Genomic DNA, 1153433 nt, shown 5'->3' on the forward strand with positions numbered 1-1153433 from the left:
TTTAGAACACTGGTTTGAAAAAAAAAATTATTCCAAAGGCCCAGTCAGAGCTTTACAAGTTTTCTCCCAGAGTAACTTACGCTGTGCCTACGTGACACAAGTTGCCTGTCTCGCAAAACAGAGGCAGTTCTGTCCAGTTAAACCTGCTGACAAGAGACGCCGTGAGCCCTCTGCTGAAACTGGTAGTTTTTAGTGGTTCATGCAACACGGAGCTTGACCCCATAGACGCAATACAGTAGTTGATATCTTGGAGGAACACTCTGCGGACCACATTCTGGCTCTGGATTATCCAGAGGCCACTGGCATGGGCCTCTATTGGCTGCCATATTCTCTGGATCTCAACACTTGCGACTCCTTTTTGTGGGGCTGTATTAAAGATAAAGTGTACAGCAATAACCCCAAAACCATTGCTGAGCTGAAAAGAGCCATTGAGGATGTCATCGACACCATCAATATTCCGTCACTTCAGCAAGTCGTGCAGAATTTTGCTATTCGTCTACGCCACATTGTCGCCAATGATGGCAGGCACATCGAACATGTCATAACCTAAATCCGAATATCTATAGTGGGGTTTACATGTTGAATAAAGTGAGTGCACGCCGTAGTTTGTAAGTAATTTACTTTTTTTCATATATTCAATAATATTATCACCATGTATATCGACTACTGCACTTCCTCGACGCCGCCTCTGGATATTTACCACATTTTTGTGACCTGTTGACGAATTTTGGCTGTGAACTGGTTTCCACACAGGGTGCAAGCTATGCAAGTCATAATCTTTCTCCCGTTCCCCGCCTTGTGCTTTGAGTTTCCTCGTGAATTGCCTTATTTGTGACCACAATAAACTCTGGGCTAGTGCCCATGCTGAACTCCCTTCCTCTGGAATCGGCGAGAACTTCGTTAATTTTGATGTTTCGAGAAAGGTTGTTTGGTTCCAAAAGCACCAGTGTCTTACGGTGCCAAAATTAGAAAAACAGTCAGCTACCAGCTAAAACTATGGTCTCTAGTTTCGTTTGGGTTCATACTGTGCAATACTCATAGCATACCTGAAAAGCGGTAGAACCATTACTGCTATCTGAAATTCATTTTCCGATCGTCTGAAACGTCAGCCGTATGAAAAATCATCAGGGCAACGTAGACTTCCTTACTCCAGTATCACAGCGGAAAAATTGGTTTCTCATGAATTATATTCTCCACATTAGCACCATTTTCCACCTTCCTGTTTCCAAACTTAGAAATTTAACTTAACTAGGAAGGTTCTTGCATGAAATGACAAATTTATCATTGCTGTTAATGAATATTTGTAATTTGATGAACTTACTTTTCATAGAAAATGAAAAAGTTGTAAATTCGCTGGACTGTATCTCTAGCAATGGGTAGAAACATTGAGGTTTTTTATTTAGATGATGTTTACTTACATTAGGCACACTTGTTAAGCGATCATCGTTTGTATTGGCGCAGCCTATGGAGTATTCAAATGACCCTGGTAAATTAAAGTCCCGTTAGTAAAGTACTAAAGTGCTGCGTAGCATTTAGCGCGGAAGAACGAAGTACTGAATTCATTTTTTCAGTACTTCATGCCCACAGAAGGAAGGACGAAGTTAGTTGGATTTTTATATACGGATGAAGGGTACGCATACATTGCTCCTCCAGCGGTGAGTTAGTCATTGAACCGGTAACTTTGTGCCCTGTCGTAAGGAGAGGAACTGGTTTAATTGAATAGCTTTTACGGCTCTCAAAGGGGCCTTTCATCTCCTCGCGCGAGACCTAAATTGGGAGCCTGCCGCACCACACCGAAGCGCTGGCGCAAAAGTACTCCAGAAGAGTGACGTCACTACAGCTTCCTCCAATTAGCGCTGCGCTGCCCGCACGCACTGCCACTTGCTTCCCTCTTTCTCCCCCTTTTTCTCTGTCTATGTCTCCCCCTCCCCCCCCCCTCTCTCTCTCTCTCACACACACACACACACACACACAAACACACACACACTGTCCCTCCCTCCCTTCTCTCTCTCTTTCTTTCTTTCTCTTTATTTTTCGTTGTCTGTCATCAACATTTCGACAGAGCTTTCCTCTTGAGGAATCGTCCCTTGGTCTCCCCCAAGCTACCCCCTCCCCACACTGTTGAGTGTTCACTGACTCGGCCTCTTCGTACCCCACAACCTGGAACATCCTGTCTGTAATGAATGTACACGAGCAAGGGGTTCTCCACAAAGACTAACGTATTTCTAGCCCATGAACAGACAAATGGAGAAAAAATCGCTTGGTACTTATCTCTAAATGGTGGAGAACTTTACAGCTTCTTGCTTGCAAACGTATTCATTAATCTCAAGAACCAACACAGCCGAAAACTTTCAGTCTGGTGTATGTCGAGGTCCATTTCCGTAAGCACTGTAAGAAGTTGTAAAATACATTTCTGACGATACATTTGGGTTCTCTAATTTGGCGACTGGTACCGGTGGAGTATTACTTTCTGCGCCAACACCGTACTGATCACCATCAGAGAAATTTAAAGTCGATTCGACTATACGACGTCTGCTCAAAATATTCCGGAACTTTATTCACAAAATTTTCCTACGCTCATCTTTTACTTATTGTGCAAGGCCTCCTTCGAAATACTGTCCTCCACAATTGATACACAGCTCCCAATGCCGTTTCCATTCCAGAAGCAGTCTTGGTACGCCTCTTGCTGGATGGCGCGAAGCGCCGTCTGCGAATTTTATTTTATCTCGTCTATATTGCAAATCTTTCAACACCCGCCAGGGTAGCCGAGAGCGTTAACGCGCTGCTTCCTGGACTCGGGTAGGCGCGCCGGCCACGGATCGAATCCGGCCAGCCTGGTTGTGGTTTTTAGGCGGTTTTCTACATCCCGCTAGGTGAATACAGGTTTGGTCCCCATGTTCCGCCTCAGTTACGCGGCTCGCAGACATCTGAATACTTTCACACTATTCCATGGATTACACTTGATGCAGACAGTTGGGGTACACTGATTCCGTCCCGGGGGGTACAGGGTGGCGGCAGGAAGGGCATCCGGCCACCCCTTAAAACATTAACGTGCCAAATCCGATTAACGATGGCTGACACTCCGTAACTGTGGGACAAGGCTCAAGCGACAGATAGATAGAAATTGCAAATTTTTCGACGGGTTTTTCATCTTTGGAACTAAGAAAAAGTCCATAGGGGCCAGGTCTCGAGAGCGCAGGGGATGAGGCAACACAGTGATTTCATTTTTGTGCAATAGACACACACCAACAGGGATGAATGCGCTTGTGCGTTATGTGATGCAAAAGCCATGGATTGTCTCGCCACATTTCAGGCCACTTTCTTCTCACACTTTCTCGCAGGCAAAGAACACGTCCCGATTGCGCCATCGATTAACAGTTTGCCCCTGTGGCACAAACACATGATGAACTAGTCCTTCAAAGTCAAAGAAAACTATCAGCAAGGCTTTAACGTTTGACCTGACCTGACTTGCAGAACCTTTCCAGATCCACTGTGAAGACTGAGTCTTGGTCTCAACATCGTAATCGTAGACCCACGTCTCATCACCAGTTATGATTCTCTTAAGGAACACCTCGATCTCATTTACACGACCCAAAAGCTCTTCACAGGCTGCGAGCTGAAGGTCTCTCTGGTCGTGACTCATGAGCCGTGGGACTAACTTGGTGGCAACGCTATGCATTCCAAGATGCTGTTTCAGTATTTCATGACATGATCCAACTGAAATATTCTTCTGCGATCTATCGCACAGTCAGTTTCGATTAACATGTACAATTTCATTGACATTCCTGGCGTGTGCGTCGTCGGTAGACGTCGAAAGGTGTCCTGAACGATGGTCATCCTTAACTTCCATCCGGCCATTTTTAAACTGTGTGAACTATTCGTAATGCCGAGTACGGCTTGAGCGCTCTTCACCATAGGCTTCCTGCATCGCTTGCTATGTCTCTGTAAAGGTTTCCTTGAGTTTCACGTAAAATTTAACGCAGACGCGTTGCTCCTCTAACTATACCATCTCGGAACCCACAAATTGTGCGACGCAACGGTCTACCAAATACAGCACTGAACAATAACTGAGGGACACACATTAAACACAGGCGTGTGCAGGGATGCCAACAACATGTTTGGTCCAACACGCCAATGGCGCGAAATTACGAATGTCCCGGAATTTTTTGAACAGTTTTCGTATTGTTCCTTTTCTTCACATTACGAGAACTTACTTCTCAGTTGCTAGCTTCGCTTTCTTAACTGTATTCAGGACGACGTCATTATACTAGCACACAAGCAGTTGACATGTATACAATGTTGTTGTCATTGTTGTTGTTGTTGTTGTGTTCTTCAGCTGTTCGGCTGGTAGACGATATCGGCGCCGGGGATGACATAAAGTATGAATGGAAGCAGGTGATCCTCACGTGTCCTGATGCCTTCAATTACTACCACGGGCCCCGTGGAAGCGGAAGTTAATGTACTCCACAGGAAAATACTGCCCTGCACCTGTGGAATGGTTCATATATAGACCAGTCGCTTGCCTAGATAACGATCAGCGCGAAGTGGCCGCGCGGTTCGAGGTGCCACATCACAGATTGCGCGGCCCTTGTCGCCAGAGGTTTGAGTTGTCCCTCGGGCATGTATGTGTGTGTGGTGTTCTTAGCATAAGTTCGTTTAAGTGCAAGTCTAGGAACCCATGACCTCAGCAATTTGGTCCCTTAGGAATTCACACACATTTCAACTTTTTTTTTTGCCTAGATGACGCCCTCGCCCTGGTGTAGCAAGAAACGTCATCCATCCGGCCAGACGACTCTTATGCAATGACCCACGGTACAATGTCGGCATTTCTCTGCCAATTACAACAGTAATTAACGATGTCGATAGGTCAAGATGGAAAGACGTAGAGGGTAGTCCACTGAAGAACCCCATGTTTAACAATATGCGCTAAATGGTGTGCTGCGAAACACTTGTGTCTATACTACCATTCTATTCTGTGATGACGCGTGGATGTACACCAACTTACTCGGATTCTGTGGCTGTGTACTGACTTGAGCTGTTTGCGACGTGTGTAAATTTGTGCCGGAGCGGAGTTCGAACGCGGATTTCCCGCTTATCGCGAGAGGTCGCCTTCACCACTCCGGCTGTCTGACCACGCCCCCAGAATGGATCCAGACCACCATGTGTCACGTATTCACATCGCTATATATCCCTTTTATAATCTATTGTATTACTGTCTGTATTTTCAGTTTGCGTCTTAATTGTTGGCTCAACCATATTTTATATGCATGGAAGTTCAATAAATCCGTGATTTCCATTTAGACATACGAGGGTCACTCCAAAAGAAAGGCACACTATTTTTTTTCTAAAATCCATTTTTTATTCTACATGTTTGAAAGTTTTACAGTGTGTAGATACATCCTTTAGGAACAATATTTTCATTTCTCCACATAATTTCCATCCCTCTCAACTGACTTACGCCATCTTGAAACCAGCGCCTGTATACCCACACGGTAAAATTCTGGACCAACCTGTTGGAGCCACTGTTTGGCAGCGTGCACAAGGGAGTCATCATCTTCAAACCTTGTTCCACGAAGAGAGTCTTTCAGTTTCCCAAAGAGATGATAGTCACATTGAGCTAGGTCAGGACTGTAAGGCGGGTGTTTCAGTGTTGTCCATCCGAGTTTTGTGATCGCTTCCATGGTTTTTTGACTGACATGTGACTGTGCATTGTCGTACAACAGCGAAACATCCTGCTTTTGCCGGTGTGGTCGAAGTTGTGGTTGAAGTATCTTCAGTGTCGTCACATATGCATCAGAATTTATGGTGGTTCCAGTTGCAATGATGTCCACAAGCAAGAGCCCTTCAGAATCGAAAAACACCGTAACCATAACTTTTCCAGCAGAAGGTGTGGTTTTGAATTTTTTTTTTCTTGGGTAAATTTACATGATGCCACTCTATTGATTGCCTCTTCGTCTCTGGTGAAAAATGATGGAGTCATGTTTCATCACCTGTCACAATTCTTCCAAGAAATTCATGTCCACCATTCTCGTACTGTTCCAAAAGTACGCTGAATACCGTTTTTCTTGTTTGTTTGTGAGCCACTGTAACATCCTGGGAACCCACCTGGTACAAACCTTTTTTAACGCCAACACTTTCAGTATTCTGCAAACACTTCCTTCCCCTATCCCAATGTAGCGTGACAATTCCTTCACTGTGATGTGTCTGTCAGCAGTCACCTATTCGTTAACTCTCTGCACATTGTCTGGAGTGTGTGCAGTACGAGGCCTGCCGCTGCGAGGACAATCCTCAATATTGCCGTGCCCGCTTTCATCACGTAGCCTGCTTTCCCACCAACTAACTGTACTGCGATCGACAGCAGCATCTCCATACACCTTTTTCAGCATCTTGTGGATGTTTCCCACTGTCTCGTTTTCACAGCACAGGACTTCTATGACAGCACGTTGCTTCTGACGAACGTCATGTAGGAGCCATCTTGAAGACGTGCTGTCACGGTGCCACTCACGGGAACAGGTTGAACTAAGTTTGAAAACAAGCGGGAAGGATGTATCTACACACTGCAAAACTTTCACACATGTAGAAGGAAAACTGTATTTTTACAAAAAATTTGTGCATTTACTTTGGAGTAACCCTCGTACCTCCACAGCTAAACGCAATTCCTCTGTACTCTACTTTCCATAACGCCTCCCTATTGCCATAATGTAAAACAAAATAAATTTTTAATTAAGCGTATAAGAAAATTCAACACGTCTTTTGAAAGCCTTATGTCGGACTAATAGTGCCAAACGCTTTTTTAAAGCTCACTTTACAACCAATCTCGGTACAATATTGGAAACTTATATCGGTACATTATAGGCAGTATATAAACGATTTGCAACGAATACATACTCATGAGTACCTGAAAAGTAAGATTATTTCATTTACATTCGCTCTCCAATATAACATCACGCTAGCACTTACTTTATAACACTAATTTGCTTCAGCATCTGTGTAACAACTTACATAAAACTACAACAATGTTGATGATGAGACCTGAGTTTCTCCTGGCGTATACAACTTTCAAATAACTTCCGGGAATTCAGCCAGGTAACACTTTCAGCGACCGCCGATATTTCGGCGGGAGAACACCCCGCCATTTTCAAGGCAAACTGCAACGGACAGGCGCCGTACATGCAAATTTAATACCTCGGTTCTCGGACCGAAGCAGGAAAGATAACACACACACACACACACACTGAACACTAGTGCCACCAAAGATGACCAAAGTCAGAGCTATCGATAGTGAGACTATGAATTCGCAGATGAGGCAGCATTGACTCTGTTCCTCTGTTTTTTGACAAGGGAGAGAGCCGGATTCCAAACAGAGTTTAAACAGAAACCTCCATCCCTGTTAACGAGGTTGCTCGCTAATTTAATCTCAACTGCCTCCCGAATCACACTGTCCCAATAGCTGGACGTGCATGCCAATATCTCGGTGTTATTATATAACATGGGGTGACCAGTATCCAAGCAATGTTCGGCAATAGCAGATCTATTTGGCTGCTGTAATCGTGTGTGCCGTTTATGCTCAGTACATCTGTCCTCCACGGTCCTGATAGTTTGACCAATATATGCCATGCCGCAGCTACAAGGGACACGATATACACCCGCCTTACGCAGTCCAAGATCATCCTTAACGGAACTCAAAAGTGCTCTAATTTTAGATGGAGGTCGGAAAACACATTTCACATCGTATTTCCGTAAAATACGACCGATCTTATTGGACGTGTTTCCTACGTAAGGCAAGAAAGCAGTACACTTAGGTGTTGACTCAGAATTATCATCAATCACCTGATGTACAGTTGGTTGATAGCGCAACGCACGTTCAATCCGTTTATCACTGTAACCATTTTGACGAAATGTAACCTCAAGATGGGACAGCTCAGCTGGCAAAGTCTCAGCGTCAGAAACGACATGTGCCCTGTGTACCAAGGTACGAAGTACCCCTTCACGCTGAGCCGAGTGGTGACAACTATTAGCTTGTAAGTACAAGTCGGTGTGAGTACGTTTCCTGTAGACTGCATGTCCCAATGATCCATCATCCTTCCTCCTAACCAACACGTCGAGAAAGGGAAGGCAACCATCCTCTTCCACCTCCATCGTAAAACGAATGTTCGGGTGGATCGAGTTCAGATCTTCTAGAAAGACATTCAAATTCTCCCTACCGTGAGGCCAAACAACGAAGGTATCGTCAACGTATCTATAGAAACAGGCGGGTTTTAAAGGCGCCGACTCCAATGCACGTTCCTCGAAGTCTTCCATAAACAAATTTGCGATCACAGGAGACAACGGACTACCCATCGCAACTCCATCTGTCTGCTCGTAATACTGGTCATTAAATAAAAAGTAAGTGGATGTCAACACATGCCTAAAGAGATTAGTTAAATCAGCACCAAACCTGGCTTCAATTAACCGCAACGAATCAGACAGAGGAACACGAGTGAAGAGAGAAACCACATCGAAACTCACTAAAATATCAGAGTCATCCAGCCTCAGTCCCTCCAAACGACGTAAAAAATCTGCTGAGTTCCTGATATGATGTTCACACCGTCCTACTTGTGGACTCAACAGAGAAGCAAGATGCTTGGATACACGATATGTCGGGGCGCCGATGTTACTCACTATAGGACGGAAAGGAACCCCTTCCTTATGAACTTTTGGAAGGCCATATAACCTAGGGGGAACCGCACTATAGGTGTTAAGCCTCTTGATTGTGTCCTGCGACAAACCACTTTTCTTCAGGAGGCTGTTGGTCTTTCTCTCAACACTTTTCGTGGGGTCAGCATCGATTCTGCGATACGTTGAATCAGATAGTAAACGTTGCATTTTTTGTACATAATCATGTTTATTTAAAACAACGGTGGCATTGCCCTTGTCAGCAGGTAAAATAACAATACTGGGATCAACTTTGAGAGAGCGTAAAGCAGCCCTCTCTGCTGCTGTTACATTACTCTTGGGTGGACGAGCCCTAGTCAAAACACGGCATGCCTCCCTCCTAACTTCCTCTGCAGCGTCAGGAGGTAGTTTGCAAACTGCCTGTTCAATTGAACTAATAAAATCAACTACCGGCAAATTCTTCGGAGTGGGTGCAAAATTTAAACCCTTCCCTAGCACGGATAAGGTTGCGTCGTCAAAAGATTTCTCTGTGAGATTTATCACAGAACGTCGAGATATAACATCCGACTCCGCGCGATGAAAACGTTCAAACTTTGCCAAATGCCGGGCAGTAACGGAGTTGTACTCCCAGTCAGCTTGGGTCCATGAGGCACCGTCCAACCAATCCCAAGTGAAATCAGACACTTCAGATGCAACCATTAAATGAAAACGATACAATTCTTTGGAAACAGAATCCAAACGTCGACGAGTAAAACGAATCCTTTCGCGAACAAGAGCCAAGCCAGCACGTTGCTTAATTCGATTGGCGGCAGGAGAATTAATATGGTGCACAACCTTAGCAAATGTTGGGACATGATTTTCATCACGACACCTCAATAAAAACGACAAAGCACATTGCAGTCTAACTCGACAGCTACGAAGTTTATCCAACTTACGTAAACACCGATACATTTCCTCCCCGTAGAGGTAAACAATGTGAGACCTGAGTTTCTCCTGGCGTATACAACTTTCAAATAACTTCCGGGAATTCAGCCAGGTAACACTTTCAGCGACCGCCGATATTTCGGCGGGAGAACACCCCGCCATTTTCAAGGCAAACTGCAACGGACAGGCGCCGTACATGCAAATTTAATACCTCGGTTCTCGGACCGAAGCAGGAAAGATAACACACACACTAATCTCTTTAGGCATGTGTTGACATCCACTTACTTTTTATTTAATGACCAGTATTACGAGCAGACAGATGGAGTTGCGATGGGTAGTCCGTTGTCTCCTGTGATCGCAAATTTGTTTATGGAAGACTTCGAGGAACGTGCATTGGAGTCGGCGCCTTTAAAACCCGCTTGTTTCTATAGATACGTTGACGATACCTTCGTTGTTTGGCCTCACGGTAGGGAGAATTTGAATGTCTTTCTAGAAGATCTGAACTCGATCCACCCGAACATTCGTTTTACGATGGAGGTGGAAGAGGATGGTTGCCTTCCCTTTCTCGACGTGTTGGTTAGGAGGAAGGATGATGGATCATTGGGACATGCAGTCTACAGGAAACGTACTCACACCGACTTGTACTTACAAGCTAATAGTTGTCACCACTCGGCTCAGCGTGAAGGGGTACTTCGTACCTTGGTACACAGGGCACATGTCGTTTCTGACGCTGAGACTTTGCCAGCTGAGCTGTCCCATCTTGAGGTTACATTTCGTCAAAATGGTTACAGTGATAAACAGATTGAACGTGCGTTGCGCTATCAACCAACTGTACATCAGGTGATTGATGATAATTCTGAGTCAACACCTAAGTGTACTGCTTTCTTGCCTTACGTAGGAAACACGTCCAATAAGATCGGTCGTATTTTACGGAAATACGATGTGAAATGTGTTTTCCGACCTCCATCTAAAATTAGAGCACTTTTGAGTTCCGTTAAGGATGATCTTGGACTGCGTAAGGCGGGTGTATATCGTGTCCCTTGTAGCTGCGGCATGGCATATATTGGTCAAACTATCAGGACCGTGGAGGACAGATGTACTGAGCATAAACGGCACACACGATTACAGCAGCCAAATAGATCTGCTATTGCCGAACATTGCTTGGATACTGGTCACCCCATGTTATATAATAACACCGAGATATTGGCATGCACGTCCAGCTATTGGGACAGTGTGATTCGGGAGGCAGTTGAGATTAAATTAGCGAGCAACCTCGTTAACAGGGATGGAGGTTTCTGTTTAAACTCTGTTTGGAATCCGGCTCTCTCCCTTGTCAAAAAACAGAGGAACAGAGTCAATGCTGCCTCATCTGCGAATTCATAGTCTTACTATCGATAGCTCTGACTTTGGTCATCTTTGGTGGCACTAGTGTTCAGTGTGTGTGTGTGTGTGTGTGTTATCTTTCCTGCTTCGGTCCGAGAACCGAGGTATTAAATTTGCATGTACGGCGCCTGTCCGTTGCAGTTTGCCTTGAAAATGGCGGGGTGTTCTCCCGCCGAAATATCGGCGGTCGCTGAAAGTGTTACCTGGCTGAATTCCCGGAAGTTATTTGAATGTTGATGATGCCTTCGTACGATCTGTTCGAACCACAGAACTCGTAGCTGGCTATATGGCTACAAGAACCATGAACGTCATGCTGACCTTAATAAATGTCAGATAATACAAGAGGAATGAATTTTATACTAGTCGTACAAATTAGGAGCCCGTACAACACTGGAAACTCTCCTGTAATACCTACATATATGAAATCGGTAGTAAGTTCAGCCCTTGTGATCTGTTCATCTAGGACACTTCAATCTGCAGCTTTCTTTTGTCATTTATTTCTGCACTACATCACTTTAGAGGAGGGACGAATGGGAAATCGTTTTAGAGATACTCCCCGCAAACGGGGATATCCATTGATACAAGTGACTTTGACAAAGGGCAGACTGTTATGTAACGCTGATCGGGAACGAGTATCTCGGAAACAGTGAAGCTGCTAGGCTGTTTGTGTGCTACTCTCGTGACCATCTGTGGAAGTGATTGAAGGACGATGGAAGCGTGAAGAGGCGAAAAAGGTGTTGTACATCAATGACGGTTGTAATAACTGTGTTTATACGATATCTGTATGTTCACAATACAGCTTCTGTCAGAAATGCATGCATATATGACATGTCTGGATGAACAGCCAGTTTCACTGACGATTACGCCTGTGGTAAACATTATGAAACAGATATGCATTTTACGGTTATACATTGACGTCAGCAGTTTGCCAGACATGAAAAGTTGTGCCCGACCGGGACTCGAACTTAGATTTTCAACGTATTGCGAGCGGTTGTCTTAACCACTTCGGCTATGCGAGCACGCCTCCAGGATTGATCCAATTTTCCTTATGTCACCCAGTCACGAACTTTACGCTCACACATTTCGTGATAAATGCGCAGGGAGACAAATAGTAAATCGTCGTTTTTGCCCATCGAGGCATGTGTACATCATTGAAGTTATAATGTCTGTGCTATATAGTGTCTGTCTCTGCACAATTGAGTGTACAGAGCTGTGATCGTCAGTGACAATGTATGTCCCTTCAGACATGCACCAAAACGCAGCATCATGCCTGCCACTGGGAAGGGGAAACAGCCTCTGGACTTCACTTGAGAAACATGTATTGTGGAAAACTTTCCAGTATCGATATTGCAAACCAATAGACTAACTGGTTCAGGATATCAATTACCTCGCAAGACCTAACAAAATAAGGCCAAAATAAGGCCAGACGGCCGAGTGAAAAATTACGAACGAAGACTCTCTCCCCTAGCTTAGCTTCAAACTCCGGACCTCCCTGGTTGTAGCGGCGCACCTGCCTCTCATGAACAGCACTCACGTTTCGGCATGCTGTCCTCCAACTCTTCTCAATCAAGCCAGTTGTCACCTTTTCAGGAAGCAAGTCATTAAAGTCCACAAGTTGGCTAAAGATAAATTAAGACGTTGACTAAGTATTAAGGCAGCAAGGGTAGTCTCAAGAGTCTCGTGATGGGCGGAACCGAACGCTCAGTTCAAGCAAGGGACGGAGCAGTCGCGCCGTTGTCATATTCGAGACTGAAATATAATAAGTGCAGCTTTTCAGTTTCTGTTAACTCTTTTGGGGAAGTGCGGCTGTGGATTGTATGGTATTGTGGTGGTGAGCGTTATATCATTATCAAAACAGAATTTCTTAAACTACTGGTAGAGGAAGGCAGATTTATTGTCACTAACAATGATCTTTGAAGGCCCAAATACAGCAAAAATGCCCGACAGTTGGCGAACAGTGGCCTTAGCAGTGACACCTCTACTTGGTATCAACCAAACGAAGTGGGAGCTTGCATCAACAGCAACCAAGATGCAGAGGCACCCATCACCAATGCGTGCCAAGTGGCTGACATACTCAATAAAAAGCTTATTCATTGGGAATTCGTCCCTCGATGATTTCAGTGTTTTCAGAGATCCACTGCAGGTACTGAAATTGGGCTTAGCACCTTTACGTTCATGACACTTTCCCACCAAACGTGTAACATCCTTGTATAAGGTAGGCCAAGTGAGAAAGTCTCTAACCTTTCTTAGGGTATGCCTAGTCCAAGGAACACTGTTTTGAAAGTGATTAAAACTAGCCGGCACCAAGTCTCTTGGAACTTCACGCTTCACCTGATAGCACGATATACCTCTTTGTACGGTATACACAGGAGGAGCCCTCAAAATTTTCTGCTTAATGTTGCTCACAAGGGAACCTCCTCATCGCACCCCCCTCAGATTTAGTTATAAGTTGGCACAGTGGATAGGCCTTGAAAAACTGAACACAGATCAATCGAGAAAACAGGAAGAAGTTGTGTGGAACTATGAAAACAATAAGCAAAATATGCAAACTGAGTAGTTCATGTGCAACATAGGCAACATCAAGGAAAGTGTGTGATCAGTAACGCCGTGGTCCCGTAGTTAGCGTGAGCAGCTGCGGAACGAGAGGTCCTTGGTTCAAGTCTTCCCTCAAGTGAAAAATTTAATTTTTTATTTTCAGACAATTATTATCTGTCGTTCCGTCCGCCCGATGCGAGGTAGCTGCGCCCTAGTATGGCGACGCTACACATAAAGAAACATCGAAACACACTTTTTTGGTAGTGATTATCACATTCACAAGAAAACCTAAATCGGGCAAGGTAGAAGAATCTTTTTACCCATTCGCCAAGTGTACAAGTTAGGTGGGTCGATAACATATTCCTGTCATGTGACGCACATGCCGTCACCAGTGTCGTATAGATTATATCAGACGTGTTTTCCTGTGGAGGAATCGGTTGACCTATGACCTTGCGATCAAATGTTTTCGGTTCCCATTGGAGAGGCACGTCCTTTCGTCTACTAACTGCACGGTTTTGCGGTGCGGTCGCAAAACACACACTAAACTTATTACAGTGAACAGAGACGTCAATGAACGAACGGACAGATCATAACTTTGCGAAAATAAAGAAAGTAAACTTTTCACTCGAGGGACGACTTGAACCAAGGACCTCTCGTTCCTTAGCTGCTCACGCTAACCACGGGACCACGGCACTCCTATCCTGGATGTTGCCTATCTTGCGCATGGGCTACTAAGTTTGTATATTTTCCTTATTTTTTTCATAGTTCAACACAACTTCTTCCTGTTTTCTCGATTGATCTGTGTTCAGTTTTTCAAGGCTTATCCACTGTGCCAATTAATTATAACTAAATCTGACGGGGGTGCGATGGGGAGGTTCCCTTGTCAGAATATAGTCCTGCTCTTGCCTCTGCTTCACCCCATCGACTTCTGTTAAAACTCGGGCGAACAGACCGGGTTCTTCAGCTCCAGGTATGTTTTTGTAACTGGTACCTTCTTGTTCAAACATTCGACTAAATACATCTGCGACCAAGTTTACCAACCCTTGATATATATCTTCGTAAAACCGAATGTTGAAATGTGCATGGTCCATCGGGTAATCTGGGCAGTTCTCCTGGGCCTAGCCGACGCCAGCTCGAGGCCTGATTGTCTGTTTCGAGACAAAACTCACGGTGCTCGAGATAAAATTCAAAGTTTTCCAGCCAAACATTACCACTAGGACCTCACACTCAAGCATAGAATACTTCTGCTCTGTGGCCAAGAGCATAAGCAATGGTTCGACGCTCGTCCTAGTTTTTCTGAAGAAGAACAATAGCAATCCTGGAATGTGAGGTATCGGTCTGGGCAATAGAGTCAGGTGCCACAAGGTCCGGAGGATAAGCCAAAGCCTCAAATGCCGACAGCTATAATTCTCCCCATTCAAATGCGTGATCATTCATACGCAGCTGATTCAAGGAAGCCGAAAACTGCGTAAATTTGGGAACGAAATTGCTAAGAAAGTTCCCCTTCCTTATGAATCAGGCTACTCCCTTGGGTGAGGAAACATTTTTAGTGGCTTAGTACGCTAATGATCTACAAGAAAGGCAGCAATTGTGTCGAGATGTAAAAGGAATTTAATGCGCTCTTTAACTATATTAACTTTGACTGCTTAATGCTAAGCCCGCCATCACGCAGCGGTTGAGAACGTCCTTACGATGATGCAACTGCTGTTCAAAGGTGCCCCTGTAGACGATCACATCATCTAAATAATAATAGACATCCATTACATCATCCAAAAGTCTAGAAAGGACCTCTGCACCTATTGATAGGCAGAATAGAACGCGGCTAAATTGAAATAAATTCCAATGAGTACAAAATCCCACAATCTGTTCGAATCCACAGTCAGCGGTATTTGATCGTGGACTTGGTTGAGGTCCAACACAGAAAAAATGCGAGCATAAGAAAACCACATAAAACAGTCCAGCAATTTAGGTAAGGGGACTGACTTAAGAACAACCTTTTTATTTAAAACCCAATGGTTGATGCCTAGTCTATACCCTAATCCCTGGTTCTTGGAAACTCAAAAACATGGGTGAAGCATAGGAAGAGGAAGAGGAGTTCTAACAGAAGTCGCTGGGTTGAAGCAGAGGCCAGAGCAGGATTGTATTCTGAGCAAGATCAAGCAGAACATTTTGAGGGCTCCTCCTGTATATACCGTACCGTATATGTGCTACCAGGTGAAGCATGAAGTTCCCAGAGACTTGGAGCATCCTGGAGTATCTGCTGAATGAGCTGCCGCAAGATCTTCAATTTAGGGGGCGACAGTCGATAAGGAGTCAGACGCACTGGAATGTCATCGGTAAGACGAATCCTACATTTTATGCTATCAGTGACGGTCAGTCTATCGGTTAATATATAAGGGATGGTTGCATTTGTTGTATTTCATTCCCAGTCACGCCACAGGTGGGTCTGCTCCATCCCGTGCTTGAACTTGGCTTTACTTCCATCCATCATGAGACCCTTGAGACCACCCCTGCTGCCTTAATACTTGATCACAGTCTTAATTCACCTTTAGCCAAATTGTGGCCTGTTAATGACTTGCTTCCTGAAAAGGTGGCACGTGGCTTCTTTAAGAAGAATTGGAGGACAGCACGCCGAAACATGGGTGCTGCTGATCAGATTTAGGCACTCAACCAGGGACGTCGGGTGTTTAAAGCTAATCTGGGGGAGGAAATTTTCGTCCGTAATTTTGCGCTGCGCGGTGTGGGCAAGGCTCCTATTTCCGATAAATTATCTCCTCGTTTTGTTGGGCCTTAAGAGGTAACTGAGATCCTGAACCAGTTAGCCTATTGGTGAGCAATATCGATATCGGGAAGGTGTCCACGGTACATGTTTCCCAAGTGAAGCCCAGAGAATAAGTCATCCTTTCCCAGTCACAGGCGTGTTGTTGCGTTTTTGCCACATGTTTGGAGGAACATACACTGTCATTGACGATCACACATATGTATACTGAATTGTGAAGAGACAGCCAGTGTGTAAGCACAGTCATTATAACTTCAATGATGTACACATGCCTCGATGAGCTAAATTGACGATTTACTATTTGGCTCCCTGCGCAGTAACCACGACTTGTGCCAGCGTAAGGTTTGTGGCCAGGTGACACAAGGAAAATTGGATCAGTCCTGGAGGCGTGCTCGGATAGCCGAAATGGTTAAGACAACCGCTCGCAATACGTAAAAAATCTAGGTTCAAGTCCCGGTCGGGCACAAATTTTCATGTCTGGCAAACTGCTGACGTCAATGTATAATCGCAAAATGCGTATCTGTTTCACAATGTTTACTACAGGCGCAACCGTCAGTGAAACTGGCTGTTCCTCCAGACATTTCACATATTCATGCATGTCTGACCGACGCTGTATTGTGAAGAGACAGACGCTGCATAAACACAGTCTTGTAACTGTCGATGATGCACAACACTTTTCGCCTCTTCGCGCTTTCTTCATCCTTCAGCCACTTCCACAGAAGCTCACGAGAGTAGCACACAAACAGCCTAGCAGCTTCGCTGTGTCCGAGATGCTCGTTCCCGATCACCGTGACATAACAGTCTGCCTTCTGTCAGAGTCACTTGTGTCAGTGGATATCCCAGTTTGCGACGCATGTCACTAAGATATTCTCCATTCGTCTCTGCTCCATATATATCCGTTCTTAGTACTAGTGCATCAGAGGATGTAAAGTGACGTACTGCGGAAAAAAGAGAAAAGGAAGGTAAACACTCATGTCTCCTACACGACCAAATTACTAGGGCTGAAATTATTACCGAGTACAAATATTGTGCGCCTAGTATAAAGTTCGTTCCTCGGGTGGTATCTGACATTTACACTACTGGCCATTAAAATTGCTACACCAAGAAGAAATGCAGATGATATACGGATATTCACTAGACAAATATATTATGCTAGAACTGACATGTGATTACATTTTCACACAGTTTGGGTGCATAGATCCTAAGAAACCAGTACCCAGAACAACCACCTCTGACCGTAACAACGGCCTTGATACGCCTGGGCACTGAGACAAACAGAGCTTGGATGGCGTGTACAGGTACAGCTGCTCATGCACCTACAACACGATACCACAGTTCATCAAGAGTAGTGACTGGCGTATTGTGACGAGACAGTTGCTCGGCCACCATTGACCAGACGTTTTCAGTTGCTGAGAGATCTAGAGAATGTGCTGGCCAGGGCAGCAGTCGAACATTTTCTGTATCCAGAAAGGCCCGTACAGGACCTGCAACATGCGGTCGTGCATTATCCTGCTGAAATATAGGGTTTCGCAGGGTTCGAATGAAGGGTAGAGCCACGGGCCGTAACACATCTGAAATGTAACGTCCACTGTTCTAAGTGCCGTCAATGCATACAAGAGGTGACCGAGACGTGTAACCAATGGCTCCCCATACCATCACGCCGGGTGATACGCCATTATGGCGATGACGAATACACGCTTCCAATGTGCGTTCACCGCGATGTCGCCAAACACGGATGCGACCATCATTATGCTGTAAACAGAACCTGGATTCATCTGCAAAAATGACGTTTTGCCATTCGTGCACCCAGGTTCGTCGTTGAGTACACTATCACAGGCGCTCCTGTCTGTGATGCAGTACCAAGGGTAACCGCAGCGCCGGCCTGAGTGGCCGAGCGGTTCTAGGCGCTACAGTCTGGAACCGCGCGACCGCTACGGTCGCAGGTTCGAATCCTGCCTCGGGTATGGGTGTGTGTGATGTCCTTAGGTTAATTAGGTTTAAGTAGTTCAAAGTTCTAGAGGACTGATGACCTTAGAAGTTAAGTCCCATAGTGCTCAGAGCCATTTGAACCATTTGTAACCGCAGCCATGGTCTCCGAGCTGATAGTCCATGCTGCTGCAAACGTCGTCGAACTGTTTGTTCAGATGGTTGTTGTCTTGCAAACATCTCCATCTGTTGACTCAGGGATCGAGACGTGGCTGCACGATCCGTTACAGCCATGCGGATAAGATGCCTGTCATCTCGAATGCTAGTGGTAAGAGGCAGTTGGGATCCAGCACGGCGTTCCGTGTTACCCTCCTGAACCACCCGACTCCGTATTCTGCTAACAGTCATTGGATCTCGACCAACGCGAGCAGCAATGTCGCTATACGTTAATCCGCAATCGCGATAGGCTACAATCCGATCTTTATCAAAGTCGGATACGCGATGGTACGCATTTCTCCTCCTTACACGAGGCATCACAACAACGTTCCACCGGGCAACGCCGGTCAACTGCTGTTTGTGTATGAGAAATCGGTTGGAAACTTTCCTCATGTCAGCACGTTGTAGTTGTTGCCACCGGCGCCAACTTTGTATGAATACTCTGAAAAGCTAATAATCTTCGTATCGGTTAAATTTCGCGTCTGTAGCACGTCATGTTCGTGGTGTAGCAATTTTAATGGCCAGTAGTGTATTAAGGTCAGCGTGAACTCCATGGTTGTTGTTGCCTTGTAGTCAGGTCTGAGTTCTGTGGTTTTTGGAACAGATCGTACGAAGAAAGCGTTGATTTTGTTGTATTTTTATGTAACTTGTTACACATATGCTGAAGCAAATTAGTCATACAGGGTGTTTCAAAAATGACCGGTATATTTGAAACGGCAATAAAAACTAAACGAGCAGCGATAGAAATACACCGTTTGTTGCATTATGCTTGGGACAACAGTACATTTTCAGGCGGACAAACTTTCGAATTTACAGTTGTTTCAGTTTTCAACAACAGATGGCGCTGCAAGTGATGTGAAAGATATAGAAGACAACGCAGTCTGTGGGTGCTCCATTCTGTACGTCGTCTTTCTGCTGTAAGCGTGTGCTGTTCACAACGTGCAAGTGTGCTGTAGACAACATGGTTTATTCCTTAGAACAGAGGATTTTTCTGGTGTTGGAATTCCACCACCTAGAACACAGTGTTGTTGCAACAAGACGAAGTTTTCAACGGAGGTTTAATGTAACCAAAGGACCGAAAAGCGATACAATAATTGATCTGTTTGAAAAATTTCAACGGACTGGGAACGTGACGGATGAACGTGCTGGAAAGGTAGGGCGACCGCATACGGCAACCACAGAGGGCAACGCGCAGCTAGTGCAGCAGGTGATCCAACAGCGGCCTCGGGTTTCCGTTCGCCGTGTTGCAGCTGCGGTCCAAATGACGCCAACGTCCACGTATCGTCTCATGCGCCAGAGTTTACACCTCTATCCATACAAAATTCAAACGCGGCAACCCCTCAGCGCCGCTACCATTGCTGCACGAGAGACATTCGCTAACGATATAGTGCACAGGATTGATGACGGCGATATGCATGTGGGCAGCATTTGGTTTACTGACGAAGCTGATTTTTACCTGGACGGCTTCGTCAATAAACAGAACTGGCGCATATGGGGAACCGAAAAGCCCTATGTTGCAGTCTCATCGTCCCTGCATCCTCAAAAAGTACTGGTCTGGGCCGCCATTTCTTCCAAAGGAATCATTGGCCCATTTTTCAGATCCGAAACGATTACTGCATCACGCTATCTGGACATTCTTCGTGAATTTGTGGCGGTACAAACTGCCTTAGACGACACTGCGAACACCTCGTGGTTTATGCAAGATGGTGCCCGGCCACATCGCACGGCCGACGTCTTTAATTTCCTGAATGAATATTTCGATGATCGTGTGATTGCTTTGGGCTATCCGAAACATACAGGTTGCGGCGTGGATTGGCCAGACATGAACCCCTGTGACTTCTTTCTGTGGGGACACTTGAAAGACCAGGTGTACCGCCAGAATCCAGAAACAATTGAACAGCTGAAGCAGTACATCTCATCTGCATGTGAAGCCATTCCGCCAGACACGTTGTCAAAGGTTTCGGGTAATTTCATTCAGAGACTACGCCATATTATTGCTACGCATGGTGGATATGTGGAAAATATCGTACTATAGAGTTTCCCAGACCGCAGCGCCATCTGTTGTTGAAAATTGTAACTACTGTAATTTCGAAAGTTTGTCTGCCTGAAAATGTACTGTTGTCCCAAGCATATTGCAACAAACGGTGCATTTCTATCGCTGCTCGTTTAGTTTTTATTGCCGTTTCAAATATACCGGTCATTTTTGAAACACCCTGTATAAAGTAAGTGCCAATATAATGTTATATTGGAAAGTGAATGTAAATAAAATAATCTTACTTTTCAGACAGTCACGAATCTGTATTCATTGCAAAATGTCTAGAGGAAATGAACAAAGAGAGAACATAGGTACTGCTTACAATGAAAGTTAAGTCAGAAACTTACTGGTAATATTTTGGAATGAATTTAAAAAAAAATTCGCCATGCATGTGGAATGGGCTAGTCCCTACTTGGTTAGGGGAAGGGAACTTTTGTAGAGCCTTTGTACGGTTCTGATCTATATGGATACCCCCAGCTGAGACCAGATCTATAAGGAATGTAATTTGATCTTGAGCGAAATTAATCTTGGACGACTTAACAGTAAGCCTGGCACCGCGAAAGTGGCGGAGAACATCCTCAAGACGATGTAAGTGCTGTTCGAAGGTGGCCCTATAGAGGACCCCATCATCCAAATAACGATAGACACGGATCGTCCAAGACATTATCCAAAAGTCTAGGAGGAACTGCTGCGTCTGTTCAGAGGCAGAGTGGAACACAGTTACATTCAAATAAATTACAATCAGTGCGAAAAGCCATAATCTGTTCCGAATCTTCGGTTAGTGGTATTTGATGGTAGGCTTTATAAGGTCCAGCACAAAAAAGAAGTGTACACCAGAAGACCACGGAAAAGGAGTCGTGCAATTCAGGTAAGGCGACTGACTCAAGAACAACCTCTCCACTTAATACCCATTAGTTGATGACTAGTCCATACCTCAACCCTGGTTCTTGGATACCAAACAGATGAGCGAAGCGTAGGGAGAGGCAGAAGGGATAATAGCACCATCCCGGAGCATCTGCTCAATGAGCTGCCGCAAGATCTTCATTTTAGGGGGGCAACAGTCGATAAGAAGACTGACGCACCGAAATGTCGTCGGTATGGCGAATCCTACATTTGATGCTATTAGTGACAGCGAGTCTCTCGGTTAATACATCAGGGAATGTATGAAGGACATGTAACAAGCTCTGAGCCTGAGTATCCACAAGATGGTCCACTTGAAATTTACAATCTCGGCTCATGACAGCATTAACCCCTCTTACCTACATGCTCTGGCGCAGCTTAAACTGTCACTGACGGCATAAGGTAAAGGAAAACTCTCTGTTCACATAATTCAGAAACACCAGTACGGTGAAGCTAATCACACCCCAAAATGATTTTCACACATCACTATCTAGTGACCATAAAGCGGAAAGGCCTTTGAAAGACCCTGTACAGGAATATCCATCTTGCAACAGTTGATGTGCCAGTTGCAAGCTGGGAAATTTGCAAATATTACGATTCTGGAGGTACCAATCACAATCCATCAATTAAAGATTACTCTCAGAATCGATTAAGGTTCATAATGGTTCGTGGTTGAGTTCGGCACAGGCAAAAGGTAAAAAGGAATTATTAATTGCCCTGATGAGTTTACAAGCTTTAATAGACGGTCTAACCCTCGAAACGCATACTTTCCTGTGGCGTCAGGTGATCGGACTTGACTTACATGCCACTGGACATTGGTTCACAAAATTACCAGAATCCCCACAAGGGAGACAGCGTTTCATTTTAACATCCTTATCGTTTCTGGTGTCGGGCACGTTGTTGGACTCAACAAAAACACCCGTTATGCTTTCCCATCATTCGTCAGCAAAACGAACATAATCAATTTTCCATACCAGTGTATCAGATTTGGCAAAGGTGGCTAGATTCTCACAGAACATTACACATGAACTATTGCCTTTTTCAATGCTTTCCGAGATGTTCTCAATAGCTTCCTGCTCACTCACACCTATCTCTAAGGCACTAATAGCAATCCGTATTGTATCAGTATATCCCTGGAGAGTTTCATTCTGACCCTGAACGCGCCGAAAATGTTAACTAGCTCGTTTTTAATCCGAGGAGAAACTTTATTCCTAATTCTTAAATTTTACACGGTTGCTCGTCTACGGAAGACTTTCACAGTATCAGATTCCAACTGCCCCCTGGTCAGGGGACATAGCAATCGCAAAATCAGAAGGTGAACCGTTCCCAATGCTTCAGGCTGTTTTTCTAACCAAACTGACAGCCACAGAACTTCCACTGTTTGCGTTAAGTCTTCAACGTCTAGCACCTTCAAACTCTGCAGCAAGCACATAATGGGATTAGACAACTTAGCAAAAGGTCTGGATACAAGTTTCCCTCCGCCGTGTCAAAAGAAAGGACTAGCAGAACCTGATAGGGGAGTGGGGTCACGTTTTTCAACCCCAATGGCTTCCTCCTGCCACTGCACAGCATTAAGACGTAATTGTTATTGTATTTGTAACTGGAGCAGAAAAAAATGGAGGTGACATATGTGCTCTACTGGTACTTCAACGAATGCATTAGCATATCAGTATTTTGTGTTCGTCGTTTTATAGTTGTTTAGTTTTCAAATATTGACATTGTGTTATTGTTCTCTGCTTAACAGGTCCTGCTGATGACGGTATTGTGCCGCCGAAACTAGTCATGTGATGGAATGAAGATGTTCTCAAGATAGAGCTGTGGTGGTACTTTTTCTCATATACATGGTGGTCCATTCATAGTGACTGGGCCAAATATTTCACGAAATAAGCAGCAATCGAAAAAACTACAAAGAACGAAACTCGTCTAGCTTGAAGGGGGAAACCAGATGACGCTATGGTTGGTCCGCTAGATGGCGCTGCCATAGGCCAAACGGATATCAACTGCGTTTTTTAAAATAGGAACCCCCTTTTTTAATACCTATTCGTGTAGAACGTAAAGAAATATGAATGTTTTAGTTGGACCACTTTTTTCGCTTTGTGATAGATGGCGCTGTAATAGTTACAAACATATAAGTACGTGGTAACATTCCGCCAGTGCGGACGGTATTTGCTTCGTGATACATTACCCGTGTTAAAATGGACCATTTACCAATTGCGGAAAAGGTCGATATCGTGTTGATGTATGGCTATTGTGATCAAAATGCCCAACGGGCGTGTGCTATGTATGCTGCTCGGTATCCTGGACGACATCATCCAAGTGTCCGGACCGTTCGACGGATAGTTACGTTATTTAAGGAAACAGGAAGTGTTCAGCCACATGTGAAACGTCAACCACGACCTGAAACAAATGATAATGCCCAAGTAGGTGTTTTAGCTGCTGTCGCGGCTAATCCGCACATCAGTAGCAGACAAATTGCGCGAGAATCGGGAATCTCAAAAACGTTGGTGTTGAGAATGCTACATCAACATCGATACGATATTTCTGTGCACCAGGAATTGCATGGCAACGACTTTGAACGTCGTGTACAGTTCTGCCACCTCTTCATCTCAGAGTAGCACTTGCAACCTACGTCCTCAATTATTTGCTTGACGTATTCCAATCTCTGTCTTCCTCTACAGTTTTTGCCCTCTACAACTCCCTCTAGTACCATGGAAGTCATTCCCTCATGTCTTAGCAGATGTCCTATCATCCCGTTCCTTCTCCTTATCAGTGTTTTCCACATATTCCTTTCCTCTCAGATTCTGCGTAGAACCTCCTCATTCCTTACCTTATCAGTCCACCTAATTTTCAACATTCGTCTGTAGCACCACATCTCAAATGCTTCGATTCTCTTCTGTTCCGGTTTTCCCACAGTCCATGTTTCACTACCATACAATGCTGTACTCCAGACGTACATCCTCAGAAATTTCTTCCTCAAATTAAGGCCGATATTTGATATTAGTAAACCGGCATAATATGCATTATTGGGCAACGGAAAATCCACGATGGCTGTGACAAGTGGAACATCAGCGACCTTGGCGGGTTAATGTATGGTGCGGCATTATGTGAGGAAGGATAATTGGCCCCCATTTTATCGATGGCATTCTAAATGGTGCAATGTATGCTGATTTCCTATGTAATGTTCTACCGATGTTACTACAAGATGTTTCACTGCATGACAGAGTGGCGATGTACTTTCAACATGATGGATGTTGTAACATTATGTGATTGCCTTATCATTTTAAATCATTCACTAATCGAGCAGTCGCTCGGCAACAGCTACAGCTAGCAAATAATGTTGCGAGAATGTAAAAGGTGAACGACCTGTGACGTAACTTGTTTATTGTCGAAGCGCCGTCAGAGATGCAGTGAGTTATTGACTTTGAAAACCGCGGCGCGAAAAACGGACAGAAGAAGAACACTTTTACACATTTTTTTTTTGATGTACGAGATATTCTCGATGAACAGTTACTCATTCTTCTCTTGTCTCTTGTAACTCGTGTCGGACGCGCATGTCTTGCCGCCGTATTATTATCGTTAAAAATAATATTGTTTTAGTGTAAAGTAAATGTGTAATACTAAAAGTGCCTAGCAGTAGATTTATTGTGCGACGTGTATGTGAAAACGTCGAAGGAATTGTTTTCATTACGAGAAGTGCCAGCCAAAACGGCATCCATGTTAAATCCTTCATTGCAGTGTAAGTTCGTCTATTAATTGCCATAAATTCAGACTTAAATGGAACTGGTGTATGGACTATTTATTTAATATAGAATCTATGTCTCACTCCTTCATGAAGTTATTTAATTTTCTTTATGTTTCTGCCAAATAGAGAGTTCACAGTCACGAATTCTTTCGTCGAGTTCGGACGGAAGTTGCATGCGGCGAAATATTTTCTCCGCGCCATATTCTACTGGTAAATGCATGATAAACTACGGTCCCTTAGGAAATTCATGTTGAGCTATCCAAAAATAATTATATTTTAAATAGGCATTTACTCTCCTCTGCAATGCAACTTCCGACTGATCAGACGATCAAACAAGAAACAGCCGCACACGGTCGGCGTTCGCAAATATGTTTCCACCGCTGATTATAGCTATATGTTACAGCACAAAAGTAAACATATTGTTATAATTAGCGACTACGAACGGGGACATTTATAACTGTATGTTTATGTATACACATTACGTAAATATATCGTTATAATTGGCGCCTGAACAGGGACCTGAATTAAAAAAAAAAAAAGTCAAAGGAATAAAAATTTATATAAGATACACATTGTGGGAATATTCATAAAGAATTGTAGCTAATCTTGTGCTTTTTATTTGTTACATGGCATCAAACACCGTCCAATAAAATTTCCATTGAGCACAAGAAACGAGATATTCAGAGTAAATTACGGAAGAGAGATTATTTTTTTGGAACCGAATTTGTGCGAAAATCTAGTTGCAACGCCCAAGGCAGTCATCAGCAACGTAAGTTAAAATTTCGTTAGCCGTAGCCAAGCTTCCTTAATTTCAGCCAACATTAATCAATTTGTGACGATCTTTAGTATTTGCAGTAAAATTTACTTTGAATTCAGTAGATTGCATTTAGTAGATTAGTAATTTCTTCAAGTATTGTTTAAATTCCATTGTTGTGTATTGCATATCATTTGTTTTTAAATGTCCGCTGCCTGTTCACGGAGTTGACCAGCCTTAGTTTTCATTTGTTTTGAACAGTGTGCAGCCATACTTTCTTTACGGTCCAGAATAGTCTCTTGTTCTCGTGACGTGCATCTCCCGACATTCCGATCTTGTGACGTAGCAGGGACAACTGACTCGCAACCGATAAGTTACATCTCTGTCGTCAGCTGACGGCCGTAGCTCAAACGATCTTCATTGACTTGTTGTTGTTGTTGTTGTCTTCAGTCCTGAGACTGGTTTGATGCAGCTCTCCATGCTACTCTATCCTGTGCAAGCTTCTTCATCTCCCAGTACCTACTGCAACCTACATCCTTCTGAATCTGCTTAGTGTATTCATCTCTTGGTCTCCCCCTACGATTTTTACCCTCCACGCTGCCTTCCAATACTAAATTGGTGATCCCTTGATGCCTCAGAACATGTCCTACCAACCGATCCCTTGACTTACTGTTTGTAAATAAGTGAGCTATGGCAGACGATAAAATGTCATCGCTAGATTCAAATGAACAGAATGATACGAGTGAGGTGTCGCGTCGCTTACGGTCCCGCAGGGTAATTAGTAGGGCTGAGACACCAATCGAAACAATTGTAGAAAGTGAAGTGGGAAAACTTACGGACTTTAGTGCCTCACACCATAATGTTACTGATACTGAACTAGACAATGCCAGCATAGTTTTTGCCACTAGTAGTCATAGCCATATACCGGTTACGAGGGAGACAGGTGAAAGCAATTCAGGGGTAGTGACAGACGATGTATTCAAATAGCTACTGAGTCAAATAAGTCAAATGATGCAGGACGGAAATCGGCAATTGAAAGAGGAAAATCGCCAAATGGTGAATTCCATTAAAAATGATTTGAAAGACGAAAATAGACAAATGTTAGTCTCGCTTGAAGATAAACTGTCTACAGTAAGCGAAGAAATAAAAACTGTTAGAGAAAACGTAGCCAAAGAAGTAGCAAAGCAAGTTAAGGATGCTGTTTCTCAAATGCGAATTTTCGAACTGAATGACACTTTAGCTACCATGCAAAGCGAGACAGCTGACATCCGCAACGAAACCAAGAATCTTGACTCAACCGTAACCACGGTTAATCACAGATTAGACAGAGTAACTACGCAGGTAGAAAAACTAACCGAGGGAATGTCAAACTTGACTCTGGAAACGGAAACGAAAGTAAAGGAGAGGCTAGATAGTCATGAGAGAGAATTTAGAGAAAAGTATGAGAACTGGATTGCTGGAAAGGACAAATTTGTCGAAGATAAGATTAACAAAGACCTAGTAGAGACTGTAAAAGCAACCACTCTTGGTATCTTGTCAGCTCCTGGAAGCTCCGGAGATACCGTAATGTCTGAACTCGCTAGCATTAGGCGTACCCTTCGGCAAGAATTACCAAATTGGAAGCAAGAGGTAACGGAACAGCTAAATAACCTGAAGGCACAAGTGAGTAGTAGTTCCCGAATACAGAGACCGAATTATCCTAACTCTTTAGCCTCAGAGGAAGAACATGAATTATTTCAGCAATTCCGAATACCTGTTGCATCTAATGAACACACTTCACCACCACATATTCCAGTTAGTCACCGAAACCAAGAATCTGACTCAGTAGTAAAAATGATGAAGGAAGAAAGCATGATAAAGCATCGAGTTTTTCAAACCTTTAACCCGGAAAAACGAAATATCCACCCAATTGTTTTTCTTCGTGGATTCTCTGGCATTTTTCCAAATTCGTGGACTGATAGACAGCGTATCCAATTTGTTACCGGATATATAGGTGGCGAATCCGCAATATGGGGAACCGAAATGGTTGATAAGTGTCGAACATATGAGGAGTTTGAGCACTGTTTCCTCAGCAAATTTTGGAGCGAAGGTGTTCAGAAGCGCCTTCGTAAAGAAGTCTATAATGCAGAACAATTTGACCCCAGGAATAGTAGCCTGAGAAAGTACTTCGAAAAATATCTTGGCAAAATCAGGCATTGGGATAACCCTATCAATAGTAAAGATGTAATTATGATTCTCAAGTCTAAATTACCCATTTCGATTCGTGAAAAGCTGATAGCCATACCAGATGATGATCCAGATACCTTTCTGTCGATATTAGATTCCCTAGACCTGATCTATGAGGACATGAGAGCTAACAAACCGCGGAATACTCCGCACAATTCTTGGCCACAACATTACGGGAGTAACGGCTATGAAAAGCCAGGGAACGGTTACAAAAATAGTAACGATTGGCAAAACGGAAATAAAGGCAATGGGTATCCGCACAAAAGGAATAGACATAATCAACACAACCGATTAAATCCCGTGTATAACACGACTGGTAACCAGTACGGCAATCAATCGTACAAGCAGAAGTTTGGAAACGGTTTCAGTCAAAAAGGTTGGCAACAGCAGAGCGGATCGCAGTGGAATGCACCGTACTCGCGCAGCCAACACTCAGATTACGGGCAGCAACAAACAGCTGATAACGCCCACACATACCAACACACCTCCGCGCCTAGTAAAAATCAAGCGCAGGGAATGTACAGAAACACACAGTTTAACGGCAAACCACAGTGTGAAGGTGGATTTCACAGTAACAATTCCGGAAATCATAATAGTAATAAAAATCATCAGACCCCGCGAAGGCATTACAATCCCCCTGTATTTTTCGCAAGCGCGGAAGACAGTAACATGTATTGGACACCAGAACAAACGCAGGAACATTTTGACACACGGTTTGTGCATAACAGTAATTTTGTTCCTCAGTGTCCTCACAATGTCAGATTGGTCTAACTTTCTAATGATGAAGGCCAATCAAAGCCACACAAACAGGAAAACTAAGTTCAGCATCTGAAAGCTCCCTAAGTGATGCTGTGAGACAGAATGGGGGCGACCACTTCGACGGAGAGACTAACCATGACGTACTTGTACTGAGATACAATGACGGGATTGACATGCGACAAGAATTATTACAAGAGAAAGAGACGACTGACGGTGATGAACCGATAGATGACCAAGTGCAAGCTATGACAAAACTTCCTATAGCCGGAATTTTGACGACTGTAATCCTAGATACAGGTGCAAATATTAATGCTATGTCCTTATGTTTCTATAAGCAAATTAGTACGTTAATTAAAATTCCAACATTACCCGTCCAAGGATGTTCAATAACAGGAGCCATCGGCTCCCAGACACAAAAGGTCAGTATACAAGCTTGGGTACCACTGGAGATTCAATCAATACCCATAAAATGTATTTTCCTCGTTGTCAAGAATTTGGCAGTGCCAGTCTCTTGGGAATGGATTTTCTACGACGATATAGAGCCCGAATAAATCTTTATATAGGCATTTGCACACTGTTAGTACAGCAAACAGAAGTTGCACTGGAGTTAGTGAAAGAAAGAGTAAAAAACTTTGGCACTTGTAATAGCATTAGATTACAAAGGATAGGCAGAAAACCTCCTTGTCGTAATCATTTCAATTTGTTTTATGGTAACTGTGATACATTTAATGATACAATAACAGTCAGTGACTTACCCTCTCAGCAGGAAATAACCAATAAGACTACAGAATCAACAAAGTTATCCGAACCTCAGCGACAGGAATTATTTAGTTTGTTGTCACACTATATCAACGTGTTTTCAAAACGACCCGGTATTATAAAAGACTATGAATATACTATGGAAGTGGTGCCGCACCAAACTTTCTGTCGCACGACATATCCCATACCGTATGCAAGAAGGGAAGCAGTTCGTAATGAAATTAAGAAAATGTTGAACTGGAAAGTCATAGAGTATTCTAATTCACCATATAGTAACCCCTTGTTGACGATTTTGAAACAGGATAACACCGTACGACTCGTACTTGACGCACGAAACATAAATAAAATTGTTGTGCCAGTACGAACGAGACCTGAAGCGATTGAAGAACACCTCCAGAGATTTTATGGAATTAAATATTTGAGTAGCATAGATTTGAAAATGTCATTTTGGCAAGTAAGACTAAATCCTAACTCACGGAAATATACGGCATTTATCTTCGCCGGCAGATCTTATCAATTTCAGGTCATGCCTTTTGGATTGAATGTTAGTTCTGGAGTATTCATCTCTGCCTTAGATCATGTTCTTGGTCCAGATCTTATTGATGAAGTCACTCTCTACGTTGATGATCTTTTAATTGCCACTAAAACCTGGGAAGGCCACGTTGAACTAATACAGAAAGTGTTTCAGCGATTCCTGGAATACGGAGTCACTGCCAACTTGCAAAAGTCACACTTTGGCCGAGCCGAAATCAAATTCTTAGGACACGTCATTTCATCTGACGGAATCCGTCCTGATCCGGCTAAGCTAAGTGCAATTAAAAATTTTCCTATCCCATCTTCAAAACGACAACTTAAAGGTTATCTTGGACTCGCTTCATTCTTCAGAAGATTTTTACCAAAGCAGGTAATGAACAACCCTGATTTATAGAAATTGTTAAAGAAAAATACTCAGTGGAATTGGACTGACGACTGTCAAAAGGCATTCCTCGATATCAAAGAAGCTTTGTTAAATAGCAACATTCTATATCATCCAGATATGGATAAGGAATTTTGTGTGTCATCTGACGCAAGTTTTCAGGGATTAGGCGCATGTCTCTTCCAGATCCATGAAACAAATGGAAAACCAGACATCAGAGTAATTAGTTTTGCTAGTAGGGTTCTTACAGACACTGAACGATCCTATTCTGTTACTGAGTTGGAAGCTCTTGCAGTAGTTTGGGCTTTCAAGAGATTCAACTACTACATCAATGGCAAGAAAATCAAAGTCTATTCTGATCATCAGGCTCTTAGTTTTCTTCTGACGTGTAAACTCTTACATCCTCGCTTAACGAGGTGGTGTCTTTTCTTACAGGAATATAACTTCGAAATAATCTACATAAAAGGCAAAGATAACATTATTGTGGATGCTCTATCTCGCATGCCTGAAGGCTCTTGGGACAGTACTGAACTTTTGGAACAAATGTCAAATTACAGAATTCTTTTGATGAAGGATCCAATACATCAGAAATATTTTCTTGATCTTTGTAACCAGATTGTCCAATTGCAAGAAACTGATCCAAAATGGAGAGGTGTGAAACAGATCCTCGAAACTAATCCTACCCATAGCATGTGGAAATATTACAAATTTCATAATCAAGTTCTTTTCCACCGAACATCACTGTCATCAGAAAATTGGCTAGTATGCATTCCGCAGGAATATGTAGAACACTTACTCTGGTATACACATATTTCGTGGGGACACTTTGGTCCAGAAAAGTGTAAGCGTAAAATAGCAAAGTACTGCTACATCCCTAACCTTCATAGCAGAATTCACAAGCTGTTGAAACACTGTATCATTTGTCAAAAGGCAAAACCTTTTAATCTTTCGAATATACTGCCTTTGAATCCTATTATCACAGAGAAACCTAGACAAATCCTAGGCATAGATTTGGCAGGACCCCTCCCACGAGGCCGTGGAGGACTAAGGTACCTTGTAGCTGTCATTGATCTATTTACCAAACATTTGAGATTGTACGCTATGAGATCTGCAAATACTCAACTAATCATCAATCGTTTAGAACGTGACTACTTTCCTACATTCGGAAAACCTGAATCAGTTCTCTCAGACAATGGGTCTAACTTTGTCTGCAAAAGATGGAGACTTTTCCTTGCTAGTCATCAAATTAGGCAAATCCTTATCTCCAAGTTTAGACCGCAGTCGAACCCGACTGAGCGGGTGTTCAAGGAGTTTAATCGTTTTATTCGTACTTATATACCAAATCAGCAGACTCGCTGGGTTGACTTTGTGTCACCTTTCGAGGAAATTGTGAATAATCTACCACACCTGTTACTGGTTTCACTCCGAGTGAGTTGATGTCTTCAGACCAAGAGAAAAATGAATGGGTCAATTCAATTCCTAAGTGTAACAACACAATTGCTAGTTTAGACGCCAGAATAAGACAAGCTCTAACAACGTTGACCACCCAAGCCAATTTACGCAAGAAGGCGTATGACAAACATATTAATAAGGTGTTAACTTATAAAGTAGGCGAAAAGGTCTTGCTAAAAACACACTTTAAACCATCGTTGCTCTTACACAAAAATCGAAAATGGCAAAGTCTTTTTGAGGGACCTTACGAGATCCTTCGTATACCGCATACAGGTTGTTATCTGATTTCTGATCCCGCAAATGGAAAAATAAAAGGGTTATACCATCATTCTGATCTTAAAAAATATCATGCTACAGAATAAGTCAAAAGGAAAGCTATATAATGGCAAGAGAAAGTTAGCCGCTAGTGACTAAGTGACAACTGATCTGACTTTGTAAAAAAAAAGAAATGCTTAGAATAAATTACACGATAGTGAGTCTATGTTGCTATACAGCAGAGAATTTAAAATATGTTATCTTGAGCCATAATTGAAGTACAGACAAGCTGGTAAATAATAATAAAAAAATCCTGTTTAACAAAGAAAGTGATCAACTCCAAGAACTCTAGTTTTAAGATTTAGTTTTAAGGAGATAATATTTAAGAGAGAGAAATGAAATATAAAGCGAAGGATGTGCCTAACAAGCCGGCTTCTGCGATATGAAATGCTAAAGAAGTGAAAATAAACATAGTACGTAAGAATTATTTTTTTTAGTTCAAGGAGCAATGATCGAGAAATGAAATTTACTTTCGTCAAGGACAAGGGTCGCTTGACAATTATTGGTTCCTGATCCCACTAAAAAGGAAAACAAGTAACTAGTTTTAAGTCAGCTATGTCTAGATTAAGTTCTAATGTACATAAAAATCTGGAACAGGTTCATCTCTGCAATAAAATAACGTAATGATCACGAAGCATGTGAGTTACTTGTAAGTACCACCATCACCACGAAAGCGCTATCCTTCAGCTAGATAAACAAAGTAGCATTAATTGTAATTAAAATACGCAGGTCAGATACATTCAAAGCCATAAGTGAAATAAATACCAAGTATACGTAAGTGGCAAGGACAAAGCAATGACTTAAGGTCATATATAGAGGTCAATGCAGTGTAGCGCAAGCAGGCGTCAAGGTGAGAATAAAATGACAATGAAACCGCCGGCAAAAAAAAGCAGCTAGTTTGTAATTGGAGCGCGTACGTAGACGTACGGCGCAAAGGAAAATTAATTTCTAAGTCATAAGGAACAAGGAGTTGTTTGCTAGATTTCTTCTTCTATGTACTATTATATCTATGTCTTTCTTCTGAATTTGTGTAAATATCCTAACCCGCATAAACCCGTCCCGTAGACTTGACGTCACAGATTGAGAAATGCGGTTGACGTGGAAGGCTGGTTTGGCATACGATTTTCAAAAGGAAACGCGTGAACGAAATCGGGAAAAGCTAGTTTTGAAATGTCTTTATTTTTCCTTTTAAAGTCAATCCGAGACGCAAACCGATATCGCGATAAGGAATTTGAATATTTTCTTGAATGGTGTTCTGTTCTCATGTGAGAGGGCGATCAAATGTGACTGATTGATCCTCACGTCTAGTAAAAGGGAAATTTTTGTTGAAATGACAGTGATGACTTTAATGAATCTAATAAATAAAAAGAACGATTCAAACGAATTAAAATAATAATAATAATAATTGCTAACAGATCGGAGAAACTATTGTATTGTGACTGTGAACTAAAAGCATAATTAGTCTTAGAGAAAGATGATGAACAATGTAAAGCGAAATGTTAAAGATAGTTACCAACAAAGTAACAGAAACTGAAATGGACATGATAATCAAAGCTCTGAATTAGCAAGCTTCAAAGTGAGACAAACTATTTGATTATAAACTGTAAAAAAATTGTGTACATAGTAGTGTGTAAGTGAAGGCTTAAAATGGTGTGGAAGTCTGCCACAGACACGAAGCAATGCATCGTTGTTATAAGTAAGTGATAATTTCATTCACGATGAAGATAAAAAGTGTTAAACGTGCAGATAGGCCGACGGACAATGATAGTCCGGTTGTGTAACCGAAGGCGGTGATGTGATTACATGCAGTGCATCGGAAACCAAGTGTGTTAGCTGCTTTGCAAAGTGCGAGCGCTAGCCTACCTTAAAATCTTCAAAATCGGCTGGAAAATGTGGAGACAGGGATGGTTTCAGCACCAGCTCAGCAAACCACAAAATACCACAACACCATCGACGCAACTTGTTCACTGAACCGTGCGCGGAAAAGCTGAAATACCGCGTGGAGGCTAGTGAGCGCCTCGAGTTGCGATTCAGCTTTAACAATCAGCCTGTGCCAACGTCCATCGACGCAACAAACGCGTTAAATTGAAAGTGATGTACTAGCACAGCATTCCCGCTGCAGTTCGACGAACCGGACTTTCCATGAAAGACGCTCCTAAAATAAAAGACTCTTATATGAGTTCACAACATATCACATACTATGCTAATGTTATATCCCGTGAATGAAATGCGAACAGCCAAACCAAACGCGAATAGTGACAAAGTCAAATTCCTATGAATCCCAAGTCCTAAAATTAGATTTAAGCTTAGATTTTTGGCTAATGGGTATTTATATTTTTTTATTACATGTAACGTGTGTACGTAACGTGCGAGTGAGACTCGCCCGCCAGAGCTGATCAAAAGTTTTCTACTCGGAGACCGTAAAGTAGCGATCCAACTTCTCAAGGGATAAGCTTCACCTGGAGAAGAATCAAATTTTAACTTACCTGTCAAATACACAAGCAATGAAAGCGTAAAAAATCATGACAACTAGTGAGCAATTGAAAATGGACACGTGTGAGAAATTCCATGTGTGAGAATTATATGTGTATAAAAATGGACACGTGTGAGAAATTCCATGTGTGAGAATTATATGTGTATAAAAATGGACACGTGTAAGAAATTCCATGTGTGAGAATTATGTGTGTATAAAAAGATGAATCCTACGTGTTTTCTTTCAGGAGCAAAGAGCCTATGAGCTCTGGACAATAACTTGAGGCCACAAAGATGGTCGTTATGAACTCTGTAAAAAAAAAAGGACTGTAATGAGTATAATGTATAATGTCCATTGTAAACTTCGTAGATTTACAGTCTTAGTTTTTTTTAATTTTTTGTGTATATTTACCTTAAGAACTGTCTTTGTCTATGAATGAGAGATCACCATATTTGTGTAATCCTAATAATCAAATGACAGGAATACTGTGTTTGATCAATATAAATCTGTAAAGTACTCAATCCCATAATGTTAACGGCGACATGTGAATCATGGTAATCTCCTTGATTTCCAAGATTCCCATGAAAGGCAATGTAACATTATATGATTGCCTTATCATTTTAAATCATTCACTAATCGAGCAGTCGCTCGGCAACAGCTACAGCTAGCAAATAATGTTGCGAGAATGTAAAAGGTGAACGACCTGTGACGTAACTTGTTTATTGTCGAAGCGCCGTCAGAGATGCAGTGAGTTATTGACTTTGAAAACCGCGGCGCGAAAAACGGACAGAAGAAGAACACTTTTACACATTTTTTTTTTTTTATGTACGAGATATTCTCGATGAACAGTTACTCATTCTTCTCTTGTCTCTTGTAACTCGTGTCGGACGCGCATGTCTTGCCGCAGTATTATTATCGTTAAAAATAATATTGTTTTAGTGTAAAGTAAATGTGTAATACTAAAAGTGCCTAGCAGTAGATTTATTGTGCGACGTGTATGTGAAAACGTCGAAGGAATTGTTTTCATTACGAGAAGTGCCAGCCAAAACGGCATCCATGTTAAATCCTTCATTGCAGTGTAAGTTCGTCTATTAATTGCCATAAATTCAGACTTAAATGGAACTGGTGTATGGACTATTTATTTAATATAGAATCTATGTCTCACTCCTTCATGAAGTTATTTAATTTTCGTTATGTTTCTGCCAAATAGAGAGTTCACAGTCACGAATTCTTTCGTCGAGTTCGGACGGAAGTTGCATGCGGCGAAATATTTTCTCCGCGTCATATTCTACTGGTAAATGCATGATAAACTACGGTCCCTTAGGAAATTCATGTTGAGCTATCCAAAAATAATTATATTTTAAATAGGCATTTACTCTCCTCTGCAATGCAACTTCCGACTGATCAGACGATCAAACAAGAAACAGCCGCACACGGTCGGCGTTCGCAAATATGTTTCCACCGCTGATTATAGCTATATGTTACAGCACAAAAGTAAACATATTGTTATAATTAGCGACTACGAACGGGGACATTTATAACTGTATGTTTATGTATACACATTACGTAAATATATCGTTATTATGTCCGGCACATAGCTCGCGTGCGGTTGAAGCGGTATTGAGTAGCATATTTCATGACAGTTGGTTTGGTCGTCGAAGCACCATACCATGGCCCCTCACGTTCATCGGATCTGACGTCCCCGGATTTCTTTCTGTGGGGAAAGTTGAAGGATATTTGCTATTGTGATCCACCGACAACGCCTGACAACATACGTCAGCACATTGTCAATGCATGTGCGAACATTACGCAAGGCGAACTACTCGCTGTTGAGAGGAATATCGTTACACGTATTGCCAAATGCATTGAGATTGACGGACATCATTTTGAGCATTTATTGCTTTAATGTGGTATTTACAGGTAATCACGCTGTAAAAGCATGCGTTCTCAGAAATGATAAGTTCACAAAGGTACATGTATCACATTGAAACAACCGAAATAAAATGTTCAAACGTACCTACGTTCTGTATTTTAATTGAAAAACCTACCTGTTACCAACTGTTCGTCTAAACTTATGAGCCATATGTTTGTGACTATTACAGCGCCATCTATCACAAAGCGAAAAAAAGTGGTTCAACTAAAACATTCATGTGTCTTTACGTACTATACGAATATGTAATAAAATAATGGGGGTTCCTGTTTTAAAAAACGCAGTTGATATCCGTTTGACCTACGGCAGTGCCATCTAGCAGGCCAACCATAGTGCCGTCTGGTTTCCCCTTCGAGTTAGACAAGTTTCGTTCTTTGTAGTTTTTTCGTTTGACGCTTATTTCGTGAGATATTTGGCCCGGTCACGATCAATGGACCACCCTGTATATCATCAGCTGAGGTCCCTCGTCCATGCTGTAAGATGGACATCCGTTAAATATAGCTCCGTGGCCTGATTCAAGAGGTGTTCTGATAGAATGCAATCCTCTTTACTAATCTGTAACTGTTTCAAACCGCAGAACCTATTTAGCAGTGCTTGGATCCTGTTCACCAGAGTTCGCGAATTACTACTCACGCTTGTAAGAGCACGAGAACATTAAGACAAGGCAGGAGTTACCTCGCCAATTCGCCCCGAAGTTAATTGCAATGATCTGTTCAAAATATTCCGTAACCGCACGGTAAGCTTCGCCACTGTACCATCATTTGGTTGCGTTCGTATTCGCAGTTCATAAATTAACTGTTGCCTGAGACCAGTTCCAAGGTCTGCACTTTGCTCCAACATAATGACAGAGAGAATCGCAAGGACTTAACATTCAAACCGAATCATTTACACTAGCGCTACAAGACAACGGTGAATGATGTTGACACTGGCCATAAAAACAGATCATAGGTTACGTCTAATGTTCTCTGAGAAGCCAGCCGCCTTTGCCCAATTGGACAGACGTTATTTGTAACGCTTGTCTGTGTTGAGTCCGCATCTCCGTTGAGGAGACCCTGGTCATTTTGTGAACCAATGTCCAGTGGAATGTAGATGAAGTCCGAACACCTGACACCAGAGGAGAATAGGCGTTTCGAGGGTATAACCGCCTACTGAAGCTTGTAGTAGTATCAGGGCATCTGTTAATTCCTTTTTGCCTTTTGCTTGTCCCGAGCTCAACCATAAACCGGTATGCGCCTTAGTCGATTCCGGCAGCAATCTTTCATTGATGGATTGTGATTGGTACCTTCATAATCGTAATATTTGCATATTTCCCACACTGAAACCGTTCCGGCAGGCATGTCGTACTGCCAGGGGGCAGCTGTTGCCTCTTGTTGGGTGTTTTCAATGTAGTCGTTTCTATATAGGGTTTTCTTTGCCATATTCACTTTGTGGTCACTAGACAATTATGTGGGAAAATTATTTTGTGTTGTGATTGGATTCCGAATACTGGTCTAATTTTGACGAGAGAGTTTTCCTTTATGTTTTGTCTTCAGCGACAATTTAAGTTGTGGCAGTGCATGTCGATAACAGGGTTTAATGCGGTCGTGAGCCGAGATTGTAAATTTCATCTTGTGGATGCTGAGGCACAGACTTTCTTACGCGTTTTTGATTAATTCCCTGATGTATTAACCGACTGGGCGTGACTAATAGGATCAAATATAGGAATAGTCTCAGCGATGACATTCTGGTGCGTCAGTCTTCTTATCGACTGTCGCCCCCTAAAATGAAGACCTTGCTGCAGCTCATTGAGCAGTTGCTCAGGGATTGTGTTATTAGGTCTTCTACTTCTCCCTACGCCTCACTCATCTTTTTGCCACTGAAGAGCCAGCCATCGGGGTATCGATCAATCGATAATGATGGTGATGATGATGATGATGATGTTTGGTTTGTGGGACGCTCAACTGCGCCGTTATCAGCGCATGTACAAATTCCCAACCTTTGCTCAGTCTAATCTCGCCACTGTCATGAATGATGATGAAATGATGATGTTCTTGAGTCAGTCCCTTTACCTGACTTACCACTGTTTCACGTGGTTTCCTGGTGGTCCCTTCCTTTCTGTGTTGGACCCTAATAAAGCCAACCGTCGAACAGCGTTGACCAAGGATTCGAAATAGACTACAGCATTTTGTACAGATTGGAATTCATTTGATTTTAACAGTGTTGCTTTCAGCCTCCCATCAGGGGCAGCGGTCCTTTCTAGACATTTGGATAATATCTTGGATGATTCAAGTTTACATCTGTCAATAATTATTTAGATGACGTGATCGTCTATAGTGCCACATACGAAGAGCACTTAAATCATCTTGAGGACGTTCTCCAGCACTTTCGCAATGACGGGCTTACCGTCCAGCATTCAAACATTAATTTAGCTGAACAGAAAATTTCCTTCCTTGGATAGCTCATCTAAGCTGGAGGTATACGCATAGATCGGTATTGTACTAAGGCTCTACAAAAGTTGCCTCCCCCTAAAAGGAAGAAGGGAGCAGCCTGTTTCACAGGGATGGTGATTTTATTTTAAGAAATTCGTTCCCAAATATGTCCAGTCAACAGCTCCTTGAATTACATTATAGACAGTGTTGACATTTATCTTTGTTGATTTCCTATAAACGATTTGCAACGAACAAAGATTCATGACTATCTGAAAAGAAAGATTAGTTCATTTACATTCACTCTTAAATACAACATTATGTTAGCACTTACTTTATAACACTAATTTTCTTCACCACATATGTAACCTGATACATAAAAATTGCAACAAAATCAATGCTGTTTTCGTGGGATCTGTTCCTCAAACCCAAGAACCCATAGCTGACTACATGAACACAAGAATCATGGAGTTCCCGTGGGCCTTAATAGATGTCAGATGATACAAGAAGAGCGAATTTTATACTGGTCGCACAAATTAGGAGCCCGTACAATACAGGAAACTCTCCCCTAATTATATCTAAGTGTCACAATATATGGAACCGGTAGTAGGTTCAGCACTAGTGATCTGGTCATCTAGGACACTTCAATCTGCAGCTTTCTTTTATCATTTTTTCTGCAGTACATCGCTTTATAACAGTTGACGCAGTAAAACTAAGGATGGGATCTAATCAGAGCAGGAACGAATGAGGAATCGTTTTAGCGACACACGCTGCAAACGGGGATATCCACAGACGCAAGTGACTTTGACAAAAGGCAGACTGTTATGTCACGGTGATCGACAACAGGCATCTGGGAAACAGTGAAGCTGCTAGTCTGTTTGTGTGCTACTCTCGTGAGCATCTGTGGAAGTGTTTGAAGGACTATGGAAGTGCGAAGAGGTTTAAAGGTGTTGTACATCATTGACGGTTACAATGACTTTGTTTATACAATATCTGCATGTTCACAATACAGCGTCGGTCAGGCATGCATGTTTTGTATCCAGCCTGGAAGGCGACACGTGTGTCTGCTCCTGTTATCTGTAACATAAGCCGAATGAAGGAAGTGAGTAGGAGCAGGTGAGGTAAGGCAATTCAGTACTGCAAATACAGTTAAAGCACCTTTACTAGTGTATAAACACATGCAAACATATTACATAACTTTAGGTGATGAGTACGTAGGTGCTACGTTGTAGACCTGTAGTAACTGGTACACCGTCTCAATAGCAAACTCAGCTAAAGCGGAGTTTCTCGACCGTCTGCTCTTGCTGAACTGGGGAGAAAGTAGAGCGGCGCTCGTTGAGCTCCACAGCGTGGCTAGAGGGCGCTGTGGTCGGCGTAGTTCGTCCGCTCTCGTAGTGTTAACCTACTAGATGGTACCTGCGCTGTGGCATCGTAACTATCGATACCACAGCATGCATGCATACATGAAATGTCTGGAGGAACAGGCAGTCTCCAATTCTCCTGAATCAGGCCAGGTATCACTTTTTCAGGAAGCAACTGATTAACAGACCACAAGTTGTGGTCTGAGTTAAGACAGTGGCCAAACATTAAGGCAGCAGGTTTGGTCTCAAGGATCTCATGATGGGCAGAAGTAACGCCCAGTTCAACCACAGGATGGGGCAGTCCCATTAGTGATGTGATCGAGAATGAAATATAACTAGTGCAACCATCAAGTTTTGGTTACCCTTTTTGGTGAAGGACGACTGGGGGTAGTATGGTATCGTGGTGGACAGACTTATCTCATTATCAGAATAGAATTTCTTAAACTGCTCAGAGAGAAACGCAGGTGGATTGTCACCAACAAAGACGTGAGGCGACTCAAATACAGCAAAAATGCCTGACAGGTGGTGAATAGTTAAGTCAGCAGTGACATTTCTGCTGGGTAGTCAGCCAAACGAACTGAGAGAACGCATCAGTGGCGTCGAAGATGTAGTGGTTCTCACCACTAGTGCACTGCAAGGGGCCGACATAGTCAATAAAATAATCTATCCACAAGGAATTCGCCCCTAGAAGTTTGCAATGATTGCAAAAGCCCACTGGAAGTACTGAAATTGGGCTTGGCCGTTTTACATTCATGACATTATCCCACCAGACATCTAATATCCTAGTATAAGGTATGCCAAGTGAGAAAGTCTCTAACCTTACTCAGGGTATGCCTGATCCCAAGATGTCCCCAACAACACTGTTTCGAAAGTAATGAAAACTGTAAGTCCCTGGGAACACAAATCTTCCGAGCGGTTCTAGGCGCTACAGTCGGGAACCGCGCTGCTGACACGTTCGCAGGTTCGAATCTTGCCTCGGGCATGGATGTGTGTGATGCCCTTAGGTTAGTTAGGTTTAAGCAGTTCTAAGTCTAGGGGACTGATGATCTCAGATGTTAAGTCCCATATTGCTTAGAGCCATTTGAATCATTTGAACCTCTCTGAGGGAGGAATAATGCTCAACGCTATGCACACACTCTAAGGCGTGAGGTACTAGCAAATAGCTCTCGACATTTACGAATACTATCCCACCACTACTCGTTCTAGTTGGGACCTAACCCAACAGCTAAAGGTGCGTCAGACACGCATCTGGGGTGCGAACACACTCCCAAATCCCTCGATAAACCAACACGCGTACAACGCATCTCAGGCGTAGCCAAACAAAGCAGCAGAGCAAAACACCAAAGACGCTCCCAACGAGCACAAAGACGACCAAGCTTCGGCACGAAAAACAACCCGGTTGTTCACAACCTGGAGCAGACAGCCATCTTCTCCCATGTGACAGACAACCCGAATCACAGAAACATGGAGCACAGTTCCAAGCGGTCTACCACATGTATATTATTATTAATACCATTCCATAGAGTTTGAAACACATCCATTACTCTCTTTTATCAACGTAATATGATAAATACGCAAGCATGCAGATCGCACGTCAGGGTATGGTTGTTATGAACTCTGATTTCTCTCACTGTCACTAGAAGGCAACCGCACATTCCTAGCCTGATGGGGCCCACATCGGAACACTACTAGGCATATAGTTTAATGTGACACATTTTTTGTTTTTGAGCTGCCTGACTTGTAAACAACAACGTACCAAGCTACCTACGCTCAAGTCGGAAGCGGAATGATAGCGGACACAAACCCAAAGGCACTACAATAAATAACACACGTTTATTTAAACCATAATTACAATAATCCAAAAGCTGTATCAGCATACAGGATTCGCTGGTTTACACAATTCGGAACATTTTTATATTACACTGGTGTAAACAGTAGAATGGACGGCGTATTTTTTGTAACTCATTGCGGATTCCTTTTCAGCTGCCTTCATAAATACACTGACAACCGTACGTACAGTCGTGCTCAAAAGTATCCGAACGACCTGAATTGCATTTCGCCTGATTCGCATACAACCCTCATAACGCAGCTGTCTAGCAGGACCTCTAATCGCTCCTCGGTACAGTCGTTTGACTATTGAGAATGGTTCCAACAAATCACCTCTAGAAAACACTGCTCTGTATCGCAATAACTCAAGATGTACAGTAATACCACGATACTACAAATATCAGGGAACAACTTATCACATATAAGACTGTCCTAAAGGCTTGTAAGCACACATTTATCACAATAAATGGAATACCTGAAATGTTACCACTCTCATTATTACATCAGATAGGTAATGCACGTAGTACGTTTGTCGTATTCATGATTTCCTCTTCAAAGTAACATACCGTACTTATTATTTAACACAAAATTACATTAAAAATTTAAGTTATTCACGAGCTGCTAGTTGAGAATATTTGTGAACTTCAAATGACACGACGAACCGTCTCTTACTGCATATGGATTCAAACCCAGGTCATGCAGACTAAACAAAGATTTCGTGACAGTCGGAAACTAGCAGTCACTTCTGGCTAGGCATACAGAGAGGGATATACCTCGATTTTAGACAGTTTCAGTTAGGAAATGTCGACTTTAAATTACATAACGTAAACATTTTTAACGGTCGCGAATTCCTACCCAGCATCTATTGTCCGTGTTCACGAACTACGAGAGATGTTAAATATTGCTTCTTCACAAGTAACTTACTTGAAATGCCGAGAGGTAAAGCTTTGTGTTGGACAGGGATTCGAACCCAGAACCTAATCGGGTTGTTATCGAAGCACAATCAACTGTGACATATCGGATTTTCTCGGCAGTAGCAAGTAGTTTTAACTAAAATGACGAGACGAAACATTAATTTTTTCCTTTCCAGGACTCCAACCCGGCACTTATCGCTGTTCTATTCTATAGAAAAGAAACGTTAAATATGGATTTGTTACACCAGCAGCGACATGTGAGCATGTTCGAACTAGAAATAATATGACGAAGAGTTCAGTGCTGACTGGGAATCGAACACCAACACATATCGTTCCTAACTACACACAAAGAGACGTCAGCTACGGAATTTTTCTCCTCCAGCAGTTCGGAATAACATCCTTGAACTTACAGTGATCTCGCAAATAGTTCTGTGTCTCACTGGAAGTCAAAAACGACAGATATCGTTGACATCGAATGAAAATACATTAAAAATCAGAATTATTATCGATAAGCAGATAGGTGTCCTCATGCTACAGCTTGATAATGCATAATGAAAACTTTAGTGCCAGGCCAGGATTCGAATCCATTCACTCGCAATATGTGGAGATGATGAGGAATCTGCAGTTTTGAACAAACAACAAATTGTAGTCGAGCTGTATTGTCACGAAGGGATCAAGTTCCGCGGAAAGGGCGGTCTGGTTGCATTCCCAGTTCAGAACCAATTTCATCGACATACAGAAGCTCAAATAAAAGATGGAATAAGTGTCCTGTGACCCTACATAGCGTTTGTTTCGTCACTAGAAATAAATAACTAGTATAAGAAAGGTTACTGGTGACAGAGTTTCTACATGTCGCCACTCCTGACTTTATTGTGATTCAACCTAATGTCTGCTTCGTAGAGAAGGAATATCATGTTTAATGTGAATTTCAGACCACAATGCCACTATACCTTCTTCACTTGGCGTAGCCAGAAGAGAATAGAATCTTTCTCTCCGCTGCGCAACACTGGATAAGAATTCTGACACACAGGCTCCCTCTAGTGGTTTGCAGCACGTTCAGTACATTCATTTACTTGGTTGTCCGAATCGCCATGAACTGGATGCCTCGGCTACCCAGTGCATACATTCGACTCTATTTTGTAATCACTGAAATAGAATCACGCAACTGCTACCTACACAAAACTGCCGACAGTGCAGTATGCAGAAATTTAAATAGGAAGTGTTCCTTTCCACTTGAGCTACTATATCGTGCTATCTGTTTGTTGAAAACGTCGTGCAGTGCAAGAGAAAAGCTGTAACTGTCTGTCTCTCAGAAGTCTACATCCGACTTTACGCATTATCACACAACACTGTGGAAGGCGGAAGATCTGGAGGAATTGTTGTTGAATTGTGGAGCTGCTTGTAGCTATGATTCAGCTACTAGTGAAACGGTAAGCGTAGTGCACCGCAAACAAAACTTCGCGAGTTTAAATACATTCACTGCTACGTTGTTTAAAACGCAATTCTGCTGTCTACTGATGTTATCAACCTAATGGAACATGGAACATAATTCCCTTCACTAGTCAACCCAAAGTAGTCACATGTGGGAAAAAGGGCCAACTACTGCGACGTTTTGTTCTTTTCAGGTTTAATAGACTGCCAGGCAGCAGATGCATCTCGAAACTTTTGTAATATGTATGGGGAGAGCGCATCGTGCCAAAATACGTCAGAAAAGTATTTTCTACATTAGCTGTCGTGTGGTAGCGGCATTTTATTCTGCTTCAAACCTTGTTTGACAGCTTTAACTCAGAAGAAGTTTTCTACATGCATGTAATCAATAAACGGCATGTGCATTAACAGACTGTTATAGAAAACATCAGAGAATTCGCATATATCGTTGATGATTAATTTCTCTCTCATGTCTACTATTGTTTAAACAACACTAAAACAAACCCTACGAAAATTATGCACTGTATTACAAGAAATGAAATAAAACTATCCATGATAACCTTAGCGCGAAAGTCTATTTTAATAAAGCTGAGTATTTGTACACAAGCGTGCTTCTATCGGACCGAATTAGTAAAATACTACTCACTTAGATTTCGATTGGGTCTGTCTTTAATTGCTATGCTGTGTCATATTCGAGAGACATGCAAACGTATCATCTCATAAAGAAAGTTACGTATTTCTAGAAACCCAAAATTTGCTTGTCAGCAACGGAAAGAGGCATTATTTGCTGTGCAGCATTGTAAGTTTTTCACCATTGCACTATGAGCCGAAAGTATTTTCTTGCGTTTTCAATATCGATGTTTGATCTGACTGCTTGTAGCTCTTTCACAGAAGGGATAAAAACGTTACCACATAGCTATCACAGAGGTATGTATTTGTTATTCCTAATACAAGGCTAATAGCGGCTAGAACTCGTAAATCGCTATTTAAATGACAGGATTAGCTGCGATTTCCACGTGCAACGTCTTTCCTGGGCTGAAAACCATATATTTACAATCTTTTGTTTCTCCTCAAGCGATAATAACTCAGATTATTCAATGGAAATGACAGGAAAAATCAGGTGAACTTTGAGGCTTAATTCCGTACACACGAGGAAGTAACTCGTCGATCACAGAGTTGCCAAACATACTTTGCCTTATTGCCAAATCTCAGTTACAGTACCAGCAGGAAGAAGACGAACCGACTTGTTTCTACAGAGGGCTGGGAAGTGACCACAGCAGGCATCTGAAAGACGCGGCTGTCACGGCCTGGAAAACGTAATGCGTCTGATTCACATCCCTGTAACTAGGTTTAGGGACTGGAGCATAGTTATTAATAATACTCAGAACTGACTGTAAACTAAGCATCATAAATCAGTGACTCTCATAGTTTTTTTTATATTTCTTGCGGAAGTGTACTCAAAACTAAGAAACTCGTTCATGGACGTTTTCGTGCCTGGCCGATAGTCGAGCACAACAAACAAATAAAAATAAAAAACACTGTTTGTATGTGAGTGTGTGTGTGTGTGTGTGTGTGGTTTTTTTTTTTTTTTTTTTTTTTTGAGAATAGAGATAGAGAGAGAGAGAGAGAGAGAGAGAAGGAGAGAGGGAGAGATATAAATATAAAAAAAGAATGAGAGAGAGAGTAAATAATTGTTGAAAAGAAATTGCATCATGGTATGTAAAGAAATCTTTCATTAAAATGACACGTTCCACAGCATTACGAAATTTCATATTCATGATCTATGGAACAAATGTTAATCGAATCACATTAATCTAATCTAATTATATTGGTGACTAGCCATGAAGAGTCATGAATTAACGAAATTTTCGTCAATATCAGTAACCAGATCTAAATGGTTCAAATGGCTCTGAGCACTATGGGACTTAACATCTGTTGTCGTCCCCTAGAACTACTTAACTAACCTGAGGACATCACACACATCCATGCCCGAGGCAGGATTCGAACCTGCGACCGTAGCGGTCACGCGGTTCCAGACCGAAGCGCCTAGAGCCGCACGGCCACACGGAACCAGACGTAAACTTGAAAATAAAAGACCACAGTTTTTGTAATAAACCAGGGTTCCTATCAAGACCCTTTCGTCCCTGTTAACTTACCAAGAAAAAAGTCTGATATACCTCCATTCAGAAGTAACAAAGTGTGCATGCATTTAAAGATGAAGCGCATGATGTGAAGTTCTGTGACGGAGATACGAACCCAACACGTAATCGGATTGTTAACTAAGTAAAATGAAATGTTACGTATCGGTTTTTCTTACCAGCTGCTAGGTGTTTGAATCTAAAATAAGGATACAAATTTTTGTGCCTGAGCGACAATCGAACCGCACACCTACCGTCCTTCGTTATCATTCACAAAAGTAACTTAAGTATCAATTGGTTACTCATCAACAGTAAGATGTGTGCATGTTTGACCAGAAATAACGACACCTATTGCGAATGTTGGCAACACATGAACATACATTAAAAATGCATGTTAATTTTCACTAGCAGGCCGGTGTGCACGTGATAGGGCTTGAAATGAAATTATGAATATTTTTGTACTGGATCAGTATTCGGACCCACATATTTAACATACCTACCTTTGGAGGAGACCTAGAGAAGACTGCAGTCTTGGGAAAAGGAACGAAATGATTGAACTATACTGTTCCGAGAGATTCAGATATTCGAGAGAGGACATACGAATTCTAATCACAGTCCAGCACCAAATTATTCAACGTCTGTAGTTCAGTCAAGTACAAGAAAAATAAGAGCCCTGTTCCTTTAAATGGCTATCGGTTCATCAAATAAAATAAAACTTCCTAATGTAAGTAAGTTTACGCTGGCGACAGTATTTCCGTTTACCATTGCTTCTGCCTATGTCATTTCCCAACGTAAACCGGCTCTGCCTAGTTGGTAATGAAGGAACGTGATGTTTAATGCGGATTCTGAATTATAACGTCTTTCTCTTGAGGTTACCAGAGGTAAAGTAAATCTATTTGTGCCTCTTAAAAGTAAATGTCTCGACCCACGCATTGCACCTGGGATAATTCGTTCCACCAGACCACTGTGGCCACATTTCCCAGCCCCAGGAGTGTGCTGTAACGGATCATATGCTTAGCTTACAAAATCAGTCACGGTGGAAAAAATGCGAGTCTATTAAATGGTTAAGTAGAAGCAAGATTCTGACGTGGAGATTATGCTATTCTCATGTCAGCAGGATATAAAGACTCTTCTAGGCATTATAGCCCTATTTTTCTTTTAATTTTTTAAGGAAAGCATCAAGAAGCGCGAGTAACAAGCAAGTAGGCACATAATCTGTTTACAGTTATTTTAATCGGGTTATATAATGCAAAAATACACCTTTGAAGTGTATTATTGCGTAATTTCAATTATTGATAGTCTATTCGTGAGCTTGCGCCCATTCAGTGGGATGAAACCTATCACAGAAGCAAGCAAAACAAATATTTCTTGCACCATGCGCAATACACAAGCGAAATCTCGCTGCACTGACGTATTGTCTGATATATTGCTCGGAAAACATATCCGATTCAAGTTGCTAAATACAGCACTATCAGATATCAATGTGGATGCATACCAAGTGTATAAAAGTATATCTCGAAATACACAGAAAGGCACAAAGGTATATTCCACCGAAACATAGCCATGAACAAGATTGTAACTGTGGCCGACAACATCGTCGTATACCACCTTGACATCCCAAACGGTGACAGTGCTCGGCCGGTTACTTACTTTTACTGGTATCAAAGCTACAGCATGAGAACACAAAAATATTAATAACCCATAGATCATTAAATTTGGAACCCAGTGCTTTAATAAGCACCGTCCTGTTGGAGGTGTTATGCCGTTGCTTTCCTCTGACGTTTGAATTGACTTACCTAGTCAGATAATAGGGGAACCTACAGTTTAACGTGAATTTCGGACCACAGTGCAACTTAGCATTTTTCACATCAACAAACACTGCCCGAGGGGAAATATGTGTAAAATGGGAGATGAAATTCTTTTGGCCTGACCAGGGATTCAACCCGAGACCTTTGTGTTCGTAGTCTTGCTCCTTACCACTTTGCCATCACTTAACGGATGGAACCTTGTAACCTCCCCAAAAAAATTTAAATGACTATATTATATAGAAATGGGAGCCAAATGAAACCTTCCCACAAAATGTTGACCGGACAATAATTTGAATGTTAACAAGAATACAACCTAACGTAATCCCCCAGCAAATAAATTCAATGACAATGACCATTAAACAAAATTCGCAATCTGACTCTGTGTAAGCTTCCGCAAAATAATGAAAAACAATTCAGTACTAATGAAACTTCAGTGATAATGATAATTCAATTAAACCGAAATATCGGTCTTTGGCCCTGTACAAAAATCAGAATTAAATTCTTACCTCATTGTAACTGCTAGTCACATTTCTGCTCTTATTCTTGCGCACAGCTTGGAGGAACTGCATTGCAAATAATAATATTCCCTTTTTTTTTTTAATTTAACTGGGACTTTTGTTTAAGGGAAGTGGAACTTCAATTAAATAAATTTTTTTTTGTAAAATTGCTTTTGAAATCAAAATTATTATTGGGGCACTTGTTGGAAATTAATTACAATAAATAAACTTTACATTATCTGATGATTACCTTAATTAACAATATACCTCATTCAGCATCTTGACCAGTGTTGCCCACAGACTGCTCTGCATGACCACTACTAGCGTACTCCACGACGACTACCACTGAACTGCTCTCAACGACTACTAACAGAGTACTGCTCGCAACTAGACAGAGCTACAGACTCGCAACGACTGACTGACAGACTGAGAACCGCTCGCAACACTCGCGCGGTCAAGCGCATACTCTCTGGTCACAGATGCTACAATGCCTCGCCATCGCTGCTATGTTACATACGTGTTTCATAACCCTCCACTGGGGGGGCAAAAATTTGGCAGCGATGGTGAGTCATTTGGACTTGCCAAGCGCGGCAAAATTTTTCTTTAATTAACAAACTTCTACAACTTACAGAATATTTAGATGTAGTACATGAATTAAATGTTGTGCACACGCACTAAGTACAAAATATATCAGACAAAGACAAAATGTGAGTACAAAACATAGTAGCAAATCAGAAAAATGTATATACAAATTATTTGACAGATAAAGTGCACAGGCACTGAAAAAAATTCTTTAGCATATTCAGAACAAATAAACAGACTGGCAAAAAATATTATGTTGACAAGTGACATGAGTGCACATGCACTGCAGTTGAGAACATATCAGTAAATGATGAAATGTATATACAATTAGTAACAAATGACATAAGTGCATATGCATTGAAGTATTGAATATACAGAATAGTACAAATCATATTGAAAAATGAGAAAAATGCACAGGCACTGAAGTTCAGTAGAAAACATATTAACACACAACATAAGTGCACATGCACTGTAGTTCAGAACATATCATTAAAATAAAATACTAAAGAAAAATGTATATACAATATAAAAGACAAGAGTGCACATACTGTACTTGAGAACAAATCGAAAAAATGTCTTAGGTATTTTTGCAATAAATAAACATAATGGCAAAAATCATATCGACAAGTGACATAACTGTACTCGTACTGGAGTTCAGCGAATCAAAAAAAATGTATAGTCATGAACATAAATAATGTTAGCAAAAAATTATTTTCACTATGTGACAAGAATTAGGATAGGAAAGGGAAGGAATGCATCATGGTTGTAGCACTTTAGATTGCACACAGCTGTTTTGAAAGTCCATATCTTTCCACAGAAGTACAACACCAAGTGACACAATTTGCAGTTCTTTTCCCATCAGAATTCGTCAGTGTAGCCAAGACACTGAACTCTCGTAGTAATATTTCATGTTCTCATTTTGGCAGTACATTAGGTACACCAAACAGTGGGACCATAATAACGTCTTCATCGCTCATGGTGGTGGACAGCATGTCGTGTCAACACCACGCTTTTACAAGGCACACCAACGTAGAAGTAGTGCAAACCCAAAGGTAGTGCTCCATGATCACTAGGATAGACAGGACAAATGGACATTGCAGTAATTCAGGGTAGTTAGCTCATGAGGTGAAGGACATTAAGTCACATAATATTGACAATTACAGTTTTCATTTGGGGCATTCATAGCCTAGTGATTGAACATTTCTGTACCAAGTATGTAGTATTACAGAAAAATGTTCATAAATTGTTTTACATAGAATCAGTATCCTTCTTTTCCTAGTTACAAAGCATTATTAAATAATCGCATTCTTTTTCAGTTACAAAGTATGGCATAGTTAATTAATTATTTGTCATTCCAATATAGTATTAATTATTAGCCTTTTCCTAATTACAAAGCATTATTAAACAATCACATTCTTTCCCAATTATAAAGCATAATTAATCATTTGTCATTTCAATATAGTAAGAATCATATTCTTTTCCAGTTACAAAGTATCAACATTGAAAACAAGAGCTAATTAATGGCATAATTAATAACATAATTCATTGATTGACATTAATTATTGGCACTCAGTGGCCATCAAGTATTGAATTGAATAAAACATTGTTCATCATTCAGTATTATTCAGATCATTACGAAATAATAACAATTCATTGAGTGACATTCAGATCATTACGAAGTCATTATTAAAAATCAGCTAATTACAGTCATAGCATTAATAATCATACACATTATAAGTAGTCTCATTACAATAAACAGTGGCAGTTATTAGCCAGTTACAAAGCATTATTTTATACATATATTTTTTTTTGTATCTTTACGAAGTCATTACTGAAGTGACATACTATTCAGAGTTGATCAGTATTATTCAGAACTTTCTCCAACTGGTATCACTATTTGGGAGTGGTAATACATTTTTTTGTTAGCAATGCATTGCGTTTGGTAATTATAAGAGAAAGCAAGAAGAGAAGAAAAAGAAAAAAATTGGTTCTGGGTCGTCACTGTAAATGAAAAAAATGAGTAACGTCATTCGTCATGAGTCAGCTGTAGCAAGGTTATGAAACAAGGCAGTATATGTGATCACATTTATAAATAATAGATACAAATGGGTAAAAAAAAATAAATGCAAGTACTAGAACAGGTATAATAAGTAATAGGTTTAGTACGTATCATGAAAAACTTCTCCTGGAAAAAATACAAAATGGATTATTGACCTGAAAGAAGAAACGCACACTATGCTGAAAAGTAGTGAACTTCGAATTAACAAGTAGTGAAATGTGTATAAAATGTGTTCCATAGCTGTCCTTTCCAAAACTTTCCGTCATCCTACTATGCAATATAATACCTGCTGTCAAAACAAACTGCAACAACTACTTAAATAACTACATAGCATAAACACATAACTTCAACATTATCCTCATCTGTAAAGAAAAAACTTCATTATTCATCACTTCATTATCCATATTATCATAACTTCATTATTATCATCACCTGTAAAGAAAAAACTTCATTATTCATAATAGCATATTCTTCATCATTATTCATCAGTATTCATTATCATCTGCAAAAATATCACTTCATTACTCATTATACAACTATTCCTTATCTCTAACATATTTCATCACTAAAACTAAGATGTGTAGTTCTGTCTGACAGCCTGCATCAATCGCCTCGTATTCTGAAAGAAAAAATTAGTTAAGACTGCTATTCTGCGATGTGTATTGTATATTCTTGTTAATTCTGATCCATTTACTCTTCTTCATAAGGTTTTTGTATCCTCTTTCGTCTATTCCGTAGTTGAAATTCCCATTTCCGTTTAATTTATTTCATTTACGTATCATTTCTTTCTGAAATTGATGAACAAAGATTAATGTCTTGCATTTACATCATATACTCACTAAATAATTACTGATTAACGGTAACATAATTAAGCATACAGCATAACATGACAGAAAACGTAATATGTCGAAAGCACAGACAGTGTTCAAAGGCAAAAATGTACACAGAATATCACAATGCAGCAGCAAAAAAAAGTAAAGTAGTCATGATGTTGAGATTTCATAAGGCAAAAATGTCAAAGTCAACTGGTGTGTGTTATATCTTAACTATTTCATAATGCATACTAACAAAACAGAAAAACAATCATACATACAAAAAAATGGCAAATATGCACGGTCTGAGGTGTATAACGACAAGAAAAGCGACCTGCTAACCTTACCTTGCCGGGCACTTGCCAAAAAAAAATACGATAATCATCAGTAGGTAATCATATAAATATAATTGCATAAATGGTCATAAAATGTGTAAATTCATCTGGAAAAATATGCACGGTCTTATGTGTAACGACAAGAAGAGCGACCTGCTAACCTTACCTTGCCGGGCACTTGCCAAGAAAAAATACGATAATCATCAGTAAGTATTCATGAGAGTATAATTGCATACATGATCATAAAATTAGCAAATGGCATTATAGCTTGTTAAATCATAAAGTGATTTCATTCAATAAACGGTTTAATGTTTGAGATATGGTGGTTGCCTTTCGATTTTCTGGTTCTCAAAGTTTCGACGTGTACAACATTGGGGTGAGGGATGCTGCGAATCCGATATGGACCTGCGTATAGAAGTTCGAATTTACTGCACTTACCTTTTATTCTGCTGGATAAATGGTGTGTACGTACTAATATCTTCTGTCCAACGTGAAAGTCTCGACGTGTACAAACCTGTTTTTGCTGTCTTCTCCGGCGCTCTGCGGCACGTTTGATGTTGTTCAGCGCAATGTCAATTATTTCGTGGTGTCGTAAGCGACGAGATGTGGGAAAATTTACAAATTCTTTAATTTTGTTTGGTGGTTCAACATTTTTCAGTATAACAGACGGAGATAGCATAGTGGATTCATTTGGAATGGAATTAATTACATCTTGGAATGAGAGTATGTGTGTATCCCAATCAATATGTCTTTTGTGGCAGTATATTCGGCACAGCTTACCAATTTCTTTCATTAACCGTTCACAGGGGTTCGAAGAAGCGTGGTATTTGGATATATAGATCGGAGAAATGTTTCTGGCTCGTAACATGCGTGTCCATATGCTACTACGAAATTGAGATCCATTGTCGGAAATTACTTTCATCACATGCCCTACATGAAATAGAAAATGTTTTACAAATGCTTTTGAAACAGTTTTAGCAGTAGCTTTGCGTAACGGAGTGAAAGTAACAAATTTTGAAGTGAGCTCAACAGCGACAAAGATGTAGCAAAAACCTCTGTTAGTTCTCGGAATCGGACCAAAAATATCTACTGCGGCCATGTGTCTTAATTTAACAGGTACAATGGGATATAAAGGAGGAATATGTGAAGTGGTGTCTGATTTAGCTTTCTGGCAAATTTTACAAGACGCTAAAACTCGTCGTATACGTTTCTCCATGTTGTTAAAATAACAGTTCTGTCTCAGTATAAGAAAACATTTTCGTGCTCCGTAATGTGCGTAACTTAAATGAGTGTACCAGATCAATTTGTTAACAAGTTCGTCAGGGATGCATAATAACCAATTGTTGCTGTCAGGATGAGAGCGGCGAAACAGAATGTCATTGCGTACAGTGTAATGGTTTCTAATCGTAACATTATTCTTATCTTGCCAAAGGTGTTTAATTTCTTTCCACACATTGTCTTTATTCTGCTCATTTGCTATGTCCTGTAATGACGACGAAATAAAATTTTCAAATGCTACTTGCTGAATGTACATGACACTGAAATTTGTTTTGCAGAAGTTGGTTGCTACGTCTTGCTGATTGTTGCAAAGAGAACGGGATAATGCGTCTGCTATAACATTTTGCGTACCGGGAATGTGAACTATTGTAAAATTAAATTCCTGTAAATATAGTTTCCATCTACTTAATCTGTCGTGCGTGAATTTGGCCGAAAGTAAAAATTGTATCGCTCTGTGGTCTGTGTAGACTGTGGTATGTCTGCCATAAAGAAAGTGCCGAAATCTCGTAAAAGCCCAAACAACACATAATGTTTCAAGTTCAGTAACGGAATAATTTCGTTCAGCAGGTGATAGAATGCGGCTTGCAAATGCGATGTTTTTAATTACTGTAGAACCATCTTCTTCAATTTCCTGAAAAATATGTACGCCTAAAGCTGTGTTGGAACTGTCGGTGGCAATGGAAAAATTTTTGGTAAGATCTGGGTGCGATAAAAGTGGTGCATCCAACAAAGCATATTTCAAATAACATTTTCGTGGACAAGATTCTGTGTGTCAAAAGTATTGCTTACGTTACTGGAATATGCAACCTGTGCTGTATTTAATCAAATTCTATCTGACGTGTTACTATTTTCAGGGGGACACTGTGGAATTTTGACTATTTGAACTATTCTGTTATTTCTTCCTGACGTATTACGCTATGTATGACACCTACTGTCTGGTTCATTCATGAAAATATGTTGTTGCTGGTACGACCGACTGTTATTAAACGTATGTTGAAAATTGTGCTCATTAATTTTACGTCTGTCGTGATAGTCACTTCTATACGGCGCATTGCTATAGGAATTAAAATACTGTGTTTTCTGTACGTAGTTATTTCATTGCTGCCGTGCGTTACTATTTGTTGTAGCTGGGACTATACGTGCACGCGGCGAAACATTAAAGCTTGGTTGACCTGTAGACTGCATTGTTGGTTAGGAATGCTAAGCGGCTGACTTTCATGCTGTTGTGGTGAAAAATGTCTATTGTTACCAAAATGCGTTTACTGTTACTGATAATTTTACACATACTGATGATTAAAATTTTGTCAGTTATTAAAATTACGCTGGTAGTTGTGGAGTGCCTAATAAAAATTGTCACTTTCGGTATAACTTGTCAAATCCGGTTTTTCTTTACATATTCTTAATTCTAAATAGGGCAATAGTTAAAGAGCGGTTTTGATAGATATAAAGGATAGTAGAAGAGAAGGCAGCAGTGCAGAAAACTAAAGATGAAACAGCACTACTACAGCTCGGGGCCCTATGCTCGCTACGGCACATATTCATTAAAGTGTAATGAATCCCCTGAGGTCAATTATGCACTGCAAATAAATTTTAGCTTTTGCGTTACACGCAATGGCGGTAAAATTCCAAAATCAAATTGCTGTATTCTTGCTAATTCAAGTTTCCTCATTACAGGCAATGCTGATAAAAATGCAATAGCAAATTGTCGCATCAGGTTCAAAACTCGTTTCCGCATTACAGGCAATGGCGGTGAAAGTACAAAAATAGATTGTCGCATACAGTTCAAAGCGTGTACCTGTACGCTGTCATTATTAAATTCTTTACATTTTCTGGCGGATAAAAATTGCTCGTAATCTACGTTCTCGTCATTGAATTTGAAAACACGTTCGGGTTTGTGTGTGAATCTGTTTGTCTGTGTCATTACGGATTTCAAGTTGCGTAGCTTTTCAGATTTTAAGTCGCGTAGCTTTTCGGTTTTTAATTCGCGTAGTCTCTGTAAATTGCTCGCATTATACGCGCTGTGTAAGTCTGACAAATGTTCGCAACGTGGCGGATTCTGTGACGTATTGGTGACTGAAATAGTTTTTAGTTCTGTTACTTTAACATCTTCGTCAATTTGGTTGATCTGTCGTGCAAATTTCTCGTTAACTTCCGTATTCGGAGTGTGTGAAACTTCCACTGACTCTAAATTAATTTCGTCGCGAATCTGTACTGCGTTTTTACGGCATTGTTCAGTGACTGCATTAATCTTGTCTTTATGTGATTCTGTTGTACCTACGCGTGTGCTACTCACTTCTTGTGCAACAGTGCCAACTTCTTTATTACTGTTTTTAGCACAAGCCTCAGTATCCTCACGTAATTGTTCTTTAATGTCCTGGCATTGCACGGTAACAGCTGTATTCTGTTCATTAACTTGTATGTTCTGTTCGTTAAGGTTGTCTAGTTTTTCGCTCGTCAGTTTGAAACTCTCATCAATCGTTTCGCTAAGTTGTTTGAAATAGTTGTCGAAACTTTCATTCTGTCGTCTGATCTGTTCACTAAGTTTGTCTTGTTTTTCGTTCTGGTGTTTGACCTGTTCACTAAGTTCTTTGAAATTTTCTCTAAATTGTTTATTATATTCACTCTGTTGTTTGGAATTGTTATCAAGTTTTTCATTAAACTGCTTAGTCATTTGTAGCAACAATGCCATAATTGGATTCGACCCAAAGTCAGCATTTCTATTCTCAGCACTGTTTAGTGGTGTACCTGCAATTGTCGCGCATTGTGTGACCATTTGGTCATTCTGTAATTTACCAAAAGGATTATCAGTTGGATGTACACTGTCAGACACTATTTCGGAATTAAACAGATCAGTCGTACTTTCAGTACACTGTCCATTTTCATTCGAAAAATTTGTTTGTATGTTACTTGAATTTTCCAAACCGGTTGTGTTAAGCTGGGTAGCGCTCATTACAATAGAGCGTCCAGCGTCATCAATTGTCGTCAAGTTAACAGAAGACACAATCGAGTTCGTTCGTTCATCATTAAGACAAAAGTCATCATTAGTGGTTGTAATGCATTGATTGTTAGTGAACGCAGGATTGTCATCATTACACTGCGTGTCACATGTCCTATCGGTAAAGTCGTTTGAGCCGGTAATTTCGTTCGTAATACTTCGCGATACACTATTCACAGTCTTTCGCGGCATTTTGACAATAGTCACAAATATTCACAAAACAATAAGCACAAATGCAAAAGCAACACACAAATACAACAGAGCAACGAATTGCCGTTGACCTGTAGAAAAAAAGTCACAAGTTAATAAAAGCGTTGCGCCAAATCCTAATTATATCTAAGCAAATAAGAGCAGATATCTGACTGTTGTTCAAAAGACTCTCAACGAAATACGATCCTGGCAGGGTCGCCAAGTGTAACCTCCCCAAAAAAATTTAAATGACTATATTATATAGAAATGGGAGCCAAATGAAACCTTCCCACAAAATGTTGACCGGACAATAATTTGAATGTTAACAAGAATACAACCTAACGTAATCCCCCAGCAAATAAATTCAATGACAATGACCATTAAACAAAATTCGCAATCTGACTCTGTGTAAGCTTCCGCAAAATAATGAAAAACAATTCAGTACTAATGAAACTTCAGTGATAATGATAATTCAATTAAACCGAAATATCGGTCTTTGGCCCTGTACAAAAATCAGAATTAAATTCTTACCTCATTGTAACTGCTAGTCACATTTCTGCTCTTATTCTTGCGCACAGCTTGGAGGAACTGCATTGCAAATAATAATATTCCCTTTTTTTTTTTAATTTAACTGGGACTTTTGTTTAAGGGAAGTGGAACTTCAATTAAATAAATTTTTTTTTGTAAAATTGCTTTTGAAATCAAAATTATTATTGGGGCACTTGTTGGAAATTAATTACAATAAATAAACTTTACATTATCTGATGATTACCTTAATTAACAATATACCTCATTCAGCATCTTGACCAGTGTTGCCCACAGACTGCTCTGCATGACCACTACTAGCGTACTCCACGACGACTACCACTGAACTGCTCTCAACGACTACTAACAGAGTACTGCTCGCAACTAGACAGAGCTACAGACTCGCAACGACTGACTGACAGACTGAGAACCGCTCGCAACACTCGCGCGGTCAAGCGCATACTCTCTGGTCACAGATGCTACAATGCCTCGCCATCGCTGCTATGTTACATACGTGTTTCAACCTGTAATGTACTAATAAAATGTTTCATTTGTAGACGCTCTTTTGGTGTACAGCATTGAAAATACCATTGTCCGTCCTCAGCTTTGGCCTCGATTATTTCAAAAGCTAGGGAGTGTCTAGCAGAAAGCTAGAATGTCCATGCAATATTTGATCAAAATCGGTAGCGCACATGTCAGACCCTCTCCTTGTGAGACTTACTTACAAATCGGAAGTTTTTGGAGACTGTTTCCCCCTGCTCTCCACAACGAGCGTTTTAAGTGACATACAGGAATGTATGCAATACCTTGAATACACTGAACGCCACAGTTTACTTATGTCTTCTGTACTAAAACATGTTCATTTCTTTGAAGTAATAGTTATGACAAAAACATATTTATGTTTAACCTGAATTTTGCTAAACGGATATAAATTGTCAAGTAACACAGCTCCTTAAAGTAGTTATATCATGGTTAAAGGTCTTGTTTTTTAAGACATATGTGTTAAAATCAACAGCTGCGTATTTCAAACTAGTGATTTGGGCAGATATACCCATAAACTGAACCCACCTATCTGTTATAATTGGATCGTCTGCAACAGCATTGATTTAATGATATTGCTCTAAACAGTCCAGTGAAATCGTGAATATAATCTGTGTGTCAGAATGTTGAAAGCCTGAGATTTTGAATGGATTTGACTTCGGTGCACGTGCGAGTGCTCTGCGTCCTGTGTGGCACTTCGTTTCCTGTTGCCCTGTCGGTCGGTTCTTCCTTCTGCCAAGGCGACATGTCACAGCTCAGTGAGTTTGATAAAGGTCGTATCCTTGCGCTTTATGAAGACGGGTGCTGTATCAGTGCCATTTCCCGTGTTCTGGGATACAGCAAATCCACTATTCATCTCTGGGTGAAGGGGATGGAAGATGAAGGGCACGTAAACCGTCGTCGTCGCTATGGACGCCCACGGAGGATGAAGACAAGAGTGTATTCCGCTGCAATTATAAGGACCCTTTCAGGAGCAGCAGAGAAATTAAAAACATCCTGCAGCTAACAGTAAGCAGGTCGAACATACGTCGTCAGCTCAACGAGGAAGGAAAGTATGGACGGAAATTGGCTGTTAAGGAAATGCTGAAAGAGCAACATAGAGCTGCCAGTTTAAATTTCTCAAACGGTTCAAATGGCTCTGAGCACTATGGGACTTAACTTCTGAGGTCATCAGTCCCCTAGAACTTAGAACTACTTCAACCTAAATAACCTAAGGACATCACACACATCCATGCCCGAGGCAGGATTCGAACCTGCGACCGTAGCGGTCTCGCGGTTAAATTTCTCACTGGCCTGCAGAAGGATGCCCCTTTCGTACTGGGACCGAGTTATATTTACCGACGGGAAGGTATATTCAACTGCTCCAAATAGCTCTGTCTTTGTGTATCGGCCACGTGGAACCAGATACGACCGTAAATATGTCCAGCAGAGCCAAAGGTGTGGCCGGGCGTCTGTCATAGTTTGGGGCTGGATATCAGCAAATGGTTGCGGCATGCTGTGATAACTTGAGCGTCCGCTTTGTAGTGATTATTACTGCAAAATACTGGAAGAAATCATGCTTCCTTCTGTTTGTCAGCGATTTCCTGGAGGAAGAATCATATTCCATCATGACTGTTCCCCAATCCATACAGCCAATCGTGTAAGAGACTGGTTTCAGATGAAAGGAGACAATGACCTGTTGGAATGGCCTCCAAAAGCTGCTGACCTCAATCCCACAGAGCACGTGTGGGCAGAGATGGAAAAAATTATTAAGAGCAAAAGACCTGCACCAACATCCAAGGCAGAGTTGTCGGAAGCAGTTCACTCTGCGTGGAAAGAGATGTCACAGAGTGACACATTCATCAGAAAGTTTGTTGCCTCTGTTCCCCGGCGATTAAAGGCAGTCGTAGAAGAGGATGGGAACTGGACGTGGTACTGAGTCTACTGTGTTAATAGGAAGAAGACTTTGTTTAAAGCACATATTGTTTAATTTCAGCTTAACTTCTCTTCAGCGATTTTGATGCTGTGAACAAAAGGAAAATTTCTACTATTTCAATTTTGTTAGAAAAATCTTAATGTAAAATACATCGCAAATATTTGCATAATACGACGAAGATGTTTATTTTAATAAAGAATCTGTTTTTTCTCATAAGACGCATAATGGCAATGAAGATTGAGGCACCAAAGAGAGGCTATGTACGTTGTTTAATTTTTCTCCTTTTCTGTTTATGCCAACTTGAAGGCATTACATTCAATTCAGTTACAATCTTGTTCATGGCTACTTTTCAGTGCAATATCTCTTTGTGCCTTTCTGTGTATTTCAAGATATACTTTTATACACTTGGTATGCATCCACATTGATATCTGTATTTAGCAACTTGAATCGGATATGTTGTCCGAGCAATATATCAGACAATACGTGAGTGCAGCGAGATTGCGTTTGGGTATTGCGCATGGTGCAAGAAATATTTGTGTTTTTCTTGCTTCTGTGATTGCATGCATGTAGAAAACTTGTTCTGAGTTAAAACTGTCAAACAAGGTTTGAAGCAGAATAAAATGCCGCTACCACACGACAGCTAATGTAGAAAATACTTCTCTGACGTATTTTGGCACGATGCGCTCTCCCCATACATAATACAAAGGTTTCGAGATGCATCTGCTGCCTGGCAGTCTATTAAACCTGAAAAGAACAAAACGTCGCAGTAGTTGGCCCTTTCTCCCACATGCGACTTCTTTGGGTTGACTAGTGAAGGGAATTATGTTCAGTATTCCATTAGGTTGATAACTTCAGTAGACAGCAGAATTACGTTTTAAACAACGTAGCAGTGGATGTATTTAAACTCGCGACGTTTTGTCTGCGGTGCACTACACTTACCGTTTCACTAGTAGCTGAATCATAGTTACAGCAGCTCCAGAAGTCAACAACAATTCCTCCAGATCTTCCGCATTCCACAGTGTTGTGAGATAATGCGTAAGGTCGGATGTAGACTTCTGAGAGACAGACAGTTACAGATTTTCTTTTGCACTGCACGACGTTTTCAACAAACAGATAGCACAATATAGTAGCTCAAGTGGAAAGGAACACTTCCTAGTTAAATTTCTGCATACTACACTGTCGGCAGTTTTGTGTAGGTGGCAGTTACGCGATTTTATTTTTGTGATTACAAAATAGAGTCAAATGTATGCACTGGGTAGCCGAGGCAGCCAGTTCATGGCGATTCACACAACCAAGTAAATGAATGTACTGAACGTGCTGCAAACCACTAGAGGGAGCCTGTGTGTCAGAATTCTCATCCAGTGTTGCGCAGCGGCATTACAATAGAAAAAGGAGCCGCAGAGAAAAGAATCTGGTGGTCTGTTGGATTGCTGATAGATTAATGTACTCATGGTCTGGGTTCGATTCCAGCTTCTGCCGATGATGTTTGATAGGGAGAGACAGATTCTATTCTCTTCTGGCTACGCCAAGTGAAGAAGGTATAATGGCATTGTGGTCTGAAATTCACGTTAAATATGATATTCCTCATCTACGAAGCAGACATTAGGTTGAATCACAATAAAGTCAGGAGTGGCGACATGTAGAAACTCTATCACGAGTAACCTTTCTTATTCTAGTTATTTATTTCTAGTGACGAAACAAACGCTATGTAGGGTCACAGGACACTTATTCCATATTTTATTTGAGCTTCTGTATGTCGATAAAATTGGTTCTGAACTGGGAATGCAACCAGACCGCCCTTAACGCGGAATTTGATCCCTTCGTGCATGGGTTCGAATCCTGACCTGGCACTAAAGTTTTCATTATGCATTATCAAGCTCTAGCATGAGAACACCTATCTGCTGGTCGATAATAAATCTGATTTTTAATGTATTTTCATTCGTTGTCAACGATATCTGTCGTTTTTTACTTCCAGTGAGACACAGAACTATTTGCGAGATCACTGTAAGTTCAAGGATGTTATTCCGAACTGCTGGTGGAGAAAAATTCCGTAGCTGACGTCTCCTTGTTTGTAGTTAAGAACAATATGTGTTGGGGTTCGATTCCCAGTCAGCCCTGAACTCTTCGTCATATTATTTCTAGTTCAAACATGCTCACATGTCGCTGCTGGTGTAACAAACCCATATTTAACGTTCATTTTCTATGGAATATAACAGCGATAGGTGCCGGGAAGAGTCCTGGAAAGGAAAAAATTAATGTTTGGTCTCGTCATTTCAGTTAAAACATCTTGCTACTGTCGAGATAATCCGATATGTCACAGTTGATTGTGCTTCGATAACAACCCGATTAGGTTCTGGGTTCGAATCCCTGTCCAACACAAAGATTTACCTCACGGCATTTCAAGTAAGGTACTTGTGAAGAAGCAATATTTAACATCTCTCGTAGTTCGTGAACACGGACAATAGATGCTGGGTAGGAATTCGCGACCGTTAAAAATGTTTACGTTATGTAATTTAAAGTTGACATTTCCTAACCAAAACTGTCTAAAATCGAGGTATATCCCTCTCTGTATGCCTAGTCAGAAGTGACTGTTAGTTTCCGACTGTCACGAAATCTTTGTTTAGTCTGCATGAACTGGGTTTGAATCCATACGCAGAAAGAGAAGGTTCGTCGCGTCATTTGAAGTTCATAAATATTCTCAACTAGCAGCTCGTGAATAACTTAAATTTTTAATGTAATTTTGTGTTAAATAATAAGTACGGTATGTTACTTTGAAGAGAAAGTCATGAATACGACAATTGTACTACGTCCATTACCTATCTGACGTAATAATGAGTGTGGTAAGATTTCAGGTATGCCATTTATTGTGATAAATGTGTGCTTACAAGCCTTAAGGACAGTCTTATCTGTGATAAGTTGTTCCCTGATATTTATAGTATCGCGGTATTACTGTACATCTTGATTTATTGCGATACAGAGCAGTGTTTTCTAGAGGTGATTTGTTGGAACCATTTTCAATAGTCAAACGACTGTACCGAGGAGTGATTAGAGGACCTGCTAAACATCAGCGTTATGAGAGTTGTATGCGAATCAGGCGAAATGCAATTTAGGTCGTTCGGATACTTTTGTGCACGACTGTACCTCCTCCATTTTCGGTGGAGATACCCGTACTTTGGGCGCGCGGGATTAGCCTTGCGGTCTGAGGCGCTGCAGTCATGGACTGTGCGGCTGGTCCTGGCGGAGGTTCGAGTCCTACCTCGGGCATGGGTGTGTGTGTTTGTCCTTGGGATAATTTAGGTTAGGTAGTGTGTAAGCTTAGGGACTGATGACCTTAGCAGTTAAGTCCCATAAGATTTCACACACATTTGAACATTTGAACCCGTACTGTGTTTGTATAAAAGGAGTGAAATCACTGAGACGGATGCGGTATTAGATCATTTTAGTAACTTTTGAGAACCTTAGGGAATTGTTCAAGAAGTGAGAGTACTTTGTCAGGTTTCTGTTTACTGAAATGGCTCAAGTGCAATCTTCTGGCAACACGACTCACAACGTGAAACGTCCGTCGGAGGGTATGCTGACAAAAGGGAACCTTTACCCCTTCTCTGGATTTAAAAGAATAATGTTTTTCAGAGTAGTACAACATACGTCCTATCTCAATTAGAAAGTCACACCCTAATAGCACCTTAGCTGTTAACCCTTTAACCACGAAAAACTGGAGAAGACACGAAAACTGACCAGCCTTAACCTTCAAGCGTCACTGACCACTATGGATAGCGAACTACCATTGGCAGTAAAACATCTCTTCTGCAACTGGGTTAATGGCTCAAACCCTAACACGCTACGAAACCGAAAGTAGTGCCCACTGTGTGATAAGGATATCGAGCTTCCAGAGTCAACCAACTTGCAGACTGGTTCGTAATCTCAAAAGCGACACACAAAGATTAAGATATCTTCGCGTAAATTATGCACATTCTGATCACTTAGTAGTGGTGGTTTGCTATCCCCCTGTCCCCACCAAACCGACCGATGACGTCACTTGTTCCTGAAGGACTCCCGCGATAGTTGACAACTGTGGACTTTGTGGCTGGGCTGACTGCATTGAAAAGAGACAACTTCTCGAAACCAGTTTCGTACAGTAGTTAGTGATTGCTCACACCTATCCCCTTTCAATGATACTTTATGCTCTTGGTCCGCGAACCCATTGTTCTCAACTTCTGAAACCATTTCATGTATATCAACGAACGAATTCGATCCATCACACAACACTATATAGGGCCCATCCTGCGGGCGCATTCCTTCGAGGACAATTTGTGCCACCTCACTCTCTGATATTTGAACAGATAAAGCTACACCGGCAACCTGAACACTTTCGACGTAACCACACAGCCCTCCTTGCATTCGAAAAACATGTTGAGTGCTCATGTCTTCTCTCACGCAGACGCCCATCTGATCCTGTCAATTCTGTTACGGAAACCTCCTACCGAAATTCCATTCTCAGCAGCTTCAGCCAATAACTTATTACGAAGTCCTGCAGCCACATGATACAATCTTCTAATCTAACAATTAACAAAAGGACTTCCACGATTTCTCTACTATCTTCGAAGATCAAAGTTTTATACTCAATGATAAACGACAGTAGCGGATTTGGAAGTTTAGCAAAACACTGCCAAAAACTTAATTTTCTGACCGGCAATTTGCAAATCCACACGTTGGCTTACCTGCAGAATATCTGATTCCGTTTCGTCTTGCCGGTTCAGTAAGCCCTATTCTGTGCTGTAGTGAACATAAATCACTTTCCAAATGCTGAATCTGCGGACGACAGTTGACTTCTGTATTAACTCAAACTGTTATAATAGTGGACTCAATATGCCTGAACACAGAACACCTGTGACCACGACGAAGCGACTTGCTCTAAAATTTGAATACAGTCTTTTCAAAACAGCCTAGAACACGCAGTCAAACATTCCTGACCTCCCCCACTGTGTGTACGGAGACGTCAACCAGATGATCCAAGAGGCTACGCAACAACCACTGGGACATTTCGGGAACAGTACCTTCAAAGGTGGCTTCCTGAATCTGTACTTCGTAGACAAGCTTTCTTCAAATAGGATACCAACAATAGAGCACGAGGTCCAGGCTCCATTATGAAACATAAAATTAAAAACCAGTGCCTCCACTTACGCTGATCTGAGCCTATGGCTGCTCCCAGCGCAAACAAATTTACGTCTTCTCCCGAGTTTTCTGACTTGTAAACAACGGACTGAAGCGCCTAGAACCGCTCGGTCACAACGGCCGGCTGTAAACAACAAATACGAGGGTAAGACAGCTATTATCCGCAAGTGAGTTATATTTTTATTTATTTTCGTAGTACTGACGTTTTATGTTGATGACGCATTCTTTGTTTATTTGTTGTTATATCTTAGCAATTTTCAAGCTGCTTGGTTAGTTTCGTTATCGCTGCCGTTCTCATCATGGCTGCCCCGCTGTCTATTTGCACCAAAGAAGAGCAACGTTCAATGATCCGTTCCTTGTGGTCGGAAGGCGTATTAGGGGTCGAAATTCGTCGAAGACTTTCGGTACAGCACGGGAACACTGTTTTGCCAAAACGGAGTGTCTACGAATGGATTGAAAACTTCAGAAATGGTCGGACAAGTGTTACGCACGATGAAGGAACCGGACGACCGTTTACCGCCACAAATAAAGAAACCATTGAACGTACACGTGAAATAATTCTCTTAGACAGACGATTAACTATTGACGAAGTGGCACATCGCCTGCAAGTTAGTCACGGTTCTGTCTACGAAATCATCCACAACAGACTTGGGTTTCATGAAGTTTGTGCAAGATGGGTCCCAAAACAACTCACAGAGTTGCATAAACAAACGCGCTTGGGCATCTGCAAAAAACATTTGGATCGCTTGGGTAACGAAGGGGACAACTTCTTAGACAGGATCTTTGTAGGTGACGAACCTTGGATCCATCATTACGAGCCGGAGAGTAAACGGCAGAGTATGGAATGGAAACATACAAATTCGCCGTGCAAGAAAAAGTTCAAGACGCAACCGTCCGCAGGAAAACTGATACTTACGGTTTTTTGGGACGCACAAGGTCCAGTACTGGGAAATTATGGAGAAAGTGGCACAACAATAAACGGTGTACGTTACAGTGAGATGCTTACTGCCTGCAATTCGAAGCAAACGCCGAGGATTGCTGTCAAAAGGTGTTGCGTTGTTGCACGACAATGCCTGTCCGCATACTGCTACCCACACTGCTGAAACGCTTCAGAAACTCAAATTCGAAGAACTGGATCATCCCCCAGGTAGTCCCGATCTTGCCCTTCTGACTATAACTTGTTTGGTCCACTCAAACAGGCATTAATGGGCCGTAGATTTGCCTCGGACGAAGCAGTGGAAGAAGCGGTGCTTTGCTGGCTCGCAGTTCAACCGAAAACCTTTTATGAGGGCATCAGAAAGCTTGTATAACGATGGACCAAGTGCGGTGAAACGCAAGGAGACAACGTCGAAATATGATGTTTTTGTAAGTTTCCTATTTGATTACAATAAAATTTATAACTATTTTACGGATAATAGACTTACTCTCGTAACAAAGCTACCTACGCACGATTCGGACGTGAAAGGATCGTGGATACGAACCCAGAGGCAGCACAATAGATAACACACATTCATTGAAACCATAATGACAATAATCCAAAATCTTCAACATCATACATTATGTGCTGGTTCACACAATTAAGGACAAATTTATGTTACACTAATGTAAACGATGGCGTGGCTTTCACAACAGAATGGTGCCTTTTGGCCTCCCTCTCACCTGCCTTGAAAAATCCATAACAAATGTTACGGCTTCTGCACCACTTGTTAGCAGCAGACACAGTGGCTGCGCCAAAGGCTGAGACGGCGCGGAGTTTTACAATTATTCAATGAACTTTCTTTACAATTTCTCCCTCGTCGTCGCTGCCCAGCCCTGCGGATCCCTCCACCTGGCTGCTGCTGTGTAGATTCTCCGACAATGAGCGCAACGCGCGCCGCTGTTCGCACTCTGGAGCCTCAGGCCACCAGTGCTCCGCTGAAGCCAGGATGCCCTGTGGTTGAGATGAACTCGTCGCCGCTCGGCGCCCCAGTACGGGCATGCCCACAGAGCCGCGTCGCCGTGAGGTCAGCTGCCGACGCCTGCTGCACCGGCAGCTGAGAAGCCGTCAGTCGTGATGTCCGCGGGGTCCCATCATGGACGGACCACGCGACGTGGGGCTGGGTTGCCGTGAAGTGTAGGTGTCAGTCCCCGGCGGCACCTCTGACCGAGACCGCGCTGCGGCCGGTCCTGCTGGAAGTTCTCGCTGTAGTTAGTCAGCCATGGTGCCAACTCGGGCCGACCTCCAGAGCTGAAGTTGACATCTGGCGGCGAACGGATGGTTCCTGCGAGCTGGAACAGACTTCTGGAATCGTCACCTACGAAGATTGAACATTCGGACACGGACCACGTCCGTCCTCAGATCCGAACTGCTTCCTAATGGCTTCTGTCTGTTGCTGCCTGCACATCACTGTTTATATCCGGCAGGAGGACGTTTTTTATCCTCGGTGGTAGCTTTTTGTTATTACTCCCACAGTATATTGCAGCGTAACTTAGCGTACTGGCCCCCTTACTCAGCACTGTCCAGGCATCGCTTGGCGCTCGGTCTGTGTGCGTCCTTGCGTCAGCCGGTTGGTAGACTGCTGCTGTCAGCAAGGCTATCTGTGCCTGCCTGCTTCGCAACGCCTCGGTCCCCAGCATGTCTCTGTTTTGCCATTCTCCACTGCATGAAGCAACGCTTACTACATATTTTGGGTTCCAATTATGCCGAAGAATTCTGCCCCTGAAACTTACTTCCAGTTTTACGTTCTCCAACCGATTATTTAAGGATTTCAAACCTCTTGAAGAATGGAAAGGTCGGTGGGAAGCAGTGACACATGTGCGCCTGGATAATATCTTCTCAGGTGCTAAACAAGTGGACTCGACCTACCACGCAAGATCTTGACTAGTCTCAACAGAATCCGTACCGGCCATGGCCGATGCAGGGATGCTCTCTGTAAGTGGAAGAAGCTGCCTAATCCAGCCTGTGACTGCGGGGCTCCAAAATAGACTGTTCACCACGTTGTCAGTGAATGCAGGATTCGAGCCTATCACGGTGCTGAAGAGGACTTCCTGCTAGCAACTCCAGATGCAGTGCGCTGGATTGAAGGACTGGATATTCGGTTGTAAAGACAAACATAAGTTTCTTGTGTGTCAATATGTACATATGTATATGTAATTTAATTTTATGATATATCAATATTAGCCATACGCTAAATAATAATAAAAATATATTCCAGTTGCCAGGATGGTTCTATTAACCTTTACAACTGGGTAATCCAAGCCTTTGGGCGTAGTATATTTCCACTACCCCGATAGTTTTGGAAGTCCTGCACTGACATATGATATTTGTAGTTGAATGCCACCTCCTCTCTTCTGCTCGATCTCATTTCCACCATATTATGCATAACCTCACGACGCAAGTGGTTGCGACTTTCTCATGCCTTACTTTCGTAGTTAATGTGCGTATCACACCTTCTGAGTAGGACAGAGTCGTCTGACATGCCGCTCTCTAAGTTAAGTCTTTTGAGCTCGTAACGTGCTGATTTGCTTGTGACACACACGTGCAGATGGACCTATCACGCACTCTACCGTACCCACCGATTCTATTATTTCGGATCCCCATCCTTTCATTCTCATTTCCTACACCACCTGTTTCAGGCGGTCGTTGCTCTCTTTGAACATTTTGCTAGCTTGGTCTTCCACAGGTTTCACTCGACCCGTCAGTTTGTTACTTATTTCTGTTTTCTGTATTTATCTCGCCTATTCTCTTTGTATTCTTCGACATTTCTTCCCAAGTTTTCGCTACTATGTTTTCGCGCTGAGCTCGCAGTGTGGCCAGATCTCTCGTATTTCGAATCGCTACGTTCCTCGTTAGAGTTGCATGGTTCTTGGCTACGAGTGCCAATTTCTTGATTCAGATTGCATGTATCCTGCCTACTTCCATATCCTTCATAGCTTCAGTGGCTGCGTATTTCGCCTCAGCCGACATCTTTCTAATGTCTATCATCTACTCTTTCATTTCATTCGGGTATCATGTCAACCTCTTTTCTAAGTCATTAATTTCTATCTGCCTCCTCTTTGCCGACTCCTGCGTCCTCTCTTCCATGTGCTTCAGGAATTCTAGGATGGTGTCCTTCTAACTATTTTTTTTTCGTTGTAAATTCTGATTTTGAGGCATGTGACGGCTCTGTGGAAGCATAGTTCAGTGTTGTGACGCACCTATTGTAATCCATTACTGGATTGTTTTGTGTTGTTACTACCGCATCAATGTGTTAAAAATAGGCTAAATCCTCATCTCCGCTTACATAATTCGTTTCATGTAATTCCCTGTAGTCGAGTGCCCCTGTCTCCATATTGTCTACGCTTGTCCTTGACTTTTCTGTGGGATGCATCTTCGTCTTTATTCTGATTATATCCCACTTCATTAAAACGTTCGCTCTTATCCTCCGCCGGTCGCTGCGGCCGAGCGTTTATAGGCGCTTCAGTACGGGACCGCGCTGCTGCTACGGTCGCAGGTTCGAATCCTACCTCCGGCATGGATGTGTGTGATGTCCTTAGGTTAGTTAGGTTTAAGTAGATCTAAGTCTAGGGGACTGATGACCTCAGATGTTAAGTTCCATAGTGCTTAGAGCCATCTGAACCAGTTTTTTCTTATTCCCCCCAATACTAATCTTCCTTGCTTTGCTTCTAGTATTATTCACTTGGCTAGCTAACATATCAATACTTAATGGAAATGAGTTCCTAAACTAGCCCTAAAGGATATACACACATAATCAGCTTTTCCGAGAACTGTACTGAGCTGATAGCAGCAATATTATATCAAACAGACGTCGAACAGAATTCACAGAACCAGATAATGAAAGCTGAAATAAATGCATATGTTAGATATAAGTTTCCATCAATCGTACATAAGCTACCAGAAATGTAAAAGAAGCGTGGAAACATGGAAAATGTGACAAAAGTTTTATGTGACTGACAATCAGAATACTGTGATTTTTATTCTGGTACTGGTCCCCCAGTTCATACATGACTATGCAGCAAAATCTTCCTAAAAAGTCCAAATCCCCGGCTGTGTCATCAGTTTGTAAAAGATGCCAGTGGATTTTGTAATGTGGGCAGTTATCTGATATTTCTTTGTTTCCTGGAATGACTCTCGACACAGAACTTAAGAAATGCTACTGAAGCCTGTGCATAGTGGATTGTCTGACCGCTTATTAATGTCATCGTAGTAATGAAATCTAACAAGGGAAGTATCCTTTCCGACAGGTCGAAACCTGCCTTGATTTTTTTAATTCAGGAACTATACACCGAAAGAACCACAATGTCACAGTTTTAGCTGGCATGACACATTGCTATATTTTTTCTTTAATGATCAAATTCGCCGAATCCGTAGCTCGACAGACGGGTGGGCTAATATACACCCCAGCGACACCACCGTCTGACAAGTTTTCACAGTCACTATTCGCTCGAATCGGCAAATCATTTAATATCCATAATAAGTAGCAACAGAGTTTGCAGAATCGAAAGGGTTAACACTGGAGATAAAATTAAATTCATTTTCTTTGTGATTTTTTGCCGTAGGCTTGCTAATAGCACCTGTCTTTGTGCTGGTTTCATAGTTGCACAGAAATATTGGAACTAACAAACAAAAATTTGAACGTTGTATGCGATCGAAATCACCTACTTCTCCCGGGGACATACATATGTGTTATTTATTAGTTAATTTCTTAATTCCAATCATGGCGACATTTCTTTAGAAATTGTGGTAGCATTAGAAGAAACAGGAAATAACAATTCCGTGAATTCTGGTCCCAACGATGACTGTTTTCCTAAGTGAGGTCCAGGACAGAAATAGAGTACCTTCCAAGCCCAAAGAAAATATTTACAATAATAGCTTTCAATGAAAAGGGAAACGAAAGAAGAAGAAAACGCTTAAACTTAAGCAGTGTGCAAAGGTGGTTTCGTTGTGTAAAATCTAAACATGATTTGTATAAATCGAAGAAAGATTAATACGAAGGACGAAATATGAGCCAAAATGACATCCGCGAAAGTGTGAAAGCCGCTACTCGAAACATTTATAACTGATCTTGAGAGTTGCAACATTATGGAAATGGTATCGGTAGATTCAGTAAAACTTTCTAGTTCATCTTTACATCTTTACAATGTGTTTAAACTGTTCACACAATATTTCGATAGATAATACTTGTGCACACTCTGTAAGTTCTATAGACAAGAAATATAGGATGGATTTTACACATATCGAAAATTGTCTTCAATATAGACTTACAACCAAATTTGCAACCACACACAAAAAGTATATTATATGTGAAGAAACCTCTAAGCACTGACATCATAGAAATAGCCATGTTAATTTCAATAACGAACCAAAGAGGAAAATTACAAGTTGTACAATACTGTTAAATTATTAATTAAATCATCTTTTAGAAATTTATGTCCCATCCGAAGACTTAGGAGACAGGTACATTGAAATGCTTCCCCGTTTTTGTCAGTTCTATCCCAAATAGAAAATAGCTAAATTTGAAATATGGAAATCCCTTCGTAATTTTGAATTAAAAAGCATAATTGATTCACAAAACTGTTCCCACCAACATTACTTTTATAATTCGTAAATCCTGATATGGAATGTAAAACCTATCTGTAGAAAATCTCAAAACTGTAAAACACCTGCTTGATAATCAGAGCGGAAAACACGCTGAACTCAAATTAAGTATGCCATTCTCAACACAATATAAACATCATATTCTGGTAAATAATTACCAGTAGTTACTGTAACCATTACTCTCAACCTGTAAGTTTCGCATTTTTCTAGTTTTTGTAGTAGTATTAACCTGTGTCAAAAGCTTCGAAACAAAATCCAGAATAATAACTCCAGTCTGAAACTGGAGCCTTCACGAGGTCTTTGACGTCTCGAGAGAGACGACGCACGTGGTTCTCATGGATGGCAGCAAGGGGACGTGTTTTGAAGATCGCTCTAAAACCTGTTTTCATCACTAATACATGTAAATATTGTAACCACTATGAAAGTGTTACCAGAATTTGGAAGTAAACTATCTGGTGCAAAATGACATCATGGCCAAGACTTTTATTTAAAGACAATCGTCAGACCTCTTACCAGAACACAAGAAGCAGTAGCAGCAGCAGCAGCAGCCTGAGAGACATTGGCGAAAACTTCAACAACGCCAAAAAATTAGTTAAAAATTCAGGTACGCCTTCCTGACTTTGTCCAAATTTAAATACTTAGAGCAGAAAACGAATACTGGAATCTGGTCATACCCAAAAGATATTAGGACAAGGGAATAAGTGACGTCAGAGAGTCAATACACCGTTACCGACGGAGAACTATGGGACTGGGCGCACTCAGCTGCAATTGTGATGAACTTTACACTGCTTTCGAGACATCTTCGACCTGATTAAATAGATTCGGGAAATTATGCGGAAAAAGAAGGTGCAAAATTGCGAAATCTACCTCAAGTAAACGTGTAGAGGAAATGTCATCGACAGGTAATATTACAGAGAAATTCGCAACTGAATTGAAGACGAAGCGTCTTGTTATCCCCTGAAATCTGAGTATAAAGCCAGTCAATGAGGTTGCGCGCAAACTGCATTTTATTATTTCGAGCGTAAAATAGACAGAGACGCTTGTGCAGTCGGTGATTGCTATGACACAGTCGTATACGACAGTGCCATTGATAAGTAATAGTGGAGTACTGTTTCCGCAACTTTATCACTGTGTTCGGGAACATCAACCCAAATGAGAACAAAAAATTAATAATGGACTGTTTACTCGCAGAAGTCTTGTAATCGACGTAGCAAATTCTTGAAAGACAGGAGAGAATAATTTTCAGCGTTACTCCCGAGACGTCTCCTTATCGTTTGCAGAGAATAATTCATGTCTTTTTTTGGACTCTCGGCCTGGACTTAACGACACAGATGTCTTGAGGACGACGACAAAATTACTTAATATAATTCGGAATCCACCCGCAACTTATATTATGATTCAGCCTCTTGATAAAAAATTTTCAAAAGTGTAAAACATTTTTGAGATGACTGCCGGACAATATAATTTTCGTTACCTCTTTGTCATTTCAGGTTTATCAACGGAGTGGGATTGTTAAACTTCAGTCATTTCTGCATTGCCAGTTTCCATCTCCACATTTTACTAATTTGATCAAGTACGCCTGGTACGCAAGCACAATGTCCAGAACAACGGCTATGGCCATTTCTTGCTGCATTCCTGTGATATCTAATTCAAACTAGCAGTTACTGTGAAGAGCCTGAATGCATTAATTTTTCTTTTATCGAGGGTGTCTGGTGTGAGAAAATGTTTGTTTTCGTCATCCGATAGAAACTTCGAATTTTTATAACGATCACAGGAAGAAACTATTAACTGCATCTTCGTCAGTAAAATGTACTTATTCAAAAAATTATCATAAGAACTGTGCTCCAGGAATTGTTATAAAATATTTAATGTCAACAAATGGGAGACCCAATTAATGGAAGTCGTCTGTAATGTAACGTCAACACTAACAATATTTTCCTCCTTCTGCTAGTCACTTCTATCTGAACAATTTAGCTGTCGATATGAACTGCAAGTTATTCAAAACATTAATGAAGTGAGACATTTATGCTATGGTTTAAATGTAAGTGTTTTAAATTTGACGACACTTCGGCGACTTGCGCGTCGTTGGGGATGTAATGATAATGATTAGGGCAACACAACAAGCAGTGCCTGAGCGGAGAAAATCTCCGACCCAGCCGGGAATCGAACCCGGACTCTAAGGATCGACATTCTGTCGCGCTGACCACTTTTTTTCTTTTTTTAAGTCTCAGTTTGTTCGCCTTTGTTCGTTGAATATGCTCGGGCCGGAAATCGTAAGACATCCGTTTAAGTTCGTTGCTGATCGATTAACTCAGTTTTTTTATTACAGAGGGCAGCTAACACTCTGACCGAACACGCTGAGCTACCGTGCCAGCGTCCACTCAGCTATGCAATTTTTTTTTTTTTTGGATCATCAGTCTTCTGACTGGTTTGATGCTGTCCGCCACGAATTCCTCTCCTGTGCTAACATCTTCATCTCAGAGTAGCACTTGCAACCTACGTCCTCAATTATTTGCTGGATGTATTCCAATCTTTGTCTTCCTCTACAGTTTTTGCCTTCTACAGCTCCCTCTAGTACCATGGAAGTCATTCCCTCATGTCTTAACAGACCTTGTTTCCTCTATAAGATAACATTGTTATCCCAAGAACATACTACAGAAAATCAAACTGACCACATCGCAGTATCCAGGAAGTTCAGGAGGAGCCTGGAAGATGTGCGAAATAGAAGAGGAGCAGACGCACGTTGCGACCGCCATCTTGTTACTACCAGTTTCCGAATGAAGATCGTGGCTCCCAGAAAGGAAGCAAGGAACAGAAGATTCGGCGTAGGTAAAGTGAAAGATACACAGATAGCTGAGGGGTTCCAGCTGGAACTCCAGAATAGATTCCAGGCGCTGGAACTGGGGATGACTGAGGATAAGGACATGGAGGAAATGTGGACAGAAGTTAAGAATACTTTTATGAAAGTAAGTGAGAGACAATTTGGCTTCAAAAATCGCTTGCGGGGAGACTGGATGTCGGAACATACCTGGAGGAAGCTCACCCATAGGAAGGAGGCCAAGGGAAGAGTAATCCAGAGCAGGAGCAGGTAACAAAAAGTTCAGGCACAAGCCGGTTATAGAGCAGCAGATAAGTAAATGAAAAGGAGTGTGAGAAGAGACCGCAGAAGATGGATGGATGAACAGGCTGATAGAGCAGAACAGGCAGCACGGAGGGGGGATGTGAAAGAACTATTGATATCACTAAGATGCTCTCAAAGAAAAGCTTCCAGAGGAACCGACCAGTAAGGAATAAGAAAGGGGAGATACTAACTACACATGAAGAACAATCACGTATGCGGTAGGAATACTTTAAAAAAGTTCTAAATAAAGACCTTGGCGGTGAGTCAGAAGAACAAGAACAGACGGAATACAATGATCCTAGTCCCAGCGTTGGTGTAAATGCACCCACGAAAGCGCTGAAGTAGATCAAGAATGGGAAGGTACTAGGGCCACATAATATAACATCAGAGATGCTGAAAACAACTTGGACACCACTGTCGAGCTATTGTACATCCTCTTAAAGAAGATATGGAGACAGGAGAAACTGCCAACAGATTGGAAACGAGGTATTACCGTGAAAATACCCAAAAAAGGAGATGTTACTAACTGCAACAACTGGCGGGGCATTACCCTATTGTCAGTATCGAGCAAGGTACTTTCGAGGATCATTTTAATCTGCGTTAAGGATTCTGCGGAAACACAACTGAGGAGAGAGTGGGCGAATTTTAGAAAACATCGAAGCTCTGTGGACCTTATCAATACTCCCAGAATTATTCTGGAACAAAGTGCGGAGTGGCAACACACCCTCTACCTTACCTTCATCGACTTTGAAAAGGCTATCGACTCTGTCAATCGAAGAGTCATGTGGGATGCACTAGCAAAATGTGGCATTCCAACGAAGATTATTAACATCATCAAAGAAATGCATGAAGACTATGAATTGCAAGTACTACATAATGGAGAACTAACAGAGCTTTTCCAAGTTAATTCGGGAGTACGACAAGGGTGTATTCTTTCGCCAACACTATGTCTTTCGGTGTTGGACCATGTGATGAAGAGAGTGACGGGGGGACGGAAGAGAGGCGTGGAATGGGGGATGCGCGAAAGGCTCGAAGATCTAGATTTCGCAGACGATATCTGCTTAATGGCACAACGATATCGACAAATCGAAGAGAAACTGGCCAGGTTACAGAGAGAGGCAGAAGTTGCAGGCCTCAAGATAAATGTTCGCAAAAACCAAAGAAATGCGGATGAATTCGACCATCACTAATAGGCTGTCCATTAACGGAGAGGACGTAGAACAGGTCCAATCTTTCCTCTATGTCGGAAGTATAGTCTCACTGCAGGAGGCGCTGAGGAGGATTTCTGTAGCTGCATCCGTAAAGCAAATGGTGCGTTTGTACAACTGTACCCTGTTTCGAGAAATAAGAACCACTCAAAGAAGACGAAACTCTGGCTTTTCAGTAACAATGCGAAGGCTGTTCTGTTGCATGGTTGCGAAACTTGGATGGTGACTAACCACATCAGAAACGAGCTCCAAGTTTTTATTAACCGCTGTCTCTGGAGTGTTTTAAATGTGAGATGCCCAGTTATAATGACAAACGTAGATCTTTGGAGGGAGACAAATCAACAACCACTCAATATACAAATCAAGGAAAGAAAATGGAACTGGATTGGGCTTACATTGAGGAAACCAGATGGAGCTGTTGAAAGGATGGCGTTGCGCTGGAACCCTCAAGGAGTTAGAAAACGTGGTCGTTCCAAACAGACCTGCAAAAGGACGATCGAGAGAGAAGCTGCAGAGGATGGGAAAATCTGGAGTGAAATGAAGAGACTCGCTAGAAGTCGTTCCAGGTGGAGGAATTTCGTCACGGCTCTATGTTCCAGAGAGAACGACAGGAACTAAGTGAAGTCAAGTAATTTCGCAGATGTGCTATCATCGTGTCTCTTTTGCTTATCAGTTTTTTCCCCATATTCCTTCGATTCTGCACTGAACCTCCTCAGTCCACACAATTTTCAACATTCGTCTGTAGCACCACATGTCAGATGCTTCGATTCTCTTCTGTTCCGGTTTTTCCATAGTCCATGTTTCACTACCGTACAATGCTGAACTATCAGAAATTTCTTCCTCAAATTAAGCTCGTTATTTGATATTAGTACACTTCTCTTGGGCAGGAATACCCTTTTTTCCATTGCGAGTCTGATTTTGATATCCTTCTTGCTCCGTCCGTCACTCGTTATTTTACTGCCTAAAATTCTTCAACTTCATCTACCTCTTGACCACCGATCCTGATATTAAGTTTCTCGCTATTTTCATTTCTACTACTTCTCATTACCTTCGTCTTTCTTCGATTTACTCTCAATCCATACTCTGTACTCATTAGAGTGTTCATTCCATTCAGCAGATCATGTAATTCTTCTTCACTTTCAATCAGGATAGCAATGTCATCAGCGGATTGTATCATTGAGATCCTTTCACCTTGAATTTTAATTCCACTCCCGAACCTTCCTTTTATTTCCATCATTGCTTCGTCGATTTATAGACTGAACAGTAGTAGCGAAAGACTACATCCCTGTCTTACATCCTTTTTAATACGAGCACTTCGTTCTTGGTCATCCACTCATATTATTCCCTCTTTGCTGTTGTACATATTGGATATGACCTGTCTCTCCCTCTAGCTTACCCCTATTTTTCTCAGAATTTCGAACATCTTGCACCATTTTACACTGTCGAACGCTTCTTCCAGCTCGACAAATCCTATGAACATGTCTTGATTTTTCTTTAGTCTTGCTTCCATTATTAACTGTAACCTCCCCGCAAAAATAAAAGAAAATATTTAAATGAGAATAGACATCGTACTAAGTGTAACCTTCCCGTAAAAATATGAAAATGAAAAGAATTGAATAGTATTGCAGATAGTGCCAAATGTTAGCTTCCCACAGTAATAAAACTCAATGATAGTAAAAATGTGCAAAAATGTTAAGTCCCCACAAAATTAACGTTAAGGTGAACCTGATAAATTTTATAAGGGCAGCTGTGCTGACCTTAGGCCCTGTGCAATATTTAATCTGATAAATTGATTCAGGGAGGAAAAGCATAGGAAATATTGTATCAATTGTAATGATTCTTTTCTTAAAAACGATTGCTTTGAGAACGAAATTTTTATTGGGGCATTTCTTGAACAAATTAATTATAATTACCATACATTATTAGCTGAGCGCAACGCTGCTTCATTACCTTTAATAACAATATACCTCGTCCCGAATCGTGACCAGAGATAGACGCAGAGTACGCCGCTGACCCATGTCGACGTCCGCTCAGTACAACCGTCCACTCGCAACAACTACTCGCGACTCTCTGCATGCAACAGAACTCTCGCGCGGTTAAGCGCAGACTAGCAACGATAAATAACTCTCTGGTCAGAGATTCTGTCATGCCTTGCCATCGCTGCTACTGAATACATACGTGTTTCATAACCCTCCACTAGGGGGAGGGGGGGGGGCAAAAATTTGGCAGATATGGTGAGTCATTTGGACTTGACATGAGCAAAAAATTTTTTTCTTAACTAATTAACTTTACAATCACAGAATATTCAGATGTAGATCATGAAGTAAATGTGGTGCACATGCACCGAGTACAAAATATACACTCCTGGAAATGGAAAAAAGAACACATTGACACCGGTGTGTCAGACCCACCATACTTGCTCCGGACACTGAGAGAGGGCTGTACAAGCAATGATCACACGCACGGCACAGCGGACACACCAGGAACCGCGGTGTTGGCCGTCGAATGGCGCTAGCTGCGCAGCATTTGTGCACCGCCGCCGTCAGTGTCAGCCAGTTTGCCGTGGCATACGGAGCTCCATCGCAGTCTTTAACACTGGTAGCATGCCGCGACAGCGTGGACGTGAACCGTATGTGCAGTTGACGGACTTTGAGCGAGGGCGTATAGTGGGCATGCGGGAGGCCGGGTGGACGTACCGCCGAATTGCTCAACACGTGGGGCGTGAGGTCTCCACAGTACATCGATGTTGTCGCCAGTGGTCGGCGGAAGGTGCACGTGCCCGTCGACCTGGGACCGGACCGCAGCGACGCACGGATGCACGCCAAGACCGTAGGATCCTACGCAGTGCCGTAGGGGACCGCACCGCCACTTCCCAGCAAATTAGGGACACTGTTGCTCCTGGGGTATCGGCGAGGACCATTCGCAACCGTCTCCATGAAGCTGGGCTACGGTCCCGCACACCGTTAGGCCGTCTTCCGCTCACGCCCCAACATCGTGCAGCCCGCCTCCAGTGGTGTCGCGACAGGCGTGAATGGAGGGACGAATGGAGACGTGTCGTCTTCAGCGATGAGAGTCGCTTCTGCCTTGGTGCCAATGATGGTCGTATGCGTGTTTGGCGCCGTGCAGGTGAGCGCCACAATCAGGACTGCATACGACCGAGGCACACAGGGCCAACACCCGGCATCATGGTGTGGGGAGCGATCTCCTACACTGGCCGTACACCACTGGTGATCGTCGAGGGGACACTGAATAGTGCACGGTACATCCAAACCGTCATCGAACCCATCGTTCTACCATTCCTAGACCGGCAAGGGAACTTGCTATTCCAACAGGACAATGTACGTCCGCATGTATCCCGTGCCACCCAACGTGCTCTAGAAGGTGTAAGTCAACTACCCTGGCCAGCAAGATCTCCGGATCTGTCCCCCATTGAGCATGTTTGGGACTGGATGAAGCGTCGTCTCACGCGGTCTGCACGTCCAGCACGAACGCTGGTCCAACTGAGGTGCCAGGTGGAAATGGCATGGCAAGCCGTTCCACAGGACTATATCCAGCATCTCTACGATCATCTCCATGGGAGAATAGCAGCCTGCATTGCTGCGAAAGGTGGATATACACTGTACTAGTGCCGACATTGTGCATGCTCTGTTGCCTGTGTCTATGTGCCTGTGGTTCTGTCAGTGTGATCATCTGATGTATCTGACCCCAGGAATGTGTCAATAAAGTTTCCCCTTCCTGGGACAATGAATTCACGGTGTTCTTATTTCAATTTCCAGGAGTGTATATACAATGAGTACAAAACAAATGACATAAGTGCACACGCACTGAAAAATTCTTTAGTATTTTCACAACAAATAAACATAATGGCAAAAAATCATGTTGACAAGTGACATAAGTGCACATGCACTGCAGTTCAGAACATATCAGCAAATCAAAATGTACATACAATGAGTAGTAATTATGTTAGAAAAATGACAAAAGTGCACACGCACTGACAACTCTTTAGCATTTTCACAACAAATAAACATAATGGCAAAAAAAAAATCATGTTGACAAGTAACATAAGTGCACATACACTGCAGTTCGAAAAAAAATGTATAGGCCATGAATACAAATGATGTTAGCAAAAATGATTTTCACTATGTTAGAAGAATTAGGATAGGAAAAGGAAGGATTGCATCATGGTTGTAGCACTTTATGTTGCACGCAGCTGCACTGAAAGTCCATATCTTTCCACAGAAGTACAACACCAAGTGAGACAATCTGAAGTTCTTTTCCCGGAAGTGTTTATCAGCGTAGCCAAGACACTGAAATGTTGTAGTAATATTCCATGTTGTCATTTTGGCAGTACATTAGGTTCACCAAACAGTGGGACCATAATAACATCTCCATCGCTTACAGTGGTGGACAGCATGTCGTGTCAACACCACGTTCTTGTAAGGTACACCAACGTAGAATTAGTGCAAAAACCAAACATAGTGCTCCATGATCAAGAGGATATACAGGACAAATGGATATTACAGTAATTCAGGGTAGTTAGGTGAGAAAGTGAAGGACATTAAGTCACATACTAGTCTTCATTGGGAATTACATTAGTAGTTTGCGGCATTCATAGCCCAGTTATTGAACATTTCTGTACCATGTATGTACTATTACAGAAAAATGTTCATTAATTGATTTACAGACAACATTGTCATTGGTCATTTCAATACCGTAATCAGTAGCGTTCGTTTCCCAGTTACAAAGCATAATCAGTAGCATTCATTTCCTTGTTACACAGCATGATTAGTAGCATTCATTTACTAGTTACAAAGCATTATTAATCATTGGTCATTTAAATACAGTAATCATCTCAATACAGCAATCAGTAGCATTCTTTTCCCAGTTACAAAGCATAATTAGTAGCATTCATTTCCTTGTTACAAAGCATAATTAGTAGCGTTCATTTCCTAGTTACAAAGCATTATTAATCATTGGTCATTTAAATACAGTAATCATCTCAATACAGTAATCAGTAGCATTATTTTCCCAGTTACAAAGCATAATTAGTAGCATTCATTTCCTTGTTACAAAGCATAATTAGTAGCATTCATTTCCTTGTTACAAAGCATAATTAGTAGCATTCTTTTCCTAGTTACAAAGCATTATTAATCATTGGTCATTTAAATACAGTAATCATCTCAATACAGTAATCAGTAGCATTCTTTTCCCAGTTACAAAGCATAATCAGTAGCATTCATTTCCTTGTTACAAAGCATAATTAGTAGCGTTCATTTCCTAGTTACAAAGCATTATTAATCATTAGTCATTTAAATACCGTAATCAGTAGTATTCATTATTCAAGTGACATATTATTCATAGCTGATCAGCATTACTCAGAACTCTCTTAAACTGGTATCATTATTTGGGACTGGTAATACATTTTTTTGTTAGCAATGCATTGCTTTGGGTAATTATTGGGGAAAGCAAGGGAAAAAAATTTGCTTCTGGGTTGTTGCTGTAAATGAAAATGTGTAACGTCATTCGTCATGAGTCAGCTGTAGCAAGGTTATGAAACAAGGCAGTACATGTCATCACATTTATAAATGATAGACACAACTGGGTAAAAAAGAAATGCAAGTACTAGTACAGGTTTAATAAGTAACAGGTTTAGTAAGTATCATGAAAAGCTTCTCCTGGAAAAAATACAAAATGGATTATTGAGCTGAAAGAAGAAACGCATATTATGCTGAAAAGTAGTGAACTTCGAATTAACAGCTAGTGAAATGTGTATAAAAGATGTGTTCCATAGCTATCCCTTCCAAAACCTTCAGTCATCCTACTAAGCAATAAAATACCTACTGTCAAAACGAACTGCAACAAATACTTAAATAACTACATAGTACAAATACATAACTTCAACATTATCCTCATCTGTAAAGAAAAAAAGCTTCATTATCCATCACTCATTATCATAACTCCATTATTATCATCACCTGTAAAGAAAAACTTCATTATCCATAGTAGCATATTCTTCATCATTATTCATCAGCATTCATTATCATCTGCAAAAAAGATCACTTCATTACTCATTACATAACTATTCCTTATCTCTAACATATTTCATCACTAAAACTAAGATGTGTAGTTCTGTCTGACAGCCTGCATCAATCGCCTTGTATTCTGAAAGAAAAAATTAGTTAGACTGCTATTCTACGATGTATATAGTATATTCTTGTTAATGCTTGTTAATTCTGATCCATTTACTCTTCCTCATAAGGTTTTTGCATCTTCTTTCGTCTATTCCGTAGGTGAAATTCCATTTCTGTTTAATTTATTTCCTTTACATGTTATTTCTTTCTGAAAATGATGAACAAAGATTAATGTCTTGGATTTAATTCATATACTCACTAAATAATGACTGGTATATGATAACATAATTAAGCATACAGCATAACATGACAGAAAACGTAACATGTGAAAAACATAGATAGTGTTCAGAGGCAAAAATGTACACAGAATATCATAATGCAGCAGCAAAAATGTAAAAATAGTCACGATGTTGAAATATCTTAAAGCAAAAATGTCAAAGCCAACTGGTGTTTGCTATGTCTTAGCTATTTCATAATGCATACAAACAAAACAGGAAAACAATCATACATACAAAAAAATGGAAAATATGCACGGTCTAAGGTGTATAACGACAAGAAAAGCGACCTGCTAACCTTACCTCGCCGGGCACTTGCCAAGAAAAAAAAAAAAAAAAAAACACAGTCATCAGTAGGTAATCGCATAAATATAATTGCATAAATGGTCATAAAATGTGTAAATTCATCTGGAAAAATATGCACGGTCTGATGTGTAGCGACAAGAAGAGCGACCTGCTTGCCTTACCTTGCCGAGCATTTGCCAAGAAAAAATACGACAATCATCAGTAATTAGTCATGTGAATATAATTGCATAAGTGATCATAAAAATTAGTAAATGGCATCATAGCATGTTAAATCATAAAGTGTCTTCATTCAATAAAGGGTTTAATATTGGAGACATGGTGGTTGCCTTTACTTTTTCTGGTTCTCAGAGTTTCGACGTGTACAACATTGGGGTGAGGAATGCTGCGAATCCGATATGGACCTGCGTATAGAAGTTCAAATTTACGGCACTTACCTTTTATTCTGCTGGATAATAGTGTGTCCGTACTAATATCTTCTGTCCAATGTGAAAGTCACGGCGTATACAAACCTGTTTTTGCTGTATTCTCCGGCGTTCTGCGGCACGTTTGATGTTGTTCAGCGCAATTTTAATTATTTCATGGTGTCGTAGTCGACGAGATGTAGGAAAGTTTACTAATTCTGTAATTTTGTTAGGTGGTTCAACATTTTTCAGTATAACAGACGGAGATAGCATAGTAGATTCATTTGGAATGGAATTAATTACATCTTGGAATGAGAATATGTATGTGTCTCAACCAATATGTCTTTTGTGGCAGTATATTCTACACAGTTTACCAATTTCTTTCATTAATCGTTCACAGGGGTTCGAAGAAGCATGGTACTTCGATATATAGATCGGAGAAATGTTTCTAGCTCGTAACATACGTGTCCATATAGCAGAACGAAATTGTGATCCATTGTCAGAAATTACTTTCAACACATGCCCTACATGAAATAAGAAATGCTTTACAAATGCTTTCGAAACGGTTTTAGCAGTAGCTTTGCGTAACGGAGTGAAGGTAACAAATTTTGAAGTGAGTTCAACAGCGACAAAGATGTAGCAAAAACCTCTATTAGTTCTGGGAATCAGGCCAAAAATGTCTACAGTGGCCATGTGTCTCAATTTAACAGGTACAGTGGGATATAATGGAGGAACATGTGAAGTGGTGTCTGACTTAGCTTTCTGGCAAATTTTACATGACGCTAAAACTCGTCGAATACGCTTCTCCATGTTGGCAAAATAACAGTTCTGTCTCAGTATAAGAAAACATTTTCTAGCTCCGTAATGTGAGTAACTTAAATGAGTATACCAGATTAATTTGTTAACCAGTTCGTCAGGAATACATAATAACCAATTGTTGCTGTCTGGATGAGAGCGGCGAAACAGAATGTTATTGCGTACAATGTAATGGTTTCTAATGGTAACATTATTCTTATCTTGCCAAAGCTGTTTAATTTCTTTCCACACGTTGTCTTTACTCTGCTCTTGTGCTATGTCCTGTAATGACGGCGAAATGAAATTTTCAAATGCCATTTTTTGAATGTACATGACGCTGAAATTTGCTTTGCAGAAGTTTGTTGTGACGTCTTGCTGATTGTTATTGAGAGAACGAGATAGTGCGTCTGGCATAACATTTTGTGTTCCGGGAATGTGAACAATTGTAAAATTAAATTCCTGTAAATATAGCTTCCATCTGCTTAATCTGTCGTGAGTGAATTTAGCTGAAAGTAAAAATTGTATCGCTCTGTGGTCTGTGTAGACGGTGGTATGTCTTCCATAAAGAAAGTGCCGAAATCTCGTGAAAGCCCAAACAACACATAATGTTTCCAGTTCTGTGACAGAATAATTACGTTCAGCAGGTGATAAAATGCGACTTGCAAATGCGATGTTTTTAATTACTGTACAATCATCTTCTTCAATTTCCTGAAAAATATGTACGCCTAAAGCGGTGTTTGAACTATCGGTGGCAATGGAAAAATTTCTGGTAAGGTCTGGGTGCGATAAAAGTGGAGCATTCAACAAAGCATGTTTCAGGTGCACAAATTCAGAATGTGCTTGCTTATCCCAGGACCAAATAGTGTTTTTACCTGTCAATTGACATAATCTAGGTGTGTCTAAAGCAGTGTGACGAATAAATTTACGAAAAAAGTTAATTAAACCCAAAAAGCTCCGTAGTTGTTTTTTCGTTGTAGGAACAGTAATGTCACGTAAAGCTTGAAGTTTTTCAGGATCAGGCGCAATGCCTTCTGCTGAAATTACGTGTCCAAGAAATTTTATAGAAGTTTTACCAAAATGCGATTTACTGAGGTTAACTGTGAGTCCTTGTGCATGAAAAGCTTGTAATCACATTGTGTTCAGACCAGTTAGCTTCTGCAATAAGAATGTCGTCTACGTACGTTGTGATTCTGTCTTTAAGTTCTGTCGGAAGTATTGTGTTCAAACCGCGAATAAAGGCTGCAGAAGAAATTGTTAAGATGAACGGTAATTTACGAAATTGATAACAGTCGCCAAAACAAAGAAAAGCTGTATACTCTCTGCAATTCATATGAAGCTGAATTTGCCAAAATCCCGATTTTAGATCTAATGTAGAATAAATAGCAGTACCGTGAAATTTCTGTAGTAGTTCTTCTAGTGTCTGTGGTCGATCTGTTTCATTAATAATAATGTCATTAATGTGACGCGAATCAAGTACAAGGCGAAGTGAGCCATCCTTTTTCTTAACAATATGTAGCGGGTTTATGTACGGACTAACTGCCGGTTCTATAATTCCTTGGTCGAGCATATCTTGCAACTCTTTTTTAACTTGTTCTCTGTGGATATATGGAATGGGATAATGCATTGCTTTAAATGTATCATGCTGTTTGACTTGAAATTCATACATAAAACCGGACATAGTACCAGGAATGTTGTCGAAAACTGGAGCTTGCTGTAAAAGAATTTTGTGTAGTTGCGTGCGTTCGTCGTCTGTATTTGCACTGCTTTGTTTGACTTTAGCAGAAATCATCTGTATTACGTAATAGTCGGCTTCGTCTGGAGTATTATAGTTATGTACGTACGTATCTGTGAACAATGTGGAATTACAGTCTATGCTACGTGATGCGGAAATGACCTCTGTACGATAAATTGTTTGTTCTTCTGCAGATAATGAGTGCTGAAATTCTAAAGCCAATTGTACGTTTTCATCCTTTAACATTAAATAGGAATTTTGAAAGTCAATAATGGCGTCGTGTTGTACCAGAAAATTAGTACCTAAAATAACGTCTGTTGTCAATAAAGGAACAACCCAAAAATTTGAGTGAAATGTGTGACCTGCAATATAAAATGATAAATGTGTCTGTAATTTAACGTCTACTCCTTTACTCGATACTGCTCCTTTTACTTTCGTTTTGCCTAGTGGTAATGTAGGATAGGTATTCTCTTTATTACACTCGTTGAAAGTTTCTTCATTAATAACTGACATAGGTGAGCCGGAATCAATTACTGCTGAAAATTTCGATGAACCAATTTTAATTTCGATGACGGGGTGTGAAATAGTTTTTTGAACAACTGGTCTTTCCTGTAAAAGAGTGTCTCGGATGTCGTCAAAAGTAATAACATTTTCATGAATAACATTCTGCGTGTGCTGTGCTTGTGTTATTGGAAGATGCGACTTGTACAGTATCTAGTCAGATTCTATCTGACGTGTTATTATTTTCTGGATGATGTTGTGGCATTTCTACTATTTGAACTGTTCTATTATTTCTTCCAGACGTATTACGCTCTGGATGATACCTACTGTCGGGTTCATTCATAAGAATATGTTCTTGCGGATGATTTTGCTGTTGGTAAGACCGACTGTTATTAGATGTACGCTGAAAATTGTCCTCATTATTTTTACATCTGGCGTAATAGTCATTCCTATACGGTGCATTGCGATAGGAATTGAAATACTGTGTTTTCTGTACGTAGTTGTTCCCTTGCTGCCGTGCGTTACTATTTGTTGTACCAGGGACTATACGTCCACGCGGCGAAATATTAAAGTTAGGTTGACCTTGTGCATTACATTGTTGGTTAGTATCATGCTGTTTGACTTGAAATTCATACATAAAACCGGACATAGTACCAGGAATGTTGTCGAAAACTGGAGCTTGCTGTAAAAGAATTTTGTGTAGTTGCGTGCGTTCGTCGTCTGTATATGCACTTTTTCATAAACTATAGACCTGTCTTGTGCTCAGTTGCTAGTTCAATCTTACACTGTTTCAGGATTCTGTCACAATTTGTTTTTCAACTCCTTTATAATATTAGTGACACTCCTTGAGAATGTTAGTGATATTCTGCTGAGTAGCAAGTGGTATGCTGAGTGTAGCTGGCTTGCTTTCATTACACATCCTTCTTTGACAAATTAATTACATTAATTTTACTTTAATATGAATTAATTAAAGTAACTTTCTTTTAATTTTTAATTATTTTCATTTTAATTTAAATTAATTAAAGTAATTTTAATTTAATATTTAATTGATTTCATTTTAAATAGAATTAATTTTAATTAAGAAAATTTTCACAAACTGCACTCAATGTACCCTCCACTGCTGCTATATAAGAATCCACAACAATTTTGAGTGCACTAGAATTAATTTTAAAAAATAATTTGAGACCCACAGTCAAACTAAAGTTAAAAGAAGCACTTGACTTTACTCTTATCTGTAATTAAACTTTAGAAATTTTTATCAACTCTGATTCTAGCTACTAAGTGGGCCCATTCAGTGTGTTTGGATACAAGTTCGTTAACTCTACCCAATATCCTGCAAACTAAAAATATCAGAACAAATAAGTAATATATATATATTTAAACCTATAATTCTAGATCATGATCTTCATTATAGTAAAGTTTCTTCATTGCTTTGTATCTCAGTTCACAATTCCCTCCATGAAAGAACTGAAAATCCCAACTGTTAATTTATTGCAAATATCATCTGGTAAAATAATTTTAAATTCTTTATTCACTTCCAAGCACATCTCCTCTCCATTTCAGTAATCAAATATTCACAACTAGTAACATTATATAAAACATTTATCTGTACCTCACAAATTTTTTTAAAGAATTAGTATTCTTAGCACTGCTGAGTCACTTCAGTAAGGCTTCCATTTATGTAGAATAAATATTTATTAATAAAACTTAAAATCCATGTGATACTGTAACATAATTTTCAAGAACTATTCGTTTATCATACTGAAATGTGAATTCCTTCTTAACTGTTTCGTTTATTAAATTTTTAGTATTTACATTTCTAGTTATTTGGTTGTACTTTTCTTTCCCTTCATCCTCAATTAATCTTAGATTCACCACTCAGCTTTTGAATATTCTTACAGTTGAAAGGGAATACCTTTATTTTCATCTCTGTATTTATGTTATTTTTTCACAAAATAATAACTTATAGGTCCAGTTGAAGCCCAGTCTGTAATACAATTATTTCTTAATTCATCAACCCACGCACCTGCCCCACAGTATCTTCACAATTATTGGTATGTACTACACTGACTGTATCAAAATATGCAACAGCTTTGTCTAGCTTGCCTAACATATCAAGTAACCTGAGTCTTGCATTTGATGTGGTGAAAGCTCCAATGAATGTATAATTTCCTATATTATAATCCTTGAAATTGTACATCATCTGAGCCATACTCTCATTAATATCTTAGCAACAGATCGTTTTCTTAGGTTTAGTTTTATTCTCTTTAGATCTAAATAAACAACTATTTTTGCTTTTACATATTTTATATACACCTTATTACTTTCAGACTTATAGGGGCTGGTTTCTAATTTTATTTTCATAAGTTCTTTTATGTAATTTTTAAACAAATTTTAATGTTGCTTTTAATTCTGAAATTCCACCTTTGTAAGTAACTAAAATGTTATGTCCTTTTTCTATAACTTTATTTACTTCACTAGTTGTCAAGTTCCAGTGAAACCATTTTAAGCATCATTGTGATTACTTTCATTTATTCTTTCTTCTACATATTTTACACACAAAAGGAACAACAGTTTTTCACTTTTATCAGTCTTCATGCACATAAGTAAAAGAGAAAGATACAGTCCTCTAGATACCACTAGAGCTTTGAAGCCCATAGCATCTTTTAGAATTACATCTTGGCATACATATTTTTGTTGCATGACCTACATGATAATAATCATAATATTGTAGTGCTGGAGACAGACTACACATATTGATGTATTTTTGTGTGTTTTAACACCATCTGCTGTACCTCTAAATTTTATTGTGATTGTATGGCCATCATAACAAGTAGCTCTTTGACAACTTCAGGTAACTGTTTTCATTTCTTAAGTTTTTTATACACTGCTGAGTTAATCCAATTACATTCCTACATCTATATTAAATTATGTCCTGAATTTCATATTCATCTACTTCTTGTTAACATCTTTCGATATAAATCATTCATTTATTCTCGATTTTTGTTTTAACCATTTCAGTTTTAAAATATTTTTTACAATCATACCAAACAGAGCTATGGTGTTGGCAAACAGTATTCGTTTCTTTATCACAGCCATTTACTTTAGCTCCAGCTATAATTACACTCCTGGAAATTGAAATAAGAACACCGTGAATTCATTGTCCCAGGAAGGGGAAACTTTATTGACACATTCCTGGGGTCAGATACATCACATGATCACACTGACAGAACCACAGGCACATAGACACAGGCAACAGAGCATGCACAATGTCGGCACTAGTACAGTGTATATCCACCTTTTGCAGTAATGCAGGCTGCTATTCTCCCATGGAGACGATCGTAGAGATGCTGGATGTAGTCCTGTGGAACGGCTTGCCATGCCATTTCCACCTGGCGCCTCAGTTGGACCAGCGTTCGTGCTGGACGTGCAGACCGCGTGAGACGACGCTTCATCCAGTCCAAAACATGCTCAATGGGGGACAGATCCGGAGATCTTGCTGGCCAGGGTAGTTGACTTACACCTTCTAGAGCACGTTGGGTGGCACGGGATACATGCGGACGTGCATTGTCCTGTTGGAACAGCAAGTTCCCTTGCCGGTCTAGGAATGGTAGAACGATGAGTTCGATGACGGTTTGGATGTACCGTGCACTATTCAGTGTCCCCTCGACGATCACCAGTGGTGTACGGCCAGTGTAGGAGATCGCTCCCCACACCATGATGCCGGGTGTTGGCCCTGTGTGCCTCGGTCGTATGCAGTCCTGATTGTGGCGCTCACCTGCACGGCGCCAAACACGCATACGACCATCATTGGCACCAAGGCAGAAGCGACTCTCATCGCTGAAGACGACACGTCTCCATTCGTCCCTCCATTCACGCCTGTCGCGACACCACTGGAGGCGGGCTGCACGATGTTGGGGCGTGAGCGGAAGACGGCCCAACGGTGTGCGGGACCGTAGCCCAGCTTCATGGAGACGGTTGCGAATGGTCCTCGCCGATACCCCAGGAGCAACAGTGTCCCTAATTTGCTGGGAAGTGGCGGTGCGGTCCCCTACGGCACTGCGTAGGATCCTACGGTCTTGGCGTGCATCCGTGCGTCGCTGCGGTCCGGTCCTAGGTCGACGGGCACGTGCACCTTCCGCCGACCACTGGCGACAACATCGATGTACTGTGGAGACCTCACGCCCCACGTGTTGAGCAATTCGGCGGTACGTCCACCCGGCCTCCCACATGCGCACTATATGCCGTCGCTCAAAGTCCGTCAACTGCACATACGGTTCACGTCCACGCTGTCGCGGCATGCTACCAGTGTTAAAGACTGCGATGGAGCTCCGTATGCCACGGCAAACTGGCTGAGACTGACGGCGGCGGTGCACAAATGCTGCGCAGCTAGCGCCATTCGACGGCCAACACCGCGGTTCCTGGTGTGTCCGCTGTGCCGTGCGTGTGATCATTGCTTGTACAGCCCTCTCGCAGTGTCCGGAGCAAGTATGGTGGGTCTGACACACCGGTGTCAATGTGTTCTTTTTTCCATTTCCAGGAGTGTACATCCTTGCCATTAAGAGTATGATGAATATTTTTATATTTAAACTATTGAACCATAATTTTAAACTGTTTAACCATAATTTTCCTTTTGTTCTGTATCCAATACAGCACTTCTTCTATTAGGTAAATTTTTAGATCTGTATATGGTCTTTTAAACTCCAGCAACTGTTAAATAACAGAATGGGTATATTTTAGCTATTTCTAGGAATTGTTTTCTTGGTTCTAAACAACCTCTTCTTAATATATGTACATCAGAATTACAGAATTCATTAATTTCTTTCTTCATATTGAACAAGTAATTTATTTAATTTTTGGGATACACCATTTGAGAAATATTTTCCTATCTTCCTGCTTCATGGTATGAACAAATAATATTCGTTACTAGGAAAGGGTCCTATGTAATTATCATTTTCTTGTGTAGTGAATAAATGTGGCAAGTAAACTTTCTTTAATTTTTTCAAATCAAAATATCTGGAAATTTGCTAAGTTCTCTGTGTTAAAAATTGTTGCTATCTATAATTCTTAGTCCTAATCGTTTCATTTCCAATAACGTTAAGCTAGGTCCTGTGTAGATACTATTTACCCTTATTGTATTTTCAACACAGTACTTTAGAATCAATTGTGAATCATAATCATCAGCTTAATGAGCTTTAAATATATATTCATTATGTTCAGTAAATATCAGCCACCTACAGGACTCATCATTTATTTGAATTTATAAACAGTGTGACCATTAAAATTATGAACTATTATGACATTTGGAATATGTATTCTTGTTTGTTATTGAGCTTCAGAATAAAAAAACATACATTTTTAGTACAGGTACAAGGAATTTTTCTTATGAATTCTTCTCTATAGCACTTAACTGTTTTTCTGTAACTATATTACTGCATTTGGAACATTCAAAAATATAATAACTTCTACATTCTCCATCAACACAACAACCATTTTACTTCATTTTTGACACCTTTTACTAACTCTTCTTGGTAATTCTTTTCTACAGCACTTAAACTGTTTTCCTGAACTATATTACTGCATTTGGAACATTCAAAAGCTTATTAACTTCTATATTCTTCATTAACATAAAAACCATTTTAATACATTTTTTACAGCTTGTACTATATATTATTCAATAAATTTTCTTTCACATAACCACCTTTTTGTATTTTGTATTGCATGTAATACTAATGATTTTGTAATTTCTACTTCCAGTTTGCAGTTTCTACATATTTCAAATCACAAATATGTTCTTTAGGTCTCGAGCAAATCCTTTCACATTCTTCACATTTATAAGCTAAATAAAAATTTCTTGGTGATAGTTTAAACATTCTTCATTATAACATAATAAATACTGTGTTGACAGTATATCCAATTTTAAATGGTATTGTGTTCTGTACCATTGTATAATATGCAGATTTTTCTCTCTGTTTTGCATTTATATTCGTTCATGTTGTTACATGTACTGTTACATTTGTCACAAAAATATGATGATACTATTCTGCTGATATACTGTTAATTATATCAAAATGGTTGTGACTTCTATGCAGACATAATTTTATTGTTTCCTCAGGACTATGACAGATAACTGAATTGAAATTTTCAGTACATACGACATTTATTTGAATATCCAAGAGTTAGTCAACATTTTTAATACAGTCTATAGTAAATCCTACCTGGTTACATTATATCATGGTTATGCCCTTTATCATTTGTATTTGTGTCCTGCTCTAATTTTCTTAATTACACCAGTAGTTAGTTCTCCACCTAAGATAAAATCTGTGTGATATGTTAATGCAACTGTTATTGCTCTAGGACACCACAGGTTATAATTACTATTAATGCTAGTAATGCATAATTTAGTCTCTTTATCATCAACTAAATCTATTACTTTTTTATGTTTGCTATTACTTGGAACTGCCAACATTTGAATATTAAATGTAATATTAGATATATCAATTGACTCATCAAATGTTAATATATCTCTGATTTTATTGCACAAAGCTTGAACAGATTGTTTAGTATTATTTGAAGCTTTATATCCACTAGAAATTGGATAAAATATTTTGGGATTTCCTGTTGCTATATTCAGCTTGTCTCCTTCTCTGAAGTTAATACTATTTTTAGCTGCTTGTAGCATAGGATTAAGTGCTTCCCCTTTAATAACCTACTTTTCCACTAAAAGAATAAGTTTACTAATATTAGCATTGTCAAAGACAATTTTTTGGGTTAGCAGAAGAGCCAACACCGTGTCACAAATGGAGGCCGAAATGCACGCGTTTTAGCTCACGCAGGCTGGCGTGAGGAGGGAAGAACTATACTGACGAGAGGTCTGGAACATGACAAGGAATGAGAATTCAGAAAGCGGACGTAATTAGTTTGATACTTAACTTTAATCCATCAATGATGTACGTCGCTCTTGACAGTATATGATTCACAATATTATCTGTTCAGAATACATTCTTGAAAATAGTACTTATAGTAACTGAATATGGCGCCTTGCTAGGACGTAGCAAATGACGTAGCTGAAAGCTATGTTAAACTGTCGTCTCTGCAAATGAGAGCGTATGTAGACAGTGAACCATCACTAGCAAAGTCGGCTGTACAACTGGGGCGAGTGCTAGAGAGTCTCTCTAGACTAGACCTGCCGTGTGGCGGCGCTCGGTCTGCAATCACTGATAGTGGCGATACGCGGGTCCGACGTATACTAACGGACCGCGGTCGATTTAAAGGCTACCACCTAGCAAGATTGGTGTCTGGCGGTGACACCGCATTCCTCCCCCGCAAATTGGCGGACGGTTGTGGTATAAGGCCTCCACCGGCCGTGGAGAGGACCCCATTATGACGTATGCGACGAGGTGGGGAGCCTAACAACAGGCGAGGCTGAGCCACCCGCACCCTGCCATTCGGACCAAGGAGAGCTAGGGAATGCTGGAAAACCTACTCCAGGGTGCACGCCAACATGCGGTGTATGCGCCCGTAGAGAGACAGGAGGGGCCGAAGGGTCGGCCTCCATCGGGCCGGGGCAACCCAACGGGCGAAGACGACATATGGTCCGGAGCGGGCAATAGTTCCATGTTGGAGGACAACTGGTCCCGGGGAGCTTTCGGCGGCGCGTGACCCAGGGGGGCGCCCAGCGGCTGCAGTGTCGCTAACACCTGGGGCTGAGGCGAGCCATTAGATGGGTCCCCGGGGCGCTGACCGGACGGCACTGTCACTGAAAGCAGACTGGGAGTGGCACATCCCGTGCGACAATAGACGCGCAGCTGGTTGAGATGCTGGCGCACCTCACTAGAGGCCCCCAAAACCAGATACATAGCACGTCCGAGCCAGCAAAGAATGCGCCCTTCGAGCCAACGCCATGAATCTCGATAGTGGCGGTAGTAGACAACGTCGCCTGGAGCAAAAGCAGATGTCTGCCGCTGCACAGGAACCGGTGCGGCGGATGTAGCAAAGACATCAAGGTTCGATGATGGCGACCGTGGAGCAACTCAGCCGGCGAGCTACCATCTTGGGGCTGAGAGCGATACGAGGACAAAAAGAGCAATAATGCGTCCTCCCGAAAATGCAACTCTTTCAACTTCAACATCTGTGACTTGAAAGTCCTGACCAATCGTTCAGCGGCACCGTCTGACTGTGGCGAAAACGGCGCGGACGTCAGATGTTGAAAACCATTGTCCTTGCAGAATGACTGAAATTCTGCAGATATGAATTATGGGGCATTGTCGGAAACAATAGTCTGTGGAAGACCTTCAATGTAAAAGATAGCAGATAACGCTTGGATGGTGGCATATGATGACGTGTAAGACAGCCGGACAACAAAAGGAAAATTACTGCATGAATCTATCATAACCAACCATCGAGCATTCCAGAATGGATTAGCAAAATCGATGTGGAAGCGTTGCCAAGGGAAAGTGGCTTTTGCCTTGCAAAGAATTACCATGGTGGTGCTGATTGTTGTTTGGCACACACCATGCAAGAAGAGCACATATTCGTAATCGCGGCATCGATTCCGAACCAAGTACAGTGCTGACGAGCAAGTTGTTTCGTTCTCACTATACCCCAATGTCCTTGGTGGAGAAGCTTTAAGACAGAGGACTGTAACGAACGTGGGACCACGACTCTGATCATTGTCAGAACGCAACAGCAAAACACCACTTCGAACAAAAAGTCTCTCCTTGTGAGCAAAAAATCGGCGAACCAACGGGTCCCCGATCCGTGACTTTGACAAGGGCCATTGCGTAGCAACAAAACGCAGAACGGTAGCAAGGACATGGTCGGCAGTTGTGGCTGTAGCTACACTACGAAAATCAATCGGAAACGAATCGACCACGTCATCGGTTTCCGAATCAATGAACATGCAAGCAAGTTTGGAGGAATCGAATGCCCTATCCTCAGCAACAGTCAAACGGGCAACGCATCGGCAGTTCCGTGCTTAGCAGTGGACCAATACAAGATATTGTAGCAGTACTGCGAAGGGAAAATAAACCAGCGAATGAATTTTGTAACACGAAATACAAGAGCCAATGCTTCCTTCTCGATCTGTGAATAATTGCTTTGCGCAGACGAGAGCAATTTGGATGCAAAGGCAATAGGGCGATCGTGCGAGCTATCTTTGTGCGCAAGCACAGCACCGATCCCGAAATCCGATGCATCCACCATCAACAAAAGGGGCTTCCGTGGATCGAATGGCGTAAGGTAAGTATTGGAAAGCAACGCCGATTTCAACCGGCGAAAGGTGCGTTTGCATTCCGTCGTCCAGACGAACGGAACACATTTACGGTTTAAGCGATGAAGCGGAGCTGAAATGGAAGAAGCATGCGGCACATATATGTGATAATAGCTTATTTTTCCCAGCACACTCTGTGGATGCTTCAAATTCTGCAGCGAAGGCAAGTCTTGTATGGCACGGAGGTGCGTGGGACTGGGATGGATGCCTTGGGCATTGAGGACATGTCCCAGGTATGGCAAGTCACTAGCAAAAAACACACATTTGTCCTTCTGTAAGCGAAGACCATTTTGTCGCAAGACCTGAAGTAATGTTCTGAGATTGGCTAAATGTTCTTCTTCTGTCTTCCCGGAGATCACAATATTGTCCAGATAGTTTGCTGCAATAGGGACCGACGCACAAACAGTTTGTAGATATTGCTGAAACAATGCAGGGGCGCATGCACACCCGAATGGCAGTCGTGTGGATTGATACAAACCAAGATGAGTGTTAACCACCAAAATGCGCTGGGATTCTTTGTCCACCGGTATTTGCAAGTACGCATCTGCGAGGTCCAATTTAGAAAAATATTTGCCCGGGCCCAGTGTGTCAAAAAGATATTCCGGAAGAGTAAAGGAAAAGTTGCAAATACTGGTTGTGGATTCACTGTTGCCTTGAAGCCCACACAAAGTATCAATTTTCCCAAAGGTTTTGGCAAAATTACTAAGGGTGGTGCCTAGAGAGAAGCCTGCACATGTTCAATTACACCTTGTGATTCCAAATCGTGTAATGTTTTGGCGACCTCATCACGCAATGCGTGGTGAACATTGCGCACGCTGAAAAATTTCGGTTGCGCGTTTAATTCCAGTTCCAAATGCGCTTTATAGTTCTTAGTAGAACTGAGGTGCGGTGCAAAAATGTCTGCAAATTCTTCACATAGACGAGAAACACTGTCTGAAGGCACAGTCCGGTTCACTGATAGGACCTGATTTACTATAGACAAGTTAAACAACTGAAATGAATCTGAACCAAAGAAGTTCACTGCAGAAGAAGAACGAAGGACGTAAAATGACACAAGTTTTGTTTGTCCTTTGTATGTTGCAAGAAGGCTGCATTGTTCTAACACAGGGATCTCTTGACCTGAATAGCTAGTTAACTTAACATTTGCGGCATGCAACGGAGGTGTGCCCAGCAGTTTGTAAGTGTCTTGATTGATCAGTGAAACTGCAGCTCCGGTGTCGAGCTGGAATAGTATCACATTGCCATTAATGTCCAAGTCTACAAAACGTTTATTGTCCTGCTGACGACAAGAGCGACTGTCTCGTGCAACGTGAACTGACACTGGTACAAAATCATTTGCGACTTGATGGGAGTTCTGGCATTGTCGACGCACAGTATTTGTGGGATGAACACAGTCACTGTTAGAGAGAGTGGCACTGGGCAGAGTAGAATGAATGACATGAATTTCCATGGGCAAAGTTCCACGAGCCTGAGTATCCATGGTTGGATTACGATTCCGGCGCGAAGTAAAGGGTTAGCGCCCGAAAACCTCAAACCACACACACACACACACACACACACACACACACACACACACGAAGTAAAGGGCCTGGAATGGTTTTGAGTTTACAATCTGAGCTTTTTCTGGCAAACACTCTGAACATGTCCTTTTTTTAGTACAGTAAAAGCAAATAGCTTGGTGTGACGGGCAATTCTCATGCGAATGTTTAATAGCGCACCGCGGGCATGATTTGAGCACTGCATTTTCTTGCCGGCGCGGCACACGTGGCTGAGAGAGCCTGGGGGCAGCGACGCGGTCGGGCACGAGGGCTGTTTCTGTTCCGCGCAGCTCGCCGGGTGGGCCGGTTAACCTGACACACGGCTGGCGCAGTTTCAAATGATTCCTGAGCAAAGTCAAGTGTGTCCTGCCGATCCAATATGTCCATCACTTGTTGAAGGGAGGGATTGACTAGTTTCAAAATCTGTTCCCTGATACGAATATCAGAAACGTTCTGTGCAATTGCATCACGTGCCATAGTATCTGAAGATGGGAGTCCACACTGACACTCAAAAGCACAATCCCTAGGTTGCAACCCGCTCCCAATTAGTCTGACCTGCCGTATGTTTTTTACGAAAGAATGTATACCGTTTCGCAACTACATTGACTGATGGTTTGAAATATGCATCTAATGCAGACAAAATTTCGTCGTAGGACAGAGTTGCTACGTCGCGTGGGGGAAATAATTTGACTATCACACGGTAGGTTTGCACTCTGAAGGACGACAAAAGTAAAGGCTACCGCTCGTTACCTTGAATTCTGTAGGCGGCGAGATGGAATCCAAATTGGCGTGACCACTCCGTCCAGCTTTCCAGTGCAACATCAAAAGTTCGGAAGGTCGGTGCAACTGCGTGTTGTGGCTGCATTAGCGGTGGAGCGGCGGCTGTCGCATCGTTTTGCATTGCACGTTGACCCTGGACGAGCTGTCCAAGGGCATCCACTAACGCATGCGCCTGCTGATTTTGTAAGCGATAAAATTCGGACAGTACATGTGGAGATTGTGGCGAAGCCATGACACAATGATTTCAGGGCAGTATAGATAAGAACACCGTTTTTACTCGCCGCCAATGTTGGGTTGGCAGAAGAGCCAACACCGTGTTAGAACTGGAGGCCGAAATGCACACATTTTAGCTCACACAGGCTGGCGTGAAGAGGGAAGAACTATACTGACGTGAGGTCTGGAACATGACAAGGAATGAGAATTCAGAAAGCGGACGTAATTAGTTTCATACTTAACTTTAATCCATTAATGATGAACGTCGCTCTTGACGGTACATGTGTTATAACTGGGAAACAATATGGGAAAATATTCACTGCCGGAACCTGCCAACGTATGTCAGGTCGACCTGGCACTTTGCTGCCAAAATTACGACGAACTCTAACTTCACTATATTGGATTGTCAGAGTCACCGTCGTGTACATTATGTAATATACCAGATACCGAAGAGCATAGATTGTTGTGTGACAAGGTACAAGACATATGGCTCTACATAAGACAAAAGATAGCATCAGCAGAACCACGTTCAACGCCGTTACGTCTGCTGAATTTTTAAATCTTGACAGTATACCTTACCGTAAAACAAAATGTAACGCAATCAACTGATTGAAAGGCCAAACGTTGCATTACATCCTAAGAAAAGAATCAAGCAATAGGGAGGACTTCGGAGTATATCTTACAACTCAGCATCGTAAGTTGATGTGTGTTAAAAAATACAAAGAAAATTTCGCAATTTTTTAAACTAAAACAATACTGTAAACAATAGAAGCGAGTAATTTACACTAACAACAAAACATTTCGTATATGACACGAATTACTTTTGGTTAAAGTTTCTACTTCACGTAGAAGTAGGAGGTTTTGAAACAGCAAGTAAACATAGAAGCTCATCGGTATAGACCAGTTAAGTCCATCTGTATACAGGGTGTATCATAATTAATGGCGTAAACGCATACAGTTGAAAATACACGATACTAGAAGCAAAAACGTCTTAGTAAACATAGGGTCGAAAATGCCTACCTTAGGAGTCACGAGCAATTTTTCGTCTTCTATATTACGAAACAAATCTCTTCTACTGCAAGTTCTTTGCTTTCCATATTTTTTGAACTGGTAGTATGGACCAAAACAAGAAAAAAATCCCAGTAAAGATGTGCTCTAAAATGTATTCCTTAAGAGCTATGAGCACTTCTTCATCTTTGCTACTTTGAAATACAACTCTAGTAATGATCAAGTGCTCGTAACTTTTAAGGTATGCGTTCTAGAGCACATGTTTGCTGGACACTTTTTTTTCTTATTTTGGTCCATACTACCACTTCCGAAAACATGGAAAGCAAAGAACCTGCAGTAGAAGAGATTTGTTTCACAATATCGAAGATGAAAAATGGCTCGTAGCTCATGAGGTATGCATTTTCGACCCTATGTTTACTGAGATTTTTTTTGCTTCTGGTATCGTGTACTTTCAACTGTATTCGTTTACGCCATTAATTATAATACACACTGTATATTACTTTGTTTTGAGGAAAGTATACAACAATGATGAAAGTGGCGAATACCTTTTATTTAGTTCTTTCTTTCTTTCTTTTGCTTTAGACATGAAGAAAACTTTATGTTAATTGTTAGTCAAATCAAGCAACAGAGGCCTACGTTACTTTGTTACCTTTCTGAAGAAGAAAATTTTACATATAAGCAATAATGAGTTTGCTTCTTTCCTTTTTTACACACACTGAGAAAGAAATTAATAGATGCTGTTACGTTTCCATAATAATTATGTAAATGCCTTCTCAATGGAATTTATATTTATTTTATTCAAACAAAACGCAACAAAAGGGGCATACTTACTTTACCGTTCAGAGGAAGCGCGTTTCTACATTATTAAGTTAAAGTCTCTCTTTAAAGGCGTAGAACCTGGGCCGAGAAGGCAAAAGTTGGCTAGTGTAAAGGACAGGTTGAAGGGGAGCAATGAGACAAAAAAAAAATTTAAAAAGTGGTAATCGCCGCGCATTCTAACCTTATAGTCGCGTGTTCGCGTCCGACCGTAACTCTCTTTTTTTTAACCATATTTCGGCCCTCGTCTAAAGTTATGAGTCTGATTGAACATCGAAGATAATTCGCTTTACATTTTACCCACCAATAATAACAAATACTTCCAGAAACAATTCCGCAGGACAGCTCGTGGCTGCGCCGCGATCGTAACAGCTTACGCTCGAGCGTTTCCTCGCGCTGCAGCGGCTACCGGCCACCGGCCAGACGCCACCCGCCGCCTGAAATCTGGCGCCGCCCAGGTGAACGCGGCGCGACGCTGTCAGTGTATGTATCAGCTGTCACTTTCGAATTTGAAGTTCTAGTTATCATCTTGCAGTTAATCATTGGATTTTGCATACTTGAAAATCATGAACTACGGTTAAGCGTTATAAAATTGGGTTGCAAGTGGGAACAGGCGTAACATCTGCAACACAGTATTTACTTTTGGTATAATAGACGGGTGAATGCCAAGGAGGCAGCTCGAAAGATTTAAACTGTGTGTGGAGCGAGTGCTTTTAGGGAAAAAAAAGGCACAAAAAGATAGTCTTGTTTCAACAAAGACCGTTCTGGCGTGAATGATTTTCCACATTAAGGAAGTTTCAACTACTGATATAAGTGATTGATTACCATTTAACCATCACTGCGACATTTGCTTTCAACAGGCAAGGCTCAGAAGTCTAATTCAAAACAACAAAAATCAACCGAGTGACTGTTATTGCAGTTTTGCTTTAACGTCATCAGGTCGCTCATTGAGCGTTCCTATGCAATATCTTGGTGTTATCTAATAATTCTTTGAGGGCAGAGAACAGGGTTCCATTGCAGAGAGCTGTGTATTCAACTGTTCCACTGTCCGCCATCTTGTTTCTACAAGTGGTAAACAGTGAAGCACTAGCAGTGGCAGCTCAATAGACAGAACTTCACAGTGAAGAAGATGAGGAAAAAAGAAAACGTAAGTGAAACATAATGTGAATACACACAGACACACACACACACACACACACACACACACACACACAAAACGTTCCACATAAAATTAATTACTTTCAGGCGTAGCCATAACAGTTTCCAAATCGTAATTTTTGCTTAAATATTTTGTCTACATTAAGTTGTATATGGTTGCAGATGACAAACTGTGAAAGAAAACAGACACTTAAAAAATATAATACAGCAGGAAAACCACACTATGTGGTAAAAAGGTATGAATACATAATTTTAAGTGTTATTCAAACATCTGTATTTACAATTCAAAAACCAATATTTAAAGTATGCAATCAGTAAAGAGCATTCTTTATGTTTAACAGCCATAACATAAAAGCTCAGTGATGATGCTGCAACCGCAGTTAAACTGTTCTGGATAAAAAACAAAACTGTGATTTGCTAAAGGCGGACACCACCCAAAAACATATGTATTGTTAAAGCAAACACGGACAAAAGGGCTTCAAACTCAAGATGATTATAAAGTACAGATTAATATGGAATGCTCCTTTTATATAAATCAGCAGTTATCAACAGTAAACAACTGTTTGCGGATGACTCTAGACTGCACGGGGAAAATGTCGTCGTTGAGTGTGTGGAGTAGGGTGTAGGATGCCTTAGACAAAATTACTAATTGGTGCAATGTATGGCAGATCTGTAAATGTACGAGGGGCGTTTTTCATGAAATCAGGGTGGTTTTATGTACGATTGCAATACACCATATTATTTTCCACTCTTTTGGCTACGAAAGCCTATTTCTCAACATAAAACCCGTTCAATGGGACGGACTTACTGCGCGGCCCGTCCCGCTAGAGATTCAAGTCCTCCCTCGGGCATGGGCGTGTGTTTTGTTCTTAGTAAAGGTTAGTTTAAGTTAGTTTAAGTAGTGTGTAAATCTAGGGACCGATGACCTAAGCAGTTTGGTCCCTCAGGAATTCACACACATTTGAACATTTCTTCGGGCTTACGTCACATTAACGGCAGGGCCTGTTTGTCTGCGTGGTACCAATCTACAGGTCGAGGTCTCTCTGTATCAGTAACGTCTCCATCAACCACATACAGCCCCCCATAGGGTGCATCCTTCACTGGGCCAAATAGATGGGAGTTAGAAGGCAGGAGAACCCCGCAGTCTCTCACCTTTTGTAGCACAACTGGTGGACGAGTGTGTCAACACTACTAACAGAGACTTTCGGTTGGGCAGTGAGGTGTTTGATTGTGGTCCGTCCATCACCTGGAATGAGAGTGTCCGCACGTTCCAACACCGCAGGAGTCACAGGTGTGTGCGGCCAACCGGCGAACGGGAGATCCGACAGGTTTGCGCAACCTTGTTGCGATGATGACAGACATTACCCAACGATTCACTGTGCTTTCACAACCAGGTCACTATAGACATTCAGTAAGTGCCTAAGAGTATCTGCGATGCTCTAATTTTCTGCCAAAAGAAAGTTGTGCCTGGAATGCACTTTGTTACAGATGACACTGTGAAGGCTGCATCTCAACTTCACAAAACTAAAGGGGCTGAAGTGGGAATATTCCACGATGTCCACAAGAAATTCTGCATTGTTTTTTTTTTCGCATTCGGGAGGACGACGGTTCAATCCCGCGTCCGGCCATCCTGATTTAGGTTTTCCGTGATTTTCCTAAATCGCTCCAGGCAAATGCCGGGATGGTACTTTGAAAGGGCACGGCCGACTTCCTTCTCCGTCCTTCCCTAATCCGATGAGACTGATGACCTCGCTGTCTGGTCTCCTCCCCCAAAAAACCCAATCTGTGTTTTTTCAACCGAAACTGACAGAGAAATAAATGTATTGTACTACTTATTGAATGTCCCTTTTAGAAAAATGTAAGTTAGTGTAAATAAGTGGGAAAATCAATCCGTGATGTTCCAATATAGTATTTGTGGAGAGCCGCATGACCCAGCCACATCGACTAAATATCTAGGCATAACGTTGCCAAGCTCTATGAAATGGAGCGAGGACCTAAGATTGATATTAAGGGACGCAGATTGTCGCCTTCGGTTTATTGGGAGAATTCTGGCGTAGCACATCTATAAAAGAGCGAGCTTATAGGACACTTGTGTTATATGAGGTTACCTTGTGTTGTTGGGATTTATGCAATACTGTTGTGACGTGGCCTGGTTAGTTGTGTAAAACTTTTCTTAGTGAAGTATAGTACTTCTTACGGAGGAACCTCGTAAAGAAAGAAGACCGCCTGCGTCTGCACTTACATCTACGCAGAGCGTACGGTGGGTAGCGGAGAGTACATTGTACCACCATTTGTCACTTCCTAACTTGTTTCGCTCGCAAACAGAGCGACGGAAAAACAACTGTCCGTATGCCTCCGTATCTACATCTACATCGATACTCTGCAAATCACAATTAAGCGCCTGGCAGAGGGTTCATCGAACTACCTTCACAATTCTCTATTATTCCAATCTCATATAGCGCAGGGAAAGAATGAACACCTATATCTTTCCGTACGAGCTCTGATTTCCTTTATTTTATCTTGGTGATCGTTTCTCCCTATGTAGGTCGGTGTCAACAAAATATTTTCGTATTCAGAGGAGAAAGTTGGTGAGTGGAATTTCGTGAGAAGATTCCGTCGCAACGAAAAACGCCTTTCTTTTAATGATTTCCAGCCCAAATCTTCTATCATTTCTGTGACACTCTCTCCCATATTTAGCGATAATACAAAACGTGGTGCCTTTCTTTGAACTTTTTCGATGTACTCCGTCAGTCCTATCTGGTAAGGATCCCACGCCGCTCAGCAGTATTCTAAAAGAGGCCGAACAAGCGTAGTGTAGGCAGTCTCCTTAGTAGGTCTGTTACATTTTCTAAGTGTCCTGCCAGTAAAACGCAGCCTTTGGTTAGCCTTCCTTCCAATTTAAGTTGTTCGTTATTGTAATACCTAAACATTTCGTTGAATTTACGGCTTTTAGATTAGACTGATTTATCGTGAAACCGAAGTTTAACGAGTTCCTTTTAGCACTCATGTCGATGACCGCACTTTTCGTTATTTGGGGTCAACTGCCACTTTTCGCACCATGCAGATAATTTTTCTGAATCGTTTTGCAGTTTGTTTTGATCTTCTGATAACTTTATTAGTCGATAAACGACACCGTCATCTACAGACAACCGAAGACGGCTGCTCAGATTGTCTCCCAAATCTTTTATATAGATAAGGAACAGCAAAGGGCCTATAACACTACCTTGGGGAACGCCAGAAATCACTTCTGTTTTACTCGATGACTTTCTGTCAAATATTACCAACTGAGACCTCTCTGACAGGAAATCGCAAACCCAGTCACATAACCGAGACGAGATTCCATAAGCACGCAATTCCACAACGAGCCGCTTGTGTGGTACAGTGTCAAAAGCCTTCCGGAAATCCAGAAATACGGAATCGATCTGAAATCCCTTGTCAGTACCACTCAACACTTTATGTGATTAAAGAGCTAGTTGTGTTTCACAGGAACGATATTTTCTAAACCCATATTGACTGTCTGTCAATAGACCGATTTCTTCGAGATAATTCATAATGTTCGAACACAATATATGTTCTAAAATCCTGCTGCATATCGACATTAACGATATGGCCTGTAATCTAGTGGATTACTCCTACTACCTTTCTTGAACATTGGTATGACTTGTGCAACTTTCCAGTCTTTGGGTACGGATCTTTCGTCGAGCGAACGGTTGTATATGATGGTTAAGTATGGAGCTAATCCATCAGCATACTCGGAAAGGAACCTAACTGGTATACAGTCTGGACCAGAAGACTAGCTTTTAATAAGTGATTTGAGTTGCTTCTCTACTTCGAGGATATTTACTTCTACGTTACTTATATTGGCAGGTGTTTTCGATTCGAATTCTGGAATATTTACTTCGTCTTCTTTTGTGAGCCCTAATTTCTCGTATCTTACCTTTGTGGTCCGTACGCGCAATGTATGTCGCGGCAGTAAAATCGTCCGGAAATCAGCTCCATAAGGCGATTCTCAGAATTTTCTCAATAGTGTTGCTGTAGAAGAACATCGCCTTCCCTCCAGGTGTTCCCATCTGAATGCACGAAACAGCTCGGTAACACTTGCTCGAGCCTAACAGTAACAAATCTAGCAGCCCGCCTCTGAATTGCTTCGATATCGTCCTTCAATCCGACCAGGTACGGATCCCACACACTCGAGCAGTACTCAAAAACAAATCGCACCAGCGTCCTATATGCGGTCTCCTTTAGAGATGGACCACATTTTTCTAAACTTTTCCCACTTATACCGCTTTGCAACGTCACGCCCAGATATTTTATCGACTTAACAGTGTCAAGAAGGACACTAGTAATATCGTAACGGAACGTAACACGTTTCATCTTCCTGCTCATCCACATTGACTTACGTGTTCCACATTTAGGGCTAGCTGCTTTCATCACACCAACTGAAAATTTTGTGTAAGTCGTCTTGTATCTTCCTATAGTCACTCAAATTCGACACTCACCGTGCACTACGGCATTATCAACAAACAACCGCAGATTGCTGCCCACCGTGTCCGCCAAATGATTATGTATATAGTGGACAACATTGGTCCTATCACACTTCACTGGGTCACTCCTGACGATACCCATGTCTCTGATGAACACTCGCCGACGAGTACTACATACTGGGTTCTATTACGTAAGAAGCCTTCGAGACATTCAAATAACAACGAAATTATACCATATGCTCGTACCTTTGTTAACAGCCTGCAATGGGCACCGTGTCAAATGCTTTCCGGAAATTTAAAAATATTGAATCTGCCTGTTGCCTTTCATCCATATTTCTCAGTATATCAAGTGAGAAAAGGGTAAGCAGAATTACGCACGAGCGATGCTTTGTAAAATCATGCTAATTCGTGCACATAAGATCCTCAGTCTCAAGAAAGTTAATTATGAACTGATAATATGTTGAAGCATTCTGCAGCAAACAGAGGTTAGGGATATTGATCTGTAATTTTGCGGTTCTGTTCTTTTACCTTTCGTATATACTGGCGTCACCACTGCTTTTCTTTAGTCGCTTGGCACTTTGCGCAGGGCGAGAGATTCACGATAAATGCAAGTTAGGCATTCGAATTCTTCAGTTGTTTCTCTACGCCAGCTACGTCGTCCGTATGGGAGTCTGTCCGGTGGTGAAATGACGTTATGTTTTTACGATTCTCCTGTATGAATGTTTTCTTGAAGGTGAAATTTAAAACTTCAGTTTTCGTTTTGCTGCCTTCAACTGCCACACCAGACTCGTTAACAAGGGATTGAATGGAAGTCGCAGACCCGCTTAGCGATTTAAAGTACGACGAGAATTTTCTTTGGTTCTCTGATAGATCTTTTGCTAAGGTGTGACAATGATAGTTGTTTGTATGTCTCGTGCATAGGTCTTTTCACAGATGCACAAATCTCTTAACCTTCGCTTGTCGTCATTTGTACGTTCCCTTTTGAACCGAGTAATTAAACAATGGTGGGTCTTTTCCATCCTTTATCCACTTACTAGGTGCGTAATTCCTCAGACTACGAATTACGATCTCCTTAAACTTTGCCCATAATTCCTCTACATCCATATTACTGGAGCAATGGATGCCATTTCACTATCTACACTATGTGATCAAAAATATACGGACACGTGGCTGAAAATGACTTAAAAGTTCGTGGCGTGCTCCATCAGTAATGCTGGAATTCAATATGGTGTTGGCCTACCCTTAGACTTGTGACAGCTTCCACTGTCGCAGCCATACGTTCAGTCAGGTGCTGGAAAATTTTTTGGGGAATGGCAGCCCATTCTCCACGGAGTGCTGCACTGAGGAGAGGTATCGATGTCGGTCGGTGAGGCCTGGCACGAAGTCGGCATTCCAAAACATCCGAGAGGTGTTCTGTAGGATTGAGGTCAAGACTCTGTGCAGGCCAGTCCATTACAGGGATGTTATTGTAGTGTAACCACTCCGCCACAGACAGTGCATTATGAACAGGAGCTCGATCGTGTTGCAAGATGCAACCGCCATCCCGGAATTGCTCTTCAACAGTGAGAGGCAAGAAGGTGCTTAAAAGATCAATGTAGGCCTGTGCTGTGATAGTTCCACGCAAAACAACAAGGAGGGCCAGCCCCCTCCATGAAAAACACGACCACACCATAACACCACAACCTCCGAATTTTACTGTTGGCACTATACACGCTGGCAGATGACGGTCACCGGGTATTCGCCGTAACCACACCCTGCCATCGGATCTCCACATCGTGTACCGTGATTCGTCACTCCACACAACGTTTTTTCACTGTTCAGTCGTCCAATGTTTACGCTCCTTATACCAAGCGAGGCGTCGTTTGGCATTTACCGGCGTGATGTTTGGCTTACGAGCAGCCACTCGATCATGAAATCCAAGTTTCCTCGTCTCCTGCCTAACTGTCATAGTACTTGCAGTGGATCCTGATGCAGTTTGGAATTCCTGTGAGATGAGCTGGATAGATGTCTGCCTATTACACATTATGAGCCTCCTCATCTGTACGAGGTATCTGTCAGTCAACAGACGAAGTCGGCTTGTACGCTTTTGTGCTGTACGTGTCCCTTCATGTTTCCACTTTACTATTACATCGGAAACAGTGGACGTAAAGATGTTTAGGAGTGTGGAAATCTCGCGTACAGATGTATGACCAAAGTGACCACGTTCAAAGTCTGTGAGTTTTGCGGTGCGCCCCATTCTGCTCTCTCACGATGTTTAATGACTACTGTTGCTATGGAGTACCTGGCAGTAGTTGGCAGCACAATGCACCTAATATGAAAAACGCATGTTTTTGGGGGTGTCCGGATACTTTTGATCACATAGTGTATGTGAGATGTTAATAACTGCTTGTCTGCTCCAGCTAGCAGAAGCGCTCTCCTAGCCTTCTTCACTGATTTATAAAATTGCGTCATCGTAGTTACAATAATGACATCATGATCGAAAATCCCCGTTCCTAAACTGTAACTGTCGATAAGGTCCGGCCTGTTTGTTGCTACAACGTCTAAGATACTTCCACTGGATGTGGGCTGCCAAGCTAGCTGCTCAAGACAATTTCCAGAAAACGTGTTGGAAAGTACATCACATGACTATCTTTCTGTACCTCCGCAATGAATCCATAGACATCCCATTCTATACTCGGCACGTTAAAGTCGCGTCCACCTACTATTACATGATCTGGGTATTTACGCGCTATTGACCGTAGACTTTCTTTGAATGACTCTAGAACTGTCACAGCAGAATCGAGTGGCCTGTAAAAAGATCCAACAATTTACTTGGTTTCACCGGCACGTTTTATTCGCAGCCAGAGGACTTCACTGTCACACTCAACTTCCACCTCAATAGATGCAATATTTTTCCCAATGGCAAAGAACGCTCCCCCTCTATTGTCTCTAATCTAACTTTCCGATATACGTTCTACGACTCACTAAATAAATCGGAGCTTTCCACTTGGGGTTTCCCAAGAATAGTTTGGGAGCGAGAGCTTTCCTGGAGGTCAGTAAATTCGGGAACTTTATTACGAATACTTCGAAAGTTTACGGATAAAATTGTGACAGTCGAAGTGTCTTTATTCCGAACGCCATTTGACTTGTCTCGCTACATATCGACTGACGAGTGTTCATCAGGGCATGACAAAGTACTGCCTAGCCTAAAAACCCTTATGTGCACTCCACAAGTACTCTGCTACTCGAGTAGCTGCTTCCTTTGTGTAGTGCACCCCTGACCTATCAAGGGGAATCATACAAATCCATACAGGCTAACGCTGGTCTAGAAACATGCAGTCAAGACTGTCACAGAGTCAACAAAGCCTTTGGTTGAGACCCTTCCCTCGGCTCCAAACAAAAGGACCCCGATCAACTCTGTGAACCATGCTGCACATTGCGAACTCCGCTCGCACCCCGCGCGCGAGGCCAGCATTCTTCACCACCACCGCCGCCGCCGCCGTCGCCTATGCCAACTACTTGTACGAAGACAGGATCGCCTCAGAGCCCATGTGACCGGTGTCGTTCGTACCGACGTGAGCCACTACATGCAGACGACTGCACCCCGCACGCTCGATAGCCACAGGCAAGGCCGCCTCCACATCTCGGATGAGGTCACCCGGCAGACATACGAAGTGCACATTGGCTTTCCTTCCAGCCCTGAACGCTATATGCCTAACACTGGAGCTCCCAATAACTAGCAAACACCTCCCTCGTGTGCCTGCTAGGACCCTGCTGAAGGAGAGCTGTCCAAACACATGGTGAGCGGGAGAGGCCAGACGACTGGTCTCCACGTTGTCCCTCCACCTGAGCGACGCGAACGCCTTACCATCCGCCACTCACCCTACTGTGAGGGCGGATTCACCGCGTCCGGTGCACTAGGAGGCAGAGCCCTTAGGCAAACAAGTGACGACCGAGGTGTCCTGTGCGACACTCCAGATTCTCCACCACCGCTATACCCCGAGGTAGAGCCTGAAGGTGACTGACGGTAGCCAAAAGCTGCGTCTGCACACAGCATGCACCACAGCATGCACACATCCTAGGCATCCTAGCAAGACTAAATGAAGAAGTAAGCTATAAAAGCATGCAGAATCCAAGATATTCAACTTGCTGCCCACCTGATGTGTCACCAATGGACGCTGATGTGCTAATGAGCAACTATTGCACTATGCACTACACACTATGGAAAGAATGAATTTACTCTTAAACAAACGCGAGAAACACACACGAAATTTAATAAATACACTAAGTGGTAGACACAAAGAAAGATAAATATTTAACTAGCCGCTCTATAGATGTGTATCCGCTGATAGCTGAAGTCTATGTTTAATTGTCCTTTTTGTTAAGTTACTACACGCCGCATATGGAATATCACCAGTATGTAGTTATCACAGACCCACAGGTAAGCAAATTATAGTTCGACAGTAACATTAAACGCGCAGTGTGTTAATTCTCGTTGTCTTGGTTGCAAGAATAGAAGTCTCTGATCGAATAATGTTACGTGACCGCTTTCCGCATTTTACTTAAAGGGTTCCCGCACTGTCACTGATATTTAGAGTTTAAAATTCTACTACGTTTTACTGCATGAAAAAATACATTAAGTTTCCCAGTTAAAAATATCCTAATACTTCCAGTCTTCTGTTTCATATGCCACCCTAAAGCCAGAGCAGTGTTAAGCCAGCAAAAAATGAATATTGCAGAGTCATCTGCAGGTGACTGCTTGTTATGAGAGAATAGTACGAAGTCCCTTTTCACACATAAACTTTTCACTTTAAAAGGATCCACACTAAAAGACAAGTCGTCTAGAGAAGACGAACGGTAATGAATAAGAACAAGACTGCTCTAAGTTATGGCTTATATGTTTCAGTAATAGTACAGAGCTTACACAAAATCACACAACATTCTTTGTGCTTTAAATAACATTATTCTTGTTGCTATTAATATCATTTTTGTACCTCCTATCATGCCAACTCATCAAATATTTATGTTTTTTGGTTGGAATAACATGTAAAAGATTTCTGTGATGCGTATATTTACTTGTTCCGTTAGGGAGGTTTATAAGTTTGGTTACCGTGACCCATTTTGAGTACTGCCTTAGTAGCGAGATTGAATATTGTAATCCCCAAATCCTCGAAAAAATATACCTATTCAAAAAAGCGGATAAAAATTCACTCGACGCCTTCCTGAGAGACAATCTCCACTCATACCAAATTAATAATATAAGTGTAGACTATATGTGGCTTAAATTCAAAGAAATAGTATCGGCAGCAATTGAGATATTTATAGCAAATAAATGAACAAACGACGGAGCTGATCCTCTTTGGTACACAAACGGTTTAGAACACTGTTGCAGGAACAACGAAACAAACATGCCAAATTTAACAGACGCAAAATCCCTAGGATTGTCGATCTTTTACAGAAGCTCGCCGGCCGAAGTGGCCGTGCGGTTAAAGGCGCTGCAGTCTGGAATCGCAAGACCGCTACGGTCGCAGGTTCGAATCCTGCCTCGGGCATGGATGTTTGTGATGTCCTTAGGTTAGTTAGGTTTAACTAGTTCTAAGTTCTAGGGGACTAATGACCTCAGCAGTTGAGTCCCATAGTGCTCAGAGCCATTTGAACCATTTTGAACAGAAGCTCGAAATTTAGCACGGACTTCAATGCGAGATGTTTATAACAGTTTCCACAACGAAACTTTGTCTCGAAACCTGACAGAAAATCGAAACAGATTCTGGCCGTACGTGAAGTATGTTAGCGGCAAGAAACAATCAATGCTTTCTCTGCGCGATAGCGATGGAGGTACTATCGAAAACAGTGCTGCCAAAACAGTGTTATTAAACACAGACTTCCGAAATGCCTTCACAAAAGAAGACGAAGTAAATATTCTAGAATTCGAATCAAGAACAGCTGCCATCTTGAGTAACATAGAAGTAAATATCCTCGGAGTAGTGAAGCAACTTAAATCACTTAAAAAAAAAAGGCAGTCTTCTGGTCCAAACTGTATACCAACTAGGTTCCTGTCGGAGTATGCTGATGCATTAGCTCCATACTTAACAATCATATACAACCGTTCGCTCGACGAAAGATCCGTACCAAAAGACTGGAAAGTTGCACAAGTCATACCAATGTTCAAGAAAGGTAGTAGGAGTAATCCACTAGATTACAGGCCATATCGTTAATGTCGATATGCAGCAGGATTTTAGAACATATATTGTGTTCGAACATTATGAATTATCTCGAAGAAATCGGTCTATTGACAGACAGTCAATATGGGTTTAGACAATATCGTTCCTGTGAAACACAACTAGCTCTTTAATCACATAAAGTGTTGAGTGGTACTGACAAGGGATTTCAGATCGATTCCGTATTTCTGGATTTCCGGAAGGCTTTTGGCACTGTACCACACAAGCGGCTCGTAGTGAAATTGCGTGCTTATAGAATATCGTCTCAGTTATGTGACTGGATTTGTGATTTCCTGTCAGAGAAGTCACAGGTCGTAGTAACTGACGGAAAGTCATCGAGTAAAACAGAAGTAATTTCAGGCTTTCTCCAAGGTGGTGTTATAGGCCCTTTGCTGTTTCTTATCTATATAAAAGATTTGGGAGACAATCTGAGCAGCCGTCTTCGATTGCTTGCAGATGACGCTGTCGTTTATCGACTAACAAAGTCATTAGAAGAGCAAAACAAACTGCAAAACAATTTAGAAAAAATATCTGAATGGTGCGGAAAGAGGCAGTTGACCCTGAATAACGAAAAGTGTGAGGTATTCCACACGAGTGCTAAAAGGAACTCGTTGAACTTCCGTTACACGATAAATCGGTCTAATCTAAAAGCCGTAAATTCAACTAAATATTTAGGTATTACAATTACGAACAAGTTAAATTGGAAGGAACATATAGAAAATGTTGTGGGGATGGCTAGCAAACGTCTGCGTTTTATTGGCAGGATACTTAGAAAATGTAACAGACCTACTAAGGAGACTGCCTACACTACGCTTGTCCGTCGTATTTTAGAATACTGCTGCTCGGTGTGGGATCCTTACCATATAGAACTGACGGAGTACATCGAAAAAGTTCAAAGAAGGGCAGCACGTTTTGTATTATCGCGAAATATGGGAAGGAGTGACACAGAAATGATACAGGATTTGGGATGAACATCATTAAAAGAAAGGCGTTTTTCGTTGCGACGGAATCTTCTCACGAAATTTCAACCACGATCTTTCTCCTCTGAATGGGAAAATATTTTTTTGACACCGACCTACATAGGGAGGAACGATCACCACGATAAAATAAGGGAAATCAGAGTTCGTGCGGAAAGATATAGGTGTTCATTCTTTTCGCGTGATATACCTCTGCCAGGAACTTAAATGTGATTTGCAGAGTATCCATGTAGATATAGATGTAGATGTATTTGGTATCCCACTAGGTCGGATTAAAGAAAGACATCGAAGAAACTGAGAGGCATGCTGTTAGTTACCGATAGGTTCACTGAACACGCAACTATTAGGGAGATGCTTCGTGTATCGAAGTCGGAATACCTGGATGGGTGACGATGTTATTTTGCAAAACGCCACTCATGAAATGTAGAGAACCAGCATGTGCGGCTGAATACAGAACGATTTACTGGCAGCATCATTTATCTTGCTCGATGACCTCGGAGACAAGAAATAGAAATCACGGCTTGTATAGAAGTATATAGGCAGTCTTTCCTCTCCCTCTCCATTTTCACATTGAGCAGGAAACGGACTGACTAGCAGTGGAACAAGGCACCCCTCTACATGCATCGTATGATTGCTCGCGGGGTTTGCCTTTGATGTAGATTAGCGAAATACAGATGTAAGTGTGGAAACGGGGCCGGAAATTCTCCAGAGGGGAGACCCTGGTATAGGTGTGGAGCGGCTGGGTTTGCGGAGGCTGTGGTTTGCAACCAGACGTCCTTGAGGTATCTGTTTCGTCTCGGCGCCTGGTAAGTGGCAGGTCGAAGCCCTGCTGTGGAGTGGGGATCCACGTGACCGCTTCAAGCAGTCACACGCCACAGAGACACACCCCACCTGCTGTGGCGACGATGGCTATAGTAAAGTTCAATTCACTCCTCACTAACGATACTCATTTTGGCGCGGGTAGTAACCACCGTTGTTGTCGATGGCCTTAACGCGTCAGGTTAAAATACTGGTAGCAGAAGAGCATTTTATAATCATAACGTGGCAGGAAAGGACAGTTGGATTGAGACTGGGTATACATTGAGATCGTAGGATACCTCCTGATGTTGTTGTTATAGTCTTCAGTCCTGAGACTGGTTTGATGAAGCTCTCCATGCTGCTCTATCTTGTGCAAGCTGCTTCATCTCCTAGTACCTACTACAACCTACATGCTTCTTAATCTGCTTAGTGTATTCATCTCTTGGTCTCCCTCTACGACTGTTACCCTCCACGCTGCCCTCCAGGACTAAATTGGTGATCCATTGATGCCTCAGAACGTGCCCTACCAACCGATCCCTTCTTTTAGTCAAGTTGTGGCACAAACTCCTCTTCTCCCCAATTCTATTCAATACCTCCTCATTAGTTATGTGATCTACCCATCTAATCGTCAGCATTCTTCTGTAGCACCACATTTCGAAAGCATCTAATCTCTTCTTGTCTAAACTATTTATCGTCAATGTTTTACTTCCATACATGGCGACACTCCATACAAATACTTTCAGAAACGACTTCAAGACACTTCAATCTATACTCGATGTTAACAAATTTCTCTTCTTCAGAAACGCTTTCCTTGCCATTGCCAGTCTACATTTTATATCCTCTCTACTTCGACCATCATCAATTATTTTGTTCCCCAAGTAGCAGAACTTCTTTACTACTTTAAGTGTCTCATTTCCTAATCAAATTCCTTCAACATCACCTGACTTAATTCGACCACATTCCATATACGCAACGTTGAAGTGTTATGCAAGAACAGCGCCAGAACCACAAATGAAAAATGACCTTGATAAGTACACTTACAGCTACGTACGTACCACCACACCAGAGAAAATCGTCGCGAATGTAACCACCTACCTCCTATATCCAGGTAAAGGTTTCTCGTAAAAATATTTTACCCTTAAAACCATGCTACAATATCAAAGCACGTCATTACTGGCTATGTGAGTGCAGAAACGTTCCCTGTAGATCATAGGCTCAAGGCGCAATACGTCGCTATCACCTTCGATGACGCTGGTTAGTGTCAGGCCGTTGAGGCAGAAATTGTTCTGACCAGGACATGCAGCCACGAGCTCTTTCACAGAAATATTTCTCTAATGTGTAATTATTTACTATGAGGAGAGTTCAAAAAGAAATGATCCTGAGTCTGGAATGCACAAACCGGTGACAGGAGGGTAATATCGTGGCGTGTGTAACGAGGTGTGGTTCCGACGAGAGCGTGGAACTTCACAGCCTATCTCCAGAGGGCACAAGTGCACGTCACGTGGCTATACAGAGCTAGCAGCAGCATGCATCAATGGTCCAACGCTGCCAGTCACATTGCAAACAGTGACATGGAGGCACCAACAGAAGAGCAAAGAGGTGTTGTTCGTTTTCTGATAGCGGAAGGAGTAGAAGGAGCGGACATTCATCGACGAATGTCACACAGCAAGCGTCAAGGCGTGGCACAAGCGCTTCAGGGAAGGACGGCTGTAGTTAGCCGATGATGCACGGTCTGGAGCACCACACTGCATTACTAATGGCGTCGTCCAGCTGGTGGATGCACTCATTACTCAGGACTGTGGAGTGACATTGAAAGCCATAGCCGCCGTGGTCGGACTGAGCGTCGGAAGTGATCACACCATTTGGAAAGAACGACTGTACATGTGCAAAGTGTGTGCCCAATGGGTGCCCCACAGTCTTCAACCACACCAGGAAGCAAGTCGAACGGCCCACTGTCTTGCTCATCTCCAGCGCTATGCTCGGGAGGGGGAATGCGTTCCTGGCGCGAGAGGTGGCTGGAGATGAGTCATGGTGTCATCACTTCGAACCACAATCAAAGCGACAAAGTCACCAATGGAAGCATCCAGGGTCACCACCACCCAAAATAGGCCAAGACCATCCACACGAGTGCAGGAAAGGTTATGCTGACGCTCTTCTTTGACCAAGATGGCCCCCTTCTGATTCACTTCCTGCAGCACAGGACAACAGTGAATGCTCAGCGTTCCTCACAAACCTGACCACCCTTCGCCAAGCGATCAAATCAAAACGACCAGGCAGTCTCACCCGTGGGGTCATTCTGCTCCACAACAATGCAAAGCATCACACGGCCAACATAGTCGCGGCACTCCTGAAGAAATTCAAATGGGAGATTATCGGCCACCCTCCATACATCCCGGACCTCTCCCTGTAATTACGCCATTTTTCGTCTCCTTAAAAAGTCTCTGAGGGGCAAACGATTCACGTCAGATGACGACGTCCAGCTGTACGTGCGGAACTGGTTAACATTGCAGCCCAGGGAATTTTATGAGACAGCCATTCACCTCCTTGTGTCAGTGGGACAAGTGTCTCAACAGCCAGGGTCAATACGTCTAACATACAGGTATTGGTTTCCGTAGTTAAGCCTTTGGCTCGTTTCTTTTTAAACGCCCCTTATAGAAGTCTGAGAAACGGAACAGGAGAGGGTAGACCTTTGACAAGAGGTTTTGAATCTATGATACCGTCAGCATTTTTGCATCATGAGTGAGTATATATTGAGAATTACTTTATTTGCAAGTAGATGATTAGAAGAATCAAGGACCTTTGTGCTGAACAAGGTATAAGAACGAGATTGAATATGTTGCAGTGGGAAAAGATAGTTTTTGAGGTAATGTGTCCTCATTCTTCAGTGTTTTATGAGTACTTAGATGCTATTAAGGGATTTGCGAATCACTTCAAGGGTAAGGAACGTAAGAGATTTTTTGTCAGGCTATATGCAACACTAGAGATTTACAAAGAGAAAGCTGAAGAAGAAACTGAAATGTTGCCGAAGAGAGTGGTGTCAGTTCATATGATAATTTTTTGTTAGTAATCACATAGGCGTGAGGTCGTATTAGGTTGGTGCTGGGTTCAATGGAGACTAATATAGTTATTTTGACCGAAACTGGTAACTTTTGACATTAGATGAGTTGTTGCAAGTCTTTCAAGGTATTAAGGTTCTGTGTCCAGTTGATCTAAGAGAAAGCTACTGGCATATTGAACTGCATCCTCCAGTTAGGAATTTCATCGCACTCTTAAGTTATGGCTGTTATTATCAGTTTTGTGGGTTACTTTTGTGTTGAATGTCAGTTTACCTGCATTTATCAGAGGTCCTAATAGCATAGTTCCACTATATTTGGGAGAGATGTTGACCAAATATGCTGATGACATGTTAATTTCAGAGGAAATTTGGGAGGAAGATAATGAGATTTTGAATAGTTTTAATTATTTTCAATGAGTTTAGTGTATAGTCCAAGTAGAATGCCATGGGCATTAGATGTGAGAACGGCAGGGCAAGCGTGGGGAGAGTGGTAGTGGTGGGGGTTATGGGCAGGTGTTGTAGAGGAAATGTCGAGACCTAGAGGGGAAGTGCCATTCTAGACTAAAGCATAATCTCACGTTTTTTGTAAATATTAGGTGGGACCCCTCCACCCCTACACTTGCATGGTGGCCATTCAAAAAGATCTATTGTCACCTCAGTTCCGTTCGTATCTAAAAAGAATTCGGCCGAAAATGCAGCGATTTACTTTCGCCTGGCTTGTTAACCATTTCAAGGTTACAGAGAAGCGTCATGAGTGCCGAATTTTGAATAAAACGTACGCATTTCTCTGGCTGACATTCTAAAATTTTCTTCTTCTGCCAAAACACAGTGAAGTTTATGCTGTTTAACCTCATTATCATGCTGTGCAGACACAATTGTGATTTATTACTTTTATTGAGTGAGGAACTGAAGAAAATTAAGGTCAACAGCATAAGAAAAAGCATATCTTCAGTACAAAGAAACGAAACCCATAGCACTTCTCGTTTCACCAGCTATTGATGGGCCTTAAAAACCACCTTCTTCCATCGACAAAGTCTGTATTTAGTAGAATGACACGCTAGATAATGAAGTTTTACATAATAATGATATGATAAAATACTCTACTCCTTGTGTGCCATCACTTGCCAAAATATCATTTAGATGTGTGAAACTGTCAATGAAATATGAGGAATGTGGTCGATATTTCACTCTGTGTTTATTGTTGGCGCTGTACGGACGCAAATGAGTGTTCTATGTCAGATCAATTTTCTCAAGATTGGTGATGGATAGATACCTCTACCAAAGTCTAAAAAAATCAAATGGCTCTGACCACTATGGGACTTAACGTCTGAGGTCAGCAGTCCCCTAGAACTTAGAACTACTTAAACCTAACTAAGCTAAGGACATCACACACATCCATGCCCGAGGCAGGATTCGAACTTACCACCGTAGCGGTCGCGCGGTTCCAGACTGTAGCATCTAGAACCGCCGGCCACCCCGGCCGGCCCGAATTCTAAAGATAAATTCAATATGTTAGCTATATTTCACATGCGACAGCATAAAATGCAATATGCACCAAAAGCAAAATCATAGCGACCTCTATTTTTCATTGTAAATTTTTCAGAATTTTGCAGTGTCTTACTTCCGCATAAATATCACAATAACTATAACCATTAACGGATGATGGGCGTAATTAACCTGACATATAAGGCTATAAGTAAATCACAACTGAAATATTTTTACCGAGTACTTTCTGTAAAATCGTTTGAGAAAGATTGCAGGCTGTGTGCCTCGATTCTCTCATCGTCGACTGGCCAAAACGTGGAAAACACTTGTTGGCCTCCCCTACCGAACAAACGAATGAACTCACCCAGGGCTTTGGACGGAAACTGGTCAGTGCACATCAGCCACGCGTGTCCCGTGTGGACTGTAACTGTTAATTTGGAAAAATCAGAATTTGGATACATTCTGAATGTGTCATGGATTTCACCTGATCCAGATAAAATAATGCAATTTCTTGGACACATTGTGACTGTGTTAGGCAGTTTACCTCGTTCAGATGAAACAGATTAAATCAGAGACGTTTCTCGTCCTAAGGTGAGCATATGTGTTCATTTTTGGTGTTGATCTGTTTTTACGAAACATTATTTAATTTGACAATTCTGGCTACGCCATACTTCGGTTCATTGACTCCTTGGAATGGGATGCCCAGTCGCAGACAGAATTTGAGAGTATAGAACACTTCCCTTTATAGGCTCCAATTCCTTCTCATCCTTACTTACGTGAGGTTTTGTAACTAAGCTCAGACACCTGCAAGATGGGTTTCCATGCTGAGTTATTCCAGAAATTTGAAGTAGATGGAGTGGTGAAGCACCATGCTGTTGCTTTTGCAAGCTGCGTGATCACAAAGTGCAAACCCAACTATTCTATGACTGACCTTAAGGCTCTTGACATTGTATGGGTCTTTCAGAAATTTAGGTGTTCCTTATTTGGCCATATGGCCAAGGTTCATACTGACCAAAGATCACTGTACTTTGAATGAGCGCAAAACTGAGTGGTCACTTAGCTAGGCAGGCGCTGTATCTTACAGAGATCGGTTTCACTATCGTACACATTTGTTGTCAGGAAAACAATGATGTCAACGAAAAATATTTCAACAGCGTATAATTACAGAATGTTGCATTTTTGGAAAAGATTGTTTAGGGACAAGACAAGGAACCGTCATGGAAGGAAGTAAGGTGAGGTGAAGTGATCACAATAACCGTTGTCGACTGACAACTTTACTTGATTAGAAATAATATCCTGTTCAAGAAGAGAGATGCAGACGATTCACAGTGTGCTGTTTGTATTCCTGGTGAGCTATTCAATAAGTTAATTTGGCAAACTGATTGATTGATACACATTTCGGGATGGAAGTGATTTCAAAAGCTTCATGAAATGTGTTATTTTTTAATATTCGGGAAAGCATTTGCGATTAGCTTCCTGCAAGCATTGTCGCAAAGTAAAGCTGCCAAAGGTGTCTCATCATGCAACTTTATTTCCCATTATTCCGTCAAGAATAAAAGAGCTTGTCTTTCCTAAGAACCAATCAGTGATATGCGCATGTTTTTGTTTTAGTTGTGAAGTTCCAAATTTGTGTTACCCACAGTACTGAAGACAGCTGCTAGTCAGTGTGTCATACACACAATCTTTATCCATTTCCAGTATAGAGTCAGACATGTGAAGAAGGTGCTATCGGGAAAAGGCCCACAATTTAGATCGAAACTTTGGAAATGTGCTTCAAATTGTCCAAAGATTAAAAACATTTCTATCTCGCTATTTCATACATTGTCCAGTCCTTCTGAATGTGTAATGAAAGAACTAGGGCAACTATATAGATTTTACTGTGAAAGATGTCACATGCTTGTGGGACTCTTACATTCAGCAATTTAAGAAAATCATCCGTGAGATGACAAATGATTCAACATTTCCACCACTAATTCAGGTAGTGTCGAATTGGCTTGCACAGGGAAAAATTCCAGAGATAGTGCCATTTCCAATAAGTACCAAGTTGTGACATAATGTTGTACTGAGACTAGCTTTAACGAATATCAGGTAGGCTGCTGACTGATGACAGAGAATTGATAATCGCTGAAGGTTATCAAAGTCAATTGTTGTCGAACAACAGATGTAAATAATATCATGTAAATTGCCCACCAAGTGTCATCCATTAATATATGAGTTTATCACTGTATATCGAGGACCCTAGAGAGAGAGAGAGAGAGAGAGAGAGAGAGAGAGAGAGAGATGTTTTGCATTCAAACACCGTAGAGGTGGAGATCCTCAGGAACAGAAAATGCTAAGTGGTCCATCGCATTTCCACTGTAAAAGTTGTTAAATGGTAAAATGTGTAGAGCAATATTTCAACTCGAGTAGAGTGTATCTGAACCGTGATAACGTGTTTATGGTAATGCAATGTTGTTTATTTTTTATGTGCTTGATATTTTATAGGTACTTCGCGAATGGCAGTTACGCTCTGTGTCGTCCAGTTGGGAGTGATGATGCAGATGAAAACGAAAGGAAAGATATGCTAGAGAAGAGTGGGCAACAAGACAATTTAATAGATATATCTGAGAAAAATATGACGTAGGCAGTGGAGAATAGGACCAGGCCAATGAGTGCAAAATTGAATGCAGCATAGGTATTTGTAAATAGGTGATAATGAAACGAAGAGAAATTGGTTATGTTTGAGAGGTACTTTGACATGATTATTGAATCCTGCCCAGTGCATCTTTCTATCTGTTTGTTATTAATGTCTCTGCACAGGAAGTGTCATCTGGTAATTTCACATTGACTTGCATGCTTATTGATCTAGTATTTATCTGTAAGTGTTGACATTTCTTGAAAATGTAACAGAGTTTTCTATATGAATGATAGCAGTGATGCATAACTGTCATGTATTTTCTGTAGTATAGAACTTGCAGTTTGTTGTCATTAGTTGTAGAAAATGTACTGGGGTGTAGAGTCAGTGATTAGCAATAGATACGGCAAGATATACAATGAGGGAATTGCAGCACTACTGAGCTCTGCAGAAGGAGTGCACTTAGTAAGTACACAGTAATGTATGCACGTAATCATTTTAAAAGAAAGCATAACAAAATTTATTGAGAGATGTGAATAATGATGAAGCAACTAGGATTTAAGCAAGATTCTATGCATAGTTGTGTTGCAACATTATTCTACTAGAGCACTCTAGAAATGGTAGTACCAATATGATTATACGTTGACCTGCAGAACTTGAGAGAAGCAAGAGAAATAATTCTGGTACTAGACCCAAGCCAAATGCTAGACCATTAATGCTAGGCTCATTAATGTATTGAGAACAAATGGGCTCCATGTGAGTACCATACCAAAACATATGGTCGTCAGTAGCCAGCTCTACCAAGATGAGTCGCCCTATACTGAGTGATACCATTCCATCCTCCATTCTATTGCCGTGAAAAGCTATTTCCTTACAATCAGAAACAATGTGTACTTTGCAGCTCACCCTCTGGCCCTCCATGTGTTGAAAAACTATGATGAATTATTGCAGAAAGTATGACACTCCCCTCAATACCTAATGCATTGAATGAACTGTTACCATTATGAATAGTCACAATCGATTAATATTCTGTGATGCAAACCTTCTCATTTTTCATGAATATTTTTGTACATACGAATATCATTCATTGCTTAATCTAAATCTGTGGTCTTGTTGAACTTACTAAACTGCGTCATACTCTATTAAAACTGCTGACTGTCCACCAGTGTCTCATACCTCATTGAAGGTATTTCTTTAATTGACTATAATTTCGAAAACCTTTCTCTACACACGTGTAACTGGTAGTGGGATCATTAAGAATGTAGGGAACAAAAAATAATTAGGAAACCCCTTTCCCGATTTGTTCTGCCACAAACCACATGTGTCACCACACATTGAGCAGCCACGATTTTTACAATGAGGTTACCTACACCTAACAACTCCGAGCAAAGTCTGGCAAGAACAATCAGCTTGAAAGACAGAGAACGAATGTTCCTTCCACGATAGGCTGTTTTAAATCTTTTCCTAGTAGCATACAAGAGTCCGTAATTTTTTTGTCTTTCGTTTTTTGGATTTTAATTTAATGCAAGAAACATGTCACTCTTACCATTTCGTGAAAGTACTTAAAACTTCCCCCAGCGAGAGTGTACATGATGTCCAACACAAAGTATTAGAAATTCGCTGTGAATTTTGGTTTGGTGTCACCAATAGGTAGTTATGTTGATTCCTAATAGACGAATTCCTTTACCGACCTCTAAGTTCTGGGTGAAATATCAATTTCTTTTATCAGTTATCCAGCATCTCCAAAACATTTCCGTAATTGCTAATCACTCCGCCGATTTCTTAAAATGTTTTCCAGTCTTTTTCATCTTATTTATTACTTTCTGAATGGAGACTTTGATCCCTTATACAACGTGCTAGATGACCCATTGCTAACCAGTCTTCTTTTTTATGGTAATCTGAGATTACCTTAATTCGTTGAAGTCGAATGCCACGATGGATGCTTTGCAAGGCATCATCGACGCATGTATTTCCCCTCCCTTTCCTAGTGCGAGTTTGTTCTCCATCTGTAATGATATCGTTGCCGCTTTTCCTTCTTTTCTCCTCCTACACAACTGGTTAGTCAAAATGGTTCAAATGGCTCTGAGCACTATGGGACTCAACATCTGTGGTCATAAGTCCCCTAGAACTTAGAACTACTTAAACCTAACTAACCTAAGGACATCACACACATCCATGCCCGAGGCAGGATTCGAACCTGCGACCGTAGCAGTCGCGCGGTTCCTGACTGAGCGCCTAGAACCGCTAGACCACCGCGGCCGGCACAACTGGTTAGTCACGTTGGTTTTAACTGGGTGTAAACGATAACTGTTTATAATGTACCACAGTGGTGTAGGTGAACTCGAGAAGAACAAACTAACGAAAGACACTTGCTACCTTTAAACCTGGAAACAGTCTCAAACTGGCCTATAGAAGCCGCATAAGCTACAGTGCAAGCGTGTCGCGTGAGTGCATTTCTTTTCCTCGCAAAAATCGTGCGTGAATGTTTAAAACCTCTTATCCTTTCATACGTACCAGCTGTCAAAGAATAGGGATAGATTTTATAATTAGAGTCCCACACGGAAAACCTTAATTGTGACATACCAGATTAAGGTACTGGCGGTCGAATAGTATTTAGGCTATGCATGGCTCTGTTCACAAAATATGGCTCCACGTTGTCATCGGCTCTAGCCTTGTAAGACTGCTTGAATGCAAATTAGCGAAGATAGCTAAAATCACAGATAATGATCCTCTGGTCAAATAGCTAAAGTACTGAGAAGTTAGGCGAAATTTTAAATAAACACAAATTGTATGGATATTTATAAATAACAATAATGGATTATTACCTGCGGATATAGAGTACACCATAACTCGATTTCGAATAAAGAATATCTAGATATACAAGAAAGAATATCTAGATATGGTGGTCGTACAGTAATTCAGTTTAAAGGATACAATTTGATAAGTATTCAGTTGCAGTTAAGAATGTGTTAATCGGAGTGGTAGTGGGCTCCCTACAAATCAATAATTTCACCAAATAACAGTACCGTGGTTTTAACTAGACACAAATAATCGCGGAAAAGCAAGTAAATCACTTGAGAGTTGCTCGAAGCATGTCATACGATGCTTGCTCACAGTTAACGTTAATACTAGCTACTGTGTCAAAGTCCCATTAGCATCGGTATTTTACCGATTACGAACAAATTTTAAAGTATTCACAACTACTAGCCGTTCATACCTCACCAACTTCTTTGCAACATAATTCTATACTCTATTACGTCTCGACATATACTTCACTGTATCACTCCTCCACACCAAATCCTCTCTCTGTTCCCCCTCGACACGAACTGCAGTTGTGCCACCTCTCCAAACCAAGAGTTTCAACTCTCTACCTCTCCCAGAAATCCCATCTTCCTCCCAAGAGCCACTCCATGAATCCTCACCGCTCGCGCCGATAAGAAACACTCTCTTCCCCCTCAAATAGCATCATTTATTATAATCTATCAAATAGCCCACCATTTGCATAGTAATAAAGTTGCAGTTTAAATGTATGGGTGAAATTAAAGAACATTTTATCTCATTTCTGCAGAGACCAAACATGTTAATGTACATAAAAAAGCAAAGACATAATCAATTAAATATGTTACAGTGCATATACACTTATAATAAATGATAAATAATACATGTTGAAAAATATGAAATGTAAGTGTGGCGTGTTAAGCTGGTGCCCCAGTTCACACAATACCTATTTATGGTATTAAATCACACAGATAATTTAATCTTCTTAAGTTCATTAACAAGCAGTTAATAACTGAGATACGTTATTAGATATGGATGGATCTCAGAATTGTTGTACTGTTTCCATTTGTTGTTTGCCTGTGTGGGATATATGATCTGACACACTTATGTAGTAAATGGGTATAAACGTAATAATTCAACAAATAAAATATGTGTCAATGTTTGACTCTAAGAGAAGGTAGCTGAAGTCCTGAGCTATCATCCAATACCTTGGTTATATAGATAGCAAAAAGCGTTCGGCAGTTATTAATTTGTAGTCACTTGTAAGTACATTTGTTAAGTGTCAGCCGGCCGGTGTGGCCGTGCGGTTCTAAGCGCGTCAGTTTGGAACCGCGTGACCGCTACGGTCGCAGGTTTGAATCCTGCCTCGGGCATGGATGTGTGAGATGTCCTTAGGTTAGATAGGTTTAAGTAGTTCTAAGTTCTAGGGGACTGATGACCTCAGTAGTTAAGTCCCATAGTGCTCAGAGCCATTTGAACCATTTTTTTTGTTAAGTGTCTTCAACTAACTCCTATAATTTTTATATTTGTAATATGAAAGTCTTAATAAATGTGACTCAATGCCACAAGCAACCCGATATTTTGGAATTTGTCCTACTGTTAAACATCGAATTATGATGCAATTATGAAGTATTTCAATTTGGTCACGTTTCATCCTGGAGCAAAAGCCGCCATTTCACTGGAGAAGCGTGGTATCCCAGGATGAATGTTCGTCACTTTGCGCCTTCTACTGGGGGAAAAGCCTAGAATTGTCCTCAGTTGGCTGGTCCTTTGTCGACCCACGTGGCCCATCCGGAAAGCCCTTGCAGCCGAACCCCAATCTCATGATAGATTTTAAAATTTCTCACTTGTCGACTTCCCGAGCATATGTGTTAAGATATACCTTGCACTTACGAAATGTAAAATAGACGTTTGTTTAAATTTTACCGCCGGCCGAAGTGGCCGTGCGGTTAAAGGCGCTGCAGTCTGGAACCGCAAGACCGCTACGGTCGCAGGTTCGAATCCAGCCTCGGGCATGGATGTTTGTGATGTCCTTAGGTTAGTTAGGTTTAACTAGTTCTAAGTTCTAGGGGACTAATGACCTCAGCAGTTGAGTCCCATAGTGCTCAGAGCCATTTGAACCATTTTTAAATTTTACCTCGTAGCATTGTGAATTTTCACAGCATAAAAATTAACAGTTATATCGCATCAATTGACTGTCCTTCCTATAACGTAACCTACCCTATCAAGTTGCTCCGTCAATCGTATCTTTACCTCCATATATCTTCAAAAGGCAACTACTGCATTTGATGAATTACGACAGACCTCACGGACGCTCTAGTACTTACGTCAACAATACCAAAAAATGCTTGTGATTGCGGTCATTTTCTCTATTTGACTAGCAATGAGCGTGCAATCAGCAATAGCTTAAATGTACTTCACTGCAAGGCACCGACCAGTCACACTGACCACCTACTAAATTTGACGTCAGTGTGTAATAACCATTTACAGACGGCTGGTGGCAGCACTAGCAGGTGCGGGTATATAAAGCGCCTCAGGGGGAAATTGATGTCGCACTGCGATAGTGGAGCAATTTATCTGACCTCCGAAAGAGTATGATCATGGGCTTCTGGGCCAAGAGTGAAAGCATTTGCTAAATGGCCGAGTTTTTAAACGTTGCTCATGCCTGTGTGGTTAAAGTGAACTGCACCTGGAAAAATGGCGTCATCCAAAACCGGGACCGAGGCAAGAGTGGTGTACCACACCCCACACATAACAGGGACGGAGGACAGCTATGTGGATGCGAACAGGCGAACAGACGTGCAAATGCTGAGCATCTGACCTCCCAGATGAACCAAGGGGCTACCAGCAGTGCCTACTCAGGCATCGTTCAGTTAATGTTGCCGCGTAGGGGCCTTAGCAGCGGGCGCCTGCTTCATGCACCCCTGCTAACTGGTGCTTTTCGGCGACGAAGGCTGGCATCTGCGCGCAAGTACAGCATCTGAATGTCCACTGAGCTGCGACAGGCGACCGTTTTAGGAGAAAAACGATTTCGTCTCCGTCGGTCTCATCGATCTTGCCTTGTAGACCGTGAAACATGTGAAAGCAGAGGGGTCCAAGTCAGAGGCGAGAGCATTCTGATTTGTGAAATGTTTTCATTGTCTTCCCTGGGTGGTATCGTCCCTATGGAAGAAAAAAATTTATAAGCAGATACTATAATTGTGGGGACCATGTCCACCCCTCCATGCAGTTTGTTCCTTCTCGGCATGATGACATCTACCACCAGGACAATCGAACGTATCACATAGCTCAATGTGTACGTGCGTGGTTCAGGGAGCACCAGGAATGGTTTACCGTTCTCCACTGGCCACCAAATTCCCCGGATTTAAACCCAATCGAGAATGTGTGGGACATCTCGATCGGGCTCTTCGGTATCCTCAACCAAGAAACTCCGGGCAGCTGGCTAGGCCCTGGAATCAGCATGACACCACACCGCTGGCGGTACCTTCAAATAACCAAACTGACTGTCCTCTTGCACGTCTGGCGATGAATGGGTTGTTATTTTGGCTTTTACAGGAAGTCACATTAATGTGATTGGACAGCATATTATGATCGATAGCGTTGCTTAAGACTTTTCCCACACTCTCTGCATGTGAGCTACATGGAAGCGATCGGCGGCTGTGTGGGCTGGTACTTACTTTCTTCTTTTATTTTTTGTAGTTCGTAATTTTATTAGCATGAACTTGTGCCATCTGCAGCATCACGTCACTGCAGTTTGATCACCTGTAGCTGTTTTCCTTTGATCTTCATTTAGTCTGTTATACCTCGAGTTAATACACTTCTTCGAATTTACAATGTGGGAGATGGATAGTGACTTTCTTCGTTTTCTGCAACTGCAGAGGGAATGGCCCTTTTTCATAAACAGATAGCTGTAGTGATCGACGGAGTTGAGGGGCTTTCCCTGAGCTGCAGCCACGTTTGGGTACCTGAAGAGACGGCTGTGGCATTTTTGGTTCCATTGGAGTCGCCTAGGAAAGGTGATACATCTGAAAGTTAATACATGCTCGACATGAACAGGTCCCCAACACCCATGTGGCCGTGATGATGGGTTCGCGATTACCTGAGCGGCGGGTTGCAAATATGGGCAAGTGTAGTAAGGCAGTCCTCGCGTGACCTAGCAACAGATATGAGACGTTTCCTACTGTTGAGGGCGTATATACACATCTGAACTAGCATGGGTTCCCTCTTCTGACGGTTCCCTGGTGTTATTATTGGGTTGGGTTGGGTTGTTTTGGGGAAGGAGACCACACAGCGAGGTCATCGGTCTCATCGGATTAGGGAAGGATGGGGAAGGAAGACGGCCGTGCCCTTTCAGAGGAACCATCCCGGCATTTGCCTGGAGTGATTTAGGGAAATCACGGAAAACCTAAATCAGGATGACCGGACGAGGGATTGAACCGTCGTCCTCCCGAATGCGAGTCCAGTGTCTAACCACTGCGCCACCTCGCTCGGTGTTATTATTGGGTGTTACTGACATAGTACTGGGTGCGTCGTAGTCTAGTGGGGCCATGTGTCTGTGGTAGCTGAGTGGCGGCAGTAGTCATACAATTGTTTCCTCCTGATTCGGGGGGGAAAGTAAACGAAAAGGTAACATAATTTGTTGATATCTTATAGAATTTTGCCCGAAATTACACGCTTATCCACCGACTCTGCCTCCCTACCAACCCCCCCTTCCCCCACCTCTTTCTCCGTCCCAAACATCGGTGCTCTGTGCAGCAGGTTATTTCTCCTATATGGAAGAGACCTCTCTGTTTAACATCGTTGATCTGGTGGACCAACGAGTCAGAGCATGATTGCTGATCTTAGAAGTGTATACCAGAGTCACTCTGACGGATCTTTTTCTTCTTTCTTCTCGTTCCTGCGCATACGCCACTGCACATACATAGCTCGCTGACACCAACGTAAATTCAGCATTGAGTGAGACATAGTAGACGACGGACGTTCACAATTGTGAGGCACTGTTGTCTAATTAATTTGACAGAAATATCTTTTAAGGGTTACTGTGATCCTAGAGTGCAGATTGTGTAACCATTTAGTCGCTGAATGTGAAGTTCGCCGCACGGGATTAGCCTAGCGGTCTTAGGCGCTGCAGTCATGGGCTGTGTGGCTCGTCCCGGCGGAGGTTCGAGTCCTCCCTCTGACATGTGTGTGTGTGTTTGTCCTTAGGATAATTTAGGTTAAGCAGTGTGTAATCTTAGGGACTGATGACCTTAGCAGTTAAGTCCCATAAGATTTCACACACATTTGAACATTTGTGAAGTTCATTTATGAGAAAATGGCACGTAAAAAAGAGATATTTTACTAACAGAAGATCCTATACAGGAAGCACTGTCAGAACAACCCAATTGTGGAAGAGATGGAAGTCACTCTCGTGATGGAAGTGATTCTGAAGCTGATGATACTGCAGCGTTTATGAACAATGGCGAAGTGCATCAGACTGCCGACTGACGAAGAAAATCCAGTCGTCACAGTGAGAGTGGCTATTGCTGGAACACAGTTGTCCATAATAGTTCAGGCCTACCATTTGCCGATAACATTGTAGTCCATATTCCAAAAATGTGGAAATAATGAATGAACGCATTTATGAATAACTGAGAATACCTCAACGTTTCGTGTAATATGTGCAGTTCATTAAATCAATATCATCAACATCTAACTGAACTGCAAATAAAGTCTTTAGATCGGGATCATGTTCGGGTTTCTTCCCTGAAAAGTTTCCATGACTGTTTTTACTTAGTCTCGAATTTCAGATTTGTTGATAATAATACCGACTGAAAAAGTACATGAGAGAGGTAAAATAAAATGAGTTCAGTAAGTCAGAGCACAATTTCATTACAAAATATTATATTTTCAAGCATTTCACCTCCAAATCATTAAGGGTTACTGCGACCCTGGTGCGTACTTCGTGCGACAATTTACAATATGTACAATACTAGAGTTAAAGCTTTTTTCCCACTTCAGTAGACAAGTTGTTCTTCAGTTTGAAGTGTGTAAGACAAAATGGGAGACTGGACCGTAACTGAGGGCGCCTATTGTCCCTGAACGTATGACGGCGGGGCGATGAGTCTCCAGCTCCAGTAGGGACGCCCTCTGCCAAACTCGGCGGCGTCCTGCAGAGACTCCGGCAGCCTATGCAGCGCAGTTTCCGGCAGGAACGACACCGACAGCGCTCCCAGCAGGTGCATCGCTGACAAGATGGCGAACGGCAGCCTACGGTCCACCGAGCCTCCCTGTAACAGATGGTGCACGACATGAGACATAGGACGGTGGAGCATGGAAAATACAGAAATAAATAACGAAGAACAACATTTGGAGATGAAAATGACATTATACGACACGTGATGTGTTAGGACAAAAATTATCGTTTAGGTCGCTATTCACATCTGGCATTTTGAAACCACTTCACTGTATCATGTAGCTGTCAACGCTACTGACACAGCCAGAAAGAAATTTTCACCCTGCAGCGGTATGGGAGCTGCTGTAGAACTTCACGGCTGACTAGAACTCTGTGCCTGACCGAGACTCGAATCTGGCAGCCTCGCGTTTTGCGAGCGAGTGCTCTAACAGCTGAGCCACCCGAGACGAGGCACTGGCGGAGGCTAACCTGAGGGGTTGGATCGTGAGGCGTGTTCTGGTAGGTGAGTTGGTGGAGCACTTGCCTACAAAACATAGGGGTCCCAGGCTGGAATCCCAACGTGGCACAAACTGTTAATCTACCAGGAAGTTTCTATATTAAAGTCTTCTTACTGGCTATTTCAATGTAGTTCGAGCTACACTCCTGAAAATTGAAATAAGAACACCGTGAATTCATTGTCCCAAGAAGGGGAAACTTTATTGACACATTCCTGGGGTCAGATACATCACATGATCACACTGACAGAACCACAGGCACATAGACACAGGCAACAGAGCATGCACAATGTCGGCACTAGTACAATGTATATCCACCTTTCGCAGCAATGCAGGCTGCTATTCTCCCATGTAGACGATCGTAGAGATGCTGGATGTAGTCCTGTGGAACGGCTTGCCATGCCATTTCCACCTGGCGCCTCAGTTGGACCAGCGTTCGTGCTGGACGTGCAGACTGCGTGAGACGACGCTTCATCCAGTCCCAAACATGCTCAATGGGGGACAGATCCGGAGATCTTGCTGGCCAGGGTAGTTGACTTACACCTTCTAGAGCACGTTGGGTGGCACGGGATACATGCGGACGTGCATTGTCCTGTTGGAACAGCAAGTTCCCTTGTCGGTCTAGGAATGGTAGAACGATGGGTTCGATGACGGTTTGGATGTACCGTGCACTATTCAGTGTCCCCTCGACGATCACCAGTGGTGTACGGCCAGTGTAGGAGATCGCTCCCCACACCATGATGCCGGGTGTTGGTCCTGTGTGCCTCGGTCGTATGCAGTCCTGATTGTGGCGCTCACCTGCACGGCGCCAAACACGCATACGACCATCATTGGCACCAAGGCAGAAGCGACTCTCATCGCTGAAGACGACACGTCTCCATTCGTCCCTCCATTGACGCCTGTCGCGACACCACTGGAGGCGGGCTGCACGATGTTAGGGCGTGAGCGGAAGACGGCCCAACGGTGTGCGGGACCGTAGCCCAGCTTCATGGAGACGGTTGCGAATGGTCCTCGCCGATACCCCAGGAGCAACAGTGTCCCTAATTTGCTGGGAAGTGGCGGTGCGGTCCCCTACGGCACTGCGTAGGATCCTACGGTCTTGGCGTGCATCCGTGCGTCGCTGCGGTCCGGTCCTAGGTCGACGGGCACGTGCACCTTCCGCCGACCACTGGCGACAACATCGAAGTACTGTGGAGACCTCACGCCCCACGTGTTGAGCAATTCGGCGGTACCTCCAGTCGGCCTCCCGCATGCCCTCTATACGCCCTCGCTCAAAGTCCGTCAACTGCACATACGGTTCACGTCCACGCTGTCGCGGCATGCTACCAGTGTTAAAGACTGCGATGGAGCTCCGTATGCCACGGCAAACTGGCTGACACTGACGGCGGCGGTGCACAAATGCTGCGCAGCTAGCGCCATTCGACGGCCAACACCGCGGTTCCTGGTGTGTCCGCTGTGCCGTGCGTGTGATCATTGCTTGTACAGCCCTCTCGCAGTGTCCGGAGCAAGTATGGTGGGTCTGACACACCGGTGTCAATGTGTTCTTTTTTCCATTTCCAGGAGTGTAGTTTCAGCACAGTCATAACCGGATGGATATCAATGTTCACGTGATTGAAAAATGGTATAGGTGTTAGAAAGTGAGAAGTGTTAGAAACACTTACGATTTCCAATTTCACAGTAGACTAGCACCACCAAATTTCTCTGCACTCTCCACACAACAAAGCAGCTTGTTACAATACGGTATTTCATTCCTGAGGAAGTAGCATTAGCTGCATTTCCGCCAAATACATCAGCTCTGAACAATGAAAGCTTGTGTGCACGTGTAAGCTTAACATACAAAAAAAAGAGAGGAATGAGTAGACGGAGATATTATTTTCGTGGTTCAGACCAGACACCATACGATATATCCTTGATTGAGAGAGACAAGTTGCAGTGAAAAACGGATCAAAAAATTGATAACACTGATGATTCCCCTCCCTTAGATAAGTGTACCTACCACCTGTTCGAGGAAGGTAGCTACATTCTCTTCTCAGTGATATCAGTAAAATTCGAACTCCGTTTTTTTGTATGAAGGGAAAAAACTTCTACAAGTCATGTGCTGTACGATGATATTCAGCCTTGGAAATGATTACATCAGAAAGGCGATCAAAGTGCCATGTTCAGTCACTGAAAAGCAAAGACAACTATTAGAAAGCTTTAAACAGAAAAACACTTTTTCGTTAAGTTTTTTAAAGGAGCATTCTAAAATACACTGCTATTCAGTAAAACAGCAACACCTTGGAGGACCCTTGCAACAAACACAAATCGATCAAGAAGTGTGCTAAATTCTTGGATATGCAAATGATTAGCATTTCAGTGCAAAATAGTGTATATGAGTAGCGCTATCTATATTCTGTATATAGAGAAAGATTACCCAACGGATTTCTTATTAAGACACAGCATGTGAATGGTTATTGTGTTCGTGCAAAGAGGTTGTCCATCTGCACCTGTCTATATGACAGCAGCGGAACAACAATGTTTCTGCTCGCATTGGTCGGGGTCTTACAATTGTCACGCGAATATCTCATTTATGTGTTCAGCAGGACCATGCACAACGCTGTGCAGGATCTCAATAGCCCACGCGACTAGCGCCTGAGAGGACAGAAGTGTTGTTCACTCAGAGGTGCAGCATCGTACAGCCACATCATATATCTTAAGTCAGGAACTTTGTTTGGAACTAGTCAGGTATCCACATGGACAGTGCAGTGACATGTGAAGTGCCGCATATTCTCAGCACTGCGACCATTGTAGCAGCTTCCCTTGAAGCATCAGCACAGACGTGCCAGCAGAGATGCACTCAGTGATGACATTGGACGCAGAAGCGGTTTAATGTCGTTTTCTCAGACAAGTCCCAGTTCTGTGAATAGCTTGTTGGACACATCCATGTGTTGAGGTTCCAAGGAAAATGAACATTGCTAGACTGATTTCACCAATGTCGTGAGAGGTGTTATTTTGTGGACTGTCATGGGGTGCACAACTTGATCACCCCTGGTTAACTTACCGGGTACTACGGACAGCAGGGGCATAATTAGGTCGTATGTTAGGTTGGTGGGAGTGCTCTGTCATAGAGGACAAGATAACACAAGATAGCTTACTGACTGTCCTGTCCTGTCCTGAACTAGCCTCAAACAGGAGGTGGTCGACAGCATCCCTGTCCAGCACATTTTCCAGAATGAACTCGATATTATCTGGTGGTGGGTTGGCGAGAGCCTGGCATGCCACGACACTCAAAGCACTACCTCTTGTTTCAGTTCGTTATTTTCTGGGGGTTGTGAGCGATTACAAGTTTCCAGTAGCTTTGGAAATACGTGTAAACTTGGCTGGAAGTGCCTAGGTGCCCTGATTCTCATATACTGGATGGATATAACCTAGGTAATTTGCACGCCGTGTGTTACGCTACTTCATGTACACAGCTTCTAACAGTAATACTCCTCTTACTGCGTCGAACTTTAACATAATGCTATGGCGTAAAGCCAAGCGCTGGCACGCCATTTGGAAACGAGAGAGCAGAGAGGGTTGTGAAGAAGACGTCAGCCAACTGCACGCTGACCGACCCCTCTCCAGGGCGACAAAAGCTACAAAAGTGGCCTCTACGCAAAGAGAACATAAGCGCCACGCTGACAAGCCGTGGCCCACTTCTACAGCAGCATCAAGATTAGGCACTTCAACACCAGCGACTTAGGAATTGTACGGGGTGTTCAAAATGTCTCTCTGTCGTACCGTATGATTGTTAGCCGCGCGTACCGTATGATTGTTCGCCTGCCTGAGTTACTTCCCTTCTACTGGACTCTCCCAACATTCCACTGCTTCGCTTATCTCAGCCAGCGTCAGCAGTATCGTTGGTGTGTGTCGTTACGTGTTGACGTGAACGTTTAAGGTTTAAGTTTAGCTCGCGTTTCAGTGTCACTGCTTGCTGACGTTTTTGGTGATCGCATAATTTCACAGGGACATTGGCCTCCACGACCGCCTGACCTAACACGATCTGACTTTTTCTTCTGGGGTGCAGCGAAAGCAACTGTCTCTAAAAACCGTCCGAAATCCATCGATGAACTGAAAACTACAATATCCACTTTCTTTGCTTCTGTTACAGAAGAAATGTTACAGCTTGTGTTTGGAAACATCATTAGACGCATTGAATTGTGTATTCAGCGACAGGAGGGGAGGGGGGACACTTTCAACATTTAATGTGAAAATTTCTAAGTAAAAATGAATATTCAATAAATTAATAACTTGTATTTCACTGAGTTTTATTTCGGTATATTCACTGCGGCATATGGAACGCGCGGCTAACAATCATACGGCACTGCGGAGAGACTGTTTGAACACCCCGTATATACTGAACGACATTGTTTATTTTGTCTGTCGCCCTTTTTTTTCGACACATCTGGTCAACACCAAGTTAAGTACTGTAATCATTTCATTTTGTAATGTTATTCATTAATACGATTTGCTTGAATTGTTGTCCAGCGAACCGAGAAAGCAGTTTTCATAGGCACCGCCATATTTGACGAGTAAGCAGGATTTAACACATAATATTGTACCCCATAACTAGCAGATTATGACAGCATTTTCTTTTAAATTCGGTCAGTAACTATATGAAACATCTCAACTGGAGTAACAGAGCACGTTACGTTAGTATTAAGTGCACCTGGCACCTTAACATGTGGACAGCGTCTAGTCTTTCTGCGCCGGCCGGTGTGGCCGAGCGGTTCTAGGCGCTTCAGTCTGGAACCGCGCGACCGCTACGGTCGCATGTTCGGATCCTGCCTCGGGCATGGATGTGTGTTATGTCCTTAGGTTAGTTATGTTGAAGTAGTTCTAAGTTCTAGGGGACTGATGACCTTAGATGTTAAGTCCCTTAGTGCTCAGAGCCAATAGTCTTTCTGCTGTTTCACGCTACCACAGGAACACCCAGAGCTGAAAATACCTTCTGCGTTTACTTATTTTCCCTTGCACAGTCCGTTTAGTTTCTAACTTTACCAGTTGAGTGATTACATTCGACTGTTGTGAATTTGTCCCCGCTATTACCAGAACTCTTACAGAGTGATGAAATGGTAGTCCCTACTTAACTTGTAGATGGGCAGTGCTGAAACAAGAGAGGATGATCAGTCACCTGGGTGAGCGTCTATTTTTACGTGGCTCAGATGAATGGTCACAGGGACCAACTCTCTCCGCCGCACACAGACTGGATGCTCTCAGGCAGAGGACCTGCAAGTTACTGCTTCACAGGGCTTCGTAAGGTAAGGACGCTTTCGATTAAGCTTTCCTCTGGTATTATGAACAAATATATTTTGTTGTTTTAATTTGACGTTTTAGATAGATTATTCACTTACTTGCTTATTTGTTTATCTTGAGGATGTTAGGGAAATGTTTAAAGGTGCTTTATTATTCCTAACTTTCTTGCGTAAAATCACGTGTTGATTGTAGCTTTGAGTTGTCTGCTTTATGGTTCAAATGGCTCTGAGCACTATGAGACTTAACATCTGAGGTCATCAGTCCCCTAGATTTAGAACTACTTAAACCTAACTAACCTAAGGACATCACACACACCCATGCCCAAGGAAGGATGCGAAACTGCGACCGTAGCAGACGCACGGTTCCGGACTGAAGCGCCTAGAACCGCTTGGCCATAGCGGCCGGCTCCGCTTCATGTTATTAAGGAATCCATTAAACTTGTGCTCTCAGGAGTACAATGTTAAAGTATCATTGCAAGACCTCTCTTTCTTCCCTTTTCTGTCATCTTTTCTCTGCCTCTTGCATAAATTGAATGATGGATTCTAATTGTGAACTTCCAGTAACGCCCCAGAACTAGACGCTTGCGACTAAACTGCTCTATGGCACATTGCCTGCGAAATCGGACTGTTACTTTCCCTGACTTTTCGGTTTTAAACAACATGCTTTACCTGCCACCTCGGCATCGTTTTCACTTTCATTTCCTCAATGAACTGAACCCTCATCAGGGGAGTGTTCTGCATTTTACATTTGCGCCCTGTTTAGAGAGTGATTTAAATGAACTTCATCCACCCTCCTACCTCGTTCTGCATCAATGACTGGCTTGTGTTCCATTTTGGACGACAACGGTGTGCAAACTTTCTCACACACACACGAGCTTCGCTTCTCGTAAACATTCAAATCAATTGCTGCTTCCGCAAGCTTCCGACTCAAATGCATCACGCGCCACAACTATAGTCAGTCCTTTTCCAAATAATGCAGATTTATGCCCAAGCCAATGAAATAAAACCTACTCTAAAATGTCTTACACATCCCTATAAACAAATATGCACCACATAAACTTGCACAATGCTATTACCAGCGGCGCAACATCGGGCAAGAAATGACGCAGAAGTTACAGACAAGACACAATTAAAAGCAAAATAGATGACACAAACAGTACATGCACTGAAATAAAATGACTGCAGCATACTACAAATAGCTGAGATACAACGCAAAGCGTCAAACGCGAGTCTAAATAGTCTAACTTTGAAGAAAAGGAAAACACGCACCTGTTCCACAAGATTACTAATTTTGTACGATTGCATTCTGAATTGCTGGTGTAGCCATGTATCACCAAAACAAAATAAAAACAGTGAATCCCTGCGGGAGTATGAATGAGAACAGTGGCGTTTTTAAGTTTACGAAAATAATGACAAGTTTTTCTACATCCTTATACAATTTACAAAAAATAAAATGACAGACATAAATCAGGAAAGGAGTGGTGCTTGATTGGCCAATCATTCATTGGGGTGGAAACTATACAAGTTCTCCCATGAACGCAATGAGGCTTCGTTTACATGAATCCACTCTGAGGCCAAATTCTATACAAATGGAGTCAACTACGACCAGGTATACCACGAACTACTGTTCACGGAACGTAGGGAGCTGTGAATATCGTTTAACAGCTGTTCGCCAGTACAGCGATACTTTACCCTTTCACCTTGATTCAGACGCCAACAGAAAAGTGCGCGCTCTGGGCGAAGAACGGTGCGCGGCGGCAGCTGTAATGTTCTGACGCGTCCACCTAAATTTGCAAACTAGGCTGACTGGCGTTCTCATTATTTTAACGCGGAAAACTTCCCTATCAGAGCTCTGAAATCCAGGCAGACTGCAGTGTGAGATGCACCCGTTCGCTTCTCTGGCCAGCCAATTTGACTCTCAGGCACGATGGCGCGTGCTGGAATTGTCGAACGTCAGATGACCGACTAAGGACGAATAAGGTCACCCTCGTGATACACGATATGTCTGAGATGATATGCAGTTTCACTGTCGGTTCAGTTGGGAACTGCCACTGGCTCTTAGTCCACCACAAGTTGCAGAACACAAGTCTCACCCACTAGGAAAAGACCTGAAGTTCTCCACCAGGGGCGGACCAGAAGACGAAGACACCCAAGAATCATAAATACCTTCCACCAAGCCTCGTACAGGAGATGAATTAGCTGGAAAAACTCGCCTCCACGTTGTACAAACAAATCGAACTGTCATCCACTCATTGAGTCTCCCCTATTGATTGTTCTGCTGTCCTTGTGGCCAATACAGACGCAGTACCAGGGTTCCCACACTGGGAGAGGAAGCCTCTGCTTTGCATATCCTGTCTCAAAAAAAGAAGATTTCAGAATAGGGAGGCGTCGTTCTCACAGTAAGCATGGCCATGATTGGGTAGAAAAGGTGTACCTAAATGGAACCGCAGTCCCTCACTTACGAAGAGATCTAATCTTTCCAGGCGGACCATTTCCACCTTCTGAAGGAAGACTGTTAAGATTTCCAGACAGTCGTGCCTGTGTAACATATGTACAGGGTGGTCCATTGATGGCGACCGGGCCAAATATCTCACAAAATAAGCGTCAAACGAAAAAACTACAAAGAACGAAACTTGTCTAACTTGAAGGGAGAAACAAGATGGCGCTATGGTTGGCCCGCTAGATGGCGCTTCCATAGGTCAAACGGATAACAACTGCGTTTTTTAAAATAGGAAACCCCATCTTTTATTACATATTCGTGTAGTACGTAAAGAAATATGAATGTTTTAGTTGGACCACTTTTTTCGCTTTGTGATAGATGGCGCTGTAATATTCACAAACATATGGCTCACAATTTTAGACGAACAGTTGGTAACAGGTAGGTTTCTTAAATTAAAATACAGAACGTAGGTACGTTTGAACATTTTATTTCGATTGTTCCAATGTGATACATGTACCTTTGTGAACTTATCATTTCTGAGAACGCATGCTGTTACAGCGTGATTATCTGTAAATACCACATTAATGCAATAAATGCCCAAAATGATGTCCGTCAACCTCAATGCATTTGGCAATACGAGTAACGACATTCCTCTCAACAGCGAGGAGTGCGCCTTCTCTAATGTTCGCACATGCACTGACAACGCTCTGACGCAAGTTGTCAGGCGTTGTCGGTGGATCACGATAGCAAATATCCTTCAAGCTTCCCCACAGAAAGAAATCCGGGGACTTCACATCCGGTGAACGTACGGGCATTGGTATGGTGCTTCGACGACCAATCCACCTGTCATGAAATATGCTACTCAATACCGCTTCAACCGCACGCGAGCTATGTGCCGGACATCCATCATGTTAGAAGTACATCGCCATTCTGTCATGCTGTGAAACATCTTGTAGTAACATCGGTAAACATTACGTAGGAAATAAGCATACATTGCACCATTTAGATTGCCATCGATAAAATGGGGGTCCATCATTCTTCCTCCCATAATGCCGCACCATACATTAACGCGCCAAGGTCGCTGATGTTCCACTTGTCGCAGCCATCGTGGATTTTCCGTTGACCAATAGTGCATATTATGCCGGTTTACGTTTCCGCTGTTGGTGAATGACGCTTCGTCGCTAAATAGAACGCGTGCAAAAAATCTGTCATCGACCCGTAATGTCTATTGTGCCCAGTACAGTACTGTACACGACATTCAAAGTCGTCGCCATGCAATTTCTGGTGCACAGAAATATGGTACGAGTGCAATCGATGTTGATGTAGCATTCTCATCACCGACGTTTTTGAGATTCCTGATTCTCACGCAGTTTGTCTGCTATTGATGTGCGGATTAGCCGCGATAGCAGCTAAAACACCTAGTTGGGCATCATCATTTGTTGCAGGTCGTGGCTGACGTTTCACATGTGGCTGAAGACTTCCTATTTCTTAAATAACGTAACTATCCGGCGAACGTTCCGGACACTTGGATGATGTCGTCCACTATACCGAGCAGCACACATAGCACACGCCCGTTGGGCATTTTGATCACAATAGCCATACATCAACACGATATCGACCTTTTCCGCAATTGTTAAACGGTCCATTTCAACACGGGTAATGTATCACGAAGCAAATACCGACCGCACTGGCGGAATGTTACGTGATACCAGGTACTTATACGTTTGTGACTATTACAGCGCCATCTATCACAAAGCGAAAAAAGTGATATTTCTTTACATACGACACGAATATGTAATAAAAATGGTGGTTCCTATTGAAGAAAAACGCAGTTGACATCCGTTTGACCTATGGAAGCGCCATCTAGCGGGCCAAGCATAGCGCCATCTGGTTTCCCCCTTCAAGCTAGACGAGTTTCGATCTTCGTAGTTTTTTCGTTTGATGCTTATTTCGTGAGATATTTGGTCCAGTCACGATCAAGGTACCACCCTGTATATACACTCCTGGAAATGGAAAAAAGAACACATTGACACCGGTGTGTCAGACCCACCATACTTGCTCCGGACACTGCGAGAGGGCTGTACAAGCAATGATCACACGCACGGCACAGCGGACACACCAGGAACCGCGGTGTTGGCCGTCGAATGGCGCTAGCTGCGCAGCATTTGTGCACCGCCGCCGTCAGTGTCAGCCAGTTTGCCGTGGCATACGGAGCTCCATCGCAGTCTTTAACACTGGTAGCATGCCGCGACAGCGTGGACGTGAACCGTATGTGCAGTTGACGGACTTTGAGCGAGGGCGTATAGTGGGCATGCGGGAGGCCGGGTGGACGTACCGCCGAATTGCTCAACACGTGGGGCGTGAGGTCTCCACAGTACATCGATGTTGTCGCCAGTGGTCGGCGGAAGGTGCACGTGCCCGTCGACCTGGGACCGGACCGCAGCGACGCACGGATGCACGCCAAGACCGTAGGATCCTACGCAGTGCCGTAGGGGACCGCACCGCCACTTCCCAGCAAATTAGGGACACTGTTGCTCCTGGGGTATCGGCGAGGACCATTCGCAACCGTCTCCATGAAGCTGGGCTACGGTTCCGCACACCGTTAGGCCGTCTTCCGCTCACGCCCCAACATCGTGCAGCCCGCCTCCAGTGGTGTCGCGACAGGCGTGAATGGAGGGACGTGTCGTCTTCAGCGATGAGAGTCGCTTCTGCCTTAGTGCCAATGATGGTCGTATGCGTGTTTGGCGCCGTGCAGGTGAGCGCCACAATCAGGACTGCATACGACTGAGGCACACAGGGCCAACACCCGGCATCATGGTGTGGGGAGCGGTCTCCTACACTGGTCGTACACCACTGGTGATCGTCGAGGGGACACTGAATAGTGCACGGTACATCCAAACCGTCATCGAACCCATCGTTCTACCATTCCTAGACCGGCAAGGGAACTTGCTGTTCCAACAGGACAATGCACGTCCGCATGTATCCCGTGCCACCCAACGTGCTCTAGAAGGTGTAAGTCAACTACCCTGGCCAGCAAGATCTCCGGATCTGTCCCCCATTGAGCATGTTTGGGACTGGATGAAGCGTCGTCTCACGCGGTCTGCACGTCCAGCACGAAAGCTGGTCCAACTGAGGCGCCAGGTGGAAATGGCATGGCAAGCCGTTCCACAGGACTACATCCAGCATCTCTACGATCGTCTCCATGGGAGAATAGCAGCCTGCATTGCTGCGAAAGGTGGATATACACTGTACTAGTGCCGACATTGTGCATGCTCTGTTGCCTGTGTCTATGTGCTTGTGGTTCTGTCAGTGTGATCATGTGATGTATCTGACCCCAGGAATGTGTCAATAAAGTTTCCCCTTCCTGGGACAATTAATTCACGGTGTTCTTATTTCAATTTCCAGGAGTGTATTATTTTTGTCGCTCTCTAAAAGAACCTGGCGACTTCCTGGTGTCAGGAGAGTTACAGTCTTGCCTGCACTAAACATGTGCACCAGACGCTCTGATCGTATCGTCCCAGCTTCTAACCTGACAATGCTTGTAGTTTTATAACCGCCCCACCGTTTGTGCTAAACCTCAGATTACAGCAGTCTCCCTTAAATGGCTTCCTCACCCGCTTTCCACCATTGGCTGCCTTCACGACGGAATGTTACCTGGCCCAGGTAAAACGTTTTGCAAACTGGCGCTCTCCTCCTCTTACCCTAAGTGGGAACAATGTCGCGGGACACAACATTCGTGCCCCATAATCCATCTTTCTCCCTGTTATGCATCGTCACCACTACCACCCCTCTAGTGCAAGCCCTCTACAGGCTACACATGCAGTTATAAGAACATTCTGCTCAAAATGTCCGCATGTAAACAGTTCGTAACCCACACATACCAAACGTAGTATTGGAAAAGATGGAGATGATGACCTAAAATATGACTGTTAATCTCACCGACAGAGTCATTTAAGTGAGAGAGTGGCTTGCCACGTTTCGTCATGAGCAGGTGTATTTGTGGTGTGTTATTCATGAGTAGTGTGTTCTACCTAGTGTGGTTTCACAGAGTTTGATGGAGCTGTCTTTGTGACAGAATGACGAAAGACTGGTCCTCAGTCGATCATGTGGCCACCATTTAACGGTTATTGATCTGTGACCCAGCACAATTACGGATCTTGAAGTGCTGAGTGTAATGAATACTAGCATGGCTATCGAATATTTATTTGTTTCATGCATTTTGAATCAACTGGATTTAGCGTAAATTGTTGCCTCCAGTCAGTCATGTGACCTTCACTTAAACATTTTTGATCAATGTGATAGATCAAATGACGGGAGTAAAACTTCTAATTATAACGAAAACTCACATGTATGTGAAATTTCTGTTGGTTACAGGGATATCGAATTTACCAGACTTCACCTAAAACCTGGCATTCAGCGAATCACATGGCCTTTGCCTGAAAATTCTTCATCTGTAGCATAGCTCAATACATAGAACTAAAATCCGCGAAAGTAAAGAATAATTTTGTGCAGTTCGAATTTCTGGTTAATTCAGGGCCCTTAATCTACTGGAGGTAGCACGAATTTCGGCCCAAAACTGGCTTAGCCGGCCGAGATGGCCGAGCGGTTCTAGGCGCTACAGTCTGGAACCGCGCGACCGCTACGGTCGCAGGTTCGAATCCTGCCTCGCGCATGCATGTGAGTGATGTCCTAGGGTTAGTTAGGTTTAAGTAGTTCTAAGTTCTAGGGGACTGATGACCTCAGAAGTTAAGTCCCATAGTGCTCAAAGCCATTTGAACCAATGATTATTGCGAATACAACAGCTACATATATATTTGGGAAATTTCTTTTAGATACCGACTTCTACATATTTCTAAACGGTCGCAGACAAGCTTCATCTCACCAGACACATGCTCCCCTCACCCAACTCCTCCACTCACACTCCGAGTCCCAGTAAGCTAGTGCGTGGCAGAAGTGATGTTGGGATCACGCATGTTTCAGTACATGAGTAAGTGACGATTCTCCATCGCCATTTCCTTTATGCCTTTGCCATCCTAAAACATCGTATTGTGTTTGACAATAATGAAATATCGGGAATACATTAGTCTACGGGGCATTTTTGAGTGATTAACACTGCAGGATCACAGGTTAACGCACACGCGAGGCAGCTCATTCAAACGTGAAATGCTGATGCATTAACGACCGTTGTAACCGCCAGAATGTTGTATGCAAAGGACATGCATTATGTTTTACAGGTGCCAGATTTCAGCCTGTGGGATAGTGCTCTATGCCTGTTGCACTTGTTCTGTGTCGCATAACTCCTTCTTCGTGTTTCCATTTTTTTTCTTTCAGTGTATTTCATAAACTACGGATCATTAATGGGTATTAGTAGAACACTGTTCTTCCGTGTGTGAATATATGGTGGAATTCCTGTCATGTTTTGTGGTTGAAGCAGCTCATTTAGTGCTTAATAGATCTGCCGGTTATTTATCGCATTATAGTAATCTATAATCTGTCTCACAAATCTATATTACACTACTGGCCATTAAAATTGCTACACCAAGCAGAAATGCAGATGATAAACGGGTATTCATTGGACAAATATATTATACTAGAACTGACATGTGATTACATTTTCACGCACTTTGGGTGCATAGATCCTGAGAAATCAGTACCCAGAACAACCACCTCTGGCCGTAATAAAGGCCTTGATACGCTTGGGCATTGAGTCAAACTGAACTTGGATAGCGTGTACAGGTACAGCTGTCCATGCAGCTTCACCATAGTTCATCAAGAGTGGTGACTGGCCTAAAGTGATGAGACAGTTGCTCGGCCACCATTTACCAGACGTTTTCAATTGGTGAGAGATCTGGAGAATGTGCTGGCCAGGGAAGCAGTCGAACATTTTCTGTATCCAGAAAGGCCCGTACAGGACCTGCAACATGCGGTCGTGCATTATCCTGCTGAAATGTAGGGTTTCGCAGGGATCGAATGAAGGGTAGAGCCACGACTCGTAACACACCTGAAATGTAACGTGCACTGTTCAAAGTGCCGTCAATGCGAACAAGAGGTGACGGAGACGTGTAACCAATGGCACCCCATGCCATCACGCCGGGTGATACGCCAGTATGGCGATGACAAATACACGCTTCCAAAGTGCGTTCACCGCGATGTCGGCAAACACGGATGCGAGCATCATGATGCTGTAAACAGAACCTGGATTCATCCGAAAAAATGCCGTTTTGCCATTCGTGCACCCAGGTTCGTCGTTGAGTACACCATCTCAGGCGCTCCTGTCTCTGATGCAGCGTCAAGGGTAACCGCAGCCATGGTCTCCGAGTTGAAGGTCCATGGTGCTGCAAACGTCATCGAACTGTTCGTGCAGATGGTTGTTGTCTTGCAGACGTCCCAATCTGTTGACTCAGGGATCGAGACGTGGCTGCAAGATCCGTTACAGCCATGCGGATAAGATGCCTGTCATCTCGACTGCTAGTGATACGAGGACGTAGGGATCCAGCACGGCGTTCCGTATTACCCTCCTGAACCCATCGGTCATTGGATCTCGACCAACGCGAGCATCAATGTCGCGATACGATAAACCGCAATCGCGATAGGCTACAATGCGACCTTTACCAAAGGCGGAAACGTGATGGTACGCATTTCTCCTCCTTACATGAGGCATCACAACAACGTTTCACCAGGCAACACTAGTCAACTGCTGTTTGTGTATGAGAAAGCGACTGGAAACTTTACTCATGTCAGCGCGTTGAAGGTGTCGCTACCGGCGCCAACCTTGTGTGAATGCTCTGAAAAGCTAATCGTTTGCATATCACAGAATCTTGTTCCTGTCGGTTAAATTTCGCGTCTGTAGCACGTCATCTTCGTGGTGTAGCAATTTTAATGGCCAGTAGTGTATTAACCCGCCTAGTCCAATGTCACAGATAACTAACGCTCATCACCGTTACAGCGTGAATTTAAAGCAAACCTGATTTGCATCCTCGTAGCGGCACTATTAACGCCACTATTCTGAAACTAGTGCGAAATGTGAATTGACATCATCTACAGATGCAGAAACAGAAACCAAAGTTCATCTGTGTCTCATAACTCCTTGGTGTTGCGATTTTTTTTTCTGTCAGTGCATTTCGTAAACTACAGTTCATTAACGGGTATTAGTAGAACACTGTTCTTTCGTTGTGTGAATATATGGTAGAATTCCTGTCCCGTTTTGTGGTCAAAGAAGCTCATTTAGTGCTTAATAGATCTGCCGGTTATTTATCGCATTATAGTAATCTATAATCCGTCTCCAAAATCGATATTATTTGACACCTAAAGTAAAAATAAAAAACTGAAATTTAGATACATCATGAGTTAAGGAAAGAGTGGTTTTGTAACGAGAAATTTAACAATCAAACTTTGCATTACATTGCTCATGACGTCAGCTTGTATACTCCGACATACCTAACACACATACAGAACGCATTAATGCTAGTTATCCGAAGGATATAAAACGAAGAAAATATCTTCTTACTTGTTGGACGAATTCTTCTGTCTCTAGGTAGCTTACCCGATGGGCAATCAAAGCTGGGAATGTGATGTGCACGAACGAAATTTGATCGACCCCATGTGGTGCTAACTCACGACATAAGACAACGACAATTAAAAGTTTTCACTCAATCACCTTTCATGTGGCGACGGCGCCAGTATAGTTCTTACTTGGAAAGCTTCCGGTTAACGGTTGAGTGGTAGGATTTGTAGCAGCAATTTACCCTTCAGTTTCAGAAATCGTACATTACTGTTTGTTCGGTATAGCCTAACAGATTTACTTCGATGTTTGAGAAATGTACTGGTAGATGTTTTTGTACTTTTGGGGTTTTTGTTTGCTTTCGTTTCGGTGCCTAGAGGGTACACATATAATATGTAGTGGAAATGAGCATTTGGGGTCATTGGCCGCCTTGGTGCAGGTCTTGTTACATTCGACGCCACATTGGGCGACCTGCGCTCCCGATGGGGATGAAATGATGATGAAGAAAACACAACACCGAGTCCCTGAGCGGAGAAAATCCCCGACCTCGCCGGGAATCGAACCCGGGCCCGTAGGACGGCAATCCGTCACGCTGACCACTTTTTTTTTTTTTAAGAGTGTTCAGTTATGAATAGGTGGAGACAAGGCGGGCAGGGGACGGAACCCGAGGCCTGGCCGCGATGTCTCCGCCCTCCCGTCTCTGAACCACTCCCTCAAAGTAGCTTTTTGATTTAATTTTGTTTTATTTTATTATTTTTATTATGATTTTTTTACCAGGAACAGGGTAAATGAACAAAAGATCTTTATTGGTACAGACTTAAATACAACAGAAATTCCATCCTTCCGGCGAAAATAACACAAGACATTATACTCGTACAAGAAGAGCAATTTTTTTTATGTACAAGGTGTAGGAAAAAAAAGAATAATAACACTAATGTAAGATAAGAGGTGTGAAGCAATGTACAGTGGAGCGAGGGAAAAACCAGTGTTTTCTGGTATAGTGCATAAAAGAAAGGAGGCGCGTGTCCATGCGCCTACTCCACTGTGGGTTACAATATAGAAAGTAGCGCGGGGGGTCTCAGATGTGAGCAGAGGGGGGGAGGGGCGGGAGTGCTGTCGGCGTGTGGCACCATCCAACTGAGCGGGGTTGACGTAAAGATCGCATGTAGGTAAATGGCGAAGAAGGGGCGGTAGCGCGGTCGGTGTTCGACTTCACTGTGGGCGGTTCGTAAGTACTGCCAGAAATCATTATACATTGTAACCTCCCCCTCACTTACCGACCTTAATGACAGTGAAAAATGAAACCGCGTGTACCTAATGGGAGTTTTGGAAAAGCAATCGTCACCGAAGTTAACCTGTCGGTAAAGAGGGAGGAAAGGGTTACATCTAAATGAAAGGAAAAGTGCTAATGAAACTGGTGGAAATTAATTTTGAAAAGGGGTAAAGTTAATGAAGAAAGTAAATGTGCAGCCGTTACGTTAACAATTAACTAGCGGTAATTAGGTATTTGAGATTTGGGGGAAATCACGGTCGCCAGTCCTAAGGACAATTACTATAGTAACTGAAAAAGAAAGGTTATTACACATATAATTAGCACTAGAAGCGTGGCAACTGAAGGTTGACACGCGTAGTGTGAAAACTGAAAGTTTGTCAGAAGTAATAAATTTCGCTACACCCTGACTTAATTTAGCAAAAGAATTAATAAAACCGGGAAATCGAAAGTTAATTTAGTGACTGAAGTTAGTAGTGAGCTTTCTTTCTGAAGCACATCGAAATTCAGTAAAATACGGTTAGTCTTGGACTACCTCAACAATCATTTCAAAAGCTACTTGAATCTACACAATTTAGAAAGAAGAGATTTAACTTTGAACTTGAATTAAATGATTCTGAACAATTAACAATAGTAAAATTTAGTACGTACCAAGCTGAGCTGCAGTCACAGGCAAGCTAAAATACGGTAACAAAGCTCGCACTCTTAATTCGTGCTTGTGTAATCTGAATATTGTAGCCAGCTATTAATGCCATAATTGAACTTTGAAATTAAAGCAGTGAAAACGAGTTAGCTATATTACTTTAATGCTGGCGTTTGAATTTCAACGACACTCGGGTTCATTTCGGAAAAGGAAGGGACTCTGCTTGGTAATGCAATTGGGACAATGAGCAACAAAAGTTCATGCTAAGTTGCTGTAATTATAGTGACGAAAATGGAACAGTTTGAAAAGCTGAGGTCTGCCATACAGTTCTAAAACTTTACGTGCGTCCAGTCTTCCTCGTCGGTTGATTGAAGGTTTGAAGCCGTCGGTCGAGGAGGTGGCGACAGTCACTCATTGTCGGCCGTCGCTGTTGCAGAAGCTGGATGTTGGCGCGCCTTCTTCTCGACACGGTCACCAGACGAAACGGGCTCTTGATGTGCGCTAGTTAATGTTTCCCGTCCGCGACACCATGTCAGAAACTATCATCGCAAGTCGATCGCAATTACATGCTGCCAAACCCCGAAAGCGCGGCAACTCGCGGGAGCGTCACACAACACACCTGCTCCACTCGCTACTCCAGCCAGACTCCTTCTGCTCAGCCCGCGCTCCACGCGGCAGAGTTAACACTACCAAAGATCCTACACACTTTGATTCTTCACACGACCTATCGACGTAATCGTTCGATAGCAGTTTTCCCTAGGCAAGACCCAGCGTAAAAATACAAATAATATTTACGAAACAAACCAGTTATACATCGACATAAATGCATAAATATACAAATAGTAGAACAATTACAATATACAAAGAGACAGAAATGTCATATCTTGAGGTAACAAAGCAAGGAAAGAAAATAATAGCACAATAGATGGAAATAGGAGGATATGCATTTCCGGCGTTACACGTGCCCCACATTGTCTGAGGATGTTTGTGTAACGTAAACAGACTCAGAAAATGTCCCAAAAAAGAAACAGCGGAAATGCATATGCTCAAAACATCAAAAAAATTTAGCATTCGTCTAATTAACCATAAACCAATTTTTAGACAATAATAATTGAGTGGAGACACTCCTAATCTTATTGCACTCTGTCATCTTGCACAAAATAAAACAGGTTGACAACATATCAAAATTCATAGAAAACATAGAAAATGGTTTAGCTATTCCAAAATCATTAAAATTCGTAACACTATAAGAAATGGAATACTATTTGCAAAATTGATCAGAGTACATGGTCATAAAAAACAGGTATATCAAAATACGCAAACTAATAATTAATTACATAGAATACACATTTTTATGTAACCTTTTCATAATTAATATTCTCGTCATGTCCAATTAACGCTAAACAAGAAAGTAATATACAGCAGATAAAATAAAACATAAATATTGACAGCAGAATTCTTTCACATCAGCTGTCCGGGAAGAAAAACAACTCCACCTTCCGTACTCGCAAGTACAAAGGATGCCGACAGCGGCACAAGAGCCGACAGCGGCACAAGAGCCGACAGCGGCTTCGCCTCGCAAGTATTGTTGCGCCCGCCTGTGCGGCACGCTTGATCTCACTCGCCCTTGTAACGGCGTTTCCAGAACGTCCGTTTCACTGAATTCTTTCGGAAAAACTCACTCCCGAGTAATCTCAAGGAGTCCATAAACACTATCACAGCGGATAACTCAACACTGTCCATCATGACACGCATGTACTAGCCTGAAACTTAAAACAGCGTCTAAGTACATCGCAATGACTAATAAAAACACACATTCATGAAATATTACAGCAAGTTACAATGTCATATTTACATTCCTTAATCTACTGTGACTCAGCTGAAAAATTAAACTAGCAGCTTGGATTTTTCAGATGATTACTAATCAGTTACTCTTAAATCATTTAGTCAAAATTAATTACTTATTAATTACAACTTCTTTAATGACCTCTAGGTCAGGCAAAAGCATCGTAACATGGCACATCCTTAAATCTTACACTCTATATTTACATACTGTACAAGTTACCCATTGTGTGGTATTAATCGATCCTAGGTTGGTACAATTTCAAGTCTACAATATTCCGTATACCTAATCGTTTTCCAGAGCTTGGATACTCTAAGCAATAAGCATTTGTGTGAGGTATACCAATGACTTTATATGGTCCATTATAAACAAACTTAAATTTAGAGATTTCATTGTCTATCTCGCTCGATTTCTCATGAGCTTTTACAAGTACTAAGTCTCCGATTGCAAACTTAGCAAAACGCGTTTTAGCGTCATGACGACGTATGCGAGCATCGGCTTTTAGCTTCATTACTTCTCGCAAACGATCTTTTTTCACACCAATACTAATGTCAATCCGTGGAGGGAATTTGATTATCTCTTCCACTAAACTTTTACTTCTGTCCTCCAACAGGATTTCCTCTGGAGAATATCCCGTCGATTCATGTCTCAAGGTGTTCATAATTCTCTCAAATACTGCTACATATTTGCCCCATGCCCTATGATTGTGATGGCAATAGGTACGGCAAAGTCGGCCTAGCTCGCGCATATACCTCTCAGTGGGATTTCCAGCCGGACAGTAAGCTGAAATATGGATCACTTTGACCCCATTACTTTCCATACCTTCATTCCACAACTTAGAAGTAAATTGTGCCCCATTGTCTGATAGAATCGCCTTGGGCTTACCAATATGAACAAAATAATCGTTCACAAGCTTGCTATAGACCGCTTTGGCCGTAGCTTTCCTAATCGGGTATAGTTTGATGAACTTGGAAAAAGCTTCTAGCACTACTAAAATGTAGGCAAAGTTTCCTGATGACTTGGGCAAAGGTCCGTACAAGTCCACGCACAGTAATTCAAAGGTGTCGTTAGGCCCTATACTTTGCATAGGACCACGACTCGTACAGTTGGTAACCTTCACCTTCTGACGTAAATCGCAAGTTTTCACTCTGTCAGTAACGCGTTTTAACATGTTGTTAAAATGCACTACTTCACTCAGCTTTTCCGTACATTTCTTAGGTCCACAGTGACCATACGCCAAATGGTAGTAGTCTATTATTTCCGTGACGTATTTGGTGGGCCAGCATACCCGCCAAATATTACTATCTTCACCCTTACGTATGTACAAGATATGATCGTATATCTTGTAATACTTTCTTAATTTCTCTCCTTCTGGACTCCTTTCGTCATATCGGGTTTTCACCATATTTAAACAACCGTCCTCGTTCTGATGACGACGTAGATTCTTACAGATGTCCACTACTAATTTACGTCCCTCAACTTCTTTAAAATAGTATAATTTGACCACTCCATCTGACTCATCTTTCAATACATCTTGATTAGACTCGGGCAACCGCGACAGCGCATCCGCTACGCAATTGTCGGTCCCTTTTACGTAACAGATGTCATAGTTAAATTGCTGTAAATACAGCGACCACCTAGTCAGTCTTTCGTGAAGTAGTTTACAATCCTTCAGATAAGTGAGTGCCTTATGGTCCGTATGAATAATCACCTTACGGTCCCATAGGTAACCTTTGAACTTCTTGAATCCCCACACGATAGCGAGACACTCTTTCTCAGAAATCGTGTAGTTTCGCTCACTTTTTGATAAAGTTCGACTCGCGAACGCTATCGTCCGGTGTTCCTTGTCCTCTCCTTCACCAACTTCTTGGAACAGTTCTACCCCCACCCCGTAATTCGACGAATCCGTTCCCAGATGGAAGGGTAGCGATAAATCAGGATGAAATAGTATGTTAGATCTTAACAACTCGTCTTTTAATCTCTCGAAAGCGGCCTGACACCCGTCAGTCCACACAAACGGAACGTTTTTGCGTAAGAGGTTATTCAAATTTTCATCATTAAACACTTGTCCTTTTACAAATTTGCGGTAAAATCCTGTTAACCCTAGAAAACTTTTTAACTGTTTCCTAGACTTGGGTGGAGGACAATTCCTTATTGCCTCTAGTTTCTCTGGATCCTTCGTAATACCAGCAGTGGTAATTACATGCCCTAAAAATTTCAGTTCCTGCTTCACAAATTCGCATTTCTTTAGTTTTAGAGTCATTCCGCCACGGCGCAATGCTCTAAAAACTTCATCTAACAGGTCACAATGGTCATGCCAAGTGGCATTGGCCAACAATAGGTCGTCAACATATATAGTTAATCTTGAACTCAAAGCTGGTCCTAGCACTTTATCTAGGGCCCTGATGAATACGGACACAGATATATTAAGTCCAAACGGCAGTACTCTATACTGATAACACCTGCCCGCAAACAAGAAGGCGGTGTATGGCCTAGATTCTTCTTCGAGTTCTATTTGCCAGTAACTAGCCGTCAGATCGAGGCTAGTCATGAACTTAACGTCATGAAAACGTTGCAAAATCTCCTCCATACTTTCTGGTCTGTCTGTTTCGCGTTGAACGACCCTATTCAACGTGCGTGCGTCAATCACAATACGCACACTACCATCCCGTTTTGCTACAATGACCAAACCGTTATTGTATGGACTCGTACTTCTTTCAATCACTCCCCATTTGATCATCTTATCTATCTCCCGTTGCACTGCTTCCTTTTTGGACAGCGGTATAGCATACGGTCTCACGAAGAATGGTTCGTGAGGAATTACATGCAACTTGCATTTATATCCTTCCACAAGTCCCGGTTTGTCTGAAAATACACTCTTATTCCTCATTATTACTTCATACAGACCTCGTCTTTGTTCGTGTGTTACGTTTGGCACACCGTCTACAATACTTTCCAATTCACTTTCTACACTATTGTCAATTCCGAGATTCCTCACATTACAGTAGTTCAAATTCATACCTACGTCAATAGCATCCGGCCAGTTAACAATGTGTATAGGCTGGTATTGCCTATGCACACCGTCTCCTGCCTCGTCAAAACTAACTACTATTGTTTTATCTTGTGACGTACATGTCAAAGTTTTGCTTTCGCAGTTAATCACTGCACGGTACTTTAATAGCCAATCTAACCCAATAATTACTTCCGTAGTTAAGTCTGGCACGACGACAAACTCTTGTTCAAATCCTGCCCCACATATCTCGAAGTTGACAAAAATCTGTTTTGTGACCGGTTTACTGGCCTTCCCAGTAGCACCGATAATTTTCACTCCTGTTACTGGCATAACTACGATGCCAGGTCTGTCTTTCAGTAACTCAAATATTTTCCCAGATACAGCACTCAATTCTGCACCGGTGTCAATCAACACGTTTAGTTGTAGGTCGTGCATATTAACAGCCACTACTATCTGTCTACACTTGTCCTCGACTGTATCTTTATTTTCCCACAGTAAATCCTCGTCTATATCCAGGTCATTCCAGAAAAAACCATCCGGCTTTGATCCTAAATCCGGCTTATCTGGCGGCCTTTTCAGCCTCTGTTCACATACAGTTTTAATTTCAACACGTTTGTCCTGAGGCTTAGTCTGTAGCTTCGCCTCCAATACCGAAACCTTTTCCTGTAACTCGTCAACTAGTGAGTGTTGCTTTGCTATCAATTCATTAATCGTCACCTTCGTTGATTCCACTTTGGTCAGATTAATCTCATCCGCCAATCTACCTGGAGGAATGTGTCCAGTAGTATCTGCAATTACTTCCTCTGGATCTGCGCAACCCCCACTGCTATCGTCCGACCGTATAACGTCAGCCCTAACCTCATACACGCTGTAATCTATGTGCTTTTCTACCAATCGTGTCCGGCTGCCACTAAAATTCTCGTAATCTTTCTCCTTAATACTTTCACAATGTTTAAACTGGAGGTTTGCGTCGGATGGGTCGGCTACTTCTACCACTACAACTTTCGGTAAGGTCTGCCGGTTAGGGCCAGAACTTTCCGTTACTACTTCAACATCCAACCCTTGCGGGACGAAACACGACGAATCTTGCTCGTGCTCCCCATTAACATCAACTATTTCTGGTAAAGTCTGCCGGTTAGGGCCAGAACTTTCTATCACTTCACAAACACTATCTTCCTGCGGGACGAGACGCGGCAAATCCTGCACGCGCTCCCCATAAACACTTCCCCCATACAGACCCCTATAATCTCTTAGTTCGTCGTATAAGCGACCGAACTGCCTTAACCAGACCTCATCCCTCTCTGCATCCCCTCGCTCGATGACGGACGTGTTATCCGACATCTGATCTTCTCTCAACAATTGCGAATCATTCTTAAACTCAATCTCCAGTTCCGCTGTGGGTATTACAGCTGCCACTTTATAATCGATTTCCGGAACACTACTTAAATTGTTCTCACTGACAGTGAATGTACTACCTACTGCCGTGTATACAGCTGATCTACTACTTGTGGGCGCACACCTTTCTCCTAACACTGGCACACACTCCCGCCGTTGATTATTCCACACGGAATTTTCATAATGACGATACCTGGGTTTTCTCCTGTTATTGGGCCGCCAAAATTTCTCCACGCCCGCTCGGCCCCTCACCGGCGCGGCTAATGGTTTCCCTGTCTCGTCCCAGCAGATACGCTCCCCGGATGCTGCTGAGGCGGCTGATCACACCCTCTGGCGTTATTACTATTCTGTGAAGCCCGTATCACGTTAGTATGATACTGGTTTCTGTCATTCCTGTTATTATTTGCATTGTACCGATTGTTATTACGGTCCGAACCATTATTGTTATTGCTGCGGTATGCATTATTCCCATGGTTATCGTTGTTATGGTTGGGGTGGTACCCGTTGTTGTTACCACGGCCTCTACCACTGTCGCGATTATTGCGCCAATTGTCCTCGTCCTCAACTCTTTCCAGGAAATCATTGATTGTCCTGTAATTGCTTCCTACGTAGCGTTTTGTATCATCTGGAAGCTTCTTGTAGAGTTCCCAGACTATTTCGGATTCCGTGCGGCGATCACGCAAATATTCCAACTTGCGGATCCAGCCCTCACAAAACTCCCTCATCGAACCGCGCGAATTCGCATCGAAAGGCCTCGATACGACAAATTCGCGCCAGACACTTTGCTGTTTTTGCTCTGACCAGTATTCAGCCAGAAACAAATTTTTAAACTCGTCAAAAGTCAGGTTCGTAATGTTGAGGTTTAAGCCCCAACGCTTGGCATCACCAGCCAGCACATCAATAACCGCATTAATTTTTCTCTCATTAGTCCATGATCTGGGTAAAACTCTTTCACAATTTTTAATGAAATCCGTCGCATGTATACCGCCTTTTTTCAAGGGGTCGAACCGCTCCTCTTTCGTCATCAATTCCGAACTATGTGCACAGATTGGCACATAGCTCTGTTTTTCGTCAAGTTTCTTTTCTAATTACGACACTCTCGTAATTACTTGCCAAGTGGTTGTCGCAAGCGTTTCCACTTCCCTCTTTTTCTCTTCGCAGGTATTAGCCTGCTCCCTCACTTTAGTGTCTACTTCGGACACTAAAGCCTTTAAAGTTTCCACCTTCTGTTGATCCTCTTTTTTCACTAATTGAATTTGTTCCGTCACCTTATTCTCGATGATCGGAGCAACTGCTTCTCCTACACTTTTCTCGATTCTGCTAATTTCGGAATCAAAACGAGTATTTATGCTCGCAATTTCCGCCTGAACGCCTATCATTTCGTGTTTAAGATTACCGATTTCGGTATTAATTACAACAATATCTTCTTTGATTTTATCAACTTTTGTATTAACAACTCCAACATTGTTGTTAACAACATTAATAGCTTTGTTCTGATTGTCTAGCTTTCGTTAAATTTTTTCAGACTGAGCTTCTTGCTTGGCAGACTGAGCTTCTTGCTTGGCAGACAGAGCTATAATTTCTGCCGATTGACTCTTGATTTCATTAATCAAAACATTCAATAAATCAGTTAAATTCCCGGAGACTACCGGTTTTACTTCCGTAGCTGGTTCCTCTATATATGTTCCCCCGTATTCATCATCAAGGGGTACAGATTTGATTTTCGCTTCCGATTCCGAAACATTTTCTAAAGTTTGGAATTCCATTTCTGCTCTTTGTTGCGTTTCGGCGGTCGCGTCTTTCATGCTAGCCGCCTGCCCCTGAACAATGGGAACCGCCGTGCGCATTTCCCACTGTTCGACCGATTGTTCCGTATCCAAGTCTACCAAATTTTGGTAATTGTTGCCTTCACTCATTTTAATAATTTTCAATATAAATGACAAATCTCAAATATAATTAGGATTACTCCCACTACTTATTCTCGCTGACGTAACGGCCTGTACGTAACCAGTACTTCGTTACGAGATTTGCACAATGCAAAATTCGTGTCCAGAACAACCTCAAATCCGAAGATTGTCCTGTCACCAGGTCGCCACGTGTAACCTCCCCCTCACTTACCGATCTTAATGACAGTGAAAAATGAAACCGCGTGTACCTAATGGGAGTTTTGGAAAAGCAATCGTCACCGAAGTTAACCTGTCGGTAAAGAGGGAGGAAAGGGTTACATCTAAATGAAAGGAAAAGTGCTAATGAAACTGGTGGAAATTAATTTTGAAAAGGGGTAAAGTTAATGAAGAAAGTAAATGTGCAGCCGTTACGTTAACAATTAACTAGCGGTAATTAGGTATTTGAGATTTGGGGGAAATCACGGTCGCCAGTCCTAAGGACAATTACTATAGTAACTGAAAAAGAAAGGTTATTACACATATAATTAGCACTAGAAGCGTGGCAACTGAAGGTTGACACGCGTAGTGTGAAAACTGAAAGTTTGTCAGAAGTAATAAATTTCGCTACACCCTGACTTAATTTAGCAAAAGAATTAATAAAACCGGGAAATCGAAAGTTAATTTAGTGACTGAAGTTAGTAGTGAGCTTTCTTTCTGAAGCACATCGAAATTCAGTAAAATACGGTTAGTCTTGGACTACCTCAACAATCATTTCAAAAGCTACTTGAATCTACGCAATTTAGAAAGAAGAGATTTAACTTTGAACTTGAATTAAATGATTCTGAACAATTAACAATAGTAAAATTTAGTACGTACCAAGCTGAGCTGCAGTCACAGGCAAGCTAAAATACGGTAACAAAGCTCGCACTCTTAATTCGTGCTTGTGTAATCTGAATATTGTAGCCAGCTATTAATGCCATAATTGAACTTTGAAATTAAAGCAGTGAAAACGAGTTAGCTATATTACTTTAATGCTGGCGTTTGAATTTCAACGACACTCGGGTTCATTTCGGAAAAGGAAGGGACTCTGCTTGGTAATGCAATTGGGACAATGAGCAACAAAAGTTCATGCTAAGTTGCTGTAATTATAGTGACGAAAATGGAACAGTTTGAAAAGCTGAGGTCTGCCATACAGTTCTAAAACTTTACGTGCGTCCAGTCTTCCTCGTCGGTTGATTGAAGGTTTGAAGCCGTCGGTCGAGGAGGTGGCGACAGTCACTCATTGTCGGCCGTCGCTGTTGCAGAAGCTGGATGTTGGCGCGCCTTCTTCTCGACACGGTCACCAGACGAAACGGGCTCTTGATGTGCGCTAGTTAATGTTTCCCGTCCGCGACACCATGTCAGAAACTATCATCGCAAGTCGATCGCAATTACATGCTGCCAAACCCCGAAAGCGCGGCAACTCGCGGGAGCGTCACACAACACACCTGCTCCACTCGCTACTCCAGCCAGACTCCTTCTGCTCAGCCCGCGCTCCACGCGGCAGAGTTAACACTACCAAAGATCCTACACACTTTGATTCTTCACACGACCTATCGACGTAATCGTTCGATAGCAAATTTCCCTAGGCAAGACCCAGCGTAAAAATACAAATAATATTTACGAAACAAACCAGTTATACATCGACATAAATGCATAAATATACAAATAGTAAAACAATTACAATGTACAAAGAGACAGAAATGTCATATCTTGAGGTAACAAAGCAAGGAAAGAAAATAATAGCACAATAGATGGAAATAGGAGGATATGCATTTCCGGCGTTACAACATGCAGGTGATCGTCCATACCTTTACCCATACAATCGCATGATTTTTGGTAGCGGGGAAATAAGTATTCTCAGGGTGGATAGAAGTCCACGGGTCAATCGAGTCCGGCGGAACGCGGAGGTAGCAGGCAACGAACTGTCGGGCAAGTTTCCAGACGTCACTGGTGGCAGCACAAGTCAGTTGATGGACATCGTCATCCAAGAGGTGGCAAATGGAACAAAGTGGAGAGTCCTTTAGTCCGATGGCGTTAAGACGATGATTTGTGGCGAATTTTTCATTTGCGACTTGGTACCATGTTGCCCGGACGTTTGAGGGAAGAAAAAGCTGGTGGATGTGAAGCCAAACCGTGGGCCACCGCGTGGACGGACGTCTCAGTTCGATATTGTTGCTGGATATGGAACGAACGAGTGGGGTGTAAAAATCTTTAGGTCGAGGAGAGCGCGTGGTCGGTAAGTGTGTGTGAGCATAACTGAAGTCGACGATGAAATCAGAAATGTGCGTCAGATGGCGCTTGATGTGTCCGGCTGGTACTGGTGGTGTTATGGTCGCGGACACAAGAATTTCCAGCAATCTGCGCGTAAGGGAGGTGCCCCCGTGCCACTGCTTGTGCATGGTGGACATGTACAAGGACGCCGCGCGGAGTCGCACATTGACAAGGCCGAGGCCCCCCTCTCGCGGGGGAAGGGTGAGCGTGTCGTAGCGGACCTTAAAGAGCGTACCAGCCGTAAGGAAGTATCCGAAGGCTGCCTGGAGGCTGCGTCCAATAGTTGATGGCAGCGGGAGGACCTGTGCAATGTAGACCATTCTGGACGCCACATGTTGACTGAGGTATTGGACACGTTGTAAAGAATGGAGTCGTCGGAGAAGATTTTGTCGCACCGTCGTGCGGATAGTTTGGAGTGCACGCCGAAAATTGATGGCAGCGGAGCGGCGCACGGTGGAGGTGAAAATGATACCAAGGTATCGTAGTTTTTGTACACACGGGAGAGGTGCTAAGTCGTCGTGTGAGAGGCCGCGTCCAATGGGCATCGCCGCGGATTTAGCCACATTCATGTTACTGCCCGCTGCAGTGGCGTACGTGTGTTTCACTCCGTGAGCGGATCAAGAGGAGGAGGTCGTCCGCATACGCACGACATCGAAAACTGTGCTGTCGCAAAGTGAGACCAGAAAGGTGGCTCGTTAGACTCCCGATGAGAGGCTCCAGGCTTATGGCATAGAGTAGGGTCGAAAGTGGGAAGCCTTGCCGTACGGAACGCCGGATCGCCACTGGTCCCGCCACACGGCTGTTAACCTGAATGTCCGCAGCTCGTGGTCGTGCGGTAGCGTTCTCGCTTCCCGCGCCCAGGTTCCCGGGTTCGATTCCCGGCGGAGTCAGGGATTTTCTCTGCCTCGTGATGACTGGGTGTGGTGTGTTGTCCTTAGGTTAGTTAGGTTTAAGTAGTTCTAAGGTCTAGGGGACTGATGACCATAGATGTTAAGTCTCATAGTGCTCAGAGCCGTTAACCTGAATCACCGATTCGGCGGTGCCGTACTGGCGCCGGATCACGCCGATAAAGGCTGGTGGAAAACCCATGCGGTTCATCACTGAGAACAGAAAAAGGTGCCGCACTTTGTCGAATGCGCTGTCAAAATCAATGGCAACCACTGCGGCGCGGAGTCTGCACGCCGCTGCCAGTACAATTAAATCGGGACATTCTCCTGTGGCCGTTTGTATATTAACTGAGCCGCCCGGAGTTGTCTGTTCCGGGGATAGAATGCTAGGCAGGACCTTGCGGCATCGCATTGCCAGTAGGTATGTAAAAATTTTACAGTCTGCGTTAACCAGAGTCAGGGGATGGTAATGTGCTGTCGTCAAACCTGGTGTCGGTTTGTGGATGGGTATTATAATTCCCGTGACAAAGGACGGCGTTACGGCGTTCCCCATCGTCAGCAGTTCATGAAACATCGTTGTCCACCGTGACGCCATTAGTGTGAAGAAAGCGCGATAAAATTCTATCGGCAATCCGTCGACACCAGGTGACTTATTCAGAGCACCTTTTTTGTTTGCATCGTGGATTGCTTCACGCGTAATGGGCTCCATCAGCTCGTCCGCTTCGTCGCTGGTGAGGGCGCGAGTTACGTGTGGTAACACAGACTCCTCAGCGTGGTTGTTGGTAGTCTCGTCCTGGTACATTGTGCGGTAGTGGTCGACAAAGGCACTGACGATTTCGGCCTGGCAAGTGACGTGCTGGCCGCGACATGTGGTGATCTCGGTGATGAGTTGTTGTCGTCGATGTTTCATATCGGAGGCGATATGGTGCATGGTTGGATATTCTTGTTCCGCCGAATCTTGACATCGGGTTCGCACCATAGCCCCCTGCAGTCTACGGCGTGTCAAAGTTACAATTTGCGCCTTAATCCTGCTGCGTTCCCTCTGGGTGTCGGGGGTGGGCGGTTGGGCGTCCAGGTCGCGGAGAACGGCGTAGAAATAGTCGGTAGTGTGCCGGCGCCACATAGCAACTCCCTTTCCATACTGAATCAAAGTATTCGAATGGCAGGTTTGGCACATTCCAGCCACCAGGTCAAGGTCGTGCAGTATTTAGGTAAGCGACGTTCACAGGAGGCCCATGTCTCGGTAACACGTTGAAGACATTCGGGATCATGAAGATGGGAGGTGTTTAGCTTCCACGGTGCACGACTACGCCAGACCACTTGGTTGGGGAAGAGAATGTTGCAGATGTAGGCACAGTGGTCCGAAAAGGCCAGGGGACAAAGTTCTGCACCTTGGACTGCAGGTGTGAGTTCCCGAGAGACGTAAATTCTATCAAGGCGGCTCGCGGAGTGACTCGTCTGGTAAGTATGTCCAGACGCGTCGCCGTGCCGAACTTCCCCAATGTCGCGGAGCAACAGATCTCGGACGACAAAACGCGGTTCTTGACAGGTGTTGTAGTGGGGCACTTGATTTTTAGGGTGCAAGACATAATTAAAATCACCCCCAAGCAAGTAATGGTCGCAGCGTCCAAGAAACAAAGGAGCGATTTCTTCTGAATAGAAGAGTGTCCTGTCGCGTCTGCGGGTGGAGCCTGACGGAGCGTAAATGTTGATGATACGCGTCCCCATGACGGTGACGGCCATGCCTCTGGCAGATGGAAGGTATGTGATATCGGCCACTGGAATGCCTTCTCTGGCGTAGATGGCTACGCCGCGTCCCAGGTGGTCACCAGGAGAAGGATAAGTGATATACCCCGCGACATCTGGAAGTGTGGTCAAGTGCACTTCCTGTAGCAGTGCGATATCGACGTCCGACGCCCATATCATCTCTCGCAGCTGTTGAAGTTTCACGGGTGAGCTAATGGTGTTAGTGTTGATCGTCGCTATTCGGTAGGTTTGGAGCCGTACCCCGCCATGGAGGGGAACTCCACCGGTGGAGGATGAAGAGGGGCGAGGCAACGGCGAGACGTGCCGTACGCCACCTGACGGCGTTATCAGCGGCGTAACGATGCTTCCGTCTGCGGTAACTCTGTCCCCAGCGTCTGGTCCGGGTCCTCATCGACGTCCTCACTCCACACCATTGAAGGCGCTGTCGTTGTGATGGTCGTACGTTCCACTTCGGTCGTAGGGGTGGAGGACGTCTCGGCGGCAGTCGCTACGGTGGAGACCATTGGTTCAGGAACACCTGAGCGAGCCAGTAGAGTAGGCATCGACACAGCCACAGTCGGCGTCATGTTGTCATCATTCGTATCGTCGTGTAGGTTCTCCGAGGCCTCGTCGGGTCGGACGGCCTCTGGAGCATCAGGGGGAGGTGATCCGTCTCGTTCCGAGACCGTACGGCGCCTCCTCTTCCGCCTCTTAGGTGATCGTTGTTTGCGGGTTCGTCCCTCCGTGTCAAAAGACGGAAGGGAGTCGCGTCGCTCTGAGAGGAAGGCCGTCGCGGGAACGCCAAATGAAGGGGCGTCCATATGTTCAGGCGGGTGGGTGTTGGAAGTCGTCGCTGTTGGTAGTGGCGCCGGAGTAGCGTCAGGTTTTGAGCGCGACGTGTCTGCCCCGGCGGTTTCCGAAGCAGCTGGAATGGTCACCGGTACGTGGTCCGATGGGCGGCGGCCGGTGGGAGGAGAAGAGAGCGCCGATGCGTAGGTGATCGGTAAAACCGTCGTCGGAGCCGGAGGTGCCACGGTAGCGGCTGGCAATTGGGTGATTCGTCGATGAAGACACTCAGATCTGAGATGGCCTTCTATGCCGCACCCGGAACAGGTCTTGGGTTGGCCGTCGTATATGACAACCGCGCGGCACCCGCTAATTTGCAGGTAAGATGGCACGTGGCGATGGAGGTCGATGGTGATCTGCCGTACACCGTTAAGAACGGGGTACGTTTGGAATTGTGCCCAGTGTTCGGCAATGTGGCCATCTACAGTGCCATAGGGGCGGAAAGCCGCGATAACGTCTTCCGCCGGAAGCTCGAACGGGAGTTCGAAAACTCGTATGGTGCGCATTCCTAAGCCGGCATGGTCGACAGTGACCGCTCCGACATTGCCGTCGGCGTGGCAAAAGCGTAATCCATGGTTGGTGTCACGAAGTATTCTTTCACATACCGCGTCATTGATGACTTTGACGTACCCCGTACTGCTTAATATGGACAAATGGGTGCCCAAGATGTCGGAAGCTTGGATCTTACAAGGGAACCTCCCCATCGCACCCCCCTCAGATTTAGTTCTAAGTTGGCACAGTGGATAGTCCTCGAAAAACTGAACACAGATCAATCGAGAAAACAGGAAGAAGTTGTGTGGAACTATGAAAAAAATAAGCAAAATATACACACTGAGTACTCCATGCGCATCATAAGCAACTTCATGGACAGCGTAAGCTGAGGAGCGCCGTGGTCCCGTGGTTAGCGTGAGCAGCTGCGGAATGAGAGGTCCTAGGTTCAAGTCTTCCCTCGAGTGAAAAATTTACTTTTGTTTCGCAAAGTTATGATCTGTCCGTTCGTTCATTGACGTCTCTGTTCACTGTAATAAGTTTAGTGTCTGTGTTTTGCGACCGCACCGCAAAACCGTGCGATTAGTAGACGAAAGGACGTGCCTCTCCAATGGGAACCGATACCATTTGATAGCAAGGTCATAAGTCAACCGATTCCTCCACAGGAAAACACGTCTGATATATTTTATACGACACTGGTGACGGCATGTGCGTCACATAATTGTCTGAAAATAAAAAACTAAAATTTTCACTCCAGGGAAGATCAGAACCAAGGACCTTTCGTTCTGTAGCTGCTCACGCTAACCACGGGACCACGGCGCTCCTGAGTCTACGCTTTCCATGAAGTGGCTTATGATTCCCATGGACTACTCAGTTTGTATATTTTGCTAATTTTTTTCATACTTCCACACAACTTCTTCCTGATTTCTCGATTGATCTGTGTTCAGTTTTTCAAGGCCTATCCACTGTGCTAACTTATAACTAAATCTGAGGGGGGTGCGATGGGGAGGTTCCCTTGTTAGCAACGTCGCGTAGGAAGCGTTCCTTTCCAAGGCCTTCGGTCATGTGTATTCTTTGCAGAAGTTGAATCGTAGTGTTGCTTTTCGAAAACCGTTGGCCATGGTTCTAGTGCACGTAAGCGACACGTAAGTGAAGGCTGCTGAAATGTACGAGCGCGCGCTCCCCGCAGGCGGAAACAACAACACGTCCGCAATGCAAGGCGGCGAAAGCCGGACTGCCATTCAGCTATCGGGGCGGACATAATATGTGACAATCAACGTGCGTGTTAAATAGATAGAAGGTTTTTGCATTTTCTGAATGTAGTAAAAACGAGAAGCGTTTTCTCTTAGAGTGAAATCTGTGCAGTTAATCGCGCAGTACAGCTTTCGCAAAGATGGTAGGAACGACTGTGACATCTTGTGATGACTGTCGAATAACTGTGTCTGTGTACCGATAGTGACTCAGACCATTGGCAGCCCTTTGCTACAAGTGACAGCTAATAAGTGCACTCACTCCTGAGGTTCAAACAACACCAAGTACAAATAAATCAGCGCAGCCGTGAGGCTCTGCTGCACCTGCAGTGAACGAGTGGTGGTTACATCTCAAGTTACCACCTTGCTTGTAGCCCTTCAGTAAGATCATGAAAGAATTAAGGAATCAGTTAAGTTATGCCAGGTTTATCACTCGTAGCATCATAGACCTCGGATGTCTACTTAAAGACTTCCAAAATATCATAAATGAGCTACATCACAGATCCATAGAATTAGCTCCCGTATTAGTTTTGAAATATAAGTTATTTGCCAACAGAAGTTGGGGATTGGTCAGTTTTCTACCTGGTAAAGAGAGAAGGCAATAGGTCGTTGTTCAACTTGCGACTGAAACTGTTCTCAAAGAGTCGGAGAAGGGAAGATTACGAAATAAAGGTTCGGTTTCGAAAAAGGAACTATGAGTCAGACAAAAGGTTTCATTGAGAATACACTGACTGTCATAGACACAGAAATTTGTATTTCATAAGTTTTCCATGAAAGAAGGTTGTATACGTGGAAGAGGCCTGAAGACACTAGAAGGTTTCAGATAGATTATGTACTAGTAATACCGAGTTTTAGGAACTTGGTTTTAAATTGTAAGACATTTCCTGCGGCAGATGTAGACTCTGACCACAATTTATTGAATAAACTGTAGATTAAAACTGAAGAAACTGCCAAAAGGTAGGAATTGGAGGAGATGGGACCTGGATAAGGTGAAAGAACCAGAAGTTGTAGAGAGACCATTAGGGAACGGTTGACAAGAATGGGGGAAAGAAACGCAGTAGAAGACGAATGGGTAGCTTTGAGAGATGTAGTGAAGGCAGCAAAGAATCAAGTAGGTAAAAATATGAGGGCTAGTAAAAATTCTTGGGCAACAGAAGAGATAATGAACTTAATTGATGAAGAAGAAAATATAAAAATGCGGTAATGAAGCAGGCGAAAAGGAATACAAACGCCTCAAAAATGAGATCGACAGGAACTGCAAAATGGCTAAGTATGGATGGGTAGAGGACAAATGTAAGGATTTAGAGGCATATATCACTAGGGGTAAGATAGATACTGCCTACAGGAAAATTAAAGAGATCTTTGTAGAAAAGAGAACCGCCTATGTGAATATCAAGAGCTCAGATGTTAAACCAGTCCTAAGCAAAGAAGGGAAAGCAGAAAGGTGGAAGGAGTATATAGAGGGTATATTCAGGGTCGATGTACTTGAGGGCAATATTATGGAAATGGAAGAGGACGTATATTAAGATGAAATGGCAGATATGATACTGCGAGAAGAATTTGACAGAGTTGTGGATGAGCTGAGTCGAAACAAGGTCCCGGGAGTAGACAACAGTCCATTAGAACTACTGACGGCCTTGGGAGAGCCAGGCCTGACAGATCTCTACCATCTGGTGAGCAAGATGTATGAGAAAGGTGAAATATCCTCAGACTTCAACAAAAATACAATAAATGCAAACCCAAAGAAAGCAGGTGTCAACAGGTGGGAAAATTACCGAACTATCACTTTAATAAGTCACGGATGCAAAATACTAACACGAATTCTTTACAAACGAATGGAAAAACTGGTAGAAGCCGACCTCAGGGAAGATCAGTTTCGATTCCGTAGAAATGTTGAAACACGCGAGGCAATAATAACCCTATCACTTATCTTACAAGATAGTTTAAGGAGAGGCAAACCTACGTTTCTGACATTTGTAGAGTTAGAAAAAGCTTTTAACAATGTTGATTGGAATACTCTCTTTCAAATTCTAAAGGTGACGGGTATAAAATACAGGGAGTGAAAGGCTATTTACAATTTGTACAGAAACCAGATGGCAGTTGAGGGGCATGAAAGAGAAGAGGTGATTGAGGAGGAAGTGAGACGGGGTTGTATCCTATCCCTGATGTTATTCAATCTGTATACTGAGCAAGCAATGTAGGAAATAAAAGAAAAAATTAGAGTATGAATTAAAATCCATGCAGGAGAAATGAGAATTTTGAGGTTTTCTGACGACAGAGAAAGCAAAGGAGCAACTGAACAGAGTGGACAGTGTCTTGAAAGGAGGATATAAGATGAGAATCAACAAAAGCAAAACGAAGATAATGAAATGTAGTTGAATTAAATCCGAGACTGCTGAGGGAATTAGATTATTAAAAGAGACACTTAAAGCAGTAAATGAGTTTGCTATTTGGGGAGCAAAATAACTTATGATGGTTCAACTCGAGAGGATATTAAATGTAGAATGTCTGTGGCAATGAAAGCGTCTCTGAAGAATAGAAATTTGTTATCATCGAGTATAGATTTAAGTGACAGGAAGTCTTTTGTGAAAGTATTTGTATGGAGAGTAGCTCCGTATGGAAGTGAAACATGGACGATTAACAGTGTAGACAAGAAGAGAATAGAAGCTTTCGAAATGTGGTGCTGCAGCAGAATGCTGAACATTAGATAGGTAAATCACGTAACTAATGAGGAGGTAATGAACAGAATTGGGGATAAGAGAAATTTGTGGCACAGCTTAACTGGTAGGACATGTTCTGAGGCGTCAAGTGATACCAATTTAGAACTGCAGAGAAGCGTGGAACATAAAAATCGTAGAGGGAGACCAAGAAATGAATACACTAAGCAGATTCAGAAAGATGTAGGTTCCAGTAGTTATTCGGAGATGAAGAAGTTTGCACAGTATAGAGTAGCATGGAGAACTGCATCAAACTAGGCTTCGGACTGAAGTCTACAGCAGACGTTTTTCAGAATCTATATGCAGGATAGTGCATCAGACTCCTGTGTAGTTAGAAAGTCTACAGTTCAAACGTTCCAAGGGAGTGCACCATGTGTCAAATGTAAAAGTTTCCATGGCATAAACGAAAGTTGATTATAGGATATAAAGTTTCTTCATCATAAATCTGTATCGTGTGTATGTTTGCTTGTGTGCTTAACTATCCTTATGTCAAGATAATAGCCTATCGGCTTCTCCCTAGCATTATACCTGAGCATGTGTGTCACCATTGGCTAAATATTTCCTGGTTAAATTGTAGTGGGCCTAGATCTCACGATTTTAAAATAATATGGAGTACAATCCGGACGTAATCTCTTACAAAGACAACAAGTATGGTCGAATTTAAGTATTGTGTTTTGGAAGACTGCTAGATGATATGAACGCCTTTTTACGCAGCATCGTGTCTCTCAGAAAATCTCAGATTTCGTAGTCACTCAACGTTTTGACATCAATGAATCAGAGGAAATAAGAAATATTATATGTCAACTTATAGAAATGTGTGGCTGTAATGAGATGAATGTTGGATACAAGGAAGTGCCTTGTTCATGTTAATGTAGGAAGCGAGACTGTATGGAAGTTTTATTTGTCAGCCACTAAGGAAAGGATCACTACTTTTACGCTATGCATACACTGAGAGAGACGCAGCCTGAAAGAAGGATTAAAGTGCAACTAATTTGTACACAGTGAAATGCCAAAAGAAGATTTTGTTGTTGCTGAAGATTAATAGTGTACTGTTATTTTTTTACGCTTTTTTGTGATGGGATCCTTAATACTCGATGACAACCGAGATATATTATTGAGGAGTGTAATGTGAATAACGATGGCAATTCTGACTGGGAGAAAGAATTTTCGTAAAAATTATGTCCAAATGAGAATAACACTCGTACTAATGAGAGACCAACTAAAGAAAAAGTTCATGATATAGATCGACTACAGCCCTCGTGTGAGGTAATCAGTGCCATCTGTGAAATTAGGCAGACAAGGAGAAGAGGCAGGGACGACTGTTAAAAGTGGATTAAATAATATCTACATGAGAGGCCATGTCCTTGTATGGTTGTGCTGTGCCCGTGTGTTACTGTTTACTTTATAGGTGTTTTTCCAGCTATAGGTTTTCTGTGAAGAAAAGTGGGATTCTTGCTCATTGGCCAATGAAGATTAAAAAAATGTATTGAAGATGTGTGTACAGTTACTAGTCCCTACGAAACAGCAACAGTAACTGAGAAGGGGAAATCTGAAAATAGCAGATTGTCCACAACAACCAGTGTTTTGTGACAAAGTAGCCTGAGATAGACTAACCTGCTGCAAGTTGTCCTGGCACAGATATTTTCCTGTGGATCTGTGGTCTGTGTGAATGCTGACAGTAGTGAGAAGGGGGATGCACATATCTGCTATAGTGATGTAGTTTGAAGAAAATATACTTGGAGTAGTTACGTAGCTTCAAGGAAATGGTAGTAGCAGGAACTAGTCCCTTCTACTTCACCTCACCTCATCCCAGTTACTTATAGATAGGACTTTTTATTGTGTTGTGTAATATACCTTCTTGTCAATAGTGCCAAGAGTACCTCACTGTCATAATCATCATATTTTTTCTTAAAATTATTTTTAAAATGAAGATAATGCATTTAAAGCTTTACAACTGTTTGTCAATTATTATATTTTGGTCCCAGAGGGGATGAATCTATGCAATCCTGTCTACATTTTGAATTTCTGTTATTAAAGCTAGTTTTCTGACAGCTACTTGTGCCAGTCCATTGTGAATTCTTTTCATGTTTACTAGGAGAAATGGCTGGGTGTTATGATGTACTTATATCTGTTCTTAGTAACCTGTATGCGCAGATTAGATTAGATCAGATTAGATTAGATGTACTTTTCGTTCGAATTGACCCATGGTGAGGAGAAATTTGGAAATTTGTGGTAAGGTCATATTGGACAAAACTGCTGAGGTCGTCGGTCCCTAAGCCTACACACTGCTTAATCTAACTTAAACTAACTTACGCTATGGACAACACACACACCCATGCCAGAGGGAGGACTCGAACCTCCGATGGGGGGAGCAGCACGAACCGTGACAAGGCGCCCAAGACCACGCGGCTACCCCGCGCGGCATAGTGAGGACATCCTCAAGGTCGTCGACCATCTCAGAAAGCAAGCATACAGAGCAAATATTTACAAAATACGCCCAGAAATGGTAATGTACGTTCCACATACTCGAAATGAAATTCCGTTCTTGATGTGGAGTCGGTTAGAAAACATATCTTAAGCCTAATTTCATTTAAAATGTTCAACACTCTTAGGTGCATATGATAATTCTTGAGAATTTGTAGTCACTCATCATCAAATAAAAAAAAACATTTTACAGCACTTGTTTACAATGATCACATCACACCACAAAATTGGGACCGATGTCAGATTGTAAGCAATATTCAATTGTGTGATAATATTAATAACATACATGCTCAATAGCATCAACAAAAGCAAAACGAGGATAATGGAATGTAGTCGAATTAAGTCAAGTGATGCTGAGGGAATTAGATTGGGAAATGAGACACTTAAAGTAGTAAAGGAGTTTTGCTATTTCTGGAGCAAAATAACTGATGATGGTCGAAGTAGAGAGGATGGCAATGTAGACTGGCAATGGCAAGGAAAGCGTTTCTGAAGAAGAGAAATTTGTTAACATCAAGTATAGATTTAAGTGTCAGGAAGTCATTTCTGAGAGTATTTGTATGGAGTGTAGCCATGTATGGAAGTGAAACATGGACGATAAATAGTTTGGACAAGAAGAGAATAGAAGCATTCGAAATGTGGCGCTACAGAAGAATGCTGAAGATTAGATGGGTGGATCACATAACTAATGAGGAAGTATTGAGTAGGATTGGGGAGAAGAGAAGTTTGTGGCACAACTTGACCAGAAGAAGGGATCCGTTGGTAGGACATGTTCTGAGGCATCAAGGGATCACCAATTTAGTATTGGAGGGCAGCGTGGAGGGTAAAAATCGTAGAGGGAGACCAAGAGATGAATACACTTAGCAGATTCAGAAGGATGTAGGGTGCAGTAGGTACTGGGAGATGAAGAAGCTTGCACAGGATAGAGTAGCATGGAGAGCTGCATCAAACCAGTCTCAGGACTGAAGACCACAACAACAACAATGCTCAATAGGTTCTGCTAAGAAATTCATCAATGGACAAGAAGAAATTCGCTACCATTAAATCCTTTAGACTCTTCTCAAACTGAATTTCGTTATTAGTGATTTATGGTTGATGGCATGTTATTGAAAATGTATACTGCGGAATGGTGGACACCTTTCAGAACCAAGTAGGTGACTTTAAATCATTGTGAAAGCTATTCTTATTTCTAGTGTTGATTCCATGAACAGAGCTGTAGATTTGGGAAAAAAAGATATATTTTAATGACGAATTTCGTTAAGGAATAAATATATTGGGAAGCCTTAAATAGCCCTCTACAGCTCATTCTTGAGTTCACACCACAAATAATTCATATTCCACATTTTTGGGCTCGGAAATCTTTACCTTTGCTTCATGAGTTACTCCAGAAAATTGTTCCGCATGACATTATGGAATGAAAGTAAGCATAGTACGCTAGCGTTTTTTTTTTTTAATTTTTACATCACTTGTGTCTCACAAAATTCACACAGCACATAGATATTTGTTTAGGCGCTTCAACAGTTCTCTGGTATGCTCCTCCCAGTTAAATCTGTTATTAAGATGTAATGCTAAGAATTTAACACACAATCCTTGTACGCCCTACGCCATATTGCAGGTGACAGTACTTCAGGTAACGTTAAGCTCGGCAGTCTGAGAGGTGCCATTGGACAGGATTACACCATGTGCCGGCTCTGGTATTCACGCTGCCCTTGCTCTCATTTAGATCATCAGTACAAATGGCGCAGCCTACACATTCTCTTCATAGTAAACTACACTAAACAGCGACACTTAAAACTTGGACGACATTCTTTTGACAGGGGATGACACCAATGGTCACTCAACTTGTCCCGAAGGTTCGCCAAGGTGACAACATCTCCTCTCATCAGCCCAGGTAAAAATAGTTTTTGCATGATCTGCAGGATAAGCAAAGACCATTACAAAGAATTATTCTGGGAAAGGGTGCCGGAGATTTTCTACTCTGGAATTAACATAGAGTAATTCTACTAATATTCTTCGCCACATTTATTGGTCATGGTTGTAATTTTGATTTAGTATATATTTTTACTAATTTTTCTTAGAAAAATCGTAAATGTTAAAGTAACTTACATTTAAATATATAATCGTATCTGTAAGTATGTGCTTTGGTGTTGCACCTTTACATAAACTCAACGTAAATTTTGTGGTTACTGTAAACTAAGTATTACGCCCACTAGGAAACGACTGTGTATCTGTGTAATTGAAACGCAGATACCTGAAAGTGAAGCTATGGTCTACGTCACAGAAATTCGTTAAGGGAGGATCGTTATATACATTGTACGAAGAAGAATCTTTATGAGTCAAGTTCCGGAATCCGATAAGTCGAGCTGAAGGCAAATGGTTCAAATGGCTCTGAGCACTATGGAACTTAACTGCTGAGGTCATCAGTCGCCTAAAACTTAGAACTACTTACACGTAACTAACCTAAGGACATCACAGACATCGATGCCCGAGGCAGGATTCGAACCTGGGACCGTAGCGGTCGCGCAGTTCCAGACTGGAACGCCTAGAACCGCACGGCCACTCCGGCTGTCGAGCTGAAGGAAAGAGAGATACAATCATGTGAAGAAGTTACATTGTTACAGTTTTAGAGGATCATCAGAAGCAACGAAGTGTTTGGTAACTATTCCGTCTTGAAGAAATGTAGTGTCAAAATCTATGTTGAACATCAAGTATACAAAATATCCGCAAGCAGTGCATACGGCTCAAGAAGAGAGGATGTTGTTATATTTACGGAAGAAGAAGCGAAAGTAATTTTCTGAGCAAGATTTAAAGAAGCAACAGGAAGCAACAGGAATCAACAGTCGTGTAATGGTGGAAAGCAGATGTGACGTGGTTTCGTAGAACCCAGTAAGAAACTGGCCTTCGACTTGAATCTGTCTAGCAGAAGATAAGCACACTGGATTGTCGTTGGAGTACGTTAAGTGGACTTTCATGCTTCAGTGAGATAAAATTGTTATATACATGTGTTGTCTTTATCTGAATCAGCCAATATTATACGGACTTACTTTATTAACAAACAATTTTTATCTGTTTAACTTTGTAGTGTAGAAGTGTAGCACATTTGAGTGAAAGTTTAAATATAAAGCACACATTGCTCGATCATATAAATCTGTTATGCCAGCGCGTTCTTCTCTACATCTAGATCTACATCTACATGAATACTCTGCAATTCACAATTAAATGCGTGACAGAGGATTTATAGAACCACCTTCAAGCTACTTGTTTACCGTTCCACTCTCGAACAGGAAAAATGAACACTTAAATCTTTCTCTGCGAGCTCTGACTTCTCTTACACACATACGATGTTTGTTTTACTCATAGATCACATTTAAATCGCAGCTGCAATTTTCTATAAAGTGTTTGTGGCATTTCATGTAATCAAATTGATTTTTAGAGCAGTAGGTTACAGAAAAATATTTTTTACGTAATTCACAAGGGCTGAATCGAGAACTGGCGCTGTATTGTCAGCAGCCTAGTCTAACGACACCTTGACAGTCGAAAATCACAGCAATCACCTTCCACTGTCAGCATTTACGACTATCTCTGGTAGAAAAGCGTCGAATCACATTTTTGACTCCACGCTGAAAACATCTACAGCATGGCGTGTGTACGAGAACGTAATAATATGCACCATTTAGTATTTGAGTGCAGTTTATGATTTACAACGTATTAGAAGAGTACTGAACAATCAGAAATTACATATTAAATCCAAACTCTTTTGTATTTCAAAAACTATAGGAATATGTTCACGCTGTCAGTGCTCAGCACATTTGTAACTGAGTACACGGCAATAGTGGCTTTTCTTGAAGTTATTTTCCTTACTGTTTTAGTGCGATTACAATTATTTGCCCTCAAGATGGTTTGTAAAGTTTTAGCAGGGTCATTACAGATGGAGCTCTTGTAACGTCACGTTAGAGAATTCATAGTTTTACTTGATTTTATACATTGTCCAGTATTCAATACTAACTCCAACATTTACTCAAGAAATTAGTACTATTGTACTTCACTACGCAGTATTTGTGCGCCTCTGTATAGTGTGACTGTGTGAGTGTTTGAGTACAAATGCTAGATGCATCAGTACGTAAAGAATTGAGAGAGTGCTCTGACAGTAAAGTTATCTATCAGTGCAGATATTTAGCAGTTCAATAACGCAAAGAGAATTTATCGCAGTATTTTGTGTGAGTGAATGTGTGTGTGTGTGTGTGTGTGTGTGTGTGTGTGTGTGTGTGTGTGTGTGTATGTGTGTGTGTGTGAGAGAGAGAGAGAGAGAGTCAGATTAAGAATAAAGCACATTTGTCATCGGGCCAGTGAGACACTGCAACGAGTTACTGCAGAACACACAGTTGTTTAATTTCTGTTTATTTTGATAAAACGGCATCAAGTATAAAAAGAGTCGTTTCAGTCACTGAAGATCAAGTTGTGCTAAAGTTGAAAGAAGCAGAATTAGGAGTTGATAAACACATGATTAGAATTGTTTTAAAAACATGAGATTCACTGTAATGAAGCAAACACTCAAAATATCACCATCAGTGACTGGATGGTTCAGCCCGTATTCGAAATTGGGGCATGTAAGTAAATAACGGGTGAAGCGCCAAAAAATGAAAATTTGAGTTGTAGGTGAAATTCCGCTGTGATCGCCAAGGCCAATGATACACATTCTGACACAAGCACGAGAACAGCGGGAAACAATGCTTACAGCTGCCACAAAACGACATTCGTGTCTAACACTGTCGACGTTCAAATAATGAGTCTTGTGCCAAGCCTCTGGTAATGCCTTAGCGTACACTATTGTGAATTGATGAGCGTTGCAACAATAGGGCAACGCTGAAGTAATTATTACAGAAATAGCACAGAATATTTCAAAAAGTAAAGGAAAATTCCACCAAAATGGAGGAAGAGAGATGAAGGTAGAGCTCAAAGTGAAAGAAAGAAACTACGCAGCGAAGGGAACGAATGCACTCTTCCTTCATTCAGGCAGGCACTGTAAAATGTACTACTTATTGAAGCTCTCAAATTACAACTTTTGCATTCGTGTTGGTGATAATCAAACCGGTAACATGTTTCTCTGGCATGTGGCCGTACGTGGCAAGGATGGGAATGCAACTGCTTCCTGTGTGCACCAAACTTTTACATCGAAATTTACTTCTAAAAAGAAACTAATAACATGAACTGACTGCTGCTGTGGGGAGAACAAAAATACGACGATGTTTGTGTGGCTTTACCTAACAGTAAAGGGTTAGCTTACGGAAATAGTACACTTTTATGTTATGCGATCGTGATTTTGAGAAATGAAAGAGACTAACGGTGCGTGAAGCTACGAAAGATTTAGCTCCCCTCTCACTGAACCTACGCGCACGACACCACAAACCTATGTTTACGACTTTAAGTCAGCTGCCGAAAAATATAAAAGTTCACCAGTGCGCATATTTCAATAGCACAGTGGATCAGACTGGCAACTGAACGCCTAGGGACTCTGTATTCATCAACTCTCAATGAAACTGAAGAGTTCAAGGACAATTACACCTTGAAGATGTATGTGAAGCCTTCCGATTATCAGAATATGCAGCTGGAAACACTGCCTTATGAACCTAGGTTTTCTGAAGGATAGAGAAGGGATTTAGCTAAAATGATTGCATTTGTCAGAGAGGAGAACATTCTGAACTGACTGCTAATTGCTATGAGGGCACTTGTATCATTATTTAAGTTAAAGCCGTTGCATACAGAATATTTTATTATCTTCAAATTTTATATCATTTTGTTCTTACCGTAGAATAACAACACGTATATGAAAAGAAACCTGTACTGTTTTTATGTTGTACCGTGATCTCCAACTTTTATATTGCTTTTGTACAACTGCTATACATAACCACAACAATATGCTAATTGTCGGACCGCCTTCCAAAACTAATTTCAGCCACAAGTATTTCCATCTTCAGTGGGTTCTTTAATTCTAAAACGTGCGGAGATAGCATATACAAAAGTATATTTAAAAAACAAACAGTGAACATGTAGTAATCTTTTACAACGTTTTGTACCTATGCTATTGCTGCATATTTCAGAATTAAGGATGCCACTATAGATGGCGATATTTGTTGTCAAAACTAGTTTAGGAATAAATAAATAAATAATAAAATTTTTTGCATCAAGGCTGAGCCAAATTTCCCATATTGTTGTTTTTGTATGGAAAGACGGACCGATGGAGGAGCTGCAAGATTAAATTGCTGCTATAAACATTTTGCTAATTATCTCTAAACCAGATTTTTGGCGCTTAAACTAGTATTTAGTTACAGGCCACAGTTGCTTTCACGGGTTCAATATAATTTTCAGTAGAAGCTGAGCACATTGTTACGGAGTACCTGAAAGACGATGTACGGAGCAAGAGACATGCAAACAGCAGCAACCGTGCACTCTACGCTGGCGGTGATCTGTCGCAGACACGTGGGGTGCACCTCGATGCTCTGAAGGTTGATGACAGCTGAACCAGCCGACGACCAGAACTGCATGGCCATCACTACCACTGCCATGGCGACACTCGGAACACCAACTGCAAGGTCAAAACACATGGGCTGTATGGCTGAAACAGATTTGTTAGAACCATATTTGTAACCACACAAGAGTAAAGGAAATCGAGTGATTTTTCCAGTGCCTTCTAATGAACTGTCCTGTTAAGGTACAAATGATAAAAGTCTTTTGGATTTCACGTTGTCAGGAACTAAGCATTACCACAGTCATTAGGGTGGTGCTGTACCATCAGCCCTGTTGCCGTTGTGAATAAGCCTGTTGAATGCTGAAGGCGACGGAATCGGGGAAAGTTACAGAATTATGTTTTCTGCATGTTCTGAAGCCCACCTACGTAGTTGAATGTGTGTGAAATCTTATGGGACGTAACTGCTAACGTCATCAGTCCCTAAGCTTATACACTACTTAAGCTAAATTATCCTAAGGACAAACACACACACTCATGCCCGAGGGAGGACTCGAACCTCCGCCGGGACCAGCCGCACAGTCCATGCTACGTAGTTGAATGATTGACGTGGCTGCCTCCAATGCAGCGTCTAGAGTCTGCCAATTATGCTATGAAGACGGTTCCGAGGCGTCTCCCGTGACCTCAAATGAAAGTCTCCTGCAGTCCTCGACTTATCGTGGAACATTTCGAAATTTATCCGCAAGTATCGCGTCACCTAGGCAAAGGTCCCCAGTTCAAGTCTCGGTCCGGCACACAGTTTTAATCTGCCAGGAAGTTTCATATCAGCGCACACTCCGCTGCAGAGAGAAAATCTCATTCTGGGTCTCGAAATTCATTTTCTGTGCCCGTATAAAAATTTCAGGTCCCACTCTTCTTGCAGGACCAGTCCTTCTGTTAATATCGTCACGATTGGCTCAGTTCATGATTTCTGCGTGCCACTCCCTGCCAGTCTGCCAAGAGCATCTGTCCCTTTCTTTTCTCCTCTCATTTCACAACCTTCCTTTTCGCTTTCGTCTCCAACGTGCTGTTGGAGCGTCTCACATTGCGTCTACTAGAAAACTAGAATTCCTTATCAGGGTATCCGGTAGACGGCGGAAGAATTTTGTTGACGCCATTCGTTACTCTCAGCATGTCACATTATGCCGTTTACCGGTAAGTGCACGCAAACAGATTTATGCATGACTAAGGGGAACTCAGTCTATGACTAGCTGGCATAACGAACTAGATCCGGAGATCTTCCTGTGATTCCACTTAGGCCAGTAGGGAAATGCTAATGCTAATGTAAGCTACCCCTTCGCAGGATGTAGGATTCTTGCCCAAGCTTTACAATCTAAACAATTGTATTACCTCTTCCATTGAAACAAAACTGTAGCGTTTTTTGCTTCAGTTGGTTGTAAATCACTGTAGCACTCATCATTCACAAGAGATGGCAGGTAGCCTGAAAAACGTGCAAACCAACAGGGTAACAATGGCTAAACAAGTCTTTGTGAGATGACACTAGGGGATGTCATCGACAGTTACTGTTTTATGTATCACAAGTATCACAAGAAACAGACAATACAAAAATTGTTCGGAAGTGGCCGAAACGACATGGTTATAGTGGAAACAAACGATTTTATCCTGGATCAAGAATTTTTATGACAGTTAGTACCTCTCAGCATACACTTCCTGACAAAAAATGAAGAAACAATTGGACATGTTTAGATGTGAATACAACTTTGTACACTTGCTCACCATTGGTCTGTATGCAAATGGTTAGTGTTGCAATGTTCTGTGACTGGTAGAATGGCCACTGTTCTGCATTAGTATAGTTTACGTTTAGTGTTGTTATCAGGTGTGCTGTGATATATGAGGGGACTCAAGTACGTCAGATGTTGAGTGACCACTGTGAATAACATCGAGACGCTGCATATTTGTATGAGACTGCGTTATCACATGAGTGACCTCACTGTGGGCCTCCATTTGACCAGCTCGTCGAATTGTGTGGTATCAAGATTTGTGGGACATACGCCTTTCAATTCAGGCCGACCGACCGAATCTGCCGTGTAGGTGGTCTAGGGAATTATGATCCCATCACAACACACCCAGCTGCATTAATAGTAGCGTCATGATTGGGAAACATGTATTGCTGACGAATATTCTCGCATTTTTTACAGTAGTGAATCGTGGTACTGCACTGCATTCAATAACCGTCGACGACGGGTCTGAAGCGACTTGGGAGGAGGTTCCATTCTTTCCATGTTTCGGAAAGGCACAACGGTGTTGCTCCTGGCGTCATAGTCTGGGGAACCTTTCGGTACGAGGTGCATTCAAGTTCTAATGCCTTCGATTTTTTTTCTCCGGACTGGAAAGAGATAGAATCATGCACATTGTTTTAAAATGAGGCCGCGTTCATTGTCAATACGTCCCAGAGATGGCAGTACCGTACGGCATATGGAATTTTACAGCCACCGGCGAGAATGAGAACTGTTTTAAATACTTAAAATGGCGACGTTTTCCTTACTTGAACAGCGTGCAATCATTCGTTTTCTGAATTTGCGTGTGTGAAACCAATTGAAATTCATCGACAGTTGAAGGAGACATGTGGTGATGGAGTTATGGATGTGTCATAAGTGCATTCGTGGGTGCGACAGTTTAATGAAGGCAGAACATCGTGTGACAACAAACCGAAACAACCTCGGTCTCGCACAAGTCGGTCTGACGACATGATCGAGAAAGAGTAGAGAACTGTTTTGGGGGATCGCCGAATGACTGTTGAACAGATCGCCTCCAGAGTTGGCATTTCTGTGGGTTCTGTGCACACCATCCTGCATGACGACCTGAAAATGCGAAAAGTGTCATCCAAGTAGGTGCCACGAATGCTGACAGATGGCCACACGGCTGCCCGTGTGGCATGTTGCCAAGCAATGTTGGCGCGCAACGACAGCATGAATGGGACTTTCTTTTCGTCGGTTGTGACAATGGATGACACGTGGATGCCATTTTTAAATCCAGAAATAAAGCGCCAGTCAGCTCAATGGAAGCACACAGATTCACCGCGACCAAAAAAATTTCGGGTAACCGCCAGTGCTGAAAAAATGATGGTGTCCATGTTCTGGGACAGCGAGGGCGTAATCCTTACCCATTGCGTTCCAAAGGGCACTACGGTAACAGGTGCATCCCACGAAAATGTTTTGAAGAACAAATTCCTTCCTGCACTGCAACAAAAACGTCCGGGAAGGGCTGCGCGCGTGCTGTTTCACCAAGACAACGCACCCACACATCGAGCTAACGTTACGCAACAGTTTCTTCGTGATAACAACTTTGAAGTGATTCCTCATGCTCCCTACTCACCTGACCTGGCTCCTAGTGACTTTTGGCTTTTGCCAACAATGAAAGACACTCTCCGTGGCCGCACATTCACCAGCCGTGCTGCTATTGCCTCAGCGATTTTTCAGTGGTCAAAACAGACTCCTAAAGAAGCCTTCGCCACTGCCATGGAATCATGGCGTCAGCGTTGTGAAAAATGTGTACGTCTGCAAGGCGATTACATCGAGAAGTAACGCCAGTTTCATCGATTTCGGGTGAGTAGTTAATTAGAAAAAAAATCGGAGGCCTTAGAACTTGAATGCACCTCGTATAACCTCAGGTCACGACTGGCAGAGATTGAGGGAGCACTGGCATATGCCCTGAAAACCCAAATGTTACCTCTCATCTGACGGTATAATGATGCTTTTTTTCAACACAATGTTCTTACACATGTGGCACATGTCTATATGAACTCTCCGAATGATGCTGAGGTGCTCCTGTGGCCAGCTAGATCGTCAGATCTGTCCCAGATGTAACATGTGTGGGAGCAGCTCGATCATAAATTCGATTCCGGTGGCAATATCTGGCATATCAAGGACAAGGTAACAACACTGGTGGGCCAGCTAGCCACAGGAAAGGATACAACGGATTTATGTAACTCTTCCCAAAAAAATCACTGCATGCACCCTGGAGGGAAGAGGTGCAACAGCATACCGATAAGTGGGTTCATATAGCCAACTTCTCTGTAAATTTGACTGGGTTCTGTAATTGCTGAAACAACATCACATACCCTCTCAACCCATGAGTTTTCATTGTGTTTCCTCATCCACTTCTGAGTGCTTCACTTCGTTTGTCGGGCAGTGGAGATCGACTGTTGCCAAATAGTCTGACTCGATTGACACAATAATTTTAGTCGCAGTACAGATGTTTGAAATCTCCAGTCCTTGGCAGGTGGAGGAGGGCGCCAGCAGGCAAGTGTGAGAGGTGTGTGAGCGCTCTCACGGGCTGTGTTGTTTACCTGTGAGCAGTACGGCAGAGAGTGCACCCAGGAGGCCGACCAGCGCCAGACACGCGACGCTGGACCACCGGCGCCCGAAGTGGGTCCCACAGTAGTGCTGCAGCAGCACAGACGCCGCCTGCGCCACGGCCTGAGCAGACACCGCCACCAGCGGGTTCACGCTGATGATGCCCACGCTCAGTACCAGTGCTAACATCGTCATCCAGCACAGGGACCTGTCAACATATGGGACGCTTCTGTATCCTCTCAGAAAGGTCGTACTTTAGAACAGACACGAACTCAGCTTCTACACCAAAGTCAGCAATTAGCAGCAGCAGCATTTAAACCAGACTGAATCAGATCGTCATTATCAAACATCTGGGCCCATCTGTGACGCAGCTGTATTTACCGCTGTAGGCTCACGAATCCCTGCCCACACCTGGGCTCCCGGAAGCTTGGACAACTCCACACTTTGCCACCATCTTTGGAGCACAACACGATGGACCAGCCACCCATCTCCCTCCCATCCCCCTGAGGTGTCAATGGAGGACCTCTTCAGTTCGGATCACTGCAACACATTGCAGTCAGATGTTACACACAGCTACCACCACTGGGCTGTCCATACTTCAGTCATGGAGTAAGAACCTCCTGTCAACACAGCACCAGTGGCAGCAGGGTTCATGTTCAGCAGCCAGAGGCTGACGCACCGGAGACACTGTGATGTGGTAATCACGTCGCCTGCCATTGTTGCTCGCAGTTTCCTAGACCCCTGATTGTAAACGAACAGCAATAAATAAGTTGTAACCGCAGCTGGACCTTCTTCTGCTGTACATCGCATCATTCTACAGCAGAGAGTCCCTGTCCACAACCAGCCATCTTCTAAATAAAATTGTAACCGATGGTGCATAAGCCAGCCACCCTTCGGACCGTAACGACTGGTGTCAGAAGCAGTGCTGAGGATGAGGATGGATGACAACAGGAAGGCAGCACCTGGACCCATGTTGGTGCAATCTGACACAGAAATGCAGGTAAATTCCGAAATTATAGCTGTTTTGGGCCTGTGTGGTCGTTTCCCTAACGTTTCTCTTTCCTTTTTATTTTAATTTTGAGTAACTGGTATACTAGTATTTATTATTAAACATTCAATATTGCTCAAGACGTTTAAGCTCAGAGTGCGATTCAGCAGTTGAGAGATGAAGTAGCTCAGGTGCAGATGGAATTGGGACAGTTAACGGAGGGAAGGAGGAAACCATCCTTTCTGAGGCACCTAGCTTTGACGCTGACAGCGCTTCATTGGTCATCTCACTGTCTCGTAAATTAGAAGACAATGTCTTTGTGACATCTTGGATATTCGGGAATCCAGCCAGATGTTTGCGTCGTTCTCGCACGATATTTCAACAGCGTGCCTCGCTGTCTTCTTCAGGTGCTACCTGAGACTGGTCCTTGGATCGATCGAGTCCAGTATTTATTCCTGGAAGGAGCTGGGCGTTCCCTAATCGGTCCGCACCGAGGCGAGTGTTCCGTCAGTGGTCCGCGCCCGCCAGACTCGGCGCCGAGCCAATGGGCTCCAAATCCCCGCCAATCGCGTAATCACCTGGATGCTCATGTAACTCAGCACTTTGGTGCTGTGAGGATTCAGCCGTCACCACGTCCACTGAGGGGTCAACAGAGGACTTCTTCCCTCTGAACGCTGGAACGTGACACCACTAGGAGTACATACAGGTACCACTATCAGACCACCCAAGCTTTGACCGATGAATACGAGCAGTAGTGTCAGTGGAGTGTATGATCAATAACCAGAGCCTGATAAACAGGGTATGCCCCAATGGAGTATCTACTTTGCCCGTCATCAATCACTTGCAGTTTCCAGGATGCACGACTGGAAACAAACAACAATAAAAAATGTATATAGTTGCAGACTGAAGTGATGAATGAAAATCTGAACTAAGGCCCAGATTCGAACCCAGTTCTCCTCCTCGCTAAGAATATGCGCTAACCGCTATGCCACCGTGGCACAATGGCTTTGCACAACTGCTCGTGCTACTCCAGACGCCTCCCTCCTCAGTCTAAATTCCCACCGATGCCACAGCCAACTTGGTATTCCCTCTACACTTGAACAGCATTACAGAGGCTCTGCATCTGTATTCCAGTAGTACCCCAGCATTGGGCTACCTTGCTGGCTAAGCTGTTTGGCAAGCACGAAAATAAGCAGTAGAAATTTTCGCCTTGTGGAGGTGGGCATTACCTTGCTAGAATCTAAGCCCAGAATGGATTGCTCGCAAGGGCCACAAAACAGGGAGTAGACTTTCGTCAACGTTCCACTGTGCTGTAATGATGCCGGGGTTGAAAGGAAAGGGGTCCTGCTACGAAATCAAACGGCACCCCAGACCATCACTCCTGGTTGTCGGACTGTATGGGGTGACAATCAGGTTGGTATCCCAGCAGTGTCCAAGATGTCTCCAGTCACGGCTTCGGCCTAGAATCTTTTTGACTGAACTAGAACTGTCTTCAGTGATCACCTTCACTTCGAACTGAGCCCAGATGGCCAGCGAAGATGTGTATGGAGGCACCCCAGAGAGCAGATGGATACCACCAACCTGATTGTCGCCCATCATATGGCCCAACAACAGGAGTGATGGTCTAGACTGCCATTTCTTTTCATAGGAGGAGCCCTTTGGTTATCGTCCATGGCACCTTTATAGCACAGAGTTATGTCGACCATATTGTACCTCCCATTTTGTTGTCCTTCATGGCAAGCCATCCTGAGCTTCCACTTTAGCCAGACAATGCTCACCCACACAAGGCGAGAGTTTTTACTGCTTCCCTTGGTTGTTGACAAGTGCCAGCAAGGTGACCTGATCTCCACCACAGCTGAGAACGTTTCGAGCAATTTTGGCATGGCCCTCTAACCAGTTCGAGATTTTGACAATCTAATGCACCAGTTGGACAGAATTTGGCACAGTGAACTCAGGAGCACATCCAGCTAACTATCGATGTCAAACCGGTTCATGAATGACTGCACAACAGGTCGAATCACCAGACTAACGCACAAAATTGTCGGTTAGGGTGCGTGGGGCAACCTCGGTACTGTTCCTGCAGTCATACGAAATCGCACCCCAGGTCATATATTCAGGTGTAGGTCCCGTGTGTCTAGAACGCAGACAGGTTGGCTGCAGTTCCTGAACTGGCCTCCTTCTGACCAACACACGGCCATCACTGTTACCGAGGCAGAACAGGCTTTCATCAGAAAACATAACAGACCTTCACCCTGTCCTCCAAGGAGCTCTCGCTTGATACCACTGAAGTAGTAAATAGCACTCCGTCTTCAGGCCACAAGTGGCCCATCGGGATCATCCGACCGCCGTGTCATCCTCAGTTGAGGATGCGGATAGGAAGGGCATGAGGTCAGCACACCGCTCTCCCAGTCGTTATGATGGCTTTCTTTGACCGGGGCCGCCACTATTCGGTCAAGTAGCTCATCAATTTGCATCACGAGGCTGAGCGCACCCCGAAAAACGGCAACAGCGCATGGCGGATGGATGGTCACCCATCCAAGTGCCGGCCACGCCCGAAAGCGCTTAACTTTGGTGATCTCACGTGAAGCGGTGTATCCACCGCGGCGAGGCCGAAGTAGCAGATGGCGGTGGTTTAGGGCCAGTGGAATGCACGCTACAGGGCATCTGGCATGGAACTGTCATTGAATTAACCGATTTGTAAGGTTCGTTGTGTCACTGTGGTGCCAACTACTGCTCATACAGCTGCTGCAGATGCAGTACAATTCGCCAGCGCCATACGCTGAACGTGATGGTTTCTCTCTCGGTGGTGTTAAGTGGCCGTCCGGAATCACATCATCGTGTGACCGTACAAGTGCCAGCAATAATGTGCAGTGGCTGAATTCCTAGCAGGACCATTCAGCTTCTCATAGCCATATTACACGACTTGCTTCAAATTCAGTGAGGATTTGACAATGCGGTCTTTGTCGTTTTAAAGGCATTCTTGACTAACAACTACTCACTACGTCCAATCTCAAAGATAAGTAGCTAGCGCTCACGACCGTTGCATCGTGTAATTAAAACAAACCTGATTTTCATTCTCATAGTTGACACTTCTAGGGCCACTCTGAAGTGACTGGCTCGAAATTTGAATAGACATCATCTTTCAGATGTAGAAATACGCCTACTGGCTTTCGTTTATGTCGCACAACACTTTCTTGGTGTTGTGATAATTTTTTCCGTCAGTGGATATTTGGAATTGCGTTAAATGTTTGCGTAGTGTTTATCACATTTCATTGTGATTTCTGTGTTTAAGGTTTTCTCTTTATCTGCAACGAATGCGATGACGAAATCGATATATCGCACTCGACAAAGCCCGCCGCGCGGGATTAGCCGAGCGGTCTGAGGTGCAGGAGTCATGGACTGTGCGGCTCGTCCCGGCGAAGGTTCGAGCCTCGCTCGGGCATGGGTGGGTGTGTTTGTCCTTAGGATAATTTAGGTTAAGTAGTCTGTAAGCTTAGGGACTGATAACCTTAGCAGTTAAGTCCCATAGGATTTCACACACATTTGAACATTTTTGAACAAAGCCCAATAATTATGTTCACACGTTCACCTCTTTCGTGGAGCGGCCTTATCTATACAGTTTGGTGCACACAGAATGACGTGTTGCATAGTCATACAGCTCGCTTTACTTCCGCCAAGTGGTCGGCCGAACGTTTATATGACTGTCATTTCCAGATTTTGCCTCTACGTTGGGTAAGGCAACTTGATCTCTTGAATCGCGGTATGGACACAACTAGGTAACAATTCATTATGAGGCTGTTGGAAGTGTGAACTGATTAACTTATTCGTTAAGATCCTATAGCTTTTAGCCTAATTTATTGTTGTGTTTCACTGCAGGCGACCTCATGATATTGTAACGTACGAAAAAGGTCGTGACAGAAGAAATGTGTTCCAGTTCATTTGTGGAAGTTTTCGTTAATCGTTAATATTGCGATACATTGCGGTATCAGAATGTATTACATCTTTTATTCTAACACTGGCAGCTCAAAGAGGTAATTCACATTTGTGGCAAAGAACACAGCTAATGTGGCTTTATGAAAGTAACGATAACATTACGAAGAACTATATGTTAAACACTCACACTTCACATGATCCAAAGAAAAAGACTGGATGAGAGATACACGCGAACGACTCGTGGCAATGATGTTCAATCGCTGTCACATTCTGCACTGGGAAATAATAAGGAGTGACCAGTAAAGCAATCGAATTGAGCAAGTACGCTTGTCGAGAGTTACAATTTTACCTCGACAAGTGCTGCGGTCTTATGACTATAGCTGTGACTGACCTCGTATGCGGATTATGGATTTGTAAGTTAACTGCTGTAGAAAAGTTCCCAATTTTGTACCGCTGTGTCGACCGGACAAGACACAGCCAGGGCAGAAGTACCACAGGCGCAAAGAGCGAGCAGGTGCCAGCGCCATAGAGAGTCGCCACTTGTACAAATTCCACCAGCGCCACGGGCGGCGCTTAGGATGAAGACATCGACTTCGCCTCGGCCAATTGCCGGCCGAGTACAATCCGCCAATGACCAGCCGACAACGGACAGAAGCCTATTCGGAAGACAGAAGAGCAGCTCTCGCCGACTTTGTTACAGATCATCTTCTAGGGCTGGCTTAGACACGGAACGTCGTATAGTGAATGAACTCTTAAGAAGTGAAGAGACAGTTGCTGTAAATTGCGTTAGCTGTGTGCTGTGAAGTTTACCCACGATTATTTTCACTTAGTCATTGAGGGCCTTTTTTGTCTTATCTTATATGCAGTGTTCGAGACTTAATCATTCAACAAGTCACAAAGATAAGTAAATCTTTTAACTCATTTGTGTGGCTTTGTTACTAATTTGTTGGAGTGTTGTAGAACCTTCGTTCTCCTACCCTGTTACGTGACCCTGAGGCATAGCTGTATTACAGTGGCAGGGAGAAATTCTCTTAGTGGTGTACTGCGCCCCAAGCCGTTTCACGAACCCACAAACTCACCCTCCACAGCAGTAGCGACGAGGCTTTACAAAACGGGCGACGAGGGTTTACAAAAGATACCTCCCATCGCACCCAACGGCTTATTTGCATCATGAGAAACGAAACAGTGTGGAAGAATCTCTGGCTTCAGCCACGTAAGTTAACTGTGTCTGAGTGGAGAACCAAAATGTCTAAACTGGTGTCCTACACTGACATACCAAACAACTGTGCCCAACAAAACAAGCGCTTAGAACACATCAGAATTCCTCTATTTTAATTAAACACGTGTCTAGAATAACTGATGACCGTCAAGGATAAGCCAGATATTAATGTTGTTGCTATTGTGCTCGAACTTAATCAAGAAGACGTAGTTAATTACATTAACTGAAATTCATGATCTTATAGGTTTTAAATGTAAAATGTTACTGTACGTCATCCAGGGCTGTGCTGATACAAAATGGCGCACGATAGTTAGGGCAGACGTATGGGAAACAATCGGCAACTAAACTGAAAAGTTCATAAAAAGATAAACTGTTTGGAAAACAGAAACTGAGCTTAAAGAAATGACCACTACCATGTATGTGACTGCTGAACTTTATTTACTCGAGAGCACAGAGTCAATGAAAACAGTAGAAATAAATCAGCAAACATAAAATGTTCACGGTTGAGCTGGTAATCTTCGCCAAACTTCTAGCAATGCAATTAAGCCGAAAGACGGAATTTTTAACACGAATAATGTATAACTTTTACAAGAGCTTTTCGATCCGAACTCACGACTGAAATTGCGACAACACGCGTCTTCATCGTTGCTAGGTAACAAAAATTACTCAGGCTTTTATACTCTGCCTGTTGGTTCTTTTTCTTCCAACCGTTCTAAACATAGAAAGTCATTCACTGGGTCAATGACTTTATTGCTGCTTTTACTGTTTTCTTCTTCGTATTTACTTCAGAATTATTTTAGTTTTATTATGGTTTCAAACCTACTTTCAAATTCAGTTTCCTTCATTCTTTGTTACCCCAAGAGATGCCCCCTTCAGATGTCGTTTCATACAACTCGAAGTTCTACCTTTTCTTTCAGAAACCATGCGCGAGATTTTCCTGTTCTCTCGCTTGCTACGTGCAACGTGTGAGGCCTACAGAAAGAATTGAACGTCCTATTTGTAGGAATATTTTGTGTAAATAAATTTTGTACCTTATTTATGGATCATATGTTGAAAACAATAGACTGGCTGAGTGAGATTAAGATATGTGAACACAAAATAAGCAGTCTTGCATATGCGGATGACTTAGTTGTGATGGCAGATTCGATTGAAAGTTTGCAAAGTAATATTTCAGAGCTAGATCAGAAATGTAAGGACTATGGTATGAAGATTAGCATCTCCAAAACGAAAGTAATGTCAGTGGGAAAGAAATATAAACGGATTGAGTGCCAAATAGGAGGAACAAAGTTAGAACAGGTGGACGGTTTCAAGTACTTAGGATGCATATTCTCACAGGATGGCAACATAGTGAAAGAACTGGAAGCGAGGTGTAGCAAAGCTAATGCAGTGAGCGATCAGCTACAATCTACTCTCTTCTGCAAGAAGGAAGTCAGTACCAAGACTAAGTTATCTGTGCACCGTTCAGTCTTTCGACCAACTTTGTTGTATGGGAGCGAAAGCTGGGTGGATTCAGGTTACCTTATCAACAAGGCTGAGGTTACGGATATGAAAGTAGCTAGGATGATTGCAGGTACTAGTAGATGGGAACAATGGCAGGAAGGTGTCCACAATGAGGAAATCAAAGAAAAACTGGGAATGAACTCTATAGATGTAGCTGTCAGGGCGAACAGGCTTAGATGGTGGGGTCATGTTACACGCATGGGAGAAGCAAGGTTACCCAAGAGACTCATGGATTCAGCAGTAGATGGTAAGAGGAGACGGGGCAGACCGAGGAGAAGGTACCTGGATTCGGTTAAGAATGATTTTGAAGTAATAGGTTTAACATCAGAAGAGGCACCAATGTTAGCACTGAATAGGGGATCATGGAGGAACTGTATAAGGGGCGCTATGCTCCAGACTGAACGCTGAAAGGCATAATCAGTCTTAAATGATGATGATGATGATGATAAATTTTGTACCAGGATACGTTTTCGTTGGAGGCCGTAGTTTTCGAGTTGTTCAAGTGAAACGCACGAAAGAGACCTTGAAACGCACCTCCATTCCCACATTTCGTCCCCAACTTTCAGGATTTCTAGTATGTTGTGCATGGCACTCCCTCTAACTACTGTACAAAAATATGCGACTGCAGGAATTATTTCCCAAATTTTACCTTCTTTGGTCTTCACTGATCGGCCTTATCACGTCACCGCCTTAGTCGAGCACATTGTAAAACTGGCGTTTGTGTAAATTTTACCTAACACTTTTGTGAATTTTCACTGCATAAACTAAACAATTACATCGTTGTCAGGGTTAAGTTTACGTCTGCTCTCCCCGCCCTCCAGGGTTTCATGCCCTAAATCTACATCTACTACATCTACATTTATACTCCGCAAGCCACCCAACGGTGTGTGACGGAGGGCTCTTTACGTGCCACTGTTTCTACCTCCCTTTCCTGTTCCGGTCGCGTATGGTTCGCGGGAAGAACAACTGCGAAAGCCTCTCTAATTTTACATTCTTGATCTCCTCGGGAGGTATAAGTAGAGGGAACAATATATTCGATACCTCATCCAGAAACGCACCCCCTCGAAACCTGGACAACAAGCTACACCGCGACGCAGAGCGCCTCTCTTCCAGAGTCTGCCACTTGAGGTTGCTAAACACCTCCGTAACGCTATTACGCTTACCAAATAATCCTGTGACGAAACGCGCCGCTCTTCTTTGGATCTTCTCTATCTCTTCTGTCAACCCGACCTGGTATGGACCCCACACTGATGAGCAATACTCAAGTATAGGTCGAACGAGTGTTTTGTAAGCCACCTACTTTGTTGATGGACTACATTTTCTAAGGACTCTCCCAATGAATCTCAATCTGGCACTCGCCTTACCAACAATTAATTTTATACGATCATTCCACTTCAAATCGTTCCGTAAGCATACTACCAGATATTTTACAGAAGTAACTGTTAGCAGTGTTTGTTCCACTATCATATAATCATACAATAGAGTATCCTTGTTTCTATGTATTCGCAATACATTACATTAGTCTATGTTACGGGTCAGTTGCCACTCCCCGCACCAAGTGCCTATCCACTGCAGATCTTCTTGCACTTCGCTGCAATTTTCTAATGGTGTAACTTGTCTGTATACTACAGCATCATCCGCAAAAAGCCGCATGGAACTTCCGACACTATCTACCAGATCCTCTTGAAATAATATTTCCACATATAATACCACACTTTTACTTGTTGTGATAGAATCGCAGGTGGTGGTACGCTGCTTGGTTCCAACGTTGTAGGTAACTGTCTAGAAATGGTTCCAGTTATCTCCATTATAAGTGAATACCACGTGTCACAGGAAGATGGACTTGTGATGTAGCTTCGTACTCTGGAAACATAATCCACCATTGTGTATAGGAGAGGAAGTTACAATGAAGGACACCTTTAAAACGTGGCACCTCCAGGTACTGTGGCCCATGATTGGTTGGATAGTTCTTATGATACACTTCAGTTGAGGAAGAATCGCAGCTTTGCGATGTAGCTTTGACAACGTGTACCAGTTGACACGAAAGCTGTAGATTTCATTTTCTTATGTTTATGAAAACATGTGAGTTTTACAGCAACTCGTGCTCACCTGGCCATGGCGAGCAGGAGGGTGTTCTTGAAGAGGTTCCAGCTGGAGAAGATGCCCAGGTAGCCGACGCGGTCCCGCTTGGCCTTGGCCACGCGGTGCAGCACCTCCAGGGTGAACGGCGGCAGGCTGGAGCCGTTGGTGGCCGCGATCCGCCGCAGCACGCCCAGCGCCTCCTCCTCGCGCCCCCTGCACGTCAGCCAGCGCGGCGACTCGGGGAACCATCTGCAGGAAACCACCTGTCTCGCAAAATTTTACGTTATAAACAGAGCAGGAAGACTCGTAGGATTGAAGTTCACGTTTTTCCGGAATTTTTTTCATTCGAGAAGGAGTACTTTGTTAGTTGAAAAAGTTAGAGTTGGTGTTATGCTGAGACTTTTCTGCAGTGTACTGTGTTGTCCAATCCCATACAAAGAAAGAATCTTTTAGTATGTATAATTATGCACCCCTCTACCATCCTCCACACCTACAAATCCTTAATCCGTCCCATCCTCTGTTATGCCAGATCCGCCTGGATGTCCACCCCCCCCCCCCCTCAAATTCTATAAGTCCCTCCAGATCCTTGAGCGCCACGCACTCCGCTGTATACTCCTCCCATCCCCCACGCGGATGCCGGCCGGTGTGGCCGTGCGGTTCTAGGCGCTTCGGTCTGGAACTGCGTGACCGCTACAGTCGCAGGTTCGAATCCTGCCTCGGGCATGGATGTGTGCGCTGTCCTTAGGTTACTTAGGTTTAAGTAGTTATAAGTTGTAGGGGACTGATGACCTCAGATGTTAAGTCCCATAGTGCTCAGAGCCATTTGAACCCATGCGGATCCTCTACAACCTCATTCCTTTCCCCCATCTGCTCCTATTCCTGGAACATATCCGCATACTCTACACCTCCCGCCGCCTCGATCCCCCTCACCCCCTGGTTGCTCGTCTTCTCTCCAATCCCCACCCTCTGCCACGTCTTTACTGTTGTGTCCCCCCTACCCTCCATCTCTACACCATTCATCTCCTTTCCCATGGTGACTTCCGTCAATTCACCCTCGCAGATAATGCCCTCTGCCCCTCCATATATCCCTCCTATCAACTCTGATTCCCACCCCCCCTCCTTTCCCCTGTTCTGTCCCCGGGCTCCCCCCCTTCCGTCCTGCTTTCTCCCCACCTCCCCTCTTCCCCCCCAAGTCCTTTTGTATACCTCTCCTCTGCCATTCCCCACTCCCTGTCACGTCTGCCCAGGACCCACCCCCCTCTTATGGGTCCTTGTCATCCATCGGCTCCTTTTCCCCTCCCCCCCCACTTCGTTCTTTCCTCTCTTTCCCCCCCTTTCCTTTACCATCATCTGTCCAGGTTCCCACCAACTGCCCCCGGCTCTGGTATACCGTATTCGTGCCAATTTTTTAGTGCAATGTTCAAGTGAATGGTCAGTGTTGTTCGTCTTTCCAAAGTTTTGCAAAATTAAACCATGCTGTCACGAGGTGTGAATTTTATATCTCTTGCGAACAGAAACCAGACTGTCGCCGTGTTTTTTTAATTGTCTGTCTATTCTTTTACCTGTCTGCTTCATATATATTTGATCAGCATCATCAACCCTTTGTTCTATGTTTTAAGTTCCACGATTTTCCGCCATTTTACCATTTAAGGCATCGATGTTTTCTTTCTGCTTCTTTCTGCTTTCATTATTTATTATCTTCCTCTTTCTAAAACAAATTCTGTAGGCTGAAGAGCGGCGTACTAAGCTGGTGCCTGCCCGCCCCCTTCGCGAGGAACCGAAACTCAATAAAGAAAAAAAAAGTTCTAGTATACTTAATTTCGATTACAATGATAGTAATCAAGAGCATGTTTCACAGTTAACTGACAAGATGATAAATTTAACTGGCAAACTTATACATTAATGTCAATTTTCCTCAGCCATCTGGACCCATCGATGTGTTGCCAGATAAGGAACCATCGGTTCGATGGGCGAATCACATGACGGTGTAAATTAGTAAGGTCTGGAACCAATAGGTTCAAATTTCAGCTGCAAAAATCCCGTCGTGTGTGTGAAAGCTCTATTCCGGTGGTCGTGGTCTTGGTGCCATGACAGGTTACCGAGCTGTAACGCCTGGAAATATAGCCACCCTGTCGGCCAACTCTGCAGGAGCTGTAATCATCCCCATCCTCAGTAATGTTGGCTATAGGCACTACGTTCTCGCAGAGTACACACAGTGCTGTGCTGTTTCTGTGTTCATAAAACCATGGAGGGACGCCCTCCAGCCCTAGCCCCCCTCCCACTCTGCTGCAGACCTCTGAAGGTACTTCTTCAAGTGGTTCAAATGACTCTGACCACTGTGGGACTTAACATCTGAGGTCATCAGTTCCCTAGAACTTAGAACTACTTAGACCGAACTAACCTAAGGACACCACACATATCCGTGCCCGAGGCAGAATTCGAACCTGCGACCAGAGCGGTCTACATCTACATCTACATCCACACTCCGCAAGCCACCTGACAGTGTGTGGCGGAGGGTACCTTGAATACCTCTATCGGTTCTCCCTTCTATTCCAGTTTCGTATTGTTCGTGGAAAGAAGGATTGTCGGTATGCCTCTGTGTGGGCTCTAATCTCTCTGATTTTATCCTCATGGTCCCTTCACAGATATACGTAGGAGGGAGCAATATACTGCTTGACTCCTCGGTGAAGGTATGTTCTCGAAGCTTTAACGGAAGCCCGTACTGAGCTACTGAGCGTCTCTCCTGCAGAGTCTTCCACTGGAATTTATCTATCACCTCCGTAACGCTTTCGCGATTACTAAATGATCCTGTAACGAAGCGCGCTGCTCGCCGTTGGATCTTCTCTATCTCTTCTACCAACCCTATCTGGTACGGATCCCACACTGCTGGGCAGTATTCAAGCAGTGGGGGAACAAGCGTACTGTAACTTACTTCCTTTGTTTTCGGATTGCATTTCCTTAGGATTCTTCCAATGAATCTCAGTCGGGCATCTGCCTTACCGACGATCAACTTTATATGATCATTCCATTTTAAATCACTCCTAATGCGTACTCCCAGGTAACTTATGGAATAAGGGATGTTTCTTTCTATGTATTCGCAGCACATTACACTTGTCGACATTGAGATTCAATTGCCTTTCCCTGCACCATGCGTCAATTTGCTGCAGATCCTCCTGCATTTCAGTACAATTTTCCATTGTTACAACCTCTCGATATACCACAGCACCATCCGCAAAAAGCCGCAGGGAACTCCCGATGTCATCCACAAGGTCATTTATGTATATTGTGAATAGCAACGGTCCCACGATACTCCCCTGCGAAACACTCGAAATCACTCTTACTTCGGAAGACTTCTCTCCATTGAGAATGACATGCTGCGTTCTGTTATCTAGGAACTCTTCAATCAAACAATTGGTCTGATAGTCCATATGCTCTTACTTTATTCATTAAACGACTGTGGGGAACTGTATCGAACGCCTTGCGGAAGTCAAGAAACACGGCATCTACCTGGGAACCTGTGTCTATGATCCTCTGAGTCTCGTGGACGAACAGCGCGACCTGGGTTTCACACGATCGTCTTTTTCGAAACCCGTGCTGATTCCTACAGAGTAGATTTCTAGTCTCCAGAAAAGTCGTTATACTCGAACATAATACGTGTTCCAAAATTCTACAACTGATCGACGTTAGAGATATAGGTCTATAGTTCTGCACATCTGTTCGACGTCCCTTCTTGAAAACGGGGATGACCTGTGCTCTTTTCCAATCCTTTGGAACGCTACGCTCTTCTAGAGCGGTCGCGCGGTTCCAGACTGAAGCGCGGTGCTTCTTCCGTAAACATGGAATGTGTCTTGCTTAAACTTGGATCAATAGCTGTGAGACTGTATTGCGATACTCGGCTTCATTCCAGGATTCTTCACTGCTTTTGCTGCGAGATGCCAGTGTCACGTGTCCTCCATTACTGACATAAGTATCTTCACGCTCTCCCCGTTTGCATACCAAACAGGCTCTCTCTTGTTGAACTCTTAATAGTTTCTCTCGTTTCACTGGACGATGTGTTTTTTTTTTTTTTTTTAAACGCTCTGAACACTACGGGGCTTGACATCTGTGGTCATCAGTCCCCTAGAACTTAGAACTACCTAAACCTAACTAACCTAAGGACATCACACACATCCGTGCCCGAGGCAGGATTCGAACCTGCGACCGTAGCGGTCACGCGGTTCCAGACTGAAGCGCCTAGAACCGCACGGCCATACCGGCCGGCATAGAATCGCTGTTTTTCTCTAAATAGATAAATAGTTTAGTGGCCAGTGTAGGCAGCAAACTGCGGTGCTTTGCTAGTGATGCTGCGGTGTATGGGAATGTGTCCAAGCTGAGTTGCTGCAGGAGGACAGCAGATGACTTTCACAAGATTTCTGGTTGGTATAATGAAGGACAGCTAGCTCTAAATACAGGTGTAGTTAAGATGAGTAGGAGAAACAATCCCGTGATGTTAGAATATAGCATTAGTAGCGTGCAGATTAACAAAATCACGTCGTTTAAACTCAGGGGCGTAACGTTGCAAAGAAATATGAAATACTAGCTGACCCGGCGAACTCTGTTCCGCCTTAATCTCTGCTCTGATCACGACTTTGTAGTCATTATTTGGCATGCGCTCTAAAGCACCAGCCGGCGGGAGTGGCCGAGCGGTTCTGGGCGCTACAGTTTGGAACCGCGCGACCGCTACGGTCGCAGGTTCGAATCCTGCCTCGGGCATGGATGTGTGTGATGTCCTTAGGTTAGTTAGCTTTAAGTAGTTCTAAGTTCTAGGGGACTGATGACCATAGATGTTAAGTCCCATAGTGCTGAGAGCCATTTGAAGCCATTTGATTTGTATCCTTCTTGCATTACGGCTTTGTCGAGAAATATTCGATCGTCTTGGTCGCGGCATTGTTAATGGCGATTCAAAGAAAATACAAATTATTTCTTCAAATTTTTAATTAATGATCTATACTGATACTTAACCATAGACGTTTAGCTGTCATTTCCGTTTTGTTATTCCATGTCAGGTGTGTTTTTGTTATACCACGTTTTATGGTGACGTTTAGCTGGCATTTGCGTTTTGTTATTCCATGAAAGATGCGTTTTTGTTATACCACGTTTTATAGCGGTCGAGCGGGATAAAAAGTATCCTATGTCCGTCTCCTGGTTCTAAGATACCTCTCTACTAATTTTCAGCCAAATCGGTCCAGCCGTTCTTGACTTATAAATAGTGTAACTAACACGACTTTCTTTTATATATATAGACAACGTCTATGTGGGGATTGTGATACTGAAGCCGAATGGTGAACTTGATTTTTCTGGGAGAATTTTGAGAAAGTGTAGCTCATTTGTAAATGAGTTCGCACGTCGAATAATAGTCAATCTCTTATTCAGTACAGCTGGAATGTTTGGATTCCACACGAGGTTGGATTAAAGAAAGACATTGAACCAGTTCAGAGGTGGGTTGCTAGATTTCTTATCGGTAGCTTCAAACACCACACAGGTATTATGGACATGCTTCAGGATCGCAAGTGGAAATCTCTGGAGGGAAGGTGACGATCTTTTCAAGGAACACTACTGAGAAAATTTAGAGACCTGGAAATTGAAGCTGACTGCAGAACGATTGTGCTGTCGCTAACATACATCTCATGTTAGAAGCACGGAGGTAAGATATGAGAAATTGGTGCTCATATGGAGACATATAGGTCATTTTTCCCTCGCTCTGTTTGCCAGTGGAACAGGAAAGGCAATGACTATTAGCGCAATAGGGTACCACCTGCCACGCGCCGTATGATGGCTTGTGGAGTCTGTACAATATGTAGATGTAGTAGATGTAATCCAAATTGGTGTCCTTCATTGGCGTCTGCTCAGTATCTTGTTGATTTCTTAGGCAGTTATATAGCTGGTGTCTGTGTGTGTGTGCCGATCAGTCGGGTGCAGGCAGATTGGTGTGTTGGTCGGAGTCCTCAAACACACTGGGTCAAGTCCAGCCACAGATTGGGACGGAGCTGAAGGCTGCTGCCGAAAATCGCTACCGATGGTCGAGCTGTAAGGAGATGTTGACGAAATTTAGTATGCAGTACCGCGGTCGTCAGTGTGCACTGCTGGCGGACGATGCTGGAGTCTCTTGTGGAGCATGCTGGAGACTGGCACATGCACAGAGGGATGGGTATGTCGCTGTTGTCCTCTGGCGTTTTTGCAGTGGGACGTGCTGCTGCTCTCATACTGAGGAGCGTGTACGAGGAGAGTTGTGATTTTCGAATGTGTCTGGCTGCTTGGAGGACCCGTGGGGTACGGTAACCTGCTGGCTGCGTATGTGTTATGTAATGGCAGGTTGCCAGGCGAGTGCTTACACAGCTTCTCCACCTTTATTGAGATGGTGAAGCCAGCTAGCCAGAGGCCACAAGGAGAAAAACAGCGAAACAGTGAAACTTCCAAGAATGGAGAACAGGAGGTGTAAGGAAGTCCGCAAGGTCATAGGACACGACCGCAATGGGTGCACAGTGGGGGGCGAGAGGTGGCGGGGGGGGGCGGGGGGGGGGGGCGACGACTAGACAGAGGCGGCACCAGGCAGGGCCGCACATTAGGCGCAATGTGTGCCTTGGAGCCATCTGTCAGACGAGAATGTAAATGTGTGAGTTGAGAATGACCCACACACAGAAAACATGGGGCCCAGGAAGGTGTGGCGGAATCAAGGATAGGGGAGGGGGGGAGGGTAAGCATCAGGTAGAAAGAAAGGCAGAATGATGAAAAATGTGGGAGGAGGTCAAATGCTTATGTTAGCACTGTTCGATAATAGCAGAGTGTTGTCACCATAAGACGGAGAGAGGAAGGCAATGGGATGGGAGGATGCTAAGGGCTCAAAAAGTGAAGGAGAAAGTCTGGAGGAGATGGGAGCATCCAACGGGCTGGCGGTGGACCACATTGTATATGTAGATGTATACCTTGTACAAACACTGTAAACTGACTCGTTCCATTCATTTCAATAAAAGAAACGTTAAAAATGATCTATGGAACATATTACTAACTACCTAAATAACTAAACACAGTGTTAGTCCATCTCAGTAGGAAACTGAAAGACAATGAGAACAGTGTTCATTGTTGCCAGATTTTCTCCTCCCCCTCCCCACTCCCTCTCATCCTTCACCATCCACTCATATACACACTGCCCCTCCACCTTACCCTCCCCCTCACTCCCACCACCCCACTCCCCTCACCTCACCCTTCCCCCACTGCTCCATACTCCTACTTCACTCCCACTACCATGCCCCCCTCCCCCATCCCTTCTCTCCCTCTAACCCTATGACATCATTGATAATGTCATGGATAGTTACCAGATTGCAGCCACACCTCTGATATTGACTGATTGCCCTATTGCAAAGTTATGGTAAACTGAAGAATGGTAGGAAATTCAAGCAGTGCTAGTGTGCTACAGGGTTTTACCCAGGCCAATGATACAACTGTGGAAGTTGGGTATTATACTAAGTATAAATTGGCCTGAAATTTTAAAAAATTCGGTGAGACATTGGTCTGTTAGCGTGAAATTCAAGGGCAGTCTGTAGGACATGAGAACCCAACGTGACGATCCGAGGTAGTGACCTGGATATATTAGGACACTCTCTACGATGCCCCAATCAAAGATGGTGACCAGGGGACACTAGGACGTTCACTATGATGTCATAATCTAAGAAGGAAATCCAAGATGGTGAACAGGGGATCTGAGAACAAATCCAAGATGGTTTGTCTAGGGAAAGGAGGACAGCCTTTATGGTTGGAAGATCACTTGTTCCAAGTTTAAAATGGTGCAGGAATTCACAAAATCATCGGTTTTCCCCATTCTTTACAATTCACTTGTGCTATTATTAAACAATTCTACCAACCCCCTCCATTCCCAACGTTGCAACTTGTAAGTTTGAAACTCAAGAGCTGACCTGTTCTATCTTTAAAACTGAATAGCCCATATTTGGTTGTGAAACACTTGTCACCATCATATGTAGTGATACAGTTGTTCATTTGCACCATTATTATTGAAAGAAAGAACGCAAAGTGGAGAGTTTCTTCGACACTCAGAAATTTCACCACCAGGGCACAAACGGCGTAAAGCCAAATGCTGTTAGTGCCACACGAAGCTGGGTGGAGCTGCGCTACCCTCTCTCCACACTTTGAGTTTCCAGTAAATCCAACATTGGCACCTGTCGTCATGCCACCAGCATTGTCTAGTGCACCTGATACAAGGAGCAGATACGAAGTCAGCACGTTAAATTCATTTCAGGCACAGAGTTACCACTATCACTAACGTCTGCACCACTCAAGCATTGGTATAGTGCAGCTATCAAAGTGGTGTTTTTCTCAATAACTTTGCAGCTGACTACTAAACCTCCAGATGTCAAACACTCAGGTCGGTACCAAACGTCGTGTGTCGATAGAGTATCAACGAAAACACCGATTATTTCGTGCTGTGTGCTGTAGTCCAGTAGAAGATGTGTAAATGGTAATTAAAAGTAACACCAGAACTCCAGAATATAGGCAAACAGCATCTGTAAGGTCCTAATGTGAAGATCTCTGGTTGCCAGTATGGTAGCTCAGCATGTTCGGTCAGAGGGTTAGCTGCTTTGTGCGCTAAAATAAAAATGAGTGACTGGATCAAAGATGAACCATGAACAGGCGTCATGGGACGTGCGCCCCGACCAGAAACAACGACCAATAACGAAGAAAACGTGATCAAAAAAGAAGGCAGCTGAGCTGGTAGAGGGTCAGATCGTTGTACTAAAGGTCACGAGGTCGAAACCCACTGATGGCGAATTCTTTTTTTAAAGACTACGCGTGAAATTGTAGTACGCGAGAACATTTTTCTGCCTTGTGAAAGGACGTTTCATAGTTCGTAGTAATGTTGTTTTGGCAGTCTGCCTTCGCTACATTAATTGAAAGTAGCAGTCCTATAGAGTACATTGTGTAGATAGGTGTGGTGTTATCTATACAAATGTACACTACAGGTTTACTACTTTCAATTAATGAAGCGAAAGCAGACTGCCAAAAGAATATAACTACAAACTCCGAAACGTCCTTTTACGTGGCAGGAAAATGGTCTCCCATATAACAGTTTCACGCGTAATGTTTTAAATAAAATTACGATTAGCGCGTCTGGAACTCGGGATCTTTAGCGCAACAATCTGACGCGCTACTGAGTCACCTACCAGAGAGTACGTCACAGATATGGTTTGCCTATACTCTGTAGTATTGGCGTTACTTTTAATAACCGTTTACGCATCTTCTACTGGACGACAGCACACAGCACGAACTAAATCGGTGTTTTGGTTGACAATGTATCGTCACACATCTAAGTGTCTGACATCTGTAGATTTGGGTGTGAGTGCAAGTGACAGTAAACACATTGTTGTAGGTATGTCCGCAGACCATGAGTTCATTGTTGTGGTAATTTCTGTAAGTCCACAATTTCATGATATGAAGTTAGTGCTTTCAGACCATGAATGGTACCAATCATGTCAGAATTCAGCGCAAATAACTGCAAAGCTCAATGATGAAAGTTCGATGTTCAAATGCATACGTTGTTACTGGATTGTAATACAAAATGTGTTGGAACTACCCAAGAACAGTGAAAATATACAACAACGATAATACCACATAGTCCATCCACTAAAATGAATCTACAGTCACGAACATGATGTGTGCTAGCTCAGCCATCCAGTGTGCAGTGTATGATCGTCTTGGGAGCTGGGAATATCTTTTGGAAATGTATGGCATGCGTTTACAAATATGACAATTCAGAAATTTCAGTGGAGGCCTTTGCAACTAATTTCGATGTATGTTGTGCCTCAGTATGCAGCTGCATTAGCAACATCATTACCTGGCATTGCTAGAGAAGTGTGTGCATTTTTATATATATGGTATTCGTATACTTTTAATTGTTGGCTCAAATTTAAAAAGAGAAAACATCGTCTTTCTAAGCTGTGTTTCATATCATAAAAACTTTAAATTATTGAATAAATTCTCCAGATGATATAACAAAAGTATATTTGACATCCAGAGTGATTTACATATCCAGTAAGAGCCGACCATGTAACATTAACGTATAGGCAGGAGCATGTAGTAGAAGTGCTATGTAAGTACATACGAATAGTTGTCCATGTACAACATACATTTATACCTGGTAGACAAGTTCTTGATGTAAGGAGCCGTGAATTTACAGTCCAGGTATTGCTGTATCAAAGAGACATAGAACATTTTTACATGACATAAGTCTTGATAGTTCAGCTGTTGCAATGTCATAGAGTAATGGAGCATTGGCAGCTGTAACAAAATACCTCATGTTACACTAAAATTATTACAAACTGTCCCATTTTACAGAAAAAGCTGTAACAAATTGGCTTTCATTATTTATAAATGTTGTACAGCTTTACATAGTGAACTCTCAAAACTAAGTACCTCAGACAGGTGTAGAAGTAAAAGACTACACAGAACCCACAGAGTGACTTTACGGTCCAAGTCGTCACTATGTCGAAAGGACTTAATACATCTTAAATGAGATAAAACTTATACAACAACTCAACTGATGCAGCGTCATAAAGAGAGAGAGGGTTAACAGTTCAATCATTTTGTGGCTGTTGTTGGACTTAGTCGTTCATTATTAGAAGTATGAAACATACAAAATGTCTGTGTGAGTGAGAGGTCACGATCAAGGAAACTTTATGCAGCTACAGTGGAATCGTTCTTTGACTACATAAACTACATTTATTACTGGAAAATACTATGCATTATATTTCATGTGCCAAATTTGACTCATATCAATACCATCAGCAACCTTTTCATTTTGTGTCACACAGTATCGATGATGGAACGTACTGAAATGTGCTATTAAGCAATGATTACCATTTCTCAAAAAGAGGCAATACATATCATTCATAACGTGTGGTGGCCAGCATCTTCTGAGCAGTGAAGTTTCACTCATGGTTCTGTTCTGAGTAGACATAGGGGCAGCCAGTTGTGGGCTGTCCACCTGCATCTCATCAAGAGGCCATTCTCACCAGAGAATCTCGTTTCAGGTACGTGAGCAGAGTTATTCCGCCTGTAAATGGCTTATGCACCTAGTTTATTGGTTTCCACTCTTGTAAAAATGTCATTCTTTTTTAATCACGTACACCGCTCAGACACAACGTAATGACCACCTACCTAGTAGCCGGTATGTCCACCTTTGGCACGGATAACAGTAGCGACTCAGCGCGATTTGGAAGCAAAGACGACTTGGTCGGTCACTGGTGTGAGTTGACACCGCATCTACACACACAGGTCACCTAATTATCTTAACTCCGTGGAGGTGGCGATGACCTCTGATGACACATTCAATCTCATCCCAGACGTGTTTGATCCGGTTTGGATCTGACGAGTTGGGGGGTCAGCACACCAATTGCAACTCGCCACTGTGTACCTCGAACCACCCCATCACACTCCTGAGCTCGTGACACGGCCCATTCCCTTGTTGAAAAATGTCAGTGCCATCCGGAAACATGATCGTCATGAAGGGATGTAGGTGGTCTGCAATCAGTGTGTGATACTTCCTTGTCCGCCATGGTGCCTTGCACGAGCTCCACTGGACCCATGGATGCCCACGTGAACGTTCCCCAGAGCATAATGGAGTCACTGCCAGCTTGTCTCTGTCCAGCAGTACAGGTGTCAAGGAGCTGTTCCCCTGGAAGACTACAGATTCGCGCCCTCCCGTCGGCATGATGAAGATGTGGTTTCATCAGACCATGCAACGCCCTGCCACTGCGCCAACGTTCAGTGCCAATGGTTGCGTGCCAATTTCAATAGTAGTTCCCAATGTTGTGGTGTTTACATTGGCATATGCACGGGCCATTGGCCGCGAAGGCCCATCGTTATATGTGTTCAGACACTCTTGTACCCTGCCCAGGAGTTAAAATCTGATGTTAGTTCCGCTACAGATCGCCGCCTTTCCTGCTTTTCAAGTCTGCCCAGCCTGTGACATCCAACGTCGATAGTGAGGGACGGCCGCCCAACCTCACGATGTCCGGTTGGCTTCACCACTTGACGAAGACACTCATCGCAGTACTCCTTGAACATCTGACAAGTCGTGCAGTTTCCGAAATGCTCGTGCCGAGTCTCTGGGACATCACATTCTGCCTTCGGTCAAACTCAGATATATTGCGCTCCTTCCCCATTCTACACGTGGACAGAACGCAGACTGATACTATGCGGGCAGGTTTGTGCCTGACTAACAGTCATTCCACCTCAGGCGATGCTCCTATCGCCTGGACGTGTTTATATCAATAGTAGGTCGGTAGTCATAATGTTCTGACCGATCATGTGTATTTGTCATGCTGTTGAGGGCTATAACTCGACTTGTAAATAAGAAATAGTGTGTTTCATTCTCCATTTTCGGTTGTAGGTGGCTGCAGCACATAGGAAAGACGAGTTTATAGAATAACAAGCAATTACCATAATTTTCATCATAGGTTTCATCAACCCCATATATAATTTTTTATGGATTTAAAGAACCTCCTCTTTCCACGGTTTCTCACCCACTGCACAAGACTTCCCCCAGGATGCCAGATGCGCATCTCCCTTTTTCATAGATTGCCCGGCGCGCCAAATGGCATCGTGGTTTGAGGCGCCATGTCACGGACTGCGCAGTCCCTCCCGCCAGAGGTTCAAGTCCTCCCTCTGGCATGGGTGTCTGTGTTGTTCTTAGCATAAGTTAGTTTAAGTAGTGTGAAACCCTAGGGACCGACAACCTCAGCAGCTTGGTCCCTTAGGAATTCACACACACACACACATACTTGCCCCTGCAGAATTTACGTGTGGGTTATAGTTCCTTTTTAAACTGGGAAGAATTTTCAGTTTCCCTTACAGTTTCAATGTGCGGTAACGCACAAGTGTGCTTCTCGCATTTAAAATTCTCTGCTCCTCCTACCATTTTAACTTATGTCACATGGGCTGCGACTGCAGAGCCATTACAAACAGTTTCACAACATGGTAGGCATTTCAATTGGCAGTACGAAATTCAAATGGCTCTGAGCAATATGGAACTTAACATCTGAGGCCATCAGTCCCCTAGAACTTAGAACTACTTAAACCTAACTAACCTAAGGACATCACACATATCCATGCCCGAGGCAGGATTTGAACCTGCGACCGTAGCGGTCGCGCGGTTCCAGACTGAAGCGCCTTGAACCGTCGGCCACACAGGCCGGCAATTTGCAGTACGCATTGTACAGTATTTCCAGTGCGACCAGGTGGCTTTTGCTAGGGGCAGTGTCAGGATAACTCTGGCGTTGGTCCATCCCAGGCTGACAAGGCACTCAAGATTCATGGTACATGGCTATATGCAGCTTACGGCCTGGTGGTGAACTTTGCAAGTATGGCAGAGGGCCCTCCCCGGTGTTGTATTCGCTCAAATAACAAAGGTGCAAGTGAATAAATATCCCACTGGACATTACGACGGGCGTTTGAAAAGTGCGCGCAAAAATAAAAACTACTTCGTGTTTGTGGTAAACCTTTTTTATATTTCAACATAGTCTCCTTTTAGACTTATACACTTCGTCCAACGCTGTTCTAATTTGTTGATCCCTTCCGAATAATAGGAATCGTCCAAGTCTGCAAAATAGCTATTAGTTGCTGCAATAACCTCCTCGTTTGAATAAAATCTTGGTCCCGCCAGCCAGTTCTTCAAATTGGGGAACAGATAGTAGTTCGAGGGAGAATAGGGTGATGTGAAACGAGTTGGAATCCTATTTCCATTAATTTTGCGACCACAACCGCTGAGGTGTGTGCTGGTGCATTGTGGTGATGGAAAAGGACTGTTTTGCGGTCCAATCGCCAGAATTTTGGAGGAGTGGGGGAGGAATTGTTTAAGCATAGTACAAGCGTATCATGTGCAAGAGTGAACATTACCATCATCAGAGTGGGGAAAACCGATGATTTATCGAATGTCCGGCCATTTTCAGATTAGATTAAGGAATCCTACAACCATCAGGTCGTCCTCATTTCCATATGTCCACCATATTAGATGTAAGTGACATGGCGTCTATGTAGACTGTCCTCATATCTCCAGGTCACTATCTGGGGTCGCCGTCTTGGATTGTAATATCATACCTACTGTCCTCGTATCCGCAGACCGTCATCTTAGATCACAATCTTGTATTCTCAAGCCATAGAGACTGCTCTTGTATCCTCAGTTCGTCAGCTTACATTGCTTTCTTGGATTCTGACGTCATACAGACGTTTTGGTTTAGAATGTTACGATATATCGGCGAGGGGCTTTAAATTTCTATGAGCACTGTAAACGTGTACCTCCAAACAAACATAATATTTACCATGTAACTTTGATTTACCATGGACTCTACCTCCGAAAATGACATATAAAATTCAAAATCCATCCCAACATATACATTCTGAACACATGTTAAAAACACTCTCGATGACATAGTGTATACTTTTCACACAGGGAGAAACAACACTTGTACAAGAAAACCCGAAGGCACCCAATATGAGATGCCAGCCCAGAATTCATAAGACCGCCATTCCCATGAGGTTAATTGTAAGTGATTGTGTACCTCCTACAAACCTACTAACAGTGCAGATGCAATCTCTGTTCATTCAGTATTATTCATCTGAAAATTGTAGGACAAGAAAAATTGCTATTTAGCTAAAAACACAACAGATAATAAAGAAATTATGTACAACAATGTTGCTTTGCTTCTATTTAGGAAAACTGTACATTATCATTACATTAACATCCCTGTTAACAAGGTCATTAAACTAACTGAAGAAAACCTGATGAAACACAAGCAGCTTCCTCAGGAACATGTGGATGAAACAATAACATTGTTACAGTTAATAATACAACAAAACTGTTTTGAATTCAATTAGGAGTACTACGGTCAAAGGTGTTTACCTATGGGTTTATCTATTTCCGGGACACTAGCCAACATCTTCATGAATCATACCGAAAAAGTAGTATTTGAAATTCTGTTAACAAAGAGAGGTTACAATGTCATCTACTGATACAACTAGATGGATGACATAATATACACTGAAGAGCCTAAGGAACTGGTACACTTACCTAATACAGTGTAGGGCCACCGCGAACACGCAGAAGTGCCCCAACACAGCGTGGCATGGACTCAATTAATGTCTGGAGTACTGCTGAAGAGAAATGACACCATGGGAGTAGGGCTATCCATAAATCCGTAAGAGTACGATAGGGTGGAGATCTCTTCTGAACAGCACGTGGCAATGCATCCCAAATACGATCAATAATGTTCATGTCTATGGAATTAGGTGGCCAGCGAAAGTGTTTAAACTCAAAAGAGTGTTTCTGGAGCTACTCTGAGGCAATTCTGGACGTGTGGGGTGTCGCCTTGTCCTGTTGGAATTGCCTAGTCCGTCGGTATGCGGAATGCACTATGGACATGAGTGGATGCAGGTGATCAGACAGGATGCTAACATACGTGTCACTTGTCAGAGTCGTATCACTCCAACTGCACACGTCCCACACCGTTAAATGGACTCTGTCAGCTTGAACAGTCCCCTGCTGGCATGCAGGTACCATGGATTTATGATGTTGTCTACATACCCATACACGTCCATCCGCTTGATACAATTAGAAACGAGACTCTTCCGACCAGGCAACAAGTTTGCAGTCATCAACAGTCCAATGTCGGTATTCACTGGCCCAGGCGAGACGTAAAGCTTTGTGTTGTGCAGTCATCAAGAGTACAGGACTTTGGCTCAGAAAGCCCATATCGATTATGTTTCTTTGAATGATTCGGACGCTGACACGTACTGATGACCTAGCATTGAAATCTGTAGCAATTTGCGGAAGGGTTGCACTTCTTTCACGCTGAACGATTCTCTTCAGTCGGCGTTGCCCCCTCTCTTGCAGCATCTTTTTCCAGCCGCAGTGACGTCGGAGATTTGATGTTTTACTGGCTTCCGATATTCACAATACACTCGTGGAATGACCGTACGGGAAAATCCCCACTACATCGGTATCTCGGAGATGCTGTGTCCCATCGCTCGTGCACCGACTTTAACACCACGTTCAAAGTCACATAAATCTTGATAACCTGCCATTACAACAGCAGTAACCAATCTAACAATTGCGCCACTTCTTCTTCTTTTTCATTGTATTTAAATACCCCATTGGGGCGGGCTGGCAGCAGCACATGAGCTTCTCTTCAGCCGAAAGACGTAGAACATACAATAGAAGAATTTAAAAATAACATAAGGGAGGAAATATGGTGGACATAGATATAAAAAAGGGGGAACATTATGGAAGACAATGGACAAAAAGGGGCGACTGTAAAACAGAGATAAAAACCATAAAAAAGTAGCACACACAAAAAAAACATACACTGGGACAATTAAAACAACACAAGGCGAAGTATGACCGGCGCATAAAAGTATCGACGGTCAATGTACAGTGGAACAGCACCAAAAACTACACTGACATAGCACACTGATGTTGTTGTTGTTGTTGTTGTTGTTGTTGTGGTCTTCAGTCCTGAGACTGGTTTGATGCAGATCTCCATGCTACTCTATCCTGTGCAAGCTTCTTCATCTCCCAGTACTTACTGCAACCTACATCCTTCTGAATCTGGTTAGTGTATTCATCTCTTGGTCTCCCTCTACGATTTTTACCCTCCACGCTGCCCTCCAATGCTACATATGTGATCCCTTGATGCCTCAGAACATGTCCTACCAACCGGTCCCTTCTTTTTATCAAGTTGTGCCACAAACTCCTCTTCTCTCCAATTCTATTCAATACCTCCTCATTAGTTATGTGATCTACCCATCTAATCGTCAGCATTCTTCGGTAGCACCACATTTCGAAAGCTTCGATTCTCTTCTTGTCCAAACTACGAGGACTATCCACAAAGTACATAACTTTTTGGAATTAAAAATAAATAAAGAACTGAAATTTTTTAAAATTATATACAGATGAAAGCCACACATAAATACTACTTTTCTACATAGTTGCCATTTAAATTAAGGCACTTATCGTAGCGAAGGAGGAGCTTGGAAATTCCTTCGTCTTCTTGAAGATGAGCGTCATCATCAAAACGCTGCATAGCCAACCACTTCTTCATTGCTGGGAATAAGTGGAAGTCGCTCGGTGCCAGGTCGGGACTGTCCGGCGGATGAGGAAACAACTCCCACTTAAAAGATTCGAGAACTTCACGAGTGGCATTTGCCATGTGGGCCCGGGCGTTGTCGTGAATCAGCAAGATCTTTGAGCCCATCTTTCCCCTGCGCTTGATTTGTATTGCTCTTCTGAGGTTGTGCAGAGTTTGGCAATACCTTTGAGAGTTTATTGTAGTGCCTCTTTCCAGGAAACCCACAAAAATCACACCTTTTCTGTCCCAAAAGACAGTCCCCATCACCTTCCTTGCCGACATTGTCTGCATGCATTTCTTGGGTATTGGGGGGGTTATGTGCCCCCACTGCATTGACTGCAATTTTGTCTCGCAGTTCACATGCTTTACCCATGTTTCGTCACCAGCAACGATGCAATCGAGTAATGAGTCGCCATCTTTCTCGTAAGCGTCCAAAAACGTTAAGGCTGCAGCCAATCGCTGATTTTTGTGAATCTCTGTCAAGATTTTTGGTATCCATCTTGCACAAAACTTGCAACCAAGCTTTCCGGTAATAATTTCGTGCAACAAACTTCGTGAAATTTGTCGAAAACTCATAGAGAGTTCCGTTATTGTGAAATTACGGATTTAACGGACCGCGTCATCGGCTTTTTCCACAAGTTCGGCAGTCACTATGTTGGGTCTTCCACTTCGCACTTCCTCGTGAACGTTAGTTCGCCCATTTTTAAATTTTATGACCCATTGACGCACTCCAACTTCAGTGATTACGTTGTCCCCATACACTTTACAAAACTACCGATAGATTTCTATCGGTGTACAGTTTCTTGCAGTCAAAAACCTTATTCCAGCACGGACTTCACACTTCGCGGCATTTTCAATTAACGCTGACATTTCAAACTGTCACAGTAACTCAACAGAGTACAGCACGAACCTCTCACTAGCACGGTAGGATGTCGACTGAGCGGCGGAATGCCATGAAACCAAGATGGCCGCGCTAGGCCCGCCCCTAACGGACACAAACAAAAACGTAATGTATTTTGTGGATAGCCGTCGTATTTATCGTCCATGTTTCACTTCCATACATGGCTACACTCCATACAAATACTTTCAGAAACGACTTCCTGACATTTAAATATATACTCGATGTTAACAAATTCCTCTTCTTCAGAAACGCTTTCCTTGCCATTGCCAGTCTACATTTTATATCCTCTCTACTTCGACCATCATCAGTTATTTTGCTCCCCAAATAGAAAAACTCCTTTACTACTTTAAGTGTCTCATTACCTAATCTAATTTCCTCTGCAACATCCGACTTAATTGGACTACATTCCATTATTTCCCTTTTGCTTTTGTTGATGTTCATCTTATATCCTCTTTTCAAGACACTGTCCATTCCGTTCATCTGCTCTTCCAAGTCCTTTGCTGTCTGATATAATTACAATGTCATCGGCGAACCTCAAAGTTTTTATTTCTTCTCCATGGATTTTAATACCTACTCCGAATTTTTCTTTTGTTTCCTTTACTGCTTGCTCAATATACAGATTGAATAACATTGGGGAGAGGCTACAACCCTGTCACACTCCCTTCCCAACCACTGCTTCCCTTTAAGGCCCCTCAACTCTTATAACTGCCATCTGGTTTCTGTACAAATCGTAAATAGCATTTCGCTCCCTGTATTTTACCCCTGCCACCTTCAGAATTTGAAAGAGAGGATTCCAGTCAACATTGTCAATAGCTTTATCTAAGTCTACAAATGCTAGAAACGTAGGTTTGCCTTTCCTTAATCTTTATTCTAAGATAAGTCGTAAGGTCAGTATTGCCTCATGAGTGCCAACATTTCTACGGAATCCAAACTGATCTTCAGCGAGGTCGGTTTCTACCAGTTTTTCCATTCCTCTGTAAAGAATTCGCGTTAGTATTTTGCAGCTGTGACTTATTAAATTGATAGTTCGGTAATTTTCACATGTGTCAACACCTGCTTTCTTTGGGATGGGAATTATTATACTCTTCTTGAAGTCTGAGGGTATTTCGCCTGTCTCATTCATCTTGCTCACCAGATGGTAGAGTTTTGTCAGGACTGGCTCTCCCAAGGACGTCAGTAGTTCTAATGGAATGTTGTCTACTCCCGGGGCCTTGTTTCGACTCAGGTCTTTCAGTGCTCTGTCAAACTCTTCACGCAGTATCGTATATCCCATTTCATCTTCATCTACATCCTCTTCCATTTTCATAATATTGTCCTCAAGTACATCACACTTGTATAGACCCTCTATATACTCCTTCCACCTTTCTGTTTTCCCTTCTTTGCTTAGAGCTGGGTTTCCATCTGAGCTCTTTATATTCATACAAGTGGCTCTATTTTCTCCAAAGGTCTCTTTAATTTTCCTGTAGGCAGTGTCTATCTTACCCCTAGTGAGATAAGCCTCTACATCCTTACATTTGTCCTCTAGCCATCCCTGCTTAGCCATTTTGCACTTCCTGTCGATCTCATTTTTGAGACATTTGTATTCCTTTTTGCCTGCTTCATTTACTGCATTTTTATATTTTCTCCTTTCATAAATTCTATATTTCTTGTGTTACCCAAGGATTTCTACTAGCCTTCGTCGTTTTACCTACTTGATCCACTGCTGCCTTCACTACTTCATCCCTCAGAGCTACCCATTCTCTTTCTACTGTATTTCTTTCCCCCAATCCTGTCAATTGTTCCGTTATGCTCTCCCTGAAACTCTATACAACCTCTGATTTAGTCAGTTTATCCAGGTCCAATCTCCTTAAATTCCCACTTTTTTGCAGTTTCTTCAGTTTTAATCTACAGTTCATAACCAATAGATTGTGGTCAGAGTCCACATCTGCCCCTGGAAATGTCTTACAATTTAAAACCTGGTTTCTAAATCTCTGCCTTACCATTATATTATCTATCTGATACCTTCTAGTATCTCAAGGATTCTTCCATGTATACAACATTCTTTTATGATTCTTGAACCAAGTGTTAGCTATGATTAAGTTATGCTCTGTGCAAAACTCTACCAGGCGGCTTCCTCTTTCATTTCTTAGCCCCAATCCTATTTCACCTACTATGTTTCCTTCTCTCCCTTTTCCTACTCTCGAATTCCAGTCACCCATGACTATTAAATTTTCGTCTCCCTGCACTACCTGAATAATTTCTTTTAGCTCATCATACACTTCTTCAATTTCACACTGATGACGAAGAGAGAAATGGAGGATCTGCTGGGCGCAATAAGATGTGGGTGAAGGGAAGTAGTGAGGGAGGGTAAGAGAGTGGTGGAGACGGGCGGGAGAGCTCCCCGAAGAGGGCGGAGGAGGGAAGGATTTGGGGGAGGGGAAAGAGATGAGGGTGACTGAGGGGGGGGAGGAGGAAAATCCGTTCTGGGAGAAGGAGGGGAGAGGAAAAGGGGGCTCTGGTAAGGGGGGGAACAAGGTGTGGTTAGTTGGAATGAAGGGTATATGTCGTGGCAAAGTTCAACATGCGGGAGGGGAGGTGCTGGAAATTGCCCTGATGAAGGAAATGGAGGGTGTGGAGGTGGAGAGAGGAAATGATACAGCGATACAACTGTGCCAGACACTTGTTGTCTTATATAGGCGTTGCTGAGCGCAGCGCCGTTTTCTGTCTGTTTACATATCTCTGTATTTGAATATGTATGTCTATACCAGTTTCGTTGGCGTTTCAATGCCTATACTAGGTTAGGCTCATGACACATTGCAGCATATATGTAAGTAGTATGCACAACAACATAAAGTTTGTAGTAGAGGAAGAAAAAGAAAACAAAATCAAGATTCTGGATGTAACCACGAGAAATGACAATCACAACCATGACAGGACAACAGACACAATAAATAAAGTAACCTCAAGCCACCCAGAGAATCACAATTAGATGTCAGTTACATTTTAAAGAGACCCAATGAAATTCCCCTACACACATACGATTACCAAAAGGAGGTAGAAACTGTAAACCACATGCAAAGTAAGATAAGGTAAACTTAACAAAAGAACAAAGTTACAAAAGAAGACACACAGGCCAGTCGCCGTAGCCGATCGGTTATAGGCGCTTCAGTCCAGAACTATTCGGCTGCTACGGCTGCAGGTCCGAGTTCTGCCTCAGGCGTGGATGTATGTGATGTCCTTAGGTTAGTTAGGTTTAAGTAGTTCTACGTCTAGGGGACTGATGACCTCAGATGTTAAGTCCCACAGTGCCTAGAGCCATTTGAACCATTTGAGACACACAGCTAACATAGATGCATGGTCAAGTCACGTTAGTGTGACCACTACCTACGTTCGATGTCAATGTCAACTACTCACAGATAGCAGGTGCCAGCACGAGTAGTGAAGGGTACATGAAGCAAGTCTGGAGGACGTAGAAAACAGTGCAGTAGTTCTCATAATGGGGAAACGGAGATATTTATCTAACCTCAGAAAGTGCGTGATCACTGGTTTTTGGGACAAGGATGGAAGTCCTTCAGAAATAGCTAAGTTTGTAAACTGTTTTCCTGCTGCCATCAGCAAATTATAGTGTTAACTGTGTGCAAATTGTTTAACTATTCCGTCGTTTGGCACGCATATATTTCCCTAAGCTCACATTGGTTTGCAGCACTTCACATTTCTTAAGGTGAAATACGACGCAGTCTAGTGATACTACTGTTTGTTTGTACACTCCTGGCTAAACTCGCTAACCTGGCACAGTAGAATCTGTGGTGCACCACATGCCATAGATGACAGGGATAAATGGCAGCTGCAGAGATGTGTACATGCGAATGGACACGAAGCAGCTGAGCAACTGGCCGACGACCAGATGAACCAAGGAATTATCAACAGTGCGTCCTCAACGACAGTTGAGTTAAGATTACTGCATATGGGTTTTGCAGCAGGCATCTTGTTCATGCACCCATGCTGACTGCCCACTGGCGATGAGGACTGGATTTTGCACGCCGCTACCACAACCGTATGTCCCTGAGTGGCGACAGGTGGCCTCTTCAGACGAATCATATTTAATGCTCCGTCGGCGTGAAACGTCTGGAAGCAAACATCCTGCAACGATCGTCTAAAGTGTCCAAGTTGGAGAAGGGAGTGTTGTGGTCTGGTCAGTGTTGTTGTGGCATTCCTTGGGTGATCTCGTCATTCTGCGAGGCACAACGGATCAACCAGACTATGCATCTATCTTTGGAGACAATGTCCACGCCTACATTCAGTTCGTTTTTTCTCAGCACATTGGCCTCTACCAGGAGGACAACACATGCGTGGCTGGAAGAGCCGCAGGATGAGTCGGACATACTTCTCTGGGCATCAAACTCTCCGGATTTACACATAATCAAGAATCTGTGGACCCAGCTCGATAGGGCTATTCGTGCCATGGATCCTCAGCCGAGATACACAGCGCTTCTGGCCACAGCACTTGTGTCAGCGTGGCTCCACATCCCTGTCGGTACCTTCCAGAGCCCTCTCCCTCCACGTCTCGCAGCAGTCAGTGCTGCAAAAGGTATATATCCAGGTTTTGAATGGTGTTATTACCAAACTGAGTAAAGACAGTATGTTGTTGTTGTTGTTGTGGTCTTCAGTCCTGAGACTGGTCTGATGCAGCTCTCCATGCTACTCTATCCTGTGCAAGCTGCTTCATCTCCCAGTACCTACTGCATCCTACATCCTTCTGAATCTGCTTAGTGCATTCATCTCTTGGTCTCCCTCTACGATTTTTACCCTCCACGCTGCCCTCCAATACTAAATTGGTGATCCATTTATGCCTCAGAACATGTCCTACCAACCGATCCCTTCTTCTTGTCAAGTTGTGCCACAAACTCCTCTTCTCCCCAATTCTATCCAATACCTCCTCATTAGTTATGTGATATACCCATCTAACCTTCAGCATTCGTCTGTAGCACCACATTTCGAAAGCATCTATTCTCTTCTTGTCCAAAATATTTATTGTCCATGATTCACTTCCATACATGGCTACACTCCATACAAATACTTTCAGGAACGACTTCCAGACGTAAACGATGGTAAAAATAATACAAGCAGCAAAGTTACGAGGAAACGACAGTCAATGAACAAGCACAACACTCACATACAATATACGTAACATATTCAAGAAACAGGACATAAACATTGGCTACAAAACGAATAATTCAGTACAGAATCAGATCTGAAAATTAAAACGAAATCATGATAGATCGCAGCAATCTGGTATCTACGAGCTACTGAGACGAATTCTACATTGGAATGTCTGGCACGACGCTGGACACAAGGTGTAAAGAACATCTCAGGGGCACGAAAATGCAGTACAAGCGACTCATAACAGAAATAAGGTATGAGCATCTCAAAAATCAGTAAAAACTGACATCTGTTCATTTTTCAAGAAAGCTGACATACACACAAAACATTGATTCACAATTAGCAGCTACTTAGTGACCAGATAAATATGGGAAAGCAGACAATAAACAGAATAACTGAACATATGACATAAAGAAAAGGCTAAACTTCCATTCTCTGTCTCTCTCTCTCTCTCTCTCTCTCTCTCTCTCTCTCTGTCCCTCCCAACCTCTCCTATATTTCGCCTCTGCATACACCCACTTTCCTCCGCTAAATTACCAATTTAGTCTTCATTCCCTTATATAGCATTCACTGTATTTAGTTATCTTGGCCAATTACCCCTCCTCCAGCACGCCAAACTCTGCTCAGTTTCGTTTCTGAACTCCCGTACTGCTCCTTCATTTCATTTACTCATAAAATAAATACACAGTGCCTTAATAAAACGAAATTGTAAACATATGAGAAACCACAGTCGAAGAAAAGTTTTAGATCGAGCGAAAACCAAAGTTTGCAGCTAAATAGGCAACACTGTACACAGAGAGTTACGTGTAGCCATGAGTATACAGACAGTAGTACTGCTATACTGTCTCGTTTTTCACGTCGAAAAATATGAAGTGTTGCACACCAATGTGAGATTACGCTAAAATATAAGTGCTAAACGAGATAGTACTTCAAAAAATTTGCACAAGTATGACAGTTTCTACCGTAAACGAGAATCGGACATAAAATCCCGCAAGTAAAATCACACCATGATATATTTTATAACGAAGTGGTTTTTAGATTTAGAAAGGAAAGAAAATTATAAATATGTTACATTCCACACCACTGACTAACTTTTGTATCAATAAAACGAAACCTTTACGGTGATATAAATATTGTATAATGCAGGACTAGTATGGGGTATATGTGCTCATCCAGGGTAGGTGTGTTTGCCAAAATAGGTAAGGTAAAAAACCTAGCGGCATTTATTTCATTATATGGGTGCACGATGTGGCCCCAAGGGAAAAAGCCATCCATTTAGAGTGGGCCATTACGGCCAAATACCCGAATGGAGCATAGCAGAGCAGGAGGAGGACGTTTTAACGGATCTGAATCCTACAGTCGAGAAGTCGAAGCACAGAGCAATGCTTCCCAAGTGAGCCTTTCCTTCGCTTCCATTGGTCGAGGGTTGCGAGTAATGCTAGCCAACAGCCCTTACTGCGAGAACCGGGCTTAGCCCAGCACCTGGCGCCAGAACGGTAAACCGGCTGCGAGAGCGGTCTCACCACAAGCAGTAGAATTCAAGCACAGGAATTACTAAAGAATAGACATTTTGCTTAATAGATCGTATTCCCTCCAAACCGGTGGCGACCTACGGATCATATACCTCGTTGTAGTTCCACAGACGGATTTTAAATATGTATTTCAAATATATTTGTATAAGTTGATAAACCCGGCATCGCCTGTGTTTCCGTTTTACCAGTTTTCTGTTAGAAACGGAAACAAATGGTGAACTGTGTTTGCAGTGTAATGTCGAAAACTTTCATTTCTATGTATTTGGGAAAAAACTTGAAAGTATGATACAGTCGTACAAAGAAATACGCATAATGTACGAACGTGTACGTACAGCTGTTTCGCATGTGTACAATACGATTTTGTAAGCGTCTCTATGGCAACGTCCCTTCATAGCTCTATACGAAGATATTGTTTCCCCTACAGCCGTTTGCGCTTCGCATTTAAAAGTTGTCAAAAGCGTGACTCGACTCGACTGAAGGAGTATCTTACTTGTAAAGAATAAATGTACACTACTGGCCATTACAATTGCTACACCAAGAAGAAATGCAGATGATAAACGGATATTCACTAGACAAATATATTATGCTAGAACTGACATGTGATTACATTTTCACACAGTTTGGGTGCATAGATCCTGAGAAATCAGTACCCAGAACAACCACCTCTGGCCGTAACAACGGCCTTGATACGCCTAGGCACTGAGACAAACAGAGCTTGGATGGCGTGTACAGGTACAGCTGCTCATGCATCTACAACACGATACCACAGTTCATCAAGAGTAGTGACTGGCGTATTGTGACGAGACAGTTGCTCGGCCACCATTGACCAGACGTTTTCAGTTGGTGAGAGATCTAGAGAATGTGCTGGCCAGGGCAGCAGTCGAACATTTTCTGTATCCAGAAAGGCCCGCACGGGACCTGCAAAACACGGTCGTGCATTATCCTGCTGAAATATAGGGTTTCGCAGGGTTCGAATGAAGGGTAGAGCCACGGGCCGTAACACATCTGAAATGTAACGTCCACTGTTCAAAGTGCCGTCAATGAGAACAAGAGGCGACCGAGACGTATAACCAATGGTACCTCATACCATCACGCCGGGTGGTATGACAGTCTGCCGATGACAAATACACGCTTCCAATGTGCGTTCACCGCGATATCGCCAAACACGGATGCAACTATCATGATACTGTAAACAGAACCTGGATTCATCCGAAAAAATGACGTTAATGCCATTCGTGCACCCAGGTTCGTCGTTGAGTACACAATCGCAGGCGCTCCTGTCTGTGGTGCAGCGTCAAGGATAATCGCAGCTATAGCCTCCGAGCTATAGTCCATGCGGCTGCAAACGTCGTCGAGCTGTTCGTGCAGATGGTTGTTGTCTTGAAAACGTCCCCATCTGTTGACTCAGGGATCGAGACGTGGCTGCACGATCCGTTACAGCCATGCGGATAAGATGCCTGTCATCTCGACTGCTAGTGATACGAGGCCGTTGAGATCCAGCACGGCGTTCCGTATTACCCTCCTGAACCCACCGATTCCATATTCTGCTAGCAGTAATTGGATCTCGACCAACTCGAGCAGCAATGTCGCGATACGATAAACCGCAATCGCGATAGGCTACAATCAGACCTTTATCAAAGTCGGAAACGTGACGGTACGCATTTCTCCACCTTACACGTGGCATCACAACAACGTTTCACCAGGCAACGCCGGTCAACTGCTGTTTATGTATGAGAAATCGGTTGGAAAATTTCCTCATGTCAGCACGTTGTATGTGTCGCCACCGGTGCCAATCTTGTGACAATGCTCTGAAAAGCTAATCATTTGTATATCACACCATCTTCTTCCTGTCGGTTAGATTTCGCGTCTGTAGCACGTCATCTTAGTGGTGTAGCAATTTTAATGATCAGTAGTGTATTAATACTCCGTGAATGATGCGACATTTTCACACATCTCATTGTTTATGAAGTCATAACTCTTGAACTGCAGTAGGTAGGTGGCTGCTATTGCGAGAGCAACTGTTGCCTGACAATAACGGATATGTGTATCAAGTATGTTTGATATTGGTCCTGTGATTCAGGAAGAGACATTGAACATACATACGGAGACACACTCACACACATGCCCACATATAGCCATTTTTGTAATACACTGAGGTGAGAAAAGTTGTCGGATAGCGATATGCAGATACGCAGATGGTAGTAGCATCGCGTACTCCAGGTACAGTACAAAAGGGCGACGCACTGGTGGAGCTGTCATCTGCACTCACGTGATTCATGTGAAAAGGTATCCAATGAGGTTACGGACGCACGACGTGAACGTGGGGTGGAAGTTGGAGCTGGAAGCATGGTAGATGCAGTTTCGGAAATCGTTTGGAAATTCAATAATCCGAGATCCACAGTGTTAAAGATGTGTCAGAATACCTAATTTCGGGCATTATTTCTCACCACGTAAAACACAGATCCGATGGCATTCTCTTAACGAACTAGAGTAGCGGCGTCTGAGTACGATTTTCAGTGTTAACAGACCAACAGCTCCGCACGAAATAACTACAGAAATCAATGTGGACGTACGACGAATGTATCCGTTAGCACAGTGCGGCGAAATTTGCCGTTAAAGGTCTTTGGCAGCAGACGACCGACGCGAGTACCTGTGCTAACAGCGCGACATCGCCTGGAGCGCCTCTCCTGGGCTCGTGACCATATCGGTGGAACCCAAGACAACTGGAAAATCGTAGTCTGGTCAGATGAATCCCGATTGCAGCTATTAAGAGCTGATGGTAGGGTTCAAGCGTGGCGCAGACCCCACGAAACCACGGACCCAGGTTGTCAGCAAGGCACTCTGCAAGCTCCACAGTGTTATGGGCTGTGTTTACATCCAGTGGACTGGGTCCTCTGGTCCAACTGAACCGACCAATGACTGAAAATGGTTACCTGCGGCTGCCTGGAGACTATCTGCAGCCATTCATGAACTACATGTTGCCAAACAATGGTACACCATATCACAGGCTCACAATCGCAAAGATTAACACAGTGGACTCGCTTTCGGGAGGTTGACGGTTCAAACCCGCGTCTGGCCATCCTGATTCAGGTTTTCCGTGATTTCCCTAAATCGCGCCGGTCGATGTGGCCGTGCACTTCTAGGCGCTTCAGTCTGGAACCGCGTGACCGCTATGGTCGCAGGTTCGTATCCTGCCTCGGGCATGGATGTGTGTGATATCCTTAGGTTAGTTAGGTTTGAGTAGTTCTACGTTCTAGGGGACTGATGACCACAGATGTTAAGTCCCATAGTGCTCAGAGCCGTTTAGAACCTAAATCGCTTCAGTCAAATGCCGCGATGGTTTCTTTGGAACGGCACGGCCGATTTCCTTCGCCATCCTTCCGTAATGTGTCTGTAATGACCCCGTTGTCGATGCGGCGTTTACCAGCAATGATATCCTTCTAGGCCAAAATCGTTCGCGATTCGTTTCAAGAACATTCTAGACGATGCGAGCTAATGATTTGGCCACCCATATCGCCCCACGTGAATCCCAGCGATCATTTATGGGACATATTCGAGAGGTCAGTTTGTGCACGAAATCCTGCAGCGGGCGAGATTTTCGCAATTATCGACGGCAATGGAAACAGCACGGGTCAATACTTTTGCAAAGGTCTTCCAACAGCGAGTAGCTGAGTGTGTGCCACGTCGAGATGCTGCACTACGCCGGGCAAGAGGATATCCGATGCGATATTAGGAGGTTTTCAGCAACTTTTGCCACTTCAGTGTATACTGAACAGCATATACTGAGACGTCCGCTGACCAGAACAGATAGTAGGGTTGTGGAAAGGGCCAAGGGTTGAAGTCAGTTTTTGCTTCTAATTGTCGTTTATTGTAATTTAGCAACTCTTTCATGGATGAAGGCCTCCAACAAGAAATCTTAACAAGATGATAATCCAATTAAGATAGCAATAAAATAATTCAAAAAACATCATACGCAAAGTGCAATACAAATGGCTGAGCGCCACAATTAATTTCCAAAATTTTAGAATATATTACCATAGACCTTTAAAGGCAGAAGGCCAACAAGAAACCTTAATCAAAAATACAATTAAGATAGCAATAAAATAATTTAAAATCCAAAAGGCAACATATGCAAGGTGCAACACAAATGCCTGAGGGCCACAATTAAATTTCAAAACTTCAGAATACTGGGTTATTACAAATGATTGAAGCGATTTCACAGCTCTACAATAACTTTATTATTTGAGATATTTTCACAATGCTTTGCACACACATACAAAAACTCAAAAAGTTTTTTTAGGCATTCACAAATGTTCGATATGTGCCCCTTTAGTGATTCGGCAGACATCAAGCCGATAATCAAGTTCCTCCCACACTTGGCGCAGCATGTCCCCATCAATGAGTTCGAAAGCATCGTTGATGCGAGCTCGCAGTTCTGGCACGTTTCTTGGTAGAGGAGGTTTAAACACTGAATCTTTCACATAACCCCACAGAAAGAAATCGCATGGGGTTAAGTCGGGAGAGCGTGGAGGCCATGACATGAATTGCTGGTCATGATCTCCACCACGACCGATCCATCGGTTTCCCAATCTCCTGTTTAAGAAATGCCGAACATCATGATGGAAGTGTGGTGGAGCACCATCCTGTTGAAAAATGAAGTCGGCGCTGTCGGTCTCCAGTTGTGGCATGAGCCAATTTTCCAGCATGTCCAGATACACGTGTCCTGTAACGTTTTTTTCGCAGAAGAAAAATGGGCCGTAAACTTTAAACCGTGAGATTGCACAAAACACGTTAACTTTTGGTGAATTGCGAATTCGCTGCACGAATGCGTGAGGATTCTCTACCGCCCAGATTCGCACATTGTGTCTGTTCACCATGTTGCTTCATCACTGAAAACAAGTTTCGCACTGAACGCATCCTCTTCCATGAGTTGTTGCAACCGCGCCGAAAATTCAAAGCGTTTGACTTTGTCATCGGGTGTCAGGGCTTGTAGCAATTGTAAACGGTAAGGCTTCTGCTTTAGCCTTTACGGTAAGATTTTTCAAACCGTCGGCTGTGGTACGTTTAGCTCCATGCTTGCTTTATTTGTCGACTTCCGCGGGCTACGCGTGAAACTTGCCCGCACGCGTTCAACCGTTTCTTCACTCACTGCAGGCCGACCCGTTGATTTCACCTTACAGAGGCATCCAGAAGCTTTAAACTGCGCATACCATCGCCGAATGGAGTTAGCAGTTGGTGGATCTTTGTTGAACTTCGTCTTGAAGTGTCGTTGCACTGTTATGACTGACTGATGTGAGTGCATTTCAAGCACGACATACGCTTTCTGGGCTCATGTCGCCATTTTGTCTCACTGCGCTCTCGAGCGCTCTGGCGGCAGAAACCTGAAGTGCGGCTTCAGCCGAACAAAACTTTATGAGTTTTTCTACGTATCTGTAGTGTGTCGTGACCATATGTCAATGAATGGAGCTACAGTGAATTTATGAAATCGCTTCAATCATTTGTAATAGCCCTGTATATTACCATAGACCTTTAAAGGCAGAAGGCCAGCATTTTTAATAACAAGAGATCTTAAAAATCAACAAGATAAAAAATCCGATTAAGGTAGCAATAAAATAATTTAAAGAAACAACATATGCAAGGTGCAATACCAATGGCTGAGGGCCACAATCAAACTTCAAAATTTCAAAATATATTACCATAATCTTTAAAGGCAGAAGGCCACAGTGTTTAAGCTTGAAAGGTAAATTTAAAATTAATTTTGCAAAATTTTAAGAAACAAACAATAACCATAAGCCCAAAATTTAAAATAGCTGACAAGAGATAGTTAAAAGCAGGTAACACTCAGAAGGCCCCCAGGGATGTCGGTCTAACCTCGTTGGCTTAGGTGAGACAGGTGGTGAGCCCAGCTATACTTGATCCGTCGGAACCCAGCTAGGGTGCAGCCACGGACCGACCGACACAAAAACTTGCTTCCTGTCTATCAGTACATGAGAACCCCAACCGGCAATGTTACAAACGCGAAGTACGTATTAGCTGCCAAAATTGCACACCATGTTGGACAGCGACAATAGGGAGGAAAGGACGCTGCCGGAAATTACGTTAGTGGCCAGAGCAGGTAACCGGAACACTAACGGCCACTAGGCAGAAAATTCCGTTGGAACACTTGAATTTGAAACACAGTAATAGCTAACTCGCTCAAAAGAACACTGCCTGAATTTACGTCAGTGCCCAGGGCAGGTAACCAGAACACTAACGGCCACAAGACAGAAAATTCCATGGTGCACTCAGATCGTAGTCTACCAAAATAGTTCATTGCTCCAGAGAGCAGCTAAATCTCAGCAGCAGAACCACTCAGAGCTACTCACCGGAAAACATGCCCAACAGCGAACCACCGAAGCGAACCACCGCAACATGAACAGACGTGGCTTGGGTTGTTGAAACCACTACTCAACTTTGACGTCCTGGGTCGGTGAACCACGAAGCACGTAGCGATCGGACAGCTCCACACACGCTCCAACACTGCACAGGGGCTGCCAGCGGCCCCAGCCGACAGCACCACGCGGAGAACTTCCCTCGTTCGCAAAAACCGACCGACTCCCTCCAGACCCCCTTGCCGGAAACTGTATGCACCAAACCAAAGATGGTACATGGCGCAAATATCGATACTCATCACTACTACCACAGGCAGAGGGAAGCAGAACCACGATGTAACCGCGACAAGGGGGAAACCAAACACAGATAGACAGCGAACGTCACGAAAACGCATAGTTGGGAGAGAGCACGGCTGATTTACCTTACGGGTACAGAAGCGACAGTTGTAACAGTTTCTTTCCTCGATATCTAGGTAAATACGCGTTTGCAGACCCATAACGGCTGATGAAAAATGCTCAGCTGCCAATTATCTACTGATCCCGTCGTTTTTTAATCCACTTCGCATCATGAAGTGCTATTTTTCTCAAAATCTGAGAATGCTGAACGAAAATATATTACCGTCTTCGTCTGTACACAAATAACTTGTCTTACAGTAGACGAATTGGTCGGCCGTGTCTGGTTACATTACTCGATTTACAGTGGTATCCTCGATTTGTTTTTTACTGCGTTCGTTGTTTCTCATAACGCCCATTTTTAAAGTTGTTGCAGTGAAGTAGGAAATTCATAGCAGATTACACAATACGAAGACATTATTTATGATGATAAGCTCACCGGTCAAGGTACTGGTCACCCTGCAGAAATCATCACAAGCATAATCAAATACCGTATAATTCCGCCCCTGGACTTGATAACCGCCTTTATTCGGTTTGGATACGTGTTCACAAGTTTGTGCAGGTACGTCGCAGCCGACTTAAGCCACTCGCCGGGGATCTGAGGACACAGTTCCAATAAACTGCAGAGATGCGCAGATGCAGGTTTAGAATTGATCCATTTATTTCTGCACGCCTCAAAAAGTATAGTAAAAGAACAAGAGCAATCGCAGCCATGTCTGACCTCGACTGGCTCAATGTATTTCTATACTTCTTTGTGTCAAAAGGGCCGGGTCGGGGACAAATATGGATTAGAGGAACCAGTAAACGATTACCTAATACAACTGAAATTATACGATGGCAAAATTGCCTCGAAGGATACAAAGCAATATTGGAAAGGGAAGCTAGTGGATCTACTTATAACATCGAACAAAAACAGTCCACTAATGAGACATGTAAACAACCTCATTCGCGACGCCAATTCATCATTACAGGCAAAGGGTGCAACCCTACAAGTATCACGAAGAAGATTCTTTCCCTATTGGTGCAGTACAACTGCATTCCGCTGGAAAATATAACTAATGCTATTCCAATAACTCATGGTTATTTTTTAAATTTAATTGATCCTAAATTTAGAAGGTTTTTTGACATGGGTTTATAGTTGTACAAAAAGACTGTAAATGATTTGGATTTGAAAGGTATTGAAACTTTACTGTGTTCCTCATCAGAAACAAATATGTTTTATGCAACATGTAACACTGTGTGGGATTATTATTATACTCTTGGTGATTCTATTTCATGGCTCAATAGGTTACTTCTTTTCCAGTGTGAAAATGACAGTGATAAAGCAACGGAATTATTGACAAATCTTGTTTCATGGTTCAATAAAGAAGGGCTATACTGTAGAAAAAAAATGGTTCAAATGGCTCTGAGTACTATGGGACTCAACTGCTGAGGTCATTAGTCCCCTAGAACTTAGAACTAGTTAAACCTAACTAACCTAAGGACATCACAAACATCCATGCCCAAGGCAGGATTCGAACCTGCGACCGTAGCGGTCTTGCGGTTCCAGACTGCAGCGCCTTTAACCGCACGGCCACTTCGGCCGGCCTACTGTAGAAATGATGACATATTTTGTAAAAGTAAAAGACTCAATACTTTATGTGTAATTGGACCTCCAAATAGTGGAAAGAACTGGTTTTTCGATTGTTTAATAAGTTTGGCACTAAATGTAGGTCACATAGGCTGTTGTAATAACAAGACAAATCAGTTCGCGTTACAAGATGCAGTAAATAGGAGAATTATAGTCGGCAATGAGATATCCATTGAAGACGGTGCATTAGAAGACTTTAAGAAAATATGTGAGGGTATAGCTTGTAATATTCGTGTCAAATATAAAGGGGACGCCATTTTGAGAACAACACCTGTATTATTAATTTCTAACAATCTACCTATTGTTTGTTCACATCCTGACTTTAATGACATACGTGTAAAAACAATCTGGTGGAAGAAATTTGATGATTTGAAGGATGTATCAAAAAAACCCTATCCATTGGCATTTTTTAATTTACTTCAAAAGTATGGTGTGGAATATTAATGAACAAAATGAAGCATAATCTACCTATACACAATGTACAGTAAAATGTGTATTTCCATTTATGTACCAATCAAAAAACATGACAAAATATATGTACAATGTTTTTATTAACAAAATAAAAGGTGTACAAATAATGACAATGCTTGACAATAAATATTATACAATATTAACTCTGTTTCATTCCATATTGACCTTTATAAATAGATGATTCCTCATTCCTTTTTACATTAGACATATAAATCATATCTGATATTTGAACATTTGATACAGTTGCTCTAGGGTAATGTGTCTCTAGACCATCTGCATACACTGAACATTCAGCAATAACTTCAAATAACATTTGACTATCAGTATATTTTGTAACATCACTATTTAAACTGCTTGTACTTAAAGCATATGTAGGATTAAAGCCTACATGAATGCTCGGTTGAACATTTGTATCATGAAGTCTAATATTGTACCCGGCAGAAGCAATATCAGCTTTTTCTATTAAATTATTATATCCAGATGCGTCTGCATTTGTGACTGGAGTAACAGCTCCTACTAATTGTTCTTCCACTCTTGCCGGTTCAAAAGGGGTTAAAGAAAAACTATCACATGACATAAAAGGATTACAGTGCTTATCAGCATTAATATTATACCTTTGAATTACATTTTGAGCAGTACTTGTAATAGGAAAAATATCAACATTAGCTACTTTTGGAATTTTGAGAAAACCTAATGTTGGTGTATAAGTATAGTCAACAATAACGCTTCCTGTTCGTGCATGTGCATCTACTTCAGAAACACAAGAATGTACACATTTCCAACCCCAATTATGTAAACCCTTATCTTTTGAGCTAGAAACACATGCATAATAATATTTCAAATTAATGGGTTGTCCAAATTGATGTGCAGGCACTTTAGTAAGAAACTCTGCTTCATCATTTCTGTAACCATACCATGACTTCCAAATGGAATCAAACTTTCGTTTATGATCTATGGCGGTTGTTTCCATAGGTGCATTTGTTGTAAATGCTGTAGGTTTTACATTAATACCCGGTATTTTCAAATTAATCCCTACACTTGTAATCATATTCTTATTTTGATTTAATGTTGCAAGTTCTGTATCACTTGAATTAGTGGGAAAAGCAATTCTAGGATTTCGTGCAATTACTTTTACAGAACAATGAATAATTCTACTACCATCAGGCAATAAATCGAATTCAGAAGGTGTCCTATACAAAAATGGCCTATCAACGGGAATTTCTGCCAAAGGAGTAACCATGCATACTACCTTTTCATGTTCAATCACTTTATATGCTAAACAATATGTGAAAAATCTATGTACTTTGCGATATCTTGTAATATTACCAGTATCTAATATAGAAGGAGCAGGTAACGGATCAACACGGGTATTGGGAGAATGACCCAGAACGTTAGCAGATGGTGTTCCAGTCCCTGGTAACGTTTTTTTTTTCTTAGATCCACCAGATTGACCTGCTGCAGCCTGTCGTTTACCCGACTCTACCTGCATTGGCGAACTCATACCTTCGTCACTGTCAGAATATGGCACTAAACGTTGTGGTTGAGGATGTTGTTGTGTTTCTTCTGGTCCTTGTTCGTCTTCGTCTTCTTCGCTGTCTGATACCTCGTGGTCCACGTGAAGTTCGTCTACAGAACTTGTTCCAGTGGCTGAACTAGATGTTGATGGACGGTCGTGATCTATAGGCAAACCACGGCAAACACGAGACATTAGCCATTGTTCATAGGCATAGCGTTTCTGGCCTTCACGCATGAACTCCCAATTAGACAGTTCCCACGGTGGAATATCACAATTCTGAAGGCAAGAAACGTTAAAATCAAACAACGAATATCAAAAATATATGATACACACCAAAATTATATCTACATACCTGTTTTTTCGGCATTTGGTTGTTTCGGGTACAAAGTTTTTCCAATACGTTGTTCAACAGCTGTCTTCAATTTCAGGCCGTATTTTCCCACAAATGAATGCCAATTTCGTGTATGACTCCAGTCAATTGCGAAATCAATTATAGCTTTGGCATCCAACTGTTGAACTCGTTGTCTAAACTCTTCCTCTGTAAATGGTCGTTCCCTTGCTTCCTTTAGCAGATTGTCGTATCCAACGTCATGCTCTTTAGCAATGGCATCTGCTCCACTGCGCGGCGCGTCTATATTTATAGGATTTCCCGGTCGTACTTAATCACTACCAGGTAAAGTATATCCTTTGTTCTGTACACGTTCAACTACTTTTTTAACGCCGTAAGCAGCACCTGCGGCGGCAGCGGTTGTCGCGCCAGCCGCTATCGCTGTCTGCCCTGAACTTGTAATACCAGCTGTGCTAATTGCGGCCCCCTCCGTGACACTCTCAGATAACAAGGGCACTGTTTCGCTAGTAGTTTCTATATGTGCATTCTGGTGACCTCTGCCACGATTTCGTGGTCTATTTGGGCGGCGCAGTCGCACTCCAAGATTACTTTCTTCTGGCCTTGTTTCTGGCACCCGTTCAAATTCAACTGTTTCGCCACTCGTATCCAAATCGTCGTATGCTGGATTCTCTCCATACCGTATACGATTAGCAGCATCCTCTCTTTGCACTGTTCGAATATCATTACTGCTACGACAATTATTAACATTTGTTAGTGGAATTCTTTCCGCCATTTCAATGTCTTCCTCTGGTCCCGGATATAAAACACCTCCGTCGTATTATATAGAGCCATGGTTGCCCGTGCTTAAATACTGATTTACCCAAGACATTTTGCTGACTAAAATAAATAAATCATTGCCACCTTTTATATACATTACGTTATCGAACAGCACGTGGCGGGGAACCTTTTGCTGGCGTGGGTGCTTGCCGAGATAGTGTCTGAAAGACAACTATCGACAACTATCTTGCAGGGACAGCCATGGCCGCCACGGCGACCTTGGGACCCAGTGACCCGGCGGCCTGGGTCCCAAGGTCGCCGTGGCGGCCATGGCTGTCCCTGCAAGATAGTTGTCTTTCAGACACTATCTCGGCAAGCACCCACGCCAGCAAAAAGTTGAAGTCAGGCAAAGCTGTTATCTTTGCAGGCATTAGCGCCGCGACTTGTATATAAGGGACACGAAATCGGTGTACTGCACAATGTCTTCGACTGATATACAACCAGTTTCAACTACATCAAGGGATTGTACATTGGAAGAATTGTTTGTAAGTACACTACGGAACAATGGCTTCATTATACAATTTCTGTAGAATGATTGTGATTGGACACTTAGAGAATGCATATACTGTGGCATTCAAGTCGGATGATGTTGCACGTCAGTCGAGAAGTAATATAGTGAGAAGTGGGGATGGTGTTCATAAAACCAGTCACATATTCCTCAAATCCTTTGAACTTTTTGTTGTTGTAAATACATAACATTTGTACTGTCGTCTTGGTGTGGTTGTGTGACCGACTCCAAATGTCCATTGTATGCAATTCCCGTTGCTATGTTCTCTCGCTAACAGGTGCGGGTGGACATTTATTCACTGACTGCAGCGATTCCTGTCGGATTGGGAAGCGGTTTTGATTCACAAGCCGTGATTCGCGTCTCCGGTGTCTCCAGTCCAGATATTTTTCCGGTCACAGTTCGTATGTCGTGTTTCATCGCCACATATGCTAAACTTCTCCCTCTAGTCACGTCAACAGTTCGCAGCGGAACTCGAGTCCCTTTTTGCCACTCAGTAACGTCCTTACTTTCATTCGCATTTATGTCCAATGTCCGCTAGAAACATAAATGTCCCACTGGATGTTATTTCGCTGAGCTCACGCTGAGGTAGTGAGCGCACAGTTTAGCGCATGACTCGATCGCTGCGCCATCTGTAAAGAGTTAAGGATCCTACTGTGCGTGCGCAGAGGGGTGACAACTTTTTTGTCCAGTGAGCTTATCACACCTACGTGAGCCGATGACACGACTACCTAAAACTTTTGTGGGTTTTGTTATTGTTCTGAGTTGTGTATGGGTTTATCGATCTCTGTATAGTCCAGTTTCGGAGGTGGGTAACACCACTATTTGGTGGCAACTTGAATCTAGCACTGTAGCAAAAAGTTGAAGTCAGGCAAAGCTGTTATCTTTGCGTGATATTCACAACTGTGGCTAATTCCATGACTAATAAATCCGCTCCATTTGCACTAGACGAATCCTTTATTTGGATGAAATAATTGACACGACCCAGCTTTCAGGATACAAATTCCATCTTCAGGCTGTAACGTCACAATAGGTTTCGTTACATTGTTAAAATCAATGTTATGTTGCTATCAGCTGATACACATTATCAGCGTGAATTCAATTACTTTACATAATTAATGAACAGCGAAATAATCTCAGCCCCAAAATTACATGCATGTAGAAACAATTGTGGACCAAAGTCTTTTATTCTCATTACAATATGCACATCCTGTGTCCCTGTTTGCGTTTTCCCACCTCTCCTTAAAGTACGGGGTCAGGTGTGAATATTTTGAGTGTGGTAGCAGACAAACCAGAGATGTAGTGGGTCTCAGAATCTTAACATAGTCAGTGGAAGGCAAAGAGCAGGAACAGGATGGTTAGACCAGAGGTGCAAAGTCTAAAAAAAGCGTTTTCCTACCAGAGGTTGGTCATGGGCCTCCCCCACCACCTCGCATTGCTCGGGAGAAAGAGCCGCGCAACGGTTACGAGGAGTTTTTTGGGAGACAGGTGAGCGACCAGACGTTCCTTCAGAACGCTGCGTCGAAATCAGGACAAAGGTATTTGAATGTTTAAATATGTTTAATGTTAACAATTTATTTATCAGAGGCTTTTTCGCGATTGATTAATTAAGAACAATTTATTAATTTTTGTTCAATTTATCCGATATAAGAATAATCTTCTCCGTTCGAGATTTCCGTTACGACCCGCCACGTGATGCATAGTTTCAAACTGCATCCGCCGAGAAAGCTAATAGAGGGAGTTGTAGCCAGTTTTTGCGATTGCTGAACATTTATGCTAACGTGTATCGATGTTTAACAACTTATTGAAAAATTAGTGACGAGTGTAGCTTTTCTAAGATGAATTGTTTCGTATTCAAGCACTTCGCGCTGGAGATACCAGCCACGAGTCCTGCTCGCTGCCAGCCACTGTACATAGAAAATCTGCATAGAGAAATAGTTATGATATTTGCATTTCAGTGATAACTTAGTGCACGTGCATGTATCAGCATAGTAGTAGTGACCACTTGCTCTCCAAGATTTTCCTCCCCCCCCCCCCCCCCCAGCCAGCATCTCGTGGTCGTGCAGTAGCGCTCTCGCTTCCCACGCCCGGGTTTCCGGGTTCGATTCGCGGCGGGGTCAGGGATTTTCTCTGCCTCGTGATGGCTGGGTGTTGTGTGCTGTCCTTAGGTTAGTTAGGTTTAAGTAGTTCTAAGTTCTAGGGGACTGATGACCATACATGTTAAGTCCCATAGTGCTCAGAGCCATTTGAACCATCCCCCCACAGGACGATGCAAATCAAAGGCAACACGGCTTGTAATTCAAAGGAGAAATAATCTATGTGCATAGTTAAATAATCTTTGTCCATAGTTAAATGAAAATTCAAAGCAGAACTAGGAAATGTGTATTCAAAAGATTGTTAAGAAGTAACTTCGTAAATTTGTCTAATGTAGGTGAAAATAAAATTAACTTTGTTTTTCGAAGTAATTTCCGTTCTAGGCTTGCTCATTTAAACCATACCTAAGAAAAGAGAATCATGTCAGTGACGCCACCACTTTAATAAAATTATTGGCACAAGACTAGATTCGTGCAGGATGTAGTTTTCTCTGACCATCGCCAAAATTACAATTGCGTTATCCGTTGCGACTTCAAATTCAATCGATAAGATTGTATTCTGAACTATGATGGGCCTAAACATCAATTCTAAAGCGGGCAGAATGGTCAGGGAAGGTTACGCTGCCGAGAGAGAAAAAGTGTGCATAAGATCCTTCCCCACAGCAGGCTTATATAAAAATGAATAAAAGTAATCCCTGCTGATAAAATTAAGCAAACTCCCTTCTCAGCCTGCCACAGACAGGGAGAATTAACGACATTTACGATCTAAATACCAGTCGTTGGGACCTTGCAAGACGCTACAAAAAAGGAACAAGGAAAACTAAGAGGCAGCCTTCATCAAGTTAATTAACATTAAAGTAACCCATACAAATATGCAAATCAAGTTACACCTTGACTGCATACGAAAAAGTCGCAGTAGTCATGTAACAAAATCAGGAAATATTAAGTAGCATGCGAGAACCCGCGCAGGTGAGGCGTGAGAAAGTTCTCTCAGTCAACCAGTACCACACTGGGTAAACGGACCCTAACTGAAACATGATATGAATGGAACAGGAAATAATAACACAGTGCCAGAGTAACGTAACCTATGAACCAACAGTGAACGACAACACATGTGGTTTGGGCTTAAGAAGTGAACGTGAAGGCAATAGAAGCCATAGAATACCAATTTGTGAACCTCAAAAGTAGGTCACCACCATAAGTGCCCAGTCCGGCGCATACCGTGGAAGCCCAGCACGACCGGCCAGCAGGCAATGCGACTCCTGGGAGAGTGGCCGCCAACGGAACTAATGGCAGTGGTAGGAGGGAAGCCTGGAGATCGTGGAGGTTGCGTGGCATTTCAGATGTATGGCGTCGGACACTGTTTCCAAAACTCGGTTCCAGTTTTCTTTTAATAGGTTGCACGTAATATATTGTTCCTCAGCTTAGAACCAAATAAAAGAGTTGTCAAGTACAACTGGAGCAGAAATATTCGTCAAGAAAAATAACAAAGTATAAGTACACTCACGCTCATAAATTAAGGATAATGCTCATACATGGTCAAACAACGCTCTGGTGGCCGGTTGGCGGGTTTAAATCACCTCGGGGTATGACCATGCGGTGCATTTGACCTGCGGTAGTCGCACGGTGACGCTGGCAGCACTCCACATACGCAAAGGTGTGCTGGTGCATGCCAGAATACGGTGCAGCGAGTAAGTGTGCAGACGTTTTCAGACGTGCTAATGGCGACTGTGTGCAGCCACTGGAACAGTTGTCTCCAGACACACAGTCTACAGACGACTGAACAGACATGGTTTATTCTCCTGGAGACCTGCAAGATGCATTCCACTGACCCCTGGTCGCAGGAGAGCCCATAAAGCCTAGTGTCAAGAACACAGTACATGGTCATTGGGACAATGGTCCCAGGTTATGTTCACAGACGAGTCCAGGTATAGTCTGAACAGTGATTCTCGCCGGGTTTTCATCTTACATGAACCAGGAACAAGATACCAACGCCTTAATGTCCTTGAAACGGACCTGTATGGAGGTCGTGGTTTGATGGTGTGGGGTGGAATTATGGACTGATGCACATACACCCTTGCATTTCTTTGACAGAGGAACTGTAATGGGTCAGGTGTATTGGGCGTCATTTTGCGCCTGTATGTCCACCTTTTCAGGCGTGCAGTGGGTCCCACCTTCCCCCTGATGGATGATAATGCACAGCCCCACCGAGCTGCCCTCGTGGAGGAGTACTCTGAAACAGAAGATATCAGGCGAATGGAGTGGCCTGCCTGTTCTCCAGACCTGAACCCCATCGAGCGCGTCTGAGATGCTTTCGGTCGACGTATCGCTGCACGTCTTCAAACCCCTACGACACTTCAGGAGCTCCGATAGGCACTGGTGTATGAATGGGGGGCTATACCCCAGCAGCTGCTCGACCACCTGATCCAGAGTATGCTAACCCGTTGTGCGGCCTGTGTACGTGTGCATGCTGATCATATCCCATACTGATGTCGGGGTACATACGCAGGAAACAGTGGCGTTTTGTAGAACATGTGTTTCAGGACGGGTTTTCTCAACTTATCACCAATACCGTGGAATTACAGATCTGTGTCGTGTGCGTTCCCTAAGTGCCTATGCTATCAATGTCAGTTTTGTGTAGTGTCACGTTGTGTGGCATCACATTCTGCAATTATCCTTAATTTATGAGCATGAGTGTACTTTACAACGTACTTTATCTGCAACACACGGAAGCCAGGGGGGAATAAAACAAGTCCTTACGCAATAATGCATTTAAACTTTCGAAAAGTAAAGCCTTATTATGACGCAAAAGCCAGTTCTATTGTAAAACCCGCAACGAATTTTGATTCCAGCGCTGTTATGTGTTATACATTGATTAAGAAAGTCTCCGGCAGTCCAAAATAATTTACCAAAATCTGAATCCAAGTCAGATCATTCTGAAGTCTTGCTAGTACGGACAACTGTACCACATTCTGCAGTGGAAGTTTCCAGGAATCTGAGAATTTAATTTTTCAGAATCTTTAGGAGTCTGATAATCGGAATCAGAAGATATGACGAAACAACGAGTGAACCATGCCAGTAATGTGAATCTCGTGCCTGGAATATTTGTATGATTACAGTCCATAACGTCATGACTTAGAGTGAACCTAAACTTGTAATGACTGGAAAGCTAGATTATCTTCAATGTTTCTTCTATACTGCTGAGAAGCTCTAGCCACAAAATTCTGGGTTCGTTTTGATCTAAGGGAGGTTTCAATATACACTGCCTGTTCAAAGATATCTGGACGCACCCATATAACGCAAATTGACCACTAGATACCACAAGAGCTGGACTCGCCATGAAGAACTGAGGTGGATGGTTCAAACGGCTCTGAGCCCTATGGGAACATCTGAGGTCATCAGTCCCCTAGGACTTAGAACTACTTAAACCAACTAACCTCAGGACATCACACACATCCATTCCCGAGGAAGGATTCGTACCTGCGACCGTAGCGGTCGCGCGGTTCCAGACTGAAGCGCCTAGAACCGTTCGGCCACACTGGCCGGCTGAACTGAGGTGGAAAGTACAGTGCAGTTGACAGAGAAACAGCAGACCTAACAGCAGAATGTATCAATCAGGAGAGCTCATTGACTTCGAACATAAACTAGCCATTGGATGCCACCTGAGTGAGGAACCCATCAGGGACATTTCAACTTACATAAAGTTGCTCCAGACGGCTGTCAGTAATGCGATTCTGAATTGGAGACCTGAAGCAACAACTACAGCTAAACCAAGTCGAGTCAGACCTCATATACTGACGGGGAGGGACTGCCAATCATTGCTGACGGTGGCTGCAAAACAACGCATGAAGTGAGCAGAAGGAATCACTCGTGACTTCCAAACAGCTACCAGCAGGCCGGGTAACGCTATGATTATGCAAGGTGTTACAAAACAGAGATGTACAAAACAGATCGATGATCCTATTTTGTTAGCTTTTGTACTTCCAAAGGAAAGAAATGTAGTAGGTGAATACGGAATGGGGGTAAGGAATGAAAGAGGATATCGCCTGGTAGAATTTTGCACAGAGCATAACCTTAATCATAGCTAACACTTGGTTCAAGAATCGTAAAAGAAGGCTGTATACATGGAAGAAGCCTGGAGACACTGACAGGTTTCAGATAGATTATATAATGGTCAGACAGAGATTTAGGAACCAGGATTTAAATTGTAAGACTTTTTCAGGGGCAGATGTGGACTCTGACCACAATCTATTGGTTATGAACTGTAGATTAAAACTAAAGAAACTGCAAAAACGTGGGAATTTAAGGAGATAGGACCTGGATAAACTGACAGAACCGGAGATTGTAGAGAGTTTGAGGGAGAGCATAAGGGAACGACTGACAAGAATGGGGGAGGGGGGGGGGGAAATACAGTATAAGAAGACTTAGTAGATTTGAGAGATGAAATAGTGAAGACAGCAGAGGATCAAGTAGGTAAAAATACGAGGGCTAGAAGAAATCCTTGGGTAACAGAAGCGATACTGAATTTAATTGATGAAATGAGAAAATACAAAAATGCAATAAATGAAGCACGCAAAAAGGAATACAAACGTCTCAAAAATGACATCGACAGTAAGGGCAAAATGGCTAAGCAGGGATGGCTAGAGGACAAATGTCAGGATGTAGAGGCGTATTTCACTAGGGTTAAGATGGATACTGACTACACGAAAATTAAAGAGACCTTTGGGGAAAAGAGAACCACTTGCATGAATATCAAGAGCTCAGATGGAAACCCAGTTCTAAGCAAACAAGGGAAAGCAGAAAGGTGAAAGGAGGGTCTATACAAGAGCGATGTTCTTGAGGACAGTATTATGGAAATGGAAGAGAATGTAGATGAAGATGAAATTGGAGATATGATACTGCGTGAACAGTTTGACAGACCACTGAAAGATCTAAGTCGAAACAAGGCCCCGGGAGTAGACAGCATCCCATTTCAACTACTGATAGCCTTGGAAGAGCCAGCCCTGACAAAACTCTACCATCTGGTCAGCAAGATGTATGAGACAGGCGAAATACCCTCAGACTTCAAGAAGAATATAATAATTCCAATCACAAAGAAAGCAGGTGTTGACACATGTGAAAATTAACGAACTACCAGTTTAATAAGCCACGGCAGGGAAATACTAACACGAATTCTTTACAGACGAATGGAAAAACTGGTAGAAGCCGACCTTGGGGAAGATCAGTTTGGATTCTGTAGAAATGTTGGAACACATGAGGCAATACTGACCCTACGACTGATCTTAGAAAATAGATTAAGGTAAGGCAAACCTACGTTTCTAGCATTTGTAGACTTTGAGAAAGCTATTGACAATGTTGACTGGAATACTCTGTTTCAAATTCTAAAGGTGGCAGGGGTAAAATACAGGGAGCGAAAGGCTATTTACAATTTGTACAGGAACCAGATGGCAGTTATAAGAGTCGAGGGGCATGAAATGGAAGCAGTGGTTGGGATGGTAGTAAGACAGGGTTGTAGCCCATCCCCGATGTTATTCAAACTGTATATTGAGCAAGCACTAAAGGAAACAAAAGAAAAATTCAGAGTAGGAATCAAAATCTATGGAGAAGAAATAAAAACTCTGAGGTTCGCTGATGACATTGTAATTCTGTCAGACACAGCAGAGGACTTGGAAGAGCCGTTGAACGGAGTTGACAGTGTCTTCAATGGAGGATATGAGATGAACATCAACAGAAGCGAAACGAGAATAATGGAATGTAGTCGAATTGATGCTGAGGGAATTAAAATAGTAAAGGAGACACTTAAAGTCGTAAAGGAGTTTTGCTATTTGGGGAGCAATATAACTGATGATGGTCGAAGTAGAGAGGATATAAAATGTAGACTGGCAATGGCAAGAAAAGCGTTTCTGAAGAATAGAAATTTGTTAACATCGACTATAGATTTAATTGTCAGGAAGTCGTTTCTGAAAGTATTTGTATGGGGTATAGCAAAGTATGGAAGTGAAACGTGGACGATAAATGGCTTAGACATGAAGAGAATAGTAGCTTTCGAAATGTGGTTCTACAGAAGAATGCTGAAGATTATATGGGTAGATCGCGTAAATAATGAGGAGGTACTGAATAGAATTCGAGAGAAGAGAAATTTGTGGCGCTACTTGACTAGAAGGAGGGATCGGTTTGTAGGGCATATTCTGTGGCTTCAAGGGATCACCAATTTAATATTGGAGGGCAGCGTGGAGGGTAAAAATCGTAGAGAGAGACCAAGAGATGAATACACTAAGCAGATTCAGAAGGATGTAGGTTGCAGTAGGTACTGGGAGATGAAGAAGCTTGCACAGGATAGAATAGCATGGAGAGCTGCATCGAACCAGTCTCTGGACTGAAGACCACAACAACAGCAATGCATTCGGAGGATTGGACCACCCGATACGTAAACATGGTTTATAGACAATAACATTCCTGATATTGACTGGGCTCTCCTTGTGCCGTAGCTGAACCCAATAGAACACCTTTGGGATCACTTAGAAGGTCAACTTCGCTGCAGACACCCGTGTGCTACATTACTACTTTCACTGCTTTCGGTCCTTGAGGAGGAATGGGCTGCCATACCTTCACAGACATTTAAACAGCATATTTAAAGTGTTCACAGCACAGTTCAGGCTGCGACAAAGGCGTTCTGTGGAACACCCCGATATTAATGTCCAGTAATATTGAAACCACTCTAGTCTTTTAGCCAGCTGTAGGTAACGTATTTTAATCTGCCTTTATTATTTTTTAGTAATAAAATGAAATATTTAAGTTCAATAGTATTTAAATACAATGTAGTCTGTAAGAGTAGTAAGTAAAGGAATAAAAGAATGAAGTGTCGTAATTTGTTGCAGTCTATATAGGCCACTACACGACATTATTAGCTCACTTCTTTTTCTCGCATACTTAACTTTTTGCTCGCTCTTGTTGCTAATATATGGTTATTTATTTGATTTCAGGCATTTTAATTGAGATTTCAGTGAAAGTGTGATACATCCGTGCTGTGTAAAGATAATATTGAAAATACAACAAAATTTATTTTAAACAGTGTAAGTTCTTTAACCAAAGATATCCCTTTGTCAAGTCGGCAATAATTTCATCTTGCGAAATAATTACTTCAGAAAGTTGAAACTATGGGCAGAGAGAAATATTAATTAACTGAATGATTCCTATCGATGTCGCGGGGTCCAAACGATACATATCGAACATGCGATCGTAAATCCATCGTGCGACTCTGGTGACGGGCGTTAAGATCAATTTTTTGTGATCGTCATTTTTATCTGTTGTCCGTTTTTCCCGTAGTTGCTCTAAATTACATACCTCCATGAATTATTTTTGAGTTGTTAGGGAATCCCAGACGATCTATGTCGTTTGTGAGTGGAATGTCTCGTGTTCTTGACGTTTCTTCGGCGGAGTCTCTCACACGGAAAAACCTAATTCCATGTTTATCTAGCGAAGAAAATTGTTCGACTTTTTGCAGCAAATATGGAGTACCACCGGACGAGAAAAGAAGGGACTAAATAGACTGTGGTGGTTCGAAGCGTGTAAAACTTCGTAAGCACAGTTTCGATGCTGAAATAGCGTTTACAGTTTCACTGCGGACAACGCGGAAAACGAACGAGTATCAGGAAGAATACTTGGTTCGACTCTTCCAAATTATCCATCCAGACCACCATAATGGACTTTCACATGATTACAACACCGACGATGAGTAAGGTAAGTCATCTCCTTTGCAATTACAAGTATTTTTGTAACGCTCTTCTTTTGTCGTTGCTGTAGCGACCACCGTAAACATACCCATAACGCCCGCCATTAGAGACGCATGATTGATTTAAGATCGCAAGTTCGATATGTATCGTTTGGACCCCGCGACTTCGATATTCATTCATTCTTGGAAATTACCGATCATTAATGAGAATTCATTCAGAAGTAACTTTCTACTAAATAGGCCGAAAAGTTTAAAAAATGATTGTAATCAGAATTTTTAGTGTGAACATTTCGATACGAACCACAAAGATATTAATAGCGACAGCTGTATGTTTACTTTAAAGTTCAGTACGAAGCAGATAATAAAATCTATGGTAATAGTTTCCGTTAGCTAGCCAGAACTTTTTTTGACAACTAATTAAATCATATTTCTGGTCCTTGTATGTTAGAAAAGACTAGGAAGTTTAACATCATAAAATTATTTAACTGAAACGTAATGCAGGCCATCTTAAATAACCGACGCAGTCCGTTGTATGGCGTGTGAATAAACGGTGCATTGGTTGCGCATCACACGCACTCCATATTAAGAATGTTAAAACAATACACAATTGAGCCGTGTGCGGCTCGTGTTCGTGCTGTTTATTACTTGACGTCTTGTCTTTGCGGTACTGCCTTCCCGTTTCTTGTTCGATTTACTGGCGTCACTAAGTTGCTGGCTTGCTTGCCCGTGAGTGGCAGCAGCAGCACTTATCGATAAGAGCACTGTCGTTCTATCTTTGTAGCGACTGCTAGTATTTCTGGGTCATCGTATATCGGGAGTTGAGCTGGGACGGAGCAGCAGTGAGGTCGAGACAGCCATGTCTCGCTCGACCATTGGTGACACACATGAATTGAGTGCGGAAGACCTTGGTTGGTCGTTCGGTCGGTTGTCTCATTGGACGACGTGTATTTGTTCGCCGACCGCTTCTGTGTTCTCTCGGTCACTGGTTTTAGTATTGTTCGAGTTGTTTGTGGAAGTGTTTGATGGAACCGTGTGTGGCTTGTGTTGCTTTGACTGAGCAGCTATTTTAATGCTGTCTGCATACTGCAGGCAGTCAGACGGTTGGGACGGAGCAGCGAGGATGTCACGCGGCGCAAGGGCAGGCTGGGACAGCTGACGGCGTGCATGCACTGTGGGACCGTGAGGTGCTAGCTGCGTGCGGTTCTAGGCGCTGCAGTCCGGAACCGCAGGACTGCTACAGTCGCAGGTTCGAATCCTGCCTCGGGCATGGATGTGTGAGATGTCCTTAGGTTAGTTAGGTTTAAGTAGTTCTAAGTTCTAGGGGACTGATGACCTAAGATGTTACGTCCCATAGTGCTCAGAGCCATTTGAACCATTTGATTTTGCTAGCTGCGAGAGCGACAATTTTCATTGGACACTGTACCTGGACGCTGAAGTTGAGTGATCAGCTATCCTGTAACGAAACCTCAGCTATTGTGATATCTCTTCGTTCATTTTTGGGTTGTTGCTCCCTGGGCCATTTGGGCTAGCAGCAATGTACGATGTGTTGGAGTCAGCGAAATCTTGCAGCCGTCTTCCTATATTGTGATTAATTACTAAATTGACTGTTACTTGCCAGTGAAGTGCACCAGCGGTATTTTCTGCCTTGTGGCCATTAACGCCGCAGTTACCTGCCATGGTAGTTTGCATAGTTTTCCGGCAGTGTGCCTTTCCTCTTCGTGTTGATGCTGTCCAGGAGGCATGTAGTTCGACAGCCTTTTAAGTTGTTTGGTTCATATTTTGGTTAGAGTGATATTGTTCCCTTGGCTGTTTTTTTTGACGCCAATTTCTGAAGTTTTAGAGCTGTTCATATCCTAGTCCTCAGCCGATATTTTCCATCGTTCTGCTGTTGGTCGGACGGAAGGGAATTGTTTAACTTGTTGGTTGGCGCTTGGGCCATCTCTAGTTTTGGACGGCCATCCGATTATTTAACTTCTACTCTCGGCTGTCTCTCTCATCTCACCTTACGTTTGAGCTACCTTCTCAGGCCGACACTTGCAACACTTCTGAGCACCACTTGTTCTGTTTGTTTTAGATTGTGATTTTCATTTTAGTTTGAAGTACTGTGCGAGGCCTTTGTCCATGTATTAATTCAGTTTTTTTAATTTTACGTAAAGGCCCTCAGCCGTGTTAAATTAAAATTTGGATATTGATTTTATTTAAAAAAATTTTCTTAAAAATTTGTTCTATCTGAAATTGTTTGTAACCCAGGCCCTAAGACGTTAGTCGTTCAACGTGTTATGTTTGGCCTTCAGCCGAGGATTTACGTGAACCCCTTTTATAAGGCCTTCAGCTGTGTGTATTCTTCAAAGGAAAAACTTTTTATAAGAAGGAAGGTTTTTATTTTAAATTGTTTGTCTGACTTAGACTCGAACTCGGGACCTTTGCCTTTCGCGGGCAAGTGCTCTACCAACTGAGCTACCGAAGCACGACTCACGCCCGGTCTCACAGCTTTACTTCTGCCAGTACCTCGTCTCCTACCTTCCAAACTTTACAGAAGCTCTCCTGCGAACCTTGCAGAACTAGCACTCCTGAAAGAAAGGATATTGCGGAGACATGGCTTAGCCACAGCCTGGGGGATGTTTCCAGAATGAGATTTTCACTCTGCAGCGGAGTGTGCTCTTGCCCGCGAAAGGCAAAGGTCCCGAGTTCGAGTCTCGGTCGGGCACACAGTTTTAATCTGCCAGGAAGTTTCTTATCAGCGCATACTCCGCTGCAGAGTGAAAATCTCATTCTGGAAACATCCCCCAGGCTGTGGCTAAGCCATGTCTCCGCAATATCCTTTCTTTCAGGAGTGCTAGTTCTGCAAGGTTCGCAGGAGAGCTTCTGTAAAGTTTGGAAGGTAGGAGACGAGGTACTGGCAGAAGTAAAGCTGTGAGTACCGGGCGTGAGTCGTGCTTCGGTAGCTCAGTTGGTAGAGCACTTGCCCGCGAAAGGCAAAGGTCCCGAGTTCGAGTCTCGGTCGGGCACACAGTTTTAATCTGCCAGGAAGTTTCTTATCAGCGCACACTCCGCTGCAGAGTGAAAATCTCATTCTGGTTTGTCTGACTTGTTTTTCAGGCCTTCAGCAGTTGTTTCAAATTTCTTTGTGGCCTTCAGGCGTGCAATAAGTTAATATTTCTTTAATTAGGCTTTTGGCCATTCTGTTGTAACTTTAAAAAGAAACTTCTTGGTTAGAAAAAAATGTTTATTAATGTGTTTTAATTATAGTTGTACTTCAGATGTGTAGTGTAGGCCTTCAGCCGCTAATTGTTTTCGATTGCATTTTTTTTATTTTTACCTTCTATTTTTAATAGCTTTTGGTTTATAAGCCAGGCCTTGAGCCATTCTTGCTTTTGGTGTGGTGTTGGGCCTTCAGCCCAGAAAGCATCTCAAGTTTTCTTTAACTAGGCCTTCAGCCGTGTTGTCTAATTTTGATCTTTTAAAACAATGTATATACAAGTGGTTCTTAGAAAAATAAAGTTGTATGTTTGATTGTGCAACTCACATTAACTGTTTACAGCCCCATCCACAATCATAACCTTATCCTGTGCGCTCTCTGAGTACCTACCAACCAGGTTTCAATAACAATGAACTATGTTGCTTGGGGCCAGGTTGTGTATCTTGCTAATGCCTAAAAATGATCAGAAATATTTACAAAATAGCACTGTCGTTACAAAGTAAAACAATAGCAGGATTTTTTTGGTCGCAGTGACGCATCCAGATCTCAGCACCCGGCGTCATACTACAAAAAGGACCACGAAAACCCCAAGAAATAAATTACAAGACTTACTGCGAAGTAGGACAAGTCAAGACAAGACGGAACCGGTTTCAGTATGTCTCCGGATACTTTAAATCAGATAGCGTGTGAAACCCCATTGGGAGAGATGTGCACGTCGGCGACATTTCGGCGGTCATGAATGATAACGGCTCGTCAACGATTTCGATGTCACGCCACAACACGTGGCCACCGACATCAGCATGAAAAAGGGTGCTCGACGTTCCTTCAGAGATGCACCTCTATACATTGTCCACAAAAAAGGGTTACAGAAGAGGAAGTACCATTTATTACACGCACATAGGAAGAGACATCGCTATTGAATAGCGATTGATATCTCTGCAACAACAAGTACGTCTGACATTACTTACGTTTTCAACTTACTCGTATTATTAAATTTCAAATCGCATATCAGCAGGGCTTCGTATATACCCATCATCTTACCTGCAGAAGAGTAGTAATATAAGGCAGCACAGTACTGCAAAAAGCAAGGCGTGCTTCCAGCTGGGAAACATCTGAACACAGAAGCAGGCGGACACCAATCCTATAGGTAGACCAAGCCATGCCATGCAATTGATACAAGAGCGGTTTCTGATATCCGTCAATTCCGTCCCTGAAATATCAAAATCAGCATCTTATTTAATTACTAAATTTAAAAGTCACGCTTTTTTATTTTAAGTTATTTCACGTCATACACTTCTATATTACCGTGTACACTAACATTTACAAATAAAATGCAACACTTAGCATAACAACAAACAAATGAATAATACTGAGTCCACATACAGCTTAAGGTGACATAACATATACTTTAAATTTATAGAGAAAAATATTATACAACCAAAACCAGAGTTCGATCAGATTAACATATAATGAAGAGATCATATAAATTGCCTCGGAGAAATTTCATATTACCAACAAAGCACAAACATAAAAACGGCTTTAGAGAACATAAAGCAGCTGACAGGGACCTTGTGCGTGTTGTTATTATAATGCGATTACAGGCAAATTTCTACGCACTCATCTCACATGTCACAACATGAAACTGCGTGTTTTCAAAGTGATGAAAGTTGTGCTCTTATTATTCGAAGTAGTCAGTTGACATACTGAAATTGGTTCAGGTGGCTAGGGACATATGTTTTGCGACATATTTTCTTACTTGTGGCGAAATTGTTTAGAGTGTGTCTACAAATCTAAACTAGCAGTATCCAGGGTGTTTTTTTTATTTTTTATTTTTTTTACCTGTGGCTACGATCTTTATGCGTGAGTTCCACGATGCGCTGTAGTTTGGAGGTAAGCGGCTCCCTACAGCTAACAGAGTTAAGTTAGTTCAAAGGAAACCAAGGATACAGAATAAGACAGAACCTGCTTCAGGTTGAGCATACCCTTAGCCGTATGTGATTTTGTTAGGGTGCCATTTTGTGCTGCTGCAGATTTTAGTGTACTGTACAATCCTTGGTTTCCCCTTCAGCCAAATTAGCTAGTCAACAAAAGTATATTATTAATTTACGTATTTTGTGTATGATGTGTGTTGTGGCGTAGCAAGACAGCCACGCCACGGAAGTAGCCGAAAGGCACGCGTTTAGCAGGCAAGTTATAGGTCTGTAACAGGATACGTAATGAATGTTATCAAGAAAAGTACGTAGCTTCTGGAATCCTTAACTTTATTCCATCCTTGGTACATCGCTATTGACGATATAAGTGAGACTCCATAGATACATGCAATGTTACTAATGGCGCCTTGCCAGGTCGTAGCCATGGATTTAGCTGAAGGCTATTCTAACTATCTGCTCGGCAAATGAGCAATGCTTCGTCCGTGTAGTCGCTAGCAAAGTCGTCCGTACAACTGGGGCGAGTGCTATCCCGTATCTCGAGACCTGCCTTGTGGTGGCGCTCGGTCTGCGATCACACAGTGGCGACACGCGGGTCCGACATGTACTAATGGACCGCGGCCGATTTAAAACTACCACCTAGCAAGTGTGGTGTCTGGCGGTGACACCACAATGTGTGTACTAAAATGTTATTTTTTTCGTGTAAAGAAATATTAAATTATGGAATGTAAAAATAACTCAGCACTAATAGGGACTAAACACAGCAGTTCTAAGGTATGAAAGAATGATGATTCTTCAGTGTATGACGGACGTTACTTATGCAACATTCTTGTAATTTTGTTATGTGAAGTCTTAAGTATTCGTCTCCGAATAACTGCTGCAACTTACATCCTTGTGAATCTCCTTAAATCTTCTTACTATATTCTTCTCTTGGTCTCCCTCTACAATTTTTACCTCCCACACGTCCCTCCGATACTAAATTGGTGATCCCTTGATGTCTCATAATGTGTCCTGTCAGCTAATCTTTTCGTCTAATCAAGTTCCGTCATAAATTTTTTTCTCTCTATTTCGATTCAGCACTTCTTCATTGGCTACGTGATCTGATCATCTGTCCTTCATCATTCTTCTGTAACACCACCTTTCAAAACCCTCTGTTCTGATCTAAACTGTTTATTGTCCACGTTTCACTTCCATTCATAGCTGCATTCCACACAAATACTTCCAGAAAAGACTTCCTAACACTTGAACGCATATTCGACGTTAAAAATGTCTCTTCTTCAGAAAGCTTGCCGTTGACAGTCTAGATTTTTTAACCCCTACTTCTGCCATCATCCGTCATTTTTCTGCCACATAACGAAACCCGTAAATAAGTGTCTCGTTTCCTAATCTAATTCCCCGAGTATCACCTGATTTAATTCGACTGTATTCCATTATCCTTGCCATTCTTTTGTTGATATTAATCCTATATCCTCCTCGTCAGTTCCGTTCAATTCCTCTTGCAAATCCTTTGCTGTCTCTAATAGAATTACAATATCATCGGCACACTTCAAAGTTGTTATTTCTACTCCCTGAAATTTAATTCCTACAGCAAATTTTTCGTTGGTTTACTTTACTGATTGCTCATTGTACAGACTGAATAACATCGGCGATGGGCTACAGCCCTGTCTCACTTCCTTCTCAACCATTACTTCCTTTTCATGCACCTCGTCTATTATAATTGCCGTCTGCCGGCCTGGGTGGCCAAGCGGTTCTAGGCGCTACAGTCAGGAACTGCGCGACTGCTACGGTCCCAGGTTCGAATCCTGCTTCGGGCATGGATGTGTGTGATGTCCTTAGGTTAGTTAGGTTTAAGTACTTCTAAGTTCTAGGGGACTGATGACCTCAGATGTTAAGTACCATAGTGCTCAGAGCCATTTCAACTGCCGTCTAGTTTCTGTACAAGTTGTAAACAGCCTTTCACTTCCTGTATTTTACCCCTGCTACCTTCAGAAATTTAGAGCATTGTCAAAAGGTTTATTCAAATCTACAAATGCTACAAATGTAGTTCACCTTTCGTTAAGCTGTCTTCTAACTAGTACAGTTAATATTGCCTCGTGTATTCGTATAAGAGAGAGAGAGAGAGTTCGAAGGCTAACTAATGTTAAAGACATTCAGTGGAGAGTTACATGAAACTTAGTTTTATGAGGCTTTTAAAGTAGATTTATCTAGAAAACATTATTAAAAACTTTTTCTAAGTGACTGCATAAACGTCACAAAGTAAGTGACAAACGGATGTTAGTCATTCATTGCCATTATTAATATAAAGGCGATGAATTTGCGAAACGACTAGTTATCGACGCCTTCAGTCCTTACTGAGAAGAGAGTCAGTTTCGTTAAAAAATGTATCAAATCTTTGTTCCGAATGGTGAACTTCTAAAATCAAACTTAAGGTCGCTCAGCTTGGAGTGAGGAATATATGGTGTTCCAGGTATTAGCTAAATGCACCATCCTTAGTTCCTGCTTGACCAACACACCAGGCAGGCACTAAAGTGTATTATTTAATTACGTCCTATGCGTATAACGTTTGTACTAAAATGTTGTTTTCTTTGTTCGTTTCATGTCGCACAGGTAAGACACTGACAATGCGAACCAATGGTGTTTAACCAACGCAATAACTGCCAGTGCTTGTGACTAAACAAAAGGGAAGTAAAAGCTTATGATGGTGAGAACAATGGGCCATCATTACCAGATCGTCTCTCCGCATTCTTATAAAATGTATGTATAAACTGATTTGTGTGTTATGTATTACATCACAAGAGGTCTTGAACTTGTAAAAATCACTGTGTATGATATCAACATCACGGTATAGAATGATGGATTGAGATCCGTAAACCAGTTCATTTTAGAGTAAGAGGGGCGCATATCAGCCGAACAGCTTGTTCAACTTGTCGCTCAGTATAGGGAAAGACAACGGCAAATAACAATCATTTTGAGCACCTCTGTGCCACGTGTCGTCACAGCCTTAACTTTGTTGTGTGTTGCTTACTTTCTGATCAGGCGGAGAGCTAATTCCAAAAGGGAACCAAGGGTAGTACAAGTCCCAGTGCATTGGATACCGAGGGCGTGAGGTGAGTAGGTAAGGGGTTGATCGGGCAGCGGTCGTCCAGTACGGAATTTTTACGTTTTGTTTCATATAATGTGTTTTAAGGGCACTAGGTCACATTTAAGTTTTCTAGTAGTAAGGAAATATGAAATAGGTGCTGACCCAGACAAGTTAACAGCTAGTTAAGGGTCGACCCAGGGACTGGGTCTTTCCAAAAAGGGAAATAATGTAGCGGCACCACAGTTTAAGATAGGAAAGTTAGATTCAGTGCAACATTTCTGAGCACAAGTTACAGCCAGGTGCGGGCCACATTGCAGTAAGTTACACTGAACAGCGGTTGCAAAGTAAGGAGTCGTCGAACCACTGAAAAGAGTAAACGCAGCAGTTTGCATGGCATAACTACAGGCAGAAGGGACCCACTGGGGCAACCCAATTGTGGTGCATATGTGACTTGGAGCGGCACATTAGCAAAACAGAGGTGCACAGCCACATACAAATGGGTGTCGTTTTCCAATGAGATTCATTCAAGTGTGGCAGCTCTACTGGATGGCGAGGCATGTCGCACCACCGGTTAGACGCAGCAACAGATGGAGTGCCAGTGTCCCAGTCCACGGCAGATCATTATTTCGACCGTCTGAGGCCGACGTGGCGTCCACAGCCAGCCAGTGGTGCACCACTGTTTGGCTCGGTACCGCAGGCAGTCGTCTCAGCCAGCAACAAATTCCGGAGACATCCCGAGATGAGGGTCACAGATTCGGACGCCGGATCATGGGCGCTTGCTGCCGTGATCTCAGCTATGCCAGTTACAAAGAAGCAACAGCAGGAATGGCCTACGGCTCCCGGCAGAGCAGCACGGAGACATCGAGGATGGTGGGCGCTGAGTCAGCTGCTGGTGCACACATCCTGACATCATCAGAACTCAGCGGGCCAGTCAAGGCCGGCACGACACAGCATTGTATTGCACAGACTGCTGGGGTGCTTCCTCAGCATTGCGGGGCCCAGTGACGCAGACGGAGGTGAACGAGGACACTGTAGTTTGAAACAGTAAATCATTTGGGAAAGTTCTCACCGAATTTTAATACGGCACCTCCTGGCACCCACCCACTACATTTGATGTCTTCCTGCTACATTTGGTCATCCTGATACATTCTGTGGCAGAAGTCGCCATTGCACTACACTTTTATAAATGTGTCGCAGATCTGTTCCCCTCTGTGTTCAAAAATGGTTCAAATGGCTCTGAGCACTATGCAACTTAACTTCTGAGGTCATCAGCCGCCTAGAACTTAGAACTAATTAAACCTAACTACCCTAAGGACATCACACACATCCATGCCCGAGGCAGGATTCGAACCTGCGACCGTAGCAGTCGCGCGGTTCCAGACAGCAGCACCTAGAAACGCACTGCCACTCTGGCCGGCTCCCCTCTGTGTTTTATTGTTTATTTCTTTGTAGTAGATGCTTTTTTCCTGTATGAACTGTCTCTGGGTTTCGTACTGTTTTTGTTGTTGATTCATACCCTGCATTGTAGAATCATCTTTTACTTCTTTAGGTTTTGTGCTGTCGCATTCTACCAAGAACTACCCAGTTTCTATCGATAAATCCTGATAACTTGCAGTATAATGTCACTCCTATAACCGTCTGTGATCTTGCTTCTGTCTTATACCACATAGTTTTGAATTTTCTCTGAAAACTTTTTTCCTGATTTTTCGCAGGTCTGTGTCACATGTTCTCTTCTGTGGTATTTACTGTCCGCTTATTGGCAGAAATTTCTTGCTCTTTCGTCCTCCCTCCTCCTCCTATTTGGTGATTTATGTTCCTTACATAGAACACACTCTGTGGTATCGTTAGAGTGCTCATTGCTTTCTAATGGCAGGAGACGCCTCTCCATAATTCGTTCTTCAAACTCTTCTTTGTTAGGGGGATTTGATATGTGTAACATTCATCTCTCTTCCCCGTGTGTTTTTACATCTGTATTTACATGGCACACACACTGCCACTTGTTTGTTTTTAATGCTGTATTTTCTGATCTGGCCTTTTTACTCACTATGTCCACAAATTACTAATTGTTTATCACAATGTTTTATGTTCTGCCAGATGACCAAGGTGTTGGTGTTCAAAACACCTCCTCGCTACTAGAAAGTCTTTTACTGAAGCCGAATGAAATCCAAGACATACTTTTTGTCGCTTCACGAGTGCTGTTTTAACCTGAAGGCTCTCATTTCAGTAACTTGATGGACCACTTTTCTTCCCACTGGTTCTGTCCTGAATCGGACTGTAAAGCCGTTTCCGAAGGTTTCCTTGAGCAGTTCATCTTCAGGGTTCCTCAAGTGTATTGTGTCTTTCGGTGCATTTGTGCATTTGCATTTGCATTTGTGTCCACTGGGATGTGGTACACAATCATTAAAGGTCTCTTAATCTTAGGCTATTCACAAATCAGTTTCTCTTGCACCCTTTTGTTGTTGATTATCTTTTTCGTGACCCTTCATGTAGCAATTTCGAAGACGATTACATTATCGGTTTGCTTGACCTTCTTCATACAAATTTTCTCTTTGGTCTGGTTCATTACGTTCGTCAGCTTTTGTTGCACTTTCTTTGCCTCTTCATTTGTTCTTGACTTTATCAGCAAAATATTTTGTTCGATTGCTTGCTCTGTGGTGATTTCAGCTGCAGGAGCTGTTTTGCTTGCACCTCTACTGGGTCGCTCGGTTAGTACCACACATCTGCATGTTTTCTCTAGTTTCGTGAATATTCTCTCGTTTTATTTTTGTAGTTGTTCCGAACTGCACTGCCAGTTAATAAAGCCTGATTTATAGCGCATTGCGATATTTTTGCCAGTAATTCCACTTTTAGTTCGCTTGTTCTTGGGCTGTGTCATCTTTTGCCCAGAAAATTCATTTTCAATAAATACCATCATGTCTTCATACAGATGCTTCATATTGACTGTAGCGTTTCTCCTTTCGGCGTTATTATTTGTTTTATCCTCGTCAACTGCCACCGTTACCTTACGTGTAGTCGTGCTGACTGCATCTGTTTGCCCATTTGATGTCGAGTGCAGTGCAAGGCCTCTCCACATTAAGAAAGTGGGGCTGGCCACTGGAGTCTTAAGCGAAGCACACGTCCTGACTCGCCCGGAAAGTGTTCCATTAGGTTCAGGTATGGACTATGGACAGGCCAGTCCATTCCAGGAATGTTATTGTCCACAAACGATTGCCTCATAGATGCTGCTTTGTGACAGGGTGCGTTGTCGTGCTAATCCAAACAAATAACGTCTCCTAAGTGGCCCTGTACCGTGCGCAGTACACGGTGCTGTTAAATGAGTTGATATGCTTCCGAATTTAGCGTTGTTTTCTTAAGGGGAGCTGGAGGTGCCTATGCTGCCCATGTTAAAATCACTAAGTTTGAGGAACATTTATGAATAAACTACCAAATAGAAAAAATTGAATTTTTTTTTACACATAGAGTGGTTTAGTATTGCAGTTATGACAGAGAGATTTTGGAGTATCTTTTCTAGTTTCCTTCCAATTATTTCTTGTATTAATGACCCAAATTTTTTTTACAAATAATTGCTTTATAATTAAACTGAAATGAAACTACTGAACATATTGCCAAATGCCTGTGTTACACTGTAAGTTTGATCACTAGGAGAGCTGTATAAAAATTTCATCTCTCTAGCTTGAGTGGATTTTGAGAAAATGTTCCTTATATTCGAAAAATTCTAATTTACGAGAAATGGCTATCAAAGTTTCTCAATACATTCCTGCACTATAGGACGGAATATCAGGGTCTTCTTCTTCATCCTCCAAAAGCTTCCTCTTCTGTCTTCTTTTCTGGCCTGTTGTTCCATCATACTTCATATGCCTTTCTATTCTTTCTGCTCCTCTTATCCTTTCTCTGTCAATATTTCTTAGTGCTCATACAGTGTTCACCGCAGCTGTAAATCCTAATGCCTTCAGAACTTCACACTTCACACTGTTCCCTTGGTTGTAGGTTGCTATTGCATCATAAATGCCAAAGTGCAGCGTTTTTATGCTTACAAACACCCTTTTAGGAGTCACTTTCCAAATCAAATTGTTTACGCTCTCATTAGGATTCTGCATCTTTCCGTGTAGACATTTGTGTAACAATTCTGGCTGTGCTAAGTCATGAAAAATATCATAACTGTCACTAACATATTCATGAAATCTGTCACTTCCACCAGTCAGCTTCTTGCTAGAAGATGTCACAGGGCTATGGCCGGGCATGTGTTGCTTAGCAGAAGAACGCACTGTTTCAGTAATTGTAGTATCGCAACTTGGTATTAGTGTTAATTTTCTTTTACCTACTTTCTTCCTCTTCTTATATACACGGTTACTAAAACGTGGCATCGTAACCAGAACAACGCTTTACACAAGAAGTATAATACTACCAACAACAGGCGCAACACTGAACTAATTCGAAACGGTAAACAGCAAAGAGACGATGTTCCGCGCTCTTAGCGCTTCATTTGTCACAGAAAACAATGTAGCCAACCCTGCACACTCGCTGTATGCGTAACATAAGGCGCTGTATGCGTAACAGGCCGAGAAAATCCCAAGCAGTTCGCCAGGAAGTGACGAGAGGGTGTTAGATGCATTCAGCGCCCGCCCATTTCCTCTGCAGGCGTGGGGGAAAATGGTAATAACTTCACTTCCAGGGCGAGTAGAACAATAATTCAAAGTTTACATTAAAGAGGAATGTTTCAATTAATTTTCGGTAGCAAAAAAAAATCGTAATTTTTCGGATTTGACCACCTCCGGCTCCCCTTAAGCGCAGGAAAAGCAGTAGACAGTAATTACTAAAAACATTGCCATATCATAACACCAACTGCAGGGTACTTTACTGTTGACACTACACATGATCTTAGGTAACGTTCAGTAGGTTTTTGCCGAACGCAAACCCCTCCACTATATTGCCACAGGGTATCACGTGATTCATCACTCTAAACAATTCGTCTCCAATCACCGACTGTCCAGCGGCGTCGCTCTATACGCGGCCTAGAGCATTGCTTAGCACTTACAAGGGGAGGCGACGACGTTTGGGACGCGGATTTACCGCAAACGTCGTACACTCGTAGTACTTTACGAGGACAACAAAATGTGTAAGCAGTAGCGCGTACTTCTCAAGCGTTATTGAGAAAATCGCAAGATAATTTCGGTCGTCAAACACACATCTGTGAGTGGCCATTTTTATCATGAAGGGGCGGCAGCCGAGTGGTTAGCGTTGAAGCTCTGTAATCACTGCATCGCTGGTTCGAGTCCCGTTCCTCAGTTTCTTTATTTTCAACACAGTCATTTTCTTTACTATTTATATTACAATTGATATAATGGGAAGAATACGTGTAATCGGATGATCTTTTATTAAATTTACAATGTTATTTGGCAGTCTACAAATTTTTAATATCACAAATAATATAACAGTCATAACTATCGTCTGGTAAACTACCAAACGCATAAAGTGAAACTGAAAATGCATGCTTGTCCGTGATTTGAGAAATCCCTTATACCTGGAAGGAGCCCGAAACGACTTGTTACCTCCAAGTTTTGACAGGCACAGACGGCTTAATCGTCTCTTTCGACATTACGAGTACAAGTTGCAGAATGGTATTTTTCGTACAAACATGTAAAGTTAAACGGCACCAGCTGCATTGAATAAATGCTATGTTTCCGCATACGCAAGGTCTTTTGAGATTTTCCGTAGAAAAATAAACCTCGTTAACATTTTCAAAAACCTCTTTCAGCCGATAATTTTGAAGAAAGCCATGCATAACGCAGTATTTCCTCAAATATCGGCGCTGATAATTCGTCATGCAGTATCGAGTGTATTTTAATAGCGTCTTCAAGAGAAGCACTTTCTCATTCTCTTTCGGTGAAATACGAATAATTTTGAAGACACGGACAAGCATACAATTTCAGTATCACTTTATGCGTTTCATCGTTTACTAGTCGAAAGTTATGAATATTATATTATTTGTGATAATAAAAATTTGTAGACTGCCAGATAAGATTGTAAATTTAACAAAAGTTCATCAGTTTACACGTATTTTTCCCATTATATCAACTGTAATATAAATAGTTAAGAAAATGACTGTGTTGAAAATAAAAAAGAAAGCTGACGAACGGGACTCGATCCATCGATGCAATGATTACGGGGCTTGGACGCTAACCACTTTTATTTTCTAACCACATTTTTTTATTTCACAGAAACAGTAACAAAAATGGCTACAATGAAATGACATAAATAAGGTGACAGATAATTACAGCATTCGAAGAATGAGTCTTTAGCAGTAGCACAATTTAGCTCATTCACTGTCATCTTCAACTGGTGGCGGTTCAGCACGCACATTGTCTTCTTCTGCAGCCGGTTCCTCATCATTATTTCCCAGACCCAAATTAATCATTCAGTAAATCCTTGACGTGTGTTCCTTCCAGGGTAAATTACGTGGACAGAAGAGCAGTCGCGAACAGCGACATCGCAAAGTCCTTCACTGCCTTGTTATTTTTGTCAGTTCCAGGCTTCTAAACGCATCCATAGGGAGTTCAAGATCTCCCTCTATATCAGACACCAGATGTTCGTGGTCATATTCTAGCATCTGCTGTACTATTGATTTATTTTGTATGGGTGACTTACAGGTGAGGTCACGGTCGGGAACGTGACCCAACCCATTCCTTCTCTACTAGGAATCCAGTTCCTAACCAATACCCATTCTGTTGAAGACAATTCGGAGCATGTTACCATATTTCTTATTGTGATTCTTATATTTAACTATTTTCTCGAATTCATTTTCCATATACATCTTGTATTCAATATGTTCATCGCTGCCAATATTGTTAAAAACATAACTTGTATATTTGCTCATTAACCAAATCACTGCATTATTTTTTGACTGAGGGTGGTCTAAAGAAAATGTTAGTCGGTACATTGTTTGCTGAAGTTCTTGTTATTTGAGCAGTTTTCTCCCTAGTCCACCTCCAGTTGGTAATCCGATTTCCACATGTGTAACGATGAGGCACACTATCAACGAGGTGGCGTTTTCTGCAGAGGTTAGTGTCACTTAACCGATGGCAAAGGGACGCTCATTAATGCTGATGATGTTATTGACTACCTTGTACCACGCTGTTCTCACATCAGAGAAAGAACATCACTAATGATGTTTTTCCAGACCACATTCCATGCTATTCCAGCATATTTAGTTTCTATGTTATTTTTCCTTTCATGTTTCCATCTTTCAGCTAAAATCGCCTTTGCTGTAACGTTTTTGGAGTTTAAAAGCTTTTTGCTGAGATAACTTCGTTCAAGGTAATACTCCCTAATGTGTTTTAGCTTAAAACTTATTTTTTGTATATTTATCGGCGGCTCTACACTTTCTGGCCTGACAATATCGTATAGTTTTGCTGTAATGCACACTGGATCATTACACATTATGCTCCATGTTCGTTTGACATACAATGCCATCGCTTTAGACTTGATATCGGTTAGACCCATTCCTCCATTGCTTGGATCCAAAACTGCTGTCTTCACTGGCACTCGAAACAATTCCCCTTTCCACAATAACTTTGCTAAGGTGGACATGATCGTCTTCGCCACCATTGATGGAATGGGGAGAACCTGTGCTATGTAGTAGACCTTGGATAAAATATGTGTTGATAAACAGTATCCTCTGGAACTGGTCTATGCTACGTTGACACTTTTCAATCAAAGCTCCCTTGATTTTTCTTGCCACCTCCTGCCAATTTATTGCTATCATTTTTAAAAGGTGAGTTGTCAATGCCATTCCAAGAGCTTTGTGTTCATTAACATGGTTCGCCCACTCAATGGGCAAGTTAGCAAGCCGCTTTATATTTAGAAATTTACTTTTGTTTTTATTTACCCTCGCAACCGATGCGGAACAGTATTTTGCAAGTACCATCTCTAGCTGTGTCACATCTGTTTGGTCTCTGATGATTACGCCTACATCGACGGCTACCGCCGCTTCATGGTAAAAATGGGCACTCACAGGTATATATTGGACGACTGAAATTATCTTGCGATTTTCTCAATAACGCTTGAGGAGTACTCGCTACTGCTTACACATTTTGTTGTCCTCGTGGAGTACTACGAGTGTACGAAGTTTAGAGTAAATCCACGTTCCAAACGTTGTGGCCTCCCCGTGTTAGTACAGATGTGTGTGGCTTCGGAAAAGCAGCTCGACCACTACATTGCATTCTATTTTACACCCTACGGAGAGTAATTGTGTTAGTGGGACTGCTGGCAGCACTTTGGGACTGAAGAATGATTCTTTGCACTGATTTCATTCGGTTTTCTGACAACCACCCTCCGCAATGTTCGAAGGTACCTTCCCATCAGTACGTGTGGTCTGATACGTATCGTCTGCCTACCACATGCTTTAGCTCTAGCTGTGGCTTCGCGACTGCGGTTCACATCCAGATAGCCAACAGTCGACTCGCAGCTGTAGGAGGGTTGGCATGTCCCCGATGGATTTGTTATTCAGGTGACATCCGACAGCTAGTCCACGTTCATAGTCACTGAGCTCTCGTGACGCACCCAGTTGCTGTTCATGCATCTCTACTACTTATACACTCCTTTTATACTGGCGGGGCCCGCCTCTGGTGACATCTAGTAGTCAATTCCGCATTACGTAGGGGTGTCTGGATACTTTTCATCATGTAATGTATATCACGAGGCATCATGGTGACACGATTCCGTCTGTATGTATGTCCTAAGGGTTTCGTTTTGTACCGAAAATTGTAGTTTAGGTAATATTTTGGATATCAAGCAGAAATATAAAGCTTCTATAGCATCTGATAGCTGGAAACATCTCTGGTTGGATGTCACACGGAAAAGTAAAGCTTCAATAGCAACTGAGTAACAGTGGGCAGCCGTCCGCTGTGGCCGAGTCGATTATAGGCGCTTGAATCCGGAACCGTGCTCCTGCTACGGTCGCAGCTTCGAATCCTCCCTCGGGCATGGATGTATGTGATGTCCTTAGGTTCAAATGGCTCTGAGCACTATGGTACTTAACATTTCAGGTCATCAGTCCCCTAGAACTTAGAACTAATTAAACCTAACTAACCTAAGGACATCACACACATCCATGCCCGAGACAGGATTACAGCCTGCGACCGTAGCGGTCGCGCGGTTCCAGACTGAAGCGCCTAGAACCGCTCGGCCAAACTGGCCGGCGATCACGACTTCAACTTCACATCACCACACAGAGACAAAATACCACTAAATATATCTGTGCCTTACCTTACAACATAAACTAATTAGCCACTTTCAGTGTGTATGTTTGTGCGTGCTACATATCCAGCTCAACTAGTTTTCGTATTACTAAGGATACTTGACTTTTGGACTGGACGTGGTTAAGATTTCGTAAAACCGTAATAAAAATATGGAGTGAGCAACAGTGGCCGCTCGAATTGTCGTAGACATGCCGACCATCACCCTTTATTTTAGAAAAATTTATTTACGTTACAAATCGAGCTCTTCGAGCAGTGTTTGCAGATAAATAAAATTGTCACAAAATGTGTATCTACTTCTACCTTTATATGAACCGCTGAGAACCAGAGTGGTCTAAGACAAATAAAATTAGTTCTGAGTTACACCACGCAGTTTACGCATAATGCACGGAAATTTGGTGCGGTGTAACGATAACTCGCAATTGAGCCACTTGAGATCTCCAAACATATTCTTCCTCTCACGCCATAGTGAAGTGCGTTCGTGGGAACAGTGGTATAACTGAAGCGGCGAGGCCACATGGTCTTGTTGTTGTGTATTTTTTTGCGTGTTTATTTCCGCTCTAAAATCGAAAAGGCATTGTAACAGTGCCACTAACTATCAGCAATGTTTTCTTTGTTTAGATCTGTAATGTCCAGTTGCTATTAAAGTAGAAATTGTATTTATAAGGGAAGTTTGCACTCCATGTTGAAGTCTAGGTTAAAACCCACACTAGTCACGCAGTGATGTCTCACATTAAATGCATAAACCATAATACACATCTGTCTCAACAATGACACCGAGGCAAAAAAGGAAAGACATGGTGACATTCCTCCCGTACATCCGTCCGGTGCAACCAACTGACAACTGCAAGTTCGGCTCAGGAATCTGAACCTGGACATGTTGACGTTTTCGCAGAGGAAGATGGTGTATACGGTGAAACAGAATAAACAGGATACATTGCTGAGCTATTAGACAGACTCAGTAGGTAACATTCTGGTGGTTAAGAACAATAATGCAATTATTTTAACCGAATTTCTGAGAGAGAAGTGCATAATGGGAGCAAAAAGTGCAAACTCACATTAATTGTATGACATCATATTTATGTTTCATAAATAAATCGCAGTTACGGAGATTAAAACACAGCGTATTCCTTCTCAGGTATTCAGCTCCATCGTAACGTGCGAAAAATTGAATTCTACCACTTTGGCTTTCAGCGACTCATATCATATCTGCATTTGCGAATAGGTGCGGTGTGCATTGGTGACAATGAAAACTTGTGTCGTGCCGGTACTCGAACGCGGATCTCTCACTTTAAGCTGGCGGTCGCCTCGACCGTCTGGGCCACATGAGCGTTGTCCCCAATGCACAATGGAGACATAGTTTAGTCATATTCGCAAATGCGAATATGGTTCCACATTTCGTACTGCTGACCACCGCTGCAGTGTGAGTTGCACCAGACACGCATGCATATTGAAGGACACTGCAACACATTAGAACAACACATGCACGGCAGTTTAGTACTTGTACCTTTATCACTGCGTGAAGAGTTTGACAGAGCACTGAAAGACCTCAGTCGAAACAAGGCCCCCGGAGTAGACAACATTCCATTGGAACTACTGACGGCCTTGGGAGAGCCAGTCCTGACAAAACTCTACCATCTGGTGAGCAAGATGTATGAGACAGGCGAAATACCCTCAGACTTCAAGAAGAATATAATAATTCCAATCCCAAAGAAAGCAGGTGTTGACAGATGTGAAAATTACCGAACAATCAGTTTAATAAGCCACAGCTGCAAAATACTAACACGAATTCTTTACAGACAAATGGAAAAACTAGTAGAAGCCAACCTCGGGGAAGATCAGTTTGGATTCCGTGGAAATACTGGAACACGTGAGGCAATACTGACCTTACGACTTATCTTAGAAGAAAGATTAAGGAAAGGCAAACCTACGTTTCTAGCATTTGTAGACTTAGAGAAAGCTTTTGACAATGTTGACTGGAATACTCTCTTTCAAATTCTAAAGGTGGCAGGGGTAAAATACAGGGAGCGAAAGGCTATTTACAGTTTGTACAGAAACCAGATGGCAGTTATAAGAGTCGAGGGACATGAAAGGGAAGCAGCGGTGGGGAAGGGAGTAAGACAGGGTTGTAGCCTCTCCCCGATGTTATTCAATCTGTATATTGAGCAAGCAGTAAAGGAAACAAAAATAAATTTCGGAGTAGGTATCAAAATCCATGGAGAAGAAATTAAAACATTGAGGTTCGCCGATGACATTGTAATTCTGTCAGAGACAACAAAGGACTTGGAAGAGCAGTTGAACGGAATGGATGGTATCTTGAAGGGAGGATATAAGATGAACATCAACAAAAGCAAAACGAGGATAATGGAATGTAGTGGAGTTAAGTCGGGTGATGCTGAGGGAATTAGATTAGGAAATGAGACACTTAAAGTAGTAAAGGAGTTTTGCTATTTGGGGAGCAAAATAACTGATGATGGTCGAAGTAGAGAGGATATAAAATGTAGACTGGCAATGGCAAGGAAAGCGTTTCTGAAGAAGAGAAATTTGTTAACATCGAGTATAGATTTAAGTGTCAGGAAGTCATTTCTGAAAGTATTTGTATGGAGTGTAGCCATGTATGGAAGTGAAACATGGACAGTAAATAGTTTGGACAAGAAGAGAATAGAATCTTTCGAAATGTGGTGCTACAGAAGAATGCTGAAGATTAGATGGGTAGATCACATAAATAATGAGGAAGTATTGAATAGGATTGGGGAGAAGAGAAGTTTGTGGCACAACTTGACCAGAAGAAGGGATCGGTTGGTAGGACATGTTCTGAGGCATCAAGGGATCACCAATTTAGTATTGGGGGGCAGCGTGGAGGGTAAAAATCGTCGGGGGAGACCAAGAGATGAATACACTAAGCAGATTCTGAAGGATGTAGGTTGCAGTTGGTACTGGGAGATGAAGAAGCTTGCACAGGATAGAGTAGCATGGAGAGCTGCATCAAACCAGTCTCAGGACTGAAGACCACAACAACAACAACCTTTATCACGAGTGAAACAATATGTTACCTTACAACTGTTATCATTATGATGGAAACAGCCTATTTGATGGCTTACATTGATGATTCTGCCAGAAACAAAACCAAAGACAAGCGTGAACAATGCGCTGTTGTAGCCTGATATCGAAGAGTCTGGTCCGCATTGAACGGTTTCATCAACAGAACGTACCAGTGATTGAACATTTCGCGCTACAATTATCTGGGCTGGTGTGAAGGTACTTTTCTTACAGTGCAGGTGCAAGGCAGTTGCAATAAGGGCTGATTGTGTTACAGATTAATTTACGTCCACACACTCGCCAGAAGCGATGATCTGTGTCTGAAGATTTTTATGTAGTGCTGGGACTCACCTTGCGTGCAAGCACGACTGGGACCGTAACATCAGAAACGAAAGAAGAATCAAAACGGTAGAAGTTTTGACAAAGAGTGGATGGTAACACTGGATATCGCGGGAAAAAGTAAAGACAGAATAATGAAATTAAACAAGTGGACTATTGTTCATTATTAGAGATAGATCAAACATGGAGCAGAAATATCAGTGATCTGTACAGTACACATAAAAACGAATGTAAGAAGCGAGAGTGAAGAAAACCACTCACACCGACCGGTATCTCAAAGGTACCAGCTACCATCACCCAAAGCAGAAACGCTCTATACTGAGTACAATGGTACACTGTGCGGAGCTCGTATCAAGAGCTGGTAACCAGTGAAACGAGCTCAACCAGGTACGCAACGTATTGAAGGAGAACGGCTGCATTAACCGACAGATTTGCAAAGCCATCTTTCTGGAGAAACATTAGCAAGAAGACACCTGAAAGGCAGTGAAAAATCTTTGGTTTTTGCCGTTCTGTAGCTCAGTAACAGGAAATAGTAACCGGTTCCCTAAAGGCGCATAAAATCGTTTCGGTCTTCGGGGCTCCAGCCAAAAATTCGACAGCTCATGAGTCCTCTGAAACACAATGTAAGCCTTCCAACGCAAGGCGTGTATACAATGCCGTCTAGTTGTGGGCACACTTACGTCGGATACACTGTGCGTACCACTAAACAGCGCCTTGTGGAACACGAGAGGGCTACCGCCTGCGGTATCCCGAGAAATCACAGACAGCAGGAAACAGAAGATGTACACTGAATTGCATTCGACAAGACATCTGACATTAAACGGATCAGTAGTTTCTGGAGTAGCGTCATAAAAGACTGACAACACCCTTAATAAACATTCAGCTCTGCAGCTGAACACAGCTTGGAACACAGCCACTGGAAGGCTCAGGCGGGCTCGCAACGATAAAATTACCAAATAAGGCACCGCAGTGAGTAGCAGTGTTTTCGCAGAAGGTAGCTTGGCCACATAAGGGCAGCAGCAGCATGCACTCGACAGTCAGTGCCTCGCCAACTACACTCATGCTCATAAATTAAGGATAATTGCAGAATGCGGTGCCACACAACGTGGCACTAGACAAAACTGGCGCTAATAGCATAGGCACATATGGAACACACACGACACAGATCTGTAAGTCCACGGTATTGGTGATAAGTTGAGAAAACCGCTTGGAAACACGTGTGCTACAAAACGCCACTGTTTCCTGCGCATGTACCCCCACATCAATATGGGATATGATCACAGTGCTCAAGTACACAGGCCGCACAACAGGTTGATATACTCTGGATCAGGTAGTCGAGCAGCTGCTGGGGTATAGCCTCCCATTCTTGCACCAGTGTCTGTCAGAGCTCCTGCAGAGTCCTAGGGGTTTTAAGACGTGTAGCAATAGGTCGACCAAGAGGGGGTTTAGGTGTGGAGAACAGGCAGGCCGCTCCATTCGCCTGATATCTTCCGTTCCGATGTACTCCTGCACGGTGGCAGCTCGGTGGCGCCGTGCGTTATCATTCATCAGGAGGTAGGTGGGACCCACTGCACGCACCACTGAAAAGGCGGACATACTGGTGCAAAATGACGTCCCAATACACCTGACCTCTTACAGTTCCTCTGTCAAAGACATGCAGGGGTGTATGTGCATCGATCATAACCCATCACACACCATCAAACCACGACCTCCATATAGGTCCGTTTCAAGGACATTAAGGGGTTGGTATCTGGTTCCTGGTTCACGCCAGATGAAAACCCGGCGGGAATCACTGTTCAGACTATACCTGGACGTCCGTGAACATAACCTGGGACCACTGTTCCAGTGACCAAGTACTCTGTTCTTGACACCAGGCTTTACGGTCCCTCCTGTGACCAGGGGTCAGGGGAATGCACCTTACAGGTCTCCGGGCGAATAAACAATGTCTGTTCAGTCGTCTGTAGACTGTGTGTCTGGAGACAGCTGTACCGGTGGCTGCGGTAAGGTCCCGAGCAAGGCTACCTGCAGTACTGCGTGGACGTCTGTGGGCACTGAAGGTGAAATATCGGTCTTCTTGTGGTGTTGTACACTGTGGACGTCCGTACTGTAGCGCCTGGACACCTTTCCTGTCTGCTGGAATAGTTGCCATAATCTTGAGATCACACTTTGTGGCAAACAGAGGACCCGTGATACGACCTGCTGTGTTTGATCAGTCTCCAGTCGCCCTAGTACTCTAACCCTCATAACGTCATCAATATGTGCTCTTCGAGCCATTTTCAACACACCATTAACACGTCTGAACAAAAACTTCCTGGCAGATTAAAACTGTGTGCCCGACCGAGACTCGAACTGGCAGAAGTAAAGCTGTGAGTACCGGGCGTGAGTCGTGCTTCGGTAGCTCAGTTGGTAGAGCACTTGCCCGCGAAAGGCAAAGGCCCCGAGTTCGAGTCTCGGTCGGGCACACAGTTTTAATCTGCCAGGAAGTTTCATATCAGCGCACACTACGCTGCAGAGTGAAAATCTCATTCTGGACGTCTGAACAAGTCTGCACAGTTACTCGCTGTACCGGACTCTGAAATGCACCAACATACCTCTGCGTATGTGGACTGCTGCCAGCGTCACCGAGCGCCGACCGCAGGTCAAATGAACCGGCATGGTCATACCCCGAGGTCATTTAAACCCGCAAACCGCCCACCAGAGCGTTGTTTCACCATGTATCAGCATTATCCTTAATTTATGAGCATGAGTGTAATTCTTGGCTCAAAGCTCCTGGACATATGTCCACGTGACCCGGATGCAAGCTCGAGAAAAGTTATCAAGCAAGAAAAGAGTAAAGAGACAGGAGAAGCCCTCTGTCGGAGTAGTTACCCGTTCTTTCCATGACAAATACTTTTAAGGTTTTCTAAACTTCGCTCTCGCGATGCTGCAACACATTGCTTCCCCCTACTCACCTACAGATACCGCCGACTCCAGCATGACGCCTCCAGCACCCCCCACCAGCGACTCCGCCACGACAAACAGCGGGAGCAGAGACGGAGAGAACAGCATCACCACCCTGCTGACGACGTGCATCACCACGCAGGCCAACTGCAGCGGGCGACGTCCGTACCTGCAACCAGCGTATATCCGCTTGCTTCACAAATGTAACATTTCCCAGATTTTTTTCTGTAAAATGTGTCAAGACACAAAGGAATTGAAGACATTAGCTGCCATCCTCGCCGTAATTATACACTACTGGTCATTAAAATTGCTACACCAAGAAGAAATGCAGATGATAAACGAGTATTCATACTAGAACTGCCATGTGATTATATTTTCACGCAATTTGGGTGCATTGATCCTGAGAAATCAGTACCCAGAACAACTACCTCTGGATGTAATAACGGTCTTGATAATCCTGGGCATTGATTCAAACACAGCTTGGATGGCGTGTACAGGTACAACTGCCCATGCAGCTTCAACACGACACCACAGTTCATCAGGAGTAGTGACTGGCGTATTGTGACGAGCCAGTTGCTCGGCCACCATTGACCAAACGTTTTCAATTGGTGAGAGATCTGGAGAATGTGCTGGCCAGGGCAGCAGTCGAACATTTTCTGTATCCAGAAAGGTCCGTACAGGACCTGGAACATGCGGCCGTGCATTATCCTGCTGAAGTTTACGGTTTCGCACGGATCGCATGAAGGGTAGAGCCATGGGTCGTAACACATCTGAAATGTAACGTCCATTGTTCAAAGTGCCGTCAATAAGAACAAGAGGTGACCGAGAAGTGAAACCAGTGGCATCCCAGACCATCACGCCGGGTGATACGCCAGTATGGCGATGACGAAGACACGCTTCCAATGTGCGTTCACCACGATGTCGTCAAACACGGATGCGACCATCATGATGCTGTAAAAAGAACCTGGATTCATCCGAAAAGATGACGTTTTGCCATTCGCACACCCAGGTTCGTCGTTGAGCACACCGTCGCAGGCGTTCCTGTCTGTAATGCAACGTCAAGGGTAACCGCAGCCATGGTCTCCGAGCTGATAGTCCATCCTGCTGCAAACGTCGTCGAACTTTTTGTGCAGATGGTTATTGTCTTGCAAACGTCCCCATCTGTTAACTCAGGGATCGAGACGTGGCTGCACGATCCGTTACAGCCATGCGGATAAGGTGCCTGTCATCTCGACTGCTAGTGATACGCGGCTGTTCGGATCCAGCACGGCGTTCCGTATTACCGTCCTGAACCCACCGATTCCATACTCTGCTAACAGTCATTGGATCTCGACCAACGCGAGCAGCAATGTCGCGATACGATAATCCGCAATCGCGATAGGCTACAATCCGACCTTTATCAAAGTCGGAAACGTGATGGTACGCATTTTTCCTCCTTACAGGAGACATCACAACAAAGTTTCACCAGGCAACGCCGGTCAACTGCTGTTTGTGTATGAGAAATCGGTTGGAAACTTTCCTCATGTCAGAACGTTGTATGTGTCGCCACCGGCGCCAACCTTGTGTGAATGCTCTGAAAAGCTAATCATTTGCATATCACAGCACATTATTCCTGTCGGTTAAATTTCGCGTCTGTAGCACGTCATCTTCGTTCGTGTGGCAATTTTAATGGCCAGTGGTGTATATCTGGTGTCGCGTCTTTCGGTTATTTTGATCCTGCAGCCATTATGAATCAAGACACAAAGGAATTAGACATTAGCTGTCAGGAAGAATTCATTTAAATGAATGGGAAAAGTTGAAAATTTGTGCCTGACCAGGATTAGAACCTCTGTCTCTTACTTAATTTTTTTTATTATTAAACGCGAAGTTTTGGATCCGGTGGGGTGCGAACTAGGAACACACCACACGCTGCTACCTTACAGTTCTTGGACAATATTAATTTTTTTTTCTTTTTTTGCTTGTAACGGCAAGAAAGAACGGACACAGGGGCAACTTAAGGCTGGGTGGAGACAAGGCGGGCCGTGGCCTAACCACGATGCCTCCCCCCACCTTTCTCCCCCCCTACTGTCACTGCGCTGGACTATCACATAGTACCGCCCTTTTTCTTATTTATCTTTTATTTTTATTTATCTGAAATTACTTGCTACTCTAAAAAGGAAGGAACATGGTGGGACAAAATCTTACATGGCTTCCACCACTTAAAAAGAAAAAAAGTGTATCAATTTTAGTCTTACCGTGCAACAACTTATTTTTCCATTACTTAAACAACAAAAAGTCTAACAGAGCCACAAAAATTAAATAAACTGTGGAAAGATACATCCTGAAGGGGACGGTAATGAGAATTCCACGACGACCGGTTAACTCACGTCTTTTTTTGTCAATTTTACCAAAAACAAGGTAACAGGAATGAAACATTCCAATAGTAAAGGATTTCTACACATCATCCAACTCCTTGACGACTAAAGACGAGATACAGCATATTCGCAAAAAGTGGACGACAGTGTGGCAACCTATCCCTTGGGCAGAAACCATATACTGGAAAAAGGCACAAGGTTCCGGGTCATAACCGCTCCCCATCACGTAATGAACATAGAGCCCGATATGCTACACAACTGTATTGTTCTCTGTTCTGGGGAACAAGTTTGAATCGGGACGCAGGAGAATGTCAGTGGAGATTGTCGCTTCCGTCCTCCTGGCAAGAAATGCCAACTGTCGGCGGAGCCAACTGCAATAACTGTGTTCACATGCGACCAAGCGGTGACATAAATGTATTTTTTTCATGGCAACAACTGCATCAGTCCAATACGAAAAAGTCAAACGTTGATGGAGACAGGGTTATGAACGACTTGGTACCACGATAACACAGGGGTAGGCTGACACTGGATCAAACAACCTCCCATTCTGTGTCTGGTGATGGGGACTCCACAGAGGAAACGTGATTTGGAAACGTACAGCGGTATACTAGCATTTTTACAGAGAGATCAGGTTGGGTTCAAATGGCTCTGAGCACTATAGGACTCAACAGGTGAGATCATCAGTCCCTTAGAACTACTTAAACCTAACTAACATAAGGTCATCACACACATCTATGCCCTAGGCAGGATTCGAACCTGCGACCGTAGCGGTCGCGCGGTTCCAGACTGAAGCGCCTAGAACCGCTCAATCCTGAAGTAACTGACATAAAAAAAAGTTCACGAATATGCCTTAATTTATTATTTATCCTACCAACATCTATTGGCGGGGTTAAGCTCTTGGGTCGGAGACAGGCAAAAAGGCGAGCTATAAGTCACTGGGGGACGCAAAGACACTTTAAAGTAGTGCGCCGAAGAAGTAAATCAGAAGCCTTATCCTGAACACATCAGGGAGGCCAAAATCTCCCTCCAACAGGGGTCGCGCCATAGCCGGATAGCGCACTAGAAAAATAGGGTTTCACCAGATAAACGTGCTAGATAATCGATGTAACTTTCGGGACATCATCGCAGGAAAGGCACAAATTTGGGCAACAAAATAAGATTTGCACAACACGTAAGTTTCCAAGGACTGAAAGTTATGAAGTAACGAGAGAGAGCGACGCGAGTGATTAAGGATCGCTCGTTGAATCCAGTCCGTGACGGATGTCCAGTTTAACCCACCAATCTTCATCGGACAACAATCGATAACAATACCCAACGATCGATGGCGGGCGACCGCAAAAGCCCATGGAATCTCAACCGCGTCAGATCCCCGCACACTGAGTAATCAGTGTCTCCGGTCGTTAAGCTGTGCATCCTACAGTCTTTGAGCATCGGTATGTCGTCATGAGTAGGAAGAAGCACCATAAAGCCAACGGCGCACGCGCGAACGATAAACGTTTCGCCCGATAACGACCTGCCATCCAGTCGAGCAGCTATGGGCCTCAGAAGAAGCGTGAGTAACGAAATAGATAGCGGACTACACCTCGACACACTTCTATGGGGGGAGGGGGGGGGGGCGGGAAGACCACCGTTCACATCAGTAGACGCCTGAAAGCCAGTAACTAGAGACGTGAACATCCTCCGTGCAGCATCATTAAAACCAACAGCTGTCAACACTCGCTACAGAAAAACTTGACTAACCCCGTCACTCGCACGATTAAAATCAATGGAAAGTAGACCTCCCGTTAAAATGACAGAGGAGGCAGTCGAGATCACGACATTCAGCAAGCGAGTACGACCCAGAAGACAGCTTTGATAACGCGCGACCACGCCAGCGAGCAAAATCGACTGACGGCTGTTTATCTCCAGTGCGACTATTTTATGACTAAAATTCAGTAGCGTCCCGTCTTTTTGGTAATTAAAACAATTCTTCCGATCTTAATGGAGGGTGGGATGTAGACCCCTTGCACCATTTCATACACCATATACGTTATCGTATCTCCTATTAGAGGCCAAATCCGAACATAAAATTCTTCGGGAAGAACATTCAAACCCGGCAATGTGCGGGAAGGAGAGTGAATTGCAATGTCATGAACGTAATCACGGTGAAAACTGCCAAAAACTCCTCATGGAGAGTTGGCGTAACAACACTATCAAGGAGGAAGTAAAATCAGCAGGCCATATTCCGTCATATTCCACTCCAGCGTAGAGATCGGAAGAATACTGAGAGAGTTCACGCATTATATCTGGTTGGGATGACCACTCGCTACCACCTACAGAACGAATGGTACTGAGACACTTCCTTGGAGGTAACGTTCGAAGCCCAATTAGATCATACACAGACGCCAATTCATACTGGAGAACCGAACGTGGCTGGGATGGCAAACGAAGACCATCTAATTGCAGTATTTTGAGTTACGGGAGTTTCGCCGTCAGGTAATGACATTCATAACTCTCAGTGGGACGTCTCGAGCATAGTCATAAAGATCGCGAAGGACAGCATAATAAAATTCCCGAGAGTTCCTCATTTCACCCGCTTTAACGTTGCTAAATCGCATGAGTGCAGTGCAAAGCCGAGGTGTGGCAGTGGCAGCCCACCATTCCATAAGCGAAGGATACCGCACTTGCAAACGGCTTGCTCGCCCCGCACATGGCAGCGATGACGTCATCCAGAGAGGGGACCGCCAGAGATAACATATTTTGCTGCCAAATATGGCGAGAAAGATGTACCCGCTGCGTGAAGTGGTTAAGAGTCATTGAAACAACACAGTGAAGTCGGCAGGAATTATTTCAACTGACAAATGCTGAATACGTAGTGAAGCAGCCAAATGAAAGTGGTCCAGTCAACTGCTAGAAGTAGCTGTACAGTATGTAAACTACACTAAAGTCGGATATTTTCAGATCTATGTTTCTCGTAGACCCAACGAATTTTTACGTTGTTCACAAATTGCAACACCTTCTAGGATTTTCACACCAATTAGTGCCATATAATCATAGTCTTTTCCAAATGTACGTCCGACCGAAAAGTTTTTCTGGAGTCCAACACCTGGATTCTTCACTACGTGGTTGCAGTACAAATAAGTAATATTATAGTTAGTTATCCACATCCTGTGTATTACAATTGTTCATTATAAAGATTTATAAAATGTTTGTAACTTCTGTCCTGCTGTTTTACACTGAATATGCTAAACATTCAGTAATGCTATTTTCAACTTTTATAGTATTTAACATGGACTTCTGGTCAATAAGTTGTCCTCAACTAAAGTACGTTTGTACTTCCAAGATGTAGTTCTCATTTTAATGAACAACAGGTCACATATTTCTTTTCACTTAAAACTGTGTTGTTAAATACTGTTATGTACATAACCAATATGTATTGATATATTAGATAATTCATCTGTAACTCGATATCTACATTCGAGCTAATGTGTTTAAGTGTGTACATATGCAAGTACGTATTTTGTTTAGCAATCACTTTAATTGATTATGAGCAGAATTTTTCTATATGCTTTGCAAAATGTGCACTCAATGGTTGAGTCCCTAATGCCTTTACCTTAAGGTTTACATTGTTTAAATAATGTTACTCATCGCTACCACTACTATATACATGTGTTGTCAATATTCCTTTAAGCCCAATTTGAGTACATGGTTGGTTACACTGTTGTTATTTATTCCCTCCCCTTCATTATGATACTAGCACTACTGATATACTAAGCTTCTAGTTACGCACTGTAAAGTAACTTCATTAACATACGAAGATTTCCATTAAATATAGTCGATATGTGACAGTAATTGTTTCACTACTATAACTTGGATGCATATGAACACTGAGTGACATTTCAACCCATTTAAGAGCACCGTATTGTAGCTTGTTTTAATGTTATAGGTGCGATTTCCATTACGTTTATGATATAATTGACGTTTGTTTATACACTCATGCATTTCATTACGTATATGCAATGAATATGATACTGTTTAACATTAGGGCTATAAAATGTTTCCTACCTCGCATTTTAACATCTATGTTATCTTATGCCTGGAGATAGAAACTTCGTTTTCTGTTTACATGTGAAACTATACCTAATATGTTCACCAAAGATAGTCTAGTCCTCTACATTACCAAGTAACATGTCATCGAGATATTTTTATACCATACTACAAAAATTTTCTTTTAAAGATCTTTGATGAACTTATCAACATTTTTTATAAAGTAAAATTTACGGTTCGGATCTTCTCTTCAATACTGCTCTGTGTACATTTAGTATTTGTGTGTTTGCTTCAAAAGTCCTGTGTCATAAATTTACATTGATGGCATGCACTACAGATTTTTAGTAATGACTAATGCAATATGGTGGCTTCAACCATTTTAACCCTGTAAGTATTTATGTTATTTTGCACTTCTTTGTAAAGAACAGTTAACATTTTCTGAATACTACATACAATTATTTGTATCTTTTTGTAGTATCCATTAATATGGTCCAAGACTGAACCTGGAAGATATTTGGGTTTAATATAAAAGTTTCTGATAGTTCAATTATGTATTTTATACAAAATTATGTAAGTTGAACGATGCACACAACAGTTACTGGATCAACAATACTTTTGTTGTTTACTACTTAACACTAAAATTCCATCGTCTTGTGTACAACAAAAAAACTGACTGATATCGTCTCCCATACCAGTTTTGTCATTAATGTAAAGTTCTGCACCTGAATTGCAAATGGGTGACCAAGGATCCCGTGAACAGTTCCCATGCTGTGTCACCGAAATTTTCGTTCCATGACAACGCTGGAGGAGAAGGGGGGAGGGGGTAATAGGGGGGGGGGGGAGACTACCTCAATCGGTAAAACGTTCTTCTTTCTTTTACTCCAGATGGCAGAATTTTAGCGTTCAGAAATCAGTCGTGTAGGCAATAAAAATATTTTTGATTCAGCAGCTGTTGTGCGGCTACTGAAATTTACAAAATACAATTGTGGCTGCTCCACAAGAATTCGAAGAAAAAGTATAGTCAGAGAGTTAAATTTCAGCACTGGCTAGGAAGAAATAACGCGACACCCTGGGGCCCTGTTCTCGCCATGCACGCACTCATAAAACATTTGCGAGACATCTGGGGCGATTTTTCAGATAAGACCTGCTTCAGCCTGACCTCACGGAATCATCTTCTCCTTTGTAGGAAGTCGTTTTCCTTCAAGTAAAGGTTCCTCCATACACGTAAACTGCATTTCATGGACGTACTGTGCATTATTCCTACCGCCACATGGTTGCATGAAGAGCTGGTGACCACTTCTGCTGGTTCTAGAATGAGATTTTCACTCTGCAGCAGAGTGTGCGCTGATATGAAACTTCCTGGCAGATTAAAACTGTGTGCCGGAGCGAGACTCGAACTCGGGCCCTTTGCCTTTTGCGGGCAAGTGCTCTACCAACTGAGCTACCCATGCATGACTCACGCCCCGTCCTCACAGCTTTACTTCTGCCAGTACCTCGTCTCCTACCTTCCAAACTTTACGAGTACAGAAGCTCTCCTGCGATCGTTGCAGAACTATCACTCCTGAAAGAAAGGAAATTGTGGAGACATGGATTAACCACAGCCTAGGGGACGTTTCCAGAATGAGATTTTCACTCAAGGACATCCACCCAGGCTGTGGCAAAGCCATGTCTCCACAATATCCTTTCTTTCAGGAGTGCTAGTTCTGCAAGGTTCGCAGGAGAGCTTCTGTAAAGTTTGGAAGGTAGGAGATGAGGTACTGGCTTAAGTAAAGCTGTGAGGACAGGGCGTGAGTCGTGCTTGGGTAGTTCAGTGGGTAGAGCACTTGCCCCCGGAAGGCAAAGGTCCAGAGTTCGAGTCTCGGTCCGGCACACAGTTTTAATCTGCCAGGAATTTTCACTTCTGCTGGTTGTTTGTGAGCTTTCAACTCAGCGAATGCCAGCTCTCCAAATGGGTCACTGCTCCCCTCAGTCATATGTAGCGCTCTGGTGTACTGGCGACTGCAGTGCCACTACCCATTCTTGTACTGACAGACAGAGATTGTTCATATCCTTTAACACCAAATGGTAACAGAAAATACAAAGGTAATAAGAACAGAAAGATTTTTTAAATTACATGTCACCCATGTAGCCTAACAGCAGTCCCAGGACTGCTCCAATGTTCTGTGGATAGAACATGACGTCACTGACGATGTGCATGTCGTCGCAGACCCAGTTCATCTCTGACGGCACCGTCTGAGTGTACCACGTGTCGTCGTACTCCCAGCCGTGCTGGCAGGGCACCTCGGAAGCACCGTCCAGGGCGCTTCCGTTGTACATCAGGCACTTGCTGAATGTCCCTCCTTCCCTGTGTAACATACGTAGAACCTCATTATTAATGCATTTTACAACATAATCTGAAAACTATAGCACTGGATACAACTAGTAAGCTAGGACAAAATCCAGAAACCGTTTGAGAAATTTGGTTTGCACACTGTGTAACATACGTAGAACCTCATTATTAATGCATTTTACAACATAATCTGAAAACTATAGCACTGGATACAACTAGTAATCTAGGACAAAATCCAGAAACCGTTTGAGAAATTTGGTTTGCACACTGTTGTATTGCCTGTCAAAAAACTAGAATCAGCCACAGGACACCAGAGAGAATGATCGTTTACTGATGCTCGCCGCTCCCCTGTGTTTCGTGAGGTGCACTGGATTCATTCCACAGCTGTTTTCTACTGATAGGACTAGAGTGTAACGAACCTCTTTCGGAAGACACCAGTCAGTCCTACTATGTGGACTAAACAGTGAAAGACTTTATGTGGAAATGACAGTTACGATTTAAACTACTAGTACGTTAAATTTGCCTAATTTTCTGACAAAGTGAAGCACCAAGCATGTTGATGAGGTACTCCCATGGCCAACGAGATACCCAATCTCCGCCTGACAGAACACACGTTGGGCAAGCTTGGATGTCAACTCTGCCCTCGTGCCAGAATCCAGGAGATAAATGGTTCAAATGGCTCTGAGCACTATGGGACTTAACTTCTGAGGTCATCAGTCCCCTAGAACTTAGAACTACTTAAACCTAACTAACCTAAGGACATCACATCCATCCATCCCCAAGGCAGGCCAGGAGATAGAGGACGAGTTACAACACATGTTGGTCAGCTTGCTTCGGATACAACGGCAGTAGAACCAATGCATGCATCCAGGACTGAGTGCGCGCAACGCCATACTGCTAATTGGGTTAACACTTCCAGGATTTTTGAAAATTTGACTCGGTTTTTTAGTCACTGCAGTAAGTTCACAAAGCCCTCAACTCATGAATTTTCAATTCGTTTCCTCGTTCCTTTTCGTTGCTTCACTTCTTTTGTGAGGCTCTGAGTGAGAAATGAAGAAGTGGTCTGTGATGGAAAATAAATATTTTTCTACAGGATTAAAACATAATTGAAATGGTGTAAATCCACATTGTTTCATTCATGAATCTATTGCTGCTTTAATATGTTGTTATTTACTTTGCACAAATATGGTCTTAATGTACAAGTTCGTAGAACTGTAAGCGAATGATAATGTGAATGAGCCGTGGCGCGGCTCTCGGGCGCAAGACGCTATCGATTACTCCTCTGGTCGAGGTTGGCACTATGTGCGATCGCGAGCGCCTCCTGTCGGAGCGGGTCCTAACGAGGGAGTGAGGGCGAGTACGGGGGTCTGGGGCGGACAGCAGGGGACAACGGACATTGCAGCCGCACTCTGAGGCCACAAGAGAAGAGTTGTTGTGCACGGCCGAGAAGGGAGCGTTGAGCAAGGCGGCAGTCAGCATCGCTTTCCGGGGGACAGAGAGTTGCGGCAGTCCAGCGAGCAGACACCAGCTCCGGGAGCAGTGCTCCGGTTTGTCGACGTTATGTGGGACGTATTTTGGCGCAGTATAGTTTGCTTGGTACGCATCTGCTGCACCCTTTATGCCCACGTGTGTTGTTCTGTCCGTATGTGCATTGAAAAGGTTACGCTCCGGCTGGAACAGTGGCTTGTGCTTTACGTTCATGCACCCTGACTCATTTGTTTTGCTGCAGGCAGCTGTAATTTCAGAGATTTTTTTTCGTCGCGATTACCTTAGCCCGGTGGTGCCTAGTATCCGAGAACAAGACAGCTAACGTGTGACCTGTTGTTTTGGGCTTTGGAGTCCTGTTTGGGCAACCTAGTTATCACGCACACAAATGTATTGCTGCCGAGTGAGGTTAGTCCTAATCTTGTGGAACTGAGCTTTCAGTGACTGGCTCGTCTGCAAATTAATTAGTTTAACCTTTGTGGTGTGTTGTTTTTTTGCTTTCAATGGTGAATTTCTTGTCATTCATTTGTGTATGTTTCGCCGTTAATGATAACTGTGAGTAAGATAGCAAGGTCTTGAAGGGCTTGCGTATCCTGACAGTAATTTGGCAGCTGTTTAATTTGATTTCTTGTTTATCGGTTTGGTGAAAACTTATGCCAAGTTTACTAATTTCCGCCTGTGGTCCGGAAGTTGGTTTGAAGGTAAATCCGTTGGTAAATCTTTACTGCACCTAACTGTTAACTGATCTTGCGTTGAACAAATGCCATTATTAAATCGTTTCTTGTGTGCTATAAATTGTATTACCATAGACAAGGAGACAGGGCACATCCTGTGGTCGAGGGGTAGGCACGGTTGCTGCTTTGCGCGTGGCGTCTTGTCGCTCGCTATCATTTCCCGCGTTAGTACGGGCGGCGGGAGATTTGTTTGCTCGCGGTTGTGTGGCCGCTAGTCAGCTGTGCCTGCTCCCGCTTCAGGGTGTGCCGTGTTTCGTAAGGCGTACGCCGACTTTCAGTCACTGTTACTCCTGTGTTGCAGTCGGTCGCTTACCGAAACGTTAGTCTGTTTTAGCACGGTGGCCACTGGGCCGTGGCGATGTCGGTTGATGACCAGCGTTGGGGCGGTCGTCCGCTCTGAGTGGCTTCGGCCGCTTGGACTTGGCAGTTACCATCTGGTTAAACAGATCAGGTTTGTTTATTTGCTGTAAATTCCTAAGTAGTTTGTGAGAAAAGTAGTAACTAAGCTTTTCATGATTTTACACAATTCAAGCATTTTGGTAAGGCATTTTCCTATCTGTTTTATTTAAATGAGAATTCTTTATTGGGGTTATTCACCTGTTGAAGCTTAACATAAAATTTGTAACTCAGCTTTCATGATTTTACTTAATTTAAGCGTTCTTGTAAAGCAGTCCTTTATCTACGTTTTATTGATTGCTAATTCATTATTGGGGATATTCACTGGTTGAAGGTTAACATATGTTTGTAACCAAGTTTATGTCCCTGCTTAATTGAGATTTGTTAAGAGCCTTTATTGCTGGAAGATCATTAAAGCTTGGGTGGTTGTAATTGTGAATACTGTTGTCTATGTTGTGGGCTACCCTTCCACTTCCACAGCCAAGCTGTCCTATCTACCGGTACAATGAAGACCGTAAGGGAATGACACTGTGTCAAATGTGCTAAATGTGGTAGTCCTTACTCAAAGGCGGGGAGTAATGTTGTTCGGTAATTTGCCTTCAAAACAATTACCGGTATACAAATTCATTGCCTTTCAAAACACCACCAACTCTCTCCTGAACCAGAAATGAAACGTGGAAACACATTTTAAAATGTTTAATTTCTAATGTATTTTCAAAAATAGGAAATTACACATACAGAAATATTTGGGGTTTTTAACGATACGTCAGTGAGATCGAGTGAATACCATTACCATTTTGGTTCATGTGGTGGATCGGAGCCTGTGATCTGGAGCAAAAGGTTGGAATCAAACAACAAGAGGAGTGCACAATGGACGTGGAGGCGAGAATCAAATTGGAACACAAATAGGTCTGTTACATTTACTGATCTGTTTCCAACTGAAGGCGTTCCTCTAATTTCTGCACACACACACACACACACACACACACACACACACACACACACACACACACACACACACACACACAAATAGGGCATATCATTGATAATTCATACTGTTCTTTGACCAATAGGAGACATATTTCAAGTGACTGAAAACCAGTGCAGGGCCAACGGCCTTGCCGCAATGGTAATACCTTTTCCCGTCAGATCACTGAAGATAAGCACTGCCTAGTGCTGTTCGCAAGCGGGGTGCACGCAGCCCTTGTGAGGCAAACTGAGGTGCTACTCGGTTGAGAAGTAGCGGCTCTGGTCTCGTAAACTAACAAACCGGCCGGGAAAGCAGATATCACCAATATCATTTTTTCATTGTTTAGCAGGGGTCAACTCAAAACAAATAGCGCTCATCTCGCCTTTCATGCCAGTGTCGACAAAAAGTGTCGGTTTTTGTTTCCCATTACAAACAAAATGATACTTAAAGCGTAATTTCAAGTACCCATTCTATAGAGCTGATCCAGGTTAGTATGAGGGTAATTGCCCATGAGGGGTAAATGAAATTTTCTAAAACGATTCGATTCTGTTTCAGTCATGAAACTAAATCATTTTCAAAAGTTTTTGAAGTTCGTGGTAAGGTCTTACGGAACGAAACTGCTGAGGCCATCGGCCCCTAGGCTTACGCACTAGTTTATCTAACTTAAACTAACTTACACGCACACATCAATGCCCTGGGGAGGACTCGAACCTCCGACGGGGGGAGCCGCGCAGACCGTGACAAGGTGCCTCAGAATGCGCGGCTACCTCGCGTGAACATTTGCAAAATATTGTTACTATTATCACAATTTTGTAAGAATGTAATACTGACTATATAAATTATCAATAATTATTGTTTCTCAATTAGCTGCATTAATACGGTGGAGGGTACAGGTTCCTCACATAGACCAATACACACATACGTTGCGCTCTGTCCCGTACATCGCTGATGATAAAAGCGAGACATACACGTAACAAATGCTAATTATCTGAAGAAAACGTCTTCTCGAAGCTATAGATAGGACCTGCAGTAGTTCAGAAACTGCACCATTACTCTCTTCCAAAGACATAAAAGAAATAATTGACAGGATATAACAGCAGTAATTCCACAATCGCTGTTATTATTGCTATTATTATTATTGGTATTACAACTACACTACTGGCCATTAAAATTGCTACAACAAGAAAAAATGCATATGATAAACGGATATTCATTGGAAAAATGTATTAAATTAGAACTGACATGTGATTACATTGTCATGCGATTTGGGTGAATAGATCCTGAGAAATCAGTACCCAGAACAACCACCTCCGGCCGTAATAAAGGTCTTGATACGCCTGGGCATTGAGTCAAACAGAGCTTGGATGGTGTGTAGAAGTACAGCTGCCCATGCAGCTTCAACACGATAACACAGTTCATCAAGAGTACTGACTAGCGTATTGTGACGAGCCAGTTGCTCGGCCACCATTGACCAGACGTTTTCAGTTGGTGAGAGATCTAGAGAATGTGCTGGCCAGGGCAGAAGTCGAACATTTTCTGTATCCAGCAAGGCCCGTACAGGACCTGATACATGCGGTCGTGCATTATCCTATTGAAGTGTAAGGTTTCGCAGGGATCGAATGAAGGGTAGAGCTACGGGGCGTAATACATCTGAAATGTAACGTAACCGTTCAAAGTGCCGTCAATGTGAACAAGAGGTGACAGAGACGAGTAACCAATGGCACCCCCTACCATCACGCCGGATGATACGCCAGTATGGCGATGACGAATACACGCTTCCAAAGTGCGTTCACCGCGATGTCGCCAAACACGGATGTGACCATCATGCTCCTGTAAACAGAACCTGGATTCATCCGAAAAAATTACGTTTTGCCATTGGTGCAGCCAGGTTCGTCGTTGAGTACACCATCGCAGGCATGGTCTCCGAGCTCATAGTCCATTCTGCTGCAAACGTCGTCGAACTGTTCGTGCAGATGGTTGTCTTGCAAACGTTACTATCTGTTGACTCAGAGATCGAGACGTGACTGCACGATCCGTTACAGCCATGCCGATAAAATGCCTGCCATCTCGACTGCTAGTGATACGAGGCCGTTGGGATCCAGCACGCTGTTCCGTATTACCCTCCTGAACCCACCGATTCCATATTCTGCTAACAGTCATTGGATCTCGACCAAGGCGAGCAGCAATGTCGCGATACGATAAACCGCAATCGCGATAGGCTACAATCCGACCTTTATCAAAGTCGGAAACGTGATGATACGCATTTCTCCTCCTTACACGAGGTTTCACAACGTGTCACTAGGCAACGCCGGTCAACTCATGTCAGCACGTTGTAGGTGTCGCCACCGGCGCTAACCTTGTGTGAATGCTCTGAAAAGCTAATGATTTGCATATCGTAGAATCTTCTTCCTGTCGGTTAAATTTTGCTTCTGTAGCACGTCATCTTCGTAGTGTAGGAATTTTAATGGCCAGCGCATTACTGTTAGTGTCTGAAGTCCGATGCAAATCATTAACAGTCTGAAGTCTTCCAATTTCCGACCATTCAGAAGTAGGAGCGCAGCAATCAATCGAACAGTAACAACAGTGCACACATTTTAACTTGGTTGATTTGAAATGGATCTGCAGTGTTCACGTCAAGGAATTGTACAATGGACAGTAATAATGCCAGGGAATTGTGCCTTGTTACAAGTGTCTGCCCTCACTGCAGATAGTTAGCTTTCGTATCTGAGAGGGAGGTGTGGGTAACACTTGCCATGCACCACGAACTCCTTCGTCATTCATTCTAACATCTTCCCTTCCCTCTCTAGTCTCCCCCCCCCCCTATTCACACACACACACACACACACACACACACACACACACAAACCAAGTATCATTCATCTTTCGTCATTTTGAAAATAAATGTGTTTCAAGAAAAGTCTTTCACTCTACAGTTTAGTTAGGTGCTAAAGATGGTAATGTGGAGGAATGGCGGCGGTAACAAACGGCAGGGCAGGGCAGGGGGTGGGAGGGGGTGAGGGCGGGGTACTAGCTATTGTCTGATTGCACTTGGCGGTAGTGGTCTAGAAAAGGTTGGGAAGCACTGGTCTAGTGCTAAATTTTTATTGATATTTATTAACGAGGTTAGTAAAACACAAACAATAACCGGTACTACAGCACCGACTGAGCACCACTGCATGATTGGCAGGAGCAGTCAGCACACGCCAAGCCAGTCCTGCCACTGCTCGAGTAATGGTTATTCTTCAAGTTTTACTGACCCTTTTAAATACATATACATAAAACAAATATTGAACTAGACGAATCAGGGACCCCCTTATCGAATGAGTGCGTAAAATTACGCTAATAAATCATTTTCTTTCTGAAGGGGAAACAACCGATACTTTCCGTCGAGACTGGGCATCGCATGAAAGACGTGATGAGGGGTACTGACTCCAGCTACGCACTGCAGAAACGACAGTGCAGAAACATCTGACGAAACACCAGAGAAAATGTGCCTGACAGCTGTTAGGAGGGACGCATTGTATACACTAGGTGATCAAAAGTATCCGGACACCTGGCTGAATATGACTTACAAGTTCGTGGCGCCCTCCATCGGTAATTCTGGAATTCAATATGGTGTTGGCCCAGATGACAGCTTCCACTCTCGCAGGAATACGTTCAATCAGATGCTGGAAGGTTTCTTGAGGAATGGCAGCCCATTCTTCACGGAGTGCTGCACTGAGGAGAGGCATCGACGTCAGTGCACTGGCACGAAGTCGGCGTACCAAAACATCCCAAGGGTGTTCTATAGGATTCAGGTCAGGACTCTGTTCAGGCCAGTCCATTACAGGAATGTTACTGTCATGTAACCACTCCGTCACAGCCGTACATTATGAACAGGTGCTCGATCGTGCTGAAAGATGCAATCGCCATCCCCGAATTGCTCTAACACTGTGGGGAGCGAGAAGGTGCTTAAAACGTCAATGTAGGCCTGTGCTGTGATAGTGCCACGCAAAACAGGGGGTGCTAGCCCCTTCCATGAGAAACACGACCACACCATAACACCACCGCCTCCGAATTTTACTGTTGGTACTACACACGCTGGCAGATGACGTTCACCGGGAATTCGCCATACCCGCACCCTGCCATCGGATCGCCACTTTGTGTGACATGATTTGTAACTCCACACAACGTTTTTCCAGTGTTCAGTACTCCAATGTTTACGCTCCTTACACCAAGCGATGCGTCGTTTGGCCCTTACCGGCGTGATGTGTGGCTTATGAGCAGCCGCTCGACCATGAAATGCAGGTTTTCTCACCTCCCACCTGACTGTCATAGTACGTGCAGTGGATCCTGATGCAGTTTGGAATTTCTGTGTGGCGGTCTGGATAGATGTCTGCCTATTACGCATTATGATCGTCTTCAGTTGTCGGCGGTCTCTGTCAGTCAACAGACGAGGTCGGCCTGTACACTTTTGTGCTGTACGTGTCCCTTGACGTTTCCACTTGCCTATCACGTCTGAAACAGTGGACGTAGGTATTTTTAGGAGTGTAGAAATCTCGCTTACAGACGTACGACACAAGTGACACCCAACCACCTGACCACGCTCGAGTTCCGTGAGTTCTGAGGAGCGCCCAATTCTGCTCTCTCAGCATGTCCAATGACTACTGAGGTCGCTGATATGGAGTACCTGGCAGTAGGTGGCAGCACAATGGACCTAATATGGAAAACGTACGTTTTTGGGGGTGTCTGGATACTTTTGATCATATGGTGTACATGCCAATGTAGGACTTAATGTTTCTGATTCTGTCATCTCTGCAAAAATTCTGTTTCCAACGTAATTTCTATAGATATTTGTTAGTATCTGTGAGAGTGTGCTTTGCACTGGGAATTTTGCAATTTGCGGCACACCTCGTTCTGTCCCGCGCAGCCAGCCATTGCTCCTGAAGTAATGCGTCAAAAGGAGGCACTGCTGGAGCCAGTCAGAAGTTGCACTGAGACAAACGAATGAGTTCTTGGCAGAGCCAAATTTAAGATCCTCGAGAAGCTGATGTACTGCCTGAGTGAATTTCCTGCTGATAGGTGCTCCCTGATCGTTTTAAGACTGACACGGTGCACTGTGTTTTGTGCTAGTGGTGCCTTGGGTGTGCTTGCCAGCAACAGCATTCTGCGTGGTAGCTGATGTAACGTGCAGCGTGCAGGTGTGCAGTCAGTGAGAGAAGTTAACTTTCTTAAACTACACGCTGTCAACTCAACCAATTTTATTTGGTCGAGAATGCTTTTGTTTAGACTACACAGCGGGGTTAAATCAGTTGTTGGCACAATTGTGCAAAGAATTCATCTTCGTATTTGTTCTAAGCGAATGTTCAATTGAACAGATAGTTTAAAGAAGAAACCAAGTGCAGGAAAATAGATTTTGGTTTGTTTTGTTTTACCAAAACTGTGTTAGCGTATAGGCGCACATTGTGAGCTATAAGTGAGATATAAAAACGGAGGAACAAAACCCACTCATCTGCCGGCTTAATCAGACTTGGAAAATACTCTTCAGTTTGAAGAACGGAACGTATTGCAGTTTCGAATTCGTTCACCCTCTGCGCTGGTGGTCCTACCTGCTGTTCAGTTGCTTAATACATCGCGTTTTCAGTGCATAACGGTATTGTTTTGTGTTTAATCTGGAACGTCTGAGTTTACATATCCGTCATAAAAGCAAATGAATGACAGTTATTGATGTAGTAGCTAAGCTACGTGTTTCAGAATCGTGTTTGTTTGGAGTTTCTAATGCGATGCCATGGTTTTTGTTGTAGGCCACATTTCCTGACTAAGTATGTAGCATGCTGCTGTTGCAAATAAACAATATGAACCCTGAGATTAAAGAACTTCATATTCTCAGTGGCATCTGATAAGGTCAAAACTGTAACACCACTTCAGTGCGCTTTCTCCTTGCATTCGTCGCTACTGGTCGATTCACAAAAATGTGATACGTTAGTACCTCCCAAAGCGAGGGCACTTCTTTCTTCGAGGTAATCGCAATTTTGGGATTGCGGAAAGGAAAATCAAACGACTACACAGAATTTAAATACCACCATAATACACTTATGTAATTCAATTCACAAGGAAAATAAGATGTAATATTACTCAAATCTCTGAAGAAAATACATTGGATTTCAACAATCAGTGGCCTTAATTCCACAAATAATCAACCAAGTTCCTGTAAAAGTCCCCATTTTCGATTTACAAGTTCAGGCAGTTACAATATTCCTTCCGCAGGGGTTAATTAACTGTATCTGCGTTGTCTGATATTTTGGTGAAAAATATTTTCTTTGCCCCAAGAGAACAATGCAGGATGCCCCACATTCCATCAGAACCGTGTGCAGTGAAAAAATCCCGATACAGGGTATGAAGGTACAACATGAACCCAAGATAGTTACATACATTCCATATGAGAACTGGCCACTTTGCGAGGCGGTGTTGATGTGACCAACTACAGCTACTGCGAGGGCAGAGAAAATGAAGCCCATTGATGGTCTTCAGAATAAATTTCATAGATAAGGCTTTCAAAGCCTGTGAGAAGTATAGATGTTTCTTGCATACGTCGTATTTTTTTAAATGATTTGTGAAAATGTAACTGATTCTGATGTTGTAATATGAAGTTTCAGTGCCGGCCGAAGTGGCCGTGCGGTTAAAGGCGCTGCAGTCTGGAACCGCAAGACCGCTACGGTCGCAGGTTCGAATCCTGCCTCGGGCATGGATGTTTGTGATGTCCTTAGGTTAGTTAGGTTTAACTAGTTCTAAGTTCTAGGGGACTAATGACCTAAGCAGTTGAGTCCCATAGTGCTCAGAGCCATTTGAACCATTTGAAGTTTCCGTGATTAATTCATAATCAGTTTGAAGAAGGGAACAAATTCTCGGTTTTTGATATTGTGACTCCTCCTTCAGAACAATTCATCGTCCTAAGGTTCTGATATAGGAGTCTAATGTAAAGAATCTCATGTAACTGTTTGGTTAAGACAAAATTAGAATTAAGAACAGGCGAAAGTTTTTTTTTGTATTTACTCACAAAACGATATTTTTGATTAGTTCCCTTCTTCAAACTACAGAATCAATTGTGTGTGTTAATATATTAGATTGTTTAAGATATTTGTGTCGGTATTTTGGTGTAGTGTGTGGGTAGCTTGTGTGGTCGCTGTCTAGTGGAAGTAGTAGCAGTAGACCAATGTGTATTTATATGTTATTTACCTCATCCTAGATAAATCTAAGACTTGACTAGTATTCTTATGTTTAATTGCAGAAGTTGTCTCCATTGTCATTAATTGTTATGGCTGAGGTCCATGCTCTGTAAATTGTGAATTTTAGTGCACGATTACGTATCTAATGGAAAAGGCTCGATTTTAATTCTGTCGATTGTGTGAAAGATATTGGCTGCACTGAATGGTTTGAGCCCTGCTCAGGGACTTCTAGGAGCTACAGAAGGATATATTAATTTACTGAAAGTGTAACAGCATACTGTTGCTCACATGTATTTTATGTTTAATAATTTAATACTTAAATTCATTTACATGGCTTGTAAGTAGGCTTTTAGGTTTTCTTATTGGTTACGCCACGTAGCGCTCTGTATGAAAAATCACTGGCTGTGCTGTGCGCAGTCTGTGGGTAGTTTGCATTGTTGTCTGCCATTGTAGTGTTGGGCAGCTGGATGTGAACAGCGCGTAGCGTTGCACAGTTGGAAGTGAGCCGCCAGCAGTGGTGGATGTGGGGAGAGAAATGGCGGAGATTTGAAATTTGTAAGACTGGATGGCATATATATTATGATTATTAAGGTAAATACATTGTTTGTTCTCTATTAAAATCTTTCATTTGCTAACTATGCCTATCAGTAGTTAGTGCCTTCCGTAGTTTGAATCTTTTATTTAGCTGGCAGTAGTGGCGCTCGCCGTATTGCAGTAGTTAGAGTAACGAAGATTTTTGTGAGGTAAGTGATTTGTGAAAGGTATAGGTTAATGTTACTCAGGGCCATTCTTTTGTAGGGATTTTTGAAAGTCAGTTGTGTGTCAATTTAAGCACAGTCTTGTATAAATGTTCAAAGGGGACGTTTCATATGTCGACCCTTAGCCGAGGATACCTCACTGGAATCTTCTGATTTTTTCTTGTAGTTTGTGTAATTAGTGTAGATTTTGTTTATTGCTAGTGTGTAATTGTAGAGAGAATCTCCTTTGTAGTTGCAGTCTTTCATTGTTGTACAGTAACAGTTGTGGCATGCAGGTAGATTTGCACCAAGTATTTCGCAGCTGCGCTTGCAATTAACTAGATATTATTTTCAGTGCTATGTTAATGTGTTCCCCTATTTTTGCTCTTTAAATTGTGTTTTTCTGTGTTGTCGTGTGAAATATTGTGACAATAATGGCGTGTGAAAAACGTAACACTAGGCTCCAAAGTAAACTGAGAAATAATAGTGACGACGAGCATAGCTTATCAACACCACTGTGTAATGAATTAACAGACATTCGAAGTAGTAATTTGGTGATTGTGCATAGGGAAATGGAGCGGGCGGCAAACAATGGCGTAGGCAGTGAAACAATTAGTGAACAGGGAAGCATTATCGATCGATCGCTTGGCAACAGCTCGTCTCAGGAATCCGAAATGACAGGACACAATTTTGCAAATACTGTAGATTCAGGTTTTGTGTCCTCACCGTTTTCTCAAATAAGTCAAGACACATTTTCTACTTGTCAATGTGAATGTTGCCGGTGCAAATGCACTGCCGAAAAGCGTAGAGGAACAGATTCCAGACACTAATGCATTGTTATTACAGCTAATGTAACAAATGGAGCAAAATCAGAGACAAACACAGCAAAGGCTTCAAAAGTTAGGCACAATGGAACAAAATCAGAGACAAACACAGCAAAAGCTTCAAAAGTTACACAATGGAACAACACCAGAGACAAACACAGCAACAGTTAGACACAATCGAACAAAATCTACAAAAGTTAGACACAATGGAACAAAAGCTTCAAAAGTTAGACTCAGTGGAACATAAGCTTGAACAAACACGTGAAGATTTAACTACTGAGTTACATAACATGGAAGCGAAATGTCAAAAAGTCTGTAATGATGTAAAAACACAAATTTCTGAGCATTTTCAACCTATTTTTTCGTGGCATGAAAATGCATTACAGAATCACGAAGCAGCCATAAAAGAACTCCAAACTATTGTTCATGAAAATCAAGACACCTTGCAAGCTAAAATTGACTCAGTTGCATCTGCCGATTCGGTTACGCAACTTGGAAAATCTCAAGAAAACTTAAAGGACACAGTAGATACGATTTCAACACAAATGGACACTCTGAAACTTGGTTCAGAAAAACACACTGAGGAAATAAGTACACTATCGGAGAAAGTAGCTGAACTTTCGGATCAGTTCACTAACTTATCTGCAAAGGTAGATGATGATCTGAATGACACACGACCTGTAGCCATCACTGACACAGAAGAGTGCGAACAAATTAGGAAATTCAAACAAAATCAGAATCAAATTAATACGCAACACCAAAGAGAAATCCGGGAAGTACAAGATCAGCTGACACAGATAATACAAGAATTACGTATTTCAGAGGCCACTCGCGCTCCAATACGGGAAGAGGGACATAGAAATATGGAACAGCCACAAAATAATAACTCAGGGCACTTCAGAAATTATGAAAGAAATTGGCAAGGTACACCGAATTTTGAGATGGAACCGCCGACACGACGTAACAATGACCCATATGCTACTCGCCGACACGATGATTTTGACTATAAGCTGTTCATTACTACACGTAAATTTAAAACATTTAAGAATTCTGGCAACGACATTCATCCACAAGCGTGGCTCCATCAATTCTCTCATTGTTTCCCTCCTAACTGGTCATTGGAGCACAGGTTAGAATTTATATGTGGCTACTTAGAGAATGAACCAGCTGTAAGAATGCGATCGGTCATTCACGACTGTCACAGTGAAGGAGAATTTCACCATGCGTTCCTCTCAGCATATTGGTCTCAAGCTACACAAGACCGAGTAAAACATAGCATCATAATGATGAAACATTTCGAACAATCTGAATTTTCCAGTCTTGTGAAATATTTTGAAGACATGTTGCACAAGAATCAGTACCTGTCAAACCCATACAGCCCCTCAGAACTCATCCACATTTGCTCAATCAAACTGCCTGAACATTTACGACATATTTTAGCAGGGCGTTGCAAAGACGACATTGAAGCTTTTCAGGGACTCTTACAACGATTAGAAATTGACATAGACAGTCGCGGGATGCGAAAACAGGAAAACAATCACTACAGGTCACATCCGTCACAATTCCGTGATGACGGAAACAATAACTGGACACGACAAGCCTATTCTTACAACGTAAATCGTGACCAAAACAGACACCATCCGTATGACAACCACTGGCAGAGTAATAGTTACAGAGAAAGATCGCATTTCTGTAGTAATGAATATGACAGAGACAATCATAGAAACAGACAATTTGGCAACCAGAACTATTATTATCACGAGAGACAGAATAACGTCAGATGCAATGGTCCAGTGTGCAGTTAAGATTCAGGGAGAAATTCTCCACCACGTGACCGACAAGAAAGAAACTATGGAATCTACCGACATGACGACAGACGATATGATCGTAACGACAGACCTGAATTGCATCAGAACTGGCGGGATTCAAACTGAGCAGAGCCCTCTCGGCAAGGCGAATTTGTAGAAGTTAGGTCTCCTAATCCCAATAACGACGCGCGCCAACAAAGAAACAGACAATGACTCGCACCGCAGGCAGCCACTTGGGCCCGCTGGCTCAGGGAAAAATAACATTGACGCTAACCTTGAGCAAAATTCCAGTATTCTTTACGGACGAATACCGCATGATAATTGCATTCAAGTTGAATCTCTGCGCACTAGAGAGTAAAGGTTTACACCACATTTCTCATGTAAAACCGTTTATTGAAAGATAATCTGCTTTTTAACTTTGTCTTTGCTATAACACGTTTCACTTCACATTTCTAGTATGCATTGTCAGACTTAGAAACTGTTACCATGCAACAATGTTTGAAGTTAAATATCCAGTCAAGAACCAAGAGAACTTATTTAAACAGAAATTACGAATGCATTGTTATTGCGAACAGATGACAGTGTTATTGTGTGTGTACATTCTTGCTTGTTAGTTGCACGATTACGTAGCGACTATAAGGCTCACATACTTAGAACATTTACCAGTACTGCTAATGAGATTTTAATGCAACATTTTGGTTTACTTGAAAATACATTCTGAATTAAAGTACTTTCTGAGAGATACCAGATGACACAGTGGTTAGTTTATGTGACAGCTACACGATTATATCACGACGTTACTAATGAGTGACAATTTACAATGTTGCTTTTGCGGTGTATCTGTTTTATATCTGCACAATTTTTCTGAATTCTTCTGTAAAGTAAAACATGTTTTAGTAGTAACTTTTGTGGTATAGCTACAAGGGGACAGCCTTTTCCGTAGCACAACAATACGTTACAGCACAGTACTTTAATCATCACAACAATAACCGTAATAACTAAGATATCTATACGCAAAGCATTTCACTTTTGTTGATCATGAGGTAAGTACATTGGCTTCTGCAGAACTTAGCTTTCGGAGGACGATAACTATGACACTTCCACAGAGATTATCTTACAACAAGACGCACAGTTTAGCGCTACAGTACACGTATTTGAGTGATTAATTTTGTACTTAAAACATTTATTTTTAAAGATATTTGAAGTACAACGATACAAAGGTTTTCCGTGATACAGTTCATTCCATTGCTGTAATCTGTAACACCTGAGGGTATAATTACATTAATCCTCAGGGGGGTACATGCTTACTTTGTGTATCATGTGTTTGGCAAGCACAAGCAGCCCTAGCTAATATGGTATTTGCTTATACAACTTTACACATCGGTACCATATTCCTCTAACACATAAATTATACAGCTATCTGATCATTTAACTGAGAGAGAGAAACATTTACTTTACTACATAAGTGACAGATGTTTACGTAATTACACAGTTGGATAACTTCACACTTATGAAATTGTATTTGTCCGTACTTCGTGAACTGTTCATATTTTTTTTTCCGAACCATTGTGATATTATGAGAGCTTTGAATGATATATTTGGTATGAGATCACGATTTTTAAAGTACGTTTGAGGTAGAAGACACTACTGAAATGAGCAGAGAATTTTCTTTAGGTTTTGAAATTATTGCAGAAAGCTACGACGTTTTTGAGATTTGACTAAGGTGTTATGATGTTATTTTTACGGTGACGATGTGTATTATGCTGTTGAGGTATGTTTATGATCAATAAGCTGATGCTATATGAGTTATTTGAGTATGCTACATATCTGTTATGATGAAATATTGAAGTGTCGACGAATAAGGTAAGGAATAATGAGTTGTGGTTAGGGACTCTGGTTTGTGAAAAAGGATGTTGAAAACCAGGAATCTCACTCTAAGAGTTATGAAATGTGTGTAAATGCGTGAATGTATCACAATGCCGGCGAAAATTTTTTGGACACTGTTATATTCATAAGATTTTGTTTCTACACATTTGCAATGCAAATTCTCGACCCGTGAAATTTTGTATATGAGACTGTCAATGTAGCGGAAACTGCTGTTGTAAATATTTCCGTAAGAAAGTTAAGTGACCACCTGCGCGGAATGTGTCATGGGCACCCAGCTGCGTCAGATGCCTGGAGAAAAAGCCATTAGTGTGTGCGTTTTCAGAGGCACAGGTAGAAAAAAAAAAAAGGGAGGCCCTTATCCTCGCTATTGACATTCCTTTGTAGAAAGCATCGCAAATACGACATGCTCAAACTTGAAAACATATGATTATACTGTGGAGATATTAATTTATGATATTTACTAAAATGCCTAATGAAATGATGAGAAACATTTCACGGCTATTGTCTTGCTAGTTGAGAGAAATGCCATATAGCTTGCTTTATGTATTTATTTACTCATTTTGTTTAGCATTTTGCTGCAGCAGCATTGGTTAAAATAAAATTTAATAGATGTACTAATATAAATATTTTATGCCTACAGATCCAGTAAATAATTTTATGATCTATTCAAAAAAACGAAGGAGCATAAAAAGAAGTTTCCCTTCACAGGAATTGCATACGGAGTTTTCTTTTCAACTACTTGGTAATTTATTTTGTAGAATAATTTGTGGTGCACCACTTAATTTACATAGACATTAAGATGTGAATATACATTTCCCTTGTCTGCATTATTGTCTTTAGTGTAATGTTTTTTTCTGCTTGAGCTATGTCATGTTTAGATATAAGTTATTACATATGCTGCTGCTGTGTGCCAGGTATAGTGCTACTAAATTTCACTTTGTATTACTCTGTTAAGGTAGTTTTACTACTGATTTATTTTTCTTGTTTGCTGCACAGTGCCTTATATTAGATGTAATATTGCAATTGCTTTGCCAATTTGGATTTTTTGTCATACACTGTTTGTATTAATTGTTTTGTGCTGCTGCATTGCCTCGTCCCTTAGTTTAGCATCTGAGCTCAGTAGATTTAAGTTAGCTTAAGAGGGGGTATCCTATAAGAGAATGAGTTGCGATGAATTTGAAGAAATGCACTGAGAGGTTATATGAGAAAAATACAGAAAGCATGCTTGGATAGGATTTTTTTTGGCTGGAGCAAATATCGAAATAAGAGGAATGATCTATGGAATGAAGTTTTGGGTTGGACTGCAGTACCAAATGTTACACTGAAAACAAACCCTGTCCTTTCCTTTTGTGTTATCCCACTATGTGTTTGTGTACCCTTGTGTATTTGTTTTCTTCCTGTCTCTGTGTAGTTACATAGAATTTTTTCTTCTTTTAATACTAAGCTACATTCACTATGATGAGGAATACAGTTATCCTCAAATATAATTTGCATTAATAATATGTTATTTACTTTGTAAAGATGTTAGACTTCATTAATTCTGTTTCGTTTTAATGCTCACGTGTAAAGTTGATGTTTCAAAAGTTATTCTGATCTTTTATGTATTTACTTATGTCATAATTCCTGTAACATTGATGTATATCTTTATTTCTATTCTGTTGTAAAGCCTGTACTAGAAATATTATCTGCACTGTTATGTTCTTTAATGATGTATTTTGTACCTTTGTAATTGTATTCTTATGTTATAAAATTGTAATTGACACCAGTTCATCAAATTAAGTAACTTGTAAGTTACATTTCACTGCACATGTTTCTGTTGGTCATAGTATATGGACAATATGTGAGAAGTAGGGACTGTTAGTGTTTGCACGTGTGTTAATAATTCTGCAAGGGACTGGATAACAGCATTGCTGGTTCTAAGGACAATTCCAAAAACTTTGTGAGTGCACAAGTGGTGGTTATGGACTTGCTATATTTTCCGCAAGACTCTTCGATGGTGAATGTGCACCTGCACAGTCGCAACAGATGGCTGCTGGCTGCCTCTATAAGGACTACAGTGGGTCTGCATCTTTGATGACCCACCAATACCATTATTTCTACATGGACTACAGTGGGTCTGCAAACTGTTCAAATGGTTCAAATGGCTCTGAGCACTATGGGACTTAACATCTGAGGTCATCAGTCCCCTAGAACTTAGAATTACTTAAACCTAAGTAACCTAAGGACATCACACACATCCATGCCCGAGGCAGGATTCGAACCTGCGACCGTAGCAGTCGCGCAGTTCCAGACTGCAGCGCCTAAACCATGTGGCCACCGCGGTCGGCAGTGGGTCTGGGCCCACCAATACCATTATTTCTACAAGGACTGCAGTGGGCCTGCACCTCAGGTGGCCCACCAATACCATACTCTCTACCAGGACTACAGTGGGTCTGCTCTGTGATGACCTACCGACCAATATTCTTCAAAACGTCGAATGACTCTACTGTGGGTTTGCTCTGTTGTGGCCCATTACCTGTCAGCATGTCAAGAGTCAGCACTGTCTTTCTGTTGGAAGGACATCACTACTTCTTCAAGACTCCATGGAAATCCACTACTTCCGTGTGCATTTTCTTTTACTGCTCAGACTTTGAGAAAAACACTGCAATTTTACAGTGATGAACAATCTGGACTGTCTTTATGGACTGTGAGAAAATTTTAGCTTTTGACCAACATTGTATCAATAAGTGTGTGCATTTGATATCTTTGTTATTGTAATTATGAAAAATTTTATCAAATCATTATTGGCCACTGCCCAACACAATTTGTAAAATTTTTTGTGGGGAGCATAGGGGCTACGTAAGTAGGCTTTTAGGTTTTCTTATTGGTTACGCCACATAGAGCTATGAATGAAAAATCACTGGCTGTGCTGTGATGGCATATATATTATGATTATATTATGATTATTAAGGTAAATACATTGTTTGATCTCTATTAAAATCTTTCATTTGCTAACTATGCCTATCAGTAGTTAGTGCCTTCCGTAGTTTGAATCTTTTATTTAGCTGGCAGTAGTGGCGCTCGCCGTATTGCAGTAGTTCGAGTAACGGAGATTTTTGTGAGGTAAGTGATTTGTGAAAGGTATAGGTTAATGTTAGTCAGGGCCATTCTTTTGTAGCGATTTTTGAAAGTCAGATTGCGTTGCGCTAAAAAATATTGTGTGTCAATTTAAGCACAGTCTTGTATAAATGTTCAAAGGGGCGTTTCAGGCTGCACAACCACCAGGCCGACCCAATTCCAGCTACGTTCTACACAAGTTTCCATTCCACTGTAAGCATATGATTTGTCATATTGACTGTTCTTTTGCTCTGTGGTTAAATTCATGATTCATATTAGTTGATCTGTAGCGGTATTTTGGATTTGTGGGATTTCTGGGATTGTGAGCTGTTCTATTCCGATCTGTTTATCAATTATTTTATGTTGATGCGAAGGAACTTTATATACTTCATTTTTCTACGCTATTTAATACTGATAAAAGTGTTAATGTGTGAACTTTTCCATGTAGCAGGTGGCAGCATTCTTGAAACTGTTAACTGATCTCATGGGGGTATTTTCTTTATGTACTTTGTGCCTGGCTTCTCTGCTGACGACTTTTTTTCTTTTTGTGAGTAAATTTTTGACGGCCAATAGTTCGACCAACTTTAATTCTTCAACAATATTTTTTCTTATATGATTCGTATTTGTTTCATTCATATATTACTGTAAATCCGTGATCATTACAGTGTAAATCCTGCCTGTTTTGTAATTATGACTTACCCTCCCTAATCCCTTCCTATAGTTTTGTTTCTCTAATGTGCTTGCCTGTTACTTTTCTGTATGTTTCTCTCAGTTTTCTTGTTTTTGATTAAATCGTTTACTCATTTTACTATCAGTTCGATTATTAGTCTGTTACTGATACTGCATTTTTCCTCCTGATCCTAAAATATAACTAACGTTTGCATTTATTTTGTTACTGTTAACTTTATATTTAAGAAATTTGTCTGTGTCAGTTATATTTCCAATTCACTCAGTTGCATTTCAGTGATATTTATTATTCTTGAGTAAAATTTGTGTGGAAAGTTTTAACTGTGTGTGTGTGTGTGTGTGTGTGTGTGTGTGTGTGTGTGTGTGTGTGTGTGTGTGCGCGTGTGTAAGACAGAGAGTGAGAGAGAAGGGAGATGCAGGAAGGGGGATAGAGAGACAGACAGACAGACACACAGACAGAAATAGAGAGAGAGAGAGGAAGAGGGACAGAGGGAGGTGAAGAGAGAAATGTAAGAAGTACACGTGCAGATAGTATAGTTTTTCGTTTAGTTCAAGTTCTTTCGCACACTGTCGCCTAATTTCAGTACAGAATGGCCAGCCTATTTCAGATATTAAGGAAATTTCATGCAAAATTTTATATTTTATTTTTCTTTGAGTCTTCCAAGTTCTCAAATGGCTGTGAGCACTATGGGACTTAACAGCTTAGGTCATCAGTCCCCTAGAACTTAGAACTATTTAAACCTAACTAACCTAAGGACATCACACACATCCATGCCTGAGGCAGGATTCGAACCTGCGACCGTAGCAGTCGCGCAGCTCCAACTGAAGCGCATAGAACTGCTCGGTCACACCGGCCGGCTCAAGTTAAACTGAATTATAATTTCAACTATGCCTATCTGCCACTCAAACTTGTTCCTCAGGACAGAAGCAATTCATTTAAGAGGAAGCTACTAAAGTCAACATCACACGACCCACAACGGCGTCTCTGCACGATAAACCAGCGTACCCATGCCACCGTTTAGCCAATGGGGGACATGAATATGGGGGTCATGTCTGTGGTTGCTGGAGTCTTGATGGGAAAAGCACAGCTGCAAATCTCTCTTGTGATACTGACTTCGGAAAGAACAGACCACTCCTGCCGTCCACACATCGTCCTGCTCACCAGGACCAGCCACCACTCTCACAAAACTAAACCAACACCTGTCCCGCAACCTACTTAGTTCATCTCTTTGTCCAGACACCTAGACTGGTAATCAACCTTTATCTGTGCCCCAAGAGAAGCCTTTCCCATATTCTGAGAACCAAGACTACAGATCAAGTATTCTTCATTTAAATCTCTTATTTCCGCACCTGCCTTCTGATTCTCCTGTTCTGCATCCTGCAAATCTGGTGTCAGAATCAGAATTTCACCCATTTTTCAGTATGGCGGATGACCATGAAATTTTGGTTCAAATTCTAAACTTTGTGGCCAGTTATAGTTGTTGCTGTTACTCTGTGCAAGCCAGGAGTTTAGTGGTCATGTCTTTCTGTGTAGGCTGAGATGCACCTCGTTAGCGCGTTCGAGTATGCCTGGGGTAGAGTCTAACTTGCAGCCACACTGCTGTGTGTGAGCTGAGCACAAGCCCGTCACCTACTGTCATCGTGGAAGTGAGCTGCTTGCCAGTGCATCCACTGGAGGGCAGAGCGCATCAGTGCACTGTGACTGATGGTTACGGCATGCTGCTGGCCAGAGGAATGCCCCATTGGCTGCAGGTCAACCACCAGCACTCCTCAACACCTGCCTGCCTGCTTGACATGCTGGTCCCACCGTGGCAAGCTGCTCATCAGGGCATGGCTTAGCTGCCAGCCACAGTGCTGCCAGCATCGTGGTCTCCTCGCCATGGCGACCTCCAGCCATGTGGCCCATCTGCTCTAGCTGTCTGTGCCGTAGACCACGCTGTCTCAAGCCACTCACACGTGTGCCCGTTTGACGCTACCAACCTCATGCCATGCCCCCTCCATCGCCACCATCGCACTTTGCTCGCCATGGTTGCACCAGCCCTCTGAAATCTGAATCCATGCAGCCCATCTGCTATAGTTGTCTTTGCTGTGGACCATGCTGCTTGATGCCACTTACTCATGTGCCCCATTTCACGCCACCAACCTTATTCTGTAGCTGGACCATCACCATCATCAGGCCACCTTTGTCATGGCTACACCAGGCTGCAGCAACCTGTAGCAAAGCGGCTCATCTGCTGTATATGCCCCTGCTGCAGATCATGTTGCTTACTGCCACTTAGTCACATACTCCACTAGCCTCATTCCGTTACCAACCTGTCGACAAAATGATGCTAGCCTCGCGATGGCCACACCAGCCCACTGTAACCTGTAGCCATGCGACTCATATACTGCAGCCCTTTGTGCCGCCCTTGTAGCAGCACTTTCAACTTGCCATCATCCTGCAGACGCTGTGTGCTTGTCGCTCTATCAGCCACTTGTTACCAGGAATCCTGGTGCCCAGTTGTATGGTGCACAGCGCTGACCTCCATGAGGACCACCTGAAAACTATATGTCAAAGCAGCCTGCCAAGAGCTGTTCTGCCTGAGGATCCTGGCAACGACCTCTGTGTCATTTTCCGCTTCAATTCTTTTCCTGTTAGCTACGTCAGGTCCACACAACCCACATACACATTGCTGCCATTAACCATCACACAAAGTGCGTCACACTGGCCAGTGCCATGACTAGGTGAGCACCCTTGAACATTGATTAACGAAAGCAATTGGGGACTCTCAGACCTTGGAACTATAGTTTTAATTGGACACTGTTAAACCTATTGTGGTCAGTTTGTTTATGGAGGACTGTGAGGAACGCGCATTGGAGTCAGCGACCTTGAAACCTGCGTGTTTTTCAGATATGTAGACGATACTTTTGTTGTTTGGCCTTATGGTAGTGAGAATTTAAACCGGTTTTTGCAACACCTGAATTCAATCCACCCAAATATTCAGTTCACTATGGAGGTGGAAAAGAATGGATGCCTTCCCTTCCTTGATGTGTTGGTCAGAAGGAAGACTGATGGTACGTTGGCACGTTCTGTTTATAGGAAACCTATTCACACTGACTTGTATCTGCGAGCTGATAGTTGTCACCATCCAACTCAATGTGAAGGAGTACTTCGTACCTTGGTTCACAGGGCCCAAGGTATCTCAGACTCTGATAGTTTGGCAGCTGAGCTATCACATCTCGAAGTCACGTTTCGTCAGAATGGTTATAGTGAGAGGCACATCAAACGTGCGTTGCGCTATCAGCCTTCTATGCAACGGGTGAGTGACGATAGCAACGAAGTGGCACCTAAGTCTACGGCCTTTTTGCATTAAGCAGGAAGCATTTCCAACAGGATTGGCCGTATTTTGCGGAAATATGATGTGAAATGTGTTTTTCGACCACTAAGATTAAGGCCCTTTCGGCGTCCGTAAAAGATGATCTTGGTTTACGTAAGGCTGGTGTCTATCGTATTCCTTGCAGTTGTGGCATGTCATATATTGATCAGACAATCGGGACGTTGCAAGACCGGTGTATTGAACATAAGGGTCACACACGCTCACAACACCCGAGCAAATCCGCTATTGCAGAACATTGCCTTGACACCAGTCATCCTATGAAATACGACACGGAGATTCTGGCTTGCACGTCCAGCTATTGGGATAGTGTTATTAAGGAAGCTGTTGAAATCAATCAAGCATCCTTATAAACAGAGATGGTGGATTTTCTTTAAATGCTACTTGGAATCCGGCTCTCTCTCATCAAAACAATAGAGGGATACAATTAGTGCAACCTGACCTGTAGATTTATAGTCACTATCGATATTTCTGATGTTGGTTGTCTTTGGCTGTGTCTTGACTCTGCTGTTACTTGTTCTGTGTGTGGTATCTTCCTTGTTTCTCCTCTATGAACCGAGGTATAAAATTCCCTTGCACATTGCTTCCTCCTTGCAGTTGTGCCTTGAGAATGGCAGGGTGTGCTCCTATCGAAATATGGGCGGTGGTCGACGACGTCACCTGGCAGTAAACACGTAAGTTATTTGAGTGTTAAACTAGAATTTTTCATCTCCACTTTCAATTACAATTCTTACAAGAAACCCTCTGAACGCTAGATCACAAAAAGCCAATAATGTTTTTACAGCATTTTGTACCTCATACAGAGTCTTCCATGCAACCAAAATATAGCCATCTAATGGACCAGGTGGCGGGACTGGAAGCATCCACTGGTGAGCACAGCATGAGGTTACGGGGCGTATTTGAACTGCTTAGTTGACGAGTAATTCACAATCGCGCTACTGTGCTAGTGGTGTTAATACAGAACAGAGCAATGGGGACGACACACAAAGCAAATATTCCATTGTATCTACAACAGAAGTTATCGACATTTCGTCAGAGAGGAACACAACGAATTTCACAGCCTGAGCAGGAAGAGGCTTATGAAAATTAGCGCTTCTGCGAGATGAGTCAGCGGTTTGTGTCGTGTCGTATACGCTCGCCTGTGTGGACAATGTACATGAGGAGTACAGTGATGAAGGTACATGCTTAACATGAAATGATAATTAAATCAAGACGTTAAAGTGTCGACAGGCGTTGATATACATGAACGGGGACAGTTGAAAATGTGTGCCCCGACCGGGACTCGAACCCTGGATCTTCTGCTTACATGGCAGACGCCCTGTCCATCTGAGCCACCGAGGGCACGGAGAATAGTGCGACTGCAGGGATTAACCCCTCCATGCTTCCCGTGAGACCCACATTCCCAACTTAATGTCCACACACTACATTCGTAGTGCACCTGCCCACTACACTCATTACTCGTGGCAGACAATCTTACCGAGTCCCGTAAGAGTTCGGGCAATGCGTGTGCATCCAGCACACAAGAAGGTAAACGACCTGTTAGCCTTAACTATATGAAGATGGTATCTGTCGTTTCGGACGTGTCCGAAAGAACAGATACGATCTTCATATACATGATTAACAAGTGAAAGTGATACTGAAACAGGTATCGAGCGATGTAGTTAATCATCCCTTGGACAGAGAGCCACAAATCCCGTCTATAGTGAAACGCAATAAAGGACAATCGTTGTCCAACGAATGCCGGGTACTAAAACATATTTACATATTTGAAAAATCATCCACAGCATATTAAAAACAATTATGAATAGATTTCGAGTAAGCTTGCAGCAGTAGAACCGGGTAGTGTGTAAGAAAAACAACGGATATTCAAAAGAGGACAAGGCGCACTTGTTACAAAAACAAAAACAGATATTTGAGCGTTTCAAGGATGCTCGACGAAATTTACAAAATATGCCTGACGGTAACATACTAGGTTATCCATACCAAATTTCCGTGGACTTATATTACAGTGATTTTAAGGGAAGCAGTGGTTCGCTGCGTAACTTCAAATTGTGCCGCGCAACTGGAAGACGTAATATGACGGAATTTCAAACAAAGAATCAACTTGACGATGTGGAATCGGCCCAGAAATTTATAGATGAGGTAAACAAACATCATACTTCATTCAGTAAGGAATTTTTTCCCAGTTTCGACAAATCGGGATTTGAAGAGGAAATGCATTTGAAAGGAACCCTGGAAATTAGAGGCACCAAGGGAGTCGTATCAATATCAACGAACATCAAGGCCTTGCATTTTGTATACAATTTTTGTGTCCGTTAATGTGGATGATAAATTGGCTGGAAAGTTATTTACTGTGCTTCGAGAATTTGAGGTGCTCTGGCACATACGATTCCTCCTCATGTGGGTGATCTTGGAAGGGCAGTAGTGAATATTTACGTCACAGCAAGCAAGAGTGGGAAAATGGGCTTAAGGAAAATACATCTACTGTATGAGTACTACTTTTGGGCCATAGCTGATCAAAATAACTTGCTTCTGCTTGATTCTTGGTCTCTGTATAAGAATCATACTTCTTTAAGGCATACTATCACTCCTGAAAAGTGCGTGACATTGCAGATCACACCACCTGGAACAACATGACAAATTCAGCCTCTGGATGTTTGTTTTTTTCCGTGCCTGAACCACATATTATCGCACTATGTCTAACTATGCATTAAAGTTTAGCCAGTTTCACATAAGCTGTAAGGCAGACAGTTTCGCATTCGATTACATACCATTACATTCCATCAGTTCTCATCACCCCGTAACACCAGTATGATTCTATATGCATTCCTTAAAAGTGGATACCCTTCTGAACGTCGTCCATGGTTTGTAACTCCCAAGCAGTCCGGTTCGATCTTGATGATGTGAACATTTGTGATCGTGGAACGCCATTTTCCATTCTGTGTTCATGGTGCAAGTTAATGATTTGTTCTGACAATTTCTTGAATGTCGACGGTGTCCTTTTTGTGAAGTGTAATACATCCCATAGAAGGTTGATCTCTGCAACTTCTGGAGAGTAATTTTATGTGATCCTCCTGTTGTACACGGTGAGTCATTAGCTGCCACTATTTGTCACGTCATAATTATTGACATAAGACTTTCAAATTAGTCTTACCAAAGATTTAACCTGCGACCTCGCACTAAAGGGGTTCTTGTTAGAGAAAATTAAAGTGTGACCAAAAAAAAAAAAAAAACCAGGTGCAACAGGTACGAGATAACAGAAAACAGACTGTTACGTAACTTTATTTTATGGTATCAATGAAGGCAATGAGTAAGTCGTGACACTTTCATTAGGAAGCGGTTGTTTCTGCCTCGTTAGCGATCGTTATTTCATAGGTAGAACAGTTTATTTGGTAGCTGTGAAATTTTAATTCGTTGCTTTGGTCACATTGTTGCGCGCATTTGGTGTGTAAGACAGTGGGATAGACACCCGTGAACTGCATCGGTTGTAGATTCTTAAGCGTTGCTTTTTTTAATTAATTTTGATATCTACTAGTCATGTTAGTAATATTTTTAGATGGCTGAGGTGTGGAATATGACGAAAAAAAAGAAAGGTGACACCTGTGGACAGAATTAGCTGTGTACGTACGTCTGCTTAATTTCGCCTTCCAAGATGTATATTGGGTAGAGTTTTCAGGTAATCTACAGTACCTTGTAGCTGGCAAGATGTAGCTTAATGGCGGCAGAGAGTCCGAGCTGACCGTGCATTCTCTTCTGTTAAACTTCTGTGTCATGAGCAGCACTATCACTTTAAGCTTTCCTGTCAGAATCATTACTGCCAATTGGTGCCCTCATGAATGTAGGTTGCTGCCCCAAAAGACGCGAGGATTCGAAGAGTTGTGTTTCCCTTATTTACCCACCACACTACACCTACTGCAGACTCGAAACATTGGCGCCCCGATGTTTTAAATAATGGCAGACATTTCACAGTTCGTATAGAAATTAATAGTAGACAGATGAATCATGATACCGCAAGAAGAAACATGTACATTACTATTATTTGAACGACGATTATGATGCTGTAATCAGATTTCCACTATCCTTATTAGTTTAAAGATTAGTATCTGACGATGAATTATACAAGTAACACCCAGCAACGAATTTCCAAAATGTAAACGCTTCATCCGATTTTGTCGATCGCCATATCTTTAGAAAGCTATTAGTGTAAACCTAATTTGGTATTAATTTCAGGCATGTAACTTGAATAGTACATGAGTTAATGGAGGTCAAAGCAGCCGATTATTATCGAAAGCGTCAGGCCATAAGTACTCCACAGTTACACGAAAAAACAGTAGCAGCATGCTTATAAATATATTTATTCATCTATGTCTTTGTTTATAACCGATCTATACTATTCATGAAGAAATTGGTTAAATATTTACTGTGTTTTAGAAAGCACAGAGACATTAGGCTCTTGGCTTACCTTTTGCTTCTTTTCTTTTGATATATGTTTATTTAATTGTTTATGTATTTAATAATGTGTGTCAGGGCGTGTTTGTGGTCCAGCCATAGGAATATTTATTTAATTTCAAGTTTTTTAAATGTAAATCCAGTATTTGGTATATGTTTCATTATGATTGTGACTGTCCGTTGGCATGAAGACATGGCGCGAGGACGCTAGCAAATTAGAGCGGTCGTGAATCGGGAGACTGGATGGAAGCGAATTTCCGGAGAGGACACGGGGCGGTTGTGGACAGTACGGGACAGAACACACGGGAGTGAGTGCTGGATGCGGACAGTACAGCGCGACGGACGAACAGTCGGCGGAAAGACTTGGACAGCGGAGCAGTTTGCGCGTGGTCGCGGCACATACAGAAACTTCGCAGTGTCGACTTGTGCACTTGTGAGAATTCCGTGGCTTCTACAGTGAAGACGTAGTGTGCGTTTTGAAGTGAATGTCTCGCGAGTTGTGTTGTTGTTCATAACTAATTACGCCCTGTAGGAATCTATTGTTTCCCTGTTATTCAACTTATATTTTATTTAACTGCTGGACCATCGACACCAGTAAGTGCTTCGCAGAAATATACCACATTCTCAAAAGTACTTCTACTATCGTACTCATCATTTAAAGTCGTTAGATAGTACATGCAGATTTTATTTAATTGCAATCTTTCATTTATAAATTTATATGTTACTTTCATAATTCGCAACTGCCGAGTGATAGAAACCTTTGACCATTCGATTCATGTGTGCATTCTTATCGTATACTGTAGACTCAGCAGTATTTCGCCTGTAATGCGGCAACTACGTATCCCAGCCCATAGACAACGAAACGAGCCAAAACTTTAAAGATTTCAACGTTGAGTCGGAGGGTGAGTAGTTGTTTGAAAGCCTGCAATCGTTTACGCGAAAATGGTGTTTGGTAAAGGGAACCATTACCGAAAAATTTCTAAAAACGTCAGTTGATGATAGTTCGTTTATTGTATCCACTGTTTCTTGAGCATTATTTGCAATAACAGATGCTGCTTTCTCTCGAAAGTCCTAATAGTAAATAATAATATTTCACCATTCTAGGCTCCACAGGAAAAACCAACAAAATGAGAATAAGAACTCATATTCGCCAGAAAACGACAGTTACAGTTTTTCCAATGTAGAACATTACCCACTATCGTCTACACAACAAAAAACTTGTAACACAACGTTTGGCGATGAAATTTTGTTTTTGTGATCACAGTGGAACATAATATCCAGTACACCTAAAATCTAAAGGAATTAAAAGCTATATTAGCCAGTCCATAACGTCAGGTGTATTTTTCTTGTGCACAACGTACTGTATTATCATTACCGCCCATCCATCCCTCCCAAAATGGTGCTTGGTAAGATTAGATTGGATTTACTTTCATTCCAATTGATCTGTAGAGAGGAGGTTCTCCAGGATGTGGAACATGTCAGAAAAACAACAATATAGTGCTCAGAGCCTTTTGAAAAACAATACATGACAAATATTTACAACTAAAACAAATAAGCTAATGTACCATTCCACGGGTCCCAAGTGGAATGATCGTCATTTTTTAATGAACAATACATGAAAGTCATTTTACAAATACTAATGCACTGAAATTAAAATAAAAAGTTTTTTATTTATTTATAAGGTAATAAAATGCAATATAACAAATATAAATCTTATTTACAATGAACACATTAATGCACTGAAATGGTGCAGAAGTTAGATTGTACTTAAACACACACACACACACACACACACACACACACACACACACACACACACACACACACATTTACAATGAACACATTCCATGAATTGAGCTGTGGGTTTGAAAAAATGATATATTTTTAATGACAAATTTCATTAAGGAATAAATATATTGAGAATCAGTAGCTAGTATTACTAGTTCCCTAAACATGCTTCTACAGGATGTTCTTGAGTTAACACCAAATATATCTCTTACTGCACGTTTTTGTGCCCAGAAAACTTCAGCTTGGCTTGATGAATTACCCCAAAATATAATCCCATATGATATTATGGAATGAAAGTAAGCATAGTATGCCAGCTTTTTCATTTTTATCTCCCCTATCTCTGACAAAATTTGCATTGCGAACAGAGATTTGTTAAGACACTTCAGCAGTTGAATTTATTATCAAGCTGTAATACCAAGAATTTAACACTGTCCACTTCTTCTATCTTCTTGACATCGTATCTTAGACATATACTCGTGGGACACCCCTTACAAGTTCTGAACTGCATGTAGTGTGTTTTTTCAAAGTTTAGTGACAAAGAATTCGCTAGGAACCAGTGATTAATGTCCACAAATATTTTATTAGCTGATCTTTCTAAGACTACGCTTGATTTGCTATTTATTGCAATGTTTGTATCATCAGCAAACAAAATGAACTTGGCATCTGGTAATGTTACTGATGAAAGGTCATTGATATACACAAGAAAAAGTAAGGGCCCTAAAATGGAGCCTTGTGGGACCCCACATGTAATTGGTTCCCAGTTGGATGATGCCTGATAGCTTGATACATGTCTCTTTCCTAAAAACACCCTTTGTTTCCTGCCAGAGATATAAGATTTGAACCATTTTGCAGGATTTCCTGTTATACTATAATACTCTAATTTACTTAAAAGGATATTGTGATTTACACAGTCAAATGCCTTTGACAGATCACAAAATATACCAGTTGCCTGCAATTTTTTGTCTAATGAATTAAGTACATTTTCACCTTAAGTGTAGATAGCCTTGTCAATATCAGAACCTTTTAGAAATCCAAACTGTGACTTTGACAGTATGTTATCTGAGATAAGATGGTTATAAAGCTGACTGTACATTACTTTTCAAAAATTTTTGAGAATGCTGGCAACAGTGAAATTGGACGGAAATTTGATGCTATTTCTTTATCTCCCTTCTTAAACAGTGGCTTAACTTCAGCATATTTCAGGCATTCAGGAAATATTCCACTGATAAATGACTGCTTACACAGATAGCTTAATATGTTACATAGCTCAGAATCACATTCTTTAATTAACTTTGTTGATATTTCATCATACCCACTAGATGTTTTTGATTTTAAAGATTTTATGATGGACATTATTTCTGTTGGGGTAGTGAGGGTCAAATTCATATTATGGAAGTTGCTTGAAATTTCTGGTCTGAGGTATTCCATAGCAGCATCTACCAAACCTGACAGCCCCATCTTTTCGGTAACAGTTATAAAATGTTTATTAAAAAGTTCTGCAACACTATACATATCTGTCACGAATGTATGATTTACTCTTAATGCTATTTGTTCCTCTTCATGTTTCGTTCTACCGGTCTCCTCCTTCACTATATCCCATATTGTCTTTATTTTGTTATCTGATATGACTATCTTTTCCTTGTAATATATTTGCTTTGACATCCGTATTACAGTCTTTAATATTTTGCAGTATTTCTTGTAATGTGGGATAGCATCAACATCGGAACTGTTTCGGATTGACAGATACAGTTTTCTTTTTGTTTTACAAGATACCCCTATTCCTGGAGTAATCCATGGCTTTTTTCTAGACTTTGCTCTAACCTTGGTAAGTTTTGGGGGAAAACAATGTTCGAATAAGGTAAGCCAAGGTGAACCGTTCCCGAAAAACTTTTACAAATTTCAGGTGATGAGACTTCGTTTTTTGTACCCACCAAACCTTGAACATTATTTGGAATGACAGATGCAGCCCCAACATCGGATCATCAAAATTCAGCTCCTTTTACTTAGAATAGAGTGGTTTAAGAACTCAAAATTATAGTTCACAGCAAGTGAGCAAAAATGTTTTTAAGTTCTGCTTACAAATACTTTCAAATATAGCTAAACAAAAATAAGTTATTGATTTTGCTGTGGAACTAGCTCTAACTTCATGTCTTTTTTCTGTAAAACTTACAATTACGAGATAAAGGTCACTAGAAAATTGCGAATGTTCAATAGACAAATTTTAATGCACAAACTACTCGCAACAGCCTTATCGAAATCAGAAAATACATCAAATTAAGCCAATAATACCTTTTCAAATTCTTTATGTAATTATGTTTCACCATTTTAGGGCCTCAGAGTACAGCAAATGGACTAACATTAGGAATGGTGCAGATATGTTCGACGCCATGCATACATTATGCAATTGCTAACACTACTGGACGAGAATAATGTTAAGTACCTCCCATTGCAATGGGCTTTTCGAAAGAAGGGGTGTGTGACTTAAGAAGGAGTCGAGGAATGTAACTGAGCAGAAAAATACTGAGCTGTGGTGGAGAGACGCATGTGCATTGGTTTAGAAGCTCTCTGAGTGACCCATTCCCAAGAAAATGGGAGGTATAGCTTAAGGATGAGTTAAGAAATGTGGTTGGACAGGTATATGCTGAGCTGTTATTGGGAGAGCTAAATATGTGTGAGGCTTAGAAACCCTCTCGTTGACCTGTTTCCAAAAAGGGGGGTGTGGTTTGCAAAGGGAGCATAGTATAATAAGGGAGGAGGAGAGGGTGTGGGTAGGAGAATGGGGCATGGCTTATGAGGGGCGTTGCTTAGGAGGGGGGCAGGATATGATGACGTAATGCATTTGTCTCTCCATGTAGACGACCTGACAGGAAAGGTCAAATCTGATTGGAAGTCACTATTGCATTCCTACTGATATATATCTGTTATTGATTTAAGAGATCGCATTTTCTCAGCTTCTGTTAAATAAAAATCACATGGACTATATCTAAATATATATCTTACTTGGGGATAGTGGCGCTCTTCCACTCATCAAGAGTTAAGTTGGTGAACTCTCTGCCAGGGACGTGACACCAGTGATCAGGAGTTTGCATAGCGAAATTGTACATTTGCACGCTCATCACATTGACGATTGTGCCAAAGCAAATGAAAACAGTGTTTAATCTCTTCTGGAACTTTCCTCTAGAACCAATGACATCCATGATGTCCTCGAAAGCTGGTAAAACCTCTCGATCCTGATGGTATTCATTGGTCTGGTTGACAGTCTGTAACCGAAGAAGGTGTTATTCATTACACAAATCACTGGCCAATTTACCTATTTGTTCAATAATCGAGGGTGGGTATAACATAGACACAACTTAATTTATTCTGCCTAAAATCGTCTGTAAACAGGTAAAAATGTGACAAAATTTCATGTATTAACATGCATTTATGATAAAGATAAGAATGAATTACAAGAAACTGAAATATGTGAGTTACATAGTGATCTTGTTGAATAGTCTGTAATTATATGAAAAGTATTATACATTTAGCTACACGCATCTAGAGAATGTCAAACCGAAGCAATTGCTACGGAGCATGAACTGTACAATCTGCCCATTGTTGTGTGGCAAGTGAAAACATTTGCTCATATGCATCCAAGTCAGAAGGAATATTACATCTTACTTCCGATGGTCACGGGAACTGCAGTACCGTATTTGTACACTGACACCGAGCAAACGACTTTCAGTTAAAATGCCTGTTCTGTATGGGAATATATGTAATGGATGTAAAAGTGGCAGTTGTAGACACTTGGCTGACGACATATGGAAGTTTTAGTCTGACCGTGAAGCGTGTTTGGATAGCCTAATAATAAAGGGACCGTTCACGATAACCGAAAAATCTGCTTTCGAGCCACTCCATTATACACCGGATGGTTGTCCATATTCACAACTGTGAATACATTTCATGTATTTCATAACAGCTGTATTTGCCACAGTGCCCGTGCCTTTGGAAATGCAATATCGTCGTGACGTACCAGATGGATCCTCTCCATCTGTTACGTTTTTATAGCCCCCTAAATAACAAACTTTTTTATTTTCATGTTATTTCCAATTTATTTATCCGTTGACATGCAATAACTATAGTATAACCTCACGCTTCTATTTAGACTTAATTTCACTTAAATTAATTATTCAGATCCTCATTTAAAGTGTTTTGATTACATTTTTGTAATTGGGTTTCATTAGGACATTGTTAATTAAAAGTTACAGTTAATTCCAGTTAGTATTATCCTACGAGCGAATAATTATATTTGAGAAACGTGACCTAAACCAGCTGAAAGATTAGCATTCTCAAGTTCCAGTAAATACTTTAAATTATGTACAATTTATTATCTCCATATAAATTAACTTGAAAGCTCATAGCAAGTACTATTTTACAGAGCAGATGTTGTAATAACTACTGTTAGATTCCGGACGTCAGCTATACGGATTGATCAGGAACAATGCGCAAAGCTTTTAAGAATCTTGCAGGGTTGGTGGTGCTGAGTAACAATTGGCAAGAAAAGAATTCGTTCCCCATTTCCGAGTTGATTAGCATTGAAGTTAGCCAACCAGGCCGTTGCGCCAACAAATTCATGTGACCTGCATTAAACGGTGTTGCAAAACATGTCCTTCGTTTGGTTTCTTGTAGCCGAATAAGGGAGCGATACAAGAATTGCACTTTTAATGGTAATGAGGATCGAATCCGAGCCAAAGGTTGAGAATTCTCCTGTTCTGTCGTCTACGCCTTGAGAACAGTTGACGCTAATTGTGTCTGGTCGGCCACTTTAATTTGCGTGCGCAGCGGCCTGATTGGCTAACTTCAGTGCTAATTGACTTGGCACACCATAGAGAATTTTTTATTTCTTTCTCAGCACAGCGTACCCTGCAACACGCTTACAGGTTCTTCACACTGTTTCTGACCACACTGCATAGTTTTGTTGCCTTAATTTCGCACTACTATATGACCTACAGCATTGATTACTTAATGCACTAATTAATGATTTCATGAAATTTACCTTAATTGGCAATATGGCACTCACATATGTAACCGAGGAGATTCACAGATAGAAGAAAAATAGTGTCGTTTTGTAGGGGACATCCTGAGACATCAAGGTATCACCAATTTAGTACTGGAGGAAAACGTGCGGGTAAAGATCGTAGAGGGAGACCAGGAGATGAATACAGTAAGAAGATTCAGAAGGATTTTGAAGAGGCTTGGACAGGATAGAGTATCACGGAGAGCTGCATTAAACCAGTATTTGGACTGAAGACCAAAAGAACAACATAGTTTTCAAAGTAACGGTTTTCTCTTACACCAGTCTGCAAGCACTGGGACGTTACTCAGAATTGCCAGTCGATAGTTTAAAAGTACTCGAGTAATGTCTACGTTCGAGTGCAACCTCACTGTTGGTTCACCCCACAGTCATGTGCATTCTGTACGCAACAATAAGCGCACATCTAACTGCGGAACTCAGAAATTGTAATACCTTTTTAATAGAGCCGTGATGTGATCAATAAGTACCGTGAACTAAACTACTGTTGGACTCAGCGATATATATGATGGGCCCACTTAAATGAACCATAGGAGTGTAATTGTCTGTAACAGTAACTGTAATAAGAGAGAAGTGTAATATTCTCGTCTAAACAATCTAACATTCAACTTCATTACTGGACAGTGACTGTTATCAATGTCGGTTGTGTCCTGGATAACTGTACTAACAATTTTTGGTAGCGTAACAAACTGCTCACCCTACTTAGTAACTGAACTTCACGTGAAATTCATTGTAGTCACCCTACTTAGTAACTGAACTTCACATGGAATACATCGTATATGTTATCTAAAGTTTGAATGGCACATCCTCGAATAAACACCATCTCACAATACTCTAAACATCCAGCTTCAAGGTGATGAAAATTTTTGCTCCCTAGGAGAGACGCAAGCTCTAAGTAATAGAATTACTAGTGTGTTGGTCTTGACAGACAACCATAACTATTACTTCTGCTCATCAGTAGGATATTTAGCGTCTTGTGTCCTGTGTTGTATCTATTACAGAGGTTCAAGTGAGCCTTATTCTATTTGCCATCCGCAAATCCCATAGAAGCTATGGGCGATCATACATGTATTATTTATGGCGAAATGTGTAATTCGCCGATCCAGCTTAATAACTATCTCGAACTTTGCTTAATATACTTTCTTGAATCATTCAAGCATAATTTATTGTATCCTACATGCCACGTAAAATCATTGGTTCAGCTGTTGTGTGTTCATTTTAACCCATAGCTACTGTGAATGCTGAGAAAACCACCATTAGTATGGAGGAATCTCTCACACCTCCTTTTTATTTTTTATGTATAAAACCTCTGTTTTGGTGAATATATATTTTCATGACCTTTCTGTCGTTTGTTACACTTCTTGGAAACAAATTTTATGTAAATTTGCGTTTTTTAACCAAGCAGAATTTAAAACACTTTGAATACTAGAACACATCAAAATTGGCATCTTATTTTAATTTTATGTATTACTAAAATAACAACACATCGTTACCTCTCTATTCACCCGCCAATTATCATCAGGGAGATAGTATTACACATTCGCAACATAACTGAACTGAAAAACGCATTTCAATTATGACAAATTGTATTTGGAATCATTTGGAGTTTACTAATATCATTTCAACCTTAGGGCGATTATTCCACCACATAATACTGCCAAGGCTGAAATTATGCCAATTTTATTTTAAAAATCAAGAATAAAGTAATTACCTTCCGTATTCTTCTGAGGAACTGAACTGGATTGTAATTGCTTTCAGCCTGCATGCGTTTCATACAGAACCTCCATAATTCTTTAAGCAAACCGGAACACCAAAATGTTGACGCGGATATCTCGTTTTTACGTCAAACAAGGACAACAAAGGGTTGATGTTTTTCATTTCTCAAAAAAAAAAAAAATTCTGTATTTCAGGCTCATATCTCCATAACAATAAGTTTTCTCCGAGACTTCCGGAATTTTTTGAAGACGAGGTAGCTGCAAGAGGATATTGCGATGCCTTGTTCTTATATTAGTTAGCGAGTTGTGTTTTCTCCATCGAAAATATATTTGTGTTCTTACCGAAGAAGTACGCTTCTCAGTCATCACCACGTATCACTTCTTCATGACCTTCAGTTTCCTTCTCCAAATTAGTACGCGATCACTAAATACTAGAAATCAGGGTCATTATCACTTTCATCAAACTCCTCATCTGACAATTCACTGAGGCGTTCTTGAATACACACATCCTTGTTTCATCGAAAACGCTATGTAGAAGATTAGCTTTTCTCACCATGGAGAAACTGTAACCTTCGACAAAAACAGGCACCCGAACACTATGGCACATCTATGAGTCCTCTCAAGGCCTAAAAATAAGAAACAAATCGCAGCAACAATGCCAGATTTCTAGGATGTGTCACTTGCCATCCAATCGGAAAGTACACATAAGAGTGTACTTCACCTCACAGGGATGTGTGAAGTATCACAAGACAAAAAACTGTAGCGATCTAAGAGACCATCCATACTAGTTAAGGGTGTGACCTGCTGACAGTCTGCCCTCGCTCTCTATTGCCAATGCAGATCATAGTAGAGGAACAATATGTTGACTGTTGAAGACAGCTGAAGGACTTCACCTCCAATTAACATATACTCTCTGGCAGTGGCACCTAGCCAGTTAGGACGTGTTCCACTTGTACTGTAGTTTCCAAAGGACTAACTTTTCTAACGTATCATTGTAAGGTGCCGTGCTCTCCTGACCTTCATTTCTTGTATATTCCGACCTCACCATCGTATTCTGCGTATCAAGACGTTTCATTCGAGCCCAAACTCGATAGGGTAGAGTCAGTGTTACATATTTCCATTTAATCAATATGCAAATCTAATAAATAAATCGCAAGTGCTCTCTGAGATTAAAAAGTCGACGCTGGCGTACACAAACATTCAAGACACGACGGCCACAGGGTTTTTTTTTCGGCGGAAGCAACTAGCCCGCTGGAAAGTGTGTAGAAGGGTGCGTTAGCACGCAACTGTGCCAGCCAGTCGACCGCCCAGGGACCAAAACAGTTCTTTACCAGAGAAAAGGGATAAAGCCCCTGCACCTGTGCATCTAGTGTCAAAAGTGATATCCCCTTACCCTTACATCCAAAAGACTGCCCGTTATGTTTGGTGGCAACATCTGCAACAAGTTACGTCTCTGTACCTAGCTGGACTGGTGGGAGACGCCACCAAGCCATAGCCCATACAGTAAAGATGTAGCCCGAATAACAGAGTCGTCAAAGGAAGATCGCTGGCTCTCAGCAGCGCTGTTGCCAGCTTTGAATTGAACTACGAACAGCTGCAAGAGAATGATATATATATTCGTTTTGAGAACTGCAACAACACTTAGGCGTTGGCATAGAGACAGACACTGAGCTGACAGAAGTCTTGAGACACCTTCTAATCTCCTAGTATCTTGTCAGGCTCCTTTAGTCCAGTGTAGTGCAGCAGCTGGACGTGGCATGGACTCAACAAGTTGTTGGAAGTCACCTGCAGAAACAGTGAGCCATGCTGCGTCTATAGCCATCTATAACTGCGAAGGTGTTGAAGGTGAAGAATTTTGCGCACGAACTGACATTACGATTACATTGCACAGATGTTCGATTGGAATTGGGTTGAAATATCGGACCGACTAAATCTTTCCTCAAGGAATAGTGATCCATAAAAATTCTATAGTTCTTTTGGTACATGACGTCCATGAGTGGCTGCAAACGGCCTCCAAGTAGCCTAACATACCGAGGATCCAGCCCATTCCGTGCAAACTCAGCCCACACCATTATGTAGCCACCACCAGGTTGCACAGTGCCTTGTTGATGTCAACTTGGCTCCATGGCTTCGTGAGGTCTGCACCACAATTGAAATCTACCGTCAGATTGAAACGCCTTACGTTATTTGATTTACAAACAGCTGAGTAAAACTGAACGTACTCAGACATTTCTCTCTTTAGTTATTATGATCGTCACTAAACTGACACTCAATTTTTTTTAGCGCAACGCAGTCTGACTTTCAATAATCCCTACAAAAGAATGGTCCTGACTAACAATAACCTATACCTTTCATGAATCACTTACCTCACAAAAATCTTAGTTACTCTAACTACTGCAATACACCGAGCGCCAATACTGCCAGCTAAATAAAAGATTCCAACTACTGAAGGCACTAGCTACTGATAGGCATAGTGAGCAAATGAAAGATTTTGATAGAGAACAAACTGTGTAATTACCTTAATAGTGTTCAAAAGTCGTCATATATATATATATATGTATATATGTTCATGACATCCAATCTTACAAATTTCCTTTTTCTGATGGGCACCCGTCCACATCGTCCGCTCCCAAAACTCAGCCATCTCTCTCCCCACATCCACCACTGCGGCGGTTCACCTCCAACTGCCCAACGCTACGTGCTGTTGACATCCAACTGCCCAACACTACACAAGCGAATATTCCAACAATGAGTCCAACCAGCCACAGACTGCACACAGCACAGTCAGTGATTTTCATACAGAGCGCTACGTGGCGTTACCAACATACAAACCTAAACAGCCCACTTACAAGCTCTTACCAACTCAAAAGCGGACTCATATGACCAGGCCACGGTTCTCCAGCAGTCTAGGCCACAACGGAGGCCCTGCAGGTGATGTCATGCGGTTAGAAAGAGCATTCGAGTCGGTCGTCTCCTGCCATAGTCCATTAACATCAAATTTTACCGCACTGTCCTAACGGATACAGTCTGCTTTCTGCAGTTATTTCACTCAGTGTTGACAACTCTACGCAAACGTCGCTGCCCTCAATCGTTAAATGGAGGCCGTCGGCCACTGCTTTGTCCATGGTGAGAAGTAATCCCTCAGATTTGGCCTTCTTGGCTAACTCTTGACACTGTCGATTCGGAAATATTAAATTCCCTAACTATTTCCAAAATGGAATGTCCCATACGTCTAGCTCCAGCTATCATTTCGCGTTCAAAGTCTGTCAGTTTCCGTCGTGAGGGCACAATCACACCGGTAATATTTTCACAGTCATCACCTGAGTACAGTTAACAGTTCCACAGATGTACTGTCCTTTTATACCTTGGGTATGCAACACTACCGTCATCTGTATACACTTTTATTTAATCGTATGGCTACGGCCACCTGTCGGGCAGACCGTTAGCCAGGTGCCGGTCTTTAAGTGTGACGCCACTTCGGCGACCTGCAGTCGATGAGGATGATAGGATGGTAATGAGGCAGCACAACACCCAGTCCCTGGGCAGACAGAATTCCACGACCTGACCGGGAACCGAACCCGGGCCCAGAGGATTGACAATCCGTCACGCTGACTATTCAGCTACTGGGGGCGGACATCTGTATACACTGATCAGCCAGAACATTATAACTACCTACCTAAAAGCTGGTACATCCGCCACTGGCATGGATAACAGTGGCGACGCATAATGCGTGGTAACAACGAGGCCTTGGAAGGAAGCTGGAGGGAGTTGCCACCACATCTGCACACACAAGTCACCTAATCCCCATAAATTATGGCGAGGGGGCGTTGAACTCTGTCACATTCAGTCACATCCCAGATGTGTTCGATCGGGTTCAGATCTGGCGTGCAGGGTGGCAAGCACATCAATTGGAACTCGTCACTCTGCTCCTCGAACCACTCTATCACAGTCCTGGCCTTTTGACATGGCGCATTATCTTGATGAAAGGTGCCACTGCCGTCGGGAAACATGCAGCTGCTGCAGTACTGGAAAAGTATGTTCCGTGTTACTAATCAGACAGTGCCATAATAAGCACAAGTAATAAAATATTCCGGGATACTATACCGTGTTCGAAAGGATTTTCCTTCAAACCCAACGTTTCGCCCCCATTTGCGGAGGAGATTTTGAAAGGGCATCGTACCTACTTTTCTTGAAAGTCCGATTCACACCGTGGCTCGCTACTGACTGCAGCAAAATTCCACTTCCGCGCAGTGGCGTGACGTCACGTGTTTTGAATGAGCGACCGCAACTGGCCGTTGTCAACTGGCATCGTGCGCTGCTGCTAACACCTCAGGGTGTATGACTGGTACACCTCTTCTTCAGCACCAGAATCCACATGTCATTCAGTTTCATGCCCTCCTCCTTCCTGTTGAAACTGCTGGGGTGTTTCACAATCTCTATGGCCTCCCTGTATAATCTTCCATTGTATCTGCTTGTGGCTACCAGTACTTGAGTCCTACCAAAGCGAATGTGGTGGTCTCCTGGCTGCAAAGCATGTTTCGCAGTAGCTGATCTGTCAATCTCCCCTCTTCTGCAGCCGCCCTTGTGCTCACTAGCCGCTTTGCGACCGTTCTTTTCATAGTATCCGCGTACATCTCCCCACAACTACACAGAATCCTCTAAATTCATGCTTCTTCCAGCAGTTGGCGAGCATCCTTGGACAATTTTAGGGGACCTTGTATCTTCCGAATGGGCTTGTATGTCACCGCGATCTTCCGCTTCTTCAAGTTCTCCCTATGCTGTCAGTAACATCCTCAATTAAAGGCAGGAAAACTTTCAATTTCACCGGCTCTTGTGCATCGCTACGGTTTTGACGCAGTGATCTTAAAGTTCTTTTCACCTCAGCGAACGAATAACAATTCTTGTGCAATGCACTGATGAAATGTTTTAATTTTGTGTCAAGCAGCTCTGGTTTGCAGATTTTGCTTGCTCTACCTGCCAACGTTTATATGATGTCTCGCTATTATAATAATTCCAATCCCAAAGAAAGCAGGTGTTGACAGATGTGAAAATTACCGAACTATCAGTTTAATAAGTCACAGCTGCAAAATACTAACGCGAATTCTTTACAGACGAATGGAAAAACTGGTAGAAGCCGACCTCGGGGAAGATCAGTTTGGATTCCGTAGAAATGTTGGAACACGTGAGGCAATACTGACCTTACGACTTATCTTAGAAGAAAGATTAAGAAAAGGCAAACCTACGTTTCTAGCATTTGTAGACTTAGAGAAAGCTTTTGACAATGTTAACTGGAATACTCTCTTTCAAATTCTGAAGGTGGCAGGGGTAAAATACAGGGAGCGAAAGGCTATTTACAGTTTGTACAGAAACCAGATGGCAGTTATAAGAGTCGAGGGGCATGAAAGGGAAGCAGTGGTTGGGAAAGGAGTAAGACAGGGTTGTAGCCTCTCCCCGATGTCATTCAATCTGTATATTGAGCAAGCAGTAAAGGAAACAAAAGAAAAATTCGGAGTAGGTATTAAAATTCATGGAGAAGAAGTAAAAACTTTGAGGTTCGCCGATGACATTGTAATTCTGTCAGAGACAGCAAAGGACTTGGAAGAGCAGTTGAACGGAATGGACAGTGTCTTGAAAGGAGGATATAAGATGAACATCAACAAAAGCAAAACGAGGATAATGGAATGTAGTCAAATTAAGTCGGGTGATGCTGAGGGAATTAGATTAGGAAATGAGACACTTAAAGTAGTAAAGGAGTTTTGCTATTTAGGGAGTAAAATAACCGATGATGGTCGAAGTAGAGAGGATATAAAATGTAGACTGGCAATGGCAAGGAAAGCGTTTCTGAAGAAGAGAAATTTGTTAACATCGAGTATAGATTTAAGTGTCAGGAAGTCGTTTCTGAAAGTATTTGTATGGAGTGTAGCCATGTATGGAAGTGAAACATGGACGATAACTAGTTTGGACAAGAAGAGAATAGAAGCTTTCGAAATGTGGTGCTACAGAAGAATGCTGAAGATAAGGTGGGTAGATCACGTAACTAATGAGGAGGTATTGAATAGGATTGGGGAGAAGAGAAGTTTGTGGCACAACTTGACTAGAAGAAGGGATCGGTTGGTAGGACATGTTTTGAGGCATCAAGGGATCACAAATTTAGCATTGGAGGGCAGTGTGGAGGGTAAAGATCGTAGAGGGAGACCAAGAGATGAATACACTAAGCAGATTCAGAAGGATGTAGGTTGCAGTAGATACTGGGAGATGAAGAAGCTTGCACAGGATAGAATAGCATGGAGAGCTGCATCAAACCAGTCTCAGGACTGAAGACCACAACAACAACACCTGCCAACGTTTATATGATGTCTCGCTATTGTTTTGGATGGTGGTTCAAATCCAGGTGTAGGTAATGAGCTGTGTGCATCTGATTTCGGTAAACCGTGTTGCCCAACCTACCATCTTTCTTGACAACTAGCACATCCAGAAAATTCAATCCTCCTCCTGCCATCTTCCTCTTCCATGGTAGACAGAATATTCGGATTGATCCCGTTGAGACTATTGTGAAAACGATCCAGTTCCTCCCTGCCATGCCACCACAAAACAAATGAATTACCCACATACCGGAACCAGATATTCGATTTCTTGTTCGCCTTTAACAGTACCTGCTCCTCGAATTTTTCCATGAAGAAGTTTGCTGTAACTGTTCGTAAGGGGCTCCCCATAGCGACACTATCCTTCTATTCAAAGAACTCATCACTCCATTTGAAATACAGGGTTGTGCAGCAATATTTAAATAGTTTCGCAGCGTCGAGAGGAAAAATCTGATTCAGGTGTTGCAAAACTTCATTGGGCGAAACCGTAGTGAATAGCGAAACCACATCAAAACTAATATATCCTCCAAATGTACCACTGTGCCGTTTAATTTGATACAGTGCCGAATTCTTGATATACGAATCGAATCGGCCCAAATTGTTGAGAACTTTTCAATCGAATAGGTAAGCGAACCAAACGCGCTCACTATAGGCCTTGGAGAAACATGTTCTTTGTGCACTTCCTGCAATCCTTAAACACTTGGTAGTAGCGCAATTGACCTGAACAGACTTTTCTGAAAGCTCTATTCTAGACTTGCTTTATCAACCTCGTAAATATTCTAAGAGTGTTGTCAGTGGGGTCTTCATTCAGTTTCTTACATATTTCCTTGTAAGACGTCCACATTTTCGGTTCAAATGGTCCAAATGGCGCTGAACACTATGGGACTTAACTTCTGAGGTCATCAGTCTCCTAGAACTTAGAACTTAGAACGCAGTTGATAACATTTTCACATATAGAGATATAGTTTTATTAATTACATATTCAATGTTTAAGTATTAATTGATTTATTGAGAGAAAAAGTAATTAAACTTGCTTATTGATTATAACTTGATTCTTGAGAGCTTTGGTAAATTAAATGTAGTATGGAAGAGGGAGAGATCGTGTTATCATTTTAGGTTAAATCCCAAACTGGTCATTAATATCAATTTATGTATTCTTGGAATGTCACAGTAGCCCGTCTGATTACTTTGATGTAGAGCCAGAATTAACAGCTACGTGGAATGTCTGTTTACCACCCTGGGCTTGAGAAGACAGTCAGAACGTTATACTTTGTAGCATTCAAAATTAACAAATACAGCGACACATTACAATATGTCAGTACCTTGCCAGGATAATGAATTAACAGTATTCTGATAGCGTCCCAGGATTTTCAATTAACAGCATTCTGCTAGACGGGATAGAAAACAAATAGATAAAGAGGTAGACAAAAGCTAACACAAACTGGAGAAAATTAATTTTAACATCAAATGTGACTCACCTGAGTAGTTAAGTAAATAAGTTGTACATAAGTGTAGATAAGAGTGTATTTTGGTATGTTTATTGCTGGCGCAAAAATATTGTTGTATTGGGTTGTGTTGAGTTCTGTCTGAACTCCAAGAGCAGAAAAGATTGAGTTTAGAACTATGTGAATGATATTATGGGGTAGAGTCAAATCTTACAATCTGATGTTAACGTGTAGTCAAGTTCATAAAATTCAAGAACAACAACGCGTAGAAGAACGATCGAAAATGACAGACAACAATAGGTCAAGACAAAGCGAAATAATGGTCAACCTTGATAGGATCGAGTTGGACACGCAACATCGATGTGAACAACCCAAAACAGAGTACGTGGCAATACCAAATGAGACTGAAAATGCAACGCATGGCGTTCAATCAGATCAAAGTAATTGGCATGAGAATAGTGTTGCACATGATTCAGATCAGTAGACAGCAATTTACAGTATGTAGAACTGAACGTGATAATAATAAATCAGTTTTACAGTCATATGAAAGAACGAGTATTAGTGCACATACAGTGTGTTCGGAAGAGAGGGAAACGGTGATAAGAAAAGCGAGATGGGGAACGGTTGCATCACACGGCAACAGGTGAGAATGATGTAAGTGTAGAAAATGCTTACATATTTGTTATGTTCCAGCGTTTACTACAAACATCTCCAGAAACTAATAAAGGGCAAAAAGAATTTGCAGAGTGCTAAGAAGGACGTATAACACAGGGGCTGAAAGAAACTAATAGAGAAATACAGAAAACGCTTGATAATATACAAGGACAATTAGATCAAATCCGAACTGAAGCGTAAGAAGCACAAGTCACGCTTCAAACGCTTATGACAGAGCACGCGCAAATGAGAACAGATATCGACACTGTACAAGCAGATCTGAATACGTTACGTGAAGATACCAACAAAGTGTCAAGAAGGTAAAACAACAGGTCGAAGCTTTTGCCATCAGAGCGTCGACGAAAGGGAAACATGTCATTGCTGAGACGATGTCTCATAAAAGAACAACTAAAGCTGCATTTCGGAAATTCGATGCTCGTACAGTAAAGATACAAGAGAAAAACGAACATCAACTTCAAAGGCTCAGGTCGGAAATTTTGCCTTCAATTGAAAGTCGAGGAGACGCAGAAAGCGTTAGTGGGGAGTCGCAAACGACGACAGAATCCACGATAATATCAGTAGATACTACTGTGAAGACGGCAAAGTCAACAGTCACCACTAACGCAACAGAAAACGAACGTGAAAGTACGTGTGACACACGACAGAAAGGCACATGTGAATGTCATTCTGAAAACACAAACAGAGATCGGGAAATTAATTCAAAACAGCACATTCCAGAACAGTACAGTAAGAGTAGGGAACAATGTGGTTTACAGCAAGGTTACATACGTCAAACATAGATCGTGACGTACGCAGACCAAGCAATAGCACCATATTACGCAACACCACAACCAGTACCACGAGTACCGACAGGTTACTGCATGGTATCTCACGAGCCAGAATTACTTTCTAGACAAGATACAGAGCCGGTAGCAGCGGGTGTTATGCATGCATATTTCGCAAAGAAACCTGCAAGTGATTCTGAAGCACAAATGTTACACAACGAGCAGCCAAATTACACATGTCTGTGGAGATTTGATGCAAACCTAGGGCAGAATTTGAGTTTCCAAAACACAGAAGGTACATAGCAGAACGAAGTACAAAACGTTGATGGTAATCACTTTCTTACATTGCGCAAATATCAACACTATAAGGAAGATACAAACAGTCTGCACCCTCGCACGTTCATAGATCAATTCAAAGTAGGGATACCAACACACTGTCCTGTGAAACATAAATTAGATTTCATTTGTGCACACATGGACGGAAATACAGCGGAAACTATGAAAATGATAGCGGAGACTTGTGATTCGTATGAATCGTTTCGTGCAGCCTTTATTGCCAGATATTGTTCACCGGAAGCACAAATGAGAATAAGGTATGGCCTATTGCAAAATGTCTCACTTGAAAACTCGCGAGAGAAAACCTCAGTCAAATTATTCGAGAATATGGTTAAACGAAATCAACATTTAGACAGTCCAATCCAAATATGCAAGACGAAATTACCTATAAGATATCAACATGCATTGATAGGACGTTGGGGTAACAATGTTGAAACATTCAAAGGTATTTTTCGAGAGGTCGAACTCATGCACGAAAACGACGCTCAAAGACGTCTCGACTCAGGACAGAATAACTTTGAAAGGACAAGTAATAAGAATGACAGTACTGGCAGTAATGGTGGACAGGTAATGGGCTTGAATTCTGGGAGAAATGGCAATAATTACGTAGGTGGGAACAGTGTAAACACGTGACTACAACGTAACGTACATGGCCTTAATAATAATAATAGTTGGAACAGGACAAACAGGGATGATAATCAGAATGGCAACTGGAGAACGCGGGGAAAATCGATATCCTGATTTCAATCAGCGATCGCCAGCTCTATGGAGAGAAAGCAGATGAGAGGTTGGCGATGGAACGCAGCCACAACCAAACACGTCAGGAAATTACAGGAGAAATGAACCGCAGAGGGAGGTGGAATTACGACCATCAAATCCAGGGAAATGTACAGAATGACGAACATCCGGTATAGCAGGGGTTCGAGCAGATGATATACCTTCTGTAGAGACGGACAACACCGTAAACGTAGCGATAAATAGGATAAGATACGATGGTCGGGAATCGAAACTGGAAATAGGGACGAGAAGGTTCGTCAGAAGTATCAGCACCCATATTTCAGATATGAAGGAAGTCACAATTGAAGTGTTCGGACGAGATAGAATGGACAGATACGGACGACGAGAACGAACTCCTAGTTTTACCTATTCAAGAAATAAATGACAATGAGGAAGCGTTGAGGTGTATGGCTCAAATATTTGATTCTGAACAGACAAAAGACGATTCTGCGCAGGATGATATACATCCTAATGTAAGTCAGAATACACTTGATCAAGACGACAGGAGTAACCCACCAAATACATAGGTCCGAGAGAAAAAAGAGAAGTACAGGCATGTCCACCTAACCTAAAGGCCGACCGCGGTGGTCTAGCGGTTCTGGCGCTGCAGTCCGGAACCGCGGGACTGCTACGGTCGCAGGTTCGAATCCTGCTCGAGCATGGGTGTGTGTGATGTCCTTAGGTTAGTTAGATTTAAGTAGTTCTAAGTTCTAGGGGACTTATGACCTAAGATGTTGAGTCCCATAGTGCTCAGAGCTATTTGAACCTAACCTAAAGCTTAACACATTGCAAGATTTTCTAAGATCCTTCCATGGCACTTTAGAAGACAAATAGAAAGAGTCGGAAGCGCTATGAATACAGCAAATCGAACAGAATAGAGACGAACAAGTAGATCACAGAAAGTCCAATAATAGGGCACACATTTCGACTAGGGCGGAAAATGCATCAGACCGGGAAGTATGTGAACAGGCCGATAAATCAATCGTATATAATTGTGGTACATATAAAGACATAGTACGGCAATATCACCAAGACTGTGTCATCATCAAGCCAAATACAGAAAACAGTGTCACCATTAAAGACGATTTACCTACAAAGATGAATCTGCAACCTTCAGTGGCAGACAGCAAACATGAGGACGAATTATTGACTAAGCGTGCGAGTACAGACACATCTAATATAGAATTTAATGAAACCATAGAATCTAAGCGAGAGGTACTGTCACAGGTAAAGAACGGTTGTCATGTCTTAAAATCCAAATTAAACACGATCACGCGAATGTGTGACGAACAAACACATTTAAAAGAGAGAGCAAGGTGTCAGAATGAGATTTTAAAATCGCGATTGGCTAAGGTAGCAGCTGATCTGAAAGTAGCAAAAATACAGTTAAACGAATTGCAAACGGGAAATACTTCTCCCCAAATAGTTGAACAGGCACAAATAAATAGATTAAATTACGATGTAATTGAGGATACATTAATGGAGGAAGTTAAAGATGATAGCATTTTGGAAATACGTCCGATACTGCGTGTAACAGTAAAAGGTATTGGCGTTAACGCGATTATAGGTTGCTGAAGTGATTTAACGGCAATATCGTAGATGTTATTTATACGATGTAATAGCGACAATGAGTTGTTGGAGTTTAAAACACGCAAGGTTAAAGTACATGGTCTAATTATAGGACGTTCATCGAACGTCACAAGGCAGAGAAGACTTACATTTGACTGCCAGGGTCATATAAATGAAACCAACATCGGCATTGTACCGAAAATGTCAGTCGATATGATTATCGGAGCTGATTTTCTTAGTCAACAGCAAGCGGTATTAGATATGGGCAGAGGATGTCTCACTTTAGGAGAAATTAGAGTTTGAAGACAACATGAGACATGAAGAAATCTGCGGAAACTACACACAGTTACAGATGCAAGTAGAAGGACATATGGCGGTCAGGATAATCCGCAATATCTAAGGATAAGTGAATCAGAGCCTATGGATGTAGAAATACTTGAAGAAATTCACACAGAGATCGAAAAAAAATACAAAGTATAGAGGGGTTAACAGATCAACAAAGGTGTGATTTAGATGGAATAGTACGCAAGTATGCTATTGTATTTGAACCGAAACCGAAGCAATCAAGAATTTTCAATACAGATTCGAGATTAAAGACAACGAACCGTTTAGAGTAGCCCCATATAACATTCCATTAAGTTAACGACGAGCTGTATTCTTAGAATTAAACAAGATGGAACAGGAGGGTGTTATTGAACAGGTACCGTCAATGTATAACAGCCCGTTATGTGTTGTAGAAAAGAAGGATGCAACAATACGTTTAGTGCTAGATTCCAGACGAATTAACACAATCATAACTCCAGAAACAGATCATCCCAAGAGACTAGAAGATTTACTACGAAAAGTTCGTAATGTAAACGTATTCTCATCGCTCGATTTACGAATAGTTTTTGGCAAATTGAACTAGCGCGAGAATGTAGGATGTATACTGCAATCACTGCCTTTGGTAGGTGTTATGGATTTAAAAGACTCCCTTTCGGATTAAACATTTCATCCGCAGCTTTTAGTCAAGGTTTAGGAAGTATTTTACCTAAGGAGTTAAAGGAACCATTGACATGTTATGTAGATGACATTATCATAGCTGAGTCATCATGCGAGAAACACAGTGAAGTTCTGGATACATTACTGCAAACACTTCAAGAACATGGGGTAGCAGTAAATTTGGAAAAGTCCACATTTGGAACACAACAGATAAACTTTCTGGGACATGTCATATCTTCACAGGGAATAAAACCGAATCCAGATAAATTAGAAGCAATAAGAAATTTTGTAACACCATATAATAGGAAAACAGAGGCTTTTTGGAACTAGTGTAAGTAGGCTGTTTATGTTTTCTTATTGGCAACGTTACGTAGCGCTCTATATGAAAATCACTGGCTGTGCTGTGTGCAGTCTGTGGCTAGTTTGCATTGTTGTCTGCCATTGTATTGTTGGGCAGCTGGATGTTAACAGCACATAGCGTTGGGCAGTTAGAGGTGAGCCGCCAGCAGTGGTGGATGTGAGGAGAGAGATGGCGGAGTTTTGAAATTACATATATTATGACTTTTGATGATATTAAGGTAAATACAGTGTTTGTTCTCTATTAAAATCTTTCATTTGCTAACTATCCCTATCAGTAGTTAGTGCCTTCCGTAGTTTGAATCTTTTATTTAGCTGGCAGTAGTGGTGCTCGCTGTATTGCAGTAGTTCGAGTAATGAAGATTTTTGTGAGGTAAGTGATTTCTGAAAGGTATAGTTTAATGTTACTCAGGGCCATTCTTTTGCAGGGATCTTTGATAGTCAGATTGCGTTGCGCTAAATAATATTGTGTGTCAGGTTAAGCACAGTCTTGTATAAATTGTTCAAAGGGGACGTTTCACTAGTAACATTTTTTAAAAGGTTTATTTACATAGATACTCTACCTACACCACAGTTATGCAGTTTAACTGGTAAAAACACCCCATGGATACGGGATGAAACAAGAGTTTCAGAAATTAAAAAAGGCGCTAGCGGAAGCACCAATTCTGTCACACCCAGATCTTACCCAAGATTTCTGTATAGCAACAGACAGCGCCAAGACTGGTTTAGCAGTAGTATTATTTCAACATTGCGAACAAGATGGCCAGACTGTACATAAGACGATTGCATCTGCAAGTCGTGTCTTATCAGAAAGCGAGAGGAACTATTCCATTACAGAGTTGGAAGCTTTAGTGGTCGTCTGGGATTTCCGAAAATTTCGATATTTCCTATTTGGAAGGAAAACTATTGTATACACGGATCATAAAGCTCTCGAATATTTACTAACAGCAAAGTTGATACATGGTAGGCTATCCAGGTGGATTTTAATCTTACAAGAATATGATTTCTGTGTGAAACACATATCAGGACCGGCAAACAGCATAGCAGATTTTCTTTCACGATGTCCAAATGGCGCAACACCAGGTAAGTTCGGTGCAGATCAAGACCAAGTTGGACCATATTATATAAGAGGAGTGCCTTTTGAGAATTACATTCCAACAGCCTTTTTAAATATTGCACACGAACAAAACAAAGATCCAGAAGTATTGGGGGTCAAGCATAAATGGAGGGACAAGAACTCGGTCGACATTCGTCAGCATTACCTGCTGAACAATGATGTGTTGTTTCACAGACGAGACCCAGGCACTAGTTTGTGGATAGTATGAATTCCTGATGAATTAATAAATCATTTAAGTAATGGACACGTTGGGGCAAAGAAATGTTTCATGAAACTCAAAGAGACAGCACATTTCCTCAATATGGAAAGATGAATTCGTCAAGTACTTAAAGGATGTAAAGATTGCCACCGAGCCAAAAACGTGACTTATGACCTTTAGTACCGAAAAAATTAAAAAAATTGGCAGCAACAGATTTAATGGGACCATTACCAAGAATAAGGAATGGGAACACACTTATTTTCGTGACTATATAATTAGCATCAAAATATATCACGTTGACCCCTCTGAAACGTGCAACAGGTATTATAATTAGTAAAGCACTACAGTGTGATTTCCTTAAAGAAGTGGGACATGTACAAAGGTTAATTTTAGACAATGGGCCACAACATACGTCAAAACCACGGTTAGTAACTTTGAAAACACACAAAATTAAACCCATATTCATATCCCACTAAAGACAAAGCGCTAATAGTGCCGGATGGACAATGAAAGATATTGGAACATGGTATCAGTTGTACTGTAGCTCACGACACATGACATGGGATGCAAATTTACACCAGTTACGAAATATCGTTAATGAAATCTCACACAGTACTACGCATTTACCGCAAATCACAGTACTCAAGAACAAAAGACATGCGGATAGGGTAAGAGAAGTGGAACTGTTCCCCCCATCCAGAAAACCATCACACCAACAGATCATAAAAATAGCATTGGAAAACATTACACTAGCAGCTGAAAAATGGAAGCTTAGAGCGGACGGAGGTGCATCCACACGAAAATTCTCGGTGGGACGGTTGGTTCTTGTTAGAACACATGTGTTATCAGATAAAGGGAAACAGGCCTTCCACAAATTTTATCCCGTATATAAAGGAACTATGGTAATTAATAAAATAGTTCATGCCAATGCAGTGGAATTGGTAAACCCATGAACTGGAAAGACTATAGGCTTACATCATCTCAGCCATCTTAAAGTTTATAATGAATAAAATGTTTTACAATAATTACATGATAAATAGCCAAAAGAATAATCAATAGACCACACATAATATAGGAGAATGACTTTTATGTTACAGGTTGCAGCGAGATATCTTGAAGCAGACAGATGAACGAAAAAAAAGTAACTATTCATCTCTAAATCTCATCACACTAATTAATTGAAATAGTAGAGTAGATCAAAAGGAATAATAAACTGGTAACTAATAGCATGACAAACTAACACATTAATCCATGTATGTCACCCATCATATTCATATATGAAGTGAAGAAAACATACGACACAAAATACAGACATATAAATGATAAACGTATTAAACTAAAAAAGTATTTAAATATCGAATATATATTCATTAGTGTTATTCATGTACATGTTCATACATTCAAAAATTCAATAACAAATTCTGCATAACTGTTTGATGTAAAGTTAATATATATTGTATTATCTGTGTAATTATTTATTGTTAAAACTATTGTAAATTCATGTAAAAGAATTTCAAAGGGTGAAGAGGTGAGGAAGGAGCACGCCATGTCATCACCAACGTCTGGGGAAAGCAAGGCACCACCAAATTGTTGTTAAAAAAAAATCCAGAGTCTACGGGAAGCTACGGGTCTGAGTGAGAACGATTGCACAACATGGCATATCAATAAACCAGGAACCAAGGGAAAGAATTAGCTGACTCACGCCTCACATTAGGGTGGATAATGCGCCAGGTGGACAACGAGCCAGATGTTAAGGAATGTGTCTTATGCTTCACCACCGCTTTACCACAAAGATCGGGGAAATATAACCATTAAGACATCTGGAACACCTGCCGAAGGCATGCAAACCTCATTAGCGGCAATAATAGCGACAGGAAACAAGCTCACAATATCATTATGACCACGTGGAAAAGAATATACAGAATATTTCTCTTAATGACCTAAGAGACACGTGTATATCTGAAAGCAGATTTATCACTTCCATGATATAGTCAAACTTAGTATCTCATAACAACTGGTAATCCTTTCAAATAATTTTTTTCAAATAATTTCTCTAAACAGCAAATCCTATTCCTACACCCGAGAAGCACAAGTTCCAAGACAGAAGACATAAAGAAGCATCAAGCAAAGAGAAGAGAGGTCCTAAGATGAGGACAGAAGACAGAAGATTCCTTTTTTTTCAATCCCTTACCTCAACACTGGTACCATATTTGTCTGATTCACTACAAGTAATAGTCAACAAACAGTAACAAATAAGTTATTCAACAGAACAGCGGTCACATCTGTGAGCAGAGCACATATTTGGGGCAATATACAGTACTCAATCATCAAGTCGTTACATTCGACGTCCTCGATGGCAACCATACCAGAAAATGAGCACGGACAATTAAGTCATCGCCTTATGACAGTACCTTGGCAAAATCGACCACGTGTTAGCAGTCATATTCAATCACTCAGAACTGTAGACATCGCTGAACTTCAGTTACGGCAGAGTCTACAACCATTGACCAACATCAGCAACCACTAATCAGCAACGTCGAGAAGAAAACCAGCAGAAAGTGAAATTGTACTGAGAAAAAGTGATGCATGTAGCAAAGTCACGGTAAAACAGTAGAAAAAGGAAAAAGAAAAGACACTCATTCAAACAAACACATATAAAATTTTACATGACAGTTGACTTGTACCCCGCAAATTTGTAATTTCCTTGTAATGTTGTAAATTCATTGTAATGTAATTGAAGAATGTACCCTGTTTTTATGTTATGTAGTTCACATGTAAAGTTGTTTCATTTAATCTGAATCAACAGATTTTATATGTTTATATTTCATATGTAAAGTCCAGTCATTTAATTACTGGTATATTGCAGATACAGAAACAATATTTGTAAAGACAAATAATGATTGCATTAATGTAATGAGAACTGAATCAGAGTAATAGATATATACGGGTTGAGGCTACAGATATTAGGAACAACAAAATGTTTCCATAACTTCAAGTCATCCTTGTAATCAATTTCATGAGTGGTTGATAAATGTGGAATGGCTGTAATTATAACTGACAAAGGACAATATCAGAGTGCATGAAACATTTTAAAATACATTAACAACAAAAGAGAGAAGTTGTAGGATAAATCAGGACTCTTATAAGGACTGTGAAGACAAGATCATCAAGAGAATATAACACGTAAAGTCAGGATTCAAATTAGAAATTCAAAACTAAAAATAAGATTATCGAGAATAGGTTAGACCACTAGATGGACAATGGAAAATTAATTGATATTATAATTTTGCACTGCAATTACCAATGCCTCGCAGCAGTACAAAATGAAGTCAGAAGGAACGGCATGTCTAAGGTGTCCACATTTTTATGCCTTTCATAAGCTGCATAATGACGATACCGAAAAAATCCCCAGCAAATAACAATATTATGGACAACAGGAAATAATTAGAGCTATCTCATGTACGGCATAACGAACGATTTACCCTTTTAACGACAGGGGCATGAGTAATATAACAAAGTGAATGCAGCTTGGAGACCGACAGGGCAGGTGGCTAATGACACTGGAATGACTCAATTAGCTTTCACAAAAGAAAGCCCAGGTGCACAGAAGAAAGAAATAAGGGAAAATAAATACAATACCAATCAGAATGAACACGGCCAGGACGCAAGTAAGTGGCCAGATTGCGTTAATGGGTGGAGACCCGGGCAAGAGAAATAAGAATTTACTTTTAACATGGGAGCGGTCGGCTGAAGCCAGACGCGTGACGAAGTAGAGTCAAGGTGGGGATGATAACGTCATATAAAAGCACTTTGAGAACTGAATTAAGACACAGAGAGAGCAGGGGTTGACGTCTAGAGGTGGGCCACACACCTGCGTGTCGTAAAGGCGCGACTCCAAAGAGTCAGTGAGGACGACACACTTCACGTATCGTGGCAACAAACGTAAAGCGTTAGTTAAACATTCCTGCAGAAATCTTTTCTGACTGAATTTTGCGCAAATCGATTCAACCCAGAGTGAGTGTGCAATTACCATTAATTTCGACTAGTGAAATTTGAATGTTCCACGGGACACATAGCGTTTGAGACTGATTACTTTCGGTCAAGGCGAGAGTAGGGAATTAGCGATTTCAGATCCAGCACGGAGACAACGCCGCCGCAGTTGCCATTTGGTAATGTACGAAGCGCTTTTGGCGAAATTAAATGTTGAGTCCAGTTTTGCGAGAGTTGCATACTCCAACATATGTACGCTATGAACAGAGAAATTCTAGAGCTAATTACTAACCTACCCTCCAGTACGTACATGAGAATAGATTGAATAAAGTCATCCTCCCCCAACTTAGTTCATTGAGCAGCTATCACTTTGGTGTAATTTCCCTGCTAAAGATTTACTTGTTTCAATTGATAACATTTTCACATATAGATATATAGGTTGATTAATTACATATTCAATGTTTAAATATTAATCGATTTATTGAGAAAGGAAGTAATTAAACTTGCTTATTGATTATAACTTGATTCTTGAGAGCTTTGGTAAATTAAATGTAATGTAGAAGAGGGAGATATTGTGTTTTCATTTTAGGTTAAATCCCAAACTTATCATTAATATCAATTTATTTATTCTTGGAACGTCACAGTAGCATTTTTCATTACTTTGAGATAGCTATGTGAAATGTCTGTTTATCACCCTGGGCTTGAGAAGACAGTCAGAACGTTATCCTGGGCCAGATTCAAAATTAACAAATACAACGACACATTACATCCTGATCCAATAAGCCAGTAATATTACTATCATAGTCACATTCAAAACAACCATTGCGTTTCCCTTGTCAACAGGACAATTTACTCGTTTGTTGAAGTCTACCAGATGCGATAATACTAGTATTGGGGTTGCTGGAAGGGAAATAACATCCTCCGAAAGACTTTTTTGATGACAGACGTGCTATTAACTAAAAATTAGTCTCTTTGAGAGGGTTTTACATTACATTAGGAATACTGGTGTATTTTTTTTGTAGCGTGTAGCGGGGTTCTATAGATTTGATTTATTAAGCAATGATAGATGGCGCTGTTTTCTACAGAGATGTAGCGCTTATCTAATACAGAATTTTGTACGATGGAAATTAGTGACGTTTTAAGTAGTGATTTTTTGAGTTTTTCTATTGTTTGTGAGCGATTAGCTTAACTATAGGTTACGTTTATGCTCATTTTGCCTCATCGTTTTAACACAATACTGGATTAAATGCGTAGTTAGGCAATTTACACTGTCTATCCAAAAAGTTCTGAGAGTGATTTTATGTGACTGGATCTCCGATTTCCTGTCAGAGACGTCACAGTTCGTAGTAATTGACGGAAAGTTATCGAGTAAAACAGAAGTGATTTCAGGCGTTCCTCAAGGTAGTGTTATAGGACCTTTGCTGTTCCTTATCTATATAAACGATTTGGGAGACAATCTGAGCAGCCGCCTTTGGTTGTTTGCAGATGACGCTGTCGTTTATCGACTAATAAAGTCATCAGAAGATCAAAACAAACTGCAAAACGATTTACAAAAAATATCTGAATGGTGAGAAAAGTGGCAGCTGACACTAAATAACGAAAAATGTGAGGTCATCCACATGAGTGCTAAAAGGAACTCGTTGAACTTCAGTTACACGATAAATCAGTCTAATCTAAAAGCCGTAAATTTAACTAAATACATAAGTATTTGTGGTGTTGTGCGTACTGTAAGACCTTCGGTACACACACCATCAGATTATTTGACTTGTCGCTCTAACGAAGTAGGCGAGTGCCAGCAATATGTCTCGTGGTCTTATCGTGGCATGTTTATCTTCTGCCGTTAGGTCAGACGATAGAAATGCCACTTACATGCTTAGAGTAGCAGATTGACAGTGACCAACTTTAAACAGAAATTGATTAATTTTCACACACATTTATTAAAATAATAACAATCATAAACCTTACTTAACTTGATTCTGGATACTATTTACAGTTGACAATCTCAAGTTCCTTTGGTCTTGGTACGTTAATCTTATTCTCACATGGCTATGTACAGGAATATGGTAATCTTATTAGGCGCAGACTGAAACTCGACTATAGACTAATGCAGATTGGTGCAGACTTGTGTAGCCTGATTAATCGGAGGTCTGTACACTCGTTATAATACCTTGCGCGTTCAGGTATCAATGCACGAGTGTGATCTGTGAGGAGAAAAGGTTCTAAGTTAGCAGCAATCTCATTGGCTGAATTACATATTAATAGGCGGATCGGCGGAAGCAGAATTTGGTCCATCTCTAAGACAGCGCCATCTCGTAGTGCGGAGACGAACGAACGCTGCGCCTGCGCTGTTGTGCTTAGCGGGGCGTGCTCTAGTGGGAAAGTTGTGTACGCGCTGTCTGCACGGAACTATGTACACAACAGTATTACAATTACGAACAACTTTAATTGGAAGGAACACATACAAAATGTTGTGGGGAAGATTAACCAAAGACTGCGTTTTATTTCCAAGACACTTAGAAAATGTAACCGACCTACTAAGGAGACTGCCTACACTACGCTTGTCTGTCCTCTTTTAGAATACTGCTGCGGATTCCGGAACCCTTACCAGGTGGGATTGACGGAGAACATCGAAAAAGTTCAAAGATAGGCAGCACGTTTTGTATTACCGCGAAATATGGAGAGAGAGTGTCACAGAAACGATGCAGGATATTGGCTAGGAATCATTAAAAGAAACGCGTTTTTCGTTGCAACTGAATCTTCTCACGAAATTCCAGTTACCAGCTTTCTCCTCCGAATGTAAAAATATTTTGTTGACACAGACCTACATAGGGCGGAACGATCACCACGATAAAATAAGGGAAATCAGCGCTTGTACGGAAAGATATAGGTGTTCATCCTTTCCACACGCTATACGAGATTGGAATAATAGAGAATTGTGAAGGTGGTTCGATGAACCCTCTGCCAGGCACTTAAATGTGATTTGCAGAGTATCCATGTAGATCTAGATGTAGATGTAGATGTAGTGACGTGTGTCAAAATGCCTGGACAGTTTACTTATCAAGGACTCTAAATTCTATTTCAAGTTGCCCCTCGTTTGCGACTACTATTTGCAAATCTCCAAAATTAAGTATTGCCAGTTGCTTTCTAGAAATAAAACTGGTAATGTTATTTGTTTGAAATTGTTAAATAGCATTAGGAGAACGCTGCATCCCGTAGGCACCCTATTAGCGACGAGTGGGCAAGACCTCACACTTCATAGTCACCTGCACCTCTGTTACTCGTTGCAATGGTTTCTGTTTTCATCAGAACGAATGTAATTACGTTGTTGCGCTGAGAAATTGATTTAGGTTAGGTTAGGTTAGGTTGGGTTAGGTTAGGTTACCATTGTGTTGGAGTGGTGACCATCTCGTCGACCCACTCATCGGCCATATCTCTCCTCAGAGCGGACCATAATGTGGCTGGGTTGAGTGGTTGCCTGACGCTGTTTTATTGTCCTCTTCCTTTCCCACATTACTAACCTTTTCTACAATTTCTCACACAAATCTGATTCTCTTCGATACTACTGGATGAATGTAGATTGAAGCGTTAAATGCCAAATGGTTCCCTGCCTCTTTGTCCTATGTTATGTTAGAGCTGTAGCCACCTTTAATATTGTAGACTACTAGTTTATGACAGTGAGAATATTTTCTCTCACTCCCCAAACTATGGAACGATGGGAAATTTTATATAATTACCCCCACATGTAGACGTAATAATGACGATCTAATCATTTGTTTTCTTCCTACCTGTTTCTCTGTATTGTACCAATGCCAATAACTCTGAGAGACTGAAACACTTACTGTCTCCTGAAAGTGGAATACGCAACATTGCGTCAGTCACTGGATGAAAAAAAGGCTTTTATGAAAGTAAAGTTATCATGAACCACAATGAAATACTCAGTATTAGTAGCTTAATGACAAATGATGATTAAATGTCCCCAGTGATCACTCCCAATCCCCAGATATAAAAAGTTTATCCTCTTGCCTACCTCTTTCTCAATCATGAAGGTAATTACCGTGCAACACCCCTCCTCCAACCCTTATGTTAGCTTGTATTCTTTAGGGTGGGGCACAAATTATTTGAAAAATAAAGAAGTTTCATTAGCAGATTTGTGGTTTGTAAATCAGCCTCCCATATATTTCAGTAAGTATTTATTAAGATTCCAATAGTTCTTTGTATCAGAACACTGGTGTGGAGATTAACTGCTTTTAACGAGAACGCTTAATAGCTTCTATTAATTTAATTTGATTAGATCTACTGCGTTTCTTAAGAAAAACCGCATTTTAAAGTATAGTACTGTATAATAATATTATTCAGGCCTGTTTCTATAATTAACAATGGATCCGGCCAGACTAGTGGTGATTTTTGGGCTGGACCTCACCTTAAGAGCACATGGATTCATAAATATATACACTCCTGGAAATTGAAATAAGAACACCGTGAATTCATTGTCCCAGGAAGGGGAAACTTTATTGACACATTCCTGGGGTCAGATACATCACATGATCACACTGACAGAACCACAGGCACATAGACACAGGCAACAGAGCATGCACAATGTCGGCACTAGTACAGTGTATATCCACCTTTCGCAGCAATGCAGGCTGCTATTCTCCCATGGAGACGATCGTAGAGATGCTGGATGTAGTCCTGTGGAACGGCTTGCCATGCCATTTCCACCTGGCGCCTCAGTTGGACCAGCGTTCGTGCTGGACGTGCAGACCGCGTGAGACGACGCTTCATCCAGTCCCAAACATGCTCAATGGGGGACAGATCCGGAGATCTTGCTGGCCAGGGTAGTTGACTTACACCTTCTAGAGCACATTGGGTGGCACGGGATACATGCGGACGTGCATTGTCCTGTTGGAACAGCAAGTTCCCTTGCCGGTCTAGGAATGGTAGAACGATGGGTTCGATGACGGTTTGGATGTACCGTGCACTATTCAGTGTCCCCTCGACGATCACCAGTGGTGTACAGCCAGTGTAGGAGATCGCTCCCCACACCATGATGCCGGGTGTTGGCCCTGTGTGCCTCGGTCGTATGCAGTCCTGACTGTGGCGCTCACCTGCGTGGCGCCAAACACGCATACGACCATCATTGGCACCAAGGCAGAAGCGACTCTCATCGCTGAAGACGACACGTCTCCATTCGTCCCTCCATTCACGCCTGTCGCGACACCACTGGAGGCGGGCTGCACGATGTTGGGGCGTGAGCGGAAGACGGCCTAACGGTGTGCGGGACCGTAGCCCAGCTTCATGGAGACTGTTGCGAATGGTCCTCGTCGATACCCCAGGAGCAACAGTGTCCCTAATTTGCTGGGAAGTGGCGGTGCGGTCCCCTACGGCACTGCGTAGGATCCTGCGGTCTTGGCGTGCATCCGTGCGTCGCTGCGGTCCGGTCCCAGGTCGACGGGCACGTGCACCATCCGCCGACCACTGGCGACAACATCGATGTACTGTGGAGACCTCACGCCCCACGTGTTGAGCAATTCGGCAGTACGTCCACCCGGCCTCCCGCATGCCCACTATACGCCCTCGCTCAAAGTCCGTCAACTGCACATACGGTTCACGTCCACGCTGTCGCGGCATGCTACCAGTGTTAAAGACTGCGATGGAGCTCCGTATGCCACGGCAAACTGGCTGACACTGACGGCGGCGGTGCACAAATGCTGCGCAGCTAGCGCCATTCGACGGCCAACACCGCGGTTCCTGGTGTGTCCGCTGTGCCGTGCGTGTGATCATTGCTTGTACAGCCCTCTCGCAGTGTCCGGAGCAAGTATGGTGGGTCTGACACACCGGTGTCAATGTGTTCTTTTTTCCATATCCAGGAGTGTATTATGTGCTTTTCAAAATAACAGTTTAATCTTCCGCCCGTCTATAAATAGACGTCATCCAAAATAGTCATTTGGAAGGTACTTGAGTAATTTCTATTTTCAAGTGCACTCCACAATTATGTAAATTCTCTGCACAAAAATATGCACACCAGTAATGGCAAAATTGAATGTAATTATTTTCAAGTGATATCTGTAATTTCAAGTAATTCACTTTTTTAGGTGAACTGTGATGTGATCAACAGGTACCGTGAACTACCAGTGTCATCGGACTGAACTACTGTTGGACACATTGATCTGTACAATGGGATCACTTAAACGGTTCACTGGTGTGCAGTTGTCCTAACAGAGACTGTGTTAAGTGAGAAGTGGGATATTTTCGTATAAACAGAAAATTGTTTGTAGCACAATCGAACACTCAACTTCAGCACTGGACAGTCACTCTTAATCAATGTGGGCTGTGTCCAGGGTAGTTGCACAAATAATTTTTGGTAGTGTAACGAACTGGTCACCCTATTTAATAAGTGAACTTTCCGTGGAATAAAACGTATGACTTATTATTATCTAAAATACTGTGTTGAGCATATTTTAGCAAACACCACCCTGCACTCGTTTAAACTTTGATATGATCAAGGTTGCTGCTACCAAGGAGAGGCCATATAGGTCAGTTCCGCCCCAGACCCTAAGTAATAGAATTACTGGTGTATTGGTCTTGACGAATAACTATAATCTTTGCTTCTGCTCCACATCAGGGCGTTAATGGTCTTGTGTATTGAATAGTATTTATTACAGAGGTTCAGTTGAACCATATTTCCTTTGCACTATGTCAGAATAACTGCCGTTGTCATCTGTAAATCCCAGAAAAACTACTAACGATCACACATGTAATAGAGGGTTGGAATTTAAATAGTGGCAACTATTTATTCACAACCGATACAAATGAGTTACATGTTTGCACCTGCCACTGTCCTCCAGAGTAGTCACCAGCGTGGTGTAGAACCCGTTGCCAGCGATGTGGAAGGCGTAGTATACCATTACCAGAGCCTGTTCTGTTGAATGGAGCGGTCTACTGCCTGTCGAGTCTCTGGAACAGTTCTGAAGCGAATGCCACGAAGTGGTTCCTTCATCTTCGGAATCAAATCATAGTGACAAGGACTTAAGTCCGGAGAGTATGGTGGATGGTACAGTACTTCCCAGTCCCATCGACCGAACAGAGCAGCCAAAGCTTGCGCTGTATATGCCCACACATTGTCGTGTAAAATACTGGGTAGGTTGTGCAGAAATTGTCGCCGCATCTTTCGCAAAGTTGGTCGCAGGTAATGCTCCGAAAACGAACAGTAATATTGTGCATTGATGGTCTGCCGTGGAGGAACGTAATGCGTTAGGTTAACATCATCACAGTCGTACACGAGAATCACCATAACTTTCACCATGCTGGGGCTCTGACGCACTTTCGACTTTCGCGGCGACCCATAATGACGCCGTTCGTTGGACTGGCGCCTCAGTTTTGACTCGTTCGATGTGGCCCATCTCTCATCCAGTGTTACGACAAGGCATAAAATAGCCTCTCCTTTTAGCTCATAGTCCTCCAAGTGCGTCTGAGCAGCTTCGAAACGCAACCATTTCTGCATTTCCGACAAGTCATGCGGAACCCAACGTGATACAATTTTTCGCATGCCCAGGCATTCCTTCAGGATGTGAAGTCGTATGAGATAATCCGGTTTCGTGGACGAGCTCACGAACAGTATGGCGTCGGTCACTGTCCACTAGTGCCGCAACAGCATGCATTTCTTCTTCAGAGACTCTAGGACGACCTGACCGATGCATGCCTACCACAGTTCGCCGACCTTCGTTGAAAGCTTTTACCCAACGTGCCACTGTTCTGTACGGCAATGCCGATTCCCCGCACGCCTCTTGAAGATTTTGATGACACTGTCGTGCTGTACGACCTCTGACACATTCAATCTTGATCCAACTACGTTGTTCCTGTTTCGAAAACATTGCGACACCGTTACGTTAGACCGCTCGCTCACGAGTGAGTGTGTTTCCCTCGACTGCGCACGCCAGTGACGTGGTACGGGCGAGTCCATTTGCTCGCAGGTAAGGTAGGTATGTTAACAACGTGTGCTAGCAGCGACAATAGTAGATTCCATTGCATAGTGTCTCTACAGCAGTGTTGCCACTGTTTAAGTTCCTACCTACGTATTTATGGCCCAATGTACAGTTCGCGCAGTCAGTTTAATAATTATTTCGCGTTTTTCAAATGTAATTCATTTTGTCCTACATGCCACGTAGGAGTGTCGCTTCAGCAGAGGTACGTTTCTGTGAAACTTGATCTGCAGATAATAATGTGACAAGGATCACATGTTGACTACTAGCTACAGCCGAAGGACGTCAGCTGCAAGTCACACACCCCACCAGGCACTGCCATCCAGCTGGTCAGGACGTTTTTCATTCCTGACTCCTTTGTGGATTGTAGCTCCGAAACGGCTTACATTTCTAACGCGTTCCCTCTCGGCCACAAGACGTTGTACCTCTATAGGGAATAACGATCTTTCAGTTCATAAAAACCATCATCTTATGATTTAATAATCCCTAAAGATGCCCACACCTCTGCTATCCAGATAAGGCTCCTCTGCACCTGGACATCTAGTGTCAAAAGTGGTATACCCTACCTTTAGACCTAAGAGACGGGCCACGAGTTATATCTTTCTACCTAGTTGGGCCAGGAAGGGACACTCCACTTGGGAGCCATCATGCCGTAGTCCGCCTGTAGTACAATCGATAAATAAAGACCGCTGGCATCTGCCAATGCTATTGCTAGCTTCCAGCTGAACTACGAACGGCTGCTGGCGAAAAATGTTTATTCTTGTGTTTGGAACCGCAGCAACACTTAGTCGTTGCCATAGAGACACACACTGAGATGACAGAAGTCATGGAATAACTGCTGATATCGTGTCGAACCTCCTTCAGCACGGCGGAGCTTGCCGTGGCATGGACTCAACATGTCGTTGAAAGTCCCATGCAGAAATATTGAGTCATGCTGCCTGTTCAATATATTCGTCCATAATTGCGAAAGTGTCGCCAATCCAGGATTGTGTACATGAACCTCTAGATTATGTCCCATAAATTTTCGATGGGATTCACGTCGAGCGATCTCAGTGGCCAAATCACTCACTCGAAATGTCCAGAATTGTTCTTCAAACAAATTGTGAACAATTGTGGCCCAGTGATATAACACATAGTCACTCAAAAACATTCCATCATTGTTGGCGAACATGAAGTTCATGAATGGCGGAAAATGGTCTCTGAACCGCGCACGGCTCGCGTTTATCCCATATATTGTTTGTCATCTTCTATTACGGTACTGCCGCCTCGTTTTCTTGTTCCATTTGCTGGCATCAATAACTTCCTGCCTTTGTTGCCTGTCAGAGGCAGCAGCAGCGCGTATCGATAAGTGCACTGTCATACCATCTCTGGAGCGGCCGATAGTGTTTCCAGGTCACCGTGTGTCTGGCAGTCAGTTCGGGACGGACCAGCAGTGCAGTCGGGACGCAGCAGCTGTGAAGTCGGGGGACGGGGCGCCGGTGAGGCGCCGACAGCCAGTGCTCGCCGACCGCTGGAGACATACATGAACTGTCCGACGGAGGGAGATTGGAGCTGGACGACCGTTGGTTGGTCGTACGGTTGGTCGTCTCATCGGCCAAGGTATACTTTCTCCTTTCACCGTTTCCGGGCCTGAAGGCTTGTTGGTTGGTGTGGAGCAGCGACGAAGTCTCCGTGGCGCGTGTCTGGTCGGCGCCGCTGGCTGTGTCCACGCGCGGTCGGAGTTTGTGGGGCTGTTCCCATTGCTACGAGGCCCGTGGCTCACTGATCCCGGATACGAAAGTAAAGTCTTTACTTAATCTACCAGCCAGCCCCAACTGTTCACATTCTCTCTTTGGAATTTCGTTGTGGGCTGTTGGGACGTCCTATCGCTTGGCGAGCATTAGTGTTTGAATTGCAGCCCGACCCTCAGAACTTCTGAGCGCCCTTGCGTGTACTGCCTTTTTTTAATTTGTTCTTGCTGTTTGTACTTGAATGGCTTGTAGCCGACTTTTTTTAAAAAGTTAAGGTTTTTTTTCATTTTTTTTTCGGTCTTCAGTCTACTGGCTGGTTTGATGTGGCCCGCCACGAATTCCTTTCCTGTGCTAACCTCTTCATCTCAGAGTAGCACTTGCAACCTACGTCCTCAATTATTTGCTTGACGTATTCCAATCTCTGTCTTCCTCTACAGTTTTTGCCCTCTACCGCTCCCTCTAGTACCATGGAAGTCATTCCCTCATGTCTTAGCAGATGTCCTATCATCCTGTCCCTTCTCCTTATCAGTGTTTTCCACATATTCCTTTCCTCTCCGATTCTGTGTTGAACCTCCTCATTCCTTACCTTATCAGTCCACCTAATTTTAAACATTCGTCTATAGCACCACATCTGAAATGCTTCGATTGTCTTCTGTTCCGGTTTTCCCACAGTACATGTTTCACTACCATACAATGCTGTACTCCAGACGTACATCCTCAGAAATTTCTTCCTCAAATTAAGGCCGGTATTTGATATTAGTAGACTTCTCTTGGCCAGAAATGCCTTTTTTTGCCATAGCGAGTCTGCTTTTGATGTCCTCCTTGCTCCGTCCGTCATTGGTTATTATACTGCCTAGGTAGCAGAATTCCTTAGCTTCATTGACTTCGTGACCATCAACCCTGATGTTAAGTTTCTCGCTGTTCTCATTTCTACTACTTCTCATTACCTTCGTCTTTCTCCGATTTACTCTCAAACCATACTGTGTACTCATTAGACTGTTCATTCCGTTCAGCAGATCATTTAATTCTTCTTCACTTTCACTCAGGATAGCAATGTCATCAGCGAATCGTATCATTGATATCCTTTCACCTTGTATTTTAATTCCACTCCTGCAGCTTTCTTTTATTTCCATCATTGCTTCCTCGATGTATAGATTGAAGAGTAGGGGCGAAAGGCTACAACCTTGTCTTACACCCTTCTTAATACGAGCACTTCGTTCTTGATCGTCCACTCTTATTATTCCCTGTTGGTTGTTGTACATATTGTATATGACCCGTCTCTCCCTATAACTTACCCCTACTTTTTTCAGAATCTCGAACAGCTTGCACCATTTTATATTGTCGAACGCTTTTTCCAGGTCGACAAATCCTATGAAAGTGTCTTGATTTTTCTTTAGCCTTGCTTCCATTATTAGCCGTAACGTCAGAATTGCCTCTCTCGTCCCTTTACTTTTCCTAAAGCCAAACTGATCGTCACCTAGCGCATTCTCAATTTTCTTTTCCATTCTTCTGTATGTTATTATTGTAAGCAGCTTCGATGCATGAGCTGATGATTGTGCGATAATTCTCGCACTTGTCAGCTCTTGCCGTCTTCGGAATTGTGTGGATGATGCTTTTAAGGTTGTTTTGCCCTTAAGGTGTAAGATTCCTTAGACCTTCAGCCTAATTTAAAGAACTGTTTCACGTAAGACTTTTGGCATTTTAAAGGCTTTAATGCTGTTGAATTTTAAGTGTTGGACCTTCAGCCAGTTTCGAGTTTGAGTTGTTTTGCTCTTAAGGACTTCAGCCTAGTTCAAAGAATTGTTTCACGTAAGGCCTTTGTTATGTTTAAAAAAAATATTTTTATGGAGTTTTAATTGTTAGGCCTTCAGCTGATCTGAATTTAACTTGTTTACTGTTGAAGTGTCTGATACTTTGGGCCTTCAGCCTAACTAAAGAACTATTTAAAGATTAGACTTTACCTTTAAAATTTTGGTTGAACTGTTTTACGTAACGCCTTTGTTTTTTTTTTATTTTTTTATTTAATGTTGTTTAGCCTTAAGTGTTAGGCTTTCAGCCGATTTTGAATTCAGATTGTTTGCCCTGAAAATCTCAGATTCTTTGGGCCTTCAGCTTAAATAAAGAACTGTTGTAAGGTAAGGCTTGCCTTTTAAATTTGTGATTGTGCTTGCGGTTTAAGTGATTGACTTTCAGCCGTTTTTAAATTAAAGTGGCTTTCAGCTGGTAATTAAGTCCCAAAGATTAAAGCTGAGTGTTAAAAAAAAATTCTTTTGGGCTCTTGTAGTGTTTGATCAAATAATTAAGTTGTATGTCGAGTGTAACTGTCAGCCCCTTATTTTGTCATCTTTCCTCGATTTAAACTACCTGTCCTGTCCTACGGGTTCAGCAGGGCGTCTCAGTCTCCAGGTAGTGTAACGTAACCAGTACTCAGTCCATTCCAAGTAAACACAGATCACACCATTATGGAGCCATCATTAGCTAGCACATTCCCTTGTCAACAACTGGGATCCATAGCGTCTTGGCGTCTGCGGCACGTTCGAACGCTACCATCAGCTCTTACCAACTGAAATCGGAACTCATCTGACCAGGCCACTGTTTTCTGATCGTCTAGGATCGATCTTATATGGTGACGAGCCCAGGAGAGATGCTGTAGGCGTTGTCGTGCTGTTAGCAAAGGCACTCGCGTCGGTCGTCTGTTGCCACAGCCCATTGACGTCAGATTTCGCTGCACTGTCCTAACGATTGGTCTCATATTGATATCTGGGTTGTTTCATGCAGAGTTGCTTGTCTATTAGCACTGAGAACTCTACGCGAATGCCACTGCCCTGAGTCGTTAAGTGAAGGCTGTCGGCCACTGCGTTGTCCGTGGTGAGAGGAAATGCCTGAAATTTAGCGTTGTCGCCGCACAAGAGACTCTGTGCATCTGTGAATATTGAATTCCATGACGATTTCCGAAATGGAATGTCGCATGCGTCTAGTTCCAACAACCACTCCGCGCTCAAAGAAGAAACTAACATAATAATGAAATAAGGGAAATCAACGCTTGCACGGAAAGATATAGCTGTTCGTTTTTTCCGCACTCTGTTCGAGGGTGGAATAGTAGAGAATTATTGTGAAGTTGGTTCGATGAATCATCTTCCAGGCACTTAAGTGTGATTTGCAGAGTACCCATGTAGACTTAACTGTAGAACGTGGATGTCTGTTAATTCCCGTCGTGCGGTGATAATCGCATCGGAAACATATTTGCACGTATCACCTGAGCACAAATGACAGCTGCAACCTTGCACTGCCCTCCTATATCTTGTGAACGCAATAGTGTCGCCATCTGTACATGTGAAAATCGCTGTCCCATGACTTTCTACACCACAGTGTACACAAAATCGGTTTACGTGATTGGTCAAAACAGACACGTCATGCAGCAACTCTGGGGGCTTCCCTCACCAAGCCCACAACTGAGTGAATTGATACACTTTGAAAAAATATTTCATAAGAATGGATATACCAAATATCAGATTGAGAGAGCTCTGCAAGCGCAAAAACCAGACCAACCGAAAGAAAAGCAAGAAGAAAGAGATGTAAAGCCAATAGTTTTTCTATCGTATGTAGGAAATATTTCTTCTAAAACTGCAAGAGTGTATATGATCTTTGTTCCATGGGCCAAGACTGCAGCTCTCCTGAGATCTTTGAATGGTGATCTGCCTTTAGGAAAGGTTGGGGTGTACACGAAATTCTTTGTGTGTATTGTACACAACACATAGGAAAAACAAGAACGTTGCATTGTACATCAATGATTAACCCACCTGCTACAGCCCAATAAATATTCAGCTGCTGAAGATTGTATTTTCACTGGCTATTCAAACGATTACGGACAAGTTAACACACTGAACTCATCCTACTGAGGTACAGTGGTCAAGGAAGCACTGCGGATTCCTTGTTTCTGAACCAGCATTGTTTTACACTTAGTCGAATAAAGGTTTGCCTGTAACTGATGCCCTAGTATTTGTCAACATTTTATCTCTGACGCGTAAGCGTTTACTCCAGAGTGTAAAGTGATTTAAAAACCCTGCAGGTGACTCCAATTAAGTATGGCTGAAATATTATCAGCTGAAATATCGGAACAAGAAATAAGAGTATCTCGGATGCGTCCTGAAGAAGATGTAATATTCGATCCGTTAGGAAAACATCAAAAACAAAAGATAAATCAACTTTATTTCATTTGATACTTGCTGGCGTTTAAAGAATTGTTACTATGGAAGGCAGTGATAGTTCAGTGGTTGCGAAGGAACATGATGTACTACATAGCAGTGTATGTAGAAGTCAAACTAATACTCTAGAACTAAGACATGGAGGGGAATCAGAAAGTAATGATGCTCCTGTTGCACATATATAGCAATTATCTCCTATTAAAATAAATGTCGTGTAAATAGGGCCTCCCGTGGGGAAGAGCGTTCACTGGGTGCAAGTCTCTCGATTTGACGCCACCTCGGCGACTTCCGTGTCGATGGGGATGAAATTATGATGATTAGGACCACACAACACCCAGTCCCTGAGCGGAGAAAATCTCCGACCCAACCGGGAATCGAACTCGGGCCCTGAAAAATGACATTCTGTCGTGCTGACCACTTTTTTTCCGTTGCGTTTGGTCTGGGCGGACGTCACAAGACATCCGTTCACGTTTATCGTTGATTCCTTTACTCAGTTTATTTATTAGAGGGCGAGCAGCCGTCTGACCGAACACGCTGAGGTACCGTGCCGGCATCCACTCAGCTACCAGGGGCGGACTTTATCTCCTATTGACAAGGGACAAAATTAAGTACACATAAACCAGCATTAATTAACGAGGAATGACACCAGGTCGCTCGAAGGGATGACAATTGAAAAGATGAATGCCGGAGGCGGCAGTAACATCAAACACCTTCTCCGAATTTTAACCAGGAGTCACTTCCCGCTATACAAGTAAACATTTAACCTAGCACAAGGAAGGAACCTAAAAGAGAAAATTCAAATAAAACCCCCAGAAGATTATAAAGGACAGGGAACCCCAACTATTTAAATGTAGAAGAATTAGCTCTCCCGAAATGCAGTGTAAACGCTAAGGCTACACTTACGAGGCCACCAAAATTGGTTACAAAAGGTATTATACATTTGCTCCTTTTCTTTAAAAGAAAAACAAGGCTGCTTAACTCCTGCTGGACGTCTGGTATGGCTCGTGTGGATACACCATGCAGGAACCCAAGCTAGGCGGTCGCAAGGCACGGCGAGCAAAATCAGGAGAGCAGACAGGCAGCCGGCCAACACATATCCTCCATCCTGAACCGGCAGACCGCGTACAACCAACTCCACATATACGTGGTTGCTTCCCACCTCGTACCTCGCGGCACCTCAGCAGGTCGCCCGAGCAAACCGTCAACTGCCACAAGGCAAGCAAGGATAAGAAACATCGAAGGATCGATAATGGACATCCAAGAGACTGGCGCCCCAGTAACGAGGGCCACGGCTCAGATAGTGTCATCCAGCGACGTCATTATGACGTAAGAACTTTTCGGTTTATTCAGGATGATTTCACAGTGCCGTGATGCAGCGCTGCTAACGTCAAAACTTATTAATCTCGATATGCAGTCAGTCTTTAATGGAAGGTCACATTAAAACTTGGAATTTTGTTATTGGAAAGAATTTTTTCTATTGGGAACTTAAACGAGATTTTTTCTGTTGGAAGGTTACACTAAATGTGAATATTATAATTATTTTTTCTGTTCGGAGGTTACACAATGTGGTAAGTTTGTCGCGGACATCTGGACTCTGAAATGAGAACGACGACGCATGGACGCCTGCTGCAACTTATTTCAAATGTAAAACGAGGACGGTTCTTTTCTGGAGAAAACCATCAGTGACTAGACTTAGTGTTATCTATAACAACTAATCACAAAACGACAAAGTGCAGAAATTCACATGAGGGGCCAACGCTCTGACGACAAAGTCGACATTCAGGCCAATGCAACACGCAAGCGGGACATAATGCGAAAAAAGACCTAAGAGTTATACTGACGTAGTAAGAGACCGTGTAGAACAGCTGAAGCACTGGAACCAACCTCTCAACTTTAATCCAGTCTCGAAACATTTTAGGCTGATGCGGTATTTAGTGGCCTGATTTAGGTGTTCAGCAACAGTTGCAGTACTCTCCGTGGGCATACTGTACTTAGGTGTTGCAACCAGTTTTTAGGGCTGTGGGCAGGAAGGCCTATGGTTATATTTCTGTAGGATTGGCGCCCATCACACATTCCGACATATTGGCTACGCCTCTCCTCAGACGGGATCATGTTCTGGGTGTGTGGGTGGGATACTTGTCTCTGAAGCTTTTTTATGGTCCTCTCGTTCCCACATTCCTGACTTTTTCACTTTCTTACACCATTCTGATTCTCTTCAATACAACTGACAGAACTCAGATTTTCCCATGGAGCAGCGTTTAATGCCGAAGAGTGGTTGTTGGTTTTCCCAGTATGCTTCTCGATCTGCAGTTCAATTCCACACCTCCTTATCCTACGTATATTGCAGCAATCGACATATTTAATATCGAGATTCCTACTTTATGACACTGGGAATATTTCCTTCCAGTTATACTACATTTAAATTAACTGTGTTATTCGTATGAAAACCTATTTCCGCAATTGATTTTCGAAGTATGTATGCAATTCTATCAGAGATTTCCTCAAAATATGTCATGCTGGAAAATTTTATGGACTTAGTCTCTTGTGCACACCTAATTATGCCGATCTAATCACTGTGTTTCCGACCTATCTGTTTGTTTGTATCGTACTAGTGTCAATATATCTAAAGGTTTGAAGCACTTGCTAGTTTCTAAAAGTGGAATATGCAGCATTTCGTCAATAATTGCATGTAAAAGGTTTTTATGAACGAAAAACTAACATGACCCACTATGAAGTTCGTAGTAGTACTGGACGATGGTAAATGATGAACGTATGCTGCCAATGATTATTCTTAAACCTCAGATATATGAAGTTAACCGCTTGTCTACCTCATTTTCAGTCGCGGAAGTAAATAACAATGCAAACTACTAAAAATACGTTTTCATCTCTCCCATCAAATGTTCAAAAGTGTGTGAAATCCTATAGGACTTAACTGCTAAGGTTATCAGTTCCTAAGTTTACACACTACTTATCCTAAATTATCCTAAGGACAAACACACACACCCATACCCGAGGGAGGACTCGAACCTCCGCCGGGACCAGCCGCACAGTCCATGACTGCAGCGCCTAAGACCGCTTGGTTAATCCCGCGCGGCTCCCTCCCATCAATGAGCATAATTGTATAATCGGCGTAGTGGCAACAAAATAAAATCATACCATAATATTCGAAGAATTACTTCAGGGAGAAAAATACTTAAATGCGACCCTGGCTCTGAAGTGCTTCTTCAAATATTACAATCTTCAGATCGCCACTGATGAGAATGTCTGTAATATACAAAATCATACTTTTTTAAGTGAGGGCTATAAATAAAATACTATTCTTTAAAAATGTGTTACCCAGTGCCCCAGCTAAATATCACCCCTCATCGAACCTTTATGAGCCGGTCGGTGTGGCCGTGCGGTTAAAGGCGCTTCAGTCTGGAACCGCGTGACCGCTACGGTCGCAGGTTCGAATCCTGCCTCGGGCATGGATGTGTGTGATGTCCTTAGGTTAGTTAGGTTTAAGTAGTTCTAAGTTCTAGGGGACTGACGACCACAGATGTTAAGTCCCATAGTGCTCAGAGCCACTTGAACCATTTTTTTGAACCTTTCTTGTTTGTTTGTATACCTTAGTGTGGGACACAAAGTATCTGAAAGAAAAAATTATCTGAAAAAATTCAGTTACTTCCTTATACTTCAGTAAGTTTTTCTTATGATTTCAATAGCTCCTTCTTTGGGAACATTGCTATAGAGACTAACTACTTCTAACGAGAAGACTTAATATTTTCACTTAGTTTGATAAGATCTTCTGCGTTTTGTAAGAAATATTTCCTTTGAAAATGTAGGAACGTACAGTTATCTTATTCCATTTAAGAACCGTACAGATTACTGGGTCTGAATCTATAATTAACGACTGGTCTGGTCAGACTAATTGTTATATTTGGGCTGGACCTTAATTGAAGAGCGCATTTATTCATAACTATGTATGTATTCACCACTCATTGTACCAGGAAAGCATCCACCCATGTTTTACAATCTCAGTCTACCCCCATCCATTCTGTCTTACAATGGTTCCTCCCACCACTTTTTTGAAAGTATGGATTTCCCTACTTAATGTATTTTGCTCACATATTTACGATTTTCGTTTTTCACTGATTGCGTATAGCTTCTACATGTTACAAATATTATAACTGTGGTGTCACCGCCAGACACCACACTTGCTAGGTGGTAGCTTTTAAATCGGCCGCGGTCCGCTAGTATACGACGGACCCGCGTGTCGCCACTGTCAGTGATTGCAGACCGAGCGCCACACGGCAGGTCTAGAGAGACGTCCGAGCACTCGTCCCAGTTGTACAGCCGACTTTGCTAGCGAAGCTACACTGACAAATACGCTCTCATTTGCCGAGACGATAGTTAGCATAGCCTTCAGCTACGTCATTTGCTACGACCTAGCAAGGCGCCATTACCAGTGTATATTGAGATTGCACTTATGTATCACAAGAGCGATGTACAACAATTATGGATTAAAGTTAAGTATTCCAGCAACTACGTTCTTTTCTTACTAGACTCAACTACTTTACTGTTCCAGACCTCACGCCAGTCTGCGTGAGCTTAACGCGTGCTTTTCGGCATCCTCGCATAGTGACTTGGCTGTCTTGCCAAGTCACAACAATAACGATTTATACCTGTTCTCGATTTCACTAATTAAGTCATTCTTCTCCATTTTTGTATATATAGACATTTTAGGACTGTGCAATTGTGTATAGTAGTCTGTATTCACATTCACAATATAAGTACAATAGGTACAGCTTGTAAGCAAAATATTAGGATCACTTTACGGCGACAGTTAGTGGTAATTTATATACACTATGTGATCAAGAGTATCCGGGCACATAGCTGAAAATGACTTACAAGTTCGTGGCGTCCTCCATCTGCAATGCTGGAACAATGCTGGAATTCAATAGCGTTGGTCGATTATTAGCCTTGACGACAGCTTCTACTCTCGCAGGCATACGCTGAATGGTTTCTTGGAGAATGGCAACCTATTCTTCATGGAGTGTTGCAATTAGGAGAGGTATCTATGGCGGTCGGTGAGGCTTGGCACGAAGTAGGCGTTTCGAAACGTCACCAAGGTGTTCTATAGGATTCAGGTCAGGACTCTGTGCAGGCCAGTCAATTACAGGGATGTTACTATCGTGTAACCACCCCGCCACAGGCCGTGCATTATGAATAGGTGCTCGATCGTGTTGGAAGATGCAACCGCCATCCTGGAATTGCTCTTCAATAGTGGGTAGCAAGAAGGTGCTTAAAACATCAATGTAGGCCTGTGCTGTGATAGCGCCACGCAAAACAACGAGGGGTGCAAGCCCCCTCCATGAAAAACACGACCACACCATAACAACACCGCCGCCGAATTTTACTGTTGGCACTGCACACGCTCGCAGATGACGTTCACTGGGCATTCGCCATACCCGCACCCTGCCATGGGATCGCCACATTTTGTACCGTGCTTCGCCACTCCACACAACATTTTTCCACTGTTCAATCGTCCAATGTTTACGCTCCTTACACCAAGCGAGGCGTCGTTTGACATTTACCGATTTGATGTGTGGCTTATGAGAAGCTGCTCGACCATGAAATCCAAGTATTCTCAACTAAAGGCTAACTGTCATAGTACTTGCAGTGGATCCTGATGCAGTTTTGAATTCCTGTATTTGGATTTCCAGGATAGATGACTGCCTATTACAGATTACGAGCCACTTCAAATGTCGGCGGTCTCTGACAGTCAACAGACGGGGTCGGCCTATACAGTTTTGTGCTGTACGTGTCCCTTCACGTTCCCACTTCACTATCACGTCGGATACAGAGGACCTAGGGATTTTTAGGACTGTGGAAATCTCGCGTACAGACGTATGAAATAAGTGACACCCAATCACCTGACCACGTTAGAATTCCGTGAGTTCCGCGGAGCGCCACAATCTGTTCTCTCACGATGTCTAATGACTACTAAGGGCCGGCCGCTGTGGTCGAGCGGTTCTAGGCGCTCCAGTCCGGACCCGCGCTGCTGCTGCGGTCGCAGGTTCGAATCCTGTCTCTGACATGGATGTATGTGATGTCCTTAGGTTAGTTAGGTTTAAGTAGTTCTAAGTCTAGTGGACTGATGACCTCAGATGATAACTCCCATAGTGCTTAGAGCCATTTGAACCATTTTTTGACTACTGAGGTCGCTGATCGGAGTAGCCTTGCAGTGGGTGGCAGCACAATGCACCTAATATGAAAAACGTATGTTTTTGGAGGTGTCCGGATACTTTTCATCACTTAGTGTTCCTACAGACTAACATATTTAGATTTATACGATATTTTTTCGTAGTTGTGGGGTAAAGGTGTAACATATTTAACACAATCAGGTCATGGGCTATTCCGTACTGTTATGACACTCAATTTCGCAAGCAAGTCATTCGTTCCTCTGCTAGAGAGAAACTCTGCTAGTTTTCAAACGTTATCCTCATGTAGACCGTGTAACGGATTACGATGACTTCTTCCATATTACATAGTTTTAGGAAGTCAAATTAAACACCTTTCAGCCGTCAAATTTCAACCTTATTTATTTAGCAAGCAGTTTCAGCGCTTTACTACACTATCTTCAGGCCCTGCACTGACGTGTAGGAAGAATCTACTTTGGTTGTGATCAAAACAGGGGCAAGCAACACTGGTATTAGTAGATATTTGCTATAGTGATCACTTCAACCATCACGTACCTGCAGGTGGTGACTGATGTGATCACTATAGCAAATACCTTCTGCGGGTTGTTCAGAGTAATAGACTCATCCTACCAGGGGACTCTAATGGGTGCCTGGAGAAGATGCACACACCTACTACGTTTTGATTCAGCCATTGACCAAGAAGGATAATGGACTTCTAAAATATGTACAGTCCAGGTACTACAATGGCCTAGAAGGATCCTTGAAGTGATGTCCACTACCGCTGGTTCTGACATAGCCTTTGACCATAAAGCATAATCTATTAAAATAACAAGAGTGCTCCTACTAGTGGACTGCAGTAAGTTGCTCGAGACAACGCTCACTCTAATTTCGTTCTGAAGCAGCCATCCGGCAAGAAGCAGTGGGCTATAAAACGACTACAGACCATCATCTAGTGGACTTTAGTAGCTGTCTTCAGAATATGCTCACTTCCATTACTTTTTTTTTATGCAGCCATCAGCCAAGAAGTATAATGCCCCATTGGAATGACTTAGAGTCCTGCACTGGTGAACTCTAGCAGGTGTCTTGAAACGATGTTCAGTTCTACTATGTTCTGACGTAACCGTGTTTCTAGTAGAATAATGGGCTATTGGAATGACTAGAGTAACTCCACTAGTGCACAGTACTGGGGACCTTGGGAAGATGGTTATTCCTAGTACGTTCTGAAGTAACCACCTGTACCGGTGCAGTTTGGTTCTTTACACAAGAATGTCCTATTCACGTTCCATTGGCCTTCTCATGCAACACACGTTTTCCCTGAAGAAAACTATCGATGCTGGTAATCTAGAGAAGCTGTAGTTGAGACTGGCCGCACTAAACGTATTTACTGGACGCAAAAAATTGTTTTCTAGTTCCATTTTGTACTAACTAGTAAATGAGAGAAAGTAATCGAATAAAAGTTTCAATATACTGTCCCATCTAGGACACCATTTCAACTGCCAAATCCAAATTAATTTTTAGTTAACATTACGACATTCGAAAGTAGATACACATTCACTCTCAATAACGATCTGGATATACAGCATAACCTATTACTGTAAAAGTACACCCCCCCCCCCATCGGAGGTTCGAGTCCTCCCTCTGACATGGGTATTTGTGTTATCCTTACCGTAAGTTAGTTTGAGTTAGATTAAGTAGTGTGTAAGCCTAGCGACCGATGACCTCAGGATTTACGTCTCATAGGAACTTACCACAAATAGAAAAACACATACTGTCTGTCTGTGAATTGCACGCTCGCTCAATATTGTACAGAGCGTTCATTTCAAACTACCAGTTCTAGGTTACTGTGATGTGGTCGGAAAAATGAGGTCACTTGTTAATAGTGGAAGTGTTATGTGGCAGAAGATATAGTCATCAGCTACAGAGGATTGAGAATCAGATACAAAACCTTCTGTGAAATACACTAGCAGCCATCGTATGTTGACTTCATAAAATTTATGTTACCAGCAACACTCACGAACTTTCAGAAAGGTCATAAATTTACATCATACTTCACAAGATGCACACATTTGAGGGGATCAGATTAAATTTATTCAGAAGGCGAAAGACGACCATTTATACTACCAAACTACAAAAACAGTGCATACCGCACGGGTGACCTTGCAGGATGCCTATTTATCAGTTTTCCAGGGTAACTAAAGTTACAGTATTTCATGTAATTATTCACCAAATAGAAAAATGTAAAACACTGTCGTAGTCTACTCAGTAAGAGGTTCAACCTTACGCTGAAGGTTTTTACACAATAAGTCAAGTATTAAAGCTAGAAATTGTCTACAAATCTTGAGGCAGGACACGCATACTCCCTAGACTATATTCATCCAGCATTTGAGATTGAGAGCACTTATCGACTTCCAACAAACAATAAATACAATTTCAAACCTTTTCGAAACTGTTTTGTCGACCCCTGCCCCTCCCTCGCACCCTACCACAAAATAATGAAAGGAAAAATTGTAATCGCCTACTACTGATCATATAGTAAAACTTCAACATGAGTCACCATTGACTGTATCTGCAAAACTACATCACTGTACTACACGTAGTTCAGAACGTGTCACTTCATAAACAAGAAGACGCGAGGAAAACGGAGCAGAAATTGCTCACATTACACTCATTCATTCTTTGATAATGATAGTCATTTGCCACTGCTAACAGACTTTCGATATAATTTAAAACCTTTTCTATATATTTTGATTGTTTGTCGGTGAATACACTGTAATTAATACAATCCAACATAATTAGGGTTTTGAATATTCAACCACAAACGTTTTACATGAATGGCGTCACATTTTTAACACATTAACAATGCAAGGGAGTTAGATTCTTCGAAGAATTTGGAAGTAGGGGTTTACCGGTGATAAAGCTAAAGCATCGACGTGAGGTTAGTATAAGGCAGATCCTTCCTAAAATTTCCCATATAATAATGCAAAATGAAGAAAGAAAACTATTTTGGCCGTACCCGAAAAGCAATGGAATCGTCTTCGTGAGCAAGGTTTCGCATCGCTGCAGTTCCGCGTATGGCCGTGCAGTGACTGGTTCGGTGCGCGACACACCGTTCATACTTTTCTAGCTGTAATACACCATCCACGCGGGTGTTAGTCGTAGAAGGACAGATAGTATATCGCATTTTATCGCTCGTATTTCAAGAAAATGCGAGTACACCATTCCGTTTACTATTATGCCACTGTACTTCCCTATACTTATCTGCACGTCCACTTGTTTTCTTACAGTTACGTCTCCTGAAATATGTAAATATTCATGTCACACAAGGCGCGCTATCGCAGGAAATGATTCATTGCCGGGAACTGTTAACAGTCGAGAAATCGACACACGTCTCCGTGCACAGTGTATCATTCCCCCACAACCGAATGGCATCACGCTCTTGAACTTATAAGTGTATACATAGAAGGTCTAGTATATAAAAGATTCTCTTCCAAAATTGCGGACGAAAGTATACAAATTGTTGCCTAGTAGAGAACTTTCTCCATCCAAACGAATTATAGAGCAATTTAGTGAAAAAGCGCAGTTACAGGTAACATAGTGCGAAAGAAAAATTAGATAATTTTTATAGTCCGAGAAAGGATGCCAGTCCAGTAGAAGAACAGAACAGATTAAACAATCTTTATACGCATGATGATGTTACGTGCAGCGCACAGTGAGCGATATTTATTTGAAAATCTAAAAATGTTTGCTAATTATTTTAAAATACTAATATAGCAACTTGATTCATACCGAAATGTTTCAGATCTATAAGACGCAAGGTCTCCAAATTATCACCGGAAACATAGTGTCTCACAGTAACATCAACTCATAGATTTTTGTTATTATGCACTTTAAACGAAATCATAGATGTTAACCTTTGGATCGCAGTTACGTTTTTGATACGTGGAACTTCCCAATGTTGAAACAGACATAAAATCTTAATATTCAGAAAAATGAGTTAAATAATTTAATTTACTTTAGCTATCATTAATGCACTGTTGAAGAATCGTTAATTACATCCACATCAGTTTGTCTCCGTCTTCGTTTCTCTTTATCTAGTTTCGGGCCAGACTGTGATACCTATAGTAATTTTTCTTCTATAACTTTTGTCCAGTCTAGATTCCACCTCCTTATACTGGTCTTGATCGAGTCAGTCCATCTCGCTCATTGTGTCACTCTTGCCCTCAAACTTTGCCTCCATAATTCATTTTGCTAATCTCTCTATTTCCCCTACTCTTCTAAGTTCTGTCATTCAACTTCTCTGTTCCAAGTTCCTTCCTAACATCATTTCTCATTCTTTCACTCCCCGTTAGTAGTAGGGAGAAGACAGTGTCAGCGAAGTTTCAAAACCAAAGTGCTGTCAAATTTCTAAGCAAATTAATGAAATTGATCAATTAACTAGGTTCATTCCCACCCACCCCACATACGCCCACCCACACCCACACCCACACCGAAATGACATCATGTTTTTACCTTAGCCTGCATATGGCTACCCTGTCCCTCACCCCTCACCCCTTCCATCACCTACACTATTGGCAGAAATTTAGAATTTTGTCGGGAATTTCGAATTTTTGCAAGAATTTCGAATTTTGGTGGGAATTTCTTTGTCCCAGGAATGCGCTGAGATCCCACCACACAACCCTCCCGGGAATTGGCGGGAAATGTGCCGTTTCCTGTACTCGAACCATGTCCTTCTGGATGGAAAGCCCAAGTGCACCCCCTCCATCACTTGGAAACTGGCCAGATGCAGGAGAGGAAGGTTAGATTAGTGTGTTTATTTGTTTTGGTTGGGAAACTGAAGTAAAGATCAGTCCCAAATATGTAATTAATCATAAATATCAGTCCTAATTACACAAATATATGCATAGCGCTACACAAGAACTGCCTAAAGTGCAATACAGTTCAGAAATTGATGATACCAAACAACTGGTGTTAGCCTGCTGGGAAAAACTTCACAGTACCACTCGTAACTAGTGGCAGATGCACACAAACTCTACCCTTTTTTGTTTCCTTTTTGGGGAAATATTTTCAACTCGTGAGATACTGGTGTTGGACCTAAAGGAGTGTAACCTGTAAAAATACAGCTGAGGACTGTATCTGTCACTGTTTTATGTCAGAGTTCGCTACAGACGCCTCACGCTGCAGTCCAGGTAACTGACGCCAAAACACGCTACCCCAACTGACGGAAAATGCTTCAGTGTTCTAATTACATATTGAAACTGTCGTGAAAAAACCAGCACTCGTAATGAATGGGTCATAATGTAACACATGTACTGGGGATAATCGTCAACCCAGAAGACTGCAGATGGGTGACAGCTGAATGTGTGTTTTCCTTGAGGTACAATCACAAACTGCCGAAATTAGAGGTCCTCTTACCTTCCTTCAATGCTCCCCTTCCCTCCGGCCCTCCTTGCACATACGGTGGAGAGACAGACTTTTCAAACAGTCAACTGCTAGCCCACACACCTCGCGATTTTTCTACCGCCCTTCCGCCAGTAAAGAGCTCGCCATGGTCACTGACCGCTTTGAGGTAATGGTCCTTCACCAACACAAAAGCATTTATAGTCAGCCAAACAACAGGAGATAAATGCAACTTGTTTGTTCGTCTAAAAGATACCAGCACACACCCTCCCTCTCCTCCCCCCCTCCTGACAGAAGAACGGCTGCATGAAGCAACCATGCACCACCCTGGCAAGTGGCCAATATTTTGAGGGGGAAACACTACACTTTAACAACTGTATTCGACGTCAACATAGCTCCTATAATCGAGCATCTATTAAAAAGGTAAACATGTCCTCTTTCCACAAAATAGGCGCAGCCCCTTTGCTTTTAGTTTTGCGAGCAAAATCGGTATAGCTATTACTTCAACTGCAGGATACAATTCGCATCTCATCCAACGAAGTGCACTGCTACCGATTACAGATGACCAAAATTCTTAGGTCGAGCTATACATCTCCTTTATACGTCCACCCTGCATAAAACTGGGAAAAAAAGCTCTCACTACTTTGATGCGAAAAATATCGATCACCTTAGAAAATCCTCGTTATTTCTAAAGCGTCATCATAGTAAAGAAAAAGCGAGGATTTAAGCTTCGAAGAAAACACATCTATGTTAAGCAATTTCTTTCAGTTTGATGGACAAATTACACGGCCTGAGAGTGTCTTTCGCGTTCAAATCAGTATCCATAAATAAACAGTCATGCACATGTGTATCACAGACATTTCAGACACGTGAAATAACATTACATAATACAATTTTTCACACCATTTAATCACATCTTGAAAAAAAAAAAACACACACACACACACACAATTATTTTACGTTTGACAACAACGAACAATAATTCAAGAGGGCATTCCTGTTTTGTACATGTTGACAGGTTCTGTTTTACCAATACAATGCCGTATCACAATGGCGTTTACAAAACAAATCATGAGAGACTGTCTTATAACAGAACTTCCTATAAGACTTTACTGCATCTCTTTCTTCCAATACATCGAAATGAAATACTGTCAGCATGCTTACATTTGACAGTTTTGATCCAGAACTTACCTCTACCGATATGTGTGTAAAGTTTCTATCATATTGCAGATTATTGCGATCTAGTTTTGCAAGTAATTTGATCATCACAGCCTGCTTCACACAAGTTTCTCACATGTCGGGAAGAAACACTATCATTTCTAGGTTCCACAATGAGGTAAAACTCAAGTGGTGTCTACATTATAACTAGAGGTTATGAAGTATGAAATGACATTGTACTTGCGGTAATACCTACTTTTAAACATGCAGTGGTGACAATGATAATAAAAACAGTAATGATCCCATGAGGACAGATACAGCCCATTTCTATTAGTTTTATGAGCAAAATCGGTGTATTTTGGAGAGAACTATCTACATTCAAACTTTAACCAGCTGCACTGCCCCTTGTAATAGGACCTCTTATAAGATATTACTGCATCTATCTCTTCCAATATACTGAAAAACAAATACTGTCTGTGTGTTGACATCGAGCATATTACATATACATGTGCAAGTCACCAATGGTCGAAGTTGCTTGCACAGATGTGCGTAAATTTTTATCAATGGTACTGGAAAAGTACCTTATCCAACAGACCATCAATCACAAGAGAGGGTTCTTGTATTGTTCGGTCATAATCAGTTTAAAACATTGTTTTTTTCAGCTCTAATGCATCCATGCAGTGTTGACTACAGCTCTGTACTTCACATTACACATTGTTTTTCTACCATGACTTCGAGGACAGTGTCAGGAGCGAAACTGGCATTAACACATTTTGATACATTGGCTCTCACAGAAAGTTGAGCATTGCATCGTGTAAACTATGCAGCTTCCACAACACACAGATTTGTAGAAATGAAACACAGACATGACATTTCTCACTGACAAGAATGTGGAAGACTTTGCAACATTTGGAAACTGGAAGAGTCTGCGGCATTGTAGAGTGTTTCTAACAGCTATCTGAAGGTAGTGGATGTCTCAGCGTTCTGTTTTGAAAATCATTGCCGGCCGCTGAGGCCGAGCGGTTCTAGGCGCTTCAGTCTGGAACCGCGCGACCGCTACGATCGCAAGTTCGAATCCTGCCTCAGGCTTGGCAGTGTATGATGTCCTTAGGCTAGTTAGGTTTAAGTAGTTCTAAGTTCTAGGGGACTGATGACCCCAGATGTTAAGTCCCATAGTGCTCAGAGCCATTTGAACCTTTTTTAAGAGTTTTGTTTTCTAATTTTAAAGTGATTAATTATCAGTGTTGACCATTTCCGAAAGGTGCCGTTCACAACATGAGTGAGGTAGTAGAAAAATAGGTACTATTATCTTATTGATGGAAAGAAAGAACATGTGAGTCTGCATCATTTAGGAATGCCTGCAAACAACTGTTTGAAGATGATGACCTGTGCATTTAATCTCATGCTCCACAGCGACAAGTAGCAGATATCTACTTTTCTGCCAAGGCTCTCTATGTCTCAACCATGTTGATGCCTGTCTATCATTATGTGGTAATCAACAGCATACCAGCAGACAGATGGGATGAGAAAGACACCGTTGATATGGGATGATGTACTGTATTACACACTGCAGTTGATAGTGTGATCAATTTAAGAATTTTACCAGTTGCTCCTAAATTTCAACTCCAGCCAGTGACATGGCAGAATGCTTCCCAAATTCTGCATCATTGTTAAATCACCGCTCAACTGCCATTCAAGTAGCATATACCAAATTGCGACTGTGTAGTATCTCCATTCGGCCATATACATCAAAGTGTATCAGATAGTGTATTATACTGACACAATTATCTACTTATTTACAGTACATCAATCATAGTGCACAATTTATGATTAAAACTGGCTATCTTTCCCTCTATGGATTGGCGTCACAGTGTATTCTCGCATTCGAAGGATAAAATTGGAGATTGACAGATCCATCCCACATTAGACTTGACCAAACCGCCCTGTAACATCGATCTTACTCACGGCATCCATCCAAATGGACAAGATATCTCCAGATCCGTGCGTGCCAATGAGGGTAGCACCTTCTATCGCTGTATAATAGACGTAGGAGTGCTGCAGTGATAGACAGTTAAGAATAAACACATGGTTTACACATGATGGAGATCCAGATGGACGGAATTTGAAACATTTCACGTGAATCAATCGTGCTATCAATTCTGAAGAATTATTCCACTGTCTGCAGTCAGTACTAGGAAGGCACCAGCATAAGAGAAATTATGATAGAGCATTAACAGACACTCCTACAGCTACACGGTTCTGCACTTAAAAATGCTACAATGTTTAAACCATATGGGTTCTGAAATATTAGTCGTGCAGAAAGCAACGCTCTTAATACTCTAATGCATGATATATGAGTCCAGCATCAGACATAAAACCACACCGCAAGTGCCCTAACCAAATCACTACAGTGACAAATTTCAAAACAATAAAACTCTTTTCTTCTACACTATTTTGTTGTCCTAGGAAGACATTGTTAGTCCATATCTGCTGCTCGAGCTGTTTACAAACAAGGTAGAAGAAAGTCAGGAGACTGGTGTTCTGTCTCTTAGGAAATTAGTGGATTTTATACGTATTTTTAAAATGTAAATGTACATACCATCAATCACACTTCCCATGTCAGTCATGTTTATCATTGGTAGTAGCAGTATTGGTTTTGATGGATGCAGCTATGTCTCACTAGGAACAGAGTGAGGAAAAACGGACATGAATATTTCTAATAGCTGATACATTGAGGTACCACCCACGCCTTGCTGCACAAAAGTGCAGACAAACAAGTGGCAGTTTCTTATGTTGGAGTGAGCATCACAATCAGTAGTCAAAGGATATGTACCAGTCATATTGTTGTCTACAGTAACATGACCACAGCTCTGGTAACATTCCTCTTGCACAAAGAAGTCCTGGTCTGATATTAACTAGTTTTGCTCATGTGTAGGACAATATGGCAATTTCGTTCTATCACCATGTCTCTCGATTACACCCCCCCCCCCAACCCCCATACTATTAAAGGCGATACATATGACATTGTTCCACTGTCCTACAGGACCCTCTGGGGATGGCTTAAGTCTGGTAACGCACTGCTTCTTTTCCTTTATACTTATGGAATAACATTATGTGTGAGAATCAGCTGTAATTCGGAAATGCCTGTATCTATATTCGCCTTCATGTGTGAGAACACAGTTATGGATTAGGATAGACATGTTTTGCATGCTTTATTATGATACATCTATGTAATACTTCGTTGAAGTATGCATTACCAAAACCCACGTTGTTTATAGGGGGAGGGCAGGGTTAAAAGAGAATACAATCAGAGCATAGTTCTTAAGCTTTTCTCAGTCTTGAGTGTCCTGGTATCCCCAATCCACATCATTCCCCGCATTTTGTGGTACTTTTTTCTAGTTTTGTTTATTCTTAGTCAATTTAGGTAATTTTACAAATCTTTTCACGATTTTACATATTTTGTCGTATTTCCCTCAATTTTAGGTAATTTACAATTTGTCGTAAAAATTTCAGGTTTTCCTCGATTTTTACCGATTTCATGTCATTTTTCCATGTTTTTTTGATGTCTTCCCAATGTATGTGTTCACATTTTCTGCACGCATTGTTTGATTTTATATAAGGACATTTGCGTGTCCTATACACCAGCCTACTTAAAAATCCTAAGTATTCCCCTCCTCCCGATGATCTGCAAGTATGCATTTTGGATGGGAAGATCATGAAAAGTACAGTAACACTCGCATCGTACATAGATGAGGCTCAGTCGGTGGTGCAGATTGAAAATTTGTAGTCTAGGAACAAATCTATGTACTGTTATGATACATAAGAGAGCTTGTGTGCAGGCACATTGTAAGTAGGCTGTTTATGTTTTCTTATTGGCAACGTTACGTAGCGCTCTGATGAAAATCACTGGCTGTGCTGTGTGCAGTCTGTAGCTAGTTTGCATTGTTGTCTGCCATTGTAGTGTTGGGCAGCGGCAGCTGGATGTAACAATGCGTAGCGTTGCGCAGTTGGAGGTGAGCCGCCAGCAGTGGTGGATGTGGGGAGAGAGATGGCGGAGTTTTGTAATTTGCCATGAACTGCTATATATATTATGACTATTAAGGTAAATACATTGTTTGTTCTCTATTAATATCTTTCATTTGCTAACTATCCCTATCAGTAGTTAGTGCCTTCTGTAGTTTGAATCTTTTATTTAGCTGGCAATAGTGGCGCTCGCTGTATTGCAGTAGTTCGAGTAATGAAGATTTTTGTGAGGTAAGTTATTTGTGAAAGGTATAGTTTAATGTTAGTCAGGGCCATTCTTTTGTAGGGATTTTTGAAAGTCACATTGCGTTGTGTGTCAGGTTAAGCACAGTCGTGTATAAATTGTTCTAAGGGGACGTTTCATATGTCGACCCTTAGCCAGGATACCTCACTGGAATCTTCTGATTTTTTCTTGTAGTTTGTGTATTTAGTGTAGCTTTTGTTTATTGCTAGCGCGTAATTATACAGAGAATGTCCTTGGTAGTTGTGGTTTTTCATTGTTGCACAGTAAAACAGTTGTGACATGCATGTAGATTTGCACCAAGTATTTCGCAGCTGCAATTAACTAGATATTATTTTCAGTTCTATCTTAATGTGTTTTCTTATTTTTGCTCTTAAAATTGTACTTTTCTATGTTGTCGTGTGAAATATTGTGACAATAATGGCGTGTGAAAAACGTAATACTAGGCTCCAAAGTAATCTGAGAAATGACAGTGAAGACGAAAGCAGTGTGTTAGCGCCACCGAGTAATGAATTAACTAATGTTGAAAGTAGTAATTTGGTAATTGTACATAGGGAAATGGAGCGGGCTGCAAACAATGGTGTAGACAGTGAAACAATTAGTCAACAGGGAAGCATTATCGATCGATCGGTCGGCAACAGCTCCCCTCAGGAATCCGAAATGACAGAACACAATATTGCAAATACTGTAGACTTAGGTTTTGGGTCCTCACCGTTTTCTCAAATGAGTCAAGACACATTTTCCGCTTGTCCAAATGTGAATGTTGCCGGTGCAAATTCTCTGCCGAAAAGCACTGAGGAACATGTTTCAGACACCAGTGCACTGTTATTACAGTTAATGCAACAAATGGGACAAAGGCTACAAAAGTTAGACACAACGCTTGAACAAAATCAGAAACAAATGGGACAAAATCTTCAAAAGTTAGACACAATGGAACAACACCAGAGACAAACACAGCAAAAGTTAGACACAATGGAACAAAATCTTCAAAAGTTAGACACAATGGAACAAAATTTCAAAAGTTAGACACCACACTTGAACAAACACGTGAAGATTTAACCACTGAGTTACGTAACATCGAATCGAAATGTCAAAAAGTCTGTAATGACGTAAAAACACAAATTTGTGAGCATTTCCAACCTATTTTTTCGTGGCATGAAAATGCATTACAGAATCACGAAGCAGCCATAAAAGAACTGCAAACTATTGTTCATGAAAATCATGAGACCTTGCAAGCTAAAATTGACTCAGTTGCATCTACCGATTCGGTTACGCAACTTGCAAAAACTCAGGAAAATTTAAAGGACACAGTAGATACCCTGAAAATTGGTTCAGAAAGACACATGGAGGAAATAAGTACACTATCGGAGAAAGTAGCCGAACTTTCGGATCAGGTCACTAACTTATCTACAAAGGTAGATGATGATCTGAATGACACAAGACCCGTAGCCTTCACTGACACAGAAGAGTATGAACAAATAAGAAAATTCAAACAAAATCAAAATCAAATCAATACACAGTACAAAAGAGAAATCCGGGAAGTACAAGATCAGTTGACGCAGGTGATACAAGAATTACATATTTCAGAGGACACTCGCGCTCCAACACGGGAAGAGGAACTTAGAAATACGGAAAAGCCACAAAATAATAACACAGGGCATTTCGGTAATTATGAAAGGAATTGGCAAGGTGGACCGAATTTTGAGATGTATAATATAATAAAATAATGGAATAGATGATAATAAAATACGTGGCTTTTTAAAATGTATTGAATTAATGAGATTAATTTTTCGGCATGAATGACAAGCACAATAAGCTGAGCTATGCCTGGAAATAAGTTCGTATTAGTTCATATTATTTTGCAGGGCAAAGTAGTTTCTTTCTCCGCTGTAGATTTGTGCTTACCATTCTTTATAATGCTACGTTTGGTCGCCGTGTTCACCTTTGAAGTCTTGACCGTGTTCCCATTAAGCTTATCGGATCTTCGTAATTTTCCAAAGTACACAGGTGGGCTTCAGTTCTTGTAATTATTGTACTATTTGAAATAACAACTCACACGACCTTTCTGTTAATAAAACAATACTGTATTTTTCTAAACGGTGCACATATGAAATACATACTCCTCACTTATTCATAGCGACCCCAAAATGGCGGTCTACAATTACTCGCTAAAAATGGCGTGCTTCTCACTCGTTCACTAGCTGAGCGCGAATCCTTCCTTCCTCCTACTGGTACCAGAAAAATCCTCTGTTTTTTAACAACTAAAAGTCAAAAAATACATGACGGTAGGCATAGGCTCTATGATGGGCTACCGCTTCATCTTGTCTCTTTGCCTTTAAAGAAGACGAAAACATAAAGGAAATGCAAAAGGTTTATCACAAATGCCCCCCTACTGTATGCTGTCGGAAATACGTCTCTTTATTTAGGGAGACAGTATACAGTAGCCTTATTAACCTTGGGGCTAATAGTTCAGTGACTTGGTGCACGTCAATGTAGTTTTAATACCCTTATGCTACTACAAGTATATCTACAAAGCTCATTTTCTCGGCCATTACAAATTCATACATACAAATACATTCACATATACTCATATCACGTAATTACATTCACATATATTCATATTACATATCGCACGTCCATGGCGTGCTAACGTCGTAGTCTCTTATTTCTCCTTACATTTGTTAAGCAGTGTTACCAGGAGGAAAATGTTACATTTCTTAAATTGTCCTTTCACTATATTTTAATAATTGTTTTTCTCCTTGGCTTTTGGTTCATTAGCCATTCTGAGAAGCATGGCCAGCAGCAGCTCATTGTTTAACGCGCCCGACTCAGTGACGCAAGCGCCACATGAGCAGGCACTGCCCGCGCCCACACTGTAATGTCGCTCCAGGCTCGTGAAGTTGGTGTTGTATTTGCCCTCCAGTACGGAGACTGGATACGACGGATTCAGCTCCAACGCTCAACCCGAAGAACACCAATACCTCATCTCGCGCCTGGGCGAGGTTTTCGGCCAGTGACATTGAAGGTAAGAGCCGCACTGCAGGATACGTCATTATCTTCTGTCGTGCATTATAGTTCAGCGGTTCTCACACCTCAACTCGTGGTTATACGGATTTCCTCTGATATCTCCGTCGCACACGCATCACACTCTCTGTATTCACTTTGCTAGACTGTAGCGTTTACTCATATTACGGCTGAGCCGTTATTTTCAATATTATTAGGCCTTAATATTTTTGTATCTCTTCACACGTGCGAGTATTTTACTCGATCGTCGCGTTGCACTTCATATACATACATAAGTTGTTCTTCTTCAAGTATAAATTCTCACATAAAATTGATAATAGTGCATACATAGACACAAACATGGACAATAATAGAGTTGACACATAAATTTACAATTCACATTCACATTTCATATACGGACTCCATGACACGCACCCTCTTACACACTAATATGTAAATCAGGAGGTATCTTTCATTTATTCTGAATATTGGCATTTTCTATTCTTGATGATGATGATGATGATGTTGGGTTTGTGGGGCGCTCAACTGCGTGGTTATCAGCGCCCGGACAATTACCCAATCTTTGCTCAGTCCAATTTCGCCACTTTCCTGGATGATGATGAAATGATGAGGACAACACAAACACCCAGTCATCTCGAGGCAGGTGAAAATCCCTGACCCCGCCGGGAATCGAACCCGGGACCCCGTGGTCGGGAAGCGAGAACGCTACCGCGAGGCCACTTTCTATTCTTGTCTTGCAGGACCGATCTCCTACGCGTTTTTACGTCCACAACTACACATAGAAAAGAAGAAAAGAGTACATACATACATTTTACATAGACATCGACATTAACAATAATATAGTTGGCAAATAAATGTCCAATTCACAATCACATTTTGTACATGGACTCTATGTTAAGCAGCATCTGACACAGCAATAAGTAAATCAGAAGGAATCTTGCAATTGTTCTGAATGTTTGCTCTTTCTTGATATTGTCTTGCAGGACCGACCTCCTGCGCGTTTTTACATCCACAACTACAATACAAAATACTACATACATATTTTCATAGACATCGACATTGACAATGGTAAAGTTCACACATAAATGTACAAGTCACATTCACATTTCCTATATGGGTTCCATGTTAGGCATCATCCATCTTACACACTAATAAGTAAATTAGAAGGAATCTCTCATTTGTTCTGAATTTTTGCTTTTCTCTTGACTTGCAGGCCTAACCTCCTGCGCGTTTTTATCATCACAAATACACACAGAAAATACGTTCCAGCACTACTCACTACATGGAAAACAGGATCGCTAAGGTCTGCTTCAGAGATCAAGCTACTTCTAGGATTGCTATTTGTAGTGCGTCGTTAGTGTACTTATTCTAGCCTTGACATTTGATAAATCTTCATAGTATGTATAATATTTACAAGTGCTCATTTGTGAGCGAGTGGGGGGGGGGGCGATGTTTTATCCCTTGACAACCCTGACTTCATCACTGCTTGTTAATCGTCGTAATATTCCACATTCGTGAACACATATTTCAAGCCATATTTCTGCCTTATTGATTCGACGACATGTACATGTTTACTTTTGTGACGTGTGACCGATACTTTTACCGTATTATTGTCATGTGTAGCTCCACTCATAATTCATTATCGCTAAATAAGAACGCGCATGTGCTAAAATAATGCTTTCGCTCCTGCGTGCGTCAAGAACTCAGTGTAGAAAATATTGTTTCACTGCATTTTGTGTTCATTCCTCATACGAATGGTGTATCATATTTTCATTTATAGTAACCTTATAGTTTCTCGCGCTGTAACTGTTAGTCGCTAAGGAAATAGTTTTCATACTAGGTTGTTTTACATTCTAATGTCTGTGTAGCAATCACTGTGCTGTGGTGTGTTTTAAATGTTATCATGTACCATTGCTACTATCGACTTCACTGTTTCTTCTATACTCCTCACTGCTTCTTCGTGATGTTCGTTTTCATAATTACTTACCGTACATGCATCATCGTACTTTGCTTTCCACACTCATACAACCATTCATCCTAAGACTTAAAACTATATAGTGTATTCTTTCTTACATCAGCTTCGTGGCCCTTTCCTAGGTACCCTGGTAATATTAATCTTCATATTCATCGCCGTATACCCATATAATTATTCATTAAAATGTTCCACATAAATCGCCGTTTATACTCGTGTACCACCTACAGGGTTCTTACACTAGAACCACCGCCCTATTTATTTCTTCCCACAAATATAAATAAACTCGTATTACTCTAATACACTTTCGTTCTCTTCCTAGATTCACTCCATGCACGGTACGTCACCACAAACGTAGATTAACTAATTAATACATTCTATCGAATCTAATAAAACCTTTCACTCTCTCTACTTCAAAATATTATCCAGCAGTGAAATTTCATTTATTTCTCCACATCGCTTTTGTAAACATACAGTACTTACCTCAGTTCTTTTGTTTTAAGTTCATGTAATTATGTTGTGTGCGTATTGGTTGGTTTTTGTATTTACTTAGCTTATCTCCCGCGTGTTGTTCAATTCATGTTTACAGCTTTATTTTGCTGCTTATACTATAAGGTATCGTGTAATTAATAGCAACTAACATAGGTGAGTTCTGTAATAAGAAATTTGTGGATATGTATTACTTATAATGTTGTCTGTAGAGAAGTGTGGTTCTATAAGTGCACAACTGCTCCTCTCGCTAAATATCGTACGATATATAATTTTATAGTTTACGTCTCAGTCACACGCATTTTTCTATGTTTATATGTCATTCTACCTTTCACATCGTCGCTCACTTATGTGTTGTATGTAAGTCGCTTAGTTCTTAAGTTATGTGCTAATCGCGTTCTTTCAAGTGTACATGTTGTTACTTCCCTTTTCAACTTGTCTTAGTCCTGTTGTATATAGTCGGATAGGTCATTTCCTGTATATATTCTCTTCTACTTCGAATACTTATACTTATTTTTAGCTATGTACATTCAATAGAATTGTTGAGTTCACAAATTTAGCGTATTATACTCCCCTTATAGCTTACTTGCGTCAATGCGCTCATTTTCTTAAAGCTGCATATGCTTAAACTAATGATTTACTCTTAACATTAATGCTCTTTACAGTATAGTCACCGACTTAGGAATAAATGTCTCTGTTCGTTTAGTTTGTGTTGCTCATCTACGTCAGAGTAACTACCTGATAGGTACTCTATTTCCTATTGCTCCTATTTTGTCCAGCTGGTTGGGCGGTGTGGATGCCGATTCGCTTAAATTCTAGAATGGTTTCCGTCGCGGTGCGCAGTGTGTCTTTGCGCATCGTACAGGGGACACTGAACTCAACCTTGCTTTTTGCCTACTTGGCCCCTACAATCAGCTGTTAAGCCGCTTCGTATATAATTGTTGAAGTACGCTCTGCTTTAAGCGCGGCAGCACGGCTCAGTATACCTCATCGCTCATGCCTCTCGCTTAAAGCTCGCGCGCTGTGAATTAAGTCTTAAGAAAGTACAATATCAAAATACAAGGAAAGTTTATTTTCACTAGGCTGCATCTCACTCTCTGCATGTTAGGTAGTAAAAGAAAATTGAACATTCCTTATTGATTAAGCAGGATAGTAGAAGAGGGAGAGGGTACCGGAAATATAAATATTGTACCCCCTAGCTGGAGAGGAACCGAGCGCCAGTCGGTTTATTCGTCAAAGAGCGACAAACCTCCTACCTTCTTGCGTTTTACTGATGCAACAGATAAGAACAGAATGAGATTTGAATTTTCATTTAATAAATTTCCGCAAATCTTTATGTGGATACATGCCTTTTATTTTACCATTTTTTATATTTCCTATCAAGTAGCACCCCGGATGTGGCTTGTCAACAATGATATACGGACCAACATATAACAATTGCCATTTTCTATTCAATGCCTTTAATTTCGATGATTTCGGATGCGTTCTTAGTAGTACCTCCTGTCCAATCTGAAATTCTGTTACGTTTTTCAATTTCCTGTCGTAAATTCCTTTCCTTATTTGAGCTTGCTCTTCCAATGTTATTAGCGCTCGCCGTACTTTCTCATCTAAGACTACGTCTTTGTGCCGTAATTTAGGTATCGGTTTTGCCCATTCATCTAGCTCCACCTTTTCAAACATTAGTTCGGCCGGTGTGTGCCCTGTGGATGCGTGTGGTAGGTGATTTACTATGTGCTGAAACGGACCCAGGTATTCTATCCATTTCCTTTGGTTCTGTGGTATATATGTGCGGATAAACCTATTAAATTCACGGAAGCACCGTTCGACGGGACTTGCTTCCTGGTGGAACTTGGATACTAAAATATGACGTATGTTTTGTGATTTTAAAAATGATTTCCATTGGTCACATGTAAAATTTGAGGCGTTATCAGTTAAGACTGCTTGTGGTTTCCCGATGCGTGGTATGTAGTCTTCCAGAATTCGCCTTATAATTGGCCCTGACCTAACTGTTTTGACTTCGTACAGCTGGAGATACTTGCTAAAAACATCATACAGGGCTACGATGTATTTAACTCCGCCGCGGGCTTGGGGATAAGGTCCTGCGGCGTCAATAGATACAAGATCTCATGGTTGCTTTGGTATTATTGGGTTTAGTGCGTTAAGACATGTCCTATTCTGATGCTTGACCTTTTGACACACCGCACAGCGTCTGATTACTTGCTCTATACGTCGCCTCTTATTAGGGAAATAACAATACGTAGAAATTTTGGCGGCACACTTTAGCACTCCATAGTGCCCCCATGTGCGGTGTGTATGTTAAATTATGTTTTCCACGTATTTCTGAGGTATGCACACACACCACTTATCCATTCGTCGATCTCTTCTGTGAAAGAGGACGCCATTATGTATAATGTAATACTGCTCTAAACGTACGTGTGTTCTAGCCTGCAATTTTTTCCTTACCTTGCTCCATCTCGGGTCTTCTTCCTGTAAACGTTGCATGTTTTTGCACATTTTAATATAATATGGTTTAAAAGTTCCATCATTTATTAAAAGGACCTTGAAGTCTGATGTTTGTTCCTCTAACTCGTGGAAATCGGTAAGACCTTGAGGTAACCGTGATAGTGCATCTGCCAAAACATTCTGTTCTCCTTTTATGTACACTATCTCAAAATCAAACTCTTGGACATACATGCACCACCTCGCTATTCTCTTATGTAACAACTTGCACGTCAGAAGAAAGGACAAGGCTTGATGATCACAGTAAACTTTGGTTTACGAAACGCCCAAACTACTGCTAACGCTTCTAGCTCAGTTACGTAATAAGATCTTTCACATTCTGTGAGGGTTCTACTGGCAAAACTGATTACATTGACTTCTTCCTTACCATCCTTTGTTATTATTTGAAACAGGCACGCTCCGAGCCCCTGATAACTAGCATCGGTGCTTAAACAAAAATCCAATTCCATATTTGGGTGTTTCAGGATAGGCGCGTTAATCAGCGCCTGCTTAATCTGCTGAAAATCATTTTCATATTCTTTAGTCCACAACCAACTGTGGTTTTTACGCAGTAAGTTTAATAGTGAACTACTGTTCAACAATTGTTGTGGCAGGAACTTCCTGAGAAACGAGGCCATTCCTAGAAAACCTTTTAATTGTTTCTTAGTATAGGGTGTTGGGAAATTCCGTATCGCATCTAGTTTACTGGGGTCAGGTAGAATTCCTACTGGTGAAATAATATGCCCTAAGAATTTTAATTTTTCCTTTCCGAATTCAGACTTTTTAAAGTTAACTGTGACATTGTATTCATCAAATTTTTGAAAAATCCTTTCCAAAATACTTACAAGTTCATCCCATGTTTGAGTTGCAATTAATAGATCATCAACGTAGAGTGTAACCTGGCTAAGCAGTTCCGGTCCAAGTACCCTGTCTAATGCATCAATAAATACACCAGCGCTCACATTTAAACCGAAAGGCAGCACCCTAAATTGGTAGCTCCTCCCGGCATTTATGAAAGCTGTGTACTTTCTACTCTCTTCATGTAATAAAATTTGCCAATACGAAGCTTTCAAATCAAGGGATGTTAAATACTTAACGCAATGAAACTTTAATAACTGCTCTTCTAGATTCTCTGGCCTTGTTCTTACAGGAACGATGATTTTGTTTATTTCCCTCGCGTCTAACACCAACCGCACCGTTCCGTCAGTTTTACCAACTGCGAGAATCGGACTGCAGTAAGGTGAGTGCGATGTTTCAATAACCCTCCACCTAATCATACGCTCTATTTCTTTTCTTACTGCCTCTTTCTTTGCCCAAGGGGTGCCATATGACGTTCTACAATATGTTTCATGCGGGTATACTTCCATTTTATACTCATATCCCTTAATAACACTAGGTTGTATACGAAAAATGTTATGATATTTGAAGAGTAATTTTGTCATTTCACTTCGCTGTTCATTGTTAAGACAAGTGGATTTACTTATTTTAATGTCTACTATTTGCTCATCGAGGATCTCCCTACCAGAGTCATCAAGTTCCATGTCCTTTGCCATTAAGGATTGAGGGTAGACAAATTTAACATTAATGTCTGGTATCGGCCTAACCTGATTTGTCATTGTAGTTCTTGTTAAGTCCATAGTCAGTGTGCGCTCCCCTACATGAAATTGGCATTCCCCGCTGCCGATATCTATTTTTATCCCATATCTCCTGAACACCTCCATACCAAGTATACAGTTCACTATAAGTTTGTCTACCAACAAGAAAGTACACTGCAAAATTACGCCACATATGCTAATGGGTATGCTGGCCTGTAATTTTATAACTTTAGATTTACTTCCCATCGCCGTTACGATCTTACAGTTCTCTACAGGTAGTGTGGGAACATTTACTTCCCTCGCTATCTCTTTGAACAAGCTAGTAGACATTAGGCTTGTCGACGCGCCAGTATCCAAAACAACTAGTACATCTATGTTTCCCACCTTTACCTTTATTGTTGCTTGAATAATTTCACTTACCTTGCGTGTTGTTTCTTTCTCTTCGATAAACAAGTCTTCTTTCATTTCTGCGTCCTTATCATACCTTAAAAACAGATTCCGGATATGCTGTATGTGTAGGTTTGTTTCAGTGTCTGCTTCCTCCTTTCCGTTCCTGTTCGCTTTAGTGTTTAAGTCGCTCATATTAGAACTGTGGCACACTGACAGTTCATACCTTCTTCCTCTAGTCACGCTCGATTATTATTTCCTGGGGCCGGTAAAGGTATTGTTTCATTTTCTGCCGTCACTTCTACTATGTTTACCGTCTGTTCGCGTGCTCGCCAGTTCGTGTCCCGGTTGTTTCGATTTGACTGTACGGGCTGCCTGTTATCTCTCGGATCCCTGTGTTGCATATTCCGTTCCTGGTAATTTGCATTTCCTTGTCGCCTATTGTCGAAGTTTCCCCTCGAATTTCTATTGTCTCTGCCATTACCGTACCTATGGGGCTGATATTTAGTTTCGTACGACCCTCGGTCACTCTGTGGCTGATGGGTAGACCGATTGTACGGTTTTCCGTCGTGGCGCGGCGGTCCATACGGATGCCATTCATTCATACGCACACGACCATTGCCGTTACCGTAGTTCTTCCCGTTTGGGTTGTGCCCATTGCCGTTACGATAACTAGGCGTGGCTTGCCCATCCTCATGAATCAGATCTATTGAGTCGAGCACTGAAAGAAAATACTCGAGATCATATTCGGGAACAGTTATTAATTTTTCCCTAACATTTGCAGGTAACTTGTTCTTTAAGATTTTCAGTACATCGACATGAGATATCGGATTATTCCAGTAACGGGTCTTGTTTAGGTATTTTTCAAAATAGCTTCTTAGCCCCCCGAATTTTGAATGATATGGTACTGGGTTAAATACCTCTCGTCTTAACCTCTCCTGGATAGCTGTTGACCAGTATTTATCTAAAAATGCATTCTCAAACTGCTCATATGTCTCGCAAAGTTCTGACATCTCCGTAGCCCACAAAAGGGCATCACCCTCGGTGTGTCCTACTACATATTTAATCTTTTGAGCTTCTGTACAAGTCCTGGGCAGTACATTTCTAAAGGCTCGGACAGACACTACTGGGTGCGTTCGCTTTTTCTCATTTGAGAATACGGGAAACTGTCGATGTTTTATTAAGCTCTCATCCATTAACAACGCTGTCCAGCACGGCGGAACAGCATTTCCCTGCGGTGATGGTATATTTGATTCAGCAAAGTTTTGCCCGCTGCTCGCGTCGCGCGTTGACATGCGGTCGCGCGGCATGGGTTGGGCATTGTTGTCCGCGCCACTGATTCCTCCCACTGGCGGATGGCTGTTTATCGCTCCGCTTACCGCCCCAGGCGATGATATTACCGTACTTTGTTTGTTAACTATTTCGTCTCTTAACCGTTGTTCTAACTGCCTGATATCATGTTCTACGCGTTTTAAGATTTCTTCTTCCTTGTCCCCCATTACTTCCTTTACCGCTTCCACATAGGTACGCTGTTCACGTACGCATTTTTCTGCGAACGTTGTATTGTCGTCCTTTGCATTGCTCTTTACCGATTCATAAAGGTGCACAATGTCTGAGTTGATCCTCTTGTGTTCTAACTTGAGTAATCCTACCTCCAATGTGATTTTTTTCTACATTTTCAGGCAGGTCGTCACAGAAAGAATGTAGTTTCGCTACTTCTGATTGTACATTGTCTAAGTTGACCTGCGTATTCTTTTGCATTGCCTGTAAATTCTCTTGGGTTTCTCTAATTCCGGATAGCTCCTGTCGATACGTGTGTGTTAGTGTTTCAAATTTTTCGCCCATTATGCCTTTTAATTTCTCACCCATATCGTGAACCGAAATTTGTACTTGTTCATTAATTTTCCTATCCGCCTCCGTGGAGATTTGTGAAATTTGCTGTGTGAACTTCGTGTCCAGACTATTGAGTTCCGTGCGCAAATTTTTTACGTCGTCTGAAATGTGTGTCATGTTTGTATTAACCTTCTCGATCTCGGACTTTACTGTGGTCATGTCTGCTTGTATCGTTTGTAAACTTGACATTTTAGTCTCTAAGCCCGACATTTTTGTATTTATGTCTGCTTTCATTGCATTCATGCTTGTTTGTATGGATTCTGTTAAGGCTCGAAATAAGGCTTGCATATCTTCCGTATTCACTTCCGGCCTACGCCTGTCAGCATCTGCGTCCGTACTACGCGTACTGCTCTCATTTAAAATATTCTCTTGCCTCGAGGTGCCATTAGTTATGTCTACTGTAATTAACGTATTGCTTGTAATTAAATGTTCTGTATTCACGGGCGTCGAATGCAACAATGGCATGTCGCGCCCAGCATCCAAATAATCACCGCTAAACGGTTCCAAACCACTCATTGTTGCATTTTGCAAATGAACATCCACTACATTGGCATTATGATTTTGGAATGACATTTCCTTATTGTTTTGACCCTCCATTATAGAAATCCTTATACCACTGCAGTTATCAAAATAAAAATTTTCTTTTTTAAGATTTTACTTCCGCGCTACTTCTCACGCGAAAAAATGCAGATACAGTTGTATGTAATTGTAGTCTCAACCGTTCTTCAATCAATATATTTTCCGTACTAATAAAGAAATGTCATTATCTCCACTTGACTACAATAGCGTTAATATCTGAAGCTTTAGGTTCTGGAATTTAGGAAATAGGTGGATGGATTTTCTAATAGGTCTACTGGGAACGCATTCTCTATATGCATTGCGCGGTCCTACCTGATTGTTGCCTTGTAAATGGTACTTCCTCTATTGTGCTTTGTTGTGTGCTCTTGGTATTGTCGCCTTTTTCCTTCTAATTTATTTATTATTTCCTTTTGATAGTATTTCTTCAGTATCACATCACCGTCTCCTCACATCATCAGCGTACATGGAACATAAAGAAATTGTTAACATACCTGTATATTCATTTTCCTAACAATACTAGTACTCACAGTTTTGCCCACTGCGTATCGTGACTGTCACCTGTCGCCACTTTATAATAGAATAAAATAATGGAATAGATGATAATAAAATACGTGGCTTTTTAAAATGTATTGAATTAATGAGATTAATTTTTCGGCATGAATGACAAGCACAATAAGCTGAGCTATGCCTGGAAATAAGTTCGTATTAGTTCATATTATTTTGCAGGGCAAAGTAGTTTCTTTCTCCGCTGTAGATTTGTGCTTACCATTCTTTATAATGCTACGTTTGGTCGCCGTGTTCACCTTTGAAGTCTTGACCGTGTTCCCATTAAGCTTATCGGATCTTCGTAATTTTCCAAAGTACACAGGTGGGCTTCAGTTCTTGTAATTATTGTACTATTTGAAATAACAACTCACACGACCTTTCTGTTAATAAAACAATACTGTATTTTTCTAAATGGTGCACATATGAAATACATACTCCTCACTTATTCATAGCGACCCCAAAATGGCGGTCTACAATTACTCGCTAAAAATGGCGTGCTTCTCACTCGTTCACTATCTGAGCGCGAATCCTTCCTTCCTCCTACTGGTACCAGAAAAATCCTCTGTTTTTTAACAACTGAAAGTCAAAAAATACATGACGGTAGGCATAGGCTCTATGATGGGCTACCGCTTCATCTTGTCTCTTTGCCTTTAAAGAAGACGAAAACATAAAGGAAATGCAAAAGGTTTATCACAGATGGAACCGCCGACACGACGTAACAATGACCGATATGCTACTCGCCGACACAATGACTTGGACTACAAGCTGTTCATTACTACACGTAAATTCAAAACGTTTAAGAAATCCGGCAACGACATTCATCCACAAGCGTGGCTCCATCAATTCTCTCATTGTTTTCCTCCCAACTGGTCATTGGAGCACAGGTTAGAATTTATGTGTGGCTTCTTAGACAATGAACCAGCTGTAAGAATGCGATCGGTCATTCACGATTGCCACAGTGGAGGAGAATTTTACCATGCCTTCCTCTCAGCATATTGGTCACAAGCTACACAAGACCAAGTAAAACATAGCATCATGATGATGAAACACTTTGAACAATCTGAATTTTCCAGTCTTGTCAAATATTTTGAAGACATGTTGCACAAGAATCAGTACCTGTCAAACCCATACAGCCCCTCAGAACTCATCTGCATTTGCTTAATCAAACTGCCTGAACATTTACGGCATATTATTTTGGCAGGACGTTGCAAAGACGACATTGAAGCTTTTCAGGGACTCTTACAAGAATTAGAAATTGACACAGACAGTCGCGGGATGCGAAAACACGAAAACAATCACTACAGGTCACATCCGTCACAATTCCGTGACGACAGAAACAATAAATGGCCACGACAAACCTATTCTTACAACGTAAATCGTTACCAAAACAGACACCACCCATATGACAACCACTGGCAGAGTAATAGTTACAGGGAAAGATCACCTTTCCGCAGTAATGACTATCACAGAGACAATCAGAGAAACAGACAATATGGGAACCAAAACAATTATTATCAAGGGAGACAGAAAAACTTCAGACGCAACAGTCCACCGTGCAGTGATAATTCAGGGAGAAATTCTCCACCACTTAACTGACAAGAAAGAAACTATGGAATCTACCGACATGACGACAGACGATATAATCATAACGACAGACCTGAATTTCATCAGAACTGGCGGGATTTAAACAGAGATGGGCCCTCTTGGCAAGGCGAATTTGTAGATGTTAGGTCTCCTAATCCCAGTAATGGCATGCGCCAACAAAGAAACAGACAATGACTCGCACTGCAGGCAGCCACCTGCGCCCGCCGGCTCAGGGAAAAATAACATTGACGCTAACCTTGAGAAAAATTCCAGTATTCTTTACCGACGTATACCACATGATAATTGCGTTAAAGTTGAAACTCTGCATACTAGGAAGAGCAAAGGGCTACACCACATTTCACATGTAAAACCGTTTATTGAAAGATAATCTGCTTTTTAACTTTGTCTTTGCCATAAAACGTTTCACTTCACATTACTAGTATGCTCTAGAAACTGTTACCATGCAACAATGTTTGAAGTTAAATATCCAGTCAAGAACCAAGAGAACTTATTTAAACAGAAATTACGAATGCATTGTTATTGTGAACAGACGACACAGTGTTATTGTTTGTGTACATTCTTGCTTGTTAGTTGCACGATTACGTAACGACTATAAGGCTCACATACTTAGAACATATACTGGTACTGCTAATGAGATTTTAATGCAACATTTTGGTTTACTTGAAAATACATTCTGAATTAAAGTACTTTCTGTGAGATACCAGATGACACAGTGGTTAGTTTATGTGACAGCTACACGATTTTATCACGACGCTACTAATGAGTGAAAATTTACAATGTTGCTTTTGCAGTGTATCTGTTTTATATCTGCACAGTTTTTCTGAATTCTTCTGGAAAGTAAAACATATTTTAGTAGTAACTTTTGTGGTACAGCTACAATGAGACAGCCTTTTCCGTAGCACAACAATACGTTACAGCACAGTACTTTCTTCATCACGGCAATAAGCGTAATGACTGGGATATCTATACGCAAAGCATTTCACTTTTGTTTATCATGAGGTCGGTACATTGACTTCTGCAGAGCTTGGCTTTTGGAGGACGATAACTGCGACACTTCCACAGAGATTGTCTTACAACAAGACGCACAGTTTGGCGCTACAGGACACGTATTTGACTGATTGGTTTTGTACTTAAAACATTTATTTTTAAAGATTTTTGAATTACAAAGAAAGTTTTCCGTGATACATTTCATTCCATTGCTGTAATCTGTAACACCTAAGGGTATAATTACAATAATCCTCAGGGGGGTACATGCTTACTTTGTGTACCATGTGTTTGGCAAGCACAAGGAGCCCTAGCTAATATGGTATTTGCTTATACAACTTTACACATCGGTACCATATTCCGCTAACACATAAATTACACAGCTATCTGATCATTTAACTGCGAGATAAACATGTTTTTTACTACGTCAGTGACACATGTTTACGTAATTACACCGTTGGATAACTTCACACTTACGAAATTGTATTTTGTCTGTACTGTGTGAACTGTTCATATTTTTTCGGAACCATTGTGATACTATGAGTGCTTTGAATGATGTATTTGGTATGGGATCACGATTTTTAAAGTACGTTTGAGGCAGATGACACTTTTGACATGAGGAGAGAATTTTTTTAATTATTGGAGGAAGCTACGACGATTGTGAGAGTTGACTGAGGTGTTATGATGTTATTTTTACGACGACGATGTGTATTATGCTGTTGACATATGTTTATGTCAATAAGATGATGCTACCATATATGAGGCATGTGATTACGTGTTTATATGTATATGAATAATGAATAGAAGTTAGGGACTCTTGTCTTGTGAAAAAGGATGTTGGAAACCAAGAATCGTACTTTAAGAGTTATGAAATGTGTGTAAATGCGTGAATGTATCACAATGCCAGCGAAAATTTTTTGGACACTGTTATATTCATAAGATTTTGTTTCTACACATTTGCAACACAAATTCTTGACCTGTGAAATATTTTTATATGAGACTGTCACTGTAGCGGACACTGCTGTCGTAAACATTTCCATAAGAAAGTTAAGTGACCACCTGCACGTGCGTCGTCGGCACACAGCTGTGTCAGACACCTGGAGAACAAGCCATTAGGTTGTGCCTTTCCGGAAGCACAGGTAGAAAAAAAAAAGGGAGGCCATTATCCTCGCTATTGACATTTCCTTGTTGAAAGCATACTGTGGAGCTCGTAATTTATGATATTTACTGAAATGCCTAATGAAATGACGAGAAATATTTTTACATCTGCACACCTGATTATGACAAGCTTCTTTCTACGAGAGTTGAGAGAATTTCTACTAACTTATGAAATGTCACATGACTATTGAATGATATTTTTATGCTTTGGTTTGTGTGATTGCTTATTTCATTTGATATCTGGTTTCCAGCTGTGTTGCAGCATTGCTTTTATAAAATAAAATGCATTTGCTAATGTGAACAATTTCTGTCAACAGATCTGTTAAATAATAATTTCGTAATCCACATTCTTTAAAAAAAGGAGCACTTGGAAAGGAAAGAACAATAAGAAGGGACTAGTAACAGTAACTGGACACATAATTTTCTTTTCAAGTACATGGTAATATTTTTTTTACAGTAAGTTGTTGTGGTGCACCACTTTAATTACATAGACACTAAGATGACCACTTTAATTACATAGACATTAAGATGACCACTTTAATTACATAGATATTAAGATGTGAATATACATTTCCCTTATCTGCATTGTTGTTTTTACTGTAATATTTTTTCTGCTTGAGCTATGTCATGTTTAGGTATAAGTTTCTGCTGTTTGCCAGGCATAGTGTTACTGAATTTGACTTTGTGTTACTCTTCTAAGCTAATTTTTATTGTTTGCTGCATATTGCCTTATATTAGTTGTAGTATTGCAATTGCTTTGCTAATTTTTTAATGCTGCTTGCTTCACAAATCTGCATTTTTTTTCATTGCTGTTTATATTAATTGTTTTATGTGATACTGCATTGCCTCGTCCCTTGGTATATATATCTGAGCTCAGTAGATTTAAGTTAGCTTAAGAGGGGTAGACTATATAAGAAACTAACTATGATGACATGGAAGAAATGTATTGAGAAGCTATATGAAAATGGTTTGGGCAAAAAAAAAAAAGGATACTGTACAGTGGAGAAAAACTATTTTTAACAGAGGATGTGGACAGAATACAGAAAGCAGGCTTAAATAGGACTTTTGGGAATAATGATGAACGAAGGGAGATCTCCATGCAAAATACTGCAGTAAAACAAACCCTGTCCTTTCCTTTTGTGTCATCCCTCTATATGTTTGTGTACCCTTGTGTATTTGTGTTTTTCCTGTCTTTATGTGTTTAGCTGATGAGAGCTATGTTGTAGAATTTTTCTAATACTATGTTATTTACTTTGTAAAGATGTTTAGACATTATGTATTCTGTTTTGTTTTAATGCTCATGTGTGAAGTTGATGTTTCAAAAGTTTTTCTGATCTTTTATGTATGTAATCTTGTCATATTTCCTGTAACACTGATGTATAAGTTTGTTTCTATTATTTTGTAAAGCCTGTATTACTACAAATGTTATCTGTATTGTTATGTTTTTAATGATGTATTTTGTACCTTTGTAATTCTATTCTCATGTTATAATATTGTAATTGACATCAGTTCATCAAATTAAGTAACTTGTAAGTTACATTTCACTGCACACATTTCTGCTGGTCATAGTATATGGACAATATGTGAGAAGTAGGGACTGTTAGTGTTTGCACATGTGTTAATAATTCAGCAAGGGACTGGATAACAGCATTGCTGGTTCTAAGGACAATTCCAAAAACTTTGTGCGTGCACAAGTGGTGGTTTATGGACTTGCTATATTCTCCGCAAGACTCTTCGATGGTGATTGTGCACCTGCACAGTCGCAGCAGATGGCTGCTGGCAATCTCTACAAGGACTACGGTCTACACCTTTGCTGACTCACCAGTTCCATTATTTCTACAAGGACTGCAGTGGGTCTGCACCTCTGGTGGCCCACCAATACCACAATCTCTACCAGGACTACAGTGGGTCTACTCTGTAATGACCTACCTACCAATATTCTTCAAAACTTCGACTGACTCTGCTGTGGGTTTGCTCTGTTGTGGCCCATTACCTGTCTGCATGTCAAGAGTCAGCACTGTCTTTCCATTGGATGGACAACACTACTTCTTCAAGACTGCATGGAAATCCACTACTTCTGTGTGCAATTTCTTTTACTAATGAGACTTTGTGGAAAACAAAAACTGTAATTACTATTATGATGAATGATCAGGACTATCTTTATGGACTGTGAGAAAAGTTTAGCTTTTGACCAACATTGTATTAATAAGTGTGTGCATTTGATATCTTTCTTACTGTAATTATGAAAAAAAATTTCAAATCTGTATTGGCCACTGCCCAAAAAAATTTGTAAAAATTTTTTTGTGGGGAGCGTGGGGGCTATGTAAGTAGGCTGTTTATGTTTTCTTATTGGCAACGTTACGTAGCGCTCTGATGAAAATCACTGGCTGTGCTGTGTGCAGTCTGTAGCTAGTTTCCATTGTTGTCTGCCATTGTAGTGTTGGGCAGCGGCAGCTGGATGTGAACAATGCGTAGCGTTGCGCAGTTGGAGGTGAGCCGCCAGCAGTGGTGGATGTGGGGAGAGAGATGGCGGAGTTTTGTAATTTGCCATGAACTGCTATATATATATTATGACTATTAAGGTAAATACATTGTTTGTTCTCTATTAATATCTTTCATTTGCTAACCATCCCTATCAGTAGTTAGTGCCTTCTGTAGTTTGAATCTTTTATTTAGCTGGCAATAGTGGCGCTCGCTGTATTGCAGTAGTTCGAGTAATGAAGATTTTTGTGAGGTAAGTTATTTGTGAAAAGTATAGTTTAATGTTAGTCAGGGCCATTCTTTTGTAGGGATTTTTGAAAGTCAGATTGCGTTGTGTGTCAGGTTAAGCACAGTCGTGTATAAATTGTTCAAAGGGGACGTTTCAACATGTAGCGATGCACTTGATGCAAACTCACAGTCTGGCACACCTCTACACATTCATCAGTTATCCAACTCTATGGTGTGGAGATCTACAACAGGCAGTTGACATTTATATATTTATTTATTTGCACGTCAACTTCCGTAGGAGTTTATTTTCTACAAGCCATGAACTTACGTCATGTACTACACTATTTGAAACCAAGATAATGTTGGACATAACACCCATTACTACCAAGCTAGTGTCATCAGCCAACAGAAATATTTTAGAGGTATCTGTAATGCTACAGGGCATACCCATTTAAACAAATAAGGAAGAGAAGTGGCCCCAGCACTGATCCCTGGGGTACCCCCTATTTGAGCGTACCCCACTGAGACCCCACATCACAGCCATTCTCAACACTGTGAATAATGACATTTTCCTGTATGTTGTTAAAGTAAGAGGTGAACCAATTGTGAGCTACTCCCCATATTCCATAATGGTCCAACTTCAGGAGCAATATTTTGTGATCAACACAATCAAACACCTTAGTTAAATCCAAAAATATAAAATATGCCTAGCATTCTAAACCTTTTATTTAACCCATCCAGTACCTCACACACAAAAGTGAATATAGAATTTTCAGTCATTTAACGACTTCTAAAGCCGAACTGTACATTTGATAGCAAATTGTGTGATACAAAACGATCAATTATCCTTACATAAACAGCCTTTTCAATAACTTTAGCAAACACTGATGGCATAGAAATAGGTCTAAATCTGTGTACATTATCCCTTTCTCCCTTTTTACAAACCAGCATTACTACTGAGTCCTTTAATCGTTTACTACTCACCAGTCCTAAAGGAAAAATTACAAATATGACTAAATACGGGCCTGACATGTCCAGCACAATACTTTAATATTGTAATAGGCGCTCCATCATATGCATTGGAGTCCTTAGTCTTCAATGATTTAATTATTTACCTAATTTCCCCCTTGTCTGTATCACAGAGGAGTATTTCAGACATCAGTCTTGGAAAGATATTTGCCAAGGGAGCTATATGATTCCCTGCAGTAACAGAATTTTTATATAATTCACCAGCAATGTTCCGAAAACGACTGTTAAATACTTTACATATATCTGATTTATCAGTAAGAGAAATATTTTTAGTAGAAACTAACTTTATATCATCAACCTTTTGCTGCTGACCAGACATTTCCCTCACAACTGACCACATGGTTTTAATTTTATGCTGTGAATTAGCTGTTCGCTTTGCATACTGCTTACTCTTTGCCTCCCTAAACATGGAAACATGATGTCCTCTGAAGGTGATTCCTTAGTTAAAGGGACTTCCTTTAGGCAGCTGACTTCAATCTAAAAAAGCTGCAGCTCTAACATCAACTACTACAGGAATCTTTCCATGAGTGATCCCACCACAACCCACTACACTGTCACCTGTAAGCATTGCCAGCCGTCCCTTTCCATACCTATTGAGGTGCAGGCCATGCCTAGTGAAACCCGATCTACTGATAGACTGAGCTGGCACCACTGTAATGTGACCCATGCCCCCTGCCATCAGTGCCTTCTCGAATCCCATGTTGACAGGCTTGTGAGCCGCATTAAGATGTGTACAGTGTCGATTTCCGCTGCTGCTCTGATATCTTTCTCCCATAAGTATATGCTCTTATTGGGTACCAGATGAGCTGCAGTACTTTTGTTTACATTTTTCAGCCCTGAAATGTCAGAACAACCATCTCAGGACATCTAAAAATTGTATATTTTGTAATCCTAATAATAGGTTATTAGTTAGCTGATAGTGTGTCGATGGCACTTAGCATCCTGGAACATGAGAGTTTCCCCTCCCCATACCTACAGAGCGTGCACCCCTGGCAACAGAAAATTAATGTGTTTTTTCGGAAATGTGACTAAATGGCGTGAAAGATTGCATTCTATAATGTTATTCCACATGTCTGAAATGTTTGTAATAGATATGTGTATATTTGATTATTCACAGACACTAATTTCCATACGAGAGATGCTCTTAGGTCGTGTAAGTTGTCGGTCAAGCTGAAAGAAATTGCTTAACACAGATGTTTTTCCTTTAGAGTTTAAATTCTCGTTTTTTCTTTACTCCATCAACAGTTTTGGAGTAACGAGGTTATTCTGTAGTTATCGTAGTTTTCATAACAGAATACTGGAAGTTTTTTTCCCAATTTTAAGCAGGTGGACATGTTTAAATATTCAAATGGGTGTGAATTCCTAAGGGACCAAACTGCTGAGGTCATCGGTCCCTAGACGTACACACTACTTAAACTAACTTATGCTAAGAACAGCACACCCACCCATGCCCGAGGGAGGACTCGAACCTCTGGCAGTAGGGGCCGCAAAGCCTGTGACATGGAGCCTCCGATCGGCGCAGGGTATACATGTATCAGAGGTGTATAGCCTGACCTATGAATTTTAGTCACCTGCAATCGACGATGGTGCACTAATAAACTAAAAGAAAGTGGACTGCATCTATGATCCTCGAAAGAGGACATACTTTCCTTTTTAATATATGCTCGATTATAGGAGATACCGTTGATATTAAATACAACTGTTACAGTGCACTGTGTCGCCCTCAGAACGGTGGGCGTATGTGGCGGCAGTTATGGTTGCTCCTGGTAACTGTGTTTCTGTTTTGGTCGGGTGGGGGGGGGGAGTGTGTGGGGTGGGGCTCTGCTGGTCCTTCCAGACATACAAACAAGTTGCAGTTGGGGACCCCCTTCCTTTATCTCCTACTGTTTAGCTGACTATAAATCTTTTGTGTTGGTGAAGGATCATTACCTCAAGGCAGTCAATGACCATGGCGAGCTCGTCCACTGGCGGAAAGGCGGTAGGCTACAAGAAAACAGCGAGGTGCATGGCGGTAGCAGTCCACTATTTCAAAAAGTCTGTGTCTCCACCTATGTGGAAGGAGGAGGGAGGGAGGGAGTGATGGGGAGGAATGAGGGAAGGTAAGAGGGCCTCTAATTTGTGGGCGAGGGATGAGGGAAGGTAAGAGGGTCTCTAATTTGGGCAGTTTATGATTGTACCTCAAGGAGCACACACATTCAGCTGCCACCCATCTGCAGTCTTCTGAGATGACAATTATCCCCAATAGATGTGTTACATTAAGATCTGTTCATTATGAGTGCTGGCTTTTTTCACGACAGTTTTGATGTGTAATTAGAGCAGTGAAGCATTTTCCATCAATTGTGGTAGCGTGTTTTGGCTTCAGTTACCTGGGCTGCAGTGTGAGGTGTCAGTAGCGGACTGTGACGTAAAACAGTGACAGATACAGTCCCCAGCTGTGTGCTTACAGGTAATACACTTATTGAACTTTTCTCTGCCCAACAGCAGCATCTCATGAGTTGAATACATTTCCTACCAAAAAAATAACTGGTAGTACCTCCCACTCTAGCCTTTATTTCCCACCAACTTGTAGTTGAAGAGCAGAGTTTGAGTGCATCTGCCACTAGTTTCTAGTGGTATTGTGAAATTTTTTCCCAGCAGGCTAACACCAGTTGTATGGCATCATCAATTTCTGAGCTGTATTCCGATTTTAGACAGCACTTGCGTAGCACTATGTACATATTTGTGTAATTAGTACTGATCTTCATGATTAATTACACAATTAGGAATGATCTTCACTTCAGTTTTTCAACCAAAATAAATAAAATACACTAACCTAACCTTCCTCTCCTGTGTCTGGACAGTTTCCATTTTTAATTTCCCATCAATTCACAGGTTCAGGTGTGGGGCTGGACGTCAGCACAGCTCTGGGACAAAGATATTCCCACCAAAATTCTAAATTCTCGCGAAAATTCGTAATTTCTTCCAATACTGTAGGTGTGGAACAGGGGGGATGGTGGATGGGAGCTACAGTCTGGAACTGCGCGACCGCTACTGTCACAGGTTCGAATCCTGCCACGGGCATGGATGTGTGTGATGTCCTTAGGTTAGTTAGGTTTAAGTAGTTCTAAGTTCTAGGGGACTGATGATCTCAGCAGTTAAGTCCCATAGTGCTTAGAGCCATTTGAACGATTTTTTGGTGGACGGGGGTTGTGGATGGGGGTGGGGTGGGTTGAAGGCCATTAACTGATCAATTTCATTAAATTGCTTATCAATTTGATATCAATATTGTGCTGATGCCGCCATATCTCTACTACTCACTTTTTCCTTAAAATACTTCTTATGAATTTTGTTTCACTATCTGAGATTCCACTGCCGCTCTCCTCTTCTCGTTGTCCAGGTCTTCACTGTATATGTCAATATGGGTGTGAAGCAGGTCCTACGCAGGCTAAGACCTTCCCACATTGGGATCACAGATTACTTATTATTTAAAAATAAAAGCAACTTTATTACCTTATTTTACACCGAGCGAGGTGGCGCAGTGGTTAGACACTGGACTCGCATTCGGGAGGACGACGGTTCAATCCCGCGTCCGGCCATCCTGATTTAGGTTTTCCGTGATTTCCCTAAATCACTCCAGGCAAATGCCGGGATGGTTCCTCTGAAAGGGCACGGCCGTCTTCCTTCCCCATCCTTCCCTAATCCGATGAGACCGATGACCTCGCTGTCTGGTCTCCTTCCCCAAAACAACCCAACCTTATTTTACAATTTAATTACAACAAATTTTTATAAAATTAGTGAGCAACACTTTTGTATTACTATGACCTGTTTTTCAGTGTACTAAGGAAATAACTCATTCATGTATGACGTTATTATTTCAATAAGGAACCGGGCTTAGTATCATAGTTTATCGTAGTTATCACATAGGTCTATAATAAAAATAGGAAACGACTACATTTTAAAGAGAATCAGTTATTGTTATCAAAAAGTTTAGCACTGAAACACTTGGCGACTCTTGTACGTCTTGAATGTAAACGATGTTAAATTATACACTTGTTGTTGAAGTACATACTTTGTGGTCGTCTGGCATCGACAGTGGTACAACTTCTAAATTTAATGAGAGTTGACTCATGGTTGGCCCATAGCCAGTCTGAGGCTCGAGATGTTAGCCTTTTTCCAACCAAATAAAGCTATATGCACCGAAAATGCGTTTGGTTTGCTAACTGTGCGAGCAGCGCTGTGTGTCCACTTGCATCGCTGACTGAACAAGGACTTACGCTTCCTTACACTGCGTAATGCTTCTTTCCACAAATACTGCTCACACAGTCTACCACCTCCTGTTGTCTGCATTGCTAACTATGCAGTCTCCTCCCTTGTCCTGTTTAACGAAATTATGCCATTCACCACGTCATACATAACAGTCGTTCGAGTAAACTGGAAATAAAGCTTTGTAACCAAAATGTTTGCGTCTGAATGTGTAAATTCTCACATACGATCGGCTGAACCACAATGAATCTATCGCAAAACTTAGCTAAAACGAGATGGAAAGATGCACTTTTACTCCCAGAAGCGACCAAACTCCCTTCCACTCAACTTCCAGTGAATATTGCGTGTTAATTTTTATGCAATGTGACAGACATAGGTGTAAGCCTAACACAGCTTAAGTGATCACTACTTGTTAAAAATAGAAAAAAGAAAAAGGTGTATTTATTGCACTAGGAAAAGTACACTAATTAATTATCCAAGATTGGGTCTCGTAATTTAGAAGTACAGATGTATTTACTATTGAAAGAGATCCGTTAGATCGTTTTCATAACAATTAAACTTGCTTTGTTTTATTATTGTCTCTTGCTACTTGTTAATGACAGTGGCTGACCCCGAGAAAGGACAAGAGTCGGCGTGATTCTTTATCTTTCTGCTCCGTCAAAAGAGTATCAACGTTACTTCTGTTTTTCCCAGCATCATTCTGAATGAGTGATATAATGGATGGAACGTATCTTCTAGTCGGTGGAGGATTTGTTTTCTGGTAACTCAGCCTTGCGAGTCTTTGAGATTCTAGTGTCTGGACAGAGAGGTTACGTGTATCAGCACAAAAGGTGTGGTGATGAGGGTCATCCCCACTATGTTGGCAAGGCTGTGATGAGCCTCTTTGGAGCAATCGTTTTCCCCCACCACTGCTCTGTACTCGTAGATAATGGAAGAATGTTTGAAATGGCTCTCTGGCAGACGACTGTAGATAAGACAGACATGTTTTCTATTCACTCTGTAGTAGATACAAGGAACGTATTTGTATGTACTGAATGTTCGTTAGGAGTGTTGATATTCTGAGCAACCATTATTCAATACAGCTTCAGAGTGTTAATTGAAGACTCAGTTGTAGAAATGCATGTGATTTTGTAGATAAACGACTTTCGCAATTTTTGGCGGCAATGCTTTGCGTTCAGGCCAAGTAGGCAATGGTTCAAATGGCTCTAAGCACTATGGGACTTAACATCTGAGGTCATCAGTCCCCTAGACTTAGAACTACTTAAAGGTAACTAACCTAAGGACATCACACACATCCATGTCCGAAGCAGGATTCTAACATGTAAGAGTAGCAGCAGCGCGGTTCCGGACTGAAGCGTCTAGAAACGCTCGGGCACAGCGGCCGGCTATATAGGGATTGCTCAAGAGTGTTGCAACTCAAGTGATATAGAAAGTAAATTGCACGACGTACGTCGTCGCTTTTGAATGCTACCATAAATCGTATAGGAACTGCAGTCTAGGAACAACTGAAGACATGCGCGAAAAAACGGGCTAACCGTCAAACGTAAAAACTTAGAGATAAGTGTTGCCATGTGTTGCTGGGTATGGGAACTACGAAATGTGGCATTGGTCACACCACTAGGTTATTTAGGGGTGAGACCAACGTCAGTTTTGATGGCTCGCGTACCCAGCAACAGGTGACAACACTTACCTGTAAGGTTTTACATTTGACGGTTAGATCGTTTTCCCGCGCATGTCTTCAATCCATGGCAACAATAATTTTTCCTAGTAAATCATGGAGATGCCATATATGCTTTTAATTAGTTGAGTGCAGTTCTTGGTAAAAATACAGGCTATGAAACAATTTGTAAAATTGCAAAACATCTGGCAGGGGGAAAGTCCAAAGTGCAAGAAGACCTCACAGAGAAGAGCCTCTCTCATGTACTGCTGGCATCCTGTGACGTAGAGAGGTCTTTTTCACTCCACAAACCCATATTCACGGACAATCGATGAAGTTTCGCTGCAGGAAACCTCAAGATGACATTTGTCAGTATCGCAACAGCAGCATTGGAAAATAGAGTGAGTTTCTAATATAAGATATTCTTTATTTCTTCTCCCATTAAGATTTAGGTTAAAACAGTAGAATACTTTTCTACAGTAATTGATTACAAATTATTAAATTGTTATGAACGGATGACAATATTTATTAGTCACGCCATTTGTGTTATGCTTATCGTTAATGAACATTTTACAAATTTTTAGTGTATAGTTTTTCTTCGTGTGTATTAAATGTTCATTGAGATTTGCCTTTTGTCAGTTAATAAAGATTTTAGTACTCTCAGGCTAGTGTCTTACGCACGTTCCACCCAATCACTATCCTCGTTTGTCAGTCTGAATCATTAAAAGATATCTGCATTAGATCATGTCACTGTACAGTAACGGTTGGCCCTGATTAGGGTTAGTAAAAAAAGACGTTAGAAGTGGACTATCTCTAGTTACTTGAACATATTAGTAAAGTCGTTATCCGTTGCTAACCAGTAAACTAAATTATCCACCTTCTTAACGTGATTAGCATGTCCTTTCTCTTCTCCCGACGACTTTCAGTTATTTTATGAACTTACACGAACCCTACCCTATACCGTGATCAAACCGCCACGTAGCAGTTCTGTAATTGCCTGGGGACTGGGCGGTTCATTAGGTGGTGGTGTTACGTCAAGATCAGGGAAGACCGTGACTCCTCGGGCATGGGTGAGGAGTAGCTCGATGGAAAGTGGACTGTTCGGCGCCCAAGACTACTAATGAATCATCAAGCATTTATTGTTGCTATGATAAGTCATCTTCATTCACAGTCACCAGCAACAGGAGCAGGGAGGAGGGTGCTAGGCACAGTGGACTGTGCTGACACCCACCACGCTTACCTGCTGCAGCTATGGTGGCGCGTATTCAGCATCCTGCGACGCCATGGCAGTTTGGGCACACCTTAGTTGGTATTGTTCACGCTGACTCAGGCGTTGGCAGCTTGTGACACTGGGTTCCCAGGGGACTCTCACGACATCGTACACGGTGCTCCATTAAAGGAAGAAGTTCAGAGACGGGTTGCCAGATTCGTTATCAGTAGATTCGAACAACACATAAGTGTTGCGGAGATGTTTCGGGATCTCAAGTGGGAATTCCTGGAGGGAAGCCGACGTTCTTTTTGAGAACCACTACTGAGAAAATTTAGAGAACCAGCATTTGAAGCCAACTGTAGAACGATTCTACTGCTCCCAACACACACTGCGCGTAAGGACCACAAAGAGAAGATTCGAGAAATTAGAACTTATACGGAGGCATACCTGCAGTAGTTTTTCCCTCGCTCTGTTTGCAAGTAGATCAGGGAAGGAAACAGCTAGTAGTCATACAGGGTACCCTCCAACCACATACCGTATTGTGGCTTGTGGAGGCTCTATGTACATGTAGAGTAAGGACAGGAAGAATTATTATACCCTGTTGGAGTGTGCACAGTTGAAAGACAGAAAGTACACTACTGGTCATTAAAATTGCTACACCACGAAGATGACGTGCTACAGACGCGAAATTTAACCGACAGGAAGAAGATGGTGTGATACGCAAATGATTAGCTTTTCAGAGCATTCACACAACGTTGGCGCCGGTGGCGACACCTACAACGTGCTCACATGACGAAAGTTTCCAACCGATTTCTCACACTCAAACGGAAGTTGACCGGCGTTGCCTGGTGAAACGTTGTTGTGATGCCTCGTGTAAGGTGGAGAAATGCGTACCATCACATTTCCGACTTTGATAAAGGTCGGATTGTAGCCTATCAGTGAGTCAAAACATAGGGACGTTTGCAAGACAACAACCATCTGCACAAACAGTTCGAAGACATTTGCAGCAGCACGGACTATCAGTTCGAGGACCCTTGACGCTGCATCACAGTCAGGAGCGCCTGCGATGGCGTACTCAACGACGAACCTGGGTGCACCAATGGCAAAACGTCATTTTTTCGGATGAATCCAGGTTCTGTTTACAGCATCATAATGGTCGCATCTGTGTTTGGTGACATCGCGGTGAACGCGCATTGGAAGCGTGTATTCGTCATCGCCATACTGGCGTATCACCCGGCGTGATGGTATGGGGTGCCATTGGTTACACGTCTCGGTCACCTCTTGTTCTCATTGACAGCGCTTTGAACAGTGGACGTTACATTTCAGATGTGTTACGACCCTTGGCTCTACCATTCATTCGATCCCTGCGAAACTCTACATTTCAGCAGGATAATGCGCGACCGCTTGTTGCAGGTCCTGTACGGGCCTTTCTGGATACAGAAAGTGTTAGACTGCTGCCCTGGCCTGCACATTCTCCAGATCTCTCACCAATTGAAAGCGTCTGGTCAATGGTGGCCAAGCAACTGGCTCGTCACAATACGCCAGTCACTACTCTTGATGAACTGCGGTATCGTGTTGAAGCTGCATGGGCAGTTGTACCTGTACACGGCATCCAAGCTCTGTTTCACCCAATGGCCAGGCGTGTCAAGGCCGTTATTACGGCCAAAGGTGGTTGTTCTGGGTACTGATTTCTCAGGATCTATGCACGGATACTGCGTGAAAATGTAATCACATGTCAGTTCTAGTATAATATATTTGTCCAATGAATATCCGTTTATCATCTGCATTTCTTATTGGTGTAGCAATTTTAATGGCCAGTAGCGTACTTATGGCTTGGTGTTTGCCTTCTTTCCATTTTTGCTATTGTTATGACGCTTAATGACATGGAATGAAAGTGAATGCATAGTGTGCCTCATCATATAATTGCACTGGGTAATTACCTATGATGACTGTTGCCTTAGGTTTTGTGTATTGACTGTGCTGCAATTACGTGGAGAGCAACGCAATTCTCAGAGTTCTACCTGAGGGCCAAGGTAGGCGGAAGTGGCTAGCCGTAGGTAGAATGTCAGGGAGCGCATGGTGGTTCATGACTGCTTTCACATTACTGGAGTTCACACAAGGGCGAGGGGGAGACGCCGCAGGGAGTCACCGAGCGACCTGCAGTGGCCTGCTGTTCTCCCCACCGCTGGCCGGAGAAGGTTTTACGACTTTCTGGCCTCTGGCACGATGGGCAGACATCCTCGAAGTTGTTCCCTAACAGAAGAGCAATTTTTTCGGCATCTGCAGGTATCTGTGGGCTAAATGACCGAGAACCTTTTCTACGATTGAGGCGTATCCATTAGTATAACAAAACGTTCTTTTCCGAATCTGAAATAGTCCAGCGCTGCTAGCTGTCCGACCGTCTGTCGCGGATGCATCCAGTGACTTCATGTGCACATTAAAAAAATAATGAAGTCCGTGACTGGGAATGAGACACTGATATCAGAGACGTAGCAGTGGCATCAGTAACATTTAGTGCCAACCGTTTCTACTGGGGGAGTGTCTTTTGCCCGTTTCCTGGAGAGAAACAGTGTGGCTAGTTTTGATTACACAGTTGATGCAGAGAAACCTTGCCACGTGCAGTAGGTAGGACGAGTTTCAGAGGTGCTCCATAAGGAGTAACTTTTCTTGGTAGTGAGGATTTTAAAGGGAGATCGAGAAGATTCATTTCAGATGAGCAGGAGAGCAGAGTAAGTTTGGGGACGATCTGGTGTACGCCAATTCATTCCACAACTCTGAGGTTAGGAGTTCATTCGGAGAGAGCGTTGTGGATGAATCACAGAGTTGGGTTTGTGCATGGCAATTGACTCGGAGTATAGTGGTCAAAGGTGCAAACTTACAGGTTCTTTGCACCACTGAGAACGGGGTTCACCCAGGATGGGCACCTATCTACGTTGAACATCTTTGCGGTACCAGCACTTAGGGATTTTTCTGTGTTGACAAACTGCCTGTTTGCTTCTGTCTTGTCTGATGATCTTACTGACGTTACGCCAGTACGAGTGGCTGGCATTTTCAAAGCTTCACCCACCATTGCCGGTGGTGAACTGGACCCGAGTCCAGTCGCAGTCGCAGACTATATGTGCCTGGCGCGCCAACGTCCGAGGGCTTCTCCGCGGTCATTTCCGGTGCGGTTCTCCTCTTGCTACCTCCGACGGTCGTTCGCTGCAGTACGGGAAGCCAGGATCCGTTTACATTAAGGCTTTCCTCTTTCTTGTTCAAACTGTTTCAGTGTTTGTGTATTTCTACAGCTTCTCTGAACAAGCGGGTGTGATAGTGCTTCTCTACAGCCAGAACTTCCGTGTCGGTGAATTTTATTATATGGTCGGTCTCACTCAGCGCGTGCTCTGCCACGGCCAATTTATCCACCTGCGCCAACCTGCAATGTCGCTTATGTTCTTTGATCCTGTTGTCATTTCGATGTAAACTTTTGCTCATGTGCATGGTAAGAGGTATATTCCTGACATTGCAAGTGGGTCCCTTTTATCGTTTGCCGATCTAAGACATTCTTTGATCTTCCTTGTCGGTTTGAAAATTGTCTTTACGTCGTGTTTGTGCAATATACGGCCGATTCTGTCACTCTGGGAATGTATGGCAGAAAGGCCGAACCCGACATTTATTTTCCTGATTTCTTACTTCGCCGAGTGTTTGGCTCTATTACACATCTAATATAATTTGTGGAGTACCCATTGCTCCTCAGAACACTTTCCAGGTGTTGCATTTCGCGTTTGAGGTGCAGGGGCTCACATATTCGTCCTGCTCGCGTTACGAGCGTATGAATCAAGCCCTTTTTTCTGGCTCAGGTGGTGGTTTGATATATTGTGCAGGTATCGGTCGGTGTGTGTCGGTTTTCGGTACACGCTATGTCCCAGGTTTTCGCCGTCCCCTGTGACCAGCACGTTTAGAAAGGGCAGTTTTTTACCCTTTTCTACTTCCGTGGTAAATTTTATGTTGGTGTGGAGGCTATTCAAGAGTCTTAGGAAGTCACCGAGCTGTTCCTCACCATGGCTCCACACAACGAAAGTGTCATCGACGTACCTGTACCACACCTTAGGTTTACAAGTCGCCGAGTCCAGTGCCTGTACTTCGAAATGGTGCAGAAATTGGCCACCACAGGACTAAGAAGACTACCCATGGCAACGCCTTCCAGACATGCATGGAACAGCTTTGTGATGTCTTGCGGGAAAATGGAACCGATGTGCTCCAGAGCGTCGCTGAGTGGCACTTTCGTAAACAAAGAAACAATATCAAAGCTGACCAGGATGTCGTTTGGTGCAAGTTTCAGTTTCCTAAGCTTCTCAATGAAACGTCCTGAGTCCTTTATGTATGTGTCGGTCTTCCCCATGTGCGTCTGGAGCAGAGAGGCCAAGTGTTTTGGCAGTTTATACGTCGGTGAGCCAGGAGCACCAACAATCGACCTTAGTGGAACGTTGTTCTTATGGACCTTAGGTAATCCATACAGCCGAGGTGGTAGGACTTCTTTGTTGCGCAGGTTTATCTGTATGTCCACCGGCAGAGAAGACGCCTTGATTAACCGATTCGTATTCCGTGTGATACACTGCGTCGGAACTGCGCTTCGTTTTCGGTACGTCGGCGGATCTAATAGGTCTCGAATTTTTTGGCAATAATTTTCGGTCTTCATTACCACGGTCGCATTCCCCTTATCGGCAGGCAGTACCAATATACTCTTGTCGGCGTTAAGATGCTTAATAGCTTGCAGCTCTTCTTTCTTCAGATTGCAAGCTGGTGGTTTATCTCGGCGCAGAATCCTGGCTGTTTCAGTGCGTCTTTCTTCTGCCCTTTCACAAGGAAGGGTCGAAATGGCCGCTTCGGTGTAAGCAATAATGTCCTCCATAGGTTTTGTTCTCGGGATGATAGCGAAATTCCCTCCTTTTTGAAGAACAGACACTTCCTCTTTGGTCAATTGTCGTTCAGTGAGGTTGACCACTGTGTGTGACATTTCGGGAATCACCTCGTCAGTCTGCTTCCGGCACCTTTCAAACTTTTTCTTCTGTAGCTCAGTGCAACGTTCGAGTTCGTTCTGCATGCTCCTGTGAGTGATGCTGTCGATCTTGTCAAAGTCCTCTCGATGCATTCTGCTACTTAGTTGATAGAAAATGTCCATAAGGTCCTGATCCGTTCTTGCCAAGTCTCTCTGTGTTCTATGAATTCGCCCACGAAGAAAAGCTCGTTCCATTCTGTCGTAGGTACGATGTGCTTCGGCGGTGGTGAATAAGCGCTTACATTTCAAGAACTTGGGAGTAGCATCTTCATCTCTGCACCGCGAAGCCACCCGGGGTGGCCGAGCGGTTCTAGGAGCTACAGTCTGGGACCGCGCGGCCGCTACGGTCGCAGGTTCGAATCCTGCCTCGGGCATGGATGTGTGTGATGTCCTTAGGTTAGTTAGGTTTAAGTAGTTCTAGGGGACTGATGACCTCAGAAGTTAAGTCTCATATTGCTCAGAGCCATTTGAACCACTTTTTGCACCGCGAAGGGAAGGCGAGAGAGGGCATCAATCGCGCTTTCTTCTTCCGTCGTCGGATCCCCGATCCGTGACTTTGACAAGGGCCATTGAGTAGCAACGAAACGCAGAACGGTAGCCAGGACAGGGTCGGCAGCTGTGGCTGTAGCTACACGACGAAAATCAATCGGAAACGATTCGACCACGTCATCGGTTTCCGAATCAATGAACATGCAAGCAAGTTCGGAGGAATCGAATGCTCTATCCTCAGCAACAGACAAACGGGACAACGCATCGGCGTTTCCGTGCTTATCAGTGGACCGATACAAGATATCGTAGCGGAACTGCGAGAGGAAAAGAGACCAGCGAATGAATTTCTGCGCTGTACGTGGAGGTACAGGCTTGGTCGGATGCAAAAGCGATGTCAAAGGTTGGTGGTATGTGATGATGGTAAAGTGACGACCATACAAGAAATCATGAAACTTTGTAACACCAAATACGAGAGCCAATGCTTCTTTCTCGATCTGTGAATAATTTCGTTGCGCAGACGAGAGCAATTTGGACGCAAAGGCAATAAGGCGATCTTGCGAACCATCTTTGTGCACAAGCACAGCACCGATCCAGAAATCCGATGCATCCACCATCAACAAAAGGGGATTCCGGGGATCGAATGGCTTAAGGCAAGTATTGGAAAGCAACGCCGATTTCAACTGGCGAAAGGCGCGTTCGCATTCCGTCGTCCAGACGAACGGAACACCCTTACGGCGTCAGCGATGAAGCGGAGCTGCAATGGAAGAGGCGTGGCGCACATATTTATGGTAATAGTTAATTTTGCCCAGCACACTCTGTAGCTGCTTCAAATTCTGCGGCGAAGGCAAGTCTTGTATGGCACGGAGGTGCTGTGGACTGGGATGTATGCCTTGGGCATTAAGTACATGTCCCAGATATGGCAAATCATGAGCAAAAAACACACATTTGTCCTTCCGCAAGCGAAGACCATTTTGTCGCAAGACCTGAAATAATGTTCTGAGATTGGCTAAATGTTCTTCTTCCGTCTTTCCGGAGATCACAATATCGTCCAGACAGTTTGCTGCAGTAGGAACCGACGCACAAATAGTTTGTAGATATTGCTGAAACAATGCAGGGGCGGATGCACACCCGAATGGCAGTCGTTTGAATCGATACAAACCAAGATGCGTGTTAACCACCAAAACGCGCTGGGATTCTTCGTCCACTGGTATTTGCAAGTACGCATCTGCTAGGTCCAACCCGGGCACAGTTTGTAAAAAATATCTTCCGGGCGGGGTAAAGGAAAAGTTGCAGTCACTAGTTGTGGATTCAATGTTGCCTTGAAGTCCACACAAAGTCTCAATTTTCCGGAAGGTTTTTCCAAAATTATTAAAGGTGACGCCCAGAGAGAAGCCTGCACACGTTCAATTACACCTTGTGATTCCAAATCGTGTAATGTTTTTGCGACCTCATCACGCAATGCATGGGGAACATTGCGCGCTCTGAAAAATTTTGGTTGCGCGTTAATGTCAGTTCCAAATGTTCTTTATAGTTCTTAGCGCAACCAAATCCCGGTGCAAAAATGTCTGCAAATTCTTCACATAGACGAGAAACACTGGCTGAAGGCACAGTCTGGTTCACTGATAGGACCTGATTTACTATAGACAAGTTAAACAACTGAAATAAATCGAAACCAAACAAGTTCACTGCAGCAGAAGAACGAAGTACGTAAAATGACACAAGTTTTGTTTGTCCCTTGTATGTTGAAAGAAGGCTACACTGTCCTAAAACTGGGAGCTCGTGACCTAAATAACTACTTAACATTTGCGACACGCAATGGAGGGGTGCCCAGCTGTTTGTACGTGTCATGATTGATCAGAGAAACTGCAGCTCCGGTATCGAGCTGGAATGATATCACTTTGCCGTTAATGTCCAAGTCCACATAAAGTTTATTGTCCTGCTGACGACAAGAGCGACTGTCTCGTGCAACGTGAATTGACACTCTTACAGAATCACTTGCGACTTGACGGGATTTCCGGCGATGTCGCCACACACAATTTGTGGGACGAACACAGGCACTGTTAGAGAAATTGGCACTGGGTGGAGTGGCATGAACGATATGAATTTCCATGGGCGAAGTGTCGTGGGCCGGAGTATCCTTGGTTTGATTCCGATTCCGGCGCGAAGCAAAGGGCTTAGAATGGTTTTGAGCTTCTGATCGGAGCTTTTTCTGGCAAATACTTTGAACATGTCCTTTTTTATTACAGAAAAAGCAAATAGCCTGACGTGACGGGCAATTCTCACGCGAATGTCTAGTAGCACACTGCGGGCATGATTTCACTGCATTTGCTTGCCGGCGCAGGACACGTAGCTGAGAGCCAGGCAGCTTTGGCGTGGCCGGGCGCGAGGACTGTTTACTGGTCCATGCAGCTCGCCCAGCCGGCCGGTTAACCTGACACACGGGTGGCGAAGTTTCAAATGATTCTTGAGCAAAGTCAAGTGTGTCCTGCCGATCCAATATGTCCATCACTTGTTGAAGGGAGGGATTGACTAGTTTCAAAATCTGTTCCCGTATACGAACATCAGAAACGTACTGTGCAATTGCATCACGCACCATAGTATCTGAATAAGGGACTCCACATTCACACTCAAAAGCACAATCCCTAGTAAGGCCTTGCAAGGTTGCAACCCACTCCCGATTAGTCTGACCTGCTGTACGTTTTTTACGAAAGAAGGTATACCTTTTCGCAACTACATTGACTGATTCTTTGAAATATGCATCTAATGTAGGCAAAATTTCGTCGTAGGACAGAGTTGCTACGTCGTGTTGTGGAAGCAATTTGACTATCACATGGTACGTGGACACTCCGACAGAACATAATAAGAAAGGCTGCCGCTCGTTACCTTGAATTCTGTAGGCGGCGAGATGGAATCCAAATTGGCGTGACCACACCGTCCAACTTTCCAGTGCAATATCAAAAGGACGAAAAGGTGGTGCAACTGCGTGTTGTGGCTGTGTGAGCGGTGGAGCGGCGGCTGCCGCATCGTTTTGCATTGCACATTGATCCTGGACAAGCTGTGCAAGGGCATCCAGTAAGGCCTGCGTCTGCTGGTTCTGTAAGCGATAAAATTCGGACAGTACATCTGGAGATTGTGGCGAAGCCATTAGACAAGTAAATCAGGGCAGTATAGTTACGAACGCGAGTTGGCCTCGTCGCCAACTGTTGTGGACTGGCAAGACAGCCAATCCACTAGGAGGAAGCCGAAAGGCACGCGTTTAAGCTCACGCAGGCTGGCATAGGTCTGGAACAGGACAATGTAATTATAATAGCAAATAACGTACGTAGCTGCTGGAATACTTAACTTTAATCCATAATGGGTGAACATTGCTCTTGACGGTACATGTTTTACAGCATCAATAGTAACTGGTAATGGCGCCTTGCTAGGTTGTAGCAAATGACATAGCTGAAGGCTATGCTAACTATCGTCTTGGCAATTGAGAGCGTAATTTGTCAGTGAACCATCGCTAGCAAGTCGGCTGTACAACTGGGGCGAGTGCTAGGAAGTGTCTCTAGACCTGCCGTGTGGCGGCGCTCGGTCTGCAATCACTGATAGTGGCGACACGCGGGTCCGACGTATACTAACGGACCGCGGCCGATTTAAAGGCTACCACCTAGCAAGTGTGGTGTCTGGCGGTGACACCACAGAAACCATGGGTAACAGATGAATTACTTCAGTTGATCGATGAAAGGAGGAAGTACACAAATGTTCCGGGAAACTCAGAAATACAGAAAGACAGGTCGCTGAAGAATGAAATAAATAGGAAGTGCTAAAACGAAATGGCTGCATGAAAAATGTGAAGAAATCGGAAAAAAATTATTGTCGGTAGGACTGACTCAGCATACAGGAAAGTCAAAACAACCTTCGGTGACATTAAAAGCAAGAGTGGTAAGTACAACGGGAATTCCACTGTTAAATGCAGAGGAAAGAACGGATAGGTGGAAAGAATACATTGAACGCCTCTATGAGGGGGAAGATTTGTCTGATGTGATAGAAGAAGAAACAGGAGTCGATTTAGAAGAGACAGGGGACCCGGTATTAGAATCAGAATTTAAAAGTGCTTTGGAGGACTTAAAAGATCAAATAAGGCAGAAGGGATGGATAACATTCCATTAGAATTTCTAAAATAGTTGGGAAAGTAGTAACAAAACGACTATTCACGTTGGTGTGTAGAAGGTATGAGTCTGGCGACATACCATCTGACTTTCGGAAAAACATCATCTACACAATTCCGAAGACGGCAAGAGCTGACAAGATTAACAGTTCATGCATCCAAGTAGCTGACAAGAATAATAAACAGAAGAATGGAAAATGAAATTGAGGATGCGCTAGACGTCGGTCAGTTCGGCTTTAGGAGAGGTAAAAGGCACGAGGGAGGCAATTCTGACGTTGTGGTTATGAAACACGTATGTATTCAGTATCAGCGATGGCGAGGCATGACAGAATCTCTGACCAGAGAGTTATTTATCGTTGCTAGTCTGCGCTTAACCGCGCGAGAGTTCAGTTGCATACAGAGAGTCGCGGGTAGTTGTTGCGAGTGGACGGTTGTACTGAGCGGACGTCGACATGGGTCAGCGGCGTACTCTGCGTCCATCTCTGGTCACTATTCAGGACGAGGTATATTGTTATTAAAGGTAATGAAGCAGCGTTGCGCTCAGCTAATAATGTATGGTAATTGTAATTAATATGTTCAAGAAATGCCCCAATAATAATTTCGTTTTCAAAGCAATCGTTTTTAAGAAAAGAATCATTACAATTGAAACAATATTTCCTATGCTTTTCCTCCCTGAATCAATTTATCAGATTTAATATTGCACAGGGCCTAAGGTCAGCGCAGCTGCCCTTATAAAATTTATTGCAATGAGCACTGCCCAGCATAACACAACCGTTCTGCTAAATTCACGTGACGAACAGACAAATTTTTCTATTGAAAATGAACAGGATACTCAAAGTAGGGCGGATTTATTTAATTCCGAAATAGTGACTGACAGTGTACATTCGACTGGCAAACCTTTTTGTAAATTACAGAATGACCAAATGGTCACACAAAACGTGACAATTGCAGGTACGCAATCAAACAGCACAGATAATAGAGCCGGTAATATTGACTTTGAACAAATTATGGCAAGGTTGCTGCAATAACAATTTAGTGAAAATAACAAACAATTTAAAGAAGATTTCAAACGACTTATTGAACAGGTCAGACAACAGAATGAAAAACAAGACAAACTTAGTGAAAAATTAGACAATAATTCCAGACAGCTTAGTGAACAGATCAAACAGCTTAATGAAAAACATGACAGCCTTAATGAAAAATTAGACAACAATTCCAGACAGCTTAGCGAGCAGATTACAGCCGTTGCCGCGCAGTGTCATGATACTAAGGAACAATTACGCGAGGAAATTGAGGCTTGTGCTAGGAAAAGTAACGATGAAATTAGGTCTGTTGCTCAAGAATTAAGGGATATGCAAACAACTGCAACAGAATCACTCAGAGAGGAAATTAGCGCAGTCGGTAAACAATGCTCTGAAAAGGCAACACAATTACGCGACGAGTTTAAATTAATGACAGCAGAACTTTCGCGCACAATGGACGCAAAGATAGAGGCGAAATTCGAACAACAGAACACTCAAATTGACGAGCGCTTTAATCATCACCTACAAAACACTGATACGCGTTTCTGCAAATTTATACAGGATCAAAATAAAGTAAAACGTCAAGTCATGGAAACAATCACTGCACAGAGACAAGAAGATAAACGTAAAATGTTTGCGAAGGCAAAAACATATGTAGACAACAATATTGCTACAGTAACGGACAAAATTAATACCATCGAACAGTTGAACACCGAATTACGTGATGAGATTTTTGACAAATCAAAAACAGATACACATTCAGTAGATTTTCAAACAGTGACCGACAGACTCGAACAATTAGAACTAACACAGGATTCCGATGTCGTCAAAGCTGACGTTAAAAAATTGAACGAAACCACACGTAAATTACAAAAACAGATTAATGCTTCTGACACTAAGAACGATGAGCAGGTAAAAATACTGACTGAAAAATATGATGAATTGGCCAGTCGTATTGACGTTATTGAAAGTAATAATGACAGCAAATCAGACGATATTTCACCGATTTCATTTAATCAAACACCTGAATTTCAAAATCTACAACAGACAATCAATGAGATCGTTTCATCTAATAATACCTTACGTAGAAAATTGTCATGTTTACAGCAAGAAGTAACAGAGATACAAAATGTTTCAGGGTTTAACACATCACAGCAGACGCCACTTAGTGAACATTTGTCAGACTCACGCAGCGCGTATAACTTTGGTAATCTACAGAGAGTACGGGACTTAGATTCAGAACAGACACAGACAAATAGATTCTCTTACAATACATAACCTGTTCCGTTATACAGGGACGATAATTTCGATTACAAACATTTACTATCAGTGAGAAAATTTAAAGTATTTAAAAATGACAGAACACAGATTCACCCACTGGATTGGATGCAACAGTTTAGATTTGCTTTTCCACCGACTTGGCCTGTAACGCACAAACTTGAATTTATTTGCAGTTTTTTGGAAGGCGAACCGGCAACTCGTATGAGACCGATCGCGAGGCAATGCTACTCGGTAGAAGAATTTCAGAATGCTTTTCTGTCAGCGTACTGGTCGAAGACGACACAGCGCGGAATTAAAGATTAATTAATCAGTTTACCAAAATATGAGAACTAAAATTTTTCTACTGTCACGCAATTTTTTGAGCACATGGTCCAACAAAACCAGTACCTAAGTGAACCTTACAGTGAATCTGCACTTATTCAATTATGTATCTCTAAATTACCACGATCATTAAGAGTGTCGCTTCTAACGGGACAGCAAAAGGAAAACATTTCGGCATTCAGAGATCTGTTACAGCTTCTGGAAGTACAGCAATCGGATTATTCCTTTATAAACAAAAATTTTTCATATAACAACCAAGGCCAACAAACTTACAATAATTACGGTCAACCACTTAATTTCAATAGCAAAGGTAACAGACGCTTTAGGAACGACAACCACCAGAACTTTAATAGCAGACAAAATTTTGATTACCAGTATCGAGAGAATTATCAGCAAGAAGAACCACATTTTAGTAACAATAGAGGTTTTTCACAACAACAGCAACAAAACCAGCCGGTTTTCTGATAAAGTCAAACAAAGCAGTGCATTCTCAGTATAAAAATGAATGTGCAACTTCTTCATTTATATTGTTGTAAAACCCACAGCAACTCCCGTTACACCAGCTATCGATGATCCTTATGTATGGAAGTTAAAAATGTAGATATGGAACTTCTACATATTAATCGTATGGCACACTGTTCTCCTATTTTCCAAAATCTTGTTTCGATATCTCAGCGCATTTATGAGATACAAGCGATTTGTGAATATTTCATTCCGGCTTTTTCGCTGGCACATCCGTACGTGGCAGAGTGCTCTTTGTATACATTTCATTTTTTGAGACTGGAGGCAGATACCGATATCCTTCGGAGTTTAAAGAATGATTCAATATGTAATTTACATTTCATACGCAGCATATAACAACATATAACATAGCATGCACAAGACGCAGAACTTTAAGAATTTCCTGCAGTAGTTTACCTACTATCGAAATATCACAATAACTATGACCATTAACGATATGATAGGCAGTTCTAGATGAAACTGACGAAATAAGCTATAAGATGCGTGAGAATCCGAGTCTATTACCGAATAGTTTCTTTAAAATCGTTGGAGAAACATCGGTCGGCGAGCCTGACAGGTACAGCTCCGAGTAACCTGGCATTATTCTATGGTTACCTGCTGAAGCACCGAGACCACACTGGCAACTACGCTTCCCTCCACTTGCTCCGCACTGAACTGTTAAAACTCGCAACATGTTTTAAACGCACTAAGTCGAACACATGCCCTTGCTTCCCATAGATAGAATCTTCCAAACGAGTGTGAGGTCACAAAAAAGTCTACTTTTGGAAATTCGTGTGTTATTATACTTAGTAACAATAGACTGCGTGGGAAAATTTCGTTCATTCTAATTTCACGCCACATTTCCACATAGTATTACACACATTCTAGCGTCAGCGTGATATAAAATTTTATAAGACGAGAATGGAAGAGTAATTTCTTTTTGACGTCACGTCGAAGCTGAAACCATTAGACACGGGGCCAAACTCCGACTGGGGACAAATGAAGAACTAAATCCTCGGATCCCTTTCTAGATCTACATCTGTATCTACACAGCTACTCCACAAGCCACGTACGGCGTGTGGCGGAGGGTACTGATATTCATTTCCTTTCCTGTTCCACTTACAAACAGAGCAGGGAAAAACGATTATCTATATGCCTCAGTATGAGCCCTAATTTCTCATATCTTACCTTTGTGTCCTTACGCGCAGTGTTTGTTGGAGGCAACAGCATCTTTATGCAGTCAGCTTCAATTGCTGATCCTCTAAATTTTCTCAGTAGTGTTTCTCCTAAGAAACGTTGCCTTCCCACCAGAGATTGCCATTTCAGCTTCCAACGCATATTCGTAACGCTTACGTGTAGTCCGAACCTATCGGTAACAAATCAAGCAGCCTTCCTCCGAACTGCTTCTACACTACTGGCCATTAAAATTGCTACACCACGAAGACGACGTGCTACAGACGCGAAATTTAACCGACAGGAAGAAGATTCTGTGATGTGCAAATAATTAGCTTTTCAGAGCATTCACAGAAGGCTGGCACCGGTGGCGACACCTACAACGTGCTGATATGAGGAAAGTTTCCAACCGATTTCTCACACACAAACAGCAGTTGACCGGCGTTGCTTGGTGAAACGTTGTTGTGATGCCTCGTGTAAGGAGGAGAAATGCGTACCATCACGTTTCCGATTGTGATAAAGGTCGCGTTGTAGCCTATCGCGATTACAGTTTATCGTATCGTGACATTGCTGATCACGTTGGTCGAGATCCCACGACTGTTAGCAGAATATTGAATCGGTGGGTTCAGGAGGGTAATACGGAACGCCGTGCTGGATCCCAATGGCCTCGTATCACTAACAGTCGAGATGACAGGAATCTTATCCGCGTGGCTGCAACGGATCTTGCAGCCACGTCTCGATCCTTGAGTCAACAGATGGGGACGTTTGCAAGACAACAATCATCTGCACGAACAGTTCGACGACGTTTGCAGCAGCATGGACTACCAGCCCGGAGACCATGGCTGCGGTTACCCTTCACGCTGCATCACAGACAGAAGCGCCTGCGATAGTGTACTCAACGACGAACCTGGGAGCACGAATGGCAAACCGTCATTTTTTCGGATGAATCCAGGTTCTGTTTACAGCATCATGATGGTCGCATCCGTGTTTGGCGATATCGCGATGTACGCACATTGGAAGCATCTATTCGTCATCGCCATACTGGCGTATCACCCGGCGTGATGGTATAGGGTGCCATTGGTTACACGTCTCGGTCATTTACATTTCAGATGTGTTACGACCCGTGGCTCTGCCCTTCATTCTATCCCTGCGAAACCGTACATTTCAGCAGGATAATGCGTGACCGCATCTTGCAGGTGATGTACGGGCCTTTCTGGATACAGAAAATGTTCGACTGCTGCCCTGGTCAGCACATTCTCCAGATCTCTCACCAATTGAAAACGTCTGGTCAATGGTGGCCGAGCAACTGTCTCGTCACAATACGCCAGTCACTATTGTTGATGAACTGTGGTATCGTGTTGAAGCTGCATGGGCAGCTGTACCTGTACACGGCATCCAAGCTCTGTTTGAATCAATGCCCAGGCGAATCAAGGTTGTTATATGGCCAGAGGTGGTTGTTCTGGGTATTGATTTCTCAGGATCTATGCACCCAAATTGCGTGAAAATGTAATCACACGTCAGTTCTAGTATAATATATGTGTCCGATGAATACTCATTTATCATCTGCATTTCTTCTTGGTGCAGCTATTTTAATGGCCAGTAGTGTACGTCTTCCCTTAATCTGGTCTGGTACGGATCCCAACCACTCGAGCAGTACTCAAGAAATCGTTGCACCAGCACGCTGTATGCGGTCTCCTTTACAGATGGACCACGCTAAGCCAGAAGTCTCCAACAAACCGAAGTTGACGATTCGTCTTTCCTACCACAGCAATGTTACTGCCAGATATTTAAACGACTTGATTGTATCAACCAGGACGCTAGTGTGGTGTCACCGCCAGACACCACACTTGCTAGGTGGTAGCCTTTAAATCGGCCGCGGTCCGTTAGTATACGTCGGACCCGCGTGTCGCCACTGTCAGTGATTTCAGACCGAGCACCGCCACACGGCAGGTCTAGAGCGTCTTCCTAGCACTCGCCCCAGTTGTACAGCCGACTTGCTAGCGATGGTTCACTGACAAATTACGCTCTCATTTGCCGAGACGATAGTTAGCATAGCCTTCAGCTATGTCATTTGCTACGACCTAGCAAGGTGCCATTATCATTTGCTATTTATCTTGTGATGCATGTACCGTCAGACCGATGTTCACCAATTATGGATTAAAGTTAAGTATTCCATCAGCTACGTACTTTATTTGCTAGTCTCAATCCCTTTAACTGTTCCAGACCTCACGCCAGCCTGCGTGAGCTTAAACGCGTGCCTTTCGGCTTCCTCATAGTGGCTTGGCTGTCTTGCCAAGCCACAACAGCTAGTAACACTGTAACCGAACATTACAGGTTTGTTCTTCATATTTCCACATTTAGAGGTAGCTGCCATTCATCACACCAACTAGAAATTTTCTGTAAATCGCCTTGTATCTTACCACAGTCGCTCAACTTCGACACCTTACTGTGTACCGCAGAACCATCAGCAAATAACCGCAGATGGCTGCCCACCCTGTCAGCCAAATTATCTACTTATGTAGAGAACAACAGCGGTCCTATCACACTTGAATGGGTCACTCCTGACGATACCCTTGTCTCTGATGAACACTCGCCGTCGAGGACGACATATTGGGTTCTATTACTTAAGAATTATTCGATCCAATCACATATCCGCGGACCTAATCCATGTGCTCGTACCTTCGTGAACAGCCTGCAATGTAGCCCCTATCAGACGGTTTCCGGAAAGCTAGAAATATGGAATCTGCCTATTGCCGTTCGTCCATAGTTCTCAGTATATCATGTGTCAGAAGGGCAAGCTGAGTTTCGCACGAGCGATTCTTTCTAAAACCGTGCTTATTCGTGGATATAAGCTTCCCGCTCTCAAGAAAATTTTCTATAATCGAATTGAGAATATGTTCAAGTATTCTGCAGAAAACCGAAGATAGGTATGCTGTTCTGTAATTTTGCGGGTCCGTCCTTTTACCCTTCTCAGATGTAGAAGTCACCTGCGCTTCTCCCCGCTGCATATTCACTCACAGAGACTTTCCCTGCATCGATACATAATCCATTTTACTTACCAAAAGATATAAACACTGTTATAATGTGATACATTGATCAGCCAGAACGTTATAACTACCCGCCAAATACTCCATACGTCTGCCACTGTAACAGATAACAGCGGCGACACGTCATGGTATGGAAGGAATGAGGCCTTGATAGCCCGCTAAAGGGACCTGGCTTCACATCTGCACACAATTCATATGGTTAAAGTGATGTTTATAGTAATTGATTTACGCTGAAATATTTCATTTGATGCAATTCTTATGATATACACTCCTGGAAATTGAAATAAGAACACCGTGAATTCATTGTCCCAGGAAGGGGAAACTTTATTGACACATTCCTGGGGTCAGATACATCACATGATCACACTGACAGAACCACAGGCACATAGACAAAGGCAACAGAGCATGCACAATGTCGGCACTAGTACAGTGTATATCCACCTTTCGCAGCAACGCAGGCTGCTATTCTCCCATGGAGACGATCGTAGAGATGCTGGATGTAGTCCTGTGGAACGGCGTGCCATGCCATTTCCACCTGGCGCCTCAGTTGGACCAGCGTTCGTGCTGGACGTGCAGACCGCGTGAGACGACGCTTCATCCAGTCCCAAACATGCTCAATGGGGGACAGATCCGGAGATCTTGCTGGCCAGGGTAGTTGACGTACACCTTCTAGAGCACGTTGGGTGGCACGGGATACATGCGGACGTGCATTGTCCTGTTGGAACAGCAAGTTCCCTTGCCGGTCTAGGAATGGTAGAACGATGGGTTCGATGACGGTTTGGATGTACCGTGCAGTATTCAGTGTCCCCTCGACGATCACCAGTGGTGTGCGCCCAGTGTAGGAGATCGCTCCCCACACCATGATGCCGGGTGTTGGCCCTGTGTGCCTCGGTCGTATGCAGTCCTGATTGTGGCGCTCACCTGCACGGCGCCAAACACGCATACGACCATCATTGGCACCAAGGCAGAAGCGACTCTCATCGCTGAAGACGACACGTCTCCATTCGTCCCTCCATTCACGCCTGTCGCGACACCACTGGAGGCGGGCTGCACGATGTTGGGGCGTGAGCGGAAGACGGCCTAACGGTGTGCGGGACCGTAGCCCAGCTTCATGGAGACGGTTGCGAATGGTCCTCGCCGATACCCCAGGAGCAACAGTGTCCCTAATTTGCTGGGAAGTGGCGGTGCGATCCCCTACGGCACTGCGTAGGATCCTACGGTCTTGGCGTGCATCCGTGCGTCGCTGCGGTCCGGTCCCAGGTCGACGGGCACGTGCACCTTCCGCCGACCACTGGCGACAACATCGATGTACTGTGGAGACTTCACGCCCCACGTGTTGAGCAATTCGGCGGTACGTCCACCCGGCCTCCCGCATGCCCACTATACGCCCTCGCTCAAAGTCCGTCAACTGCACATACGGTTCACGTCCACGCTGTCGCGGCATGCTACCAGTGTTAAAGACTGCGATGGAGCTCCGTATGCCACGGCAAACTGGCTGACACTGACGGCGGCGGTGCACAAATTCTGCGCAGCTAGCGCCATTCGACGGCCAACACCGCGGTTCCTGGTGTGTCCGCTGTGCCGTGCGTGTGATCATTGCTTGTACAGCCCTCTCGCAGTGTCCGGAGCAACTATGGTGTGTCTGACACACCGGTGTCAATGTGTTCTTTTTTCCATTTCCAGGAGTGTAGATAAATAGAACTAATATACCACCATGAAATGTTAAGAGTAGAATATATGACAATCAATAACTTTCCGTTATTGTTCCTGTTATTAACCCAACAAGGAAGGTTGAAAGATAATGAAGAGTATTATTGATATTGGGTTTCTTAATTTAATTCCCATATATTCAAACGCGGTGGGTAGGGGGGGGGGGGGGGGAGAGGCTGGGCGGTTAGCTATGAAGTCACGTTCAGTACCATCCCATATGTGTTCCATCCGGTTCAGATGTGGCGAGTTAGGGGTCCAGCACATCAATTGGAACTCGCCACTGTATTCCTTGAACCACTCCATCACTTTCCTGACCTTGTGCATGGCGCATTATCTTGTAGAATAATGCCACTGCTGTTGGGAAACATGTTCGTCGTACACGGGTGTACGTGGTCTTAGTCGTCATGGTGCCTTGCATGAGCTGCACTGGACCCATGGATACCCACCTGAATGTTCCTGACGCCAAAATGGAGGCGCCGCCAGCTTGTCTCCGTCCCATAGTATAGGTGTCAAGGGGTTGTTACCCGGGAAAACACCGAGCGAGGTGGCGCAGTGGTTAGCACACTGGACTCGCATTCGGGAGGACGACGGTTCAATCGCGTCTCCAGCCATCCTGATTTAGGTTTTCCGTGATTTCCCTAAATCGTTTAAGGCAAATGCCGGGATGGTTCCTTTGAAAGGGCACGGCCGATTTCCTTCCCAATCCTTCCCTATTCCGAGCTTGCGCTCCGTCTCTAATGACCTCGTTGTCGACGGGACGTTAAACACTAACCACCACCACCACCACCCGGGAAAACGACGGATTCACCCCCTCCCATTGGCATGATGACGAAGGTATCGGGATTCGTCAGACCATGCAACGCTCTGCCACTGCGGTAATGTCCAGTGCTGATGGTCGCGTGCCCATTTCAGTCGTAGTTACCGATGTTGCGATGTTAACATTGGCACATGCATGGATCGTCAGGTGCGGAGACCCAGCCTTGTGAGTGTTCGGTGCGCTGTGTATTCAGACACACTTGTGCTATGCCCAGCATTAATGTCCGATGTTTGTTCCGCCACAGTGCGCCAGCTGTTCCGTTTTACCAGTCTGCCCAACCTACGAGTCAAGTGGTTCAAATGGCTCTTAACTGGGACTTAACATCTACAAATAATTCAATACCTTTTTTTGCTGACAGTACAGGTAATGTAACTGATGATGATAAACAGAAGGCCGAAATTCTAAACCTAGCTTTCAAAAACTTGTTTACGGTAGGCGACTGCAGCACCATTCCCGCTTTCAGTTATCGAACAAACGAAAGGATGGCTGACATAGTGTTTAGTGTATCTGAGATTGTAAAACAGTTAAGATCGTTAGACGCCAGGAAGGCATCTAGCCCAGACGGTATCCCGTAAGATGTTATGTTGACTATGCTACAATAAAGTACCATTCTTATCCATCATCTATCAGAGATCACTGGAACAGCGGAAAGTTCCACGAGACTGGAAGAAGGCCCAGGTCATAGCAATCTGTAAAAAGGGTAGAAAACCGGATGCGTAGAATTACCGGCGAATTTCACTGACATCGATTTGGTGTAGAATCATGGAACATATTTTGTGTTCAGTCATAATAACCTTTCTAGACTCTCAGAAAATCATCTGCAGAAACCAGCACGGTTTTAGGAAACAGCGGTCATGCGAGACACAGCTGGCCCTCTTTGTGCATGATATACAAGAGGCTGTAGATACCGACTCCCAGGTTGATGCCACATTTCTCCACTTTCGAAAGGCGTTCGATACAGTTCCGCACTGTCGCTTGCTACAAAAAGTCCGCGCTCACGGTCTATCCGATGACGTATGCGGTTGGATAGAAAGTTTTCTGTCAGACAGGGAGCAGTATGTCGTCCTGAACGGGGTGACTTCGGCAGAAACAAGTTTGACTTCAGGTGTGCCCCAGGACAGCGTAATAGGTCCTCTGCTTTTTACGATTTGCATAACGATCTGGTTGATGGTACTGACAGCGGTCTGAGACTGTTTGCCGATGATGCTGTAGTCTACAGGAAAGTAGTATCACACGAAAGTTGTGAACAAATAAATGAGGATTTGCAGAAAATAAATGCGTGGTGTAATGAGTGGCAGCTATCTCTCAGTATTAGTAAGTGTAACTTACTGCCTATAACAAGGCGAAGATGTCCATCAATGTACGAGTACAAAATAAATGCCCAGTCTTTGGGAGAGGTAACATCGGTCAAGTATCTCGGTGTGACTATTCGAAATGATCTCAAATGGAATGATAAGATTACACAAGTAACGGGTAAGGCAAACTGTAGATTGCGGTTTATTGGTAGAATCTTGAAGCGATGCAGTCCTTCAACAAAGGAAATAGCTTACAATACGTTAGTTCGTCCAGTCTTTGCGTAATGTTCGTCTGTATGGGACCCTTAGTAGTTGAGTCTGATTCAAGAGATTGAAAAGGTCCAAATAAGAGCGCTAAGATTCGTGACTGGTACACTTAGCCATCGCGAGAGCGTTACAGATCTCATAGGAAGTTGGAAGTTGGACACACTTGCAGATAGACGGCGCGCTAAAGAGAAGGGGCTGCTCACTAAACTCCGAAATCCGATCTTCACCGAGGAGAGCATATATTATTACCACCAACTTTCAAATCGCGCAATGATCACCATTCAAAGATAAGGGAAATTAGATCTCGTACTGAGGCTTTCAGACAGTCGTTTTTTTCTCGCGCGATCCGCGAGTGTAACTGAGAGGGGGGGGGGGGAGGGGAATATTACTTTGGCGCGAATTTGCCCTCCGCCAAACACCGCTCGGTGAAGATGTAGAAGTAGATGAGGTCATCAGTCCCCTAGAATTAGAACTTGGTTTAAACTACAGCTAATATACAGGAAAGTTACTGTAGGGCTAGTTTGTTTTCTGAAGTCAAGGTTAGGCCTGCTAAATTCTTCGGGCTTGCTACATGTTCCAATGAAAACAGAATTTCATTTTTCTTTGTGATGAGTTTAGAATCGTGTCTTGCCGTGGATACCAATATCGACGAATCCCTCATACATCCATGATCATACGTAGTGTTCAACCACTCTGTCTCTCAGTAACATGTTTTTGAACATTCTAAAATTCGTTATAAGTCATGGTACCATATGTAACGTCTGACATTGTGGGTTTCTATACAGTAACGTCTGTTCAATACAGGGTGTTACAAAAAGGTACGGTCAACCTTTCAGGAAATATTCCTCACACACAAAGAAAGAAAATATGTTATGTGGTCATGTGTCCGGAAACGCTTACTTTCCATGTTAGAGCTCATTTTATCACTTCTCTTCAAATCACATTAATCATGGAATGGAAACACACAGCAACGGAACGTACCAGCGTGACTTCAAACACTTTGTTACAGGAAATGTTCAAAATGCCCTCCGTTAGCGAGGATACATGCATCCACCCTCCTTCGCATGGAATCCCTGATGCGCTGATGCAGCCCTGGAGAATGGCGTATTGTATCACAGCCGTCCACAATAAGAGCACGAAGAGTCTCTACATTTGGTAGCGGGGTTGCGTAGACAAGAGCTTTCAAATGCCCCCATAAATGAAAGTCAAGAGGGTCGAGGTTAGGAGAGCGTGGAGGCCATAGAATTGGTCCGCCTCTACCAATCCATCGGTCACCGAATCTGTTGTTGAGAAGCGTACGAACACTTTGACTGAAATGTGCAGGAGCTCCATCGTGCATGAACCACATGTTGTGTCGTACTTGTAAAGGCACATGTTCTAGCAGCACATGTAGAGTATCCCGTATGAAATCATGATAACATGCTGCACTGAGCGTAGGTGGAAGAACATGGGGCCCAATCAAGACATCACCAACAATGCCTGCCCAAACGTTCAGAGAAAATCTGTGTTGATGACGTGATGGCACAATTGCGTGCGGATTCTCGTCAGCCCACACATGTTGATTGTGAAAATTTACAATTTGATCACGTTGGAATGAAGCCTCGTCCGTAAAGAGAACATCTGCACTGAAATGAGTATTGACACATTGTTGGATGAACCATTCGCAGAAGCGTACCCGTGGAGGCCAATCAGCTGCTGATAGTGCCTGCACACGCTGTACATGGTACGGAAACAACTGGTTCTCTCGTAGCACTCTCGATACAGTGACATGGTCAACGTTACCTTGTACAGCAGCAACTTCTCTGACGCTGACGTTAGGGTTATCGTCAACTGCACGAAGAATTGCCTCGTCCATTGCAGGTGTCCTTGTCGTTCTAGGTCTTCCCCAGTCGCGAGTCATAGGCTGGAATGTTCCGTGCTCCCTAAGACGCCGATCAATTTCTTCGAACGACTTCCTGTCGGGACACCTTCGTTCTGGAAATCTGTCTCGATACAAACGTACCGCGCCACGGCTATTGCCCCGTGCTGATCCATACATAAAATGGGCATCTGCCAACTCCGCATTTGTAAACATTGCACCGACTGCAAAACCACGTTCGTGACTAACCTGTTGATGCTACGTACTGATGTGCTTGATGCTAGTACTGTAGAGCAATGAGTCGCATGTCAACACAAGCACCGAAGTCAACCTTACCTTCCTTCAATTGGGCCAACTGGCGGTGAATCGAGGAAGTACAGTACATACTGACGAAACTAAAATGAGCTCTAACATGGAAATTAAGCGTTTCCGGACATATGTCAACATAACATCTTTTCTTTATTTGTGTGTGAGGAATGTTTCCTGAATGTTTGGCCGTACCTTTTTGTAACACCCTGTATATGGAACCGTGACCGTTGTAGTACAACAGTGATGAGAATCCACATTCTTCTGTTTATTGTGTATAAACCTCTTTTGTCTGCACTTGTAACTTCGTAGCTATGCACGTTCGCGACTTACACCGGTATATCTTATTTTCTGTCCTATTTAACGGTTCCACTCTGAACAAATAATATCTTCACATAGTAGCGGCACATGTTCCTCTCATGTTTTACGTACTATTTCATTATTTGTGCCGAATTTGCTTGCTGAATGCAGTTCCACCGGCTGTTCTACTTGTAGAACAGTTCTCTCAATAAGTCTGTCGAAGACTAAAATTCAGAGGTTAACATTTTGGGAATGTAATTCAAATTTCACATGCATCCATGCTTGCACAGGCTGCATAGATGTACACACTGCACGAATATTTGATTCTAAGACTAATCTCTTTACACTAAGAGCCTATTAGCTATTCCAAATCTGCTTTCTTACTATTAATTAATACGCTACTTCTGAAACATCTGAAGAAATTTGTCGTTGCGCCTGTGGAAGTTAATCATTACGGGATATTTTTCGAGCAGATAGCGTTATCACACAGACTTTGTGAAAAATGACAGTAAAATCAGTTAAATAGATGTTTCACAAATTTAGTCGAACATTCATGCTAAAAGCTGAAGAAAGCGGTTAGCTTTCAAAATATTTACCAGATACCCACAGTCTTAAAAACTTAAAGTAATCACTACCATTAATGAAATCTGAATTAATGTTCTCTGCTGAAAATTATTCTAGCACAAGTTTTCCATCGCCATTTAACGATTTTTTGATATCTATTTATGGGGATAATCATCATTCTGAGTGTCCTTTGTTATTAAAAAAATAATTTTAAATGTCTTATATTGAGGAGTGCAAAAACTGTACACGTAAACTTTAATGAGTTGTGGCATGTTTCCATTGTCATTATGTGTTATCTGAGTCACAGTAATTAATGTACTAATTATGGTACTAGCAGGAACTGCGTTTCCTTAAACCAACGTAATTTATTTTTTAATCAGACATAGAAATTTTCATTTTTGCCTTGTACTCGTGGCAATTTACAAAATAGTATAATATACCTAATATCCAGGGCACAGCTACTGGGTGGTGGCAGGGTCAGTTGATTCCAGATATCAATCCCCAGCATTTATTACAATACAGAGTAAGTTAGCATAACGTAGTCTGTCTGGAGGGGAGCGGGGATAGGGGTGGGATGGAGACAAAACACGTTTAAGTATTTAAAATTTGGTCTTGCGTGGAGCACATATGAAGCGAAATGCCCCGAAATAACAGGCTTGGGGATGGAGTATATTTTAGATCTCTTCTCTTGGTAATTGAAGCGGCGAGAAAAGCATGTTAGTATGCAACAGCTGGGCAGTCTACCGTATCTACCCTGTAAGCGGATTACAAAATCTAGTTGACGTTAAACAGATTAAACGTTGAAAACTTCTGACGGAAAAGCAAATAATGACGCGGAAAACAGTGCAGTCGTTGTCGTAATGCGGAAACGGAGCGATACATCTGACGTCCGAAAGGGCATGGTCATTCTGTATTACAATGTGCTTACTTACTAATAACTTAGTCTAAAAGAAAAATGGATTAGGTAAGGATAACAATTGTTTATGTACATAAGGTCTTATTCTCTTAGGAATGCTTAGTTCTCATATTTATCTATTTTTCTGGTTTTATTTGGTTCCACACGTTTTCGTCATTACTCGGCCTGGTCAGTAAATTCGGTAGCAATTGTCAAAATCGAGCTTGAGATTCTTCCGATTAGTGTCTTTATAATTTCACAAGGTACATGAGTGCTTAATTCATTGCTTTATCATATTTTATTTCGAATGCATTTCAAACACATTTGGCATCCGCGCTCGTTGTGCAAAGAAAAATTGATTGTTGAGCGCTCAGCGTACACAGTGTTACGTCCGCTGGTCACAATCACGTGATAATAACTTGACAGTTCCACAACGCTAGCAGCAGTATTCTGCGAGAAGCAGAGCGTTTGGTATCCAATAGCCGTGGTGTGAGTTTTTACACAGTTTTTCATCGACCCTGGATTACGGAAGCAGCCAGATGCGGCGACTCCCGCAGCTGTTTCGAAGAATGTGTCCGTGGAAAGGCGTACAGTGCCGTTTGTGGTAAGTACAACACTTATTCACTTTCACTCTTCGGCTTTCTACATCGTGGTTTCGTGGTACAAGTACTTATAACATTACTTCACACGCGGTATTTCACACGTGTCCTTGGAGGTATCACCTTTTCAGTTCACACGTTATTGTTAATTCGTGTTCACATTTATTTGGTCGTCATGTTAAGGTTCACACGCACCACTTTTATACGCGTCCATTAATTACTTGTCTATAGTCGGTTCACACGCAGCAGCATATACGTGTCCATTTATTACTGACTGCATTATTACTACAAAGTACAGTTAACATTTAGTATACAGTTCATGTATAAAAATTATTTACAAAGAAATATTTAGTCTTTGTGACTACAAGGCCTGACGAAAAGCGTGCTTCTTGTTCGTAGTTTGTGCTTGTAAGGCACTTTAGGTTTACACTTTGTTCGAAATGTTGTTATTCTTTTCTTTTTACAATTGTTATTCTTTTCTCAAGTTCAGCTCTTTTATTTTCTCTCTATTACGTCGTTAGTTTGAAGACATAGCCAATGTGGCTTCGATTACGTGATGAACAGTTCGTGTTCAAACTACCATTAGGGAAATTGGGAAGCTTGGTGTTCCCTGTCGTGCAATTGCACATAACAAATCTTAATTGAAATCGCAATTTGCGGAGAATAAGCATAGCCCGTCGACAACCAATGTGTCACGACTATCCATTCGTATAGCCTGTATGTATCAAACATGCAACCAGCTCGTAAAATTCACTTCTCTACTGGATAAGGTAGGATGGTAAGGATACTGGTTAGAGGAAAACACAAAAGACTTTTCTGGAGAAAAGAGATTTGAAGACACAGTGTTAATGACGTATGATATGATGAGCTTAACATGAAATATTATCACCTTAGTTTTTCATGACAAATAGTATAATTAAATCGATACAGTAGTTTCAGTGTCGTCTGATCCAGCTCTCTAAACAATTATCTATGCATATCTAAAATTACTTAAACCAGGCATTAGCAGTGAACTGTGTCTGTTAACTATCTTCTGTTCCATGTATCGTAAAATTGGTTTTCTAAAAAAAAATCGTCGTATCTCGAGGACTTCAAATAGATATTTCTAGTACTAAATTAGTTTATTTATAAATGGTCGTAAAATTGTTATGAGCGTATACGGTTTTCTCCATATTATAATAAAATAATTGAGTTGTGCACTTCTTTCCTGCTACCTGGATCGTTATTGACTTACTTGATTCTTATATGCTAAGCTGCTGCTCTTTGCCTGCTGCGTTTCATAGGTGGTCTCATAAAATTTGTTGTCACACACTCCTTATGCATAACATAACATTTACCTCATTAGAGTAAGCGACCTTAATAATTTTTTTTATTTTTTACCTACGAGCAATCATTCTGGTCTGAATGATCATTTTAATTTATTTCATTCAAGAGGAGAGAGCTTTGCTACACTTGAAACTAGTAGTAGCAGGTGGCACTTAGCACGTCTCTACTATAATATTTATTTGTCAGCTCTTTCGGCTGTGGCCGTTCATGGCTCAATTAACTTAAAACTAACTTACATCTAAGGCAAATCTTGCTCTCCTACAATAAATGTGTTTTACTTCAGGTGCTCATATAAATTACTTATCTTGTTGTGGCAGGTCGACAGCGTGTTAGTCCTGTGCATTACTCTTACATACGTCGGTACTTCACACGTAGTATGACAATTTATAGTGTGGTTGACTCGGTATTTCTTCAAGTCTGCGTGATGAAACAATCCTTTTATTCGTCCAGATACAGGGTCAGCTAATAGATAGCAACCAGTGTGCGGCTTTCTTAATATAATATATGGTCCTTCATACAAGTGCTGCCACTTGCGATTCTTATGATGAATCAAAGATGGTTTGAAGTGTGTCTTTAGTAGCACTCGTTCATTTATACGATACGATAAGACTTTACTAATGCGTTTGTCATGCGCCATTTTTCTTAGGTTGGCATGAGTGGTTAAAGATATGAGAGATTGTCTTAACTTGTCGTCTAATGTTACTTCAGGGTGTTGTAATTTTGGGATGGGGGCTACCCATTTATTTCTTTCTAGTCGTTTAGAGACTAGTTCTGATGGTGTGAAACCAGTTGATGTGTGAGGTAAATTATTAACAATCTCTTCAAAGGGTGTGACGAAATCAATCCACCGTGTCTGCTGGTTTGGAATATACATTCGTATAAAACAATTGAACTCTTTGAATACTCCATCTGAGGGAGTACTTTGCGGTCGGTGCCGGGATATCAAAATTTGTCTGATGTTGGTTGAAAGGAAATTTCTCCATCGTTTCCCCACGAATGTTGATGCGTTATCAGATAACATGGCTTCAGGCTTGCCAAAACGAGGAAAATAGTCTTTCTCAGTATGTCTAATTAGTGGAAGTATATTACATGACTTCATTGCATAGAGTCTCACGTATTTGGTAAAAAGATCTAACAATACGACCAGATACTTCACACCTCCTCTTCCCTGAGGAAGTGCTCCTGCATAATCCAAACTGACGATTTGGTTTGGTCATTCTGTACGTATTGGGTTTAAAGGTAAGGCATTTGACAAGTTGAAAGGTTTCGCCTTTTGGCAAATGGAACAATTTCTTAATAATTGGTGCACCTTCTTGTGAAGATTAGGTACATAGCAGTATGTTGAAATCTTGCGTTTGCATTTTTCTGGGCCATAGTGACCCCAGGAGAGGTGAGTGTACCAAATGAGATGTTCAACGTAATACAGACACACCACCTTCCTGTCAACAGAGAAGTTCGGTGAAACAAAACTCCATTGTGTACTTTATAAAATTTTGACAACGAGTGATCAGGCTAGTTTTCAAGAATCTGCTTCATTTCTAGCCAATTGCGATCCGTGTCTTGAAGAGTATTCATTTGATGGCAAAGACGCAAAAAGCAACTCCGATGTAGAGGACCTTTCATAAGAAGAATTTTGTGATGATAAATCTGTTCTATTAATTCAGTAGGCTCCGGCAATCCTTCCGGCATACGTGACAATGCATCAGCAATAATGTTACTCTTTCCCTTTCCGTAAATAATTTCAAAATTATACTCTTGTAGAGATAAACACCATCGAGTAAGCCGAGAATGATACAGTTTGCAAGAGAGTAAGAAGCTCAGTGCTTGATGATCTGAGTATGATTTTGTGACCATAAATATAGTAATTAAAGCGGCGAAAAGCCCACACATCTGCTAATCCCTCTAATTCGGTTACCGAATATGATCTCTCACATTCGGTGAAGACCCGATTGGCAAAACTGCTTATTTTGACTTCCTCCTGCCCATCAGTTTTGTCTATTTGAAATAAACATGAACATAATCCTTGCAACGATGCATTGCAAGAAATGCAGAAATCTAAACTCATATTTGGATGACTTAAAATGTTACTCTTTAGAAGAGCATCTTTGATCTTGTCAAAGGCTTTTTGGCACTCAGAAGTCCACATCCAGTGGACGTTTTTCTTGAGCAAATTTAACAATGCGGGATTGTTCATTGATTGATTCGGAATGAAGCGACGGAAGAATGAAGCTAATCCAATGAAACCTTTTAGTGGAAGGCACAGGGAAATTTTCTATTGCCTTTAACTTGCTGGGATCAGGTGAGATTCCTTCTGAAGAAATTATATGTCCTAAAAACTTGACTTCTTTCTTGGCAAATTTGGATTTTTGTAAATTTGCGGTAACACGAAAATCAGAGAATCTTTGAAAGATCTTTTGTAGGAGAGTTAAATGTTCTTCCCAGGAAGTCGTTGCTATCAGTAAATCACCAACATAGACGGTGACTTGGTCAAGTAACTATGGTCCTAGCACATGATCAAGTGCTGCAATAAAAACACCAGAACTAATGTTGAGACCGAAAGGTACTACACGAAAATGATAGGATCTGCCGGCAAAGATAAAGGCTGTGTACTTCCTCGATGATGATGATAGTTTCACCTGCCAATAGCTACTTCGGAGGTCTATTGAGGATAAGAACCTCACACTATGGACTTTTTGTAGTTGTTTGTCCATTGGTTCTGGTCTTGTGCATACTGGAATGATGATTTGATTAATATTACTTGCGTCCAAGACAAGTCTGACGCTTCCATCGTGTTTGAAAACAGGTTACAACGGGCAACTGTAGGGAGAGTCGGACGGGTCTATGATTTTCCACTTAAGCATTTTACGTATTTCTTGTTTGACGGCTTCTTTACGGGACTGCGGAACTGAATAGGTTGTTTTGCAAAAAGTATCATGGGGTTTCACTCTCATGTTAAATTCATAGTCTGCTATGATACCTGGTTTTCTGGAAAAAATGTTCACAAATGTTGATAATAGGTCATGTAGTTCATACTTCTGTCTGTCGTCGAGTCCGTCTGTTAACACAATTTTTATGCGTAACTCGTCGGCAGTTGGTAATAAGTCAGGGTCATTGTTGACGTCACTGAACTCGTCAACCGCACGGTGGTAATGTTGCCTGTCAGAAGGTCTACGTATTTTCACTTTACGTTACAGTTTAGTTATCCTGACTTTGGTTCTCATTAGATGTATGACCAGTGTCCTATCATCTAGTCTTAATGTGCACTTACCTTCAGCTAAATCAATGATGGCACGATTTCTTCGTAGAAAGTCCATTCCTAACAAGCATGGCACTGATAGGTTCTTTACTACTAAAAATGTACACTGTGTACAGTCGGATTTAAATTGTATTGTTGCTTGTACTTGCAAGCTAACCTTCTGTACTAGGGAGCCTACTGCTCCGGATACAGTACATCCTTGTATAGGAAGTGAAGGAAATTTTGTTACAGAGCACACCTTTTTATATACACACATAGACATAGCATTAATATTTGCACCTGTGTCGATGATGGCCATGATTGGTATATCATAGATGTGAATCAGAGTTGACGCTTGTACTTGGTTTTCCCAAAGGTCGTTGTTTTCGTAGGTGTTCTTTTCGTCTAATAGTTCGTCCTGTAAGTCTCTGTCGTCTTCGTATCTAATTACGTTGATATGTCTTTTAATGAAGTTGCCCCCCATTGGTTCCGCAGCTTCCCCGTGGAGGCCTAAAGAAGCTGCTAATGGTTTTCCGACTTGGGTGAAGCTGAAATGTCAGTTATTTTTACTTGACTAGTATTTTGCGACATACCAGGTCGAAAATTTGCGTTCGTATCCCATACGACTTGTGCATCTCTTGATTGCGTGTTATTTGACATCGCGTTTGGTGCTTGGTTCGCCTGTGTGTAGAAAATAGTCGGATTTCCTTGGCTATTATGACCGGCGGTGTCAGGAAAAGCATGCGACGAATTGTCCTGACTATTGTTCCTGAACTGTTGGTTGGGTTGGTCAGAAAATGTCGCATTTTTCGGCTGTGAAAAATTCATTTGGTGAGAGGGAGTGAAGTGACTCGGCTGACTGTACTGTTGTGGTCTGTTATAATTGTTCCATTACTTTCCCTTGTGACGATTTCCATTATTCGCCTTGTTGTTCTGGTACTGGTAATTACCGTTGTGATTTATCGGTGAATTACCGTATTGTTGCTGTGTGTTTTGATAAATCGGATTGTATCTACTCTGGTGTGGATATTTGTTATATTGATTTGCATTACGGCGGTTGAAGCTGTTATGATTGCCGGAAGGCTGAGCGTTTGGTTGTCCCGTGTTATGTTGGTACGACATTCCATTGACGCCATTTGTTATGTACTGCTGCGGAGCGGGCGGTCCATTATTATAATTATTCCGCGCGCTCGCACGCACATCCTCATAGATCATATCCAAATTGTCAAGAACAGAAAGAAAGGCTTCTAGGTCTTCTTCACTCACATTAACTAGTTTTTCTCTTATTGACACAGGTAGTTTTGACTTTAAGATCATGATTACATCTTTGGTTGAAATGGGCGTGTCCCAAGACTGAATTTTACGTAGATATTTTTCAAAATAACGTCTCAAACCTCCTCCATTGGTTTTGAAAGGTTCGGCGTTGTAAACCTCCTTTCGGAATCTTTGTTGTATACCTGAACTCCAGAATTTATTCAAAAAATGCTTTTCAAAATCTGCATAGGTGCGACATTTGCTTATTATTTCTGTACCCCAAATTGATCCTTCACCGTGCACATTGCCTAAGATGAACAGTATCCGCTGCCTGTCGTTCCATGATTCTGGAAAAGCACCTGTGAATGAGTTTAAAAAATACCATGGGATGTATATTTCGTTTTTCAGGTATAAAAGGCCGAAAAACTGTGTTTTAGCACACTCTCGTCTCGCATTAGATCAACGAGTGTTAGTTGATCGGCATGACTACGTGACGTGGAAGTTTCGTCACGCGTATTATTTACTGTTGGTGAGAATTGTACCTGACACTCGGGATATTGACGATTATCGTGTTCTGGCGGTAGCGAATACTCACTTTGATTGTCACCTTGCAATTCCGTAACTTGTCGTTTCAGTGGATCTATATCATTGCTTAGCTGACGTTTCCATTCCGGAAGATCGTGGCTAAATGCTCGTCTGATTTCACCTAATTCACTGGTTAAAGTGTCACCAGAAGTACCGGGAGCGGTTAAGATTACTGCTGTAGCAGATTTAACCGTACCCTTTAGTTCAGCGTGTACCTTGCTGACAATGTACTGTTCTTTGGATTGCATCCACTCTTCAAATTCCCTATTAAGTGTATTGATTATACCGGTGTTGACATCTGCGATCTTTTTGTCAATATTGACATCGGACATTTGCTCAGCAAGGTCTTCAACTCGCTCGCCAACGTGGTTGACACCTTCTGTCAATTGGCTTACTCTCTTTGAAACATCACTGTAATGTTTCAAAGAGTCACTCGCAGTTGATCTAAACACATCTATTTGGGCCTGCATATCTGTGAACTTGCTACCAATATTGGTCTCGGCGGATACCACCATCGAAAGAACACTATAAATTTTTGCGTGTACGCTTGCGTTTAGCTCGGTTGCGTAAGCAGTGGTAATGGCTTTAAATTTTTCTTCCATGGGGTCATTCGAATTTTTGATTTGTCCTTGGATGTCGGTAATAACAGAATTTATAATGTTCATTCGCACTTAAGTGTCCTCTATCCTTGATTCTAAACTGTTGAACCTGCTGTCACTTCGATTTACTAAATGACTGATTTGCGTTTCAAGATTGTCACTTTGGTTTGTTAACTGTCCCATTCGAGTGTCAAGATTACCCATGTGAACTTCAATATTATCACTCTCGTTTGTAAGCTGTGCCATGTTTGCTTCAAAACTGGTTTTCATATCAGCAAACAATTTTAGTATATCTGACAGCGAGCATTCACGTGACTGCGACGCGGTCTGTGGCGCCGACAGCTCACGTGTCGCTTCGTCGTCTGTTGTTCCCTCACTACGAGATTCAGGTTTGTTTACACCCGCGCGCGGTCTAAGTTGCCTTGGTCGCTCATCAGCCATCGTAAACTTAAAGTAGTTACACTGCACGAGCTAGAAAAGATATTTTTTTTTACTTATGATTTTCACTTGTCAGGTGCGCCAAGGATATCGCGTCCTGATTTCTCAGATATTGCTTGCGCGTTATAAACAATTGAAACTCTGACACACGAAACGCCAATATGGCAACGGGAGTGATAAAATAAATGAAAACACTTATAGAGCACTGAAACTGGCACAGATAGCGGCCATTGTGATTCACTAAAATGCACAACAATGGAAATTCTTGCTAACTATTTCTAACTGTTGTAAGCGAAATGATGTGATAGAGGCGGATCTAATAGCAAAAGGAAACAGAAATTTGGAAATTAAATTGCTTGAGGGAAAGGAAAAAAGCGTATAGAGTGAATGTCACGAGCCGACTGAATGCTCGGTACGCAAAGCTACAAACGTAATGAAAAATCGTACTCACATTAGTTGTCTTGCTCGCTGCTATTTATTGCTGTTGTGGATTCTTACTGCGATTTTCTGCATATGAGTCCTTTTTTTTATCACTGGTTTTGACTTCCAATTTTCTCCAGATGGTAGCATGAAAATAAAAAGAACAAGTTAGTTTTTTAGTCAAGTCACTGTTCGGGCGCCACATCTAGCGTTAAAAGGTTTTTGCTTTTCACAATTAACCAAATATAACATTGATGATGATAATTTATGGCAATGTTTGCCGACAAGATAAAGAATGAAACCTTTAACACTAGATTGCGTACTCACGGCAGTTCTCCTTGGCCGTTTTTTGGTACGACTTGGAAAGAGAGAAAAATTAATGAATGATCGCCGATGCGTCGGTTCTCGATTGTGTTCAGGAGACGTACAGATTGATTGCGCGAAAATAGTTTCTCAAATGACCTCTTAACCCGGATTGCTTTCACGCAATCAGACTCATCAATGAAATTACCTAAGGGACCTATTTGAATAATAAAAAAAATTGGAAATGAATACAAAACAGTGAAAGTTTGTAAAAAAAAGTTGTAAGATCGGAAATTGAGCACATTAATGGTCTCCCAAATACAATCGTGACTCCGCGATAAAGAGCGAACCTGTAACAAACTTCATTTAAACATAAACATTATTTATGGTTAATTTAAAGAAAAGAATAAGCATAGATTTTCCGTATAGTGAAGCATCAATATATTCTCAAAGAACAAAGGAGTTAAACTATAAACATTATCAAATTTACAATGAATTCAAAACTTACATTTTTATGTTTTTCTCATACATGGAGCAGTCCAACAATCGCTGCTTTTGTATGTGTGATATTTTGTAAAAATTAGATGTCCTGGCGTGCGCGTAAGTATTTTTCATCGTCACAAGGTTTACAAAAGCGTTTTTTTTCTTTTGCTGATAACGTGGTTTTTTACACTAAATGAAATATAACTTGTAGCGGTGCTACACAACACGTCTTAACAAGTCGGCGACCAAACATCAATGGTAATGAAGTACATGTTAACATATCGGCGACCAGAAGTACAACTAACAATAAAGACTCTAGGATTTTCCTAACAAATGATAAATTGTTCTTTCTTCTGTTTCGCAGCTTCTTGCTATCAAGCGCAGCGGCAATGATTTTAAATATTTGCGCCCAGCGAGTCATAGTGTTTAAAAGTACCTTTTAAACGCTGGCTGCGCGTCTTGGTATAAGCGCACGTTATAAACAGATTTCGTTTCTTTACTCCCGAGTTGTCATGCTTAGTATCATTACTAACTACAGCTCGATGGCTGTCCTTTTCTCACATGCTAAATGTCTGAAATCCAATAATATCACAACCTTTCCTCTCCAGTTTTGCACACAACTCTACTCTACTCTGTAATTCCACCTAATTTTCAACATTCGTCTGTAGCAGCACATCTGAAATGCTTCGATTCTCTTCCGGTTTTTCCACAGTTCATGTTTCACTACCATAGAATGCTGTGCTGCAAAGGTACATTTTCAGAGATTTCTTCCAAAATTAAGGCCTATGTTAGATACTAGTAAACTTCTGTTGGCCAGAAATGCCCTTTTTTCCAGTGTTAGTCTGCTTTTGATGTTCTCCTTGCTCCGTCCGTTATTGGCTATTTTGCAGCCTAGGTAGCCAGTTGTTAAATTTCTCGCTGTTCTCATTTCTGATACTTCTCGTTACATTCATCTTTACTCTCTGTCCTTATTCTGTACTAAGTACAATCGGCAGATCGTATAATTGCCTATCACTTTCACTCAGGATAGCAATGTCATCAGCGAATCTTATCCTTGATATCCTTGTACCTTGAATTTTAATTCCACTCCTGAACCTTTCTTTTATATCCAGAATTGCTTCTTCGACGTACAGATTGAACAGTAGGGGTGAAAGACTACATCCTAGTCTTGAACCTTTTTTAATCTGAGCACTTCATTCTTCCTCTTCCAGTGTTATTGTTCCCTCTTGGTTCTTGTACATATTGTATATTAGCTGTCTTTCTTTATGGCTTATCGCTATTTTTTTTTCAGAATTTCAATCAACTTGCCTTATATTAAATTGTCGAGCGCTTTTTCCAGGTCAACAAATCCTATGAACGTGTCTTGATCTTTCTTTAGTCTTGCTTCCATTATCAGCCGCAACGTGAGAGTTGCCTCCTGGTGCCTTTACATTTCCTAAAGCCCAACTTATTGTCATCTAACACATCCTCAATGGTCTTTTCGATTCTTATGTGTTTTATTCTTGTCAGCAACTTGGATGCATGAGCTGTTAAGCTGATTGTGCAGTAATTCTCGCACATGTCAGCTGAATGGCTACAGATGATTTTTTCATATGAATCTCGTTTTATGCTCCATCGGACAGATGGCCGTTGGCGTGTATGACGTGAAATACCGTGCAACAGTTGTCGGAAGAGTCCAGGCCGGAGCAGGGATCACTATGTTCGGCAGAATGGTTTCGTGGCGTTTCTGAATGATCTCGTCATTGTTGAATGCACGGTTGATCAACACAATCTGCCTGTGTCCTGGGGAGTCCATATCTACGCCCACATGCAGTTTGTTTTTCCTCGACATACGGTCTCAGGTTCGAATCCTACCTAGGGCATGGATGTGTGTGATGTCCTTAGGTTAGTTACGTTTCAGTAGTTCTAAGTTCTAGGAGACTGATGACCACAGATGTTAAGTCCCATATTACTCAGAGTCATTTGAACCATTTTCCTCGACACGTTGGCATCTACTAGCGTACTAGCGAGACTATACAACGTGTCACACGGCTCGCAGTGTACATGCGTGATTCGAAGACTATCAGAATAGTTTCACTGTACTCACCTGGTCACCAAACTCCCCATATTTAAATTCAATCGAGAATCAGTGAGACCGGTGATACGTCTAGATACGACTCCGACAGGTCACACGTACGTAAGCATCCTGTCTATTCACCTGCGTCCGTTCATGTCCATTGTGCATTCCGACGAACTTGGGTAATTCCAGCAGGACAATGCGACACCCTACATGTCTAGAACTGCTACAGAGTGGCTCCAGGAACACTCTTCTGAGTCTAAACACTTCCGCTGGCCACCAAACTCCTCAGACGTGAACATTATTGACCAAGTCTGGAATGCCTTGCAACGTGCTGTTCAGGAGAGATCTCCACTCCCCCGTACTCTTACGGATTTATGGACAGCCCTGCAGGATTCAGGATTTCAATTCCCTCCAGCATACTTCTGACACTAGTCGAGTCCGTGACACGTCGTTTTGCGGCACTTCTGCGTGCTCGCGGGTGCCTACACGATACTAGGCAGGTGTACCAGTTTCTTTGGCTCCTTGGTGCACATGCCAAATCAGTGATCAACACACAAGGATTTTTTACACAAGAGACATGAAATACATTAAATGTAGTAATAATAATAAATCTACGTAAAAAGTGACATATTTGGTAATATATTGAGGTGAAAATTACTGTACAAAGAATTTCGGTCGTACTCTTAATGTACTGATTGTGACAAGTAAATATGTGACCACAAGTACAACGAATATGCGTTAAACATGATGGTAAGAGTGTGTGTGCATGAATGTAAATTCATAGGCTTGCACACGCAGCTGATCCTGTAGGGCCCATCTATCATTATTTTGTAGCAGTGCACATCAATGCATCTACAATACTTTATACTTAATCATAATCACCGCCACTGCCCCCCCTGCGGGTCCGGGGATTAGAATGGGCCCGAGGTATTCCTGCCTGTCGTAAGAGGCGACTAAAAGGAGTCCATCCCCTCACGGGGGTAGTTAGCGCCTGCGTCCGGAGACGGACGGTTCCTCGACCTATTATTGTGGTCTTTTTGGTTTTTCACTTCTCGTTTCTTCCTTCCTTTTGTTGGTTCCTTTCTTTGCTCTTCTCCACCTCACTGTCTTCCTTACTCTTTCCCTTGACTTCTCCTTGCCTTCTCATTGCCTTCTTCTCCTTGCCTTCTCATAGCCTTCTTCTCCTTGCCTTCTCATTGCCTTCTTCTCCTTGCCTTTTCATTGCCTTCTTCTCCTTGCCTTCTCATTGCCTTCTTCTCCTTGCCTTCTCTGGTCTCCGCCTCGGCGTTTGAGACAGTCTGTCCTCTTTCTCCCTCTCTTCTTTTTCCTCTTCTTCCTTCCTCCCTGTGCGTGCCTGAAGGCCGACCCACGCGTTCGCACGCGTAGCCGGTGACGGGGTAACGCGTAAGTCCCCGCCCCGGGTAGACATGTAAGGCACGCGCGTACCCCCTGGTAAAGGCCAGGCCCGGGGAGGGGTGATTGCCTGAGCTGATACCTTCTGACCATGCCAATTGGTCCCTCCGTCTGTTTTTCGGGAGGTGTGACCTGAGGTGTAAACATTCACCTAAGGCGGGAGTGCCCTCTGAGAGGGTCCCCACAAGGAAGGAGCGCGCCATCGGAGACGCTGGCAATCATGGGGGATTCCTCCGCAATGGATTCTACTCCATCTCTCTCGACTTCTGCCCAAAAACGGAAACGTGACCAGCCAACAGTGACAAAAGTACTAACGCCTGCCCCACAGTTCCTCGTCGTTTCTCGATCTGAGGACGGAAAGGATATTTCCTCTGTCAACCCTTTCGTTATCCAGAAGGGCGTAGATGCCATAGCCGGATCTGTCAAATCTTGTACCAGGTTGCGTAACGGTACCTTATTACTAGAAACTGAGAGTGCCTTTCAGGCACAAAAACTGCTTCGGGCCACACTCCTGTACACGTTCCCTGTCCGGGTGGAGGCCCACCGAACTTTGAATTCGTCTCGTGGTGTAGTCTATACTAGCTCCCTCGACGGATTGACTGACGAGGAGCTTCAATCTTTCCTCGCTGAGCAGGGCGTGACGGCTGTCCATAGGGTCATGAAAAAGGTAAACAATGACCTTGTACCGACCCGGACACTTTTCTTGACCTTCGATAGTGTTAAACTGCCATCGCGCATCAAGGCGGGCTACGAGGTTATTTCTGTTCGCCCCTATGTCCCGACACCTACGCGCTGCTACCAGTGTCAGCGTTTCAATCACACTCGACAGTCTTGTTCCAATGCGGCTAAATGTGTCACTTGTGGCAGGGATGCCCATGAGGGTGACTGTCCACCTCCGTCTCCTCGTTGTGTGAACTGTCAGGGTGACCATGCCGCATCCTCCCGCGACTGTCCTGTCTATAAGGAAGAACGCTGTATCCAAGAAATTCGGGTCAAAGAGAAAGTGTCCACCTCGGCAGCTCGCAAGCTATTGGCTAGTAGGAAGCCCACGCTGCTCCCAGCGGGGAAATACAGTACTGTCCTCACCTCTCCTCGGGCTACCAGGGAGGTAGCAACCCAGACATGCGATCTGACCTTCAGCACCACGGTCGTCCGTTCGGCCAGTGCTAAGATCGCGCGGTCGACGCCTCCTCTTCCTCCCATCACCCCACAGACACCAGCCCCTTCATCAGCTTCTGCTAAGACGAAGACCCCGAAGTCAGATGCACGGGCCTTCAAGAAGGAACCATCCCGTGCAGACTTCCTACGTACATCGACCTCCCAGCCTTCGACCTGTACTTCCACCAAACGTCCTTCCAAAAAGGCTTATAGGAAGCACAGTTCTCCTTCTCCGCCACGGCGCATTTCTTCTCCTGCGCCACCCAGCGGTTGCCGCCCCAGGCCGTCATCCGTTTCGCCTGGCCGCACCGCTGGTAGGCGTACATCTGGCCGTTCACCGGCGGAGGAAGCTCCCCCTCCCGGCCATCCTCCCGAGATGGCCGATGAACCTATCGACCCAATGGACGATGACTGTCCGCCTACTGATAGCAGCGGCAGTGCTCGCTCGAAGCCAGGCCCTCAGCGGCCTTCGAGGTGACCCCTTCTTTCATCTTCCTTTTCTTACGATGGCACTTATTCACTGGAATATTCGCAGCATTCGCTCCAACCGAGAGGACTTGAAGTTGCTGCTCCGCTTGCACCGTCCGCTCGTCGTAGCCCTCCAGGAAACGAAGCTACGCCTATGCGATCAAATTGCCTTGGCACACTACACCTCTGTGCGTTTTGACCTACCCCCTGTGGTAGGTATCCTAGCTCATGGAGGGGTTATGTTGCTGGTCCGGGATGATATTTACTACGATCCCATCCCGTTGCACACCGGCCTGCAGGCAGTTGCCATCCGCATTACTCTCCCCACTTTTACGTTTTCCTTTTGTACCGTTTACACTCCATCGTCATCTGCCGTTACCAGGGCAGACATGATGCAACTTATTGCTCAGCTACCTGCACCATTTTTGTTAACTGGCGACTTCAATGCCCACCATCCCCTTTGGGACTCTCCAGCATTCTGCCCGAGGGGCTCCTTGTTAGCAGACCTTTTCAACCAGCTCAATCTTGTCTGCCTCAATACTGGCGCCCCTACTTTTCTTTCGGACACATCTCACACCTATTCCCATTTAGACCTCTCTATATGTACTCCCCAACTTGCACGCCGGTTTGAGTGGTATGCACTTTCTGATACATATTCGAGCGACCACTTCCCGTGTGTTATCCATCTCCTGCAGCATACCCCCTCTCCGTGCTCCTCTAGTTGGACCATCTCCAAGGCAGACTGGGGGCTCTTCTCTTCTAGGGCGACCTTTCAGGATCAAACCTTCCCAAGCTGCGATCGTCAGGTCGCACACCTCACGGAAGTCATTCTCGCTGCTGCTGAATATTCCATCCCTCACCCTACTTCTTCTCCACGTCGCGTACCGGTCCCCTGGTGGTCCGCAGCATGTAGAGACGCTTTACGTGCTCGTCGACGTGCTTTACGCACCTTTAAACGCCACCCTGCAGTGGCGAATTGTATCAATTATAAACGATTACGTGCTCAGTGTCGTCGTATTATTAAAGAAAGCAAGAAAGCCAGCTGAGCTGCTTTCACAAGCACCTTCAACAGTTTTACTCCTCCTTCTGTTGTCTGGGGTAGCCTGCGCCGGCTATCTGGCACTAAGGTCCACTCACCAGTTTCTGGCTTGAAGGTCGCGAATGACATCCTTGTGGCCCCTGAGGCTGTCTCCAATGCCTTCGGCCGCTTTTTCGCAGAGGTTTCGAGCTCCGCTCATTACCACCCTGCCTTCCTCCCCCGCAAACAGGCAGAGGAGGCTAGGCCACCTATCTTCCGCTCCTCGAATTGTGAAAGTTATAATGCCCCATTCACCATGCGGGAACTCGAAAACGCACTTGGCCGATCACGGTCCTCCGCTCCAGGGCCTGATTCTATTCATATTCAGATGCTGAAGAACCTTTCTCCTGCGGGTAAAGGTTTTCTTCTTCGTACATACAATCGCATCTGGATTGAGGGACATGTTCCCGCATGCTGGCGCGAGTCTATTGTTGTCCTGATTCCTAAGCCGGGGAAGGACAAGCACTTGCCTTCCAGTTATCGACCTATCTCGCTTACCAGCTGTGTCTGTAAAGTGATGGAGCGAATGGTTAACTCTCGGTTGGTTTGGCTGCTCGAGTCTCGACGCCTACTTACCAATGTACAATGTGGATTTCGTAGGCGCCGCTCTGCTGTTGACCATCTGGTTACCTTGTCGACCTTCATTATGAATAACTTCTTGCGGAAGCGCCCGACCGCGGCTGTGTTCTTTGATTTGGAAAAGGCTTAAGACACCTGTTGGAGGGCGGGCATTCTCCGCACCATGTATACATGGGGCCTTCGCGGTCGCCTCCCTCTTTTTATTCGTTCTTTTTTAATGGATCGACAGTTCAGGGTACGTGTGGGTTCTGTCCTGTCAGACACCTTTCGCCAGGAGAATGGGGTGCCACAGGGCTCAGTTTTGAGCGTCGCTCTCTTCGCCATCGCGATCAATCCAATAATGGATTGCCTCCCAGCTGATGTATCAGGCTCCCTTTTCGTGGACGATTTTACCATCTATTGCAGCGTGCAGTGTACACGTGTCCTGGAGCGCTGTCTTCAGCGTTCTCTTGACCGTCTTTACTCCTGGAGTGTCGCCAATGGCTTCCGTTTTTCTGCCGAGAAGACGGTCTGTATTAACTTCTGGCGCTACAAAGAGTTTCTCCCACCGTCCTTACGACTCGGTCCCGTTGCTCTCCCAATCGTGGAGACAACCAAATTTTTAGGCCTTACATTTGACAGGAAACTTAGCTGGTCTCCACATGTGTCATATTTGGCCGCCCGTTGTACCCGTTCTTTAAATGTCCTCCGTGTTCTCAGTGGTATGTCGTGGGGAGCGGATCGAACCGTCCTACTTCGTCTATATCGGTCGATCGTCCGCTCCAAGCTGGATTATGGGAGCTTCGTATACTCCTCTGCACGGCCATCCATCTTACGCCGCCTCAACTCCATACAACATCGGGGTTTACGACTTGCGATCGGAGCATTTTATACTAGTCCCGTAGAGAGTCTTCATGCTGACGCTGGCGAATTGCCACTCACCTACCGGCGCGATATACTGCTTTGTCGGTATGCCTGTCGGCTACTGTCAATGCCCGACCATCCGTCTTATCGTTCCTTTTTTGACGACTCTCTTGACCGTCAATACGGGTTGTATGTCTCTGCCCTGTTACCCCCTGGAGTTCGCTTTCGTCGCCTCCTTCAACACCTTAATTTTTCACTCCCTGCAACCTTTCGAGTGGGCGAGAGCCACACGCCACCTTGGCTCCAGGCTCAGGTCCGCGTTCACCTTGACCTCAGCTCGCTCCCAAAAGAGGTTACCCTCGGTTCGGTCTACCACTCCCGTTTTTTGGAACTTCGTTCGAAGTTCATCAACATGACTTTCATTTATACAGATGGCTCTAAGACCAATGACGGGGTCGGGTGTTCCTTTATTGTCAATGCACAAGGTTTCAAATACCGGCTCAATGGCTATTGTTCGGTCTTCACAGCTGAGCTCTTTGCCCTCTACCACGCTGTTCTTTACATCTGCCGCCACCGACATTCTGCTTATGTCATCTGCTCCGACTCCCTGAGCGCCATCCAGAGCCTCAGTGATCCGTACCCGGTTCACCCTTTCGTACACCGGATCCAACGCTCTCTTCAGCAGCTGGTGGACGTCGGTTCTCCGGTTAGCTTTATGTGGGTTCCTGGCCATGTCGGTATCCCTGGGAACGAAGCTGCAGATGCCGCGGCCAAGGCTGCGGTCCTCCAGCCTCGGACATCTTCTTGTTGTCCCCCTTCGTCCGATTTTTGCAGGGTCATTTGTCGGCGCATTTTATCGCTGTGGCATGCCGATTGGGCTGCACTTACAGACAACAAGCTTCGGGCCTTAAAACCTCTTCCCGTGGCTTGGACGTCCTCCTCACGCCCTTTTCTGTCTTTTATCGTGTTTTCCCTTTTAGTTGTTGTTGTCAACTTGTGCCTCGCGGTGCATTCTTAGAGTAGTCAGGGCGCTAATGACCATTGAAGTTGTGCGCCCTGAAAGCACAAAAAAAACCGCCACTGCAAAAAAAGACTAACATTATCCTTTACCAGGGAACTAAACATGGCTCAATATACGAGGGTAAGTCAATTGTTATCCGCGAAGTAGTTATAAAATTTCATTTTAATCAAATAGGAAACTTACGAGAACATCATTTTTCGATATAGTCTCCTTGCGTTTCAACGCACTTTGTCCATCGTTGTACAAGCTTCCTGATGCCCTCGGTTGAGCTGCGAACCAGGAATGCATCGCTTCTATCACTGCCTTGTCCGTGGCTAATCGTCGGCCCCTTCATGCATATATGAGTGGACCAAACAAGTGACAGTCAGAAGGGTCAAAATCGGGACTATATGGAGGATGATCCAGGACTTCGAATTGGAGTTTCTGTAGTGTTCCAGCAGTGTGGGCACCAGTATGCGGACGGCCATTGTCGGGCAACAACAAACGCCTTTTGACAGCAATCCTCGGCGTTTGCTTCGAATTGCAGGCTTTAGCCTGGCAGTAAGCTTCTCACTGTGACGTACACTGTTCATTACTGTACTCCTTTTCCCATAATGTTCCTTGTGCGTCCCAAAAAACCGTAAACACCAGTTTTCCTGCGGACTTGAACTGTTTCTTTCACGGCGAATTTGGATGTTTCCATTCCGTACCCTGTCGTTTACTCTCCGGCTCGTAATGTTGGATCCATGTTTCGTCACTATTAATGATTCTGTCTAAGAAGTTGTCCCCTTCGTTACCATAGCGATCCAAATCATTTTTCAGATGTCCAAGTGCGTTTGTTTACGCAAATGTGTGAGTTGTTTTGGGACCCATCTTGCACAAACTTCATGAAACCCAAGTCTGTTGTGGATGATTTCGTAGGCAGAAGTGGACTGTCCGGTGCCCAAGACTACTAATGAATCATCAAGCATTTATTGTTCCTATGTCAAATCATCTTCGTTCAGTCGCCAGCAACAGGAGCAGGTAGGAGGGCGCTAGGCACAGTGGAATGTGCTGACACCCACACGCTTACCTGTTGCAGCTATGGTGGTGCGTATTCAGCATCCTGCGACGCCATGGCAGTTTGGGCGCACTTTAGTTGGTATTGTCCACGTTGACTCAGGCGTTGGCAGCTTGTGACACTGGGTTACCAGGGGACTCCCACAACATCGTACACTGTGCTCGATTAAAGGAAGAAGTTCAGAGTCGGGTTGCCAGATTTGTTATCAGTAGATTCGAACAACACATAAGTGTTGCGGACATGCTTGGGGATCTCAAGTTGGAATTCCTGGAGGGAAGCCGACGTTCTTTTCGAGAAACACTACAGAGAAAATTTAGAGGATCAGCACTTGAAGGTGACCGTCGAACGATTCTACTGCTCCCATCATACACTGCGTGTAAGGACCACAAGGATAAGATTCAAGAAATTAGAACTTACAGGGAGGCATACCTGCGGTTGTTTTTCCCTCGCTCCGTTTGCAAGTAGATTAGGGAAGGAAACGGCTAGTAGTCATACAGGGTACCCTCCAACCACATACCGTATTGTGGCTTGCGGAGGCTCTATGTACATGTAGAGTTAGGACAGGAAGAATTATTATACCCTGTTGGAGTGTGCACAGTTGAAAGACAGAAAGTACACTACTGGTCATTAAAATTGCTACACCACGAAGCTGACGTGCTACAGACGCGAAATTTAACCGACAGGAAGAAGATGCTGTGATATGCAAATGATTAGCTTTTCAGAGCATTCACACAACGTTGGCGCCGGTGGCGACACCTACAACGTGCTGACATGAGGAAAGTTTCCAACCGATATAGATACAAAAACAGCAGTTGACCGGCGTTGCCTGGTGAAACGTTGTTGTGATGCCTTGTGTAAGGAGGAGAAATGCGTACCATCACGTTTCCGACTTTGATAAAGGTCGGATTGTAGCCTGAGTCAACAGGAAGTCACTGGATGCATCCGCGACAGACTGTCGGACAGGTAGCAGTGCAGGATTATTTCCGATACGGAGAAGAACGTTTTGTTATGCTAATGGATACGCCTCAGTCGTAGATACCTGCAGGTGCCGACAAAATTGCTCTTCTGACAGGGAACAACTTCCAGGTTGTCTGCCTATCGTGCTAGAGGCCAGAAAGACGTAAACCTTCTCCGGCCAGCGGTGGGGAGAACAGCAGGCCAATGCAGGTCGCTCGGTGATTCCCTGCGTCGCCTCCCACTGGCCCTTGTGTGAACTCCAGTAATATGAAAGCAGTCATGAACCACCATGCGCTCCCTGGCATTCTACCTACGGCCAGCCACTTCCGCCTACCTTGGCCCTCAGGTACAACTCTGAGAATTGCGTTGCTCTCCAAATAATTGCAGCACAGACAAAACACAAAACCTTAGTCAACAGAAGGCAACAGTCATCATAGGTAATTACCCAGTGCAATTATACGATGAGGCACACTATGCATTCACTTTCATTCCATGTCATTAAACGTCATAACAATAGCAAAAATGGAAAGGAGGCAAGACCCAAGCCATAAGTACGCTACTGGACATTAAAATAGCTGCACCAAGAAGAAATGTAGATGATAAACAAGTATTCATTGGACAAATATATTATACTAGAACTGACATGTGATTACATTTTCACGCAGTTTCCGTGCATAGATCCTGAGAAATCAGTACCCAAAACAACCACCTCTGGCCATAACAACGGCCTTGACACGCTTGGGCAATGAGTCAAACAGAGCTTGGATGCTGCGTACAGGTACAACTGCCCATGCAGCTTCAACACGATACCGCAGTTCATCAATAGTAGTGACTGGCGTATTGTGACAAGCCAGTTGCTTGGCCACCATTGACCAGACGTTTTCAATTGGTGAGAGATCTGGAGAATGTGCTGGCCAGGGCAGCGGTCGAACATTTTCTGTATCCAGAAAGGCCCGTACAAGACCTGCTACAAGCGGTCGTGCATTATCCTGCTGAAATGTAGGGTTTCGCAGGGATCGAATGAATGGTAGAGCCAAGGGTCGTAATACATCTGAAATGTAACGTCCACTGTTCAAAGCGCCGTCAATGAGAACAAGAGGTGACCGAGACGTGTAACCATCACACCGGGTGATACGCCAGTATGGCGATGACGAATACACACTTCCAATGCGCGTTCACCGCGATGTCACCAAACACGGATGCGACCATTCTGATGCTGTAAACAGAACCTGGATTCATCCGAAAAAGTGACGTTTTGCCATTGGTGCACCCAGGTTCGTCGATGAGTACGCCATCGCAGGCGCTCCTGACTGTGATGCAGAGTCAAGGGTCCTCGAACTGATAGTCCGTGCTGCTGCAAATGTCGTCGAACTGTTTGTGCAGATGGTTGTTGTCTTGCAAACGTCCCTATCTTTTGACTCACTGATAGGCTACAATCCGACCTTTATCAAAGTCAGAAATGTGATGGTACCCATACCTCCTCCTTACACGAGGCATCACAACAACGTTTCACCAGGCCACGCCGGTCAACTTCTGTTTGAGTATGAGAAATGGGTTGGAAACTTTCCTCATGTCAGCACGTTGTAGGTGTCGCCACCGGCGCCAACCTTGTGTGAATGCTCTGAAAAGCTAATCATTTGCATATCACAGCATCTTCTTCCTGTCGGTTAAATTTCGCGTCTGTAGCACGTCAGCTTCGTGGTTTAACAGTTTTAATGACCAGTAGTGTACATTCTGTCTTTCAACTGTGCACACTCCAACAGGGTATAATAATTCTTCCTGTCCTAACTCTACATGTACATAGAGCCTCCGCAAGCCACAATACGGTATGTGGTTGGAGGGTACCCTGTATGACTACTAGCCGTTTCCTTCCCTAATCTACTTGCAAACGGAGCGAGGGAAAAACAACCGCAGGTATGCCTCCCTGTAAGTTCTAATTTCTTGAATCTTATCCTTGTGGTCCTTACACGCAGTGTATGATGGGAGCAGTAGAATCGTTCGACGGTCACCTTCAAATGCTGATCCTCTAAATTTTCTCTGTAGTGTTTCTCGAAAAGAACGTCGGCTTCCCTCCAGGAATTCCAACTTGAGATCACGAAGCATCTCCGCAACACTTACGTGTTGTTCGAATCTACTAATAACAAATCTGGCAACCCGTCTCAGAACTTCTGCCTTTAATGGAGCACCGTGTACGATGTCGTGAGAGTCCCCTGGTAACCCAGTGTCACAAGCTGCCAACGCCTGAGTCAGCGTGAACAATACCAACTACGGTGCGCCCAAACTGCCATGGCGTCGCAGGACGCTGAATACGCGCCGCCATAGCTTCAGCAGGTAAACGTGTGGGTGTCAGCACATTCCACTGCGCCTAGCGCCCTCCTACCTGCTCCTGTTGCTGGCGACTGTGAATGAAGATAACTTAACATAGCAACAATAAATGCTTGATGATTCATTAGTAGTCTTGGGCGCCGGACAGTCCACTTCCCACCGAGGTACTGCTCACCCATGCCCGAGGAGTTACTGTCTTAACTGATCCTGACCTAACACCGGCACCTAATGAACCGCCCATTCCCCGGGAAATTACAGAACTGCTACGTGGCGGTTTGATCAAGGTTTAGGGTAGGGTTCGTGTAAGTTCATAAAATAACTAAAAGTCGTCGGGAGAAGAGAAAGGACATGCTAATCACGTTAAGTAGGTGGATAATTTAGTTTACTGGTTAGCAACGGATAACGACTTTATTAATAGTTCAAGTAACCAGAGATAGTCCACTTCTAACGTCTTTTTTTACTAACCCTAATCACGGCAATCCGTTACTGTACAGTGACATGGTCTAATGCAGATATCTTTTAATGATTCAGACTGACAAACGAGGATAGTGATTGGGTGGGACGTGCGTAAGACACTAGCCTGAGATTACTAAAATCTTTATTAACTGACAAAAGGCAAATCTCAATGAACATCTAATACACACGAAGAAAAACTATACACTAAAAATTTGTAAAATGTGCATTAACGATAAGCATAACACAAATGGCGTGACTAATAAATATTGTCATCCGTTCATAACAATTTAATAATTTGTAATCAATTACTGTAGAAAAGTATTCTACTGTTTTAACCTAAATCTGAACGGGAGAACAAATAAAGAATATCTTATATTAGAAACTCACTCTATTCTCCAACGCTGCTGTTGCAATACTGACAAATGTCATCTTGAGGTTTCCTGCAGCGAAACTTCATCGATTGTCCGTGAATATGGGTTTGTGGAATGAAAAAGAATGCTACAAGCGGTCGTGCATTATCCTGCTGAAATGTAGGGTTTCGCAGGGATCGAATGAATGGTAGAGCCAAGGGTCGTAATACATCTGAAATGTAACGTCCACTGGTCAAAGCGCCGTCAATGAGAACAAGAGGTGACCGAGTCGTGTAACCATCACACCGGGTGATACGCCAGTATGGCGATGACGAATACACACTTCCAATGCGCGTTCACCGCGATGTCACCAAACACGGATGCGACCATTCTGATGCTGTAAACAGAACCTGGATTCATCCGAAAAAGTGACGTTTTGCCATTGGTGCACCCAGGTTCGTCGATGAGTACGCCATCGCAGGCGCTCCTGACTGTGATGCAGAGTCAAGGGTCCTCGAACTGATAGTCCGTGCTGCTGCAAATGTCGTCGAACTGTTTGTGCAGATGGTTGTTGTCTTGCAAACGTCCCTATCTTTTGACTCACTGATAGGCTACAATCCGACCTTTATCAAAGTCAGAAATGTGATGGTACCCAAACCTCCTCCTTACACGAGGCATCACAACAACGTTTCACCAGGCCACACCGGTCAACTTCTGTTTGAGTATGAGAAATGGGTTGGAAACTTTCCTCATGTCAGCACGTTGTAGGTGTCGCCACCGGCGCCAACCTTGTGTGAATGCTCTGAAAAGCTAATCATTTGCATATCACAGCATCTTCTTCCTGTCGGTTAAATTTCGCGTCTGTAGCACGTCAGCTTCGTGGTGTAACAGTTTTAATGACCAGTAGTGTACATTCTGTCTTTCAACTGTGCACACTCCAACAGGGTATAATAATTCTTCCTGTCCTAACTCTACATGTACATAGAGCCTCCGCAAGCCACAATACGGTATGTGGTTGGAGGGTACCCTGTATGACTACTAGCCGTTTCCTTCCCTAATCTACTTGCAAACGGAGCGAGGGAAAAACAACCGCAGGTATGCCTCCCTGTAAGTTCTAATTTCTTGAATCTTATCCTTGTGGTCCTTACACGCAGTGTATGATGGGAGCAGTAGAATCGTTCGACGGTCACCTTCAAATGCTGATCCTCTAAATTTTCTCTGTAGTGTTTCTCGAAAAGAACGTCGGCTTCCCTCCAGGAATTCCAACTTGAGATCACGAAGCATCTCCGCAACACTTACGTGTCGTTCGAATCTACTAATAACAAATCTGGCAACCCGTCTCAGAACTTCTGCCTTTAATGGAGCACCGTGTACGATGTCGTGAGAGTCCCCTGGTAACCCAGTGTCACAAGCTGCCAACGCCTGAGTCAGCGTGAACAATACCAACTACGGTGCGCCCAAACTGCCATGGCGTCGCAGGACGCTGAATACGCGCCGCCATAGCTTCAGCAGGTAAACGTGTGGGTGTCAGCACATTCCACTGCGCCTAGCGCCCTCCTACCTGCTCCTGTTGCTGGCGACTGTGAATGAAGATAACTTAACATAGCAACAATAAATGCTTGATGATTCATTAGTAGTCTTGGGCGCCGGACAGTCCACTTCCCACCGAGGTACTGCTCACCCATGCCCGAGGAGTTACTGTCTTAACTGATCCTGACCTAACACCGGCACCTAATGAACCGCCCATTCCCCGGGAAATTACAGAACTGCTACGTGGCGGTTTGATCAAGGTTTAGGGTAGGGTTCGTGTAAGTTCATAAAATAACTAAAAGTCGTCGGGAGAAGAGAAAGGACATGCTAATCACGTTAAGTAGGTGGATAATTTAGTTTACTGGTTAGCAACGGATAACGACTTTATTAATAGTTCAAGTAACCAGAGATAGTCCACTTCTAACGTCTTTTTTTACTAACCCTAATCACGGCAATCCGTTACTGTACAGTGACATGATCTAATGCAGATATCTTTTAATGATTCAGACTGACAAACGAGGATAGTGATTGGGTGGGACGTGCGTAAGACACTAGCCTGAGATTACTAAAATCTTTATTAACTGACAAAAGGCAAATCTCAATGAACATCTAATACACACGAAGAAAAACTATACACTAAAAATTTGTAAAATGTGCATTAACGATAAGCATAACACAAATGGCGTGACTAATAAATATTGTCATCCGTTCATAACAATTTAATAATTTGTAATCAATTACTGTAGAAAAGTATTCTACTGTTTTAACCTAAATCTTAACGGGAGAACAAATAAAGAATATCTTATATTAGAAACTCACTCTATTCTCCAATGCTGCTGTTGCAATACTGACAAATGTCATCTTGAGGTTTCCTGCAGCGAAACTTCATCGATTGTCCGTGAATATGGGTTTGTGGAATGAAAAAGACCTCTCTACGTCACAGGATGCCAGCAGTGCATGAGAGAGGCTCTTCTCTGTTAGGTCTTCTTGCACTTTGGACTTTCCCCCTGCCAGATGTTTTGCAATTTTACAAATTGTTTCATAGCCTGTATTTTTACCGAGAACTGCACTCAACTAATTAAAAGCGTATATCGCATCTCCATGATTTACTAGGAAAAATTATTGTTGCCACGGATTGAAGACATGCGCGGGAAACGATCTAATACTCAAATGTAAAACCTTAGAGATAAGTGTTATCACCTGTTGCTGGGTACGGGAGCTATCAGAACTGACGTTGGTCTCACCCCTAAATAACCTAGTGTGATATTTGGGGGTGAGACCAATGTCACTTTTCATAGTTCCCATACGCTGCAACAGATGGCAACATTTATCTCTAAGCTTTTACATTTGACAGTTTGCCCGTTTTTTCGCGCATGTCTTCAGTTGTTCCTAGACTGCAGTTCCTATACGATTTATGGCAGCATTCAAAAGCGACTACGTACGTCGTGCAATTTACTTTCTATATCACTTGAGTTGCAACACTCTTGAGCAATCCCTATATAGCCGGCCGCTGTGCCCGAGCGTTTCTAGACGCTTCAGTCCGGAACCGCGCTGCTGCTACTGTTACATGTTAGAATCCTGCTTCGGACATGGATGTGTGTGATGTCCTTAGGTTAGTTACCTTTAAGTAGTTCTAAGTCTAGGGGACTGATGACCTCAGATGTTAAGTCCCATAGTGCTTAGAGCCATTTGAACGATTGCCTCCTTGGCCTGAACACAAAGCATTGCCGCCAAAAATTGCGAAAGTCGTTTATCTACAAAATCACATGCATTTCCACAACTGAGTCTTCAATTAACACTCTGAAGCTGTATTGAATAATGGTTGCTCAGAATATCAACATCCTAACGAACATTCAGTACATACAAATACGTTCCTTGTATCTACTACAGGGTGAGTAGAAAACATGTCTGTCTTATCTAGAGTCGTCTGCCAGAGAGCCATTTCAAACATTCTTCCATTTTCTACGGGTACAGAGCAGTCGTGGGGGAAAACGACCGCTCCAAAGAGGCTCATCACACCCTTGCCAACATAGTGGGGATGACCCTCATCACTACACCTTTTGTGCTGATACACGTAACCTCTCTGTCCACACACTAGTATCTCAAAGACTCGCAAGACTGAGTTGGCAGGAAACAAATCCTCCACCGACCAGAAGATATGTTCCACCCATTATATCACTCATTCAGAATGATACAAAGGACTGCAAAAGACAGGAATAAGGCTGATACTCTTGACGGAGGAGAAAAATAAAGAAACATGGCGACTCTTGTCCTTTCTCGAGGTCAGCCACTGTCATCAACAAGTAGCAAGAGACAATAATAGAACAAGGCTAGATGAATTGTTATGAAAGCGATTTAACGGATTTCTTTCAATAGTAAACACATCTGTACTTCTAAATTACGAGACCCAATCTTGGATAATTAATTAGTGTAACTTTTCCTAGTGCAATAAATAAACCTTATTCTTTTTTCTATTTTTAACAAGTAGTGATCATTTTAGCTGTGTTAGGCTTACACGAATTTCTGTCACATTGCATAAAAATTAACACGCAATATTCACTGGAAGTTGAGTGGAATGGGGTTTGGTCGCTTCTGGGAGTAAAAGTGCATCTTTCCATCTCGTTTTAGCTAAGTTTTGCGATAGATTCATTGTGGTTCAGCCGATCGTATGTGAGAATTTACACATTCAGACGCAAACATTTGGGTTACAAAGCTTTATTTCCAGTTTACTCGAACGACTGTTATGTATGACGTGGTGAATGGCATAATTTCGTTAAACAGGACAAGGGAGAGGACTGCATAGTTAGCAATGCAGACAACAGGAGATGGTGGACTGTGTGAGCAGTATTTGTGGAATGAAGCATTACGCAGTGTAAGGAAGCGTAAGTCCTTGTTCAGTCAGCGATGCAAGTGGACACACAGTAATGCTCGCACAGTTAGCAAACCAAGCACATTATCGGCACATATAGCGTTATTTGGATGGCGAGCGGCTAACATCGTGAGTCTCTGACTGGCTATGGGCCAACTATGAGTAAACTCTCATTAAATTTAGAAGTTGTACCACTGTCGATGTCAGACGACCACAAAGTATGTACTTCAACAACAAGTGTACAATTTAATATCGTTTACATTCAAGACGTACAAGAGTCGCCAAGTGTTTCAGTGCTAAACTTTTTGATAACAATAACTGATTCTCTTTAAAATGTAGTCGTTTCCTATTTTTATTATAGACCTATGTGATAACTACGATAAACTATGATACTAAGCCCGGTTTCTTATTGAAATAATAAGGTCATACATGAATGAGTTCTTTGCTTAGTACACTGAAAAACAGGTCATAGTAATACAAAAGTGTTGCTCACTAATTTTATAAAAATGAGTTGTAATTAAATTGTAAACTAAGGTAATAAAGTTGCTTTTATTTTTAAATAATAAGTGATCTCTGTTCCCAATGTGGGAAGGTCTTAGCCTGTGTAGGACATGCTTTACACCCATATTGACATATACAATGAAGACCTGGACAACGACAAGAGGAGAGGAGCAGTGGAATCTCAGATAGTGAAATGATAATCATAAGAAGTATTTTAAGGGAAAAGTGAGTAGTAGAGATAGGGCGGTATCAGGACAAAATTGATATCAAATTGATATGCAATTTAATGAAACTGATCAGTTAATGGCCCTCAACCCACCCCACCCCCATCCACAACCCCCGTCCACCAAAAAATCGTTCAAATGGGACTTAACCGCTGAGGTCATCAGTCCCCTACAACTTAGAACTACTTAAACCTAACTAACCTAAGGACATCACACACATCCATGCCCGAGGCAGGATTCGAACCTGCGACAGTAGCGGTAGCGCAGTTCCAGACTGTTGCGCCTAGAACCGCTCGGCCACGCCGGCCGGCTCCCATCCACCATCCCCACTGTTCCACACCTACAGTATTGGAAGAAATTACGAATTTCCGCGAGAATTTAGAATTTTGGTGGGAATATCTTTGTCCCAGAGCTGTGCTGACGTCCAGCCCCACACCTGAACCTGTGAATTGATGGGAAATTAAAAATGGAAACTGTCCAGACACAGGAGAGGAAGGTTAGGTTAGTGTATTTTATTTTGGTTGGAAAACTGAAGTGAAGATCATTCCTAATTGTGTAATTAATCATTAAGATCAGTACTAATTACACAAATATGTACATAGTGCTACGCAAGTGCTGTCTAAAATCGGAATACAGCTCAGAAATTGATGATGCCATACAACTGGTGTTAGCCTGCTGGGAAAAAATTTCACAATACCACTCGAAACTAGTGGCAGATGCACTCAAACTCTGCCCTTCGACTACAAGCTGCTGGGAAATAAAGGCTAGAGTGGGAGGTACTAACATTTTTTTGGTAGGAAATGTGTTCAACTCATGAGGTGCAGCTGTTGGGCAGAGAAAAGGTCAATAAGTGTATTACCTGTAAGCACACAGCTGAGGATTGTATCTGTCACTGTTTTATGTCACAGTCCACTACTGACACCTCACACTGCAGCCCAGGTAACTGAAGCCAAAACACACTACCACAATTGATGGAAAATGCTTCACTGCTCTAATTACACATCAAAACTGTTGTGAAAAAAGCCAGCACTCATAATGAACAGATCTTAATGTAACACATCTATTGGGGATAATTGTCATCTCAGAAGACTGCAGATGGGTGGCAGATGAATGTGTGTGCTCCTTGAGGTACAATCATAAACTGCCAAAATTAGAGACCCTCTTACCTTCCTTCATCCCTCGCTCACAAATTAGAGGCCCTCTTACCTTCCCTCATTCCTCCCTATCACTCCCTCCCTCCCTCCTCCTTCCACATAGGTGGAGACACAGACTTTTTGAAATAGTGAACTGCTACCGCCATGCACCTCGCTGTTTTCCTGCAGCCTACCGCCTTTCCGCCAGTGGACGAGCTCGCCATGGTCATTGACTGCATTGAGGTAATGATCCTTCACCAACACAAAAGATTTATAGTCAGCTAAACAGTAGGAGATAAAGGAAGGGCTGCCCCAACTGCAACTTATTTGTTAGTCTGGAAGGACCAGCAGAGCCCCACCCCACACACTCCCCCCCCCACCCCCCACCTGACAAAACAGAAACACAGGAGCAACCATAACTGCCCCCACATGTGCCCATCGTTCTGAGGGCGACACAGTGCACTGTAACAGTTGTATTTAATATCACCGGTATCTCCTATAATCGAGCATCTATTAAAAAGGAAAGTATGTCCTCTTTCCAGGATCATAGATGCAGTCCACTTTCTTTTAGTTTATTAGTGCACCATCGTCGATTGCAGATGACCAAAATTCATAGGTCAGGCTATACACCTCTGATACATGTATACCCTGCGCCGGGCAGAGGCTCCATGTCACGGGCTGTGTGGCCCCTACTGCCAGAGGTTCGAGTCCTCCCTCGGGCATGGGTGGGTGTGCTGTTAGCTTAAGTAGTGTGTAAGTCTAGGGACCGATGACCTCAGCAGTTTGGTCCCTTAGGAATTCACACCCATTTGAATATTTAAACATGTCCACCCTGCTTAAAATTGGGAAAAAAAACTTCCAGTATATTGTTATGAAAACTATGATCACTACAGAATAACCTCGTTACTCCAAAACTGTTGATGGAGTAAAGAGAAAACGAGAATTTAACCTCTAAAGGAAAAACATCTATGTTAAGTAATTTCTTTCAGCTTGACAACTTACACGACCTAAGAGCATCTCACGTATGGAAATTAGTGTCTGTGAATAAACCATTATGCACATATCTATTACAAACGTTTCAGACATGTGAAATAACATTATAGAATGCAATCTTTCACGCCATTTAGTCACATGTCCGAAAAAACACATTAATTTTCTGTTGCCAGGGGTGCGTGCTCTGTAGGTATGGAGAGGGGAAACTCTCATGTTCCAGGATGCTAAGTGCCATCGACACACTATCAGTTAACTAATAACCTATTATTAGGATTGCAAAACATACAATTTTTAGATGTCCTGAGATGGTTGTGCTGACATTTCAGGGCTGGAAGATGTAAACAAAAGTACTGCAGCTCATCTGGTACCCAATAAGAGCATATACTTATGGGATAAAGATATCAGAGCAGCAGCCGAAATCGACACTGTACACATCTTAATGAGGCTGACAAGCCTGTTAACATGGGATTCGAGAATACACTGATGGCAGAGGGCATGGGTCACATTGCAGTGGTGCCAGCTCAGTCTATCAGTAGATCGGGTTTCACTAGGCATGGCCTGCACCTCAATAGGTATGGAAAGGGACGGCTGGCAATGCTTATAGGTGACAGTGTAGTGGGTTGTGGTGTGATCACTCGTGGAAAGATTCCTGTAGTAGTTGATGTTAGAGCTGCAGCTTTTTTAGATTGAAGTCAGCTGCCTAAAGGAAGTCCCTTTAACTAAGGAATCACCTTCAGAGGACTTCGTTTCCATGTTTAGGGAGGCAAAGAGTAAACAGTATGCAAAGCGAATAGCTAATTCACAGCATAAAATCAAAACCATGTGGTCAGTTGCGAGGGAAGTGTCTGGTCAGCAGCAAAAGGTTGATGATGATATAAAGTTAGTTTCTAGTAAAAATATTTTATTACTGATAAATCAGATATATGTAAAGTATTTAACAGTCATTTTCGGAACATTGCTGGTGAATTAAATAAAAATTCTGTTACTACAGGGAATCATATAGCTCCCTTGGCAAATATCTTTCGAAGACTGATGTCTGAAATACTCCTCTGTGATACAGACAAGGGGGAGATTAGGTAAATAATTAAATCACTGAAGACTAAGGACTCCAATGGATATGATGGACACGCCTAGCAGAATATTAAAGTATTGTGCTGGACTTGTCAGGTCCGTATTTAGTCATATTTGTAATTTTGCCTTTAGGACTGGTGAGTAGTAAGCGATTAAAGTACTCAGTAGTAATGCCGGTTTGTAAAAAGGGAGAAAGGGATAATGTACACAGATTTAGACCTATTCCTATGCCGTCAGTGTTTGCTAAAGTTATTGAAAAGGCTGTTTATGTAAGGATAATTCATCGTTTTGTATCACATAATTTGCTATCAAATGTACAGTTCGGCTTTAGAGGTCGTCTAATGACTGAAAATTCTATATTCACTTTTGTGTGTGAGGTACTGGATGGGTTAAATAAAAGGTTTAGAATGCTAGGCATATTTTATATTTTTGGATTTAACTAAGGTGTTTGATTGTGTTGATCACAAAATATTGCTCCTGAAGTTGGACCATTATGGAATATGAGGAGTAGCTCACAATTGGTTCATCTCTTACTTTGACAACATACAGGAAAATGTCATTATTCACAGTGTTGAGAATGGCTCTAATGTGGGGTCTCAGTGGGGAATGCTCAAATGGGAGGTGCCCAGGGATCAGTGCGGGGGCCACTTCTCTTCCTTATTTGTTTAAATGGGTATGCCCTGTAGCATTACAGATACCTCTAAAATATTTCTGTTGGCTGATGACACTAGCTTCGTAGTAAAGGGTGTTATGTCCAACATTATCTTGGTTTCAAACAGTGCAGTACATGACGTAAGTTCATGGATTGTAGAAAATAAACTCCTACGGAACTTGACATGCAAATAAATAAATAAATAAATGTCAACCGCCTGTTATAGATCTCTACACTGTTGAGTTGGATAACTGATGAATGTGTAGAGGTGTGCCAGACTGTGAGTTTGCATCAAGTGCATCGCTACATCAGCCTGCACACAAGCTCTCTTATGTATCATAACAGTACATAGATTTGTTCCTAGACTACAAATTTTCAATCTGCACCACCGACTGGGCCTCATCTATGTATGATGCGAGTGTCACTGTACTTTTCATGATCTTCCCATCCAAAATGCATACTTGCAGATCATCGGGAGGAGGGGAATTCTTAGGATTTTTAAGTAGGCTGGTGTATAGGACAAATGTCCTTATATAAAATACAACAACGCATGCAGAAAATGTGAACACATACATTGGGCAAATATCAAAATACATGGAAAAATGACGTGAAATCGGTAAAAATCGAGGAAAACCTGGAATATTTACGACAAATTGATTGTAAATTACCTAAAATGGAGGGAAATACGACAAAATATGTAAAATCGTAAAAAGACTTGTAAAATTACCTAAATTGACTAAGAATAAACAAAATTAGAAAAAAGTACCACAAAATGCGGGGAATGATGTGAGTTCGGGGTACCAGGACACTCAAGACTGTGAAAAGCTTAAGAACTCTGCTCTGACTCTATTCTCTTTTAACCCTGCCCCTTCCCCTGTAAACAACGTGGGTTTTGGTAATGCATACTTCAACAAAGTATTACATAGATGTATCATAATAAAGCATGCTAAACATGTCTATCCTAATCCATAACTGTGTTCACATACATGAAGTCGAATATAGATACAGGCATTACCGAATTACAGCTGATTCTCACACATAATGTTATTCCATAAGTATAAAGGAAAAGAATCAGTGCAGTTATCAGACTTCAGCCATCCCCAGAGGGTCCTGTAGGGCAGTGGAACAATGTCATATGTATCACCTTTAATAGTATGGGGGCTGGGGGGGGGTGTAATCGAGAGACATGGTGTTAGAACGAAATTCCCATATTGTCCTACACATGAGCAAAACTAGTTAATATCAAACCAGGACTTCTTTGTGCAAGAGGAATGTTACCAGAGCTGTGGTCATGTTACTGTAAACAACAATAAGACTGGTACATATCCTTTGACTACTGATTGTGATGCTTACTCCATCATAAGAAGCTGCTACTTGTTTGTCTGCACTTTTGTGCAGCAAGGCGTGGGTGATACCTCAATGTATCAGCTATTAGAAATATTCATGTCCGTTTTTCCCCACTCTGTTCCTAGTGAGACATAGCTGCATCCATCAAAACCAATAATGCTACTACTAATGATAAACATGACTGACATGGGAAGTGTGATTGATGGTACGTACATTTACATTTTAAAAATACGTATAAAATCCACTAATTTCCTAAGAGACAGATCACCGGTCTCCTGACTTCCTTCTACCTTGTTTATAAACAGCTCGAGCAGCAGATATGGACTAACAATGTCTTCCTAGGACAACTAAATAGTGTAGAAGAAAACAGTTTTATTGTTTTGAAATTTGTCACTGTAGTGATCGGGTTAGGGCACTTGAGGTGTGCTTTATGTCTGATGCTGGACTCATCTATCATGCATTAGAGTATTAAGAGCGTTGCTTTCTGCACGACTAATATTTCAGAACCCATATGGTTTAAACATTGTAGCATTTTTAAGTGCAGAACCGTATAACTGTAGGAGTGTCTGTTAATGCTCTGTCATAATTCCTCTTATGCTGGTGCCTTCCTAGTACTGACTGCAGACAGTGGAATAATTCTTCAGAATTGATAGCACGATTGATTCACGTGAAATGTTTCAAATCGCGTCCATGTGGATCTCCATCATGTGTAAACCATGTGTTTATTCTTAACTGTCTATCACTGCAGCTCTCCTACGTTTATTATACAGCGATAGGAGGTGCTACCCTCATTGACACGCACGCATCTGGAGATATCTTGTGCATTTGGATGGATGCCGTGAGTAAGATCGATGTTACAGGGCGGTTTGGTCAATTCTAATGTGGAATGGATCCGTCAATCTCCAATTTTATCCTTCAAATGCGTAATACTCTGTGACACCCATCCATAGATGGAAAGATGGCCAGTTTTAATCATAAATTGTGCACTATGATTGATGTACTGTAAATAAGTAGATAATTGTGTCAGTATAATACACTATCTGATACACTTTGATGTATATGGCCGAATGGAGATACTACACAGTCGCAATTTGGTATCTGCTACTAGAATAGTAGTGGAACGGTGATTTAACAATGATGCAGAATTTGGGAAGCATTCTGCCATGTCATTGGCTGGAGTTGAAATTTAGGAGCAATTGGTAAAATTCTTAAATTGATCACACTATCAACTGCAGTGTGTAATACAGTACATCATCCCATATCAACGGTGCCTTTCTCATCCCATCTGTCTGCTGGTATGCTGTTGATTACCACATAATGATAGACAGGCATCAACATGGTTGAGACATAGAGAGCCTTGGCAGAAAAGTAGATATCTGCTACTTGTCGCTGTGGAGCATGAGATTAAATGCACAGGTCATCATCTTCAAACAGTTGTTTGCAGGCATTCCTAAATGATGCAGACTCACATGTTTTTTCTTTCCATCAATAAGGTAATAGTACCTATTTTTCTCTACCTCACTCATGGTGTGAACGGCACCTTCCGGAAATGGTCAACACTGAAATATTAATCACTTTAAAATTAGAAAACAAAACTGTTAAAAAGGTTCAAATGGCTCTGAGCACTATGGGACTTAACATCTGGGGTCATCAGTCCTAGACCTTAGAACAACTTAAACCTAAGTAACCTAAGGACATCATACACAGCCAAGCATGGGGCAGGATTCGAACTCGCGATCGTAGCGGTCGCGCGGTTCCATACTGAAGCACCTAGAACCGCTCGGCCACAGCGGTCGGCAATGATTTTCAAAACAGAACGCTGAGACATCCACTATCCCATCACTGTGGAAAATGAGATTAACTGTACAGGTCATCACCTTCATATAGCTGTTAGAAACACTCTACAATGCCGCAGACTCTTCCAGTTTCCATATGTTGCAAAGTCTTCCACATTCTTGTCAGTGAGAAATGTCATGTCTGTGTTTCATTTCTACAAGTCTGTGAGTTGTGGAAGCTGCATAGTTTACACGATGCAATGCTCAACTTTCTGTGAGAGCCAATGTATCAAAATGTGTTAATGCCAGTTTCGCTCCTGACACTGTCCTCGAAGTCATGGTAGAAAAACAATGTGTAAAGTGAAGTACAGAGCTGTATCCAACACTGCATGGATGCATTAGAGCTGAAAAAACAATGTTTTGAACTGATTATGACCGAACAATACAAGAACCCTCTCTTGTGATTGATGGTCTGTTGGATAAGGTCCTTTTCCAGTATCATTGATAAAAATTTATGCACATCTGTGCAAGCAACTTCGACCATTGGTAACATGCACATGTACATGTAATATGATCGATGTCAACACACAGACAGTATTTGTTTTTCAGTATACTGGAAGAGATAGATGCAGTAATATCTTATAAGAGGTCCTATTACAAGGGGCAGTGCAGCTGGTTAAAGTTTGAATGTAGATAGTTCTCTCCAAAATACACCGATTTTGCTCATAAAACTAATAGAAATGGACTGTATCTGTCTTCATGGGATCATTACTGTTTTTATTATCATTGTCACCACTGCATGTTTAAAAGTAGGCATTACCGCAAGTACTATGTCATTTCATACTTCATAACCTCTAATTATAAATTAGACACCACTTGAGTTATACCTCATTGTGGAACCTAGAAATGATAGTGTTTCTTCCCGACATGTGAGAAACTTGTGTGAAGCAGGCTGTGACGATCAAATTACTTGCAAAACTAGAACGCAAGAATCTGCTGTATTATAGAAACTTTACACACATATCGGTAGAGGTACGTTCTGGATCAAAACTGTCAAATGTAAGCATGCTGACAGTATTTGATTTCGATGTATTGGAAGAAAGAGATACAGTAAAGTCTTATAGGAGGTTCTATTATAAGACAGTCTCTCATGATTTGTTTTGTAAACGCCACTGTGATACGGCATTGCATTGCTAAAACAGAACCTGTCAATATGTACAAAACAGGAATGCCCTTCTGAATTATTGTTTGTTGTTGTCAAACGTAAAATAATTGTGTGTGTGTGTTTTTTTTTCAATACGTGATTAAATGGTGTGAAGAATTATATTCTGTAATGTTATTTCACGTGTCTGAAATGTCTGTGATACACATGAGCATGACTGTTTATTTATGGACACTGATTTGAACGCGAAAGACACTCTCAGGCCGTGTAATTTGTCCATCAAACTGAAAGATATTGCTTAACATAGATGTGTTTTCCTCGGAGCTTAAATTCTCGCTTTTTCTTTGCTCTGATGACGCTTTAGAAATAACGATGATATTCTATGGTGATCGATATTTTTCGCATCAAAGTAGTGAAAGCTTTTTTTCCCAGTTTTATGCAGGATGGACATATACAGGAGATGTATAGCTCGACCTAAGAATTTTGGTCATCTGTAATCGGTAGCAGTGCACTTCGTTGGATGAGATGCGAATTGTATCCTGCAGTTGAAGTAATAGCTACACCGATTTTGCTCGCAAAACTAAAAGCAAAGGGGCTGCGCCTATTTTGTGGAAAGAGGACATGTTTACCTTTTTAATAGATGCTCGATTATAGGAGCTATGTTGACGTCAAATACAGTTGTTACAGTGTAGTGTTTCCCCCTCAAAATATTGGCCACTTGCCAGGGTGGTGCATGGTTGCTTCATGCAGCCGTTCTTCTGTCAGGGGGGGGGGGGGGGAGGGAGGGTGTGTGCTGGTGGGCCGTCATTTATCTCCTGTTGTTTGGCTGACTATAAATGCTTTTGTGTTGGTGAAGGACCATTACCTCAAAGCGGTCAGTGACAATGGCGAGCTCTTTACTGGCGGAAGGACGGTAGAAAAATCGCGAGGTGTGTGGGCTAGCAGTTGACTGTTTGAAAAGTCTGTCTCTCCACCATATGTGCAAGGAGGGTGAGAGGGATGGGGAGTGACGAAGGAAGGTAAGAGGACCTCTAATTTCGGCAGTTAGTGATTGTACCTCAAGGAAAACATACATTCAGCTGCCACCCATCTGCAGTCTTTTGGGTTGACGATTATCCCCAGTACATGTGTTACATTATGACCCATTCACTACGAGTGCTGGTTTTTTCACGACAGTTTCGATATGTAATTAGAACACTGAAGCATTTTCCGTCAGTTGCAGTAGCGTTTTTTGGCGTCAGTTACCTGGACTGCAGCGTGAGGCGTCTGTATTGAACTCTGACATAAAACAGTGACAGATACAGTCCTCAGCTGTATTTTTACAGGTTACACTCCTTTATGTCCAACACCAGTATCTTACGAGTTGAAAATATTTCCCCAAAAAGAAAACAAAAAAGGGTAGAGTTTGAGTGCATCTGCCACTAATTTCGAGTGGTACTGTGAAGTTTTTCCCAGCAGGCTAACACCAGTTGTATGGTATCATCAATTTCTGAACTGTATTGCACTTTAGGCAGTTCTTGTGTAGCGCTATGCATATATTTGTGTAATTAGGACTGATATTTATGATTAATTACATATTTGGGACTGATCTTTACTTCAGTTTCTCAACCAAAACAAATAAACACACTAAACTAACCTTCCTCTCCTGCATCTGGACAGTTTCCAAGTGATGGAGGGGGTGCACTTGGGTTTTCCATCCAGAAGGACATGGTTCGAGTACAGGAAACGGCACATTTCCCGCCAATTCCCAGGAGGGTGGTGTGGTGGGATCTCAGCGCATTCCTGGGACAAAGAAATTCCCACCAAAATTCGAAATTCTTGCAAAAATTCGAAATTCCCGACAAAATTCTAAATTTCTGCCAATAATGTAGGTGATGGAAGGGGTGAGGGGTGAGGGACAGGGTAGCCATATGCAGGCTAAGGTAAAAACATGATGTCATTTGGGTGTGGGTGTGGGTGGGCGTATTTGGGGTGGGTGGGAATGAACCTAGTTAATTGATCAATTTCATTAATTTGCTTAGAAATTTGACAGCAATTTGATTTTGAAACATCGCTGACACTGTCATCTCCCTACTACTAACGTGGAGTGAAAGAGTGAGAAATGAAGATCTTAGGAAGGAACTTGGAACAGAGAAGTTGAATGACAGAACTTAGACGAGTAGGGGAAATAGAGAGATTAGCAAAATGAATTATGGAGGCCAAGTTTGAGGGCAAGAGTGACACAATGAGCGAGATGTACTGACTCGATCAAGACCAGTATAAGGAGGTGGAATCTAGACTGAAACAAAAGTTAGAGAAGAGAAAGTACCATAGATAACGCAGTCTGGCCCGAAACTAGACAAAGAGAAACGGAGACGGAGACAAACTCATGTGGATGTAATTAACGATTCTTCAACAGTGCATTATTGATAGCTAAAGTAAATTAAATTATTTTACTCATTTTTCTGAATATTAAGATTTTAGGTCTGTTACAACATTGGGAAGTTCCACGTATCAAAAACGTAACTGCGATCCAAAGGTTAACATCTATGATTTCGTTTAAAGTGCATAATAACAAAATTCTATGAGTTGATGTTGCTGTGAGACACTATGTTTCCGTTGATAATTTGGAGACCTTGCGTCTTATAGATCTGAAATATTTCGGTACGAATCAAGTTGCTATTTTAGTATTTTAAAATCAATAGCAAACATTTTTAGATTTTCAAGTAAATATCGTTCACTGTGCACTGCACGTAACATCGTCATGCGTATAAAGATTCTTTAATCTGTTCTGTTCTTCTACTAGAATGGCATCCTTTCTCGGACAATAAAAATTATCTAATTTTTCTTTCGCACTATGTTACTTGTGACTGCGCTTTTTCACTAAATTGCTCTATAATTCGTTTGGAAGGAGAAAGTTCTCTACTAGGCAACAATTTGTATACTTTCGTCCGCAATTTTGGAAGAGAATCTTTTATATACTAGACCTTCTATGTATACACTTACAAGTTCAAGAGCGTAATGCCATTCGGTTGTGGGGGGATGATACACCGTGCACGGAGACGTGTGTCGATTTCTCTACTGTTGACAGTTCCCGACGATAGATCATTTCCTGCGATAGCGCGCGTTGTGTGATATGAGTATTTACATATTTCTGGAGATGTTACTGTAAGAAAACAAGTGGACGTGCAGATAAGTATATGGAAGTACAATGACATAATAGTAAGCGGTGTGGTGTACTCGCATTTTCTTGAAATACGAGTGACAAAATACGATATACTATCTGTCCTACGACTAACACCCACGTGGATGGTGTATTACAGCTAGAAAAGTATGAACGGTGTGTCGCGCACCGAACCAGTGTCTGCACGGCCATACGCGGAACTGCAGCGATGCGAAACCTTGCTCACGAAGACGATTCCATTGCTTCTCAGGTACGGCCAAAATAGTTTACTTTCTTCATTTTGCATTATTATATGGGATATTTTAGGAAGGATCTGCCTTATACTAACTTCACGTCGATGCTTTAGCTTTATCACCAGTAAACCCCTACTTCCAAATTTTTCGAAGAATCTAACTCCCTTGAATTGTTAATGTGTTAAAAATGTGACGCCATTCATGTAAAACGTTTGTGGTTGAAGATTCAAAACCCTAATTATGTTGGATTGTATTAATTACAGTATATTCACCGACAGACAATGAAAATATATAGAAAAGGTTTGAAATTATATCGAAAGTCTGTTAGCAGTGGCAAATGACTCATTATCAAAAAATGAATGAGTGTAGTGAGAGTAATTTCTGCTCCGTTTTCCTCGCGTCCTCTTGTTTATGAAGGGACGCGTTCAGAATTACATGTAGTACATTGTTGTAGTTTTGCAGGTACATTCAGTGGTGACTCATGTTGAAGTTTTACTACATGATCAGTAGTAGGCGATTGCAATTTTCCCTTTCATTAATTTGTGGTAGGGTGCGAGGGAAGGGCAGGGGTCGACAAAACAGTTTCGAAAATGTTTGAAATTGTATTTATTGTTTGTTGGAAGTCGCTAAGTCCTCTCAATCTCAAATGCTGGATGAATATAGTCTAGGGAGTATGCGTGTCCTGCCTCAAGATTTGTAGACAATTTCTAGCTTTAATACTTGACTTATTGTGTAAAAACCTTCAGCGTAAGATTAAACCTCTTACTGAGTAGACTACGACAGTGTTTTAAATTTTTCTATTTGGTGAATAATTACATGAAATACTGTAACTTTAGTTACCCTGGAAAACTGATAAATAGGCATCCTGCAAGGACACCCGTGCGGTATGCACTGTTTTTGTAGTTTGGTAGTATAAATGGTCGTCTTTCGCCTTCTGAATAAATTTAATCTGATCCCCTCAAATGAGTGCATCTTGTGAAGTATGATGTAAATTTACGCCCTTTCTGAAAGTTCGTGAGTGTTGCTGGTAACATAAATTTTATGAAGTCAACTGATACGATGGCTGCTAGTGTATTTCACAGAAGGTTTTGTATGTGATTCTCGTTCCTCTGTAGCTGATGACTATATCTTCTGACACATAACACTTCCACTATTAACAAGTAACCTCACTTTTCCGACCACATCACAGTAACCTAGAACTGATAGTTTGAAATAAATGCTCTGTACAATACTGAGCGAGCGTGCAATTCACAGACAGTCAGTATGTGTTTTTCTATTTGTGGTAAGTTCCTATGGGACGTAACTCCTGAGCTCATCGGTCGCTAGGCTCTAACTTAAACTAAATTACGCTAAAGATAACACAAAGCCCCATTCCAGAGGGAGGATTAGAACCTCCGATGGGGGGGGGGGGGGTGTACTTTTACAGTAATAGGTTATGTACCCAGATGGCTATTGAGAGTGAATGTGTATCTACTTTCGAATGTCGTAATGTTAACTAAAAATTAATTTGGATTTGGCAGTTGAAATGGTGTCCTAGATGGGACAGTAAATTCAAACTTTTATTCGATTACTTTCTCTCATTTACTAGTTAGTACAAAATGGAACTAGAAAACTATTTTTTGCGTCCAGTAAATACGTTTAGTGCGGCCAGCCTTAACTACAGCTTCTCTAGATTACCAGCATCGATAGTTTTCTTCAGGAAAAACGTGTGTTGCATGAGAAGACCAGTGGAACGTGAATAGGACATTCTTGTGTAAAGAACCAAACTGCACCGGTACAGGTGGTTACTTCAGAACGTACTAGGAATGACCATCTTCCCAAGGTCCCCAGTACTGTGCACTAGTGGAGTTACTCTAGTCATTCTAATAGCCCATTATTCTACTAGAAAGACGGTTACGTCAGAACATAGTAGAACCGAACATCGTTTCAAGACACCTGCTAGAGTTCACCAGTGCAGGACTCTAAGTCATTCCAATAGGGCATTATACTTCTTGGCTCATGGCTGCATAAAAAAAAAGTAATGGAAGTGAGCATATTCTGAAGACAGCTACTAAAGTCCACTAGATGATGGTCTGTAGTCGTTTTATAGCCCACTGCTTCTTGCCGGATGGCTGCTTCACAACGAAATTAGAGTGAGCGTTGTCTCGAGCAACTTACTGCAGTCCACTAGTAGGAGCACTCGTGTTATTTTAATAGATTATGCTTTATGGTCAAAGGCTATCTCAGAACCAGCGGTAGTGGACATCACCTCAAGGATCCTTCTAGGCCATTGTAGTACCTGGACTGTACATATTTTAGAAGTCCATTATCCTTCTTGGTCAATGGCTGAATCAAAACGTAGTAGGTGTGTGCATCTTCTCCAGGCACCCATTAGAGTCCCCTGGTAGGATGAGTCTATTACTCTGAACAACCCGCAGAAGGTATTTTCTATAGTGATCACATCAGTCACCACCTGCAGGTACGTGATGGTTGAAGTGATCACTATAGCAAATATCTACTAATACCAGTGCTGCTTGCCCCTGCCAACCAAAGTAGATTCTTCCTACATGTCAGTGCAGGGCGCTGAAGATAGTGCAGTAAAGCGCTGAAACTGGTTACCAAATAAATAAGGTTGAAATTTGACGGCTGAAAGGTGTTTAATCTGACTTCCTAAAACTATGTAATATGAAAGAAGTCACCGTAATCCGTTACACCGTCTACATGAGGATAATGTTTGAAAACTAGCAGAGTTTCTCTCTAGCAGAGGAACGAATGACTTGCTTGCGAAATTTAGTGTCATAACAGTACGGAATAGCCCATGACATGATTGTGTTAAATATGTTACATCTTTACCCTACGACTACGAAAATATATCGTATAAATTTAAATATGTTAGTCTGTAGGAGCACTAAGTGATGAAAAGTATCCGGACACCTCCAAAAACATACGTTTTTCATATTAGGTGCATTGTGCTGCCACCCACTGCCAACTACTCCGATCAGCGACCTCAGTAGTCAAAAAATGGTTCAAATGGCTCTAAGCACTATGGGAGTTAACATCTGAGGTCATCAGTCCCCTAGACGTAGAACTACTAAAACCCAACTAACCTAAGGACATCACATGCATCCATGTCAGAGACAGGATTCGAACCTGCGACCGCAGCAGCAGCTCGGTTCCGGACTGAAGCGCCTAGAACCGCTCGACCACAGCGGCCGGCCCTTAGTAGTCATTAGACATCGTGAGAGAGCAGATTGTGGCGCTCCGCGGAACTCACGGAATTCTAACGTGGTCAGGTGATTGGGTGTCACTTGTTTCATACGTCTGTACGCGAGATTTCCACAGTCCTAAAAATCCCTAGGTCCACTGTATCCGACGTGATAGTGAAGTGGGAACGTGAAGGGGCACGTACAGCACGAAAGTGTACATGCCGACCTTGTCTGTTGACTGTCAGAGACCGCCGACATTTGAAGTGGCTCGTAATCTGTAATAGTCAGTCATCTATCTAGGAAATCCAAATACAGGAATTCAAAACTGCATCAGGATCCACTGCAAGTACAATGACAGTTAGGCGTTAGGTGAGAATACTTGGATTTTATGGTCGAGCAGCTTCTCATAAGCCACACATCAAGTCGGTAAATGTCAAACGACGCCTCGCTTGGTGTAAGGAGCGTAAACATTGGACGATTGAACAGTGGAAAAACGTTGTGTGGAGTGGCAAAGCACGGTACAAAATGTGGCGATCCCATGGCATTGTGCGGGTATGGCGAATGCCCGGTGAACGTCATCTGCGAGCATGTGCAGTGCCAACAGTAAAATTCGGCGGCAGTGGTGTTATGGTGTGATCGTGTTTTTCATGGAGGGGGCTTGCACCACTTGTAGTTTTGCGTGGCGCTATCACAGCACAGGCCTACATTGATGTTTTAAGCACCTTCTTGCTACCCACTATTGAAGAGAAATTCCAGGATGGTTGCATCTTCCAACACGATCGAGCCCTATTCATAATGCACGGCCTGTGGCGGGGTGGTTACACGACAGTAACATCCCTGTAATTGACTGGCCTGCACAGAGTCCTGACCTGAATCCTATAGAACACCTTGGTGATGTTTCGGAACGCCTACTTCGTGCCAGGCCTCACCGACCGCCATAGATACCTCTCCTCAGTGCAGCACTTCATGAAGAATAGGCTGCCATTCTCCAAGAAACCATTCAGCGTATGCCTGCGTATGCCTGCGAGAGTAGAAGCTGTCGTCAAGGCTAATAATCGACCAACGCTATTGAATTCCAGCATTACAGATAGAAGACGCCACGAACTTGTAAGTCATTTTCAGCCATGAGTCCGGATACTCTTGATCACATAGTGTACATAGAAAACCACTAACTGTCGCCGTAAAGTGATCCTAATATTTTGCTTACAAGCTGTACCTATTGTACTTATATTGTGAATGTGAATACAGACTACTATACACAACTGCACAGTCCTAAAATTTCTATATATACAAAAATGGAGAAGAATGACCTAATTAGTGAAATCGAGAACAGGTATAAATCGTTATAATATTTGTAACATGTAGAAGCTATACGCAATCAGTGGAAAACGAAAATCGTAAATATGTGAGCAAAATACATTAAGTAGGGAACTCCATACTTTCAAAAAAGTGGTGGGAGGAACCATTGTAAGACAGAATGAATGGGGGTAGATTGAGATTGTAAAACATGGGTGGATGCTTTCCTGGTACAATGAGTGGTGAATACATACATAGTTATGAATAAATGCGCTCTTCAATTAAGGTCCAGCCCAAATATAACAATTAGTCTGACCAGACCAGTCGTTAATTATAGAGTCAGACCCGGTAATCTGAACGGTTCTTAAATGGAATAAGATAACTGTACGTTCCTACATTTTCAAACGAAATATTTCTTACAAAACGCAGAAGATCTTATCAAACTAAGTGAAAATATTAAGTCTTCTCGTTAGAAGTGGTTAGTCTCTATAGCAATGTTCCCAAAGAAGGAGCTATTGAAATCATAAGGAAGTAACTGAATTTCTTCAGATAATTTTTTCCTTTCAGATACTTTGTTTCTATACCTTAGTGTGGGACACAAACATAAAGGTTGGATGATGGGTGATATTTAGCTGGGGCACTGGGTAACACATTTTTAAAGAATAGTTTTATATTTATAGCCCTCACTTAAAAAGTATGATTTTGTACGTATATTACAGACATTCTCATCAGGGGCGACCTGCAGATTGTAATACTTGAAGAAGCACTTCAGAGCCAAGGTCGCATTTAAATATTTTTCTCTCCGAAGTAATTCTTCGAATATTATGGTATGATTATACAATTATGCTCATTGATGGGAGAAACCGCGCGGGATTAGCCAAGCGGTCTTAGGCGCTGCAGTCATGGACTGTGCGGCTGGTCCCGGCGGCGGTTCGGGTCCTCCCTCGGGCATGGGTGTGTGTGTTTGTCCTTAGGATAATTTAGGATAAGTAGTGTGTAAACTTAGGGACTGATAACCTTAGCAGTTACGTCCTATAGGATTTCACACACATTTGGACATTTGATGGGAGAGATGAAAACGTATTTTTAGTAGTTTGCATTGTTATTTACTTCCACGACTGAAAATGAGGTAGACAAGCGGTTAACTTCATATGTCTGAGGTTTAAGAATAATAATTGCCAGCATACGTTCATTTACCATCATCCAGTACCACTACGAACTTCATAGCGGGTCATGTTGATTTTTTGTTAATAAAAACCTATTACATGCAATTATTGACGAAATGCTGCATATTCTACTTTTGGAAACTAGCAAGTGCTTCAAACCTTTAGATATATTGACACTAGTACGATACAAACAAACAGATAGGTCTGAAAGACAGTGATTAGATCGGCATAATTAGGTGTGGACAAGAGACTAAGTCCATAAAATTTTCCAGCATGACATATTTTGAGGAAATCTCTGATAGAATTGCACACATACTTCGAAAAACAATTGTGGAAATAGGTTTTCATACGAATAACATAGTTAATTTAAAAGTAGAAAATATTCTCAGTGTCATAAAGTAGGAATCTCGATATTAAATATGTCGATTGCTGCAATATACGTAGGATAAATAGGTGTGGAAGTGAACTGCAGATCGAGAAGCACACTGGGAAAACCAATAACCACTCTTCGGCATTAAACGCTGCTCTATGGGAAAATCTGAGTTCTGTCAGTTGTATTTAAGAGACTCAGAATGGTGTAAGAAAGTGAAAAAGTCAGGAATGTGGGAACGAGAGGACCATAAAAAAGCTTCAGAGACAAGTATCCCACCCACACATCCAGAACATGATCCCTTCTGAGGAAAGGCGTAGCCTATATGTCGGAATGTGTGATGGGCGCCAATCCTACAGAAATATAACCATAGGCCTTCCTGCCCACAGCCCTAAAAACTGGTTGCAACACCTAAGTACAGTATGCCCACGGAGAGTACTGCAGCTGTTGCTGAACACCTAAATCAGGCCACTAAATACCGCATCAGCCTAAAATGTTTCGAGACTGGATTAAAGTTGAGAGGTTGGTTCCAGTGCTTCAGGTGTTCTACACGGTCTCTTACTACGTCAGTATAACTCTTAGGCCTTTTTTCGCATTATGTCCCGCTTGCGTGTTGCATTGGCCTGAATGTCGACTTTGTCGTCAGAGCGTTGGCCCCTCATGTGAATTTCTGCACTTTGTCGTTTTGTGATTAGTTGTTATAGATAACACTAAGTCTAGTCACTGATGGTTTTCTCCAGAAAAGAACCGTCCTCGTTTTACGTTTGATATAAGTTGCAGCAGGCGTCCATGCGTCGTCGTTTTTATTTCAGAGTCCAGATGTCCGCGACGAACTTACCACATAGTGTAACCTCCGAACAGAAAAAATAATTATAGTATTCACATTTAATGTAACCTTCCAACAGAAATAACCTCGTTTAAGTTCCCAATAGAAAAATTTCGTTCCAATAACAAAATTTCAAGTTTTAATGTGACCTTCCATTAAAGACTGACTGCATATCGAGATTAATAAGTTTTGACGTTAGCAGCGCTGCATCACGGCACTGTGAAATCATCCTGAATAAACTGAAAAGTTCTTACGTCATAATGACGTCGCTGGATAACACTATCTGAGCCGTGGCCCTCGTTACTGGGGCGCCAGTCTCTTGGATGTCCATTATCGATCCTTCGATGTTTCTTATCCTTGCTTGCCTTGTGGCAGTTGACGGTTTGCTCGGGCGACCTGCTGAGATGCCGCGAGGTACGAGGTGGGAAGCAACCACGTATATGTGGAGTTGGTTGTACGCGGTCTGCCGGTTCAGGATGGAGGATATGTGCTGGCTGGCTGCCTGTCTGCTCTCCTGATTTTGCTCGCCGTGCCTTGCGACCGCCTAGCTTGGGTTGCTGCCTGGTGTATCCTCACGAGCCATACCGGACGTCCAGTAGAAGTAAAGCAGCCTTGTTTTTCTTTTAAAGAAAAGGAGCAAATGTATAAGACCGTTTGTAACCAATTTTGGTGGCCTCGTAAGTGTGGCCTTAGCGTTTATACTGCACTTGGGGAGAGCTAATTCTTCTACATTTAAATAGTTGGGGTTCCCTGACCTTTATAATCTACTGGGGGTTTTATTTGAATTTTCTCTTTTGAGTTCCTTCCTTTCGCTTGATTAAATGTTTACTTGTATAGCGGGAAGTACCTCCTGGTTAAAACTCGGAGAAGGTGTTCGTTGTTACTGCCGCCTCCGGCATTCGTCTTTTCAATTGTCATCCCTTCGAGCGACCTGCTGTCATTCTTCGTTAATTAATGCTGGTATATGTGTACCTGTGGTCTAGGGGTAGCGTCTTTGGTCCCGGGTTCGATTCCCGCCACTGCCTAAATTTTGATAAATAGTCAGCATTGGCGGCCGAAGACTTCCGGCATAAGAAGTCAGCCTCATTCTACCAACGGCCTTGTCAAAGAGGGCGGAGGAGCGGATAGAGGTTCAGGGCACTCTCTTGTCCTATGGGTGGGAAATGGCCCGTAAAGGCGGAAGAATCAGCAATGATCAACGACATGAAGATGCAGAAGGCAATGGAAACCACTGCATTAAAGACACGTAACGTGTATCCACAGGACATGTGGCCTGTAATTGAAGAAGTGTCATGATGATCTCTCCATTGGCAAAAGATTCCGGAATAGTCCCCCATTCGGATCTCCGGGAGGGGACTGCCAAGGGGGAGGTTACCATGAGAAAAAGATTGAATAATCAACGAACGGATAACGTTCTACGAGTCGGGGCGTCGAATGTCAGAAGCTTGAACGTGGTAGGGAAACTAGAAAATCTGAAAAGGGAAATGCAAAGGCTCAATCTAGATATAGTAGGGGTCAGTGAAGTGAAGTGGAAGGAAGACAAGGATTTCTGGTCAGATGTGTATCGGGTAATATCAACAGCCGCAGAAAATGGTATAACAGGTGTAGGATTCGTTATGAAAAGGAAGGTAGGGCAGAGGGTGTGTTACTGTGAACAGTTCAGTGACCAGGTTGTTCTAATCAGAATCGACAGTAGACCAACACCGACAACGATAGTTCAGGTATACATGCCGACATCACAAGCTGGAGATGGACACATAGACAAAGTGTATGAGGATATTGAAAGGGTAATGCAGTATGTAAAGGGGGACGAAAATCTAATAGTCATGGGCGACTGGAATTTATTTTTTTTTGGTGGGGTTTATGGGCGCTCAACTACTGAGGTCATTAGCGCCCAGTCATTGTTGTTAGAGCACATGGAATCTAGTAAAACTCAAGGGGAGGGGGGGGACACCAGAAAGACCTGACAAAGATGCAGATAAAATAATTAAAATGGTTAGATGTCTTTGGACAAGCCAGTCAAAGTTATAAAACGCAGAACACGAGCAGCTGCCCGAGCGTCATCAGCTAAAATATCTGGTAAAGTAGATGGCAGGGACAGGACAACACGAGATTGACTAAAGCGGGGACACGACAATAAAACATGGCGCACTGTTAATGCCTGACCACAAGGGCACTGCGGGGCTGGGTCACCGGAGAGCAGGTAGCGGTGGCTAAACTGGCAATGCCCAATCCGCAACCTGGTCAGAAGGACCTCCTCTCGCCGAGATGGTCGGGAGGAGGTTGTCCAAGCAGTAGGGAGCGGTTTTACTGCCCGGAGCTTGTTTCCTTGGAGGGATGACCAAGCATCCCACCACAACGACACAAGCCTCTTACAGACAACCCCACGAACGTCAAATGACGGGACACAATGGGAGGCTGGCCGAGGCAGGAGGACTGCAGCCTTGGCTGCAGCATCCGCAGCCTCATTCCCAGGCACTCCTACATGGCTGGGAACCCACAGAAAGCTGACAGGAGAACCATTATCAGCGAAAGAATGGAGGGACTGCTGTATCCGTTGAATCAAGGGATGGACCGGATAGGGAGCTCCAAGGCTCTGAAGAGCACTGAGTGAGTCAGAGCAGAGTACATACGATGAATGGCGGTGGCGGCGGGCATACTGAACGGCCTGATGGAGAGCAAAAAGCTCGGCCGTAAAGCTGGAACATTGGTCGAGGAGCCGGTATTTAAAGGTGGCGGCCCCGACGACAAAGGCGCAGCCGACACCATCGTCAGTTTTGGAGCCATCGGTGTAAATAAGGGTGTGACCGGCAAGTCGAGCACGAAGTTCGACAAACAGTGAGCAATACACTGCAGCCGGAGTACTCTCCTTCGGGAGTGAGCTGAGGTCGAGATAAATATGAACCCGAGCCTGGAGCCAAGGTGGTGTCGGGCTCTCACCCTCTCTGAAGTTGGTAGGGAGGGCAAAATCCAATTGTCGAAGCAGGCAACGGAAGCGGACTCCAGAGGGCAGCAGGGCAGACACATACAACCCGTACAGACGGTCGAGAGAATCGGCGAAGAAGGACTGATAAGAGGGGTGGTCGGGCATTGACAACAGCCAGCAGGCATACCGACACAGCAGTACGTCGCGCCGGTAGGTCAATAGTAATTCGGCAGCTTCAGCATAAAGACTCTCGACAGGACTAGTGTAGAAGGCTCCGGTCGCAAGACGTAACCCCCGATGGTGGATGGAGTTGAGACTTTTCTGGAGACTAGAAATCTACTCTGTAGGAATCAGCATGGGTTTCGAAAAAGACGGTCATGTGAAACCCAGCTCGCGCTATTCGTCCACGAGACTCAGAGGGCCATCGACACGGGTTCACAGGTAGATGCCGTGTTTCTTGACTTCCGCAAGGCGTTCGATACAGTTCCCCACAGTCGTTTATTGAACAAAGTAAGAGCATATGGACTATCAGACCAATTGTGTGATTGGATTGAGGAGTTCCTAGATAACAGGACGCAGCATGTTATTCTCAATGGAGAGAAGTCTTCCGAAGTAAGAGTAATTTCAGGTGTGCCGCCGGGGAGTGTCATAGGACCGTTGCTATTCACAATATACATAAATGACCTGGTGGATGACATCGGAAGTTCACTGAGGCTTTTTGCAGATGATGCTGTGGTGTATCGAGAGGTTGTAACAATGGAAAATTGTACTGAAATGCAGGAGGATCTGCAGCGAATTGACGCATGGTGCAGGGAATGGCAACTGAATCTCAATGTAGACAAGTGTAATGTGCTGCGAATACACAGAAAGATAGATCCTTTATCATTTAGCTACAAAATAGCAGGTCAGCAACTGGAAGCAGTTAATACCATAAATTATCTGGGAGTACGCATTAGGAGTGATTTAAAATGGAATGATCATATAATGTTGATTGTCGGTAAAGCAGATGCCAGACTGAGATTCATTGGAAGAATCCTAAGGAAATGCAATCCGAAAACAAAGGAAGTAGGTTACAGTACGCTTGTTCGCCCACTGCTTGAATACTGCTCAGCAGTGTGGGATCCGTACCAGATAGGGTTGATACAAGACATAGAGAAGATCCAACGGAGAGCAGCGCACTTCGTTACAGGATCATTTAGTAATCGCGAAAGCGTTACGGAGATGATAGATAAACTCCAGTGGAAGACTCTGCAGGAGAGACGCTCAGTAGCTCGGTACGGGCTTTTGTCAAAGTTTCGAGAACATACCTTCACCGAAGAGTCAAGCAGTATATTGCTCCCTCCTACGTATATCTCGCGAAGAGACAATGAGGATAAAATCAGAGAGATTAGAGCCCACACAGAGAAATACCGACAATCCTTCTTTCCACGAACAATACGAGACTGGAATAGAAGGGAGAACCGATAGAGGTACTGAAGGTACCCTCCGCCACACACCGTCAGGTGGCTTGCGGAGTATGGATGTAGATGTAGATGTAGATGGCCGAGCAGACGAGTAGACGAAGCTCCCATAATCCAGCTTTGATCGGACTATGGACCGATACAAGCGAAGCAGGACAGTGCGATCCGCTCCCCAAGATGAACCGCTAAGAACTCTGAGGACATTAAGGGAACGTGTACAACGGGCCACCAAATAAGAGACATGCGGAGACCAACACAGTTTCCTGTCCAACGTGAGCCCTAGAAACTTAGTTGTTTCCACAAATGGGAGAACAACGGGACCAAGATGTAAGGATGACGGAAGGAACGCTTTATGTCGCCAAAAGTTGATACAAACCGTCTTCACTTCAGAGAACCGGAAGCCATTTGCCACACTCCATGAGTATAAGCTGTCTAGACAACGCTGAAGGCAGCGCTCCAGGAGGCATGTTCTCTGGGCACTGCAGTAGATCGCGAAGTCATCGACAAAGAGAGAGCCTGAGACATTAGGTGGAATGCAATCCATAATTGGATCGATCGTGATGGCGAAAAGGGCTACACTCAAGGCGGAGCCCTGAGGCACTCCGTTCTCCTGGAGGAAGACGTCGGACAATATGGAACCCACACGTACCCTAAACTTTCGATCCGTTAAAAAGGAATCAATAAAAAGGGGCAGGCGACCGCGTAGGCCCCACCTGTGCATAGTGCGGAGGATACCTCCTCTCCAACAGGTATCATAAGCCTTCTCCAAATCGAAGAACACGGCTACCGTTTGGCGCCTTCGCAAAAAGTTGTTCATGATGAATGTCGACAAGATCACAAGGTGGTGAACAGCGGAGCGGCGGCGACGAAAGCCGCATTGGACATTGGTAAGTAGCCGTCGAGATTCAAGAATCCAAACTAACCGAGCATGAACCATGCGCTCCATCACCTTACTGACACAGCTTGTAAGAGAAATGGGGCGGTAACTAGAAGGAAGGTGTCTATCCTTCCCGGGTTTGAGTACAGGAACAACGACGGCGTCACGCCAACGCATGGGGACCAGACCTTCGGTCCAGACGTGATTGTAGGTACGAAGAAGGAAGCTTTTGCCAGCCGGAGAAAGGTGTGCCAGCATCTGAACGTGAATGGCATCTGGCCCCGGAGCAGAGGACCGGAACAGTGTAAGCGCACGTTCGAGTTCCCGCATAGTAAAGGGGACATTATAAGTTTCCAGATTCAGTGAGTGGAAGGAAGGTCGCCGAGCCTCTTCTGCCTCTTTCCTGGGAAGGAAGGCAGGGTGGTAATGGGCGGAGCTTGAAACCGCCGCGAAAAACCGGCCGAAGGCGTTGGAGACAGCCACAGGATCAACGAGGACCTCATTACCTGAGGTCAGGCCAGGTACCGAGGAGTGGGCCTTAATGCCCGACAGCCGGCGCAGGCCGCCCCATACGACAGGAGAGGGAGTAAAACTGTTAAAGGAGCTGGTGAAAGAGGCCCAACAAGCTTTTTTGCTGTCTTTGATGACTCTACGGCATTGCGCTCGGAGTCGTTTGTATCCAATACAATTCGCCAACGTAGGATGGCGGCGAAAGGTGCGTAAAGCACGTCGTCGAGCACGGATAGCGTCTCTACAAGCCTCGTTCCACCAGGGGACGGAAACGCGACGTGAAGAAGAGGTAGTACGAGGAATGGAACGTTTGGCAGCATTGATGATAACAGCCGTGAGGTATTCGACCTGACTGTCACAACTGAGAAAATCGTGGTCCGGAAAGGTCGCCAGGGAGGAGTAAAGTCCCCAGTCAGCTTTCGGTATGTTCCAGCTCGAAGGACGTGGGGATGGGGTGTGGTGTAGGAGACGAACGACACAGGGGAAGTGGTCGCTCGAATAGGTGTTAGAAAGGACATACCACTCGAACTGACGGGCAAGAGTGGTAGAACGGATCGAGAGGTCCAAGTGGGAGTAGGTATGAGTAGAGTCCGAGAGGAAAGTCGGGGCGCCAGTATTGAGGCAGACAAGATTGAGATGGTTGAAGACATCCGCCAAGAGTGAGCCTCTTTGATGGGATGCAGGAGAGCCCCAAAGGGGATGATGGGCATTGAAGTCGCCAAACAATAAAAACGGCGGGGGAAGCTGAAAGATCAGGTGCATCATGTCAGCCTGACTAACAGCAGATGACGATGGAGTGTAGATGGTACAAACTGAAAAAGTAAAAGCAGAAAGAGTAATACGGACAGCTATTGCTTGGAGTGGGGTGGTCAATTGGATGGGACGGTAATAGACATCGCCCCGAACGAGCAACATGACCAAACCATGAGCTGGGGTACCGTCCACAGGGGTGAGGTCATACCACTCCAAGGTATAGTGGGTAAAGGCAATACGGTCAGTCGGGCGCAACTTGGTTTCCTGGAGACCAAGGATGAGCGGACAGTGCAGGCGGAGGAGCAGTTGTAATTCCTCCCGATTAGATCGAATACCTCTTATGTTCCAATGTAACAAGGCCATCGCTAGCCAAAAAAGAGGGGGAACGAGACGGGGGAAGAGCTGGTCACCTCGACGGCCGCGGAGGGCCAGGTTTCGAGGGAACAACGCTACAACCGGCGGGAGGCGGATACTGTTCCATCGAGTCGTCACCAGCTGCGGCCGCTGTCCCTGGTTGTGTAGGAGGGGCAGCATCATTTGCCGACGAGAGGCCAGCTTAGCGCCTGGCAGCAGAGCGTCCCGGCGAAACTGAGGACGGCCGGGAGCAGTGACTCACGGATGGAGCGTCAGACGAAACGCACCGGGGTGGAGAGGGGGATAGAGACTTCTTCTTGGAGGCCTTCTTGGAAGTCCGAGGAGGCACAGGGATGGTGGGCTGGACCCAAAGAAGGTCCTCACGCTCGGGGTCCGTTTTGGAACGCCGGACCTCGGAAGCTGGGGTCCGGAACGTTTCCCCGATGGACGCCTGAGAAGAGGATCGCTTCTCAGGCGGCGGGGGGCGGAGGAGGAGGAGGAAGGGTGGCCCCTGGGACAGAGGGGTTGGGGGCCACAGGGGAGGAGGATTTGGAAGGGAGGGATTTGGGAGGCGGAGGCAGAGACCCCGGATGGGGCGAGGAGGCGGAGGGGGGATAGGATAGGGGTGAGGAGACTGCGGAAGGAGTGGACACAACTGAGGCAAACGAAGTGGTCAACGGCACGGGATGGAGGCGGTCATACTTCTTCCTGGCCTCAGAATAAGAGAGCTGAACCAAAGTTTTGAGTTCTTGTATCTTCTTCTCCTTCTGATATGCGGGGCAGTCTGAGGATCTAGGTGAGTGGATGCCAGGGCAATTAACGCACCGAGGTGGTGGGGTGCATGTATGTTCCTCACGAAGAGGACGTCCACAATCGCCACAAAGGGGCTCAGCCTCACACCGTGACGACATGTGCCCAATGTGCAAACACCGAAAACAGCGCATAGGAGGCGGGACGTAAGGTCGCACATCGCACCGGTAGCAGATCACCTTTACCTTCTCCAGGAGAACGTCCCCCTCGAAGGCGAGGATAAAGGCCCCGGTGTCGATGCGACGGTCTTTGGGGCCGCGCTGGACATGTCGGACGAAATGCACGCCTCGGCGCTCCAGGTTGGCCCTGAGCTCCTCATCAGATTGCAGCAGGAGGTCCCGATGAAAAATAACCCCCTGCGTCCTATTTAGTACCAGATGCGGGACAATGGACACTGGGATGTCCCCTAGGCGGTCGCATGCCTGGAGCGCCGCCCACTATGTGGCGGAGGTGGTCTTTATAAGAACGGACCCCGAACGCATCTTACTGAGAGCCTCGATTTCCCAGAAGATGTCCTCAATGTGCTGAACAAAGAACATGGGCTTGGAGGTGGCGAACGTCCTGCTATCGGTTCGAGAACAGACCAAATAGCGGGGGAAGTACTTCGCCCCAAGCCGGCGGGCCTGTCCCTCCTCCCAGGGAGTGGCCAAGGGGGAAGGGCAGGAGCGACCTGATACGTGTTGACGTTTCATCTGCGAAACGTCCGCCCCGATACCACCCACTCCGACCAAGGGCACTCCCCACGGGCGCCACCCAGCCTCAGCAAGGGCCACGTTGCAGGATGACCGTTGCCAGGAGTCCTGATGCCCCAAGGGGACGGGCATCTACTCCTTGGCCGACGTGGGGAGGGTGCAGCTCAGGTATCGGCAGTACGATCCCTGTGTTGTCAGGGGGCTACAACCTAGAGGGTACATGACGACCCCACCACAACGGGCTGGCTACCGTGCTTGATTTCTGGTGCCATTGAAAGTCCATCATGATCGTAGGTGCAGATGGGGACGCACTATGTGCGTAACTTGTACAACCCATCAGGCGTTTAGGCCCAATTTGAGGGATAGTGGGTATGGTTACAACGCCGGTACAATGCTGAGTGCCAAGGTCTTAGTGCACTGAGGACCAGTGGTACACCATGTAAGGTGTCCTTCCCCAAAAGGCTCGTACTTCTGTAGAATTTTGAAAAATGGAGGTCAAACCCCAAGGGGGACCATCACATGGAAGGCCGAAACGGTTGAAACTCCTTTTAGTTTCCTCTTACAACAGGCAGGAATACCTCGGGCCTATTCTTACCCCGGACCCGCAGGGGGTGCGACTGGAATGCAGTTGTAGGGGAAGGAGTAGAAGAAAAGGTTACACGAGAATATGGGCTTGGGACAAGGAATGAAAGAGGAGAAAGACTAATTGAGTTCTGTGACAAGTTTCAGCTAGTAATAGCGAATACCCTGTTCAAGAATCACAAGAGGAGGAGGTATACTTGGAAAAGGCCGGGAGATACGGGAAGATTTCAATTAGATTACATCATGGTCAGACAGAGATTCCGAAATCAGATACTGGATTGTAAGGCGTACCCAGGAGCAGATGTAGACTCAGATCACAATATAGTAGTGATGAAGAGTAAGCTGAAGTTCAAGACATTAGTCAGGAAGAATCAATGCGCAAAGAAGTGGGATACGGAAGTACTAAGGAATGACGAGATACGTTTGAAGTTCTCTAACGCTATAGATACAGCAATAAGGAATAGCGCAGTAGGCAGTACAGTTGAAGAAGAATGGACATTTCTAAAAAGGGCCATCACAGAAGTTGGGAAGGAAAACATAGGTACAAAGAAGGTAGCTGCGAAGAAACCATGGGTAACAGATGAAATACTTCAGTTGATTGATCAAAGGATGAAGTACGAACATGTTCCGGGAAAACCAGGAATACAGAAATACAAGTCGCTGAGGAATGAAATAAATAGGAAGCGCAGGGAAGCTAAGACGAAATGGCTGCAGGAAAAATGAGAAGACATCGAAAAAGATATGATTGTCAGAAGGACAGACTCAGCATACAGGAAAGTCAAAACAACCTTAGGTGACATTAAAAGCAACGGTGGTAACATTAGGAGTGCAACGGGAATTCCACTGTTAAATGCAGAGGAGAGAGCAGATAGGTGGAAAGAATACATTGAAAGCCTCTATGAGGGTGAAGATTTGTCTGATGTGATAGAAGAAGAAACAGGAGTCGATTTAGAAGAGATAGGGGATCCAGTATTAGGATCGGAATTTAAGAGAGCTTTGGAGGAATTACGGTCAAATAAGGCAGAAGGGATAGATAACATTCCACCAGAATTTCTGAAATCATTGGGGGAAGTCGCAACAAAACGACTATTCACGTTGGTGTGTAGAATATATGAGTCTGGCGATATACCATCTGACTTTCGGAAAAGCATCATCCACACAATTCCGAAGACGGCAACAGCTGACAAGTGCGAGAATTATCGCACAATCAGCTTAACAGCTCATGTATCGAAGCTGCTTACAAGAATAATATACAGAAGAATGAAAAAGAAAATTGAGAATGCGCTAGGTGACGATCAGTTTGGCTTTAGGCAAAGTAAAGGAACGAGAGAGGCACTTCTGACGTTACGGCTAATAATGGAAGCAAGGCTAAAGAAAAATGAACACACTTTCATAGGATTTGTCGACCTGGAAAAAGCGTTCGACAATATAAAAATGGTGCAAGCTGTTCGAGATTCTGAAAAAAGTAGGGGTAAGCTGTAGGTAGAGACGGGTCATATACAATATGTACAACAACCAAGAGGGAATAATAAGAGTGGACGATCAAGAACGAAGTGCTCGTATTAAGAAGGGTGTAAGACAAGGCTGTAGCCTTTCGCCCCTACTCTTCAATCTGTACATCGAGGAAGCAATGATGGAAATAAAAGAAAGGTTCAGGAATGGAATTAAAATACAAGGTGAAAGGATATCAATGATACGATTCGCTGATGACATTGCTATACTGAGTGAAAGTGAAGAAGAATTAAATGATCTGCTGAACGGAATGAACAGTCTAATGAGTACACAGTATGGTTTGAGAGTAAATCGGAGAAAGACGAAGGTAATGAGAAGTAGTAGAAATGAGAACAGCGAGAAACTTAACATCAGGATTGATGATCACGAAGTCAATGAAGTTACCTAGGCAGTAAAATAACCAATGACGGACGGAGCAAGGATGACATCAAAAGCCGACTCGCTATGGCAAAAAAGGCATTTCTGGCCAAGAGAAGTCTACTAATATCAAATACCGGCCTTAATTTGAGGAAGAAATTTCTGAGGATGTACGTCTGGAGTACAGCATTGTATGGTGGTGAAACATGGACTGTGGGAAAACCGGAACAGAAGAGAATCGAAGCATTTGAGATGTGGTGCTATAGACGAATGTTGAAAATTAGGTGGACTGATAAGGAATGAGGAGGTTCTACGCAGAATCGGAGAGGAAAGGAATATGTGGAAAACACTGAGAAGGAGAAGGGACAGGATTATAGGACATCTGCTAAGACATGAGGGAATGACTTCCATGGTACTAGATGGAGCTGTAGAGGGCAAAAACTGTAGAGGAAGACAGAGATTGGAATACGTCAAGCAAATAATTGAGGACGTAGGTTGCAAGTGCTACTCTGAGATGAAGAGGTTAGCACAGGAAAGGAATTTGTGGCGGGCCGCATCAAACCAGTCAGTAGACTGATGACAAAAAAAAATTAAAAAATGTGTACTTAATTTTGAATTGGTCATTTGAATTAATATTTTGTAGCGCAGTATAGCACTAAGGCAACGTCATTGTATACCACCTTGATCCCCGGTCTAGTACCTTAATTTTCAGTGGCACACGTTAGCTCCACTACCGGTTTTACTTAATTTGCTCCCTTCAAAATCTTGTCTTGTGTAAGTTTGCTCCATGTGTGTCTGGGAACACAGAGATGAGCTTTAGTGTGACTTCAGTACTAGTCAGTTAATGGAATCATCATTTTCGCTTGGCTTCCAGTGAAGAGTTTGAGTTTAGCGTAGTGTGTTTGATTTGTTATTCATTTTCTTCTTCTTTCGTTTCACCCTCTTTGGGGTACGCTGGATCAATCATTTCTTTGTGCGTTGTTCTTTTCTTAGGGCCCAGTATTTCTTCATTCTTTCTGATCTTCTTCTCCTCTCTTCTTCCGAGATGAAAGATTTGGACTTTTGTGTGGATTTGTCTTGGAACCTTATGTTTTCATCTTTAGTAATTAATTTAGCAGTTCGATCAATAAGTGAATTTTCTGAAATATTTAATTCCACTAGGTCTTTCTCAGTTTCTTTAAACCAGTTGGGCTTCGTTTTTCGGTTACGGAAGAAGTCAAAGATTTGTTTAGTTAATCTGTTGGAATTAATTCTGAGAAGATGACCATAAAAATTTATTCTCCTTTTTCGCATAGAATCTGAAAGTTTTTCAATTTTCTTGTAGAGAGTTTCATTTTTAATGTATATAATCTTATTGTCTTGAAATTTTGGCCCAACGATTTTTCTTAAAATTTTTCTTTCCTTTATCTCAAGTTTCTCCATTTGGCCTTTGAAATTCATGTTAAGTGTTTCTGCTGCATACAGTGCTTCTGGCTTAATCACTGTCTTGTAATGTGTAATTTTGGACCCCCATGAAAGGGATTTTTTGTTGTATGTATTTTTTGTTAGTTGTAAGGCCAATTCAAGTTTATTTTTTCTGGATTCCATTGCTTTGCTTTCCCCAGCATTCCAAGTAATCCATTCTCCGAGATATTTGAATTCTTTTACTATTTCAATCTTCTGTTCTTGAACTTTGAGGTATTTACATGAGTGCTTGATGTTTGTCAATATCTTAGTTTTTTCAGAGGAGATGTGAAGACCAATTTTAGCTGCTTGTTTCTTTAGTTCAAGGATTTGCTCCCGTGCTTCTTCCATTGTTTCAGCAAACAGGGTCATATCATCTGCAAAAGCAATGCAATTTACTTTAAGGTTCTTCTTTTTGCAACCCAGTCTTATACCACTCTTAATATTTGTGTTCCATTCTCTGACTACTTTCTCAAGAGCACAATTGAACAGCAACGGTGAGAGCCCATCGCCCTGGCGCACTCCCGTTTTTATTTCAAAGGGTTCCGATAGTTCGCCCATAAATTTAACTTTCGAAAATGTATTCGTAAGGGTCGCTTTTATAATATTAGTTGTTTTCTTATCCAAACCCATTTCTTCCAGGACTGATAACAAAGATTCTCTATCAATCGAATCATATGCTTTTTTGAAATCAATGAAGGAGATTACGTATGTCTTTGCCCTTGATTTTTGGTAAGCCATGATGTTTTTGAGGTTTAGTATTTGTTCCGAACATGATCTACCCTTTCTGAAACCTCCCTGGTATTCCCCGATTTGCGGATCCAATTGCGGCTCTGCCCTGTTCAAAAGGACTTTAGAAAGAATCTTGTACGTTATATCCAGCAGTGATATTCCTCTGTAATTGTTGGGGTCTGTCTTCAAACCTTTCTTGTGGATAGGGTGGATGAGAGCTGTTCTCCATTCTGCGGGGATCTCTTCTTCTTTCCAGATTTGATCGAAAACACACTTTAGGGATGTAACTGCATTTTTGTCAGCCTTTTTCCATTGTTCGGCCACTATTTGATTTTCTCCGGACGCCTTGTTGTTTTTAAGTTCTGAGATGACCTTCTGTAGTTCTTCAGTCGTCGGTGGTTCTGAATCCGGCTTCTCACGGTTGTTTGGAATGGATTCAAATTTTTCAAGGATGGGTTCACAATTCAAGAGTTTCTCAAAGTAGCCTGCTAGTATTTTGCAGTTTTCCGTGTTGTTATGAGCGATGGTCCCATTTACATCTCGAAATTGGACGGTGGGTGCTTTGTATCTTGATAATCTTTGTTTGAAAGTTCTGTAAAAGCCCCTTGTGTTGTTTTTAGCAAATTCTTCATCAATTTGGAGGAGAGTTTTGTTTTCATGTGTCTTCTTAATCCTTTTTATATTTTTATCTACCAGTTTTCTAACTGTAGTGAAATTCAGTCTACTTTCTTCTGTTTTCTGTGATTGCCAATTTTGCCATGCCTGTTTTCTCGTTTCAATGAGGGCATCACATTCCAGCGACCACCAGGCATGTTTTTTACTTTTTTTTGTTAGGTGCTATCCGTTCAGCTGTAGTAATGAGGTTTTCCTTGATATCCCCCCAGCTTTGTGTCTGAATGGTTTCTGTTGCTTTTGTGAATTCATGTGATTTTAATATCTTTTCTGTGCTATACTTCCGACCCTTAATTTGTTTCATGCTGCGTTTCCTGTTTGGAATGACTTTGAACTTAATTTTAGAAAGGTAATGGTCTGAATCCAAGTTTGCACCTCTGAGTACCCTAACGTTCATGATTTCTTTGCTAGAAATCTTCTTAATTGCCACATGATCAAGTTGAAATTCCCCAAGGCTAGGATTTGGGGATACCCATGTTTTTTGTCTACGTGGTAGTTTTTTGAAAGCTGTGGATTTAAGAATTAAATTGTGTGCTTGGCAAAGTTCTATTAGTCTCACACCATTTCTGTTTGTTCTCTTGTGTGCAGGATAGTTTCCAACTATTTTCTTATATCTTTTTTCTTTACCAATCTGTGCATTAAAATCTCCAAGAAGAATGATGATGTTTTTATCTGGAATTTTCTGAATAATGTCATCTAGATGATTCCAAAAGGCCTCCACTTTTTCTTTGTTTTTCCTGTTATCCTCGTTTATAGGGGCATGTGCATTGATAATTGTGTAGATTTTGTTTGTGCTTGTGAATGTAAGACTTGAGATTCTTTCTGATTGGGAATCAAAGCCAACTATTGAGTTCAAGATTTGTTTGTTGATTATAAAGGCTGTACCAAGATGTGGTACATTTTTCATTACTCTCGGTCCCACTTTCCCTTTGTATATCCTAAAACCTTCGGAATCGAAGGTATCTGTATCCATGTATCGTGTTTCTTGAATGGCTGTTATGAGTATGTTGTGGTTCTTTAGCGTATCTGTTAGATGTTTTAGTTTTCCGGTTTTCAACAATGAGTTTGCATTGAAAGTTGCTAGGTACGTTGATTGCCTATATTGAAATTTGGATGAGATTCCAAGACACTCCGACTTGTCTTTGTGCAATGTTGCAGACTCCCCAGAATCCGAATGTCTGCTGACGTACTGGCGTACGGTGGATCGTCCACCTGGGGTAAAATAGTTTACATCACACACTTCCATGATTGATGAAAGTTATTTTGGGTGTGGCCCAAAGGCCACAAAATGTACAACCAAGATTGTGAGTCCTGGAGGTAGTTCTTCCGCTCTCTGCGCCGTTGGGAATCTGAACTTCCTCTTCCGCCTTTGAGACCGTTGACCAGGTTTCACCTAGTAACCCTAGGCAGGGGCCCTTACAGGGTGCTACCATCCGGAGCCAGATGGACCCAGGTTTTTTTTTAACGAGGTGTTACTCCTCCCCCTCCTCCTTCCTCATCACTTGCGAAAAGAGGCCCCGGACTTGGGACCGGCAGTGGTGGAGTTTGTTATTCATTTAATTACTGTAAGTTCGTTTATTTAATGGAGAGCAAGACATTTAAAGACTCTTGGTATTAACTCCCCTAGTTGTTGGGTGTTGCTAATTCGTTCCTAATGGCCTACTACTTATTCAATGGCAAGGCTGTTGATTAGTTGGTTACTATGAGTACAAATTCACGCTATTTATTTGTTGCCGAAATTGTTAAAGTGTCTGTGTCGTGATTTTATCACTAACTACGTGTTTGAGCTAAATTGACATAAACCTTACATTGCCTACTTAAAATTTGTTGCCAGCAGAAACCCTTGAGAGAACAAAGTTCTGTCACTGCTTATGTTAACCTTTACTGGGAGCAATATTTCATGTAGTCAAATTTTGTCTTGAAATGTGTATTTCTCTGATGTAATAAACGAGTGATAAAAGAAAAAAAGCAAAAAAAAAAAATTATGAATCGTGTTACAAACCTGACACAATAGGAAGGACCAGGCCCCTTTGCTTTTTTCTTTTATCTTCGTTTATTACATCAGAGAAATACAACAGTCTCTAAATGTCTTGCTCCCCATTAAATAAACAAACTTACAGTAATTAAATGAATAACAAATCAAACGCACTACGCTCCACTCAAACTATTCAGTGGAAGCCAAGCCTAAATGATGATTCCATTAGCTGACTAGCACTGAAGTCACACTAAAGCTCATCTCTGTGTTCCCAGACACACATGGGGCAAACTTACGCAAGACAAGATTTTGAAGGGAGCGCATCAGTAAAACCGGTAATGGAGCTAACGTGTGCCACTGAAAATTAAGGTACTAGACCACGGCACAAGGTGGTATACAATGAGGTTGCCTCAGTGCTATACTGCGCTCCAAAATATTAATTCAAATGGCCAATTCAAAATTAAGTACACATAAACCTGCATTAATTAACGAGGAATGACACCAGGTCGCTCGAAGGGATGACAATTGAAAAGATGAATGCCGGAGGCGGCAGTAACATCAAACAACTTCACCGAGTTTTAACCAGGAGTCACTTCCTGCTACACAAGTAAACATTTAACGAAGCACAAGGAAGGAACCCCAAAGAGAAAACTCAAATAAAACCCCCAAAAGATTATAAAGGACAGGGAACCCCAACTATTTAAATATAGAAGTAGCTCTCCCCAAATGCAGTGTAAACGCTAAGGCCACACTTACGAGGCCACCAAAATTGGTTACAAGAGCTCTTATACGTTTGCTCCTTTTCTTTAAAAGAAACACAAGGCTGCTTAACTTCTACTGGACGTCCGGTATGGCTCGTGTAGGATACACCAGGCAGCAACCCAAGCTAGGCGGTCGCAAGGCACGGCGAGCAAAATCAGGAGAGCAGACAGGCAGCCGGCCAGCACATATCCTCCATCCTGCACCGGCAGACCGCGTACAACCAACTCCAGATATACGTGGTTGCTTCCCACCTTGCACCTCGCGGCGTCTCAGCAGGTCCCCCGAGCAAACCGTCAAATGCTGCTCGTTCCGTGAATGCCGGAAACAACAAGGTAAGCAAGGATAAGAAACATCGAAGGATCGTTAATGGACATCCAAGAGACTGGCGTGCCAGTAACTAGCGCCACGGCTCACTATCTATATATCTGCTCCTATACGAAATTTTTAGCACAGCCCAGTGCAATGCTGGCCACTAGATTTTCATTGTAGGAAAACAACTGAGTACGCACAAGAAAATTATAAAAATCTTTAAACTCTGGCTAAAGTTTTCTTCAGAACAAAAGTTATTATTGAAATATTTCTGCAAGGAATTACATGGTACTGTAACATTACAGTCGTGGTTAAATCAGTTGTGGCAATTAACATATGCACACGGCAACAAAGAACAATAATATTTCTTTTTTTACCTTGTACTACATCGCTCAGTCACTGTCATCGTTCTGCACGACCAGCCCAACACAAGTCAATCGCTGGACTGCCTGTCCCAACTCCATAACTCAAGTGCTCTGTGCGAGCTACAAAACACGACTGCTCTCTGTGAGTTACAAAACTGGACTTACTGCCAACACTGCTCTGACCTGCGCTTCTATTGTAGCATAGATATTCCACATCGCAAGCAGCGCGTGAGCAATCCATCGAAATTACATCTGCTCAAGTGCGCTAGCGAATAGTAATGAACCTCTAATGAACCCCTTACAATACCTTTGTCTTCTTCAGACTATTTTCAAAAACATCTTGCACACTTGTTTCAGAAATGTTGCTGCGTAGCGATTTGTGACCCAGTAACGCTGACATACTACAGCAACAGATCGACTTTTCAACTCTCCAAGTTCGCAAGTGACCTGGCCGGATCTGTTGTTCGCCATTGATAGTTCAAGCTACTACCGTAGTTACTGCGCCACGTCGCTTGTACTCCAGGAATAATATCAGTCTCTGAACTTTTTGGACACACAGTGTAAATTACCTAATCAGCCACAGATTTAGCCCATTATTATATTAAATAGATAAAGCAAAATGAGCATAAACTTAACCTGTAATTAAGCTGACCACCCACAAACAGTATACAAACCTAACGTATTACAACTCAAGACCGTACCAGTTTTCTTCGTACAAAATTCTATACCTGATTAACGCTACAACTCTGAAGAAAACTGTAAAAACAGTTACCATCTATGGTTGCTTAATAAATCAAACCTATAAAACGCTGCTATGCAAAACATTGTCAGCTGACTAACGCAAATGTTATTTAATAGCACGGCTTTCAACGCGGTAGATATCCAGAGGATGTTCTTTTCCTCCAGAATCGACAATACTGTCATTTTCATCACTTGTGGACTTTCCCAAACGAGCAAAATTTCAGTCATTTACGAATAAAAGGTATTCCCTGCACGGAGGGCAAATATACTAGGACTACGACAATAATTTCGACAGTCTTCCCTACACTACGTCAGTATTGAAGTGTTAAATAATTCATCATTAAAATGGGGTACATGAGACAGAAATTTACTAATTAGCGTCCAGATATTTGATAGTGTTCATGTCTCTGTAGAAAGGAAGACAATTTGAAGGCCAACTAGTTAAAAATGTATATCGCTGTCTTGCTATACAACGCAGAGGACAACATGTTTAAATCATATCGTAAGGAAATGAAACTTCTGCGCTACAGGAAAAACAGTGAAAGTGAGATATGACACCGCATGCCTCTCCGTTATTTTAGAAGTCGTCAGGAAACTGTCATTGACCCTCCTGTCTGTATTATTCCACTTGTCTTCTTACAAACATACAAATATACATTTTCTTGATGTTTTCTTGGCGGATCGAATGTTCCATTGTCTTTCGGATGTTCATCCGGGATATTATTAGTTCTTGTTCCGATATTACGTTTGCAGCTATTACCGAGGTGAGTCGATTGCTAGATTTTTAAATACTTTGCAGTAAAGGCGCATGGTGCCGCCACGGTAGCTCAGCGTGTTCGGTCAGAGAGGCGCTGGCCCTCAGTAATAAAGAAACTGAGTATAGTAGTCAACGATCAACTTGAACGGATGTCCTATGACGTCCGACCAGACCAAACGCAACGAACAAAATATAAAAAAGAAAGCTGTGTGGTAAGGTGCTTGTCTCCTATTCACTGCGCCCGGGTTCGATGGCCAGCCCGGTTGCAGATTTTTTTCCTCTCGTGGGCAGGGTGTTGTGTTGTCCTCACCATCATTTCATCCCCATCGTCGGTCGCAAGTCGTTCAATGTGGCGTCTACTGATATAAGACTTGAACTTGGCGGCCGAACTCGAATGGGACCTTCCGGTCAACAATGCCATACGATAATTTCATTTGTTTTTTCACCTGCGCTGTTACATCTCTCTCGTTAAAAGCTTAAAGGCTCAATACTGGCCCCACTGTATATCCGGAGTTTACGCCACACTAGTGTGTAAAAGATTTGTTAATCTTGGAAGCGACGCACCTTGGTAATGGCTGTAAGGTTGTCAGCCGAAATATCGGAACAAGAATTAATAATATCCCGGATGCACACCTGAAAAATAATGGAATAACTACATCGTGCTTGATAAACTTTCACTTTATCTTTCCAGCAGGGGTGTGACGGTCTGGGGCCCCCTGTCTACCTGTCTCTTGGAATTTACTCACAATGAGCACTTTTCATCTCGAATGCTCGGAACTGCACGAAACCATGCTTGAAATAACACTATCATAATAAAAACAGCAGCGGTCTCCCATGCAAAACGTTGCATTTTACCACTAGTGACGTTTTAGTAGAGAGAAACAAAGTGAGAATATATCAGTCCTAGAGGAAGGAAACTGTACGTAATTCAATAACACCAGTGAATCACTAGATTTTCAAAGAACAGTGCCAAAAACTCACTGCTTAAACTGATTATAATGGCGCAAACCACAAATATCCTACACACTTGATCCTGCTTATGTTAGTCCTCTCAGTGCAGATGCGGGATTTCGATGAAGTGGTTAACACAACGCGGAAGAGAACTACGTGCACACCTCAGTAAAGCAATGTTTTTACGTTCGAAATCACTTTCGCATTCAAGAAGTGCAATATCAAAAGCCACACTACTTGCACCGTCAAATAATAATATGGGTATGTCAGTGTCATAACCTGCCTTTCGCAAAGGATATTGCAACATTGCAACATACCCGTATAATGGTCGCAGAAAATGTATTATAAATTACAGAGTGAAGTTTGACGATGGAATAACGATCAAGTACCTTCATTTGTAGTTTGACACAAAATGAGTTGTTCTTCTGATATAGAGCTTATATTGCCGAAAAAAGTAAGCATAAAGGGGTTGGCAATATTTTGTTGTTTTCGGAGGTAGTATCTTCAACGTAACATCTTTGTTTGGAAAACTTGCATCTCGAAGGCTACGACCTGTACGACCTGACCAGGAATGACACAGCAGTAGGCTCTTTTCACTTGTTACATGTTTGCCAAGGAATGAGAAAACGTTTCATGTGCTCTTAAGCCTTTTTTTCGAAATATTAGGGCCGAAAGTGTCTTGCGTCTCTTGGAAACAGATGCATAACTTGGTTGTTAGTCTACCTGCCAATGACAAAACCACATAAATCCTGTACCTTTGGGTAGAGATACAAGCAGTCTGCAACATACTAGCTGTAGTTTTCTCTCCTCTGCGAGACAGTGTTAATGATGCTGACACTTCGTAACGGAACCGAATCTTTTCACTGTTCCAAACATTTCCTTTCTCTACACCCTTCTAAGTCAGAAATGTGTTCACGTCCTCTACAAACCGTTGTTTGTGCCTTCTGACGTATACTATTATCGTCTTATGTATCACTACGTGTGACGAATGTAGCAACTTGCCTAGATGAAACGCCATGTTCATCGTTAAGATTGTCGATAAAAGAAATCGCAGCGTTGAAATTGTCCAAGTCAACCAATTTAGGCGCTTCTAGTGCACACATTTGCACAGGCTAATAGTGAAATGTGGATCCATACGAGTTTCCTCTGTCAAATTGCGGTATTACTTACTCTTTTATTGTTTGTAATTGCGACAGTCTGTTTCCTTTGAGACGAGTCCCTGCTCGCCTTTTGCTGCCGTTTGTGCTCAGGTGATCCGTGCAAATTTGTTTCCGATGCGATTATCACCGCACGACGGGAATTAACGGACATCCACGTTCTACAGTTAAGTCTACATGGGTACTCTGCAAATCACACTTAAGTGCCCGGAAGATGATTCATCGGACCAACTTCACAATAATTCTCTACTATTCCACCATCGAACAGAGTGCGGAAAAAACGAACAGATATATCTTTCCGTGCGAGCGTTGATTTCCCTTATTTTCTTCTTTGAGCGCGGAATCGTCGTTCGAACTAGACGCATGCGACATTGCATTTCGGAAACCGTTATGGAATTCAATATTCACAGATGCACAGAGTCTCTTGTGCGGCGACAACGCTAAATTTCAGGCATTTCCTCTCACCGCGGACAACGCAGTGGCCGACAGCCTTCACTTAACGACTCAGGGCAGTGGCATTCGCGTAGAGTTCTCAGTGCTAATAGACAAGCAACTCTGCATGAAACAACCCAGAAATCAATATGAGACCAATCGTTAGGACAGTGCAGCGAAATATGACGTCACTGGGCTATGGCAACAGACGACCGGCGCGAGTGCCTTTGCTAACAGCACGACAACGCCTACAACACCTCTCCTGGGATCGTGACCTTACGGGATCGATCCTAGACGACTGGAAAACAGTGGCCTGGTCAGATGAGTTCCAATTTCAGTTGATAAGAGCTGATGGCAGGGTTCGAATGTGCCGCAGACACCAAGACGCTATGGATCCCAGTTGTTGACAAGGGAATGTGCTAGCTAATGATGGCTCCATAATGGTGTGATCTGTGTTTACTTGGAATGGACTGAGTACTGGTTACGTTACACTACCTGGAGACTGAGACGCCCTGCTAAACCCGTAGGACAGGACAGGCAGTTTAAATCGAGGAAAGGTGCCAAAATAAGGGGCTGACAGTTACACTCGACATACAACTTAATTATTTGATCAAACGTTACAAGAGCCCAAAAGAAACTTTTTTAAACTCACAGCTTTAATCTTTGGGACTTAATTACCAGCTGAGAGCCACTTTAATTTAAAAACGGCTGAAAGCCAATAATTTAAACCGCAAGCATAATCAGAAATTTAAAAGGCAAGCATTACCTTACAACAGTTTCTTATTTAAGCTGAAGGCCCAAAGAATCAGACACTTCAAGAGTAAACTAGTTAAATTCAGATCAGCTGAAGGCCTAACACTTAAAACTCCATAAAATTATTTTTTTTAAATGACAAAGGCCTTACGAGAAACAATTCTTTGAACAAGGCTGAAGTCCTTAAGAGCAAAACAACTCAAACTCGATACTGGCTTAAGGTCCAACACTTAAAATTCAACAACATTGAAGCCTTTAATATGCCAAAAGTCTTACGTGAAACAGTTCTTTAAATTAGGCTGAAGGTCTATGGAATCTTACACCTTAAGGGCAAAACAACCTTAAAAGCATCATCCACACAATTCCGAAGACGGCAACAGCTAACAAATGCGAGAATTATCGCACAATCAGCTTATCAGCTCATGCATCGAAGCTACTTACAAGAATAATATACAGAAGCATGGACAAGAAAATTGAGAATGCGCTAGGTGACGATCAGTTTGGCTTTAGGAAAAGTAAAGGAACGAGAGAGGCACTTCTGACGTTACGGCTAATAATGGAAGCAAGGCTAAAGAAAAATGAACACACTTTCATAGGATTTGTCGACCTGGAAAAAGCGTTCGACAATATAAAAATGGTGCAAGCTGTTCGAGATTCTGAAAAAAGTAGGGGTAAGCTGTAGGTAGAGACGGGTCATATACAATATGTACAACAACCAAGAGGGAATAATAAGAGTGGACGATCAAGAACGAAGTGCTCGTATTAAGAAGGGTGTAAGACAAGGCTGTAGCCTTTTTCCCCTACTCTTCAATCTGTACATCGAGGAAGCAATGATGGAAATAAAAGAAAGGTTCAGGAGTGGAATTAAAATACAAGGTGAAAGGATATCAATGATACGATTCGCTGATGACATTGCTATACTGAGTGAAAGTGAAGAAGAATTAAATGATCGACTGAACGGAATGAACAGTCTAATGAGTACACAGTATGGTTTGAGAGTAAATCGGAGAAAGACGAAGGTAATGAGAAGTAGTAGAAATGAGAACAGCGAGAAACTTAACATCAGGGTTGATGGTCACGAAGTCAATGAAGTTAAGGAATTCTGCTACCTAGGCAGTAAAATAACTAATGACGGACGGAACAAGGAGGACATCAAAAGCAGACTCGCTATGGCAAAAAAGGCATTTCTGGCCAAGAGAAGTTTACTAATATCAAATACCGGCCTTAATTTGAGGAAGAAATTTCTGAGGATGTACGTCTGGAGTACAGCATTGTATGGTAGTGAAACATGGACTGTGGGAAAACCAGGACAGAAGAGAATTGAAGCATTTGAGATGTGGTGCTACAGACGAATGTTGGTAAGGAATGAGGAGGTTCTACGCAGAATCGGAGAGGAAAGGAATATGTGGAAAACACCGATAAGGAGACGGGACAGAATGATAGGACTTTTGCTAAGACATGAGGGAATGACTTCCATGGTACTAGAGGGAGCGGTAGAGGGCAAAAACTGTAGAGGAAGACAGAGATTGGAATACGTCAAGCAAATAATTGAGGACGTAGGTAGCAAGTGCTACTCTGAGATGAAGAGGTTAGCACAGGAAAGGAATTCGTGGTGGGCTGCATCAAACCAGTCAGTAGACTGATGACTGATTTAATTTTTTTAAAAAGTCGGCTAGAAGCCATGCAAGTAGAAACAGCAAGAACAAATAAAAAAAAAGGCATTACACGCAAGGCGCTCAGAAGTTCTGAGGGTCGGGCTGCAATTCAAACACTAACGTTCGCTTAAGTGAGACAGACAGTCGGCCCAGCCATTGTTGATCCGACGACAACCCGACAGTCAACAGACCAAGCGATAGGATGTCCTAACAGCCCACAACGAAATTCCAAAGAGAGAATGTGAACAGTTGGGGCTGGCTGGTAGATTAAGTAAAGACTTTACCTTCGTATCCGGGATCAGTGAGCCACGGGCCTCGTAGCAATGGGAACAGCCCCACAAATCCGACCGCGCGTGGACACAGCCAGCGGCGCCGACCAGACACGCGCCACTGAGACTTCGTCGCTGCTCCACACCAACCAACCAGCCTTCAGGCCCGGAAACGGTGAAAGGAGAAAGTATACCTTGGCCGATGAGACGACCAACCGAACGACCAACCAACGGTCGTCCAGCTCCAATCTCCTTCCGTCGGACAGTTCATGTATGTCGCCAGCGGTCGGCGAGCACTGGCTGTCGGCGCCTCACCGGCGCTCCGTCCCCCGACTTCACTGCTGCTGCGTCCCGACTGCACTGCTGGTCCATCCCGAACTTAGTGCCAGACACACGGCGACCTGGAAACACTATCGGTCGCTCCAGAGATGGTATGACAGTGCACTTATCGATACGCGCTGCTGCTGCCTCTGACAGGCAAGAAAGGCAGGAAGTTAGTGACGCCAGCAAATGGAATAAGAAAACGAGGCGGCTGTACCGTAATAGAAGATGACAAACAATTAATGGGATAAACGCGAGCCGTGCACTGCTCAGAGACCATTTGCCGCCATTCACGAACTTCATGTTCCACAACAACGATGGAATGTTTTTGAGTAACTATGCGCTGTATCACTGGGCCACAACTGTTCGCAATTTGTTCGAAGAACATTCAGGACATTTCGAGTGAATGATTTGGCCACCTATATCGCCCGACGTGAATCGCATCGAATGTTTATTGGACATAAACTGCAGGCTCATGTACAAAATCCTGCACCGGCAACACTTTCACAATTATGGACGGATATATTGCACAGGCAGCGTGACTCAATATTTCTGCATGGGACTTTCAACGACATGTTGAGTCCATGCCACGGCAAGCTACGCCGCGCTAAAGGAGTTTCGACACGATATCAGGAGGTATTCCATGACTTCTGTTATCTCAGTGTATGTTTCTATGGCAACGCCTAAGTGTTGCTGCGGTTCCAAGCACAAGAATAAACATTTTTCGCCAGCAGCCATTCGTAGTTCAGCTGGAAGCTAGTAATAGCGTTGGCAGATGCCAGCGATCTTTATTTATCGATTGTACTACAAGCTGACTACGGCATGATGGCTGCCGAGTGGTATGTCTCTTGCCGGGCCAACTAAGTAGAGAGATGCAACTCGTGGCACATGTTGGCACAAAACATAACGGCCAGTCTCTTACGTCTAAAGGTAGGGTATACCACTTTTGACACTAGATGTCCAGGTGCAGAGGGGCCTGATCTGGATAGCAGAGGTGTGGGTATCTTTAGGGAGTAGTAAATGATAAGATATAGGTTTATATGAAGAAAAAGATCGTTATCCCCTATAGAGGTACAGATAGGCGCGCCCAAGTCGGATTACAAGCTCATCAGCCAGTCTTGGTGTGGCCGAGAGGGGACACCTTAGAAATGTAAGTCGGTTCGGAGCTACAATCCTTAAAGGAGTCAGGAATGAAAAACGTCTTAACCAGCTGGATGCCAGTGCCTGGTAGGGTGTGTGACTTTGCGGCTGACGTCCTTCGGCTATAGCTAGTAGTCAACATGTGATCCTTGTCACATTATTGTTATCTGCGTCTGCCCTCGGTAGCTGAGTGGACACCGGCACGGTAGCTCAGCGTGTTCGGTCAGAGAGCCGGTTGGCCTCTGTAATAAAAAAACTGAGTGCAAGGATCAACCACCGACCTTGAACAGGATGTCTTGCGACGTCCGCAACGACCAAACACAACGAACAATAACGAACAAAATGCAAAAAAAAGAAGAAAAACTTAAGTGTCGCATGTTCGCGTCCAACTGTAACTAAAAAAAACAAAAAGTGGTCAGCGTGACAAAATGTCAAACCTAAGGACCCGGGTTCGATTCCCAGCTGGGTTGGAGATTTTCTCCGCTCAGGGACCGGGTGTTGTGTTGTCCTCATCATCATCATTTCATCCCCATCGACGCGCAAGTCGCCGAATGGCGTCAAATCGAAAGACTTGCACCCCGACGAGAGGCCCTAGTCACATGACTCTTTTTTTTCATTTTATCTTTTTTTTTTTTTATAATCTGTAGATCAAGTTTCACAGAAACGTACCTCTGCTGAAGCGACACTCTTACTTGGCATGTAGGTCAAAATGAATTACATTTGAAAAACACGAAATAATTATTAAACTGACTGCGCGAACTGTACATTGGGCCAAAAATACGTAGTTTGGAACTCAAACAGTGGCAACACAGCTGTGGAAACACTGCGCAATGGAATCTACTATTGTCGCAGCAAGCACACGTTGATGACATACCTACCTTACATCCGAGCATAGGGACTCGCCTGTCCCACGTCACCGGAGTGCGCAAAATCGAGGGAAACAGCCACTTGTGAGCGAGCGGTCTAACGTAACGGTGTCGCAATGTTTTCGAAACAGGAACAACGGAGTTGGATCAAGATTGCATGTACCAAAGGTCGTACAGCACTACAGTGTCATCAAAATCTTCAAGAGGCTTGCGGGGAATCGGCATTGCCGTACAGAACAGTCGCACGTTGTGTAAAAGCTTTCAACGAAGGTCGGCGAACTGTGGTAGACATGCATCGGTCAGGTCGTCCTAGAGTCTCTGAAGAAGAAGTACATGCTGTTGCGGCCCTAGTGGACAGTGACCGACGCCATACTATTCGTGAGCTCGTCCACGAAACCGGATTAGCTCATACGACTGTGCTTCACATCCTGAAGGAATGCCTGGACATGCGAAAAACTGCATCACGGTGGGTTCCGCATGACTTGTCGGAATTGCAGAAATGGTTGCGTTACGACGCTGCTCAGACGCACTTGGAGCACTATGAGCTAAAAGGAGAGGCTATTTTATGCCTTGTCGTAACACTGGATGAGACATGGACCACATCGAACGAGTCAAAACTGAGGGGCCAGTCCAACGAACGGCGTCATTATGGGTCGCCGCGAAAGTCGAAAGTGCGTCAGAGCCCCAGCATGGTGAAAGTTATGGTGATTCTCGTGTACGACTGTGATGATGTTAACCTAACGCATCACGTTCCTCCGCGGCAGACCATCAATGCACAATATTACTGTTCGTTTTCGGAGCATCACCTGCGACCAACTTTGCGAAAGATGCGGCGACAATTTCTGCACAACCTACCCATTATTTTACACGACAATGTGTGGGCATATACAGCGCAAGCTTTGGCTGCTCTGTTCGGTCGACGGGACTGGGAAGTACTGTACCATCCACCATAGTCTCCGGACTTAAGTCCTTGTCACTATGATTTGATTCCGAAGATGAAGGAACCACTTCGTGGCATTCGCTTCAGAACTGTTCCAGAGATTCGACAGGCAGTAGACCGCTCCATTCAACAGAACAGGCTCTGGTAATGGTATACTACGCCTTCCACATCGCTGGCAACGGGTTCTACACCACGCTGGTGACTACTCTGGAGGACAGTGGCAGGTGCAAACATGTAACTCATTTGTATCGGTTGTGAATAAATAGTTGCCATTATTTAAGTTCCAACACTCTATTACATGTGTGATCATTAGTAGTTTTTATAGGATTTACAGATGACAACAGCAGCTATTCTGACATAGTGCAAAGGAAATATGGTTCAACTGAACCTCTTTAATAAATACTATTCAATACACAAGTGCATTAACGTCCTGATGCGGAGCAGAAGCAAAGGAAGAAGCAAGACCAATACACCAGTAATTCTATTACTTAGGGTCTGGGGCGGAACTGACCTATGTGGCCTCTCCTTGGTAGCAGCAACCTTGATCATATCAAAGTTTAAACGAGTGCAGGGTGGTGTTTGCTAAAATATATGCCCAACACCATATTTTAGATAATAATAAGTCATACATTTTATTCCATGGAAAGTTCACTTATTAAATAGGGTGACCAGTTCGTTACACTACCAAAAATTATTTGTGCAACTACCCTGGAAACAGCCCACATTGATTAAGAGTGACTGTCCAGTACTGAAGTTGAGTGTTCGATTGTGCTACAGACAATTTTCTGTTTATACGAAAATATCCCACTTCTCACTTAACACAGTCTTAACACAGTCTCTGTTAAGACAACTGCACACCAGTGAATCGTTTAAGTGATCCCATTGTACAGATCAATGTGTCCAACAGTAGTTCAGTCCGATGACACTGGTAGTTCACGGTACCTGTTGATCACATCACAGTTCACCTAAAAAAGTGAATTACTTGAAATTACAGATATCACTTGAAAATAATTACATTGAATTTTGCCATTACTGGTGTGCATATTTTTGTGCAGAGAATTTACGTAGGTGTGGAGTGCACTTGAAGATAGAAATTACTCAAGTACCTTCCAAATGACTATTTGGTATGACGTCTATTTATAGATTGGCGGAAGATTAAACTGTTATTTTGAAAAGCACATAATAGTTTAGAATTTGTCTACGTTGGAATTTATTCTTTTTGATGAATTACAACTACCAACAGAACTCTGGATTAAAACAAATGTTACTGGTTACAAATTCATAAGAATAAATTGTGAATCCCCTCATTTACATATGCGAGTGCCACACTGCCAGTTACAGTGAATTTCATGAAATTATTAGTTATGATATTAACTAATCAGTGCTGTGGGTCATACTGTGCTGAAAAATTATGGTAACAAAAATGGAGAAGAATAACTTAAATAGTGAAACAGAAAACAGATATATTTCGCTATAACAGTTGTAGAATGTTGAAGGATATGTAATCAGTGAAAAACCAAAATCGTAAATTTATAATTAAAGTAAGTTTAGTAGTGAAGACAATACTTTCAAAAAAGTACTTATAAAATTGTGTATCTGGACTGTAAGAGGAACTATTGTTTGGGGTGAATGAATAGGGGGAGGGGGAGGTTGTAGAAAAGGATTTAGAAAACTGGGTACACTAAGCGAGTGGTGAGTACATATATAGTTATGAATCCATGTGCTCTTAAGGTGAGGTCCAGCCCAAAAATCACCACTAGTCTGGCCAGATCAATTGTTAATTATACATACAGGCCTGAATAATAATATTATACAGTACTATACGTTAAAACGCGGTTTTTCTTAAGAAACGCAGTTGATCTAATCAAATTAAATTAATAGAAAATATTAAGCGTTCTCGTTAAAAGCAGTTAATCTCCACACCAGCGTTCTGATACAAGGAACTATTGGAATCTTAAGAAATACTTACTGAAATATATGGGAGACTGATTTACAAACGACAAATCAGCTAATGAAACTTCTTCAGATAATTTATTTTTCAAATAATTTGTGCCCCACCCTAAAGAACACAAGCTAACATAAGGGTTGGAGGAGGGGTGTTGCACGGTAATTTACCTTCATGATTGAGAAAGAGGTAGGCAAGAGGATAAACTTTTTATATCTGGGGATCGGGAGTGATCACTGGGGACATTTAATCATCATTTGTCATTAAGCTACTGATACTGAGTATTTCATTGTGGGTTATGATAACTTTTCTTTCATAAAAGCCTTTTTTTCCTCCAGTGACTGACGCAATGTTGCGTATTCCACTTTCAGGAGACAGTAAGTGGTTCAGACTCTCAGATTCATTGGCACTGGTACAATACAGAGAAACAGGTAGGAAGAAAACAAATGATTAGATCGTCATTATTAGGTCTACATGTGGGGGTAAATATATAAAATTTCCCATCATTCCATACTTTGGGGAGACCTCTCATGGAATTACATAGATATTTCGAAAATCAGTTGTGAAAATAGGTTTTCATACAAATACACAGTTGATTTAAAACTGAGAGAAAATATTCTCACTGTCATAAACTAGGAGTCTACAATATTAAAGGTGGCTACAGCTCTAACATAACATAGGACAAAGAGGCAGGGAACCATTTGGCATTTAACGCTTCTCTAAGGGAAAAATCTACATTCATCCAGTAGTATCGAAGAGAATCAGATTTGTGTGAGAAATTGTAGAAAAGGTTAGTAATGTGGGAAAGGAAGAGGACAACAAAACAGCGTCAGGCAACCACTCAACCCAGCCACATTATGGTCCCCTCTGAGGAGAGATGTGGCCGATGAGTGGGTCGACGAGATGGTCGCCACTTCAACACAATGGTAACCATCGGCCTTCCTGTCCGCAGACCTCAAAACTCGCTCCAACCAGCACATAGAGTGTCAGTAGCTAAGTCTGGAGTGGGTAAATAAGGCGTGTCGTTGGTGTGCTGTGGACTAGGCTACTGCACTGAATGCCAGCATACCTCCTCGGAGAAGATATCGTCGTTCAAGACATACAGTGTATAGGTCTATGGACAATACTGAACTACCAGATCCGGTCATATGAAGAAAATATACCTGTTAAATCTGTAGCTTCGTATGAGATACTTGGTGGTCCATTGATAGTGAATTGAATTTTGGCTCTAAATAAATGATACTTTGTTTTCATACCTTACTGAATTTTTGGTTTTGGTAGTTTGGCTAGATGTAAAAAGTGTTTTTTGTGGCAGTATTTGCGATGTTCATTCTACTGAGTGGAAGCGTCTGTTAAGTAGAAAATGGAGGAGCAGAAAGAAAGAGGGATTTCTCGTGTGCTAAGTGGGTTGAGTTTACAAACAACTCCAACAATATGAACTTTGACAGCAGGACGAATAGGACACTAAAGGGCAACTTAGATTAGGTGGCAAAGAGTATCTATAATCCACAAAGTCTGTAGATATTTAAAACATGTCGTAGGCAATGGTTGTGAAGTTTTAGCATTTACTCGTATATTCACGCTCATTATGAAAGATTTATGTAAGATAGACACATGCCATAGCGGTGGTATCAAGAAATGCAGTGATTTGTTATCAAAAAGACAACAATTGTAAAGGAAAAACCCTTGTTAATGTACAGACTATTTGTGGCATTGGTTTAAGAACTATCCAGCATGTGCATCATGAGGGAAAATGTCCAACTTTCGATTCTCCCAGGAAAACTATTAAATAACACAGCGGTTTAACCAAACTAAACAACTTTGATGAAGACGTTCGGCAGACACATATAGATATCAGTTTGGTTTCCCTGGGGAACTGTTGTGCTCAGTGATTGTACAACGATTTGAAAACCAAGGTAGGTAATTACAGCAGTCTGTCATGTAGTAACCTGGTTTTAATGCAAAACTATAGTTTCGTTACAAGGCTTTTAAAATATTTTTAAATTCAAATAATATACATGTACATTGTTCACATAATGGTGTGACTCAAATAACCTAAAACAATTTCTCAGCGAAAAAAACGTAATTACATTCGTTATGATGAAAATAGAAACCATTGCAACGAGTAACAGAGGGGCAGGTGACTATAATGTGTGAGGTCTTCCCCACTCGTCGCTAATAGGGTGCCTACGGGATGCAGCGTTCTCCGAATTCTATTTAACAATTTCAAACAAATAACATTAGCAGTTTTATTTCTAGAAAGCAACTGACAATACTTAATTTTGGAGATTTACAAATAGTAGTCGCAAACGAAGGGCAACTTGAAATAGAATTTAGAGTCCTTGATAAGTAAACTGTCCAGGCATTTTGACACACGTCACTACATCTACAACTACATCTAGACCTACATGGATACTCTGCAAATCACATTTAAGTGCCTGGCAGAGGGTTCATAGAATCACCTTCACAATTCTCTATTATTCCAATTTGGTATAGCGTGCGGAAAGGATGAACACCTATATCTTTCTGTACAAGCGCTGATTTCCCTTATTTTATCGTGGTGATCGTTCCGCCCTATGTAGGTCGGTGTCAACAAAATATTTTTACATACTGAGGAGAAAGCTGGTGATTGGAATTTCGTGAGAAGATTCAGTCGCAACGAAAAACGTGTTTCTTTTAATGATTTCCAGCCACTATCCTGTATCGTTTCTATGACACTCTCTCCCATATTTCGCGGTAATACAAAACGTGCTGCCTATCTTTGAACTTTTTCGATGTTCCCCGTCAATCCCACCTGGTAAGGGTTCCGGACTCCGCAGCAGTATTCTAAAAGAGGACAGACAAGCGTAGTGTAGGCAGTCTCCTTAGTAGGTCGGTTACATTTTCTAAGTGTCTTGGAAATAAAACGCAGTCTTTGGTTAATCTTCCCCGCAACATTTTCTATGTGTTCCTTCCAATTTAAGTTGTTCGTAATTGTAATACTGTTGTGTACATAGTTCCGTGCAGACAGCGCGTACACAACTTTCCCACTAGAGCACGCCCCGCTAAGCACAACAGCGCAGGCGCAGCGCTCGTTCATCTCCGCACTACGAGATGGCGCTGTCTTAGAGATGGACCAAATTCTGCTTCCGCCGATCTGCCTATTAATATGTAATGCAGCCAATGAGATAGCTGCTAACTTAGAACCTTTTCTCCTCACGGATCACACTCGCGCATTGATACCTGAACGCGCGAGGTATTATAACGAGTGTACAGACCTCTGATTTATCAGGCTACACCAGTCTGCATAAGGCTATAGTCAAGTTTCAGTCTGCGCCTAATAAGATTACCATATTCCTGTACATAGCCGTGTACAAGACCAAAGGAACTTGACATTGTCAATTGTAAATAGTATCCAGAATCAAGTTAAGTAAGGTTTATGACTGTTATTATTTTAATAAATGTGTGTGAAAATTAATCAAGTTCAGTTTAAAGTTGGTCACTGTCAATCTGCTACTCTAAGCATGCAAGTGGCATTTCTATCGTCCGACCTAACAGCAGAAGATAAACACGCCACGATAAGACCACGAGACATATTGCTGGCACTCGCCTACTTCGTTAGAGCGACAAGTCAAATAATCTGATGGTGTGTGTACCAAAGGTCTTACAGTACGCACACCACAAATGCCTAGGTATTTAGTTGAATTTACGGCTTTTAGATTAGACTGATTTATCGTGTAACTGAAGTTCAACAAGTATTTTTAGCACTCATGTGGATGACCTCACATATTTCGTTATTTAGGTTCAACTGCCACTTTGCTCATCATTCAGATATTTTTTGTTTTTTTTTATGTTTGTTTTGATCTTCTGATGACTTTATTAGTCGATCAACGACAGCGTCATCTGCAAACAACCAAAGACGGCTGCTCAGATTGTCTCCCAAATCGTTTATATAGATAAGGAACAGCAAAGGTCCTATAACACTACCTTGAGTAACGCCTGAAATCACTTCTGTTTTACTCGATAACTTTCCACCAATTACTACGAACTGTGACCTTTCTGACAGGAAATCGGAGGTCCAGTCACATAACTGAGATGATATTCCATTAGCACGCAATTTTACTACGAGCCACTTGTGTGGTACAGTGTCAAAGGCCTTCCGGAAATCCAAAAATACGGAATCGATCTGAAATCCCTTGTTAACAGCACTCAGCACTTCATGTGAATAAAGAGCTAGTTGCGTTTCACACGAACGATGTTTTCGAAAGCCATGTTGACTGTGTGTCAATAGACCGTTTTCTCCGAGGTAATTCATAATGTTGGAACACAATATATGTTCTAAAATCCTGCTGCATATTGACGTTAACGATATGGGCCTGTAATTTAGTGGATTACTCCTACTACCTTTCTTGAATATTGGTGTTACCTGAGCAACTTTCCACTCTTTGGGTACGGATCTTTCGTCGAGCGAACGCTTGTATATGATTATTAAGCATGGAGCTAATGCATCAGCATACTCCGAAAGGAACCTAATCGGTATACAGTCTGGACCAGAAGACTTGCTTTTATTAAGTGATTTGAGTTGCTTCACTACTCTGAGAATATTTACTTCTACGTTACTCCTGTTGGCAGCTGTTCTCGATTCGAATTCTGGAATATTTACTTCGTCTTCTTTCACTATTATTCAACGTCCACGATCCGGCGCCGGTATGCGCGCCGGGGCTAGAACGATCGGCGTTTATATTCGCTTCTTCCAGGTGTCAGCCTTGGCGCAGCACAGTCCAGTTCCGCGCACCGTTGGCCGCCGTTTCCTCACCGCCTTCTCTGCTTTTGCGTTCCGCATCCTTGTTCCGGCGCTTATTGTTATGCCAGAACATACAGTGCCTGTGATTGACGGTCTGGCAACAGTGCACTAACAGCCACCCATCAGTACGTCTGAGCAGAGCTACAGTTCAAGATGCTACCATACTTACTGCACTGATGTTCCTTATATGATAAGAATAAAATCACTCTCAGGACTTTTTGGATAGCCAGTGTAAATTGCCTAACTACGCATTTAACCCAGTATTGTGTTAAGACTATGAGGCAAAATGAGCATAAACGTAACCTATAGTTAAGCTAATCGCTCACAAACAATACAAAAACTCAACATATCACTACTTAAAACGGCACTGATTTCCATTGCACAAAATTCTGTATTAGATTAGCGCTACATCTCTGTAGAAAACAGCGCCATCTATCATTGCTTAATAAATCAAATCCATAGAACCCCGCCAAACGCTACAAAAAAAAAAAAAAAAAAAAACACTAGTATTCCTAATGTAAAACCCTCTCAAAGAGACAAATTTTTAGTTAATAGCACGTCTGTCATCAAAGAAGTCTTTCGGAGGATGTTATTTCTCTTCCAGCAACCCCAATACTAGTATTATCGCATCTGGTAGACTTCAACAAACGAGTAAATTGTCCTGTTGACAAGGCAAACGCAACGATTGTTTTGAATGTGACTATGATAGTAATATTACTGGCTTATTGGATCAGGATGTAATGTGTCGTTGTATTTGTTAATTTTGAATATGGCCCAGGATAACGTTCTGACTGTCTTCTCAAGCCCAGGGTGACAAACAGACATTTCACATAGCTATCTCAAAGTAATGAAAATGCTACTGTGACGTTCCAAGAATAAATAAATTGATATTAATGATAAGTTTGGGATTCAACCTAAAATGATAACACAATATCTCCCTCTACTATATTACATTTAATTTACCAAAGCTCTCAAGAATCAAGTTATAATCAATAACCAAGTTTAATTACTTCCTTTCTCAATAAAATTAATATTTAAACATTGGATATGTAATTAATCAACCCATATATCTATATGTGAAAATGTTATCAATTGAAACAAGTAAATCTTTAGCAGGGAAATTACACCTAAGGCATAGCTGTACAATGAACTAAGTTGGGGGAGGATGACTTTATTCAATCTATTCTCATGTACGTACTGGAGGGTAGGTTAGTAATTAGCTCTAGAATTTCTCAATTCATAGCGTACATACGTTGGAGTATGCAACTCTCGCAAAACTGGACTCAACAATTAATTTCGCCAAAAGTGCTTCATACATTACCAAACGCCAAGTGCGGCGGCGTTGTCTCCGTGCTGGATCTGAAATCGCTAACTCCCTACTCTGGCCTTGACCGAAAGCAATAAGTCTCAAACGCTATGTGTTCCATGGAACATTCAAATTTCACTAGTCGAAATTAATGGTAATTGCACACTCGCTGTGCGTTGAATCGATTTGCGCAAAATTCAGTCAGAAAAGATTTCCGCAGGAATGTTTAACTATCGCTTTACGTTTGTTGCCATGATACGTGAAGTGTGTCGTCCTCACTGACTCTTTAGAGTTGCGCCTTTACCACACGCAGGTGTGTGACTCTACTTCGTCACGCGTCTGGCTTCAGCCGACCTCTCCCACGTTAAAAGTAAATTGTTATTTCTCTTGCCCGGGTCTCCACTCATTAATGCAATCTGGCCACTTACATGCGTCCTGGCTGTGTTTATTCTGATAGGTATTATATTTATTTTCCCTTATTTCTTTCTTCTGTGCACCTGGGCTTTCTTTTGTTAAAGCTAATTGAGTCATTCCAGTGTCATTAGCCATATGCCCTGTTGGTCTCCAAGCTGCATTCACTTTGTTATATTACTCATGCCCCTGTCGTTAAAAGGGTAAATCGTTTGTTATGCCGTACATGAGAAGGCTCTAATTATTTCCTGTTGTCAATAATATTGTTATATGCTGGGGATTTTTTCGGTATCGTCGTTATGCAGCTTATGAAAGGCACAAAAATGTGGACACCTTAGACATGCCGTTCCTTCCGACTTCATTTTGTACTGCTGTGAGGCATTGGTAATTGCAGTGCAAAATTATAATATCAATTAATTTTCCATTGTCCATCTAGTGGTCTAACCTATTCTCAATAATCTTATTTTTGGTCTTGAATTTCTAATTTGAATCCTGACTTTACGTGTTATATTCTCTTGATGATCTTGTCTTTACAGTCTTTATAAGAGTCCTGATTTATCCTACAACTTCCCTCTTTTGTTGTTAATGTATTTTAAAATGTTTCATTCACTCTGATATTGCCCTTTGTCAGTAATAATTACAGTCATTCCACATTTATCAAACACTCATGAGATGTATTATAAGGATGACTTGAAGTTATGGAAACGTTTTGTTGTTCCTAATATCTGTAGCCTCAACCTGTATATATCTATTACTCTGATTCAGTTCTCATTACATTAATGCAATCATTATTTGTCTTTACAAATATTGTTTCTATATCTGCAATATACCAGTAATTAAATGACTGGACTTTACATATGAAATGTAAACATATAAAATCTGATAATTCAGATTAAATGAAACAACTTTACATGTGAACTACATAACATAAAAACAGGGTACATTCTTCAATTACGTTACAATGAAATTACAACATTACAAGGAAATTACAAATTTGTGGGGCTACAAGTCAACTGTCATGTAAACTTTTATGTGTGTTTGTTTGAATGAGTGTTTTTTCTTTTTCCTTTTTCTACTGTTTTACCGTGACGACTTTGCTACATGCATCACTTTTTCTCAGTGCACTTTCACTTTCTGCTGGTTTTCTTCTCGACGTTGCTGATTAGTGGTTGCTGATGTTGGTCGATGGTTGTAGATTCTGCCGTAACTGAAGTTCAGCGATGTCTACAGTTCTGAGTGATTGAATATGACTGCTAATACATGGTCGATTTTACCAAGGTACTGTCATAAGGCGATGACATAATTGTCCATTCTCATTTCCTGGTATGTTTGCCATCGGGGATGTCGACTGTAACTACTTGATGATTGAGTACTGTATATTGCCCCAAATGTGTGCTCTGCTCACAGATTTGACCGCTGTTCTGTTGAATAACTTATTTGTTACTGTTTGTTGACTATTACTTATAGTGAATCAGACAAATCTGGTACCAGTGTTGAGGTAAGGGATTGAAAAAAAAAAAGGAATCTTCTGTCTTCTGTCCTCATCTTAGGACCTCTCTTCTCTTTGCTTGGTGCTTCTTTATGTCTTCTGTCTTGGAACTTGTGCTTCTCGGGCGTAGGAATAGGATTTGCTGTTTAGAGAAATTATTTTAAAAAAATTATTTCAAAGGATTACCAGTTGTTATTATGAAATTTGACTATATCACGGAAGTGATAAATCTGCTTTCAGATATACACATGTCTCTTAGGTCATTAAGAGAAATATTCTGTACATACTTTTCCACGTGGTCATAATGATATTTTGAGCTTGTTTCCGGTCACTATTATTGCCGCTAATGAGGTTTACATGCCTTTGTCGCAGGTGTTCCAGATGGCTTAATGGCTATATTTCCCCAATCTTTGCGGTAAAGGGGTGGTGAAGTGTGAGACACATTCCTTAACATCTGGCTCGTTGTCCACCTGGCGCATTATCCGCCCTAATGTGAGGTGTGAGTCAGCTAATTCTTTCCCTTGGTTCCTGGCTTATTGATATGCCATGTTGTGCAATCATTCTCCCTCAGACCCGTAGTTTCCTGTAGACTCTGGATTTTTTTAACATCAATTTAGTGGTGCCTTGCTTTCCCCAGACGTTGGTGATGACATGGCGTGCTTCTTCCTGACCTCTTGACCCTTTACAATTTTTTTACATAAATTTACAACAGTTTTAACAATAAATAATTACATAGATAATACAATATATATGAACTTTACATTAAACAGTTATGCAGAATTTGTTATTGAATTTTTGAATGTATGAACATGTACATGAATAACACTAATGAATATATATTCGATATTTAAATACTTTTTTTGGTTTAATACATTTATCATTTATATGTCTGTATTTTGTGTTGTACATTTTCTTCACTTCATATATGAATATGATGTGTAACATATACGGATTAATGTGTTAGTTTGTCATGCTATTAGTTACCAGTTTATTATTCCTTTTGATCTACTCTACTATTTCAATTAATTAGTGTGATGAGATTTAGAGATGAATAGTTACTTTTTTTTGGTTCATCTGTCTGCTTCAAGATATCTCGCTGCAACCTGTAACATAACAGTCATTCTCCTATATTATGTGTGGTCTTTTGATTATTCTTTTGGCTATTTATCATGTAATTATTGTAAAACATTTTATTCATTATAAACTTTAAGATGGCTGAGATGATGTAAGCCTATAGTCTTTCCAGTTCATGGGTTTACCAATTCCACTGCACTGGCACGAACTATTTTATTAATTACCATAGTTCCTTTATATACAGGATAAAATTTGTGGAAGGCCTGTTTCCCTTTATCTGATAACAGATACGTTCTAACAGGAACAAACCGTCCCACCGAGAATTTTCGTGTGGATGCACCTCCATCCGCTCTAAGCTTCCATTTTTCAGCTGCTCGTGTAATGTTTCCCAGTGCTATTTTTATGAGCTGTTGGTATAAGAGATGGGGCCCCTCCACGCCCGCACCAACGTGGTGACCAAACCAAAAGTTCTACTGTCACCTCCGTAAACATGTTAGTTATCTAGTGGGTGGATCACAGGATGCTGGGGTGTGATGTTGTCCGTGCGTCTGGGTAAGGCTACGCATTAACACGGTCCATCAGGTGATAGATAGTGGACGAAACGCGAGTGACGGTAGCGATTTGAAGAGCAGAGGGAAAAAAGTGCCATGGCTCGTGCCGTGGGAAAAAAACCTCTGCGACAGTGGGATGGGTAGTAAGAGCAGTAGTGGCTTACTAGCTGCGATAGTTCATGCAAGGTTGGATTTGTTAGTATAGGTATCATGCATCATTACCGTGACAGGCGATGGCGATGTGTCCCAGTTGCTGCGGCTGCTACTTTCCTGGAACAATCAATATCGTTATACAGTAGTGGGAGATCGGCCATAGATCATCTCACTGTGTGGGGGATGTGTGGAGCTTGTTTGCATGCAGTGTACGGTACGGCTTCCCTGTATGGTGCCAGTTATTCGGCAGTGTATTTCAGCTGGATATCCAGTAAATGCGTCTGATTAACAGGGGCTCGCCTGTGCCGTTATGTTTGCGTAAGCTTGGCCATAGATGTTATGTCCTTGCAAGTATGTCTTTTGGTCTTTTATGTTTCCATCTATGGTTGTGGTCGTAGTTCCCCAGATTCAGAATAAACGGGTTCTGCGAATGTCTGGAGTTTCTGTATAGTCTTGTGGTGAGTTTGTGGATTACCTCCGTGAGAGTCTCAAGTCGGTATTCCCAGTGAAGGTCCGCGATGCGTGTGTATCGTGGAGCATTGCTTATGATTTTGAGTACCTTGTTTTGTATGAGCTGCAGACGGCGCAGGCGTGTAGGCGCAGCGTATCCCCAGACGGGAGCTGCGTACGTCATCAGGGGTCGGATAAGTGTCATGTACATGGACCTCGACACCCTTCTGTTCAGTGTGCTACGCCTGTTGAGCATAGGATAAAGCTGTTTGAGCCTCGCGCTAGCTCGGTTGGTCATGTGTTGTATGTGGTCCCCCCAGAGTAATTTCCGGTCCAGCCAGACACCGAGGTATTTGACTTTCTCGCGGAAACGTATTGGGCGTGCATGTAGAGTTATTGGTCTGCAGTAGCGGTGTTTGCGCAGTTGCTTCGGTCTTCTCGTGAACAGAACGGCTTCGCACTTGTCGACGTTTACTCTAACACGCCATTTCTCCAACCAAGGCTCAGCCACTCTGAGTGCAGTCTGTAGGCGTGATGTAATATTTGATGGTTTCCAATCTTGCGCAAGGATGGCTGTGTCATCCGCGTAGATTGCCATCATTGTGTTGTGTGTGGTTGGGAGATCGTTTATGTAGAGGTTAAACAGTAGGGGCCCTAGGATGCTTCCCTGGGGTACTCCCGCGTGTATACCATGTCGTGTTGACTGTTTTCCCTGCACGTCAGTGTTGAAACTCCTGTCTGTGAGGTATGAGTGTATTAGACGCAGCAGCCCGTCGGGGAATCCCGCGTCGCTGAGTTTGCGGATGAGGCCGTTGTGCCATAGACGGTCGAAAGCCTTTTTCGATGTCCAGGAACACTGCCCCTGTAGCTTTGTTTATGTTGAAGCCATGTGTTATGTGTTCAACGACCCGTAGGAGTTGTTGTGTTGTGGAGTGGTGATTTCTGAAGCCGAATTGCTCCGGTCTCAGGATGTCATTTGTTATGCAGTGCCTAGTGATGCGTTTGAGAATCACCTTCTCAACAATCTTACTGAGCGAGCTCAGAAGGCTGATGGGTCGGTAATTTTGTGGGAGGCTGTGGTCTTTCCCCGGCTTCCTGAACATCAGGACCTTGGCCGTCTTCCAAAAGGCGGGGAAATGTTGGTGTTTTAGTATGGCATTCGTTATGTGTGTTAGGTATTCAGTTGCTTTATCCGTGAACTCCTGGAGGACACGGTTTTGAATGCCATCATGACCAGGGGCTTTCCTAGCAGCGGAATGCATTATGGCCCAGGAGACTTAGGCTGTGCTAGCATGTCGAATGTCGTCGCGCGATGGTTGGGCTAGAATGCGTGTAACCTCTTGGTCAGTAGCAAGTGTGAACGCTGGATCTGATGGTACCAGGTTCGGTGTGAATGACGCTGCGAGTGTTCGGGCCATTAGTTCTGCTTTCTCTTCCGCTGAGTATGCAGGTCCGTCGGGCCCTTGAAGTGTTGGCGTGTATATTTTCTCCCTGGTGAAGTGTCGGGCTAGTTGCCACACGCCAGGTCGTGTGGTGTCCAGCCCTTCGAGTGTGTGGTTCCACTGTTGTGTTCTGTGTGTTTGTATTTTATCGTGTATGATGCCCTGTAGTCTGTTAATGTGCCGTTTGAAGTACGGACGCCTGGTGCGCTGCCATTGTCTCCTGAGGCGATTCCTCATCGAGATTAGGCCCAGGATTTCCTGGGGCAGGGCCGAACTGCGTTGTTGTGAGGTGCGATCAGGTATGGTGCCTGCCATTGCGTCCTGGACGGCGTTAGTGAGGGTTTCTACTGCCTCGTCGATTTGTGCTGTTTCATTAATTTCGTGTATAGGTGGGATGTGGCTATCGAGCGTTTGCTTGAACCTAGTCCAATCCGCACGCCCGTAGTCCAACATCTTACGTTGTTCCATGTGCTGCAGTATTTCCTCAATGTATAGTATTACAGGTTGGTGGTTTGAGGGCAGATCGTTTTCAACGGAAACGTTGAGTGTCGATGTAATGCCCTTGATGAGGGCCATGTCTATCACGTCTGGCCTGTGTCCCCTCTGATAGGGAATGTGCGTCGGTTCAGTCGGCGCTAGTATGATGTAGTTTCTGCCAAGTGAATGTTCGTACAGTTTTTTGCCGTTGGGATTTCGTATGCGTGAATTCCATTCTGGGTGTTTTGCGTTCAGATCTCCAGCGACTATTACTCGCGGTGAAATGTTGAGTAGTGTGCTGATATCGCGTGTTGAAATGCCTACAGGGCTGTTGTATACCGATATCAGTGTGGTGTAGGCTCCGTTGAACTTGACTCTGACGGCCGTAGCCTCGATTTTTTCCAGTTCAGGGAGCTCTATGTTTGTGTGCTCAATGTCTTTGTGTATGACGATTGCAGTTCCACCTGCCACGGCGCCGCCCGGTCGGTCGGTACGATAGACACAGTAGCCAGGAAAGTTTAATTGTTTGTGCGGTTTGAGTTTAGTCTCGCTCAGTAGCGCGACAAGGATTCCCTTGCGCTCCATAAACGCGGCAAATTCTGCCCTTTTGTTGTGGATCGAGTCTGCATTCCAGAACAGGATCCGTGATAGTGTGTGCGGGTCTGCGTTATGGGCCGGGTGTGGCGTATTATTCATGTAAGCTGTTGGTGTGATGGTTTTCTGGATGGGGGGGAACAGTTCCACTTCTCTTACCCTATCCACATGTCTTTTGTTCTTGAGTACTGTGATTAGCGGTAAACGCGTAGTACTGTGTGAGATTTCATTAACGATATTTCGTAACAGGTGTAAATTTGCATCCCATGTCATGTGTCGTGAGCTACAGTACAACCGATACCATGTTCCAACATCTCTCATTGTCCATCCGGCACTATTAGCGCTTTGTTTGTAGTGGGATATGAATATGGGTTTAATTTTGTGTCTTTTCAAAGTTGCTAACCATGGTTTTGACCTATGTTGTGGCCCATTGTCTGAAATTAATCTTTGTACATGTCCCACTTCTTTAAGGAAATCACACTGTAGTGCCTTACTGATAGTAATACCTGTTGCACGTTTCAGAGGGGTCAACGTGATATATTTTGATGCTAATTCTATAGTCACGAAAATAAGTGTGTTCCCATTCCTTATTCTTGCTAATGGTCCCATGAAATCTGTTGCTGCCAATTTTTTTTAATTTTTTCGGTACTATAGGTCATAATGTCACGTGTTTGGCTCGGTGGCAATCTTTACATCTTCTAAGTACTTGACGAATCCATCTTTCCATATTGAGGAAATGTGCTGTCTCTCTGAGTTTCATGAAACATTTCTTTGCCCCAACGTGTCCATTACTTAAATGATTTATTAATTCATCAGGAAATCATACCATCCACAAACTGCCTGGGTCTCGTCTGTGGAACAACACATCATTGTTCAGCAGCTAATGCTGACGAATGTCGACCGAGTTCTTGTCCCTCCATTTATGCTTGACCCCCAATACTTCTGGATCTTTGTTTTGTTCGTGAGCAATATTTAAGAAGGCTGTTGGAATGTAATTCTCAAAAAGCACTCCTCATATATAATATGGTCCAACTTGGTCTTGATCTGCACCGAACTTACCTGGTGTTGCACCATTTGGACATCGTGAAAGAAAATCTGCTATCCTGTTTGCCGGTCCTGATTTGTGTTTCACACAGAAATCATATTCTTGTAAGATTAAAATCCACCTGGATAGCCTACCATGAATCAACTTTGCTGTTAGTAAATACTCGAGAGCTTTATGATCCGTGTATACAATAGTTTTCCATCCAAATAGGAAATATCGAAATTTTCAGAAATCCCAGACGACCACTAAAGCTTCCAACTCTGTAATGGATTAGTTCCTCTCGCTTTGTGATAAGACACGACTTGCAGATGCAATGGTTTTATGTTCAGTCTGGCCATCTTGTTCGCAATGTTGAAATAATACTACTGCTAAACCAGTCTTGGCGCTGTCTGTTGCCATACAGAAATCTTGGGTAAGATCTGGGTGTGACAGAATTGGTGCTTCCGCTAGCGCCTTTTTTAATTTCTGAAACTCTTGTTCTGCAGTTTCATCCCGTATCCATGGAATGTTTTTACCAGTTAAACAGCATAACCGTGGTGTAGCTAAAGTATCTATGCAAATAAACCTTTTCAAAAATGTTACTAGTTCCAAAAAGCCTCTGTCTTCCTATTATATGGTGTTACAAAACTTCTTATTGCTTCTAATTTATCTGGATTCGGTTTTATTCCCTGTGAAGATATGACATGTCCCAGAAAGTTTATCTGTTGTGTTCCAAATGTGGACTTTTCCAAATTTACTGCTACCCCATGTTCTTGAAGTGTTTGCAGTAATGTATCCAGAACTTCACTGTGTTTCTCGCATGATGACTCAGCTATGAGAATGTGATCTACATAACATGTCAATGGTTCCTTTAACTCCTTAGGTAAAATACTTCCTAAACCTTGACTAAAAGCTGCGGATGAAATGTTTAACCCGAAAGGGAGTCTTTTAAATCTATAACACCTACCAAAAGCAGTGAATGCAGTATACTTCCTACATTCTCGCGCTAGTTCAATTTGCCAAAAACTATTCGTAAATCGAGCGATGAGAATACGTTTACATTACGAACTTTTCGTAGTAAATCTTCTAGTCTCTTGGGATGATCTGTTTCTGGAGTCATGATTGTGTTAATTTGTCTGGAATCTAGCACTAAACGTATTGTTGCATCCTTCTTTTCTACAACACATAACGGGCTGTTATACAATGACGGTACTTGTTCAATAACACCCTCTTGTTCCATCTTGTTTAATTCTAAGAATACAGCTCGTCGTTAACTCAATGGAATGTTATATGGGGCTACTCTAAACGGTTCGTTGTCTTTAATCTCGAATCTGTATTGAAAATTCTTGATTGCTTCGGTTTTGGTTCAAATACAATAGCATACTTGCGTACTATTCCATCTAAATCACACCTTTGTTGATCTGTTAACCCCTCTATACTTTGTATTTTTTTTCGATCTCTGTGTGAATTTCTTCAAGTATTTCTACATCCATAGGCTCTGATTCACTTATTCTTAGATATTGCGGATTATCCTGACCGCCATATGTCCTTCTACTTGCATCTGTAACTCTGTGTAGTTTCCGCAGATTTCTTCATGTCTCATGTTGTCTTCAAACTTTAATTTCTCCTAAAGTGAGACAGCCTCTGCCCATATCTAATACCGCTTGCTGTTGACTAAGAAAATCAGCTCCGATAATCATATCGACTGACATTTTCAGTACAATGCCGATGTTGTTTTCATTTATATGACCCTGGCAGTCAAATGTAAGTCTTCTCTGCCTTGTGACGTTCGATGAACTTCCTATAATTAGACCAAGTACTTTAACCTTGCGTGTTTTAAACTCTAACAACTCACTGTCGCTATTACATCGATTAAACAACGTCTCCGATATTGCCGTTAACTCACTTCAGCTACCTATAATCGCGTTAACGCCAATACCTTTTACTGTTACACGCAGTATCGGACGTATTTCCCAAATTCTATCATCTTTAACTTCCTCCATTAATGTATCCTCAATTACATCGTAATTCAATCTATTTATTTGTGCCTGTTCAACTATTTGGGGAGAAGTATTTCCCGTTTGCAATTCGTTTAACTGTATTTTTGCTACTTTCAGATCAGCTGCTACCTTAGCCAATCTCGATTTTAAAATCTCATTCTGACACCTTGCTCTCTCTTTTAAACGTGTTTGTTCGTCACACATTCGCGTGATCGTGTTTAATATGGATTATAAGACATGACAACCGTTCTTTACCTGTGACAGTACCTCTCGCTTAGATTCTATGGTTTCATAAATTCTATATTAGATGTGTCTGTACTCGCACCCTTAGTCAATAATTCGTCCTCATGTTTTCTGTCTGCCACTGAAGGTTGCAGATTCATCTTTGTAGATAAATCGTCTTTAATGGTGACGCTGTTTTCTGTATTTGGCTTGATGATGACACAGTCTTGGTGATATTGCCGTACTATGTCTTTATAAGTACCACAATTATATACGATTGATTTATCGGCCTGTTCAGATACTTCGCGGTCTGATGCATTTTCCGCCCTAGTCAAAATATGTGCCCTATTATTGGACCTTCTATGATCTACTTGTTCGTCTCTATTCTGTTCGATTTGCTGTATTCATAGCACTTCCGACTCTTTCTGTTTGTCTTCTAAAGTGCCATGGAAGGATCTTAGAAAATCTTGCAACGTGTCAAGCTTTAGGTTAGGTGGACATGCCTGTACTTCTCTTTTTTTCTCCCGGATCTACGTATTTGGTGAGTTACTCCTGTCGTCTTGATCAAGTATATTCTTACATTAGGATGTATATCATCCTGCGCAGAATCGTCTTTTGTCTGTTCACAATCAAATATTTGAGCCATATACCTCAACGCTTCCTCATTGTCGTTTATTTCTTGAATAGGTAAAACTAGGAGTTCGTTCTCGTCGTCCGTATCTGTCCATTCTATCTCGTCCGAACACTTCAATTGTGACTTCCTTCCTATCTGAAATATGGGTGCTGATACTTCTGATGAACCTTCTCGTCCGTATTTCCAGTTTCGATTCCTGACCATCCTATCTTATTCTATTTATCGATACATTTACTGTGTTGTCCGTCTCTGCAGAAGGTATATCTTCTGCTCGAACCCGTGCTATACCGGATGTTCGTCATTCTGTACATTTCCCTGGATTTGATGGTCGTAATTCCACCTCCCTCTGCGGTTCATTTCTCCTGTAATTTCCTGACGTGTTTGGTTGTGGCTGCGTTCCATCACCAACCCCTCATCTGCTTTCTCTCCATAGAGCTGGCGATCGCCGATTGAAATCAGGATGTCGGTTTTCCCCGCGTTCTCCAGTTGCCATTCTGATTATCATCCCTGTTTGTCCTGTTCCAACTATTATTATTATTAAGACCATATACGTTACGTTGTGGTCACGTGTTTACACTGTTCCCATCTACGTAATTATTGCCATTTCTCCCAGAATTCAAGCCCCTGTCCACCATTACTGCCAGTACTGTCATTCTTATTACTTGTCCTTTCAAAGTTATTCTGTCCTGAGTCGAGACGTCTTTGAGCGTCGTTTTCATACATGAATTCGACCTCTCGAAAAATACCTTTGAATGTTTCAACATTGTTACCCTCACGTCCTATCAATGCATCAATGCCTGTTGATATCTTATAGGTAATTTCGTCTTACATATTTGGATTCGACTGTCTAAATATTGATTTCGTTTAGCCATATTCTCGAATAATTTGACTGAGGTTTTCTCTCGCGAGTTTTCAAGTGAGACATTTTGCAATAGGCCATACTTTATTCTCGTTAGTGCCTCCGGTGACCATTATCTAGCAATAAAGGCTGCTCGAAACGATTCATACGAATCACAAGTCTCCGCTATCTTTTGCATAGTTTCCGCTGTATTTCCGTCCATGTGTGCACAAACGAAATCTAATTTATGTTTCACAGGACAGTGTGTGGGTGTCCCTACTTTGAATTGATCTATGAACGTGCGAGGGTGGAGACTGTTTGTGTCTTTCTTATAGTGCTGATATTTGCACACTGTAAGAAAGTGATTACCATCAAAATTTCGTAATTCGTTCTGCGATGTAGCTTCCGTGTTTTGGAAACTCAAATTCTGCCCTAGTTTTGCATCAAATCTCCTCATACGTGTGTAATTTGGTTGCTCATTGAGTGACATTTGTGCTGCAGAATCACTTGCAGGTTTCTTTTCGCAATATGCATGCATAACGCCCGCTGCTACCGGCTCTGTATCTTGTCTAGAAAGCAATTCTGGCTCGTGAGATACCGTACAGTATCCTGTCGGTAATCGTGGTACTGGTTGTGGTATTGCGTAATGTGGTGCTATCGCTTGGTCTGCGTATGTCACGCTTTGTGTTTGACGTATGTAACCTTGCTGTAAACCACGTTGTTCCCTACTGTTACTGTACTGTTCTGGAATACGCTGTTTTGAATTAATTTCCCGATCTGTTTGTGTTTTCAGAATGACATTCACATGTGCCTTTCCGTCGTGTGTCACACGTACTTCCGCGTTCGTTTTCTGTCGCGTTAGCGGCGACTGTTCCCTGAGCCTCTGAAGTTGATGTTCGTTTTTCTCTTGTATCTTTACTATACGAGCATCGAATTTCCGTGATGCAGCTTAAGTTGTTCTTTTATGAGACATCGTCTCAGCAATGACACGTTTCCCTTTCGTCGACGCTCTGATGGCAAAAGCTTCGACCTGTTGTTTTACCTTCTTGACACTTTGTTGGTATCTTAACGTAACGTATTCACATCTGCTTGTACAGTGTCGATATCTGTTCTCATTTGCGCGTGCCCTGTCATAAGCGTTTGAAGCGAGACTTGTGCTTCTTGAGCTTCAGTTCGGATTTGATCTAATTGTCCTATATTATCAAGCGTTTTCTGTATTTCTCTATTAGTTTCTTTCAGCCCCTGTGTTATACGTCCTTCTTAACACCCTGCTAATTCTTTTTGCCCATTATTAGTTTCTGGAGATGTCTGTAGTAAACGCTGGAACATAACAAATATGTTAGCATTTTCTACACTTACATCATTCTGAATTGTTGCCGTGTGATGCAACCGTTCCCCATCTTGCTTTTCGTAACACCGTTTCCCTCTCTTCCGAACACAGTGTATGTGCACTAACACTCGTTCTTTCATATGATTGTAAAACTGTCTGATTCATTATAATCATGTTCAGTTCTACATACTGTAAATTGCTGTCTACCGATTCTCCATCTGAATCATGTGCAACACTATTCCCATGCCCATTACTTTGATCTGATTGAACGCCATGGGTTGCATTTTCAGTCTCATTTGGTATTGCCACGTACTCTGTTTCGGGTTGTTCACGTGGCTGCTGCGTGTCCAACTCGATCCTATCAAGGTTGGCCATTATTTCGATCTGTCTTGACCTGTTGTTGTCTGTTATTTTCGATCGTTCTTCTACGCGTTGTTGTTCTTGAATTTTATGAACTTGACTACACGTTAACATCAGATTGTAAGATTTGACTCTACCCCATAATATAATTCACATAGTTCTAAACTCAATCTTTTCTGCTCTTGGAGTTCAGACAGATCTCAACACAACCCAATACAACAATATTTTTGCGCCAGCAACAAACATACCAAAATACCCTCTTATCTACGCTTATGTACTACTTATTTACTTAACTACTCAGGTGAGTCACATTTGATGTTAAAATTAATTTTCTCCAGTTTGCGTTAGCTTTTGTCTACCTCTCTACTATCAGTTTGCTATCTTGTCTAGCAGAATGCTTTTAATTCAAAATCCTGACACTCTATCAGAATGCTGTTAATTCAGTATCCTTGCAGGGCAAAGCCATTTTGTAACGTGTTGTTGTATTTGTTAATTTTGAATGTGGCAAAGGATAACGTTCTGACTGTCTTCTCAAGCCCAGGGTGATAAACAGACATTCCACGTAGCTATTAATTCTGGCTCTATATCAAAGTAATCAGACGCGCTACTGTAACATTCCAAGAATACATAAATTGATATTAATGACTAGTTTGGGATTTAACCTAAAATGATAACACAATCTCTCCCTCTTCCATACTACATTTAATTTACCAAAGCTCTCAAAAATCAACTTATAATCAATAAGCAAGTTTAATTACTTTTTCTCTCAATAAATCAATTAATACTTAAACATTGAATATGTAATTAATAAAACTATATCTCTATATGTGAAAATGTTATCAACTGAATTCTAAGATCTAGGGGACTGATGACCTCAGAAGTTAAATCCCATAGTGTTCCGGGCAATTTGAAGCATTTGAACCGAAAATGTGGACATCTTAGAAGGAAATATATAGGAAACTGAATAAAGACCCCACTGACAAATCTCTTAGAATATTTACGAGGTTGATAAAGAAGTCTAGAATAGAGCTTTCCGAAAAGTATGTTCAGGTCAATTGCGCTACTACCAAGAGTTTAAGGATTGCAGAAAGTGCACAAAGAACATGTTTCTCCAAGGCCTATAGTGAGTGCGTTTGGTTCGCTAGCCTATTCGATTGCCAAGTTCTCAACAATTTGGGCCGATTGGATTCGTATATCAAGAATTCGGCACACTGTATCAAATTAAACGGCACAGTGGTACATTTGAAGGATATATTAGTTTTGATGTGGCTTCGCTCTTCACTACGGTTTCGCCCAATGAAGTGTTGCAACACCTGAATCAGATTTTTCCTCTCGACGCTGCGAAACTATTTAAATATTGCCGCACAACCCTGTATTTCAAATGGAGCGATGATTTCTTTGAGTAGAAGGATAGTGTCGCTATGGGGAGCCCCTTACGAACAGTTACAGCAAACTTCTTCATGGAAAAATTCGAGGAGCGGGTACTGTTAAAGGCGAACAAGAAATCGAATATCTGGTTCCGGTATGTGGGTAATTCATTTGTTTTGTGGTGGCATGGCAGGGAGGAACTGGATCGTTTTCACAATAGTCTCAATGGGATCAATCCGAATATTCTGTCTACCATGGAGGAGGAAGATGGCAGGAGGAGGATTGAATTTTCTGGATGTGCTAGTTGTCAAGAAAGAAGATGGTAGGTTGGGCAACACGGATTACCGAAATCAGGTGCACACAGCTCATTACCTACACCGGGATTTGAACCACCATCCAAAACAATAGCGAGACATCATATAAACGTTGGCAGGTAGTGCAAGCAAAATCTGCAAACTAGAGCTGCTTGACACAAAATTAAAACATTTCATCAGTGCATTGCTCAAGAATTGTTATTCGTTCGCTGAGGTGAAAAGAACTTTAAGATCACTGCATCAAAATCGTAGCGATGCACAAGAGCCGGTGAAATCTAAAGTTTTCCTGCCTTTAATTGAGGACGTTACTGATAGCATAGGGAGAACTTGAAAAAGCGGAAGATCGCGATGACATACAAGCCCATTCGGAAGGTCCCTTAAAATTGTCCAAGGATGCTCGCCAACTGCTGGAAGAAGCATGAATTTAGAAGATTCTGTGTAGTTGTGGGGAGATGTACGCGGATACTACGAAAAGAACGGTCGCAAAGCGGCTAGTGAGCACAAGGGCGGCTGCAGAAAAGGGGAGATTGACAGATCAGGTACTGCGAAACATGCCTTGCAGCCGGGATACCACCACATTCGCTTTGGTAGGACTCAAGTACTGGCAGCCACAAGCAGATGCAATGGAAGATTATACAGGGAGGCCATAGAGATTGTGAAACACCCCAGCAGTTCAGCAGGAAGGAGGAGGGCATGAAACTGAATGACATGTGGGTTCTGGTGCTGAAGAAGAGGTGTACCAGTCATCCACCATGAGGTGTTAGCAGCAGCGCACGATGCCAGTTGACAACGGCCAGTTGCGGTCGCTCATTCAACACGTGACGTCACGCCACTGCGCGGAAGTGGAATTTTTCTGTAGTCAGTAGCGAGCCACGGTGTGAATCGGACTTTCAAGACAAGTAGGTACGATGCCCCTTCAAAATCTCCTCCGCAAATGGGGGCGAAACGTTGGGTTTGAAGGAAAATCCTTTCGAACACGGTATAGTAGCCCGGAATATTTTATTATTTGTGCTTATTATGGCACTGTCTGATTAGTAACACGGAACATACTTTTCCAGTACTGCAGCAGCTGCATGTTTCCCGACGGCAGTGGCACCTTTCATCAAGATAATGCGCCATGTCAAAAGGCCAGGACTGTGATAGAGTGGTTCGAGGAGCAGAGTGACGAGTTCCAATTGATATGCTTGCCACCCTGCACGCCAGATCTGATCCCGATCGAACACATCTGGGATGTGACTGAATGTGACATCAGAGTTCAACGCCCCCTCGCCATAATTTATGGGGATTAGGTGACTTGTGTGTGCAGATGTGGTGGCAACTCCCTCCAGCTTCCTTCCAAGGCCTCATTGCTACCACGCATGATGCGTCGCCGCTGTTATCCATGCCAGTGGCGGATGTACCAGTTTTTAGGTAGGTAGTTATAATGTTCTGGCTGATCAGTGTATACAGATGTCCGCCCCCAGTAGCTGAATGGTCAGCGTGACGTATTGTCAATCCTCTGGGCCCGGGTTCGGTTCCCGGTCGGGTCGTGGAATTCTGTCTGCCCAGGGACTGGGTGTTGTGCTGCCTCACAACCATCCTACCATCCTCATCGACTGCAGGTCGCCGAAGTGGCGTCACACTTAAAGACCGGCACCTGGCTAACGGTCTGCCCGACGGGTGGCCGTAGCCATACGATTAAATAAAAGTGTATACAGATGATAGTAGTGTTGCATACACAAGGTATAAAAGGACAGTGCATCTGTGGAACTGTTAACTGTACTCAGGTGATGACTGTGAAAATATTACCGGTGTGATTGTGCCCTCACGACGGAAACTGACAGACTTTGAACTCGAAGTGATAGCTGGAGCTAGACGTATGGGACATTCCATTTTGGAAATAGTTAGGGAATTTAATATTTCCGAATCGACAGTGTCAAGAGTTAGCCAAGAAGGCCAAATCTGAGGGATTACTTCTCACGGCCTCCATTTAACGATTGACGGCAGCGACGTTTGCGTAGAGTTGTCAACACTGAGTGAAATAACTGCAGAAAGCAGACTGTATCCGTTAGGACAGTGCGGTAAAATTTGATGTTAATGGACTATGGCAGGAGACGACCGACTCGAATGCTCTTTCTAACCGCATGACATCACCTGCAGGGCCTCGGTTGTGGCCTAGACTGCTGGAGAACCGTGGCCTGGTCATATGAGTCCGCATTTGAGTTGGTAAGAGCTTGTAAGTGGGCTGTTTAGGTTTGTATGTTGGTAACGCCACGTAGCGCTCTGTATGAAAATCACTGACTGTGCTGTGTGCAGTCTGTGGCTGGTTGGACTCATTGTTGGAATATTCGCTTGTGTAGTGTTGGGCAGTTGGATGTCAACAGCACGTAGAGTTGGGCAGTTGGAGGTGAATCGCCGCAGTGGTGGTTGTGGGGAGAGAGATGGCTGAGTTTTGGGAGCGGACGATGTGGACGGGTGCCCATCAGAAAAAGGAAATTTGTAAGATTGGATGTCATGAACACACACATATATATATATATATATGACGTCTTTTGAACACTATTAAGGTAAATACACTGTTTGTTCTCTATCAAAATCTTTCATTTGCTCACTATGCCTATCAGTAGCTAGTGCCTTCAGTAGTTGGAATCTTTTATTTAGCTGGCAGTATTGGCGCTCGGTGTATTGCAGTAGTTAGAGTAACTAAGATTTTTGTGAGGTAAGTGATTCATGAAAGGTATAGGTTATTGTTAGTCAGGACCATTCTTTTGTAGGGATTATTGAAAGTCAGACTGTGTTGCGCTAAAAAAAATTTAGTGTCAGTTTAGTGACGATCAGAATAACTAAAGAGAGAAATGTCTGAGTACGTTCAGTTTTACTCAGCTGTTTGTAAATCAAATAACGTAAGGCGTTTCAATCTGACGGTAGATTTCAATTGTGGTGCAGACCTCACGAAGCCATGGAGCCAAGTTGACATCAACAAGGCATTGTGCAAGCTGGTGGTGGCTACATAATGGTGTGGGCTGAGTTTGCACGGAATGGGCTGGATCCTCGGTATGTTAGGCTACTTGGAGGCCGTTTGCAGCCACTTATGGACGTCATGTACCAAAAGAACTATAGAATTTTTATGGATCACTATTCCTTGAGGAAAGATTTAGTCGGTCCGATATTTCAACCCAATTCCAATCGAACATCTGTGCAATGTAATCGAAATGTCAGTTCGTGCGCAAAATTCTTCACCTTCAACACCTTCGCAGTTATGGATAGCTATAGACGCAGCATGGCTCACTGTTTCTGCAGGTGTCTTCCAACAACTTGTTGAGTCCATGCCACGTCCAGCTGCTGCACTACACCGGACTAAAGGAGGCCTGACAAGATACTAGGAGATTAGAAGGTGTCTCAAGACTTCAGTCAGCTCAGTGTCTGTCTCTATGCCAACGCCTAAGTGTTGTTGCAGTTCTCAAAACTAATATATATATCATTCTCTTGCAGCTGTTCGTAGTTCAATTCAAAGCTGGCAACAGCGCTGCTGAGAGCCAGCGATCTTCCTTTGACGACTCTGCTATTCGGGCTACAACTTTACTGTATGGGCTATGGCTTGGTGGCGTCTCCCACCAGTCCAGCTAGGTACAGAGACGTAACTTGTTGCAGATGTTGCCACCAAACATAACAGGCAGTCTTTCAGATGTAAGGGTAAGGGGATATCACTTTTGACACTAGATGCACAGGTGCAGGGGCTTTATCCCTTTCCTCTGGCAAAGAACTGTTTTGGTCCCTGGGTGGTCGACCGGCCTGCACAGCTGCGTGCTAACGCACCCTCCTACAGACTTTCCAGCGGGCTGGTTGCCTCCGCCGAAAAAAGACTCCTGTGGCCGTCGTGTCTTGAATGTTTGTGTACGCCAGCGTCGACTTTTTAATCTCAGAGAGAAATTGCGATTTATTTATTAGATTTGCATATTGATTAAATGGAAATATGTAAAACTGACTCTACCCTATCAAGTTTGGGCTCGAATGAAACGTCTTTATACGCAGAATACGATGGTGAGGTCGGAATATATAAGAAATGAAGGTCAGGAGAGCACGGCACCTTACAATGATACGTTAGAAAAGTTAGTCCTTTGGAAACTACAGTACAAGTGGAACACGTCCTAACTGGCTACGTGCCACTGCCAGAGAGTGTATGTTAATTGGAGGTGAAGCCCTTCAGCTGTCTTCAACAGTCAACACATCGTACCTCTACTATTATCTGCATTGGCTATAGAGAGCGAGGGCAGACTGTCAGCAGGTCACACCCTTATCTAGTATGCATGGTCTCTTAGATCGCTACAGTTTTTTGTCTTGTGGTACTTCACACATCCCTGTGGGGTGAAGTACACTCTTATGTGTACTTTCCGATTGGATGGCAAGTGACACGTGCTAGAAATCTGGCATTGTTGCTGCGATTTGTTTCTTATTTTTAGGCCTTGAGAGTGCCATAGTGTTTGCATGCCGTTTTTCTGTCGAACGTTACAGTTTCTCCATGATGAGAAAAGCTAATCTTCTACATAGCGTTTTCGATGAAGGAGGGATGTGTGTATTCAAGAACGCCTCAGTGAATTCTCAGATGAGGAGTTTGATGAAAGTGATAATGACCCTGATTACTAGTATTTAGTGATCGTGTACTAATATGGAGAAGGAAACTGAAGGTCATGAAGAAGTGATACGTGGTGATGATGTAGTGTAACGACGTATAGATTTGTTTATAAATGATTTTCGTTTGGACATATGACCATGTGCAGACTTCGTCACCTACGTCAGTTACAACCCACTTCAAAATGATTTGTATTCTTTTTAAACTGTCATAGAATGGTTCTTGAATGTAACTGTAAAACATCAGTTGAGTCGTATGCAAAGAATTACATCACTTGGGCCAATTGGTTGTCGTAAACTTTTTCGATTTAAATTTCGTTTGTTTCTCCTCAGAAATTATATTGACACACGTTATCTTGATTTAATCGATATCAGAATCACACATTGAATAAACCTTTGAGATTCAAAGTTTCGATGAACGCTGTCAGAATTCAATAATCTTGTCAAATATATTATTAATCCGTTCACATAATTCTTCATGAATAAATCCTCAGAACACGTGTTTCAACTTTAGTAGCATACACTATTTTATTAGCTTCCTACACATACAGATGTGAACTTTACCGTTGACAAACTAGGACTGACTTTTCAATAAGATTAAGCTCTATATGACGTCATTGTTGTACAAAAAGAGTACAAAAAAATTAATTTTTAATTTTTTTTTAGAAGCACGACGCAAAAACTCGGTTCCAGGATCTTCTGTTGCTCCTTGTCTGTCGACCCGCGACGTATAGCAGCCAGTAATTTCCTCTCTGGTCGCGGCAGCGAAGATGCTGTCTCCGTTCGTTGCGCCGCCCTCTCCGTACATGAAACATAAAAAAATACAAAACTTTTAGATAATTCACAGCTATTACAAATATTAAGAAAAATACATAAACAAGACTAAATTAAACTTATATTCACCTGCAAACTGGGCTGACACTGGCGGATGGGTGACGCTTAATTTCGTCCCGCTACAATGACTGAGAAGCGTACTTCTTCGGTAAGAACACAAATATGTTTTCGATGGAGAAAACAGAACTCGCTAACTGATATAAGAACAAGGCATCGCAATATTGTCTTGCAGCTACCTCGTCTTCAAAAAATTCCGGAAGTCTCGGAGAAAACTTGCTGTTATGGAGATATGAGCCTGAAAAACAGAAATATTTTATTTTTTTTGGAAAACGAAAAACATCAACGGTTTCTTGCCCTTGTTTGACGTAAAAACGAGATATCCGCGTCAACATTGTGGTGTTCCGGTTTGCTTGAAGAATTATGGAGGTTCTGTATGAAACGCATGCAGACTGAAAGCAATTACAATCCAGTTCAGTTCCTCTGTAGAATACGGAGGGTAATTACTTTATTCTTGATTTTTAAAATAAAAATTTGGCATAATTTCAGCCTTGGTAGTATTATGTGGTGGAATAATCGTCGTAAGGTTGAAATGATATTTTTATTCCAAATACAATTTGTCATAATTGAAATGCGTTTTTCAGTACAGTTATGTTGCGAATGTGTAATACTATCTCCCTGATGATAATTGGCGGGTGAATAGAGAGGTAACGATGTGTTGTTATTTTAGTAATACATAAGATTAAAATAAGATGCCAATTTTGATGTGTTCTAGTATTCAAAGTGTTTTAAATTCTGCTTGTTTAAAAAACGCAAATTTTCATAAAATTTGTTTCCAAGAAGTGTAAAAAACGACAAAAAGGTCATGAAAATATATATTCACCAAAACAGAGGTTTTATACATAAAAAATAAAAAGGCAGTGTGAGAGATCCCTCCATACTAATGGTGGTCTTGTCAGCTTTCACAGTAGCTATGGGTTAAAATGAATACACAACAGCTGAACCAATGATTTTATGTGGCATGTAGGACACAATAAATTATGCTTGAATGATTCAAGAAAGTATATTAAGCAAAGTTCGAGATAGTTATTAAGCTGGATCGGCGAATTACACATTTGGCCATAAATAATACATGTATGATCGCCCGTAGCTTCTATGGCATTTGCGGATGGCAAATAGAATATGGCTCAGTTGAACCTCTGTAATAAATGCCACACAATACACAAGACGCTAAATATCCTACTGAGGAGCAGAAGTAATAGTTATGGTTATCTGTCAAGGCCAACACACCAGTAATTCTATTACTTAGAGCTTGCGTTTCTCCTAGGGAGCAAAAATTTTCATCACCTTGAAGCTGCATGTTTAAAGTATTGCGAGATGGTGTTTATTCGAGGATGTGCCATTCAAACTTTAGATAACATATACGATGTATTCCATGTGAAGTTCAGTTACTAAGTAGGGTGACTAAAATGAATTTCACGTGAAGTTCAGTTACTAAGTAGGGTGAGCAGTTTGTTACGCTACCAAAAATTGTTTGTACGGTTATCCAGGACACAACCGACATTGATAACAGTCACTGTCCAGTAATGAAGTTGAATGTTAGATTGTTTAGACGAGAATATTACATTTCTCTATTATTACAGTTCCTGTTAAAGACAATTACACTTCTATGGTTCATTTAAGTGGGCCCATCATATATATCGCTGAGTCCAACAGTAGTTTAGTTCACGGTACTTATTGATCACATCACGGCTCTATTAAAAAGTGCATTAATGTAGATTACAGATTTCACCTGAAAATAATGACGTATTACAATTTCTGAGTTCCGCAGTTAGATGTGCGCTTATTGTTGCGTACAGAATGCACATGACTGTGGGGTGAACCAACACTGAGGTTGCACTCGAACGTAGACATTACTGGAGTTCATTTAAACTATCGACTGGCAATTCTGAGTAACGTCCCAGTGCTTACAGACTGGCTTGAGAGAAAACCGTTATTTTGAAAACTATGTTGTTCTTTTGGTCTTCAGTCCAAATACTGGTTTAATGCAGCTCTCCGTGCTACTCTATCCTGTCCAAGCCTCTTCAAAATCCTTCTGAATCTTCTTACTGTATTCATCTCCTGGTCTCCCTCTACGATCTTTACCCCACGCTTTCCTCCAGTACTAAATTGGTGATCCCTTGATGTCTCAGGATATCCCCTACAAAACGACACTATTTTTCTTCTATCTGTGAATCTCCTCGGTTACATATGTGAGTGCCATATTGTCAATTAAGGTAAATTTCATGAAATCATTAATTAGTGCATTAACTAATCAATGCTGTAGGTCATATAGTAGTGCGAAATTAAGGCAACAAAACTATGCAGTGTGGTCAGAAACAGTGTGAAGAACCTGTAAGCGTGTTGCAGGGTAGGATGTGCTGAGAAAGAAATAAAAAATTCTCTATGGAGTGCCAAGTTAATTAGCACTGAAGTTTGCCAATCAGGCTGCTGCGAACGCAAACTAAAGTGGCCGACCAGACACAATTAGTGTCAACTGTTCTCAAGGCATAGACGACAGTACAGGAGAATTCTCAGCCTTTGGATCGGACTCGATCCTCATTACCATCAAAAGTGCAATTCTCGTATCGCTCCCTTATTCGGCTACAAGAAAGTAACGAAGGACATGTTTTGTAACACCGTTTAATGCAGGTCACATGAATTTGTTGGCGCAACGGCCTGGTTGGCTAACTTCAATGCTAATCAACTCGGAAACGGGGAGCGTATCGAATTCTTTTCTTGACAATTGTTACTTAGCCCCACCTACCCTGCAATATTCTTACAAGCTTTGCGCATTGTTCCTGATCAATCCGTATAGCTGACGTTCGGAATCTAACAGTAGTTATTACAACACCTGCTCTGTAAAATAGTACTTGCTATGAGCTTTCAAGTTAATTTCTATGGAGTTAATAAATTGTACATAATTTAATGTATTTACTGGAACTTGAGAATGCTAATCTTTTCAGTGGTTTAGGTCACCTTTCTCAAATATAATTACTCGCTCGTAGGATTTGGCATGTAACGAACTGTAATACTAACTGGAATTAATTGTAACTTTTAATTAACAATGTCCTAATGAAGCCCAATTACAAAAATGTAATCAAAACACTTTAAATGAGGATCTGAATAATTAATTTAAGTGAAATTAAGTCTAAATAGAAGCGTGAGGTTTTAATATAGTTATTGCGTGTCAACGGATAAATAAATTGAAAATTACATGAAAATAAAAGTTAGTTATTTAAGGGGCTGGAAAAACGTAACAGATGGAGAAGATCCATCTGGTACATCACGACGATATTGCATTTCCAAAGGCACGGACACTGTGGCAAATACAGCTGTTATGAAATACATGAAATGTATTCACAGTTGTGAATATGGACAACCATCCGGTGTATAATGTAGTGGCTCGAAAGCAGATTTTTCGGTTACTGCGAATGGTCCCTTTATTATTAGGCTATCCAAACACGCTTCACGGTCAGACTAAAACTTCCATATGTCGTCAGTCAAGTGTCTACAACTGCCACTTTTACGTCCATTACGTATATTCCCATACAGAACAGGCATTTTAACTGAAAGTCGTTTGCTTGGTGTCAGTGTACAAATACGGAACTGCAGTACCCGTGATCATCGGAAGTAAGATGCAAAATTCCTTCTGACTTGGATGCATATGAGCAAACGTTTTCACTTGCCCCGCAACAATGCGTAGATTGTACAATTCATGCTCCGTAGCAATTGCTTCGGTTTGACATTCTCTAGATGCATGTCGCTAAATGTATAATACTTTTAATACCGTTACAGAGTATTCAACAAGATCACTATGTAACTCACATATTTCAGTCTCTTGTAATTCATTCTTATCTTTATCATAAATGCATGTTAATACATGAAATTTTGTCACATTTTTACCTGATTACAGACGACTTTAGGCAGAATAAATTAAGTTGTGTCTATGTTATACCCACCCTCGATTATTGAACAGACAGGTAAATTGGCCAGTGATTTGTGCAATGAATAACACCTTCTTCGGTTACAGACTGTCAACCAGACCAATGGATACCATCAGGATCGAGAGGATGTACCAGCTTTCGAGGACATCATGGATGTCATTGGATCTAGAGGAAAGTTCCAGAAGAGATTAAGCACTGTTTTCATTTGCTATGGCACAATCGTCAATGTGCTGAGCTCGCAAACGTACCATTTCGTTATGCAAACTCCTGATCACTGGTGTCACGTCCCTGGGAGAGAGTTCACCAACTTAACTCTTGATGAGTGGAAGAGCGCCACTATCCCCAAGTAAGATATATATTTAGATATAGTCCATGTGATTTTTATTTAGCATAAGCTGAGAAAATGCGATCTCTTAAATCTAAGGGTTTCTAAGCCTCACACATATTTAGCTCTCCCAATAACAGCTCAGCATATACCTGTCCAACCACATTTCTTAACTCATCCATAAGCTACACCTCCCATTTTCTTGGGAATGGGTCACTCAGAGAGCTTCTAAACCAATGCACATGCACCTCTCCACCACAGCTCAGTATTTTTCTGCTCAGTTGTATTCCTAGACTCCTTCCTATGTCACACACCCCTTCTTTCGAAAAGCCCATTGCGATGGGAGGTACTTAACATTATTCTCGTCCAGTAGTGTTAGCAATTGCATAATGTATGCATGGCGTCGAACATATCTGCACCATTGCTAATGTTAGTCCATTTGCTTTACTCTGAGGCCCTAAAATGGTGAAACATAGTTACATAAAGAATTTCAAAAGGTATTATTGGCTTAATTTGTGCTTAGTTTGTGCATTAAAATTTGTCTATTGAACATTCGCAATTTTCTAGTGACCTTTCTCTCGTAATTTGAAGTTTTACAGAAAACAGACATGAAGTTACAGCTAGTTCCACAGCAAAATCAATAACTTATTTTTGTTTACCTATATTTGAAAGTATTTGTAAGCGCAACTTAAAAACATTTTTGCTCACTAACTATGTAATATAATTTCGAGTTCTTAAACCACTATTCTAAGTAAAAGGAGCTGAATTTTGATGATGCGATGTGGGGGCTGCATCTGTCATTCCAAATAATGTTCAAGGTATGGTGGGTACAAAAAACGAAGTCTCATCACCTGAAATTTGTAAAAGTTTTTCGGGAACGGTACACCTTGGCTTACCTTATTCGAACACTGTTTTCCCACAAAACTTACCAAAGTTAGAGCAAAGTCTACAAAAAAGCCATGGTTTACTCGAGGTATAGGGTATCTTGTAAAAAAAAAAAAAGAAAAGTGTATCTGTCAATCCGAAACAGTTCTGATGTTGATGCTATAGCACATTACAAGAAATACTGCAAAATATTAAAGACTGTAATACCGATGTCAAAGTAAATATATTACAAGAAAAAGATAGTCATATCAGATAACAAAATAAAGACAATATGGGATATAGTGAAGGAGGAGACCGGTAGAACCAGACATGAAGAGGAACAAATAGCATTAAGAGTAAATGATACATTGGTGACAGTTGTGTATAGTGTTGCAGAACTTTTTAATAAACATTTTATAGTTGTTACCGAAAAGATGGGGTTGTCAGGTTCGGTAGATGCTGCTATGGAATACCTCAGACCAGAAATTTCAAGCAACTTCCATAATATGAATTTGACCCTCACTACCCCAACAGAAATAATCTCAATCATAAAATCCTTAAAATCAAAAACATCTAGTGGTATGAAGAAATATCAACAAAGTTAATTAAAGAATGTGATTCTGAGCTACATAACATATTAAGCTATCTGTGTAACTAGTCATTTATCAGTGGAATATTTCCTGAATGGCTGAAATATGCTGAAGTTAAGCCACTGTTTAAGAAGGGAGATAAAGAAATAGCATCAAACATCCGTCCAATTTCACTGTTTGCCAGCATTCTCAAATATTTTCGAAACAGCAATGTACAGTCGACTTTATAACCATCTTATCTCAGATAACATACTGTCAAAGTCACAGTTTGGATTTCTGTAAGGTTCTGATATTGAGAATGCTATCTACACTTACAGTGAAAATGTGCTTAATTCATTAGACAAAAAATTGCAGGCAACTGGTATATTTTGTGATCTGTCAAAGGCATTTGACTGTGTAAATCACAATATCCTTTTAAGTAAATCAAAGTATTGTAGTATAACAGGAAATGCTGCAAAATGGTTCAAATCTTATATCTCTGGCAGGAAACAAAGGGTGTTATTAGGAAAGAGACATGTATCAAGCTATCAGGCATCATCCAACTGGGAACTAATTACATGTGTGGTCCCACAAGGCTCCATTTTAGGGCCCTTACTTTTTCTTGTGTATATCAATGACCTTTCATCAGTAACATTACCAGATGCCAAGTTCGTTTTGTTTGCTGATGATACAAACATTGCAATAAATATCAAATCAAGCATAGTCTTAGAAAGATCAGCTAATAAAATATTTGGGACATTAATCACTGGTTCCTAGCCAATTCTTTGTCACTAAACTTTGAAAAAACACATTACATACAGTTGAGAACTTGTAATTGGTGTCCCACGAGTATGTGTCTAACATACGATGAGAAGAAGATAGAAGTGGACAGTGTTAAATTCTTGGTATTACAGCTTGATAATAAATTCAACTGCTCAAGTTTCTTAACAAATCTCTGTTCGCAATGCAAATTTTGTCAGAGATAGGGGAGATAAAAATGAAAAAGCTGGCATACTATGCTTACTTTCATTCCATAATGTCATATGGGATTATTTTTTGGGGTAATTCATCAAGCCAAGCTGAAGTTTTCCAGGCACAAAAACGTGCAGTAAGAGTTGTATGTGGTGTGAACTCAAGAACATCCTGCAGAAGCCTGTTTAGGGAACTAGGGATACTAACTACTGCTTCTCAATATATTTATTCCTTAATGAAATTTGTCATTAAAACTATATCACTTTTTCAAATCAACAGCTCAATTCATGGAATCAATACTAGAAATAAGAATAATCTTCACAAGGATTTAAAGTCACTTAGTCTTGTACAAAAAGGTGTGCATTATTCAGGAACACACATTTTCAACAACTTGCCAGCAGTCATAAAAAGCTTAACAACCAATGAAATTCAGTTTGAGAGAAGCCTAAAGGATTTATTGGTGGACAACTCCTTCTACTCCATTGATGAATTTCTCAGTAAAACCAACTGATTTGTATATATATATATATATATATATATATACACTCCTGGAAATGGAAAAAAGAACACATTGACACCGGTGTGTCAGACCCACCATACTTGCTCCGGACACTGCGAGAGGGCTGTACAAGCAATGATCACACGCACGGCACAGCGGACACACCAGGAACCGCGGTGTTGGCCGTCGAATGGCGCTAGCTGCGCAGCATTTGTGCACCGCCGACGTGGCATACGGAGCTCCATCGCAGTCTTTAACACTGGTAGCATGCCGCGACAGCGTGGACGTGAACCGCATGTGCAGTTGACGGACTTTGAGCGAGGGGGTATAGTGGGCATGCGGGAGGCCGGGTGGACGTACCGCCGAATTGCTCAACACGTGGGGCGTGAGGGCTCCACAGTACATCGATGTTGTCGCCAGTGGTCGGCGGAAGGTGCACGTGCCCGTCGACCTGGGACCGGACCGCAGCGACGCACGGATGCACGCCAAGACCGTAGGATCCTACGCAGTGCCATAGGGGACCGCACCACCACTTCCCAGCAAATTAGGGACACTGTTGCTCCTGGGGTATCGGCGAGGACCATTCGCAACCGTCTCCATGAAGCTGGGCTACGGTTCCGCACACCGTTAGGCCGTCTTCCGCTCACGCCCCAACATCGTGCAGCCCGCCTCCAGTGGTGTCGCGACAGGCGTGAATGGAGGGACGAATGGAGACGTGTCGTCTTCAGCGCTGAGAGTCGCTTCTGCCTTGGTGCCAATGATGGTCGTATGCGTGTTTGGCGCCGTGCAGGTGAGCGCCACAATCAGGACTGCATACGACCGAGGCACACAGGGCCAACACCCGGCATGATGGTGTGGGGAGCGATCCCCTACACTGACCGTACACCACTGGTGATCGTCGAGGGGACACTGAATAGTGCACGGTACATCCAAACCGTCATCGAACCCATCGTTCTACCATTCCTAGACCGGCAAGGGAACTTGCTGTTCCAACAGGACAATGCACGTCCGCATGTATCCCGTGCCACCCAACGTGCTCTAGAAGGTGTAAGTCAACTACCCTGGCCAGCAAGATCTCCGGATCTGTCCCCCATTGAGCATGTTTGGGACTGGATGAAGCGTCGTCTCACGCGGTCTGCACGTCCAGCACGAACGCTGGTCCAACTGAGGCGCCAGGTGGAAATGGCATGGCAAGCCGTTCCACAGGACTACATCCAGCATCTCTACGATCGTCTCCATGGGAGAATAGCAGCCTGCATTGCTGCGAAAGGTGGATATACACTGTACTAGTGCCGACATTGTGCATCCTCTTTTGCCTGTGTCTATGTGCCTGTGGTTCTGTCAGTGTGATCATGTGATGTATCTGACCCCAGGAATGTGTCAATAAAGTTTCCCCTTCCTGGGACAATGAATTCACGGTGTTCTTATTTCAATTTCCAGGAGTGTTTATATATATATATATATATATATATATATATATATATATATATATATAATGAAAGTAAATCTAATCTAATCTTACCAAACACCATTTTGGGAGGGGTGGATGGGCGTTAATGATAATACAGTACGTTGTGCACAAGAAAAATACACCTGACGTTATAGACCGGCTAATATAGCTTTTAATTCCTTTAGATTTTAGGTGTACTGGATATTATGTTCCACTGCGATCACAAAAACAAAATTTCATCGCCTAACGTTGTGTTAGAAGTTATTTGTTGTGAAGATGATAGTGTGTAGTGTTCTACATTGGAAAAACTGTAACTGTCGTTTTCTGGCGAATATGAGTTCTTATTCCCATTTTGTTGGTTTTTCCTGTGGAGCCTAGAAAGGTGAAACATTATTATTTACTATTAGGAGTTTCGAGAGAAAGTAGCATCTGTTATTGCAAATAATGCTCAAGAAACAGTGGATACAATAAACGAACTATCATCAACTGACCTTTTTAGAAATTTTTCGGTAATGGTTCCCTTTACCAAACACCATTTTCGGATAAACGATTGCAGGCTTTCAAACAACTACGTTCCCTCCGACTCAATGTTGAAATCTTTAAAGTTTGGGCTGGTTTCGTTGTCAAGGGGCTGGGATACGTAGTTGCCGCATTACAGGCCAAATACTGCTGAGTCTACAGTATACGATAAGAATGCACATATGAATCGAATGGTGAAAGGTTTCTATCACTCGGCAGTTGCGAATTATGAAAGTAACATATAAATTTATAAATGAAAGATTGCAGTTAAATAAAATTTGCGGGTACTATCTTAACGACTTTAAATGATGAGTACGATAGTAGAAGTACTTTTGAGAATGTGGTATATTTCTGCAAAACACTTATTGGTGTGGATGGCCCAGCAATTAAATAAAATATAAGTTGAATAACAGAGAAACAATAGATTCCTACAGGGCGTAATTATTTATGAACAACAACACAACTCGCGAGACATTCACTTCTAAACGCACACTACGTCTTCACTGTTGAAGCCACGGAATTCTCACAAGTGCACAAGTCGACACTGCGAAGTTTCTGTATCTGCCGCGACCACGCGCAAACTGCTCCGCTGTCCAAGTCTTTCCGCCGACTGTGCGTCCGTCGCGCTGAACTGTCCGCATCCAGCACTCACTCCCGTGTGTTCTGTGCCGTACTGTCCACAACCGCCCCTTGTCCTCTCCGGAAACTCGCTTCCATCCAGTCTCCCGATTCACGACCACTCTAATTGGCTAGCGTCCTCGGGCCATGTCTTCATGCCAACGCAGTCACAATCATAATGAAACATATACCAAATACTGGATTTTAATTTAAATAACTTGAAATTAAATAAATATTCCTACGGCTGGACCATAAACACGCTCTAACTCATTATTAAATACATAAACAATTAAATAAACATATACCAAAAGAAAAGAAGCAAAAGGTAGGCCAAGAGCCTAATGACTCTGTGCTTTCTAAAACACAGTAAATATTTAACCAATTTCTTCATGAATAGTGTATATCGGGTATAAACAAAGACATAGATGTATAAATATATTTATAAGCATGCTGCTACTGTTTTTTCGTGTAACTGGAGTACTTAGGGCCTGACGCGATCGATAATAATCGGCTGCCTTGACCTCCAATAACTCGTGTACTATTCAAGTTACATGCCTGTAGTTCATACCAATTTAGGTTTACACTAATAGCCTTCTAAAGATATGGCGATCGACAAAATCGGATGAAGCGCTTACATTTTGGAAATTCGTTGCTGGGTGTTACTTGTGTAATTCATCGTCAGATACTAATCTTTAAACTAATAAAGATACTGGAAATCTGATTACAGCATCATAATCGTCGTTCAAATAATAGTAATGTACATGTTTCTTCTTGAGGTATCATGATTCATCTGTCTACTATTAATTTCTATACGAACTGTGAAATGCCTGCCATTATTTAAAATATCGGGGCGCCAATGTTTCGAGTCTGCAGTAGGTGTAGAGTGGTGGGTAAATAAGGGAAACAACTCTTCGAATCCTTACGTCTTTTGGGGCAGCAACTTACATTCATGAGGGGCACCAATTGGCAGTAATGGTTCTGACAGGAAAGCTTTAAGTGATAGTGCTGCTCATGACACAGAAGTGTAACAGAAGAGAATGCACGGTCAGCTCGGACTCTCTGCCGCCATTAAGCTACATCTTGCCAGCTACAAGGTACTGTAGATTACCTGAAAACTCTACCCAATATACGTCTTGGAAGGCAAAATTAAACAGACGTACGTACACAGATAATTCTGTCCACAGGCGTTGCCTTTCTTATTTTTCATCATATTCCACACCTCAGCCATCTAAAAATATAACTAACATGACTAGCAGATATCAAAATTAAAGAAAGCAACGCTTAAGAATCTACAACAGATGCAGTTACACTGTCTTACACACCAAATACGCGCAACAATGTGACCAAAGCAACGAATTAAAATTTCACAGCTACCAAATAAACTGTTATACCTATGAAATAACGATCGCTAACGAGTCAGAAAAAACCGCATCCTAATGAAAGTGTCACGACTTACTCATTGCCGACATTGATTCCATAAAATAAAGTTACGTACCAGTCTGTTTTCTGTTATCTCCTACCTGCTGCACCCTTTTTTTTTTTGTCACACTTTAAATTTCTCTAACAAGAACCCCCATAGTGCGAGGTCGCATGTTAAATCTTTGGTAAGACTAATTTGAAAGTCTTGTGTTAATAATTATGACGTGAAAAATAGTGGCAGCTAATGACTCACCATGTACATCAGGAGGATCACATAAAATTACTGTCCAGAAGTTGCAGAGATAAACCTTCTATGGGATGTATTACACTTCACAAAAAGGACATCGTCGACATTCAAGAAATTGTCAGAACAAACCATCAACTTGCACATGAACAGAGAATGGAAAATGGCGTTCCACGGAGATCACAAAGTTTCACATCATCAAGATCGAACCGGACTGCTTAGGAGTTACAAACCATGGAGGACGTTCAGAAAGGTATCCACTTTTAAGGAATGCATATAGAATCATACTGGTGTAACGGGGTGATGAGAACTGATGGAATGTGATGGTATGTAATCGAATGCGAAACTGTCTGCCTTATAGCTTATGTGAAACTGGCTAAACTTTAATGCATAGTTAGACATAGTGCGATAATATGTGGTTCAGGCACGAAAAAAAAAAAACAAAAAACATCCAGAGTCTGAATTTGTCATGTTGTTCCAGGTGGTGTGATCTGCAGTGTCACGCACTTTTCAGGAGTGTAAGTATGCCTTAAAGGAGTATGATTCTTATACGGAGACCAAGAATCAAGCGGAAGCAAGTTATTTTGATCAGCTATGGCCCAAAAGTAGTACTCATACAGTAGCTGTATTTTCCTTAAGCCCATTTTCCCACTCTTGCTTGCTGTGACGTAAATATTCACTACTGCCCTTCCAAGATCACCCACATGAGGAGGAATCGTATGTGCCAGAGCACCTCAAATTCTCGAAGCACAGTAAATAACTTTCCAGCCAATTTATCATCCACATTAACGGACACAAAAATTGTATACAAAATGCAAGGCCTTGATGTTCGTTGATATTGATACGACTCCCTTGGTGCCTCTAATTTCCAGGGTTCCTTTCAAATGCATTTCCTCTTCAAATCCCGATCTGTCGAAACTGAGAAAAAATTCCTTACTGAATGATGGTATAAGTTTGTTTATCTGATCTACAAATTTCTGGGCCGATTCCACATCGTCAAGTTGATTGTTTGAAATTCCGTAATATTACGTCTCCCAGTTCCGCGGCACAATTTGAAGTTACGCAACGAACCACTGCTTCCCTTAAAATCACTGTAACATAAGTCCCCCGAAATTTGGTGTGGATAACCTAGTATGTTACCGTTAGGCATATTTTGTAAATTTCGTCGAGCATCCTTGAAACGCTCAAACATCTGTTTTTGTTTTTGTAACAAGTGCGCCTTGTCCTCTTTTTAATATCCGTTGTTTTTCTTACAGACTACCCGGTTCTACTGCTGCAAGCTTACTCGAAATCTATTCATAATTTTTTTTTACTATGCTGTGGATGATTTTTGAAATACGTAAATATGTTTTAGTACCCGGCACTCGTTGGACAACGATCGTCCTTTAAAGCGTATCGCTATAGACGGGATTTGTGGCTCTCTGTCCAAGGGATGATTAACTACATCGCTCGATACCTGTTTCAGTATCACTTTCACTTGTTAAGCATGTATATGAAGATTGTATCTGTTCTTTCGGACACGTCCGAAACAACATCTTCGTATAGTTAAGGCTAACCGGTCGTTGACCTTCTTCTTCTGTGCTGGATGCACACGCATTGCCCGATCTCTTACGGGACTCGGTAAGATTGTCTGCCGCGAGTAATGAGTGTAGTGGGCAAGTGCACTACGAATGTAGTGTGTGGACATTAAGTTGGGAATGTGGGTCTCACGGGGACCATGGAGGGGTTAATCCCTGCAGTCGCACTATTCTCCGTGCCCTCGGTGGCTCAGATGGATAGGGCGTCTGCCATGTAAGCAGAAGATCCTTGGTTCGAGTCCCGGTCGGGGCACACATTCTCAACTGTCCCCGTTCATGTATATCTACTCCTGTCGACAGGTTAAGGTCTTGATTTAATTATCATTTCATGTTAAGCATGTACCCTGTACTCCTCATGTACATTGTCCACACAGGCGAGCGTATACGACACCACACAAACCGCTGACTCATCTCGCAGAAGCGCTAATTTTCATATGCCTCTTTCTGCTCAGGCTGTTAAATTCGTTGTGTTCCTCTCTGACGAAATGTCGATAACTTCTGTTGTAGATACAATGGAATATTTGCTTTGTGTGTCGTCCCCATTGCTCTGTTCTGTATTAACACCACTAGCACAGTAGCACGATTGTGAATTACTCGTCAACTAAGCAGTTCAAATACGCCCCGTAACCTCATGCTGTGCTCACCTGTGGATGCTTCCAGTCCCGCCACCTGTGCTATTAGACGGCTATATTTTGGTTGCATGGAAGACGCTGTATGAGGTACAAAATGCTGTGAAAACATTATTGGCTTTTTGCGACCTAGCATTCAGAGGGTTTCTTGTAAGAATTGTAATTGAAAGTGGAGATGAAAAATTCTAGTTTAACACTCAAATAACTTACGTGTTTACTGCCAGGTGACGTCGTCGACCACCGCCCATATTTCGATAGGAGCACACCCTGCCATTCTCAATTCACAACTGCAAGGAGGAAGCAATGTGCAAGGGAATTTTATACCTCGGTTCATAGAGGAGAAACAAGGAAGATACCACACACAGAACAAGTAACAGCAGAGTCAAGACACAGCCAAAGACAACCAACATCAGAAATATCGATAGTGACTATAAATCAACAGGTCAGGTTGCACTAATTGTGTCCCTCTGTTTTTTTTATGAGAGAGAGCCGGATTCCAAGCAGCATTTAAACAAAATCCACCATCTCTGTTTATAAGGTTGCTTGATAGTTTGATTTCAACAGCTTCCTTAATAACACTATCCCAATAGCTGGACGTGCAAGCCAGAATCTCCGTGTTGATGTATTTCATAGGATGACTGGTGTCAAGGCAATGTTCTGCAATAGCGGATTTGCTCGTATGATGTGAGCGTGTGTGACGCTTATGTTCAATACACCGGTCTTGCACGGTCCTGATTGCCTGACCAATATATGACATGCCACAACTGAAAGGAATACGATAGACACCAGCCGTACGCAAACCAAGATCATATTTTACGGACGCCAACAGGGCCTTAATCTTAGAAGGTGGTCGAAAAACACATTTCACATCATATTTCCGCAAAATACGGCCAATCCTGTTGGAAATGCTTCGTGCTTAATGCAAAAAGGCCGTAGACTTAGGTGCCACTTCGTTGCTATCGCCACTCACCCGTTGCATAGAAGGCTGATAGCGCAACGCACGCTTGATGTGCCTCTCACTATAACCATTCTGACGAGACGTGACTTCGAGATGTGGTAGCCCAGTTGCCAAACTATCAGAGTCTGAGATAACTTGGGCCCTGTGAACTAAGGTACGAAGTACTCCTTAAAACTGAGCTGGATTGGGACAACTATCAGCTCGCAGATACAAGTCAGTGTGAGTAGACTTCCTATAAACAGAACGTCCCAAAGTACCATCAGTCTTCCTTCTGACCAACACATCAAGGAAAGGAAGGCATCCATTCTTTTCCACCTCCATAGTGAACTGAATATTCGGGTGGATTGAATTCAGGTGTTGCAAAAACCGCTTTAAATTCTCACTACCATGAAGCCAAACAAAAACGTATCGTCTACATATCTGAAAAACACGCAGGTTTCAAGGTCGCTGACTCCAATGCACGTTCCTCAAAGTCCTCCATAAACAAACTGACCACAATAGGTTTAACACTGTCCAATTAAAACTATAGTTCCAAGGTCTGAGAGTCCCCAATTGCATTCGTTAATCAATGTTCAAGGGTGCTCACCTAGTCATGGCACTGGCCAGTGTGACGCACTTTGTGTGATGGTTGATGGCAGCAATGTGCATGTGGTTTGTGTGGACGTGACGTAGCTAAAAGGAAAAGCATTGAAGCGGAAAATGGTACAGAGGTCGTTGCCAGGACCCTCAGGTAGAAGAGGTCTTGGCAGGCTGCTTTGACATATAGTTTTCAGGTGGTCCTCGTGGAGGTGAGCGTTGTGCACCATACAACTGGGTGCCAGGATTCCCGGTAACAAGTGGCTGATAGGGTGACAAGCACACAGCGTCTGCAGGATGATGGCAAGTTAAAAGTGCTGCTACAAGGGCGGCACAAAGGGCTACAGTATCTGAGTCGCATGACTACAGGTTACAGTGGGCTGGTGCGGCCATCGTGAGGCCAGCACCATTTTGTCGACAGGTTGGTCACGGAATGAGGCTAGTGGAGTATGTGACTAAGTGGCAGTAAGCAACATGATCTGCAGCAGGGGCAGATACAGCAGATGAGCCACTTTGCTACAGGTTGCTGCAGCCTGGTGTAGCAATGACAAAGGTGGCCTGATGATGGTGATGGGTCAGCTACAGAGTAAGGTTAGTGGCGTGAAATGGGGCATATGAGTAAGTGGCATCAAGCAGCATGGTCCACAGCAAAGACAACTATAGCAGATGGGCTGCATGGATTCAGATTTCAGAGGGCTGGTGCAACCATGGCGAGCAAAGTGCGATGGTGGCGATGGAGGGGGCATGGCATGAGGTTGGTAGCGTCAAATGGGCACATGTGTGAGTGGCTTGAGACAGCATGGTCTATGGCACAGACAGCTAGAGCAGATGGGACACATGGCTGGAGGTCGCCAGGGCGAGGAGACCACGATGCTGGCAGCACTGTGGCTGGCAGCTAAGTCATGCACGGATGAGCAGCTTTCCACGGTGGGACTGGCATGGCAAGGAGGCAGGCAGGCAGGTGTTGAGGGGTGCTGGTGGTTGACCTGCAGCCATGGGGCATTCCTCTGGCCAGCAGCATGCCGTAACAATCATCACAGTGCACTGATGCGCTCTGCCCTCCAGGGGAGGCACTGGCAAGCAGCTCACTTCCACGATGACAGTAGGTGACGGGCTTGTGCTCAGCTCACACACAGCAGTGTGGCTGCAAGTTAGACTCTACCCCAGGCATACTGGAATGCGCTAACGACGTGCATCTCAGGCCACACAGGAAGACATGAACACTAAACGCCTGGCTTGCACAGAGTAACAGCAACAACTATTATAACTGGCCACAAAGTTTTGAATTTGAACCAAAATTTCATGGTCATCCTCCATACTGAACAATGGGTTAGACTCTGATTCTGCCACCAGATGTGCAGGATGCAGAACAGGAGCATCAGAAGGCAGGTGGGGAAATAAGAGCTTTAAATGAAGAATACTTGATCTATAGTCTTGGTTCTCAGAATATGGGAAAGGCTTCCCTTGGGGCACAGATAAAGGTTGATTACCAGTCTAGGTGTCTGGACAAAGAGATGAACTAAGTAGGTTGCTGGACAGGTGTTGGTTTAGGTTTGTGAGAGTGGTGGCTGGTACTGGTGAGCAGGACCATGGGTGGACGGCAGGAGTTGTCCGTTCTTGCCGAAGTCTGTATCACAAGAGTGAGTGGCAGCTGTGCTTTACCTATCAAGACTCTCCAGCAACCACAGACATGACCCCCATATTCATGTCCCCAATTGGCGAAACGGTGGCATGGGTACGCTGGTTTGTTGTGCAGAGACGTCGTTGTGGGTCGTGTGATGTTGACGTTAGTAGCTTCCTCTTAAATGAATTGATTCTTTCCCTAAGAACACGTTTGAGTGACAGATAGGCATTGTTGAAATTATAATGCAAGAGAACTTGAGCCGGCCGGTGTGGCCGAGCGGTTCTAGGCGCTTCAGTCTGGAGCCTGGAGCCGCGCGACTGCTACGGTCGCAGGTTCGAATCCTGCCTTAGGCATAGATGTGTGTGATGTCCTTAGGTTAGTTAGGTTTAAACAGTTCTAAGTTCTAGGGGACTGATGACCTCAGCTGTTTGAGTCCCATAGTGCTCACAGCCATCTGAGAACTTGAGAGACTCAAAGAAAAATGAAATATGAAATTATGCATGAAATTTCCTTAATATCTGAAACAGGCTGGCCATTCTGTACTGAAATTAGGCGACAGTGTGGGAAAGAACTTGAACTAAACGAAAAACTATACAATTTGCACATGTACTACTTACATCTTTCTCTTCACCTCCCTCTGTCCCTCTTCCTCTGTCTCTCTCTCTCTCTCTCTCTCTCTCTCTCTCTCTCTCTCTCTCTCTCTCTCTCTTTCTATCTCTGTCTGTGTGTCTGTCTGTCTGTCTCTCTATCCTCCTTCCTGATCCCCCTTCTCTCTCACTCTCTCTCTCTTACACACACACACACACACACACACACACACACACACACACACACACACACACACACACACAGTTAAAACTTTCCACACAAATTTTACTCAAGAATAATAAATATCACTGAAATGCAACTGAATGAAGTGGAAATATAACCGTCACAGACAAATTTCTTAAATATGAGATTAACAAGAACAAAATAACAAATGCAAATGTTAGTTATATTTTAACATCAGAAGGAAAAATGCTGTATCAATAACAGACTAATCAGCAAACTGATTGTAAAATCAGTAAATGATTTAATCAGAAACAAGAAAACTTAGAGAAAGGTACAGAAAAGTAACAGACGAGCACATTAAAGAAATAATACTATAGGAAAGGGATTATCGAGGAGAAGTCATAGTTACAAAAACGGGCAGAAGTTATATTGTAATGGTCACGGATTTAGAGTAATATATAGATAAAACAAATACGAATCATATAAGAAACAATATTGTTGAAGAACTAAAGTTTGTTGAACTATTGGTCGTCAAAAACTTACAAAAAAGATAAAAAAGTCGTCAACACAACAACAGAGAAGCCAGGTCCAAAGTACATAAAGAAAATACCCCTATGAGATCAGTTAACAGTTTCAAGAATGATGCTACTTGCTACATGGAAAAGTTCACAGATTAACACTAACCTCAGCATTAAATACTACAGAGAAAACAGAAGTATATAAAGCTCCTTCACGTTAACCTAAAAAATAAAAGATAAAACGATCGGAAAAGAATAACTGACAGGAATCCCAGAAACCTGACAAATCCAAAATACTGCTACAGATCAAATAATATGAATCATGAATTTAATCACAGTGCAAAACAACAGTCAATATGATAAATCATATGCTTACAGTGGAATGGAAACTGTTGTGCAGAACGTAGCGGAATGGGATTTGGCTGGTGGTTGTGCAGCCATGGGGATGAATTTAAGTATTAAATTATTAAAATAAAATACATGTGAGCAACAGCATGCTGTTACACTTTCTGTAAATTAATATATCCTCCTGTAGCTCCTAGAAGTTCCTGAGCAGGACTCAAACCAATCAGTGCAGCCGATATCTTTCACACAATTAATAGAATTAAAATCGAGCCTTTGCCATTGGATACATAATCGTGTACTAACGTTCACAATTTACAGAGCATGGCCATTTGCCATAACCACTAATGACAATGGGGACAACTTCTGCAATTAAACATAAGAATACCAGTTAAGTCCTAGATTTATCTGGGATGAGGTAAATAACATATAAATACACATTGGTCTACTGCTACTACTTCCACTAGACAGTGACCACACAAGCTACCCACACACTACACCAAACCACTGACACAAATATCTTAAAAAATATAATATATTAACACACACAATTGATTCTGTAGTTCGAAGAAGGGAACTAATCGAAAATCTTGTTTTATGAGTAAATACAAAAAAAAAAAAAAAACTTTCGCCTGTTCTTAATTCTAATTTTGTCCTAACCAAACAGTTACATGAGATTCTTTACATTAGACTCCTATATCAGAACCTTAGGACGATGAATTGTTCTGAAGAAGGCGTCACAATATTAAAAACCGAGAATTTGTTCCCTTCTTCAAACTGATTATGAATTAAGCGCTAAAACTTCATATTACAACATCACAATCGGTTACATTTTCACAAATCATTTAAAAAATACGACATTTGCAAGAAACATCTATACTTCTCACAGGCTTTGAAAGCCTTATCTACGAAATTTATTCTGAAGACCATCAAATGGGCTTCATTTTCCCCGCCCTCGCAGTAGCTGTTGTTGGTCACATCAACACCACCTCGCAAAGTGGCCTGTTCTGATATGGAATGTATGTAACTATCTTGGGTACATGTTGCATCTTCATATCTTGTATCGGGATTTTTTCACTGCACACGGTTTCTGATGGAATGTCGGGCATCCTGCATTGTTCTCTTGCAGTAAAGAAAATATTTTTCACCAAAATATCAGACAACGCAGATACAGTTAATTGACCGCTGCAGACGGAATATTGCAAGTGCCTGAACTTGTAAATCGAAAATGGGGACTTTTACAGGAACTTTGTTGATTAGTTGTGTAATTAAGGCCACCGATTGTTGAAATCCAGTGTATTTTCATCAGAGATTTGAGTAATATTGCGTCTTATTTTCCTTGTGAATTGAATTAAATCAGTGTATTATTGTGGTATTTAAATTCTGTGTAGTCGTTTGATTTTCCTTTCCACAGTCCCAAAATTGCGATTACCGTGAAGAAAGGAGTGCCCTCGCTTTGGGAGGTACTAACGTATCACATATTTTTGTGAATCAACCAGTAGCTACGAATGCAAGGAGAAAGCACACTGAAGTGGTGTTAGAGTTTTGACCTTATCAGATGCCACCGAGAACATGAAGTTATTTAATCTCAGGATTCAAATTGTTCATTTGCAACAGCAGCATGCTACATACTTCGTCAGGAAATGTGGCCTACAGCAAAAACCATGACATCGCATTAGAAACTCCAAACAAACATGATTTTGAAACATGTAGCTTAGCTACTACATCAATAACTTATTCTTCATTTGCTTCAATGATGGATAAGTAAACTCATACGTTCCAAATTAAACACAAAACAATGCCGTGATGCACTGAAAATGTGATGTATTAAAAAACTGAACAGCAGGTAGGACCACCAGAGCAGAGGGTGAACGAATTCGAAACTGCAGTGCGTCCCGTTCTTCAAACTGGCGAGTATATTCCTAGTCTGATTAAGCCAGCAGATGAGTAGGTTTTGTTTCTCCGTTTTTATAACTCATTTATAGCTCACAAAGTGTGTCTGTATGCTACCACACTTTTGGTAAAACAAAACAAACAAAAATCTATATTGTCCTCGGAGTCTTTCGCAACGGCATACATGAATAAAACGTTCTCTGTTTTCCAGCTACGTCAATTCAAATAAAATGCTCCAGCTTTCGATGGCCATCTCTGCCATCGTTGTCAGGAGTTCACTGACTGCGGGGCCTGCTTTTTTTTCCTTTATTGTAATTTCATTCCCCTGCCCCATATGGGCAGGGGTGGGCTGTCAACGGCACAATCCGCCACTCTTCAGCCGAGTGACAAAACAACTAAAACAAGAATAAAATGATACATACATAAGGAGATAAAAAAGGGGAACATAAAGCAGAGAAAGGGGAGAAAATGGAGGTAAAAATACACGGACATGGAGACATTCATGGTGGACAGTTAAAAAAGTCACCAGAAAGGTAAAAAACACAGTTGGCGATTCTTAAAAAACAGAAGACACTGAATGCGCATGCACAGGTTAAAGGTCGACCACAGTATTAAAAACACTTCGGAACAACACACTTAAAACCCACTCGGAGCACACACGATGAAGAATAAAACTGCCAGGTGGGACCTGCTGAGGGAAAGGTCAGGGAGAATGGAAAAGGAGGGGAGGGCATGGACCAGCTGGGGAAGTGGCGGGAGGAAGAGAGGAGGGGGCAGCAGTGGGTTCACGAAGAGGCAGGAGACATGTGGGGCGGGAGAGGAAGAGGGAAGACAGGGCAGGAGGGAGCGCAGAGACACTGAAAGGAGGCACAAGAGATGGAGGGGGAGTAGGAGGGGGAAGCCGCTCAGGAGGAGGGTGGGGGAGGAGAGGGAGTCCTGAGGAGGAGGCAGGAGGATGGGGTTAGAGTTGGTAGGAAGGGTAGATGTCAGGGCGAAGCTCATCATCCGGTGCCCGGCCTGTATGGTCTCTCCCTTATATAGGCATGATGACATAATCAGCAGCCAATCAGATCGATCCAATGTGGCGCGCGCGCGTAAGTCGACCCGGGCAGCTCGTGGCAGCACCGGTGACATCAGGTGGCGCCAGGGGCAGGCGCCACGTTTGAAACTGCCGCCCCCACGTCGCGCATCTGTCTCCGCTTTCTTTCGATGTCCAACGCCCGTCCCCATGCCCTGCTGAGTGTGTACCCCTCGTCTCTGTTAAAATTGTTTCTGTTTAATCGAATCTCGGCCGCTTCCTTTGGTGTCACCGCCAGACACCACACTTGCTAGGTGGTAGCCTTTAAATCGGCCGCGGTCCATTAGTATACGTCGGACCCGCGTGTCGCCACTGTCAGTGATCGCAGACCGAGCGCCACCACACGGCAGGTCTAGAGAGACGTACTAGCACTCGCCCCAGTTTTACAGCCGACGTTCATAGCAATGGTTCACTGACAAATACGCTCTCATTTGCCGAGACGATAGTTAGCATAGCCTTCAGCTACATTTGCTACGACCTAGCAAGGCACCGTATTCAATTGATATTGAGATTCTATTAATGTATCATCAAGAGCGATGTTCTACAAATGTGGATTAAAGTTAAGTATTCCAGAAGCTACGTACTTTTCTTTATAGCATTCATTACGTATCCTGTTTCAGACCTCACGCCAGCCTGCATGAGTTTAAGTGCGTGCCTTTCGGCTTCCTCTCATTGTGACTAGGCTGTCTTGTCTAGACACAACACTTCCTTTATAACGGAGTCCCAATATGTAGAAGCATGAGCCAGAACTTTTGTATTTTCGAACTGAATCTTATGTCCGTTTTCTAGGCAATGCTCCGCTATGGCCGACTTGTCAAGCTCCCTTTGTTTTATATGGCGCTTGTGCTAAGTACAACGCTCCGCAACAGTGCGAATTGTCAGTCCAATGTACATGCTGCCACATTCACAGGGTACACCATACACACCGGGCACTCGGAGAGCAATATCGTCCTTAACAGGGCGCAAATTATCTCGTATCTTGGGGGCGGGCCGGAACACTGGTTTTAGCCCATGTTTCTGCAGCAGACGTCCCAACTTACTGCCAGTTGCTCCACGGTATGGCAGGAACACAGTCGGTTTGGCCTCTTCTTCTGATTGACCAGCTGTCTTTCGTCGGCGGCCCTTGAAAGCGTTTGTGATGTCTGTTTTGCTATATCCATTTTCCACGAAAACACGTGTTAAGTTCTGCGATTCAGACTGTAGGTGATCGTCGTCAGAGATAATCTTGGCTCTATGAACCTACGTGTTAAGGACAGCTTTCTTGTGTACAGGGTGGTGGAAACAATTGGCGTTCAAGTACCGATCAGTGTCTGTAGGTTTCCGGTACACTGAGTGACCAAGCTGGCCTCGTGCCTTCTGCTCAACCAAAACATCCAAGAATGGTAGCTTGCTGTGCTTCTCCATCTCGACAGTAAATTTAATGTTGGGATGGACACCATTCATATGATCGACGAACTGCTGTAGTGTATCTTCACCATGAGGCCTCGACAGTAAATTTAATGTTGGGATGGACACCATTCATATGATCGACGAACTGCTGTAGCGTATCTTCACCATGAGGCCATATCAAGAAGGTGTCATCAACGTATCGTAGAAAGCAAGATGGCCGCAATGTCGCAGTTTGGAGAGTCTGCTCCTCAAAGTGCAACTGGAGACTGTGGTGATCCCATGGCTGTGCCGTCATTCATCTCATAATATTCATCGCAGTACAAAAAGTACGTTATCGTTAGGACGTGACGGAACAACTTAATGATTCCAGAAAATCTATATTCCGGCACGTTCATTCTTCAAAGTATCTATTCAATTGCACATTCGCATTGAACAAATAATAAGATGAATTCTTTGTACAATTGTGCCAACAAATGATTTAAGATAGCTGCGTAGTTTAAACAAAAGCATTCTCGACCAAATAGAATTGGCTGAGTTCACAGTGTGTAGTTTAAGAATCTAAACTTCTCTCACTCACTGTGCACACTTGCACGCTGCATGTTACGTCAGCTACCACGTAGAACGTTGTTGCTGGCAGATACACCCAAGGCACCGCTCGCACAAAAGACAGTGCACCGTATCAATCTTAAAACCACCAGGGTACAACTATCAGCATGAAATTCACTCAGGTAGTACTTCAGCTTCTCGAGGATCTTGCACTTGGCTCTGCCAAGAACTCGCTCGTTTGTCTCCGTGTAACTTCTGACTGGATCCAGCAGTTCCCCCTTTTGAGGCACTACTTCAGGAGCAATGCTTATTTGGCTGGCTGCGCGAGACTGGGACTAGGTGTGCCGCAAATTGCCAAATTCCCAGTGCAAAGCGCACTCTCACAGGTACTAACAAATATCTATACAAATCGCATTGGAAAGAGAAATTTTGCAAAGATGACAGAACCAGAAAAATAAAGTCTTACACTGACATATACACTACATGATCAAAAGTATCCAGACACCTCCAAAAGCGTACGTTTTTCATAATAGGTCCATTGTGCTGCCACCTACTGCCAGGTACTCCATATCATAATGGTTCAAATGGCTCTGAGCACTATGGGACTCAACTGCTGAGGTCATTAGTCCCCTAGAACTAGTTAAACCTGACTAACGTAAGGACATCACAAACATCCATGCCCGAGGCAGGATTCGAACCTGCGACCGTAGCGGTCTTGCGGTTCCAGACTGCAGCGCCTTTAACCGCACGGCCACTTCGGCCGGCACTCCATATCAGCGACCCCAGTTGTCATTAGACATGGTGAGACCAGAATGGGGCGCTCCGAAGAACTCACGGAATTCGAACGCATTCAGGTGATTGGGTGTCACTTACGTCCTACGTCTGTACGCGAGATTTCCACACTCCTAAACATCCCTAGGTCCACTGTTTCCGATGTGATAGTGAAGTGGAAACGTGAAGGGACACGTGCAGCACAAAAGCGTACAGGCCAAACTCGTCTGTTGACTGACAGAGACCGCCGACAGTTGAAGAGGATCATAATGTGTAATAGGCAGACATCTATCCAGACCGTCACACAGGAATTCCAAATTGCGTCAGGATCCACTGCACGCACTATGATAGTTAGGCGGGAGGCGAGAAAACCTGCATTTCATGGTCGAATGGTTGCTCATAGGCCACACACCACGCCGGTAAATGCCAAACGACGCATCGCTTGGTGTAAGGAGCGTAAACATTGGAGTACTGAACAGTGGAAAAACGTTGTGTGGAGTTACGAATCATGTCACACAATGTGGCGATCCGATGGCAGGGTGCGGGTATGGGGAATGCCCGGTGAACGTCATCTGCCAGCGTGTGTAGTACCAACAGTAAAATTCGGAGGCGGTGATGTTATGGTATGGTCGTGTTTCTCATGGAAGGGGCTAGCACCCCTTGTTGTTTTGCGTGGCACTACCACAGCACAGGCCTACATGGATGTTTTAAGCACCTTCTCGCTCCCCACAGTGGAAGAGCAAATCGGGGATGGCGATTGCATCTTTCAACACGATCGAGCACCTGTTCATAATGCACGGCCTGTGAGGGAGTGGTTACACGATAGTAACATCCCTGTAATGGACTGGCCTGCACAGAGTCCTGACCTGAATCCTATAGAACACCCTTGGGATGTTTTGGCACGCCGACCTCGTGCCAGTGCACTGACGTCGATGCCTCTCCTCACTGCATCACTCCGTGAAGAATGGGCTGCCATTCCTCAAGAAACCTTCCAGCACCTGATTGAACGTATGCCTGCGAGAGTGGAAGCTGTCATCTAGGCCAACACCATATTGAATTCCAGAATTACCGATGGAGCGCGCCACGAACGTGTATGTCATTTTGAGTCAGGTGTCCGGATACTTTTGATCACCTAGTGTATACAATGCGTCCCTCCTAACAGCTGTCAGGCACATTTTCTCTGGTGTTTCGTCAGATGTTTCTGCAGTGCGTAGCTGGAGTCAGTACTCCTCATCACGTCTTTCATGCGATGCCCAGTCTCGACGGAAAGTATCGGTTTGTTTCCCCTTCAGAAAGAAAATGATTTATTAGCGTAATTTTACGTGCTCATTCGATAAGGCGGTCTCAGATTCGCCTGGTTCAATATTTGTTTTATGTACATGTATTTAAAAGGGTCGGTAAACTCGAACAATAACCATTACTCGGGCAGTGATACGATTGGCCTGGCGGATGCAGACCGCTCCTGCCAATCATGCAGTGGTGCTCAGTCGGTGCTGTAGTACCGGTTATTGTTTGTGTTTTACTAACCTCGTTAATAAATATCGATAAAAATATAGCACTAGACCAGTGGTTCCCAACCTTTTCTACACCATTACCGCCAAGTGCAATCAGACAATAACTAGCACCCCCGCCCTAACCCCCTCCCACCCCCTGACCTGCCCTGCCGTTTGTACCGCCGCCCTCCTCCACATTACCATCTTCAGCACCAAACTGAACTCTAGAATGAAAGACTTTCCTTGAAACACAATTATTTTTAAAATGACGAAAGATGAATGATACTTGGTTTGTGTGTATGTTTGGCGGGCGCGGAGGGGGGGGGTGAGGGAGGGGGAGGGAGGACATGGTGTTAGAATGAATGACGAAGGAGTTCGTGGTGCATGACAAGTGTTACCCACAACTCCTTCTCAGATAAGAAAGCTAACGATCCGCAGTGAGGGCAGACACTTGTTACAATTTTCGCTTCCCACGCCCGGGTTCCCTGGTTCGATTCCCGGCGGGGTCCGGGATTTTCTCTGCCTCGTGATGGCTGGGTGTTGTGTGCTGTCCTTAGGTTAGTTAGGTTTAAGTAGTTCTAAGTTCTAGGAGACTGATGACCATAGATGTTGAGTCCCATAGTGCTCAGAGCCATTTGAACCAGCCAACTTGTTACAAAGCACAATTCCGTGGCATTATTACTGTCAATTGTACAATTGCTTGACGTGCACACTGCAGATCCATTTAAAATCAACCAAGTTAAAATGTGTGCACTGTTGTTACTGTTCGTTTGATAGCTGCCCTCCTACTTCTGAATGGTCGGAAATTGGAAGACTTCCGACTGTTAATGATTTGCGTCGGACTTCGGACACTACAGTAATGCGCTGGCCATTAAAATTCCTACACTACGAAGATGACGTGCTACAGACGCGAAATTTAACCGACAGGAAGAAGATGTTGTGATATGCAAATTATTAGCTTTTCAGAGCATTCACACAAGGTTAGCGCCGGTGGCGACACCTACAACGTGCTGACATGAGTTGACCGGCGTTGCCTAGTGACACGCTGTTGTGAAACCTCGTGTAAGGAGGAGAAATGCGTATCATCACGTTTCCGACTTTGATAAAGGTCGGATTGTAGCCTATCGCGATTGCGGTTTATCGTATCGCGACATTGCTACTCGCCTTGGTCGAGATCCAATGACCGTTAGCAGAATATGGAATCGGTGGGTTCAGGAGGGTAATACGGAACGGCGTGCTGGATCCCAACGGCCTCGTATCACTAGCAGTCGAGATGACAGGCATCTTATCGGCACGGCTGTAACGGATCGTGCAGTCACGTCTCGATCTCTGAGTCAACAGATGGGGACGTTTGCAAGACAACAACCATCTGCACACACAGTTCGACGACGTTTGCAGCAAAATGGACTATCAGCTCGGAGACCATGGCTGCGGTTACCCTTGACGCTGTATCACAGACAGGAGCGCCTGCGACGGTGTACTCAACGACGAACCTGGGGGCACGAATGGCAAAACGTCATTTTTCGGATGAATCCTGGTTCTGTTTACAGGAGCATGATGGCTGCAACCGTGTTTGGCGACATCGCGGTGAACGCACTTTGGAAGCGTGTATTCGTCATCGCCATACTGGTGTATCACCCGGCGTGATGCTAGGGGGTGCCACTGGTTACTCGTCCCGGTCACCTCTTGTTCGCATTGACGGCACTTTGAACGGTTAAGTTACATTTCAGATGTGTTACGACCCGAAGCTCTACCCTTCATTCGATCCCTGCAAAACCCTACACTTCAGCAGGATAATGCACGACCGCATGAAGCAGGTCCTGTACGGGCCTTGCTGGATACAGAAAGTGTTCGACTTCTGCCCTGGCCAGCACATTCTCCAGATCTCTCACCAATTGAAAACGTCTGGTCAATGGTGGCCGAGCAACTGGCTCGTCACAATACGCCAGTCAGTACTCTTGATGAACTGTGTTACCGTGTTGAAGCTGCATTGGCAGCTGTACTTGTACACACCATCCAAGCTCTGTTTGACTCAATGCCCAGGCGTATCAAGGCCTTTATTACGGCCAGAGGTGGTTGTTCTGGGTACTGATTTCTCAGGATCTATTGACCCAAATTGCATGAAAAAGTCGTCACATGTCAGTTCTAGTTTAATACATTTGTCCAATGAATATCCTTTTATCATCTCCATTTCTTCCTGTTGTAGCAATTTTAATGGCCAGTAGTGTAGTCGTAATACAAATAATAATAATAACAATAATAACAGCACTATATCAGCGATTGTGGAATTACTGCTGTTACGTTCTGTCTATTATTTTTTTATCTCTTTGGAAGAGAGTAATGGTGCAGTATCTGAACTACTGCTGGTCCTATCTATAGCTTGGAGGAGACATTTTCTTGAGATAATTAGCATTTGATACGTGTATGTCTCGCTTTTATCATCAGCGATGTACGGGACAGAGCGCAACGTATGTGTGTATTGGTCTATGGGAGGAACCTGTACCCTTCACCGTATTAATACTGCTAATTGAGAAACAATAATTATTGATAATTTATATAATCAGTACTACATTCTTTCAAAATTGTGATAATAGTAATAATATTTTGCAAATGTTCACGCGAGGTAGCCGCGCATTCTGAGGCGCCTTGTGACGGTCTGCGCGGCTGCCCCCGTCGGTGTTTCGAGTCCTCCCCAGGGCATTGATGTGTGCGTGTAAGTTAGTTTAAATTAGATTAAGTAGTGCGTAAGCCTAGGGGCCGATGACCTCAGCAGTTTGGTTGTATAAGACCTTACCACAAACTTCAAAATCTTTTGAAAATGATTTAGTTTCAGTTTAGAAAATTTGATTTACCCCTCAGGGGTAATTACCCTCACACTGACCTGGATCAGCTCTGTAGAATGGGTACTTGAAATTACGCTTTAAGTATCATTTTGTTTGTAATGGGAAACAAAAACCGACACTTTTTGTCGACACTGGCATGAAAGGCGTGATGAGAGCTATTTGTTTTGAGTTGACCCCTGCTAAACAATGAGAAAATGATATTGGTGATATCTGCTTTCCCGGCCGGTTTGTTAGTTTACGAGACCAGAGCCGCTACTTCTCAACCGAGTAGCACCTCAGTTTGCCTCACAAGGGCTGCGTGCACCCCGCTTGCCAACAGCACTAGGCAGTGCTTATCTTCAGTGATCTGACGGGAAAAGGTATTACCATTGCGGCAAGGCCGTTGGCCCTGCACTGGTTTTCAGTCGCTTGAAATATGTACATTAGAAATTAAACATTTTAAAATGTGTTTCCACGTTTCATTTCTGGTTCAGGAGAGAGTTGGTGGTGACTTGAAAGGCAATGAATTTGTATACCGGTAATTGTTTTGAAGGCAAATTACCGAACAACATTACTCCCCGCCTTTGAGTAAGGCCTACCACATTTGCACATTTGAAACATTGTCATTCCCTTACGGTCTTCACTGTACTGGTAGATAGGATAGCTTGGCTGTGGAAGTGGAAGGGTAGCCCACAACATAGACAACAGTATTCCCAATTACAAGCACCCAAGCTTTAATGATCTTCCAGCGATAAAGGCTCTTAACAAATCTCAATTAAGCAAGGACATAAACTTGGTTACAAACATATGTTAACCTTCAACCAGTGAATAACCCCAATAAAGACTTACCAATCAATAAAACGTAGATAAAGGACTGCTTTACAAGAACGCTTAAACTAAGTAAAATTATGAAAGCTGAATTACAAATTTTATGTTAAGCTTCAACAGGTGAATAACCAATATAAAGAATAGCATAGATAGGAAAATGCCTTACCAAAATGCTTGAATTGTGTAAAATCATGAAAAGCTTAGTTACAACTTTTATCACAAACTACTTAGGAATTTACAGCAAATAAACAAGTTTGATCTGTTTAACCAAAAGGCAACTGCTAAGTCCAAGCGAAAACCACTCAGAGAGGACGACCGGCCCAACGCTGGTCATCAACCGACATCGTCACGGCCCAGTGGCCACCGCGCTAAAACAGACTAACGTTTCGGTAAGCGACCGACAGCAACACAGGAGTAACAGTGACTGAAAGTCGGCGTACGCCTTACGAAACACGGCACACCCTGAAGCGGGAGCAGGCACAGCTGACTAGCGGCCACACAACCGCGAGCAAACAAATCTCACGCCGCCCGTACTAACGCGGGAAATGATAGCGAGCGACAAGACGCCACGCGCAAAGCAGCAACCGTGCCTACCCCTCGACCACAGAACGTGCCCTGTCTCCTTGTCTATGGTAATACAATTTATAGCACACAAGAAACGATTTAATAATGGCATTTGTTCAACGCAAGATCAGTTAACAGTTAGGTGCAGTAAAGATTTACCAACGGATTTACCTTCAAACCAACTTCCGGACCACAGGCGGAAATTAGTAAACTTGGCATAAGTTTCCACCAGACCGATAAACAAGAAATCAAATTAAGCAGTTGCCAAATTGCAGTCAGGATACGCAAGCCCTTCAAGACCTTGCTATCTTACTCACAGTTATAATTAACGGCGAAACTTACACAAATGAATGACAAGAAATTCACCATTGAAAGCAAAAAAACAACACACCACAAAAGTTAAATTAATTAACTTGCAGACGAACCAGTCACTGAAAGCTCAGTTCCACAAGATTAGGACTAACCTCACTCGGCAGCTATACATTTGTGTGCGTGATAAGTAGGTTGCCCAAACAGGACTCCAAAGCCCAAAACAACAGGTCACACGTTAGCTGTCTTGTTCTCGGATACTAGGCACCACCGGGCTAAGGCAATCGCGACGAAAATTACAGCTGCCTGCAGCAAAACAAATTAGTCAGGATGCATGAATGTAAAGCACAAGCCACTGTTCAAGCCGGAGCGTAACCTTTTCAATGCACATACGGACAGAACAACACACGTGGGCATAAAGGGAGCAGCAGATGCGTACCAAGCAACTATACTGCGCCATATACGACACACGTCACGTCCACAAACCGGAGCACTGCTCCCGGAGCTGGTGTCTGCTCGCTGGACTGCCGCAACTCTGTGTCCCCCGGAAAGCGATGCTGACTGCCGCCTTGCTCCACGCTCCCTTCTCGGCCGTGCACAACAACTCTTCTCTCGTCGCCTCAGAGTGCGGCCGCAATGTCCGTTCTCCCCTAATGTCCGCCCCACACTCCAGTACTCGCACTCACCCCCTCGTTAGGACCCGCACCGACAGGAGGCGCTCGCGATCGCACATAGTGCCAACCTCGACCAGAGGAGTAATCGATAGCGTCTTGCGCCCGAGAGCCGCGCCACGGCTCATTCACATTATCATTCGCTTACAGTTCTAGGAACTTGTACATTAAGACCATATTTGTGCAAAGTAAATAACAACATATTAAAGCAGCAATAGATTCATGGATGAAACAAGGTGGATTTACACCATTTCAATTATGTTTTAATCCTGTTGAAAAATATTTATTTTCCATCACAGACCACTTCTTCATTTCTCACTCAGTGCCTCACAAAAGAAGTGAAGCAACGAAAAGGAACGAGGAAACGAATTGAAAATTCATGAGTTGAGGGCTTTGTGAACTTACTGCAGTGACTAAAAAACAGAGTCAAATTTTCAAAAATCCTGGAAGTGTTAGTTCATTTATCAGAAAGGCGTTACGAGCACTCAGTCCTGGATGCATGTATTGGTTCGATTGCCGTTGTATCCGAGGCAAGCTGACCTACAGATGTTGTAACTGGTCCTCTATCTCCTGGCCTGCCTCGGGCATGGATGTATGTGATGTCCTAAGGTTAGTTAGGTTTAAGTAGTTCTAAGTTGACATCCGAGCTTGCCCAACGTGTGTTCTGTCAGGCAGAGATATGGGTATCTCGTTGGCCATAGGAGTACCTCATCAACATGCTTGGTGCTTCACTTTGTCAGAAAATTAGGCAAATTTAACGTACTAGTAGTTTAATTCGTCCACATAGTAGGTCTGAATGGTGTCTTCCGAAACAGGTTCCTTACACTCTAGTCCTATCAGTAGAAAACAGCTGTGGAATGAATCCAGTGCACCTCACGAAACACAGAGGAGCGAACGAGCATCAGTAAACGATAATTCTCTCTGGTGTCCTGTGGCTGATTCTAGTTTTTTGTTAGGCAATACAACAGTCTGCAAACCAAATTTCTCAAACGGTTTCTGGATTTTGCCCTAGATTACTAGTTGTATCCAGTGCTATAGTTTTCAAATTATGTTGCAGAATGCATTAATAATGAGGTTCTACGTATGTTACACAGGGAAGGAGGGACATTCAGCAAGTGCCTGATGTACAACGGAAGCGCCTTGGACGCTGCTTCCGAGGTGCCCTGCCAGCACGGCTGGGAGTACGACGACACGTGGTACACTCAGACGGTGCCGTCAGAGATGAACTGGGTCTGCGACGACATGCACATCGTCAGTGACGTCATGTTCTATGCACAGAACATTGGAGCAGTCCTGGGACTGCTGTTAGGCTACATGGGTGACATGTAATTAAAAAAAATCCTTCTATTCTTATTATCTTTGTATTTTCTGTTACCATTTGGTCTTAAAGGATATGAACAATCCCTGTTTGTCAGTACAAGAACGGGTAGTGGCATTGCAATCGCCCGTACACCAGAGAGCGCTACATCTGACTGAGGGGAGCAGTGAGCCACTTGGAGAGCTGGCACACGCTGAGTTGGAAGCTCACAAACAACCAGCAGAAGTGGCCGCCAGCTCTCCATGCAACCACGTGGCGGTAGGAATAATGCACAGTACGTCCATGAAATGCAGTTCACATTTAGGGAGGAACCTTTACTTGAAGGAAAATGACTTCCTGCAAAGGAGAAGAAGATTCACTGAGGTCAGGCTGAAGCAGGTCTTATCTGAAAAATCCCCCCAGATGTCTGGCAAATGTTTTATGAGTGCGTGCATGGCGAGAACAGGGCCCTAGGGTGTCGCGTTATTTCTTGCTAGCCAGTGCTGATATTTAACTCTCTGACTATACTTTTTCTTCGAATTCTTGTGGAGCAGCCACAATTGTATTTTGAAAATTTCAGTAGCCGCACAACAGCTGCTGCATCATAAATATTTTTATTGCCTACACGACTGATTTCTGAAGACTAAAATTCTGTCATCTGGAGTATAAAAAAAGAAGAACGTTTTACCGATTGAGGTAATCTCCCCCCTCCTACCCCATCCCACCCTTCTCCCCCAGCGTTGTCATGGAACGAAAATTTCGGTCACACAGCATGGGTTAAAATGGCTCTGAGCACTATGGGACTTAACATCTGTGGTCATCAGTCCCCTAGAACTTAGAACTACTTAAACCTAACTAACCTAAGGACATCACACACATCCATGCCCGAGGCTGGATTCGAACCTCCGACCATAGCGGTCACGCGTTTCCAGACTGAAGCGCCTAGAACCGCACGGCCACAACGGCCGGCTTGACGCAGCATGGGAACTGTTCACGGCATCCTTGGTCACCCATTTGCAATTCAGGTGCAGAACTTTACATCAATGACAACACTGGAACGGGAGACGACCTCAGTCAGTTAAGTGTTTTTTTTTTTGTTGTTGTATGAGGTGCCATTGGTTACACGTCTCGGTCACCTCTTGTTCTCATTGACGGCACTTTGAACAGTGGACGTTACATTTCAGATGTGTTACGACTCGTGGCTCTACCCTTCATGCGATTCCTGCTAAACCCTACACTTCATCAGGATAATGCACGACCGCATGTTGCAGGTCCTGTACGGGCCTTTCTGGATACAGAAAATGGTCGACTGCTGCCCTGGTCAGCACATTCTCCAGATCTCTCATCAATTGAAAAAGTCTGGTCAATGGTGGCCGAGCAACTGGCTCATCACAATACGCCAGTCAGTACTCCTGATGAACTGTGTTATCGTGTTGAAGCTGCATGGGCAGCTGTACTTGTACGCACCATCCAAGCTCTGTTTGACTCAATGCCCAGGCGTATCAAGGCCTTTATTACGGCCAGAGGTGGTTGTTCTGGGTACTGATTTCTCAAGATCTATGCACCCAAACTGCGTGAAAATGTAGTCACATGTCAGTTCTAGTATGAATACTCGTTTGTCATCTGCATTTCTTCTTGGTGTAGCAATTTTAATGGCCAGTAGTGTATAATTACGGCGAGGATGGCAGCTAATGTCTTCAATTCCTTTGTGTCTTGACACATTTTACAGAAATATCTGGGAAATGGAATATTTGTGAAGCAAGCGGATATACGCTGGTTGCAGGTACGGACGTCGCCCGTTGCAGTTGGCCTGCGTGGTGATGCACGTCGTCAGCAGGGTGGCGATGCTGTTCACGCCGTCTCTGCTCCCGCTGTTTGTCGTGGCGGAGTCGCTGGTGGGGGGCGCTGTAGGCGTAATGCTGGAGTCGGCGGTATCTGTAGGTGAGTAGGGGAAAACAATGTGTTGCAGCATCGCGAGAGCGACGTTTAGAAAAACCTTAAGAAGTATTTTTCATAGAAAGAACGGGAAACTACTCTGACAGAGGGCTTCTCCTGTTTCTTTACTCTTTTCTTCTTTGATAACTGTTCTCGAGCTTCCATCCGGACCGCGTGGTCATATGTCCAGGAGCTTCGAGCTGAGAACTACACTCATGCTCATAAATTAAGGATAATGCTAATACATGGTGAAACAACTGTCTCGTGGGAGGTTTGCGGGTTTAAATGACCTCGGGGTATGACCATGCGGGTTCATTTGACGTGCGGTCGGCGCTCGATGGCGCTGGTAGCAGTCCGCATACACAGAGGTATGTTGGTGCATTTCAGAGTATGGGGCAGCGAGTAAGTGTGCAGACGTGTTCAGACGTGCTAGTGGTGTGTTGAAAATGGCTCAAATAGCACATATTGATGACGTTATGAGGGGTAGAGTACTAGGGCAACTGGAGGCTGGTCAAACACAGCAGGTCGTATCACAGGCCCTCTGTGTGCCACAAAGTGTGATCTCAAGATTATGGCAACTATTCCAGCAGACCGGAAACGTGTCCAGGCGCTACAGTACGGACGTCCACAGTGTACAACACCACAAGAAGACCGATATCTCACCTTCAGTGCCCAGAGACGGCCACGCAGTACTGCAGGTAGCCTTGCTCGGGACCTTACCGCAGCCACCGGTACTGCCGTCTCCAGACACACAGTCTACAGACGACTGAACAGACATGGTTTATTCACCCGGAGACCTGCAACGTGCATTCCCCTGACCCCTAGTCACAGGAGAGCCCGTAAAGCCTGGTGTCAAGAACACAGTACATGGTCACTGGAACAGTGGTCCCAGGTTATGTTCACGGACATCCAGGTATAGTCTGAACAGTGATTCCCGCCGGGTTTTCATCTGGCGTGAACCAGGAACCAGATACCAACCCCTTAATGTCCTTGAAACGGATCTATATGAAGTTCGTGGTTTGATGGTGTGTGATGGGGTTATGATTGATGCACATACACCCCTGCATGTCTCTGACAGAGGAACTGTAAGAGGTCAGGTGTATTGGAACATCATTTTGCACCAGTATGTCCGCCTTTTCAGTGGTGCGTGCAGTGGGTCCCACCTACCTTCTGATGGATGATAACGCACGGCGCCACCGAGCTGCCATCGTGCAGCAGCACATCGGAACAGAAGATATCAGGCGAATGGAGCGGCCTGCCTGTTCTCCAGACCTAAACCCCCTCTTTGTTGACCTATTGCTACACGTCTTCAAACCCCTAGTACTCTGCAGGAGCTCCGACAGGCACAGGTGCAAGAATGGGAGGCTATACCCCAGCAGCTGCTCGACTACCTGATCCAGACCCGTTGTGTGGCCTTTGTACGTGTGCATTGTTATCATATCCCATATTGATGTGGGGGTACATGCGTAGGAAACAGTGGCGTTTTGTAGCACATGTGTTTCGGAGTGGTCTTATCAACTTATCACCAATACCGTGGACTTACAGATCTGTGTCGTGTGTGTTCCATATGTTACTATGCTATTAGTGCCAGTTTTGTCTAGTGCCACGTTGTGTGGCACCGCATTCTCCTTTTATCCTTAATTTATGAGCGTGAGTGTAGTTGGCGAGGCACTGAATGTCGTGTGAACGCTGCTGCTGCCCTTATGTGGCCGAGCTACCTTCTGCGAAAACACTGCTACTCACTACGGTGCCTTATATGGTAATTTTATCGTTGCGAGCCCGCATGAGCCTTCCAGTAGCCGGATTCCAAGGTGTGTTCAGCTGCAGAGTGGCCTTTATTAAGGGTGTTGTCAGTGTTTTATGACGCTACTCCAGAAATTATTGATCCGTTTAATAACAGATGTCTTGTCGAATGCAATTCGGTGTACATTTTCTGTTTCCTGCTGTCGGTGGTTTCTCAGGATACCGCAGGCGGTAGCCCTCTCGTGTTCCACAAGGCGCTGTTTAATTGTACGCACAGTGTATCCGACGTAAATGTGCCCACAACTAGACGGCATTGTATGCACGCCTTGCGTTGGAAGGCTTACATTGTCTTTCAGAGGGCTCATGAGCTGTCGAATTTTTGCTGGAGCCCTGAAGAACTGACTATTATATTTCTTGTGATATTAAAAATTTGTAGACTGACAAATAACATTGTAAATTTAATAAAAGTTCATCCGATTACACGTATTCTTCTCATTATATCAATTGTAATATAAATAGTAAAGAAAATGTCTATGTTGAAAATAAAAATAACTGACGAACGGGACTCGGCTGACGCCCCTTCATGATAAAAATGGCCACTCACAGATGTATGTTTGACGACCGAAAGTATCTTGCGATTTTCTCAATAACGCTGGAGAAGTACGCGCTACTGCTTACACATTTTGTTGTCCTCGTGAAGTACTACGAGTGTATGAAGTTTCCAGTAAATCCGCGTTCCAGACGTCGTGGCCTCCCTTTGTAAGTGCTAAGCAATGCTCTAGGCCGCGTATAGAGCGACGCCGCTGGACAGTCGGTGGTTGGAGACGAATTGTTTAGAGTGATGAATCACGTGATACCCTGTGGCAATATAGTGGAGGGGTTTGTCTTCGGCAAAATCCTACTGAACGTTACCTAAGATCATGTGTAGTGTCTACAGTAAAGAACCCTGCAGTTGGTGTTATGATATGGCAATGTTTTTAGTAATTACTGTCTACTGCTTTTCCTGCGCTTAAGAAAACAACACTAAATTCGGTAGCATGTCAACTCATTTAACAGCACTGTGTACTGCGCATGGTACAGGGCCACTTAGGAGACGTTATTTGTTTGGATTAGCACGACAACGCACCCTGTCACAAAGCAGCATCTATGAGGCAATCGTTTGTCGACAATAACATTCCTGGAATGGACTGGCCTGTCCATAGTCCATTCCTGAACCTAATGGAACACTTTCCAGGCGAGTCAGAACGTGTGCTTCGCTTAAGACTCCAGTGGCCAGCACCTGTTTCTCAAAGTGGAGAGGCCTTGCACTGCACTCGACATCAAATGGGCAAACGGATGTAGTCAGTACGACTACACGTAAAGAAACGGTGGCAATTGACGGGGATAAAACAAATAATAACGCCGAAAGGGAAAACGCTACAGTTAGAAAACCACTCAATATGAAGCAGCTGTATGAAGACATGATGGTATTTATTGAAAATGAATTCTCTGGGAAAAAGATGACACAGCCCAAGAACAAGCGGACTAAAAGTGGAATTACCGGCAAAAATATCGCAATGCTCTATAAAGCAGGCCTTATTAACTGGCAGTGCAGTTCGGAACACCTACAAAAATAAAACGAGAGAATATTAACGAAACTAGAGAAAACACGCAGATGTGTGGTACTAACAGAGCGACCAAGTAGAGATGCAAGCAAAACAGCTCCTGCAGCTGAAATCGCAGCAGAGCAAGCAATCGAACAAAATGTTTTGCTCATAAAGTCAAGAACAAATGAAGAGGCAAAGACAGTGCAACAAAAGCTGACGAACTTAATGAACCAGACCAAAGAGAAAATTTGTAATCGTCTTCGAAATTGCTACATGAAGGGTCACGAAAAAGATAATCAACAACAAAAGGGTGCAAGAGAAACTGATTTGTGAATAGCCTAAGATTAAGAGACCTTTAATGATTGTGTACCACATCCCAGTGGACACAAATGCAAAGACACCGAAAGACTCAATACACTTGAAGAACCCTGAAGATGAACTGCCCAAGGAAACCTTCCGAAACGGCTTTACAGTCCATTTCAGGACAGAACCAGTGGGAAGAAAAGTGGTCCATCAAGTTACTGAAATGAGAGCCCCCTGGTTATAACAGCACTCGTGAAGCGACAAAAAGTATGTCTTGGATTTCATTCGGCTTCAGTGAAAGACTTTCTAGTAGTGAGGAGGTGTTTTGAACACCAAGACCTTGGTCATCTGGCAGAACATAAAACATTATGATAAACAATTAGTAATTTGTGGACATTGTGAGTAAAAAGGCCAGATCAGAAAATTCAGCATTGAAAACAAACAAGTGGCAGTGTGTGTACCATGTAAATACAGATGTAAAAATACACGAGGAAGAGAGTGATTAATGTTACACATATCAAATCCTCCTAACAATGAAGAATTTTAAGAACGAATTATGGAGAGGCGTCTCATACCATTAGAAAGCAATGAGCACTCTAATGGTACCATAAAGTGTGTTCTATGTAAGGAACATAAATCACCAAATAGGAGGAGGAGGGACGACGAAAGAGCAAGAAATTTCTGCCAATAAGTGGACAGTAAATACCATAGAAGAGAACATGTGACACAGACTTGCGAAAAATCAGGAGAAAAGTTTTCGGAGAAAATTCAAAACTATGTGATATAAGACAGAAGCAAGATCACAGACGGTTATAGGAGTGACATTATACTGTAAGTTATCAGGATTTATTGATAGAAACTGGGTAGTTCTTGGTAGAATGCGACAGCACAAAACCTGAGGAAAATACTGCACTGCCTAAAGAAGTAAAAGATGATTTTAGAATGCAGGGTATGAATCAGCAACAAAAACAGTACGAAACCCAGAGACAGTTCATACAGAAAACAAGCATCTACTGCAGAGAAGTAAACAATAAAACACAGAGGGAAACAGATCTGCGACACATTTATAAAAGTGTAGTGTAATGGCGACTTCTGCTACAGAATGTATCAGGATGACCAAATGTAGCAGGGAGACACGAAATGCAGTGTGTGGGTGCCAGGAGGTGCCGTATTAAAATTCGGTGAGAACTTTCCCAAATGATTTATTGTTTCAAACTACAGTGTCCTCGTTCACCTCTGTCTGCGTCACTGGGCCCCGCAGTGCTGAGGGAGCACCCCAGCAGCCTGTGATATACAATGCTGTGTCGTGCTGGCCTTGACTGGCCCGCTGCGTTCTGATGATGTCAGGATGGGTGCACCAGCAGCTGTCTCAGCGCCCACCATCCTCGATATCTCCGTGCTGCTCTGCCAGGAGCCGTAGGCCATTCCCACTGTTGCTTCTTCGTCACTGGCATAGCTGAGATCACAGCGGCAAGCGCCAACGATCCGGCGTCCGAATCTGTGACCCTCATCTCGGGATGTCTCCGGCGTTTGTTGCGGGCCGAGACGACTGCCTGCGGTACCGAGCCGAACAGTGGTGCACCACTGGCTGGCTGTGGACGCCACGTTGGCCTCAGAGGGTCGAAATAATGATCTGCCATGGACTGGGACACTCGCACTCCATCTGTTGCTGCGTGTAGCCGGTGGTGTGACATGCCTCGCCATCCAGGAGAGCTGCCACACTTGAATGAATCTCGTTGGAAAACGACACCCATTTGTATGTGGCTGTGCACCTCTGTTTTGCTAATGTGCCGCTCCAAGTCACATATGCACCACAATTGGGTTGCGCCAGTGGGCCCCTTTTGCCTGTAGTTACGCCGTGCAAACCGCTGCATTTACTCTTTTCAGCGGTTCAACGACTCCTTACTTTGCAACCGCTGTTCAGTGTAACTTACTGCACTCTGGCCTGCACCTGGCTGTAGCTTGTGCTCAGAAATGTTGCACCGAATCTAACTTTCATATCTTAAACTGTGGTGCCGCTACATTATTCCCCTTTTTCGAAAGACCCAGTCCCTGGGTCGACCCTTAACTAGCTCTTAACTTGTCTGGGTCAGCACCTATTTCATATTCCCTTACTACCAGAAAACTTAAATGTGACCTAGTGCCCTTGAAACACATTACATGAAACAAAACGTAAAAATTCCGTACTGGACGACCACTGCCTGATCAACCCCTTACCTACTCACCTCATGCCCTCCGTATGCAATGCAGTGGGACTTCGACTACCCTTGGTTCCCTTTTGGAATTAGCTCTCCACCTGATCAGAAAGTAAGCAACACACAACAAAGTTAAGGCTGTGATGACACTTGGCACAGAGGTGCTCAAAATGATTGTAATTTGCCTTTTTGTATTTCCCTATACTGAGCGACATGTTGATCAAGCTGTTCAGCTGATATGCACCCCTCTTACCCTAAAATGAACTGGTTTACGGATCTCAATCCATCATTTTATAATGTGATGTTGATATAATACACAGTGATTTTTACATGTTCACGACCTCTTGTGAGGAAATACATCACACATAAATCAGTTTGTACATACATTTTATAAGGATGCGGAGAGACGATTTGGTAATGATGGCCCATTGTTCTCACCATCATAAGCTTCTAGTTCCCTTTTGTTTAGTCACAAGCACTGGCAATTATTGCGTTGGTAGAACACCATTGGTTCGCCTTGTCAGTGTCTTACCTGTGCGGCATGAAACGAACAAAGAAAACAACATTTTAGTACAAACGTTATATGCAAAGCACGTAATTAAATATTACATTTCACTGCCTGCCTGGTGTGTTGGTCAAGCAGGCACTAAAGATGGTGCATTTAGCTAATATCTGGAACAACATATATTCCTCACCCCAAGTTGAGCGATCTTAAGTTTGATTTTAGAAGTTCACCATTGGGAACAAAGATTTGATACATTTTTTGACGAAACTGACTATCTTCTCAGTGAGGACTGACGGCGTCGATAACTGGTCGTTTCGCAAATTCATCGCCTTTATATTAATAATAGTAATGAATGACTAACATCCGTTTGTCACTTACTTTGTGACGTTTATGCAGTCGCTTAGCAAAAGTTTTTAATAATGTTTTCTAGATAAATCTACTTTAAAAGCCTCATAAAACTAAGTTTCATGTAACTTTCCACTGAGTGTCTTTAACATTAGTTAGCCTTCGATCTCTCTCTCTCTCCCTTATACGAATACACGAGGCAATATTAACTGTACTACTTAGAAGACAGCTTAACGAAAGGTGAACTACATTTGCAGCATTTGTAGATTTGAATAAACCGTTTGACGATGCTGGGTGGAATACTCGCTCTAAATTTCTGAAGGTAGCAGGGGTAAAATACAGGAAGTGTAAGGCTGTTTACAATTTGTACAGAAACTAGACGGCAGTTCAAATGGCTCTGAGCATTATGGGACTTAACATCAGAGGTCATCAGTCCCCTAGAACTTAGAACTACTAAAACCTAACTAACCTAAGGACATCACACACATCCATGCCCGAAGCAGGATTCGAACCTGGGACCGTAGCAGTCGCGCAGTTCCTGACTGTAGCGCCTAGAACCGCTTGGCCACCCCGGCCGGCAGACGGCAGTTATAAGAAACAAGGTGCATGAAAAGGAAGCAATGGTTGAGAAGGAAGTGAGGCAGGGCTGTAGCCCATCGCTGATGTTATTCAGTCTCTACAATGAGCAATCAGTAAAGTAAACCAAAGAAAAATTTGCTGTAGGAATTAAATTTCAGGGAGTAGGAATAACAACTTTGAAGTGTGCCGATGATATTGTAATTCTATTAGAGACAGCAAAGGATTTGCGAGAGGAGTTGAACGGAATTGACGAGGAGGATATAGGATTAATATCAACAAAAGCATGGTAAGGATTATGGAATACAGTCGAATTAAATCAGGTGATACTCAGGGAATTAGATTAGGAAACGAGACACTTATAGATGGGTTTCGTTATATGGCAGAAAAATGACGGATGATGGCAGAAGTAGGGGTTAAAAAATCTAGACTGTCAACGGCAAGCTTTCTGAAGAAGAGACATTTTTAACATCGAATATGCGTTCAAGTGTTAGGAAGTCTTTTCTGGAAGTATTTGTGTGGAATGCAGCTATGAATGGAAGTGAAACGTGGACAATAAACAGTTTAGATCAGAACAGAAGGTTTTGAAAGGTGGTGTTACAGAAGAATAATGAAGGACAGATGATCAGATCACGTAGCCAATGAAGAAGTGCTGAATCGAAATAGAGAGAAAAAAATTTATGACGGAACTTGATTAGACGAAAAGATTAGCTGACAGGACACATTATGAGACATCAAGGGATCACCAATTTAGTATCGTAGGGACGTGTGGGAGGTAAAAATTGTAGAGGGAGACCAAGAGAAGAATACAGTAATAAGATTTAAGAAGATTCACAAGGATGTAAGTTGCAGCAGTTATTCGGAGACGAATACTTAAGACTTCACATAACAAAATTACAAGAATGTTGCATAAGTAACGTCCGTCATACACTGAAGAATCATCATTCTTTCATGCCTTAGAACTGCTGTGTTTAGTCCCTATTAGTGCTGAGTTATTTTTACATTCCATAATTTAATATTTCTTTACACGAAAAAAATAACATTTTAGTACACACATTGTGGTGTCACCGCCAGACACCACACTTGATAGGTGGTAGTTTTAAATCGGCCGCGGTCCATTAGTACATGTCGGACCCGCGTGTCGCCACTGTGTGATCGCAGACCGAGCGCCACCACAAGGCAGGTCTCGAGATACGGGATAGCACTCGCCCCAGTTGTACGGACGACTTTGCTAGCGACTACACGGACGAAGCATTGCTCATTTGCCGAGCAGATAGTTAGAACAGCCTTCAGCTAAATCCATGGCTACGACCTGGCAAGGCGCCATTAGTAACATTGCATGTATCTATGGAGTCTCACTTATATCGTCAATAGCGATGTACCAAGGATGGAATAAAGTTAAGTATTCCAGAAGCTACGTACTTTTCTTGATAACATTCATTACGTATCCTGTTACAGACCTATAACTTGCCTGCTAAACGCGTGCCTTTCGGCTACTTACGTGGCGTGGCTGTCTTGCTACGCCACAACACACATCATACACAAAATACGTAAATTAATAATATACTTTTGTTGACTAGCTAATTTGGCTGAAGGGGAAACCAAGGATTGTACAGTACACTAAAATCTGCAGCAGCACAAAATGGCACCCTAACAAAATCACATACGGCTAAGGGTATGCTCAATCTGAAGCAGGTTCTGTCTTATTCTGTATCCTTGGTTTCCTTTGAACTAACTTAACTCTGTTAGCTGTAGGGAGCCGCTTACCTCCAAACTACAGCGCATCGTGGAACTCACGCATAAAGATCGTAGCCACAGGTAAAAAAAATAAAAAATAAAAAAAACACCCTGGATACTGCTAGTTTAGATTTGTAGACACACTCTAAACAATTTAGCCACAAGTAAGAAAATACGTCGCAAAACATATGTCCCTAGCCCCCTGAACCAATTTCAGTATGTCAACTGACTACTTCGAATAATAAGAGCACAACTTTCATCACTTTGAAAACACGCAGTTTCATGTTGTGACATGTGAGATGAGTGCGTAGTAATTTGCCTATAATCGCATTATAATAACAACACGCACAAGGTTCCTGTCAGCTGCTTTATGTTCTCTATAGCCGTTTTTATTTTTGTGCTTTGTTGGTAATGTGAAATTTCTCCGAGGCAATTTATATGATTTCTTCATTATACGTTAATCTGATCGAACTCTGATTTTGGTCGTATAATATTTTGCTCTATAAATTTAATGTATATATTATGTAACCTTAAGTATTATTCATTTGTTTGTTGTTATACTAAGTGTTGCATTTTATTTGTAAATGTTAGTGTACACGGTAATAAGGAAGTGTATCACGTGAAATAACTTAAAATAAAAAAGCGTGACATTTTAAATTTAGTAATTAAATAAGATGCTGATTTTGATATTTCAGGGACGGAATTGACGGATATCAGAAACCGCTCTTGTATCAATTGCATGGCATACATTGGTATACCTATAGGATTGGTGTCCGCCTGCTTCTGTGTTCAGATGTTTCCCAGCTGGAAGCACGCCTTGCTTTTTGCAGTACTGTGCTGCCTTATATTACTACTCTTCTGCAGGTAAGATGATGGGTATATACGAAGGCCTGCTGATAGGCGATTTGAGATTTAATATTGCGAGTAAGTTGAAAACGTAAGTAATGTCAGACTTACTCGTTTTTGCAGAAGTATCAACCGATATGCAATATCGATGCCTCTTCCTATGTGCGTGTAATAAATGGAACTTCCTCATCTGTAACCCTTTTTTTGTGGACAATGTATAGAGGTGCATCTCTCAAGGAACGTCGAGCACCCTTTTTCATGCTGATGTCGGTGGCCACGTGTTGTGGCGTGACATCGAAATCGTTGACGAGCCGTTATCATTCATGACCGCCGAAATGTCGCCGACGCGCACATATCTCCCAATGGGGTGTCACACGCTATCTGATTAAAAGTATCCGGAGACACACTGAAACCTGTTCCGTCTTGTCCTACTTCGCAGTAAGTCTTGTAATTTATTTCTTGGGGTTTTCGTGGTTCTTTTTGTAGTATGCCGCTGGTGCAGCGATCTGGATGCGACACTGCGACCAAAAAAATCCTGCTATTGTTTTACTTTGTAACGACAATGCTATTTTGTAAATATTTCTGATCATTTTTAGGCATTAGCAAGATACACAGCCTGGCCCCAAGCAACATAGTTCATTGTTATTGAAACCTGGATGCTAGGTACTAAGAGAGCGCACAGGATAAGGTTATGATTGTGGATGGGGCTGTAAACAGTTATTGTGAGTTGCACAATCAAACATACAACTTTATTTTTCTAAGAACCACTTGTTTACACATTATTTTAAAAGATCACAATTAGACAATACGGCTGAAGGCCTAGTTAAAGAAAACTTGAGATGCTTTCTGGGCTGAAGGCCCAACACCACACCAAAAACAAGAATGGCTCAAGGCCTGGCTTAGAAATCAAAAGCAATTAAAAATAGAAGGTAAAAATTTAAAACAAACATGCAATTGAAAACAATTAGCGGCTGAAGGCCTACACTACACATCTGAAGGACAACTATAATTAAAACACATCAATAAACATTTTTTTCTAACCAAGAAGTTTCTTTTTAAAGTTACAACAGAATGGCCAAAAGCGTAATTAAAGAAATATTAACTTATTGCACGCCTGAAGGCCACAAAGAAATTTGAAACAACTGTTGAAGGCCTGAAAAACAAGTCAGACAAACAATTTAAAATAAAACCACTCCTTCTTATAAAAAATATTTCCTTTGAAGAATACACACAGCTGAAGGCCTTATAAAAGGGGTTCACGTAAATCCTCGGCTGAAGGCCAAACATAACACGTTGAACGACTAACGGCTTAGGGCCTGGATTACAAACAATATCAGATAGAACAAATTTTCAAGAAAAACAATTTTTTTTAAATAAAATCAATATTCAAAATTTTAATTTAACACGGCTGAAGGCCTTTACATAAAATTTAAAAAAAAAGCTGAATTAATACATGGACAAAGGCCTCGTACAATACTTCAAACAAAAATGAAAATCACAATCTTAAACAAACAGAACAAGTGGTGCTCAGAAGTGTTCCAAGTGTCAGCCTGAGAAGGTAGCTCAAACGTAAGATGAGAGGAGAGAGACAGCCAAGAGTTGAAGTTAAATAATCGGATGGCCATCCAAACTAGAGATGGCCCAAGGGCCAACCAACAAGTTAAACAATTCTCCTCTGTCCGACCAACAGCAGAACGATGGACTAGGATATGAACAGCATTAAAACTTCAGAAATTGACGTCTAAAAACAGCCAAGTGAACAAACTATGAACCAAACAACTTAAAAGGCTGTCGAACTACATGCCTGCTGGACAGCATCAACACAAAGAGAAAAGGCACACTGCCGGAGAACCATGCACACTATCAGAGCAGGTAACTGGGGCGTTAATGGCGACAGGGCAGAAAATGCCGCTGGTGCACTTCACTGGCAAGTGACAGTCAATCTAATAATTAATCACAATATAAGAAGACGGCTGCAAGATTTCGCTGACTCCAACACATCGTACATTGCTGCTAGCCCAAATGGCCCAGGGAGCAACAACCCAAAAATGAACGAAGATATGTCACAATAGTTGAGGTTTCATTACAGGTTAACTGATCACTCAACTTCAGCGTCCAGGTACAATGTCCAATGAAAATTGTCGCTCTCGCAGCTAGCAAAATCAAATGGTTCAAATGGCTCTGAGCACTATGGGACGCAACATCTTAGGTCATCAGTCCCCTAGAACTTAGAACTACTGAAATCTAACTAACCTAAGGACATCACACACATCCATGCCCGAGGCAGGATTCGAAACTGTGACCGTAGCAGTCCCGCGGTTTCGGACCGCAGCGCCTAGAACCGCACGCAGCTAGCACCTCACGATCCGACAGTGCATGCACGCCGCCACCTGTACCAGCCTGCCCTTGCGCCGCGGGACATCCTCGCTGCTCCGTCCCAACCGTCTGACTGCCTGCAGCATGCAGACAGCATTAAGATAGCTGCTCAGTCAAAACAACACAAGCCACACACGGTTCCACGAAACACTTTCACAAACAACTCGAACAATACTAAAACCAGTGACTGAGAGAACCCAGAAGCGGTTGGCGACCAAATACACGTCGTCCAATGAGACAACCGACCGAACGACCAACCAAGGTCGTCCGCACTCAATTCATGTGTGTCAGCAATGGTCGAGCGAGTCATGGCTGTCTCGACCTCACTGCTGCTCCGTCCCAACTCAACTCCCCATACACGATGACCCAGAAATACTAGCAGTCGCTCCAAAGATAGAAAGACAGTGCTCTTATCGATAAGCGCTGCTGCTGCCACTCACGGGCAGGCAAGCCAGCAACTTAGTGACACCAGTAAATCGAACAAGAAACGGGACGGCAGTACCGCAAAGGCAAGATGTCAAGTAATAAACGGCACGAACACGAGCAGCACACGGCTCAATTGTATATTGTTTTAATATTCTTAATATGGAGTGCGTGTGATAAGCAATCAGTGCACCGTTTATTCACACGCCATACAACAGACTGCGTCGATTATTTAAGATGGCCTGCATTACGTTCAGTTAAACAATTTTATGATCTTAAACTTCCTAGTCTTTTCTAACATACAAGGACCAGAAATATGATTTAATTAGTTGTCAAAAAAAGTTACTGCTAGCTAACGTAAAATATTACCAGAGATTTTATTATCTGCCTCGTACTGAACTTTAAAGTAAACATACGGCTGTCGCTATTAATATCTTTGTGGTTCGTATGAAATGTTCACACTAAAAATTCTGATTACAATCATTTTTTAAACTTTTCGGCCCATTTAGTTGAAAGTAACTTCTGAATGAATTGTCATTAATGATCGGTAATTTCCAAGAATGAATTAATATCGAAGTCGCTGGGTCCAAACGATACATATCGAACTTGCGGTCTTAAATCGATCATGCGTCTCTAATGGCGGGCGTTATGGGTATGTTTGCGGTGGTCGTTACAGCAACGACAAAAGAAGAGCGTTACAAAAATACTTGTAATTGCAAAGGAGATTACTCACCTTACTCATCGTCGGTGTTGTAATCATGTGAAAGCCCATTATGGTGGTCTGGATGGGTAATTTGGAAGATTCGAACCAAGTATTCTTCCTGATACTCGTTCGTTTTCCGCACTGTCCGCAGTGAAACTGTAAACGGTATTTCAGCATCGAAACTGTGCTTACGAGGTTTTGCACACTTCGAACCACCACAGTCTACTTAGTCCCTTCTTTTCTCTTCCGGTGGTACTCCACATTTGCTACAAAAAGTCGACAATTTTCTTCGCTAGATAAACATGGAATTAGATTTTTCCATGTGAGAGACTCAGCCGAAGAAACGTCAAGAACACGAGACATTCCACTCACAAACGACATAGATCTTCTAGGATTCCCTAGTAACTCTAAAATAATTCATGGAGGTATGTAATTTAGAGCAACTACGGGAACGACGGAAAACAGATAAAAATGACGATCACAAATAATTGATCATAACGCCCATCACAAGAGTCGCACGATGGATTTACGATCGCATGTTCGATATGTATCGTTTGGACCCCGCGACATCGATAGGCAATCATTCAGTTAATTAATATTTCTCTCTCCCCATAGATTCAACATTGTGAAGTAATCATTTCGCAAGATGAAATTATTGCCGACTTGGTAAAGGGATATCTTTTGCTAAAGAACTTACACTGTTTAAAATAAATTTTGTTGTATTTTCAATATTATTTTTACACAGCACGGATGTATAAAACTTTTACTGAAATCTCAATTAAAATGCCTGAAATCAAATAAATAACCATATATTAGCAACAAGAGCGAGCAAAATGTTACGTATGCGAGAAAAAGAAGTGAGCTAATAATGTCGCGTAGTAGCCTATATAGACTGCAACAAATTACGACATTTCATTCATTCATTCCTTTAGTTACTACTCTTACAGACTACATTGTATTTAAATACTATTAAACTTAAATATCTCATTTTATTACAGGAAAATAATAAAGGCAGATTAAAATACGTTACCTACAGCTGACGAAAATACGAGAGTGGTTTCAATATTCCTGGACATTAATATCGGGGTATTCCACTGAACGTCTTTGTCGCAGCCTGAACTGTGCTGTGAACACTGACCTTCTAAGTCATCCCAAAGGTGTTCTATTGGGTTCAGCTAGGGCTCAAGGAGAGCCCAGTCAATATCAGGAATGTTATTGTCTATAAACCATGTTTACGTATCGGGTGGTCCAATCCTCAGAATGCATTGTTGTTGTTGTGGTCTTCAGTTCAGAGACTGGTTCGATGCAGCTCTCCATGCTACTCTATCCTGTGCAAGCTTCTTCATCTCCCAGTACCTACTACAACCTACATCCTTCTGAATCTGCTTAGTGTATTCATCTCTTGGTCTCTCCCTACGATTTTTACCCTCCACGCTGCCCTCCAATACTAAATTGGTGATGCCTTGATGCCTAAGAATATGCCCTACCAACCGATACCTTCTTCTAGTCAAGTTGAGCCACAAATTCCTTTCTCTCGAATTCTATTCAATACCTATTCATTAGTTATGTGATATACTCATCTAATCTTCAGCATTCTTCTGTAGAACCACATTTCTGAAGCTACTATTCTCTTCATGTCTGAACTATTTATCGTCCACGTTTCACTTCCATACATGGCTACACTCCATACAAATACTTTCAGAAACAACTTCCTGACAATTAAATCTATACTCGATGTTAACAAATTTCTATTCTTCAGAAACGCTTTCCTTGCCATTGCCAGTCTACATTTTATATCCTCTCTACTTCGACCATCATCAGTTATTTTGCTCCCCAAATAGGTAAACTCCTTTACTACTTTAAGTGTCTCTTTTACTAATCTAATTCCCTCAGCATCAATTCGGCTACATTCCATTATTCTCGTTTTGCTTCTGTTGATGCTCATCTTATATCCTCCTTTGAAGACACTGTCCATTCCGTTCAATGGATCTTCCAAACCCTTTGCTGTCTCTGACAGAATTACAATGTCATCGGTGAACCTCAAAGTTATTATTTCTTCTCTATAGATTTTAATTCCTACTCCGAATTTTTATTTTGTTTCTTTTAGTGCTTGCTCAAAACACAGTTTGAATAACTTCGGGGATAGGCTACAACCCTGTCTTACTACCTTCCAAACCACTGCTTCTATTTCCTGCCCCTCGACTCTTATAACTGCCATCTGGTTCCTGTACAAATTGTAAATAGCCTTTCGCTCCCTGTATTTTACCCCTGCCACGTTCAGAATTTGAAAGAGAGTATTCCAGTCAACATTGTCATTAGCTTTCTCTAAGTCTACAAATGCTAGAAACGTTGGTTTGCCTTACCTTAATCTATTTTCTAAGATAAGTCGTGGGGTCAGTATTGCCTCATGTTCCAACATCTCTACAGAATACAAACCGATCTTCCCCAAGGTCAGCTTCTACCAGTTTTTCCATTCTTCTGTAAAGAATTCGTGTTAGTATTTTGCTGCTGTGGCTTATTAAACTGGTAGTTCGGTAATTTTCATATCTGTCAACACCTGCTTTCTTTGGGATTGGGATTATTATATTCTTCTTGAAGTCTGAGGGTATTTCTCCTGTCTCATTCATCTTACTCACCAGATGGTAGAGTTTTGTCAGGGCTGGCTCTTCCAAGGCTATCAGTAGTTGTAATGGGATGCTGTCTACTCCCGGGGCCTCTGTCAAACTCTTCACGCAGTATTATATCTCCCATTTCATCCTCATCTACATTCTCTTCCATTTCCATAATACTGTCCTCAAGAACATCGCTCTTGTATAGACCGTCTATATACTCCTTCCACTTTTCTGCTTTCCCTTGTTTGCTTAGAACTGGGTTTCCATCTGAGCTCTTGATCTTCGTGCAAGTGGTTCTCTTTTCTCCAAAGGTCTCTTTAATTTTCCTGTAGTCAGTATCTACACTCCTGGAAATTGGAAAAAAGAACACATTGTCACCGGTGTGTCAGACCCACCATACTTGCTCCGGACACTGCGAGAGGGCTGTACAAGCAATGATCACACGCACGGCACAGCGGACACACCAGGAACCGCGGTGTTGGCCGTCGAATGGCGCTAGCTGCGCAGAATTTGTGCACCGCCGCCGTCAGTGTCAGCCAGTTTGCCGTGGCATACGGAGCTCCATCGCAGTCTTTAACACTGGTAGCATGCCGCGACAGCGTGGACGTGAACCGTATGTGCAGTTGACGGACTTTGAGCGAGGGCGTATAGTGGGCATGCGGGAGGCCGGGTGGACGTACCGCCGAATTGTTCAACACGTGGGGCGTGATGTCTCCACAGTACATCGATGTTGTCGCCAGTGGTCGGCGGAAGGTGCACGTGCCCGTCGACCTGGGACCAGACCGCAGCGACGCACGGATGCACGCCAAGACCGTAGGATCCTACGCAGTGCCGTAGGGGACCGCACCGCCACTTCCCAGCAAATTAGGGACACTGTTGCTCCTGGGGTATCGGCGAGGACCATTCGCAACCGTCTCCATGAAGCTGGGCTACGGTCCCGCACAGCGTTAGGCCGTCTTCCGCTCACGCCCCAACATCGTGCAGCCCGCCTCCAGTGGTGTCGCGACAGGCGTGAATGGAGGGACGAATGGAGACGTGTCGTCTTCAGCGATGAGAGTCGCTTCTGCCTTGGTGCCAATGATGGTCGTATGCGTGTTTGGCGCCGTGCAGGTGAGCGCCACAATCAGGACTGCATACGACCAGGGCACACAGGGCCAACACCCGGCATCATGGTGTGGGGAGCGATCTCCTACACTGGCCGTACACCACTGGTGATCGTCGAGGGGACACTGAATAGTGCACGGTACATCCAAACCGTCATCGAACCCATCGTTCTACCATTCCTAGACCGGCAAGGGAACTTGCTGTTCCAACAGGACAATGCACGTCCGCATGTATCCCGTGCCACCCAACGTGCTCTAGAAGATGTAAGTCAACTACCCTGGCCAGCAAGATCTCCGGATCTGTCCCCCATTGAGCATGTTTGGGACTGGATGAAGCGTCGTCTCACGCGGTCTGCACGTCCAGCACGAACGCTGGTCCAACTGAGGCGCCAGGTGGAAATGGCATGGCAAGCCGTTCCACAGGACTACATCCAGCATCTCTACGATCGTCTCCATGGGAGAATAGCAGCCTGCATTGCTGCGAAAGGTGGATATACACTGTACTAGTGGCGACGTTGTGCATGCTCTGTTGCCTGTGTCTATGTGCCTGTGGTTCTGTCAGTGTGATCATGTGATGTATCTGACCCCAGGAATGTGTCAATAAAGTTTCCCCTTCCTGGGACAATGAATTCACGGTGTTCTTATTTCAATTTCCAGGAGTGTATCTTACCCCTAGTGAAATACGCCTCCACATCCTGACATTTGTCCTCTAGCCATCCCTGCTTAGCTATTTTGCACTTCCTGTCGATCTCATTTTTGAGACGTTTGTATTCCTTTTTGCCTGCTTCATTTACTGCATTTTTGTATATTCTCCTTTCATCAATTAAATCCAGTATCTCTTCTGTTACCCAAGGATTTCTATTAGCCCTCGTAATTTTACCTACTTGATCCTCTGCTATCTTCACTATTTCATCTCTCAAATCTTCCCAGTCTTCTTATACTGTATTTTTCCCCCCATTCTTGTCGGTTGTTCCCTTATGCTCTCCCTCAAACTCTGTACAGCCTCTGGTATAACCAGTTTATCCAGGTCCCATCTCCTTAAATTCCCACGTTTTTTTCAGTTTCTTTAGTTTTAATCTACAGTTCATAACCAATAGATTGTGGTCAGAGTCCACATCTGCCCCTGGAAATGTCTTACAATTTCAATCCTGGTTCCTACATCTCTGTCTGACCATTATATAATCTATCTGAAACCTGTCAGTGTCTCCAAGCTTCTTCCCTGTATGCAGCCTTCTTTTACGATCCTTGACCCAAGTGTTAGCTATGATTAAGTTATGCTCTGTGCAAAATTCTACCAGGCGGTATCCTCTTTCATTCCCTACCCCCATTACGTATTCACCTACTACATTTCCTTCCTTTGGAAGTACAAAAATCTGTTTTGTAACAACTCTGTTTTGTAACACCTTGCATAATCATAGCGTTTCCCGGCCTGTTGGTAGCTGTTTGGAAGTCACGAGTGATCCCTTCTGCTCACTTTATGCGTTGTTTTACAGCCACCATCAGCAATGCTTGGCAGTCCCTCTTCGTCAGTATATGAGGTCTAACTCGATTTGGTTTAGCTGTAGTTGTTGCTTCAGGTCTCCTATTCAGAATCGCATTAATGTCAGCCGTCTGGAGCAACTTTATGTAAGTTGAAATGTCCCTGATGGGTTCCTCACTCCGGTGGCATCCAATGGCTAGTTTATGTTCGAAGTCACTGAGCTCTCCTGATTGATGGATTCTGCTGTTAGGTCTGCTGTTTCTCTGTCAACTGGACTGTACTCTCCACCTCAGTTCAGCCGGGCGGTGTGGCCGAACGGTTCTAGGCGCTTCAGTCTGGAACCGCGCGACCGCTGCGGTCGCAGGTTCGAATCGTTCCTCAGGAATGGATGTGTGTGATGTCTTGAGGTTAGTTGGTTTAAGTAGTTCTAAGTTCTAGGGGACTGATGACCTCAGATGTTCCCATATGGCTCAGAGCCATTTGAACCATCCACCTCAGTTCTTCATGGCGAGTCCAGCTCTTGTGGTGTCTAGTAGTCAATTTGCGTTACATGGGTGCGTCCGGATATCATTGAACAGACAGTGTATATTGAAACCTCCCTTCAGATCAAAAGGACGTGCCAGACTAGGGCTCGAACCCAGAATTTGGGGCTAGAGCTTCTCAGCAGTATAGAAGAAATATTGAACATAATCTAGCTGTACAGTCATTACAAGTTTAGGTTCACTCTAAGTCATGACGTTATGGACTGTAATCATACAAACATTCCAGGCACTAGATTCACATTACTGGCATGGTTCACTCGTAGTTTTGTCATGTTTTCTGATTCCGATTATCAGACTCCTAAATATTCTGAAAAATTAAATTCTCAACTTCCTGGAAACTTCCACTGCAGAATGTGGTACAGTTGCCCGTACTAGCAAGACTTCAGAATGATCTGACTTGGATTCAAATTTTGGTAAATTATTTTGGAATGCCAGAGACTTTCTTAATCAATGTATAACACATAACAGCGCTGGAAGCAAAGTACGTTGCGGTTTTTACAATAGAACTAGCTTTTGCGTCATAATAAGGCTTTACTTTTCGAAAGTTTAAATGCATTGTTGCATAAGGACTTGTTTTATCCCCCTGGCTTTCGTGTGTTGCAGATAAAGTACGTTGTAAAGTATACTCATGCTCATAAATTAAGGATAATTGCAGAATGTGGTGCCACACAAGGTGACACTTCACAAAACTGGCATTGATAGCATAGGCACTTAGCGAACACACCGACACAGATCTGTAAGTCCACGGTATTGGTGATAAGTTGAGAAAACCCGTCCCGAAACACATGTGCTACAAAACGCTACTGTTTCTTGCGCATATACCCCGACATCAGTATGGGATATGATCAGCATGCACATGTACACAGGCCGCACAACGGGTTAGCATACTCTGGATCAGGTGGTCGAGCAGCTGCTGGGGTACAGCCCCATTCTTACACCAGTGCCTGTCGGAGATCCTGAAGTGTCGTAGGCGTTTGAAGACGTGCAGCGATACGTCGACCGAGAGCATCTCAGACGTGCTCGATGGGGTTCAGGTCTGGAGAACAGGCTGGCCACTCCATTCGCCTGATATCTTCTGTTTCAGAGTACTCCTCCACGATGGCAGCTCGGTGGGGCTGTGCATTATCATCCATCAGGGGGAAGGTGAGACCCACTGCACGCCTGAAAAGGTAGACATACTGGTGCAAAATGACGCCCGATACACCTGACCTGTTACAGTTCCTCTGTCAAAGAAATGCAAGGGTGTATGTGCATCAGTCCATAATTCCACCCCACACCATCAAACCACGACCTCCATACAGGTCCATTTCAAGGACATTACGGGGTTGGTATCTGGTTCCTGGTTCATGTAAGATGAAAACCCGGCGATAATCACTGTTCAGACTATACCTGGACTCGTCCGTGAACATAACTTGGGACCATTGTCCCAATGACCATGTACTGTGTTCTTGACACTAGGCTTTATGGGCTCTCCTGTGACCAGGGGTCAGTGGAATGCGCCTTGCAGGTCTCCAGGAGAATAAACCATGTCTGTTCAGTCTTCTGTAGACTGTGTGTCTGGAGACAACTGTTCCAGTGGCTGCGGTAAGGTCCCGAGCAAGGCCACGTGCAGTACTCCGTGGCCGTCTGCGGGCACTGATGGTGAGATATCGATCTTCTTGTGGTGTTGTACACTGTGGACGTCCCATACTGAAGCCCCCGGACACGTTTCCTGTCTGTTGGAATAGTTGCCATAATCTCGAGATCACACTTTGTGGCAAACAGAGGGCCCGTGTTACGACCTGCTGTGTTTGACCAGCCTCCAGTCGCCCTAGTATTCTAACCCTTATAACGTCATCAATATGTATTCTTTGAGCCGTTTTGTGCACATAGTCACCATTAGCACGTCTGAAAACGTCTGCACACTTACTCGCTGCACCGTACTCTGGCATGCACCAGCACACCTCTGCGTATGTGGAGTGCTGCCAGCGTCACCGTGCGACTACCGCAGGTCAAATGCACTGTATGGTCATACCCCGAGGTGATTTAATCCCGCAAACCTCCCACCAGAGCGTTGTTTCACCATGTATCAGTATTATCCTTAATTTATGAGCATGAGTGTACTTATACTTTGTTATTTTTCTTGACGAACATATCTGCTCCAGTTGTACTGGACAACTCTTTTATGTGGTTCTAAGCTGAGGAACAATATATTACGTACAACCTATTAAAAGAAAACTGGAACCAAGTTTTGAAAACAGTATCCGACGCCATACAGCTGAAATCCCACGCAACCTCCACGATCTCCAGTCTTCCCTCCTACCACTGGTATTAGTTCCGTTGGCGGCCACTCTCCCAGGAGTTGCATTGCCTGCAGGCCGGTCCTGCTGGGCTTCCACAGTATGCGCCGGACTGGGCACTTATGGTGGTAACCTACTTTTGAGGTTCACAAATTGGTATTCTATGGCTTCTATTGCCTTCACGTTCATTTCTTAAGCCCATACCACATATGTTGTTGTTCACTGTTGGTTCATAGATTACGTTATTCTGGCACTGTGTTATTATTTCCTGTTCCATTCATATCATGTTTCAGTTAGGGTCCGTTTACCCATTGTGGTACTGGTTGACTGAGAGAACTTTCTCACGCCTCACCTGCGCGGGTTCTCGCATGCTACTTGATATTTCCTGATTTTGTTACATGACTACTGCGACTTTCTCGTATGCAGTCAAGGTGTAACTTGATTTGCATATTTGTATGGGTTCCTTTAATATTAATTAACTTGATGAAGGTTGCCACTTAGTTTTCCTTGTTCCTTTTTTGTAGCGCCTTGCAAGCTCCCAACGACTGCTATTTAGATCGTAAGTGTCGTTAATTCTCCCTGTCTGTGGCAGACTGAGAAGGGAGTTTGCTTAATTTTATCAGCAGGGATTACTTTTATTCATTTTTATATAAGCCTGCTGTGGGGAAGGATCTTATGCACACTTTTTCTCTCTCGGCAGCGTGACCCTCCCTGACCATTCTGCCCTCTTTAGAATTTATGTTTAGGCTCATCATAGTTCAGAATACAATCTTATCGATTGAATTTGAAGTCGCAACGGGTAACGCAATGGTAATTTTTGGGATGGTCAGAGAAAACTACATCCTGCACGAATCTAGTCTTGTGCCAATAATTTTGGTAAAGCGGTGGCGTCACTGATATGATTCTCTTTTCTTAGATATGGTTTAAATGAGCAAGCCTAGAACGGAAATTACTTCGAAAAAGAAAGTTCATTTTATTTTAACCAACATTAGACAAATTTACGAAGTTACTTCTTAACGATCTTCTGAATACACATTTCACTAATTCTGCTTTGAATTTTCATTTAACTATGGACAAAGATTATTTAACTATGCACATAGATTATTTCTCCTTTCAATTACAAGTCGTGTTGCCTTTGATTTGCATCGTCCTGTGGGAGGAAGGAAAATCTTGGAGAGCACGTGGTCACTACTAATATGCTGATACATGCACGTGCACTAAAGTTATCACTGAAATGCAAATATCGTAACTATTTCTCTATGCAGATTTTCTATGTACAGTGGCCGGCACCGAGCAGGACTCGTGGCTGGTATCTACAGCGCGAAGTGCTTGAATACGAAACGATTCATCTTAGAAAAGCTACACTCCTCACAAAATTTTCAATAAGTTGTTAAACATCGACACACGCTAGCATAAATGATCAGCAATCGCAAAAACTGGCTGCAACTCCCTCTATTAGCTTTCTCGGCGGTTGCAGTTTGAAACTATGCACCACGTGGCGGTTCGTAACGGAAATCTCGAACGGAGAAGATTATTCTTATATCGGATAAATTGAACAAAAATCAATAAATGGTTCTTAATTAATCAATCGCGAAAAAGCCTCTGATAAATAAATTGTTAACATTAAACATATTTAAACATTCAAATACCTTTGTCCTGATTTCGACGCAGCGTTCTGAAGGAACGTCTGGTCGCTTGCTGTCTCCCAAAAAACTCCTCGTAACCGTTGCGTGGCTCTTTCTCCCGAGCAGCGCGAGGTGGTGGGGGAGGCCCATGACCAACCTCTGGTAAGAAAACGTTTTTTTAAGACTTTGCACCTCTGGTCTAACCATCCTGTTCCTGCTCTTTGCCTTCCACTGACTGTGTTAAAGTTGGTGGAAGATTCTAAGACCCACTGTATCTCTGGTTTGTCTGCTACCACACTCAAAACATTCACACCTGACCACGTACTTTAAGGAGAGGTGGGAAAATGTAAATAGGGACACAGGACGTGCATATTGTAATGAGAATAAAAGACTTTGATCTATAATTGTTTCTACATGCATGTAATTTGGGGCTGAGATTATTTCACTGTTCATTAATTATGTAAAGTAACTGAATTTACGCTGATACTGTCTATCAGCTGATAGCAACATAACACTCATTTTAACAATGTAACGAAACCTGTTGTGACGTTACAACCTGAAGATGGAATTTGTATCCTGAAAGCTGGGTCGTGTCAATTATTTCATCGAAATAAAGGATTCATCAAGAGCAAATGGAGCGGATTTATTAATCATGGAATTAGCCACAGGTGTGAATGTCACGCAAAGAGTATATTATGTTTGTATGTTACGCCTGTACTCATCATAACGGAATTCCAATACCTTGCAGTGCTAGATTCAAGCTGCCTCCAAACAGTGGTGTTAACCACCTCCGAAACTGGACTATACAGAGATCGATAAGCCCATACACAACTCAGAACAATAACAAAACCCACAAAAGTTTTTGGTAGTCGTGTCATCGGCTCACGTAGGTGTGATAAGCTCACTGGTTAAAAAAGTTGTCACCCCTGTGCGCACGCGCAGTAGGATCCTTAACTCTTTACAGATGGCGCAGCGATCGAGTCATGCGCTGAACTGTGCGCTAACTACCTCAGCGTGAGCTCAGTGAAATAACATCCAGTGGGACATTTATGTTTCTAGCGGACATTGGACATAAATGTGAATGAAAGTAAGGACGTTACCGAGTGGCAGAAAAGGGCACTCGTGTTCCGCTGCGAACTGTTGACGTGACTAGAGGGAGAAGTTTAGCATATGTGGCGATGAAACACGACATAAGAACTGTGACCGAAAAAATATCTGGACTGGAGGGACCGGAGACGCGGATCACGGCTTGTGAATCAAAACCGCTTTTCAGTCCGACAGGAATCGCTGCAGTCAGATAATAAATGTCCACCCGCACCTGTTAGCGAGAGAACATAGCAACGGGAATTGCATACAATGTATATTTGGAGTCGGCCACACAGCCACACAAAGACGACAGTACAAATGTTACGTATTTACAACAGAAAAAAGTTCAAAGGATTTGAGGAATATGTGACTGGTTTTATGAACACCGTCCCCACTACTCACTATATTACTTCTCGACTGACGTGCAACATCATCCGACTTGAATGCCACAGTATATGTGTGGGATAGGTTGGAACAGTGGTAGAGCATCTCTGCAGTTTATTGGAACTGCGTCCTCAGATCCACGGCGAGTGACTTAAGTCGGCTGTGACGGACCTGCACAAACTTGTGGACACGTATCCCAACCGAATAAAGGCGGTTATCAAGTCCAAGGGCGGAATTATACGGTATTCGATTATGTTTGTAATGATTTCTGCAGGGTGGCCAGTATCTTGTCCGGTGAGCTTATCATCACAAATAATGTCTTCGTATTGTGTAATCTGCTGTGAATTTCCTACTTCACTGCAACAACTTAAAAAATGTTACGAGAAACAACGAACGCAGTAAAAAACAAATCGAGGATACCACTGTAAACCGAGTAACGTAACCAGACACGGCCGACCAATTCGTCTACTGTAAGACAAGTCATTTGTGTACAGACGAAGACTGTAATATATTTTCGTTCAGCATCCTCAGATTTTGAGAAATATAACACTTCATGATGCAAAGTGGATTGAAAAACGACGGGATCAGTAGATAATTTGCAGCTGAGCATTTTTCATCGGCGTATATGGGTCTGCAAACGCGTATTTACCTAGATATCGAGGAAAGAAACTGTTACGACTGTCGTTTCTGTACCCGTAAGGTAAATGAGCCCCGATCTCTCCCAACTATGCGTTTTCGTGAAGTTCGCTGTCTATCTGTGTTTGATTTCCCCCTCTTGTCGCGGTTACATCGTAGTTCTTCTTCCCTCTACGTGTGGCAGCAGTAATGTGTATCGATATTTGCGCCATGTACCATCTTTGGTTTGGTGCATACAGTTTCCGGCAAGGGGGTCTCGAGGGAGTCGGTCGATTGTTGCGAACGAGGGAAGTTCTCCGCGTGTTGCAGTCGGCTGGGGCCGCTGGCAGCCCCTGTGCAGTGTTGGAGCGTGTGTGGAGCTGTGCGATCGCTACGAGCTTCGTGGTTCATCGACCTAGGACGTCAAAGTAGAGTAGTGGTCTCAACTACCTAAGCAACGTCTGCTCATGTTGTGGTGGTTCGCTTTAGTGGTTCGCTGAGGTTTTCCGGTGAGTAGCACTGAGTGGTTCTACTGCTGAGATTTAGCCACCATCTGGAGCAATGAACTATTTTGGTCGACTACGATATGAGTGCACCATGGAATTTTCTGTTTTGTGGCCGTTAGTGTTCTGGTTACCAGCCCTGGGCACTGACGTAAATTCAGGCAGTGTTCTTTTGAGCGAGTTAGCTATTACTGTGTTTCAAATTCAAGTGTTCCAACGGAATTTTCTGCCTAGTGGCCGTTAGGGTTCCGGTTACCTGCTTTGGCCACTAACGTAATTTCGGGCAGCGTTCTTTCCTCCCTATTGTCGCTGTTCAACATGGTGTGCAATTTTGACAGCTAATACATACTTCACGTTTGTAACATTGCCGGTTGGGGTTCTCATGTACTGATAGACGGGAAGCAAGTTGTTGTGTCGGTCGGTCCGTGGCTGCACCCTAGCTGGGTTCCGACGGATCAAGTATAGGTGGGCTCACCACCTGTCTCACCTATGTGAAAGAGGGCAGACCGACCTCCCTGGAGGGCTTCTGAGTGCCACCAGGTTTTAATTATCTCTTGTCAGCTATTTTAAATTTTGGGCTTATGGTTATTGTTTGTTTCTTAAAATTTTGCAAAATTAATTTTAAATGTACCTTTCAAGCTTAAACACTGCGGCCTTCTGCCTTTGAAGATTATGGTAATATATTTTGAAATTTTGAAGTTTGATTGTGGCCCTCAGCCACTGGTATTGCACCTTGCATATGCTGATTCTTTGAATTATTTTATTGCTACGTTAATCGGATTTTCTATCTTGTTGATTTTTAAGATCTCTTGTTGTTAAAAATGCTGGACTTCTGCCTTTAAAGGTCTATGGTAATATATTCTGAAATTTTGAAATTTAATTGTGGCCCACGGGCATTTGTATTTTATTGCTATCTTAATTGAATTTTTCATTTTTTAAGGTTTCTTGTTGGCCTTCTGCCTTTAAAGGTCTATGGTAATATATTCTAAAATTTTGGAAATTAATTGTTGCCCTCATCCATTTGTATTGCACTTTGCGTATGTTGTTTTTTAAATTATTTTATTGCTATCTTAATTGGATTTTTATCTTGTTAAGATTTATTGTTGGAGGCCTTCAGCCGTGAAAGAGTTGCTAAATGACAATAAATGACAATTAGAAGCAGAAACTGACCCCAACCCTTGGCCCTGTCCACAACCCTATTACCTGTTTTGCCCAGCGGGTTTAAGGGCGTATCAGTAAAGACTGATCAGTATACACTGTGGTGACAAAAGTCACTGAAAACCTCCTAATATCGCGTCGGATATCCTCTTGCCCGGCGTAGTGCAGCATCTCGACGTGGCACACACTCAGCTACTCGCTGTTGGAAGACCTTTGCAAAAGTATTGACCCGCGCTGTTTCCATTGCCGTTGAAAACTGCGAAAATCTCTCCCGCTGCAGGATTTCGTGCACGAACTGACCTCTCGACTATGTCCCATAAATGATCGATGAGATTCACGTGGGGCGATATGGGTGGCCAAATCATTAGCTTGCATCGTCCAGAATGTTCTTGAAACCAATCGCGAACGATTTTGGCCTCGGAGGATAAGATTACTGGTAAACGTCGCATCGACAACGGGGTCATTACAGACACATTAGGGAAGGGTGGCGAAGGACATCGGCCATGCCGTTCCAAAGAAACCATCGCGGCATTTGCCTGAAGCGATTTAGTTTCTAAATGACTCTGAGCACTACGGGACTTAACATCTGTGGTCATCAGTCCCCTAGAACTTAGAACTACTTAAACCTAACTAACCTAAGGATATGACACACTTCCATGCCCGAGGCAGGATTCGAACCTGCGACCGTAGCGGTCACGCGGTCCCAGACTGAAGCGCCTAGAAGCGCGCGGCCACATCGGCCGGCGCGATTTAGGGAAATCACGGGAAACCTGAATCAGGATTGCCAGACGCGGGTATGAACCGTCATCCTCCCGAAAGCGAGTCCACTGTGTTAATCTTTGCGATTGTGAGCCTATGATATGGTGTACCATTATTTGGCAACATGTAGTTCATGAATTGCTGCAGACAGTCTACAAGTAGCCGAACGTAAGCATTTTCAGTCATTGATCGGTTCAGTTGGACAAGAGGACCCAGACACAGCCCATACCACTATGGAGCCATTGTCAGCTTCCAGAACGCCTTGCTGGCAACCTGGGTCCTTGATTTCGTGGGGTCTACCATCACCTCCTACTAGCTGAAATCGGGATTCATCTGATCAGACTACGATAGTCCAGTTGTCTTGGGTTCCACCGATATGGTCACGAGCCCAGGAGAGGCGCTCCAGGCGATGTCGCGCTGTTAGCACAGGTACTCGCGTCGGTCGTCTGCTGCCAAAGACCTTTAACGGCAAATTTCGCCGCACTGTGCTAACGGATACATTCGTCGTACGTCCACATTGACTTCCGTAGTTATTTCGTGCGGAGCTATTGGTCTGTTAACACTGAAAACCGTACTCAGACGCCACTACTCTAGTTCGTTAAGAGAATGCCATCGGAACTGCGTTTTACGTGGTGAGAAATAATGCCTGGAATTAGGTATTCTGACACATCCTTAACACTGTGGATCTCGGAATATGGAATTTCCAAACGATTTCCGAAACTGCGTCTACCATGCTTCCAGCTCCAACTTCCACCCCACGTTCACGCCGTGCGTCCGTAACCTCACTGCAGACCTTTGCACATGAATCACGTGAGTGCAGATGACAGCTCCACCAGCCCATCGCCCTTTTATACCGTGCCTTGTGTATGCGATGCTACTACCATCTGCATATCGCTGTCCGACAACTTTTGTCACCTCAGTGTATTACAAAAATGGGTATATGTGGGCATGTGTGTGGGTGTGTCTCCGTATGTATGTTCAATGTCTCTTCCTGAATCACAGGACCAATATCAACCATACTTGATACACATATCCGTTATTGTCAGGCAACAGTTGCTCTCGCAATAGCAGCCACCTACCTACTGCAGTTCAAGAGTTATGACTTCATAAACAATGAGATGTGTGAAAATGTCGCATCATTCACGGAGTATTAATACACTACTGACCATTAAAATTGGTACACTACTAAGATGACGTGCTATAGACGCGAAATTTAATCGACAGGAAGAAGAAGGTGTGATATGCAAATGATTAGCTTTTCAGAGCATTGACACAAGATTGGCACCGGTGGCGACACATACAACGTGCTGACATGAGGAAAGTTTCCAACCGATTTCTCATACATAAACAGCAGTTGACCGGAGTTGCCTGATGAAACGTTGTTGTGATGCCTCGTGTAAGGTGGAGAAATGCGTACCGTCAAGTTTCCGACTTTCATAAAGATCGGATTGTAGCCTATCGCGATTGCGGTTTATCGTATCGCGACATGGCTGCTCGAGTTGGTCGAGATCCAGTGACTGTTATCAGAATATGGAATCGGTGGGTGCAGGAGCTGTGCTTGATCCCAACGGCCTCGTATCACTAGCAGTTGAGATGACAGGCATCTTATCCGCATGGCTATAATGGATCGTGCAGCCACGTCTCGGTCCCTGAGTCAACAGATGGGGACGTTTGCAAGACAACAACCATCTGCACGAACAGCTCGACGACGTTTGCAGCCGCATGGACTATCAGCTCGGAGGCCATGGCTGCGGTTACCCTTGACGCTGCACCACAGACAGGAGCGCCTGTGATGGTGTACTCAACGACGAACCTGGGTGCACGAAAGGCAAAACGTCATTTTTTCGGATGAATCCAGGTTCTGTTTACAGCATCATGATGGTCGCATCCGTGTTCGGCGATATCACAGTGAACGCACATTGGATGCGTGTATTCGTCATCGGCAGACTGGCGTACCACCCGGCGTGATGGTATGGGGTGCCACTGGTTACACGTCTCGGTCGCCTCTTGTTCTCATTGACGGCACTTTCAACAGTGGACGTAACATTTCAGATGTGTTACGGCCCGTGGTTCTACCCTTCATTTGAACCCAGCGAGACCCAATATTTCAGCAGGATAATGCACGACCGCATGTTACAGGTCCTGTACATGCCTTTCTGGATACAGAAAATGTTCGACTGCTTCCCTGCCCAGCACATTCTCTAGTTCTCTCACCAATTGAAAACGTCTGGTCGATGGTGGCCGAGCAACTGTCTCGTCACAATACGCCAGTCACTACTTATGATGAACTGTGGTATCGTGTTGTAGGTGCATGAACAGCTGTACCTGTACACGCCATCCAAGCTCTGTTTGTCTCAGTGCCCAGGCATACCAAGGCCGTTGTTACGGCCAGAGGTGGTTGTTCTGGGTACTGATTTCTCAGGATCTATGCTCCCAAACTGTGTGAAAATGTAATCACATGTCAGTTCTAGCACAATATATTTGTCTAGTGAATATCCGTTTATCATCTGCATTTCTTCTTGGAGTAGCAATTGTAATGGCCAGTAGTGTACATTTATTCTTTACAACTAAGATACTCCTACAATCGAGTCGAGTCACGCTTTTGACAGCTTTTAAATACGAAGCGCAAACGGTTGTAGGGGAAACAATATCTTGGTATAGAGCTATGAAGTGACGTTGCCATAGAGACGCTTACAAAATCGTATTGTACACATGCGAAGCAGCTGTACGTACACATTTATACATTATGCGTATTTCTTTGTACGGCTGTATCATACTTTCAAGTGTTTTCACAAATACATGGAAATGAAAGTTTTTCGACATTACACTGCAAACACAGTTCACCATTTGTTTCCGTTTCTAACAGAAAACTGGTAAAACGGAAACACAGGCGATGCCGGGTTTATCAACTTACACAAATTCATTTGAAATACATATTCAAAATCCGTCTGTGGAACTACAAGAAGGTATATGTTGCGCAGGTCGCCACCGGTTTGGAGGGAATATGATCTATTAAGCAGAATGTCTATTCTTTAGTAATTCCTGTGCCTGAAGTCTACTGTTTGTGGTGAGACCGCTCTTGCAGCCAGTTTACCGTTCTTGCGCCAGGTGCTGGGCCAAGCTCGGTTCTCGCAGTAAGGGTTGCTTTAAGACGGACGCTTTGGCTAGCATTGCTCGCAACCCTCGACCAATTGAAGCGAAGGAAAAAGGCTCACTTGGGATCTCGGACTCGGACAGACAATTACCAGACCAGATGCGCTTCGCCTTCTCGACTGCAGGACGACGAGGACTAGTAGAAATCCTTTGGTAACAGAAGAAATATAGAATTTATGAAAGGAGAAAATATAAAAATGCAGTAAATGAAGCAGGCAAAAAGGAATACAAATGTCTCAAAAATGAGATCGACAGGAAGTGCAAAATGGCTAAGCAGGGATGGCTAGAGGACAAATGTAAGGATGTAGAGGCTTATCTCACTAGGGGTAAGATAGACACTGCCTACAGGAAAATTAAAGAGACCTTTGGAGAAAATAGAGCCACTTGTATGAATATAAAGATCTCAGATGGAAACCCAGTTCGAAGCAAAGAAGGGAAAACAGAAAGGTGGAAGGAGTATATAGAGGGTCTATACAAGGGTGATGTACTTGAGGACAATATTATGAAAATGGAAGAGGATGTAGATGAAGATGAAATGGGATATACGATACTGCGTGAAGAGTTTGACAGAGCACTGAAAGACCTGAGTCGAAACAAGGCCCCGGGAGTAGACAACATTCTATTAGAACTACTGACGTCCTTGGGAGAGCCAGTCCTGACAAAACTCTACCATCTGGTCAGCAAGATGAATGAGACAGGCGAAATACCCGCAGACTTCAAGAAGAGTATAATAATTCCAATCCCAAAGAAAGCAGGTGTTGACACATGTGAAAATTACCGAACTATCAATTTAATAAGTCACACCTGCAAAATACTAACGCGAATTCTTTACAGACGAATGGAAAAACTGGTAGAAGCCGACCTCGCGGAAGATCAGTTTGGATTCCGTAGAAATGTTGGCACTCATGAGGCAATACTGACCTTACGACTTATCTTAGAATAAAGATTAAGGAAAGGCAAACCTACGTTTCTAGCATTTGTAGACTTAGAGAAAGCTTTTGACAATGTTGACTGGAATCCTCTCTTTCAAATTCTGAAGGTGGCAGGGGTAAAATACAGGGAGCGAAATGCTATTTACGATTTGTACAGAAACCAGATGGCAGTTATAAGAGTTGAGGGGCCTGAAAGGGAAGGAGTGGTTGGGAAGGGAGTGAGACAGGGTTGTAGCCTTTCTCCGATGTTATTCAATCTGTATATTGAGCAAGCAGTAAAGGAAACAACAGAAAAATTCGGAGTAGGTATTAAAATCCATGGGGATGAAATAAAAACTTTGAGGTTCGCCGATGTCATTGTAATTATGTCAGACGGCAAAGGACTTGGAAGAGCAGATGAACGGAATGGACAGTGTCTTGAAAAGAGGATATAAGATGAACATCAACAAAAGCAAAATGGAAATAATGGAATGTAGTCCAATTAAGTCGGATGATGCTGAGGGAACTAGACTAGGTAATGAGACACTTAAAGTACTAAAGGAGTTTTTCTATTTGGGGATCAAAATAACTGATGATGGACGAAGTAGAGAGGATATAAAATGTAGACTGGCAATGGCAAGGAAAGCGTTTCTGAAGAAGAGGAATTTGTTAACATCGAGTATAGATTTAAGTGTCAGGAAGTCGTTTCTGAAAGTATTTGTATGGAGTGTAGCCATGTATGGAAGTGAAACATGGGCGATAAATACGACGTCTATCCACAAAGTACATTACGTTTTCGTTTGTGTCCGTTAGGGGCGGGGCTAGCGTGGTCATCTTGGTTTCATGGCATTCCGCCGCTCAGTCGACATCCTGCCGTGCTAGTGAGAGGTTCGTGCTGTACTCTGTTGAGTTACTGTGACAGTTTGAAATGTCAGCGTTAATTGAAAATGCCGCGAAGTGTGAAGCCCGTGCTGTAATAAGGTTTCTGACTGCAAGAAACTGTGCACCGATAGAAATCTATCGGCAGTTTTGTAAAGCGTATGGGGGCAACATAATCACTGAAGTTGGAGTGCGTCAATGGATCATAAAATTTAAAAATGGCCGAACTAACGTTTACGACGAAGACCGAAGTGGAAGACCCAGCATAGTGACTGCCGAACTTGTGGAAAAAGCCGATGCCGCGGTCCGTTAAATCCGTAATTTCACAATAACGGAACTCTCTATGAGTTTTCCACAAATTTCACGAAGTTTGTTGCACGAAATCATTACCGGAAAGCTTGGTTACAAGTTTTGTGCAAGATGGATACCAAAAATCTTGACAGAGATTCACAAAAATCAGCGAATGGCTGCAGCCTTAACGTTTTTGGACGCTTACGAGAAAGATGGCGACTCATTACTCGATTGCATCATTGCTGGTGACGAAACATGGGTGAAGCATGTGAACTGCGAGACAAAATTGCAGTCAATGCAGTGGGGGCACATAACCCCCCACCAAAACCCAAGAAATGCATGCAGACAATGTCGGCAAGGAAGGTGATGGCGACTGTCTTTTGGGACAGAAAAGGTGTGATTTTTGTGGATATCCTGGAAAGAGGCACTACAATAAACTCTCAAAAGTATTGCCAAACTCTGCACAACCTCAGAAGAGCAATACAAATCAAGCGCAGGGGAAAGATGGGCTCAAAGATCTTGCTGATTCACGACAACGCCCGGGCCCACACAGCAAATGCCACTCGTGAAGTTCTCGAATCTTTTAAGTGGGAGTTGTTTCCTCATCCGCCGTTCAGTCCCGACCTGGCACCGAGCGACTTCCACTTATTCCCAGCAATGAAGAAGTGGTTGGCTATGCAGCGTTTTGATGACGACGCTCATCTTCAAGAAGACGAAGGAATTTCCAAGCTCGTCCTTCGCTACGATAAGTGCCTTAATTTAAATGGCAACTGTGTAGAAAAGTAGTATTTAAGTGTGGCTTCCATCTGTATATAACAATAAAATTTCAATACTTTATTTATTTTTAATTCCAAAACGTAATGTACTTTGTGGATAGTTCTCGTAGTTTGGACAAGAAGAGAATCGCAGCTTTCGAAATGTGGTGCCACCGAAGAATGCTGACGATTAGATGGGTAGATCACATAACTAATGAGGAGGTATTGAATAGAATTGGAGAGAAGAGGAGTTTGTGGCACAACTTGATAAGAAGAAGGGACCGGTTGGTAAGACATGTTCTGAGGCATCAAGGGATCACATATGTAGCATTGAAGGGCAGCGTGGAGGGTAAAAATCGTAGGGAGAGACCAAGAGATGAATACACTAACCAGATTCAGAAGGATGTTGTTTGCAGTAAGTACTGGGAGATGAAGAAGCTTGCACAGGATAGAGTAGCATGGAGAGCTGCATCAAACCAGTCTCAGGACTGAAGACCACAACAACAACAACAACAACATCTGTGTGCTATGTCAGTGTAGTGTCTGGTGCTGTTCCCCTGTACATCGACCGTCGATACTTTTATCCGCCGGTCGTACTTCGCCTTGTGTTGTTTTAATTGTCCCAGTGTATGGTTTTTTGTGTGTGCTACTTTTTTACGGTTCTTATCTCCATTTTACAGTCGCCCCTTTTTGTCCATTGTCTTCCATAATGTTCCTCCTTTTTTATATCTATGTCCACCATATTTCCTCCTTTATGTTATTTTTAAATTCTTCTATTGTATGTTCTACGTCTTTCGGCTGAAGAGCAGCTCATGTGCTGCTGCCAGCCCGCCCCAATGGGGAATTTAAATACAATGAAAAAGAAGAAGAAGTGGCGCAATTGTTAGATTGGTTACTGCTGTTGTAATGGCAGATTATCAAGATTTATGTGACTTTGAACGTGGTGTTATAGTCGGTGCACGAGCGATGGGGCACAGCATCTCCGAGATACCGATGTAGTGGGGATTTTCCCGTACGGTCATTCCACGAGTGTATTGTGAATATCGGAATCCAGTAAAACATCAAATCTCCGACGTCACTGCTGCTGGAAGAAGATGCTGCAAGAGAGGGGGCAACGCCGACTGAAGAGAATCGTTCAGCGTGAAAGAAGTGCAACCCTTCCGCAAATTGCTACAGATTTCAATGCTAGGTCATCAGTACGTGTCAGCGTCCGAATCATTCAAAGAAACCTAATCGATATGGGCTTTCTGAGCCAAAGTCCCACTCCTGTACTCTTGATGACTGCACAACACAAAGCTTTACGTCTGCCTGGGCCAGTGAACACCGACATTGGACTGTTGATGACTGCAAACTTGTTGCCTGGTCGGACGAGTCTCGTTTCTAATTGTATCAAGCGGATGGACGTGTATGGGTATGGAGACAACATCATAAATCCATGGTACCTGCATGCCAGCAGGGGACTGTTCAAGCTGACAGAGTCCATTTAATGGTGTGGGACGTGTGCAGTTGGAGTGATACGACTCTGACAGGTGACACTGTCCATAATGCATTCCGCATTCCGACGGACTAGGGCAATTCCAGCAGGACAAGGCGACACCCCACACGTCCAGAATTGCCTCAGAGTAGCTCCAGAAACACTCTTTGGAGTTTAAACATTTTCGCTGGCCACCTAATTCCTTAGACATGAACATTATTGATCATATTTGGGATGCATTGCAACGTGCTGTTCAGGAGAGCTCTCCACCCTGTGGTACTCTTACGGATTTATGGATAGCCCTGCTCCCATGGTGTCATTTCTCTTCAGCAGTATTCCAGACATTAATCGAGTCCATGCCACGCTGTGTTGCGGCACTTATGCGTGTTTGCGGGGGCCCTACACTATATTAGGCAAGTGTACCAGTTTCTTAGGCTCTTCAGTGTATTTTATGTCATCCATCTACTTGTATCAGTAGATGACATTGTAACCTCTCTTTGTTAACAGAATTTCAAATACTAGTTTTTCGGTATGATTCATGAAGATGTTGGCTAGTGTCCCGGAAATAGATAAACTCATAGGTAAACATCTTTGGCCGTAGTACTCCTAATTGAATTCAAAACAGTTTTGTTGTATTATTAACTGTAACAATGTTATTGTTTCATCCACATGTTCCTGAGGAAGCTGCTTGTGTTTCATCAGGTTTTCTTCAGTTAGTTTAAAGACCTTTTTAATCGAAGCAAAGCAACATTGTTGTACATGATTTCTTTATTATCTGTTGTATTTTTAGCTAAATAGCAATTTTTCTTGTCCTACAATTTTCAGATGTATAATACTGAATGAACAGAGATTGCATCTGCACTGTTAGTAGGTTTGTAGGAGGTACACAATCATTTACAATTCACCTCATGGGAATGGCGGTCTTGTGGATTCTGGGCTGGCATCTCATATTGGGTGCCTTCAGGTTTTCTTGTACAAGTGTTGTTTCTCCCTATGTGAAAAGTATACACTATGTTCTCGAAAGTGTTTTTAACATGTGTTCAAAATGTATATGTTGGGATGGATTTTGAATTTTATATGTCATTTTCGGAGGTAGAGTCCATGGTAAATCAAAGTTACATGGTAAATATTATGTTTGTTTGGAGGTACATGTTTACAGTGCTCATAGAAATTTAAAGCCCCTCGCCGATATATCGTAACATTCTAAACCAAAACGTCTGTATGACGTCAGAATCCAAGAAATCAATGTAAGCTGACGAACTGAGGATACAAGGGCAGTCTCTATGGCCTGAGAATACAAGATTGTGATCCAAGATGACGGTCTGCAGATACGAGGACAGTACGTATGATATTACAATCCAAGACGGCGACCTCAGATAGTGACCTGGAGATATGAGGACAGTCTACATAGACGCCATGTCACTTACATCTAAGATGGTGGACATATGGAAATGAGGACGACCTGGTGGTTGTAGGATCCCTTAATCTAATCTGAAAATGGCCGGACATTCGATAAATCATCGGTTTTCCCCACTCTGATGATGGTACTGTTCACTCTTGCACATGATACGCTTGTACTATGCTTAAATAATATATCCCCCACTCCTCCAAAATTGCAGTTCCGATAATTGTCAACCTTCGTTTGACTCTCAAGAGCTGACTTGTTCTACCTTTAAAACGGAATGTATCACATATTGTTGTGAAATACTTGTCATTATGCAAGGGGCGTTTGAAAAGTTCGTGCAAAGTCCGAGAGATGGCACCACCGGCGCGTATCGAGGTCATGTTTAGTTAGTAGCAAATGGTTCAAATGGCTCTGAGCACTATGGGACTTAACTTCTGAGTCCCCTAGAACTTAGAACTACTTAAACCTAACTAACCTAAGGACATCACACACATTCATGCCCCGGTCAGGATACGAATCTGCGATTGTAGCGGTCACGCGGTTCCAGACTGTAGCGCCTAGAACCGCCAGGCCACTCAGGGTAGCAGTTAGTAGCATCTTTGGAAAGAGCGCACACCAAGTTTCAGCCGTATTGGTCCACTTGTTTTTGTTTGGCATTAGTGTGAATCAAGGAAGTCGAGTGATTGTCAAAACAAGGACAAAAAACAATTTCATGTGCTGATTAAACATTACTTTATGACATGCAAAACGCCTCAGGAGACCAAAGAGAAGCTTGATAAACATTACGAGACTGTCCATATGGGCACAAGTGATGCTGAACGTTCTGGACGCCCTGTGGAAGTTACAACTCCAGAAATCATTGATAAAATCCAGGATATGGTGATGGATGACAGAAGAGATAAATTCTGCCGAAATTTTTACAAAGGTACAGACGGTGTTTAGAAAGGATAGATTGCATGCAACCGGTGGTGGAGTGTTCGTCGCTGTTAGTAGTAGTTTATCCCGTAGTGAAGTAGAAGTGGATAGTTCCTGTGAATTATTATGGGTGGAGGTTACACTCAACAACCGAGCTAGGTTAATAAATGGCTTCTTTTACCGACCTCCCGACTCAGCAGCATTAGTGGCAGAACAACTGAGAGAAAATTTGGAAAACATTTCACACAAATTTTCTCAGCATGTTATAGTCTTAGGTGGAGATTTCAATTTACCGGATGTAGACTAGGACACTCAGATGTTTAGGACGGGTGGTAGGGACAGAGCATCGAGTGACATTATACTGAGTGCACTATCCGAAAATTACCTCGAGCAATTAAACAGTGAACCGACTCGTGGAGATAACATCTTGGGCCTACTTATAACAAACAGACCCGAACTTTTCGACCCTGTATGTGCAGAACAGGGATCAGTGATCATGGTGGTGGTGGTTAGTGTTTAACGTCCCGTCGACAACGAGGTCATTAGAGACGGAGCGCAAGCTCGGGTTAGGGAAGGATTGGGAAGGAAATCGGCCGTGCCCTTTCAAAAGAACCATCCCGGCATTTGCCTGAAACGATTTAGGGAAATCACGGAAAAACTAAATCAGGATGGCCGGAGACGGGATTGAACCGTCGTCCTCAGTGATCATAAGGCCGTTGCAGCATCCCTGATTATGGAAGTTACTAGGAATATAAAAAAAGGGAGGAAGGTTTATCTGTTTAGCAAGAGTAATAGAAGGCAGATTTCAGACTACCTAACAGATCAAGGCGAAAATTTCTGTTCCGACACTAACAATGTTGAGTGTTTATGGAAAAAGTTCAAGGCAATCGTAAAATGCGTTTTAGACAGGTACGTGCCGAGTAAAACTGTGAGGGACGGGAAAAACCCACCGTGGTACAACAACAAAGTTAGGAAACCACTGCGAAAGCAAAGAGAGCTTCACTCCAAGTTTAAACGCAGCCAAAACCTCTCAGACAAACAGAAGCTAAACGATGTCAAAGTTAGCGTAAGGAGGACTATGCGTGAAGCGTTCAGTGAATTCGAAAGTAAAATTCTATGTACCGACTTGACAGATAATCCTAGGAAGTTCTGGTCTTACGTTAAATCAGTAAGTGGCTCGAAACAGCATATCCAGACACTCCGGGATGATGATGGCCTTGAAACAGAGGATGACACGCGTAAAGCTGAAATACTAAACACCTTTTTCCAAAGCTGTTTCACAGAGGAAGACCGCACTGCAGTTCCTTCTCTAAATCCTCGCACAAACGAAAAAAATTTCTGACTTCGAAATAAGTGTCCAAGGAATAGAAAAGCAACTGGAATCACTCAACAGAGGAAATTCCACTGGACCTGACGGGATACCAATTCGATTCTACACAGAGTACGTGAAAGAACTTGCCCCCCTTCTAACAGCCGTGTACTGCAAGTCTCTAGAGGAACGGAGGGTTCCAAATGATTGGAAAAGAGTGCAGGTAGTCCCAGTCTTCAAGAAGGGTCGTCGAGCAGATGCGCAAAACTATAGACCTAGATCTCTGACGTCGATCTGTTGTAGAATTTTAGAACATGTTTTTTGCTCGAGTATCATGTCGTTTTTGGAAACCCAAAATCTACTATGTAGGAATCAACATGGATTCCGGAAACAGCGATCGTGTGAGACTCAACTCGCTTTATTTGTTCAAGAGACCCAGAAAATATTAGATACAGGCTCCCAGGTAGATGCTACTTTTCTTGACTTCCGGAAGGCGTTCGATACAGTTCCGCACTGTCGCCTGATAAACAAAGTAAGAGCCTACGGAACATCAGACCAGCTGTGTGGTTGGATTGAAGAGTTTTTAGCAAACAGAACACGGCATGTTGTTATCAATGGAGAGACGTCTACAGACGTTAAAGTAACCTCTGGCGTGCCACAGGGGAGTGTTATGGGACCATTGCTTTTCACAATATATTTAAATGACCTAGTAGATAGTGTCGGAAGTTACATGCGGCTTTTCTCGGGTGATGCTGTAGTATACAGAGAAGGTGCAGCATTAGAAAATTGTTGCGAAATGCAGGAAGATCTGCAGCGGATAGGCACTTGGTGCAGGGAGTGGCAACTGTCCCTTAACATAGACAAATATAATGTATTGCGAATACATAGAAAGAAGGATCCATTATTGTATGATTATACGATAGCGGAACAAACACTGGTAGCAGTTACTTCTGTAAAATATCTGGGAGCATGCGTGCGGAACGATTTGAAGTGGAATGATCATATAAAATTAATTGTTGGTAAGGCGGGTACCAGGTTGAGATTCATTGGGAGAGTGCTTAGAAAATGTCGTCCACCAACAAAGGAGGTGGCTTACAAAACACTCGTTCGACCTATACTTGAGTATTGCTCATCACTGTGGGATCCGTGCCAGATCGGGTTGACGGAGGAGATAGAGAAGATCCAAAAAAGATCGGCGCGTTTCGTCACAGGGTTATTTGGTAACCGTGATAGCGTTACGGAGATGTTTAGCAAACTCAAGTGGCAGACTCTGCAAGAGAGGCGCTCTGCATCGCGGTGTAGCTTGCTGTCCAGGTTTCGAGAGGGTGCGTTTCTGGATGAGGTATCGAATATATTGCTTCCCCCTACTTATACCTCCCGAGGAGATCACGAATATAAAATTAGAGAGATTAGAGCGCGCACGGAGGCTTTCAGACAGTCGTTCTTCCCGCGAACCATACGCGACTGGAACAGGAAAGGGGTAATGACAGTGGCACGTAAAGTGCCCTCCGCCACACACCGTTGGGTGGCTTGCGGAGTATAAATGTAGATGTAGATGTAGATGTAGAAGAGTTAAGGTGCGTGATAGTGCTAATTCTGTGGGCATCTCGAATGAACGGGTACACAATATTTTGCATAAACATTTGGAGATGAGAAAGCCATCCGCAAGATGGGTTCCGCCATTGCTCACGCTTGATCATAAACGGAATCGTGTGAAGTGTTGCAAGGATGGTTTGCAGCTGTTCAGGAAGAATCCGCAGGACTTTAAGCGTCGTTTCGTCACCGTGAATGAAACATCGATACATTACTATACTCCTGAGACCAAACAACAGTTTAAAAAATGGGTTACCAAGGGAGAATCTCCACCAAAAAAGGCGAAGACCATTCCTTCGGCCGGAAAGGTTAAGGTGACTGTCATTTGGGATTCGCAAGGGTTAATCCTCATCGAATATCTGGAAAAGGGTAAAAGCATTACAGGTGCATATTATTGATTGTTATTGGACCGTTTGGAAACCGAGCTGCAAGAAAAGCGCTGGCGATTGGACCGCAAAAAAGTCATTATCCATCACCACAATGCATCAGCACACACCTCAGCAGTTGTGGTCGCAAAATTAATGGAAATAGGATTCCAACTCGTTTCACATCCCCCTATTCTCCCTCGGACTACTATCTGTTCCCCAATTTGAAGAACTGGTTGGCGGGACCAAGATTTTATTCAAACGAGGAGGTGATTGCAGCAACTAATAGCTATTTTGAAGACTTGGACGATTCCTATTATTTGGAAGGGATCAACAAATTAGAACAGCGTTGGACGAAGTGTATAAGTCTAAAAGGAGACTATGTCGACAAATAAAAAAGGTTTACCCCAAACACGAAGTAGTTTTTATTTTTGCGCGCACTTTTCAAACGCCCCTAGTAATGTCCAGTGGGATATGTATTCACTTGCACCTTTGTTATTTGAGCGAATACAGCACCGGGAGGGCCCTCTGCCATACTTGCAAAGTTCACCACCAGGCCGTAAGCTGCATATAGCCATGTACCATGAATCTAGAGTCCCTTGTCAGCCTGGGTTGGACCAACGCCAGAGTTATCCTGACACTGCCCCTGGCAAAAGCCACCTGGTCGCACTGGAAATACTGTACATTGCGTACTGCCAGTTGCCGGCCGGTGTGGCCTAGCGGTTCAAGGCGCTTCAGTCTGGAACCGCGCGACCGCTACGGCCGCAGATTCGAACCCTGCCTCGGGCATGGATATGTGTGATGTCCTTAGGTTAGTTAGGTTTAAGTAGTTCTAAGTTCTAGGGGACTGATGACCTCAGATGTTAAGTCCCATAATGCTGAGAGCCATTTGAATTTCGTACTGCCAATTGAAATGCCTAACATGTTGTGATACTGTTTGTAATGGCTCTGCAGTCGCAGCCCATGTGACATAAGTTAAAATGGTAGGAGGAGCAGAGAATTTTAAATGCGAGAAGCACACTTGTGCGTTACCGCACATTGAAACTGTAACGGAAACTGAAAATTCTTCCCAGTTTAAAAAGGAACTATAACCCACACGTAAATTCTGCAGGGGCAATGTATGTGTGTGTGTGTGTGTGAATTCCTAAGGGACCAAGCTGCTAAGGTTGTCGGTCCCTAGGGTTTCACACTACTTAAACTAACTTAAACTAACTTATGCTAAGAACAACACAGACACCCATGCCAGAGGGAGGACTTGAACCTCTGGCGGGAGGGACTGCGCAGTTCGTGACATGGCGCCTCAAACCACGATGCCATTTGGCGCGCCGGGGAATCTATGAAAAAGGGAGATGCGCATCTGGCATCCTGGGGGAAGTCTTGTGCAGTGGGTGAGAAACAGTGGGAAGAGTAGGTTCTTTAAATCCATAAAAAATTATATATGGGGTTGATGAAAGCTATGATGAAAATTATGGTAATTGCTTGTTATTCTATAAACTCGTCTTTCCTATGTGCTGCAGCCACTTACAACCGAAAATGGAGAATGAAACACACTATTTCTTATTTACAAGTCGAGTTATAGCCCTCAACAGCATGACAAATACACATGATCGGTCAGAACATTATGACTACCGACCTACTATTGATATAAACACGTCCAGGCGATAGGAGCATCGCCTGAGGAGGAATGACTGTTAGTCAGACACAAACACGGTGCACATAGTATCGATCTGCGTTCTGTCCACGTGTAGAATGGGGAAGGAGCGCAATACATCTGAGTTTGACCGAAGGGTGAATGTGATGTCCCAGAGACTCAGCACGAGCATTTCGGAAACTGCACGACTTGTCAGATGTTCAAGGAGTACTGCCATGAGTGTCTTCGACAAGTGGTGAAGCCAACCAGACATCGTGATGTTGGGCGGCCATCCCTCATTATCGACGTTGGATGTCACAGGCTGGGAAGACTTGAAAAACAGGAAAGGCGGCGATCTGTAGCGGAACTAACATCAGATTTTAACTCCTGGGCAGGGTACAAGAGTATCTGAACACATATAACGATGGGCCTTCGCGACCAATGGCCCGTGCATATGCCAATGTAAACACCACAACATTGGGAACTACTATTGAAATTGGCACGCAACCATTGGCAGTGAACGTTGGCGCAGTGGCAGGGCTTTGCATGGTCTGATGAAACCACATCTTCATCATGCCGATGGGAGGGCGCGAATCTGTAGTCTTCCAGGGGAACAGCTCCTTGACACCTGTACTGCTGGACAGAGACAAGCTGGCAGTGACTCCATTATGCTCTGGGGAACGTTCACGTGGGCATCCATGGGTCCAGTGGAGCTCGTGCAAGGCACCATGGCGGACAAGGGAGTATCACATACTGATTGCAGACCACCTACATCCCTTCATGACGATCATGTTTCCGGATGGCAGTGACATTTTTCAACAAGGGAATGGGCCGTGTCACGAGCTCAGGAGTGTGATGGGGTGGTTCGAGGTACACAGTGGCGAGTTGCAATTGGTGTGCTGGCCCCCCAACTCGTCAGATCCAAACCCGATCAAACACATCTGGGATGAGATTGAATGTGTCATCAGAGGTCAACGCGCACCTCCACGGAGTTAAAAGAATTAGGTGACCTGTGTGTGTAGATGTGGTGTCAACTCACACCAGTGACCGACCAGGTCCTCTTTGCTTCCAAATCACGCTGAGTCGCTACTGTTATCCGTGCCAAAGGTGGACATACCGGCTACTAGGTAGGTGGTCATTATGTTGTGTCTGAGCGGTGTACGTGATTAGAAAAGATTGACATTTTTACAAGAGTGGAAATCAACAAACTAGGTGCATAAGCCATTTACAGGCGGAATAACTCTGCTCACGTACCTGAGACGGGATTCTCTGGTGAGAATCGCCTCTTGATGAGATGCAGGTGGACAGCCCACAACTGGCTGCCCCTATGTCTACTCAGAACGGAAGGCGAGGCGGAGTGCGTGGCGCTCAAGGATCTGGAGGGACTTATAGAATTTGGGGGGGGGGTGGATATCCAGGCGGATCTGGCATAACAGAGGATGGGACGGATTAAGGATTTGTAGGTGTGGAGGATGGTAGAGGGGTGCAACCCCATTCTCTCGCCAGACAGGAGTTTATACTGGAACATAATTATCATACTAAATGATTCTTTCTTTGTATGGGATTGGACAACACAGTACACTGCAGTAATGTCTCAGGATAACACCAACTCTAACTTTTTCAACTAACAAAGTACTCCTTCTCGAATGAAAAAGATTCGGGCAAAACGTGAACTTCAGTCCTACGAGTCTTCCTGCTCTGTTTATAACGTAAAATATTGCGAGACAGGTGGTTCCCTGCAGGTGGTTCCCCGAGTCGCCGCGCTGGCTGACGTGCAGGGGGCGCGAGGAGGAGGCGCTGGGCGTGCTGCGGCGGATCGCCGCCACCAACGGCTCCAGCCTGCCGCCGTTCACCCTGCAGGTGCTGCACCGCGTGGCCAAGGCCAAGCGGGACCGCGTCGGCTACCTGGCCATCTTCTCCAGCTGGAACCTCTTCAAGAACACCCTCCTGCTCGCCATAGCCAGGTGAGCACGAGGTGCTGTAAAACTAACACGTTTTCATAAACACAAGGAAATGAAATCTTTCGTGTCAACTGGTACACGTTGTCAAAACTACATCGCAAAGCTGCGATTCCTCCTAAACTGAAGTGTATCATAAGAACTATCCAACCAATCATGGGCCACAGTACCTGGAGGTGCCACGTTTTAAAGGTGTCCTTCATTGTAACTTCCTCTCCTATACACAATGGTGGATTATGTTTCCAGTGTCCGAATCTACATCACAAGTCCATCTTCCTGTGACACGTGGTATTCACTTATAATGGAGATAACTGGAACCATTTCTAGACAGTTACCTACAACGTTGGAACCAAGCAGCGTACCACCACCTGCGTATCTATCACAACAAGTAAAAGTGTGGCATTATATGTGGAAATATTATTTCAAGAGGACCTAGAAGATAGTGTCGGAAGTTCCATGCGGCTTTTTGCGGATGATGCTGTAGTATATATACAGAGAAGCTGCAGCATTAGAAAATTGTTGCGAAATGCAGGAAGATCTGCAGCGGATAGTCACTTGGTGCGGGCAGTGGCAACTGACACTTAACATAGACAAATGTAATGTATTGCGAATACATAGAAACAAGGATCCTTTATTGTATGATTATATAATAGCGGAACAAACACTGGTAGCAGTTACTTCTGTAAAATATTTGGTAGTATGCGTACGGAACGATTTGAAGTGGAATGATCGTATAAAATTACTTGTTGGTAAGGCGAGTGCCAGGTTGAGATTCATTGGGAGATTCCTTAGAAACTGTAGTCCATCAACAAAGGAGGTGGCTTACAAAACACTCGTTCGACCTATACTTGAGTATTGCTCATCACTGTGGGATCCGTACCAGGTCGGGTTGACACAGGAGATAGAGAAGGCCCAAAGAAGAGCGGCGCGTTTCGTCAGAGGATTATTTGGTAACCGTGATAGCGTTACGGAGATGTTTAGCAAACTCAAGTGGCAGACTCTGCAAGAGAGGCGCTCTGCATCGCGGTGTAGCTTGCTGTCCAGGTTTCGAGAGGGTGCGTTTCTGGATGAGGTATCGAATATATTGCTTCCCCCTACTTATACCTCCCGAGGAGATCACGAATGTAAAATTAGATAGGCTTTCCGGCAGTTGTTCTTCCCGCGAACCATACGCGACTGGAACAGGAAAGGGAGGTAATGACAGTGGCACGTAAAGAGCCCGTTGAGTGGCTTGCGGAGTATAAATGTACATGTAGTAGATGTAGATTTAGGGCATGAAACCCTGGAGGCCGGGGAGAGCAGACGTAAACTTAACCCTGACAACAATGTAATTGTTTAGTTTATGCAATGAAAATTCACAAATGTGTTAGGTAAAATTTAGACAAACGCCAGTTTTACAATGTGCTCGACTAAGACGGTGACGTGATAAGGCCAATCAGTGAAGACCAAAGAAGGTAAAATTTGGCAAATAATTCCTGCAGTCGCATATTTTTGTACAGTAGTTAGAGGGAGTGCTATGCACAACATACTAGAAATCCTGAACGTTGGGGACGGAATGTGAGAATGGAGGTGCGTGTCAAGATCTCTTTCGTACGTTTCACTTGAACAACTCGAAAACTACGACCTCCAACGAAAACGTATCCTAGTACAAAATTTATCTACATTACATTTCCTACAAATAGGACTTGTTCAATTCTTTCTGTAGGCCTCACACGTTGCACATAGCGAGCTAGAGAACAGGAAAATCTCGCGCATGGTTTTTGAAAAAAAATGTAGAACTTCGAGTTGTATGAAACGACATCTGAAGGGGGCATCTGTAGGGGTAACAAAGAATGAAGGAAATTTAATTTGAAAGTAGGTTTGAAACCATAATAAAACTAAAATAGTTCTGAAGTAAATACGAAGAAGAAAACAGTAATAGCAGCAATAAAGTCATTGACCCAGTGAATGACTTTGTATGTTTAGAGCGGTAGGAAGAAAAAGAACCAACAGGCAGAGTATAAAAGCATGAGTAATTTTTGTTACCTAGCAACGATGAAGGCTATCATTGAGGCGTGTTGTCGCAATTTCAGACGTGAATTCGGATCGGAAAGCTCTTGTAAAAGTTATACATTATTCGTGTTTAACATTCCGTCTTTCGGTTTAATTGCATTGCCAGACGTTTGGCGAAGATTACCAGCTCTACCGTGAACATTTTATGTTTGCTGATTTATTTCTACTGTTTTCATTGACTCTGTGCTCTCGAGTAAATAAAGTTAAGCAGTCACATACATGATAGTGGTCATTTCTTTAAGCTCAGTTTCTGTTTTCCAAACAGTTTATCTTTTCATGAACTTTTCAGTTTAGTTGCCGATTGTTTCCCATACGTCTATCGTGCGCCATTTTGTAGCAGCACTGCCCTGAGTGACGTGCAGTAACATTTTTCATTTACACTACTGGCCATTAACGTTACTACACCACGAAGATGACGCGCTACAGACGCGAAATTTAGCCGACGGGAGGATGATACTCTGACGTGGCTCTACCCTTCATTCGAGCCATGCAAAACCCTAAATTTCAGCTGGATAATGCACGACCGCATGTTGCAGGTCATGTGCGGGCCTTCCTGGATATGGAAAATGTTCGATTACTGCCCTGGCCAGCACATTCCCCAGATTTCTCACCAATTGAAAACGTCTGGCTCATCACAATACGCCAGTCATTACTCTTGATGAACTGTGGTATCGTGTTGAAGCAGCATGGGCAGCTGTACCTGTACACGCCATCCAAGCTCTGTTTGACTCAATGCCGAGGCGTATCAAGGCCGGTATTACGGCCAGACGTAGTTTTTCTGGGTACTGATTTCTCAGGATCTATGCACCCAAATTGCGTTAAAATGTAATCACATGTCAGTTCTAGTATAATATATTTGTCCAACAAATACCCGTTTATCATCTGCATTTCTTCTTGGTGTAGCAATTTTAATGGCCAGTAGTGTAAAACCTACAAGCTCATGAATTTCAGTTAAAGTAAGTAAGTGCGCCTTCTCGATTAAGTTCGAGCACAAGAGCAGCAATATTAATATCGGTCATCAGTTATTCTAGACAGGTATTTCATTAAAATGGCGGAATTCTGATGTGTTTTGTTGGGCACAGTTGTTTGGTACGTCAGTGTAGGACACCAGTTTAGACATTTTGTTTCTCCACTCAGACACAGTTAACTTACGTGGCTGAAGCCAGAGATTCTTCCACACTGCTTCGTTTCTCATGATGCAAATAAGCCGTTGGGTGCGATGGGAGGTAACTTTTGTAAACCCTCGTCGCCCGTTTTGTAAAGCCTCGTCGCTACTGCTGTGGAGGGTGAGTTTGTGGGTTCGTGAAACGGCTTGGGGCGCAGTACACCGCTAAGAGAATTTCTCCCTGCCACTGTAATACAGCTATGCCTCAGGGTCACGTAACAGGGTAGGAGAACGAAGGTTCTACAACACTCCAACAAATTAGTAACGAAGTCACACAAATGAGTTAAAAGGGTTACTTATCTTTGTGACTTGTTGAATGATTAAGTCTGGAACACTGCATATAATATAAGACAAAAAAGGCCCTCAATGACTAAGTGAAAATAATCGTGGGTGAACTTCACAGCACACAGCTAACGCAATTTACAGCAACTGTCTCTTCACTTCTTAAGAGTTCATTCACTATACGACGTTCCGTGTCTAAGCCAGCCCTAAAAGATGATCTGTAACACAGTCGGCGAGAGCTGCTCTTCTGCCTTCCGAATAGGATTCTGTCCGTTGTCGTCTGGTCATTGGCGGATTGTACTCGGCCGGCAATTGGCCGAGGCGAAGTCGATGTCTTCACCCTCAGCGCCGCCCGTGGCGGTGGTGGAATTTGTGCAAGTGGCAAATCTCTATGGCGCTGGCACCTGCTCGCTCTTTCCGCCTGTGGTGCTTTTGCTCTGGCTGTGTCTTGTCCGGTCGACACAGCAGTACCAAATTGCGAACTTTTCTAGAGAAGTTAACTTACAAATCCATAATCCTCATACGAGGTTAGTCACAGCTATAGTCATAAGACCGCAGCACTTGCCGAGGAAAAATTGTAACTCTCGACAAGTGTACTTGCTCAATTCAATTGCTTTACTGGTCAATCTTTATTATTTCCCAGTGTTGAATGTGACAGCGACTGAACATCAGTGCCACGAGTCGTTCTCGTGTATCTCTCATCCAGTCTTTTTCTTTAGATCATGTGAAACGTGAGTGTTTAACATATAGTTCTTCGTAATGTTATCGTTACTTTCATAAAGCCACATTAGCTGTGTTCTTTGCCACAAATGTGAATTACCTCTTTGAGCTGGCAATGTTAGAATAAAAGATGTAATTCATTCTGATACCGCAATGTATCGCAATATTAACGATCAACGAAAACTTACACAAATGAAATGGAACACATTTCTTCTGTCACGACCTCTTTCGTGGGTTACAATACCATGAGGTCACCTGCAGTGAAACACATCAATAAATTAGGCTAAAAGCAATAGGATCTTAATGAATAAGTTAATCAGCTCACGCTTCCAACAGCCTCATAATGAATCGTTGCCTAGATGTGTCCATACAGCGATTCAAGAGATCAAGTTGCCTTACCAAACGTAGGGGCAAAACCTGGAAATGACAGTCATATAAACGTTCGGTCGACCACTTGGCGGAAGTAAAGCGAGCTGTATGACTATGCAACACGTCATTCTGTGTGCACTAGACTGTACAGATAAGGCCGCTCCACGAAAGAGGTGAACGTGTGATCATAATTCTTGGGCTTTGTTCAAAAATGTTCAAATGTGTGTGAAATCTTATGGGACTAAACTGCTAAGGTCATCAGTCCCTAAACTTACAGACTACTTAACCTAAATTATCCTAAGGACAAACACACCCATCCATGCCCGAGGTAGGCTCGAACCTCCACCGGGACCAGCCGCACAGTCCATGACTCCTGCGCCTAGACCGCTCGGCTAATCCCGCGCGGCGGGATTTGTCGAGTGCGATATATCGATTGCGTCATCGCATTCGTTGCAGGTAAAGAGAAAACCTTAAACACAGAAATCACAATGAAATGTGATAAACACTACGCAGACACTTAACGCAATTCCAAATATCCACTGACGGAAAAAATCATCACAACACCAAGAAAGTGTTGTGCGACATAAACGAAAGCCAGTAGGCGTATTTCTACATCTGAAAGATGATAGCTATTCAAATTTCTCGCCAGTCGCTTCAGAGTGGCCCTAGTAGTGCCAACTATGAGAATGAAAATCAGGTTTGTTTTAATTACACGATGTAACGGTCGTGAGCGCTAGTTATCTTTGAGATTGGACGTAGTGAGTTGTTGTTAGTCAAGAATGCCTTTAAGACGACAAAGACAGCATTGTCAACACCTCACTGAATTTGAAGCAAGTCGTTTAATATGGCTATGAGAAGGTGGATGTTCATTGTAGGAATTCAGCCACTGTACATTATTGCTGGCAGCGGTGATCACGCGATTGTACAGTTACACGATGATCTGATTCCGGACGGCCAATTAACACCACCGAGAGAGAAACCATCACGTTCAGCGTATGGCGCTGGCGAATTGTACTGCATCTGCAGCAGCAGTATGGGCAGTAGTTGGCACCACAGTGACACAACGAACCTTACGAATCGGTTACTTCAAGGACAGTTCCGTGCCAGATGCCCTGTAGCGTGCATTCCACTGGCCCTAAACCACCGCCATTTGCTACTTCGGCCTTGCCGCGGTGGATACCCCGGTTCCCGTGAGGTCACCAAAGTTAAGCGCTGTCGGGCGTGACCGGCACTTGGATGGGTGACCATCCATCCGCCATGCGCTGTTGCCGTTTTTCCGGGGTGCACTCAGCCTCGTGATACAAATTGAGGAGCTACTTGACCGAATGGTAGCGGCTCCGGTCAAAGATAACCATCATAAAGACTGGGAGAGCGGTGTGCTGACCACATGCCCCTCCTATCCGCATCCTCAACTGAGGATGACACGGCGGTCGGATGGTCCCGATGGGCCACTTGTGGCCTGAAGATGGTGTGCTATTTGCTACTTCGGTGGTATCAAGCGAGAGCTCCTTGGAGGACAGGCTGAAGGTCTGTTATGTTTTCTGATGAAAGCTTGTTCTGCCTCGGTAACAGTGATGGCCGTGTGTTGGTCAGAAGGAGGCCAGTTCAGGAACTGCAGCCAACCTGTCTGCGTTCTAGACACACGGGACCTACACCTGAATATATGACCTGGGGCGCAGTTTCGTATGACCGCAGGAACAGTACCGAGGTTGCCCCACGCACCCTAACCGAAAATTTTGTGCGTTAGTCTGGTGATTCGACCTGTTGGGCAGTCATTCATGAACCGGTTTGGCATCGATAGTTAGCTGGATGTGCTCCTGAGTTCACTGTGCCAAATTCTGTCCAACTGGTGCATTAGATTGTCAAAATCCCGAACTGGTTAGAGGGCCATGCTCAAATTGCTCGAAACGTTCTCAACTGTGGGGGAGATCAGGTGACCTTGCTGGCACTTGTCAACCATGAAGAGAAGCAATAAAAACTCTCACCTTGTGTGGGTGAGCATTGTCTGGCTGAAGTGGAACCTCAGGATGGCTTGCCATGAAGGACAACAAAATGGGAGGTACAATATTGTCGACATAACTTTGTGCTATAAGGGTGCCATGGACGGCAACCAAAGGGCTCATCCTATGAAAAGAAATGGCAGTCCAGACCATCAGTCCTGTTGTGAGGCCATATGATGGGTGACAATCAGGTTGGTGGTATCCATCTGCTCTCTGGGGTCCCTCCATACACATCTTCGCTGGTCATCTGGGCTCAGTTCGAAGTGAAGGTGATCACAGAGGACAGTTCTAGTTCAGTCGATAAGATTCTAGGCCGAAGCCGTGACTGGAGACATCTTGGACACTGCTGGGATACCAACCTGATTGTCACCCCATGCAGTCCGACAACCAGGAGTGATGGTCGGAGGTGCCATTTGATTTCGTAGCAGGACCCCTTTCCTTTCAACCCCGGCACAATTACATCACAGTGGAACATGGACGAAAGTCTACTTCCTGTGTTGTGGCCCTTGAGAGAAATCCATTCTGGGCTTAGATTCTAGCAAGGTAATGCCCACCTCTACAAGGCGAAAATTTCTGCTACTTATTTTCGTGCTTGCCAAGCAGCTTAGCCAGCAAGGTAGCCCAATGCTGAGGTACTACTGCAATTCAGTTGCAGAGACTCTGTAATGCTGTTCAAGTGTAGAGGGAATACCAAGTTGGCTGTGGCATCGGTGGGAATTTGGACTGAGGAGGGAGGCGTCTAGAGTAGCACGAGCAGTTGTACAAAACCATTGTGCCACGGTGGCATAGCGGTTACCGCATATTCTTAGTGAGGAGGAGAACTGGGTTCGAATCTGGGCCTTACTTCAGATTTTCATTCATCACTTCAGTCTGCAAATATATACATTTTTTATTGTTGTTTGTTTCCAGTCGTGCATCCTGGAAACTGCAAGTGATTGATGACGGGCAAATGAGATACTCCATTGGGGCATACCCTGTTTAGTCAGGTTCTGGTTATTGACCATACACTCCACTGACACTACTGCTCGTATTCACCAGTCAAAGCTTGGGTGGTCTGATAGTGGTACCTGTATCTACTTCTAGTGGTGTCACGTTCCAGCGTTCAGAAGGAAGAAGTCCTCTGTTGACCCCTCAGTGGACGCGGTGACGGCTGAATCCTCACAAAAGGCAAAGTGCTGAGTTACATGAGAATCCAGGTGATTAGGCGATTGGCGGGGATTTGGAGCCCATTGGCTCGGCGCCGAGTCTGGCGGGCGCGGACCACAGACGGAACACTCGACTCGGCGCAGACCGATTAGGGAACGCCCAGCTCCTTCCAGGAATAAATACTGGACTCGAACGATCCAAGGACCAGTCTCAGGTAGCACCTGAGGCACGCTGTTGAAATACCGTGCGAGAACGACGCGAACATCTGGCTGGATTCCCGAATATCCAAGATGTCACAAAGACATTGTCTTCTAATTTACGAGAAAGTGAGATGACCAATGAAGCGCTGTCAGCGTCAAAGCTAGGTGCCTCAGAAAGGATGGTTTCCTCCTTCCCTCCGTTAACTCTCCCAATTCCATCTGCAACTGAGCTACTTCATCTCTCAACTACTGAATCGCACTCTGAGCTGAAACGTCTTGAGCTATATTGAATGTTTAATAATAAATACTTGTATACCAGTTACCCAAAAATAAAATAAAAAGGAAAGAGAAACGTTATGGAAACGACCACACAGGCCCAAAACAGCTATAAATTCGGAATTTACCTGCATTTCTGTGTCAGATTGCACCAACAAGGATCCAGGTGCTGCCTTCCTGTTGTCATCCATCCTCATCCTCAGCACTGCTTCTGACACCAGTCGTTACGGTCCGAAGGGTGGCTGGCTTATGCACCATCGCTTACAATTTTATTTCGAAGATGGCTGGTTGTGGACAGGGACTCACTACTGTAGGATGATGCGATGTACAGCAGAAGAAGGTCCAGCTGCGGTTACAACTTATTTATTGATGTTTGTTTACAATCAGGGCTCTAGGAAACTGCGAGCGACAATGGCAGGCGACGTGATTACCACATCACAGAGTCTCCAGCTGCTGAACATGCACCCTGCTGCCACTGGTGCTGTGTTGACAGGAGGTTCTTACTCCATGACGGAAGTATGGACAGCCCAGCGGTGGTAGCTGTGTGTAACAACTGACTGCAATGTGTTGCAGTGATCCGAAGTGAAGAGGTCCTCCATTGACACCTCAGGGGGATGGGAGAGAGATGGATGGCTGGTCCATCGTGTTGTGCTCCGAAGATGGTGGCAAAGTGTCGAGTTGTCCAAGCTTCCGGGAGCCCAGGTGTGGACAGGGATTCGTGAGCCTACAGCGGTAAATACAGCTGCGTCACAGATGGGCCCAGATGTTTGACAATGACTATCTGATTCAGTCTGGTTTAAATGCTGCTGCTGCTAATTGCTGACTTTGGTGTAGAAGCTGAGTTTGTGTCTGTTCTAAAATACGTCCTTTCTGAGAGGATACAGAAGCGTCCCATATGTTGACAGGTCCCTGTGCTGGATGACGGTATTAGCACTGGTACTGAGCGTGGGCATCATCAGCGTGAACCCGCTGGTGGCGGTGTCTGGTCAGGCCGTGGCACAGGCGGCGTCTGTGCTGCTGCAGCACTACTGCGGGACCCACTTCGGGCGCCGGTGGTCCAGCGTCGCCTGTCTGGCGCTGGTCGGCCTCCTGGGTGCACTCTGTGTCGTACTGCTCACAGGTAAACAACACGGCCCGTGAGAGCGCTCACACACCTCTCACACTTGCCTGCTGGCGCCCTCCTCCACCTGCCGTGGATTGGAGATTTCAAACATCTGTATTGCGACTAAAATTACTGTGTCAATCGAGTCAGACCATTTGGCAACAGCCGATCTCCACTGCCCGACAAACAAAGTGAAGCACTCAGAAGTGGAGGAGGAAACACAATGAAAATTCATGGGTTGAGAGGGTATGTGATTTTTGTTTCAGAAATTGCAGAACCCAGTCAAATTTACAAAGAAGTTGGCCATATGAACCCACTTATCGGTATGATGTTGTACCTCTTCTCTCCAGGGTGCATGCAGTGATTTTTTTGGGAAGGCTTTTATAAATCCGTTGTATCCCCTCCTGTGGCCCACCAGTGTTGTTACCTTGTCCTTGATATCCCGGATATTGCCACCGGAATCGAATTTATGATCGAGCTGCTCCCACACATGTTACATCTGGGACAGATCTGACGATCTAGCTGGTCACAGGAGCACCTCAGCATCATTTGGAGAGTTCATATAGACATGTGCCACATGTGTAAGAGCACTGTACTGTTGAAAAAAAGCATCGTTCTACTGTCAGATGAGGGGTAACATTTGGGTTCACAGGGCATATGCCAGTCCTCCCTCAATCTCTGCCAGTGGTGACCTGAGGTTATACCGAAAGGTTCCCAAGACTATGACGCCAGGAGCAACACTGTTGTGCCTTTCCGAAACATGGAAAGAATGGAACCTCCTCCCAAGTCGCTTCAAACCCGTCGTCGACGGTTATTGAAGGCAGTGCTGTACCACGATTCACTACTGTAAAAAATGCGAGAGTATTCGTCAGCAATACATCTTTCACAACCATGACGCTACTACTAATGCAGCTGGGTGTGTTGTGATGGGATCATAATTCCCTAGACCACCTTCTGCTATCCTCTGACGAATGGTGTAGAATGACACAGAATGTTGCATGAAGTCTATCACTTGTTGCATGGCAATCGCAGATGCGAAGGGGTTACGATGTACTTGGTGCGGAATATGGTCACCCTCCTTTTCACAAGGCAGATTCGGTCGGTCGGCCTGAACTTGAAAGGCGGATGTCCCACAAATCTTTATGCTGTACAATTCGACGAGCTGGTCAAGTGGAGACCCACAGTGAGGTCTCTAATGTGATAACGCAGTCTCATACAAATATGCTGCGTCTCGATGTTATTCACAGTGGTCACTCAACATCTGACGTACTTGAGTCCCCTCATATAGCACAGCACACCTGATAACAACACTAAACGTAAACAATACTAATGCAGAACAATGGCCATTCTACCAATCACAGAAAATTGCAACACTAACCATTTGCATACAGACCAATGGTGAGCATGTGTACAAGGTTGTATTCACATCTAAACATGTGCCCTTATTGCTTCATTTTTTATCAGGCAGTGTATGCTGAGAGGTACTAACTGTCATGAAAATTCCTGATTCAGGATAAAATCGTTTGTATCCACTATAACCATGTCGTTTCGGCCACTTCTGAACAATTTTTGTTTTGGCTGTTTCTTGTGGTACTTGTGATACATAAAACAGTAACTGTCGATGACATCCCCTAGTGTCATCTCACAAAGACTTGTTTAGCCATTGTTACACTGTTGGTTTGCATGTTTTTCAGGCTACCTGTCATCTGTTGTGAATGATGAGTGCTACAGTGATTTACAACCAACTGAAGCAAAAAACGCTACAGTTTTGTTTCAATGGAAGAGGTAACACAACTTTTAAATTGTAAAGCTTGGGCAAGAATCCTACATCCTGCGAAGGGGTAGCTTACATTAGCATTGCCCTACTGGCCAAAGTGGTATCACAGGAAGATATCGGATCTAGTTCGTTATGCCAACTAGTCATAGACTGAGTTCCCCTTAGTCTTGCATAAATCTGTTTGCGTGCACTTACAGGTACATGGCATAATGTGACATGCAAAGAGTAACGAAGTGGCGTCAATAAAATACTTCCGCCGTGTACCGGATACCCTGATAAGGAATTCTAGTTTTCTAGTAGACGCAATATGAGACGCTCCAACAGCACGTTGGAGACGGATGCGAAAAAGGAAGATTGAGAAATGAGAGGAGAAAAGAAAGGGACAGATGCTCTTGGCAGACTGGCAGGGAGTGGCACGCAGAAATCGTGAATTGAGCCAATCGTGACGATATTAACAGATGGACTGGCCCTGCAAGAAGAGTGGAAGGGGACCTGAAATTTTTATACGAGCACAGAAAACGAATTTCGAGATCCAGAATGAGATTTTCTGTCTGCAGCAGAGTGTGCGCTGATATGAAACTTCCTGGCAGATTAAAACTGTGTGCCGGACCGAGACTTGAACTGGGGACCTTTGCGTATGTGACGAGATACTTGCGGATAAATTTCGAAATGTTCCACGATAAGTCGAGGACTGGAGGAGACTTTCATTTATTGCCAAGGGAGACGCCTCGGTACCGTCTTCATAGCATAATTGGCAGACTCTAGACGCTGCATTGAAGGCAGCCACGTCAATCATTCAACTACGTAGCATGGACTGTGCGGCTGGTCCCGGCGGAGGTTCGAGTCCTCCCTCGGGCATGGGTGTGTGTGTTTGTCCTTAGGATAATTTAGCTTAAGTAGTGTATAAGCTTAGGGACTGATGACGTTAGCAGTTACGTCCCATAAGATTTCACACACATTCAACTACGTAGGTGGGCTTCAGAATATGCAGAAAACGTAATTCTGTAACTTTCACCGATTCCGTCGCTTTCAGCATTCAACAGGCTTATTCACAACGGCAACAGGGCTGATGGTACAGCACCACCCTAATGACTGTGGTAATGCTTAGTTCCTGACAACGTGAAATCCAAAAGACTTTTATCATTGGTACTTTAACAGGACAGTTCATTAGAAGACACTGGAAAAATCATTTCGATTTCCTTTACTCTTGTGTGGTTACAAATATGTTTCTAACAAATCTCTTTCGGCCATACAGCCCATGTGTTTTGACCTTGCAGTTGGTGTTCCGAGTGTCGCCATGGCAGTGGTAATGATGGTCATGCAGTTCTGGTCGTCGGCTTGTTCAGCTGTCATCAATCTTCAGAGCATCGAGGTGCACCCCACGTGTCTGCGACAGATCACCGCCAGCGTAGAGTGCACGGTTGCTGGTGTTTGCATGTCTCTTGTTCCGTACATCGTCTTTCAGGTACTCCGTAACAATGTGCTCCGCTTCTACTGAAAATTATATTGAACCCGTGAAAGCAACTGTGGCCTGTAACTAAATACTAGTTCAAGCGCCAAAAATCTGGTTTAGAGATAATTAGCAAAATGTTAATAGCAGCAATTTAATCTTGCAGCTCTTCCATCGGTCCGTCTTTCCTTACAAAAACAACAATATGGGAAATTTGGCTCTGCCTCGATGCAAAAAACTTTTATTATTTATTTATTTATTCCTAAACTAGTTTTGACAACAAATATCGCCATCCATAGTGGCATCCTTAATTCTGAAATATGCAGCAGTAGCATAGGTACAAAACGTTGTAAAAGATTACTACATGTCCACTGTTTGTTTCTTAAATATACTTTTATATATGCTATCTCCGCACGTTTTAGAATTAAAGAACCCACTGAAAATGGAAATACTTGTGGCTGTAATTAAGTTTGGAAGGCGGTCCGACAATTAGCATATTGTTGTGGTTATGTATAGCAGTTGTACAAAAGCAATATAAAAGTTGGAGATCACGGTACAACATAAAAACATTACAGGTTTCTTTTCATATACATGTTGTTATTCTACGGTAAGAACAAAATGATATAAAATTTGAAGATAATAAAATATTCTGTATTCAACGGCTTTAACTTAAATAAGGATGCAAGTGCCCTCATAGCAATTAGCACTCAGTTCAGAATGTTCTCGTGAAACCACTTATTCTCCTTTTTAACAAATGCAATCATTTAGCTAAATCCCTTCTTATTCGTTCCCTTCGCTGCGTAGTTTCTTTCTTTCACTTTTAGCTCTACCTTCATCTCTCTTCCTCCATTTTGGTGGAATTTTCCTTTACATTTTGTAATATTTTGTGCTACTTCTGTAATAATTACTTCAGCGTTGCCCTATTGTTGCAACGCTCATCAATTCACAACAGTGTACGCTAAGGCATTACCAGAGGCTTGGCACAAGACTCATTATTTGAACGTCGACAATGTTAGACACGAATGTCGTTTTGTGGCAGCTGTAAGCATTGTTTCCCGCTGTTCTCGTGCTTGTGTCAGAATGTGTGTCATTGGCCTTGGCCATCACAGCGGAATTTCGCCTACAACTCAGATTTTCATTTTTTGGCGCTTCACCCGTTATTTACTTACATGCCCCAATTTCGAGTACGTGCTGAACCATCCAGTCACTGATGGTGATATTTTGAGTGTTTGCTTCATTACAGTGAATCTCATGATTTTAAAACAATTCTAATCATGTGTTTATCACCTCCTAATTCTGCTTCTTTCAACTTTAGCACAACTTGATCTTCAGTGACTCAAACGACTCTTTTTATACTTGATGCCGTTTTATCAAAGAAAACAGAAATTAAACAACTTTGTGCTCTGCAGTAATTCGTTGCAGTATCTCACTGGCCCGATGACAAATGTGCTTTATTCTTAATCTGACTCTCTCTCTCTCTCTCTCTCTCTCTCTCTCTCTCTCTCTCTCTCTCTCTCTCTCACACACACACACACACACACACACACACACACACTCACACAAAATACTGCGATAAATTCTCTTTGCTTTATTGAACTGCTAAATATCTGCACTGATAGACAACTTTACTATCAGAGCACTCTCTCAGTTCTTTACGTACTGATGCATCTAGCATTTGTACTCAAACACTCACACAGTCATACTACACAGAGGCGCACAAATACTGCGTAGTGAAGTACAATAGTACTAATTTCTTGAGTAAATGTTGGAGTTAGTATTGAATACTGGACAATGTCCATTTAAAATCATTTAAAACTATGAATTCCCTAACGTGACGTTACAAGAGCTCAATCTGTAATGACCCTGCTAAAACTTTGCAAAACAATTTGAGGGTAAATAATTGTATTCGCACTAAAACTGTATGGAAAATAACTATAAGAAAAGTCACTATTGCTGTGTACTCAATTACAAATGTGCAGAGCACTGACAGCGTGAACATATTCCTATACTTTTTGAAATACAAAAGAGTACTCTTCTAATACGTTGTAATTCATAAACTGCACTCAAATACTAAATGGTGCATATTATTACGTTCTCGTACACAGGCCATGCTGTAGATGTTTTCAGCGTCGAGTCAAAAATGTGATTCGACGCTTTTTCTACCAGAGATAGTCGTAAATGCTGACAGTGGATGATGATTGCTGTGATTTTTGACTGTCAAGGTGTCGCTAGACTAGGCTGCTGACAATACAGCGCCAGTTCTCGATTCAGCCCTTGTGAATTACGTAAAAAATATTTTTCTGTATCGTACTGCTCTAAAAATAGATTTGATTACATGAAATGACACAAACACTTTATAGAAAATTGCAGCTGCGATTTAAATGTGATCTATGAGTAAAACAAACATCGTATATGTGTAAGAGAAGTCAGAGCTCGCAGGGAAAGATTTAAGTGTTCATTTTTCCTGCATGCTGTTCGAGAGTGGAACGGTAAACAAGTAGCTTGAAGGTGATTCGATAAATCCTCTGTGACGCATTTAATTGTGAATTGCAGAGTATTCATGTAGATGTAGATTTAGATGTAGAGAAGAACGCGCTGGCATAATATATTTATATGATCGAGCAATGTGTGCTTTATATTTAAACTTTCACTCAAATGTGCTACGCTTCTACACTACAAAGTTAAACAGATAAAAATTGTTTGTTAATAAAGTAAGTCCGTATAATATTTGCTGATTCATATAAAGACAACACATGTATATAACAATTTTATCTCACTGAAGCATGAAAGTCCACTTAACTTACTCCAACGACAATCCAGTGTGCCTATCTTCTGCTAGACAGATTCAAGTCGAAGGCCAGTTTCTTACTGTGTTCTATGAAACCACGTCACATCTGCTTTCCACCGTTACACGACTGTTTATTCCTGTTGCTTCTCTTCTTTTTCTTTAAATCTTACTCAAAAAATTATTTTCGCTTCTTTTTCCGTAAATATAACAACATCCTCTCTTCTTGAGCCGTATGCACTGCTTGGGGATATTTTGTATACTTGATGTTCAACATAGATTTTGACACTACATATCTTCAAGACGAAATAGCTACTAAAACTCTTCGTTGCCTCTGATGATCCTCTACAACTGTAACAATGTAACTTCTTCACATGATTGTATCTCTCTTTCCTTCAGCTCGCCGGCCGGAGTGGCCGTGCGGTTCTAGGAGCTCCAGTCTGGAACCGCGCGACCGCTACAGTCCCAGGTTCGAATCCTGCCTCGGGCATAGATGTGTGTGATGTCCTTAAGTTAATTACGTTTAAGTTGTTCTAAGTTTTAGGGGACTGATGACCTCAGCAGTTAAGTTCCATAGTGCTCAGAGCCATTTGAACCATTTGCCTTCAGCTCAACGCATCGGATTCCGGAACTTGACTCATAAAGCATCTTCTTCCCACAGTGTATATAACGATCCTCCCTTAACGTATTTCCGTGACATAGACCGTAGCTGCAATTTCAGGTATATTCGTTTCAATTACACAGATACACAGTTATTTCCTAGTGGGCGTAGTACTTAGTTTACAGTAACCACAAAATTTACGTTGAGTTTATGTAAAGGTGCTACACCAAAGCACATGCTTACAGATACGATTATATATTTAAATGTAAGTTACTTTTACGTTTACGATTTGTCTAAGAAAAATCAGTAAAGATATGTTAAATCAAAATTACAACCATGACCAATAAATGTGGCGAAGAATGTTAGTAGAATCACTGTATGTTAATTCCAGAGTAGAAAATCTCCGGCACCCTTTCCCAGAATAATTCTTTGTAATGGTCATTGCTTATCCTGCAGATCGTGCAAAAACTATTTTTACCTGGGCTGATGAAGAGAGGAGATAATGTCACCTTGGCGAACCTTCGGGACAAGTTGAGTGATCGTTGATGTCATCCGCTGTCAAAAGAATGTCGTCCAAGTTTTAAGTGTCGCTGTTTAGTGTAGTTTACTATGAAGAGAATGTGTAGGCTGCGCCATTTGTACTGATGATCTAAATGAGAGGAAGGGCAGCGTGAATACCAGAGCCGGCACATGGTGTAATCCTGTCTAATGGCACCTCTCAGACTGCCGAGCTTAACGTTATCTGAGGTACTGTCACCTGCCATATGGCGTAGGGCGTACAAGGATTGTGTGTCAAATTCTTAGCATTACAGCTTAATAACAGATTTAACTGGGAGGAGCATACCACAGAACTGCTAAAGCGCCTAAACAAATCTCTATGTGCTGTGTCAATTTTGTGAGACACAGGTGATGTAAAAATTAAAAAAAAACGCTAGCGTACTATGCTTACTTTCATTCCATAATGTCATACGGAAATATTTTCTGGCGTAACTCATGAAGCCAAGGTAAGGATTTCCGAGCCCAAAAACGTGGAATATGAATTATTTGTGGTGCGAACTCAAGAATGTGCTGCAGAGGGCTATTTAAGGCTTCCCGATATATTTATTCCTTAACGAAATTCGTCATTAAAATATATCTTTTTTTCCCAAATCAGCAGCTCTGTTCATCGAATCAAACTAGAAATAAGAATAACTTTCACAATGATTTAAAGTCACATACTTGGTTCGGAAAGGTGTCCACCATTCCGCAGTATACATTTTCAATAACATGCCAGCAACCATGAATCACTAATAACGAAGTTCATTTTTAGAAGAGTCTAAAGGATGTAATGGTAGCGAACTCCTTCTTATCCATTGTTGAATGTCTTAGCAGAACCTATTGAGCGTGTATGTTATTACTATTATCACACAGTGTGAATATTTGCTTACAGTCTGACATCGGTCCCAATTTTGTGGTGTGATGCGATCATTGTAAACAAGTGCTGCAAAATGTTTTTTTTTTATTTTATTTGATGGTGTGTGCACTGCATCTAATCTAATCTAATCTATCTGCACATGCAGTGTCAAAACGTGGTTGGCACAGACTGTGACGCACACACCTCATATGCTCCAAAGCTAAAAGTGGCGTGGCTTCACCACGGGTGCCGCCACTCGCCCAACAACTTGCCTCGTGACGTCACCACCGTTGTAACGGCTCCCCATCTATTGCGGCTGCTGAGACCAGCCACTGACTCGACGCTGGTGTGTCGTGAGCTTACCTCCTGTAGGTGTGAGGTGGTCCGCTCTCCACCTGCAGTGGACTCTCACCTTTGGCAGCGGAACCTGTCCAATTCCAGCCAGGGATGCCGCCGGATATGTTATTTTACCTGCCTGGCAGAGGGGGAGACGATTTGTTGTCTCACCGATGCTGCTGGGATCGATTGTGGACAGTCTTTTGCTTCTTCAGCACTATCATTCTTTTTACAAAAAAATCGATATAAGTACATCATTACACCCAGCCATTTCTCCTAGTAAACATGAAAAGAAGTCACAATGGACGGGCACAAGTAGCTGTCAGAAAACTAGCTTTAATAACAGAAATTCAAAATGCAGACAGGATTGCATAGATTCATCCCCTCTGGGACAAAAATATAATAATTAGCAAACAGTTATAAAGCTTCAAATGCATTATCTTCATTTTAAAAATAATTTTAAGAAAAAATGTGATGATTATGACAGTGAGGTACTCTTGGCACTATTAACAAGAAGGTACATTACACAACACAATAAAAAGTCCTATATATAAGTAACTGGGATGAGGTGTGAGGTGAAGCAGAAGGGACTAGTTCCTGCTACTACCATTTCCTTCAAACTACATAACTACTCCAAGTATATTTTCTTCAAACTACATTACTATAGCAGATATGTGCATCCCCCTTCTCACTATTGTCAGCATTCGCACAGACCACAGATCCACAGGAAAACTACTGTGCCAGGACAACTTGCAGCTGTTTAGTCTATATCAGTCTACTTCATCACATACACCGGCTGTTGTGGACCATCTGCTATATTCAGATTTCCCCTTCTCAGTTACTATTGCTTTTTTGTAGGGACTAGCGACTGTCCACACTTCTTCAACACCTTTTTTCAATCGTCATTGGCCAAAGAGCAAGAATCCCACTTTTCGTCACAGAAAACCTATATCTGGAGAAACACCTATAAAGCAAACAGTAACATATGGGCACAGCACAACCATACAAGGACATGGCAAAACTCTCATATACATATTATTTAATCCACTTTTAACAGTCGTCCCTGCCTCTTCTCCTTATCTGCCTAATTTCACAGATGGCACTGACTACCTCACGCGAGGGCTGTAGTCGATCTATATCATGAACTTTTTCTTTAGTGGGTCTCTCATCAGTACGAGTGTTATTCTCATTTAGACACCATTTTTTCGAAAATTCTTTCTCACAGTCAGAATCGCCATTATCCACATTACACTCCTCAATAATATATCTCGGTTGTCATCCTGGATTGAGCGTTCCATCACAGAAAAGCGTAAAAAATAACAGTACACTATTAGTCTGCAGCAACAACAAAATCTTATTTTGACATTTCTTCATGTACAGATTAGTTGCACTGTAATCATTCTTTCAGGTTGCGTCTCCCTCAGTGTACGCATAGCATAAAAGTAATGATGCTTTCCTCAGTGGCTGACAAATAAAACTTCCATACAGTCTCGCTTCCCACATTAACATGAGCAAGGCGCTTTCTTTCAGCCAACATTCTTCTCATTACGGCCATATATTTCTATAAGTCGACATGTAATATTCCTCGTTTCCTCTGATTCATGGATGTCGAAACCTTCAGTGAATAAGAAATTTGAGATTTTCTGAAAGACACAATGCTCCATAAAAGGCGTTCATATCATCTAGCAGTCTTCCAAAACACAATCCTTAAATTCGACCGTACTTGTTGTCTTTGTAACAGATTACTTCCGGGTTGTACTCCATATTATTTTAAAACTGTGAGAACCAGTCCCACTTACAATATAACCAGGAAATATTTAGCCAGTGATGACACATATACAGTTATACTGCTAGGAAGAACCTGATAGGCTATTCCCTTGACATAAGGATAGTTAATCACACAAGCAAACATACACATGATACAGATTTATGATGAAGAAACTTTATATCCTATGATCAACATCCATTTATTCCATGGAAACCTTTACATTTGACACATGGTGCACTCCCTTGCAATGTTTGAATTGTAGAGTTTCTAACTCCACAGCAGTCTGAAGCATTATCCTGCATACAGATTCTGAAAAGCTTCTGCTGTGGACTTCAGTCCAGAGACTAGTTTGATGCAGCTCTCCACGCTACTCTATCCTGTGCAAGCCTCTTCATCTCCGAATAACTACTTCAACCTACATATTTCTGCATCTGCGTAGTGTATTCATCTCTTGGTCTCCCTCTTCGATTTTTATGTTCCACGCTTTCCTCCAGTTCTAAATTTGTGATCGCTTGATGCCTCAGAACGTGTCCTACCAGCCGATCCCTTCTTCCAGTTAAGCTGTGCCACAAATTTCTCTTATCCCCAATTCTGTTCAGTACCTCTTCATTAGTGACGTGATCTACCTATCTAATGTTCAGCATTCTGCTGCAGCACCACATTTCGAAAGCTTCTATTCTCTTCTTGTTTACACTATTTATCGTCCATGTTTCACTTCCATACGGAGCTACCCTCCATACAAATACTTTCACAGAAGACTTCCTGTCACTTAAATCTATATTGGATGATAACAGATTTCTGTTCTTCAGAGACGCTTTCATTGCCACAGACATTCTACATTTTATATCCTCTCTACTTCCACCATCATGAGTTATTTTGCTCCCCAAATAGCAAAACTCATTTTCTGCTTTAAGTGTCTCTTTTAATAATCTAATTCCCTCAGCAGTCTCGGAATTAATTCAACTACATTTCATTATCCTCGTTTTGCTTTTGTTGATTCTCATCCTATATCCTCCTTTCAAGACACTGTCCACTCTGTTCAGTTGCTCCTTTGCTTTCTCTGTCGTCAGAAAACCTCAAAGTTCTCATTTCTCCTGCATGGATTTTAATTCATACTCTAATTGTTTCTTTTATTTCCTTTACTGATTGCTCAATATACAGATTGAACAACATCAGGGATAGGATACAATCCCGTCTCACTTCCTCCTCAATCACTTCTTCTCTGTCATGCCCCTCAACTGTCGTCTGGTTTCTACACAAATTGTAAATAGCCTTTCGCTCCCTGTATTTTACCCCCGTCACCTTTAGAATTTGAAAGAGAGTATTCCATTTAACATTGTAAAAAGCTTTTTCTAACTCTGCAAATGTCAGAAATAGAGGTTTGCGTTTCCTTAACCTATCTTTTAAGATAAGTGTTAGGGTTATTACTGCCTCGCGTGTTTCAACGTTTCCACAGAATCGAAACTGATCTTCCCCGAGGTCGGCTTCTACCAGTTTTTCCATTCTTTTGTAAAGAATTCGTGTTAGTATTTTGCAACCATGACTTATTAAAGTGATAGTTCGGTAATTTTCCCACCTGTTGACACCTGCTTTCTTTGGGTTTGCATTTATTGTATTTTTGTTGAAGTCTGAGGATATTTCACCTTTCTTATACATCTTGCTCACCAGATGGTAGAGATTTGTCAGGCCTGGCTCTCCCAAGGCTGTCAGTAGTTCTAATGGAATGTTGTCTACTCCCGGGGCCTTGTTTCGACTCAGGTCTTCCAGAATTCTGTCAGATTCTTCTCGCAGTATCATACCTGCCATTTCATCTTCATATACCTCGTCTTCTATTTCCATAATACTGCCCTCTAGTACATTGACCCTGTATAGACCCTCTATATACTCCTTCCACCTTTCTGCTCTCCCTTCTTTGCTTAGGACTGGCGTACCATCTGAGCTCTTGATATTCACATATGCGGTTCTCTTTTCTCCAAAGATCTCTTTAATTTTTCTGTAGGCAGTATTTATCTTACCCCTAGTGATATATGCCTCTAAATCCTTACATTTGTGCTCTACCCATCCATACTTAGCCATTTTGCATTTCCTGTCGATCTCATTTTTGAGACGTTTGTATTCCTTTTCGCCTGCTTCATTACCGCATTTTTTATATTTTCTTCTTGATCACTTAAGTTAATTATCTCTTCTGTTGCCCAAGAATTTATACTAGCCCTCTTTTTACCTACTCGATTCTCTGCTGCCTTCACTACATCTCTCAAAGCTACCCATTCGTCTTCTACTGCGTTTCTTTCCCTCATTCTTGTCAACCGTTCCCTAATGGTCTCTCTACAACATCAGGTTCTTTCACCTTATCCAGGTCCCATCTCCTTCAATTCCTACCTTTTGGCAGTTTCTTCAGTTTTAATCTACAGTTTATTCAATAAATTGTGGTCAGAGTCTACATCTGCCCCAGGAAATGTCATACAATTTAAAACCAAGTTCCTAAAACTCGGTATTACTAGTACATAATCTATCTGAAGCCTTTTATTGTCTCCAGACCTCTTCCACGTATACAACCTTCTTTCATGGAAAACTTATGAGATACAAATTTCTGTGTCTATGACAGTCAGTGTATTCTCAATGAAACCTTTTGTCTGACTCTTAGTTCCTTTTCGAAACCGGACCTTTAATTTCCTAATTTTCCCTTCTCTGACTCTTTGAGAACAGTTTCAGTCGCAAGTTGAAGAACGACCTTTCGCCTTCTCTCTTCACCAGGTAGAAAACTGACCAATCCCCAACTTCTGTTGGCATATAACTTATATTTCAAAACTAATATGGGAGCTAATCCTATGGATATGTGATGTAGCTCATTTATGATATTTTGGAAGTCTTTAAGTAGACATCCGAGGTCTATGATGCTACGAGTGACAAACCTGGCATAACTTACCTGATTCCTTAATTCCTTCATGGTCTTACTGAAGGGTTACAAGCAAGGTGTTAATATGAGATGTTACCTTCACTCGTTCACTGCAGGTGCAGCAAAGCATCACGGCTGCGCTGATTTATTTGTACTTGGTTTTGTTTGAACATCAGGAGTGAGTGCACTTATTAGCTGTCACTTGCAGCAAAGGGCTGCCTATATTCTGAGTCACTATCGGTACACAGATACAGCTATTCCACAGTCATCACAAGATGTCATAGTCGTTCCTACCATTTTTGCGAAGGCTGTACTGCGCGATTAACTGCACAGATTTCACTTTAAGAGAAAACACTTCTAGTTTTTACTACATTAAGAAAATGCAAAAACCTTCTATCTATTTCACACGCACGCACATTATCACATATTATGTCCGCCCCGATAGCTGAGTGCTCAGCGTGACGGATTGCCGTCCTACGGGCCCGAGTTCGATTCCTGGCGAGGTTGGGGGTTTTCTCCGCTCAGGGTGGTGGTGGTGGTGGTGGTTAGTGTTTAACGTCCCGTCGACAACGAGGTCATTAGAGACGGAGCGCAAGCTCGGGTTATGGAAGGATTGGGAAGGAAATCGGCCGTGCCCTTTCAAAGGAACCATCCCGGAATTTGCCTGGAACGAATTAGGGAAATCACGGAAAACCTAAATCAGGATGGCCGGAGACGGGATTGAACCGTCGTCCTCCCGAATGCAATCCGCTCAGGGACTGGGTGTTGTGTTTTCTTCATCATCATTTCATCCCCATCCGGAGCGCAGTTCGCCCAATGTGGCGTCGATTGTAACAAGACCTGCACCAAGGCGGCTAGACCTGCCCTGTAAGGGGCCTCCCGGCCAATGACCCCAAATGCTCATTTCCACTACGTATTATATGTGTACCCTCTAGGCACCGAAACGAAAGCAAACAAAAACCCCAAAAGTACAAAAACAACATCTACCAGTACATTTCTCAAACATCGAAGTAAATCTGTTAGGCTATACCGAACAAACAGTAATGTACGATTTCGTCATTCCGGCTTTCGCTGTCGCCGCGGTCGGACGTGCTAGCTGGTTGCTCCGCATCGTCGGTGTCCTTGCCAGTGTTTACTGTTTGCCGTTGTGTGTTTCTGCGTTGCGAGTGATTCACGTGGACTGTACTTCTTTGTGGTCGTCCTTTTCGTCAGCAACTTGCCGATTTTGTACGGGATTCGGGCTTGACCGGATTCCCTACAGCTACAGCGCCATGTCTACCACCATCCGGAAAAACACCCTGGTTTTTGGCTTTGACAAGGATACCCGAGTTCAACCGACCGCCCTCGAGATTCATGACTGGCTAACCGAGGTAATAGGTATCACTTCTGATTCTGTGCACACCACCCAGCTAGATTCTGATCGTTATTGCGTGTTTGTCAAGTTTCTCAGTCCAGTAGCAGTTGATCGACTTTTTGAAGTAATCGGCAAACAAGTTCCTTTTGTTCATCGCGACTGCACCACTAGTATGGTTAATGTAACACGTGCTGATACTTCGATTCAGACAGTTGGAGTACTAAACTTGCCCATAGAGATTGACAATGCTAAAATTAAAGATGCACTTTCTATGTTTGGTGAGGTTAAAGAAATTGTCAACTAAATGTGGTCGTCTCGCTACAAATCACAGTGTTTCAATGGGATTAGATCTGTGGACATGGTAGTAAAAATGAACATTCCTTCTCACATCACGGTCGATGGTTATAAGGCTCACATTATATACTCTGGTCAAGCCCCCACCTGCCATGTCTGCAATGAATTAGGCCATCTTCGCCAGGACTGTCCCCACCGAGTTTTTGCCTTGAAAAATAATCTCCAGCCGCGGCGTAGATTAACACTTAACGAGGTAATGGCAGCAGATACTTCTGGTTCTTCTGCACACCCTGATGTTGATGCTCCCCAGGCAACTACCTCCGAGACCCCTCCATAACCGCTGATGAGTTTCCACTAGAGATGGGGGATCCGCTCTTGAACTAATTCATAGAGTTCAATCTTTCAAAGGAGTGAACAATCAGTGATTCAGAAAAAAAGAACGGTAGCTCCAAACGTTGCCCACGGCAGAGAGAGAGAGAGAGAGAGAGAGAGAGAGAGAGAGAGAGACGGAGCATATCAGCAGCGCCTCTGCTGGTCACAGCACAGTGCACGCCACACAACACAGCCAGCGCCGGCCTCTGCCCTGCTTCTACCTTGGCTGCCTGCATTGTGCAGTGCCCCATTGGATTTTGTGTTCCACATATGCCGTGGCGTCTCTGTGCGTCGTCTGCCGCGGCGTGTCTGGCGCAGCGTAACTTCGCATCACACTCTGTCGGCGATCGTTTCAGTCGCACGTCCTGCCCTCTGGGCAGTTGATGCGAGCAACAGGACAGAGAGCCACCTAGCGGATAACATAGGAACTACTTGCAAAAACCCGCTCGCAAGGGAACGAACTATTTGTCTCGGAGCGGGTGAGTTCACCGCTACCCCCTCCCTCGGAACTTGCCCGCTCAACGCTCGCCCCACCGTCTCGACTCTAGCCAGAGCGTCGAGCAAAGCGACTCAGGTGTCACTGTGGTCTCTGCGGTCTCAGCTCACGCAGTAATACAGCTCGCGGCTCGACCTGCTCGACTCAGCGCCTCTGCATCAGAGTTCGTCCCCACTGGATATTGTTCTTCGTAGTAATGCCGCTATGTATATTACATTATTATGTTATGTATACATCAATTGTTTTTATTTTATTTTTATTTGTTTAAACTGATTAGATTAGGTTCCTGATAACTCCTCTTACTATAGGATTTTTATTATAGACACTCGAATTTACGCTTTAATTACGAGCGAACCGATAAACGTATCGCAAAATGTGATACACCAATATTTTCCTTGTTTTATTCTGCGTAAGGCTATATGCAGCACTTTCGTTTTACAGTCAAATTTATATTTTTTTTTCTTATTCTGGTACGGATTTTGCGATTTTAGGCGTCTTCGAAAGGAAACGTTCACTTTAAAAATATATGGCTTGCGATGTATTTGTATGAGGTTAATGAAATTTTAATACGTTATAGCCAAATATATTGTTAATGTAAATCTCAAGTTACAACATTTTCCGATCACCCAAAAAACCACGATAGTGCAAAATAAATCAATAATCAAAAACTTTGTCATATCGTGGAAATTTCAATAAACAATACAAAATTCTTACTCATTATCTGTGTTACTTCAAAATAGGATCAAATAAGATCAAAATACAGGTATAGTACTGGAATAAACCAAGTTTAAAGGGTAATGTGCCTTCCATTTATTTTATATTGTAAATGAGTGGTGAGTCATGAAAAAGAGCTAATTCATTTCAGGGAGTGAACAGTTCTGATCCAATCTCTGAAAAGAACAGTTTTGCCCATCTCTAGTTTCCACCGCTCGTAGGACGGCAAACTGCTGCACCAGTTTGTCTTGAAAGTGAATCTCAGCAAAAGAAAAGGCCGCTGGGACATAGTGATGAGCATTCAGATGAGGAAGTATCTCACACGACTCCTGCAACCCGGAAACCCAAACCATCAATCGCGGAGGATTTAGTACCCGATGATGTTATGCGGGTCGACTTTGAAACCAGTGCGGATGGACTTGAGGGGATGCCGAATTCTGAGACGCCAGGTCATGAACAGGAACCTCCAATTTTGCGTGTCGCGCCCGAAGGACAACAGCCGCTACAACGCGCACACAGTGAGGAAGTGTTGTGTCGACAACGCGCTACAGCTGACGCCCAACAAGAAGTTCCGTGCGGAAGTACACAAGCGAAAGTGGTTACCAACCTGCCAGCTGCCGGCGGCAGTGCTGCGACAACGGCACCACCGCGTCTCAAAGAATCCACAAAAACTCCGGGACCTCAAAACGCCCCACGACGAATGCTCAATCCACAGCCAAATCTCTCCGTTCCTCGCAACAAGGGCAATTCCACTTCGTCGCAAGCGGATGTAGCACCCCGAAATATTAGTTATGAAATTGTGAAGGAAGGGTTCGGCGATGACAACAGCAAAGAACTCGGCGAAGCCCATCTCCCACAGTAGTAATTCCGTTGGTACAAGGTTTGTTCCGTGCTGTCGCCTAAGGTTGCAAAGCTTCTTGGTGTTTCTGCCCTCTTATCCGGTTATGGTTCGCAGCATTCACTGTGTCGTTATTGCTTCAACCGGCCTACGATTCGTAGTGTATCACTTGTTATGGTTTTTATTTCATCCTTTCAATGGCTGCTCACATTATACCTTTTTTAATTCTGCAGCCGGCACTCTTGAGACCCATGCCAACGTTTTGTTGTACTTTTACATCTCAATATCTATATGCTACAGGCCTACACTATCACCTCCCTTAATATCAACAGGATTTCGTCAGAGTTAAAACTTGCTTTATTAAACCAATTTTTGTTTGATTCTGGTACGGATATTGCCCTTTTACAAGATGTCGCAACATGGCAAATTAACATTCCCAGCTATGTTGCAATAATCAATTTCGCTCCCGAATTGAGTGCTGGCACAGCGATTTTAGTCAGGGAAGGAATACCTCTAACTGATGTCGAAAAGTTAGACACTGGACGGGGGATAGGCGTGAATATCATGGGCGTCAGTGTAATCAATCTATATGCACCATCAGGAAGTGCACGGCGCGCTGACAGATCGAAGTTTTTTAAGGAGGATATCGTTTACATACTGCTGAGAGACTGTCCAAACTTGATCATTGCAGGCGATTTTAATTGTGTATTGCACCGTAAAGATCAATCCCCCAATTTTAATTATTCCCCTGAATTAAACTTTCTTGTCTCCCAAATGAAACTGAGGGACGAGTGGGAAGTTAAGTATCCCACGCTTGTGAAATACACAGACGTTTCACATAATTCCAGCAGCAGGATTGATAGAATCTATATGTCGAGTCACATAGTGAGGAATTTGCTACAAGTGGAAATCACTCCAGTCAGCTTTTCTGATCACTGTAGTGTGAGTGCCTGCATAAACTTAGACCGGCAACCAACTCACTGGTTTAGGAATCAGTGGAGTATGAATGTCGGCCTTTTAACAGACGACGAGCTCGAGGCCGAATTAAAAAAAAGCTTGGGAACTTTGCTTGCGCTCTGTACACAACTTTCCGAGTGTTTTGGAGTGGTGGACCCGCAAAGTGAAGCCCAAATTACGGAAAGTAATTATATCTTATAGTATAGAGAGATCTCGGTCAGTTCACCGTACAATGGAATTTTACTACATGGTTTTACGGGACTTGTATGATCAGGCAGATGGCTCAGACAGGCGATTGTCCGACATCAAGAAAATTAAAGTGACGTTATTAAGCTTAAAGAGAAAACAACTGGGGGGTCTTAAAATTAAGAAAAAAGCCAGATCTGTCAGCGAGGCGGAAACGGCTGCGTTATATCATCTGATTAAACACCGCAAGAACCGACGACGGATATTCATGGACGAACTTAGATTAGAAAACGGTACTGTCCTCACTGTGCAAAACGAGATAATGAGAGAAATTCATAGGTATTACAGTACCCTGTATGAGGCAGAAGCAACGCAAGAGGACGATTCGGATGAGTTATTTGCGTTTACAACCTCCACACTTACAGCCGACGATAACGCCAGCCTATTTTCGGCTTTTAGTCCAGATGCCGTCTTTGAAATAATTCGCGGCTCCCCTAAAAGGAAATCGCCGGGCCCTGATGGCCTTCCGGTCGAATTCTATCAACGATATTGGAGTATCGTAGGTAATAAGTTGACACAAGCCGTTAACGACGTGCTGGTAGGAAAGTTTGTTCCACCAGAACTTAAAGAATGGAAAATCGTGTTGATTCCTAAAAATAAAGGATGTAAAAAGATTAACAACTTCCGGCCGATTTCTCTTCTTAATTCAGATTATAAGATTATTGCGAGAGCTTTAAACAAACGAATGATGGCGTTGACCGCAACCATAATTGGGCAACAGCAAACGTGTGCTTATAGGCGATCAATATTTCAGACTACAGCACAATATAGAGATATCGCCACTCTGTCGTCTGCCAGCACCATTAATTGCGGCCTCCTTTTTGTCGATTTTTATAAAGTATTTGATCGTGTCAGCCATAAACACCTCTTCGAAACGATGCGGAGGATGGGCTTCCGGCATGACTCCATCGCTGTCGTGCGCAATATGATCACTGGTCTGGCCGCCACGATCTCCGTCAACTGCCAGCTCACAAGACCCATTACCATCGCAAGGGGTGTCCCCCAAGGAAGCCCCCTTTCCATGTTGCTCTTGGTTACTCACTAGAACCATTGCTGCCGCTAGTACAAGAGCACATGACGGGCATAACGATCGCCGGGAAAAAAACTGCAGTTGGCGCATATGCTGATGATGTCGGCATCGTCGTGAGGAACAGGGAAGATGTGATTCAACTGGAGGCAGACCTCAGAAGCTATTGTTCCGCTTCTTAGCGCAAAAATGAATGAAACTAAAAGCAAATTTCTACGTATAAGAGGACTTGACGATGTCGGCCTAGAATGAGCTAACCATGTTACGGAACACAAATCTCTTGGGACGATACTGACGCCCCCCCCCCCCCCCACAAAGGATGATAACGGCGAATTGGCGGGATGTCTCGCTCAAAGTCAAGGGTGGTTTAATAGATAACGTCTTTCGCAGCATGGACCAAATTCAGAGGGTTCAATTTATAAATACGTGTATCTTGTCGCGAGCATATTATGTGGCACAGGTCTTTCCAATCACCACTGTCATAGCCAAACAGATAATGAGCAAGTTGACCAATTTTCTGTGGCGGGGGGAAATATTTCGAGTTGACGTGAAGACTGTGACCCTCGACCCTCTGCATGGCGGTATGGGTCTGACCGATCTGAACGCCAAAGCAATGGCTTTGTACATTAAACGGATGACATCCTTAATCCAAAGCTACTCTGACACCTTTACGGCAAAGTTGTTTGAGGCAGTCGCGCCGAAAAGCGTAGAACCGCCGATCAATGTGCAGACGATCGACTACCAGCTCTCCCACATCCGCACATATTACCTGGAAAAGAGCTACTTGAGCGAGGTCCTTCTCCAACATCGACCCTTAACTGCCAAGGACATTCTGGAGCATAGGAAACAATATGAGGGCAGGAACAATATCGAACAAAAGCATATTGGTGTCAGTTGGGATGTCCTGTGGGCGAACATCAGCAGCAGTGTACTTCCGTCCTTGGTGAGGTCGACGCGGTACAAAACGGCCAACAACATTATCAGCACAAATGAGCGTCTGCATGCGATTGGGCTAAGCGACACAGCCCATTGTCCAGATTATCACCAAGTGGATACTGTTCCCCACAGATATACTTGCAGTCACTGCATGCGCAATTGGCAATGGGTTCGTCAAAAAGTCGCCCTTATAACTAGGACTTCTGAAAATAACATAGACACGAACTTACTGCACAGACCGGACGTCAAATATTTCCCGCCAACTAAAAATAATGCCGTCATGTGGCTGTTGGGCCACTATACAAGTCATGTCTTCAATCGGCTGACGGGCGACGATTACAGCGAATTTCTGTTACGCATGGAAACGGAATATATTAAAATTAGACATTACGCGGATCACCGTCGCAAGTACGGTAATATGCTCCATATTGCATTCAATAGAACAGGTATTGGATAGCTGGTCGACCTCACCCGTTTATGTATCAACCGAATGAACTGGCTCCAATCCCCTAGTGATGCTTTTCCAAAATAAATAAATAAATAAATAAAATAAAAAAAATCAATGTTCCTTTAAAATCAGTGTGAGTGGTGACGGGTACGGGGGCGGCACCGTGGCCAGGCTTCGGACTAATTGACCCCTGCCCTCCTTGCCGCCACGTGCCTGCCGCGCTCACATTCAGTAAAATATAAAAAAACAATAAAAATATATAAAAAATAAAAAATAATGGTAAGTGTCTCGCACGATGGGTGTGGTGTCGTGGGTTCGAGAGCATTAAAAAAATTTAAAAAATTTCTGAAACTGAAGGGTAAATTGTTGCTGCATATCCTACCACTCAACCGTTAACCGGAAGCTTTCAAAGTAAGAACTATCCTGGCGCCGTCGCCACATGAAAGGTGATTGAGTGAAAACTTGTAATTGTCGTTGTCTTATGTCGTGAGTTAGCACCACATGGGGTCGATCGAATTTCGTTCGTGCACATCATATTCCCAGCTTTGATTGCACATCGGGTAAGCTACCTAGAGACAGAAGAATTGGTCCAACAAGTAAGAAGATATTTTTTTCGTTTTATATGCTTCGGATAACTAGCATTAATGCGTTCTGTATGTGTGTTAGGTATTTCGGAGTATACAAGCTGACGTCATGAGCAATGCAATACAATGTTTGTCTGTCAAATTTCTCTTTACGAAACCATCGTTTCCATAACTCAGGATACATCTAAATTTCAGTTTAATATTTTTACTTAGGTCTCAAATAACATCCATTTGGGGGACAGATTATAGATTACTATAATGCGATAAATAACCAGCATATATATCTAAGCACTAAATGAGCTGCTTCAACCGCAAAACATGACAGGAATACCACCATATATTCACACAACGAAAGAACTAATAACCATTAATGAACCGTAGTTTATGAAACACACTGACAGAAAAAAATCCCAACATCAAGAAGGAGTTATGAGACGCAGATGAAATTTGGGTCTTGTTTCTGCATCTGTAGATGATGTCAATTCATATTTCGCACTAGTTACAGAATAGTGGCGCTATTAGCACTGCTATGACGATGCAAATCAGGTTTCCGTTAAATTCACGCTGTAACGGTCACGACCGTTAGTTACCTGTGACACTGGACGTGGCGGTTTAATATGAGTCCAAACTGCCTTTAAAGCGATGAAGACGCCATTATCAGCACCTCACTGTGTTTCAGCGAGGTGGTGTAACAGGGCTACGAGAAGCTGTATATTCCTTCGAGGATACGCAGAAAGACCTGACAGGAATGCAGCCACTGTACATGATTTCAGTACCGCCAGAGTGCAGACGGACACTTGGCACCACCGAGAGGGAAGACCATCGTACTCGGCTTATTGCTCGGGTGCATCGTAACTGCATCTACATCAGCATTTTGAGCAGCAGTTGACACCTCAATGACACAACAAACTCTTAGAATTCGCTTACTTCAATGGCAGTTCCGAGACGGATGCCCTGTAGCGCGCATTTCACTGACCCCCAAACCACCGTGTGGTGTCAAGCGAGAGCCCATTGGAGGGCAGGGCGGAGTTTTGTTGTGTTTTCTGATGAATCTTCTGTTTGTGCCTCGCTGTGTGTTGAATAGGAGGCCAGTTGAGAACCTGCATACAGTGTGTCTGCATCTACACCTGTTGTTATGCTCTGTGGTGCGATATCGTGTGACAGCAGAAGAAGTCACGTGTGAGCCCCGTGCACCCTGACTGCAAATCTTCATGTCAATCTGGTGATCCGTCCTGTAGTGCTGCAATTCATGAACAGCATTCCAGCAGATGTTTTCCAACGGCATAACGCTCTCTCACATACCACTGTTATAACCGAACATGCTCTACAGGGTGTCGACGTGTGGCATGGCCTGCTCGATCACCAGATCTATATCCAGTGGAGCACATTTGGACATCACCAGATGACAACCGTAGCGTCATCCAGTAACAGCGTTAACCGTCCCTCTACTGACCAAACAAGTGCAACAGGCATAGAGCACTAGCCCACACACTGAAATCTGGCACCTGTAAAACATAATGCATGTCTTTTGCATGCAACATTCTGGCGGTTACACCGGTCGTTAATGTATTAGCATTTCACGTTTGAATGAGCTGCCTCGCGCGTGCGTTAACCTCTGATCCTGCAGTGTTAATCACTCAAAAATGCCCCGTAGACTAACGTATTCCCGATATTTCATTATTGTCAAACACAATACGATGTTTTAGGATGGCAAAGGCATAAAGGAAATGGCAATGGAGAATCGTCACTAACTCATGTACTGAAACATGCGTGATCCCAACAACATCACTTCTGCCACGCACTAGCTTACTGGGACTCGGAGTGTGAGTGGAATAGTTGGGGGAGGGGAGCATGTTTCTGGTGAGATGAAGCGTGTCTGCGACCGTTTAGAAATATGCAGAAGTCGGTATTTCAAGGAAATTCACCAAATATATATGTAGCTGTTGTATTCGTAATAATCATTGTCAGACATTATTTCTATTAGAATGCAGCAGTGAGCAGGTTCAAACCAACACAAGCCAGTTTTGGGCCGAAATTGGTGCTATCTCCAATAAATTGATGACCTTGAAATAAACAGAAATTCCAACTGCACGAAATTATTCTTTAAATTCACGGATGTTAGTTCTGTCTACATCTACATCTACATCTATACTCCGCGAGCCACCTTATGGTGTGTGGCGGAGGGTACTTATTGTACCACTATCTGATCCCCCCTTCCCTGTTCCATTCACGAATTGTGCGTGGGAAGAACGACTGCTTGTAAGTCTCCGTATTTGCTCTAATTTCTCGGATCTTTTCGTTGTGATCATTACGCGAGATATATGTGGGCGGTAGTAATATGTTGCCCATCTCTTCCCGGAATGTGCTCTCTCGTAATTTCGATAATAAACCACTCCGTATTGCGTAACGCCTTTCTTGAAGCTATGTATTGAACTATGCCACAAATAAAGAATCTTCAGGCAAAGACCACGTGATTCGCGGAACGCCAGATTTTAGGTGAAGTTTGGTGAATTCCAAATCTCTGAAACCAACAGAAACTTCACATACATGTGAGTTTTCATTATAATTAGAGGTTTGAGTTCTGTCATTTGGGCTATCACATTGATCAAGAACGTTTAAGTGAAGGTCACATGACTGACTAGAGGCAACAGTTTACGCAAAGACCAGTTGATTCAAAATGCATGAAACAAATAAACATTCCATAACCATGCTAGTATTCATTACACTCAGGACTTTAAGTTCTGTAATTATGCTGGGTCACGGAACAATAAACGTTAAATGGTGGCCACATGATCCACTGAAGACCAATCTTTAGTCACGCTGTCACAAAGACAACTGCATCAAACTCTGTGAAACCAGTTTAGTTAGAACACTACTCATGAACAACAGTAGACAGCAACACACTAGAAATACACCTGCTCATGACGAAAGGTGGCAAGCCACTCTCTCACTTAAACGACTCTGTCAGTGAGATTAATAGTCGTAATAGTCATCATCTCCATGTTTCCCAATACTACATTTGGTATGTGTGGGTTATGAAATTTGTACATGAGGAGATTTTGAGCATAATGTTCTTATAACTGCATGTGTAGCTTGTAGAGTACTTGTACCGGAGGGGCCGTAGTGGAGACGATGCAGAACAGGGAGAAAGATGGATTGTGGGGGATGAATGTTGTGTCCAGCATCCTAGCTGTGCAAGTGATTCGGGGAAGAAGCGCTCTGTGAATTGTACCGGCAGAGGGACATCTGGCCATGTCAATCTGTTGCATCCTTGAGCCCCTGTTCCGCGATGTACGCTCCCCAGGTACAGAGATCAAGGATCACACTTTATTAATAGTTATAGTACAAAGTGATATCTCCAGTTACATTTACATTTTCAGCAAGTACACCATCTAGCGGGCCAACCATAGCACCATCTGGTTTCCCACGTCAAGCTAGCAAGTTTCGTTCTTTGTAGTTTCTTCGTTTGACTCTCATTTCGTGAGAAATTTGGCCCGGTCAAGATCAATGGACCACCCCATATATATATATTAAAGGCACGACTGTCTGGAAAGATTATTAGCCTTCTTTCAGAAGTCGGATATGGTCGACCTGGAAAGATTAGATCTCTTCGTAAATGAGGGACTGCGGTCCCATCCAGGTAGACCTTTCCTGCTGAAACATGGCCATTCTTACAATGAGAACGACGCCTCCCTAGTCTGAAATATTCTTTTTTGAGACAAGAGAGATTTTGAGTAGCTGATTGACTCTCCTCAGTATATGCAAAGCAGAGGTTTCCTCTCCCAGTGTGGTAACCCTGGTGCTGTATCTGTATTGGTTGCAAGGACAGCGCAACAGTGAAGAGGGGAGATCCAATGAGTAGATGACAGTTCTATTTGTTTATACAACGTGGAGGCGAGTTTTTTCTGCTAATTCATCTCCTGTACGAGATTTGGCGGAAGGTGTTTATGATTCTTGGGTGTCTTCGTCTTCTGGTCCTCCCCTGGTGGAGAACTTCAGGTCTTTTCCTAGTGGGTGAGACTTGTGTTCTGCAACTTGTGGTGGACTAAGAGCCTGTGGCAGTTTCCAAGTGTACCGACAGTGAAACTGCATATCATCTCAGACACGTCATATGTCACGAGGGTGACCTTATTCGTCCTGAGTCGGTCATCTGGCGTTTGACAATTCCAGCATGCGCCATCGTGCCTGAGAGTCGAATTGGATGGTCAGAGCAGCGAAAGGGTGCATCTCACCCTTAAATTTGCCGGGATTTCAGAACTCTGATAGGGAAGTTTTCCGCGTTCAAATAATGAGAACGCCAGTCCGCCTAGTTTGCAAATTTTGGTGGACGCGTCAGAACATTACAGCTGCCGCCGCGCACCGTTCTTTGCCCAGAGCGCGCCGTTTTCTGTTGGCGCCTGAACCAAGGTGAAAGAGTAAAGTATCGCTGCACTGGCGTACAGTTGTTAAATGATATTCACAGCTTCCTATGCTCCGTGAACCATATTTTGTGGTTTACCTGGTCGTAGTTGATTCCATTAGAACAGAATTTGGCCTCAGAGTGGACTGATGTAAAAAGTCTCATTGCGTTCATGAGAAAACTTGTATAGTTTCCACCCCAATGAATGATTTGCCAATCAAGCACCATTCCTTTCTTGATTTATGTTTGTCATTTTGTTTTTTGTAAATTGTAAAAGGATGTAGAAAATAAAACTTGTCATTATTTTTGTAAACTTAAATAAGCCACTGTTCTCATTCATACTCCCGCAGCCATTCTCTGCTTTTATTTTGTTGTGGTGATACGTGGATACATCAGCATTTCATAATGCAATCGTAAAAAAATAGTTAGTAATCTCGTGGAACAGGTGAGTGTTTGTATTTTCTTCAAAGTGAGAACATTTAGACTCGCTTTTGGCGCTTTGCGTTGTATCTCAGTAATTTGTAGTATGCTGTAGACATTTTATTTCAGTGTATCTACTGTCTGTGTCTTCCATTTTGCTTTGAATTGTGTCCTGTCTGTGACTTCTGCATCACTTCTTGTCCGATGTTGTGCCGCTGGTAACAGCGTTGTGCAAGCTCTTGTGGAGCATATTTGTTTATAGAAATGTGTAAGACATTTACAGTAGGTTTTATTTCATGGGCTTAGGCATAAATCTGTGCATTATTTGAAAAAGACCATTCTATAGTTGTGGCGCGTGATTCATTTGAGTCGGAAGCTTGCGGAAGTAGATATTGATTTGAATGCTTACGAGAAGCAAAGCTCGTGTGTGTGTGAGAAATGCTGCACATCACTGTCGTCCAAAATGCAACACGAGCCAGTCATTGATGCAGGACAAGGTAGGAGGGTGGGTGAAGTTCATTTAAATCACTCTCTAAACAGGGTCAAATGTAAAATGCAGAACACGCCTCTGATGAGGGTTCAGTTCACTCAGGAAATGAAAGTGAAAACGATGCCGAGGTGGCAGGTAATGCATGTTGTGTAAAACCGGAAGGTCACGTAAAGTAACAGTCCGGTTTCGCAGGCAATGCGCCATAGAGCAGTTGAGTCGCAGGCGTCTAGTTCTGGGGCGTTACTGGAAGTTCACAATTAGAATCCATCATTCAGTTTATGCAAGAGGCAGAGAAGAGATAGAAAAGGGAAGAAACGAGAGGTCTTGCAATGATACTTTGACGTTATACTCCTGAGAGCACAAGTTTAATGGGTTCCGTAATGACATAAAGCGGACCACTTAATGCTATTTTCAACACGTGATTTTTACGCAAGAAAGTTAGGAGTAATAAAGGATCTTTAAACATTTCCCTAACATCCTCAAAATAAATAAATAAGTAAATAAATAAATAATGTATTTGAAACGTCAACTTAAATTAAAACAACAAAATATCTTTGTTCATGAAACCAAAGGGAAGCTTAATCGAAAGCGTCCTTAACACTTACCAAGCCCTGCGGAGCAGTAACCAGTGGGTCCTGTGCATGAGAGCATCCAGTCTGTGTGCAGCGGAGAGAGTTGGTCCCTGAGACCGTTTGTTCATCTGAGCCACGTAAAAAAAGACGTTCACGCCAGGTGACTGATCATCCTCTTTTCTTTCAGAACTGCCCATCTACAAGCTAAGTTGGGACTTCCATTTCACCAGTCTGTAAGATCTCTGGCAAGAGGGGAGACAAATTCACAACACTGGAATTTAATCACTCACACTGGTAATCTGAGAAAATAAACGGACTGTGCAGAGGAAAATAAATAAAAGCTGCTCTTGGTGCTAAGTGTTCCTGTGGCAGCGTGAAACAGCAAAAAGACTAGACGCTTCCCACATGTTAAGGTGCCAGGTGTACTTAATACCAACGTAACAGATTCTGTTACTCCAATTAAGATATTTAATATAATTACTGACCGAATTTAAAAGATTAAAATGCTGTCATAATCTGCTAGTTATGGGGTACAATATTATGTGTTAAATCCCGGTTCAAATGGCTCTGAGCACTATGGGACTCAACTTCTAAGGTCATCAGTCCCCTAGAACTTTGAACATAAACCTAACTAAGGACAGCACACACATCCATGCCCGAGGCAGGATTCGAACCTGCGACCGTAGCGGTCACGCGGTTCCAGGCTGTAGCGCGTCGGCCGGCTGTTAAATCCTGCTTACTCGTCAAATATGGGGTTCCTATGAAACCTTTTTTCTCGGTTCGCTGGACAACTATTCAAGCAAATCGTATTAATTAATTACATTAGAAAAGGAAATAATTACTATACTTAACTTTGTGTTAAACAGATGTGTCGCAAGCAAAGAGCGACAGACAAAATAAACAATGTCCTTCAGTATATACGGGGTGTTCAAAAAGTCTCTCCGCAGTGCCGTATGATTGCTAGCCGCGCGTGCCGTATGCCGCAGTGAATAAACCGAAATGAAACTCAGTGAAATATAAGTTATTAATTTATTGAATATTCATTTTTACTTACAAATTTTCACATTAAATGTTGAAAGTGTTCCCCCTTATGTTGAATACAGAATTCAGTTCGCCTAATTATGTTTCCAAACACAAGCTGTAACATTTCTTCTGTAACAGAAGCAATGAAAGTGGATATTGCAGTTTTCAGTTAATCGATGGACTTTGGACGGTTTTTGTAGACAGTTGCTTTCGCTGCACCCCAGAAGAAAAAGTCAGGTCGTGTTAAAAAAAATTTTTCAAATGTGTGTGAAATCTTATCAGACTTAACTGCTAAGGTCATCAGTCCCTAAGCTTACACACTACTTAACCTAAAGTATCCTAAGGACAAACACTCACACCCATGGCCGAGGGAGGACTCGAACCTCCGCCGGGACCAGCCGCACAGTCCATGACTGCAGCGCCTTAGACCGCTCGGCTAATCCCGCGCGGCCAGGTCGTGTTAGGTCAGGCGGTCGTGGAGGAGGCCAAACTCCCTGTGAAATTATGCGATCACCAGAAACGTCAGCAAGCAGTGACACTGAAACGCGAGCTAAACTTAAAACCTAAACGTTCACGTCAACACGTAACGACACACACCAAAGATAGTGCTGATGCTGGCTGAGATAAGTGAAGCAGTGGAATGCTGGGAGAGTCCAGTAGAGGGGAAGTAACCCAGGCAGGCGAACAATCATACGGCACGCGCGGCTAACAATCATACGGCACATTTTGAACAGCCCGTACAATTCCTAAGTCATTGGTCTTGAAGTGCCTAATCTTGATATTGCTGTAGAAGTGGGCCGCGGCTAGTCGGCGTGGAGCTTATGTTCTCTTCGTTTAGAGGACGCTGCTGTAGCGTTGTAGTCCTGGAGAGGAGTCGGGCAGCGTGCAGTTGGCTAACGTCTTCCTCACAGCCTTCTCTGCTCTCCTTTCTGACTGGCGTGCCTAATGTTACTCCGTAACATTACGTTAAAGTTCGACACAGTAAGAGAAGTATTACTGTTAGAAGCTGCGTACCTATCTTGAGGCAGCGTAACACATGGCTTGCCAATTACCTGGGTTATATCCACCCAGTATTTGAGAATGAGGGTACCTAGGCATTTCCATCCAACTTTACAGATATTTTCAAAACTACTAGAACTTGTAATCGCTCATATACCCCAGAACATAATGAACTGATACAAGAGGTAGCGCTTTGAGTGTGGTGGCATGCCAGCCTCCCGCCAACCCACCACCAGATGTTTCCAGTTCATTCTGGAGAATGTGCTGGACAGGGTTGCTGTCGAAAACCTCTTGTTTGAGGCTAGTTCAGGACAGCACAGGCAATAAGCTATCTTGTGTTACATTGATGGTAGATAATTCCACGGACATCTCTATGACTGGCCACTCCCAGCAGCCTAAAATACGACCTAATTATGCCCCTGATGTCCGTAGTACCCGCTAAGTTATGCAGGAGTGATCAAGTTGGGCACTCAATGACAGTTCATTTTCGTTGGAGCCTCAACACATGGATGTGTCCATTCACAGAAGTGGGACTCGTCTGAGAAAACGACATTAAACCGCTTCTGCGTCATCGTTGAGTGCATCTCTGCTGGCACATCTGTGCTGATGCTTCAAGGGAAGCTGCTACAATGGTCGCAGTGCTGAGAATGTGTGGCGCTTCAGATGTCATAGCACTGTCCATGTGGATACCTGTCTAGTTCCAAACAAAGTTCCTGACTTAAGATATATGATGTGGCTGTATTATGCTGCACCTCTGAGAGGACAATACTTCTGTCCTCTCAGGCGCTAGTCGCGTGGGCTATTGAGATCCGGCACAGCGTGGCGCATGGTCCTCCTGAACACATAAATGAGATATTCGCGTGATAATTGTAAGACCCCGACCAATGCGAGCAGAAACATTGTTGTTCCGCTGCTGTCACACATAGACAGGTGCAGATGGACAACCTCTTCACACGAACACATAAAACGATCTTCTTAGAAAACAATAAGATTTCACCTGCTGTGTCTTAATAAGAAATCCGTTGGGTAATCTTTTTCTATATACAGCATATAGATAGCACTACTCATATACACTATTTTGCACTGAAATGCTAATCATTTGCATATCCAAGAATGTAGCAAACTTCTTGACCGATTGATATTTGTTGCAAGGGTCCTCCAAGGTATTGCAGTTTTACTGAATATCAGTGTATTTTAGAATGCTCCATTAAAATACTTAACGAAAAAGTATTTTTCTGTTTAAAGGTTTCTAATACTTGTCTTTGCTTTTCAGTGACTGAACAGAGCACTTTGACCGCCTTTCTGATGTAATCATTTCCCAGGTTGAATATCATCGTACAGCACAGGACTTGTAGAAGTTTTTTCCCTTCATACAAAAAACTGACTTCGAATTTTACTGCTATCACTGAGAAGGGAATGTAGCTACCTTCCTCGAAGAGGTGGTAGGTACACTTATCTAAGGGAGGGGAATCATCAGTGTTATCAATTTTTTGATCTGTTTTTCACCGGAACTTGTCTCTCTCAATCAAGGATATATCGTATGGTGTCTGGTCTGAATCACGAAAATAATATCTCTGTCTACTGTTTCATCTCTTTTTTGTATGTTAAGCTTACACCTGCACACAAGCTTTCATTGTTGAGAACTGATGTATTTGGCGGAAGTGCAGCTAATGGTACTTCATCAGGATTGAAATTCCGTATTGTAACAAGCTGGTTTGTTGTTTGGAGTGTGCAGAGAAAGCCGGCCGGTGTGGCCGAGCGGTTCTAGGTGCTTCAGTCTGGAACCGCGAGACCACTACGGTCGCAGGTTCGAATCCTGCCTCGGGCGTGGATGTGTGTGATGTTCTTAGGTTGGTTAGGTTTAATTAGTTTTAAGTCCTAGGGGACTGATGACCTCAGATGGATCAAATGGCTCTGATCACTATGGGACTTAACATCTGTGGTCATCAGTACCCTAGAACTTAGAACTACTTAAACCTAACTAACCTAAGGACATCAAACACATCCATGCCCGAGGCAGGATTCGAACCTGCGACCGTAGCAGTCGCGCGGTTCCGGACTGAGCGCCTTAACCGCGAGACCACCGCGGCCGGTGATGAGCTCAGATGTTGAGTCCCATAGTGCTCAGAGGCATTTTTTGTGCAGAGAAATTTGGTGGTGCTAGTCTACTGAGAAACTGGAAACCGTCAGTGTTTCTCAGACTTGTCACTTTCTAACACTCTTACCTTGTTTGAGTTACGTGAACATTGATATCCAGCTGGATATCAGCATTCTGAAACTAGCTCGAACTTGGTTGAAATAGCCAGTATGAAGACTTTAATCAATAACTTACGTGTATCAATATATAAACGTCCTGGCAGATTAAAAGTTTGTGCCTTGTTGGGACTCCAGTGTGGGACCTCTGTATTTTGAAAGCAAGTGCTCCACCAACTCATCTACTAGAACACGATTCACGGTCCGTCCTCTCAGGTTTGCTTCCGCCAGTACCTCGTCTCGGGTAGCTCAGCTGTTAGAGCACTCGCTCGCTAAGCGCGAGGCTGCCAGATTCGAGTCTCGGTCAGGCACCGAGTTCTAGTCAGTCGTGAAATTCTACAACAGCTCCCATACCGCTGCAGGGTGAAAATTTCTTTCTGGGTGTGTCAGCAGCGTTGACAGATACATGGTACAGTGAAGTGGTTTCAATTTGCCAGGTGTGAATAGCAACCTAAACGATAATTTTTGTCCTAACACATCACGTGTCGTATAATCTCACTTTCATCTCCAAATGTTGTTCTTCGTTATTTATTTTTGTATTTTCCATGCTCCACCGTCCTATGTCTCATGTCGTGTACCATCTGTTACAGGGAGGCTCGGTGGACCGTAGGCTGCCGTTCGCCATCTTGTCAGCGATTCACCTGCTGGTAGCGCTCTCGGTGTCGTTCCTGCCGGAAACTGCGCTGCAAAGGCTGCCGGAGTCTCTGCAGGACGCCGCCGAGTTTGGCAGAGGGCGTCCCTACTGGAGCTGGAGACTCATCGCCCCGCCGTCATACGTTCAGGGACAATAGGCGCCCTTAGTTACGGTCCAGTCTCCCATTTTGTCTTACATACTTCAAACTGAAGAACAACTTGTCTACTGAAGAGGGAGAAAAAGCTTAACTCTAGTATTGTACATATTGTAAATTGTCACACGAAGTACGCACCAGGGTCGCAGCAACCCTCAATGATTTGCGGGTGAAATACTTGAAAATATAATATTTTCTAATGAAATTGTGCTCTGACTTACTAAACTCATTTTATTTTACCTCTCTCATGTACTTTTTCAGTCGGTATTATTATTAACAAATCTGAAATTCGAGACTAAGTAAAAACAGCCATGGCAACTTTTCAGGGAGGAAACCTGAAAATGATCCCGATCTAAAGACTTTATTTGCAGTTCAGTTAGATGTTGATGATATTTATTTAATGAACTGCACATATTACACGAAACGTTGAGGTATTCTCAGTTATTCATAAATGCGTTCATTCATTATTTCCACATTTTTGGAATATGGACTAGAATGTTATCGGCAAATGGTAGGCCTGAACTATTAGGGACAACTGTTTTCCAGCAATAGCCACTCTCACAGTGACGACTGGATTTTCTTCATCAGTCGGCAGTCTGATGCATTTCTCCATTGTTCATAAAAACTGCAGTATCATGAGCTTCAGAATCACTTCCATCACGTGAGTGACTTACATCACTTCCACAATTGGGTCGCTCTGACAGCACTTCCCGTATAGGATCTTCCGTTAGTAAAATATCTCTTTCTTACATGCTATCATCTCATAAATGAACTTCACATTCAGCGACAAAATGGTTACACAATCTGTACTCCAGGATCACAGTAACCCTTAAAAACATTTCTGTCAAATTAATTAGACAACAGTGCGTCACAATTGCGAACGTCCGTCGTCTACCATGTCTCACTCAATGCTGAATTTACGTTGGTGTCAGCGAGCTGTGTATCTGCAGTGGCGTTGGCACATGAACGAAAAGAAAAAAGAAAAGACTCCGTCAGAGTGACCCTGGTATACACTTCTACGTAGGATTAACAATCATGCTCTGACTGGTTGGTCCACCAGGTCAACGATGTTAAAAAGAGATGTCTCTTGCATATAGGAGAAATAACCTGCTGCACAGAGCACCGATGTTTGGATAGGAGAAAGGGGCGTGAGAAGAGGGGGGGGGGGGGTTGGTAGGGAGGCAGAGTCAGTTCGGGAAGTTTTTCCACACAAGCAACCTACCACTTAGCTTCCCTTCGTGTTACCCCCCCCCCCCCTTTTCCCTTATTGACTTTCGCCTTTGCCAGTTTTCGCTGCTAACTGTGATGCGTCTTGTACAGAAATCTTACAGTTGTTGCAGCCTTCTTATCTTGGCTCCCCAATCGGCGTCTTGTGTCACTCAGGCCTTCAATCTACCCTGGTGGGAGGGCGGAGGTGGTAGGTAAGAGTGTAATTTCGGGCAAAATTCTATAAGATATCAACAAATTATGTTTTCGTTTACTTTGCGCCCCGGATCAGCAGGAAACAAATGCATAACCACTACCGCCACTCAGCTACCACAGACATATGGCCCCACTAGGCAACGACGCACCCAGGCATCACAGGCCCATCAGAGGAAGGAACCCATGCTAGTTCAGATGTGTAGATATGCCCCCAACAGTAGGAAACGTCTCATATCCTCGCTAGGTCGTGAAAGGGCTGCCTTGCTACACGTGCCATATTTGCGCCCAGTCGCTCAGGTACCCCATCACTGCCACATGGGTGTTGGGGACCCATTCATGTCGAGCATGTACTAACTTTCAGATGTATCACGTTTCCTAGGCGACTCCAATGGAGCCAAAAATGCCACAGCCGTTTCTTCAGCTACCCAAACGTGGCTGCAGCTCAGGGAAAGCCCCTCAACTCCGTCGATGACTACATCTAGCTGTTTATGAAAAAGGGCCAATTCCCTCTGCATCTGCAGGAAGCGAAGACAGTCACTATCCATCTCCCACATTGTAAATTCGAAGAAGTGTATTAACTCGAGGTATAACAGACTAAATGAAGATCAAAGGAAAACAGCTACAAGTGATCAAACTGCAGTGACGTGATGCAGCAGATGGCTCAAGTTCATGCTAATAAAATTACGAACTACAAAAAATAAAAGAAGAAAGTAAGTACGAGCCCAAACAGGCGCCGATGGCTTCCGTGTAGCTCACATGCAGACAGTGTGGGAAAAGTCTTAATGAACGCTATCAATCATAATATGCTGTCCAATCACATTAATGTGAACTCCTGTAAAAGCCAAAATAACAATCCCTTCATCGGCAGAGGTGCAAGAGGAAAGTCAGTGAGGTTCCTGGAGGTACCGCCAGCGGTCCGGTGTCATGCTGATTCCAGTGCCTGGTCAGATACCCGGGGTTTCTTGGCTGAGGATCCCGAACAGCCCGATCGACATGTCCCACACATTCACGATTGGGTTTAAATCCGGGGAGCTTGGTGGCCACTGGAGTACCGCAAACCCATCCTGGTGCTCCCTGAGCAACGAACGTACACAGTGAGCCACGGGACACGTTAGATTGTCCTGCCGGTAGATGCCATCATGCCTAGGAGAAACGAACTTCATCTAGGGGTGGACATGGTCCCCACAGATAGATGTAGTAACCGTTTATCAATTTTTTTCTTCCATAGTGACGATATTACCCAGGGAGTGCAACGAAAACATTCCACACATCATAATGCTCCAGTCTGTGTCCTGGACCCCAATTCTTTCAGATGTTTCACGGCCTACACGGCAAGGGCGATGTGAGCGACGAAGCATAAAACGTTGTTCTCCTGGAAAGGTCGCCTGTCGCCGCTCAGTGGACATCCAGATGCCAGCCATCGTTGCCAAAGAGCACCAGTTAGCAGGGGTGCATGACGCAGGCGCCCGCTGCTAAGGTCCCTACGCGGCAACATTCACTGAATGGTGGCTGAGAAGGCACTGCTGGTGGCTCCTTGGTTCATCTGGGTGGTCAGATGCTCAGCAGTTGCACGTCTGTTCGCCTGTACGCATGCACATAGCTGTCGGTCGTCCTTGTCATGTGTGGGGTGTGGTGCACCACTGTTGCCTCGGTCCTGGTTTTGGATGACGCCATTTTTCCAGGCGCAGTTCACTTTAACCACACAGGGATGAGCAACGTTTAAAAACTCGGCCGTTTAGAAAATTCTTTCACTCTTGGCCCAGAAGCCCATGATCATACCCTTTCGGAGGTCAGATAAATTGCTCCACTACCGCAGTGCGACATCAATTTCCCCCTGAGGCGCTTTATATACCCTCACCTGCTAGTGCTGCCACCAGCCGTCTGTAAATGGTTATTACACACTGACGTCAAATTTAGTAGGTGGTCAGTGTGACTGGTCGGTGCCTTGCAGTGAAGTACATTTAAGCTACTGCTGATTGCACGCTCATTGTTAGTCAAATAGAGAAAATGACCGCAATCACAAGCCCTTTTTGGTATTGTTGACGTAAGTACTAGAGCGTCCGTGAGGTCTGTCGTAATTCATCAAGGGCAGTAGTGGCCTTTTGAAGATACATGCAGGCAAAGATACGATTGACGGAGCAACTTGATAGGGTAGGTTACGTTGTAGGAAGGACAGTCAATTGATGCGATGTAACTGTTAATTTTTATGATGTGAAAATTCACAATGCTACGAGGTAAAATTTAAACAAACGTCAATTTTACATTTCCCAAGTGCAAGGTGTATCTTAACACATATGGTCGGGAAGTCGACAAGCGAGAAATTTTAAAATATATCATGAGATTGGGGTTCGGCTGCACGGGCTTTCCGGATGGGCCACGTGAGCACACAAACGACCAGCCAGCTGAGGACAATACTAGGCTTTTCCCCCAGTAGAAGGCAGAAAGTGGGGAACATTCGTCCTGGGATACCATGCTTCCCCAGAGCTATGGCGGCTTTTGCTTCAGGATGAAACGTGACCAAATTGAAATACTTCATAATTGCATCATAATTCGATGTTTAGCAGTACGACAAATCCCAAAATATCGGGTTGCTTGTGGCATTGAGTCACATTTATTAAGCCTTTCATATTACAAATATAAAAATTATAGGAGTTAGCTGAAGACACTTAACAAATGTAGTTACAAGTGACCACAAATTAATAACTGCCGAGCGCTTTTTGCTATCAATATAACCAAGGTATTGGATGATAGCTCAGGACTTCCGATACCATCTCTAAAAGTCAAACATTGATACATATTTTATATGTTGAATTATTGCGTTTATACCCATTTACTACATAAATGTGTCAGATCATATATCCCACACAGGTACACAACAAATGGAAACAGTACAACAATTCTGAGATCTATCCATATCTAATCACGTATGTCTATCTCAGTTATTGACTGCTTGTTAATGAACTTAAGAAGCTTAAATTATCTGTGTGATTTAATACCATAAATAGGTATTGTGTGAACAGAGGCACCAGCTTAACACGCCACACGTATATTGCATATTTTTCAACATGTATTATTTATCATTTATTATAAGTGTATATGCACTGTAACATATTTAATTGGTTATGTCTATGCTTTTATATGTACATTAACATGTTTGGTCTCTGCAGAAATGAGATAAAATGTTGTTTAATTTCATCCATACATTTAAACTGTAACTTTAATACTATGCAGATGGTGGGCTATTTGATAGATTATAATAAATGATGCTATTTGAGGGGGAAGAGAGTGTTTCTTATCGGCGCGAGTGGTGAGGATTCATGGAGTGGCTCTTGGGAGCAAGATGGGATTTCTGGGAGAGGTAGAGAGTTGAAACTCTTGGTTTGGAGAGGTGGTACAACGGCAGTTCGTGTCGAGGGGGAAAAGAGAGAGGAATTGATGTGGAGGAGTGATACAGTGAAGTATATGTCGAGACGTAATAGAGTATAGAATTATGTTGCAAAGAAGTTGGTGAGGTATGAACGGCTAGTAGTTGTGAATACTTTAAAATTTGTTCGTAATCGGTAAAATACCGATGCTAATGGGACTTTGACACAGTAGCTAGTATTAACGTTAACTGTGAGCAAGCATCGTATGACATGCTTCGAGCAACTCTGAAGTGATTTACTTGCTTTTCCGCGATTATTTGTGTCTAGTTAAAAGCGCGGTACTGTTATTTGGCGAAATTATTGATTTGTAGGAAGCCCACTACCACTCTGATTAACACAGTCTTAACTGCAACTGTATACTTATCAATTTGTATCCTTTAAACTGAATTACTGTACGACCACCATATCCAGATATTCTTTCTTGTATATGTAGATATTCTTTATTCGCAATCGAGTTATGGTGACCTCTATATCCGCAGGTAATAATCCATTATTGTTATTTACAATTATTCATACAATTTGTGTTTATTTAAAATTTCGCCTAACTTCTCAGTACTTTAGCCATTTGACCAGAGGATCATTATCTGTGATTTTAGCTATCTTCGCTAATTTGCATTTAAGCAGTCTTACAAGGCTAGAGCCGATGACAACGTGGAGCCATATCTTGTGAACAGAGCCATGCATAGCCTAAATACTATTCGACCGCCAGTTCCTTAATCTGCTATGATACAATTAAGGTTTTCCGTTTGGGACTCTAATTATAAAATCTAGCCCTATTCTTTAACAGTTGGTACGTCTGAAAGGATAAGAGGTTTTAAACATTCACGCACAATTTTTGCAAGGAAAAGAAATGCACTCACGCGACACGCTTGCACTGTAGCTTAAGCGGGTTCTATAGGCCAGTTTGAGACTGTTTCCAGGTTTAAAGGTAGCAAGTGTCTTTCGTTAGTTTGTTCTTCTCGAGGTCACCTACACCACTGTGGTACACTATAAACAGTTATCGTTTACACCCAGTTAAAACCTACGTGACTAATCAGTTGTGTAGGAGGAGAAAAGACGGAAAAGTGGCAACGATATCATTACAGATGGAGAACAAACTCGCACTAGGAAAGGGAGGGGAAATACATGCGTCGATGCCTTGCCAAGCATCCATCGTTGCATTCGACTTCAACGAATTAAGGTAATCTCAGATTACCATAATAAAGAAGACTGGTTAGCAATGGGTCATCTAGCACGTTGTATAAGGGATCGAAGTCTCCATTCAGAAAGTAATAAATAAGATGAAAAAGACTGGAAAACATTTTAAGAAGTCGGCGGAGTGATTAGCAATTACGGAAATGTTTTGGAGATGCTGGATAACTGATAAAAGAAATTGACATTTCACCCAGAACTTAGAGGTCGGTAAAGGAATTCGTCTATTAGAAATCAACATAATTACCTATTGCTGACACCAAACCAAAATTCACAGTGAATTTCTAATACTTTGTGTTGGACATCATGTACACTCTCGCTGGGGGAAGTTTTAAGTACTTTCACGAAATGGTAAGAGTGACATGTCTCTTGCATTAAATTAAAATCCAAAAAACAAAAGACAAAAAAATTATGGACTCTTGTATGCTACTAGGAAAAGACTTAAAACAGCCTATCGTGGAAGGAACATCCGTTCTCTGTCTTTCAAGGGAATTGTTCTTGCCAGACTTTGCTGGGAGTTGTTAGGTGTAGGTAACCTCATTGTAAAAAACGTGGCTGCTCAATGTGTGGTGACACATGTGGCAGAACAAATCGGGAAAGGGGTTTCTTAATTATTTTTTGTTCCCTACATTCTTAATGATCCCACTACCAGTTACACGTGTGTAGAGAGAGGTTTTCGAAATTGTAGTCAATTAAGGAAATACCTTCAGTGAGGTATGAGACACTGGTGGACTGTCAGCAGTTTTAATAGAGTATGACGCAGTTTAGTAAGTTCAACAAGACCACAAATTTAGATTAAGCAATGAATGATATTCGTATGTACAAAAATATTCATTAAAAATGAGAAGGTTTACATTACAGTATATTAATCGATTGTGACTATTCATAATGGTAACAGTTCATTCAATGCATTAGGTATTGAGGGGAGTGTCATACTTTCTGCAATAATTCATCATAGTTTTTCAACACATGGAGGGCCAGAGGGTGAGCTGCAAAGTACACATTGTTTCTGATTGTAAGGAAATAGCTTTTCACGACAATAGAATTGAGGATGGAATGGTATCACTCAGTATTGGGCGACTCATCTTGGTAGAGCTGGCTACTGACGACCATATGTTTTGGTATGGTACTCACATGGAGCCCATTTGTTCTCAATACATTAATGAGCCTCCTCCACAATGGTCTAGCATTTGGCTAGGGTCTAGTACCAGAATTATTTCTCTTGCTTCTCTCAAGTTCTGCAGGTCAACGTATAATCATATTGGTACTACCATTTCTAGAGTGCTCTAGTAGACTAAAGTTACAACACAACTATGCATAGAATATTGCTTAAATCATAGTTGCTTCATCATTATTCACATCTCTCAATAAATTTTGTTATGTTGTTTAAAATGATTACGTGCATACATTACTGTGTACTTACTAAGTGCACTCCTTCTGCAGAGCTCAGTAGTGCTGCAATTCCCTCTTTGTATATCTTGCCGTATCTATTGCTAATCACTGACTCTACACCCCACTACATTTTCTACAACTAATGACAACGAACTGCAAGTTCTATACTACAGAAAATACATGACAGTTATGCATTACTGCTATCATTCATATAGAAAACTCTGTTACATTTTCAAGAAATGTCAACACTTACAGATAAATACTAGATCAATAAGCATGCAAGTCAATGTGAAATTATCAGAGGACACTTCCTGTGCAGAGACATTATTAACAAACAGATAGAAAGATGCACTGGGCAGGATTCAATAATCATGTCAAAGTACCTCTCAAACATAATCAATTTCTCTTCGTTTCATTATCACCTATTTACAAATACCTACGCTGCATTCAATTTTGCACTCATTGGCCTGGTTCTATTCTCCTCTGCCTACGTCAGATTTTTCTCAGATATATCTATTAAATTGTCTTGTTGCCCACTCTTCTCTAGCATATCTTTCCTTTCGTTTTCATCTGCATCATCACTCCCAACTGGACGACACAGAGCGTAACTGCCATTCGCAAAGTACCTATAAAATATCAAGCACATAAAAAATAAACAACATTGCATAACCATAAACACGTTATCACGGTTCTGATACACTCTACTCAAGTTGAAATATTGCTCTACACATTTTACCATTTAACAACTTTTACAGTGGAAATGCGATGGACCACTTAGCATTTTCTGTTCCTGAGGATCTCCACCTCTACGGTGTTTGAATGCAAAACATCTCTCTCTCTCTCTCTCTCTCTATAGGGTCCTCGATATACAGTGAGAAACTCATATATTAATGGATGACACTTGGTGGGCAATTTACATGATATTATTTACGTCTGTTGTTCGGCAGCAATTGACTTTGATAATCTTCAGCGATTATCATTTCTCTGTCATCAGTCAGCAGCCTACGTGATATTCGTTAAAGCTAGTCTCAGTACAACATTATGTCACAACTTGGTACTTATTGGAAATGGCACTATCTCTGGAATTTTTCCCTGTGCAAGCCAATTCGACACTACCTGAATTAGTGGTGGAAATGTTGAATCATTTGTCACCTCACTGATGATTTCCTTAAATTGCTGAATGTAAGAGTCCCACAGCATGTGACATCTTTCACAGTAAAATCTACATAGTTGCCCTAGTTCTTTCATTACACATTCAGAAGGACTGGACAATGTATGAAATAGCGAGATGGAAATGGTTTTTAATCTTTGAACAATTTGAAGCACATTTCCAAAGTTTCGATCTAAATTGTGGGCCTTTTCCCGATAGCACCTTCTTCACATGTCTGACTCTATACCGGAAATTGTCAAATAGTGTATGTATGACACACTGACTAGCAGCTGTCTTCAGTACTGTGGGTAACACAAATTTGGAACTCGACAACAAAAACAAAAACATGCGCGTATCCCTGATTAGTTCTTAGGAAAGACAAGCTCTTTTATTCTTGACGGAATAATTGGAAATAAAGTTGTATGACGAGACACCTCTGGCAGATCTACTTTGCGACAATGCTTGCAGGAAGCTAATCGCAAATGCTTTCCCGAATATTAAAAAATAACACATTGCATGAAGCTTTTGAAATCACTTCCATCCCAAAATGTGTATCAATCAATCAGTTTGCCAAATTAACTTATTGAATAGCTCACCAGGAATACAACCAGCACACTGTGAATCATCTGCATCTCTCTTCTTGAACAGGATATCATTTCTAATCAAATAAAGTTGTCAGTCGACAACGGTTATTGTGATCACTTCACCTCACCTTACTTTCTTCCATGACGGTTGCTTGTCTTGTCCCTAAACAATCTTTTCCAAAAATGCAACATTCTGTAATTGTACGCTGTTGAAATATTTTTCGTTGACATCATTGTTTTCCTGATAAGAAATGTGTTCGATAGTGAAACCGATCTCTGTAAGATACAGCGCCTGCCTAGCTAAGTGACCACTCAGTTCTGCGCTCATTCAAAGTACAGTGATCTTTGGTCAGTATGAACCTTGGCCATCTGGCCAAATAAGGAACACCTAAATTTCTGAAAGACCCATACAATGTCAAGAGCCTTGAGGTCAGTCATAGAATAGTTGGGTTTGCACTTTGTGATGACGCAGCTTGCAAAAGCAACAGCATGGTGCTTCACCACTCCATCTACTTCAAATTTCTGGAATAACTCAGCATGGAAACCCATCTTGCAGGTGTCTGAGCTTAGTTACAAAACCTCACGTAAGTATGGATGAGAAGGAATTGGAGCCTATAAAGGTAAGTGTTCTATACTCTCAAATTCTGTCTGCGACTGGGCATCCCCTTCAAAGGAGTCAATGAACCGAAGTATGGCGTAGCCAGAATTGTTAATTTAAATAATGTTTCGCAAAAACAGATCAACACCAAAAATGAACAAATATGCTCACCTTAGGACGAGAAACGTCTCTGATTTAATCTGTTTCATCTGAACCAGGTAAACTGCCTAACACAGTCACAATGTGTCCAAAAAATTGCGTTATTTTATCTGGATCAGGTGAAATCCCTGACACATTCAGAATGTATCCAAATTCGGATTTTTCCAAATTAACAGTTACAGTCCACACGGGACACGCGTGGCTGATGTGCACTGACCAGTTTTCGTCCAAAGCCCTGGGTGAGTTTATTCGTTTGTTCGGTAGGGGAGGCCAACAAGTGTTTTCCACGTTTTGGCCAGTCGACGATGAGAGAATCGAGGCGCACAGCCTGCAATCTTTCTCAAACGATTTTACAGAAAGTACTCGGTAAAAATATTTCAGTTGTGATTTACTTACTTATAGCCTTATATGTCAGGTTAATTACGCCCATCATCCATTAATGGTTATAGTTATTGTGATATTTATGCGGAAGTAAGACACTGCAAAATTCTGAAAAATTTGCAATGAAAAATAGAGGTCGCTATGATTTTGCTTTTGGTGCATATTGCATTTTATGCTGTCGCATGTGAAATATAGCTAATATATTGAATTTATCTTTAGAATTCGGGGTGGCCAGGGTGGCCGGCGGTTCTAGATGCTACAGTCTGGAACCGCGCGACCGCTACGGTGGTAAGTTCGAATCCTGCCTCGGCGATGGATGTGTGTGATGTCCTTAGCTTAGTTAGGTTTAAGTAGTTCTAAGTTCTAGGGGACTGCTGACCTCAGACGTTAAGTCCAATAGTGGTCAGAGCAATTTGATTTTTTTAGACTTTGGTCACCAATCTTGAGAAAATTGATCTGACATAGAACACTCATTTGCAACCGTACAGCGCCAACAATAAACACAGAGTGAAATATCGACCACATTTCTCATATTTCATTGACAGTTTCACATATCTAAATGATATTTTGGCAAGTGATGGCACACAAGGAGTAGAGTATTTTATCATATCATTATTATGTAAAACTTCATTATCTAGCGTGTCATTCTACTAAATACAGACTTTTTCGATGAAAGAAGGTGGTTTTTAAGGCCCATCAATAGCTGGTGAAACGAGAAATGCTACGGGTTTGGTTTTTTAGTACTGAAGATATGCTTTTTCTTCTGCTGTTGACCTTAATTTTCTTCAGTTCCTCACTTAATAAAAGTAATAAACCACAATTGTGTCTGCACAGCATGATAATGAGGTTAAACAGCATAAATTTCACTGTGTTTTGGCAGAAGAAGAAAATTTTAGAATGTCAGCCAGAGAAATGTGTACGTGTTATTCAAAATTCGCCACTCACGACGCTTCTCTGTAACCTTGAAATGGTTAACAAGCCAGGCGAAAATAAATCGCTGCATTTTCAGCCGAATTCTTTTTAGATAATAACAGAACTGAGGTGACAATAGATCTTTTTGAATGGTCACCATGCAAGTGTAGGGGTGGAGGGGCCCCACCTAATATTTACAAAAAATGTGAGATAATGCTTTAGTCTAGAATGGCACTTCCCCTCCAGCTCTCGGCATTTCCTCTACAACACCTGCCCATAACCCCGACCACTACCACTCTCCCCACGCTTACCCTGCCATTCTCACATCAAATTCCCATGGCATTCTACTTGGACTATATACTAAACTCATTGAAAATAATTAAAACTATTCAAAATGTCATTATCTTCTTCCCAACTTTCCTCTGAAATTAACATGTCATCAGCATATTTGGTCAACATCTCTCCCAAATACAGTGGAACTATGCTATTAGGACCTCTGATAAATGCAGGTAAACTGACATTCAACACAAAAGTAACCCACATAACTGATAATAACAGCCATAACTTAAGAGTGCGATGAAATTCCTAACTGGAGGATGCAGTTCAATATGCCAGTAGCTTTCTCTTAGATCAACTGGACACAGAACCTTAATACCTTGAAAGACTTGCAACAACTCATCTAATGTCAAAAGTTACCAGTTTCTGTCAAAATAACTATATTAGTGTCCCTTGAACCCAGCACCAACTTAATACGACCTCACTCCTATGTGATTACTAACAAAAAATTATCATATGAACTGACGCCACTCTCTGTGGCAACATTTCAGTTTCTGCTTCAGCTTTCTCTTTGTAAATCTCTAGTGTTGGATATAACCTGACAAAAAGTCTCTTACGTTCCTTACCCTTGAAGTGATTCGCAAATCCCTTAATAGCATATAAGTACTCATAAAACACTTAAGAATGAGGACACATTACCTCAAAAACTTTCTTTTCATTATCTCCTTTCCCACTGCAACATATTGAATCTCATTCTTATACCTTGTTCAGCACAAAGGTCCTTCATTCTTCTAATCATCTACTTGCAAATAAAGTAATTCTCAATATATACCCACTCATGATGCAAAAATGCTGACAGTATCATAGATTCAAAACCTCTTGCCAAAGGTCTACCCTCTCCTGTTCCGTTTCTCAGACTTCTATAAGGGGCGTTTAAAAAGAAATGAGCCAGAGGCATAACTACAGAAATCAGTACCTGTATGTTAGACGTATTGACCCTGGCTGCTGAGACACTTGTCCCACTGTGACACAAGGTGGTGAATGGCTGTCTCATAAAACTCCCTGGGCTGCAATGTTAACCAGTTCCGCACGTACAGCTGGACGTCGTCATCTGACGTGAATAGTTTGCCCCTCAGAGACTTTTTAAGCAGACGAAAAATGGCGTAATTACAGGGAGTGGTCCGGGCTCTATGGAGGGTGGCCGATAATCTCCCATTTGAATTTCTTCAGGAGTGCCGCGACTATGTTGGCCGTGTGATGCTTTCCATCGTTGTGGAGCAGAATGACCCCACAGGTGAGAGTGCCTGGTCGTTTTGATTTGATCGCTTGGCGAAGGGTGGTCAAGGTTTGTGAGGAACGCTGAGCATATACTGTTGTCCTGTGCTGCAGGAAGTGAATCAGAAGGGGGGCCATCTTGTTCAAAGAAGAACGTCAGCATAACCTTTCCTGCACTCGTGTGGATAGTCTTGGCTTTTTTGGGTGGTGGTGACCCTGGATGCTTCCATTGGAGACTTTGTCGTTTTGATTGTGGTTCGAAGTGATGACACCATGACTCATCTCCATCCACCACTCGCGCCAGAAACGCATTCCCCTCCCGAGCATAGCGCTGCAGATGAGCAAGACAGTGGGCCATTCGACATGCTTCCTGGTGTGGTTGAAGACTGTGGGGCACCCATTGGGCACACACTTTGCACATGTACAGTCGTTCTTTCCAAATGGTGTGATCACTTCCGACGCTCAGTCCGACCACGGCGGCTACGGCTTTCAATGTCACTCCACGGTCCTGAGTAATGAGTGCATTCACCAGCTGGACGACGCCATTAGTAATGCAATGTGGTGCTCCAGATCGTGCATCATCGGCTAACGACAGCCGTCCTTCCCTGAAGCGCTTGTGCCACGCCTTTGACACTTGCTGTGTGACATTTGTCGATGAATGTCCGTTCCTTCTACTCCTTCCGCTATCAGAAAACGAACAACACCTCTTTGCTCTTCTGTTGGTGCCTCCATGTCACTGTTTGCAATGCGACTGGCAGCGTTGGAACATTGATGCATGCTGCTGCTAGCTCTGTATAGTCACGTGACGTGCACTTGTGCCCTCTGGAGATAGGCTGTGAAGTTCCACGCTCTCGTCGGAACCACACCTCGTTACACACGCCACGATATTACCCTCCTGTCACCGGTTTGTGCATTCCAGACTCAGGATCATTTCTTTTTGAACTCTCCTTATAGTAAATAATTACACTACTGGCCATTAAAATTGCTAAACCACTAAGATGACGTGCTACAGACGCGAAATTTAACCGACAGCAAGAAGATGCTGTGATATTCAAATTATTATCTTTTCAGAGGATTCACACAAGGTTGGCGCCGGCGGCGACACCTACAACGTGCAGACATGAGGAAAGTTTCCAACCGATTTCTCATACACAAACAGCAGTTGACCGGCGTTGCCTGGTGAAATGTTGTTGTGATGCCTCGTGTAAGGAAGAGCAATGCGTATCATCACGTTGCCGACTTTGATAAAGGTCGGATTGTAGTCTATCGCGATTGCGACCCGTGCTACGACCCGTGGCTCTACCCTTCATTCTATCCCTGCGAAACCCTACATTTCAGCAGGATAATGCACGACCGCATGTTGCAGGTCCTGTACAGGCCTTTCTGGATACAGAAAATGTTCAACAGCTGTCCTGGCCAGCACATTCTCTAGATCTCTTCCCAATTGAAAACGTCTGGTCAATGGTGGCCGAGCAACTGGCTCGTCACAATACGCCAGTCTCTTGATAAATTGTGGTATCGTGTTGAAGCTGCATGGGCAGCTGTGCCTGTAGACGCCATCCAAGCTCTGTTTGACTAAATGCCCAGGCGTATGAAGGCCGTTATTACGGCCAAAGGTGGTTGTTCTGGGTAGTGATTTCTCAGGATCTATGCACCCAAATTGCGTGAAAATGTAATCACATGTCAGTTCTAGTATAATATATTTGTCCAATGAATAGCTGTTTATCATCTGCATTTCTTCTTTGTGTAGCAATTTTAATGGCTAGTAGTGAATTTATAAACTGGGCTACTGAAGAGACGTGAATAACACATGAAACTGTTCCACAGTGTTAACCCAGACTAGCAGAGCAAGTAACATATAGCAGCAACACAACATTTTTACTCTGCAATATTCACTTATCTTCACGGTTATTGAAAAATTAGACGTGTGCCTATTAAAAATCAATGCAAGAAATTTAAATTGAACGCAGCTCCGTATGTGGCGCGACTGCAATTTCTTATCAGTGCAGGTGTGCCACATCTGATAACAATTCTGACACCTCATATCTGGAGTGTATCGCAGCCTGTTCAATAGATTAATTCTTTTTCTTTTTCGATTCAGTCGCCATTAAGCAGCTGCCTTGGCTACCCGGTGCGTACACTGGACTTGATTTCGTAATCACTGAAATAAAATCATGTATTTGCCATCTACACAAACTGTGAACACTGTACAATGTGAAGATTCCGCAGGGAGTGTTGCTTTCCGTTGAACTCCTGTGCTGGTAAACGTCGCACACTGCAAACGCCAAGCTGAGTTAATGCACTCTATTTTTCTGTAATTTAATAAACCACACCTCCTCTGCCTGTGAACGGTGTCAATGTGTAGGAAGCTCAGAAGTAATTTACTTCACTTTATTACCCGCCAATAATAGTGAACCGTTAGAGGAATATTTCTGTGAAAGAGCTCGTTGCTGCATGTCCTGGTCAGAACAATTTCTGCCTCAACGGCCTGACACTAACCAGCGTCATCGGAGGTGATAGCGACGTGTTGCGCCTTGAGCCTATGATCTACAGGGAACGTTTCTGCACTCACATAGCCAATAATGACGTGCTTTGATATTGTAGCATGGTTTTAAGGGTAAAGTATTTTTAGGAGAAACCTTTACCTGGATATAGGAGGTTGGTGGTTACATTCGCGACGATTCTCTCTAGTGTGGTGGTACGTACGTAGCTGTAAGCGTACTTATCAAGGTCATTTTTCATTTGAGGTTCTGGCGCTGTTCTTGCATAACACTTCGACGTTGCGTATATGGAATGTGGTCGAATTAAGTCAGGTGATGTTGAAGGAATTAGATTAGGAAATGAGACACTTAATGTAGTAAAGAAGTTCTGCTATTTGGGGAACAAAATAATTGATGATGGTCGAAGTAGAGAGGATATAAAATGTAGACTGGCAATGGCAAGGAAAGCGTTTCTGAAGAAGAGAAATTTGTTAACATCGAGTATAGATTGAAGTGTCAGGGAGTCGTTTCTGAAAGTATTTGTATGGAGTGTAGCCATGTATGGAAGTAAAACATGGACGATAAATAGTTTAGACAAGAAGAGATTAGATGCTTTCGAAATGTGGTGCTACAGAAGAATGCTGAAGATTAGATAACTAATGAGGAGGTATTGAATAGAATTGGGGGAGAAGAGGAGTTTGTGCCACAACTTGACTAGATGAAGGAATCGGTTGATAGGGCACGTTCTGAGGCATCAAGGCATCACCAATTTAGTCCTGGAGGGCAGCGTGGAGGGTAAAAATCGTAGAGGGAGACCAAGAGATGAATACACTAAGCAGAATCAGAAGCATGTAGGTTGTAGTAGATATTAGGAGATGAAGAAGCTTGCACAGGATAGAGTAGTATGGAGAGCTGCATCTCTGGACTGAAGACCACAACAACAACAACAATTGGCCCATGATTTTTCGGATAGAATTCTCTCGTTAGATAGTCAATATCCCGAGATGGTTGGATGGCCTCGCCGATATTGCTCCAGACGTTCTCAGTCGGGGAGAGACCCACGCCCTACCCGGCCAACGTAGGGCTTGGCAATCACTAAGACAAGCAGTAGGAACTCTGACGCTTGTGGGCGGCCATTATGTTTGCAAAATTTAAGCTCGAAACAGCTTACGATAAGGAGCAACAAAACAGGGTGTAGAATATCGTCGATCTACCGCTGCCCCGTAAGGGTGCTATGGGTGCTATGGGTGACAACCAAATGTGTGCCTGCTATGGAATGAAATGGCAGTTCAGACCATCAATCCTGGCTGTCGGGCCACATGAGGATGGCAGTCAGATTGACATCCCACAGTTATCCGTGGAGTCTCCACGCCCCAGACACGTTTGTGCAGGTCGTCCCGGTTCAGTTTCAAGCGCGACTCATCACTGAAGACAATTCTATTCCAGTTAATGAGATTTCGTGCTGGAGACCTGTCTGGTGGCGCTCCGGACAGTGGCGGGGGTACCACAGCCTGACTGTCACCCACCGTACAGCCCGACAACCAGGAGTGATGCTCTTGGGCGATATTTCTTTTCATAGCAGGACACATCTTTTTGTCATCCGAGGCATTCTTACAGCACAGCGGTACGTTGACGATATTTTATGATTCGTTTTGTTACCCTTCATGGTAAGCCATCCCAGGCTTACATTTCAGCAAGATAATGACCGCCTGCAAATGGAGAGACTTTTTACTGCTTGTCTCGGTGCTTGCCATATCCTCCTTATCCAGCGAGATCGCCGGATTTCTGTACAATTGATAACGTTAGGGGGATTACGGGCAGGGCCCTCCGACCATATCGGGATTTGGACGGTTTAAAGCAACAGTTGGGCATAATTTTGCGTGATATCCCTCAGCAGGACTTCTGGCAACTCTGTCCTTCTATGCCAAGCCGAATAACTGTTTGCATAAGGGTTAGAGGTGCACCAACGCTATGTTTACTTTCTTAATTTGTGAAGCTCTTTCTCTTGAGTAACTGAAACCTTCCCGTCTCCTTTATATCTCTTTTGTTACGCAACCTCCCCTTCTACAATAACCTCTGTAACCTTCCCTTAGGATTTCTATCTCTTGCTTAATAATAACAAATGAAATCTTCCCTTTGAAATTAATTCTCTTTCTCAATAATAATAAGTGCAATCTTCGCAATCAAATTTAAATGCTGCTTATTAAAAGTGATTTGCTGATTACTTCGATGAAACATAGAATGAATGTGTCGTCGTCGTCGTGGCCCTCAGTCGTTGCCTGCAATAACCCAAAACTGTTCGTTACCTTTTTTACTGTAACTGGATCGCCATCTGACTGCTATATTGAACTGACATGAATACAGTTGCTCTCTTTACTGTACTCTATTAGCTGCTGCTGGGCTGTCATAATAAGTGGTTGTATTTATTACCAAAGCTGACGTTATTCTTTAATAGCAAAGCAGACGTTATTTTTTAATTAATTTGACTGGAGTTACGTAATTCATAGTTAAACATTTTCTTGACAACAATAAAATTTTGCAAAGTTTTACGTTGATGGTTTTTGGGATACTGCTGGCAAAAATTAATTATATTCTGAAAACGATTCTTCAAATATTTACTGTTGGTAATGAAATGATTTTACAAACGTTTAAATGGGACTTACTTTTTACAATAATCTCAACCTATCACTTCAGACCTGCTACCGACTCGCTTCACATCTCACTTACTGCTGACTTCCTAAGAGCGCTAAAGTGCGGTCTCTCCTGTCAACAATGCTTTCTGGTGCAGACAATCCCTGCTAGCATTACAAAATATATCAGAGCGCCGTCTTTCCCGCTCTTTTCTTAAAATGTATCCATACGCGGTCACTCACGCCCTTTTTAAAATTATATCAATGTGCGGTCTCTCCCGCCAACAATACTTTGGTGCAGACATTCCCTGCTACCACAATTATTTCCAAAATGACAAATATTAATTATTCCTACTTAATCCTATTAATGAAATATAAACATATTTTACAAATTGTGGTTTGACAATAGACAATAGAAACATCCATGTCTTATAACTCATCCAATTTCTCTGAAATTGTAATCATTTGTCTTATGTACATGTACATCACATCTGCAGATTTCCGTCCCATTCAGACAATTTCTTCGTGGTGAATCTAATTTTAGTATTAGGGTGTATATCAATGTGAATAACAAATTTAAGGTAGTTCTAAAACTACTCCTAGTTAAAATTCTTTTCTGTTCGGTTAATGAATATATATCAAATGAAGAAGTTGGCAATAGGCACTTCAGTGCCAAATCTGAAATATCTACATGCAGGCGGTGTAACGGATTTTAAATTGTTTGCTTGCATTATAAACAAAAAGCTTGAGTTCAGTAAAGCATAATTATAATTACAATGTGTGAATGAAAATTTGTTTGTAACAGTCCTAAAGGTAGTGCGTTCCTGGTCCTCATCCACGGATGTGACAGTGTCACTACAAGACGTGTTGTAACGAGAGTGACGTGTGTGGCGACTATTAGCGCCAAAAAGTCATAATGCAGGGTTCGTAGGACTGGCATTCTGTCTTAGTTCCATCGTTTCTCTGCCGTTCTCTCCAGTATTGTAAACAGGAAGAGGCGAATGGTAGTGAACACCGGCGAATTGTCTGCGAATGCTCGTTCGCTCGTGTTCCCTGCATTCGGCGTAAACCATGCTTACGATGCTCCACTAAGGCACACGTCACTGGAGACAGTACTGTCCGCTGCGTCTGTGTCCCATTGTAGACTGACGTGACAAAAAGTCATGGGATAGCGATACGTTCATACACAGATGGCGGTAGTATCGCGTACTCAGGGTATAAAAGGGCAGTGTACTGGTGGAGCTGTCATTTGTACTAAGGTAATACAAGTGGAAAGGTGTCCGACGTGATTATGGTCGCACGACAGGAATTAACGCTTTGAACGCGGAATCATAGTTGGAACTAGACGCATGGGACATTTCATTTCGGATATCGTTCGAGAATTAAATATTCCGAGATCCACAGTGTCAAGAGTGTGCCGAGAATACCAAACTTCAGGCACTACCTCTCACCGCAGTGAAATTAGTGGCCGAATGCCTTCACTTACCGACCGACAGCAGCGGCGTTTGCGTAGAGTTGTCCGTGCTAACAGACAAGCAATGCTGCGTGATATAATTGCAGAAATTAATGTGGGATGTACGACGAACCTATACGTTAATGGCATAGGGCATCGGACGATCGATGCGAGTGCCTTTTCTAACAGCTCTACATCGCCAGCAGCGTCTTTCCTGGACCCTTGACCACATCCGTTGAACCCTAGACGATTGGAGAACCGTGGCCTGGTCAGATGAGTCCAGGTTTCAGTTGGTAGGAGTTGATGATAGAGCTCCAGTAAACCGCAAACACCCATGGAGCCATGGACAACAAGGCACTGTGCAGCCTGGGGAAGACTCCATAATGGTGTGGTTGTGTTTACTTGATCACCGACTGGAAATGGTTATATTCGGTAACTTGGAGACCATTTGCAGTCATTCATGGACTTCATGCTCCCAAGCAACGATGGAATTCCTATGGATCACAATGCGCCATGTTACTGGGCCACAACCGTTCGCGATTGGTTTGAATATTCTGAACAGCTCGAGCGAGTAATTTGGCCGCCCAGACCGCCTTGCAGGAATTCCAACGAACATTTATGGGACATAAATGAGGCGTCAGTTCGTGCCAAAAATCCTGCACTGGCAGAACTTCCGCAGTAGCTGACGGCTGTAGGGGCATCATGACTCAATATAGCTGCAGGGGACTTCCAACGACTAGTCCATCCACTGCCGAGTTGCTGCACAATGCCGGGCAAATGAAGATCCGGCATGACATCAGGCGGAGAAAGACCTAAGCCGAAACAAGGCCCGGGAGTAAACAACATTCCGTTAGAACTACCAACAGCCTTGCGAGAGCCAGTCCTGACAAAACTCTACCATCTGGTGAGCAAAATGTATGAGACAGGCGAAATACCCTCAGGCTTAAAGAAAAATATAATAATTCCAATCCCAAAGAAATGTGTTGACAGATGTGAAAATTACCGATCTATCAGTTTAATAAGTCACGGCTACAAAATACTGGCGCGAATTCTTTACAGACGAAAGGAAAAACTGGTAGAAGCCGACTTTAACATTTTTTTTTAATGTTAAGGATATTAAGTTGTCGTCTCTTCATGTAAGAATAGATGATGAATGCAGCTAGCCGCTAACTTTGTGTAATGTCTTGTCTGTACAGACGTGTATCTGTTGCCTTTAAGATCCCTTCACCTTCACACATAAATCTATACAGTAAAGTAAGGGCGTCCCATTTGTCGGCTGATCCGTCATAAGACAGGCGAAAAGTTAGACTAATGGAGGATTATTAGTATTTTCTCTACTTTCATTCGCTCTCTCTCTTTCTCTCCTTTATCTATGTACAATTTTTAATATAATATTTCATTACGAGAAATCAGCCAAATAGAATCTTTGGTTGAGTCCTTCGTTTTGGTATTCAGCGGCTGGTTTGCTGTAAGAGATCTTTACATTTATTATTACTGTTAAGCACTGCATTCAGTCGGGAGAATCAATCGTGTGGACAATTTGTTCCTTTTACGAAAGATTGCGAATTCCAGATGTGTACGAAGCCTTTTTGGACGATTTAACACAGACTCAGTGATTGCAGGCTCTCTTCGACACAGCTGAAACTTCCCCACTAATTACAGGGCCAACGTGATCATCAAATGGGTCAAATGGCTCTGAGCACTATGGGACTCAACTGCTGTGGTCATAAGTCCCCTAGAACTTAGAACTACTTAAACCTAGCTAACCTAAGGACAGCACACAACTCCCAGCCATCACGAGGCAGTGAAAATCCCTGACCCCGCCGGGAATCGAAACCGGGAACCTGGGCGTAGGAAGCGAGAACGCTACCGCACGACCACGAGATGCGGGCGATCATCAAATGATTCCGAAAAAAAAACTCATTCGTTCATTCACTCCAGAACAAAAAAGTCCCAAACCTTATTTATGAAGGAATTTGTGTATTCAATCCATCTCCATTACATGTCCAGATCTCCGGTGATTCCACGCCTTAATTATTTTACGTTTACAGTCTCTTTCTCTTCAAACAAACCGCTAGCGGCACAAATGTTAATGGCTCGCCTTAGCGAGAAGAAAAGCAAAATATGTATCTCTCAGAAACACGTCAATCCCTCAACAGATACTACAGAAGCTGTCCTAGTTACCACTCTAACAGCCATGGAGAATGCATATATGCATCTCTGTTATTTCAAAGAATAAACGCACTAGAAAATACTTTGGCGTCGTCGAGCTGTCGCCGCATATGTTACGAGAAAATCAGATCAGATACTTTTCCAAATTGAATGAATGTGGATGGTTTGATTGACAATGATTAACTGGTGAGTGGTAGAGGGTATTTTCTGTGGGGATATTACAATGCCCCTCGCAGCGAGCGAAGTTTGTGAGCCTAATTTTGATTTACCGAACACACTTCGCGAGCTATCTATTAGTGTGGGTAACCCGGAAGTGATGAGTGTCAGTCCTCCGACTGAAAAAAAATTATGTTTAGGACAGACGAAGAAAAGAAACATTGAAAACAGAAGAAATGAAGAGACAGGTACCGCGGCTGTATTGCTTTTACGTGCATCAAGGTGTAATGTCTGCTGTGCACAACCAAGGAAGATGATGTTTCATGAAACTGTTATCAGGGTCTACCCATTCGGGAACTTTCTTAAGCAGGGAAACCTTGGAAAACCTATTAAGCCTAGACCCCCAGCCTACGGTACATAGAAGATAGGAAAGCCTACAGAAGAGAAAAAATAATTTTGAAATTGATCTCTAAATGAAAGATAGGTATCGATTTATATAACGATGTGGAGAAGAGTGATTTGTGCCTCTAGCAAAAAAAAAAAAAAAAATAAAAAAAATACAATAAATAACTCGAGTTTTCGTTTTACAATCTTGTTCCCAGGACAATATCTTGCGGTGCTGAAACTGCCCCGGATCTTGCATGTCCCCGACGTCCACATTTGTAGTCGGTCTTCTACGTGGCCCACAATGGGAAGAGTAGAAGGGACAGGGATACCAGATTTCACATGCAACACTCATTCCAAAGGAATTAGCAATGACCGAAAGGGAAACTCTTCCTGTAAAAGAACTGGTTAGGTTGCACCGTCCAAGATTCTCCTTTTTGAAAACAAAATCCCTATGGCTTCATGCATCCTTTTTCTTACGATGTACTGCAAGGAATTTAGCCATTGACGTAAGGTTTCCATTTAGCCATTGACTAATGCTGTTGCCGAAAACATCATCATATTTACTCTAGTTTGAATTTTCTTTTGGACTTTGCATCATCACTTGTGCTTATAAGTCCAAAAATTCTGACACATTTTCTGTCAATGATTTATTCTTCGTAATTTAAAGGATTCATGCAACTTGCATTTTGGATTCAAATCATCGAATAATGGAAAGTGTGGTTCATTTTATACAAAGACATAATCCATCATTTCCTTGAAAAGCCATATAATTTATCTATACTCATAAAATTTTTATCCTAAATACATATATTTCTCCGCTTGATTGCTGTAATGTAAAAGTTATTAGTATTGAGGAATGTGGATTCACTTCTTTCATTTATTCTCTGATTCATCCGGCATTCATACATGCACATATATGGAAATGGATTTTCAAACAAAATTCCAAAGTGAACAAGACCCATTAAATAACTACTAATTCTATGAATATTATTTTCTTTTGAAATTCAGCAATAAATCAAAAACTTTTAACGTCTAATTATGACACTTTTTTGAAGTTCAGCATCAACCAGTTTCCCCTCGCGTTTGATGCGAGTCTCTTACAAAGCATATCTGTGTCGTCTATATCGATTCTAACTCTCGCGCCGACGTCAATTGTTTTGAGCGGGAAATTATCTTAGCGGCGTTAACTGTCACTCATGATTCACTGCCTAAACGCATCACTTCACACGTTTACACATCTAAGCGTGCACTTGAAATTATATATGAACATTCACTGGGAACCTCTTTTGATTATGCAGCGTCATTTTCGGGAAACATTTCTTTCTTCTTGAAGGTAATTCAGATCCTTTATAAATCTTGATGACATTAGCAATGCTAAAGTTCCATGTTTACCCAAACACAAATGGTTCAAATGGCTCTGAGCACTATGGGACTCAACATCTTAGGTCATAAGTGCCCTAGAACTTAGAACTACTTAAACCTAACTAACCTAAGGACATCACACACACCCATGCCCGAGGCAGGATTCGAACCTGCGACCGTAGCAGTCCCGCGGTTCCGGACTGCAGCGCCAGAACCGCTAGACCACCGCGGCCGGCTTACCCAAACACAGGTGAAGCCTATCTCCACTATCTTCTTTGCAGCACTCGATAGTAATAGTTAGTCACTATTTCTACAATCTGTCACTGATTAATTATTTCAGTTTAAAGTTTTCTAACACTAAACACACACAGTTTATTGTTATGTTTTTACGAGCGTTCATCTCTGTCACTCGCAACACCATTCCTCCCTATCTTCTAACCTTCATTAAATTTTTTCGAGTCGTTATGGGAAAATAACCCTTTACTTTTGTTAGATCCTGGGTATGCTAACAGATAAGCCCCAGGATTCGGAATTTGTAGAATGATGTATGGGCCAGTATATAATAACTCCCATTTCTTTATACTCTTCTTTATTAAGGATGATTTGGTATGTCTTTTGACTACTACCTTCTCTCCGACGTGGTACGCCTGTACCCTCTTGATTAATTTGTCATATTGTTGTTTTCTCTGATCAGCCTTTTGCGTCATATTTATGATGGCTTGTCCTATTTTTTCTTCCCAAGGCATCTCAGTTTCCTGAGTTTTGGGCATATGTTCAGTCCAGAAGTTTTCTTCTTTTGCCTCGAACATCAATTCATGAGGTGTATATCCAGTGGAGGAGTGGGGCATGTTGTTTTATATCTGCTCAAGTTCTTCCACTTGCTTATGGCAATAGGTCCTCATAAATCGATTGAACACTCTAAAAATTCTCTCAACCAAATTGCCTTGTGGGTGGTAAAATGATGTTAGTATGTGTTTCACACCGACTTGAGACAAAGCTTGTTTCCATCGGAGTCCCGTGAATATCTTAGCATTGTCTGTTATGATCACCTTAGGTATACCAACATGTGGAAGATAATCCCTTGTCAATCTTAATACAAATACTTTGGCTGTAGCCGCCTTTATAGGGTATAGCTTTACGTATTTCGTACACACATCGAGAAATGCCAACACATATCTAACACCACCTCTTGAAGTAGGTAACGGTCCACACAGATCGCACGAAATTAATTCTTTTGGTTCTTGGACTAATATAGAGCATAATGGGTGCTTACTCCCTTTTGAATCCGGCTTTGTTTTTTGACAGATTATGCATTTCTTCAAGACTCTGCGCTTTATGTTGGGAAAATAACAGTCACACTTATCTTGTCTGCACATTTTGTCGCACCGAAATGTCCCCAGGTTAAATGGGTGTACCATACGAGTTTCTCTATTTGCGCCACAGGTATACAAACACACCAACGGACTTCGTTTGGCCTTCCACAGTGGAAAAATAATACGCCATTTACCAGCTTGTAATAATTTGCCATCTGATCCGAAGGTTGCTGTTGTAACCTTTGAATGACACTTCCCCATTGAGCATCTCTTTTCTGTAACTATGCCATATGCGCACACAAATTGACGTAGTACGTCTTAAATGGATTTTCCTGCAGCAGCAATACAGGGAATTCTGAGTTATTATTTACTTCAATCTCTTTGGTCAAACCCTGTGGTGACCTTGATAGAGCGTCAGAAATAATGTTTTGCTGCCCTGAGACATGCACGATCTTAAATTGGTATTGTTGGAGAGCGAGAGTCCATCTAGCCAGTCTGGGGTGTAACAGTTTACACGTTTGTAAAAACGTTAATGATTGATGATCGCAATATACGATAGTCTTTGACCCATATAGATAATAATGAAATTTTTTAAATCCCCAGATGACCGCAAGAGCCTCTAATTCTGTCGTCGTGTAAGTTCGTTCACAGTTGGACAAAACACGACTAGCAAACGCAATAGGACAGAAGGTGAGTTGTCCATTTATCTTGCGTACTTGGAAAAGGCACGCTCCAATACCCACATTCGACGAATCTGTTGACAAGTAAAATTCTTCTTGCATGTCCGGATGGTACAAAAGCGATGCATTTACTAATTGCTTCTTTATCTCTTCGAATGCTTCTTGACACTCTAATGTCCAGAGCCAGGGCACATCCTTCTTCAGCAGACTGTTTAGAGCTGCTGCGTTCATCGCCTGATTTGTTATGAATCTTCTAAAAAATGAGGCAAGGCCCATAAACCCTTTTAATTGCCTCCTATTCCTGAGTGTTGGAAACTTACTAATCGCAATTAGCTTCTCCTTGGTTGGTAAAATTCCCTTTGCGTCAATTATATGCCCCAGGAACTAGATTCTGTTTACTGCAAAATGGGATTTCTGTAGGTTAGCAGTTATTCCCATGGTTTTGAACACGTCCAACACTCGGTTCAGTAAGGTAATATGCTCCTCCCAAGTTTTCGATGCAATAAGCAAATCATCAACAAACACTGTTATCCTGCTTCTGAGTTCTGGGCCTAGTGCATAATCTAGAGCTGCTATAAAGGTTCCAGCACTAATGTTGAGTCCGAAAGGAACTACAGTAAATTGGTAACTTCTTCCGGAATAAATGAAAGCCGTATACTTCTTTGATGAATCATCCAGCTTGACTTGCCAATAAGAGCTCCGCAAATCAATGCTCGTCAAATATTGGACATCCTGGAACCGTTGTATAAGTTCGTCGATGTTTTCCTGATGTGTTCTCACTGGAATTATGATTTTATTTATTTCTCTGGCGTCGAGTACCAGTCTAACAGTCCCATTTGCTTTTGGCACGACTAACAATGGGGAGCAGTATGGGCTTGTAGAGGGTTCGATCAAACCCCATTTCAACACGTGATCTATTTCCTTTTGAACTTGAGCCTTTAACCTCCAGGGAACAGGATTGAAAGTTCTACAATACGTTTCGTGCAGCTTAACGTAGAGATGGCATATGTATCCCTTAATAACTCCTGGCCTTTCATCAAAAACGTTTTCATACGTTAATAATAATTCATTGAGCTGCTTCTTCTGATCTTCGATAATGCAGTCGGATTCATTTAACTTTTCAATTGACCGAAATCTTCTTTGACTTGGAACTCATTAATTACGTGCTCTTTCGAATTTTGGGCCGTCCTGATTACTTGCACACTGATCCCACAATTATATTTTCTCGTAAGGCTTTCTTTTTTCAACAACTCCAACTCAATTTTTTTTATTAACATTCAACCAAATTTTTCCTGTTTTAAAATCTATTCTGCATCCGTATTGACGTAGGCTGTCGACTCCGATAATGCAGTCTACCACCAAATTTTTCACAACAAGGAATGTGCTTAATATCGCAACATTTCCGAATTCCACACCAAGTAGTGACTGCACCTTTACATTAGCCGATCGAGCCCCAACGGCGCCTATTATTCTGCAATTTTGAACTGGAAATACTGGTACTCGTCTTATATTTCTGATCCTGTTGAATAGTGCCTCCGAAATAACATTTGTGGTTGCAGCTGTGTCTAAAACCGCCACTATAGGTACGGTCTCCATAATGACTTGCACTTCGGCTACTGCCACCTGTTCCTTATCCGCATCTTGTGGTTCAAAGTCCTCGGTCAGTTCATCTGCCAGTAATCGTCCATCATTATACGTAAGCATGGGTACACATATCCTGTTGCCCCTCACCCAATTGATGACCGCTCCTCCGGGGCACGAGTGGGTCCTTACAAGTTTGTTGGATTTTGATTTGTCTGCTGGTTGACATCATCCGTCACTTCGGTAATTACCGGTTGATTCGTAGATGTCCGTCCCCACTGATGTTGGCTATTTGAATTCATTCCCCCCGGTTGATTCCACTTTCTATTATTGTTATTATTCCAGGCTTGGGGTCTGAAATTTCTTTCGTTCCCCCACACTGTATCTTTTCCCGTTCCTGTTGTTCCTTGAATAGCCCCTCGCAAGACCATTGCCGGGATTACTACTGAGATTTTGAGGGGTTTCTCCATTATTTAACGATCTCTGTTCATTCCCTTTAAGTGTCGATTGATCGCCATTGATATAACACATACTTGCACCTTGCCTACCGTTTGGCGGAGGTTCTACTCCCTATATTGGAATCTGTTATTACGGGCTTTCTGGTTGTTCTCTTCGATAATATCTATATGGTCTAACGTCGTGAGGAACGACTCCAAGTCTTTGTCGTTGCCGTAAATCAATTGATTCCGGATGCTATTTGGTAGTCTTGCCTTAAGTATGTTTATTATATCTGGCAAGGGCATAGGTCTGTCCCAGTATCTTGTTTTATTTATATATTTTTTGAAATACTTTCTAAGTCCTCCTTTCGAAAAGGAGAAAGGGTCTGGGTAGAGCACCTCCTGCCTTAGGCGTTCCTGTACCCCTTCTGACCAGAGCTTTGCTAAAAACGCCTTCTCAAAATCGTCATATGTCGAGCATACAGAAGTCATGTCCGAGGCCCGGATCGCCCCCGAACCTTGTATATATCCTGTAACAAAACTGATCTTCTGCCACTCCGACCAATTTCTGGGTAGCACTCCTCTGAAACTTCGAATAAAAACAATTGGATGGACCCCCCTTTTGTCAGGGTTAAAAATCTGGAATTGCCGATGCTTTATCATTTTTTCTTCGGCATGGCAAAGGCTTTCGTAATCTCCGTTAAATAAGAATTCACGCGAACAACCAGTTTGTGGCAATTTAATGTTTGAATTACTTACACAGTTCGGTATTGTGTGCGAATGGGCAGTAACTGGCTCTATAGTCGCTGCCAACTTCTGCTGCTGGCCTGTATTCATTTGTTCTGAGCTTTGTTGTGAAACGCGCATCGACTCTTCTATCGTTTGTTTCCAACGCTCCAAATCAGCACCTAACTGCTGTCGCACCTCCTCAAGTCCTTTCGCAAACAAATTCTCTTCCTGTTTGCCAGATAAACTCTGGAATGTTGCCTTAACATTTTGCTCAACGTTTTCACACATTAGCCTTTTGTTTTCTAATGTGATTTCGGATAATTTACCCGTTAATACGTTAATTTGGTGTTCTATAACGTCTTGACGCTCTGTCAGATGTTCAACACTTTCCTTTAGGTTAGTCTGTGTACGTGCCAATTCAGGAAGTTGCGCAATTGCACATGACATGGCGTCTTGCTTTTGTACTAATTGCGGAACCATTTCCACCTGTTCCCGTACAGTATCTATCTTAATAGCCACATACTCCTTCATTTCGACACGTACGCGGTGAGTAGATTCCTCACATTGTGCTTTCATCAATTCTATTTGTGCAGTTAATTTTCGTTCCGTCTCTTCGGCCTGATCTTTGAGTTCCTTGGTCTTCGCCTCTATCCGCTGCTCTAATTCGGAAAACTGTCTTGTAACTGCTGCTTAATCTAAGTCTGGACTAATTTCATTTCTTCTTGAGTTTGAATGACTGTCACTAATTGTGCTTTAATATCGGTTTTCAGATTTTCCTGCCCTTCAGTAACTGAGGCTAATTTCGCGTTAATGTCGGTTTTTAGATTTTCCTGCCCTTCAGTAACTGAGGCTAATTTCGTATTCAAATCATTTTGCCCTTCAGTAACTGAGGCTAATTTCGCGTTAATGTCGGTTTTAAAAGTATTCATGCTCTCGGTTATCATCTGCATCTGTCTCATGATAATTACCAATGGATCTAATCCATGCTGCGTACTTGCTGTTACACCTCCAGCCGTGTCTACAGGGCGTTCTATTGCGCTATCTGTAGCGATCGGTCCTACAACACTTCTTACTGCATCATTATTTTCAGTGCTAACAGCTGAAGGCTGTTGCGTGCTGCTATGCTCTGCTTGACTCATCCTAAACATTGCCCTAGTTAAAACCATATAAATGTTCTACTGTCACTATATTTAACTCCCTTCTACTGTCACTATATGTAACTCTTTTCACACAAGAGTACTTCTGTGGCTACTTTCTTAATGTACTTATACAGATAAATGCAACTGGGGCAAGTCAATCAAACTACATCTAACATGAACACAATTAATCAATGTTCAAATATCCAATAACACTAACCAGAAAAGCGTATACTTCATCTATACTAGCAAGCTTTAGTAATAATAATCTAGATCTGGCCTTTTCTCTGCACCCAGCGTGCTGTCTTTCGGCTTTATTTGTAGATCCAATTATATCACCTGCGATTCTTTCCTCCCTTTTCCAAGCGTCAGTTGGGTTAGCTCGTCGTAGTTGAAATGAAACAGAGAACAAAATTATTTTAGCAATGTTATTTTAGCAACGTCCAAAAACGTGTCCTGTCACGGATTGGCCATTTTAACATTTTTTTTAGATGTTAAGGATATTAAGTTGCAGTCTCTTCATGTAAGAATAGATGATGAATGCAGCTAGCCGCTAACTTTGTGTAATGTCTTGTCTGTATAGACGTGTATCTGTTGCCTTTAAGATCCCTTCACCTTCACACATAAATCTATACAGTAAAGTTAGGGCCTCCCATTTGTCGGCTGATCCGTGATGAGACAGGCGAAAAGTTAGACTAATGGAGGATTATTAGTATTTTCTAGTATATTGGGTTAGCTCGTCGTAGTTGACATGAAACAGAGAACAAAATTATTTTAGCAACGTCCAAAAACGTGTCCTGTCACGGATTGGCCATTTTAACATTTTTTTTAGATGTTAAGGATATTAAGTTGCCGTCTCTTCATGTAAGAATAGATGATGAATGCAGCTAGCCGCTAACTTTGTGTAATGTCTTGTCTGTATAGACGTGTATCTGTTGCCTTTAAGATCCCTTCACCTTCACACATAAATCTATACAGTAAAGTAAGGGCCTCCCATTTGTCGGCTGATCCGTGATGAGACAGGCGAAAAGTTAGACTAATGGAGGATTATTAGTATTTTCTCTATTTTCATTCGCTCTCTCTCCTTCTCTCCTTTATGTATGTACAGTTTTTAATATAATATTTCATTACGTGGAATCAGCCAAATAGAATCTTTGGTTGAGTCCTTCGTTTTGGTAATCAGCGGCTGGCTTGCTGTAAGAGATCTTTACATTTATTATTACTGTTAAGCACTGCATTCAGTCGGGAGAATCAATCGTGTGGACAATTTGTTCCTTTTACGAAAGATTGCGAATTCCAGATGTGTACGAAGCCTTTTTGGACGATTTAACACAGACTCAGTGATTGCAGGCTCTCTTCGACACAGCTGAAACTTCCCCACTAATTACAGGGCCAACGTGATCATCAAATGATTCAGAAAAAAACTCATTCGTTCATTCACTCCAGAACAAAAAAGTCCCAAACCTTATTTATGAAGGAATTTGTGTATTCAATCCATCTCCATTACATGTCCAGATCTCCGGTGATTCCACATCTTAATTATTTTCCGTTTGCAGTCTCTTTATCTTCAAACAAACCGCTAGCGGCACAAATGTTAATGGCTCGCTTTAGCGAGAAGAAAAGCAAAATATGTATCTCTCAGAAACACGTCAATCCCTCAACAGATACTACAGAAGCTGTCCAAGTTACCACTCTAACAGCCATGGAGAATGCATATATGCATCTCTGTTATTTCAAAGAATAAACGCACTAGAAAATACTTTGGCGTCGTCGAGCTGTCGCCGCATATGTTACGAGAAAATCAGATCAGATACTTTTCCAAAGTGAAAGAATGTGGATGGTTTGATTGACAATGATTAACTGGTGCGTGGTAGAGGGTATTTTCTGTGGGGACATTACACGACCTAGGGGAGGATCAGTTTGGATTCCGTAGAAATATTGGAATACGTGAGGGAATACTGACCCTACGACTTATCTTAGAAGAAAGATTAAGTAAAGGCAAACCTACGTTTGTAGCATTTGTAGACTTAGAGAAAGCTTTTGACAATGTTGACTGGAATACTCTCTTTCAAATTGTGAAGGTGGCAGAGGTAAAATGCAGGGAGCGAAAGGTTTTTTACAATTTGTACAGAAACCAGATGGCAGTTATAAGAGTCGAGGGACATGAAACGGAAGCAGTGGTTGAGAAGGGAGTGAGACAGGGTTGTAGCCTCTCCCCAATGTTGCTCAATCTGTATATTGAGCAAGCAATAAAGGAAACAAAAGAAAAATTCGGAGTAGGTATTAAAATCCATGGAGAAGAAATAAAAACTTTAAGGTTCGCCGATGACATTGTAATTCTGTCAGAGACAGCAAAGGACTTGGGAGAGTACTTGAACGCAGTGGACATTGTCTTGAAAGGAGGATATAAGATGAACATCAAAAAAAGCAAAACGAGGATAATGGAATGTAGTCGAGTTAACTCGGGTGACGCTGCGGGAATTAGATTAGGGAATGAGACGCTTAAAGTAGTAAAGGAATTTTGCTATTTGGGGAGCAAAATAACTGATGATGGTTGAAGTAGAGAGGATATAAAATGTAGACTGGCAATGGCAAGGAAAGCGTTTCTGAAGAAGAAAAATTTGTTAACATCGAGTAGAGATTGAAGTGCCAGGAAGTCGTTTCTGAGAGTATTTGTATGGAGTGTAGCCATGTATGGAAGTGAAACATGGACGATAAATACGACGGCTATCCACAAAGTACATTACGTTTTCGTTTGTGTCCGTTAGGGGCGTGGCTAGAGCGGCCATCTTGGTTTCATGGCATTCCGCCGCTCAGTCGACATGCTGCCGTGCTAGTGAGAGGTTTGTGCTGTACTCCGTTGAGTTACTGGGACAGTTTGAAGTGTCAGCGTTAATTGAAAATGCCGCGAAGTGTGAAGTGCGTGCTGTTATAAGGTTTCTGACTGCAAGAAACTGTACACCGATAGAAATCTATCGGCAGTTTTGTGAAGTGTATGGGGACAACATAATCACTGAAGGTGGAGTGCATCAATGGGTCATAAAATTTAAAAATTGCCGAACTAACGTTCACGACGAAGAGCGAAGTGGAAGACCCAGTATAGTGACTGCCGATTTTGTGGAAAAGGCCGATGCCTCGGTCCGTGAAATCCGTAATTTCACAATAACGGAACTCTCTATGAGTTTTCCACAAATTTCACGAAGTTTGTTGCACGAAATCATTACCGAAAAGCTTGGTTACCACAAGTTTTGTGCAAGATAGATACTGTTGTGAATTGGCAGGAGCCAATTGGTTCAAATGGCTTTGAGCACTATGGGACTTAACATCTGTGGTCATCAGTCCCTTAGAACTTAGAACTACTTAAACCTAACTAACCTAAGGACATCACACACATCCATGCCCGAGGCAGGATTCGAACCTGCGACCGTAGCAGTCGCGCGGTTCCGGACTGAGCGCCTAGAACCGCGAGACCACCGCGGCCAGCTGGGAGCCAACTCACGGAGTTTGGAGAAAGCCGCAAGGCACGCGTTTAATCTCACGCAGGCTGGCGTGAGGTCTGGAACAGTTATAGGAGTTGAGTCTAGTGAAAAAAGGAGGTAACTGGTAGAATACTTAACTTTAATCCACAATTGGTGAACATCTCTCTTGACAGTACATGCATCACAAGTATAATAACAATTGATATTGGCGCCTTGCTAGGTCATAGCAAATGACGTAGCTGAAAGCTATGCTAACTATCGTCTCGGCAAATGAGAGCGTATTTGTCAGTGATCCATTGCTCGCAAGTCGGCTGTATAAATAGTTAAGGACAAGAAGGGCAGTCACGTGGATCCCCACTCCACCGCAGGGCTTCGACCTGCCGCTTACCAGGCGCCGAGACGAAACAGATACCTCAAGGACGTCCGGTTGCAAACCACAGCCTCCGCAAACCCAGACGCTGCACAGATATACCAGGGGCTCCCCGCTGGAGAATTTCCTGCCCCGTTTCCACACTTACATCTGTATTTCACCAATCTACATCAAAGGCAAACCCCGCGAGCCACTGCTACTCAGTCCGTTTCCTGATCAATGTAGAAATGGAGAGGGAGAGGAAAGACTGCCTATGTACTTCTATACAAGCTGTGATTTCTACTTCTTGTCTCCGAAGTCATCAAGCAAGATGAATGTTGCTGTCAGTAAATCGTTCTGTATTCAGCCGCACATGCTGGTTCTCTACATTTTATGAGTGGCGTTTTGCAAAATAACTTCATCACCCATCCAGGTATTCCGAATTGAATACACGAAGCATCTCCGTAATAGTCGCGTGTTCAGTGGACCTATCAGTAACTAGCAGCACGCCTCTCAATTTCTTCGATGTCTTTTTTAATCCGACCTAGTGGGATACCAAATACATCTATATCTACATGGATACTCTGCAAATCACATTTAAGTGCCTGGAAGAGGTATATCACGCGAAAAGAATGAACACTTATATCTTTCCGCACGAGCTCTGATTTCCTTTATTTTATCGTGGTGATCGTTCCACCCTATGTAGGTCGGTGTCAAAAAAATATTTTCGCATTCAGAGGAGAAAGTTCGTGGTTGGAATTTCGTGAGAAGATTCCGTCGCAACGAAAAACGCCTTTCTTTTAATGATGTTCATCCCAAATCCTGTATCATTTCTGTGTCACTCTCTCCCATATTTCGCGATAATACAAAACGTGCTGCCCTTCTTTGAACTTTTTCGATGTACTCCGTCAGTTCTATCTGGTAAGGATCCCACACCGCGCAGCAGTATTCTAAAATACGACGGACAAGCGTAGTGTAGGCAGTCTTCTTAGTAGGTCGGTTACATTTTCTAAGTATCCTGCCAATAAAACGCAGACGTTTCTTAGCCATCCCCACAACATTTCCTATATGTTCCTTCCAATTTAACTTGTTCGTAATTGTAATACCTAAATATTTAGTTGAATTTACGGCTTTTAGATTACTGATTTATCGTGTAACCGAAGTTTAACGAGTTCCTTTTAGCATTCATGTCGATGACCACACTTTTCGTTATTTAGGGTTAACTGCCACTTTTCGCACCATTCAGATAATTTCTGAATCGTTTTGCAGTTTGTTTTGATCTTCTGATAACTTTATTAGTCGATAAACGACACCGTCATCTACAGACAATCAAAGACGGCTGCTCAGATTGTCTCCCAAATCGTTTATATAGATAAGGAACAGCAAAGGGCCTATAACACTACCTTGGGGAACGCCAGAAATCACTTCAGTGTTACTCGATGACTCTCCGTCAAATATTACCAACTGAGACCTCTCTGACAGGAAATGGCAAACCCAGTCACATAACTGAGACGATATTCCATAAGCACGCAATTTCACAACGAGCCGCTTGTGTGGTAGTGTCAAAAGCCTTCCGGAAATCCAGGAATACGGAATCGATCTGAAATCCCTTGTCAATAGCACTCAGTACTTCATGTGAATAAAGAGGTAGTTGTCTTTCAGAGGAAGGATGTTTCCTAAATCCATGTTGACTGTGTGTTAACAGATCGTTTTCTTCGAGGTTATTCATAATGTTCGAACACAATATACGTTCTAAAATCCTGGTGCATATCGACGTTAACGATATGGGCCTGTAATTTAGTGGATTACTTCTACTACCTTTCTTGAATATTGGTGTGAACTCTGCAATTTTCCAGTCTTTGGGTACGGATCTTTTGTCGAGCGAACGGTTGTATATGATGGTTAAGTATGGAGCTAATCCATCAGCATGCTCGGAAAGGAACCTAATTGGTATATAGTCTGGACCAGAAGACTTGCTTTTAATAAGTGATTTGAGTTGCTTCTCTACTTCGAGGATGTTTACTTCTGCGTTACTTATATTGGCAGGTGTTTTCGATTCGAATTCTGGAATATTTACTTCGTCTTCTTTTGTGAGCCCTAATTTCTCGTATCTTACCTTCGTGGTCCGTACGCGCAATGTATGTCGCGGCAGTAGAATCGTCCGGAAATCAGCTCCATAAGGCGATTCTCTGAATTTTCTCAATAGTGTTGCTCTAAAAGAACATCGCCTTCCCTCCAGGTGTTCCCATCTGAATGCACGAAACAGCTCGGTAACACTTGCTCGAGCTTAACTGTAACAAATCTAGCAGCCCGCCTCTGAATTGCTTCGATATCTTCCTTCAATCCGACCAGGTACGGATCCCAAACACTCGAGCAGTACTCAAAAGCAAATTGCACCAGCGTCCTATATGCGGTCTCCTTTAGAGATGGACCACATTTTCCTAAACTTTTCCCACTTATACCGCTTTGCAACGTCACGCCCAGATATTTTATCGACTTAACAGTGTCAAGAAGGACACTAGTAATATCGTAACGGAACATAACACGTTTCATCTTCCTGCTCATCCACAGTAACTTACGTGTTTCCACATTTAGGGCTAGCTGCTTTCATCACACCAACTGAAAATTTTGTCTAAGTCGTCTTGTATCTTCCTATAGTCACTCAAATTCGACACTCACCGTGCACTACGGCATTATCAACAAACAACCGCAGATTGCTGCCCACCGTGTCCGCCAAATGATTATGTATATAGTGGACAACATTGGTCCTATCACACTTCCCTGGGTCACTCCTGACGATACCCATGTCTCTGATGAACACTCGCCGACGAGTACTACATACTGGGTTCTATTACGTAAGAAGCCTTAGAGACATTCAAATAACAACGAAATTATACCATATGCTCGTACCTTTGTTAACAGCCTGCAATGGGCACCGTGTCAAATGATTTCCGGAAATTTAAAAATATTGGATCTGCCTGTTGCCTTTCATCCATATTTCTCATATATCAAGTGAGAAAAGGGTAAGCTGAATTTCGCACGAGCGATGCTTTGTAAAACGATGCTAATTCGTGCACATAAGATCCTCAGTCTCAAGAAAGTTAATTATGAACTGATAATATGTTGAAGCATTCTGCAGCAAACAGAGGTTAGGGATATTGATCTGTAATTTTGCGGTTCTGTTCTTTTACCTTTCGTATATACTGGCGTCACCACTGCTTTTCTTTAGTCGCTTGGCACTTTGCGCAGGGCGGGAGATTCACGATAAATGCAAGTTAGGCATTCGAATTCTTCAGTTGTTTCTCTACGCCAGCTACGTCGTCCGTATGGGAGTCTGTCCGGTGGTGAAATGACGTTATGTTTTTACGATTCTCCTGTATGAATGTTTTCTTGAAGGTGAAATTTAAAACTTCAGTTTTCGTTTTGCTGCCTTCAACTGCCACACCAGACTCGTTAACAAGGGATTGAATGGAAGTCGCAGACCCGCTTAGCGATTTAAAGTACGACGAGAATTTTCTTTGGTTCTCTGATAGATCTTTTTCTAAGGTGTGACAAAGATAGTTGTTTGTATGTCTCGTGCATAGGTCTTTTCACAGATGCACAAATCTCTTAACCTTCGCTTGTCGTCATTTGTACGTTCCCTTTTGAACCGAGTAATTAAACAATGGTGGGTCTTTTCCATCCTTTATCCACTTACTAGGTGCGTAATTCCTCAGACTACGAATTACGATCTCCTTAAACTTTGCCCATAATTCCTCTACATCCATATTACTGGAGCAATGGATGCCATTTCACTATCTACACTATGTGATCAAAAATATCCGGACACGTAGCTGAAAATGACTTAAAAGTTCGTGGCGTGCTCCATCAGTAATGCTGGAATTCAATATGGTGTTGGCCCACCCTTAGACTTGTGAGAGCTTCCACTGTCGCAGCCATACGTTCAGTCAGGTGCTGGAAAATTTTTTGGGGAATGGCAGCCCATTCTCCACGGAGTGCTGCACTGAGGAGAGGTATCGATGTCGGTCGGTGAGGCCTGGCACGAAGTCGGCATTCCAAAACATCCGAGAGGTGTTCTGTAGGATTGAGGTCAAGACTCTGTGCAGGCCAGTCCATTACAGGGATGTTATTGCAGTGTAACCACTCCGCCACAGACAGTGCATTATGAACAGGAGCTCGATCGTGTTGCAAGATGCAACCGCCATCCCGCAATTGCTCTTCAACAGTGAGAGGCAAGAAGGTGCCTAAAAGATCAATGTAGGCCTGTGCTGTGATAGTGCCACGCAAAACAACAAGGAGGGCCAGCCCCCTCCATGAAAAACACGACCACACCATAACACCACAACCTCCGAATTTTACTGTTGGCACTATACACGCTGGCAGATGACGGTCACCGGGTATTCGCCGTAACCACACCCTCCACATTGTGTACCGTGATTCGTCACTCCACACAACGTTTTTTCACTGTTCAGTCGTCCAATGTTTACGCTCCTTATACCAAGCGAGGCGTCGTTTGGCATTTACCGGCGTGATGTTTGGCTTATGAGCAGCCACTCGATCATGAAATCCAAGTTTCCTCGTCTCCTGCCTAACTGTCATAGTACTTGCAGTGGATCCTGATGCAGTTTGGAATTCCTGTGAGATGAGCTGGATAGATGTCTGCCTATTACACATTATGAGCCTCCTCATCTGTACGAGGTATCTGTCAGTCAACAGACGAAGTCGGCTTGTACGCTTTTGTGCTGTACGTGTCCCTTCATGTTTCCACTTTACTATTACATCGGAAACAATGGACGTAAAGATGTTTAGGAGTGTGGAAATCTCGCGTACAGATGTATGACCAAAGTGACCACGTTCGAAGTCTGTGAGTTTTGCGGTGCGCCCCATTCTGCTCTCTCACGATGTTTAATGACTACTGTTGCTATGGAGTACCTGGCAGTAGTTGGCAGCACAATGCACCTAATATGAAAAACGCATGTTTTTGGGGGTGTCCGGATACTTTTGATCACATAGTGTATGTGAGATGTTAATAACTGCTTGTGTGCTCCAGCTAGCAGAAGCGCTCTCCTAGCCTTCTTCACTGATTTATAAAATTGCGTCATCGTAGTTACAATAATGACATCATGATCGAAAATCCCCGTTCCTAAACTGTAACTGTCGATAAGGTCCGGCCTGTTTGTTGCTACAACGTCTAAGATACTTCCACTGGATGTGGGCTGCCAAGCTAGCTGCTCAAGACAATTTCCAGAAAACGTGTTGGAAAGTACATCACATGACTATCTTTCTGTACCTCCGCAATGAATCCATAGACATCCCATTCTATACTCGGCACGTTAAAGTCGCGTCCACCTACTATTACATGATCTGGGTATTTACGCGCTATTGACCGTAGACTTTCTTTGAATGACTCTAGAACTGTCACAGCAGAATCGAGTGGCCTGTAAAAAGATCCAACAATTTACTTGGTTTCACCTGCACTTTTTATTCGCAGCCAGAGGACTTCACTGTCACACTCAACTTCCACCTCAATAGATGCAATATTTTTCCCAATGGCAAAGAACGCTCCCCCTCTATTGTCTCTAATCTATCTTTCCGATATACGTTCTACGACTCACTAAATAAATCGGAGCTTTCCACTTGGGGTTTCCCAAGAATAGTTTGGGAGCGAGAGCTTTCCTGGAGGTCAGTAAATTCGGGAACTTTATTACGAATACTTCGAAAGTTTACGGATAAAATTGTGACAGTCGAAGTGTCTTTATTCCGAACGCCATTTGACTTGTCTCGCTACATATCGACTGATGAGTGTTCATGAGGGCATGACAAAGTACTGCCTAGCCTAAAAACCCTTATGTGCACTCCACAAGTACTCTGCTACTCGAGTAGCTGCTTCCTTTGTGTAGTGCACCCCTGACCTATCAAGGGGAATCATACAAATCCATACACGCTAACGCTGGTCTAGAAACATGCAGTCAAGACTGTCACAGAGTCAACAAAGCCTTTGGTTGAGACCCTTCCCTCGGCTCCAAACAAAAGGACCCCGATCAACTCTGTGAACCATGCTGCACATTACGAACTCCGCTCGCACCCCGCGCGCGAGGCCAGCAGTCTTCACCACCACCACCACCACCACCACCGCCGCCGCCGCCGCCTATGCCAACTACTTGTACGAAGACAGGATTGCCTCAGAGCCCATGTGACCGGTGTCGTTCGTACCGACGTGAGCCACTACATGCAGACGACTGCACCCTGCACGCTCGATAGCCACAGGCAAGGCCGCCTCCACATCTCGGATGAGGTCCCCCGGCAGACATACGAAGTGCACATTGGCTTTCCTTCCAGCCCTGAACGCTATATGCCTAACACTGGAGCCCCCAATAACTAGCAAACACCTCCCTCGTGTGCCTGCTAGGACCCTGCTGAAGGAGAGCTGTCCACACACATGGTGAGCGGGAGAGGCCAGACGACTGGTCTCCACGTTGTCCCTCCACCTGAGCAACGCGAACGCCTTACCATCCGCCACTCACCCTACTGTGAGGGCGGATTCACCGCGTCCGGTGCACTAGGAGGCAGAGCCCTTAGGCAAACAAGTGACGACCGAGGTGTCCTGTGCGACACTCCACATTCTCCACCACCGCTACACCGCTACACCGCTACACCGCTACAGGAGCCTGAAGGTGACTGACCGTAGCCAAAAGCTGCGTCTGCACACAGCATGCACCACAGCATGCACACATCCTAGGCATCCTAGCAAGACTAAATGAAGAAGTAAGCTATAAAAGCATGCAGAATCCAAGATACTCAACTTGCTGCCAACCTGATGTGTCACCAATGGACGCTGATGTGCTAATGAGCAACTATTGCACTATGCACTACACACTATGGAAAGAATGAATTTACTCTTAAACAAACGCGAGAAACACACACGAAATTTAATAAATACACTAAGTGGTAGACACAAAGAAAGATAAATATTTAACTAGCCGCTCTATAGATGTGTATCCGCTGATAGCTGAAGTCTATGTGTAATTGTCCTTTTTGTTAAGTTACTACACGCCGCATATGGAACATCACCAGTATGTAGTTATCACAGACCCACAGGTAAGCAAATTATAGTTCGACAGTAACATTAAACGCGCAGTGTGTTAATTCTCGTTGTCTTGGTTGCAAGAATAGAAGTCTCTGATCGAATAATGTTGCGTGACCGCTTTCCGCATTTTACTTAAAGGGTTCCCGCACTGTCACTGATATTTAGAGTTTAAAATTCTACTACGTTTTACTGTATGAAAAGATACATTAAGTTTCCCAGTTAAAAATATCCTAATACTTCCAGTCTTCTGTTTCATATGCCACCCTAAAGCCAGAGCAGTGTTAAGCCAGGAAAAAATGAATATTGCAGAGTCATCTGCAGGTGACTGCTTGTTATGAGAGAATAGTATGAAGTCCCTTTTCACACATAAACTTTTCACTTTAAAAGGATCCACACTAAAAGACAAGTCGTCTAGAGAAGACGAACGGTAATGAATAAGAACAAGACTGCTCTAAGTTATGGCTTATATATTTCAGTAGTAGTACAGAGCTTACACAAAATCACACAACATTTTTGTGCTTTAAATAACATTATTCTTGTTGCTATTAATATCATTTTTGTACCTCCTATCATGCCAACTCATCAAATATTTATGTTTTTTGGTTGGAATAACATGTAAAAGATTTCTGTGATGCGTATATTTACTTGTTCCGATAGGGAGGTTTATAAGTTTGGTTACCGTGACCCATTTTGAGTACTGCCTTAGTAGCGAGATTGAATATTGTAATCCCCAAATCCTCGAAAAAATATACCTATTCAAAAAAGCAGATAAAAATTCACTCGACGCCTTCCTGAGAGACAATCTCGACTCATACCAAATTAATAATATAAGTGTAGAATATATGTGGCTTAAATTCAAAGAAATAGTATCGGCAGCAATTGAGATATTTATACCAAATAAATGAACAAACGACGGAGCTGATCCTCTTTGGTACACAAACGGTTTAGAACACTGTTGCAGAAACAACGAAACAAATATGCCAAATTTAACAGACGCAAAATCCTAGGATTGTCGATCTTTTACAGAAGCTCGAAATTTAGCACGGACTTCAATGCGAGATGTTTATAACAGTTTCAACAACGAAACTTTGTCTCGAAACCTGGCAGAAAATCGAAACAGATTCTGGTCGTATGTGAAGTATGTTCGCGGCAAGAAACAATCAATGCTTTCTCTGCGCGATAGCAATGGAGATACTATCGAAAACAGTGCTGCCAAAACAGTGTTATTAAACACAGACTTTCGAAATGCCTTCACAAAAGAAGACGAAGTAAATATTCTAGAATTCGAATCAAGAACAGCTGCCATCATGAGTAACATAGAAGTAAATATCCTCGGAGTAGTGAAGCAACGTAAATCACTTTAAAAAAAGGCAGTCTTCTGGTCCAAACTGTGTACCAACTAGGTTCCTGTCGGAGTATGCTGATGCATTAGCTCCATACTTAACAATCATATACAACCGTTCGCTCGACGAAAGATCCGTACCAAAAGACTGGAAAGTTGCACAGGTCATACCAATGTTCAAGAAAGGTAGTAGGAATAATCCACTAGATTACAGGCCATATCGTTAACGTCGATATGCAGCAGGATTTTAGAACATATATTGTGTTCGAACATTATGAATTATCTCGAAGAAATCGGTCTATTGACACACAGTCAATATGGGTTTAGAAAATATCGTTCCTGTGAAACACAACTAGCTCTTTAATCACATAAAGTGTTGAGTGGTATTGACAAGGGATTTCAGATCGATTCCGTATTTCTGGATTTCCGGAAGGCTTTTGGCACTGTACCACACAAACGGCTCGTAGTGAAATTGCGTGCTTATAGAATATCGTCTCAGTTATGTGACTGGATTTGTGATTTCCTGTCAGAGAGGTCACAGGTCGTAGTAACTGACGGAAAGTCATCGAGTAAAACAGAAGTAATTTCAGGCTTTCTCCAAGGTGGTGTTATAGACCCTTTGCTGTTTGTTATCTATATAAACGATGTGGGAGACAATCTGAGCAGCCGTCTTCGGTTGCTTGCAGATGACGCTGTCGTTTATCGACTAACAAAGTCATCAGAAGAGCAAAACAAACTGCAAAACAATTTAGAAAAAATATCTGAATGGTGCGAAAAGAAGCAGTTGACCCTGAGTAACGAAAAGTGTGAGGTCATCCATACGAGTGCTAAAAGGAACTCGTTGAACTTCCGTTACACGATAAATCGGTCTAATCTAAAAGCCGTAAATTCAACTAAATATTTAGGTATTACAATTACGAACAAGTTAAATTGGAAGGAACATATAGAAAATGTTGTGGGGATGGCGAACAAACGTCTGCGTTTTATTGGCAGGATACTTAGAAAATGTAACAGACTTACTAAGGAGACTGCCTACACTACGCTTGTCCGTCCTATTTTAGAATACTGCTGCGCGGTGTGGGATCCTTACCAGATAGAACTGACGGAGTACATCGAAAAAGTTCAAAGAAGGGCAGCACGTTTTGTATTATCGCGAAATATGGGAGGGAGTGACACAGAAATGATACAGGATTTGGGATGAACATCATTAAAAGAAAGGCGTTTTTCGTTGCGACGGAATCTTCTCACGAAATTCCAACCACGAACTTTCTCCTCTGAATGAGAAAATATTTTTTTGACACCGACCTACATAGGGAGGAACGATCACCACGATAAAATAAGGGAAATCAGAGTTCGTGCGGAAAGATATAGGTGTTCATTCTTTTCGCGTGATATACCTCTGCCAGGAACTTAAATGTGATTTGCAGAGTATCCATGTAGATATAGATGTAGATGTATTTGGTATCCCACTAGGTCGGATTAAAGAAAGACATCGAAGAAATTGAGAGGCATGCTGTTAGTTACCGATAGGTTCACTGAACACGCAACTATTAGGGAGATGCTTCGTGTATTGAAGTCGGAATACCTGGATGGGTGACGATGTTATTTTGCAAAACGCCACTCATGAAATGTAGAGAACCAGCATGTGCGGCTGAATACAGAACGATTTACTGGAAGCATCATTTATCTTGCTCAATGACCTCGGAGACAAGAAATAGAAATCACGGCTTGTATAGAAGTATATAGGCAGTCTTTCCTCTCCCTCTCCATTTTCACATTGAGCAGGAAACGGACTGACTAGCTGTGGAACAAGGCACCCCTCTACATGCATCGTATGATTGCTCGCGGGCTTTGCCTTTGATGTAGATTAGCGAAATACAGATGTAAGTGTGGAAACTGGGCCGGAAATTCTCCAGAGGGGAGCCCCTGGTTTAGGTGTGGAGCGGCTGGGTTTGCGGAGGCTGTGGTTTGCAACCAGACGTCCTTGAGGTATCTGTTTCGTCTCGGCGCCTGGTAAGTGGCAGGTCGAAGCCCTGCTGTGGAGTGGGGATCCACGTGACCGCTTCAAGCAGTCACACGCCACAGAGACACACCCCACCTGCTGTGGCGACGATGGTTATAGTAAAGTTCAATTCACTCCTCACTAACGATACTCATTTTGGCGCGGGTAGTAACCACCGTTGTTGTCGATGGCCTTAACACGTCGGGTTAAAATACTGGTAGCAGAAGAGCATTTTATAATCATAACGTGGCAGGAAAGGACAGTTGGGTTGAGACTGGGTATACATTGAGATCGTAGGATACCTCCTGATGTTGTTGTTATAGTCTTCAGTCCTGAGACTGGTTTGATGACGCTCTCCATGCTGCTCTATCTTGTGCAAGCTGCTTCATCTCCTAGTACCTACTACAACCTACATGCTTCTTAATCTGCTTAGTGTGTTCATCTCTTGGTCTCCCTCTACGACTTTTACTCTCCACGCTGCCCTCCTGGACTAAATTGGTGATCCATTGATGCCTCAGAACGTGCCCTACCAACCAATCCCTTCTTTTAGTCAAATTGTGGCACAAACTCCTCTTCTCCCCAATTCTATTCAATACCTCCTCATTAGTTATGTGATCTACCCATCTAATCGTCAGCATTCTTCTGTAGCACCACATTTCGAAAGCATCTAATCTCTTCTTGTCTAAACTATTTATCGTCAATGTTTTACTTCCATACATGGCGACACTCCATACAAATACTTTCAGAAACGACTTCAAGACACTTGAATCTATACTCGATGTTAACAAATTTCTCTTCTTCAGAAACGCTTTCCTTGCCATTGCCAGTCTACATTTTATATCCTCTCTACTTCGACCATCATCAATTATTTTGTTCCCCAAGTAGCAGAACTTCTTTACTACTTTAAGTGTCTCATTTCCTAATCAAATTCCTTCAACATCACCTGACTTAATTCGACCACATTCCATATACGCAACGTTGAAGTGTTATGCAAGAACAGCGCTAGAACCACAAATGAAAAATGACCTTGATAAGTACACTTACAGCTACGTACGTACCACCACACCAGAGAAAATCGTCGCGAATGTAACCACCTACCTCCTATATCCAGGTAAAGGTTTCTCGTAAAAATATTTTACCCTTAAAACCATGCTACAATATCAAAGCACGTCATTATTGGCTATGTGAGTGCAGAAACGTTCCCTGTAGATCATAGGCTCAAGGCGCAATACGTCGCTATCACCTTCGATGACGCTGGTTAGTGTCAGGCCGTTGAGGCAGAAATTGTTCTGACCAGGACATGCAGCCACGAGCTCTTTCACAGAAATATTTCTCTAATGTGTAATTATTTACTATGAGGAGAGTTCAAAAAGAAATGATCCTGAGTCTGGAATGCACAAACCGGTGACAGGAGGGTAATATCATGGCGTGTGTAACGAGGTGTGGTTCAGACGAGAGCGTGGAACTTCACAGCCTATCTCCAGAGGGCACAAGTGCACGTCACGTGACTATACAGAGCTAGCAGCAGCATGAATCAATGTTCCAACGCTGCCAGTCACATTGCAAACAGTGACATGGAGGCACCAACAGAAGAGCAATGAGGTGTTGTTCGTTTTCTGCTAGCGGAAGGAGTAGAAGGAACGGACATTCATCGACGAATGTCACACAGCAAGCGTCAAAGCGTGGCACAAGCGCTTCAAGGAAGGACGGCTGTCGTTAGCCGATGATGCACGGTCTGGAGCACCACACTGCATTACTAATGACGTCGTCCAGCTGGCTGATGCACTCATTACTCAGGACCGTGGAGTGACATTGAAAGCCATAGCCGCCGTGGTCGGACTGAGCGTCGGAAGTGATCACACCATTTGGAAAGAACGACTGTACATGTGCAAAGTGTGTGCCCAATGGGTGCCCTGCCCCACAGTCTTCAACCACACCAGGAAGCAAGTCGAACGGCCCACTGTCTTGCTCATCTCCAGCGCTATGCTCGGGAGGGGGAATGCGTTCCTGGCGCGAGAGGTGGCTGGAGATGAGTCATGGTGTCATCACTTCGAACCACAATCAAAGCTACAAAGTTACCAATGGAAGCATCCAGGGTCACCACCACCCAAAATAGGCCAAGACCATGCACACGAGTGCAGGAAAGGTTATGCTGACGTTCTACTTTGACCAAGATGGCCCCCTTCTGATTCACTTCCCGCAGCACAGGACAACAGTGAATGCTCAGCGTTCCTCACAAACCTTGACCACCCTTCGCCAAGCGATCAAATCAAAACGACCAGGCAGGCTCACCCGTGGGGTCATTCTGCTCCACAACAATGCAAAGCGTCGTACGGCCAACATAGTCGCGGCACTCCTGAAGAAATTCAAATGGGAGATTATCGGCCACCCTCCATACAGCCCGGACCTCTCCCTGTAATTACGCCATTTTTCGTCTCCTTAAAAAGTCTCTGAGGGGCAAACGATACACGTCAGATGACGACGTCCAGCTGTACGTGCGGAACTCGTTAACATTGCAGCCCAGGGAATTTTATGAGACAGTCATTCACCTCCTTGTGTCAGTGGGACAAGTATCTCAACAGCCAGGGTCAATACGTCTAACATACAGGTATTGGTTTCCGTAGTTAAGCCTCTGGCTCGTTTCTTTTTAAACGCCCCTTATAGAAGTCTGAGAAACGGAACAGGAGAGGGTAGACCTTTGACAAGAGGTTTTGAATCTATGATACCGTCAGCATTTTTGCATCATGAGTGAGTATATATTGAGAATTACTTTATTTGCAAGTAGATGATTAGAAGAATCAAGGACCTTTGTGCTGAACAAGGTATAAGAACGAGATTGAATATGTTGCAGTGGGAAAAAATAGTTTTTGAGGTAATGTGTTCTCATTCTTCAGTGTATTATGAGTACTTAGATGCTATTAAGGGTAAGGAACGTAAGAGATTTTTTGTCAGGCTATATGCAACACTAGAGATTTACAAAGAGAAAGCTGAAGAAGAATCTGAAATGTTGCCCAAGAGAGTGGTGTCAGTTCATATGATAATTTTTTGTTAGTAATCACATAGGCGTGAGGTCGTATTAGGTTGGTGCTGGGTTCAATGGAGACTAATATAGTTATTTTGATAGAAACTGGTAACTTTTGACATTAGATGAGTTGTTGCAAGTCTTTCAAGGTATTAAGGTTCTGTGTCCAGTTGATCTAAGAGAAAGCTACTGGCATATTGAACTGCATCCTCCAGTTAGGAATTTCATCGCACTCTTAAGTTATGGCTGTTATTATCAGTTTTGTGGGTTACTTTTGTGTTGAATGTCAGTTTACCTGCATTTATCAGAGGTTCTAATAGCATAGTTCCACTATATTTGGGAGAGATGTTGACCAAATATGCTGATGACATGTTAATTTCAGAGGAAATTTGGGAGGAAGATAATGAGATTTTGAATAGTTTTAATTATTTTCAATGAGTTTAGTGTATAGTCCAAGTAGAATGCCATGGGCATTAGATGTGAGAACGGCAGGGCAATCGTGGGGAGAGTGGTAGTGGTGGGGGTTTTCAGGTGTTGTAGAGGAAATGTCGAGAGCTAGAGGGGAAGTGCCATTCTAGACTAAAGCATAATCTCACGTTTTTTGTAAATATTAGGTGGGACCCCTCCACCCCTACACTTGCATGGTGGCCATTCAAAAAGATCTATTGTCACCTCAGTTCCGTTCGTATCTAAAAAGAATTCGGCCGAAAATGCAGCGATTTACTTTCGCCTGGCTTGTTAACCATTTCAAGGTTACAGAGAAGCGTCATGAGTGCCGAATTTTGAATAAAACGTACGCATTTCTCTGGCTGACATTCTAAAATTTTCTTCTTCTGCCAAAACACAGTGAAGTTTATGCTGTTTAACCTCATTATCATGCTGTGCAGACACAATTGTGATTTATTACTTTTATTGAGTGAGGAACTGAAGAAAATTAAGGTCAACAGCACAAGAAAAAGCATATCTTCAGTACAAAAAAACGAAACCCATAGCACTTCTCGTTTCACCAGCTATTGATGGGCCTTAAAAACCACCTTCTTCCATCGACAAAGTCTGTATTTAGTAGAATGACACGCTAGATAATGAAGTTTTACATAATAATTATATGATAAAATACTCTACTCCTTGTGTGCCATCACTTGCCAAAATATCATTTAGATATGTGAAACTGTCAATGAAATATGAGGAATGTGGTCGATATTTCACTCTGTGTTTATTGTTGGCGCTGTACGGACGCAAATGAGTGTTCTATGTCAGATAAATTTTCTCAAGATTGGTGATGGATAGATACCTCTACCAAAGTCTAAAAAAATCAAATGGCTCTGACCACTATAGGACTTAACGTCTGAGGTCAGCAGTCCCCTAGAACTTAGAACTACTTAAACCTAACTAAGCTAAGGACATCACACACATCCATGCCCGAGGCAGGATTCGAACTTACCACCGCAGCGGTCGCGCGGTTCCAGACTGTAGCATCTAGAACCGCCGGCCACCCCGGCCGGCCCGAATTCTAAAGATAAATTCAATATGTTAGCTATATTTCACATGCGATAGCATAAAATGCAATATGCACCAAAAGCAAAATCATAGCGACCTCTATTTTTCAGGCCGGCCGCGGTGGTCTAGCGGTCCTGGCGCTGCAGTCCGGAACCGCGGGACTGCTACGGTCGCAGGTTCGAATCCTGCCTCGGGCATGGGTGTGTGTGATGTCCTTAGGTTAGTTAGGTTTAAGTAGTTCTAGGGGACTTATGACCTAAGATGTTGAGTCCCATAGTGCTCAGAGCCATTTTTTTCTATTTTTCATTGCAAATTTTTCAGAATTTTGCAGTGTCTTACTTCCGCATAAATATCACAATAACTATAACCATTAACGGATGATGGGCGTAATTAACCTGACATATAAGGCTATAAGTAAATCACAACTGAAATATTTTTACCGAGTACTTTCTGTAAAATCGTTTGAGAAAGATTGCAGGCTGTGCGCCTCGATTCTCTCATCGTCGACGTGGAAAACACTTGTTGGCCTCCCCTACCAAACAAACGAATGAACTCACCCAGGGCTTTGGACGGAAACTGGTCAGTGCACATCAGCCACGCGTGTCCCGTGTGGACTGTAACTGTTAATTTGGAAAAATCAGAATTTGGATACATTCTGAATGTGTGATGGATTTCACCTGATCCAGATAAAATAATGCAATTTCTTGGACACATTATGACTGTGTTAGGCAGTTTACCTCGTTCAGATGAAACAGATTAAATCAGAGACGTTTCTCGTCCTAAGGTGAGCATATTTGTTCATTTTTGGTGTTGATCTGTTTTTACGAAACATTATTTAATTTGACAATTCTGGCTACGCCATACTTCGGTTCATTGACTCCTTTGAATGGGATGCCCAGTCGCAGACAGAATTTGAGAGTATAGAACACTTCCCTTTATAGGCTCCAATTCCTTCTCATCCTTACTTACGTGAGGTTTTGTAACTAAGCTCAGACACCTGCAAGATGGGTTTCCATGCTGAGTTATTCCAGAAATTTGAAGTAGATGGAGTGGTGAAGCACCATGCTGTTGCTTTTGCAAGCTGCGTGATCACAAAGTGCAAACCCAACTATTCTATGACTGACCTTAAGGCTCTTGACATTGTATGGGTCTTTCAGAAATTTAGGTGTTCCTTATTTGGCCAGATGTCCAAGGTTCATACTGACCAAAGATCACTGTACTTTGAATGAGCGCAAAACTGAGTGGTCACTTAGCTAGGCAGGCGCTGTATCTTACAGAGATCGGTTTCACTATCGTACACATTTGTTGTCAGGAAAACAATGATGTCAACGAAAAATATTTCAACAGCGTATAATTACAGAATGTTGCATTTTTGGAAAAGATTGTTTAGGGACAAGACAAGGAACCGTCATGGAAGGAAGTAAGGTGAGGTGAAGTGATCACAATAACCGTTGTCGACTGACAACTTTATTTGATTAGAAATAATATCCTGTTCAAGAAGAGAGATGCAGACGATTCACAGTGTGCTGTTTGTATTCCTGGTGAGCTATTCAATAAGTTAATTTGGCAAACTGATTGATTGATACACATTTCGGGAGGGGAGTGATTTCAAAAGCTTCATGAAATGTGTTATTTTTTAATATTCGGGAAAGCATTTGCGATTAGCTTCCTGCAAGCATTGTCGCAAATTAAAGCTGCCAAAGGTGTCTCATCATGCAACTTTATTTCCAATTATTCCGTCAAGAATAAAAGAGCTTGTCTTTCCTAAGAACTAATCAGTGATATGCGCATGTTTTTGTTTTAGTTGTGAAGTTCCAAATTTGTGTTACCCACAACACTGAAGACAGCTGCTAGTCAGTGTGTCATACACACAATCTTTATCCATTTACAGTATAGAGTCAGACATGTGAAGAAGGTGCTATCGGGAAAAGGCCCACAATTTAGATCGAAACTTTGGAAATGTGTTTCAAATTGTCCAAAAATTAAAAACATTTCTATCTCGCTATTTCATACATTGTCCAGTCCTTCTGAATGTGTAATGAAAGAACTAGGGCAACTATATAGATTTTACTGTTAAAGATGTCACATGCTTGTGGGACTTTTACATTCAGCAATTTAAGGAAATCATCAGTGAGATGACAAATGATTCAACATTTCCACCACTAATTCAGGTAGTGTCGAATTGCCTTGCACAGGGAAAAATTCCAGAGATAGTGCCGTGACATAATGTTGTACTGAGACTAGCTTTAACGAATATCAGGTAGGCTGCTGACTGATGACAGAGAATTGATAATCGCTGAAGGTTATCAAAGTCAATTGTTGTCGAACAACAGCTGTAAATAATATCATGTAAATTGCCCACCAAGTGTCATCCATTAATATATGAGTTTCTCACTGTATATCGAGGACCCTATAGAGAGAGAGAGAGAGAGAGAGAGAGAGAGAGAGAGAGATGTTTTGCATTCAAACACCGTAGAGTGTTAAATGGTAAAATGTGTAGAGCAATATTTCAACTTGAGTAGAGTGTATCTGAACCGTGATAACGTGTTTATGGTAATGTAATGTTGTTTATTTTTTATGTGCTTGATATTTTATAGGTAATTCGCGAATGGCAGTTACGCTCTGTGTCGTCCAGTTGGGAGTGATGATGCAGATGAAAACGAAAGGAAAGATATGCTAGAGAAGAGTGGGCAACAAGACAATTTAATAGATATATCTGAGAAAAATATGACGTAGGCAGTGGAAAATAGGACCAGGCCAATGAGTGCAAAATTGAATGCAGCATAGGTATTTGTAAATAGGTGATAATGAAACGAAGAGAAATTGATTATGTTTGAGAGGTACTTTGACATGATTATTGAATCCTGCCCAGTGCATCTTTCTATCTGTTTGTTATTAATGTCTCTGCACAGGAAGTGTCATCTGGTAATTTCACATTGACTTGCATGCTTATTGATCTAGTATTGATCTGTAAGTGTTGACATTTCTTGAAAATGTAACAGACTTTTCTATATGAATGATAGCAGTGATGCATAACTGTCATGTATTTTCTGTAGTATAGAACTTGCAGTTTGTTGTCATTAGTTGTAGGAAATGTACTGGGGTGTAGAGTCAGTGATTAGCAATAGATACGGCAAGATATACAATGAGGGAATTGCAGCACTACTGAGCTCTGCAGAAGGAGTGCACTTAGTAAGTACACAGTAATGTATGCACGTAATCATTTTAAAAGAAAGCATAACAAAATTTATTGAGAGATGTGAATAATGATGAAGCAACTAGGATTTAAGCAAGATTCTATGCATAGTTGTGTTGCAACATTATTCTACTAGAGCACTCTAGAAATGGTAGTACCAATATGATTATACGTTGACCTGCAGAACTTGAGAGAAGCAAGAGAAATAATTCTGGTACTAGACCCAAGCCAAATGCTAGACCATTGTGGAGGAGGCTCATTAATGTATTGAGAACAAATGGGCTCCATGTGAGTACCATGCCAAAACATATGGTCGTCAGTAGCCAGCTCTACCAAGATGAGTCGCCCTATACTGAGTGATACCATTCCATCCTCCATTCTATTGCCGTGAAAAGCTATTTTCTTACAATCAGAAACAATGTGTTCTTTGCAGCTCACCCTCTGGCCCTCCATGTGTTGAAAAACTATGATGAATCATTGCAGAAAGTATGACACTCCCCTCAATACCTAATGCATTGAATGAACTGTTACCATTATGAATAGTCACAATCGATTAATATTCTGTGATGCAAACCTTCTCATTTTTCATGAATATTTTTGTACATACGAATATCATTCATTGCTTAATCTAAATCTGTGGTCTTGTTGAACTTACTAAACTGCGTCATACTCTATTAAAACTGCTGACTGTCCACCAGTGTCTCATACCTCATTGAAGGTATTTCTTGAATTGACTATAATTTCGAAAACCTTTCTCTACACACGTGTAACTGGTAGTGGGATCATTAAGAATGTAGGAAACAAAAAATAATTAGGAAACCCCTTTCCCGATTTGTTCTGCCACATGTGTCACCACACATTGAGCAGCCACGTTTTTTTACAATGAGGTTACCTACACCTAACAACTCCGAGCAAAGTCTGGCAAGAACAATCCCCTTGAGAGACAGAGAACGAATGTTCCTTCCACGATAGGCTGTTTTAAATCTTTTCCTAGTAGCATACAAGAGTCCGTAATTTTTTTGTCTTTCGTTTTTTGGATTTTAATTTAATGCAAGGAACATGTCACTCTTACCATTTCGTGAAAGTACTTAAAACTTCCCCCAGCGAGAGTGTACATGATGTCCAACACAAAGTATTAGAAATTTGCTGTGAATTTTGGTTTGGTGTCACCAATAGGTAGTTATGTTGATTCCTAATAGACGAATTCCTTTACCGACCTCTAAGTTCTGGGTGAAATATCAATTTCTTTTATCAGTTATCCAGCATCTCCAAAACATTTCCGTAATTGCTAATCACTCCGCCGATTTCTTAAAATGTTTTCCAGTATTTTTCATCTTATTTATTACTTTCTGAATGGAGACTTTGATCCCTTATACAACGTGCTAGATGACCCATTGCTAACCAGTCTTCTTTATTATGGTAATCTGAGATTACCTTAATTCGTTGAAGTCGAATGCCACGATGGATGCTTTGCAAGGCATCATCGACGCATGTATTTCCCCTCCCTTTCCTAGTGCGAGTTTGTTCTCCATCTGTAATGATATCGTTGCCGCTTTTCCTTCTTTTCTCCTCCTACACAACTGGTTAGTCACGTTGGTATTAACTGGGTGTAAACGATAACTGTTTATAATGTACCACAGTGGTGTAGGTGAACTCGAGAAGAACAAACTAACGAAAGACACTTGCTACCTTTAAACCTGGAAACAGTCTCAAACTGGCTTATAGAAGCCGCATAAGCTACAGTGCAAGCGTGTCGCGTGAGTGCATTTCTTTTCCTCGCAAAAATCGTGCGTGAATGTTTAAAACCTCTTATCCTTTCAGACGTACCAACTGTTAAAGAATAGGGCTAGATTTTATAATTAGAGTCCCACACGGAAATCCTTAATTGTGATATAGCAGATTAAGGTACTGGCGGTCGAATAGTATTTAGGCTATGCATGGCTCTGTTCACAAAATATGGCTCCACGTTGTCATCGGCTCTAGCCTTGTAAGACTGCTTAAATGCAAATTAGCGAAGATAGCTAAAATCACAGATAATGATCCTCTGGTCAAATAGCTAAAGTACTGAGAAGTTAGGCGAAATTTTAAATAAACACAAATTGTATGGATATTTATAAATAACAATAATGGATTATTACCTGCGGATATAGAGGACACCATAACTCGATTTCGAATAAAGAATATCTAGATATACAAGAAAGAATATCTAGATATGGTGGTCGTACAGTAATTCAGTTTAAAGGATACAAATTGATAAGTATTTAGTTGCAGTTAAGAATGTGTTAATCGGAGTGGTAGTGGGCTCCCTACAAATCAATAATTTCACCAAATAACAGTACCGTGGTTTTAACTAGACACAAAAAATCGCGGAAAAGCAAGTAAATCACTTGAGAGTTGCTCGAAGCATGTCATACGATGCTTGCTCACAGTTAACGTTAATACTAGCTACTGTGTCAAAGTCCCATTAGCATCGGTATTTTACCGATTACGAACAAATTTTAAAGTATTCACAACTACTAGCCGTTTATACCTCACCAACTTCTTTGCAACATAATTCTATACTCTATTACGTCTCGACATATACTTCACTGTATCACTCCTCCACACCAAATCCTCTCTCTGTTCCCCCTCGACACGAACTGCAGTTGTACCACCTCTCCAAACCAAGAGTTTCAACTCTCTACCTCTCCCAGAAATCCCATCTTCCTCCCAAGAGCCACTCCATGAATCCTCACCGCTCGCGCCGATAAGAAACACTCTCTTCCCCCTCAAATAGCATCATTTATTATAATCTATCAAATAGCCCACCATTTGCATAGTGATAAAGTTGCAGTTTAAATGTATGGGTGAAATTAAAGAACATTTTATCTCATTTCTGCAGAGGCCAAACATGTTAATGTACATAAAAAAGCATAGACATAATCAATTAAATATGTTACAGTGCATATACACTTATAATAAATGATAAATAATACATGTTGAAAAATATGCAATATAAGTGTGGCGTGTTAAGCTGGTGCCTCTGTTCACACAATACCTATTTATGGTATTAAATCACACAGATAATTTAATCTTCTTAAGTTCATTAACAAGCAGTTAATAACTGAGATACGTTATTAGATATGGATAGATCTCAGAATTGTTGTACTGTTTCCATTTGTTGTTTGCCTGTGTGGGATATATGATCTGACACACTTATGTAGTAAATGGGTATAAACGTAATAATTCAACAAATAAAATATGTGTCAATGTTTGACTCTAAGAGAAGGTAGCTGAAGTCCTGAGCTATCATCCAATACCTTGGTTATATAGATAGCAAAAAGCGTTCGGCAGTTATTAATTTGTAGTCACTTGTAAGTACATTTGTCAAGTGTCAGCCGGCCGGTGTGGCCGTGCGGTTCTAAGCGCGTCAGTTTGGAACCGCGTGACCGCTACGGTTGCAGGTTTGAATCCTGCCTCGGGCATGGATGTGTGAGATGTCCTTAGGTAAGATAGGTTTAAGTAGTTCTAAGTTCTAGGGGACTGATGACCTCAGTAGTTAAGTCCCATAGTGCTCAGAGCCATTTGAACCATTTTTTTGTTAAGTGTCTTCAGCTAACTCCTACAATTTTTATATTTGTAATATGAAAGTCTTAATAAATGTGACTCAATGCCACAAGCAACCCGATATTTTGGGATTTGTCCTACTGTTAAACATCGAATTATGATGCAATTATGAAGTATTTCAATTTGGTCACGTTTCATCCTGGAGTAAAAGCCGCCATTTCACTGGAGAAGCGTGGTATCCCAGGATGAATGTTCGTCACTTTGCGCCTTCTACTGGGGGAAAAGCCTAGAATTGTCCTCAGTTGGCTGGTCCTTTGTCGACCCACGTGGCCCATCCGGAAAGCCCTTGCAGCCGAACCCCAATCTCATGATAGATTTTAAAATTTCTCACTTGTCGACTTCCCGAGCATATGTGTTAAGATATACCTTGCACTTACGAAATGTAAAATAGACGTTTGTTTAAATTTTACCTCGTAGCATTGTGAATTTTCACAGAATAAAAATTAACAGTTACATCGCATCAATTGACTGTCCTTCCTATAACGTAACCTACCCTATCAAGTTGCTCCGTCAATCGTATCTTTACCTCCACATATCTTCAAAAGGCAACTATTGCATTTGATGAATTACGACAGACCTCACGGACGCTCTAGTACTTACGTCAACAATACCAAAAAATGCTTGTGATTGCGGTCATTTTCTCTATTTGACTAGCAATGAGCGTGCAATCAGCAATAGCTTAAATGTACTTCACTGCAAGGCACCGACCAGTCACAGTGACCACCTACTAAATTTGACGTCAGTGTGTAATAACCATTTACAGACGGCTGGTGGCAGCACTAGCAGGTGCGGGTATATAAAGCGCCTCAGGGGGAAATTGATGTCGCACTGCGATAGTGGAGCAATTTATCTGACCTACGAAAGAGTATGATCATGGGCTTCTGGGCCAAGAGTGAAAGCATTTGCTAAATGGCCGAGTTTTTAAACGTTGCTCATGCCTGTGTGGTTAAAGTGAACTGCACCTGGAAAAATGGCGTCATCCAAAACCGGGACCGAGGCAAGAGTGGTGTACCACACCCCACACATAACAGGGACGGAGGACAGCTATGTGGATGCGAACAGGCGAACAGACGTGCAAATGCTGAGCATCTGACCTCCCAGATGAACCAAGGGGCTACCAGCAGTGCCTACTCAGGCACCGTTCAGTGAATGTTGCCGCGTAGGGGCCTTAGCAGCGGGCGCCTGCTTCATGCACCCCTGCTAACTGGTGCTTTTCGGCGACGGAGGCTGGCATCTGCGCGCAAGTACAGCATCTGAATGTCCACTGAGCTGCGACAGGCGACCGTTTTAGGAGAAAAACGATTTCGTCTCCGTCGGTCTCATCGATCTTGCCTTGTAGACCGTGAAACATGTGAAAGCAGAGGGGTCCAAGTCAGAGGCTAGAGCATTCTGATTTGTGAAATGTTTTCATTGTCTTCCCTGGGTGGTATCGTCCCTATGGAAGAAAAAAATTTATAAGCAGATACTATAATTATGGGGACCATGTCCACCCCTACATGCAGTTTGTTCCTTCTCGGCATGATGACATCTACCACCAGGACAATCGAACGTATCACATAGCTCAATGTGTACGTGCGTGGTTCAGGGAGCACCAGGATTGGTTTACCGTTCTCCACTGGCCACCAAATTCCCCGGATTTGAACCCAATCGAGAATGTGTGGGACATCTCGATCAGGCTCTTCGGTATCCTCAACCAAGAAACTCCGGGCAGCTGGCTAGGCCCTGGAATCAGCATGACACCACACCGCTGGCGGTACCTTCAAATAACCAAACTGACTGTCCTCTTGCAAGTCTAGCGATGAAGGGGTTGTTATTTTGGCTTTTACAGGAAGTTACATTAATGTGATTGGACAGCATATTATGATCGATAGCGTTGCTTAAGTCTTTTCCCACACTCTCTGCATGTGAGCTACATGGAAGCGATCGGCGGCTGTGTGGGCCGGTACTTACTTTCTTCTTTTATTTTTTGTAGTTCGTAATTTTATTAGCATGAACTTGTGCCATCTGCAGCATCACGTCACTGCAGTTTGATCACCTGTAGCTGTTTTCCTTTGATCTTCATTTAGTCTGTTATACCTCGAGTTAATACACTTCTTCGAATTTACAATGTGGGAGATGGATAGTGACTGTCTTCGTTTTCTGCAGCTGCAGAGGGAATGGCCCTTTTTCATAAACAGATAGCTGTAGTGATCGACGGAGTTGAGGGGCTTTCCATGAGCTGCAGCCACGTTTGGGTACCTGAAGAGACGGCTGTGGCATTTTTGGTTCCATTGGAGTCGCCTACGAAAGGTGATACATCTGAAAGTTAATACATGCTCGACATGAACAGGTCCCCAACACCCATGTGGCAGTGATGATGGGTTCGCGATTACCTGAGCGGCGGGTTACAAATATGGGCAAGTGTAGTAAGGCAGTCCTCGCGTGACCTAGCAACAGATATGAGACGTTTCCTACTGTTGAGGGCGTATATACACATCTGAACTAGCATGGGTTCCCTCTTCTGACGGTTCCCTGGTGTTATTATTGGGTTGGGTTGGGTTGTTTTGGGGAAGGAGACCGGACAGCGAGGTCATCGGTCTCATCGGATTAGGGAAGGATGGGGAAGGAAGACGGCCGTGCCCTTTCAGAGGAACAATCCCGGCGTTTGCCTGGAGTGATTTTGGGAAATCACGGAAAGCCTAAATCAGGATGGCCGGACGAGGGATTGAACCGTCGTCCTCCCGAATGCGAGTCCAGTGTCTAACCACTGCGCCACCTCGCTCGGTGTTATTATTGGGTGTTACTGACATAGTACTGGGTGCGTCGTAGTCTAGTGGGGCCATGTGTCTGTGGTAGCTGAGTGGCGGCAGTAGTCATACAATTGTTTCCTCCTGATTCGGGAGGAAAGTAAACGAAAATGTAACATAATTTGTTGATATCTTATAGAATTTTGCCCGAAATTACACGCTTATCCACCGACTCTGCCTACCTACCAACCCCCCCTTCCCCCACCCCTTTCTCCGTCCCAAACATCGGTGCTCTGTGCAGCAGGTTATTTCTCCTATATGGAAGAGACCTCTCTGTTTAACATCGTTGATCTGGTGGACCAACGAGTCAGAGCATGATTGCTGATCTTAGAAGTGTATACCAGAGTCACTCTGACGGATCTTTTTCTTCTTTCTTCTCGTTCCTGTGCATACGCCACTGCACATACATAGCTCGCTGACACCAACGTAAATTCAGCATTGAGTGAGACATAGTAGACGACGGACGTTCACAATTGTGAGGCACTGTTGTCTAATTAATTTGACAGAAATATCTTTTAAGGGTTACTGTGATCCTAGAGTACAGATTGTGTAACCATTTAGTCGCTGAATGTGAAGTTCGCCGCACGGGATTAGCCTAGCGGTCTTAGGCGCTGCAGTCATGGGCTGTGCGGCTCGTCCCGGCGGAGGTTCGAGTCCTCCCTCTGGCATGGGTGTGTGTGTTTGTCCTTAGGATAATTTAGGTTAAGCAGTGTGTAATCTTAGGGATTGATGACCTTATCAGTTAAGTCCCATAGGATTTCACACACATTTGAACATTTGTGAAGTTCATTTATGAGAAAATGGCACGTAAAAAAGAGATATTTTACTAACAGAATATCCTATACAGGAAGCACTGTCAGAACGACCTAATTGTGGAAGTGATGGAAGTCACTCTCGTGATGGAAGTGATTCTGAAGCTGATGATACTGCAGCGTTTATGAACAATGGCGAAGTGCATCAGACTGCCGACTGACGAAGAAAATCCAGTCGTCACAGTGAGAGTGGCTATTGCTGGAACACAGTTGTCCATAATAGTTCAGGCCTACCATTTGCCGATAACATTGTAGTCCATATTCCAAAAATGTGGAAATAATGAATGAACGCATTTATGAATAACTGAGAATACCTCAACGTTTCGTGTAATATGTGCAGTTCATTAAATCAATATCATCAACATCTAACTGAACTGCAAATAAAGTCTTTAGATCGGGATCATTTTCGGGTTTCTTCCCTGAAAAGTTTCCATGACTGTTTTTACTTAGTCTCGAATTTCAGATTTGTTGATAATAAGACCGACTGAAAAAGTACATGAGAGAGGTAAAATAAAATGAGTTCAGTAAGTCAGAGCACAATTTCATTACAAAATATTATATTTTCAAGCATTTCACCTCAAAATCATTAAGGGTTACTGCGACCATGGTGCGTACTTCGTGCGACAATTTACAATATGTACAATACTAGAGTTAAAGCTTTTTTCCCACTTCAGTAGACAAGTTGTTCTTCAGTTTGAAGTGTGTGGGAGACTGGACCGCAACTGAGGGCGCCTATTGTCCCTGAACGTATGACGGCGGGGCGATGAGTCTCCAGCTCCAGTAGGGGCGCCCTCTGCCAAACTCGGCGGCGTCCTGCAGAGACTCCGGCAGCCTCTGCAGCGCAGTTTCCGGCAGGAACGACACCGACAGCGCTCCCAGCAGGTGCATCGCTGACAAGATGGCGAACGGCAGCCTACGGTCCACCGAGCCTCCCTGTAACAGATGGTACACGACATGAGACATAGGACGGTGGAGCATGGAAAATACAGAAATAAATAACGAAGAACAACATTTGGAGATGAAAATGAGATTATACGACACGCGATGTGTTAGGACAGAAATTATCGTTTAGGTCGCTATTCACATCTGGCATTTTGAAACCACTTCACTGTATCTTGTATCTGTCAACGCTACTGACACACCCAGAAAGAAATTTTCACCCTGCAGCGGTATGGGAGCTGCTGTAGAACTTCACGGCTGACTAGAACTCTGTGCCTGACCAAGACTCGAATCTGGCAGCCTCTGTGTTTAGCGAGCAAGTGCTCTAACAACTGAGCCACCCGAGACGAGGCGCTGGCGGAAGCTGAGAGTACGGACCGTGAGGCGTGTTCTGGTAGATGAGTTGGTGGAGCACTTGCCTGCAAAACATAGAGGTCCCAGACTGGAATCCCAACCTGGCACAAACTGTTAATCTACCAGGAAGTTTCTATATTGACACACATAAGTTACTGATTAAAGTCTTCTTACTGGCTATTTCTATGTAGTTCGAGCTAGTTTCAGCACAGTCATAACCGGATGGATATCAATGTTCACGTGATTGAAAAAAGGTATAGGTGTTAGAAAGTGAGAAGTGTGAGAAACACTAACGATTTCCAGTTTCACAGTAGACTAGCGCCACCAAATTTCTCTGCACTCTCCACACAACAAACCAGCTTGTTACAATACGGTATTTCAATCCTGAGGAAGTAGCATTAGCTGCATTTCCGCCAAATACATCAGTTCTGAACAATGAAAGCTTGTGTGCACGTGTAAGCTTAACATACAAAAAAAGAGAGGAGACAGTAGACGGAGATATTATTTTCGTGATTCAGACCGGACACCATACGATATATCCTTGATTGAGAGAGACAAGTTCCAGTGAAAAACGGATCAAAAAATTGATAACACTGATGATTCCCCTCCCTTAGATAAGTGTACCTACCACCTGTTCGAGGAAGGTAGCTACATTCTCTTCTCAGTGATAGCAGTAAAATTCGAACTCCGTTTTTTTGTATGAAGGCAAAAAACTTCTACAAGTCCTGTGCTGTACGATGATATTCAGCCTTGGAAATGATTACATCAGAAAGGCGATCAAAGCGCTCTGTTCAGTCACTGAAAAGCAAAGACAAGTATTAGAAAGCATTCAACAGAAAAATACTTTTTCGTTAAGTTTTTTAAAGGAGCATTCTAAAATACACTGCTATTCAGTAAAACTGCGACACCTTGGAGGACCCTTGCAACAAACATCAATCGGTCAAGAAGTGTGCTACATTCTTGGATATGCAAATCATTAGCATTTCAGTGCAAAATAGTGTATATGAGTAGCGCTATCTATATTCTGTATATAGAGAAAGATTACCCAACGGATTTCTTATTAAGACACAGCATGTGAATGGTTATTGTTTTCTAAGAAGATCGTTTTATGTGTTCGTGCAAAGAGGTTGTCCATCTGCACCTGTCTATGTGACAGCAGCGGAACAACAATGTTTCTGCTCGCATTGGTCGGGGTCTTACAATTGTCACGCGAATATCTCATTTATGTGTTCAGTAGGACCCTGCACAACGCTGTGCAGGATCTCAATAGCCCGCGCGACTAGCGCCTGAGAGGACAGAAGTGTTGTCCACTCAGAGGTGCAGCATCGTACAGCCACATCATATATCTTAAGTCAGGAACTTTGTTTGGAACTAGTCAGGTATCCACATGGACAGTGCAGTGACATGTGAAGTGCCACATATTCTCAGCACTGCGACCATTGTAGCAGCTTCCCTTGAAGCATCAGCACAGACGTGCCAGCAGAGATGCACTCAGTGATGACATTGGACGCAGAAGCGGTTTAATGTCGTTTTCTCAGACAAGTCCCAGTTGTGTGAATAGCTTGTTGCACACATCCATGTGTTGAGGTTCCAAGGAAAATGAACATTGCTAGACTGATTTCACCAATGTCGTGAGAGGTGTTATTTTGTGGACTGTCATGGGGTGCACAACTTGATCACCCCTGGTTAACTTACCGGGTACTACGGACAGCAGGGGCATAATTAGGTCGTATGTTAGGTTGGTGGGAGTGCTCTGTCATAGAGGACAAGATAACACAAGATAGCTTACTGACTGTCCTGTCCTGTCCTGAACTAGCCTCAAACAGGAGGTGATCGACAGCATCCCTGTCCAGCACATTCTCCAGAATGAACTGGAAATTATCTGGTGGTGGGTTGGCGAGAGCCTGGCATGCCACGACACTCAAAGCGCTACCTCTTGTTTAAGTTCATTATTTTCTGGGGGTTGTGAGCGATTACAAGTTTCCAGTAGCTTTGGAAATATGTGTAAACTGGGCTGGAAGTGCCTAGGTGCCCTAATTCTCATATACTGGATGGATTTAACCCAGATAATTTGCACGCCATGTGTTACGCTACCTCATGTACACAGCTTCTAACAGTAATACTCCTCTTACTGCGTCGAACTTTAACATAATGCTATGGCGTAAAGCCAAGCGCTGGCACGCCATTTGGAAACGAGAGAGCAGAGAGGGTTGTGAAGAAGACGTCAGCCAACTGCACGCTGACCGACCCCTCTCCAGGACGACAACGCTACAGCAGTGGCCTCTATGCAAAGAGAACATAAGCGCCACGCTGACAAGCCGTGGCCTACTTCTACAGCAGCATCAAGATTAGGCACTTCAACACCAGCGACTTAGGAATTGTACGGGGTGTTCAAAATGTCTCTCTGTCGTACCGTATGATTGTTAGCCGCGCGTACCGTATGATTGTTCGCCTGCCTGAGTTACTTCCCTTCTACTGGACTCTCCCAACATTCCACTGCTTCGCTTATCTCAGCCAGCGTCAGCAGTATCGTTGGTGTGTGTCGTTACGTGTTGACGTGAACGTTTAAGTTTTAAGTTTAGCTCGCGTTTCAGTGTCACTGCTTGCTGACGTTTTTGGTGATCGCATAATTTCACAGGGACATTGGCCTCCACGACCGCCTGACCTAACACGATCTGACTTTTTCTTCTGGGGTGCAGCGAAAGCAACTGTCTCTAAAAACCGTCCGAAATCCATCGATGAACTGAAAACTACAATATCCACTTTCTTTGCTTCCGTTACAGAAGAAATGTTACAGCTTGTGTTTGGAAACATCATTAGACGCATTGAATTGTGTATTCAGCGACAGGAGGGGGGGGGGGACACTTTCAACATTTAATGTGAAAATTTCTAAGTAAAAATGAATATTCAATACATTAATAACTTGTATTTCACTGAGTTTTATTTCGGTATATTCACTGAGGCATACGGAACGCGCGGCTAACAATCATACGGCACTGCGGAGAGACTGTTTGAACACCCCGTATATACTGAACGACATTGTTTATTTTGTCTGTCGCCATTTTTTTGCGACACATCTGGTCAACACCAAGTTAAGTACTGTAATCATTTCATTTTGTAATGTTATTCATTAATACGATTTGCTTGAATTGTTGTCCAGCGAACCGAGAAAGCAGTTTTCATAGGCACCGCCATTTTTGACGAGTAAGCAGGATTTAGCACATAATATTGTACCCCATAACTAGTAGATTACGACAGCATTTTCTTTTAAATTCGGTCAGTAACTATATGAAACATCTTAACTGGAGTAACAGAGCCCGTTACGTTAGTATTAAGTGCACCTGGCACCTTAACATGTGGACAGCGTCTAGTATTTCTGCGCCGGCCGGTGTGGCCGAGCGGTTCTAGGCGCTTCAGTCCGGAACCGCGCGACCGCTACGGTCGCATGTTCGGATCCTGCCTCGGGCATGGATGTGTGTGATGACGTTAGGTTAGTTAGGTTTAAGTAGTTCTAAGTTCTAGGGGACTGATGACCTTAGATGTTAAGTCCCATAGTGCTCAGAGCCAATAGTCTTTCTGCTGTTTCACGCTGCCACAGGAACACCCAGAGCAGAAAATACCTTCTGCTTTTACTTATTTTCCCTTGCACAGTCCGTTTGGTTTCTAACTTTACCAGTTGAGTGATTACATTCGACTGTTGTGAATTTGTCCCCGCTATTACCAGAACTCTTACAGAGTGATGAAATGGTAGTCCCAACTTAACTTGTAGATGGGCAGTGCTGAAACAAGAGAGGATGATCAGTCACCTGGGGTGAACGTCTATTTTTACGTGGCTCAGATGAATGGTCACAGGGACCAACTCTCTCCGCCGCACACAGACTGGATGCTCTCAGGCAGAGGACCTGCAAGTTACTGCTTCACAGGGCTTCGTAAGGTAAGGACGCTTTCGATTAAGCTTTCCTATGGTATCATGAACAAAGATATTTTGTTGTTTTAATTTAAGTTGGCGTTTCAGATAGATTATTCACTTACTTGCTTATTTGTCTATCTTGAGGATGTTAGGGAAATGTTTAAAGGTCCTTTATTATTCCTAACTTTCTTGCGTAAAATCACGTGTTGATTGTAGCTTCGAGTTGTCTGCTTTATGGTTCAAATGGCTCTAAGCACTATGAGACTTAACATCTGAGGTCATCAGTCCCCTAGACTTAGAACTACTTAAACCTAACTAACCTAAGGACATCACACATACCCATGCCCAAGGAAGGATGCGAAACTGCGACCGCAGCAGACGCACGGTTAAGGACTGAAGCGCCTAGAACCGCTTGGCCAGAGCGGCCGGTTCCGCTTCATGTTATTAAGGAATCCATTAAACTTGTGCTCTCAGGAGTACAATGTTAAAGTATCATTGCAAGACCTCTCTTTTCTTCCCTTTTTTGTCATCGTTTCTCTGCCTCTTGCATAAACTGAATGATGGATTCTAATTGTGAACTTCCAGTAACGCCCCAGAACTAGACGCTTGCGACTAAACTGCTCTATGGCGCATTGCCTGCGAAATCGGACTGTTACTTTCCCTGACTTTTCAGTTTTAAACAACATGCTTTACCTGCCACCTCGGCATCGTTTTCACTTTCATTTCCTCAATGAACTGAACCCTCATCAGGGGAGTGTTCTGCATTTTACATTTGCGCCCTGTTTAGAGAGTGATTTAAATAAACTTCACCCACCCTCCTACCTCGTTCTGCATCAATGACTGGCTTGTGTTCCATTTTGGACGACAACGGTGTGCAGCCTTTCTCACACACACACGAGCTTCGCTTCTCGTAAACATTCAAATCAATTGCTGCTTCCGCAAGCTTCCGACTCAAATGCATCACGCGCCACAACTATAGTCAGTTCTTTTCCAAATAATGCAGATTTATGCCAAGCCAATGAAATAAAACCTACTCTAAAATGTCTTACACATCCCTATAAACAAATATGCACCACATAAACTTGCACAATGCTATTACCAGCGGCGCAACATCGGACAAGAAGTGACGCAGAAGTTACAGACAAGACACAATTAAAAGCAAAATAGATGACACAGACAGTACATACGCTGAAATAAAATGACTGCAGCATACTACAAATAGCTGAGATACAACGCAAAGCGTCAAACGCGAGTCTAAATGTTCTCAGTGCGCCATAGTCTAACTTTGAAGAAAAGGAAAACACGCACCTGTTCCACAAGATTACTAATTTTGTACGATTGCATTCTGAATTGCTGGTGTAGCCATGTATCAGCAAAACAAAATAAAAACAGTGAATACCTGCGGGAGTATGAATGAGAACAGTGGCGTTTTTAAGTTTACAAAAATAATGACAAGTTTTTCTACATCCTTATACAATTTACAAAAAATAAAATGACAGACATAAATCAGGAAAGGAGTGGTGCTTGATTGGCCAATCATTCATTGGGGTGGAAACTATACAAGTTCTCCCATGAACGCAATGAGGCTTCGTTTACATGAATCCACTCTGAGGCCAAATTCTATACAAATGGAGTCAACTACGACCAGGTATACCACAAACTACTGAACGTAGGGAGCTGTGAATATCGTTTAACAACTGTTCGCCAGTACAGCGATACTTTACCCTTTCACCTTGAATCAGACGCCAACAGAAAACGGCGCGCTCTGGGCGAAGAACGGTGCGCGGCGGCAGCTATAATGTTCTGACGCGTCCACCTAAATTTGCAAACTAGGCTGACTGGCGTTCTCATTATTTTAACGCGGAAAACTTCCCTATCAGAGCTCTGAAATCCAGGCAGACTGCAGTGTGAGATGCACCCGTTCGCTTCTCTGGCCAACCAATTTGACTTTCAGGCACGATGGCGCGTGCTGGAATTGTCAAACGTCAGATGACCGACTAAGGACAAATAAGGTCACCCTCGTGATACACGATATGTCTGAGATGATACGCAGTTTCACTGTCGGTTCAGTTGGGAACTGCCACTGGCTCTTAGTCCACCACAAGTTGCAGAACACAAGTCTCACCCACTAGGAAAAGATCTGAAGTTCTCCACCAGGGGCGGACCAGAAGACGAAGACACCCAAGAATCATAAATATCTTCCACCAAGCCTCGTACAGATGAATTAGCTGGAAAAACTCGCCTCCACGTTGTACAAACAAATCTAACTGTCATCCACTCATTGAGTCTCCCCTATTGATTGTTCTGCTGTCCTTGTGGCCAATACAGACACAGTACCAGGGTTCCCACACTGGGAGAGGAAGCCTCTGCTTTGCATATCCTGTCTCAGAAAAAGAAGATTTCAGAATAGAGAGGCGTCGTTCTCACATTAAGCATGGCCATGATTCGGTAGAAAAGGTCTACCTAAATGGGACCGCAGTCCCTCACTTACGAAGAGATCTAATCTTTCCAGGCGGACCATTTCCACCTTCTGAAATAAGACTGTTAAGATTTCCAGACAATCGCGCGTGTGTAACATATGTACAGAGTGGTCCAATGATGGCGACCGGGCCAAATATCTCACGAAATAAGCGTCAAACGAAAAAACTACAAAGAACGAAACTTGTCTAACTTGAAGGAAGAAACCAGATGGCGCTATGGTTGGCCCGCTAGATGGCGCTTCCATAGGTCAAACGGATATCAACTGCGTTTTTTGAAATAGGAAACCCCATTTTTATTACATATTCGTGTAGTACGTAAAGAAATATGAATGTTTTAGTTGGACCACTTTTTTCGCTTTGTGATAGATGGCGCTGTAATATTCACAAACATATGGCTCACAATTTTAGACGAACAGTTGGTAACAGGTAGGTTTCTTAAATTAAAATACACAACGTAGGTACGTTTGAACATTTTATTTCGGTTGTTCCAATGTGATACATGTACCTTTGTGAACTTATCATTTCTGAGAACGCATGCTGTTACAGCGTGGCTATCTGTAAATACCACATTAATGCAATAAATGCCCAAAATGATGTCCGTCAACCTCAATGCATTTGGCAGTACGAGTAACGACATTCCTCTCAACAGCGAGGAGTTCGCCTTCCCTAATGTTCGCACATGCACTGACAACGCTCTGACGCAAGTTGTCAGGCGTTGTCGGTGGATCACGATAGCAAATATCCTTCAAGCTTCCCCACAGAAAGAAATCAGGGACTTCACATCCGGTGAACGTGCGGGCATTGGTATGGTGTTTCGACGACCAATCCACCTGTCATGAAATATGCTACTCAATACCGCTTCAACCGCACGCGAGCTATGTGCCGGACATCCATAATGTTGGAAGTACATCGCCATTCTGTCATGCTGTGAAACATCTTGTAGTAACATCGGTAAACATTACGTAGGAAATCAGCATACATTGCACCATTTAGATTGCCATCGATAAAATGGGGGTCCATCATTCTTCCTCCCATAATGCCGCACCATACATTAACGCGCCAAGGTGGCTGATGTTCCACTTGTCGCAGCCATCGTGGATTTTCCGTTGCCCAATAGTGCATATTATGCCGGTTTACGTTACCGTTGTTGATGAATGATCCTTCATCGCTAAATAGAACGCGTGCAAAAAATCTGTCATCGTCCCGTCATTTCTATTGCGCCTAGTGGCAGAACTGTACACGACGTTCAAAGTCGTCGCCATGCAATTCCTGGTGCATAGAAGTATGGTACGGGTGCAATCGATGTTGATGTAGCATTCTCAACACAGACGTTTCTGAGATTCCCGATTCTCGCGCAATTTGTCTGCTACTGATGTGAGGATTAGCCGCGACAGCAGCTAAAACACGTACTTCGGCATCATCATTTGTTACAGGTCGTGGTTGACGTTTCATATGTAGCTGAACACTTCCTGTTTCCTTAAATAACGTAACTATCCGGTGATCGGTCCGGACACTTGGATGATGTCGTCCAGGATACCGAGCAGCACACATAGCACACGCCCGTTGTGCATTTTGATCACAACAGCCATACATCAACACGATATCGACCTTTTCCGCAATTGGTAAACGGTCCATTTTAACACGGGTAATGTATCACGAAGCAAATACCGACCGCACTGGCGGAATGTTATGTGATACCAGGGACTTATACGTTTGTGACTATTACAGCGCCATCTATCACAAAGCGAAAAAAGTGATCCAACTAAAACATTCATATTTCTTTACATACTACACGAATATGTATTAAAAATGGTGGTTCCTATTTAAGAAAAACGCAGTTGATATCCGTTTGACCTATGGAAGCGCCGTCTAGTGGGCCAAGCATAGCGCCATCTGGTTTCCCCCTTCAAGCTAGACGAGTTTCGTTCTTTGTAGTTTTTTCGTTTGATGCTTATTTCGTGAGATATCTGGCCCGGTCAAGATCAAGGTACCACCCTGTATAAATTATTTTTGTCGCTCTCTAAAAGAACCTGGCGACTTCTTGGTGTCAGGAGAGTTACAGTCTTGCCTGCACTAAACATGTGCACCAGACGCTCGGATCGTATCGTCCCAGCTTCTAACCTGAGAATGCTTGTAGTTTTGTAACCGTCCCACTGTTTGTGCTAAACCTCAGACTACAGCAGTCTCCCTTAAATGGCTTCCTCACCCGCTTTCCACCATTGGCTGCCTTCACGACGGAATGTTACCTGGCCCAGGTAAAACGTTTTGCAAACTGGCGCTCTCCTCCTCTTACCCTAAGTGGGAACAATGTCGCGGGACACAACATTCGTGCCCCATAATCCATCTTTCTCCCTGTTCTGCATCATCTCCACTACCGCTCCTCTAGTGCAAGTTCTCTACAGGCTACACATGCAGTTATAAGAACATTCTGCTCAAAATGTCCCCATGTAAACAGTTCATAACCCAGAATGAGATTTTCACTCTGCAGCGGAGTGTGCGCTGATATGAAACTTCCTGGCAGATTAAAACTGTGTGCCCGACCGAGACTCGAACTCGGGACCTTTGCCTTTCGCGGGCAAGTGCTCTACCAACTGAGCTACCGAAGCACGACTCACGCCCGGTACTCACAGCTTTACTTCTGCCAGTACCTCGTCTCCTACCTTCCAAACTTTACAGAAGCTCTCCTGCGAACCTTGCAGAACTAGCACTCCTGAAAGAAAGTTTGGAAGGTAGGAGACGAGGTACTGGCAGAAGTAAGGCTGTGAGTACCGGGCGTGAGTAGTGCTTCGGTAGCTCAGTTGGTAGAGCACTTGCCCGCGAAAGGCAAAGGTCCCGAGTTCGAGTCTCGGTCGGGCACACAGTTTTAATCTGCCAGGAAGTTTCAGTTCATAACCCACACATACCAAACGTAGTATTGGAAAAGATGGAGATGATGACCTAAAATATGACTGTTAATCTCACCGACAGAGTCATTTAAGTGAGAGAGTGGCTTGCCACGTTTCGTCATGAGCAAGTGGATTTGTGGTGTGTTGCTGTCTACTGTTATTCATGAGTAGTGTGTTCTACCTAGTGTGGTTTCACAGAGTTTGATGGAGCTGTCTTTGTGACAGAATGACTAAAGACTGGTCTTCAGTCGATCTTGTGGCCACCGTTTAACGGTTATTGATCTGTGACCCAGCACAATTACAGAACTTGAAGTGCTGAGTGTAATGAATACTAGCATGGCTATGGAATATTTATTTGTTTCATGCATTTTGAATCAACTGGATTTAGCGTAAATTGTTGCCTCCAGTCAGTCATGTGACCTTCACTTAAACATTTTTGATCAATGTGATAGCTCAAATGACGGAAGTAAAACTTCTAATTATAACGAAAACTCACATGTTTGTGAAATTTCTGTTTGTTTCAGGGATATCGAATTTACCAGACTTCACCTAAAACCTGGCATTCAGCGAATCACGCGGCCTTTGCCTGAATATTCTTCGTCTGTGGCATAGCTCAATACATAGAACTAAAATCCGCGAAAGTAAAGAATAATTTTGTGCAGTTCGAATTTCTGGTTAATTCAGGGTCCCCTAATCTGCTGGAGGTAGCACGAATTTCGGCCCAATACTGGCTTAGCCGGCCGAGATGGCCGAGCGGTTCTAGGCGCTACAGTCTGGAACCGCGCGACCGCTACGGTCGCAGGTTCGAATCCTGCCTCGGGCATGGATGGGTGTGATGTCCTTAGGTTAGTTAGGTTTAAGTAGTTCTAAGTTCTAGGGGACTGATGACCTCAGAAGTTAAGTCCCGTAGTGCTCAGAGCCATTTGAACCAATGATTATTGCGAGTACAACAGCTACATATATATTTGGGAAATTTCTTTTAGATACCGACTTCTACATTTTTCTAAACGGTCGCAGACACGTTTCATCTCACCAGAAACATGCTCCCCTCCCCCAACTCTTCCACTCACACTCCGAGTCCCAGTAAGCTAGTGCGTGGCAGAAGTGATGTTGTTGGGATCACGCATGTTTCAGTACAAGAGTAAGTGACGATTCTCCATTGCCATTTACTTGATGCCTTTGCCATCCTAAAACATCGTATTGTGTTTGACAATAATGAAATATCGGGAATACGTTAGTCTACGGGGCATTTTTGAGTGATTAACACTGCAGGATCACAGGTTAACGCATGCGCGAGGCAGCTCATTCAAACGTGAAATGCTGATGCATTAATGACCGGTGTAACCGCCAGAATGTTGTATGCAAAAGACATGCATTATGTTTTACAGGTGACAGATTTCAGTCTGTGGGCAGTCTATGCCTGTGGCACTTGTTCTGTGTCGCATAACTCCTTCTTCGTGTTTCCATTTTTTTCTTTCAGTGTATTTCATAAACTACGGATCATTAATGGGTATTAGTAGAACACTGTTCTTCCGTTGTGTGAATATATGGTGGAATTCCTGTCATGTTTTGTGGTTGAAGCAGCTCATTTAGTGCTTAATAGATCTGCCGGTTATTTATCGCATTATAGTAATCTATGATCTGTCTCACAAATCTATATTACACTACTGGCCATTAAAATTGCTACACCAAGCAGAAATGCAAATGATAAACGGTTATTCATTGGACAAATATATTATACTAGAACTGACATGTGATTACATTTTCACGCAATTTGGGTGCATAGATCCTGAGAAACCAGTACCCTGAACAACCACCTCTGGCCGTAATAACGGCCTTGATACGCTTGGGCATTGAGTCAAACAGAGCTTGGATGGCGTGTGCAGGTACAGCTGTCAATGCAGCTTCACCATAGTTCATCAAGAGTAGTGACTGGCCTAATGTGATGAGACAGTTGCACGGCCACCATTGACCAGACGTTTTCAGATGGTGAGAGATCTGGAGTATGTGCTGGCCAGGGAAGCAGTCGAACATTTTCTGTATCCAGAAAGGCCCGTACAGGACCTGCAAGATGCGGTCACGCATTATCCTGCTGAAATGTACGGTTTCGCAGGGATAGAATGAAGGGCAGAGCCACGGGTCGTAACACATCTGAAATGTAAATGACCGAGACGTGTAACCAATGGCACCCTATACCATCACGCCGGGTGATACGCCAGTATGGCGATGACGAATAGATGCTTCCAATGTGCGTTCATCGCGATATCGCCAAACACGGATGCGACCATCATGATGCTGTAAACAGAACCTGGATTCATCCGAAAAAATGACGTTTTGCCATTCGTGCACCCAGGTTCGTCGTTGAGTACACCATCGCAGACGCTCCTGTCTCTGATGCATCGTGAATGGTAGCCGCAGTCATGGTCTCCGAGTTGATAGTCCATGGTGCTGCAAACGTCATCTAACTGTTCGTGCAGATGGTTGTTGTCTTGCAAACGTCCCCATCTGTTGACTCAGGGATCGAGACGTGGCTGCACGATCCGTTACAGTCATGCGGATAAGATGCCTGTCATCTCGACTGCTAGTGATTCGAGGCCGTTGGGATCCAGCACGGCGTTCCGTATTTCCCTCCTGAACCCATCGGTCATTGGATCTCGACCAACGCGAGCATCAATGTCGCGATACGATAAACCGCAATCGCGATAGCCTAAAATCCGACCTTTACCAAAGGCGGAAACGTGATGGTATGCATTTCTCTTCCTTACAATAGGCATCAATAACAACGTTTCACCAGGCAACACTAGTCAACTGCTGTTTGTGTATGAGAAAGCGATTGGAAACTTTACTCATGTCAGCGCTTTGAAGGTGTCGCTACCGGCGCCAACCTTGTGTGAATGCTCTGAAAAGCTAATCGTTTGCATATCACAGCATCTTGTTCCTGTCGGTTAAATTTCGCGTCTGTAGCACGTCATCTTCGTGGTGTAGCAATTTTAATGGCCAGTAGTGTATTAACCCGCCTAGTCCAACGTCACAGATAACTAACGCTCATCACCGTTACAGCGTAAATTTAAAGCAAACCTGATTTGCATCCTCGTAGCGGCACTATTAGCGCCACTATTCTGAAACTAGTGCGAAATATGAATTGACATCATCTACAGATGCAGAAACAGGACCCAAAGTTCATCTGTGTCTCATAACTCCTTGGTGTTGCGATTTTCTTTCTGTCAGTGCATTTCGTAAACTACAGTTCATTAACGGGTATTAGTAGAACACTGTTCTTTCGTTGTGTGAATATATGGTGGAATTCCTGTCCCGTTTTGTGGTCAAAGAAGCTCATTTAGTGCTTAATAGATCTGCCGGTTATTTATCGCATTATAGTAATCTATAATCCGTCTCCCAAATCGATATTATTTGACACCTAAAGTAAAAATAAAAGACTGAAATTTAGATGTATCATGAGTTAAGGAAAGAGCGGGTTTGTAACGAGAAATTTAACAATCAAATATTGCATTGCGTTGCTCATGACGTCAGCTTGTATACTCCGACATACCTAACACACATACAGAACGCATTAATGCTAGTTATCCGAAGCATATAAAACGAAGAAAATATCTTCTTACTTGTTGGACCAATTCTTCTGTGTGAAGGTAGCTTACACGATGGGCAATCAAAGCTGGGAATATGATGTGCACGAACGAAATTCGATTGACCCCATGTGGTGCTAACTCACGACATAAGACAACGACAATTAAAAGTTTTCACTCAATCACCTTTCATGTGGCGACGGCGCCAGGATAGTTCTTACTTTGAAAGCTTCCGGTTAACGGTTGAGTCGTAGGATTTGTAGCAGCAATTTACCCTTCAGTTTCAGAAATCGTACATTACTGTTTGTTCGGTATAGCCTAACAGATTTACTTCGATGTTTGAGAAATGTACTGGTAGATGTTGTTTTTGTACTTTTGGGGTATTTTGTTTGCTTTCGTTTTGGTGCATAGAGGGTACACATAATAATTTGTAGTGGAAATGAGCATTTGGGGTCATTGGCCGCCTTGGTGCAGGTCTTGTTACATACGACGCCACATTGGGCGACCTGCGCTCCGGATTGGGATGAAATGATGATGAAGAAAAGACAACACCGAGTCTCTGAGCGGAGAAAATCCCCGACCTCGCCGGGAATCGAACCCGGGCCCTTAGGACGGCAATCCGTCACCCTGACCACTTTTTTTTCTTTTAAGAGTGTTCTGTTATGAGTAGGTGGAGACAAGGCGGGCAGGGGTCGGAACCCGAGACCTGGCCGCCATGTCTCCCCCTTCCCGTCTCTGAACCACTCCCTCAAAGTAGCTTTTTGATTTACTTTTGTTTTATTTTATTATTTTTATTATTATTTTTTTTACCAGCAACAGGGTAAATGAACAAAAGATCTTTATTGGTACAAACTTATATACAACAGAAATGCCAGCCTTCCGGCGAAAATAACACAAGACGTTATACTCGTACAAGAAGAGCAATTTTTTTTAATGTACAAGGTGTAGGAAAAAAAAGAATAACAACACTGATGTAAGATAAGAGGTGTGAAGCAATATACAGTGGAGTGAGGGAAAAACCAGTGTTTTCTGGTATAGTGCATAAAAGAAAGGCGGCGCGTGTCCATGCGCCTACTCCACTGTGGGTTACAATATAGAAAGTAGCGCGGGGGGTCTCAGATGTCAGCAGGGGGGGCGGGAGTGCTGTCGGCGTGTGGCACCATCCAACTGAGCGGGGGTGAAGTAAAGATCGCATGTAGGTAATTGGCGAAGAACGGGCGGTAGCGCGGTCGGTGTTCGACTTCACTGTGGGCGGTTCGTAAGTACTGCCAGAAATTAAGGCGTGATTTGTCGCCATCATTATACATGTAGGTGATCGTCGATCCCTTGACCCATACAATCGCATGATTTTTGGTAGCGGGGAAATAAGTATTCTCAGGATGGATAGAAGTCCACAGGTCAATCGAGTCCGGCGGAACGCGGAGGTAGCAGGCAACGAACTGTCGGGCAAGTTTCTAGACGTCACTGGTGGCAGCACAAGTCAGTTGATGGACATCGTCATCCACGAGGCGGCAAATGGAACAAAGTGGAGAGTCCTTTAGTCCGATGGCGTGAAGACGATGATTTGTGGCGAATTTTTCATTTGCGACTTGGTACAATGTTGCCCAGACGTTGGAGGGAAGAAAGGGCTGGTGGATGTGAAGCCAAACCGTGGGCCACCGCGTGGACGGACGTCTCAGTTCGATATTGTTGCTGGATATGGAACGAAGGAGTGGGGTGTAAATATCTTTAGGTCGAGGAGAACGCGTGGTCGGTAAGTGTGTGTGAGCATAACTGAAGTCGACGATGAAATCAGAAATGTGCGTCAGATGGTGCTTGATGTGTCCGACTGGTACTGGTGGTGTTATGGTAGGGGGCACAAGAAATTCCAGCAATCTGCGCGTAAGGGAGGTGCCCCCGTGGCACTGCTTGTGCATGGTGGACGTGTACAAGGACGCCGCGCGGAGTCGCAAATTGACAAGGCCATGGCCCCCCGCTCGCGGGGGAAGGGTGAGCGTGTCGTAGCGGACCTTAAAGAGCGTACCAGCCGTAAGGAAGTATCCGAAGGCAGCCTCGAGGCTGCGTCCAATAGTTGATGGCAGCGGGAGGACCTGTGCAATGTGGACCATTCTGGACGCCACATGATTGAGGTATTGGACACGTTGTAAAGAATCGAGTCGTCGGAGAAGCTTTTGTCGCACCGTCGTGCGGATAGTTTGGAGTGCACGCCGAAAATTGATGGCAGCGGAGCGGCGCACGGTGGAGGTGAAAATGATACCAAGGTATCGTAGTTTTTGTACACACGGGAGAGGTGCTAAGTCGTCGTGTGAGAGGCCGCGTCCAATGGGCATCGCCGCGGATTTAGCCACATTCATGTTACTGCCCGCTGCAGTGGCGTACGTGCGTTTCACTCCGCGAGCGGATCAAGAGGAGGAGGTCGTCCGCTTACGCACGACATCGAAAGCTGTGCTGTCGCAAAGTGAGACCAGAAAGGTGGCTCGTCAGACTCCCGATGAGTGGCTCCAGGCTTATGACATACAGTAGGGTCGAAAGTGGGAAGCCTTGCCGTACGGAACGCCGGATCGCTACTGGTCCCGCCGCACGGCCGTTAACCTGAATCAGCGATTCGGCGGTGCCGTACAGGCGCCGGATCACGTTGATAAAGGCTGGTGGAAAACCCATGCGGTTCATCACTGAGAACAGAAAAAGGTGCCGCACTTTGTCGAATGCGCTGTCAAAATCAATGGCAACCACTGCGGCGCGGAGTCTGTACGCCGCTGCCAGTGCAATTAAATCGCGACATTCTCCTGTGGCCGTTTGTATATTAACTGAGCCGCCCGGAGTTGTCTGTTCCGGGGATAGAATGCTAGGCAGGACCTTGCGGCATCGCATTGCCAGTAGGCGTGTAAAAATTTTACAGTCTGCGTTAACCAGAGTCAGGGGATAGTAATGTGCTGTCGTCACACCTGGTGTCGGTTTGTGGATGGGTATTATAATTCCCGTGACAAAGGACGGCGTTACGGCGTTCCCCATCGTCAGCAGTTTATGAAACATCGTTGTCCACCGTGACGCCATTAGTGTGAAGAAAGTGCGATAAAATTCTATCGGCAATCCGTCGACACCAGGTGACTTATTCAGAGCACCTTTTTTGATTGCATCGTGGATTTCTTCACGCGTAATAGGCTCCATCAGCTCGACCGCTTCGTCGTTGGTGAGGGCGCGAGTTACGTGTGGTAACACAGACTCCTCAGAGTGGTTGTTGGTAGTCTCCTCCTGGTACATTGTGCGGTAGTGGTCGACAAAGCACTGACGATTTCGGCCTGGCAAGTGACGTGCTGGCCGCGACATGTGGTGATCTCGGTGATGAGTTGTTGTCGTCGATGTTTCCTATCGGAGGCGATATGATGCATGGTCGGATGTTCTTGTTCCGCCGAATCTTGACATCGGGTTCGCGCTATAGCCCCCTGCAGTCTACGGCGTGTCAAAGTTACAATTTGCACCTTAATCCTGCTGCGTTCCCTCTGGGTTTCGGGGGTGGGCGGTTGGGCGTCCAGGTCTCGGAGAACGGCGTAGAAATAGTCGGTAGTGTGCCGGCGCCACATAGAACTTCCTCTCCATACTGAAACAAAGTACGTCGAATGGCAGGTTTGGCGCATTCCAGCCACCAGGTCAAAGTCGTGCAGTATTTAGGTAAGCGACGTTCACAGGTGGCCCATGTCTCGGTAAGACGTTGAAGACATTCGGGATCATGAAGATGGGAGGTGTTTAGCTTCCACGGTGCACGACTACGCCAGACCTCTTGGTTGGGGAAGAGAATGTTGCAGATGTAGGCACGGTGGTCCGAAAAGGCCAGGAGACAAAGTTGTGCACCTTGGGCTGCAGGTGTGAGTTCCCGAGAGACGTAAATTCTATCAAGGCGGCTCGCGGAGTGACTCGTCTGGTAAGTATGTCCAGGCGCGTCGCCGTGCCGAACTTCCCAAGTGTCGCGGAGCAACAGATCTCGGACGACAAGACGCAGTTCTTGACAGGTGTTGTAGTGGGGCACTTGATCTTTAAGGTGCAATACTCAATTAAAATCACCCCCAAGCAAGTAATGGTCGCAGCGCCCGAGAAACAAAGGAGCGATTTCTTCTGAGTAGAAGAGTGCCCTGTCGCGTCTGCGGGTGGAGCCTGACGGAGCGTAAATGTTGATGATATGCGTCCCCATGACGGTGACGGCCATGCCTTTGGCAGATGGAAGGTATGTGATATCGGCCACTGGAATGCCTTCTCTGGCGTAGATGGCTACGCCGCGTCCCAGGTGGTCACCAGGAGAAGGATAAGTGTTATATCCCGCGACATCTGGAAGTGTGGCCAAGTGCACTTCCTGTAGTAGTGCGATATCGACGTCCGACGCCCATATCATCTCTCGCAGCAGTTGAAGTTTCACGGGTGAGCTAATGATGTTAGTGTTGATCGTCGCTATTCGGTAGGTTTGGAGCCGTACCCCGCCATGGAGGGGAACTCCACCGGCGGAGGATGAAGATGGGCGAGGCAACGGCGAGTCGTGCCGTACGCCACCTGACGGCGTTATCAGCGGCGTAACGATGCTTCCGTGTGGGGTAACTCTGTCCCCAGCGCGTGGTCCGGGTCCTCATCGACGTCCTCATTCCACATCATTGAAGGCGCTGTCGTTGTGATGGTCGTACGTTCCACTTCGGTCGTAGGACGTCTCGGCGGCAGTCGCAGCGGTGGAGTCCATTGGTTCAGGAACACCCGACCGAGCCCGCAGAGTAGGCATCGACACAGCCACAGTCGGCGTCATGTTGTCGTCATTCGTATCGTCGTGTAGGTTCTCCGAGGCCTCGTCGGGTCGGACGGCCTCTGGAGCATCAGGGGAAGGTGATCCGTCTCGTTCCGAGACCGTACGGCGCCTCCTCTTGCGCCTCTTAGGTGAACGTTGTTTTCGTCCCTCCGTCTCAGAAGACGGAAGGGAGTCGCGTCGCTCTGAGAGGATGGCCGTCGCGGGAACGTCAAATGAAGGGGCGTCCATATGTTCAGGCGGGTGGGTGTTGGAAGTCGTCGCTGTTGGTAGTGGCGCTGGACTAGCGTCAGGCTTTGAGCGCGACGTGTCGGCCCCGGCGGTATCAGTAGCTGCTGGAGGGGTCACTGGTACGTGGTCCGATGGGCGGCGGCCGGTGGGAGGAGAAGAGAGCGCCGATGCGTAGGTGATCGGTAAAACCGTCGTCGGAGCCGGAGGTGCCACGGTAGCGGCTAGCAATTGGGTGATTCGTCGCTGAAGACACTCAGATCTGAGGTGGCCTTCTATGCCGCACCCGGAACAGATCTTGGGTTGGCCGTCGTATATGACAACCGCGCGGCACCCGCTAATTTGCAGGTAAGATGGCACGTGGCGATGGAGGTCGATGGTGATCTGCCGTACACCGTTAAGAACGGGGTACGTTTGGAATTGCGCCCAGCGTTCGGCAGTGTGGCCATGTACAGTGCCATAGGGGCGGAGAGCGGCGATAACGTCTTCCACCGGAAGCTCGAACGGGAGTTCGAAAACTCGTATGGTGCGCATTCCTAAGCCGGCATGGTCGACAGTGACCGCTCCGACACTGCCGTCGGCGTGGCAAAAGCGTAATCCATGGTTGGTGTCACGAAGTATTCTTTCACATACCGCGTCATTGATGACTTTGACGTACACCGTGCTGCTTAATATGGACAAATGGATGCCCAAGATGTCGGATGCTTGGATCTTAGCAACGTCGTGTAGGAAGCGTTCCATTTCCAAGGCCTTCGGTCATGTGTATTCGTTGCAGAAGTTGAATCGTAATGTTGATTTTCGAAAACGGTTGGCCATAGTTCTAGTGCACGTAAACGACACGTAAGTGAAGGCCGCTGAAATGTAAACAACAGCGAGCGACCGCTCTCCGCAGGCGGAAACAACAACACGTCCGCACTGCAAGGCGGCGAAAATCGGACTGCCACTCAGCTATCGGGGCGGACATAATATGTGACAATCAACGTGCGTGTTAAATAGATAGAAGGTTTTTGCATTTTCTGAATGTAGTAAAAACGAGAAGTGTTTTCTCGTAAAGTGAAATCTGTGCAGTTAATCGCGCAGTACAGCTTTCGCAAAGATGGTAGGAACGACTGTGACATCTTGTGATGACTGTCGAATAACTGTGTCTGTGTACCGATAGTGACTCAGACCATTGGCAGCCCTTTGCTACAAGTGACAGCTAATAAGTTCACTCACTCCTGAGGTTCAAACAAAACCAAGTACAAATAAATCAGCGCAGCCGTGAGGCTCTGCTGCACCTGCTGTGAACGAGTGGTGGTTACATCTCAAGTTACCACCTTGCTTGAAACCCTTCAGTAAGATCATGAAGGAATTAAGGAATCAGGTAAGTTATGCCAGGTTTATCACTCGTAGCATCATAGACCTCGGATGTCTACTTAAAGACTTCCAAAATATCATAAATGAGCTACATCACAGATCCATAGAATTAGCTCCCGTATTAGTTTTGAAATATAAGTTATTTGCCAACAGAAGTTGAGGATTGGTCAGTTTTCTACCTGGTGAAGAGAGAAGGCGAAAGGTCGTTGTTCAACTTGCGACTGAAACTGTTCTCAAAGAGTCAGAGAAGGGAAGATTAAGAAATAAAGGTTCGGTTTCGAAAAAGGAACTAAGAGTCAGACAAAAGGTTTCATTGAGAATACACTGACTGTCATAGACACAGAAATTTGTATCTCATAAGTTTTCCATGAAAGAAGGTTGTATACGTGGAAGAGGTCTGGAGACACTAGAAGGCTTCAGATAAATTATGTACTAGTAATACCGAGTTTTAGGAACTTGGTTTTATATTGTAAGACATTTCCTGGGGCAGATGTAGACTCTGACCACAATTTATTGAATAAACTGTGGATTAAAACTGAAGAAACTGCCAAAAGGTAGGAATTGAAGGAGATGGGACCTGGATAAGGTGAAAGAACCAGAAGTTGTAGGGAGACCATTAGGGAACGGTTGACAAGAATGGGGGAAAGAAACGCAGTAGAAGACGAATGGGTAGCTTTGAGAGATGTAGTGAAGGCAGCAGAGAATCAAGTAGGTAAAAATACGAGGGCTAGTAAAACTTCTTGGGCAACAGAAGAGATAATGAACTTAATTGATGAAGAAGAAAATATAAAAATGCGGTAATGAAGCAGGCGAAAAGGAATACAAACGTCTCAAAAATGGGATCGACAGGAACTGCAAAATGGCTAAGTATGGATGGGTAGAGGACAAATGTAAGGATTTAGAGGCATATATCACTAGGGGTAAGATAGATACTGCCTACAGGAAAATTAAAGAGATCTTTGTAGAAAAGAGAACCGCATATGTGAATATCAAGAGCTCAGATGGTAAGCCAGTCCTAAGCAAAGAAGGGAAAGCAGAAAGGTGGAAGGAGTATATAGAGGGTCTATTCAGGGTGGATGTACTTGAGGGCAATATTATGGAAATGGAAGAGGACGTATATGAATATGAAATGGGAGATATGATACTGCGAGAAGAATTTGACAGAGTTGCGGAAGAGCTGAGTCGAAACAAGGTCCCAGGAGTAGACAACATCCCATTAGAACTACTGACAGCCTTGGGAGAGCCAGGCCTGACAGATCTCTACCATCTGGTGAGCAAGGTGTGTGAGAAAGGTGAAATATCCTCAGACTTCAACAAAACTACAATAAATGCAAACCCAAAGAAAGCAGGTGTCAACAGGTGGGAAAATTACCGAACTATCACTTTAATAAGTCACGGATGCAAATTACTAACACGAATTCTTTACAAACGAATGGAAAAACTGGTAGAAGCCGACCTCGGGGAAGATCAGTTTCGATTCCGTAGAAATGCTGAAACACGCGAGGCAATAATAACCCTATCACTTATCTTACAAGGTGGATTAGGGAAAGGCAAACCTACGTTTCTGACATTTGTAGAGTTAGAAAAAGCGTTTTACAATGTTGAATGGAATACTCTCTTTCAAATTCTAAAGGTGACGGGGATAAAATACAGGGAGCGAAAGGCTATTTACAATTGAACAGAAACCAGATGACAGTTGAGGGGCATGAAAGAGAAGAGGTGATTGAGGAGGAAGTGAGACGGGGTTGTATCCTATCCCTGACGTTATTCAATCTGTATATTGAGCAGTCAGTAAAGGAAATAAAAGAAACAATTTGAGTATGAATTAAAATCCATGCAGGAGAAATGAGAACTTTGAGGTTTTCTGACGACAGAGAAAGCAAAGGAGCAACTGAACAGAGTGGACAGTGTCTTGGAAGGAGGATACAAGATGAGAATCAACAAAAGCAAAACGAAGATAATGAAATGTAGTTGAATTAAATCCGATGCTACTGAGGAAATTAGATTATTAAAAGAGACACTTAAAGCAGTAAATGAGTTTTGCTATTTGGGGAGCAAAGTAACTTATGATGGTTGAAGTAGAGAGGATATAAAATGTAGAATGTCTGTGGCAATGAAAGCGTGTCTGAAGAATAGAAATTTGTTATCATCGAGTATAGATTTAAGTGACAGGAAGTCTTTTGTGAAAGTATTTGTATGGCGAGTAGCTCCGTATGGAAGTGAAACATGGACGATAAACAGTGTAGAAAAGAAGAGAATAGAAGCTTTCGAAATGTGGTGCTGCAGCAGAATGCTGAACATTAGATAGGTAGATCACATAACTAATGAGGAGGTACTGAACATAATTGGGGATAAGAGAAATTTGTGGCACAGCTTAACTGGTAGGACATGTTCTGAGGCATCAAGCGATCACCAATTTAGGACTGCAGGGAAGCGTGGAACATAAAAATCGTAGAGGGAGACCAAGAAATCAATACACTAAGCAGATTCAGAAAGATGTAGGTTCCAGTAGTTATTCGGAGATGAAGAGGTTTGCACAGTATAGAGTAGCATGGAGAGCTGCATCAAACTAGGCTTCGGACTGAAGTCTACAGCAGACGTTTTTCAGAATCTATATGCAGGATAGTGCATCAGACTCCTGTGTAGTTAGAAAGCCTACAGTTCAAACATTCCAAGGGAGTGCACCATGTGTCAAATGTAAAAGTTTCCATGGCATAAACGAAAGTTGATTATAGGATATAGAGTTTATTCATCATAAATCTGTATCGTGTGTATGTTTGCTTGTGTGCTTAACTATCCTTATGTCAAGATAATAGCCTATCGGGTTCTCCCTAGCATTATACCTGAGCATGTGTGTCACCATTGGCTAAATATTTCCTGGTTAAATTGTAGTGGGCCTGGATCTCACGATTTTAAAATAATATGGAGTACCATCCGGACGTAATCTCTTACAAAGACAACAAGTATGGTCGAATTTAAGTATTGTGTTTTGGAAGACTGCTAGATGATATGAACGCCTTTTTATACAGCATCGTGTCTCTCAGAAAATCTCAGATTTCGTAGTCACTCAACGTTTTGACATCAATGAATCAGAGGAAATAAGAAATATTATATGTCAACTTATAGAAATGTGTGGCTGTAATGAGATGAATGTTAGATACAAGGAAGTGCCTTGTTAATGTTAATGTAGGAAGCGAGACTGTATGGAAGATTTATTTGTCAGCCACTAAGGAGGGCATCTCTACTTTTACGCTATGCATACACTGAGGGAGACGCAGCCTGAAAGAAGGATTAAAGTGCAACTAATTTGTATACTGTGAAATGTCAAAATAAGATTTTGTTGTTGCTGAAGATTAATAGTGTACTGTTATCTTTTTACGCTTTTCTGTGATGGGATCCTCAATACTCGATGACAACCGAGATATATTATTGAGGAGTGTAATGTGAATAACGATGGCAATTCTGACTGGGAGAAAGAATTTTCGTAAAAATGATGTCCAAATCAGAATAACCCTCGTACTAATGAGAGACCAACTAAAGAAAAAGTTCATGATATAGATCGACTACAGCCCTCGTGTAAGGTAATCAGTGCCATCTGTGAAATTAGGCAGACAAGGAGAAGAGGCAGGGAAGACTGTTAAAAGTGGATTAAATAATATCTACATGAGAGGCCATGTCCTTGTATGGTTGTGCTGTGCGCGTGTGTTACTGTTTACTTTATAGGTGTTTTTCCAGCTATAGGTTTTCTGTGAAGAAAAGTGGGATTCTTGCTCATTGGCCAATGAAGATTAAAAAAATGTATTGAAGAACAGCAATAGTAACTGAGAAGGGGAAATCTAAAAATAGCAGATTGTCCACAAAAACCGGTGTTTGTGATAAAGTAGCCTGAGATAGACTAACCAGCTGCAAGTTGTCCTGGCACAGAAGTTTTCCTGTGGATCTGTGGTCTGTGTGAATGCTGACAGTAGTGAGAAGGGGGATGCACATATTTGCTATAGTGATGTAGTTTGAAGAAAATATACTTGGAGTAATTATGTAGTTTGAAGGAAATGGTAGTAGCAGGAACTAGACCCTTCTGCTGCACCTCACACCTCATCCCAGTTACTTATAGATAGGACATTTTATTGTGTTGTGTAATATACCTTATTGTCAATAGTGCCAAGAGTACCTCACTGTCATAATCATCACATATTTTAAAAATTATTTTTAAAATGAAGATAATGCATTTAAAGCTTTACAACTGTTTGTCAATTATTATATTTTGGTTCCAGAGGGGATGAATCTATGCAATCCTGTCTACATTTTGAATTAATGTTATTAAAGCTAGTTTTCTTACAGCTACTTGTGCCAGTCCATTGTGAATTCTTTTCATGTTTACTAGGAGAAATGGCTGGGTGTTATGATGTACTTATATATGTTCTTAGTAACCTGTGTGCACAGATTAGATTAGATCAGATTAGATTAGATGTACTTTTCGTTCGAATTGACCCATGGTGAGGAGAAATTTGGAAATTTGTGGTAAGGTCGTATGGGACAAAACTGCTGAAGTCGTCGGTCACTAAGCCTACACACTGCTTAATCTAACTTAAACTAACTTACGCTATAGACAACACATACACCCATGCCAGAGGGAGGACTCGAACCTCCGACGGGGGGAGCAGCACGAACCGTGACAAGGCGCCCAAGACCACGCGGCTACCCTGCGCGGCATAGTAAGGACATCCTCAAGGTCGTCGACCATCTCAGAAAGCAAGCATACACAGTAAATATTTACAAAATACGCCCAAAAATGGTAATGTACGTTCCACATACTCGAAATGAAATTCCGTTCTTAATGTGGAGTCGATTAGAAAACATATCTTAAGCCTATTTTCATTTAAAATGTTCAACACTCTTAGGTGCTTATGATAATTCTTGAGAATGTGTAGCCACTCATCATCAAATAAAAAATAAAAAAAAAACATTTTACAGCACTTGTTTACAATGATCGCATCACACCACAAAATTGGGACCGATGTCAGATTGTAAGCAATATTCAATTGTGTGATAATATTAATAACATACATGCTCAATAGGTTCTGCTAAGAAATTCATCAATGGATAAGAAGAAGTTCGCAACCATTAAATCCTTTAGACTCTTCTCAAAATGAACTTCGTTATTAGTGATTTATGGTTGCTGGCATGTTATTGAAAATGTATACTGCGGAATGGTGGTCACCTTTCCGAACCAAGTAGATGACTTTAAATCATTGTGAAAGTTATTCTTATTTATAGTGTTGATTCCATGAGCAGAGCTGCTGATTTGGAAAAAAAAGATCTATTTTAATGACGAATTTCGTTAAGGAATAAATATATGGGGAAGCCTTAAATAGCCCTCTGCAGCTCATTCTTGAGTTCACACTACAAATAATTCATATTCCAAGTTTTTGGGCTCGGAAATCTTTACCTTGGCTTCATGAGTTACTCGAGAAAATAGTTCCGTATGACATTATGGAATGAAAGTAAGCATAGTACGTTTTTTTTAAATTTTTACATCACCTGTGTCTCACAAAATTCACACGGTACGTAGATATTTGATTGGGCGCTTCAGCAGTTCTGTGGTGTGCTCCTCCCAGTTAAACGTGTTATTAAGCTGTAATGATAAGAATTTAACACACAATCCTTGTACGCCGTACGCCATATGGCAGGTGACAGTATTTCAGATAACGTTAAGCTCGGCAGTCTGAGAGGTGCCATTAGACAGGATTTCACCATGTGCCGGCTCTGGTATTCACGCTGCCCTTGCTCTCATTTATATCATCAGTACAAATGGCGCAGCCTACATATTCTCTTCATAGTAAACTACACTAAACAGCGACACTTAAAACTTGGACGACATTCTTTTGACAGGGGATGACACCAATGGTCACTCAACTTGTCCCGAAGGTTCGCCAAGGTGACATTATCTCCTCTCTTCATCAGCCCAGGTAAAAATAGTTTTTGCATGATCTGCAGGATAAGAAAAGACCATTACAAAGAATTATTCTGAGAAAGGGTGTCGGAGATTTTCTACTCTGGAATTATCATAGAGTAATTCTACTAACATTCTTCGCCACATTTATTGGTCCTGGTTGTAATTTTGATTTAATATATATTTTTACTGATTTTTCTTAGAAAAATCGTAAATGTAAAAGTAACTTACATTTAAATATATAATCGTATCTGTAAGCATGTGCTTTGGTGTTGCACCTTTACATAAACTCAACGTAAATTTTGTGGTTACTGTAAACTAAGTATTACGCCCACTAGGAAACAACTGTGTATCTGTGTAATTGAAACGCAGATACCTGAAAGTGAAGCTATGGTCTACGTCACGGAAATACGTTAAGGGAGGATCGGTATATACATTGTGGGAAGAAGATGCTTCATGAGCCAAGTTCCGGAATCCGATAAGTTGAGCTGAAGGCAAATGGTTCAAATGGCTCTGAGCACTATGGAACTTAACTGCTGAGGTCATCAGTCACCTAAAACTTAGAACTACTTAAACGTAACTAACCTAAGGACATCACACACATCTATGCCCGAGGCAGGATTCGAACCTGGGACCGTAGCGGTCGCGCAGTTCCAGACTGGAGCGCCTAGAACCGCACGGCCACAACGACTGGCGAGCTGAAGGAAAGAGAGATACAATCATGTGAAGAAGTTACTTTGATACAGTTTTAGAGAATCATCAGAAGCAACGAAGAGTTTTGGTAGCTATTCCGTCTTGAAGATATGTAGTGTCAAAATCTATGTTGAAAGTCAAGTATACAAAATATCCGCAAGCAGTGCATACGGCTCAAGAAGAGAGGATGTTGTTATATTTACGGAAGAAGAAGCGAAAGTAATTTTCTGAGCAAGATTTAAAGAAAAAGAGGAGAAGCAACAGGAATCAACAGTCGTGTAATGGTGGAAAACAGATGTGACGTGGTTTCGTAGAACCCAGTAAGAAACTGGCCTTCGACTTGAATCTGTCTAGCAGAGGATAGGCACACTGGATTGTCGTTGGAGTAAGTTAAGTGGACTTTCATGCTTCAGTGAGATAAAATTGTTATATACATGTGTTGTCTTTATCTGAATCAGCAAATATTATACGGACTTACTTTATTAACAAACAATTTTTATCTGTTTAACTTTGTAGTGTAGAAGCGTAGCACAATTGAGTGAAAGTTTAAATATAAAGCACACATTGCTCGATCATATAAATCTGTTATGCCAGCGCGTTCTTCTCTACATCTAGATCTACATCTACATGAATACTCTGCAATTCACAATTAAATGCGTGACAGAGGATTTATAGAATCACCTTCAAGCTACTTGTTTACCGTTCCACTCTCGAACAGGAAAAATGAACACTTAAATCTTTCTCTGCGAGCTCTGACTTCTCTTACACACATACGATGTTTGTTTTACTCATAGATCACATTTAAATCGCAGCTGCAATTTTCTATAAAGTGTTTGTGGCATTTCATGTAATCAAATTGATTTTTAGAGCAGTAGGTTACAGAAAAATATTTTTTACGTAATTCACAAGGGCTGAATCGAGAACTGGCGCCGTATTGTCAGCAGCCTAGTCTAGCGACACCTTGACAGTCGAAAATCACAGCAATCATCTTCCACTGTCAGCATTTACGACTATCTGTGGTAGAAAAAGCGTCGAATCACATTTTTGACTCCACGCTGAAAACATCTACAGCATGGCGTGTGTACGAGAACGTAATAATATGCACCATTTAGTATTTGAGTGCAGTTTATGATTTACAACGTATTAGAAGAGTACTGAACAATCAGAAATTACATATTAAATCCAAACTCTTTTGTATTTCAAAAACTATAGGAATATGTTCACGCTGTCAGTGCTCAGCACATTTGTAACTGAGTACACGGCAATAGTGGCTTTTCTTGAAGTTATTTTCCTTACAGTTTTAGTGCGATTACAATTATTTGCCCTCAAGATGGTTTGTAAAGTTTTAGCAGGGTCATTACAGATGGAGCTCTTGTAACGTCACGTTAGAGAATTCATAGTTTTACTTGATTTTATACATTGTCCAGTATTCAATACTAACTCCAACATTTACTCAAGAAATTAGTACTATTGTACTTCACTACGCAGTATTTGTGCGCCTCTGTATAGTGTGACTGTGTGAGTGTTTGAGTACAAATGCTAGATGCATCAGTACGTAAAGAATTGAGAGAGTGCTCTGACAGTAAAGTTATCTATCAGTGCAGATATTTAGCAGTTCAATAACGCAAAGAGAATTTATCGCAGTATTTTGTGTGAGTGAATGTGTGTGTGTGTGTGTGTGTGTGTGTGTGTGTGTGTGTATGTGTGTGTGTGTGTGTGTGAGAGAGAGAGAGAGTCAGATTAAGAATAAAGCACATTTGTCATCGGGCCAGTGAGACACTGCAACGAGTTACTGCAGAGCACACAGTTGTTTAGTTTCTGTTTATTTTGATAAAACGGCATCAAGTATAAAAAGAGTCGTTTCAGTCACTAAAGATCAAGTTGTGCTAAAGTTGAAAGAAGCAGAATTAGGAGTTGATAAACACATGATTAGAATTGTTTTAAAATCATGAGATTCACTGTAATGAAGCAAACACTCAAAATATCACCATCAGTGACTGGATGGTTCAGCCCGTATTCGAAATTGGGGCATGTAAGTAAATAACGGGTGAAGCGCCAAAAAATGAAAATTTGAGTTGTAGGTGAAATTCCGCTGTGATCGCCAAGGCCAATGATACACATTCTGACACAAGCACGAGAACAGCGGGAAACAATGCTTACAGCTGCCACAAAACGACATTCGTGTCTAACACTGTCGACGTTCAAATAATGAGTCTTGTGCCAAGCCTCTGGTAATGCCTTAGCGTGCACTATTGTGAATTGATGAGCGTTGCAACAATAGGGCAACGCTGAAGTACCTATTACAGAAATATCACATAATATTACAAAATTTAAAGGAAAATTCCACCAAAATGGAGGAAGAGAGATGAAGGTAGAGCTCAAAGTGAAAGAAAGAAACTACGCAGCGAAGGGAACGAATGCACTCTTCCTTCATTCAGGCAGGCACTGTTAAATGTACTACTTATTGGAGCTCTCAAATTACAACTTTTGCATTCGTGTTGGTGATAATCAAACCGGTAACATGTTTCTCTGGCATGTGGCCGTACGTGGCAAGGATGGGAATGCAACTGCTTCCTGTGTGCACCAAACTTTTAGATCGAAATTTACTTCTAAAAAGAAACTAATAACATGAACTTACTGCTGCTGTGGGGAGAACAAAAATAAGACGATGTTTCTGTGGCTTTACCTAACAGCAAAGGGTTAGCTTACGGAAATAGTACACTTTTATGTTCTGCGATCGTGATTTTGAGAAATGAAAGAGGCTAACGGTGCGTGAAGCTACGAAAGATTTAGCTCCCTTCACACTGAACCTACGCGCACGACACCACAAACCTATGTTTACGACTATAAGTCAGCTGCCGAAAAATATAAAAGTTCACCAGTGTGCATATTTCAATAGCACAGTGGATCAGACTGGCAACTGAACGCCTAGGGACTCTGTATTCATCAACTCTCAATGCAACTGAAGAGTTCAAGGACAATTACACCTTGAAGATGAATGTGAAGCCTTCCAATCATCAGAAGATGCAGCTGGAAACACTACCCTATGAACCTAGGTTTTCTGAAGGAAAGAGAAGGGATTTAGCTAAAATGATTGCATTTGTTAGAGAGGAGAACATTCTGAACTGACTGCTAATTGCTATGAGGGCACTTGTATCATTATTTAAGTTAAAGTCGTTGCATACAGAATATTTTATTATCTTCAAATTTTATATCATTTTGTTCTTACCGTAGAAAACAACACGTATATGAAAAGAAACCTGTACTGTTTTTATGTTGTACCGTGATCTCCAACTTTTATATTGCTTTTGTACAACTGCTATACATAACCACAACAATATGCTAATTGTCGGACCGCGTTCCAAAACTAATTTCAGCCACAAGTATTTCCATCTTCAGTGGGTTCTTTAATTCTAAAACGTGCGGAGATAGCATATACAAAAGTATATTTAAAAAACAAACAGTGAACATGTAGTAATCTTTTACAACGTTTTGTACCTATGCTATTGCTGCATATTCCAGAATTAAGGATGTCACTATAGATGGCGATATTTGTTGTCAAAACTAGTTTCGGAATAAATAAATAAATAATAAAAGTTTTTTGCATCAAGGCAGAGCCAAATTTCCCATATTGTTGTTTTTGTATGGAAAGACGAACCGATGGAAGAGCTGCAAGATTAAATTGCTGCTATTAACATTTTGCTAATTATCTCTAAACCAGATTTTTGGCGCTTGAACTAGTATTTAGTTACAGGCCACAGTTGCTTTCACGGGTTCAATATAATTTTCAGTAGAAGCTGAGCACATTGTTACGGAGTACCTGAAAGACGATGTACGGAGCAAGAGACATGCAAACAGCAGCAACCGTGCACTCTACGCTGGCGGTGATCTGTCGCAGACACGTGGGGTGCACCTCGATGCTCTGAAGGTTGATGACAACTGAACCAGCCGACGACCAGAACTGCATGGCCATCACTACCACTGCCATGGCGACACTCGGAACACCAACTGCAAGGTCAAAACACATGGGCTATATGGCTGAAACAGATTTGTTAGAACCATATTTGTAACCACACAAGAGTAAAGGAAATCGAAATGATTTTTCCAGTGCCTTCTAATGAACTGTCCTGTTAAGGTACAAATGATAAAAGTCTTTTGGATTTCACGTTGTCAGGAACTAAGCATTACCACAGTCATTAGGGTGGTGCTGTACCATCAGCCCTGTACCCGTTGTGAATAAGCCTGTTGAATGCTGAAGGCGACGGAATCGGGGAAAGTTACAGAATTATGTTTTCTGCATGTTCTGAAGCCCACCTACGTAGTTGAATGTGTGTGAAATCTTATGGGACGTAACTGCTAACGTCATCAGTCCCTAAGCTTATACACTACTTAAGCTAAATTATCCTAAGGACAAACACACACACCCATGCCCGAGGGAGGACTCGAACCTCCGCCGGGACCAGCCGCACAGTCCATGCTACGTAGTTGAATGATTGACGTCACTGCCTTCAATGCAGCATCTAGAGTCTGCCAATTATGCTATGAAGACGGTTCCGAGGCGTCTCCCGTGACCTCAAATGAAAGTCTCCTGCAGTCCTCGACTTATCGTGGAACATTTCGAAATTTATCCGCAAGTATCGCGTCACCTAGGCAAAGGTCCCCAGTTCAAGTCTCGGTCCGGCACACAGTTTTAATCTGCCAGGAAGTTGCATATCAGCGCACACTTCGCTGCAGAGAGAAAATCTCATTCTGGGTCTCGAAATTCATTTTCTGTGCCCGTATAAAAATTTCTGGTCCCACTCTTCTTGCAGGACCAGTCCTTCTGTTAATATCGTCACGATTGACTCAGTTCATGATTTCTGCGTGCCACTCCCTGCCAGTCTGCCAAGAGCATCTGTCCCTTTTTTTCTCCTCTCATTTCACAACCTTCCTTTTCGCTTTCGTCTCCAACGTGCTGTTGGAGCGTCTCACATTGCGTCTACTAGAAAACTAGAATTCCTTATCAGGGTATCCGGTAGAGGGCGGAAGAATTTTGTTGACGCCATTCGTTAATCTCAGCATGTCACATTATGCCGTTTACCGGTAAGTGCACGCAAACAGATTTATGCATGACTAAGGGGAAGTCAGTCTATGACTAGCTGGCATAACGAACTAGATCCGGAGATCTTCCTGTGATTCCACTTAGGCCAGTAGGGCAATGCTAATGCTACTGTAAGCTACCCCTTCGCAGGATGTAGGATTCTTGCCCAAGCTTTACAATCTAAACAATTGTGTTACCTCTTCCATTGAAACAAAACTGTAGCGTTTTTTGCTTCAGTTGGTTGTAAATCACTGTAGCACTCATCATTCACAAGAGATGGCAGGTAGCCTGAAAAACGTGCAAACCAGCAGGGTAACAATGGCTAAACAAGTCTTTGTGAGATGACACTAGGGGATGTCATCGACAGTTACTGTTTTATGTATCACAAATATCACAAGAAACAGACAATACAAAAATTGTTCAGAAGTGGCCGAAACGACATGGTTATAGTGGAAACAAACGATTTTATCCTGGATCATGAATTTTTATGACAGTTAGTACCTCTCAGCGTACACTTCCTGACAAAAAATGAAGAAACAATTGGACATGTTTAGATGTGAATACAACTTTGTACACATGCTCACCATTAGTCTGTATGCAAATGGTTAGTGTTGCAATTTTCTGTGACTGGTAGAATGGCCATTGTTCTGCATTAGTATTGTTTACGTTTAGTGTTGTTATCAGGTGTGCTGTGCTATATGAGGGGACTCAAGTACGTCAGATTTTGAGTGACCACTGTGAATAACATCGAGACGCTGCATATTTGTATGAGACTGCGTTATCACATGAGTGACCTCACTGTGGGCCTCCATTTGACCAGCTCGTCGAATTGTGCGGTATCAAGATTTGTGGGACATACGCCTTTCAATTCAGGCCGACCGACCGAAACTGCCCTGTGAAAAGGAGGGCGACCATATTCCGCACCAAGTACATCGTAACCCCTTCGCATCTGCGATTGCCATGCAACATTCTGCGTCATTCTACACCATTCGTCAGAGGATAGCAGTAGGTGGTCTAGGGAATTATGATCCCATCACAACACACCCAGCTGCGTTAATAGTAGCGACATGATTGGGAAACATGTATTGCTGACGAATATTCTCGCATTTTTTACAGTAGTGAATCGTGGTACTGCACTGCATTCAATAACCGTCGACGACGGGTTTGAAGCGACTTGGGAGGAGGTTCCATTCTTTCCATGTTTCGGAAAGGCACAACGGTGTTGCTCCTGGCGTCATAGTCTGGGGAACCTTTCGGTACGAGGTGCATTCAAGTTCTAAGGCCTCCGATTTTTTTTTCTCCGGACTGGAAAGAGGTAGAATCATGCACATTGTTTTAAAATGAGGCCGCGTTCATTGTCAATATGTCCCAGAGATGGCAGCACCGTACGGCATATGGAATTTTACCGCCAGCGGCGAGAATGAGAACTGTTTTAAATACTTAAAATGGCGACGTTTTCCTTACTTGAACAGCGTGCAATCATTCGTTTTCTGAATTTGCGTGTGTGAAACCAACTGAAATTCATCAAAATGGCTCTGAGCACTATGGGACTCAACATCTTAGGTCATAAGTCCCCTAGAACTTAGAACTACTTAAACCTAACTAACCTAAGGACATCACACACACCCATGCCCGAGGCAGGATTCGAACCTGCGACCGTAGCAGTCCTGCGGTTCCGGACTGCAGCGCCAGAACCGCTAGACCACCGCGGCCGGCTGAAATTCATCGACAGTTGAAGGAGACATGTGGTGATGGAGTTATGGATGTGTCATAAGTGCATTCGTGGGTGCGACAGTTTAATGAAGGCAGAACATCGTGTGACAACAAACCGAAACAACCTCGGTCTCGCACAAGCCGGTCTGACGACATGATCGAGAAAGAGGAGAGAATTGTTTTGGGGGATCGCCGAATGACTGTTGAACAGATCGCCTCCAGAGTTGGCATTTCTGTGGGTTCCGTGCACACCATCCTGCATGACGACCTGAAAATGCGAAAAGTGTCATCCAGGTGGGTGCCACGAATGCTGACAGACGACCACACGGCTGCCCGTGTGGCATGTTGCCAAGCAATGTTGACGCGCAACGACAGCATGAATGGGACTTTCTTTTCGTCGGTTGTGACAATGGATGACACGTGGATGCCATTTTTAAATCCAGAAACAAAGCGCCAGTCAGCTCAATGGAAGCACACAGATTCACCGCGACCAAAAAAATTTCGGGTAACCGCCAGTGCTGAAAAAATGATGGTGTCCATGTTATGGGACAGCGAGCGCGTAATCCTTACCCATTGCGTTCCAAAGGGCACTACGGTAACAGGTGCATCCTACGAAAATGTTTTGAAGAACAAATTCCTTCCTGCACTGCAACAAAAACGTCCGGGAAGGTCTGCGCGCGTGCGGTTTCACCAAGACAACGCACCCGCACATCGAGCTAACGTTACGCAACAGTTTCTTCGTGATAACAACTTTGAAGTGATTCCTCATGCTCCCTACTCACCTGACCTGGCTCCTAGTGACTTTTGGCTTTTTCCAACAATGAAAGACACTCTCCGTGGCCGCACATTCACCAGCCGTGCTGCTATTGCCTCAGCGATTTTCCAGTGGTCAAAACAGACTCCTAAAGAAGCCTTCGCCACTGCCATAGAATCATGGCGTCAGCGTTGTTAAAATGTGTACGTCTGCAAGGCGATTACATCGAGAAGTAACGCCAGTTTCATCGATTTCGGGTGAGTAGTTAATTAGAAAAAAAATCGGAGGCCTTAGAACTTGAATGCACCTCGTATAACCTCAGGTCACAACTGGCAGAGATTGAGGGAGCACTGGCATATGCCCTGAAAACACAAATGTTACCTCTCATCTGACGGTATAATGATGCTATTTTTCAACAGTACAATGCTCTTACACATGTGGCACATGTCTATATGAACTCTCCGAATGATGCTGAGGTGCTCCTGTGGCCAGCTAGATCGTCAGATCTGTCCCACATGTAACATGTGTGGGAGCAGCTCGATCATAAATTCGATTCCGGTGGCAATATCCGGGATATCAAGGACAAGGTAACAACACTGGTGGGCCAGCTAGCCACAGGAAAAGATACAACGGATTTATAAAACTCTTCCCAAAGAAATCACTGCATGCACCCTGGAGGGAAGAGGTGCAACAGCATATCGATAAGTGGGTTCATATGGCCAACTTCTCTGTAAATTTGACTGGGTTCTGTAATTGCTGAAACAACATCACATACCCTCTCAACCCATGAATTTTCATTGTGTTTCCTCATCCACTTCTGAGTGCTTCACTTCGTTTGTTGGGCAGTGGAGATCGACTGTTGCCAAATGGTATGACTCGATTGACACAGTAATTTTAGTCGCAGTACAGATGTTTGAAATCTCCAGTCCTTGGCAGGTGGAGGAGGGCGCCAGCAGGCAAGTGTGAGAGGTGTGTGAGCGCTCTCACGGGCTGTGTTGTTTACCTGTGAGCAGTACGGCACAGAGTGCACCCAGGAGGCCGACCAGCGCCAGACACGCGACGCTGGACCACCGGCGCCCGAAGTGGATCCCACAGTAGTGCTGCAGCAGCACAGACGCCGCCTGCGCCACGGCCTGAGCAGACACCGCCACCAGCGGGTTCACGCTGATGATGCCCACGCTCAGCACCAGCGCTAACATCGTCATCCAGCACAGGGACCTGTCAACATATGGGACGCTTCTGCATCCTCTCAGAAAGGTCGTAAACAGACACAAACTCAGCTTCTACACCAAAGTCAGCAATTAGCAGCAGCAGCATTTAAACCAGACTGAATCAGATCGTCATTATCAAACATCTGGGCCCATCTGTGACGCAGCTGTATTTACCGCTGTAGGCTCACGAATCCCTGCCCACACCTGGGCTCCCGGAAGCTTGGACAACTCCACACTTTGCCACCATCTTCGGAGCACAACACGATGGACCAGCCACCCATCTCCCTCCCATCCCCCTGTGGTGTCAATGGAGGACCTCTTCAGTTCGGATCACTGCAACACATTGCAGTCAGATGTTACACACAGCTACCACCGCTGGGCTGTCCATACTTCAGTCATGGAGTAAGAACCTCCTGTCAACACAGCACCAGTGGAAGCAGGGTGCATGTTCAGCAGCCAGAGGCTGACGCACCGGAGACACTGTGATGTGGTAATCACGTCGCCTGCCATTGTCGCTCGCAGTTTCCTAGACCCCTGATTGTAAACGAACAGCACTAAATAAGTTGTAACCGCAGCTGGACCTTCTTCTGCTGTACATCGCATCATTCTACAGCAGAGAGTCCCTGTCCACAACCAGCAATCTTCTAAATAAAATTGTAACCAATGGTGCATAAGCCAGCCACCCTTCGGACCGTAACGACTGGTGTCAGAAGGAGTGCTGAGGATGAGGATGGATGACAACAGGAAGGCAGCACCTGGACCCATTTTGGTGCAATCTGACACAGAAATGCAGGTAAATTCCGAATTTATAGCTCTTTTTGTCCTGTGTGGTCGTTTCCCTAACGTTTCTCTTTCCTTCTTATTTTATTTTTGGGTAATTGGTATACTAGTATTTATTATTAAACATTCAATATTGCTCAAGATGTTTAAGCTCAGAGTGCGATTCAGCAGTTGAGAGATGAAGTAGCTCAGGTGCAGATGGAATTGGGACAGTTAACGGAGGGAAGGAGGAAACCATCCTTTCTGAGGCACCTAGCTTTGACGCTGACAGCGCTTCATTGGTCATCTCACTTTCTCGTAAATTAGAAGACAATGTCTTTGTGACATCTTGGATATTCGGGAATCCAGCCAGATGTTCGCGTCGTTATCGCACGATATTTCAACAGCGTGCCTCGCTGTCTTCTTCAGGTGCTACCTGAGACTGGTCCTTGGATCGATCGAGTCCAGTATTTATTCCTGGAAGGAACTGGGCGTTCCCTAATCGGTCCGCACCGAGTCGAGTGCTCCGTCAGTGGTCCGCGCCCGCCAGACTCGGCGCCGAGCCAATGGGCTCCAAATCCCGCCAATCGCCTAATCACCTGGATGCTCATGTAACTCAGCACTTTGCTGCTGTGAGGATTCAGCCGTCACCACGTCCACTGAGGGGTCAACAGAGGACTTCTTCCCTCTGAACGCTGGAACGTGACACCACTAGAAGTACATACAGGTACCACTATCAGACGACCCAAGCTTTGACCGGTGAATATGGGCAGTAGTGTCAGTGGAGTGTATGGTCAATAACCAGAGCCTGACTAAACAGGGTATGCCCCAACGGAGTATCTACTTTGCCCGTCATCAATCACTTACAGTTTCCAGGATGCACGACTGGAAACAAACAACAATAAAAAATGTATATAGTTGCAGACTGAAGTGATGAATGAAAATCTGAACTAAGGCCCAGATTCGAACCCAGTTCTCCTCCTCACTAAGAATATGCGCTAACCGCTATGCCACCGTGGCACAATGGCTTTGCACAACTGCTCGTGCTACTCTAGACGCCTCCCTCCTCAGTCCAAATTCCCACCGATGCCACAGCCAACTTGGTATTCCCCCTATACTTGAACAGCATTACAGAGGCTCAGCATCTGTATTGCAGTAGTACCTCAGCATTGGGCTACCTTACTGGCTAAGCTGTTTGGCAAGCACGAAAATAAGCAGTAGAAATTTTCGCCTTGTGGAGGTGGGCATTACCTAGCTAGAATCTAAGCCCAGAATGGATTGCTCGCAAGTGCCGCAAAACAGGGAGTAGACTTTCGTCAAGGTCCCACTGTGCTGTAATGGTGCCGGGGTTGAAAGGAAAGGGGTCCTGCTACGAAATCAAACGGCACCCCAAACCATCACTACTGGTTGTCAGACTGTATGGGGTGACAATCAGGTTGGTATCCCAGCAGTGTCCAAGATGTCTCCAGTCACGGCTTCGGCCTAGAATCTTATTGACTGAATTGTCTTCAGTGATCACCTTCACTAGGAACTGAGCCCAGATGACCAGCGAAGATGTGTATGGAGGCACGCCAGAGAGCAGATGGATACCACCAACCTGATTGTCGCTCATCATATGGTCCGACAACAGGAGTGGTGGTCTGGACTGCCATTTTTTTTCACAGGAGGAGCCCTTTGGTTGTCGTCCATGGCACCCTTATAGCACAGAGTTGCGTCGACGATATTGTACCTCCCATTTTGTTGTCCTTCATGGCTAGCCATCCTGAGCTTCCACTTCAGCCAGACAATGCTCACCCAAACAAGACGGGGGTTTTTACTGCTTCTATTCGTGGTTGACAAGTGCCAGCAAGGTCACCTGATCTCCCCCACAGTTGAGAACGTTTCGAGCAATTTGGGCATGGCCCTGTAACCAGTTCGGGATTTTGACAATCTAATGCACCAGTTGGACAGAACTTGGCTCAGTGAACTCAAGAGCACATCCAGCTAACTATCGAGGCCAAACAGGTTCATGAATGACTGCACAACAGGTCGAATCACCAGACTAACGCACAAAATTTTCGGTTAGGGTGCGTGGGGCAACCTCGGTACTGTTCAGGCGGTCATACTAAATCGTACCCCAGGTCATATATTCAGGTGTAGGTCCTGTGTGTCTAGAACGCAGACAGGGTGGCTGCAGTTCCTGAACTGGCCTCCTTCTGACCAACACACGGCCATCACTGTTACCGAGGCAGAACAAGCTTTCATCAGAAAACTCAACAGACCTTCACAATGTCCTCCAAGGAGATCTCGCTTGATACCACTGAAGTAGCAAATAGCACTCCGTCTTGAGGCCACAAGTGGCCCATCGGGACCATTCGACCGCCGTGTCATCCTTAGTTGAGGATGCGGATAGGAGGGGCATGTGGTCAGCTCACCGCTCTCCCAGTCGTTATGATGTCTTTCTTTGACCTGAGCCGCTACTATTCGGTCGAGTAGCTCCTCAATTTGCACCACGAGGCTGAGAGCACCCCGAAAAACGGCAACAGCGCATGGCGGATGGATGGTCACCCATCCAAGTGTCGGTCACGCCCGAAAGCGCTTAACTTTGGTGATCTCACGTGAACCGGTGTATCCACCGCGGCGAGGCCGAAGTAGCAAACGGCGGTGGTTTAGGGCCAGTGGAATGCACGCTACAGGGCATCTGGCACGGAACTGTCCTTGAAGTAACCGATTTGTAAGGTTCGTTGTGTCACTGGTGCCAACTACTGCTCATACTGCTGCTGCAGATGCAGTACAATTCGCCAGCGCCATACGCTGAACGTGATGGTTTCTCTCTCGGTGGTGTTAAGTGGCCGTCCGGAATCAGATCATCGTGTGACCGTACAATCGCGTGATCACCGCTGCCAGCAATAATGTACAATGGCTGAATTCCTACCAGGAACATCCAGCTTCTCATAGCCATATTACACGACTTGCTTCAAATTCAGTGAGGTGTTGACAATGCGGTCTTTGTCGTCTTAAAGGCATTCTTGACTAACAACTACTCACTACGTCCAATCTCAAAGATAACTAGCGCTCACGACCGTTACATCGTGTTATTAAAACAAACCTGATTTGCATTCTTATAGTTGGCACTACTAGGGCCACTCTGAAGCGACTGGCGAGAAATTTGAATAGACATCATCTTTCAGATGTAGAAATACGCCTACTGGCTTTCGTTTATGTCGCACAACACTTTCTTGGTGTTGTGAAGATTTTTTCCGTCAGTGGATATTTGGAATTGCGTTAAGTGTTTGCGTAATGTTTATCACATTTCGTTGTGATTTCTGTGTTTAAGGTTTTCTCTTTACCTGCAATGAATGCGATGACGAAATCGATATATCGCACTCGACAAAGCCCGCCGCGCGGGATTAGCCGAGCGGTCAGGGGTGCAAGAGTCATGGACTGTGCGGCTGGTCCCGGCGGAGGTTCGAGTCCTCCCTCGGGCATGGGTGGATGTGTATGTCCTTAGGATAATTTAGGTTAAGTAGTCTGTAAGCTTAGGGACTGATAACCTTAGCAGTTAAGTCCCATAGTATTTCACACACATTTGAACATTTTTGATCAAAGCCCAAGAATTATGTTCACACGTTCACCTCTTTCGTGGAGCGGCCTTATCTGTACTGTCTAGTGGACACAGAATGACGTGTCGCATAGTCATACAGCTCGCTTTACTTCCGCCAAGTGGTCGGCCGAACGTTTATATGACTGTCATTTCCAGATTTTGCCTCTATGTTGGGTAAGGCAACTTGATCTCTTGAATCGCGGTATGGACACAACTAGGTAACGATTCATTATGAGGCTGTTGGAAGTGTGAGCTGATTAACTTATTCGTTAAGATCCTATAGCTTTTAGTCTAATTTATTGATGTGTTTGACTGCAGGCGTCGTCATGATATTGTAACGCACGAAAGAGGTCGTGACAGAAGAAATGTGTTCCAGTTCATTTGTGGAAGCTTTCGTTAATCGTTAATATTGCGATACATTGCGGTATCAGAATGGATTACATCTTTTATTCTAACACTGGCAGCTCAAAAAGGTAATTCACATTTGTGGCAAAGAACACAGCTAATGTGGCTTTATGAAAGTAACGATAACATTACGAAGAACTATATGTTAAACACTCACGCTTCACATGATCCAAAGAAAAAGACTGGATGAGAGATACACGCGAACGACTCGTGGCACTGATGTTCAATCGCTGTCACATTCAACACTGGGAAATAATAAGGAGTGACCAGTAAAGCAATCGAATTGAGCAAGTACGCTTGTCGAGAGTTACAGTTTTACCTTGGCAAGTGCTGCGGTCTTATGACTGTAGCTGTGACTGACCTCGTATGGGCGTTATGGATTTGTAATCTAACTGCTGTAGAAATGTTCGCAATTTGGTACTGCTGTGTCGACCGGACAAGACACAGCCAGGGCAAAAGCACCACAGGCGCAGAGAGCAGGTGCCAGCGCCGTAGAGACTCGCCACTTGCACAAATTCCACCAGCGCCACGGGCGGCGCTTAGGATGAAGACATCGACTTCGCCTCGGCCAATTGCCGGCCGAGTACAATCCGCCATGACCAGACGACAACGGACATAATCCTATTCGGAAGACAGAAGAGCAGCTCTCGCCGACTTTGTTACAGATCATCTTCTAGGGCTGGCTTAGACACGGAACGTCGTATAGTGAATGAACTATTAAGAAGTGAACAGACAGTTGCTGTAAATTGCATAAGCTGTGTGCTGTGAAGTTTACCCACGATTATTTTCACTTAGTCATTGAGGGCCTTTTTTGTCTTATCTTATATGCAGCGTTCGAGACTTAATCATTCAACAAGTCACAAAGATAAGTAAACCTTTTAACTCATTTGTGTGGCTTTGTTACTAATTTGTTGGAGTGTTGTAGAACCTTCGTTCTCCTACCCTGTTACGTGACCCTGAGGCATAGCTGTATTACAGTGGCAGGGAGAATTTGTCTTAGCGGTGTACTGCGCCCCAAGCCGTTTCACGAACCCACGAACTCACCCTCCACAGCAGTAGTGACGAGACTTTACAAAACTGGCGACGAGGGTTTACAAAAGATACCTCCCATCTCACCCAATGGCTTATTTGCATCATGAGAAACGAAACAGTGTGGAAGAATCTCTGGCTTCAGCCACGTAAGTTGACTGTGTCTGAGTGGAGAACCAAAATGTCTAAACTGGTGTCCTACACTGACGTACCAAACAACTGTGCCCAACAAAACAAGCGCTTAGAACACATCAGAATTCCTCTATTTTAATTAAACACCTGTCTAGAATAACTGATGACCGTCAAGGATAAGCCAGATATTAATGTTGTTGCTCTTGTGCTCGAACTTAATCAAGAAGACGTACTTACTTACATTAACTGAAATTCACGATCTTGTAGGTTTTAAATGTAAAATGTTACTGTACGTCAGCCAGGGCTGTGCTGATACAAAATGGCGCACGATATTTAGGGCAGCCGTATGGGAAACAATCGACAACTAAACTGAAAAGTTCATAAAAAGATAAACTGTTTGGAAAACAGAAACTCAGCTTAAAGAAATGACCACTACCATGTATGTGACTGCTGAACTTTGTTTACTCGAGAGCACAGAGTCAATGAAAACAGTAGAAACAAATCAGCAAACATAAAATGTTCACGGTTGAATTGGTAATCTTCGCCAAACTTCTAGCAATGCAATTAAGCCGTAAGACGGAATTTTTAAGACGAATAATGTATAACTTTTACAAGAGCTTTGCGATCCGAACTCACGGCTGAAATTGCGACAACACGCGTCAATGATAGCCTTCATAGTTGCTAGGTAACAAAAATTACTCAGGCTTTTATACTCTGCCTGTTGGTTCTTTTTCTTCCAACCACTCTAAACATAGAAAGTCATTCACTGGCTCAATGACTTTATTGCTGCTTTTACTATTTTCTTCTTCGTATTTACTTTAGAATTATTTTAGTTTTATTATGGTTTCAAACCTGCTTTCAAATTCAGTTTCCTTCATTCTTTGTTACCCCTACAGATGCCCCCTTCAGATGTCGTTTCATACAACTCGAAGTTCTACATTTTCTTTTAGAAACCATACGCGAGATTTTCCTGTTCTCTCGCTCGCTACGTGCAACCTGTGAGGCCTACGGAAAGAATTGAACAAGTCCTATCTGTAGGAAATTTAATGTGGATATATTTTGTCCTAGGATACGTTTTCGTTAGAGGCTGTAAGTTTCGAGTTGTTCAAGGGAAACGTACGGAAGAGACCTTGAAACCCACCTCCATTCCCACATTCCGTCCCCACCGTTCAGCATTTCTAGCATGTTGCGCATGGCACTCCCTCTAACTACTGTACAAAAATATGCGACTGCACGAATTTTTTCCCAAATTTTACTTTCTTTGGTCTTCATTGATTCGCCTTATGAAGCCACTGTCTCAGTTGAGCACATTGTAAAACTGGCGTTTGTGTAAATTTTACCTAACACTTTTGTGAATTTTTACTGCATAAACTAAGCAATTACATCGTTGTCAGGGTTAAGTTTACGTCTGCTCTCCCGCCCTCCAGGGTTTCATGCCCTATACAGGTCTTCTTGAAACAATATTTCCACTTATAATGCCACACTTTTACTTGTTGTGATAGATTCGCAGGTGGTGGTACTCTGCTTGGTTCCAACGTTGTTCCAGTTATCTCCATTATAAGTGAATACCACGTGTCACTGGAAGATGGACTTGTGATGTAGCTTCAGACTCTGGAGACGTAATCCACCATTGTGTATAGGAGAGGAAGTTACAATGAATTTCTTCATGAGACCCACAAAATATTAGATACAGGCTCCCAGGTAGATGCTATTTTCCTTGACTTCCGAAAGGCGTTCGATACAGATCCACACTGTCGCCTGATAAACAAAGTAAGAGGCTACTGAATATCAGACCAGCTGCGTGGCTGGATTGAAGAGTTTTTAGCAAACAGAGCACAGCATGTAGCTCTCAATGGAGAGACGTCTACAGACGTTAAAGTAACCTCTGGTGTGCCACAGGGGAGTGTTATGGGACCATTGCTTTTCGCAATATATATAAATGACCCAGTAGATAGTGTCGGAAGTTCCATGCGGATTTTCGCGGATGATGTTGTAGTATACAGAGAAGTTGCAGCATTAGAAAACTGCAGCGAAATGCAAAAAGATCTGCAGCGGATAGGTACTTGGTGCGGGGAGTGGCACTGACAATTAACATAGACAAATGTAATGTATTGCGAATACATAGAAAGAAGGATCCTTTATTGTATGATTATATGATGGCGGAACAAACACTGGTAGCAGTTACTACTGTAAATATCTGGGAGTATGCGTACGGACCGATTCGAAGTGGAATTATTGAGATTAATTGGGAGAGTCCTTAGAAAATGTAGTTCATCAACAAAGGAGATGGCTTACAAAACACTCGGTGAACCTATAATTGAGTATTGCTCATCGGTGTGGGGTCCGTACCAGGTCGGGTTGACAGAGGAGATAGAGAAGAGCCAAAGAGGAGCGGCGCGTTTCGTCACAGGGTTATTTGGTAAGCGTGATAGCGTTACGGAGATGTTTAGCAAATTCAAGTGACAGACTCAGCAAGAGACGCGCTCTGTATCGCGGTGAAGCTTGCTGTCCAGGTTTCGAGAGGTTGCGTTTCTCGATGAGGTATCGAATATATTGCTTCCCCCTACTTATAACTCCCGAGGAGATCACGAATGTAAAATTAGAGAGATTCGAGCGCGCACGGAGGCTTTCCGGCAGTCGTTCTTCCCGCGAACCATACGCGACTGGAACAGGAAAGGGAGGTAACGACAGTGGCACGTAAAGTGCCCTGTGCTACACACCGCTTGTTGGCTTGCGGAGTATAAATGTAAATGTAGATTTAGATGTAAAATGTGGCACCTCCAGACACTGTAGCCCACGTTTGGTTGGATGGTTCTTACGGTACTCGTCAGTTGAGGAAGAATCGCAGCTATGCGATGTAACTTTGACAACGTGCACCTGTTGACATAAAAGCTGTTGACCTCATTTTCTTGTGTTTATGAAAACAAGTTAGTTTTACAGTAACTCGTGCGCACTTGGCAATGACGAGCAGGAGGGTGTTCCTGAAGAGGTTCCAGCTGGAGAAGATGCCCAGGTAGCCGACGCGGTCCCGCTTGGCCTTGGCCACGCGGTGCAGCACCTGCAGGGTGAACGGCGGCAGGCTGGAGCCGTTGGTGGCCGCGACCCGCCGCAGCACGCTCAGCGCCTCCTCCTCGCGCCCCCTGCACGTCAGCCAGCGCGGCGACTCGGGGAACCACCTGCAGGAAACCACCTGTCTCACAATGTTTTACGTTATAAACAGAGCAGGAGGAGTCGTAGGATTGAAGTTCACGTTTTGCCGGAATCTTTTTCATTCGAGAAGGAGTACTTCGTTAGTTGAAAAAGTTAGAGGTGGTGTAATCCTGAGACTTTTCTGCAGTGTACTGTGTTGTCCAATCCCATACAAAGAAAGAATCTTTAAGTATGTATAATTATGTTCCAGTATAAACTCCTGTCTGGCGAGAGATGGAGGTTGCACCCCTCTGCCATCCTCCACACCAACAAATCCTTAATCCGTCCCATCCTCTGTTATGCCAGATCCACCTGGATACCCCCCTCCCCCAAATTCTATAAGTCCCTCCAGATCCTTGAGCGCCGCGCACTCCGCCTCAACTTCCGTATACGCCTCCCGTCCCCCACGCGGATGCCGGCCAATGTGGCCGTGCGGTTCTAGGCGCTTCAGTCTGGAACCGCGTGACCGCTACGGTCGCAGGTTCGAATCCTGCCTCAGGCATGAATGTGAGTGCTGTCCTTAGGTTGGTTAGGTTTAAGTAGTTCTAAATTGTAGGGGACTGATGACCTCAGATGTTAAGTCCCATAGTACTCAGAGCCATTTGAACCCACACGGATCCTCTACAACCTAATTCCTTTCCCCCATCAGCTCCTATTCCTCGAACATATCCGCATACTCTACACCTTCCGCCTCCTCGATCCCCCTCACCCCCTGGTTGCTCCTCTCCTCTCCAATCCCCGCCCTATGCCACATCTTTACTGTTGTGTCCCCCCTACCCTCCATCTCTACACCATTCATCTCCTTTCACAAGGTGGCTTCTGTCAAATCCCCCTCTGTCCCTCCATTTAACCCTCCTATCAACTCTGATCCTAACCCCCCCTCCTTTCCTCTGTCCTTTCCCCGGGCTCCCTCTACCATCATTTTTCTCCCCACCCCCTGACTTCTTTTGTATACTGCTCCTCTGCCTTTCCCCACTCCGTGTCGCGTCTGCCCAGCACCTGCCTCCCTCTTATGGGTCCACGTCCTTCATCGGCTCCTTTCACCCCTCTCCCCCCCCCCCCAGCATCGTTTTTTCCTCTCCTTCCCCCCCTTTCCTTTCCCGTCATCTGTCCAGGTTCCCCCCATCTGCCCTCGGCTGTGGTATATCATATTTGTGCCAAATTTTTAGTGCAGTGTTCAAGTGAATGGTCAGTGTTGTTCGTCTTCCCAAAGTGTTGCAAACAGAAACCAATGCTGAAGCTGGGTGTGAATTTTATATCTCTTGCGAACAGAAACCAGACTGTTGCGGTGTTTTATTTAATTGTCTGTCTATTCTTTTACCTGTCTGCTTCATATGTATTTTATTAGCATCATCAACCCTTTGTTCTAGGTTTTAAGTTCCACGATTTTCCGCCATTTTACCATTTAAGTCACTGATGTTATCGCCTGCTATTATTATTTATTATTTTCCTCTTTTTAAAACAAATTCTGTAGGCTGATGAGCGGCGTACTAAGCTGCTGCCAGCCCGCCCCCTTTGGGAGGAATCGAAACTCAATAAAGAAAACAAAAAAGTTCAATATGCTTAATTTTGATTACAATGTATGTAATCAAGAGCATGTTTCACAGTTAACTGATAAGGAGATAAATTTAACTGGCAAATTTATACATTAATATCAGTTTTCCTCAGCCATCTGGACACGTCGATGTGTTGCCGGATAAGGGACCACCGGTTCGATGGGCGACTCACTTTCAATATCTGATAATCAGCTACACGACGGTGTAAATTAGTAAGATCCGGAACCAATGGGTTGAAATTTCAGCTGCAAACATCCCGTCGTGTGTGTGAAAGCTCTATTTCTGTGGTCGTAGTCCTGGTGCCATGACAGGCTGTAACTTCTGGAAATCTACCCACACAGTCGGCCAACTCTGCAGGAGCCCTAATCTTCCCCACCCTCAGTAATGTTGGCTACAGGCACTACATTCTCCCAGAGTACACACACAGTGCTGTGCTCTGTCCGTGTCCATAAAAACGTGGAGAGACGCTCTCCAGCAATCGCCCCATTCCCATCCTGCTGCTGACATCGGGAGGTACTTCTTCCGTAACCATGGAATGTGTCTTGCTTAAATTTAGATCAATAGCTGTTAGACTGTATTGCGATATTCGGCTTCATTCCAGGATTCTTGACTGCTTTTGCTGCGAGATGCCAGTGTACGTATCCTCCACTACTGACATAAGAATCTTCGCGCTCTCCCCGTTTGCATCCATACCTGAAATTTCTCATGATCAAACAGGCTTTCTCTTTCACTGGACGATCTCAAAAAAAAAAAAAAAAAAAAAAGTGCCTCTGAGCACTAGGGGACTTAACATCTGAGGTCATCAGTCCCCTAGAACTTAGAACTTCTTAACTACTTAAACCTAACTAACCTAAGGACACCACACACATCCATGCCCGAGGCAGGATTCGAACCTGCGAATGTAGCAGCAGCGAGGTTCCAGACTGAAGTCCCTAGAACCGCTCGGCAACAGCGACCGGCGGACGATCTCATGATATTTGTTTTATAGTGTTTCTGTGTTATTACCCCAATGTCCAGAACATGCTTTACCGCTGACAGATCCATAATTCTGTGTTGATATCGTTCCACAGTGTTCGCATTTAATCTGCTCTTTATTGATGAATATAAGTCAATACTTTTAACCGCTTGTCTGTTTCTTGTTGGTAGCTTCTCCTCTGTCTCATTTAATGTTATTTATACTGGCAACAGAAACACCTACAGTACAAAAAGGAGTCTCATTATGTCTCGGTCTTACGAGTTGGCAAGGACAGAACATAATAAGGTCACTACACAAGTTACAATGCAAGAACACTTTTCTGGTAAAACACAGATGAATATTTCACGCTTCTGATGTGAGGTAGAAAAGTAAGTGCCACTTCTGGTACAATCTTAGACTTCTCACTACAGTGATAAGCATCCCTGGTGTAAAGAAGCAACTGAAAGAGTCGAAAACAAATAAGTCGACAGGCACGGATGGAACCCTATTTCGCTTTTACAAAGAGTAGTGCATGGCAATGGCCTCTTATTTAGCTTCCACTTACCGTATTTCTCTCACTCAGTGCAAATTCCCAAGTGACTTGAAACAAGCAGGTTGAGTCCTGATATAAGGGTAAAAGAACGGACCCGCAAAATTACAGACCTATATCTTTCACAACGATCTGCTGCAGAATTCTTGATCATACTCTCAGCTCGAATTTGGCAAATTTCCTTGAGGCTGAAAAGTCTCTGTCCATGAGTCAGCACGGTTTTAGAAAGCATCGCTCGGGCAACACCCAGCTTGCACTTTTCTCGTATGGCATTCTCGGAACTAACTAGAGGCGCAAAAGACAGGTTCCATATTTCTAGATTTCCGAAAAGCACTTGACACGGCGCCTCATTGCAGACTTTTAACGAAGCTACGAGAATATGGAATAGGTTCCCAGGTACGTACTAGCTCGAGGACTTGTTAGGTAACGGAACACACTATGTTGTCTGTTCACCAGAGACATGGATATCGTCAGGAATATCCCAGGGAACTGTGATAGGACCGCTTTTGTTCTCTATATACGTAAATGATTTAGTGCACAGGGTGGACAGCAAACTATGGTTGTGGTGATGCTGTGGTGTACAGGAAGGTGTCGAAGCTGAGTTACTGTAGGACAGAAGATGACTTAGACAAGATTTGTAGTTGGTGTGGCGGGCAAGATTTCTAGTTGGTGTGACGAGTGACACCTAGCTCTAAATGTAGATGTAGTTAATGCATATGAGTAGGAAAAACAATCTTGTAATGTTAGAATACAGCATTAGTAGCGTGGACCTTAACAAATCTCTTAGTTTAAATACATGGGCGTAACGTTGCAAAGAAGTGTGAAATGTAACGAGCATCTGAGAACTCTGCTAGGGAAGGCGAATGGTCAACTTCGGTTCACCGGGATAGTTTTGGGAAAGTGTAGCTCATCGGTAAATTACATCGCGTGTAGAAAGATAGTCAATCTCTTATCCAGTACTGCTCGAGTGTTTGGTTTCCGCAGCCGGTCGGATTAAAGAAAGACATTGAACCAATCCAGAGACTTGTTGCTAGTTTTGTTATTGGTAGCTTCGAACACCACACAGGTATTATAGAGATGCTTCATAATATCAAATGCAAATCCCAGGAGGGAAGGCGACGATCTTTTCGAGAAACACTACGGAGAAAATGTAGAGAACCGGCAACGGAAACAGACTGCGGAGCGACTGTACTGTCGCTAACATACATTTCACGTTAGGAACACGGAGGTAAGATGTGAGAAATCAGTACTGGTACAGAGGTGTAGAATGAAGCATTTTTCCCCCGCTCTGTTTGTCAATGGAATAGGGAAGTAAACGCCACGCACCATACGATGGCTGGCGGAGTCTGTACAGTATGTAGACGTAGATATAGTAGATGTAATCCAAATAGATGTCCTTCATTGGAGTCTTCTCAGTATGCGGTTGATGTCTTAGGCAGTCATCTCCCTGGTGTCTGGGTGTGTGTCCGGATCGGTCAGATCGGTCAGATGCGGCAGACTGATGTGGTGGTCGGAGCCCTCGAACACGATAGGTTAGGTCCAGCCAGAGATTGGGATGGAACTGAAGGCTGCTGCCGAAGTTCGCTACCGATGGTCGAGCTGCAAGGAGCAGACAGCATTGAGCTCAGAGCGACAGCGAGTGGTGCTGGCTACTGGTCGTGGAGTATCTTGAGTCATCTAATGGAAGGATTTCCATGTGGATCACGCGACATGTTGACGAAATTTAGTATGGTCTTTGCAGTGCTATGGTCGATTGCGCACACTTTTGGCGGACGATGCTGGAGTCTCTCATGGAGCCTGCTGGAGTCTGGCACGTGCTCAGATGGATGATTACGTTGCTATTGTCCTATACACAGTGTAACATGTTGCTAATGTCACACTGAGGTGCATGTGATTGTCTCGTGTGTCTGTCTTCAGTGGAGGACATCTGGAGTACAGTAATCTGCCAGCTATGTGTGTGTTCTGAGGTTTTAGGGTACCAGGCGAGTGACCAAGCAGCTTCCCCCCTCTACAGAGATGGTGAAGCCATCGGGTATAGTCATCCAGAGGGAAGAAGGAGACGAACAGGAGGCAGAGAAATGCCATAGGCGCCAGGTGCGATATATATTCCGAAAAATGCAGCTGGGAGAGAGCACGCAAGGAGCCCAAGGGGTGGACAAGCGATACATTGTGGGGGGCGCCAGACAGAAGAAGAGAAAGTAGACTGCAACTTTGAAGATGGACTGAAACTTGCAAAAAAAGGGGTTCGAAAGGAGAGGAAAACCTGTGCACAAAGAAGGCACAGAAGGAAAAACAAGCATCTATGAAGGACGAAAGGAGAATGGAAGACCCACTAGGGAAGGGTGGCGTCGGAGAGAGGAAAATGGAACCAATGCTGCAACATATGGCGGCCCATGACTAGTTGCTGAAGCAGCCGTAGGTACACGAAGCTGTAGGGCGCGTGTGAACGTGTGCAGTGATGCATGTGGGAGAGCAATGGAGTGCTCTGTTGCACATAGCACCGCGGCGTTGCTTGTAAGAGGGCGGTGTTTTGGGTTGGAGCGTAGTGGTGAGCAGAGAACGTGTGGCAGTGGGCAGAGGAGCAGGGTAGCGTGCAGTGGAGTGTGGTGGTGCATGGAGAAAGGGAAACTAGGTGGAGACCACAGAGCTGGTGTATATGGAGCCCCATATTTGTGGGCGACAGATGCAGTCAAAAATGGTTCAAATGGCTCTGAGCACTATGGGACTTAACATCTTAGGTCACCAGTCCCCTATAACTTAGAACTACATAAACCTAACTAACCTATGGACATCAGACACATCCATGCCTGAGGCAGGATTCGAACCTGCGACCATAGCAGTCCCATGGTTATGGACTGCAGCGCCTAGAACCGCACGGCCACCATGGCTGGCAGCTGCAGTATTGTAGTGGACTGTTAGGAGGATAGAAGCACCAGCAGGCACACAGCCAGAGGCAGCAGTGGGAGGATCATGGGTGAGGTCAGGCACAGTGATGTGTGTCCAAGGAAGGTCAACAGAGGACTCATCACCAGTGGATGGCTCAGATCTGGACGTGCAGTCACCTTCAAGAGCAGAGCTGATCAGGTCTCATCACACAAGTAAAGCATCATAGCAGGTTTGGGTGCTGTTCGCAGAAAGCACTCATCAGGAAGAACAGCAGTGCAGAAAAGGGTAGAAGTGGACCTGAAAAGCAAGAGACAGGGAAAGTCGTCCTCCAGATACCACGACCCAGCTGCCAATGGCTGGAAGGTCGGGTGAAGTCAGGCCTTGCAGTGAAACTTCTAAGAATGGAGAACAGAAGGTGCAGGGAAGTCTGCAAGGCCACAAACCACGACCGCAATGGGAGAATAGTGGGGGCGACGAATAGCTAGCGGCGACACCAGGCAGGGCAGCACAGTAGGCGCAATGTGTGATTTGGAACCATCTGTTGGAGAATAAGGTGAATGCATGAGCTGGACATGACCCACACACAAGAAAGAAAGAGCCGAGGAGGGTATGAAGGAAATCGGGAATGGGGGAGGGGGTGGGGCGGGGGGAAGGGGGAAAGCGTCAGCAGCAGGCAGAAAGGAAGGCAGAGCGAAGAGTGATGTGACAGACAGGAGGTGACATGTCTATGTCAGCACAGCTGGAAGGCTGGGAAACAACAGAGTGGTGTCATCATCAAACGGAGAAAGAGCAGAATTGGAGTGGATGGACGATTAGGACACAAAATGTGAAGGTCTGAAGAAGAGGGAGTATCGACCAGGCTGGCGTTACACAGTCTGATGGCACACAGCATATGGGCCAGTCTATCATGTAAACATTATACAAAACCTGTAAACTGACTCGTTCATTTCGATAAAAGAAATGTTCACATGATCAGTAGAACATGTAATCAACTAACTAAATAACTAACTAACTAAACATCATGTTAATCTTTTCAGTAGTATAGCTAAAAGAGAACTAGAGCAGTCTGCATTGTTGCCAGATTTTCTCCTCCTCCTACCCCCTACCCCCTCTCTCTTCACATCTGCCTTGTCATTCACTCACTGCCCCTGCCCATTCTCCACTCCTCCCTCACCACATCCACATTCCCTCCCTCTCATCCTTCCCCCACTGCTCCATTCCCCTTCTCTTGTCCACCCACCTATCACGCCCCCACCTCACCTCTTCTCTTCCCTCACCCATATGACATGATTCATGATGTCATGCATTGTTACCAGATTGCAAGCACACCACTGACATTGATTAATTGCTCTATGTAAAAAATTATGGTAAACCGAAAAATGGTAGGAAATTCAAATAGTACAAGTGTCTCCAGACATATGATATCACTGTAGAACTTAGGGTATTGCCTTAAGTATAAACTGGCATGAATTTAAGAAAAATGAGATGGGGCATTGGTCTGTTAGTATAAAATTCAAGGGCAGTCTGTAGTACATCAGAACACAACGTACCGGTGTACCTGTGCATACGAGGACACTCTCAGTAATGCTACAATCGAAGGTGGTGAGCAGGGGACGCTAGGACGTTCACTATGACATTATAATCCAAGAAGAAAATCCAAGATGGCGAACAGGGGATCTGAGGACAAATCCAAGATGGTTTGTCTAGGTAAAGGAAGACAGCCTGTGTAGTTGGAAGATCAGTTGCTCCAAGTTTAAAATGGTGCAGAAATTCATAAAATCATCGGTTTTACCCATTCTCTACAATTCTGCCAACCCCCTCCCTTCCCAACGTCGCAGTGGCGATAACTGACACTCTAAGCTGGAAACCCAAGTGCTGACCTGTTCTATCTTTAAAACTGAATAGCTCATATTTGGTTGTCAAACACTTTTCACTATTATATGTAGTGATACAGTGGTTCATTTACACCTTTATTATTGAAAAACATAACACAAAGTGGAGTGTTCCTTTCACAGAAATTTCACCACCAGGGCACGAGCGGCGTAAAGCCAAATGCTGTTAGTGCCATACCAAGCTGGGTGGAGCTACGCTACTCTGTCTCCACACTTTGAGTTTCCAGTAAATCCAACGTAGGCACATGTCGTCGTGCCACCAGCATTGTCTAGTGCACCTGATACAAGGAGCAGATACGAAGTCGGCACGCTAAATTTATTTCAGACACAGCGTTACCACTATCACCAACGCCTGCACTACTCAACCCTTGGTATACTGCAGCTATCATAGTGGTGGTGTTCTCAGTAACTTTGTAGCTGATGCCTAAACCTCCGGATGACAGACACTCAGATAGGTACCAAACATGGCGTATCGATAGAGTATCAACAAAAACACCGATTTAGTTCGTGCTGTGTACTGTCGTCCAGTAGAAGATGTGTAAACATAATTAAAAGTAACACCAGAAATCCGGAGTATAGGCAAACCGTATCTGTGAGATCACAATGCGAAGATCTCTGGTTGCCGGCATGGTAGTCAGCGTGTTCGGTCAGAAGGTTAGCTGCCCACTGTAATAAAATAAAAATTAATGAATAGATCAACGATGAACTTGAGCAGTCGTCATGGGACGTCCGCCCAGACGAGATACAGCGACCAATAACGAACAAAACGTCATCAAAAAAGAAGCGGGTGAGCCGGTAGAGCGTCAGATCGTTGTACTAAAGGTCACGAGTTCGAAACCCACTGACGGCGAATTTTTTTTTTTTTTAAGACTACGCATGAAATTGTAGTATGCGAGAACATTTTTCTGCGTTGTGAAAGGACGTTTCATATTTTGTAGTAATGTTGTTTTGGTAGCCTGCTTCGCTACATTAGTTGAAAGGAGCAGACCTATAGACTACATTGTATAGATAAGTGTGATGTTATCTGTTCAAATGAACGCTACGGGTTTGATACTTTCAATTAATGAAGCGAAGGCAGAATGCCAAAACAAAATTACTACAAACTAAGAAACGCCCTTTCACAAGACAGAAAAATATTCTTTCCCTATACTGTGTAGTATTGGCGTTACTTTTAATAACCGTTTACGCATCTTCTACTGGACGACAGCACACACTACAAACTAAATCGTTGTTTTTGGAGATTTGGGCGTGAGTACAAGTGACAGTTATCACATGGTTGTAGGCATGTCCTCTGATCATGAGTTTTACGTTTTGGTAAATTTTGAAAACCCACGATTTAATGATATGAAGGTAGTGCTTTCAGGCCGTGAATGATACCAATCATCTCAGAATTCCGCACAAATAACTGCAGTGCTCAATGATGAATGTTCCACGTTCAAATGCCTGCATTGTTACTGGATTGCCTGAATTGTGGCGTGCACATGGTTTTTTTTTTTTTTTTTTTTTTTTTTTTTTTTTTTTTTTTTTTTTTTTTTTTTTTTTTTTTTGCTAGGCAGTAGTGCGAGGTGTCCTGATGAACACTTACCAGTCGACGTGCAGGCAGGGAAATCAGGACGCGCTCAGTGTAAAGACACTTCAGCTATCAAGATATTAGCAGTAAATTTTCAGAGTGTTCGGAATAAAGTTCCTGAATTTACTGCCCTCCAGGAAGCGTGTGGCGCCCAAATTATTCTCGGAACTGAGACCTTGCTGAACCCTGAGATAGGAAGTTCTGAAGTATTTAGTGATGGTTGGAACGTGTATCGGAAAGACAGATTAGACACCGTAGGAGGTGGTGTCTTCATTGCAGTTGACAAAAATATGGTGCCTACTGAGTTCGAAGTAGAGTGTGACTGTGAAGTTATCTGGACACGTTTAACAGGGCTAGGGGAAATAAAGTTAATTGTGGGGTGTTACTACCGGCCACCAGGCTCCACCATGACAGTTCTAGAATCATTCAAAGGGAGTCTACATTCTGTATCGCAGAAGTACTCGGATGATGCTATATTAGTCGGAGGCGACTTCAACCTAACTAGTATAGAATGGGATGTCTATGGATTCATTACAGGTGGTCCAGACAAGCCGTCGTGTGAATTACTTTTGAATACATTATCCGAAAACTGTCTTGAGCAGCTAAATCGACAGCCAAAGCGCAATGGAAATATTTTAGATCTGGTAGCCCCGAACAGACCAGACCTCATCGACGGTGTCAGTGTTGAGACAGGGATTAATGATCATGATGTTGTCATTACGACTATGGTTACGAAAGTTAAAAAGTCAGTCAAGAAGGTTAGGAGGGTATTCTTACTAGAAAGAGCAGTTGTTATCATCCCACTTAGTAAATGAATCGACTTCATTTACTTCCGTTACGATGGACGTGGAAGAATTATGGGCAGATTTTAAACACATTGTAAATGGACAAGTATGTGCCGAAAAAGTGGGTTACGGACGGAAAAGACCCACCGCGGTTTAACAGTGCAATTCGGAGAATGCTCAGGAAGCAATGGCAGTTGCACTCGCGGTACAAGAAAGATCGGGAGAACGCGGACAAGCAAAACTTAATAGAGATTCGTGCTGCTGTAAAAAGAGCGATGAGGGAAGCATTCAACCACTACCACCGTCATACCTTAGCAAAAGATCTTGCTGAAAACCCAAGGAAATTCTGGTCTTACGTAAAATCGGTAAGCAGGTCGTAGGCTTCCATCCAGTCCCTCACTGATCAGTCTGGTCTGGCAACGGAAGACAGCAAAACGGAAGCTTAAATTTTAAATTTAGCATTTGAGAAATCTTTCACGCAGGAGGATCGTACAAACATACCGCCGCTTGAGTCTCGTACAGATTCCCGTATGGAGGACATAGTGATAGACATCCCTTTTGGGGTTGTGAAGCAGCTGAATGGATTGAAAATAAATAAATCGCCAGGTCCTGATGGAATTCCAATTCGGTTTTACAGAGAGTACTCTACTGCATTGGCTCCTTACTCAGCTTGCATTTATCGCGAACCTCTCGCCCAACGTAAAGCCCCGAGGGACTGGAAAAAAGCGCAGGTGACGCCTGTATACAGGGTGTTACAAAAAGGTACGGCCAACCTTTCAGGAAACATTCCTCACACACAAAGAAAGAAAATATGTTATGTGGACATGTGTCCGGAAACGCTTACTTTCCATGTTAGAGCTCATTTTATTACTTCTCTTCAAATCACATTAATCATGGAATGGAAACACACAGCAACAGAACGTACCAGCGTGACTTCAAACACTTTGTTACAGGAAATGTTCAAAAAGTCCTCCGTTAGCGAGGATACGTGCATCCACCCTCCGTCGCATGGAATCCCTGATGCGCTGATGCAGCCCTGGAGAATGGCATATAGTATCACAGCCGTCCACAATACGAGCACGAAGAGTCTCTACATTTGGTACCGGGGTTGCGTAGACAAGAGCTTTCAAATGCCCCCATAAATGAAAGTCAAGAGGGTTGAGGTCAGGAGAGCGTGGATGCCATGGAATTGGTCCACCTCTACCAATCCATCGGTCACCGAATCTGTTGTTGAGAAGCTTTTGCTACTAATTTCGATGTATGTTGTGCTTCAGTATGCAGCTCCATGAGGAACATCATTACCTGGCATTGCTAGAAAAGTATGTGCATTTTTGTATATATGGTATTTGTATACTTTAAATCGTTAGCTCAAGTTTAAAAAGAGATAACATCATCTTTCTAAACTGTGTTTCATATCATAAAAAAGTTCAAACTTGTTGAATAAATTCTCCAGTTCATATAACAAAAGTGTATTTGACATACAGAGTGATTTATATGTCCAGTAATCTAGACAAAGAGGCGACCGTGTAACACTGACGTATAGGCAGGAGCATGTAGTAGAACATTTATGTAAGTACAAACGAATAGTTGTCCATGTACAGCATACATCTACACCTGGTAGACAAGTTCTTGATGTAAGGGGCGGTGACTTTACAGTCCAGGTATTGCTGTATCAAAGAGATACAGCACATTTTTACACGAGATAAATCTTGATAATTCAGCTGTTTCAATGCCATAGGGTAATGGAGCATTAGCAGGTGTAACAAAATACCTCATGTTACACGAAAATTATTACAAAATGCCCCATTTTACAGAAGAAGCTGTAACAATTTGGCTTCCATTATTTATAAATGTTGTGCAGCTTTACATAGTGTACTCTCAAAACTAAGCACCTCAGACAGGCGTAGAAGTAAAACAGTACACAGTACCTACAGACTGACTTTACAGTTCAAGTCGTCACTATGTCGAAAGGACTTAACACATCTTAAGTGGAACTTGTATAAAAACTCAACTGATGCAGTGTCATAAAGAGTGAGAGGGTTAACAGTCCATCATTTTGTAGCTGTTGTTGGACTTAGTAGTTCATTATTAGAAGTATGAAACATATAAAATGTCTGTGTGAGTAAGAGATCACGATCAAGAAAACTTTCTGCAGCTACAGTGGAATCGTTCTTTGACTTCATAAACTACATTTCTTACTGGACAATACTATGCATTATATTTTATGTGCCAAATTGGACTCATATCAATGCCATCAGAAACCTTTTCATTTTGTGTCACACAGTATCGATGATGTAACGTACATGTGCTATTAAGCAATGATTACCATTTCTCAAAAAGAGGCAGTAAATATCATAATTATGTTTTCGGATTTCTTTACAACGATTTCACTTTGCTATCAATATTTTGGTATCTGACATAGAAATCCAGTGGAAATATCTGATTTCATTACACTTTACACAAAACATATAAAACCAGCAACAGCTTAGAAAGGAAAAACGTTTGTGTGCTTCAGTAAAATCGTCAAAAGACTCTGAATTGTTTCGATGTCTTTTTACAACTGAGGTGAATTGGGACGCAGCACAGCGATTGATAATGTGTGGTGGCCACCGTCCTCTGAGCAGTGCAGTCTCACTCATGCCTCTGCTCTGAGTAGACAAAGGGGCAGCCAGTTGTCGGCTGTCTACCTGCATCTCATCAGATAGCGATTCTCATCAAAGAATCAAGTTTCAGGTACGTGAGCTGAGTTATTTCGCCTGTAAACGGCTTATGCAACTAGTTTATTGATTTCCACTCTTGTAAAAAGTTTATTGATTTCCACTCTTGTAAAAAGTCTCTTCAGGTACAACATAATGACCACCTACCTAGTGCATAACAGTAGCGACTCAGCGTTATTTGGAAGCAATGACGCCTTGGTAGGTCACTGGAGTGAGTTGACACCGTATCTACACACACAGGTCACCATATTCTCTTAAGTCCGTAGAGGTGGGCGATGACCTCTGATGACACATTCAATCACATCCCAGATGTGTTTGATCGGGTTTGGACCTGACGAGTTGGGGGGAGGTTGGGGGGGCAGCACATCAATTGCAACTCGCCACTGTGTACCTCGAACCACCCCATCACACTCCTGAGCTCACAAATGTCACTGCCATCCGGAAACATGATCGTCGTGAAGGGATGTAGGTGGTTTTCAATCAGTGTGTGATACTGTGATACTGTGTGATACTGTGATACTGTGTCCGCCATGGTGCCTTGCACGAGCTCCACTGGACCCATGGATGCACACGTGAACGTCCCCCAGAGCATAATGGACTCACTGCCAGGTTGTCTCTGTCCAGCAGTACAGGTGTCAAGGAGCTGTTCCCCTGGAAGACTACAGATTCGCGCCCTCCCGTCGGCATGATGTTGTTTCATCAGACCATGCAACGCCCCACCACCGCGCCAACGTTCAGTGCCAATGGTTGCGTGCCAATTTCAACAGTAGTTCCCAATATTGTGGTGTTTACTTCGGCATATGCACGGGCCACTGGCCGTGGAGGCTACTCGTTAGGTATGTTCGGTGCACTGTGTGTTCAGACACTCTTGTACCCTGCCCAGGAGTTAATGTCTGGTGTTAGTTCCGCTACAGTTCGCCGCCTTTCCTGTTTTTCAAGTCTGCCCAGGCTGTGACATCCAACGTCGATAGTGAGGGACGGCCGCCCAACCTCCCGATGTCTGGTTGGCTTCACCACTTGTCGAAGACACTCGTCGCAGTACTCCTTGAACATCTGACAAGTCGTGCAGTTTCCGAAATGCTTGTGCCGAGTCTCTGGGACATCACATTCAGCCTTCGGTCAAACTCAGATACATTGTGCTCCTTCCCCATTCTACACGTGGACAGCACGCAGACTGATACTATGCGGGCAGGTTTGTGCCTGACTAAAAGTCATTCCACCTCAGGCGATGTTCCTATCGCCTGGACGTGTTTATATCAATAGTAGGTCGGTAGTCATAACGTTCTGACCGATCAGTGTGTATTTGCCATGCTGTTGAGGGTTAGAACTCGACTTGTAAATAAGAAAAATTGTGTTTCATTCTCCATTTTCGTTGGTAAGTGGCTGCAGCACATACGAAAGACGAGTTTATAGAATAACTTATGACAAGCAATTACCACAATTTTCATCATAGCTTTCGTCCACCCCACATATAAAATTTTATGAACTTAAAGAACCTGCTCTTTTCACGGTTTCTCACCCATTGTACAAGTCTTCCCAGAGGATGACAGGTGCGCATCTCCCTTTTTCATAGATTGCCCGCCGCGCCAAATGGCCGCGCGGTTTGAGGCGGCATGTCACGGATTCCGCGGCCCTCCCGCCAGAGGTTCGAGTCCTCCCTCGGGCATGAGTGTCTGTGTTGTTCTTATCGTAAGTTAGTTTAAGTAGTGTGAAACCCTAGGGACCGACGATCTTAGCAGCTTGGTCCCTTACTAATTAACACACACACACACACAGAGACAGACACACACACACACACATTGCCCTTGCAGAATTAAACGTGTGCGTTATAGTTCATTTTTAAACTGGGAAAAATTTTCAGTTTCCCTGACAGTTTCAATGTGCGGTAACGCACAAGTGTGCTTCTCGCATTTCAAATTCTCCTGCTCCTCCTGCCATTTTAACTTAGGGCTGCGACTGTAGTCCCATTACAAACAGTATCACATCATGTTAGGCATTTCAATTGGCAGTACGCATTGTAGAGTTATTTCCAGTGCGACCAGGTGGCTTTTCCTAGTGGCAGTGGCAGGATAACTCTGGCGTTCGTCCAGCCCAGACTGCCAAGGCCCTCACGATTCATGGTGCATGGCTACATGCGGCTTACAGCCGGTGGTGAACTTTGCAAGTATGGCAGAGAGCCCTCCCCGGTGTTGTATTCTCTTAAATAACAAAGGTGCAAGTGAATAAATATCCCAATGGACATTACGAGGGGCGTTAGAAAAGTGCGCGCAAAAATAATTACTACTTCGTGTTTGGGGTAAACCTTTTTTATTTTTCGACATAGTCTCCTTTTAGACTTATACACTTCGTGCAACGCTGTTCTAATTTGTTGATACCTTCCGAATAATAGGAATCGTCCAAGTCTGCAAAATAGCTATTAGTTGCTGCAATCACCTCCTCGTTTGAATAAAATCTTTGTCCCGCCAGCCAGTTCTTCAAATTGGGGAACAGATAGTAGTCCGAGACAGAATAGGGGGATGTGAAACAAGTTGGAATCCTATTTCCATTAATTTTGCGACCACAACTGCTGAGGTGTGTGCTGGTGCGTTGTGGTGATGGAAAAGGACATTTTTGCGGTCCAATCGCCAGCTCTTTTCTTGCAGCTAGGTTTCCAAACGGTCCAATAACGATGAATAATATGCACCTGTAATTCTTTTACCCTTTCAAGTTAGTCGATGAGGATTAACCTTTGCTAATCCCAAAAGACGCTCACCTTAACCTTTCCGGCCGAAGGAATGGTCTTCGCTTTCTTTGGTGCAGATTCTCCCTTGGTAACCCATTGTTTAGATTGTGGTTTGGTCCCAGGAGTATTGTAATGTATCGATGTTTCATCCACAGTGACGAAACGACGCTTAAAGTCCTGCAGATTCTTCCTGAACAGCTGCAAACCATCCTTCCAACACTTCTCACGATTCCGTTTATGATCAAGCGTGAGCAATGGCGGAACCCATCTTTCGGATAGCTTCCTCATCTCCAAATGTTTATGCAAAATATTATGTGCCCGTTCATTCGAGATGCACACAGCACTAGCAGTATCACGCTCCATAACTGGCTCTGAGCACTATGGGACTTAACATCTGAGGTCATCAGTCCCCTAGAACTTAGAAGTACTTAAACCTAACTAACCTAAGGACATCACACACATCCATGCCCGAGGCAGTATTTGAACCTGCGACCATATCGGTCGCGCAGTTCCAGGCTGAAGTGCCTAGAACCGCTCGGCCACATCGGCCGCTCCTTAACTCTTCTGTCATCCATCACCATATCATGAATTTTATCTGGAGTCGTAACTTTCACAGGGCGTCCAGAACGTTCAGCATCACTTGTGGCCATATGGGCAGTCTGAAAATTTTGAAACCACTTATAAACTGTTCTACTCGAAGGTGCAGAGTCATCGTAATGTTTATCAAGCTTCGATATGGTCTCCTGAGGCATTTTTCCTTTTATAAAGTAATGTTTAATCACATAACGAAATTGTTTTTCGTTATCTTTTTGACAATCACTCGACTTCCTGGATTCACACGAATGCCAAACAAAAAACAAATAGACCAATACGGCTGAAACTTGGTGTGCATTCTTTCCAAAGATGCTACTAACTGTTGGCTGATGAGCCATTTTGAACCTAAATCGCTTCAGTCAAATGCCGCGATGGTTTCTTTGGAACGGCACGGCCGATTTCCTTCGCCATCCTTCCCTAATGTGTCTGTAATGACCCCGTTGTCGATGCGACGTTTACCAACAATGTCATCCTCCTAGGCCAAAATCGTTCGCGATTGATTTCAAGAACATTCTGGACAATGCGAGCTAATGATTTGGCCACCCATATCGTCCCACGTGAATCCCATCGATCATTTATGGGACATAATCGAAAGGTCAGTTTGTACACGAAATCCTGCAGCGGGAGAGATTTTCGCAATTTTCGACGGCAATGGAAACAGCACGGGTCAATACTTTTGCAAAGGTCTTCCAACAGCGAGTAGCTGACTGTGTGCCACGTCGAGATGCTGCACTACGACGGGCAAGAGGATATCCGACGCGATATTAGGAGGTTTTCAGTGGCTTTTGTCACCACAGTGTATACTGAACAGTGTTTACTGATACGCCCGCTAAACCCGCTGGGCAAAACAGGTAATAGGGTTGTGGACAGGGCCAAGGGTTGGGGTCAGTTTCTGCTTCTAATTGTCATTTATTGTAATTTAGCAACTCTTTCACTGCTGAAGGCCTACAACAAGAAATCTTAACAAGATAAAAATCCAATTAAGATAGCAATAAAATAATTTAAAAAACAACATATGCAAAGTGCAATACAAATGGATGAGGGCAACAATTAATTTCCAAACTTTTAGAATATATTACCATAGACCTTTAAAGGCAGAAGGCCAACAACAAACCTTAAAAAATCAAAAATTCCATTAAGACAGCAATAAAATAATTTAAAACCCAAAAGGCAACATATGCAAGGTGCAACACAAATGCCTGAGGGCCACAATTAAATTTGAAAACTTCAGAATTTATTACCATAGACCTTTAAAGGCAGAAGGCCAGCATTTGTAACAACAAGAGATCTTCAAAACCAACAAGATAGAAAATCCGATTAAGATAGCAAAAAATAATTTAAAGAAACAACATATGCAAGGTGCAATACCAATGATTGAGGGCCACAATCAAACTTCAAAATTTCAAAATATATTACCATAATCTTTAAAGGCAGAAGGCCGCAGTGTTTAAGCTTGAAAGGTAAATTTAAAATCAATTTTGCCAAATTTTGAGAAACAAACAATAACCATAAGCCCAAAATTTAAAATAGCTGACAAGAGATAATTAAAAGCAAGTGGCACTCAGAAGGCCTCCAGGGAGGTCGGTCTGCCCTCGTTCACTTAGGTCAAACAAGTGGCGAGCCCAGCTATACTTGATCCGTCGGAACCCAGCTAGGGTGCAGCCACGGACCGACCGACACAACAACTTGCTTCCCGTCTATCAGTACATGAGAACCCCAACCGGCAATTTTACAAACGTGAAGTACGTATTAGCTGTCAAAATTGCACACCATGTTGGACAGCGACAATAGGGAGGAAAGGACGCTGCCGGAAATTACGTTAGTGGCCAGGGCAGGTAACCGGAACACTAACGGCCACTAGGCAGAAAATTCCGTTGGAACACTTGAATTTGAAACACAGTAATAGCTAACTCGCTCAAAAGAACACTGCCTGAATTTACGTCAGGGCCCAGAGCAGGTAACCAGAACACTAACGGCCACAAGACAGAAAATTCCATGGTGCACTCAGATCGTAGTCTACCAAAATAGTTCATTGCTCCAGATGGCAGCTAAATCTCAGCAGCAGAACCACTCAGTGCTACTCACCCGAAAACATGCCCAACAGCGAACCACCGAAGCGAACCACCACAACATGAACAGACGTGGCTTGGGTTGTTGGGGTCAGATACATCACATGATCACACTGACAGAACCACAGGCACATAGACACAGGCAACAGAGCATGCACAATGTCGGCACTAGTACAGTGTATATCCACCTTTCGCAGCAATACAGGCTGCTATTCTACCATGGAGACGATCGTAGAGATGCTGGATGTAGTCCTGTGGAACGGCTTGCCATGCCATTTCCACCTGGCGCCTCAGTTGGACCAGCGTTCGTGCTGGACGTGCAGACCGCGTGAGACGACGCTTCATCCAGTCCCAAACATGCTCAATGGGGGACAGATCCGGAGATCTTGCTGGCCAGGGTAGTTGACTTACACCTTCTAGAGCACGTTGGGTGGCACGGGATACATGCGGACGTGCATTGTCCTGTTGGAACAGCAAGTTCCCTTGCCGGTCTAGGAATGGTAGAACGATGGGTTCGATGACGGTTTGAATGTACCGTGCACTATTCAGTGTCCCCTCGACGATCACCAGTGGTGTAAGGCCAGTGTAGGAGATCGCTCCCCACACCATGATGCCGGGTGTTGGCCCTGTGTGCCTCGGTCGTATGCAGTCCTGATTGTGGCGCTCACCTGCACGGCGCCAAACACGCATACGACCATCATTGGCACCAAGGCAGAAGCGACTCTCATCGCTGAAGACGACACGTCTCCATTCGTCCCACCATTCACGCCTGTCGCGACACCACTGGAGGCGGGCTGCACGATGTTGGGGCGTGAGCGGAAGACGGCCTAACGGTGTGCGGGACCGTAGCCCAGCTTCATGGAGACGGTTGCGAATGGTCCTCGCCGATACCCCAGGAGCAACAGTGTCCCTAATTTGCTGGGAAGTGGCGGTGCGGTCCCCTACGGCACTGCGTAGGATCCTACGGTCTTGGCGTGCATCCGTGCGTCGCTGCGGTCCGGTCCCAGGTCGACGGGCACGTGCAACTTCCGCCGACCACTGGCGACAACATCGATGTACTGTGGAGACCTCACGCCCCACGTGTTGAGCAATTCGGCGGTACGTCCACCCGGCCTTCCGCATGCCCACTATACGCCCTCGCTCAAAGTCCGTCAACTGCACATACGGTTCACGTCCACGCTGTCGCGGCATGCTACCAGTGTTAAAGACTGCGATGGAGCTCCGTATGCCACGGCAAACTGGCTGACACTGACGGCGGCGATGCACAAATGCTGCGCAGCTAGCGCCATTTGACCGCCAACACCGCGGTTCCTGGTGTGTCCGCTGTGCCGTGCGTGTGATCATTGCTTGTACAGCCCTCTCGCAGTGTCCGGAGCAAGTATGGTGGGTCTGACACACCGGTGTCAATGTGTTCTTTTTTCCATTTCCAGGAGTGTATTACAGTCTTCGTCTGTACACAAATGACTTGTCTTACAGTGGAAGAAATGGTTGGCCGTGTCTGGTACCATTAGTCGATTTACAGTGGTATCCTCGATTTGTTTTTTACTGCGTTCGTTGTTTCTCATAACGCCCATTTTCAAAGTTGTTGCAGTGAAGTAGGAAATTCATAGCAGATTACACAATACGAAGACATTATTTGGGATGATAAGCTCACCGGACAAGATACTGGTCACCCTGCAGAAATCATTACAAGCATAATCAAATACCGTATAATTCCTCCCCTGGACTTGATAACCGCCTTTATTCGGTTGGGATACGTGTCCACAAGTTTGTGCAGGTACGTCACAGCCGACTTAAGTCACTCGCCGTGGATCTCAGGACGCAGTTCCAATAAACTGCAGAGATGCGCTCTACCACTGTTCCAACCTATCCCACACATATACTATGGCATTTAAGTCGGATGATGTTGCACGTCAGTCGAGAGGTAATATAGTGAGAAGTGGGGACGGTGTTCATAAAACCAGTCACATATTCCTCAAATCCTTTGAACTTTTTTCTGTTGTAAATACATAACATTTGTACTGTCGTCTTTGTGTGGTTGTGTGACAGACTCCAAATGTCCATTGTATGCAATTCCCGTTGCTATGTTCTCTCGCTAACAGGTGCGGGTGGATATTTATTCACTGACTGCAGCGATTCCTGTCGGACTGGGAAGCGGTTTTGATTCACAAGCCGTGATTCGCGTCTCCGGTCCCTCCAGTCCAGATATTTTTCCGGTTATTATGTCGTGTTTCATCGCCACGTATGCTAAACTTCTCCCTCTAGTCACGTCAACAGTTCACAGCGGAACACAAGTGCCCTTTTTTGCCACTCGGTCACGTCCTTACTTTCATTCGCATTTATGTCCAATGTCCGCTAGAAACATAAATGTCCCACTGGATGTTATTTCGCTGAGCTCACGTTGAGGTAGTGAGCGCACAGTTCAGCGCATGACTCGATCGCTGCGCCATCTGTAAAGACTTAAGGATCCTACTGCGCGTGCGCACAGGGGTGACAACTTTTTTGTCCAGTGAGCTTATCACACCTACGTGAGCCGATGTCACGACTACCAAAAACTTTTGTGGGTTTTGTTATTGTTCTGAGTTGTGTATGGGTTAATCGATCTCTGTATAGTCCAGTTTCGGAGGTGGTTAACACCACTATTTGGTGGCAACTTGAATCTAGCACTGCAAGGTACTGGAATTCCGTTCTGATAAGTACAGGCATAACATACAAACACAATATACTCTTTGCGCGATATTCACAACTGTGGCTAATTCCATGACTAATTAATCCGCTCCATTTGCACTTGACGAATCCTTTATTTGGATGAAATAATTGACACGACCCAGCTTTCAGGATACAAATTCCATCTTCAGGCTGTAACGTCACAATAGGTTTCGTTACATTGTTAAAATCAGTGTTACGTTGCTATCAGCTGATAGTCATTACCAGGGTGAATTCAATTACTTTACATAATTAATGAACAGTGAAATAATCTCAGCCCCAAATAACATGCATGTAGAAACAATTATGGATCAAAGTCTTTTATTCTCATTACAATATGGACGTCCTGTGTCCCTATTTACGTTTCCCCACCTCTCCTTAAAGTACGGGGTCAGGTGTGATTATTTTGAGTGTGGTAGCAGACAAACCAGAGATGTAGTGGGTCTCAGAATCTTAACATAGTCAGTGGAAGGCAAAGAGCAGGAACAGGGTGGTTAGACCAGAGGTGCAAAGTCTAAAAAAAGCGTTTTCTTATCAGAGGTTGGTCATGGGCCTCCCCCACCACCTCGCAGTGCTCGGGAGAAAGAGTCGCGCAACGGTTACGAGGAGTTTCTTGGGAGACAGGTAAGCGACCAGACGTTCCTTCAGAACGCTGCGTCGAAATCAGGACAAAGGTATTTGAATGTTTAAATATGTTTAATGTTAACAATTTATTTATCAGGGGCTTTTTCGCGATTGATTAATTAAGAATTATTTATTGATTTTTGTTCAATTTATCCGCTATAAGAATAATCTTCTCCGTTCTAGATTTCCGTTACGAACCGCCACGTGGTGCATAGTTTCAAACTACAACCGCCGAGAAAGCTAATAGAGGGAGTTGTAGCCAGTTTTTTCGATTGATGAACATTTATGCTAGCGTGTGTCGATGTTTAACTACTTATTTAAAATTTAGTGACGAGTGTAGCTTTTCTGAGATGAATCGTTTCGTATTCAAGCACTTCGCGCTGGAGATACCAGCCATGAGTCCTGCTCGGCGCCAGCCACTGTACATAGAAAATCTGCATAGAGAAATAGTTACGATATCTGCATTTCAGTGCTAACATAGTGCACGTGCACGTATCAGCATAGTAGTTGTGACCATGTGCTCACCAAGATTTTCCTTCCCCCCACAGGACAATGCAAATCAAAGGCAACACGGCTTGTAATTCAAAGGAGAAATTATCTATGTGCATAGATAAATAATCTTTGTCCATAGTTAAATGAAAATTCAAAGCAGAATTAGTGAAATGTGTATTGAAAAGATTGTTAAGAAGTGACTTCGTAAATTTGTCTAATGTTGGTTAAAATAAAATTAACTTTGTTTTTCGAAGTAATTTCAGTTCTAGGCTTGCTCATTTAAACCATACCTAAGAAAAGAGAATCATATCAGTGACGCCACCCCCTTACTAAAATTATTGGCACAATACTAGATTCGTGCAGGATGTAGTTTTCTCTGACCATCCCAAAAATTACAATTGCGTTATCCGTTGCGACTTCAAATTCAATCGATAAGATTGTATTCCGAACTATGATGGGCCTAAACATCAATTCTAAAGCGGGCAGAATGGTTAGGGAAGGTTACGCTGCCGAGAGAGAAAAAGTGTGCATAAGTTCCTTCCCCACAGCAGGCTTATATAAAAATGAATAAAAGTAATCCCTGCTGATATAATTAAGCAAACTCCCTTCTCAGCCTGCCACACACAGGGAGAATTAACGACATTTACGATCTAAATAGCAGTCGTTGGGAGCTTGCAAGGCGCTACGAAAAAGGAACAAGGAAACTAATAGGCAGCCTTCATCAAGTTAATTAACATTAATGGAACCCATACAAATATGCAAATCAAGTTACACCTTGACTGCATACGAGAAAGTCGCAGTAGTCATGTAACAAAATCAGGAAATATCAAGTAGCATGCGAGAACCCGCGTAGGTGAGGCGTGAGAAAGTTCTCTCAGTCAACCAGTACCACACTGGGTAAACGGACCCTAACTGAAACATGATATGAATGGAACAGGAAATAATAACACAGTGCCACAGTAACGTAACCTATGAATCAGCAGTGAACACATATGGTATGGGCTTAAAAAGTGAACGTGAAGGCAATAGAAGCCATAGAATACCAATTTGTGAACCTCAAAAGTAGGTTACCACCATAAGTGCCCAGTCCGGCGCATACCGTGGAAGCCCAGCAGGACCGGCCTGCAGGCAATACAACTCCTGGGAGAGTGGCCGCCAACGGAACTAATAGCAGTGGTAGGAGGGAAGACTGGAGATCGTGGAGGTTGCGTGGCATTTCATCTGTATGGCGTCGGATACTGTTTTCAAAACTTGGTTCCAGTTTTCTTTTAATAGGTTGTACGTAATATATTGTTCCTCAGCTTAGAACCACATAAAAGAGTTGTCCAGTACAACTGGAGCAGATATGTTCGTCAAGAAAAATAACAAAGTATAAGTACACTCATGCTCATAAATTAAGGATAATGCTGATACATGGTGAAACAACGCTCTGGTGGGCGGTTTGCGGGTTTAAATCACCTCGGGGTATGACCATGCGGTGCATTTGACCTGCGGTAGTCGCATGGTGACGCTGGCAGCACTCCACATAAGCAGAGGTGTGCTGGTGCATGCCAGAGTACGGTGCAGCGAGTAAGTGTGCAGACGTTTTCAGACGTGCTAATGGTGACTGAGTGCAGAAACGGCTCAAAGAATACATATTGATGACGTTATGAGGGGTAGAATACTAGGGCGACTGGAGGCTGATCAAACACAGCAGGTCGTAACATGGGCCCTCTGTTTGCCACAAAGTGTGATCTCAAGATTATGGCAACTATTCCAACAGACAGGAAACGTGTCCGGGGGCTTCTGTATGGGACGTCCACAGTGTACAACACCACAAGAAGACCGATATCTCACCATCAGTGCCCGCAGACGGCCACGGAGTACTGCAGGTGGCCTTGCTCGGGACCTTACCGCAGACACTGGAACAGTTGTCTCCAGACACACAGTCTACAGACGACTGAACAGACATGGTTTATTCTCCTGGAGACCTGCAAGGTGCATTCCACTGACCCCTGGTCACAGGAGAGCCCATAAAGCCTAGTGTCAGGAACACAGTACATGGTCATTGGGACAATGGTCCCAGGTTATGTTCACGGTCGAGTCCAGGTATAGTCTGAACAGTGATTATCGCCGGGTTTTCATCTTACATGAACCAGTAACCAGATACCAACCTCTTAATGTCCTTGAAACGGACCTTTATGGAGGTCAAGTTTGATGGTGTGGGATGGAATTATGGACTGATGCACATACACCCTTGCATTTGTTTGACAGAGGAACTGTAACAGTTCAGGTGTATCGGGCGTCATTTTGCACCAGTATGTCTACCTTTTCAGGAGTGCAGTGGGTCCCACCTTCCCCCTGATGGATGATAATGCACAGCCCCACCGAGCTGCCATCGTGGAGGAGTACTCTGAAACAGAAGATATCAGGCGAACGGAGTGGCCTGCCTGTTCTCCAGACCTGAACCCCATCGAGCACGTCTGAGATGCTCTCGGTCGACGTATCGCTGCACGTCTTCAAACCCCTACGACACTTCAGGAGCTCCGACAGGCACTGGTGTAAGAATGGGGGCTGTACCCCAGCAGCTGCTCGACCACCTGATCCAGAGTATACTAACCCGTTGTGCGGCCTGTGTACGTGTGCATGCTGATCATATCCCATACTGATGTCGGGGTACATGCGCAAGAAACAGTGGCGTTTTCTAGCACATGTGTTTCGGGACGGGTTTTCTCAACTTATCACCAAATACCGTGGACTTACAGATCTGTGGTGTGTGTCTTCCCTAAGTGCCTATGCTATCAATGCCAGTTTTGTGTAGTGTCACGTTGTGTGCCACCACATTCTGCAATTATCCTTAATTTATGAGCATGAGTGTACTTTAAACGTACTTTATCTGCAACACACGAAAGCCAGGGGGGATGAAACAAGTCCTTATGCAATAATGCATTTAAAATTTCGAAAAGTAAAGCCTTATTATGACGCAAAAGCCATTTCTATTGTAAAAACCGCAAGGTATTTTGCTTCCAGCGCTGTTATGTGTTATACATTGATTAAGAAAGTCTCCGGCATTCCAAAATAATTTACCAAAATTTGAATCCAAGTCAGATCACTCTGAAGTCTTGCTAGTACGAACAACTGTACCACATTCTGCAGTGGAAGTTTCCAGGAAGCTAAGAATTTAATCTTTCAGAATATTTAGGAGTCTGATAATCGGAATCAGAAGATATGACGAAACTACGAGTGAACCTTGCCAGTAATGTGAATCTCGTGCCTGGAATATTTGTATGATTACAATCCATAACGTCATGACTTAGAGTGAACCTAAACTTGTAATGATTGTACAGCTAGATTATGTTCAATGTTTCTTCTATACTGCTGAGAAGCTCTAGCCCCAAATTCTGGGTTCGAGCCCTAGTCTGGCACGTCGTTTTGATCTGAAGGGAGGTTTCAATATACACTGTCTGTTCAATGATATCCGGACGCACCCATGTAACGCAAATTGACCACTAGATACCACAAGAGCTGGACTCGCCATGAAGAACTGAGGTGGAAGGTTCAAATGGCTCTGAGCCCTATGGGAACATCTGAGGTCATCAGTCCCCTAGAACTTAGAACTACTTAAACCAACTAACCTCAGGGCATCACACACATACATTCCCGAGGAAGGATTCGTACCTGCGACCGTAGAGGTCGCGCGGTTCCAGACTGAAGCGCCTAGAACCGTTCGGCCACACCGCCCGGCTGAACTGAGGTGGAGAGTACAGTCCAGTTGACAGAGAAACAGCAGACCTAACAGCAGAATGTATCAATCAGGAGAGCTCAGTGACTTCGAACATAAACTAGCCATTGGATGCCACCGGAGTGAGGAACCCATCAGGGACATTTCAACTTACATAAAGTTGCTCCAGACGTCTGTCGGTAATGCGATTCTGAATTGAAGACCTGAAGCAACAACTACAGCTAAACCAAGTCGAGTCATACCTCATATACTGACGGAGAGGGACTGCCAAGCATTGATGACGGTGGCTGTAAGACAACGCATGAAGTAAACAGAAGGAATCACTCGTGAGTTCCAAACAGCTACCAACAGGCCGGGTAACGCTATGATTATGCAAGGTGTTACAAAACAGAGGTGTTACAAAACAGATCGATGATCCTATTTTGTTAGGTTTTGTACTTCCAAAGGAAGGAAATGTAGTAGGTGAATACGGAATGGGGGTAAGGAATGAAAGAGGATACCGCCTGGTAGAATTTTGCACAGAGCATAAGCTTAATCATAGCTAACACTTGGGTCAAGAATCGTAAAAGAAGGCTGTATACATGGAAGAAGCCTGGAGACACTGACAGGTTTCAAATAGATTATATAATGGTCAGACAGAGATTTAGGAACCAGGATTTAAATTGTAAGACATTTCCAGGGGCAGATGTGGACTCTGACCACAATCTATTGGTTATGAACTGTAGATTAAAACTAAAGAAACTGCAAAAAAGGTGGGAATTTAACGAGATGGGACCTAGATAAACTGGATAAACTAGAGGGTGTACAGAGTTTGAGGGAGAGCATAAGGGAACGACCGAAAATAATGGGGGGAAAAATACTGTATACGAAGACTGGGTAGATTTGAGAGATGAAATAGTGAAGACAGCAGAGGATCAAGTAGGCAAAAAGACGAGGGGTAATAGAAATCCTTGGGTAACAGAAGAGATACTGAATTTAATTGATGAAAGGAGAATATACAAAAATGCAGTAAATGAAGCAGGCAAAAAGGAATACAAACGTCTCAAAAATGAGATCGACTGGAAGTGCAAAATGGCTAAGAAGGGATGGCTAGAGGACAAATGTCAGGATGTAGAGGCGTATTTCACTAGGGATAAGATAGATACTGACTACAGGAAAATGAAAGAGACCTTTGGAGAAAAGAGAACCACTTGCACGAAGATCAAGAGCCCAGATGGAAACCCAGTTCTAAGCACACAAGGGAAAGCAGAAAGGTGGAAGGAGTATATAGACGGTCTATACAAGAGCGATGTTCTTGAGAACAGTATTATGGAAATGGAAGAGAATGTAGATGAAGATGAAATGGGAGATATGATACTGCGTGAAGAGTTCGACAGAGCACTGAAAGACCTAAGTCGAAACAAGGCCCCGGGAGTAGACCGCATCCCATTACAACTACTGATAGCCTTGGAAGGGCCAGCCCTGACAAAACTCTACCATCTGGTGAGCAAGATGTATGAGACAGGCGAAATACCCTCAGACTTCAAGAAGAATATAATAATTCCAATCACAAAGAAAGCCGGTGTTGACAGATGTGAAAATTACCGAACTACCAGTTTAATAAGCCACGGAAGAAAAATACTAACACGAATTCTTTACAGAAGAATGGAAAAACTGGTAGAAGCCGACCTCGCGGAAGATCAGTTTGGATTCCGTAGAAATGTTGGCACACATGAGGCAATACTGACCTTACGACTTATCTTTGAAGAAGGATTAAGGAAAGGCAAACCTACGTTTCTAGCATTTGTAGACTTAGTGAAAGCTAATGACAATGTTGACTGGAATACTCTCTTTCAAATTCTGAAGGTGGCAGGGGTAAAATACAGGGAGCGAAAGACTATTTACAATTTGAACAGCCACCAGATGGCAGTTATAAGAGTCGAGGGGCATGAAATGGAAGCAGTGGTTGGGAAGGTAGTAAGACAGGGTTGTAGCCTATCCCCGATGTTATTCAAACTGTGTATTGAGCAAGCACTAAAGGAAACAAAAGAAAAATTCGGAGTCGGAATTAAAATCTATGGAGAAGAAATAAAAAATTTGAGGTTCAGAGATAGCAAAGGGTTTGGAAGAGCCGTTGAACGGAATGGACAATGTCTTCAAAGGAGGATATAAGATGAGCATCAACAGAAGCAAAACGAAAATAATGGAATGTAGCCGAATTGATGCTGAGGGAATAGATTAGTAAAAGAGACACTTAAAGTAGTAAAGGAGTTTTGCTATTTGGGGAGCAAAATAACTGATGATGGTCGAAGTAGAGAGGATATAAAATGTAGACTGGCAATGGCAAGGAAAGCGTTTCTGAAGAACAGAAATTTGTTAACATCGAGTATAGATTTAATTGTCAGGAAGTCGTTTCTGAAAGTATTTGTATGGAGTGTAGCCATGTATGGAAGTGAAACGTGGACGATAAATAGTTTAGACATGAAGAGAATAGTAGCAGACATTTAAACACCTTATTTAAAGGATTCACAGCACAGTTTAGGATGCGACAAAGACGTTCAGTGGAACACCCCGATATTAATGTCCAGTAATATTGAAACCACTCTCGTATTTTCGCCAGCTGTAGGTAACGTATTTTAATCTGCCTTTATTATTTTTAGTAATAAAATGAAATATTTAAGTTCAATAGTATTTAAATACAATGTAGTCTGTAAGAATAGTAAGTAAAGGAATAAAAGAATGCAGTGTCGTAATTTGTTGCGGTCTATATAGGCTACTACGCGACATTATTAGCTCACTTCTTTTTCTCGCATACTTAACTTTTTGCTCGCTCTTGTTGCTAATATATGGTTATTTATTTGATTTCAGGCATTTCAATTGAGATTTCAGTAAAATTTTTATACATCCGTGCTGTGTAAAGATAATATTGAAAATACAACAAAATTTATTTTAAGCAGTGTAAGTTCTTTAACCAAAGATATCCCTTTGCCAAGTCGGCAATAATTTCATCTTGCGAAATGATTACTTCACAAAGTTGAATCTATGGGGAGAGAGAAATATTAATTAACTGAATGATTGCCTATCGATGTCGCGGGGGCCAAACGATACATATCGAACATGCGATCGTAAATCCATCATGCGACTCTGGTGATGGGCGTTATGATCAATTATTTGTGATCGTCATTTTTATCTGTTTTCCGTCGTTCCCGTAGTTGCTCTAAATTACATACCTCCATGAATTATTTTTGAGTTACTAGGGAATCCCAGACGATATATGTCGTTTGTGAGTGGAATGTCACGTGTACTTGACGTTTCTTTGGCGGAGTCTCTCACAAGGAAAAATCTAATTCCATGTTTATCCAGCGAAGAAAATTGTTCGATTTTTTCTAACAGATATGGAGTACCACCGGACGAGAAAAGAAGGGACTAAATAGACTGTGGTGGTTCGAAATGTGTCAAACTTCGTAAGCACAGTTTCGATGCTGAAATACCGTTTACAGTTTCACTGCGGACAATGCGGAAAACGAACGAGCGTCAGGAAGAATACTTGGTTCGACTCTTCCAAATTTTCCATCCAGATCACCATAATGGACTTTCGCATGATTACACCACCGACGACGAGTAAGGTAAGTCATCTCCTTTGCAATTACAAGTATTTTTGTAACGCTCTTCTTTTGTTGTTGCTGTAGCGACCACCGTAAACATACCCATAACGCCCGCCATTAGAGACACATGATCGATTTAAGATCGCAAGTTCGATATGTATCGTTTGGACCCCGCGACTTCGATATTCATTCATTCTTGGAAAGTACAGATCATTAATGAGAATTCTTTCAGAAGTAACTTTCTACTAAATAGGCCGAAAAGTTTAAAAAATGAGTGTAATCAGAATTTTTAGTGTGAACATTTCGATACGAACCACAAAGATATTAATAGCGACAGCTGTATGTTTAAAGTTCAGTACGAAGCAGATAATAAAATCTATGGTAATATTTTATGTTAGCTAGCAGTAACTTTTATTGACAACTCATTAAATCATATTTCTGGTTCTTGTATGTTAGAAAAGACTAGGAAGTTTAACATCATAAAATTATTTAACTGAGACGTAATGCAGGCCATCTTAAATAATCGACGCAGTCCGTCGTATGGCGTGTGAATAAACGGTGCATTGATTGCTTAGCACACGCACTCCATATTAAGAATATTAAAACAGTACACAATTGAGCCGTGTGCGGCTCGTGTTCGTGCCGTTTATTACTTGACCTCTTGCCTTTGCGGTACTGCCGTCCCGTTTCTTGTTCCATTTACTGGTGTCACTAAGTTGCTGGCTTGCCTGCTCTTGAGTGGCAGCAGCAGCGCTTACCGATAAGAGCACTGTCGTTCTACCTTTGGAGCGACTGCTAGTATTTCTGGGTCATCGTGTATGGGGAGTTGAGTTGGGACGGAGCAGCAGGGAGGTCGAGACAGCCATGTCTCGCTCGACCATTGCTGACACACATGAATTGAGTGCGGACGACCCTGGTTGGTCGTTCGGTCGGTTGTCTCATTGGACGACGTGTATTTGGTCGCCGACCCCTTCTGGGTTCTCTCGGCCACTGGTTTTAGTATTGTTCGAGTTGTTTGTGGAAGTTTTTCGTGGAACCGAGTGTGGCTTGTGTTGTTTTGACTCAGCAGCTATTTTAATGCTGTCTGCATGCTCCAGGCAGTCAGACGGTTGGGACGGAGCAGCAAGGAAGTCCCGTGGCGCAAGGGCAGGCTGGGACAGCTGGCGGCGTGCATGCACTGTGGGATCGTGAGGTGCTAGCTGTGAGAGCGACAATTTTCATTGCCCACTGTACCTGGACGCTGAAGTTGAGTGATCAGTTAACCTGTAACGAAACCACAGCTATTGTGACATCTCTTCGTTCATTTTTGGGTTTTTGCTCCCTGGGCCATTTGGGCTAGCAGCAATGTACGATGTGTTGGAGTCAGCGAAATCTTGCAGCCGTCTTCCTATATTGTGATTAATTATTAGACTGACTGTTACTTGCCAGTGAAGTGCACCAGCGGTATTTTCTGCCCTGTGGCCATTAACGCCCCAGTTACCTGCCCTTGTTCTGTTTGTTTTAGATTGTGATTTTTATTTTAGTTTGAAGTATTGTGCGAGGCCTTTGTCCATGTATTAATTCAGTTTTTTTTAATTTTATGTAAAGGCCTTCAGCCGTGTTAAATTAAAATTTTGAATATTCATTTTATTAAAAAAAATTGTTTCTCTTGAAAATTTGTCCTATCTGATATTGTTTGTAATCCAGGCCCTAAGCCGCTAGTCGTTCAACGTGTTATGTTTGGCCTTCAGCCGAGGATTTACGTGAACCCCTTTTATAAGGCCTTCAGCTGTGTGTATTCTTCAAAGGAAAAATTTTTTATAAGAAGGAATGGTTTTAGTTTAAATTGTTTGTCTGACTTTTTTTGCAGGCCTTCAGCAGTTTTTTCAAATTTCTTTGTGGCTTTCAGGCGTGCAATAAGTTAATATATCTTTAATTAGGCTTTTGGCCATTCTGTTGTAACTTTAAAAAGAAACTTCTTGGTTAGAAAAAAATGTTTATTGATGTGTTTTAATTACAGTTGTCCTTCAGATGTGTAGTGTAGGCCTTCAGCCGCTAATTGTTTTCAATTGCATGTTTGTTTTAAATTTTTACCTTCTATTTTTAATTGCTTTTGATTTCTAAGCCAGGCCTTGACCCATTCTTGTTTTTGGTGTGGTGATGGGCCTTCAGCCCAGAAAGCATCTCAAGTTTTCTTTAACTAGGCCTTCAGCCGTATTGTCTAATTGTGATCTTTTAAAAAAATGTGTAAACAAGTGGTTCTTAGAAAAATAAAGTTGTGTGTTTGATTGTGCAACTCACAGTAACTGTTTACAGCCCCATCCACAATCATAACCTTATCCTGTGCGCTCTCTGAGTACCTACCAACCAGGTTTCAATAACAATGAACTATGTTGCTTGGGGCCAGGTTGTGTATCTTGCTAATGCCTAAAAATGATCAGAAATATTTACAAAATAGCATTGTCGTTACAAAGTAATACAATAGCAGGATTTTTTTGGTCGCAGTGACGCATCCAGATCGCTGCACCCGGCGGCATACTACAAAAAGAACCACGAAAACCCCAAGAAATAAATGACAAGACTTACTGCGAAGTAGGACAAGTCAAGACAAGACGGAACCGGTTTCAGTATGTCTCCGGATACTTTTAATCAGATAGCGTGTGAAACCCCATTGGGAAAGATGTGCACGTCGGCGACACTGCAGCGGTCATGAATGATAACGGCTCGTCAACGATTTCGATGTCACGCCACAACACGTGGCCACCAACATCAGCATGAAAAAGGGTGTTCGACGTTCCTTCAGAGATGCACCTCTATACATTGTCCACAAAAAAAGGGTTTCAGAAGAGGAAGTACCATTTATTACGCGCACATAGGAAGAGGCATCGATATTGCATATCGGTTGATACTTCTGCAATAACAAGTAAGTCTGACATTACTTACGTTTTCAACTTACTCGTATTATTAAATTTCAAATCGCCTATCAGCAGGCCTTCGTATATGCCCATCATCTTACCTGCAGAAGAGTAGTAATATAAGGCAGCACAGTACTGCAAAAAGCAAGGAGTGCTTCCAGCTGGGAAACATCTGAACACAGAAGCAGGCGGACACCAATCCTATAGGTATACCAATGCATGCCATGCAATTGATACAAGAGCGGTTTCTGATATCCGTCAATTCCGTCCCTGAAATATCAAAATCAGCATCTTATTTTATTACTAAATTTAAAATGTCACGCTTTTTTATTTTAAGTTATTTCACGTGATACACTTCCATATTACCGTGTACACTAACATTTAGAAATAAAATGCAACACTTAGCATAACAACAAACAAATGAATAATACTGAGTCCACATACAGCTTAAGGTTACATAACATATACATTAAATTTATAGAGCAAAATATTATACGACCAAAACCAGAGTTCGATCAGATTAACATATAATGCAGAGATCATATAAATTGCCTCGGAGAAATTTCATATTACCAACAAAGCACAAAAATAAAAACGGCTGTAGAGAACATAAAGCAGCTGACAGGAACTAAGTGCGTGTTGTTATTATAATGCGATTACAGGCAAATTTCTACGCACTCATCTCACATGTCACAACATGAAACTGCGTGTTTTCAAAGTGATGAAAGTTGTGCTCATATTATTCGAAGTAGTCAGTTGACATACTGAAATTGGTTCAGGGGGCTAGGGACATATTTTTTGCGACATATTTTCATACTTGTGGCTAAATTGTTTAGAGTGTGTCTACAAATCTAAACTAGCAGTATCCAGGGTGTTTTTTTATTATTTTTTTTACCTGTGGCTACGATCTCTATGCGTGAGTTCCACGATGCGCTGTAGTTTGGAGGTAAGCGGCTCCCTACAGCTAACAGAGTTAAGTTAGCTGAAAGGAATCAAAGGATACAGAATAAGACAGAACCTGCTTCAGATTGAGCATTCCCTTAGCCGTATGTGATTTTGTTAGAGTGCCATTTTGTGCTACTGCAGATTTTAGTGTACTGTACAGTCCTTAGTTTCCCCTTCAGCCAAATTAGCTAGTCAAGAAAAGTGTACTATTTATTTACGTATTTTGTGTATGATGTGTGTACTAAAATGTTATTTTTTTCGTGTAAAGAAATATTAAATTATGGAATGTAAAAATAACTCAGCACTAATAGGGAATAAACACAGCAGTTCTAAGGTATGAAAGAATGATGATTCTTCAGTGTATGACAGACGTTACTTATGCAACATTCTCGTAATTTTGTTATGTGTAGTCGCAAGTATTCGTCTCCGAATAACTGCTGCAACTTACATCCTTGTGAATCTTCTTAAATCTTATTACTGTATTCTTCTCTTGGTCTCCCTCTACAATTTTTACCTCCCACACGTCCCTCCAATACTAAATTGGTGATCCCTTGATGTCTCATAATGTGTCCTTTCAGCTAATCTTTTCGTCTAATCAAGTTCCGTCATAAATTTTTTTCTCTCTATTTCGATTCAGCACTTCTTCATTGGCTACGTGATCTGATCATCTGTCCTTCATCATTCTTCTGTAACACCAACTTTCAAGACCTTCTGTTCTGATCTAAACTGTTTATTGTCCACGTTTCACTTCCATTCATAGCTGCATTCCACACAAATGCTTCCAGAAAAGACTTCCTAACACTTGAACGCATATTCGATGTTAAAAATGTCTCTTCTTCAGAAAGCTTGCCGTTGACAGTCTAGATTTTTTAACCCCTACTTCTGTCATCATCCGTCATTTTTCTGCCATATAACGAAACCCATCTATAAGTGTCTCGTTTCCTAATCTAATTCCCTGAGTATCATCTGATTTAATTCGACTGTATTCCATTATCCTTGCAATGCTTTTGTTGATATTAATCATATATCCTCCTCGTCAATTCCGTTCAACTCCTCTTGCAAATCCTTTGCTGTCTCTAATAGAATTACAATATCATCGGCACACTTCAAAGTTGTTATTTCTATTTCCTGAAATTTAATTCCTACAGCAAATTTTTCTTTGGTTTACTTTACTGATTTCTCATTGTACAGACTGAATAACATCGGCGATAGGCTATAGCCCTGTCTCACTTCCTTCTCAACCATTACTTCCTTTTCATGCACCTCGTCTCTTATAACTGCCGTCTGCCGGCCGGTGTGGCCAAAAGGTTCTAGGCGCTACAGTCAGGAACTGCGCGACTGTTACGGTCCCAGGTTCGAATCCTGCTTCGGGTATGGATGTGTGTGATGTCCTTAGGTTAGTTAGGTTTTAGTAGTTCTAAGTTCTAGGGGACTGATGACCTCAGATGTTAAGTCCCATAGTGCTCAGAGCCATTAGAACTGCCGTCTAGTTTCTGTACAAGTTATAAACAGCCTTTCACTTCCTGTATTTTACCCCTGCTACGTTCAGAAATTTAGAGCCTTGTCAAAAGGTTTATTCAAAACTACAAATGCTACAAATGTAGTTCACCTTTCGTTAAGCTGTCTTCTAAGTAGTACTGTTAATATTGCCTCGTGTATTCGTATAAGAGAGAGAGAGAGTTCGAAGGCTAACTAATGTTAAAGACACTCAGTGCAGAGTTACATGAAACTTAGTTTTATGAGACTTTTAAAGTAGATTTATCTAGAAAACATTATTAAAAACTTTTGCTAAGTGACTGCATAAACGTCACAAAGTAAGTGAGAAACGGATGTTAGTCATTCATTACCATTATTAATATAAAGGCGATGAATTTGCGAAACGACTGGTTATCGACGCCGTCAGTCCTTACTGAGAAGAGAGTCAGTTTCGTTAAAAAATGTATCAAATCTTTGTTCCGAATGGTGAACTTCTAAAATCAAACTTGAGGTCGCTCAGCTTGGAGTGAGGAATATACGGTGTTCCAGATATTAGCTAAATGCACCATCCTTAGTTCCTGCTTAACCAACACACCAGGCAGGCACTAAAGTGTATTATTTAATTACGTGCTATGCGTACAACGTTTGTACTAAAGTGTTGTTTTCTTTGTTCGTTTCATGTCGCACAGGTAAGACACTGATACAGCGAACCAATGGTGTTCAACCAACGCAATAACTGCCGGTGCTTGTGACTAAACAAAAGGGGACTGAAAGATGGTGAGAACAATGGGCCATCATTACCAGCTCGTCTCTCCGCATTCTTATAAAATGTATGTACAAACTATTTGTGTGTGATGTATTACCTCACAAGAGGTCTTGAACTTGTAAAAATCACTGTGTATTATATCAACATCACATTATAAAATGATGGATTGAGATCCGTAAACCAGTTCATTTTAGGGTAAGAGGGGCGCATATCAGCCAAACAGCTTGTTCAACATGTCGCTCATTATAGGGAAAGACAACGGCCAATAACAATCATTTTGAGCACCTCTGTGCCAAGTGTCATCACAGCCTTAACTTTGTTGTGTGTTGCTTACTTTCTGATCAGGCGGAGAGCTAATTCCAAAAGAGAACCAAGGGTAGTCCAAGTCCCAGTGCATTGGATACCGAGGGCGTGAGGTGAGTAGGTAAGGGGTTGATCGGGCAATGGTTGTCCAGTACGGAATTTTTAGGTTTTGTTTCATGTAATGTGTTTTAAGGGCACTAGGTCACATTTAAGTTTTCTAGTAGTCAGGAAATATGAAATAGGTGCTGACCCAGACAAGTTAAGAGCTAGTTAAGGGTCGACCCAGGGACTGAGTCTTACCAAAAAGGGAAATAATGTAGCGGCACCACAGTTTAAGATAGCAAAGTTAGATTCAGTGCAACATTTCTGAGCACAAGTTACAGCCAAGTGCGGGCCACATTGCAGTAAGTTACAGTGAACAGTGGTTGCAAAGTAGGGAGTCATCGAACCGCTGAAAAGAGTAAACGCAGCAGTTTGCATGGCATAAGTACAGGCAGAAGGGAACCACTGGCGCAACCCAATTGTAGTGCATATATGACTTGGAGCGGCACATTAGCAAAACAGAGGTGCACAGCCACATACAAATGGGTGTCGTTTTCCAACGAGATTCGTTCAAGTGTGGCAGCTTTCCTGGATGGCCAGGCATGTCTCACCACCGGTTACACGCAGCAACAGATGGAGTGCCAGTGTCCCAGTCCACGGCAGATCATTATTTCGACCCTCTGAGGCCGACGTGGCGTCCACAGCCATACAGTGTGCGCCACTGTTTGGCTCGGTACCGCAGGCAGTCGTCTCGGCCAGCAACAAATTCCGAAGACATCCCGAGATGAGGGTCACAGATTGTGACGCCGGATCATGGGCGCTTGCCGCCGTGATCTCAGCTATGCCAGTGACAAATAAGCAACAGCGGGAATGGCCTACGGCTCCCGGCAGAGCAGCACGGAGACATCGAGGATTGTGGGCGCTGAGTCAGCTGCTGGTGCACCCATCCTTACATCATCAGAACTCAGCGGGCCAGTCAAGGCCGGCACGACACAGCATTGTGTTGCACAGGCTGCTGGGGTGCTTCCTCAGCATTGCGGGGCCCGGTGACGCAGACAGAGGTGAACGAGGACACTATAGTTTGAAACAATAAATCATTTGGGAAAGTTCTCACCGAATTTAAAACAGCACCTTCTGGCACCCACCCACTACATTTGGTGTCTCCCTGCTACATTTTCTCATCCTGATACATTCTGTAGCAGAAGTCGCCATTACACTACACTTTTATAAATGTCTCGCAGATCTGTTTCCCTCTGTGTTTTATTGTTTACTTCTCTGTAGTAGATGATTGTTTCCTGTATGAACTGTCTCTGGGTTTCGTACTGTTTTTGTTGCTGATTCATACCCTGCATTGTAGAATCATCTTTTACTTCTTTAGGCAGTGCAGTATTTTCCTCAGGTTTTGTGCTGTCACATTCTACCAACAACTACCCAGTTTCTATCAATAAATCCCGATAACTTGCAGTATAATGTCACTCCTATAACCGCCTGTGATCTTGCTTCTGTCTTATATCACATAGTTTTGAATGTTCTCCGAAAACTTTTTTCCTGATTTTTCGCAGGTCTGTGTCAATTTACTGTCCACTTATTGGCAGATATTTCTTGCTCTTTCATCGTCCCTCCCTCTCCTATTTGGTGATTTATGTTCCTTACATAGAACACACTTTATGGTATCGTTAGAGTGCTCATTGCTTTCTAATGGCAGGAGACGCCTCTCCATAATTCGTTCTTAAAATTCTTCTTTGTTAGGAGGATTTTATGTGTAACATTCATCTCTCTTCCCTGTGTATTTTTACATCTGTATTTACATGGCACACACACTGCCACTTGTTTGTTTTTAATGCTGTATTTTCTGATCTGGCCTTTTTACTCACAATGTCCACAAATTACTAATTGTTTATCACAATGTTTTATGTTCTGCCAGATGACCAAGGTCTTGGTGTTCAAAACTCCTCCTCGCTACTAGAAAGTCTTTAACTGAAGCCGAATGAAATCCAAGACATACTTTTTGTCGCTTCACGAGTGCTGTTTTAACCTGAGGGCTCTCATTTCAGTAACTTGATGGACCACTTTTCTTCCCACTGGTTCTGTCCTGAATCGGACTGTAAAGCCGTTTCCGAAGGTTTCCTTGGGCAGTTCATCTTCAGGGTTCCTGAAGCGTATTGTGTCTTTAGGTGTCTTTGCATTTGTGTCCACTGGGATGTGGTACACAATCATTAAAGGTCTCTTAATCTTAGGCTATTCACAAACCAGTTTCTCTTGCACCCTTTTGTTGTTGATTATCTTTTTCATGACCCTTCATGTAGCAATTTCGAAGACGATTACATTATCGGTTTGCTTGACCTTCTCAATACAAATTTTCTCTTTGGTCTGGTTCATTAAGTTCGTCAGATTTTGTTGCACTGTCTTTGCCTCCTCATTTGTTCTTGACTTTATGAGCAAAATATTTTGTTCAATTGCTTGCTCTGCTGTGATTTCAGCTGCAGGAGCTGTTTTGCTTGCATCTCTACTTGGTCGCTCTGTTAGTACCACACATCTCCATGTTTTCTCTAGTTTCGTGAATATTCTCTCGTTTTATTTTTGTAGGTGTCCCGAACTGCACTGCCAGTTAATAAGGCCTGCTTTATAGCGCATTGCGATATTTTTGCCAGTAATTCCACTTTTAGTTCGCTTGTTCTTGGGCTGTGTCATCTTTTGCCCAGAAAATTCATTTTCAATAAATACCATCATGTCTTCATACAGATGCTTCATATTGACTGGTTTTCTAACTGTAGCGTTTTTCCTTTCGGCGTTATTATTTGTTTTATCCTTGTCAACTGACACCGTTTCTTTACGTGTAGTCGTGCTGACTACATCTGTTTGCCCATTTGATGTCGAGTGCAGTGCAAGGCCTCTCCACATTAAAAAAGTGGTGCTGGCCACTGGAGTCTTAAGCGAAGCACACGTTCTGACTCGCCCGGAAAGTGTTCCATTAGGTTCAGGTATGGACTATGGACAGGCCAGTCCATTCCAGCAATGTTGTTGTCCACAGACGATGCCTCATAGATGCTGCTTTGTGACAGGGTGCGTTGTCGTGCTAATCCAAACAAATAACGTCTCCTAAGTGGCCCTGTACCGTGCGCAGTACACGGTGCTGTTAAATGAGTTGATATGCTTCCGAATTTAGCGTTGTTTTCCAACGCGCAGGAAAAGCAGTAGACAGTAATTACTAAAAACATTGCCATATCATAACACCAACTGCAGGGTTCTTTACTGTTGACACTACACATGATCTTAGGTAACGTTCAGTAGGTTTTTGCCGAACACAAACACCTCCACTATATTGCCACAGGGGAACTCGTGATTCATGACTCTAAACAATTCGTTTCCCATCACCGACTGTCCAGCGGCGTCGCTCTATACGCGGCCTAGAGCATTGCTTAGCACTTACAAAGGGAGGCCACGACGTCTGGGACGCGGATTTACTGGAAACTTCATACACTCGTAGTACTCCACGAGGACAACAAAACGTGTAAGCAGTAGCGCGTACTTCTCAAGCGTTATTGAGAAAATCGCAAGATAATTTCGGTCGTCAAACATAGATCTGTGTGTGGCCATTTTTGTCTTGAAGGGGCGGCAGCCGAGTGGTTAGCGTTCAAGCTCTGTAATCACTGCATCGCTGGATCGAGTCCCGTTCGTCAGTTTTTTTTATTTTCAACACAGACATTTTCTTTACTATTTATATTACAATTGATATAATGGGAAGAATACGTGTAATCGGATGAACTTTTATTAAATTTACAATGTTATTTGGCAGTCTACAAATTTTTAATATCACAAGAAATATAATAGTCAGTTCTTCAGGGCTCCAGCAAAAATTCGACAGCTCATGAGCCCTCTGAAAGACAATGTAAGCCTTCCAACGCAAGGCGTGTATACAATGCCGTCTAGTTGTGGGCACATTTACGTCTGATACACTGTGCGTACCATTAAACAGCGCCTAGTGGAACACGAGAGGTGTTACCGCCTGCGGTATCCTGAGAAATCACCGACAGCAGGAAACAGAAAATGTACACTGAATTGTATTCGACAAGACATCTGTTATTAAACGGACCAATAGTTTCTGGAGTAGCGTCATAAAAGACTGACAACACCCTTAATAAACACTCAGCTCTGCAGCTGAACACAGCTTGGAACACAGCCACTGGAAGGCTCAAGCGGGCTAGCAACGATAAAATTACCGTATACGGCGCCGCAGTGAGTAGCAGTGTCTTCGCAGAAGGTAGCTTGGCCACATAAGGGCAGCAGCAGCATGCACTCGACAGTCAGTTCCTCGCCAACTACACTAATGCTCATAAATTAAGGATAATTGCAGAATGCGATGCCACACAACGTGGCACTAGACAAAACTGACGCTAATAGCATAGGCACATATGGAACACACAGGAGACAGATGTGTAAGTCCTCGTTATTGGTGATAAGTTGATAAAACCGCTACGAAACACATGTGCTACAAAACGCCACTGTTTCCTGCGCATGTATCCCCACATCAATATGGGATATGATAACAATGCACAACCCGCAAAACGGGTTGATATACTCTGGATCAGGTAGTCGAGCAACTGCTGGGGTATATCCTCCCATTCTAGCACTAGTGCCTGTCGGAGCTCCTGCAGAGTCCTTGGGGTTTGAAGACGTGTAGCAATAGGTCGACCAAGAGGGGGTTTAGGTCTGGAGAACATGCAGGCCGCTCCATTCGCCTGATATCTTCTGTTCCGATGTACTGCTGCACGATGGCAGCTCGGTGGCGCCGTGCGTTATCATCCATCAGGAGGTAGGTGGGACCAACTGCACGCACCACTGAAAAGGCGGGCATACTGGTGCGAAATGACGTTCCAATACACCTGACCTCTTACAGTTCCTCTGTCAGAGACATGCAGGGGTGTATGTGCATCAATCATAACCCCATCACACACCATTAAACCACGACCTCCATATAGGCCCGTTTCAAGGACATTAAGGGGTTGGTATCTGGTTCCTGGTTCACGCCAGATGAAAACCCGGCCGGAATCACTGTTCAGACTATACATGGACGTCCGTGAACAAAACCTGGGACCACTGTTCCAGTGACCATGTACTGTGTTCTTGACACCAGGCTTTACGGGCTCTCCTGTGACCAAGGGTCAGGGGAATGCACCTTGCAGGTCTCTGGGCGAATAAACCATGTCTGTTCAGTCGTCTGTAGACTGTGTGTCTGGAGACAGCTGTACCGGTGGCTGCGGTAAGGTCCCGAGCAAGGCTACCTGCTGTACTCCGTGGCCGTCTGTGGGCACTGAAGGTGAGATATCGGTCTTCTTGCGGTGTTGTACACTGTGGACGTGCGTACTGTAGCGCCTGTACACGTTTCCTGGAATAGTTGCCATGATCTTCAGATCACTCTTTGTGGCACACAGAGGTCCCGTGATATGACCTGCTGTGTTTGACCAGCCTCCAACCGCCCTAGTACTCTACCCCTTATAACGTCATCAATATGTGCTCTTCGAGCCATTTTCAACACACCATTAGCACGTCTGAACACGTCTGCACACTTACTCGCTGCCCCGTACTCTGAAATGCACCAACATACCTCTGTGTATGGTGACTGCTGCCAGCGCCACCGAACGCTGACCGTAGGTCAAATGAGCCGGCATGGTCATACCCCGAGGACATTTAAACCGACAAACCGCCCACCAGAGCGTTGTTTCACCATTTATCAGCATTATCCTTAATTTATGAGCATGAGTGTATATCTCAGCTCGAAGCTCCTGGACATATGACCACGTGGGCCGGATGGAAGCTCGAGAAAAGTTATCAAGGAAGAAAAGATTAAAGAAACAGGAGAAGCCCTCTGTCAGAGAAGTTTCCAGTTCTTTCCATGAAAAATACTTTCTTAAGGTTTTGTAAACGTCGCTCTGGCACTGCTGCAACACATTGTCCCCCCTACTCACCTACAGATACCGCCGACTCCAGCATGACGCCTGCAGCGCCCCCCACCAGCGACACCGCCACGACGAACAGCGGGAGCAGAGACGGAGTGAACAGCATCGCCACCCTGCTGACGACGTGCATCACCACGCAGGCCAACTGCAGAGGTCGACGTCCGTCCCTGTAATCAGCGTATATCCGCTTGCTTCACAAATATTCAAGTTCCCAGATTTTTTCTGTAAAATTTGTCAAGACAAAAAGGAATTGAAGACATTAGCTGCCATCCTCGCGTAATTATACACTACTGGCCATTAAAATTGCTACACCAACAAGAAATGCAAATGACAAACGAGTATTCATACTAGAACTGACATGTGTTTAAATTTTCACTAAGTTTGGGTGCATAGATCCTGAGAAATCAGTACCCAGAACAACCACCTCTGGTCGTAATAAAGGGCTTGATACGCCTGGGCATTGAGTGAAACACAGCTTGAATGGCGTGTAAAGGTACAGCTGCCCATGCAGCTTCAACACGACACCACAGTTCTTCAGGAATAGTGACTGGCGTATTGTGACGAGCTGACGTTTTCAATTGGTGAGAGATCTGGAGAATGTGCTGGCCAGGGCAGCAGTCGAACATTTTCTGTATCCAGAAAGGCCCGTACAGGACCTACAACATGCGGTCGTGCGCTATCCTGCTGAAGTGTAGGGTTTCGCAGGGATCGCATGAAGGGTAGAGCCAATCGTAACACATCTGAAATGTAACGTCCACTGTTCAAAGTGCCGTCAATGAGAACAAGAGGTGACCGAGACGTGTAATCAATGGCACACCCCATACCATCACGCCGCTCGTCAAACACGGATGCGACCATCATGATGCTGCAAAAAGAACAGGGATTCATCCGAAAAGATGACGTTTTGCCATTCGTGCACCCAGGTTCGTCGTTGAGTAGACCGTCGCGGGTGCTCCTGTCTGTGATGCAGCGTCAAGGGTAGCCGCAGCCATGGTCTCCGAGCTGATAGTCCATGCTGCTGCAAACGTCGTCGAACTGTTCGTGCAGATGATTATTGTCTTGAAACGTTCCCATCTGTTGACTCAGGGATCGAGACGTGGCTGCACGATCTGTTACAGCCATGCAGATAAGGTGCCTGTCATCTCGACTGCTAGTGATACGAGGCTGTTCGGATCCAACACTGCGTTCCGTATTACCCTCCTGAACCCACCGATTCCATATTCTGCTAACAGTCATTGGATCTCGACCAACGCGAGCAGCAATGTCTCGATACGATAAACCGCAATCGTGATAGGCTACAATCCGACCTTTATCACAATCGGAAACGTGATGGTACGCATTTCTCCTCCTTACAGGAGGCATCACAACAACGTTCCACCAGGCAACGCCGGTCAACTGCTGTTTGTGTATGAGAAATCGTTTGGAAACTTTCCTAATGTCAGAACGTTGGAGGTGCCGCCAACGGCGCCAACCTTATGTGAATGCTCTGAAAAGCTAATCATTTGCATATCACAGCATCTTCTTCCTGTCGGTTAAATTTCGCGTCTGTAGCACGTCATGTTCGTGGTGTAGCAATTTTAATGGCCAGTAGTGTATATCTGCTGTCTCGTCTTTCGGTTATTTTGATCCTGCAGCCATTATGAATCAAGACACAAAGGAATTAAAGACATGAGCTGTCAGGAAGAATTCATTTAAATGAATGGGAAAAGTTGAAAATTTGTGCCTGACCAGGATTGGAACCTCTGTCTCCTCCTTAATTTGTTTTATTATGAAACGCGAAGGATAATACTGAAAGTTTTGGATCCGGTGGAGAGCGAACCAGGAACACACCACACGCTGCTTCCTTACAGTTACTGGACAATATTAATTTTTTTTTTTGCTTGTAACGGCAAGAAAGAACGGACACAGGGGCAACTTAAGACTGGGTGGAGACAAGGTGGGCAAGGGTCGTATGCCGTGGCCTCCCTCCCCCCAGACTGTCACTGCGCTGGACTATCACATAGTACTGGCCATTTCTTTATTTACCTTTTATTTTTATTTATCTGAAATTACTTGCTACTCTAAAAAGGAAGGAACATGGTGGGACAAAATCCTACATGGCTTCCACCACTTAAAAAGAAAAAAGGTGTATCATTTTTAGTCTTACCGTGCAACAACTTATTTTTCCATTACTTAAACAACAAAAGTCTAACAGAGCCACAAAAATGAAATAAACTGTGTAAAGATGCATCTGAAAGGGGACGGCAATGAGAATTCCACGACGACCGGTTAACTCACCACTTTTTTGTCAATTTTACCAAAAACAAGGTAACAGGAATGAAAAATCCCAACAGTAAAGGATTTCTACACATCATCCAACTCCTTGACGACTAAAGACGAGATACAGCATGTTCGCAAAAAGTGGACGACAGTGTGGCAACCTATCCATTGGGCAGAAACCATATACTGGAAAAAGGCACAAGGGTCCGGGTCATAACCGCTCCCCACCACGTAATGAACATAGAGCCCGATATGCCACACAACTGTATTGTTCTCTGTTATGGGGAACAAGGTTGAATTGGGACGCTGGAGAATGTCAGTGGAGATTGTAGCTTCCGTCCTCCTGGCAAGAAATGCCAATTGTCGGCAAAGCGAACTGCAATAACTCTGTTCGCATGCGACCAAGCGGTGACATAAACGTATTTGTTTCATGGCAACAACTGCATCAGTCCAATACGAAAAAGTCAAACGTTGATGGAGACAAGGTTATGAACGACTTGGTACCACGAGAACACAGGGGTAGGCTGACACTGGATCAAACAACCTTCCATTCTGTGTCTGGTGATGGGGACTCCACAGAGGAAACGTGATTTGGAAACGTCCAGCGGCATACTAGCATTTTTACAGAGAGATCAGATTGGGTTCAAATGGCTCTGAGCACGATGGGACTCAACAGCTGAGATCATCAGTCCCCTAGACCTACTTAAACCTAACTAACCTAAGGTCATCACACACATCCATGCCCTAGGCAGGATTCGAACCTGCGACCGTAGCGGTCGCGCGGTTCCAGACTGAAGCGCCTAGAACCGCTCAATCCTCAAGTAACAGACATAAAAAAAAGTTCACGAATATGCATTAATTTACTATTTATCCTACGAACATCTGTTGGCGGGGTTAAGCTCTTGGGTCGGAGACAGGCAAAAAGGCGAGCTATAAGTCACTGGGGGACGCGAAGACACTTTAAAGTAGTGCGCCGAAGAAGTAAATCAGAAGCCTTATCCTGAACATCAGGGAGGCCAAAATCTCCCTCCAACAGGGGTCGCGCCATAGCCGGATAGCGCACTCAAAAAATAGCGTTTCGCCAGATAAACGTGCTAGATACTCGATGTAACTTTCGGGACATCATCGCAGGAAAGGCACAAATTTGGGCAACAAAATAAGATTTACACAACACGTAAGTTTCCAAGGACTGAAAGTTATGAAGTAACGGGAGAGAGCGACGCGAGTGTTTAAGGATCACTCGTTGAATCCAGTCCGTGACGGATGTCCAGTTTAACCCACCAATCTTCATCGGACAACAATCGATAACAATACCCAACGATCGATTGCGGGCGACCGCAAAAGCCCATGGAATCTCAACCGCGTCAGATCCCCGCACACTGAGTAATCAGTGTGTCCGGTCGTTAACCTGTGCTCTCGTAAGACGACAAAATGCATCCTACAGTCCTTGAGCATCGCTATGTCGTCATGAGTAGGAAGAAGCACCATAAAGCCAACGGCGCACTCGCGAACGATAAACGTTTCCCCCAATAACGACCTGCCATCCAGTCGAGCAGCTATGGGCCTCAAAATGGGTTCCAGAAGAAGCGCGAGTAACGGCATAGATAGCGGACTACACCTCGACACACTCCGATGGGGGGGGGGGGGGGGGTGAAAACCACCGTTTACATCAGTAGACGCCTGAATGCCAGTAACTGGAGACGTGAACGTCCTTCGTGCAGCATAACCAACAGCTGTCAACACTCGCTACAGAATAACTTGACTAACCCCGTCACTCGCACGATTAAAATCAATGGAAAGCAGACCTCCCGTTAAAAGGACAGAGGAGGCAGTCGAGATCACGACATTCAGCAAGCGAGTACGAGCCAGAAGACAGCTTTGATAACGCGCGACCACGCCAGCGAGCAAAACCGACAGACGGCTGTTTATCGCCAGTGCGACTATTTTATGACTAAAAATGAGTAGCGTCCCGTCTTTTTGGTAATTAAAACAATTCTTCCGATCTTAATGGAGGGTGGTATGTAGACCCCTTGCACCATTTCATGCACCATATACGTTATCGTATCTCCTATCAGAGGCCAAATCCGAAAATAAAATTCTGCGGGAAGAACATTCAAACCGGCATTGTGCGGGAAGGAGAGTCAATTGCAATGTCATGAACGTAATTACGGTGAAAACTGCCAAAAACTCCTCATGGAGAGTTGACGTAACAACACTATCAAGGAGCAAGTAAAATCAGCAGGCCGTATTCCGTCATATTCCACTCCAGTGTAGAGATCGGAAAAATACCGAGAGAATTCACGCATTATATCTGGTTGTGATGACCACTCGCTACCACCTACAGAACGAATGGTACTGAGGCACTTCTTTGGAGGTAACGTTCGAAGCCAAATTAGATCATACACAGACGCCAACTCGTACTGGAGAACCGAACGTGGCTGGGAAGGCAAACGAAGACCATCTAATTGCAGTATTTTGAGTTGCGGGAGTTTTGCCGTCAGGTAACGACATTCATAACTCTCAGTGGGACGTTTCGAGCACATGGCAGCGATGACGTCATCCAGAGAGGGGACCGCCAGAGATAACATATTTTACTGCCAAATATGGCGAGAAAGATATACCCGCTGCGTGACGTCGTTAAGAGTCATTGAAACAACACAGTGAAGTTGGCAGGAATTATTTCAGCTGACAAATGCTGAATACGTAGTGAAGCAGCCAAATGAAAGTGGTCCAGTTGACTGCTAGAAGTAGCTGTAAAGTATGTAAACCACACTAAAGTCGGATTTTTTCAGATCTATGTTTCTCGTAGACTCAACGAATTTTTACGTTGTTCACAAATTGCAACACCTTCTATGATTTTCCCACCAATTAGGGCCATATAAGCGTGGTCGTTTCCAAATGTACGTCCGACCAAAAACTTTTTCTGGAGTCCAACACTTGATGTTAATGACACTTTTATTGCACACAGTTTTCTGATACCCCTGTCAGGATTCTTCACTACGCGATTGCAGTACAAATAAGTTATATTATAGTTTGTTATACACATCCTGTGTATTACAATTGTTTATTACAAACATTTATAAAATGTTTGTAACTTCTGTCCTGCTGTTTTACACTGAATATGCTAAACATTCAGTAATTCTATTTTCAACTTTTATTATATTTGACATGGACTTCTGGTCAATAAGTTGTCCTCACCTAAAGAACGTTTGTACTCCCAAGATGTAGTTCTCATTTTAATGAACAACAGGTCACATCTTTCTTTTCACTTAAAACTGTGTTGTTAAATACTGTTATGTACATAACCAATATGTATTGATACATTAGATAATTCATCTGTAACTCGATATCTACATTCCAGCTAATGTGTTTAAGTGTGTACATATGCAAATACGTATTTTGTTTAGCAATCACTTTAATTGATTATGAGCAGAATATTTCTATATGCTTTGCAAAATGTACACTCAATGGTTGAGCCCCTAGTGCCTTTATCTTAAGGTTTACATTGTTTAAATAATGTTACTCATCGCTACCACTACGATATACATGTGTTGTCAATATTCCTTTAAGCCCAATTTGAGTACATTGTTGGTTACACTGCTGTTATTTATTACCTCCCCTTCATTATAATACTAGCACTACTGATATACTAAGCTTCTAGTTACGCACTGTAATGTAACTTCATTAACACATGAAGATTTCCTTTAAATATAGTCGATATGTGACAGTAATTGTTTCACTACTATAACGAGGATGCATATGAACACTGAGTGACATTTCAGCCCATTTAAGAGCACCGTATTTTAGCTTGTTGTGATGTTACAGGTGCGATTTCCATTACGTTTATGATATAATTGACGTTTGTTTATATACTCATGCATTTCACAACGTACATGCAATGAATATGATACTGTTTAACATTAGGGTTATAAAGTGTTTCCGACCTCGCATTGTAACATTTATGTTATCTTATGCCTGGAGATAGAAAGTTCGTTTTCTGTTTACATGTGAAACTATACCTAATACGTTCACCAAAGATAGTCTAGTCCTCTACATTACCAAGTAAGATGTCATCGAGATATATTTACACCATACAACAAAAATTTTCTTTTAAAGATCTTTGATGAACTTCTCAATTTTTTTAAAAAGTAAAATTTACGGTTCGGATCTTCTCTTCAGTACTGCTCTGTGTACATTTAGTATTTGTGTGTTTGCTTCAAAAGCCCTGTGTCATAAATTTACATTGATGGCATGCACTACAGTTTTTTAGTAATGACTAATGCAATATGGTGGCTTAAACCATTTTAACCCTGTAAGTATTCATGTTATTTTGCACTTCTTTGTAAAGAACAGTTAACATTTTCTGAATACTACATGCAATTATTTGTATCTTTTTGTCGTATCCATTAATATGGCCCAATACTGAACCCGGCAGATATTTGGGTTTAATATAAAAGTTCCTGACGGTTCAATTATGTATTTTATACAAAATTTTGTAAGTTGAACGATGCACACAACAGTTACTGGATCAACAATATTTTTGTTGTTTACTACTTAACACTAAAATTCCATCGCCTAGTGTACAACAAGAAAACACCTAACTGACTGAGGTCGTCTCCCATTCCAGTGTTGTCATTGATGTAAAGTTCTGCACCTGAATTGCAAATGGGTGACCAAGGATCCCGTGAACAGTTCTCATGCCGTGTGACGGAAATTTTCGTTCCATGACAACGCTGGGGGAGAGGGGGGAGGGGGTAAGAGGGGGGGAGATTACCTCAATCGGTAAAATGTTCTTCTTTTTTTTACTCCAGATGACAGAATTTTAGTGTTCAGAAATCAGTCGTGTAGGCAATAAAAATATTTTTGGTTCAGCAGCTGTTGTGCGGCTACTGAAATTTACAAAATACAATTGTGGCTGCTCCACAAGAATTCGAAGAAAAAGTATAGTCAGAGAGGTAAATTTCAGCACTGGCTAGGAAGAAATAACGCGACACCCTGGGGCCCTGTTCTCGCCATGCACGCACTCATAAAACATTTGCAAGACATCTGGGGGGATTTTTCAGATAAGACCTGCTTCAGCCTGACCTCACTGAATCTTCTTCTCCTTTGCAGGAAGTCATTTTCCTTCAAGTAAAGGTTCCTTCCTAAATGTGAACTGCATTTCATGGAAATACTGTGCATTATTCCTACCGCCACGTGGTTGCATGGAGTGCTGGTCGCCACTTCTGCTGGTTCTAGAATGAGATTTTCACTCTGCAGCAGAGCGTGCGCAGATATGAAACTTCCTGGGAGATTAAAACTGTGTGCCGGACCGAGACTCGAACTCGGGACTTTTGCCTTTCGCGGGCAAGTGCTCTACCAACTGAGCTACCCAAGCATGATTCACGCCCCGTTCTCACAGCTTTACTTCTGCCAGTACCTCGTCTCCTACCTTCCAAACTTTACAGAAGCTCTCCTGCGAACCTTGCAGAACTAGTACTCCTGAAAGAAAGGATATTGTGGAGACATGGCTTAGCCACAGCCTGGGGGAAGTTTCCAGAATGAGATTTTCACTCAAGCACATCCACCTAGGCTGTGGCAAAGCCACGTCTCCACAATATCCTTTCTTTCAGGAGTACTAGTTCTGCAAGGTTCGCAGGAGAGCTTCTGTAAAGTTTGGAAGGTAGGAGACGAGATAGTGGCTTAAGTATAGCTGTGAGGACGGGGCGTGAGGTAGTGCTTGGGTAGTTCAGTTGGTAGAGCACTTGCCCGCGAAAGGCAAAGGTTCAGAGTTCGAGTCTCGGTCCGGCACACACTTTTAATCTGCCAGGAAATTTCACTTCTGCTGGTTATTTGTGAGCTTTCAACACAGCGTGTGCCAGCTCTTCAAGCGGGTCACTGCTCCCCTCAGTCACATGTAGCGCTCTGGTGCACTGGCGATTGCAGTGCCACTACCCATTCTTGTACTGACAGACAGGGATTGTTCATATCCTTTAACACCAAATGGTAACAGAAAATACGAAGCTAATAAGAACAGAAAGATTTTTTTAATTACATATCACCCATGTAGCCTAACAGCAGTCCCAGGACTGCTCCAATGTTCTGTGCATAGAACATGACGTCACTGACGATGTGCATGTCGTCGCAGACCCAGTTCATCTCTGACGGCACCGTCTGAGTGTACCACGTGTCGTCGTACTCCCAGCCGTGCTGGCAGGGCACCTCGGAAGCACCGTCCAGGGCGCTTCCGTTGTACATCAGGCACTTGCTGAATGTTCCTCCTTCCCTGTGTAACATACGTAGAACCTCATTATTAATGCATTTTACAACATAATCTGAAAACTATAGCACTGGATAGAACTAGTAATCTAGGGCAAAATCCAGAAACCGTTTGAGAAATTTGGTTTGCACACTGTTGTATTGCCTGTCAAAAAACTAGAATCAGCCACAGGACACCAGAGAGAATTATCGTTTACTGATGCTCGTTCGCTCCCCTGTGTTTCGTGAGGTGCACTGGATTCATTCCACAGCTGTTTTCTACTGATAGGACTAGAGTGTAAGGAACCTCTTTTGGAAGACACCAATCAGTCCTACTATGTGGACTAAACAGTGAAAGACTTTACGTGGAAAAGGACAGTTACGAATTAAACTACTAGTACGTTAAATTTGCCTAATTTTCTGACAAAGTGAAGCACCAGCATGTTGATGAGGTACTCCCATGGCCAACGAGATACCCAATCTCCGCCTGACAGAACACACGTTGGGCAAGCTTGGATGTCAACTCTGTCCTCGTGCCAGAATCCAGGAGATAAATGGTTCAAATGGCTCTGAGCACTATCGGACTTAACTTCTGAGGTCATCAGTCCCCTAGAACTTAGAACTACTTAAACGTAACTAACCTAAGGACATCACATACATCCATCCCCAAGGCAGGCCAGGAGATAGAGGACGAGTTACAACACATGTAGGTCAGCTTGCCTCGGATACAACGGCAATAGAACCAATGCATGCATCCAGGACTGAGTGCGCGCAACGCCATACTGCTAAATGGGTTAACACTTCCGGGATTTTTGAAAACTTGACTTTGTTTTTTAGTCACTGCAGTAAGTTCACAAAGCCCTCAACTCATGAATTTTCAGTTCGTTTCCTCGTTCCTTTTCGTTGCTTCACTTCTTTTGTGAGGCATTGAGTGAGAAATGAAGAAGTGGTCTGTGATGGAAAATAAATATTTTTCTACAGGATTAAAACATAATTGAAATGGTGTAAATCGACATAGTTTCATCCATGAATCTATTGCTGCTTTAATATGTTGTTGTTTACTTTGCAGAAGTATGGTCTTCATGTACAGGTTCCTAGAACTGTAAGCGAATGATAATGTGAATGAGCTGTGCCGCGGCTCTCGGGCGCAAGACGCTATCGATTACTCCTCTGGTCGAGGTTGGCACTATGTGCGATCGCGAGCGCCTCCTGTCGGAGCGGGTCCTAACGAGGGAGGGAGTGCGAGTACGGGGGTCTGGGGCGGACAGCAGGGGACAACGGACATTGCGGCCGCACTCTGAGGCGACAAGAGAAGAGTTGTTGTGCACGGCCGAGAAGGGAGCGTGGAGCAAGGCGGCAGTCAGCATCGCTTTCCGGGGGACAGAGAGTTGCGGCAGTCCAGCGAGCAGACACCAGCTCCGGGAGCAGCGCTCCGGTTTGTCGACGCGACTTGGGTCGTATTTTGGCGCAGTATAGTTTGTTTGGTACGCATCTGCTGCTCCCTTTATGCCCACGTGTGTTGTTCTGTCCGTATGTGCATTGAAAAGGTTACGCTCCGGCTGGAACAGTGGCTTGTGCTTTACGTTCATGCACCCTGACTCATTTGTTTTGCTGCAAGCAGCTGTAATTTCAGAGATTTTTTTTCGTCGCGATTGCCTTAGCCCGGTGGTGCCTAGTATCCGAGAACAAGACAGCTAACGTGTGACCTGTTGTTTTGGGCTTTGGAGTCCTGTTTGGGCAACCTAGTTATCACGCACACAAATGTATTGATGCCGAGTGAGGTTAGTCCTAATCTTGTGGAACTGAGCTTTCAGTGACTGGCTCGTCTGCAAATTAATTAGTTTAACCTTTGTGGTGTGTTGTTTTTTTGCTTTCAATGGTGAATTTCTTGTCATTCATTTGTGTATGTTTCGCCGTTAATGATAACTGTGAGTAAGATAGCAAGGTCTTGAAGGGCTTGCGTATCCTGACAGTAATTTGGCAGCTGTTTAATTTGATTTCTTGTTTATCGGTTTGGTGAAAACTTATGCCAAGTTTACTAATTTCCGCCTGTGGTCCGGAAGTTGGTTTGAAGGTAAATCCGTTGGTAAATCTTTACTGCACCTAACTGTTAACTGATCTTGCGTTGAACAAATGCCATTATTAAATCGTTTCTTGTGTGCTATAAATTGTATTACCATAGACAAGGAGACAGGGCACATCCTGTGGTCGAGGGGTGGGCACGGTTGCTGCTTTGCGCGTGGCGTCTTGTCGCTCGCTATCATTTCCCGCGTTAGTACGGGCGGCGGGAGATTTGTTTGCTCGCGGTTGTGTGGCCGCTAGTCAGCTGTGCCTGCTCCCGCTTCAGGGTGTGCCGTGTTTCGTAAGGCGTACGCCGACTTTCAGTCACTGTTACTCCTGTGTTGTAGTCGGTCGCTTACCGAAACGTTAATCTGTTTTAACACGGTAGCCACTGGGCCGTGACGATGTCGGTTGATGACCAGCGTTGGGGCAGTCGTCCGCTCTGAGTGGCTTCGGCCGCTTGGACTTGGCAGTTACCTTCTGGTTAAACAGATCAGGTTTGTTTATTTGCTGTAAATTCCTAAGTAGTTTGTGAGAAAAGTTGTAACTAAGCTTTTCATGATTTTACACAATTCAAGCATTTTGGTAAGGCATTTTCCTATCTATGTTTTATTTAAATGAGAATTCTTTATTGGGGTTATTCACCTGTTGAAGCTTAACATAAAATTTGTAACTCAGCTTTCATGATTTTACTTAATTTAAGCGTTCTTGTAAAGCAGTCCTTTATCTACGTTTTATTGATTGCTAATTCTTTATTGGGGATATTCACTGGTTGAAGGTTAACATATGTTTGTAACCAAGTTTATGTCCCTGCTTAATTGAGATTTGTTAAGAGCCTTTATTGCTGGAAGATCATTAAAGCTTGGGTGGTTGTAATTGTGAATACTGTTGTCTATGTTGTGGGCTACCCTTCCACTTCCACAGCCAAGCTGTCCTATCTACCAGTACAATGAAGACCGTAAGGGAATGACAACGTGTCAAATGTGCAAATGTGGTAGTCCTTACTCAAAGGCGGGGAGTAATGTTGTTCGGTAATTTGCCTTCAAAACAATTACCGGTATACAAATTCATTGCCTTTCAAAACACCACCAACTCTCTCCTGAACCAGAAATGAAACGTAGAAACACATTCTAAAATGTTTAATTTCTAATGTATTTTCAAAAATAGGAAATTACACATACAGAAATATGTGGGGTTTTTAACGATACGTCAGTGAGATCCAGTGAATACCATTACCATTTTGGTTCATGTGGTGGAGCGGAGCCTGTGATCTGGAGCAAAAGGTTGGAATCAAACAACAAGAGGAGTGCACAATGGACGTGGAGGCGAGAATCAAATTGGAACACAAATAGGTCTGTTACATTTACTGATCTGTTTCCAACTGAAGGCATTCCTGTAATTTCTGCACACACACACACACACACACACACACACACAAATAGGGCATATCATTGATAATTCATACTGTTCTTTGACCAATAGGAGACATATTTCAAGCGACTGAAAACCAGTGCAGGGCCAACGGCCTTGCCGCAATGGTAATACCTTTTCCCGTCAGATCACTGAAGATAAGCACTGCGTAGTGCTGTTGGCAAGCGGGGTGCACTCAGCCCTTGTGAGGCAAACTGAGGTGCTACTTGGTTGAGAAGTAGCGGCTCTGGTCTCGTAAACTAACAAAACGGCCGGGAAAGCAGATATCACCAATATCATTTTTTCATTGTTTAGCAGGGGTCAACTCAAAACAAATAGCACTCATCGCGCCTTTCATGCCAGTGTCGACAAAAAGTGTCGGTTTTTGTTTCCCATTTAAAACAAAATGATACTTAAAGCGTAATTTCAAGTACCCATTCTATAGAGCAGATCCATGAATGAAATTTTCTAAAATGAAATTTTCTAAATTTTCAGATTCACCCTCGGCAAAGTCAAAAGGAGTACGGTTAGTTTCAGCTACACAAGAAGCAAAACAAGCTAAGGCTAAAGGAAAAGAAATAATAATAATAAATCAACAATAAAGCTGATAATTTATAAAATCAAACATGTTAAAGCTACCAATTAAAATAATTAAAGATAATAAAATTAAAGCCAAACTAACTTCATATGAAATTGTTTGAGCAACAGATCGAAGAGAACCTAATAAAGAATAATTTGAATTAGAAGACCAACCAGCAATTATAACGGTATAAACACCTAATCTAGTACAACATAAAAAAAACAAAAATCCACAAGAAAAAGAACATATATAAGTTAAGTAAGGGAAAATTACTTAGACAGCCAAAGAAATTATTAAATTAAAAACAGGAGAAAAATAATAAAGTAAATAATTAGATATAATAGGAATTGGCTGCTCCTTACAAATTAACTTAATAGCATCACTAAAGGGTTGTGGAATTCCTACAAATCCTACTTTATTTGGACCCTTTCGAATTTGAATATAACCTAAAACCTTACGGTCTAATAAAGTTAAAAAAGCATCATTAATTAACACACAAATAACTAATAAAAGAAAATTCAAAATAAACATAAATAAATCATAAAGTATCAATACTATTTGTAGAAAAAATCTACATAAATGAATTCTAAATTCAACACATTAATTTGTCAAAATAGTAAATTAATTAATATTAATCAATATAATAAAATATTTCAACCATATGGTCCTTTCGTACTAATATGGATTAATAATCTTAGGATAGAAACCGACCCGGCTCACGCCGGTCTGAACTCAGATCTTGTAAGAATTTAAAGGTCGAACAGACCTAATCACTGGGCTCCTGCACCCAACATTTTTCTTAATCCAACATCGAGGTCGCAATCTGCTTCGTCGATATGAGCTCTCAAAAACAATTACGCTGTTATCCCTAAGGTAACTTAATCTTATGATCATAAATTATGGATCAAAACAACAAACAAAAATAAATGATATAAGAATGAAGAGTTTATTTAGTCTTCATGTCACCCCAACAAAACATCATCATTAAATATAGAAACACAAAAAAAACTATATAAAAGTAAAATGTTAAGCTCTATAGGGTCTTCTCGTCCTAAAGAAGAATTTAAGCCTTTTGACTCAAAAGTTAAATTCAAAAATATATTAAGAGACAGTTGATTTCTCGTCAAGCCATTCATTCCAGCCACTAATTAAGAGACTAATGATTATGCTACCTTTGCACGGTCAAAATACCGCGGCTCTTTAAAAATCTGCTCAGTGAGCAGGCCACACCTCAAAGTATTTTCCAGAGGACATGTTTTTGATAAACAGGCGGAAATCAATTTTGCCTAGTTCCTTATAATAATTACTATCAAATCCACCTTCATTAACAGTATTTCACCATCAAATCCGTTATAAACAAAAATCTATTGTAACCCACCTCCTCGTAACTATTTGAAATTGAAATAAAATTTTCTAAATTTGAAATGAAATTTTCTAAATGAAATTTTTTAAAACGATTCGATTCTGTTTCAGTCATGAAACTAAATCATTTTCAAAAGTTTTTGAAGTTCGTGGTAAGGTCTTATGGAAACAAACTGCTGAGGTCATCGGTCCCTAGGCTTACACACTACTTAATCTAACTTAAACTAACTTACACGCACACATCCATACCCTAGGGAGGACTCGAAACTCCGACGGGGGCAGCCGCGCAGACCGTCACAAGGCGCCTCAGAATACGCGGCTACCTCGCGTGAACATTTGCAAAATATTATTATTATTATCACAATTTTGAAAGAATGTAATACTGACTATATAAATTATCAATAATTATTGTTTCTCAATTAGCTGCATTAATACGGTGGAGGGTACAGGTTCCTCACATAGACCAATACACACATACGTTGCGCTCTGTCCCGTACATCGCTGATGATAAAAGCGAGACATACACGTAACAAATGCTAATTATCTGAAGAAAACGTCTTCTCGAAGCTATAGATAGGACCTGCAGTAGTTCAGAAACTGCACCATTACTCTCTTCCAAAGACATAAAAGAAATAATTGACAGGATATAACAGCAGTAATTCCACAATCGCTGTTATTATTGCTATTATTATTATTGGTATTACAACTACACTACTGGCCATTAAAATTGCTACAACAAGAAAAAATGCATATGATAAACGGATATTCATTGGAAAAATGTATTAAACTAGAACTGACATGTGATTACATGGTCATGCAATTTGGGTGAATAGATCCTGAGAAATCAGTACCCAGAACAACCACCTCAGGCCGTAATAAAGGTCTTGATACGCCTGGGCATTGAGTCAAACAGAGCTTGGATGGTGTGTAGAAGTACAGCTGCCCATGCAGCTTCAACACGATAACACAGTTCATCAAGAGTACTGACTAGCGTATTGTGACGAGCCAGTTGCTCGGCCACCATTGACCAGACGTTTTCAATTGGTGAGAGATCTGGAGAATGTGCTGGCCAGGGCAGAAGTCGAACATTTTCTGTATCCAGCAAGGCCCGTACAGGACCTGCTACATGCGGTCGTGCATTATCCTACTGAAGTGTAAGGTTTCGCAGGGATCGAATGAAGGGTAGAGCTACGGGGCGTAACACAACTGAAATGTAACGTAACCGTTCAAAGTGCCGTCAATGTGAACAAGAGGTGACAGACGAGTAACCAATGGCACCCCCTACCATCACGCCGGATGATACGCCAGTATGGCGATGACGAATACACGCTTCCAAAGTGCGTTCACCGCGATGTCGCCAAACACGGATGTGACCATCATGCTCCTGTAAACAGAACCTGGATTCATCCGAAAAAATGACGTTTTGCCATTGGTGCAGCCAGGTTCGTCGTTGAGTACACCATCGCAGGCATGGTCTCCGAGCTGATAGTCCATTCTGCTGCAAACGTCGTCGAACTGTTCGTGCAGATGGTTGTTGTCTTGCAAACGTCACTATCTGTTGACTCAGAGATCGAGACGTGACTGCACGATCCGTTACAGCCATGCCGATAAGATGCCTGCCATCTCGACTGCTAGTGATACGAGGCCGTTGGGATCCAGCACGCTGTTCCGTATTACCCTCCTGAACCCACCGATTCCATATTCTGCTAACAGTCATTGGATCTCGACCAAGGCGAGCAGCAATGTCGCGATACGATAAACCGCAATCGCGATAGGCTACAATCCGACCTTTATCAAAGTCGGAAACGTGATGATACGCATTTCTCCTCCTTACACGAGGTTTCACAACAACGTGTCACTAGGCAACGCCGGTCAACTCATGTCAGCACGTTGTAGGTGTCGCCACCGGCGCTAACCTTGTGTGAATGCTCTGAAAAGCTAATCATTTGCATATCGTAGCATCTTCTTCCTGTCGGTTAAATTTTGCTTCTGTAGCACGTCATCTTCGTAGTGTAGGAATTTTAATGGCCAGCGCATTACTGTTAGTGTCTGAAGTCCGACGCAAATCATTAACAGTCTCAAGTCTTCCAATTTCCGACCATTCCGAAGTAGGAGCGCAGCAATCAATCGAACAGTAACAACAGTGCACACATTTTAACTTGGTTGATTTGAAATGGATCTCCAGTGTGCACGTCAAGGAATTGTACAATGGACAGTAATAATGCCAGGGAATTGTGCCTTGTAACAAGTGTCTGCCCTCACTGCAGATAGTTAGCTTTCGTATCTGAGGAGGTGTGGGTAACACTTGCCATGCACCACGAACTCCTTCGTCATTCATTCTAACATCTTCCTTTCCCTCCCTAGTCCCCCCCCCCCCATTCACACACACACACACACACACACACACACACACACACACACACACACACACACACACACACAAACCCAGTATCATTCATCTTTCGTCATTTTGAAAATAAATGTGTTTCAAGAAAAGTCTTTCATTCTACAGTTTAGTTAGGTGCTAAAGATGGTAATGTGGAGGAATGGCGGCGGTAACAAACGGCAGGGCAGGGCAGGGGGTGGGAGGGGGTGAGGGCGGGGTACTAGCTATTGTCTGATTGCACTTGGCGGTAGTGCTCTAGAAAAGGTTGGAAACCACTGGTCTAGTGCTATATTTTTATTGATGTTTATTAACGAGGTGAGTAAAACACAAACAATAACCGGTACTACAGCACCGACTGAGCACCACTGCATGATTGGCAGGAGCAGTCAGCACACGCCAGGCCAGTCCTGGCACTGCTCGAGTAATGGTTATTCTTCAAGTTTTACTGACCCTTTTAAATACATATACATAAAACAAATATTGAACTAGACGAATCAGGGACCCCCTTATTGAATGAGCACGTAGAATTCCGCTAATAAATCATTTTGTTTCTAAAGGGGAAACAAGCCGATACTTTCCGTCGAGACTGGGCATCGCATTAAAAACGTGATGAGGGGTACTGACTCCAGCTACGCACTGCAGAAACGACAGTGCAGATGTCTGACGAAACACCGGAGAAAATGTGCCTGACAACTGCTAGGAGAGACACACGGTATACACTATGAGATGAAAAGTATCCGGACACCTGGCTCAAAATGACATACGAGTTCGTGGCGCCCTCCATCGGTAATTCTGGAATTCAATATGGTGTTGACCTAGATGACAGCTTCCACTCTCGCAGGAATACGTTCAATCAGGTGCTGGATGGTTTCTTGAGGAATGGCAGCCCATTCTTCACGGAGTGCTGCACTGAGGAGAGGCATCGACGTCAGTGCACTGGCACGAAGTCGGCGTACCAAAACATCCCAAGGGTGTTCTATAGGATTCAGGTCAGGACTCTGTCCAGGCCAGTCCATTACAGGGATGTTACTGTCATGTAACCACTCCGTCACAGCCGTACATTATGAACAGGTGCTCGATCGTGCTGAAAGATGCAATCGCCATCCCCGAATTGCTCTAACACTGTGGGGAGCGAGAAGGTGCTTAAAACGTCAATGTAGGCCTGTGCTGTGATAGTGCCACGCAAAACAGGGGGTGCTAGCCCCTTCCATGAGAAACACGACCACACCATAACACCACCGCCTCCGAATTTTACTGTTGGTACTACACACGCTGGCAGATGACGTTCACCGGGAATTCGCCATACCCGCACCCTGCCATCGGATCGCCACTTTGTGTGACATGATTTGTAACTCCACACAACGTTTTTCCAGTGTTCAGTACTCCAATGTTTACGCTCCTTACACCAAGCGATGCGTCGTTTGGCCCTTAGCGGCGTGATGTGTGGCTTATGAGCAGGCGCTCGACCATGAAATGCAGGTTTTCTCACCTCCCACCTAACTGTCATAGTACGTGCAGTGGATCCTGATGCAGTTTGGAATTTCTGTGTGGCGGTCTGGATAGATGTCTGCCTATTACGCATTATGATCGTCTTCAGTTGTCGGCGGTCTCTGTCAGTCAACAGACGAGGTCGGCCTCTACACTTTTGTGCTGTACGTGTCCCTTGACGTTTCCACTTGCCTATCACGTCTGAAACAGTGGACGTAGGTATTTTTAGGAGTGTAGAAATCTCGCTTACAGACGTACGACACAAGTGACACCCAACCACCTGACCACGCTCGAATTCCGTGAGTTCTGAGGAGCGCCCAATTCTGCTCTCTCAGCATGTCCAATGACTACTGAGGTCGCTGATATGGAGTACGTGGCAGTAGGGGGCAGCACAATGGACCTAATATGAAAAACGTACGTTTTTGGGGGTGTCTGGATACTTTTGATCATATAGTGTACATGCCAATGTAAGACTTAATGTTTCTGATTCTGTCATCTCTGCAAAAATTCTGTTTCCAACGTAATTTCTATAGATATTTGTTAGTACCTGTGAGAGTGTGCTTTGCACTGGGAATTTTGCAATTTGCGGCACACCTCGTTCTGTCCCGCGCAGCCAGCCACTGCTCCTGAAGTAATGCGTCAAAAGGAGGCACTGCTGGAGCCAGTCAGAAGTTGCACTGAGACAAACGAATGAGTTCTTGGCAGAGCCAAATGCAAGATCCTCGAGAAGCTGATGTACTGCCTGAGTGAATTTCCTGCTGACAGGTACTCCCTGATGGTTTTAAGACTGACACGGTGCACTGTGTTTTGTGCGATTGGTGCCTTGGGTGTGCTTGCCAGCAACAGCATTCTGCGTGGTAGCTGATGTAACGTGCAGCGTGCAGGTGTGCACAGTCAGTGAGAGAAGTTAACTTTCTTAAACTACACGCTGTCAACTCAACCAATTTTATTTGGTCGAGAATGCTTTTGTTTAGACTACACAGCGGGGTTAAATCAGTTGTTGGCACAATTGTACAAAGAATTCATCTTCGTATTTGTTCTATGCGAATGTTCAATTGAACAGATAGTTTAAAGAAGAAACCAAGTGCAGGAAAATCGATTTTGGTTTGTTTTGTTTTACCAAAACTGTGTTAGCATATAGGCGCACATTGTGAGCTATAAGTGAGATATGAAAACGGAGGAACAAAACCCACTCATCTGCCGGCTTAATCAGACTTGGAAAATACTCTTCAGTTTGAAGAACGGAACGTATTGCAGTTTCGAATTCGTTCACCCTCTGCGCTGGTGGTCCTACCTGCTGTTCAGTTGCTTAATACATCGCGTTTTCAGTGCATCACGGTATTGTTTTGTGTTTAATCTGGAACGTCTGAGTTTACATATCCGTCATAAAAGCAAATGAATGACAGTTATTGATGTAGTAGCTAAGCTACATGTTTCAAAATCGTGTTTGTTCGGAGTTTCTAATGCGATGCCACGGTTTTTGTTGTAGGCCACATTTCCTGACTAAGTATGTAGCACGCTGCTGTTGCAAATAAACAATATGAACCCTGAGATTAAAGAACTTCATATTCTCAGTGGCATCTGATAAGGTCAAATCTGTAACACCACTTCAGTGCGCTTTCTCCTTGCATTCGTCGCTACTGGTCGATTCCCAAAAATGTGATACGTTAGTACCTCCCAAAGCGAGGGCACCCCTTTCTTCGAGGTAATCGCAATTTTGGGATTGCGGAAAGGAAAATCAAACGACTACACAGAATTTAAATACCACCATAATACACTTATGTAATTCAATTCACCAGGAAAATAAGATGTAATATTACTCAAATCTCTGAAGAAAATACACTGGATTTCATCAATCAGTGGCCTTAATTCCACAAATAATCAACCAAGTTCCTGTAAAAGTCCCCATTTTCGATTTACAAGTTCAGGCAGTTACAATATTCCTTCCGCAGGGGTTAATTAACTGTATCTGCGTTGCCTGATATTTTGGTGAAAAATATTTTCTTTGCCCCAAGAGAACAATGCAGAATGCCCCACATTCCATCAGAACCGTGTGCAGTGAAAAAATCCCGATACAGGGTATGAAGGTACAACATGAACCCAAGATAGTTACATACATTCCATATGAGAACTGGCCACTTTGCGAGGCGGTGTTGATGTGACCAACTACACCTACTGCGAGAGAAAATGAAGCCCATTGATGGTCTTCAGATAAGGCTTTCAAAGCCTGTGAGAAGTATAGATGTTTCTTGCATGTGTCGTATTTTTTTAAATGATTTGTGAAAATGTAACTGATTCTGATGTTGTAATATGAAGTTTTAGTGCTTAATTCATAATCAGTTTGAAGAAGGGAACAAATTCTCGGTTTTTGATATTGTGACTCCTCCTTCAGAACAATTCATCGTCCTAAGGTTCTGATATAGGAGTCTAATGTAAAGAATCTCATGTAACTGTTTGGTTAAGACAAAATTAGAATTAAGAACAGGCGAAAGTTTTTTTTTTTTTGTATTTACTCACAAAACGATATTTTTGATTAGTTCCCTTCTTCAAACTACAGAATCAATTGTGTGTGTTAATATATTAGATTGTTTAAGATATTTGTGTCGGTCTTTTGGTGTAGAGTGTGGGTAGCTTGTGTGGTCGCTGTCTAGTGGAAGTAGTAGCAGTAGACCGATGTGTATTTATATGTTATTTACCTCATCCTAGATAAATCTAAGTCTTGACTAGTATTCTTATGTTTAATTGCAGAAGTTGTCTCCATTGTCATTAGTTGTTATGGCTGAGGTCCATGCTCTGTAAATTGTGAATTTTAGTACACGATTACGTATCTAATGGAAAAGGCTCGGTTTTAATTCTGTCGATTGTGTGAAAGATATCGGCTGCACTGAATGGTTTGAGCCCTGCTCAGGGACTTCTAGGAGCTACAGGAGGATATATTAATTTACTGAAAGTGTAACAGCATGCTGTTGCTCACATGTATTTTATGTTTAATAATTTAATACTTAAATTCATTTACATGGCTTTTAGGTTTTCTTATTGGTTACGCCACGTAGCGCTCTGTATGAAAAATCACTGGCTGTGCTGTGCGCAGTCTGTGGGTAGTTTGCATTGTTGTCTGCCATTGTAGTGTTGGGCAGCTGGATGTGAACAGCGCGTAGCGTTGCGTAGTTGGAGGTGAGCCGCCAGCAGTGGTGGATGTGGGGAGAGAAATGGCGGAGATTTGAAATTTGTAAGACTGGATGGCATATATATTATGATTATTAAGGTAAATACATTGTTTGTTCTCTATTAAAATCTTTCATTTGCTAACTATGCCTATCAGTAGTTAGTGCCTTCCGTAGTTTGAATCTTTTATTTAGCTGGCAGTAGTGGCGCTCGCCGTATTGCAGTAGTTCGAGTAACGAAGATTTTTGTGAGGTAAGTGATTTGTGAAAGGTATAGGTTAATGTTACTCAGGGCCATTCTTTTGTAGGGATTTTTGAAAGTCAGTTGTGTGTCAATTTAAGCACAGTCTTGTATAAATGTTCAAAGGGGACGTTTCATATGTCGACCCTTAGCCGAGGATACCTCACTGGAATCTTCTGATTTTTTCTTGTAGTTTGTGTAATTAGTGTAGATTTTGTTTATTGCTAGTGTGTAATTGTAGAGAGAATCTCCTTTGTAGTTGCAGTCTTTCACTGTTGTACAGTAAAACAGTTGTGGCATGCATGTAGATTTGCACCAAGTATTTCGCAGCTGCGCTTGCAATTAACTAGATATTATTTTCAGGGCTATGTTAATGTGTTACCCTATTTTTGCTCTTTAAATTGTGTTTTTCTGTGTTGTCGTGTGAAATATTGTGACAATAATGGCGTGTGAAAAACGTAACACTAGGCTCCAAAGTAAACTGAGAAATAATAGTGATGACGAGCATAGCTTATCAACACCACTGTGTAATGAATTAACAGACATTCGAAGTAGTAATTTGGTAATTGTGCATAGGGAAATGGAGCGGGCGGCAAACAATGGCGTAGGCAGTGAAACAATTAGTGAACAGGGAAGCATTATCGATCGATCGCTTGGCAACAGCTCGTCTCAGGAATCCGAAATGACAGGACACAATTTTGCAAATACTGTAGATTCAGGTTTTGCGTCCTCACCGTTTTCTCAAATGAGTCAAGACACATTTTCTACTTGTCAAAATGTGAATGTTGCCGGTGCAAATGCACTGCCGAAAAGCGCAGAGGAACAGATTCCAGACACTAATGCATTGTTATTACAGCTAATGTAACAAATGGAACAAAATCAGAGACAAACACAGCAAAGGCTTCACAAGTTAGGCACAATGGAACAAAATCAGAGACAAACACAGCAAAAGCTTCAAAAGTTAGACACAATGGAACAACACCAGAGACAAACACAGCAACAGTTAGACACAATCGAACAAAATCTTCAATAGTTAGACACAATGGAACAAAAGCTTCAAAAGTTAGACTCAGTGGAACATAAGCTTGAACAAACACGTGAAGATTTAACTACTGAGTTACATAACATGGAAGCGAAATGCCAAAAAGTCTGTAATGATGTAAAAACACAAATTTGTGAGCATTTTCAACCTATTTTTTCGTGGCATGAAAATGCATTACAGAATCACGAAGCAGCCATAAAAGAACTCCAAACTATTGTTCATGAAAATCAAGACACCTTGCAAGCTAAAATTGACTCAGTTGCATCTGCCGATTCGGTTACGCAACTTGCAAAATCTCAAGAAAACTTAAAGGACACAGTAGATACGATTTCAACACAAATGGACACTCTGAAACTTGGTTCAGAAAAACACACTGAGGAAATAAGTACACTATCGGAGAAAGTAGCCGAACTTTCGGATCAGTTCACTAACTTATCTGCAAAGGTAGATGATGATCTGAATGACACATGACCTGTAGCCATCACTGACACAGAAGAGTGCGAACAAATTAGGAAATTCAAACAAAATCAGAATCAAATTAATACGCAACACCAAAGAGAAATCCGGGAAGTACAAGATCAGCTGACACAGATAATACAAGAATTACGTATTTCAGCGGCCACTCGCGCTCCAATACGGGAAGAGGGACATAGAAATATGGAACAGCCACAAAATAATAACTCAGGGCACTTCGGAAATTATGAAAGAAATTGGCAAGGTACACCGAATTTTGAGATGGAACCGCCGACACGACGTAACAACGACCCATATGCTACTCGCCGACACGATGATTTTGACTATAAGCTGTTCATTACTACACGTAAATTTAAAACATTTAAGAATTCTGGCAACGACATTCATCCACAAGCGTGGCTCCATCAATTCTCTCATTGTTTTCCTCCCAACTGGTCATTGGAGCACAGGTTAGAATTTATGTGTGGCTTCTTGGAGAATGAACCAGCTGTAAGAATGCGATCGGTCATTCACGATTGTCACAGTGAAGGAGAATTTTACAATGCGTTCCTGTCAGCATATTGGTCTCAAGCTACACAAGACCGAGTAAAACATAGCATCATAATGATGAAACATTTCGAACAATCTGAATTTTCCAGTCTTGTGAAATATTTTGAAGACATGTTGCACAAGAATCAGTACCTGTCAAACCCATACAGCCCCTCAGAACTCATCCACATTTGCTTAATCAAACTGCCTGAACATTTACGACATATTATTTTAGCAGGGCGTTGCAAAGACGACATTAAAGCTTTTCAGGGACTCTTACAACGATTAGAAATTGACATAGACATTCGCGGGATGCGAAAACAGGAAAACAATCACTACAGGTCACATCCGTCACAATTCCGTGATGACAGAAACAATAACTGGACACGACAAGCCTATTCTTACAACGTAAATCGTGACCAAAACAGACACCATCCGTATGACAACCACTGGCAGAGTAATAGTTACAGAGAAAGATCGCATTTCCATAGTAATGAATATGACAGAGACAATCATAGAAACAGACAATTTGGCCAGCAGAACTATTATTATCAAGGGAGACAGAATAACGTCAGATGCAATGGTCCAGCGTGCAGTTACGATTCAGGGAGAAATTCTCCACCACGTGACCGACAAACAAGAAACTATGGAATCTACCGACATGACGACAGACGATATGATCGTAACGACAGACCTGAATTGCATCAGAACTGGCGGTATTGAAACTGATCAGAGCCCTCTCGTCAACGCGAATTTGTAGAAGTTAGGTCTCCTAATCCCAATAACGACGCACGCCAACAAAGAAACAGACAGACTCGCTCCGCAGGCAGCCACTTGGGCCCGCTGGCTCAGGGAAAAATAACATTGACGCTAACCTTGAGCATAATTCCAGTATTCTTTACGGACGAATACCGCATGATAATTGCATTCAAGTTGAATCTCTGCGCACTAGAGAGTAAAGGTTTACACCACATTTCTCATGTAAAACCGTTTATTGAAAGATAATCTGCTTTTTAACTTTGTCTTTGCTATAAAACGTTTCACTTCACATTTCTAGTATGCATTGTCAGACTTAGAAACTGTTACCATGCAACAATGTTTGAAGTTAAATATCCAGTCAAGAACCAAGAGAACTTATTTAAACAGAAATTACGAATGCATTGTTATTGCGAACAGATGACACAGTGTTATTGTGTGTGTACATTCTTGCTTGTTAGTTGCACGATTACGTAGCGACTATAAGGCTCACATACTTAGAACATTTACCAGTACTGCTAATGAGATTTTAATGCAACATTTTGGTTTACTTGAAAATACATTCTGAATTAAAGTACTTTCTGAGAGATACCAGATGACACAGTGGTTAGTTTATGTGACAGCTACACGATTATATCACGACGTTACTAATGAGTGACAATTTACAATGTTGCTTTTGCGGTGTATCTGTTTTATATCTGCACAATTTTTCTGAATTCTTCTGTAAAGTAAAACATGTTTTAGTAGTAACTTTTGTGGTATAGCTACAAGGAGACAGCCTTTTCTGTAGCACAACAATACGTTACAGCACAGTACTTTCATCATCACAACAATAACCGTAATAACTAAGATATCTATACGCAAAGCATTTCACTTTTGTTTATCATAAGGTAAGTACATTGGCTTCTGCAGAACCTAGTTTTCGGAGGAAAATAACTAAGACACTTCCACAGAGATTATCTTACAGCAAAACGCACATTTAGCGCTACATGACACGTATTTGAGTGATTAATTTTGTACTTAAAACATTTATTTTTAAAGATATTTGAAGTACAATGATACAAAGGTTTTCCGTGATACAGTTCATTCCATTGCTGTAATCTGTAACACCTGAGGGTATAATTACATTAATCCTCAGGGGGGTTTACGCTTACTTTGTGTATCATGTGTTTGGCAAGCACAAGCAGCCCTAGCTAATATGGTATTTGCTTATACAACTTTACACATCAGTACCATATTCCTCTAACACATAAATTATACAGCTATCTGATCATTTAACTGAGAGAGAGAAACATTTACTTTACTACATAAGTGACAGATGTTTACGTAATTACACAGTTGGATAACTTCACACTTATGAAATTGTATTTGTCCGTACTTCGTGAACTGTTCATATTTTTTTTCCGAACCATTGTGATATTATGAGAGCTTTCAATGATATATTTGGTATGAGATCACGATTTTTAAAGTACGTTTGAGGTAGAAGACACTACTGAAATGAGCAGAGAATTTTCTTTAGGTTTTGAAATTATTGCAGAAAGCTACGACGTTTTTGAGATTTGACTAAGGTGTTATGATGTTATTTTTACGGTGACGATGTGTATTATGCTGTTGAGGTATGTTTATGATCAATAAGCTGATGCTATATGAGTTATTTGAGTATGCTACATATCTGTTATGATGAAATATTGAAGAAGTGTCGACGAATAAGGTAAGGAATAATGAGTAGTGGTTAGGGACTCTGGTTTGTGAAAAAGGATGTTGAAAACCAGGAATCTCACTTTAAGAGTTATGAAATGTGTGTAAATGCGTAAATGTATCACAATGCCGGCGAAAATTTTTTGGACACTGTTATATTCATAAGATTTTGTTTCTACACATTTGCAATGCAAATTCTCGACCCGTGAAATTTTGTATATGAGACTGTCACTGTAGCGGAAACTGCTGTTGTAAATATTTCCGTAAGAAAGTTAAGTGACCACCTGCGCGTAATGTGTCATAGGCACCCAGCTGCGTCAGACGCCTGGAGAAAAAGCCATTAGTGTGTGCGTTTTCAGAGGCACAGGTAGAAAAAAAAAAAGGGAGGCCCTTAACCTCGCTACTTACATTCCTTTGTAGAAAGCATCGCAAATACGACACGCTCAAACTTGAAAACATATGATTATACTGTGGAGATATTAATTTATGATATTTACTAAAATGCCTAATGAAACGATGAGAAACATTTCACGGCTATTGTCTTGCTAGTTGAGAGAAATGCCATATAGCTTGCTTTATGTATTTATTTACTCATTTTGTTTAGCATTTTGCTGCAGCAGCATTGGTTAAAATAAAATTTAATAGATGTACTAATATAAATATTTTATGCCTACAGATCCAGTAAATAATTATATGATCTATTCAAAAAAACGAAGGAGCATAAAAAGACGTTTCCCTTCACAGGAATTGCATACGGAGTTTTCTTTTCAACTACTTGGTAATTTCTTTTGTAGAATAATTTGTTGTGCACCACTTAATTTACATAGACATTAAGATGTGAATATACATTTCCCTTGTCTGCATTATTGTCTTTAGTGTAATGTTTTTTTCTGCTTGAGCTATGTCATGTTTAGATATAAGTTATTACATATGCTGCTGCTGTGTGCCAGGTATAGTGCTACTAAATTTCACTTGGTATTACTCTGTTAAGCTAGTTTTACTACTGATTTATTTTTCTTGTTTGCTGCACAGTGCCTTATATTAGATGTAAGACTTGGATAGGATGTTTTTTGGCTGGAGCAAATATCGAAATAAGAGGAATGATCTATGGAATGAAGTTTTGGGTTGGACTGCAGTACCAAATGTTACACTGAAAACAAATCCTGTCCTTTCCTTTTGTGTTATCCCACTATGTGTTTGTGTACCCTTGTATATTTGTTTTCTTCCTGTCTCTGTCCAGTTTCATAGAATTTTTTCTTCTTCTAATACTAAGCTACATTCACTATGATGAGGAATACTGTTATCCTCAAATATAATTTGCATTAATAATATGTTATTTACTTTGTAAAGATGTTAGACTTCATTAATTCTGTTTTGTTTTAATGCTCACGTGTAAAGTTGATGTTTCAAAAGTTATTCTGATCTTTTATGTATTTACTTATGTCATAATTCCTGTAACATTGATGTATATGTTTATTTCTATTCTGTTGTAAAGCCTGTACTACAAATATTATCTGTACTGTTATGTTCTTTAATGATGTATTTTGTACCTTTGTAATTGTATTCTTATGTTATAAAATTGTAATTGACACCAGTTCATCAAATTAAATAACTTGTAAGTTACATTTCACTGCACATGTTTGTTGGTCATAGTATATGGACAATATGTGAGAAGTAGGGACTGTTAGTGTTTGCACGTGTGTTAATAATTCTGCAAGGGACTGGATAACAGCATTGCTGGTTCTAAGGACAATTCCAAAAACTTTGTGAGTGCACAAGTGGTGGTTATGGACTTGCTATATTTTCCGCAAGACTCTTCGATGGTGAATGTGCACCTACACAGTCGCAAGAGATGGCTGCTGGCTGTCTCTATAAGGACTACAGTGGGTCTGCATCTTTGATGACCCACCAATACCATTATTTCTACATGGACTACAGTGGGTCTGCAAACGGTTCAAATGGTTCAAATGGCTCTGAGCACTATGGGACTTAACGTCTGAGGTCATCAGTCCCCTAGAACTTAGAATTACTTAAACCCAAGTAACCTAAGGACATCACACACATCCATGCCCGAGGCAGGATTCGAACCTGCGACCGTAGCAGTCGCGCAGTTCCGGACTGCAGCGCCTAAACCACGTGGCCACCGCGGTCGGCAGTGGGTCTGCATCTTTGATGGCCCACCAATACCATTATTTCTACAAGGACTGCAGTGGGCCTGCACCTCAGGTGGCCCACCAATACCATACTCTCTACCAGGACTACAGTGGGTCTGCTCTGTGATGACCTACCTACCAATATTCTTCAAAACGTCGAATGACTCTACTGTGGGTTTGTTCTGTTGTGGCCCATTACCTGTCAGCATGTCAAGAGTCAGCACTGTCTTTCTGTTGGAAGGACATCACTACTTCTTCAAGACTCCATGGAAATCCACTACTTCCATGTGCATTTTCTTTTACTGCTCAGACTTTGAGAAAAACACTGCAGTTTTACAGTGATGAACAATCTGGACTGTCTTTATGGACTGTGAGAAAATTTTAGCTTTTGACCAACATTGTATCAATAAGTGTGTGCATTTGATATCTTTGTTATTGTAATTATGAAAAATTTTATCAAATCATTATTGGCCACTGCCCAACACAATTTGTAAAATTTTTTGTGGGGAGCATGGGGGCTACGTAAGTAGGCTTTTAGGTTTTCTTATTCGTTACGCCACGTAGCGCTCTGTATGAAAAATCACTGGCTGTGCTGTGATGGCATACATATTATGATTATATTATGATTATTAAGGTAAATACATTGTTTGTTCTCTGTTAAAATCTTTCATTTGCTAACTATGCCTATCAGTAGTTAGTGCCTTCCGTAGTTTGAATCTTTTATTTAGCTGGCAGTAGTGGCGCTCGCCGTTTTGCAGTAGTTCGAGTAATGAAGATTTTTGTGAGGTAAGTGATTTGTGAAAGGTATAGGTTAATGTTAGTCAGGGCCATTCTTTTGTAGCGATTTTTGAAAGTCAGATTGCGTTGCGCTAAAAAATATTGTGTGTCAATTTAAGCACAGTCTTGTATAAATGTTCAAAGGGGACGTTTCAGGCTGCACAACCACCAGGCCGACCCAATTCCAGCTATGTTCTACACAAGTTTCCATTCCACTGTAAGCATATGATTTGTCATATTGACTGTTCTTTTGCTCTGTGATCAAATTCATGATTCATATTAGTTGATCTGTAGCGGTATTTTGGATTTGTGGGATTTCTGGGATTGTGAGCTGTTCTATTCCGATCTGTTTATCATTTATTTTATGTTGATGCGAAGGAACTTTATATACTTCCTTTTTCTACGCTATTCAATACTGATAAAAGTGTTAATGTGTGAACTTTTCCATGTAGCAGGTGGCAGCATTCTTGAAATTGTTAACTGATCTCATGGGGGTATTTTCTTTATGTACTTTGTGCCTGGCTTCTCTGCTGACGACTTTTTTTCTTTTTCGTGAGTAAATTTTTGATGGCCAATAGTTCGACCAACTTTAATTCTTCAACAATATTTTTTCTTATGATTCGTATTTGTTTCATTCATATATTACTGTAAATCCATGATCATTACAGTGTAAATCCTGCCTGTTTTGTAATTATGACTTACCCTCCCTAATCCCTTCCTATAGTTTTGTTTCTCTAATGTGCTTGCCTGTTACTTTTCTGTATGTTTCTCTCAGTTTTCTTGTTTTTGATTAAATCGTTTACTCATTTTACTATCAGTTCGATTATTAGTCTGTTACTGATACTGCATTTTTCCTTCTGATCCTAAAATATAACTAATGTTTGCATTTGTTATTTTGTTACTGTTAACTTTATATTTAAGAAATTTGTCTGTGACAGTTATATTTCCAATTCACTCAGTTGCATTTCAGTGATATTTATTATTCTTGAGTAAAATTTGTGTGGAAAGTTTTAACTGTGTGTGTGTGTGTGTGTGTGTGTGTGTGTGTGTGTGTGTGTAAGACAGAAAGAGTGAGAGAGAAGGGAGATGCAGGAAGGGGGATAGAGAGACAGAACGACAGACACACAGACAGAAATAGAGAGAGAGAGAGAGAGGAAGAGGGACAGAGGGAGGTGAAGAGAGAAATGTAAGAAGTACACGTGCAGATTGTATAGTTTTTCGTTTAGTTCAAGTTCTTTCGCACACTGTCGCCTAATTTCAGTACACAATGGCCAGCCTATTTCAGATATTAAGGAAATTTCATGCAAAATTTTATATTTTATTTTTCTTTGAGTCTTCCAAGTTCTCAAATGGCTGTGAGCAGTATGTGACTTAACAGCTTAGGTCATCAGTCCCCTAGAACTTAGAACTATTTAAACCTAACTAACCTAAGGACATCACACACGTCCATGCCTGAGGCAGGATACGAACCTGCGACCGTAGCAGTCGCGCAGCTCCAGACTGAAGCGCATAGAACCGCTCGGTCACACCGGCCGGCTCAAGTTCAATTGCATTATAATTTCAACTATGCCTATCTGCCACTCAAACTTGTTCCTCAGGACAGAAGCAATTCATTTAAGAGGAAGCTACTAAAGTCTACATCACACGACCCACAACGGCGTCTCTGCACGATAAACCAGCGTACCCATGCCACCGTTTAGCCAATGGGGGACATGAATATGGGGGTCATGTCTGTGGTTGCTGGAGAGTCTTGATGGGAAAAGCACAGCTGCAGCTCTCTCTTGTGATACTGACTTGGGCAAGAACGGACAACTCCTGCCGTCCACACATCGTCCTGCTCACCAGGACCAGCCACCACTCTCACAAAACTAAACCAACACCTGTCCCGCAACCTACTTAGTTCATCTCTTTGTCCAGACACCTAGACTGGTAATCAACCTTTATCTGTGCCCCAAGGGAAGCCTTTCCCATATTCTGAGAACCAAGACTACCGATCAAGTATTCTTCATTTAAATCTCTTATTTCCGCACCTGCCTTCTGATGCTCCTGTTCTGCATCCTGCAAATCTGGTGTCAGAATCAGAATCTCACCCATTTTTCAGTATGGCAGATGACCATGAAATTTTGGTTCAAATTCTAAACTTTGTGGCCAGTTATAGTTGTTGCTGTTACTCTGTGCAAGCCAGGAGTTTAGTGGTCATGTCTTTCTGTGTAGGCTGAGATGCACCGCGTTAGCGCATTCCAGTATGCCTGGGGTAGAGTCTAACTTGCAGCCACACTGCTGTGTGTGAGCTGAGCACAAGCCCGTCACCTACTGTCATCGTGGAAGTGAGCTGCTTGCCAGTGCCTCCACTGGAGGGCAGAGCGCATCAGTGCACTGTGACTGATTGTTACGGCATGCTGCTGGCCAGAGGAATGCCCCATTGGCTGCAGGTCAACCACCAGCACCCCTCAACACCTGCCTGCCTGCTTGACATGCCGGTCCCACCGTGGCAAGCTGCTCATCAGTGCATGGCTTAGCTGCCAGCCACAGTGCTGCCAGCATCGTGGTCTCCTTGCCATGGCGACCTCCAGCCATGTGGCCCATCTGCTCTAGCTGTCTGTGTCGTAGACCATGCTGTCTCAAGCCACTCACACGTGTGCCCGTTTGACGCCACCAACCTCATGCCATGCCCCCTCCATCGCCACCATCGCACTTTGCTCGCCATGGTTGCACCAGCCCTTTGAAATCTGAATCCATGCAGCCCATCTGCTATAGTTGTCTTTGCTGTGGACCATGCTGCTTGATGCCACTTACTCATGTGCCCCATTTCACGCCACCAACCTTATTCTGTAGCTGGACCATCACCATCATCAGGCCACCTTTGTCATGGCTACACCAGGCTGCAGCAACCTGTAGCAAAGCGGCTGTATATGCCCCTGCTGCAGATCATGTTGCTTACTGCCTCTTAGTCATATACTCCACTAGCCTCATTCCGTTACCAACCTGTCGACAAAATGATGCTAGCCTCGCGATGGCCACACCAGCCCACTGTAACCTGTAGCCATGCGACTCATATACTGCAGCCCTTTGTGCCGCCCTTGTAGCAGCACTTTCAACTTGCCATCATCCTGCAGACGCTGTGTGCTTGTCGCCGTATCAGCCACTTGTTACCAGGAATCCTGGTGCCCAGTTGTATGGTGCACAACGCTGACCTCCATGAAGACCACCTGAAAACTATATGTCAAAGCAGCCTGCCAAGAGCTGTTCTGCCTGAGGATCCTGGCAACGACCTCTGTGTCATTTTCCGCTTCAATTCTTTTCCTGTTAGCTACGTCAGGTCCACACAACCCACATACACATTGCTGCCATCAACCATCACACAAAGTGCGTCACACTGGCCAGTGCCATGACTAGGTGAGCACCCTTGAACATTGATTAACGAAAGCAATTGGGGACTCTCAGACCTTGGAACTATAGTTTTAATTGGACAGTGTTAAACCTATTGTGGTCAGTTTGTTTATGGAGGACTTTGAGGAACGTGTATTGGAGTCAGCGACCTTGAAACCTGCGTGTTTTTCAGATATGTAGACGATACTTTTGTTGTTTGGCCTTATGGTAGTGAGAATTTAAACCGGTTTTTGCAACACTTGAATTCAGTCCACCCAAATATTCAGTTCACTATGGAGGTGGAAAAGAATGGATGCCTTCCCTTCCTTGATGTGTTGGTCAGAAGGAAGACTGATGGTACGTTGAGACGTTCTGTTTATAGGAAGCCTATTCACACTGACTTGTATCTGCGAGCTGATAGTTGTCACCATCCAACTCAATGTGAAGGAGTACTTCGTACCTTGGTTCACAGGGCCCAAGGTATCTCAGACTCTGATAGTTTGGCAGCTGAGCTATCACATCTCGAAGTCACGTTTCGTCAGAATGGTTATAGTGAGAGGCACATCAAACGTGCGTTGCGCTATCAGCCTTCTATGCAACGGGTGAGTGTCAATAGCAACGAAGTGGCACCTAAGTCTACGGCCTTTTGCATTAAGCAGGAAGCATTTCCAACATGATTGGCCGTATTTTGCGGAAATATGATGTGAAATGCGTTTTTCGACCACCTTCTTAGATTAAGGCCCTGTTGGCGTCTGTAAAAGATGATCTTGGTTTGCATAAGGCTGGTGTCTATCGTATTCCTTGCAGTTGTGGCATGTCATATATTGATCAGACAATCGGGACGTTGCAAGACCGGTGTATTGAACATAAGGGTCACACACGCTCACAACACCCGAGCAAATCCGCTATTGCAGAACATTGCCTTGACACCAGTCATCCTATGAAATACAACGACACGGAGATTCTGGCTTGCACGTCCAGCTATTGGGATAGTGTTATTAAGGAAGCTGTTGAAATCAAACTATCAAGCATCCTTATAAACAGAGATGGTGGATTTTCTTTAAATGCTACTTGGAATCCGGCTCTCTCTCATCAAAACAATAGAGGGATACAATTAGTGCAACCTGACCTGTAGATTTAGTCACTATCGATATTTCTGATGTTGGTTGTCTTTGGCTGTGTGTTGACTCTGCTGTTACTTGTTCTGTGTCTAGTATCTTCCTTGTTTCTCCTCTGTGAACCGAGGTGTTAAATTCCCTTGCACATTGCTTCCTCCTTGCAGTTGTGCCTTGAGAATGGCAGGGTGTGCTCCTATCGAAATATGGGCGGTGGTCGACGACGCCATCTGGCAGTAAACACGTAAGTTATTCGAGTGTTAAACTAGAATTTTTCATCTCTACTTTCAATTACAATTCTTACAAGAAACCCTCTGAATGCTAGGTCACAAAAAGCCAATAATGTTTTTACAGCATTTTGTACCTCATACAGAGTCTTCCATGCAACCAAAATATAGCCATCTAATGGACCAGGTGGCGGGACTGGAAGCATCCACTGGTGAGCACAGCATGAGGTTACGGGGCGTATTTGAACTGCTTAGTTGACGAGTAATTCACAATCGCGCTACTGTGCTAGTGGTGTTAATACAGAACAGAGCAATGGGGACGACGCACAACGCAAATATTCCATTGTATCTACAACAGAAGTTATCGACATTTCGTCAGAGAGGAACACAACGAATTTCACAGCCTGAGCAGGAAGAGGCTTATGAAAATTAGCGCTTCTGCGAGATGAGTCAGCGGTTTGTGTCGTGTCGTATACGCTCGCCTGTGTGGACAATGTACATGAGGAGTACAGTGATGAAGGTACATGCTTAACATGAAATGATAATTAAATCAAGACGTTAACGTGTCGACAGGCGTTGATATACATGAACGGGGACAGTTGAAAATGTGTGCCCCGACCGGGACTCGAACCCTGGATCTTCTGCTTACATGGCAGACGCCCTGTCCATCTGAGCTACCGAGGGCACGGAGAATAGTGCGACTGCAGGGATTAACCCCTCCATGCTCCCCGTGAGACCCACATTCCCAACTTAATGTCCACACACTACATTCGTAGTGCACCTGCCCACTACACTCATTACTCGCAGCAGACAATCTTACCGAGTCCCGCAAGAGTTCGGGCAATGCGTGTGCATCCAGCACAGAAGAAGGTAAACGACCGGTTAGCCTTAACTATATGAAGATGGTATCTGTCGTTTCGGACGTGTCCGAAAGAACAGATACGATCTTCATATACATGCTTAACAAGTGAAAGTGGTACTGAAACAGGTATCGAGCGATGTAGTTAATCATCCCTTGGACAGAGAGCGACAAATCCCGTCTATAGTGAAACGCAATAAAGGACAATCGTTGTCCAACGAATGCCGGGTACTAAAACATATTTACATATTTGAAAAATCATCCACAGCATATTAAAAAAAACAATTATGAATAGATTTCGAGTAAGCTTGCAGCAGTAGAACCGGGTAGTGTGTAAGAAAAACAACGGATATTCAAGAGGACAAGGCGCACTTGTTACAAAAACAAAAACAGATATGTGAGCGTTTCAAGGATGCTCGACGAAATTTACAAAATATGCCTGACGGTAACATACTAGGTTATCCACACCAAATTTCCGTGGACTTATATTACAGTGATTTTAAGGGAAGCAGTGGTTCGCTGCGTAACTTCAAATTGTGCCGCGGAACTGGAAGACGTAATATGACGGAATTTCAAACAATCAACTTGACGATGTGGAATCGGCCCAGAAATTTATAGATGAGGTAAACAAACATCATACTTCATTCAGTAAGGAATTTTTTCCCAGTTTCGACAAATCGGGATTTGAAGAGGAAATGCATTTGAAAGGAACCCTGGAAATTAGAGGCACCAAGGGAGTTGTATCAATATCAACGAACATCAAAGCCTTGCATTTTGTATACAATTTTTGTGTCTGTTAATGTGGATGATAAATTTGCTGGAAAGTTATTTACTGTGCTTCGAGAATTTGAGGTGCTCTGGCACATACGATTCCTCCTCATGTGGGTGATCTTGGAAGGGCAGTAGTGAATATTTAGGTCACAGCAAGCAAGAGTGGGAAAATGGGCTTAAGGAAAATACATCTACTGTATGAGTACTACTTTTGGGCCATAGCTGATCAAAATAACTTGCTTCTGCTTGATTCTTGGTCTCTGTATAAGAATCATACTTCTTTAAGGCATACTATCACTCCTGAGAAGTGCGTGACATTGCAGATCACACCACCTGGAACAACATGACAAATTCAGCCTCTGGATGTTTGTTTTTTTCCGTGCCTGAACCACATATTATCGCACTATGTCTAACTATGCATTAAAGTTTAGCCAGTTTCACATAAGCTGTAAGGCAGACAGTTTCGCATTCGATTGCATACCATTACATTCCATCAGTTCTCATCACCCCGTAACACCAGTATGATTCTATATGCATTCCTTTCTGAACGTCGTCCATGGTTTGTAACTCCCAAGCAGTCCGGTTCGATCTTGATGATGTGAACATTTGTGATCGTGGAACGCCATTTTCCATTCTGTGTTCATGGTGCAAGTTAATGATTTGTTCTGACAATTTCTTGAATGTCGACGGTGTCCTTTTTGTGAAGTGTAATACATACATCCCATAGAAGGTTGATCTCTGCAACTTCTGGAGAGTAATTTTATGTGATCCTCCTGATGTACACGGTGAGTCATTAGCTGTCACTATTTGTCACGTCATAATTATTGACACACGACTTTCAAATTAGTCTTACCAAAGATTTAACCTGCGACCTCGCACTAAAGGGGTTCTTGTTAGAGAAAATTAAAGTGTGACCAAAAAAAAAAAAAAAAAAAAAAAAAACAGGTGCAACAGGTACGAGATAACAGAAAACAGACTGTTACGTAACTTTATTTTATAGTATGAATGAAGGCAATGAGTAAGTCGTGTCACTTTCATTAGGAAGCGGTTGTTTCTGCCTCGTTAGCGATCGTTATTTCATAGGTAGAACAGTTTATTTGGTAGGTGTGAAATTTTAATTCGTTGCTTTGGTCACATTGTTGCGCGCATTTGGTGTGTAAGACTGTGGGAAAGACACCCGTGAACTGCATCGGTTGTAGATTCTTAAGCGTTGCTTTTTTTAATTAATTTTGATATCTACTAGTCATGTTAGTAATATTTTTAGATGGCTGAGGTGTGGAATATTACGAAAAAAACGAAAGGTGACACCTGTGGACAGAATTATCTGTGTACGTACGTCTGTTTAATTTTGCTTTCCAAGATGTATATTGGGTAGAGTTTTCAGGTAATCTACAGTACCTTGTAGCTGGCAAGATGTAGATTAATGGCGGCAGAGAGTACGAGCTGACCGTGCATTCTCTTCTGTTAAACTTCTGTGTCATGAGACGCACTATCACTTTAAGCTTTCCTGTCAGAATCATTACTGCCAATTGGTGCCCTCATGAATGTAGGTTGCTGCCCCAAAAGACGCGAGGATTCGAAGAGTTGTGTTTCCCTTATTTACCCACCACACTACACCTACTGCAGACTCGAAACATTGGCGCCCCGATATTTTAAATAATGGCAGACATTTCACAGTTCGTATAGAAATTAATAGTAGACAGATGAATCATGATACCTCAAGAAGAAACATGTACATTACTATTATTTGAACGACGATTATGATGCTGTAATCAGATTTCCAGTATCTTCATTAGTTTAAAGATTTGTATCTGACGATGACTTATACAAGTAACACCCAGCAACGAATTTCCAAAATGTAAACGCTTCATCCGATTTTGTCGCTCGCCATATCTTTAGAAAGCTATTAGTGTAAACCTAATTTGGTATTAATTTCAGGCATGTAACTTGAATAGTACATGAGTTAATGGAGGTCAAAGCAGCCGATTATTATCGATAGCGTCAGGCCATAAGTACTACACAGTTACACGAAAAAACAGTAGCAGCATGCTTATAAATATATTTATTCATCTATGTCTTTGTTTATAACCGATCTATACTATTCATGAAGAAATTGGTTAAATATTTACTGTGTTTTAGAAAGCACAGAGACATTAGGCTCTTGGCTTACCTTTTGCTTCTTTTCTTTTGATATATGTTTATTTAATTGTTTATGTATTTAATAATGTGTGTCAGGGCGTGTTTATGGTCCAGCCGTAGGAATATTTATTTAATTTCAAGTTATTTAAATGAAAATCCAGTATTTGGTATATGTTTCATTATGATTGTGACTGTCCGTTGGCATGAAGACATGGCGCGAGGACGCTAGCAAATTAGAGCGGTCGTGAATCGGGAGACTGGATGGAAGCGAATTTCCGGAGAGGACACGGGGCGGTTGTGGACAGTACGGGACAGAACACACGGGAGTGAGTGCTGGATGCGGACAGTACAGCGCGACGGACGCACAGTCGGTGGAAAGACTTGGACAGCGGAGCAGTTAGCGCGTGGTCGCGGCAGATAGAGAAACTTCGCAGTGCCGACTTGTGCACTTGTGAGAATTCCGTGGCTTCTACAGTGAAGACGTAGTGTGCGTTTTGAAGTGAATGAATCACGAACTGTGTTGTTGTTCATAACTAATTACGCCCTGTAGGAATCTATTGTTTCCCTGTTATTCAACTTATATTTTATTTAACTGCTGGACCATCGACACCAGTAAGTGTTTCGCAGAAATATACCACATTCTCAAAACTACTTCTACTATCGTACTCATCAATTAAAGTCGTTAAGATAGTACCTGCAGATTCTATTTAATTGCAATCTTTCATTTATAAATTTATATGTTACTTTCATAATTCGCAACTGCCGAGTGATAGAAACCTTTGACCATTCGATTCATGTGTGCATTCTTATCGTATACTGTAGACTCAGCAGTATTTGGCCTGTAATGCGGCAACTACGTATCCCAGCCCCTTGACAACGAAACCAGCCCAAACTTTAAAGATTTCAACGTTGAGTCGGAGGGTGAGTAGTTGTTTGAAAGCCTGCAATCGTTTACGCGAAAATGGTGTTTGGTAAAGGGAACCATTACCGAAAAATTTCTAAAAACGTCAGTTGATGATAGTTCGTTTATTGTATCCACTGTTTCTTGAGCATTATTTGCAATAACAGATGCTGCTTTCTCTCGAAAGTCCTAATAGCAAATAATAATATTTCACCTTTCTAGGCTCCACAGGAAAAACCAACAGAATGAGAATAAGAACTCATATTCGCCAGAAAACGACAGTTACAGTTTTTCCAATGTAGAACATTACCCACTATCGTCTACACAACAAAAAACTTGTAACACAACGTTAGGCGATGAAATTTTGCTTTTGTGATCGCAGTGGAACATAATATCCAGTACACCTAAAATCTAAAGGAATTAAAAGCTATATTAGCCAGTCCATAACGTCAGGTGTATTTTTCTTGTGCACAACGTACTGTATTATCGTTACCGTCCATCCACCCCTCCCAAAATGGTGCTTGGTAAGATTAGATTGGATTTACTTTCATTCCAATTGATCTGTAGAGAGGAGGTTCTCCAGGATGTGGAACATGTCAGAAAAACAACAATATAGTGCTCAGAGTCTTTTGAAAAACAATACATGACAAATATTTACAACTAAAACAAATAAGCTAATGTACCATTCCACGGGTCCCAAGTGGAATGATCGTCATTTTTTAATGAACAATACATGAAAGTCATTTTACAAATACTAATGCACTGAAATTAAAATAAAAAGTTTTTTATTTATTTATAAGGTAATAAAATGCTATACAACTAATATAAATCTTATTTACAATGAACACATTAATGCACTGAAATGGTGCAGAAGTTAGATTGTACTTAAACACACACACACACACACACACACACACACACACACACACACATATTTACAATGAACACATTCCATGAATTGAGCTGTGGGTTTGAAAAAGTGATATATTTTTAATGACAAATTTCATTAAGGAATAAATATATTGAGAAGCAGTAGTTAGTATTACTAGTTCCCTAAACATGCTTCTACAGGATGTTCTTGAGTTAACACCACATATAACTCTTACTGCACGTTTTTGTGCCCAGAAAACTTCAGCTTGGCTTGATGAATTACCCCAAAAAATAATCCCATATGATATTATGGAATGAAAGTAAGCATAGTATGCCAGATTTTTCATTTTTATATCCCCTATGTCTGACAAAATTCGCATTGCAAACAGAGTTTTGTTAAGACTCTTCAGCAGTTCTGTGGTGTGCTCCTCCCAGTTGAATTTATTATCAAGCTGTAATCCCAAGAATTTAACACTGTCCACTTCTTCTATCTTCTTGACATCGTATCTTAGACATATACTCGTGGGACACCCCTTACAAGTTCTGAACTGCATGTAGTGTGTTTTTTCAAAGTTTAGTGACAAAGAATTGGCTAGGAACCAGTGATTAATGTCCACAAATATTTTATTAGCTGATCTTTCTAAGACTACGCTTGATTTGCTGTTTATTGCAATGTTTGTATCATCAGCAAACAAAACGAACTTGGCATCTGGTAATGTTACTGATGAAAGGTCATTGATATACACAAGAAAAGGTAAGGGCCCTAAAATGGAGCCTTGTTGGACCCCACATGTAATTGGTTCCCAGTTGGATGATGCCTGACAGCTTGATACATGTCTCTTTCCTAAAAACACCCTTTGTTTCCTGCCAGAGATATAAGATTTGAACCATTTTGCAGGATTTCCTGTTATACTATAATACTCTAATTTACTTAAAAGGATATTGTGATTTACACAGTCAAATGCCTTTGACAAATCACAAAATATACCAGTTGCCTGCAATTTTTTGTCTAATGAATTAAGTACATTTTCACCTTAAGTGTAGATAGCCTTGTCAATATCAGAACCTTTTAGAAATCCAAACTGTGACTTTGACAGTATGTTATTCGAGATAAGATGGTTATAAAGCTGACTGTACATTACTTTTTCAAAAATTTTTGAGACTGCTGGCAACAGTGAAATTGGACGGAAATTTGATGCTATTTCTTTATCTCCCTTCTTAAACAGTGACTTAACTTCAGCATATTTCAGGCATTCAGGAAATATTCCACTGATAAATGACTGCTTACACAGATAGATTAATATGTTACATAGCTCAGAATCACATTCTTTAATTAACTTTGTTGATATTTCATCATACCCACTAGATGTTTTTGATTTTAAAGATTTTATGATGGACATTATTTCTGTTGGGGTAGTGAGGGTCAAATTCATATTATGGAAGTTGCTTGAAATTTCTGGTCTGAGGTATTCCATAGCAGCATCTACCAAACCTGACAACCCCATCTTTTCGGTAACAGTTATAAAATGTTTATTAAAAAGTTCTGCAACACTATACATATCTGTCACCAATGTATGATTTACTCTTAATGCTATTTGTTCCTCTTCATGTCTCGTTCTACCGGTCTCCTCCTTCACTATATCCCATATTGTCTTTATTTTGTTATCTGATATGACTATCTTTTCCTTGTAATATATTTGCTTTGACATCCATATTACGGTCTTTAATATTTTGCAGTATTTCTTGTAATGTGGTACAGCATCAACATCGGAACTGTTTCGGATTGACAGATACAGTTTTCTTTTTGTTTTACAAGATACCCCTATTCCTGGAGTAATCCATGGGTTTTTTGTAGACTTTGCTCTAACCTTGGTAAGTTTTGGGGGAAAACAATGTTCGAATAAGGTAAGCCAAGGTGAACTGTTCCCGAAAAACTTTTACAAATTTCAGGTGATGAGACTTCGTTTTTTGTACCCACCAAACCTTGAACATTATTTGGAATGACAGATGCAGCCCCCACATCGCATCATCAAAATTCAGCTCCTTTTACTTAGAATAGAGTGGTTTAAGAACTCAAAATTATAGTTCACAGCAAGTGAGCAAAAATGTTTTTAAGTTCCGCTTACAAATACTTTCAAATATAGCTAAACAAAAATAAGTTATTGATTTTGCTGTGGAACTAGCTCTAACTTCTACATCTACATCTACATTTATACTCCGCAAGCCACCCAACGGTGTGTGGCGGAGGGCACATGTCTTTTTTCTGTAAAACTTCCAATTACGAGATAAAGGTCACTAGAAAATTGCGAATGTTCAATAGACAAATTTTAATGCACAAACTACTCGCAACAGCCTTATCGAAATCAGAAAATACATCAAATTAAGCCAATAATACCTTTTCAAATTCTTTATGTAATTATGTTTCACCATTTTAGGGCCTCAGAGTACAGCAAATGGACTAACATTAGGAATGGTGCAGATATGTTCGACGCCATGCATACATTATGCAATTGCTAACACTACTGGACGAGAATAATGTTAAGTACCTCCCACTGCAATGGGCTTTTCGAAAGAAGGGGTGTGTGACTTAAGAAGGAGTCGAGGAATGTAACTGAGCAGAAAAATACTGAGCTGTGGTGGAGAGACGCATGTGCATTGGTTTAGAAACTCTCTGAGTGACCCATTCCCAAGAAAATGGGAGGTATAGCTTAAGGATGAGTTAAGAAATGTGGTTGGACAGGTATATGCTGAGCTGTTATTGGGAGAGCTAAATATGTGTGAGGCTTAGAAACCCTCTCGTTGACCTGTTTCCAAAAAGGGGGGTGTGGTTTGCAAAGGGAGCATAGTATAATAAGGGAGGAGGAGAGGGTGTGGGTAGGAGAATGGGGCATGGCTTATGAGGGGCGTTGCTTAGGAGGGGGGGGGGGGCAGGATATGACGACGTAATGCATTTGTCTCTCCATGTAGGCGACCTGACAGGCAAAGGTCAAATCTGATTGGAAGTCACTATTGCATTCCTACTGATATATATCTGTTATTGATTTAAGAGATCGCATTTTCTCAGCTTCTGTTAAATAAAAATCACATGGACTATATCTAAATATATATCTTACTTGGGGATAGTGGCGCTCTTCCACTCATCAAGAGTTAAGTTGGTGAACTCTCTGCCAGGGACGTGGCACCAGTGATCAGGAGTTTGCATAGCGAAATTGTACATTTGCACGCTCATCACATTGACGATTGTGCCAAAGCAAATGAAAACAGTGTTTAATCTCTTCTGGAACTTTCCTCTAGAACCAATGACATCCATGATGTCCTCGAAAGCTGGTAAAACCTCTCGATCCTGATGGTATTCATTGATCTGGTTGACAGTCTGTAACCGAAGAAGGTGTTATTCATTACACAAATCACTGGCCAATTTACCTATTTGTTCAATAATCGAGGGTGGGTATAACATAGACACAACTTAATTTATTCTGCCTAAAATCGTCTGTAAACAGGTAAAAATGTGACAAAATTTCATGTATTAACATGCATTTATGATAAAGATAAGAATGAATTACAAGAGACTGAAATATGTGAGTTACATAGTGATCTTGTTGAATAGTCTGTAATTATATGAAAAGTATTATACATTTAGCTACACGCATCTAGAGAATGTCAAACCGAAGCAATTGCTATGGAGCATGAACTGTACAATCTGCCCATTGTTGTGTGGCAAGTGAAAACGTTTGCTCATATGCATCCAAGTCAGAAGGAATATTACATCTTACTTCCGATGGTCACAGGAACTGCAGTACCGTATTTGTACACTGACACCGAGCAAACGACTTTCAGTTAAAATGCCTGTTCTGTATGGGAATATACGTAATGGATGTAAAAGATGTAAAAGTGGCAGTTGTAGACACTTGGCTGACGACATATGGAAGTTTTAGTCTGACCGTGAAGCGTGTTTGGATAACCTAATAATAAAGGGTCCGTTCACGATAACCGAAAAATCTGCTTTCGAGCCACTCCATTATACACCGGATGGTTGTCCATATTCACAACTGTGAATACATTTCATGTATTTCATAACAGCTGTATTTGCCACAGTGCCCGTGCCTTTGGAAATGCAATATCGTCGTGACGTACCAGATGGATCCTCTCCATCTGTTACGTTTTTCTAGCCCCCTAAATAACAAACTTTTTTATTTTCATGTTATTTCCAATTTATTTATCCGTTGACATGCAATAACTATAGTAAAACCTAACGCTTCTATTTAGACTTAATTTCACTTCAATTAATTATTCAGATCCTCATTTAAAGTGTTTTGATTACATTTTTGTAATTGGGTTTCATTAGGACATTGTTAATTAAAAGTTACAGTTAATTCCAGTTAGTATTATCCTACGAGCGAATAATTATATTTGAGAAACGTGACCTAAGCCACCTGAAAGATTAGCATTCTCAAGTTCCAGTAAATACTTTAAATTATGTACAATTTATTATCTCCATATAAATTAACTTGAAAGCTCATAGCAAGTACTATTTTACAGAGCAGATGTTGTAATAACTACTGTTAGATTCCGGACGTCAGCTATACGGATTGATCAGGAACAATGCGCAAAGCTATTAAGAATCTTGCAGGGTTGGTGGTGCTGAGTAACAATTGGCAAGAAAAGAATTCGATACGTTCCCCGTTTCCGAGTTGATTAGCATTGAAGTTAGCCAACCAGGCCGTTGCGCCAACAAATTCATGTGGCCTGCATTAAACGGTGTTACAAAACATGTCCTTCGTTACTTTCTTGTAGCCGAATAAGGGAGCGATACAAGAATTGCACTTTTGATGGTAATGAGGATCGAATCCGAGCGAAAGGCTGAGAATTCTCCTGTTCTGTCGTCTACGCCTTGAGAACAGTTGACACTAATTGTGTCTGGTCGGCCACTTTAGTTTGCGTTCGCAGCAGCCTGATTGGCAAACTTCAGTGCTAATTAACTTGGCACTCCATAGAGAATTTTTTATTTCTTTCTCAGCACAACCTACCCTGCAACACGCTTACAGGTTCTTCACACTGTTTCTGACCACACTGCATAGTTTTGTTGCCTTAATTTCGTACTACAATATGACCTACAGCATTGATTAGTCAATGCACTAATTAATGATTTCATGAAATTTACCTTAATTGGAAATATGGCACTCACATATGTAACCGAGGAGATTCACAGATGGAAGAAAAATAGTGTCGTTTTGTAGGGGACATCCTGAGATATCAAGGGATCACCAATTTAGTACTGGAGGAAAGCGTGGGGTAAAGATCGTAGAGGGAGACCAGGAGATGAATACAGTAAGAAGATTCAGAAGGATTTTGAAGAGGCTTGGACAGGAAAGAGTAGCATGGAGAGCTGCATTAAACCAGTATTTGGACTGAAGACCAAAACAACAACATAGTTTTCAAAGTAACGGTTTTCTCTTACGCCAGTCTGTAAGTATTGGGACGTCACTCAGAATTGGCAGTCGATAGTTGAAAAGTACTCGAGTAATGTCTACGTTCGAGTGCACCCTCAGTGTTGGTTCACCCCACAGTCATGTGCATTCTGTACGCAACAATAAGTGCACATCTAACTGCGAAACTCAGAAATTGTAATACGTCATTATTTTAAGGTGAAATCTGTAATCTACATTAATGCACTTTTTAATAGAGCCGTGATGTGATCAATAAGTACCGTGAACTAAACTACTGTTGGACTCAGCGATATATGTGATGGGCCCACTTAAATGAACCATAGGAGTGTAATTGTCTTTAACAGGAACTGTAATAATAGAGAAGTGTAATATTCTCGTCTAAACAATCTAACATTCAACTTCATTACTGGATAGTGACTGTTATCAATGTCGGTTGTGTCCTGGATAACTGTACTAACAATTTTTGGTAGCGTAACAAACTGCTCACCCTACTTAGTAACTGAACTCCAAGTGAAATACATTGTAGTCACCCTACTTAGTAACTGTACTTCACATGGAATACATCGTATATGTTATCTAAAGTTTGAATGGTACATCCTCGAATAAACACCATCTAGCAATGCTATAAACATCCAGCTTCAAGGTGATGAAAATTTTTGCTCCCTGGGAGAGACGCAAGCTCTAAGTAATAGAATTACTAGTGTGTTGGTCTTGACAGATAACCATAACTATTACTTCTGCTCCTCAGTAGGATATTTAGCGTCTTTTGTGCTGTGTTGTATTTATTACAGAGGTTCAACTGAGCCATATTCTATTTGCCATCCGCAAATCCCATAGAAGCTACGGGCGATCATGCAGGTATTATTTATGGCCAAATGTGTAATTCGCCGAGCCAGCTTAATAACTATCTCGAACTTTGCTTGAAATACTTTCTTCAATCATTCAAGCATAATTTATTGTGTCCTACATGCCACGTACAATCATTGGTTCAGCTGTTGTGTGTTCATTTTAACCCATAGATACTGTGAATGCTGACAAGACCACCATTAGTATGGAGGGATGTCTCACACCTCCTTTTTATTTTTTATGTATAAAACCTCTGTTTTGGTGAATATATATTTTCATGACCTTTCTGTCGTTTGTTACACTTCTTGGAAACAAATTTTATGAAAATTTGCGTTTTTTAACCAAGCAGAATTTAAAACACTTTGAATACTAGAACACATTAAAATTGGCATCTTATTTTAATTTTATGTATTACTAAAATAACAACACATCGTTACCCCTCTATTCACCCGCCAATTATCATCAGGGAGACAGTATTACACATTCGCAACATAACTGAACTGAAAAACGCATTTCAATTATGACAAATTGTATTTGGAATCATTTGGAGTTTACTAATATCATTTCAACCTTAGGGCGATTATTCCACCACATAATACTGCCAAGGCTGAAATTATGCCAATTTTATTTTAAAAATCAAGAATAAAGTAATTACCTTCCGTATTCTTCTGAGGAACTGAACTGGATTGTAATTGCTTTCAGCCCGCATGCGTTTCATACAGAACCTCCATAATTCTTTAAGCAAACCGGAACACCACAATGTTGACGCGGATATCTCGTTTTTACGTCAAACAAGGACAACAAAGGGTTGATGTTTTCCGTTTCTCCAAAAAAAAATATTTCTGTATTTGAGGCTCATATCTCGATAACAGCAAGTTTTCTCCGAGACTTCCGGAATTTTTTGAAGACGAGGTAGCTGCAAGAGGATATTGCGATGCCTTGTTCTTATATTAGTTAGCGAGTTCTGTTTTCTCCATCGAAAACATATTTGTGTTCTTACCGAAGAAGTACGCTTCTCAGTCATCACCACGTATCACTTCTTCATAACCTTCAGTTTCCTTCTCCAAATTAGTACGCGATCACTTAATACTAGAAATCAGGGTCATTATCACTTTCATCAAACTCCTCATCTGACAATTCACTGAGGCGTTCTTGAATACACACATCCATGTTTCATCGAAAACGCTATGTAGAAGATTAGCTTTTCTCACCATGGAGAAACTGTAAGGTTCGACAAAAACACGGCACGCGAACACTATGGCACATCTATGAGTCCTCTCAAGGGCTAAAAATAAGAAACAAATCGCAGCAACAATGCCAGATTTCTAGCATGTGTCACTTGCCATCCAATAGGAAAGTACACATAAGAGTATACTTCACCTCACAGGGATGTTTGAAGTATCACAAGACAAAAAACAGTAGCGATCTAAGAGACCATCCATACTAGTTAAGGGTGTGACCTGCTGACAGTCTGCCCTCGCTCTCTATAGCCAATGCAGATCATTGTAGAGGAACGATGTGTTGACTGTTGAAGACAGCTGAAGGGCTTCACCTCCAATTAACATACACTCTCTGGCAGTGGCACCTAGCCAGTTAGGAAGTGTTCCACTTGTACTGTAGTTTCCAAAGGACTAACTTTTCTAACGTATCATTGTAAGGTGGCGTGCTCTCCTGACCTTCATTTCTTATATATTCCGACCTCACCATCGTATTCTGCGTATCAAGACGTTTCATTCGAGCCCAAACTCGATAGGGTAGAGTCAGTTTTACATATTTCCATTTAATCAATATGCAAATCTAATAAATAAATCGCAAGTGCTCTCTGAGATTAAAAAGTCGACGCTGGCGTACACAAACATTCAAGACACGACGGCCACAGGGTTTTTTTTTCGGCGGAGGCAACTAGCCCGCTGGAAAGTATGTAGAAGGGTGCGTTAGCACGCAACTGTGCCAGCCAGTCGACCGCCCAGGGACCAAAACAGTTCTTTACCAGAGAAAAGGGATAAAGCCCCTGCACCTGTGCATCTAGTGTCAAAAGTGATATCCCCTTACCCTTACATCTAAAAGACTGCCCGTTATGTTTGGTGGCAACATCTGCAACAAGTTACGTCTCTGTACCTAGCTGGACTGGTGGGAGACGCCACCAAGCCATAGCCCATACAATAAAGTTGTAGCCCGAATAGCAGAGTCTACTACGAACAGCTGCAAGAGAATGATATATATATTCGTTTTGAGAACTGCAACAACACTTAGGCGTTGGCATAGAGACAGACACTGAGCTGACAGAAGTCATAAGACACCTTCTAATCTCCTAGTATCTTGTCAGGCTCCTTTAGTCCGGTGTAGTGCAGCAACTGGACGTGGCATGGACTCAACAAGTTGTTGGAAGTCACCTGCAGAAACAGTGAGCCATGCTGCGTCTATAGCTATCCATAACTGCGAAGGTGTTGAAGGTGAAGAATTTTGCGCACGAACTGACATTTCGATTACATTGCAAAGATGTTCGATTGGAATTAGGTTGGAATATCGGACCGACTAAATCATTCCTCAAACTATCCAGAACTTTCTTCACACCAATCGCAAGGAATAGTGATCCATAAAAATTCTATAGTTCTTTTGGTACATGACGTCCATAAGTGGCTGCAAACGGCCTCCAAGTAGCCTAACACACCGAGGATCCAGCCCATTCCGTGCAAACTCAGCCCACACCATTATGTAGCCACCACCAGGTTGCACAGTGCCTTGTTGATGTCAACTTGGCTCCATGGCTTCGTGGGGTCTGCACCACAATTGAAATCTACCGTCAGATTGAAACGTCTTACGTTATTTGATTTACAAACAGCTGAGTAAAACTGAATTTCTCTCTTTACTTATTCTGACCGTCACTAAACTGACACTCAATTTTTTTTAGCGCAACGCAGTCTGACTTTCAATAATCCCTACAAAAGAATGGTCCTGACTAACAATAACCTATACCTTTCATGAATCACTTACCTCACAAAAATCTTAGTTACTCTAACTACTGCAATACACCGAGCGCCAATACTGCCAGCTAAATAAAAGATTCCAACTACTGAAGGCACTAGCTACTGATAGGCATAGTTAGCAAATGAAAGATTTTGATAGAGAACAAACTGAGTATTTACCTTAATAGTGTTCGATAGTCATCATATATACATATATATATATGTTCATGACATCCAATCTTACAAATTTCCTTTTTCTGATGGGCACCCGTCCACATCGTCCGCTCCCACATCTCTCTCCCCACATCCACCACTGCGGCGGCTCACCTCCAACTGCCCAACGCTACGTGCTGTTCACATCCAACTGCCCAACACTACACAAGCGAATATTCCAACAACGAGTCCAACCAGCCACAGACTGCACACAGCACAGTCAGTGATTTTCATACAGAGCACTACGTGGCGTTACCAACATACAAACCCAAACAGCCCACTTACAAGCTCTTACCAACTCAAATGCGGACACATATGACCAGGCCATGGTTCTACAGCAGTCTAGACCACAACCGAGGCGCTGCAGATGATGTCATGCTGTTAGAAAGAGCATTCGAGTCGGTCGTCTCCTGCCATAGTCCATTAACATAAAATTTTACCACACTGTCCTAACAGATACAGTCTGCTTTCTGCGGTTATTTCACTCAGTGTTGACAACTCTACGCAAACGTCGCTGCCCTCAATCGTTAAATGGAGGCCGTCGGCCACTACATTGTCCATGGTGAGAAGTAATCCCTCAGATTTGGCCTTCTTGGCTAACTCTTGACACTGTCGATTCGGAAATATTAAATTCCCTAACTATTTCCAAAATGGAATGTCCCATGCGTCTAGCTCCAGCTATCATTTCGCGTTCAAAGTCTGTCAGTTTTCGTCGTGAGGGCACAATCACACCGGTAATATTTTCACAGTAATCACCTGAGTTCCACAGATGCACAGATGCACTGTCCTTTTATACCTTGTGTACGCAACACTGCCGTCATCTGTATACACTTTTATTTAATCGTATGGCTACGACCCCCCGTCGGGCAGACCGTTAGCCAGGTGCCGGTGTTTAAATGTGACGCCACTTCGGCGACCTGCAGTCGATGAGGATGGTAGGATGGTTGTGAGGCAGCACAACACCCAGTCCCTGGGCGGACAGAATTCCACGACCCGGCCGGGAACCGAACCCGGGCCCAGAGGATTGACAATTCGTCACGCTGACCATTCAGCTACTGGGGGCGGACGTCTGTATACACTGATCAGCCAGAACATTATAACTACCTACCTAAAAGCTGGTACATCCGCCACTGGCATGGATAACAGTGGCGACGCATCATGCGTGGTAACAACGAGGCCTTGGAAGGAAGCTGGAGGGAGTTGCCACCACATCTGCACACACAAGTCACCTAATCCCCATAAATTATGGCGAGGGGGCGTTGATCTCTGATGTCACGTTCAATCACATCCCTGATGTGTTCGATCGGGTTCAGATCTGGCGTGCAGGGTGGCAAGCACATCAATTGGAACTCGTCACTATGCTCCTCGAACCAGTCTATCACACTCCTGGCCTTTTGACATGGCGCATTATCTTGATGAAAGGTGCCACTGCCGTCGGGAAACACGCAGCTGCTGCAGTACTGGAAAAGTATGTTCCGTGTTACTAATCAGACAGTGCCATAATAAGCACAAGTAATGAAATATTCCGGGCTATTATACCGTGTTCGAAAGGATTTTCCTTCAAACCCAACGTTTCGCCCCCATTTGCGGAGGAGATTTTGAAGGGGCATCGTACCTACTTTTCTTGAAAGTCCGATTCACACCGTGGCTCGCTACTGACTGCAGCAAAATTCCACTTCCGCGCAGTGGCGTGACGTCACGTGTTTTGAATGAGCGACCGCAACAGGCCGTTGTCAACTGGCATCGTGCGCTGCTGCTAACACCTCAGGGTGTATGACTGGTACACCTCTTCTTCAGCACCAGAATCCCCATGTCATTCAGTTTCATGCCCTCCTCCCTCCTGTTGAAACTGCTGGGGTGTTTCACAATCTCTATGGCCTACCTGTATAATCTTCCATTGTATCTGCTTGTGGCTACCAGTACTTGAGTCCTACCAAAGCGAATGTGGTGGTCTCCTGGCTGCAAAGCATTTTTCGCAGTAGCTGATCTGTCAATCGCCCCTCTTCTGCAGCCGCTCTTGTGCTCACTAGCCGCTTTGCGACCGTTCTTTTCATAGTATCCGCGTACATCTCCCCACAACTACACAGAATCCTCTAAATTCATGCTTCTTCCAGCAGTTGGCGAGCATCCTTGGACAATTTTAGGGGACCTTGTATCTTCCGAATGGGCTTGTATGTCACCGCGATCTTCCGCTTCTTCAAGTTCTCCCTATGCTGTCAGTAACGTCCTCAATTAAAGGCAGGAAAACTTTTGATTTCACCGGCTCTTGTGCATCGCTACGGTTTTGACGCAGTGATCTTTAAGTTCTTTTCACCTCAGCGAACGAATAACAATTCTTGTGCAATGCACTGATGAAATGTTTTAATTTTGTGTCAAGCAGCTCTGGTTTGCAGATTTTGCTTGCTCTACCTGCCAACGTTTATAGGATGTCTCGCTATTGTTTTGGATGGTGGTTCAAATCCATGTGTAGGTAATGAGCTGTGTGCATCTGATTTCGGTAAACCGTGTTGCCCAACCTACCATCTTTCTTGACAACTAGCACATCCAGAAAATTCAATCCTCCTCCTGCCATCTTCCTCTTCCATGGTAGACAGAATATTCGGATTGATCCCGTTGATACTATTGTGAAAACGATCCAGTTCCTCCCTGCCATGTCACTACAAAACAAATGAATTACCCACATACCAGAACCAGATATTCGATTTCTTGTTCGCCTTTAACAGTTCCTGCTCCTCGAATTTTTCCATGAAGAAGTTTGCTGTAACTGTTCGTAAGGGGCTCCCCATAGCGACACTATCCTTCTATTCAAAGAACTCACCACTCCATTTGAAATACAGGGTTGTGCAGCAATATTTAAATAGTTTCGCAGCGTCGAGAGGAAAAATCTGATTCAGGTGTTGCAACACTTCATTGGGCGAAACCGTAGTGAATAGCGAAACCACATCAAAACTAATATATCCTCCAAATGTACCACTGTGCCGTTTAATTTGATACAGTGTGCCGAATTCTTGATATACGAATCCAATCGGCCCAAAATGTTGAGAACTTTTCAATCGAATAGGTAAGCGAACCAAACGCGCTCACTATAGGCCTTGGAGAAACATGTTCTTTGTGCACTTCCTGCAATCCTTAAACACTTGGTAGTAGCGCAATTGACCTGAACAGACTTTTCTGAAAGCTCTATTCTAGACTTCTTTATCAACCTCGTAAATATTCTAAGAGTGTTGTCAGTGGGGTCTTCATTCAGTTTCCTATATATTTCCTTGTAAGACGTCCACATTTTCGGTTCAAATGGTCCAAATGGCCCTGAGCACTATGGGACTTAACTTCTGTGGTTATCAGTCTCCTAGAACTTAGAACTTAGAACTCAGTTGATAACATTTTCACATATAGAGATATAGTTTTATTAATTACATATTCAATGTTTAAGTATTAATTGATTTATTGAGAGAAAAAGTAATTAAACTTGCTTATTGATTATAACTTGATTCTTGAGAGCTTTGGTAAATTAAATGTAGTATGGAAGAGAATATCATTTTAGGTTAAATCCCAAACTGGTCATTAATATCAATTTATGTATTCTTGGAATGTCACAGTAACGCGTCTGATTACTTTGATATAGAGCCAGTATTAATAGCTACGTGGAATGTCTGTTTACCACCCTGAGCTTGAGAAGACAGTCAGAAAGTTATACTTTGTAGCATTCAAAATTAACAAATACAGCGACACATTACAATATGTCATTATCTTGCCGGGATAATGAATTAACAGCATTCTGATAGCGTCCCAGGATTTTCAGTTAACAGCATTCTGCTAGACGGGATAGAAAACAAATAGATAAAGAGGTAGACAAAAGCTAACACAAACTGGAGAAAATTAATTTTAACATCAAATGTGACTCACCTGAGTAGTTAAGTAAATAAGTAGTACATAAGTGTAGATAAGAGTGTATTTTGGTATGTTTATTGCTGGCGCAAAATTATTGTTGTATTGGGTTGTGTTGAGTTCTGTCTGAACTCCAAGAGCAGAAAAGATTGAGTGTAGAACTATGTGAATGATATTATGGGGTAGAGTCAAATCTTACAATCTGATGTTAACGTGTAGTCAAGTTCATAAAATTCAAGAACAACAACGTGTAGAAGAACGATCGAAAATGACAGACAACAATAGGTCAAGACAGAGCGAAATAATGGCCAACCTTGATAGGATCGAGTTGGACACGCAACATCGATGTGAACAACCCGAAACAGAGTACGTGGCAATACCAAATGAGACTGAAAATGCAACGCATGGCGTTCAATCAGATCAAAGTAATTGGCATGAGAATAGTGTTGCACATGATTCAGATGGAGAATCGGTAGACAGCAATTTACAATATGTAGAACTGAACATGATTATAATGAATCAGACAGTTTTACAATCATATGAAAGAACGAGTGTTAGTGCACATACACCGTGTTCGGAACAGAGGGAAACGGTGATACGAAAAGCGAGATGGGGAAGGATTGCATCACACGGCAACAGGTGAGAATGATGTAAGTGTAGAAAATGCTTACATATTTGTTATGTTCCAGCGTTTACTACAAACATCTCCAGAAACTAATAAAGGGCAAAAAGAATTAGCAGAGTGCTAAGAAGGACGTATAACACAGGGGCTGAAAGAAACTAATAGAGAAATACAGAAAACGATTGATAATATACAAGGACAATTAGATCAAATCCGAACTGAAGCGCAAGAAGCACAAGTCACGCTTCAAACGCTTATAACAGGGCACGCGCAAATGAGAACATATATCGACACTGTACAAGCAGATGTGAATACGTTACGTGAAGATACCAACAAAGTGTCAAGAAGGTAAAACAACAGGTCGAAGCTTTTGCCATCAGAGCGTCGACGAAAGGGAAACATGTCATTGCTGAGACGATGTCTCATAAAAGAACAACTAAAGATGCATTACGGAAATTCGATGCTCGTACAGTAAAGATACAAGAGAAAAACGAACATCAACTTCAAAGGCTCAGGTCGGAAATTTTGCCTTCAATTGAAAGTCGAGGAGACGCAGAAAGCGTTAGTGGGGAGTCGCAGACGACGACAGAATCCACGTTAATATCAGTAGATACTACTGTGAAGACGGCAAAGTCAACAGTCACCACTAACGCAACAGAAAACGAACGTGAAAGTACGTGTAACACACGACAGAAAGGCACATGTGAATGTCATTCTGAAAACACAAACAGAGATCGGGAAATTAATTCAAAACAGCACATTCCAGAACAGTACAGTAAGAGTAGGGAACAATGTGGTTTACAGCAAGGTTACATACGTCAAACATAGAGCGTGACGTACGCAGACCAAGCAATAGCACCATATTACGCAACACCACAACCAGTACCACGAGTACCGACAGGTTACTGCACGGTATCTCACGAGCCAGAATTACTTTCTAGACAAGATACAGAGCCGGTAGCAGCGGGTGTTAAGCATGCGTATTTCGCAAAGAAACCTGCAAGTGATTCTGAAGCACAAATGTCACACAACGAGCAGCCAAATTACACATGTCTGTGGAGATTTGATGCAAACCTAGGGCAGAATTTGAGTTTCCAAAACACAGAAGGTACATAGCAGAACGAAGTACGAAACGTTGATGGTAATCACTTTCTTACATTGCGCAAATATCAACGCTATAAGGAAGATACAAACAGTCTGCACCCTCGCACGTTCATAGATCAATTCAAAGTAGGGATACCAACACACTGTCCTGTGAAACATAAATTAGATTTCATTTGTGCACACATGGACGGAAATACAGCGGTAACTATGAAAATGATAGCGGAGACTTGTGATTCGTATGAATCGTTTCGTGCAGCCTTTATTGCTAGATATTGTTCACCGGAAGCACAAATGAGAATAAGGTATGGCCTATTGCAAAATGTCCCACTTGAAAACTCGCAAGAGAAAACCTCAGTCAAATTATTCGAGAATATGGCTAAACGAAATCAACATTTAGACAGTCCAATCCAAATATGCAAGACGAAATTACCTATAAGATATCAACATGCATTGATAGGACGTTGGGGTAACAATGTTGAAACATTCAAAGATATTTTTCGAGAGGTCAAATTCATGCATGAAAACGACGCTCAAAGACGTCTCGACTCAGGACAGAATAACTTTGAAAGGACAAGTAATAAGAATGACAGTACTGGCAGTAATGGTAGACAGGTAATGGGCTTGAATTCTGGGAGAAATGGCAATAATTACGTTGGTGGGAACAGTGTAAACACGTGTCCACAACGTAACGTATATGGCCTTAATAATAATAATAGTTGGAACAGGACAAACAGGGATGATAATCAGAATGGCAACTGGAGAACGCGGGGAAAACCGACATCCTGATTTCAATCAGCGATCGCCAGCTCTATGGAGAGAAAGCAGATGAGGGATTGGAGATGGAACGCAGCCACAACCAAACACGTCAGGAAATTACAGGAGAAATGAACCGCAGAGTGAGGTGAAATTACGACCATCAAATCCAGGGAAATGTACAGAATGACGAACATCCGGTATAGCAGGGGTTCGAGCAGATGATATACCTACTGTAGAGACGGACAACACCGTAAACTTAGCGATAAATAGGATAAGATACGATGGTCGGGAATCGAAACTGGAAATAGGGACGAGAAGGTTCGTCAGAAGTATCAGCACCCATATTTCAGATATGAAGGAAGTCACAATTGAAGTGTTCGGACGAGATAGAATGGACAGATGCGGACGACGAGAACGAACTCCTAGTTTTACCTATTCAAGAAATAAATGACAATGAGGAAGCGTTGAGGTGTATGGCTCAAACATTTGATTCTGAACAGACAAAAGACGATTCTGTGCAGGATGATATACATCCTAATGTAAGTCAGAATACACTTGATCAAGACGACAGGAGTAACCCACCAAATACATAGGTTCGAGAGAAAAAAGAGAAGTACAGGCATCTCCACCTAACCTAAAGGCCGGCCGCGGTGGTCTAGCGGTTCTGGCGCTGCAGTCCGGAACCGCGGGACTGCTACGGTCGCAGGTTCGAATCCTGCCTCGGGCATGGGTGTGTGTGATGTCCTTAGGTTAGTTAGATTTAAGTAGTTCTAAGTTCTAGGGGACGTATGACCTAAGATGTTGAGTCCCATAGTGCTCAGAGCCATTTGAACCTAACCTAAAGCTTAACACATTGCAAGATTTTCTAAGATCCTTCCATGGCACTTTAGAAGACAAACAGAAAGAGTCGGAAGCGCTATGAATACAGCAAATCGAACAGAATAGAGACGAACAAGTAGATCACAGAAAGTCCAATAATAGGGCACACATTTCGACTAGGGCGGAAAATGCATCAGACCGCGAAGTATGTGAACAGGCCGATAAATCAATCGTATATAATTGTGGTACATATAACGACATAGTACGGCAATATCACCAAGACTGTGTCATCATCAAGCCAAATACAGAAAACAGCGTCACCATTAAAGACGATTTACCTACAAAGATGAATCTGCCACCTTCAGTGGCAGACATCAAACATGAGGACGAATTATTGACTAAGCGTGCGAGTACAGACACATCTAATATAGAATTTAATGAAACCATAGAATCTAAGCGAGAGGTACTGTCACAGGTAAAGAACGGTTGTCATGTCTTAAAATCCAAATTAAACACGATCACGCGAATGTGTGACGAACAAACACATTTAAAAGAGAGAGCAAGGTGTCAGAATGAGATTTTAAAATCGAGATTGGCTAAGGTAGCAGCTGATCTGAAAGTAGCAAAAATACAGTTAAACGAATTGCAAACGGGAAATACTTCTCCCCAAATAGTTGAACAGGCACAAATAAATAGATTAAATTACGATGTAATTGAGGATACATTAATGGAGGAAGTTAAAGATGATAGCATTTTGGAAATACGTCCGATACTGCGTGTAACAGTAAAAGGTATTGGCGTTAACGCGATTATAGGTTGCTGAAGTGAGTTAACGGCAATATCGTAGACGTTATTTAATCGATGTAATAGCGACAATGAGTTGTTAGAGTTTAAAACACGCAAGGTTTAAGTACATGGTCTAATTATAGGACGATCATCGAACGTCACAAGGCAGAGAAGACTTACATTTGATTGCCAGGGTCATATAAATGAAACCAGCATCGGCATTGTACCGAAAATGTCACTCGATATGATTATCGGAGCTGATTTTCTTAGTCAACAGCAAGCGGTATTAGATATGGGCAGAGGATGTCTCACTTTAGGAGAAATTAGAGTTTGAAGACAACATGAGACATGAAGAAATCTGCAGAAACTACACACAGTTACAGATGCAAGTAGAAGGACATATGGCGGTCAGGATAATCCGCAATATCTAAGGATAAGTGAATCAGAGCCTATGGATGTAGAAATACTTGAAGAAATTCACACAGAGATCGAAAAAAAAAACCAAGTATAGAGGGGTTAACAGATCAACAAAGGTGTGATTTAGATGGAATAGTACGCAAGTATGCTATTGTATTTGAACCGAAACCGAAGCAATCAAGAATTTTCAATACAGATTCGAGATTAAAGACAACGAACCGTTTAGAGTAGCCCCATATAACATTCCATTGAGTTAACGACGAGCTGGATTCTTAGAATTAAACAAGATGGAACAGGACGGTGTAATTGAACAGGTACCGTCAATGTATAACAGCCCGTTATGTGTTGTAGAAAAGAAGGATGCAACAATACGTTTAGTGCTAGATTCCAGACAAATTAACACAATCATAACTCCAGAAACAGATCATCCCAAGAGACTAGAAGATTTACTACGAAAATTTCATAATGTATTCTCATCGCTCGATTTACGAATAGTTTTTGGCAAATTGAACTAGCGCGAGAATGTAGGATGTATACTGCATTCACTGCCTTTGGTAGGTGTTATGGATTTAAAAGACTCCCTTTCGGATTAAACATTTCATCCGCAGCTTTTAGTCAAGGTTTAGGAAGTATTTTACCTAAGGAGTTAAAGGAACCATTGACATGTTATGTAGATCACATTCTCATAGCTGAGTCATCATGCGAGAAACACAGTGAAGTTCTGGATACATTACTGCAAACACTTCAAGAACATGGGGTAGCAGTAAATTTGGAAAAGTCCACATTTGGAACACAACAGATAAACTTTCTGGGACATGTCATATCTTCACAGGGAATAAAACCGAATCCAGATAAATTAGAAGCAATAAGAAATTTTGTAACACCATATAATAGGAAAACAGAGGCTTTTTGGAACTAGTGTAAGTAGGCTGTTTATGTTTTCTTATTGGCAACGTTACGTAGCGCTCTATATGAAAATCACTGGCTGTGCTATGTGCAGTCTGTGGCTAGTTTGCATTGTTGTCTGCCATTGTATTGTTGGGCAGCTGGATGTTAACAGCGCATAGCGTTGGGCAGTTAGAGGTGAGCCGCCAGCAGTGGTGGATGTGAGGAGAGAGATGGCGGAGTTTTGAAATTACAAATATTATGACTTTTGATGATATTAAGGTAAATACAGTGTTTGTTCCCTATTAAAATCTTTCATTTGCTAACTATCCCTATCAGTAGTTAGTGCCTTCCGTAGTTTGAATCTTTAATTTAGCTGGCAGTAATGGTGCTCGCTGTATTGCAGTAGTTCGAGTAATGAAGATTTTTGTGAGGTAAGTGATTTCTGAAAGGTATAGTTTAATGTTACTCAGGGCCATTCTTTTGCAGGGATCTTTGATAGTCAGATTGCGTTGCGCTAAATAATATTGTGTGTCAGGTTAAGCACAGTCTTGTATAAATTGTTCAAAGGGGACGTTTCACTAGTAACATTTTTTAAAAGGTTTATTTACATAGATACTCTAGCTACACCACGGTTATGCCGTTTAACTGGTAAAAACACCCCATGGATACGGGATGAAACAAGAGTTTCAGAAATTAAAAAAGGCGCTAGCGGAAGCACCAATTCTGTCACACCCAGATCTTACCCAAGATTTCTGTATAGCAACAGACAGCGCCAAGACTAGTTTAGCAGTAGTATTATTTCAACATTGCGAACAAGATGGCCAGACTGTACATAAGACCATTGCATCTGCAAGTCGTGTCTTATCAAAAAGCGAGAGGAACTATTCCATTACAGAGTTGGAAACTTTAGTGGTCGTCTGGGATATCCGAAAATTTCGATATTTCCTATTTGGAAAGAAAACTATTGTATACACAGATCATAAAGCTCTCGAATATTTACTAACAGCAAAGTTGATACATGGTAGGCTATCCAGGTGGATTTTAATCTTACAAGAATATGATTTCTGTGTGAAACACATATCAGGACCGGCAAACAGCATAGCAGATTTTCTTTCACGATGTCCAAATGGCGCAACACCAGGTAAGTTCGGTGCAGATCAAGACCAAGTTGGACCATATTATATAAGAGGAGTGCCTTTTGAGAATTACATTCCAACAGCCTTTTTGAATATTGCACACGAACAAAACAAACATCCAGAAGTATTGGGGGTCAAGCGTAAATGGAGGGACAAGAACTCGGTCGACATTCGTCAGCATTACCTGCTGAACAATGATGTGTTGTTTCACAGACGAGACCCAGGCACTAGTTTGTGGATGGTATGAATTCCTGATGAATTAATAAATCATTTAAGTAATGGACACGTTGGGGCAAAGAAATGTTTCATGAAACTCAAAGAGACAGCACATTTCCTCAATATGGAAAGATGAATTCGTCAAGTACTTAAAAGATGTAAAGATTGCCACCGAGCCAAAAACGTGACTTATGACCTTTAGCACCGAAAAAATTAAAAAAATTGGCAGCAACAGATTTAATGGGACCATTACCAAGAATAAGGAATGGGAACACACTTATTTTCGTGACTATATAATTAGCATCAAAATATATCACGTTGACCCCTCTGAAACGTGCAACAGGTATTACTATCAGTAAGACACTACAGTGTGATTTCCTTAAAGAAGTGAGACATGCACAAAGGTTAATTTCAGACAATGGGCCACAACATACGTCAAAACCACGGTTAGCAACTTTGAAAAGACACAAAATTAAACCCATATTCATATCCCACTACAGACAAAGCGCTAATAGTGCCGGATGGACAATGAAAGATATTGGAACATGGTATCAGTTGTACTGTAGCTCACGACACATGACATGGGATGCAAATTTACACCAGTTACAAAATATTGTTAATGAAATCTCACACAGTACTACGCATTTACCGCAAATCTCAGTACTCAAGAACAAAAGACATGCGGATAGGGTAAGAGAAGTGGAACTGTTCCCCCCATCCAGAAAACCATCACACCAACAGATCATAAAAATAACATTGGAAAACATTACACTAGCAGCTGAAAAATGGAAGCTTAGAGCGGACGGAGGTGCATCCACACGAAAATTCTCTGTGGGACGGTTGGTTCTTGTTAGAACACATGTGTTATCAGATAATGGGAAACAGGCCTTCCACAAATTTTATCCCGTATATAAAGGAACTATGGTAATTAATAAAATAGTTCATGCCAATGCAGTGGAATTGGTAAACCCATGAACTGGAAAGACTATAGGCTTACATCATCTCAGCCATCTTAAAGTTTATAATGAATAAAATGTTTTACAATAATTACATGATAAATAGCCAAAAGAATAATCAATAGACCACACATAATATAGGAGAATGACTTTTATGTTACAGGTTGCAGTGAGATATCTTGAAGCAGACAGATGAACGAAAAAAAAGTAACTATTCATCTCTAAATCTCATCACACTAATTAATTGAAATAGTAGAGTAGATCAAAAGGAATAATAAACTGGTAACTAATAGCATGACAAACTAACACATTAATCCATGTATGTCACCCATCATATTCATATATGAAGTGAAGAAAACGTACGACACAAAATACAGACATATAAATGATAAACGTATTAAACTAAAAAAGTATTTAAATATCGAATATATATTCATTAGTGTTATTCATGTACATGTTCATACATTCAAAAATTTAATAACAAATTCTGCATAACTGTTTAATGTAAAGTTCATATATATTGTATTATCTGTGTAATTATTTATTGTTAAAACTATTGTAAATTTATGTAAAAGAATTTTAAAGGGTGAAGAGGTGAGGAAGGAGCACGCCATGTCATCACCAACGTCTGGGGAAAGCAAGGCACCACCAAATTGATGTTAAAAAAAAATCCAGAGTCTATGGGAAGCTACGGGTCTGAGTGAGAACGATTGCACAACATGGCATATCAATAAACCAGGAACCAAGGGAAAGAATTAGCTGACTCACGCTTCACATTAGGGTGGATAATGCGCCAGGTGGACAACGAGCCAGATGTTAAGGAATGTGTCTCATGCTTCACCACCGCTTTACCACAAAGATCGGGGAAATATAACCATTAAGACATCTGGAAGACCTGCCGAAGGCATGCAAACCTCATTAGCGGCAATAATAGCGACAGGAAACAAGCTCACAATATCATTATGACCACGTGGAAAAGTATATACAGAATATTTCTCTTAATGACCTAAGAGACACGTGTATATCTGAAAGCAGATTTATCAATTCCATGATATAGTCAAACTTAGTATCTCATAACAACTGGTAATCCTTTCAAATAATTTTTTTCAAATAATTTCTCTAAACAGCAAATCCTATGCCTACGCCCGAGAAGCACAAGTTCCAAGACAGAAGACATAAAGAAGCATCAAGCAAAGAGGAGAGAGGTCCTAAGATGAGGACAGAAGACAGAAGATTCTTTTTTTTTCAATCCCTTACCTCAACACTGGTACCAGATTTGTCTGATTCACTACAAGTAATAGTCAACAAACAGTAACAAATAAGTTATTCAACAGAACAGCGGTCAAATCTGTGAGCAGAGCACATATTTGGGGCAATATACAGTACTCAATCATCGAGTTGTTACATTCGACGTCCTCGATGGCAACCTTACCAGAAAATGAGCACGGACAATTAAGTCATCACCTTATGACAGTACCTTGGCAAAATCGACCATGTATTAGCAGTCATATTCAATCACTCAGAACTGTAGACATCGCTGAACTTCAGTTACGGCAGAGTCTACAACCATCGACCAACATCAGAAACCACTAATCAGGAACGTCGACAAGAAAACCAGCAGAAAATGAAATTGTACTGAGAAAAAGTGATGCATGTAGCAAAGTCACGGTAAAACAGTAGAAAAAGGAAAAAGAAAAGACACTCATTCAAACAAACACATATAAAATTTTACATGACAGTTGACTTGTACCCCCACAAATTTGTAATTTCCTTGTAATGTTGTAAATTCATTGTAATGTAATTGAAGAATGTACCCTGTTTTTATGTTATGTAGTTCACATGTAAAGTTGTTTCATTTAATCTGAATTAACAGATTTTGTATGTTTATATTTCATATGTAAAGTCCAGTCATTTAATTACTGGTATATTGCAGATACAGAAACAATATTTGTAAAGACAAATAATGATTGCATTAATGTAATGAGAACTGAATCAGAGTAATAGATATATACGGGTTGAGGCTACAGATATTAGGAACAACAAAACGTTTCCATAACTTCAAGTCATCCTCGTAATCAATTTAATGAGTGGTTGATAAATGTGGAATGACTGTAATTATAACTGACAAAGGACAATATCAGAGTGCATGAAACATTTTAAAATACATTAACAACAAAAGAGAGAAGTTGTAGGATAAATCAGGACTCTTATAAGGACTGTGAAGACAAGATCATCAAGAGAATATAACACGTAAAGTCAGGATTCAAATTAGAAATTCAAGACTAAAAATAAGATTATTGAGAATAGGTTAGACCATTAGATGGACAATGGAAAATTAATTGATATTATAATTTTGCACTGCAATTACCAATGCCTCGCAGCAGTACAAAATGAAGTCAGAAGGAACGGCATGTCTAAGGTGTCCACATTTTTATGCCTTTCATAAGCTGCATAATGACGATACCGAAAAAATCCCCAGAAAATAACAATATTATGGACAACAGGAAATAATTAGAGCCATCTCATGTACGGCATAACAAACGATTTACCCTTTTAACGACAGGGGCATGAGTAATATAACAAAGTGAATGCAGCTTGGAGATCGACAGGGCAGGTGGCTAATGACACTGGAATGACTCAATTAGCTTTAACAAAAGAAAGCCCAGGTGCACAGAAGAAAGAAATAAGGGAAAATAAATATAATACCTATCATAATGAACACGGCAGGACGCAAGTAAGTGGCCAGATTGCGTTAATGAGTGGAGACCAGGGCAAGAGAAATAAGAATTACTTTTAACATGCGAGCGGTCAGCTGAAGCCAGACGCGTGACGAAGTAGAGTCAAGGTGGGGATGATAACGTCATATAAAAGCACTTTGAGAACTGAATTAAGACACAGAGAGAGCAGGGATTGACGTCTAGAGGTGGGCCACACACCTGCGTGTGGTAAAGGCGCGACTCCAAAGAGTCAGTGAGGACGACACACTTCACGTATCGTGGCAACAAACGTAAAGCGTTAGTTAAACATTCCTGCAGAAATCTTTTCTGACTGAATTTTGCGCAAATCGATTCAACCCAGAGCGAGTGTGCAATTACCATTAATATCGACTAGTGAAATTTGAATGTTCCACGGGACACATAGCGTTTGAGACTGATTACTTTCGGTCAAGGCGAGAGTAGGGAATTAGCGATTTCAGATCCAGCACGGAGACAACGCCGCCGCAGTTGCCGTTTGGTAATGTACGAAGCGCTTTTGGCGAAATTATATGTTGAGTCCAGTTTTGCGAGAGTTGCATACTCCAACATATGTACGCTATGAACAGAGAAATTCTAGAGCTAATTACTAACCTACCCTCCAGTACGTACATGAGAATAAATTGAATAAAGTCATCCTCCCCCAACTTAGTTCACTGTGCAGCTATGACTTTGGTGTAATTGCCCTGCTAAAGATTTACTTGTTTCAATTGATAACATTTTCACATATAGATATATAGGTTGATTAATTACATATTCAATGTTTAAATATTAGTCGATTTATTGAGAAAGGAAGTAATTAAACTTGCTTATTGATTATAACTTGATTCTTGAGAGCTTTGGTAAATTAAATGTAATATAGAAGAGGGAGATATTGTGTTATCATTTTAGGTTAAATCCCAAACTTATCATTAATATCAATTTATTTATTCTTGGAACGTCACAGTAGCATTTTTCATTACTTTGAGATAGCTATGTGAAATGTCTGTTTATCACCCTGGGCTTGAGAAGACAGTCAGAACGTTATCCTGGGCCACATTCAAAATTAACAGATACAACGACACATTACATCCTGATCCAATGAGCCGGTAATATTACTATCATAGTCACATTTAAAACAACCATTGCGTTTCCCTTGTCAACAGGACAATTTACTCGTTTGTTGAAGTCTACCAGATGTGATAATACTAGTATTGGGGTTGCTGGAAGGGAAATAACATCCTCCGAAAGACTTCTTTGATGACAGACGTGCTATTAACTAAAAATTAGTCTCTTTGAGAGGGTTTTACATTAGGAATACTGGTGTATTTTTTTTGTAGCGTGTAGCGGGGTTCTATAGATTTGATTTATTAAGCAATGATAGATGGCGCTGTTTTCTACAGAGATGTAGCGCTAATCTAATACAGAATTTTGTACGATGGAAATTAGTGCCGTTTTAAGTAGTGATTTTTTGAGTTTTTCTATTGTTTGTGAGCGATTAGCTTAACTATAGGTTACGTTTATGCTCATTTTGCCTCATCGTCTTAACACAATACTGGATTAAATGCGTAGTTAGGCAATTTACACTGTCTATCCAAAAAGTTCTGAGAGTGATTTTATGTGACTGGATCTCCGATTTCCTGTCAGAGACGTCACAGTTCGTAGTAATTGACGGAAAGTTATCGAGTAAAACAGAAGTGATTTCAGGCGTTCCTCAAGGTAGTGTTATAGGACCTTTGCTGTTCCTTATCTATATAAACGATTTGGGAGACAATCTGAGCAGCCGTCTTTGGTTGTTTGCAGATGACGCTGTCGTTTATCGACTAATACAGTCATCAGAAGATCAAAACAAACTGCAAAACGATTTACAAAAAATATCTGAATGGTGAGAAAAGTGGCAGCTGACCCTAAATAACGAAAAATGTGAGGTCATCCACATGAGTGCTAAAAGGAACTTGTTGAACTTCAGTTACACGATAAATCAGTCTAATCTAAAAGCCGTAAATTTAACTAAATACATATGTATTTGTGGTGTTGTGTGTACTGTAAGACCTTCGGTACACACACCATCAGATTATTTGACTTGTCGCTCTAACGAAGTAGGCGAGTGCCAGCAATATGTCTCGTGGTCTTATCGTGGCATGTTTATCTTCTGCCATTAGGTCAGACGATAGAAATGCCACTTACATGCTTAGAGTAGCAGCAACTTTAAACAGAAATTGATTAATTTTCACACACATTTATTAAAATAATAACAATCATAAACCTTACTTAACTTGATTCTGGATACTATTTACAGTTGACAATCTCAAGTTCCTTTGGTCTTGGTACGTTAATCTTATTCTCACATGGCTATGTACAGGAATATGGTAATCTTATTAGGCGCAGACTGAAACTTGACTATAGACTAATGCAGATTGGTGCAGACTTGTGTAGCCTGATTAATCGGAGGCCTGTACACTCGTTATAATACCTCGCGCGTTCAGGTATCACTGCGCGAGTGTGATCTGTGAGGAGAAAAGGTTATAAGTTAGCAGCAATCTCATTGGCTGAATTACATATTAATAGCCGGATCGGCGGAAGCAGAATTTGGTCCATCTCTAAGACAGCGCCATCTCGTAGTGCGGAGATGAACGAGCGCTGTGCCTGCGCTGTTGTGCTTAGCGGGGCGTGCTCTAGTGGGAAAGTTGTGTACGCGCTGTCTGCACGGAACTATGTACACAACAGTATTACAATTACGAACAACTTAAATTGGAAGGAACACATACAAAATGTTGTGGGGAAGATTAACCAAAGACTGCGTTTTATTTCCAAGACACTTAGAAAATGTAACCGACCTACTAAGGAGACTGCCTACACTACGCTTGTCTGTCCTCTTTTAGAATACTGCTGCTGAGTCCGGAACCCTTACCAGGTGGGATTGACGGAGAACATCGAAAAAGTTCAAAGATAGGCAGCACGTTTTGTATTATTGCGAAATATGGGAGAGAGTGTCACAGAAACGATGCAGGATATTGGCTAGGAATCATTAAAAGAAACGCGTTTTTCGTTGCGACTGAATCTTCTCACGAAATTCCAATTACCAGCTTTCTCCTCCGAATGTAAAAATATTTTTTTGACACCGACCTACATAGGGCGGAACGATCACCACGATAATATAAGGGAAATCAGCGCTTGTACGGAAAGATATAGGTGTTCATGCTTTCCACACCCTATACGAGATTGGAATAATAGAGAATTGTGAAGGTGGTTCGATGAAACCTCTGCCAGGCACTTAAATGTGATTTGCAGAGTATCCATGTAGATCTAGATGTAGATGTAGATGTAGTGACGTGTGTCAAAATGCCTGGACAGTTTACTTATCAAGGACTCTAAATTCAATTTCAAGTTGCCCCTCGTTTGCGACTACTATTTGTAAATCTCCAAAATTAAGTATTGCCAGTTGCTTTCTAGAAATAAAACTGCTAATGTTATTTGTTTGAAATTGTTAAATAGCATTCGGAGAACGCTGCATCCCGTAGGCACCCTATTAGCGACGAGTGGGCAAGACCTCACACTTTATAGTCACCTGCACCTCTGTTACTCGTTGCAATGGTTTCTGTTTTCATCAGAACGAATGTAATTACGTTGTTGCGCTGAGAAATTGATTTAGGTTAGGTTAGGTTAGGTTGGGTTAGGTTAGGTTACCATTGTGTTGGAGTGGCGACCATCTCGTCGACCCACTCATCGGCCACATCTCTCCTCAGAGCGGACCATAATGTGGCTGGGTTGAGTGGTTGCCTGACGCTGTTTTATTGTCCTCTTCCATAATGTGGCTGGGTTGAGTGGTTGCCTGACGCTGTTTTATTGTCCTCTTCCTTTCCCACATTACTAACCTTTTCTACAATTTCTCACACAAATCTGATTCTCTTCGATACTACTGGATGAATGTAGATTTTTCCCTTAGAGAAGCGTTAAATGCCAAATGGTTCCCTGCCTCTTTGTCCTATGTTATGTTAGAGCTGTAGCCACCTTTAATATTGTAGACTCCTAGTTTATGACAGTGAGAATATTTTCTCTCACTCTCCAAACTATGGAACATGTAGACGTAATAATGACGATCTAATCATTTGTTTTCTTCCTACCTGTTTCTCTGTCTTGTACCAGTGCCAATGAATCTGAGAGTCTGAAACACTTACTGTCTCCTGAAAGTGGAATACGCAACATTGCGTCAGTCACTGGATGAAAAAAGGCTTTTATGAAAGAAAAGTTATCATGACCCACAATGAAATACTCAGTATCAGTAGCTTAATGACAAATGATGATTAAATGTCCCCAGTGATCACTCCCAATCCCCAGATATAAAAAGTTTATCCTCTTGCCTACCTCTTTCTCAATCATGAAGGTAAATTACCGTGCAACACCCCTCCTCCAACCCTTATGTTAGCTTGTATTCTTTAGGGTGGGGCACAAATTATTTGAAAAATAAAGAAGTTTCATTAGCTGATTTGTGGTTTGTAAATCAGCCTCCCATATATTTCAGTAAGTATTTATTAAGATTCCAATAGTTCTTTGTATCAGAACACTGGTGTGGAGATTAACTGCTTTTAACGAGAACGCTTAATAGCTTCTATTAATTTAATTTGATTAGATCTACTGCGTTTCTTAAGAAAAACCGCATTTTAAAGTATAGTACTGTATAATAATATTATTCAGGCCTGTTTCTATAATTAACAATGGATCTGGCCAGACTAGTGGTGATTTTTGGGCTGGACCTCACCTTAAGAGCACATGGATTCCTAACTATATATGTACTCACCACTCGCTTAGTGTACCAGGAAAACATCAACCCAGTTTTCTAAATCCTTTTCTACAACCTCCCCCTCCCCCTATTCATTCACTCCAAACAATAGTTCCTCTTACAGTCCAGATACACAATTTTATAAGTACTTTTTTGGAAGTATGGTCTTCACTACTAAACTTATTTTAATTATAAATTTACGATTTTGGTTTTTCACTGATTACATATCCTTCAACATTCTACAACTGTTATAGCGAAATATATCTGTTTTCTGTTTCACTATTTAAGTTATTCTTCTCCATTTTTGTTACCATAATTTTTCAGCACAGTATGACCTACAGCACTGATTAGCTAATATCATAACTAGAAATATTAGCAATGTACGTTTTTGTATAGTGGTCTGGATTCACATTCACAATATAAAAAGCTTTGGCTTGTAATCAAAATATTACAACAGGTTATGGCGACAGCTGACGTTTACGTATAAACATGTAGACTGATATTTGTATTTCCATATGAAATGTTTTTGTAGTTGAAGGGTAACAGTTCGTTATGTCCCAAAACCTTTGAGTTAATACTTATATTTGAGGTAGGTGACGTAAATCATTTGGAAGTTAAGCATTCCTGCATCCCAGCATAGTACTTCAAATTACCTAAACCGGTTCTCGTCCACAATAATTAACATAAAATGTCACAACCAGTACCGTTTTCCAGCGCAGATGTAATAACCATTGTTAGATTCCAGTCTTCAACTACATAGTTTTGTTACCTCAATTTTTCAGCGCAGTATGAACTAATGCATTGATTAATTAATATCATAACTAATGATTTCATGAAATTCACTGTAACTGGCGGTGTGGCACTCGCATATATAAATGAGGGGATTCACAATTTATTCTTATGAATTTGTAACCAGTAACATTTGTTTTAATCCAGAGTTCTGTTGGTAGTTGTAATTCATCAAAAAGAATAAATTCCAACGTAGCCAAATTGTAAACTACACTCCTGGAAATTGAAATAAGAACACCGTGAATTCATTGTCCCAGGAAGGGGAAACTTTATTGACACATTCCTGGGGTCAGATACATCACGTGATCACACTGACAGAACCACAGGCACATAGACACAGGCAACAGAGCATGCACAATGTCGGCACTAGTACAGTGTATATCCACCTTTCGCAGCAATGCAGGCTGCTATTCTCCCATGGAGACGATCGTAGAGATGCTGGATGTAGTCCTGTGGAACGGCTTGCCATGCCATTTCCACCTGGCTCCTCAGTTGGACCAGCGTTCGTGCTGGACGTGCAGACCGCGTGAGACGACGCTTCATCTAGTCCCAAACATGCTCAATGGGGGACAGATCCGGAGATCTTGCTGGCCAGGGTAGTTGACTTACACCTTCTAGAGCACGTTGGGTGGCACGGGATACATGCGGACGTGCATTGTCCTGTTGGAACAGCAAGTTCCCTTGCCGGTCTAGGAATGGTAGAACGATGGGTTCGATGACGGTTTGGATGTACCGTGCACTATTCAGTGTCCCCTCGACGATCACCAGTGGTGTACGGCCAGTGTAGGAGATCGCTCCCCACACCGTGATGCCGGGTGTTGGCCTTGTGTGCCTCGGTCGTATGCAGTCCTGATTGTGGCGCTCACCTGCACGGCGCCAAACACGCATACGACCATCATTGGCACCAAGGCAGAAGCGACTCTCATCGCTGAAGACGACACGTCTCCATTCGTCCCTCCATTCACGCCTGTCGCGATACCACTGGAGGCGGGCTGCACGATGTTGGGGCGTGAGCGGAAGACGGCCTAACGGTGTGCGGGACCGTAGCCCAGCTTCATGGAGACGGTTGCGAATGGTCCTCGCCGATACCCCAGGAGCAACAGTGTCCCTAATTTGCTGGGAAGTGGCGGTGCGGTCCCCTACGGCACTGCGTAGGATCCTACGGTCTTGGCGTGCATCCGTGCGTCGCTGCGGTCCGGTCCCAGGTCGATGGGCACGTGCACCTTCCGCCGACCACTGGCGACAACATCGATGTACTGTGGAGACCTCACGCCCCACGTGTTGAGCAATTCGGCGGTACGTCCACCCGGCCTCCCGCATGCCCACTATACGCCCTCGCTCAAAGTCCGTCAACTGCACATACGGTTCACGTCCACGCTGTCGCGGCATGCTACCAGTGTTAAAGACTGCGATGGAGCTCCGTATGCCACGGCAAACTGGCTGACACTGACGGCGGCGGTGCACAAATGCTGCGCAGCTAGCGCCATTCGACGGCCAACACCGCGGTTCCTGGTGTGTCCGCTGTGCCGTGCGTGTGATCGTTGCTTGTACAGCCCTCTCGCAGTGTCCGGAGCAAGTATGGTGGGTCTGACACACCGGTGTCAATGTGTTCTTTTTTCCATTTCCAGGAGTGTATTTTAATTCCTCTCCTGAACCTTTCTTTTATTTCCATGATTGCTTCCTCGATGTATAGATTGAAGAGTTGGAGCGAAAGGCTACAGCCTTGTCTTACACCCTTCTTAATACGAGCATTTCGTTCTTGATCGTCCACTCTTATTATTCCCTCTTGGTTGTTGTACATATTGTATATGACCCGTCTCTCCCTATAGCTTACCCCTACTTTTTTCAGAATCTCGAACAGCTTGCACCATTTTATATTGTCGAACGCTTTTTCCATGTCTACAAATCCTATGAAAGTGTCTTGATTTTTCTTTAGCCTTGCTTCCATTATTAGCCGTAACGTCAGAATTGCCTCTCTCGTCCCTTTACTTTTCCTAAAGCCAAACTGATCGTCACCTAGCGCATTCTCAATTATCTTTTCCATTCTTCTGTATATTATTCTTGTAAGCAGCTTCGATGCATGAGCTGATAAGCTGATTGTGCGATAAATCTCGCACTTGTCAGCTCTTGCCGTCTTCGGAATTGTGTGGATGATGCTTTTAAGGTTGTTTTGCCCATAATGTGTAAGATTCCTTAGACCTCCAGCCTAATTTAAAGAACTGTTTCACGTAAGCCTTTTGGCATTTAAAAGGCTTTAATGTTGTTGAATTTTAAGTGTTGGACCTTCAGCCTGTTTCGAGTTTGATTTGTTTTGCTCTTAAGGACTTCAGCCTAGTTCAAAGAATTGTTTCACGTAAGGCCTTTGTCATTTTTAAAAAAATAATGTTATGGAGTTTTAAGTGTTAGGCCTTCAACTGATCTGAATTTAACTTGTTTACTCTTGAAGTGTCTGATTCTTTGGGCCTTCAGCCTAACTAAAGAACTGTTTAAAGATTAGGCTTTACCTTTAAAATTTTGGTTGAGTTTTGCCTAATTAAGAACTGTTTTACGTAACGCCTTTGTTTTTTTTATTTAATGTTGTTTAGCCTTAAGTGTTAGGCTTTCAGCAGATTTTGAATTCAGATTGTTTGCCCTGAAAATCTCAGATTCTTTGGGCCTTCAGCTTAAATAAAGAACTGTTGTAAGGTAAGGCTTGCCTTTTAAATTTCTGATTGTGCTTGCGGTTTAAGTTATTGACTTTCAGCCGTTTTTAAATTAAAGTGGCTTTCAGCTGGTAATTAAGTCCCAAAGATTAAAGCTGTGTGTTTAAAAAAAAAATTCTTTTGGGCTCTTGTAATGTTTGATCAAATAATAAAGTTATGTTCGAGTGTAACTGTCAGCCCCTTATTTTGGCCCATTTCCTCAATTTTGCCGGCCGGAGTGGCCGAGCGGTTAAAGGCGCTACAGTCTGGAACCGCACGACCGCTACGGTCGCAGGTTCCAATCCTGCCTCGGGCACGGATGTGTGTGATGTCCTTAGGTTAGTTAGGTTTAAGTAGTTCTAAGTTCTAGGGGACTTATGACCACAGCAGTTGAGTCCTATAGTGCTCAGAGCCATTTGAACCATTTGAACCTCAATTTAAACTACCTGTCCTGTCCTTCGGGTTCAGCAGGGCGTCTCAGTCTCCAGGTAGCGTAACATAACCAGTACTCAGTCCATTCCAAGTAAACACAGATCGCACCATTATGGAGCCACCACTAGCTTGCAACTTCCCTTGTCAACGACTGGGATCCATAGCGTCTTGGTGTCTGCGGCACATTCGAACACTACCAGCAGCTCTTACCAACTGAAATCGGAACTCATCTGACCAGGCCACTGTTTTCTGATCGTCTAGGGTCGATCCGATATGGTGACGAGCCCAGGAGAGGTGCTGTAGGCGTTGTCGTGCTGTTAGCAAAGGCACTCGCGTCGGTCGTCTGTTGCCACAGCCCATTGACGTCAGATTTCGCTGCACTGTCCTAACGATTGGTCTCATATTGATATCTGGGTTGTTTCACGCAGTGTTGCTTGTCTGTTAGCACTGACAACTCTACGCGAATACCACTGCCGTGAGTCGTTAAGCGAAGGCCATCGGCCACTGTGTTGTCCGCGGTGAGAGGAAATGCCTGAAATTTAGCGTTGTCGCCGCACAAGAGACTCTGTGCATCTGTGAATATTGAATTCCATAACGATTTCGGAAATGGAATGTCGCATGCGTCTAGTTCCAACAACTATTCCGCGCTCAAAGAAGAAACCACCATAATAATGAAATAAGGGAAATCAACGCTCGCACGGAAAGATATATCTGTTCGTTTTTTCCGCACTCTGTTCGAGGGTGGAATAGTAGAGAATATTGTGAAGTTGGTCCGATGAATCATCTTCCAGGCACTTAAGTGTGATTTGCAGAGTACCCATGTAGACTTAACTGTAGAACGTGGATGTCTGTTAATTCCCGTCGTGCGGTGATAATCGCATCGGAAACATATTTGCACGTATCACCTGAGCACAAATGACAGCTCCACCCTTGCACTGCCCTCCTATATCTTGTGAACGCAATACTGTCGCCATCTGTACATGTGAAAATCGCTGTCCCATGACTTTCTTCACCACAGTGTACACAAAATCGGTTTACGTGATTGGTAAAACTAGACACGTCATGCAGCAACTCTGGGGGCTTCACTCGCCAAGCCCACAACTGAGTGAATTGATACACTTTGAAAAAATATTTCATAAGAATGGATATACCAAATATCAGATTGAGAGAGTTCTGCAATCGAAAAAACCAGACCAACCGAAAGAAAAGCAAGAAGATAGAGATGTAAAGCCTATAGTTTTTCTATCGTATGTAGGAAATATTTCTTCTAAAACTGCAAGAGTGTATTTGATCTTTGTTCCATGGGCCAAGACTGCTGCTCTTCTGAGATCTTTGAATGGTGATCTGCCTTTAGGAAAGGTTGGGGTGTACACGAAATTCTTTGTGTGTATTGTACATGATACATAGGAAAAACAAGAACGTTGCATTGTACATCAATGATTAACCCATCTGCAACAGCCCAATAAATATTCAGCTGCTGAAGATTGTATTTTCATTGGCTATTCAAACGATTACGGACAAGTTAAGACACTGACCCCATCCTACTGAGATACAGTGGTCAAGGAAGCACTGCGGATTCCTCGATTATGAACCAGCATTGTTTTACCCTTAGTCAAATAAAGGTTTGCCTATGACTGATGCCCTAGTATTTGTCAACATTTTATCTCTGACGCGTAAGCGTTTACTTCAAAGTGTAAAGTGATTTAAAAACCTTGCAGGTGACTCTAATTAAGAATGGCTGAAATATTACCAGCTGAAATATCGGAACAAGAAGTAAGAGTATCTCGAATGCGTGCCGAAGAAGATGAAATATTCGATCCGTTGGGAAAACATCAAAAACAAAAGATAAATCAACGTTATTTCATTTGATACTTGCTGGCGTTTAAAGAATTGTTACTATGGAAGGCAGTGATAGTTCAGTGGTTGTGAAGGAACATGATGTACTACATAGCAGTGTATGTAGAAGTCAAACTAGTGGCTCTGAGCACTATGCGACTTAACTTCTGAGGTCATCAGTCGCCTAGAACTTAGAACCAATTAAACCTAACTAACCTAAGGACATCACACACATCCATGCCCGAGGCAGGATTCGAACCTGCGACCGTACCGGTCGCTCGGCTCCAGACTGCAGCGCCTAGAACCGCATGGCCACTCCGGCCGGCGTCAAACTAGTACTCTAGAACTAAGACATGGAGGGGAATCAGAAAGTAATGATGCTCCTGTTGCACATATGTAGCAATTATCTCCTATTAAAATAAATGTCGTGTAAATAGGGCCTCCCGTGGGGAAGAGCGTTCACTGGGTGCAAGTCTCTCGATTTGACGCCACCTCGGCGACTTCCGTGTCGATGGGGATGAAATGATGATGATTAGGACCACACAACACCCAGTCCCTGAGCGGAGAAAATCTCCGACCCAACCGGGAATCGAACCCGGGCCCTGAAAAATGACATTGTGTCGCGCTGACCACTTTTTTTCCGTTGCGTTTGGTCTGGGCGGACGTCACAAGACATCCGTTCAAGTTTATCGTTGATTCCTTAACTCAGTTTTTTTATTAGATGGCGAGCAGCCGTCTGACCGAACACGCTGAGGTACCGTGCCGGCATCCACTCAGCTACCAGGGGCGGACGTTATCTCCTATTGACAACGGACAAAATTAAGTACACATATACCAGCATTAATTAACGAGGCATGACACCATGTCGGTCGAAGGGATGGCAATTGACAAGACGAATGCCGGAGGCGGCAGTAACATCAAACACCTTCTCCGAGTTTTAACCAGGAGTCACTTCCCGCTATACAAGTAAACATTTAACCAAGCACAAGCAAGGAACCCAAATGCAGTGTAAACGCTAAGGCCACACTTACGAGGCCACCAAAATTGGTTACAAAAGGTATTATACATTTGCTCCTTTTCTTTAAAAGAAAAACAAGGCTGCTTAACTTCTGCTGGACGTCTGGTATGGCTCGTGTAGGATACACCAGGCAGCAACCCAAGCTAGGCGGTCGCAAGGCACGGCGAGCAAAATCAGGAGAGCAGACAGGCAGCCAGCCAGCACATATCCTCCATCCTGCACCGGCAGACCGCGTACAACCAACTCCACATATACGCAGCTGCTTCCCACCTCGTACCTCGCGGCACCTCAGCAGGTCGCCCGAGCAAACCGTCAACTGCGACTCGTCCCGCGAATGCCGGAAACAACAAGGCAAGCAAGAATAAGAAACATCGAAGGATCGATAATGGACATCCAAGAGACTGGCGCGCCAGTAACGAGCGCCACGGCTCAGATAGTGTCATCCAGCGACGTCATTATGACGTAATAACTTTTCAGTTTATTCAGGATGATTTCACAGTGCCGTGATGCAGCGCTGCTAACGTCAAAACTTATTAATCTCGATATGCAGTCAGTCTTTAATGGAAGGTCACATTAAAATTTGAAATTTTGTTACTGGAACGAAATTTTTCTGTTGGGAACTTAAACGAGATTTTTTCTGTTGGAAGGTTACACTAAATGTGAATATTATTATTATTTTTCTGTTCGGAGGTTACACAATGTGGTAAGTTTGTCGCGGACATCTGGACTCTGAAATGAAAACGACGACGCATGGACGCCTGCTGCAACTTATTTCAAATGTAAAACGAGGACGGTTCTTTTCTGGAGAAAACCATCATCAGTGACGAGACTTAGCGTTATCTATTACAACTAATCACAAAACGACAAAGTGCAGAAATTCACATGAGGGGCCAACGCTCTGACGACAAAGCCGACATTCAGGCCAATGCAACACGCAAGCGGGACACAATGCGACAAAAAGGCCTTCTAAGCGTTTTACTGAAGTAGAAAGAGACTGTGTAGAACAGCTGAAGCACTATAACCAACGTCTCAACTTCAATCCACTCCCGAAATATTTGGGCTGATGGGGTATTTAGCGGCCTGATTTTGGTGTTCAGCAAAAGTTGCAGTACTATCAGTAGGTACTTAGAGGTTGCAACCAGTTTTTAGGGCTGTGAGCAGGGAGGCCTATGGTGTTATTTCTGTAGGATTGGCGCCCATCACACATTCCGACATATCGGCTACGCCTCTCCTCAGAGGGTATCATGTTCTGGGTGTGTGGGTGGAATACTTGTCTCTGAAGCTTTTTTATGGTCCTCTCGTTCCCACATTCCTGACTTTTTCTCTTTCTTACACCATTCTGATTCTCTTCAATACAACTGACAGAAATCAGATTGTCCCATACAGCAGCGTTTAATGCCGAAGAGTGGTTGTTGGTTTTCCCAGTATGCTTCTCGATCTGCAGTTCAATTCCACACCTCTTTATCCTACGTATATTGCAGCAATCGACATATTTAATATCGAGATTCCTACTTTATGACACTGAGAATATTTCCTTCCAGTTATACTACTTTTAAATTAACTGTGTTATTCGTATGAAAACCTATTTCCACAATTGATTTTCGAAGTATGTATGCAATTCTATCAGAGATTTCCTCAAAATATGTCATGCTGGAAAATTTTATGGATTTAGTCTCTTGTGCACACCTAATTATGCCGATCTAATCACCGTGTTTCCGACCTATCTGTTTGTTTGTATCGTACTAGTGTCAATATATCTAAAGGTTTGAAGTACTTGCTAGTTTCTAAAAGTAGAATATGCAGCATTTCGTCAATAATTGCATGTAAAAGGTTTTCATGAACGAAAAACTAACATGACCCGCTATGAAGTTCGTAGTAGTACTGGATGATGGTAAATGATGAACGTATGCTGCCAATGATTACTCTTAAATCTCAGATATATGAAGTTAACCGCTTGTCTACCTCATTTTCAGTCGCGGAAGTAAATAACAATGCAAACTACTAAAAATACGTTTTCATCTCTCCCATCAAATGTTCAAATGTGTGTGAAATCCTATAGGACTTAACTGCTAAGGTTATCAGTCCCTAAGTTTACACACTACTTATCCTAAATTATTCTAAGGACAAACACACACATCCATGCCCGAGGGAGGACTCGAACCTCCGCCGGGACCAGGCGCACAGTCCATGACTGCAGCGCCTAAGACCGCTTGGCTAATCCCGCGCGGCTCTCTCCCATCAATGAGCATAATTGTATAATCGGCGTACTGGCAATAAAATAAAATCATACTATAATATTCGAAGAATTACTTCAGGGAGAAAAATATTTAAATGCGACCTTGGCTCTGAAGTGCTTCTTCAAATATTACAATCTGTAGATCGCCCCTGATGAGAATATCTGTACTATACAAAATCATACTTTTTAAGTGAGGTCTATAAATAAAAAACTATTCTTTAAAAATGTGTTACCCAGTGCCCCAGCTAAATATCACCCCTCATCCAACCTTCATGTTTGTTTGTATACCTTAGTGTGGGACACAAAGTATCTGAAAGAAAATATTATCTGAAGAAATTCAGTTACTTCCTTATACTTCAGTAAGTTTTTCTTATGATTTCAATAGCTCCTTCTTTGGGAACATTGCTATAGAGACTAACTACTTCTAAGGAGAAGACTTAATATTTTCACTTAGTTTGATAAGATCTTCTGCGTTTTGTAAGAAATATTTCGTTGGAAAATGTAGGAACGTACAGTTATCTTATTCCATTTAAGAACCGTTCAGATTACCGGGTCTGACACTATAATTAACGACTGGTCTGGTCAGACTAATTGTTATATTTGGGCTGGACCTTAATTGAAGAGCACATTTATCCATAACTATGTATGTATTCACCACTCATTGTACCAGGAAAGCATCCCCCCATGTTTTACAATCTCAATCTTCCTCCATCCATTCTGTCTTACAATGGTTCCTCCCACCACTTTTTTTTAAAGTATGGATTTCCCTACTTACTGTGTTTTGCTCACATATTTACGATTTTCGTTTTTCACTGATTGCGTATAGCTTCTACATGTTACAAATACACTCCTGGAAATTGAAATAAGAACACCGTGAATTCATTGTCCCAGGAAGGGGAAACTTTATTGACACATTCCTGGGGTCAGATACATCACATGATCACACTGACAGAACCACAGGCACATAGACACAGGCAACAGAGCATGCAAAATGTCGGCACTAGTACAGTGTATATCCACCTTTCGCAGCAATGCAGGCTGCTATTCTCCCGTGGAGACGATCGTAGAGATGCTGGATGTAGTCCTGTGGAACGGCTTACCATGCCATTTCCACCTGGCGCCTCAGTTGGACCAGCGTTCGTGCTGGACGTGCAGACGACGTGAGACGACGCTTCATCCAGTCCCAAACATGCTCAATGGGGGACAGATCCGGAGATCTTGCTGGCCAGGGTAGTTGACTTACACCTTCTAGAGCACGTTGGGTGGCACGGGATACATGCGGACGTGCATTGTCCTGTTGGAACAGCAAGTTCCCTTGCCGGTCTAGGAATGGTAGAACGATGGGTTCGATGACGGTTTGGATGTACCGTGCACTATTCAGTGTCCCCTCGACGATCACCAGTGGTGTACGGCCAGTGTAGGAGATCGCTCCCCACACCATGATGCCGGGTGTTGGCCCTGTGTACCTCGGTCGTATGCAGTCCTGATTGTGGCGCTCACCTGCACGGCGCCAAACACGCATACGACCATCATTGGCACCAAGGCAGAAGCGACTCTCATCGCTGAAGACGACACGTCTGCATTCGTCCCTCCATTCACGCCTGTCGCAACACCACTGGAGGCGGGCTGCACGATGTTGGGGCGTGAGCGGAAGACGGCTTAACGGTGTGCGGGACCGTAGCCCAGCTTCATGGAGACGGTTGCGAATGGTCCTCGCCGATACCCCAGGAGCAACAGTGTCCCTAATTTGCTGGGAAGTGGCGGTGCGGTCCCCTACGGCACTGCGTAGGATCCTACGGTCTTGGCGTGCATCCGTGCGTCGCTGCGGTCCGGTCCCAGGTCGACGGGCACGTGCACCTTCCGCCGACCACTGGCAACAACATCGATGTACTGTGGAGACCTCACGCCCCACGTGTTGAGCAATTCGGCGGTACGTCCACCCGGCCTCCCGCATGCCCACTATACGCCCTCGCTCAAAGTCCGTCAACTGCACATACGGTTCACGTCCACGCTGTCGCGGCATGCTACCAGTGTTAAAGACTGCGATGGAGCTCCGTATGCCACGGCAAACTGGCTGACACTGACGGCGGCGGTGCACAAATGCTGCGCAGCTAGCGCCATTCGACGGCCAACACCGCGGTTCCTGGTGTGTCCGCTGTGCCGTGCATGTGATCATTGCTTGTACAGCCCTCTCGCAGTGTCCGGAGCAAGTATGGTGGGTCTGACACACCGGTGTCAATGTGTTCTTTTTTCCATTTCCAGGAGTGTATTATAACGATTTATACCTGTTCTCGATTTCACTAATTAAGTCATTCTTCTCCATTTTTGTATATATAGAAATTTTAGGACTGTGCAGTTGTGTCTGTATTCACATTCACAATATAAATACAATAGGTACAGCATGTAAGCAAAATATTAGGATCACTTTACGGCAACGGTTAGTGGTTATTTATATACACTATGTGATCAAGAGTATCTGGACACATGGCTGAAAATGACTTACAAGTTCGTGGCGTCCTCCATCTGTAATGCTGGAATTCAATAGCGTTGGTCGGTTATTAGCCTTGACGACAGCTTCTACTCTCGCAGGCATACGCTGAATGGTTTCTTGGAGAATGGCAGCCTATTCTTCATGGAGTGTTGCACTGAGGAGAGGTATCTATGGCGGTCGTGAGGCCTGGCACGAAGTAGGCGTTCCGAAACATTACCAAGGTGCTCTATAGGATTCAGGTCAGGACTGTGCAGGCCAGTCAATTACAGGGATGTTACTGTCGTGTAACCACCCCGCCACAGGCCGTGCATTATGAATAGGTGCTCGATCGTGTTGGAAGATGCAACCGCCATCCTGGAATTGCTCTTCAATAGTGGGTAGCAAGAAGGTGCTTGAAACATCAATGTAGGCCTGTGATGTGATAGCGCCACGCAAAACAACAAGGGGTGCAAGCCCCCTCCATGAAAAACACGACCACACCATAACACCACCGCCGCCGAATTTTACTGTTGGCACTGCACACGCTCGCAGATGACGTTCACCGGGCATTCGCCATACCCGCACAATGCCATGGGATCGCCACATTTTGTACCGTGCTTCGCCACTCCACACAACGTTTTTCCAGTGTTCAATCGTCCAATGTTTACGCTCCTTACACCAAGCGAGGCGTCGTTTGACATTTACCGACTTGATGTGTGGCTTATGAGAAGCTGCTCGACCATGAAATCCAAGTATTCTCACCTAACGGCTAACTGTCATAGTACTTGCAGTGGATCCTGATGCAGTTTTGAAATCCTGTATTTGGATTTCCTCGATAGATGACTGCCTATTACAGATTACGAGCCAATTCAAATGTCGGCGGTCTCTGACAGTCAACAGATGAGGTCGGCCTGTACACTTTCGTGCTGTACGTGTCCCTTCACCTTCCCACTTCACTACCACGTCGGATACAGTGGACCTAGGGATTTTTAAGACTGTGGAAATCTCGCGTACAGACGTATGAAACAAGTGACACCCAATCACCTGACCATGTTAGAATTCCGTGAGTTCCGCGGAGGGCAACAATCTGCTCTCTCACGATGTCTAATGACTACTAAGGGCCGGCCGCTGTGGTCGAGCGGTTCTAGACGCTTCAGTCCGGAACCGCGCTGCTGCTGCGGTCGCAGGTTCGAATCCTGTCTCTGACAGGGATGTATGTGATGTCCTTAGGTTAGTTAGGTTTAAGTACTTCTAAGTCTAGGGGACTGATGACCTCAGATGTTAACTCCCATAGTGCTTAGAGCCATTTGAACCATATTGACTACTGAGGTCGCTGATCGGAGTAGCTGGCAGTGGGTGGCAGCACAATGCACCTAATATGAAAAACGTATGTTTTTGGAGGTGTCCGGATACTTTCCATCACTTAACTCTCCTACAGACTAACATATTTAGATTTATACGATATTTGTTCGTAGTCGTAGGGTAAAAATGTAACATATTTAACACAATCATGTCATGGGCTATTCCGTACTGTTATGACACTCAATTTCGCAAGCAAGTCATTCGTTCCTCTGCTAGAGAGAAACTCTGCTAGTTTTCATACATTATCCTCATGTAGACCGTGTAACGGATTACGGTGACTTCTTTCATATTACATAGTTTTAGGAAGTCAAATTAAACACAATTCGGCCGTCAAATTTCAACCTTTTTTATTTGGCAACCAGTTTCAGCGCTTTACTGCACTATCTTCAGGCCCTGCACTGACGTGTAGGAAGAATCTACTTTGGTTGTGATCAAAACAGGGGCAAGCAACACTGGTATTAGTAGATATTTGCTATAGTGATCACTTCAACCATCACGTACCTGCAGGTGGTGACTGATGTGATCACTATAGAAAATACCTTCTGCGGGTTGTTCAGAGTAATAGACTCATCCTACCAGGGGACTCTAATGGGTGCCTGGAGAAGATGCACACACCTACTACGTTTTGACACAGCTATTGACCAAGAAGGATAATGGACTTCTAAAATATGTACAGTCCAGGTACTACAATGGCCTAGAAGGATCCTTGAGGTGATGTCCAGTACCGCTGGTTCTGACATAGCCTTTGACCATAAAGCATAATCTATTAAAATAACACGAGTGCTCCTAATAGTGGACTGCAGTAAGTTGCTCGAGACAACGCTCACTCTAATTTCGTTCTGAAGCAGCCATCCGGCAAGAAGCAGTGGGCTATAAAACGACTACAGACCATCATCTAGTGGACTTTAGTAGCTGTCTTCAGAATATGCTCACTTCCATTACTTTTTTTTTATGCAGCCATCAGCCAAGAAGTATAATACCCTATCGGAATGACTTAGAGTCCTGCACTGGTGAACTCTAGCAGGTGTCTTGAAATGATGTTCAGTTCTACTATGTTCTGACGTAACCGTCTTTTTAGTAGAATAATGGGCTATTGGAATGACTAGAGTAACTCCACTAGTGTACAGTACTGGGGACCTTGGGAAGATGGTCATTCCTAGTACGTTCTGAAGTAATCACCTGTAGTGCTGCAGTTTGATTCTTTACTCAAGAATGTTCTACTCACCTTCCACTGGTCTTCTCATGCAACACACGTTTTCCCTGAAGAAAAAAGGCCTTACTAAGCGTTTTACTGGTAATCTAGAGAAGCTGTAGTTGAGACTGGCCGCACTAAACGTATTTACTGGACGCAAAAAATTGTTTTCTAGTTCCATTTTGTACTAATTAGTAAATGAGAGAAAGTAATCTAATAAAAGTTTCAATATACTGTCCCATCTAGGACACCATTTCAACTGCCAAATCCAAATTAATTTTTAGTTAACATTACGACATTCGAAAGTAGATACACATTCACTCTCAATAGCCATCTGGGTACACAGCATAACCTATTACTGTAAAAGTACACCCCCCCCCCCCATCGGAGGTTCGAGTCCTCCCTCTGGAATGGGGGTTTGTGTTATCTTTAGCGTAAGTTAGTTTAAGTTAGATTAAGTAGTGTGTGAGCCTAGCGACCGATGACCTCAGGAGTTACGTCTCATAGGAACTTACCACAAATAGAAAAACACATACTGACTGTCTGTGAATTGCACGCTCGCTCAATATTGTACAGAGCGTTCATTTCAAACTGTCAGTTCTAGGTTACTGTGATGTGGTCGGAAAAGTGAGGTTACTTGTTAATAGTGGAAGTGTTATGTGTCAGAAGATATAGTCATCAGCTACAGAGGAATGAGAATCAGATACAAAACCTTCTGTGAAATACACTAGCAGCCATCGTATGTTGACTTCATAAAATTTATGTTACCAGCAACACTCACGAACTTTCAGAAAGGTCATAAATTTACATCATACTTCAAAAGACGCACACATTTAAGGGGATCAGATTAAATTTATTCAGAAGGCGAAAGACGACCATTTATACTACCAAACTACAAAAACAGTGCATACCGCACAGGTGTCCTTGCAGGATGCCTATTTATCAGTTTTCCAGGGTAACTAAAGTTACAGTATTTCATGTAATTATTCACCAAACAGAAAAATTTAAAACACTGCCGTAGCCTACTCAGTAAGAGGTACAATATTACGCTGAAGGTTTTTACGCAATAAGTCAAGTATTACAGCTAGAAATTGTGTACAGATCTTGAGGCAGGACACGCATACTCCCTAGACTATATTCATCCAGCATTTGAGATTGAGAGGACTTAGCGACTTCCAACAAACAATAAATACAATTTCAAACCTTTTCGAAACTGTTTTGTCGACCCCTGCCCTTCCCTCGCACCCTACCACAAAATAATGAAAGGAAAAATTGTAATCGCCTACTACTGATCATGTAGTAAAACTTCAACATGAGTCACCACTGACTGTATCTGCAAAACTACATCACTGTACTACACGTAGTTCAGAACGTGTCACTTCATAAACAAGAAGACGCGAGGAAAACGGAGCAGAAATTACTCACACTACACTCATTCATTCTTTGATAATGATAGTCATTTGCCACTGCTAACAGACTTCCGATATAATTTCAAACCTTTTCTATATATTTTGATTGTTTGTCGGTGAATATACTGTAATTAATACAATCCAACATAATTAGGGTTTTGAATCTTCAACCACAAACGTTTTACATGAATGGCGTCACATTTTTAACACATAAACAATGCAAGGGAGTTAGATTCTTCGAAGAATTTGGAAGTAGGGGTTTACCGGTGATAAAGCTAAAGCATCGGCGTGAAGTTAGTATAAGGCAGATCCTTCCTAAAATTTCCCATATAATAATGCAAAATGAAGAAAGTAAACTATTTTGGCCGTACCTGAAAAGCAATGGAATCGTCTTCGTGAGCAAGGTTTCGCATCGCTGCAGTTCCGCGTATGGCCGTGCAGACACTGGTTCGGTGCGCGACACACCGTTCATACTTTTTTCGCTCTAATACACCATCCACGCGGGTGTTAGTCGTAGAAGAACAGATAGTATATCGCATTTTATCACTCGTATTTCAAGAAAATGCGAGTACACCATTCCTTTTACTATTATGCCACTGTACTTCCCTATACTTATCTGCACGTCCACTTGTTTTCTTACAGTTACGTCTCCTGAAATATGTAAATATTCATGTCACAAAAGGCGCGCTATCGCAGGAAATGATTCATTGCCGGGAACTGTTAACAGTCGAGAAATCGACACACGTCTCCGTGCACGGTGTATCATTCCCCCACAACCGAATGGCATCACGCTCTTGAACTTATAAGTGTATACATAGAAGGTCTAGTATATAAAAGATTCTCTTCCAAAATTGCGGACGAAAGTATACAAATTGTTGCCTAGTAGAGAACTTTCTCCATCCAAACGAATTATAGAGCAATTTAGTGAAAAAACGCAGTCACAGGTAACATAGTGCGAAAGAAAAATTAGATAATTTTTATAGTCCGAGAAAGGATGCCAGTCCAGAACAGATTAAACAATCTTTATACGCATGATGATGTTACGTGCAGTGCACAGTGAGCGATATTTATTTGAAATTCTAAAAATGTTTGCTATTTATTTTAAAATACTAATATAGCAACTTGATTCATACCGAAATATTTCAGATCTATAAGACGCAAGGTCTCCAAATTATCAACGGAATCATAGTGTCTCACAGTAACATCAACTCATAGATTTTTGTTATTATGCACTTTAAACGAAATCATAGATGTTAACCTTTGGATCACAGTTACGTTTTTGATACGTGGAACTTCCGTATGTTGTAACAGACCTAAAATCTTAATATTCAGAAAAATGAGTTAAATAATTTAATTTACTTTAGCTATCATTAATGCACTTTTGAAGAATCGTTAATTACATCCACATCAATTTGTCTCCGTCTTCGTTTCTCTTTATCTAGTTTCGGGCCAGACAGTGATATCTATAGTAATTTTTCTTCTATAACTTTTGTCCAGTCTAGATTCCACCTCCTTGTACTGGTCTTGATCGAGTCAGTTCATCTCGCTCATTTTGTCACTCTTGCCCTCAAACTTTGCCTCCATAATTCATTTTGCTAATCTCTCTATTTCCCCTACTCTTCCAAGTTCTGTCATTCAACTTCTCTGTTCCAAGTTCCTTCCTAACATCTTCATTTCTCACTCTTTCACTCCACGTTAGTAGTAGGGAGATGACAGTGTCAGCGAAGTTTCGAAATCCAATTGCTGTCAAATTTCTAAGCAAATTAATGAAATTGATCAATTAACTAGGTTCATTCCCACCCACTCCACATACGCCCACCCATACCCTCACCCACACCCAAATGACATCATGTGTTTACCTTAGCCTGCATGTGGCTTCCCTGACCCTCACACCTCACCCCTTCCGTCACCTACACTATTGGCAGAAATTTAGAATTTTGGCAGGAATTTCGAATTTTTGCAGGAATTTCGAATTTTGGTGGGAATTTCTTTGTCCCAGAAATGCGCTCAGATCCCACCACACCATCCACCCGGGAATTGGCGGGAAACGTGTCGTTTCCTTCTGGATGGAAAGCCCAGGTGCACCCCCTCCATCACTTGGAAACTGTCCAGATGCAGGAGAGGAAGGTTAGATTAGTGTGTTTATTTGTTTTGGTTGGGAAACCGAAGTAAAGATCAGTCCTAATTATGTAATTAATCAAAAACATCAGTCCTAATTACACAAATATGTGCATAGAGCTACACAAGAACTGCCTAAAGTCGCAATACAGTTCAGAAATTGATGATAACATACATCTGGTGTTAGCCTGCTGGGAAAAACTTCACAGTACCACTCGAAACTAGTGGCAGATGCACTCAAACTCTACCCTTTTTTGTTTTCTTTTTGGGGAAATATTTTCAACTTGTGAGATACTGGTGTTGGACATAAAGGAGTGTAACCTGTAAAAATACAGTTTAGGACTGTATCTGTCACTGTTTTATGTCAGAGTTCGCTACAGACGCCTGACGCTGCAGTCCAGGTAACTGAAGCCAAAACACGCTACTGCAACTACAGAAAATGCTTCAGTGTTCTAATTACATATCGAAACTGTCGTGAAAAAACCAGCACTCGTAATGAATGGGTCATAATGTAACACATGTACTGGGGATAATCGTCAACCCAAAAGACTGCAGCTCGCCATTGAGGTAATGGTCCTTCACCAACACAAAAGCATTTATAGTCAGCCAAACAACAGGAGATAAATGGTGGGCCACCCCAAGTGCAACTTGTTTGTTCACCCCCCCGTGACAGAAGAACGGCTGCATGAAGCAACCATGCACCATGCTGGCAAGTGCCCAATATTTTGAGGGGGAACCACTACACATTAACAACTGTATTTGACGTACATAGCTCCTATAATCGAGCATCTATTAAAAAGGTAAACATGTCCTCTTTCCACAAAATAGGCGCAGCCCCTTTGCTTTTAGTTTTGCGAGCAATATCGGTGTAGCTATTACTTCAGCTGCAGGATACAATTCGCATCTCCTCCAACGAAGTGCACTGCTACCGATTACAGATGACCAAAATTCTTAGGTCGAGCTATACATCTCCTGTATATGTCCACCCTGCATAAAACTGGGAAGAAAAGCTTTCACTACTTTGATGCGAAAAATATCGATCACCATAGAATATCCCGTTGTTTCTAAAGCGTCATCAGAGTAAAGAAAAAGTGAGGATTTAAGCTCCGAAGAAAACACATCTATGTTAAGCAATTTCTTTCAGTTTGATGGACAAATTACACGGCCTGAGAGCGTCTTTCGCGTTCAAATCAGTGTCCATAAATAAACAGTCATGCACATGTGTATCACAGACATTTCAGAGACGTGAAATAACGTTACAGAATACAATTTTTCACACCATTTAATCACGTCTTGAAAAAAAACACACACACGCACAATTATTTTACGTTTGACAACAACAAACAATAATTCAAGAGGGCATTCCTGTTTTGTCTATATTGGCAGGTTCTGTTTTACCAATGCAATGCCGTATCACAGTGGCGTTTACAAAACAAATCATGAGAGACTGTCTTATAATGGAACCTCCTATAAGACTTTACTGTCTCTCTTTCTTCCAGTACATCGAAATAAAGTACTGTCAGCATGCTTACATTTGACAGCTTTGATCCAGAACTTACGTCTACCGATATGTGTGTAAAGTTTCTATCATACAGCAGATTCTTGCGTTCTAGCTTTGCAAGTAATTTGATCATCACAGCCTCCTTCACACAAGTTTCTCACATGTCGGGAAGAAACACTATCATTTCTAGGTTCCACAATGAGGTATAACTCAATTGGTGCCTACTTTATGATTAGAGGTTATGAAGTATGAAATGACATAGTACTTGCGGTAATACCTACTTTTAAACATGCAGTGGTCACAATGATAATAAAAACAGTAATGATCCCATGAAGACAGATACAGCCCATTTCTATTAGTTTTATGAGCAAAATCGGTGTATTTTGGAGAGAACTATCTACATTCAAACTTTAACCATCTGCACTGCCCCTTTAATAGAACCTCTTATAAGATATTACTGCATCTATCTCTTCAAATATACTGAAAAACAAATACTGTCTGTGTGTTGACATCGAGCATATTACATATAAATGTGCAGGTCACCAATGGTCGAAGTAGCTTGCACAGATGTGCGTAAATTTTTATCAATGGTACTGGAAAAGGACCTTATCCAACAGACCATCAATCACAAAAGAGGTTTCTTGTATTGTTCAGTCATAATCAGTTTAAAACATTGTTTTTTCAGCTCTAATGCATCCATGCAGTGTTGACTACAGCTCTGTACATCGCTTTACACATTGTTTTTCTACCATGACTTTGAGGACAGTGTCAGGAGCTAAACTGGCATTAACATATTTTGATCCATTGGTTCTCACAGAAAATTGAGCATCGCATCGTTTAAACTATGCAGCTTCCGCAATACACAGATTTGTAGAAATGAAACACAGACATGACATTTCTCACTGACAAGAATGTGGAAGACTTTGCAACATATGAAAACTGGAAGAGTCTGCGGCATTGTAGAGTGTTTCTAACAGCTATCTGAAGGTGATGAACTGTACAGTTAATCTCATCTTCCACAGTGATGGGGTAGTGGATGTCTCCGTGTTCTGTTTTGAAGATCATTGCCGGCCGCTGTGGCCGAGCGGTTATAGGTGCTTCAGTCTGGAACCGCGCGACCGCTACTCTCGCGAGTTCGAATCCTGTCTCAGGCATGGTTGTGTGTGATGACCTCAGGTTAGTTAGGTTCAAGTAGTTCTAAGTTCTAGGGGACTGATGACTCCAGATGTTAAGTCCCATAGTGCTCAGCCATTTGAACCTTATTTTTTAAGAGTATTGTTTTCTAATTTTACAGTGATTAATGTTTCAGTGTTGACCATTTCCGGAACGTGCCGTTCACACCATGAGTGAAGTAGTAGAAAAAAAGAGGTACCATTTTCTTATTGATGGAAAGAAAAAACATGTGAATCTGCAAATGAATGCCTGCAAACAACTGTTTGAAGATGATGACCTGTACATTTAATCTCATGCTCCACAGCGACAAGCAGCTGATATCTACTTTTCTGCCAAGGCTCTCTAAGTCTCAACCAAGTTGATGCCTGTCTATCATTATGTGGTAATCAGCAGCATACCATCAGACAGATGGTATGAGAAAGACACCGTTGGTATGGGATGATGTACTGTATTAAACACTGCAGTTGATAGTGTGATTAATTTAAGAATTTTACCAGTTGCTCCTTAATTTCAACTCCAACCAATGACGTGGCAGAATGCTTCCCAAATTCTGCATCATTGCTAAATCACATCCACTACTAGTCAAGTAGCACATACTAGACTGCGACTGTGCAGTATCTCCATTCGGCCATATACACCAAAGTATACCAGACAGTGTCTTATACTGACACAATTATCTACTTATTTGCAGTACATCAATCATAGTGCACAATTTATGATTAAAACTGGCTATCTTTCCATCTATGGATTGGCGTCACAGTGTATTCTCGCATTCGAAGGATAAAATTGGAGATTGACAGATCCATCCCACATTAGACTTGACCAATCCTCCCTGTAACATCAATCTTACTCAGGGCAATCATCTACATGCACGACATATCTCCAGATGTGTGCGTTTCAATTAAGGTAGCACCTCTTATCGCTGTATAATAAACGTAGGAGTGCTGAAGTGATAGACAGTTAAGAATAAACACATGGTTTACACATGATGGAAATCCAGATGGACGGAATTTTAAAAATTTCACGTGAATCAATCGCGTTATCATTTCTGAAGAATTATTCCACTGTCTGGAGTCAGTACCAGGAAGGCACCAGCGTAAGAGAAATTATGACAGAGCATTAACAGACACTCCTACAGTTACACGGTTCTGCACTTAAAAATGCTACAATGTTAAAACGATATGATTTGTGAAATATTAATCGTGCAGAAAGCAACGCTCTTAATACTCTAATGCAGGATATATGAGTCCGTCATCAGACATAAAACCACACGGCAAAGGCCCTAACCCAATCGCTATAGTGACAAATTTCAAAACAATAAAACTATTTTCTTCTACACTATTCTGTTGCCCTAGGAAGGCATTGTCAGTGCATGTCCGCTGCTCGAGCTGCTTATAAACCAGCTAAAACGAAGTCAGGAGACTGGTGTTCTGTCTCTAAGGAAATTAATGGATTTTATACGTATTTTTAAATTGGAAATGTACGTACCCTCAATCAGACTTTCCACGTCAGTCATGTTTATCATTAGTAGTAGCAGTATTGGTTATGATGGATGCAACTATGTCTCACCAGGAAACAGAGCGGGGAAAAACGGACATGAATAGTTGTAATAGCTGATACATTGAGGTACCACCCACGCCTTGCTGCACGAAAGCGCACACAAGCAAGTAGCAGCTTCTTATGATGGAGTAAGCATCACAGTCAGTAGTCAAAGGAGATGTACCAGCTTTATTGTTGTTTACTGTAACATGACCACAGCTCTGGTAACATTCCTCTTGCACAAAGGTGTCTTGGTCTGATATTAAGTAGTTTTCCTCATGTGTAGGACAATATGGCAATGTTGCTCTCCATTATACCCCCGTCACATTATTAAAGGTGGTATATGTGACATTGCTCCACTGTCCTACAGGACCCTACGGGGATGGCTTAAGTCTGATAAACGCATTGATTCATCTCCTTTATACATACGGAATAACATTGTGTGTGAGAAGCAGCTGTAATTCGGTAATACCTGTATCTATATTCGACTTCATGTGTGAGAACACAGTTATGGATTAGGATAGACATGTTTTACATGCTTTATTATGACAACTCTGTGTAATACTTCGTTGAATTATGCATTATCAAAACCCACATTGTTTACACGGGGAGGGGCAGGGTAAAAAGAAAATACAGTCGGAGGATAGTTATTAAGCTTTTCTCAGTCCTGAGTGTCCTGGTATCCCCAACCCACATCATTCCCCTCATTTTGTGGTACTTTTTTCCTAATTTTGTTTATTCTTAGTCAATTTTGGTAATTGTACAAGTCTTTTCACGATTTTGCATATTTTGTCGTATTTTCCTCAATTTGAGGTAATTTCCCATCAATTTGTCGTAAATATACCAGGTTTTCCTCGATTTTTGCCGATTTCGTGTCATTTTTCCATGTTTTTTGATATTTTCCCAATGTATCTGTTCATTTTTTCTGCATAACCACACGTTGGTTGATTTTATATAAGGACATTTGCATGTCCTATACACCAGCCTACTTAAAAATCCTAAGAATTCCCCTCCTCCAGATGATCTACAAACATGCATTTTGGATAGGAATATCATGAAAAGTACAGTGACACTCACATCGTACATAGATGAGGCTCAGTCGGTGGTGCAGATTAAAAACTTGTAGTCTAGGAACAAATCTATGTACTGTTATGATACATCAGAGAGCTTGTGTGTGGGCTCATGTAGCGATGGGCTTGATGCAAACTCAAAGCCTAGCACAGCTCTACACGTTCATCAGTCATTCCACCCTACCGTGTAGAGATCTACAACAGGGAGATGTCATTTATTTATTTAGACATCAAGTCCCATAGGAGTAAATTGAGGAGAAAATCTCCAAGGTCATGGAACGTGTCAGTACTTGAAATTACAACATAAAATAATAACAGATAAAAAAAAATGTTTATGAACCCAAAAAAACACAAGCCATATGTTTAAGTAAACGCAATCTACATATAACATAAGAATCAGCTTAATTTTTAATGAATTCCTCAACAGGAGTTACCCATGAGGAAATTCTTCAGTTTCGATTTGAAAGTGCTTGGATAACTGTTAAGATTTTTGACTTCTTGTGGTAGCTTATTGAAATTGGATGCAGCTGTATACTGCACACATTTCTGCATAAGAGTTAAGGAAGTCCGATCCAGATGCAGGTTTCATTTCTGCTTAGTATTAACTGAGCAAAAGCTGCTTACTCTTGGTAATAAGCTGATATTTTTAACAAGAAACTACAGAAAAGAATATGTATATTAAGAGGCCAATGTCAAAATACCAAGACTAATGAACGGGGATTGACAAGAGGTGAACAAACTAATATCACTTATTGCCCGAACCACCCGTTTCTGAGCCAAAAATATCCTTTTACAATGGGAAGACTTACCATTGTAAAAGGATATAATACCACAAAATATAATACCATATAACGTAAACGAATGAAAATAAGCAAAGTAAACTAATTTTCGTGTCGAACGATTACTTACTTCACATACCGTTCGAGTAGTAAAAATGGTAGAATTAAGTCTTCGAACAAGATCTTGATTGTGAGATTCCCACGACAGTTTCCTGTCTATCTGAACACCTAGAAATTTGGACTATTCAGTAGCGAAGGCAGCTGCTTCATGGCGACTTAATCGAACAAGAAAAAGGATGAATGTATGGAACAGGCTGCGATACACTCCAGAGGTATGAGGTGTCAGAATTTTTATCAATGGGCAACACCTGCGCTGATAAGAAATTACAGTCGCGCCACATACGGAGCTGGGTTCGATTTAAATTTCTTGCATTGATTTTTAATAGGCAAACGTCTAATTTTTCAATAACTGTGAAGATAAGTGAATATTGCAGAGTAAAAATGTTGTGTTGCTGCTATATGTTACTTGCTCTGCTAGTCTGGGTTAACACTGTGGAACAGTTTTCATGTGTTATTCACGTCTCTTGAGTAGCCCAGTTGATAAATTCACTACTAGCCATTAAAATTGCCATACCAAGAAGAAATGCAGATGATAAACGGCTATTCATTGGACAAATATATTATACTAGAACTGACATGTGATTACATTTTCACGCAATTTGGGTGCATAGATCATGAGAAATCAGTACCCAGAACATCCACCTCTGGCCGTAATAACGGCCTTGATACGCATAGTCATTGAGCCAAACAGAGCTTAGATGGCGTGTACAGGTACAGCTGCCCATGCAGCTTCAACACGATACCACAGTTCATCAAGAATAGTGACTGGCGTATTGTGACGAGCAAGTTGCTCGGCCACCATTGACCAGACGTTTTCAATTGGGAAGAGATCTAGAGAATGTGCTGGCCAGGACAGCTGTTGAACATTTCCTGTATACAGAAAGGCCTGTACAGGACCTGTAACATGCGGTCGTGCACTATCCTGCTGAAATGTAGGGTTTCGCAGGGATAGAATGAAGGGTAGAGCCATGGGTGGTAACACGGGTCGCAGTCGCGATAGGCTACAATCCGACCTTTATCAAAGTCGGAAACGTGATGGTACGCATTGCTCTGCCGTACACGACAACATTTCACCAGGCAACGCCGGTCAACTGCTGTTTGTGTATGAGAAATCGGTTGGAAACATTCCTCATGTCTGCACGTTGTGGGTGTCGCCGCCGGCGCTAACCTTGTGTGAATGCTCTGACAAGCTAATAATTTGCATATCACAGCATCTTCTTCCTGTCGGTTAAATTTCGCGTCTGTAGCACGTCATCTTCGTGGTGTAGCAATTTTAATGACCAGTAGTGTAATTATTTACTATAAGGGGAGTTCAAAAAGAAATGATCCTGAGTCTGGAATGCACAAACCGGTGACAGGAGGGTAATATTGTGGTGTGTGTAACGAGGTGTGGTTCCGACGAGAGCGTGGAACTTCACAGCCTATCTCCAGAGGGCACAAGTGCACGTCACGTGACTATACAGAGCTAGCAGCAGCATGCATCAATGGTCCAACGCTGCCAGTCGCATTGCAGACAGTGACATGGAGGCACCAACAGAAGAGCAAAGAGGTGTTGTTCGTTTTCTGATAGCGGAAGGAGTAGAAGGAACGGACATTCATCGACGAATGTCACACAGCAAGCGTCAAGGCGTGGCATAAGCGCTTCAGGGAAGGACGGCTGTCGTTAGCCGATGATGCACGGTCTGGAGCACCACACTGCATTACTAATGACGCCGTCCAGCTGGTGGATGCACTCATTACCCAGGACCGTCGAGTGACAATGAAAGCCATAGCCGCCGTGGTCGGACTGAGCGTCGGCAGTGATCACACCATCATGAAGGAACGACTGTACATGTGGAAAGTGTGTGCCCAATGGGTGCCCTGCCCCACAGTCTTCAACCACACCAGGAAGCATGTCGAATGGCCCACTGTCTTCCTCATCTCCAGCGCTATGCTCGGGAGGGGAATGCGTTCCTGGCGCGAGAGGTGGCTGGAGATGAGTCATGGTGTCACCACTTCGAACCAAAATCAAAACGACAAAGTCTCCAATGGAAGCATCCAGGGTCACCACCACCCAAAAACGCCAAGGCCATCCACACGAGCGCTGGAAAGGTTGTGCTGACGTTCTTCTTTGACCAAGATGGCGCCCTTTCGATACACTTCCTGCAGCACAGGACAACAGTGAATGCTCAGCGTTCCTCACAAACCTTGACCACCCTTCGCCAAGCGATCAAATCAAAACGACCAGGCAGTCTCACCCGTGGGGTCATTCTGCTCCACAACAATGGAAAGCATCACACGGCCAACACAGTCGCGACTCTCCTGCAGAAATTCAAATGGGAGATTATCGGCCACCCTCCATAGAGCCCGGACCTCTCCCTGTAATTACGCCATTTTTCGTCTCCTTAAAAAGTCTCTAAGGGGCAAACGATTCACGTCAGATGACGACGTCCAGCTATACGTGCGGAACTGGTTAACATTGCAGCCCAGTGAATTATATGAGACAGCCATTCACCTCCTTGTGTCACAGTGGGACAAGTGTCTCAACAGCCAGGGTCAATACGTCTAACATACAGGTATTGGTTTCTGTAGTTAAGCCTCTGGCTCGTTTCTTTTTAAACGCCCCTTATAGAAGTCTGAGAAACGGAACAGGAGAGGGTAGACCTTTGACAAGAGGTTTTGAATCTATGATACTGTCAGCATTTTTGCATCATGAGTGAGTATATATTGAGAATTACTTTATTTGCAAGTAGATGATTAGAAGAATCAAGGACCTTTGTACCGAACAAGGTATAAGAACGAGATTGAATATGTTGCAGTGGGAAAGGAGATAATGAAAAGAAAGTTTTTGAGGTAATGTGTCCTCATTCTTCAGTGTTTTATGAGTAATTAGATGCTATTAAGGGATTTGCGAATCACTTCAAGGGTAAGGAACGTAAGAGATTTTTTGTCAGGCTATATGCAACACTAGAGATTTACAAAGAGAAAGCTGAAGCAGAAACTGAAATGTTGCCCCAGAGAGTGGTGTCAGTTCATATGATAATTTTTTGTTAGTAATCACATAGGAGTGAGGTCGTATTAGGTTGGTGCTGGGTTCAAAGGAGACTAATATAGTTATTTTGACAGAAACTGGTAACTTTTGACATTAGATGAGTTGTTGCAAGTCTTTCAAGGTATTAAGGTTCTGTGTCCAGTTGATCTAAGGGAAAGCTACTGCCATATTGAACTGCATCCTCCAGTTAGGAATTTCATCGCACTCTTAAGTTATGGCTGTTATTATCAGTTTTGTGGGTTACTTTTGTGTTGAATGTCAGTTTACCTGCATTTATCAGAGGTCCTAATAGCATACTTCCATTATATTTGGGAGAGATGTTGACCAAATATGCTAATGACATGTTAATTTCAGAGGAAAGTTGGGAGGAAGATAATGAGATTTTGAATAGTTTTAATTATTTTCAATGAGTTTAGTGTATAGTCCAAGTAGTTTGCCATGGGCATTAGATGTGAGAACGACAGGGCAAGCGTGGGGAGAGTGGTAGTGGTGGGGGTTATGGGCAGGTGTTGTAGAGGAAATGCCGAGAGCTAGAGGGGAAGTGCCATTCTAGACTAAAGCATAATCTCACGTTTTTTGTAAATATTAGGTGGGACCCCTCCACCCCTACACTTGCATGGTGGCCATTCAAAAAGATCTATTGTCACCTCAGTTCCGTTCGTATCTAAAAAGAATTCGGCCAAAAATGCAGCGATTTACTTTCGCCTGGCTTGTTAACCATTTCAAGGTTACATAGAAGCGTCATGAGTGCCGAATTTTGAATAAAACGTACGCATTTCTCTGGCTGACATTCTAAAATTTTCTTCTTCTGCCAAAACACAGTGAAGTTTATGCTGTTTAACCTCATTATAATGCTGTGCAGACACAATTGTGGTTTATTACTTTTATTAAGTGAGGAACTGAAGAAAATTAAGGTCAACAGCATAAGAAAAAGCGTATCTTCAGTACAAAAAAACGAAACCCATAGCATTTCTCTTTTCACCAGCTATTGATGGGCCTTAAAAATTACCTTCTTTCATCGAAAAAGTCTGTATTTAGTATAATGATACGCTAGATAATGAAGTTTTACATAATAATGATATGATAAAATACTCTACTCCTTGTGTGCCATCACTTGCCAAAATATCATTTAGATATGTGAAACTGTAAATGATATATGAGGAATGTGGTCGATATTTCACTCTGTGTTTATTGTTGGCGCTGTACGGACGCAAATGAGTGTTCTACGTCAGATCAATTTTCTCAAGATTGGTGATGGATAGATACCTCTACCAAAGTCTAAAAAAATGAAATGGCTCTGCCCACTATGGGACTTAACGTCTGAGGTCATCAGTCCCCTAGAACTTAGAACTACTTAAACCTAACTAAGCTAAGGACATCACACACATCCATGCCCGAGGCAGGATTCGAACTTACCACCGTAGCGGCCGCGCGGTTCCAGACTGTAGCATCTAGAACCGCCGGCCACCCCGGCCGGCCCGAATTCTAAAGATAAATTCAATATGTTAGCTATATTTCACATGCGACAGCATAAAATGCAATATGCACCAAAAGCAAAATCATAGCGACCTCTATTTTTCATTGCAATTTTTTTCAGAATTTTGCAGTGTCTTACTTCCGCATAAGTATCACAATAACTATAACCATTAACGGATGATGGGCATAATTAACCTGACATATAAGGCTATAAGTAAGTCACAACTGAAATATTTTTACCGAGTACTTTCTGTAAAATCGTTTAAGAAAGATTGCAGGCTGTGCGCCTCGATTCTCTCATCGTCGACTGGCCAAAACGTGGAAAACACTTGTTGGCCACCCCTATCGAACAAACGAATGAACTCACCCAGGGCTTTGGACGAAAACTGGTCAGTGCACATCAGCCACGCGTGTCCCGTGTGGACTGTAACTGTTAATTTGGAAAAATCAGAATTTGGATACATTCAGAATGTGTCAGGGATTTCACCCGATCCGGATAAAATACTGCAATTTCTTGGACACATTGTGACTGTTTAAAGGCAGTTCATCTGGTTCAGATGAAGCAGATTAAATCAGAGACGTTTCTCGTCCTAAGGGGAGCATATTTGTTCATTTTTGGTGTTGATCTGTTTTTACGAAACATTATTTAATTTGACAATTCTGGCTACGCCATACTTCGGTTCATTGACTCCTTGGAATGGGATGCCCAGTCGCAGACAGAATTTGAGAGTATAGAACACTTCCCTTTATAGGCTCCAATTCCTTCTCATCTATACTTACGTGAGGTTTTGTAACTAAGCTCAGACACCTGCAAGATGGGTTTCCATGCTGAGTTATTCCAGAAATTTGAAGTAGATGGAGTGGTGAAGCACCATGCTGTTGCTTTTGCAAGCTGCGTGATCACAAAGTGCAAACCCAACTATTTTATGACTGACCTTAAGGCTCTTGCCATTGTATGGGTCTTTCAGAAATTTAGGTGTTCCTTATTTGGCCAGATGGCCAAGGTTCATACTGACCAAAGATCACTGTACTTTGAATGAGCGCAAAACTGAGTGGTCACTTAGCTAGGCAGGCGCTGTATCTTACAGAGATCGGTTTCACTATCGTATACATTTCTTGTCAGGAAAACAATGATGTCAACGAAAAATATTTCAGCAGCATATAATTACAGAATGTTGCATTTTTGGAAAAGATTGTTTAGGGACAAGACAAGGAACCGTCATGGAAGGAAGTAAGGTGAGGTGAAGTGATCACAATAACCGTTGTCGACTGACAACTTTATTTGATTAGAAATGATATCCTGTTCAAGAAGAGAGATGCAGATGATTCACAGTGTGCTGTTTGTATTCCTGGTGAACTATTCAATAAGTTAATTTGGCAAACTGATTGATTGATACACATTTCGGGATGGAAGTGATTTCAAAAGCTTCATGAAATGTGTTATTTTTTAATATTCGGGAAAGCATTTGCGATTAGCTTCCAGCAAGCATTGTCGCAAAGTAAAGCTGCCAAAGGTGTCTCATCATGCAACTTTATTTCCAATTATTCCGTCAAGAATAAAAGAGCTTGTCTTTCCTAAGAACTAATCAGGGATATGCGCATGTTTTTGTTTTTGTTGTGAAGTTCCAAATTTGTGTTACCCACAGTACTGAAGACAGCTGCTAGTCAGTGTGTCATACACAAAATCTTTATCCATTTCCAGTATAGAATCAGACATGTGAAGAAGGTGCTATCGGGAAAAGGCCCACAATTTAGATCGAAACTTTGGAAATGTGCTTCAAATTGTCCAAAGATTAAAAACCATTTCCATCTCGCTATTTCATACAATGTCCAGTCCTTCTGAATGTGTAATGAAAGAACTAGGGCAACTATGTAAATTTTACTGTGAAAGATGTCACATGCTGTGGGACTCTTACATTCAGCAATTTAAGGAAATCATCACTGAGGTGACAAATGATTCAACATTTCCACCAATAATTCAGGTAGTGTCGAATTGGCTTGCACAGGGAAAAATTCCAGAGATAGTGCCATTTCCAATAAGTACCAAGTTGTGACATAATGTTGTACTGAGACCAGCTTTAACGAATATCAGGTAGGCTGCTGACTGATGACAGAGAATTGATAATCGCTGAAGGTTATGAAAGTCAATTGTTGTCGAACAACAGATGTAAATAATATCATGTAAATTGCCCACCAAGTGTCATCCATTAATATATGAGATTCTCACTGTATATCGAGAACCCTATAGAGAGAGAGAGAGAGAGAGATGTTTTGCATTCAAACACCGTAGAGGTGGAGATCCTCAGGAACAGAAAATGCTAAGTGGTCCATCGCATTTCCACTGTAAAAGTTGTTGAATGGTAAAATGTGTAGAGCAATATTTCAACTTGAGTAGAGTGTATCTGAACCGTGATAACGTGTTTATGGTAATGTAATGTTGTTTATTTTTTATGTGCTTGATATTTTATAGGTACTTTGCGAATGGCAGTTACGCTCTGTGTCGTCCAGTTGGGAGTGATGATGCAGATGAAAACGAAAGGAAAGATATGCTAGAGAAAAGTGGGCAACAAGACAATTTAAGAGATATATCTGAGAAAAAGCTGACGTAGGCAGAGGAGAATAGGACCAGGCCAATGAGTACAAAATTGAATGCAGCATAGGTATTTGTAAATAGGTGATAATGAATCGAAGGGAAATTGATTATGTTTGAGAGGTACTTTGACATGATTATTGAATCCTGCCCAGTGCATCTTTCTATCTGTTTGTTATTAATGTCTCTGCACAGGAAGTGTCATCTGGTAATTTCACATTGACTTGCATGCTTATTGATCTAGTATTTATCTGTAAGTGTTGACATTTCTTGAAAATGTAACAGAGTTTTCTATATGAATGATAGCAGTGATGCATAACTGTCATGTATTTTCTGTAGTATAGAACTTGCAGTTTGTTGTCATTAGTTGTAGAAAATGTACTGGGGTGTAGAGTCAGTGATTAGCAATAGATACGGCAAGATATACAAAGAGGGAATTGCAGCACTACTGAGCTCTGCAGAAGGAGTGCCCTTAGTAAGTACACAGTAATGTATGCACGTAATCATTTTAAAAGAAAGCATAACAAAATTTATTGAGAGATGTGAATAATGATGAAGCAACTAGGATTTAAGCAAGATTCTATGCGTAGTTGTGTTGCAATATTAGTCTACTAGAGCACTCTAGAAATGGTAGTACCAATATGATTATACGTTGACCTGCAGAACTTGAGAGGAGCAAGAGAAATAATTCTGGTACTAGACCCAAGCCAAATGCTAGACCATTGTGGAGGAGGCTCGTTAATGTATTGAGAATAAATGGGCTCCATGTGAGTACCATACCAAAACATATGGTCGTCAGTAGCCAGCTCTACCAAGATGAGTCGCCCTATACTGAGTGATACCATTCCATCCTCCATTCTATTGTCGTGAAAAGCTATTTCCTTACAATCAGAAACAATGTGTACTTTGCCACTCACCCTCTGGCCCTCCATGTGTTGAAAAACTATGATGAATCATTGCAGAAAGTATGACACTCCCCTCAATACCTAATGCATTGAATGAACTGTTACCATTATGAATAGTCACAATCGATTAATATTCTGTGATGCAAACCTTCTCATTTTTTATGAATATTTTTGTACATACGAATATCATTCACTGCTTAATCTAAATCTGTGGTCTTGTTGAACTTAGTAAACTGCGTCATACTCTATTAAAACTGCTGACAGTCCGCCAGTGTCTCATACCTCATTGAAGGTATTTCTTTAATTGACTATAATTTCGAAAACCTTTCTCTACACACGTGTAACTGGTAGTGGGATCATTAAGAATGTAGGGAACAAAAAATAATTAGGAAACCCCTTTCCCGATTTGTTCTGCTACATGTGTCACCACACATTGAGCAGCCACGTTTTTTACAATGAGGTTACCTACACCTAACAACTCCGAGCAAAGTCTGGCAAGAACAATCCCCTTGAAAGACAGAACGAACTTTCCTTCCACGATAGGCTGTTTTAAATCTTTTCCTAGTACCATACAAGAGTGCATAATTTTTTAGTCTTTCGCTTTTTGGATTTTAATTTAATGCAAGAAAATGTCACTCTTACCATTTCGTGAAAGTACTTAAAACTTCCCCCAGCGAGAGTGTACATGATGTCCAACACAAAGCATTAGAAATTCGCTGTGAATTTTGGTTTGGTGTCAGCAATAGGTAATTATGTTGATTCCTAATAGATGAATTCCTTTACCGACCTCTAAGTTCTGGGTGAAATGTCAATTTCTTTTATCAGTTATCCAGCATCTCCAAAACATTTCCGTAATTGCTAATCACTCCGCCGATTTCTTAAAATGTTTTCCAGTCTTTTTCATCTTATTTATTACTTTCTGAATGGAGACTTCGATCCCTTATACAACGTGCTAGATGACCCATTGCTAACCAGTCTTCTTTATTATGGTAATCTGACATTACCTTAATTCGTTGAAGTCGAATGCAACGATGGATGCTGTGCAAGGCATCGACGAATGTATTTCCCCTCCCTTTCCTAGTGCGAGTTTGTTCTCCATCTGTAATGATATCGTTGCCGCTATTCCTTCTTTTCTCCTCCTACACAACTGATTAGTCACGTTGGTTTTAACTGGGTGTAAACGATAACTGTTTATAATGTACCACAGTGTTGTAGGTGAACTCGAGAAGAACAAACTGACGAAAGACACTTGCTACCTTTAAACCTGGAAACAGTCTCAAACTGGCCTATAGAAGCCGCATAAGCTACAGTGCAAGCGCGTCGCGTGAGTGAATTTCTTTTCCTTGCAAAAATCGTGCGTGAATGTTTAAAACCTCTTATCCTTTCAGACGTACCAACTTTCAAAGAATAAGGATAGATTTTATAATTAGAGTCCCACACGGAAAACCTTAATTGTGATATAGCAGATTAAGGTACTGGCGGTCGAATAGTATTTAGGCTATGCATGGCTCTGTTCACAAAATATGGCTCCACGTTGTCATCGGCTCTAGCCTTGTAAGACTGCTTAAATGCAAATTAGCGAAGATAGCTAAAATCACAGATGATGATCCTCTGGTCAAATGGCTAAAGTACTGAGAAGTTAGGCGAAATTTAAATAAACACAAATTGTATGAATAATTATAAATAACAATAATGGATTATTACCTGCGGATATAGAGGACACCATAACTCGATTTCGAATAAAGAATATCTAGGTATACAAGAAAGAATATCTAAATATGGTGGTCGTACAGTAATTCAGTTTAAAGGATACAAATTGATAAGTATTCAGTTGCAGTTAAGAATGTGTTAATCAGAGTGGTAGTGGGCTCCCTACAAATCAATAATTTCGCCAAATAACAGTACCGTGCTTTTAACTAGACACAAATAATCGCGGAAAAGCAAGTAAATCACTTCAGAGTTGCTCGAAGCATGTCATACGATGCTTGCTCACAGTTAACGTTAATACTAGCTACTGTGTCAAAGTCCCATTAGCACCGATTACGAACAAATTTTAAAGTATTCACAACTACTAGCCGTTCATACCTCACCAACTTCTTTGCAACATAATTCTATCCTCTATTTCGTCTCGACATATACTTCACTGTATCACTCCTCCACACCAAATCCTCTCTCTGTTCCCCCTCGACGCGAACTGCCGTTGTACCACCTCTCCAAACTAAGAGTTTCAACTCTCTACCTCTCCCAGAAATCCCATCTTCCTCCCAAGAGCCACTCCATGAATCCTCACCGCTCGCGCCGATAAGAAACACTCTCTTCCCCCTCAAATAGCATCATTTATTCTAATCTATCAAATAGCCCACCATTTGCATAGTAATAAAGTTACAGTTTAAATGTATGAGTGAAATTAAAGAACATTTTATCTCATTTCTGCAGAGACCAAACATGTTAATGTACATACAAAAGCTTAGACATAATCAATTAAATATGTTACACTTATAATAAATGATAAATAATAAATGTTGAAAAATATGAAATATAAGTGTGGCATGTTAAGCTGGTGCCCCAGTTCACACAATATCTATTTATGGTATTAAATCACACAGATAATTTAAGCTTCTTAAGTTCATTAACAAGCAGTTAATAACTGAGATACGTTATTAGATATGGATAGATCTCATAATTGTTGTACTGTTTCCATTTGTTGTTTGCCTGTGTGGGATATATGATCTGACACATTTATGTAGTAAATGGGTATAAACGCAAAAATTCAACAAATAAAATATGTATCAATGTTTGACTCTCAGAGATGGTAGCTGATGTCCTGAGCTATCATCCAATACCTTGGTTATATAGATAGCAAAAAGCGTTCGGCAGTTATTAATTTGTAGTCACTTGTAACTACATTTGTTAAGTGTCTTCAGCTAACTCCTACAATTTTTATATTTGTAATATGAAAGGCTTAATAAATGTGGCTCAATGCCACAAGCAACCCGATATTTTGGGATTTGTCGTACTGTTAAACATCGAATTATGATGCAATTATGAAGTATTTCAGTTTGGTCACGTTTCATCCTGAAGCAAAAGCCGCCATTTCACTGGAGAAGCGTGGTATCCCAGGACGAATGTTCGCCACTTTCTGCCTACTACTGGGGGAAAAGCCTAATATTGTCCTCAGTTGGCTGGTCCTTTGTCGACTTAAGTGACCCATCCGGAAAGCCCTTGCAGCCGAACCCCAATCTCATGATAGATTTTAAAATTTCTCGCTTGTCGACTTCCCGAGCATATGTGTTAAGATACACCTTGCACTTACGAAATGTAAAGTTGACGTTTGTTTAAATTTTACCTCGTAGCATTGTGAATTTTCACAGCATAAAAATTAAAAGTTACATCGCATCAATTGACTGTCCTTCCTATAAGGTAACCTACCCTATCAAGTTGCTCCGTCAATCGTATCTTCACCTCCAAATATCTTCAAAAGGCAACTACTGCATTTGATCAATTACGACAGACCTCACGGACGCTCTAGTACTTACGTCAACAATACCAAAAAAGGCTTGTGATTGCGGTCATTTTCTCTATTTGACTAACAATGAGCGTGCAATCAGCAATAGCTTAAATGTACTTCACTGCAAGGCACCGAACAGTCACACTGACCACCTACTAAATTTGACGTCATTGTGTAATAACCATTTACAGACGGCTGGTGGCAGCACTAGCAGGTGCGGGTATATAAAGCGCCTCAGGGGGAAATTGATGTCGCACTGCGGTAGTGGAGCAATTTATCTGACCTCCGAAAGGGTATGATATTGGGCTTCTGGGCCAAGAGTTAAAGCATTTTCTAAATGGCCGAGTTTTTAAACGTTGCTCATGCCTGTGTGGTTAAAGTGAACTGCACCCGGAAAAATGGCGTCATCCAAAACCGGGACCGAGGCAAGAGTGGTGTACCACACCCCACACATAACAGGGACGGAGGACAGCTATGTGGATGCGAACAGGCGAACAGACGTGCAAATGCTGAGCATCTGACCACCCAGATGAACCAAGGGGCTACCAGCAGTGCCTACTCAGCCACCGTTCAGTGAATGTTGCCGCGTAGGGGCCTTAGCAGCGGGCGCGTGCTTCATGCACCCCTGCTAACTGATGCATTTCGGCGACGAAGGCTGGCATCTGCGCGCAAGTACAGCATCTGAATGTCCACTGAGCTGCGACAGGCGACCGTTTTAGGAGAAAAACGTTTTCGTCTCCGTCGGTCTCATCGATCTTGCCTTGTAGACAGTGAAACAAGTGAAAGCAGAGGGGTCCAGGTCAGAGGTTAGAGCATTCTGATTTGTGAACTGTTTTCATTGTCTTCCCTGTGTGATATCGTCCCTATGTAACGAAAAAATTGATAAACAGATTCTATAATGGTGGGGACCATGTCCACCCCTACATGCAGTTTGTTCCTTCTCGGCATGATGACATCTACCACCAGGACAATCGAACGTATCACATAGCTCAATGTGTACGTGCGTGGTTCAGGGAGCACCAGGAATGGTTTACCGTTCTCCACTGGCCACCAAATTCCCCGGATTTAAACCCAATCGAGAATGTGTGGGACATCTCGATCGAGCTCTTCGGTATCCTCAACCAAGAAACTCCGGGCAGCTGGCTAGGCCCTGGAATCAGCATGACACCACACCGCTGGCGGTACCTTCAAATAACCAAACTGACTGTCCTCTTGCACGTCTGGCGATGAAGGGGTTGTTATTTTGGCTTTTACAGGAGGTAACATTAGTGTGATTGGACAGCGTATTACGATCGTTAGCGTTGCTTAAGACTTTTCCCACACTCTCTGCAGGTGAGCTACATGGAAGCGATCGGCGGCTGTGTGGGCTTGTACTTACTTTCTTCTTTTAATTTTTGTAGTTCGTAATTTTATTAGCATGAACTTGTGCCATCTGCAGCATCACGTCACTGCAGTTTGATCACCTGTAGCTGTTTTCCTTTGATCTTCATTTAGTCTGTTATACCTCGAGTTAATACACTTCTTCGAATTTACAATGTGGGAGATGGATAGTGACTGTCTTCGTTTTCTGCAGCTGCAGAGGGAATGGCCCTTTTTCATAAACAGATAGCTGTAGTGATCGACGGAGTTGAGGGGCTTTCCCTGAGCTGCAGCCACGTTAGGGTACCTGAAGAGACGGCTGTGGCATTTTTGGTTCCATTGGAGTCGCCTAGGAAAGGTGATACATCTGAAAGTTAATACATGCTCGACATGAACAGGTCCCCAACACCCATGTGGCAGTGATGATGGGTTCGCGATTACCTGAGCGGCGGGTTGCAAATATTGTCACGTGTAGTAAGGCAGTCCTCGCGTGACCTAGCAACAGATATGAGACGTTTCCTACTGTTGAGGGCGTATATACACATCTGAACTAGCATGGGTTCCCTCATCTGACGGTCTTCTGGTGTTATTATTGGGTTGGGTTGGGTTGTTTTGGGGAAGGAGACCAGACAGCGAGGTCATCGGTCTCATCGGATTAGGGTAGGATGGGGAAGGAAGACGGCCGTGCCCTTTCAGAGGAACCTTCCCGGCATTCGCCTGGAGTGATTTAGGGAAATCACGGAAAACCTAAGTCAGGGCGGCCGGACGCGGGATTGAACCGTCGTCCTCCCGAATGCGAGTCCAATGTCTAACCACTGCGCCACCTCGCTCGGTGTTATTATTGGGTGTTACTGACATAGTACTGGGTGCGTCGTAGTCTAGTGGGGCCATGTGTCTGTGGTAGCTGAGTGGCGGCAGTAGTCATACAATTGTTTCCTCCTGATTCGGGGGGGAAAGTAAACGAAAAGGTAACATAATTTGTTGATATCTTATAGAATTTTGCCCGAAATTACACGCTTATCCACCGACTCTGCCTCCCTACCAACCCGCCCCCCCCCCTTCCCCCGCCCCTTTCTCCGTCCCAAACATCGGTGCTCTGTGCAGCAGGTTATTTCTCCTATATGGAAGAGACCTCTCTGTTTAACATCGTTGATCTGGTGGACCAACGAGTCAGAGCATGATTGCTGATGCTAGAAGTGTATACCAGAGTCACTCTGACGGATCTTTTTCTTCTTTCTTCTCGTTCCTGTGCATACGCCACTGCACATACACAGCTCGCTGACACCAACGTAAATTCAGCATTGAGTGAGACATAGTAGACGACGGACGTTCAGAATTGTGAGGCACTGTTGTCTAATTAATTTGACAGAAATATCTTTTAAGAGTTACTGTGATCCTAGAGTACAGATTGTGTAACCATTTAGTCGCTGAATGTGAAGTTCGCCGTACGGGATTAGCCTAGCGGTCTTAGGCGCTGCAGTCATGGGCTGTGCTTCTGGTCCCGGCGGAGGTTCGAGTCCTCCCTCTGGCATGGGTGTGTGTGTTTGTCCTTAGGATAATTTAGGTTAAGTAGTGTGTAATATTAGGGACTGATGACCTTAGCAGTTAAGTCCCATAAGATTTCACACACATTTGAACATTTTTGAAGTTCATTTAAGAGAAAATGGCACGTAAAAAAGAGATATTTTACTAACAGAATATCCTATACAGGAAGCACTGTCAGAATAACCCAATTGTGGAAGTGATGGAAGTCACTTTCGTGATGGAAGTGATTCTGAAGCTGATGATACTGCAGCGTTTATGAACAATGGCGAAGTGCATCAGACTGCCGACTGACGAAGAAAATCCAGTCGTCACAGTGAGAGTGGCTGTTGCTGGAACACAGTTGTCCATAATAGTTCAGGCCTACCATTTGCCGATAACATTGTAGTCCATATTCCAAAAATGTGGAAATAATGAATGAACGCATTTATGAGTAACTGAGAATACCTCAACGTTTCGTGTAATATGTGCAGTTCATTAAATCAATATCATCAACATCTAACTGAACTGCAAATAAAGTCTTTAGATCGGGATAATTTTCGGGTTTCTTCCCTGAAAAGTTTCCATGACTGTTTTTACTTAGTCTCGAATTTCAGATTTGTTGATAATAATACCGACTGAAAAAGTACATGAGAGAGGTAAAATAAAATGAGTTCAGTAAGTCAGAGCACAATTTCATTACAAAATATTATATTTTCAAGCATTTCACCTGCATATCATTAAGGGTTACTGCGACCCTGGTGCGTACTTCGTGCGGCAATTTACAATATGTACAATACTAGAGTTAAAGCTTTTTTCCCACTTCAGTAGACAAGTTGTTCCTCAGTTTTAAGCATGTGAGACTAAATGGGAGACTGGACCGCAACTGAGGGCGCCTATTGTCCCTGAACGTATGACGGCGGGGCGATGAGTCTCCAGCTCCAGTAGGGACGCCCTCTGCCAAACTCGGCGGCGTCCTGCAGAGACTCCGGCAGCCTCTGCAGCGCAGTTTCCGGCAGGAACGACACCGACAGCGCTCCCAGCAGGTGCATCGCTGACAAGATGGCGAACGGCAGCCTACGGTCCACCGAGCCTCCCTGTAACAGATGGTACACGACATGAGACATAGGACGGTGGAGCATGGAAAATACAGAAATAAATAACGAAGAACAACATTTGGAGATGAAAATGAGATTATACGACACGCGACGTGTTAGGAGAAAAATTATCGTTTAGGTCGCTATTCACACCTGGCATTTTGAAACCACTTCACTGTACCATGTATCTGTCAACGCTACTGACACACCCAAAAAGAAATTTTCACCCTGCAGCGGTATGGGAGCTGCTGTAGAACTTCACGGCTGACTAGAACTCTGTGCCTGACCGAGACTCGAATCTGGCAGCCTCTGTGTTTAGCGAGCGAGTGCTCTAACAGCTGGGCCACCCGAGACGAGGCACTGGCGGAAGCTAACCTGAGAGGAAGGACCGTGAGGCGCGTTCTGATAGCTGAGTTGGTAGAGCACTTGCCTGCAAAACATAGAGGTCCCAGACTGGAATCCCAACGTGGCACAAACTGTTAATCTACCAGGAACTTTCTATATTAACACACATAAGTTATTTATTAAAGTCTTCTTACTGGCTATTTCTACGTAGTTCGAGCTAGTTTCAGCACAGTCAAACCGGATGGATATCAATGTTCACGTGATTGAAAACAGGTAAAGGTGTTAGAAAGTGAGAAGTGTGAGAAACACTAACGATTTCCAGGTTGGTTCGGTGGTTGGTTTTGGGGAAGGAGACCAGACAGCGTGGTCATCGGTCTCATCGGATTAGGGAAGGATTGGGAAGGAAGTCGGCCGTGCCCTTTCAGAGGAACCATCCCGGAATTTGCCTGAAGTGATTTAGGGAAATCACGGAAAACCTAAATCAGGATGGCCGGACGCGGGATTGAACCGTCGTCCTCCCGAATGCGAGTCCAGTGTCTAACCACTGCGCCACCCCGCTCGGTGGGATTTCCAGTTTCACAGTAGACTAGCACCACCAAATTTCTCTGCACTCTCCACATAACAAACCAGTTTGTTACAATACGGTATTTCAATCCTGAGGAAGTAGCATTAGCTGCATTTCCACCAAATACATCAGTTCTGAACAATGAAAGCTTGTGTGCACGTGTAAGCTTAACATACAAAAAAAAGAGAGGAAACAGTAGACGGAGATATTATTTTCGTGGTTCAGACCAGACACCATACGATATATCCTTGATTGAGAGAGACAAGTTGCAGTGAAAAACGGATCAAAAAATTGATAACACTAATGATTCCCCTCCCTTAGATAAGGGTACCTACCACCTGTTCGAGGAAGGTAGCTACATTCTCATCTCAGTGATAACAGTAAAATTCGAACTCCGTTTTTTTGTATGAAGGGAAAAAACTTCTACAAGTCCTGTGCTGTACGATGATATTCAGCCTTGGAAATGATTACATCAGAAAGGCGATCAAAGTGCCCTGTTCAGTCACTGAAAAGCAAAGACAACTATTAGAAAGCTTTAAACAGAAAAACACTTTTTCCTTAAGTTTTTTAAAGGCGCATTCTAAAATACACTGCTATTCAGTAAAACTGCAACACCTTGGAGGACCCTTGCAACAAACATCAATCGATCAAGAAGTGTGCAAAATTCTTGGATATGCAAATGATTAGCATTTCAGTGCAAAATAGTGTATATGAGTAGCGCTATCTATATTCTGTATATAGAGAAAGATTACCCAACGGATTTCTTATTAAGACACAGCATGTGAATGGTTATTGTTTTCTAAGAAGATCGTTTTATGTGTTCGTGTAAAGACGTTGTAAATCTGCACCTGTCTATGTCTGACAGCAGCGGAACAACCATGTTTCTGCTCGCATTGGTCGGGGTCTTACAATTGTCACGCTAATATCTCATTTATGTGTTCAGCAGGACCATGCACAACGCTGTGCAGGATCTCAATAGCCCACGCGACTAGCGCCTGAGAGGACAGAAGTATTGTTCACTCAGAGGTGCAGCATCGTACTGCCACATCATATATCTTAAGTCAGGAACTTTGTTTGGAACTAGTCAGGTATCCACATGGACAGTGCAGTGACATCTGAAGTGCCACATATTCTCAGCACTGCGACCATTGTAGCAGCTTCCCTTGAAGCATCAGCACAGACGTGCCAGCAGAGGTGGACTCAGTGATGACATTGGACGCAGAAGCGCTTTAATGTCGTTTTCTCAGACAAGTCCCAGTTCTGTGAATAGCTTGATGGACACATCCACGTGTTGAGGTTCCAAGGAAAATGAACATTGCTAGACTGATTTCACCAATGTCGTGAGAGGTGTTATTTTGTGGACTGTCATGGCGTGCACAACTTGATCACCCCTGGTTAACTTAGCGGGTACTAAGGACAGCAGGGGCATAATTAGGTAGTATGTTAGGTTGGTGGGAACGCCCTGTCATAGAGGTCTCCGTGGTATTATCTGTCAACAAGGTAACACAAGATAGCTTACTGACTGTCCTGTCCTGTCCTGAACTAGCCTCAAACAGGAGGTGGTCGACAGCAACCCTGTCCAGCACATTCTCCAGAATGAACTGGAAATTATCTGGTGGTGGGTTGGCGAGAGCCTGGCATGCCACGACACTCAAAGTGCTACCTCTTGTTTCAGTTCATTATTTTCTGGGGGTATTGAGCGATTACAAGTTTCCAGTAGCTTTGGAAATACGTGTAAACTTGGCTGGAAGTGCCTAGGTGCCCTGATTCTCATATACTGGATGGATATAACCTAGGTAATTTGCACGCCGTGTGTTACGCTACTTCATGTACACAGCTTCTAACAGTAATACTCCTCTTACTGCGTCGAACTTTAACACAATGCTATGGCGTAAAGCCAAGCGCTGGCACGCCATTTGGAAACGAGAGAGCAGAGAGGGTTGTGAAGAAGACGTCAGCCAACTGCACGCTGACCGACCCCTCTCCAGGACGACAACGCTACGGCAGTGGCCTCTATGCAAAGAGAACATAAGCGCCACGCTGACAAGCCGTGGCCCACTTCTACAGCAGCATCAAGATTAGGCACTTCAACACCATCGACTTAGGAATTGTACGGGGTGTTCAAAATGTCGCTCTGTCGTACCGTATGATTGTTAGCCGCGCGTACCGTATGATTGTTCGCCTGCCTGATTTACTTCCCTTCTACTGGACTCTCCCTTCATTCCACTGCTTCGCTTATCTCAGCCAGCGTCAGCAGTATCGTTGGTGTGTGTCGTTACGTGTTGACGTGAACGTTTAAGTTTTAAGTTTAGCTCGTGTTTCAGTGTCACTGCTTGCTGACGTTTTTGGTGATCGCATAATTTCACAGGGACTTTGGCCTCCACGACCGCCTGACCTAACACGATCTAACTTTTTCTTCTGGGGTGCAGCGAGAGCAACTGTCTCTAAAAACCGTACGAAATCCATCGATGAACTGAAAACTGCAATATCCACTTTCTTTGCTTCTGTTACAGAAGAAATATTACAGCTTGTGTTTGGAAACATCATTAGACGCATTGAATTGTGTATTCAGCGACAGGTTGGGGGGGGGGGGACACTTTCAACATTTAATGTGAAAATTAGTAAGTAAAAATGAATATTCAATAAATTAATAACTTGTATTTCACTGAGTTTTATTTCGGTATATTCACTGCGGCATACGGAACGCGCGGCTAACAATCATACGGCACTGCGGAGAGACTGTTTGAATACCCCGTATATACTGAACGACATTGTTTATTTTGTCTGTCGCCCTTTTTTTGCGACACATCTGGTCAACACCAAGTTAAGTACTGTAATCATTTCATTTTGTAATGTTATTCATTAATACGATTTGCTTGAATTGTTGTCCAGCGAACCGAGAAAGCAGTTTTCATAGGCACCGCCATATTTGACGAGTAAGCAGGATTTAACACATAATATTGTACCCCATAACTAGCAGATTACGACAGCATTTTCTTTTAAATTCGGTCAGTAACTATATGAAACATCTCAACTGGAGTAACAGAGCCCGTTACGTTAGTATTAAGTGCACCTGGCACCTTAACATGTGGACAGCGTCTAGTCTTTCTGCGCCGGCCGGTGTGGCCGAGCGGTTCTAGGCGCTTCAGTCTGGAACCGCGCGACCGCTACGGTCGCATGTTCGGATCCTGCCTGTGTGTTATGTCCTTAGGTTAGTTATGTTGAAGTAGTTCTAAGTTCTAGGGGACTGATGACCTTAGATGCTAAGTCCCTTAGTGCTCAGAGCCAATAGTCTTTCTGCTGTTTCACGCTACCACAGGAACACCCAGAGCTGAAAATACCTTCTGCTTTTATTTATTTTCCCTTGCACAGTCCGTTTAGTTTTTAACTTTACCAGTTGAATGATTAAATTCGACTGTTGTGAATTTGTCCCCCCTATTGCCAGAACTCTTACAGAGTGATGAAATGGTAGTGCCAACTTAAGTTGTAGATGGACAATGCTGAAACAAGAGAGGATGGTCAGTCACCTAGGTTGAGCGTCTATTTTTACGTGGGTCAGATGAACAAATGGTCAGAGGGGCCAACTCTCTCCGCCGCACACAGACTGGATGCTCTCAGGCAGAGGACCTGCAGGTTACTGCTCCACAGGGCTCCGTAAGTTAAGGACGCTTTCGATTAAACTTTCCTCTGGTATCATGAACAAAGATATTTTATTCTTTTAGTTTAAGTTGACGTTTCAGATAGATTATTCACTTATTTGCTTATTTGTTTATCTTGAGGATGTTAGGGAAATGTTTAAAGATCCTTTATTACTCCTAACTTTCTTGCGTAAAATCACGTGTTGATTGTAGCTTTGAGTTGTCTGCTTTATGGTTCAAATGGCTCTGAGCACTATGAGACTTAACATCTGAGGTCATCAGTGCCCTAGACTTAGAACTACTTAAACCTAACTAATCTAACGACATCACACATACCCATGCCCAAGGAAGGATGCGAAACTGCGACCGTAGCAGACGCACGGTTCCGGACTGAAGCGCCTAGAACCGCTTGGCCAGAGCGGCCGGCTCCGCTTCATGTTATTAAGGAATCCATTAAACTTGTGCTCTCAGGAGTACAATGTTAAAGTGTCATTGCAAGACCTCTCTTTTCTTCCCTTTTTTGTCATCTTTTGTCTGCCTCTTGCATAAACTGAATGATGGATTCTAATTGTGGACTTCCAGTAACGCCCCAGAACTAGACGCTTGCGGCTCAACTGCTCTATGGCGCATTGCCTGCGAAATCGGACTGTTACTTTCCCTAACTTTTCGGTTTTAAACAACATGCTTTACCTGCCACCTCGGCATCGTTTCCACTTTCATTTCCTGAATGAACTGAACCCTCATCAGGGGAGTGTTCTGCATTTTACATTTGAGCCCTGTTTAGAGAGTGATTTAAATGAATTTCATCCACCCTCCTACCTCGTTCTGCATCAATGACTGGCTTGTGTTCCATTTTGGACGACAACGGTGTGCAGCCTTTCTCACACACACACGAGCTTCGCTTCTCGTAAACATTCAAATCAATTGCTGCTTCCGCAAGCTTCCGACTCAAATGCATCACGCGCCACAACTATAGTCAGTTCTTTTCTAAATAATGCAGATTTATGCCCAAGCCAATGAAATAAAATCCACTCTAAAATGTCTTACACATCCCTATAAACAAATATGCACCACATGAACTTGCACAATGCTATTACCAGCGGCGCAACATCGGACAAGAAGTGACGCAGAAGTTACAGGCAAGACACAATTAAAAGCAAAATAGATGACACAGACAGTACATACACTGAAATAAAATGACTGCAGCATACTACAAATAGCTGAGATACAACGCAAAGCGTCAAAAGCGAGTCTAAATGTTCTCAGTGCGCCATATTCTAACTTTGAAGAAAAGGAAAACACGCACCTGTTCCACAAGATTACTAATTTTGTACGATTGCATTCTGAATTGCTGGTGTAACCATGTATCAGCAAAACAAAATAAAAACAGTGAATGCCTGCGGGAGTATGAATGAGAACAGTGGCGTTTTTAAGTTTACAAAAATAATGACAAGTTTTTCTACATCCTTATACAATTTACAAAAAATAAAATGACAGACATAAATCAGGAAAGGAGTGGTGCTTGATTGGCCAATCATTCATTGGGGTGGAAACTATACAAGTTCTCCCATGAACGCAATGAGGCTTCGTTTACATGAATCCACTCTGAGGCCAAATTCTATACAAATGGAGTCAACTACGACCAGGTATACCACAAACTACTGAACGTAGGGAGCTGTGAATATCGTTTAACAACTGTTCGCCAGTACAGCGATACTTTACCCTTTCACCTTGAATCAGACGCCAACAGAAAACGGCGCGCTCTGGGCGAAGAACGGTGCGCGGCGGCAGCTATAATGTTCTGACGCGTCCACCTAAATTTGCAAACTAGGCTGACTGGCGTTCTCATTATTTTAACGCGGAAAACTTCCCTATCAGAGCTCTGAAATCCCGGCAGACTGCAGTGTGAGATGCACCCGTTCGCTTCTCTGGCCAACCAATTTGACTTTCAGGCACGATGGCGCGTGCTGGAATTGTCAAACGTCAGATGACCGACTAAGGACAAATAAGGTCACCCTCGTGATACACGATATGTCTGAGATGATACGCAGTTTCACTGTCGGTTCAGTTGGGAACTGCCACTGGCTCTTAGTCCACCACAAGTTGCAGAACACAAGTCTCTCCCACTAGGAAAAGACCTGAAGTTCTCTACCAGGGGCGGACCAGAAGACGAAGACACCCAAGAATCATAAATATCTTCCACCAAGCCTCGTACAGATGAATTAGCTGGAAAAACTCGCCTCCACGTTGTACAAACAAATCTAACTGTCATCCACTCATTGAGTCTCCCCTATTGATTGTTCTGCTGTCCTTGTGGCCAATACAGCCACAGTACCAGGGTTCCCACACAGGGAGAGGAAGCCTCTGCTTTGCATATCCTGTCTCAAAAAAAGAAGATTTCAGAATAGGGAGGCGTCGTTCTCACAGAAAGCATGGCCGTGATTCGGTAGAAAAGGTCTACCTAAATGGGACCGCAGTCCCTCACTTACGAACAGATGTAATCTTTCCAGGCGGACCATTTCCACCTTCTGAAAGAAGACTGTTAAGATTTCCAGACAGTCGTGCCTGTGTAACATATTTACAGGATGGTCCATTGATGGTGACCGGGCCAAATATCTCACGAAATAAGCGTTAAACGAAAAAACTACAAAGAACGAAACTTGTCTAACTTGAAGGGAGAAACCAGATGGCGCTATGGTTGGCCCTCTAGACGGCGCTTCCATAGGTCAATCGGATATCAACTGCGTTTTTTGAAATAGGAAACCCCATTTTTTATTACATATTCGTGTAGTACGTAAAGAAATATGAATGTTTTAGTTGGACCACTTTTTTCGCTTTGTGATATATGGCGCTGTAATATTCACAAACAAATGGCTCACAATTTTAGACGAACAGTTGGTAACAGGTTAAATTAAAATACAGAACGTAGGTACGTTTGAACATTTTATTTCGGTTGTTCCAATGTGATACATGTACCTTTGTGAACTTATTATTTCTGAGAACGCATGCTGTTACAGCGTGATTATCTGTAAATACCACATTAATGCAATAAATGCCCAAAATGATGTCCGTCAACCTCAATGCAATTGGCAATACGAGTAACGACATTCCTCTCAACAGCGAGGAGTTCGCCTTCCCTAATGTTCGCACATGCACTGACAACGCTCTGACGCAAGTTGTCAGGCGTTGTCGGTGGATCACGATAGCAAATATCCTTCAAGCTTCCCCACAGAAAGAAATCAGGGACTTCACATCCGGTGAACGTGCGGGCATTGGTATGGTGTTTCGACGACCAATCCACCTGTCATGAAATATGCTACTCAATACCGCTTCAACCGCACGCGAGCTATGTGCCGGACATCCATAATGTTGGAAGTACATCGCCATTCTGTCATGCTGTGAAACATCTTGTAGTAACATCGGTAAACATTACGTAGGAATTAGCATACATTGCACCATTTAGATTGCCATCGATAAAATGGGGGTCCATCATTCTTCCTCCCATAATGCCGCACCATACATTAACGCGCCAAGGTGGCTGATGTTCCACTTGTCGCAGCCATCGTGGATTTTCCGTTGCCCAATCGTACATGTTATGCCGGTTTACGTTACCGTTGTTGGTGAATGATCCTTCATCGCTAAATAGAACGCGTGCAAAAAATCTGTCATCGTCCCGTCATTTCTATTGTGCCTAGTGGCAGAACTGTACATGACGTTCAAAGTCGTCGCCATGCAATTCCTGGTGCATAGAAGTATGGTACGGGTGCAATCGATGTTGATGTAGCATTCTCAACACAGACGTTTCTGAGATTCCCGATTCTCGCGCTATTTGTCTGCTACTGATGTGAGGATTAGCCGCGACAGCAGCTAAAACACGTACTTCGGCATCATCATTTGTTACAGGTCGTGGTTGACGTTTCATATGTAGCTGAACACTTCCTGTTTCCTTAAATAACGTAACTATCCGGTGATCGGTCCGGACACTTGGATGATGTCGTCCAGGATACCGAGCAGCACACATAGCACACGCCCGTTGGGCATTTTGATCACAATAGCCATACATCAACACGATATCGACCTTTTCCGCAATTGGTTAACGGTCCATTTTAACACGGGTAATGTATCACGAAGCAAATACCGACCGCACTGGCGGAATGTTATGTGATACCAGGGACTTATACGTTTGTGACTATTACAGCGCCATCTATCACAAAGCGAAAAAAGTGATCCAACTAAAACATTCATATTTCTTTACATACTACACGAATATGTATTAAAAATGGTGGTTCCTATTTAAGAAAAACGCAGTTGATATCCGTTTGACCTATGGAAGCGCCATCTAGTGGGCCAAGCATAGCGCCATCTGGTTTCCCCCTTCTAGGCGAGTTTCGTTCTTTGTAGTTTTTTCGATTGATGCTTATTTCGTGAGATATCTGGCCCGGTCACGATCAAGGTACCACCCTGTGTATATTATTTTTGTCGCTCTCTAAAAGAACCTGGCGACTTCCTGGTGTCAGGAGAGTTACAGTCTTGCCTGCACTAAACATGTGCACCAGATGCTCTGATCGTATCGTCCCAGCTTCTAACCTGAGAATGCTTGTAGTTTTGTAACCGCCCCACCGTTTGTGCTAAACCTCAGATTACAGCAGTCTCCCTTAAATGGCTTCCTCACCCGCTTTCCACCATTGGCTGCCTTCACGACGGAATGTTACCTGGCCCAGGTAAAACGTTTTGCAAACTGGCGCTCTCCTCCTCTTACCCTAAGTGGGAACAATGTCGCGGGACACAACATTCGTGCCCCATAATCCATCTTTCTCCCTGTTATGCATCGTCACCACTACCGCCCCTCTAGTGCAAGCTCTCTACAGGCTACACATGCAGTTATAAGAACATTCTGCTCAAAATGTCCCCATGTAAACAGTTCATAACCCACACATACCAAACGTAGTATTGGAAAAGATGGAGATGATGACCTAAAATATGACTGTTAATCTCACCGACAGAGTGATTTAAATGAGAGAGTGGCTTGCCACGTTTCGTCATGAGCAAGTGGATTTGTGGTGTGTTGCTGTCTACTGTTATTCATGAGTAGTGTGTTCTACCTAGTGTGGTTTCACAGAGTTTGATGGAGCTGTCTTTGTGACAGAATGACTAAAGACTGGTCTTCAGTCGATCTTGTGGCCACCATTTAACGGTTATTGATCTGTGACCCAGCACAATTACAGAACTTGAAGTGCTGAGTGTAATGAATACTAGCATGGCTATGGAATATTTATTTGTTTCATGCATTTTGAATCAACTGGATTTTGCGTAAATTGTTGCCTCCAGTCAGTCAAGTGACCTTCACTTAAACATTTTTGATCAATGTGATAGTTCAAATGACGGGAGTAAAACTTCTAATTATAACGAAAACTCACATGTATGTGAAATTTCTGTTGGTTTCAGGGATATCGAATTCACCAGACTTCACCTAAAACCTGGCATTCAGCGAATCACGTGGCCTTTGCCTGAATATTCTTCGTCTGTGGCATAGCTCAATACATAGAACTAAAATCCGCGAAAGTAAAGAATAATTTTGTGCAGTTCGAATTTCTGGTTAATTCAGGGCCCTTAATCTACTGGAGGTAGCACGAATTTCGGCCCAAAACTGGCTTAGCCGGCCGAGATGGCCGAGCGGTTCTAGGCGCTGCAGTCTGCAACTGCGCGACCGCTACGGTCGCAGGTTCGAATCCTGCCTCGCGCATGCATGTGTGTGATGTACTAGGGTTAGTTAGGTTTAAGTAGTTCTATCTTCTAGGGGACTGATGACCTCAGAAGTTAAGTCCCATAGTGCTCAGAGCCATTTGAACCAAAGATTATTGCGAATACAACAGCTACTTATATATTTGGGAAATTTCTTTTAGATACCGACTTCTACATTTTTCTAAACGGTCGCAGACACGTTTCATCTCACCAGAAACATGCTCCCCTCCCCCAACTCTTCCACGCACACTCCGAGTCCCAGTAAGCTAGTGCGTGGCAGAAGTGATGTTGGGATCACGCATGTTTCAGTACAAGAGTAAGTGACGATTCTCAATTGCCATTTCCTTTATGCCTTTGCCATCCTAAAACATCGTATTGTGTTTGACAATAATGAGATATCGGGAATACGTTAGTCTACGGGGCATTTTTTAGTGATTAACACTGCAGGATCACAGGTTAACGCATGCGCGAGGCAGCTCATTCAAACGTGAAACGCTGATGCATTAATGACCGGTGTAACCGCCAGAATGTTGTATGCAAAAGACATGCATTATGTTTTACAGGTGACAGATTTCAGTCTGTGGGCAGTCTATGCCTGTTGCACTTGTTCTGTGTCGCATAACTCCTTCTTCGTGTTTCCATTTTTTTCTTTCAGTGTATTTCATAAACTACGGATCATTAATGGGTATTAGTAGAACACTGTTCTTTCGTTGTGTGAATATATGGTGGAATTCCTGTCATGTTTTGTGGTTGAAGCAGCTCATTTAGTGCTTAATAGATCTGCCGGTTATTTATCGCATTGTAGTAATCTATAATCTGTCTCACAAATCTATATTACACTACTGGCCATTAAAATTGCTACACCAAGCAGAAATGCAAATGATAAACGGGTATTCATTGGACAAATATATTATACTAGAACTGACATGTGATTACATTTTCACGCACTTTGGGTGCATAGATCCTGAGAAATCAGTACCCAGAACAACCACGTCTGGCCGTAATAACGGCCTTGATACGCTTGGGCATTGAGTCAAACAGAGCTTGGATGGCGTGTGCAGGTACAGCTGTCAATGCAGCTTCACCATAGTTCATCAAGAGTAGTGACTGGCCTAATGTGATGAGACAGTTGCTCGGCCACCATTGACCAGACGTTTTCAGTTGGTGAGAGATCTGGAGAATGTGCTGGCCAGGGAAGCAGTCGAACATTTTCTGTATCCAGAAAGGCCCGTACAGGACCTGCAACATGCGGTCGTGCATTATCCTGCTGAAATGTAGGGTTTCGCAGGGATCGAATGAAGGGTCTAGCCACGACTCGTAACACACCTGAAATGTAACGTGCACTGTTCAGTGCCGTCAATGCGAACAAGAGGTGACGGAGACGTGTAACCAATGGCACCCCATGCCATCACGCTGGGTGATACGCCAGTATGGCGATGACGAATACACGCTTCCAAAGTGCGTTCACCGCGATGTCGCTAAACACGGATGCGAGCATCATGAGGCTGTAAACAGAACCTGGATTCATCCGGAAAAATGACGTTTTGCCATTCGTGCACCCAGGTTCGTCGTTGAGAACACCATCGCAGGCGCTCCTGTCTCTGATGCAGCGTGAAGGGTAACCGCAGCCATGGTCTCCGAGTTGATAGTCCATGGTTCTGCAAACGTCATCGAACTGTTCGTGCAGATGGTTGTTGTCTTGCAGACGTCCCCATCTGTTGACTCAGGGATCGAGACGTGGCTGCAAGATCCGTTACAGCCATGCGGATAAGAAGCCTGTCATCTCGACTGCTAGTGATACGAGGCCGTTGGGATCCAGCACGGCGTTCCGTATTACCCTCCTGAACCCATCGGTCATTGGATCTCGACCAACGCGAGCATCAATGTCGCGATACGATAAACCGCAATCGCGATAGCCTACAATGCGACCTTTACCAAAGGCGGAAACGTGATGGTACGCATTTCTCCTCCTTACATGGGGCATCAATAACAACGTTTCACCAGGCAACACTAGTCAACTGCTGTTTGTGTATGAGAAAGCGATTGGAAACGTTACTCATGTCAGCGCGTTGAAGGTGTCGCTACCGGCGCCAACCTTGTGTGAATGCTCTGAAAAGCTAATCGTTTGCATATCACAGCATCTTGTTCCTGTCGGTTAAATTTCGCGTCTGTAGCACGTCATCTTCGTGGTGTAGCAATTTTAATGGCCAGTAGTGTATTAACCCGCCTAGTCCAATGTCACAGATAACTAACGCTCATCACCGTTACAGCGTGAATTTAAAGCAAACCTGATTTGCATCCTCGTAGCGGCACTATTAGCGCCACTATTCTGCAACTAGTGCGAAATATGAATTGACATCATCTACAGATGCAGAAACAGAACCCAAAGTTCATCTGTGTCTCATAACTCCTTGGTGTTGCGATTTTTTTTCTGTCAGTGCATTTCGTAAACTACAGTTCATTAACGGGTATTAGTAGAACACTGTTCTTTCATTGTGTAAATATATGGTGGAATTCCTGTCCCGTTTTGTGGTCAAAGAAGCTCATTTAGTGCTTAATAGATCTGCCGGTTATTTATCGCATTATAGTAATCTATAATCCGTCTCCAAAATCGATATTATTTGATACCTAAAGTAAAAATAAAAAACTGAAATTTAGATATATCATGAGTTAAGGAAAGAGTGGTTTTGTAACGAGAAATTTAACAATAAAACATTGCATTGCATTGCTCATGACGTCAGCTTGTATACTCCGACATACCTAACACACATACAGAACGCATTAATGCTAGTTATCCGAAGCATATAAAACGAAGAAAATATCTTCTTACTTGTTGGACCAATTCTTCTGTCTCTAGGTAGCTTACCCGATGAGCAATCAAAGCTGGGAATGTGATGTGCACGAACGAAATTCGATCGACGCCATGTGGTGCTAACTCACGACATAAGACAACGACAATTAAAAGTTTTCACTCAATCACCTTTCATGTGGCGACGGCGCCAGTATAGTTCTTACTTGGAAAGCTTCCGGTTAACGGTTGAGTGGTAGGATTTGTAGCAGCAATTTATCCTTCAGTTTCAGAAAACGTACATTACTGTTTGTTCGGTATAGCCTAACAGATTTACTTCGATGTTTGAGAAATGTACTGGTAGATGTTTTTGTACTTTTGGGGTTTTTGTTTGCTTTCGTTTCGGTGCCTAGAGGGTACACATACACTCCTGGAAATGGAAAAAAGAACACATTGACACCGGTGTGTCAGACCCACCATACTTGCTCCGGACACTGCGAGAGGGCTGTACAAGCAATGACCACACGCACGGCACAGCGGACACACCAGGAACCGCGGTGTTGGCCGTCGAATGGCGCTAGCTGCGCAGCATTTGTGCACCGCCGCCGTCAGTGTCAGCCAGTTTGCCGTGGCATACGGAGCTCCATCGCAGTCTTTAACACTGGTAGCATGCCGCGACAGCGTGGACGTGAACCGTATGTGCAGTTGACGGACTATGAGCGAGGGCGTATAGTGGGCATGCGGGAGGCCGGGTGGACGTACCGCCGAATTGCTCAACACGTGGGGCGTGAGGTCTCCACAGTACATCGATGTTGTCGCCAGTGGTCGGCGGAAGGTGCACGTGCCCGTCGACCTGGGACCGGACCGCAGCGACGCACGGATGCACGCCAAGACCGTAGGATCCTACGCAGTGCCGTAGGGGACCGTACCGCCACTTCCCAGCAAATTAGGGACACTGTTGCTCCTGGGGTATCGGCGAGGACCATTCGCAACCGTCTCCATGAAGCTGGGCTACGGTCCCGCACACCGTTAGGCCGTCTTCCGCTCACGCCCCAACATCGTGCAGCCCGCCTCCAGTGGTGTCGCGACAGGCGTGAATGGAGGGACGAATGGAGACGTGTCGTATTCAGCGATGAGAGTCGCTTCTGCCTTGGTGCCAATGATGGTCGTATGCGTGTTTGGCGCCGTGCAGGTGAGCGTCACAATCAGGACTGCATACGACCGAGGTACACAGGGCCAACACCCGGCATCATGGTGTGGGGAGCGATCTCCTACACTGGCCGTACACCACTGGTGATCGTCGAGGGGACACTGAATAGTGCACGGTACATCCAAACCGTCATCGAACCCATCGTTCTACCACTCCTAGACCGGCAAGGGAACTTGCTGTTCCAACAGGACAATGCACGTCCGCATGTATCCCGTGCCACCCAACGTGCTCTAGAAGGTGTAAGTCAACTACCCTGGCCAGCAAGATCTCCGGATCTGTCCCCCATTGAGCATGTTTGGGACTGGATGAAGCGTCGTCTCACGCGGTCTGCACGTCCAGCACGAACGCTGGTCCAACTGAGGTGCCAGGTGGAAATGGCATGGCAAGCCGTTCCACAGGACTACATCCAGCATCTTTACGATCGTCTCCATGGGAGAATAGCAGCCTGCATTGCTGCGAAAGGTGGATATACACTGTACTAGTGCCGACATTTTGCATGCTCTGTTGCCTGTGTCTATGTGCCTGTGGTTCTGTCAGTGTGATCATGTGATGTATCTGACCCCAGGAATGTGTCAATAAAGTTTCCCCTTCCTGGGACAATGAATTCACGGTGTTCTTATTTCAATTTCCAGGAGTGTATAATATGTAGTGGAAATGAGCATTTGGGGTCATTGGCCGCCTTGGTGCAGGTCTTGTTACATTCGACGCCACATTGGGCGACCTGCGCTCCCGATGGGGATGAAATGATGATGAAGAAAACACAACACCGAGTCCCTGAGCGGAGAAAATCCGCGATCTCGCCGGGAATCGAACCCGGGCCCGTAGGACGGCAATCCGTCACGCTGACCACTTTTCTTTTTTTTTTTAAGAGTGTTCAGTTATGAATAGGTGGTGACAAGGTGGGCAGGGGACGGAACCCGAGGCCTGGCCGCGATGTCTCCCCCCTCCCGTCTCTGAACCACTCCCTCAAAATAGCTTTTTGATTTACTTTTGTTTTATTTTATTATTTTTATTATGGTCTTAAATGGCTACACAGGATAATTGAAATGGCCTGGGAGTCGGGACAGGTTCCATCAGACTGGACAAAAGCAGTAATCACACCAATCTTTAAACATGGAAACAGAAAAGATTGTAACAACTACAGAGGTATCTTTTTAATCAGCGTTGTGGGTAAAATCTTCTCAGGTATTGTTGAAAGGAAAGTGCGAGTATTAGTTGAGGACCAATTGGATGAAAATCAGTGTGGGTTTAGGCCTCTTAGAGGTTGTCAGGACCAGATCTTTAGCTTACGGCAAATAATGGAGAAGTGTTATGAGTGGAACAGGGAATTGTATCTATGCTTTATAGATCTATAAAAGGCATATGACCGGGTTCCTAGGAGGAAATTATTGTCTGTTCTACAAGATTATGGAATAGGAGGCAAACTTTTGCAAGCAATTAAAGGTCTTTACATGGATAGTCAGGCAGCAGTTAGAGTTGACGGTAAATTGAGTTCATGGTTCAGAGTAGTTTCAGGGGTAAGACAAGGCTGCAACCTGTCTCCACTGTTGTTCATATTATTTATGGATCATATGTTGAAAACAATAGACTGGCGGGGTGAGATTAAGATATGTGAACACAAAATAAGCAGTCTTGCATATGCGGATGACTTAGTTGTGATGGCAGATTCGATTGAATGCTTGCAAAGTAATATTTCAGAGCTAGATCAGAAATGTAAGGACTATTGTATGAAGATTAGCATATCCAAAACGAGCGAAAGCTGGGTGGATTCAGGCTACCTTATCAACAAGGTTGAGGTTACGGATATGAAAGTAGCTAGGATGATTGCAGGTACTAGTAGATGGGAACAGGGGCAGGAGGGTGTCCACAATGAAGAAATCAAAGAAAAACTGGGAATGAACTCTATAGATGTAGCAGTCAGGGCGAACAGGCTTAGATGGTGGGGTCATGTTACACGCATGGGGGAAGCAAGGTTACCCAGAGACTCAAGGATTCAGCAGTAGAGGGTAGGAGGAGTCGGGGCAGACCGAGGAGAAGGTACCTGGATTCGGTTAAGAATGATTTTGAAGTAATAGGTTTAACATCAGAAGAGGCACCAATGTTAGCACTGAATAGGGGACCATGGAGGAACTGTATAAGGGGGGCTATGCTCCAGACTGAACGCTGAAAGGCATAATCAGTCTTAAATGATGATGATGATGATGATGATGATGATGATGATGATGATGATGATGATGCTTTTTTTACCAGGAACAGGGTAAATGAACAAAAGATCTTTATTGGTACAAACTTAAATACAACAGAAATGCCATCCTTCCGGCGAAAATAACAGAAGACATTATACTCGTACAAGAAGAGCAATTTTTTTTTATGTACAAGGTGTAGGAAAAAAAAAGAATAATAACACTGATGTAAGATATGAGTTGTGAAGCAATGTACAGTGGAGTGAGGGAAAAACCAGTGTTTTCTGGTATAGTGCATAAAAGAAAGGAGGCGCGTGTCCATGCGCCTACTCCACTGTGGGTGACAATATAGAAAGTAGCGCGGGGGGTCTCAGATGTGAGCAGGGGGGGGGGGGGCGGGAGTGCTGTCGGCGTGTGGCACCATCCAACTGAGCGGGGTTGACGTAAAGATCTCATGTAGGTAATTGGCGAAGAATGCGCGGTAGTGCGGTCGGTGTTCGACTTCACTGTGGGCGGTTCGTAAGTACTGCCAGAAATCAAGGCGTGATTTGTCGCCATCATTATACATGCAGGTGATCGTCCATCCATTGACCCATACAATCGCATGATTTTTGGTAGCGGAGAAATAAGTATTCTCAGGATGGATAGAAGTCCACGGGTCAATCGAGTCCGGCGGAACGCGGTGGTAGCAGGCAACGAACTGTCGGGCAAGTTTCCAGACGTCACTGGTGGCAGCACAAATCAGTTGATGGACATCGTCATCCACGAGGTGGCAAATGGAACAAAGTGGAGAGTCCTTTAGTCCGATGGCGTGAAGACGATGATTTGTGGCGAATTTTTCATTTGCGACTTGGTACCATGTTGCCCGGACGTTGGAGGGAAGAAAAGGCTGGTGGATGTGAAGCCAAACCGTGGGCCACCGCGTGGACGGACGTCTCAGTTCGATAGTGTTGCTGGATATGGAATGAAGGAGTGGGGTGTAAAAATCTTTAGGTCGAGGAGAGCGCGTGGTTGGTAAGTGTGTGTGAGCATAACTGAAGTCGACGATGAAATCAGAAATGTGCGTCAGATGGTGCTTGATGTGTCCGACTGGTACTGGTGGTGTTATGGTCGCGGGCACAAGGATTTACAGCAATCTGCGCGTAAGGGAGGTGCCCCCGTGGCACTGCTTGTGCATGGTGGACATGTACAAGGACGCCGCGCGGAGTCGCACATTGACAAGGCCATGGCCCCCCGCTCGCGGGGGAAGGGTGAGCGTGTCGTAGCGGACCTTAAAGAGCGTACCAGCCGTAAGGAAGTATCCGAAGGCAGCCTGGAGGCTGCGTCCAATAGTTGATGGCAGCGGGAGGACCTGTGCAATGTGGACCATTCTGGACGCCACATATTTGAGGTATTGGACACGTTGTAAAGAATCGAGTCGTCGGAGAAGATTTTGTCGCACCGTCGTGCGGATAGTTAGGAGTGCACGCCGAAAATTGATGGCAGCGGAGCGGCGCACGGTGGACGTGAAAATGATACCAAGGTATCGTAGTTTTTGTACACACGGGAGAGGTGCTAAGTCGTCGTGTGAGAGGCCGCGTCCAATGGGCATCGCCGCGGATTTAGCCACATTCATGTTACTGCCCGCTGCAGTGCCGTATGTGCGTTTCACTCCGTGAGCGGATCAAGAGGAGGAGGTCGTCCGCATACGCACTAAAACTGTGCTGTCGCAAAGTGAGACCAGAAAGGTGGCTCGTCAGACTCCAGATGAGTGGCTCCAGGCTTATGGCATAGAGTAGGGTCGAAAGTGGGAAGCCTTGCCGTACGGAACGCCGGATCGCCACTGGTCCCGCCGCACGGCCGTTAACCTGAATCAGCGATTCGGCGGTGCCGTACAGGCGCCGGATCACGTCGATAAAGGCTGGTGGAAAACCCATGCGGTTCATCACTGAGAACAGAAAAAGGTGCCGCACTTTGTCGAATGCGCTGTCAAAATCAATGGCAACCACTGCGGCGCGGAGTCTGTACGCCGCTGCCAGTGCAATTAAATCGCGACATTCTCCTGTGGCCGTTTGTATATTAACTGAGCCGCCCGGAGTTGTCTGTTCCGGGGATAGAATGCTAGGCAGGACCTTGCGGCATCGCATTGCCAGTAGGCGTGTAAAAATTTTACAGTCTGCGTTAACCAGAGTCAGGGGATGGTAATGTGCTGTCGTCACACCTGGTGTCGGTTTGTGGATGGGTATTATAATTCCCGTGACAAAGGCCGGCGTTACGGCGTTCCCCATCGTCAGCAGTTCATGAAACATCGTTGTCCACCGTGACGCCATTAGTGTGAAGAAAGCGCGATAAAATTCTATCGGCAATCCGTCGACACCAGGTGACTTATTCAGAGCACCTTTTTTGATTGTATCGTGGATTTCTTCACGCGTAATGGGCTCCATCAGCTCGTCCGCTTCGTCGCTGGTGAGGGCGCGAGTTAGGTGTGGTAACACAGACTCCTCAGCGTGGTTGTTGGTAGTCTCGTCCAGGTACATTGTGCGGTAGTGGTCGACAAAGCACTGACGATTTCGGCCTGGCAAGTGACGTGCTGGCCGCGACGTGTGGTGATCTCGGTGATGAGTTGTTGTCGTCGATGTTTCCTATCGGAGGCGATATGATGCATGGTCGGATGTTCTTGTTCCGCCGAATCTTGACATCGGGTTCGCACCACAGCCCCCTGCAGTCTACGGCGTGTCAAAGTTACAATTTGCGCCTTAATCCTGCTGCGTTCCCTCTGGGTGTCGGGGGTGGGCGGTTGGGCGTCCAGGTCGCGGAGAACGACGTAGAAATAGTCGGTAGTGTGCCGGCGCCACATAGCAACTTCCTTTCCATACTGAATCAAAGTACGTCGAATGGCAGGTTTGGCACATTCCAGCCACCAGGTCAAGGTCGTGCAGTATTTAGGTAAGCGACGTTCACAGGTGGCCCATGTCTCGGTAACACGTTGAAGACATTCGGGATCATGAAGATGGGTGGTGTTTAGCTTCCACGGTGCACGACTACGCCAGACCACTTGGTTGGGCAAGAGAATGTTGCAGATGTAGGCACGGTGGTCCGAAAAGGCCAGGAGACAAAGTTGTGCACCTTGGGCTGCAGGTGTGAGTTCCCGAGAGACGAAAATTCTATCAAGGCGGCTCGCGGAGTGACTCGTCTGGTAAGTATGCCCAGGCGCGTCGCCGTGCCGAACTTCCCAAGTGTCGCGGAGCAACAGATCTCGGACGATAAGACGCAGTTCTTGACAGGTGTTGTAGTGGGGCACCTGATATTTAAGGTGCAATACACAATTAAAATCACCCCCAAGCAAGTAATGGTCGCAGCGTCCAAGAAACAAAGGAGCGATTTCTTCTGAATAGAAGAGTGCCCTGTCGCGTCTGCGGGTGGAGCCTGACGGAGCGTAAATGCTGATGATACGCGTCCCCATGACGGTGACGGCCATGCCTCTGGCAGATGGAAGGTATGTGATATCGGCCACTGGAATGCCTTCTCTGGCGTAGATGCTACGCCGCGTCCCAGGCGGTCACCAGGAGAAGGACAAGTGTTTATATCCCGCGACATCTGGAAGTGTGGCCAAGTGCACTTCCTGTAGTAGTGCGATATCGACGTCCGACGCCCATATCATCTCTCGCAGTTGATGAAGTTTCACGGGTGAGCTAATGGTGTTAGTGTTGATCGTCGCTATTCGGTAGGTTTGGAGCCGTACCCCGCCATGGAGGGGAACTCCACCGGCGGAGGATGTAGAGGGGTGAGGCAACGGCGAGTCGTGCCGTACGCCACCTGACGGCGTTATCAGCGGCGTAACGATGCTTCCGCCTGGGGTAACTCTGTCCCCAGCGTGTGGTCCAGGTCCTCATCGACGTCCTCACTCCACACCATTGAAGGCGCTGTCGTTGTGATGGTCGTACGTTCCCCTTTGGTCGTAGGGGCGGAGGACGTCTCGGCGGCAGTCGCAACGGTGGAGTCCATTGGTTCAGGAACACCTGAGCGAGCCAGTAGAGTAGGCATCGACACAGCCACAGTCGGCGTCATGTTGTCGTCATTCGTATCGTCGTGTGGGTTCTCCGAGGCCTCGTCGGGTCGGACGGCCTCTGGAGCATCAGGGGGAGGTGATCCGTCTCGTTCAGAGACCGTACGGCGCCTCCTCTTGCGCCTCTTAGGTGAACGTTGTTTGCGGGTTCGTCACTCCGTGTCAGAAGACGGAAGGGAGTCGCGTCGCTCTGAGAGGAAGGCCGTCGCGGGAACGTCAAATGAAGGGACGTCCATATGCTCAGGCGGGTGGGTGTTGGAAGTCGTCGCTGTTGGTACTCGTAGTGGCGCCGGAGTAGCGTCAGGCTTTGAGTGCGACGTGTCGGCCCCGGCGGTATCCGTAGCAGCTGGAAGGGTCACCGGTACGTGGTCCGATGGGCGGCGGCCGGTGGGAGGAGAAGAGAGTGCCGATGCGTAGGTGATCAGTATAACAGTCGTCGGAGCCGGAGGTGCCACGGTAGCGGCTAGTAATTGGGTAATTCGTTCTCGCTTCCCACGCCCGGGTTCCCGGGTTCGATTCCCGGCGGGATCAGGGATTTTCTCTGCCTCGTGATGGCTGGGTGTTGTGTGCTGTCCCTATGTTAGTTAGGTTTAAGTAGTTTTAAGTTCTAGGGGACTTATGACCACAGCAGTTGAGTCCCATAGTGCTCAGAGCCATTTTAACCATTTTTGAATTGGGTGATTCGTCGCTGAGGACACTCAGATCTGAGGTGGCCTTCTATGCCGCACCCGGAACAGGTCTTGGGTTGGCCGTCGTATATGACAACCGCGCGGCACCCGCTAATTTGCAGGTAAGATGGCACGTGGCGATGGAGGTCGATGGTGATCTGCCGTATACCGTTACGAACGGAGTACGTTTGGAATTGCGCCCAGCGTTCGGCAGTGTCGCCATGTACAGTGCCATAGGGGCGGAGAGCCGCGATAACGTCTTCCGCCGGAAGCTCGAACGGGAGTTCGAAAACTCGTATGGTGCGCATTCCTAAGCCGGCATGGTCGACAGTGACCGCTCCGACACTGCCGTCGGCGTGGCAAAAGCGTAATCCATGGTTGGTGTCAAGAAGTATTCTTTCACATACCGCGTCATTGATGACTTTGACGTACACCGTACTGCTTAATATGGACAAATGGATGCCCAAGATGTCGGATGCTTGGATCTTAGCAACGTCGTGTAGGAAGCGTTCCATTTCCAAGGCCTTCGGTCATGTGTATTCGTTGCAGAAGTTGAATAGTAATGTTGATTTTCGAAAACGGTTGGCCATAGTTCTAGTGTACGTAAGCGACACGTAAGTGAAGGCCGCTGAAATGTAAACAACAGCGAGCGCGCGCTCTCCGCAGGCGGAAACAACAACACGTCCGCACTGCAAGGCGGCGAAAGCCGGACTGTCACTCAGCTATCGGGGCGGACATAATATGTGACAATCAACGTGCGTGTTAAATAGATAGAAGGTTTTTGCATTTTCTGAATGTAGTAAAAACGAGAAGTGTTTTCTCTTAAAGTGAAGTCTGTGCAGTTAATCGCGCAGTACAGCTTTCTCAAAGATGGTAGGAACGACTGTGACATCTTGTGATGACTGTCGAATAACTGTGTCTGTGTTCCGATAGTGACTCAGACCATTGGCAGCCCTTTGCCACAAGTGACAGGTAATAAGTGCACTCACTCCTGAGGTTCAAAAAAAACCAAGTACAAATAAATCAGCGCAGCCGTGAGGCTCTCCTGCACCTGCAGTGAACGAGTGGTGGTTACATCTCAAGTTACCACCTTGCTTGAAACCCTTCAGTAAGATCATGAAGGAATTAAGGAATCAGGTAAGTTATGCCAGGTTTACCACTCGTAGCATCATAGACCTCGGATGTCTACTTAAAGACTTCCAAAATATCATAAATGAGCTACATCACAGATCCATAGAATTAGCTCCCGTATTAGTTTTGAAATATAAGTTATTTGCCAACAGAAGTTGGGGATTGCTCAGTTTTCTACCTGTTGAAGAGAGACGGCGAAAGGTCGTTGTTCAACTTGCGACTGAAACTGTTCTCAAAGAGACAGAGAAGGGAAGATTAAGAAATAAAGGTTCGGTTTCGAAAAAGGAACTAAGAGTCAGACAAAAGGTTTCATTGAGAATACACTGACTGTCATAGACACAGAAATTTGTATCTCATAAGTTTTCCATCAAAGAAGGTTGTATACGTGGAAGAGGCCTGGAGACACTAGATGGTTTCAGATAGATTATGTACTAGTAATACCGAGTTTTAGGAACTTGGTTTTAAATTGTAAGACATTTCCTGGGGCAGATGTAGACTCTGACCACAATTTATTGAATAAACTGTGGATTAAAACTGAAGTAACTGCCAAAAGGTAGGAATTGAAGGAGATGGGACCTGGATAAGGTGAAAGAACCAGAAGTTGTAGGGAGACCATTAGGGAACGGTTGACAAGAATGGGGGAAAGAAACGCAGTAGAAGACGAATGGGTAGCTTTGAGAGATGTAGTGAAGGCAGCAGAGAATCAAGTAGGTAAAAATACGAGGGCTAGTAAAACTTCTTGGGCAACAGAAGAGATAATGAACTTAATTGATGAAGAAGAAAATATAAAAATGCGGTAATGAAGCAGGCGAAAAGGAATACAAACGTCTCAAAAATGAGATCGACAGGAACTGCAACATGGCTAAGTATGGATGGGTAGAGGACAAATGTAAGGATTTAGAGGTATATATCACTAGGGGTAAGATAGATACTGCCTACAGGAAAATTAAAGAGATCTTTGTAGAAAACGGAACCGCATATGTGAATATCAAGAGCTCAGATGGTAAACCAGTCCTAAGCAAAGAAGTGAAAGCAGAAAGGTGGAAGGAGTATATAGAGGGTCTATTCAGGGTCGATGTACTTGAGGGCAATATTATGGAAATGGAAGAGGACGTATATGAATATGAGATGGCAGATATGATACTGCGAGAAGAATTTGACAGAGTTGCGGAAGAGCTGAGTCGAAACAAGGTCCCAGGAGTAGACAACATCCCATTAGAACTACTGACAGCCTTGGGAGAGCCAGGCCTGACAGATCTCTACCATCTGGTGAGCAAGGTGTATGAGAAAGGTGAAATATCCTCAGACTTCAACAAAACTACAATAAATTCAAACCCAAAAAAAGCAGGTGTCAACAGGTGGTAAAATTGCCGAACTATCACTTTAATAAGTCACGGATGCAAAATACTAACACGAATTCTTTACAAACGAATGGAAAAACTGGTAGAAGCCGACCTCGGGGAAGATCAGTTTCGATTCCGTAGAAATGTTGAAACACGCAAGGCAATAATAACCCTATCACTTATCTTAAAAGATAGGTTAAGGAAAGGCAAACCTACGTTTCTGACATTTGTAGAGTTAGAAAAAGCTTTTTACAATGTTGAATGGAATACTCTCTTTCAAATTCTAAAGGTGACGGGGATAAAATACAGGGAGCGAAAGGCTATTTACAATTTGTACAGAAACCAGATGACAGTTGAGGGGCATGAAAGAGAAGAGGTGATTGAGGAGGAAGTGAGACGGGGTTGTATCCTATCCCTGATGTTATTCAATCTGTATATTGAGCAAGCAGTGAAGGAAATGAAAGAATTAAAATCTCTGACGACAGAGAAAGCAAAGGAGCAACTGAACAGAGTGGACAGTGTCTTGGAAGGAGGATATAAGATGAGAATCAACAAAAGCAAAACGAAGATAATGAAATGCAGTTGAATTAAATCCGAGGCTACTGAGGAAATTAGATTATTAAAAGAGACACTTAAAGCAGTAAATGAGTTTTGCTATTTGGGGAGCAAAGTAACTTATGATGGTTGAAGTAGAGAGGATATAAAATGTAGAATGTCTGTGGCAATGAAAGCGTGTCTGAAGAATAGAAATTTGTTATCATCGAGTATAGATTTAAGTGACAGGAAGTCTTTTGTGAAAGTATTTGTATGGGGAGTAGCTCCGTATGGAAGTGAAACATGGACGATAAACAGTGTAGAAAAGAAGAGAATAGAAGCTTTCGAAATGTGGTGCTGCAGCAGAATGCTGAACATTAGATAGGTAGATCACGTAACTAATGAGGAGGTTCTGAACAGAATTGGGGATAAGAGAAATTTGTGGCACAGCTTAAGTGGTAGGACATGTTCTGAGGCATCAAGCGATCACCAATTTAGAACTGCAGGGAAGCGTGGAACATAAAAATCGTAGAGGGAGACCAAGAAATGAATACACTAAGCAGATTCGGAAAGATGTAGGTTCCAGTAGTTATTCGGAGATGAAGAGGTTTGCACAGTATAGAGTAGCATGGAGAGCTGCATCAAACTAGGCTTCGGACTGAAGTCTACAGCAGACGTTTTTCAGAATCTATATGCAGGATAGTGCATCAGACTCTTGTGTAGTTAGAAAGTCTACAGTTCAAACGTTCCAAGGGAGTGCACCATGTGTCAAATGTAAAAGTTTCCATGGCATAAACGAAAGTTGATTATAGGATATAGAGTTTATTCATCATAAATCTGTATCGTGTGTATGTTTGCTTGTGTGCTTAACTATCCTTATGTCAAGATAATAGCCTATCGGGTTCTCCCTAGCATTATACCTGAGCATGTGTGTCACCATTGGCTAAATATTTCCTGGTTAAATTGTAGTGGGCCTGGATCTCACGATTTTAAAATAATATGGAGTACAATCCGGACGTAATCTCTTACAAGGACAACAAGTATGGTCGAATTTAAGTATTGTGTTTTGGAAGACTGCTAGATGACATGAACGCCTTTTTATGCAGCATCGTGTCTCTCAGAAAATCTCAGATTTCGTAGTCACTCAACGTTTTGACATCAATGAATCAGAGGAAATAAGAAATATTATATGTCAACTTATATAAATGTGTGGCTGTAATGAGATGAATGTTGGATACAAGGAAGTGCCTTGTTAATGTTAATGTAGGAAGCGAGACTGTATGGAAGATTTATTTGTCAGCCACTAAGGAAAGCATCTCTACTTTTACGCTAAGCATACTCTGAGGGAGACGCAGCCTGAAAGAAGGATTAAAGTGCAACTAATTTGTACACTGTGAAATGTCAAAATAAGATTTTGTTGTTGCTGAAGATTAATAGTGTACTGTTATCTTTTTACGCTTTTCTGTGATGGGATCCTCAATACTCGATGACAACCGAGATATATTATTGAGGAGTGTAATGTGAATAACGATGGCAGTTCTGACTGGGAGAAAGAATTTTCGTAAAAATGATGTCCAAATGAGAATAACCCTCGTACTAATGAGAGACCAACTAAAGAAAAAGTTCATGGTATAGATCGACTACAGCCCTCGTGTGAGGTAATCAGTGCCATCTGTGAAATTAGGCAGACAAGGAGAAGAGGCAGGGAAGACTGTTAAGAGTGGATTAAATAATATCTACATGAGAGGCCATGTCCTTGTATGGTTGTGCTGTGCGCGTGTGTTACTGTTTACTTTATAGGTGTTTTTCCAGCTATAGGTTTTCTGTGAAGAAAAGTGGGATTCTTGCTCATTGGCCAATGAAGATTAAAAAAATGTATTGAAGATGTGTGTACAGTTACTAGTCCCTACGAAACAGCAATAGTAACAGAGAAGGGGAAATCTGAAAATAGCAGATTGTCCATAACAACCGGTGTTTGTGATAAAGTAGCCTGACATAGACTAACCAGCTGCAAGTTGTCCTGGCACAGAAGTTTTCCTGTGGATCTGTGGTCTGTGTGAATGCTGACAGTAGTGAGAAGGGGGATGCACATATCTGCTATAGTGATGTAGTTTGAAGAAAATATACTTGGAGTAATTATGTAGTTTGAAGGAAATGGTAGTAGCAGGAACTAGTCCCTTCTGCTTCACCTCACACTTCATCCCAGTTACTTATAGATAGGACATTTTATTGTGTTGTGTAATATACCTTATTGTCAATAGTTCCAAGAGTACCTCACTGTCATAATCATCACATATTTTAAAAATTATTTTTAAAATGAAGATAATGCATTTAATGCTTTACAACTGTTTGTCAATTATTATATTTTGGTCCCAGAGGGAATGAATCTATGCAATCCTGTCTACATTTTGAATTTCTGTTATTAAAGCTAGTTTTCTTACAGCTACTTGTGCCAGTCCATTGTGAATTCTTTTCATGTTTACTAGGAGAAATGGCTGGGTGTTATGATGTACTTATATATGTTCTTAGTAACCTGTGTGCACAGATTAGATTAGATCAGATTAGATTAGATGTACTTTTCGTTCGAATTGACCTATGGTGAGGAGAAATTTGGAAATTTGTGGTAAGGTCATATGGTACAAAACTGCTGAGGTCGTCGGTCACTAAGCCTACACACTGCTTAATCTAACTTAAACTAACTTACGCTATAGACAACACACACACCCATGCCAGAGGGAGGACTCGAACCTCCGACGGGGGGAGCAGCACGAACCGTGACAAGGCGCCCAAGACCACGCGGCTACCTTGCGCGGCATAGTGAGGACATCCTCAAGGTCGTCGACCATCTCAGAAAGCAAGCATACACAGTAAATATTTACAAAATACGCCCAAAAATGGTAATGTACGTTCCACATACTCGAAATGAAATTCCGTTCTTGATGTGGAGTCGGTTAGAAAACATATCTTAAGCCTATTTTCGTTTAAAATGTTCAACACTCTTAGGTGCTTATGATAATTCTTGAGAATTTGTAGCCACTCATCATCAAATAAAAAATAAATAAAAAACATTTTACAGCACTTGTTTACAATGATCGCATCACACCACAAAATTGGGACCGATGTCAGATTGTAAGCAATATTCAATTGTGTGATAATATTAATAACATACATGCTCAATAGGTTCTGCTAAGAAATTCATCAATGGATAAGAAGAAGTTCGCTACCATTAAATCCTTTAGACTCTTCTCAAAATGAACTTCGTTATTAGTGATTTATGGTTGCTGGCATGTTATTGAAAATGTATACTGCGGAATGGTGGTCACCTTTCCGAACCAAGTAGATGACTTTAAATCAATGTGAAAGTTATTCTTATTTATAGTGTTGATTCCATGAGCAGAGCTGCTGATTTAAAAAAAAAGATCTATTTTAATGACGAATTTCGTTAAGGAATAAATATTTGGGGAAGCCTTAAATAGCCCTCTGCAGCTCATTCTTGAGTTCACACCACAAATAATTCATATTCCAAGTTTTTGGGCTCGGAAATCTTTACCTTGGCTTCATGAGTTACTCCAGAAAATAGTTCCGTATGACATTATGGAATGAAAGTAAGCACAGTACGCTAGCGTTCTTTTTTTTAATTTTTACATCACCTGTGTCTCACAAAATTCACACAGTACATAGATATTTGTTTAGGCGCTTCAGCTGTTCTGTGGTGTGCTCCTTCCAGTTAAATGTGTTATTAAGCTGTAATGATAAGAATTTAACACACAATCCTTGTACGCCGTACGCCATATGGCAGGTGACAGTACTTCAGATAACGTTAAGCTCGGCAGTCTGAGAGGTGCCATTAGACAGGATTTCACCATGTGCCGGCTCTGGTATTCACGCTGCCCTTGCTCTCATTTAGATCATCAGTACAAATGGCGCAGCCTACACATTCTCTTCATAGCAAACTACACTAAACAGCGACACTTAAAACTTGGACGACATTCTTTTGACAGGGGATGACACCAATGGTCACTCAACTTGTCCCGAAGGTTCGCCAAGGTGACATTATCTCCTCTCTTCATCAGCCCAGGTAAAAATAGTTTTTGCATGATCTGCAGGATAAGCAAAAACCATTACAAAGAATTATTCTGAGAAAGGGTGCCGGAGATTTTCTACTCTGGAATTAACATAGAGTAATTCTACTAACATTCTTCGCCACATTCATTGGTCATGGTTGTAATTTTGATTTAATATATATTTTTACTGATTTTTCTTAGAAAAATCGTAAATGTAAAAGTAACTTACATTTAAATATATAATCGTATCTGTAAGCATGTGCTTTGGTGTTGCACCTTTACATAAACTCAACGTAAATTTTGTGGTTACTGTAAACTAAGTATTACGCCCACTAGGAAACAACTGTGTATCTGTGTAATTGAATCGCAGATACCTGAAAGTGAAGCTATGGTCTACGTCACGGAAATACGTTAAGGGAGGATCGGTATATACATTGTGGGAAGAAGATGTTTTATGAGCCAAGTTCCGGAATCCGATAAGTTGAGCTGAAGGGAAATGGTTCAAATGGCTCTGAGCACTATGGAACTTAACTGCTGAGGTCATCAGTCCCCTAAAACTTAGAACTACTTAAACGTAACTAACCTAAGGACATCACACACATCTATGCCCGAGGCAGGATTCGAACCTGGGACGGTAGCGTCGCGCAGTTCCAGACTGGAGCGCCTAGAACCGCACGGCCACTCCGACCGGCGAGCTGAAGGAAAGAGAGATACAATCATGTGAAGAAGTTACATTGTTACAGTTTTAGAGAATCATCAGAAGCAACGAAGAATTTTGCTAGCTATTCCGTCTTGAAGAAATGTAGTGTCAAAATCTATGTTGAAAATCAAGTATACAAAATATCCGCAAGCAGTGCATACGGCTCAAGAAGGGAGGAAGTTGTTATATTTACGGAAGAAGAAGCGAAAGTAATTTTCTGAGCAAGATTTAAAGAAAAAGAGGAGAAGCAACAGGAATCAACAGTCGTGTAATGATGGAAAGCAGATGTGACGTGGTTTCGTAGAACCCAGTAAGAAACTGGCCTTCGACTTGAATCTGTCTAGCAGAGGATAGGCACACTGGATTGTCGTCGGAGTAAGTTAAGTGGACTTTCATGCTTCAGTGAGATAAAATTGTTATATACATGTGTTGTCTTTATCTGAATCAGCCAATATTATACGGACTTACTTTATTAACAAACAATTTTTATCTGTTTAACTTTGTAGTGTAGAAGCGTAGCACATTTGAGTGAAAGTTTAAATATAAAGCACACATTGCTCGATCATATAAATCTGTTATGCCAGCGCGTTATTCTCTACATCTAGATCTACATCTACATGAATACTCTGCAATTCACAATGAAATGCGTGACAGAGGATTTATCGAATCACCTTCAAGCTACTTGTTTACCGTTCCACTCTCGAACAGGAAAAATGAACACTTAAATCTTTCTCTGCGAGCTCTGACTTCTCTTACACACATACGATGTTTGTTTTACTCATAGATCACATTTAAATCGCAGCTGCAATTTTCTATAAAGTGTTTGTGGCATTTCATGTAATCAAATTGATTTTTAGAGCAGTAGGTTACAGAAAAATATTTTTTACGTAGTTCACAAGGGCTGAATCGAGAACTGGCGCTGTATTGTCAGCAGCCTAGTCTAACGACACCTTGACAGTCGAAAATCACAGCAATCATCTTCCACTGTCAGCATTTACGACTATCTCTGGTAGAAAAAGCGTCGAATCACATTTTTGACTCGACGCTGAAAACATCTACAGCATGGCGTGTGTACGAGAACGTAATAATATGCACCATTTAGTATTTGAGTGCTGTTTATGATTTACAACGTATTAGAAGAGTACTGAACAATCAGAAATTACATATTAAATCCAAACTCTTTTGTATTTCAAAAACTATAGGAATATGTTCACGCTGTCAGTGCTCAGCACATTTGTAACTGAGCACACGGCAATAGTGGCTTTTCTTGAAGTTATTTTCCTTACAGTTTTAGTGCGATTACAATTATTTGCCCTCAAGATGGTTTGTAAAGTTTTAGCAGGGTCATTACAGATGGAGCTCTTGTAACGTCACGTTAGAGAATTCATAGTTTTACTTGATTTTATACATTGTCTAGTATTCAATACTAACTCCAACATTTACTCAAGAAATTAGTACTATTGTACTTCACTACGCAGTATTTGTGCGCCTCTGTATAGTGTGACTGTGTGAGTGTTTGAGTACAAATGCTAGATGCGTCAGTACGTAAAGAATTGAGAGAGTGCTCTGACAGTAAAGTTATGTATCAGTGCAGATATTTAGCAGTTCAATAACGCAAAGAGAATTTATCGCAGTATTTTGTGTGAGTGTATGTGTGTGTGTGTGTGTGTGTGTGTGTGTGTGTGTGTGTGTATGTGTGTGTGTGTGTGAGAGAGAGAGAGAGAGTCAGATTAAGAATAAAGCACATTTGTCATCGGGCCAGTGAGACACTGCAACGAGTTACTGCAAAGCACACAGTTGTTTAATTTCTGTTTATTTTGATAAAACGGCATCAAGTATAAAAAGAGTCGTCTGAGTCACTGAAGATCAAGTTGTGCTAAAGTTGAAAGAAGCAGAATTAGGAGTTGATAAACACATGATTAGAATTGTTTTAAAATCTTGAGATTCACTGTAATGAAGCAAACACTCAAAATATCACCATCAGTGACTGGATGGTTCAGCACGTACTCGAAATTGGGGCATGTAAGTAAATAACGTGTGAAGTGCCAAAAAATGAAAATCTGAGTTGTAGGCGAAATTCCGCTGTGATCGCCAAGGCCAATGACACACATTCTGACACAAGCACGAGAACAGCGGGAAACAATGCTTACAGCTGCCACAAAACGACATTCGTGTCTAACACTGTCGACGTTCAAATAATGAGTCTTGTGCCAAGCCTCTGGTAATGCCTTAGCGTACACTGTTGTGAATTGCTGAGCGTTGCAACAATAGGGCAACGCTAAAGTAATTATTACAGAAGTAGCACAAAATATTACAAAATGTAAAGGAAAATTCCACCAAAATGGAGGAAGAGAGATGAAGGTAGGGCTCAAAGTGAAAGAAAGAAACTACGCAGCGAAGGGAACGAATAAGAAGGGATTTAGCTAAATGATTGCATTTGTTAAAAAGGAGAATAAGTGGTTTCACGAGAACATTCTGATCTGTGTGGTAATTGCTATGAGGGCACTTGCATCCTTATTTAAGTTAAAGCCGTTGAATACAGAATATTTTATTATCTTCAAATTTTATATCATTTTGTTCTTACTGTAGAATAACAACATGTATATGAAAAGAAACCTGTACTGTTTTTATGTTGTACCGTGATCTCCAACTTTTATATTGCTTTTGTACAACTGCTATACATAACCACAACAATATGCTAATTGTCGGACCGCCTTCCAAAACTAATTTCAGCCACAAGTATTTCCATCTTCAGTGGGTTCTTTAATTCTAAAACGTGCGGAGATAGCATATATAAAAGTATATTTAAGAAACAAACAGTGGACATGTAGTAATCTTTTACAACGTTTTGTACCTATGCTATTGCTGCACATTTCAGAATTAAGGATGCCACTATAGATGGCGATATTTGTTGTCAAAACTAGTTTAGGAATAAATAAATAAATAATAAAAGTTTTTTGCATCGAGGCAGAGCCAAATTTCCCATATTCTTGTTTTTGTAAGGAAAGACGGACCGATGGAAGAGCTGCAAGATTAAATTGCTGCTATAAACATTTTGCTAATTATCTCTAAACCAGATTTTTGGCGCTTGAACTAGTATTTAGTTACAGGCCACAGTTGCTTTCACGGGTTCAATATAATTTTCAGTAGAAGCTGAGCACATTGTTACGGAGTACCTGAAAGACGATGTACGGAACAAGAGACATGCAAACACCAGCAACCGTGCACTCTACGCTGGCGGTGATCTGTCGCAGACACGTGGGGTGCAACTCGATGCTCTGAAGGTTGATGACAGCTGAACCAGCCGACGACCAGAACTGCATGACCATCATTACCACTGCCATGGCGACACTCGGAACACCAACTGCAAGGTCAAAACACATGGGCTGTATGGCTGAAAGAGTTTTGTTAGAAACATATTTGTAACCACACAAGAGTAAAGGAAATCGAAATGATTTTTCCAGTGTCTTCTAATGAACTGTCCTGTTAAAGTACAAATGATAAAAGTCTTTTGGATTTCACGTTGTCAGGAACTAAGCATTACCACAATCATTAGGGTGGTGCTGTACCATCAGCCCTGTTGCCGTTGTGAATAAGCCTGCTGAATGCTGAAGGCGACGGAATCGGTGAAAGTTACAGAATTATGTTTTCTGCATGTTCTGAAGCCCACCAACGTAGTTGAATGTGTGTGAAATCTTATGGGACGTAACTGCTAAGGTCATCAGTCCCTAAGATTGTACACTACTTAAGCTAAATTATCCTAAGGTCAAACACACACACCCATGCCCGAGGGAGGACTCGAAACTCCGCCGGGACCAGCCGCACAGTCCATGCTACGTAGTTGAATGATTGACGTGGCTGCCTTCAATGCAGCGTCTAGAGTCTGCCAATTATGCTATGAAGACGGTACCGAGGCGTCTCCCTTGGCATCAAATGAAAGTCTCCTCCAGTCCTCGACTTATCGTGGAACATTTCGAAATTTATCCGCAAGTATCTCGTCACATACGCAAAGGTCCCCAGTTCAAGTCTCGGTCCGGCACACAGTTTTAATCTGCCAGGAAGTTTCATATCAGCGCACACTCTGCTGCAGAGAGAAAGTCTCATTCTCGATCTCGAAATTCGTTTTCTGTGCTCGTATAAAAATTTCAGGTCCCCTTCCACTCTTCTTGCAGGGCCAGTCCATCTGTTAATATCGTCACGATTGGCTCAATTCACGATTTCTGCGTGCCACTCCCTGCCAGTCTGCCAAGAGCATCTGTCCCTTTCTTTTCTCCTCTCATTTCTCAATCTTCCTTTTTCGCATCCGTCTCCAACGTGCTGTTGGAGCGTCTCATATTGCGTCTACTAGAAAACTAGAATTCCTTATCAGGGTATCCGGTACACGGAAGAAGAATTTTGTTGACGCCACTTCGTTACTCTCTGCATGTCACATTATGCCATGAGCACGCAAACAGATTTATGCAAGACTAAGGGGAACTCAGTCTATGACTAGTTGGCATAACGAACTAGATCCGATGTCTTCCTGTAATACCACTTTGGCCAGTAGGGCAATGCTAATGTAAGCTACCCCTTCGCAGGATGTAGGATTCTTGCCCAAGCTTTACAATTTAAAAGTTGTGTTACCTCTTCCATTGAAACAAAACTGTAGCGTTTTTGCTTCAGTTGGTTGTAAATCACTGTAGCACTCATCATTCACAAGAGATGGCAGGTAGCCTGAAAAACATACAAACCAACAGTGTAACAATGGCTAAACAAGTCTTTGTGAGATGACACTAGGGGATGTCATCGACAGTTACTGTTTTATGTATCACAAGTATCACAAGAAACAGACAATACAAAAATTGTTCAGAAGTGGCCGAAACGACATGGTTATAGTGGATACAAACGATTTTATCCTGGATCAGGAATTTTTATGACAGTTAGTACCTCTCAGCATACACTGCCTGATAAAAAATGAAGCAATAAGGGCACATGTTTAGATGTGAATACAACCTTGTACACATGCTCACCATTGGTCTGTATGCAAATGGTTAGTGTTGCAATTTTCTGTGATTGGTAGAATGGCCATTGTTCTGCATTAGTATTGTTTACGTTTAGTGTTGTTATCAGGTGTGCTGTGCTATATGAGGGGACTCAAGTACGTCAGATGTTGAGTGACCACTGTGAATAACATCGAGACGCTGCATATTTGTATGAGACTGCGTTATCACATGAGAGACCTCACTGTGGGTCTCCACTTGACCAACTCGTCGAATTGTGCAGCATCAAGATTTGTGGGACATCCGCCTTTCAAGTTCAGGCCGACCGACCGTATCTGCCCTGTGAAAAGGAGGGTGACCATATTCCGCACCAAGTACATCGTAACCCCTTCGCAACTGCGATTGCCATGCAACATTCTGCGTCATTCTACACCATTCGTCAGAGGATAGCAGTAGGTGGTCTAGGGAATTATGATCCCATCACAACACACCCAGCTGCATTAGTAGTAGCGTCATGATTGTGAAAGATGTATTGCTGACGAATACTCTCGCATTTTTTACAGTAGTGAATCGTGGTACTGCACTGCCTTCAATAACCGTCGACGACGGGTTTGAAGCGACTTGGGAGGAGGTTCCATTCTTTCCATGTTTCGGAAAGGCACAACAGTGTTGCTCCTGGCGTCATTGTCTGGGGAACCTTTCGGTATAACCTCAGGTCACGACTGGCAGAGATTGAGGGAGCACTGGCACATGCCCTGAAAACCCATATGTTACCACTTATCTGACAGTATAATGATGCTTTTTTTCAACAGTACAATGCTCTTACACATGTGGCACATGTCTATATGAACTCTCCGAATGATGCTGAGGTGCTCCTGTGGCCAGCTAGATCGTCAGATCTGTCCCACATGTAACACGTGTGGGAGCAGCTCGATCATAAATTCGATTCCGGTGGCAATATCCGGTATATCAAGGACAAGGTAACAACACTGGTGGGCCAGCTAGCCACAGGAGAGGATACAACGGATTTATAAAACCCTTCCCAAAAAAATCACTGCATGCACCCTGGAGGGAAGAGGTACAACATCATAGCGATAAGTGGGTATATATGGCCAACTTCTTTGTAAATTTGACTGGGTTCTGTAATTGCTGAAACAACATCACATACCCTCTCAACCCATGAATTTTCATTGTGTTTCCTCCTCCACTTCTGAGTGCTTCACTTCGTTTGTCGGGCAGTGGAGATCGACTGTTGCCAAATGGTCTGACTCGATTGACACAGTAATTTTAGTCGCAGTACAGATGTTTGAAATCTCCAGTCCTTGGCAGGTGGAGGAGGGCGCCAACAGGCAAGTGTGAGAGGTGTGTGAGCGCTCTCACGGGCTGTGTTGTTTACCTGTGAGCAGTACGACACAGAGTGCACCCAGGAGGCCGACCAGCCCCAGACACGCGACGCTGGACCACCGGCGCCCGAAGTGGATCCCACAGTAGTGCTGCAGCAGTACAGACGCCGCCTGCGCCACGGCCTGAGCAGACACCGCCACCAGCGGGTTCACGCTGATGATGCCCACGCTCAGCACCAGCGCTAATACCGTCATCCAGCACAGGGACCTGTCAACATATGGGACGCTTCTGTATCCTCTCAGAAAGGTCGTACTTTAGAACAGACACAAACTCAGCTTCTACACCAAAGTCAGCAATTAGCAGCAGCAGCATTTAAACCAGACTGAATCAGATCGTCATTATCAAACATCTGGGCCCATCTGTGACGCAGCTGTATTTACCGCTGTAGGCTCACGAATCCCTGCCCACACCTGGGCTCCCGGAAGCTTGGACAATTCCACACTTTGCCACCATCTTCGGAGCACAACACGATGGACCAGCCACCCATCTCCCTCCCATCCCCCTGAGGTGTCAATGGAGGACCTCTTCAGTTCGGATCACTGCAACACATTGCAGTCAGATCTTACACACAGCTACCACCACTGGGCTGTCCATACTTCAGTCATGGAGTAAGAACCTCCTGTCAACACAGCATCAGTGGCAGCAGGGTGCATGTTCAGCAGCCAGAGGCTGACGCACCAGAGACACTGTGATGTGGTAATCACGTCGCCTGCCATTGTCGTTCGCAGTTTCCTAGACCCCTGATTGTAAACGAACAGCAATAAATAAGTTGTAACCGCAGCTGGACCTTCTTCTGCTGTACATCGCATCATTCTACAGCAGAGAGTCCCTGTCCACAACCAGCCATCTTCTAAATAAAATTGTAAGCGATGGTGCATAAGCCAGCCACCCTTCGGACCGTAACGACTGGTGTCAGAAGCAGTGCTGAGGATGAGGATGGATGACAACAGGAAGGCAGCACCTGGACCCATGTTGGTGCAATCTGACACAGAAATGCAGGTAAATTCCGAATTTATAGCTGTTTTGGGCCTGTGTGGTCGTTTCCCTAACGTTTCTCTTTCCTTTTTATTTTATTTTTGGGTAATTGGTATACTAGTATTTATTATTAAACATTCAAATATTGCTCAAGACGTTTAAGCTCAGAGTGCGATTCAGTAGTTGAGAGATGAAGTAGCTCAGGTGCAGATGCAATTGGGACAGTTAACGGAGGGAAGGAGGAAACCATCCTTTCTGAGGCACCTAGCTTTGACGCTGACAGCGTTTCATTGGTCATCTCACTTTCTCGTAAATTAGAAGACAATGTCTTTGTGACATCTTGGATATTCGGGAATCCAGCCAGATGTTCGCGTCGTTCTCGCACGATATTTCAACAGCGTGCCTCGCTGTCTTCTTCAGGTGCTACCTGAGACTGGTCCTTGGATCGATCGAGTCCAGTATTTATTCCTGGAAGGAGCTGGGCGTTACCTAATCGGTCCGCACCGAGTCGAGTGTTCCGTCAGTGGTCCGCGCCCGCCAGACTCAGCGCCGAGCCAATGGGCTCCAAATCCCCGCCAATCGCGTAATCATCTGGATGCTCATGTAACTCAGCACTTTGCTGCTGTGAGGATTCAGCCGTCACCACGTCCACTGAGGGGTCAACAGAGGACTTCTTCCCTCTGAACGCTGGAACGTGACACCACTAGAAGTACATACAGGTACCACTATCAGACCACCCAAGCTTTGACCGGTGAATACGAGCAATAGTGACAGTGGAGTGTATGGTCAATAACCAGAGCCTGACTAAACAGGGTATGCCCCAATGGAGTATCTACTTTGCCCGTCATCAATCACTTGCAGTTTCCAGGATGCGCGACTGGAAACAAACAACAATAAAAGATGTATATATTTGAAGACTGAAGTGATGAATGAAAATCTGAACTAAGGCCCAGATTCGAACCCAGTTCTCCTCCTCACTAAGAATATGCGCCAACCGCTATGCCACCGTGGCACAATGGCTTTGCACAACTGCTTGTGCTACTCTAGACGCCTCCCTCCTCAGTCCAAATTCCCACCGATGCCACAGCCAACTTGGTATTCCCTCTACACTTGAACAGCATTACAGAGGCTGAGCATCTGTATTGCAGTAGTACCTCAGCATTGGGCTACCTTGCTGGCTAAGCTGTTTGGCAAGCACGAAAATAAGCAGCAGAAATTTTCGCCTTGTGGAGGTGGGCATTACCTTGCTAGAATCTAAGCCCAGAATGGATTGCTCTCAAGGGCCACAAAAAAGGGAGTAGACTTTCGTCAACGTTCCACTGTGCTGTAATGATGCCGGGGTTGAAAGGAAAGGGGTCCTGCTACTAAATCAAACGTTGCCCCAGACCATCACTCCTGGTTGTCGGACTGTATGGGGTGACAATCAGGTTGGTATCCCAGCAGTGGATAAGATGTCTCCAGTCACGGCTTCGGCCTAGAATCTTATTGACTGAACTAGAACTGTCTTCAGTGATCACATTCACTTCGAACTGAGCCCAGATGACCAGCGAAGATGTGTATGGAGGCACCCCAGAGAGCAGATGGATACCACCAACCTGATTGTCGCCCATCATATGGCCCGACAACAGGAGTGATGGTCTGGACTGCCATTTCTTTTCATAGGAGGAGCCCTTTGGTTGTCGTCCATGGCACCCTTATAGCACAGAGTTATGTCGACCATATTGTACCTCCCATTTTGTTGTCCTTCATGGCAAGCCATCCTGAGCTTCCACTTCAGCCAAACAATGCCCACCCACACAAGGCGAGAGTTTTTACTGCTTCTCTTGGTGGTTGACAAGTGCCAGCAAGGTGACCTGATCTCCCCCACAGCTGAGAACGTTTCGAGCAATTTGGGCATGGCCCTCTAACCAGTTCGGGATTTTGACAATCTAATGCACCAGTTGGACAGAATTTGGCACAGTGAACTCAGGAGCACATCCAGCTAACTATCAATGTCAAACCGGTTCACGAATGACTGCACAACAGGTCGAATCACCAGACTAACGCACAAAATTTTCGGTTAGGGTGCGTGGGGCAACCTCGGTACTGTTCCTGCGGTCATACGAAATCGCTCCCCAGGTCATATATTCAGGTGTAGGTCCCGTGTGTCTAGAACGCAGACAGGTTGGCTGCAGTTCCTGAACTGGCCTCCTTCTGACCAACACACGGCCATCACTGCTACCGAGGCAGAACAAGCTTTCATCAGAAAACATAACAGACCTTCACCCTGTCCCCCAAGGAGCTCTCGCTTGATACCACTGAAATAGCAAATAGCACTCCGTCTTCAGGCCACAAGTGGCCCACCGGGACCATCCGACCGCCGTGTCATCCTCAGTTGCGAATGCGGATAGGAAGGGCATGTGGTCAGCACACCGCTCTCCCAGTCGTTATGGTGGCTTTCTTTGACCGGAGCCGCTACTATTCGGTCAAGTAGCTCCTCAATGTGCACTCAGCCTCGTGATGCAAATTGAGGAGCTATGGCGGATGGATGGTCATCCATCCAAGTGCCGGCCACGCCCGACAGCGCTTAACTTTGGTGATCTCACGGGAACCGGTGTTTCCACCACGGCAAGGCCGAAGTAGCAGATGGCGGTGCTTTAGGGCCAGTGAAATGCACGCTACAGGGCATCTGGCACGGAACTGTCATTGAATTAACCGATATGTAAGGTTCGTTGTGTCACTGTGGTGCCAACTACTGCTCATACTGCTGCTGCAGATGCAGTACAATTCGCCAGCGCCATACGCTGAACGTGATGGTTTCTCTCTCGGTAGTGTTAAGTGGCCGTCCAGAATCAGATCATCGTGTGACCGTACAAGTGCCAGCAATAATGTACAGTGGCTGAATGCCTAGCAGGAACATCCAGCTTCTCATAGCCATATTACACGACTTGCTTCAAATTCAGTGAGGATTTGACAATGCGGTCTTTGTCGTTTTAAAGGCATTCTTGACTAACAACAACTCACTACGTCCAATCTCAAAGATAACTAGCTACCGCTCACGACCGTTACATCGTGTAATTAAAACAAACCTGATTTTCATTCTCATAGTTGACACTATTAGGGCCACTCTGAAGTGACTGGCGCGAAATTTGAATAGACATCATCTTTCAGATGTAGAAATACGCCTACTGGCTTTCGTTTATGTCGCACAACACTTTCTTGGTGTTGTGATAATTTTTTCCGTCAGTGGATATTTGGAATTGCGTTAAATGTTTGCGTAGTGTTTACCACATTTCATTGTGATTTCTGTGTTTAAGGTTTTCTCTTTACCTGCAACGAATGAGATGAGGAAATCGATATATCGCACTCGACAAAGCCAGCCGCGCGTGATTAGCCGAGCGGTCTAGGCGCAGGAGTCATGGACTGTGCGGCTCGTCCCGGCGAAGGTTCGAGCCTCGCTCGGGCATGGGTGGATAATTATCCTTAGGATAATTTAGGTTAAGTAGTCTGTAAGCTTAGGGACTGATAACCTTAGCAGTTAAGTCCCATAGGATTTCACACACATTTGAACATTTTTGAACAAAGCCCAATAATTATGTTCACACGTTCACCTCTTTCGTGGAGCGGCTTATCTGTACAGTCTAGTGCACACAGAATGACGTGTTGCATAGTCATACAGCTCGCTTTACTTCCGCCAAGTGGTCGGTCGAACGTTTATATGACTGTCATACCCAGATTTTGCCTCTACGTTGGGTAAGGCAACTTGATCACTTGAATCGCGATATGGACACAACTAGGTAACGATTCATTATGAGGCTGTTGGAAGTGTGAACTGATTAACTTATTCGTTCGTTAAGATCCTATAGCTTTTAGCCTAATTTATTGTTGTGTTTCAGTGCAGGCGACCTCATGATATTGTAACGTACGAAAAAGGTCGTGACAGAAGAAATGTGTTCCAGTTCATTTGTGGAAGTTTTCGTTAATCGTTAATATTGCGATACATTGCGGTATCAGAATGTATTACATCTTTTATTCTAACACTGGCAGCTCAAAGAGGTAATTCGCATTTGTGGCAAAGAACACAGCTAATGTGGCTTTATGAAAGTAACGGTAACATTACGAAGAACTATATGTTAAACACTCACGCTTCACATGATCCAAAGAAAAAGACTGGATGAGAGATACACGCGAACGACTCGTGGCAATGATGTTCAATCGCTGTCACATTCAACACTGGGAAATAATAAGGAGTGACCAGTAAAGCAATCGAATTGAGCAAGTACGCTTGTCGAGAGTTACAATTTTACCTCGGCAAGTGCTGCGGTCTTATGACTATAGCTGTGACTGACCTCGTATGGGGATCATGGATCTGTAAGTTAACTGCTGTAGAAAAGTTCGCAATTTGGTACCGCTGTGTCGACCGGACAAGACACAGCCAGGGCAGAAGCACCACAGCCGCAAAGAGCGAGCAGGTGCCAACGCCATAGAGATTCGCCACTTGCACAAATTCCACCAGCGCCACGGGCGGCGCTTAGGATGAAGACATCGACTTCGCCTCGGCCAATTGCCGGCCGAGTACAATCCGCCAATGACCAGACGACAACGGACAGAAGCCTATTCGGAAGACAGAAGAGCAGCTCTCGCCGACTTTGTTACAGATCATCTTCTAGGGCTGGCTTAGACACGGAACGTCGTATAGTGAATAAACTCTTAAGAAGTGAAGAGACAGTTGCTGTAAATTGCGTTAGCTGTGTACTGTGAAGTTTACCCACGATTATTTTCACTTAGTCATTGAGGGCCTTTTTTGTCTTATCTTATATGCAGTGTTCGAGACTTAATCATTCAACAAGTCACAAAGATAAGTGACCCTTTTAACTCATTTGTGTGACTTCGTTACTAATTTGTTGGAGTGTTGTAGAACCTTCGTTCTCCTACCCTGTTATGTGACCCTGAGGCATAGCTGTATTACAGTGGCAGGGAGAAATTCTCTTAGCGGTGTACTGCGCCCCAAGCCGTTTCACGAACCCACAGACTCACCCTCCACAGCAGTAGCGACGAGGCTTTACAAAACGGGCGACGAGGGTTTACAAAAGATACCTCCAATCGCACCCAACGGCTTATTTGCATCATGAGAAACCAAACAGTGTGGAAGAATGTCTGGCTTCAGCCACGTAAGTTAACTGTGTCTGAGTGGAGAACCAAAATGTCTAAACTGGTGTCCTACACTGACATACCAAACAACTGTGCCCAACAAAACAAGCGCTTAGAACACATCAGAATTCCTCTATTTTAATTAAACACGTGTCTAGAATAACTGATGACCGTCAAGGATAAGCCAGATATTAATGTTGTTGCTATTGTGCTCGAACTTAATCAAGAAGACGCACTTACTTACATTAACTGAAATTCATGCTCTTATAGGTTTTAAATGTAAAATGTTACTGTACGTCATCCAGGGCTGTGCTGATACAAAATGGCGCACAACAGTTAGGGCAGACGTATGGGAAACAATCGGCAACTAAACTGAAAAGTTCATAAAAAGATAAACTGTTTGGAAAACGGAAACTGAGCTTAAAGAAATGACCACTACCATGTATGTGACTGCTGAACTTTATTTACTCGAGAGCACAGAGTCAATGAAAACAGTAGAAATAAATCAGCAAACATAAAATGTTCACGGTAGAGCTGGTAATCTTCGCCAAACTTCTAGCAATGCAATTAAGCCGAAAGACGGAATGTTTAACACGAATAATGTATAACTTTTACAAGAGCTTTCCGATCCGAACTCACGACTGAAATTGCGACAACACGCGTCAATGATAGCCTTCATCGTTGCTAGGTAACAAAAATTACTCAGGCTTTTATACTCTGCCTGTTGGTTATTTTTCTTCCAATCGCTCTAAACATAGAAAGTCATTCACTGGGTCAATGACTTTATTGCTGCTTTTACTGTTTTCTTCTTCGTATTTACTTCAGAATTATTTTAGTTTTATTATGGTTTCAAACCTACTTTCATTCTTTGTTACCCCAACAGATGCCCCCTTCAGATGTCGTTTCATACAACTCGAAGTTCTACCTTTTCTTTCAGAAACCATGCGCGAGATTTTCCTGTTCTCTCGCTTGCTACGTGCAACGTGTGAGGCCTACAGAAAGAATTGAACAAGTCCTATTTGTAGGAAATTTAATGTAGATAAATTTTGTACCAGGATACGTTTTCCGTTGGAGGCCGTAGTTTTCGAGTTGTTCAAGTGAAACGCACGAAAGAGACCTTGAAACGCACCTATATTCCCACATTCCGTCCCCAACTTTCAGGATTTCTAGTATGTTGTGCATGGCACTCCCTTTAACTACTGTACAAAAATATGCGACTGCAGGAATTATTTCCCAAATTTTACCTTCTTTGGTCTTCACTGATCGGCCTTATCACGTCACCGCCTTAGTCGAGCACATTGTAAAACTGGCGTTTGTGTAAATTTTACCTAACACTTTTGTGAATTTTCACTGCATAAACTAAACAATTACATCGTTGTCAGGGTTAAGTTTACGTCTGCTCTCCCCGCCCTCCAGGGTTTCATACCCTAAATCTACATCTACTACATCTACATTTATACTACGCAAGCCACCCAACGGTGTGTGACGGAGGGCTCTTTACGTGCCACTGTTTCTACCTCCCTTTCCTGTTCCAGTCGCGTATGGTTCGCGGGAAGAACAACTGCTGGAAAACCTCTCTAATTTTACATTCGTGATCTCCTGGGGAGGTATAAGTAGAGGGAACAATATATTCGATACCTCATCCAGAAACGCACCCCCTCGAAACCTGGACAACAAGCTACACCGTGACGCAGAGCGCCTCCCTTCCAGAGTCTGCCACTTGAGGTTGCTAAACACCTCCGTAACGCTATTACGCTTACCAAATAATCCTGTGACGAAACGCGCCGCTCTTCTTTGGATTTTGTCTATCTCTTCTGTCAACCCGACCTGGTATGGGTCCCACACTGATGAGCAATACTCAAGTATAGGTCGAACGAGTGTTTTGTAAGCCACCTACTTTGTTGATGGACTACATTTTCTAAGGACTCTCCCAATGAATCTCAATCTGGCACTCGCCTTACCAACAATTAATTTTATACGATCATTCCACTTCAAATCGTTCCGTAAGCATACTACCAGATATTTTACAGAAGTAACTGTTAGCAGTGTTTGTTCCACTATCATATAATCATACAATAGAGGATCCTTGTTTCTATGTATTCGCAATACATTACATTTGTCTATGTTACGGGTCAGTTGCCACTCCCCGCACCAAGTGCCTATCCGCTGCAGATCTTCCTGCACTTCGCTGCAATTTTCTAATGGTGTAACTTCTCTGTATACTACAGCATCATCCGCGAAAAGCCGCATGGAACTTCCGACACTATCTACCAGATCCTCTTGAAATAATATTTCCACATATAATGCCACACTTTTATTTGTTGTGATAGATTCGCAGGTGGTGGTACGCTGCTTGGTTCCAACGTTGTAGGTAACTGTCTAGAAATGGTTCCAGTTATCTCCATTGTAAGTGAATACCACGTCTCACAGGAAGATGGACTTGTGATGTAGCTTCGTACTCTGGAAACATAATCCACCATTGTGTATAGGAGAGGAAGTTACAATTAAGGACACCTTTAAAACGTGGCACCTCCAGGTACTGCGGCCCATGATTGTGTGGATAGTTCTTATGATACACTTCAGTTGAGGAAGAATCGCAGCTTTGCGATGTAGCTTTGACAACGTGTACAAGTTGACACGAAAGCTGTAGATTTCATTTTCTTTTGTTTATGAAAACATGTGAGTTTTATAGCAACTCGTGCTCACCTGGCCATGGCGAGCAGGAGGGTGTTCTTGAAGAGGTTCCAGCTGGAGAAGATGCCCAGGTAGCCGACGCGGTCCCGCTTCGCCTTGGCCACGCGGTGCAGCACCTGCAGGGTGAACGGCGGCAGGCTGGAGCCGTTGGTGGCCGCGACCCGCCGCAGCACGCCCAGCGCCTCCTCCTCGCGCCCTTTGCACGTCAGCCAGCGCGGCGACTCGGGGAACCACCTGCAGGAAACCACCTGTCTCGCAATATTTTACGTTATAAACAGAGCAGGAAGACTCGTAGGATTGAAGTTCACGTTTTTCCGGAATTTTTTTCATTCGACAAGGAGTACTTTGTTAGTTGAAAAAGTTAGAGTTGGTGTTATCCTGAGACTTTTCTGCAGTGTACTGTGTTGTCCAATCCCATACAAAGAAAGAATCTTTTAGTATGTATAATTATGTTCTAGTATAAACTCCTGTCTGGCGAGAGATTGGGGTTGCACCCCTCTACCATCCTCCACACCTACAAATCCTTAATCCGTCCCATCCTCTGTTATGCCAGATCCGCCTGGATGTCCACCCCCCCCCTCAAATTCTATAAGTCCCTCCAGATCCTTGAGCGCCACGCACTCCGCTGTATACTCCTCCCGTCCCCCACACGGATGCCGGCCGGTGTGGCCATGCGGTTCTAGGCGCTTCAGTCTGGAACTGCGTGACCGCTATGGTCGCAGGTTCGAATCCTGCCTCGGGCATGGATGTGTGCGCTGTCCTTAGGTTAGTTAGGTTTAAGTAGTTCTAAGTTGTAGGGGACTGACGACCTCAGATGTTAAGTCCCATAGTGCTCAGAGCCATTTGAACCCATGCAGATCCTCTACAACCCCATTCCTTTCACCCATCTGCTCGTATTCCTCGAACATATCCGCATACTCTACACCTCCCGCCGCCTCGATCCCCCTCAACCCATGGTTGCTCGTCTTCTCTCCAATCCCCACTCTCGGCCACGTCTTTACTGTTGTGTCCCCCCTACCCACCATCTCTACACAATTCATCTCCCTACCCATGGTGGATTCCGTCAAATCACCCTCCCAGATAATGCCCTCTGTCCCTCCATATAACCCACCCCCCCTCCTTTCCTCTGTCCTGTCCCCGGGCTCCCCCCCTTCCGTCCTGTTTTCTCCCCACCTCCCCTCTTCCCCCCCAAGTCCTTTTGTATACCCCTCCTCTGGCTTTCCCCACTCCCTGTCACGTCTGCCCAGGACCCACCCCCCTCTTATGGGTCCTTGTCATCCATCGGCTCCTTTTCCCCCTCCCCCCCCCCCACTTCGTTCTTTCCTCTCTCTCCCCCCCTTTCCTTTACCATCATCTGTCCAGGTTCCACCCAACTGCCCCCGGCTCTGGTATACCGTATTCGTGCCAATTTTTTAGTGCAATGTTCAAGTGAATGGTCAGTGTTGTTCGTCTTTCCAAAGTTTTGCAAAATTAAAGCATGCTGTCATGAGGTGTGAATTTTATATCTCTTGCGAACAGAAACCAGACTGTCGCTGTGTTTTTTTAATTGTCTGTCTATTCTTTTACCTGTCTGCTTCATATATATTTGATCAGCATCATCAACCCTTTGTTCTATGTTTTAAGTTCCACGATTTTCCGCCATTTTACCATTTAAGGCATCGATGTTTTCTTTCTGCTTCTTTCTGCTTTCATTATTTATTATCTTCCTCTTTCTAAAACAAATTCTGTAGGCTGAAGAGCGGCGTACTAAGCTGGTGCCTGCCCGCCCCCTTCGCGAGGAACCGAAACTCAATAAAGAAAAAAAAAAGTTCTAGTATACTTAATTTCGATTACAATGATAGTAATCAAGAGCATGTTTCACAGTTAACTGACAAGATGATAAATTTAACTGGCAAACTTATACATTAATGTCAATTTTCCTCAGCCATCTGGACCCATCGATGTGTTGCCAGATAAGGAACCATCGGTTCGATGGGCGAATCACTTGACGGTATAAATTAGAAAGGTCTGGAACCAATGGGTTCAAATTTCAGCTGCAAAAATCCCGTCGTGTGTGTGAAAGCTCTATTCCGGTGGTCGTGGTCTTGGTGCCATGACAAGTTACCGAGCTGTAACGCCTGGAAATATAGCCACCCTGTCGGCCAACTCTGCAGGAGCTGTAATCTTCCCCATCCTCAGTAATTTTGGCTATAGGCACTACGTTCTTGCAGAGTACACAGAGTGCGGTGCTATTTCTGTGTTCATAAAACCATGGAGAGACGCCCTCCAGCCCTAGCCCCCCTCCCACTCTGCTGCAGACCTCTGAAGGTACTTCTTCAAGTGGTTCAAATGACTCTGACCACTGTGGGACTTAACATCTGAGGTCATCAGTTCCCTAGAACTTAGAACTACTTAGACCGAACTAACCTAAAGACACCACACATATCCGTGCCCGAGGCAGAATTCGAACCAGCGACCAGAGCGGTCTACATCTACATCTACATCCACACTCCGCAGGCCACCTGACAGTGTGTGGCGGAGGGTACCTTGAATACCTCTATCGGTTCTCCCTTCTATTCCAGTTTCGTATTGTTCGTGGAAAGAAGGATTGTCGGTATGCCTCTGTGTGGGCTCTAATCTCTCTGATTTTATCCTCATGGTCCCTTCACAGATATACGTAGGAGGGAGCAATATACTGCTTGACTCCTCGGTGAAGGTATGTTCTCGAAGCTTTAACAGAAGCCCGTACTGAGCTACTGAGCGTCTCTCCTGCAGAGTCTTCCACTGGAATTTATCTATCATCTCCGTAACGCTTTCGCGATTACTAAATGATCCTGTAACGAAGCGCGCTGCTCTCCGTTGGATCTTCTCTATCTCTTCTACCAACCCTATCTGGTACGGATCCCGCACTGCTGGGCAGTATTCAAGCAGTGGGGGAACAAGCGTACTGTAACTTACTTCCTTTGTTTTCGGATTGCATTTCCTTAGGATTCTTCCAATGAATCTCAGTCGGGCATCTGCCTTACCGACGATCAACTTTATATGATCATTCCATTTTAAATCACTCCTAATGCGTACTCCCAGGTAACTTATGGAATAAGGGATGTTTCTTTCAATGTATTCGCAGCACATTACACTTGTCGACATTGAGATTCAATTGCCTTTCCCTGCACCATGCGTCAATTTGCTGCAGATCCTCCTGCATTTCAGTACAATTTTTCATTGTTACAACCTCTCGATATACCACAGCACCATCCGCAAAAAGCCTCAGGGAACTCCCGATGTCATCCACAAGGTCATTTATGTATATTGTGAATAGCAACGGTCCCACGATACTCCCCTGCGAAACACATGAAATCACTCTTACTTCGGAAGACTTCTCTCCATTGAGAATGACATGCTGCGTTCTGTTATCTAGGAACTCTTCAATCAAACAATTGGTCTGATAGTCCATATGCTCTTACTTTGTTCATTAAACGACTGTGGGGAACTGTATCGAACGCCTTGCGGAAGTCAAGAAACACGGCATCTATCTGGGAACCTGTGTCTATGACCCTCTGAGTCTCGTGGACGAACAGAGCGACCTGGGTTTCACACGATCGTCTTTTTCGAAACACAGTCATCATACTCGAACATAATACGTGTTCCAAAATTCTACAACTGATCGACGTTAGAGATATAGGTCTATAGTTCTGCACATCTGTTCGACGTCCCTTCTTGAAAACGGGGATGACCTGTGCTCTTTTCCAATGCTTTGGAACGCTACGCTCTTCTAGAGCGGTCGCGCGGTTCCAGACTGAAGCGCGGTACTTCTTCCGTAAACGTGGAATGTGTCTTGCTTGAACTTGGATCAATAGCTGTTAGACTGTACTGCGATACTCGGCTTCATTCCAGGATTCTTCACCGCTTTTGCTGCGAGATGCCAGTGTCACGTGTCCTCCATTACTGACATAAGTATCTTCACGCTCTCCCCGTTTGCATACCAAACAGGCTCTCTCTTGTTGAACTCCTAATAGTTTCTCTCGTTTCACTGGACGATGTGTGTGTTTTTTTTTTTTTTTAAATCGCTCTGAACACTACGGGACTTGACATCTGTGGTCATCAGTCCCCTAGAACTTAGAACTACCTAAACCTAACTAACCTAAGGACATCACACACATCCATGCCCGAGGCAGGATTCGAACCTCCGACCGTAGCGGTCACGCGGTTCCAGACTGAAGCGCCTAGAACCGCACGGCCATACCGGCCGGCATAGAATCGCTGTTTTTCTCTAAATAGATAAATGGTTTAGTGGCCAGTGTAGGCAGCAAACTGCGGTGCTTTGCTAGTGATGCTGCGGTGTATGGGAATGTGTCCAAGCTGAGTTGCTGTAGGAGGACAGGAGATGACTTTCACAATATTTCTGGTTGGTATAATTAAGGACAGCTAGCTCTAAATACAGGTGTAGTTAAGATGAGTAGGAAAAACAATCCCGTAATGTTAGAATATAGCATTTGTAGCGTGTAGCTTAACAAAATCACGTCGTTTAAATTCAGGAGCGTAACGTTGCAAAGAAATTTGAAATACTAGCGGACCCGGCGAACTCTGTTCCGCCTTAATCTCTGCTCTGATCACGACTTTGTAGTCATTATTTGGCATGCGCTCTAAAGGACCCCTGAACAGCGTGACCAACGCATGATGTTCATGAAGTAGCTGCTGCAAATCTTGAAGAGTTGCTCTTTTCATTGCTGCATTGATCTCTTGACGTCGATCAAGTTGTTCTTCCAAGTTGCCCATGAAGTATATGTGTAAAAATTTATGCTGTGCGTCTTCGAGAGGTAGCAATGATCCAATTCGATGGTGAATCTGTCCTTGTATCTACAAAATAAAATATTACTTATTTATAAACACTTTTTTTAGAGTTAGCAAACATAATACGTACGAATAAGTATAGTGAGTTATTCTTCTACAATATTGTGTGCAAGTACAAAAATAAATAAATAAATACCGTGAATGTCGGATTTAATCCTCGTTCTTCGATACTGTCTGCCCCAAATGAGGTCATTTGGACACAATCATTGTATTTTTTGGTGTTTGCAAAAAAAAGACGTGATTTGGGTGTTTCGCCACAAAGCAATGAGCACAATGGCTCAGGTGGCGGAGTCAATAGTGGCAGCTTCACTTTCCCACTAAGGCAGCACAATCCGTGTGTTTCCCCGGAAAACTTCAATGCGCCGCAATACTCGCAAACAACGTCCATCGGCCCAATGCAAACGCAAGGATGCAAGCAGTAATCAGTGCTGCAATCGTATCAAAACGCATAACGCAAATCGATTCAAATCATCACATGATGAATCTCTTCTTGTGCGTCGAAAATTATCTACATGTTGATCTCTGTTGTTCGCTCGACGATTTCGCATTGCCAACCGAGCCGTTTCACGGGCTGCCTCACTTTGCTCTTGTGATTGAGAAGCACTAAGTCGAGCCATACTAACGCGGCGATCTTCACGGGCAATTTGTTGTTCTTATTCAGTCCTTTCATTCGCAATGTTTTGTATCCTTCTTGCATTACGGCTTTGTCGAGAAATATTGAATCGTCTTGGTCGCGGAATTGTTAATGGTGGTTCAAAGAAAATACAAATTATTTCAAAAATGGTTCAAATGGCTCTGAGCACTATGGGACTCAACTGCTGTGGTCATAAGTCCCCTAGAACTTAGAACTACTTAAACCTAACTAACCTAAGGACATCACACACATCCATGCCCGAGGCAGGATTCGAACCTGCGACCGTAGCGGTCGTGCGACAAATTATTTCTTCAAATTTTTAATTAATGATCTATACTGATACTTAACCATAGACGTTTAGCTGTCATTTCCGTTTTGTTATTCCATGTCAGATATGTTTTTGTTATACCACGTTTTATGGTGACGTATAGCTGGCATTTGCGTTTTGTTATTCCATGAAAGACGCGTTTTTGTTATACCACGTTTTATAGCTGTCGATGGGGATAAAAAGTATCCTATGTCCGTCTCCTGGTTCTAAGATACCTCTCCACCAATTTTCAGCCAAATCGGTCCAACCGTTCTTGACCTATAAATAGTGTAACTAACACGACTTTCTTTTATATATATAGATAACGTCTCTGTGGGGATTGTGATAGTGAAGCCGAATGGTGAACTTGAGTTTACTGGGAGAATTTTGAGAAAGTGTAGCTCATTTGTAAATGAGTTCGCATGTCGAATAATAGTCAATCTCTTATTCAGTACAGCTGGAATGTTTGGATTCCACACGAGGTTGGATTAAAGAAAGACATTGAACCAGTTCAGAGGTGGGTTGCTAGATTTCTTATCGGTAGCTTCAAACACCACACAGGTATTATGGACATGCTTCAGGATCGCAAGTGGAAATCTCTGGAGGGAAGGCGACGATCTTTTCAAGGAACACTACTGAGAAAATTTAGAGACCTGGCAATTGAAGCTGACTGCAGAACGATTGTGCTGTCGCTAACATACATCTCATGTTAGAAGCACGGAGGTAAGATATGAGAAATTGGTGCTCATATGGAGACATATAGGGTCATTTTTCCCTCGCTCTGTTTGCCAGTGGAACAGGAAAGGCAATGACTATTAGCGCAATAGGGTACCACCTGCCACGCGCCGTATGATGGTTTGTGGAGTCTGTACAATATGTAGATGTAGTAGATGTAATCCAAATTGGTGTCCTTCATTGGCGTCTGCTCAGTATCTTGTTGATTTCTTAGGCAGTTATATAGCTGGTGTCTGTGTGTGTGTCCCGATCAGTCGGGTGCAGGCAGATTGGTGTGTTGGTCGGAGTCCTCAAACACACTGGGTCAAGTCCAGCCACAGATTGGGACGGAGCTGAAGGCTGCTGCCGAAAATCGCTACCGATGGTCGAGCTGTAAGGAGATGCTGACGAAATTTAGTATGCAGTACCGCGGTCGTCAGTGTGCACTGCTGGCGGACGATGCTGGAGTCTCTTGTGGAGCATGCTGGAGACTGGCACATGCACAGAGGGATGGGTATGTCGCTGTTGTCCTCTGGCGTTTTTGCAGTGGGACGTGCTGCTGTTCTCATACTGAGGAGCGTGTACGAGGAGAGTTGTGGTTTTCGAATGTGTCTGGCTGCTTGGAGGACCCGTGGGGTACGGTAACCTGCTGGCTGCGTATGTGTTATGTAATGGCAGGTTGCCAGGCGAGTGCTTACACAGCTTCTCCACCTTTACTGAGATGGTGAAGCCAGCTAGCCAGAGGCAAGAAGGAGAAAAACAGCGAAACAGTGAAACTTCCAAGAATGGAGAACAGGAGGTGTAAGGAAGTCCGCAAGGTCATAGGACACGACCGCAATGGGTGCACAGTGGGGGGCGAGAGGTTGCGGGGGGGGGGGGCGGGGGAGGGGGCGACGACTAGACAGAGGCGGCACCAGGCAGGGCCGCACATTAGGCGCAATGTGTGCCTTGGAGCCATCTGTCAGAGGAGAAGATAAATGTGTGAGTTGGGAATAACCCACACACAGAAAACAATGGGCCCAGGAAGGTGTGGAGGAATCAAGGATAGAGGAGGTGGGGGGAGGGTAGGCATCAGGTAGAAAGAAAGGCAGAATGATGAAAAATGTGGGAGGAGGTCAAATGCTTATGTTAGCACTGTTCGATAATAGCAGAGTGTTGTCACCATAAGACAGAGAGAGGAAGGCAATGAAATGGGAGGATAATAAGGTCACAAAAAGTGAAGGAGAAAGTCTGGAGGAGATGGGAGCATCCAAAGGGCTGGCGGTGGGCCACACTGTATATGTATATGTATACCTTATACAAACACTGTAAACTGACTCGTTCCATTCATTTCAATAAAAGAAACGTTAAAAATGACCTACCTAACTACCTAAATAACTAAACACAGTGTTAGTCCTTCTCAGTAGGAAACTGAAAGAGAATGAGAACAGTGTTCATTGTTGCTAGATTTTCTCCTCCCCCTCCCACTCCCTCTCATCCTTCACCATCCACTCATATACACACTGCCCCTCCACCTTACCCTCCCCCTCACTCCCACCACCCCACTCGCCTCACCTCACCCTTCCTCCACTGCTCCATACCCCTACTTCTACTCCCACTACCATGCCCCCCTCCCCCACCCCTTCTCTCCCTCTAACTCTATGACATCATTGATAATGTCATGGATAGTTACCAGATTGCAGCCACGCCTCTGATATTGACTGATTGCCCTATTGCAAAGTTATGGTAAACTGAAGAATGGTAGGAAATTCAAGCAGTGGGGGTTTTACCCAGGCCAATCATACAACTGTGGAAGTTGGGGTATTATACTAAGTATAAATTGGCCTGAAATTTTAAAAAATGCGGTGAGACATTGGTCTGTTAGCGTGAAATTCAAGGGCAGTCTGTAGGACATGAGAACCCAACGTGACGATCCGAGGTAGTGACCTGGATATATTAGGACACCCTCTACGATGCCCCAATCAAAGATGGTGACCAGGGGACACTAGGACGTTCACTATGACGTCATAATCTAAGAAGGAAATCCAAGATGGTGAACAGGGCATCTGAGAACAAATCCAAGATGGTTTGTCTAGGGAAAGGAGGACAGCCTTTATGGTTGGAAGATCACTTCTTCCAAGTTTAAAATGGTGCAGGAATTCACAAAATCATCGGTTTTCCCCATTCTTTACAATTCACTTGTGCTGTTATTAAACAGTTCTACCAATCCCCTCCATTCCCAACGTTGCAACTTGTAAGTTTGAAACCCAACAGCTGACCTGTTCTATCCTTAAAACTGAATAGACCATATTTGGTTGTGAAACACTTGTCACCATCATATGTAGTGATACAGTTGTTCATTTGCACCTTTATTATTGAAAGAAAGAACACAAAGTGGAGAGTTCCTTCGGCACTCGGAAATTTCACCACCAGGGCACAAACGGCGTAAAGCCAAATGCTGTTAGTGCCACACCAAGCTGGGTGGAGCTGCGCTACCCTCTCTCCACACTTTGAGTTTCCAGTAAATCCAACATTGGCACCTGTCGTCGTGCCACCAGCATTGTCTAGTGCACCTGATACAAGGAGCAGATACGAAGTCAGCACGTTAAATTCATTTCAGGCACAGAGTTACAACTATCACTAACGTCTGCACCACTTAAGCCTTGGTATAGTGCAGCTATCAAAGTGGTGTTATTCTCAATAGCTTTGCAGCTGACTACTAAACCTCCAAATGTCAGACACTCAGGTCGGTACCAAACGTCGTGTGTCGACAGAGTATCAACGAAAACACTGATTATTTCGTGCTGTGTGCTGTAGTCCAGTAGAAGATGTGTAAATGGTAATTAAAAGTAACACCAGAACTCCAGAATATAGGCAAACAGCATCTGTAAGGTCCTAATGTGAAGATCTCTGGTTACCAGTATGGTAGCTCAGCATGTTCGGTCAGAGGGTTAGCTGCCTTGTGTACTAAAATAGAAATGAGTGACTGGATCAAAGATGAACATGAACAGGCGTCATGGGACGTGCGCCCCGACCGGAATCAACAACCAATAACGAAGAAAACGTGATCAAAAAAGAAGGAAGGTGAGCTGGTAGAGTGTCAGATCGGTGTACTAAAGGTCACGAGGTCGAAACCCACTGATGGCGAATTCTTTTTTTAAAGACTACGCATGAAATTGTAGTACGCGAGAACATTTTTCTACCTTGTGAAAGGACGTTTCATAGTTCGTAGTAATGTTGTTTTGGCAGTCTGACTTCGCTACATTAATTGAAAGTAGCAGTCCTATAGAGTACATTGTGTAGATAGGTGTGGTGTTATCTATACAAATGTACACTACAGGTTTACTACTTTCAATTAATGAAGCGAAAGCAGACTGCCAAAAGAATATAACTACAAACTCCGAAACGTCCTTTTACGTGGCAGAAAAATGCTCTCCCATATAACAATTTCACGCGTAATGTGTTAAATAAAATTACGATTAGTGCGTCTGGAACTTGGGATCTTTAGCACAACAATCTGACGCGCTACCAAGTCACCTACCAGAGAGTACGTCACAGATATGGTTTGCCTATACGCTGTAGTATTGGCGTTACTTTTAATAACCGTTTACGCATCTTCTACTGGACGACAGCACACAGCACGAACTAAATCGGTGTTTTGGTTGACAATGTATCGTCACACATCTGAGTGTCTGACATCTGTAGATTTGGGTGTGAGTGCAAGTGACAGTAAACACATTGTTGTAGGTATGTCCGCAGACCATGAGTTCAGTGTTGAGGTAATTTTTGAAAATCCACATTTTAATGATATGAAGTTAGTGCTTTCAGACCATGAATGGTACCAATCATGTCAGAATTCAGCGCAAATAACTGCAATGCTCAATGATGAAAGTTCGATGTTCAAATGCATACGTTGTTACTGGATTGTAATACAAAATGTGTTGGAACTACCCAAGAACAGTGAAAATATACAACAACGATAATACCACATAGTCCATCCACTAAAATGAATCTACAGTCACGAACATGATGTGTGCTAGCTCAGCCATCCAGTGTGCAGTGTATGATCGTCTTGGGAGCTGGGAATATTTTTTGGAAATGTATGGCATGCGTTTACAAATATGACAATTCAGAAAATTTCAGTGGAGGCCTTTGCAACTAATTTCGATGTATGTTGTGCCTCAGTATGCAGCTGCATTAGCAACATCATTACCTGGCATTGCTAGAGAAGTGTGTGCATTTTTATATATATGGTATTTGTATACTTTTAATTGTTAGCTCAAATTTAAAAAGAGAAAACATCATCATTCTAAACTGTGTTTCATATCATAAAAAATTCAAATTATTCAATAAATTCTCCAGTTGATATAACAAAAGTATATTTGACATCCAGAGTGATTTACATATCCAGTAAGACCCGACCATGTAACATTAACGTATAGGCAGGAGCATGTAGTAGAAGTGCTATGTAAGTACAAACGAATAGTTGTCCATGTACAGCATACATCTATACCTGGTAGACAAGTTCTTGATGTAAGGAGCCATGAATTTACAGTCCAGGTATTGCTGTATCAAAGAGACATAGAACATTTTTACATGACATAAGTCTTGATAGTTCAGCTGTTGCAATGCCATAGAGTAATGGAGCATTGGCAGCTGTAACAAAATACCTCATATTACACTTAAATTATTACAAACTGTCCCATTTTACAGAAAAAGCTGTAACAAATTGGCTTTCATTATTTATAAATGTTATACAGCTTTACATAGTAAACTCTCGAAACTAAGTACCTCAGACTGGTGTAGAAGTAAAAGACTACACAGAACCCACAGAGTGACTTTACAGTCCAAGTCGTCACTATGTCGAAAGGACTTAATACATCTTAAATGAGATACAACTTATACAACAACTCAACTGATGCAGTGTCATAAAGAGAGAGAGGGTTAACAGTTCAAGCGTTTTGTAGCTGTTCTTGGACTTAGTAGTTCATTATTAAAAGTATGAAACATACAAAATGTCTGTGTGAGTGAGAGATCACGATCAAGGAAATTTTATGCAGCTACAGTGGAATCGTTCTTTGACTTCATAAACTACATTTCACTGGAAAATACTATGCATTATATTTCATGTGCCAAATTTGACTCATATCAATGCCATCAGCAACCGTTTCATTTTGTGTCACACAGTATCGATGATGGAACGTACAGAAATGTGCTATTAAGCAATGATTACCATTTCTCAAAAAGAGGCAATACATATCATTGATAACGTGTGGTGGCCAGCATCATCTGAGCAGTGAAGTTTCACTCATGGCTCTGTTCTGAGTAGACATAGGGGCAGCCAGTTGTGGGCTGTCTACCTGCATCTCACCAAGAGGACATTCTCACCAGAGAATCTCGTTTCAGGTGCGTGAGCAGAGTTATTCCGCCTGTAAATGGCTTATGTACCTAGTTTATTGATTTCCACTCTTGTAAAAATGTCATTCTTTTTTAATCACGTACACCGCTCAGACACAACATAATGACCACCTACCTAGTAGCCGGTATGTCCACCTTTGGCACGGATAACAGTAACGACTCAGCGTGATTTGGAAGCAAAGACGACTTGGTCGGTCACTGGTGTGAGTTGACACCGCATCTACACACACAGGTCACCTAATTCTCTTAACTCCGTGGAGGTGCGCGATGACCTCTGATGACACATTCAATCTCATCCCAGACGTGTTTGATCGGGTTTGGATCTGACGAGTTGGGGGGCCAGCACACCAATTGCAACTCACCACTGTGTACCTCCAACCACCCCATCACACTCCTGAGCTCGTGACACGGCCCATTCCCTTGTTGAAAAATGTCACTGCCATCCGGAAACATGATCGTCATGAAGGGATGTAGGTGGTCTGGAATCAGTATGTGATACTCCCTTGTCCGCCATGGTGCCTTGCACGAGCTCCACTGGACCCATGGATGCCCACGTGAACGTTCCCCAGAGCATAATGGAGTCACTGCCAGCTTGTCTCTGTCCAGCAGTACAGGTGTCAAGGAGCTGTTCCCCTGGAAGACTACAGATTCGCGCCCTCCCATCGGCATGATGAAGATGTGGTTTCATCAGACCATGCAACGCCCTGCCACTGCGCCAACGTTCATTGCCAATGGTTGCGTGCCAATTTCAATAGTAGTTCCCAATGTTGTGGTGTTTACATTGGCATATGCACAGGCCATTGGCCGCGAAAGCCCATCGTTAGATGTGTTCAGACACTCTTGTACCCTGCCCAGGAGTTAAAATCTGATGTTAGTTCCGCCACAGATCGCCGCCTTTCCTGTTTTTCGAGTCTGCCCAGCCTGTGACATCCAACGTCGATAATGAGGGACGGCCGCCCAACCTCACGATGTGTGGTTGGCTACACCACTTGTCGAAGACACTCATCGCAATACTCCTTGAACATCTGACAAGTCGTGCAGTTTCCGAAATGCTCGTACCGAGTCTCTGGGTCATCATATCCTGCCTTCGGTCAAACTCAGATATATTGCGCTCCTTCCCCATTCTACACGTGGACAGAACGCACTATGATACTATGTGCACCGTGTTTGTGTCTGACTAACAGTCATTCCTCCTCAGGCGATGCTCCTATCGCCTGGACGTGTTTATATCAATAGTAGGTCGGTAGTCATAATGTTCTGACCGATCAGTGTGTATTTGTCATGCTGTTGAGGGCTGTAACTCGACTTGTAAATAAGAAAAAAGTGTGTTTCAACCTCCATTTTCGTTTGTAAGTGGCTGCAGCACATAGGAAAGACGAGTTTATAGAACAACAAGCAATTACCATAATTTTCATCATAGCTTTCATCAACCCCATATATAATTTTTTATGGATTTAAAGAACCTACTCTTCCCACTGTTTCTCACCCACTGCACAAGACTTCCCTCAGGATGCCAGATGCGCATCTCCCTTTTTCATAGATTGCCCGGCGCGCCGAATGGCATCGTGGTTTGAGGCGCCATGTCACGGACTGCGCAGTCCCTCCCGCCAGAGGTTCAAGTCCTCCCTCTGGCATAGGTGTCTGTGTTGTTCTTAGCATAAGTTAGTTTAAGTAGTGTGAAACCCTAGGGACCCACGACCTTAGCAGCTTGCTCCCTTAGGAATTCACACACACACACACACACACATAGATTGCCCCTGCAGAATTTACTTGTGGATTATAGTTCATTTTTAAACTGGGAAGAATTTTCACTTTCCCTGACAGTTTCAATGTGCGGTAACGCACAAGTGTGCTTCTCGCATTTAAAATTCTCTGCTCCTCCTACCATTTTAACTTTTGTCACTTGGGCTGCGACTGCAGAGCCATTACAAACAGTTTCACAACATGTTAGGCATTTCAATTGGCAGTACGAAATTCAAATGGCTCTGAGCATTATGGGACTTAACATCTGAGGTCATCAGTCCCCTAGAACTACTTAAACCTAACTAACCTAAGGACATCACACATATCCATGCCCGAGGCAGGATTTGAACCTGCGACGTAGCGGTCGCGCGGTTCCAGACTGAAGCGCCTTGAACCGCTCGGCCACACCGGTCGGCAATTGGCAGTACGCATTGTACAGTATTTCCAGTGCGACCAGGTGGCTTTTGCTAGGGGCAGTGTCAGGATAATTCTGGCGTTGGTCCAACCCAGGCTGACAAGGCACTCAAGATCCATGGTATATGCAGCTTACGGCCTGGTGGTGAACTTTGCAAGTATGGCAGAGGGCCCTCCCCGGTGTTGTATTCGCTCAAACAAAGGTGCAAGTGAATACATATCGCACTGGACATTACGAGGGGCGTTTGAAAAGTGCGCGAAAAAATAAAAACTACTTCGTGTTTGGGGTGAACCTTTTTTATTTTTCGACATAGTCTCCTTTTAGACTTATACACTTCGTCCAACGCTGTTCTAATTTGTTGATCCCTTCCGAATAATAGGAATCGTCCAAGTCTGCAAAATAGCTATCAGTTGCTGCAATCACCTCCTCGTTTGAATAAAATCTTGGTCCCGCCAGCCAGTTCTTCAAATTGGGGAACAGATAGTAGTCCGAGGGAGAATAGGGGGATGTGAAACGAGTTGGAATCCTATTTCCATTAATTTTGCGACCGCAACTGCTGAGATATGTGCTGGTGCATTGTGGTGATGGAAAAGGATTGTTTTGCGGTCCAATCGCCAGCGCTTTTCTTGCAGCTCGGTTTCCAAACGGTCCAATAACGATGAATAATATGCACCTGTAATTCTTTTACTCCTTTCCAGATAGTCGATGAGGATTAAACCTTGCGAATCCCAAAAGACAGTCACCTTAACTTTTCCGGCCGAAGGAATGGTCTTCGCCTTTTTTGGTGCAGATTCTCCCTTGGTAACCCATTTTTTAGATTGTTGTTTGGTCTCAGGAGTATAGTAATGTATCGATGTTTCATTCACGGTGACGAAACGACGCTTGAAGTCCTGTGGATTCTTCCTGAACAGCTGCAAACCATCCTTGCAACACTTCACACGATTCCGTTTATGATCAAGCGTGAGCAATGGCGGAACCCATCTTGCGGATGGCTTTCTCATCTCCAAATGTTTATGCAAAATGTTGTGTACCCGTTCATTCGAGATGCCCACAGCACTAGCACTATCACGCACCTTAACTCTTCTGTCATCCATCACCATATCCTGGATTTTATCAATGATTTCTGGAGTTGTAACTTCCACAGGGCGTCCAGAACGTTCAGCATCACTTGTGCCCATATGGGCAGTCTGAAAATTTTGAAACCACTTATAAACTGTTCTAATCAAAGGTGCAGAGTCATCGTAATGTTTATCAAGCTTCTCTTTGGTCCCCTGAGGCGTTTTGCATTTCATAAAGTAATGTTTAATCAGCACATGAAATTGTTTTCTGTCCATTTTTTGACAATCACTCGACTTCCTTGATTAACACTAATGCCAAACAAAAACAAACAGATCAATACGGCTGAAACTTAGTGTGCGTTCTTTCCAAAGATGCTACTAACTGCTAGCCTGAGTGGCCTGCCGGTTCTAGGCACTACAGACTGGAACAGCGCGACCGCTACAATCGCAGGTTCGAATCCCGCCTCGGGCATGGATGTGTGTGATGTCCTTAGGTTAGTTAGGTTTAAGTAGTTCTAAGTTCTAGGGGACTCAGAAGTTAAGTCCCATAGTGCTCAGAGCCATTTGAACCACTTGCTACTAACTAAACATGACCTCGATACGCGCTGGTGGTGCCATCTCTCGGACTTTGCACGAACTTTTCAAACGCCCCTTGCATAATGACAAGTATTTGACAACAATATGTGAGACATTCCGTTTTAAAGGTAGAACAAGTCAGCTCTCGGGGTTCAACGAAGATTGACAATTATCGGAACTGCAATTTTGGAGGAGTGGGGGAGGAATTGTTTAAGCATAGTACAAGCGTATCATGTGCAAGAGTGAACAGTACCATCATCAGAGTGGGGAAAACCGATGATTTATCGAATGTTCGGCCATTTTCAGATTAGATTAAGGGATCCTACAACCATCAGGTCGTCCTCATTTCCATATGTCCACCATCTTAGATGTAGAGTGTCCTCATATCTCCAGGTCGCCGTCTTGGATTGTAATATCATACCTAGTGCCCTCGTATCCGCCGACCGTCATCTTGGATCACAATCTTGTATTCTCAGGCTATAGAGACTGCTCTTGTATCCTCAGTTCGTCAGCTTACATTGCTTCCTTGGATTCTGACGTCATACAGACGTTTTGGTTTAGAATGTTACGATATTGCGGCGAGGGGCTTTAAATTTCTATGAGCACTGTAAACATGTACCTCCGAAGAAACATAATATTTACCATGTAACTTTGATTTACCATGGACTCTACCTCCGAAAATGACATATAAAATTCAAAATCCATCCCAACATATACATTCTGAACACATGTTAAAAACACTCTCGATGACATAGTGTATACTTTTCACACATGGAGAAACAACACTTGTACAAGAAAACCCGAAGGCACCCAATATGAGATGCCAGCCCAGAATCCATAAGACCGCCATTCCCATGAGCTGAATTGTAAATGATTGTGTACCTCCTACAAACCTACTAACAGCGCAGATGCAATCTCTGTTCATTCAGTATTACACATCTGAAAATTGTAGGACAAGAAAAATTTGCTATTTAGCTAAAACACAACAGATAACAAAGAAATCATGCACTACAATGTTGCTTTGCTTCGATTTAGGAAAACTGTACATTATCATTACATTAACAGCCCTGTTAACAAGGTCATTAAACTAACTGAAGAAAACCTGATGAAACACAAGCAGCTTCCTCAGGAACATGTGGATGAAACAATAACATTGTTACAGTTAATAATACAACAAAACTGTTTTGAATTCAATTAGGAGTATTACGGTCAAAGATGTTTACCTATGGGTTTATCTATTTCCGGGACACTAGTCAACATCTTCATGAATCATACCGAAAAACTAGTATTTGAAATTCTGTTAACAAAGAGAGGTTACAATGCCATCTACTGATACAACTAGATGGATGACATAATATACACTGAAGAGCCTAAGAAACTGGTACACTTGCCTAATATAGTATAGGGCCACCGCGAACACGCAGAAGTGCCCCAATACAGCGTGACATAGTCTCAATTAATGTCTGGAGTCTGCTGAAGAGAAATGACACCATGGGAGCAGGGCTATCCATAAATCCGTAACAGTACGACAGGGTGGAGAACAGCATCCCAAATATGATCAATAATGTTCATGTCTAGGGAATTAGGTGGCCAGCGAAAGTGTTTAAACTCAAAAGAGTGTTTCTGGAGCTACACTGAGGCAATTCTGAACGTGTGGGGTGTAGCTTTGTCCTGTTGGAATTGCCCTAGTCCGTCGGAATGCGGAATGCACTATAGACATGAGTGGATGCAGGTGATCAGACAGGATGCTAACATACGTGTCACCTGTCAGAGTCGTATCACTCCAACTGCACACGTCCCACACCATTAAATGGACTCCGTCAGCTTGAACAGTCCCCTGCTGGCATGCAGGTACCATGGATTTATGATGTTGTCTCCATACCCATAAACGTCCATCCGCTTGATACAATTAGAAACGAGACTCGTCCGACCATGCAACAAGTTTTCAGTCATCAACAGTCCAATGTCGGTGTTCACTGGCCCAGGCGAGACGTAAAGCTTTGTGTTGTGCAATCATCAAGAGTACAGGAGTGGGACTTTGGCTCAGAAAGCCCATATCGATTATGTTTCTTTGAATGATTCGGACGCTGACTCTTACTGATGACCTGGCATTGAAATCTGTAGCTATTTGCGGAAGGGTTGCACTTCTTTCACGTTGAACGATTCTCTTCAGTCGGCGTTGCCCCCTCTCTTGCAGCATCTTTTTCCAGCAGTATCTCGCAGATACTGTGTCCCATCGCTCGTGCACCGACTGTAACACCACGTTCAAACTCACATAAATCTTGATAACCTGCCATTACAACAGCAGTAACCAATCTAACAATTGCGCCACTTCTTCTTCTTTTTCATTGTATTTAAATACCCCATTGGGGCGGGCTGGCAGCAGCACATGAGCTGCTCTTCAGCCGAAAGACGTAGAACATACAATAGAAGAATTTAAAATGACATAAAGGAGGAAATATGGTGGACATAGATATAAAAAAGGGGGAACATTATGGAAGACAATGGACAAAAAGGGGCGACTGTAAAATGGAGATAAAAACCGTAAAAAAGTAGCACACACAAAACAACCATACACTGGGACAATTAAAAGAACACAAGGCGAAGTACGACCGGCGCATAAAAGTATCGACGATCAATGTACAGTGGAACAGCACCAAACACTACACTGACATAGCACACTGATGTTGTTGTTGTTGTTGTTGTTGTGGTCTTCAGTCCTGAGACTGGTTTGATGCAGCTCTCCATGCCACTCTATCCTGTGCAAGCTTCTTCATCTCCCAGTTCTTACTGCAACCTACATCCTTCTGAATCTGGTGAGTGTATTCATCTCTTGGTCTCTCTCTACTATTTTTACCCTCCATGCTGCCCTCCAATGCTACATATGTGATCCCTTAATGCCTCAGAACATGTCCTACCAACCGGTCCCTTCTTCTTATCAAGTTGTGCGACAAACTCCTCTTCTCCCCAATTCTATTCAATACCTCCACATTAGTTATGTGATCTACCCACCTAATCTTCAGCATTCTTCGGTAGCACCACATATCGAAACCTTCGATTCTCTTCTTGTCCAAACTACGATGACTATCCACAAATTACATTACGTTTTGGAATTAAAAATAAATAAAGTATTGAAATTATTTTTTATTATATACAGATGAAAGCCACACTTAAATACTACTTTTCTACATAGTTGCCATTTAAATTAAGGCACTTATCGTAGCGATGGACGAGCTTGGAAATGCCTTCGTCGTAAAATTCGGCCGCCTGCGCCTTCAACCACGTGGTTACCTCTTCTTGAAGCTGAGCGTCGTCATCAAAACGCTGCATAGCCAACCACTTCTTCATTGCTGGGAATAAGTGGAAGTCGCTCGGTGCCAGGTCGGGACTGTGCGGCGGATGAGGAAACAACTCGCACTTAAAAGATTCGAGAACTTCACGAGTGGCATTTGCCGTGTGGGTCCGGGCGTTGTCCTGAATCAGCAAGCCCATCTTTCCTCTGCGCTTGATTTGTATTGCTCTTCTGAGGTTGTGCAGAGTTTGGCAATACCTTTGAGAGTTTATTGTAGTGCCTCTTTCCAGGAAATCCACAAAAATCACACCTTTTCTGTCCCAAAAGATAGTCGCCATCACCTTCCTTGCCGACATTGTCTGTATGCATTTCTTGGGTTTTGGGGGGGGGGGGGAGGGGAATTTGTGTGTTCCCACTGCATTGACTGCAATTTTGTATCGCAGTTCACATGCTTAACCCATGTTTCGTCACCAGCAACGATGCAATCGAGTAATGATTCGCCATCTTTCTCGTAAGCGTCCAAAAACGTTAAGGCTGCAGCCATTCGCAGATTTTTGTGAATCTCTGTCAAGATTTTTGGTATCCATCTTGCACAAAACTTGTGGTAACCAAGCTTTTCGGTAACGATTTCGTGCAACAAACTTCGTGAAATTTGTGGAAAACTCATAGAGAGTTCCGTTACTGTGAAATTACGGATTTCACGGACCGCGGCATCGGCTTTTTCCACAAGTTCGGCAGTCACTATGCTGGGTCTTCCACTTCGCTCTTCGTCGTGAACGTTAGTTCGGCCATTTTTAAATTTTATGACCCATTGACGCACTCGACATTCAGTGATTATGTTGTCCCCATACACTACACAAAACTGCCGATAGATTTCTATCGGTGTACAGTTTCTTGCAGTCAGAAACCTTATAACAGCACGCACTTCACACTTCGCGGCATTTTCAGTTAACGCTGACATTTCAAACTGTCACAGTAACTCAACAGAGTACTAGCACGGCAGGATGTCGACTGAGCGGCGGAATGCCATGAAACCAAGATGACCGCGCTAGCCCCGCCCTTAACGGACACAAACGAAAACGTTATGTACTTTGTGGATAGCCGTCGTATTTATCGTCCATGTTTTACTTCCATACATGGCTACACTCCATACAAATACTTTCAGAAACGACTTCCTGACACTTAAATCTATACTCGATGTTAACAAATTCCTCTTCTTCAGAAACGCTTTCCTTGCCATTGCCAGTCTACATTTTATATCCTCTCTACTTCGACCATCATCAGTTATTTTGCTCCCCAAATAGAAAAACTCCTTTACTACTACTATAAGTATCTCATTATCTAATCTAATTCCCTCAGCATGACCCGACTTAATTCGATTACATTCCATTATCCTCGTTTTGCTTTTGTTGATGTTCATCTTATATCCTCTTTTCAAGACACTGTCCATTCCGTTCATCTGCTCTTCCAAGTCCTTTGCTGTCTCTGACAGAATTACAATGTCATCGGCGAACCTCAAAGTTTTTATTTCTTCTCCATGGATTTTAATACCTACTCCGAATTTTTCTTTTGTTTCCTTTACTGCTTGCTCAATATACAAATTGAATAACATCGGGGAGAGGCTACAACCCTGTCTCACTCCCTTCCCAACCACTGCTTCCCTTTCATGCCCCTCGACTCTTATAACTGCCATCTGGTTTCTGTACAAATCGTAAATAGCCTTTCGCTCCCTGTATTTTACCTCTGCCACAAGAGAGTATTCCAGTCAGCATTGTCAAAAGCTTTCTCTAAGTCTACTAATGCTAGAACGTAGGTTTGCCTTTCCTTAATCTTTCTTCTAAGATAAGTCGTAAGGTCAGTATTGCCTCATGAGTGCCAACCTTTCTACGGAATCCAAACTGATATTCCGAGAGGTCGGCTTCTACTAGTTTTTCCGTTCGTCTGTAAAGAATTCGCGTTAGGATTTTGCAGCTGTGACTTATTGAACTGATAGTTCCGTAATTTTCACATGTGTCAACACCTGATTTCTTTGAGATTGGAATTATTATACTCTTCTTGAAGTCTGAGGGTATTTCGCCTGTCTCATACATCTTGCTCACCAGATGGTAGAGTTTTGTCAGGACTGGCTCTCCCAAGGCCGTCAGTAGTGCTAATGGAATGTTGTCTACTCCCGGGGCCTTGTTTCGACTCAGGTCTTTCAGTGCTCTGTCAAACTCCTCACGCAGTATCGTATATCCCATTTCATCTTCATCTACATCCTCTTCCATTTTCGTAATATTGTCCTCAAGTACATCACCCTTGTATAGACCCTCTATATACTCCTTCCACCTTTCTGCTTTCCCTTGTTTGCTTAGAACTGGCTTTCCATCTGAGCTCTTTATATTCATACAAGTGGCTCTGTTTTCTCCAAAGGTCTCATTAATTTTCCTGTAGGCAGTGTCTATCTTACCCCTAGTGAGATAAGCCACTACATCCTTACATTTTTCCTCTAGCCATCCCTGCTTAGCCATTTTGCACTTCCTGTCGATCTCATTTTTGAGACATTTGTATTCATTTTTGCTTGCTTCATTTACTGCATTTTTATATTTTCTCCTTTCATAAATTCTATATTTCTTCTGTTACCCAAGGATTTCTACTAGCCCTCGTTGTTTTACCTACTTGATCCTATGCTGCCTTCACTACTTCATCCCTCAAAGCTACCCACTCTTTTTCTACTGTATTTCTTTCCCCAAATCCTGTCAATTGTTCCCTTATGCTCTCCCTGAAACTCTGTACAACCTCTGGTTTAGTCAGTTTATCCAGATCTAATCTCCTTAAATTCCCACTTTTTTGCAGTTTCTTCAGTTTTAATCTACAGTTCATAACGAATAGATTGTGGTCAGAGTCCACATCTGCCCCTGGAAATGTCTTACAATTTAAAACCTGGTTTCTAAATCTCTGTCTTACCATTATATAATCTATCTGATACCTTCTAGTATCTCCAGGATTCTTCCATGTATACAACATTCTTTTACGATTCTTGAACCAAGTGTTAGCTATGATTAAGTTATGCTCTGTGCAAAACTCTACCAGGCGGCTTCCTCTTTCATTTCTTAGCCCCAATCCAATTTCGCCTACTATGTTTCCTTCTCTCCCTTTTCCTACTCTCGAATTCCAGTCACCCATGACTATTAAACTTTCGTCTCCCTTCACTACCTGAATAATTTCTTTCAGCTCATCATACACTTCTTCAATTTCACACTGATGACGAAGAGAGAAATGGAGGATCTGCTGGGCGCAATAAGATGTGGGTGAAGGGAAGTAGTGAGGGAGGGGAAGAGAGTGGTGGAGACGGGCGGGAGAGCTCCTCGAAGAGGGCGGAGGAGGGAAGGATTTGTGGGAGGGGAAAGAGATGAGGGTGACTGAGGGGGGGAGGAGGAAAATCCGTTCTGGGAGAAGGAGGGGAGAGGAAAAGGGGGCTCTGGGGAGGGGGGAAACAACGTGTGGTTAGTTGGAAATTTAGGGTATATGTCGTGGCATAGTTCAACATGCGGGAGGGGAGGTGCTGGAAATTGCCCTGATGAAGGAAATGGTGGGTGTGGAGGTGGAGAGAGGAAGTGATACAGCGATACAACTGTGCCAGACACTTGTCTTATATAGGCATTGCTGAGCGCAGCACCGTTTTCTGTCTGTTTACATATCTCTGTATTTGAATATGCATGTCTATACCATTTTCGTTGGCGTTTCAATGCCTATGCTAGATTAGGCTCATGACACATTGCAGCATATATGTAAGTAGTATGCACAACAACATAAAGTTTGTAGTAGAGGAAGAAAAAGAAAACAAACTCAACATTCTGGATATAACCACAAGAAATGACAATCACAACAATGACAGGACAACAGACACAATAAATAAAGTAACCTCAAGCCACCCACAGAATCACAATTTGATGTCAGTTACATTTTAAAGAGACCCAATGAAATTCCCCTAAACACATATGATTACCAAAAGGAGGTAGAAACTGTAAACCACATTCAATGTAAGTTAAACTTAAGGTAAACTTAACAAAAGAACAAAGTTACAAATGAAGACACACAGGCCGGTCGACGTGGCCGAGCGGTTCTAGGCGCTTCAGTCCAGAACTATTTGGCTGCTACGGTTGCAGGTCCGAGTCCTGCCTCAGGCGTGGATGTGTGTGATGTCCTTAGGTTAGTTAGTTAAGTAGTTCTACGTCTAGGGGACTGATGACCTCAGATGTTAAGTCCCACAGTGCCTAGAGCCATTTGAACCATTTGAGACACACAGCTAACATAGATGCATGGTCAAGTCACGTTAGTGTGACCACTACCTACGTTCGATGTCAATGTCAACTACTCACAGATAGCAGGTGCCAGCACGAGTAGTGAAGGGTACATAAAGCATGTCTGGAGGACGTAGAAAACAGTGCAGTAGTTCTCATAATGGGGAAACGGAGAGATATATCTGACCTCAGAAAGTGCGTGATCACTGGTTTTTGGGACAAGGGTGGAAGTCCTTCAGAAATAGCTAAGTTTGTAAACTGTTTTCCTGCTGCCATCAGCAAATTATAGTGTTAACTGTGTGCAAATTGTTTAACTATTCCGTCGTTTGGCACGCATATATTTCCCTAAGCTCACATTGGTTTGCAGCACTTCACATTTCTTAAGGTGAAATATGACGCAGTCTAGTGATACTACTGTTTGTTTGTACACTCCTGGCTAAACTCGCTGACTTGGCACAGTAGAATCTTTGGTGCACCACATGCCATAGATGACAGGGATAAATGGCAGCTGCAGAGATGTGTACATGCGAGTGGACACGAAACAGCTCAGCAACTGGCCGACGACCAGATGAACCAAGGAATTATCAACAGTGCGTCCTCAACGACAGTTGAGCAAAGATTACTGCATATGGGTTTTGCAGCAGGCATCTTGTTCATGCACCCATGCTGACCGCCCACTGGCGATGAGGACTGGAATTTGCACGCCGCTACCACAACCGTATGTCCCTGAGTGGCGACAGGTGGCCTCTTCAGACGAATCATATTTAATGCTCCGTCGGCGTGAAACGTCTGGAAGCAAACATCCTGCAACAATCGTCTAAAGTGCCCAGGTTGGAGAAGGGAGTGTTGTGGTCTGGTCAGTGTTGTTGTGGCATTCCTTGGGTGATCTCGTCATTCTGCGAGGCACAACGGATCAACCAGACTATGCATCTATCTTTGGAGACAAAGTCCACGCCTACATTCAGTTCGTTTTTTCTCAGCACATTGGCCTCTACTAGGAGGACAACACATGCGTGGCTGGAAGAGCCGCAGGATGAGTCTGACATACTTCTCTGGGCATCAAAATCTCCGGATTTACACCTAATGAAGAATCTGTGGACCCAGCTCGATAGCGCTGTTCGTGCCATGGATCCTCAGCCGAGATACACAGCGCTTCTGGCCACAGCACTTGTGTCAGCGTGGCTCCACATCCCTGTCGGTACCTTACAGAGCCCTCTCCCTCCACGTCTCGCAGCAGTCAGTGCTGCAAAAGGTATTTATTCAGGTTTTGAATGGTGATATTACCAAACTGAGTAAAGAGAGCATGTTGTTGTTGTTGTTGTGGTCTTTAGTCCTGAGACTGGTCTGCTGCAGCTCTCCATGCTACTTTATCCTGTGCAAGCTGCTTCATCTCCCAGTACCTACTGCATCCTACATCCTTCTGAATCTGCTTAGTGTATACATCTCTTGGTCTCCCTCTACGATTTTTACCCTCCACGCTGCCCTCCAATACTAAATTGGTGATCCCTTTATGCCTCAGAACATGTCCTACCAACCGATGCCTTCTTCTTGTCAAGTTGTGCCACAAACTCCTCTTCTCCCAAAATATATCCAATACCTCCTCATTAGTTATGTGATCTACCCATCTAATCTTCAGCATTCTTCTGTAGCACCACATTTCGAAAGCTTCTATTCTCTTCTTGTCCAAAACATTTATTGGCCATGTTTCACTTCCATACATGGCTACACTCCATACAAATACTTTCAGAAACGACTTCCAGACATAAACGATGGTAAAAATAATACAAGCAGCAAAGTTACGAGGAAACGACAGTCAATGAACAAGCACAACACTCACATACAAAATGCGTAACATATTCAAGAAACAGGACATAAACATTGGCTACAAAACGAATAATTCAGTACAGAATCAGATATGAAAATTAAAACGAAATCATGATAGATCGCAGCAATCTGGTATCTACGAGCTACTGAGACGAATTCTACATAGGAATGTCTGGCACGACTCTTGACACAAGGTGTAAAGAACATCTCAGGGGCACGGAAATGCAGTACAAGCGACTCATAACAGAAATAAGGTATGAGCATCTGAAAAATCAGTAAAAACTGACATCTGCCGTTGGATAAGCAGCTGCAGCAGCAAGTCGTATACTACTAGCTCACTCATTTGTTACATAGTTTAATTCTTAATTTCTTTGCGTGTTTTTGGTACTTGCATTGTTTAATTCATAAATTTCGGGCGTATTATAGTATTTGAGAGTTGTAGCATCGCGTTTTAGTACCTGAATAGTGTAAATTCGCGTAGTCGTCTGTCAACTGTTTTTGTTTTGAACGGCCAGTGTCGGTTGGTCACAGTCAGTGTGCTCCCTGCCGCCGTTGGATAAGCAGCTGCAGCAGCAAGTCGTATACTCCTAGCTCACTCATTTGTTACATAGTTTAATTCTTAATTTCTTTGCGTGTTTTTGGTACTTGCATTGTTTAATTCATAAATTTCGGGCGTATTATAGTATTTGAGAGTTGTAGCATCGCGTTTTAGTACCTGAATAGTGTAAATTCGCGTAGTCGTCTGTCAACTGTTTTTGTTTTGAACGGCCAGTGTCGGTTGGTCACAGTCAGTGTGCTCCCTGCCGCCGTTGGATAAGCAGCTGCAGCAGCAAGTCGTATACTCCTAGCTCACTCATTTGTTACATAGTTTAATTCTTAATTTCTTTGCGTGTTTTTGGTACTTGCATTGTTTAATTCATAAATTTCGGGCGTATTATAGTATTTGAGAGTTGTAGCATCGCGTTTTAGTACCTGAATAGTGTAAATTCACGTAGTCGTCTGTCAACTGTTTTTGTTTTGAACGGCCAGTGTCGGTTGGTCACAGTCAGTGTGCTCCCTGCCGCCGTTGGATAAGCAGCTGCAGCAGCAAGTCGTATACTCCTAGCTCACTCATTTGTTACATAGTTTAATTCTTAATTTCTTTGCGTGTTTTTGGTACTTGCATTGTTTAATTCATAAATTTCGGGCGTATTATAGTATTTGAGAGTTGTAGCATCGCGTTTTAGTACCTGAATAGTGTAAATTCGCGTAGTCGTCTGTCAACTGTTTTTGTTTTGAACGGCCAGTGTCGGTTGGTCACAGTCAGTGTGCTCCCTGCCGCCGTTGGATAAGCAGCTGCAGCAGCAAGTCGTATACTCCTAGCTCACTCATTTGTTACATAGTTTAATTCTTAATTTCTTTGCGTGTTTTTGGTACTTGCATTGTTTAATTCATAAATTTCGGGCGTATTATAGTATTTGAGAGTTGTAGCATCGCGTTTTAGTACCTGAATAGTGTAAATTCGCGTAGTCGTCTGTCAACTGTTTTTGTTTTGAACGGCCAGTGTCGGTTGGTCACAGTCAGTGTGCTCCCTGCCGCCGTTGGATAAGCAGCTGCAGCAGCAAGTCGTATACTCCTAGCTCACTCATTTGTTACATAGTTTAATTCTTAATTTCTTTGCGTGTTTTTGGTACTTGCATTGTTTAATTCATAAATTTCGGGCGTATTATAGTATTTGAGAGTTGTAGCATCGCGTTTTAGTACCTGAATAGTGTAAATTCGCGTAGTCGTCTGTCAACTGTTTTTGTTTTGAACGGCCAGTGTCGGTTGGTCACAGTCAGTGTGCTCCCTGCCGCCGTTGGATAAGCAGCTGCAGCAGCAAGTCGTATACTCCTAGCTCACTCATTTGTTACATAGTTTAATTCTTAATTTCTTTGCGTGTTTTTGGTACTTGCATTGTTTAATTCATAAATTTCGGGCGTATTATAGTATTTGAGAGTTGTAGCATCACGTTTTAGTACTCGAATAGTGTTAAATCGCGTAGTCTCCTTCCGCCGCCGAGCAGTGTGTCAGCAGTGCACAAGTGGCAGCATTACTGCATTTACTAGGCAATCTTGTATTTTAATAACCGCTTCAATTTTGTGTCGTTTTGTTTGCGCTCTCTGTAGATTAGTTCAGACGTTCTTTGCACAGTTTTTAGCATGGATAGGGACTGCAACTGCTGTGTTCGGATGCAGGCTGAGTTGGCATCCCTTCGCTCCCAGCTTCAGGCAGTGTTGGCTTCGGTCACACAGCTTGAGGCTGTTGCCAATGGGCATCACTGTGGGGGTCCGGATGGGGGTTTGTCGGGGACGGCCAGCTCGTCCCACGCATCCCCCGATCGGACTACGACTGTGGTTGCCCGGGATACTGCCCGCATTGAGGCTGATCCCTCACCTGTGGTAGAGTGGGAGGTCGTCTCAAGGTGTGGCAGGGGGCGAAAGACATTCCGGAGGGCTGAACGGAAGGCCTCTCCAGTTTGTCTGACGAACCGGTTTCAGGCTCTGTCTCAGGCTGATACTGATCTTCAGCCTGACATGGCTGCTTGTCCTGTTCCAGAGGTTGCCCCTCAGTCTGCAAGATCCGGGCAGTCGCAGAGGGTGGGCTTACTGGTAGTTGGGAGCTCCAACGTCAGGCGCGTAATGGGGCCCCTTAGGGATATGGCAGCAAGGGAGGGGAAGAAAACCAAAGTGCACTCCGTGTGCATACCGGGGGGAGTCATTCCAGATGTGGAAAGGGTCCTTCCGGATGCCATGAAGGGTACAGGGTGCACCCATCTGCAGGTGGTCGCTCATGTCGGCACCAATGATGTGTGTCGCTATGGATCGGAGGAAATCCTCTCTGGCTTCCGGCGGCTATCTGATTTGGTGAAGACTGCCAGTCTCGCTAGCAGGATGAAAGCAGAGCTCACCATCTGCAGCATCGTCGACAGGACTGACTGCGGACCTTTGGTACAGAGCCGAGTGGAGGGTCTGAATCAGAGGTTGAGACGGTTCTGCGACCATGTGGGCTGCAGATTCATCGACTTGCGCCATAGGGTGGTGGGGTTTCGGGTTCCGCTGGATAGGTCAGGAGTCCACTACACGCAACAAGCGGCTACACGGGTAGCAGGGGTTGTGTGGCGTGGGCTGGGCGGTTTTTTAGGTTAGATGGCCTCGGGCAAGTGCAGAAAGGGCAACAGCCTCAACGGGTGCGGGGCAAAGTCAGGACATGCGGGGACCAAGCAGCAATCGGTATTGTAATTGTAAACTGTCGAAGCTGCGTTGGTAAAGTACCGGAACTTCAAGCGCTGATAGAAAGCACCGAAGCTGAAATCGTTATAGGTACAGAAAGCTGGCTGAAGCCAGAGATAAATTCTGCCGAAATTTTTACAAAGGCACAGACGGTGTTTAGAAAGGATAGATTGCATGCAACCGGTGGCGGAGTGTTCGTCGCTGTTAGTAGTAGTTTATCCTGTAGTGAAGTAGAAGTGGATAGTTCCTGTGAATTATTATGGGTGGAGGTTACACTCAACAACCGAGCAAGGTTAATAATTGGCTCCTTTTACCGACCCCCCGACTCAGCAGCATTAGTGGCAGAACAACTGAGAGAAAATTTGGAATACATTTCACATAAATTTTCTCAGCATGTTATGGTCTTAGGTGGAGATTTCAATTTACCAGATATAGACTGGGACACTCAGATGTTTATGACGGGTGGTAGGGACAGAGCATCGAGTGACATTATACTGAGTGCACTATCCGAAAATTACCTCGAGCAATTAAACAGAGAACCGACTCGTGGAGATAACATCTTGGACCTACTGATAACAAACAGACCCGAACTTTTCGACTCTGTAAGTGCAGAACAGGGAATCAGTGATCATAAGGCCGTTGCAGCATCCCTGAATATGGAAGTTAATAGGAATATAAAAAAAGGGAGGAAGGTTTATCTGTTTAGCAAGAGTAATAGAAGGCAGATTTCAGACTACCTAACAGATCAAAACGAAAATTTCTGTTCCGACACTGACAATGTTGAGTGTTTATGGAAAAAGTTCAAGGCAACCGTTAAATGCGTTTTAGACAGGTACGTGCCGAGCAAAACTGTGAGGGACGGGAAAAACCCACCGTGGTACAACAACAAAGTTAGGAAACTACTGCGAAAGCAAAGAGAGCTTCACTCCAAGTTTAAACGCAGCCAAAACCTCTCAGACAAACAGAAGCTAAACGATGTCAAAGTTAGCGTAAGGAGGGCTATGCGTGAAGCGTTCAGTGAATTCGAAAGTAAAATACTAGGTACCGACTTGACAGAAAATCCTAGGAAGTTCTGGTCTTACGTTAAATCAGTAAGTGGCTCGAAACATCATGTCCAGACACTCTGGGATGATGATGGCATTGAAACAGAGGATGACAAGCGTAAAGCTGAAATACTAAACACCTTTTTCCAAAGCTGTTTCACAGAGGAAGACCGCACTGCAGTTCCTTCTCTAAATCCTCGCACCAACGAAAAAGTGGCTGACATTGAAATAAGTGTCCAAGGAATAGAAAAGCAACTGGAATCACTCAACAGAGGAAAGTCCACTGGATCTGACGGGATACCAATTCGATTCTACACAGAGTACGCGAAAGAACTTGCCCCCCTTCTAACAGCCGTGTACCGCAAGTCTCTAGAGGAACAGAAGGTTCCAAATGATTGGAAAAGAGCACAGGTAGTCCCGGTCTTCAAGAAGGGTCGTCGAGCAGATGCGCAAAACTATAGACCTATCTCTCTGACGTCGATCTGTTGTAGAATTTTAGAACATGTCTTTTGCTCGAGTATCATGTCGTTTTTGGAAACTCAGAATCTACTATGTAGGAATCAACATGGATTCCGGAAACAGCGATCGTGTGAAACCCAACTCGCTTTATTTGTTCATGAAACCCAGAAAATATTAGATACAGGCTCCCAGGTAGATGCCATTTTCCTTGACTTCCGGAAGGCGTTCGATACAGTTCCGCACTGTCGTCTGATAAACAAAGTAAGAGCCTACGGAATATCAGACCAGCTGTGTGGCTGGATTGAAGAGTTTTTAGCAAACAGAACACAGCATGTTGTTCTCAATGGAGAGACATCTACAGACGTTAAAGTAACCTCTGGCGTGCCACAGGGGAGTGTTATGGGACCATTGCTTTTCACAATATATATAAATGACCTAGTAGATAGTGTCGGAAGTTCCATGCGGCTTTTCGCGGATGATGCTGTAGTATACAGAGAAGTTGCAGCATTAGAAAATTGTAGCGAAATGCAGGAAGATCTGCAGCGGATAGGCACTTGGTGCAGGGAGTGGCAACTGACCCTTAACATAGACAAATGTAATGTATTGCGAATACATAGAAAGAAGGATCCTTTATTGTATGATTATATGATAGCGGAACAAACACTGGTAGCAGTTACTTCTGTAAAATATCTGGGAGTATGCGTGCGGAACGATTTGAAGTGGAATGATCATATAAAATTAATTGTTGGTAAGGCGGGTACCAGGTTGAGATTCATTGGGAGAGTCCTTAGAAAATGTAGTCCATCAACAAAGGAGGTGGCTTACAAAACACTCGTTCGACCTATACTTGAGTATTGCTCATCAGTGTGGGATCCGTACCAGATCGGGTTGACGGAGGAGATAGAGAAGATCCAAAGAAGAGCGGCGCGTTTCGTCACAGGGTTATTTGGTAACCGTGATAGCGTTACGGAGATGTTTAACAAACTCAAGTGGCAGACTCTGCAAGAGAGGCGCTCTGCATCGCGGTGTAGCTTGCTCGCCAGGTTTCGAGAGGGTGCGTTTCTGGATGAGGTATCGAATATATTGCTTCCCCCTACTTATACCTCCCGAGGAGATCACGAATGTAAAATTAGAGAGATTAGAGCGCGCACAGAGGCTTTCAGACAGTCGTTCTTCCCGCGAACCATACGCGAGTGGAACAGGAAAGGGAGATAATGACAGTGGCACGTAAAGTGCCCTCCGCCACACACCGTTGGGTGGCTTGCGGAGTATAAATGTAGATGTAGATGTAGATCTGTTCATTTTTCAAGAAAGCTGACATACACACAAAACATTAATTCATAATTAGCAGCTACTTAGTGACCATATAAATATGGAAAACAGACAATAATCAGAATAATTGAACATATGACATAAAGAAAAGGTTACACTTCCATTCTCTCTCTCTGTCCCTCCCAACCTCTCCTATATTTCGCCTCTGCATACACTCACTTTGCTCCACTAATTTACCAATTTAGTCTTCATTCCCTTATGTAGTATTCACTATATTTAGTTATCTTGGCCAATTACCCCTTCTCCAGCACGCCAAACTCTGTTCAGTTTCGTTCCTGAACTCCCGTACTGCTCCTTCATTTCATTTACTCATAAAATAAATACACAGTGCCTTAACAAAACGAAATTGTAAACATATGAGAAACCACAGCCGAAGAAAAGTTTTAGATCGAGCGAAAACCAAAGTTTGCAGCTAAATAGGCAACACTGTACACAGAGAGTTACGTGTAGCCATGAGTATACAGAGAGTAGTACTGCTATACTGTCTCGTTTTTCACGTCAAAAAATATGAAGTGCTGCACACCAATGTGAGATGACACTAAAATATGAGTGCTAAACGAGATAGTACTTCAAAAAATTTGCACACGTATGACAGTTTCTATCGTAAACGAGAATCGGACATAAAATCCCGCAAGTAAAATCACACCATGATATATTTTATAACGAAGTGTTTTTAGATTTAGAAAGGAAACAAAATTATAAATATGTTACATTCCAGACCACTGACTAAGTTTTGTATCAATAAAACGAAACCTTTACGGTGATATAAATGTTGTATAATGCAGGACTAGTATGGGGTATATGTGCTCATCCAGGGTAGGTGTGTTTGCCAAAATAGGTAAGGTAAAAAACATAGCGGCATTTATTTCATAGCAGATTACACAATACGAAGACATTATTCGTGATGATAAGCTCACCGGACAAGATGCTGGTCACCCTGCAGAAATCATTACAAGCATAATCAAATACCGTATAATTCCGCCCCTGGAATTGAAAACCGCCTTTATTCGGTTGGGATACGTGTCCACAAGATTGTGTAGGTACGTCACAGCCGACTTAAGCCACTCGCCGTGGATCTCAGGACGCAGATCCAATAAACTGCAGAGATGCGCTCTACCACTGTTCCAACCTATCCCACACATATACTGTGGCATTTAAGTCGGATGATGTTGCACCTCAGTCGAGAAGTAATATAGTGAGAAGTGGGGACGGTGTTCGTAAAACCAGTCACATATTCCTCAAATCCTTTGAACTTTTTTCTGTTGTAAATACATAACATTTGTACTGTCGTCTTTGTGTGGCTGTGTGACCGACTTCAAATGTCCATTGTATGCAATTCCCGTTGCTATGTTCTCTCGCTAACAGGTGCGGGTGGATATTTATTCACTGACTGCAGCGATTCCTGTCGGACTGGGAAGCGGTTTTGATTCACAAGCCATGATTCGCGTCTCCGGTCCCTCCAGTCCAGATATTTTTCCGGTTCTTATGTCGTGTTTCATCGCCACGTATGCTAAGCTTCTACCTCTAGTCACGTCAACAGTTCACAGCGGAACACGAGTGCCATTTTTTGCTACTCGGTCACGTCCTTACTTTCATTCACATTTATGTTCAATGTCCGCTAGAAACATAAATGTCCCACAGGATGTTATTTCGTTGAGCTCACGCTGAAGTAGTGAGCGCACAGTTCAGCGCATGACTCGATCGCTGCGCCATCTGTAAAGAGTTAAGGATCCTACTGCGCGTGCGCACAGGGGTGACAACTTTTTTGTCCACTGAGCTTATCACACCTACGTGAGCCGATGACACGACTACCTAAAACTTTTGTGGGTTTCGTTGTTGTTCTGAATTGTGTATGGGTTTATCGATCTCTGTATAGTCCAGTTTCGGAGGTGGTTAACACCACTATTTGGTGGCAGCTTGAATCTAGCACTGCAAGGTATTGGAATTCCGTTCTGATGTGTACAGGCATAACATACAAACATAATATACTCTTTGCGTGATATTCACAACTGTGGCTAATTCCATGACTAATAAATCCGCTCCATTTGCACTTGACGAATCCTTTATTTGGATGAAATAATTGACACGACCCAGCTTTCAGGATACAAATTCCATCTTCTGGCTGTAACGTCACAATAGGTTTCGTTACATTGTTAAAATCAGTGTTATGTTGCTTTCAGCTGATAGACATTATCAGCGTAAATTCAATTACTTTACATGATTAATGAACAGTGAAATAATCTCAGCCCCAAATTACATGCATGTAGAAACAATTATGGATCAAAGTCTTTTATTCTCATTACAATATGCACGTCCTGTGTCCCTATTTACATTTCTCCACCTCTCCTTAAAGTACGTGGTCAGGTGTGAATGTTTTGAGTGTGGTAGCAGACAAACCAGAGATGTAGTGGGTCTCAGAATTTTCCACCAACTTTAACACAGTCAGTGGAAGGCAAAGAGCAGGAACAGGATGGTTAGACCAGAGGTACAGAGTCTAAAAAAAAACGTTTTCTTACCAGAGGTTGGTCATGGGCCTCCCCCACTACCTCGCGCTGCTCGGGAGAAACAGCCGCGCAACGGTTACGAGGAGTTTCTTGGGAGACAGGTAAGCGACCAGACGTTCCTTCAGAACGCTGCGTCGAAATTAGGACAAAGGTATTTGAATGTTTAAATATGTTTAATGTCAACAATTTATTTATCAGAGGCTTTTTCGCGATTCATTAATTAAGAATCATTTATTGATTTTTGTTCAATTTATCCGATATAAGAATAATCTTCTCCGTTCGAGATTTCCGTTACGAACCGCCACGTGGTGAATAGTTTCAAACTGCAACCGCCGAGAAAGCTAATAGAGGGAGTTGTAGCCAGTTTTTGCGATTGCTGAACATTTATGCTAGCTTGTGTCGACGTTTAACAACTTATTGAAAATTTAGTGAGGAGTGTAGCTTTTCTAAGATGAATCGTTTCGTATTCAAGCACTTTGCGCTGGAGATACCAGCCACGAGTCCTGCTGATTTCCGTTACGAACCGCCACGTGGTGAATAGTTTCAAACTGCAACCGCCGAGAAAGCTAATAGAGGGAGTTGTAGCCAGTTTTTGCGATTGCTGAACATTTATGCTAGCTTGTGTCGACGTTTAACAACTTATTGAAAATTTAGTGAGGAGTGTAGCTTTTCTAAGATGAATCGTTTCGTATTCAAGCACTTTGCGCTGGAGATACCAGCCACGAGTCCTGCTCGGTGCCAGCCACTGTACATAGAAAATCTGCATAGAGAAATTGTTACGATATTAGCATTTCAGTGATAACTTAGTGCACGTGCATGTATCAGCATAGTAGTAGTGACCACGTGCTCTCCAAGATTTTCCTTCCTCCCACAGGACGATGCAAATCAAAGGCAACACGACTTGTAATTCAAAGGAGAAATAATCTATGTGCATAGTTAAATAAGCTTTGTCCATAGTTAAATGAAAATTCAAAGCAGAATTAGTGAAATGTGTATTCAAAAGATTGTTAAGATGTAACTTCGTAAATTTGTCTAATGTTGGTTAAAATAAAATTAACTTTGTATTTCGAAGTAATTTCCGTTCTTGGCTTGCTCATTTAAACCGTATCTAAGAAAAGAGAATCATATCAGTGACGCCTCCCCTTTACTAAAATTATTGGCACAAGTCTAGATTCGTGCAGGATGTAGGTTTCTCTGACCATCCCCAAAATTACAATTGCGTTATCCGTTGCGACTTCAAATTTAATCGATAAGATTGTATTCTGAACTATGATGGGCCTAAACATCAATTCTAAAGCGGGTAGAATGGTCAGGGAAGGTTACGCTGCCGAGAGAGAAAAAGTGTGCATAAGATCCTTCCCCACAGCAGGCTTATAGAAAAATGAATAAAAGTAACCCCTGCTGGTAAAATTAAGCAAACTCCCTTCTCAGCCTGCCACAGACAGGGAGAATTAACGACATTTGCGATCTAAATAGCAGTCGTTGGGAGCTTGCAAGGCGCTACAAAAAAGGAACAAGGAAAACTAAGAGGCAGCCTTCATCAAGTTAATTAATATTAAAGGAACCCATACAAATATGCAAATCAAGTTACACCTTGACTGCATTCGAGAAAGTCGCAGTAGTCATGTAGCAAAATCAGGAAATATCAAGTAGCATGCGAGAACCCGCGCAGGTGAGGCGTGAGAAAGTTCTCTCAGTCAAGCAGTACTACACTGGGTAAACGGACCCTAACTGAAACATGATATGAATGGAACAGGAAATAATAACACAGTGCCACAGTAACGTAACCTATGAACCAACAGTGAACGACAACACATGTGGTATGGGCTTAAGAAGTGAACGTGAAGGCAATAGAAGCCATAAAACACCAATTTTTGGACCTCAAAAGTAGGTCACCACCATAAGTGCCCAGTCCGGCGCATACTGTGGAAGCCCAGCAGGACCGGCCTGCAGGCAATGCAACTCCTGGGAGAGTGGCCGCCAACGGAACTAATACCAATGGTAGGAGGGAAGACTGAAGATCGTGGAGGTTGCGTGGCATTTCAGCTATATGGCGTCGGGTACTGTTTTCGAAACTTGGTTCCAGTTTTCTTTTAATAGGTTGTACGTAATATATTGTTCCTCAGCTTAGAACCACATAAAAGAGTTGTCAAGTACAACTGGAGCCGATATATTCGTCAAGAAAAATAACAAAGTATAAGTACACTCATGCTCATAAATTAAGGATAATGCTGATACATGGTGAAACAACGCTCTGGTGGGCGGTTTGCGGGTTTAAATCACCTCGGGATATGACCATGCGGTGCGTTTGACCTGCGGTAGTCGCACGGTGACGCTGGCAGCACTCCACATAAGCAGAGGTGTGCTGGTGCATGCCAGAGTACGGTGCAGCGAGTAAGTGTGCAGACGTTTTCAGACGTGCTAATGGTGACTGAGTCCAGAAAACGGCTCAAAGAATACATATTGATGACGTTATGAGGGGTAGAATACTAGGGCGACTGGAGGCTGGTCAAACACAGCAGGTCGTAACACGGGCCCTCTGTTTGCCACAAAGTGTGATCTCAAGATTATGGCAACTATTCCACAGACGGGAAACGTGTCCGGGGGCTTCAGTATGGGACGTCCACAGTGTACAACACCACAAGAAGACCGATATCTCACCATCAGTGCCCGCAGACGGCCACGGAGTACTGCAGGTGGGGACCTTACCGCTGACACTGGAACAGTTGTCTCCAGACACACAGTCTGCAGACGACTGAACAGACATGGTTTATTCTCCTGGAGATCTGCAAGGTGCATTCCACTGAGCCCTGGTCACAGGAGAGCCCATAAAGCCTGGTGACAAGAGCACAGTACATGGTCATTGGGACAATGGTCCCAGGTTATGTTCACGGACGAGTCCAGGTATAGTCTGAACAGTGATTATCGCCGGGTTTTCATCTTACATGAACCAGGAACCAGATATCAATCCCTTAATGTCCTTGAAACGGGCCTGTATGGAGGTCGTGGTTTGATGGTGTGGGATGGAATTATGGACTGATGCACATACACCCTCGCATTTCTTTGACAGAGAAACTGTAACAGGTCAGGTGTATCGGGCGTCATTTTGCACCAGTATGTCTACCTTTTCAGGCGTGCAGTGGGTCCCACCTTCCCCCTGATGGATGATAATGCACAGCCCCACCGAGCTGCCATCGTGAAGGAGTACTCTGAAACAGAAGATATCAGGCGAACGGAGTGGCCTGCCTGTTCTCCAGACCTGAACTCCATCGAGCACGTCTGAGATGCTCTCGGTAGACGTATCGCTGCACGTCTTCAAACGCCTACGACACTTCAGGAGCTCCGACAGGCACTGGTGTAAGAATGGGGCTGTACCCCAGCAGCTGCTCGACCACCTGATCCAGAGTATGCTAACCCGTTGTGCGGCCTGTGTACGTGTGCATGCTGATCATATCCCATACTGATGTCGGGGTACATGCGCAAGAAACAGTGGCGTTTTGTAGCACATGTGTTTCGGGACTGGTGTTCTCAACTTATCACCAATACCGTGGACTTACAGATCTGTGGCGTGTGTCTTCCCTAAGGGCCTATGCTATCAATGCCAGTTTTGTGTAGTGTCACGTTGTGTGGCACCACATTCTGCAATTATCCTTAATTTATGAGCATGAGTGTACTTAAAACGTACTTTATCTGCAACACACGAAAGCCAGGGGGGATAAAACAAGTCCTTATGCAATAATGCATTTCAACTTCCGAAAAGTAAAGCCTTATTATGACGCAAAAGCCAGTTCTATTGTAAAAACCGCAACGTATTTTGCTTCCAGCGCTGTTATGTGTTATACATTGATTAAGAAAGTATCCGGCATTCCAAAATAATTTACCAAAATTTGAATCCAAGTCAGATCACTCTGAAGTCTTGCTAGTACGGACAACTGTACCACATTCTGCAGTGGAAGTTTCCAGGAAGCTGAGAATTTAATTTTTCAGAATATTTAGGAGTCTGATAATCGGAATCAGAAGATATGACGAAACTACGAGTGAACCATGCCAGTAATGTGAATCTCGTGCCTGGAATATTTGTATGAATACAGTCCATAACGTCATCACTTAGAGTGAACCTAAACTTGTAATGATTGTACAGCTAGATTTTGTTCAATGTTTCTTCTATACTGCTGAGAAGCTCTAGCCCCAAATTCTGGGTTCGAGCCCTAGTCTGGCACGTCCTTTTGATCTGAAGGGAGGTTTCAATATACACTGTCTGTTCAATGATATCCTGACGCACCCATGTAACGCAAATTGACCACTAGATACCACAAGAGCTGGACTCGCCATGAAGAACTGAGGTGGATGGTTCAAATGGCTCTGAGCCCTATGGGAACATCTGAGGTCATCAGTCCCCTAGGACTTAGAACTACTTAAACCAACTAACCTCAGGACATCACACACATCCATTCCCGAGGAAGGATTCGAACCTGCGACCGTAGCGGTCGCGCGGTTCCAGACAGAAGCGCCTAGAACCGTTCGGCCACACTGGCCGGCTGAACTGAGGTGGAGAGTACAGTCCAGTTGACAGAGAAACAGCAGACCTAACAGCAGAATGTATCAATCAGGAGAGCTCAGTGACGTCGAACATAAACTAGCCATTGGATGCCACCTGAGTGAGGAACCCATCAGGGACATTTCAACTTACATAAAGTTGCTCCAGACGTCTGTCGGTAATGCTATTCTGAATTGGAGACCTGAAGCAACAACTACAGCTAAACCAAATCGAGTCAGACCTCATATACTGACGGAGAAGGACTGCCAAGCACTGCTGATGGTGGCTGTAAAACAACGCATGAAGTGAGCAGAAGGAATCACTCGTGACTTCCAAACAGCTACCAACAGGCCGGGTATGCAAGGTGCTACAAAACAGAGGTGTTACAAAACAGATCGATGATCCTATTTTGTTAGCTTTTGTACTTCCAAAGGAAGGAAATGTAGTAGGTGAATACGGAATGGGGGTAAGGAATGAAAGAGGATACCGCCTGGTAGAATTTTGCACAGAGCATAAGCTTAATCATAGCTAACACTTGGGTCAAGAATCGTAAAAGAAGGCTGTATTCATGGAAGAAGCCTGGAGACACTGACAGGTTTCAGATAGATTATATAATGGTCAGACAGAGATTTAGGAACCAGGATTTAAATTGTAAGACATTTCCAGGGGCAGATGTGGAGTCTGACTACAATCTATTGGTTATTAACTGTAGATTAAAACTAAAGAAACTGCAAAAACGTGGGAATTTAAGGAAATGGGACCTGGATAAACTGGCTAAACCAGAGGTTGTACAGAGTTTGAGGGAGAGCATAAGGGAACGACCGAAGAGAATGGGGGGGGGGGGGGGAATACAATATAAGAAAACTGGGTAGATTTGAGAGATGAAATAGTGAAGACAGCAGTGGATCAAGTAGGTAAAAAGACGAGGAGTAATAGAAATCCTTGGATAACAGAAGAGATACTGAATTTAAATGATGAAAGGAGAATATACAAAAATGCAGTAAATGAAGCAGGCAAAAAGGAATACAAACGTCTCAAAAATGAGATCGACAGGAAGTGCAAAATGGCTAAGCAGGGATGGCTAGAGGACAAATGTCAGTATGTAGAGGCGTATTTCACTAGGGGTAAGATAGATACTGACTACAGGAAAATTAAAGAGACCTTTGGAGAAAAGAGAACCACTTGCACGAAGATCAAGAGCTCAGATGGAAACCCAGTTCTAAGCAAACAAGGGAAAGCAGAAAGGTGGAAGGAGTATATAGACGGTCTATACAAGAGCGAAGTTCTTGAGGACAGCATTATGGAAATGGAAGAGAATGTAGATGAAGATGAAATGGGAGATATGATACTGCGTGAAGAGTTTGACAGAGCACTGAAAGACCAAAGTCGAAACAAGGCCCCGGGAGTAGACAGCATTCCATTACAACTACTGATTGCCTTGGAAGAGCCAGCCCTGACAAAACACTACCATCTGGTGAGCAAGATAGATGAGACAGGCGAAATACCCTCAGACTTCAAGAAGAATATAATAATTCCAATCCCATGGAAAGCAGAAGCAGGTGTTGACAGATGTGAAAATTACCGAACTACCAGTTTAATAAGCCACGGCAGCAAAATACTAACACGAATTCTTTACAGAAGAATGGAAAAACTGGTAGAAGCCGACCTTGGGAAAGATCAGTATGGATTCTGTAGAAATGTTGGCACACATGAGGCAATACTGACCCTACGACTTATCTTAGAAAATAGATTAAGGTAAGGCAAACCAACGTTTCTAGCAATTGTAGACTTAGAGAAAGCTATTGACAATGTTGACTGGAATACTCTCTCTCAAATTCTGAAGGTGGCAGGGGTAAAATACACGGAGCGAAAGGCTATTTACAATTTGTACAGGAACCAGAGGGCAGTTATAAGAGTCGAGGGGAATGAAATGGAAGCAGTGGTTGGGAAGGTAGTAAGACAGGGTTGTAGCCCATCCCAGATGTTATTCAAACTGTGTATTGAGGAAGCACTAAAGGAAACAAAAGAAAAATTCGGAGTAGGAATTAAAATCTATGGAGAAGAAATAAAAACTTTGTGGTTAACCGATGACATTGTAATTCTGTCAGAGACAGCAAAGGGTTTGGAAGAGCCGTTGAACGGAATGGACAGTGTCTTCAAAGGAGGATATAAGATGATCATCAACAGAAGCAAAACGAGAATAATGGAATGTAGCCGAACTGATGCTGAGGCAATTAGATTAGTAAAAGAGACACTTAAAGCAGTAAAGCAGTTTTGCTATTTGGGGAGCAAAATAACTGATGATGGTCGAAGTAGAAAGGATATAAAATGTAAACTGGCAATGGCAAGGAAAGCGTTTCTGAAGAAGAGAAATTTGTTAACATCGAGTATAGATTTAATTGTCAGGAAGTCGTTTCTTAAAGTATTTGTATGGAGTGTAGCCATGTATGGAAGTGAAACGTGGACGATAAATAGTTTAGACATGAAGAGAATAGTAGCTTTCGAAATGTGGTTTTACAAGAGAATGCTGAAGATTAGATGAGTAGATCACATAACTAATGAATAGGTAGTGAATAGAATTCGAGAGAAGAGAAATTTGTGGCGCAACTTGACTAGAAGAAGGTATCGGTTGGTAGGGCATATTCTTAGGCATCAAGGCATCACCAATTTAGTATTGGAGGGCAGCGTGGAGGGTAAAAATCGTAGGAAGAGCCCAAGAGATGAATACACTAAGCAGATTCAGAAGGATGTAGGTTGCAGTAGGTACTGGTAGATGAAGAAGCTTGGAGAGCTGCATCGAACCAGTCTCTGGACTGAAGACCACAACAACAACAATGCACTCTGAGGATTGGACCACCCGATACGTAAACTTGGTTTATAGACAATAACATTCCTGATATTGACTGGGCTCTCCTTGAGCCCTAGCTGAACCCAATAGAACACCTTTGGGATGACTTAGAAGGTCAACTTCGCTGCAGACACCTGTGTGCTACATTACTACTTTCACTGCTTTCGGTCCTTGAGGAAGAAGGGGCTGCCATACCTTCACAGACATTTAAACACCTTATTTAAAGTGTTCACAGCGCAGTTCAGGCTGCGACAAAGACGTTCAGTGGAACACCCCGATATTAATGTCCAGTAATATTGAAACCACTCTCGTATTTTCGCCAGCCTTAGGTAACGTATTTTAATCTGCCTTTATTATTTTCTAGTAATAAAATGAAATATTTAAGATCAATAGTATTTAAATACAATTTAGTCTGTAAGAGTAGTAAGTAAAGGAATGAATGAATGAAATGTTGTAATTTGTTGCGGTCTATATAGGCTACTACGCGACAATATTAGCTCACTTCTTTTTCTCACATACTTTACTTTTTGCTCGCTCTTGTTGCTGATATATGGTTATTTATTTGATTTCAGGCATTTTAATTGAGATTTCAGTAAAAGTTTTATACATCCGTGCTGTGTAAAGATAATATTGAAAATACAACAAAATTTATTTTAAACAGTGTAAGTTCTCTAACCAAAGATATCCCTTTGCCAAGTCGGCAATAAATTCATCTTGCGAAATGATTACTTCACAAAGTTGAATCTATGGGGGGAGAGAAATATTAATTAACTGAATGATTGCCTATCGATGTCGCGGGGTCCAAACGATACATATCGAACATGCGATCGTAAATCCACCGTGCAACTCTTGTGATGGGCGTTATGATCAATTATTTGTGATCGTCATTTTTATCTGTTATCCGTCGTTCCCGTAGTTGCTCTAAATTACATACCTACATGAATTATTTTTGAGTTACTAGGGAATCCCAGACGATCTATGTCGTTTGTGAGTGGAATGTCTCGTGTTCTTGACGTTTCTTCGGCGGGGTCTCTCACATGGAAAAATCTAATTCCATGTTTATCCAGCGAAGAAAATTGTTCGACTTTTTGTAGCAAATATGGAGTACCACTGGACGAGAAAAGAGGGGAGTAAGTAGACTGTGGTGGTTCGAAGTGTGTAAAACTTCGTAAGCACAGTTTCGATGCTGAAATACCGTTTACAGTTTCACTGCGGACAGTGCGGAAAACGAACGAGTATCAGGAAGAATACTTGGTTCGACTCTTCCAAATTATCCATCCAGACCACCATAATGGACTTTCACGTGATTACAACACCGACGATGAATAAGGTAAGTCATCTCCTTTGCAATTACAAGTATTTTTGTAACGCTCTTCTTTTGTCGTTGCTGTAGCGACCACCGTAAACATACCCATAACGCCCGACATTAGAGACGCATGATTGATTTAAGATCGCAAGTTCGATATGTATCGTTTAGACCCCGCGACTTCGATATTAATTCATTCTTGGAAATTACCGATCATTAATGAGAATTCATTCAGAAGTTACTTTCTACTAAATAGGCCGAAAAGTTTAAAAAATGAGTGTAATCAGAATTTTTAGTGTGAACATTTCGATACGAACCACAAAGATATTAATAGCGACAGCTGTATGTTTACTTTAAAGTTCAGTACGAAGCAGATAATAAAATCTCTGGTAATATTTTACGTTAGCTAGCCAGAACTTTTCTTGACAACTAATTAAATCATATTTCTGGTCCTTGTATGTTAGATAAGACTAGGAAGTTTAACATCATAAAATTATTTAACTGAAACGTAATGCAGGCCATCTTAAATAATCGACGCAGTCCGTCGTATGGCGTGTGAATAAACGGTGCATTGATTGCTTAGCACACGCACTCCATATTAAGAATATTAAAACAATACACAATTGAGCGGTGTGCGGCTCGTGTTCGTGCCGTTTATTACTTGACATCTTGCCTTTGCGGTACTGCCGTCCCGTTTCTTGTTCGATTTACTGGCGTCACTAAGTTGCTGGCTTGCCTGCTCTTGAGTGGCAGCAGCAGCGCTTATCGATAAGAGCACTGTCGTTCTACCTTTGGAGCGACTGCTAGTATTTCTGGGTCATCGTTTATGGGGAGTTGAGTTGGGACGGAGCAGCAGTGAGGTCGAGACAGCCATGTCTCGCTCGACCATTGCTGACACACATGAATTGAGTGCGGACGACCTTGGTTGGTCGTTCGGTCGGTTGTCTCATTGGTCGACGTCTATTTGGTCGCCTACCGCTTCTGGGTTCTCTCAGTCACTGGTTGTAGTATTGTTCGAGTTGTTTGTGGAAGTTTTTCGTGGAACCGTGTGTGACTTGTGTTGCTTTGACTGAGCAGTTATTTTATTGCTGTCTGCATGCTGCAGGCAGTCAGACGGTTGGGACGCAGCAGCGAGGATGTCCCGCGGCGCAAGGGCAGGCTGGGACAGCTGGCGACGTGCATGCACTGTCGGATCGTGAGGTGCTAGCTGCGTGCGGTTCTAGGCGCTGCAGTCCGGAACCGCAGGACTGCTACAGTCGCAGGTTCGAACCCTGCCTCGGGCATGGATGTGTGTGATGTACTTAGGTTAGTTAGGTTTAAGTAGTTCTAAGTTCTAGGGGACTGATGACCTAAGATGTTACGTCCCATAGTGCTCAGAGCCATTTGAACCATTTGATTTTGCTAGCTGCGAGAGCGACAATTTTCATTGGACACTGTACCTGGACGCTGAAGTTGAGTGATTAGTTAACCTGTAATGGAACCTCAGCTATTGTGACATCTCTTCGTTCATTTTTGGGTTGTTGCTCCCTGGACCATTTGGGCTAGCAGCAATGTACGATGTGTTGGAGTCAGCGAAATCTTGCAGCCGTCTTCGTATATTGTGATTAATTATTACACTCCTGGAGATTGAAATAAGAACACTGTGAATTCATTGTCCCAGGAAGGGGAAACTTTATTGACACATTCCTGGGGTCAGATACATCACATGATCACACTGACAGAACCACAGGCACATAGACACAGGCAACAGAGCATGCACAATGTCGGCACTAGTACAGTGTATATCCACCTTTCGCAGCAATGCAGGCTGCTATTCTCCCATGGAGACGATCGTAGAGATGCTGGATGTAGTCCTGTGGAACGGCTTGCCATGCCATTTCCACCTGGCGCCTCAGTTGGACCAGCGTTCGTGCTGGACGTGCAGACCGCGTGAGACGACGCTTCATCCAGTCCCAAACATGCTCAATGGGGGACAGATCCGGAGATCTTGCTGGCCAGGGTAGTTGACTTACACCTTCTAGAGCACGTTGGGTGGCACGGGATACATGCGGACGTGCATTGTCCTGTTGGAACAGCAAGTTCCCTTGCCGGTCTAGGAATGGTAGAACGATGGGTTCGATGACGGTTTGGATGTACCGTGCACTATTCAGTGTCCCCTCGACGATCACCAGTGGTGTACGGCCAGTGTAGGAGATCGCTCCCCACACCATGATGCCGGGTGTTGGCCCTGTGTGCCTCGGTCGTATGCAGTCCTGATGGTGGCGCTCACCTGCACGGCGCCAATCACGCATACGACCATCATTGGCACCAAGGCAGAAGCGACTCTCATCGCTGAAGACGACACGTCTCCATTCGTCCCTCCATTCACGCCTGTCGCGACACCACTGGAGGCGGGCTGCACGATGTTGGGGCGTGAGCGGAAGACGGCCTAACGGTGTGCGGGACCGTAGCCCAGCTTCATGGAGACGGTTGCGAATGGTCCTCGCCGATACCCCAGGAGCAACAGTGTCCCTAATTTGCTGGGAAGTGGCGGTGGGTTCCCCTACGGCACTGCGTAGGATCCTACGGTCTTGGCGTGCATCCGTGCGTCGCTGCGGTCCGGTCCCAGGTCGACGGGCACGTGCACCTTCCGCCGATCACTGGCGACAACATCGATGTACTGTGGAGATCTCACGCCCCACGTGTTGAGCAATTCGGCGGTACGTCCACCCGGCCTCCCGCATGCCCACTATACGCCCTCGCTCAAAGTCCGTCAACTGCACATACGGTTCACGTCCACGCTGTCGTGGCATGCTACCAGTGTTAAAGACTGCGATGGAGTTCCGTATGCCACGGCAAACTGGCTGACTCTGACGGCGGCGGTGCACAAATGCTGCGCAGCTAGCGCCATTCGACGGCCAACACCGCGGTTCCTGGTGTGTCCCCTGTGCCGTGCGTGTGATCATTGCTTGTACAGCCCTCTCGCAGTGTCCGGAGCAAGTATGGTGGGTCTGACACACCGGTGTCAATGTGTTCTTTTTTCCATTTCCAGGAGTGTAGATTGACTGTTACTTGCCAGTGAAGTGCACTAGCGGTATTTTCTGCCCTGTGGCCATTAACGCCCCAGTTACCTGCCCTGGTAGCTTACATAGTTTTCCGGCAGTGTGCCTTTTCTCTTCGTGTTGATGCTGTCCAGCAGTCATGTAGTTCGACAGCCTTTTAAGTTGTTTGGTTCATATTTTGTTCCCTTGGCTGTTTTTAGACGCCAATTTCTGAAGTTGTAGTGCTGTTCATATCCTAGTCCTCAGCCGATATTTTCCATCGTTCTGCTGTTGGTCGGACGGAAGAGAATTGTTTAACTTGTTGGTTGGCCCATGGGCCATCTCTAGTTTGGATGGCCATCCGATTATTTAACTTCAACTCTTGGCTGTCTCTCTCATCTCATCTTACGTTTGAGCTACCTTCTCAGGCTGACACTTGGAACACTTCTGAGCACCACTTGTTCTGTTTGTTTTAGATTGTGATTTTCATTTTAGTCTGAAGTATTGAAGGAGGCCTTTGCCCATGTATTAATTCAGTTTTTTTTTAATTTTACGTAAAGGCCTTCAGCCGCGTTAAATTAAAATTTTGAATATTGATTTTATTTTTTAAAAAAATGGTTTTTCTTGAAAATTTGTTCTATCTGATATTGTTTGTAATCCACGCCCTAAGCCGTTAGTCGTTCAAAGTGTTATGTTTGGCCTTCAGCCGAGGATTTACGTGGACCCCTTTTATAAGGCCTTCAGCTGTGTGTATTCTTCAAAGGAAAAATTTTTTATAAGAAGGAATGGTTTTATTTTAAATTGTTTGTCTGACTTTTTTTGCAGGCCTTCAGCAGTTGTTTCAAATTTCTTTGTGGCCTTCAGGCGTGCAATAAGTTAATATTTCTTTAATTACGCTTTTGGCCATTCTGTTGTAACTTTAAAAAGAAACTTCTTGGTTAGAAAAAAATGTTTATTGATGTGTTTTAATTATAGTTGTCCTTAAGATGTGTAGTGTAGGCCTTCAGCCGCTAATTGTTTTCAATTGCATGTTTGTTTTAAATTTTTACCTTCTATTTTTAATTGCTTTTGATTTCTAAGCCAGGCCTTGAGCCATTCTTGCTTTTGGTGTGGTGTTGGGCCTTCAGCCCAGAAAGCATCTCAAGTTTTCTTTAACTAGGCCTTCAGCCGTATTGTCTAATTGTGATCTTTTAAAACAATGTGTAAACAAGTGGTTCTTAGAAAAATAAAGTTGTGTGTTTGATTGTGCAACTCACATTAACTGTTTACAGCCCCATCCACAATCATAACCTTATCCTGTGCGCTCTCTGAGTACCTACCAACCAGGTTTCAATAACAATGAACTATGTTGCTTGGGGCCAGGTTGTGTATCTTGCTAATGCCTAAAAATGATCAGAAATATTTACAAAATCGCACTGTCGTTACAAAGTAAAACAATAGCAAGATTTTTTTGGTCGCAGTGACGCATCCAGATCTCAGCACCCGGCGGCATACTACAAAAAGGACCACGAAAACCCCAAGAAATAAATTACAAGACTTACTGCGAAGTAGGACAAGTCAAGACAAGACAGAACCGGTTTCAGTATGTCTCCGGATACTTTAAATCAGATAGCGTGTGAAACCCCATTGGGAGAGATGTGCACGTCGGCGACACTGCAGCGGTCATGAATGATAACGGCTCGTCAACGATTTCGATGTCACGCCACAACACGTGGCCACCGACATCAGCATGAAAAAGGGTGCTCGACGTTCCTTGAGAGATGCACCTCTATATATTGTCCACAAAAAAGGGTTACAGAAGAGGAAGTACAATTTATTACACGCACAAAGGAAGAGACATCGATATTGCATATCGGTTCATACTTCTGCAACAACAAGTAAGTCTGACATTACTTACGTTTTCAACTTACTCGTAATATTAAATTTCAAATCGCCTATCAGCAGGCCTTCGTATATACCCATCATCTTACCTGCAGAACAGTAGTAATATAAGGCAGCACAGTACTGCAAAAAGCAACGAGTGCTTCCAGCTGGGAAACATCTGAACACACAAGCACGCGGACACCAATCCTATAGGTATCCCAATGCATGACATGCAATTGATACATGAGCGGTTTCTGATATCCGTCAATTCCGTCCCTGAAATATCAAAATCAGCATCTTATTTTATTACTAAATTTAAAATGTCACGCTTTTTTATTTTAAGTTATTTCACGTGATACACTTCCATATTACCGTGTACACTAACATTTACAAATAAAATGCAACACTTAGCATAACAACAAACAAATGAATAATACTGAGTCCACATACAGCTTAAGGCTACATAACATATACATTAAATTTATACAGCAAAATATTATACGACCAAAACCAGAGTTCGATCAGATTAACATATAATGCAGAGATCATATAAATTGCCTCGGAGAAATTTCATATTACCAACAAAGCACAAAAATAAAAACGGCTGTAGAGAACATAAAGCAGCTGACAGGAACTAAGTGCGTGTTGTTATTATAATGCGATTACAGGCAAATTTCTACGCACTCATCTCACATGCACAACGTGAAACTGCGTGTTTTCAAAGTGATGAAAGTTGTGCTCTTGTTATTCGAAGTTGTCAGTTGACATACTGAAATTGGTTCAGGGGGCTAGGGACATATGTTTTGCGACATATTTTCATACTTGTGGCTAAATTGTTTAGAGTGTGTCTACAAATCTAAACTAGCAGCATCCAGGGTGTTTTTTTCTTATTATTTTTTTTTGCCTGTGGCTACGATCTTTATGCGTCAGTTCCACGATGCGCTGTAGTTTGGAGGTAAGCGGCTCCCTACAGCTAACAGAGTTAAGTTAGCTGAAAGGAAACCAAGGATACAGAATAAGACAGAATCTGCTTCAGATTGAGCATACCCTTAGCCGTATGTGATTTTGCTAGAGTGCCATTTTGTGCTGCTGCAGATTTTAGTGCACTGTACAGTCCTTAGTTTCCCTTTCAGCCAAACTAGCTAGTCAAGAAAAGTGTATTATTTATTTACATAGTTTGTGTATGATGTGTGTACTAAAATGTTATTTTTTGTTTTTGATTTTTTTTCGTGTAAAAAAATATTAAATTATGGAATGTAAAAATAACTCAGCACTAATAGGGACTAAACACAGCAGTTCTAAGGTATGAAAGAATGATGATTTTTCAGTGTATGACAGACGTTACTTATGCAACATTCTTTCAGCAGTGCTAGTTGTGCAAGGTTCGCAGGAGAGCTTCTGTAAAGTTTGGAAGGTAGGAGACGAGGTACTGGCAGAAGTAAAGCTGTGAGTACCGTGTGTGAGTCGTGCTTCGGTAGCTCAGATGGCAGAGCACTTGCCCGCGAAAGTCAAAGGTCCCGAGTTCGAGTCTCGGCCGGTCACAGAGTTTTAATCTGCCTGGAAGTTTCTTATAATTTTGTTATGTGAAGACGCAAGTATTCGTCTCCGAATAACTGCTGCTACTTACATCCTTGTGAATCTTCTGAAATCTTCTTACTGTATTCTTCTCTTGGTCTTCCTCTACAACTTTTACCTCCCACAAGTCCCTCCAATACTAAATTGGTGATCCCTTGATGTCTCATAATGTGTCCTAGCAGCTAATCTTTTCTTCTAATCACGTTCCGTCATATATTTTTTTCTCTCTATTTCGATTCAGCACTTCTTCATTGGCTACGTGATCTGATCATCTGTCCTTCATCATTCTTGTGTAACACCACCTTTCAAAACCTTCTGTCCTGATCTAAACTGCTTATTGTCCACGTTTCACTTCCATTCATAGCTGCATTCCACACAAATACTTCCAGAAAAGACTTCCTAACACTTGAACGCATATTCGACGTTAAAAATGTCTCTTCTTCAGAAAGCTTGCCGTTGACAGTCTAGATTTTTTAACCCCTACTTCTGCCATCATCCGTCATTTTTCTGCCACATAACGAAACCCGTAAATAAGTGTCTCGTTTCCTAATCTAATTCCTTGAGTATCACCTGATTTAATTCGACTGTATTCCATTATCCTTGCCATGCTTTTGTTGATACTAATCCTATATACTCCTCGTCAATTCTTTTCAACTTCGCTCGCAAATTCTTTGCTGTCTCTAATAGAATTACAATATCATCGGCACACTTCAAAGTTGTTCTTTCTACTTCCTGAAACTTAATTCCTACAGCAAATTTTTCGTTGGTTTACTTTACTGATTGCTCATTGTACAGACTGAATAACATCGGCGATGGGCTACAGCCCTGTCTCGCTTCCTTCTCAACCATTACTTCCTTTTCATGCACCTCGTCTATTATAACTGCCGTATGCCGGCCGGGGTGGCCAAGCGGTTCTAGGCGCTACAGTCAGGAACTGCGCGACTGCTACGGTCCCAGGTTCGAATCCTGCTTCGGTCATGGATGTGTGTGATATCCTTAGGTTAGTTAGGTGTAAGTACTTCTAAGTTCTAGGGGACTGATGACCTCAGATGTTAAGTCCCATAGTGTTCAGAGCCATTTCAACTGCCGTCTAGTTTCTGTACAAGTTGTAAACAGCCTTTAACTTCCTGTATTTTACCCCTGCTACCTTCAGAAATTTAGAGCATTGTCAAAAGGTTTATTCAGATCTACAAATGCTACAAATGTAGTTCACCTTTCGTTAAGCTGTCTTCTAAGTAGTACAGTTAATATTGCCTCGTGTATTCGTATAAGAGAGAGAGAGAGAGTTCGAAGGCTAACTAATGTTAAAGACACTCAGTGGAGAGTTACATGAAACTTAGTTTTATGAGGCTTTTAAAGTAGATTTATCTAGAAAACATTATTAAAAACTTTTGCTAAGTGACTGCATAAACGTCACAAAGTAAGTGACCAACGGATGTAAGTCATTCATTGCCATTATTAATATAAAGGCGATGAATTTGCGAAATGACTAGTTATCGACGCCCTCAGTCCTCACTTAGAAGAGAGTCAGTTTCGTTAAAAAATGTATCAAATCTTTGTTCCCAATGGTGAACTTCTAAAATCAAACTTAAGGTCGCTCAGCTTGGAGTGAGGGATATATGGTGTTTCAGATATTAGCTACATGCACCATCCTTAGTTCCTCCTTGACCAACACACCAGGCAGGCACTAAAGTGTATTATGTAATTACGTGCTATACGTATAACGTTTGTACTAAAATGTTGTTTTCTTTGTTCGTTTCATGTCGCACAGGTAAGACACTGACAAAGCGAACCAATGGTGTTCAACCAACGCAATAAATGCCAGTGCTTGTGTCTAAACAAAAGGGAAGTAAAAGCTTATGATGGTGAGAACAATGGGCCATCATTACCAGATCGTCTCTCCGCATTCTTATACAATGTATGTATAAACTGATTTGTGTGTTATGTATTACATCACAAGAGGTATTGAACTTGTAAAAATCACTGTGTATTATATCAACATCACATTATAAAATGATGGATTGAGATCCGTAAACCAGTTCATTTTAGGGTAAGAGGGGCGCATATCAGCCGAACAGCTTGTTCAACGTGTCGCTCGGTATAGAGAAAGACAACGTCAAATAACAATCATTTTGAGCACCTCTGTGCCAAGTGTCATCACAGCCTTAACTTTGTTGTGTCTTGCTTACTTTCTGATCAGACGGAGAGCTAATTCCAAAAGGGAACCAAGGGTAGTCCAAGTCCCAGTGCATTGGATACCGAGGGCGTGAGGTGAGTAGGTAAGGGGCTGATCGGGCATCGGTCGTCCAGTACGGAATTTTTACGTTTTGTTTCATGTCATGTGTTTTAAGAGCACTAGGTCACATTTAAGTTTTCTAGTAGTAAGGAAATATGAAATAGGTGCTGACCCAGACAAGTTAACAGCTAGTTAAGGGTCGACCCAGGGACTGGGTCTTTCCAAAAAGGGAAATAATGTAGCGGCACCACAGTTTGAGATAGGAAAGTTAGATTCAGTGCAACATTTCTGAGCACAAGTTACAGCCAGGAGCAGGCCACATTGCAGTAAGTTACACTGAACAGCGGTTGCAAAGTAAGGAGTCGTCGAAACGCTGAAAAGAGTAAACGCAGCAGTTTGCATGGCATAACTACAGGCAGAAGGGACCCACTGGCGCAACCCAGTTGTGGTGCATATGTGACTCGGAGCGGCACATTAGCAAAACAGAGGTGCACAGCCACATACAAATGGGTGTCGTTTTCCAACGAGATTCATTCAAGTGTGGCAGCTTTCCTGGATGGCCAGGCATGTCCCATTCCACGGCAGATCATTATTTCGAACCTCTGAGGCCGATGTGACGTCCACAGCCAGCCAGGGGTGCGCCACTCTTTGGCTCGGTACTGCAGGCAGTCGTCTCGGCCAGCAACAAATTCCGAAGACATCCCGAGATGAGGGTCACAGATTCGGACGCCGGATCGTGGGCGCTTGCCGCCGTGATCTCAGCTATGCCAGTAACGAAGAAGCAACAGCGGGAATGGCCTACGGCTCCCGGCAGAGCAGCACGGAGACATTGAGGATCGTGGGCGCTGAGTCAGCTGCTGGTGCACCCATCCTGACATCGTCAGAACTCAGCGGGCCAGTCAAGGCCAGCACGACACAGCATTGTATATCACAGGCTGCTGGGGTGCTTCCTCAGCATTGCGGGGCCCAGTGACGCAGACGGAGGTGAACGAGGACACTGTAGTTTGAAACAGTAAATCATTTGGGAAAGTTCTCACTGAATTTTAATACGGCACCTCCTGGCAGCCACCCACTACATTTGATGTCTTCCTGCTACATTTCGACATCCTGATACATTCTGTGGCAGAAGTCGCCATTACACTACTCTTTTATAAATATGTCACAGATCTGTTCCCCTCTGTGTTCAAAAATGGTTCAAATGGCTCTGAGCACTATGCGAATTAACTTCTGAGGTAATCAGTCGCCTAGAACTTAGAACTAATTAAACCTAACTACCCTAAGGACATCACACACATCCATGCCCGAGGCAGGATTCGAACCTGCGACCGTAGCAGTCGCGCGGATCCAGATTGCAGCTCCTAGAAATGCACGGCCACTCCGGCCGGCTCCCCTCTGTGTTTTATTGTTTACTTCTCTGTAGTAGATGCTTGTTTCCTGTATCAACTGTCCCTGGGTTTCGTACTGTTTTTGTTGCTGATTCATACCCTGCATTGTAGAATCATCTTTTACTTCTTTAGGCAGTGCAGTATTTTCCTCAGGTTTTGTGCTGTCGCATTCTTCCAAGAACTACCCAGTTTCTATCAATAAATCCTGATAACTTGCAGCATAATGTCACTCCTATAACCGTCTGTGATCTTGCTTCTGTCTTATACCATATAGTTTTGAATTTTCTTTGAAAACGTTTTTCCTGATTTTTCGCAGGTCTGTGTCACATGTTCTCTTCTATGGTATTTACTGTCCACTTATTGGGAGAAATTTCTTGCTCTTTCGTCGTCCCTCCCCCTCCTATTTGGTGATTTATATTCCTCACATAGAACACACTTTATGGCATCGTTAGAGTGCTCATTGCTTTCTAATGGCAGGAGACGCCTCTCCATAATTCGTTCTTAAAATTCTTCTTTGTTAGGAGGATTTGATATGTGTAACATTCATCTCTCTTCCCCATGTGTTTTTACATCTGTATTTACATGGCACACACACTGCCACTTGTTTGTTTTTAATGCTGTATTTTCTGATCTGGCCTTTTTACTCACAATGTCCACAAATTACTAATTGTTTATCACAATGTTTTATGTTCTGCCAGATGACCAAGGTCTTGGTGTTCAAAACACCTCCTCGCTACTAGAAAGTCTTTCACTGAAGCCGACTTTTTGTCGCTTCACGAGTGCTGTTATAACCTGAGGGCTCTCATTTCAGTAACTTGATGGACCACTTTTCTTCCCACTGGTTCTGTCCTGAATCGGACTGTAAAGCCGTTTCCGAATGTTTCCTTGGGAAGTTCATCTTCAGGGTTCCACAAGTGTATTGTGTCTTTCGGTGTCTTTGCATTTGTGTCCACTGGGATGTGGCACACAATCATTAAAGGTTTCTTAATCTTAGGCTATTCACAAATCAGTTTGTCTTGCACCCTTTTATTGTTGATTATCTTTTTCATGACCCTTCATGTAGCAATTTCGAAGACGATTACATTATCGGTTTGCTTGACCTTCTTTATACAAATTTTCTCTTTGGTCTGGTTCATTAAGTACGTCAGCTTTTGTTGCACTGTCTTTGCCTCTTCATTTGTTCTTGACTTTATGAGCAAAATATTTTGTTCAATTGCTTGCTCTGCTGTGATTTCAGCTGCAGGAGCCGTTTTGCTTGCATCTCTACTGGGTCGCTCGGTTAGTACCACACATCTGCATGTTTTCTCTAGTTTCGTGAATATTCTCTCGTTTTATTTTTGTAGTTGTTCCGAACTGCACTGCCAGTTAATAAAGCCTGCTTTATAGCGCATTGCGATACTTTTGCCAGTAATTCCACTTTCAGTTCGCTTGTTCTTGGGCTGTGTCATCTTTTACCCAGAAAATTCATTTTCAATAAATACCATCATGTCTTCATACAGATGCTTCATATTGACTGGTTTTCTAACTGTAGCGTTTTTCCTTTCGGCGTTATTATTTGTTTTATCCTCGTCAACTGCCACCGTTTCTTTACGTGTAGTCGTGCTGACTACATCTGTTTGCCCATTTGATGTCGAGTGCAGTGCAAGGCCTCTCCACATTAAGAAAGTGGGGCTGGCCACTGGAGTCTTAAGCGAAGCACACGTTCTGACTCGCCCGGAAAGTGTTCCATTAGGTTCAGGTATGGACTATGGACAGGCCAGTCCATTCCAGGAGTGTTATTGTCCACAAACGATTGCCTCATAGATGCTGCTTTGTGACAGGGTGCGTTGTCGTGCTAATCCAAACAAATAACGTCTCCTAAGTGGCCCTGTACCGTGCGCAGTACAAGGTGCTGTTAAATGAGTTGATATGCTTCCGAATTTAGCGTTGTTTTCTTAAGGGGAGCTGGAGGTGCCTATGCTGCCCATGTTAAAATCACTAAGTTTGAGGAACATTTATGAATAAACTACCAAATAGAAAAATTTGAATTTTTTTTACACATAGAGTGGTTTAGTATTGCAGTTATGGCAGAGAGATTTTGGAGTATCTTTTCTAGTTTCCTTCCAATTATTTCTTTTATTAATTACCCAAATTTTTTTACAAATAATTGCTTTATAATTAAACTGAAATGAAACTACTGAACATATTGCCAAATGGCTGTGTTACACTGTAAGTTTGACCACTAGGAGAGCTGTATAAAAATTTCATCTTTCTAGCTTGAGTGGATTTTGAGAAAACGTTCCTTATATTCGAAAAATTCTAATTTATGGGAAATGGCTATCAAAGTTTCTCAATACATTCCTGCACTATAGGATGGATTATCAGGGTCTTCTTCTTCATCCTCCAAAAGCTTCCTCTTCTGTCTTCTTTTCTGGCCTGTTGTTCCATCATACTTCATATGCCTTTCTCTTCTTTCTGCTCCTCTTATCCTTTCTCTGTCAATATTTCTTAGTGCTCGTACAGTGTTCACCCCAGCTGTAAATCCTAATGCCTTCAGAACTTCACACTTCACACTGTTCCCTTGGTTGTAGGTTGCTATTGCATCATAAATGCCAAAGTGCAGCGTTTTTATGCTTACAAACACCCTTTTAGGAATCACTTTACAAATCAAATTGTTTACGCTCTCATTAGGATTCTGCGTCTTTCCGTGTAGACATTTGTGTAACAATTCTGGCTGTGCTAAGTCATGAAAAATATCATCACTGTCACTAACATATTCACGAAATCTGTCACTTCCACCAGTCAGCTTCTTGCTAGAAGATGTCACAGGGCTATTGCCGGGCATGTGTTGCTTAGCAGAAGAACGCACTGTTTCAGTAATTTTAGTATCGCAACTTGGTATTAGTGTTAATTCTCTTTTACCTACGTTCTTCCTCTTCTTATATACACGGTTACTAAAACGTGGCATCGTAACCAGAACAACGCTTTACACAAGAAGTATAATACTACCAACAACAGGCGCAACACTGAACTAATTCGAAACGGTAAACAGCAAAGAGACGATGTTCCGCGCTCTTAGCGCTTCATTTGTCACAGAAAACAATGTAGCCAACCATTGCACACTCGCTGTATGCGTAACATAAGGCGCTGTATGCGTAACAGGCCGAGAAAATCCCAAGCAGTTCTCCAGGAAGTGAAGAGAGGGTGTTAGATGCATTCAGCGCCCGCCCATTTCCTTTGCAGGCGTGGGGGAAAATGGTAATAACTCCACTTCCAGGGCGAGTGGAACAATAATTCAAAGTTTACATTAAAGATGCATGTTCCAATTAATTTTCGGTAGCAAAAAAAATCGTAATTTTTTGGATTTGACCACCTGCGGCTCCCCTTAAGCGCAGGAAAAGCAGTAGACAGTAATAACTAAAAACATTGCCATATCATAACACCAACTGCAGGGTTCTTTACTGTTGACACTACACATGATCTTAGGTAACGTTCAGTAGGTTTTTGCCGAACGCAAACCCCCCCCCCCCCCCCCCACTATATTGCCACAGGGTATCACGTGATTCATCACTCTAAACAATTCGTCTCCACTCACCGACTGTCCAGCGGCGTCGCTCTATACGCGGCCTAGAGCATTGCTTAGCACTTACAAGGGGAGGCCACGACGTTTGGGACGCGGATTGACCGCAAACTTCGTACACTCGTAGTACTTTACGAGGACAACAAATGTGTAAGCAGTAGCGCGTACTTCTCAAGCGTTATTGAGAAAATCGCAAGATAATTTCGGTCGTCAAACACACATCTGTGAGTGGCCATTTTTATCATGAAGGGGCGGCAGCCGGGTGGTTAGCGTTCAAGTTCTGTAATCACTGCATCGCTGGATCGAGTCCCGTTCGTCAGTTTTTTTATTTTCAACACAGTCATTTTCTTTACTATTTATATTACAATTGATATAATGGGAAGAATACGTGTAATCGGATCAACTGTAATATAAATAGTTAAGAAAATGACTGTGTTGAAAATAAAAAAGAAAGCTGACGAACGGGACTCGATCCATCGATGCAATGATTACGGGGCTTGGACGCTAACCACTTTTATTTTCTAACCACTTTTTTCTATTTCACAGAAACAGTAACAAAAATGGCTACAATGAAATGACATACATAAGGTGACAGATAATGGCAGTCATTAATTACAGCATTCGAAGGATGAGTCTTTAGCAGTAGCACAATTTAGCACATTCACTGTCATCTTCAACTGGTGGCGGTTCAGCACGCACATTTTCTTCTTCTGCAGCCGGTTCCTGATCATTATTTTCCAGACCCAAATTAATCATTCAGTAAATCCTTGACGTGTGTTCCTTCCAGGGTAAATTACGTGGACAGAAGAGCAGTCGCGAACAGCGACATCGCAAAGTCCTTCACTGCCTTGTTATTTTTGTCAGTTCCAGGCTTCTAAACGCATCCATAGGGGGTTCAAGATCTTCCTCTATATCGGACACCAGATGTTTGTGGTCATATTCTAGTATCTGCTGTACTATTGATTTATTTTTCATGGGTGACTTACAGGTGAGGTCACGGTCGGGAACGTGACCCAACCCATTCCTTCTCCACATGGAATCCAGTTCCTAACCTATACCCATTCTGTTGAAGACAATTCGGAGCATGTTACTATATTTCTTATTGTGATTCTTATATTTAACTATTTTCTCGAATTCATTTGCCATATACATCTTGTATTCAATATGTTCATCGCTGCCAATATTGTTAAAAACATAACTTGTATATTTGCTCATTAACCAAATCACTGCGTTATTTTTTGCCTGAGGGTGGTCTAAAGAAAATGTTAGTCGGTACATTGTTTGCTGAAGTTCTTGTTATTTGAGCAATTTTCTCCCTAGTCCACCTCCAGTTGGTAATCCGATTTCCACATGTGTAACGATGATGCACACTATCAACGAGGTGGCGTTTTCTGCAGAGGTTAGTGTCACTTAACCGATGGCAAAGAGACGCTCATTAATGCTGATGATGTTATTGACTACCTTGTACCACACTGTTCTCACATCAGAGAAAGAACATCACTACTGATGTTTTTCCAGACCCCTTTCCATGCTATTCCAGCATATTTAGTTTCTATGTTATTTTTCCTTTCATGTTTCCATCTTTCAGCTAAAATCGCCTTTGCTGTAACGTTTTTGGAGTTTAAAAGCTTTTTGCTGAGATAACTTCGTTCAAGGTAATACTCCCTAATGTGTTTTAGCTTAAAACTTATTTTTTGTATATTTATCGGCGGCTCTACACTTTCTGGCCTGACAATATCGTATAGTTTTGCTGTAATGCACCCTGGATCATTACACATTATGCTCCATGTTCGTTTGACATACAGTGCCATCGCTTTAGACTTGATATCGGTTAGACCCATTCCTCCATTGCTTGGATCCAAAACTGCTGTCTTCACTGGCACTCGAAACAATTCCCCTTTCCACAATAACTTTGCTAAGGTGGACATGATCGTCTTCGCCACCATTGATGGAATGGGGAGAACCTGTGCTATGTAGTAGGCCTTGGATAAAATATGTGTTGATAAACAGTATTCTCTGGAACTGGTCTATGCCACATTGACACTTTTCAGTCAAAGCTCCCTTGATTTTTCTTGCCACCTCCTGCCAATTTATTGCTATCATTTTTAAAAGGTGAGTTGTCAATGCCATTTCAAGAGCTTTGTGTTCATTAACATGGTTCGCCCACTCAATGGGCAAGTTAGCAAGCCGCTTTATATTTAGAAATTTACTTTTCTTTTTATTTACCCTCGCAACCGATGCGGAACAGTATTTTGCAAGTACCATCTCTAGTTGAGTCACATCTGTTTGGTCTCTGATGATTACGCCTACATCGTCGGCTACCGCCGCTTCATGGTAAAAATGGCCACTCACAGGTATATATTGGAAGACCGAAATTATCTTGCGATTTTCTCAATAACGCTTGAGGAGTACTCGCTACTGCTTACACATTTTGTTGTCCTCGTGGAGTACTACGAGTGTACGAAGTTTACAGTAAATCCACGTTCCAAACGTTTTGGCCTCCCCTTGTTAGTACAGATTTGTGTGGCTTCGGAAAAGCAGCTCGACCACTACATTGCATTCTATTTTACACCCTACGGAGAGTAATTGTGCTAGTGGGACTGCTGGCAGCACTTTGGGACTGAAGAATGATTCTTTGCACTGATTTCATTCGGTTTTCTGACAACCACCCTCCGCAATGTTCGAAGGTACCTGCCCATCAGTACGTGTGGTCTGATACGTATCGTCTGCCTACCATACGCTTTAACTCTAGCTGTGGCTTCGCGTCTGCGTTTCACAGTCAGATACCCAACAGTCGACCTCGCAGCTGTAGGAGGGTTGGCATGTCCCTGATGGATTTGTTACTCAGGTGACATCCGACAGCTAGTCCACGTTCATAGTCACTGAGCTCTCTTGACGCACCCAGTTGCTGTTCATGCATCTCTGCTACTTATACACTCCTTTTATACTGGCGCGGCCCGCCTCTGGTGACATCTAGTAGTCAATTCCGCATTACGTAGGGGTGTCTGGATACTTTTCATCATGTAATGTATATCACGAGGCATCACGGTGACAGGATTCCGTCTGTATGCATGGTCTAAGGGTTACGTTTTGGATATCAAGCAGAAAAATAAAGCTTCTATAGCATCTGAATAATAGCTGGACACATCTCTGGTTGGATGTCACACGGAAAAGTAAAGCTTCAATAGCAACTGAGTAACAGTGGGCAGCCCTCCGCTGTGGCCGAGTCGATTCTAGGCGCTTCAATCCGGAACCGTGCACCTGCTACGGTCGCGACTTCAAATCCTCCCTCGGGCATGGATGTTTGTGATGTCCTTAGGTTCAAACGGCTCTGAGCACTATGGGACTTATCTGAGGTCATCAGTCCCCTAGAACTTAGAACTACGTAAACCTAACTAACCTAAGGACATCACACACATCCATGCCCGAGGCAGGATTCGAACCTGCGACCGTAGCGGTCGCGTGGTTCCAGACTGAAGCGCCTAGAACCGCTCGGCTACCAGCGGCTGGCGATGTCCTTCGATTAGTTAGGTTTAAGTAGTTCTTAATTCTAGGGGACTGATAACCTTAGATGTTAAAGTCCCACAGTGCTTAGAGCCGTTTGAACCATTTCAACAGCGGGCAACATCTTTGCCAAACAGGTTGCGCCGCGAGGTTCTGTTAATAGAATCTGTGCTTGTGAGTGGAGTGCAGTCTGGGACGGAGACAGGGGGTGACGAGTAGCGTCTTGTGATGGAGTAAAAAGTTTTTAGGCCGTGCTGTGTGCTTCTTGGGGAGGAGGAGGAGGAGATTAGTGTTTAACGTCCCGTCGACAACGAGGTCATTAGAGACGGAGCGCAAGCTCGGGTGATGGATGGATGGGGAAGGAAATCGGCCGTGCCCTTTCAAAGGAACCATCCCGGCATTTGCCTGAAGCGATTTAGGGAAATCACGGAAAACCTAAATCAGGATGGCCGGAGACGGGATTGAACCGTCGTCCTCCCGAATGCGATAGCGTCTTGTGATGGAATAAAAAGTTTTTAGGCCGTGCTGTGTGCCGGCAGTAAATTTCTTATATTATTTTTCATTTATGGAGAGGTATTTTGTAAATTCATACAGAAGACTTCAAAAAGCACTGTAATAGCTCATTTGGCGAGACATCTTATCGTAATAATTAATTTGGTCAGGGATTTACAATTGGAGATTTTTATGATAACGTAACAATGTGTGAGTTACTGATTTTTCTACACAGCTGGATAGCATGCGTGTTTGTAAGAAAGTAAAGACAATTTGTTCAGACTTTTCCACTATTAATGCATAGTGAATTTTTAGTATTTCCAGTGTTAAAATATTTTGTCTTAGTCACGCAAAGTTTTATTAATACTGTTACTTAATTGTTTTTCCATCAATCAGCATTCGTCTCTTTATTTCAGGTTTCACATACATAATTTTGCTTTCTCGAGTTTCTCAGTAACAGAACTTTTATTGACAATGATCATTGCAGTAATGAGATTTATTAACACAGAAATTTTGTGGATGTCTCTACAGTTTTAGCACACATTGCGTATCGCGTTCCTAGTATTTTGAATTTTTAGTTTTTAACTAGCACAGCAGCAGCAGCCTCAATAGTTTGGACAAAGCAGCAGTACAGAGTTAATTCATTGTGCAAACAGGAAACGCATTTATAATTTGCGTGTGATACAATTAACATTTCAACAGTGACATACTTTTCGGATAGGCATTTTAGGTAGTTACTTATATTTCATGCTTTGCTCGCAGTCAGATTGCTTGCATTATTACTAACAGGACAGTTTTCTTAAATTTAACAGAGCAGACTCTACTCTCACCTGGAGCGTAGCAGTATGCAGTTTAATGTTGCATATCTCATTAATTTTCATATTGCTAATCACTTTTCAAGAATTATGATATTACTTACGAACTCACATACGAGGTTAACTGTTTGTCTAATCACGAGTTCAAAAAAATGGTTCAAATGGCTTGAGCACTATGGTCACTTAACATCTCAGGTCATCAGTGCCCTAGAACTTAGAACTACTTAAACCTAACGAACCTAAGGACATCACACACATCCATGCCCGAGGCAGGATTCGAACCTGCGACCGTAGCGGTCGCGCGGTTCCAGACTGAAGCGCCTAGAACCGCTCGGCCAAACTGGCCAGCGACCACGAGTTCAACTTCACATCACCACGCAGAGACAAAATACCACTAAATATATCTGTTCCTTACCTTACAACAAAAACTAATTAGCCACTTTCAGTGTGTATGTTTGTGCGTGTACTCGCGAGCGTGCTACATATCCAGCTCAACTGGTTTTCGTATTACTAAGGATACTTGCCTTTTGGACTGGACATGGTTAAGATTTCGTAAAACCGTCATAAAAATATGGAGTGAGCAACAGTGCCCGGTCGAATTGTCGTAAAAATGTCTACCATCATCCGTTATTTTAGAAAAATTTATTTAGGCTACAAGTTTAAACGCCTCAGTAGGGTTTTCTTCAGGCCCCAAGACATCGAAAGTCCGCAGAATTCCAGTCGTGTATCCACATAATACAGCAACCAGTGTAGCAACTGGATTCCATAGACTTATATGAATATTGTGTCCGTTCTTTCGGACACGTCTGAAAGAACAGACACCATTGATGAACTGCAGCCGTATAGAACGAATTTTGAAATATATATTAATACCCTCAGCTGCTGACGGGCGTTGATACACATTAATGGGGACAGGTGAAGATGTGTGCCCCGACCGGGACTCGAGCCCTGGATCTCCTGCTTACATGGCAGACGCTCTATCCACTTGAGCCACCGAGGGCACAGAGGATGGTGCGACTGCAGGGCCTATCTCGCTCACGCCTCCCGAGAGACCCACATTCTCACCTTATATGTCCACACACTACATTCGTACTGTCCCTACCCAACACAATTTCTCGTGGAAGACATTCCAAATGCCGTAAGAGTTCGGGTAATATGTTTGCATCCGCACAGAAGAGGAAGGTCATGGCCGGTATTGCCACAACTATATACTTAAATGGATATGGCGTTTTGGATAGGGACACTACGAATGTAGTGTGTGGACATACAAAGTGAGAATGTGGGTCTCTCGGGAGGCGTGAGCGAGATAGACCCTGCAGTCACACTATCCTCTGTGCCCTCGGTGGCTCAGATGAACGCCGGTTGGCCTCTGTAATAAAAAAAAAAAAACTGAGTGAAAGGATCAACAAACGAACTTGAACGGAGGTCGTTGTGACGTCCGCAACGACGAAAACACAAAAAAAGATGGATAGAGCGTCTGCCACGTAATCAGGAGATCCCGGATTCGAATCCCGGTCGGAGCACACATTTTTACCTGTCCCCGTTGATATATATCAACGCCCGTCAGCAGCTGAAGGTAGTAATATATAATTCAAAAAGGATTCCATAGAAGTCTTTCCAACGGTGTATGCTCACCGAACATGTAACAGCTGCTGCCCAACAGTTCGAAAGACTTCTACGGTATCAAGTTACTGCGGTGGTTGCTGTATTATGTACGTATACGACAGGAACATTAAGGACATTCGATGTCTTGGGGCCCTAAGTCGACGCTATTGAGACTTTTAAACTAGTGGCTTAAATAAAGTTTTCGAAAATAACGGTTTGTGGTATATATTTCTACAACGGTTAATATTTGTTCTTGTAACTGCGTATCTTGCACGTGTGGATGTTTTAGAACTGAAATGTATTGTATCCAGAGCATAACACGTAGAGGGTTCTAGGAGTGTGACACGACTACGTTCTGTGTCGTGTCTGTAGCGTTCCTAGTCGATGATTGTTTCAACAACTGTTACAAATCGAGCTCTTCGAGCGATGTTTGCAGATAAATAAAATTGTCACAAAATGTGTGTCTACTTCTACCTTTATATGAGCCGCTGAGAACCAGAGTGGTCTAAGACAAATAAAATTAGTTCTGAGTTACACCACTCCGTTTACGCATAATGCATGGAAATTTGTTGCGGTGTAACGATAACTCGCAATTGAGCCACTTGAGATCTCCAAACATATTCTTCCTCTCACGCCATAGTGAAGTGCGTTCGTGGGAACAGTGGTATAACCGAAACGGCGAGGCCACATGGTCTTGTTGTTCTGTATTTTTTTGCGTGTTTGTTTCCGCTCTAAAATCAAACAGGCATTGTAACAGTGCCACTAACTATCAGCATTGTTTTCTTTGTTTAGATCTGTAATGTCCAGTTGCTATTAAAGTAGAAATTGTATTTATAAGGGAAGTTTGCACTCCATATTGAAGTCTAGGTTAAAACCTACACTAGTCAAGCAGTGATGTCTCACATTAAATGCATAAACCATAATACACATCTGTCTCAACAATGACACCGAGGCAAAAAAGGAAAGACATGGTGACACTCCTCCCATACATCCGTCCGGTGCAACCAACTGACAACTGCAAGTTCGGCTCAGGAATCTGAACCTGGACATGTTGACGTTTTCGCAGAGGAAGATGGTGTATACGGTGAAACAGAATAAACAGGATACATTGCTGAGCTATTAGACAGACTCAGTAGGTAACATTCTGGTGGTTAAGAACAATAATGCAATTATTTTAACCGAATTTCTGAGAGAGAAGTGCATAATGGGAGCAAAAACTGCAAACTCACATTAATTGTATGACATCATATTTATGTTTCATAAATAAATCGCAGTTACGGAGATTAAAACACAGCGTATTCCTTCTCAGGTATTCAGCTCCATCGTAACGTGCGAAAAATTGAATTCTACCACTTTGGCTTTCAGTGACTCCTATCATATCTGCATTTGCGAATAGGATTAAACTTTGAGTGCGGTGTGCATTGGTGACAATGAAAACTTGTGTCGTGCCGGGACTCGAACGCGGATCTCTCACTTTACGCTGGCGGTCGCCTCGACCGTCTGTGCCACGTGAGCATTGTCCCCAATGCACAATGGAGACATGGTTTAGTCATATTCGCAAATGCGAATATGATTCCACATTTCGTACTGTTGACCACCGCTGCACACGTGTTGCACCAGACACGCATGCATATTGAAGGACACTGCACAACACATTAGAACAACACATGCACGGCAGTTTAGTACTTGTACCTTTATCACTGCGTGAAGAGTTTGACAGAGCACTGAAAGACCTCAGTCGAAAAAAGGCCCCCGGAGTAGACAACATTCCATTGGAACTACTGACGGCCTTGGGAGAGCCAGTCCTGACAAAACTCTACCATCTGGTGAGCAAGATGTATGAGACAGGCGAAATACCCTCAGACTTCAAGAAGAATATAATAATTCCAATCCCAAAGAAAGCAGGTGTTGACAGATGTGAAAATTACCGAACAATCAGTTTAATAAGCCACAGCTGCAAAATACTAACACGAATTCTTTACAGACAAATGGAAAAACTAGTAGACGCCAACCTCGGGGAAGATCAGTTTGGATTCCGTAGAAATACTGGAACACGTGAGGCAATACTGACCTTACGACTTATCTTAGAAGAAAGATTAAGGAAAGCCAAACCTACGTTTCTAGCATTTGTAGACTTAGAGAAAGCTTTTGACAATGTTGACTGGAATACTCTCTTTCAAATTCTAAAGGTGGCAGGGGTAAAATACAGGGAGCGAAAGGCTATTTACAATTTGTACAGAAACCAGATGGCAGTTATAAGAGTCGAGGGACATGAAAGGGAAGCAGCGGTGGGGAAGGGAGTAAGACAGGGTTGTAGCCTCTCCCCGATGTTATTCAATCTGTATATTGAGCAAGCAGTAAAGGAAACAAAAGTAAATTTCGGAGTAGGTATTAAAATCCATGGAGAAGAAATTAAAACATTGAGGTTTGCCGATGACATTGTAATTCTGTCAGAGACAACAAAGGACTTGGAAGAGCAGTTGAACGGAATGGATGGTATCTTGAAGGGAGGATATAAGATGAACATCAACAAAAGCAAAACGAGGATAATGGAATGTAGTGGAGTTAAGTCGGGTGATGCTGAGGGAATTAGATTAGGAAATGAGACACTTAAAGTAGTAAAGGAGTTTTGCTATTTGGGGAGCAAAATAACTGATGATGGTCGAAGTAGAGAGGATATAAAATGTAGACTGGCAATGGCAAGGAAAGCGTTTCTGAAGAAGAGAAATTTGTTAACATCGAGTATAGATTTAAGTGTCAGGAAGCCATTTCTGAAAGTATTTGTATGGAGTGTAGCCATGTATGGAAGTGAAACATGGACAGTAAATAGTTTGGACAAGAAGAGAATAGAAGCATTCGAAATGTGGTGCTACAGAAGAATGCTGAAGATTAGATGGGTAGATCACATATCTAATGAGGAAGTATTGAATAGGATTGGGGAGAAGAGAAGTTTGTGGCACAACTTGACCAGAAGAAGGGATCGGTTGGTAGGACATGTTCTGAGGCATCAAGGGATCACCAATTTAGTATTGGAGGGCAGCGTGGAGGGTAAAAATCGTAGGGGGAGACCAAGAGATGAATACACTAAGCAGATTCTGAAGGATGTAGGTTGCAGTAGGTACTGGGAGATGAAGAAGCTTGCACAGGATAGAGTAGCATGGAGAGCTGCATCAAACCAGTCTCAGGACTGAAGACCACAACAACAACAACCTTTATCACGAGTGTAACAATATGTTACCTTACAACTGTTATCATTATGATGGAAACAGCCTATTTGATGGCTTACATTGATGATTCTGCCAGAAACAAAACCAAAGACAAGCGTGAACAATGCGCTGTTGTAGCCTGATATCGAAGAGTCTGGTCCGCATTGAACGGTTTCATCAACAGAACGTACCAGTGATTGAACATTTCGCGCTACAATTATCTGGGCTGGTGTGAAGGTACTTTCCTTGCAGTGCAGGTGCAAGGGCAGTTGCAATAAGGGCTGATTGTGTTACAGATTAATTTACGTCCACACACTCGCCAGAAGCGATGATCTGTGTCTGAAGATTATTATGTAGTGCTGGGACTCACCTTGCGTGCAAGCACGACTGGGACCGTAACATCAGAAACGAAAGAAGAATCAAAACGGTAGAAGTTCTGACAAGGAGTGGATGGTAACACTGGATATCGCGGGAAAAAGTAAAGATAGAAGAATGAAATTAATAATGAACAATAATCCACTCGTTTAGAGATAGATCAAACACGGAGCAGAAATATCAGTGATCCGTACAAAACACATAAAAACGAATGTAAGAAGCGAGAGTGAAGAAAACCACTCACACCGACCGGTATCTGAAAGGTACCAGCTACCATCACCCAAAGCAGAAACGCTCTATACTGAGTACAATGGTACATTGTGCGGAGCTCGTATCAAGAGCTGGTAACCAGTGAAACGAGCTCAACCAGGTACGCAACGTATTGAAGGAGAACGGCTGCATTAACCGACAGATTTGCAAAGCCATCTTTCTGGAGAAACATTAGCAAGGACACACCTGAAGGGCAGTGAAAAATCTTTGGTTTTTGCCGTTCTGTGGCTCAGTAACAGGAAATAGTAACCGGTTCCCTAAAGGCACATAAAATCGTTTCGGTCTTCGGGGCTCCAGCCAAAAATTCGACAGCTCATGAGCCCTCTGAAACACAATGTAAGCCTTCCAACGCAAGGCGTGTATACAATGCCGTCTAGTTGTGGGCACATTTACGTCGGATACACTGTGCGTACCACTAAACAGCGCCTTGTGGAACACGAGAGGTGCTACCGCCTGCGGTATCCTGAGAAACCACCGACAGCAGGAAACAGAAAATGTACACTGAATTGCATTCGACAAGACATCTGTCATTAAACGGATCAGTAGTTTCTGGAGTAGCGTCATAAAAGACTGACAACACAATTAATAAACACTCAGCTCTGCAGCTAAACACAGCTTGGAACACAGCCACTGGAAGGCTCAAGCGGGCTCGCAACGATAAAATTACCATATAAGGCACCGCAGTGAGTAGCAGTGTTTTCGCAGAAGGTAGCTTGGCCACATAAGGGCAGCAGCAGCGCGCACTCGACAGTCAGTGCTCCGCCAATACACTCATGCTCATAAATTAAGGATAATTGCAGAATGCGGTGCCACACAACGTGGCACTAGACAAAACTGGCGCTAATAGCATAGTAACATATGGAACACACACGACACAGATCTGTAAGTCCACGGTATTGGTGATAAGTTGAGAAAACCGCTTGGAAACACATGTGCTACAAAACGCCACTGTTTCCTGCGCAAGTACCCCCACATCAATATGAGATATGATCACAATACACACGTACACAGGACGCACAACGGGTTGATATACTCTGGATCAGGTAGTCGAGCAGCTGCTGGGGTATAGCCTCCCATTCTTGCACTAGTGCCTGTCGGAGCTCCTGAAGAGTCCTAGGGGTTTTCAGACGTGTAGCAATAGGTCGATCAAGAGGGGGTTTAGGTCTGGAGAACAGGCAGGCCGCTCCATTCGCCTGATATCTTCTGTACCGATGTACTCCTTCACGATGGCAGCTCAGTGGCGCCGTGCGTTATCATCCATCAGGAGGTAGGTGGGACCCACTGAAAAGGCGGACATACTGGTGCAAAATGACGTCCCAATACACCTGACCTCTTACAGTTCCTCTGTTAAAGACATGCAGGGGTGTATGTGCATCAATCATAACCCATCACACACCATCAAACCACGACCTCCATATAGGTCAGATTCAAGGACATTAAGGGGTTGGTATCTGGTTCCTGGTTCACGCCAGATGAAAACCCGGCCGGAATCACTGTTCAGACTACACCTGGACGTCCGTGAACATAATCTGGGACCACTGTTCCAGTGACCATGTACTGTGTGTGTTCTTGACACCAGGCTTTACGGGCTCTCCTTTGACCAGGGGTCAGGGGAATGCACCTTGCAGGTCTCCGGGAGAATAAACCATGTCTGTTCAGTCGTCTGGAGACTGTGTGTCTGGAGACAGCTGTACCGGCGGCTGCGGTAAGGTCCCGAGCAAGGCTACCTGCAGTACTCCGTGGCCGACTGTGGGCACTGAAGGTGAGATATCGGTCTTCTTGTGGTGTTGTACACTATGGACGTCCGTACTGTAGCGCCTGTACACGTTCCTGACTGCTGGAATAGTTGCCATAATCTTGAGATCACACTTTGTGGCACGCAGAGGACCCGTGATACGACCTGCTGTGTTTGACTAGCCTCCAGTCGCCCTAATACTCTACCCCTCATAACGTCATCAATATGTGCTCTTCCAGCCATTTTCAACACACCATTAGCACGTCTGAACGCGTCTGCACACTTACTCGCTGCCCCGTACTCTGAAATGCATCAACATACCTCTGTGTATGTGGACTGCTGCCAGCGCCACCGAGCGCCGACCGCAGGTCAAATGAACACGCATGGTCATACCCCGAGGTCATTTAAACCCGCAAACCGCCCCACCAGAGCGTTGTTTCACCATGTATCAGCATTATCCTTAATTTATGAGCATGAGTGTAGTTCTCGGCTCGAAGCTCCTGGACATATAACCACGTGGCCCGGATGGAAGCTCGAGAAAATTTATCAAGGAAGAAAAGAGTAAAGAAACAGGAGAAGCCCTCTGTCAGAGTAGTTTCCCGTTCTTTCCATGAAAAATACTTTTTAAGGTTTTTCTAAACGTCGCTCTCGCGATGCTGCAACACATTGTTTTCCCCTACTCACCTACAGATACCGCCGACTCCAGCATGACGGCTACAGCGCCATCCACCAGCGACTCCGCCACGACGAACATCACGATCAGTGACGGAGTGAACACCATCGCCAACCTGCTGACGACGTGCATCACCACGCAGGCCAACTGCAGCGGGCGACGTCCGTACCTGCAACCAACGCATATCCGCTTGCTTCACAATTATTCCATTTCCCAGATTTTTTCTGTAAAATGCGTCAAGACAAAGGAATTGAAGACATTGCCTGCCATCATCGCCGTAATTATGCACTACCGGAAATTAAAATTGCTACAACAAGAACAAATGCAGATGATAAACGAGTATTCATACTAGAACTGACATGTGATTACATTTTCACGCAGTTTGGGTGCATATATCCTGAGAAATCAGTACCCAGAACAACACCTCTGGCCGTAACAACGGCCTTGATACGCCTGGGCATTGAGTCAAACACAGCTTGGATGGCGTGTACAGGTACAGCTGCCCATGCAGCTTCAACAGGACACCACAGTTCATCAGGAGTAGTGACTGGCGTATTGTGACGAGCCAGTTGCTCGGCCACCATTGACCAGACGTTTTCAATTGGTGAGAGATCTGGAGAATGTGCTGGCCAGGGCAGCAGTCGAACATTTTCTGTATCCAGAAAGGCCCGTACAGGATCTACTACATGCGGTCGTGCATTATCCTGCTGAAGTGTATGGTTTCGCAGGGATCGCATGAAGGGTAGAGCCACGGGTCGCAACACACCTGAAATGTAACGTCCACTGTTCAAAATCCCGTCATTGAGAACGAGAGGTGACCGAGACGTGTAACCAATGGCACCCCATACCATCACGCCGGGTGATACGCCAGTATGGCGAAGACGAATACACGCTTCCAAAGTGCGTTCACCGCGATGTCGCCAAACACGGTTGCGACCATCATGCTCCTGTAAACAGAACCTGGATTCGCCCGAAAAAATGACGTTTTGCCATTCTTGCAGCCAGGTTCGTCGTTGAGTACACCGTCGCAGGCGCTCCTGTCTGTGATGCAGCGTCAAGGGTAACCGCAGCCATGGTCTCCGAGCTCATAGTCCATGCTACTGCAAACGTCGTCGAACTGTTCGTGCAGATGGTTATTGTCTTGCAAACGTCCCCATCTGTTGACTCAGAGATCGAGACGTGGCTGCACGATCCGTTACAGCCATGCGGATAAGGTGCCTGTCATCTCGACTGCTAGTGATACGAGGCTGTTCGGATCCAGCACTGCGTTTCGTATTACCGTCCTGAATCCACCGATTCCATATTCTGCTAAAAGTCATTGGATATCGACCAACGGGAGTCTCAATGTCGCGATGCGATAATCCGCAATCGCGATACGCTACAATTCGACCTTTATCAAAGTCGGAAACGTGATGGTACGCATTTCTCCTCCTTACATGGAGCATCACAACAACGTTTCACCAGGCAATGCCGGTCAACTGCTGTTTGTGTATGAGAAATCGGTGGGAAACTTCCCTCATGTCAGAACGTTGTAGGTGTCGCCACTGGCGCCAACCTTGTGTGAATGCTCTGAAAAGCTAATCATTTGCGTATCACAGCATCTTCTTCCTGTCGGTTAAATTTCGCCTCTGTAGCACATCGTCTTCGTGGTGTAGTAATTTTAATGGCCAGTAGTTTATATCTGGTGTCTCGTCTTTCGGTTATTTTTATCCTGCAGCCATTATGAATCAAGACACAAAGGAATTAAAGACATGAGCTGTCAGGAAGAATTCATTTAAATGAATGGGAAAAGTTGAAAATTTGTGCCTGACCAGGATTCGAACCTCTGTCTCCTTCTTAATTTTTTTTATTATTAAACGCGAAGGTTAATACTGAAAGTTTTGGATCCGGTGGGGAGCGAACCAGGAACACACCACACGCTGCTACCTTACAGTTCTTGGACAATATTAATTTTTTTTCTTCTTTTGCTTGTAACGGCAAGAAAGAACGGACACAGGGTCAACTTAAGGCTGGGTGGAGACAAGGTGGGCAAGGGTCGCAGGCCGTGGCCTCCCTCCCCCCAGACTGTAACTGCGCTGGACTATCACATAGTACTGGCCATTTCTTTATTTATCTTTTATTTTTATTTATCTGAAATTACTTGCTACTCTAAAAAGTGTGGGACAAAATCCTACATGGCTTCCACCACTTAAAAAGAAAAAATTGTATCATTTTTAGTCTTACCGTGCAACAACTTTTTTTTCCATTACTTAAACAACAAAAAGTCTAACAGAGCCACAAAAATGAAATAAACTGTGTAAAGATACATCTGAAAGGGGACGGCAATGAGAATTCCACGACGACCGGTTAACTCACCACTTTTTTTGTCAATTTTACCAAAAACAAGGTAACAGGAATGAAACATTCCAACAGTAAAGGATTTCTACACATCATCCAACTTCTTGACGACTAATGACGAGATACAGCATATTCGCAAAAAGTGGACGGCAGTGTGGCAACCTATCCATTGGGCAGAAACCATATACTGGAAAAAGGCACAAGGTTCCGGGTCATAACCGCTCCCCATCACGTAATGAACATAGAGCCCGATATGCCACACAACTGTATTGTTCTCTGTTCTGGGGAACAAGTTTGAATCGGGACGCAGGAGAATGTCAGTGGAGATTGTCGCTTCCGTCCTCCTGGCAAGAAATGCCAATTGTCAGCAGAGCGAACTGCAATAACTGTGTTCGAATGCGACCAAGCGGTGACATAAACGTATTTGTTTCATGGCAACAACTGCATCAGTCCAATATGAAAAAGTCGAACGTTGATGGAGACAAGGTTATGAACGACTTGGTACCACGAGAACACAGGGGTAGGCTGACACTGGATCAAAGAACCTTCCATTCTGTGTCTGGTGATGGGGACTCCACAGAGGAAACGTGATTTGGAAACGTCCAGCGGCATACTAGCATTTTTACAGAGAGATCAGATTGGGTTCAAATGGCTCTGAGCACTATGGGACTCAACATCTGAGATCATCAGTCCCCTAGAACTACTTAAACCTAACTAACCTAAGGTCATCACACACATCCATGCCCTAGGCAGGATTCGAACCTGCGACCGTAGCGGTCGCGCGGTTCCAGACTGAAGCGCCTAGAACCTCAAGTAACAGACATAAAAAAAAGTTCACGAATATGCCTTAATTTATTATTTATCCTACCAACATCTATTGGCGGGGTTAAGCTCTTGGGTCGGAGACAGGCAAAAAGGCGAGCTGTAAGTCACTGGGGGACGCAAAGACACTTTAAAGTAGTGCGCCGAAGAAGTAAATCAGAAGCCTCATCCCGAACATCAGGGAGGCCAAAACCTCCCTCCAACAGGGGTCGCGCCATAGCCGGATAGCGCACTCGAAAAATAGCGTTTCGCCAGATAAACGTGCTAGATTATCGATGTAACTTTCGGGACATCATCGCAGGAAAGGCACAAATTTGGGCAACAAAATAAGATTTACACAACACGTAAGTTCCCACGGACTGAAAGTAAATAAGTAACGAGAGAGAGCGACGCGAGTGTTTAAGGATCGCTCGTTGAATCCAGTCCGCGACGGATGTCCAGTTTAACCCACCAATCTTCATCGGACAACAATCGATAACAATACCCAACGATCGATGGCGGGCGACCGCAAAAGCTCATGGAATCTCAACCGCGTCAGATCCCCGCACACTGCGTAATCAGTGTCTCCGGTCGTTAACCTGTGCTCTCGTAAGACGACAAAATGCATCCTACAGTCCTTGAGCATCGGTATGTCGTCATGAGTAGGAAGAAGCACCATAAAGCCAACGGCGCACGCGCGAACGATAAACGTTTCCCCCAATAACGACCTGCCATCCAGTCGAGCAGCTATGGGCCTCAGAAGAAGCGTGAGTAACGACATAGATAGCGGACTACACCTCGACACACTTCTATGGGGGGAGGGGGGGGGGGGGGGAAGACCACCGTTCACATCAGTAGACGCCTGAATGCCAGTAACTAGAGACGTGAACGTCCTTCGTGCAGCATCATTAAATCCAACAGCTGTCAACACTTGCTACAGAAAAACTTGACTAACCCCGTCACTCGCACGATTAAAATCAATGGAAAGTAGACCTCCCGTTAAAAGGACAGAGGAGGCAGTCGAGATCACGACATTCAGCAAGCGAGTACGACCCAAAAGACAGCTTTGATAACGCGCGACCACGCCAACGAGCAAAAACGACAGACGGCTGTTTATCGCCAGTGCGACTATTTTATGACTAAAATTGAGTAGCGTCCCGTCTTTTTGGTAATTAAAACAATTCTTCCGATCTTAATGGAGGGTGGGATGTAGACCCCTTGCACCATTTCATGCACCATATACGTTATCGTATCTCCTATCAGAGGTCAAATCCGAACATAAAATTCTTCGGGAAGAACATTCAAACCCGGCAGTGTGCGGGAAGGAGAATGAATTGCAATGTCATGAACGTAATCACGGTGAAAACCGCCAAAAATTCCTCATGGAGAGTTGGAGTAACAAGACTATCAAGGAGGAAGTAAAATCAGCAGGCCGTATTCCGTCATATTCCACTCCAGAGTAGAGATCAGAAAAATACTGAGAGAGTTTACGCATTATATCTGGTTGGGATGACCACTCGCTACCACCTACAGAACGAATGGTACTGAGACACTTCCTTGGAGGTAACGTTCGAAGCCGAATTAGATCATACACAGACGCCAACTCATACTGGAGAACCGAACGTGTCTGGGAAGCCAAACGAAGACCATCTAATTGCAGTATTTTGAGTTACGGGAGTTTCGCCGTCAGGTAACGACATTCATAATTCTCAGTGGGACGTCTCGAGCACAGTCATAAAGATCGCGAAGGACAGCATAATAAAATTCCCGAGAGTTCCTCATTTCATCCGCTTTAACGTTGCTAAATCGCATGAGTGCAGTGCAAAGCCGAGATGTGGCAGTGGCAGCCCACCATTCCATAAGCGAGGGATACCGCACTCGCAAACGGCTTGCTCGCCCCGCACGCGGCAGCGATGACGTCATCCAGAGAGGGGACCGCCAGAGATAACATATTTTACTGCCAAATATGGCGAGAAAGATGTACCCGCTGCGTGACGTGGTTAAGAGTCATTGAAACAACACAGTGAAATTGGCAGGAATTATTTCAGCTGACAAATGCTGAATACGTAGTGAAGCAGCCAAATGAAAGTGGTCCAGTCGACTGCTAGAAGTAGCTGTAAAGTATGTAAACCACACTATGGCCACATAAGCGTGATCTTTTCCAAATGTACGTTGACCAAAAAGTTGTTCTGGAGTCCAACACTTGATGTTAATGACACTTTTATTGCACACAGTTTTCTTATACCCCTGTCAGGATTCTTCACTACGCGATTGCAGTACAAATAACTTATATTATAGTTTGTTATCCACATCCTGTGTACAACAATTGTTCATTATAAACATTTATAAAATGTTTGTAACTTCTGTCCTGCTGTTTTACACTGAATATGCTAAACATTCAGTAATTCTATTTTCAACTTTTATTATATTTGACATGTACTTCTGGTCAATAAGTTGTCCTCACCTAAAGTACGTTTGTACTTCCAAGATGTAGTTCTCATTTTAATGAACAACAGGTCACATATTTCTTTTCACTTAAAACTGTGTTGTTAAATACTGTTATGTACATAACCAATATGTATTGATATTTTAGATAATTCATCTGTAACTCGATATCTACATTCCAGCTAATGTGTTTAAGTTTGTACATATGAAAGTACGTATTTTGTTTAGCAATCACTTTAATTGATTATGAGCAGAATTTTTTCTATATGCTTTGCAAAATGTACACTCAATGATTGAGCTCCTAATGCCTTTATCTTAAGGTTTACATTGTTTAAATAATGTTACTCATCGCTACCACTACTATACACATATGTTGTCAATATTCCTTCAAGCCCAATTTGAGTACATGGTTGGTTACACTGTTGTTATTTAGTCCCTCACCTTCATTATGATACTAGCACTACAGATATACTAAGCTTCTAGTTACGCACTGTAATGTAACTTCATTAACAGATGAAGATTTCCTGTAAATATAGTCGACATGTGACAGTACTACTATAACCTGGATGCATATGAACACTGAGTGATATTTCAACCCATTTAAGAGCACCGTATTTTAGCTTGTTTTAATGTTACAGGTGCGATTTCCATTACGTTTATGATATAATTGACGTTTGTTTATATGCTCATGCATTTCATTACATATATGCAATGAATACGATACTGTTTAACATTAGGGTTATAAAATGTTTCCTACCTCGCATTCTAACATCTATGTTATCTTATGCCTGGAGATAGAAACTTCGTTTTCTCTTTACATGTGAAACTATACCTAATATGTTATCCAAAGATAGTCCAGTCTTCTACATTACCAAGTAACATGTCATCGAGATATTTTTATACCATACAACAAAAATTTTCTTTTAAAGATCTTTGATGAACTTATCAACATCTTTTATAAAGTAAAATTTACGGTTCGGATCTTCTCTTCAATACTGCTCTGTGTGCATTTAGTATTTGTGTGTTTGCTTCAAAAGTCCTGTGTCATAAATCTACATTGATGGAATGCACTACAGATTTTTAGTAATGACTAATGCAATATGGTGGCTTACACCAATTTAACCCTGTAACTATTTATGTTATTTTGCACTTCTTTGTAAAGAACAGTTAACATTTTCTGAATACTACATACAATTATTTGTATCTTTTTGTAGTATCCATTAATATGGTCCAGGACTGAACCTGGAAGATATTTGGGTTTAATATAAAAGTTTCTGATGGTTCAATTATGTATTTTATACAAAATTTTGCAAGTTGAACGATGCACACAACAGTTACTGGATCAACAATATTTTTGTTGTTTACTACTTAACTCTAAAATTCCATTGTCTGGTGTACAACAAAAAAACTGACTGAGGTCGTCTCCCATTCCAATTTTGTCATTAATGTAAAGTTCTGCACCTGAATTGCAAATGGGTGACCAAGGATCCCGTGAACAGTTCCCATGCTCTGTCACCGAAATTTTCGTTCCATGACAACGCTGGGGGAGAAGGGAGGAGGGGGTAAGAGGGGGAGGGGGAAGACTACCTCAATCGGTAAAACGTTCTTCTTTTTTTTACTCCAGATGACAGAATTTTAGTGTTCAGAAATCAGTCGTGTAGGCAATAAAAATATTTTTGATTCAGCAGCTGTTGTGCGGCTACTGAAATTTACAAAATACAATTGTGGCTGCTCCACAAGAATTCGAAGAAAAAGTATAGTCAGAGAGTTAAATTTCAGCACTGGCTAGGAAGAAATAACGCGACACCCTGGGGCCCTGTTCTCGCCATGCACGCACTCATAAAACATTTGCGAGACAACTGGGGCGATTTTTCAGATTAGACCTGCTTCAGCCTGACCTCTCGGAATCAACTTCTCCTTTGCAGGAAGTCGTTTTCCTTCAAGTAAAGGTTCCTCCATACACGTAAACTGCATTTCATGGACGTACTGTGCATTATTCCTACCGCCACATGGTTGCATGAAGAGCTGGTGACCACTTCTGCTGGTTCTAGAATGAGATTTTCACTCTGCAGCAGAGTGTGCGCCGATATGAAACTTCCTGGCAGATTAAAACTGTGTGCCGGAGCGAGACTCGAACTCGGGACCTTTGCCTTTTGCGGGCAAGTGCTCTACCAACTGAGCCACCCTAGCATGACTCACGCCTCGTCCTCACAGCTTTACTTCTGCCAGTACCTCGTCTCCTACCTTCCAAACTTTACAGAAGCTCTCCTGCGATCCTTGCAGAACTATCACTCCTAAAAGAAAGGAAATTGCGGAGACATGCCTTAGCCACAGCATGGGGGACGTTTCCAGAATGAGATTTACACTCAAGCACATCCACCCAGGCTGTGGCAAAGCCATGTCTCCTCAATATCCTTTCTTTCAGGAGTGCTAGTTCTGCAAGATTCACAGGAGAGCTTCTGTAAAGTTTGGAAGGTAGGAGACGAGGTAGTGGCTTAAGTATAGCTGTGAGGACGGGGCGTGAGTCGTGCTTGGGTAGTTCAGTGGGTAGAGCACTTGCCCCCGGAAGGCAAAGGTCCAGAGTTCGAGTCTCGGTCCGGCACACAGTTTTAATCTGCCAGGAAGTTTCACTTCTGCTGGTTGTTTGTGAGCTTTCAACTCTGCGAATGCCAGCCCTCCAAATGGGTCGCTGCTCCCCTCAGTCATAAATAGCGCTCTGGTGTACTGGCGATTGCAGTGCCACTACCCATTCTTGTACTGACAGATAGGGATTGTTCATATCCTTTAACACCAAATGGTAACAGAAAATACAAAGGTAATAAGAACAGAAATATTTTTTTAATTACATGTCACCCATGTAGCCTAACAGCAGTCCCAGGACTGCTCCAATGTTCTGTGGATAGAACATGACGTCACTGACGATGTGCATGTCGTCGCAGACCCAGTTCATCTCTGACGGCACCGTCTGAGTGTACCACGTGTCGTCGTACTCCCAGCCGTGCTGGCAGGGCACCTCGGAAGCACCGTCCAGGGCGCTTCCGTTGTACATCAGGCACTTGCTGAATGTCCCTCCTTCCCTGTGTAACATACGTAGAACCTCATTATTAATGCATTTTACAACATAATCTGAAAACTATAGCACTGGATACAACTAGTAATCTAGGGCAAAATCCAGAAACCGTTTGAGAAATTTGGTTTGCACACTGTTGTATTGCCTGTCAAAAAACTAGAATCAGCCACAGGACACCAGAGAGAATTATCGTTTACTGATGCTCGTTCGCTCCCCTGTGTTTCGTGAGGTGCACTGGATTCATTCCACAGCTGTTTTCTACTGATAGGACTAGAGTGTAAGGAACCTCTTTTGGAAGACACCAATCAGTCCTACTATGTGGACTAAACAGTGAAAGACTTTACGTGGAAAAGGACAGTTACGAATTAAACTACTAGTACGTTAAATTTGCCTAATTTTCTGACAAAGTGAAGCACCAGCATGTTGATGAGGTACTCCCATGGCCAACGAGATACCCAATCTCCGCCTGACAGAACACACGTTGGGCAAGCTTGGATGTCAACTCTGTCCTCGTGCCAGAATCCAGGAGATAAATGGTTCAAATGGCTCTGAGCACTATGGGACTTAACGTCTGAGGTCATCAGTCCCCTAGAACTTAGAACTACTTAAACCTAACTAACCTAAGGACATCACATACATCCATCCCCAAGGCAGGCCAGGAGATAGAGGACGAGTTACAACACATGTAGGTCAGCTTGCCTCGGATACAACGGCAATAGAACCAATGCATGCATCCAGGACTGAGCGCGCGCAACGCCATACTGCTAAATGGGTTAACACTTCCAGGATTTTTGAAAATTTGACTCGGTTTTTTAGTCACTGCAGTAAGTTCACAAAGCCCTCAACTCATGAATTTTCAGTTCGTTTCCTCGTTCCTCTTCGTTGCTTCACTTCTTTTGTGAGGCACTGAGTGAGAAATGAAGAAGTGGTCTGTGATGGAAAATAAATATTTTTCTACAGGATTAAAACATAATTGAAATGGTGAAAATCCACATTGTTTCATTCATGAATCTATTGCTGCTTTAATATGTTGTTGTTTACTTTGCACAAATATGGTCTTCATGTACAAGTTCCTAGAACTGTAAGCGAATGATAATGTGAATGAGCCGTGGCGCGGCTGTCGGGCGCAAGACGCTATCGATTACTCCTCTGGTCGAGGTTCGCACTATGTGCGATCGCGAGCGCCTCCTGTCGGAGCGGGTCCTAACGAGGGAGTGAGGGCGAGTACGGGGGTCTGGGGCGGACAGCAGGGGAGAACGGACATTGCGGCCGCACTCTGAGGCCACAAGAGAAGAGTTGTTGTGCACGGCCGAGAAGGGAGCGTTGAGCAAGGCGGCAGTCAGCATCGCTTTCCGGGGGACAGAGAGTTGCGGCAGTCCAGCGAACAGACCCCAGCTCCGGGAGCAGCGCTCCGGTTTGTCGACGCGACTTGGGTCGTATTTTGGCGCAGTATAGTTTGTTTGGTACGCATCTGCTGCTCCCTTTATGCCCACGTGTGTTGTTCTGTCCGTGTGTGCATTGAAAAGGTTACGCTCCGGCTGGAACAGTGGCTTGTGCTTTACGTTCATGCACCCTGACTCATTTGTTTTGCTGCAAGCAGCTGTAATTTCACAGATTTTTTTTCGTCGCGATTGCCTTAGCCCGGTGGTGCCTAGTATCCGAGAACAAGACAGCTAACGTGTGACCTGTTGTTTTGGGCTTTGGAGTCCTGTTTGGGCAACCTAGTTATCACGCACACAAATGTATTGATGCCGAGTGAGGTTAGTCCTAATCTTGTGGAACTGAGCTTTCAGTGACTGGCTCGTCTGCAAATTAATTAGTTTAACCTTTGTGGTGTGTTGTTTTTTTGCTTTCAATGGTGAATTTCTTGTCATTCATTTGTGTATGTTTCGCCGTTAATGATAACTGTGAGTAAGATAGCAAGGTCTTGAAGGGCTTGTGTATCCTGACAGTAATTTGGCAGCTGTTTAATTTGATTTCTTGTTTATCGGTTTGGTGAAAAGTTATGCCAAGTTTACTAATTTCCGCCTGTGGTCCGGAAGTTGGTTTGAAGGTAAATCCGTTGGTAAATCTTTACTGCACCTAACTGTTAACTGATCTTGCGTTGAACTAATGCCATTATTAAATCGTTTCCTGTGTGCTAGAAATTGTATTACCATAGACAGGGCACATCCTGTGGTCGAGAGGTAGGCACGGTTGCTGCTTTGCGGGTGGCGTCTTGTCGCTCGCAATCATTTCCCGCGTTAGTACGGGCGGCGGGAGATTTGCTTGCTCGCGGTTGTATGGCCGCTAGTCAGCTGTGCCAGCTCCCGCTTCAGGGTGTGCCGTGTTTCGTAAGGCGTACGCCGACTTTCAGTCACTGTTACTCCTGTGTTGCAGTCGGTCGCTTACCGAAACGTTAGTCTGTTTTAACACGGTAGCCACTGGGCCGTGACGAAGCCGGTTGATGACCAGCGTTGGGGCAGTCGTCCGCTCTGAGTGGCTTCGGCCGCTTGGACTTGGCAGTTACCTTCTGGTTAAACAGATCAGGTTTGTTTATTTGCTGTAAATTCCTAAGTAGTCTGTGAGAAAAGTTGTAACTAAGCTTTTCATGATTTTACACAATTCAAGCATTTTGGTAAGGCATTTTCCTATCTGTTTTATTTAAACGAGAATTCTTTATTGTGGTTATTCACCTGTTGAAGCTTAACATAAAATTTGTAACTCAGCTTTCATGATTTTACTTAATTTAAGCGTTCTTGTAAAGCAGTCCTTTATCTACGTTTTATTGATTGCTAATTCTTTATTGGGGATATTCACTGGTTGAAGGTTAACATATGTTTGTAACCAAGTTTATGTCTCTGCTTAACTGAGATTTAAGAGCCTTTATTGCTGGAAGATCATTAAAGCTTGGGTGGTTGTAATTGTGAATACTGTTGTCTGTTGTGGGCTACCCTTCCACTTCCACAGCCAAGCTGTCCTATCTACCAGTACAATGAAGACCGTAAGGGAATGACAATGTGTCAAATGTGCTAAATGTGGTAGTCCTTACTCAAAGGCGGGGAGTAATGTTGTTCGGTAATTTGCCTTCAAAACAATTACCGGTATACAAATTCATTGCCTTTCAAAACACCACCAACTCTCTCCTGAACCAGAAATGAAACGTGGAAACACATTTTAAAATGTTTAATTTCTAATGTATTTTCAAGAATAGGAAATTATACATACAGAAATATGTGGGGTTTTTAACGATACGTCAGTGAGATCCAGTGAATACCATTACCATTTTGGTTCATGTGGTGGAGCGGAGCCTGTGATCTGGGGCAAAAGGTTGGAATCAAACAACAAGAGGAGTGCACAAAGGACGTGGAGGCGAGAATCAAATTGGAACACAAATAGGTCTGTTACATTTACTGATCAGTTTCCAACTGAAGGCATTCCTGTAATTTCTGCACGCACACACACACACACACACACACAAACACACACACACACACACACAAATAGGGCATATCATTGATAATTCATACTGTTCTTTGACCAATAGGAGACATATTTCAAGCGACTGAAAACCAGTGCAGGGCCAACGGCCTTGCCGCAATGGTAATACCTTTTCCCGTCAGATCACTGAAGATAAGCACTGCGTAGTGCTGTTGGCAAGCGGGGTGCACGCAGCCCTTGTGAGGCAAACTGAGGTGCTACTTGGTTGAGAAGTAGCGGCTCTGGTCTCGTAAACTAACAAAACGGCCGGGAAAGCAGGTATCACCAATATCATTTTTTCATTGTTTAGCAGGGGTCAACTCAAAACAAATAGCACTCATCGCGCCTTTCATGCCAGTGTCGACAAAAAGTGTCGGTTTTTGTTTCCCATTTAAAACAAAATGATACTTAAAGCGTAATTTCAAGTACCCATTCTATAGAGCAGATCCATGAATGAAATTTTCTAAAATGAAATTTTCTAAATTTTCAGATTCACCCTCGGCAAAGTCAAAAGGAGTACGGTTAGTTTCAGCTACACAAGAAGCAAAACAAGCTAAGGCTAAAGGAAAAGAAATAATAATAATAAATCAACAATAAAGCTGATAATTTATAAAATCAAACATGTTAAAGCAACCAATTAAAGTAATTAAAGATAATAAAATTAAAGCCAAACTAACTTCATATGAAATTGTTTGAGCAACAGATCGAAGAGAACCTAATAAAGAATAATTTGAATTAGAAGACCAACCAGCAATTATAACGGTATAAACACCTAATCTAGTACAACATAAAAAAAACAAAAATCCACAAGAAAAAGAACATATATACGTTAAGTAAGGGAAAATTACTTAGACAGCCAAAGAAATTATTAAATTAAAAACAGGAGAAAAATAATAAAGTAAATAATTAGATATAATAGGAATTGGCTGCTCCTTACAAATTAACTTAATAGCATCACTAAAGGGTTGTGGAATTCCTACAAATCCTACTTTATTTGGACCCTTTCGAATTTGAATATAACCTAAAACCTTACGGTCTAATAAAGTTAAAAAAGCATCATTAATTAAAACACAAATAACTAATAAAAGAAAATTCAAAATAAACATAAATAAATCATAAAGTATCAATACTATTTGTAGAAAAAATCTACATAAATGAATTCTAAATTCAACACATTAATCTGTCAAAATAGTAAATTAATTAATATTAATCAATATAATAAAATATTTCAACCATATGGTCCTTTCGTACTAATATGGATTAATAATCTTAGGATAGAAACCGACCCGGCTCACGCCGGTCTGAACTCAGATCTTGTAAGAATTTAAAGGTCGAACAGACCTAATCACTGGGCTCCTGCACCCAACATTTTTCTTAATCCAACATCGAGGTCGCAATCTGCTTCGTCGATATGAGCTCTTAAAAACAATTACGCTGTTATCCCTAAGGTAACTTAACCTTATGATCATAAATTATGGATCAAAACAACAAACAAAAATAAATGATATAAGAATGAAGAGTTTATTTAGTCTTCATGTCACCCCAACAAAACATCATCATTAAATATAGAAACACAAAAAAAACTATATAAAAGTAAAATGTTAAGCTCTATAGGGTCTTCTCGTCCTAAAGAAGAATTTAAGCCTTTTGACTCAAAAGTTAAATTCAAAAATATATTAAGAGACAGTTGATTTCTCGTCAAGCCATTCATTCCAGCCACTAATTAAGAGACTAATGATTATGCTACCTTTGCACGGTCAAAATACCACGGCTCTTTAAAAATCTGCTCAGTGAGCAGGCCACACCTCAAAGTATTTTCCAGAGGACATGTTTTTGATAAACAGGCGGAAATCAATTTTGCCTAGTTCCTTATAATAATTACTATCAAATCCACCTTCATTAACAGTATTTCACCATCAAATCCGTTATAAACAAAAATCTATTGTAACCCACCTCCTCGTAACTATTTGAAATTGAAATAAAATTTTCTAAATTTGAAATGAAATTTTCTAAATGAAATTTTTTAAAACGATTCGATTCTGTTTCAGTCATGAAACTAAATCATTTTCAAAAGTTTTTGAAGTTCGTGGTAAGGTCTTATGGAAACAAACTGCTGAGGTCATCGGTCCCTAGGCTTACACACTACTTAATCTAACGTAAACTAACTTACACGCACACATCAATGCCCTAGGGAGGACTCGAAACTCCGACGGGGGCAGCCGCGCAGACCGTCACAAGGCGCCTCAGAATACGCGGCTACCTCGCGTGAACATTTGCAAAATATTATTACTATTATCACAAATTTTGAAAGAATGTAATACTGACTATATAAATTATCAATAATTATTGTTTCTCAATTAGCTGCATTAATACGGTGGAGGGTACAGGTTCCTCACATAGACCAATACACACATACGTTGCGCTCTGTCCCGTACATCGCTGATGATAAAAGCGAGACATACACGTAACAAATGCTAATTATCTGAAGAAAACGTCTTCTCGAAGCTATAGATAGGACCTGCAGTAGTTCAGAAACTGCACCATTACTCTCTTCCAAAGACATAAAAGAAATAATTGACAGGATATAACAGCAGTAATTCCACAATCGCTGTTATTATTGCTATTATTATTATTGGTATTACAACTACACTACTGGCCATTAAAATTGCTACAACAAGAAAAAATGCATATGATAAACGGATATTCATTGCAAAAATGTATTAAACTAGAACTGACATGTGATTACATGGTCATGCAATTTGGGTGAATAGATCCTGAGAAATCAGTACCCAGAACAACCACCTCCGGCCGTAATAAAGGTCTTGATACGCCTGGGCATTGAGTCAAACAGAGCTTGGATGGTGTGTAGAAGTACAGCTGCCCATGCAGCTTCAACACGATAACACTGTTCATCAAGAGTACTGACTAGCGTATTGTGACGAGCCAGTTGCTCGGCCACCATTGACCAGACGTTTTCAATTGGTGAGAGATCTGGAGAATGTGCTGGCCAGGGCAGAAGTCGAACATTTTCTGTATCCAGCAAGGCCTGTACAGGACCTGCTACATGCGGTCGTGCATTATCCTACTGAAGTGTAAGGTTTCGCAGGGATCGAATGAAGGGTAGAGCTACGGGGCGTAACACATCTGAAATGTAACGTAACCGTTCAAAGTGCCGTCAATGTGAACAAGAGGTGACAGACGAGTAACCAATGGCACCCCCTACCATCACGCCGGATGATACGCCAGTATGGCGATGACGAATACACGCTTCCAAAGTGCGTTCACCGCGATGTCGCCAAACACGGATGTGACCATCATGCTCCTGTAAACAGAACCTGGATTCATCCGAAAAAATGACGTTTTGCCATTGGTGCAGCCAGGTTCGTCGTTGAGTACACCATCGCAGGCATGGTCTCCGAGCTGATAGTCCATTCTGCTGCAAACGTCGTCGAACTGTTCGTGCAGATGGTTGTTGTCTTGCAAACGTCACTATCTGTTGACTCAGAGATCGAGACGTGACTGCACGATCCGTTACAGCCATGCCGATAAGATGCCTGCCATCTCGACTGCTAGTGATACGAGGCCGTTGGGATCCAGCACGCTGTTCCGTATTACCCTCCTGAACCCACCGATTCCATATTCTGCTAACAGTCATTGGATCTCGACCAAGGCGAGCAGCAATGTCGCGATACGATAATCCGCAATCGCGATAGGCTACAATCCGACCTTTATCAAAGTCGGAAACGTGATGATACGCATTTCTCCTCCTTACACGAGGTTTCACAACAACGTGTCACTAGGCAACGCCGGTCAACTCATGTCAGCACGTTGTAGGTGTCGCCACCGGCGCTAACCTTGTGTGAATGCTCTGAAAAGCTAATCATTTGCATATCGTAGCATCTTCTTCCTGTCGGTTAAATTTTGCTTCTGTAGCACGTCATCTTCGTAGTGTAGGAATTTTAATCGCCAGCGCATTACTGTTAGTGTCTGAAGTCCGACGCAAATCATGAACAGTCTGAAGTCTTCCAATTTCCGACCATTCCGAAGTAGGAGCGCAGCAATCAATCGAACAGTAACAACAGTGCACACATTTTAACTTGGTTGATTTGAAATGGATCTGCAGTGTGCACGTCAAGGAATTGTACAATGGACAGTAATAATGCCAGGGAATTGTGCCTTGTAACAAGTGTCTGCCCTCACTGTAGGTAGTTAGCTTTCGTATCTGAGAAGGAGTTGTGGGTAACACTTGCCATGCACCACGAACTCCTTCGTCATTCATTCTAACATCTTCCCTTCCCTCCCTAGTCCCCCCCCCCCATTCACACACACACACACACACACACACACACACACACACACACACACACACACAAACCAAGTATCATTCATCTTTCGTCATTTTGAAAATAAATGTGTTTCAAGAAAAGTCTTTCATTCTACAGTTTAGTAGTTAGGTGCTAAAGATGGTAATGTGGAGGAATGGCGGCGGTAACAAACGGCAGGGCAGGGCAGGGGGTGGGAGGGGGTGAGGGCGGGGTACTAGCTATTGTCTGATTGCACTTGGCGGTAGTGGTCTAGAAAAGGTTGGGAACCACTGGTCTAGTGCTATATTTTTATTGATATTTATTAACGAGTTTAGTAAAACACAAACAATAACCGGTACTACGGCACCGACTGAGCACCACTGCATGATTGGCAGGAGCAGTCAGCACACGCCAGGCCAGTCCTGCCACTGCTCGAGTAATGGTTATTCTTCAAGTTTTACTGACCCTTTTAAATACATATACATAAAACAACTATTGAACTAGACGAATCAGGGACCCCCTTATTGAATGAGCACGTAAAATTCCGCTAATAAATCATTTTGTTTCTAAAGGGGAAACAAGCCGATACTTTCCGTCGAGACTGGGCATCGCATGAAAAACGTGATGAGGGGTACTGACTCCAGCTACGCACTGCAGAAACGACAGTGCAGATGTCTGACGAAACAACGGAGAAAATGTGCCTGACAACTGCTAGGAGAGACACACGGTATACACTATGTGATGAAAAGTATCCGGACACCTGGCTCAAAATGACATACGAGTTCGTGGCGCCCTCCATCGGTAATTCTGGAATTCAATATGGTGTTGACCTAGATGACAGCTTCCACTCTCGCAGGAATACGTTCAATCAGGTGCTGGGTGGTTTCTTGAGGAATGGCAGCCCATTCTTCACGGAGTGCTGCACTGAGGAGAGGCATCGACGTCAGTGCACTGGCACGAAGTCGGCGTACCAAAACATCCCAAGGGTGTTCTATAGGATTCAGGTCAGGACTCTGTTCAGGCCAGTCCATTACAGGGATGTTACTGTCATGTAACCACTCCGTCACAGCCGTACATTAGGAACAGGTGCTCGATCGTGCTGAAAGATGCAATCGTCATCCCCGAATTGCTCTAACACTGTGGGGAGCGAGAAGGTGCTTAAAACGTCAATGTAGGCCTGTGCTGTGATAGTGCCACGCAAAACAGGGGGTGCTAGCCCCTTCCATGAGAAACACGACCACACCATAACACCACCGCCTCCGAATTTTACTGTTGGTACTACACACGCTGGCAGATGACGTTCACCGGGAATTCGCCATACCCGCACCCTGCCATCGGATCGCCACTTTGTGTGACATGATTTGTAACTCCACACAACGTTTTTCCAGTGTTCAGTACTCCAATGTTTACGCTCCTTACACCAAGCGATGCGTCGTTTGGCCCTTAGCGGCGTGATGTGTGGCTTATGAGCAGGCGCTCGACCATGAAATGCAGGTTTTCTCACCTCCCACCTAACTGTCATAGTACGTGCAGTGGATCCTGATGCAGTTTGGAATTTCTGTGTGGCGGTCTGGATAGATGTCTGCCTATTACGCATTATGATCGTCTTCAGTTGTCGGCGGTCTCTGTCAGTCAACAGACGAGGTCGGCCTGTACACTTTTGTGCTGTACGTGTCCCTTGACGTTTCCACTTGCCTATCACGTCTGAAACAGTGGACGTAGGTATTTTTAGGAGTGTAGAAATCTCGCTTACAGACGTACGACACAAGTGACACCCAACCACCTGACCACGCTCGAATTCCGTGAGTTCTGAGGAGCACCCAATTCTGCTCTCTCAGCATGTCTAATGACTACTGAGGTCGCTGATATGGAGTACCTGGCAGTAGGTGGCAGCACAATGGACCTAATATGAAAAACGTACGTTTCTGGGGGTGTCTGGATACTTTTGATCATATAGTGTACATGCCAGAGTAAGACTTAATGTTTCTGATTCTGTCATCTCTGCAAAAATTATGTTTCCAGTTTAATTTCTATAGATATTTGTTAGTATCTGAGAGAGTGTGCTTTGCACTGGGAATTTTGCAATTTGCGGCACACCTCGTTCTGTCCCGCGCAGCCAGCCACTGCTCCTGAAGTAATGCGTCAAAAGGAGGCACTGCTGGAGCCAGTCAGAAGTTGCACTGAGACAAACGAATGAGTTCTTGGCAGAGCCAAATGCAAGATCCTCGAGAAGCTGATGTACTGCCTGAGTGAATTTCCTGCTGACAGGTGCTCCCTGATGGTTTTAAGACTGACACGGTGCACTGTGTTTTGTGCGATTGGTGCCTTGGGTGTGCTTGCCAGCAACAGCATTCTGCGTGGTAGCTGATGTAACGTGCAGCGTGCAGGTGTGCACAGTCAGTGAGAGAAGTTAACTTTCTTAAACTACACGCTGTCAACTCAACCAATTTTATTTCGTCGAGAATGCTTTTGTTTAGACTACACAGCGGGGTTAAATCAGTTGTTGGCACAATTGTACAAAGAATTCATCTTCGTATTTGTTCTATGCGAATGTTCAATTGAACAGATAGTTTAAAGAAGAAACCAAGTGCAGGAAAATCGATTTTGGTTTGTTTTGTTTTACCAAAACTGTGTTAGCATATAGGCGCACATTGTGAGCTATAAGTGAGATATGAAAACGGAGGAACAAAAGCCAATCATCCGCCGGCTTAATCAGACTTGGAAAATACTCGTCAGTTTAAAGAACGGAATGTATTGCAGTTCCGAATTCGTTCAACCTCTGCGCTGGTGGTCCTACCTGCTGTTCAGTTGCTTAATACATCGCGTTTTCAGTGCATCACGGTATTGTTTTGTGTTTAATCTGGAACGTCTGAGTTTACACATCCGTCATAAAAGCAAATGAATGACAGTTATTGATGTAGTAGCTAAGCTACATGTTTCAAAATCGTGTTTGTTCGGAGTTTCTAATGCGATGCCATGGTTTTTGTTGTAGGCCACATTTCCTGACTAAGTATGTAGCACGCTGCTGTTGCAAATAAACAATATGAACCCTGAGATTAAAGAACTTCATATTCTCAGTGGCATCTGATAAGGTCAAATCTGTAACACCACTTCAGTGCGCTTTCTCCTTGCATTCGTCGCTACTGGTCGATTCACAAAAATGTGATACGTTAGTACCTCCCAAAGCGAGGGCACCCCTTTCTTAGAGGTAATCGCAATTTTGGGATTGCGGAAAGGAAAATCAAACGACTACACAGAATTTAAATACCACCATAATACACTTATGTAATTCAATTCACCAGGAAAATAAGATGTAATATTACTCAAATCTCTGAAGAAAATACACTGGATTTCAACAATCAGTGGCCTTAATTCCACAAATAATCAACCAAGTTCCTGTAAAAGTCCCCATTTTCGATTTACAAGTTCAGGCAGTTACAATATTCCTTCCGCAGGGGTTAATTAACTGTATCTGCGTTGCCTGATATTTTGGTGAAAAATATTTTCTTTGCCCCAAGAGAACAATGCAGAATGCCCCACATTCCATCAGAACCGTGTGCAGTGAAAAAATCCCGATACAGGGTATGAAGGTACAACATGAACCCAAGATAGTTACATACATTCCATATGAGAACTGGCCACTTTGCGAGGCGGTGTTGATGTGACCAACTACACCTACTGCGAGAGAAAATGAAGCCCATTGATGGTCTTCAGATAAGGCTTTCAAAGCCTGTGAGAAGTATAGATGTTTCTTGCATGTGTCGTATTTTTTTAAATGATTTGTGAAAATGTAACTGATTCTGATGTTGTAATATGAAGTTTTAGTGCTTAATTCATAATCAGTTTGAAGAAGGGAACAAATTCTCGGTTTTTGATATTGTGACTCCTCCTTCAGAACAATTCATCGTCCTAAGGTTCTGATATAGGAGTCTAATGTAAAGAATCTCATATAACTGTTTGGTTAAGACAAAATTAGAATTAAGAACAGGCGAAAGTTTTTTTTTTGTATTTACTCACAAAACGATATTTTTGATTAGTTCCCTTCTTCAAACTACAGAATCAATTGTGTGTGTTAATATATTAGATTGTTTAAGATATTTGTGTCGGTCTTTTGGTGTAGAGTGTGGGTAGCTTGTGTGGTCGCTGTCTAGTGGAAGTAGTAGCAGTAGACCGATGTGTATTTATATGTTATTTACCTCATCCTAGATAAATCTAAGTCTTGACTAGTATTCTTATGTTTAATTGCAGAAGTTGTCTCCATTGTCATTAGTTGTTATGGCTGAGGTCCATGCTCTGTAAATTGTGAATTTTAGTACACGATTACGTATCTAATGGAAAAGGCTCGGTTTTAATTCTGTCGATTGTGTGAAAGATATCGGCTGCACTGAATGGTTTGAGCCCTGCTCAGGGACTTCTAGGAGCTACAGGAGGATATATTAATTTACTGAAAGTGTAACAGCATGCTGTTGCTCACATGTATTTTATGTTTAATAATTTAATACTTAAATTCATTTACATGGCTTTTAGGTTTTCTTATTGGTTACGCCACGTAGCGCTCTGTATGAAAAATCACTGGCTGTGCTGTGCGCAGTCTGTGGGTAGTTTGCATTGTTGTCTGACATTGTAGTGTTGGGCAGCTGGATGTGAACAGCGCGTAGCGTTGCGCAGTTGGAGGTGAGCCGCCAGCAGTGGTGGATGTGGGGAGAGAAATGGCGGAGATTTGAAATTTGTAAGACTGGATGGCATATATATTATGATTATTAAGGTAAATACATTGTTTGTTCTCTATTAAAATCTTTCATTTGCTAACTATGCCTATCAGTAGTTAGTGCCTTCCGTAGTTTGAATCTTTTATTTAGCTGGCAGTAGTGGCGCTCGCCGTATTGCAGTAGTTCGAGTAACGAAGATTTTTGTGAGGTAAGTGATTTGTGAAAGGTATAGGTTAATGTTACTCAGGGCCATTCTTTTGTAGGGATTTTTGAAAGTCAGTTGTGTGTCAATTTAAGCACAGTCTTGTATAAATGTTCAAAGGGGACGTTTCATATGTCGACCCTTAGCCGAGGATACCTCACTGGAATCTTCTGATTTTTTCTTGTAGTTTGTGTAATTAGTGTAGATTTTGTTTATTGCTAGTGTGTAATTGTAGAGAGAATCTCCTTTGTAGTTGCAGTCTTTCATTGTTGTACAGTAAAACAGTTGTGGCATGCATGTAGATTTGCACCAAGTATTTCGCAGCTGCGCTTGCAATTAACTAGATATTATTTTCAGTGCTATGTTAATGTGTTCCCCTATTTTTGCTCTTTAAATTGTGTTTTTCTGTGTTGTCGTGTGAAATATTGTGACAATAATGGCGTGTGAAAAACGTAACACTAGGCTCCAAAGTAAACTGAGAAATAATAGTGATGACGAGCATAGCTTATCAACACCACTGTGTAATGAATTAACAGACATTCGAAGTAGTAATTTGGTAATTGTGCATAGGGAAATGGAGCGGGCGGCAAACAATGGCGTAGGCAGTGAAACAATTAGTGAACAGGGAAGCATTATCGATCGATCGCTTGGCAACAGCTCGCCTCAGGAATCCGAAATGACAGGACACAATTTTGCAAATACTGTAGATTCAGGTTTTGCGTCCTCACCGTTTTCTCAAATGAGTCAAGACACATTTTCTACTTGTCAAAATGTGAATGTTGCCGGTGCAAATGCACTGCCGAAAAGCGTAGAGGAACAGATTCCAGACACTAATGCATTGTTATTACAGCTAATGTACAAATGGAACAAAATCAGAGACAAACACAGCAAAGGCTTCAAAAGTTAGGCACAATGGAACTAAATCAGAGACAAAAACAGCAAAAGCTTCAAAAGTTAGACACAATGGAACAACACCAGAGACAAACACAGCAACAGTTAGACACAATCGAACAAAATCTTCAAAAGTTAGACACAATGGAACAAAAGCTTCAAAAGTTAGACTCAGTGGAACATAAGCTTGAACAAACACATGAAGATTTAACTACTGAGTTACATAACATTGAAGCGAAATGTCAAAAAGTCTGTAATGATGTAAAAACACAAATTTGTGAGCATTTTCAACCTATTTTTTCGTGGCATGAAAATGCATTACAGAATCACGAAGCAGCCATAAAAGAACTCCAAACTATTGTTCATGAAAATCAAGACACCTTGCAAGCTAAAATTGACTCAGTTGCATCTGCCGATTCGGTTACGCAACTTGCAAAATCTCAAGAAAACTTAAAGGACACAGTAGATACGATTTCAACACAAATGGACACTCTGAAACTTGGTTCAGAAAAGACACTGAGGAAATAAGTACACTATCGGAGAAAGTAGCCGAACTTTCGGATCAGTTCACTAACTTATCTGCAAAGGTAGATGATGATCTGAATGACACATGACCTGTAGCCATCACTGACACAGAAGAGTGCGAACAAATTAGGAAATTCAAACAAAATCAGAATCAAATTAATACGCAACACCAAAGAGAAATCCGGGAAGTACAAGATCAGCTGACACAGATAATACAAGACTTACGTATTTCAGAGGCCACTCGCGCTCCAATACGGGAAGAGGGACATAGAAATATGGAACAGCCACAAAATAATAACTCAGGGCACTTCGGAAATTATGAAAGAAATTGGCAAGGTACACCGAATTTTGAGATGGAACCGCCGACACGACGTAACAATGACCCATATGCTACTCGCCGACACGATGATTTTGACTATAAGCTGTTCATTACTACACGTAAATTTAAAACATTTAAGAATTCTGGCAACGACATTCATCCACAAGCGTGGCTCCATCAATTCTCTCATTGTTTTCCTCCCAACTGGTCATTGGAGCACAGGTTAGAATTTATGTGTGGCTTCTTGGAGAATGAACCAGCTGTAAGAATGCGATCGGTCATTCACGATTGTCACAGTGAAGGAGAATTTTACAATGCGTTCCTCTCAGCATATTGGTCTCAAGCTACACAAGACCGAGTAAAACATAGCATCATAATGATGAAACATTTCGAACAATCTGAATTTTCCAGTCTTGTGAAATATTTTGAAGACATGTTGCACAAGAATCAGTACCTGTCAAACCCATACAGCCCCTCAGAACTCATCCACATTTGCTTAATCAAACTGCCTGAACATTTACGACATATTATTTTAGCAGGGCGTTGCAAAGACGACATTAAAGCTTTTCAGGGACTCTTACAACGATTAGAAATTGACATAGACAGACGCGGGATGCGAAAACAGGAAAACAATCACTACAGGTCACATCCGTCACAATTCCGTGATGACAGAAACAATAACTGGACACGACAAGCCTATTCTTACAACGTAAATCGTGACCAAAACAGACACCATCCGTATGACAACCACTGGCAGAGTAATAGTTACAGAGAAAGATCGCATTTCCATAGTAATGAATATGACAGAGACAATCATAGAAACAGACAATTTGGCAACCAGAACTATTATTATCAAGGGAGACAGAATAACGTCAGATGCAATGGTCCAGCGTGCAGTTACGATTCAGGGAGAAATTCTCCACCACGTGACCGACAAACAAGAAACTATGGAATCTACCGACATGACGACAGACGATATGATCGTAACGACAGACCTGAATTGCATCAGAACTGGCGGGATTGAAACTGATCAGAGCCCTCTCGTCAAGGCGAATTTGTAGAAGTTAGGTCTCCTAATCCCAATAACGACGCGCGCCAACAAAGAAACAGACAGACTCGCACCGCAGGCAGCCACTTGGGCCTGCTGGCTCAGGGAAAAATAACATTGACGCTAACCTTGAGCATAATTCCAGTATTCTTTACGGACGAATACCGCATGATAATTGCATTCAAGTCGAATCTCTGCGCACTAGAGAGTAAAGGTTTACACCACATTTCTCATGTAAAACCGTTTATTGAAAGATAATCTGCTTTTTAACTTTGTCTTTGCTATAAAACGTTTCACTTCACATTTCTAGTATGCATTGTCAGACTTAGAAACTGTTACCATGCAACAATGTTTGAAGTTAAATATCCAGTCAAGAACCAAGAGAACTTATTTAAACAGAAATTACGAATGCATTGTTATTGCAAACAGATGACACAGTGTTATTGTGTGTGTACATTCTTGCTTGTTAGTTGCACGATTACGTAGTGACTATAAGGCTCACATACTTAGAACATTTACCAGTACTGCTAATGAGATTTTAATGCAACATTTTGGTTTACTTGAAAATACATTCTGAATTAAAGTACTTTCTGAGAGATACCACATGACACAGTGGTTAGTTTATGTGACAGCTACACGATTATATCACGACGTTACTAATGAGTGACAATTTACAATGTTGCTTTTGTGGTGTATCTGTTTTATATCTGCACAATTTTTCTGAATTCCTCTGTAAAGTAAAACATGTTTTAGTAGTAACTTTTGTGGTATAGCTACAAGGAGACAGCCTTCTCTGTAGCACAACAATACGTTACAGCACAGTACTTTCATCATCACAACAATAACCGTAATAACTAAGATATCTATACGCAAAGCATTTCACTTTTGTTTATCATAAGGTAAGTACATTGGCTTCTGCAGAACCTAGCTTTCGGAGGAAAATAACTAAGACACTTCCACAGAGATTATCTTACAGCAAGACGCACATTTAGCGCTACATGACACGTATTTGAGTGATTAATTTTGTACTTAAAACATTTATTTTTAAAGATATTTGAAGTACAATGATACAAAGGTTTTCCGTGATACAGTTCATTCCATTGCTGTAATCTGTAACACCTGAGGGTATTATTACATTAATCCTCAGGGGGGTTTACGCTTACTTTGTGTATCATGTGTTTTGCAAGCACAAGCAGCCCTAGCTAATATGGTATTTGCTTATACAACTTTACACATCGGTACCATATTCCTCTAACACATAAATTATACAGCTATCTGATCATTTAACTGAGAGAGAGAAACATATACTTTACTACATAAGTGACAGATGTTTACGTAATTACACAGTTGGATAACTTCACACTTATGAAATTGTATTTGTCCGTACTTCGTGAACTGCTCATATTTTTTTCCGAACCATTGTGATATTATGAGAGCTTTCAGTGATATATTTGGTATGAGATCACGATTTTTAAAGTACGTTTGAGGTAGAAGACACTACTGAAATGAGCAGAGAATTTTCTTTAGGTTTTGAAATTATTGCAGAAAGCTACGGCGTTTTTGAGATTTGACGAAGGTGTTATGATGTTATTTTTACGGTGATGATGTGTATTATGCTGTTGAGGTATGTTTATGATCAATAAGCTGATGCTATATGAGTTATTTGAGTATGCTACATATCTGTTATGATGAAATATTGAAGAAGTGTCAACGAATAAGGTAAGGAATAATGAGTAGTGGTTAGGGACTCTGGTTTGTGAAAAATTATGTTGAAAACCAGGAATCTCACTTTAAGAGTTATGAAATGTGTGTAAATGCGTGAATGTATCACAATGCCGGCGAAAATTTTTTGGACACTGTTATATTCATAAGTTTTTGTTTCTACACATTTGCAATGCAAATTCTCGACCCGTGAAATTTTGTATATGAGACTGTCACTGTAGCGGAAACTGCTGTTGTAAATATTTCCGTAAGAAAGTTAAGTGACCACCTGCGCGTAATGTGTCATAGGCACCCAGCTGCGTCAGACGCCTGGAGAAAAAGCCATTAGTGTGTGCGTTTTCAGAGGCAAGGTAGAAAAAAAAAGGGAGGCCCTTATCCTCGTTATTGACATTCCTTTGTAGAAAGCATCGCAAATACGACACGCTCAAACTTGAAAACATATGATTATACTGTGGAGATATTAATTTATGATATTTACTAAAATGCCTAATGAAACGATGAGAAACATTTCACGGCTATTGTCTTGCTAGTTGAGAGAAATGCCATATAGCTTGCTTTATGTATTTATTTACTCATTTTGTTTAGCATTTTGCTGCAGCAGCATTGGTTAAAATAAAATTTAATAGATGTACTAATATAAAAATTTTATGCCTACAGATCCAGTAAATAATTTTATGATCTATTCAAAAAAACGAAGGAGCATAAAAAGACGTTTCCCTTCACAGGAATTGCATACGGAGTTTTCTTTTCAACTACTTGGTAATTTCTTTTGTAGAATAATTTGTGGTGCACCACTTAATTTACATAGACATTAAGATGTGAATATACATTTCCCTTGTCTGCATTATTGTCTTTAGTGTAATGTCTTTTTCTGCTTGAGCTATGTCATGTTTAGATATAAGTTATTACATATGCTGCTGCTGTGTGCCAGGTATAGTGCTACTAAATTTCACTTTGTATTACTCTGTTAAGCTAGTTTTACTACTGATTTATTTTTCTTGTTTGCTGCACAGTGCCTTATATTAGATGTAATATTGCAATTGCTTTGCCAATTTGGATTTTTTGTCATACGCTGTTTGTATTAATTGTTTTGTGCTGCTGCATTGCCTCGTCCCTTAGTTTAGCATCTGAGCTCAGTAGATTTAAGTTAGCTTAAGAGGGGGTATCCTATAAGAGAATGAGTTGCGATGAATTTGAAGAAATGCACTGAGAGGTTATATGAGAAAAATACAGAAAGCATGCTTGGATAGGATTTTTTTTTGGCTGGAGCAAATATCGAAATAAGAGGAATGATCTATGGAATGAAGTTTTGGGTTGGACTGCAGTACCAAATGTTACACTGAAAACAAACCCTGTCCTTTCCTTTTGTGTTATCCCACTATGTGTTTGTGTACCCTTGTGTATTTGTTTTCTTCCTGTCTCTGTGTAGTTTCATAGAATTTTTTCTTCTTCTAATACTAAGCTACATTCACTATGATGAGGAATACTGTTATCCTCAAATATAATTTGCATTAATAATATGTTATTTACTTTGTAAAGATGTTAGACTTCATTAATTCTGTTTTGTTTTAATGCTCACGTGTAAAGTTGATGTTTCAAAAGTTATTCTGATCTTTTATGTCTTTACTTATGTCATAATTCCTGTAACATTGATGTATATGTTTATTTCTATTCTGTTGTAAAGCCTGTACTACAAATATTATCTGTACTGTTATGTTCTTTAATGATGTATTTTGTACCTTTGTAATTGTATTCTTATGTTATAAAATTGTAATTGACACCAGTTCATCAAATTAAGTAACTTGTAAGTTACATTTCACTGCACATGTTTGTTGGTCATAGTATATGGACAATATGTGAGAAGTAGGGACTGTTAGTGTTTGCACGTGTGTTAATAATTCTGCAAGGGACTGGATAACAGCATTGCTGGTTCTAAGGACAATTCCAAAAACTTTGTGAGTGCACAAGTGGTGGTTATGGACTTGCTATATTTTCCGCAAGACTATTCGATGGTGAATGTGCACCTGCACAGTCGCAACAGATGGCTGCTGGCTGTCTCTATAAGGACTACAGTGGGTCTGCATCTTTGATGACCCACCAATACCATTATTTCTACATGGACTACAGTGGGTCTGCAAACGGTTCAAATGCTTCAAATGGCACTGAGCACTATGGGACTTAACATCTGAGGTCATCAGTCCCCTAGAACTTAGAATTACTTAAACCTAAGTAACCTAAGGACATCACACACATCCATGCCCGAGGCAGGATTCGAACCTGCGACCGTAGCAATCGCGCAGTTCCAGACTGCAGCGCCTAAACCACGTGGCCACCGCGGTCGGCAGTGGGTCTGCATCTTTGATGGCCCACCAATACCATTATTTCTACAAGGACTGCAGTGGGCCTGCACCTCAGGTGGCCCACCAATACCATACTCTCTACCAGGACTACAGTGGGTCTGCTCTGTGATGACCTACCTACCAATATTCTTCAAAACGTCGAATGACTCTACTGTGGGTTTGTTCTGTTGTGGCCCATTACCTGTCAGCATGTCAAGAGTCAGCACTGTCTTTCTGTTGGAAGGACATCACTACTTCTTCAAGACTCCATGGAAATCCACTACTTCCATGTGCATTTTCTTTTACTGCTCAGACTTTGAGAAAAACACTGCAGTTTTACAGTGATGAACAATCTGGACTGTCTTTATGGACTGTGAGAAAATTTTAGCTTTTGACCAACATTGTATCAATAAGTGTGTGCATTTGATATCTTTGTTATTGTAATTATGAAAAATTTTATCAGATCATTATTGGCCACTGCCCAACACAATTTGTAAAATTTTTTGTGGGGAGCATGGGGGCTACGTAAGTAGGCTTTTAGGTTTTCTTATTCGTTACGCCACGTAGCGCTCTGTATGAAAAATCACTGGCTGTGCTGTGATGGCATACATATTATGATTATATTATGATTATTAAGGTAAATACATTGTTTGTTCTCTATTAAAATCTTTCATTTGCTAACTATGCCTATCAGTAGTTAGTGCCTTCCGTAGTTTGAATCTTTTATTTAGCTGGCAGTAGTGGCGCTCGCCGTATTGCAGTAGTTCGAGTAACGAAGATTTTTGTGAGGTAAGTGATTTGTGAAAGGTATAGGTTAATGTTAGTCAGGGCCATTCTTTTGTAGCGATTTTTGAAAGTCAGATTGCGTTGCGCTAAAAAATATTGTGTGTCAATTTAAGCACAGTCTTGTATAAATGTTCAAAGGGGACGTTTCAGGCTGCACAACCACCAGGCCGACCCAATTCCAGCTATGTTCTACACAAGTTTCCATTCCACTGTAAGCATATGATTTGTCATATTGACTGTTCTTTTGCTCTGTGATCAAATTCATGATTCATATTAGTTGATCTGTAGCGGTATTTTGGATTTGTGGGATTTCTGGGATTGTGAGCTGTTCTATTCCGATCTGTTTATCATTTATTTTATGTTGATGCGAAGGAACTTTATATACTTCCTTTTTCTACGCTATTCAATACTGGTAAAAGTGTTAATGTGTGAACTTTTCCATGTAGCAGGTGGCAGCATTCTTGAAACTGTTAACTGATCTCATGGGGGTATTTTCTTTATGTACTTTGTGTCTGGCTTCTCTGCTGACGACTTTTTTTCTTTTTCGTGAGTAAATTTTTGACGGCCAATAGTTCGACCAACTTTAATTCTTCAACAATATTTTTTCTTATGATTCGTATTTGTTTCATTCATATATTACTGTAAATCCGTGATCATTACAGTGTAAATCCTGCCAGTTTTCTAATTATGACTTACCCTCCCTAATCCCTTCCTATAGTTTTGTTTCTCTAATGTGCTTGCCTGTTACTTTTCTGTATGTTTCTCTCAGTTTTCTTGTTTTTGATTAAATCGTTTACTCATTTTACTATCAGTTCGATTATTAGTCTGTTACTGATACTGCATTTTTCCTTCTGATCCTAAAATATAACTAATGTTTGCATTTGTTATTTTGTTACTGTTAACTTTATATTTAAGAAATTTGTCTGTGACAGTTATATTTCCAATTCACTCAGTTGCATTTCAGTGATATTTATTATTCTTGAGTAAAATTTGTGTGTAAAGTTTAAACTGTGTGTGTGTGTGTGTGTGTGTGTGTGTGTGTGTGTAAGACAGAGAGAGTGAGAGAGAAGGGAGATGCAGGAAGGGGGATAGAGAGACAGACAGACAGACACACAGACAGAAATAGAGAGAGAGAGAGAGGAAGAGGGACAGAAGTACACGTGCAGATTGTATAGTTTTTCGTTTAGTTCAAGTTCTTTCGCACACTGTCGCCTAATTTCAGTACAGAATGGCCAGCCTATTTCAGATATTAAGGAAATTTCATGCAAAATTTTATATTTTATTTTTCTTTGAGTCTTCCAAGTTCTCAAATGGCTGTGAACACTATGGGACTTAACAGCTTAGGTCATCAGTCCCCTAGAACTTAAAACTATTTAAACCTAACTAACCTAAGGACATCACACACATCCATGCCTGAGGCAGGATTCGAACCTGCGACCGTAGCAGTCGCGCAGCTCCAGACTGAAGCGCATAGAACCGCTCGGTCACACCGGCCGGCTCAAGTTCAATTGCATTATAATTTCAACTATGCCTATCTGCCACTCAAACTTGTTCCTCAGGACAGAAGCAATTCATTTAAGAGGAAGCTACTAAAGTCAACATCACACGACCCACAACGGCGTCTCTGCACGATAAACCAGCGTACCCATGCCACCGTTTAGCCAATGGGGGACATGAATATGGGGGTCATGTCTGTGGTTGCTGGAGAGTCTTGATGGGAAAAGCACAGCTGCAACTCTCTCTTGTGATACTGACTTCGGCAAGAACGGACAACTCCTGCCGTCCACACATCGTCCTGCTCACCAGGACCAGCCACCACTCTCACAAAACTAAACCAACACCTGTCCCGCAACCTACTTAGTTCATCTCTTTGTCCAGACACCTAGACTGGTAATCAACCTTTATCTGTGCCCCAAGGGATGCCTTTCCCATATTCTGAGAACCAAGACTACAGATCAAGTATTCTTCATTTAAATCTCTTATTTCCGCACCTGCCTTCTGATGCTCCTGTTCTGCATCCTGCAAATCTGGTGTCAGAATCAGAATCTCACCCATTTTTCAGTATGGCGGATGACCATGAAATTTTGGTTCAAATTCTAAACTTTGTGGCCAGTTATAGTTGTTGCTGTTACTCTGTGCAAGCCAGGAGTTTAGTGGTCATGTCTTTCTGTGTAGGCTGAGATGCACCTCGTTAGCGCATTCCAGTATGCCTGGGGTAGAGTCTAACTTGCAGCCACACTGCTGTGTGTGAGCTGAGCACAAGCCCGTCACCTACTGTCATCGTGGAAGTGTGCTGCTTGCCAGTGCCTCCACTGGAGGGCAGAGCGCATCAGTGCACTGTGACTGATTGTTACGGCATGCTGCTGGCCAGAGGAATGCCCCATTGGCTGCAGGTCAACCACCAGCACCCCTCAACACCTGCCTGCCTGCTTGACATGCCGGTCCCACCGTGGCAAGCTGCTTATCAGTGCATGGCTTAGCTGCCAGCCACAGTGCTGCCAGCATCGTGGTCTCCTCGCCATGGCGACCTCCAGCCATGTGGCCCATCTGCTCTAGCTGTCTGTGCCGTAGACCATGCTGTCTCAAGCCACTCACACATGTGCCCGTTTCACGCTACCAACCTCATGCCATTCCCCCTCCATCGCCACCATCGCACTTTGCTCGCCATGGTTGCACCAGCCCTTTGAAATCTGAATCCATGCAGCCCATCTGTTATAGTTGTCTTTGCTGTGGACCATGCTGCTTGATGCCACTTACTCATGTGCCCCATTTCACGCCACCAACCTTATTCTGTAGCTGGACCATCACCATCATCAGGCCACCTTTGTCATGGCTACACCAGGCTGCAGCAACCTGTAGCAAAGCGGCTCATCTGCTGTATATGCCCCTGCTGCAGATCATGTTGCTTACTGCCTCTTAGTCATATACTCCACTAGCCTCGTTCCGTTACCAACCTGTCGACAAAATGGTGCTAGCCTCGCGATGGCCACACCAGCCCACTGTAACCTGTAGCCATGCGACTCATATACTGCAGCCCTTTGTGCCGCCCTTGTAGCAGCACTTTCAACTTGCCATCATCCTGCAGACGCTGTGTGCTTGTCGCCGTATCAGCCACTTGTTACCAGGAATCCTGGTGCCCAGTTGTATGGTGCACAGCGCTGACGTCCATGAGGACCACCTGAAAACTATATGTCAAAGCAGCCTGCCAAGAGCTGTTCTGCCTGAGGATCCTGGCAACGACGTCTGTGTCATTTTCCGCTTCAATTCTTTTCCTGTTAGCTACGTCAGGTCCACACAACCCACATACACATTGCTGCCATCAACCATCACACAAAGTGCGTCACACTGGCCAGTGCCATGACTAGGTGAGCACCCTTGAACATTGATTAACGAAAGCAATTGGGGACTCTCAGACCTTGGAACTATAGTTTTAATTGGACAGTGTTAAACCTATTGTGGTCAGTTTGTTTATGGAGGACTTTAAGGAACGTGCATTGGAGTCAGCGACCTTGAAACCTGTGTGTTTTTCAGATATGTAGACGATACTTTTGTTGTTTGGCCTTATGGTAGTGAGAATTTAAACCGGTTTTTGCAACACCTGAATTCAATCCACCCAAATATTCAGTTCACTATGGAGGTGGAAAAGAATGGATGCCTTCCCTTCCTTGATGTGTTGGTCAGAAGGAAGACTGATGGTACGTTGAGACGTTCTGTTTATAGGAAGCCTACTCACACTGACTTGTATCTGCGAGCTGATAGTTGTCACCATCCAACTCAATGTGAAGGAGTACTTCGTACCTTGGTTCACAGGGCCCAAGGTATCTCAGACTCTGATAGTTTGGCAGCTGAGCTATCACATCTCGAAGTCACGTTTCGTCAGAATGGTTATAGTGAGAGGCACATCAAACGTGCGTTGCGCTATCAGCCTTCTATGCAACGGGTAAGTGACGATAGCAACGAAGTGGCACCTAAGTCTACGGCCTTTTTGCATTAAGCAGGAAGCATTTCCAACAGGATTGGCCGTATTTTGCGGAAATATGATGTGAAATGCATTTTTCGACCACCTTCTAAGATTACGGCCCTGTTGGCGTCCGTAAAAGATGATCTTGGTTTGCGTACGGCTGGTGTCTATCGTATTCCTTGCAGTTGTGGCATGTCATATATTGATCAGACAATCGGGACGTTGCAAGACCGGTGTATTGAACATAAGGGTCACACACGCTCACAACACCCGAGCAAATCCGCTATTGCAGAACATTGCCTTGACACCAGTCATCCTATGAAATACAACGACACGGAGATTCTGGCTTGCACGTCCAGCTATTGGGATAGTGTTATTAAGGAAGCTGTTGAAATCAAACTATCAAGCATCCTTATAAACAGAGATGGTGGATTTTCTTTAAATGCTACTTGGAATCCGGCTCTCTCTCATCAAAACAATAGAGGGATACAATTAGTGCAACCTGACCTGTAGATTTAGTCACTATCGATATTTCTGATATTGGTTGTCTTTGGCTGTGTGTTGACTCTGCTGTTACTTGTTCTGTGTGTAGTATCTTCCTTGTTTCTCCTCTGTGAACCGAGGTGTTAAATTCCCTTGCACATTGCTTCCTCCGTGCAGTTGTGCCTTGAGAATGGCAGGGTGTGCTCCTATCGAAATATGGGCGGTGGTCGACGACGCCATCTGGCAGTAAACACGTAAGTTATTCGAGTGTTAAACTAGAATTTTTCATCTCTACTTTCAATTACAATTCTTACAAGAATCCCTCTGAATGCTAGGTCACAAAAAGCCAATAATGTTTTTACAGCATTTTGTACCTCATACAGAGTCTTCCATGCAACCAAAATATAGCCATCTAATGGACCAGGTGGCGGGACTGGAAGCATCCACTGGTGAGCACAGCATGAGGTTACGGGGCGTATTTGAACTGCTTAGTTGACGAGTAATTCACAATCGCGCTACTGTGCTAGTGGTGTTAATACAGAACAGAGCAATGGGGACGACGCACAACGCAAATATTCCATTGTATCTACAACAGAAGTTATCGACATTTCGTCAGAGAGGAACACAACGAATTTCACAGCCTGAGCAGGAAGACGCTTATGAAAATTAGCGCTTCTGCGAGATGAGTCAGCGGTTTGTGTCGTGTCGTATACGCTCGCCTGTGTGGACAATGTACATGAGGAGTACAGTGATGAAGGTACATGCTTAACATGAAATGATAATTAAATCAAGACGTTAACGTGTCGACAGGCGTTGATATACATGAACGGGGACAGTTGAAAATGTGTGCCCCGACCGGGACTCGAACCCTGGATCTTCTGCTTACATGGCAGACGCCCTGTCCATCTGAGCTACCGAGGGCACGGAGAATAGTGCGACTGCAGGGATTAACCCCTCCATGCTTCCCGTGAGACCCACATGCCCAACTTAATGTCCACACACTACATTCGTAGTGCACCTGCCCACTACACTCATTACTCGCGGCAGACAATCTTACCGAGTCCCGCAAGAGTTCGGGCAATGCGTGTGCATCCAGCACAGAAGAAGGTAAACGACCGGTTAGCCTTAACTATATGAAGATGGTATCTGTCGTTTCGGACGTGTCCGAAAGAACAGATACGATCTTCATATACATGCTTAACAAGTGAAAGTGATACTGAAACAGGTATCGAGCGATGTAGTTAATCATCCCTTGGACAGAGAGCAACAAATCCCGTCTATAGTGAAACGCAATAAAGGACAATCGTTGTCCAACGAATGCCGGGTACTAAAACATATTTACATATTTGAAAAATCATCCACAGCATATTAAAAAAAACAATTATGAATAGATTTCGAGTAAGCGTGCAGCAGTAGAACCGGGTAGTGTGTAAGAAAAACAACGGATATTCAAGAGGACAAGGCGCACTTGTTACAAAAACAAAAACAGATATTTGAGCGTTTCAAGGATGCTCGACGAAATTTACAAAATATGCCTGACGGTAACATACTAGGTTATCCACACCAAATTTCCGTGGACTTATATTACAGTGATTTTAAGGGAAGCAGTGGTTCGCTGCGTAATTTCAAATTGTGCCGCGGAACTGGAAGACGTAATATGACGGAATTTCAAACAATCAACTTGACGATGTGGAATCGGCCCAGAAATTTATAGATGAGGTAAACAAACATCATACTTCATTCAGTAAGGAATTTTTTCCCAGTTTCGACAAATCGGGATTTGAAGAGGAAATGCATTTGAAAGGAACCCTGGAAATTAGAGGCACCAAGGGAGTTGTATCAGTATCAACGAACATCAAAGCCTTGCATTTTGTATACAATTTTTGTGTCTGTTAATGTGGATGATAAATTTGCTGGAAAGTTATTTACTGTGCTTCGAGAATTTGAGGTGCTCTGGCACATACGATTCCTCCTCATGTGGGTGATCTTGGAAGGGCAGTAGTGAATATTTAGGTCACAGCAAGCAAGAGTGGGAAAATGGGCTTAAGGAAAATACATCTACTGTATGAGTACTACTTTTGGGCCATAGCTGATCAAAATAACTTGCTTCTGCTTGATTCTTGGTCTCTGTATAAGAATCATACTTCTTTAAGGCATACTATCACTCCTGAAAAGTGCGTGACATTGCAGATCACACCACCTGGAACAACGTGACAAATTCAGCCTCTGGATGTTTGTTTTTTTTCCGTGCCTGAACCACATATTATCGCACTATGTCTAACTATGCATTAAAGTTTAGCCAGTTTCACATAAGCTGTAAGGCAGACAGTTTCGCATTCGATTACATACCATTACATTCCATCAGTTCTCATCACCCTGTAACACCAGTATGATTCTATATGCATTCCTTTCTGGACGTCGTCCATGGTTTGTAACTCCCAAGCAGTCCGGTTCGATCTTGATGATGTGAACATTTGTGATCGTGGAACGCCATTTTCCATTCTGTGTTCATGGTGCAAGTTAATGATTTGTTCTGACAATTTCTTGAATGTCGACGGTGTCCTTTTTGTGAAGTGTAATACATACATCCCATAGAAGGTTGATCTCTGCAACTTCTGGAGAGTAATTTTATGTGATCCTCCTGATGTACACGGTGAGTCATTAGCTGCCACTATTTGTCACGTCATAATTATTGACATAAGACTTTCAAATTAGTCTTACCAAAGATTTAACCTGCGACCTCGCACTAAAGGGGTTCTTGTTAGAGAAAATTAAAGTGTGACCAAAAAAAAAAAAAACAGGTGCAACAGGTACGAGATAACAGAAAACAGACTGTTACGTAACTTTATTTTATGGTATCAATGAAGGCAATGAGTAAGTCGTGACACTTTCATTAGGAAGCGGTTGTTTCTGCCTCGTTAGCGATCTTTATTTCATAGGTAGAACAGTTTATTTGGTAGGTGTGAAATTTTAATTCGTTGCTTTGGTCACATTGTTGCGCGCATTTGGTGTGTAAGACAGTGGGAAAGACACCCGTGAACTGCATCGGTTGTAGATTCTTAAGCGTTGCTTTTTTAATTAATTTTGATATCTACTAGTCATGTTAGTAATATTTTTAGATGGCTGAGGTGTGGAATATATCGAAAAAAAAAGAAAGGTGACACCTGTGGACAGAATTATCTGTGTCCGTACGTCTGTTTAATTTTGCCTTCCAAGATGTATATTGGGTAGAGTTTTCAGGTAATCTACAGTACCTTGTAGCTGGCAAGATGTAGCTTAATGGCGGCAGAGAGTCCGAGCTGACCGTGCATTGTCTTCTGTTACACTTCTGTGTCATGAGCAGCACTATCACTTAAAGCTTTCCTGTCAGAACCATTACTGCCAATTGGTGCCCCTCATGAATGTAAGTTGCTGCCCCAAAAGACGTAAGGATTCGAAGAGTTGTTTCCCTTATTTGCCCACCACTCTACACCTACTGCAGACTCGAAACATTGGCGCCCCGATATTTTAAATAATGGCAGGCATTTCACAGTTCGTATAGAAATTAATAGTAGACAGATGAATCATGATACCTCAAGAAGAAACATGTACATTACTATTATTTGAACGACGATTATGATGCTGTAATCAGATTTCCACTATCCTTATTAGTTTAAAGATTAGTATCTGACGATGAATTATACAAGTAACACCCAGCAAAGAATTTCCAAAATGTAAACGCTTCATCCGATTTTGTCGATCGCCATATCTTTAGAAAGCTATTAGTGTAAACCTAATTTGGTATTAATTTCAGGCATGTAACTTGAATAGTACATGAGTTAATGGAGGTCAAAGCAGCCGATTATTATCGATAGCGTCAGGCCATAAGTACTACATCTACATCTACATTTATACTCCGCAAGCCACCCAACGGTGTGTGGCGGAGGGCACTTTACGTGCCACTGTCATTATCTCCCTTTCCTGTTCCAGTCGCGTATGGTTCGCGGGCTGAAAGCCTCTGTGCGCGCTCTAATCTCTCTAATTTTACATTCGTGATCTCCTCGGGAGGTATAAGTAGGGGGAAGCAATATATTCGATACCTCATCCAGAAACGCACCCTCTCGAAACTTGGCGAGCAAGCTACACCGCGATGCAGAGCGCCTCTCTTGCAGAGTCTGCCACTTGAGTTTGTTAAACATCTCCGTAACGCTATCACGGTTACCAAATAACCCTGTGACGAAACGCGCCGCTCTCCTTTGGATGTTCTCTATCTCCTCCGTCAACCCGATCTGGTACGGATCCCACACTGATGAGCAATACTCAAGTATAGGTCGAACGAGTGTTTTGTAAGCCACCTCCTTTGTTGATCATTTTCTAAGGACTCTCCCAATGAACCTCAACCTGGTACCCGCCTTACCAACAATTAATTTTATATGATCATTCCACTTCAAATCGTTCCGCACGCATACTCCCAGATATTTTACAGAAGTAACTGCTACCAGTGTTTGTTCCGCTATCATATAATCATACAATAAAGGATCCTTCTTTCTATGTATTCTCAATACATTACATTTGTCTATGTTAAGGGTCAGTTGCCACTCCCTGCACCAAGTGCCTATCCGCTGCAGATCTTCCTGCATTTCGCTACAATTTTCTAATGCTGCAACTTCTCTGTATACTACAGCATCATCCGCGAAAAGCCGCATGGAACTTCCGACACTACCTACTAGGTCATTTATATATATTGTGAAAAGCAATGGTCCCATAACACTCCCCTGTGGCACGCCAGAGGTTACTTTAATGTCAGTAGACGTCTCTCCGTTGATAACAACATGCTGTGTTCTGTTTGCTAAAAACTCTTGAATCCAGCCACACAGCTGGTCTGATATTCCGTAGGCTCTTACTTTGTTTATCAGGCGACAGTGCGGAACTGTATCGAACGCCTTCCGGAAGTCAAGAAAAATAGCATCTACCTGGGAGCCTGTATCTAATATTTTCTGGGTCTCATGAACAAATAAAGCGAGTTGGGTTTCACACGATCGCTGTTTCCGGAATCCATGTTGATTCCTACATAGTAGATTCTGATTTTCCAAAAACGACATGATACTCGAGCAAACCACATGTTCTAAAATTCTACAACAGATCGACGTCAGAGATATAGGTCTATAGTTTTGCGCATCTGCTCGACGACCCTTCTTGAAGACTGGGACTACCTGTGCTCTTTTCCAATCATTTGGAACCTTCTGTTCCTCTAGAGACTTGCGGTACACGGCTGTTAGAAGGGGGGCAAGTTCTTTCGCGTACTCTGTGTAGAATCGAATTGGTATCCCATCAGATCCAGTGGACTTTCCTCTGTTGAGTGATTCCAGTTGCTTTTCTATTCCTTGGACACTTATTTCGATGTCAGCCATTTTTTCGTTTGTGCGAGGATTTAGAGAAGGAACTGCAGTGCGGTCTTCCTCTGTGAAACAGCTTTGGAAAAAGGTGTTTAGAATTTCAGCTTTACGCTTGTCATCCTCTGTTTCAATGCCATCATCATCCCGGAGTGTCTGGACATGATGTTTCGAGCCACTTACTGATTTAACGTAAGACCAGAACTTCCTAGGATTTTCTGTCAAGTCGGTACCTAGTATCTTACTTTCGAATTCACTGAACGCTTCACGCATAGCCCTCCTTACGCTAACTTTGACATCGTTTAGCTTCTGTTTGTCAGAGAGGTTTTGGCTGCGTTTAAACTTGCAGTGAAGCTCTCTTTGCTTTCGCAGTAGTTTCCTAACTTTGTTGTTGTACCACGGTGGGTTTTTCCCGTCCCTCACAGTTTTACTCGGCACGTACCTGTCTAAAACGCATTTTACGATTGCCTTGAACTTTTTCCATTAACACTCAACATTGTCAGTGTCGGAACAGAAATTTTCGTTTTGATCTGTTAGGTAGTTTGAAATCTGCCTTCTATTACTCTTGCTAAACAGATAAACCTTCCTCCCTTTTTTTATATTCCTATTAACTTCCATATTCAGGGATGCTGCAACGGCCTTATGATCACTGATTCCCTGTTCTGCACTTACAGAGTCGAAAAGTTCGGGTCTGTTTGTTATCAGTAGGTCCAAGATGTTATCTCCACGAGTCGGTTCTCTGTTTAATTGCTCGAGGTAATTTTCGGATAGTGCACTCAGTATAATGTCACTCGATGCTCTGTCCCTACCACCCGTCCTAAACATCTGAGTGTCCCAGTCTATATCTGGTAAATTGAAATCTCCACCTAAGACCATAACATGCTGAGAAAATTTATGTGAAATGTATTCCAAATTTTCTCTCAGTTGTTCTGCCACTAATGCTGCTGAGTCGGGGGGGGGGGGGGGGGTCGGTAAAAGGAGCCAATTATTAACCTAGCTCGGTTGTTGAGTGTAACCTCCACCCATAATAATTCACAGGAACTATCCACTTCTACTTCACTACAGGATAAACTACTACTAACAGCGATGAACACTCCACCACCGGTTGCATGCAATCTATCCTTTCTAAACACCGTCTGTGCCTTTGTAAAAATTTCGGCAGAATTTATCTCTGGCTTCAGCCAGCTTTCTGTACCTATAACGATTTCAGCTTCGGTGCTTTCTATCAGCGCTTGAAGTTCCGGTACTTCACCAACGCAGCTTCGACAGTTTAAAATTACAATACCGATTGCTGCTTGGTCCCCGCATGTCCTGACTTTGCCCCGCACCCTTTGAGGCTGTTGCCCTTTCTGCACTTGCCCAAGGCCATCTAACCTAAAAAACCGCCCAGCCCACGCCACACAACCCCTGCTACCCGTGTAGCCGCTTGTTGCGTGTAGTGGACTCCTGACCTATCCAGCGGAACCCGAAACCCCACCACCCTATGGCGCAAGTCGAGGAATCCACAGTTACACGAAAAAAACAGTAGCAGCATGCTTATAAATATATTTATTCATCTATGTCTTTGTTTATAACCGATCTATACTATTCATGAAAAAATTGGTTAAATATTTACTGTGTTTTAGAAAGCACAGAGACATTAGGCTCTTGGCTTACCTTTTGCTTCTTTTCTTTTGATATATATTTATTTAATTGTTTATGTATTTAATCATGTGTGTCAGGGCGTGTTTGTGGTCCAGCCATAGGAATATTTATTTAATTTCAAGTTATTTAAATGTAAATCCAGTATTTGGTATATGTTTCATTATGATTGTGACTGTGCGTTGGCATGAAGATATGGCGCGAGGACGCTAGCAAATTAGAGCGGTCGTGAATCGGGAGACTGGATGGAAGCGAATCTCCGGAGAGGACACGGGGCGGTTGTGGACAGTACGGGACAGAACACACGGGAGTGAGTGCTGGATGCGGACAGTACAGCGCGACGGACGCACGGTCGGTGGAAAGACTTGGACAGCGGAGCAGTTTGCGCGTGGTTGCGGCAGATAGAGAAACTTCGGAGTGCCGATTTGTGCACTTGTGAGAATTCCGTGACTTCTACAGTGAAGACGTAGTGTGCGTTTAGAAGTGAATGTCTCGCGAGCTGTGTTGTTGTTCATAACTAATTACGCCCTGTAGGAATCTATTGTTTCCCTGTTATTCAACCTATATTTTATTTAACTGCTGGACCATCGACACCAGTAAGTGTTTCGCAGAAATATACCACATTCTCAAAAGTACTTCTACTATCGTACTCATCAATTAAAGTCGTTAAGATAGTACCTGCAGATTCTATTTAATTGCAATCTTTCATTTATAAATTTACATGTTACTTTCATAATTCGCAACTGCCGAGTGATAGAAACCTTTGACCATTCGATTCATGTGTGCATTCTTATCGTATACTGTAGACTCAGCAGTATTTCGCCTGTAATGCGGCAACTACGTATCCCAGCCCATAGACAACGAAACCAGCCCAAACTTTAAAGATTTCAACGTTGAGTCGGAGGGTGAGTAGTTGTTTGAAAGCCTGCAATCGTTTACGCGAAAATGGTGTTTGGTAATGGGAACCATTACCAAAAAATTTTTAAAAACGTCAGTTGATGATAGTTCGTTTATTGTATCCACTGTTTCTTGAGCATTATTTGCAATAACAGATGCTGCTATCTCTCGAAAGTCCTAATAGTAAATAATAATATTTCACCTTTCTAGGCTCCACAGGAAAAACCAACAAAATGAGAATAAGAACTCATATTCGCCAGAAAACGACAGTTACAGTTTTTCCAATGTAGAACATTACCCACTATCGTCTACACAACAAAAAACTTGTAACACAACGTTAGGCGATGAAATTTTGTTTTTGTGATCGCAGTGGAACATAATATCCAGTACACCTAAAATCTAAAGGAATTAAAAGCTATATTAGCCAGTCCATAACGTCAGGTGTATTTTTCTTGTGCACAACGTACTGTATTATCATTACCGCCCATCCATCCCTCCCAAAATGGTGCTTTGTAAGATTACATTGGATTTACTTTCATTCCAATTGATCTGTAGAGAGGAGGTTCTCCAGGATGTGGAACATGTCGGAAAAACAACAATATAGTGCTCAGAGCCTTTTGAAAAACAATACATGACAAATATTTACAACTAAAACAAATAAGCTAATGTACCATTCCACGGGTCCCAAGTGGAATGATCGTCATTTTTTAATGAACAATACATGAAAGTCAATTTACAAATACTAATGCACTGAAATTAAAATAAAAAGTTTTTATTTATTTATAAGGTAATAAAATGCAATACAACTAATATAAATCTTATTTAAAATGAACACATTAATGCACTGAATAGGTGCAGAAGTTAGATTGTACTTAAACACACACACACACGTACACACACACACACACACTTACAATGAACACATTCCATGAATTGAGCTGTGGGTTTGAAAAAGTGATATATTTTTAATGACAAATTTCGTTAAGGAATAAATATATTGAGAAGCAGTAGTTAGTATTACTAGTTCCCTAAACATGCTTCTACAGGATGTTCTTGAGTTAACACCACATATAACTCTTACTGCACGTTTTTGTGCCCAGAAAACCTCAGCTTGGCTTGATGAATTACCCCAAAAAATAATCCCATATGATATTATGGAATGAAAGTAAGCATAGTATGCCAGCTTTTTCATTTTTATCTCCCCTATCTCTGACAAAATTTGCATTGCGAACAGAGATTTGTTAAGACACTTCAGCAGCTGAATTTATTATCAAGCTGTAATACCAAGAATTTAACACTGTCCACTTCTTCTATCTTCTTGACATCGTATGTTAGACATATACTCGTGGGACACCCCTTACAAGTTCTGAACTGCATGTAGTGTGTTTTTTCAAAGTTTAGTGACAAAGAATTCGCTAGGAACCAGTGATTAATGTCCACAAATATTTTATTAGCTGATCTTTCTAAGACTACGCTTGATTTGCTATTTATTGCAATGTTTGTATCATCAGCAAACAAAACGAACTTGGCATCTGGTAATGTTACTAATGAAAGGTCATTGATATACACAAGAAAAAGTAAGGGCCCTAAAATGGAGCCTTGTGGGACCCCACATGTAATTGGTTCCCAGTTGGATGATGCCTGATAGCTTGATACATGTCTCTTTCCTAAAAACACCCTTTGTTTCCTGCCAGAGATATAAGATTTGAACCATTTTGCAGGATTTCCTGTTATACCTTAATACTCTAATTTACTTAAAAGGATATTGTGATTTACACAGTCAAATGCCTTTGACAGATCACAAAATATACCAGTTGCCTGCAATTTTTTGTCTAATGAATTAAGTACATTTTCACCTTAAGTGTAGATAGCCTTGTCAATATCAGAACCTTTTAGAAATCCAAACTGTGACTTTGACAGTATGTTATTCGAGATAAGATGGTTATAAAGCTGACTGTACATTACTTTTTCAAAAATTTTTGAGAATGCTGGCAACAGTGAAATTGGACGGAAATTTGATGCTATTTCTTTATCTCCCTTCTTAAACAGTGGCTTAACTTCAGCATATTTCAGGCATTCAGGAAATATTCCACTGATAAATGACTGCTTACACAGATAGCTTAATATGTTACATAGCTCAGAATCACATTCTTTAATTAACTTTGTTGATATTTCATCATACCCACTAGATGTTTTTGATTTTAAAGATTTTATGATGGACATTATTTCTGTTGGGGTAGTGAGGGTCAAATTCATATTATGGAAGTTGCTTGAAATTTCTGGTCTGAGGTATTCCATAGCAGCATCTACCAAACCTGACAACCCCATCTTTTCGGTAACAGTTATAAAATGTTTATTAAAAAGTTCTGCAACACTATACATATCTGTCACCAATGTATGATTTACTCTTAATGCTATTTGTCCCTCTTCATGTCTCGTTCTACCGGTCTCCTCCTTCACTATATCCCATATTGTCTTTATTTTGTTATCTGATATGACTATCTTTTCCTTGTAATATATTTGCTTTGAAATCCGTATTACAGTCTTTAATATTTTGCAGTATTTCTTGTAATGTGGTATAGCATCAACATCGGAACTGTTTCGGATTGACAGATACAGTTTTCTTTTTGTTTTACAAGATACCCCTATTCTTGGAGTAATCCATGGCTTTTTTGTAGACTTTACTCTAACCTTGGTAAGTTTTGGGGGAAAACAATGTTCGAATAAGGTAAGCCAAGGTGAACCGTTCCCGAAAAACTTTTACAAATTTCAGGTGATGAGACTTCGTTTTTTGTACCCACCAAACCTTGAACATTATTTGGAATGACGGATGCAGCCCCCACATCGCATCATCAAAATTCAGCTCCTTTTGCTTAGAATAGAGTGGTTTAAGAACTCAAAATTATAGTTCACAGCAAGTGAGCAAAAATGTTTTTAAGTTCCGCTTACAAATACTTCCAAATATAGCTAAACAAAAATAAGTTATTGATTTTGCTGTGGAACTAGCTCTAACTTCATGTCTTTTTTCTGTAAAACTTCCAATTACGAGATAAAGGTCATTAGAAAATTGCGAATGTTCAATAGACAAATTTTAATGCACAAACTACTCGCAACAGCCTTATCGAAATCAGAAAATACATCAAATTAAGCCAATAATACCTTTTCAAATTCTTTATGTAATTATGTTTCACCATTTTAGGGCCTTAGAGTACAGCAAATGGACTAACATTAGGAATGGTGCAGATATGTTCGACGCCATGCATACATTATGCAATTGCTAACACTACTGGACGAGAATAATGTTAAGTACCTCCCATTGCAATGGGCTTTTCGAAAGAAGGGGTGTGTGACTTAAGAAGGAGTCGAGGAATGTAACTGAGCAGAAAAATACTGAGCTGTGGTGGAGAGACGCATGTGCATTGGTTTAGAAACTCTCTGAGTGACCCATTCCCAAGAAAATGGGAGGTATAGCTTAAGGATGAGTTAAGAAATGTGGTTGGACAGGTATATGCTGAGCTGTTATTGGGAGAGCTAAATATGTGTGAGGCTTAGAAACCCTCTCATTGACCTATTTCCAAAAAGGGGGGTGTGGTTTGCAAAGGGAGCATAGTATAATAAGGGAGGAGGAGAGGGTGTGGGTAGGAGAATGGGGCATGGCTTATGAGGGGCGTTGCTTAGGAGGGGGGCAGGATATGATGACGTAATGCATTTGTCTCTCCATGTAGGCGACCTGACAGGCAAAGGTCAAATCTGATTGGAAGTCACTATTGCATTCCTACTGATATATATCTGTTACTGATTTAAGAGATCGCATTTTCTCAGCTTCTGTTAGATAAAAATCACATGGACTATATCTAAATATATATCTTACTTGGGGATAGTGGCGCTCTTCCACTCATCAAGAGTTAAGTTGGTGAACTCTCTGCCAGGGACGTGACACCAGTGATCAGGAGTTTGCATAGCGAAATTGTACATTTGCACGCTCATCACAATGACGATTGTGCCAAAGCAAATGAAAACAGTGTTTAATCTCTTCTGGAACTTTCCTCTAGAACCAATAACATCCATGATGTCCTCGAAAGCTGGTAAAACCTCTCGATCCTGATGGTATTCATTGATCTGGCTGACAGTCTGTAACCGAAGAAGGTGTTATTCATTACACAAATCACTGGCCAATTTACCTATTTGTTCAATAATCGAGGGTGGGTATAACATAGACACAACTTAATTTATTCTGCCTAAAATCGTCTGTAAACAGGTAAAAATGTGACAAAATTTCATGTATTAACATGCGTTTATGATAAAGATAAGAATGAATTACAAGAAACTGAAATATATGAGTTACATAGTGATCTTGTTGAATTGTCTGTAATTATATGAAAAGTATTATACATTTAGCTACACGTATCTAGAGAATGTCAAACCGAAGCAATTGCTACGGAGCATGAACTGTACAATCTGCCCATTGTTGTGTGGCAAGTGAAAACGTTTGCTCATATGCATCCAAGTCAGAAGGAATATTACATCTTACTTCCGATGGTCACGGGAACTGCAGTACCGTATTTGTACACTGACACCGAGCAAACGACTTTCAGTTAAAATGCCTGTTCTGTATGGGAATATATGTAATGGATGTAAAAGTGGCCGTTGTAGACACTTGGCTGACGACATATGGAAGTTTTAGTCTGACCGTGAAGCGTGTTTGGATAGCCTAATAATAAAGGGACCGTTCACGATAACCGAAAAGTCTGCTTTCGAGCCACTCCATTATAAATCGGATGGTTGTCCATATTCACAACTGTGAATACATTTCATGTATTTCATAACAGCTGTATTTGCCACAGTGCCCGTACCTTTGGAAATGCAATATCGTCGTGACGTACCAGATGGATCCTCTCCATCTGTACGTTTTTCTAGCCCCATAAATAACAAACTTTTATATTTTCATGTTATTTCCAATTTATTTATCCGTTGAAATGCAATAACTATAGTATAACCTCACGCTTCTATTTAGACTTAATTTTACTTAAATTAATTATTCAGATACTCATTTAAAGTGTTTTGATTACATTTTTGTAATTGGGTTTCATTAGGACATTGTTAATTAAAAGTTACAGTTAATTCCAGTTAGTATTACAGTTCGTTACATGCCAAATCCTACGAGCGAATAATTATATTTGAGAAACGTGACCTAAACCACCTGAAAGATTAGCATTCTCAAGTTCCAGTAAATACTTTAAATTATGTACAATTTATTATCTCCATATAAATTAACTTGAAAGCTCATAGCAAGTACTATTTTACAGAGCAGATGTTGTAATAACTACTGTTAGATTCCGGACGTCAGCTGTACGGATTGATCAGGAACAATGCGCAAAGCTTGTAAGAATCTTGCAGGGTATTTGGTGCTGAGTAACAATTGGCAAGCAAAGAATTCGTTCCCCATTTCCGAGTTGATTAGCATTGAAGTTAGCCAACCAGGCTGTTGCGTCAACAAATTTATGTGGCCTGCATTAAACGGTGTTGCAAAACATGTCCTTCGTTTGGTTTCTTGTAGCCGGGTAAGGGAGCGATACAAGAGTTGCACTTTTGATGGTAATGAGGATCGAATCCGAGCCAAAGGCTGAGAATTCTCCTGTTCTGTCGTCTACGCCTTGAGAACAGCTGACGCTAGTTGTCTGGTCGGCCACTTTAATTTGCGTGCGCAGCAGCCTAATTGGCTAACTTCAGTGCTAATTGACTTGGCACACCATAGAGAATTTTTTATTTCTTTCTCAGCACATCCTACCCTGCAACACGCTTACAAGTTCTTCACACTGTTTCTGACCACACTGCATAGTTTTGTTGCCTTAATTTCGCACTACAATATGACCTACAGCATTGATTAGTTAATACACTAGTTAATGATTTCATGAAATTTACCGTAATTGACAATATGGCACTCACATATGTAACTGAGGAGATTCTCAGATAGAAGAAAAATAGTGTCGTTTTGTAGGGGACATCCTGAGACATCAAGGGATCACCAATTTAGTACTGGAGGGAAGCGTGGGGGTAAAGATCGTAGAGGGAGACAAAGAGATGAATACAGCAAGAAGATTCAGAAGGATTTTGAAGAGGCTTGCACAGGATAGAGTAGCATGGAGAGCTGCATCAAACCAGTATTAGGACTGAAGACCAAAACAACAACATAGTTTTCAAACTAACGGTTTTCTCTCAAGCCAGTCTGTAAGCACTGGGACGTTACTCAGAATTGCCAGTCGATAGTGTTAAAGTACTCGAGTAATGTCTACGTTCGAGTGCAACCTCAGTGTTGGTTCACCCCACAGTCATGTGCATTCTGTACGCAACAATAAGCGCACATCTAACTGCGGAACTCAGATATTGTAATACGTCATTATTTTCAGGTGAAATCTGTAATCTACATTAATGCACTTTTTAATAGAGCCGTGGTGTGATCAACAAGTACCGTGAACTGAACTACTGTTGGACTCAGCCATATATGTGATGGGCCCACTTAAATGAACCATAGGAGTGTAATTGTCTTTAACAGGAACTGTAATAAGAGAGAAGTGTAATATTCTCGTCTAAACAATCTAACATTCAACTCTTCATTACTGAACAGTGACTGTTATCAATGTCGGTTGTGTCCTGGATAACTGTACTAACAATTTTTGGTAGCGTAACAAACTGCTCACCGTACTTGGTAACTGAATTTCACGTGAAATTCATTGTAGTCACCCTACTTAGTAACTGAACTTCACGTGGAATACATCGTATATGTTATCTAAAGTTTGAATGGTAGATCCTCGAATAAACACCATCTCGCAATACTTTAAACATCCAGCTTCAAGGTGATGAAAATTTTTGCTCCCTGGGAGAGACGCAAGCTCTAAGTAATAGAATTACTAGTGTGTTGGCCTTGACAGATAACCATAACTATTACTTCTGCTCCTCAGTAGGATATTTAGCGTCTTGTGTGCTGTGTTGTATTTATTACAGAGGTTCAACTGAGCCATATTCTATTTGCCATCCGCAAATCCCATAGAAGCTACGGGCAATCATACAGGTATTATTTATGGCCAATTGTGTCATTCGCCGATCCAGCTTAATAACTATCTCGAACTTTGCTTAATATACATCCTTGAATCATTCAAGCACAATTTGTGTCCTACATGCCACGTAAAATCATTGGTTCAGCTGTTGTGTGTTCATTTTAACCCATAGATACTGTGAATGCTGACAAGACCACCATTAGTATGGAGGGATCTCTCACACTGCCTTTTTATTTTTTATGTATAAAACCTCTGTTTTGGTGAATTTATATTTTCATGACCTTTCTGTCGTTTGTTACACTTCTTGGAAACAAATTTTATGAAAATTTGCGTTTTTTAAACAAGCAGAATTTAAAACAATTTGAATACTAGAATACATCAAAATTGGCATCTTATTTTAATTTTATGTATTACTGAAATAACAACACATCGTTACCTCTCTATTCACCCGCCAATTATCATCAGGGAGATAGTATTACACATTCGCAACATAACTGTACTGAAAAACGCATTTCAATTATGACAAATTGTCTTTGGAATCATTTGGAGTTTACTAATATCATTTCAACTTTAGGGCGATTATTCCACCACATAATACTACCAAGGCTGAAATTATGCCAAATTTTTATTTTAAAAATCAAGAATAAAGTAATTACCTTCCGTATTCTTCTGAGGAACTGAACTGGATTGTAATTGCTTTCAGCCTGCATGCGTTTCATACAGAACCTCCATAATTCTTCAAGCAAACCGGAACACCACAATGTTGACGCGGATATCTCGTTTTTACGTCAAACAAGGACAACAAAGGGTTGATGTTTTTCGTTTCTCAAAAAAAAAAATATATTTCTGCATTTCAGGCTCATATCTCCATAAGACCAAGTTTTCTCCGAGATTTCCGGAATTTTTTGAAGACGAGGTGGCTGCAAGACAATATTGCGATGTCTTGTTCTTATATTAGCGAGTTCTGTTTTCTCCATCGAAAACATATTTGTGTTCTTACCGAAGAAGTACGCTTCTCAGTCATCACCACGTATCACTTTTTCGTGACCTTCAGTTTCCTTCTCCAAATTAGTCCGCGATCACTAAATACTAGAAATCAGGGTCATTATCACTTTCATCAAACTCCTCATCTGACAATTCACTGAGGCGTTCTTGAATACACACATCCCTCTTTCATCGAAAACGCTATGTAGAAGATTAGCTAATCTCACCATGGAGAAACTGTAACCTTCGACAAAAACAGGCACCCGAACACTATGGCACATCTATGAGTCCTCTCAAGGCCTAAAAATAAGAAACAAATCGCAGCAACAATGCCAGATTTCTAGCATGTGTCACTTGCCATCCAATAGGAAAGTACATGTAAGAGCGTACTTCACCTCACAGGGATGTTTGAAGTATCACAAGACAAAAAACTGTAGCGATCTAAGAGACCATCCATACTAGTTAAGGGTGTGACCTGCTGACAGTCTGCCCTCGCTCTCTATAGCCAATGCAGATCATAGTAGAGGAACGATGTGTTGACTGTTGAAGACAGCTGAAGGGCTTCACCTCCAATTAACATACACTCTCTGGCAGTGGCACCTAGCCAGTTAGGACGTGTTCCACTTGTACTGTCTTGTGACAGCCAGAGCGAGAGCACCAGCAGCAGCGAGTACTGTTTGTATAAAGCGTTTATTTTGCATTTTGTTTACGACCTTCCACTAAGGAAGGGATTCTATTTGTGTTTATCTGCTCTGTATAGTAACTAACAGTTCTTGATAAAACTTTACGTAGTTTTCGTGTTAGATTTCTTAGTGTTTTCTTGATCGTTTAGAACAGAAAGCGCCCTAAAACCGTCTTTGTTTGTTTCGCGGCCGTTAGCCACTAGTCACTTGAATCAGCAGTTGTCTTGTGACAGCCAGAGCGAGAGCACCAGCAGCAGCGAGTACTGTTTGTATAAAGCGTTTTTGTACTTATTTGCTGCGCTTAGCTTTTAAATAGTTTTTCTGGGAAAACCTAGCGTAGTTTTCGCGTCTCGTATTTCAGTGAGTGTTTCTTGATTATCAGAGTAGCTCATCAGAAGATTATCTTGGGAATTTGTCACCGTATAGGGTAGGGTAAACATAGTCATGTGTAGGGACTGTGGTTGTTGTGAGCGGACGCAAGGAGAATTGGCCACTCTTCGGGGGCAGGTGGAGGCTTTGTCTGTTAGGCTCATCGAGCTCGAGGCGCAGGCGTCGGCTCGTAGTGGCGTTGGGGCAACTGTGGTGAGACCTATGCCTACTTCGGTGGCCTTGGAATCACATGGAACCCCTGATGTCGCTGCGTCTTCCGGCAGTGAGCATCTTACCGGTCAGCCATCACTCCAGGGTGAATGGCGGACAGTGGTGGGCTCGCGCGTGCGTGGCCGAAAGGCGAAGGTGGGATCTGGCCGCGTGGCAGCTGCCTTATCCCTTTCCAACAGGTACGGGGTGCTTCCTAGTGGTGATGACATCGTTTCCGAGCCACCACAGGATGCCTCGCCTGTTGGGCCAGTGGCCGATTCTCCGGCAAGGTCCCGACAGTCATAGAGGGCGGGCCTATTAGTTATAGGGAGCTCCAACGTTAGGCGGGTTATGGAGCCCCTCAGGAAAATAGCGGGTAGGTCGGGGAAGAATGCCAGTGTGCACTCGGTGTGCTTGCCGGGGGGTCTCGTCCGTAATGTGGAGGAGGCCCTTCCGGCAGCTATTGAACGCACTGGGTGTGACCGGCTGCAGATAGTAGCACATGTCGGAACGAATGACGCCTGCCGCTTGGGTTCTGAGGCCATCCTTGGTTCCTTCCGGCGGCTGGCTGATTTGGTGAAGACAACCAGCATCGCACGCGGAGTTCAAGCTGAGCTTAATATCTGCAGCATAGTGCCCAGAGTCGATCGCGGTCCTCTGGTTTGGAGCCGTGTGGAGGGTCTAAACCAGAGGCTCAGACGACTCTGCGACTATAATGGTTGCAAATTCATCGACCTCCGTTATTGGGTGGAGAACTGTAGGGCCCCCCTAGACAGGTCAGGCGTGCACTACACACCGGAAGCAGCTACTAGGGTAGCAGAGTACGTGTGGCGTGCACACGGGGGTTTTTTAGGTTAGAGGGACCCCCCCTTGGGCGAAACGATAAAATACCTGACGGCTTACCAGAGAGGACATTATCATCGTTGATAAAGAACGTCCGTCCTCAGAGACCAAAAACAGGAAAAGTTAACGTAATATTGGTAAACTGCAGGAGTATCCAGGGCAAGGTTCCTGAATTAGTATCTCTTATTGAAGGAAATAGTGCGCATATAGTATTAGGAACGGAAAGTTGGTTAAAACCGGAAGTGAACAGTAACGAAATCCTAGACACAGAATGGAATATATACCGCAAGGATAGGATAAACGCCAATGGTGGAGGAGTATTTATAGCAGTAAAGAATTCAATAATATCCAGTGAAGTTATTAGCGAATGCGAATGTGAAATAATCTGGGTTAAGCTAAGTATCAAAGGTGGGTCAGATATGATAGTCGGATGCTTCTATAGACCACCTGCATCAGCAACCGTAGTAGTTGAGCGCCTCAGAGAGAACCTGCAGAACGTCGTGAAGAAGTTTCGTGATCATACTATTGTAATAGGGGGAGACTTCAATCTACCAGGTATAGAATGGGATAGTCACACAATCAGAACTGGAGCCAGGGACAGAGACTCTTGTGACATTATCCTGACTGCCTTGTCCGAGAATTACTTTGAGCAGATAGTTAGAGAACCAACTCGTGAAGCTAACGTTTTAGACCTCATAGCAACAAATAGACCGGAACTTTTCGACTCCGTGAATGTAGAAGAGGGTATCAGTGATCATAAGTCAGTGGTTGCATCAATGACTACAAGTGTAATAAGAAATGCCAAGAAAGGAAGGAAAATATATTTGCTTAACAAGAGTGATAGGGCACAAATCGCAGAATATCTGAGTGACCACCATCAAACGTTCATTTCTGAGGAAGAGGATGTGGAACAAAAATGGAAAAAATTCAGAAACATCGTCCAGTACGCCTTAGATAAGTTCGTACCGACTAAGGTCCAAAGCGAGGGGAAAGATCCACCGTGGTATAACAATCATGTACGAAAGGTACTACGGAAACAAAGAAAGCTTCATCATAGGTTTAAGAGTAGTCGAATCATAGCTGATAAGGAAAAGCTGAACGAAGCGGAAAAGAGCGTAAAGAGAGCAATGAGAGAAGCATTCAACGAATTCGAACATAAAACATTGGCAAACAATCTAAACAAGAACCCTAAAAAGTTTTGGTCATATGTAAAATCGGTAAGCGGATCTAAATCCCCTATTCAGTCACTCGTTGACCACGATGGCACCGAAACAGAGGACGACCGAAGAAAGGCAGAAATACTGAATTCAGTGTTCCGAAACTGTTTCACTGCGGAAAATCGTAACACGGTCCCTGACTTCAGCCGTCGCACGGACGCCAAAATGGAAAATATTGAAATAAACGATATCGGAATTGAAAAACAACTGCTATCACTTAGTAGCGGAAAAGCATCCGGACCAGACGAGATACCCTTAAGATTCTACAGTGATTATGCTAAAGAACTTGCCCCCTTTCTATCAGCAATTTATCGTAGATCGCTGGAAGAACGTAATGTACCTAGCGACTGGAAGAAAGCGCAGGTCGTTCCCATTTTCAAGAAGGGTCATAAATCAGATGCGAATAATTATAGGCCTATTTCGCTTACGTCAATCTGTTGTAGAATAATGGAACATGTTTTGTGTTCTCGTATTATGACGTTCTTAGATAATACAAATCTCCTTCATCATAACCAACATGGATTCCGCAAACAGAGATCATGTGAAACTCAGCTCGCCCTATTTGCCCAAGAAATTCACAGTGCCGTAGACACTGGCGAGCAGATTGATGCCGTATTCCTGGACTTCAGGAAGGCATTTGATACGGTTCCGCACTTACGTTTAGTGAAAAAAATACGAGCTTACGGAATATCGGACCAGGTTTGTGATTGGATTCAGGATTTCCTAGAAGAAAGAACACAACATGTCATTCTTAACGGTTCAAAATCTGCAGATGTAGAGGTAATTTCGGGAGTACCGCAAGGAAGCGTGATAGGACCTTTATTGTTTACAATATACATAAATGACTTAGTTGACAACATCGGTAGTTCCGTGAGGCTATTTGCAGATGACACGGTTGTCTACAAGAAAGTAGCAATATCAGAAGACTCGTACGTACTCCAGGAAGACCTGCAGAGGATTAATGCATGGTGCGACAGCTGGCAGCTTTCCCTAAACGTAGATAAATGTAATATAATGCGCATACATAGGGGCAGAAATCCATTCCAGTACGATTATGCCATAGGTGGTAAATCATTGGAAGCGGTAACGACCGTAAAATACTTAGGAGTTACTATCCGGAGCGATCTGAAGTGGAATGATCACATAAAACAAATAGTGGGAAAAGCAGGCGCCAGGTTGAGATTCATAGGAAGAATTCTAAGAAAATGTGACTCATCGACGAAAGAAGTAGCTTACAAAACGCTTGTTCGTCCGATTCTTGAGTATTGCTCATCAGTATGGGACCCTTACCAGGTTGGATTAATAGAAGAGATAGACATGATCCAGCGAAAAGCAGCGCGATTCGTCATGGGGACATTTAGTCAGCGCGAGAGCGTTACGGAGATGCTGAACAAGCTCCAGTGGCGGACACTTCAAGAAAGGCGTTACGCAATACGGAGAGGTTTATTATCGAAATTACGAGAGAGCACATTCCGGGAAGAGATGGGCAACATATTACTACCGCCCACATATATCTCGCGTAATGATCACAACGAAAAGATCCGAGAAATTAGAGCAAATACGGAGACTTACAAGCAGTCGTTCTTCCCAATCACAATTAGTGAATGGAACAGGGAAGGGGGATCAGATAGTGGTACAATAAGTTCCCTCCGCCACACACCGTAAGGTGGCTCGCGGAGTATAGATGTAGATGTAGATGTACTGTAGTTTCCAAAGGACTAACTTTTCTAACGTATCATTGTAAGGTGCCGTGCTCTCCTGACCTTCATTTCTTATATATTCCGACCTCACCATCGTATTCTGCGTATCAAGACGTTTCATTCGAGCCCAAACTCGATAGGGTAGAGTCAGTTTTACATATTTCCATTTAATCAATATGCAAATCTAATAAATAAATCTCAGTTGCTCTCTGAGATTAAAAAGTCGACGCTGGCGTACAAAAACATTCAAGACACGACGGCCACAGGAGTTTTTTTTTCGGCGGAGGCAACCAGCCCGCTGGAAAGTCTGTAGGAGGGTGCGTTAGCACGCAGCTGTGCAGGCCTGTCGACCACCCAGGGACCAAAACAGTTCTTTGCCAGAGAAAAGGGATAAAGCACCTGCACCTGTGCATCTAGTGTCAAAAGTGATATCCCCTTACCCTTACATCTAAAAGACTGCCCGTTATGTTTGGTGGCAACATCTGCAACAAGTTACGTCTCTGTACCTAGCTGGACTGGTGGGAGACGCAACCAAGCCATAGCCCATACAGTAAAGTTCTAGCCCGAATAGCAAAGTCGTCAAAGGAAGATCGCTGGCTCTCAGCAGCGCTGTTGTCAGCTTTCATTTGAACTACGAACAGCTGCAAGAGAATGATATATATATTCGTTTTGAGAACTGCAACAACACTTAAGCGTTGGCATAGAGACAGACACTGAGCTGACAGAAGTCTTGAGACACCTTCTAATCTTCTAGTATCTTGTCAGGTCTCCTTTAGTCCGGTGTAGTGCAGCAGCTGGACGTGGCATGGACTCAACTAGTTGTTGGAAGTCACCTGCAGAAACAGTGAGCCATGCTGCGTCTATAGCCACCCATAACTGCGAAGGTGTTGAAGGTGAAGAATTTTGCGCACGAACTTACATTTCTATTACATTGCACAGATGTTCGATTGGAATTAGGTTGGAATATCGGACTGACTAAATCTTTCCTCAAACTATCCAGAACTTTCTTCACACCAATCGCAAGGAATAGTGATCCATAAAAATTCTATAGATCTTTTGGTACATGACGTCCATGAGTGGCTGCAAACGGCCTCCAAGTAGCCTAACATACCGAGGATCCAGCCCATTCCGTGCAAACTCAGCCCACACCATTATGTAGCCACCACCAGCTTGCACAGTGCTTTGTTGATGACAACTTGGCTCCATGGCTTCGTGGGGTCTGCACTACAACTGAAACCTACCGTCAGATTGAAACGTCTGAAACAGCTGAGTAAAACTAAACGTACTCAGACATTTCTCTCTTTACTTGCTCTGATCGTCACTAAACTGTCAGTACTTGAGTCCTACCAAAGCGAATGTGGTGGTCTCCTGGCTGCAAAGCATGTTTCGCAGTAGCTGATCTGTCAATCTCCCCTCTTCTGCAGCCGCCCTTGTGCTCACTAGCCGCTTTGCGACCGTTCTTTTCATAGTATCCGCGTACATCTCCCCACAACTACACAGAATCCTCTAAATTCGTGCTTCTTCCAGCAGTTGGCGAGCATCCTTGGACAATTTTAGAGGACCTTGTATCTTCCGAATGGGCTTGTATGTCACCGCGATCTTCCGCTTCTTCAAGTTCTCCCTATGCTGTCAGTAACGTCCTCAATTAAAGGCAGGAAAACTTTCGATTTCACCGGCTCTTGTGCATCGCTACGGTTTTGACGCAGTGATCTTAAAGTTCTTTTCACCTCAGCGAACGAATAACAATTCTTGTGCAATGCACTGATGAAATGTTTTAATTTTGTGTCAAGCAGCTCTGGTTTGCAGATTTTACTTGCTCTACCTGCCAACGTTTATAGGATGTCTCGCTATTGTTTTGGATGGTGGTTCAAATCCAGGTGTAGGTAATGAGCTGTGTGCATCTGATTTCGGTAAACCGTGTTGCCCAAACTACCATCTTTCTTGAGAACTAGCACATCCAGAAAATTCAATCCTCCTCCTGCCATCTTCCTCTTCCATGGTAGACAGAATATTCGGATTGATCCCGTTGAGACTACTGTGAAAACGATCCAGTTCCTCCCTGCCATGCCACCACAAAACAAATTAATTACCCACATACCGGAACCAGATATTCGATTTCTTGTTCGCCTTTAACAGTACCTGCTCCTCGAATTTTTCCATGAAGATGTTTGCTGTAACTGTTCGTAAGGGGCTCCCCATAGCGACACTATCCTTCTATTCAAAGAACTCATCACTCCATTTGAAATACAGGGTTGTGCAGCAATATTTAAATAGTTTCGCAGCGTCGAGAGGAAAAATCTGATTCAGGTGTTGCAACACTTCATTGGGCGAAACCGTAGTGAATAGCGAAACCACATCAAAACTAATATATCCTCCAAATGTACCACTGTGCCGTTTAATTTGATACAGTGTGCCGAATTCTTGATATACGAATCCAATCGGCCCAAATTGTTGAGAACTTTTCAAACGAATAGGTAAGCAAACCAAACGCGCTCACTATAGGCCTTGGAGAAACATGTTCTTTGTGCACTTCCTGCAATCCTTAAACACTTGGTAGTAGCGCAATTGACCTGAACAGACTTTTCTGAAAGCTCTATTCTAGACTTGCTTTATCAACCTCGTAAGTATTCTAAGAGTGTTGTCAGTGGGGTCTTCATTCAGTTTCCTATATATTTCCTTGTAAGACGTCCACATTTTCGGTTCAAATGGTCCAAATGGCCCTGAGCACTATGGGACTTAACTTCTGAGGTCATCAGTCTCCTAGAACTTAGAACTTAGAAAGTAGTTGATAACATTTTCACATATAGAGATATAGTTTTATTAATTACATATTCAATGTTTAAGTATTAATTGATTTATTGAGAGAAAAAGTAATTAAACTCGCTTATCGCTTATAACTTGATTCTTGAGAGCTTTGGTAAATTAAATGTAGTATGGAAGAGGGAGCGATCGTGTTATCATTTTAGGTTAAATCCCAAACTGGTCATTAATATCAATTTATGTATTCTTGGAATGTCACGGTAGCCCGTCTGATTACTTTGATGTAGAGCCAGAATTAATAGCTACGTGGAATGTCTGTTTACCACCCTGGGCTTGAGAAGACAGTCAGAACGTTATACTTTGTAGCATTCAAAATTAACAAATACAGCGACACATTACAATATGTCATTACCTTGCCAGGATAATGAATTAACAGCATTCTGATAGCGTCCCAGGATTTTCAATTAACAGCATTCTGCTAGACGGGATAGAAAACAAATAGATAAAGAGGTAGACAAAAGCTAACACAAACTGGAGAAAATTAATTTTAACATCAAATGTGACTCACCTGAGTAGTTAAGTAAATAAGTAGTACATAAGTGTAGATAAGAGTGTATTTTGGTATGTTTATTGCTGGCGCAAAAATATTGTTGTATTGGGTTGTGTTGAGTTCTGTCTGAACTCCAAGAGCAGAAAAGATTGAGTTTAGAACTATGTGAATGATATTATGGGGTAGAGTCAAATCTTACAATCTGATGTTAACGTGTAGTCAAGTTCACAAAATTCAAGAACAACAACGCGTAGAAGAACGATCTAAAATGACAGACAACAATAGGCCAAGACAGAGCGAAATAATGGCCAACCTTGATAGGATCGAGTTGGACACGCAACATCGATGTGAACAACCCGAAACAGAGTACGTGGCAATACCAAATGAGACTGAAAATGCAACGCATGGCGTTCAATCAGATCAAAGTAATTGGCATGAGAATAGTGTTGCACATGATTCAGATGGAGAATCGGTAGACAGCAATTTACAATATGTAGAACTGAACATGATTATAATGAATCAGACAGTTTTACAATCATATGAAAGAACGAGTGTTAGTGCACATACACCGTGTTCGGAAGAGAGGGAAACGGTGATACGAAAAGCGAGATGGGGAAGGATTGCATCACACGGCAACAGGTGAGAATGATGTAAGTGTAGAAAATGCTTACATATTTGTTATGTTCCAGCGTTTACTACAAACATCTCCAGAAACTAATAAAGGGCAAAAAGAATTAGCAGAGTGCTAAGAAGGACGTATAACACAGGGGCTGAAAGAAACTAATAGAGAAATACAGAAAACGATTGATAATATACAAGGACAATTAGATCAAATCCGAACTGAAGCGCAAGAAGCACAAGTCACGCTTCAAACGCTTATGACAGGGCACGCGCAAATGAGAACATATATCGACACTGTACAAGCAGATGTGAATACGTTACGTGAAGATACCAACAAAGTGTCAAGAAGGTAAAACAACAGGTCGAAGCTTTTGCCATCAGAGCGTCGACGAAAGGGAAACATGTCATTGCTGAGACGATGTCTCATAAAAGAACAACTAAAGCCGCATTACGGAAATTCGATGCTCGTACAGTAAAGATACAAGAGAAAAACGAACATCAACTTCAAAGGCTCAGGTCGGAAATTTTGCCTTCAATTGAAAGTCGAGGAGACGCAGAAAGCGTTAGTGGGGAGTCGCAGACGACGACAGAATCCACGTTAATATCAGTAGATACTACTGTGAAGACGGCAAAGTCAACAGTCACCACTAACGCAACAGAAAACGAACGTGAAAGTACGTGTAACACACGACAGAAAGGCACATGTGAATGTCATTCTGAAAACACAAACAGAGATCGGGAAATTAATTCAAAACAGCACATTCCAGAACAGTACAGTAAGAGTAGGGAACAATGTGGTTTACAGCAAGGTTACATATGTCAAACATAGAGCGTGACGTACGCAGACCAAGCAATAGCACCATATTACGCAACACCACAACCAGTACCACGAGTACCGACAGGTTACTGCACGGTATCTCACGAGCCAGAATTACTTTCTAGACAAGATACAGAGCCGGTAGCAGCGGGTGTTATGCATGCATATTTCGCAAAGAAACCTGCAAGTGATTCTGAAGCACAAATGTCACACAACGAGCAGCCAAATTACACATGTCTGTGGAGATTTGATGCAAACCTAGGGCAGAATTTGAGTTTCCAAAACACAGAAGGTACATAGCAGAACGAAGTACGAAACGTTGATGGTAATCACTTTCTTACATTGCGCAAATATCAACACTATAAGGAAGATACAAACAGTCTGCACCCTCGCACGTTCATAGATCAATTCAAAGTAGGGATACCAACACATTGTTCTGTGAAACATAAATTAGATTTCATTTGTGCACACATGGACGGAAATACAGCGGAAACTATGAAAATGATAGCGGAGACTTGTGATTCGTATGAATCGTTTCGTGCAGCCTTTATTGCCAGATATTGTTCACCGGAAGCACAAATGAGAATAAGGTATGGCCTATTGCAAAATGTCTCACTTGAAAACTCGCGAGAGAAAACCTCAGTCAAATTATTCGAGAATATGGCTAAACGAAATCAACATTTAGACAGTCCAATCCAAATATGCAAGACGAAATTACCTATAAGATATCAACATGCATTGATAGGACGTTGGGGTAACAATGTTGAAACATTCAAAGGTATTTTTCGAGAGGTCGAATTCATGCATGAAAACGACGCTCAAAGACGTCTCGACTCAGGACAGAATGACTTTGAAAGGACAAGTAATAAGAATGACAGTACTGGCAGTAATGGTGGACAGGTAATGGGCTTGAATTCTGGGAGAAATGGCAATAACTACGTAGGTGGGAACAGTGTAAACACGTGACTACAACGTAACGTACATGGCCTTAATAATAATAATAGTTGGAACAGGACAAACAGGGATGATAATCAGAATGGCAACTGGACAACGCGGGGAAAACCGACATCCTGATTTCAATCAGCGATCGCCAGCTCTATGGATAGAAAGCAGATGAGGGGTTGGAGATGGAACGCAGCCACAACCAAACACGTCAGGAAATTACAGGAGAAATGAACCGCAGAGGGAGGTGGAATTACGACCATCAAATCCAGGGAAATGTACAGAATGACGAACATCCGGTATAGCAGGGGTTCGAGCAGATGATATACCTTCTGTAGAGGCGGACAACACCGTAAACGTAGCGATAAATAGGATAAGATACGATGGTCGGGAATCGAAACTGGAAATAGGGACGAGAAGGTTCGTCAGAAGTATCAGCACCCATATTTCAGATATGAAGGAAGTCACAATTGAAGTGTTCGGACGAGATAGAATGGACAGATGCGGACGACGAGAACGAACTCCTAGTTGTACCTATTCAAGAAATAAATGACAATGAGGAAGCGTTGAGGTGTATGGCTCAAATATTTGATTCTGAACAGACAAAAGACGATTCTGCGCAGGATGATATACATCCTAATGTAAGTCAGAATACACTTGATCAAGACGACAGGAGTAACCCACCAAATACATAGGTCCGAGAGAAAAAAGAGAAGTACAGGCATGTCCACCTAACCTAAAGGCCGACCGCGGTGGTCTAGCGGTTCTGGCGCTGCAGTCCGGAACCGCGGGACTGCTACGGTCGCAGGTTCGAATCCTGCCTCGAGCATGGGTGTGTGTGATGTCCTTAGGTTAGTTAGATTTAAGTAGTTCTAAGTTCTTGGGGACTTATGACCTAAGATGTTGAGTCCCATAGTGCTCAGAGCCATTTGAACCTAACCTAAAGCTTAACACACTGCAAGATTTTCTAAGATCCTTCCATGGCACTTTAGAAGACAAACAGAAAGAGTCGGAAGCGCTATGAATACAGCAAATCGAACAGAATAGAGACGAACAAGTAGATCACAGAAAGTCCAATAATAGGGCACACATTTCGACTAGGGCGGAAAATGCATCAGACCGCGAAGTATGTGAACAGGCCGATAAATCAGTCGTATATAATTGTGGTACATACAAAGACATAGTACGGCAATATCACCAAGACTGTGTCATCATCAAGCCAAATACAGAAAACAGCGTCACCATTAAAGACGATTTACCTACAAAGATGAATCTGCAACCTTCAGTGGCAGACAGCAAACATGAGGACGAATTATTGACTAAGCGTGCGAGTGCAGACACATCTAATATAGAATTTAATGAAACCATAGAATCTAAGCGAGAGGTACTGTCACAGGTAAAGAACGGTTGTCATGTCTTAAAATCCAAATTAAACACGATCACGCGAATGTGTGACGAACAAACACATTTAAAAGAGAGAGCAAGGTGTCAGAATGAGATTTTAAAATCGAGATTGGCTAAGGTAGCAGCTGATGTGAAAGTAGCAAAAATACAGTTAAACGAATTGCAAACGGGAAATACTTCTCCCCAAATAGTTGAACAGGCACAAATAAATAGATTAAATTACGATGTAATTGAGGATACATTAATGGAGGAAGTTAAAGATGATAGCATTTTGGAAATACGTCCGATACTGCGTGTAACAGTAAAAGGTATTGGCGTTAACGCGATTATAGGTTGCTTAAGTGAGTTAACGGCAATATCGTAGACGTTATTTAATCGATGTAATAGCGACAATGAGTTGTTAGAGTTTAAAACACGCAAGGTTAAAGTACATGGTCTAGTTATAGGACGTTCATCGAACGTCACAAGGCAGAGAAGACTTACATTTGACTGCCAGGGTCATATAAATGAAACCAACATCGGCATTGTATCGAAAATGTCAGTCGATATGATTATCGGAGCTGATTTTCTTAGTCAACAGCAAGCGGTATTAGATATGGGCAGAGGATGTCTCACTTTAGGAGAAATTAGAGTTTGAAGACAACATGAGACATGAAGAAATCTGCGGAAACTACACACAGTTACAGATGCAAGTAGAAGGACATATGGCGGTCAGGATAATCCGCAATATCTAAGGATAAGTGAATCAGAGCCTATGGATGTAGAAATACTTGAAGAAATTCACACAGAGATCGAAAAAAATACCAAGTATAGAGGGGTTAACAGATCAACAAAGGTGTGATTTAGATGGAATAGTACGCAAGTATGCTATTGTATTTGAACCGAAACCGAAGCAATCAAGAATTTTCAATACAGATTCGAGATTAAAGACAACGAACCGTTTAGAGTAGCCCCATATAACATTCCATTGAGTTAACGACGAGCTGTATTCTTAGAATTAAACAAGATGGAACAGGAGGGTGTTATTGAACAGGTACCGTCAATGTATAACAGCCCGTTATGTGTTGTAGAAAAGAAGGATGCAACAATACGTTTAGTGCTAGATTCCAGACAAATTAACACAATCATAACTCCAGAAACAGATCATCCCAAGAGACTAGAAGATTTACTACGAAAATTTCATAATGTATTCTCATCGCTCGATTTACGAATAGTTTTTGGCAAATTGAACTAGCGCGAGAATGTAGGATGTATACTGCATTCACTGCCTTTGGTAGGTGTTATGGATTTAAAAGACTCCCTTTCGGATTAAACATTTCATCCGCAGCTTTTAGTCAAGGTTTAGGAAGTATTTTACCTAAGGAGTTAAAGGAACCATTGACATGTTATGTAGATGACATTATCATAGCTGAGTCATCATGCGAGAAACACAGTGAAGTTCTGGATACATTACTGCAAACACTTCAAGAACATGGGGTAGCAGTAAATTTGGAAAAGTCCACATTTGGAACACAACAGATAAACTTTCTGGGACATGTCATATCTTCACAGGGAATAAAACCGAATCCAGATCAATTAGAAGCAATAAGAAATTTTGTAACACCATATAATAGGAAAACAGAGGCTTTTTGGAACTAGTGTAAGTAGGCTGTTTATGTTTCCTTATTGGCAACGTTACGTAGCGCTCTATATGAAAATCACTGGCTGTGCTATGTGCAGTCTGTGGCTAGTTTGCATTGTTGTCTGCCATTGTATTGTTGGGCAGCTGGATGTTAACAGCGCATAGCGTTGGGCAGTTAGAGGTGAGCCGCCAGCAGTGGTGGATGTGAGGAGAGAGATGGCGGAGTTTTGAAATTACATATATTATGACATTTGATGATATTAAGGTAAATACAGTGTTTGTTCTCTATTAAAATCTTTCATTTGCTAACTATCCCTATCAGTAGTTAGTGCCTTCCGTAGTTTGAATCTTTTATTTAGCTGGCAGTAGTGGTGCTCGCTGTATTGCAGTAGTTCGAGTAATGAAGATTTTTGTGAGGTAAGTGATTTCTGAAAGGTATAGTTTAATGTTACTCAGGGCCATTCTTTTGCAGGGATCTTTGACAGTCAGATTGCGTTGCGCTAAATAATATTGTGTGTCAGGTTCAGCACAGTCTTGTATAAATTGTTCAAAGGGGACGTTTCACTAGTAACATTTTTTAAAAGGTTTATTTACATAGATACTCTACCTACACCATGGTTATGCAGTTTAACTGGTAAAAACACTCCATGGATACGGGATGAAACAAGAGTTTCAGAAATTAAAAAAGGCGCTAGCGGAAGCACCAATTCTGTCACACCCAGATCTTAGCCAAGATTTCTGTATAGCAACAGACAGCGCCAGACTGGTTTAGCAGTGGTATTATTTCAACATTGCGAACAAGATGGCCAGACTGTACATAAGACCATTGCATCTGCAAGTCGTGTCTTATCAAAAAGCGAGAGGAACTATTCCATTACAGAGTTGGAAGCTTTAGTGGTCGTCTGGGATTTCCGAAAATTTCGATATTTCCTATTTGGAAGGAAAACTATTGTATACACGGATCATAAAGCTCTCGAATATTTACTAACAGCAAAGTTGATACATGGTAGGCTATCCAGGTGGATTTTAATCTTACAAGAATATGATTTCTGTGTGAAACATATATCAGGACCGGCAAACAGCATAGCAGATTTTCTTTCACGATGTCCAAATGGCGCAACACCAGGTAAGTTCGGTGCAGATCAAGACCAAGTTGGACCATATTATATAAGTGGAGTGACTTTTGAGAATTACATTCCAACAGCCTTTTTAAATATTGCACACGAACAAAACAAAGATCCAGAAGTATTGGGGGTCAAGCATAAATGGAGGGACAAGAACTCGGTCGACATTCGTCAGCATTACCTGCTGAACAATGATGTGTTGTTTCACAGACGAGACCCAGGCACTAGTTTGTGGATGGTATGAATTCCTGATGAATTAATAAATCATTTAAGTAATGGACACGTTGGGGCAAAGAAATGTTTCATGAAACTCAAAGAGACAGCACATTTCCTCAATATGGAAAGATGAATTCGTCAAGTACTTAAAAGATGTAAAGATTGCCACCGAGCCAAAAACGTGACTTATGACCTTTAGTACCGAAAAAATTAAAAAAATTGGCAGCAACAGATTTAATGGGACCATTACCAAGAATAAGGAATGGGAACACACTTATTTTCGTGACTATATAATTAGCATCAAAATATATCACGTTGACCCCTCTGAAACGTGCAACAGGTATTATAGTTAGTAAAGCACTACAGTGTGATTTCCTTAAAGAAGTGGGACATGTACAAAGGTTAATTTCAGACAATGGGCCACAACATACGTCAAAACCACGGTTAGCAACTTTGAAAAGACACAAAATTAAACCCATATTCATATCCCACAACAGACAAAGCGCTAATAGTGCCGGAGGGACAATGAAAGAAATTGGAACATGGTATCAGTTGTACTGTAGCTCACGACACATGACATGGGATGCAAATTTACACCTGTTACGAAATATCGTTAATGAAATCTCACACAGTACTACGCGTTTACCGCTAATCACAGTACTCAAGAACAAAAGACATGTGGATAGGGTAAGAGAAGTGGAACTGTTCCCCCCATCCAGAAAACCATCACACCAACAGCTCATAAAAACAGCACTGGGAAACATTACACGAGCAGCTGAAAAATGGGAGCTTAGAGCGGACGGAGGTGCATCCACACGAAAATTCTCTGTGGGACGGTTGGTTCTTGTTAGAACACATGTGTTATCAGATAAAGGGAAACAGGCCTTCCACAAATTTTATCCTGTATATAAAGGAACTATGGTAATTAATAAAATAGTTCGTGCCAGTGCAGTGGAATTGGTAAACCCATGAACTGGAAAGACTATAGGCTTACATCATCTCAGCCATCTTAAAGTTTATAATGAATAAAATGTTTTACAATAATTACATGATAAATAGCCAAAAGAATAATCAATAGACCACACATAATATAAGAGAATGACTTTTATGTTACAGGTTGCAGCGAGATATCTTGAAGCAGACAGATGAACGAAAAAAAGTAACTATTCATCTCTAAATCTCATCACACTAATTAATTGAAATAGTAGAGTAGATCAAAAGGAATAATAAACTGGTAACTAACAGCATGACAAACTAACACATTAATCCATGTATGTCACCCATCATATTCATATATGAAGTGAAGAAAACATACGACACAAAATACAGACATATAAATGATAAACGTATTAAACTAAAAAAGTATTTAAATATCGAATATATATTCATTAGTGTTATTCATGTACATGTTCATACATTCAAAAATTCAATAACAAATTCTGCATAACTGTTTAATGTAAAGTTAATATATATTGTATTATCTGTGTAATTATTTATTGTTAAAACTATTGTAAATTTATGTAAAAGAATTTTAAAGGGTGAAGAGGTGAGGAAGGAGCACGCCATGTCATCACCAACGTCTGGGGAAAGCAAGGCACCACCAAATTGATGTTAAAAAAAAATCCAGAGTCTACGGGAAGCTACGGGTCTGAGTGAGAACAATTGCACAACATGGCATATCAATAAACCAGGAACCAAGGGAAAGAATTAGCTGACTCACGCCTCACATTAGGGTGGATAATGCGCCAGGTGGACAACGAGCCAGATGTTAAGGAATGTGTCTCATGCTTCACCACCGCTTTACCACAAAGATCGGGGAAATATAACCATTAAGACATCTGGAACACCTGCCGAAGGCATGCAAACCTCATTAGCGGCAATAATAGCGACAGGAAACAAGCTCACAATATCATTATGACCACGTGGAAAAGAATATACAGAATATTTCTCTTAATGACCTAAGAGACACGTGTATATCTGAAAGCAGATTTATCACTTCCATGATATAGTCAAACTTAGTATCTCATAACAACTGGTAATCCTTTCAAATAATTTTTTTCAAATAATTTCTCTAAACAGCAAATCCTATTCCTACGCCCGAGAAGCACAAGTTCCAAGACAGAAGACATCAAGAAGCATCAAGCAAAGAGAAGAGAGGTCCTAAGATGAGGACAGAAGACAGAAGATTCATTTATTTTCAATCCCTTACCTCAACACTGGTACCAGATTTGTCTGATTCACTACAAGTAATAGTCAACATACAGTAACAAATAAGTTATTCAACAGAACAGCGGTCACATCTGTGAGCAGAGCACATATTTGGGGCAATATACAGTACTCAATCATCAAGTCGTTACATTCGACGTCCTCGATGGCAACCATACCAGAAAATGAGCATGGACAATTAAGTCATCGCCTTATGACAGTGCCTTGGCAAAATCGACCATGTATTAGCAGTCATATTCAATCACTCAGAACTGTAGACATCGCTGAACTTCAGTTACGGCAGAGTGTACAACCATCGACCAACATCAGCAACCACTAATCAGCAACGTCGAGAAGAAAACCAGCAGAAAGTGAAATTGTACTGAGAAAAAGTGATGCATGTAGCAAAGTCACGGTAAAACAGTAGAAAAAGGAAAAAGAAAAGACACTCATTCAAACAAACACATATAAAATTTTACATGACAGTTGACTTGTACCCCCGCAAATTTGTAATTTCCTTGTAATGTTGTAAATTCATTTCAATGTAATTGAAGAATGTACCCTGTTTTTATGTTATGTAGTTCACATGTAAAGTTGTTTCATTTAATCTGAATTAACAAATTTTATATGTTTATATTTCATATGTAAAGTCCAGTCATTTAATTACTGGTATATTGCAGATACAGAAACAATATTTGTAAAGACAAATAATGATTGCATTAATGTAATGAGAACTGAATCAGAGTAATAGATATATATGGGTTGAGGCTACAGATATTAGGAACAACAAAACGTTTCCATAACTTCAAGTCATCCTCGTAATCAATTTCATGAGTGTTTGATAAATGTGGAATGATTGTAATTATAACTGACAAAGGACAATATCAGAGTGCATGAAACATTTTAAAATACATTAACAACAAAAGAAAGAAGTTGTAGGATAAATCAGGACTCTTATAAGGACTGTAAAGACAAGATCATCAAGAGAATATAACACGTAAAGTCAGGATTCAAATTAGAAATTCAAGACTAAAAATAAGATTATCGAGAATAGGTTAGACCACTAGATGGACAATGGAAAATTAATTGATATTATAATTTTGCACTGCAATTACCAATGCCTCGCAGCAGTACAAAATGAAGTCAGAATTAATGGCATATCTAAGGTGTCCACATTTTTGTGCCTTTCATAAGCTGCATAATGACGATACCGAAAAAATCCCCAGCAAATAACAATATTATGGACAACAGGAAATAATTAGAGCCATCTCATGTACGGCATAACAAACGATTTACCCTTTTAACGACAGGGTCATGAGTAATATAACAAAGTGAATGCAGCTTGGAGACCGACAGGGCAGGTGGCTAATGACACTGGAATGACTCAATTAGCTTTCACAAAAGAAAGCCCAGGTGCGCAGAAGAAAGAAATAAGGGAAAATAAATATAATACCTATCAGAATGAACACGGCCAGGACGCAAGTAAGAGGCCAGATTGCGGTAATGGGTGGAGACCCGGGCAAGAGAAATAAGAATTTACTTTTAACGTGGGAGCGGTCGGCTGAAGCCAGACGCGTGACGAAGTAGAGTCAAGGTGGGGATGATAACGTCATATAAAAGCACTTTGAGAAGTGAATTAAGACACAGAGAGAGCAGGGGTTGACGTCTAGAGGTGGGCCACACACCTGCGTGTGGTAAAGGCGCGACTCCAAAGAGTCAGTGAGGACGACACACTTCACGTATCGTGGCAACAAACGTAAAGCGTTAGTTAAACATTCCTGCAGAAATCTTTTCTGACTGAATTTTGTGCAAATCGATTCAACCCAGAGCGAGTGTGCAATTACCATTAATTTCGACTAGAGAAATTTGAATGTTCCACGGGACACATAGCGTTTGAGACTGATTACTTTTGGTCAAGGCGAGAGTAGGGAATTAGCGATTTCAGATCCAGCACGGAGACAACGCCGCCGCAGTTGCCGTTTGGTAATGTACGAAGCGCTTTTGGCGAAATTAAATGTTGAGTCCAGTTTTGCGAGAGTTGCGTACTCCAACATATGTACGCTATGAACAGAGAAATTCTAGAGCTAATTACTAACCTACCCTCCAGTACGTACATGAGAATAGATTGAATAAAGTCATCCTCCCCTAACTTAGTTCATTGTGCAGCTATGACTTTGGTGTAATTTCCCTGCTAAAGATTTACTTGTTTCAATTGATAACATTTTCACATATAGATATATAGGTTGATTAATTACATATTCAATGTTTAAATATTAATCGATTTATTGAGAAAGGAAGTAATTAAACTTGTTTATTGATTATAACTTGATTCTTGAGAGCTTTGGTAAATTAAATGTAATATAGAAGAGGGAGATATTGTGTTATCATTTTAGGTTAAATCCCAAACTTATCATTAATATCAATTTATTTATTCTTGGAACGTCACAGTAGCATTTTTCATTACTTTGAGATAGCTATGTGAAATGTCTGTTTATCACCCTGGGCTTGAGAAGACAGTCAGAACGTTATCCTGGGCCACATTCAAAATTAACAAATACAACGACACATTACATCCTGATCCAATAAGCCAGTAATATTACTATCATAGTCACATTCAAAACAACCGTTGCGTTTCCCTTGTCAACAGGACAATTTACTCGTTTGTTGAAGTCTACCAGATGCGATAATACTAGTATTGGGGTTGCTGGAAGGGAAATAACATCCTCCGAAAGACTTCTTTGATGACAGACGTGCTATTAACTAAAAATTAGTCTCTTTGAGAGGGTTTTACATTAGGAATACTGGTGTATTTTTTTTGTAGCGTGTAGCGGGGTTCTATAGATTTGATTTATTAAGCAATGATAGATGGCGCTGTTTTCTACAGAGATGTAGCGCTAATCTAATACAGAATTTTGTACGTTGGAAATTAGTGCCGTTTTAAGTAGTGATTTTTTGAGTTTTTCTATTGTTTGTGAGCGATTAGCTTAACTATAGGTTACGTTTATGCTCATTTTGCCTCATCGTCTTAACACAATACTGGATTAAATGCGTAGTTAGGCAATTTACACTGTCTATCCAAAAAGTTCTGAGAGTGATTTTATGTGACTGGATCTCCGATTTCCTGTCAGAGACGTCACAGTTCGTAGTAATTGACGGAAATTTATCGAGTAAAACAGAAGTGATTTCAGGCGTTCCTCAAGATAGTGTTATAGGACCTTTGCTGTTCCTTATCTATATAAACGATTTGGGAGACAATCTGAGCAGCCGCCTTTGGTTGTTTGCAGATGACACTGTCGTTTAACGACTAATAAAGTCATCACAAGATCAAAACAAACTGCAAAACGATTTACAAAAAATATCTGAATGGTGAGAAAAGTGGCAGCTGACCCTAAATAACGAAAAATGTGAGGTCATCCACATGAGTGCTAAAAGGAACTCGTTGAACTTCAGTTACACGATAAATCAGTCTAATCTAAAAGCCGTAAATTTAACTAAATACCTAGGTATTTGTGGTGTTGTGCGTACTGTAAGACCTTCGGTACACACACCATCAGATTATTTGACTTGTCGCTCTAACGAAGTAGGCGAGTGCCAGCAATATGTCTCGTGGTCTTATCGTGGCATGTTTATCTTCTGCCGTTAGGTCAGACGATAGAAATGCCACTTACATGCTTAGAGTAGCAGATTGACAGTGACCAACTTTAAACAGAAATTGATTAATTTTCACACACATTTATTAAAATAATAACAATCATAAACCTTACTTAACTTGATTCTGGATACTATTTACAGTTGACAATCTCAAGTTCCTTTGGTCTTGGTACGTTAATCTTTTTCTCACATGGCTATGTACAGGAATATGGTAATCTTATTAGGCGCAGACTGAAACTTGACTATAGACTAATGCAGATTGGTGCAGACTTGTGTAGCTTGATTAATCGGAGGTCTGTACACTCGTTATAATACCTCACGCGTTCAGGTATCAATGCACGAGTGTGATCTGTGAGGAGAAAAGGTTCTAAGTTAGCAGCAATCTCATTGGCTGAATTACATATTAATAGGCGGATCAGCGGATGCAGAATTTGGTCCATCTCTAAGACAGCGCCATCTCGTAGTGCGGAGACGAACGAACGCTGCGCCTGCGCTGTTGTGCTTAGCGGGGCGTGCTCTAGTGGGAAAGTTGTGTACGTGCTGTCTGCACGGAACTATGTACACAACAGTATTACAATTACGAACAACTTAAATTGGAAGGAACACATACAAAATGTTGTGGGGAAGATTAACCAAAGATTGCGTCTTATTTCCAAGACACTTAGAAAATGTAACCGACCTACTAAGGAGACTGCCTACACTACGCTTGTCTGTCCTCTTTTAGAATACTGCTGCGGAGTCCGGAACCCTTACCAGGTGGGATTGACGGGGAACATCGAAAAAGTTCAAAGATAGGCAGCACGTTTTGTATTACCGCGAAATATATGGGAGAGAGTGTCACAGAAACGATGCAGGATATTGGCTAGGAATCATTAAAAGAAACGCGTTTTTCGTTGCGACTGAATCTTCTCACGAAATTCCAATTACCAGCTTTCTCCTCCGAATGTAAAAATATTTTGTTGACACCGACCTACATAGGGCGGAACGATCACCACGATAAAATAAGGGAAATCAGCGCTTGTACGGAAAGATATAGGTGTTCATCCTTTCCACACGCTATACGAGATTGGAATAATAGAGAATTGTGAAGGTGGTTCGATGAACCCTCTGCCAGGCACTTAAATGTGATTTGCAGAGTATCCATGTAGATCTAGATGTAGATGTAGATGTAGTGACGTGTGTCAAAATGCCTGGACAGTTTACTTATCAAGGACTCTAAATTCTATTTCAAGTTGCCCCTCGTTTGCGACTACTATTTGTAAATCTCCAAAATTAAGTATTGCCAGTTGCTTTCTAGTAATAAAACTGCTAATGTTATTTGTTTGAAATTGGTAAATAGCATTCGGAGAACGCTGCATCCCGTAGGCACCCTATTAGCGACGAGTGGGCAAGAATTCACACTTTATAGTCACCTGCACCTCTGTTACTCGTTGCAATGGTTTCTGTTTTCATCAGAACGAATGTAATTACCTTGTTGCGCTGAGAAATTGATTTAGGTTAGGTTACGTTAGGTTGGGTTAGGTTAGGTTACCATTGTGTTGGAGTGGCGCCCATCTCGTCGACCCACTCATCGGCCACATCTCTCCTCAGAGCGGACCATAATGTGGCTGGGTTGAGTGGTTGCCTGACGCTGTTTTATTGTCCTCTTCCTTTCCCACATTACTAACCTTTTCTACAATTTCTCACACAAATCTGATTCTCTTCGATACTACTGGATGAATGTAGATTTTTCCCTTAGAGAAGCGTTAAATGCCAAATGGTTCCCTGCCTCTTTGTCCTATGTTATGTTAGAGCTGTAGCCACCTTTAATATTGTAGACTCCTAGTTTATGACAGTGAGAGTATTTTCTCTCACTCCCCAAACTATGGAACGATGGGAAATTTTATATATTTACCCCCACATGTAGACGTAATAATGACGATCTAATCATTTGTTTTCTTCCTACCTGTTTCTCTGTATTGTACCAGTGCCAATGAATCTGAGAGTCTGAAACACTTACTGTCTCCTGAAAGTGGAATACGCAACATTGTGTCAGTCACTGGATGAAAAAAAGGCTTTTATGAAAGAAAAGTTATCATGACCCACAATGAAATACTCAGTATCAGTAGCTTAATGACAAATGATGATTAAATGTCCCCAGTGATCACTCCCAATCCCCAGATATAAAAAGTTTATCCTCTTGCCTACCTCTTTCTCAATCATGAAGGTAAATTACCGTGCAACACCCCTCCTCCAACCCTTATGTTAGCTTGTATTCTTTAGGGTGGGGCACAAATTATTTGAAAAATAAAGAAGTTTCATTAGCTGATTTGTGGTTTGTAAATCAGCCTCCCATATATTTCAGTAAGTATATCTTAAGATTCCAATAGTTGCTTGTATCAGAACACTGGTGTGGAGATTAACTGCTTTTAACGAGAACGCTTAATAGCTTCTATTAATTTAATTTGATTAGATCTACTGCGTTTCTTAAGAAAAACCGCATTTTAAAGTATAGTACTGTATAATAATAATATTCAGGCCTGTTTCTATAATTAACAATGGATGTGGCCAGACTAGTGGTGATTTTTGGACTGGACCTCACCTTAAGAGCACATGGATTCATAACTATATATGTACTCACCACTCGCTTAGTGTACCAGGAAAACATCAGCCCAGTTTTCTAAATCCTTTTCTACAACCTCCCCCTCCCCCTATTCATTCACTCCAAACAATAGTTCCTCTTACAGTCCAGATACACAATTTTATAAGTACTTTTTTGAAAGTATGGTCTTCACTACTAAACTTATTTTAATTATAAATTTACGATTTTGGTTTTTCACTGATTACATATCCTTCAACATTCTACAACTGTTATAGCGAAATATACCTGTTTTCTGTTTCACTATTTAAGTTATTCTTCTCCATTTTTGTTACCATAATTTTTCAGCACAGTATGACCTACAGCACTGATTAGTTAATATCATAACTAGAAATATTAGCAATGTACGTTTTTGTATAGTAGTCTGCATTCACATTCACAATATAAAAAGCTTTGGCCTGTAATCAAAATATTATGACAGGTTATGGCGACAGCTGACGTTTACGTATAAACATGTAGACTGATGTTTGTATTTCCGTATGAAATGTTTTTGTAGTAGAAGGGTAACAGTTCGTTATGTCCCAAAACCTTTGAGTTAATAATTATATTTGAGGTAGGTGACGTAAATTATTTGGAAGTTAAGCATTCCTGCATCCCAGCATAGTACTTCAAATTACCTAAACCGGTTCTCGTCCACAATAATTAACATAAAATGTCACAGCCAGTACCGTTTTCCAGCGCAGATGTAATAACCATAGTTAGATTCCAGTCTTCAACTACGTAGTTTTGTTACCTCAATTTTTCAGCACAGTATGACCTAATGCATTGATTAATTAATATCATAACTAATGATTTCATGAAATTCACTGTAACTGGCAGTGTGGCACTCGCATATGTAAATGAGGGGATTCACAATTTATTCTTATGAATTTGTAACCAGTAACATTTGTTTTAATCCAGAGTTCTGTTGGTAGTTGTAATTCATGAAAAAGAATAAATTCCAACGTAGCCAAATTGTAAACTATTATGTGCTTTTCAAAATAACAGTTTAATCTTCCGCCCGTCTATAAATAGACGTCATCCAAAATAGTCATTTGGAAGGTACTTGAGTAATTTCTATCTTCAAGTGCACTCCACAATTACGTAAATTCTCTGCACACAAACATGCACATCAGTAATGGCAAAATTCAATGTAATTATTTTCAAGTGATACCTGTAATTTCAAGTAATTCACTTTTTTATGTGAACTGTGATGTGATCAACAGGTACCGTGAACTACCAGTGTCATCCGACTGAACTACTGTTGGACACATTGATCTGTACAATGGGATCACTTAAACGATTCACTGGTGTGCAGTTGTCTTAACAGAGACTGTGTTAAGTGAGAAGTGGGATATTTTCGTATAAACAGAAAATTGTTTGTAGCACAATCGAACACTCAACTCCAGCAGTGGACAGTCACTCTTAATGTGGTCTGTGTCCAGGGTAGTTGCACAAATAATTTTTGGTAGTGTAACGAACTGGTCACCCTATTTAATAAGTGAACTTACCATGGAATAAAAGTATGACTTATTATTATCTAAAATATTGTGTTGAGCATATATTTTAGCAAACACGACCCTGCACTCGTTTAAACTTTGATATGATCAAGGTTGCTGCTACCAAGGAGAGGCCACATAGGTCAGTTCCGCCCCAGACCCTAAGTAGTAGAATTACTGGTGCATTGGTCTTGACGAATAACTATAACCTTTGCTTCTGCTCCACATCAGGACGTTAATGGTCTTGTGTATTGAATAGTATTTATTACAGAGGTTCAGTTGAATAATATTTCCTTTGCACTATGTCAGAATAACTGCCGTTGTCATCTGTAAATCCCAGAAAAACTACTAACGATCACACATGTAATAGAGGGTTGGAACTTAAATAGTGGCAACTATTTATTCACAACCGATACAAATGAGTTACATGTTTGCACCTGCTACTGTCCTCCAGAGTAGTCACCAGCGTGGTGTAGAACCCGTTGCCAGCGATGTGGAAGGCGTAGTATACCATTACCAGAGCCTGTTCTGTTGAATGGAGCGGTCTACTGCCTGTCGAATCTCTGGAACAGTTCTGAAGCGAATGCCACGAAGTGGTTCCTTCATCTTCGGAATCAAATCATAGTGACAAGGACTTAAGTCCGGAGAGTATGGTGGATGGTACAGTACTTTCCAGACCCGTCGACCGAACAGAGTAGCCAAAGCTTGCGCTGTATATGCCCGCACATTGTCGTGCAAAATAATGAGTAGGTTGTGCAGAAATTGTCGCCGCATCTTTCGCAAAGTTGATCGCAGGTGATGCTCCGAAAACGAACAGTAATATTGTGCATTGATGGTCTGCCGTGGAGGAACGTAATGCGTTAGGTTAACATCATCACAGTCGTACACGAGAATCACCATAACTTTCACCATGCTGGGGCTCTGACGCACTTTCGACTTTCGCGGCGACCCATAATGACGCCGTTCGTTGGACTGGCGCCTCAGTTTTGACTCGTTCGATGTGGCCCATGTCTCATCCAGTGTTACGACAAGGCATAAAATAGCCTCTCCTTTTAGCTCATAGTGCTCCAAGTGCGTCTGAGCAGCGTCGAAACGCAACCATTTCTGCATTTCCGACAAGTCATGCGGAACCCAACGTGATACAATTTTTCGCATGCCCAGGCATTCCTTCAGGATGTGAAGCACAGTCGTATGAGATAATCCGGTTTCGTGGGCGAGCTCACGAACAGTATGGCGTCGGTCACTGTCCACTAGTGCCGCAACAGCATGCATTTCTTCTTCAGAGACCCTAGGACGACCTGACCGATGCATGCCTACCACAGTTCGCCGACCTTCGTTGAAAGCTTTTACCCAACGTGCCACTGTTCTGTACGGCAATGCCGATTCCCCGCACGCCTCTTGAAGATTTTGATGACACTGTCGTGCTGTACGACCTCTGACACATTCAATCTTGATCCAACTACGTTGTTCCTGTTTCGTAAACATTGCGACACCGTTACGTTAGACCGCTCGCTCACGAGTGAGTGTGTTTCCCTCGACTGCGCACGCCAGTGACGTGGTACGGGCGAGTCCATTTGCTCGCAGGTAAGGTAGGTATGTTAACAACGTGTGCTAGCAGCGACAATAGTAGATTCCATTGCATAGTGTCTCTACAGCAGTGTTGCCACTGTTTAAGTTCCAACCTACGTATTTATGGCCCAATGTACAGTTCACGCAGTCAGTTTAATAATTATTTCGCGTTTTTCAAATGTAATTCATTTTGTCTTACATTCCACGTAAGAGTGTCGCTTCAGCAGAGGTACGTTTCTGTGAAACTTGATCTGCAGATAATAATGTGACAAGTATCACATGTTGACTACTAGCTACAGCCGAAGGACGTCAGCTGCAAGTCACACACCCCACCAGGCACTGCCATCCAGCTGGTCAGGACGTTTTTCATTCCTGACTCCTTTGTGGATTGTAGCTCCGAAACGACTTACATTTCTAACGCGTTCCCTCTCGGCCACAAGACGCTGTACCTCTATAGGGAATAACGATCTTTCAGTTCATAAAAACCATCATCTTATGATTTAATAATCCCTAATGATGCCCACACCTCTGCTATCCAGATAAGGCTCCTCTGCACCTGGACATCTAGTGTCAAAAGTGGTATACCCTACCTTTAGACCTAAGAGACGGGCCACGAGTTATATCTTTCTACCTAGTTGGGCCAGGAAGGGACACTCCACTTGGGAGCCATCATGCCGTAGTCCGCCTGTAGTACAATCGATAAATAAAGACCGCTGGCATCTGCCAATGCTATTGCTAGCTTCCAGCTGAACTACGAACGGCTGCTGGCGAAAAATGTTTATTCTTGTGTTTGGAACCGCAGCAACACTTAGGCGTTGCCATAGAGACACACACTGAGATGACAGAAGTCATGGAATAACTGCTGATATCGTGTCGAACCTCCTTCAGCACGGCGGAGCTTGCCGTGGCATGGACTCAACATGTCGTTGAAAGTCCCATGCAGAAAAATTGAGTCATGCTGCCTGTTCAATATATTCGTCCATAATTGCGAAAGTGTCGCCAATCCAGGATTGTGTACATGAACCTCTAGATTATGTCCCATAAATTTTCGATGGGATTCACGTCGAGCGATCTCAGTGGCCAAATCACTCACTCGAAATGTCCAGAATTGTTCTTCAAACAAATTGTGAACAATTGTGGCCCAGTGATATAGCACATAGTCACTCAAAAACATTCCATCGTTGTTGGCGAACATGAAGTTCATGAACGGCGGAAAATGGTCTCTGAGCCGCGCACGGCCCGCGTTTATCCCATATATTGTTTGTCATCTTCTATTACGGTACTGCCGCCTCGTTTTCTTATTCCATTTGCTGGCGTCAATAACGTCCTGCCTTTCTTGCCTGTCAGAGGCAGCAGCAACGCGTATCGATAAGTGCACCGTCATACCATCTCTGGAGCAGCCGATAGTGTTTCCAGGTCGCCGTGTGTCTGGTAGTCAGTTCGGGACGGACCAGCAGTGCAATCGGGACGCAGCAGCAGTGAAGTCGGGGGACGGGGCGCCGGTGAGGCGCCGACAGCCAGTGCTCGCCGACCGCTGGCGGTACGCACGAACTGTCCGACGGAGGGAGATTGGAGCTGGACGACCGTTGGTTGGTCGTACGGTTGGTCGTCTCATCGGCCAAGGTATACTTTCTCCTTTCACCGTTTCCAGACCTGAAGGCTGGTTGGTTGGTGTGGAGCAGCGACGAAGTCTCCGTGGCGCGTGTCTGGTCGGCGCCGCTGGCTGTGTCCACGCGCGGTCGGAGTTTGTGGGGCTGTTCCCATTGCTACGAGGCCGGTGGTTCACTGATCCCGGATACGAAAGTAAAGTCTTTACTTAATCTACCAGCCAGCCCCAACTGTTCACATTCTCTCTTTGGAATTTCGTTGTGGGCTGTTGGGACATCCTATCGCTTGGTCTGTTCACTGTCGGGTTGTCGTCGGATCGACAATGGCTTGGCCGACTGCCTGTCTCACTTAAGCGAGCATTAGTGTTTGAATTGCAGCCCGACCCTCAGAACTTCTGAGCGCCCTTGCGTGTACTGCCTTTTTTAATTTGTTCTTGCTGTTTGTACTTGTATGGCTTCTAGCCGACTTTTTTTTAAAAAATTAAGTTTTTTTTTCCAGTCTACTGACTGGTTTGATGTGGCCCGCCACGAATTCCTTTCCTGTGCTAACCTCTTCATCTCAGAGTAGCACTTGCAACCTACGTCCTCAATTATTTGCTTGACGTATTCCAATCTCCGTCTTCCTCTACAGTTTTTGCCCTCTACCGCTCCCTCTAGTACCATGGAAGTCATTCCCTCATGTCTTAGCAGATGTCCTATCATCCTGTCCCTTCTACTTATCAGTGTTTTCCACATATTCCTTTCCTCTCCGATTCTGCGTAGAACCTCCTCATTCCTTACCTTATCAGTCCACCTAATTTTCAACATTCGTCTATAGCACCACATCTCAAATGCTTCAATTGTCTTCTGTTCCGGTTTTCGCACAGTACATGTTTCACTACCACACAATGCTGTACTCCAGACGTACATCCTCAGAAATTTCTTCCTCAAATTAAGGCGGTATTTGATATTAGTAGACTTCTCTTGACCAGAAATGCCTTTTTTGCCATAGCGAGTCTGCTTTTGATGTCCTCCTTGCTCCGTCCGTCATTGGTTATAATACTGCCTAGGTAGCAGAATTCCTTAACTTCATTGACTTCGTGACCATCAATCCTGATGTTAAGTTTCTCGCTGTGCTCATTTCTACTACTTCTCATTACCTTCGTCTTTCTCCGATTTACTCTCAAACCATACTGTGTACTCATTAGACTGTTCATTCCGTTCAGCAGATCATTTAATTCTTCTTCACTTTCACTCACGATAGCAATGTCATCAGCGAATCGTATCATTGATATCCTTTCACCTTGTATTTTAATTCCACTCCTGAACCTTTCTTTTATTTCCATGATTGCTTCCTCGATGTATAGATTGAAGAGTAGGGGCGAAAGGCTAAAGCCTTGTCTTACACCCTTCTTAATACGAGCACTTCGTTCTTGATCGTCCACTCTTATTATTCCCTCTTGGTTGTTGTACATATTGTATATGACCCGTCTCTCCCTATAGCTTACCCCTACTTTTTTCAGAATCTCGAACAGCTTGCACCATTTTATATTCTCGAACGCTTCTTCCAGGTCGACAAATCCTATGAAAGTGTCTTGATTTTTCTTTAGCCTTGCTTCCATTATTAGCCGTAACGTCAGAATTGCCTCTCTCGTCCCTTTACTTTTCCTAAAGCCAAACTGATCGTCACCTAGCGCATTCTCAATTTTCTTTTCCATTCTTCTGTATATTATTCTTGTAAGCAGCTTCGATGCATGAGCTGATAAGCTGATTGTACGATAAGTCTCGCACATGTCAGATCTTGCCGCCTTCGGAATTGTGTGGATGATGCTTTTAAGGTTGTTTTACCCTTAAGGTGTAAGATTCCTTAGACCTTCAGCCTAATTTAAAGAACTGTTTCACGTAAGACTTTTGGCATTTTAAAGGCTTTAATGTTGTTGAATTTTAAGTGTTGGATCTTCAGCCAGTTTCTAGTGTGAGTTGTTTTGCTCTTAAGGACTTCAGCCTAGTTCAAAGAATTGTTTCACGTAAGGCCTTTGTCATTTTAAAAAAAAATAATGTTATGGAGTTTTAAGTGTTAGGCCTTCAGCTGATCTGAATTTAACTTGTTTACTCTTGAAGTGTCTGATTCTTTGGGCCTTCAGCCTAACTAAAGAACTGTTTAAAGATTAGGCTTTACCTTTAAAATTTTGGTTGAGTTTTGCCTAATTAAGAACTGTTTTACGTAACGCCTTTGTTTTTTTTTATTTAATGTTGTTTAGCCTTAAGTGTTAGGCTTTCAGCCGATTTTGAATTCAGATTGTTTGCCCTGAAAATCTCAGATTCTTTGGGCCTTCAGCTTAAATAAAGAACTGTTGTAAGGTAAGGCTTGCCTTTTAAATTTCTGATTGTGCTTGCGGTTTAAGTGATTGACTTTCAGCCGTTTTTAAATTAAAGTGGCTTTCAGCTGGTAATTAAGTCCCAAAGATTAAAGCTGTGTGTTAAAAAAAATTCTTTTGGGCTCTTGTAATGTTTGATCAAATAATTAAGTTGTATGTCGAGTGTAACTGTCAGCCCCTTATTTTGTCATCTTTCCTCGATTTAAACTGCCTGTCCTGTCCTACAGGTTTAGCAGGGCGTCTCAGTGTCCAGGTAGCGTAACATAACCAGCACTCAGTCCATTCCAAGTAAACACAGATCGCACCATTATGGAGCCACCACTAGCTTGCAACTTCCCTTGTCAACAACTGGGATCCATAGCGTCTTGGCGTCTGCGGCACGTTCGAACACTACCATCAGCTCTTACCAACTGAAATCGGAACTCATCTGACCAGGCCACTGTTTTCTGATCTTCTAGGGTCGATCCGATATGGTGACGAGCCCAGGAGAGATGCTGTAGGCGTTGTCGTGCTGTTAGCAAAGGCACTCGCGTCGGTCGTCTGTTGCCACAGCCCATTGACGTCAGATTTCGCTGCACTGTCCTAACGATTGGCCTCATTTTGATATCTGGGTTGTTTCATGCAGTGTTGCTTGTCTGTTAGCACTGACAACTCTACGCGAATACCACTGCCCTGGGTCGTTAAGTGAAGGCCGTCGGCCACTGTGTTGTCCGCGGTGAGAGGAAATGCCTGATATTTAGCGTTGTCGCCGCACAAGAGACTCTGTGCATCTGTGAATATTGAATTCCATAACGATTTCGGAAATGGAATGTCGCATGCGTCTAGTTCCAACAACCATTCCGCGCTCAAAGAAGAAACCACCATAATAATGAAATAAGGGAAATCAACGCTCGCACGGAAAGATATATCTGTTCGTTTTTTCCGCAATCTGTTCGAGGGTGGAATAGTAGAGAATTATTGTGAAGTTGGTCCGATGAATCATCTTCCAGGCACTTAAGTGTGATTTGCAGAGTACCCATGTAGACTTAACTGTAGAACGTGGATGTCTGTTAATTCCCGTCGTGCGGTGATAATCGCATCGGAAACATATTTGCACGGATCCCTGAGCACAAATGACAGCTGCACCCTTGCACTGCCCTCCTATATCTTGTGAACGCAATACTGTCGCCATCTGTACATGTGAAAATCGCTGTCCCATGACTTTCTTCACCACAGTGTACACAAAATCGGTTTACGTGACTGGTAAAAATAGACACGTCATGCAGCAACTCTGGGGGCTTCACTCGCCAAGCCCACAACTGAGTGAATTGATACACTTTGAAAAAATATTTCATAAGAATGGATATACCAAATATCAGATTGAGAGAGTTCTGCAATCGAAAAAACCAGACCAACCGAAAGAAAAGCAAGAAGATAGAGATGTAAAGCCTATAGTTTTTCTATCGTATGTAGGAAATATTTCTTCTAAAACTGCAAGAGTGTATTTGATCTTTGTTCCATGGGCCAAGACTGCTGCTCTTCTGAGATCTTTGAATGGTGATCTGCCTTTAGGAAAGGTTGGGGTGTACACGAAATTCTTTGTGTGTATTGTACATGATACATAGGAAAAACAAGAACGTTGCATTGTACATCAATGATTAACCCATCTGCAACAGCCCAATAAATATTCAGCTGCTGAAGATTGTATTTTCACTGGCTATTCAAACGATTACGGACAAGTTAAGACACTGACCCCATCCTACTGAGATACAGTGGTCAAGGAAGCACTGCGGATTCCTCGATTCTGAACCAGCATTGTTTTACCCTTAGTCAAATAAAGGTTTGCCTATGACTGACGCGTAAGCGTTTACTTCAGAGTGTAAAGTGATTTAAAAACCTTGCAGGTGACTCTAATTAAGAATGGCTGAAATATTATCAGCTGAAATATCGGAACAAGAAGTAAGAGTATCTCGAATGCGTGCCGAAGAAGATGAAATATTCGATCCGTTGGGAAAACATCAAAAACAAAAGATAAATCAACGTTATTTCATTTGATACTTGCTGGCGTTTAAAGAATTGTTACTATGGAAGGCAGTGATAGTTCAGTGGTTGTGAAGGAACATGATGTACTACATAGCAGTGTATGTAGAAGTCAAACTAATACTCTAGAACTAAGACATGGAGGGGAATCAGAAACTAATCATGCTCCTGTGGCACATATACAGCAATTATCTCCTATTAAATTAAATGTCGTGTAAATAGGGCCTCCCGTGAGGAAGAGCGTTCACTGGGTGCAAGTCTTTCGATTTGACGCCACCTCGGCGACTTCCGCGTCGATGGGGATGAAATGATGATGATTAGGACCACACAACACCCAGTCCCTGAGCGGAGAAAATCTCCGACCCAACCGGGAATCGAACTCGGGCCATGAAAAATGACATTCTGTCGCGCTGACCACTTTTTTTCCGTTGCGTTTGGTCTGGGCGGACGTCACAAGACATCCGTTCAAGTTTATCGTTGATTCCTTTACTCAGTTTATTTATTAGAGGGCGAGCAGCCGTCTGACCGAACACGCTGAGCTACCGTGCCGACATCCACTCAGCTACCAGGGGCGGACGTTATCTCCTATTGACAAGGGACAAAATTAAGTACACATAAACCAGCATTAATTAACGAGGAATGACACCAGGTCGCTCGAAGGGATGACAATTGAAAAGATGAATGCCGGAGGCGGCAGTAACATCAAACACCTTCTCCGAGTTTTAACCAGGAGTCACTTCCCGCTATACAAGTAAACATTTAACCTAGCACAAGGAAGGAACCTAAAAGAGAAAATTCAAATAAAACCCCCAGAAGATTATAAAGGACAGGGAACCCCAACTATTTAAATGTAGAAGAATTAGCTCTCCCGAAATGCAGTGTAAACGCTAAGGCTACACTTACGAGGCCACCAAAATTGGTTAAAAAAGGTCTTATACATTTGCTCCTTTTCTTTAAAAGAAAAACAAGGCTTCTTAACTTCTGCTGGACGTCCGGTATGGCTCGTGTAGGATACACCATGCAGGAACCCAAGCTAGGCAGTCGCAAGGCACGGCGAGCAAAATCAGGAGAGCAGACAGGCAGCCAGCCAGCACATATCCTCCATCCTGCACCGGCAGACCGCGTACAACCAACTCCACATATACGTGGTTGCTTCCCACCTCGTACCTCGCGGCACCTCAGCAGGTCGCCCGAGCAAACCGTCAACTGCCACAAGGCAAGCAAGGATAAGAAACATCGAAGGATCGATAATGGACATCCAAGAGACTGGCGCGCCAGTAACGAGCGCTACGGCTCAGATAGTGTTATCCAGCCACGTCATTATGGCGTAAGAACTTTTCAGTTTATTCAGGATGATTTCACAGTGCCATGATGCAGTGCTGCTAACGTCAAAACTTATTAATCTCGATATGCAGTCAGTCTGTAATGGAAGGTCACATTAAAACTTGAAATTTTGTTATTGGAACGAAATTTTTCTATTGGGAACTTAAACGAGATTTTTTCTGTTGGAAGGTTACACTAAATGTGAATATTATTATTATTTTTCTGTTCGGAGGTTACACAATGTGGTAAGTTTGTCGCGGACATCTGGACTCTGAAATGAAAACGACGACGCATGGACGCCTGCTGCAACTTATTTCAAATGTAAAACGAGGACGGTTCTTTTCTGGAGAAAACCATCATCAGTGACGAGACTTAGCGTTATCTATTACAACTAATCACAAAACGACAAAGCGCAGAAATTCACATGAGGGGCCTACGCTCTGACGACAAAGCCGACATTCAGGCCAATGCAACACGTAAGCGGGACACAATGCGACAAAAAGGCCTTCTAAGCGTTTTACTGAAGTAGAAAGAGACTGTGTAGAACAGCTGAAGCACTATAACCAACGTCTCAACTTCAATCCACTCCCGAAATATTTGGGCTGATGGGGTATTTAGCGGCCTGATTTTGGTGTTCAGCAAAAGTTGCAGTACTATCAGTAGGTACTTAGAGGTTGCAACCAGTTTTTAGGGTTGTGAGCAGGGAGGCCTATGGTGTTATTTCTGTAGGATTGGCGCCCATCACACATTCCGACATATCGGCTACGCCTCTCCTCAGAGGGTATCATGTTCTGGGTGTGTGGGTGGAATACTTGTCTCTGAAGCTTTTTTATGGTCCTCTCGTTCCCACATTCCTGACTTTTTCTCTTTCTTACACCATTCTGATTCTCTTCAATACAACTGACAGAAATCAGATTGTCCCATAGAGCAGCGTTTAATGCCGAAGAGTGGTTGTTGGTTTTCCCAGCATGCTTCTCGATCTGCAGTTCAATTCCACACCTCTTTATCCTACGTATATTGCAGCAATCGACATATTTAATATCGAGATTCCTACTTTATGACACTGAGAATATTTCCTTCCAGTTATACTACTTTTAAATTAACTGTGTTATTCGTATGAAAACCTATTTCCGCAATTGATTTTCGAAGTATGTATGCAATTCTATCAGAGATTTCCTCAAAATATGTCATGCTGGAAAATTTTATGGACTTAGTCTCTTGTGCACACCTAATTATGCCGATCTAATCACTGTGTTTCCGACCTATCTGTTTGTTTGTATCGTACTAGTGTCAATATATCTAAAGGTTTGAAGCACTTGCTAGTTTCTAAAAGTGGAATATGCAGCATTTCGTCAATAATTGCATGTAAAAGGTTTTTATGAACGAAAAACTAACATGACCCACTATGAAGTTCGTAGTAGTACTGGACGATGGTAAATGATGGACGTATGCTGCCAATGATTATTCTTAAACCTCAGATATATGAAGTTAACCGCTTGTCTACCTCATTTTCAGTCGCGAAAGTAAATAACAATGCAAACTACTAAAAATACGTTTTCATCCCTCCCATCAAATGTTCAAAAGTGTGTGAAATCCTATAGGACTTAACTGCTAAGGTTATCAGTTCCTAAGTTTACACACTACTTATCCTACATTATCCTAAGGACAAACACACACACCCATGCCCGAGGGAGGACTCGAACCTCCGCCGGGACCAGCCGCACAGTCCATGACTGCAGCGCCTAAGACCGCTTGGTTAATCCCGCGCGGCTCCCTCCCATCAATGAGCATAATTGTATAATCGGCGTAGTAGCAACAAAATAAAATCATACCATAATATTCGAAGAATTACTTCAGGGAGAAAAATACTTAAATGCGACCCTGGCTCTGAAGTGCTTCTTCAAATATTACAATCTGCAGATCGCCACTGATGAGAATGTCTGTAATATACAAAATCATACTTTTTTAAGTGAGGGCTATAAATAAAATACTATTCTTTAAAAATGTGTTACCCAGTGCCCCAGCTAAATATCACCCCTCATCGAACCTTTATGAGCCGGTCGGTGTGGCCGTGCGGTTAAAGGCGCTTCAGTCTGGAACCGCGTGACCGCTACGGTCGCAGGTTCGAATCCTGCCTCGGGCATGGATGTGTGTGATGTCCTTAGGTTAGTTAGGTTTAAGTAGTTCTAAGTTCTAGGGGACTGATGACCACAGATGTTAAGTCCCATAGTGCTCAGAGCCATTTGAACCATTTTTTTGAACCTTTCTTGTTTGTTTGTATACCTTAGTGTGGGACACAAAGTATCTGAAAGAAAAAATTATCTGAAAAAATTCAGTTACTTCCTTATACTTCAGTAAGTTTTTCTTATGATTTCAATAGCTCCTTCTTTGGGAACATTGCTATAGAGACTAACTACTTCTAACGAGAAGACTTAATATTTTCACTTAGTTTGATAAGATCTTCTGCGTTTTGTAAGAAATAGTTCGTTTGAAAATGTAGGAACGTACAGTTATCTTATTCCATTTAAGAACCGTACAGATTACTGGGTCTGAATCTATAATTAACGACTGGTCTGGTCAGACTAATTGTTATATTTGGGCTGGACCTTAATTGAAGAGCACATTTATCCATAACTATGTATGTATTCACCACTCATTGTACCAGGAAAGCATCCACCCATGTTTTACAATCTCAGTCTTCCCCCATCCATTCTGTCTTACAATGGTTCCTCCCACCACTTTTTTGAAAGTATGGATTTCCCTACTTAATGTATTTTGCTCACATATATACGATTTTCGTTTTTCACTGATTGCGTATAGCTTCTACATGTTACAAATATTATAACTGTGGTGTCACCGCCAGACACCACACTTGCTAGGTGGTAGCTTTTAAATCGGCCGCGGTCCGCTAGTATACGACGGACCCGCGTGTCGCCACTGTCAGTGATTGCAGACCGAGCGCCGCCACACGGCAGGTCTAGAGAGACGTCCGAGCACTCGTCCCAGTTGTACAGCCGACTTTGCTAGCGAAGCTACACTGACAAATACGCTCTCATTTGCCGAGACGATAGTTAGCACAGCCTTCAGCTACGTCATTTGCTACGACCTAGCAAGGAGCCATTACCAGTGTATATTGAGATTGCACTTATGTATCATCAAGAGCGATGTACAACAATTATGGATTAAAGTTAAGTATTCCAGCAACTACGTTCTTTTCTTACTAGACTCAACTACTTTACTGTTCCAGACCTCACGCCAGTCTGCGTGAGCTTAACGCGTGCTTTTCGGCATCCTCGCATAGTGACTTGGCTGTCTTGCCAAGTCACAACAATAACGATTTATACCTGTTCTCGATTTCACTAATTAAGTCATTCTTCTCCATTTTTGTATATATAGACATTTTAGGACTGTGCAGTTGTGTATAGTAGTCTGTATTCACATTCACAATATAAGTACAATAGGTACAGCTTGTAAGCAAAATATTAGGATCACTTTACGGCGACAGTTAGTGGTTTTTTTATATACACTATGTGATCAAGAGTATCCGGACACATAGCTGAAAATGACTTACAAGTTCGTGGCGTCCTCCATCTGCAATGCTGGAACAATGCTGGAATTCAATAGCGTTGGTCGATTATTAGCCTTGACGACAGCTTCTACTATCGCAGGCATACGCTGAATGGTTTCTTGGAGAATGGCAACCTATTCTTCATAGAGTGTTGCAATGAGGAGAGGTATCTATGGCGGTCGGTGAGGCTTGGCACGAAGTAGGCGTTTCGAAACGTCACCAAGGTGTTCTATAGGATTCAGGTCAGGACTCTGTGCAGGCCAGTCAATTACAGGAATGTTACTGTCGTGTAACCACCCCGCCACAGGCCGTGCATTATGAATAGGTGCTCGATCGTGTTGGAAGATGCAACCGCCATCCTGGAATTGCTCTTCAATAGTGGGTAGCAAGAAGGTGCTTAAAACATCAATGTAGGCCTGTGCTGTGATAGCGCCACGCAAAACAACAAGGGGTGCAAGCCCCCTCCATGAAAAACACGACCACACCATAACAACACCGCCGCCGAATTTTACTGTTGGCACTGCACACGCTCGCAGATGACGTTCACTGGGCATTCGCCATACCCGCACCCTGCCATGGGATCGCCACATTTTGTACTGTGCTTCGCCACTCCACACAACGTTTTTCCACTGTTCAATCGTCCAATGTTTACGCTCCTTACACCAAGCGAGGCGTCGTTTGACATTTACCGATTTGATGTGTGGCTTATGAGAAGCTGCTCGACCATGAAATCCAAGTATTCTCAACTAAAGGCTAACTGTCATAGTACTTGCAGTGGATCCTGATGTAGTTTTGAATTCCTGTATTTGGATTTCCAGGATAGATGACTGACTATTACAGATTACGAGCCACTTCAAATGTCGGCGGTCTCTGACAGTCAACAGACGGGGTCGGCCTATACAGTTTTGTGCTGTACGTGTCCCTTCACGTTCCCACTTCACTATCACGTCGGATACAGAGGACCTAGGGATTTTTAGGACTGTGGAAATCTCGCGTACAGACGTATGAAATAAGTGACACCCAATCACCTGACCACGTTAGAATTCAGTGAGTTCCGCGGAGCGCCACAATCTGCTCTCTCACGATGTCTAATGACTACTAAGGGCCGGCCGCTGTGGTCGAGCGGTTCTAGGCGCTCTAGTCCGGACCCGCGCTGCTGCTGCGGTCGCAGGTTCGAATCCTGTCTCTGACATGGATGTATGTGATGTCCTTAGGTTAGTTAGGTTTTAGTAGTTCTAAGTCTAGGGGACTGATGACCTCAGATGTTAACTCCCATAGTGCTTAGAGCCATTTGAACAATTTTTTGACTACTGAGGTCGCTGATCGGAGTAGCCTTGCAGTGGGTGGCAGCACAATGCACCTAATATGAAAAACGTATGTTTTTGGAGGTGTCCGGATACTTTTCATCACTTAGTGTTCCTACAGACTAACATATTTAGATTTATACGATATTTTTTCGTAGTTGTGGGGTAAAGATGTAACATATTTAACACAATCAGGTCATGGGCTATTCCGTACTGTTATGACACTCAATTTCGCAAGCAAGTCATTCGTTCCTCTGCTAGAGAGAAACTCTGCTAGTTTTCAAACGTTATCCTCATGTAGACCGTGTAACGGATTACGATGACTTCTTCCATATTACATAGTTTTAGGAAGTCAAATTAAACACCTTTCAGCCGTCAAATTTCAACCTTATTTATTTAGCAAGCAGTTTCAGCGCTTTACTACACTATCTTCAGGCCCTGCACTGACGTGTAGGAAGAATCTACTTTGGTTGTGATCAAAACAGGGGCAAGCAACACTGGTATTAGTAGATATTTGCTATAGTGATCACTTCAACCATCACGTACCTGCAGGTGGTGACTGATGTGACCACTATAGCAAATACCTTCTGCGGGTTGTTCAGAGTAATAGACTCATCCTACCAGGGGACTCTAATGGGTGCCTGGAGAAGATGCACACACCTACTACGTTTTGATTCAGCCATTGACCAAGAAGGATAATGGACTTCTAAAATATGTACAGTCCAGGTACTACAATGGCCTAGAAGGATCCTTGAGGTGATGTCCACTACCGCTGGTTCTGACATAGCCTTTGACCATAAAGCATAATCTATTGAAATAACACGAGTGCTCCTACTAGTGGACTGCAGTAAGTTGCTCGAGACAACGCTCACTCTAATTTCATTCTGAAGCAGCCATTCGGCAAGAAGCAGTGGGCTATAAAACCACTACAGACCATCATCTAGTGGACTTTAGTAGCTGTCTTCAGAATATGCTCACTTCCATTACTTTTTTTTTTTTGCAGCCATCAGCCAAGAAGTATAATGCCCTATTGGAATGACTCAGAGTCCTGCACTGGTGAACTCTAGCAGGTGTCTTGAAACGATGTTCAGTTCTACTATGTTCTGACGTAACCGTGTTTCTAGTAGAATAATGGGCTATTGGAATGACTAGAGTAACTCCACTAGTGCACAGTACTGGGGACCTTGGGAAGATGGTCATTCCTAGTACGTTCTGAAGTAACCACCTGTACCGGTGCAGTTTGGTTCTTTACACAAGAATGTCCTATTCACGTTCCATTGGCCTTCTCATGCAACACACGTTTTCCCTGAAGAAAACTATCGATGCTGGTAATCTAGAGAAGCTGTAGTTGAGACTGGCCGCACTAAACGTATTTACTGGACGCAAAAAATTGTTTTCTAGTTCCATTTTGTACTAACTAGTAAATGAGAGAAAGTAATCGAATAAAAGTTTCAATATACTGTCCCATCTAGGACACCATTTCAACTGCCAAATCCAAATTAATTTTTAGTTAACATTACGACATTCGAAAGTAGTTACACATTCACTCTCAATAACCATCTGGATATACAGCATAACCTATTACTGTAAAAGTACACCCCCCCATCGGAGGTTCGAGTCCTCCCTCTGACATGGGTATTTGTGTTATCCTTACCGTAAGTTAGTTTGAGTTAGATTAAGTAGTGTGTAAGCCTAGCGACCGATGACCTCAGGATTTACGTCTCATAGGAACTTACCACAAATAGAAAAACACATACTGTCTGTCTGTGAATTGCACGCTCGCTCAATATTGTACAGAGCGTTCATTTCAAACTATCAGTTCTAGGTTACTGTGATGTGGTCGGAAAAATGAGGTCACTTGTTAATAGTGGAAGTGTTATGTTGCAGAAGATATAGTTATCAGCTACAGAGGATTGAGAATCAGATACAAAACCTTCTGTGAAATACACTAGCAGCCATCGTATGTTGACTTCATAAAATTTATGTTACCAGCAACACTCACGAACTTTCAGAAAGGTCATAAATTTACATCATACTTCACAAGATGCACACATTTAAGGGGATGAGATTAAATTTATTCAGAAGGCGAAAGACGACCATTTATACTACCAAACTACAAAAACAGTGCATACCGCACGGGTCTCCTTGCAGGATGCCTATTTATCAGTTTTCCAGGGTAACTAAAGTTACAGTATTTCATGTAATTATTCACCAAATAGAAAAATTTAAAACACTGTCGTAGTCTACTCAGTAAGAGGTTCAACCTTACGCTGAAGGTTTTTACACAACAAGTCACGTATTAAAGCTAGAAATTGTCTACAAATCTTGAGGCAGGACACGCATACTCCCTAGACTATATTCATCCAGCATTTGAGATTGAGAGCACTTATCGACTTCCAACAAACAATAAATATAATTTCAAACCTTTTCGAAACTGTTTTGTCGACCCCTGCCCCTCCCTCGCACCCTACCACAAAATAATGAAAGGAAAAATTGTAATCGCCTACTACTGATCATGTAGTAAAACTTCAACATGAGTCACCACTGACTGTATCTGCAAAACTACATCACTGTACTACACGTAGTTCAGAACGTGTCACTTCATAAACAAGAAGACGCGAGGAAAACGGAGCAGAAATTACTCACACTACACTCATTCATTCTTTGATAATGATTGTCATTTGCCACTGCTAACAGACTTTCGATATAATTTCAAATCTTTTCTATATATTTTGATTGTTTGTCGGTGAATATACTGTAATTAATACAATCCAACATAATTAGGGTTTTGAATCTTCAACCACAAACGTTTTACATGAATGGCGTCACATTTTTAACACATTAACAATGCAAGGGAGTTAGATTCTTCGAAGAATTTGGAAGTAGGGGTTTACCGGTGATAAAGCTAAAGCATCGACGTGAAGTTAGTATAAGGCAGATCCTTCCTAAAATTTCCCATATAATAATGCAAAATGAAGAAAGTAAACTATTTTGGCCGTACCTGAAAAGCAATGGAATCGTCTTCGTGAGCAAGGTTTCGCATCGCTGCAGTTCCGCGTATGGCCGTGCAGTGACTGGTTCTGTGCGCGACACACCGTTCATACTTTTCTAGCTGTAATACACCATCCACGCAGGTGTTAGTCGTAGAAGGACAGATAGTATATCGCATTTTATCACTCGTATTTCAAGAAAATGAGAGTACACCATTCCGTTTACTGTTATGCCACTGTACTTCCCTATACTTATCTGCACGTCCACTTGTATTCTTACAGTTACGTCTCCTGAAATATGTAAATATTCATGTCACACAAGGCGCGCTATCGCAGGAAATGATTCATTGCCGGGAACTGTTAACAGTCGAGAAATCGACACACGTCTCCGTGCACGGTGTATCATTCCCCCACAACCGAATGGCATCACGCTCTTGAACTTATAAGTGTATACATAGAAGGTCTAGTATATAAAAGATTCTCTTCCAAAATTGCGGACGAAAGTATGCAAATTGTTGCCTAGTAGAGAACTTTCTCCATCCAAACGAATTATAGAGCAATTTAGTGAAAAAGCGCAGTTACAGGTAACATAGTGCGAAAGAAAAATTAGATAATTTTTATAGCCCGAGAAAGGATGCCAGTCCAGTAGAAGAACAGAACAGATTAAACAATCTTTATACGCATGATGATGTTACGTGCAGTGCACAGTGAGCGATATTTATTTGAAAATCTAAAAATGTTTGCTATTTATTTTAAAATACTAATATAGCAACTTGATTCATACCGAAATGTTTCAGATCTATAAGACGCAAGGTCTCCAAATTATCACCGGAAACATAGTGTCTCACAGTAACATCAACTCATAGATTTTTGTTATTATGCACTTTAAACGAAATCATAGATGTTAACCTTTGGATCGCAGTTACGTTTTTGATACGTGGAACTTCCCAATGTTGAAACAGACATAAAATCTTAATATTCAGAAAAATGAGTTAAATAATTTAATTTACTTTAGCTATCATTAATGCACTGTTGAAGAATCGTTAATTACATCCACATTAGTTTGTCTCCGTCTTCGTTTCTCTTTATCTAGTTTCGGGCCAGACTGTGATACCTATAGTAATTTTTCTTCTATAACTTTTGTCCAGTCTAGATTCCACCTCCTTATACTGGTCTTGATCGAGTCAGTCCATCCCGCTCATTGTGTCACTCTTGCCCTCAAACTTTGCCTCCATAATTCATTTTGCTAATCTCTCTATTTCCCCTACTCTTCTAAGTTCTGTCATTCAACTTCTCCGTTCCAAGTTCCTTCCTAACATCATTTCTCATTCTTTCACTCCCCGTTAGTAGTAGGGAGAAGACAGTGTCAGCGAAGTTTCAAAATCAAATTGCTGTCAAATTTCTAAGCAAATTAATGAAATTGATCAATTAACTAGGTTCATTCCCACCCACCCCACATACGCCCACCCACACCCACACCCACACCCAAATGACATCATGTTTTTACCTTAGCCTGCATATGGCTACCCTGTCCCTCACCCCTCACCCCTTCCATCACTTACACTATTGGCAGAAATTTAGAATTTTGTCGGGAATTTCGAATTTTTGCAAGAATTTCGAATTTTGGTGGGAATTTCTTTGTCCCAGGAATGCGCTGAGATCCCACCACACCACCCTCCCGGGAATCGGCGGGAAATGTGCCGTTTCCTGTACTCGAACCATGTCCTTCTGGATGGAAAGCCCAAGTGCACCCCCTCCATTACTTGGAAACTGTCCAGATGCAGGAGAGGAAGGTTAGATTAGTGTGTTTATTTGTTTTGGTTGGGAAACTGAAGTAAAGATCAGTCCCAAATATGTAATTAATCATAAATATCAGTCCTAATTACACAAATATATGCATAGCGCTACACAAGAACTGCCTAAAGTGCAATACAGTTCAGAAATTGATGATACCATACAACTGGTGTTAGCCTGCTGGGAAAAACTTCACAGTACCACTCGTAACTAGTGGCAGATGCACACAAACTCTACCCTTTTTTGTTTCCTTTTTGGGGAAATATTTTCAACTCGTGAGATACTGGTGTTGGACCTAAAGGAGTGGAACCTGTAAAAATACAGCTGACGACTGTATCTGTCACTGTTTTATGTCAGAGGTCGCTACAGACGCCTCACGCTGCAGTCCAGGTAACTGAAGCCAAAACACGCTACTCCAACTGACGGAAAATGCTTCAGTGTTCTAATTACATATCGAAACTGTCGTGAAAAAACCAGCACTCGTAATGAATGGGTCATAATGTAACACATGTACTGGGGATAATCGTCAACCCAGAAGACTGCAGATGGGTGACAGCTGAATGTGTGTTTTCCTTGAGGTACAATCACAAACTGCCGAAATTAGAGGTCCTCTTACCTTCCTTCAATGCTCCCATTCCCTCCGTCCCTCCTTGCACATACGGTGGAGAGACAGACTTTTCAAACAGTCAACTGCTAGCCCACACACCTCGCGATTTTTCTACCGCCCTTCCGCCAGTAAAGAGCTCGCCATGGTCACTGACCGCTTTGAGGTAATGGTCCTTCACCAACACAAAAGCGTTTATAGTCAGCCAAACAACAGGAGATAAATGCAACTTGTTTGTTCGTCTAAAAGATTCCAGCACACACCCTCCCTCTCCTCCCCCCCCCCCCCCTCCTGACAGAAGAACGGCTGCATTAAGCAACCATGCACCACCCTGGCAAGTGCCCAATATTTTGAGGGGGAAACACTACACTTTAACAACTGTATTTGACGTCAACATAGCTCCTATAATCGAGCATCTATTAAAAAGGTAAACATGTCCTCTATCCAAAAAATAGGCGCAGCCCCTTTGCTTTTAGTTTTGCGAGCAAAATCGGTATAGCTATTACTTCAACTGCAGGATACATTTCACATCTCATCCAACGAAGTGCACTGCTACCGATTACAGATGACCAAAATTCTTAGGTCGAGCTATACATCTCCTTTATATGTCCACCCTGCATAAAACTGGGAAAAAAAGCTCTCACTACTTTGATGCGAAAAATATCGATCACCTTAGAAAATCCTCGTTATTTCTAAAGCGTCATCATAGTAAAGAAAAAGCGAGGATTTAAGCTCCGAAGAAACACATCTATGTTAAGCAATTTCTTTCAGTTTGATGGACAAATTACACGGCCTGAGAGTGTCTTTCGCGTTCAAATCAGTATCCATAAATAAACAGTCATGCACATGTGTATCACAGACATTTCAGACACGTGAAATAACATTACATAATACAATTTTTCACACCATTTAATCACATCTTGAAAAAAAAAAACAAAAAAAAACACACACACACACACACACACACACACACAATTATTTTACGTTTGACAACAACGAACAATAATTCAAGAGGGCATTCCTGTTTTGTACATGTTGACAGGTTCTGTTTTACCAATGCAATGCCGTATCACAATGGCGTTTACAAAACAAATCATGAGAGACTATCTTATAATAGAACTTCCTATAAGACTTTACTGCATCTCTTTCTTCCAATACATCGAAATCAAATACTGTCAGCATGCTTACATTTGACAGTTTTGATCCAGAACTTACCTCTACCGATATGTGTGTAAAGTTTCTATCATATTGCAGATTATTGCGTTCTAGTTTTGCAAGTAATTTGATCATCACAGCCTGCTTCACACAAGTTTCTCACATGTCGGGAAGAAACACTATCATTTCTAGGTTGCACAGTGAGGTATAACTCAAGTGGTGTCTACATTATAACTAGAGGTTATGAAGTATGAAATGACATTGTACTTGCGGTAATACCTACTTTTAAACATGCAGTGGTGACAATGATATTAAAAACAGTAATGATCCCATGAAGACAGATACAGACCATTTCTATCAGTTTTATGAGCAAAATCTGTGTATTTTGGAGAAAACTATCTACATTCAAACTTTAACCAGCTACACTGCCCCTTGTAATAGAACCTCTTATAAGATAGTACTGCATCTATCTCTTCCAATATACTGAAAAACAAATACTGTCTGTGTGTTGACATCGAGCATATTACATATACATGTGCAAGTCACCAATGGTCGAAGTTGCTTGCCCAGATGTGCGTAAATTTTTATCAATGGTACTGGAAAAGTACCTTATCCAACAGACCATCAATCACAAGAGAGGGTTCTTGTATTGTTCGGTCATAATCAGTTGAAAACATTGTTTTTTCAGCTCTAATGCATCCATGCAGTGTTGACTACAGCTCTGTACTTCACATTACACATAGTTTTTCTACCATGACTTCGAGGACAGTGTCAGGAGCGAAACTGGCATTAACACATTTTGATACATTGGCTCTCACAGAAAGTTGAGCATTGCATCGTGTAAACTATGCAGCTTCCACAAGACACAGATTTGTAGAAATGAAACACAGACATGACATTTCTCACTGACAAGAATGTGGAAGACTTTGCAACATTTGGAAACTGGAAGAGTCTACGGCATTGTAGAGTGTTTCTAACAGCTATCTGAAGGTAGTGGATGTCTCAGCGTTCTGTTTTGAAAATCATTGCCGGCCGCTGTGGCCGAGCGGTTCTAGGCGCTTCAGTCTGGAACCGCGCGACCGCTACGATCGCAAGTTCGAATCCTGCCTCAGGCTTGGCAGTGTATGATGTCCTTAGGCTAGTTAGGTTTAAGTAGTTCTAAGTTCTAGGGCACTGATGACCCCAGATGTTAAGTCCCATAGTGCTCAGAGCCATTTGAACCTTTTTTAAGAGTTTTGTTTTCTAATTTTAAAGTGATTAATTATCAGTGTTGACCATTTCCGAAAGGTGCCGTTCACAACATGAGTGAAGTAGTAGAAAAATAGGTACTATTATCTTATTGATGGAAAGAAAGAACATGTGAGTCTGCATCATTTAGGAATGCCTGCAAACAACTGTTTGAAGATGATGACCTGTGCATTTAATCTCATGCTCCACAGCGACAAGTAGCAGATATCTACTTTTCTGCCAAGGCTCTCTATGTCTCAACCATGTTGATGCCTGTCTATCATTATGTGGTAATCAACAGCATACCAGCAGACAGATGGGATGAGAAAGACACCGTTGATATGGGATGATGTACTGTATTACACACTGCAGTTGATAGTGTGGTCAATTTAAGAATTTTACCAGTTGCTCCTAAATTTCAACTCCAGCCAGTGACATGGCAGAATGCTTCCCAAATTCTGCATCATTGTTAAATCACCGCTCCACTACCATTCAAGTAGCATCTACCAAATTGCGACTGTGTAGTATCTCCATTCGGCCATATACATCAAAGTGTATCAGATAGTGTATTATACTGACACAATTATCTACTTATTTACAGTACATCAATCATAGTGCACAATTTTTGATTAAAACTGGCCATCTTTCCATCTATGGATGGGTGTCACAGAGTATTCTCGCATTTGAAGGATAAAATTGGAGATTGACAGATCCATCCCACATTAGACTTGACCAAACCGCCCTGTAACATCGATCTTACTCACGGCATCCATCCAAATGGACAAGATATCTCCAGATCCGTGCGTGTCAATGAGGGTAGCACCTTCTATCGCTGTATAATAGACGTAGGAATGCTGCAGTGATAGACAGTTAAGAATAAACACATGGTTTACACATGATGGAGATCCAGATGGACGGAATTTGAAACATTTCACGTGAATCAATCGTGCTATCAATTCTGAAGAATTATTCCACTGTCTGCAGTCAGTACTAGGAAGGCACCAGCATAAGAGAAATTATGATAGAGCATTAACAGACACTCCTACAGTTACACGGTTCTGCACTTAAAAATGCTACAATGTTTAAACCATATGGGTTCTGAAATATTAGTCGTGCAGAAAGCAACGCTCTTAATACTCTAATGCATGATATATGAGTCCAGCATCAGACATAAAACCACACCGCAAGTGCCCTAACCCAATCACTACAGTGACAAATTTCAAAACAATAAAACTCTTTTCTTCTACACAATTTTGTTGTCCTAGGAAGACATTGTTAGTCCATATCTGCTGCTCGAGCTGTTTACAAACAAGGTAGAAGAAAGTCAGGAGACTGGTGTTCTGTCTCTTAGGAAATTAGTGGATTTTATACGTATTTTTAAAATGTAAATGTACATACCATCAATCACACTTCCCATGTCAGTCATGTTTATCATTGGTAGTAGCAGTATTGGTTTTGATGGATGCAGCTATGTCTCACTAGGAACAGAGTGAGGAAAAACGGACATGAATATTTCTAATAGCTGATACATTGAGGTACCACCCACGCCTTGCTGCACAAAAGTGCAGACAAACAAGTAGCAGTTTCTTATGTTGGAGTGAGCATCACAATCAGTAGTCAAAGGATATGTACCAGTCTTATTGTTGTCTACAGTAACATGACCACAGCTCTGGTAACATTCCTCTTGCACAAAGAAGTCCTGGTCTGATATTAACTAGTTTTGCTCATGTGTAGGACAATATGGCAATTTCGTTCTATCACCATGTCTCTCGATTACACCCCCCCCCCCCCAACCCCCATGCTATTAAAGACGATACATACGACATTGTTCCACTGTCCTACAGGACCCTCTGGGGATGGCTGAAGTCTGGTAAACGCACTGCTTCTTTTCCTTTATACTTATGGAATAACATTATGTGTGAGAATCAGCTGTAATTCGGAAATGCCTGTATCTATATTCGCCTTCATGTGTGAGAACACAGTTATGGATTAGGATAGACATGTTTTGCATGCTTTATTATGATACATCTATGTAATACTTTGTTGAAGTATGCATTACCAAAACCCACGTTGTTTATAGGGGGAGGGCAGGGTTAAAAGAGAATACAATCAGAGCATAGTTCTTAAGCTTTTCTCAGTCTTGAGTGTCCTAGTATCCCCAATCCACATCATTCCCCGCATTTTGTGGTACTTTTTTCTAGTTTTGTTTATTCTTAGTCAATTTAGGTAATTTTACAAATCTTTTCACGATTTTACATATTTTGTCGAATTTCCCTCAATTTTAGGTAATTTACAATCAATTTGTCGTAAAAATTTCAGGTTTTCCTCGATTTTTACCGATTTCATGTCATTTTTCCATGTTTTTTTGATGTTTTCCCAATGTATGTGTTCACATTTTCTGCACGCATTGTTTGACTTTATATAAGGACATTTGTGTGTCCTATACACCAGCCTACTTAAAAATCCTAAGAATTCCCCTCCTCCCGATGATCTGCAAGTATGCATTTTGGATGGGAAGATCATGAAAAGTACAGTAACACTCGCATCGTACATAGATGAGGCTCAGTCGATGGTGCAGATTGAAAATTTGTAGTCTAGGAACAAATCTATGTACTGTTATGATACATAAGAGAGCTTGTGTGCAGGCACATTGTAAGTAGGCTGTTTATGTTTTCTTATTGGCAACGTTACGTAGCGCTCTGATGAAAATCACTGGCTGTGCTGTGTGCAGTCTGTAGCTAGTTTGCATTGTTGTCTGCCATTGTAGTGTTGGGCAGCGGCAGCTGGATGTGAACAATGCGTAGCGTTGCGCAGTTGGAGGTGAGCCGCCAGCAGTGGTGGATGTGGGGAGAGAGATGGCGGAGTTTTGTAATTTGCCATGAACTGCTATATATATTATGACTATTAAGGTAAATACATTGTTTGTTCTCTATTAATATCTTTCATTTGCTAACTATCCCTATCAGTAGTTAGTGCCTTCTGTAGTTTGAATCTTTTATTTAGCTGGCAATAGTGGCGCTCGCTGTATTGCAGTAGTTCGAGTAATGAAGATTTTTGTGAGGTAAGTTATTTGTGAAAGGTATAGTTTAATGTTAGTCAGGGCCATTCTTTTGTAAGTATTTTTGAAAGTCAGATTGCGTTGTGTGTCAGGTTAAGCACAGTCGTGTATAAATTGTTCTAAGGGGACGTTTCATATGTCGACCCTTAGCCAGGATACCTCACTGGAATCTTCTGATTTTTTCTTGTAGTTTGTGTAATTAGTGTAGCTTTTGTTTATTGCTAGCGCGTATTATACAGAGAATTTCCTTGGTAGTTGTGGTTTTTCATTGTTGCACAGTAAAACAGTTGTGACATGCATGTAGATTTGCACCAAGTATTTCGCAGCTGCAATTAACTAGATATTATTTTCAGTTCTATCTTAATGTGTTTTCTTATTTTTGCTCTTAAAATTGTACTTTTCTGTGTTGTCGTGTGAAATATTGTGACAATAATGGCGTGTGAAAAACGTAATACTAGGCTCCAAAGTAAACTGAGAAATGACAGTGAAGACGAAAGCAGTGTGTTAGCGCCACCGAGTAATGAATTAACTAATGTTGAAAGTAGTAATTTGGTAATTGTACATAGGGAAATGGAGCGGGCTGCAAACAATGGTGTAGACAGTGAAACAATTAGTCAACAGGGAAGCATTATCGATCGATCGGTCGGCAACAGCTCCCCTCAGGAATCCGAAATGACAGAACACAATATTGCAAATACTGTAGACTTAGGTTTTGGGTCCTCACCGTTTTCTCAAATGAGTCAAGACACATTTTCCACTTGTCAAAATGTGAATGTTGCCGGTGCAAATTCTCTGCCGAAAAGCACTGAGGAACATGTTTCAGACACCAGTGCACTGTTATTACAGTTATTGCAACAAATGGGACAAAGGCTACAAAAGTTAGACACAACGCTTGAACAAAATCAGAAACAAATGGAACAAAATCTTCAAAAGTTAGACACAATGGAACAAAATTTCAAAAGTTAGACACCACACTTGAACAAACACGTGAAGATTTAACCACTGAGTTATGTAACATCGAATCGAAATGTCAAAAAGTCTGTAATGACGTAAAATCACAAATTTGTGAGCATTTCCAACCTATTTTTTCGTGGCATGAAAATGCATTACAGAATCACGAAGCAGCCATAAAAGAACTGCAAAGTATTGTTCATGAAAATCATGAGACCTTGCAAGCTAAAATTGACTCAGTTGCATCTACCGATTCGGTTACACAAGTTGCAAAAACTCAGGAAAATTTAAAGGACACAGTAGATACCCTGAAAATTGGTTCAGAAAGACACATGGAGGAAATAAGTACACTATCGGAGAAAGTAGCCTAACTTTCGGATCAGGTCACTAACTTATCTACAAAGGTAGATGGTGATCTGAATGACAGCCTTCACTGACACAGAAGAGTATGAACAAATAGAAAATTCAAACAAAATCAAAATCAAATCAATACACAGTACAAAAGAGAAATCCGGGAAGTACAAGATCAGTTGACGCAGGTGATACAAGAATTACATATTTCAGAGGACACTCGCGCTCCAACACGGGAAGAGGAACTTAGAAATACGGAAAAGCCACAAAATAATAACACAGGGCATTTCGGTAATTATGAAAGGAATTGGCAAGGTGGACCGAATTTTGAGATGTATAATATAATAAAATAATGGAATAGATGATAATAAAATACGTGGCTTTTTAAAATGTATTGAATTAATGAGATTAATTTTTCGGCATGAATGACAAGCACAATAAGCTGAGCTATGCCTGGAAATAAGTTCGTATTAGTTCATATTATTTTGCAGGGCAAAGTAGTTTCTTTCTCCGCTGTAGATTTGTGCTTACCATTCTTTATAATGCTACGTTTGGTCGCCGTGTTCACCTTTGAAGTCTTGACCGTGTTCCCATTAAGCTTATCGGATCTTCGTAATTTTCCAAAGTACACAGGTGGGCTTCAGTTCTTGTAATTATTGTACTATTTGAAATAACAACTCACACGACCTTTCTGTTAATAAAACAATACTGTATTTTTCTAAACGGTGCACATATGAAATACATACTCCTCACTTATTCATAGCGACCCCAAAATGGCGGTCTACAATTACTCGCTAAAAATGGCGTGCTTCTCACTCGTTCACTGGCTGAGCGCGAATCCTTCCTTCCTCCTACTGGTACCAGAAAAATCCTCTGTTTTTTAATAACTGAAAGTCAAAAAATACATGACGGTAGGCATAGGCTCTATGATGGGCTACCGCTTCATCTTGTCTCTTTGCCTTTAAAGAAGACGAAAACATAAAGGAAATGCAAAAGGTTTATCACAAATGCCCCCCTACTGTATACTGTCGGAAATACGTCTCTTTATTTAGGGAGACAGTATACAGTAGCCTTATTAACCTTGGGGCTCATAGTTCAGTGACTTGGTGCACGTCAATGGAGTTTTAATACCCTTATGCTACTACAAGTATATCTACAAAGCTCATTTTCTCGGCCATTACAAATTCATACATATAAATACATTCACATATACTTATATCACGTAATTACATTCACATATATTCATATTACATATCGCACGTCCATGGCGTGCTAACGTCGTAGTCTCTTATTTCTCCTTACATTTGTTAAGCAGTATTACCAGGAGGAAAATGTTACATTTCTTAAATTGTCCTTTCACTATACTTTAATAATTGTTTTTCTCCTTGGCTTTTGGTTCATTAGCCATTCTGAGAAGCTGTCCTTTCGGCACACGTTATCTCATTGTTCGTTGCACTTATGGCCAGCAGCAGCTCATTGTTTAACGCGCCCGACTCAGTGACGCAAGCGCCACATGAGCAGGCACTGCCCGCGCCCACACTGTAATGTCGCTCCAGGCTCGTGAAGTCGGTGTTGTATTTGCCCTCCAGTACGGAGACTGGATACGACGGATTCAGCTCCAACGCTCAACCCGAAGAACACCAATACCTCATCTCGCGCCTGGGCGAGGTTTTCGGCCAGTGACATTGTAGGTAAGAGCCGCACTGCAGGATACGTCATTATCTTCCGTCGTGCATTATAGTTCAGCGGTTCTCACACCTCAACTCGTGGTTATACGGATTTCCTCTGATATCTCCGTCGCACACGCATCACACTCTCTGTATTCACTTTGCTAGACTGTAGCGTTTACTCATATTACGGCTGAGCCGCTATTTTCAATATTATTAGGCCTTAATATTTTTGTATCTCTTCACACGTGCGAGTATTTTACTCGATCGTCGCGTTGCACTTCATATACATACATAAGTTGTTGTTCTTCAAGTATAAAATCTCATATAAAATTGATAATAGTGCATACATAGACACAAACATGTACAATAATAGAGTTGACACATAAATTTACAATTCACATTCACATTTCATATACGGACTCCATGACATGCACCCTCTTACACACTAATATGTAAATCAGGAGGTATCCTTCATTTATTCTTAATATTGGTATTTTCTATTCTTGATGATGATGATGATGATGTTGGGTTTGTGGGGCGCTCAACTGCGTGGTTATCAGCGCCCGGACAATTACCCAATCTTTGCTCAGTCCAATTTCGCCACTTTCCTGGATGATGATGAAATGATGAGGACAACACAAACACCCAGTCATCTCGAGGCAGGTGAAAATCCCTGACCCCGCCGGGAATCGAACCCGGGACCCCGTGGTCGGGAAGCGAGAACGCTACCGCGAGGCCACTTTCTATTCTTGTCTTGCAGGACCGATCTCCTACGCGTTTTTACGTCCACAACTACACATAGAAAAGAAGAAAAGAGTACATACATACATTTTACATAGACATCGACATAAACAATAATATAGTTGGCAAATAAATGTCCAATTCACATTCACATTTTGTACATGGACTCTATGTTAAGCAGCATCTGACACAGCAATAAGTAAATCAGAAGGAATCTTGCAATTGTTCTGAATGTTTGCTCTTTCTTGATATTGTCTTGCAGGACCGACCTCCTGCGCGTTTTTACATCCACAACTACAATACAAAATACTACATACATATTTTCATAGACATCGACATTGACAATAGTAAAGTTGACACATAAATGTACAAGTCACATTCACATTTCCTATATGGGTTCCATGTTGGGCATCATCCATCTTACACACTAATAAGTAAATTAGAAGGAATCTCTCATTTGTTCTGAATTTTTGCTTTTCTCTTGACTTGCAGGCCTAACCTCCTGCGCGTTTTTACCATCACAAATACACACAGAAAATACGTTCCAGCACTACTCACTACATGGAAAACAGGATCGCTAAGGTCTGCTTCAGAGATCAAGCTACTTCTAGGATTGCTATTTGTAGTGCGTCGTTAGTGTACTTATTCTAGCCTTGACATTTGATAAATCTTCATAGTATGTATAATATTTACAAGTGCTCATTTGTGAGCGAGTGGGGGGGGGGGGGATGTTTTATCCCTTGACAACCCTGACTTCATCACTGCTTGTTAATCGTCGTAATATTCCACATTCGTGAACACATATTTCAAGCCATATTTCTGCCTTATTGATTCGACGACATGTACATGTTTACTTTTGTGACGTGTGACCGATACTTTTACCGTATTATTGTCATATGTAGCTCCACTCATAATTCATTATCGCTAAATAAGAGCGCGCATGTGCTAAAATAATGCTTTCGCTCCTGCGTGCGTCAAGAACTCAGTGTAGAAAATATTGTTTCACTGCATTTTGTGTTCATTCCTCATACGAATGGTGTATCATATTTTCATTTATAGTAACCTTATAGTTTCTCGCGCTGTAACAGTTAGTCGCTAAGGAAATAGTTTTCATACTAGGTTGTTTTACATTCTGATGTCTGTGTAGCAATCACTGTGCTGTGGTGTGTTTTAAATGTTATCATGTACCATTGCTACTATCGACTTCACTGTTTCTTCTATACTCCTCACTGCTTCTTCGTGATGTTCGTTTTCATAATTACTTAACGTACATGCATCATCGTACTTTGCTTTCCACACTCATACAACCATTCATTCTAAGACTTAAAACTATATAGTGTATTCTTTCTTACATCAGCTTCGTGGCCCTTTCCTAGGTACCCTGGTAATATTAATCTTCATATTCATCGCCGTATACCCATATAATTATTCATTAAAATGTTCCACATAAATCGCCATTTATACTCGTGTACCACCTACAGGGTTCTCACACTAGAACCACCGCCCTATTTATTTCTTCCCACAAATATAAATAAACTCGTATTACTCTAATACACTTTCATTCTCTTCCTAGATTCACTCCATGCACGGTACGTCACCACAAACGTAGATTAACTAATTAATACATTCAATCGAATCTAATAAAACCTTTCACTCTCTCTACTTCAAAATATTATCCAGCAGTGAAATTTCATTTATTTCTCCATATCGCTTTTGTAAAAATACAGTACTTACCTCAGTTCTTTTCTTTTAAGTTCATGTAATTATGTTGTGTGCGTATTGGTTGGTTTTTGTATTTACTTAGCTTATCTCCCGCGTGTTGTTCAATTCATGTTTACAGCTTTATTTTGCTGCTTATACTATAAGGTATCGTGTAATTAATAGCAACTAACATAGGTGAGTTCTGTAATAACGAATTTGTGGATATGTATTACTTATAATGTTGTCTGTAGAGAAGTGTGGTTCTATAAGTGCACAACTGCTCCTCTCGCTAAATCTCGTACGATATATAATTTTATAGTTTACGTCTCAGTCACACGCATTTTTCTATTTTTATATGTCATTCTACCTTTCACATCGTCGCTCACTTATGTGTTGTATGTAAGTCGCTTAGTTCTTAAGTTATGTGCTAATCGCGTTCTTTCAAGTGTACATGTTGTTACTTCCCTTTTCAACTTGTCTTAGTCCTGTTGTATATAGTCGGATAGGTCATTTCCTGTATATATTCTCTTCTACTTCGAATACTTATACTTATTTTTAGCTATGTACATTCAATAGAATTGTTGAGTTCACAAATTTAGCGTATTCTACTCCCCTTATAGCTTACTTGCGTCAATGCGCTCATTTTCTTAAAGCTGCATATGCTTAAACTAATGATTTACAATTAACATTAATGCTCTTTACAGTATAGTCACCGACTTAGGAATAAATGTCTCTGTTCGTTTAGTTTGTATTGCTCATCTACGTCAGAGTAACTAGCTGATAGGTACTCTATTTCCTATTGCTCCTATTTTGTCCAGCTGGTTGGGCGGTGTGGATGCCGATTCGCTTAAATTCTAGAATGGTTTCCGTCGCGGTGCGCAGTGTGTCTTTGCGCATCGTACAGGGGACACTGAACTCAACCTTGCTTTTTGCCTACTTGGCCCCTGCGATCAGCTGTTAAGCCGCTTCGTATATAATTGTTGAAGTACGCTCTGCTTTAAGCGCGGCAGCACGGCTCAGTATACCTCATCGCTCATGCCTCTCGCTTAAAGCTCGCGCGCTGTGAATTAAGTCTTAAGAAAGCACAATATCAAAATACAAGGAAAGTTTATTTTCACTAGGCTGCATCTCACTCTCTGCATGTTAGATAGTAAAAGAAAATTGAACATTCCTTATTGATTAAGCAGGATAGTAGAAGAGGGAGAGGGCACCGGAAATATAAATATTGTACCCCCTAGCTGGAGAGGAACCGAGCGCCAGTCGGTTTATTCGTCAAAGAGCGACAAACCTCCTACCTTCTTGCGTTTTACCGATGCAACAGATAAGGACAGAATGAGATTTGAATTTTCATTTAATAAATTTCCGCAAATCTTTATGTGGATACATGCCTTTTATTTTACCATTTTTTATATTTCCTATCAAGTAGCACCCCGGATGTGGCTTGTCAACAATGATATACGGACCAACATATAACAATTGCCATTTTCTATTCAATGCCTTTAATTTCGATGATTTCGGATGCGTTCTTAGTAGTACCTCCTGTCCAATCTGGAATTCTGTTACGTTTTTCAATTTCCTGTCGTAAATTCCTTTCCTTATTTGAGCTTGCTCTTCCAATGTTATTAGCGCTCGCCGTACTTTCTCATCTAAGACTACGTCTTTGTGCCGTAATTTAGGTATCGGTTTTGCCCATTCATCTAGCTCCACCTTTTCAAACATTAGTTCGGCCGGTGTGTGCCCTGTGGATGCGTGTGGTAGGTGATTTACTATGTGCTGAAACGGACCCAGGTATTCTATCCATTTCCTTTGGTTCTTTGGTATATATGTGCGGATAAACCTATTAAATTCACGGAAGCACCGTTCGACGGGACTTGCTTCCGGGTGGAACTTGGATACTAAAATATGACGTATGTTTTGTGATTTTAAAAATGATTTCCATTGGTCACATGTAAAATTTGAGGCGTTATCAGTTAGGACTGCTTGTGGTTTCCCGATGCGTGGTATGTAGTCTTCCAGAATTCGCCTTAGAATTGGCCCTGACCTAACTGTTTTGACTTCGTACAGCTGGAGATACTTGCTAAAAACATCATACAGGGCTACGATGTATTTAACTCCGCCGCGGGCTTGGGGATAAGGTCCTGCGGCGTCAATAGATACAAGATCTCTTGGTTGCTTTGGTATTATTGGGTTTAGTGCGTTAAGACATGTCCTATTCTGATGTTTGACCTTTTGACACACCGCACAGCGTCTGATTACTTGCTCTATACGTCGCCTCACATTAAGGAAATAACAATACGTAGAAATTTTGGCGGCACACTTTAGCACTCCATAGTGCCCCCATGTGCGGTGCGTATGTTAAATTAAGTTTTCCACGTATTCCTGAGGTATGCACACACACCACTTATCCATTCGTCGATCTCTTCTGTGAAAGAGGACGCCATTCTGTATAATGTAATACTGCTCTAAACGTACGTGTGTTCTAGCCTGCAATTTTTTCCTTACCTTGCTCCATCTCGGGTCTTCTTCCTGTAAACGTTGCATGTTTTTGCACATTTTAATATAATATGGTTTAAAAGTTCCATCATTTGTTAAAAGGACCTTGAAGTCTGATGTTTGTTCCTCTAACTCGTGGAAATCGGTAAGACCTTGAGGTAACCGTGATAGTGCATCTGCCAAAACATTCTGTTCTCCTTTTATGTACACTATCTCAAAATCAAACTCTTGGACATACATGCACCACCTCGCTATTCTCTTATGTAACAACTTGCACGTCAGAAGAAAGGACAAGGCTTGATGATCACAGTAAACTTTGGTTTGTTTTCCCCAAAGGTAATATTGAAATTTACGAAACGCCCAAACTACTGCTAACGCTTCTAGCTCAGTTACGGAATAAGATCTTTCACTTTCTGTGAGGGTTCTACTGGCAAAACTGATTACATTGACTTCTTCCTTACCATCCTTTGTTATTATTTGAAACAGGCACGCACCGAGCCCCTGATAACTAGCATCGGTGCTTAAACAAAAATCCAATTCCATATTTGGGTATTTCAGGATAGGCGCGTTAATCAGCGCCTGCTTAATATGCTGAAAATCATTTTCATATTCTTTAGTCCACAACCAACTGTGGTTTTTACGCAGTAAGTTTAATAGTGAACTACTGTTCAACAATTGTTGTGGCAGGAACTTCCTGAAAAACGAGGCCATTCCTAGAAAACCTTTTAATTGTTTCTTAGTATAGGGTGTTGGGAAATTCCGTATCGCATCTAGTTTACTGGGGTCAGGTAGAATTCCTACTGGTGAAATTTTAATTTTTCCTTTCCGAATTCAGACTTTTTAAAGTTAACTGTGACATTGTATACATCAAATTTTTGAAAAATCCTTTCCAAAATACTTACAAGTTCATCCCATGTTTGAGTTGCAATTAATAGATCATCAACGTAGGGTGTAACCTGGCTAAGCAGTTCCGGTCCAAGTACCCTGTCTAATGCTTCAATAAATACACCAGCGCTCACATTTAATCCGAAAGGCAGCACCCTAAATTGGTAGCTCCTCCCGGCATTTATGAAAGCTGTGTACTTTCTACTCTCTTCATGTAATAAAATTTGCCAATACGAAGCTTTCAAATCAAGGGATGTTAAATACTTAACGCCATGAAACTTTAATAACTGCTCTTCTAGATTCTCTGGCCTTGTTCTTACAGGAACGATGATTTTGTTTATTTCCCTCGCGTCTAACACCAACCGCACCGTTCCGTCAGTTTTACCAACTGCGAGAATCGGACTGCAGTAAGGTGAGTGCGATGTTTCAATAACCCTCCACCTAATCATACGCTCTATTTCTTTTCTTACTGCCTCTTTCTTTGCCCAAGGGGTGCCATATGACGTTCTACAATATGTTTCATGCGGGTATACTTCCATTTTATACTCATATCTCTTAATGACACAAGGTTGTATACGAAAAATATTATGATATTTGAAGAGTAATTTTGTCAGTTCACTTCGCTGTTCATTGTTAAGACAAGTGGATTTACTTATTTTAATGTCTACTATTTGCTCATCGAGGATCTCCCTACCAGAGTCATCAAGTTCCATGTCCTTTGCCATTAAGGATTGAGGGTAGACAAATTTAACATTAATGTCTGGTATCGGCCTAACCTGATTTGTCATTGTAGTTCTTATTAAGTCCATAGTCAGTGTGCGCTCCCCTACATGAAATTGGCATTCCCCACTGCCGATATCTATTTTTATCCCATATCTCCTGAACACCTCCATACCAAGTATACAGTTCACTATAAGTTTGTCTACCAACAAGAAAGTACACTGCAAAATTACTCCACATATGCTAATGGGTATGCTGGCCTGTAATTTTATAACTTTAGATTTACTTCCCATCGCCGTTACGATCTTACAGTTCTCTACAGGTAGTGTGGGAACATTTACTTCCCTCGCTATCTCTTTGAACAAGCTAGTAGACATTAGGCTTGTCGACGCGCCAGTATCCAAAACAACTAGTACATCTATGTTTCCCACCTTTACCTTTATTGTTGCTTGAATAATTTCACTTACCTTGCGTGTTGTTTCTTTCTCTTCGATAAACAAGTCTTCTTTCATTTCTGCGTCCTTATCATACCTTAAAAACAGATTCTGGATATGCTGTATGTGTAGGTTTGTTTCAGTGTCTGCTTCCTCCTTTCCGTTCCTGTTCGCTTTAGTGTTTAAGTCGCTCATATTAGAACTGTGGCACACTGACAGTTCATTACCTTCTTCCTCTAGTCACGCTCGATTATTATTTCCTGGGGCCGGTAAAGGTATTGTTTCATTTTCTGCCGTCACTTCTACTATGTTTACCGTCTGTTCGCGTGCTCGCCAGTTCGTGTCCCGGTTGTTTCGATTTGACTGTACGGGCTGCCTGTTATCTCTCGGATCCCTGTGTTGCATATTTCGTTCCTGGTAATTTGCATTTCCTTGTCGCCTATTGTCGAAGTTTCCACTCGAATTTCTATTGTCTCTGCCATTACCGTACCTATGGGGCTGATTTTTAGTTTCGTACGACCCTCGGTCACTCTGTGGCTGATGGGTAGACCGATTGTACGGATTTCCGTCGTGGCGCGGCGGTCCATACGGATGCCATTCATTCATACGCACACGACCGTTATAATTTCCAAAGCCATTGCCGTTACCGTAGTTCTTCCCGTTTGGGTTGTGCCCATTGCCGTTACGATAACTAGGCGTGGCTTGCCCATCCTCATGAATCAGATCTATTGAGTCGAGCACTGAAAGAAAATACTCGAGATCATATTCGGGAACAGTTATTAATTTTTCCCTAACATTTGCAGGTAACTTGTTCTTTAAGATTTTCAGTACATCGACATGAGATATCGGATTATTCCAGTAACGGGTCTTGTTTAGGTATTTTTCAAAATAGCTTCTTAGCCCCCCGAATTTTGAATGATATGGTACTGGGTTAAATACCTCTCGTCTTAACCTCTCCTGGATAGCTGTTGACCAGTATTTATCTAAAAATGCATTCTCAAACTGCTCATATGTCTCGCAACGTTCTGACATCTCCGTAGCCCACAAAAGGGCATCACCCTCGGTGTGTCCTACTACATATTTAATCTTTTGAGCTTCTGTACATGTCCTGGGCAGTACATTTCTAAAGGCTCGGGCAAACACTACTGGGTGCGTTCGCTTTTTCTCATTTGAGAATACGGGAAACTGTCGATGTTTTATTAAGCTCTCATCCATTAACAACGCTGTCCAGCACGGCGGAACAGCATTTCCCTGCGGTGATGGTATATTTGTTTCAGCAAAGTTTTGCCCGCTGCTCGCGTCGCGCGTCGAAATGCGGTCGCGCGGCGTGGGTTGGGCATTGTTGTCCGCGCCACTGATTCCTCCCACTGGCGGATGGCTGTTTATCGCTCCGCTTACCGCCCCAGGCGATGATATTACCGTACTTTGTTTGTTAACTATTTCGTCTCTTAACCGTTGTTCTAACTGCCTGATATCATGTTCTACGCGTTTTAAGAATTCTTCTTCCTTGTCCCCCATTACTTCCTTTACCGCTTCCACATAGGTACGCTGTTCACGTACGCATTTTTCTGCGAACGTTGTATTGTCGTCCTTTGCATTGCTCTTTACCGATTCATAAAGGTGCACAATGTCTGAGTTGATCCTCTTGTGTTCTAACTTGAGTAATCCTACCTCCAATGTGATTTTTTTCTACATTTTCAGGCAGGTCGTCACAGAACGAATGTAGTTTCGCTACTTCTGATTGTACATTGTCTAAGTTGACCTGCGTATTCTTTTGCATTGCCTGTAAATTCTCTTGGGTTTCTCTAATTCCGGATAGCTCCTGTCGATACGTGTGTGTTAGTGTTTCAAATTTTTCGCCCATTATGCCTTTTAATTTCTCACCCATATCGTGAACGGAAATTTGTACTTGTTCATTAATTTTCCTATCCACCTCCTTGGAGATTTGTGAAATTTGCTGTGTGAACTTCGTGTCCAGACTATTGAGTTCCGTGCGCAAATTTTTTACGTCGTCTGAAATGTGTGTCATGTTAGTATTAACCTTCTCGATCTCGGACTTTACTGTGGTCATGTCTGCTTGTATCGTTTGTAAACTTGACATTTTAGTCTCTAAGCCCCACATTTTTTAATTTATGTCTGCTTTCATTGCATTCATGCTTGTTTGTATGGATTCTGTTAAGGCTCGAAATAAGGCTTGCATATCTTCCGTATTCACTTCCGGCCTACGCCTGTCAGCATCTGCGTCCGTACTACGCGTACTGCTCTCATTTAAAATATTCTCTTGCCTCGAGGTGCCATTAGTTATGTCTACTGTAATTAACGTATTGCTTGTAATTAAATGTTCTGTATTCACGGGCGTCGAATGCAACAATGGCATGTCGCGCCCAGCATCCAAATAATCACCGCTAAACGGTTCCAAACCACTCATTGTTGCATTTTGCAAATGAACATCCACTACATTGGCATTATGATTTTGGAATGACATTTCCTTATTGTTTTGACCCTCCATTATAGAAATCCTTATACCACTGCAGTTATCAAAATAAAAATTTTCTTTTTTAAGATTTTACTTCCGCGCTACTTCTCACGCGAAAAAATGCATATACAGTTGTATGTAATTGTAGTCTCAACCGTTCTTCAATCAATATATTTTCCGTACTTATAAAGAAATGTCATTATCTCCACTTGACTACAATAGCGTTAATATCTGAAGCTTTAGGTTCTGGAATTTAGGAAATAGGTGGATGGATTTTCTAATAGGTCTACTGGGAACGCATTCTCTATATGCATTGCGCGGCCCTACCTGATTGTTGTCTTGTAAATGGTACTTCCTCTATTGTGCTTTGTTGTGTGCTCTTGGTATTGTCGCCTTTTTCCTTCTAATTTATTTATTATTTCCTTTTGATAGTATTTCTTCAGTATCACATCACCGTCTCCGCCACATCATCAGCGTACATGGAACATAAAGAAATTGTTAACATACCTGTATATTCATTTTCCTAACAATACTAGTACTCACAGTTTTGCCCACTGCGTATCGTGCCTGTCACCTGTCGCCACTTTATAATATAATAAAATAATGGAATAGATGATAATAAAATACGTGGCTTTTTAAAATGTATTGAATTAATGAGATTAATTTTTCGGCATGAATGACAAGCACAATAAGCTGAGCTATGCCTGGAAATAAGTTCGTATTAGTTCATATTATTTTGCAGGGCGAAGTAGTTTCTTTCTCCGCTGTAGATTTGTGCTTACCATTCTTTATAATGCTACGTTTGGTCGCCGGGTTCACCTCTGAAGTCTTGACCGTGTTCCCATTAAGCTTATCGGATCTTCGTAATTTTCCAAAGTACACAGGTGGGCTTCAGTTCTTGTAATTATTGTACTATTTGAAATAACAACTCACACGACCTTTCTGTTAATAAAACAATACTGTATTTTTCTAAACGGTGCACATATGAAATACATACTCCTCACTTATTCATAGCGACCCCAAAATGGCGGTCTACAATTACTCGCTAAAAATGGCGTGCTTCTCACTCGTTCACTAGCTGAGCGCGAATTCTTCCTTCCTCCTACTGGTACCAGAAAAATCCTCTGTTTTTTAATAACTGAAAGTCAAAAAATACATGACGGTAGGCATAGGCTCTATGATGGGCTACCGCTTCATCTTGTCTCTTTGCCCTTAAAGAAGACGAAAACATAAAGGAAATGCAAAAGGTTTATCACAGATGGAACCGCCGACACGACGTAACAATGACCGATATGCTACTCGCCGACACGATGACTTTGACTACAAGCTGTTCATTACTACACGTAAATTCAAAACGTTTAAGAATTCCGGCAACGACATTCATCCACAAGCGTGGCTCCATCAATTCTCTCATTGTTTTCCTCCCAACTGGTCATTGGAGCACAGGTTAGAATTTATGTGTGGCTACTTAGAGAATGAACCAGCTGTAAGAGTGCGATCGGTCATTCACGATTGCCACAGTGAAGGAGAATTTTACCATGCCTTCCTCTCAGCATATTGGTCACAAGCTACACAAGACCGAGTAAAACATAGCATCATGATGATGAAACACTTTGAACAATCTGAATTTTCCAGTCTTGTCAAATATTTTGAAGACATGTTGCACAAGAATCAGTACCTGTCAAACCCATACAGCCCCTCAGAACTCATCCGCATTTGCTTAATCAAACTGCCTGAACATTTACGGCATATTATTTTGGCAGGACGTTGCAAAGACGACATTGAAGCTTTTCAGGGACTCTTACAAGAATTAGAAATTGACACAGACAGTCGTGGGATGTGAAAACAGGAAAACAATCACTACAGGTCACATCCGTCACAATTCCGTGACGACAGAAACAATAAATGGCCATGACAAACCTATTCTTACAACGTAAATCGTGACCAAAACAGACACCACCCATATGACAACCACTGGCAGAGTAATAGTTACAGGGAAAGATCACCTTTCCGCAGTAATGACTATCACAGAGACAATCAGAGAAACAGACAATATGGGAACGAAAACAATTATTATCAAGGGAGACAGAAAAACTTCAGACACAACAGTCCACCGTGCAGTGATAATTCAGGGAGAAATTCTCCACCACTTAACTGACAAGAAAGAAACTATGGAATCTACCGACATGATGACAGATGATATAATCATAACGACAGACCTGAATTTCATCAGAACTGGCGGGATTTAAACAGAGATGGGCCCTCTTGGCAAGGTGAAATTGTAGATGTTAGGTCTCCTAATCCCAGTAACGGCGCGCGCCAACAAAGAAACAGACAATGACTCGCACCGCAGGCAGCCACCTGCGCCCGCCGGCTCAGGGAAAAATAACATTGACGCTAACCTTGAGAAAAATTCCAGTATTCTTTACCGACGTACACCACATGATAATTGCGGTAAAGTTGAAACTCTGCATACTAGGAAGAGCAAAGGGCTACACCACATTTCACATATAAAACCGTTTATTGAAAGATAATCTGCTTTTTAACTTTGTCTTTGCCATAAAACGTTTCACTTCACGTCACTAGTATGCTTTAGAAACTGTTACCATGCAACAATGTTTGAAGTTAAATATCCAGTCAAGAACCAAGAGAACTTATTTAAACAGAAATTACGAATGCATTGTTATTGTGAACAGACGACACAGTGTTATTGTTTGTGTACATTCTTGCTCGTTAGTTGCACGATTACGTAACGACTATAAGGCTCACAACTTAGAACATATACTGGTACTGCTAATGAGATTTTAATGCAACATTTTGGTTTACTTGAAAATACATTCTGAATTAAAGTACTTTCTGTGAGATATCAGATGACACAGTGGTTAGTTTATGTGACAGCTACACGACTTTATCACGACACTACTAATGAGTGAAAATTTACAATGTTGCTTTCGCAGGTGTATCTGTTTTATATCTGCACAGTTTTTCTGAATTCTTCTGGAAAGTAAAACATATTTTAGTAGTAACTTTTGTGGTACAGCTACAATGAGACAGCCTTTTCCGTAGCACAACAATACGTTACAGCACAGTACTTTCTTCATCACGGCAATAAGCGTAATGACTGGGATATCTATACGCAAAGCATTTCACTTTTCTTTATCATGAGGTCGGTACATTGACTTCTGCAGAGCTTGGCTTTTGGAGGACGATAACTGCGACACTTCCACAGAGATTGTCTTACAACAAGACGCACAGTTTGGCGCTACAGGACACGTATTTGAGTGATTGGTTTTGTACTTAAAACATTTATTTTTAAAGATTTTTGAATTACAAAGAAAGTTTTCCGTGATACATTTCATTCCATTGCTGTAATCTGTAACACCTGAGGGTATAATTACAATAATCCTCAGGGGGGTACATGCTTACTTTGTGTACCATGTGTTTGGCAAGCGCAAGGAGCCCTAGCTAATATGGTATTTGCTTATACAACTTTACACATCGGTACCATATTCTGCTAACACATAAATTACACAGCTATCTGATCATTTAACTGAGAGATAAACATGTTTTTTACTACGTCAGTGACACATGTTTACGTAATTACACCGTTGGATAACTTCACACTTACGAAATTGTATTTTGTCTGTACTGTGTGAACTGTTCATATATTTTCGGAACCATTGTGATACTATGAGTGCTTTGAATGATGTATTTGGTATGGGATCACGATTTTTAAAGTACGTTTGAGGCAGATGACACTTTTGACATGAGGAGAGAATTTTTTTAATTATTGGAGGAAGCTACGACGATTGTGAGAGTTGACTGAGGTGTTATGATGTTATTTTTACGACGACGATGTGTATTATGCTGTTGAGGTATGTTTATGTCAATAAGATGATGCTACCATATATGAGGCATGTGATTACGTGTTTATATGTATATGAATAATGAATAGAAGTTAGGGACTCTTGTCTTGTGAAAAAGGATGTTGGAAACCAAGAATCGTACTTTAAGAGTTATGAAATGTGTGTAAATGCGTGAATGTATCACAATGCCGGCGAAAATTTTTTGGACACTGTTATATTCATAAGATTTTGTTTCTACACATTTGCAACACAAATTCTTGACCTGTGAAATATTTTTATATGAGACTGTCACTGTAGTGGAAACTGCTGTCGTAAATATTTCCGTAAGAAAGTTAAGTGACCACCTGCACGTGCGTCGTCGGCACACAGCTGTGTCAGACACCTGGAGAACAAGCCATTAGGGTGTGTCTTTCCGGAAGCACAGGTACAAAAAAAAAAGGGAGGCCATTATCCTCGCTATTGACATTTCCTTGTTGAAAGCATACTGTGGAGCTCGTAATTTATGATATTTACTGAAATGCCTAATGAAATGATGAGAAATATTTTTACATCTGCACACCTGATTATGACAAGCGTCTTTCTACGAGAGTTGAGAGAATTTCTACTAACTTATGAAATGTCACATGAATATTGAATGATATTTTTATGCTTTGGTTTGTGTAATTGCTTATTTCATTTGATATCTGGTTTCCAGCTGTGTTGCAGCATTGCTTTTATAAAATAAAATGCATTTGCTAATGTGAACAATTTCTGTCAACAGATCTGCTAAATAATAATTTTGTAATCCACATTCTTTAAAAAAAGGAGCACTTGGAAAGGAAAGAACAATAAGAAGGGACTAATAACAGTAACTGGACACATAATTTTCTTTTCAAGTACATGGTAATATTTTTTTTACAATAAGTTGTTGTGGTGCACCACTTTAATTACATAGACATTAAGATGACCACTTTAATTACATAGACATTAAGATGACCACTTTAATTACATAGACATTAAGATGACCACTTTAATTACATAGACATGCCCGCATCTCGTGGTCGTGCGGTAGCGTTCTCGCTTCCCACGCCCGGGTTCCCGGGTTCGATTCCCGGCGGGGTCAGGGATTTTCTCTGCCTCGTGATGGCTGGGTGTTGTGTGCTGTCCTTAGGTTAGTTAGGTTTAAGTAGTTCTAAGTTCTAGGGGACTTATGACCACAGCAGTTGAGTCCCATAGTGCTCAGAGCCAATTACATAGACATTAAGATGTGAAGATACATTTCCTTATCTGCATTGTTGTTTTTACTGTAATATTTTTTCTGCTTGAGCTATGTCATGTTTAGGTATAAGTTACTGCTGTTTGCCAGGCATAGTGTTACTGAATTTGACTCTTCTAAGCTAATTGTTATTGTTTGCTGCACATTGCCTTATTTTAGTTGTTGTATTGCAATTGCTTTGCTAATTTCTTAATGCTGCTTGCTTCACAAATCTGCATTTTTTTTCATTGCTGTTTATATTAATTGTTTTATGTGATGCTGCATTGCCTCGTCCCTTGGTATATATATGTGAGCTTAGTAGATTTAAGTTAGCTTAAGAGGGGTAGACTATATAAGAAACTAACTATGATGACTTGGAAGAAATGTGTTGAGAAGCTATATGAAAATGGTTTGAGCAAAAAAAAAGGATACTGTACAGTGGAGAAAAACTATTTTTAACAGAGGATGTGGACAGAATACAGAAAGCAGGCTTAAATAGGACTTTTGGGAATAATGATGAACGAAGGGAGATCTCCATGCAAAATACTGCAGTAAAACAAACCCTGTCCTTTCCTTTTGTGTCATCCCTCTATATGTTTGTGTACCCTTGTGTATTTGGGTTTTTCCTGTCTTTGTGTTTAGCTGATGAGAGCTATGTTGTAGAATTTTTCTAATACTATGTCATTTACTTTGTAAAGATGTTTAGACATTATGTATTCTGTTTTGTTTTAATGCTCATGTGTGAAGTTGATGTTTCAGAAGTTATTCTGATCTTTTATGTATGTACTCTTGTCATATTTCCTGTAACACTGATGTATAAGTTTGTTTCTATTATTTTGTAAAGCCTGTATTACTACAAATGTTATCTGTATTGTTATGTTTTTAATGATGTATTTTGTACCTTTGTAATTGTATTCTCATGTTATAATATTGTAATTGACACCAGTTCATCAAATTAAGTAACTTGTAAGTTACATTTCACTGCACACATTTCTGTTGGTCATAGTATATGGACAATATGTGAGAAGTAGGGACTGTTAGTGTTTGCACATGTGTTAATAATTCAGCAAGGGACTGGATAACAGCATTGCTGGTTCTAAGGACAATTCCAAAAACTTTGTGCGTGCACAAGTGGTGGTTTATGGACTTGCTATATTCTCCGCAAGACTCTTCGATGGTGATTGTGCACCTGCACAGTCGCAGCAGATGGCTGCTGGCAATCTCTACAAGGACTACAGTGGGTCTACACCTTTGCTGACTCACCAGTACCATTATTTCTACAAGGACTGCAGTGGGTCTGCACCTCTGGTGGCCCACCAATACCACAATCTCTACCAGGACTACAGTGGGTCTACTCTGTAATGACCTACCTACCAATATTCTTCAAAACTTCGACTGACTCTGCTGTGGGTTTGCTCTGTTGTGGCCCATTACCTGTCTGCATGTCAAGAGTCAGCACTGTCTTTCCGTTGGAAGGACAACACTACTTCTTCAAGACTGCATGGGAATCCACTACTTCTGTGTGCAATTTCTTTTACTAATGAGACTTTGTGGAAAACAAAAACTGTAATTACTATTATGATGAATGATCAGGACTATCTTTATGGACTGTGAGAAAATTTTAGCTTTTGACCAACATTGTATTAATAAGTGTGTGCATTTGATATCTTTCTTATTGTAATTATAAAAAAAATTTTCAAATCTGTATTGGCCACTGCCCAAAAAAATTTGTAAAAAATTTTTTGTGGGGAGTGTGGGGGCTATGTAAGTAGGCTGTTTATGTTTTCTTATTGGCAACGTTACGTAGTGCTCTGATGGAAATCACTGGCTGTGCTGTGTGCAGTCTGTAGCTAGTTTGCATTGTTGTCTGCCATTGTAGTGTTGGGCAGCGGCAGCTGGATGTGAACAATGCGTAGCGTTGCGCAGTTGGAGGTGAGCCGCCAGCAGTGGTGGATGTGGGGAGAGAGATGGCGGAGTTTTGTAATTTGCCATGAACTGCTATATATATTATGACTATTAAGGTAAATACATTGTTTGTTCTCTATTAATATCTTTCATTTGCTAACTATCCCTATCAGTAGTTAGTGCCTTCTGTAGTTTGAATCTTTTATTTAGCTGGCAATAGTGGCGCTCGCTGTATTGCAGTAGCTTGAGTAATGAAGATTTTTGTGAGGTAAGTTATTTGTGAAAGGTATAGTTTAATGTTAGTCAGGGCCATTCTTTTGTAGGGATTTTTGAAAGTCAGATTGCGTTGTGTATCAGGTTAAGCACAGTCGTGTATAAATTGTTCAAAGGGGACGTTTCAACATGTAGCGATCCACTTGATGCAAACTCACAGTCTGGCACACCTCTACACATTCATCAGTTATCCAACTCTATGGTGTGGAGATATACAACAGGCAGTTGACATTTATTTATTTATTTATTTGCACGTCAAGTTCCGTAGGAGTTTATTTTCTACAAGCCATGAACTTACGTCATGTACTACACTATTTGAAACCAAGACAATGTTGGACATAACACCCTTTACTACCAAGCTAGTGTCGTCAGCCAACAGAAATACTTTAGAGGTATCTGTAATGCTACAGGGCATACCCATTTAAACAAATAAGGAAGAGAAGTGGCCCCAGCACTGATCCCTGGGGTACCCCCTATTTGAGCGTACCCCACTGAGACCCCACATCACAGCCATTCTCAACACTGTGAATAATGACATTTTCTTGTATGTTGTTAAAGTAAGAGGTGAACCAATTGTGAGCTACTCCCCATATTCCATAATGGTCCAACTTCAGGAGCAATATTTTGTGATCAACACAATCAAACACCTTAGTTAAATCCAAAAATATAAAAAATGCCTAGCATTCTAAACCTTTTATTTAACCCATCCAGTAACTCACACACAAAAGTGAATATAGAATTTTCAGTCATTAAACGACTTCTAAAGCCGAACTGTACATTTGATAGCAAATTGTGTGATACAAAACGATCAGTTATCTTTACATAAACAGCCTTTTCAATAACTTTAGCAAACACTGATGGCATAGAAATAGGTCTAAATCTGTGTACATTATCCCTTTCTCCCTTTTTACAAACCAGCATTACTACTGAGTCCTATAATCGTTTACTACTCACCAGTCCTAAAGGAAAAATTACAAATATGACTAAATACAGGCCTGACATGTCCAGCACAATACTTTAATATTGTATCAGGCGCTCCATCATATGCATTGGAGTCCTTAGTCTTCAGTGATTTAATTATTTACCTAATTTCCCCCTTGTCTGTATCACAGAGGAGTATTTCAGACATCAGTCTTGGAAAGATATTTGCCAAGGGAGCTATATGATTCCCTGCAGTAACAGAATTTTTATATAATTCACCAGCAATGTTCCGAAAACGACTGTTAAATACTTTACAAATATCTGATTTATCAGTAAGAGAAATATTTTTAGTAGAAACTAACTTTATATCATCAACCTTTTGCTGCTGACCAGACATTTCCCTCACAACTGACCACATGGTTTTAATTTTATGCTGTGAATTAGCTGTTCGCTTTGCATACTGCTTACTCTTTGCCTCCCTAAACATGGAAACATGATGTCCTCTGAAGGTGATTCCGTAGTTAAAGGGACTTCCTTTAGGCAGCTGACTTCAATCTAAAAAAGCTGCAGCTCTAACATCAACTACTACAGGAATCTTTCCATGAGTGATCCCACCACAACCCACTACACTGTCACCTATAAGCATTGCCAGCTGTCCCTTTCCATACCTATTGAGGTGCAGGCCATGCCTAGTGAAACCCGATCTACTGATAGACTGAGCTGGCACCACTGCAATGTGACCCATGCCCTCTGCCATCAGTGCCTTCTCGAATCCCATGTTGACAGGCTTGTGAGCCGCATTAAGATGTGTACAGTGTCGATTTCGGCTGCTGCTCTGATATCTTTCTCCCATAAGTATATGCTCTTATTGGGTACCAGATGAGCTGCAGTACTTTTGTTTACATCTTCCAGCCCTGAAATGTCAGAACAACCATCTCAGGACATCTAAATATTGTATATTTTGTAATCCTAATAATAGGTTATTAGTTAGCTGATAGTGTGTCGATGGCACTTAGCATCCTGGAACATGAGAGTTTCCCCTCCCCATACCTACAGAGCGTGCACCCCTGGCAACAGAAAATTAATGTGTTTTTTCGGACATGTGACTAAATGGCGTGAAAGATTGCATTCTATAATGTTATTCCACATGTCTGAAATGTTTGTAATAGATATGTGTATATTGGTTTATTCACAGACACTAATTTCCATACGAGAGATGCTCTTAGGTCGTGTAAGTTATCGGTCAAGCTGAAAGAAATTGCTTAACATAGATGTTTTTCCTTTAGAGTTTAAATTCTCGTTTTCTCTTTACTCCATCAACAGTTCTGGAGTAACGAGGTTATTCTGTAGTTATCGTAGTTTTCATAACAAAATACTGGAAATTTTTTTTCCCAATTTGAAGCAGGGTGGACAAGTTTAAATATTCAAATGGGTGTGAATTCCTAAGGGACCAAACTGCTGAGGTCATCGGTCCCTAGACTTACACACTACTTAAACTAACTTATGCTAAGAACAGCATACCCACCCATGCCCGAGGGAGGACTGGAACCTCTGGCAGTAGGGGCCGCACAGCCTGTGACATGGAGCCTCCGCCCGGCGCAGGGTATACATGTATCAGAGGTGTATAGCCTGACCTATGAATTTTAGTCACCTGCAATCGACGATGGTGCACTAATAAACTAAAAGAAAGTGGACTGCATCTATGATCCTCGAAAGAGGACATACTTTCCTTTTTAATATATGCTCGATTATAGGAGATACCGTTGATATTAAATACAACTGTTACAGTGCACTGTGTCGCCCTCAGAACGGTGGGCGTATGTGGCGGCAGTTATGGTTGCTCCTGGTAACTGTGTTTCTGTGCCCGAGCGTTTCTAGACGCTTCAGTCCGGAACCGCGCTGCTGCTACTCTTACATGTTAGAATCCTGCTTCGGACATGGATGTGTGTTATGTCCTTAGGTTAGTTAGGTTTAAGTAGTTCTAAGTTCTAGGGGACTGATGACCTCAGCAGTTAAGTCCCATAGTGCTTAGAGCCATTTGAACGATTTTTTGGTGGACGGGGGTTGTGGATGGGGGTGGGGTGGGTTGAGGGCCATTAACTGATCAATTTCATTAAATTGCTTATCAATTTGATATCAATATTGTGCTGATACCGCCATATCTCTACTACTCACTTTTTCCTTAAAATACTTCTTATGAATTTTGTTTCGCTATCTGAGATTCCACTGCCCCTCTCCTCTTCTCGTTGTCCAGGTCTTCACTGTATATGTCAATATGGGTGTGAAGCAGGTCCTACGCAGGCTAAGACCTTCCCACATTGAAAACACAGATTACTTATTATTTAAAAATAAAAGCAACTTTATTACCTTATTTTACAATTTAATTACAACTCATTTTTATAAAATTAGTGAGCAACACTTTTGTATTACTATGACCTGTTTTTCAGTGTACTAAGGAAAGAACTCATTCATGTATGACATTATTATTTCAATAAGAAACCGGGCTTAGTATCATAGTTTATCGTAGTTATCACATAGGTCTATAATAAAAATAGGAAACGACTACATTTTAAAGAGAATCAGTTATTGTTATCAAAAAGTTTAGCACTGAAACACTTGCCAAATCTTGTACGTCTTGATTGTAAACGATGTTAAATGGTACACTGGTTGTTGAACTACATACTTTGTGGTCGTCTGACCTCGACAGTGGTCTAACTTCTATATTTAATGAGAGGTGGCTCATGGTTGGCCCATAGCCAGTCAGAGGCTCGAGATGTTAGCCTTTTTCCAACCAAATAAAGCTATATGTACCGAAAATGCGTTTGGTTTGCTAACTGTGCGAGCAGCACTGTGTGTCCACTTGCATCGCTGACTGAACAAGGACTTACGCTTACTTACACTACGTAATGCTTCTTTCCACAAATACTGCTCACACAGTCTACCATCTCCTGTTGTCTGCATTGCTAACTATGCAGTCTTCTCCCTTGTCCTGTTTAACGAAATTATGCCATTCACCACGTCATACATAACAGTCGTTCGAGTAAACTGGAAATAAAGCTTTGTAACCCAAATGTTTGCGTCTGAATGTGTAAATTCTCACATACGATCGGCTGAACCACAATGAATCTATCGCAAAACTTAGCTAAAACGAGATGGAAAGATGCACTTTTACTCCCAGAAGCGACCAAAACCCCTTCCACTCAACTTCCAGTGAATATTGCGTGTTAATTTTTATGCAATGTGACAGACATAGGTGTAAGCCTAACACAGCTTAAGTGATCACTACTTGTTAAAAATAGAAAAAAGAAAAAGGTGTATTTATTGCACTAGGAAAAGTACACTAATTAATTATCCAAGATTTGGTCTCGTAATTTAGAAGTACCGATGTATTTACTATTGAAAGAGATCCGTTAGATCGTTTTCATAACAATTAAACTTGCTTTGTTTTATTATTGTCTCTTGCTACTTGTTAATGACAGTGGCTGACCCCGAGAAAGGACAAGAGTCGGCGTGATTCTTTATTTTTCTGCTCCGTCAAAAGAGTATCAACGTTACTTCTGTTTTTCCCAGCATCATTCTGAATGAGTGATATAATGGATGGAACATATCTTCTAGTCGGTGGAGGATTTGTTTTCTGGTAACTCAGTCTTGCGAGTCTTTGAGATTCTAGTGTCTGGACAGAGAGGTTACGTGTATCAGCACAAAAGGTGTGGTGATGAGGGTCATCGCCACTATGTTGGCAAGGCTGTGATGAGCCTCTTTGGAGCAATCGTTTTTTCTATTCACACTGTAGTAGATACAAGGAACGTATTTGTATGTACTGAATGTTCGTTAGGAGTGTTGATATTCTGAGCAACCATTATTCAATGCAGCTTCAGAGCGTTAATTGAAGACTCAGTTGTGGAAATGCATGTGATTTTGTAGATAAACGACTTTCGCAATTTTTGGCGGCAATGCTTTGTGTTCAGGCCAAGTAGGCAATCGTTCAAATGGCTCTAAGCACTATGGGACTTAACATCTGAGGTTATCAGTCCCCTAGACTTAGAACTACTTAAAGGTAACTAACCTAAGGACATCACACACATCCATGTCCGAAGCAGGATTCGAACATGTAAGATTAGCAGCAGCGCGGTTCCGGACTGAAGCGTCTAGAAACGCTCGGGCACAGCGGCTGGCTATATAGGGATTGCTCAAGAGTGTTGCAACTCAAGTGATATAGAAAGTAAATTGCACGACGTACGTAGACGCTTTTGAATGCTACCATAAATCGTATAGGAACTGCAGTCTAGGAACAACTGAAGACATGCGCGAAAAAACGGGCTAACCGTCAAACGTAAAAACTTAGAGATAAGTGTTGCCATGTGTTGCTGGGTATGGGAACTACGAAATGTGGCATTGGTCACACCACTAGGTTATTTAGGGGTGAGACCAACGTCAGTTTTGATGGCTCGCGTACCCAGCAACCGGTGACAACACTTACCTGTAAGGTTTTACATTTGACGGTTAGATCGTTTTCCCGCGCATGTCTTCAATCCAAGGCAACAATAATTTTTCCTAGTAAATCATGGAGATGCCATATACGCTTTTAATTAGTTGAGTGCAGTTCTCGGTAAAAATACAGGCTATGAAACAATTTGTAAAATTGCAAAACATCTGGCAGGGGGAAAGTCCAAAGTGCAAGAAGACCTCACAGAGAAGAGCCTCTCTCATGTACCGCTGGCATCCTGTGACGTAGAGAGGTCTTTTTCACTCCACAAACCCATATTCACGGACAATCGATGAAGTTTCGCTGCAGGAAACTTCAAGATGACATTTGTCAGTATTGCAACAGCAGCATTGGAAAATAGAGTGAGTCTCTAATATAAGATATTCTTTATTTCTTCTCCCGTTAAGATTTAGGTTAAAACAGTAGAATACTTTTCTACAGTAATTGATTACAAATTATTAAATTGTTATGAACGGATGACAATATTTATTAGTCACGCCATTTGTGTTACGCTTATCGTTAATGAACATTTTACAAATTTTTAGTGTATAGTTTTTCTTCGTGTGTATTAAATGTTCATTGAGATTCTTAATAAAGATTTTAGTACTCTCAGGCTAGTGTCTTACGCACATTCCACCCAATCACTATCCTCGTTTGTCAGTCTGAATCATTAAAAGATATCTGCATTAGATCATGTCACTGTACAGTAACGGTTGGCCCTGTTTAGGGTTAGTAAAAAAAGACGTTAGAAGTGGACTATCTCTAGTTACTTGAACATATTAGTAAAGTCGTTATCCGTTGCTAACCAGTAAACTAAATTATCCACCTTCTTAACGTGATTAGCATGTCCTTTCTCTTCTCCCGACGACTTTCAGTTATTTTATGAACCTACACGAACCCTACCCTAAACCTTGATCAAACCGCCACGTAGCAGTTCTGTAATTGCCCGGGGACTGGGCGGTTCATTAGGTGGTGGTGTTAGGTCAAGATCAGGGAAGACCGTGACTCCTCGGGCATGGGTGAGGAGTAGCTCGATGGAAAGTGGACTGTTCGGCGCCCAAGACTACTAATGAATCATCAAGCATTTATTGTTGCTATGATAAGTCATCTTCATTCACAGTCACCAGCAACAGGAGCAGGTAGGAGGGTGCTAGGCACAGTGGACTGTGCTGACACCCACCACGCTTACCTGCTGCAGCTATGGTGGCGCGTATTCAGCATCCTGCGACGCCATGGCAGTTTGGGCGCACCTTAGTTGGTATTGTTCACGCTGACTCAGGCGTTGGCAGCTTGTGACACTGGGTTCCCAGGGGACTCTCACGACATCGTACACGGTGCTCCATTAAAGGAAGAAGTTCAGAGACGGGTTGCCAGATTTGTTATCAGTAGATTCGAACAACACATAAGTGTTGCGGAGATGTTTCGGGATCTCAAGTGGGAATTCCTGGATGGAAGCCGACGTTCTTTTTGAGAACCACTACTGAGAAAATTTAGAGAACCAGCATTTGAAGCCGACTGTAGAACGATTCTACTGCTCCCAACACACACTGCGCTTAAGGACCACAAAGATAAGATTCGAGAAATTAGAACTTATACGGAGGCATACCTGCAGTAGTTTTTCCCTCGCTCTGTTTGCAAGTAGAACAGGGAAGGAAACGGCTAGTAGTCATACAGGGTACCCTCCAACCACATACCGTATTGTGGCTTGCGGAGGCTCTATGTACATGTAGAGTAAGGACAGGAAGAATTATTATACCCTATTGGAGTGTGCACAGTTGAAAGACAGAAAGTACACTCCTGGTCATTAAAATTGCTACACCACGAAGATGACGTGCTACAGACGCGAAATTTAACCGACAGGAAGAAGATGGTGTGATACGCAAATGATTAGCTTTTCAGAGCATTCACACAACGTTGGCGCCGGTGGCGACACCTACAACGTGCTCACATGACGAAAGTTTCCAACCGATTTCTCATACTCAAACGGAAGTTGACCGGCGTTGCCTGGTGAAACGTTGTTGTGATGCCTCGTGTAAGGAGGAGAAATGCGTACCATCACATTTCCGACTTTGATAAAGGTCGGATTGTAGCCTATCCCTGAGTCAACTGATAGGGACATTTGCAAGACAACAACCATCTGCACGAAGAGTTCGACGACGTTTGCAGCAGCACCGAGTATCAGTTCGAGGACCCTTGACGCTGCATCACAGTCAGGAGCGCCTGCGATGGCGTACTCAACGACGAACCTGGGTGCACCAATGGCAAAACGTCATTTTTTCGGATGAATCCAGGTTCTGTTTACAGCATCAGAATGGTCGCATCCGTGTTTGGTGACATCGCGGTGAACGCGCATTGGAAGCGTGTATTCGTCATCGCCATACTGGCGTATCACCCGGCGTGATGATATGGGGTGCCATTGGTTACACGTCTCGGTCACCTCTTGTTCTCATTGACAGCGCTTTGAACAGTGGACGTTACATTTCAGATGTGTTACGGCCCTTGGCTCTACCATTCATTCGATCCCTGCGAAACTCTACATTTCAGCAGGATAATGCACGACCGCTTGTTGCAGGTCCTGTACGGGCCTTTCTGGATACAGAAAGTGTTAGACTGCTGCACTGCCCTCACATTCTCCAGATCTCTCACCAATTGAAAGCGTCTGGTCAATGGTGGCCAAGCAACTGGCTCGTCACAATACGCCAGTCACTACTCTTGATGAACTGCGGTATCGTGTTGAAGCTGCATGGGCAGTTGTACCTGTACACGGCATCCAAGCTCTGTTTCACCCAATGCCCAGGCGTGTCAAGGCCGTTATTACGGCCAAAGGTGGTTGTTCTGGGTACTGATTTCTCAGGATCTATGCACGGATACTGCGTGAAAATGTAATCACATGTCAGTTCTAGTATAATATATTTGTCCAATGAATACCCGTTTATCATCTGCATTTCTTATTGGTGTAGCAATTTTAATGGCCAGTAGCGTACTTATGGCTTGGTGTTTGCCTTATTTCCATTTTTGCTATTGTTATGACGCTTAATGACATGGAATGAAAGTGAATGCATAGTGTGCCTCATCATATAATTGCACTGGGTAATTACCTATGATGACTGTTGCCTTAGGTTTTGTGTATTGCCTGTGCTGCAATTACGTGGAGAGCAACGCAATTCTCAGAGTTCTACCTGAGGGCCAAGGTAGGCGGAAGTGGCTAGCCGTAGGTAGAATGCCAGGGAGCGCATGGTGGTTCATGACTGCTTTCACATTACTGGAGTTCACACAAGGGCGAGGGGGAGACGCCGCAGGGAGTCACCGAGCGACCTGCAGTGGCCTGCTGTTCTCCCCACCGCTGGCCGGAGAAGGTTTTACGGCTTTCTGGCCTCTGGCACGATGGGCAGACATCCTCGAAGTTGTTCCCTGACAGAAGAGCAATTTTTTCGGCATCTGCAGGTATCTGTGGGCTAAATGACCGAGAACCCTTTCTACGATTGAGGCGTATCCGTTAGTATAACAAAACGTTCTTTTCCGAATCTGAAATAGTCCAGCGCTGCTAGCTGTCCGACAGTCTGTCGCGGATGCATCCAGTGACTTCCTGTGCACATTAAAAAAATAATGAAGTCCGTGACTGGGAATGAGACACTGATATCAGAGACGTAGCAGTGGCATCAGTAACATTTAGTGCCAACCGTTTCTATTGGGGGAGTGTCTTTTGCCCGTCTCCTGGAGAGAAACAGTGTGGCTAGTTTTGATTACGCAGTTGATGCAGAGAAACCTTGCCACGTGCAGTAGGTAGGACGAGTTTCAGAGGTGCTCCATAAGGAGTAACTTTTCTTGGTAGTGAGGATTTTAAAGGGAGATCGAGAAGATTCATTTCAGATGAGCAGGAGAGCAGAGTAAGTTTGGGGACGATCTGGTGTACGCCAATTCATTCCACAACTCTGAGGTTAGGAGTTCATTCGGAGAGAGCGTTGTGGATGAATCACAGAGTTGGGTTTGCGCATGGCAATTGACTCGGAGTATAGTGGTCAAAGGTGCAAACTTACAGGTTCTTTGCACCACTGAAAACGGGGTTCACCCAGGATGGGCACCTATCTACGTTGAACATCTTTGCGGTACCAGCACTTAGGGATTTTTCTGTGTTGACAAACTGCCTGTTTGCTTCTGTCTTGTCTGATGATCTTACTGACGTTACGCCAGTACGAGTGGCTGGCATTGTCAAAGCTTCACCCACCATTGCCGGTGGTGAACTGGACCCGAGTCCAGTCGCAGTCGCAGACTATATGTGCCTGGCGCGCCAACGTCCGAGGGCTTCTCCGCGGTCATTTCCGGTGCGGTTCTCCTCTTGCTACCTGCGACGGTCGTTCGCTGCAGTACGGGAAGCCAGGATCCGTTTACATTAAGGCTTTCCTCTTTCTTGTTCAAACTGTTTCCGTGTTTGTGTATTTCTACAGCTTCTCTGAACAAGCGGGTGTGATAGTGCTTCTCTACAGCCAGAACTTCCGTGTCAGTGAATTTTATTATATGGTCGGTCTCACTCAGCGCGTGCTCTGCCACGGCCAATTTATCCACCTGCGCCAACCTGCAATGTCGCTTATGTTCTTTGATCCTGTTGTCATTTCGATGTAAACTTTTGCTCATGTGCATGGTAAGAGGTATATTCCTGACATTGCAAGTGGGTCCCTTTTATCGTTTGCCGATCGAAGACATTCTTTGATCTTCCTTGTCGGTTTGAAAATTGTCTTTACGTCGTGTTTGTGCAATATACGGCCGATTCTGTCACTCTGGGAATGTATGGCAGAAAGGCCGAACCCGACATTTATTTTCCTGATTTCTTACTTCGCCGAGTGTTTGGCTCTATTATACATCTAATATAAGTTGTGGAGTACCCATTGCTCCTCAGAACACTTTCCAGGTGTTGCATTTCGCGTTTGAGGTGCAGGGGCTCACATATTCGTCCTGCTCGCGTTACGAGCGTATGAATCAAGCCCTTTTTTCTGGCTCAGGTGGTGGTTTGATATATTGTGCAGGTATCGGTCGGTGTGTGTCGGTTTTCGGTACGCGCTATGTCCCAGGTTTTCGCCGTCCCCTGTGACCAGCACGTTTAGAAAGGGCAGTTTTTTACCCTTTTCTACTTCCGTGGTAAATTTTCTGTTGGTGTGGAGGCTATTCAAGAGTCTTAGGAAGTCACCGAGCTGTTCCTCACCATGGCTCCACACAACGAAAGTGTCATCGACGTACCTGTACCACACCTTAGGTTTACAAGTCGCCGAGTCCAGTGCCTGTACTTCGAAATGGTGCAGAAATTGGCCACCACGGGACTAAGAAGACTACCCATGGCAACGCCTTCCAGTTGTTCTTGGAATAGCTCGTGGCGAGACATGCATGGAACAGCTTTGTGATGTCTTGCGGGAAAATGGAACCGATGTGCTCCAGAGCGTCGCTGAGTGGCACTTTCGTAAACAAAGAAACAATATCAAAGCTGACCAGGATGTCGTTTGGTGCAAGTTTCAGTTTCCTAAGCTTCTCAATGAAACGTCCTGAGTCCTTTATGTATGTGTCGGTCTTCCCCATGTGCGTCTGCAGCAGAGAGGCCAAGTGTTTTGGCAGTTTATACGTCGGTGAGCCAGGAGCACCAACAATCGACCTTAGTGGAACGTTGTTCTTATGGATCTTAGGTAATCCATACAGCCGAGGTGGTAGGACTTCTTTGTTGCGCAGGTTTATCTGTATGTCCACCGGCAGAGAAGACGCCTTGATTAACCGATTCGTATTCCGTGTGATACACTGCGTCGGAACTGCGCTTCGTTTTCGGTACGTCGGCGGATCTAATAGGTCTCGAATTTTTTGGCAATAATCTTCGGTCTTCATTACCATGGTCGCATTCCCCTTATCGGCAGGCAGTACCAATATACTCTTGTCGGCGTTAACATTCTTAATAGCTTGCAGCTCTTCTTTCTTCAGATTGCAAGCTGGTGGTTTATCTCGGCGCAGAATCCTGGCTGTTTCAGTGCGTCTTTCTTCTGCCCTTTCACAAGGAAGGGTCCAAATGGCTGCTTCGGTGTAAGCAATAATGTCCTCCATAGGTTTTGTTCTCGGGATGATAGCGAAATTCCCTCCTTTTTGAAGAACAGACACTTCCTCTTTGGTCAATTGTCGTTCAGTGAGGTTGACCACTGTGTGTGACATTTCGGGAATCACCTCGTCAGTCTGCTTCCGGCACCTTTCAAACTTTTTCTTTTGTAGCTCAGTGCAACGTTCGAGTTCGTTCTGCATGCTCCTGTGAGTGATGCTGTCGATCTTGTCAAAGTCCTCTCGATGCATTCTGCTACTTAGTTGATAGAAAATGTCCATAAGGTCCTGATCCGTTCTTGCCAAGTCTCTCTGTGTTCTATGAATTCGCCCACGAAGAAAAGCTCGTTCCATTCTGTCGTAGGTACGATGTGCTTCGGCGGTGGTGAATAAGCGCTTACATTTCAAGAACTTGGGAGTAGCATCTTCATCTCTGCACCGCGAAGCCACCCGGGGTGGCCGAGCGGTTCTAGGAGCTACAGTCTGGGACCGCGCGGCCGCTACGGTCGCAGGTTCGAATCCTGCCTCGGGCATGGATGTGTGTGATGTCCTTAGGTTAGTTAGGTTTAAGTAGTTCTAGGGGACTGATGACCTCAGAAGTTAAGTCTCATAGTGCTCAGAGCCATTTGAACCACTTTTTGCACCGCGAAGGGAAGGCGAGAGAGGGCATCAATCGCGCTTTCTTCTTCCGTCGTCGGATCCCCGATCCGTGACCTTGACAAGGGCCATTGAGTAGCAACGAAACGCAGAACGGTAGCCAGGACAGGGTCGGCAGCTGTGGCTGTAGCTACACGACGAAAATCAATCGGAAACGATTCGACCACGTCATCGGTTTCCGAATCAATGAACATGCAAGCAAGTTCGGAGGAATCGAATGCTCTATCCTCAGCAACAGACAAACGGGACAACGCATCGGCGTTTCCGTGCTTAGCAGTGGACCGATACAAGATATCGTAGCGGAACTGCGAGAGGAAAAGAGACCAGCGAATGAATTTCTGCGCTGTACGTGGAGGTACAGGCTTGGTCGGATGCAAAAGCGATGTCAAAGGTTGGTGGTATGTGATGATGGTAAAGTGACGACCATACAAGAAATCATGAAACTTTGTAACACCAAATACGAGAGCCAATGCTTCTTTCTCGATCTGTGAATAATTTCGTTGTGCAGACGAGAGCAATTTGGACGCAAAGGCAATAAGGCGATCTTGCGAACCATCTTTGTGCACAAGCACAGCACCGATCCAGAAATCCGATGCATCCACCATCAAAAAAAGGGGCTTCCGGGGATCGAATGGCTTAAGGCAAGTATTGGAAAGCAACGCCGATTTCAACTGGCGAAAGGCGCGTTCGCATTCCGTCGTCCAGACGAACGGAACACCCTTACGGCGTCAGCGATGAAGCGGAGCTGAAATGGAAGAGGCGTGGCGCACATATTTATGGTAATAGTTAATTTTGCCCAGCACACTCTGTAGCTGCTTCAAATTCTGCGGCGAAGGCAAGTCTTGTATGGCCCGGAGGTGCTGTGGACTGGGATGTATGCCTTGGGCATTAAGTACATGTCCCAGATATGGCAAATCATGAGCAAAAAACACACATTTGTCCTTCCGCAAGCGAAGACCATTTTGTCGCAAGACCTGAAATAATGTTCTGAGATTGGCTAAATGTTCTTCTTCCGTCTTTCCGGAGATCACAATATCGTCCAGACAGTTTGGTGCAGTAGGAACCGACGCACAAATAGTTTGTAGATATTGCTGAAACAATGCAGGGGCGGATGCACACCCGAATGGCAGTCGTTTGAATCGATACAAACCAAGATGCGTGTTAACCACCAAAACGCGCTGGGATTCTTCGTCCACTGGTATTTGCAAGTACGCATCTGCTAGGTCCAACCCGGGCACAGTTTGTAAAAAATATCTTCCGGGCGGGTAAAGGAAAAGTTGCAGTCACTAGTTGTGGATTCAATGTTGCCTTGAAGTCCACACAAAGTCTCAATTTTCCGGAAGGTTTTTCCAAAATTATTAAAGGTGACGCCCAGAGAGAAGCCTGCACACGTTCAATTACACCTTGTGATTCCAAATCGTGTAATGTTTTTGCGACCTCATCACGCAATGCATGGGGACAATTGCGCGCTCTGAAAAATTTTGGTTGCGCGTTTACTGTCAGTTCCAAATGTTCTTTATAGTTCTTAGCGCAACCAAATCCCGGTGCAAAAATGTCTGCAAATTCTTCACATAGACGAGAAACACTGGCTGAAAGCACAGTCTGGTTCACTGATGGGACCTGATTTACTATAGACAAGTTAAACAACTGAAATAAATCGAAACCAAACAAGTTCACTGCAGCAGAAGAACGAAGTACGTAAAATGACACAAGTTTTGTTTGTCCCTTGTATGTTTAAAGAAGGCTACACTGTCCTAACACTGGGAGCTCGTGACCTAAATAACTACTTAACATTTGCGACACGCAATGGAGGGGTGCCCAGCTGTTTGTACGTGTCGTGATTGATCAGAGAAACTGCAGCTCCGGTATCGAGGTGGAATGATATCACTTTGCCGTTAATGTCCAAGTCCACATAAAGTTTATTGTCCTGCTGACAACAAGAGCGACTGTCTCGTGCAACGTGAATTGACACTCTTACAGAATCACTTGCGACTTGACGGGATTTCCAGCGATGTCCCCACACACAATTTGTGGGACGAACACAGGCACTGTTAGAGAAATTGGCACTGGGTGGAGTGGCATGAACGATATGAATTTCCATGGGCGAAGTGTCGTGGGCCGGAGTATCCTTGGTTCGATTCCGATTCCGGCGTGAAGCAAAGGGCTTAGAATGGTTTTGAGCTTCCGATCGGAGCTTTTTCTGGCAAACACTTTGAACATGTCCTTTTTTATTACAGAAACAGCAAATAGCCTGGCGTGACGGGCAATTCTCACATGAATGTCTAGTAGCACACCGCGGGCATGATTTCACTGCATTTGCTTGCCGGCGCAGGACATGTAGCTGAGAGCCAGGCGGCTTTGCGTTTCCGGGCGCGAGGACTGTTTACTGGTCCATGCAGCTCGCCCAGCCGGCTGGTTACCCTGACACACGGGTGGCGAAGTTTCAAATGATTCTTGAGCAAAGTCAAGTGTGTCCTGCCGATCCAATATGTCCATCACTTGTTGAAGGGAGGGATTGACTAGTTTCAAAATCTGTTCCCGTATACGAACATTAGAAACGTACTGTGCAATTGCATCACGCACCATAGTATCTGAATAAGGGAGTCCACATTCACACTCAAAAGCACAATCCCTAGTAAGGCCTTGCAAGGTTGCAACCCACTCCCGATTAGTCTGACCTGCTGTACATTTTGTACGAAAGAAGGTATACCTTTTCGCAACTACATTGACTGATTCTTTGAAATATGCATCTAATGTAGACAAAATTTCGTCGTAGGACAGAGTTGCTACGTCGTGTTGGGGAAGCAATTTGACTATCACACGGTACGTGGACACTCCGACAGAACATAATAAGAAAGGCTGCCGCTCGTTACCTTGAATTCTGTAGGCGGCGAGATGGAATCCAAATTGGCGTGACCACACCGTCCAGCTTTCCAGTGCAACATCAAAAGAACGAAAAGGTGGTGCAACTGCGTGTTGTGGCTGTGTGAGCGGTGGAGCGGCGGCTGCCGCATCGTTTTGCATTGCACGTTGATCCTGGACAAACTGTGCAAGGGCATCCAGTAAGGCCTGCGTCTGCTGGTTCTGTAAGCGATAAAATTCGGACAGTACATCTGGAGATTGTGGCGAAGCCATTAGACAAGTAAATCAGGGCAGTATAGTTATGAGCGCGAGTTGGCCTCGTCGCCAACTGTTGTGGACTGGCAAGACAGTCAATCCACTAGGAGGAAGCCGAAAGGCACGCGTTTAAGCTCACGCAGGCTGGCATAGGTCTGGAACAGGACAATGTAATTATAATAGCAAATAACGTACGTAGCTGCTGGAATACTTAACTTTAATCCATAATGGGTGAACATTGCTCTTGACGGTACATGTTTTACAGCATCAATAGTAACTGGTAATGGCGCCTTGCTAGGTTGTAGCAAATGACGTAGCTGAAGGCTATGCTAACTATCGTCTTGGCAATTGAGAGCGTAATTTGTCAGTGAACCATCGCTAGCAAAGTCGGCTGTACAACTGGGGCGAGTGCTAGGAAGTGTCTCTAGACCTGCCGTGTGGCGGCGCTCGGTCTGCAATCACTGATAGTGGCGACACGCGGGTCCGACGTATACTAACGGACCGCGGCCGATTTAAAGGCTACCACCTAGCAAGTGTGGTGTCTGGCGGTGACACCACAGAAACCATGGGTAACAGATGAATTACTTCAGTTGATCGATGAAAGGAGGAAGTACACAAATGTTCCGGGAAACTCAGAAATACAGAAAGACAGGTGGCTGAGGAATGAAATAAATAGGAAGTGCTAAAACGAAATGGCTGCATGAAAAATGTGAAGAAATCGAAAAAAAATTATTGTCGGTAGGACTGACTCAGCATACAGGAAAGTCAAAACAACATTCGGTGACATTAAAATCAAGAGTGGTAAGTACAACGGGAATTCCACTGTTAAATGCAGAGGAAAGAACGGATAGGTGGAAAGAATACATTGAAAGCCTCTATGAGGGGGAAGATTTGTCTGATGTGATAGAAGAAGAAACAGGAGTCGATTTAGAAGAGACAGGGGACCCGGTATTAGAATCAGAATTTAAAAGTGCTTTGGAGGACTTAAAAGATCAAATAAGGCAGAAGGGATAGATAACATTCCATTAGAATTTCTAAAATAGTTGGGGAAGTAGTAACAAAACGACTTATCACGTTGGTGTGTAGAAGGTATGAGTCTGGCGACATACCATCTGACTTTCGGAAAAACATCATCTACACAATTCCGAAGACGGCAAGAGCTGACAAGATTAACAGTTCATGCATCCAAGTAGCTGACAAGAATAATAAACAGAAGAATGGAAAATGAAATTGAGGATGCGCTAGACGTCGGTCAGTTCGGCTTTAGGAGAGGTAAAAGGAACGAGAGAGGCAATTCTGACGTTGTGGTTGTGAAACACGTATGTATTCAGTATCAGCGATGGCGAGGCATGACAGAATCTCTGACCAGAGAGTTATTTATCGTTGCTAGTCTGCGCTTAACCGCGCGTGAGTTCAGTTGCATACAGAGAGTCGCGGGTAGTTGTTGCGAGTGGACGGTTGTACTGAGCGGACGTCGACATGGGTCAGCGGCGTACTCTGCGTCCATCTCTGGTCACGATTCAGGACGAGGTATATTGTTATTAAAGGTAATGAAGCAGCGTTGCGCTCAGCTAATAATGTATGGTAATTGTAATTAATTTGTTCAAGAAATGCCCCAATAATAATTTCGTTTTCAAAGCAATCGTTTTTAAGAAAAGAATCATTACAATTGAAACAATATTTCCTATGCTTTTCCTCCCTGAATCAATTTGTCAGATTTAATATTGCACAGGGCCTAAGGTCAGCGCAGCTGCCCTTATAAAATTTATCAGGTTCACCTTAACGTTAATTTTGTGGGAACTTAACATTTTTGCACATTTTTATTATCATTGAGTTTTATTACTGTGGGAAGCTAACATTTGGCGCTATTTGCAATTTAATTCCATTCTTTTCATTTTCATATTTTTGTGGGAAGGTTACATTTATCACGATGTTTATTCACATTTATATATTAATTTCTATAAATTTTCACGGGGAGGTTACACTTTGGCTTTATTCTCATTAACAATGAAATATTTAACATTATTTTTGCGGGGAGGTTACACTTGGCGACATCCGGACCAGGATCGTATTTCTTTGGGAATCTTCTGAAAAGTAGCCAGATATCTGCTCTTATTTACTAAAATATAATTAGCATTTGGCGCAACGCTATTACTAATTTTGTGACTTTCTTTCCTCAGATCATCGGCAATTCGTAGCTCTTTGTTGTACCTGTGTTTGTTGAATTTTGCATTCTCTTAGTTTCATTTATGAATAATTGTGATTTGTGTAAAAATGCCGCGAAAGACTATTAATAGTGCATCGCGAGGTATTATGAATGAAATTACCGACTTAAACAACTTCACCGATAATACTTGTGACACGCAGTGTAATGATGACAATCCTGCGTTCACTGACAATCAGTGCGTTCCAACCACTAATAATGATTTTTATCTTAATGATGAACAATCGAACTCAATTGTGTCCTCTGTTAATTTGACGACAACTGATGACGCGGGGCGTTCTGTTGCAATGAGCACGTCCCAGCATAACACAGCCGGTCTGCGAAATTCACATGACGAACAGACAAATTTTTCTATTGAAAATGAACAGGATACTCAAAGTAGGACGGATTTATTTAATTCCGAAATAGTGACTGACAGTGTACATTCGACTGGCAAACCTTTTTGTAAGTTACAGAATGACCAAATGGTCACACAAAACGTGACAATTGCAGGTACGCAATCAAACAGCACAGATAATAGAGCCGGTAATATTGACTTTGAACAAATTATGGCAAGGTTGCTACAACAACAATTTAGTGAAAATAACAAACAATTTAAAGAAGATTTCAAACGACTTAATGAACAGGTCAGACAACAGAATGAAAAACAAGACAAACTTAGTGAAAAATTAGACAATAATTCCAGACAGCTTAGTGAACAGATCAGACAGCTTAATGAAAAACATGACAGCCTTAATGAAAAATTAGACAACAATTCCAGACAGCTTAGCGAGCAGATTACAGCCGTTGCCGCGCAGTGTCATGATACTAAGGAACAATTACGCGAGGAAATTGAGGCTTGTGCTAGGAAAAGTAACGAAGAAATTAGGTCTGTTGCTCAAGAATTAAGGGATATGCAAACAGCTGCAACAGAATCATTCAGAGAGGAAATTAGCGCAGTCGGTAAACAATGCTCTGAAAAGGCAACACAATTACGCGACGAGTTTAAATTAATGACAGCAGAACTTTCGCGCACAATGGACGCAAAGATAGACGCGAAATTCGAACAACAGAACACTCAAATTGACGAGCGCTTTAATCATCACCTACAAAACACTGATACGCGTTTCCGCAAATTTATACAGGATCAAAATAAAGTAAAACGTCAAGTTTTGGAAACAATCACTGCACAGAGACAAGAAGATAAACGTAAAATGTTTGCGAAGGCAAAAACATATGTAGACAACAATATTGCTACAGTAACGGACAAAATTAATACCATCGAACAGTTGAACACCGAATTACGTGATGAGATTTCTGACCTTAAATCAAAAACAGATACACATTCAGTAGATTTTCAAACAGTGACCGACAGACTCGAACAATTAGAACTAACACAGGATTCCGATGTCGTCAAAGCTGACGTTAAAAAATTGAACGAAACCACACGTAAATTCCAAAAACAGATTAATGCTTCTGACACTAAGAACGATGAGCAGGTAAAAATACTGACTGAAAAATATGATGAATTGGCCAGTCGTATTGACGTTATTGAAAGTAATAATGACAGCAAATCAGACGATATTTCACCGATTTCATTTAATCAAACACCTGAATTTCAAAATCTACAACAGACAATCAATGAGATCGTTTCATCTAATAACACCTTACGTAGAAAATTGTCATGTTTACAGCAAGAGGTAACAGAGATACAAAATGTTTCAGGGTTTAACACATCACAGCAGACGCCACTTAGTGAACATTTGTCAGACTCACGCAGCGCGTATAACTTGGGTAATCTACAGAGAGTACGGGACTTAGATTCAGAACAGACACAGACAAATAGATTCTCTTACAATACAGAACCTGTTCCGTTATACAGGGACGATAATTTCGATTACAAGCATTTTCTATCAGTGAGAAAATTTAAAGTATTTAAAAATGACAGAACACAGATTCACCCACTGGATTGGATACAACAGTTTAGTTTTGCTTTTCCACCGACTTGGCCTGTAACGCACAAACTTGAATTTATTTGCAGTTTTTTGGAAGGCGAAGCGGCAACTCGTATGAGACCGATCGCGAGGCAATGCTACTCGGTAGAAGAATTTCAGAATGCTTTTCTGTCAGCGTACTGGTCGAAGACGACACAGCGCGGAATTAAAGATCAATTAATCAGTTTACCAAATTATGAGAACTCAAATTTTTCTACTGTCACGCAATTTTTTGAGCACATGGTCCAACAAAACCAGTACCTAAGTGAACGTTACAGTGAATCTGCACTTATTCAATTATGTATCTCTAAATTACCACGATCATTAAGAGTGTCGCTTCTAACGGGTCAGCAAAAGGAAAACATTTCGGCATTCAGAGATCTGTTACAGCTTCTGGAAGTACAGCAATCGGATTATTCCTTTATAAACAAAAATTTTTCATATAACAACCAAGGCCAACAAACTTACAGTAATTACGGTCAACCACTTAATTTCAATAGCAAAGGTAACAGACGCTTTAGGAACGACAACCACCAGAACTTTAATAGCAGACAAAATTTTGATTATCAGTATCGAGAGAATTATCAGCAAGAAGAACCACATTTTAGTAACAATAGAGGTTTTTCACAACAACAGCAACAAAACCAGCCGGTTTTCTGATATAGTCAAACAAAGCAGTGCATTCTCAGTATAAAAATGAATGTGCAACTTCTTCATTTATATTGTTGTAAAACCCACAGCAACTCCCGTTACACCAGCTATCGATGATCCTTATGTATGGAAGTTATAAATGTAGATATGGAACTTCTACATATTAATCGTATGGCACACTGTTCTCCTATTTTCCAAAATTTTGTTTCGATATCTCAGCCCATTTATGAGATACAAGCGATTTGTGAATATTTCATTCCGGCTTTTTCGCTGGCACATCCGTACGTGGCAGAGTGCTCTTTGTATACATTTCATTTTTTGAGACCGGAGGCAGATACCGATATCCTTCCGAGTTTAAAGAATGATTCAATATGTAATTTACATTTCATACGCAGCATATAACAACATATAACATAGCATGCACAAGACGCAGAACTTTAAGAATTTCCTGCAGTAGTTTACCTACTATCGAAATATCACAATAACTATGACCATTAACGGTATGATAGGCAGTTCTAGATGAAACTGACGAAATAAGCTATAAGATGCGTGAGAATCCGAGTCTATTACCGAATAGTTTCTTTAAAATCGTTGGAGAAACATCGGTCGGCGAGCCTGACAGGTACAGCTCCGAGTAACCTGGCATTATTCTATGGTTACCTGCTGAAGCACCGAGACCACACTGGCAACTACGCTTCCCTCCACTTGCTCCGCACTGAACTGTTAAAACTCGCAACATGTTTTAAACGCACTAAGTCGAACATATGCCCTTGCTTCCCATAGATAGAATCTTCCAAACGAGTGTGAGGTCACAAAAAAGTCTACTTTTGGAAATTCGTGTGTTATTATACTTAGTAACAATAGACTGCGTGGGAAAATTTCGTTCATTCAAATTTCACGCCACATTTCCACATAGTATTAAACACATTCTAGCGTCAGCGTGATATAAAATTTTATAAGACGAGAATGGAAGAGTAATTTCTTTTTGACGTCACGTCGAAGCTGAAACCATTAGAGACGGGGCCAAACTCCGACTGGGGACAAATGTGGAACTAAATCCTCGGATCCCTTTCTAGATCTACATCTGTATCTACACAGCTACTCCACAAGCCACGTACGGCGTGTGGCGGAGGGTACTGATATTCATTTCCTTTCCTGTTCCACTTACAAACAGAGCAGGGAAAAACGATTATCTATATGCCTCAGTATGAGCCCTAATTTCTCATATCTTACCTTTGTGTCCATACGCGCAGTGTTTGTTGGAGGCAACAGCATCTTTATGCAGTCAGCTTCAATTGCTGATCCTCTAAATTTTCTCAGTAGTGTTTCTCCTAAGAAACGTTGCCTTCCCACCAGAGACTGCCATTTCAGCTTCCAACGCATATTCGTAACGCTTACGTGTAGTCCGAACCTATCGGTAACAAATCAGGCAGCCTTCCTCCGAACTGCTTCTACACTACTGGCCATTAAAATTGCTACACCACGAAGATGACGTGCTACAGACGCGAAATTTAACCGACAGGAAGAAGATTCTGTGATATGCAAATGATTAGCTTTTCAGAGCATTCACATAAGGCTGGCACCGGTGGCGACAGCTACAACGTACTGACATGAGGAAAGTTTCCAACCGATTTCTCACACACAAACAGCAGTTGACCGGCGTTGCCTGGTGAAACGTTGTTGTGATGCCTCGTGTAAGGAGGAGAAATGCGTACCATCACGTTTCCGATTGTGATAAAGGTCGCATTGTAGCCTATCGCGATTACAGTTTATCGTATCGTGACACTGCTGATCACGTTGGTCGAGATCCAACGACTGTTAGCATAATATGGAATCGGTGGGTTCAGGAGGGTAATACGGAACGCCGTGCTGGATCCCAACGCCCTCGTATCACTGACAGTCGAGTTGACAGGAATCTTATCTGCATGGCTGCAACGGATCTTGCAGCCACGTCTCGATCCATGAGTCAACAGATAGGGCGTTTGCAAGACAACAATCATCTGCACGAACAGTTCGACGACGTTTGCAGCAGCATGGACTATCAGCCCGGAGACCATGGCTACGGTTACCCTTGACGCTGCATCACAGACAGAAGCGCCTGCGATGGTGTACTCAACGACGAACCTGGGTGCACGAATGGCAAAACGTCATTTTTTCGGATGAATCCAGGTTCTGTTTACAGCATCATGATGGTCGCATCCGTGTTTGGCGATATCGCGATGAACGCACATTGGAAGCATCTATTCGTCATCGCCATACTGGCGTATCACCCGGCGTGATGGTATGGGGTGCCATTGGTTACACGTCTCGGTCATTTACATTTCAGATGTGTTACGACCCGTGGCTCTGCCCTTCATTCTATCCCTGCGAATCCGTACATTTCAGCAGGATAATGCGTGACCGTATCTTGCAGGTGATGTACGGGCCTTTCTGGATACAGATGGTTCAAATGGCTCTGAGCACTATGGGACTCAACTGCTGTGGTCATAAGTCCCCTAGAACTTAGAACTACTTAAACCTAACTAACCTAAGGACATCACACACATCCATGCCCGAGGCAGGATTCGAATCTGCGACCGTAGCGGTCGTGCGGTTCCAGACTGTAGCGCCTTTAACCGCTCGGCCACTTCGGCCGGCTTTCTGGATACAGAAAATGTTCGACTGCTGCCCTGGTCAGCACATTCTCCAGATCTCTCACCAACTGAAAACGTCTGGTCAATGGTGGCCGAGCAACTGTCTCGTCACAATACGCCAGTCACTACTGCTGATGAACTGTGGTATCGTGTTGAAGCTGCATGGGCAGCTGTACCTGTACACGGCATCCAAGCTCTATTTGAATCAATGCCCAGGCGTATCAAGGTCGTTATATGGCCAGAGGTGGTTGTTCTGGGTACTGATTTCTCAGGATCTACGCACCCAAATTGCGTGAAAATGTAATCACACGTCAGTTGTAGTATAATATATGTGTCCGATGAATACCCGTTTATCATCTGCATTTCTTCTTGGTGCAGCTATTTTAATAGCCAGTAGTGTACGTCTTTCCTTAATCTGGTCTGGAACGGATCCCAACCACTCGAGCAGTACTGAAGAACTGGTTGCACCAGCACGCTGTATGCGGTCTCCTTTACAGATGGACCACGCTAAGCCAGAAGTCTCCCAACAAACCGAAGTTAGACGATTCGTCTTTCCTACCACAGCAATGTTACTGCCAGATATTTAAACGACTTGATTGTATCAACCAGGACGCTAGTGTGGTGTCACGTCCAGACACCACACTTGCTAGGTGGTAGCCTTTAAATCGGCCGCGGTCCTTTAGTATACGTCGGACCCGCGTGTCGCCACTGTCAGTGATTGCAGACCGAGCACCGCCACACGGCAGGTCTAGAGCGTCTTCCTAGCACTCGCCCCAGTTGTACAGCCGACTTGCTAGCGATGGTTCACTGACAAATTACGCTCTCATTTGCCGAGACGATAGTTAGCATAGCCTTCAGCTACGTCATTTGCTACGACCTAGCAAGGCGCCATAATCATTTGTTATTTATCTTGTGATGCATGTACCGTCAGACCGATGTTCACCAATTATGGATTAAAGTTAAGTATTCCATCAGCTACGTACTTTATTTGCTAGTCTCAATCCCTTTAACTGTTCCAGACCTCACGCCAGCCTGCGTGAGCTTAAACGCGTGCCTTTCGGCTTCCTCATAGTGGCTTGGCTGTCTTGCCAAGTCACAACAGCTAGTAACACTGCAACCAAACATTACAGGTTTGTTCTTCATTTTTCCACATTTAGAGATGGCTGCCATTCATCACACCAACTAGAAAATTTCTGTAAATCGCCTTGTATCTTACTACAGTCGCTCAACTTCGACACCTTACTGTATACCGCAGAACCATCAGCAAATAACCGCAGATGGCTGCCCACCCTGTCAGCCAAATTATCTACTTATGTAGAGAACAACAGCGGTCCTATCACACTTGAATGAGTCACTCCTGACGATACCCTTGTCTCTGATGAACACTCGCCGTCGAGGACGACATATTGGGTTCTATTACTTAAGAATTATTCGAGCCAATCACATATCTGCGGACCTAATCCATGTGCTCGTACCTTCGTGAACAGCCTGCAATGTAGCCCCTATCAGACGGTTTCCGGAAAGCTAGAAATATGGAATCTGCCTATTGCCGTTCGTCCATAGTTCTCAGTATATCATATGTCAGAAGGGCAAGCTGAGTTTCGCACGAGCGATTCTTTCTAAAACCGTGCTTATTCGTGGATATAAGCTTCCCGCACTCAAGAAAATTTACTATAATCGAATTGAGAATATGTTCAAGTATTTTGCAGAAAACCAAAGTTAGGTATGCTGTTCTGTAATTTTGCGGGTCCGTCCTTTTACCCTTCTCAGATGTAGAAGTCACCTGCGCTTCTTCCCGCTGCATATTCACTCACAGAGACTTTCCCTGCATCGATACATAATCCATTTTACTTACCAAAAGATATAAACGCTGTTATAATGTGATACATTGATCAGCCAGAACGTTATGACTAGCTGCCAAATACTCCATACATCTGCCACTGTAACAGATAACAGCGGCGACACGTCATGGTATGGAAGGAATGAGGCCTTGATAGCTCGCTAAAGGTACCTGGCTTCACATCTGCACACAATTCATATGGTTAAAGTGACGTTTATAGTAATTGATTTAGGCTGAAAAATTTCATTTGATGCAATTCTTATAATATAGATAAATAGAACTAATATACCACCATGAAATGTTAAGAGTAGAATATATGACAATTAATAACTTTTCGTTATTGTTCCTGTTATTAACCCAACAAGGAAGGTTTGAAAAATAATGAAGAGTATTATTGATATTGGGTGTCTTAATTTAATTCCCATATATTCAAACGCGGTGGGGGGGGGGGGGGCTGGGCGGTTAGCTCTGAAGTCACGTTCAGTACCATCCCATATGTGTTCCATCCGGTTCAGATGTGGCGAGTTAGGGGCCCAGCACATCAATTGGAACTCGCCACTGTGTTCCTTGAACCACTCCATCACTTTCCTGACCTTGTGACATGGCGCATTATCTTGTAGAAAATTGCCACTGCTGTTGGGAAACATGTTCGTCATACACGGGTGTACGTGGTCTGAAACCAGTGTACAGTGCTCCTTAGTCGTCATGGTGCCTTGCATGAGCTGCACTGGACCCATGGATACCCACCTGAATGTTCCTGACGCCAAAATGGAAGCGCCGCCAACTTGTCTCCGTCCCATAGTATAGGTGTCAAGGGGTTGTTACCCGGGAAAACGACGGATTCACCCCCTCCCATTGGCATGATGACGAAGGTATCGGGATTCGTCAGACCATGCAACGCTCTGCCACTGCGGTATTGTCCAGTGCTGATGGTCGCGTGCCCATTTCAGTCGTAGTTACCGATGTTCTGATGTTAACATTGGCACATGCATGGATCGTCAGGTGCGGAGACCCAGCCTTGGGAGTGTTCGGTGAGCTGTGTATTCAGACAAACTTGTGCTATGCCCAGCATTAAAGTCCGATGTTTGTTCCGCCACAGTACGCCAGCTGTTCCGTTTTACCAGTCTGCCCAGCCTACGAGTCAAGTGGTTCAAATGGCTCTTAACTGGGACTTAACATCTACAAATAATTCAATGCCTTTTTTTGCTGACAGTACAAGTAATGTAACTGATGATGATAAACAGAAGGCCGAAATTCTAAACCTAGCTTTCAAAAACTTGTTTACGGTAGACGACTGCAGCACCATTCCCCCTTTCAGTTATCGAACAAACGAAAGGATGGCTGACACAAAGTTAAGTGTATCTGAGATCGTAAAACTTTTAAGATCGTTAGACGGCAGGAAGGCATCTGGCCCAGACGGTATCCCGTAAGATGTTATGTTGACTATGCTACAATAAAGTACCATTCTTATCCATCATCTATCAGAGATCACTGGAACAGCGGAAAGTTCCACGAGACTGGAAGAAGGCCCAGGTCATAGCAATCTGTAAAAAGGGTAGAAAACCGTATGCGTAGAATTACCGGCCAATTTCACTGACATCGATTTGGTGTAGAATCATGGAACATATTTTGTGTTCAGTCATAATAACCTTTCTAGACTCTCAGAAAATCATCTGCAGAAACCAGCACGGTTTTAGGAAACAGCGGTCATGCGAGACACAGCTGGCCCTCTTTGTGCATGATATACAAGAGGCTGCAGATACCGACTCCAAGGTTGATGCCACATTTCTCCACTTTCGAAAGGCGTTCGACTCAGTTCCGCACTGTCGCTTGCTACAAAAAGTGCGCGCTTACGGTCTATCCGATGACATATGCGGTTGAATAGAAAGTTTTCTATCAGACAGGGAGCAGTATGTCGTCCTGAACGGGGTGACTTCGGCAGAAACAAGCGTGACTTCAGGTGTGCCCCAGGACAGCGTAATAGGTCCTCTGCTTTTTACGATTTGCATAACGATCTGGTTGATGGTACTGACAGCGGTCTGAGACTGTTTGCCGATGATGCTGCAGTCTACAGGAAAGTAGTATCATACGAAAGTTGTGAACAAATAAATGAGGATTTGCAGAAAATAGATGCGTGGTGTAATAAGTGGCAGCTATCTCTCAATATTAGTAAGTGTAACCTACTGCGTATAACAAGGCGAAGATCTCCATTAATGTACGAGTACAAAATAAATGCCCAGTCTTTGGGAGAGGTAACATCGGTCAAGTATCTCAGTGTGACTATTCGAAATGATCTCAAATGGAATGATCAGATTACACAAGTAACGGGTAAGGCAAACTCTAGATTGCGGTTTATTGGTAGAATCTTGAAACGATGCAGTCCTTCAACAAAGGAAATAGCTTACAATACGTTAGTTCGTCCAGTCTTTGAGTAATGTTCGTCTGTATGGGACCCTTAGTAGTTGAGTCTGATTCAAGAGATTGAGAAGGTCCAAATAAGAGCGCTAAGATTCGTGGCTGGTACACTTAGCCATCGCGAGAGCGTTACAGATCTCATAGGATGCTGGAAGTTGGACACACTTGCAGATAGACGGCGCGCTAAAGAGAAGGGGCTGCTCACTAAATTTCGAAATCCGATCTTCACCAAGGAGAGCATATATTATTACCACCAACTTTCAAATCGCGCAATGATCACCATTCAAAGATAAGGGAAATTAGATCTCATACTGAGGCTTTCAGACAGTCGTTTTTTTCTCGCGCGATCCGCGAGTGGAACAGTGAGAGGGGGGGAGGGGAATATTAATTTGGCGCGAATTTGCCCTCCGCCAAACACCGCTCGATGGCTAGCGGAGTATATATGTAGATATGTAGATGTAGAAGTAGATGAGGTCATCAGTCCCCTAGAATTAGAACTTGGTTTAAACTACAGCTAATATGCAGAAAAGTTACTGTAGGGCTAGTTTGTTTTCTGAAGTCACGGTTAGGCCGGTTAAATTCTTCGGGCTTGCTACATGTTCCAATGAAAACAGAACTTCATTTTTCTTTGTGATGAGTTTCGGATCGTGTCTTGCCGTGGATACCAATATCGACGAATCCCTCATACATCCATGATCATACGTAATGTTCAACCCCTCTGTCTCTCAGTAACATGTTTTTGAACGTACTAAAATTCGTTGTATGTCATGGTACCATATGTAACGTCTGACATTGTGGGTTTCTATACACTAACGTCTGTTCTATACAGGGTGTTACAAAAAGGTACGGCCAACCTTTCAAGAAATATTCCTCACATACAAAGAAAGAAAATATGTTATGTGGACATGTGTCCGGAAACGCTTACTTTCCATGTTAGAGCTCATTTTATTACTTCTCTTCAAATTACATTAATCATGGAATGGAAACACACAGCAACAGAACGTACCAGCGTGACTTCAAACACTTTGTTACAGGATATGTTCAAAATGCCCTCCGTTAGCGAGGATACATGCATCCACCCTCCGTCGTATGGAATCCCTGATGCGCTGATGCAGCCCTGGAGAATGGCGTATTGTATCACAGCCGTCCACAAAAAGAGCACGAAGAGTCTCTACATTTGGTAGCGGGGTTGCGTAGACAAGAGCTTTCAAATGCCCCCATAAATGAAAGTCAAGGGGGTTGAGGTTAGGAGAGCGTGGAGGCCATGGAATTGGTACGCTTCTACCAATCCATCGGTCACCGAATCTGTTGTTGAGAAGCGTACGAACACTTCGACTGAAATGTGCAGGAGCTCCATCGTGCATGAACCACATGTTGTGTCGTACTTGTAGGGGCTCATGTTCTAGCAGCTCAGGTAGAGTATCCCGTATGAAATCATGATAACGTGCTCCATTGAGCGTAGGTGGAAGAACATGGGGCCCAATCAAGACATCACCAACAATGCCTGCCCAAACGTTCACACAAAATCTGTGTTGATGACGTGATTGCACAATTGCGTGCGGATTCTCGTCAGCCCACACATGTTGATTGTGAAAATTTACAATTTGATCACGTTGGAATGAAGCCTCATCCGTAAAGAGAACATCTGCACTGAAATGAGTATTGACACATTTTTGGATGAACCATTCGCAGAAGCGTACGCGTGGAGGCCAACCACCTGCTGATAGTGCCTGCACACGCTGTACATGGTACGGAAACAACTGGTTCTCCCGTAGCACTCTCGATACAGTGACGTGTTCAACGTTACCTTGTACAGCAGCAACTTCTCTGACGCTGACATTAGGGTTATCGTCAACTGCACGAAGAATTGCTTCGTCCATTGCACTTGTCCTCGTCGTTCTAGGTCTTCCCCAGTCGCGAGTCATAGGCTGGAATGTTCCGTGCTCCCTAAGACGCCGATCAATTGCTTCGAACGTCTTCCTGTCGGGACACCTTCGTTCTGGAAATCTGTCTCGATACAAACGTACCGCGCCACGGCTATTGCCCCGTGCTAATCCATACATCAAATGGGCATCTGCCAACTCTGCATTTGTAAACATTGCACTGACTGCAAAACCACGTTCGTGACTAACCTGTTGATGCTACGAGCTGATGTGCTTGATGCTAGTACTGTAGAGCAATGAGTCGCATGTCAACACAAGCACCGAAGTCAACATTAACTTCCTTCAATTGGGCCAACTGGCGGTGAATCGAGGAAGTACAGTACATAATGACGAAACTAAAATGAGCTCTAACATGGAAATTAAGCGTTTCCGGACACATGTCGACATAACATCTTTTCTTTATTTGTGTGTGAGGAATGTTTCCTGAAAGTTTGGTCGTACCTTTTTGTAACACCCTGTATATGAAACCGTGACCGTTGTAGTACAACAGTGATGAGAATCCGCATTCTTCTGTTTATTGTGTATAAACCTCTTTTGTCTGCACTTGTAACTTCGTAGCTATGCACGTTCGCGACTTACACCGGTATATCTTATTTTCTGTCCTATTAAACGGTTCCACTCTGAACAAATAATATCTTCACATAGTAGCGGCACATGTTCCTCTCATATTTTACGTACTATTTCATTATTTGTGCCGAATTTGCTTGCTGAATGCAGTTCCACCGGCTGTTCTACTTGTAAAACAGTTCTCTCAATAAGTCTGTCGAAGACTATAATTCAGAGGTTAACATTTTGGGAATGTAATTCAAATTTCACATGCATCCATGCTTGCACGCACTGCACGAATATTTGATTCTAAGACTAATCTCTTTACACTAAGAGCCTATTAGCTTTTCCAAATCTGCTTTCATACTATTAATTAATACGTTACTTCTGAAACATCTGAAGAAATTTGTCGTTGCGCCTGTGGAAGTTAATCATTACGGGATATTTTTCGAGCAGATAGCGTTATCACATAGACTTTGTGAAAAATGACAGTAAAATCAGTTAAATAGATGTTTCACAAATTTAGTCGAACATTCATGCTACAAGCTGAAGAAAGCGGTTAGCTTTCAAAATATTTACCAGACACCCACAGTCTTAAAAACTTAAAGCAATCACTACCATTAAAGAAATCTGAATTAATGTTCACTGCTGAAAATTATTCTAGCACAAGTTTTTCATCGCCATTTAACGATTTTTTGAAATCTATTTATGGGTGAATCATCATTCTGAGTGTCCTTTGTTATTAAAAAAATAATTTTTAATGTCTTATATTGGGAAGTGCAAAAACTGTACACGTAAACTTTAATGAGTTGTGGCATGTTTCCATTGTCAGTATGTGTTATCTGAGTCACAGTAATTAATGTACTAATTATGGTACTAGCAGGAACTGTGTTTCCTTAAACCAACGTAATTTATTTTTGAATCAGACATAAGAGGATATAAAATGTAGACTGGCAATGGCAAGGAAAGCGTTTCTCAAGAAGAGGAATTTGTTAACATCGAGTATAGATTTAAGTGTCAGGAAGTCGTTTCTGAAAGTATTTGTATGGAGTGTAGCCATGTATGGAAGTGAAACATGGACGATAAATAGTTTGGACAAGAAGAGAATAGAAGCTTTCGAAATGTGGTGCTACAGAAGAATGCTGAAGATAAGGTGGGTAGATCACGTAACTAATGAGGAGGTATTGAATAGGATTGGGGAGAAGAGAAGTTTGTGGCACAACTTGACTAGAAGAGGGGATCGGTTGGTAGGACATGTTTTGAGGTATCAAGGGATCACAAATTTAGCATTGGAGGGCAGTGTGGAGGGTAAAAATCGTAGAGGGAGACCAAGAGATGAATACACTAAGCAGATTCAGAAGGATGTAGGTTGCAGTAGATACTGGGAGATGAAGAAGCTTGCACAGGATAGAGAAGCATGGAGAGCTGTATCAAACCAGTCTCAGGACTGAAGACCACAACAACAACAACATCAGACATAGAAATTTTCATTTTCGCCTTGTACTCGTGGCAATTTACAAAATAGTATAATATACCTAATATCCAGGGCACAGCTACTGGGTGGTGGCAGGGTCAGTTGATTCCAAATATCAATCCCCTGCATTTATTACATAGCAGAGTAAGTTAGCATAACGTAGTCTGTCTGGGGGGGGGGGGGCGCGGGGATAGGGGTGGGATGGAGATAACACACGTTTAAGTATTTAAAATTTGGTCTTCCGTGGAGCACATATGAAGCGAAATGCCCCGAACTAACAGGCTTGGGGATGGAGCATATTTTAGAACTCTTCTCTTGGTAATTGAAGCGGCGAGGAAAGCATGTTAGTATGCAATAGCTGGGCAGTCTACCGTATCTACCCTGTAAGCGGATTACAAAATCTAGTTGACGTTAAACAGATTAAACGTTGAAAACTTCTGACGGAAAAGCAAATAATGACGCGCAAAACAGTGCAGTCGTTGTCGTAATGCGGAAACGGAGCGATACATCTGACGTCCGAAAGGGCATGGTCATTATTGGCTTTCCGGCAAATTATTGAAGCATTTTAGAAAAGGCTAAGATTAAACTGCTCACATCCCGCTGTGGTTAAAGCATATCACACGTGGATAAATGGCGCTATCCGAAAACGGCTCCGGAGCAAATGTGGTGCACCGTGGGCCATAGACGAGACCGCAGCTACGAAGATGCGCATGGTCGAATAGACGTGCAACTGTTGAGCAACTGACCGCGCAGATGAACGAAGGTTGTACCAACAGTGTCTCCTTAACGACGGTTCAGCGAACATTGCTGCGTATGGACCTCCGCTGCAGGCACCTAGCTCATGCACCCTTGCTGACTGCTGTTCTCTGGCGACGAAGGCTGGAATATGGACGCCACTACCGCACGTGGACGTCCTCAGATATTTGCTCGAAGTATTCCAATCTCTGTCTTCCTCCACAGTTTTTGCCCTCTACAGCTACCTCTAGTAACATGGAAGTCATCCATTGATGTCTCGACAGATGCCCTATCATCTGGTCCCTTCTCCACACAGTGTTTTCCACATATACCTTCTAGCGTTAAAAGATTTTTGCCTTTCACATTTAACCAAATATAACATTGATGATGATAATTTATGGCAATGTTTGGCGACAAGATAAAGAATGCAACCTTTAACACTAGATTGCGTACTCACGGCAGTTCTCCTTGGCCGTTTTTTGTTACGACTTGGAAAGAGAGAAAAATTTATGAATGATCGCCGATGCGTCGGTTCTCGATTGTGTTCAGGAGACGTACAGATTGATTGCGCGAAAATAGTTTCTCAAATGACCTCTTAATCCAGATTGGTTTCACGCAATCAGACTCTTCAATGAAATTACCTAAGGGACCTATTAGAATAATAAAAAAATTGCAAATGAATGCAAAACAGTGAAAGTTTGTAAAAAAAGTTGTCAGATCGGAAATTGAACACATTAAATGGTCTCGCAAATAGAATCGAGACACCGCGATGAAGAGCGAACCTGTAACAAAGTTCATTTAAACATAAACATTATTTGTGGTTAATTTAAAGAAAAGAATAAGCATAGATTTTCTGTACAGTGAAGCATCAATATATTCTCAAAGAACAAAGGCGTTGAACTATAAACATTAACAAATTTGCAATGAATACAAAAATTACATTTTTATGTTTTTCTCATACATGGAGCAGTCCAACAATCGCTGCTTTTGTATGTGTGATATTTTGTAAAAATTAAATGTCCTGTCGTGCGCGTAAGTATTTTTTATCGTCACAAGGTTTACAAAAGCGTTTTTTTGGTGATAACGTGGTTTTTCACACTAAGTGAAATATAACTTGTAGCGGTGCTATACAACACGTCTCAACAAGTCGGCTACCAAACATCAAAGGTAATGAAGTACACGTTAACATATCGGCGACCAGAAGTACAACTAACTATAAAGACTCTAGAATTTTCCTAACAAATGATAAATTGTTGTTTCTTCTGTTTCGCAGCTTGTTGCTATCAAGCGCTGCAGCAATGATTTTAAATATCTGCACCCAGCGAGTCATAGTGTTTAAAAGTACCTTTTAAACGCTGGCCGCGCGTCTTGGTATAGGCGCACGTTATAAACAGATTTCGTTTCTTTACTCTCGCGTTGTCATGCTTAGTATCATTACAAACTACAGCTCGATGGCTGTCCTTTTCTCATATGCAAAATGTCTGAAATCCAATAATATCACATTGCTTCCCGCGTGAAGAGCGATGACTCCGTCAGGACCATCGCGACTCACTCGTAGTCGTGATATTATTGCTTTCGTGAAACAAGTTAGTATTACATACAAAAATTCTTTACAATAGATTTTACACACTACATCAGGCAAAGGGGTTAACATACAGAGTATCAGGTAAGTATATTCGTACGACTGAAGTTGATAGTAATTTGTCCATAGGGTAACTACATGACAATTGAACTGTGCTATTTCTAATGTATTGTACGAAGATAACAAATGTTCATTTCACGGTAAAAGATAATGAAATTAAGATAAAGATACACATACATTGTACATGGCATAATAAATATTAAAAAATAACAAAGAAATAAATTACTTGACTTCGCAGGAAGTCTGGGTGCTATGTGTACTCGTGGAAAAAATATATTACAAAATTATTGACATCCTTGTTTTACAATTACATATTACAGGAATATTTTTGTCGTTATTTCGTCGAAGATTTCTTGCAGTAAATACGTAGCACTTTACTTATTTGTGGCTTTCATGACCTGCAAAAAAAATGTTTCACTACACTTGGGTAATGAGTTGCACTGGGAGTGGTAGAACTTCGGGTATAAATGATAGCACTGCACTTGAGAGGGGAGGAAAATTAGGGCATCACTTTCACTGGGGAGCCGGCCGCGGTGGCCGTGCGGTTCTGGCGCTGCAGTCCGGAACCGCGGGGCTGCTACGGTCGCAGGTTCGAATCCTGCTTCGGACATGGGTGTGTGTGATGTCCTTAGGTTAGTTAGGTTTAAGTAGTTCTAAGTTCTAGGGGACTTATGACCTAAGATGTTGAGTCCCATAGTGCTCAGAGCCATTTTTTTTTTCACTGGGGAAGTTGGAGTAGTTGTCGGGGTGTGATGTCGCGTTGGAAATACGTCGTGGGTCAGGAACTGGAAGATTGATTCTGCAACATGTTGAGCGGTCTCTATTTCACTTGACACATGTCCGTGCTTCCATTTATGTTTTCGTACATGAAAAATACAAAAAAAATCTGTATTAGAATGTGCTTACTTACTAATAACTTAGTCTAAAAGAAAAATGTATTAGGTAAGGATAACTATTGTTTATGTACATAAGGTCTCATTCTCTTAGGAATGCTTAGTTCTCATATTTATCTATTTTTTCTGGTTTTGTTTGGTTCGACACGTTTTCGTCATTACTCGGCCTGGTCAGTAAATTCGGTAGCAAATGTCAAAATCGAGCTTAAGACTCTTCCGATTAGTGTCTTTATAATTTCACAAGGTACATGAGTGCTTAATTCATTGCTTTATCATATTTTATTTTGAATGCATTTCAAACACATTTGGCATCCGCGCTCGTTGTGCTAAGAAAAATTGATTGTTGAGCTCTCAACGTACACAGTGTTACGTCCGTTGGTCACAATCACGTGATAATAACTTGACATTTCCACAATGATAGCAGCAGTATTCTGCGAGAAGCAGAGCGTTTGGTGTTTACTAGCCGTGGTGTGAGTTTTTACACAGTTTTTCATCGACCCTGGATTACGGAAGCAGCCAGATGCGGCGACTCCCGCAGCTGTTTCGAAGAATGTGTCCGTGGAAAGGCGTACAGTGCCGTTTGTGGTAAGTACAACACTTATTCACTTTCACCCCTTGCCTTTCTACATTGTGGTTTCGTGGTACAATTACTTATAACATTAATTCACACGCGGTATTTCACACGTGTCCTTGGAGTTATCACCTTTTCAGTTCACACGTTATTATTAATTCGTGTTCACATTTATTTGGTCGTCATGTTAAGGTTCACACGCACCACTTTTATACATGTCCATTAATTACTTGTCTATAGTCGGTTCACACGCAGCAACATATACGAGTCCATTTATTACTGACTGCAATATTACTACAAAGTACTGTTAACATTTAGTATACATATCATGTATAAAAATTATTTACAAAGAAATATTTAGTCTCTGTGACTACAAGGCCTGACGAAAAGCGTGTCTCTTGTTCGTAGTTTGTGCTTCCAAGGCACTTTAGGTTTACACTTTGTTCGAAATCTTGTTATTCTTTTCTTTTTACAATAGTTACTCTTTTCTCAAGTTCAGCTCTTTTATTTTTTCTCTATTACGTCGTTAGTTTGAAGACATAGTCAATGTGGCTTCGTTTACGTGATGAACAGTGCGTGTTCAAACTACCATTAGGGAAATTGGGAAGCTTGGTGTTTCGTGTCGTGCAGTTGCACATAACGCATCTTAATTGAAATCGCAATTTGCGGAGAATAAGCATAGCACGTCGACAACCAATGTGTCACGACTATCCATTCGTACAGCCTGTATATATCAATCATGCAACCAGCTCGTAAAATTCACTTCTCTACTGGATAAGGTAGGATGGTAAGGATACTGGCTAGGGGAAAACACAAAAGGCTTTTATGGAGTGAAGAGATTTGAAGACACAGTGTTAATGACGTATGGTATGATGAGCTTAACATAAATTATTATCACCTTAGTTTTTCATGACAAATAGTATAATTAAATCGAAACAGTGGTTTCAGTGTCGTCTGATCCAGCTCTCTAAACAATTTTCTATGCATATCTAAAGTTACTTAAACCATGCATTGGCAGTGAACTGTGTCTGTTAACTATCTTCTGTTGCATGTATCGTAAAATTGGTTTTGTAAAAAAAAAATCGTCGTATCTCGAGGACTTGACATAGATATTTCTAGTACTAAATTAGTTTATTTATAAATGATCTTTGTAAGTATTTCAGCTGCACTGTGCCGTAAAATTGTTATGAGCGTATACGGTTTTCTCCGTATTACAATAAATTAATTGAGTTGCGCACTTCTTTCCTGGTACCTGGATCGTTATTGACTTACTTGATTCTTATATGCTAAGCTGCTGCCATTTGCCTGCTGCGTTTCACAGGTGGTCTCATAAAATTTGTTGTCACACACTCCTTATGCATAACGTACCATTTACCTCATTAGAGTAAGCGACCTTAATAATATTTTTTTTTTACCTACGAGCAATCATTCTGGTCTGAATGATCATTTTAATTTATTTCATTCAAGAGGAGAGAGCTTTGCTATACTTAGAACTAGTGGTAGCAGGTGGAACTTAGCACGTCCCTACTATAATATTTATTTGTCAGCTCTTTCGGCCCTGGCCGTTCCTGGCTCAATTAACTTAAAACTAACTTACATCTAAGGCAAATCTTGCTCTCCTACAATAAATGTGTTTTACTTCAGGTACTCATATAAATTACTTATCTTGTTGTGGCAGGTCGACAGGGTGTTAGTCCTGTGCATTACTCTTACATACGTCGGTACTTCACATGTAGTATGACAACTTATAGTGTTTGTATATTTTATTTTAGCAGCTTAACTCAACAGATATTTTCAATGGTTGACTCGGTATTTCTTCAAGTCTGCGTGATGAAACAATCCTTATATTCGTCCAGATACAGGGTCAGCTAATAGATAGCTACCAATGTGCGGCTTTCTTAATATAATATATGGTCCTTCATACAAGTGCTGCCACTTGCGATTCTTATGATGAATCAAAGATGGTTTGAAGTGTGTCTTTAATAGCACTCGTTCATTTATACGATACGATAAGACTTTGCTAATGTGTTTGTCATGCGCCTTTTTTCTTAGGTTGGCATGAGTGGTTAAAGATATGAGAGCTTGTCCTAACATGTCGTCTAATGTTACTTCAGGGTGTTGTCATTTTGGGATGGGGTGTACCCATTCATTTCTTTCTAGTCGTTTAGAGACTAGTTCTGATGGTGTGAAACCAGTTGATGTGTGAGGTAAATTATTAACAATCTCTTCAAAGGGTGTGACGAAATCAAACCACTGTGTCTGCTGGTTTGGAATATACATTCGTATGAAACGATTGAAGTCTTTGAATACTCTTTCTGTGGGATTACTTTGCGGTCGGTCCCGGGATATGAAAATTTGTCTGATGTTGTTGGTTGAAAGGAAATTTCTCCATCGTTTCCCCACGAAAGTTGATGCGTTATCAGATAACATGGCTTCAGGCTTGCCAAAGCGAGGAAAATAGTCTTTCTCAGTACATCTAATTAGTGGAAGTATATTAGATGACTTCATTGCATAGAGTCTCACGTGTTTGGTAAAAAGATCTAACAATACGACCAGATACTTCACACCTCCTCTTCCCTGAGGAAGTGGACGTGCATAATCCAAACTGACGATTTGGTTTGGTCTTTCTGTACGGATCGGGTTTAAAGTTAAGGCATTTGACAAGTTGAAAGGTTTCGCCTTTTGGCAAATGGAACAATTTCTTAATAATTGGTGCACCTTCTTGTGAAGATTAGGTACATAGCAGTATGTTGAAATCTTGCGTTTGCATTTTTCTGGGCCATAGTGACCCAAGGAGAGGTGAGTGTACCAAATGAGATGTTCAACATAATCTTTAGGAATACAGACACACCACTTTCCCGTCAACAGAGAAGTCCGGTGAAACAAAACTCCATTGTGTACTTTATAAAATTTTGACAACGAGTGATCAGGTTTGTTTTGAAGAATCTGTTTAATTTCTAGCAATTGAGATCTGTGTCTTTATTTATTTGACGGCAAAGACGCAAAAAGTAACTCCGATGTAGAGGATCTTTCATAAGAAGAATTTTGTGATTATAAATCTGTTCTATTAATTCAGTAGGCTCCGGTAATCCTTCCGGCATACGTGACAATGCATCAGCAATAATGTTATTCTTGTCCTTTACGTAAATAATTTCAAAATCATACTCTTGTAGAAATAAACACCATCGAGTAAGCCGAGGATGATACAGTTTGCAAGAGAGTAAGAAGCTCAGTGCTTGATGATCTGAGTATACTCTGATTTTGTGACCATAAATATAGTACTTACAGCGGGGAAATGCCCACACAACGGCTAATCCCTCTAATTCGGTTACCGAATATGATCTCTCACATTCGGTTAAGACCCGACTGGCAAAACTGATTATTTTGACTTCCTCCTGCCCATCAGTTTTGTCTATTTGAAATAAACATGCACCTAATCCTTGAAACGATGCATTGCAAGAAATGCAGAAATCTAAACTCATGTTTGGATGACTTAAAATGTTACTCTTTAGAAGAGCATCTTTGATCTTGTCAAAGGCCTTTTGGCATTCAGAAGTCCACATCCAGTGGACGTTTTTCTTGAGCAAATTTAACAATGCGGGATTATTCATTGATTGATTTGGAATGAAGCGACGGAAGAATGAAGCTAATTCAATGAAACCTTTCAGTTGCCTTTTAGTGCAAGGCACAGGGATATTTTCTGTTGCTGTTAACTTGCTGGTATCAGGTGAGATTCCTTCCGAAGAAATTATATGTCCTAAAAACTTGACTTCCTTCTTGGCAAATTTAGATTTTTGTAAATTTGCGGTAACGCCAAAATCAGAGAATCTTTGAAAGATCTTTTGTAGGAGAGTTAAATGTTCTTCCCAGGAAGTCGTTGCTATCAGTATATCATCAACATAGACGGTGACTTGGTCAAGTAACTCTGGTCCTAGCACATGGTCAAGTGCTGCAATAAAAACACCAGAACTAATGTTGAGACCGAAAGGTACAACACGAAAATGATAGGATCTGCCGGCAAAAATAAAGGCTGTGTACTTTCTCGATGATGATGATAGTTTCACCTGCCGATAGCTACTTCTGAGGTCTATTGAGGATAAGAACCTCACACTATGGAATTTTTGTAGTTGTTCCTCCAGTGGTTCTGGTCTTTTGCATACTGGAATGATGATTTGATTAATATTCCTTGCGTACAAGACAAGTCTGACGCTTCCATCGTGTTTGAAAATAGGTAACAACGGGCAACTGCAGGGAGAGTCGGACGCTTCTATGATTTTCCACTTAAGCATTTTACGTATTTCTTGCTTGACGGCTTCTTTACGGGACTGCGGAACTGAATAGGTTGTTTTGTAAAAAGTATCATGGGGTTTTACTCTCATGTTAAATTCAGTCTGCTATGATACCTGGTTTTCTGGAAAAAAAATGTTCACAAATGTTGATAATAGGTCATGTAGTTCATACTTCTGTCTGTCGTCGAATCCGTCTGTTTCACCATTTTTATGCGTAACTCGTCGGCAGTTGGTAATAAGTCAGGGTCATTGTTGACGTCACTGAACTCGTCAACCGCACGGTGGTAATGTTGCCTGTCAGAAAGTCTACGTATTTTCACTTTACGTTCCAGGTTGGTTATCCTGACTTTGGTTCTTATTAGATGTATGACCAGTGTCCTGTCATCTAGTCTTAACGTGCACTTACCTTCAGCTAAATCAGTGATGGCACGATTTCTTCGTAGAAAGTCCATTCCTAACAAGCGTGGCACTGACAGGTTCTTTACTACTAAAAATGTTCACTGTGTACAGTCGGATTTAAATTGTATTGTTGCTTGTACTTGCAAGCTAACCTTCTGTACTAGGGAGCCTACTGCTCCGGATACAGTACATCCTTGTATAGTAAGTGAAGGAATTTTTGTTACAGAGCATACCTTTTTATATACACACATAGACATAGCATTAATATTTGCACCTGTGTCAATGATGGCCATGATTGGTATATCATAAATGTGAATCATAGTTCACGCTTGTACTTGGTTTTCCCAAAGATCGTTGTTTTCGTATGTGTTCTTTTCGTCTAATAGTTCGTCCTGTAAGTCTCTGTCGTCTTCGTATCTAATTACGTTGATATGTCTTTTAATGAAGTTGCCCCCCATTGGTTCCGCAGCTTCCCCGTGGAGGCCTAAAGAAGCTGCTAATGGTTTTACGACTGGGGTGGAGCTGAAATATCAGTTATTTTTACTTGACTAGTATTTTGCGACATACCAGGTCGAAAATTTGCGTTATTATCCCATACGACTTGTGCATCTCTTGATTGGGTGTTATTTGACATCGCGTTTGGTGCTTGGTTCGCCTGTGTGTAGAAAATGGTCGGATTTCCTTGGCTATTATGACCGGCGGTGTCAGGAAAAGGATGCGACGAATTGCCCTGACTATTGTTCCTGAAATGTTGGTTGGGTTGGTGAGAAAATGTCGCATTTTTCGGCTGTGAAAAATTCGTTTGGTGAGAGTGAGTGAAGTGACTCGGCTGACTGTACTGTTGTGATCTGTTATAATTGTTCCATTTCTTTCCCTTGTGACGATTTGCATTATTCGTCTTGTTGTTCTGGTACTGGTAATTAACGTTGTGATTTATCGGCGAATTACCGTATTGTTGCTGTGTGTTTTCATAAATCGGATTGTATCTATTCTGGTGTGGATATTTGTTATATTGTTCTCCACCACGGTTGAAACTGTTATGATTGCCGTAACGCCGCTTTCACACTATACGGTTTTGACCGTACGGCAAAAAGCCGTACGGCTGTAGGTGTGAAGAAATGTATGGCGCCTTTCACATTATACGGCGACGGCAAAATGCCGCTGCCGTGCCGTGCTGCAGCCGTGTCTTGCCACTACAACAGACGGTCGCCGTACGGCAAGTTCGACAACAGTGGCCTACGTGACTAAGTGCATGCTTTCACACTGGACGGTTTTGAGCCGTACGGCGTCGACTAGTTCGTTGTAGTGTCGTTTTATTCATTTGTGTTTATTCTTGTTTACTGAAAAGTGTAGAAGAATGGATGAAATTGATACTGAACTTTTGATAACCTTGGTGGAAGTAAGACCTGTTCTGTGGGACAAAACTCTAGATGCGTATAGAGATCGTATTGCTACAAAGAATGCTTGGCGGGAAGTTTGCGTAGCACTGAAGCAAGATTTTGATGAGATGGAAGACAAAGATAAAAATGCGTTTGGTAAGTATTTATTTAATATATTAATATTACATTTAATACGTTTTAAACAGTTTTTATTTAACGTTATAAATTTTATTCTAAAAGTAAATCGTTTGTTTATAAGTAAATTACTGCTACCAGTCACGTTTTTTTTGTTTTGTTTATATTTTGCACGACGCGTTTCGGGAAATAATTCCCATCCTTAAGTGCGTTTTTCTCTAAGTTTTCATCATGTGTGGTGTCTTTTTATGTGTCAGGTCTTGCATTCTGTTTTCTTTACTGTAATTTATAAGAGAAACACGCACAAGACCTCACAAATAAAAAAACACTACACATAATGAAAACTTAGAGAAAAAAACGCACTTGAAGATCGGAATTATTTCCCGAAACGCGTCGTACAAAATATAAACAAAACGATTAAAAACGTGAGTGGTAGCAGTAATTTATTTATAAAGAAAACTATTTACTATACAGTCGCAGGCTTTCACAAACAATCTACAAAAAGGAAAAGGCTTGTTAATTTATATCTTTGACATCTGCCATGACACGCTTCCAGCATTTGTCATAAAATATTTACAAAGAGTGTTCCTTATGGCGTTGGCTGTCAGTCCTCCTCTTATGTTGGCATCTTGGGCTAAGTCTTCCAAACCAGTGAAGGATGTGGTGTCTTCAATTATAAATCCATCTCTCTGACGTACAAAATTGTGTAAAACAATGCAAGCTTTAACCATTTTTACTGCAAAATCTGGATGAACATTTAAAGGTCGGTGAAACAACCGCCACTTATTGGTGAGGATGCCAAAAGCACATTCCACATACCTCCTTGCTCTGCACAAACGGTAATTAAATACACGTTTCTCAACTGTCAAGTTTGTTCCCCCAAAAGGCCGGAGCAAATGCGTGTGTAGGCCAAATGCTGCGTCTCCCACGAAGAAGTAGGGTACTTTTGGACCTTCCGTACCAGGCAGACATTGGACGTCTGGAAATTCCAGGGAATTACTTTCTATTGACTTCCATAAACTGGACCGTCTGAACACTGAAGAGTCACAGTCTTTGCCATAACTTCCTACGTCGACATAAATGAACCTGTAGTTGGAATCCGCTACAGCCATCAGAACCACAGAAAAGTATTCTTTGTAATTGAAGTACATTGATCCGCTATTAAATGGGGCAGTAAGACGGATATGTTTTCCATCCACCGCTCCTAAGCAGTGGGGGAAATTAGCAGTACGTTCAAATCCAGCCGCTATTGATTCCC

At 42.6% G+C, this 1153433-nt stretch overlaps 2 protein-coding genes and 3 non-coding genes across 5 annotated transcripts; all 5 read right to left on the bottom strand.

Annotated features, from left to right (window-relative positions):
* Positions 1-129746: 129746 nt before the first annotated feature.
* LOC126176609 (solute carrier family 22 member 7-like) lies at positions 129747-856385 on the bottom strand. Its single transcript, XM_049923769.1, has 9 exons — positions 856296-856385; positions 300430-300689; positions 267774-268004; positions 259292-259449; positions 239740-239908; positions 188908-189129; positions 179152-179366; positions 174736-174923; positions 129747-129947 (listed from the first exon to the last, which is right to left on the bottom strand). Exons 1-9 carry the CDS (start codon positions 856335-856337, stop codon positions 129747-129749), a joined length of 1686 nt encoding a protein of 561 aa, XP_049779726.1. The 5' UTR covers positions 856338-856385.
* Positions 292460-292534, bottom strand: Trnat-ugu (transfer RNA threonine (anticodon UGU)). The gene has a single exon. It is a non-coding gene; the product is annotated as a tRNA-Thr (tRNA).
* Trnat-ugu (transfer RNA threonine (anticodon UGU)) lies at positions 807001-807075 on the bottom strand. The gene has a single exon. It is a non-coding gene; the product is annotated as a tRNA-Thr (tRNA).
* A 23055-nt stretch (positions 856386-879440) lies between the features above and the next one.
* LOC126176610 (solute carrier family 22 member 7-like) lies at positions 879441-1037786 on the bottom strand. Its single transcript, XM_049923770.1, has 10 exons — positions 1037698-1037786; positions 1015980-1015989; positions 1002444-1002706; positions 1000945-1001175; positions 992531-992684; positions 923862-924097; positions 915043-915257; positions 913291-913380; positions 911844-912031; positions 879441-879711 (listed from the first exon to the last, which is right to left on the bottom strand). Exons 1-10 carry the CDS (start codon positions 1037784-1037786, stop codon positions 879511-879513), a joined length of 1677 nt encoding a protein of 558 aa, XP_049779727.1. The 3' UTR covers positions 879441-879510.
* Positions 1026764-1026838, bottom strand: Trnat-ugu (transfer RNA threonine (anticodon UGU)). The gene has a single exon. It is a non-coding gene; the product is annotated as a tRNA-Thr (tRNA).
* Positions 1037787-1153433: the final 115647 nt, after the last annotated feature.

The sequence above is a fragment of the Schistocerca cancellata genome, chromosome 3, assembly GCF_023864275.1.
Source record: "Schistocerca cancellata isolate TAMUIC-IGC-003103 chromosome 3, iqSchCanc2.1, whole genome shotgun sequence".
Lineage (NCBI taxonomy): Eukaryota > Metazoa > Arthropoda > Insecta > Orthoptera > Acrididae > Schistocerca > Schistocerca cancellata.

Excerpts from the sequence above, each read along its gene's own strand:
- LOC126176609 (XM_049923769.1), bottom strand. The coding sequence starts at position 856,337 with ATGCGAAACCTTGCTCACGAAGACGATTCCATTGCTTTTCAG. Across the intron at positions 300,690-856,295 it reads ACGATTCCATTGCTTTTCAG|ACTGTCAACCAGACCAATGA; the intron begins GTACGGCCAAAA and ends CTTCGGTTACAG. Across the intron at positions 129,948-174,735 it reads CTCCGTACATCGTCTTTCAG|GGAGGCTCGGTGGACCGTAG; the intron begins GTACTCCGTAAC and ends CATCTGTTACAG.
- LOC126176610 (XM_049923770.1), bottom strand. The coding sequence starts at position 1,037,786 with ATGCAAACTCCTGATCACTGGTGTCACGTCCCTGGCAGAGAGTTCACC. Across the intron at positions 915,258-923,861 it reads CTCCTGCTCGCCATGGCCAG|GTCCCTGTGCTGGATGACGG; the intron begins GTGAGCACGAGT and ends ATATGTTGACAG. Across the intron at positions 879,712-911,843 it reads TTCCGTACATCGTCTTTCAG|GGAGGCTCGGTGGACCGTAG; the intron begins GTACTCCGTAAC and ends CATCTGTTACAG.